General features: G+C 39.5%; 2 protein-coding genes across 9 annotated transcripts; one reads left to right on the top strand and one right to left on the bottom strand.

Moving 5' to 3' along the window:
• Window positions 1-222,566: 222,566 nt before the first annotated feature.
• Window positions 222,567-799,684, top strand: ADGRB3 (adhesion G protein-coupled receptor B3). 8 transcript variants are annotated; one of them, XM_072142190.1, is made up of 31 exons: window positions 222,567-223,221; window positions 225,840-226,611; window positions 417,288-417,398; window positions 432,176-432,337; window positions 451,965-452,129; window positions 461,628-461,792; window positions 464,567-464,731; window positions 538,426-538,527; window positions 538,820-538,926; window positions 542,353-542,547; window positions 546,642-546,710; window positions 549,693-549,801; window positions 584,541-584,687; window positions 588,873-588,948; window positions 601,394-601,502; window positions 630,244-630,287; window positions 687,609-687,735; window positions 688,478-688,581; window positions 692,529-692,631; window positions 738,881-739,031; window positions 743,705-743,774; window positions 744,550-744,616; window positions 747,078-747,163; window positions 751,913-752,011; window positions 752,363-752,534; window positions 762,641-762,736; window positions 770,601-770,640; window positions 773,673-774,316; window positions 783,996-784,031; window positions 796,644-796,748; window positions 798,846-799,684. In XM_072142190.1, exons 2-31 carry the CDS (start codon window positions 225,855-225,857, stop codon window positions 799,032-799,034), a joined length of 4,572 nt encoding a protein of 1,523 aa, XP_071998291.1. In that variant the 5' UTR covers window positions 222,567-223,221; window positions 225,840-225,854; the 3' UTR covers window positions 799,035-799,684. The 8 variants fall into 8 exon arrangements, with proteins under 8 accessions (XP_071998291.1, XP_071998293.1, XP_071998292.1 ...); XM_072142191.1 differs by having other exon boundaries at window positions 222,568-223,360; window positions 601,394-601,496; XM_072142188.1 differs by having other exon boundaries at window positions 222,568-223,360.
• A 210,367-nt stretch (window positions 799,685-1,010,051) lies between these two features.
• On the bottom strand, window positions 1,010,052-1,152,924 carry LMBRD1 (LMBR1 domain containing 1). The gene is made up of 16 exons (XM_072142187.1): window positions 1,152,732-1,152,924; window positions 1,141,644-1,141,820; window positions 1,140,692-1,140,755; window positions 1,127,728-1,127,822; window positions 1,098,918-1,098,985; window positions 1,095,053-1,095,141; window positions 1,089,879-1,089,952; window positions 1,079,564-1,079,689; window positions 1,078,803-1,078,955; window positions 1,076,165-1,076,229; window positions 1,070,352-1,070,454; window positions 1,069,247-1,069,351; window positions 1,062,271-1,062,420; window positions 1,059,536-1,059,599; window positions 1,011,320-1,011,411; window positions 1,010,052-1,010,648 (listed from the first exon to the last, which is right to left on the bottom strand). The coding sequence occupies exons 1-16, from the start codon at window positions 1,152,780-1,152,782 to the stop codon at window positions 1,010,526-1,010,528; spliced, it is 1,599 nt and encodes a 532-aa protein (XP_071998288.1). The 5' UTR covers window positions 1,152,783-1,152,924; the 3' UTR covers window positions 1,010,052-1,010,525.
• Between the last annotated feature and the right edge of the window lie 509 nt (window positions 1,152,925-1,153,433).

Raw genomic sequence — 1,153,433 nt, 5'->3', positions numbered from 1 at the left:
GGAGCACCCTGCAGCTGCCAGGATTTTAGTTTTCTCGTTGCCCCCTTTTGAAGGTTATAAAATTTTCGCTTTTCCGTTATCCATGTGACGGCATTTTTTTTGAGGTCATGAGTAGAAAAGCATCAATTCTGTACTGGATTTTTTACTTTTTTATTTTTCGTGTTCACTAGTATATCCTAATAATCCTGTTATCTTTATTCTATGGGTCGATACGATTACGGGGATACCAGACATGAATATTTTTTCTTATGTTTTACTAAATTTGCCATATAAAACCCTAAAGTGGGGAAAAATCTATCATTTTTGCATCGCCGTCTTCCAAGTGGCATAACATTGTTACATTTTTGGCTACAGAGCTGGTTGATAGCTTGTTTTTTGCGAGACATGTTGTTCTTTGCAATGGTATCATTCTGGAGTACATATGTTTTGTTGATCACTTTTTATTGCATTTTTAGTGGGATATAATAGGTAAAAATCATAATTTTGGGCGGGTTTTTAACATTTTTTTTTACGGCGTTCATCATATGGGTTCAATAGTTATTAAGTTTTATTCTATGGATTGTTACGGACGCGGTGATACTATATATGTGGGGTTTGTGTTATGATTTAGACTTTGCGTTATAGGTCTCTTTATATGTTTTGGGGCTTATGGGCATTTTTAGTGATTTATAAAGTTATTTTTTATTGAAAGACATTTTTTTTAACATTTTTTACTTTATCCACCATGGGATATGAACAAGCAATCATCTGATTGCTTGTTCATTATAATACTCTGCAATATTCATGTATTGTAGGGTATTAGCAGTGCCAGCCTATGCAGATGCATAGGCTGACACTTTGCCTTTAAGATGACGTCACAGCGCCATCTTAAAGGCACCGCCTTCAGGCTTCTCTGGGGTCCCGATCGGACCCCAGAGGTGCCAAAACAGCGATCAGCCCCCCCCCCCGAAAACGGCGCAGGGGGGGGGGGGGCGATCGTGGGGTAAAAACGATGTTAAATTCCCATTTAAAGACAAGAATAATAAATTGTATATAATAAATAAAAAAATAAAACTGTATATTAGGCAGGAGTGATGGGACTAGGTATTGCATGTTGAAGCTATTATACAGAATGGAATGTGGGACTGATTTATTTTACATGGAATTATAAATTGGGGAAGGGGGGGTAAAGGCAGAGAAGAATTTCTGCATGAGTGGGATGAAAAAAAAAATGTTAATTTTTGCCTGGAGTTGAATGAGAAAAACTTCTTGGTTCAGTGGGTCCTTCAAATCTTATTATCACACTCAAGTACATGGTGCTTGCTAAGACTCCAACCCAGAGTCATTAATATTGAGTCATCCACTGATGAAACTGTTCCACCAACTTCATAGACTTTTTACATGGTATTGTAGTGTATTGGAGTGTATATGTGGGATGTTTGCCCATTTGCTCAAGTCAGTTACGTGCATCCATACTAAAATTATCCAGCCATGATAGCCCTTGCTTTGTGCAAAGTGGTACAATTACACTGCAATAGAATGTTATTTTCCAAAAAAATTACTACAAAGATTGAATTATGCATTTGTCCACATTTGGTTTCCCATTACAGAGCTTTTTGGTTGCTTGGGTTCTACGGGTCCATCCGGTCTTCCACCCAAACTTTGACACGAATACAAATGGTGCTTTTAAGGGCTAGAGGGTTGGAAAATGGCAGTTTGGCCCACAATTGGAAAAGGGAAGTACTTGAAATAATAAAATTAAATAAAAAAAAATAAACAAAGAAATAATAAGTAAATATAATTTTAATACAATGGGAACATTTCAAAGTACAGCAATTTGAAAATGCTCCTATTCAGGACCAAAGATCAAGAATGCAATTGGCCTAACTTTTGCTTTCTCTTCATGATTCAGAGGGTGAAGAGCTGAAAGTTGGTAGTAGAGGTAGTGTCACGGGTGCCCCTGCGACCCATGTCCCAGGTCGCAGGCACACATGTGCCCCCTTCTGTGTCTCTGGTGCCCAGTTGCATCGTGTCTTACCGCTCCTCACTCCAGCAGCGGTTTCTCTCTCCTAGGGCATGCACGCAAAGATCTTTGTGCTCTATGCTTCTGAGAAAGTGTTTCCATTCTCTATCTGTGATTCCCATTGTGAGCTCCTGCTACGTCCCTGACTCTGATCCCATGCTGCCTGTCGTGACCTTCTGCCTGCCCTCGACCACGTTTATGCTCTACGATTCTGTACTTCACCTTGGCCATCACCACGAGCAAAGTCACACCTGGTGGCATCCCGCCACAGAAAGATCAACCCGCTTTGTGGCGGGTTCTGGTGAAAACTGGATACCGCTTATGTCATCACTTGGAGTAGTACAGTGGATCCACTACCCCTGATCCTGAACGGTAGTCGTGGCCTCACATCCTCTCTCAGTAGGAAGGCGGTAAAAAGGTAGGCCAACTGAAGCAGCAGAGGTAGCTTTTGGTGTTTCCAGGCTATTTTGGTGTCTCAGCCACTGCAACTCATGTTTACTCTGCAGGTACCTGGTCAAACAAGTGCTTAGATTGTTATGGCTTTGGCCATGCTTTATGACTGGTGTATTGAATTTCTCATAAGAATTAGGCGCTGTGCTGATTTGAAGAAAGAAATTGGCATTTTCAGACATAGGCAGTAAGTGCCCCTGTAAATGATCCACTTATCAGTGTGCGCTGTTAAAGGACAACAGAACTTTATGATTTATGCATCCATGTGTGCAATTCATGGGCAACAGAACTTGTATGATCCATATCAAGTGTGTGTGTGACATATTAATGTGTGTTATTCAATATGATAGACACTTCTATGATACACATACTAATATGGACTAATCACTATGACAAGCACTATTCTCCACATATTAATGTGTGCTATGTGACCCTGCTCTTATATTGCAGAGCCAGCCCAGCCAATCACAAGCATGTATACAGAGGACATGCCCATGGTTTCTAAGGGTCTGTACGCTGCTTGATTGGCTTCTTCAGTAACTGATTGGCTGCTTCAAGCAGCTTGGTACTTTTTCCCATACATGGATTGGGATCCTGAACAGCAGCACTTGTTTGGTTTTCGGTTTTGTACTTCAGTTTCACTAATCACTATTCCTCATTCCACAGAAAAAAATTCAACTGCTCCAACTGCTTCAACTGGTGGTCTGTTTTACCACCCTTGGCATTATGCTTAGTGATATAATACTTACATACATCCGCGTATGCATCTTACATGCATCACAACACAGTTTACGAACTAGAGTAGGTTTGGAGGCGTTTTTGAGTCAGCAGAGTATGGTTAGTATATGTGTTTCAGCATTGAGCGTTAAAGTAGCCTTAATACTGTAGTCTTACATGGTGTAGACAGTTTAGTTGCTGTCTTAAATAATACTAAAAACAGTCAATTACAGAATATCTGGAAGGGAAGAAATATCACATTTTTTATATTATAGTTTCTTATTGAAATTAAAGGGGCTATTTAGAATAACCCATTATTTTACAATTAATATTTTACAAAAACAAAGACAGTAGTGTCAAGGTTTAGATTTAATATTTCTATGACAATGGGACCTCAATTCAATAATTAAGAGGTATGTCCAAATATATATACACACCGTAAATATATATATATATATATATATATATATATATATATATATATATATATATGAAAAGAGAAGCAGCAGCACTCCGATGGTGAATCAAAGCTGGGTGATCTTTATTTATATATATATATATATATATATACACACAATGCCTCTTATAGAACCTCCTTATTGCTTTCTCCCTATACCTGCCATCCCTACTTAAGAATTGCTGCAGGACTTGAAGACGTGAAGTCAGAAATATGTGACTGATCACATGTTTCCTGCATCACCGCAAGATCCTTATACCCTTTATATTGTCAGGAGGTAGGGCCAGTAGTTATGGGAAGTCCAGCTCTTTGTATTAAGCGCACTATGAAGAGACAGCTCTTCTGGCTCCTAAACGGCTCCCTATGTAATTACACATGGAACCATGTTCAGGCAGCCAGCCACCCATCCGTGCTCCACTTTTAACCCAAATGTTTTTTGGATAAAAGTATCTGTGGTCACAGAACAGGCTAAGCAAGCCAACAGTTCTCAGGGCAGAGCCGACTCCTCTATTTTACCTGAAAGAGCCGGGTCATAATGCTGGGTCATTCACAAATGACCCAACTTGGCTGGGACTGAGTGTGAAGAAGAGTTGTGTGTGAATAAATAGATGTATCAGAGCTGTGTCTGAGTGAATGGATGTAGTGGAGCTGTGTGTACTGTGCTTGTTTGACACCAATAGGGAATTTTTAAATTGGTGTCAAATATATATTTTTTCGCGGGGATGACTAAGTCTGGTGTGTGTCTTATTGTAAGGTGCATCATATAGATGGATGGTTGGATTGATAGATCAATTTCCTTCCTTCTTAAAACAACTTTTAAGATCATGCCAATAAGTCTGAAGGTCTCCAGCCCAGTATCTTGCCCTCTTAGACTGCTCTCTCAGCACTGTCCTCTCCCTCTGCCTGATGTAATCTCACTACAACAGAAGATGTTTCAGCACACAGTGGGTACACTGTGCACACTGTAGCAGCCTGTGAAGCTAAAGCGCAGATGGGCTCTATTAAAACCCACAGGAGCTCTTCAGGCTCATAAGCATGATTTTAAAAGTTGAATTTAGAAAGAAGCAAAACAAAGTTAAGAAGATTACCACGGTATCTGGAGCTATGATGCTATGATCCCTGATTTATAACGCTTGCTTACAGACAACCCCTAGTAACGGACCTCTGGATGTTGGTAATTTACTTTAGCCTTGGGCTACAATAAACAGTTACAGTTATCAAAGGTGTCTGCAATTAAGCTTTACTGTTAATCCTGGCTCTGATGGCAACCCAACATTTTTAAAATCCGGTTGTCCCAGAGACCAAAAGAAAAATTGGCTGGGGTTACAGTTATAAAATATACAGTTTTGACCTACAAATTCAACTTAAGAACAAACCTATCTTGTACATAACCCGGGGACTGCCTGTACTTTTACTTTTTTACTTGAACCTTGTAGTGGTCCGATTTTCAGGTATTTATATAGATATATGTTTATTTAATATTTGATTTTCTCCATTACAAAAAAAATATTTTTTTATTGTTACAATTAATTACAATGCCCCATACATCATGCAGTAGGTCAATTAGTGTAATGAGTACAGAACATTTTTGTTCTATTTTTATTGAAAATGTCATTCAGCAGTATCATCTGATGGTTTTTTTTTATGTTCTGGTCTAAATACTGGGGCAGATTTATCAAGCTGTCTGAAAGTCAGAATATTTCTAGTTGCCCATGGCAACCAATCACAGCTCAGCTTTCCTTTTACCAGTGCTCATGAATATTTAAAGGGGAACTGTGATTGGTTGCCATAGGCAACTAGAAATATTCTGACTTTTAGACAGCTTGATAAATATGTCCCATTGTGTTGAATTGTCATTTAATAGCACTGAGTGGTTCATAATGTGTATGACATGACTACAACAATATGTAAAAGCTTTTCTGATATTACTGTGTTTACACATCATTCAAGTGGATGTTTATTGCATGTACACCTTTCATATTGACAAAAACCATATATTTTTATGATGTGATATGAAAAGTAAACTCAGTTTTTCCTCAAAAAATGCCTTCTCTGCAATCAATTATGCATCAACTTGACAAAATAGATCTTCATGTCAATATTTGACAGACATTTATAACTGCATTCATGATCACAATAAAACATGCTTTATTGAAAGTCATTTATTAAAGAAAAATAGTTAATTATACAAAAAAGACTTGAAGCGAATACCTACATTCACATTTATCTGTTGCCACAATATTACGTTATTGCACAGCTCCATGTTGCTTTGATTGATACTTCTTGAAGTTCCACATTGTCAGATATGATATTTCTCTAAATGACATGATTTCAACTTTCATAAGTGGCTCAGCGTGGTAAGTCAGTGGTTGAAAGATGATGTCTGTGGGAAGCAAGAATTTTTTGACATACCCCAGTAATCATTAGCACAGCACCACCCTAGGTGCCAAAATCGATTTTCATTTTTTTTACTATGATGCATCATAAATGACAGGAAGGGACAAAGAAATGCACATCAGCAGCTAAAAATATGTACAAGATGATATGTCAGGTAATAGAGAAGTACGATTTTAATTAAAACAGATAGTGGGCAAAAGTATTATATTTATTATATATTTGTACTGTGTGTTGGATTATTAACACACAAGCATCTAACCTGCAGAATATTTTATGTACAAGATAAAAATTAGAGATGAGCGAGCATACTCGTCCAAGCTTGATACTCGTTCGAGCATTAGTGTACTCGCAACTGCTCGGTGCTCGGACGAGTATTTTGCCCACTCGAGAAAATGGCATCTTGCGGCGTTTAGATTTTTGGCGGCCAGAAACAGAGCCAATCACAAGCCAGGAGACTCTGCAGTACACCCAGCATCACGTGGTACACTTACATGTCGAATGCAGTGGTTGGCTGGCCTAATCAGGTGACCCTGCAATATACTAGCCCCTGCCCGCGCTGCTCGGAACATTGTCTGTCTGGATGCCGTGAGGAATAGCGTTAGGGTGTTCTAGTAGATTACTGTTAGGCAGCAGTGATTCTAAAAGAACCTCACTGTTAGGCAGGAGTGATTCTCCAAGAACCCAACAGCCCTTGTTAGGGCTACATTAGCGTTTTTTTCAAAAGTTAAAGTGACAGACTCAGTCACAGCACAAAATCCTTTTGTGTGCTGTCAGTGTAGGTTCTAGCCATAGCAATAATCTTCTGTGGTTGATGTCTGATTTCCTCTGCATGTTTTGTTCTATAAAAAAAACACAAAAACCCCCCAAAAAATTACAGCTTATATTTCTGTTTTGTCTATAAAATAGACTTTAATTTTGAAAATGTTGAACCCGAGGGCTAGGGGTAGAGGACGAGGGCATGGGCATCCAATTCCTGCAGGGGTCAGAGGCCATGGTCCTGGGCGGGGTGAGACACCACCTGCTGATGAGGGAGCAGGGGAAAGCCGCAGAGCTACACTCCCTAACTTCATATCTCAAGTTACTGAGACTCGTGGTAGAGCACTATTGAGGCCAGAACAGCGTGAACAGGTGATTTCGTGGATTGCGGACAATGCTTCAAGTAATTTGTCCACCAGTCAGTCTTCCATGCAGTCCACCCATGTTACCCAAGTGAGCATTCCTCCAGCTCCTCCACCTCAACCTCCTTCCCCCCAGTCTGCCCCCTCCCAGGACAATTTGGCATTTGAGCCGGCATACTCTGAGGAACTGTTTTCTGTATCCTTCCCAGTGTCATAAACCACTTGTCAGGTTGCTGCTGAGCTTCTTCCCGATGCCCAGGTTTTCCAAAGGTCGCAGTCTGTGGGTGATGATGACATTGTTGACGTAGTGGAAGAAGTGTGTAAAGAGGTGTCGGACGATGAGGAGACACGGTTGTCAGACAATGGTGAAGTTGTTGTCAGAGCAGGAAGTCCGAAGGGGGAGCAGACTGAGGGATCGGAGAATGATGAGGTGACAGACCCAAGCTGGGTTGATTGGCCGGGTGAAGCAAGTGCTTCTGAGATGGAGGCGAGTCCTATACAAGAGCAGGTTCGAAGAGGGAGTGGTGGGGCCAGATGGAGAGACAGGGCCGGAGATGGTGCATCAGTGCCAAATGTTTTACGTAGTGAAGCTCCCGTGGCGAGGGCTAGATTTTCTGAAGTCTAGTGGTTCATTAAAGAAACAGCGGATGACCGACGGACTGTGGTGTGCAACCTGTGCCACATCAGGATCAGCAGGGATTCCACCACTACTAGCTTAACCACCCCCAGTATGCGCAGGCATATGAATACTAAACATCACGGCGCAGACCGATCTGTGGCTGGCACCGCTGAACCTGAAGCCAGGCATGGTTGTGTGTGACAATGGCCGTAACCTGGTGGCGGCTCTGCATCTCGGCAGACTGACACATGTGGCATGCCTGGCCCATGTGTTAAATCTGATAGTTCAGCGGTTCCTTAAGAAATACCCCAATCTGTCTGATTTGCTCACGAAGGTGTGCGCATTTCAGAAAGTCGACCACAGATGCTGCCACTCTCAGGGCAGCGCAGCGCCGCCTCCAACTGCCCGCTCACCGACTGTTGTGCGACGTGTCCATGAGGTGGAATTCAACATTAACCATGTTATCCAGAGTTTACCAGCGGCGCATAATGATTGTAGACTGCCAGATGTCAACTTCCACCAGTACTGGTAGTCAGGTCAGTCAGCTTCCTCAAGTCTACAATGAGGAATGGACGTGGATGTCTGATATCTGTCAGGTGCTGAGTAACTTTGAGGAGTCAACATAGATGGTCAGTGGCGATGCCGCCATCATCAGCCTCACCATCCCGCTGCTTGGCCTGTTGAAAAACTCTCTGGTCAGCATGAAGTCGGAAGCTTTGTGTCTGTTTCTCAGCGCGTATCGGAGGAGGTGGAGTAGCATAAGGAGGAAGAGGAGGAGAATGTTTGCAAGACAGAAGAGGGGACCATTGCTCAGTCCTTAACTGTTCAGCGTGTATGGGCATAAGAAGAGGAGTTGGAGGAGTAGGAGGAAATGGAGAGTCAGGCCAGCGAGGGGAGTGTATTTTTGCGCTTTGGGACTCTGGCGCATATGGCAGATTTCATGCTTGGCTGCCTATCGTGTGACCCTCACGTTCAAAGAATACCCGGTTACTGGGTATTCACTCTCCTGGACCCACGGTACAAGCAAAATCTTTCCAGTCTCATCCCTGTAGAGGAAAGGAGTGTTAGAGTGCATGAATACAAGCAGGCCCTGGTGCACACACTGAAGAAGTATTTCCCTTCTGACATCGCTAGTGGCAGAGGGCATACTTTTGCAGAACAAGTAGCGAGGGAGAGTAGGCGAACAGTCAGCTTGTCCAGCACTGGTAGGGATACGCTTTACAAGGCCTTTGCAAGTTTTATGTCACCCCAGCAAGACACTGTCTCCTGTACCCAGTCTCGGCAGAGTAGGGGTGATATTTACAGAAAGATGGTGAGGGAGTACGTAGTTGACCATACCATCTTCCTAAATGATCACACAGCTCCCTACAACTACTGGGTTTCAAAGCTGGACATCTGGCCCGAACTGGCGCTGTACGTCTTGGAGGTTTTTGCCTGCCCTGTCGCTAGCGCGTTGTCAGAGCGGGTTTTCAATGCGGCTGGTTGCATCATCACCGACAAGCGTACACGCCTGTTGATTGACAGCGCTGACAGGCTGACGCTTATCAAAATGAATCAAGCATGTATTTCTCATGATTTCCATTCTTCACCAGGTAAAAGCAGCTCAACCTGAATAATTCTCATGTAACTCCTCATTCTCCTCCTTCTCCTCCTCTTTGTACACTAAAGCAGAGGCAACTGGCTATTTTTTTGCCAGGGCCAACAGGGTCTAGCTATAGTCCTCTATGTATTTAATTTTTCTGGAGTTCCACCTACCCGGTCCTCCGTTTTAAACATTTTTTGGGAGTGCCACATACAGGTACTCTTTCTATTTAATTTTTCTGGAGGGCCACCTACCCGCTCCTCTGTTTTGAAAACTTTTTTGGACTGCCACATACAGGCACTATCCAAATTTAATTGTCTCCATAGCAGCCTCCACACGTCGTCTTTATAGCTGCCTCCACAACTTGTCTCCATTGCTACCTCCACACGTTGTCTCCATAGCTGCCTCCAAAAGTCTTCTCCATAGTTGCCTCCACATGTTGTCCCCTTAGCAAACGAGCTGTCTCCGGCAAAATTTTGGTTTGTTTTAACGGCTTCCACATCAAACTTGTTAACTTTATCGCCACCCGGCTGTGTTATCCACAAAATATACCGACAAACTTTTATCTATGAAGGATATTACTTCAGCGCTACTTGCGCATCTCTTTACTTTCCCCTCCCCCGCCATAACCAGGCCAAATACTTATAAGAACAGTGCTACATTTGATCCTACACAAAAGGTTTTTAGAAATGCTGTTTGTAGCTGGAGTACATCCAGAAATTTGCCTGGACACTCGCCAGCCTGAGGCTGCGGCTGCTGTCACACGTCGTCCACACTTCGTCCACATAGCTGCCTCCATACATCGTCCCCTTAGCAAACGAGCTGTGTCAGGCAAACTTTTTGGGTGTTTCACCAGATACGTAATGCTGGAGACCTGAAGTTTCAATCATAGCGGCGCAATATGGATGCCCCATACCATCGCTCTTAATCATGGAACCATTTCCGAAAAAAAAAAATATATAGAACCGCTATGCTGTTAATATTCCTAGCGGAAGTATTCAAACGACCCCGCCTGCTTCGAAAATTATAATTTTTTCAAAGAAAAAACACTTCTGGCCCCCAGGCCCATGTTGGGTGGGGAGGAGCAAAGAGGCAGGGGCTTGGACATGCGAAAACTCGCCTGGCAGTGGACCGCCAGCTCCATCCCAAGATCCAACTAACTAACTAACTAAGTTTTAACTGCAGCAACTTTAATTTACTACTATAACCTTTTACCTCTAAAATCTATCTTTTCACTCCTCTTTTCTCACCTCCTTACGTTCACTTTGGGCGCCATAACCGTCCCCATTGCCTCTACACGTAGTCTATATAGCAGCTTCCACACCACGTCTCGATAGCTGCCTCCACACATCGTCTCCATAGCTGCCTCCACACGTTGTCTCCATAGCAGCCTCCACATGTCGTCTCCATAGCTGCTTCCAAAAGTTGTCTCCATAGCTGCCTCCACATGTCGTTCACTTAGCAAACGAGCTGTGTAAGGCTCATTTTTTGGGTATTTCACCAGATACGTTATGGAACTTGGTCACTCTGTCGCCGCCATGCTGTGTTATCGACTAAATATACTGTCAACCTTTTGTTCACATAGGAAATCATTTCAGCGCTTCTTGTTCCTTTGGTTCCTCCGCCATAACCAGGCCAAATACTGATACGTACAGTACCACACGTTATCCTCGCCAAAAGGAATTTTTTAAATTGGTTTGAAGCCTGAGTCCATTTGGGGTATGTCACCATGCCACTCTCTAGCCTGCCTCCGCGTGCCGTCCCCTATAGTGTATAGTCACATGCATTGTAAGTCTGGCTTTGTCTGTCTGTATTTTGTCCTTGCCTTTTCTGTATCTAAGGAAGTACCTTCATGGAAATTTTGGAAAATTTGAGCCTAATTATATACAAAGGGCCCAGATGATGTATGCATCTCCAATAGCAAGGATCATGATCATTGGGGACTGTTCAGATCATCTAATAATTACTTGGGGTCCTCCCCAAGAAGATATCCATGTACATAGATTAAATTCTACTGATGATTTAGAGGCCAAGTGAAACTGTCCTGGATATTATATAGCCAATAGAAAAGTTTGATATCTTTCTAAACTCAAACCCCAATGGGAAAATCTAGGGACTATCATGGGGGATACATTGAGCTCTGGCAAGAGATGGGGATGGGGAGGGGTTGGAAAAATCTTATTACCATTTTGATGTCTGTTAAATGTTGTGTTTATATTGAAATTGTTTTTGTCTTTTGTATGTATTTTTTAACTAATAAAAGAAATGATCACAATGTATTGACTATTGACTCACAAAAGATTTTTGGCAACCTAGGAGCAGCTGCAGCAATGATTAATATGAGATATTGACTATTAATCCCTCAAAGGATTTTTGGCAGGACATCAGTAGCATAAGGAGCATCCATGAACACAGCATATTGACTTTTGTACCCTCAAAAGATTTCTGGTGGTCTGCAGCAGAAGTGAAATTGACCATCGACCGCCAAAATTTATGGATGGCAACCTATCAACAGAAACAATGAACAGGGTATATAGCACCCAAATTATTGATGGCAGCCTTCTTTTGCAGGACTGTGACCATCAATATCTCCCAAAAGACTTTCCTGGCACTCACTCTAACAGTTCCGCACTCCCGTAACACACATTCTTCCATAACATAGAGCTGACACAGCTTTCCCTGTACCAAGTCAGCAAGCTGAGGGTTGAGATTATTCAGGATCAGGAATTTATAGTGGTGTGACTGTGTGTGACATCACAGGGGTTGGCTAGCTACTGATATGCAGGTCATTACATGCTATGTAATTTTCACAGGTTTTTTGTTTTCACTTTTCACATGTCGCTTACCTTTTAGGAAAACTTTGTTACTGCCAATAACCAGGAAATATGAGTTTGCTACAAATCACATTTTTCAGGAAGTTCTCTAAGTCTCAGTCAGTGATTTAACCCAAGAAAGGATATTCTAGGTCATTGGGGGTTATTTATCATTGGGTGTAAAAAAGTAGCAACTAAAATAGCAAAGGGTTTTTTGGGAAGTTTCTGGAGTTAAAAAATGCAAGGGCATTTCGTGACACTCAGAAATAGTGGCTTGAACATTAAAACACTGCCAGTGGGGCGTGGCTAGCAGCCAAGATGGCCGGACGTGTACAGCGGAGCTCCGTGGAGACCCTAAGAATCCGCAGGATAAATCCTGAGCCACATAGGCTAATACCGGCAACAAGCAGTGAGCCCACCCACCGAAGTCACCGGAGACACCGGGAGCGGCTCCAACTCCGCAAGAGACTGCGAGGAGAGGTCGGAGACCGGGCAGCCGCTAGGCTGCGTGTGCAGCACCTGGATCGCGATCCAGACTGCACTGAGGAGGACCTCAGGCGCCAGCACTGCGGTCGAATTGGCAGAAAGATCCCGCGACCCAGGCAAGGTAGCTGGAGCCAGAGCCTGACTTACGGGAGCCGCCACACAAGCCAGCGCGAGTCGGGCGCCATTACACATGTCAGGCGCCATCTTGAAAAGGTGAATCCTGAGCCTGCTCCTCACTGACCGGAGAGAGCGCAAGCAGGGAGAGTAGAGGCACACCTGCACCTGCCCACATAGAGAGTGCCGCTGCTCCGTCACCCAGAAACCTACGGCACCCGGAGTGGTCAGCATACTGTTGTAGATGTGGAGGGCCGGCAGTGCACCAACATAGCAGCGCCATTTTGGACACAACGACCAGCGCAGAGAGGCCTGTGACTGCATTGGATAGCAGCACCTAAGAGCCCAGGATTCACACTGGCACAATCATTCAGCACAAAAGCTCCAGAGATAATCACAACCAACTGTGAGTTTCATCATCATTTAACCCTGCATTACCACCTTGTATACAGTGGATTACTGACAAGAGTACATATTAAGGACATATCCACAACCCGCCAAGGGATTGTTGCTCCTGCCACAGTGTGTATCTCCTTCTGATATACCAAAACTGTTAAATATCTTTAAACAACATGAGTCCCTCTAAAGTGAGCGCTATTGACAAGCTCAGAGAATTTTCAAGGAGAGATTCTGCAGAACCTGCATGTACACCACAGCCACAATGCACCGTGCATACCAGAGCTAAACCTAGAGCGACCGCCTCGGCATCGCAAATGGAAGCAGATGATGAAGCAGAAGAACCCACTCTGAAACAAGTAACCCTGCAAGTACTAGCAGCAATAGACTCCGGCAAAAGTTCTCTCACAGGCAAGTTTGATGAAGTGAGAGTTGATGTGGGCCTGCTTTGCCACGATCTGCAAAACCTCAGAGACCATGTTAAAACCACAGAGGAAAGAATATCGCAGGTAGAGGACCGCACGGCCAGTGTTCCGAGATCCCTCTCCTCTCTTAAGTCAGACTCTGACTCGGTAAAACAGAAGGCGGACAACTTGGAAAACCGGCTCCGCAGAAACAATATCAGAATAATTGGCATGCCAGAGAAAACGGAAGGTAGAAACCCTGAAGAATTTCTTGAAAAATGGCTGCAGGAACCGTTTCCCGTGGCAAAATTTTCATCTAACAGAAGCTACAATTATTCTGATCTTAAAACCTGGTAAGGACCTGTTGGACTGCGGATCCTACAGGCCAATCGCGTTACTAAACACTGACTATAAGGTCCTGACCAGAGTACTAGCTTGCCGACTCAACCAGGTTATCCTAACATTAATTCACCCAGACCAATGCGGGTTCATGCCGGGGAAATCTACCTCGGACAATATCAGGAGAGTTCAGGTCATTGCCCAAATCGGACAGACGAGGGGAAGGGACTGGGCACTGGCATCCCTGGACACAGCAAAGGCATTCGACTCGGTCGAATAGCCCTTTCTCAGTCGATGTCTGGCGAAACTCGGCTTCGGGCCCTGATTCTTTAAATGGATAGGTATACTGTACTCAAACCCCAATAGCAGACTACTGGTCAACTATCCCTTACCTTCACTCTCCACCGAGGCATACGCCAGGGCTGTCCACTGTCCCCACTTTTATTTGCCCTTACCATCGAGGTGTTAGCTGCCAAACTCCGCCAAGACTCCATATATACAGGAATCAAATTGGGACAAAGGGAGGATGGAGTGGGCTTGTACGCTGACGACATGATCCTGTTCATGTCCAACTTCACCACATCTCTACCACACGCCATTACACTTATCAATGACTTCGGCACATACTCAGGATTGCAGGTGAATTGGAGGAAATCAGTATTCATGCCACTAGGCACTCAGAACTGGGAAGGCCCAGCAATCGTGGAGGGGCTGGCAGTGGTGACAGAATTTAAATACCTAGGGATAATGATCACCAAAACATATCAGGACATACGCAACCACATCATGGGCCCACTTCTCTCCTATGCAAAGGAGAAATATAAGGTTTGGAAGGCCCTTTCACTTTCAGTTGCGGGAAGAATTAACTTGGTTAAACTAATAATCCTCCCAAAGTGCCTCTATGTCTTACAACATGCAGCAGTTCCTCTCCCCAAAAAATTCTTTAAAGAACTGCACTCACTAACATGGGTATTTATTTGGGCCACCTCTAGAGCCAAACTCAGCCTTCAAACAATGCAACAACCAAAAGACGAAGCTGGGGTGGCACTCCCCGACTTCTATAACTATTACCTATTACCTCAGATACCTAAGCAGCTGGATGGGAGGACAGACCCTACCTAACTCAGAACATTACCTGCAACACCACCTGAGCCTCAAATCCCTATGGCCGGTTCTTGAACCACCCCGGGACGTAAACATGTCTTTACTACCCCTGCATAGGCTAGCTAGACAGGTCTGGAAAGCAGCCAAGCAAACAGCAGGCTTTACAGATATAATAGCTGAGACTCCACTATGGCATAACCCTACATTCTCCCAACTGCACACATTGGAGGGACAGATACAATGGGAACAGAAAGGCATAGTTACACTAGGAGACATTTACACAACAAACATTCTTTGCTCCTTTCAAGAAATACAAACTAAATATGAGTTAGACAGAACCTTCTTCTACAAGTATTTGCAGCTCAGACACGCTTTGGATGCCCAGTTCCCGTCTCCCCGCCCACCCATATCCTCCTATCCATTAATCGGCATCTTTAGGACACAGGGACCCAGAGGGTTGGTATCAGCACTTTACACCCATCTTATCCGGGAAAAGACTCCAATCCCCGCCATAGATAAATGGAAAACACATATTCCCTTGATAGAGGAAGAATCTATCCCAGACATTCTCTCATCGCACCTCAAAGTCTCCCCCTCAATAAACAATAGACATATCCAACTATACTTCATACACCAAGCATACCTGACTCCTGTGCGACTGAGGCATATGTGTCAAGTACCAACCACAGCGTGCCCCAGGTGCGGAGATCTTAACGCAGACTTTTGGCACATGAGCTGGAGCAGCGATCCAATCCAAAAATTTTGGAAGGACGTAACAGATTTCCTTACAACTATTTTACCTGTGCCACTATCACATTCCCCAGAGATATGCTTATTGGGCCTAATTCCTGAAGTAGATTGGACTCATTACCAAATAATATTCCTACAAGAAACATTGTTTTTGGCCCGGAAATGCATAGCACTGAGGTGGTACTCCCCCAATACTCCTAAGTATGTGGAAGCTACAGGTGAACCAAATTTTACTATATGAGAAAATAATCTACAAATACAGACAAAAACCGGACAAGTTTAACCGCGTTTGGGGGGAATGGTATGACACACCAAGGACCAACCATTCGCCGCCTAGGCTTAGAATAGCCACTGGCATTGCGGGCCTGTGTAACTTTAAACGAACCGAGCCAACTTGTAGGGGTCGAAAACAAGGCACACCCAATCACAAACATAAGATCTTTCCTCAGAAATAAAGAACATTCAGATAAGGCAGGATAAGACAACTCAACTTGTCAATGGTATATACTTGATGTTTATTTCGATTTTCTTGTCATTTTGAGACAAGAAAAGGCAATGAAACCTTATGTAACACCGTATAATATTGTAAGCATGATTTGCTCGAAAGTCTGATGTTCTGGTTTTATGTTATTGTGCTTTACAATAAAGAAGTTTAAATTAAAAAAAAAAAAAACACTACCAGTACAACTGTCAGGGTTCAGGGGTCAGTGGACGGCTGGAACACCATAGGAGATGGTACTAGCTGACACCTGGGACTGAGTCTAAGTGGCACCTGGTTCTCACCAGAGCCCTCTGCAATGCGGGATGGTCTTGCTGCAGCAGGGTGCCACCAGGTAGTTCCACAGGTATGACCAGCCAGCGATGGCAGCCGAGATAAAGGTACAGAATCGGAGTCCAGTCTTGTGGTCAGGCACAGGCAGAAAGTAAGGGCAGGCGGCAGAAATGTAGAGGTCAGAGGTGAGGTTCGAGGTCACAACAGGGATTCAACAGTTCAGGGATTAGAAACAGCACAGGGAACACAGGAACACACTGAAAGCTTTCTATATGGCAAAAGAGCCCAAAGATCCGGTAGGGAATCCTGGGAACAGCAGGAAACCCTGGGAGTGCCAGCGCCAATCAGCGGTGCACTGGCCCTTTAAATCTTTAAGTGCCAGACCGGAACAGGAGCGTGGAGAGGCGTTTGGTGCTGGAGGGCAGTGCCACGGAAAGGGGCACGGGTGTTCCCACAACCGAGACATGGATCGCGGGGACACCCCTGGCAACAACACTATGTGTAGCAGCCAGATTTATGGCTTGTGATGTGTGTTTTTTAAATAATTGCTAAAAATTAGAAGGTCACTTCATTCCCCTCCTGGTGTATGTCCTGCTGTGACTATATTACACTTCTTGCATTTAGAATTATTTAAAAAGGAGGTCCAATGGTAGATATAAAACTATTGCATGGAGCCTGCATAATAATAAATAGCCCCCCTTGTTTAAATCACAGCTTGGTCTCAAATTCATTTCACTTACATGATAAATTTTGAATGGTTATCTTTAGACTGTAAGGGCCAGATCCAGTACTTTTTGAGTTTTAAAAGATAAAACAAAAAAGGTCATTATAGACATCTTTAAAAAAAATAAGAAAAAATTGCATATTTCATGATCTATTCATCCTCTCCGTGCTTACAAATACCAGTTATTCATATATATTCAGTCATCCACAGAACGTTTGGTACATCATTCTTTAAAATATGTCTTAAAATGACCGCTTACACAAAGGAGGTTTATACATTTTAAAAAGAACAATAGTTCCTGTAAAGTCGTTTGTTTTCATCATAAGAAAACTGTTTGTCTTAAACTGAATGGTTCATTGATAGAGGGGGTTGTCTTTGGCCTTTTCATGAACAAATCAATATCCTTTTAGTGATCATATTAAATATCTATGTTGTGATATATTTTGTTCTCCATAGTGAATGTATTTATTCTGTACCGTGTAATATATTTTCAGTACTATATATTATTATTATTATGTTTCTTTGAAAGTTTCACTATGTACAGCATTTTGTGCTATTCCACGGCAATGCTAAAATTGAAAGGCTCTAGCTAGGTAATAAAGTTATTGCAGAGATTTATGATATGTTACACCCCATTTGCCTCTTTCCACACCACTGGTGAAAGTCATTATTTTTTATGTTGCACCATTTTTGAGGGATGACCAGTTGTGTGGTAATCAATCTCATTATGTAAAGATGAGCTTTTTGTCTAATGCCTCTAAATCACTGTATAAAATGTATTTAGCAGCGTTCAAAGAATAGGTATCGATAATTAGGAATCATTTGGAAATGACAATGAGGCCTCATTTTATAATGGAATTTCAATATTTTTTGTAGTATTATTGACATTCAAACTGCTACTATAAAAAAACTAGCATTTGAAATGACCACTTTTTATGTTTATATGACTAACTTTTTGTGTAACATATCCCCTAATGAAGGAGGAGGAGTGGGAATTCGCAGTGGTAGAATGGTTACTAGATACAAAATGACAGCAGCTTAATCATAGTGTAGATTTCACTGTCAGATATTTCAAATATTAGTTGTTTGCATGGCAAAAACTGTATCATGGTAGTATATATACAATAAAATCATGTAGATGTAATATATATAGACAGACATTTTAAAGTCTTTGCCGAGGGAATTATTATGCTGCTAAACCTGTCTTAACTTTCCCATTTTAGTGTCTTTAGATAAAAGTATGCATTTTTTGCATGTATTATGGCATTCTTCTTTATTTATTAACTGCATTAATTCCGCATAAGCTAAGTGTTCACTGCATCAATTCATTAACCCCATGTTATCAGTTATTGCAATTAATTGACCCTTCATTAATGTGTTTAACATTTCAAGGTAGTGCCGCCTCACTTTCATGTTATATGTCAGGTTGTATATCAATTGAAAGCCTTATGTTTTTAGTGCTTATAAACCCCTTACTTACACAGACCACCGGTGATGTTCAGATTAAAGGGATCATGACAGCAGATTCTCTCCTCTTTTCCTGCAGAAAATGTTTGACATGTCTCTCTCTATTTGTGTAAGATGAGAGACCTGTCAATCATGTTGGGCTGAGCTGGGAGAAGCTGACTGGCAGATTCTGTTCTAAATCTTTGCCACGATGACAGTTATACATACGGTAGTTATAATGAGGAGGTGATTTGTATTTAGTTTTCCCATGGTTAGAATCCCATATTAAAGGCTCCCTTTAACCTCTTCTTCACCAATGACCATTAATCATAAGGAATTAATTTGGAGTAAAGTGGGAATACACATGACATAGAAAAGGAAAGGGGAAAGATTAATTCCTTACACAATTGGACAATTCTCTGAAAATTCACCCTTATAATGAGATAGGTTAATTCTGCGAGCAACTGTAGGGGATTGAGTAATTTGAAACTTTATCAAGCACTCCTTATCAGATGTCGGTGTGAGTATGAGAGGGAAAGCTGATTTTTACACATTACCTCCATTAAGTCCAAAAAAATTACAACCAGGTAAGAACACAAGAATAGCATTATTGAAGAGCTGATAATAGAAGTCTGTAATATAATAATGACTTTTAGTAGAATCTTTTGTTTCCATAAGCCAGTTAACTAATTGGTAATCAGTAAGTTAACTTACTGTTTTTCAGTAGTTAACAGTAAATATAGGTGGATTTGATTTATCCAGTCTAACTGAAACTTGATACCAAATATGTATATTAATGTAGGGCTTCCTTTATGGAACTCTGATTTACTAAAAAAAAGCTGCAAAAGTAGTAGGTCAAAATGTAAGGCCCCTTCCACACTTGCGTTGCAAATCACGTCAGAGTTTGATCAGGGTGCGATCAGGGTTTGGTCAGTGAAAAACGCACATTTTGCATCAGGGTGCAATCAGTTTTCAGTCAGAGTTTGTTCAGTGTCTCAGTTTTTCAAGCGCATTTTCAATGCAATTTCAATGCGTTTTTCACACACAGGTAATGCGGGTGAGAGGACTCAGGGCTGAGGTCTATCTTTTCTATGGCAATTGCTGTGTGAAAAACGCATTGCACTTGCATTGCACTTGCATGAGTCTCAGAGTGCAATGCATTTTTGATGCGTCTCCATAGACTTGTATGGTGCGTTTTTCATGCGCGTGACTTGCAAAAGTAGAGCATGCCAAGATTTCAACGCCCGTAAAAAAAACCGCGCCTGTGCGTGTGAAAATGCAAGTCTGAAAAGACCCATTGATTAAAATGGGTCAGAGTGTAATGCAAGTTCTGCGCATCAAAAGCACGCGCGTGAAAAAGTGTGAAAGGAGCCTTACGTTACACCACCTATATATTTTCTTAAACTCCCTACAAAGCCAGCAAGCTAAATCATGCCCTTTATGGTATTATTGACAAGTCCCTCAATTTCTGATGTAAATTGTATCCCTTTTTTTTTAATTAGCTCCCCTTTTCTGATTTTCTGCAATTTTCTTTCCATGATTATGGGGTTTTCCATCTTGTCTGAGCAGCATTTAGTGCTATACTTCAGCCTCGTTGTCAAAGGTATAAATTTTCTGGAATCAAGTCAATGAAGTCGATGGAGTGTTTTCTGGACATACTTTATCCAGATAACAAGTGTAAAAACATCTATCGTTCGTAGAAGAGCAATGATGGTTTAATCTGAAAGTAACGATAAAGCTTAGGTTCCAGGGCAAAATTTGCAGATTCAACTCCTAAAAACTACAGTTCTTTGAAGGTAAAAATGTAAGTAAAGTTTAGTGAAGGGCACCATGGGAGATGTCACTACTAGTGTTGAGCGGATCCAAGCCTCAAAGTTCAGGTTCATGCTAGTCGGGTCAGGCTTGGCATAAATGCTGGTACTGATGCTGGCACCAGTCACAGGTGTTAATTCTTTAAATTCTGTGGTGCTAAGCACATAATCAGGAGTGATGACCCTCCCCAAAAAGGAAGCACATTAGTTGCCACTAGGAACTTTGCCAGTGCTATTTAAACAGTGAAGACCCATGATCAGTGCCCAAAGAAGATTTTAAAGGTTTAAAGGTTTGGCTGAATTAGTATTGGCTCACCTCCTAGTCATTGCTTTTTGCTATTTATGTTCACGTTAGTTTAGGTATGATTAAATATTGTATCTTTCCTGACTTTGTATCATGATTTTGTTTACAGACAAAAAAATTCTCCTGGTACACTTCAAAATGACTGTGGAAGGTATGACATAATTGATGAAGTTGTCAGCATGGCTGGCAAGGCAAGTAGCCATGTCCATGATATCTGAATTTGACAGATATCCCTGATAAGTTGCAAAAGACTGTCCTCCAGGCACATATTCCCTTGCTTCTGTGTTATATGCATGAGGTATTCCCTTCACTGTTCTTTGTGGCTTATGGACTGGTTCTAGTGCATTGATCATGGAGTACCACTCTGTGAAGATTTAGCAAGGACAAAAGTATGATGGAGGGACATTTTTCAAGTATCTTAAAGGCGAGACAAGATTCATTGCTTTTTGTAGTTTGCTTAATAAACGTATTCTTTCTTAGCATTTCAATAAACGCTTTTCTTTATAAATTATATTTATGAAATCAAATTTTTTTGGCTGGAGGCTGGAATAAAACTCCCTGGAATGCTGCCGTTGATTATTCAAGCATTTAAATCTACAATAATCAAAGAAGGGGTCCATGCATTCAGAAACCGGTGCAGCAGGGAGCCTAAAGTAACCTCTAAATGGTACTACTAAAAACATATATCGTCATATTTATACTAACCTAGTTAGTAGCAAGGGATTCAATAATATATCTTTTAATTTTTGCAAGTGCAAACATAACTAATTTTCACCTATTGTAGAATATTATAATATATACTTGAGTAGAAGCCAACTAAAATATAAGCCAAGGTGCCTAATTTTACCACAAAAAACTGGGAAAACCTATTGATTCAAGTAAAAGTATAGGGTGGGAAATGTATTGGTGCAAGCACATACCCCCCAGTATATAGCCAGCCAGTGCTCCTATGTAAATAACCAGCCCATGCCCCCTAGTATATAGCCATCCCATGCCACCAAGTATATAGTCAGGCCATTACCTCAACCAACAAGACCTTGGTATATATGCGTCTGCCAATAGAAGTGAATACCTGGGAGGAGAGGTACTGGAAAGGTGTGTTTTGACTTGATTTTTGTTTGACTTGCTGAAAAAAATCAACCTATACCAGACTATTTATGGTATGTTATATAGTTACAAAGTTATGGCTTTTATAAATCATTGCAAAAATATAATCAATTCATGTGTTGCTATGAGAGGATGAGTAGCAGTCTTTACACAGCATCAAGACAACATTCCATATTACAGAGGAGTATACAGATGTGTCTGGTAAGGTGTCTGCATTATCAGTTATTACCTGATCAGTTGAACAACTAGTGGTTTACAAACTTTGTGTGTTTTAGACCATTTGTATATTTGTAAATTGTATTTCCCATAAGATGCAATAATCTACCATTCCTTGTACCTTTTTTAGTCATGCAACTCCATAAAGTTTTGAAATAACAGGTAAGCTCCTGCCCACCAAACAAGTAGGTTGCTGCAGTATGTTAATTCTAAAAAAATTATATAACCTTGAAAACCTCAAAAAGTCAATTGCAGGTAAATCCTTGAAAGTTGTTTGCACTGTATTCCACAAAAAACATGGAACACTGATAAATTTGGCAAAATTCCAAACCCTTGCCACACCATTTCTAAAACAAGAAAAGACTCCAAATTATATCCTAGTAATATATCAGACTGTATATCCATCTGTCTATCCAGTGGTTATGGAGTCATTTGTGGTTTATCAAGGGATTTTAAAAAAAACGTTCAGTTCCAAACCAATTTCAAATTAAGTTAAAGGGGTTTGCCCATGAAAGAAAATTCTCAAAACTCAATCTCTTAGTCATGTTTACACAATATTGATCATTTTTTAACTCTACAATTTTACTCTGTATTGTCACTGTTCTAGCTCCTACAATCAGTGTGAAAATCCAGATTGTGGACAGGGTTTCCCAAACTGTCACTTTATAATTCCTCTAATGCTGTGTGCTGACAATGTGGTTAGATTATCAGGGTACAGGTTTATATACACTTACAGCTTATGAACATACTAGATCAGATATAAGAGATCCATAAGATGGATAGAAAACACAATGGCACTCTCAGCTAAATCACCTATAACACACACAGGTCCGTGATGTACTACTCTCCCCCTCCGCCCCTCCACTTCCTATGGATAAAGATCTTATATGCCTGCAGCTTGTAGCTTTACTCTCCGCATGATATGTTGTTTACTGGCGGAAAGTGAGTCTGTGTCTGTGTGAACTCATCCTGGGATGCATAGAAGGGGGGCTACTGCAGAGAGCAATTCAATGTAGCGTCAGACAGAAGAACAAGATAAAACAATAAAAGAATGTAGCACTTTTCAGATGTGCGAGCTTTACATATGGTCCTGGATGGATCCAACATTCACCCAAAAATGTTCAGAATAAAGTGCAGTACGACCGGCGCTCGACAATGTCTCCTCAATTTCTTTTCTTTCTTTCTTATTCTTTCTTGTAGTTTGTAAAACAATTTGACCAAAAAACGTCTGGGAGAATAAGATGCTATTCAGACATGAAACCGCTACAGTTTTTCTTTTCCTCAGTTATCCTCCATAGCCCGATTTTCTATATAGAGAAGATACATAGTGTAGACAGTTTAAATAAAAGTGAACTTTTAATATTGGATCTACTCACATAAAACAAATAAAATGTGCATATTACAAATCCACGAGAATGACAGTCATTGCCTGACCCTTGGTTTTGCCTCACAGCTTCATCCGGGACATGACCGTCATCAGTCCTCTCCTCCAATTTATACACATAATGTTACAATAAAATTCAATAACAACCTAACAAATAGCAAGCTTTTACATCAAAAAGTTATACATATCCCAAGTAACTTGCAGACAATCTTCTTCTTTACATAAAAATATCCACCACTACTATTTGAATTTCCCTCTTATTTAACCACATGGGGTTCGGCCAATCATTATCCAGCAGAACTTTCAACCAATTGGGGTTGTAGTGTTTTCCACTGGAGTGTTAATGCTTGACACACCTTCTACAAAGGGATTTAACCAATTCGAGCACCATATTCTCAGCGGATCAGCAATCTTATCACCTAACACACTCTCCCCACACCTCCTAACGTTCCTCATAATAAGAAGCATACTATCCTTATGTTAAATTTCTCTGGTACAACGCAAAAATTTTTTACCCTGTTACTTACAACAATCGTAATATATGCCGTATGATATTCTGTATCTTATATATAACTATAAAGGGTTATTATTAGAGTGAGTATACTCATCCGAGCTTGATGCTCGTTCGAGTATTAGTGTTCTCGAAAAAGCTTGTTGCTCGGACGAGTATTTCGCCTGCTCGAGAAAGAGCTTTCACTTAGGGAAACACAGTGAAGAACAGTGAAGAACACAGTGAACACAGTGAAGAACACATTGCAGATGTTTCCATACATCTGTTAACTTATCAGAAGACATTAGTGCAGAACGGTGAATCTTCACACATATTGTTCTTCACATACTATTGTGAAGAACACCCTTCTGCACTAATGTCTTCTGATAAGTTAGCCGATGTACGGAAACATCTGAAATGTGTTCTTCAGTGAACATCTGCTAACTTATCAGAAGGTGCAGAAAGGTGTTCCTCACAATAGTATGTGAAGAACAATATGTGTGAAGAACACATTGCAGATGTTTAACACGGGTCATTCTCCTTTTTGAAGTTCCACAAATATTCCATTGAATAAAAAAAATGAAGAAACAGGACTGACTTCCTTATTTCTCAATAAAATGACACATTTTATTGGTCCCCTTGGTCCCCTTGAAAAATGCTCGAGTCTCCCATTGATTTCAATGGGGTTCGTTATTCGATACAAGCACTCGAGCATCGGAAAAAGTTTGACTCGAGTAATGATCACTTAAGTATTTTAGTGCTCGCTCATCTCTAGTTATTATCTTAAATGTATACCCAATCTGAATACAACCTATAAATAATATGCTCAGTGTACCAATATAATATTTTCGGTTTCTTTATTTATTTCCCACAATATAAATATAATGTACATATAGGGACAGATTTATCAAGCTGTCTGAAATTCAGAATATTTCTAGTTGCCCATGGCAACCAATAACAGCACAGCTTTCATTTTACCAGTGTTCATGAATATTTTAAAGAAGAGCTGTGATTGGTTGTCATGGGCAACTAGAAATATTCTGACTTTCAGACAGCTTGATAAATCTGCCCCATAGTGTTATCAGTGTATTAACCAATATACTATTAACTAGTAGAGGACTAAATATACACCCAAATGTCTATCTAACTAAATATGCGATCTAAATATATGCAAAATAACCTACCTATACCTATGTTTGAAAATATTCCATCAGGCATTTATGTATCCCTCAAAAACATTCTAATTCAAAGTCTTTATTTAGACCTCCTGGTGTAAGTGTACCTAGCTTGCATATCCATTGTCCTTCTCTTTTCCTAAGTAAAGTGCTCAAGTGTTCACTTCTCCTGTGTGTCTCCAATTTATCGATTGCCCAAAAACTAAGTTTTTCTGGATTTGAATTATGTGCTTTTTTAAAAATGTGCTGATAAACTATGTGAAATTAACCCTTTTTTATATTGTGCTCACCAATTCTGGTTTTTAATTTTTGCCCTGTTCTTCCTATATAACCCAAACCACATGGGCACATAGGTAAATAAATGATGTTGGAAGTATCACAATTCATAAGCTCAAAAAATTTTATTTCACGGCCATTCATTTTTATTTTATTTTTATTTTTCCATTAATTTTACGATTTTCCTTTGTATCCCAACATAGTTTACATTTCCCACGATGACAAAAAAAACAGCTAATCCCCTCTTTTTTCTTTGGTCAATTTTCTTGATGCAACTTGTAGTTAATAAATCTTTTAGGAAAGAAGTAGTTTTAAAAATAACTTTTTTTTCCGGGAGTAATTCTCCCGAGACGGGATCTCCACTTACAATATGCCAGTGTTTTTGTTGAATAGATTTTAGTCTTAACGCTTCTTTTGAATACTTTGTTACAAATATAGGATTGGTAGAACTAATATTATTACAGTCTTTATCTTCTATATATATCTTATGACTTTATCTTCTTTGTCACCTTTTCCCGTATATTTTATTTAAACTTTTTTTCTCCAATAGATATTCCGGATATACCCTTTCCCTAAATCTACCTGTCCCTACCTACTTTTTGGGTCCCCCCTAAATGGAGGCCAATAACTGGAAGACGTTCCCAGTGAACACGTAACAATGCAGACAAACAAACACAATAAGGCACAGTATACAATCCGAGTCAGCAACAGCGGGGAATAAACAATAATTAAATTACAATTCAAATAGAGTAGTTAAGACACAGGCAAGAGATCAGAAACCAGAAACTATAGAATGCGAGGGAGACTAGTGAACACAGCAAGATAGCAGTTTGACTGGCAAGGAGTCAAGGCTAAAGCAAGCAATTACTGATCCACAGTGTTAACTCTTGCAAGACAGAATCAGTGAGGGGTGTGGCAGACATCAGGTCAGACAGCCATAGAACCTAGTTCAGACTGCAGGATGACAAAAAACTCAGTGTCTCCTAATCCTACCAGCACGGATAGAGGAGACAGAAGGTGCAGACGTGACACTTACAAATTCATCTATTTCCTTAAAGTCCCCGTTCCAAATAATGATGCAATCAATATATCTTTTAAATAATATTATATTGTCACTAAAAGCATTTTTTTCTCCAAAAATAAATTCCTCCTCCCATTTCTCCATAAATAAAACCTTTTGCCCCCATCACCGTGTCATCGATTTGCACATAGAAACTATCGTCAAACCAGAAGTAATTATGTCTTAGACAAAAATCTATTCCCTCTATTATAAATATTTTTTTTATTGTACTCCATATTTGGAATTCGATCCAATTTATCTTCAATCGCTAACACCTCATGATCTTGGGGAATGAAGGTACACAATGATGACACATCACAAGATGTCATCACTATTTCCAATATCCATATCTTTCAAGATGTCAATTAAATGCTGTGAATCTCTAAGGTATGTTTGCATATTTTTAACTAACAGTTGGAGATAGAAATCAATGTAATCCACCAGGCGACTATACATACATGAGACTATGAGTCTGCCTGGACTATTACTGCCACTATTGGCAAAAAGTTTTTTAAAGGGATTCTTGGGGTCCTAATGTTAATGTAGCGAAATTATTTTTCATTCAAAATTTTATTTTTCCTTCCTCATTCTACTAATTCTTCCATATCTTTTTTGTATAGATTTGTGGGGTCAACTTTCAATTTCCTATGGGTTTGCGGATCACTCAATAATCTGTATATTTCTTTATTATAGTCCTCTTTATTTATTATAAATAAAATATCCACACTTTTTATAACTATGTTCCTATTTTCTTTCAAATCTTTTAGGAAAATTCATTCAGCTAATGTTAAATTTTCATATGTTTATGACTTAGGGTCTTAAATAAGGTGTAAACATCCTATTAATCATATGAAAAAGAAAATAGAAAGCGGATGTCCATAAGGAAAGTTCTCACTTCTTATATTCACTTTTTTAAATACATCAGATGTATTTAATAAAGTGAATATATGAATTGAGAACTTTCCTTTTGGACATATGCTTTCTATGTTAAATTTTCCTTTCATTCCGTACTCTTCATTTTTTTCAAAATCCCTTATGCTTTAACGTTTAAATGTATCAATACATTCATTTCCCCCCATAGGTAGGGGTATTAAATCTCATCTCTCTTTAAACATGGTATATTCCATTGTACATTCAGTAGTTTTTACTCCTTTATTTAAGAAATATTTTTTAAGATTGATATTTCTAATATATTTATTTATATCCACAAACAATTTGATTTTATCAAGTTTAGATTCCGGTGCATATTTCAATCCTGTTTTCAATAATGATACATGTTTGTTAGTTAGTTCCAAAGTACCCAAATAAAAAAATCTGATTTTGTCTATATTTCCTTAGATTTTTTTCTTTCCTACTGTTTTCTATTTCTTCTTCCACCCTGCCTAACTTTCTTTTTCCCAGTCTTGTGTCCCTTTCCAGATATATGTCCATACCCAATCCCCTGATGGGGAAAATTCTTTCTATTTCTATTAGGGCTCAGTTCATACGACGTCAGTGGAGTAAAACGATTTTGTAGTTATGGGGCATAATGCGTTGTGCTGGGTATAGAATGTAGTGTGTGTCTGCTCTAGGGATATATGGTAGCCTTAGGGTGTATATTGTTCCCTGGGTGTATTCTGTCTCCTAGATACATAATCATTCGATCTTTCTGTATTATAATTTCTATGACCTCTTCCTTGATAGGGGTAATATTTCCTAATGTCCCCTCTCAACTGGTTTCTTTCATATCCCAATGCTTCCTATAATTGGAGTAGCCCTTATATCCATTCCTATTCCAGATCCTTTATTCTCTTTCATTACTCTCTTTCCTCTTCCATTCACTGTCAGAGTGGCATACTATTTCCTTTTTATTGTCTGCATTTTTCTCATCTGTGTTTTTAGTCATATTTTTATTTATATCACCATTTAGTCTTTTTAGCCATTTGTAGACATTATTTTCCATATAATCCGTTTTCACTTTTCACTAAATATAGATTTTAGATTAAAATGTTTTTTGAGGGATACATAAATAACTGATGGAACATAGGTATAGGTAGGGTATTTTACATATATTGAGATTTAAATATTTATTTAGGCATTTGGGTGTATATTTAGTCCATGACTAGTTAATAGTATATTGGTTAATACACTGATGACACTATATGTACATTATATTAATATTGTGGGAAATAGAAAAAGAAACCGAAATTATTGTATTGGTTAACACACTAAGCATACCATTTATAGGTTGTATTCACATTGGGTATACACTTAAGATAATAACCCTTTATGTTTAAATATAAGATACAGAATATCGCATGACATATGTGACTTTTGTAAGTAACAGGGTAAAAAAATTTTGCGTCATACCTCAGGAATTTAATATAAGGATAGTATACTTCTTATGAATGAAGAAAGGTAGGAGGTGTGGGGAGGGTGTGGTAGTGATAAGATTTGTGATCTGCCGAGAATATGGTGCTCGGATTGGTTAAATCCCCTTGTAGGAGGTGTGTCAGGAATTAGCACTCCTGATATGTGTAAGCACGAGCACCGGTGTATGATAAATATGCCCCTATGTCCATATGTATCTTCTCTATATAGCAAATTGGGCTATGTAAGCAATCTGAGAAAAAAAGTGGTTTCATGTCTGAATGGCATCTTCTCACAAGTTTTCTTGTCAAATTGTTTTACAAACTACAAGAAAGTCTATGTGTACAAGAAATAAGAAAGGAAATTGACGAGACATTGTCAAGCTCCGGTCGTACTGTACTTTATTTAGAACAAGATGTCTGTCTACAAGTTCCGGTCAAGGGGCAACCAAAATTGTGTACAGCAGGACTAATAGAAACAGGTTGGACTTGTGAAATGCTGTATTTTTGTTAATAACACTGAATTAGAGAATGTGTTATTTTGTTATCCTGAGTACATATAAGAAACTTGTCTCGTGGGAAAACCCCTTTAATGATGGACAGATTTGTGAATATATAAGTTTTGGGTTTTGTTTCTGTCATTTGGCAGGTTCCAAAATAGTAATGACACTACTCACATGGAGTGATACTATATAATGAAAATAGAGAAGCATGCAATTTTAATTTCCTTTTCCTAAACAACTTGTTGAAAAAAGACAACAACAGTGGGGGTACACACCGACTAAAAAGTCATTGGTCCACATTTATTAAAGCATTTGGACCAGTTTTCTGTCTGACTGAAAAGAATGTGCAAACTGTTTGCACGTGTATTTCTAAATTGTCTGCACCAGTTTTGTGTCACAGCTCAACTGTCCCTGAAAAGAAATTAAAAATGTGCACCTAAAGGGCGTGTTACTGGGTCACATTTATTACTAATGTATGCCACAATTCAGTCTTTGCCACAAATCAACAGCATGAACAAAGTGCACCAAAAATGGTGCATACTTCCAGAGCAGTATAGGGGGGCACAAGATTCATGAAGATTGTACATTAGGTTTGATTAATCTGGTGCACTCTGCACTACACAGACACATTGATAAATGTGGACCCATGTCTCCATAACTTGTCATGTGGCCTCGATGATCAATTACAGGTTGACAACAACACCAGGCAACTAATAGTCTAATGGGGCATGTCATCTCTTACTGAAGTGCTGCTCTGGGGTCATTGTGATTCTGGAATACAGAGTTGTGAGCCTCTACATGAGGAGGTTTTCAATGGATTCAGGTCTGGAGAAAGAATAGGCTACTCATTTATGGTAACCCAGTTTACAGCATTTGTTCCTTAATAATGTGATCTTGATGGGCTAGTTCATTCTCATCTTAGCCTGTTTTGTTCATGTAGAGGCACAAGGACTGGATTAATATTAAATATAGACGTCTGACCACACTGTTATACACCCACCATCTGGTGACAACACTGACAGGTGATACATAGCTCCTTGACATTGTCATTAGCCATCATTTGTGTTTAGTGTTAATCTACTTTCTACTACTAATCTACTAATATTAATGGTTTTAAATGTTCTGACATGAAACTTACATTCCTCTCACTGTTGAATCTCTGTTGGAGCTTATTGAAGACACTCTGTACAGAGAACAACTCTAAAAGTTTAGAGAAGTTCAGAGTAGGGTTGCACCAATACCAGAATTTTGAGTGCAACACGAGAACTTTCAAGAAAAGAAAAAGAATATTATTTGAATGTTTTGGGTGCTGTCACATGATGTGTTTAAACTGCGTTTAAAAATGCAATGAAAATGTCTGAGGGCGGGGCTCTGCCTAATCGCATATGCATTTTTAGTGAAATGTATATGAGCTGTAATGGTCAACCACTGTTTTTTGAGGAGAGCTTTAGTGTTTTATGACAGTTTAATATATGTATTGTAAAGGTTGTCCTGGTAAGGTTAATATAAAATGTATAATTAAGGGCTCATTTAGACAGACGTTTTTGATGCAGATTGCATGCAGACACTTTGCTTCCTATGGGTCTGTTCAAATGTCATTATTTTTCACAAATGTGAAGACAGTGAGAAAGAAATTGCAGCATGCATTATTTTATCTCGCATGTGGAACACATACATCCATAGAAGTCAATGGATCCACAAAAAAATGGAGGGCACATGCATGACATCTGTACGCAGATTGTTTTTTCTAAAATGTTGCTAGGCAACCAACTGCGCAGGGCAAGGAGCAGATCAGATTAAAAAGCCAAGTCACAATTAGTTCCCTTAGAAAGGTTGCAGTACATTTTAGGTGCATCCTCAAAATTAAAGGAAACTTTTTGTGATATATACATGCAACATCCCCCACCAGAGCCTAGCCTTTCTTTGGTGGTTGTAGACAGCTGGGGCCAAGAATACCAGAGTTGCTGGCTTAAGCATCCTTGGTCATACTATTGTCATGGTGCTTGGTATTGGGATCGAAGGACGGGCCTACAGCCTTGCAGGTCTCCAGCAGGTGGTGTGTGCAATAAAAGTTGAGGGAGAGTCTGTTGAAGGAGGTTTATTCCTCATGCAACCCCTGAGGTTTATATAGGAATCTCTGGGTGATGTAGTTTGGGGAATCTCTGGGTGATGTAGTTTGGGGAGCCCATGATGGTGAAGCAGCTGGATCCAGGGATCACAATGAGGCACGTTGTGCAAATCAACTTACAGTTCTTTATTCAAACTCGAACAGCAGGCAATGGCCTAACATCAACAGCAGGAGCTTCAGCAGGCTGGAAAAGTGGTAGGAGATAGCTGTGATAGCGTAGGATTTAAGATATCCTCTTTTAGTGTGCGTTGGCTGTGTTTCTAATCAATAAGCATGCAAAGAATGACTCAGACAAATTGCTGATGCAAGATTTGCTAATGCTGTTACCCAGAGCAAAAATCATCACTGCACAAGCTTTATTTGGTTTCACAAAACTATATAGAAAAACAAGAGAGAAACAGAAGAGGTAGGAGAGTTCCCAGCTTATGAAGTCTCTTGATTAGAGAACTTCCCTACTGTCCCACATTGGCATCAGGATAATGCATTTTTGAAATTCTTTAGCCTTGATGTTTTGGTAATGGTCCACGGATGCCAGCGCCATCTTAAAATGTATTCTCTGTTGCAATGCTAGTAGAAATGACAGGATTTTATCTATCAGCAAGGTTTACCTTAACAGCTGGTCCACAGGAAGGGTTGCTCACAGCCTGGTAATAGCTTCAGGCTGGGCTGGGTAAGATGGAGCCAAGTCCGGAGATTGGATCTCTACTCTATCCTAGTCTCCTGACTGGCTATAGGTGTCAGGCAGCTGACCTGAGACACATCTGCTTCCTGGTAGTGTGGCTGCATACTGGATTTGCTTCTCACTCTGCTGACTAAGATCCAAGACAAGGACCTCTCTAGGTCTGATTTGACTGACTTTGAGCCTTTGACTCATATACTTCCACCCAAAGGGGGTTTTATACTGTCCTATGAGTTGGCAGCATTGTCCAACCAGTTTCCAGCTTGCTTTACAATAGTACAAAGGATATTATTAGTTGTTAACATTCCGCATATGAACTCTTGCTTTACCAGTCAGTGGTTTCCAGCTGCAATTACTAAGTTCTCCACTTTTGGAGATCTCCCAAAGAGATGGACAGTCTCCCTAGGCAGCTCCTAACATGGAGAGGGCACTATTCTCAACAACTACCTACCCTATGCGTCAGCAGGGCTGTTGCATTTATTATTATATTATGTCAAGAAAAAAAAGAGAAAAGTATTGCCAGCATTTCTTGCACTGCTTAGGTGATTTGGATTGTGGTAATAGGTTGAATATTCAGATCATAAAGTAAGCAAAAACAAGCCAGTAGCTATATTTGAATTAAACACATGTTAGTAGAGAAACTCCATAGAGAAATTTGAGTTGCTACTACTGTGTTCCAGAAAGAATGAAAAATAGCTGGTCGGACCAATTTGGGTGATGTGTTAGTATGTATTTGTTGTTAAAATGCTAGACTTAATGTACTCTTTCACTATACTCTTGGTGCTGTGAATTGCAATTCTTACCGCTTTCTGCACCAAGTGATGGAGGTGCTAAATGGTGCAGAGAGGTCTCAGTTCAGAATTACAATTATTTATTGCATTACAGATACTTTAGCAAAATAAAGATGTACTATAATATTTATCAATTATAGAACATAATTATTAAATATAATTAAATTTCACTTTAACCTTTTGAGGACCAAATTTTTGCATTTCCGTTATTCACTCCTCTGCTTCCACAAGCCATATCTTATTGATTTTTCCATTGTCAAACCTATATGAGTTATATTTTTTGTGCCGGACAAATTGTATTTCCCGCCATTAAATTTTCTGTGGCATGTAATGGGATACCTTAAAAAACATGAACACACTTACACCATTTTCTTATGAACTTTGTTTTTTTACAGCTTCCACTGTAAGATCTAAATGACCCTTTAGTCTTTGGGTCAGTATGATCACTGAGATATCTGAGATCCCAAATACATTGATACATTTGTATTTATACCATTTTGTAAGATATTGCCATTAGATCACTTTTACAATTTTTTAGGCAAAATGGCAAAAAAGCATCCATTTGAAAATTTGACCCTTTTTTCTGCTACAGTGTTTATTAAATAGAATAGTTGTATTTATATTTTAAAATAGGGATACCATTTATATGTGTTTTGTAGGCAGATTGCTGCAATAGACACTGCAAAATGACAGGCCTGTGACCCTCAGACAGGCTCAAGGCTGTCATGGCACACAAAAGCCACCCTCTAATGGCATCAGTGGGTCACCAATTGGCATAATCTAACAGGTTAACTGCCACAATCAGGGTAACTTGACTAGACAAGAAGGACTTAAAGGGGTGTTCCCACGAAGACAAGGTTCTTACATGTACTCAGCACATCAAAATAACACATTATACTATACTAATAATTAACTGTTAACAAAAATGCAGCATTTCACAGATATAGCTCCAACCTGTCTCTATCAGTCTACTGTACACAATTTTAGTTGCCCCTAGATCAGACCCTGTAACTTCAGACTTAGGGTCAGGTGCTTGACACATAGAAACAATAGTAACCGCACACCACATATGGGTGGTGCTCAAAGTAGGATTCTCAATCCGTCCATAATCCAAATAGAGAACATGGCACACACCAAACTGGATTTTTTTATGATATTGCTCTGCCTCACCACTCTCCTACCTACTACTGCAGACAGTGCCAGATCATACTTGACAAAGGTCGTGATGACCGAAACGTCATAAATGTCAGTGAGATGTAGCAGAGTATAACAGTGTAATGGTCAGCCTCTGTGAAATCTTCTCATGCATCTGTCTCATCTGATCTGTCTCATCTCTCCTTCTATGTGTCAGTGTGTTAGTACAATGTCAGAAGCCAGATGAAAGTGTATATATACCTGGTACTCTTATAATGTAACAACATTGTAACCCCACAAAACTAGGTGGCTCATAATGTGTCTGCTTGGAAAGGCCCCGCCCACACCCTGGGATTTTGCACTGAGCACCATAGAGAGTGATAGGAGCTAAAACAGCAATAAAAAACTGAGTAAAATTGTAAAGTAAGGGGTTAAAATGACCCCTTTTAACCCCTTCCCACTCTGCGTCCGATAATGCAAAAGCTAAAATGTTATAACCTACAAAAGGGGCCAATGAGGAAACCAAAATCCTGGCAGCTGCAGGGCGCTTCCTCCCTTCTGCTCCTCGCTGTGCCTCCATAAAACAAGAAACAACCACATTTTGGGGGACTCTGTACTCGGGAGAAATGATAGAACAAATTGTATGGTGGGTTTTCTCTTTTTATCTTTTGGAAATGTGTAAATTTTAGGGCTAAATGAACGTATAACCGTCGCAATTTGACCTAAATTTCACCTCCATTTTGATTCAATTACTATGAAGATCTCAAGGTGTTAACAATCTTCGTAAAAGCTGTTTCTGATAGCTTGAGGGGTGCAGATTTGAAAATGGGTTGATTATATAGGGGGTTTTGATGATAAATATGTAAAATTTCATTCAAAACTGTATTTATTCCCAAAATAGTAAATTCTGAAAATCCGGAAAAGCGATATTCGACTTGTAAGCCACGTGACATCAAAATAAATTATCCAGACATTTCAAAAATTATGAAAATGTAAAGTAGACAAATGGGAAATGTTATTCAGCAATTTTTTAGGTGGTAAATCTATCTGCCTGAAAACGTAATGATTTAAAATTTTCAAAAATGGCAAATTTTTCAATAAATTCGACATTTTTACTTTTTTTTTTTGGTAAATAAACACAAAACTTAGCAGCCAAAATTTACCACTATAATGAAGTACAACAAGTGGGTAAAAAACTATTTCAGAATTGTTTAGATAATTAACAGTGTTCAAAAGTTATAACCATATGAAGCGATGCATGTCAGAATCCGAAAAATCGGGCTGAGCCTTAAGCTGCAAAATGTCTGTGTCCTTAAGGGGTTAAAAGTTAAATATTTTGAATAGGCATAAAAAAATCATCATTTAAACTAATGGGAGAACAGCAGTTTGTAAATTCTTTATTATTCATCAGAAGAGTTGACAGCAATAGTTTAGTTGCTTGATCCAAAACAGCAAAAGAAAATGTCAAGGAAATACTTAGTTACTACCAAGAGGGGGAAGTTGAAGGGAACCAGTCAGTAGAAATTGACCTAATAAACCACCACCAGTATGTTGTTAAGAGCTGAACACCTTCCAGATAATGTTTCTTTCATGACCCAGTGTGGTGGCATCATGTCTATGCAACATAGATACGTGAAAAGTCAGGCCCTGCCTGGTGTTACGCTGCTTGACAATAATTGCTTGCCAATTGCTGATGACAGGTTCCCTTTAACTATTTCCCTGATTGTAAAATATTCCAGCAGCAACTAGTGAAGAATTATACTTTAACAAGATTCTGTGTCATAGTAGGAGCCACAGTCAGGGGGTCACCAGAAATCAGAAAAAAATAAACAGAAATAATAACAAATGATTTCCTATGAAAATGTGTAAGAAACGTGACTTTTTACCCAACTCTGGATTTTTTTCCGTCCTAAAAAGGGTATTTCAACATCAGGGTTTGAAACTCAACAAAATTCCTCTTATTTTAGAGTTTGGTCCATCTCAGTATAGCTCTAACATATAAAATATTACTTCTAGAATTCTCTCTCAATAGAACTTAACGGCGGCCTATGATACGGACATACAATTTGCGGCCATCATAGAAGTCTATGGCACCCAATCACAGGTGGACGGCCATGCTGCAAAGTATAGGACATGTCCTATATTTTGCAATGGCTGCTGAGCTTTCAATGGAGAGGGGTAAGGTGAAGGACGTTCACTTACCCTTCCTTTTCCTCCCTGCCCATTATGATGAGGATATGGCGGTTTGCTAGGGGCTTTAATCTTAATAATCACCAATTTACCTTATGAACTGCAAAGTAAGACTCACAGGCTGGAAAGGGAGCGTCACTTCAGAGGCACCTAACTTCTGCTATATAACTCCTAGGACAATGCCTCCATTTCATTTGATAGATGAGTATCTCAGCTTTCAGAATACATCCAGCAATGTATGATGGAGAAATCAAGAGGCAGGCATTTAATGGGGTTGCCCCCATTATATAAGTGTATTTCTTTGTGTAATGAAAAAGCTATACAACTTTTAATATACTTTCTGTATCAGTTCCATCCAGTTTTCTATATTCCTGCTTGCTGACATTTATCAGGAAGCTACATTGTTTACTTCACGGTGGGAAAAAAAAACTATCCCTGGTCATGTGCATGGCTCATTATATCACACAGCTCTGATTACTCTCTGATATACTAAACCATGCTCTTCTGTCACATGGCTATGGGCAGAACCACAGGAGTCTGTTCACTAGCCTGGATGCAGGGGCAGGCTTGGATGTAGTTGTGTCCAATGCTGGAAGCTGCAGCTTTTAATCCTGAGTATCTTCAATATCAGCCATGAAGGTGGACTGATAATCTGTAGCTCTGTAGTGAGAGCTGAGGCCTAGGAAGCTTGTAGTAAGAGCTTGTGCTCTAAGAGATGATGCTCCCCTGTCGGATTATTATCATTATTAATAAGCCTAATTAATCATTTAATAATTAATTCTTATTAATTATTATTATTATTATTAATAATAATAATAATAATAATATTGTAAAGGCTTGATTTATATAGCTTCATCATATTCCATATAACATTGCAGAGTAATAACATTGTCATATAAAATTATTATTGATAATATCCAAACATAACAGACAATCTATCATATACAGCCAGGCTATACACTATAACTGTACCTGCTCAGAAAAGACAAACCTGGAAAAACACCTCCTGGAGCTCAGGTTTGAATCTCTACAGTTGGGCTATAAACCAAAAGTGGCTGACAATCAGATAAAAAAAAAGCAGCAGCCATGAACAAAGACCATTTACGCACATATAAGGAGACCCAAAAGGAAGCCAGAGTCCTCATAAAAGAAATATTCCAAGTCCCTCCTTTCCTGTCCTTTTGGCAACAACCAACCCTGAAAGAGCTTGTGAGGAGTGCCCTGAGACCTCCATCAGAAAATGGTACCTCACCCTTCCTGCCAGCACAATCCCACATGTGACCATGTACCTGTACCTCAATCACAGCAGGTTCATGAGATCAAGGATATGTTTTTCTGCAGGTCTTCTAATGTGACAAAAACCAAAAAACAAAAGAGTTTTAAATGTATAAAATGTAATTCACTTTATTCAACATGATACATACACAATATAAACACCACTTTCAAAAGGGATTCCTGAAAGTAGGAAACATGAGGGGAATAGGCAGTGTCCCAGATGGATGTGGGACAGACACAGAGAACCCTTGGCCCCCCTATCCTACTACCACCTCACCAATAGTGCCAAAAGGAGACGTAAACGAAGAAGTATTATGTCCAAGAAGTGGGACAAATTTATAGGGCAGTGGACCTAAGTATTACTATCAAAAACTGGTCAACCGGAGGTACCATCCGGCACTAATAATCCACGTCAATAGACAGGTCACACTTACCCAAGGGCATGGTGTATAAGGCACGGAGGCAGTCAAGGGGAGGGCCAGCAGGAACACCCCGACGCGCGTTTCGCACAGATGCTTCGTCCTGACGAGGACCTCCTGACGAAGTATCTGTGACGAAGTATCTGAAATGTGGAAAAATTAAATTAAAAAAACGCATGTGCGTCACGTTCTTGTGGGCTCAGTTTTTACGTCTTTGAGTGTGCGCTCCAAATAACACCTCAACTTTATTCTTTGGTTTGGTTCGATCGCGGTGATACCAAATTTATATAGGTTTTATTGTGTTTTAATACATTTTCAAAAATTAAACGAATGTGTACAAAAAAGAAAAAAAAATTTTTGCCATCTTCTGAAGCTAATAACTTTTTCATACTTTGCGCACGGAGCTGTGTGAGGTGTCATTATTTGCAAAATGAGCCGAAGTTTGCATTGCTACCATTTTGAGGTCTGTGTGACATATTGATCATTTTTTATTCCATTTTTTTATGTGATGTAAAAAGGTGTAAAAGTCGCATTTTGGATATTTGGGCACCATTTCCTGTCTCGGAGGTCACCGGCGGCCGTAACCGTTTTTATATTTTGATAGATCGGGCGTTTTGGGATGCGGCAATACCTAATGTGTCTGTAATTTTTACTGTTTATTATGTTTTATATCAGTTCTAAGGAAAGGGGGGTGATTTGAATTTTTAATATTTTATTAATTTTTTTTATTTTTTAAACTTTTTTTTTTCCACTTTTTTTTAGACCATCTAGGGTACATTAACTCTAGATGGTCAGATCGTTCCTACCATATACTGCAATACTTCTGTATCTCAGTATATGGTATTTCTGCACACTATACATTACAGGCTCATTGTAATGGATATGCAGAAGCCATGTATCCTCGGGTCAAACGAAGACCCGAGGCTACCATGGCAACTGATCGCCGCCCCCCTGATGACGTTAGGGGGCGCGGCGATCGTAACAAAGATGGCGGCGCCCGCACGCCGCTGTCTTTTAAATGCCGCCGGCGACGGAGGGGTTAATAGCCGCGATCGGTGCAAGCACCGACCACGGTTATTAGCGGTGGGGGTTTTCTGCAATATGCAAAAACCCCCACCTTTGTATGAAGAGGACTCAGCCCGTGAGCCCTCTTCATACACTCCTTATTCCTCTGCGCCGTAGAGCTACCCATTTTTACGTTTTGTTGTCTCTGCAATCTTCATATAAAGCGTCACATTATCAGATCGACCTGAGGCATACACATCACTAGGACATCCTTATAGTCCACTAGAGGTGGGTTGTCCCCATTATGTGGGAGTGCGACACACTAAAGGTGTCACTCGACCCCCATGGGGTACACCCCTACATTGATACCTTGATCGCCTGATCTAGGCGGCATAGGTATGCTTTGACCCTCAATATTTGTGGACCACTTCATTTTGGGTAAAAAATTTTTGTCCCAGCAGCTTATTATGTTGTTCAATTTTCTGTGATGTGGTGAGCCTCTTTCTGACTATTTTTCCACCTAGTTCGAGTATTTCTCCCTTAGAGGGGCTATGTAGGGATCGTTTCCCTCTTTCAATATGGCGCTGGTTTAAAACATGATATGATGAGCGCATGCGCCAGAAAGTTGTTTCCACTTACCTTTTGTAATATGGCGGAGCCCAATACCTTCTCCTCTATACGCATGCGTGACATGCGCAGTGGCAGTACAGTGTTTCCTTTCCCTAGTCCGGTCATGCGCATTACCTTACTGGAGACGCCGCGTGCATCCTGCGCGACGAGGGGACAGAATCACACAGGTGATTTTAAGCATTAATTTTTAGAATATCACATTTTTTGATGCACTGTAAGAATTTTCATGTATTGTATGCTTTATATCTATTAAAATCTGATGAGTAACACAATAATCACATGTTGATATATTTATTACTGGGATTGTTAACTTTGTACAAATTTGTTGATGATCTGTAAACATTACTTTGCCTTTAATGGGCGTATGTGAAACGTCACTGTGTTGTAACTATTTAAACACTTGCTGAACACCTGTTACATTGCTTGACAAAGGCTGATTAACAGCTGAAATGTAGCTAGAGATGGAATAAACCTCACATTTTTTCCACGATTCCTTGGAGTGCTGCCACTTTTTTGCGTCTATATATATATACACTCACCGGCCACTTTATTAGGTACACCATGCTAGTAACGGGTTGCCTCCCCCTTTTGCCTTCAGAACTGCCTCAATTCTTCGTGCCATAGATTCAACAAGGTTATGCAGAAGCCATGTATCCTCGGGTCAAACGAAGACCCGAGACTACCATGCCTACCGATCGCCGCCCCCGATGACGTTAGGGGGCGCGGCGATCGTAACAAAGATGGCGGCGCCCGCACGCCGCTGTCTTTTAAATGCCGCCGGCGAGGGAGGGGTTAATAGCCGTGATCGGTGCAAGCACCGACCACGGTTATTAGCGGTGGGGGTTTTCTGCAATATGCAAAAAACCCCACCTTTGTATGAAGAGGACTCAGCCCGTGAGCCCTCTTCATACACTCCTTATTCCTCTGCGCCGTAGAGCTACCCATTTTTACGTTTTGTTGTCTCTGCAATCTTCATATAAAGTGTCACATTATCAGATCGACCTGAGGCATACACGTCACTAGGACATCCAGTGGCGTAACTAGGAGAGGCTGGGCCCCACAGCAGATTTCTGCATGGGGCCCCCCTTCACCTTAAAAAATATATATATATATATATATATTTGTAAAATCACACACATTTATATACTTATACACACGCATAAAGTTTTACTCTCATACACACATGAGAGGACCTGTCACCACTAAAAGCTGCTTACTAAAGTAACATAGAAATCATACATATAGTATATATACACACCATACATCATATACACACGCATCTACGGCATATACAAACACACATACAGTATTTACACATCATACATCATTTACACACAGATACAGACACACATATAGTATATACACCTCATACATCATTTACACACATACATACATACATATTTACATACATCATTTACACACATACATACACACATACAGTATATACAAACACAGCATATACATAAACACACATACAGTATATACACACCATACATAATTTACTCACACAGATACAGACACACATACAGTATATACACCTCATACATCATTTACACAAACAGATACATACACACATATAGTATATACACATCATCCATCATTTACACACACATATACAGCATATACAAACACACATACAGTATATACTCATCATACATCATTTACACACACAGATACAGACACACATACAGTATTTACACATCATACATCATTTACACACATACATACATACATACATACATACATCATTTACACACATACATACACACATACAGTATATACAAACACAGCATATACATAAACACACATACAGTATATACACACCATACATCATTTACTCACACAGATACAGACACACATACAGTATATACACCTCAGACATCATTTACACAAACAGATACATACACACATATAGTATATACACATCATACATCATTTACACAAACAGATACATACACACATATAGTATATACACATCATACATCATTTGCACACACATATACAGCATATACAAACACACATACAGTATATACTCATCATACATCATTTACACACACAGATACAGACACACATACAGTATATACACATCATAAATCATTTACACACGTACAGTATATGCACATCATACATCATTTACACACAGATACAGACACTCATACAGTATATACACCTCATACATCATTTACACACACAGATACAGGATATACATATACATACACACACTTACAAATATACTTACCAGAAGATGTTTCCTCTGTGCAGCCTCCTCCGATTTGTGCTGCTGGGGAACTCCCTCCTCCTGGAGCCTGGTCTCTCTGCTCCTCACTCCCCGGGAGCCCATAGTTCTCTGGCCGGCCTGTGTTACCTGCTGTCTCCCTAGGGCTGCTGCTTCCTCGAGGTCCCAGAGGCTCAGCAGCACTTTATCTATACAGTAGAGCAGGGAGCTGTGTCCACACAGTGCAGCAGGGAGCAGCCCGGGCCTCGCTGCTGCTGTATGAGCACTGGCCGGGAGAACAGTACTCTAGGGAGAAGAGCCGGCTGGAGAAACTCACGGGACTTTCAGGGTACGGACCGCCGGACCTGTGCCAATGTATGTGGCTATCATCCACCATCATCCACCTCTGCCTGAGGCTAGAGGTCGCGCACTCCCTTTTCCTCTCTTTGGTGGATCCCAAAGTGGAGTTGCGGCACAGTCAGGCGAGGGAGCGCGGGCCCCTGGACCTCCCGGGCCCCGTAGCAACCGCTACGGCTGCTACTGCTGTAGTTACGCCACTGAGGACATCCTTATAGTCCACTAGAGGTGGGTTGTCCCCATTATGTGGGAGTGCGGCACACTAAAGGTGTCACTCGACCCCCATGGGATACACCCCTACATTGATACCTTGATCGCCTGATCTAGGCGGCATAGGTATGCTTTGACCCTCAATATTTGTGGACCACTTCATTTTGGGTAAAAAATTTTTGTCCCAGCAGCTTATTATGTTGTTCAATTTTCTGTGATGTGGTGAGCCTCTTTCTGACTATTTTTCCACCTAGTTCGAGTATTTCTCCCTTAGAGGGGCTATGTAGGGATCGTTTCCCTCTTTCAATATGGCGCTGGTTTAAAACATGATATGATGAGCGCATGCGCCAGAAAGTTGTTTCCACTTACCTTTTGTAATATGGCGGAGCCCAATACCTTCTCCTCTATACGCATGCGTGACATGCGCAGTGGCAGTACACTGTTTCCTTTCCCTAGTCCGGTCATGCGCATTACCTTACTGGAGACGCCGCGTGCATCCTGCGCGACGAGGGGACAGAATCACACAGGTGATTTTAAGCATTAATTTTTAGAATACGAAAAAATACTATAGGGGTGTCATTACAACAAACCCCCACACCCGGCTCTCACCACAACTGTATGGACGAACTTACTCTTCGCTGAAGTGCACGGACTGGTCCGGAGCTCGACCATGCAAACTTGAACTAGGCGAAACAAAATAGCTTCAGGTCCAGCACAGAGCGTAGAGTAGAAAAAAGTCCTTTTATTGGTACAAAGGGTAAAATCACAAAAAGGAATACACAGCTAGCGTCACAGACCGACGCGTTTCGACACAGGTGTGTCTTTGTCAAGGTCTACATAAAAAGTGAGCGGACCTACTTCTTATAGTTACCATGTGCAAAAGAACCTCCCCCTTTCATTTTTCTAAATTGCATTGCATAGAGGACAATACACATGTGTCTGATGCATTTTCTTCTGTCGTTCTTGCCAATGTTGTAGATAGTGGTGTAAATTCGTATATCGATGAGGTTTCCTCGATAATTTATGAATGTCCTAGTTTTGGGGAACAAGCTGACATTTTAACACTTAAATCGCTTATGTGTGAATCTTGTCCTAAAAATGACAATATCACCAAACAATTTCAAACAAGCAATCGGAACTTCTATCCGATTGTTTCCCGTACACCCAACCTAGACAAATTCCAGGAAGCTATCGAAAGGGATTTGGTGGAATTAAAAAACAGAATTAATGGGAAAAAAGGTGATTTCTCTAATTTGTCTAAAGAGGAAAAACATGCCTTGAAATTGATTAAGGAGAATACTGACTTGCTAATAAGACAAGCAGACAAAGGGGGGTCAGTGGTAATCCTTAATGCTGCCCTCTATGAGAGAGAGAACATGTCCATGTTGGGCAATACTGACACTTATAGAAAAGTACCTAGCGATCCCACGGTGACATGTCAACTTAAACTAAGTAAACTGCTTCAAGAGGGTTTAAATATGGGGGTTTTGGACAACAAGATGGTTGAATATTTATATGTAAAAAATCCTACAATTCCTATTTTTCATTCCCTTCCCAAAACCCACAAGGGTGTTTTTCCACCCCCACTTCGTCCCATTGTAGCTGGTATAGGAAGTCTCGGGGAAAGATTGGGCTCTTGGGTAGACCATTTTCTTCAACCCCTTACAAGAGTTTCCCCCACTTTTCTTAGGGACACGAAACATGTGTTACAGATAGTGAATAATTTGGAGTGGTATCCTTCTTACAATTGGGCGACTACAGACGTAACAGCTCTGTATTCGTCCATTCCCCACAATCTGGGTTTGATATATTTGGGTAAACATTTGGATACTTACAGTAATTACTCTGACGAACTTAAAGAATTTTTACTTATGGCTACAAAATTTTTACTGGAGAATAATTTCTTTTTGTTTAATGGACAATTTTTCTTTCAGGTAGAGGGCGCTCCTATGGGGGCTAAGTTTTCCCCATCATTTGCCAACATCTATATGATACAGTGGGAGGAGAGATTCATCTTTTCGACCGACAACCCACACCGGGCGTCTATTAGGTGGCTGGGTAGATATATAGACGACCTGGTGTGGGTGTGGGCCGACGATGAATCTCACTTCCAGGAGTTTGCCCTCTACCTGAATCACAATGACATGAATCTCACATTCACATATTTTTTTGGGGGGACAAGTGTCCCGTTTTTGGATATCGAATTAATAGGGACTCAAGAACATGTCCACGTAACTCCCTATCGGAAAGAGACTGCAGGGAATTCCACACTTTTAGCCTCCTCATGCTAAACATAATATCCCCTATGGTGAGTTAGTTAGGACTAAAAGGAATTGTTCCGACGATAAAACATTTGAATTAGAAACACATTCTTTGTCACTCAGACTCCAAAACAGGGGATACAAGAGAGATGTTATCAAAAAAGCAGAAAAACGCATTAAAGAGATTAGTAGATCCGACCTACTTCACAATACGGATAAAAGAGACACACAAGGTAGTACTCGACTTACCTTTAGTACAACCTTTAGTAGACAATTTAATGCCATAAGAGGCATAGTCAGAAAGAATTTGTCCATCCTCACGCAGGATCCTGAACTGCATAATCTCATAAAAGATGGGGTCAGATTCATACCCAGAAGAGCTCCTACTCTGGGCAGTCAACTTTCCCCTAGCCTGTATCTAAACAAAAATATTAGAACTCCCCCGTGGCTTGCCTACCCTGGAAACCACAGATGTGGCCACAGGGTATGCAAAATGTGTCCATATATTATACCGGGTAATCAAATTTCATCGTATTCCACAGGACAACAATATAGTATCAAGTCTTACATCAACTGCAATACTACACATGTAATATATGTCATCTCTTGTACACTATGTAAGATTCAATATATTGGATGCACCACAGGCCCCTTGAAAATCAGGCTACGTAGACATTTATCTGATATCTCCAACAATGCCTTTAATATATCTGCGGTCTCACGACATTTTAGAGACATACACAATAAGGATTGTGCAGGTTTTAAATGGCAAGCCATTGAGAGGGTATACCGTCCACTGAGGGGGGGGGATCATCAAAGAAAATTGTTTAATAGGGAATCCTTCTGGATTTTTTCCATGGATACCAGGATACCTAGAGGATTAAACTCCAGACAGGACATCATTCTTTGTTACTGACGATCCTTTAAAGCCGATGGTTTATTAGTTACATGCATAACAGTGGCCTTATATTCTATACTATTATACATTTCATTAGATATCGCTGGCATACCACTGTCTTTAACTAATGAACATTGCACACTAGCACGTATCCTGTGTCTGATAGCATTTATGATATATTACATTACCTTTTGTCCGTAATCATGATTCGTTTTCTCTATGTGAAAAATATGTTTCCTTAAAATTTTTTATTGTCACGAGTTGACAAGGTTTTAGCTCCAATGGGCGGGACTTACTATTGTGCTCTGAGCCCCTTCGATCATGTGATGGGTGATTTCCCGTGAAAAAAAAGAAAGGGGGAGGTTCTTTTGCACATGGTAACTATAAGAAGTAGGTCCGCTCACTTTTTATGTAGACCTTGACAAAGACACACCTGTGTCGAAACGCGTCGGTCTGTGACGCTAGCTGTGTATTCCTTTTTGTGATTTTACCCTTTGTACCAATAAAAGGACTTTTTTCTACTCTACGCTCTGTGCTGGACCTGAAGCTATTTTGTTTCGCCTAGTTCAAGTTTTAATTTTTAGAATATCACATTTTTTGATGCACTGTAAGAATTTTCATGTATTGTATGCTTTATATCTATTAAAATCTGATGAGGAACACAATAATCACATGTTGATATATTTATCACTGGGATTGTTAACTTTGTACAAATTTGTTGATGATCTGTAAACATTACTTTGCCTTTAATGGGCGTATGTGAAACGTCACTGTGTTGTAACTATTTAAACACTTGCTGAACACCTGTTACATTGCTTGACAAAGGCTGATTAACAGCTGAAATGTAGCTAGAGATGGAATAAACCTCACATTTTTTCCACGATTCCTTGGAGTGCTGCCACTTTTTTGCATCTATATATATATATACACTCACCGGCCACTTTATTAGGTACACCATGCTAGTAACGGATTGCCTCCCCCTTTTGCCTTCAGAACTGCCTCAATTCTTCGTGCCATAGATTCAACAAGGTGCTGGAAGCATTCCTCAGAGATTTTGGTCCATATTGACATGATGGCATCACACTGTTGCCGCAGATTTGTCGGCTGCACATCCATGATGCGAATCTCCCGTTCCACCACATCCCAAAGATGCTCTATTGGATTGAGATCTGGTGACTGTGGAGGCCATTTGAGTACAGTGAACTCATTGTCGTGTTCAAGAAACCAGTCTGAGATGATTCCAGTTTTATGACATGGCACATTATCCTGCTGAAAGTAGCCATCAGATGTTGGGTACATTGTGGTCATAAAGGGATGGACATGGTCAGCAACAATACTCAGGTAGGCTGTGGCGTTGCAACGATGCTCAATTGCTACCAAGGGCCCAAAGAGTGCCAAGAAAATATTCCCCACACCTTGACACCACCACCACTAGCCTGAACCGTTGATACAAGGCAGGATGGATCCATGCTTTCATGTTGTTGACCCCAAATTCTGACCCTACCATCCGAATGTCGCAGCAGAAATCGAGACTCATCAGACCAGGCACGTTTTTCCAATCTTCTACTGTCCAATTTCGATGAGCTTGTGCAAATTGTAGCCTCAGTTTCCTGTTCTTAGCTGAAAGGAGTGGCACCCGGTGTGGTCTTCTGCTGCTGTAGCCCATCTGCCTCAAAGTTCAACGTACTGTGCATTCAGAGATGCTCTTCTGCCTACCTTGGTTGTAACAGGTGGCGATTTGAGTCACTGTTGCCTTTCTATCAGCTCGAACCAGTCTGCCCATTCTCCTTTGACCTCTGGCATCAACAAGGCATTTCCGCCCACAGAACTGCCGCTCACTGGATGTTTTTTCTTTTTCGGACCATTCTCTGTAAACCCTAGAGATGGTTGTGCGTGAAAATCCCAGTAGATCAGCAGTTTCTGAAATACTCAGACCAGCCCTTCTGGCACCAACAACCATGCCACATTAAAAGGCACTCAAATCACCTTTCTTCCCCATACTGATGCTCGGTTTGAACTGCAGGAGATTGTCTTGACCATGTCTACATGCCTAAATGCACTGAGTTGCCGCCATGTGATTGGCTGATTAGAAATTAAGTGTTAACAAGCAGTTGGACAGGTGTACCTAATAAAGTGGCCGGTGAGTGTATATATATATATATATATATGTAGGAAGTAAAAATTCAAAGCAGCATCATATAAAAACTATGAGACTGAGTGCAGGCATAAAACTCCTCAGCTAAACATATAAAAGCAGTCACCAGTCAGTGAAAATCGAGGTGAAAACTGACTATCTACTGCATCCATCTATTAAAGATTATGTCAATTTTATTCCTGGAGCTGTTCTTTATTAGCAAAAATCAATGCCAGTGAAATGTTCTTTCCGGCAAAGTGGTTAGTGACCGACCATGTCTGCCAAACAGACTCTTGACTTTATTGGAGACCAGGGGCTTGCATATGATTAGAATTATGCAGGCACACCAGAGACACTAAAACAAGAAAAATACAGGATAAGAGAAATAGTATTAGACAATCAATTTATATATTTACCATATCAGCATGTGGATAAAGTCCAAGGTGAAGCAGCACTCCAAGTGAAATAAACTGTTTATTCCAACACAGCAATAGTAACAGCTGTAGCTATTGCTATAGTGGAATCAAATTTTTTCTTCACCTGGAGTGCTGCATCAATTTGCACTTGTTTACATGTAAATATATAGACAGGTAGGTATGACTTGATGGCATCACTGGAGGAGGACTTCCGACACTTCCGACATGTTTTGGAGTGTGGAGGTACATAGACGATTACTTCCTCTTGTGGACAGGCACTGTTGAGGAACTTATTTTATTCCATTCGTTTCTTGATAATGATATTAAATTTACAGTTGTTTATTCTGAGAAGCTCATATGATTTTTAGACATTTTTGTGATGTATGAAGGTGTTTATTTAACCCCTTCCCGACGCGCGCCGTACTAGTACGGCGCGCGCCGGGTCCCGGTGCATGGAGAGGGCTCGCGGGCCGATCCCTCTCCATAGCCGGTAAGTTTTTGCTGCATATTGCAGCAAAGGCTTACCGGTAACACCCGCGATCGGTGCTAGCACCGATCGCGGGTGCTTTCACCGCGATCGCCTCCGGCAATGCTGCCGGAGGCTTCAAAAAGATGGCGCCGCATGGGCGCCGCCATCTTGGCGCGGATCTTCGCTCCCCGATGACGTCACGGGGAGCGGTGATCCGTTGCCATGACAGCATCGGGCCTCACGAAGGCCCGAAGCTGTCTCGTTTTAACCTATTCATTACAATGTGCTATCAGCACATTGTAATGAATGAGGAGTAAAATCCCCATATACTGCCATATTGCAGTATGGCAGTATATGGTAGGATCGATCAGACAACCTAGGGTTAAAGTACCCTAGGGAGTCTGAAAAATAGTTAAAGTAAAAGTAAAAAAAAGTTTAAAAAAAAAAAATTATATTAAAAAAACCTAAAAATTCAAATCACCCCCCTTTCCCTAGAACTGATATTAATATTAATAAACAGTAAAAATCATAAACACATTAGGTATCACCGCGTCCGAAAATGTCCGATCTATCAAAATATAATAACGGTTTTTCACTGCGTTTAACCCCGTAACGGAAAATAGCGTCCAAAGTCAAAAATGACATTTTTTTGCCATTTTGGAAAATATAAAAAAATTAATAAAAAGTGAGCAAAAGGTAGCACAGTCCTAACAATGATAGCAATGAAAACGCCATCAAAAGTCGCAAAAAATGACACCACCCAGAGCTTCGTACACCAAAGTATGAAAAAGTTATTAGCGCCAGAAGATGGCAAAATCCAAAAAAAAATTTTTGTACAGGAGGTTTTAATTTTTTTAAATGTATGAAAACATTATAAAACCTATACAAATTTGGTATCCACGTAATCGTAGCAACCCAAAGAATAAAGTAGACCTGTCATTTGGGGCACACAGTGAAAGCTGTAAAATCACAAGAAAATGTCGCAAATGTGTTTTTTCACCATTTTCACTGCCTTTGGAATTTTTTTCCCGCTTCCCAGTACGCGCCATGGAATATTAAATACCGTCACTACGAAGTGCAATTTGTTACGCAGAAAATAAGCCATAACACAGCTCTTTATGTGGAAAAATAAAAAAGTTATAGATTTTTGAAGGTGGGGTGTGAAAAATGGAAGTGAAAAAACTAAAAAAAGCCAAGTCGTTAAGGGGTTAACTACAGATCTTTATGTGAAGCCAACGGATAGGAATACCTTACTGAAATATGATAACGCTCATCCTCGTCCCATGCTGGATTCATTAACCCTGAGCCAATTTATTAGGGTTAAAAGAATCAAATATAACTAAAATGACTAAAAAAAATTTGAGAAAGGGGTTACCCCAAACAAATTATTGCCAAAAGTAGAAGGCTAGTTGAAAATAGGGATAGGAATGATTTACTTAAACTAAATATAAAGACACAACATTCCGCTAGAATTCCTTTCATTTCTATTTTTTGAAATAAGAGTGATGGTATTGATTCCATAACATCCAAAACATTGGACAGTATTGATGAAGGAACCTATGTTCCTACCTAAGTCCGCATTATTTTCATTTAGACGTCCCATGAACATTGGTGATCGTCTTGTTAAATCTGATGTAGGGCCACTAAGAACTTTTATACAAAGGGGCATATTGGGAGCTACACACACTGGTAGCTTTCCATGTAGTAGATCTTGTATAAATTGTATATTGAGTAAGGGTGAGTTATTGGGGGCCAGACCTATAGAATTGGTCCCTACCTTACGTGTAATAGTGATTTTGTGATCTATATTAAAATGGATACATCACCTCAATACTCTTCATTCTAATGGTTTGAGTATTGAATATAATGTTATGAGCATTATTTAAATGAAGTTACTATACAAGAAACTGTTTTAATTTGGAAACCCTTGCTTAACCTTCTCTTACCTCAACAGACCTAGTTTATTTTTTGTCATTATTGTTTCAGATATCAAGATTCATATTTAAACCCCCCTCAGATGGAGTAGATTGTTTCCACGCCTCCTTCAATTTCTTTATTTTTCGCGATATACTGGCATATATACTATATTGGACCTTCATTTGTGACACTAGGAGGTGGGATTATAATCCCAGCGGGTGACTCTACAGTCTGGGTATTTGAAACCATAGTCCCTTTATTGCTATATGTCTGTCATTGGATAGACTACTTGGCCTCTGAGAGGTTTCTAGCATGAAGGGGTCCTGATTATTTCTGGGATCCTTGATATATGCATACCAGTAATGAATCGTGATAGATGCTCTTTTGTCGGATCTTCAAGCCATCCCCTGAAGCGAAAGCCCCCCTGTGTATCCTGCATTCCTATGTATCCTGCTTTCCTGTGTTTCCTGATCCATATACAAGTCCGTTGCTGCTCTTCTGATCCATGTGCCAGTCAGTTGCTGTGTTCCTGATCCATGTGCCAGCTCCTGCGATTCCTGACGTGAGTCCTAGTGTGCCTTCCTGTGCTGTTCTCCCTCTTTCTCCCCAGGTACAGACTCTCTACTGCATTACTACCTTTGCTGCCACCGCGGGCTAGTCGCACCTGTGGAACGACCTGTTGGTACCCCGCCGCAACAAGACCATCCCACTTTGCGGCGGGCTCTGATAAAGACCAGGTGCCACTTAGACTCCAGTCCCAGGTGTCGGCTAGTACCAGGACAGCAACGTTTCAGCTTTTCATTGGGGCCATTTTCAAGCAACAAAATGCTTATGTAGGAAAAGTCAAAAATCTTCTGTGATGTAAATACTTTTGTGTAAAAACTACAAAAGTGCTTAAAGGGGTATTAGCACGTAGACAAGTTTCTTAAATGTACTCAGGATAACAAAATAACACATTCTCTAAAATATAATTCCAACCTGTCATGGTGTACGCAATTTCAGTTGCCCCTGGATGTGACCCTGGACCTTCTATCTTTATGGTTTGCAGCCATCTTGCCTGAGGCTTCAAGGAGATTGTCTTTCTCTCTCTTTCTCCTCTCTCTGCAGCAGCCCCTCCCCCTGACTTCCACTGGCATGTACACAGCGTGAGGAGAACTTCAAGCTACAGGCAGATACGTTCTTTATCCAGGGAAGAGGAGGAAGGCACATCAGATCTGACAGAGTGTGTGTGTGTGTGTAGCTGACATGTGGCAAGAACTGGAGAGTGTCATTGTGTGTAATATGCATCTTATCATCTCACATCTCTGATCTGTCTCATCTCTCTATATATGTGTTAGGTACAAGTGAATGTTCAGAAGGTAAATTAAATTGTATATAAACCTTTTACCCTGATACCCTAACCACATTGTCAGCTCACAGAACTAGAGGGATCATAATGTGCCTGCTTAGAGAGTGCCCGCCCACACCCTGAAATCCTACTCTGACCATCACTGAGTGATAGGAGCTAAAACAGCAAAAAAAATGCACAATTGTAAAGTAAAGGGTTAAAAAATGTATTGTGTGTAATCACTAGGGGATTGAAATTTGAGATTTTTTTTCATGGGCAAACCCCTCTAATGAATGATACCTTTATTGGCTAATCAGAAAAAATTATATTTGCTGCAAGCTTTCAGGGCACACATGCCCCGTCATCAGGCAAGGATACAAATGAAGTACTGAGAGAAAAACACAAAATTTGAGAGATGTTACACTAAGATGATTAGTACATATGATGAGACACAATTAAGATAAGGTGGGGCAATAAAACTGGAGGTAATGTTACACAGAAAAAGACCATGGGGTTTTAAGTCTTTTGTGGGGTTTAAAGTGTGTCCATGTAATGAGATATAAACCCATGTGCAATATTGGGGCCTAGTGTCAGTGACTGGAAGATCATCATCAGCTTGAACTCCCAGGTTTTCCTTTCTCTGCTATCCTTAAAGTCACCTTTGAGTATAGGACCTTTAAATTTTCTTATTGTAGCCTGGTCCAGAAAAATGTTATCCCACAGGTGTATCCTTATCCTCGCTTATGGTGTGTCTGTGAGAATTCATTCTGCTCTAAAGTTTTTGTTGAGTCTCCCCAATATATACCGTATATACTCAAGTATAAGCCCACCCGAGTATAAGCCGAGACCCCTAATTTTACCACCAAAAACTGGAAAAACCTATTGACTCGAGTATAAGTCGAGGGTGGGAAATGCATTGGTCACAGACCCCCCAGTATATAGCCAGCCAGCCCCCTATAGTATACAGCCTGCCAAGCTTGCCCCCAGTAGTATACAGCCTGCCCAAGTAGTATACAGCCATCCCAGCTTGCCCCCAGTAGTATACAGCCTGCCCAGATTTCCCCCAGTAGTATATAGCCTGCCCAACTTGCCCCCACCAGTATACAGCCTGCCCCCAGTAGTATACAGCCTGCCCCCAGTAGTATACAGCCTGCCGCCAGTAGCATACAGCCTGCCCAGTTGCCCCCAGTAGTATACAGCCTGCCCCATCAGTATACAACCTGCCCCCAGTAGTATACAGACACTTCAGCCTGCCCCCAGTAGTATACAGCCAGCCCAGAATTAAAAAAAAAAAGAAAAAAACTTATATACTCACCCTCCGGTGGCCCCGATGCTCAGCGCTGCTCCCCCAATGATACAAGAAAAGCGCTCTGACGTTCGTACAGCCTCCTGGCCAATAGTGAAAGAAGCTGGCTGCCGGCAGTAATGCTGCCGTGGGGGAGCAGCGCTGCGCATCGGGGCCACCGGAGGGTGAGTATATAAGTTTATTATTTTTTAAGTCCATTGACTATCGCTATTGACTTGTATTGACTCGTGTATAAGCCGAGGGGACGTTTTTCAGCACATTTTTTGTGCTGAAAAACTCGGCTTATACACGAGTATATATTATTGTTATTATTATTAGCACCTCATACATATTATCATGTATGCAACATTGGAGGATGTAAAAACGCGAATCGGGCCCTTAGTAAATGACCCCCATTGTTGAATAAGCTTGCGCAGAATCTATACCAAAATATTTGCATTTGGCTAAATATATGTTGGGATCACCTTGTTTTTAAGTTGGTCTCTCATACACCTCTCCATCTGCGTAGGTAGAATCCATATGAAATTACGTGCAATTGGCTAAATATATAATGGGATCACCTTTCCCTTTAGTTAGTTTCAAATCTTTCTTAAGTCTTCCTGGGAAGAATTTATTTAACCCCTTCAAGACCAAGGTTTTTTGTTTTTTGGACTTCCATTTTTCACTCCTTCCACAAGCCAAAACGTTTTGATTTTTTTTGTCTACAAAGTTAAACAATGACTTGTTATCTGCCAGACAACTTGTATTTCTATTTGTTATGTACTGAAATAAAATTGAGGTGGAATCGGCAAAAAAACACAGTTGTGCCATATTCTGATGGCTTTTATTTTTTCAATGTGCAATCTAGATGACACCTCTTCTTTATTTTTTGGAGCAATTAGAGTGATATACAATACGATATGGTTTAGTTAATATATAGTTGAATAAAGTTAACTTAATAAATATGCCTTACATCGCCATATTCTGACACCCCTAACGTTTTTATACGTCAGTGTACCAAGATGTGTAATGTGTCATTGATTTTGGTATTCAAATTTTTTTTTCGGACATTTAGTCGCTATTTTCTGATATTGGGCTTACTGCTGCGAATAATAGTTTCTGTATCTTAATAGGTCAAACATATTTAAGCCCCCTTTGGTTAATTGAATTCTAGTGGGTATAATCACTTATACAATATACTTCAATACAACTGTATTCTGCTTAATTACAGTCTGTCTTTGTAATGACAGATTTGGAAGCCTTGAGCAGGCTTTACAATGACATCACAAAAGGTGTTAATGATTTTAAAGATGGCGGCACCCAGGAGGAGACCCATTAGATGCCACAGTCAGCTTTGACCAATAGAATGTCCTCGAACCTATCGGTAATTCATGTCTGAATAAATAGGTGGAGCTGTAATCAAGGGCAATATATTTCCTATAGCACTCAATAGATACATTGGTTGTGAAGCTGGCATACCAGCAACCTGTTCAGGTGACAGTGATGCCATCTCTGCATTCTTGTGCTATGGTTCTGGCATCAATGTACTTCTCTCTCTCCTCTACTGTGCAGGTCCCAATACATCATGACAGTAAGACGTGTAGCTGGAGGCTAGTAGTCCCTTCGATTCCCAAGTGGAAATTACAAGAATTATCTGCCTGATTAAAAAGTTTAAAAGTCTTTAATATCTTTATTCAAAATATCATTAAAAGTCTGCTAGAAATAGCCATAAGTATTCATTCAGACTTTTCAAGGTACACCTTCAGGTGGCAATCCAAACACATATGTGCCCACCGAAGTCCGATAACATGCACCAAGAAACAAGTAGGCGCAATTACAGGAGCACAGGTGAGCTTCCCGTTGTAACACCTATTATCAGTGGTCTGTCTCAATTATGTCCCTGCCTGACACGTTTCTGCATCAACCATATTGATCGATGTGTCATCAGAGGCATACCAAGATACACTTAGACATAGCTAAGCTCTAGCTGCAATGCTAATGCAATATCATGCAGGTAGGGCAATCACTAAATAAGTGTTGTATGTATAAGTGTATCCTGGTATGCCTCTGATGACGCATCGTTCGGTATGGTTGATGCAGAAACACATCAGGCAGGGACATAAGCCTGAATGAATACTTATGGCTATTTCTAGCAGACTTTTAATGATATTTTGAATAAAGATATTAACCCCTTAAGGACGCAACCTGTTTGCAGGTTAAGGCTCAGTCCCATTTTTTAGATTCTGACCTGCGTCTCTTTATATGGTTATAACTTTTGAACACTGTTACTTATCAAAGCGATTCTGAGATTGTTTTTCCCCACATGTTGTACTTCATTTTAGTGGTAAATTTTGGCTGATAAGTTTTGCGTTTATTTACAAAAAAAAGAAAAAAATGATGAATTTTTAGAAAAATTTGCCATTTTCGAAATTCAAAATCACAGCGTTTTCAGGCAGATCGATGTACCACCTAAATAACTTGCAGAATAACATTTCCCATTTGTCTACTTTATATTTTCATAATTTTTGAAATGTTTGGATAATTTATTTTGACGTCACGCGGCCTACAAATCGAATAGCGATTTTCCGTATTTTCGGAATTGACTATTTTGGGGATGAATACTGTTTGAAATCAAATTTTACATATTTAGCAACAAAACCCCCTATATAACCAACCCATTTTCAAATCTGCACCCCTCAAACTATCAGAAACAGCCTTTACAAAGATTGTTAACCCCTTGAGATCATAGTAATTGAATCAAAATGGCGGTGAAATTTAGAATGGTCAAATTTTGTCGGTTATACGTTCATTTAGCCCTAAAATTTACACATTTCCAAAAAATAAAAAGAGAAAACTCACCATAAAATTTGTTCTACAATTTCTCCTGAGTGCAGCGACCCCCCACACGTGGCCGTTACTTGTGTTATGGGGGCACAGCGAGGCACAAAAGGGAAGGAGCACCCTGCAGCTGCCAGGATTTTAGTTTTCTCGTTGCCCCCTTTTGAAGGCTATAAAATTTTCGCTTTTCCGTTATTTGGGCCATGTGATGGCATTTTTTTTTGCGGGACGAGATGCTTTTTCCAGTGTTATCATTTTGGGGTTGGTATCACCTATTGTTGATAATTTAGGAACTTTTTTTGAGGGCAGGAGTAGAAAAGCATCAATTCTGTACTGGATTTTTTACTTTTTTTTTTTTTCGCGTTCACCGTATAGCCTAATAATCCTGTTATCTTTATTCTATGGGTCGATACGATTACGGGGATACCAAACATGAATATTTTTTCTTATGTTTTACTAAATTTGCCAAATAAAACCCTAATGTGGGGAAAAATCTATCATTTTTGCATCGCCGTCTTCCAAGTGGCATAACATTGTTACGTTTTTGGCTACAGAGCTGGTTGATGGCTTGTTTTTTGCGGGACATGTTGTTCATTGCAACAATATCATTCTGGAGTACATATGTTTTGTTGATCACTTTTTATTGCATTTTTAGTGGGATATAATAGGTAAAAATCATAATTTTTGGCGGGTTTTTAACGTTTTTTTTTTATGGCGTTCATCATATGGGTTCAATAGTTATTTAGTTTTATTCTATGGATTGTTACGGACGCGGTGATACTATATATGTGGGGTTTGTGTTATGATTTAGACTTTTTTGAGCGTTATATGTCTCTTTATATGTTTTGGGGCTCATGGGCATTTTTAATGATTTATAAAGTAATTTTTTATTGAAAAACATTATTTTGTAAATTTTTTTACAATATACCATGGTATATGAACAAGCAATCATCTGAATGCTTGTTCTTGATAATACTCTGCAATACTAATGTATTGCAGGGTATTAGCAGTGCCAGCCTATGCAGATGCAAAGGCTGACACTTTGCCTTTAAGATGATGTCACAGACGCCATCTTAAAGGCAATGCCTTCAGGCTTCTCTCCCCATAGGAGCCAAAACAGCGATCGCCCCCCCCCCCCCCGAAAACGGTGCAAGGGGGGGGGGGGCGATCGTGGGGTAAAGACCCCAAGAAGGCATGTTAAATGCCGCGGTCGCGTTGACCGCGGCATTTAACGGGTTAAACACCCACGATCGGAGCCCACTCCGACCGCGGGTGTTAGCCGGGGATGTCAGCGGTAGATTACCGCTGAAATCCCGCGGCTAACGATGCCGGTTCGGCTGCTGTACAGCGCTGAACCGGCATCGTCTCTGCGCAGTAGCTGTACTGCGCTGAGCGCTAATCGCGGGGCTCAGCGCAGTACAGCTACGGCGCAGAGCGGCAAGGGGTTAAAGACTTTTAAACGTTCTAATCAGGCCGATAATTCTTGTGACAACAGCAGGACGTGGACCTTGTATTGATAATATTTTTACCTAGTGGAAATCACCAGGGCTTTATTCTATGCTGACAGCCACATAAAAACTATACAGATGTAGAATAAACTAAGTTGCTGTTGAAACATTATTTCTAAAAATTTGTTGACTTCTCATGTTTGTCATCACCCATCCACATATAGGTCCAACAAGGGGCACCCTGTGAGCTCAATGTCCACTGCTACATCTCCTGGAGGAGGGGCTCTGGCTGGATATTGTCTTTGTTTCATCAGCAGCAGCAATTTGAGCCTCCAATCATTGATGAGCACTTTTTTCAATCAGTCAACAGAGGAAAACGGTCAACAGAAGCATGAACAGCAACAGGTGTCCGCTTTGGAAAGCACAATCTCACCCCACATTCAAGATCTCCAGACTTTTCGGCGCCAAAACCAGAACTGGGGCCAAGGAGTTTTCCCTGTTCAAGATATTTTGCCCTGGCCAGTAGTGTGGTATAAGAGCAGGTGTTGATTGTGACATTGCTATCCCAAGAAGAACATGCCTTTCCACAGGAATGGACCAAGCAGGATCTCAACACACCTGTTCCCAATGTCCCATATGAAATCATTCTGCCAGAACAAATGGCCTGTTACTTCTGGCCTTTTTGCTGTTGCTTGTGTTATGATGCTGCCACTTGATTGATGTTACAAACTGAAACTCCTGTTATCTGCTCCTATATTTAGCTATCAGACTGCCAATAATTTGAAATATTGCTGCTGCTGTCTCCCATTCCACCATAGTCACTTTTACCATGTCACAACGTTTTGGAACACCGCCCTAAACAACTCCCTAAAATTGTTCAGTTGTTGATGACAGGTTATGAGTGCTATCCAGATTTCTTTGTGCAATACTGGTATGTCAGCATTCAAGTTTTAATAAATAACTTATTACATGTTGGGATTTTCATTAGTTGAAATACCCCTATATAATACAGCCTTGAAATAATAAAAAATAATTATCTGGCGCCATATTGAAATCAAAATCCTGATTTTTGGAGGGACTTTAATACCCCTTCTATGTATACACTATAACACTACCATAAAATTTTAAAATGTTGTCTGATGTCATTTTCAACGTTCTTATTAAAAATTGAAACAAATTGCTTACGGTAAATATCAATTATTAATCTTGATAACAATTTGGGTATGAATTCTGGTGTTAGCCTTATCTCTTAGAAAAAAAACTGTCTAATTACAAGAGGTATCCTAACTTGCTCAACCATAGCTATGCAATGAAAAATATTAACTACCCATCTTTTAGATTTCCATTTTTGTAGAATATGGTCTTTTAGCTTACTGATTTACAGAAAAAAAAATTGGGACATTTCAAGGGAAGATTCGACTATATTGCTTCTCCTGAGGATTAAAAGCTATTGTGGAAAAGATTACAATCAGCAAAACAGAGCATCAAATGATAACAAACGTTAGTGTGTTTCTTGATAACAAATGTTAGAAATATGTTCTATATCTTCAGTTGTTTGATTATACAGGGAATATACTATGACTTTTCTATTGAAATATTTAGTTGCAGCACAACAGAGCACAGATAAAAACAGAATCTTTATAGATAATTCTATAAAGTTTGAAGTGTAATCCCACACCAGGCCTAGATTATTTAATCAAACAGGGAAGCAGGAAAGCATGTTAATTAAAGATGAATGTTCTTTATGGTTATTATTCTTCTAATATCCTTTCTCTAGTCTCTACAATTGTTTTTACGTCATGCAACATAATCATTGGACTAATGTGAGAGTCACAAACAATTTCAATACTTAGAATTTTAAATGTAAGATTAAAAGTATGGAATATTTTATTTACAGACAATCCCTGCCTCTGGTAACCTCTTATTTCTATTTCTCTGACTTGGTAATGCATATTTTATAAAATGATGGGTCTTTGAAGTGAGAATTCCAAAAACATAGAAAGCCAAATCAAGCACATAGAATACTACACGCAAAAAGTTGTAGATATTTGGTTTTCGGATTAAACCTAAAAATCTCATGCTGCAGTGAAATTATTTCAGGATAGAACAGCATTGAAGATGAAGCATGAAATGGGGATTTCCTCATCTTAAACAATTTATTAAAACAAAACCCAAAAACTGTTGAGGTACTCTGGTATATAATTTGGGGTACCCCAGTCTTCACAGTCATTCCCTTAATAATGCATCTAAATGAGTTGGTGTATTGATGTCAGAGATTCATAAGAACCCGCAAGTTTGCCAACAGCAGGCAAATTTGGAAAAAGAAGACTTTTGGCCACACACTAAGGGTGTTATCCATGAAACTCTCCAGTATTCACCCCTTTATACCCCTATACAGGAGAGATTGTAAGGCCACTATCTCTTGTGGTGGTACCAGTATAGATGGCAGCTGTCCCAGCAGGCACAGAGATACGCAGTACCAAAGGGTCAAGCATGGCGGGTAGTCAGAGTTAGTCCAAAGTCGAGGCAACTGCCATACAAGCAGAACATGCAAAACATCCAGGTCGTGGCAGGCAGCACAGGATAAGGAAACAGGCCAGGGTTGGATACCATGGAGCATAGAATAGGAACAGAGTCAGGGAACAGGCCAGGATCACACAAAGGAAAACAAATTGTAACAGACTCCATACAGCAGGACTAGCAAGCAAGGAACCTTTGCTCAGCCTTCACAGTCATAGGCTGGAAGCACCAGGCTGAGAAGCCCAGCTCGTTTAAGAAGGAGAGATAGATGCTGCCCGCGCCCCAAAGGAGCTGGAGGACTGGACACTGAAGGTAAGTGTTACGTAATGATACATGTGCCCTATAAAGTGTAATACAGTTCTTTAGTGACTAGACATATCTGCTAACACTTTAACACCAACATCAACAAAGGCTCATCCGGTGATTGTTTCTATTGCTCTCTCCTTGAAATCCTCAACATAGTTGCCAGTTATCATTTATACTCATCGTAAATCAACTTTAATCAGTGAATGTCACTGAATCTCATTGCTCCCTTGTCCAGCATAGATGTTTCATAACTAAGCAAAACATTAATAGCTGTGCCTGATGGTATGATAAGTTACTCTTGCAGATCATCTAGCATGTAGACCAAACTGATGTAAATTATTACTAATGGTCTAACTTGGCAGTTAAAGTACAACTGTAAAGTATAAAAACTTTTGCCTAACTCTGCCCTAAGCAAAAATAGAAAGAGACACAGGCGGCGCCCCTAGTGTAATGGGTAAGTATGGTGAAGTAGGAAGGGTATCTGCTCACCTGAAGACACCTTGTGTCTTATGCGTCTAGAGCAGATACTCATTGTTCCGTCTGATCTCTAGTGGTCGTTGGTAGGGTATGCTGCGTCTTCCCGGAGTCCGGTACAGATGTAGTGCCGGATAGGGAATCACAAGGATATATAGATTTGAAAAACCCGGGTTGGTGTAAGACGCGCTGCCCAAATTAAGCTATGTCCGACACAGATAATGAAGTTCAAATATTTATTTGAATGGTAAAAGGACTAAGCAAAAATAAGCAATTATCTAATTTACTATAACTAGCTATCTGCATCTGTTTAGCTAACAAAGGTTTTACCTTGACCCCCAGGCTAATCTCCATTTGCCATGCTTTCTGGTTGCCATGGGAAACTGTATAGTACTGCTAGACAACAGAAGGCTTGTTGAGATAGTCTGTAGGACCTGTAGTGATGTCAAAAGCATGTAACTCATCACATGCTTCAGACCGGCAAATTACAAACAAGCTGCCCTACATCATTTGAAAGTACTTAGTTTGATGCAAAGGACCTTCAGTGATGTCACAAGCATGTGACCCACATCAGAATTATCTGAATCTGAATCTAATGTTATATATACCAGATATATCTCTAGGAAGAAGCCAGCATCATGATACAGGTTTCCTTGGAATTGTTATCAAAGGCTCTCTCCACTACGACATAGTGTGCAGCGGTTGGCACACCGAATGGACACGCCTCTGACCGCCATTACAGCAGAGAGAAGACAGAAGAGGGAGCAGTGATGGGAGCATTGGGGACTGCCGGAAGGTGATCATGTAAGTTTATTTTTTATAGACTCTAGTATAAGCCTAGGTGTGGATTTCCAGCACATTTTTTGTCCTGAAAAACTCAGCTTATACACAAGTTTATTACATTTACTTATAATAACTAAGCATATGTACACTGGTGCTCTTTTTCTATTATAAAATGTGCAGATGATAGGAATGACAAGGAGGCTTATCAGATGTCATTAATGGATTTTGACAGATCACATAAATAAACCTTTATCTAATGAATCCTTAACAACAATGATAACATATAACAAACTCATCTTACAAACAGATGAGAAAGCAGAGTGACGTTTTATCTTGGGTTACATAAATCTGTTAATACACAATGCACTGTTTACATGATATCATAAAATAGCTAAAATTCTGATAAATCATTTGATGTAGGTATAAAATACAGGCCTGTTCAAAAGACATTATCATAATAGCACCACAAGGGACTTTTTTGCGTAGACTCACAAGCTAATCTCCCTAATTACTTGAATCAAATAATTAAAAACAACAATATCCCCTAGACTATCAATTCTATATTTTCCAGCCAGATAACAAATTAATTTGTGCAAATGATCTTGCATATGCCATTATGCTTTGGGAATACAGATTTAGCCTTAAGGATAAGTCACAACATTCCTATGAAACCTGTAGGTTAATTTTAAGAAAGCATGCTCTCCTGTATTACAATGATGACTATAAACTCATTAAATAATATATCATAAAAGTGTTCTTACATGTTACATGTAACAGATATTAAAATGTATAGGCTCAGAATGGCATTGCTTACCATGCATAACTGCTTAGAAGACAATATAAATATTATATTTTAGTACTGTATAATCTAGTGGATTCTTAGCGTCTACCATAACATGTCTATAATGTAGATGCATGTTACTGGATGTATTGTGGTCACAACACCAAGACTGTCCCAGTTTTATCGGTGTACAGTATGGACACTGTGGCAAAGTTTCTTATTGTACAGACTTCGTTTTACAAGATGAGACAAACTTCTTTTTACAAGTTGAGACAAACTTCTTTTTATATATGAGACAAAAAGGTCATAAAAAGAAAAAACACAGATACATATATTTTTTAAAGAAATAAATAATACAAATATGCACCCAACAAAAACAAGGAAGCTATGGGTCCTGTAACACCACTGAATCCACCAACCCTAGCCATTGACATAAAACATTCTGGTAGTGGCAGGTCAATAGCAGGAAAATGAATCACAATAGATAGGCACCCAACACAGGAAAATATTGTATAGAATATACTCGTCCCTGTTAAGGAACAAAAAGATCACTGAGGTAGTAGGCAAATTTTTCAAAAATTATTTTCGCCAAGTTTGCCGAATTTTGCAACAAACTTCGATTTGACTCGAATAGAATCATGGTGAATCACATTCAAAAACAAGTATTTCCTGGCTGCAGAGAGCCTTTAGGGTGTTTTAGAACAATGTGCCATGCTCAAATATGCATAGGGAGTGTGGTTTGGTCTTCAAACAATGCTGTGTTTTAGTATGACACGCACATGACAGCCACCAATCTTAGAATCGCTTCACTCTTCAATTCCATGGGCACTTAAAGGGGCAAATGTGACCAAATAAGTGAAGATGGTAGGCAGCCTGACAAGGTAACATCTGTACCAGCTTGAAAGGACTGAGCTGAAGGCCAAGATCCAACTATAACATCAAATGATCACTGATCATTTTGCCCTTCTTTTCATCCGTAAGTGTCTGCTTTCAATCAGTCAATAATCTATCAGTATTGTTAAAGCCAAAAATAAACAGGAGTTGAAGTGGAATATTTGTCTATCAATCCTAAAGCTTTTAATTTCTTCTGACAGATAAAATGAAGGGAAAAACCAAACAAAGAGGCAACGTCATAGGGTGGTGGAGGGTGAAAACAGCATTATGGAAATCACAGGGTTCCAGAGAGACAGCGGACAGTTGGCAGCAGCATGAGTAGGCCGCAGAGGGGCACAATGACAAATTATGGAGATGACAGCAACATTGTAGGCCACAAAGTGGCAGAATTACAGAGTGTGGAGGTAGCGTCAGCAGCAGGAGGTCAAAGAGTGTCACAATTAAAAATGATGGAGGTGGCAGTAATATGGTAGGCCACTCAAATAAATGAGTGTGGAGGTGGTGGCAGCAGCAGCAGGGGGTCAGAGAGTGGCACAATCATAGCGTGTGTAGGTGGGCTGCAGCAGTAGCATCAGGAGGTCAGAAAGTGGCACAATGACAGATTGTGTAGGTGGCGGATAATTCCAGTCCCTGTTAAAGATGGTGGGAGTATGATGGAGCAACTGGCAGCAGATGTGTGGCTTCAGGCAGATGGCAGCATCAGAATAGTTGCTTAGGAAGGTTGTTAGAAACCAGTATCATTTCTCAATGTTTGGGGGAGGCATCACGACTGATCTAATCTTTTGCATAATGCATTGGTGTGTTGAAATCCTGGACAATCCATGCCTCATTTACCTTGACAAAGATCAGTCTCTCCACATTACAGGTGGACAAGTGAGTTCTCTTTGGGGTAACGATGGCCCCCGCCGCACTGAACACCCACTCTGATGCCACACTACTAGTCTGGCAGGACATCTTCTCTACTGCAAACTCCGCAAGTTGCGGCCACACATCCAGTTTGGCTGCCAAGTAGTCCAGGTGAGCCTCTACCTGGGGTGGTAGAGTGCTGTCCAAATAGGCCACCACCTGATGGTGCAGGGTCTGTTCCACGTCCTGCTGCTGGAGGTGGCTACCCTCCTCACTAGGTTGGTGAAGGAAGCTGCTCATTAAGGACTCCAGACTTAAGCTGCTGCTGAAGGAGCTGCAACTGCTCCTAGCCCCCCATCCCTAAACAGCAGCCGTGGCAGTAGTATGTAAGCAAACCTTTTGACAATCAGATTGAACACGTGCACCATGCAGGGTGCATGGACCATCCCTCCTTGGTGCAGCGTGGCCACCATGTTTCTCCCATTGTCTGTCACTATGGTTCCGATATGCAGTTGTTGCAGAGAAAGCCACACATTGATTTCTTTTTGCATGATGTTGAGCAGTTCCTCCCCTGTGTGACTTCGGTCACCAAGGCAAACCAGGTGTAGAACTGCGTGACACCGCTGTGTTCTGCACATGTGGTATGATGGAGCAGCACTTAGACTTGTGGAGGCTGAGGTGGTGGTGGAGAAGGAGGCGGTGGAAATTGGCACAGGAGCAGCAGATTGACAATGTGGAGGAGGAAGCAACGTCTCCTGTTCAAGTTGTTGGTGTGGCTGGGCGGGAAGTACATTCGTGCAGTGTGCCGTAAAGGACATTTAGTGGCCCTGACCATAGTTACAGACCCACACCACCGTTCTGCCGTGCACCATGGAATAAACCGATAAGCTCAAGGACTGGCCCACCTTATGCTCTACATATTTGTGAAGGGCTGGCAATGCTTTTTTGGAAAATAAATTTCGGCTTGGAACTCTCCACCTCGGTTTGGCACAAGCTATTAGTTCTCTGAAGGGTACAGAGTCCACAACTTAGAAAGGGAGAGACTGCAGTACCAACAAATTGGACAGGAATAGGTCAGCTTCTGCACCTTAAGATGGCTGGATGCATACAGTTGTCTCTTCGTAATCGCCTTGTACAATAAATGCTGGCACCATGCATAGTGAGGAGCAGGAGCATCTGGACCTGGGGATGATGTCAAAGACAAAGAGCTCCCTTTGGTAGCCTTGACTGGCTGAAATGGCATGTGTGCCACTAGGTGCTGATGCTGTTGCTACGGCAGCAGGATGGACCGCCAAATCACATTTCTCTCAGGCCATTAGATGGTGACGCTGCATGTGTTGACACAGTTTCGTGGTGCAAATGTTATCTCCCTGGCCCCGCCTCACTTTCTGCCCGCAGATTCTACATATGCAAACGCTTGCTGCTTTGGTGTCTTAACAAAAACTGCGACACCGCTGAGTTGGTGATTTTACCACTAACACTCTGCACTGAGTGACTACTAACACCGCTGCCTCACTGAGCCCCTGTGCCACTGCTTAATTGGACCTGCGAAGTGGGTTTTGTACCCCATTGCCATTTGGCTCCTGTCCTCTCACTGCTGCCACCCTGCTGACTCACAGCCACAGTAGCGACTTACTGCCTGCTTTGCTGCTTTGACGTGCATGCTGACAACCTCTTCTCCCGACGATAATAGTGAAGCCCTTGCTTCACCCAGCTCCCAAGTGTGATCGGCTACATCATCATCATCGATTTGTGTTTCGCAGTCACTGCTATTCTCCTCAACGATCTCAGTATGCACAGCCTAACTACTTGCAAGTGCAACATAAACTCCCGTGCCACTCTCCACATCTCTACTTTCCTGCCTACTGCACGAAGCAACGGATATCTTCCCCATCTCTACACTGCCAAGCAGTTACTTGTCCTCAAAATATTTGACCTCACTGTATAGTGTCACTGAGCCCAGACCACCTAGTAGATTTCTGTCTGAGGGAAATGAACAGGACAGATGCTAGTTGAGGAGAGGTGAGGGCCTATGACCTGCTCCTGGGCCATGCCAACTAAGGGTTGTATCTGACGGACCCACGGAATCTTGGCTGGGGTTGTCAGCTGTCTTTTGAGAGGAAGTGGTTGACCTAGTCAACCAATAGAGAACCTTTGGGTTGTTAATCAACACACTGCCACTAGATGACACTGGCAATTCTGGCCTCACAAAGTCACCCCTGGCGCGTCGTCCCGTTACTGTGCTGCGACCTGTGCCTGCTCTACCTGCCACCTCTCTGTCTGATATATTGGTCAATCAACTATGTTGATTTGACACTGATTTCCTGATATCTACTTTATCAATAAAAACACTTGAAATTTGGGGAATACACAAGCACAAGAACTGACACCCTGGACTTTGAGAAAAAATCACTACAGCAACCATGTGGATTTGACATGGATTTCTCGATATCCATATTATCAACAAAAAAGCACTTGAAATGTGGGGTATACAGAACCACAAGAACTGACACCATGGACTTTGAGAAAAAATCACTACAGCAACTATGTGGATTTGACATAGATTTCTTGATATCTATTTTATCAACAAAAACACTTGCAATTTGGGGTATATGGAAGTACAAGAACTAACTGTTGAGGAGTGAATAGTGAACTGTTTGTCTGTCTGTGTATTTGTACTTTTTCTCTTCCTGCTGGTCAGCAAACCTAGTTCAGCAGTCACCACTCAGCATTACCTGATCTTACACATGTGTGCAAAACGTGAGCAGAGGGTGAGCTGGGGTTATATAGCTCCACCTGATTAATGTCAGGTAATGCAGAGCTGCAGCCATGAGATATTTGTTTGTATTTCTTACTTTGGTTACTTGTGTATATTTTAAACTCATCCTTATTTTTATATTGTGTATTATACTGTATTGTGATGTTTTATATATTATTTATGTAAGAAATGTATCTTGTGATGTTTGTTATTAAAGGTGCAACCCAGGGGTGTATCCCTTTAAGACTCTAGGGAAATAGTTGGGTATTTAATGACACCTGTGTGTACACGGATTGCCTCCAGTTCAGAGTGTCTGAGCTGACCACAGGGGTGAAGGTTGTTCTAAAGTAGCTGCAACCTAACCCCCGAATTATATACATTTTTGTTCTTGCTATGTTCTGTTTATTTTGTGCAAATAAATGCAAGCCTTTTCTTTGGTCCCGAAGCCTGAGTAAAGACCTTTTTTTCTAACGGCCAGAAGATCCTACATCTCAACACTGACACCTTGGACTTTGAGAAAAAAACACTCCAGCAACTATGTGGATCTGACACGCATTTCTTAATATCTACTTTATCAACAACAAGCACTTGAAATGTGGGGTATACAGAACCACAAGAACTGACACCCTGGAATTTGAGAAAAAAAATCACTCCAGAAGCTACCGAGCACAAGCAGCTAGACGCTAGAGACGGTACATGCAGTGTGAAAAGACGAGATTGGAAATGGCTTTGTGTTTTTATAGGGCTGTGACATCACATAAGCCTGCCGATCGCTGATTGGCTTTCATGTCTGCACATGTGATCAAGGGTGTTTTTTTCCAGTGGCCATTTGATAATAGAGAGGAAAAAATAACTTCGATCCCACAAATCACCATAAACTTCGGGTTCGTGCTGAATCAAAGTTTTCATGAAATGAGGAATGAATTTTGATTTGTTAGAATCGATTCACCCATCTCTAGTGCCAATGTATTTTTCCCAAATCATGGGGAAAAACACAGCAAAAATCCTTAGGCTGGATATCCCCGTTATGTCAATACCCCATATGTGGCAATAATCTAAAGGATGTGCACATGGCAGGGCTCAGTAGAGAAAAAGCATGTTATAACTTTTAGAGCACCATTTTCACTAGACTAATGAAACCCCCAAGAAATGACCCAATTTCAGGAAAGGGCATCCCTCAAACAATATATCTATGGTTATAATGAGCATTTTAACCCCCAAGATACAGGCCAAAATGTAATATAATTTGCATGGTGTAGAGTAAAAAATTGCTCTCAATTTCTCAAATATGCCATTTTAGTATAGTGTATTTTGCCCAACTCATACCACTGGAAACAAACACCCCCATAGTCATTATGCAGGTTATCATGAGTACGGCAATACTAGATATGTGTCAATAATCTACATGATGAGCACACAGCAGGGCCCCAAAAAAAAATATATATGTGGCAATAATCTATATATTGGGTACACGACAGGACTCAGAAGCGAAGGTGTGGCATTCAGCATGTTGTATTAGCTGTGGAGAGAGCATCAGGGTAAATCATCCAGTAAATTAAAAAATATTATAAATCCAGGAAGGTGTGATAGATTCTAAAACAGTCCTTCACACATAATCCTGGTTTCTTGGGGCATGTGTCACACAGTGGCGTAACCTTACGCTGATGAGCCCCAGAGCAAAGTCTGTGCCAGGCCCCCCGACTATAATGTATGGTTCATAGTACTAGTCTTCTAATATGGGAAAGTGAGACCTCATGGGCCCCCGAAGCCTCTTGCGCTCGGTTGCGACCACATCTTCTGCACCCCCTCAAGTTACGCTCCTGGTGTCACAAGTTTGCCTCTTTATACCCTTTTGGAACACATCCTGCACCTTTTCTGTGTCCTTCCATTGCTGGCAGTTTGGTTAACTTCTCCTGGAAAGTGCTGCCCTTGTACAATACGTGTGGCCTTGCTTCCAAAAGTACTGGCACTCCCCCTTCCTGGTCTCCAAAAATAAAATGCTTGACTACCACCTCTTGAAATTTCAGGAAAGATCTACTCTGGCCTGAACATCAATGTAACACATATACATTATACAGTGCCATCTGCATGATGTGCATAGCCAGCTTCTCGATTTCTGCATGCCGTTACTGACTTCGTAAAGGTGGTAGCCCTGGTCCAGTAGTGAGTGCACCTAATTCCAGACTACTTTTCAAGCAATTCCCAGGAATGGGGGCATTCTGGGGGCACTATTCTGGAGTCCTTTCCTTCATAAATTCTTAACTTGTATGTGTACACTGATGTACACTCACACAGCTTATGCATCTTCACAACATACCTTGCCATCTTATTTGGCATATAGTGGCGGAAATGAAGGCTCCCTTTGAAATGTACCAGGGACTCTTCAATAGATAGGTGCTTCTCAGGGGTATACACTTCTATAAATTTGGCACTCAGATAGTCTAATAGGTAATCTATCATATCTGGAGTCTTCCTGGTTGGGAGCTGTGCATTGTTGGCATAATGCAAAAACAAATGGATGGCTCATCCTGCTCATCAACATTGGGGTATGGTACAAAATGTCTGTACTCCAATAGTCCCTGATTCCAGGCTTTTTGTCAGTCCTAAAAGAAGTACTATGCCCCAATATTTCTTATAGTCAAGAAGATAATATATGATCAGAAAGGCAAAATATCTAAATATCATACATATACAAATACCAATAAAATACGCAAAGGCAAAACAAAAATTCAGTAATTCAAAGACAGTGGAGTACACATGATAATATACCTAGACGTTACAAAAACAATTATCCACTGCTAAGCTAACTTAAGGTCCGAATTCTATTGTTTGCCCATCGTACACTTGTCTAATATCAAACATTAAAAAAACAAACAAATCTGATCCCAAAAAAAGAGACAGACAAAAACAAAAGGTATTTCCCATTTTCCTGAAAGTTTACACAGACTTCATTAACTTCCCTGTGACGTATATTGGGCCTTGTCTAGTACCTCTAGACAGTGGGAACAGGTCTGATTCCATATCCCCAATGCACACCCTTGCCAAGGAGAAGCATATAAACACTTCACTAAATTAATAAACCCATCCCCAAGGTTAAATTTTTTCATCACGCACCAAAGGAAACTCCATTCCACCTTGTGAAACGTCTTCACTGTGTCAAGCGACAGGATGGAGCAGAGGTTCCCCTTTCCCATTTCAATGGCTGCGTGCAGCCTCTGGATACAATTTCCCGTTCTTCTCCCTGGGATAAACCCATTCTGGCCACTATGAATAATGTCAGAGATAAATCTCTGCAGCCTTAAACCCAATAATTTGGCAAAAAAATCGGTATTGAGTAAAGAAATGGGGCGGTAAGAAGTCACTTCTAGTGGATCCTTATCCTTTTTAAGGATCAACACTATTGCCTGCCTCAACCATTGAGTTTGAAATCCTGCTCGCTGCCCTTATTGCTTTGAAAACCTACAAAAGCTTAGGTAGGAGAACATCCCCATATCTTTTGTAAAACCTTAAATGAATCCCAACAGGCTCTGTGCCCCAATATTTCTTTATCTCTACTGCACTGGCATGGATCCACCTGTAGGACTGTGCGTAAAAAGAATTGGGGATTTGTTCAATATGTTGGGCATCATAGAGATTGATCTGGGATTCAATCAGACCAATTAGGTCCTAACTTAGAGATGCTCGTTCGAGCATTAGCGTACTCAAAACTGCTCGTTGCTCGGACGAATACTTCGCCCGCTTGAGAAAATGGCATCTCCCGCCGTTTTTCATTTTGGCGGCCAGAAACAGAGCCAATCACAAGCCAAGAGACTCTGCACTCCACCCAGCATGACGTGGTACCCTTACACGTCGATAGCAGTGGTTGGCTGGCCAGATCAGGTGACCCTGGAATAGACTAGCCCCTGTCTGCGCTGTTCGGATCATTCTGTGTCTGGATGCCGCTAGGGAGAGAGCTGCTGCTGGTCAGGGAAAGCGTTAGGCTGTTCTATTAGAATAGTGTTAGGCAGGAGTGATTCTACAAGAACCCAACAGCCCTTCTTAGGGCTACAATAACGTTATACTTTTTTTTTTTTATTTGCTTGTGGCTGGGCTTGCTGGCACTAGTAGTGCAGCTAGTACCATATAGTGAGGAATTTGCAGGGGGACTTGCTACCGTTGTGTTTAGCTCTTAGTGACACATATATCCACCTCAAACACCAAAGTGGGACAATTTATTAGGGCTTTGATTAGAATTAGGCAGAGTCTGCTGATTTATTTATTTTTTTTACCTTTATTTCATTTTATAGCTCAAACTCATCTTGCAAAGCAGTGTGCTCTCATTGTAGGCTACAAAATAGCCATAGGAGAACCCCAACGGCTTACTTAGGCCTACAATAGCGTTATATTTTCCTTTTTTTTGTTTGCTTGTGGCTGGGCTTGCTGGTACTAGTAGTGCAGCTAGTACCATACTGTGAGGAATTTGCTGGGAGACCTGCGACCATTGTGTTTAGCTCTTAGTGACACGCATATCCACCTCAAACACCAAAGTGGGACAATTTATTAGGGGTTTGATTAGAATTAGGCAGAGTCTGCTGATTTATTTATTTTTTTTACCTTTATTTCATTTTATAGCTCAAACTCATCTTGCAAAGCACAAAATCCAGTTGTGTGCTGTCAGTGTAGGTTAGAAACTAGCCATAGCAATAGGATAGCATCGTTTTGTTAAAAAAAATTAAAAAATAAAAAAAAATAAACACAAAAAATTTTTGTTTTCAAGTTTACACTTTAATTTGGAAAATGTTTAACCCAAGGGCTAGGGGTAGAGGACGAGGGCGTGGACGTGGGCGTCCAACCACTGCAGGGGTCAGAGGCCGTGGTCCTGGGTGGGGTGAGACACCACCTGCTGATGGGGGAGCAGGGGAACGCCGCAGAGGTACACTCCCTAGGTTCATCATGTCTCAAGTTACTGGGACTCATGGTAGAGCACTGTTGAGGCCAGAACAGTGCAAAGAGGTGCACTCCTCCAGCTCCTCCACCTCAGCCTCCTTCCCCCCAGTCTGCCCCCTCCCACCAAAATTTGGCATTTGAACCGGCATACTCTGAGGAACTGTTTTCTGGACCCTTCCCACAGTCACAAACCACTTGTCCTGCTGCTGCTGAGCTATTTTCCGATGCCCAGATTTTCCACCAGTCGCAGTCTGTGGGTGATGATGACATTATTCACGTAGTGGAAGAAGTGTGTAAAGAGGTGTCGGACGATGAGGAGACACAGTTGTCAGACAGTGGTGAAGTTGTTGTCAGGGCAGGAAGTCCGAGGGGGGAGCAGACTGAGGGATCGGAAGATGATGAGGTGACAGACCCAAGCTGGGTTGATAGGCCGAGTGAACACAGTGCTTCTGAGACGGAGGCGAGTCCTATAGCAGAACAGGTTGGAAGAGGCAGTGGTGGGGCCAGACGGAGAGGCAGGGCCAGAGCTGGTGCATCAGCGCCAAATGTTGCCCGTAGTCAAGCTCCCGTGGCGAGGGCTAGATTTTCAGAAGTCTGGAGGTTCTTTAAAGAAACACCGGATGACCGACGGACTGTGGTGTGCAACCTTTGCCAAACCAGGATCAGCAGGGGTTCCACCACTACTAGCTTAACTACCACCAGTATGCGCAGGCATATGAATGCTAAACACCCCACTCAATGGCACCAAGCCCGTTCACCTCCTGCCGGGCACACCACTGCTCCTTCCCCTGTGTCATCTGCTAGTCAGCCCCCTGCCCAGGACCCGGGCCCAAACACCTCCCGTGCGAAAACCCCATCTTCGCCTCCACGATCCTCCACAGCATCCACCAGCGTTCAGCTCTCCATACCCCAGACGCTGGAGCGCAAAAGGAGGTATAGCGCAACCCACCCACACGCCCAAGCCCTCAACGTCCACATCTCCAAGTTGTTTAGCCTGGAGATGCTGCCCTATAGGCTGGTAGAGACCGAGGCCTTTCGAAACCTCATGGCGGCGGCCGCCCCTCGGTATTCGGTCCCCAGCCGCCACTACTTTTCCCGATGTGCCGTCCCAGCCCTGCACAAGCACGTGTCAGAGAACATCCTCCGTGCCCTGACCAACGCCGTTTCTGACAAGGTCCACCTGACCACGGACACGTGGACGAGTGCTGCCGGGCAGGGCCACTATATATCGCTGACGGCACATTGGGTTAACTTGGTGGAGGCTGGGACCGAGTCTGACCCTGGGGCTGGTCATATACTGCCGACGCCGAGGATTGCGGGGCCTACCTCGGTCCAGGTCTCAAAGGCCTACTATGCCTCCTCCTCCTCCCACCCCTCCTCCACCTCCTCCTCTGAATTACCATCCGTGGGCATGGCGCCATCAGTCGGTAGCTCTAGGCACAGCAGCAGTGCCATCGCTAAGCGACAGCAGGCGGTGCTCAAACTGCTGAGCCTGGGCGATAAAAGGCACACCGCCCAAGAGTTATTACAGGGCTTCACGGCGCAGACTGATCTGTGGCTGGCACCGCTGAACCTGAAGCCAGGCATGGTTGTGTGTGACAATGGCCGTAACCTGGTGGCAGCTCTGCAACTCGGCAGACTGACACATGTGCCATGCCTGGCCCATGTGTTAAATCTGATAGTTCAGCGTTTCCTCAAGACATACCCCAATCTGTCTGATTTGCTCACGAAGGTGCATCTGTGCGCATTTCAGTAAGTCCAGCACAGATGCTGCCACTCTCAGGGCAGCGCAGCGCCGCCTCCAACTGCCCGCTCACCGACTGTTGTGCGACGTGCCCACAAGGTGGAATTCAACACTAACCATGTTATCCAGAGTTTACCAGCAGCGCAGAGCGATTGTAGTCTGCCAGATGTCAACTTCCACCAGAACTGGTAGTCAGGTCAGTCAGCTTCCTCAAGTCTACAATGAGGAGTGGACGTGGATGTCTGATATCTGTCAGGTGCTGAGTAACTTTGAGGAGTCAACACAGATGGTCAGTGGTGATGCCGCCATCATCAGCCTCACCATCCCGCTGCTTGGCCTGTTGAAAAACTCTCTGGTCAGCATGAAGTCGGAAGCTTTGCGCTCGTCACAAGAGATGGGGGAAGAAGATTCCCTTGTTGATAGCCAAAGCACCCTTAGGTCTGTTTCTCAGCGCATATCGGAGGAGGTGGAGGAGGATGAGGAGGAAGAGGAGGAGAATGTTGGCGAGACAGAAGAGGGGACCATTGTTCAGTCCTTCACTGTTCAGCGTGTATGGGCAGAAGAAGAGGAGTTGGAGGAGTTGGAGGAGGAGGAAATGGACAGTCAGGCCAGTGAGGGGAGTGAATTCTTGCGCGTTGGGACTCTGGCGCATATGGCAGATTTCATGCTAAGCTGCCTATCCCGTGACCCTCGCGTTCAAAGAATTTATTCCAGCACCAATTACTGGGTATTCACTCTCCTGGACCCACGGTACAAGCAAAATCTTTCCACTCTCATCCCTGGAGAGGAAAGGAGTGTGAGAATGCATGAATACCAGCAGGCCCTGGTGCACAAGCTGAAACAGTACTTCCCTTCTGACAGCGCTAGCGCCAGAGTGCGTAGTTCTGCGGGACAAGTAGCGAGGGAGAGTAGGCGAGCAGGCAGCTTGTCCAGCACTGGCAGGGGTACGCTTTACAAGGCCTTTGCCAGTTTTATGTCACCCCTAGCAAGACACTGTCACCTGTCCCCAGTCTCGGCAGAGTAGGGCTGATCTTTACAGAAAGATGGTGAGGGAGTACGTAGCTGACCATACCATCGTCCTAAATGATCACACAGCTCCCTACAACTACTGGGTTTCAAAGCTGGACATGTGGCACGAACTGGCGCTGTACGCCTTGGAGGTTCTTGCCTGCCCTGCCGCTAGCGTGTTGTCCGAGCGGGTTTTCAGTGCAGCTGGTGGCATCATCACCGATAAGCGTACACGCCTGTCGACTGACAGCGCTGACAGGCTGACGCTTATCAAGATGAATAAAGCCTGGATTTCTCCGCATTTCCATTCTCCACCAGGTGAAAGAAGCTGAACCTGAATAATGTATGCACTCCTCCTCCTCAGTGTCCTCCTTCTCCTCCTCTTTGAACACTAAAGCAGAGGAAAATGGCTATTTTTTTGCCAGGGCCAACTGGCTCTGGCTATAGTACTCTATGTATTTAATTTTTCTGGAGGGCCAACTACCCTGTCCTCTGTTTTAAACAATTTTTGGGAGTGCCACATACAGGCACTCAATCTATGTCATTTTTCTGGAGGACCAGCTACCTGCTCCTCTGGTTTGAAAACTTTTTTGGACTGCCACATACAGGCACTCAATTTATTTAATCTTTTTGGAGGACCAGCTACCTGCTCCTCTGGTTTGAAAACTTTTTTGGACTGCCACATACAGGCACTATCCAAATTAAATTGTCTCCATAGCAGCCTCCACACGTCGTCTTTTTAGCTGCCTTCACACGTTGTCTCCATTGCTACCTCCACACGTCATCGCCATAGCTGCCTCCAAAAGTAGTCCATATAGCTGCCTCCATACATGGTTTCCTTATCAAACGAGCTGTGTCAGGCAGAATTTTGGATTGTTTTCATGGCTTCCATGTTAACTTTGTCGCCACCCTGCTGTGTAATCCACAAAATATACTGGCAAACTTTTATCATTTACCAATATTATTTCAGCGCTTCTTGCGCATCTGTTTACATTCCCCTCACCCGCCATATCCTAAACTTATAAGAACGCTACTACACTTGATCTTATACAAAAGGTTCTTAGAAGTGCTGTTTGGGGAGTAGCCTAGAGACAGGGGCTTGGATTGGCGAAAGCTCGCCTGGCAGCGGAGCGCCAGCTCCATCCCAAGATCCAACTAACATAGTTTTAACTGCAGCACCTTTAATCTACTACTAGTTCACTGCCTCCATACATGGTCCCCTTATCAAACGAGCTGTGTCAGGCAGAATTTTGGGTTGTTTTCATGGCTTCCACATCAAACTTGTTAACTTTGTCGCCACCCTGCTGTGTAATCCACAAAATATACTGGCAAACTTTTATCATTTACCGATATTATTTGAGCGCTTCTTGCTCACCTCCTTTGGTTCCTCTCTGCCACCCATTGGTTTTAAGCCTGAGTCCATTTGGGGTATGTTGCCAAGACACTCTCTAGCCTGCCGCTGCTGCCGCTGCCTCTGCATAGTCCCCTATAGTGTCAGGGTCAATTATTGGATGTTTTAGATTCTATCTAGCCTCATTCGGTCACTCTGTCATTGCCATGCTGTTGCCCATAGTTTTGGCATAATGGTGCGATTAAGCAGCCTCAGAGGCATCCATGCATGCTGCCCCTGCTGTTTCCTGTCCATTTCCGTGGTGTTTCCATCCTTTTCTGAGGTTCCCAGGTGCTTGGCCAAGCTTCCCTGTGCAGATCCTTGGTCCCCTTGAAAAATGCTCTAGTCTCCCATTGACTTCAATGGGGCTCGTTATTCGAGACGAGCACTCGAGCATCGGGAAAAGTTCGTCTCGAATAACGAGTACCCGAGCATTTTAGTGCTCGCTCATCTCTAGTCCTAACTAAAAAAAACTTTAAAAAGTCCACTGGTCTGACCCTACATAGATGTTTCTTTGAAGGGTGTCGTTTTTACCTAAGGGTGTCGTTGGAACCTGATAGCGATATCATAGGGTTAACTGAAGCTTAAATCAAAAATATAGTTTTTAGCTCTCATGTACGCTGCTTTCTGTGCTCAAATAATCACGCCTGCTTGAAACAGTATAAATATCTACACGCCGCTAAATAAAGTGTGCTTATTACCCAGAACCATTCTGAGTTGTATGCATCATTTTGCTCGAGCATTTATCGATATATTGGGTCCAATATATTGGGTCCGTTTGTGACAGATCCTACAAACCTTAGAGGCTCCGCTAACATAAATTGACACTCCGAATCCAAACTAGTAAAAAAAGACCTCCCAAAGCAAAATTTCCTCCTTCCCGTATTACTACATACGGGGTATTGCCATATTTGGGACAACCTGCAGAATGATTTTTGCGGTGAAAATATGAGAACTTGAAAATTATGGAGACAGAAAGAAGACAAATGGCAAAAGGTTTCTACAAAAAAAAATTGTGGCATGACTTTTTGTCTAAAAAGTAGAACATTTGAAACTTAGAAAATTGTAATTTTAAAAAAAATTTATATGAAATTGATACATTTTTTACCCCCAAAGAACCCAACAATTCAACAAAATGATACTACTAAAATAAGCAATGTCTCATGAGAAAACAATATCAAAACAACTGGGATAAGTTAGTGCTAAAAGGTTATTACCAAGGGAGAGACACTGTTTAGATTTTTTTTTTAAAAGGGCTGCACCTTAACGTACACACTACCTGCATCCTTAAGGGGTTAATTGCAAAGTACATTATATTTTAATGACCTACTTCTCTTCATTCCTGAAATACCCTTCAATCCCTCAACGAGTTTTCACCAATTTAAACTACCAGTGAAACCATTTATGGCCCATCCACTGGAGTCACTAATCACTCTGAAATATTTGGTTTCATTTTTCAGGTCAAGTTACAAATCATCTTGTTAACTGTATGGTGAGGCTATAGATTTAGTAGCTTGCACTGAGATTTCTTAAGCATTGTCCTTTCACAATATAGTACTTGATCTTCTAATTATGTGTATCAAATTATTGCCTAATTTACTTTAAGTAATTTTCAGATTCTGACCCATGAATATTCATATACTGAACATATATTGCTACTTTTTAATGCTGAATATGTACTTGGTTGGTGAGAGTTAGTGTTTCTTTATTACACTCTATCTACTGCTGCAAGATGCAGAAAAATCTAATTGATTGAGTCAGTGATGAGAAAATGTCAATTTGGATTTTCCTCTTGTTGTGCATCTTTGAAGAAGCCAATAAACCTCAGGCATATGGTTGAGGCTGGCAAGTACAATGTGTATAGATTCTATTATAGCGCCAAGGAGACTCCATTTAAACTTTGGCTCAGAAAGACTTCATGACTTTGTCAGACTAAGGACAGACTCGGACACTAATATATAAAGATGATCTAAATCCCCTTGCTAATTAAGTGCACAAAATGTAGAGGAATAGATTTCAAGACCAATGGCAATGTCCCAAATACAGCCAAAGAAGTCCTTTAAAAAAAGTCTTCACATTTGTGTTTCAGATCAAGCAATGCAAAAGAAGAAGTCGTAATCAGTATAACATTGCTACTGGCAAGGAGTACAGCAGTAACTTGGAGTAGCGGGGATATGTCGGAGCAGTGTCACAGACAGGGAAATTCTTTTTCTGTAATAATTAGACATAATAAGACCATTACGACAGCTTGATTTGTGGAAGGGATTTTCACAGTCAAGAGATGTGACCGTGTTCATCAAGCTCTTTTTACTCAGTCGCTTGCTCATTGTCTGTAGCAGCTACAGAGCAGCTTTGTGTGCATTGCTAGACATCCAAGAAATTAGTTCTGCATGACTGGGTGAATACTGCAGCACAAATACTGCCCATTTTTGTCCACATTTTTGTTATGCTAACAATGCACACAGTTAAAATGAAAGTGTTTTTATTCAACCATTTGCATCTTGCATAGAAATTAAACATTTCATCATGTTCAAATACAGTTAAAAAGTCATTAAACAAAATAGATCCTATATTTTCTTGATTTGTTGGATCAGAGCATCGGCATTTACTCTTTAATATACCATGTACGCCAGCAATGAATAGGTTAGGCTTAGGGGCTGAAGCAATACAACCATAAAAAGATCTCTTCTCTCAGACTCATTAGTGCATGACAACTGCAGGTCAAAAGAGAGAATTTGATGTTGCTTGGCAACATTTACAGAGATTTTTAGTTAATAATGACAAAAAATGCTAAACCTTTTATGTATAAATTGTGCTTCTCATCATGTTCTAGTGTTTGCAATTGTTACATTTTACCTGATGCAGATGGTAAATAATTGCTTTTATTTACCATGCAAAGAGCTGACGTAATACATATTTTTTTTGGCTATAGCACTGTTTCATCAGAATGACTATTGCTTAGAAGTGAAATATTTTAGAACAAGTTTTTCAGAAGTTACATTTGGATTTCTGTTAGTAAATCATATAGAAAACTTTGCATACATGGCGCCATTTTGGCAGCGATCTTGTTGCAAACTGTGCTTTGTGGTTCGGGTCCGTCATCACTACTTGCGACTTCAAAGAAGGAGCCTCCCATGTTCACTGAAAGGGATGTCCCGTGTTCCAAATAGGCCACTCATTAGCTGAGGCGGGTCCCATGATCCTACCCCACCAGAACTTCCAGCCAGATTTACCATTGAGAAGGCAGGTACCAAGAGCCAGGAAATACTTCATATATTTTCTTATCTCTGCACCAACCCTTTAAAAGTTTGCATTGCCGTTGCTCTTCGGTTTTAATAAGAATCAATCTTGATTTTTAGATTTTGTCTCAGCAAAGCACCACAAGAACATCAGGAGATTACCACAGGAGCCTGGTACAAGCACCTCTGACTGTCTAAGGTAACTATCAATGGCACTCCCACACTATGATCATGAATGTCTAATGCTTGTCATAGCAACCTGAGGTCTCACAAATTATGACTCTTACAATGTTTAGACACAATATACAATGGGCCTCATTTAACAAAACTGTCTGAGAGCTAAATGGTTCTAGTTGCATATGGATACCAATCAGAACTCGCAGGAAACTGGTTGCCATGAGCAACTAAAACAGTTTTACACCAAGACACTCTTGCTAAATGTCCCTCAATGCATTTCTGTAATAATCAGGTTTTTATCATGAAGGCGTTAATGAACTTGAAGAACAAAGTAACACATGATAAATGATAAAAAAAGTGAATTGCCCATATGCCCTTTTGCCATTTTGATATGAATATGAATTCATTTAATTTGGCAAACAAAATATTTTCTTAAAATGCCTTACCAACTAATTATTACATTAAATAAGAGATTAATGTCTTACTTCGACTTGAATGAAAAAAACAGCAATGATTCTTACCTGCCGAAGGCTGAAAGGCTGGTGAATACTCAATTGAGAACCAATAAGGTTGCAACATGTTCAACCTCAGAATAAACTGAGTTAGTGAAACATGTATTAGGAAAATCTTTACAGAGGGTTTATGGATTCTCTTAGAATATTAAGAGGTGTGGCAAGGAAATACTACCTAAAATAAAAATGAGATGCTGACTCAAACCTATCAGCCCTTAAAAACTAAAAAGGCAAATGATAAGGAATTTTCATCTTCTGCTGCATATGTGTAGGTCATGATTTACTCCAGAACATATAATATAAAGCGGCCAGTGATAAATGACTTGCTGCTCGCAGAATCCACAAGAGATATAAACATCATATTCTGTTTTTTCTGAAGAAAAAAAAACTTTTATGTTCAAAAGGTTGTTCTAGAAGTTACTATTTAAGTCATTTATAAGAATTATATGTACAGGTGGTCCCATACTTAAGAACACTTAAGAATACGACTTACAGAAAACCCCTAGTTACAAACGGACCTCTGTATTTTGGTAATTTACCATACTTTAGCCTCAGGCTACGATAAACAGCTCTAACAGTTATCAAAGCTGTCTGCAATTAAAGGAAACCTACCACAACGGTTCTACCTATTAAGGTAGATCCGGTGGCAGGTTCCTCTAATGTAGAGTAGTGTAGCCATTTTTATGGCTAAATCATTTGTGGCCCAGAACTTTTATACATTTTTATTCCCCTAATATGCTGAGGCGGAGGCTACATGACGCAGCTACTCCATGCCCTTGTAGCCTCTTGCATTCCGCCTACCAATACATCTTCAGTGTGCAGCTCCTGGTAGCTGTGCGTACTCATCTGTGGAGCCAGGTTCTGCGCATGAACAGTAGCTACGTCTTTGGAACCAAGACCATGCAGCTGGCAGCCTGCTCTCTACCTATGCACAGAACCTGGCTTTGCAGACAAGTGCATGCAGCTACCAGGAGCTGCGCACTGAAGATGCATTGGTAGGCAGAACGCAAGGGGCTACTAGGGTGTGGTGTAGCCACACCATGTAGCCTCAGCTCCGGCTACTCCACACCCCAGTAGTCTCTTTAGAAAATTTGGATATTAAGGGAATTAAAATGTAAAAAAGTTCTGGCCACGAACGATTTAGCCCTAAATAGGGCTGCACTACTTCTATAATAGGTAGATTCATGGTGGTAGATTTCCTTTAATCTTTATTGTTAACCCTATGTCACACACAGGGGTGTGGGAGAGTCTCTTGGGGCTAGAGTCTCTGAACTTTCTGGATCATCGTGGGGGATGATGGTACTAGCCGCAACCTGGGACCAGAGTCTAAGTGGCCCCTGGTTTTCGTGGAAGCCAGCGTGTGGCCTGGATGGGGACCAAGTTGCAGGAGCCAGGAGAGGTGAGTACAGGCCGGGGGAGCAGAGGCATCGCAAAGCAAAGTGTAGCACGGGCGCCCCTGCGATCCGAGACATGGATTGCGGGGTCACCCATGATAGTACCCCCCCTTTAGGGCCCTTTTCTCTTCTTCTTCAGCCCCCTCTTCTTCTTTTGCCTTGGAGTGGCTCTTTGGAAGTCAGAAGCTGGAGTGGCCGTTGGGAGGAAGGAGCAGCGCTGGGAAGCTCCAGAGGCAGGGTTGGCCCTTGGGAGGCCGGAGTAGTGATGGGAAGCTGTGGCGGCTCGGTTGGCCCCTGGGAGACTGCAGGCTGGAGCGACTCTTGGGAGGCCGCAGGCGGGAGTGACTCTAGGGAGGCCACAGGCTGGAGCGACTCTTGGGAGGCCACAGGCTGGAGCGACTCTTGGGAGGCCGCAGGCTGGAGCGACTCTTGGGAGGCCGCAGGCTGGAGTGACTCTTGGGAGGCCGCAGGCTGGAGCAACTCTTGGAGCGGCTCTTGGCACACCGGAGACTGGAGCGGCTCTTGGCACACCGGAGACTGGAGCGGCTCTTGACACACCGGAGACTGGAGCGGCTCTTGACACACCGAAGCAGCCTCTGGGAAGGCTGGAGACTCTGGAGCGGTCTCTTGGAAGGCTGGAGACTCTGGAGCCGTCTCTTGGAAGGCTGGAGACTATGGAGCGCCCTCTTGGAAGGACGGAGACTCTGGAGCAGCCTCTGGGAAGGCCTGAGACTCTGGTAACACCAGGGTCAAGCAGTGAGGCATGGAAGCCAGGCTTGAGGCTGTTCGAAGTTGGATGGGATTTTTGCCAGAAATGTGGTATAGGTAGCCATGTCTGGATCAGCACTATCCCATAGAGGGGTAGCCCAGGCCAGGGCCTCGCCAGAGAGCAAAGAGAAGACAAACGCCAGCTTAGTGCGTTCAGTTGTGAACTGGGAGGACATCAGTTCAATGTGCCGCAAGCGCTGGGAAATAAAGCTCCTGCACGAATTGGGGTTGGCATCGAATTTGTTAGGCATAAAAAATTTGGATCCAGACTCTACTGCTAGAAAACATGGCAGAATGACTGGAGCAACAGAAGGAGTTGCGGGAGCCTGCTGCTGGGAGGCAATCATCTGTCGAAGGGTGGCAGTGAGTTTGTCTAGAAGTTCTTTTTGGGCTGCAATCTCTTGAGACTGCTGGGCGATAATGCTGGGAAGGTCAGCCAGTAGCTGGAGTGCGTCCTTGGCACAGTCCAGGACTTTAGCAGGATATATGACCTTGGCAGAGTCCATGGCCGGATCTCACTGTCACACACGGGGGTGTGGGAGAGCCTCTTGGGACTAGAGTCTGTGGACTTCCTGGACCACCTTAGGGGATGATGGTACTAGCTTCAACCCGGGACCAAAGTCTAAGTGGCTCCTGGTCTTCGCCAGAGCCCGCCACAAAGCAGGATGATCTTGCTGCGGCGGGTAGCCACGGGTGCGACTAGGCCCGCGGTGGCAGCCAAGGTAGGAAAGCAGGAAACCAGACACAGGGAAGCAAGTACCTCGGGAAGGCAGGACCTCGGGAAGGCAGGACCTCTGGATGGCAGGACCTCAGGATGGCAGGACCTCAGGATCACCACAAGGACACAGGACCGCCACAGGAACATAGGACCACCACAGGAACACAGGACCGCAACAGGACCGCCACATGCATACGGGAATGACACAGGAACACGGGAACATGGAGGTGTCTGGAAATGCACATGAGGAACACAGGAGGCGTCTGGAAATGCACATGAGGAACACAGGAGGCTTTCACTTCGGTGGAATGACTTGAAGATCCGTCCGTGAGTGAAGGGAGGTGCCGGATTATAAGAGCCGGATTTGCCAGCGCCAATAAGGAGGACGATGGCCTTTTAAATCAGGATGAGTCGGTGTGCGCGCGTGCCTTATACAGTCCTGACTTACATACAAATTCAATTTAAGAACAAACCTTGTACATAACCTGGGGACTGCCTGTATTATATACATTAATAGACAGGTTGTATCATGTTAATGGTTTTATTTTCTTTTAACATATATACTCAAGTATAAGCCTAGTTTTTCAGCACAAATAAATGTACTGAAAACTCAAACTTGGCTTATACACGAGTAAAAAAAATATATCAAAACTTCTGGCTTCCCCCGCTGCTGGCTATATCCTGGGCAGGGGGCTGGCTATATACTGGGGGATATGGGCTGACAGGCTATATACTGGGGGGGCAGGTGCTGGCTATATACTATGGGGCAGCGTGCGGCAGGCTATTTACTGGGGAGGCTGTGACCAATGCATTTCCCACCCTCGGCTTATACTCGAGCCAATAGGTTTTCCCAGGTTTTTGTGGTAAAATTAGGGGCCTCAGCTTATACTTGGGTTGGCTTATATTCAAGTATATATGGTATATTATTATGAATTCAAAACCTAAATAACTAGAACTCTGATCATAGCAGTTTATTACACAATGAGTAAACTAATTAGAATTGTTGCCTTGATGAGTATTTATTATCAGCATGAGTTAGAACATAATATTAAGTGACATTATTCTTCAAATGAAAGAGCACCTTTCATATTGATCATTTACATGAACTTTATGATTTAACATATGAAGTAGGAAATACCAAATGTTAATATTTTTAATTATTCTCACAGCAGGAATATTGTGTTTAGAACTTATATTTTTAACTATGAATGTCTTCTAAAAATAATTATACACATTACAGAACTATGCCAGAAAGGGAATATTGTTTTATTACAACATAAATGCATAGTAACTAACATAATTAAAATGAAATCCAAATGTTGATTTTACCATGATTAATAGAAGTGCATGAACAGGATTCATTTTTATAATACCTAACTTTTTAACTAAGGATGAGCTTACATGTTAAGGTTCTGGTACTGATCAGAGGAGTTACCCTCTAAAGGGATATTCCCAAAATACAGCATTTCACAGATATAATTCCAAACTTTCTCTATTAGTACTGGTGTATACATATTTGGTTGCCCCCAGGATCCGAACATAAATCTTCTGACAGCTATAGTTGGGATGGGCAGATTTTTGTCATTAATAGCTACTCTTGTCTGCACACTGCAAGTTTTGCGTTTATTTACAAAAAAAGAAAGAATGATGAGTTTTTTTGAAAAATTTGTCATTTTCAAAATTCTAAATCACTGCGTTTTCAGGCAGATAGATTTACCACCTAAATAAGTTGCTGAATAACATTTCCCATATGTCTACTTTATATTTCATAATTTTTGAAATGTCTGAATCAATTATTTTGATGTGACACAGCTTACAAATCGAATAGCGATTTTCCGTATTTTCAGAATTGACTATTTTGGGGAAAAATACTGTTTTGAATGAATTTTTGAATGTTTAGCATTAACCTCTATACAGTCAACCCATTTTCAAATCTGCACCCCTCAAACTATCACAAACAGCTTTTAGGAAGATTATTAACCCCTCCCTAGTAATTGAATAAAAATGGAGGGGAAATTTAGAATTGTCAAATTTTGTCGGTTATATGTTCATTTAGCCCTAAAATGTACACATTTCAAACAGATAAAAAGAGAAAAACTCAACCTAAATTTGTTATTCAGTTTCTCCTGAGTACAGAGATCCCCCACATGGGGCCTTTACTTGTTTTATGAGCGCACAGCGAGGCTTAGAAGGGAAGGAGCACCCTGCAGATGCCACGATTTTAGTTTCTTCATTGGCCCCTTTTGTAGGCTATAAAATTTCAGCTCTTTTGTTAGTGATGGCATTTCTTTTGCGGGATGAGATGCTTTTTCCAGTGTTATCATTTTGGGGTTGGTATTTTCTATTGTTGAAAATGTATGAACTTTTTTTTTACTTTTTGTGAGGGCAGGAATAGAAAAGCATCAATTCTGTACTGGATTTTTTTACTTTTTTTTTGTGTTCACCTTATAGCCTAATAATAACATTATTTTTATTCCATGGTTCAATACGATTGTGGGGATACCGTACTTGAATATTTTTTATTATCTTTTACTAAATTTGCCAAACCCTAATCTGGTTAAAAAAAAATGTATCATTTTTGTATCGCTGTTTTCTGAGTGGCATAACAATTTTACTTTTGTGGCTATGGAGATGGATGAGGATTTTTTTTTGCAGGGCAAGTTTTACTCCGCAACAGTATCTTTCTGGAGTATATATCTTTTTTTGACAACTTTTTATTGCATTTTTTGTGGGATTAAAAAAGTAAAAATCATAATTTTGGTCAGGTTTTTAACAGTTTTTTTATGGTGTTCGTCATACAACTTTACTTTTATTCTATGGGTTGTTACAGATGTTTTCTAAGTACAATATTTTTGGAATCTTCCTGCAAGCATTGAAATGCAGCTGTCGTGTTGACCATTGCATTTAAACGGTTTACACATGCTATTGGTGCTCACTCCCACCGTAATTGTTACACAGAGATGTCAGCGATAAATTTCAGGTTACACACTGTGATTCTCGATGCTGGTTCAGCTCTGGTAACTGGTGGGGGGCACCGGAAAGGTGAGTTTTGACTTTGTTTTTTTCTTGACTCGAGTAGAAGAGTTTTGAAGCACATTTTTTTTATGCTGAAAAAAGCTTATACTCTGGGGCCTGGATGAGCTGCGGGACAGACGTGCTGTGCTGAGCTCCGTCTTTAGAGACTAAAGGAACTGATTAAAAAGAGCTACGGACACCGGAAAAGTGGACCTACCGGCTATAACACATCAGCCTAACATGATGACCAGAAAGTGTCATCTAAAGGGGGCCCAAAGTGCCTAACGGACTTCTTTTCAGCCCGAGAAATCAGTCTAGTTTCTTTCCAAAATGGGCCGCGGGGTTGCGCAGCGTGTCTTCTTCTCTGTCAGAAAGAGACACTGGAGATGCGGCAAGGAGCATAAATGACAAGGTGATGCACTCACCGGAGGCCAGCTCCTCTGCCAGCTCCTCGTTGTCATCGAGAAGAGAACAGCGGCCACGGAATACGTCCGGAGGGTCACATAAGATGGCGACCGAAACCGCATGGCAGGGTGAGTCACCACGCTGTAGCCCTGATAAACAAAGACCACGTCTATCCCAAGCTGCAGATACAAATGAGTCTGAAATGGAGGGAGAGACAGCAGTTGCCCCAGACCCTCTACTAGAATTCACCTCCTCGGAACAGACTGCATCAGAGTCGTTCATGTAAGGAATGATGCTAGCATTTAGAAACTCTTTTCAGAAGTACTTTACAACAAAATTGGCAGCTACCCAGGCTGACATTGCAGAGCTGGGAGACAGAGTGGATCATCATCAGAATAAATTGGGAGTAGTGACCAGTTCACACAATGAATTGATTGAAGACCATTATGCCCTAGAGGAAGAAGTACAATCAATGAGATATAAAATGGCGGACATGGAAGACAGGGGAAGACGAAATAACGTCAAAATAAGAGGACCCCTGCCAACAGTACCAGCTGATGAATGCCTTCTCGACAGAGTGCATAGGCTTCCTAAACCTAAAGGGGTCCCAGACAACTTGCCAAGGGACGTTATTACATGCATCCATTACTTCCACGTAAAAGAAGCGTTAATGATCTATGCCAGGAAAGCTAAGCAGCTACAGGAGCCATATCCAAACCTTAAAATCTTTGTGGACCTGTCACAAGCAACCCTACAAGCCAGAAAGAAATTTCTTTAAACACAGTAACCCTGTGGAACAACAAAATTATGTACAAGTGGGGTTTCCCTACTAAACTCCTAATCCGCAGAGAGGATACAACACATGTGCTGACTAACCCGGAGGAAGGTCCAAAGTTACTCACCACTTGGGGACTAAAAATAGAAGAAACCTTGCAAGCTAGAAGCCAGAGATCACCTTCCCCAATTGAGAAAGAATGGCAGCAGGCCTAAGAGCAAGTAGAATAGAGGCAACATGAGGCTTAGCAGGTGCGCTTGTGAACCACTAGTTAGACCAAGGAATGATGCAGTAGGATCAAATCAACTGATATTTTGATCTGGATGTTTTTATTTGAAAATAAAATTTCAGTTGATTTGATCCAACTGCATCATTCCGTTGTCTAACTAGTGGTTCACAAGCGCACCCGCTAAGCCTCATATTGCCTCTATTCTACTTACAATTATCTGGAGAACAGTAAAGCTGTAAAAAATTTATTTAAAGATGACGGTTAAAGTAATGTGCATGAATGTAAAGGGATTAAACTCCCCATTTAAAAGGGCGTCTGTATGGAGGGATGCTAAGGCTGAGAGGGCAGGAATTATTTGTTTACAGGAAACACACTTTGAGAAGGGGAATTTCCCAATATTCAAAAATAAAAGATTTCCCCAAATATATATGGCCAACGCAGAGGCAAAAAAAGCAGGGGTACTAATTGCCTTCAGGGAGGATTTGGAGGTAAAAGTAGCTGAGACCCTGAGTTACGAAATGGGAAAGTACACATTACTATTGTACCATTAATTCGGTCCCATTCACCCTGGTAAATATATATGCCTCAAACAAGTCCCAAATAAAATTCCTGAACAAAACATTCAAGAGGTTAAGGAAGATCCAAAAAGGCAATTTGTTAGTGTTTGGAGACTTTAACATAATCCCTGACCCCAGTATGGATACAGCAGCGAAAAGCAGGACACCCCCCATATCACTAGATAAGTGGTTGAGAAATGTCTGAGCGCGTCTTCTAGGGAATTCACATTCTATTCACATAGGCATAAGTCCTTTACAAGAATAAATTTATGCGTAGCGGACAATAGAGCACTATCACACATCTCTGAATCCAGTATAGGCACAACAACATGAGGACAATAGAGCACTATCACACATCTCTGAATCCAGTATAGGCACAACAACATGGTCGGACCACTCACCAATTTTTGCTACTCTGTCATTCTCCAACAATCTTCCCTCTCAGTGGTATTGAAGCAATACCCCATTCATATAATCCCTGCCTTCATATAAGGAGAAAATCTCCCAAGCTATAATGGAATATTTTCAACACAATGTAGAACTGAGGGTGGACCTGTTCAACCTTTGGTTGGCCCATAAGGCAGCGGTGAGAGGAGTCCTTATGCAGATGGGGTTTCAGTTTCAGAAACAGAAGAATAGGAAGGTGAAGGAACTGCTAAATCTCCCTGGGGCAGTCCTTAAAGTCTGTATTATGTGTCCCTGGTGGATGGCTGGGGCGTCCTTGATGGTGATACAGCCATAGCAGGGATCTTATATCTATATTTAATAAAGCAATGAAAGATGAGTCCATACCCCCGGAAATGTTAGAGGCTACTATTATCATTTTACCCAAATCAGGGAAGCCACCAACAGTCCCTCAAAATTTCAGACTTATTTCACTTCTCAACAGTGATACTAAACTATATGCAAAAATAATAGCTAATAGACTCCTACAAGTATTACCAGACCTGATACATAATGATCAGGTAGGATTCACAAAGGGCAGACAGGCGAAGGATGGAACTAGGAGAATCATTAACATTGTGAAAATTATGGAGGACTCATTGGATGCGGAAAAGGCGTAGAATCCATTGGTCCTATACCTTCTCGGTCCTGTCCAAAATGGGATTCGAAGGCCCAATTAAATATGCCATCCAAGCACTATATTTTTCTCCTTCCGCGAGAGTAATGTCCAATTCAGTTATGTCGGTTCCCTTTAAAATCACAAACGGAACCCATCAGGGGTGTCCATTGTAGCAATTGTTGTTTTTAATGGTAATGGAGCCCCTGGCGGAGTGGATTAGATGTGATCCTAACATAAGAGGGGTAGCTGCAGGATTGAGGCAACATAAAATAGGCCTTTTTTCCGACAACGTGATTTTGACCCTAACAGCAGTCACGGAGTCACTTATAGCAGCACAGAAGGCACTACAGGCCTTAAGCCAAATTTATTATTATAAACTTAACGAGGGCAAATCTCAGATATTAGGAATTCCCATACCAACACTAGATTTAAAAAGGGAATTCCCATTTCAATGGGCCAAAGAGCATATTCCTTATCTTGGAATAGAGATATGTAGCCCTATTAAAAATTTAGCTTCTATAAACTAAAAGGGTGGAAGGATAGAGGCATTAATTACGTAGCAGACTTGTTTAATAAAAAGGAAGTCAAATCCTTTGAACAACTAAATTCTGAATATTGTCTAGGGGTTAATGAGAAATTTAGATATTTACAAGGGCACGTTGTGTTAAGAGTCTTGACAAACAAACGGTAGACATCCCGATGGGTCTGGTTAACATGTTTTCAACAGAACTAGCTTGCCCAAAACTAGATACATGTTTCCTATATGAGACATTTCAGAAAGAAGCAAGCGACACTTTATCTAGACCAGTAGTGAGATGGCAGGAAGACCTGGGGAGACAGATTCACCCCAAAGAGTGGAAGATGGCAAGCATTTGGGTTAAAAAAGCCACAGCTAATGCCAATATGGTGGAAGTCCATCTAAAATGTGTTACTAAATGGTATCTTACCCCAGCCAGACTCTCACAAATATATCAGAAATCAACCGATAGATGCTGGAGATGTCATAGAGAAAGGGGAACTATCTATCATATTTTCTGGTTGTGCCCTGATTTAAAAAAATTTTGTCTAGAAGTACTCCAGCTCTGCTCACAATTAACAAACACACAAGTCTCAATAAACCCGGCAATGGCACTCTTAGGGCTGGATATCTGTAACATCCCCTTTAAATATAGGAGACTAATAGGACATATCATTTTGACGGCAAAACTTCTGATTACCAGACTTTTCTACCACCACCCCTAACATGAGAACTATGCGAGACATTTTAGCAGAGCATTGCACATTTGAGAGACTATTAGCATTGAGAAATAAAAGAGTGCCGGTATTTCATGAAACATGGGACCCATGGCTTGAGTTGCACCCCAATTTGACTCCATTGGTTAAAGGGCTGAGTGAATGAGGAAAGGTTGGATAGAAGATAGTTTCAGGATGATGGGAATAATAGCCATTTTAACATTCAGAATAGGTACAACTATTAATTGTCATGCTTTAACTGTAGTCCAAATTCTCTAGGATATAATATTACTGATTCAAAAATACATTCTGCTTTGCCTGTCAGTTTAAAACAGTGTAAAGTTTGTAGTTTGTGGTTCCAACACTTGAGTAAGCAAGTACAAGTTTCTTCGAGTACCACGAGTGTCACAGTAACATAATGGTATGAATCTGCATGTTATCTTTATACTGTACACAAGGAAAAGCTGATGTGCATTGAGCTTAAATAATATACAGAGCTAAAATAAAATGTAAGAGAAGTGTTCATGTAAAAGTATTCATGTAAACTTTACTGAAATGTATAGCACTGTGGTTATTGTAAAACAAGATGTATCAATGTATGCATGATTTGTATTGTAAGAAAAAATCCAATAAACACTTATACTTTAAAAAAAAGCTTATACTCAAATATATACAGTTATTTCTTGGAATTTGACTTTGTGTAATTCTACGGGCATATCCCCCTACTTCAGTTAAAATTCTCTTTAATGGCACATAAGACCTCCTTGCATCCAAGTGCACAGATTTGCATTATATAGCTTATAATAATAATATAGCTCACCCAGTGCTCTAGGAACCTTAAACCCTTTAGTTCTAAAAGATTTAAAGAGGTATTGTCATGTATAGACTCAGATCAGGATACACCTCTGGGACCCGCATTCAAACCTGTGGTCCAAGATCGCCCTCCATTCAGGTCTATGGATGCCCCAAAAAACTTTAATATGTATATGTAATAAATAGTAAAGATGACATGACTTACAAAGCTGTCCATAACCTGTCCCCTCCATATATATCTGAACTAATCAGCCATTGTCACATAATCATCACATAATCTCTGTTCCTCACAGGACCTTCTGCTTCACTCTATTACTGTCTATAAATAGTAATAAAGATGAGCATACCCCTTTATATCATACAGTTATATCCTTAGGATACTACTATCTTTTCAGTGTTGTATACATCACAGGCAGTATTCCAGGCGATAGAACCTAAGTCGTTCAAATCAATTCCAGAAGTACTGTAATCCACAGTTGATTTTCTGCAGGCAAATCAATGTGAAAATTCCTGTGTACCCCTCAATTGTTTGCAGAGGGGTTAAATAATTAATGAAGACTAGTAATAACCCCTATAATCAGTATAACTAAGTAAAGAACACATTTGTGGTTTACACCTCTGGACATGTTGAGTCAGTTTAGGTAGACTTTGCCTGTGCATGTAGAAAATGTAGTATTACTAGAGATGGGTTAATCGATTCTAACGAAGTGGAATTCATTTAGAATTTCAAGAAAACTTTGGTTCGGCACAAATCTGAAGTTTATGGTGATTCGTGGGAACAATATTTTTCCCCACTTTATTAGCAAAATGGCCGTGAGTACAACATGTTCCATGGGGCAGAGAACTTTGGGAAGAAGAAAGGAATACCCTCGATCACAGACATGTAAGCCAATCAGCGACTGGCAGGCTTAAGTGATGTCACATCCCTATAAAGACAGATGGCCATTTGCAATCCTGTCATTTCATGTGCTGTCTCTAGCATCTAGCTTCTTGTACTGAGTAGCTGATGAAGTGATTTTTGATCAAACTCCAGGGTGTCTGTTTTGGGGGATCTGTTTACCCCAAATTTCAATTATTTTTTGTTGCTAAAGTTGATATCACGAAATATGTGTCAAATCCACATAGGTGATGGAGTGATTTTTGCTCAAAGTCCAGGGTGTCAGTTTTTGCTGCCCATCTATACACACTGTGATTGTGCCACTCTCTGACCTGCTGCTGCAGCCACATCCACACTTTGTCATTGTGCCACACTTTGGCCTACCATGTTGCCGCCACCTCCAAAATTTGTCATTGTGCCACTCTCTAACCTCACGCAGGATATCCCATTTACTGGTCATCTCTATTGTGAATCAACTCCTGTTTGTTTTTGACTTTAGCAATACTGATGGATTATTAACCGATTGAAAGCGGACACTGACACGGATGAAAAGAAGGGCAAAATGATCAGTGACGTTAGGGCAAAGGAGCTAGGATAAAGTACTCACGGCTTACTCAACACAGAACAAGAGGTGATTTCGGGTTGCCAGACCCATTGACTTATTATAATGCAGTCCATATAAAAAGATGGCTACAGATGAATATGCCATCAAATAGGTTGCTAGGATCGGACATAGAGCTCACAAATGTATCAGATGATCAATTAGCTTGGGCCTGGGGACTTACGCAAACGTTGAAAAGAAATCCGTACAATCTGCTGACCAAAGGCACACTGTCAGTCATGAGGCAACAACACTCCCTCTTCTCCTCTCCTTCACCGGTAATGCCAGCACGCCTTCATCCAACCCACCATAGTTGACACATCAGAGATCTGGAGCAAACTTGAACTCACCCCAACCAGAGAAATATTAAGGAATTCACATAGTAAAGAGGAATTAGTGAAATTCATGTATGGTCTCTTTCCTGACATGAACGTCATACATAAGATCGAAGTGAACAACATCCAAAAAGCAAGGGCCTACGGAAAACACATGAATAGAGGATTTGATGAGTAAACCATTAATACACAAAGGTCTAATTACTGTGATATATAATAAACTGCTGGAGGATACTCTGGGGACGGGTAAGCCCGACTACATAGCCAATTGGGAAAAAGATTTAGGTCTCAACTTCAGTGAGTTAGAGATTGCTAAAATTCATAATAGCTCTCATGGCTTCTCAAGCTGTGTAAGAGTTCAAGAGAGCTCATACAAATTAATGACCAGATGGTACAGAACCCCAAAAATTCTTAATCAGATGGGTCTAGCCTCACACAACAAATGCTGGAGATGTGATGATGCAGTAGGATCACATACCCACATATTCTGGTCTTGCCCAGGGATCCAAAAATTCTGGAAAGATGTAGCAAAAATAACAAATCAGATAACTTCCCAAGCTATACTCCTTACCCCAGCAAGTGTCCTCCTGTGGTTACCTAACAAGACTTGGACCCCTAACAAACAAAACCTAGCAACTGTGCTAATACAGAAAGCAAAATTACTGATACCTCTTTATTGGTTGAATAAAACGCCCCCAACTATACCCGAGTGGCTTAACAAGGTTGACCAAGTGTGTAGACTGGAGGAGTTAACAAGCTGGTCAGATAGAAAACATGACACATTTATTAAAATGTGGGCCCCCTGGCACAAATATAGGCAAAAATGAAACAGGGTTCGTTTAATTACACTGAAAAACCCTTGAGGTACGATTGAAAGGATATATTTAAACACATACTAATAACACAAGTACTATCTGCAAAATCAAATACGCATGGTAAAATGGCATCTGTTTCCTCTCTTCCACGATACCCATCCCTGTTTCCCCTCCCCCCCCCCATTCACCCCTACCCTCCTCTCATTCCATTTAGATTCTTCCCCCCTTTTTTTTCTTTTACTGTTTAACCCCTACGGGACACAGCATCTTTTGGCCTAAAGGACGCGGACCCATTTTTCAAATCTGCCCTGTGTCACTATAAGTGGTTATAGCGTGGGAACGCTATGAGAAATCCAGGGGATTTTGAGGATTGTTTTCTCGTGACACATTGTACTTCAAATTAGTTTAAAAATTTGGATGAAATCTTTTGCGTTTAGTTATGAAAAAAAACAAAATTTGGCAAAAAATTGGAAAAATTCTATATTTTCAACGTTCTAAATTCTCTACTTTTGATGCAGATAGTCATAGCACCCAAATAAATTCATAACTTACATTTCCCAAATATCTGCTTTATGTTGGCATGGTTTTTTTAAGATTCCACATATTTTACTAGAATGTTCTGAGGCTCAGAATTTAGGTATCATTTTTCACATTTTTTGTAAAATCACCAAAACCCGTATTTAGATGGACCTGCTCAACTTCTAATTGACACTGAGAGGCCTAAATAATAGCTAGACTCATAAATTACCCCATTGTGGAAACTACACCCCTCAACGTATGAAAAACCACTTTTAAGAAGTTTGTTAACCCTTTAGGTGTTTTATAGGGGTTAAAACAAAATGGAGGTGCAGTCTGCAAATTGTAATATTTTTTCACAATACACTCATTTTGGGTGGAAAATTAAACATTTACAATGGATTAAATGAAAAAAGGCTCCACAAAGTTTGATACCCAATTTCTCCCGAGTACACCGATACCCTATATGTGGTGGTAACCTGCTGTATGGGCGCACGGCTGGGCATAGGAGGGAAGGAGGCGCCATCCAGATCCGATTTGCTATGTCACATTGTACAGGCTATAATTTTTTTCTTTTTTTATTGAGGACCTATAGGGGCTTATTTCTTTTGCCACATGAGATGCACTTTTCTGGTACATAATTTTGGGGCATCTATAGCTAATTGGTGAGATTTAATTAAAGCTTTGTTGGTGGAGGAAATGAAAATCGTCAATTTTTAGGAACATTTTTATGTGTTTTTTTTTTGGCCGTTAACCATACCATAAAAATAGTATATTATTTTTATTCTATGGGTCGCCACGATTACAAAAATACTTCATTTATATATATTTTTTATTTTTTCCCATTTTTACTGAATAAAAAGTAATTTGGCAAAATTGTTGTTAATTTTAGCATCACCATATTTCATATGCATAACTTTTTTACTTTTCACCTCACAAATCTGTTTAAGGGCTTATTTTTTGCGAGAAGGATTGTTCTTTTTAGTGGTCTTATTTTAGATTGCGTAACTTTTTTAAATCACTTTTTAGAGCATTTTTAAAGGGCATTAATAAAAAATCATCTTTTTTTCAGAGAGAGTTTTTTGAGGTTGTTTTTTACGGGGTTCACTTTGCGGATCTAATAACGATTCTGTTTTATTATGCAGATTGTTACGGACGCAGGGATACCAAATATGTGGGGGTTTTGTGTATTTTATTCAATTGTACTGAATAAAAACTAATTTGGAGAAAATCTTATTCATTTTAGCATCACCATCTATTCATATGCATAACTTTTTTATTTTTTGGCTGACAAATCTGGTTAGGGGCTTATTTTTTGCGAGAACAGTTGTTCTTTTTAGTGGGCTTATTTTAGAGTGCATAAAATTTTTTAAATCACTTTTTAGAGCATTTTTATAGGGTATTAATTAAAAATTATCTTTTTTTCGGAACGTTTTTTGCGTTTTTTTCCTCCGGCGTTTACCGTGCGGGTCCAGTAATGATTCTGTTTTATTATGCAGATTGTTACGGACGCGGCAATACCAAACATGCGGGGGTTTTTTGTGTTTTTATGTTTTTTATACTTTATTAAGTGTTTTTATGGGAAAGTGACATTTTAGGGGCTTATATTTTTATGTATTTATTTTTTATTTATTATAATGTGTAGTGTTAAGTGTTTTTGCATAATTTTACTTCTACATACTTGAACTTAAACCAGTGATACTCTGATCACTGGTTTAAGTTCAATACACTGCTCTACAATACTATTTTATTGTAGAGCAGTGTAAACTGTCTAAGCATGCTTGCGCATGCTCAGACAGTTTGCAGTCAGACCCGGAAGGGTTCTGGCTGCCATGGAAACCGGGCAGCTCCGGGGCACATGCCAGTCCTCGGAGCTGCCCAGTAGAGGATCCGTAGAGGAGCTGCCGCTTACCGGGGGATCCGATCCATAGGGGGAAGACCCTTACACGCCGCGGTCATGCTTGACCGCGGCGTGTAAGGGGTTAACACCCGCGATCGGAGTCGGCTCCGATCGCGGGTGTTAGCGCAGGCTGTCAGCTGTACTAGACAGCTGACAGCCGCTGCTTCTGGTACCGGCTCCGTTCGTGAGCCGGTGCCAGAAGCAGGACGTTATAGTGCGTCCTGGTGCGCTAAGTATCTAGCCACCGGGACGTACTATAACGTAGTGGGATCCAGGCCCTCAGCTCATTCCTTTTGACAGACGTTGTCTTGTCAGGCTGCGTTCCCGCTTCACTTATTTGGTCAAGTTGGCCTCTGTAAGTGGCCATGAAATTGAAGATTGAAGCAATTCTAAGAGTGGCAGCTGTCATGTGCGTGTCATACTAAAACACAGCATTGTTTGAAGACGAAACTACGCTCCCTATGCATATTTGAGCATGGCACAACGTTGTACAACACCATACAGGCTCCCTGCAGCCAGGAAATACCTGTTTGTTAATGTGATTCACCATGATTCGATTCGGGTTGAATCAAATTTTGTCAGAAAATTCATTCAACTTGGGGAATCGAACTTTTGAAAAATTTGCCCTTCTCTAATTATTATACTTCAAATTAATTTTCAATTATTTCAATTTGTTTTTTTAATTTTCAATTAAATTTATTTTTTTACTAGATCTCCGTCTAGTAGATTAGACAATCAATTTGTGTGCATTGGGTTCTCTGTGAAATTCTGACCACTGACATTAGTAAAAAAGTTGCATCAAAAGTAATAAAGCTATTACTGATAATAGAATTAATTAATTTTATTAAAATGGCAAAGAAGAGATGATATTTTTTAGCCTTTAAAAATACCAATTGTCATAAGAGGAGGTGTATGCTCTTATCACTTTTAACAAGAAAATAATTGGGATTAAAATGAGTAATAAATCAAGGAAATAACACAATTCACAAGTAAATGCACTCCACTGAGAAGCTAACTAGCAGCATGCTGTGATGTTTTACATGAGAGCGCTGCCATATAATCCTAATTAGATGTTGTCAAGCATCAACTTACTACATTGATAGTTGGATTGATAATATAAGTTGGTTGCATCCCTTCACACATACAATTATTTGTTTGGACCATTTTTCTACAAATTAGGAGGGCAGGAAAAATAAATTATTCATATCCTTTTAATGAACCTCAAAGCTGCCCCAATGACAAATTCTGGACACAGATATTGTAGTCTTTTAGAAGGTTTTTTTTCAATAATGTTTTTTAATTATTAGACTCGAGGTTATACATCATACTGTCAAAAAGACAGTGGGGCTTTTTTACTAAGGGTCCTGCTGCCACATTTCCATCTACATTTCCGATTTTTCAGAGATCGCATCAGGGATTGTGTTGCACACGATCGTTTTGTGTCGCAATTGCGCCGGCCTTCACGCGACACAAATCAGGGGGCAGTCGGATGCTCTGACGGATTCGGACTATGTGGGGTATTTAACAATTCAATTTGTGCCACAAGACATGCACTTACATACACGGGGAGGAAGAAGGTGAACTCCGGCGGACCTGAGCGGGGAAGCGACACATGCAGGGAATCAGGTGCACGATCTTCATGAATCATAGCAGAAGGGCATTCCGTCGGACAATGCACAGCGGGGATCGCACAGGGACAGGGTAAGTAAATGTGCCCCAATATTTTCTGCACCTAACTAGTCATGTTAGCCACCCAACACTTAACATCGTATATATAATTAAGCCCATCCAAAGTATTTGCAAAATGTTCACTCTTCATTTTAGTGGAAAGTGGCAGTCCATTGTTAGTGATCAGCTTCACTGAGACCACGAACGTTCACGCAGGGCTGTGTGATGATTTGGAGGTAAGTCCTCCTTCTTCAGACATGTGTGGTATGCCATCTAACCTCTTTTATATACCTCTCTATCGTATACATCACCTATCATTTAGAAACCGTATACAAATGATTAAAAAGCATCAACTACATTTCTTCGTTCAATATCCATAAAAAACTACAAAAATACATAAAAATGACATTGTTTATTTAAACCACCAGGGCCGGATTAAGGGTGGTGGGTGGCTCAAACTGTTTGGGGCCCTTCCAACAATGTTTTTGGAAGTATATAGCCAGCCAGCTCCTGTAGTATATATCCTGCCAGCCCCCAGTAGTATTTAGCTGCCAGCCTCCTGTAGTATAAAGCCTGTCAGCCTCTGTAGTATATAGCCTGCCAGCCCCCTGTAGTATATAGCTTCCAGCCCCCTGTAGTATATAGCTGCCAGCCTCCGGTAGAATATAGCCCGCCAGCCCCCAATAGTATACAGCCATTAGCCCCTGTAGTAAACAGCCACCAGCCCCCTGTAGAATACAGCCACCAGCCCTCTGTAGTATACAGCCAACCATCCCCCAGTACTATATAGCCACCAGCTGAGCTGAGTCGCTGACTGTCGGAAACTGGTGGGGGCCCCTTTAAATGTGAAAGTGGTGGGGGCCCCGGGGCTCAAGCTCCAGGAGCCCCTCCTTTAATCCAGCTCTGTAAAAGTCACAGATTTTTTAAATGTCTTCCTTTTTGTTATATATTGTCTAATTAAGGACTTATGTTAGTTTAACCTAACTTTAGCGCTTCTTGAAGTCTGACCAACATATGCTAGTCTGCAAGGACATTTTGGCATATAAATTACGCATTGGGTATCACATGTAAAAAAAAACCCTCAATGTTAGTTCCATGTCTTCGATGTCTAACTGTATTCCCTTTAATTATATCGCTGCGATTTTGACATGGCAAAGAAGCAAACGTGCCATTTTATTTTTCTGTTTGTCTGACCTAATTAATTTGTTTGCAATAGAACGACCATACCTATAAATAAATCTAGGAGGATATTTAAATAATTTTCCATATTTTGGATCATGAGATAATGTAGACCATTTTTTAAGAATAACTTTTTAAATCATGTATGCGTGTTTATCATATTTCGATACAAAAACTGCATTTTCTTTTTGTTCATTAGTTTTACGGGATCTAACTTCTTCAATGGGCTGATTTAATATAGCTATCCCTACTTTGACCACTTCTGATTTGTGGAATAATTTATTCATCTGTTTAATATACACTTCATCAATACTACATATTCTTCAGGCTCTCATAAACTGGCCTCTTGGGATTCCTCTAAACGTTTGAGGAGCATGATAACTATCATATTTAAGTAGATTATTCCTATCTGTTGTTTTAGTATAAAAGGTAGTAAATTTTACTACTTTATTTAGTGTAAAATATGAATATTTTTCTCTAGTGTGAATTAAATCAAATAATGACTATTTAGATACTATTAAGATACTTTATAAAATCTTCGTGGTATTTTTCACACCCTTTCTATAGCAGGCAGACATCATCCACATAACGAGTCCATAATACCACAGACTCAAAAAACAATATTTTCTTCAACTAACTAGACATGTCAAACGCCTAACACTTCTTTAAGCCACATTGTGAATGGTTCCATTTACTCTACTATTTGCATTAAAATGGTGAATGTTGTTAATAACTGTGTTGCATTGGCAAGCATTGGCCAGCCAACATTTAACAGTCACCTTAACATAAACCCCCTATTTTATTTAACACTTTAAAAAACACAATGGGAAAGTATGTCACAATTAAAGGGGTATTCCCATCTGGGCATTCACATTTAAATACATTCATTTGCCCTATGTGAACATTTTTTCAATTGGTTGTTATTTAAAAAAAAATTCCTGTGTGAAGATAATTTCTCATAAATGTAGCCATGTTGTCCCTTAGAAATGAGATAGCTTCCTTGGATACGACCACCTCACATTTTGTCAGTGGTGGCCGGATATGCGCTATTGAGCCCTGCCTGACCTCCTGGATTCTGCAATCATTCCTACAGAACGGCTGTGGTACATTCAGTAACTCCCGGACATTTCATATACAAAAAGCCTTTTGTTTCTTTGCACAATCCCTCCAGCAGAGGTGGCCGTATCCGAGGACACGGTCTTGCATCTAAATGAATACATTTATGAGAAATTATCTTCACATAGGAAAATTTTTTTTAATAACATCTAATTGAAGAAATGTTTATATATGGCAGATTAATGAAACTGAATGTGAATGCTCAGATGAGAATACCCCTTTAAGGATGTACTGAGTCCCTGCCCCCAATAAAATGCCAGGAGGAAAAAAAATGTACTTACCTTCCGATGCGAGAGTCTTTACCAAGTTGGATCTTGATGGGGCCTACAATCTTATCCGCATCAGGAAGGGCGACGAGTGGAAGACCACCTTTAACACCCTTGCATTTTGAATATTTAGTTATTCCTTTTGGACTCTGTAAAGCACCAGCCATTTTCCAGGAGTTTGTTAACAATATCTTCAGGGACTTATTGTACAGCTGTGTTGTGGTTTACCTGGATGACATCCTTGTGTATTCTCCTGACCTCGAGTACCACCATTGCCATGTACTGCAAGTGCTCAACCGCCTCAGGGTCAACCATCTCTACGCCAAACTGGAGAGATGCCTGTTTCATCAGAAAAGCCTTCCATTCCCCAGATAGAGGCTTGCAGATGGATCCTGATTAGAAATGAGCGAACATACTCGTCCGAGCTTGATGCTCGTTCGAGTATTAGCGTACTCGAAACTGCTCGTTTGCTCGGACGAATACTTCGCCCACTCGAGAAAATGGCAGCTCCCGCCGTTTTGCTTTTTGGCGGCCAGAAACAGAGCCAATCACAAGCCAGGAGACTCTGCACTCCACCCAGCATGACGTGGTACCCTTACACGTCGATAGCAGTGGTTGGCTGGCCAGATCAGGTGACCCTGGAATAGACTAGCCCCTGCCTGCGCTGCTCGGATCATTCTGTGTCTGGATGCCGCTAGGGAGAGAGCTGCTGCTGGTCAGGGAAAGCGTTAGGCTGTTCTATTAGAATAGTGTTAGGCAGGAGTGATTCTACAAGAACCCAACAGCCCTTCTTAGGGCTACAATAACGTTATACATTTTTTTTTTTTATTTGCAGCTAGTACCTTATTGTGAGGAATTTGCAGGGGGACTTGCTACCGTTGTGTTTAGCTCTTAGTGACACACATATCCACCTCAAACACCAAAGTGGGAAAATTTATTAGGGGTTTGATTTCAATTAGGCACAGTCTGCCATTTACTTTTTATTTTACGTTTATTTTTTCATAACTCAGCGTCATCTCATCTGGCATAGCAGTGTGCTTTCATACTTGGCTAGAAAATAGCCATAGGAGAATCCAAACGGCTTATTTAGGCCTACAATAACGTTATATATTTTATTTCTGGTTGATCTGCTGGTGGCTGTCCTTGCTGTAGTGCATCTACTACCATATTGTGAGGAATTTGTAGTGAGACTTGCGACCGTTGTGTTTAGCGCTTAGTGACGCACATATCCATCGCAAAGACCGAAGTGGGAAAATTTATTAGGGGTTTGATTTCAATTAGGCACAGTCTGCCATTTACTTTTTATTTTACGTTTATTTTTTCATAACTCAGCGTCATCTCATCTGGCATAGCAGTGTGCTTTCATACTTGGCTAGAAAATAGCCATAGCAATAGGATAGCATCGTTTGGTTTTAAAAACTAAAAAACACAAAAAACACAAAAAACACAAAAAAAAAGTAAAAAAAAAAATTAAAGTTATAACTTTCATTTTCAAAATGTTTAACCCGAGGGCTAGGGGTAGAGGACGAGGGCGGGGACGTGGGCGTCCAACTACTGCAGGGGTCAGAGGCCGTGGTCCTGGGCGGGGTGAGACACCACCTGCTGATGAGGGAGCAGGGGAACGCCGCAAAGCTACACTCCCTAGGTTCATGTCTGAAGTTACTGGGACTCGTGGTAGAGCACTGTTGAGGCCAGAACAGTGCGAACAGGTGATGTCGTGGATTGCCGACAATGCTTCGAGCAATTTGTCCACCAATCAGTCTTCCACGCAGTCCACCCATGTCACCGAAATCGGCACTCCTCCAGCTCCTGCACCTCAGCCTCCTCCCCCCCAGTCTGCCCCCTCCCAGGAAAATTTGGCATTTGAACCGGCATACTCTGAGGAACTGTTTTCTGGACCCTTCCCACAGTTACAAACCACTTGTCCGGTTGCTGCTGAGCAATTTTCCGATGCCCAGGTTTTCCACCAGTCGCAGTCTGTGGGTGATGATGACCTTCTTGACGTAGTGGAAGAAGTGTGTAAAGAGGTGTCCGACGATGAGGAGACACGGTTGTCAGACAGTGGTGAAGTTGTTGTCAGGGCAGGAAGTCCGAGGGGGGAGCAGACTGAGGGATCGGAGGATGATGAGGTGACAGACCCAAGCTGGGTTGAGAGGCCGGGTGAACACAGTGCTTCTGAGACGGAGGAGAGTCCTCGACCAGAACAGGTTGGAAGAGGCAGTGGTGGGGCCAAACGGAGAGGCAGGGCCAGAGCAGGTGCATCAGCGCCAAATGTGTCACGTAGTGAAGCTCCCGTGGCGAGGGCTCCCGCGGCGAGGGCTAGATTTTCAGAAGTCTGGAGGTTCTTTAAGGAAACACCGGATGACCGACGGACTGTGGTGTGCAACCTTTGCCAAACCAGGATCAGCAGGGGTTCCACCACTACTAGCTTAACTACCACCAGTATGCGCAGGCAAATGAATGCTAAACACCCCACTCAGTGGCACCAAGCCCGTTCACCTCCGGCCGTGCACACCACTGCTCCTTCCCCTGTGTCAGCTGATAGTCAGCCCCCTGCCCAGGACCCGGGCACAAAAACCCCATTGTCGCCTCCACGATCCTCCACAGCATCCACCAGCGTTCAGCTCTCCATACCCCAGACGCTGGAGCGGAAACGGAAATATAGTGCAACCCACCCGCACGCCCAAGCCCTTAATGTCCACATCTCCAGATTGCTTAGCCTGGAGATGCTGCCCTATAGGCTAGTAGAGACCGAGGCCTTTCGCAACCTCATGGCGGCGGCCGCCCCTCGGTATTCGGTCCCCAGCCGCCACTACTTTTCCCGATGTGCCGTCCCAGCCCTGCACCAGCACGTGTCAGACAACATCATCCGTGCCCTGACCAACGCCGTTTCTAACAAGGTCCACCTGACCACGGACACGTGGACGAGTGCTGCCGGGCAGGGCCACTATATGTCGCTGACGGCACATTGGGTTAACTTGGTGGAGGCTGGGACCGAGTCTGACCCTGCGGCTGGTCATATACTGCCGACGCCGAGGATTGCGGGGCCTACCTCGGTCCAGGTCTTTCAGGCCTACTATGCCTCCTCCTCCTCCCACCCCTCCTCCACCTCCTCCTCCGAACTACCATCCGTGGGCATGGCACCATCAGTCGCTAGCTCTAGGCACAGCAGCAGTGCCGTCGCTAAGCGACAGCAGGCGGTGCTCAAACTGCTGAGCCTAGGCGATAAAAGGCACACCGCCCAAGAACTATTACAGGGCATCACGTCGCAGACTGATCTGTGGCTGGAACCGCTGAACCTGAAGCCAGGCATGGTTGTGTGTGACAACGGCCGTAACCTGGTGGCGGCTCTGCAACTCGGCAGACTGACACATGTGCCATGCCTGGCCCATGTGTTAAATCTGATAGTTCAGCGTTTCCTCAAGACATACCCCAATCTGTCTGATTTGCTCACGAAGGTGCGCCGCATCTGTGCGCATTTCAGGAAGTCCAGCACAGATGCTGCCACTCTCAGGGCAGCGCAGCGCCGCCTCCAACTGCCCGCTCACCGACTGTTGTGCGATGTGCCCACGAGGTGGAATTCAACATTAACCATGTTATCCAGAGTTTACCAGCAGCGCAGAGCGATTGTAGACTGCCAGATGTCAACTTCCACCAGAACTGGTAGTCAGGTCAGTCAGCTTCCTCAAGTCTACAATGAGGAGTGGACGTGGATGTTTGATATCTGTCAGGTGCTGAGTAACTTTGAGGAGTCAACACAGATGGTCAGTGGCGATGCCGCCATCATCAGCCTCACCATCCCGCTGCTTGGCCTGTTGAAAAACTCTCTGATCAGCATGAAGTCGGAAGCTTTGCGCTCGTCACAATAGACGGGGGAAGAAGATTCCCTTGTTGATAGCCAAAGCACCCTTAGGTCTGTTCTCAGCGCATATCGGAGGAGGTGGAGGTGGAGGAGGATGAGGAGGAAGAGGAGGAGAATGTTGTCGAGACACAAGAGGGGACCATTGTTCAGTCCTTCACTGTTCAGCGTGTATGGGCAGAAGAAGAGGAGTTGGAGGAGTTGGAGGAGGAGGAAATGGACAGTCAGGCCAGTGAGGGGAGTGAATTCTTGCGCGTTGGTACTCTGGCGCATATGGCAGATTTCATGCTAGGCTGCCTATCCCGTGACCCTCGCGTTCAAAGAATTTATTCCAGCACCGATTACTGGGTATTCACTCTCCTGGACCCACGGTACAAGCAAAATCTTTCCACTCTCATCCCTGGAGAGGAAAGGAGTGTGAGAATGCATGAATACCAGCAGGCCCTGGTGCACAAGCTGAAACAGTATTTCCCTTCTGACAGCGCTAGCGGCAGAGTGCGTAGTTCTGCGGGACTAGTAGCAAGGGAGAGTAGGCGAGCAGGCAGCTTGTCCAGCACTGGCAAGGGTACGCTTTACAAGGCTTTTGCCAGCTTTATGTCACCCCAGCAAGACACTGTCACCTGTCCCCAGTCTCGGCAGAGTAGGGCTGATCTTTACAGAAAGATGGTGAGGGAGTACGTAGCTGACCATACCATCGTCCTAAATGATCACACAGCTCCCTACAACTACTGGGTTTCAAAGCTGGACATGTGGCACGAACTGGCGCTGTACACCTTGGAGGTTCTTGCCTGCCCTGCCGCTAGCGTGTTGTCCGAGCGGGTTTTCAGTGCAGCTGGTGGCATCATCACCGATAAGCGTACACGCCTGTCGACTGACAGCGCTGACAGGCTGACGCTTATTAAGATGAATAAAGCCTGGATTTCTCATAATTTCCAATCTCCACCAGGTGAAGGAAGCTCAACCTGAATAATTTATGCACTCCTCCTCCTCTTTTTCCTCCTTCTCCTCCTCTTTGTACACTAAAGCAGAGGAAACTGGCTATTTTTTGACAGGGCCCACTGGCTCTAGCTATAGTACTTTATGCATTTAATTTTTCTGGAGGGCCACCTACCTGGTCCTCTGTTTTAAACAATTTTTGGGACTGCCACATACAGGCACTCAATCTATTCAATTTTTCTGGAGGGCCACCTACCTGCTCCTCTGGTTTGAAAACTTTTTTGGACTGCCACATACAGGCACTCAATCTATTTCATTTTTGTGGAGGGCCACCTACCTGCTCCTCTGGTTTGAAAACTTTTTTGGACTGCCACATACAGGCACTCAATCTATTTCATTTTTCTGGAAGGCCACCTACCTGCTCCTCTGGTTTGAAAACTTTTTTGGACTGCCACATACAGGCACTCAATCTATTCAATTTTTCTGGAGGGCCACCTACCTGCTCCTCTGGTTTGAAAACTTTTTTGGACTGCCACATACAGGCACTCAATCTATTTCATTTTTCTGGAGGGCCACCTTCCTGCTCCTCTGGTTTGAAAACTTTTTTGGACTGCCACATACAGGCACTCAATGTATTTCATTTTTCTGGAGGGCCACCTACCTGCTCCTCTGGTTTGAAAACTTTTTTGGACTGCCACATACAGGCACTATCCAAATTAAATTGTCTCCATAGCAGCCTCCACACGTTGTCCCCATTGCTACCTCCAAAAGTCGTCCATATAGCTGCCTCCATACATTGTCCCCTTATCAAACGAGGTGCGTCAGGCAGAAATTTGGGTTGTTTTCATGGATTCCACATCAAAGTTGTTAACTTTGTCGCCACCCTGCTGTGTTATCCACAAAATATACTGGCAAACTTTTACCATTTACGGATATTATTTCAGCGCTTCTTGCGCCATATCCCAAACTTATAAGAACGCTACTACACTTAACTTAGTGGAGCTATTACAGGGCATTCCACATCAAACTTGTTAACTTTGTCGCCACCCTGCTGTGTAATCCACAAAATATACTGGCAAACTTTTATCATTTACCGATATTATTTCAGCGCTTCTTGCGCATCTGTTTACATTCCCCTCACCCGCCATATCCCAAACTTATAAGAACGCTACTACACTTGATCTTATACAAAAGGTTCTTAGAAGTGCTGTTTGGGGAGTAGCCTAGAGACAGGGGCTTGGATTGGCGAAAGCTCGCCTGGAAGTGGAGCGCCAGCTCGATCCCAAGATCCAACTAACATAGTTTTAACTGCAGCACCTTTAATCTACTACTAGTTCACTGCCTCCATAATAATAATAATCTTTATTTATATAGCGCCATCATATTCCGTAGCGCTTTACAAATCATAGGAAACAAATACAAATGTAATGTAACAGGGCACAACATTTGTATGGAACAACAGGAGTGAGGTCCCTGCTCGCCAGAGCTTACGGTTTATGAAGATGATGGGGTAACACGAGGTAAAAGAATATTTAATGGTCAAGCCATTCTTCTTAGGGAATAGAACAAAATATAATAAATGGAATTGCTGTCGCTTGAACCACTCAGCCGTCATCTTATATACCAGGTCCAGGGTGAATGGGACTGCAGAGAAGTCTGGTGCCTGTTGGTTGCTGGATAACAGATGGGAGGACGACACAGGACGGGTTAGTAGAAGAGTTAAAACTTCATGCAGTTAATGAGTGTTATAGGCTTGCCTAAAAAAATGGGTTTTAAGAGCACGTTTGAAACTTTGGAGGTTAGGTATTAGTCTGATAGTCCGGGGCAGAGCATTCCATAGAATTGGTGCAGCTCTAGAGAAGTCTTGGAGATGCGAGTGGGAGGTCCGCACTAGGGTAGAGGTTAATCTAAGATCACTGGCGGATCTAAGAGCACGGGTTGGGCGATAGACTGAGATAAGAGAGGAGAGGTAGGGGGGTGCAGCATTATACAGAGCTTTATGGATGAGGGTTATTATTTTAAACTGTATTCGAAAGGAGACTGGCAGCCAGTGCAGCGACTGGCATGAACTGTAGGCATACATGGTCCCCTTATCAAACGAGCTGTGTCAGGCAGAATTTTGGGTTGTTTTCATGGCTTCCACAACAAACTTGTTAACTTTGTCGCCACCCTGCTGTGTAATCCACAAAATATACTGGCAAACTTTTATCATTTACCGATATTATTTGAGCGCTTCTTGCTCACCTCCTTTGGTTCCTCTCTGCCACCCATTGGTTTTAAGCCTGAGTCCATTTGGGGTATGTTGCCAAGACACTCTCTAGCCTGCCACTGCTGCCGCTGCCTCTGCATGCCGTCCCCTATAGTGTCAGGGTCAATTATTGCATGTTTTAGATGCTATCTAGCTACATTCTGTCACTCTGTCATGGCCATGCTGTTGCCCATAATTTTGGCATAATGGTGCGTTTAAGCAGCCTCAGAGGCATCCATGCATGCTGCCCCTGCTGTTTCCTGTCCATTTCCGTGGTGTTTCCATGCTTTTCTGAGGTTTCCAGGTGTTTGGCCAAGCTTCCCTGTGCAGAGCCTTGGTCCCCTTGAAAAATGCTCGAGTCTCCCATTGACTTCAATGGGGCTCGTTATTCGAGACGAGCACTCGAGCATCGGGAAAAGTTTGTCTCGAATAACGAGTACCCGAGCATTTTAGTGCTCGCTCATCTCTAATCCTGATAAGTTATCTGCAGTTCTTCAGTGGCCATGCCCAGTGGGACTGCAGGCTATTCAAAGATTCCTGGGTTTTGCAAATTATTATAGACAATTCATTCCAAACTTCTCGACTCTGGTAGCTCCTATGTTGGCGCTAACGAAGAAAGGCTGAGGAGGCCTTCATGAGACTAAAGACTGCTTTTTCCTCTGCATCTGTTCTTACCAGAACTGATAACGAGAAGCCATTTTTTGTGGAGGTCGATGCCTCCTCCATAGGAACTGGAGCGGTCCTCTTTTTTTCCCGTTTAGACTTCCAAATCCATTTTCGTCTTGCCGAGAAAAACATCAAAGCTTACGCCTTGTCTTATGCATCCGATGATATGGCGGAGGACTATGCTCCGAGACACATCGTTCCTCCAGAAAGACTTGTGCTGGCAGCGCCGGTGCACCTCCGGCAATTACCTCCTGGTACGACTTATGTGCGACATGGACTTCAAAAGAGGATCCTGACCTGGGGACATTCTTCTAGTGTGGCTGGACACTCTGGGGTGCAGCGCTCTGTGGCCCTAATTTCCCGATTCTATTGGTGGCCTGATTTGGTCAAAGACGTTTGGGATTTTGTGTGGTCCTGTGCCTCTTGTGCTCGTAATAAGCCCTCACGGCAAAAACCAGCTGGTCTTCTGTTGCTGTTACCCGTGCCTACTTGCCCATGGACTCACATGGCTATGGACTTCATTACAGATCTGCCACCATAATCTGGCAATACCGTTATCTGGATGGTAACTGACCGTTTTTCGAAAATGTCTCATTTTTTTCCTCTGCCAGGTCTGCCTTCTGCTCCACACCTTGCCAACCAGTTCTTCACCCACATCTTTCGCCTACATGGACTTCCGTTGCACATCGTCTCGGACCGAGGGGTCCAGTTTGTCTTCCACTTCTGGCAATCCCTGTGTAATCAACTGCAGGTAAAACTGGACTTCTCTTCTGCATACCATCCTCAGTCTAATGGACAGGTTGAAAGAGTTAACCAGACTGTTATCTGCGTCACTTTGTCTCTGCCCGTCAGGACAACTGGTCCACTTTGCTACCTTGGTCAGAGTTCTCATATAACTCCCTGGATTTGTAGTCTGCCGGTGCCTCACCTTTCTTTGTTCTGTACGGATTACATCCATGTCCACCCCTAACTCTCTCCGTGTCTGCTGATGTTCCTGCTGTGGAAGAGTTGATAGCAGACCTTAAAACTATCTGGGAACAGACTCGTCAGTCCCTGTTTCGGGCGTCTGCCCGCACCAAGACCAAGGCTGATAAAAACGCAGGTCTCCTCCCATCTTCTCTCCAGGGGATAAAGTGGGGCTGTCTTCAAAATATGTCCGGCTAAAGATTCCCATCTACAAGTTTCGCCCTCGCCATCTGGGGTGCTGAAGCGTATTAACCCTGTGACCTATAAGCTGTGCCTTCATCCCACCATGTGTATCCCAAACTCCTTTCATGTCTCCCTGCTCAAGCCTCTCATCCTGAATTGCTTCTCCCAGCAAGTTCTTCCTCCCACTCAAGTGGGGGACTCCACCAACACCTATGAGGTAAAAGAGATCCTGGACATGAAGACAGTAAGGGGGAAGCAGTTCTTCTTGGTTGAATAGAAGGGGTTCAGGCCAGAGGAGAGGTCGTGGGAGCCAGAGGACAATATATTGGATCGTGATCTTCTGCAGAGATTCCTCCAGCCCAGGAGGAGGGGGAGGCCGAAGGGGGGCTACTGTCACAGGTTGTCCCGCGACCCATATTGCGGGTCGCGGGCTCCTCTGCCCCCGCCAGCGCACCCCACCTGTCCTGGCTCCTGCTCGCTCCCCTCCGCTGTGCGCGTGCATCCCCGACTGCTAGGGCGTGCTCGCGGCAGCTTCTCTAGATTTAAAGGGCCAGCGCTCCATTAATTGGCACTGGCCATATTGCCTAATTCTACATAAGCCTGCCTCTTCCTGCAAGCCCTGACGGATATTTCTGCCTCACAGCCTAAGAGAAAGCTTCCTGGTGATTATGACTGCGTTCCTGTGTATTCCTGAGTTCCTGTGTGTTCCTGCGTTCCTGTGTATTCCTGCGTTCCTGTGTGTTACCCAAGTTCCTCCGTGTTGCTGTGTTACCCAAGTTCCTCCGTGTTGCTGTGTCCCGTGTTCCTGTGTTCCCGTTCCCATCTGCCTGGACCTCCCGTTTCTGACCCCGGATTTGGACTTGACCTTGCATCTCTGCCACCTGCCCTGACCCTGAGCCTGGACTTGACCACGAGACTGTCTTCCGCTATGGTACCTCGACCTCGGCTGCCACCGCGGGCTAGTCGCATCTGTGGAACGACCTGGTGGTATCCTGCCGCAGCATGTCCAACCCTCTTTGCGGCGGGCTCTGGTGAAAACCAGGTGCCACTTAGACTCCGGTCCCAGGTGTCGGCTAGTTCTATATCCCGTGGTGGTCCAGAGGATCCACTGATCCTGACAATCAATAGGGAAGACCTCTCACTACCATAGAAACACATAAAACTGTGGCAAGGGGAGAGTTCATCTCCATTGCAGCATATATCCAGAAAAGACGCAGCAGATTACTTAATGGAATGTTGAACACATAAAAATAGTAAAGCTGAATCTGTATTTCAAGAGCTTTTAGACATGAGAAATAAGGTTAAAAACTTATTAAATGTACGCTCAGCAAAATTGCTGCAAATCTCAAAGAGCAAATTTCATGCACACGGAAATAGCGGAAACAGGTTAATATCAGCATTAATTAAAAAGCAAAAGGAAAAAGCGTATATAGATACCATTTCCACAACTAGTGGTACACAGACATCAGCAATTCTATACTGACTTATACAACCTACCGCACCAAGCTGAACAGACCCCACAAAACATTGACGCCTTCCTAGATAAACTAGATCTCCCAACACTGACAGAGACGGACAGACTATGTCTACTGTATCCCTTTTCACAGACAAAATTAAATACAGTCTTAAGTAGCATCCCCATAGGGAAAGCACCAGTCCCAGGAGGACTACCGATAATCTACTACAAGAAACTAAAAGACATACTACTACCCCAATTCACAAATCTCTGTAATGCCTTATTCACCGGGGGCACACTCCTTCCACACACACTAGAAGCAAATATTACAATAATCCAAAGAGGGTAAAAGACCCAAGCTTATGCAGCAGCTACTGACCTATTTCACTGTTGAATGCTGACGTGAAATGGTGGGCCAAAGTCATTGCCAAAAGAATAAGCACACTATTGCCAAAAATAATTACACAATAACAAACAGGATTTGTCGCAGGATGACAGGGGAGGGATATCACCTGTAGAGTTATCAGACTGATGGGATATGCTCGGAAGAATAGACTGCCGCTAGTCCTTCTCGGCACTGATGCCGAGAAGGCTTTCGACAGAGTAAGTTGGCTATATATGAAACTAAGGCTGCTGAAACTGGGTTTTCCGGAGCAATTTGTAGGAGCTGTCCCTTTACTCTTCACCAAACGCCAGGGTGAAGGTGAATGGCACCCTGTTGACTGCCTTTCAGATCACCACTGTCCACGGTCACCCAGCCTATTCATTTTAGTTATGGAGACCCTAATTAGGCGATTCAGACAAGATGACAGGATTAAAGGATTATAAATGGGTCATTACACACATAAAACTGCAGCATTTGCGGCCGACTTGCTTATATTGACTACAAACCCAGAACAATCACTACAACATGTGACACACATCTTTCTGGAATATGGAAATGTATCCAATTTTAAAATAAATTTTTAAAAATCAGAAATACTGAATATTACATTACCACTGACAGTGGACAAAAGACTTCAACAGACATCCCAGTTCCAATGGCCAGAACAAACTATCAACTACCTAGGGATTAAATTAACAAAATATCCTAACCTTTTGTTAATAGTTCAACTATGTCCCACTTCTGAAGAAAATAGAGACACAAATTAAATCAATGCAAATTCTGTATGTGTCATGGTTTGGTAAGAAAAACTTACTGAAAACCTACATTTTACGGAAGCTTACATACCTTTTACAAACAGCACCAGTGGCATTACCACGACAATTTTTATTACGTGTACAGAAACTGTTCCTAGGGTTCACTTGGGCAAAAAAAAAAGTCCAGACTGCGATACCAGATGCAGACCGCTACCAGACAAAGTGGAGGTATGGGCCTACCGGATCTCACCAACTATTACCGTTTGGCTCAAATGCAACGCCTACTGAGGCTGTTGCACAGGTGCCCCAATAGCCTCTGAACCCAGTTAGAGAAACATCTACTAATTAGAGAGGAGAAACTTCAGTTGTGGGGCATACAGCATAGAGGCGAAAATACAGTAGTACATAGTTGTTTGCTAAAGGGACCACCTTCCTTTCCTTAAATAAGAAATGGCAACTAATGGGAAAATACACAACTCTTGACAATGGCGCTAGCCCCATATGTAGATAAACATAACAAATCTACCTTTTGGGATGACTACTCAGATATCACAGTGGGAGAATGGCTTGAATCAGCAGATCAGATGCAAGATAAAGTGAAGTGGTTAATGGACAAAAGTAGACCACTTGACTTCCTTCAGACACATGCCTTAACCTCCACAGGTAAGAAGATACACAAATTTACACCACCTAGAGACCACACATGGTTAGAGAAACAGATAGCTGCAGAGTCACCACAAAAGAGAAATACTAAACATTTCTATGAATATCTCCTCTCAATGCAGGTTAAAGACCCCCCTCCCTATATAGAAAAATGGGAAAAAGAGCTAGAGACAGTTCACAGAAGAGGACATTAAAGGCATGTTAAAAGGAGCACATGGTTTTTCTAAATGTATACGGATACAGGAAAGTTCATTTAAACTCTTAACTAGATGGAATAAAACCCCACATGTGTTGCATAAAATGGACAGCAATATTCCAGAGATATACTGGAGATGTTAGGATTCAAAAAGTGATATTTACCACTTGTGTTGGACTTGCCCGGAGATACAAAAATACTGGCAATGTATTGTATCAAAAATTTGTCTACCAACATTGAAATTAGACCCGAAACAGATTCTACTGTGGATACCAAACCACACACTTAAACCAATAGTAGATAATCTTCTGACGTTCTTAATAACGGCAGCTAAATTATTAATCCCCCAACTCTGGCTATCCCACAACCCACCTACTGAACATATGTGGCTACAAAAGGTAGAAGAAATCTACTGCATGGAAGAGCTGATGCACTGGGACCTGGGTAAAAGGGAGAGTTTCCTTAAGGTTTGGGTGACTGAGAATGCTGTACACTCCCATCTAGGAAAAGAAGAGATTATGATAAGTGTTTACGCTTCATCGAAAACCTAATTCACTCATATATATAATATTGGAGCTGTATACCCAAAATTTCTGTTCTTTTTTGGCAACGATATAATATTTTCAGGGAAATTTTAATGAATGATGCATGTGGCATCACTAATCTTCGACTTCAAATTTAAATTCAAAATTTCAAAGTTCAAATTATTTTCAAAGTTCAAATTATTTTCAAAGTTCGAATTCATTTCAAACTTCAAATTCATTTCAAACTTCAAATTCATTTCAAACTTCAAATTCTTTTCAAACTTCAAATTCATTTCAAACTTCAAATTCATTTCAATCTTCAAACTCTGTCTTTGTGCCACACTGTGGCCTACCATGTTGCTGCCACCTCCAGAATTTGTCATTGTGCCACTCTCTGACCTCCTGCTGCTGCTGACGCCACCTCCACACTCTATCATTGTGCCACTTTGTGGCTTACCATGTTGCTGCCACCCCCAGACTCTGTCATTGTGACACTCTGCGGGATCCTCCTCCTACTGCTGATGCCACCTCCACACTCTATCTTCCCACTGTGGCCTACCATGTTGCTGCCACCTCCAGAATTTGTCATTGTGCCACTCTCTGACCTCCTGCTGCTGCTGACGCCACCTCCAGAATTTGTCATTGTGCCACTCTGTGGCCTACCATGTTGCTGCCACCTCCAGAATTTGTCATTGTGCCACTCTCTGACCTCCTGCTGCTGCTGACGCCCCCTCCACACTCGGACATTGGGCCACTCTGTGGCCTACCATGTTGCTGCCACCTAAAGAATTTGTCATTGTGCTACTCTCTGACCTTATGCTGCTCTTGCCATCTCCACACTTTGTCATTGTGCCATTCTGTGGCCTCCTGCTTCTGCCACTGGCAAAGACATTACATTGCCATTCCCACTTATTTGGTGAAGTTGGCCTCTGTAAGTGCCCATGGAATTGAAGAGTAAAGTGATTCTAAGAGCGGCGGCTGTCATGTGCGTGTCATACTAAAACACAGCATTGTTTGAAGACCATGCCACGCTCCCTATGCATATTTGAGCATGGCACAACGTTCTAAAACATCCTACAGGCTCCCTGCACCCACCTGTTCTTTTAGGTGAATCATCATGATTCGATTCGGGTCGAATCAAATTTTGTCTAAAAATTTGGCAAATCGTGCCGAACCAAATTTCAACAAATTTGCCCATCTCTAGTTGTAATGAATCTTGTCTTGTGAGGGTTCTCCCTTGTTTGGAATCATTTTGTCATCTCTCTAATATGTATTTCCCTTGTCTTTGGATTGTTAACTAGTCGTTCGGCTAGTTCGACTGGCCTATTTTGTTCAAAAGATAAATTTCCTATTCCCTGCTTCAACTGTAGAACTCAGCAATAAATAGTACCTGTAAATCCAAAACCGCATCCAAAGTAGAAATATATTCAACATGGGGATTTTTCTCACTCGTTCCGAACAATACTCAGAGGGTCGTGGCATTCCCTGATGTACTTGGTCCTCACGCCTTGATGTTCCGAAGCAGAGTTTCTGGATAACAGAGTTACACAATCACGGCTTCTCAAGAGTGCTTTTGTCTTCAAAGTAAGGAATAAGATTATACCATAGTGTAATGAACCGTTAACGCCATGCAGCATCAAAGTATTCTTATAATTTCCGGCTTCTGGGCTTCTGGTGGTATGATCTTACGCCTTACTTTGGAGACAATAGTTTTATTGAGAAGCAGTGATTTTGGAGCAGATCATGGAGACACGCCAAACTCTGTTATCCAGAAACTCTGTTTCTGGACGGAACATCAAGGCATAAGGACCAGCTACATCGGACAATACAGTGGAACTCTGAGTCTTGTTCGGAACAAGTGAGAAAGTTTCCCCAGGTTGGATATATCTCTACTTTAGATGTGGTTTTGGATTTAAAGGTTTATTGTTTATTGGATTTAAATGTTTATTGCTGAGTTATACACTGTTCTCCAGAAAAGTTTTGAAGCAAGGAATAGGACATTTATCTTTTGGACTTTTTTGGAGCATTTGTCGAACTGGTTCTGTGTTTTACCCTAGCACCAATTTTGTCAGTTCTGTGTTCTTTCTTGGTAGGAGTTGACTGGTTAATTTTTCCCTATAAAGCCTTTTTTGTTGCTGGTACATGGCAGCTTGTATAGTATAATAGGCTATTTCTGTCCATGGGTTTACGATAATGATCCGTAATTAAATGGCCCTTGTTGTATTTAATGAGGAATTCATGGAACTGTAAAAGAGTGTCCAACGGGCCATCCCATATGCAAAATATGTCATCTATAAAACGCTTCTGAAATTTACCATGTATTCTGAACAATGGATTTGGGGTATAAGAATAACTCCTTAAATCTAGCTATGAAGCAATTTGCATATGAGGGACCACATTATAGCCCATCGCTGTCCCCATTTTCTGGATATAAAATTGGTCCTCTAAGAGGAAGTAGTTATTTTCCAGGACCAGATGTAGGAGATCTAAGTAAAAGTGTATGTGTCAGAGGTCTATGTCTGACTTCACAAGTATTTCCTGAATAGCCTTGATTCCCCATATTTCTTTGTAAATATGATTCTTTCTGTATATTACAGTGACTGACAAGGACATATTGACAGGCCAAAACGTTACTTGATAAAGCCACAAAATCAAAATAAAAAGCACGTAGATTAAGCAATTAACCCTTGGTGTCCCAGAATTTATTACATATATTTTAACTTGAATTCTTGTTCTGTGATATCATGCTGAACTGAGCTATCAGATTCAACTTAAAACTGCTACTTTCGTATAAATGATGCAAATGTTACTTGAAATCTATAACATTAAATACATTGTCGCACACTAATTCCACTTTTAATGGTTTTTTACTGTCTTTTGTTGTGTTTTAAGATAATATTTCTTACTGGAAGGAATTTGTAGAATTAAATTAATCTTTTGTATATTATAAGATAGCAACACAATAAACTTAACTGTACTGTGAAAATATGAGATTGTACTAGACCCTCAATCAGGCCTTTATGTAATATAGCATTTAGTTATTGGCTCTTATTCATCCCCAATTATGTGGGTTAATTGATAATTGATAACTAGAGATGAGCGAGCACTAAAATGCTCGAGTGCTCGTTATTCGAGACGAACTTTTCCTGATGCTCGAGTGCTCGTCTCGAATAACGAGCCCCATTGAAGTCAATGGGAGACTCGAGCATTTTTCAAAGGGACCATGGTTCGGGAATAAAATGTGTTAATTAATTGAAAAAGAATGTCTTCTGATAAGTTAGCAGATGTATGCAAACATCTGCAATCTATTCTTCACTGTTCCGCGTGTATATTATCTCCCGACAAGTTAGCAGATGTAAAGAACAGTGAAGAATAGAATAAAAACAGTGAACACAGTGAACACAGGATCATTTAAGTGAAAAACACTGTGAAGAATAGATTGCAGATGTTCGGCACATCTGCTTACTTGTCCGGAGATACGCTGTCCCGGGATCCGCTGCTCTTCTTCCACTGAAGTCTTCCCGATGTCTCCGTGCCGCTGCCCGATGTCTCCGTGCCCCGATGTCTCCGTGCCCCTATGTCTCCGTGCCCCTATGTCTCCGTGCCCCTATGTCTCCGTGCCCCTATGCCTCCGTGCCCCTATGTCTCCGTGCCCCTATGTCTCCGTGCCCCGATGCCTCCGTGCCCCAAATGCCTCCGTGCCCCGATGTCTCCGTGACCCTATGCCTCCGTGCCCCGATGTCTCCGTGCCCCTATGTCTCCGTGCCCCGATGTCTCCGTGCCCCCATGTCTCCGTGCCCCGATGTCTCCGTGCTCCTATGTCTCCGTGCCCCTATGTCTCCGTGCCGCTGCCCGATGTCTCCGTGCCCCGATGCCTCCGTGCCCCGATGTCTCCGTGCCCCTATGTCTCAGTGCCCCGATGTCTCCGTGCCCCTATGTCTCCGTGCCCCTATGTCTCCGTGCCCCGATGTCTCCGTGCCGCTCCGTGCCACTGCCCGATGTCTCCGTGCCGCTCCCCGGTGTCTCTGTGCTGCTCCCCGGTGTCTCTGTGCTGCTCCCCGGTGTCTCTGTCCTGCTCACCGTGTTCTTCAATGTGTTCTTCACACATATATATTGTTCTTCACATACTATTTTGTTCGCACCGTTCCGCGCGTATCTTCCGACAAGTTAGCAGATGTGAAGAACAGTGAAGAATAGAATAAAAACAGTGAACACAGTGAACACAGGATCATTTAAGTGAAAAACACAGTAAAGAACACAATGAAGAATAGATTACAGATGTTCAGCACATCTGCTTACTTGTCGGGAGATACGCGCGGAACGGTGCGTACAAAATAGCATGTGAAGAACAATATATATGTGTGAAGAAGACATTGCAGATGTATGTAAACATCTGCAATGTGTTCTTTACACATATATATATTGTTCTTCACATACTATTTTGTATGCACCGTTCCGCGCGTATCTCCCGACAAGTAAGCAGATGTGCCGAACATCTGTAATCTATTCTGCACTGTGTTCTTCACTGTGTTTTTCACTTAAATGATCCTGTGTTCACTGTTTTTATTCTATTCTTCATTGTTCTTCACTGTGTTTTTTTAATTAAATGCTCGATCTCGAGCAGGGGAAATACTCGTCCGAGCAACGAGCCGTTTCGAGTACCTTAATACTCGAACGAGCATCAAGCTCGGACGAGTATACTCGCTCATCTCTATTGATAACTGAATGCCAACTGGCAAGATTTCCAACCTTATGCTAAAATTGTCAGTACCTGTCATTTTATTACTACTTGCAATCTTGTCACATAGTGGAGGATAACAGCTTTTGATCTTACATCAGTAATACTTAAAATCTCTTGTATTTTATAACATCCAGGCCAAATAACCCAATTACCACTGGGTAGCATATAAAATCACCGTAGTGCCATTCAGCAATACTTGGAATTAAATGGAGAAGTAAGTGAGTAATAGCACTGTTTTACTACAGAAAGTGGCACCAAAAAGTGAGCTTATTCTAAACTACCAAAAAACTTTATTGAAAACCTTTGCCTTGGTAAAGTCAGTCAATTTTCTAATTTGAATGGTTGCATGACAAAAGACAAAGGTGAATGACAAGTCATGTTTCATGATTATATTTATGGTGCAATTTCCACTAAACTTGAGAGAATGTATAATAACTAGAGATGAGCGAGCACTAAAATGCTCGGGTACTCGTTATTCGAGACGAATAACGAGCCCCATTGAAGTCAATGGGAGACCCGAGCATTTTTCAAAGGGACCATGGTTCGGGAATAAAATGTGTTAATTAACTGAAAAAGAATGTCTTCTGATAAGTTAGCAGATGTATGCAAACATCTGCAATCTATTCTTCACTGTTCCGTGTGTATATTATCTCCCGACAAGTTAACAGATGTGAAGAACAGTGAAGAATAGAATAAAAACAGTGAACACAGGATGATTTAAGTGAAAAACGCAGTGAAGAATAGATTACAGATGTTCTGCACATCTGCTTACTTGTCGGGGTGATACGCTGTCCCGGGATCCGCTCCTCTTCTTCCACTGAAGTCTCCCCCGTGCTGCCCGATGTCTGTGTCCCCCGTGCTGGCAAATGTCTGTGTCCCCCGTGCTGCCCGATGTCTGTGTCCCCGTGCTGCCCGATGTCTGTGTCCCCCGTGCTGCCCGATGTCTGTGTCCCCCGGGCTGCTGCCCGATGTCTGTGTCCCCCGGGCTGCTGCCCGATGTCTGTGTCCCCCGGGCTGCTGCCCGATGTCTGTGTCCCCCGGGCTGCTGCCCGATGTCTGTGTCCCCCGGGCTGCTGCCCGATGTCTGTGTCCCCAGGGCTGCTGCCCGATGTCTGTGTCCCCCGGGCTGCTGCCCGATGTCTGTGTCCCCCGGGCTGCTGCCCGATGTCTGTGTCCCCAGGGCTGCTGCCCGATGTCTGTGTCCCCCGGGCTGCTGCTCGATGTCTGTGTCCCTCGGGCTGCTGCCCGATGTCTGTGTCCCCCGGGCTGCTGCCCGATGTCTGTGTCCCCCGGGCTGCTGCCCGATGTCTGTGTCCCCCGGGCTGCTGCCCGATGTCTGTGTCCCCCGGGCTGCTGCCCGATGTCTGTGTCCCCCGGGCTGCTGCCCGATGTCTGTGTCCCCCTAGCTGCTGCCCGATGTCTGTGTCCCCCTAGCTGCTGCCCGATGTCTGTGTCCCCCGGGCTGCTGCCCGATGTCTGTGTCCCCCGGGCTGCTGCCCGATGTCTGTGTCCCCCGGGCTGCTGCCCGATGTCTGTGTCCCCCGTGGTGCTGCCCGATGTCTGTGTCCCCCGTGGTGCTGCCCGATGTCTGTCTCCCTGCTGCTTGATGACTCCCTGCTGCTTGATGTCTCCCTGCTGCCGTTCCGCGCGTATCTCCCGACAAGTAAGCAGATGTGCCGAACATCTGTAATCTATTCTTCACTGTGTTCTTCACTGTGTTTTTAACTTAAATGATCCTGTGTTCACTGTGTTCACTATTTTTATTCTATTCTTCACTGTTCTTCACTGTGTTTTTTTAATTAAATGCTCGATCTCGAGCAGCGGAAATACTCGTCCGAGCAACGAGCCGTTTCGAGTACCTTAATACTCGAACGAGCATCAAGCTCGGACGAGTATACTCGCTCATCTCTAATAATAACCAGAAACAGAAACCTAAACTCCATTTACTTACACAGTACTTCTTCTGGGCAGAGATTATATGTTTCCTGTTTTACTTCTCTACATGGATAAAAATTAAATGGCAAAGCTAATGTACATTCATCAAATGACAACAATAAAAATATGCTGCTGCAAATTAATCTAGCCCACAAAAACAATAATTGTTTTTGCTATTAACAAGAACACAGTCCTGGAAGGTAATATTGGTTTAATACCATCCAACCGACAAGGGCAAAAGATAATTATACTCAACTGGAAGAGTGGAAAATTCATTAGTAATGTAAATTGGCAGGAGAAACTCTATGGCCTGTACTTTGCACACTTGTTTTACCAACAATTTTCAGCCAAGGTTATTGGTTATTCATGAAAGTTGCAAATCGCCCAACGTGAATGATATTTTAGCTTTAATTTGGCTGCTATTTTTTTTTTTCATTTGAACATTGTGGTCCAAAAAACACACTTTTTTTTGTCTCACAATATCATTGACTCGTGGATAAGAGAAACATAAGGCTAAAGTCATACCAAGTAGCTTCCAGGAAACAAAGGTGAGGCTTTGTCAGCTACCAAGTATATATTCTATGTGACCTACCTTGATATTCTTTTTTTTTTTTCAAAATATGTTTTTCACAACAAGGGTATAATGCACTTCTACATCAATAATAAATGGCTGAATCTGTCTTTTACCTATGCACATGGAGGATCATCTATTTCCTCCACTTTAACGGGGGATTCCATGGCACAATTCACACTAGTAGCAGCAATACTATCCTCAGGGCTGCAAATTGCCACCCCAAACATACAACTCGTAATTTACTAATTGGGGAATGCATCAGGGCTAAGCGTGCATCCTCTGATGAAGCAACATGCAAACTGGAAATTTATAACATTACTTCACGTCTCAAACAGAGAGGATACACTGCAGCAACTTGTGACTGTGCAAGACGCATAGATGATTCTAAACTCTATTCACATTATTTCACAGATAAGCAAGTTAATAACCAAACTTACAGTCCCAAACCATTCTTCAGTACTCAGTACTCACAACAGTTTACACAGAATATTGACATAAAAAAAAACACTTGCCCACATTGGAATGTGACACTACACTGAGAAATATACTGTGCCAGGGCATATTTTGTGTTTCCCGACATGCGTCCACTCTAGCTACTACCTTATCCCCTAATGTATTCTTCAATGATGATCGTACACCTACTTGGTTAAATGACAAGGGTAGCTTCTGTTATGGCGGCAACAAATATAACATTTGTAAATTTATGATTAAGACTACATCCTTCTCCCCTACTGCCAACAATCATAATTTTAAAATACTTAGGCATATAACTGTGAAACTACTTTTCCTATTTATCTGGCGGAATGTACGCTGTGCCACATTAGAAAACTAAAAGACCACTTGTCTGAACATATTACCGATGCTAACCCCAAGACCGTGTCAAGCACATGTAACATCAATGGCCTTTCTAAACATATTCGGGACAGTCACTCAGGCAACATGTCTTATTTGAAAGTTACTCTCTTTTGCTGCTAATTGGGAGTATATTGCTCACAGCTTGGGTTGTGGGGAGGAGCACTATCCACATGGTTCTTTCTTTTCCCCATAAACTGGAATCCTGGAATAAGGACCCTGCTTTCTAGGTCCGAAATGCCTCACCCTTATGTCTATTATCATGTGATAATTATCATATTTTTAATGTTTTTTCTAATAAACTATTTTCATTTTATACTTTATTTTTGTCGATAGTCTTTTTCCTTTTCATCGTTCATAAAATGCACTACTGTTGTTCTCCGCATTTAATCTAATATCTAAAAAGTATTCTTAAAAATGTTTTATTAAGAAAAATGTGTTGTAGAGAATTTTGCTAAAAAAATGTTGCATAGATATGGAAACATTTGCTTGCAAACTACTTTGAATGGGTTATGCTGGATTTTATTTTTGCTGAGAACCCATCATAATTTGATATGGAAAGCGGGTTGTGGACCCCTGCACTATCCAACCGGCTTGGCTTTCACCCCTATACAGGGATCTGGACTTTGCTGAGGAGAGATTGCAAGGTCAGTACTCCTGGTGGTGGTCCTAGTCTGGATTGTAACAGACCCAGGCATATCCAGAAATGCCAAAGGCAATAGGGATCAGGAATACGAAACCAAAGACAGGGCAGATTTCAATCTAGCAGAGAAAATAGGATTGTAGAGCGGAATCAGAATCAAAGAACAAAGCTGGGGTCAAACACAAAACTGTAGACAGAATTATATTAACAAGCCTTTGCAGGAACCTAAACATGCAAGTAAATCATTTTATAATAAGAGGAGTGCAGTAAATGTCGGGGGACAAGTTAGAAGTAAGCACACAGATCCTATTAATCTGACAAAAAGTGAAACACATGCTCAAGTACCCAAAAGCCACCAGCTTACAACAGCACATGACACACAGCCAGGATGCCACAATGGAGAGAAATATGGAGCAGCAGTAAAGGGACGACCAGTTCCACTATAGAAGGTAACACAGCTGCATGGACACCATCCTTCAAGTATGTTGGCAAAAAAGGATAGGCTTGTTCGATTGTTTACCAAAAGATGCCCATTAAAGCATCAGAAAGCTCCTTGCAAAATGATTTTACCATTGGTCAGGCCCCCTCAATATGTTCTCTATCTCTTTTAAACAATTAACTTATTTGCTTATTAATCTTAAATGGTAACTAATATGGATTTGTAGACTCGTTGAGGTTCTGGTTTGGCGAGTTTGGCCAAACACAAATCTGAATGCTTACTCCCACTGGTAGCACCCACTATCAGTGCTGGCACCAATCATGGGTGTTACCCTTTAAACGGAGGTTGGACATGTGTGCCGCCATTTGCCCTAGCATAGTTTCTCCCTGGGAGCACTGATCATGCATGTTACTGGCCAAGGTAAGCCTGGACGCAAAACCAAAAGTTCTGGTTTAAGTTCGGATTCAAGTTAGTTGATCCTGTGTTTTGATTCTGTGCTTTATCCTGAAGTACCTTGACATGGAAAGTACCTTGACATTTTAAACACAGATGTATAACCTGAGTGTACAGATGTATAATAGTGAGTACATTTTACATCTCCAGTATCCACTTACACTGGGCCACTCGCCTTAAAGAGTAACTGAAAAGTTTTTTTATGTGTGAATGCAGATGTCTCCTGCACAGAACAGTGAGGTACACAATCTTCCCTGTTTCATATCAGTCCCTCCATCCCAGTCTCTAATTCTACAGAACTTTCTCTGTCTCTCTTTGCATCTCCTGCTGCTCCCTTCCCACCTTGTCATCGGCAGTATCAGCTCTGTGCAGATAAGCTATTAACCCTTAGTGCCCACACAGCACAGGCATAGGCTTCATATACTAATGATTTCTACCACTTATTACATGTTCCCTGCTCCTTTATGTGATAGAAGCTGCCAGGCTAGTCACAATATACATCCTGTGTGTGCACTGTACAGGTTTCAGTGGAATAACTTGTGGGGAAGTTATAATTGAATCTGTGGGCAAGCTAACTGGCCTCAACTAGAGGGCATAGACTGACAGACAATAGTCTCCGCCCATTTCACCTTTGGTGAAAAAGATTTTTGTCAAACCCTTTTAGAACAGAAAATACCATAACTTTGGAAAGAAAATGATGATCAGCACAAAGAAAAGCATCATTCTGTTTGTTTTCACAGGGGGAATCACATATAATAATTTGGTAAGATCACTATAGCCTTTTAACCAGCCATACAATCAATAAAATAAATAGCATCATGTGAAGATGGACAATTCTGCTGCTATGCAATAGATAATAGCACTACTTTTACCCTGTCTGAATAAGGTCTTTCAATTACTTTTAAGTTCTTTTTATTCGTTGGTGTTTTTTCAGTTCTACAAAAGTAGATATCAGCTAACTATACTTTAAAAAGAGTTAATTTCTGGATTGAAGAATTGCTATCTATGCACTTTTCCTTAGTTTGTGATTCTTCCATTACCTGAAAATACTAGATATCTTTTGATGTTTTGACTTTACTAAGTGCTCTAGTGGATGTTCCGAGACTCATAACCTTTTAAAGTAATGGTGTGAAGCACCTCAAAAACTTTCATGAAAAATTGACTCTTAGAAAAGCACTTGTAAAGACCCAGATTTAACCTTTCCATTCAGTAGAACCTGTGAATTTCTCCTCCTAAGACATGAAACGAAAACTGATGGACTTTCAGAAGGATATAAAAGATCTTGGGTAATACTAAGTTAGGGATGGGTACCGACTATTTTATAGAGTGACATGATTTATCAAAATATAAATAAAATTTATTTTACGCTATTATTTTTAAATCACACAGTGAACATTTCTGGAAAGCAAAAATAGCATTGAAGCTTGTACTTATATCTTACACTTGAATAGGTTTATGGCTCAGCTTTTAGCTACACAGGGCAGTAGTATGACAGAGGAAAATAGACACCACATTCAACAAAAATATTATCACCACAAACAGCAGGGACAAAATATACAATATATATGCTGTTTTTATTATTTCTATTATGTCTGGACTTTGTGATTCAATGACTTCTTTGCATTTAAATGAAATATTCTTTACATCATTGCCAAACTAAATTTGTAATACAATCGTAAGAGTGTCTAATAATCATGCTACTGCATGAACCAGTGACCAGCCACTATATAATATACAATGTGAATAGTTTTGCAGTTTAACCTGGATATTGATAGCTAGTGCTTACAGATTAACATACATGGGAGGAGTAAGCAGGGTTAGGTAGTAAAAAGAGAGTCAACGTTACATGCAATTAGTGAATGCATGAAAGGCCTGCCTAAAGAAATTTTACAAGTGAGTTTAAACTTTGGTAGTTGGTTATTAGTCTGGGTTAGGGCATACAGAGAATTGGTAGAAGATTGGATTGTAGTGGAAAGAGGTTAGTAAATGGAAGACCTTTTAGTAGAAGATTATAGCAGTTGAGATGAGAGCGAATCATAGCAACAATTAGGATTTAAGAGGTGACAGAGTCCATCAGAACCCCAAGACAGCAGGCATGCTTCCTCAGGGTAATGGTAATAGCACAGACGGAAGTAGATTAGTCAGGGTGGGGTTGGTTATTAGATGGTGGAAAGACCAGAAGTTTAGTTTTAGAAAGATTGGGGCAGATTTATCAAGTGTCTGAAAGTCAGAACATTTCTAATTGCCTATGACAACCAATCACAGCCCGGCTTTCATTTTACCAGTGATCATGAATATTTAAAAGTTGAGCTGTGATTGGTTGCCATGGGTAACTAGAAATATTCTGACTTTCAGACTCTTGATAAATCTGCCCCATTGGGGGTCATTTACTAAGGGCCCGATTCACGTTTTCCCGCCGTGTTACCCGAATATTTCCGATTTGCGCCGATTTTCCCTGAATTGCTCCGGGTTTTTGGCGCACACGATCGGATTGTGGCGCATCGGCGCCGGCGTGCACGTGACGGAAACCGGGGCGGCATGGCCGAACAAAAACCCAACGGATTCGGAGAAACCGCCGCATTTAAAAAAAAGAAAGTATCCCTGGACACACGCTTACCTTCACCAGGAATAGGATTGTGAACTCCGGCGGACATCGGCGGACTTCAGCGCAGCAGTGACACCTGGTGGACGTCGGAGGAACTGCCTTAGTGAAGACCCGAATCCACCGCAGAGAACGCTCCGCTGGATCGCGAATGGACCAGGTAAGTAAATCTGCCCCAAAAAGAGACAATGTGATGTTAGAGACAACCGGGGCGGAATGACAGTCACTAGTGTTCCACAATAAGGCAGTTTTCATTTGAAATTTGAAAATCATATTCACAACGGTGGAGCAGGGCAGGTTCATCATTTACTTATTCATCATTTCTTACCATGCTGGAACACTTTTTGTAGATGATATTCACCTCTTTCTCCTGCCACTGCTGTCTGCAATTCACTCTGAGCCTGTGGGCACAGCGGTCTGACAGCAAAGCTCAGACATAAATAATATTCTTTATACATTCATATAAAAAGAGACAATACAGAGTAAAAACATGGTTATGGTAAACAATAGGAGTGAGGGCCCTGCCCCAAAGAGCTTGCTGTCTATGAAACATTTTGCTGCTGACTTCCCATGAGGCTTTGCAGCTACAGAAAGATAAAGCTTTAACATGAACTGTTGTCTATTTTGTTCACTTCCGTGTAACTTTCTCTGTGAATCAGCATTGTGATCATATTTATCTGTAATATATAATGAGTCAGACATAGGTCTTAACATAACTTCATGCCTACAGTAAAAAGTTCTTTCTGAATAGAAAAACACGAGTGTTGCATTAAAAAAAATAACAAGACACAAGAGTAGTTTGCTTGCTTTTAGATAGAGAAGTCTATACCCAGCAGGTAATTGGAAATGATACTTTTTTGTAAGTAGACCATGGTACCGGGAAGAAAGTATTTCAGGAGTATTGATGTCATAAACTGCTCTCTGCAGAACAATACTATAGTCTAAATGACAGATAAAATGGTCTAAACATCTCCAAGTTGCTACTAGTGTAGATTTGTTCCATGTTAGCCATGAAGAGCAGAAGAAGCATGAAGAATTTTGGCGATTCCTTTTTCAGGCTGAGTATATTTGATGGTGAGCTTTTGAGAATACTAGTTCTCTTCGTCAGACATGATGTGATGCATGAAACAGAAAATTCACATCATTTTATATACACTAGGCAGAGATCATCAAAGGATAAAAAAAAAACTTGAACAACAGATTGATAAATACAAGGACAGACTAAAAACCTGTGAGTCAAGACAAGAGAGCTCTGGCTCTTATCTGCTTGAGGCTTCCCCAAAAGGAAAACTCTTATTTCCAACCATAGTCACAAACCTCGCTCTCAGCCAAATCAATTCCCTACGCTGTACTGAGGAGACCCAATCAGGTCAATATAGTGCTGTCTACAATTGGGAGTCTGTTCCTTCTGGAATAGATATACTGGTTTGGGTTTAATCCTGCATCATAACATAAGGCCTCTTGTCGGTCATGCTTGATGTCAAGGGAGCTGCCTTACAAGGAAGCAAAAAGAGGCATGGTTTTCCTTATCCCATTATTGAAAACTTTGCATATTTTCCCAGAATCCTCCTAGTGGAGCATCCATGGATATAAGACTCCACACACCTACATGGTGGCCTTAATTGGCAGTCTCTGTAAGAAAAACTCTTACTTCCCGACCCTAGTTAAAAGCCTCTCACTTAACCAAACTAGTTACCTCCGCTGTGCTGAGGAGACCCAATCAGGTTGAAACAGTGCTGTCTACAGTTTGGAGTCTGTTCCTACTTGTATAGATATACTGGTTTGGGTTTAATCCTGCATCATGTTACATGGAAGCTAAAAGAGGTGTGGTTTTCCTTAACACCCGCCCTGGAAAACTTTGCATATTTTCCCAGAATCCCCCTAGGGACATTTCAAGAGACAGAGGGAAAGGAAAGAATTGGAGTATAAATGAATGCAGAGATTCAATTTAGTGGTCTTAACAGTCATGCAAGCGTCATCACCCCTATCTCTGACCTGGCGTCCACAAACAGATAAGAGGCAGAGCTGCTTCTCAAGCCTCATGGGTTTTTAGTCTGTTTATTGCCATCCTGTCATAAATAAGATGTCTTTGTATTTATCAATCTGTTGTCTTATTATTTTTTTAATATCCTTTGAGGATCATTGCTTAGTGTGTTTAAAATGTTATGAATTTTCTGTTGCATAACATCATGCCTGACGAAGAGAGCTAGTATTTTCGAAAGCTCGCCATCAAATAGACTTAGTCTCAAAAACCTATCGCCTGATTTCTTCCCTCTTCTTCTGAACCTCTCCAAAACTGTTGCTCCTGTGTACAAAACATAGCATTATCTTATCGCCATACCTGGCTATGTGGTCAATTCTATATATATTGTGTACTTTCTACTGTCCACCACAAAAAAACTTTGTTCATTCACCTTGTCAACAACTAGCACTATTTAACTATTTAACTATAATAAAAAGTATTATTGTGTCTTCTACCTGTGGAAGGGTCTTTCCTCCATCTCAGGCTATGTTTAAAATGATCTGGCTCAAATCTCTGTCCTGACCACAAAATGAGGGAATGTAAAGAACTGGAACCTAGAAATAGAAGTAGATTTACTGAAACTAAAGAATTATTATCAATTTGCTTCCAATTTGTAAAAAATCTGGACATTGCAAACCATTTTTAAAGAGCCAATGCATCTTTTTTGCCCTGGATCTGTCCTGTCAAAGAAAAATGGGGTGTTTGCTTCTTTTCTGGCCAGCAAACTTTCCCAGGAGTTTCCCCCTTCAAGAGGGTGAGCTTTTGCTTAATATTTATGTTTTGGAAGTGGATCATTTTTATTGCTTAATGTTCCCACTGTTAGCCACCAGAGAGAGCTTCAGCTGTGTACTGTGTCAATGATTACAGAAAAGAGTCCATCTGAGAGTAGGAACGTGAGCTGATGCTATATCCAGAATGAATCAAGAACAATCAAGACATATCATGGCATCATGACACAGCTTTGTCTTCACTATTCAAGTGACCCATTTTTTTCTAATTTGTTTTTCTGCTTTCAGGTGACCATGATCAGGATACTCAATCATTACATTATTAAAGGTCTTTTAACATGTAAAAATGATCTTCTCCTTTAACCCTTTAATGACTTATGACATATTAGTATGCCACAAGTCTGTTAAGGGAGTATGGAGAGGGCTCACAGGCTGAGCTTTCTCCATATAAGCTAGCTGTGTGCTGCATATCGTGAAGTGGAAACATTTTTCAGTGAAACTGTAAAAAAAATGAAAAACACTTTTTTTTGCTTTTTTTGTGGGCTCTGCTTTTACATCTTTCATTTTTGTTCTCCATATGAAAACTGTTCTTTATTCTCAGTACTATCACAGCAATAAAAAAATGTACATAGGTATTATTTTTAATAGATTTAAAAAAAAAGAAAACCTTCTGAAATACCACTGTATTGCAGTATATGGCAGTTTTGCTAGGCAACCGGCACATGAATGAATACATGAGAGCACCAATAGCAGGTGTTAGCCACGGGTATACGCTGCAATATACAGCAAACACTCATGCATGTTCATGTGCCTGTTTGTTCTATATATGGTTTTAGCAAGCCCTTTTAAACTAAATCTGGTAGATTTGTTATATATTTCCTGTTCCTGATCACATATGGCTACATATTGTTATGGCCTACCTGTCAGCTGGGTATCTTTGCATCATTTCTCAATAGTGGCCCACTTTGTTCATTTGCCAGGACCTTCTTCTTGCCAGCATATCTTCCATTTGTCCTCAATTTTATATCCTTTCATTAAATGTTGATTTATATAATCTGTTAATTATTTTATATAAATAATAATCTACAATGAACAGGCTAAAAAGGATGCTCTATATTTTTTCAGTACTATTAAAGTCTTTCTGTACTATTAAAATTTCCTACTCAGCTATAATATTAATACATTAACTTGATGGCACGCAGGTGCACATAAAAACTTATGCAAAGGGAAATTTTTCCTTAAATATATTATCATACAGCTGAATAAAGATATTAATCATTTCAATTTGGGGATAATATGACTTTTGGAGCATGTAGGGACAATTAGGGTAGTTACAGAGTCAATACTAGATGCAAGAGACTTTGAAGCTTGCATCCTATTTATGAAAGATCTTCTGTGTGCAAAACTTGTCCATTAGATACAAATCAAATAAATAATGGATCACTTTTATATATTTATTTCTTAGCATCCTAACACAGAATAAAGAATAGAGATATTTCTGTACATATTCATGGGTGACAAGGAAGAGGTGGGACTATTGGGACGTAGGCTCATAAAAACAAATTATTCATGGAATACCAACTTCAAAAACAAGAATTCTAAGAAAATATGCTCCAGCTTAACCCCTTCAGGACATATCCAGTTGAACTTGAGAACTTTTTCTCTTGACACATATTACTTCAAATTAGTTTAAACATTTGGATGATATTTTCTGTGTTGTAGTTAAAAAAAAAATTGGCAAACATTTTTTAAGATTACTTCAACGTTCTAACTTCTTTTGACGCATTTTCCAAATGTCTGCTTTATGTTGGCATGTTTTTTAAGCATCCACTTATTTTTCAGGAGGAGGATTAGACTTTGTCTGTATGAAAAATCATCAAAACCTACATTCAGAGGCACCTGCTCAACATTCTTATGATTGTAAGAGGCCTAAATAATAGAAAGCATAATTTGCCCCATTATGGAAACTATACCTCTCAACGAATGAAAAAAACACTTTAAAGAAATTTGTTTTATAGGGGTGAAAACAAAATGTGTGATCTAGAAATTTAAATGTTTATGGACCATACATTCATGCTTGGTGAAAAATGACGAATTCAGTGTACCAATATCCCATATGTGCTGGTCAACTTCTGTATGGGCACACGGCCAGCCATAGAATGGAAGCAGCGCCATTCAGTGCAGATTTACATTGTCACATTGTACCGGTTAGAATTTTTTTTCTTTTTTTAATGTGGATATAAACTCACCGGCCACTTTATTAGGTACACCTGTCCAACTGCTCGTTAGCACTTAATTTCTAATCAGCTAATCACATGGCGGCAACTCAGTGCATTTAGGGATGTAGACATGGTCAAGACAATCTCCTGCAGTTCAAACTGAGCATCAGTATGGGGAAGAAAGGTAATTTGAGTGCCTTTGAACGTGGCATGGATGTTGGTGCCAGAAGGGCTGGTCTGATTATTTCAGAAACTGCTGATCTACTGGGATTTTCACACACAACCATCTCTAGGGTTTATAGAGAATGGTCCGAAAAAGAAAAAACATCCAGCGAGCAGCAGTTCTGTGGGTGGAAATGCCTTGTTGATGCCAGAGGTCAGAGGAGAATGGGCAGACTGGTTCGAGCTGATAGAAAGGCAACAGTGACTCAAATCGCCACTCATTACAACCAAGGTAGGCAGAAGAGCATCTCTCACAGTACGTCGAACTTTGAGGCAGATGGGCTACAGCAGCAGAAGACCACACTGGGTGCCACTCCTTTCAGCTAAGAACAGGAAACTGAGGCTACAATTTGCACAAGCTCATCGAAATTGGACAGTAGAAGATTGGAAAAACGTTGCCTGGTCTGATGAGTCTCGATTTCTGCTGCGACATTCGGATGGTAGGGTCAGAATTTGGCGTCAACAACATGAAAGTATAGATCCATCCTGCCTTGTATCAACGGTTCAGGCTGGTGGTGGTGGTGTCATGGTGTGGGGAATATTTTCTTGGCACTCTTTGGGCCCCTTGGTACCAATTGAGCATCGTTGCAACGCCACAGCCTACCTGAGTATTGTTGCTGACCATGTCCATCCCTTTATGACCACAATGTACCCAACATCTACTTTCAGCAGGATAATGCGCCATGTCATAAAGCTGGAATCATCTCAGACTGGTTTCTTGAACATGACAATGAGTTCACTGTACTCAAATGGCCTCCACAGTCACCAGATCTCAATCCAATAAAGCATCTTTGGGATGTGGTGGAACGGGAGATTCGCATCATGGATGTGCAGACAAATCTGCGGCAACTGTGTGATGCCATCATGTCAATATGGACCAAAATCTCTGAGGAATGCTTCCAGCACCTTGTTGAATCTATGCCACAAAGAATTGAGGCAGTTCTGAAGGCAAAAGGGGGTCCAACCCGTTACTAGCATGGTGTACCTAATAAAGTGGCCGGTGAGTGTATAAAGGCTTAATATTTGGCCACATGAGGTTCACTTTTCAGGTACACCATTTCTCATCTGAATGATGAGATTTTGTTAGCTCTTTGTTGGAGGAGGAAATGAAAATCATCAATTCTTTAGTTTTTTTTTGGCCGATCAACACACCATAAAAATATGTTATTTTTATTCTATGGGTCATCAAGATTATGGAAATTCCTCAGTTATATGTCTCTTATATTTTTTCCCAATTTTACCGGGCAATTTGGAGATGTTGTTGTTAATTTTAGCATTGTTTAGCTTCTTTTCAGTTGCATAACTTTTTTATATTTTGGCTAAAAAGAGATCTTTTTTTAAGTGTTGTTCTTTTTAGCAGCATTATTTTTGGTGTGTGACTCATGTGAGCAAGGCCTTCACTCATATTGCTCCATATCACTGTTTGTACTGTATAATGTAGTCTTTTATTTATATATATATATATATCCCCTATGATTTGTAAAGTGCTACAGAATATGATGGTGCTATATAAATAAACATGTTTAGGAGAGTTATGGCAGGCACTACCCACTTTCTTGATCCAACATCCTCAAAATGAACAGAGGGAGACTTGCACTACTTGTACTGGAGCAATAGGTAAGAAAATCCACAAAAGAGCAATGCATCCAATGTGAAGTAGCGGCACTCACCCGGTAAAATTCAAAGTCTTTATAATATCACAGCAAGGGGTGCAGGAGGACGCCAGGTACGGCAAAGATTACAATGACCAAAGTGCTCTTTAGAGCAAAATGGACCATAACCTTTGCTGTGCCTGGCATCCTCCCGCATTCTTTGCTATGATATGATAAAGACTTAAAATTTTACTCGCTGAGTGTCGATACTAAATAAATATAAATAAAGATTATTATTATTATTATTATTATTATTATTATACAGATTGTTACAGACGTGGCGAAACCCTATTTGTGGTTTTTTTGTTTATCTGTTTTTTATATACGTAAGTGTTTGTATGGGAATAAGTCATTTTAGGAATTATGTTTTATGTATTTATTTTAAAAATGTTTTAAGCCTATTTTTAACTTTTATTTACTTTATACAAACTTGGACTTGACCCAGCAATGCTCAAGTCAAAGACATTGCACTGTAACACTAATGCATTGCTGTGTAGTGTAATTATTTGAGAATGCAGATGCATGCTTAGACAGTTTATAGTCAGACCATGAAGGCTTCAGGCAGCCCTGGGGCACTCAGCATACCTTAGTGATGCCACGAAAAGGGTCGGGGGGTCTGATCTCTAGGGGAAAGCCCTTTACATGCTGTGGTCATTATTGGCGGTGGTATGTAAGGAGTTAACACTCTTGACAGGAGACAGCTCTGAGGCTATTACAGTACGGTGTCAGCTTTGATACACAACTTACACCTGCTGCTTCTGGCATCAGCTCCACTAATAGAATGTCTGGGTGCAGGAAGTAACTTCACCCATTGACATACTTTTACGTCCGAGTGCATAAAGGTATTAAAGTAGAATTCCAACATTTTATCATCTTCCACAGTTTTCTTCTTTTTTGTGCTGATTATTTCTAAGGGATGGTTTCTCAGAGAGTACCTGCTGTTTCATGCTCACTGTGAAGCGAGGAGGGAAAATCATGTGATTCTGCTCTGTGTAGCTAACAGGAAAGCCTTGTGTCTGCAGCTCTGTGAATGCAGTGAATGCAGAAATCTCCCGCAAAGAATAGTTAGGTACAAGGGCTCCCATCAGCCCATCCATTCCAGGCTGTAATTCTACAGAACTTTCAAGATCTCTCAAGCTGCATTATAGACTCTTACCCTTCCCTGTGCTCTCTGAACACTTTTTACTCCGCAGGGAAGCATTTGACACTTAGAGCTCACACAGTGCAGACTATACACTGCTGCTTTCTACAACTTATTCCATACTGCACCATTCATGAAAGCTGCCAAGTTAGTCACTATATAGATCCTTGTGCACACACAATACTCTGCTCAGTAGATGTACTTGTAGAAATCTCACAGGATTTACTCTGCAGTTATTTTAGGAGAACACAACATCATCAGAAATGAGGGCAGCTTATGATTAACTCAACTTTAGGGCAAAGACAGAAAATAGTCACTCTTTGCTAGAAGACTACTAATACTTCTCTTGCCATTTTAAATAAGTATAGGTATGCAAGACAATCATAACAGCCCCTACTTTCTGTGTTTTAATTGAAAATTGAAACAATTATAAGAATTTCACAACATAAATTAAAGGGGTGCACAACCTTTTTTGTCTCCCTGGCTACCTTGACTACAATGTGCCTCAAGCAACTGTAAAGATAAAACACTTTTGATCACATTTGATTTTTTTTCATTCAATTAATTTTTATTTGGCATTAAAGGGATAATCCCTTCTTTTTAACTTTACTTTTAATTGAATTTTTTGTTTGTTTTTAAATAACAATTATTAACCTCTTAGGGACCACCCATACAGATTTCTCCAGAGTTCCGAACCGGCCTCTATAATTCATTAGATCCCACTGTCACACAGCATGGAAAACAAAATACCATCACTAGGAAGTACAATTTGTTATGCAGAACAAGTCTGCAAACAGCTCTGTACATGGAAAAATAAAAAAGTTATCGATTTTTGAAAGTGCGGAGCATTAAACAGAAAGTAAAATGGAAAGGGGTTAAAAAGCCCCCTATGCAACATGATAAAACGTTTAGAAAATTCTCTGGGATAAAGTTTGTGGTACCTGAGGCTATGTTCACTCTTGGCATTTTGTTTGCATTTGCAAACGCAATCTAAAGGCTCCACTTGTGATAACATATTTTGGTAACATTGTGTTTCCAGCATGTTAACTAAACGCAAAGCAAATGCAATATTTCATCAACATGGGATAGCAATTAGAGCCTTTGGATTGCATTTCAAAATGCAACCAAATTGCCATGTTTGAACGTGGCTTCAGGGGCTCTAAAAATACAACATGGGACCTGAAAACTATGTTGCCCTACAAAAGTTATATCAACATGTGGGGTGTCCTCTTACTCAGTTTATGTGGCTAAATGAACACATGAATGATAAATATTTGCAAATTCCAAATCAAACCTTCATTTTTTTTGAAGTTCTGTAAAACACTCAAAGGGTTAACAAGCTTCCTACCTACTGTTTTGAAATGTTTGAGGGATGACAATAATAAAATGGGGTGATATGTGGGGAGTTTCTGTGAAAAGAGCTTCCAAATCCCCTATAGAAATGAAATGGTCCCTAAAATAAATTATTTTAAAATTTTCTCAAAAATCTGAGAGAATGCTGTTTGATTTGTGATCTTTCTAGAGTTGTGATAAAACAAAAGGACACTTATAAAATGACACCAACACAAAGTCGAATGTGGTAAATGTTAGTTAAGTCATTTGGGCAGTAAGGCTATGGGGGTCATTTATCTTGATTTTTCTTCCTCTCTTTTGTAAGACATTTTTTGGCACATAGCAATTTTTGCACCTTTTTGCAGACATTTTGAAATGACCGCCAGACATTTGTTTTTTCTCGTCAGTAAGACACATTTATCTTCTATTGCAGATGTGCTAAATGTCGCAAATGACATTTATCATTTCAAATTGTCTCAAATTTGTGACATTTTTTGGTGCAAAAAACTCCAGATTAAACCATACTTAAGCGGGTATTCTCGTCTGGGCATTCACATTCAGTTTGATATATCTGCCATATATAAACATTTCTTCAATTAGATGTTATTAAAAATCTGTTCCTGTGTGAAGATTATTTCTCATAAATGTAGTCATTTTGTCCCTTAGAAACTAGATGGCTTCCTCGGATACAGCCACGTCTGCTGGAGGGATTGCACAAAGAAACAAAAGTTTTTTGTATATGAAATGTCCAGGATTTATTACATGACCCACAGCCGTCCTGTGGTAATGATCGCTGAATCCAGGAGGTCAGACAGGACTCAATAGCGCATGTTTGCCAGAGTGTGACGTGGTCGCCATCTCGTTTCTAAGGGACAGAATGACTACATTTATGAGAAATTATCTTCACAAAATTTCCCACTAACTTGAAGAACAAAATCTCACAGAAAAACAAACTCAAAAACACCTGGGCAAGTTCCAGCATTCTAAAGTTATGACGGGATAAAGTGACACATAAAGTGACACATGCTGGTTTTGAAAAATAGACGTTGGTCATCAAGGCGCAAATAACCTTGATCACTAAGTGGTTAAACATTATGTACACGTCCCCTGCTATTTTATACATATCGCAGAGATAACAGTAATCGTTTGGTAACAAGAGATCTGTATACATGCATCTCTTCCATGAATGTCTATAAATCCCCTTTGCCCTGGGACTCCCATTGAGAGCTGTAATCGGGGCTACTGTGACAGGGGACTGATTATATCAGCTCCCTGTCACAGTACAGTATTGGGCTGTCACACTGACAGCTTGATCCTGCCGATGGCATTGTGTGCAGGAATGCACACTGCCATGGGAACGGGCATAGTTCACTCCCTGTCACTGCCGATGATCGCGTTACCAGAGATCACCAGCTTATACAAAGTAGCTGAGCTCTGGTCACATGTACTTCTACTGAACCGGGAGCTGTAGCAATGAAGAGACCAGAAGAGGCTCGGGGCCCAGCACAGGGAGAGGGGAAAATATTCTGTTGCAGATTTATTCGCATATGGCTATTTTTGAGAGCTAAAACAGCTGTCCTCTGCTCTATGCCTGCTTTACTGCTGCTGAGGAAAGTTTTTGCCAAGTGACTTCAGAACAGAAAAATATGATAACACTGGAAACAAAAAATCTGAGCATCACAATATTGGCTTCATTCTGTTTGGTTTTTAATGGAGAATCACATAGAAAAATTAAGTAAAAATCAATAATAACCAGTCACTAATAAATATTACTAATAAAGTTACAGCTTAATGCTTGATAGAAAGTGTAAAGTATAACAGACATTTCAGTATAGCTGACAAGTTTTTCAAAACATATATTGGTCTTCTTAGCAATAAATTAACTATTTTAGAAGACTACCCCTTATTCATATTCATCCTCAAATCATAGGCCTTATGTCTGTAACACATCTTCAAATCTTTACAATTACAATTTGAAATAGTGTTGATTAAATAATGTAAGTAATAAATATAGGATATACTGAAGGAGTATCTCCTTCCAAACATTAATGTTTATTCTTTATAAATAAATATCTGGAAAAAAATACATTTTAGTGAGATCCATGAGGAAAGGTGTTATATTGGGATCACACAAATTGATTGAACAGGCGTGCTGTCAACACTAGGTGATTTTTCCAAGCAAGGACATATGTTTTTAGGGAGACTTATAAATGCAGTTTAACTAGCATTAACATTTTTTTTTTATTTCAGTTATTTGAATTGATGATATATAGGCAGTCCCATACTTAAGGACACCTGACTTACAGATGACCCCTAGTTACAAGTTACAGGTGCCTGCAATTAAGCTTTATTGTTAATATTGGTTCTAATGACATTCCAACATTTTTAAAATCCAATTGTTACAGAAAACAAAAAAAAAATTGGCTGGTGTTACAATGATAAAATATACAGTTCCAACTTACATACAAATTCAGCTTAAAGGGGTTTTCCCACGAAAGAAAATTCTCACATTTCAATCCCCTATTAATGTTAACACAATAAAGATCATTTTAACCCATTACTTTACAATTTTACTCAGTGTTATTGCGGTTTTAGCTCCTATCACACTCTAGGCTGCTCAGTGTAAGATTCCAGGATGTGGATGGGGTCTCTCTTAGCAGACACATTACTGTACACATCTGTATTATCCACATTTTCATCGGGCTTCTGTTTAAACAAACTGACATAAAGCGAGAGAGATGAGATAGATCAGAGATGCATGAGATGATTACACAGAGGCTGACAGACTTTTACACTGTTACACTGTGAGCTCTACTACATCTCACAGCTATGTATCTGCCTCCCCCTTTTCCTGGATCACTTATCTCCTTGTAGTTTGTAGTTTGCAGGCTCCCTCTCTCCTCACAATCTCCTGACAGGATGTGAGTGTCTCTGAGCTCCGTGAAGGGGGCGTGGCTACAGACATTAAGCAGAGAGAGAGAAATCTCACTTGCACGCTGCAAATACAAATCCAATATGGTGGCCAGACCCTAAGTCAGAAGTTACAGGGTTGTGTCTCGGGGCAACTGAAATTGTGTACAGCATGACTGACAGAGACAAGCTGGACTTATATCTGTGAAATGCTGCATTTTTGTTAATAACGGTGAATTAGAGAGTGTTTTATTTTGTTATCCTGAGTACATATAAGAAATTTGTCTTTGTGGGAATAACCCTTTCAGAACAAACCTACAGAACCTATCTTGTAAGTAACCCAGGGACCTCATGTATATGATAAATAAGTACCCTGATTGCAAGGGAATAATTTACTGCATAGCCGTTCTTCATAAGCCCTGTAGCTACTGCATTCATCTAGCATCCATTGACCACTTAAATACGGAGCTGGGTGGCATAAACAGCACACCTTGAACATTGTGCACACAGCAATGAGAAAGGTAGAGATAGTTAAAAAGTACTGCCTCCTCTGTGGGCCATTTGTTGACTATAAGGGTTGACTCTCCTGCAGCTACATGATCTTTTTGCAACTTTAAACCCTGCAATAAAATTTATTTTTTACAAGGCTGACATTTATATACATGTGCTCCTTTATTTGCTTTCTCTATGTTAGTCAAAAGCATTTGAAAAGCTTCAGAAACATGACCAAAATGGGAATTGTCAGGACAATAAGGCCATGACAAGAAAATGGTAGTATATCTATATCACAATTAAAATATGCTATAAAAGTGAACATGTACTCGATTATCACAATGTTAGACCAGTTTATCTGCCGGAAAGATGGTAAAAGTGAGGACAATCCACCTTTATCCCCTTAATGTCACATGCCCAGAAATGACTCCCTGGTTCAGGAATCAAACCTCATGTTTTCAGATACGCTATTGTGCACTAAAAAAGTAGTAAATAGAAAGAAAATTTTATTAAATTAAAAAAATAACAAAAAAATGTGTTAAAAGTTCTCAAACTCAAAAAGTCAAAATAACTGAAATGAACTCCAAAATGTCACACATATAAATTTTAATTAAGTTTTCAAAAGGTTGGACAGAATTCATTAAAGTAGCAGAGCAAACATCAGCTCCCCCTGCAAAATAAGACATCTTAAACAGTTCAATTTATAAAAATTTATTGGACTCCAAATAAGCAATTTCTTTCCAAAAAGTTTAATTTTTTGTTAAAGGTGTTAACAAAAATGGTACATGAGTATCATACAGACCCAAAGAATAAAGAAAAGTTGTCATTAGGACTTGTTGTTTTCTCAATTGTACAGCATTTGGAGTTTTCCCACCTTCCCAGAACATTTCATGGAATATTAAATACTGTCAATGTGAAAGTACAATCTGTCTTGTAGATAACAAAGCAACAAACTGCTCTGTAAATAGAAAAATAAAAAGTTATGAATTTTGAAGGTGGGGAGTGAATATTTGAAACGCAAAGGCAAAAAAGGGTTGATAGGGTTAAAATTAATATTTCGGGAAAAATGTAACACATTTTTGTCTTACCATTAAAAATGTATAACTACATACATTTCTACTCTAGAAATTATTCAGGTGTTCACTAATTTTTGCAAACAGATTAGCTTGTTAAACAATTTTAAGAGTTATAAAATATAAACATGTATTTCAGACAGTCCTATTATTCTTACTTTCAATAGTGCAAAATGAACACGTGAGGATTAATTGCACATGGCTATTTTCTTATTTTACACTGTTAAGCATTCTATCAGCATTCTAGACCTTTTTATATTTTATAGGCTTTTAGCATGGAATATTTTTATCACATACACTGGTTAAGAGAAACTTAGGTTTTCTGCTCAGCAATGTGAAGACTATTTGTTTTACATACCGGTAATTGTCATAATTATATATAATTGCATGAAGACTAAACAATGCTGACAAAAACAATGACGTTTTTGCAGTTTGAATCTGAATAAATGATTAAAAAAATAATATTGTTATTTGTTTTTTGTTTATCTGTGATGTACCAGTACATTTTATATAGCTTACCATTTCACAAATAACACTCTGCTGTTGCTGCCTTTGCCTGCAGATGTTGATGCATTCAGAATTGAAAATAGACACTAGTTTTTGTGGTTCCACAGATGCCTTTTAACAACAGATCTGATATTTTTATGATTACCAGTTCTGTCCAGAACATAAGTGAATTCCACATAACAGAAGTACTCAAATAACAAACATTGCTGGCAGCACATCAACTCAGCCCAAGGACAAGTGTGCAGACCATCTCCTTCCAGGACAGAAAATATATTGATTGCACTTTTTCCTTCCTTGCTTTTCTGGTTGTGAACAAAGTTCTCAATAATAAAAGATTCTGCTAGAAAAAAAAAATCTTGTGATTAGATATGAAAAAGGAATTGATGAGTATGAGATGGTGAAATGTTGTCTAAACTGCTATTTAGGTTTTCTATATATTGGATACTTCATTGTTTTAATAAAAATTCGGTACAAATAGACAATTTAAAACAACATTATGATCATGGCATGATCCAAAGATGGGCACATAATAAAGTAATCATTTTGTTGGCTGAAAATCAAATTCTCCAAAATTCCAATTTTTTTATAGCTGGTAAGTGAACTCTTAAAACGCTTCATTCAAAGCATACACAGAGTTTATGTCTTTTTTTTTTACTTAAATAGAGGCAACTTGTTCTAGAGTAGGATTTTTCACAATAATGGTAATTATTATTTAGATTAAATATTGAGGGCAATCACACTTGTGTTTTTTAAGCACATGTTCTGCGCGTGCTTTTGACATGCAGACTTGCATTGCACTCTGACCCATTGTAATCAATGGGTTTTTTCATACTGGCATTTTTTTCACGCACACATTCACATTTTTTTAACCAGTTAAAATCTCGGCATGCTCTACTTTTACATGTCACGCGTGGGAAAAACTCCCCATACAAGTCTATGGAGACGCATCAAAAACACATTGCACTCTGAGACACATGCAAGTGCAATATGTTTTTCACTGATCAGTTGCCATAGAAAAGATAGACCACACTCCTGAGTCCTTTTCACTCACGTTATCTGCGCATGAACAATGCATTTATTTTTTATAATTCCCTTATTTAATTCTGCTTTCAAAGTGTACTACATAATGGCTAAAATCTAATATTCTATTTAATGAATTGGGTAGCTATTAAAAATTCCAAATGTGGTGTATTGACAAAATCTGCAGTTGCAGCATTTTCTTATTGGTTACACTTTTACGGTTCTCTTGTGCAGTCCAAATGACAATTTTCCTTTATTCGTTGGGTCAGTGGAATCACAGACACTAGCTATTTCACTTTTTATTCAAATCTTTATTGGTTGGCTAAATGTCAATTTAGATAGTTTTTAGGTTATCCCATTCACCATTTTTTTTTTATATTTTATATTGGGTATTCTTAGTTGTAGGAATACATAATGGGGCAGATTTATCAAACTGTCTGAAAGTCAGAATATTTCTAGTTGCCCATTGCAACCAATCACAGCTCTCCTTTGAAATATTCATGAGCACTGGTAAAATGAAAGCTGAGCTGCAATTGGTTGCCATGGGCGACTAGAAATATTCTGACTTTCAGACACTTGATAAATCTGCCCCAATATGTTTATGATTATTTTTGTCAATTTTTAAATACATTCTAATGAAAGGTGTTTTTGTTGTGTTTTTAGATTATTTTTTACACCTTTTCTAGATTTTTTTTTCACTATGCCCCCTTGGGTGTTTGTAGTCTAGTGCCTCTGATGTCTCATACAATATACTGCAACTCTAAAGCATTGTAGTATATTTTCATTTGGCAATTCTATATTTAATCCAGCCTCTGAGTTGCTTAAACTGAGAAGCGATGGACTTTAATGGTAACCATAAAATCTGGGGGATGATTGGTGGTAAGATGGCTGAATCCAACCAAAGCCACTGTCATGTTCTACCTGCACCATAATAGTAAGGAACAGCAGAAAGGAATGGTGAGAGAAGAATCCTCCACGATTATTAGCATTGCCTTTCACTTTCTATTGCTGAGATGGTTTGGCAAGTAGCATGTGAAAAGACAGCATAGTGGCAGCAACTAGTTAATTATCACATATCACCCTTGCAAGCAATTTCTCATTATTGTATTTGACTATTTCCATGATACAAATTGATAAAGGGTGCCTAAAATTATACCCTTTTTAGTAGCACTGCTGGAGGCAGAGTTTATTGACACACTTGGTTTGTGGCGTTACAGGGAGAAGCAAGCTATATAAAATTGGATGTTGTGGGGCAGTAGATCCTGTGCTTATGGTATCAGAGCTGTGGGTACCATATAAGTGTGTATTAGATCTTAAACCAGTTCAAAAATTGCAGCCTGTTTCTTTATACTTGAGCTTCTGTGACTTTTGTCTGGTTTTCCATAAACATATATAATAGAAATAGACCAGGGGTCCCCAAACTACGGCCCGCGGGCCACATGCGGCCCGCTGACCGTTTCTATGCGGCCCCCGTCGCATCGGACCGCAGACTTCGGCAGTCGGGTAGGGGCCTCTGTCCTTCCGGACAGGAAGCTCCTGCCAGCCAGCATATTAAATAATTAATTGGGGGGGGGGCAGTGTATTACAAATGCGGTCACATGTACCGCTTTTTATCCGGCCCTCCAACGGTCTGAGAGAGACAATGAACGGCCCCCTATGTAAAAAGTTTGGGGACCCCTGAAATAGATTATTTCTCTGCCATTGGAGCTTATTTACTAAGGGTCACGGATCGCACTTTCATCAGACTGTTCGCGGTTTTCAGGATTTGCTCAGCTTTGACAGGTATTTAACAGGGGTTTGAGCTGGGATTGTGTCACACGCGATCGAATTGTGGCACAGCTCCGCTAGCTTTCATGCCACATAAATCGGGGGGGGGGGGGGGCTTGGCCATTGGACGATCCGACTGATTCAGACTGAGCATAGGATTTAAGATTCAAATTGTGTCACAACACAATGCACTTACATACACCAGGAAGAAGAAGGTGCACTCCGGCAGACCTGAGCGGGGAAGCGACACATTTAAAATATTGGGTCTTAGTTAGAGATGAGCGAGTATACTCGTCCGAGCTTGATGCTCGTTCGAGTATTAAGGTACTCGAGACGGCTCGTTGCTCGGACGAGTATTTCCCCTGCTCGAGATCGAGCATTTAATTTAAAAAACACTGTGAAGAACAATGAAGAATAGAATAAAAACAGTGAACACAGGATCATTTAAGTGAAAAACACAGTGAAAAACACAGTGAAGAATAGATTACAGATGTTCGGCACATCAGCTTACTTGTTGGAAGATACGCGCGAAACGGTGCGACCAAAATAGTATGTGAAGAACACATTGAAGAACACGGTGAGCAGCACAGAGACACCAGGGAGCAGCACAGAGACACCGGGGAGCAGCACAGAGACACCGGGGAGCAGCACAAAGACACCGGGGAGCAGCACAGAGACACCGGGAAGCAGCACATGGAGACACAGGGGAGCAGCACATGGAGACACCGGGGAGCAGCACATGGAGACACCGGGGAGCAGCACATGGAGACACCGGGGAGCAGCACATGGAGACACCGGGGAGCAGCACATGGAGACACCGGGGAGCAGCACATGGAGACACCGGGGAGCAGCACATGGAGACACCGGGGAGCAGCACATGGAGACACCGGGGAGCAGCACATGGAGACACCGGGGAGCAGCACATGGAGACATCGGGGCAGCGCATGGACACATCGGGGCAGCACGGAGACACATCGGGGCAGCACGGAGACACATCGGGGCAGCACGGAGACACATCGGAGCAGCACATGGAGACACCGGGGAGCAGCACATGGAGACACCGGGGAGCAGCACATGGAGACACTGGGGAGCAGCACATGGAGACATCGGGGCAGTGCATGGACACATCGGGCAGCACGGAGACACATCGGGGCAGCACGGAGACACATCGGGGCAGCATATGGAGACATCAGGGCAGCACATGGAGACATCGGGGCAGCACGGAGACTTCAGTGGAAGAAGAGGAGCGTATCTCCCGACAAGTAAGCAAATATGCAGGACATCTGCAATCTATTCTTCACTGTGTTCTTCACTGCGTTTTTCACTTAAATGATCCTGTGTTCACTGTGTTCACTGTTTTTATTCTATTCTTCACTGTTCTTCACATCTGCTAACTTGTCGGGAGATAATATACGTGCGGAACAGTGAAGAATAGATTGCAGATGTTTGCATACATCTGCTAACTTATCAGAAGACATTCTTTTTCAATTAAATAACACATTTTATTCCCGAACCATGGTCCCCTTGAAAAATGCTCGAGTCTCCCATTGACTTCAATGGGGCTCGTTATTCGAGACGAGCACTCGAGCATCAGGAAAAGTTCGTCTCGAATAACGAGCACTCGAGCATTTTAGTGCTCGCTCATCTCTAGTCTTAGTGAATCGTGGCAGAGTGCATGATCGTGGGACAATGCACTTTCGTGAACTCCCTGGGACCAGAGAAGTAAGTGTGCCCCATTGTCTGGTAACTTTAGGATAACATAAACCTATAACATAAATTAATTTCTCTTTCATATTCACCCTGTTTTACGTGTATCTTTAAACCATATGTTTATACACTTCCTTATAAATTTCCATGGAGGTAAAGTTAAGCCATCCACCATTAGAATATACTGTATTTGTTAGGTTTATTGTTGTTTATGCTGGGAGATATATATGCATCTTTCATAAAACTGGAAATTGTGATGGATGATGCTAACACACAATGGACTGCATGATTTGAATCAATAGCAAGAATTAGCTTTGAATGATGGCTTATCGAAATAGAATAACTACCAGCATCATGATATCAGGATAATACACAACACTAGAATGCTAGCTGCAAAGATGAATATGAAAGAGCAGCAGAAGAATTGAAAGAAAAGAAAATAAATAGAACATTTCAATATTTTGTGAACACTTTTTAGAATAAATATCTATAAAAAGTGTCTGTCTCTGCACTGCTCTCCCTCTCCTTGCCGGCTACCAACTGTAACAAATAGGAGCTGGAGTGACCTCATTGGTCATGTGACAGGCTCTGATTAAATTGAATAAGCTGCTTATGATTCATTAAAACACTGTTATGCTTGTTTTATTGTAACTATGGCTATATTAGTTACTAAAGGGGAAAACATTTATTCCAAATTTTCTTGTATCAAGATTTTTCTTAAATGTTTTTATTTTTACTTTTTGTTCAAGAATACATCTATGGGAACATTAATTTAGCTTTTTTTTAATACATTTCGCTTTTCCACTATACCTGGGGTTGCTATGTAGTAACTGCCTCTATTCTCTGCACAGCTCTTGATCAGGCGCTGTGTATGAGAAAAAGAGAAGACAGAAGTAGCAAATACTTCTGTGTCTTCTCCATATGCAGCTGCCAGCAGAAGGGGACCCGATTTATGGCTACCCAAATGCTCTAGCGGTCTCCTAAAACCTGTGCTGTTAATATGCTATGGCGCAGACTGCCTGCTGTAAAAATACTGCGGGCACTCTGGAAGCAGTTATACTAAGCATACTCACATTATAAATAAAAGTTTAAAATACAATGTTGTTCATTCCTTCATTAAAATAAAATTAACTTTTGTCATTATTTCCACATTGAAACTTTGGGAGCTTTTTAATGTTTATATGAACTCTTGAATAATCATTTCTAGCTGTGCAACATTAAAGCTAAGGGTAAATCATTACAGAGCTTTAACCATCCTTTAAGAATCCTTTATCCACTATACACAGGACCCCCAGTAATTATGGGAACAGGGTCTTTTGAGTTCTTATGTTTTCACAGTAATAGTAAGCATGTGCCTCAACTGCATATATGCCAAGTTATTGCAGTTTGTTATTCTTCACAAGCAATCTGAAAATCCAAGATGGTGGGACTAAACGGAAAAAAAAATTTCACAAAAAATAAATTAAACTTTTATAAACATCACACATTTAGCATCACGGGGCTCATTTACTAAGGGTTGTGCTGCTCACTTTCATCAGACTGTGCGCCTTTTTCCGGGATTACACGGCTTGCACAGGTATTGAACAAGTGTCTGCACTGGGATTTTGGTGCATGCCATCCTTATTTGGCGCAGTTGCGCTGGCTTTCATGCAAAACAATTTAGGTGGAGGGCCGTCAGACGATCCGACTGATTCAGACTGAGCGCAGGATTTTACTTTGGAATTGTGTCGCAAGCCCAAGCACTTACATGCACCAGTAAAAAGATGGTGGTGAACTCTGTCAGACTTGAGCGGGGAAGCGACACATGCAATATAGGGTGCAAGATCTTAGTGAATTGTGGCACAGTGCATTTTTGTCGGACAAGGCACTTTCATAGAACTACAACGGGAATGTAAGTAAATGTTCTACACTGTGTGAATAACAATCTGTTCAATGACACTAAGTCAGTTTTTTTTACCCACAGACAAGTTGTTGTCCAGATTGCAAAAATTCTCTATAAATAAGCTTTAGGGGATATTTATCTGTATTGTCTGTGAGAAAAACTGTTCTATTTTCCCATGTCAACCATTTAGAGTTTAGTTAAACATTTTCCACAGAAGCTAATAAAATAAAAACTGAGCTCTGATTGGTTGTCATGAACAAATAGCACTGTTTTGCTGTCAGACAATTATGATAAATACCCCCCTATAAGTTTAAGTTCTAAAAACAAATCATAGAATGCTCAGCAGATTGTTCCATCCACAAAACCATTGTTATTCAGCTCTGAAATCTGATAAAAGTCCACCCAAACCATGAAAATTTTTGGTTTCCAAGAGCGTTTTATAGTAAGACCATACCAAGTTATGAAGAAGAAAATTGTAGCATAAGGAAAATGTTCTGCATCCTACTTTGATGATAAAATATAACAATTTGCTGAAAAAATATGACATTAATTGATTTTATTTATATACCAAATATTATAATCTACAAAAATGTGGAAACATCTGTGAAAAATATATAGGACTTTACATCTTACATTTTTATTGAGCGAAAATGTATATTGTTCGTTTGCTGACCGCTAGATAATATCCAGAACAACCTCTGGCAGCATAGACAGCAGCTGGAGTGATATTTGCTATGGGCATACAGGTGTAAACTAGCAACATTTAAGGCAGCTAAATCAATCTATAGACGTTCCTATAAAACATATAGTATTTCATTTTCAAGAAATGATTTATTTTGTAAAGCATTCCCATAAATATGTTTTCCTGTCTCTCTAGATAATTCCATATTCCATTAAGAAAATCCAATGGGAAACCAAATCAAAGGGGTTTAGAATGCATTAGATTTTTAAAATTGCATTAGATGCTTCATATAAAAGTTTTATGTAGTTAAATATGTATGAATAGTTTCCCTGTTAGTCTCTGGCTATAAAGTTAAGCTATTACTGATTTTTTTAACATCAATGCATAGAACTCCCACATGACCACTGAAGAGAATTCAGTGAGAACTTGACATGTCAAAAACCCGTTCCAGACAAAAGCTTTCTATAAAATTAGCAAGTTTTGAAAAGTAGTAGGTCAAAGTGCATTCACACAATGACTTCAAGTCTCTGGCTTCCAATAGGACAACAAAATACATAAAGTACTGCTATGTGCCCTAAGCGGGAAAAGGATTTGCTGGAAGCTTTGTACTGACAGTGTGTATTGCTAATTCCCAAGCTATATCATTTGGCCTGATATAATGCATGATCTTATTTAAGTACCATTTCCTGAAAATATGCTTTAAGTCTTTGACTTTTCTAGTTATAATTAGATCTAAATATATATTACTTGATCAGCTGGTAGTGAACGACAAATGTACAGCTAAAATTACTTCAACTAGAACTTGCTAAATTATTATTTTACAAAATATTAGTCTAATTGGATAGGTTAAAGATATGACTCTCTATATAATATCAGTGTTATTGGGTAGATTAGACTTTTTCTATGGCACCCATTAATTGGTTGACCCCATGAGTGAGGGGTTTTTGCTATGGCCTTAGCCTAAAAATGTGTTCTAATTCTCAAATAAATCATTCCACGAATAACTATGAAGACACCCCAAAAACGTTCCAAAACTTAATATTTGATAGAAAGTTCTTTCTGTAGAGATTTCAGTTATACTAGTCTTCACATAGTCACATGGCTGTAAAATAAGGATGTCTGAATAGAGCATTAGGGGGGATATATCAGTTCTTTATCAGTGAAGGGGCACAGTCACCGATGGAGTGTGCTGGCATGGGTTGTTCCCACTGAATGTTCACTAGTTTTTACTCAAAACTACGCCTGCTCAGACCTAGCCTAGCTTTGTCCACCAGGCACTGTGCTGGCAGATACATCATTAGATCTAAGCCTCACGATGTATCCACCATGGCGATGGGTGATGGGAGATTGTCATAAGTCTGCATACTGGGCGCTGGCTTATGATAAATCTCCCCTTTAGACTTCATACAACTTAAGCTTGGTTAAGTAGCCTAATCTTTCTCATATGATAATGTTTACATTCTGTATGTCTATGGTGTGGTAGGCATAGAAATATTTGTTTATTGCTTTTAGCAAATACAAAAAATTTGGTCAGACTGTACTTTATTTAGATAAAGAAAATCTATGATCAAAATAAAGCATGGTAAATAGATCCTACCATGTTCATAGATTCAGGCTTTGTGACTGTGGTCATATTCTTATATTTGATATCCATGGATATTCATTAAGCTAATAAACCTGAAAAGGGCATGGGCATGTTACCAGAGCCCCTCTGTGCTGCCGATTCACAAGTTGTTAGATTCTGAAGGAGCACTTTCTCCCTCCCACTGTGTGCTCACTGCTACAGAGGTTAGAGGACATGCATGGTGGTGGTGGGGGGGGTGAGACTGAGACATTATGCTGCAGTTCACAGCCTGTAAAGCCAGAGCAGAGGACTTCTGTAACATGCTAATAACCCATAATTTTAAAAGTTAATTTTAGAAGGAAGGATTCCATGGATAACAAGAAGATTACCATAGCCACAATGACTGGGTCTATGAATAAGTGTTCCTGATTTATCATACTTGACTAGAATTGGCACACACGGAACAGTATTCTAGAGTTTGACTTTTCCATATGGCAGTAATTTATTTAGACCAGACTTCCCCATTTAATAGCTATCTTCTTTGGTAGATTTACATAAATAACAATAATGTGGCTAGAAAAGCTAGATTTATTATATCATGTTGGGTTTATTGGGTTGAGTTTAGATTTAGAGATTTTTCACTCTTTATTTGATTGCAGCCAATTGGTAAGATCAAAAAAGGTCTGTTTTATGCTAATTAATGTACACTCTGACCTAGCCATCCAGGTGAGAGAGGTAAAGAAGAAACCAAGATCACTCTTACTGAGCTTTAGAAATGCAGTAGGCAGATGGCAGAAAGTACCACAAAGTCAACTAGTTAAACTGCAGCCCTCCACCATTTGCGCTTTATGGCTGAGTGTGCTGATCGAAACCTCTCCTCAGTGCAAGAAATATGAAAGCCTGCACTCAGTTTTCATAAAAAGACATGAAGGACTCCCAAACTATGAGAAATAAGATTTTCTGGTCTGATAAGAGGAAGATTGAACAATTCAATTCTAAGCGGTATTTGTGGAGAAAACCAGGCACTGCTCATCACATGCCAAAATACAATCCCAACAATGATCCATGGTGGTGACTACATCACGCTTAGGGGTTGTTTTTCAGGGACAGGACAACTGGTTGCAATTGAGGGAAAGTTGAATATGGCAAAGTACAGAGATATCCTGGATGAAAACCTCTTCCAGAGTGCGCTGGAGCTCAGACTGAGCCGAAGGTTCACTTTCCAATAAGACAATGACCCTAAGCAAATAGCTGAAATAACAATGATGTGACTTTAACCCCTTAAGGACGGAGGGTTTTCCGGCTCATTTCTCGCTCTCCAACTTCAAAAATCCATAACTTTTTCATTTTTCCGTGTACAGACCTGTGTGAGGGCTTATTTTGTGCGTAACAAATTTTACTTTCCTGTAATGTTATTTATTTTAACATGCCATGTACTGCGAAGCTGAAAAAAAATTCCAAATGTGGAAAAATTGAAAAAAAACCGCACGTGCGTCACGTTCTTGTGGGCTCACTTTTTACGACTTTCACTCTTCGCTCCAAATAATACACCTACTTTATTCTTTAGTTCGGTGCGATCGCGGTGATACCAAATTTATATAGGTTTTATTGTGTTTTAATACATTTTCAAAAATTAAACGAATGTGTACAAAAAAGAAAAAAAATTTTTTGCCATCTTCTGACGCTAATAACTTTTTCATACTTTGGCGCACAGAGATGTGTGAGGGGTCATTTTTTGCGAAATGAGGCTACGTTTTCATTGCTACCATTTTGAGGTCTGTGTGACATTTTGATCATTTTTTATTTCATTTTTTATGTTATGTAAAAAGGTGTAAAAGTCGCATTTCGGACATTTGGGCACCATTTCCTGCCTCGGAGGTCACCGCCGGCCGTAACCGTTTTTATATTTTGATAGATCGGGCATTTTGGGACGCGGTGATACCTAATATGTCTGTGATTTTTACTGTTTATTATGTTTTATATCCGTTCTAGGGAAAGGGGGGTGATTTGAACTTTTAATATTTTATTAATTTTTTTTATTTTTTAAACTTTTTTTTTAATTTTTTTTTTCACTATCTTTTAGACCATCTAGGGAACATTAACCCTAGATGGTCAGATCGCTCCTACCATATACTGCAATACTTCTGTATTGCAATATATGGCATTTTTGCAGCACATTCATTACAATGAGCCACTGGCTCATTGTAACGAATCTGTAGCTGCCAGATAGCCTCTTGTCAAAAGAAGACACGAGGCTACCATGGCAACCGATCGCCGCCCCCCGATGACGTTCGGGGGCGTGGCGATCGGAAAAAAGATGGCGGCGCCCGCGCGCCGCCGTCTTTTAAACGCCGCCGGCGACTTTGCCGGCGGCGTTGAAGGGGTTAATAGCCGCGATCGGTGCAAGCACCGACCGCAGTTATTAGCGGTGGGGGTTTTGTGCAATATGCAAAAACCCCCACCTCTGTATGAAGAGGACTCAGCCCGTGAGCCCTCTTCATACATCCCTTATACCTCTGCGCCGTAGAGCTACGGCGCAGAGCGTTAAGGGGTTAAAATAACTCTGTGACCATTCTTGACCCAATTGAGCGTCTCTGGAGAGACTTGAAACTGTCCAACAATGTTCACCATCCAACCTGAAGGAACTAGAGAGGATCTGCAGAGGATCCCCAAATCCAGGTGTGAAATACGTGTTGAATCATTCCCAAGAAGACTCATGGCTGTACTAGCTCAAAAGCTGTTTCTACTCAATACTGAGAAAAGGGTCTGAATAATTATGACCATGTGATATTTAAATTTTTCTTGTTTAATAAACTAGCAAAAATATCAACATCTTCTATTCTTTGAAACTCATGCAGAGTGTACAATAATGAGCAAAAAAAATCCCTTTTTTATTTTACCCTTGGCTGGAATTAATCAAAGTGTTAACATTTTTAAAGAAGTCTAAATATTTTCCATACCCATTGAATGTTGCAGAAATTTTATGAGGTAGGTACCTTCCCTTACATACCTCTCTTGAAAGACTATACTTCCCCATATAATGGCAGTCTTCTTGGTAGGGATACCATTCATTATACCGCAAATACTCGAGTATGAGCCGACACGTCTCTGCCTGCTCTGTTCCCCGTGGACAGGAGAAGGAAGAGGAGTTGTGCGGATCATTGGGGAGCATCGGAAGGCGAGTATGTAAATTTATTTTTTATACACTTGCGTACACGTCGAGTTGGGGTTTTCAACACACTATACATGAGTATATACAGGCAGTCCCCGGGTTACATACAAGATAGGGTCTGTAGGTTTGTTCTTAAGTTGAGTTTGTATGTAAGGCGGAACTGTATATTTTATCATTGTAATCCCAGACAGAACTTTTTTGGTCTCTGTAACAATTGCATTTTAAAAATTTTTGGTTGTCATAAGAATTAATATTAACACTAAAGCTTCATTACAGACACATTTAATAACTGTTACAGCTGATGATTGTAGTCTAGGACTAAAGTACAATAAATTACCAATATCCAGAGGTCCGTTTGTAACTAGGGGTCGTATGTAAGTCGAGTATTCTTAAGTAGGGGACCGCCTATACTGTAATAGTCCAAATTTAATATAAGGAATTAAATTTATAGCAAATAGAGATGGGCGAATCTATTCAAACAAAGCGGAATTCGTTTTGATTCGTGGGAACAAATCCCCCCCCCCTTTATTAGTGCCCGCGAGCACAACATGTTACATGGGGCAGAGAACTCTGGGAAGAAGAAAGGAACACCCTTGATCACATGTGCAGGCATGTAAGCCAATCAGTGACCAGCAGGTTTATGTGATGTCACAGCCCTTTAAAAACAGATGGCCATTTGCAAACCTGTCTATTCACACTGCATGGAGAGTGGCACGGGAGGTTATGTTGCACTTGCAAGTAGTCCGGCTGTGCATACTGAGAACAATGAGGAGAATAGCAGTGACAGGGAAACACAACTCAATGCTGATGTAGCTGATCCCAGTTGGAAGCCGGGTGAAGCAGGGGCTTCATCATCATCATCGTAGGGAAAAGAGGGTGTCAGCTTGCTCATCAGGCAGTGTAGCAGGCAGCAAGTCGCTGCTGTGGCCATGAGTCAGCAGGGTGGCAGCAGTGCGAGGACGGGAGCCAAGCAGCCGCGGGGAACAAAACCCGCTTCTCAAGTCCAAGTAAGCAGTGGCACAGGGGCTCAGCAAGGCAGGGGCATTAGTAGTCACTCAGTGCAGATTGCTGGCAGTAAAATCACCAACTTCGCGGTGTGGCAGTTTTTTGCTAAAACACCCGGGGAGCAAAACGTGTGTATATGTATAATCTGCAGGCAGAAAGTGAAGCGTGGCCAGAGAGCTAACGTTGGCACCATGGCCCTGCATCAACACAAGCAGCATTACCATCCAATGGCCTGGGAGAGACGTGTCTCAAACGTGGTGGTCCATCCTAGCACCAGAAACAGCACCTAGTGGCACACATGCCATTTCAGCCAGTCAAGGCTCCAGCATCTCTGCCGAAGGGAGCTCTTTGTCTTTGACATCATCTCCCAGTCCAGATGCTCCAGCTCCTCGCTATGCATGGTGCCAGCAGTCGTCGAACAAGGCAATTACAAAGAGACAACTGTATGCGTCCAGCCATCCTTAGGTGCAGAAGCTGACCATGAGCCTGTTTAAGTTGTTGGTACTGCAGTCCCTCCCTTTTCAAGTTGTGGACTCTGCACCCTTCAGAGAACTAATGGCTTGTGCCGAACCGAGGTGGAGAGTTCCAAGCTGAAATTTATTTTCCAAATAGGCTGTACCAGCCCTTCACAAATATGTAGAACAGAAGGTGGGCCAGTCCTTGAGCTTGTCGGTTTCTTCCTAGGTGCATGGCAGCATGGACGTGTGGAGCTGTGACTATGGTCAGGGCCAGTACATGTCCTTTAAAACCCACTGGGTGAATGTGCTTCCCACCCAGCCACACCAATAACTTGAACAGGAGTTGCCGCTTTCTCCTCCACATTGTCAAACTGCTGCTCCTGCGCTAATATCCGCCTCCTCCTCCTTCTCCACCACCACCTCAGCCTCCACAAGTGCTGCTCCATCATACCACATGTGCAGGGCATAGCAGTGTCATGCAGTTCTACACCTGGTTTGCCTGGGCGCTCGAGGTCCAAAGGGGAGGAACTGCTCTGCGTCGTGCAAGAAGAAATCAATGTGTGGCTTTCTCCGCAACAACTGAAAATCGGAACCATGGTGACAGACAATGGGAGAAACATGGTGTCCACACTGCACTGAGGAGGGAAGGTCCATGTGCCCTGCATGACGCACATGTTCAATTTGGTTGTCAAAAGGTTCCTGAAGTCTTCCACCCATGTGCAAGACATTGTAAAAATGGCCAGGAAACTGTGCATGCACTTCATCCATTCTTACAAAGCCAAGCACACCCTCCTCGAGGCAGAACAGCTTTTCCCAACATAGGCTGCTAAAGTTTGCAGTAAAGAAGCTGTCCTGCCCGGCCAATAGTGTGGCATCAGAGTGGGTGCTCAGTGTGGCGGGGGCCATCGTTACCCCAAGAAGAACTCGCTTGTCCACCCGTAATGTGGAGAGAATGACCTTTGATAAGATTAATCAGGCGTGGATTGGCAAGGATTTCAACACCCCAATGCCTTATGTATCAGCATAGATCAGCCACAACACCTCCCCCAAACGTTGAGAAATGAGTCTCGATTCTAACATACTGCCTCAGCCACTGTTCTGATGCTGCCTACCGCCTGATGCAACACATCTGCTGCCAGTTGCTCCATCTGCCTCTCTGACCTCATGCTGCTGCCGCCACCTCCACACTACGGTGATGCTGCCACCTCCATAATTTGTCATTGTGCCACTCTGCGGTCTGCTGCTGCCAACTGACCGCTGTCTCCCTGGAACACCCTGTGATATCCATAATGCTATTTTCATCCTCCATAACTCTATGATGTTGCCATTATGTTTGGTTTTCTCCAGGATTAATAACCAAAAGCAGGAGTGGATACAGTATCCCATTTACTGGTCATCTCTGTTTGGGATCTACTGCTGTTTGTTTTTGGCTTTAGCAATACTGATGGATTATTGACCAATTGAAAGCGGACACTGACGGATGAAAATAACCCCCAACTCTTTTGGGGGGTTTTTACATGTATCAGCATTTAACAGAACAGGTTCTGTCGTAATCTATGGAATCATTTGATGTCAACGTAAAAAGACTGCACTCTTTGATGTTATAGTGAGATTTTGGCCCTCAGCTTAGTCCTTTTGAGCTGGGACAGACGTTACTTTGTGAGGCTGCGTTCCCGCCTCACTTATTTGGTCAAGTTTGCTCCTGTAAGTGCCCATGGAATTTAAAAGTGAAGCGATTATAAGAGCAGCGGATGTCATGTGCGTGTCATACTAAAACACAGCATTGTTTGTAGACCAAACCACGCTCCCTATACATATTTGAGCACGGCACAACATTCTACATTACCCTGCAGGCTTTCTTCAGCCAGGAAATACCTGCTTTTTAATGTGATTTGACATGATTCGATTTGGGTCGAATCGCATTGTGTCGGAAAATTCTGTAAACTCGGCGAATCGGATTTTTGAAAAACTCACCCATCTCTAATAGCAAAGCTTGCTCCAATTTATTCACACATTTCAGTATTAATAGTGTTTTTAAATCTTTACCTATTTTGATGTAAAACTACTTCAGAAGATATGCAATATTTTTTAAAATGAATTTTAACATTTTGTAGGTATGTATTAAAAAGGTAAAGTGGCTCAGTTTGTTTTTTTTTTCTTTTTTTCATTGTTGAAAGCCAACAAACACCTAAAGGAAGTTTAAATATCCCTTAGGGATTGTCAACTAGCATTTACAGGTTCATTATTATCATATCTGCCTGGTTACAATGCTTTCTGGACTCTCTTCAGACCCATGAGAACACCATTAACCCAACATTTACTTAAGCAAATACTGTTAAAACAGAAGAGGACATTTTAAAAACCTACATGTAACTGTTAAATATGAAATTTTAGTCCATACTGCTTACCAACTCTGTAGCATTTCTTATTATAATTTTCTATATACGTTTTCACAATTTTTTCCTCTTTTGCCTTAGGCTAATTTTTACAAGAAGAATAATGTCGCCTTTTTCCAGACACAGCAATATCAGTGCATTGATGAGGGCAACAATGTTTGTAAAAAATCTGAAGGTGCTGTATTGCCTCACTGAGCACAGAGTGTCATCCTCTCTCTAAAATGGTAAAAGCCTCAGTGCTCCAATCTGCTCCAATAGCAATATGTCATAAATCAAAGTAAGTACTGACCTCCATTCACCTTTAAAACTATGTTAATCCCGTATGGGATTTTGTGTGCTCTTTTAAATGTTTCTTTTTTAATGCAATATAAGACTATACATAGTGTTTTCCAAGTCTATATATAAATCTGAAACTACATTTTTAAGTTTACATTTTAGTTTGGAAGATGTTAATATGTTTTAATAAAACTAGAATGTATGTTTATGTGAATTCCTTCGCAATAACATATAATTACACATTATAATAAATACAATTAACAAGCTTTTAAAAAGGAGTAAAAAACGGAAACATGAAAAGAAGTTGCTAACAAAAATACAGATTCTAATACCTTGGTTAAAAGATATAGCAAGGTAAGTGCAGCCAAGATAACCTTCAAGGATTAAGCAACTAACAATTTACTATTAGGATTACTGACCAGAGTAAATTTTTATTGAAAATAGATAGTGGCATGGAAACATTTTATCCCCTTACAGACATGCAACATACTAGTACATCACATTGGGCCACATGTATCATAGTTTTGTCTCCCTGAGGTGAATTTTAGAGACATTTGGTGGCTCTTTTTTGCGCCTTTTGTATGATCATGTCTTTTTACTTTTGATACATGTTCAGTTTTTCCTATCCTAGCAGGCGAAAGTGTTGTCTTCTTTTTGAAACTTTTTGTTGCAAATGTCTCAAATCCACATGGACACAAGCCAAGTGAGGGGGTTATATACAGAAGTGGATACTACTGTTAATTTGGGATTTAACATGTTGCATTTTTAATGCATTTTGAAACCTATTACAACAGCTGTGGAGAGTTGATTTTCCTAATTACATTACTGTTAACATTTGAATTCATAAAACATGTCATTTATATTGTGTTTTGTAAATGCAAATGTAAATGCTGAGAGGCAAAACCCTGGGTTGGGCAGAGACTGGCGTCCTTGTGGATAAATTTTGATATGCCCATTTTACCTTGTTTTATGTGAGTAGAACCGAAAATAAATAAAAGTTTTTACTTGTTGAAACCGTCTACACTATGTCCGGATATGTCTCTTATACATAGTTAATGGAGGAGATTGGGACAAAAGAGAAAACGTAGCAGTTTTGTGTTTGAATGGTGGCTTATTCCCAAGAGTGATCTCTGGTTGGAGTTGCGTACAAATAAAAAGGAATTGTAAAATGCTGGATAGAAGATCGACGAATTATCAGCAAAGTCACCGGCGGCACTTAAAATGTGGCGGCGCATGGGCCATCTTACCTCCGATCATCGCTCCCCCGAACGTCATCAGGGGGCAGCTATCGGTTGCCATGGTAGCCTCTGGTCTTCGTTAGACCTGAGGCTGAATGGTTTCTGAGGATTCGTTACAATTAGCCACCGGTTCATTGTAATGAATCATGTGCAAAAATGCCATATACTGCGATACAGTTGTATCACAGTATATGGTAGGAACCATCTGACCATCTAGGGTTAATATACCCTAGATGGTCTAAGAAATAGTGAAAAAAAAAGAAAAAAAAAGTTTCAAAAATGTAAAAAAATTATAAAATATGAAAAAAGATCAAATCAGCCCCTTTCCCTAGAACTGATATAAAACATAATAAACAGTAAAAATCACAGACACATTAGGTATCGCCACATCCCAATATGCCCGATCTATCAAAATATAAAAACGGTTACGGCCGGCGGTGACCTCCGAGACAGGAAGTGGCGCCCAAATGTCCAAAAACGGGACTTTTACACCTTTTTACATGACATGAAAAATGTAATGAAAAGTGATCAAATTGTCACAGTCATCAAAATGGTAGCAATGAAAATGTCGTCTCATTTCGCAAAAAATGACACATCACATAGCTCCTTTCCCCAAAGTATGAAAAAGTTATTAGCATCAGAACATGGCAAAAAAATTTTTTCTTTTTTGTACACATTCATTTAATTTTTGAAAATGTATTAAATGCAATAAAACCTGTATAAATGTGGTATCACCGCGATTGTACCGTACCAAAGAATAAAGTAGAGAAGTTATTTGGAGCGAAGAGTGAAAGTCGTTAAAACTGAGCCCACATTTGGAATTTTTTTCTGGCTTCCCACTACATGGCATGGAATAATAAATAATATCACGGGAAAGTATAATTTGTTATGCACAAAATAAGCCCTCACATAGCTCTGTACACGGAAAATTGAAAAAGTTATGGATTTTTGAAGATGGAGAGCGAGAAATGACGAAAATACCCTGCGTCCTTAAGGGGTTAATGGGATATTTTAGAACACAGAGGAAAAGGTAAGAATGGGAGTATAAATTCATGCAGACATTCAACACCTTACAAAGTGGTCTAAATTGAAACCTACCACTTGAAATGGCATGTTTAAGAAGAAAACACCGAGCACCAGCTCAGGGTGAGCTGTTGCCGCAGCTTATTTTTGTTAGTGTTTTAAACCGCTGTGTCGCGGATGGTCCCGTGGCCCTCTGTGTGCCCCTGCTGCAGCCCCTGCGCCGGACTCGCCTTTCCCAGCTCCTGCTATCCTCCAGACTGTTGTGTGCACGTGTGCCCACCTCCTAGGGCGCGCGCTAGTGAAAAATTAAAGGGCCAGCGCACCACTGATTGGTGCACTGGCTGAAAACCTCCACCTTATAATCTGGCACATCCCTTCCTGCTCTGCCAGATCTTTGTGTCTCACATCCTTAAAAAAAAAGCTCCCCAGTGATATTCCTGCGTTCCAGTGTATTCCTGCGTTCCGGTGTGTTACCAGAGTCCCTCCATATTGCTGTGTTACCAGAGTCCCTCCATGTTCCGGTGTTACCAGACTTCCTCCGTGTTGCTTTGTTCCTCTTTCCCAAGTGCCTGTGTTCCCATTCCCATCTGCCTGGACCTCCCGTTGCTGACACCGGATTGGACTTGACCCCGCATCTCTGCCACCTTCCCTGACCCTGTGCCTGGAGGGCTCTAGTGAAGACCAGGTGCCACTTAGACTCTGGTCCCAGGTGTCGGCTAGTGTCACCTCCCGTGGTGGTCCAGAGGATCCTCTTGTAATGCCTCACAGAGTTTTTAGTGTGTTTATTGCTGTCTTGTCGTAAATACGATATTTATGAATCTGTTGTATTCATTTTTTTTATATCCTTTGTTGATCACTGCCTAGTGTCTTTAAATTGCTGTGAATTTTCTGTTTCATGCCTAACATGAAACATGTCTGACGAAGAGAACTAGTATTCTTGAAAGCTCACCCTCAAATATACTCAGTTAGCCTCAAAAAGGTATCGCCTGATTTCTTCATGCTCTCCATGGCTAACAAAGCACAAATATATACTACTTATGATGTTAGTGAATGATCAAAAAATTTAAAATATGATTTTGCTGCTCCTTTTTTGTCTGACTGATAGAAGACTGAAAAGTTGTTGGAACAAGCTCTTCACAAAGCAGTTAGTAAAGTGCTTTATAGATACCCTATCAGGTCAATAAAACACTTTAAAACATACTAAAGGAAGCAGCTCCTCCCCCTCCCCCAGTTATAGCACTGTTAAATTTCTAGCTTTATTTGAGCATACCGAAAAGCTATAAAAAGCTGAGGTACGTACCAGTCCAATTGACGGACCTAGCTTCCAGTGGTCCTGCTTATTCATTAGGGGGCTGTCTAGGCACTCCCCTCTCTTCAGCATCTCTCAGGGGCGCCACTCCCATACTCACTCCCATGTTCGTGGTGACTGCCAGGCTTGATAATTCAGTTACCGCCTCCTCAGATGGACCCCTCTTGAATATGTCGGACCCTCAGGAAGAGAGACCTGTCGATCAGACTGCGATGTACCTCAGTGTTTTCATGGTATTTTGGTATGTTCCAATAAAGCTAGAAATTTAACAACTGAGGAAGGGCTAGTGAGATACTTTCTTTTGTATGTGCAGCTAGAGTATCTTATTGACCTGACAGGGTCTCTTTAACCCCTTTGTGACCAAGCTCATTAGCGCCTTGATGACCAAGGCCGATTTTTCAAAACCATCATGTGTCACTTTTTCCGGTTATAACTTTAGAGCGCTTTAAGTTACCCAAGTGTTTTTGAGTTTGTTTTTCCTTGAGATTTTGTACTTCAAAATAGTGGAAAATTTTGGTTGATATATTTAACATTTATTTATGAAAAAAGGTGGATTTGGTTAACATTTTGAAACCAATTGCTATTTTCAAACTTCAAAATGTTCTGGTTTTCAAACTGATGGTCTTACTACCCAAAGTAGTTACTACCTAACATTTACCCTATCTCAGCTTTGCGTTTGTTTCATTTTATAACTGTCCTTTTGTTTTATTACAACGCTAGAAAGATCACAAATCGAACATCATTATCTCAAATTTTCAAAGAAAATTTTGCGTCAATTATTTTAGGGACCATTTGATTTCTATAGCAGTTTTGGAAGTTCTGTTAAGAGAAAGCCCTCCACATATCACCCTGTTCTATTAACGTCACCCCTCAAACTATTCAAAACAGTAGGTAGGAAGCTTGTTAACCCTTTATGTTATTTGCATAAATTTAAAAAAAATGAAGGTTTGATTTGGAATTCACTAATATTTATCATTAACACATTCATTTAGCCACACAATTTACCCACATAAACTGAATAAAAGTAGAAAATGCACCATAAGACAGCCAGGGCACTACTCTTCCCTGCACAAGGCCCCCTTCAGTCTTTAGGTTAGAGAAACCTGTCGGCCTAGCCTACGGACCCTTAGTGACGATGGAGAAATCCATATGGACAGTCACTAAGGGGTTAAGTTCCAAATGCTTGACAAAAAAATGACTCATTCCATCAAAAGGTGCTAAAAGGGGTAATTTGAATATATATCAGGAGGTACATTATGCACAAAATATAATTTAATTAACTACAATTTAATATTTGAAAGCATTTATAAAGCTTTTGACTTGTAGTATATATTGATACAGGACATATATTCACACAAACTACTCTATCCTTCTGTTCTGTCCTGGAGCATTTCTATTGAAGGGAACTTGTCACCAAATTTTCACTAATAAACCTAATGACATGTTCCCATAGCACTATACTTACTACTGCCCATAAAGTTTTTTTGAAAAAATGCATACCTCCTATCCGATGAACTTTTTAGGCCTACTTATCACCTTGTCAGAAGGAGCAACAAGTCACAAGGGACGTATGTTATTCATGCTAGTCCATATGTGCCAATGTCTCCGGTTTCTCCATAATTCCTCACTTGCTTTGGCTGACTTCATCCGATGCTAAAGCCAAGGAGATCCCCTTTAAGACATGAATTGTTCACTGTGTACACGTTTCTTTAATCATCTGTGTTTAATTAACCAAATAATATCTTTGGCAAACTATAGAAATATGCCTGACATGTTTGGGATCAATAAATAACATTTTTGATATGCAAGTTCAGCAATAAAATTGTGATATGAAATCATTCATCTATTTTTCTCCACTCAAATAAAATTAAATTGTAAGACCACTTTCATTTCCCTCAATCAACCAGAATACACAGAAGACAAGGCTAAACTTGTATCCATTGTTTACAACAACTGCCAAGCATTCCTGCTGCCCTCATCATATGTAGCAGATAATAGATCTCAATTTATCAGTGGCATCTAATTAAAATGGGATTTCCACTGAATCAAGCTGAGGTACACATTCCTTTGATCTAGCGCAGGCAGACATACAGTTTTTTCACATCATGTACCTACATTGATAACAACAAAACCACATCCTATTATCGCTGCAAATAAAATTGACAAATGTTCTATTCATGATCAAGTTAATTTCATGGATACAAGTGTGCAGCATTAGAAAACAACATAAAAGCACAAGAACACAAAACACTTACCATGTTGTACCTGACAATAGTTTGAATATCTGCAATGAAACGAGAATACAGATTCAGTGAATGCTTTCTAATAGTTAAAAATATAATAATGCTTCCTCGAAAACTTTTGAAATGAAAGTAAATTTATGAATTAATATACAATGAATTAGCATGTAGACATAATTAAAGTTGTGATTTTTATAATTATCATTAATAATAATAATGATAATCATGACTAAAATAATCAAAAGTTTATCATGAAAAAGAATATGCTGTCATGTATGATCACTATTGGGTCAGTTCTGTATGTAGTAGCAGCTCTGGTAAAGGACAGCCTATATTAACCACATCCTGATTTTTTGTCGTTGTGAGTCTCGAGTCACCAGTGATTTGTTTTTCGCAGGAGCATGCAAGGTCTTTGAAAAACTGGAACATTAAAAAAACTGTTTAAAAATTAAAAATACCTGTGGATATATCCCTCAGGTGTCTTTTATGACTGTATGGGGGGACACATAAAGTAAAAAAAAACACACACACACATATTTAATAATAATAATATTTGAAAAAAAAATAAACATTAATATTTCCAAATAAAACGTTAAAAATACCATGCTACACTATAAAAACACATCACAATAGTCGCCCAGTCTATACATATGGAGTTATTTAGCATATACGATAGCCTCGCCTCTGCTCTTGTGCCGCCCGGCCGTGGCCTCATGATGTCTCCAGCGGGGTCCTGTGCAGAATTTATCTCTATACAAGGCCCTGCGAAAACTGCGCAGTGAGTGCGCAGGCGTGGGGACAGTAACGTCCCACACTGGCCCACTTACGGCCGGCCACACCCACTGCTTAGCTGGCCGCACTCCCCACTTCCCGCCCCACTGGCTTGAAGGGGCGGATTGGGAAAATAATTGAAAGTGGTAGCAATAAGCTAGCATTTACGATTATTTCAGGGCTTCTACGCCAGTGACGTGGCTCAGAGGTCCTGATAAATATCCCCTATGTTGTTTATCAAAATGATTGTCACATACTGAAAATTAATTTATAATGGTCATTGTGCGTTAATTTGAAAACTCAAAAAAATATATACTATACATGACAATAATATTTTTTTCTCCAGTTATTGCAACTTTTACCCCTCAATGAAAAAAAGTCCTTTAACATTTTTGTAATTTTTAACTATCCCTATGTGTCATGAAATAAAAGATGAAAAAATATTAAGGTGCTAAAAATGCACCAGTCATTAAAGGCTTTGTAACAAAAATGAGCACTGGAGACGTATGAAGGTAAGGGGGTTCTGCTTAGCATTAGGCTTTAGAGGGGGTACACTAACATAAAATTTCTTTTTGGGCAGACAAGATGTGATCTTCGTGTTTAATCAAGTCTGTCAGGAATGTGGAGGCACATACCACTTGGTTCAGCAGCTGGTAGACAAAAAGCTTTTTTATTGTTTGCCATTGATGCAAAAGCTAAATGGTCATTTCCCCCACATTCTCATCAAGCTTGACTGAAAACAATCACCTATTAAGGATCTCCCTACAAGTAATGTTACACAGCTCTCATCTCTATTCCCCAAGATGGAGACTTGTATCTGACCTAGTTACATTCTAAAGTCTCTAAAGTGCTCTACCAGACTGGATCCTGGGAGGTAAATGGAAAGGGAGTGAGCACTTCTCAAACCTCCCCGATCCATTGAAAGATGAGCGGCTGCACCGCAAAGCAGGCAAAGTATAGGACATAACACTGCTGTCTGTCACAGTGTGTTGAGGCAACGTGTGCTCACTGAGAATTTCATCTTTCATATTAATCTTGGATTGTGTTTCTAGGTGCCAGGGAACAATAGATGTTAACTGTTAAAATGCAGGAGTAATTTTTGCTATATAAAAATTACACCTTAAATTGTAATTTTAAATGTGAATATGTTTGGATCCCAGAAACCTAGAAACACAATTTTAGATTGATATGAAAAGGGAGAATCTCCTGAGATTCTATGTGCCAGTGATCTAATGTTATTGCTTCTAGAATACAGGATGTGTCCGTATGTAACTGGCCATAGAGGTGCCACCCGCTGAGGACATATGAGATATGTCCTTGGCAGGGAAATGGTTAAAAGTATTTATAATTTTAGAAATAATATTTTATTTTTGCTTTCCCCTCAGACTCATTTATACTGCAACTTCTACAATAATCATGGGAAGAGAAATCCAAGTGAAATCAACTTTCAAAGAAATGTGCAGATTCACAGGCTGTTACTGTGTGAAAGGAGCACAATCCCCTACCACTGCGTGCTGAAATTTTGGTTTCTACAGTGAGATTACATCAGGCAGAGGGAGGCTGAAGTGCCGATGGAGCAGGAGGAGGGTGAAATGGTCTAACAAACAGGTCATTAGGTTGATTTTAGAAGGAAGGAGACTATGGATAACAAATATAAGAAGATTACTACAGTCATAGTGCCTGTCTGCTTGATTTTGATGGTAGATTTAATTTAATTACAGTAGTTGGACTTTTTTGCAAACTCTCAATTGTGTTTCTAAAGAAATTTCTCCATTCGGCAGGTGATACTGCTGGCTTCATGAAATCCATTTCTGTATGCCGTGATTTTGTAGTATAAACTAACTTGCACTGGTTGCTATATTTTGAGTGTATGTAGATGGTAATAGAGCCAGTTGTAGCTGTTACCCTATTAAGTGTGATGTAAAAGCCCAACAGTAGCACATAAGCACAAATGCAAACTGACATTATTGTTGTTATCATTATATATTTAGAGTGCACCATTTTTTTTACAAAAATATTATAAAATTTTATGAAAATGTCAGCACTAGAGATGAGCGAGCACTAAAATGCTCGGGTGCTCGTTATTCGAGACGAACTTTTCCCGATGCTCGAGTGCTCGTCTCGAATAACGAGCCCCATTGAAGTCTATGGGAGACTCGAGCATTTTTCAAAGGGACCATGGTTCGGGAATAAACTGTGTTATTTAATTGAAAAAGAATGTCTTCTGATAAGTTAGCAGATGTATGCAAACATCTGCAATCTATTCTTCACTGTTCCGCACGTATATTATCTCCCGACAAGTTAGCAGATGTGAAGAACAGTGAAGAATAGAATAAAAACAGTGAACACAGTGACCACAGGATCATTTAAGTGAAAAACACAGTGAAGAACACAGTGAAGAATAGATTGCAGATGTTCGGCACATCTGCTTACTTGTCGGGAGAGGAGATACACTGTCCCGGGATCCGCTCCTCTTCTTCCACTGAAGTCTCCCCGATGTCTCCCTGCAGCCCGATGTCTCTCTGGTGCCCGAGGTCTGCCTGCTGCATGATGTCTCCCTGCTGCCCGATGTCTCCCTGCTGCACGCGGTCTCCCTGCTGCACGCGGTCTCCCTGCTGCGCGCGATGTCTTCCTGCTGCGCGCGATGTCTTCCTGCTGCGCCCGATGTCTCCCTGCTGCGCCCGATGTGTCTCTGCTGCGCCCGATGTGTCTCTGCTGCGCCCGATGTGTCTCTGCTGCGCCCGATGTGTCTCTGCTGCGCCAGATGTCTCCCTGGTGCGCGATGTCTCCCTGCTGCCGTTCCGCGTGTGTCTTCCGACAAGTAAGCAGATGTGCAGAACATCTGTAATCTATTCTTCACTGTGTTCTTTACTGTCTTTTTCCCTTAAATGATCCTGTGTTCACTGTGTTCACTGTTTTTATTCTATTCTTCATTGTTCTTCACTGTGTTTGTTTAATTAAATGCTCGATCTCGAGCAGGGGAAATACTCGTCCGAGCAACGAGCCGTTTCGAGTACCTTAATACTCGAACGAGCATCAAGCTCGGACGAGTATACTCGCTCATCTCTAGTCAGCACATTATGACACATAACTTTCACCTAGAGTACTATACAGCAAAATTATAAAAAGTTACTGATGTCAGAATATGGTGATACTTAGAATTTTCTTTGAAAGATTTAAAGGAAATCTACCATTTAATTGCATGCAGTATGAAACAAACATACCTGTAGCTGTAGCTACACTGATACAGGACCATATCTTGGTTAATCCCAGAGCTGAGTGGTTTTGCTTAAAAAAAACTATTATAACATTTAGGACCTTGGTAAAGCCTGCCATTGATAAACACATTACAAGGAGCTTTCTGAACAGTCCAGACAGGACTAATCAACTTAATCTGGATCACTTATACAAAGCAGCTGGGGGATGGTGCAGTGATTGATTACTTCTGCCTGTCAGGCACAACATAGCTTTTACATCATTGTCTGAAGCAGTGCATACATAATGTTAGAGAAGACGTGCTGGAACCCCAGCACAGGTGCAACAGAGCTTCATTATCATGATTTTATAATAGTTATTTCAGCTCAGCTCACAGATTAAACAAGATATGTCCCTGCATCAGTGTAGCTACATCATTCTTAAGGTATGTTTGGTTCATAATGCATCAAATCAAATGGTAGATTTCCTATAAATTTTTAATGGTATTAAAATATATCAGAAACTATATAAGTTAAGTATCTTCATGATTTTACTGATACAAGGAATAAAGTGGATGTTACATATGGACCACACAGGAAAAATTGTCAAAACAAAATCCAATTAAAAAAACACAACTTTTTTATATGTCAACATACAAATACACTTTATAGGACAAAATTGTGGCATTCCAAAGTATAATTTGTCCTGCAGAAAGCATACCCTCATAGATCTCTGTAACATAAAAAATAGAAATGTTATGGCTTTTGGAAGGAGTGGACTAAAAAGGGAATAGGAAATTTGAGAAAGAGGCGTTAAACCTCTGGGAGTTTATTTCCATGTGAACTAAACAACATTATGGCCCACATATTCAATAGGGGACATTTATTTAAGGCTTTTATATTCTCTTATGTGTGTGACTGTTTGGTGCATTTGCATATTTGCACCAAAATTTGTGACCTTTCCTCTCACCTAGCAAAGTTGGCCATGCAGGAATTTTTCTGAGTTGAGTCTGCGACATCTTTATAAAATGTGCATTCCATTGTCACAGAGAGGATAAATATGTTTATTTATTATGCTTAAATGTTGGCATATTGATGCATTGTCTATGAGTAGTTTCACATACTGGGGCATATTTACTTACCCGGTCCGGAGGATTTCCCGAGCTGTGATTCACTTAGATGGTGCACCCAATAGCCTGCATGTGTCGCTCCCTGCTCAGGTCCACTGGAGTTCCCCTTCTTCCTCCCGGTGGATGATTTCCGACACAATTCAAGTCCCGCGGTTTGTCCGAATCAGTCAGAACGTCTTACGGCCTGCCCCCCCTCCCCCCTCTAAATGCCTCTCATAATGGCATTCTGAAAACGTCGATATATATTACTAAAGTGTGGTCCACGGGACCCTTAGAAAATGAGCCCCACTGTCTTTATTTAAAACTATTTGAATCTATGAGGTAGAGCTACAATAAGTACATAGTAGATATAGAACCTATTTATTATCTGTACTTTTTGGGGAATTCTCAGTGGCATAGATAAAAAATATGTGTACTTTAATAGGGTTGAGGTTTTGCATGTTCCAAAGTTGGCCATTCAGCCCATGTGGTTAGAAACTAGATCATATATTTGTATTTCTAGCTTGTATTGACATTTCAGATTACTGCTGGTAGGATCAGGATATTTGAAGAGTTACATTTTGTTACCAATGAAGATAAAGAAGCCATGGCATTGTGGTAAATTCTTTAACAATAATAATGAGAATGTATTTCCATTTCCATAGTATTGGGTTGAGGATATAGTGATTTGTAATAATCTAGTTAAAAAATTATTACTTAATTACTGAAATGATAGGGGCTTATTTATCATTAGTTGGCTCCTTGCCACAATTCTATGGGGCATATATGATTTTCCAAACGCTGTGTTTTTGCAACACGATACATCAAGAGGCTTCCGCTTCCACATATGAAAAGTCGCGGGCAGCAGCGAGTGCATCCACATTGGGACAGTAACGCCCCATGACGGCCCACTCCCAACCAGCCGCGGCCCCCCTCATTCTCCTTCACGTCCCACTGGCGTGAAGGTGGCAGAGAGGACAAAATAATCGCATTTGCAATTATTTCAGGGCCTCTACGCAACTGATGGGGTGCAGAGGTCCTGATGAATATGCTGCTATGTCTGTTTTTGGAGCTCTGCTGCCTGTCAAATGTATTAAATCGGATGGGGATAGGGGAAGAAAACAGGATTCCATGACGCGCTTCTCATTCAGGCAATTTATTTCAACAAAGCAGTGGAATGTGACATCAATAGTTTAGACTACGCGTTTCGGGTCGGATTGTACCCTTCCTCAGGTCCATACAGTTAACACAAGTATTCTATCAATAAGAAATGGTATAAATATATTGAGCATCATTCCAGTGTGCAAATATACTCAATAAAAACAAAAAATATATATACATAAAGAGTAGCAGTAAAACAGAGTTGTCAATATCAATGACTGCAGATGTTTGTAAACAGAAATGGGAACATGAGATAAAAGATTATCCATATAAATAGTTCATACACGTAGTAAATAAAAATAATCCATCTAAATAAATGCATCTGTTTCTAAGAATAAATATAAATATAAAAATATATAAATATAATGGCTAAAATGGATCAAATAAATACATGATTCAGTGGATGGCATAAATGGAAACATGTCGGTATAAAATAATTATAATCAAAATAACAATCAGCACTGACCTGACGTATCAGAGTGTGGTGGGTAGCATCCGTCTGAGGTGTATATAGGAGACCATACAGCTAAAAGGGTAAAGTCCTGCAGGATTCAGGTAAGAGGTAAGCTAAGTGTTCTGGTCGTAGGTAAGTGAGTCTGTGAAATCAGTGCCAATCAGATAGTCTGGTCGCAAGAAGTAACCTCGCTGGTCTAAAAATGAGAGGTTTTCCTATAAGTATGCAAGCTGGTAGCTCTATATTAGTGTTGCCTAATCGGACTTACTTAGCTTGAGTATCGGCAGATGGGAGCGCTGTGCACGCACGTCTCCCGCTGCCGGCTGGTATAAATAGAGCATTGCGCATGCGCAGATGTGGAGGGTCCGCGCATGCGTGAATGAGAATCTGGAGTGGATCGCGGATCGAGAGCGGTGAAGGCTAGGGGATACGGGTAAGTATGTAAATGCTGATGCGGAACAGGGTACAGGAGAATATGAGAGGAGGGAACCGGTAATAAAGGTGAGTATGCTGATGGGGGCAGATAAGATGCCATAATTATAGTTATATGGAAAGTGAATATAAGTAATGGAATGGCTGTGGGTAATGATAAACTGAGGAGATATGAGTTGGGATCGATGAGGTGGATGCGGAGCGTCCCTGTATATGGAATCAAACCAAATATAAGTAGGAGTTAGGCTATAGAAAGGGGAGACCTGTATATGAGGGGTGGGGGGAGGGGGCACATAGTATTGGGTAATGGGATACTGGGGATAAGTATCTGGGATATAGATAACAAGTGTGCAGGTTGAAACAATGGGGGCATACCTGGGACTGGGCAGAATAATAAGGCTAATAATAATAAAAAAAGAAAAAAATATTAAAAATAAGATGATGGGGCGCTATCAAACTGGTTTTGTCTGGCGAGTGAAGTATTATAATGAAACCCTCTCCAACATCTCGTCAAGCCATAAGGTCAGAGGGTGTTTAACTTAAATATCCAGAAATTTTCACGTTTGATCAGCTGATTAAGCCTGTCTGGGTGTTTCCTGGGGATCTGTTCAATCGGTGTTAGAGTTAAGCAGTTGAGGTCCCGTTCGTGGTGCGAGGTACAGTGTCTGGAGACACTATGTAGTTGAAAACCTGTTTTTATCTTGTTCCGATGTGTATTCATACGATCTAAAAAGCCGGTTTGGATACAATTCCGGGCCACAGGAGATGGTGCAAACTCAGTACCTTAATATTACTATTACAGCTTCTACTACTTCTTTGCGTACCACTAGATACTGATTGTCTGATGCGCTGTGTATACTTTTTTACTTGCACTTTTTCAAATTTATTAAATTGATTTTAATAAATTTCACAGCAGTGTTTTTTAAACAATCACCTCACAGCAGCACATACACAAGGAATGTGGCGGAAAAAGGCTCTTACATTTTTTTGACACAAAAAAACCCACAAAAAACTATTGCTATTTTTGCCACTTTAAAGCCAAAAGTAAAAAAAAATGATAATAAATGCCCCCCATAGACTTTATTTTCACATAATTTTGGCCTAGATATGAGGCTTTTCAGAAAGTTATAACTTTCTTCCTCACACTGTATGAAATAGCAGATAGTAACCCCAAGTCCAGATGCAGTACCTTGCGAAAGTATTAAGCCCCCCTAGAACTTTTCTGCTTTTTGCCACATTTCAGACTTCAAACATAAAGATATAAAATTGTAATTTTTAGTGAAGAATCACAAGTGGGGCACAATTGTGAAGTGGAAAGAAATGTATTGGATATTTTCATTTTTTGTAAAAAAAATAATAAACTGTCTATAGTTTTGCACAACACTTTACCTGAATATATTACTCATCTATTACATCCTTCCTGAAAATGGAGAGTTCAACCAGTGAATCCTCTCCATACAGGATTAATGGCTTAAGGTTTAAGGGGAATTTCAATCTCAACATATAAATGTTTTTTTTTTGTATAATGAAAAGGTGTGACGATTTTCATTTAATTAATTTTTTTTCATTTCTGTATGCTGTCTTTAACTAAAAAGCTTCATTTCTATCATTATTTGTAATGTATGAAAGAGATAAAACTAAGAAAGGTTTCAGTAATACTTTAATCTAAGTGGGGATGATATTTCTTATTTTTTTGTCTATGTTTGGTGTTGTTTTGGAATATTTGTGGTTTTGCAACTTTTCATTGCGCTAAATTGCACATATGACACTGCAAAGTCACTTTGACATAGAAATGCTTGTGCCAAATTCATTATTTGCATAGCCAAGTTTTCCATTTAGGTGTAGGTTTTGGAACAAATTGATGCCAGTCTCTATCCTAGTGTTTGTTCAGCGACTTTTGACTGTCTCAAACAACCCCTTAGCTTAAGACACTGCTGTTGCAAGGAACCGGACCAATGATTAAAACTCCTATCGTTTTTATTAGGAAATAGATTGTTATTGCAGCCACAAATTGCATAAAGCATCCAATTCTGTTAGGTTTAGGTTCAAACCACATGCTTCTTTGCCAGCATAAACTGCAATACAACTAGCATGTGAAAAGTCTGTTTTTTAACAACTAAATCAAGTTCCTGTGTCGCTGTGTAACATCTGTTGGACAGAATAGTGCCGGAATGAGATCAACGTAGACTATAGTAAATTCTGAGGGCACGGGCATGCACACTCCCACCTATCAATTGTCTGCTAGGTCAGACCAGAATTTTTAATCACGCATTGAATAGAATACCAAAAATATTATGGTTTGTTTGATGGGTATAGTGAACAGAATGAACTTAAATGGAACCTGTCAGCGGAAATTGAACTAATAACCCACTACCAGTATGTTGCCAAACAGCTGAACAATTTCCAGATCATGTTTCTTTAATGATTAAGTGTGGTGGTCTCATTCTAAAAATCAACTTTGAAGTGAAATGTAAATTGGTTGTATAAAGTAATGGAAGTGGAGATTTTAACACTGAAGTCATGCTCTTTCTTCCTCAGGAAGTCCCCCTCACTGTAATTGATGGTCCTGTATACAGAGACATCACTAATCAGATCTCCTGAAGTCCAAAACATGAGGTCAGTCACAGAGCTGGAGGCATTCAGAGCTCCTCACCTTGACTTCAGTGTTAAACTCACCGTCACACATCCAATCTCACTTCAAAATGTACTATCTAGATGATGCCATCACACTGGACCATGAAAGAAACAAAAACTAGAAGGTGTTACTCTGCTTTACAATATACTGGTAGTGGTTTATTAAGCCTATTGCTGATGACAGGTTTCCTTTAAGCCAACTGATCTCAAAGGAATTCATAGATTTCCAATAACAAGACTTTCCACTCAATAAATTCTGCTTCTCATTCAAACAATGTGGTTAACATGTCAAACCACCTTTCCAGGGATAAATCTTTAAGCTTAAAATATTCACCTCAAAGATACATAAATTGGGTACATTACATCACTTACTATTGATGTAATTTATTAAACAATGAAAATGAACAGAGATATTACACTGTTAAAGCTGCAGTATTTAAGATACATAATCATCTTCATTCTCCTTATGATTTAGATTATCATCTTATGCCTTTACAATTTATAAATTATGCACATAATTAATGTCAATCTTCCTTTGTGATACAAGCTATTCCAATCTTTTGTCTATAAAGCTTGGAAATTGGAAACAAATTTGATATCCACGAAAAGAGACCAATGCTAAAAATGTAAAACAGTGAACTAAATTATCTGTTTTATGAAATACCATGTACAGAAATAAAATGCATACTGTATACTTATTTGTAGAAGGAAAGTTCGCCTTCAGAGTCAGCTTTAATACTTAATTGTATTATATATGAATTCATTGGTTGGATTTACATATATTCCAGCTTTATTGTACCAGTGTTATTAATATTTGCACAATACTGTTCTGCATTATAGTAGCAGTGGCTGTACTGCTTGTGCCATACATACTTTCCAGCTTTACAATACCAGTGTTATTAATATCTGCATTATGTTTTGTAAAGTGCTGTGCAATTTGATGCCACTATATAAGTAAAAAATATTATTATACTGTATTGCATTATAGTACTGGTGGTTGTAGTGATGGCACTGCATATGTGTTATGGAAGCCCAATTTTCTTTCTCGTCAGCATTGTTGGCTCTAGTATTTCTCACCTTCCTCTTGACAATATTACGAGCCAATCAAGTTTAGTTATACTGTGGTCATGAAACTAGGTATTGGTACTTTTGGCATTGTGGACAGATGCAAAGTCCTCTTGCAAAAGGAAATTTCATCTCCAAAAAGCTTGCCAGCAAAGGGACGCATGAAGTGCTCTAAATGTTCTGGTAGATGGCTGCATTGACTTTATGTTGATAAAACGCAGTGTACCTACACCAGTAGATGACATGACTCCCCAAACCATCACTGATTGCAGAAACTTCAAACTAGACTTCAAGCAGTTTGGAAAGTGCTTCTCCACTCTTATTCCAGACTCTGGGACCTTGATTTCTAAATAAATTGCAAAATGTACTTTCATCTGAAAACAATTCTTTGGACAATTAAGCAACAGTCCAGTTCTTTTTCTACCTGGTCCATGTACAACCCTTCTATTGTTTTTTATTGGTCAGTACTGGCCTGACACATGGAACACGACACTTGTACCCCATGTCCTAGATACATCTGTATGTGGTGGCTCTTGAAGCATTGATTCCAGCAGCAGTCTACTCCTTGTGAATTTCCCCAACATTTTTGAATGTATTTTTCTTAATAATCTTATTAAGGCTGCCATTATTCCGGTTGCACATTTTTCTACCACATTCTTCTACCACACTTTTTCCTTTCACTCAACTTTCCATTTGCTTTGATATACTACTCTTAACAGCCAGCATCTTTAGTAATGACCTTTTGTGGCTTACCCTCCTTGTGGAGTGTGTCAATGACTGCCTTCTGGCAGCCTTCCTCATTATTGTGTTGCCTACTGAACCATACTAAGGGGCATTTCAAAAGGCATAGGAAGCCTTTAAAGATGTTATGAGTTAATTATTCTAATTTTTTGAGATAATACCTGTTGGATTTTCCTTAGCTATAAGCCATAATAATCATCATTCATATACTGTTAATAAAAACTTGAAAAAGTTCACTCTGTTTAATAGTTATATCTGCATCATACCATACTCCATTATAGTACCAGCATTATTAATATCTGCCATGTTAGTACGGCAGTGTTAGTGCTATTTGTGTTTCCAGCATACAATAATACCTTACACTACCAGTCTTAGCAGTATCTGAAGCAAACTTTTAACTGCATCCCAGTATCTCTTTATTGGAATGTCCATGTTCACTGGATCCATTTACTCCTGAAGTGCAGAGCCAGTGACAATACTAATTACATTTATACAGTATCTTCATGTGGTCAGGACATAGCTAGGGAGAAGATGCTAACAGAGATATAGGGTCAGTCACCAAAATCTTGAAGGTCCTGTCTCTGTATAGTATTTGCCTCCAGAAAAATCATAAATCATTATCAATCATACCTTGAAGGTAAGGTTACTCCTGTCAGTCAATAGCGTGCAGTAATGGATCATAAAGGTGTTCTTCTCAGAGAATAGCGTGCAGTAATACATAAAAGTGCTCTTTTCAGTGAATAGACTAATACGACGATCACTGAAGTGTAAACTGAAGTGTAGGGGGTGAATAAAGTGAGAAAATGGCCTCAAGCATATCATTTTATCTTTATAGCACAGATCCAGTAGGGTGGCCAGCCTTTTCTTTGAGTTCCATTAAAGATGCAATAGGAAATACTTGGCCCTTCTTCTCCCTTCTATAAAAGAATCAATGGTTATCCATATGCATTTACAGTCCACTAATTACTAATCAGGGCAATTTCCTTGCCAAAAAGGGTTGTGCAGTTGGTTTCATCATCATCATGGTACATGACCTGGAGATCAGCTGGAGATAAGGAAACAGGAATCACACAGAAGAAGCTTTTTCAAAGGCATGGAGCTCTAAGATCTGCCAGGGGTTTCTTGGAGAAGCCGGCTTTTAGGGAAACACGGAAGTGGCCAACGCCAATCAGCAGTTGGGTTGCCCTTTAAACCTGTGAGTCCCGGCGCGCCTGGCCCAAGGGAGCGGGTACATGCGTGCTGGCCAGCCAGGACTGGAGCAGGAATGCAAAGAGGCGGGGTGCCCTCTTCGTTTGTGGCGGGGTGCCATCATGGTGAGGGTGCCTGCGATCCGAGACACCCGTGAGAAGGAGCAGTTGGATGGCCCATGAATCCAATAGAATAGATGAAGTGGTTTGAAGGTAATCCAAAGGAAATTGATGCAATGTAATTGACCAAGGCCTTGACTTTTTCTAGCCTCTTCATTCTGTGTACAACAACACAGTACTTGACACTTGACTGGACAAAAGCCAACTAATTAAAATTTCTAGTTGCCCTTCACTGTCACTGTCATCACTACCCATACTACCCTTCTGTCAGAATAATTTTATAATTATTTTATTATATGTTTTTTTCTCTATTTACTTGTTTTATGTTATTCTTTTATGTACTTTACCTAGCCTATTGTGGACAGGGCAACTGCCCTGTTATTCTCACCATTTTCCGTCCCTCTTGCCCTCATTCATCCCATTTTACAGCCATTTTTGGGTGTTAAAATCAGGTTCCCTATTTACTTCAATGGGGTATGTTTCAGGGTCAAATTTGTGCCTGAAGTTTGTCTCGAAAATAGGATGAACCACTTGAATCTGCATTTCAACCAACCTGCTCCCATCTAGTAAAAATAGTTGAGAAATAAGAGAAAATATCCCATAATGTATATCTGTAGTAACATCTATTGTATACTCACATCTATTGATAATTCACATACTAGTCATGTCATATATAATTGGACAAATGTATCATTAGGCAGATATCTTACTGGTTTTGGAGTGATTCACAAGATGGCATGTGTACATGAGATACAACTGCGCATTAGATATATCCTGTTCAGGTCTCAAAGGGCGCAGGTTAAAGTGCAATTGGACAATGGCTGCAGCTGCCCAGTTGGTATATCAGGAAACCAGTACCTCCTGAATAAACCAACATATGGGTGGGGAGAACATCATATGTGCATTGCACCAGTGTGTGATAAGTATAAGTAAAAAATATAAAATATGTAAATCACTCCCTTTCTCTAGTACATAGATAAAACTGAAAAACCAAACCATAAACATCTTTGGTATAAACATCAAAGTTATTATCCTATACAACAAAAAGAAAAAGTCCAAATGTCCAGATTGTCCTTTTTATCATTTTTGCAACCTGTAAAAATTTTATTAAAAACTAATTAAAAGGTTGTTAAGTTCCCAAATTCTTTAATTTTTTCAGCTTCCTGGAACAAAGCACAGAACATTAAATGGTACAACTAGAAAATACAATTTATGTACTGTCTTTGAAATAGAAGATTTTTTTACAATTTATTGCTTTTTATTATACTTCTTGCTAACATTGTAAAAAAAAAAAAAGATTCAAGAAACCATTGCAAGTTAAACGTGATTTTGATCAAGCATAGATTGGAAACCAGAAGGAATTTCAATGGTGCAGTATCTATGTCAGGATCCGAACCCAGAACCTCTTGTATCCCAGGCAGTAGCTCTTCCCACTGAGCTACTGGCCTTCTGGACAGCTCCAGTTCTGAATCAGTTCCACAGTTTTGTTCCTTGATCCATGCCTTGATTACCTAATTGACCACAGCCTTGAACTGCCTATTTAGTGAAGCCTTGACACTCCCTCTTTGCCAGATTATTGTGCATCCAGCCATAGTCCAGCAACTCTCCTGAGCCTCCTGCAACTGCTATGTTTATCTGTGTACCAAACCTGGACTGCTATTGACTACGCTTCTGCCTTATCCTTTAAACTGCTCTGCTTATCTGTGTACCAAACCTGGACTGCTATTGACTACGCTTCTGCCTTATCCTTCAATCTGCTCTGCTTATCTGTGTACCGAACCTGGACTGCTTGTCCACGCTTGCTTCAGCTACGGGATTCTGCCGTATTGTCGGCCACTGGACTCCCACCTGCTTCCAGACCTTGGCGATTCCACATACAGGTGAGCAATCGTATTAATATCCTTACAGAATAATCTGGCCAAAATATGGAGTCCGCTGTCAATACTTTGAGGCAACAGGTTTCTGAACTGCAGGACTTTGGTGCCACCTATCAAGAAAAATTTTCTCAGTTACAAACTGTGGTACATAGCCAACAAAGAGAGATTATTGAATTAAAACGACAAGTGTTGGAGGTGCGCAACTCAGCTGGAGACCCTCGTATGCCATTGCCATCAAAGTTTGGTGGTGATCGTCGTCATTTCCGAGGTTTTCTTAATCAGTGCAACATATATTTTGAAATGCAACCTACCCCATTTACTACTGAGAAGAAAAAAGTGCTGTTTATTATCAATCTGCTGACAGATGAAGCTCTTGCATGGGCCTCTCCATATGTAGAAAAGGAAAGTGATATTTTAAGCAATTTTGATGACTTTATTACTGCTATGAGTCAAGTTTTTGATGACCCCAATCGATGTTTCACAGCTGAAGCCAAACTGCATAATTTGAAGCAGGGAAAACGTTCGGTTGCTGAGTATACGGCAGAATTTCGTCGCTGGGTAGCTGATACTACATGGAATCCAGCAGCCCAGAAAAGTCAGTTTCGGCGAGGGCTTGCTGAACAAGTGAAAGATGAACTTGCCAGAGTGGAAAATCCAGTAGATTTGGAGAAATTTATTCAGCTGTGTATCAATATTGATCAGAGACTTACTGACAGAAGAAGGGAAAAATTGTGGGCATTGGAGAATAGACCTGCCTATTCCTTCAGTCAAACTACCCAGCGAAATACAGAATCAATACCTGAACCAATGCAAATTGATGTTATTCGAAAACCACTTTCTATGGCGGAAAAGGAGAGACGATTTTCAGAAAATCTTTGCCTTTATTGTGGAGGATCAGGGCATTATGCATTGAAATGTCCAAACAAATTCAACAGAACGATTGCTGTCACTGACATCCAAGAACAAATCAAGTCAGAAATCTCTAATCAATCAGACTCAGGAATAAATTCTATTTCTCCTTTAGCACTGAATGAGGACAAAATATTAATACCACAGTCTCATTTTATTGTGCCAATTCATATCTGTACGGAAACTCAAGAGATTTCTTGTTCTGCTTTGATAGACTCTGGGGCTGGTGGAAACTTTATGGACGTAACCTTTGCTCAAGATAATAATATTTCACTGTTAACAAAGTCAGCACCTGTAGACATGGAAACGGTTGATGGATCACCACTGTCGTCTGGACCTGTTACTCATGAGACTGTGCAACTTCAAGTTTTCTTCAAACCTGATCATCATGAAAGTATTCAATTTTCACTAATTGCTTCTCCAAAGTTTCCAGTGATTTTGGGTATCCCTTGGCTTTCTATTCATAATCCAACCATAGATTGGAAAACACACACTATACAGTTCCACTCAGAATTTTGTCAACTAAATTGTTTGCCTAAACCTAATTATTCATTGCCTGAAAACTCCTCAATATCTGAACTTTCCACTAAAGATTTGCTACCCCCATCATATAAAGAATTTCAAGATGTTTGTGATAAGAAAAATGCAGATAAGCTACCTCCACATCGTCCATACGACTGCCCAATAGAACTGTTACCTGGTGCTAAAATACCTTTTGGTCGTATCTACTCCCTTTCTGAACCAGAACTGAAGGCATTAAAGGAATACCTGGATGAAAATTTGGAAAAAGGATTTATTCGGCCATCCACGTCTCCAGCTGGGGCACCATTGTTCTTTGTGGAGAAGAAAGATTCCACCTTAAGACCCTGCATTGATTATAGGGAACTTAACAATGTCACAGTTAAAAATCGATATCCTCTGCCTTTAATCCCAGAATTACTTGAAAGGCTTCGTGCAGCTAAAATATTTACCAAGCTCGATCTAAGAGGGGCATATAACCTTGTTCGAATCCGTCCAGGAGATGAATGGAAAACTGCTTTCAGGACACGTTATGGACACTTCGAATATCTTGTAATGTCCTTTGGACTTTGTAATGCCCCAGCCACCTTCCAACACTTTATCAACGATGTTTTTAGAGACCTACTTGATCAATTTGTTATTGCTTACTTGGATGATATCTTAATATTCTCTGAAAATCTGGAGCAACATCGTAAACATGTCCGCGCTGTACTTCAACGACTTCGAGAATACTGCTTATATATCAAACTTGAGAAATGTGAATTTGAGCAGACGACCATTCAATTTCTGGGGTACATCATCTCACCAGAAGGTCTGAGTATGGATCCTGGCAAAGTCAAGGCTGTTATTGATTGGCCAATTCCAAGGAATGAAAAAGAAGTTCAGAGATTCATTGGTTTTGCTAACTTCTACAGAAAATTCATCAGAAATTTTTCCAAGATCATTGCACCAATTACTGAACTCACAAAGAAAACAGTCCCCTTTTCTTGGACTCAAAAGGCCGATGATGCTTTCACACAATTAAAGACTCTCTTTATATCGGCACCAATATTAATTCATCCAAATCCAGACTTACCATTTACTGTTGAAGTTGATGCGTCTGATTCAGCAGTAGGAGCTATCCTGTCTCAGAGATCTGGAGATAAGATGTTGCTTCACCCCTGTGCTTATTTTTCTCGTCAAATGTCTTCAGCAGAAAGAAATTATGACATTGGAAATAAAGAACTTCTAGCAATCAAATGTGCATTTTCTGAGTGGAGACATCTATTGGAGGGATCTCCTAATCCTGTAACTGTATTTACTGATCATAGAAATCTGGAGTTTATCCGTGGGTCCAAAAGACTGTCCTCAAGACAAGCTAGATGGAGTTTATTCTTTTCTAGATTTAACTTCATTATTACTTACAGACCTGGATCAAAAAATGGTAAAGCTGATGCTTTATCCAGGATGTTCGCAGAGCCCACACAAGGAGATAAATGTGAAAGCACCATCTTACCTGAGAAGAACTTTGTTGGGGTTACACATTCTAAGGAGTTCCTGAATTTACTTAAGAATGGATATGCAAATGACGCAGTGCTAAGTCACCCTCCAAGGAATATTAACCTCTGCTTCACAAATGGATTCTGGAGAAAAGACCACCAGTTATACATACCAGAGAGTGCACGACTTGCTGTTTTAAGATTAGTTCATGATTCTAAGCTGGCTGGACATTTAGGCATCAAGAAAACTCGGAAACTTCTATCTCGTTCCTTTTGGTGGCCAACCTTTAGGAAAGATATCAGGAAGTATGTTTCATCATGTTTAATTTGTGCTCAAAATAAAACTCCCCGTTCTTCTCCGTTAGGGTTGCTGCAACCACTTCCTGTACCCTCTCGTCCCTGGGGATCAATCTCTATGGATTTTGTGGTTGATCTACCTCCTTCCAAGGGAATGACCACCATCCTTGTTGTTGTCGACCGTCTTACAAAGATGGCCCATTTCATACCAGCTAAGGGAATACCTACTGCGGAACAAACTGCTGATCTTATGATTCGGGAAATATTCAGACTGCATGGAATCCCTGACAATGTGGTTTCTGATCGAGGTGTGCAATTTACCTCTAAATTTTGGAAAAGTTTTTGCTCTGCTCTAGGCATAGGAGTAAACTTGTCCTCTGCCTTTCATCCTCAATCAAATGGACAAACGGAAAGAACCAATCAAAGTCTTGAGCAATACCTTCGTTGCTTCATAACGTATCTTCAGGATGACTGGACTGATTATCTACCCACAGCTGAATTTGCATACAACAATTCTGAGCACAGTTCAACATTACAAAGTCCTTTTTATGCCAATACAGGGCTTCATCCAGTCTTCATTCCAGATTTGCCAATTTCAACCACACTTCCAGCTGTAACCGAACGTCTAACTCTATTGCAGAAGGTTCAAGAAAAGATTGTTGAGAACTTGCATGATGCACAAAAACAATTTAACCCCTTCCCGACATTTGACGTAATAGTACTGCATCGCGGGAGGTGCGTTCCCGCAAAATGCAGTACTATTACGTCAAGCTTCTGGCCCCGGCTCCTGAACGGAGCCGGGGCCAGAAGCTGCGGGTGTCGGCTATATGTTATAGCTGACACCCGCCTCTAACACCCGCGATCGGAGATTTCTCCGATCGCGGGTGTTAACCCCTAACACGCCGCGGTCGCGCTGACCGCGGCGTGTCAGAGGCATTTAAAGTTATTTAAATGCCAATCGGACCCCCCCGCGGCGCTTACCGGGGGGGTCCGCTCCTCCGATCGCAGCCCCGGGACTGCCGGTGCCCGGGGCTGCGCGATCCTCCTCTCGGTGCCGGGTCCGTGCCTCCTGGCAGGACCCAGCTGTAAGACACTGGGCATGTGCAGCATGCTCAGTGTCTTACATTACACAGTGCAATACATCTGTATTGCACTGTGTAACCTGTAAAAAAGCTTGAACAAGTGATCAGAAGATCACTTGTTCAAGCTTAGATGTCATTAACTGTAAAAAAAGGAAAAATACATAAATAAAGGTTTTTTACAGTAAAAATAAATAATAAAAGAAAGTGAAAGTCCCCCCAAACACCACATTTCCCTTTACACAAGTAATAAAGTATAAAAAACACTAAATCACAAAAAAACCCCACTTATTTGGTATCGCCGCGTCCGTAACAATCTGTACAATAAATCCTAATCATAATTGGACCCGCTCCTTGAACGTGGTAAAAAAAAAAAACCAAAAACTTGCCAAAAATTAAAACTTTTTATCAAATTGCTTTACAAAAAATGTTCTAAAAAGTGATCCGAAAAAGTTGCAAGCACCAAAATGATACCAATAAAAATAGCAACTTGTCACGCAAAAAATAAGCTTACAACCAGCTCCGTAAACCAAAAAATACTATAATTATGCCACTATAAAAATGGCAATACTAAAACAAATGCAATTTTTTCTATTCTAGTTTTCCTTCAATAAAATTGGAAAAATTTAAATAAAACTATATAAATGAGGTATCACCGTAATCGTAGTGATCCGTAGAATAAAGATAATATATTATTGTTATGCTACAGTGAACAACCCCCCCAAAAAATGCTAAAAATCCAAAACAAGAATTGATGATTTTTTTTTCCTCCACACGTAAAAAGTTAATAAAATTTCTTCAATAAGCTAAAAACCCACTAAAATTAAGGTTTTTTTACAGTGCATCTCGTCTCGCAAAAAATAAGCCCTTATTTGTCTAAATTGCTTAAAAAATAAATAAAGATTGTATAGCCTATTCCCAACGAGCGTTGTTATAGAACGGTGCGGCGGGTAGTGACTTTCCAACACCGGTCAGGGTAAGACGGCGGCTGTTCACTGATCGGGGTAAGATGGCGGCTGTTCCTGACAGCCATCCATCCTGCCCCATGGACCAGAAGGGTTACGTCCCCCCCCCCCCACACCCCCAGTTCATGATCGCTGCTACTGGCTCATCAATTCAGACGAGCCGATAGCAGCGAATTTACTTCTATAGACACGGTGATCGGGGCAGGGTGGCGGCTGTTCCTGACAGCCACCAATTTTGCCTTGCGGTCCAGAGGGGTTTTGTTGCCCCCCTCTGTCCATGTTTGCCGCTATTTGCTGGTCGATATGGTCCAGCCAAAAGCAGCAATATTCTTCACAATGGGCATCGCTAGGGTGAATAAGAGCAACACTTGGCGATAATTTCCCTACGAAAAACCAAGATATGGTACAAAAGCGCTGGCCGTGCACATTGTACAGATTACGCTGTACAACTCTTACGAGCTGTTCCAATGTGCATGTCCTGCCGTATCATTTCTCTGTTTTCAAGAGGAAGATATTAGGAAACTAATATTGGGACAAGAAGGACGGGGCCCCAGTACCTGTGGTTTAGATGTTCCTGTGTTTTGCCAGGACAGCATTTTCCCGGTGAATTCTGCTGCTTCTAATGGTAGGACTCAATAAAGAGTCTGTTCCAAAAGAGGAGTTAGGATGGACACTACATACTACTAAGAGACCTGCGACAACTCCAGAGTGACAAAAGTTTAGTTGGTCCCCTGGTATATTCTACCTCCTTATACACTAGACATTCACAATTCACGCCCAACCTATTGTGAATTAATTTCGGTAAAATGAATAATTGTAACAACTGTTATGTCCCGTTGCTCCCTATACCCCTCGATTATTTCATAAGGGGCGCCACATAACGGGCACTGAACTTTCCAGAAATAATTGCAATTTCCATCTTGGACTCCATTGCACATCATTGCACCACCTATATGTTCAAAATGCTCATTTCACCACGTGTATTACACTACACCACATATTACACCTTGCTATATTCCCCAAGGGGTGTACATTCAACAATTAGGGTCACTTTTCGGGTTTTCCTCTGTTTTGGTACCACTACGTCTCTCCAAATGTATCCTGACACATGTGAAGGATTTCTTACAAATTTGGCCTCTAAAAGACAAACATCCCTCTTTTCCTCTACTGTGCGCCCATAAAGCATTTTATATGCACATGTGGGGTACTTCTACACTCGGGAGAAATAGTTTTACACCTTTTTTGGGGTTATTTAATATATTATCCCTTGTGGCTTACATAAATTAGGGGTAAAGTGACATTTATAGGAAAATTTTCACCTTTTTAATGAATCGGGCCTAATTGGATCATTCACCTGTAGGGGCAAATACATATATTGCACATTGCAAAATTCTCTAAGGGTGTGCATTCAAAGATTAGGGTCACTTTTCGGATTCTTATCTGTTTTATACCACTAGGGTTCTCCAAATGCATGTCAAACATTTCTGTCAAATTTGGCTTCTAAAAGGCAAACATTCCCCTTTCCTTTTACTGTGCGCCCATACAACATTTTATATACACATGTGGGGTACTTCTACACTCGAGAGAAATAGGTTCACACATTTTGAGGGGTTATTACATTTTTTTATCCCTTGTGGCTATATAAAATTAGGAGTAAAATGACCTTTATAAGAAAATGTTCACCTTTTATCTATTTAAGTCCTAATTAAATCAAACACCTTTATGGACAAATACACATATTACACCTTGCTAAATTCTCTAAGGGGTGTGCTTTCCAAAATGGTGATACTTGTTGGGGTTCCCCTCTGTTTTGGTACCACTACGGCTCTCTAAATGCATCCTGACATATGTAAAGGATGTCTGTCAAATTTGGCTTCTAAAAGGCCAACGCCCCTCTTTCCCTTCTGAGCTTCACTGCGTACCCATACAACATTTTATTTGCATGTGTGGGGCAATTTTATACTTGGGAGAAATGCTAGTACACATTTTTGGGGTTGTTTCATCTTTAATGCCTTATGGGATACAAAAATTAGCCGTAAAAGTGACTTTTTTGGGAAAATGTTCACCTTTTTCCTTTTAGGGACCTAATTGAAGCAAACACCTGTAGGGGTAAATACACATATTACACCTTTCTGAATTCTCCAAAGGGTGAACTTTCCAAAATGGTGACACTTGTTGGGGTTCCCCTCTGTTTTGGTACCACTAGGGCTCTCCAAATGCATCCTGACACATGTAAAGGATGATTGTCAAATCTGGCTTCTAAAAGGCCAAAGCCCCTCTTTCCCTTCTGAGCCCTACTTTGCACCCATACAACACTTTATATGCAAAAGTGGTGCAGTTCTGTGCTTAGGAGAAATAGTTTTACACTTTTATGGGGTTGTTTCATCTTTTATCCCTTGTGGCTTACAAAAATTTGGGGTAAAAGTGACTTTTTTGAGAAAATTTTCACCTTTTTTCCCTTTTGGGGCCTAATTGAATCAAACACCTGTTGGGGAAAATACACAAATTACACGTTGCTAAACTCTCCAAGGGGTGTACTTTCCAAAATGGTGTCTCATGTTGGGGCTTTCCTCTGTTTTGGTACCACTATGGCTCTCCAAATGCATCCTGACACATGAAAACTTTTTCAGCCATATTTACCCTGCAAAAACGAAACAACGCTCTTTCAATTCCAAGTGCCCCCCTGTGCCCGTACAGCAGGGTACAGTGACAAAATGGGTATTGGCATGCTCAGGAGGAATTGCCCTCAACATTGTAAAATGCATTTTCCTTTTTAACCCATTGTGAAGGTGCAAATTTTAGTGTTCAATGAATCTATAGTAAGATAAAATTACATTTCTCTAATTTCACTTTCATTTATCTTTCACGCTCATGAAACGCTCAAAGGGTTAACAAAATTCCCAAAGGTTGTTTTGAATATTTTGAGGGGTGTAGTTTCTAAAATGGTGTCATTTGTGGGGGGTTTCTGTCATGTGGGCCTTATAAAGTCACTTCTAACTAAATTGACCCTCCAAAAGTAGGTTTTGATGATTTTCGTGAAAATCTGAAAAATTGCACCTAAAGTTATAAGCCTCCTAACATCCAAAATAAAGGAAAAGATGTTTGAAAAATTATGCCAAGTTAAAGCAGACATATGGAAAATGTTAGTTATCAAGTTATTTTAGTGATATGACCAACTTTCCAAAAAGTAGAAAATTTTGAATTTGGAAAACATTGTTTTTTTCAAAATTTTTGCCAAATTTCCATTTATTTCATAAATAAATACTAAATATATTTATTAAATTTCTCAACCAGCATGAAGTACAATGTGTCACGAAAAAACAATCTCAAAATCAACAGGATATGTTAAAGCGTTCCAAAGTTATAACCACTTAAATAGACACATGTCAGATTTTAAAAAATGGTCCGTGTCAGGAAGGTGAAAAGTGGCTTCAGCGTTAAGGGGTTAAACAGGCTGCTGACAAACATCGAAAAACTACCCCTATTTTTCATGTGGGGGATAAAGTGTGGCTCTCTACAAAAAATTTAAAGCTGCAAGTTCCTTCTCCAAAACTTGGCCAGAAATATATTGGGCCATTTCAAATATCCGCTCAAATTAATGACGTCACCTTTCGATTAAAACTACCTGAATCTATGAAGGTCCATCCTGTCTTCCATTGTTCACTCTTTAAAGTTTATAATGAAAATACCTTTCCAGGTCGCGTTTTGCCTCCTCCACCACCAGTAACTATGCAGGGTGAAGAAGAATATGTTGTTGAAAAGATCTTGGACTCGAGAATTCATCGAAATAAGCTTCAGTACCTAATCAAGTGGAAGGGATATGGCCCTGAGGAAAATTCTTGGGAACCAGTGGTAAATGTTCATGCTCCTAGACTTGCCAGAGAATTTCATCAAAGACACCCTGACAAACCAGACCCTAGGATGCCCAGAGGTCATCCTGGAAGAAGGGGAGTACTGTCAGGATCCGAACCCAGAACCTCTTGTATCCCAGGCAGTAGCTCTTCCCACTGAGCTACTGGCCTTCTGGACAGCTCCAGTTCTGAATCAGTTCCACAGTTTTGTTCCTTGATCCATGCCTTGATTACCTAATTGACCACAGCCTTGAACTGCCTATTTAGTGAAGCCTTGACACTCCCTCTTTGCCAGATTATTGTGCATCCAGCCATAGTCCAGCAACTCTCCTGAGCCTCCTGCAACTGCTATGTTTATCTGTGTACCAAACCTGGACTGCTATTGACTACGCTTCTGCCTTATCCTTTAAACTGCTCTGCTTATCTGTGTACCAAACCTGGACTGCTATTGACTACGCTTCTGCCTTATCCTTCAATCTGCTCTGCTTATCTGTGTACCGAACCTGGACTGCTTGTCCACGCTTGCTTCAGCTACGGGATTCTGCCGTATTGTCGGCCACTGGACTCCCACCTGCTTCCAGACCTTGGCGATTCCACATACAGGTGAGCAATCGTATTAATATCCTTACAATCTATCTGTCTAGCGAAATTTAAATTTCAGAATTTAGTAATGAAAGTAGGTAAAACATAAAAATAAATATAGCAAAATCAGATAGAGTAAAATTGATGTCAGGTGCTTGGTTTTGAAAGATTGACTGAGATACTGGAGAGAAGGCTGAAGACAAGACAGCATTTAATCGTTATTGTTTATTGAAATAAGGCGGTAGCAGTTTTCTTTTGTAATCTTAGGACACATAACATGATTACTGAATCCTTCTGTATGGCAGGACAAGAATAGCTTTACTCATGTGTGTTCTTCATCAGTTCCTTGTTTCTGATGAGAAAAAAGTACTGTATCCAGCTACAATTGTAATGGCTCATCAACTGAAGGTTATCTGTTCTTATTGACCTGAAGAAGACATCATTCTGATGTCAAAATGCCCTGTCTTGCTCTTTCAATAAAAGCATTTTAGATAATTATTTCCATCATGATTATACGTTTGCACTGAGACACCACCACTATGAACATCCAACTTTTTCATATTCTTCTACAACGGATTGATCTGACCTAAAGTAGACACCAAAAAATACAGCATCAACCAAGGATCAGTTTGAATTCCATTTGACCAGCTTCTATGGGAGTTACTTCACTCAACACAATTTAGGAAGTGTTTTAATTGACCCTATAAAAGTGTGTTGGAGCAACGTTTTTCTACTGTATGTCACAAGCACTTTTCTTATTTTGTTATTCTGAACACTAGTGAGTGTGTTCAAGTGTCCTGCATTGTAAAAATGGGGTCAATCAAATTGATTGAAATTTTGTGTGCTGTCACAGGAGCATGTAAACCTTAACTCTTTCAACTGAAATCCAAATTCCATGTAACAAAATAAAAAAGAAAAGAAAGTAACATTTTCTTCACTAAAATGTACAGTTCAATCTTTTTAATTCAATCCTGAAAAGTTTAGTCTTGTAACTTAAAATGAAAAAGATCAATACTTAAATTGAAAACAAGGAACAGCATGTGCTAGAATTGATGGAGGGACCCTGACAAATTCAAAGAGAGTGGAGTGATAGCAAATAAATATTACTACTATTATATGATACATTGTACGATTATAATTTCTGTTTACATTTTTACATATGTGATCCTCTGTAGATCTGAATACATTGATTTGTTAGGCTTGTACAATGCATATTCGATCTTGTACAACCAAGCTTAGATATTCATATAAGCCAGTGTTGCAACAATAAAATCAATGCAAACAGGAGTTGGTCAAAATTTGTAATAAAATATGTAAGTATAAAATAATGTACATGGCAAGGAATTGCCCTTTGCAGGGCATGTACGCTAGATGTCAGACATGCAACTCTAGATGGCCCCAAGTTGTTCCCAAAAATTGTCACATTCATTTTTTATTCTGAATTAGCTGTTTTATGTGCCACTGTTTCTGAGAAAAAGCAAATATGTTTTTGCATGGAGGCCAGTGATTAAGCCACACAATTCGCGGCCCCATCACGGCCCCCATGGAGGTCCATGGCACCCAGTCACAGTGTGGTGAGCACACGGTATCTCACTGAGCCGGGCAGCTGCACAGCACAATGTAGGATATGTCCTATATTTTGCTGTTTTTTTAGGAATGAGCAGTTCTTATAAGTAGCACCAAAATAATCAGTGTCTGGGTATACCACAGTTACCCGTTGTGTCAGTCATTTATCGGAGGTACAGAAACATGTATTTTTAACTGTTATGAATAAAGAATGATATTTCAACATTCGAGTTCCAAGATTCTGATTGCTGAATCACCCTGTTCTAAAGTTCCAGAATTTAACTTCCCCTGCCAAATGGGACTTTTTATAACTCTTTTTTTTACCGGAAATGCTAGTGTTCCAAGATTAAAGAAGACCAGCAGCGGGATTAAAGAGAAGAGTATGATAGGTGAATATATGTAGTATTACTAGTAGACATCCTTTAAGATTTGGCTGAACCCAAACCTGAACGTGTCTGCTTATCCCTAATAATGAAGTGTAATTTTATGTGGACATCTGTTGAATGTAATGCAACAGGTGAATAATGTCATGTGCTTGGTAAGTCATTATTTGATGCAGTTATATATAGTATATCTCTTGGATAATGTATTGACTGATAAGAGGAAGGAAGACCCTACAGTATTTTTCGGACTATAAGGCACACCGGAGTATAACAGCGCACCATCAATAAATGCTTGCTAAAATGTCTAGGTTCATATATAAGGCACACTGGACTATAAGGCGCACCTGATTATAAGGATGAATGACCAGCAGGTGGCAGACCTGTGCACAGTTCAAGGCAGCAGTTGTCTATAAGTAGGGTTCATATATAAGGCGCACTGGACTATAAGGCTATCTTTGATCTCTGAGAAAATCAAAGGATTTTTTGTGAGCCTTATAGTCCGAAAAATATGGTAATTACACACAAGTATTTGTGCAGTCAAAGTGCCAAATAATATTATTTGGACATCTGTAAATGCAACAGTAGTGTCTATTTCTTGACTTATCACAACTCACAGTTGTATAGTAAACAAAAGGTTACCACTCAGATGAGAGGAAGAGAAAGGATCGACTAACAACGTGCGTATAAGCAAAGAATCTTTATTGATAATATATCCTCTACAAGGTTAAAATCACATAAAATGACATAACATGGTATAAAGTAACAAGTGGTGAGACACAAAGAAGGAAAACAGAACCGACCCGGACAGAGAGGAGTACTATAGGCTTATCTAGGATGGTGAGAGACTGAAAAAAGTTTTAGTTCACAGAGCGATATAATATTGCGCTCAATGAGCATGTAAGCTAAGATGACCAGTTTGCCCTCTGCCCAGTTTATCTGTGGCAATAGGGAGAAACAAATATAAGCTCTTACCAAGGGATCACGTGTGAGATTATTCTCTGCTGTCCGGGGGGGTTTCCGCGTCCCCGACGTACGTTTCGGCTCCTCAAGAGCCTTCGTCTGGGGGTGGCGTCCTCCCATGGTGGGGCCGATATATAAAGGAGAGGATGGACCAATGAGCATTCCGGAAAAGGTGCATGTGACCGCGAATCACGTGATGCAGAGTCGTGAGATCGCGGCCCGCAAGGTCACGTGATCTAGTCACGTGATCTATTATCGCGAGATCACGCGACGAGCCGACGAAAAAGTGGAAACCGACCCTCATGAGGCGCATGCGCACGGATGACTGTCAGGTATGTCACCACTCGGGTCGATCAGATGTACATTGATAAGTATTACACGAGGATGTGTATGTCAAACTATGATTTTGGCCAGAAAAATTATGTGCAATGATATAAATAAGGAAAATGTGATTACAAAAGTATCAAAATTGCCAAAATTATATACAATGATATAAATAAGGGAAATGTGATTACCAAAATATCTGAGTACATAATTGCAAAGAATATATTTATAGTGTACATAGTAAATTCATAAGTTGCCCATAATTCAGTAATTTACATAATGGGTTCATATATTGTCCATTTTTGGGCCGTATATAAAGCCATATTCTTTACAGCAACAACAACAACAACATTGTATGATTTAATCTGCATATATACCACACATGTATCATATATAGATCATATCTGAGTGAAATAAGCCACATGTGAATACACATCAAATAACTAAAAATTTCTAAAAAATTCCTATTGTTCCATGTAAAGTGCCAAGTGCATGTAAATAGTTCAATTCAAGAACATAACCATGTATATAAAAAAGTGCATCAAGTATGGATACTAAAAGATAACATATCATTTGTCCAATGAGTTCATATAAGTGGCCCATTATGGGCCTATGGAAGTGCATAATTATGCAATATGTGCTAAAACTTAGTAGGAAACAAAAGACAAATAAAACCGTGGGGAATAAAAGTGAGGGATGGAGTGAATAGGGAGTGAAGTGTGGGAAAGTGAGGAATAACCGTGAGTAATTTAATGTATGGGGAAGACAATAAGGAATACATATGTGCCATACATTGCAATAATGGGGCCAAAAACATATATAAAGTGCATTGCGCATCATTGTAAATATATCACCCTCCACTTTTAAAGATGTAAAGTGCGTTGCGCACCATTATGGGTACATAACACAACAATTTTGGAGATAAACGATCGTCTACGGGGTACCTAAGTTGGTAAACCTAGAGGCTCAACAAAGAAGAAAAAAGTGTATTAAGCATATTATTGAACTTTGTATGTTTCATATGAAACGGAGGTTAAGTTAGGCATACTGAAGATCTTTATGTGGTAACCAAGATTGAGCCATTCCTTTTAGCCCCTCATATTGCGTAGAGGTCTGTGGTACGGGGCTCATTGTCCATGACAAAATATACATTCGATCCGAATCCATGGGAAATAGTTCTGAAAGATAAAAAGAGTCAGGAAAGACAAAGACAGTTAAAAAAGTATAAAAACTGGTGTATTGAGACGCCAGTGTGTGAATGTGCGATACGACGAAAACAGCGAATATATACAATTTAGGGTTCACATGATTAAATGAGAATTATGGGAGAACTGCGCCTACTGGAGATATGGGGCAAAACTCAGGGTCTCATTTAGACCCATTGGTTTCAAAGTATTGAGGGTCCAGATCCAGCGGGTTTCCCGTTGGGCTAGAATTTTCTGGACCGGACCCCCTCTAATGCCCAAGTCAACCTTGTCGATACCCCGTACCCTCAGAAGGCTCGGGTCTGAGTTATGTTGCTCCTCTAAATGAGACCCTGAGTTTTGCCCCATATCTCCAGTAGGCGCAGTTCTCCCATAATTCTCATTTAATCATGTGAACCCTAAATTGTATATATTCGCTGTTTTCGTCGTATCGCACATTCACACACTGGCGTCTCAATACACCAGTTTTTATACTTTTTTAACTGTCTTTGTCTTTCCTGACTCTTTTTATCTTTCAGAACTATTTCCCATGGATTCGGATCGAATGTATATTTTGTCATGGACAATGAGCCCCGTACCACAGACCTCTACGCAATATGAGGGGCTAAAAGGAATGGCTCAATCTTGGTTACCACATAAAGATCTTCAGTATGCCTAACTTAACCTCCGTTTCATATGAAACATACAAAGTTCAATAATATGCTTAATACACTTTTTTCTTCTTTGTTGAGCCTCTAGGTTTACCAACTTAGGTACCCCGTAGACGATCGTTTATCTCCAAAATTGTTGTGTTATGTACCCATAATGGTGCGCAACGCACTTTACATCTTTAAAAGTGGAGGGTGATATATTTACAATGATGCGCAATGCACTTTATATATGTTTTTGGCCCCATTATTGCAATGTATGGCACATATGTATTCCTTATTGTCTTCCCCATACATTAAATTACTCACGGTTATTCCTCACTTTCCCACACTTCACTCCCTATTCACTCCATCCCTCACTTTTATTCCCCACGGTTTTATTTGTCTTTTGTTTCCTACTAAGTTTTAGCACATATTGCATAATTATGCACTTCCATAGGCCCATAATGGGCCACTTATATGAACTCATTGGACAAATGATATGTTATCTTTTAGTATCCATACTTGATGCACTTTTTTATATACATGGTTATGTTCTTGAATTGAACTATTTACATGCACTTGGCACTTTACATGGAACAATAGGAATTTTTTAGAAATTTTTAGTTATTTGATGTGTATTCACATGTGGCTTATTTCACTCAGATATGATCTATATATGATACATGTGTGGTATATATGCAGATTAAATCATACAATGTTGTTGTTGTTGTTGCTGTAAAGAATATGGCTTTATATACGGCCCAAAAATGGACAATATATGAACCCATTATGTAAATTACTGAATTATGGGCAACTTATGAATTTACTATGTACACTATAAATATATTCTTTGCAATTATGTACTCAGATATTTTGGTAATCACATTTCCCTTATTTATATCATTGTATATAATTTTGGCAATTTTGATACTTTTGTAATCACATTTTCCTTATTTATATCATTGCACATAATTTTTCTGGCCAAAATCATAGTTTGACATACACATCCTCGTGTAATACTTATCAATGTACATCTGATCGACCCGAGTGGTGACATACCTGACAGTCATCCGTGCGCATGCGCCTCATGAGGGTCGGTTTCCACTTTTTCGTCGGCTCGTCGCGTGATCTCGCGATAATAGATCACGTGACTAGATCACGTGACCTTGCGGGCCGCGATCTCACGACTCTGCATCACGTGATTCGCGGTCACATGCACCTTTTCCGGAATGCTCATTGGTCCATCCTCTCCTTTATATATCGGCCCCACCATGGGAGGACGCCACCCCCAGACGAAGGCTCTTGAGGAGCCGAAACGTACGTCGGGGACGCGGAAACCCCCCCGGACAGCAGAGAATAATCTCACACGTGATCCCTTGGTAAGAGCTTATATTTGTTTCTCCCTATTGCCACAGATAAACTGGGCAGAGGGCAAACTGGTCATCTTAGCTTACATGCTCATTGAGCGCAATATTATATCGCTCTGTGAACTAAAACTTTTTTCAGTCTCTCACCATCCTAGATAAGCCTATAGTACTCCTCTCTGTCCGGGTCGGTTCTGTTTTCCTTCTTTGTGTCTCACCACTTGTTACTTTATACCATGTTATGTCATTTTATGTGATTTTAACCTTGTAGAGGATATATTATCAATAAAGATTCTTTGCTTATACGCACGTTGTTAGTCGATCCTTTCTCTTCCTCTCATCTGAGTGGTAACCTTTTGTTTACATATTGTTGGATCATCAATAGACTAAATGTGTTATTTTTTAGGGTGGCCAAAATATTGAGCCATATACTAGGCTTCGGCTTATGCGTTGAGGTCATTTCCTCCTTAACCCATTACCTGTATCCCCATGTTTATTTACAGTTGTATAGTAGCAGAATGTTTTTTTTACAGTTATTTCTAATAAAAGTAAGTTGACATGTCTGACATGTGAGTATCCTTATCTTAATAAATTCCCTAATAAGATAAAATATTATAACTCATTTTCCTCTTTACTGTGATAAATTTAAGACCATGTCCTCTGTGATGATGTCTGAAATAGTTAGCTACAATAGACCCAGGTTGGAATCTAAAGCTGCCACTACATCTTCCTTATGGCCTGGTCTGTTATATTGGATGTATGAGATATGCTGGACTCTGGGACCAATCTTAAGCACTGTGGCAAAAAGAAAAAACCTCCAGACAGGGCGAAAAGAATACATATCTTTATGGAGTGCATTACTCCTCAAACATGATACCAGGGACCAGTTCTTTCCAAAACCAGATGTCAAATAGCCATTACCAGCTTCTCTCTCCTTGATATAACATATTCAGGGGAATTCATAAAGACTAGTGTTTTGGTTTTATGACTATAATAAATCAGACAGGCCCTCCTTCCACCCGTCTTCCCACCCGCAAAACTTCATTTCTTCTTTACTTTCCATAGTGGAAGAAGGTTTGTTCTGAACCTAAAAAATGAATGATGGTTTAGGTTTATCCAAATTTTAAAAAATGAAGTGCACCACAAAAGCCTGATTTTGCCATGTATAGTTCCAGTGTTGTGGACCTGGTACCTTACTACTTAGTACTTTATTTAGCATGACGGCAAAACCTATAAGAAACTGGCACATGAAGAGGCGCTGGTTGAAACTTTAAAGCGTAACTGAACTTTAGAGTCCTAATAGTAACCATTTTATTTACTTAATTAATTAATTTTTTATTGTTTGTGGTGTATTTTTTGTTACGGTGCATGTTCTTACTTAGCAGGCTTCTTCCGTTTGCTAGCTGCTGCAGAGCACTATGATACAATCCTCAGCTGCTGCAGAGCACCATAATAACCAGAACATTTAAAAATATGCTTTATCTTATGCAGTGAGGTCACAGTAAAGAGATAATGCACAATGATGTCACAGTATAGGGTGAATACAAACAGTGGTGTCACAGTACAGGAAGAATACACAATGCAGGGATAATACAAATGTACGTCATAAATAAAGTTAATGCACATACTGATACATGTTCCCACACTCTAATACCAGTCGGCACCTAGACCTGTAGTAAAAATAGAATGTATGACTCCCTATACTCTATAAGACTCATCAGTATTGATCATCTAAGAACACTGATACTGCTGTTTATATCTGTGATGTTAAGGGACAATGGCAGAGTTATATATATATACAGGCAGTCCCCGGGTTACATACAAGATAGGGTCTGTAGGTTTGTTCTTAAGTTGAGTTTGTATGTAAGTCGGAACTGTATATTTTATCATTGTAATCCCAGCCAAAACTTTTTTGGTCTCTATGACAATTGGATTTTAAAAATGTTGGGTCGTCATAAGAATCAATATTAACACTAAAGCTTCATTACAGACACATTTGATAACTGTTTCATCTGTTTATTGTAGCCTAGGACTAAAGTACAATAAATTACCAATATCCAGAGGTTCGTTTGTAACTATGGGTCGTATGTAAGTCGAGTGTTCTTAAGTAGGGGACCGTATATATATATATATATTGTGGGGATTTGGCCCAGTAGAGACCGTGGTAGCGGGGTGCTGGGATGCAGTTCAAGACAGGGACACCAGGGTACAGTCCAAACAGGTCTCGCCTGCGTTTATTGCAGCAAAATAAAACCAGCCTTTACATTCAGGTATTTGAATAAACAAAAGAAAACCTACCCGTCAGGGTGCTAACTATACACAATAGTCCACTAGCTCACACTAAACAAAAGATCGCGTGGCTGCTCCAGACCCACAGGTCAGAGCTGTGTCCTCTCAGCCTCCTTCCACAGAGAGACAACCCACTCAACTCTGCTGAGTCATTTTATCCAGGCTAATTAGGCTGTTCCCATCACCTGTGTCCAAGGTGCTGGACAAACCCACCTCAGCACTAAGGCCTTGCATAGAAGCAAAACCTAGGGGAAACATACCGCCCATCCACAGTTAACCCCTTCAGTGTCTCACATACCCTCCCCCTCTGTTTGACCCTGTGGGGACGAACACTTTTGGCCATCAGACAGTGGGTACGGGACAGGGCATCGGCATTCCCATGCAATTTTCCTGCTCGATGTTCCACCGTGAATTTAAAATTCTGGAGCATTAGGAACCACCTTGTGACCCTGGCGTTCCTCTCCTTGGCCTGACTCATCCAGGTTAGGGGAGAGTGATCGGTCACCAGTGTAAACTGCCGCCCTACCAAATAATACCTCAGGGATTCCAGAGCCCATTTGATCGCCAAGCACTCCCTCTCAACTATACTATAGTTCTTTTCAGGAGGTGTGAGCTTGCGGCTCAGGAATGTTACAGGATGTTCCTCACCCTCCACTACTTGGGACAGGACAGCCCCCAAGCCCACGTCAGAAGCGTCAGTCTGCACAATAAAGGTCTTGGTGAAGTTAGGGGTGATCAGTATCGGTCCCTCACACAAAACCGTCTTAAGTCGCTGAAACGCCCCCTCAGCCTCTTCACTCCACTTTACCATCACCGCCCTGCTACCCTTAGTCAGGTCAGTCAGAGGTGCCGCTATTGTCGCAAAATCGGGGATAAATCGGCGATAATAGCCCACTATGCCCAGAAAAGCCCTCACTTGCTTCTTGCTCAAAGGTCGTGGCCACTGCTGGATCGCCTCTACTTTATTTACTTGGGGTTTGATGACCCCTCGCCCAATACGGTACCCCAGGTAACGGGCCTCTTCCAGACCCAGTGCACACTTTTGGGGGTTCGCTGTCAGCCCTGCTGCCCTCAGGGAGTCTACCACTGCTTGTACTTTGGCTAGATGACTCTCCCAGTCGTTACTATAGACTATAATGTCATCTAAGTAGGCCGAGGCATAACTCCGGTGAGGTTTTAGCACGAGATCCATTAACCTCTGGAATGTGGCGGGAGCCCCATGTAGCCCAAAGGGGAGTACCACGTACTGAAAAAGCCCATCAGGGGTAACAAAAGCGGTCTTCTCTTTAGCCCTGTCAGTCAGGGGTACCTGCCAATACCCTTTCGTCAGGTCAAGGGTGGAGAAGAACCTAGCCTGTCCAAGTCGTTCTATCAACTCGTCAACCCTGGGCATGGGATAGGAATCAAATTTGGACACCTCGTTCAACTTCCTAAAATCATTGCAGAACCGTAGGGAACCATCAGGTTTGGGAATCAACACAATAGGACTCGACCAGTCACTTTTAGACTCCTCGATAACCCCCAGGTCTAACATCTGCCTGACTTCTTCGGCTATGGCAAGCCGGCGCGCTTCAGGGACCCGGTAAGGTTTTTGGTGTACCCGGATGTGGGGTTCGGTTATGATGTCATGCTTGATGACTGAAGTACGTCCCAATAACTTAGAGAACACATCCATATTTCGGAGCACAAACTCCTTCGCTTCCTGAATCTGGGCCCTGGAGAGGGACTCCGAGATCCGTACTTCAGGCACCTTGGCATCGGGTACACCTACCTCCGGTGTCCCCTTCTTGGAGACAGATGCCTTCTCTACTCCCATGGCCATCAGGGACTCTCTTTCCCTCCATGGCTTTAGGAGGTTCACGTGGTATATCTGTTCGGGTTTCCTCCTCCCCGGCTGAGATACCCTGTAGGTTACCTTCCCCACTCTCTCCATGACCTCATATGGCCCTTGCCATTTGGCCAAGAACTTGCTCTCCACGGTGGGCACCAGAACTAGCACTCTGTCGCCTGGGTTAAAGGTCCTGAGTCTGGCTGACCTATTGTAGACCCTAGACTGGGCCTCTTGTGCCCTTGTCATGTGTTCCTTTACAAGGGGCATTACCGCCGCTATGCGGTCCTGCATAAGGGAGACGTGTTCTATCACACTACGGTGGGGGGTACTCTCCTGCTCCCAGGTCTCCTTGGCTACATCCAAAAGCCCACGTGGGGAACGGCCATATAACAGCTCAAAGGGTGAGAAACCCGTGGAGGACTGGGGAACTTCACGTATGGCAAACATCAAATAGGGCAACAAACAATCCCAGTCCTTCCCATCTTTGCTGACCACCCTCTTAAGCATCCCCTTCAAGGTCTTATTAAACCTCTCGACCAGGTCATCTGTCTGAGGATGATACACAGAGGTGCGGAGCTGTTTTACCTGTAGTAACTTGCACATCTCCTTCATTACCCTAGACATGAATGGGGTACCCTGGTCAGTCAAGATTTCCTTGGGGAGGCCTGTGCGTGAGAACACCTGGAACAGCTCCCTAGCAATATTTTTGGAGGAGGTGTTCCTTAATGGAATCGCCTCGGGATACCGCGTAGCGTAGTCCAGGATAACTAGGATGTATTGGTGCCCCCTGGAGGATTTGACTATGGGGCCAACCAGATCCATTGCAATCCGTTCAAAGGGCACTTCTATGATCGGTAGCGGGACCAAAGGACTCCTGAAGTGGGAGACCGGGGCAGTAAGTTGGCACTCAGGGCAGGAGCTACAATACCGGTTTACCTCCTCCCATACCCCGGGCCAGAAAAATCGCTGCAGGATCCTCTCTCGGGTCTTCTCAGCACCTAAGTGCCCTCCCAGCACATGTTTGTGTGCCAACTCTAGCACCAGCCTACGGTGAGATTGGGGTACTACAAGTTGCTCAACCTCCTCACCCCGTATCTGGTCGACCCTGTACAACAGTTCCCCAATAATCACCATTCGGGGGTATATTTTATCAGCCCCTGGTATTTGGAGTACCCCATTTATCACCTTGACATTCTCCCGTGCTTTAACCAAGGTAGGGTCCTGTAGCTGTGCAGCCCCAAAATTGTCACGGGAAATCTCAAGGTCCAGCATGTCGGCCACCTCCTCGTGGCCCTCGACCTCACCAGCTAGGACCTCTAGGGGAGAGAATTCATCACATGGGGTCACCCCTACTGCTGGTGTGTGTACATCGGCCTCAAAGGGTTCAGGGGCCAAGGCCGGACATACCTGATGTCCATTATCTGCAACAGCACCTGAGGTGGGTCTTCGTCTCCAGAGGTCCCAAAACACCGGTAAGTCTCTGCCGATAATAGCCTCATGAAAAAGGGTCCCCACCACCCCCACTTCATGGGTAACAGTACCACAAGGGGTATGTAGGTTGATGACAGCAGTGGGATATTCGCGAGTGTCCCCATGTATACACAACACTCCCACTCTCCGCCCACTGTATAGTCCAGGATCAACCAAAGTTCCCCGCACCAGGGTGACCAGACTCCCTGAGTCTAGCAAGGCTTCCACTGTGTGACCACCGATTGTGACCATGCATACTTGGGGTTCTGCACCCGTGACTGACTCTGCCGCCAGAACTGGCCGGGCAAACAGTGACACTCGCCGGGTCTGGTTGCAGTCCATTGGCTCCACTGACAGTGGACAGTTGGCAGCAATATGGCCCATTTCATGGCACCGCCAGCACTGGATACGGCCATGACCTCTGTCACGAGCCTCACTGGGTTTCTGGGTATCCACGCCCCCCAATGAACCCCCTCCCAACCTGACATGTCTCCCCTTTTCCGCAGTAGCAGTCTTACCAGCTGGTTTGGTGACCCTGTCACTGGCACTGCTTCGTGTGGGAGAGGTAAGTAGAAGGTCCTCTGTAGCCCGATACCTCTCTACAAGGGACACAAGCTCCTCAGCTTTTGTGGGACCGGCCTGTCCAACCCACCGCTGGAGCCGAGAGGGCAGAGAACGGGTGAACTTGTCGAGGACCACTCTCTCTACCATCTGTGCTGGGGTGCAGTCCTCTGGTTGTAGCCACTTCCGGACAAGATGGATCAGGTCATGCATTTGGGAGCGTGGGGGTAATTTTTCTGAGTAAGCCCACTGGTGGACCCGGCTGGAGCGAACTTGAACGGTGACCCCAAGACGAGCCAGAATCTCCGCCTTTAGCTGGGGGTACTTACGGGCCTCCGTTTCACTCAGGTCGTAGTAAGCCTTCTGCGACTCGCCGGTCAGGAACGGTGCCAGGACATCTGCCCACTGCTCAGCCGGTAACTCCTCTCGCTCAGCTACTCGCTCGAACACAGTGAGATACGCCTCCACGTCGTCGGTCGTCGCCATTTTTTGTAAGGCCTTTTGTACTGCAGCCCGTGAGGAATGCTGGACAACCGGGTACCCTTGCAGACCAGTATGGGACCCCTCAGTAGTCGTCGCTTGCGGTGCTGCCATCATGCCAGAAAACTTCTCCATCATCAGCTGGAACATGGCTCGGGATTCTTCCTGCTGCTGGCGGGACCTCTCCTCCTGCAGCTGGAACATGGCTTGCTGCTGACGGGACCTCTCCTCCTGCTGCTGGAGCATGGCTTGCTGCAGCTGCCGATTAGCCTGGGACTCTTCCTGCTGCTGCTGCCGATTAGCTCTGGCCTCCTGTTGCAGGTATTTAATAAAGTCCTCCATCTTGGCTGTATCCTGCAATTTGCCTGATGCTTTCAGCCAGGCCATGCAATGTTGCAGGATGTATCAAGCCTTCCAGGTGTATGTCTTTTTGAACTGCCCGCATCCTCCACCATATGTGGGGATTTGGCCCAGTAGAGACCGTGGTAGCGGGGTGCTGGGATGCAGTTCAAGACAGGGACACCAGGGTACAGTCCAAACAGGTCTCGCCTGCGTTTATTGCAGCAAAATAAAACCAGCCTTTACATTCAGGTATTTGAATAAACAAAAGAAAACCTACCCGTCAGGGTGCTAACTATACAAATAGTCCACTAGCTCACACTTAAACAAAGATCACGTGGCTGCTCCAGACACACAGGTCAGAGCTGTGTCCTCTCAGCCTCCTTCCACAGAGAGACAACCCACTCAACTCTGCTGAGTCATTTTATCCAGGCTAATTAGGCTGTTCCCATCACCTGTGTCCAAGGTGCTGGACAAACCCACCTCAGCACTAAGGCCTTGCATAGAAGCAAAACCTAGGGGAAACATACCGCCCATCCACAGTTAACCCCTTCAGTGTCTCACAATATATGTATATATATATGCTCATATATATGCTCTGCCACTGACCGGTTACAGAAGGGAAAATAATGGTCTGTGCTCCACTTGCTGCATGACATCATAGGAGGGAACATGTCCACCAGCCAGTAAAGCCCAAAACCATTTATACAGACTGTGTAGAGATCTCTGCTAGCACCAGAAGAAACCTATTAAGTAAGAAAGTCAGAATGTGGACTTGAACAAAAAAGTATGCCACAAACAATTGAAAAATAATTAATAACGTAAATAGCATTTTTATTGTTAGGACATTTTAGTTACACTTCAAGCCTACTGGAAAAGCACACATGCCTTGCCCTGAACCTATGAGGACATTAACACCATACTAGTATTGAAGAATATCATCATGCAAAGGACAATTTTGCCAGTTATGCTGCTGTTCATGGCCCAAACATTACCTCCACACAATAACTACTGTTACCACATACTGTTACAATATATCAGAAAAATACCACATACTGATATGAAACAGTACATAATACAAGCAGCAATATTACCACCAATCAATGATCATAATGTAGGGAATTACCCTGATGTTCTGTAGACATCAGTGACTATATTATATTTATTCCTACAAATAACTCCTATAGTAGTTATGGGGTCCTTCTTCTTGTTAGAGTGCCCCCTCTTCCCTTCATTTACCGCCCCCCCCCCCCACTTGTAGTCTGCACAGAGTGCCCTCTCCAGTGTGTACATAGCCCTCTCTAAAGTCAATTTAGTGCTCCCTGTAGACTATGTTGTGCCATTGTAGTGGTAATAATATCCTTGGTGTGTCAAAAGTTAAAAAAGCTAAAAGTAAACAATGATGCTGTGATCCATCCAGCACAAGTTACATGAAGCTGTGACGTCTTTGTGCTGCCTGCGCTGAAGCTTTGCACCAGAATGGCACATGCAATGCGGAATGGCTCATACAGAGTGGCATTACACTTTGCCTACATCCATCTAGCAACCACTTGAATTTCAATGTAGACTATAAATGACCACTTGCAGATTTTCACTCACATTATCATAGGGGGTTTAAAATAGATACTTTTCAAAATGCTGCTTCTCAATCATTAGATAAAATAATATAAAATAGTGAAATATTAAACTCAATTTATGGTTGAGAAGTGCAATTATATTTTAGGAAGATATTCAATGTTACAAACATTGTTCTCCATGTTATATTTTTGTGGAACGACAACATCTCCTCCACACTATGGTCTCCTTTAAGTTAGGAAACACTGCTCTCTGCTGAATAGATTTGTCCTTTCCATAAATTAGGTTTTCATGCTCACTAGAGGATATTCGTCATAATCACTGCATGGCATGTACATTAGAATTTAAGGATACTCAGAGTGGATATTGGTTTCATTTAGTAAACATCTAGTGCTTGTGAACTTATTTGTTGCTAGTACAAAACCTGAGATCAGATAAGTGGTATAAATTTTCTTAAATTCAGCCTTTCATTACCTGTGAATATCTTGTCATAGTGTTTACCTCCTTCTGGATAACATTGCTCTTTAACTCAAAGAAATTAATCTTTCTTCATCAACTCAGTAATCTGAATGGAACAATATGATCAGGACATTTTAAATGACATCCGTTCAGAGAACTGTGCCATTTGGCCATCGACCAGGAACCCCTGCCAGATCCTAAGTGGGAGAGTAAGCTGAAAATGAACTGACTGATCAACCTTTGTTCATTTTTACTTTTCACTAGTTTATTTTGCATTTCTAATCACACAGTTATACAAAAGTACATGATTGACAAAAAATCAGTACTGAAAAATAATTTGCATAAAACACTGGCTTCAACTTCAATAAATCAGCGTATAAGTACTCTAAGGATAAAGGAGCAGAATATGATTCTTTTTATATTAAACTTTCAGTTTGGCAGCTTTACACACTCTTGTAATAAGAGAATACCTACTGCATTACTGAAGCCTTTTTTCTGCACATAAAATTCAAGCTAAAGAAATAACTGTCCTATGGTTTGAGTAATACACATAAAAGTTGAGAGTCCTCAGTTGTTGATGCCTTTATTGGTTAACTAGGAAGGTTAATGACATTTGCAAGATTTTGAAACTACTCAGGTGAGGTAAAGTGGAAGCAAAATCCATACACACATTAGCAAATTTACTTACCTACTTACTTGCGCCCAAGTTCCTGCATTCGTCGCTTCCCCACCGAGTTCCACTGGAGTTTACCTTCTTCTTCCCGGTGCTTGTAAGTGCGTGTCTTCTAAATCAATTCGAAATGTTACATCCCGCACGTAGTCCGAATCCGTTGGGTTGTCCGACGGCCTGCCCCCCAATTTCTGTCACGTGCAAGCCGGCTTCGATGCACCAAATTCCGTCCCAAAACTGAAAACGTTGGGAAACCCGACGAAAATGCGTCCGCTTGACCTTTAGTAAATGTGCCCCATTGTGTATGGCTGGCTGGACTATATATAATACAACTGTGAAGGGTATTCCTGACACTGATGACCTGTGTATATATTAGATCATCAATATCATACAAGTGGAGGTCCTACACTGTTGTGTAGGAGAACACACTAGAAGTGCAGTTCTACTTTGTTTGTAGTTGATAACCTGCTGAAAAATAAGTTCTTGTACCGTTCACTTGTCAGATCAGAAAGGTTGATTAGTAGTTGAGTGGTCTTCCAGGGAAGGAGTGAGGAAAGATCCTGAGGAGAAACAGGTTGTGCTAAAGTGGGTAGAAGAAGACTTCAAGTAATGTAATCATGGGAACCTAAACACTTTACTCATTGGTTGTTATATGCAACAGATACCTTTTACACAGAACAGTTAAACGGTTTTAAGGTCCTACATGTTTTTTAACCAATGAAAAAAAGAGACCAGATGGGGAACTGATCATGTATGTGTGAAGTGGACCCCAAAGGAAACTGGGGAGAGGACCAGACCCTAAAGAAAAAAGGTTTCTCTGAAAATTACCTGAAAGACCTGAACCTGAGGACAGGTGGACAAAGAAACAAGGACTCGAAAAAAAAAATTACATGGTCCAGAGGGCTTGAAGGGAACTACTATAAACTAGACAGAAAACTACGCAAAAAAATAGAACCCAAACTAAAAAATGTTTAAAAAAAACCTACACATATATGGTGGCTGCTTTGGAAATATATGGTAATGTCTGGTGCTTATATTGCATATATTATTATAAATGATAATATTGTAAATGAACTGTAGCACCTTTATTTACCTACTTGTGAAAGGAGTGGATTATAAACTGGGAAAAAAAGTTGCAGGAGTTTGTTGGTTCTTCTTTGACTATAAGGGCTTGAGTCTCTTTCTTGAGCCCATTGCGCTGGATATGTTTTTGTACTTTTATAGTCTTCTATGCCGTAATAATTCTTTTGCTTCTCATGCTACCTTAATATACCGAGTTTTTGGTATCTTCTGTTCTTCCTATATATTAAAAAATAAAAATGTTATTATTAAAAAAATATTGCATGAATTTCAAGAAGAGCTTGAAAAGAAAGAAAAGTAAAAATAAACAATTAGTAAGAATATATTTGCATATTGTAATTATGTATGCCATGATAGTTTTATTTTTTGCATTTTGTACTTATTTTCATGCTTTTCTCTCAATTTTTTAAATTTGCAATTCCCACATCATATTAACAACGGTAATAGATTTTAATTTGACTGGAAAATCCTAACAATGTAATATATGTACTAAATAAGCCGTAGTAATACACACATGTAAACACATATGCATCTACATTTTATATAGCATATAAAGAAAGGTAAAACAATATTGGTCTTTACATACTGTATACAGTATACCTGTAATTTGGCTACTTTTATGCTTTTGTACTTCAGTTTTGCTTTGTGGATTTTAATAGACCCTCTTTATCCACTGGGCTCCCTAAAGGCAGCAGAGGAGATCATCTCATTTCCTTACAACATTTGCAATTTCAAAGACCGCTGCCAGTGGATACATGAAACAAACGGGAAGACATGCAACTTCGATTCAGTGCAGGAAAGAGAAAATGGATACTTTGTGCCAGGGAAATCCCAGAGGAGACTCAATGCAAATGTGAAAATGACAGAGCCCTGTAGAGAATATAGGAGCTGCTGAGTATGTCACTCAAACAGCTTTGTGACATAGTGTAGAATAAATCGGTAGATAGAATTGTAAGCATATATTTTTGCAATTACTAAATAGAAAGAGATACTGGAATATGCACAGAAAGGTCGATAGGAAAATGCATAGGAAATAATAAATGGCTATGGAGACATACAGTGGATGGAGTGATAGATAGTATAGATAGATAGATAGTATAGATAAGAGATAGATAGATAGATAGATAGATAGATAGATATAGATACATTTATTTCTGGCAAAGTTACTTTTCTTACACCATTTTTACATGCTGCCATGGTGCTGTAGATTGCATACTTAAAATACATGGGATTATTTATCTGTAGCAGTCTGATAGACTCCAATAACATGTTTATACCATGTATATGCTTTTTACCACTTGACCTGTCAACAAGTAGCGTGAAAAGACAAAGTACACCAATTTCCATCATGAGTTGTTTGGATGGGGATTTGCACTTTGTCACATCACAAGGTTTAGTCAGGTCACATACATCTTGCAGCGATTGGGGTTAATCAGTAAGAGCTCTGCGGGTGCCCTTAGCTGTGCGGCTGGCAGAGAAAGCGACTCTTTTCTAAATTGCATAGGATTAGTAGTTATCATTTCCCATCCCCCTCTTTGCTTTTGCTTCAGAATAAATACATATTTTTCTCACGATGCCATTTAATCCTCAGAGTGATGTAATGTTTTTCGAACCAATCAAGCTCAGCCCACCCCCTTTCTGCCTGTGTCTCCTCTAGCCATGTAGCTAGGATCTTTTCAGTAGTGTGGGGGCACCCTGACAAGGAGGCAGCTGTGTCTCCCACCAGCAAGCCATTGATTTCTACTATATCATTCAGTGCACTGGTAACATGTCATGTCCTTCAATACTTGAATAAAGATGACTATATTAATATTTTTAACCTTGCCAAAATATGATCATATCTACTTGATAATGGAAAACCATTTGTGAAATTATATGTACATACACTAAACAGCCATAACATTAAAGCACTGACAGAAGTTCTGTGATGCGATTACATTCTTTATAAGAATAAAAAAAGTATAGAAGATGTAATTTCTCCATCATAAATAACAGAAGGATGATGCCTGCGTATGGAATGGGAACAAAGGAGCTTTTATGAACCTTCCATATTTCCTTTACATTTCCAGTCTTCTATGAGAGCACAGTGAAAATCCCAGGTGTGGATATAAACTGGGTTTAGGCCTCTTGCACACAACACTGGGGCTTATTTACTAAGGGTCCGAATCGCGCACTTTCATCGGGTTTCCCGACGATTTCCTATTTGCGACGAATTACCCTGGGATTTTGGCGCACGCGACTGGATTTTGATGCATTGGCACTGACTTTCACATGACAAAAATCAGGGGGCGTGGCCTTCGGACAACCCAACGGATTAGGAAAAAATGCTGAATTTAAAAAACTAATTTGTGTCGCAAGATCAGCACTCACATACACCGGGAAGAAGCAGGTGAACTCCAGCGGACCTCGGCGCAGCAGCGACACCTGGTGGATATCGGGCGCACGGACCTTAGTGAATCCCGGCCGACCCGAATCCTCGACGGAGAAAGCGCCACTGGATCGCGACTGAACCGGGTTAGTAAATGTGCCCCAGTGTGCAATATGTTGCTGACATGGACAGGTTTTTCAGAGATCATGTCCTTTCAAAGTTCCCAGAGGAATAATCCTTTCTCTATATTTCCACACTGTGACCATGCATAATATGGGTTAGGGGTATGCTGTAGTCGTAACAATCAAATTAAATCAAGGGTGGAGAACCCATCAACTTACAGAAGTGTGTATCATGTGAGCCCAAAATTGTGCAGCTTTAGAAAACAACATAGTCGAGCATGTGCACATTTACACCATTCTTTATTTGGCTACAGGGGACTGTAGTGATCAGACATTTATCCTGTGTATTTCATTGGAAAATATTGTAAAACCATTGTCATAGGCAGAGTGCAAAGATCAAATCAATTTAGGACACCGAATATCCTGAAAGCCTTCGCATTATACCCATCCACAACTTAATTTCTTCTCTTAAAAGTAGGCTACATATAAAAAATTCCACCTTTCCCTCTGACTGATATACTTTAAAAGTGTCCTAAGTTTTATTAACTGGTTTTACTAAGTTCCTAAGCATCACATACAATTCTCCTGTCCTCTTAGTGACTTAATAAATAACTATTTGCATCTAAATAATTTCCAGGGTCTATGTTGTACAGCTGGGAAAGAAGCTGAGCTAAGTAGATCTAAAAAAATGATTGCACCAACGTCCTTGACATGTTTTTCGCCAGTCCGGCATCATCAGAGGATAGAAATTGAATGGCCCCAAATACTGTTTATTTAAGGTATTTCAACGTCTCATTTTGGACGTCACTAGATGGAAAGGCGGGTGTGATTAAATAGTCACAGAGAATAATGATACAAATTGATGCACAATCTCTATCCCATGCACATAATTACCATGTACATACTTATTGTTAGATGCACACTGTCACAGACACCCTATCTCTCACATAGGTAGGTGCTCACTTTCTGTGAAATTTACATCACCTATTGATGTATAAAGGAGACGAGACCACGCCCCCTCCCCATCCACCCAGAGACAATTCTCCATTCACCCATTGATTCAGGGTGAGAAACCAATCACCGGATCGAATGGGAGGAGCTTTCATAGGAGGTGTTGTCAAAACAAGTCCTAAGTAAGTATATTCCTACGAATATCTCCTCTCTTGTCTCCTTGGCTTGTCTTCTCCTATGTTCATAGGACTGTCTATAAATGTCTGGTAAACCTCTGTCTCAGATTTTATATTGTATTCCTTACATATAATTTTAGGTAGCGTTATTACATAAATTATGCATTTTACAGCTGCTTCTTCCAATGGTATCTTGTATGTTAGTGTACCTTCTTCGGTCTGATAGATTTGTAAACTCTTTAGTTTCTGGTTAAATTGTACAAAAAGTACAGTGTCCTTAAGGATAAGATTCCACTGTTTTATTGGAGAGTCAGTTATTTGGTTTCAGTGTTGTAGTTTGGTCTACATGTCAATGAACCAGAATTTCTTTTAGGTTTTGCCCTCTCTGAAAGGTAACACTAGGTAAATTGCTGATTTTACTGTACCCTTGTGGAACTGTTTTCTTCCACACCATTGCTGGATTTGGGATGGGTAGGAATAGATATTATTTAATAATGTTTTCCTATTTTGCTACATATAGTTCATATAGATGAAATGTATTTATTGATATGATTTAATATTGATTAAATAAAAAAAAACATAATAAAAATAATTTACTATAGATCCAGGTTTGCTTGTGAGATAGGTCAGACTTGTCTCACAAAAGGAATAAGAAAGCTCCTTTAACTTTTAATGAACTGAGCTTTGATACAACCAATGGACAGGCATGTTGTAATTTGAGGGAAAATATACTGTAGAAATGTTTAAAACCTCTTTAAAACTTGTATGGATAGTATAGTACAGATGGGTCCTAGGTTTACATCAAACTAAAGGACACCATCTGTTTGGATATTCCAGTTTCTTCCAACTATGAAAAAATCTTAACCCTGATCTCCTCCTATATTCAGCCCATTGAATTTACAGACACATCTTTAAAAAGCAACTAAAACCTGATTAACATATGCTGAACACATTACTGACAATATCCCCACTGGATCACTGACACCCTGTGACTGACACTACACATACTGGCGCTGTCTCACACACTAGTAGGTCAGTCAGTGACACAGAAATTGGTGGCATCTAGTACCTTACAATCAGGAAGAGGACTTCATTATGATTTCTCCAGCCATGGTTTATTACTGTTGAATTTACTGCCAGATGCCGTCAGCTCCATAAGCACATCTCCCCAATGTACCGTCACTTACAGTTTAATTTCAGCTGGATAACAACGCTGTGCTCCTAAATTGTTTATATCCCAATCTACACAATAGTAAAACATACACTAATTTCTCATATAGTACACCCATTTAATTGATACATAACCCCCCTCTGTTTCACCACCCTAATTAACTTCTATATAGTGTCCAATAGACTTAAATACAATGCCCCCAGTTAAATTATATAGTACCCCATAACAGCCCACCCAGTTTTAATATATACAGAAACAACTCTCCCTATAAATGCCCCACCTTCTTATTTAAAATCTGGCCCCCATATACAATCCCACCAGTTAAGTTATATACAATATCCCGCCCACACGGTTTTGTCACATATAACACCCCATAAGCTCCTCAAATTTTTTTATTATATAAATCCCCCCATTTTATAATTAATAATGTGGCCATTTTCAAAATAGAGAGCAATAGAGAAACAGAGCAATGCTGATAATTTGCCCTACTCTACCACTTGCCTCTGTGTTTTACAGACACCGTAGTCAAACAGTATGAACCTGCCAACGGCCGCAGCTACATTACCCGCATTTATTCTGCCGCCCCCTTCAGGGCTATGCATCTGCTGCCAGAGATAGGATTTTCATTTCGGCTCATGGTAGAGGTAGCCCTGCTACCACACTCCAAAATTTCTGAGAGATAATAGAAGTTTTACAAAAGTTACCCTAGTCAATATATATTTGGTCTTTAGATGAAGAAATTTAGTTATAAATGTCATTGTGAACAGGGAATATCATGTTGAATAATAATGTACAGTACTGTATGCATTGAAGCTATAATTGCTACTTGCTTTATCATGTACTGAGAATTATAGGATAACCTTTACAATCTATAACTGTAGATTATATTCAGTTTTGAGCTCTAATTAATATATGTGGAATGATCTCTTAATAGTTCTTTCTATTTGTTTACAATACACATGAAGAATTACATGTTTTCATCTACCTGAAAGCTGGTTAATTGACTCTTTTAGAAAAAATTTCATTGTGCATGTAAATCTTCTGCACAATGGCTTTTAGTGCCCTCCTATTGTAAATGCTATATTGTTTCAGTAGTTTCTATTGTACACTATTCTATTAACTTGCCATATAGGGAATATAATGAAAGGATAAGAATAAAAGGAATACAAATAAACTTGAAATAGAGGTTAACTAATTCACACAAATTCATTTCCAGTTTAGCTTTTTAGCTGGTTGTCTACTCATAAACCTTTATAACTGAAACAAGTATTTTACAATGTGAAATGAGATGTTAGCTGCTACAGTTTTAAGAATTGCACAATTTGTTTCAATGGTTCTATATGACCTATAATGGTACATGAACGTTATAGAGCCAAATCACCCACTTGAGGCTTCCTTTTGCAAATACTGATTCATGCTTTAAGAGACCAAATGCATAATGTATTACATGGTTTCCAATTCATTTAAATGGATTTTAGATACTTTTACAATTGGCACAGAAAATATAGCAGTCAGATGGAAAAAAAAACCCTTTAACTAGGTGAACATATACGTATTGAAGATTGATAGATACAGTCTATGAATAGTGCATTCTGGCAGCTTGATGTGAATGGAGAGATCTCAGATCATTGAACATTAACCTCTCAGATACCATCGTCAAATGAGACCATGACATCTGAGGGGGTAGATTTACATTTTAGGTATTGTAAGAGATGATTCTTTCTTTGTGATGGAAACCAGGAGTCCTCTGAAGCTACTCAACCCTAATTATGGTATTATAGAATGTTTTCCAATAGACTACAATACATTTGTTCTTCAGTTTAAGTTATAGGCACAATAATTATTCAAATCTCCTGAGGATTTAATATACAGGATATATATATATAGCTCCCATACAAACCACTCTGCAACATGCACACAGAGACAGCATGTTGCATACCATCCATACCATTGGATCTCAACATATTATAATTACTAAACCCCCTAGAATCCCTCATCATCCAATCCACTCAGTTTGAATCCCCCACCTCCCCATACAAACATATTTCACATCAGCGCACAACCACTAATTTATGACCCCCCTATTCCAATCAGCTTTTTATGCCCTCTGTAAAAATCCATCCTGGATGGCCTGCTTCTCCTTTATCCTGAAGCCCCACAGTTACCTACTCACAATTTTATGTACAGCTGCAGGGCACAGGCAGCTCATCCCATGGAATCAGCCTCTGCATCCGGGTCATGTAGGTTGAGACACATGAACCAATGATGTCAGGCAGGTTCTTGTACCCTACTGTCAGGAGGTTGCAATGACAGCAGTTCAGGAGGGTCTGTCAATGTTGGACTGTCTCTCACTCACTTTCCCTGCCTGTCTCTCATTCTCCCTGCCTGTCTTTCTGTCTCTCACTCTCTCTGCCTGTCTTTCTCAATCACTCTCCCTGCATGTCTCTCTCACTTGCTCACTCTCCCTGCCTTTATGTCTGTCACTCACCCTGCCTGTCTCTCTCTCTCACTCACACACTCTTCCTGCCTGTCTCTTTGTCACTCACTCTCCCTGCCTGTCTCTCTGTCACTCTCTCTGCCTCTCTCTCTGTACCTCACTCTCCCTGCCTATCTCTCTGTCATTCTCTCACACTCACTCACTATCCCTTCATGTCTCTCTGTCTCTATCCCTATCTATCTTACCTCACATATAAGATGTCTTATGCTGATTGCCTATAGTATCCAATCAAAGCAAAGAGCTCACATTAATGACCTGTGGCAAAATGTTAACCAATCACTGCTCAGCTTCCAACTATTACAGCAGACTGCAGACAATGGCTCCTGTATATGGTGGTTAATAAGTGTATTTTGGAAAGCGCAGGGTGAAAATTACGACTCAAAACATAGTCTGTGATGTTCCGCGAGACACTGTGACTTGCTGTGCAAAATTTGGTAATTGTAAACGCAACGGTGCATAGTCATTAACCGGACAAACATACATACGTACACACACACACATACATTCAGTTTTTATATTATATATATATATATATATATATATATATATACTGTATTTACATATACACTCACTGGCCACTTTATTAGGTACACCTGTCCAACTGCTCGTTAACACTTAATTTCTAATCAGCCAATCACATGGCGGCAACTCAGTGCATTTTGGCATGTAGACATGGTCAAGACAATCTCCTGCAGTTCAAACCGAGCATCAGTATGGGGAAGAAAGGTGATTTGAGTGCCTTTGAACGTGGCATGGTTGTTGGTGCCAAAAGGGCTGGTCTGAGTATTTCAGAAACTGCTGATCTACTGGGATTTTCACGCACAACCATCTATAGGGTTTACAGAGAATGGTCCGAAAAAAGAAAAAACATCCAGTGAGCGGCAGTTCTGTGGCGGAAATGCCTTGTTGATGCCAGAGGTCAGAGAAGAATGGGCAGACTGGTTCGAGCTGATAGAAAGGCAACAGTGACTCAAATCGCCACCCGTTACAACCAAGGTAGGCAAAAGAGCATCTCTGAACGCACAGTACGTCGAACTTTGAGGCAGATGGGCTACAGCAGCAGAAGACCACACCGGGTGCCACTCCTTTCAGCTAAGAACAGGAAACTGAGGCTACAATTTGCACAAGCTCATCGAAATTGGACAGTAGAAGATTGGAAAAACGTTGCCTGGTCTGATGAGTCTCGATTTCTGCTGCGACATTCGGATGGTAGGGTCAGAATTTGGCGTCAACAACATGAAAGCATGGATCCATCCTGCCTTGTATCAACGTTCAGGCTGGTGGTGGAGGTGTCATGGTGTGGGGAATATTTTCTTGGCACTCTTTGGGCCCCTTGGTACCAATTGAGCATCGTTGCAACGCCACAGCCTACCTGAGTATTGTTGCTGACCATGTCCATCCCTTTATGACCACAATGTACCCAACATCTGATGGCTACTTTCAGCAGGATAATGCGCCATGTCATAAAGCTGGAATCATCTCAGACTGGTTTCTTGAACATGACAATGAGTTCACTGTACTCAAATGGCCTCCACAGTCACCAGATCTCAATCCAATAGAGCATCTTTGGGATGTGGTGGAACGGGAGATTCGCATCATGGATGTGCAGCCGACAAATCTGCGGCAACTGTGTGATGCCATCATGTCAATATGGACCAAAATCTCTGAGGAATGCTTCCAGCACCTTGTTGAATCTATGCCACAAAGAATTGAGGCAGTTCTGAAGGCAAAAGGGGGTCCAACCCGTTACTAGCATGGTGTACCTAATAAAGTGGCCGGTGAGTGTATATATATATCATAACAGCATTCACACGACTTACAGTCTAAGCCCAGTTGCATACCTGAGAGATAACAGAGAATGCACCTAAGGAGCTGCTCATTTGGGTATTTTGATGTAAATACAAGCAGAACCATTGCAAGGAAAATTGTACCTTCTTACAAGCCATTTAATTAAGGTAAATGACAGCATTAACAGTAGAGGTTAATAGGAAACTGTCAACAGATTTGTGGTGTTCTCAACATGGTCAGCATGAAATATGGATAGGCTCCTATGTATAGCTAAGTTTAACTCTGAAATGTTGTAGTGTTTCAGAGAAAGCCTAGTCTTATTATAAATGCAAAGTGAATGGAGAAGAGTCCAATGGGTGTCTTCCTCCTTTTAGATTCTCCATGCTGAGTTTAGCTTGATTGATAGATCTTTACTCATGCATAGATGGGAACAGATCTGTTTGTCAATCACTATATGCAAATAAGAATAGATCTTAATTATTTTGCAGGAAAGTATTTAGAAAATGCATATTTACTTGTGCCTGCTTCAGTGTACCTTATTGTTACTTGTTCTTGCTTCAGTCTACCTTATTGTATTATAGAAACAATTATCAAGTGCTATTGCTGTTATTTGGTAATTATGGACTTACAGATATTACAGACAGAGAAAACCAGAGTCATAGACAGAAACAGTCAGAGACAGACAAAGACCATCACTGACATAGGCACTCAGACAGAAATGATCACAGAGACAGCCGGAGACAGAGACAGTCAGAGACAGTCAATCAGAGAGACAGTGAGACACAGAGAATGAGAGAGAGATAGTCAGAGAGAGAGATAGACACATATAAAATATTTTTTGTTAACCAATTCCATTTTGTTATAGCTAAGAGCAATTATTTACTATCCCAGACAACGCCAAAGCTACAGCTAGTTAAAAGAAAGAATTAAGAAGATCATAGTATGTAAGATTAAAAAAAATTGGGAAATGTGCACTTTTTTGTGACTTTTCATTATTTGCATTTTAACCCATGCACATGTGCAAGCAGGACTAATTCTATTAAACTTTAGATGTTTTGCTGCATGTTATCTGTGATTTTTTTTAAGAAGTCACGGAATAATTTGCATAAGCTTGCCTGTCAGCGCCCCCCCAACACAAACTACACACAGTACCTTTTTTATGTGTTTATACAATTTCACTAAAAATGCTATCCATGTGTTTAGAGTCAGCATTCTTCTAAAAAAAATGACTTTTATCTATACTCTCTGCTAGTAAAATTACAGTAGTGGAGGTGGGAGAGCTCTAGTAAACTGTCAAGCTACCCTGCCTCCTATCTGTTGCAAATAATGCTAACCCAGCCCACTCAGGAACCATAAGTTAACCATGTATAAAGCCATATATAAGAAACTGAGGGGGGTCACTGGCGATAGGTTCCTTTCAAAATTTGACTGCCTACTTTGACATATTGGAATGTGTTGTTGTAAAACTTTAGGCACACAAAAATAGCTTTGCATTTGAAACTCAATTTTCACATGTCATTATGTGCAATTCTGCCCTCCCATACTTTCCCTAGCCGATCTCCAACTGGAATATTAATTCATACACAACCAGGATCACTGGACCACAAAATAGTCAGACAGAATTTATCTTTACATAATCTTAGCAAAATCACCCTAAAAAGTAACCATAAAACAAGATAAAAGAAGAACAACCTACACTTACTAGTGCTGAATAATAAAAATGCTTAAATGACAAGGCTGAAACAAACTTAGTTTATTCTACTGTTGTTTGTAAATCTGTGGTTAATGTCAGAAAAATATAAAGCTTCATTATTGTAAATTGTAAACCTTTAAAACAAGCTTTGCTCTGCTCCTATGTAGTGTCTGATCATGAAATTGTTTTTCTCGGTGTTTCCTTAAAAAGCAGCAAGAACAAATTAAACTCTTAGCATTTATATCACTTCCTAGATTAACACATAATTACAGTAGGTCATTGTGACAAAGAAAAATCCTAATATAGCCCTTGAGCAATAAAAAACAAATTGTCTTGCGACTTCACTGGATATGCAATGTCATTGGTGCTATCATAATCCCTGCCTCGGATCGCGGGCGCACACATGTCCCTCTGTGTGCCCCCGCACCAACCACAGTCCCAAGCTCACCTGTCCTGGCTCCTGCTCTCAAGCGGACTGCCGTGTATGAGAACCGGCTGTCGAAAATTTAAAGGGCCAGCACACCGCTGATTGGTGCGCTGGCTGAACACCTCCACCTTATAATCCGGCACCTTCCTGCCTGCCTTGCCAGATCTTTGTGCCTCACAGCCTTAGAAAAAACTTCCCAAGCAATATTCCTGTGTTCCTCTGTCTCCTGCATTCCTGTGTCTCCAGCGTTCCTGTGTGCCTGTGTTACCTTTTCCATCTGACTGGATCCCGTTGCTGACCCCGGATTGGACTTTGACGTTGCATGTCTGCCACCTGCCCTGACTCTGTGCCTGGACCTGACCATGAGTTTGTCTTCTGCTAAGGTACCTCGACCTCGGCTGCCACCGCTGGCTAGTCGCACCTGTGGAACGACCTGGCGGTACCTTGCCGCAGCAAGACCATCCTACTTTGCAGCAGGCTCTCGTGAAGACCAGGTGCCACTTAGATTCCGGTCCCAGGTGTTGACTAGTGCCATCTCCCGCGGTGGTCCAGAGGATTCATGCATCCCGAATCCTGACATGCAACTTACTGTACAGATATGCAACTTTACAAGATGGAGAGGTACACAAAGTGAAGGAGACTACCAATGGTTTTCAGAATGCAAAATTGCAGGCAGTATTAGGTAGCCAGTACTTTAGATCAGGTCTAAATGAAATGTCTCACCAATTTTGAATTTGAACTACTGTAACCAGAAAACATAAAAAGTACAGTATATACTTGAGTATAAGCCGACCCAAGTATAAGCCGAGAACCCTAATTTTACCACCAAAAACTGGGAAAACCTATTGACTCGCGTATAAGCCAAGGGTTGGAAATGCATTGGTCACAGATTCCCCCCCCCCCCCCGGTATATAGCCAGCAAACCCCCAGTAGTATATAGCCTGCTCCCTGTAGTATACAGCCAGCCCAGCCTGCCTTCTGTAGTATACAGCCAGCCCAGCCTGCCCCCTGTAGTATACAGCCAGCCCAGCCTGCCCCCAGTAGAATACAGGCAGCCCAGCCTGCCCCCAGTAGTATACAGGCAGCCCAGCCTGCCCCCAGTAGTATACAGCCAGCCCAGCATTCCCCCAGTAGTATACAGCCAGCCCAGCCTGCCCCCAGTAGTATACAGCCAGCCCAACACTAAAAAAAAAAAAACTTATATACTCACCCTCTGGCGGCCCCCCGATGTCATCCCAGCTCCTCTTCTGGCTTCCGCACCTGTCTTCTTTCTTCGGTAACATAATTTTATTATTGCTTATTTTTCAACAAAATTTGCCTAAATCAGTGATTTTACTAACCCCTTCTTGCTAAGGCTCATTTACGATTTTGCGTTTTCATTTTTCACTCCTCACTTTCAAAAATCTATAACTTTTCCATGTAAAGAGCTGTGTGAGGACTTGTTTTCTGTGTAAGGAATTGCACTACACAGTGCAGTGACTGTATTTACTATTCCATGCAGTGTAGATCATAAAAACCTTCCATTTTAATGGGTTAACGATCAGTAACCAGGAAGCACAGCACCACAATGGTTTTTATGGCACCAACAGGTTCAAAACAATCTACCCGTACACTTTTTGACATGTGGATATATAGATATAGATAAACAGAAAGATAGATATAGATAGAGGAATAGAGAGATATTGTTTTGTTATAGCTAAAAGAACTTATTTTCTATCCCGAGCACCACTGCAGGCTGTTGCTGAGATAGACAAAGAGAGAGAAGTAGAGACAGAGAGATATATAGACATAGAGATAGATAGATAGATAGATATAGAGATAGATGGATACATATAGGGACAGATTTATCACTTTTCTGCGCTTAAGTGTAGTAGTTGCGCCTATATTCTGGCGCATAGTTGCACCTGAATTATCACAAGTTACATCCAACAGGGATGAGTTGAGTTCCTGCCTCTTATTAAAGGAAACCTACCACTTTCAAATTGGACTTCTAAGCATCAAGGGTGAGCTGGTGCCAGAGCATATCTTCCTTATTTTCATAATATTCATCACTTTTTTAATCTTTACATTCGAAGCAGCTTTGGCGCACGGGGATACACACTCGGCGCACCATACACGCGCCTGTGTGCCTGAATAGGAAGGGCGGGAAAGCCGGTGACGTCACACACGGTCACGCACATGGTGCGCCGAGTGCGTATACCTGTGCGCCGAAGCTGCTTCGAATAAAAAGATTAAAAAATTGATTTAAAGCATTGCAGCATTACAGCATTACAGAGCTAAGAAGTCCAATTTAAAAGTGGTAGGTTTTGTTTAATTACTTTACTCTGGGCCCAATTTAGGCGCAGTTTAGGCGCAATGTTAGATTCAGGCTCTTACATGTGTTACTGTTATAAGCTCCTCTCTGCTTCTCTCCTGCACCCAAGCATGAAAATGACATTCACAGCAGAGCCCAGGTGTGTGACACCCTGCACCCAGTGACCTCCACAGCAGGGGCTTCTCCTGGATGGGATCCCCCAGTGCTGATCTTCTGCTGCCCACCTCTGGCCTGTATCCTATTCCATCCCCAGTGTGATCAGCCTGCTACACGAAGGACACTTCTCTGTACTATCTGCAAAATCCTACAAACTTCTCTGCTGTCCTGCTCTGAGCTGAGGCTTTTGCAGATTGTTTATTAAATAGAAGGTCATGAACTGTAAACAGAGACTACACATGGGGCAGATTTATCAAGCAGTCTGAAAGTCAGAATATTTCCAATTGCCCATGGCAACCAATCACAGCTCCCCTTTAAAATATTCATGAGCACTGGTGAAATGAAAGCTGAGCTGTGATTGGTTGCCATGGGCAACTGGAAAAATTCTGACTTTCAGACTGCTTGATAAATCTGCCCCATAGTGTCTGTAGTGTCTTCTGTGCTCTGCTGCTGGGGAAAGGCTGCTCTGCACAAGAGATCAGTGCTTGCTTCTCAGTTTACGCCAACTTCAGGCTGAAGTGTTTTTGCGCCCGTTTTTGCGCCTGAATGAAAAGTCGCGAATTATGAATATTATTAGGTGCAACAAAACATCTGGATTGGTAAGATAAATAGAAGAACATTGCTATTTTTGCTTCATGGCTAATTCGGTGTGTAGCTTCAAAAAGGGGCGTAAAAACAGTGCAAAAACAACTGAAAAAAAAAGTGATACATCTGGCCCATACAGAGATAGATATAGAGATGTATAGATAGCTAGTGAAATAAACACCACTTTATTTTCACTAATTGGAGTGCTGCTGTTTTTTACTTTTTAGATAGCTAGATAGATATAAAATATTTTTTTAAACCCATTCTATTTTGTTATAGCTGAGACCAGTTTACTAAGTGAGTAAGGCTTAGATAAGCTGAAACGCGTAGGTCTCTTGTGCCTACTCACACCCCACGATGTATCTTTTAAAGAATGAAGAATAAAGTGCTTTTATTTTGCTGGATGTGCTGCGAACCTTTTCCTTTCTCAGTTTACTAAGTAGTTGAGGGCTAAGGCTAGTAAAATAATAATAATAATAATAATAATAATAATAATGATATATTTTAATTTATATAGCACATAGCACAAAATAAGATAATAAAGTAAAAAAATGGTCAAAAGAAACAATTAGAATGAGCGACCTGCTCTTTAGAGCTTACAATCATAAGGAGCAAGTGGTAACACAGGAGGTGATTGTTTGCACAATTGTCCAACCATTCTTTATACGGTATTAAAAAATATAAAAATAAACAACCAATAAATACAAGGACAACCAAATAAAATCAATGCATAAATACAATGTTTTTGGAAATATGGGATTGTGATGGTATTCTGTATTGCCCATCTGAATGCTGTGATATTGTATATTGGAAGTCCTAATGTTTAAAATGATGAACCTTTCATAAGACATAATGCATACCGGGAAAAAAGTGAAGGGAAATTGGTTCCCGAACATTTTATGGGTCACAGATCATTTGCTCTCAGTGCATGTCATGTGCATATATTTATGATAATCATACAATACAGTTTAGAGAGATCTATCAATTCATAAAATAAGACAGATCATTTAACTGAAATTCTAATCCTATAATGCTTGCCTGACTAAAACCAAAATAATTAGGTTATAATTGCACATTTAATGGGAATATGTCCTTAAAAAGACATATATTATATTATGTAGAATCTCGGTAGAAATTTTTTAAATAATCTAATCCAGTAAAGACTATATTTATGCTATGTGCATTGACCACAGTTACATTTAATACTATTATGATTGAAGCTTTTATAGCTTTATGGAATCTAAAAAAGGACTTAGGATACTTTCACACTTGCGTTTTTCACACGTGTGTTTTGAGCGTGCTTTTGATGTGCAGAACTTGCATTGCACTCTAACCCATTTTAATCAATGGGGCAGATTTATCAAGTGTCTGAAAGTCAGAATATTTCTAGTTGCCCATGGCAACCAATCACAGCTCCCCTTTAAAATAATCATGAGCACTGGTAAAATGAAAGCTGAGCCGTGATTGGTTTCCATGGGCAACTAGAAATATTCTGACTTTAAGAAACTTGATAAATCTGCCCCAATGTTTTTCGTTCAGACTTGCATTCTTTTTCATGCACACACACACACACACACACGTTTTTTTAAAATGCATGCTTAAATCTCAGCATGCTCTATACCAAGTCACACACGTGAAAACGCACCATACAAGTCTATGGGGATGCATCAAAAATGCATTGCACTCTGAGACACATGCAAGTGCAATACGTTTTTCAAGCATCGATTGCCATAGAAAACATAGAGCTCAGTCCTGAGTCCTTTTCAAGTGCGTTATCTGCGTGTGAAAAACACATTGAAAATGCATTGAAAATACCAAAAAAAGTGTGTTTAAAACTGAGACAATGAACAAACTATGACTGAAAACTGATTGAACTCTGATGAGTTTTTCACTGACCAAACTCTAACCAGAGGCCTAACTGGTACCTACTGCATATATTGGAGAATTGGATTGTTACTGGTAACTGATGGCTGGTAGCTAGTCACTCATAAACCTAGGCTGCAAGTATTCCAGCCCCTAAAGCCCCAGGGTATGATCATTTATGGGATAACTGGAACATGTCAGTGTATTCAGAAAATGAACGTTTTGTACACAGGTCTACATCAGTTATTGGCATGTGCAGTCACAAAAAAAGCCTCATAATCATTCCAATGATTGCCTTGATTGATTATTGTTGTTAATTATAATGCATTTTCGTGTATATCAGGCCAATTGTCCAATGCCATTCATGATAAGACATAATGATATGTCATTGTGTATGTTTCCAGTACAGAATTCAAAAAGGAAAAGAAATCATATAACGTGGTTATATGTTTGTGAAAAATGTGTTCTAAAATCACCAGGTGTATATTGCTCTATATGTATCAGACATAGTTTAGGACAATTCAGGAAGTCAATTTCTCACAAATTTACCTGCACATCTAGGGCCAGAATAAGAATGAAAACACTGCTTTAAAATATACTATAAGTGGAATATGATAATCTGTTAATTTAGATTACTACAGGATGAATTGGTTTCATTGAAACAACATGAAAATGGGGGCAATTTATCAAGACTTGTATGACAGTTTATTGGTGCCTCCTAATGTACCCATCTGGCTTGAGGTGGTACTTACATTCAGAACATATGTCAGAACACAAAAATGAAGGAAATGTATGATGATCCCCCATTTATGTCCTTGCAGCCACCCAAGTCCCCCAGTTATGTCCTCACAGCCTACACAGTTCCCCAGTTATGTCCTCACAGCCCCCCCAGTTTTATCTGCAAAGCGCCCCCAGTACCTCATTATGTCCGCGCAGCCCACCCCAATTATGTCCTCACAGCCCCCTCTTCTTCCTCTCTCGCATCCTCTTCTTCTTTGTGGATGGATGTGGCATCATTATACCATGCCTCCTTCTCCGGGCACTGGAGTCAGCTATTTGAAGCAGGAGGTGTGGTCAATATATTACCTCTATCTGCATTTGGAGGACACAGATAAAAGTAAGAGTTTGTTAGGGATGCCCAGACAGGGGCACAGGTAAAATGCTGGCCACACATCTTCACTGTGCCAGCCACACATTTTTATGCACCCATAGTGTCCGCTCTTAGTACCATAATGTAGTAGCACTGTGTCGGTTGGAGCACTGTGTCCTCTCTGTAGGTTAATACTGCTTATTTCTGCTCCCACAAAGTCCACTCTTTGCCTTCATAAGCTGATATTTATCTCTGTGCCATCAAAATATACCAGTGCCTTTATCTTCCTGTGACAAATTATTATGGTGGGTCCCACCCCCCCCCCCCCCAAATATAATAGTTTTGCTAGTGATTGGAAATCCCCCTGAAATCCTTACCAGCAACGTCAAGTCCAGTAGAGCAACAACAGCAATTTTATCACATGCTTTGGGGTGCTGGAGATCATGAAATGAAGCAGTTAGCATATACACATCAGGGATTTGAGGCCTCTAGTCATGTGAGAAGATTTTCCAAGTTTCCTGCTATACTGACCAGAGGGCATCCCAGTTACTGTGCTGAGGTGCCATGTAGGTTACCCAGGTTTAGATGGCCATTGAGAATGCCTATAGCTAAGGTACTGACTCGAGAGTACCCGTGAATATTGAAATATTCCTATGCTATAAAAAGACACACTTACCTCATTTTTCTTCTTTGTGGATCAGACACTGTTATAACATTGGGATGAGGAGAAGTGAATATTATATAAAATGAATCATTGTTTTGTTGAGTACGCTCCTAGGAACTATATTCTTTCCTGCTGTGTAAGTTCTATACAGCGCAGTATTTGTAGGATATGGACTTATTTTAAAGATTGGCATTGCCCTTCTGTATATAATCATTCAGGCATATAGCCCTTCAAATAGATATAGCACCAAAGGCTGGAAGTTCTGCAATAGTGGATAAATTGTGCTCCTCTGCTAGCAGCAGCAGCAGCCAGAAATGAAATGCTTATATCACACAGGTACTTTCCAATCTGTTAGGTACTCTAAAATATAAAGTGTAAATACTTACCCTATATTACTTGCTTTAACCTTCTAGTGGACACGGACATATAAGAGCTGTTGAGTATATAAATTTATCACAGAATTATTTGCGAATTATTTACACATTTAAGCAGTGTATTATTTGTTTTAAAGTACAGAATACATAGTTGTTGAATTCAATATTCCCTATGGAACCAATGTCCCGCAGAGGTGAAGGCCCCAGGCAATTACGGTCAGAGTAATTAAACATTGCTACTGCTTTATAATTGATGATAAAGATTTAGAGTTTGGAGACCATAAATAATGTTAGACTTGACAAGTGGACATTGAATTTGATTCAATGGTCTCGGTCTCAGCCAGTTTCAAGCAAACTGGAACCTGACCCTTTTCCCACTGCATCAAGTTGCAGCCTGTAGAATGAATACTGAGTATGCTATGAAAGGAATTATTTTTATTATTAACCAGGTTGTGACCCCGGATTTGATCGAATCCATCCATTACCCTGCAGCCAGGCAATATCGTCCAGGGAGGTGCCCAGGTCACTATAGAGCACAGAATAAGAAGAGGCAAAAGCAGAGCACTCAAACACTTTATTCAGCTGTATCTATTAAATTAATGCATAGAACAGCACTCGGTTGCAACTCTTTCCCATTAGATGCATTGAACCAATTGCAATTTACAAATAGAAAAGACGAACGTTTCCAACAGGGATTCCATCTCTTCCTATGAGCCATGCTTTAACTCACAGTTTAAGAGGTAGCCAGCCAGCCAGCCAAATATCCATAGAGAATACAAAGCAGGCTAAAAGAAAACAATCAAATCAAATGCATGATTGCACAGAGGATGCCATGCGTTGTTAAGGAACAGAAGCGTTCCCAGCGTACTGAGGGTTAAGGCCAGCCAGCTTTTCTGCACAGTGCTTCATTTCATAGTACAATCTCTCAGCCCAGCTCTCAACCTAAACAAAGCAAGAACAAGCAGGATGATAATTGTAGCCTTACTCAGAAAATTGCTATTGTTTCCCAAGCAGACACACAGTGATGTGAAGGCGGATAAGTGTTTACATCATAGCCCTATATCAATTAATCTGTGCCAGGGATCACAATGGCAACTCTTGGGGTTGCTGCAGGTCCTGTTGCAGAATGAATATTTATCCTAGGAAAGGATGAGATTCTTGTTTTTGACTCCATTCTGAGTCTTTTTTTGCATAGTTAAAGACGGTATGCTAATTTGCATCTTGCAGGAACAATGGCGAGGAGAATTTTGAAAGATCTCCTCATCTCTATGCATGACATGCACATATTTGGCTAACTATTTTAAGAATCTTTCAGCTTCTCCCTGATGCAATCTTCAGACGTATTGGTCACCGATACAAATTCTGTCTGTAGTGATTCAAAGTCTAAGTCTTCAATAAATCATTGCAGCGAAGGATTTCAATGAATCGAATCCCCTTTCCATCCACTTTGTGCTGCACTCTTCAGCTCTGGGGAATTAAATGGTTAAGAGCTATGATCTCAATCTGTGTGCTCTCCATGTCCCTTTCTCCCCAAGCTGCTCTTAACAGTCGGCGCAGTGGAGGGAAATGAAGGTAGAAAAGCTCCCAGACTGAGAGAATAACATTTTTGGGACGTGCCTGGTTTGAGCAGCTCTGTGACATGTATTTGCAGTCCCATACTGAACCTGACACACTCACACTGCTCCAGTGTCTGTCTCCCTCTCTCTCCCTCTCTCCGTCTCCCCCCCTGCATTGCTTCTCCTCACAGCATTCAAGGAGCTCCCTCCCTCATCACACAAGGATTATTATAGTAGCTAGCTAGCCGATCATCAATACTTTGGAGGAAAGAGAAGAAAGAAGACAAATGATTAAAACAAGCCCCTTACTCCAGCCGCCAACATCAGACCATTAAATGAGCCTGACACACATGCACACAGCTCCTGTGCCTCTCGCTCCTCTCCCTCTTGTCCGCCGTAATCTCAACATTTAAACAGATTTCTTCAGCATCAGCTAAGGATTTTTTCTACCTCAGTGGGAGGGAAAAGGCGAAAGAATAACCAAATCAGCAGCACCAGCCTCCTCTCCCTACTGATCATTACCATCCGATAGCTACAGTGTTCCTCTGCCCGCCTGATCCCTGGATTGTCATGTTGGACTTTCTTTTCACTCGCCCTTCAATCAAAGCTCCATTGCTGGTTCACTTCCCTTAATTCTTCAAGATCTGGGAAAGGGCTTATTTGTATGGCGTTTCTATAACACACCACAGGGATTTCACTGCTCTTTCTATGGTGAGGTTCATATTCTGATTTAAACGTGACCAAGATGGGAGTCAGGGATTCCTACAAAAAGAAGGATTTCCTTCATAGCTTTTGGAAAGTGTGCCTGTGATAGTGTCCTGCAAAGATAGCCACACATTTGGATTGGAAGGTAAGGTTCATTTTGGGTTTTCTTCTAGTTCTAGTCTTTCATGGATTGAATCTGGGGACTGAGAATTTGGAAAGAAACATACTAGACCTGCCTCCAAATATAATATATGCTTCCTATTACCAATCATAGTTTAAAAGTTGGTCAAGTACCTGCTTAATCCCAACGCTATAGGTACTGAGCTGTATAGGTGTTGGTATAGTTCAGCCTTTATGTCATAATTAGAGATCTTTAATATGTGTTCCTTTTCATCAAATCACTCAGATGCAAATCAGCCCAATGAAAAATTGATTCCTCCTGTCGTCAATCGTCATTTTAACCCCTTCTATCACCTACTCAACAACACCAGCAAAGCCATCTAGAATGATGAGGTCAATGGGAAGTTAAGGGAAATCTACTACAGTTTTACACTTACAATTGTGGCAGAAAAGGCATGGCGCCGTCTATGTTTCAGTAACAAAGTGACACTTAAAAAAATTTTGTTTGGGGGATCTCCAAACTAAAATGCCTGTTTGTTTTCTCTAGATGAACTATTAGTGACAAAATGGGAGATGCTCTGTGTTCCAGGGAGACAGGCAGTGATGTTCATGTTGAAAGAAAAGAGGAGGGTGGTGAGAAGAGCTTAACTTGGCTCTTATGATCTTTTGAGAATAATTAAATATCTTTAGATAGTTGAAAACCCAAGGGAATGGTTCCATAAGGAAACGCTGTTAAATCTTTTACGATTGCCATGTCTGTAACTAATATCCCCTTTGGCATGCATAACATGAAAAAGTCAACCTAGCAAGCTAAAAACACAATTAGGAATGGTCTGATGCTTACTATTCTGCAGTTATAGAACATTTCAGAGATTTGGAGACTGATTACACCATGTAGATATTGTCACGTTGGCACTCAACGCCTACACTATCCTGAATGACACTGCGCAGAACTGCATTGCCTGCAAGAGGGAAAATACAAGGGATCTGTTGTCTTCTGCCATTTCATACATGTTTCCCGAGATCCTTGATTTAATGATGCCATCACAACGAATGTGAAATACAGATTTAATTTATGATCCTGGTGGAAAAGGCTTGCCCTCGGTTCCTATGGAAATCTGCTGCTCTTTGTACTGCTACTAGGCAGCATTTGGAGGTCCTAGACATTAAATGTAAGGATATATTCCTTCTTCCTCTGGATAAAGTCTCATTACTTCTTTTATTTTCGATGGTTCAAAGAATCATTGTAAACCCTTTTTTCTGCTACATATACCATGGTCCGTATACATCATCTATTTCATCTGATGACATAGACAGAGACAGGATCAAACTCAATACATAGATGTCTCTTTCCTGTGTGATGCTGTAGCTAACTGCTACCTAACACATTCAACTTTGCAGTCTTTCTGTGGGCTTACATCTCAAGTGTAGGATTATTCAGATTAACTTGCCTGTGTTTGCATGTGCTTGTTTTTCTTTTGGGGAGGTTGGGGGGGGGGGGGGGGGGGTATTGACACAAAGTTATGATGGTCAATGTGTGTATTATGTACGTCAAAAGACCAGAATGCAATGTGAATCATTTTGTATGCAGTATTAATGGAGGAAATGAATGCAACATGGCTTGGTAGAGCACATCTGCAAAATCCCATAAAGCTATGGCACACAACATGCTCAGGAGTAATTAACTGCTTGATTTCCACCTAAGTGCACTACTTTTGGGTGTTAAACAGTGTTCTCATTAGCATTTGCTCCATGCGGAGCAATTAATTCACACAACAACTCTTTTTCCCAAGAGCTTATGTCATTTTATTCAGCATTTCTTGGGTTCATCTGTAGAAAGAGATCTGGAGTGGGTTTACATGCTGACTACCATTAGTGTTTTTTATTAACACCTAAGCAGGGCACATACCTCTTTCTATAGCATTTTGCACTAAAGCTACAAAACAGCACATAAATAAAATACATGGAACGCTAACCTTTCTGTGTTTCTCATGTAAATCTGCCTTTACAGTTCCCTATAGTACACATTCTTCCATATAGAGTGTGACAAGATCACTTGCTGTCTTATGAAATACATCTATAACAATAATTACATAAAAAATAGAGGGAGAACCCTTTCTGGTGATAAATTCATCTTGCGTACAATGCATAAGTCAGTGCGATATTCATTAAATTATGGTGCTGTCATGAACCTTGTGTATTCATAATTCACAGATATGTAACCTTATTGTTAACAAAGTAATGTTTTATGAAATATTATTTTAGATTTCTACAGGAAGCATAGACTGAACGTCCACATGGTGGCACTGTGTGCACACGATTAAATCAAATCCCATACTTGGAAAATAAAAAAAATATATATATACTCGCCCTTCTTTTTGAAAAGGTTTATTTTTAAGCTAGCTTGAGTCTTGAAAACAGCTGTCTAGAATATTGTCAGGAGCCCTATTTTCAAATGCTTGCAGAATTCTACTTGCATTTTGATTTTATTTTGTTTTCTACAGGCCAAATGACATAGGATGAAGGCTGTTCGTAATTTGTTGATTTATATATTTTCCACCTATCTACTGGTTATGTTTGGATTTAATACTGCCCAAGACTTCTGGTGTTCCACATTAGTAAAAGGAGTCATTTATGGATCGTATTCGATAAGCGAGATGTTTCCCAAAAACTTTACCAACTGTACGTGGACGTTGGAAAACCCAGATCCAACCAAATATAGCATCTACCTGAAATTTTCCAAAAAGGACTTCAGCTGCTCTAACTTTTCTCTTTTGGCTTACCAGTTCGATCACTTCTCCTATGAGAAAATACAGGATCTTTTGAGAAACAACAATTCTATAATGCAGCTCTGTGATACGAAGAATGCCTTTGTTTTTCTGCACTATGATAAAAATTTTATTCAGTTGCGTCGGATATACCCACTTGATTACAATGGATTACACAGAAGGGATGATGAAGACCAAAAATCCTTTTTGGAGTTTCTGGTATTGAATAAGGTGAGCCCCAGTCAGTTTGGGTGCCATGTCCTCTGCACTTGGTTGGAGAACTGCTTAAAATTGGAAAATGGCAAAACAGAGCTTTGTGGAATAATGTATACAAAATGCACCTGTCCCCAGCATCTGGGTGAATGGGGGATAGATGATCAGTCTTTGGTGTCTCTAAACAATGTTATATTGCCCCTGAATGAGCAGACTGAGGGCTGTCTGACACAGGAACTTCAAACCACACAGGTCTGCAACCTGTCAAAAGAAGCAAAACGCCCACCCAAAGAAGGTAGGTGTTGTATTTCATCAATTTCTTTTAAATTCCATACACGGTCAAAAATACAGATTTTTTTTAGCAATGAAAAACATTGGCACAAGAAACAAAATGGTCGTCATATTTTTTTTTCAATTTTTTCCATGTACAATAATACTAATCCATTCCAAACTAGGGGTCTACATAGTAAGCGGAGACATGGAAGCATAGGGTGAACTTTTTACCCCTTATTAACCATGGGTAGAAAAATGCATATTGACATCAGATTACTAGCCTTCTGCACAGAACCTGGTTAATAGTTCTATATCATGGAGCTAGGTCAAGCAGTTTAAATCTTATCATTTGTAATGGATGTGGACATTTGAAATGAGTTTCCTATTACAGAGATTTGTGCTGTAGTACAATCATGCATGGCTCTAATGTCTGCATAGAAAGCAAAGCAATCAAAAATAGTATGGCTCCCATCCATAAAGAGATAAGGTAATTAATGAGTTCCAGGTACAGCGATTTCACACCGCAAGCCCTCACATCTTTTCAGTCCATTGGAAATGATTGCTCCATGTTGCTACCTTTAACATCCTGGCTGCCACACTGATCTGTGACATATCACTTTACAGTCATTCATGTTACCTGCTGCTGTATTGACATAACGGGAAGGCTTTTTTCAAGATTCTATGCAGCTGATTTGTTAATTCATCTATGAATTTCTATTTATAGAATATATAAAGGATGCATTTATTATATATCCTCAAGAAAGAAATCTATTCTAAGATAATTCCAGTGGCAGAAGGCTGGCAATGACATTGAAGGAGCACCATGGCCATTTTCTGTGTGCCCCACTGTTATATATTATCTCTGCTGTATTTTGGAAACCTTTGAAAAATAATGCTATAAAACAAAAATTTGGCACATATATCTTTATCGAGCAGGTGTATGTTTACAAGGCCTACAATTCGGGGTATAAGTCAGCCCCTTTTTAATACCTTATAAGCTTTAAACTTTGACATCAGCCATCATTCGCTCTTTAATTTTCCATATGTTCACATTGAAAGTTTATGATACCCACAGAGCCATTACTTTGTGTTTTTTATTACAGAATGTGTCACTTCCTGCCCCCTGCCAACACTTACAATAGGTGACCAATGCTATTATGGAAACACAAAGTATTTACTGACACATTCAAACAAAAAAGCAGCAAACCATAATGTGATCAAGATTTCTAATATGGTGAAAGACTGGTTCTGGGTAACAATGATATGAGCAGGAATTAAGGCCCCATACAGGGCCTGTAACTATGTGAATGTTATATCTGAATATCTAATACTAAATATACCAGGTACAACATTCAAAAACTACATCTACGACTAGGCTTTGGTAATTGGAATGTCAATGTTTACATATTAGGCAAAGATATAGGAGCATATATTGTACTATACTTTCATTCTTACTGTTCATTAAGTTATATACAGTAAGATATAGGCAGATTTTTCCAGAAGATAATGAAACCCTTAAAGCTGTAGGAGGAGACGTAATCACCTGCAGCTATCTGACCCTATGAGACTAATCAACTGCACTTTTAAAGGAATACATTGAATGCTTTTCATTACTGAGGAAAGACAGAATGTATTATAGACAGTCAGTTGATGTAAGCACATAGGAAAGATGAGGATTGATCTTGCGCTATATAGTGGAAATCCCAATAGAAATCAGTGGACTACAAGGATGCCTCAAATGCACGTTACATGTTATTTTCTGTTCATTGTGCTGTATTTATGTAAAAAAAAGAAGGCAACAAGTTAATTTCAGAAATAAGTGTTCAGTAATATGCCCTGTCCTAAAGAGTGATACATTGAGTGAGAGTGATTGTATCCAATCTTACAGAAAATTGGTGGTTTCCAATCTTAAATCAGTAGATAGTTTGACTCACATTTTACATAGAAATAGACATAAATAATAAAGGCTATGGAAATGATTTATGTAAGCTATGTAAATAAAGTATCTGAAATACAGAGAAGGTCCAAACACAACATTGTGGTGCCTGTCAGTGAGGTTTTAGATAACAGGAGTGAATTGTGATATAGGCCAATATTATCATAGCTAACAACAGGTGAACAATTGGATTCTGGCCATCTATTGACCTGCCAATAGTTTGGTGGATTTCTTGTAGTAGAGGAAAGAGAGCAGACAATTTGTGTCAATATACCTGACGATGATCAGCAATGTGGAAGCCATGGTTCTAGGTTGTGCACCCCCTGCACAGTTGTTAAAGTGCTCCCTGGGATTGCAGCAGCTTTCTGCATTAATTGCTGCAGTTATTTGCGAGCAGTTTCATTATAAATAATTGGCTCTTTAACCTCCCCGTTGGGAGGCTTAGACACAGCTTTGCCTCTTCTATACATGACTGATCATTCCACAGGGCTGCAGCAACTCATATCAGTCTGAATGCATCACTTCACGCAAAGGCACAATTTATTCCTCCCAAAGGTTTGAAAACCATCTGACATTTTATAGAACTTTACATGGTGCTTACAGTCCTGAGATGTGCATTTTTGATATTTATACAGATTATGTAGATAATATATAGTAAAGATACAGATAATATCATTTTAAGAATAAGGTCCCCATATATAATATTGTAAAATAACACTAGTACATAATTGTATGTGGGTATAAATCAAGGGATTAACTATAGGTGCACTGACTATTTCATTAATGGCTTCTTGCCAATGCCAGTCATGTAAATCAGATAATATTGGGCTCATTTGCATAGGGTTGATGACTCAGTATGTAGCGTAGTGCTTTCATTCAATTCAGACAATAGCAAAACACAACTGACTGTACAATATCCCCCCCATTGTTTTAGAATTATTCCCAAGATCTTATGCAAAATGCTGCAATTATATATTTTTCGCTTAGAAATCTGACACATCTTTAACAATGTATATGAACAATAGATAATGCTGAAAAGGAAATGACTGTCCTACAAGTCTGTCATACTTGGACATGGTTAACAAGTGCACATGATGCAACCTCTAAGGGCAAAGTAAAGTCTTTATTATGAAAGCCTAATTACAAGATGAGGCTAACTAGTTAAGACATCTCTTTTTCACTATCACCGGGGTGTTCCACAGAGACATGTTTATGTGAATGTACATCTCAAAAGGCATTTTCAAATATCTATAATGAATACATTAACATTGATATTTCTAATGGCTTTGGAAGAGTGACTTTGCAATTGATTCATGGAAACTACATTAGAGAGTGTAATAGAGGCTGCAGAATACACAGTTGCTGATCCAGAAAAAGGCATATGCCAGAAATCACATTACTGGTAGATATTAGGTTGAGAAATGCTCCCATAGTCCAACATATGCGCTCTCATCAGAAACAAGCTTCCGCATATGTCTCCCTATTAAAATTCATAGCGTGTGCCATTCCCTTTACATGACATTTAACCATGAAACCAATAACCAATCTCCTGCATGTGAGCTAAATAATATAAAGGATAGGATTATCGGAAGTTTGTTTACTGTGCTTAACTCTTCATGTTAAAAGATTTGTTTGTGTTGAAGAAGATATGACAATGTTGTGATAGTTTGTGAATGATGAGGCTTCTGAATAATAGAATGAAAGAAACAAACATTATCTGCAGCCATCGTTAATGTAGACCAAGAGTTTGAGAAAAAAAACTAATATACAGTAGGAATTAAAAATGTGAGATGATTTCCATCTTGTAAACAAAATTTATTAGATGTTTGGACATTCTTACATATGGAACTAACAAGAATGCACCATTAATTTCATGGTGCTGTACAATCAGTAAGGGGTTTATATACATCTATATGGAGGGGGGGGACACAAAGTGAGGGACCACTGATCCTGCCCATGAGGGATCACAATCTATATGAAGAGTGGGTGGAGACACACGGTAAGGGAGCACTGATCCTGCCCATGAGGGATCACAATCTATATGAAGAGTGGGTGGAGACACACGGTAAGGGAGCACTGATCCTGCCCATGAGGGATCACAATCTATATGAAGAGTGGGTGGGGACACACAGTGAGGGAGCACTGACCCTGCCCATGAGGGCTCAGAATCTATATGGAGGGTTGGTGGAGCACTAATCCAACTAAATTTAAAAACTTTCATGTTAGCACATTACATGGCAAAGATTTGCTATAAGCAGAGGTCAATAACTGTATCAGGATAGGAACCTATTAATAATCAAAATGACAGAAATGTATTTAGCATATGAATCTGAAGTTTCATTGTGGTGTCAATACCTTGGATCCGAATTGTTAAGTACTTAATTTACCCTGAAAAGAATCTTTTTCCAACATTAGGTGTCTAAACCGTTACCCAAGAATGTTCCATCATCTCTGTTACACTAAGAATTGAACTATTGATCACAAAAGACATCTATTGCACCTGGCTGTAATTGCTGCTAAATGTGTCAATAGTGGTGAGCATCTTGTCGCACATCAACAATCCCAAAGAGCAGCTCACATGTACCACCACTAGGCAGGGACACCTGTTCAGGAGAAATAGTGCTGACTATGCATTCTTTATGTCAAGCCGAGCAAATGTCATCAGTTTCTAAAAGGCAGTAGGTCTCTCTAAATGGTACTGTAGCAACTCTACAAATACAATTGCTTTTTTTTTTTAATTTTCTAGTTTTGGCTACTTTACCCTAGAAAAAAGCATGGAATTCAATACGTCAGCATGGTCACTATAAATTGCATTTAACAGTGATTAATTTATCAGTTATTGCTCATTCAGACAGGTGTGTATAAGTTGTGTGTGTAATCCGTAAGCAGTCCATGCTCTATCCTAATGCCTTTTTCCACATCCGTATGTCATCTGTTTTTTTTTCACGGTCGAAAAAAAAGATGAGTTTCTGCCCTGCCTAGTTTGTTGCCTAAAAAATGGGCCGCATATGGATGACATCCATGTGCCATCTACTGACTTTTATGGATGTCTGTGGTTCGCATGTAAGAAAAAAATAGTGCATGCTGCAATTTTTCTTCTTCCAGTCTGCACATCTGTGAAAATAAATGTATATGTGAACAGACTCATAGAAATCAATAGTTTAGTATGCCAAACGCAAAAAAGGATTTTACACTGATGTCAAAAACTCTTGTCTGAGGCTTAAAAAAGTAATCGCAAGATTAACACAAAATGGCTGTGTGCCCTGAGATAGGGTTAAAAGAAAACCTGTCACCAAAAATGACATTTTTAGCAGGTGACTAAAAATGCCATTTATCAGCATTCTGAGATTTGCCACTACTTTATAAAACTTTATTTTACATAACCTGGCTCCCTTAAAGTAGCATGTGGTATAGTGGTGGGGGAAATAAAGACATTTTGGATAAGCCTGTCTGCGCACTATCCTCAATATCCATATCCTTCAGAGAAAAAAAATTCGATTTTCAGATTGACTAATAATAAGTCACCAAACCCAAAAACCAACTTCTTACAAGACATGTCACTTAGTTAAAAAATCAAGCAATAACAAAGTTTCATGAGTTGCCTGTGCAGCCCCAGTTAGAGGTGAAAACCACAATGTTAAGAGAACAATTGTCTAAGTTGTGTTTGTTCTAGATAGTTGCAGCAGCAGCCTCTTATTGCTGGCATCTTGACGATCATGTGATTAATCTCTTGACGACTAAGATGAAGAAAGACATAGGACCAGCTGCCACCCCTATTCCCTGCACAGTGCTCATTGAGCAATGTGTATTTGAGAAGACAAAAGTAATTCATTCAACTTGTGTCTTCTTACAAGAGTCCACAGAGCTGTTCTCAGAAGAGGGATCAATGTTTGGTATCTTGATCACTTGGGAAGGTGTCTAGTAGCCATGCCATATATATGAAATGTTTTGGGCTTTAGAAACATGGAAGTCTTGCAGTATACTTATACAAGGTCATTATTAACCTGTTACAATGAAATTAGATACATATTTCAGATAATGGGCAACGTTCTGAAACTGTCCCTTTCTGAACTGCAAGCTGACAAAGGCAGTCCTTGGGTTGCATGCAAGATATGTTCTTGTTAGTTAGTTATAAAAGAGTAACTGTAAAGGTTGTTTCCACAAATCAATAGCACTTGGGATGTAAAACAACTTTGCCTATTATCTGTGTCACCTATATCCAGTAGTTTATTTGTTGTTCCCTTCAGGTTATCTCAGTCCTGCAAAAGCTGCTTCCTCTCCCTGTGCTGATAAGACTTGTGAGTCTGTACTTTGTACTTTGTTTCTCAGTTGGTTTCATTGGAGGGAAGTGGCGGCTGCTCCCTGCACACAGAGGAAGAGCTCATGTGACAGAACTCTCTCTGTGTATGTAGCAGTGCTGGCTGTGTACAGAACTGTGGTTACAGATGTCTGTTGCACAGAATAGTGAGGTACATGATCTCCCCTAATCCATCAGTCCCTCCATCCCAGTCTGTGATTCTATAGAACTTTCTCTGTCTTTCTCTGCACCTCAACCTCATGAGTTTGTGTACTAATGATTTCTATCACTTATTACAAGTTCTCTGCTCCTCCGTGTGATGGAAGCTGTCAGGCTAGTCACCATATGTATCCTGTATGTGCACTGTGCAGTGTTCAGTGGATTTACTTGTGGTGAAACTAAAGAGATTTAATGCTAAATTACTTTGAGAGAGAGCACAAGGCATCCTGGTATCTGTGGCCAAGCTAACTGGCCTCAGCTTGAGGGCATAGACTGACAGACATTAGTCTCCGCCCACTTCACCTTTGAACAGTAAATGCCAGAACAGTAAATGCCAGAACTTTGGAAAAAAAGGTTGAGCAGCACAAAGTAGACATTGTTCTGTTTATTTCCAAAGGGGGAATCACAGATAATAATTTGGTAAAATCCCTATAGTTGTACAGTTACGCTTGAGGTTGAATTTGTATAAAAGTTGGACAAGGTATATTTTATAATTGTTGCTCCAGAAAAAAACATTTTTTTTTATCTCTGTGACAATTGGATTTTCACATTTTGGAAACAAGGATTATCAATAATATCCTTATATAATGGTATTTATCAATTAATTACAGACACTTTACAGCTTATCATTGCAGGCTGGGGCTAAAGTAAGGCATCCAGAGAGCTTCATCAGAGGTGATAACGGGAAAAGAGGTCCATCTGTAACTAGGGGTCATCTATACGTCAGTTGTCCATAAATCAGGGACCACCAGTACTTACAATGTAAATGTGCCAAACTAATAAGTTTAAAGAGTAGAAAACAAATATTGTTTATAATATTAAAAATAGAAATACAGCCCTTCAATAATTTATCACCCCAGAGCTTTCAGCTAACTTTAAAGAATGCCTACTGGCCATCGTTTCATGTTGATTTGTCTGCATTGCCAGTGGCAAAGTACATTAAAAAGATGTCTGAATAGAGAATGTCTAAAAAGTAAGCATTTCCAAATGACTTTATAAAGTCTTCGACTGGTAGTTTTGAACAACTTGTATTTAAATTAAATTGTAACAATTAACATTTAATGAAGTTCTTGAGAACTAACCAATGTCATCAATCCAGTTGAATTAGGCACCTCTAATTTTATGTGAAATTATATTTAAAAAATGCATGTGAAAATATGGATTATTCAAGAAGATTGTTTACAAAAAAATTAGATGTCTAACAACGTTTTACTGTAGAGTTATGTAGTTGAGGAAAGTAAAGTAGAAGCAATAATATTAATTAGAAAATAAGATATTACATGGTAATGTCTTTCTTTTAAAGGAAGGACTGTAACCGCGACGTTTCTATTCACAACGAATCGTTCTCAAGCATCAATGCTTCATTGGTAATCGAAACGTCACATTTTTTTTTTTTTTTTGCCTGTTATGTTAATAAAGCCTTCATTTTGGATCTTTACTCCTTGGGTGCTGTGGCCTCCTCCATCGATATTGCTTTTTACCCATGGTCTGTCATGTCTTGGGACCTTATTATTAAAGGGAGATATTTTTATTTATTTTATTTTACTCTACTTAATAGCTTTTTATCAATATACATTATTAATATTAGATTGATGGGAACAAAAATGATGTTCTGTCTCAGTCACACCATGTCTATTCTTTACATGGCCTTTTTGCAGCTCAATCCAATATAAGTAAATGTGGATGAGCTGTATTACCTAGAACAGCCAATGTGCCTAGTAGAATGTAAAGCTTATATAGCACTGAAGGCTACAAGCTTGCTGTCGTGGAAGGGGGATGCAGGGATTTGGGACCCTGCTAATCTATCAATTATGGAGATGGTTAGCCATGCTACAGAATTGTGTCTCATCCCTCCCTATTTCTCAATTAAGAGGTCCAATAGCATGGTGAATTGAGAATTATTTTTCAGGCAGTGCTCCTGTGAAATCTAAAGCAATAAATGCAGCAAAATGATAATAAGTTTATTGCATAGGATGGCCATCATTTTGTAATGTTATGTGACAACTAGTGTCATAGCTACTGACTATTACAGAGCTGTAAATAGTTTTTGGTTGTTATAGATTATGCAATTTGTATAGTGGTACAATTAATATTCTAGACTACAGAAACATTTACAAGAGCTCAAACAAGTCTCTCTTTCAGTGTTGCAAGCGAGCACACAAGAAGTACTTAGAAAGCTTTTAGTGAGAAAGGATGTTTATTTCTTACCATTTGAAAGGAAAGAAAAAAACTCTTTTTCTTTCACCAACCCTGAACATGACCTGAGCTTGAAGTGTATGGATTAGCAATGCAGGTTTAAATAAATAGATTAAAAAATTAAAGTCTATTAAAGAAAGTAAAAATCTGTACACCATATGCTTATATTGAGAAACCACTTTTTGTTTATCTAATACATGAACCATATCATTTTTTTATTAAAAAATGACTGGCAAATGTGTCCTAACACCAAAGTTACAGTAGATTAAAGGGGTTGTGTAATATAGAATATTTTTATTCTATTTGGTTGTGTAAAAATAATAAAGTTTACCTTGGTCCTTGACTTCAGCTGATCTAAGTATAACCCATAACTACCAGGGCCTCTATTGATATGTAGATTCTTGTCAATGATGTAGCATTGTTGAATTTCTCTTGTTTCTACATCTGAGGCCTACATGGTGATGTTACCACTCAGCATCTCTATATGAAAAGATGCCATCTGTGTTGGTAGGTGGTAAGTATTAGTTTATTATCATAAATATTCAACCTTGGGCCAATAGTATAAAACATTACTGTATTGGACAAAACCATTAACTACTGGATAAAATAATGGCACAATTTACAAATATAGGTAGTTTTACAACATTGAATTTGCACTGCAAGAGAGATGATAGGAAATAAGAGGTGAACCCAAAATCAAATGTTGTTATTAATGTTTCCCAGAATTGTGAATGCTTACATTGTGCTATTGTTACTGTTTTTTTGATGTTGGTATAAATATTAAACTCCTTGATTGCATTTATTCTGGAGGAGAATAAATAAATATTTAACACAGCATTATTAATGTGCCATTGTATTCAATGTTATTTGTTCAAAAATATTTAAAAATAGTCATATTTATCAAAGTTTGCATCATTTCTTGACTCAGCTGTTTATTTTTCGCTTGAGTCTCATGAACACAAACATTTTGTCTCAGTGCAAGCACTGGGTAGTATTAAGATGTATGCCTTATCATTAGAATATGATGATAAAACCTTATGAAACAAAACTAAAACGTTGTGAAACATACCATCTGAAAACGGGCCTAAATCCAGACTGGGCAAGGGAAATATGTACGAATATTATCATAGCTGTTCAATCTTTATGATAGATTTGACTCATCTTGAAAGATGTTTCTCTTCCTTATTCACTTGTTTTGTTGCTTTACTGTAGAACAATTCTTTTCTCTTAAAATGGCACAATTTATGCCAATTTAAGAAAATGCCTAGTTGTAGAGAACAATACAGTCCTATAAGGTAGATTTAAAAAGTAATTTCTACTATACTGATAACAGATTGAAGAGATTATTTCTACCATTTTGGAACCTCTAAGTAATAAAATAATATAGTTTCAGACATACCACAACATTTATTGAAAGAGCTTCATATGTCAGAATATACTGTGACGGAGAGGTCACTGCCTCGGTCAATGTGAGCTTATTATGACCATCTTATACTCGCATCAGGCATGACTTATTTGGCCATGTATTGTGTCCTACTTCTTTGACCTTCTGCCCTTAGTCTTAAACTCTGTATGTTATTACTGCTGAGCCTTACAATTTAGAATCTATTTCTTCAGCCTTTTGTTAGAACCATCTAACATAATCTAAAGAGGTCAACATGTGTTGTTATCATACAAGTACTTGAAGCATCATTATTGTTATTACTACATTCCTCACCAAGGCAATATTTCCTTGCACACATGCCTGGATACAGCAAGATGATTTCACAGATTTCACACTAAGTGATTTTCTTTAAACATAAGGAATAAATAAAATACTAAAAACTGTTTCTCACACTTTGCTAATTAATCACATCTCCAGGCGCACAGTAATCTTCTTAGACATCTCTTTCATAGTAACATTTTCTCAAAACATCTAAGGTGTTATGCATCTCCCTTATTCTTTTAAAGTGCATGAGCTAATAGAATAAATGTCACATTTACAGTACATTTAACTTTAAGAAATTGGTAATTTACTCCTTAATGATGTAACCTAATTACAGAAGATATGCTAAATGAATGCCTTCTTATTAGAGATGAGCGAGCACTAAAATGCTCGAGTGCTCGTTATTCGAGACGAACTTTTCCAGATGCTCGAGTGCTCGTCTCGAATAACGAGCCCCATTGAAGTCAATGGGAGACTCGAGCATTTTTCAAAGGGACCATGGTTCGGGAATAAAATGTGTTAATTAATTGAAAAAGAATGTCTTCTGATAAGTTAGCAGATGTATGCAAACATCTGCAATCTATTCTTCACTGTTCCGCGCGTATATTATCTCCCGACAAGTTAACAGATGTGAAGAACAGTGAGGAATAGAATAAAAACAGTGAACACAAGATCATTTAAGTGAAAAACACAGTGAAGAATAGATTACAGATGTTCTGCACATCTGCTTACTTGTCGGGAGATACGCTGTCCCGTGCCCCGCTGCTCTCCGTGCCCCGCTGCTCTCCGTGCCCCGCTGCTCTCCGTGCCCATGTCTCCGTGCCCCATGTCTCCGTGCCCCATGTCTCCGTGCCCCGCTGCTCTCCGTGCCCCATGTCTCCGTGCCCCATGTCTCCGTGCCCCGCTGCTCTCCGTGCCCCGCTGCTCTCCGTGCCCCGCTGCTCTCCGTGCCCCGCTGCTCTCCGTGCCCCGCTGCTCTCCGTGCCCATGTCTCCGTGCCCCATGTCTCCGTGCCCCGCTGCTCTCCGTGCCCATGTCTCCGTGCCCCATGTCTCCGTGCCCCATGTCTCCGTGCTGCCGCTGCCCCATGTCTCTGTGCTGCCGCTGCCCGATGTCTCCGTGCTGCTCCCCGGTGTCTCTGTGCTGCTCCCCGTTGTCTCTGTCCTGCTCACCGTGTTCTTCAATGTGTTCTTCACACATATATATTGTTCTTCACATACTATTTTGTTCGCACCGTTCCGCGCGTATCTTCCGACAAGTAAGCAGATGTGCCGAACATCTGTAATCTATTCTTCACTGTGTTCTTCACTGTGTTTTTCACTTAAATGATCCTGTGTTCACTGTGTTCACTGTTTTTATTCTATTCTTCATTGTTCTTCACTGTGTTTTTTTAATTAAATGCTCGATCTCGAGCAGGGGAAATACTCGTCCGAGCAACGAGCCGTCTCGAGTACCTTAATACTCGAACGAGCATCAAGCTCGGACGAGCATGTTCGCTCATCTCTACTTCTTATATTAAAAATCAATTCAATGGAAAGAGAAAATGATAGGAAATTAGAATACGTGATGTGCATTTTAAATATCATTATATTCCAGTAGATGTTCATGGAAAACAAGTAAATATGTATTTATATACCAAACTGATTTTCAAGTCATCTTCTAATATATGTATTAAAATGCAATGTTAATATTGTGTTTAGGATTTATTATATGTCTAGTTTACAGTACATCCCTAGAATAAATGCAGGAACTTATCATGGTGTAATTCGAGTAATTGCCATCAGCTAATTTACATGTATCTGCAATATGTAAATGATTACTAAGGTAAAGTAACACTTGATTATTCAGTCACAGTGTTGAAGCAGTGATATTGTTTATCGTTTTCTTTGTCAACACAAACAAAGAAAATAAAAATGGGAATTTGGTAATTACAAGAACGTCAAGATGAATAAACATAGTTCATCACTCGAAAGACAATCTTTGCTTAAATATAGTATTGGGGCGTTATAAAGAGATGTTTTTGGGTGTTACATGTAAAATGGGATTCCATATATATATATATATATATATATATATTTGTGTTAGAAGCCAATTTATCAAGGATGTCTGTATGGCTGTAGCAACAAAGATTGCTTTTATACATGTTATATTACAATCAATTCTGCTTTAGATTCTTCCATTCACTATCCTAAAAAAATCTATAGTATATGAAACAGACATCCCATGTAAAGCACTTGGGACCATAAATTGCCTTTTAATAATATAATTAATCTCGATACTAATGGTCCTAAAACTCTCATGGTTTTGAAGCTATGATCCTTCTTGTTTACAAAGTAATAGGAGGGTAATAGAGATGTAATCTGATTGATATGTATTGATGGTCTTTCGACATGCTTTCTGCAGCATGTATTGTGATGCTTTTCAGACACTTACTCATTCATAAAAGCTCACACATACTGTCAGACATAAATGAAATGCCTAAATTAGACAATGTGCAATTAGGAGTTGGAATTCAACATGAGTGCAGAGGTAATAGAGGACATTTGTACTCCTAACAAAAAAAATAAAAGCAACTGATGTATCACAAGATACATTTATCTACTGTATATTGTGTTTGAAAGATTTTGTCACATAATGAGATATCAGATATCCGGATCCCTGGTTATGACAGTGGAGAAGAGCTTTTTCCGTAATAACTTACACTAAACAAGTACCAACAAGAATCCGGTTGATGACTGTTGGCAGCAACTATACCTTTTAGCCTATACTAGGGTCCAAAGTACTTGTATTCATTTATAGCCCATGGCCAAGATCTGATAATTGTAATATTGATATTGATATTGCATGATATTAGTATCTTAAGGTGTTCTAGTTTGAAATTGCTAGCTCAGTTTCAGCTCACAACTTCGTCGGGGGTTTCCATTACACACTCCATTTTAGGAAAGTAGAAGGGAAACTAAGAATGGGAAGTACACAGAAAGCATCTTTTCACCTTTCCTTCCTCATTGACTTCAATGTATGAAAGGTTGTGTTCCGTTATAATTAAGTTATAATAGTAGAATCAAAGACACTGGCTGCTGCACTATTTTTTCCTCTATTTTATAATGGATGAGGGAACAGAACCTGCCGAACACAGGTAGTAATTGAGCCTAAGAGAATATTTTGGATTGAAGGCAGCCTAAATATTACCTGGAGGTACGATACAGTTCTAGCTAAAATGTTCTTGAACATACTGTAGAGTTATTAAATCTTTTTTCAGCCATCCATGTAGTGTGTTCCTTAAAAGAAAAGCTACTTTATCACACCTGAAAATAAATGGTGTCACACTCCAATACAAGAATTATATAATGAAACGCCAACAAATGGCAAAAAAAGAAATGCCCAAATTATGTACATTACACATGTCACATAGTGATCATTTATCATGTGATGGTTTTGAAAACCAAATCATCACATAGCCATTGCATAGTGAATTCAATTTAAAATATTAACTATGACTTATGAAGCCATCCATAACCTGTATTCTTTATAGAACTTTAAAGAGGACCTTTCACTACCTCACACCGTTCTGTTGGGGCTGCTACACAGATTCATGCACACTTTGAATTTTCTTTCCAGCTCCTATGGTTGCTGAGATATCAGTCCCAGTATCTGACTATAGTAATCTGTGTTCTGTCAGAGAGGAGTAGCTGGAGTTGGAGTTGTAGGCGTGTTTTATGCTTATTTTCTTTCAAACTGTCCAATCAGTGGCAGAGAGTGTTTAAACATGATCATCTAGATGCTATGTATTGTGCTAACATTCTGCTAATATTCAGTTAACATTGAGTAGACAATGTTACAAAATGTGATGCGAACAGGATGCAAATGCAGTGGAAATATGAACGCAATGTGAACGCAAATACAGTGTAAACACACATGCAATATAAACGCCATGTAAATATGAATGCAATGTTAATGCAAATGCCATGCAAACGGAATGTAAACGCAACAGAATCAATGCGTAAATGCAGACGCCATTCTGATGCAAATGCAAACAGGATGCAAACACCAAGTAAATGTAATTGCAATGTAAATGCAACACAAAAACCACATAAATGCAGATGCTACTTAAATGTGACACAAACACCATATAAAACTACACATAATGCAAGTGTCACATTAAAGCAAATACAACCCAAATGCCTCATAAATTCAAAAGCCATGTGAATGCAAAGGCGCCTCAAACACCAAATAAATGAAAACTCCATGCATATGCGTAAACAGATATGCAACATAAAGATGACACAAAATACATTCCACATAAATGGAAATGCCACATGAAAGCAAATGTATAGCAAACACCACAGAAATGAAAAAGTGAATGCAAAATACATGAGACTATCTATCATCTTCCACCTTAAAACCTAACTTGAAAACCCACCCAGAATTCCCTAAAATACTCAATAATCCTATTGCTATGCACCCTCACATAATGGCTCCATTTACCCTTTCCATATAGAATGTTAACCCACAGAGGTAGGGTCCTTCTCCCTTGTACCAGCTAAGTCTGTATATTTTGTGTTTTTATGTTTTTAATAAAATAAAGTAAAAAAAAATATAATTTTCAATCTGTTATTAAAAGTAACATGCTCTTCTCACTTCTTTAAGTATACATAATGGAAAATTGAAGTGTTACCTATAAACCCATGCACTGTATGTCTTTAATATTAAATCTGCATATAGATGAGAGACTTGGTAAACAGCAGCCTGGCAGTCTCAACACAATTTCTGTGTTTGAAGTCCTTGCCAAATGCAATACACGCTCTCATTTCAGTATAATCCTATTGGTAACATTAACTGTTCATAAAGTGTACATTGAGTTGGTCTTAGCTTAAATAATCCTTCCTATGCATATTTGCCAATGTTCCAGCAAGCTGAATTCTAAACTATCTGGTGTACTGAAAAAAAGTCAATTCAAGTTGTTGCTTCAGTTTTTATTAGCTCAGTAAGTTTCTTTTGCTAATTATTGTATAATGTAATCCAAGTTTCTAATGGGCCATATATTTGGGAATTAGTACTCATATTCACATGCATAGAATTAGGCAGGGGAAATATGTCACCATATAGGGCAACTATTCAACAAGAGACAACGGTGTCCTGGAAAGAAATGTGTACTCCTTTTTTTTAGCGCTTTACTTTTAATTTGAGTAATTTACCCCAAAAGCTATGTTTTACAAATTTGTTGACATATGAACTGTTTGTACGAACATTTGCAGAGAACAGGATCTGGACCACACATCGAAATATTCTACAATGATCTATTTGACACTATGCTGCATTATCAAAATGAACATGAGGTTCTTAGTTACATTTTGATCAAATTGCAAAAGCCCACTAACCACTTCACAGTGACCTTCTTTTAGTGGGTTCCATGGCTCTGGGCCTGGATCCCCTCCAGCACCGCACCACAAAAACAGTGGATACCATGCAGTACCACACCATGTGACAGATTTTAAATGCTCACCATTCTATATGGTCTCAGAAACTTGTGAGAGCAAGTAGGACAGCCACTATATGCAGTCTACTGCTAATTAAAAAACACCTGGGCCAGGTGCGGCAGACTGCTGGTGCCAGGAAGAAAGACAAAATTTAAACTATATCAAAAATTGGAGTGAAAGGACCTGGACCGCACATCTACACATTATACAATGATTTATATGAAAGGATTATAGCTTAGTGTAATTTAACTTTTAATAAACTGAGTTTTTAGGCTATAATATTGAGGACCTATCTCAATGACAATTACCAATATTAGATTGGTGGGGGTCTAATACCCCTAAACTGTTTTCAGCATCTGATAAACAAAGAGTAGAACGTGATGCAGAAAACTTCAATGGAAGATGATGAGTAACTGGATATGACCACTACACAGAAATCAGAGCTATCTGTTTCCAGTTTAATGTTCTGTTTATCAGAAGATAAGAACCAGTAGTGGATCTTATTATAGACAGTTTGGGGCGGTAAGCCTTCTAGGATGCCCATAGCCACCTAAAATTCTCAGCAAATTTTTTACTGTGAAGGAACTTCACCGATGAAATCTTCATATATCTGTTCCTACTCTCAATACACAAGCACACAGATGCAGAAAGAATACTGCATATTGAAAGTAACAAAAGCAATGCATCCTCCATTCTCCAAGAAGTTTGATTCTAGTAACACATGTAGGAAGTGAATTCCAGACTTGTATGGGCTATAATATTCATAGGGCCAAGGGCCATGGCAGTCTTAATTTTCCACTGATGAGAACAGTTGATCTTTGATGGTGCCAACTCTTGTGTCTTCACCAATAATATATTGAGGGCTCAGTCTATAATATGCATTTAATATGTTTAACTTGAAAATCACTTTTAATCATAGTTTGTAAATATAACATGTTAGTCTTAGTTTACTATAAATATATGTGCATTATATTGTTCATTCACCAGAAATTTTTTTTAAAGGAAATCTACCATCAGGATCTTGGATTATACAGCAAATACAGTTACAATCTGCTGTGTGCCCCCTTTATTAGGATCTTTTCTTCTTTTAAGTTCTTATGCCCTTGATCTATAAGAAAATATGCTTTAAAAAATATGCAAATTAGCCTGAGGGGCTCCAGGCTCCATTAACTTCAATGGAGAGTGGAGCCCTTCAGGCTCATTTAGAAGCCTTTTTTGTAAAAACAAAGGCATTAAAAGCTTAAAGTAGAGAAGATCCTGACAAAGGGGACTTACACCAGCATGTAAATGTTCTTGGTTTATAATCCATAATCCTGATGGTAGATGTCCTTTAAAGTACCATATTTTTATTAAGTTTGATTAAGAATGAAATACATGATCATTTTAAGTAAGAGAACATCATGCAAAAAAAGAGAAAACAATCACTCTACCTAAAATGACACCCTGTAAGTAATAGCAACCTAATATTGGCTTACAGTAACTCTGTTGAACTGAGCCTGTCATAAAAATGAATGGTGCATGACAATATAAACCATCCAACCCCTATGTTGGCAATGTTTGCTCCACAAATGCTTTGGTTTCCTCTTTTGTTTTTAACATTTTCAGACAGTCAATAGGAAAGTCAGATATAGTAGCACTTGTGAAGTGTACATCACCCAGAATGGCCAATAATTTTCTCCTGGACAATAGCAGTTTTCAGCTACAATTGTATATCACTACACAACTGCCCTTTAAAGGGATCAGGCTTCCTTAAATGGTGTAATTATTCTATTCTTCGTTGTCTTCAAATTACATAAAATATATTACCAAATGTCAGCTATTATTCAGCTGTGAGTGTTGTTTTCTACCCTATTCTGTCTTGCTGTTACAGGCTAGATTATTGAATGTCAGCATGGAGCGTAATGATAAGTGTGCTATTGTAATAATGATCATTGTTTTTCTCCGTTACCCTTGTTAAGATCTTTCCTTCCAAAATGTCTAGATGTTAATGATACCGTGACAGCTTTCCAGTGGTGATATAGGAAGGCGCCAGGACATCAAATTCATTGCTTCAGTAGAACAGAAAAAAAAGTCTAGCAAATGTTACAAGTTGTGTTTCTACAAATGCTATGGAATTTTGGTGAAAAAAGAGCATAAACGTTAAAATATAATGTATCAACCATGGAGTAGTGAGGTGAATTTTCTTACATTTTTACTACACCTATGTGAGATTACAGCTCATAAAATATTTCTGAAAAAATTGTTCAAAGCAAGATCAGATCCATTTTTTTTTACCTGTCCAAAAAGAATAAATGCTGATAACAAATTCCATTGAGATGCCTATAACTTTTTGTGTTAAAACAAAGAACCCCACAATAGACCTGGTAGACAAGTTTCAAGTGGCATTCTGCAGAATATTGTGGTCTCTATTTTGAATCTAAGTTACAATTAAGTGTGAACACAGTCTAGATGAAGCTAGTGTGGACCACATGTGGACCATTTTGTATAAGAACCATTCTTCACCAGATGTTTCTCCTGTAAAATGCCAATATTAAATATACCATATTTTTCGGACTATAAGGTGCACTGGATTATAAGGCGCACCATCAATAAATGCTTGCTAAACGTCTAGGTTCCTATATAAGGCGCACCTGATTATAAGGATGAATGACCAGCAGGTGGCAGACCTGTGCACAGTTCAAGGCAGCTGTTGTCTGTAAGTATGGTTCATATATAAGGCGCACTGGACTATAAGGCACACCTTTGATTTCGGAGAAAATCAAAGGATTTTTGTGCGCCTTATAGTCCGAAAAATACAGTATAGTCCGATTTCATGGTTTTCTTTAAAGTGACCTGTTCCAGCCTTAGCAGTCATGTTTCTTGACCTTGACATTTCTGGCTAAGCTAATAGGATTTCCACCAAGGCCATTAATTGGTTTTAGGAATATTGCACCATCAACTTTATTAGCATTTTTTCTTATTTTTTTATTTTTCCCCTTTGTACCCCTTTGCACTGTCTTCCTTATAGTTTGTAAGATCTTGTGAGTAGGGCCCTCATTCCTTTTGCTTCATCTGACCATGGTATTTATCTGCATATGTAGCCCATGACTTGTAAAGTGCTGTAGGGTTGACTTACTTTAATAATTAAGCATGCAGTGTACAGAACTAAAATGCTTGTTATAAGTCTAGTAAATTCTCACTAAAAAATTCATCTTTATCTGGATAAATGTATGCACTCTATGAAATGATCATCTGATTATGAACCATAACCTGATCCACAAAATCTGTTGACATGTTTCCATTTATAAACAATATGATTACGGTAAATTGCTCAACAGGTTTATTCTTAAAATGAAACAAAAATCACCAAGTGTTTATTGTAGACAACCTAATAATATATCAAAACATAAAACATGGACAGAACAAACAGAATTATGCATCATTTATAAAGCATAATTGAAAGTTGATTACAATGTAAGGATTAGAATCACAGTATCTTGGCTGGAGATCAAGTAGAACAACATTGACGAGAGCCAAACACATATCTTTAAAGAGGGGTTGTCTTTTTTTATTATTTTTTAAGAATACTTCAGTTATTTTCCTATTTTTTTTAAATGGTGTTGATTCCTTCAGAAATGTATATATGAAATAACAAGTCTGTGTCAAATAAGTGTATCCCTACACAGTTGGATAACTTCGGCACAGGACGGTCGACAGTGTAAAAGTCTATTCGGACACACCTACAACTGGTTACACCCAGTTGTCTGTTTATTCAGATCTCAAGTAGAAATAAAGAGGGTCTGTAGAAGACAGGGTTGATGGAGGGACAGTACATTGTAGAGTCATAAGAAAGGTACTTTATAATTGTTATTTTATAAAACAACAGACATATCTGTAAAAAGGGTTCATTTCAATGTTTGCATGTTTGTACATACTTGTAGACTTTCTTCAATATTGATGTCTATGGTAGCACCCAGTAGCTTTCACTTATACAGAAATCTTACCATTGATAGATTACGAGCTGGTCCATTGCACCCACAACGTTCTCTATGCAGCTTTTTCTGTTCAGTATAACTTAGGTCAGTTAGAACATGGTAATTTTAGGTCACTTTTGTACTATTTATGTATTAAAGCTTTACAGTTACGGTATCATAGAAGAACAGTATTCTACAGTCTAATGCTAGTCTTTTGTATTAAAATGAATTGTGATGACTAAATAGCACTTTGTTGGTCTAAGAAAAAAATAGAATACAAAGTGGTAAATTTCTTTCCATTCTTTTCCTTTTTTTACTGTTCTATCACAATGACAAATGTGATTTTCCACCTTGATAAATATATGCGACATACACCGCGGCAAAAAGAAAATTAAAACAGTGAGTCTTTCTTCCATACTTGAGATGAACAATCTGCAAGTAGGTGTCATTTTTAAATTAAAGGGAATATAGTGAAGAACAATGACACTTTGTGCTTAAAAGCCAAATAATTTACTTTTCCAGTACTGTAGGGATGTTAAGCACAATGTAATACAGTGGATTCAATTTGAAAATGTCTTCATGCAATATCTGGCTGAAATTTATGCTGAATTAGCTATGCACTGAAGAATGTTTCATGTCTGAGCTAGATCTTATACTAAATAAGTGGAAAATTAGCTATTCACATACTGTTCCTGATCAGAGGAAGATACTTCTGGTATTGGAAGAGCCAGTAGATAGTGTGGCTCCTTGTAAAAGAAATTGCGAATTGCATTTGCTATTACTACAAGAAGTTGCAGCAGTGATTGTGATTCATTACCAAAACAATAGAACTTTTTTCATGTATCCTTCACTATTGTTTGAAACACCTTATAATAAGAAATACAAGGTATCATGCATCTATTATATGTACAAAGCTGTCTTTACTCTCTTTTGTTAATTTGCATTACTGTTCCCGGTTGGACATTATGGATAGATAAACAGCTCTCATTATACTTAGCCACATATATGAAGTTAAGACTTGTCTAACAATAGAATTGAAACAAAGACGAGTCTCAATATCTGGTACAGTAGACAAAATTATGCAAAAACCCAGGACCCAATAGATGGTTTCTTAAGATATCTTCTAGATGTTCATTAGCAGTTGGTGGTTGTGGTCTTCATTGTGGGGAAACACATTCTGCAAGATGTTCAGAGGATTACACTGTGATAGCTATCCAGCTGAGCTGAAACGAAAACTATGCAGGATATTGCTGGTTGATATATTAAGAAGTACTTTCCACGCGGAGCTAACAGTCAAAACAGATGGTGACCAAAATAGAGACATTTCGTGAGGTTCTGATTGGATGTGCAGTGTGTTGTTGACAAAAACTAACAATATGTTGATACCCTAGGATATTGGATACTTGTGACTTTAAGGAGGAGTCTGAATTCTAATTACGGAAAACCTAACTTCTTGTCAAAAGAAGCGGTAGATCTACTATTGCAGGGTAATTATATATAAAACAGCAACATGTAAATTCATTTAGAGGTGGTTTCAGTGATTTTTTATTATGCAAAATGATACCTTCCAAAACTACAATTTTTTGTTCCTTCACTTTAATAAAAAATGTTTAATAAAAAACTTTTCTGTACTTGTTTATTCATTTTCCTGTAAGAGACAGAATATCAAACAATAGTTTCAAAACAGAATTTAACTATGATTTGTTGTATTGTCCACTGGAAAAACTTTGGGGTACATTTTCACCCCTCCAGCCTCCTTACAAATCTGCCAAGAACATAAGAGCAAGAATTTATATTGCCTGGAATTTACATTTGCTGCAGAATAATGATTCAGATTAATATTAGCTATACAGATACTATCATTAAAACCCTTCTCTGCAGGTCACCCTAAGTCTGGTCAAATAATATCAATGTATATATGACAAATTATTTTGCAAGCAATTTTCTCACTGGCCACTAGGGCTGATGGGAGGAGACATTTATTATTAACTTTCAAATAGAAAACTGTAATTTTTTTCCCTTGTTGTGCCTATTGTGCCTTATTTATGAACTGTCGGTGCCACAATATTGGTGCTTTTCGGACACTCACTAATTTTTAATTTTTTGGGCAAATAATTTGGGAGCCGCATGGGAATCTGAAACTTTTCCTGTGCATCTACTTTTCTGCAATTGTTTTTAACCCAATTTTGGCACACACTTAGAGCAGCAAAACGCTGGTCTACACAATCTATTTCACCTTCATTAATGTTGAGATAGTTCTATTCCTTTTTGGTCTTGCGCCAATTCATTAACCCTTTACATCACAATTTAAAATCACAGTGAAAATTTTGCACGATTTGTGTACCAAAACCCGGACCATACACCCAAAATTGATAAATGCACCACAGTGTGTATAGATAACCCTCAGCAGATATCATGCAATGTTTTTGCACATTAGGATAAAATTGTAACTTTAAGGTAGATCCATGCCTTTTTATTATGGAAAGTGTAACTTCTTGTTAAAATACTCATTAGATAGTATGATAATTGTTAATAAAAATCTATATATTCATTTGTTCAGAAGTAGAATTTTACCAATGGTATAATTTTCAAGGAAATATCCCTAGCATATAAATTGTATCAGATTAGCAATTTTTGACGTATGGGTCTTTCAGAGTACTGTTATTCCTCTGGCTGACTAGCATAATACACTTTCTCAGTCACCAAAAAGCAACATGCACTTAAATGGGTTTTTATTAAAGTATCACATCAGTGGAGTCCAACATATTGAACCCATACAAATTAGCTGTTCATGGCATCTAAGAAACCAATAATAGAATTGGAATCAGCTAGCTCTAATCCTTGTGTTTAGACCAGGCTAGTGAAGATCAGTTCCCATTCATCGCTTCAACTGTATAAACTATGTAACTACATGGGTCCACATTTACTAAAAACAGTGCAAGCTGTACTGTGTGAAGTTTGCCTGTGTAGTTTGCAGAGGTCGCCAGATTAATGATTTGTCGCACCCATTCTTCATGAATCTAGTGCCCTCTGCACTGCTCTGACAGAGTTCACCACTTTTTTTGGCGCACTTCTGTCAGACTTTGCATGGTAATGTGGCACACAGTCCGACTGCCATCTGAACACCCATTTCATTGCAAAATTTTGTCTTGTGTAGGGTACAGTGCAGAATGCGCCACAAAATGTTGTGTGTGCCACAGATGTCTCAGACAATTAAATACCTGTGCAAGCAGTTTGTACTGAAAAAGAATGTGCAAAGTCCCACAGAAAACTGGCAAAAGTACCTTAGTAAATGTGGGCCATTAACTAAGTTTAGCCACTACCTATAGAATAGAGTTGTGTAGTTTTTGTTTCACTTTCTAAATATTAGTTGCTGAGATCAGTTGAAATGTGGGAATACTGGTGGTTGTACCATTCCTAACTAGATATTGAGGGTCAATTCTTTGTCAAGGCTTTACATATTTTTAGATAGAAGAACCCCAGTACCATAAAATAAATGATGCATGTACTTCTAAAAGAGCTTTAATCAATAAACATTTGGGAAGGAGAGGGGCTTTCATTTGTAGCGCAAATCAAAGAAGGTATTGTAGTCAGTGTATATTAAAATAAATCCACTAAGCACTAATGAATAATGGTATTAAATGTGTATAATACCATTGTAATGAGAATACAAAATGATGTGATGGAGGGAAGTTAATTTTCCATCTGTGCATATTTTAGATGAAAAAGTAATACACAGTCTAAGATGTCTTAGGAAGTTAGGCACATTACAAAAAACATGTACAATGATATTGGCAGTTGTAATCAAAATTTAAGACAAAGAGCACAAGAAAAATTAAGAGCTAAGATGCAATCAGGAACTGAGAAGTTTACAGCCTTGAAGCTGAAAAGAACAGCTTTGTAGATAATTCAGAATTTAATTTGAATCCTGGAAGGAAACTGATATGGGTGAGACTGAATTGAATATGCAAAGCACTGCAAAATAATATGTCATTGGAATTGTTAGAATATTACAATGAATGTGCTTAGTCAATTAAAACGTAAATGGTATAATTCTACCATTGCTTGCATACATTATAAAGATTATAATAAAGCCCACTTTTATTTTTAAAGAGACACTAACATTAATTTATTCAAAATGTAAAAGTTTTCTTTAATATTAAAGCTTAGTGATACCCATATATTAACGTCACACATTGGTCTCTGTCTTTCTATGAACCCTAGTCTAATTTTCTTTCTATACAAATGTCTTACCTTTTAATATCTCAGTATGTTTGGAATAATGATCTTAAGCATGGGGAAAAAAATGACAACCTAATATACAGACATAAGTAAGATATACTGGACATCCTCCATTGACAGGTGTGGTAATATTTTAGTAAAAAAAGCAGTCACTTTACTCTACTTCTGTATAACATAATAAACTAGGCCAGTGATGGCGAACCTTTTAGCGGCCGAGTGCCCAAACTGCAACCCAAAACCTCCCTTATTTATTGCAAGGTGCCAACCAAAAATTAAAGCAGTAATTTATTGCTCCCTGTTCAACAACTTTCAATCGTATTGGCCTCCTGAGGACAGCAACAAAGTAGAAAGATGGAAGATTTTCATAATTTTAGCTTCTTTGCAGTGACCCTCTGTACACAGGGAATCGTTGGGCCGGCAGGAGGGCTCCAAAGATAATTGAGCCGTGTCTACTCAGTCTCCCTCTTCCTATAGTCCCAAATAGTAAGTATCAAAATATGACTGAAAGCAGCATCTTTTAAGTTGCTTAGAACTGCAGGAAGATTGAGTCCTGTCTCGGGTGCTGGGGCGATGGCCAGGGTGCCCACAGAAAGGGCTCAGAGTGCCACCTCTGGCACCCGTGCCATAGGTTCACCACCACTGAACTAGGCCATCAAGATCCACTGTCCATATTAAAAATATTGAAAACTATTGGTAATCATTGGTAATAACTAATACAATGTTAAAGAAAGCCAAAGTCAATATTGGGCAGATACTCAAGTCAATATATTTATTAAATATGTACTGTACATATAAAATTGCAAATGATCTCTAATAACAAAGAATAAGTACTAGAACACAAGCACAACATTTGCTGTAAGTGACATCAAAGCAACAAGCAGAAAACTCTAGAAAAAGGCCATAGACATTGAACAAATGTTTGAGACACATTCCAGTTTTGGAACTATTAAATTAAAAAGGGGGTTCTCCTTAGTCTTCCAATTTATTTGCTTTTTCACATGCAGCTTGCTGACAGAGGCCAACAGTTCTGTGTATGGTCAAAAAGCTTTCTTACAGTGAATTTATTTTAGTATTGGTACCATTTCAAATCGAAGAATTAGCAAGTCATACAGTACATGGTTCTTAAAGTCTGCAAGAAAATCCCAAATTTAAACCAGAACTTTTCCACTGGATGATGTCCATATCATTAAGAGTGATCAACAGTAGTTATCTAGATGGTAAAGTCACTTTAAATTTGTTATATTCTATTTCAGGAAAGCTTATTCATTGAAGAGAAATGACCATCAAAAACGCCAAAAAAAACTGAAAAAGCCAGACTAATGATACATTTGCCCCTTAGTTCAACCATGAGATGAATAGATAATTGTGACTTCATCAGCTTGAATCTACAGTAGTAGAAAGGTAAAAAAGGACACATATTGCTGTCTCCATAAACAGTATGTGTGCAATATATATGTGGCATATATGGGATGAAAAAAACATCTAGAAGCTTTGCTCAAACACATACTTAAAGCCGTGTGGCGGACACACATCAGCGCTGTGGAGAGGAGGAAGGGATGAGCGCCGCTCACCCCCGCCCCTCTCCATAGCAATATATGGCACATGGCGCCATATGTCGAGAAAAGATAGGACGTGTCCTATCTTTTCATGGCTACGGAACGGCACCACTCCCGTACGGCGCCACGCGCCCATTGCCGTATATACATCCCCCACACGACCATGTGAATGAGGCCTTACACTGCATAAATTGCTGGATGTAACAATATGACAAACATGAACATACAGTTGCAACTTTTCGACTTGCTGAAAAAGTCAACAGATGTACCAATACTGTCCAGAATACAAGTGCATTTTGTATATCCCTCCCCCTCCACTGTAGACCTCCAAAATTACAAATTATCTCTCAATTATCCAAAAATATTCAATTATTTCATGCTAAAGACTATTTGCACAAAGTAGTGATTATTAACACATTGTAAGTTAATTGATAAGAAATCTTATAGAACATTATTGAGAGGCACAAAAAAATGGGTCTTTTATTCTTTTGCTCTAAGAGGTAGAATGTTCAGCTCCAAAAGAACTAACCTTTATGCTTAGACTGCTAAAAAGAAAGGTGAAAACCGTCTAATTTTTCATTCTTTATATGATATTGATTGGGTGTTATTACAGAAAAGAGACAAGTTTGAAATGCTGACATTAAAGGTCATAGGTTCTGCATCCCCATTTCACAGTAAGGTCGATCCTCTAAGCGATGCTGTATATCATAATTTGGCATTTTAATGTTTTTCCATTAGTGGACAAATTGCTGGTCATTTTTATGCCTAACTAGTACATACTGGGATGCAGTAATTTTTTACAATTTTAAACTTGAGACTGACACACAAGTTCTCATTATTATCTGCTTTGCTTCAAGCCATGTGCATATGAATCAGTCCTTCTGTGCCCTCCAATGAACCCTGTAATAAGAAGGATCTTGTCATATTTCTTGTCATTTCGCCTGACTTTCAAGCGCATGCACATTTATTTGTGGAAAAATGAAGTAGGATAATTAAAGGGGTTAATCATGCAGCTATATATCTATGTGCACATTTAAAGAACATTTGTCTCTTAAATCTATTATCCTCCCATGGGTTTCATTATTGTGTAAAGAGTTATAGTATTATATTCGGCTGTGCTAAGTTGGCTTAAAGATATCTCATATTGGGTTACAAATACAAATGCTGGCCTTTTCAGCACCCATTTGGGTTGCAGTCTAACTGTACATGGACCTTGAACTGCATATACATTTGCAATGCGTTATCATTGATCTATCTCTGTAAATGTCATTCTTTGACAAACTCGAGTTTTACCGTTTTGTGGATTTGATAAATCAAGCTGAACATTATAGAAGGGATTCTTTATTTAACATTATTTATTATTCTATTTTAGAGCATATACAGCAATTGTGAAAGTATAAAAATAATTCAACAGTAAATTGTAAGAAAAATGTCAGAAAACTGGTGCACAAGCCTTGATAAATATGTGCCCATATATACCTTATGCTTAATGTTTGAACATGGTTTTAGTACTAAAACATTGCAGTCACAGCAAAAAAGGACTACATGCATATTAGCCCTATTTAATGCTTACATACAGTTATGTTTGGCTCTGAAAACCTTAGCATTCTATTGTATACTTAGAAATGTGGTTGAATATCTTACACTGTGATCAGAGGGATTATCCATAAACAGCATTCATCCCCTATTGACAGGATAGTCTCATTACAATCATGCTCATAAAATAATCCGGCACAGAATGAGCCAATCCTTTAAGCCAGCATTACAGTGCAAAGAAGTGGAACTTGTGGTCCCCCTTCTGTAGATGGCTGGGTCTCTGGGCAGTCAAACTCTTCTATCCATGTTTTCTATAGAAAATCCCTTATCACATGTTTCTTCATAAGACAATGGGGCACATTTACTTACAGGGTCACCGCGTTTTACTGACAGTTCGATGGAACACCCCCTAATGTGTGTCGAATAGAAGCCAGTGCATATGCGTCAAGTGCGCCACAATCCAAGTGCACCACAATCCAAGCGCACACCCTTCTTGAGTACCTGTGAAAGCTGTTTTTGGGCACAAAAAAGGTGCACAGCCTGACTAAAGTAGGCAGCACAACCCTTTGTAAATGAGCCCCAGTGTATATTGAGATAGATGTCCCTGACCAGAAGAGCCTATTGAATTCCCATGCTTAGAGTGTGCCCACTTTCTGCTTTATAAGGTGCTGCCTGTAGATTATGGACAATGTTCTGACAGCTTACCTTTAGGAATCTTCTTAAAAGTCAATTATCCACAACTAGAAAGTTAAGTTAATGTATGAAGCAGGGTAACATACATGTATTAATTATTAGCTTATTTTAATATATTAAACATTTTTTTCTGTCCCTCTATATAATAAGTTACAATAAAAGTTATTGACATAATATAAGCATTATCTGTCTATATACGATAAAACTGTTTGGTTGTATACTTAATATTTTATACTGATATCACTCTGTTAAATTTGGTTTATTGGGCTGTACAGCAGAGATATATGGCAAATCATAAACATCAAAACCCAGCACATTTTGATTTTATTTTTACTGACAGATATTTCTTTTGAGCAAGTTGAAGTGTCTTTGTAAGGTTTGCTACGTGTGAATTATTTTACATTCTCTATCTAGAAAATTAATTACTTATGCGCTCCAGCAGAGGAAAAGATATTGTATATCATTTTCTTTTACATGAAAGGATAAAATATTGTCAATAACAAGTTTGTTTCTTAGATATTTGTGCTTTTAACCAGTTACATTTGCATGATAATATAATGTCTAGTGGGATTTTAACATCACACACATGATTTTCAAGCTTTGATTGATAATGAATTGTTAAAACTGATTATAGTAAAAAACTGGTAAATAGCTATCCACAGAAATCACCTTTTTTGACAAGGGCATTTATAACACTTATAAACATAATACACCATTATTTTATAAAAACCATTGGAGGCTAAATTTCATTAGCTTATACTATGGGAGTTCTGTTGACAATTTTAGCATCCTAAGTTTCATGGTCATCTGCAGATACTTCTGTCTAAAGTTCAATGTTAAAATCCCCAATATATATTATAAAATAAATGCTTAGAGTAGCTGATACCGAAAAGACTATCCAACTGTTTTATGCTCATGAGGACTTATCATACCTTGTAACTTCTGAAACTAATTCTCCAGCACATTTCTGGGTAAATGGTCATAGCCTCTGTAAAACTGAGAGTGATCTAAGTGACAATGTGTAGATGTGTAGAGACCCACCTCCTTATGCCCCCTTTTGTAATGCTCCCATTTATAGTGACCCCCCTCCTTATGCCCTCCTTTTATACTGCCCCTTATCCTTATGCCCCCCATTTAGTCCTTTCAATGCAGGATTTAGGACTACTCACTTGTCTGGTGTATGGTCTCTCCAATTGCGGCTGTCTTTGTTCCTAAGAGGACTCCCTGTTCTGCCAGCTGCAGCACACGAGCCAGGAGCTGTACTATTTTATGGTATCTGGCTCATGCGTTGCCATTGGGCCCACTCTCTGGGCCCAAACATGATTGCACGCCATAACAGATTGTGGAGGCTGTAATGAGGGCCACTCTAAAATACTTGGCAGGCCCAGATGTGGTCTGCGGGCTGCTCGATGCCTGGCCTTGGTATAGATGGATGAAGAAGAATGGGACACATTTACTTACCCATTCCTGACGCAATCGTGCGGCGCGTTCTCCGTTGAGGATTCGGGTCTTCCGGCGATTCACTAAGGTAGTGCGCCTGATGTCCACCAGGTGTCGCTGCTGTGCTGAAGTCTGCCGGAGTTCACCATCCTATCCTGCTTCTAAGCGAGTGTCAAGCGACACATTTTTTTTAAAATACCATGGTTTTTCCAAATCCGTCAGGTTTTCCGACGGCCAAACCCCCCGATTTCCATCGCATGCATGCTGGCGCCTATGCGCCACAATCCGATCGCGTGCGCCAAAAACCCGGGGCAATTCACCACAAACTGGTAATTTTCGGGTAACCTGACGAAAAAGAGCAATTTGGGCCCTTAGTAAATGACCCCCATTAACTGTTGATTAAACAAGGGCTTGGATGACAATTGTAAGTGAATAGGCATTTTAAGGGTCGTAGCAGTGGGACCGGCCATATCAGCTATTATGTGGGACGTGAACTTGTAAAAGTTTTAGTGTCTAACTTGAAGTCTGTGATTCTTAATAAAGAATCCTATAAAATGTTGAAAAATCTATTTTTGTATTACAATATTTTCAATAACATTTTCTTGTGGAAATTATAGTAGCTTATTTTGCCAGTGATGTATTTTCCACACATCTCACTTATCATTAAGAACCTTTGTTTGAACACAAAAACTCATTGCATTTTACACACACTGCTGTATGTACTAATATATAGAACCGCGCCATTCTCCAGTAAGTTCAGCAATTGCTTTAATAGCATGTCTCAGCAGTGTCCCGGTAGCCTTGGCAAAGCTAATCAGCTTAGCTATAGCTAGCTGTGTTTTAACTGTCAAAACTGCTGGCATATAATTTAAAAGCATCCAGTATTTTATTCCCTGCGTTATTTGGAGATAAATGAGTCACATACAGAATACAAATTCTGTAAGAGTAATCGCCTGCTGCTTCATAATAGTGATTACACTTTTTGTAGATACACTTTTCTCATCAATCGCAGGCCATATAATTGTATTTTCATAGCAAGTACAGCTATTTATCATAATACAGATGCTTTGATAAGCAATACCTGATGCATCATTAATTTAGAAGGGGTAAACAGCCTAACGCTTATTTATTGTAAGCACTACATGATAACTTGGATTCAATAATCTATTATGTTCTATACTGCATGTTTTTAATGTTTTAGAGTGCACTCATCTAACCAAGACAAGTTCTGAAGACAGCAATGATTTTTCATACCAAGAAACAATGCTCTCCATCTAAGCATACTTTTGCAAAACATATATTTTGGGTATACTTTTTTTTAGAACAGATTTGTGAATATATTCATGACAGCATATTTTTTGTTGTGGCTGTCAATTTATAAATTCTATCTCTACAGCAATATGAGAATCAATTATAAGTTATGAGTAATGCATATCAGCATTAATGTGCATGCCAGTCTATCCAGCCATAGCCATCTATGTATTTATCTATCCAACAAAAATGAAGCAGCATTCCGGATAGTTGGTGTAAAAGGAGGGTGTGATTTATTTCAAGACAAGCAACGTTTTGGTACGGTGTGCGCCTTTCTCAAGCTGGTGCACACTGCACTGAAAGGTTGCTTGTCCTGGAATAAATCACACCCTCCTTTTACACCAACTATCTGGACTGCTGCTTCATTTTTGTTGCATATGTATGTAAGTCGTGAAGCTTTGTTTTGCAAACCCTCCCCCCCCAACATTGGGGCTTATTCACATTGTGCTGCAAAAAGACTTTTTTTCTCTTATCTATCTATCTATCTATCTATCTATCTCATATCTATCTCATATCGTATGATATCATCTCATATCTATCTACATATATCCCATCTATCTATCTATCTATCTATCTATCTATCTATCTATATATCTCATAGCAATTTAAAGCTATCTCCAGTAACAGGTTTTGGCATAAACAATCACTTTCTGCTGTTTGGATACAATGTAAGACAAAGACACCTACTAACAATGAGATCCTTGGCAGACTTACATTTTTTTTCAGATACACTACATTGGAAAAAAAGGTTGATGTTTCAAACATCAATAGTAAATAGCACTTTGAAGAAGGCCAATCTAAATAAGGTATAATATTTAGAATAATGTGCTTTTTTTTTACATGAAGGCACATGGGGCCACATGTATCATTCGTTTTTTCTGTTGTTATTGCGCCTTTTCATACTGGCGCACCATTTATGCATCATTTTTGCGATTAAACTACAAACTAGTTACGCAGCAAAAATAACCAGGTTTCCCTCATCTATCCTACAAATCTAGATGTTTTGTTGTGCCTAATGAAATTCATCACTTGCGACCTTTCATTTAGCCGCAAAAATGGGTGCAAAAACACTCCAGCCCGAAGGTGGTGTAAACTGAGAAGTAAGCACTGAGCCCCTTTGCAGAGCAGCTCATTCCCAGCAGCAAAGCTCAGCCAGATACTGCAGACACTAGTGCAGAAAATAAAGACACTACAGACAGGAGCTGCATTCTGCAAAATCCTCAGCTCAGAGCAAGAGCTGAGAACTTTGCAGAATGTTGCAGATAGTACAGACAAGTGTCCCCCATGTAATTCTGCACAGTATACCCCTCAGAAACCAGTGTATCTGAGGGGGATACTGTGCAGAATTACAGGGGTGCAGTAGGTGACCAGCACTGGGGGATCCCCTCCAGGAGAAGCCCCTGCTGAGGAGGTCACTGGGTGCTGGGTGTCACACACCTGGGTGCAGCTGTGAGTGTTCTCTTCATTCTGGGCTGTAGGAGAAGCAGAGAGGAGTTTGTAGCAGGATCACATGTAAGTGCCCGAATCTAACATTGCGCCTAAACTGTGTTAAAGTAAAGTGATTAATAAGAGGCAGGAAATTAACTTATCACAGATAGTTGTAGCTTGTGATAATTCTGGCAAAACAGAATTCAGGCACAACTACTACACTTAGGCGCACAAAGGTGATAAATGTGGCCCATGGTGTTCCAGTGCATGATGTAAATCCCACCCCCTGAATATATATAGAGGCTGTCAGACTCCCTGGCATAGGCTATAACCTAAATGCCCAAGAGCCACCCACTTAACCAGTCCAGTCCAAGGCTGGTGTGGAAGTACAAGGCAGAAAAACCCTGTGCCAGCTAACTAATCCACCAGCAGCAGTCCCCATTGTGCCCTTCAATGCCCTTTTGCCATGTTGGTTGTAGTGTCAAAGCTTGTATGCCAGAAAATTGCCAGACAAATTGTGATAAATCCCCCCATTAGGTGTCTGTGTATTTTGAGTTATTAATAGAAAATATGTCATGGGGGGAACAGATATTACAGGTGAGGCACAACCAATGATTTATAAAGTGATAATGATACATCCTGATTTCCTACCTCTTTTACTATTCAGAGGCAGCTAATTTTTTTTATATATATATAAATTAAGTGAATTTTGGCTGGTGACTCTCTATGTTCCATTAAAAAGAAATGTTAACTAAGAAAATCTTTTGAGTGAATATAACAAAGATTTCTTTTGCTGTTTTAAAATGACTGAAATTGGCATTAAGTTCTGCTTGAATGACTTGTTCATTGAACTTATTACTCCCTTTCATTCATTTGGTTCATTTTAGCCATTAAGCCTTAAGACTTGCATGGGAATGAAATATTGAAGGGGCAAGTAGAAATGGAAAGAATTGTGGCACGACAACAGTTACAGTGCTTAAGTAATATATAGGCAATCATTGCACAAAGCTTATCTCCAGGCTACCAAAAATGAGAAATCGCTTAAGATCATTATATGCATGGATTTCCATTTTGCAAATGTCAGTTACTTAAATTTACAACCACAAAAAAAGTGTTAATCATGCGGTAAAACAATCAATCAGCAAACTCTAGAATTCTGCCTCATTGTAACAGTATTGCAAGCCAAACCTTCAACAACAGAAACATGATGTGAATTTATCATATAGTATCACATCTGGAAACCAAGTTGATATAAAGCTAAATTATCCAGAAACATATTCAAATCTTTACCTACAATATCAGATCAGAATCAAATTAATAAAACGTTTTATATGGGGTAATCAACATGTGTCACTCTGGAGCATACAATGGCTAAAGACTCACTATTCCCAATGCCCTATCTACTAGGCTATTTTGTACCTTCCTGGCACAGCTGTTACTGTATGTTGTTATAACTTTAGAACCATTTCACATACACAGGTGATTCTTAGATTGTTTTCTTGTGACACATTGGGGGTCATTTATCTTATCTCTGTTTGTTTTTACTTGTTTTTGCCTGGTTTTGGTAACTTATCAATCTCACCTTTTTCTTTCCTGTTATATGTATTTTTTTTCAGATCTCTTTTTATGACAAATGTTACAAATTTCTTAAAAAAGTCACACAAATATCTCAAGTCCCTTCTTTCCATTTTCTAAGTTTTACTTAAGTATTGTTTCATCTGGGGTGTTTTGTGCCAGATAATTTTGCCAATTTTAGACAATTTGAAAAGATAAATGCCATTTTTGACATCTAGCACATCTGGAATAGAAGATAAATGTGTTTTATTGATGATAAATTCATGTCCAGTGGACTTCAGTGCACATTTCAGAAAGTTTTAATAAAGAAAAAAAGGAAGAAGAATATAGATAAATGACCCCCAAACAGCTTCATGTTAGTTGAAAAATTTGGGTGATATTTAGAGATGAACGAGCATTAAGATGCTCAGGTACTCGTTATTCGAGTCAAACTTTTTCCGATGCTCGAGTGCTCGTTTCGTATAACGAACCCCATTGAAGTCAATGGGAGATTCAAGCATTTTTCAAGGGGACGAAGGCTCTGCACAGGGAAGCTTGGCCAAAAACCTGGAAACCTCAGAAAATGATGGAAACACCACGGAAATGGACAGGAAACAGCAGGGGCAGCATGCATGGATGCCTATGAGGCTGCCTAATCATACCATTATGCCAAAATTATGGGCAACAGCATGGCGAGGACACTAATGTGAACAAAAAAAACGCATTAGAATACGCCACATGTGACGTACAGTACGCTTCACCGGCAGAGAGAATGTGGATTGGGATTTCTAGAGACTGGCTTGCTAAACAGTAGCAGGCGGACTAAGCTAGATGAAAATGCATTTGCGCCACTGACAAATCAAACCACCAATAAATTGTCCAACTTAGCTGTTTGAAATGGATATGTGTGTCACAAAGAGCCAAAAATAATGTCCGCAAGTCTCCCTGCAAATTCGTCACAATATGGTAGTAGCTGCACTACTAGTGCCAGCAAGCCCAGCCACAAGCAAATTTAAAAAAAAATAAAATAACGCTATTGTAGCCCTAACAAGGGCTGTTGGGTTCTTGTAGAATCACTCCTGCCTAACACTAATCCAATAGAACACCCTAACGCTATCCTTGACCAGTAGCAGCTCTATCCGAGCAGAGAATGATCCGAGCACTGCGGCAGTGGCTAGTATATTCCAGGGTCACCTGATCAGTCCAGCCAACCACTGCTATCGACATGTAAGTGTATCATGTGATGCTGGGTATACTGCAGAGTCTCCTGGCTTGTGATTGGCTCTGTTTCTGGCCACCAAAAATCAAAATTGCGGGAGATGCCATTTTCTTGAGCTGGCGAAATATTCATCCGAGCAATGAGCAGTTTCGTGTACGCTAATGCTCGAACGAGCATCAAGCTCGGACGAGTGTGTTCGCTCATCTCTAGTGATATTCAGTTTTTTGCAGTTGGCATAAAAGTGAAAATAGTCACAATAATTCCAACAATTTCAGGGCCAGTATCATAGTTTATAAGGTTGGAAAAAGTCCATTAAGTCCAACCTTTAAGAATTAAACTAATTATTTTTTCCCTATAATCTGTGATATTTTTGCTCCCCAGAAAGGCATCCAGGCCCCTCTTGAATATCTGCACAATATCCCATGTGTGGTCTGACCAGTGATTTGTATAGGGGCAAAACGATGTCCTTATCATGAGAATCTATTCCTCTCTTGATAAACCCTATAATTTTATTTGCTTTAGCAGCAGCTGCCTGGCTCTGGTCACTTAAATTAAGTTTACCATCCACAATACCCCCAAGTCTTTTTCATTTGCAGTCTTACTAAGTAATTGACTGTTAAGAACATAATTATACTTTTTGTTTCCGTGGCCCAAGTGCATAATATTACAATTATCTACATAAATAATAATAATAGCACAAAAGGTACAAAAATAAAAAAAAACTGCAATATTAGTATTTAAAAGTTTCAAAATTTTGACGGTGTTATGATTCATTTATGACATCTATTATATATTTCCAAAAAAACTAATAATGGAAATGGATATTTTGACTTGATGGTGAAAGGAATGGTATTGTGCATTTTCATGTGACTTTTTTCAGTCCCTGCCAAATGTCTCTTCAGATAGTAAAGACTCCTGTACTGCACACTTTGATTCATTGGGACCATGAACTGAAAATTTGATCTGACTGAAGGCGTAGGTAAAGGCTGTATCGATCTGTTAAATAGCCCTCAGTCTCCTTGTATTTTATCTGCTCTGCAATCTGTGACTTCATTCATCACTGTAAAACATATTCCTCAATAAAGCCTTGACCTGATTTCTCAAAATCAAATCCTGATTAAATTTAATTTCCTGTCCAAACACATCCAACAGTTTGTCCTCTTCAATCAAGTTCTCATTGCTGTCTGTTGTGCAGGAAGAATATGCTTACTAATTCATCAAAAACATAGATTATCTATCAGATGCAGGCAGCCATGATGAGAGTATGCCTTAAATAGTATATATATATATATATATATATATATATATATATAGAATTTCAGCAGATATAATATAATTCAAATATTCAGTGAAAATTTTTCCTCAGTTCAATAATTAATTACATTTGAAGTAACTATGAAATCGCTACTAAGGAATGAAAAAAAACATTTGAAGAGATTTTTATCACAAAGTACGACAGCTAACAGGACTAACTACTAAAATGGTTAACTACTTTAACCATTCTGAAACCATTTGAAAGATGACCACACATCTCAGTGAGACACATCCCTAAATCCCATGTTTGGTTACGCAAAAGCCCTTTGACATACCCTTTACTTTATCTATAAGACCATCTAATACATTTTTTGCACTTACTTGCATCTGACTGGGACTACACCCATAGACTAGGTCCGATAACAGGGCCAGTTATCTAGGGTAAGGTTCCGGTCGGGGCTGTGGCCATCTAGGGACACAACCCCGAGGTTAGGTCATCAGGGTTTTATAGACCTTGGATATAGGGCATTAACAGGGAGAGTGCGAGCCATTCTGACCCTTGCCTCCAACACCAACAGTCACATCACCCTGATTCTTTCTTTTCTCTGCACTCTGTATGGACATAAGGTGCCCGTAACCATCTTACTGATATTTTCTCGGCATCATAACGGATGAGCATCCGGAGACCAGAGTGTAGATATGGATCATTGACATTACAAGATGTGTAGCCCACAAAGGTGAGCTTTCCCTTCTATTTTCAGACGCGTATATATTTTTGAACTCTACAAGGGGGCCACCAGGTTCACACTTGTACTGTTTCTCTTTATTTTTCAGATGGGCACCATGCGTTCACACAATTTACCTTGAAGCCATATTACTGATTGTTTATTCTTAACCATTTCAGTAAAAGCTAAGTTTTAAATCACGATTTGTATTTTTCTTCCTAAATGAATGTAGCGGCATGTCGGACAGGTGTGCTACAGCTCCATTGACTAACCCTGGTACTGACCAAAGTAGCCAATTAATGTTTTCTGTAATCTCCATCAGCATGAGAGAGATAAATAGAGCTGCAAGTGTAGGAGCCCCCACCGATGAGCAAGTTATAACTTGTTGTGGCTTGTCAACCCCTCAAAAGCTAAAACACAACCATACCTAAAAAGCACCCTTAGCCAACAAATGATATTTTAAATATAACACTGCAATTTACCAATGTATGTCATCAAATAAGGTTATGTAAAAGGAATGCTCAAAGGACCATTTCTTGTTGTGTTTTTACTATAGTAATAATAATTGTTATTCAAACATGTTATGTTCACTTGTACCATCTCATTATTTATGAATATTCTGTTCTTGGTAATGTGAATTGATTTTCTGTATTTGCTAGACTTTTATTCATATGACACTGTATTTATTTTAAAAGGTTTACATTTTATTAAACCTTAATTTTAAAACCAAATTAGCTTTATAGCATTTCTAAGAACCATTCTATTAATACATCACAAATGGCACACATAAAAAATTTCCATTACTTCAGCTTATGTCCTCCCCATTTTTACTTTTTGATACTTAATGCAACGAATGAGCTGTGATTTGAAATTACTTCTTACTGTTTTTCATGGTGATGATTCTTTGACTGCGTGTTATATGTAACATAGTCACTTATTTTTTAAATTGGGCAAGTTTTGGGCTTTTGACCAAGTAAAAAATATAAAGCATAGCTGCTGTTTGAATGTGTAACATTTATTAACTTCAATCCTTGGAGCACTCTCTTCCATTACAATGAAATTCCCCTATTTATTTCAATTTCATTTCTCATATAATGAAATAAAGATGAAAAATGAACAAGGTTGGTAGCTGACAAAATATAAAACAGAGACTCCAGGCAGTAGGACATATAATAATGTAATATACATTTAAATTTGAGCTACAACACAAATAAAGAGCATGGACATTTGATCATTTGACAAAATAATTAAATGATTTAAAGACATTCCATTTACAGAACTCAGATCCAGTGTTTAAAATATTTAAAGTGTAGATCTGTTCTTGGTGTAAGTCTGTCATCTATATCCCCCAACCTATTGTCATTTTTCTTATCACTCATAGATATAAAAGTCCTAAGATCTCAAGATGGCATCTTTTAAGGGATTTGCTCATGTCAAAATATTGTTTTGAATTTATTTCATAATAAATTTAAAATAATGACACTAAATAAAGGGTTTACACATCTGTATCTCCAAATGTGATCAGAAACCCCCAAAATGCAGTTCTAATAGGGTGTAAAGATGCTCTCTTTGACAGACTTTCATGGCCCATGACCCAGCCACTACAGCCATGCCCAATTTATTGGTACACAAACTCCCCACACCCGCCCACATGCAGCCACGGAAGGCCCCAGGGGGAATTGTGGATATTTTGAGGTGTTTACACCAGAAAATGGAATTTTAAGCTTAGATAAAACCCCTGCTATTTGTATAAGTATGTGTCTAATTAAAATTTTCTCATGGCTTTGACTGAAGTAAGTGGCTCAATAGAATATATATATATATATATATATATATATATATATATTTATATATATATATATATAGTTTGAACTTTTTTGCATTCTCAAAGGCTTTGCATTTAAGGTCATTTTTGACCTTAAAAAAAGATAAAATATTTGTAGAAAATCATTGACTACTCCATCTGCTATATTTGCATGTTTTAACATGTCCATTTATTACCTTTATTATTATAAATCACACATTCGTTGTAGTGGAAAAGACAAAGTATCATATGCAATTAACACAGCTGTTAAAGATGTGAGCTTAATGCAAACAGTTACCCACATGAAATAGCAACCTACACTACTTAAAACTGTGTGTAAATGTCAGAAGGATTATAAAACAAATTAACGACTGTTGTTATGAAACTCATTCCATGCTACAATAGATGGCTATACAACATATAACAAACATTAATCTCCCTAAGATAATTATGCTTCTTTTATGTCTCACCATCTGAATTCATTGGGTTAAAAATTCCATCTGACTGAAAAGCAGAATCCTCGGAGTATATTTATATCCATTTAAGACTGTTGTAAAATACTGTGAAATAAATGACCGTGCAGTGTTTTAAAATACGAGCATTTTTAAACAATCTCACTTTGAATTTTTGGATGTAGAAGGCACAGAAATAAAACATAGCCAGATTTTTTTTCACTAGATGATAGGACTATAAACAAAACATTGTTTTGCATAACCCGCAGTAAATGAAGATGTCCCATGATTCAGCATTTAGGTCTAAGACATGATAAACTTTACAGTGCCTGCTAGACATCTTATTATTCATTCAAATTAATGGGCCTTAAAGGAGATGGAGGATGTTTATTTATTAAGATATTGAGTTATATCTAGTGTTCCCCTGGTGTCGGCAGTAGGGAGAACACATGAAAAACACATACTGAAAAGATGTATTTTAGAGTGCAGCATTACTGTGTCTTCTTTTAAGGTATACTGTATCCAATAGAAGGCCTCTTACCATTGCCTTCACTTCATAGTATTTGTTTATAACCAACTGTAATATACTATATACTTCAATTAAGCCCCTCGAGGAAGCGGTGGGAGTGCAAAACGCACATTGGGGTAACTTGTTGCTAAGGAGTTCTAATGGGTATGTGTCCAATATATTATAAGTAAATTTTTATTGAACATTTTGAAAATAACAACTGTTGTACAAAGTTGGTCGTCCAAATATTAGTACATATTTCAAGAAATATTACAGGTTGTTTGTACAATGTAATAATCGACATATCTCATAATGCAATTGTCACAAGTTTATTGGTGCTGACCTGATGATCCTATAAAGGATCTTGATATGTTCCTGACAAGCCCTATGAACAATATGGATATATTATTTATTAATTGTGTTTGCACACTTGTCTTTCATTGTATGGTTAAGGGCAATATTTTTGCTTTGTGGCTTCTATGCTTTTGAGAATGGGATATAATTTTAAGCCCAAATATACTTGAACTCTTTTTATACACAAGAGGTTTAATAGAGATACAACACATTTCTTTGGAGTTTGGATACCTTGTATGTTACATGTGGCTTTTAGATTGGTATCTCATAAATTTGATGTTTTTAGACCAAATGATTCTTTTTGCTTGGGGTTTCTACTGATTATAATTGAATTGGTTTGTTTTGTATATGGAGGAAAACATTGAATGCCCAGCCCATAATGACTGCATGTCTGTAACATGTTGGTTTTGCTTATACTTTAGTTCAAGGGGAATTCCCACTTTGCAAATTAATTTTATTGCTTGTGTGATGAAAAATGAAATAATACAATTTTCCATTACACTTGCTGTATCAATTCCTCACGGTTCTCTGCTTGCTGTACCTCTAAAAAAAGCTTCTATGTTTATTTCCACTGGACAAAAATCTGACCATGGTCACACAGGTGCACATCTTGTTAGTATCATAGAGAGCAATCAGAGCTGTGTGATGAAACAAGCCCTGCACCTGTGTGACCATGGTCAGATTTCTGTCCACTGGAAATAAACATAGAGGCGTTCTATAGAAGGACAATTCAAACAATATCAATTGCTTGCTAAAATGGGGATACCCCTTTAAGGCAAGAATATGAATAGATTTTCAACAATCATTTTGTAGATGAATCCAAAACCTATTGAAAACCCAAATCCAAGGAAAATATTCAACAGACATATTAACTAATCCTACATATAGCGTATACCTTAAGTATAGATCTCTGCTCCTTAGTAATAGAATAAGATTACAAATACATAATTGAACAGTATGATTAGAAATCAACTTGTCATTTCATGGTAGAATTAGGCCCAATTCAGTTTTCTCATCTTATCTAGCATTATTTAGCATTTCTGTTACTATTTTAAAAACACATTTGCATAGCATAAGACTATATAACTGAAAAAGAAGATAGTAGATGATAGATAGATAGTTGATACCCTTGTCCCGTGGTCCAGTGTTTTCACATTTTTCCATGTCATTTTTAGCAAGAAAACTTTAACAATCGGCTTCATCAAAACCTAAATGTCACTGTATCCTAGCCTTTGCAAGCTAATGATCTATGCACTTCAATCCTATTATACCTCATAATCCTGATACAAATCAATTTTAACACTTTTCAATTATCAAATGTGGACATTATAATAAAATCCCTACATTGAAACCATGGTTTTGAGTCATTGCACCCTCTAAAGCTGATTGTTCTCTGTTCCATGAAATCAGCCTAAGGCACCAGGAAGAAACTTGTCCTTCTGAAACCAGCAATGTCTTTATATCGTCAGACTCAGAAGGATAGAATATAAACAAATGCTTTCTTTTCCTTACATTATTGAAAACCTCCAGGATATTCCCTACGGTATTTTTGTTAAGAAAAAAAGCTTACAGGAAAAGTTTGCCTATAGTATGTGAATCACGGGAATACAATTCTCCTTTATACAATAGACACTTTCTACATCAAAGACATTTTTAGTTTTTTTCCAAGTATTTGTATTACGTTTTGACCTACTGTTGCTGAAATTATATAACGTTTTATATTAGCTATCAAGTGCTCATTGAAAAAGGTTCTATAATTGTTAATAATGGTGATAATTATTTTTATTATTATCATAAGGAACAATCAATTTCTTCCATAAAAAGATAGGCATAAGGATAATAAGTCACAAAAGGTAAAGCCTAGGTGAGTATACTCAGAACTCCAAAGTTTTAATGGAGACTATAAAGAGATCTCATAGGAAATGTATGAAGCTTGGTAACAGTTCAGTTGAAGGTTAATTTCACAATAAAGCTTAAAAGAAAATACAGAAAAGGTTATAAAATTCTTCTCACCTGGATGTAGACATTATTCATTAGTACCCTTATACTAATATAGCATATCACAAGAAACAAGAAAGAAGATGTTTTTTATGCTTAATAATGTTACTGAGAGATCCATTTCCTAGCATTATTTTTTCCTTCTTAAAGCAAATACAGTAGTGTATGATACATATACTCCTAGCAAAAAAAACTGTACTTTATTTTAGAAAGACGTGTAGTCATGTGTTTCATTTAGTTATTTTTAGCAGCAGATAGTGCTTTGGGTATTGATGCCCAGAGCGAAATTTCCATTTTTAAAAACCTGCATTCTAATGTGTTTTAAAACTCATAAGTCACTAGACACCTAAGACTTTCTTACTTAATGTTAGCAGGCAGATACAATTTTGTTTAGTATTCCCTCTAGAGCAAAATTGCCTCAAAATTCAAATGTTTCCTTTTTCATTTTCTGGTTTAAGTTATGTAGTTGTCTCCTTTAATACCATTTACCTATTTCTTTAATAATATTTTGTAAATATTGGGTTATATTTACTATGCTTTGTGCGCCAGTTTTCTGTTGGACTTTGCAAGTTCTTTCTGGTGCAAACTGCTTGCACAGGTATTTAAGAGTTGTCTTTTTCACCTTTGTGTTGCACATGACCATTTTGGGGTGGAGCTGCACTATGCTTTGTGCAACACAAATTTATGCACTGAAGGGAGTGTTTCCGGTGCCCAGTCATATCGTGCACTAGATTTAATAAGCAATGTCCGACAGAAATGTGTTGCACACCCTATGTTAAAGGTACACCCAAAAAAAGTGATACACTCTGTCGGGGCGAGTGGATAACATGCACCAAAAATCCTTAATCTGGAGTCCTCTGCACACTACACCACAAACTGCACTGTTGATAGTAAATGTGCCCCATCATTTTATATTTAATTTTAATCTTTTAGTTCTTTAGCACATAATGGGGCACATTTACTTACCCAGCCGACTGAGTTCACCCGAAGTGCATTGTCCGACGACAATGCACTATAAGGCGATTCACAAAGATCATGCGCCTGATTTCCTGCATCTGTCGCTTCGCGGCTCAAGTCCGCCGGAGTTCACCATCTTCTTCTTGGTGTATGTATGTGCAGTGGTTGCGACACAATTTGAATATTAACCCCCCCCCCCCAAGTACGGATCAACCGACCTCACGCCACGCGTACAACACAATCCGCTTCTAAATACCTGTCACAGCAGCACAAATCCGACAAAAGTGCGTTCCGCGGACCCTTAGTAAATCAGTCTCCAATGCTGAAAACTAATATAAGTTTTAAGTACATTACCTTCTCATAACTGGTAGTTCTCCCTTGGTATGTGGTTGGAAATCAATCAAATATTTGCAAATATTTGCTATCTTAGCAATGGGATCCCACATGACCCAGCTATAGAGTCCACATTACAAAAGAAGTCCACATCTTTACTTATTTAATCACTGACTCTAATGGCTTTTATTCATTACTATTGGAACTAGATTCAATGTGAATGGTTTCCTGTTTATGTGCACAACCCTACTGTCACAGAAGGTGTCTTTAGCCTGACAAATTACACAAGAAGATTGTTTTTGCCTAAATACATGTCTGGAATAAAGATAGCGGGGCAGAATTATAAAAAGTGTCATACGGTAAGACAGTGCTGAGGTACACTAGACAATCTTATGTTACATTAGATTTCTATAAGTGCCTGTTGCTGGATGCTAAATCTGGTGCAGTATAAGACTTTGCACCTTCTATTAGATGGTTTACTTTTGAGACCACCTCCCTTTTATAGGTCTTATCTAACTAGTCATAATCTTCGGTCCAGAAAACTGTCTAAAACCCTTTATAAATGTGATGCAGACTACTAGGGCAAATTATGAAAGAATTCTGTTGTGGATAGATTAATAATTTACCACCATTCTGATAAATGGATACTTCGATCAGAAATACAGAAGACAACAGAGCAAGCATATTTAATTTGAGTTAAAATACATGTTTCATCACAAGAATGTCATAATGCCTGGACACTAATGTCATTGGGATATGTGCTTGTATCATGCAATTTGGACTTTTGTCTTTTTCCTACCTTATCAACTATGACATTTATTAATTCATATATTTACTTGTTTATTTTTGTTGTTGTATTACATGTCTTTGGGAATCTCTATTGCTTTGTTATTAAGATCATGTGACATGAGTATTTCTGTAGCAGGTCAAGTCAATCCTACTCCTGGCCCTGTTTCAAGGAGCATGCAGTGCCATCAAAACATTTCACTTATATGACATAGGTGGGAAGAAGATAGGTCTTATTTTTTCATCTTTTTTCCTCATCTCTAGTTCTTTCTCATTAACTTTTTTCTATCTTCACTATTTCCATTCTATTCCGTCCTTTTTCTAAAATCAATCTAGTTTAAGAGTGCATAAAGTGATAATCCTTTCTTTTTTCCATCACTGCCTTGTACATCATTTTAAACTGATAGGATATATTATATCTGATTGGATGAAGAGGCAACTAAATTATACCATGGCATGAGCAGTCATGGAAACACTTAGATTGTGGTTTATTGAACCACATTCTAACAGTTTGACAAAACCATAACTGATATATATAACTCAGCTCACTCCCATTAACTAAAAATTCCCCTTATCGATTTCAAGGGTCTTATATGTAACTCTCAAAAATGTGAAATGCTGTACTATTTTACAGTATGTGTTTGTCATTTAAAATGCAATTCTCTATAGATGTTCATCCACAATAACCAACTATTTACAAAGCAGGTATAATACAGGTACCCACTATTATATTTCATTTTGGCAGCAAAATATTAGCAGATCTTTATGGTTTAATATAAAGGGATCATTTTTACATGCATCTACAATATGTAAGAATGGTATTATATACATAGTAGGAAAGGATTATTCCTTGCTTGTTTATTTAACCCCTTACCACCGATGTCCTTTAAAATTTTAGTTTTTTTCCCAATTTTTGCTCCCACCCTCCTTATACAAGGGCTTTTTTTTACTGTTTAACAAATTGTACTTCCTATTGACTGTATTTTATATTCCAAACCATGTACTGGTAAACTGCCAAAAAATCTTGTGAAATTGATGAAAAAACACATTTGTGCCATTTTCTTGTGGGCTCTTTTTATATGTCTCTGACTTTATGCTCCAAATCACACTTAACCATTATACTATGGGTTGGTATGATCATGAGGATAGGTTTTAGTATGGTTTAATAGATTTTCTAAAAATTTTAATCTTTTCTAAAGAAAAAATCTTTGCTTTTCCATCGTCTGAAGCTAATAACGTTCTCATGCTTTGGTGTACAAAACTATGGAAGGTGTCATTTTTTTGCAGGATGAGCTGACTTGCATTGTATTGACTTGCATAACATATTTTATTAGTTGCAAACTGGATATTTGTGGATTTTTTTCTGTTATGGGGTTCACCGCTAGGAATAGCCGGTTTTATATTTTGATAAATCAGGACTTATTGGACGTGTCAAAACTTAACATGCTTATGATGTTAGGTACTTGGTTCATCCAATAAAGATTATACAATTCTGTACCTCTGACTGGAATCAAGCATATAAAAACATATCAATTTATTTAGACTTCTATGGATGCCTTTTACACAGAACACCATGTACTTAAAACTATTGGAACATTTTGCAAAGTAAGAAAGCTAAAATAGAAGTGTGCATCAAAATTCACAAGCTTCTACACAGCCTTAGTCTCAACTAACAAAAAATGATTTGGTGATTGAGTTGACCCTTTAAATAGGGGGAAAGAAAGTATACTTGCTGTTTGTCACATCAGCCTTAAGACAAGACTCTTAAATTTACTCAGGATAACTAAATAACACATTCTCTAATTCAATGTTATTAACAAAAACACAGCAACATTTCACAGATATAATTACTGTCTCTATCAGTCCTGATGTTTACAATGTGGTTGTACCTGTATCTGACCATAAACCACTGACTATGGTCGGCAGATTCCTCTGGCTTTTCTTGTATTGCAGGAGAAGGAGGAGTGGTAGGAGGTAGTTAGTACACTACAAAGGCACTTCCTGGTCCACCAGCAATATGCTTCTACACATTTCTCAGTAGCTGGAGAGGAAACAGCAGCAGCTCTACAGACAAGATAAGGTCTTGATCCGAGAGGAGGGGGTGACATAGCAGTGCTGACTTTGTGTGTTATTGATTAGGTGAGGCAGAAGAACCTAGTGTGTCATTGAGCTTAGTCATTGTGTCTTATATCCATCTCAAGACTTTTATCTCTCTTTTTCTACATGTCAGATATTAATAGAATCTTCAGAAACTAAATGAAGTGTAGCTAAACCCTCTACCATGATAATCTAAGCACATTGTCAGCACACAGGATCAAATAGCACAGAGGAATCAAGAATTTTCTGCTCAGCTAGTGCCATCCACATTTTGGAATCTTATATTTACCTGTCTAGGACCAAAAACTGCAATACAGCTGACTATAAGTGTAAAGTAAGGGGTTATAAATTATAGTTATTTTGTAAACATCATCAGAGATTAAAGTTTGAGAACTTTCTTTCATAGGTAAACCCATTTAATGCTTTAATGGTCATTTATTAGTGCTTGTTTTACTCTTTGTATATGACAGCGTAATAGAAAGATTGTTGCTCTAAAAATGAATGTTAATAATAGTCAATATTGGTTTTTCTCTTGTGATACAACAATTATTAAATAACAATCAATGTTGTACCCTACATATTTTTATTCTTATTCCAAAGTTATATGTTTTATGCAGCTGTAAATAATATTGTAGTCATCAAAAGTTTAACACAGTCAGATATTTGAGAAAAGCTCATACACTTCTTCTCAGTGATCTGGCAGTAAGTGCTACAGGCATAGAAAAAGATAAATGTTTTTTCTCATACTAGTAATGTGCTGTTTATATAACGGCATGAAGTTTCTGTATCCTCTTGACATATCATCCATTACCAATAAATGAAGTTGTACAGACTCATTCTCAGGCCATCAGATGAGAAAAATATATCAATTTACTTCTTAAAGGTTATAAATAACTTTATTTAATAGTCTTACACAAAATGTATGTTTTACTGGTCATTATTGCATGTGTAAAAAATTATATAATGTACATAAAAAATCATCTACAATAACAAATAAAACATATAAATGAAATGTTTATAAAAATTTGGGATATTTTAGGAACAGTACTTTAGGTATTGGCAACATGGACAGTGCAGCCAGACAGGCAAGTGATACCCCTTTGTGCTGTGGTTAAAATCATATAATGATACAGTATTTATGATTCCTGTAAAGTTTCCATTCCTTACTGTAGATTAATTATTTAGCAACATCATTTATAGGTAGAGCTATGAATGGGTCAAATTACAACTTTTCCATTTTAAGAAATTTGCTCCACCCTAGAGCCATATAAATAATTTGTAACACAAATGGCTTGTGTAAAACTCTCATGTGTCCTACTTTTCATAAAATATTCCTGGAATTTGCCTTTTTGCCCCCTGGAAATATAGAGTTTCCCTTGTTTTACATTCATAGAAGTCTTAAAGAATGTTAATGTTTGGGGATTACTTCTAAAATGTTTGCTTCTACTTTATAAGACTGAAAAATAAGTTATGTGAAATTTGAAAATCTTTCTTCTTTATTCCTTTCATCTTTCTTTCTTTATGCAGAGATGTAACTATTAAAGGCAATCCCTGGGTTACGTAAAAGATATGTTCCATAGGTTTGTTCTTAAGTTGAATTTGTATGTAAGTTGGAACCATATATATTATAATTGTAGTTCTAGTCATATATTTTTTTGCCCCAGTAACAATTGGAGTTTCTAAATTATTTTGATGTAATGAGACCAAGGATTGTCAATAAAGCTTGATTACAGACACCTTACAGCTGATGATTGCAGTCTGGGAGTATCTTAAAGAACCCTGAGAGCTTCATCAAAGGTCACAGTGAGCAAAGGGGTCTGTCTTTAACCCCTTCCCGACGCGCGCCGTACTAGTACGGCGCGCGCCGGGTCCCGGTGCATGGAGAGGGCTCGCGGGCCGAGCCCTCTCCATAGCCGGTAAGTCTTTGCTGCATATTGCAGCAAAGGCTTACCGGTAACACCCGCGATCGGTGCTAGCACCGATCGCGGGTGCTTTCACCGCGATCGCCTCCAGCAATGCTGCCGGAGGCTTCAAAAAGATGGCGCCGCATGGGCGCCGCCATCTTGGCGCGGATCTCCGCTCCCCGATGACGTCACGGGGAGCGGTGATCCGTTGCCATGACAGCATCGGGCCTCACGAAGGCCCGAAGCTGTCTCGTTTTAACCTATTCATTACAATGTGCTATCAGCACATTGTAATGAATGAGGAGTAAAATCCCCATATACTGCCATATTGCAGTATGGCAGTATATGGTAGGATCGATCAGACAACCTAGGGTTAAAGTACCCTAGGGAGTCTGAAAAATAGTTAAAGTAAAAGTAAAAAAAAGTTAAAAAAAAAAAAATTATATTAAAAAAACCTAAAAATTCAAATCACCCCCCTTTCCCTAGAACTGATATTAATATTAATAAACAGTAAAAATCATAAACACATTAGGTATCACCGCGTCCGAAAATGTCCGATCTATCAAAATATTATAACGGTTTTTCACTGCGTTTAACCCCGTAACGGAAAATAGCGTCCAAAGTCAAAAATGACATTTTTTTGCCATTTTGGAAAATATAAAAAAATTAATAAAAAGTGATCAAAAGGTAGCACAGTCCTAACAATGATAGCAATGAAAACGCCATCAAAAGTCGCAAAAAATGACACCACCCACAGCTTCGTACACCAAAGTATGAAAAAGTTATTAGCGCCAGAAGATGGCAAAATCAAAAAAAAAAATTTTGTACAGGAGGTTTTAATTTTTTTAAATGTATGAAAACATTATAAAACCTGTACAAATGTGGTATCCCTGTGATCGTAGCAACCCAAAGAATAAAGTAGACATGTCATTTGGGACGCAGAGTGAAAGCTGTGAAATCCAAGCCCACAAGAAAACGTCGCAAATGTGTTTTTTCACCATTTTCACTGCATTTGGAATTTTTTTCCCGCTTCCCAGTACGCGCCATGGAATATTAAATACCGTCACTACGAAGTGCAATTTGTTACGCAGAAAATAAGCCATAACAGAGCTCTTTATGTGGAAAAATAAAAAAGTTATAGATTTTTGAAGGTGGGGTGTGAAAAATGGAAGTGAAAAAACTAAAAAAGGCCAAGTCGTTAAGGGGTTAACTAGGGGTCGTCTGTACGCCAGGTGTCCTTACGTAGGGGACCATCTGTGTAGGTGCAGTGGTTGTGACTCTACCTGTTTAATGGATCCCAAGTGTTCAAAAAATGGATTATTTGTCCCATTTGAAGATACTGATGCTGTGAAAAATGGGGGAATTCTCTCAGATTGGCATTTTAATTACCAGTACTAATTTTCCCCTAAATGACATACTGCAGGCCATATTAGATAAGATTTCTGCCTCCATCTTAGGCCAGATCTGGAGTTGGGGGGGGGGGGGTTATCATGGCTCCTTTGCTTGTAAATAGGCTTACAAGCCATAATTTAGTATCAATTGGGATTTCTCCACCCTCTGGTTGATGGTTGGAGAGGGAGGGAGCAGTGCTGTGCCATGCAGTTGGCTAGCTCAGGGCGTTTCTTCCCTGTGCCTGCCAACTACCTATAGTGTGCACCCATTCATGTGCAGGTTAGTCTGCAATTATATGCAAGATCAGACCTGGTGTAGAAGTGTTCCACTGGCACAGAGTAGCGCTGCCGTCCACTGGAATTTATGAGGAGGTTAGAGTCTTTTCATAAATTTAACACATGTCAATGGGTGAGGGTACCATCATACACTAGCGCATGTAACACCAGAGTATGATAAATGTGTCCGGTCTGACATGGCATAGAATTCAGCTATATTTTTCTCCTGTTTTCCAGTGGAGGCTATGGTAAATGCGACTGGCTGGGGTGTTCACGTCCCCTGCCATGCTTTTGGAAAATGCAAAGTAAATCTGCCATAATATGTCATTTTGAGGAACCTTTAATAGATTATGCATTGGTATAAAGTAGCATAATTATAAATAATTATTTTATTATTTTTCTTCTTCTCCATCTCTTCACCATTTCCTGGAATTCTGTTATTGTTCCTTACCTCTTATTCTTATGTAATTAGTTTTAAATATAAGGCAAAGAACAATATAATAATCTTGTGGTATAAAACTTAAAAAGCTGTCCTTGAACCAACAGTAATCATTAATAAAGACATACTGTCTGAGAAGAGCACTAGCTAGACTGTTTTCTCATTAATAAAAATAAGTAGGTCATTATTATTTATGCAATTTTTGCATGAATTGGATTCCATATGAAAAAGGGAAAACATTAATAATTTATCACGTAATATGTCTAACCCATTTATCCCTTTCACCTTATAGAAGAGGTTGTGATAAAATAGTTTTATTTTAATGCATTTTGTAATTTCATCTGTCATGTCACATTTGCTCATTCTGTTGTAAAAGTCTTTACCGAAAGAGAAAAACACAGCCAAATACAGATAGACATTGTCAAAGTTCATAAAAAATTTAGAGGAGAAGCGTACACATTCACTGCATTGCTAATTGACTCTGGTTTTTGTGGCAGAAGCAGAATTACCACTGGGAAAGAAGATATATTTCTGCTTTGCTTGTGGTGCCCCATTGGTACTGTAGTCATGTACTGTGTAACTTGCACCGAGAGGACAAATTTCCTACCAGAAATGATTCTATAATTTGGACAAGTAGATTTAATCTCATCCAGAATTTGGTCATATGATCACTGGACATCCAAAATGCTGATAAGCATAAACATACTGTAAAGAAATAATAATAATGATTGAAATCAATAAAACTATGGCCATTTGTATATTATACATTGACATGGATAATTATTTTATAATTTGAACTACCTGGCAATATTGTGTTCCTTGTACTTCCAGAATGACTTTGACCCAGTTACCTATCACAAAGTGTTGTTCTGGAAGTTATTAGATGAAAACATTGTGAATCTTACTTGACCATAGATGAGGTCTTGGGGAATTGGAAACCATGGGAAAATAAAACACTATTCTGTCTGTCTGTCTGTCTTGCTGAAATATACATTTCAGTGTCATGCATGTTTTAGGCACAATTCACTGTCTTGCAACTTTTCAGGCGCAAGTGCAACTTGATGGAGGAAAGACAAATATGGCAGTACATCAGTTAATTGAACCTAAAAGTTGCATGCTGACCCCAATACAATAATGGAGAGATGTGTTCCTTATAAGCTATAAGTCATCATACTGTATTAATCACTTAGAGATCTCTAGGAAGGTGTTATATTGGTAGTACTTGACTCTTTAACGTATTTCCAAACTGTATCTTTAAACTTCTGCCATATGTTGGAGATGCCATAATGACACTGACACACTTTTAAATGTATGGTGGAACTGTAGGAAGATTTCCCAGTTCTGGCACTCCATTCATTTCTTCCTAAAAAAAATTCTTCACTGCCTTCTCCATGGAGCCCTTAGGTTGCCCTTCTCTCCCTGGACCTTGGCTGACCTCACCAAAGAGGATAACATTTTAGTGTTTCAAATCCTGATGGCCAGTACACATAGCAAAGTACACATTGCCAAGTACACATAGCCAAGAAGTGGAAGTCCAGCTCTCTCCCGTCTCTTGGAAATTGTGTGAGGTATTCAGTGCAATACAGTTATAGAAAAATAAATTGCCACAAGGATAGGCAAATTACCCACTTATAACCGCATGTGGGCTAAATTGCATGCCTACTATGTTTCCAATCCAGACCTCCCAATATTCCTGCTACCTCACCTACCACTCACAAAATATGGTGCTACACATACTCCTCCCAGAGAGTAGTATTGATTAGTTTTATTAGCTATGTCAAACAGCAGGTGAACTGAAGCAGGGAATATGTAATTGTTACTGTTACTGCATTAACACTGTCCCTTTGGTATGTATACTTCCCATCCTCCATTCTTTTGTTGCCTTGCGTCCTGGATATACCTCTCTCTTGCCCTCCCATACCTCATCCTTCCCCCGTTCCCCCCTTCACTTCTGATTTTTGTACTGCTGTATTTATGTATGCTTCGGTGAACTCTGAATCCACAATAGTTTCCCAGAAACATTTTTCTACCTGTGTTGAAAGAAACTGTAAAAGTTACTGTCAACAAATATAATGCGCATGCGCAGACAGCAGATTCGGCGGACGAGGGCGTGCAGCTCCTCGTAGCTGCGCGCTGAAGATTTTCGGTAGGAGAAGAAAAAAGGCTACCGGGGTGTGGAGTAGCCGCCTCGTGTAACCTCAGATGCAGCTACTCCACACCCCAGTAGCCACATAAGGAAATTTAAATATTGGGACAATAAAACTTTTCAAAACATAGCGGGGACGTGAGGATTAGCCCTTAAAAGGGCTATCCTCACATCCTATTGATCCACCTACCACCCAATCTACCTTTATTGGTAGATTCGTGGTGGTAGGTTCCTTTTAAAACCATTAATGCATACACAAAGACCACTGTGGTACGCTATGGGTAACATTGCCCCAGTGTAATAATTTTTCTGTTTTCTAACAATTGTGATAACATTTTTCTAAATACTATGAATGTCATGGTTTAAAACCTTCATCCCCTTCCCTGACCATCAAGAAAACTTGCTCTGCCCCTGCCATTGCTTTCCAACATATTTAAATAAAAATGTATCGCACATGTATATGCAATTAATGCTAGAGAAATGCTCTTAGAATCCAGAAAGAGAAGTCAACAGCTATTAACCTTGTGTCAAGAACACACTAACAACGTGAAATATTAAAATGATTTCATCAGTTTGAAAAACATTATGTTGTTTTCCTAAAAAAGAAAGTTAACAACACAACCATAGTGCAGTTCAGTTTGTGGTAAGTGTTGTGTAAGTTTGTTGCTTGTTAAATATCTAACAAATATTTAAAGGACCACCAGGATCAAGGATTGTAAATCCTATATCCACTATGACTCCATTTGCAATAGTCAGATCCTTGAGAAAGGTCATACCAACCAAAACATTGACTTCTTGATCTGTGCAACATTTTCTAATATTATGATTTTATTTTCCGTGATGGCCTAATACCTACATGATGTATTAAATGAAAAATAAAGTCTAAGAAACATGCATAAAGTGGTGTGTGCCATTTCTCCTATACCTTGCTAGACTGGACCAAGAATCCTACATGACCACCACCAATTACAGAGTGTGTGGTACCTCCGAATCTATCTACTTTTGCCTCAGTGCAGTGTCAGCTCAGTGTTTCTAATCCCTCATGTCTCAGCTGTTCATTTAGGAGTAATTGTAAGATGTAAGTACAAAAAGTGGCAACGCTAGTAAAAAAGACACCTAAGCATTTCTAGACAAATGACAGTGTCACTGCCACAACTCAACTTTGAAAACATTATATTGAAAAATAGCATTACTAGCATTTCTTTTTCTTTTGCCTTCAATACCCAATTTTCTCAGTATGAGTTGCATTGTCAGTATGATAGAAGTCTACAACATGTGGAGAAAGACAATTCTGGGCAACACGCTGAGCTTTTCATTGTGACTGCTGCATAGGTGTAATGAAAGTCAGCGCATGATTAGCTGGTCTCTCATAAAATACATTCAGTCAAGCAGCATACATCTTTATGAAATACCCTGCTAAGCAATGCAGAATCATGACTGTCTACAGATTTGTCAGAAGAATAAGACAACAAATTTCAAAGTGTTGCATTTACATGCATTTGGTTGGTTAGTCTAGATTCATTGAAATCCCAGGATGAATCAAGCAATATTATCCTACTTTTATACATAGCCCAGTATATTAGAGAAATATTGATAGTTATCATTCTAGACCATTTCAAAATCTGAAGCTGTTGTCGGTATTGTTATAATAAGTTACAAAGTATCCCTCAAACATAAACATCAAATCTAATACTTCAGAGTAACTGGCAGCACATAAAAATCACCCTGGGACATGTAGCTGATGTAGCACTGAGTGCTGAATTCTAGATTGTGAAGAGATGCAATCTCTCTTTGCTTGCTGGAAAAAGGATGGTCATCCATCAGCCAGATAAAAAGGCTGTGACATGTGCAGTTGTTACAGTGTGTAAATGCCTGGGGTCTTATATCATGAAGACACATATCCTATACTGAGCATTTTTAAGAAAAATAAAAAATAACTATACATGTTTTCTACTTCTGTAACTGCAAAACAGAGAATATCTGTCATTTCCATTAGTCAAAAAAAAAGTTGATGCACAGTAGCATATGCACTATGAAATGTGTATTTATTAGGAACAATTGCACATGTTATGCCTTTAATCAAGTAAATTTGCCGAGTATTATTAACCAAATCAGCTGTCCCTATGATTATGGCTGCTTTCAAACAGCCGTTGTGGGGACATATATCCAGCCGCAAGTTTGCAGATAGGTATATGTCCCCATAGATGGTTATGGCCCCCGGCCGTGATACGGTGCGCACACACGTGTACCACCGCACCGTGCATGGGAAAATGATAGAGCATCATGTTTACGGCCAGGCACCGCACCTCAACCCTCCTCATTTTCAGCAACAGCTGTATGCTTGCCCCTGCTATGTCCAGACGACCATGTGACTGTGTGAAACCAGCCTAAAGGTGGGAAAAGGGATTTATACACATTGCTTCAAGCAGAAAGAAAGGGAAGAAGAAACAAAACAAGGAAATATTTTTTTATTTAATAAAATCTATTACAAAATTTAGTATCATCTGTACTATTGGTTTGTGATATATGGTTTAAAATAATAGTTTCCCTTTGAATTGTATTTGTTTCTTACTATACCAAAATAAATAAATAATATGTCAAAATGAATGTATCCACATAACTACCGTATATACTCGAGTATAAGCCGACCCGAGTATAAGCATTTGTCACAGCCCTCCCCAGTATATAGCCAGCCAACCCCCTGTAGTATATAGCCTACCAGCCCCTGTAGTATATAGCCTACCAGCCCCTGTAGTATATAGCCTACCAGACCCTGTAGTATACAGCCAGCCCCTGTAGTATATAGCCTGCCAGCCCCTACCCCAGTATATAGCCATCCAGCCCCTGTAGTATATAACCTGCCAGCCCCTGCCCCAGTATATAGCCATCCAGCCCCTGCCCCAGTATATAGCCATCCAACCCCTGCCCCAGTATATAGCCATCCAACCCCTGCCCCAGTATATAGCCATCCAGTCCGTGCCCCAGTATATACCCATCTAGCCCATGCCCTACCTTTATATAGCATGCCAGCCCCCATGCACCAGTATATAGCCATCACCTACCCCGTAATGCAGGCGCCCCCCCCCGATCTGTTATACCTAAAAGACCGCATTATGTAGCCCCTCCCCTGCCCCGTTATACAGACATTAGATTTTAAAAAACAAACAAACCTCACCTCTCCGGTGTCCCGGCAGGTGATGCATCAGTCAGCGGCAATCCCATGCAGCGCACACCTCTGACGTCAGCGGCCGCCGCTGACATCAATGTGTGTGCCAGCTGACAACAGAGCCTGCGGCGTCACAGGGACCTGCCGCTGACTGATGGATCACGCAGAAGACCTGCCGGGGCGCTGAGTATAAGCCGAGTTTGGTTTTTTCAGCACATTTTTTGTGCTGAAAAACTCGGCTTATACTCAAGTATACAGGCGGTCCCCTACTTAAGGACACCCGACTTACAGACGACCCATAGTTAAAGACGGACCCCTCTGCCCCATATGACTTCTGGTGAAGGTCTCTGGATGTTTTACCATAATCCCAGACTGTAATAATCAGCTGTAAGGTGTCTGTAATGAAGCTTTATTAATAATCCTTGGTCCAATTACAGCAAAAATTTTGAAACTCCAATTGTCACTGGAACAAAAGAAAAAAAATTTGTCTAGAACTTCAATTATAAAATATACAGTTTCGACTTACATACAAATTCAACTTAAGAACAAACCCGCGGACTGCCTGTATATGGTAGATAAAAGATCGGTTATCATGGAGTGAGACCTTTTCATACTCGCTGGTGCATTAGCTTTCTTCTTCATGTTCAGGACACCCCTATCAACCAATGCTTACCAGTGGCTATGGTCCATGCGCAGCAAACATCTCAAAGCACAGAAAGATGCTCACTGCATTGAAAAAAAAACTCTCTAGGACCTAACAAACTTTTGTTTTCTTTTATTTTCAAGCTTATCATAATAAATTGAAATTCCCCTTCACACCTAAAAAAGGATTAGGAAGACATGTGCAACTCTAATGGGTGCTTTTTATAAATGTATTTGGAAACAATTCTTGTGTAAAATGCATTTGTTTTAATGCTTTCAAATGTATTTGTACTTTTAATATACAACTATCAAATGATGTATATTCTGGGTTATATAGACAACAATTATTTTGGAAGTAGTTGGAGAACCAGGGTATAATAATTAGTGGATATAGGGGTAGCAAGGGGATAATGGCTGCAAAATGGGAGTTATAACAGGGCAATTGCATGGGCTATGGAAAATTCTTAAAACAATAGCAGAAATACGAAAATAAAATAAAGTCCGGCATGGACACAAACTTTGCAGTTTAGGTTTGCTCATTACTACCTTGGTGTTTTAATGCACTTAATAGTGAGTTTACTAATATTATTTCATATTCCATTCTATGATAACTGCCTTTATAAATCATGTATTTCACCGTTGAACAATATCAAAATCATTGCAAAACCCTTATTTAACTTATTACTCCTTATCAAGATTACTTATTAAAAAAAACTATGGCAACTAATAATTTTATCCAAATTAAAGCTGTAGTTGCCATATTTTAAGTGCACAAATGTAACAGGCTACTATATATTACCTAAATTATATTATGCAAACTACACCAATCAAGCAATTTGGAAGAGAAGAATTATAATTGTCATTTAATTTGTCCAATGGAACTACCTCAATAATTGGTATTTGTATGCAATATTTCCTTGCTTTCATACTGAGTGATTTGCTATTCAATATTATATGCCATTTTACACAGTATCAAAAATTCGGTTATCTGTAGGTACAAATTATGCCCAAATAATGCAGTGACTAATAATATCTTATCACTTTGGTATTTTAATATTTGTCTTTGTTAAATATTCATATTTTGCTACTCTTGTCTCACTTTTATCATTTATCTATGTAGTTTCCAGAATTATTGCATGATAACACAATTTTCCTAAGAGAATCAGTTGAATTCTGTAAGTTGATTGCTGTTTAAATATTCAAGAGACAATATTGATAATTACGAAGCACCTGCGAAATGTGAGGCTGTCGAAGCAGAAAATAACATTGTTCATAGTTGGAGTACTGTGTAAAATCAAAGGGTAAAATAATTAAGACTTGTGCTATTAAGTGCAAATGAACACAATTAAGTGAAGTGTCTTGACAAGGCAATGCCTATGACAACTTTCAATATTTGCCAATTTGAACGGTCCTGAATAATTATTTTGACTGTATGTTACTCTTTATATATATCTTATATGTTTTGTTTGGCTATACAGTTATGATAGATCTCATAAGACTCCCTGTGAAGTTTTCTAATGCAATAAATCAGTTACCTTCTTTATCTAGTGCCACTGTTAAATTTATGAGACTGAGCTCATGAAAAATGTGTTTTGCCAATTTAAGATCTCCAGAGGCATAATCTGACCCTGCCCTCTACAATAAACAACATTCACTTACTATAAAATAGTAGGATATTTGTACTTCTAACTGAACACAAAGATCAGCATGGCAATTTTATGTCCATTGTAACAAAATGCGAATTTGATTAACACAAAATGTTGAAAACAAATTATACACATATATATATATATATATATATATATATATATATATATATATATATATATATATGCATATATATATAATGTTATCGACTAATAAGCATGGTACAGTACAGTATTATATATGCCGTGGAACTAGAGCAAGGTAGGGAACAAAGTGAAACCTCATACCATTGCTTCGTGATAGTGTTGTGGTCATTATAAAGAGTCTTCCTCCTTGTAATTAGATGACCTGAAGAATGTGATCAGTCACATGCTTGTGAGATCACTCAATGTCCTGGAGATTTCTTCTTAGTGCCAGCAATATTCCAGACTACTATTCTCCGGCTCCTAGCAGGCTACAGAGTGTGCATCTCTCCTCATGCCCCACCCAACAAGATATACCCCCCACTCAATTCCAGTTACAGATACGGATTCCCATGGCAACCAATCAAAATAAAGGCATGGGGAGCAGCCAGGAGGACAATATTAAACCCCTGCTAGGTAGGGCAAATGGCTGCAGATAGCAGAGAAGTTTATTAGATAATTGCTTTTTTTTAGCTTAGTGTAGAGTTAGGCAAAATTTTTATAGTTTCAAGTTGTTCTTTAAGTTTGTTAGATGTTCACTATAAGCCACATCCTAAAACTGTCCTTCTCCATTGTCATTTATATAGATAAACAAGGTTTTTAATTTGTAATTTGTTGATTGCTTAAGCAAGATAATTAGTAAGTTATATGTAAATATAAGCTGAAGAATAGGAAGAATAGTCTTAATTGCAATTAGCAGTTTATTACATATAACATACAACTTAGAGTATGACAACTTGCTATTCCAACATTTCTAACGCACTATATTGATTTGTGATAAGATACAAAAAAATCTATGTAGACACAAAGCTTCTTATTTAAAGTAAATATTAAGAAAGTGATGTTGTCATCTTATAACAGAACTGCTGTGTAGTTTAATCCCTTTCAATCTTCGTGGTAAATGTTAATGTGAAATAGTTTAGCCTGTGACAAACAGCTGGTCATTATGAACTATTTTACCAGTGAGTGCCTTAGATGTCATGTGTGTGATTATGTAACGGAGTGATAGCCAGGCTTGTTGCTAAAGCAGTCCATAATCAGCTGTTAAGAACCTACTAAGAAACAGATTATTTGTTTCGACTTTACTAAAAAGATTACTTTCTTAATTTTCTGTCTTACCAAATCCAAACCAATTGCTGTAGAACAGACTGTATATTTAGATGACAAATATGTGACAAATTGCATAGTGTTATTATTTATATAACAATAACTAGGCCAAAATGTAAAAAAATAAAGACACTAGCAGTAGCCAGGTGCTGAAAATGAAATGTGCTTGATAAATGGAGTAAGTGGGATTACCCATTTTAAAGGGGTTTTCTGGTTTGCAGTTCTGGAGCATTCATGTGTGAATTAACACTATGCCAAGGAGGAATGGAATTGATGCACTGGTCACATTCGGCAAAACCCAAACACAGCATAGCCCAGAAACATTTCATACCAACTTTAAAGTATTATGGGGGTCATTTCTCTATATTTTTTCAGCTTTTTCTGTCTTGTTTGAGACATTTTTGGCCTTTTTGGGGACATTTTGAAATGTCCGCCGAACATTAGTTTATCATCAGTAAGACACATTTATCTTCTATTCCAGGTGTGCTAAATGTCACAAATATCATTTATAATTTCAAACTGTCTCAAATTTGTGACATTTTGTGCCAACTCCAGATGAAACCATACTTAAGGAAAACTTAGAAATGGAAAGAAATGACTTGAGACATTTGTTCAACATTTTTTGTGACATTTGTAACACATGTCTCAAAAAAAGATCAGAATTTAAAAAAAAACATTTAAAAGAAGGAAAAAGTGAGATTCATAAATTAACAAGGTAGCAAACGAAAAATGACAAATGCAAACACTAGCCAAAACAAACAGAGATAAGATAACTGACCCCCTATGTATGGCATTGAGACATTTGTTCAACATTTTTTGTGACATTTGTAACACGTCTCAAAAAAAGATCAGAATTTAAAAAAAAAACCATTTAAAAGAAGGAAAAAGTGAGATTGATATATTAACAAGGTAGCAAACGAAAAATGACAAATGCAAACACTAGCCAAAACAAACAGAGATAAGATAACTGACCCCCTATGTATGGTATTATACAAGATATTTGATCCAATACCGAAACACATATTTCATAATATCAGTCATTACAAAATTTGAAATGTATTGAGGAAAACACCAAAAATCATTGCTGCCTACTTCTGGGAACTGTGGTGAACTGGTAAAACTATAGTCTGTGGATGATATTCATATTAATTTAGCCTAGTATATTAGAATTAAAAAGTTTAACATTTTTGAGCGAAGGGAAATGTATAGAGATGAGAGAGCACTAAAATGCTCGGGTGCTCGTTATTCGAGACAAACTTTTCCAGAAGCTCGAGTGCTCATCTCGAATAACGAGCCCCATTGAAGTGCGCGCGTATCTCCGAACCTATTGGAAGACACGCGCGCACATCTGCAAAATGAAGAATAGAATTAAAACATTAAAAACAGTGAATACAGGACCATTTAAGTGCAGAACACATTGAAAGAACAATATTCGTCACATTCCAGATGTTCCGAACATCTCTGAACCTAGTGGGAGACACGCACGCACACCTGCAAAGTGAAGAATAGTGTTACTTCAATGTGTTCTTACAAGCAAAACATCAGGAAACATCTGTAATATTTTATTAAACAATAAAAACACTGTTCTTCACTGTTCTTCACTTAATTTAATGCTCATCTCTAGAAATGTGTGCATTTTTTTTTACTTTTCAGTATTTGCACTTATTGCCCTAATAGGACTCACTTTGTTTATCTTTTTTCTCCAGATGTTTTTCTGCATATCAATTATATCTACAATTTTCTTTTTTAAATTAAACAAATGATCAAAAGCTTGCCTTGTTTCGGCTTACAAATTTGACTGAATCAACCAATGCTGTGACTCTTTAAAATTATGCATCCTCTACATTAGGGAAAGATTGTAAGTATAAAAAAATACAGGTAAAATTTAATACGAGAAACAAGCCACAAAGAAACAAGACTGTCAGAAAGCTAGAAAGAGAAAAATTAAGACTCCACCTATATATTTTCCTTATACAAAATATTGTTAAGTATCATTATATTCATTTCTAGTAAAGTAAATACCAAATCTACAGAGTTAGAGTACATTATATTTTCATTATAACATTTATCAAAAAAGCATTAATAAAAAATAATCTCCAAAACAATTACAAATTCTTTTTTTTTCAAATGCATCTGTCTACAAACGCCTACAAAGAAATTTCAATAGCTGTTGGGTAGGGAGGTCCAGAAATCTCTCAAAAGCAAATGAGTACTAGGACTATTCAATAAGACAATAATCACACAAAAGCAGGACCACTTCTAAATTCATTGGGGTAATATATCATTGGGTGTTTTTGTCCCTTTTTGGCATTGTTTTGGAGCAGGTGTTGTTCAAATGCTGTTTTAAGACTTTCCATTGCGCCAAATGAACATAGAACAGTTCAAAGTCACTTCTACATAGACCAGTCATGGCGAACCTATGGCACGGGTGCCAGAGGTGGCACTCAGAGCCCTTTCTGTGGGCAGTCAGGCCATCACCCCAGGACAGAGTTCACCAAACAGGACCAAATCCATTAAATCTTCCTGCAGTCCTAGGCAGCTTAAGAGATGCTGCTCTCAGCGCCATTTTACAGAGACACTTCATTGACTGTTTTTAAATGCTTGAAAAGTGAGAAAGTATTGAAGGAAATGCGATATCTTTGGAGGTCCTCCTGCTGGACCCACCATTCTTCCTAAACAGAGACCCTGGAGAGAACCTCAATTGCTTTCCTTCTTTTAAATGGTATGGATGGCCTCAAGCGGCTGATACAATTGAAAGAAGTGGAAGAACAGGTAGCATTAAGTTACTGCTTAAAATGCCACGTTGGCACATCAGGGTAAATAAGTGGGTTTTGGTTGTAGTTTGGGCACTTGGTCTCTAAAAGGTTCGCCATCACTGACATAGACCCTGCTTGCGCCAAATTCATTATTTAAATAGACTAGTTTTCACAATATGACTGAATTCATGATTTACACAAATATCCATTTAGGCTCAAGTTTTGGTGCAAATTTCCACCAGCCCCCACTATTCTAATCCACACAGCAAAAGACACTACCAGCAGATTTATCAAGGGCAAAAGCCATTTTAATGAATCTGACTGCAGCGATGCTCCAAAGACATACGTAGAACTGTCATAAGGAGCTGCTCTAATGATAAATGACCCTTATTGTGTAAAAAGTAAACTAAAATTTTGGGAAAAATTGATGTTATATGCTATTCTGGAAATAAAATTTTTCTTACCATCAAAGATAAAGCCTGATGTTAAAGCAAATTATTTTTTGTTGCAAAAAATGGTTGTGTTAGTAGTAAAAAAAAAAAGTAGAGTATTTTAATTGAAAAATTAATCTGCAAAAATATATAATTTGCAAATTCCAAAACCAACTTTACTGCACTTGCTATAAACGGTCTACAGTCTACATGTACAGTATGTATAATGTAAGAATTCAAATACTTCTAGCATATTATTTTTACGGTGTGGAAGTCAGGCATATTTGTCTTTTTTCCTAACCATATAAGATTTGTGTATCACAACACATTTGTAAACTTATACACAGAGAAGGGCAAACTTGGATGGTTCAATCAGGGGAAAATGTCCAAGCCTTTAGGCCAAAGCTTCCTCTTACTTAAAAAATAATCATTACAAGCCTGGAAGTCTTGAGCTAAATCCCCACAGTCTGACAGTGATTTATCTAAAACTATGTAAAGCAAAGTAACAAATTGTAACATATCCATCTGACCCATATCCTTTGTTTATGCCTACTTGGTCTGACACAGGATTATCTATAGATCAGGATAGGTCATTTTGCAGACTTTTTATGTTATCATTTTTAGAACTGAGTCTTGTGGCATTACAATGCTTTGTTCCATGTTGAATTATATGTGACTTGATTATGAAAATATTCTGCGTGGCAGATGGAATGTATGTTTATTGAGGTAAGATACTATATACCATGTGACACAAAATAGCATGTTTTAATGTAGTTACATATGAACATATTTTATGGGCTTTAGAAATGACGTACCAACCTGACTGATATGAGGAGGTGACAACAAAAGGAGATTACTGAAAAGGAAACCATAATGGATAATTGTATTAGTCAGTAAACAACCACAATGGGGCGAAGCATTATCATATCTGCACCATAAAAGTGTCAGGAACTCAATTTCTTTTGGCGCATAATTGTTGCGAATAATTTATAATGAGTTGGTGCCAAAAAGAATAGTTGCTTCCGACTATCCTGACTCGTCTGTCTTTTTTTGGCGCAAGTAGGTGTGGCCTATATTTTCCATATCATCCACCACATTTATGTGAATTTTGTCAGCATTTTTAGGTGCAAATTTTGGCACACAGCAGACCAGGAAAAAAATGGTCTGAAATCAAAATTTTAAAAAAAGGGCACAGTCCATGTAAGATTTTTACGCACATCTCATGTGTGTTGCCATTTTTATGGAACCCGACTGATTAGTCCCATTCCATTAATTACTTAAAGCCGTGCTCTACTTCAATACATTGGGCTATGCTTTCCGTAGTCTGATTTCAGATGCTGACTGATGAGGTTGCGACAGAATTAACAAATACCCTCCAATGTCTCAATTTGCAATAAGACTTAATTCTGTGGTACCAAAGTATGCGTCATCTTGTATTAACCGGTTAAGGACCGGGCCCTTTCCAGTTTTTTCATTTCCATTTTTCACTCCCCACCTTCAAAAATCTATAACTTTTTTATTTTTACACGTAAAAAGCTTTGCGTAACAAATTGCACTTCATAGTGATTGCAATGAATATTCCATGCCATGTACTGGGAAGCGGGAAAAAAATTCCAAATGCAGTGAAAATAGTGAAAACGCATTTGTGTCGTATTCTTGTGGGCTTGGATATTATGGCTTTCACTTCACGCCACAAATGACGCATCTAATTTATTCTTTGGGTCAGTACGATTACAGGGATACCAAATTTGTATAGGTTTTATAATGTTTTCATACATTTACAAAAATTAAAACCTCATGAACAAAAATTTTTTTTTTATTTTGCCGTCTTCTTGTGCTTATAACTTTTCCATACTTCGTTGTATGGAGTTGAAGATGGTGTCATCTTTTGTGACTTTTGATGATGTTTTCAATTATATTATTTTTAGGACTGTACAACCTTTTGATAACTTTTTATAGAATTTTTTAATTTTTTTTAAATGGCAAAAAAGTGCCAGTTTTGACTTTGGATGCGATTTTCTGTTACCGGGTTAAACGCAGTGAAAAACCGTTATTATATTTTGATAGATCAGGCATTTTCGGACGCGGCAATACTTAATGTGTTTATGATTTTTACTGTTTATTTATATTTATATCAGTTCTAGGGAAAGGGGGGTGATTTGAATTTTTAGTTTTTTTTATTATAATTTTTTTTTAACTTTTTTTTATTTTTATTTTTACTATTTTTCAGACTCCCTAGGGTACTTTAACCCTAGGTTGTCTGATCGATCCTACCATATACTGCCATACTACAGTATGGCAGTATATGGGGATTTTACTCCTCATACATTACAATGTGCTGATAGCACATTGTAATGAATGGGTTAACCCGAAGTAGCTTCGGGTCTTCGTGAGACCCGAAGCTACCATGGCGACAGATCGCCGCTCCCCGATGACGTCACGGGGAGCGGCGATCCTCGGAAAGATGGCGGCGCCCATGCGCCACCATCTGCTTGAAGCCGCCGGCAGCTTTGGCGGCGGCGATCAGCAAGAAAACACCCGCGATCGGTGCCGGCACCGATCGCGGGTGTTACCGGTAAGCCTTTGCTGCAATATGCAGCAGAGACTTACCGGCTATGGAGAGGGCTCTGCCCGCGAGCCCTCTCCATGCATCGGAACGCGACCGCCGCCGTGAATACACGGCGGGTGGTCGCGGACTGGTTAAGCAATAATAGTAAAATTATGGTTGGTTGATACCTGTGAATATCTGTGAATATCTGGGAATACCTAGGAGACTTCTTGCATATGGTGCAGTTCTCGTGTTTCCTTGGGGTAACAAATAACTGAACCTTGGCATGTTCAAAGAATTAGATTATGACAAAGACTGAATAGTTGAAACATGTCAATTATTCAACTATATTCCTTGCTGTATCTGCTTTTAATTTATGTTCAATAAAGAAGAAATCTTTTATTACAATCATCCACATTTCCACCTGCATTTTATGTGGTCCTGAAGACATGCTATTCGAAATGACATAAATCCAATATAATGAACTTGCACTGCTTATCATTTCTATTGAGTGGTGTGCAGGTTTGCACCTTCAAAGGGAAGGAGAATGAGGGACAAAAGTTGCTTTGTAAACCATATTTTAACCCCTTTGCGCATCAGCAAGCACTATTAAGTCCTAGTGCTGTGAGGGGGGGGGGGGGAGAGGTGAAAAGAGCTCACGGGCTGACCCCCTCCTGTAACCTCCACATAGGGTTCTGCAGTTGAACCCGACCATGGCACCTAACAGAACTGCAGGTGAGCGCCGCCATCTTGGATTGCTGATAGACGCCCCTCTGACATCATCGGAGAGTGGCATTCAGTTGCCATGACAGCCTACAGTCTCGTAGAGACTCATAAGCTTCCCATGGATAGTGATCAGTCATAAGCAGGCTATTAGAGATCAGCAGTAAAATTACTGTATACTGGAATACAGTAGTAGTGCCATGTGTGATAAATCATGCCTTATCCTACTCAAATTCCCCACTTTCCCCCAGCCTCTGTTTAATTAGCCTAATGGAGCTAGGAGAGTGTTACCTGGCTCAGTTGGAATGCGGGGAGTTTATTTGGTATGTCCTGGTCATCATGATACAGTTCAAGACCTCTCCATTTTTCACTTATACTCTAAAAGTTTGTATAGCGTAAAATATGGTCACAGTTAAAAATAATGAAATAAAATTTTCAAAATTGATATTCGAAAAATATTTTAATGAATTATGTGTTTCATCTACGTATGATAAATTATATACTTCTCAAAACAAATTTGAAAATAATGAGCTACTTTAAAGTGAAGTAATTAAAGAAATCTCTTACCATACATGACAGCAGAATATAATTATGTTCTTTCCCATTCATCATGCTTTATATAGGAATAAAAAGGTTTTCATTCAACGCTTTATTTCCCTTATATTATAGCCTGCATTATGTGGAGGCTTAATATGCCATTCAGCACTGTGTAATCATTAAAATATATCTTTTGCAAGGCCCTTAGAGCAAAGATGCTCTTTTGCCTTGAGCAAAGAAGTAAACAATAATTGTGTCCAGTCCTTTCTAAAGAGCAGTGAAATCGTTCTTCTGAGTATTTTCTGTAAGTCATATAATCCTACGTGGCAGCTCAATAGAAGTTAAAAGGTTCATAGCTCTGCACAAGTTAAAAGGTTCTATACAATAATTCCATCAACATTTTATGAATGCAAGATGCCTGCTATTTTTAATATGCACTACTGATGTCATGACTGTCATAAAAACCATAATGATCATGTTCTTACTGGAGAAATGAGGTATATTCACAAAGATGTTTGTGAGAAAAATGATTTGCGGGTTTTTTTATGCACAAACCACAGGTCTCTTATGAATATTGCTGTACAGTATTTGCCTGCCTTTACTTTCCACTTCTTCTAGTTGTCATAGATAATGTAAGCTTTCCAAAAAATACGCTACTGAAAAATATTTAGAAATCTATAGTACAAAGGGATGAAAATACAATGTAACAGTAAACCATAGGTGTATATGGCCTATGGTCAGTCATTTGGATTTATGTATTACTGTCCTATTTTATTTGTATATGTCCCCCATGATGGCCCTATATAAATAAATATTATTATTAATGGACAAAGTGAGCAAATGGCCAGAAGCAGTGGCTTTCCTGTTCACCACTGTAGGGATCTACAACATTAGTCAATTCAAGTTAAGTGGCTATGTCACAGTTTCATCCAAAGACACTTAATGTGAACCTGTCATCAGGATTTACATTTGCACCTAATGACAGGTACCCACAGCCTTTTTAATACAAATTCCAAATCTATTTGTTAATTAACATTACTGCTTCTGCTGACTTATAAATTTGATAACAGTATACCAGGCTCTCTGTCAGCAAACTGGATTGAGTCATAAAGTCACCATTATTATCTTCACATTTCTCTTACAACTATATTTTCTCCTCCCCCTCTTCTCATGCTGACGTGCAGAACAGGGTTACCTTATGTTTGCATGATAGAGGAGGCAGTGTGAAGTACTATTGTTAGAGTAGTGTGCAGATAATGATGATGACTCCATGACACAATCCAGTTTGCAGGCGGGGAGCCAAGTATACTTTTATCAACAGTGAGAGGAACCACTAAGGTTAATAATATAAGAAGATTATGGGAATCTGTTATTAGGTGAAAATTTGAAATCCTAATGGTTTCTAACAGGAGAAAACCATGAACTATTGTTAGCAGAATCCGATAAAGACATATCCTACTTATAATGGCAGAAAAAAAATCCCATTCCAAAAATATCTTACAAGAGGGAGCTTAAACTTTAAAATTGCTTCAAATGTTGGGGTCTGGCACATTTTTCAGAGGTCAATAGTTTTCTCATGTAGCATAATCCAGGCATGTTTTATATGCTTAGTCGAACCAGATGTTCCTTTAAGGTATAGAAATATTAATTAGTTTAATTTAAGGCAGAAAAAATCATTAATTTGCTTATGATAGTTTTTGAGTGCATCAAAAACTTGAACAGCAGGTGAGCATAAATCAATTTTGCTAAATTTGTAATGTGGGCACAGCAGGTTGGAATTTAAAGCAGGATCATTTTCCACAACAAATGGTATATACTAAAGAAGATCATTCTCTGTTTACACACAAGATATCCTTTTGTGTAATACATTCATTCAGTGTAAACAAGAAACCAATTGTAAATGGATTGAACACTTATTTAATCTTACCATCTTTTTAGCGAGTTTCAGAATTCCATATGAGATAACCAGTTCCTTTATGAAAATATCTTTTATTTTGCATGAAATTTGTTTTAAAATTAGAAAAACACATAGGAGGTTGCTTTGTCTAATTGGACTGGAAGAAGGGATAGCACATTCATTGTGTATGTGACAGCTGAGTCTATTTCTGACCTTAAAGAGGACCTTTCACCACCCCAAACTAATTAGATCTAACATTCCAGCATGTAGGGGATTGCCCACTGATTCATGGACAATTAGAAATTTTCTCCTAGCCCCCTCCTTTCCTGAGATATGAGCCCTGGTGTCTGACTATTCATTCTTTGGTATCGTCAGAGAGGAGGAGCTACAGCACTGGTGGGGGTGTTTCAACATGCTAATCTTCTCTTTCCCATCCAATGGATGGCGTACGTTGTCAGAGAACATTCTGCTTACAGCACGCTCCCAAAATAATAGCTCACTGCTTGGTGCGAGCTGCTGTTCGACTACGCACAGCACACAGAACACAGCAGTATCTTGTGATATCACACTGGGGCAGATTTATCAAGCAGTCTGAAAGTCAGAATATTTCCAATTGCCCATGGCAACCAATCACAGCTCCCCTTTAAAATATTCATGAGCACTGGTGAAATGAAAGCTGAGCTGTGATTGGAAATATTCTGACTTTCAGACTGCTTGATAAATCTGCCCCAATGTGTTCCATGTGTCGAGCGTAGTCGATCAGCTGCAGGCACCCGGTAGTGAAAAGCGATTATTGTAAAAAAACGAAGGTTTAACAGAGGTTTCGTATATCGATTAAAAATCCCATTGACATCAATGAGAATTTTTTGCTTTCCGTCATGGTCAGTTGGCAGGTGTCCATTGCAATATACATGTGTTTTTATCATATGGATACTGATACTGCAGTCATTTTCCTGACCAAAAAACAAACAGAAAATGGATACCTACCTAAACGGAACATAACAGATGACATGAAATTTACATCAATATCAATGGGATTTTTATTGATACGGTAAAGGTAAAGAATATCGGTTTGAACGGTAGTACGAAATAAGCCTAACAAGAATATTTAAAATGAACTGTAAATGTTTCATTAAAAAAACAACGTGTTCTGCAAAAATCAAACTGTGATAATCACGATAATTAATAAAAGCAAAAAGGCCTCTTAAAAAGAGGAAAATATTCCTGTTGTTGTAAAGGCTAAAATATGGTCAAGTCTTAAACTAGTTAAGTGTATGCATTTTGTTATGTCTTATTCTCTATCGAAATTATTTGAATAGAATTTGTATTTAATTAAATGTATTTACCTGACATTAAATTGCTATTTTGTGACAATCTGCTATATCAAAAATAAAGTTGTATTTGTTGCAGGTGCTCTGTGCTTTTTCTGATACTTTGTAAACCTCAACTATGATGTTGCTTTCTTAATTGACTCTGATTGGTATAAAGATTGAATATAAGTTGATGTCTTTGAAGAAGCAGATGGTCCAGTGCTAAAGTTTTTTAGAGTAAGATATCTGCAATGTCATGGAGCAGCTGTGAAATGATATGCAGATTTAGGTGCTGTTATGTTTGAACTTTTAGTATGCAATGCAAATCTTTGATGGAAATGTGTGCAGGCGAATGGCATACTGTGCCTGGTTACTTTATTGACTTTCTATAATTTTACAGTCTGATTTTCTGCAGGAGATGCTAATTCACAACATACATGAAATTCATAACACAAATATTCTCTTTCTCCCTGTCTTGTCTGTAATAATATTGCCAAAATATTATTAAATACCAATTGAGGTAAAACACTATATTTTCTAAATCTTTATGAACCCCCAACCTACCATATATTTGTGTATCTACCAATCGTCTTTACCCTGGATAATTTTGAGCAATACCAGGGGGCAGGGATTTATAAAGTTGGCTAAAGAGTAATTTGCATCAAAAGGGGTGTGACTTTAAAATAAATAGTTGGTGCACCAAAATATGTATTAATTTGCCGCATTGGAAGAGACCAACTAATAGTATGACTTACCAGTCTTAAACTGCACCAGATAAATCATCCAGCATCAGACACAGTTATTAATCTGGTGCAGCAGAGGACAGTAACACAGCAGTGCATTGACAGAGAGCTAGATAAAGAGTTCAACAAAAGGCGCTTTAAAACTGACAGCCTTAGTGTCCTTAGAAGTGAATGTCAGATTGGAACTTAAATCAAGTTGAAGTAATAGTCATTGAGCCTAGAAATGTCCAGAGTAATGACAACTAATATGACTGCCACAGTGTCTAGTACTTTAGAAAAGGAAAGAAACAGAATACAAGAATGAATATTCTTCTCGGAGTTTACTATGGCTTGAAGCACTAATAGCCAAGAGTTACGGTTTTGTATTGACTAATTCCATAAAAGTAATATATGTACTGTAATATTTATATGAAGTCAAAATTATATGGTTTTGAGAATATTGGAATGGAAAGATATATTGCAAATCCAAAACCACAACATCCACGTTTGGGCTCAGTACTTACTGGTAACATCCATGATCGCTGCTGGCACCGATTGTGGAGCCAATGTAAAAATTACAGCAAAAAGAATTAAACTAAACCCCAACAAGCAGTGAAGGAGATTTATCCCTTGTTTCTTCTTTTCCTTAGTGCAAAACATCTCAGATTTTTGAGAAGTTGTGAAATTACACATTTTTATGCTATTTTCCCGTATTTGCACGAGAGCTTGTTGCAAACTCTGACCTCACTGTGACCTCTGGTGAAGCCCTCTGGATGCTTTACTCTAGTTCCAGACTCCAATGATCAGCTGTAAGGTGTCTGTAATGAAGCTTTATTCATAATCCTTGGTCCCATTACAGCAAAAAATTTTGAAACTCCGATTGGCACCGGGGCAAAAAGAATTTTTGTCTGGATCTACAAATATAAAATATACAGTCTCGACTTACATACAAATTCAACTTAAGAACAAACCTATGGACCCTATCTTGTATATAATGAGGGGACTGTCTGTATATATGTATATAGATAGATAGATAGATAGATAGATAGACGAAAGCAGGCAGCACTCCAGGTCGTACGGTGAAAAAAATTCTTTCTATTCCATGCTCAAAGATACATCATAGTGCAGCAACGTTTCAGCTCCAAGGCTTTCCTTGGAGCTGAAACGTTGCTGCACTATGATGTATCTTTGAGCATGGAATAAAAAGAATTTTTTTCACCGTACTACCTGGAGTGCTGCCTGCTTTCGTTTACCTATTTTGGAGGACTTGAGGCCTAGTCCTACTGAGCCTGCACCCACTACAAACTACCGTTCTCGTGTGCTGTTTGGACTTTCCTTACGTAGATAGATAGATAGATAGATAGATAGATAGATAGATGGATAGATAGATAGATAGATAGATAGATAGATAGATAGATAGATAGATAAATAGATAATAGATGTTCATATTTACAGACTTATTTCACAGGAAATATATTTGATATAAATAATCATATTATGTTACATAGACTTGTTACATTTATGATACTTATGTTTTGATGGGCTGTTATTTTCCCCTTCAAATGTTTGATGCAAGGATATTGAGAATGAAAGTATTTATTTTGCAAAGGAATATTTCTTTATCTATTTGCAAATTCCTAATGCCCACCAGCTTTTATTTCAATGAACAAGGGTAAAGTATGACCATGTGCAGGGTTGCTCTAGTTTTACATGGAGGAAAATGTTTAAACATTTACTCAAGGTTACTAAATTGCTCTAGGTCCTCTTTTCCCAGAATAATTTTGCAGCATGTTTTTCAGCAAACACCACAGTAGTGTTGATGGAATTATCAAGAGAGAATGGAATAAATCAAACATTTTAAAACCTTTATAAAGATGCAGGATTAAATTTAATAAAAAGATACGATGGCCCACATTTACTTAGAACAGTGCAAACTGCAAACTGCGCCAGATTCTGGATTTCTGGTGCACGTTCTTCATTCTAGTGCCCTCTGCACTGCTCTGACACACTTTTGTTTTGGTGCACCTTTAATTTGGGGTGTGGGACACACTTCTGTCAGACTTTGCATGATAAATGTGATGCACAGTCTGACTAAGCACCAGATTGCCCATTTCAGGGCTGAAATTTATGTCACATAAAGAATAGTGCAGCCGGGACACAAAAAGATTGTGTGCAACACATATGTGGCTCAGGCACTTTTTAAATACATGTCTGTACTTTCGTCCTACCACTCATTTCCTATGGGGCACCAGAGTCAGAAAAACCCTTCTTTTTAACCTTCCCTGTATTGGTGAGCCTATATCATAGTGGGAAACTATGGTCTGTTCAGTTGTAGACCATTCACCAAAGGGGATTTTTCTGTTATATAAAAACCTTTTTAAAACTTTCCACCTGAAAAGTTGCAAAATTACTGCAGCCATTAATATCTCATAAGCCAAATATAGCAAGCATTAGATACATCTAATTGGAAATAGAGTTCCTAAACTGTCTCATGGAGATTACCCGTTAACCCCCCCCCCCCCCCCCCAATATTGTCTCTGCTATTGTATCACAAAGGATTATTACATATTGTCTTTGTGTGAATATCCATTGTTTTGAAAATTATGGGGTCACAATTATCACAACTTGTATGCTCAAAAAAATGCAAAAACAGGCCTGGGTGGGGGCAACATAATTATGCCCCATGGTTTGATAAGAAGGGAGACAATGGAGGAGATTTATAATTTTGTTCTAATTTCAGTGCAAAATAAGTTTCACAACTTGCGCAGTTTGCTTTTTTGTGCATTCTCTATGGCTTTTCGATATTTGCACCACATGGTGCACAGCTTTTGGATGGATTCCCATTATTTATCTAATGAGTCTATCTGTTTAAATTAAAGTCAGATGTAACTCTTGAAAGTTGCTAAAAGCTGCTAAAAAGTTTTCAAAACTCGTCAGGCTTCAGGTGGTGAACTTGTAGAGAAGAGGCAACTGTGAGACTTTTTTGCTCAAAAATTGTGTTTTTTAAAGAAAAGTTGCATCCTTCACAACAGGCAGCAATGTTAGATTAACAGGCACACGCCCAAGGACCAGGGACCAGGACCAAGGTCTATTTCCCTTGAGTGAATTTGATGTGTGCAACTCGCATCGAACTCACATGTGCTTGGTGGAACATCCGGTCATAAACTGGAACTGAACTCATCATGTAAGTTCAAATCCGGTTTATAAACATTTTGGCAGGACGTTCTAGTAAGCAAACAATGCGAGTTTGATGCAAGTTGCACGCATCAAACTCGCTCATGGACAATAGGCCATAGAAACAAGACAAAAAGGAACTACAACTAGAAAGAAATAACATAAATCACCTTCATTTTCTTTTCAAATGCAAAGTTTAATAATTTATTTCTCTTTTAGTATTTTATTAATTACAATTTAGATTATGTCTAATAAAACAGAGGCTGTATTATTGCAGGATATCAAACTACCTTTATGTTAAGCATACAACCGTACTACTTAAAATTAAAAAGTAAAATAAATAGTTTATAATCATATGAATGGAAATCCCATCTTCATGTGTAATGTTTAAGCATCTAACACATTTAATAATGTTTGTAATTAGCTACTATATGATGTTATGAGAACTATAACACAATTTAGAAGCTGTGTGATTAGTTCCCAAGTTGTTAAATGACTGCATGGGGATTATATGAATCCTTGTTATGCAGCTGATGTAAAAAACGGTAAAGTCTTGCACATTATTTATTGCATTGTTAAGGTTCCTATTCCTGGTTGGGAATTTCTATCATTAATAAATATGTTGAGGCATTTGCCTTCTTTTTCCCCAATGTAAGACATAGTAATTAGACCCGCGTTTTTAATACAACATGAACAGAACTTGGGAACCTTGATTTTATCTCAGTATTGATCCATGCTGTCTCATTTTTATAACCAACAAATCTCATTAAAACTGTGAGTATAACATTCTGTAAGTTTCATATGACTAAATAGCAATCCTATAGAGAAAACAGCAATATATTCTCACATAATTCACCAAAAGGAACAGTGATGCACAATCGATAAATCTGTAGCTTTTTAGAACAACTTTACCTCATAAGAACAATGAAGAGCAGCCTGGATATTCCTTGCACATTGGGAAGATTAGCTGAGTGAGTTAATAGTGAACTTCTGAATAGAAACAAAACAATAATGTTATTAACTGTAACATCATATTACCATATATATTCGAGTATAAGCCTAGTTTTTCAGCACACAAAAATCTGCTGAAACCCCAAACTCGGCTTATACTCGAGTAAAAAATATATAGGTTTTACCAGGTTTTTGTGGTAAAATTAGAGGCCTCGGCGTATACTTGGGTCGGATTATACTCGAGTATATACGGTATATAGTCTTAAATGGGTTTTCCTGGAATTCTTGATTTCACCTGGTCTATGCAGGGGTGAGTCTCGATTTTTGGCACCAATAGATCAGATGGTTGTACTGTCAGATCTAAAGACCCAGGATTTCTTGGTCTTTGTTTAATGCTAAAATATGGTTCCATATCCACAGCAAGTTTTGTATGTGCTACTGTGCGATTTTGATTTCATACTCCCTCTTCTGGTCTTAGCATTGTATAGAGTGTATACACATTTTTATTCAATATGAATATCTAAACCTATTAAAACGTATTGGCTGCTAATAGAACCTTAATATTTAATGTTTATTTTGTAATGGCTGTATTAACTCCGGGTCTGCAAGGGTTAAGCAGAGCTGCTGGGTCTGATCAGGCCCCATACAGCTCTGCTCCACACACATCTAGAGATGACCCAATTACAATGAGAATCTTGTAAGAGAAAAAAATGTAAAAATGAAAAAAAAAAAACATCTAAATGTCCCCAAGGAGTCTATTAGGATCACAGGGGAACATATAAAGTAAAAGAAAAAACACACAGAGAAAATATTAATAAATATTTAGAAGCATGCATTAATAATTCTCAATATAATAAAAAAATCCCCACTGCACTAGAAAAAAGATAGCAATGTTGCCCCATTTGCCCAAGACTATACATATTATATATGAAAACAAATGACACAAAATACGGAATATATTTCTAATATTTATTTAGAGTTGAAAACTAAAAAATATATACATACGACACATTACAAAAAAGCCTTTTTTACCTCAAATAAAACAAAAAATTAAAATCAAAAGGCCTTAAACTTTGGTTACAGTGCTGCACAAAGCTTGTCAAATTCATCCCTGTCTCCATGGGGCTCTCAATCTAAGCAACAGTTTGTTTTGGAGGAAACCAGAGTACCCATAGGAAACCCATGCAAACACCGAGAGAACATTCAAACTCTTTGCAGATGTTGACCTGAGTGGGATTTGAACCCAGGACCCCAGCGCTGCAAGGCAGAAGTGCTACTCACTAAGCCATCGTGCTGCCCAGCTAAAAGAAGTAGCCAAATATAATTGTAATACAATGAGTGATAGCATAGGTAGACTAAAACTACATTTTTCATTATCAATGTCATAGAAAAGAAAATGTCTAAAAAATATACCGTACTTGTGTGTATACTGTAAATAATGTACTGGTATATTTTCCCAAGCAAAGTTTTTCTTCAGCAAAAGTTATCTTTTTCCAGCTGAAAAGGCCAACATGTCTTCATAATACCAACTTTTCATTCCGCTAATAGTTTTTACTTTATGGAATTCTCTGTTGTCCAAGATGCATTTATTTTTTTTCACTTGGATTCAAGAGTCTGAAAAATGATTTCTTCTTTAGAGTTTCATTTTCTTCTGAAATACTTTTAAGAAGGGTTTAAGAGGATTTATTCTTGTCAAAAGATGAGTATTTGTGCAAAAAGCTTTCCGCCATTATACAACACTTTTTTTTATTTTCACAGAGATGTATAATTTCATTGTGAGAATACAGGGTAGTAACATTTAATGTTATATAACTTAGGAATAGCTGCACAGGGTAGTTTCTAGGTAATTTGTTTTACAGGGCAAATCTTAAAAAATCGCCCCCTCTAGGTTGTTAAAATATATACAATGAGCACCCATTTTTAGCATAAAAAGTCCCCTCTTCAAATTATAAATATTAGAGACACGCTTAATGTATGGATTATAGTGTATGCAGCAATATCCCGCTAAGTTACCTTAGACAATGCTACCCCAAAGTAATTCTAACGTACACAGGGTCCCCCTTTAATCAAGAAGTAAAGTGTCTCTTAAATGATAATATTGTGCCTGTTATGAATTATTATAATAGTGATTTACATATATACTTCACCAGATCAAAGCTTAGTACATAAAATCTGCACCAGTATAATTTCAATATATAAGTGAAGTACTTGAGCTGAGCTTTATACAGAAACACAGCACCACGACCAATTCTCTGTCCCTATATACCGTATTTTTCGGACTATAAGACGCACTGGACCATAAGACGCACCTAGGTTTTAGAGGAGGAAAAATAAGAAAAAATAATTTTTTTCCCCAAATAGTGTGCTAAAATATTTAATAAAGTAACAGTAAAGTAACGGCACCATACAGAGTCGTGCTATGCAGCCAAACGCTCACCACTTCCTCTCCTGGGCACCGACGTGTGCCCGCTGTGAATGTAGCCTAAGGGGGCTGTGTAGGGGATACTTTTATTAGGTGTCATTGTGTGACATATGGTGAAGTTTTAATAGTGTACTGTGTTCAGGGAGAATTAATGGGGAGACTTTATTAGGGGACATTTTATGGGACACTGTTACCTGGTGCTGAATGATGACTCCCGTGCCGACACTACAAGTGTTCTGTCAGATACAGCCCTATACAGAACACTTGGTGGTCAGGGGAGTGTTGTGTCTTTGACCCAACACTGATTGGCTAGGGCTTGGCTAGCAGCAAACTCAGCCAACCAGTGTTGGGGGCAGAATAGTCCAGTCAGCATGCACTGCATGCTGCCGCTGCCTTAAGTTTTCACGAGCTGCGCTTACTGCCAATAGCTTTCACTGGCAGGGCCAGGGCCAGATTAAGGTTGTTGGGGGCCCCCGGGCACAAAATCTCGTGGAGGAACCCACTGAATGTAGCATACATACACATCCTCAATCTACTTTCTGACCAGTAAAACATCCGCATACAGCCGCCAACCCCCCAGTAATACATCCGCATACAGCCGCCAACCCCCCAGTAATACATCCGCATACAGCCGCCAACCCCCCAGTAATACATCCGCATACAGCCGCCAACCCCCCAGTAATACATCCGCCAACCCCCCAGTAATACATCCGCATACAGCCGCCAACCCCCCAGTAATACATCCGCATACAGCCGCCAACCCCCCAGTAATACATCCGCATACAGCCGCCAACCCCCCAGTAATACATCCACATACAGCCGCCAACCCCCCAGTAATACATCCGCATACAGCCGCCAACCCCCCAGTAATACATCCGCATACAGCCGCCAACCTCCCAGTAATACATCCGCATACAGCCGCCAACCTCCCAGTAATACATCCGCATACAGCCGCCAACCTCCCAGTAATACATCCACATACAGCCGCCAACCTCCCAGTAATACATCTATATACACTTCAGTCTCCCACCAGTAATACATCCGCATACAGCCGCCAACCCCCCAGTAATACATCCGCATACAGCCGCCAACCTCCCAGTAATACATCTATATACACTTCAGTCTCCCACCAGCCATGCAGTCCCATGCAGCATAAGCCTCAGCCACATCAGCCATGCAGACGCACAAAACATACATATCTTGTTCCAGTTGAGCTCCCCTGATACTAAGCAATCATTATGTTCTTCTGTCCTGTCAGGCTCTCACCTACATACACATGTATAACGCTGCTCCTGGGAGGTTTCTGTTCTCCACTTGCAGTCACACATGGAAGCTCACTTACTTCCTGCTTTTTCGGGAGGCCACGCCCCTTTCCGTGACATCACGGGGTCAGGTTATCTCCACACACCGGAGGATCTGTGAGAGGTCTGTGTCTCTTGTGTTTATGCTGTGAGCTGAGCATCTCCGATGTGGAGCAATGCTCTGCAGCAGCTCTGCAGAGCATTGCTCCAGCCAGAGACACTCACCTCACAGCTGACTGTACAAGACTCAGGGCAGCGCTGTGCAGCCAGCCATCTCACTGCCAGCGACTGTCCCATTCTCAGGGAGCGATGTACACGGCCCCACTACATGGGAGCCGCGGGCTGCACACATACAAGAGAGGAGGAGAGGAGCGCAGCGGCACTTGCTACAGCCCCTGCGCTTTACTCTGAAGGGCTGCGCTCTACCAGCCCTCCTTCCCTCCTGCAGCTACAGCCGGACTATAAGACGCACCACTGTTTTTTCCCCATTTTCTGGGGAAAAAAAGTGCGTCTTATAGTCCAAAAAATACGGTACATATTAACAGTATTCCAAATAATTTTACACATTTACAGAGCTCTTTAATTTACATGTATACAGTATCTTCATAGTGAATTATTACTTGCAGTCCCCCTTTTAACTCTGTGCACCCTGTAATAAATATAGATAGATACTGTGTCTCCTGTATTAGCAATATACTGTGCTCCTGTTATTAAACACCATCCTCTCGCTATTAAATATATATATACTGTGCCCATATATATTGACCTTTGGTCAGTTGCAGTTGTATTGTGCATCAGGTGAATACTCAGCTGAATATAATTATATATAATTTGTATTACAGCTATAAAAAAAAGTAGTAGAAAAAAAACGAGTGGCTATCATTAATTTAAGAAATGAAAGTTAGTCAGTCTGAAAAATTAGGAAAACTTTTAAAGTATCCCCAAGTGCAGTTGCAAACACCATTAAGAACAGTAAAGAACCTGGCTCACATGAGGACCGCCCCAGGAAGAGAAGACCAAGAGTCACCTCTGCTGCAGAGGATAAGTTTATCCGAGTCACCAGCCTCGGAAATCACAGGTTTACAGCAGCTCTGATTAGAGACCAGGTCAATGCCATACATCTCTACAACAACTGGTAAGAGGAGACTGTGTGCAGCAGCCTTCATGGTAAAATAGCTGCTAGGAAACCACTGCTAAGGACAGGCAACAATAAGAAGAGACTTGTTTGAGCAAAAGAACACTAAGAATGGACATTATACCAGTGGTTTGGTCTGATGAGTCCAAATTTGAGATCTTTGGTTTCAACCACCGTGTCTTTGTGCGATGCAGAAAAGGTGAACAAATGGTCTCTTCATGCCTGGTTCCCACCGTAAAGCATGGAGGGGGAGGTGTGATGGTGTAGGGATACTTTGCTGGTGATGCTATTGGGGATTTATTCAAAATAGAAGGTATACTAAACCAGCATGGTTACCAAAGCATCTTGCAGCAGCATGCTATTTCTTCCGGTTTGCATTTAATTGGACCACCATTTATTTTTAAACAGGAAAATGACACCAAACACACCTTCAGGCTGTGTAAGGGCTATTTGACTAAGAAGGAGAGTGATGGGGTGGTACTCTATATGACCTGGTCACCAGACCTGAACTCAATAAAGATGGTTTGGGGTGAGCATCTCTGGGAACTCCTTCAAGACTGTCGGAAGACAATTTGAGGTGACTACCTCTTGAAGATCATCAAGAGAATGCCAAGCGTGTGCAAAGTAGTAATCAAAGAAAAAGGTGGTTACTTTGAACATAAGACATATTTTCAGTTGTTTCACACATTTGTGTTAAGTACTTGTGGTCCCCTACTTAAGAACACCCGACTTACAGACAACCCCTAGTTACAAACGGACCTCTGAATGTTGGTGATTTACGGTACTTTATCCCTAGGCTATGATAAACAGATATAATATTTATCAAATGTGTCTGCAATTAAGCTTAATTGTTAATCCTGGTTCTTAAGACAAGCCAACATTTTAAAAATCTAACTGTCACAGAGACTAAAAAAAATTGGTCTGCAACTACAATTATTAACTATACAGTTCCGACTTTCATATTAATTCAACTTAAGAACAAACCTACAGAACCTGTCTTGTACGTAACCTGGGGACTGCCTGTATTCAATTCCACATTCATAGTTTTCATGCCTTCAGTGGGAATCTAAACTTTTTATATAAAACTCTTGAATGAGAAGGTGTGTCCAAACTTTCGGTCTGTACTGTATATATGATGCATCTGTTTACAAATCAATGAACACACGTTGTATACCACTAAAGAATCCCCTCTGCATGATGGGAGTGCTGCACAGGGAGAGAACTAAAGAATCCAAACAAATGGCATTTAAAAACTTAATAAAAATCCCCCCAAGTACAATATTGGTATCCAGTACATTGGCCCCCAGTATATGGGTATACATCACACTGCCCCCAAAGTATAGAGGTAACCATTACACTGGTCTCCAGTATATAGGGATCCAGCACACTTGCCCCAAGTATATACATATCCAGCACACTGCCTCCAGTATATTGATAGACAGCACACTCCCCCAGTATATAGGTATCCAGCACACTGCCCCTTGTATATAGGTATCCAGTACACTGTCCCCCAGTATATAAGTATCCAGCATACTGCTCTCACTCCAATGTATAGGTACTCAGAAAACTGCTCCAGTATTTATGTATCAAACACACTGCATCCACCAGTATGAAGTAATAAGGCATGCTGCAGCCCCCCAGTATATAGATACCAAGCAGACTGCCCTAAGTATATGGGTATCCAACACACTGTCCCTAGTATTAAGATATACAGCACACTTTAAGCTCTTCCCCATTATATAGGTATAAAGCATGCTGCAGCCACCAGTACATAGGTTTCCAGGACACTGCAGCCCTCATTATATAGGTAGCCAGCACACTGCAGCCTCCAACCCAATGTATATAGGTAACCAGCACACTGCAGTCCCCCAATATATAGGCATTCAACACAGTGCAGCTACCCCCACAATATATAAGTAGCAAGCTCACTGCAGCCCTCTTTCATTCTAGTATATAGGTAGCCAGCACACTTCAGTCACCACCCACAGTATATAGGTAGGCAACACACTGCAGCCCTATGTCAGTATATAGGTACCTTAAGCACACTGTCCAAGCACATAAATAAAATAAACTAAGTACTCTCCATCCGCCACATACCGCAGCTCCTTTTATCTGCACCGGCAGGATGCATGGAGCTAAGTAGTGCTACTGCTGAAGATGGAAAATAGGACAATAGGCAGCTGATTCCCCCTGTTAATTCCCCCATTAATTCCCCCTGGCTGAAAGAAATGGGCCTATAGATGCAACAATTCCTGTAAAACAAGTAACTAAAAGGGAGACTCTATAAAACACTTCTATTTTCTGTCAAATAAGTGTAATACATGATCAATCCTGGTACAATAATTTGGAGAGATGGCTGTGTTTTTAAGTTGGCTGCTCCAACTTGAAGTTGTTAGCTCAGTCATGTGACCGACACTCTGACACCCCAACTGACATTGGAGCTACTCTATATATCCATACAGTAACTAAGAGAGGACTATAAACTACAGATATTTACTGCAAAGGGGAAGTTTATAAAAAAAATGTATGCATGTTCATGTGTGTACATGTATGAAAATACTTTGTCCTTTACATGTACTTTGGATGTTTAGTGGGTAATAACCACTGCACTGTGGAAATCCATCACTGGAGCTCCCATTTTAGAAATGTCCAAAGTGTCTAGCTATCTGAATGTTTCTCAATCCCAGTACATCAGAATGAAAAACCTTTGGCAGATGTTATTGTTCTAATATTACTCACTTTGTCTGGTCTTAATGTTATGAAGGACCAGTCTGTATACTGGTAAAAAACAGTTTTTAGATGCAGTAATGTAATATCATAGCCCCTTTACACATGCAGATGATATATAAAGTACTACACTATATCTGGTATAATTTTCCATAATTATAAGTGTAAAGATCATGTAGACTTTATTAAAGCTGTGCATTAAATTGTCCTGATAATTACGTTTCCGATTCTGCAGATTTTGCAGTATGCTTTTATCAGTCACTTTTATCTGATGTTCTCCTTAATAATAAAATACATTGTATGGCTTTAAAAAAGGATGACAGAATTGTAAATATACACAAATGTAATTTGCCTCTTTAATCTTCATAAATAATTTGCTTTTATGGCCTTTACTTTAGTAGTAATGAATAGCTTTGTTTGACAGAAGGGCAGAAAGCCAAGACGAGAGCAGAATATCAAAGTTGTGAAAAAACGCTGCTGCAAATCATCAGGCAAGATAAAGAGACAAAAGAAAGCAAAGAGAAATGAATACAACACAACAAATCATTCAAAGTGTGGTCTTGAGTATACAATTTGAATTGAAGAACTCCAAGAATTCTCTGTTGCATGGGGATAGATTTTGCTGTCTGAATACCCTACCAGAATTCAATAGCTGCCTTCAATTGACATGTTGCATTTTAATGAGAATGTCACTTTGAAAAAAAGTTATTTTCATTTAGGAGGAGATAGAGACTGTATAAACACCGGAAATGTCAAATAGATGATAATGGACTGAAAAAAATTGTTATTGCAATATTAATGAAAATAAAATTAATTATATATCATATATTGTTTAAAATGGATCAAAAATGACTTTGTTATCTGTACAACAAAATTGAAAAGTATATAATTTTAAATTGCACAAGCAAATAAGTATGTCAAATGATGTACTCTATTGAAATATATAATTCCACATGAATACAAAACATAGACAATTCCAGCTTACAAAATAATTAAAAAGTATAAGAAAGCTTATACATGGTTAGGCCAATGGGAGTAGAATGTGCATTCCAGATTAAGATCTCATCCTCACCAACCTAAACAAATGAAAAAAAACAAAACAAAAAGAAACTGTTCACCCCAAACAATGGAATATTGACTTAAATAAAATAATAAGAGCAGTGGTGGAATAAGGGGAGCACAACAATTACTCCGCATTCACATCACCACATAGCCACTCTGCCCCTCCTCATTTCCTATTGGTTGCCTATCAGCTGCCCTCGTTCAGTGTGTATAATGGTTAAAAGGCAGGAAACAAATGTTAAGGCAGAGCAGCAAACTGACAGACAGGAGCTTAATTCTTCTGCACAGATTCATCCAGTGTAGGAGAAACAAAGGACGGACAGAGATACCAGTAGGAGTAGCCAGCAATTACATACAAAATGTGTTTTATCAGTAAAGTTGCATATTTTTTCAATAAAAATAATTCCTGAAATTATTTCATACAATGCACTGAGCTGAAGTACATCCACATGCTATGGTGGCATAGTCCATTTAAATAAAAACATATAGTAGACTTACTGGAAAACTAGAATGAGAAAAAAAGATACATTTCCCCCTATATGCATAAACATACTATATAGTAGATACATCAGAGTAAACATTTCATATATATTTTGAAACACTAAATTGCATTTATTAATGTATTTATAATTGAATTAACATTGTTTAATAGAATATTTTCTATCACTCATAGAATGTACTGTGTACTGTGTTAAAGTGAGATCTATGGGCTCATGTATCATATGTTTGGCTTATACAGTTAAAAATCTGTATGACCTGTTCTCCTTCATTAGATCACCGAGAACAAAAAACAAAATGGATCTGCATTTCCTTTGGCTTTACTTTGAGAAAAGTGTCTTAATTAGTTTGGATGTAAAGAAAAAATATTGTTCTATAATGCTTTCCTGCCTATATCATGTCATAGAATGGACTAGAGACATGGCCCATATATCAGAATTTTATCATTATATATGTTTATATTATATATGTTTATATTATATATGTATTTAATATCAATATCATGTGCTATAAATCAGATATAATAGTGTAAAAACAGGACGGGTCATACATTGATACTTTGCAGATGATTCTTTAGATGCAGGAGTTTTATGGCAGAGGCTTTACTCTTGTTTAACCCCTTCCCGACGCATGGTATACCGGGTCCCAGTGTGGAGAGGGCTTGTAGGCCAAGCCCTCTCCATAGCTGGTAAGTCTTTGCTAGCACTGATCATGGGTGTTTTCCCGGCGACCGCCGCCGCCAGCACTTCAAAAAGATGCCGGCACATGGGTGCCTCCATCTTGCCACGGATCGTCATTCCCCATGACGTCATCAGGGAGCAGAGTTCCATCGCCATGACAGCCTCGGGTCTTACAAAGACCCTAGGCTGTTTCGTTTTAACTCATTCATTAGAATGTGCTAATTGTACATTCACTATGATATGAAGTGTAATTTGTTTGCAGAAAATAAGCCATCACAGAGCTCTTTATGTAGAAAAATTAAAAAGTTATAGATTTTTGAAGGTGGGGAGTGAAAAATGGAAGTGAAAAAACTAAAAAGTGGCAGCCGTTAAGGGGTTAAGGGCCCACAATTACCAACACAGCCCTATTGCATGCTCACAAAATTATCGTTAAGCATGCCATGTTGAAGTTTGAAGGGCTTAACTACTTAACTGTGGCTGAAATTAGTACATTCAGTTCCCGACTTAAGCACACCCGAATTACAGAAAACTCCTAGTTACAGATGTACCTTTCTGCCCACTGTGACCTCTGGTGAAGCCCTCTGGATGCAGGGAATTTACTGAACTTTAGTCCCAGGCTGCAATGATCAACTGTAAGGTCTCTTCAATTAAACTTGATTGTTAATCCTTGTTTCTATAACAGAAGAAAATCTGCAAGTTACATATCATAGATCCCGGTCTATCATGAAATAAATAAAATACTGTTTTTCTTAAATATTGCAATTAGTCTTCTTATGCTACCATGGTGCTACTATGGCCTTTATAGATACTGTACAGTGTATATCCCTGGCTATCTGACATCCTATTGAATAACAAAAAATGGAAAGTAGACTGTGCTGACTTATTTACTTCCACATATGGTAGTAGCATCCATGCTACGAAGATCATGGTCATATTCTACCATGTTTGTAGTCAAAATTAGTAATAACTTGTAATTTGTACAACTTGACCGACAACTAGTTAAAAATGTAAACACAGCCCTTTGAATAGTTTTTCAGTGGCTTTGTTATATCAAGTTTAGTATTAGAATGATAGAGGCACAAATATAGCACCAATAACCCATTAACTAGATGTGATAACTCAGTCTTCATTGTTAGTCAATACAGGTAACCACCCATTTGGAGTGTTAACTAAATAAATTAACTCACCTTAAGTCATGCACTGGAGCATCATCATATGACTAAAGTTATTGTTATCATCACATTTACATTCATACACATGATCTAGTTAAAGTATGGCTGCAGTTTGCTTGTTTGACATCATTCTGAGTGCATAAAAAAATAATTATCTAGACCTCAGGTTCAAACATCTCAGTTCAGCAGTGAAAATGTTGTAGTGCAAAACATTGCTTGGAAAAGTAAGAAGAGAGATTTTATTATGGGCTGTAAAATTAGAATGGTTTGCCACCAGCCTATGAAATTCTGCATTAGCAGCATTAGGCTTCTGTACTTCTCTTGCCCCTTGGCACTTTGAAACGGTGTGAAATATTTTAATATTGCTGGCAATAGTACCCCGATTTAATGAATTACTGCAGTGTTGGATAAAAGGACTTTTAGCAGGCTTAAGTAAGCTTAAACCATTTTAATTCATGGACCTTCTAAAATTAATGGTTAAGGTTGAATAACTTTTGCATCAATGTCATTTTATTCATTATTTTTATTTTTTCCAATTACTGTAACCATAAGCAATATGTTCATGCATTGTTAGACAAAAACATTACACACATTACTTAACACAATATATTCAATATTTCACATCAATTTTATCAGCAAGACCCATACAATACAGCCAAGTGTGAAAGAGGCGCAGTGGCTGTAGTACATGATCCTAGCATCACAATGTGGATGTACATTGATCCTATTTCCATTGTTCAGACAATGTTGGTGTGCTTGAGGCAGGCACTCAGTGGGGGAAATGTATTGTCATGAGACTTTTTGAAGGCAATTTTGGAGATTTTTTTTCTTTTTCTTAGGACAAAAAAGTCTAAAGTTTTGAGTAGTTGTGAATTTGCAAATTTTTTGTGACTTTGTGTTGCAAAATTCCAACCAGTATTTGCTGTATTTATCTTATAATTTCAGATGATTAGTTGCGTGTTCCTTGCATTGAAAAAAGGTCACAAACAAATTTCCATTGGTCTTGGGTGGTGAACTTTACAGGAAGATAAAAAAAGTCTCATCTTCCAGACCAGGCAGCAATGTTGGACTAAAAGGCACAGATCCAATTTAGCACAAAAAAATATACCAAGGGCAAATTAGACTAATAAGACAAAAGGGAACTAGAATGACTATAAAGAGAAAAGGTAAATTTCCTCCAACTTTTTTGCAGTCTGTGTTGACTTAAAGAAGCACCAAATACAATAATTATCTGTCCCATTTAGTGCATCTATAAGTCTTTCCTGATATGTTACTTCACTTTCTGCACCTCTTTCATACTGGAATGAGAGGTTTACCCAAGGTGAAACCAAAAGTCACAAATGCCCCATCAAGCAATTAATATAAGTCAGCATTCCTAATGGGGTGTCCACATCTAGACTCTGACTTTAATTTACTTAACCTACCATTTAGATACATTTGGATGTATGCAAAATATAAAAAACATCTTTGTAAAATACTAAAGGATAATTTTTATGGAAACGTGGTTAAAAAAATAGTTCATTTTCTGTTAACACCTTTCCCTTAAGTTATTCTGAAATGAGTATTGCAAAATTACCAGCTTTAAAAATTATAACTGTTGTGTTCCTGTTACTATTCTCAGCTGTTATCTCCTGCTTACTATATTGTATGTGAGAGAAAGGGTATGTAAGGACACATCTGTGACATAAAGTGCATCTGAAAACTGACAGGCAGCTACTTTTAATGGAATACATCTAAGTTCACATTATCACTGGGACTTGTGTTGTTTGTAATAATGGATACTAACATTGCCAAATGACCCCTTCTTGTAAAGGACATCTACCCCCACATTTAGGGGTGGTAGACTTTCAACAAATGCATGCTAGTTAACTTAGGGGCTAAGTGCAAGTCCTCCTGCTACGTTCCTGCACATCTGCTACACCTAATTTAAGACTTTTTGCAAACGAGCCAGATGTGTTCACCTGGCTGTCTGCTAATCTCGCACATGTGTGTGTGCTAGCTCCCTTATGCAGCCAGCCAGAGAGAAGTGTGTCTGCTCAATTAACACAGATCCGACTTTGTTCAGGCAAGATAAGTAGGAGGTCCCTGGCTGCAGCGCTTGCAGCCGTTGACCTAGCGGAATATAATTGAGGGGGTATGCATATTTTAGCTGCCGGAAGGAGCCAGGAGGTATTCGGCTAGTGGAGGGGTGAGTACCTCCGGCTCAGTTGCATATAATTAGAAAGCCTTTATTGCGGTGTAGCAGGCATGCCGGAATGTGGCAGGAGGACAGGAGGCAGGAGGACTCCAAATTAACAAGCATGCATTTGTTGACAGTCTATCACCCCTAAATTTGGTGGTAGAAGTTCTTTAATGTATCTGTACAACTGCAAGGAAAAGCCGTGCATGCTGGACTTCCATGTAAGTTCAGTTAAGAAGAATCTATGACAGAGGATCTTACTGGAGACTCTGAGGCATAACCATTATTAGACTCACATTTTAAGTGGTCATTGCCCAGTTATTAAATAGTTTAAATTTTAGGAGCTCGGGACATTCTTCTTGTCAGTGACTTATTTTAATTTCTGGACTCTGAACAGGAAATAAATTGTATCTACTTAATGTAGTTAAAGATGCTCACAAACAAAGGCCTCCTCATGTTCCTTATAATATCATAGTTAACCTCAATATCTTTGTTTGTAACAGAATGTAGCTCCAGTAAAGGTGCCTGTATACAAAATTATAGATATTGTAGCTTTAGGCTATATTTTCAGGAGGCATTTCCTCCTGTATTTACAGTACATTTACCAGATTTTATTCTTTTGTGCGATGCAAAACACTCAAATCTGTTCACATCATTGTCACATTTCCAAAAACCATAATGGAAACTAAATGAGGAAAGTGAACAGAAAGGTTTCTAATTCACACCCATTTTACAACAATTTCCAATAGGATCCCATTTACAGAATGCACCTGGGGCCACATTTACCAGGGTTTTTACGCTTGAAGTCTGGAGTACAAGCCCTAAAAGGCACCTCATTTCCTCATTACGCCACCTTCACAACAAGTGACTGTGGAAGGGTGTGAAAGTGGTGCATTTGGCGACAGAGTGGGTGTACCTTCCTCCCACGTGTGTACTGCCTGTAGCATTCTCCTGAATTTGCACAGGGTAAGGAACAATTCTACGCAAGGTTAGACTTGGCATAGAAGTGCCCCACCAGCACAGCGCATCACAGCTGCCTTTACAAAATTATCAAGGGGCTGGTTCCGTTGTGCTATAAACCATAATAGTGGATGTGATCTGGTGTAGCCAGATCACGGTCACCATCATTGCCATTTACATGGGGCTTTATATTTTATGCACAAGTGCAGGCATTCCTGCTTCATTGGTCTACTCCGGCAAACCCTCCTTCACTGCCCTCTACACCCAATTGTCATGGAGCTTGTATAAGGGGAGGGGAAAAGGTGCATTTGTTGTTCATGCACCAAGAATTGTACCTACTTCAGGGCTTGTATGTAACATTTCAGGCTTACAAGCCCTGATTAATGTGGTCCTATTAAGAGCTTTCAAACCTCATTATCATTGTGGCGTAACATTTGCATTCTAGAATTGAAATCTACGCCAGTTCTATGTGCATATGGGGAGTAAAAGGGTCGAAAATGAACAATTGCAATGGTGTGCTTCAGAAATTGCGATTTTTCATGCCTTGCATACCAGAAAATTGGTCTTGAAGGTGTGATAAATTGGCCCATTGTTTTAGCATTAATTTGGCCACTTAATAGGAGGTAAACTTAGGCTAGACATTTGTCAGATACTTTGGGCAAGACATTTGCAGATACTTTGCAGAGAAATTACTCAGACACTTTGATTTATCTTGTGCACTGTAAAACTAGTGTAACTTTGTACTTTTTCTCATGTAGCAATACTATTATTGCATTTACTTCTCTGTGTTCATTAAGTAAAAACCAAATAATAACTTCTGCTTGCTTTTGAGAACTGCATTTACAAAATTGGCACTATAAGAAATATTTCATACATTTTCAAAACTTAATTATATCTTAATTCTTCACAAAAATGATGTTAACATTATTAATACAAATATACAAACATCTTGTCATTTGACCTAAAAATATGCATTAAAAACAACAACAGGCATGCAGTATGTAATAGTCATACAAGAGGTACTTTCATTTGTTGGTGATGGACAAGAGATAATATGGGCACAGAAACTGCAGCATACATATTATTTTTTATACACAATTGTGTTCTTACTCGGAACAATAACATATAAATGTTTATTTCTCTGTCTAGTTTCGAAACCTAATAATTTCCTAATTCTGTTTACTTGTGCTTGTAGCTCATCATGCCTTATTATATATTAATCAACATCTTAAACACCCTCTTTATACTACTTATCATGAATCAATGTCTGTTTGTTTGCTTTGTATAATTAAGTTGCATAACTAATTTCTTCTATTAGTTAAGCATCCTTAATTCCTCACAACAACTATGAAATTCAAATGTTCATGTAAATAAGATGTAATCTAAATGTCTGTTTATTTGGTGCAATACACACACATAACAAGCAGAACTTGATAGTGACTTATCTATGAAAAAAGTATTCCTTATGGCTCATGGCTTTAGATTCAGTTTGCTTCCAGTTGGTTTAATATGTTTTGGCTTTCCATTAGCTCTGATGTTTGTAAAAGATTTTAACTAAATAACCATCGCAAATTGCTTTTCTTACCCCTACAATACTATTATCTAATTTAGACAATAAAAGGCTAATTTCACACTAGCGTCTGGATTTCTTTTTATTTACCTCTATTATAAAAACATAACACATGGTAAAAAAAAGCTAACCCCTTACCGACATGTGACGTAGTATTATGTCACATGCCGGGTCCCGGTGCATGGAGAGGGCTCGCGGATGCTTTCAGGCTGATCGCCACCGGTAAAGCTGGGCGTCGCCATCTTTCTGAGGATCGTCGCTCCCCGTGACATCATTGGGGAGCAGCAATCCATCGCCATGGTAGCCTCAGGTCTCACGAAGACCAAGGATACTTCGTTTTAACTCGGAGTAAAATCCCCATATACTGCCATACTGCCATAGGATCTTACAGACAACCTAGAGTTAATGTACCCTTGGGAGTCTGAAATATAGTAAAAATAAAAATTAAAAAAAGTTAAAAAAATAATATAATAAAAATATCTAAAAACTCAAATCATCCCCCCTTTCCCTAGAACTGATTAGGTTCATAAACACTTTAGGTTTCGCCGCATCTGAAAATGCCCGATATATTAAAATATGATAACGGTTTTTCACTGCGTTTAACACCATAACGGAAAATCGCGCCCAAAGTCGAAAATGACACTTTTTGCCATTTAAAAAAAAATAAAAAATTCTACAAAAAGTGATCAAAAGGTTGCACAGTGTCCTAAAAATGATAACATTGTAAACATCATCAAAATCCGCAAAAAATAACTTCACCCACAGCTTCATACACTAAAGTATATAAAAGTTATTAGCCCCAGACGATGGCAGAATCCCCCAAAAAAATTTTGTACAGGAGGTTTATATTTTTTTTATTTGTTATCCCCAGCACAAATGCGTGTTTTTTTAACAATTTCCCTGCATTTGGAATTTTTTTCCCGCTTCCCAGTACACGGCATGGAATATTAAATACCACCATTTTGAAGTGTAATTTGTTACGCAGAAAATAAGCCGTCACACAGCTCTGAACATGGAAAAATTAAAAAAGTTACAGATTTTTGAAGGTGGGGAGTGAAAAATGAAAACGCAAAAAACGAAAAAGGGCTGCGGCGTTAAGTGGTTAATAAAACTGAACAGTATTCGTTACAGCAACAGACACTTTCAATTTCAATACATCGATCTATAGCTTCTATATCTGTCTATCAATCCATCCCTCAAATCTATCTATCTATACATGATCCCTCATAGATGATCTGTAGATGTCTCATTTCTACCTATCGTATCTACCTAACTATTGCTTTCTAATTTCTATCTTCCTGCCTATCTTTCTCTCTATACCTCACATCTATCCATTGTTTATTTTTCTATCTATATATTAACTATTTATGTCTATCTTTCTGACTATTTCCTCATCTTAAAAAAAACTGTGAAAACGGATACTTACAACCTGTCACCAATTACTTCATTGTGAAAGATAACCAAATGTCATCTGTTATGGTCAGCTAGGCATTATGAATCACTTTTTTTAACAGAAGTACTTTAGAAGTACTTTAAACTCTGTCACTTTTTCTGTCAAAAAAATTATAGAATATTGACTGTCTGATGGATGACAATGGATAAATCATCTGTTGTTAGGGAAAAACAGGATACCTTCTTCCTTTACTTTCTAATGGCCGCATTTTCGCTTAAAGAATTTTTTTAAATAATGCAATTTTGGTTTCTAAAATAAGTTATTATACTGGAAAGTGTACATTGTTTGAATCTACCCAACTACATATACTGTATACAGCTTGTGAGTCTAATCTAAGGTGTGTGCATCACTTCATTAGGTTTAAAGAGCTAATATGCTCACAGCATTTATGTCCATTTTGAATGAATAAAAATCCCATTAAACAGACTAAATTCCCAAATGGAATGTGTCTGAGCATTAACATTCCCTGTGTTTTTTCTAAGTTAAGCAGTTTTGCTGTTATCTGGATTTCTGTGTTGTGACCTTTGCTTTATTCTAAGACAACAATATTGACTCCTAATTCTACTAAATCAAATGCTTCTAGACATTTTATTAATAAGGAGGGGCTGCTGCCTGAATTTTATTAATGAGGGGAGGCTGCTGAACATTTTTATTTAGGAGTAGTTACTGTATTTCCTACCCTACGCTTATACTTTAGTTTATACATTTTCCCAGTTTTTTTGTGGCATAATTAGGTACTCGGCTTATACTCGGGTTGGCCTAAATTCGAGTATGCATAGTACTATTAAGAAAATCTAAATTACAATTATCTTAAAAAAATCTTGAAAATTATCACTATTTAGTCAATTTTATGCATAAACATATTATGGATATTAAACTTTTCCTATCTTCACAGTCCTATCCTTGAGTAAGGGGGGACAGGGCCTTTGTTTTCTAAATAAAAGTTGTGAGGGATATTTGTGTGGGTGGATATGTTGTAATCTTATCTGATTGAATATTCATGTACTTTATCCGGATAAAGGAGGAAACATTTCTCTTTTTGGCAGTTTATTCTTCTATTTCTTTATTTTGGTTTTCTGAGAGAAAAGATTCTAACAGATTAGTTTCTTTGGCTACAAGTAGAGTTCAAATATAGGACAGGCCATCACAAAGTTTTCTCTGCAATGGCTGCCCTATGCAACATAAGTTTTCAATGGGCCAACATATAAATTGCAAATTCATGCAATATATTACATTCATTTTACAATGACGATGTGCTTCTCCCTATTTTGTAAGTATGGCACAAAAATTAATAGTCAACATTCTTTAAAAAGCTAAATTCCTAAAGAATAATCTTGTTCCTTATCTAAGATGGAATTCATATTTTGTATTTCAATATCTGCCTTCACATGTCAGCTATGATTTTGTTAATATCATTTTGGCCAATATTTATTCTGCAAAATGAGCTTTTGTTTGAGGACAAGATATGAGATAAAGTCTGCTTTAATCTAAAATAAACAATAATGAATAATGTAAATCAAATTTTCCATTCATAAGCCAAAATACCAGCAGGTCTTTTTGAATAGAACATGCCATCTCATAGGGAGAACAGATGGCTTTAAGAAGCAATCCACATAGCTCATTTTTTTATTTTGGAGGGCATGGTTATGTTTTTGACTTAGGGCAAAATTTATTTTTCAGAGTGTAAGCAAGCAGAAAACAAAGAATCATCTAAATATCTGACTATAATCTCTCCCTACCTCAAATTAATTGGAATATTTTGTCTTATGTGAAACATAGTTTCTTAAAGTATAAAAATAGTAACAATAAAAACAATAGAGTTTTGTTGCTTTATTTTTGTGGTATTCATTTGTAATTTGCAGTCAGTGTAAAAAACACTATTTCTATTACTTTTAAATTAGAACAAGTGGAATTGTTTCAATAAATGTTGTGAATGATCTTTGACTATAGTTTAGCTACTGTGTATACAGCTATGATTTCTGCATCATCACTAGCTCAAGCTGTTTCTATATTACACCTCCCTGCAGTCTTATGTATACTACAAATGACAAAACCAGTGCTAGGAAAACATTTTTAACCATGTTAATGCAACTCATATCCTGGGGTTTATGATCCTTAGTAAAGAGGAAAGTCAGTTTAAATATAAACTCATCCTAAAACCTCATTTAAAACCTCATGCAGAAAGGCTACATATCTATAAAAACACAAATAAAGACCCCAATGTTGGCTCTTTACGCAACCGTATCATTCCCTTGCAGCAAATGTTCTGAAGGAATGTATGCTGACTCCAAAATGTTAACTAGACCTTTGAAGCATTTATTTAATTACACAAATTATTAGTGCAGTTAATAAAATTAAACTTTCTTATATATTTTGCTATGTAGCGCAGTTTCCCTGTACCTTTTTTCTGTTCTTCTTTCTCCTGTAGTGAGTTGTATTTCAGAAAGCCAACAAGCCAGCTATTTACAAAGATTTCTGAATTTCTGATGTCTTCACAAAGATTTCTGAATTAATGGGTCATGTTAAAGAGATCAATACACTTGAGTGTGGTACCTTTATAAGATGTCACTGTCATAACAGTTAAAACAAGCTCTGGGTCAATAATACCCATAATACTGCTGAAATACCACTGACAGCTGGTTGTGTACTATTGTGTACTATTTTGATGACAAAATCTTGACTAGGTGGTACTTAAGAGACGCCATGCTTTGTTCCCTAACATGCCAGACACCTGCTGGCAGTGCAGGGCTCCAGGGGGCACTATGTTCCACATTTGGTGGAACTGTCCTAAACTTTGTCCCTTTTGGCAAAGGATTATCTTGTTAATCTCAGGCCTCACCCAAGTGCAGCTTGACAACTTCCCATTCATATAGCTTCTCTCAGTGCCCCCACTCTCTCTAAATAAAGCTGAGTCATCTCTGATAGGTTTTATGTTTATTGCAGCATGCATGGTTATACATAGACTGTGAAAGTCTCCGGGCATGCGTAGTGTTATAACCTGGTTCCAGGAGCTCTTTCATCTCCAGCATATGGATGACAAGCTTCTGACCACTGATAAGTGTCCTGAAAGGTATTAAGAGACTTGAGAGCCAAGATCACCTTCCAGTGCTCACCCGACTTTGCCTACTATTACCTACTATTAAACTTACAACAGTCAGATGCTGTTTTCATTAATAGACCTGATACACACCCTGTCCCTATTGAAAAATTTAACCAATTAGGAATGAAAAAGAGCAGCAAAAGACAAAGTCGGGTCATTGGGTACTAAGGCAAATTTTACAGTGCTCACTCGACTTTTCCACCTACTCTTAAAGGAAACCTACCACTTGTAGTGGCAGGTTTCCGATGGCAATACCGGGCACCAGCTCAGGGTGAGCTGGTGCCGGAGCTTATTTTAGTTAGTGTTTTAAACCGCGGTATCGCGGTTTAAAACACTTTTTAAACTTTATAGCGGGCGCAGGCAGGTACGCGCTCGGCGCTTACCATGCGCGCGGCTCTCATTCACTTCCTATGTAGCCGCGCGCACGGTAAGCGCCGAGCGCGTACCTGCCTGCGCCGGCTATAAAGTTTAAAAAGTGTTTTAAACCGTGATACTGCGGTTTAAAACACTAACTAAAATAAGCTCCGGCACCAGCTCACCCTGAGCTGGTGCCCGGTATTGCCATCGGAAACCTGCCACTTCAAGTGGTAGGTTTCCTTTAAACTTACAATAGCCAAATGCTGTTGTCATTAATTGACCTGATACACACCCTGTCCCTATTGAAAAATGTAACCAATTAGGAATCAAAAAGAGCAACAAAAGATCCGTAAAGTTGGGTCATTGCTTGCAAAGGCAATTTTTCCAGTGCTGTGCCGAGTTAATTACTGCAGGGTTCAACTCTGCATGCCCATGGGTGCTTTGTGTGATATTTTTCCATGGTCAAGCAACTTTATGTGGCCTTTTATCAGCAAAGGATCTAAGTTGTATAAAGCATGTCAACACTGAACTCTATAGCAGTCAAATCATGTTTTATGTATCTATTTGGCAGTAAAGTTTGGCAAATACACAGAAAATACTGCCTGCCTAAGTGTGTTTTACCATTTGTTAAATTTGTAGTGAAATTGCTTACTTCCATTGAATGTTTTGCACAGTTTCACCATATTCTACCTAGACATTTTATACAATTACTTACTTCTATAACACTTTAGAGAAGGCATGATTAGGTGTGTGTGTTTGCACACACTCTTGACCTCAAATACCTTCAGAATAAACTAGAATGGTATAAGCCCTACAAATCCTGTTGACGTGCCTGGGTTCCATTTTGCTCTATTGTAATTATTTGTAACAATCAGCCATATTGTAGCTATAGCCTATATGGTCTCTCTCCATTACAGTTGAACAAAATAGTTTTGTCATTCCAATTGCATTAGCACAGCTTGGAAACAGTAAAGGCGTGAACAAGTTAAATGCTAATATCAACTTTTTAAAAATTGTTAAACTTAACACTTAACACTAGATGGGAAATTCAACCGGTGATTTCCAACAATGCAGAATAACAGTTTGAACTTCATGAACTTAGGTCTTTTTTCACCACACCATCTATCTAACTATTGTGACTTTAACAAAATAGTGTCTTAGTATCACATCTTTACGAAACCTACATTTACTGAGGAATGATCTAACACTATCATATATTGTATGTAATATATAGCATCTACCTGCAATATTAAATAAAATGATGAAAGCATCTCTTTGGTATTTCAGATTGATATAAATCAATATCACTTGTACAGATTTTCTTATTCCTTGAGGCTATTACAAAGTTTCAAGATGTGCACAGGGAGTTGATTTGACCTGAGGTAAAATAACACTGAGAGGATAAAGTACGGTTATTACTTTAAAAAAAGTTAAAAAATAAGCTAGTCAGAATAGAATTTCTGGTAATAATGATGTAACCTCATTCATAGGAATTGTTATACTTTTTAAATGAGAACTATACTATAAGGTATAGTTATGTTTTTAGTATTGGTTGAATTGAACTAATACAAAACAAAATTGGAACATTTTCTGCATTTCCAAGAAAAAAGAAAATCTCAGAAAATCGCTCGAAAAAGGAAATGTCTAGAAAAAAGCTGGATCATGATACATAAATATATATGTTTAATATTTTTTTAATATATATTTTATATAATTTTTAGAAAAAAAATCAGTGAAATTAGTAGTGACTTTTTGTGTGCACTGGTTCTTAGGGGCCCAAATACCAAATACATCCTAGGGGCTGCAAGTCGGAACTTGGAAAAATGGACAAAATTGAAATGTATATATATAAATCTAAACCTGATAAAGTTTCCTCCTCCCCGTTGGGAGCCATGGGTCAGATGATCAATGAGCAGTACGACTTAGGATTTCCTGTTACATCTGAGTCCTGCTTCTATGCAGAGGCATAACTACAGTGGTAGCAGCCATGGCAGCTGCTATGGGGCCCAAAGTGTCAGGGCGCCCGGCATCCAACTGGCTGCACTAATGAATGGCGGATATATTTTTTTAAGAGAAAGGGGGCCCCGTGCATCTTAAGAGAAAGGGGCCCCCGTGCATCTGCTATGGGGCCCTGCATCTTATAGTTACGCCACTGCTTCTATGCAAGAGGCTCCTGGGGGCTAACGAGAATCTTTATCAGGATAAGTATAAAATGTGTTTTATACTTAAGGTTTTTCTTTATTTGGCCAACTTCTCTAATACAAGATTAACAAATTTGTAGAATAGAAATGTGTACATTTTCTTAACTTCCACCATTATATCAGTAAATCCCACTGGGGTCCTTGTCTTGGATAATAATCTTTGCAGCCTGTGAGATGCATGAAATAAATCTGTATACTGCATACTGTCTTGCAATATAATCTTGGCTTTAATAATACATATGTCACTATATCTATTTGACTCTGAGCGGCATTAATTTACAATAAGTAGAATGGTTGGCTGGCAATTTCATTTTATAGTTCCTTGGGCAATTGAAATAGTTTTAGGCAATTGCACTGAGTAGTTGTGAAATTACATAAAACAGGAATACTAAGGCATTTCATTTTTAAGCCTTGGTTGTTCAAATACATAAAATAAAATAAAAAAAACTTGGCAGATGACAGAATTTTATTACTAGATGCAAAAAATTCCCAAGATAGATATACAATTCTTCATGTATTTTACAGTCAACATAACAGGTAATATCTGTTTATAATATAAGGTATACATACATTAAAAAATAGGGAAATTACAAAATATGTATATTGGTAAGGTACTAGATAAAAAGTCTTCTTAGACCTATAGAAATTCTAAAACAATTTGCTATTGTGCAGGCTGGTTCTAGGACTTCTACAATATAGATGATCAATGTACCTTTTTTTCAGACAATTAATACGGCTTCAACAAAACTAGTAGCATTCTCCAAAATAAGTGCTCATTGGGACAATATTTAATTGGTTTCATATTCCCTGACATAGCTACCAAATTATTAATTACTAAAATAACTGTACCATAGATGATGCTGGTGATAAATGTTTAATAAATCTGCTGTGGTGAGAGGATCCATGTTTGTCCTAAATCAAGTCTGTCTATACCTATCCAAAAAAAAAAAAATTATATGTACCATATATTCCGGCGTATAAGACGACCTGGTGTATAAGACGACCCCCCTACTTTCCTGTTTAAAATATAGAGTTTAAGATACATTCGACGTATAAGACTACCCCTTTTCCAACGCATACAAAACACCGGTAAAAATTAAAATAAAAAACAGATTTGAATTTAACATGGTCCTTTTTTTAATTTAAATTCTTATGATATGCAGGTATATAGCAGGAAAACTGTCGCTCATAAACATAAGGCATACAACAACAACATTACCATCGTCCATTTTACTGTAAATGTTACCATACTGTACCTTAAATTTTTATTTTATTAAATATTCCATGCGCATTTGCGCCATTTTCTTGTGGGCTTCGATATTACGTCTTTCACTGAGCACCCCAAATGACATGTCTACTTTATTCTTTGGGTTGGTATGATTAAGGGGATACCAAATTTGTATAGGTTTTATAATGTTTTCATACATTTACAAAAATGAAAACCTCCTGTACAAAAATTATTTTTTTGATTTTGCCAAATTCTGGCGCTAATAACTTTTTTATACTTTGGTGTACGGAGCTGTCGGTGGTGTCATTTTTTGAGAATTTGATAATATTTTCAATGATATCATTTTTAGGACTGTACGACCTTTTGATCACTTTTTATAGATTTTTCAAAATGGCAAAAAAGTGCCATTTTCGACTTTGGGGCGCTATTTTCCGTTACGGGGTTAAACGCATTGAAAAACCGTTATCATATTTTGATAGATTGGGCATTTTCGGACGCGTCGATACCTAATGTGTTTATGATTTTTACTGTTTATTTATATTTATGTCAGTTCTAGGGAAAGGGGGTTGATTTGAAATTTTAGGTTTTTTTATTATAATTTTTTTTTTAACTTTTTTTTATTTTTATTTATACTATTTTTCAGACTCCCTAGGATACTTTAACCCTAGGTTGTCTGATCGATCCTATCATATACTGCCATACTATATATATGGGGATTTTCCTCTTCATTCATTACAATGTGCTATCACAAGGGGTTAAAACGAAATAGCCTCGGGTCTTCGGAAGACCCGAGGCTACCATGGAGATGGATCGATGATGTCACGGGGAGCTGCGATCCCAGGTAAGATGGCGGCGCCCATGCGTTGCTATCTTTTTGAGGCTGCCGGCAGCTTTGCCGGCAGCCATCGCTGTGAAAACACCCGCGATCGGTGCTAGCACCGATCTCGGGTGTTACCGGTAAGCCTTTGCTGCAATATGCAGCAAAGACTTACCGGCTATGGAGCCCGTGAGCCCTCTCCATGCAGCGCGGGCGTGAATACACGGCGGGCGGTTGGGATTACCGGCGTATAAGACGACCCCAGAGAAGACAGAAGATTTTTCTGTCTTCAAAAGTCGTCTTATACGCCGGGATATACGGTATGTACATGTATACATATAAATACAGTATCTGAAAGAAATAACTGCATATCAAGTAAATAAGTGGAAAAACTCCAGTATCTGATTGCTATCAGGTGATGTTTAATCTATCTATACGTTTATCTCTATACTTTACATTTACATTAAACAGTTGCCTGTCCTCTAAAGTTCATACTGCTTGCTGATATTAGTTTGGTGATAGTTTTTAATAAAGAGAAGATGAGTACCTTTACAAACGGTGTCAGTTGGTCTTTGTAAGGTGATAAACTCATAGGAATTGAAAAAAATAAAAATATCATCTATTGCAATTTTGATACAAAAGATCTCTTAGTCTCAAACCACAACAACTGAGTTGTTCTTCTTCAGGACAACATTCCTCTCTGAGAATTCAATGCACAGATTAATAATGTTGGTACCTTGTTTTTTTGTGCTACTCGTTATGTGTTCCTTTTTTTTTAATAAGAAATCATGTTAAAGAAGATCCATAAGTATACATTGCAGTATATAACATTCTAAAGTGTTTTACAGAATACTGGCAGTTATCAAAAGTGTTCCCATGAAAGGTTTCTTCTACTTTGATACAATGTTTTATTTGGTGTATTGGTATTGCTAAATAAATTGATCCTTTCAAATACAGCCTTGTTTTCTTTATTGTTGATTAAAGCAAAAGAATTACTATTCTTCAAATACACAGATCTTAGTATAATGGAATCTCTGCAACTTCACAGGTTTGCTGGTATTTTAATTACATTTGTAAGAGCCTTTTAGATGCCAATAGTTTGTATGAGTAAGAACATCGTTCATACTGATTGCTTTCTGAGACTGTTTGAATGAAATGTGCTTCATAAAATCTTTAGGCACATCAAGCAGGTTTCTATAATACATTGGAAGTTGCTACAACAAATACTGCAGGTGAGCACCAATAGTTAGGCAACTGCAATAAGCCTGTCTTATGTTAATAGGAACACTTTGACTTTTGTGGCCCCAATTCCCAAAACTAATCTATGTATATTCAAAAAGAAAAAGAGGGGAATTGTATGTGGTAGGCTATATAAACCAATACAAGGTAGTGGAGTATCAAAAAATATAAATATTGCTTTATTTGTAATCCCACATTAAACAAACATTTAAAAACATTTAAAACCGCACAACTGACATGTGCAATGTTCCAGGCATGAACTATTTGTGTGTGTCTCTATAGTTCATGGGGTCCCCTGAGGAAGCCAAACAGTGGCGGAACGCGTGGGGAGCTGAGCCCCTATCCCTTTCTACTGGACATGGTGATATCTGACCTTAAATTCACTTGAGATATATGTATATTGCCTATACATGCTGATGCATTTGCATTAGGGAGCATAACACCCCCTAAGACCTAATACATAGGACATAACATCCATACTCCAACGATCTTACACAGCATATATAGGTCACCACTTCCAATAGACACACAAAGGGATAGTTAGGGCACCGCATGAACTATAGAGACACACACAAATAGTTCATGCCTGGAACATTGCACATGTCAGTTGTGCGGTTTTAAATGTTTTTAAATGTTTGTTTAATGTGGGATTACAAATAAAGCAATATTTATATTTTTTGATACTCCACTACCTTGTATTGGTTTATATAGCCTACCACATACAATTCCCCTCTTTTTCTTTTTGAATATACCTGTCTTATGTTAGAAAGCCATGTTTCTAAAACTGAAACCAAGCAAGATTAATCAAACACAACTAGCTAAAATGCATATCGGTAATATTTTGTCTAAGGTGCCCCGGTATAAGTGTATTAGCCCCTTAATGACAAGGCCTGAAAAGATGACCAGTGCTAAAGATAACTTGGCACTCATATAAAGTTTAAGATCAATTTGTGTTTTATTTAATCAGTAAAGACAATCCACTTCATTTTTGATGTTTTGATCAATTTCTGACTTTTCTCAGAAAATTATTTATTTGGAATATAAGCAATACAGTTAGCAATAAAGTCCAAATCGGCCATGAGAAAGTACTAACAACATAAAATGTAGTATAAAGCACAATGAAATTGACCAAAAGTTAAAAAATGATGTGGATTGGCTTTATATGAGTGCTGAGTTGTCTCTTTAATATTGGTTTGGGGTGGTACCCTACTCATGTACTTATTACCCAAATGGAATGACATGTATAAAGACAAACTAAAGCAAATTTTTGTATGTACTGGTTTAAGGGTTGTATTTTCTTTTCTTTTGCATGCTATCTTAAACATTTTTGTGGCATGTTTTTGTGGGCACCATCATCCCAAGACAGACAGGGCCTCCTCCTTTTCCTGAAGTCCAAAGAATCCCACGATGGGCCACGCTAAGGAAGAGGGAGTAAGTGTAGGCAGAGCTGAATTATCATTGGAGCTCTTGCTTTGAGCTCCCAATTCTTCCTGTACAGGAGAACCTGGCTAAAAGCTACAATAATGATCTGAATTTTCCACCTTCTTTCTAATGTATTGGTGTCCTCAAGACACTAATATGATTGAAAGCTTTGGCAGGACAGAGCAGTTAAAGGACACCTGTCATCAGGTCTGTGTCACTAGTCCTGTCACTACTACCTGTTGGAGCAGCTCACAAGGATCCCATCCCAGCCTTTATCTAGTTATTTCATACATTATTCATTGTAAAATCATCTATTCTTTATTATGTAAATGAGGCTGGTCACATGGTGAGAGGCAGTGATGTCACCCCTGTTATCCCTCCTCTCTCCTCCCCCTGCTCATGTCTGTGTGTAATGTATAGTAAAGCATGGCTAGTGTGTGTGTGCTGCATCTGCTGACATGCTGCATCCTCCTAATATACAGGTGAGAGACACAGACATCAGCTACACATGAATCTGACATGTTCTGCTGTAACATGGCTGCCTGGAGCTGCTGTATCTCTCCTAAACACACACACATGCACACACAGGCTGCAGGGGGCGTGGCCACCAGCACCAGGAAGCACATCATTATACAGCCTCACATCATTATACAGGCTGTCAGTCATGCACTGGGGGTGTGGCCACCAGCACCAGGAAGCACATCATCATACAGCCTCACATCATTATACAGGCTGTCAGTCATGCACTGGGGGTGTGGCTGTGCCTCCCACTCATGAATAGAGTGGACAGCTTGAATATGCTAATGCTTCATTGGACATTTCACAGGTCATTTGCATACAGCTTTAGGACCTCATTGCTTAGGTTTACAGGCATGTAGAGGGACAATGAAGGGATAGAGGCAATGCTCTCTAATGGCAGAATATGAAAATATATTTAGTTTAGGGGTTTATTTTGCATGACGGGTTCTCTTAAAGTTATAATAAAGTTACTGCTTAAATTAGCAATTTGGTACAAATTGGCAATATATAAGTGAGTTTTAGTTGCAGTTTGTGCACTCGGTTCTAAAAAGTTTGCCACCGCTGCCCTAAGGTCTCTGGTTGCCTCTGATAGTCAGAGACCTGGTCCTACTCCTTCAATCAGTGAGGGAGCAGGAGAAACTGCATTGACATTGAAAGTTCTTGTCTTCGTGTGATTTTTACATTATCCTTATATCTCCTAAAAAGGGGCACTGGTTTAAAGGGGTATTCCCACTTCAGCAAATTAATGTTATTGTTTGATGAAAAATAATACAATTTTCCTACGTACTTTCTATATCAATTCCTCACAATTTTCTAGATCTCTGCTTGCTTTCATTATATTGAAAGCTTCTATGTTAATTCCAGTGGACAGAAATCTGACCATAGCCACACTTGTGCACGGCTCATTAGTCTATCAAAGAGCAATCAGAGCTGTGTGCTATAACAAGCCACACCTGTGTGACCATGGTCAGATGTCTGTGCAATGGAAGTAAACATAGAAGCTTTTTAGAGAAGGACAGCAAGCAGAGATCTAGAAAAAATGTGAGGAATTAATACAGAAAGTATATAGGAAATTGCATAACTTTTCATTACTTGCTGAAATGGGAATACCCCTTTAAATATTTATTTTATTCTCTATATAAGAAAGACTAATGTGCTTAATATACAATGAAGGTCATTATGATGACCACACACATATATAATACTAATTCAATTTATTTTGTTTGTAGTCTATTTCTTTTACATGAGTTTATTTCTTAACGGTATTACAATATATTTATGAAAATAGGTGAATAACAGGATATCTAGTGTAAAACCCATTCACCCATTTTCCTGCTTATGAAAAATTGAAACAGAAAAATTGTATTTTTCCTAGTGAATCTTGCCAACTTCTTTTGATTCTCATGCTGTGTGCAAAAATTGTACCATTTATACAAACCAATCTGTTCTCTTCAATTGACATTATTTACTAGGTTATACTTTATTCATAGTTTTGAATAAAGTAATTAAAGACAATTAAATTGGATTCCAGTGTATATTAGTAAAGGCCATGTGCATACGGATAAGCAATGTTTCATCGTATTCTTCCATCTAAAATAAAAATAGAACACATTTAGGAATAGTCTAAATATCCTACAGTGGCTTGACTTGTTTACAACTACAAGTATTTACAGTTCTATATGATATGAACACATTGTGTAGAGTGATTCACATTATTGTTCCAATTTCATTCCTTAAATTGCTAATGATAAGTTAAACGGAATATAGTAGAATATGACTTCAGGGGAAGAATGCACATATGGGGGAGGAATTCAGGAGTCCGGTAGTGCAGGTAGTGGGGTGGCAGGGTCTGGCTGCATGGTTGGGTGAGGGGAACTCTTTGTATATCCATCGCAGCCTGCAGGTGGTGGTGGGGGGGAACCTCAAAATAATTCTCCCTAAAGGTTTGTACAAATAGTTCTGTATTGGAGTTGTATCAATAGAATATGTTATGATAAGAATGCAGAATTGCTCTTTTTTATTTATTAGAATTTTTCTGTTACTCTTCTGTTATGCATTCTAGATATACTTTACACAGTGTAGACACTGAGTTTCCTCGATTTTTTATGACACTTTTATAAAGCAGTTATACAAAAGTCAGAACAATTATACCAGCACTGACCTCTAAAATACATTTAATGCCAAGTTTATTGTACAGTACTAGTATATTCTCAAAATATGGATTTTATTTCTGAGACTTAGACAAGCAATTTCTAAAGGTTCTTATAAAATCTATATAAAGTAAAAAGTAAGGCCTGTGATATTGGGATTAAAGGACAGGTCATCCAGCTCTTATGCAAGAAAACCAAGATAAAAGTTATTTTTATTTCTTATATGAAGTTTCAACTCTTAAAGGACAAATTGCATTATTCCAATCCACAGATGCATTTTTTTTCTAAATTTTAAAAATGACACATAAAGTATTATTGAAGTGATATTTTTCCTAATATTTACTTCATTCACTCCCCACCTTCAAAAATCAGCATAACAAATTGCATTTCATAGTGATGGTATTTAATATTCCATGCCGTGTACTGAAATGCATTTACGCTGTTTTGATGTGGGCTTGGATTTTAGGGCTTTCTCTGTGAGCCCCAAATGACATGTCTACTTTATTCTTTGGGCCAATATGATCACAGGGATATTACATTTGTTTAGGTTTTATAATGTTTTCAAACATTTATAAAAATTAAAACCTCCCATACAAAAAAAAATCATTTTTGCCCTGTCTGACGCTAATGACTTTTTAGTACTTTAGTGTACAGAGCTGTGTATTAAGTTAATTTTTGTGACTTTTGATGTTTTCAATGCTACCATTTTGAGGACTGTACAGCCTTTTGATCACCTTTTGTTGAAACTTTTTGTATTTTGTAAAATGGGTAAAAAAAGGAATTTTTGACTTTCAGAGCTATTTTACATTGCAGGGTTAACTGCCGGAATAAACCTTTTTTATATTTTGATAGATTGGATATTTCAGGATGTGGCGTTACCTAACATGTTTATGATTTTTTTTATCCCGAATAGGATTTGTCTCCATTACTTGATCAATATAAAACCAAGATACAGCCATCTAAATAATATCTGAGGGTATTTTGGCATTACAGCCATGATTCCTTCTATATGTAACCTATAAAATTGTCATAAAAAATGGATGTATATTTTAATAATCAAGAATAAATCACAAGGTATAATATTTGGATTCATTTAGTCTTGCTTGCCTCTACCTTTCTTGCTAATCTTTCCTGGCATGTCTCATGTGCTTATCCTTGCTCGGGTTGTTTCTCTACTGTATAAAGTTATGTTTATTAAATAAAGCGAAGGGCCTACTAATTTGTAAATATTTAAGGAGTTTTTTAGCTATTGGATATGCTCACATTAATTTCGCATAGGTATGAATATTTTCTGAACATTAAAAAACCATGTGCTCTAATAAAGGTCACCAGCTCATTTTTTATTCTCTCTGTTTTGAAAAATGTGAGCTCCTCTGAATCAGTACACTTTGCCTTTAGATTAATGAAAAACATGTGGGAATGAGCTCGGTTTGACACACGCCATTTATAATTTGTGCTACAAAAACATTAGGCTGTGACTTTTTTGCAATGTTTGAAGTCAAATACAGATCCAGCTAATTATGCAAATGCTATCTATTCTTTCCAAGCATTGAAAATTTAATGTCAGGAAATGCATATTTTAACATCTATTAGTTGCTAGTTCTCTTTTCAAAAGAAATCTGTACATAATATTTGAATGGTATATAATATTTGCATTTGTATTTCTGAACAATTTTAGAAGTAATCCTCAAAATGTGCAATTATTTTATTGAAATTGATGCTGGGATTGTGTAATACATGTAATATATAACAGTATATGGCGAGGCAATATGCACTACTGTATGGGAAAAAAAGTATAAAAAGAATTGACAAATAAACTACTGAGATGCAGCCAGTTTTAACCTCCTTCACACAACTGACCACTCAACATCATAAATAAGATTTTACCTTTATTCTGTGGGACACATTAGGTTGATGGCAAGTTCTATATCTTTTTTATGTTTTTCTACTATTGCACTGTAAAAACCCTTTTGGTGGAAAAAAGTAATTAAAAACAAATCTTCCCATATTTTTTTTATTTTACCATTGACTAAGCTGGTTGTGAGTGACAAGGTGACAAGCAACAATGTATCTTACTTGGATTAAACTTTTTGCACTTTGATATTTTATCTAAGCCACTGGAAGGGCCAAGTTTACACTACACTCAGTGCTACAGTGTTGTTAACCAGTTTTAAGTGATGTTAAGTTTTGTTACATCTGTAAACATAGCTTTATGGGTCCTATTTTCGGAAAAAATGTTATTGTCTGTTTCAAAGCTCATTATTTCCCTTTTTAAAGGCAAGGTGATGAAGAAAACATAAAAGATGTCATTATTTAAAAAAATACAATATTATCCATGCAAAATCAATAAGGATTTAGTTGGTCTTTTGGATTGTGTTAAGAGGAAACCAACCACAGATTTTGGGATGGTAACAAACTTTGTGGGTCTGGTTTCAACTGAATCCCCCATACTGTTAGTGCCCGCAACCAGTGCTGCCACTGTAAACTCTCTAAATGCCACTGGTGAAGTTGCAATTCGCATTTAAATCTCAGTGGCCACAGTAATTAAAATGCAACTAGCATCTTAAGGATCTTAAGGTCAAACGTAGTCTCATTCAATTGCATTGGTAACAAAAAATAGTAAGTAGGTGAAAATCTGTTTTATCTGTAATGAAGCAAAACATATCAGGATATCAGGGTGTAATGTGGATGCAAAAATATATAGCAATCCATGTATGTATTATTAACCCCTTCCCGACGCGCGCCGTACTAGTACGGCGCGCGCCGGGTCCCGGTGCATGGAGAGGGCTCGCGGGCCGAGCCCTCTCCATAGCCGGTAAGTCTTTGCTGCATATTGCAGCAAAGGCTTACCGGTAACACCCGCGATCGGTGCTAGCACCGATCGCGGGTGCTTTCACCGCTTTCGCCTCCGGCAATGCTGCCGGAGGCTTCAAAAAGATGGCGCCGCATGGGCGCCGCCATCTTGGCGCGGATCTCCGCTCCCCGATGACGTCACGGGGAGCGGTGATCCGTTGCCATGACAGCATCGGGCCTCACGAAGGCCCGAAGCTGTCTTGTTTTAACCTATTCATTACAATGTGCTATCAGCACATTGTAATGAATGAGGAGTAAAATCCCCATATACTGCCATACTGTAGTATGGAAGTATATGGTAGGATCGATCAGACAACCTAGGGTTAAAGTACCCTAGGGAGTCTGAAAAATAGTTAAAGTAAAAGTAAAAAAAAGTTTAAAAAAAAAAAATTATATTAAAAAAACCTAAAAATTCAAATCACCCCCCTTTCCCTAGAACTGATATTAATATTAATAAACAGTAAAAATCATAAACACATTAGGTATCACCGCGTCCGAAAATGTCCGATCTATCAAAATATTATAACGGTTTTTCACTGCGTTTAACCCCGTAACGGAAAATAGCGTCCAAAGTCAAAAATGACATTTTTTTGCCATTTTGGAAAATATAAAAAAATTAATAAAAAGTGATCAAAAGGTAGCACAGTCCTAACAATGATAGCAATGAAAACGCCATCAAAAGTCGCAAAAAATGACACCACCCACAGCTTCGTACACTAAAGTATGAAAAAGTTATTAGCGCCAGAAGATGGCAAAATCAAAAAAAAAATTTTTGTACAGGAGGTTTTAATTTTTTTAAATGTATGAAAACATTATAAAACCTGTACAAATGTGGTATCCCTGTGATCGTAGCAACCCAAAGAATAAAGTAGACCTGTCATTTGGGACGCAGAGTGAAAGCTGTGAAATCCAAGCCCACAAGAAAACGTTGCAAATGTGTTTTTTCACCATTTTCACTGCATTTGGAATTTTTTTCCCGCTTCCCAGTATGCGCCATGGAATATTAAATACCGTCACTACGAAGTGCAATTTGTTACGCAGAAAATAAGCCATAACAGAGCTCTTTATGTGGAAAAATAAAAAAGTTATAGATTTTTGAAGGTGGGGTGTGAAAAATGGAAGTGAAAAAACTAAAAAAGGCCAAGTCGTTAAGGGGTTAAAATGACAATTGAAGTGAGTTAAGTAAAGTTTCCTCTCATCTCTTTTACATAAATTTCATCTAAATTACATAATTTTTTATTAAAAAGGTATACAAAATACTCTGTACAAGTAATAGTACATTTCATATGTACATTAAAATGTAACTTGGGTGTATTGCCCTTCTGAATGCTGGCCCAGCATCCATGATATATTCATATTCTAAGATCAATCGTGAAAGATTTAGAGTTCTATAACATCTATAGTTTCACAACAACTTCTTCCAACTACGATAAAGTTATACATTATACAGATTACATGTGCACTTACATACAGAAGAATTTTAAGGATTTTTTAGATTTTGTCAGGTTAGAATAATCAACATTTATCCACATGTCTTTAGGGTACCGAAAGTAAAAGATGAAAAATGTAATTCTAGAAATATATAGAATTAAAATTAATATTTATGAAGACCATAAGTAGATAAAAAGAAAGCCTGAGGGGCAATTCTAACTTACATTACTCTGTCAGGATAAGCATCGTGCTGAGTATGGTGTCATATGCTGGTTTTCTGCCCCAATTAATTACATTAGATTGTGATAAGGATGTGAAATAATTGTGATATATGTGAATATAAATGCTGCTTTGAAAAAAAAATTCAGAAAAGAATAATTACAAAAATAATACAATGAACATTCAAACATTGTTCACAATAAAAAAGTGCAAAACTAAGAGCTCTAGTGGGGAGTTTAGAAACAGATCCAGAATATGCCAAATCCACATATAAAACAATTTATAAAACCAGTTGATAATTTTGTCAATACAATAAAACAAAATAAGACTACATGCAAGTATATATGTACTATGATGTGTTTCGGGTACCTGACCTTTTCTCAAATAACAGACAAGTTTAGTAAAACATTGTTTACAAAAAGTGTTTTCAACACACTAATCTGCCTAGATAGAGTGAGAGCCACAAATATATAGAGAGGTAATAAAAAGGGAAAGCAAAGGTCTATTTTATACTAGTATCATAGTATCATAGTATCATAGTATATAAGGCTGGAAGGAGACGCAAGTCCATCAAGTCCAACCTTCAAGAATTAAATAAATGTTTTATCCCCATAACCCGTGATATTTTTTCTCTCCAGAAAGTCATCCAGGCCTCTCTTGAACATGTACATAGAGTCGGCCATAACAACCTCCTGCGGCAGAGAGTTCCACAGTCTCACTGCTCTTACAGTAAAGAACCTTTGTCTATGGTGATGGTAAAATCGCCTCTCCTCTAGGCGTAGAGGATGCCCCCTTGTCCTGATCACAGGCCTAGGTATAAAAAGATCTTTGGAGAGATCCTTGTACTGTCCGTTCAGGTATTTGTACATTGTAATGAGGTCTCCCCTCAGTCGTCTTTTTTCTAAACTGAATAATCCCAAATTTTGTAATCTGTCAGTGTATTCTAATCCCCCCATTCCCCTAATAATCCTGGTTGCTCTCCTCTGCACCCGTTCCAGCTCTATTATATCCTTTTTATACACTGGTGCCCAAAACTGTACACAATATTCCATGTGTGGTCTGACCAGGGATTTGTATAAGGGCAGAACTATGTCTTTATCATGAGAATCTATTCCTCTCTTGATACATCCCATTATTTTATTTGCTTTAGCAGCAGCCGCCTGGCTCTGGTCACTAAAATTAAGTTTACCATCCACCAATACGCCCAAGTCCTTTTCAGCTTCAGTTTTACTAAGTAATTGACCGTTTAGAACATAATTATACTTTTTGTTTCCATGGCCCAAGTGCATAACTTTACATTTATCTACATTAAACCTCATCAACCATTTCTCTGCCCATCCCTCAAGCTTCCACAAATCCCTCTGTAATGCTAAACTATCGACCTCAGTATTTATTACTTTACACAGCTTAGTATCATCTGCAAATATTGAAACTTGACTGTGTAAACCCACTACAAGGTCATTAATAAAAATATTAAAAAGAAGTGGCCCCAATACTGACCCCTGTGGCACTCCACTGGTAACATCAACCCAATCTGAGAATGTGCCATTAATGACCACCCTCTGTTTTCTATCACTAAGCCAATTACTTACCCAGATACACAGATTTTCTCCTATTCCCAGCAGTCTCATTTTATATACCAACCTTTTATGTGGCACGGTATCAAATGCCTTTGAGAAGTCCAGATATACAACATCCACAGCGTCCCCCAGATCCAGTCTTGAACTTACCTCCTCGTAGAAACCAATCAGATTAGTCTGACAGGACCGATCTCTCATAAACCCATGCTGACGCTGGGTTATAAGGTTGTGCACAGTGAGATACTCCAGGATAGCATCTCTAATAAACCCCTCAAATATTTTCCCCACCACAGCAGTTAGACTTACGGGTCTGTAGTTTCCAGGATCGCTATTTGATCCTTTTTTGTATATTGGTACCACATTTGCTATGCGCCATTCCTGTGGAACATAACCAGTCCTCAGTGAATCTTCAAATATTAAAAATAACGGTCTGTCTATCACCGTACATAATTCATGCAGAACCCGGGGGTGTATGCCATCTGGCCCCGGTGATTTATCTATCTTAGTGGTTGCGAGGCGGCGCCGTACCTCTTCCTGGGTTAAACTGTTGACATTATAAAAAGAATTAACATTATTCCTCATTGTGTCTTCCACCAGGGGATTTTCCTGGGTAAAGACAGTTGAGAAGGCGACATTCAGTAGATTGGCCCTTTCCTCGTCTCCTTCCACCATGACCCCCATGTTATTTCTAAGGGGACCCACACTCTCTGTTTTTAGTTTCTTATCATTTATATACTTGAAAAATAATTTGGGATTATTTTTGCTCTCCCTGGCAATATTTCTCTCAGTCTCTATTTTTGCGGCCTTTATCTGCTTTTTACAGGATTTATTTTTCTCTCTATAATCCTGTAATGCCTCATCGCTACCTTCACGTTTTAGCACCTTAAACGCTTTATCTTTCTCGCTTATTGCTTTCCTTACAAGACTAGTTAGCCACATAGGATTTTTCTTGTTCCTTTTATGCTTTTTCCCATAAGGTATGTGTTTCTCACAGGACTTTTTCAGAATATATGAGAAAAAGTCCCATTTTTGGGGGGGCTTTTGTCCTTGAGAGCATTATCCCAGTCTATGCCTTTAAGGTCTTCCCTTAGTTGCTGAAAATTTGCCCTCCTGAAGTTTAGAGTGTTGGTTGCCCCTTCACTAACGCTCTTAGTAAAGCGTAATACAAAATCAATGATATTATGATCACTATTCCCCAGGTTCCCCCCAACCTGTAGTTTTGATATCCTATCAGGTCTGTTGGTAAGGATAAGGTCCAGCAGTGCCCCCCCTCTTGTTGGCTCCAGGACTAGTTGCGACAGGTAATTGTCTTTTGTTGTTGACAAGAACCTGCTACCTTTGAAGGACCTGCAGGTTTCTGCCCCCCAGTCAATATCTGGGTAATTGAAGTCCCCCATGATAAGTACTTCACCATGCTTTGAAGCCGCATCCATTTCACTTATCAGCATTTCCTCTGCTGCCTCCATTATATTTGGAGCCTTATAACAAACCCCTAGTAATATTTTATTTTTATTTTTCCCTCCTCTTATCTCCACCCATAGGGACTCCACATTTGCGTTACTGATGTCATCTCGCAGGACGGGCTTGAGGCAAGAATTCACATATAAACAAACCCCTCCCCCTTTTTTATTTATACGATCCTTTCTAAAAAGACTATAACCATCTATAGTAACAGCCCAGTCATAGCTACTGTCCAGCCATGTCTCGCTGATACCCACTATATCATATTTCCGTTCCAACATCAAGAGTTCCAGTTCCTCCATTTTGTTTGTGAGGCTTCTGGCATTTGTGTACATACACTTTATATGGTTTTCCCTGTCCGTATTCCTTTTGTCCTTATTCCCCAATCTCATTCCAGCCCCCCTTCCTCCCCCATGGACTATGACCCTTCCCAGCTCTCTATGTACACCGTCTATTTGCCCTGCACAAGTGTAATTGCCCTCCCCCCAGGTCTCTAGTTTAAACACTCCTCCAACCTTCTAGCCATTTTTTCCCCTAAAACAGCGGCCCCCTCCCCATTGAGGTGCAGCCCATCCCTACTGTAGAGCCTGTAGCCCACAGAAAAGTCATCCCAGTTCTCCATGAACCCAAACCCCTCCTTCCTACACCAACTTTTGAGCCACTTATTTACCTCCTTGATCTCCCGCTGCCTTTCTGGTGTGGCACGTGGTACAGGCAGTATTTCGGAGAAAATTACCTTTGAGGTCCTTGCCCTGAGCTTATGGCCTAAATCTCTGAAATCATTTTCAAGGACCTTCCACCTACCTGTTACTTTGTCATTAGTGCCAATGTGGACCATGACCGCTGGTTCCTCACCAGCCCCTCCCAGTAATCCGTCAACCCGATCCGCAACATGCCGAACCCGAGCACCCGGCAAACAACACACTGTTCGGTATGCACGGTCTTTGTGACAGATTGCCCTGTGTGTTCCCCTAATAATGGAATCTCCCACTACCAGCACCTGTCTGACCTTGCCTGTGCTCCCATTACCCTTCTTACTGGAGCAGACATTCCCCTGGTTGCTAGCGGCCACATCTTTCTGCAGCATTGCTACCCCAGAGCTGATATCCCCCTCATCCGCCAGCCTGGCAAACTTATTGGGGTGCACCAGATCAGGACTAGACTCCCTACAACTCTTCCCTCTACCCCGCCTTCTACATGTTACCCAACTAGCTGCCCCCTCATTCTGCACCTCCATACTTCCCTCCCCACAACCATCTTCCCCAGAGAGTTTGTGCTCCAGGAGCAGCAAACTTCTTTCCATATTATCAATTGCCCGCAGCCTTGAAACTTGCTCATTTAGATCCAGAATCTGGGCTTCCAGATGAGCAATTTTCACACACCCCACACAGCAGTATTCCCCCTCGAACGGCTGTTCAAGGAAAGCATACATGGCACAGGATGTACACCGTGTAGCAATGCCACTTATGGAGTCCATAATTCTAATGGGGATTACAATATAAATATGCACAGAAAGAATTTACAGTCAAAGTAACACAAAACACAGAAGTTACCTACTAAAGCCCCTCAAACTTAAGTCCCTTAAACCTAAGTCACACTTATGACACTGCACACACTTGGGATCAGTGCACACTCGCTGCCAAGCTCATACACTCGCTTTGCTAATGCTTTTTTTTAAAGTTATCGGCCACAAAAATCTGCAGAGCTCACTGCACAAGATCTGGCTGCAAACCACCAAACAAACTGACCACAGAAGTATATAAAGGCTGCTAATTAGATAGCCACACCCCACTATTAATTAGGCAGCACCTGTGACTATACTGTCTAGATAAGCAAGGTGAATGCCTCCCTATACCCCCCACACAATATACAGATTATGCAAGTAAAATACCTTTAGATCTACTTGGTTGCAATAAAAAACACACAATGAATATCAGGAAATAAAAATGTAGATGCACTTATCTATTTGTTGCAGAATCCAAAACGTACTCCTTCCCTTAAACCTAAGTCACACTTATGACACTGCACACACTTGGGATCAGTGCACACTCGCTGCCAAGCTCATACACTCGCTTTGCTAATGCTTTTTTTTAAAGTTATCGGCCACAAAAATCTGCAGAGCTCACTGCACAAGATCTGGCTGCAAAACCCAGTAAAGTTAGTAAATTATAAGTATACCAATTTGCAGAGCTGCCTGATAAATCTTCTAGTTGCCAAAGGGTGGGATAACATTATATACTGGCACACTTAGAGCCAGCAAATAATAGATGTGCCCTAATGGCCCATAAATGTCTCAGCTCAATTCACTAAATACACCTGGAGGATTTTCATTGGGTGCAAGCTCTTTATCTGCACTTGATTTGCGGTAACGCAACTGTACACATTCAAATATTATTTTCAGGTTTAAAAACCAAATAGATTACACAATATAAATTATTTGTGCATTATGAGGACCAGAACATCATCTATAAACAGTACATGGATCAATAGGGCACAGTATCTGCAAGTACAGTGACTAAACCAGTATCAACAAGTGAATCAACCAGTATAAGTCAAACCAAATTGATAAGAGAAGCAATAAATGGTCAGATCTTAACAATCCAGGGGATAATGGGGGGGGGGGGAGGGAGCAGTGATCCACACAAGGAAGGTACATGAATAGGTAACATACGAATGTCCAGGTCAAGATTCAGATACCAATACTGCCCCTGGTATGCCCTAACTTTAACTTACCCTTGCACCAGAAAATTATCTTCCGCCCTTATAGTCCCAAGCTATCTCTAGCAAAAGGGGATGCCCTAGTAGACTCTATCAATCTATATAAACATATTCTAGGACCACACGTTTTTGATCCTTTATCCGGGGAAAAGATAGTTCTCCTTAGAAGGCCAGATGTGAGGCTGCAGACACAAGACAGTAGTCCATAGCCAGAATGGATGCACAGGAGATCTAACTCTATTCTTGTTCTTATATAAAGATAGTACTCTTGTTCCTTCTCTCAATATTACTATCACCTTGATATTGTGGCAGGATATGGGTAAACCCCAGATTTCTCTGAGAAAGCAGTATTGGTGGTCAAATAAAATTTCAATAGTTAAAGGAACACCTTCTTATAAGATTAAGTGTTACTTTAAAGATGAAACATAAAGTATAATTCTTTTAAACACTTGTGTCTTCAACTAAAGTCATTTTGTCTGAAAAAAGTATTGAATATGTGTTGGCAATAAATGCTGGCCATTAGTCTTTCTCTGGCCAGAAAATTGACATGATAGTATGTCCATATAAATATATTGCTATATGAAGGATTTTACTTAAGTGTTTTATAGGTTGGGAGTTTTAATATCTGCTGAGTGAGATTAAGATTTAAAGTGTGATTTTATTCATTTTTTAATATGGAATATGTCATTAAAAAGGAAAACTGCAAGCAAAACATTCTATTAGTTGATGGAGATGTTGGATTCCAAAATCCCCGTTGAAAAAAAGTTGGGATATTGTATATCCTCGATATAACTTTATATTTCCAACAAAAGTACTGCATTCTAAAGAATAATTTATTTAAAAGAATAGAATGACAACTAAATATATCAAGCTGAGAAACAGAAAAATGTACATGATGACTGTTCAATGTCTGAGGATTTCAATGCTAAATAATACAAATCTATAATTCTACGGTCTAAACAATAACAACAGTAGCACTGCAAAGAAAAAAAAACTTTATGCAAATGTGCTGTAATTTAATTGTCTTTGATGCAAGCATCAGATTTTTTCAGAGAATCTTGGTACATTTTGCACTCTGATTTAATTTGTTTTTAACCAATTGTCGCATAAGTAAATAAATTTTGCTTTTCATAGTTGAAACTGATCTATTTGCTGGCAATTTAGCTATTTTAATTAAAACATTTTGTATCAGAAAATCACTCAAACTCCTTTCAAATTTTCATTCAACATCCCAATCTATTGAAATCTCAATTCCAATCTAATCATAATTAAAGGTTATGGGAACTCCTAAACATTTCAGTAATTTAAAGAAATATGCACATTTCCCTCTTCTCCCATGTCTTTCTTTATTGTACACATTTCTGTCCTGTATCCAATGAGGTCATATGACTCATATACATCTACTCATCTAGATGTATATGTGCCATATGACCAATGCTCGACGGGAACAATATATTATTACATGCTTCCTCCACTACCAAAATATAAATAGCTGAGTGGCCATATCAAAACACTGAGAAAGCAGACATCGAAATGTGCATCAGGCCGGTCATGTGTTTCAAACATGCAACCAGCTGATTGAGTCTTTTATATGTTTTGAGTCCCTGTTGACTAATATATGTGTTTTTAATGTTTTGGAATGATACTTTGTTACCTTAATATATAAGTGTGACAATATGGATAATTTGCATATACTTTGGTGATGTTTTATAGTAGACATATTGAATTAATAACATTATATTCATATTTTATATTCTGACATACATGCACTGGTGTTGTGACCAGCAACACATGATGTATTATTTTAACTTGGTTTTAGCTCCTTGTAATTATACAGTAAAAATTTGTTATTGTTGAGTAATACTAAGTGTTACTGTATTTATTGCACCATATCCTATATGTAGGTATATGTAGATTTATAGGATATAAACTTGTAAATTATGGCATATGGGGTCTCTAGTGTATAGGTATTCATTTGTTTAATAAAAACCCTATAAATTAAATATATGTGTATGCATATTGATCCATAATGGTTAGTATGTTATTTTGGTTCAACAATACATTTTTCCCCTCCAAAAACAAGACCCCATACAGCTATAGTGACAGAAAAATATAATAGTAAGTATACTACACATTTGACAGTATCAGTAAAAAGTTAAAACAATAACATACTTTTAACATAACATAACAGTCGGCTTACTGCACATTGGTTTATCAGGATTATATCATATCTATACAAGGTTTCCTTTTGTTTTCTTAGGTATGCTAGGAGAGAATTCAGGTACGTATGATTGCTCTCTCCAAATAGAGGAAGTCTCCATCCTCTTAACTTTATTTTGTATCTATGTCTTTCCTTTTAGTGTTCTTGTGACTTAGCCCATGGTGACCAAATATCTACAATTGGTTGATGGCTAAGTAAACCTCTAGACAATGTCTTTTCATAGTTATATGTGGTGTCTATGCAAGCAATTAGTTCCACTGTTGGAGGGCACTTATTAGATTTCCAGTGTCTTGCAATAATAAGTCTTGCAATAGCTTGGATTTTGCAAGTCAAAATTCTTTGTTTTCTGGGAAGGATTTCCAATCCTATCCCTAGCAGTGCCAGGGCTGGATCGAATGGTAAAGTGTGGTTCAGCGTTTTTTGTATGAGTTCAAAGACTTCTGTCCAATATTTCTGTAATATGGGACATTACCAGAATATGTGAATAATGGTCCCCCTCATGCCACATTCCCTCCAGCAAAGGGGGGATGCATTTGGATAGGCCTGATGTATACCATCTGGGGTATAAAACCATCTCATCTTTAGCTTAACCGCGTTTTCAATGTGCGCTGTGCATTTAAGTGCTTTGTGGAGAAGAATTGTGGCTTTTTCCCATTCTTTAAGCTGTATTGCACGGCCTATGTCTCTTTCCCATAATCTGTAGGTGTAATATTTGTGTGTGTGATATTGTGAGGTTAGATTTGAGTATAGCGACTTAAGACCTTTCGTTGGTCTCATCACTAGTTTGTGTAACCCCAGCTGTTTTCCAATCTTGTAGTCTTGAATCTGTAAGTGCATATTCCACTGTCTCTAGTTTTATGTCTGACAGTTGAACTGGGTTTGATTGGATTTGGTTCGTTTGATGAGCACTGGCCCAGAACTCTAGCAGGTTGCGTGTAATGGGAAGTATTGATTTAGCTTGAGGTAAGTTCCAAAAGGATGCTTCTAGCAGACTATCTATGTTTGTGTTTGCTGCTAATGTTTTTTCTATATGCATCCATGGTAATAGGGGATTGGAGTGGAGCCAATGTGTTGCTTGTTGTAATATGGTGGCTCCATAATAACCCTTAATGTCTGGAACACCCAGGCCCCCTATCGATTTGTGTTTAGATAGAATCTTGCTAGAGAGACGAGGTTTACTGCCTTTCCAGACATAAGAGGACATGATACTTTGGGCTTTGGCGAAAAAACTATTTGGGAGAGCAATTGGTAGCATGCAGAATAGGTACAAGAGTCTCGAGAGTAGTAGCAGTTTGAATGCCACTATTCTGCCCAGCCATGAGACTTCTTTGTTAAACATCGATTTGGATTCTTTATGAATTGCGGCTAATAGTGATTCATAGTTTTCTGCATAAAGTTTGGATGATGGAAATGTTACCTGAATTCCTAAATATTGAATGCTATTATCTCTCCAGTCGAAGGGGTATTTGTGTTTTAGAAAGTGGAGGGAGTCACGGTGTATAAATAATGGAAGTGCCTGCGTTTCTGTTGTGTTGAGTGTATAGTAGGAGATGTTCCCAAATTTATGGATTAATGAGGTAACCGTTTCTAGGGATTCTTCAGGATTGGTTAATGTAAGAATGATGTTGTCCGCATATAAGGATATGACATGTTTCCTACCTCCCACTAGGGCTCATTGTATTTTGTTGGAATGTTGGATTAGGGTTGCCAACGGTTCCAATGATAGGTTAAAAATCAAGGGAGAGAGAGGGCACCCCGCCTGGTACCGTTGGTTATCGAAAAAGATTCCAACAAAGTGCCATTTGTATAAACCATGGCTGATGGGTCAGAGTATAAGTTTTTGATGGCGTCCAGGAATGGGCCCCTTATGCCCATTTTGTCGAGTACCGAGAAGGCGTACATCCAGTGAATACGGTCAAACGCCTTCTCGGCGTCCAGAGCTAGAAGGATTGCTGGGGTTTGACTCTGTTCTAGGAAGTGTAGTATGTTGATGACTTTTCTAGTATTATCTGACGCCTGTCTCTTTTTTACGAAGCCTATTTGGTTGTCGCTAATTAGGCTTGGAAGGCAGGTCATAAGGCGAGTTGCAAGAATTCTGGCATAAACTTTTGTGTCAATATTTAGTAAGAAGATTGGCCTGAAGTTTTGGGGGCAATCAGGAGGCTTACCCGGCTTGGGTATGGTTACTATTAACGCTTCCTGGTTTTCCCTAGGGAAGAAGCTAGTGTTAATCAGGTGATTAAAAGCCGTAGTCATATGCTTAGTCAGTGTGTTGGCGTGAACTTTGTAGTATTCCCCAATGATCCCATCAGGACCTGGGGCTTTGTGAGGGGGCAGTTCCTTAAGTGCTTTGGACACCTCTTCGGGAGAGAAAGGTTGATTTAATGAATTTAGTTGGGAATCTGATAGCATATTTAGTTTAATCCCTTGCAAAAATGTGTCTATTTCTTGTGTAGATGGTTGGTAGGTGAAGGGGTCGTGTTTGAGATTATAGAGGTTTTAATAGTATTCTTTGAACCTGTTGGCTATATATTTTGGGGTTATCAATTTCCCTTTTTTGTCTACTGTGTGTATGAAGGGAATTTTCACTTTGAGGTGTTTGGCTTTGAATCTGTTAGCTAACAGTTTGCCTGCTTTATCACCCTGAGCATAGTATTGTGCGCATGTTTTCAGGAGTCTCTTTTCATATACATGTAACAGGAGTAGTCTCAACTGTTCTCGTTTTTTGCTTATGGCTAGAGCTAATTCTGGGGAAGGGGTATTTTTATTAATTGTTTCTAGCCTGTCTATTTCCTTTATTATAGTTTCCGATTCAGCTACTCTTTGTATTTTGTCCTGAATCCCAAGCTTAATGAATGTGCCTCGCATATAAACCTTATGTACATTCCATAGGAAAACTGGATCAGGGACAGATGGTGTATTGAATCTGTACTCCTTCAGGTCTCTTTCAAATATAGGTCTGTATTTGGGATGTTGTAGTAAGTATTCGTTGCATCCCCATATGTACGTGGGAGTTTGGTCCAGTGTTTCGGAGATGGTTAATGTTATGGCCGCATGGTCCGACCATGTAATGGTACCTGGTAATGGTAGTAGTTTCTGTAGCTCTTGATAGTAAATGTCTGCGTATTAAGTATAAATCTATTCTAGAATAAGAATTATGAACTGCAGAATGAAAGGTATAATCTTTTTCTGTGCTGTGTTGGGCCCCCCATATGCCATACAGTTCTGACTGTCTAAATCTTGGCTCAGGCTTTGGGGCTTTCTTAGGGTTGCTGATGAGCAATCCATAGAGGGGTCAGGGGTGATGTTAAAATCCCCTCCCATGATAATTTCACCTACAGCGTGTTTTTTTAAGATTCTTTGCATCTTGCGAAAGAAGTGAATCTGTCGCTTGTTCAGAGAGTAAATAGCAAGCAAAGTAAATGTTTCGCTATTGATTGTGCAAACTATTAGGACATACCTTCCCATAGGATCTTTCAATACCTTATTTTCTTTTAATGCTAATGTGTTTTTAATCGCTATGGCGACCCCTCTACCCTTGTTGCGAAAGTGAGATTCGTTTATGTGTGGGAAATTAGGGTTACGAAACCTATGTGCGTCTTCTAGTTTCAGGTGAGTCTCCTGGACAAATAGTATATCGCATAGTTGTTTCCTTCCATCTTTCCATGTTTGGGATCTTTTGAACGGATTATTGAGACCCTTCACATTCATTGATAGTACCTTTATACCCATGGTTTTTCATATGTGTCTGCTACATCTAAAACCTTGTGAATGCCATTTGTTCTGCTGTTGAATGTCATGAGAAGCTTGTACCTTGACTTTCTAATAATTTTGTAGATGTGACTGTAAACATAAACATTTTGGGCTCCAAGGACTTTTGCCCATTTAGAACTCTTGCAGAATAAAGCTGTGTCAGTGGGGGTGAAAGTAACAGTTCGGAATTATAGTTACCAGTCCAGAGATGGTAAGTTCGGACTATTCAGGTGTGCACCGTACCAAGTGTTCAACTTTGCTTCTTTGTTTTGGACCCGATCTTGTGCCATTCCTCTGTGATGCTTGTAGGAGGGATTCTTTCTTGAAAGGTTGAATCGGATATAGGTAAGCCCCAGCTTTTCAATAGGTTTGCACCTACATCAGGTGACCTGACCACGGAGATGTTGCCTTTGCGGGAGATCAGGAGCTTTGTGGGGAATCCCCACTTGTATGGAATCTGGTTTTTCCTAAGGGTGGTTGTTATTGGTGTTAGCAGTCTCCGTATGCGAATTGTCGCAGCCAAAAGATCTGTGTAGATCGTCATGTCCTGATATGGGTTTGGAAGAGTTCCTATTTTCCTGGTTTCAGCCATCAGGCGATCTTTTGTCATAAAGAAGTGAATTCGTGCCAACACGTCTCGTGGAATTTCCTCGTTTAGGTGTTTCGGGCGTGGAAGTCTGTCTGCTCTGTCAATTCTCAGATCCTGATCTGTGCAATCTGGGAGAAGTAGTTTAATAAATCTTTGTATGTAGGAAGTTAGTTCTGACTGTGTGATTTCTTCTGGGATCCCCCGGAATTTCACGTTGTTCCGACGTGATCGGTCCTCTAAGTCAGACAGTTTAGCATGAATTTGTTGAACTTCCTCTTCTAGCTTATAGTGATCGTCTATCAGTTCGTTATGTGATTGCACCACTTCCCCCATTTTCTCTTCCACATGGTGGATTCTGTTACCAAGGGATTGGACCTCGTCTTTTATAGGTACCAGCATTTTGTTTATGTCATCTTGGAAGGCCCGTCGCCATACACTGAGCATGTTTTTCATGGAGCACTCTGTGAGTGTTGTGTCTGATGTTGGAAGCATCTCAAAGGTGTCTTGGGAGGCAGTCGGGGAGCACTCCGGGAGTGAGCTTTCATCTCCTGAGTCCCCGTGCTCTGGGGACATTCTGGGCCTCTGTTTTGCTGGACTGCGGCCTGTGGGGGAATGTAGCGGCGGCCATTTTGATGGCGAGTCGGCGCCCGTTCCCGCAGCTATGTTCTCTGTGTTCCCGTTCTGGTCTGAGATTGCGGAAGCGGGGGCAGAGCTAGAGCATCTGTTTGCGTGTGGCACCTCATACCTTTTGCGGTTTCCCGGTGAGTGCTGTGCCTTCAGAGATCGTGTGTGCGGTCTTTCGGCGCCATCTTGGATTTGGTCTCCCGCTTAGTAGTGCTCCTCGTCTTGGAGACACTGTTCATGCTTCTCTTCTCGGGTCTCTGCTGAGTAAAGTCGCTTTGGGATTACTGCAGTACCGGATCTAGCACCTCATGTGTCCGTGCAGACAGGCAGTCAGGCCACGCCCCCTGACCAAGATATTTAAGATTTTTTACTGAGTAGAGGAATAAGGAGATCTATTTCTACTCTAAATGTATATCCATATGATCAGTGAAATGTCAAAGATATATAAGGTTGCATATTCCACATACTAAAACCAAGTAATAATAATAGAATATCACTCTTTTTGTTCCACTTTTAGTCCTATCGCACTTAATCTGACTATTAGGATTAAGTTAACTAAGAAGACATCCCCTCCCCCAAATATTATATAAAAAATGCTGAATAAATTAAGCCATGCAAACAAGCATCATCTTTTAAATGTGTTTCATTCTGATAAGGTTGGAGTTAGATGATGAGATTTTCTAAACACAATAATGTACATGGATTACTAACAGTTAATGACCATATTCTCATTACGGTTAAAAGCTCAACTATTATTTATGGCTCTGTGTATGATTAAAAATGCTACTGAGCTATAACATTATCAACTCATGCATTATTAGAAAACATTACAGAGAATATTAACATGAAATTACATGAAACAGAATTGTAATTGACTCCCTTCTAACACAAGGAAAGCCAGATACAGCTGATAAATTTGAAACAGAAAGTAACACTTTAATATTTGTTTTTATGCTCCTTTTCTGAAGTCTTCCTATACATATATTCATATTTGTAAGCAATTTCCTTGATACTTATAATATTATGATTATTTTCTGCAACTGTAACTGCAAAGATTTTACAAATTAATTTGAATATTAGATACTGTATCTAAAGTATTCTTTTAATATGGTGATTACATAAATTACATTGTTTGCTTCTAATATAGTATTAGTCCAAACCTAGAGTTATTAACCTAAAGTTCACTGATATAGAAAGAATCAAACATGCACATAAGTATTTATGAGTTTAAAGGGGTTTTCCCACAAACTAAAGTTAGGCTTTAGGCTGTGGAGAAGGCCTAACTTGCTGATCAGTGGGGGTCTCAGTGCTGATCACCAGAAAGATCACTGCGTCCGTAACAATCTGTTCAATAACTCAGTAACATTATTGGACCTGCTTGGTGAGCGCCGTAAAAACAAACCCTGAAAAAAAAAACTTGCCAAAAATGTCCATTTTTCATTAAATACCTTCACAAAATGTTCTAAGAAGTGATCAAAATAAGTTATGTATGCCAAAATGATATCACTGAAAAGGACAAAAAATAAACCCTAAACTAGCTCTGTCAACCAAAAAATGTTAGCGTTATATCTCCGAAAAGATGTTGATATGAAAATAAATGAGATTTTTTTCTGTATTTGTTTTTCTTCAGTAAAATTGTAAAAATATATTGTAAAAAAACTATATACATGAGGTATAACCATAACCATAGTGATACATAGAATAAAGATAATATGTTATTTTTATGGTATGGTGAACAGCCCCAATAAATACAAGAAGAAAAGAAACCAACATTTTTTTTCCTACATACATTTAAGAGTTCATAAAATTCCATCAATGAGTTAATGACCCACTTAAATGAAGTATTTGTAAAGTGTATCTAATGTCGCAAAAAATAAGCCCTTATATGTCCAAATTTCCAAAAAATAAAGATTGTATAGCCAATAAAAAGGGAAAATGCATAATCTGCTCTGAATGACATAGCTTCCCTTCAATGCGCTGGTGTGTTCCCATTCAAACTTTGTGGAGCATTTTGGTATTTTATCCACTGTTTTGAAAAACACATTAAAAAAAATGTAAATTTCAAAATTGCATAGGATTTTGTTTTATCCCCTTAAGTTGTTTTACATACATTAAGGGGTGTAGTTTTTATAATGGACTAATTAATGGGGTTTTACTTTTATTTAGGCCTCTTAAAGTGACTTGAAATCTACGCAGGTCCTGCAAAAGTGTGATTTTGTGTTTTTTATGAAAATTTGAGAAATTGTACCTAAAGTCCAAAGCCCCATAACATCTTACAAAAATGAGAGAATGTATAAAAAACCATGGAGACATAAAGCAGACACTCGGTTAATGTTAGTTATCAAGTTTTTTGCTGTTATGACTATGTATGGAAAAAGTAAAACATTTTCAATTTCAAAAATCGAGACTTTTTCCAAATTTTTGACCAAATATCAGTTTTTTTCATAAATAAATGCATATGTTAAAGAATTCCAAAGTAATAACGACTTATAGTGACACAGGGAATATTTGAAAAATGGGCCGTGTCAGGAAGGTGAAATGTGGCTTCGGCGTTAAGGGGTTAATCTCTATGGATCTGATGGAAATTGCTGGGATTAATGCAGGAGAAAGGTCATGCACAGCCGTCTGATCCATTAGTCTGCAGGATTGACATGGGGTTTTTATAGAAAAAAAACATGATTTTTTTTTATACATTGTCACAAAATGTAAAAATAGAAAAGCTTCTATATGTGTCTACCCAGTGGTTGTGATATCAATTGTAGCCAATGATGCATGCATTGAGTTTGCATTGAGTGTATTTGTTCCCCTTTACTAAAGTAAAGCAATGAGTATTTACATATTTGCAGCAGTTGAATTAAGCAAAGTCATTTTTACTTGAGCTCGCCATAAGCTATCGAAAAGTTCTTCACTTCGCATAACCATAGACAGGAGACAGGAAATGCATCTTTTCTCTAAACCATTTTGTTTTAATGCATTTCAGATGTATCTTTAGATATTTAACACCTCTTTCTGATATAAAATGAATGATCTCCGCTTTAGGCACAGGATAAGTTTAGAATTTTGGGCCTTGCACCCTTCACGCCCCTTTCTCAAGAAAGTGTATGTGCCAGGAGAACTGATTATGGGGAGGGGCGATTGACTCCCATGGCCCAAAAGTTGCCATAATTTATCTCACAGGGTTTAAGGCATATGATTTATTGAGAGGCATTCATCCTGTCATGAACTAAAAGTATCTTCTCTGAAAACAAGTGCAAGGAGCTCCAGTTCTGATGACTTCTGGCTTATTAAACAAATCAAGAAATCCTTGTTTTCTCTTTGTCAATTAACCCCTTTCTGACCAGGCCTTAAAATCTTTTGTGGCCAGGAATTTTTAGCAAATTTTCATACTTGGTCTAGTGCCTTTCTTATTTTGAGCAATACCTTTTTTGCCGCATTTTTTTGTGACACAGGGATAGTTAAAATAAAGAGAAATATTATTTGAACCTTTTATTCTTAGACCATTTTCATTTATACCTGCATATACCATAAACTAATAAAATCTAGATCATCTTGTTGAGCCCATAGATGCTCCTCAATTGTCAAGCAACATACAAATTATGAATTGTATTTCACCCGCATTACTATGGCCTGGTTTCGCAGGATTCATTTTATAATGAAAGTGCTTTTAATAGGATTTACCGTAATTGGTAGACAAGACATAATTGCCTTGAATCAGAAGTAATGCTGAGAGAGAAATCCTTTTAAGTAGTCAAGAATGTACACTGTTTTATTATATGTAGCCCGATAGATTCTCAGAACAAAGAATTAGACCTTGATAAAGGACACCAAACAGGAATAAAAGAATTCCCTTGGATATAACAAGTTTGCTCCGAATGTATTTTTAAACCTTACTTTTCAAGGATGAGAATGACAAATGAAACTTTTAAACTAAAACTAATGTATCACAAATTGTATCTCCCTATAATACATAAAAAATAATTTGCTTTCACTTAAAAAACCTAATAAAAAGTTAGAAAAGTCAGAATATCTTACTCCACAACCAACTGTAATTACTACATATTGGATAAATGTTGATTTCAATTGTATAATTACTTTCCTACTTACTGCATACAAGTTATCCACAAACATCTTCTAAGCATATTTATGATGTGCATCCCAATCATATAGCGTCCATACCCTCAAACCTCTTGGCCACACCATGTGAATATTCATGTCATGCTCTTATTGCTACCGATCCACTACTCTGCCTGCTAGTCACATCAAATGCCATACATGAAATAGGAAGATTGCTGTCCTGTAAATTTGCACATATACACAGAAGTTAATTCTTTCCCTCCAGAAACACAATATTAAAGAATAGTAATTGAGTTAATGTATGCTATATACACTCACCGGCCACTTTATTACGTACACCATGCTAGTAACGGGTTGGACACCCTTTTGCCTTCAGAACTGCCTCAATTCTTCGTGGCATAGATTCAACAAGATGCTGGAAGCATTCCTCAGAGATTTTGGTCCATATTGACATGATGGCATCACACAGTTGCCGCAGATTTGTCGGCTGCACATCCATGATGCAAAATCTCCCGTTCCACCACATCCCAAAGATGCTCTATTGGATTGAGATCTGGTGACTGTGGAGGCCATTTGAGTACAGTGAACTCATTGTCATGTTCAAGAAACCAGTCTGAGATGATTCCAGCTTTATGACATGGCGCATTATCCTGCTGAAAGTAGCCATCAGATTTCGGGTACATTGTGGTCATAAAGGGATGGACATGGTCAGCAACAATACTCAGGTAGGCTGTGGCATTGCAACGATGCTCAATTGGTACCAAGGGGCCCAAAGAGTGCCAAGAAAATATTCCCCACACCATGACACCACCAGCCTGAACCGTTGATACAAGGCAGGATGGATCCATGCTTTCATGTTGTTGACGCCAAATTCTGACCCTACCATCCGAATGTCGCAGCAGAAATCGAGACTCATCAGACCAGGCAACGTTTTTCCAATCTTCTACTGTCCAATTTCGATGAGCTTGTGCAAATTGTAGCCTCAGTTTCCTGTTCTTAGCTGAAAGGAGTGGCACCCGGTGTGGTCTTCTGCTGCTGTAGCCCATCTGCCTCAAAGTTCGACATACTGTGCATTCAGAGATGCTCTTCTGCCTACCTTGGTTGTAACAGGTGGCGATTTGAGTCACTGTTGCCTTTCTATCAGCTCGAACCAGTCTGCCCATTCTCCTCTGACCTCTGGCATCACTGGATGTTTTTTTCTTTTTCGGACCATTCTCTGTAACCCCTAGAGATGGTTGTGCGTGAAAATCCCAGTAGATCAGCAGTTTCTGAAATACTCAGACCAGCTCTTCTGGCACCAACAACCATGCCACATTCAGAGGCACTCAAATCACCTTTCTTCCCCATACTGATGCTCGGTTTGAACTGCAGGAGATTGTCTTGACCATGTCTACATGCCTAAATACACTGAGTTGCCGCCATGTGATTGGCTGATTAGAAATTAAGTGGTAACGAGCAGTTGGACAGGTGTACCTAATAAAGTGGCCGGTGAGTGTATGTATTCTAAATAAGGGACTAATCATTTGTAAAGTTTTGGGCCTATAATGTTGGTGTTACTATCAGGACTCTTAGAATAGTCTTTTTGCTGCTCTGCTTAAGGCTGTGATTGACAGGGAGAGTTAAGTTCCCTTGGGCTGAACTGGGTGTATGTTCTGTGAAAGCCTGGGTGGTTTAATCTTGGAGCTTAGTATGTGTATCAGGTGTGGTTTGAGAGATTGTTTTGGCAACCAATCAGTGACTAGGGTTGTGTCCAGGAACTTAACATATACCTGCAACTCACGCTAATGTTGGTTATACTGGTAACTTTACTATTTTTGCTTCATGATTCTGTATATTGCAACAACCTTGGTTTTGACAGTTATCCTGACTTTGCTTGTGTTTGTCTATGTTCCTGTTTGTTTGTCATCTGGTCTGAGCACAAACTGAGACTATGGATTGTCATCCAGTTGTCTCCTGCAGGTTAGTGCAGTGCAGACAAGTAAGCAGGGACAATGTTTTTGGGTTGGCTCAGGGACTGCACTTTTTTCTCTATCTTATTGTTTTTTTAAATTGAAACTACCCTCTTCTACATTAAAACTGAGCTTCCAATTAATTGATGGAGTTTAATAGCCTCATTCTTCGTTCTAACATTGTTCACCTATTTTTCCACTTTTTGATTAAACTTAAACAAATGGATGTATATACATTTATTTAAAGAGCAATATCAATAAATTGATGTTTCTATATTTCTTTGCCTTCTAGCTATAAAAGAAAACATACATTTTATAAATATTATACCTATTATATATCAGCGTTTCAGTTTTCAAAATGCCCTGTGATGAATTGTTTAGCCTTAAGGGGCTAATTTTTCTGTCTTTCACAAGCTTTTCCTATTATGTTTTATATATCATCTAAATTATCTGGAATCCCTTCAAAAAATGAGGCATTTCAGTGGCCGTTTTTATTAGTAGTATTTCTGGAATCTTTTTATGTCTGATACTGCAAAGGTTTTACTATTTGAATTACATCCAGCCCTCAAGCTCCAACCCATACATAAGGAATCCAAAAGACACAGTCTGGCTCCCTATGGGAAGGAACATTTTATGACTGTGTGAAAGTCATGCAGGGATGCAACTGCTTAGCTGATTCTTTGACTATCATTTCTACTCGTTCAGCTTGTGATTGATGTACCGTGTAAAGGCCTTAAGAGAATTACCATTTTATATGACTTGGTCTTAGAAATATTCAAGTGAACGTTGCTACTTTGCTACTAAAGCTAAAAGTAAGAACTGTTGGGATAATAAAGTACACATTTGTCTGCTCTAAAAAACAGAAAAAAAGCCATTTACCTGCATACTTGTAGACTATTAGGAAATTTGACTCAATTCTTCCCATAGGAAAAATAAAAATATATTAAAAAATCTTGTTTTAAATACTGTACCCTCTTTTCTTAATTAGGGCATGTTTACAATAGTTTTTTTGTTTTTATATTTAAGTTATCCACATAGGTTAACTTTTATGATATCTTTGAATCTGTCTTTGATCCTAAATTTACAATATTAATATATGTCAAATAATGAATTCACATTCATTGTTTTATTTTATCTTCCCTTGTAATAGATGCAATTTTGTTTGTCCTAAACTGTCCAAAATCCAGAAACCTATTTTATTATTTTTTCTATAGACAGAGCATTATGAGGACAAATTTTCTTCCTATTGGTATCATATAACATCCTGTGCAGTGTTCTAGGAAGTAATACATACATTTCAAATGTGGTAAACTTGACAAAAAAGCACAATTGTCTTGGCTTTACTTTTATGTCTTTTCATGTGTGGTGAAAATCCCACATCCTCCTTAATATTTTGGTTGGTACACTATATAGTTTTATTATGTCTCAATATTTGAAAATATTTGAGCTGTGTAAGTAGATTTTTTTCTACTGGATGAGCTGGTGTTTTTATTAATCCCACTGTGGGAACTGTACAACTTTGGATCACTTTTTAGCCAGATAGTGGCAATTAGGACATTTTGTATGTTACCCAATAACTGTAAGCCCTCTTCATACATCCCTAACTACTCCATGACATACAATTACACTATGATGCAAGAAATTGTTTAAAGACCCTCATTTCTTTTTTTTTTCACCTTTTTTCGGTAGTTGTTTTCATTGAAAGCTTGTCATCAAACAAGTATTTCAAAGGCTGTTTTAGGGAAATGTAAAAATGACAATAATTTTGTTTTATTTACTTTTTAGCATTCAGTAAAAAGTTCACTTCTTATCATCACACTTTTAGTTTTTTGTTATGTTTATAACCCTTTTATAAAACCTAATACTTTTATTATGATTTTAAAAAATTAAAAAGGTATGTGTTTTGTTTTGATTGTTATCATTTTGGCGTGCAAAGGTACAAATACTACACACATTTTTAGGAATATTTTTTATGGCATTTTGCATAATTACAATAATTTTGTCTGTTTATTCATATTTTGCTACTCAGTAAACAGTTCATTTTATTGTTTTGCTCATCATCACACATTAGTTTTTTTGGTTAATATACCTTTTAAAACCTAATATTTTTCTTATGATAGAAAAATTTTAAGTTTTTTTGTGTTTTGTTTTGATTGTTATCCTTTTGAGGTGCAAAGGTATAAATAATACACACATTTTTAGGAATATTTTTATGGCATTTTGTATTGTTTGCCACTTTATATAAAAATAATGTCATGTTTGCATTAGAAACAAATATCTTTTACAGCAAATTATCTTTAACCAACAACTTAGAATACAAACTACTTTGTAGTCTTGATATGGAAACAGCTACCACATCTAGAGAATTAAAACAGAGTGTTCAATGTAAAGTTACCAAAGATTTTTTTTACTTCTCACACTAAAGGGAAAAATGTTTTCAATTGGGGCGCTTCTTAACATAACTTCACAGTGGTAACTTTCTGCACCCTGATATCTCATCTATATCCACTCAAGTCAAGTAAACAGTGTGCCACTGTGCTGCTAATGTATTATTAGTCATGTTGAGTTATTCTACTTCTATAGATGTCTTGTAACATTAAACAGTCTCTTTCTTCATAAGTGTGTGACATCCTTATACATTGTCCCCTTATCCTTGAAATAGTGTTCAATAAAAATATAGCAAGTTCACCAAAAGTGTAACCTAGAGAAAGGACTTAGAAAGTGAGATATGTATATTGTGACTTTAATGTAAGGAGTTTTAAATAAGAATTCTTGAATGTCATCTACTTCCAAGGTTCCTTCTGCTTCACTGTGCTGTGAATGATGTTAAAGGTGCCCTACATGTTGAATTTGAATGATATGTATTGCTATAGTGGGGGGCATTTAGCAAGAATGCAACTTCATAATCTTATAAAATATTAAATATACTGTTATAAACATGTATTAAGGCCTCCATTGGAGTTCTATTTCTTCTTATTAGTAAGACTTCATCATTGACAATTAAAGAGTGTTTGATTGTAAGTTTTTCTCTTTAAATAGCTATTGTATCTTTAGTAACTCTTTAAAAAAGGAGAGTAATAATGCATTCATTTGTCATAAGCTTTATAGATTACTGAACCTTTTAAATCTGTTAAGTGTACCGTATATACTCGACTATAAGCCGACCCAAGTATAAGCCGAGGCCCCTAATTTCACCATGAAAACCTGGTAAAACCTATATTTTTTTTACTTGAGTATAAGCCGAGTTTGGGTTTTCAGCACATTTTTTTTTTTTGCTGAAAAACTAGGCTTATGCTCGAGTATATATGGTAAGACACTCTTACATTTTTTGCAGGTTTGGTTTTTATGGCTTTCATTTTTTGGTTCAAATAATACAACCCATTATTTTGAATTTGTATGATTTATATTTTTTTGACTAGAAGGTGCACAAGAAATCCTTTGATTCTCTCAGAAATCAAAGGTGCGCCTTATAGTCCAGAGCGCCTTATATATGAACCATGCTTACAGACAACAGCTGCCTTGAACTGTGCACAGGTCTGCCACCTGCTGGTCATTCATCCTTATAATCAGGTGTGCCTTACAATCCGGTGTGCCTTACATATGAAACTAGACGTATTAGCAGGAATTTATTGATGGTGCGCCTTATAGTCCGAAAAATACGGTACCTGAAATGGTCTCAATTGCCATTTGTTATTATGTCAATAATAAAAACCATGTTGATCATTCTGAGCCAATAAATTAAGGGGATGCGTTATTTAAACCACACAGTTGCTAAGAAAAAAAAAAAAGAGCTCATAAAAAATGTCACTACCACCTTTTACATTTTGTAAAATTCAAAGGTTTTTCTCTGCTTCCAATTTTATTACATGGAATATTAAGTGGTGTTTTACTGAAGAAAATCAACCTTTATAGGGCTAAGTAAATGGAAAAATAATGTTCTAGTGTTTGAGTCTGTAAGGAGGAACAGAAATAGAAAATGGCTTAGTCATTGATAGGTTAAACATATCATCAAGTCTCCCAAGGGGATCAACAATCTCACCATTGAGACTATTGTCCTGTCTCTGAAGAATGTTATGTATTTGACACTTGTATGGTTCAGGCCACTAGTCGATCTCTGTTCTTCAAGCTTGTCTGCGCACAGTACTCTAAGCATTCCAGTGTCTGAGGATGAACAACAATGATGCATCATCATTCAATCTATCTCAGTCTATTCCTTACACTTACTTTCATTCAGTATGATAATTGTTGTATAGACATATTGATGCTCTGGAATGAGAAGTATCTGAAGGCACTACTTTCAAGACTATCCAATGTAGATGGATAGCTGTTGCTCATTTGTATCAGTTTTATAACTAGTCCCCCATATATATCTTTCACTTATAAAACTAGACTTAAAAGTATTCCAAATAGCAAGAATTAAGTAAAATAAATAGAAGCATATAATTGTTTTGACTTTTGTTCCATTTTAAGTTCATTTTGTGAGTTCCTTTTACTATAAATAGATTTTAAAGGGGTTGTCCAATCACAGCAAGTTAGCGATCCACAAGATAATTTGCTGGTCAGCACACGAGCGACCTGATGCTTTGTTCATTTGGGGTATAATGGGGCTACAATGGGGATACAATATACTTCTGAGACCCCACTGAACAGCAAGTTAGCCCCCCTGTGAATAGGGGCTAACTTGTTAGGACTGGAGAATTCCTTTAAATATGGTAGACAATAAGTTTAGAAAATATGTCATAAATAATTATTTAAACAAAACTAATAACAAAAAATACAAATGCTACCTATATTGTATAGTATAGTAATACATATAGTTTTGACACCATTAAAATTTATATTGTACCTTCCGTTTAAATGCTTCATCAAAGATTATAGAAAGTAATATATTTCCACTACAAAGGAAATATTTTTTATGTCTTAGACTGCAGTCAGGAACTTTGCATTAGACCTAAAGGGCAAAAGAACCTGGCGTAATAAAATTGTAATGCCACTGAGTCTAATAAAGACATTTGATTGTATTGGTTTATCATGCCAAGAAATTTAAAGATCGGGTCTGCAGATTCAAAGTGGACAGACATGTTTTATTTTTTAATATGCATTGTTAAGAATTTTGCTTTAAGAGTGATGAAAAAGTGATTAACAAAGTAGATATGGCATTCAGGCCTTATTTATTAATGGATGAACACATTGCAAATTAAGTAAACAGTATAGTTCCAGTAGATCTTTAAAGAGGTTATGTGGTATACAGTAGCTAAGCACACTTTGTATTTATAGAGGATGCATTGTGTCAAATGAGAGAAAAATGTTAATATCATAAAATTCTGCCCAGTGGAGTCAGCAATTATTTAATAAAATTTGTACTTAATAGATATAGATATGCAGAAAATAGGTGGACAGCAGAATAAGGACAACATAGCTCTGGCACCCCTGTGGACACCAAGTAATTGGCAATATATGTCGGGGAATGTATTTTTTGTTTTATTCTTGGCATTCTTAGTCTTTGATTTATAAAGAGCTGGTGCATCAAGGGCCACATGTATCACTTTTGTGTGCCTAAGTGTAGTAGTTGCGCCTAAATTCTGGCGCACTGTTTTTCCAGAATTATCACAAGCTACAACCATCTGTGATAAGTTAATTTTCTGCATCTTATTAATCACTTTACTTTAACACAGTTTAGGTGCAATTTTGTCACAGTTAAAGCGCAATGTTAGATTCGGGCACTTACATGTGATCCATCTACAAGCTCCTCTCTGCTTCTCCCACATCCCAGAATGAAGATAACACTCACAGCAGCACCCAGGTGTGTGACACCTAGCACCCAGTGACCTCCTCAGCAGGGGCTTCTCCTGGACGTGATCTCCCAGTGCTGATCTTCTGCTGCACCCCTGTAGTTCTGCACAGTATCCCCCTCAGACACACTGGTGTCTGAGGGGGATACTGTGCAGAATTACACGGGGGTAATTGTCTGCACTATCTGCAACATTCTGCAAAGTTCTCAGCTCTGTTGCTCAGGATTTTGCAGAATGTTTTGTAAATAGAAGGTGATGAACTGTAAATAGAGTCTGCAGCTCCTGTCTGCAGAGTATCTAATGTCTGTATTATCTGTTCTAGTGTCTGCAGTGTCTGGCGGAGCTTTGCTGCTAGAAATGAGCTGTTCTGCAAAGGGGTTCAGTGCTTACTTCTCAGTTTACGCCACCTTCGGGCTGGAGTGTTTTTGCGCCCGTTTTTGCGCCTAAGTGAAAAAGTTGCAAGTGATGAATATCATTAAGCGCAGCAAATCATCTGGATTGGTAAGATAGATGAGGGAAACCTGGTTATTTTTGCTGCGTGGCTAGTTTGGCGTTTAATCGCAAAAATGGTGCAAAAACAGTGCGCCGGCATGAAAAGGCGCAAAAATAACAGAAAAAACAAGTGATACATGTGGCCCCAAGTGTCAGCTCTTAATTCACATTTACCACACACATCATACAAGTTTTTCTCCCTTATGCCAACATTTTTCTGAATAGGTGCTTGAATGTCCAGTATTAAATTCTTATTTGTATAAATAAGCAGGTATTACTATATACAGTAATGATATATTACTATATTGTTAAGCACAATTTTAAAATTCACAGAAAGTGCTAATATTATAAATATTGTAGCTGATAACTCTGTAAAGCATTTCAACGCAAAATAAAAATTCATGCAACATGTTTTTTTCCACCACAGACAAACAGAGGTTGGAATGGATAGATAAACTATTATTTTTCTGTATATTTGCAATTCTGATTCTTCAGGCTCCTCATTAATGTAGGAGATATGTTCTTATTCCTATTTTTTGGCTAGAGAAAATGGATTTTTTTCAAATATATTTTCTGAAACTCTATTATGGTTTAACTCATCATATTTATATGCACAACTGAATCAGCTCTCTTCTGCCTGTCTTATGCCATAGGCACCCCAGAAGGCTGTGCCGTTAGTATGAGACAAGGAAGCAGAAGGAGAGAAGCAGAATCACAAGCAAATAGAATGTCATTTCAAGAAATTGTCGGAGAGACAGTGTTTACTGCCCAAACAGAATTTAAATGAAGACATTGCAATTCTGTGTCTACTTTCATAATGTTTTGAACACAAAAAATAATCCTTTCTCCTTATTTAAATCAGTAAAGAAGGCTCAGCGCTCAAGTGGGTGACTGCTGAGCTGCAAGATTGAAGCATCTTAAATGAAATGTTAATTTAACTGCATTGTAGACTCGTTAATTTATGGAATAAGTGAAATAATTGAGTCATTCTCTTAAGTGTTATTCTCAATGGTATTGCCCAGTAGCGCCAGTCATATACTTAGAATACATATGATTTGCATATTGTCAGGTGTTTTTCCCAATTTTTTTTATTTTAACAGTTTGAATGTGTTTATATGTAGGAACATTCCCATTACAGTACTAATGAAAGTATATTTACTTTTCAACAGTTGCAAATAGCAATGTAATAATACCAGTAGTGTAATGACACTTCGACACGAACAACACTTGTTACATTCTGTTATGTGGTTTATAGAATTGTATTTTTAACAAATTTACTGAAGTTGTAACTTTATCCATATGGCATATAGTGTAATATCATAATCAATTCAGTTTTACAGATAATTTAATTTCCAATTATTTGAACTGCAGTATATGCTCTTACTATAAGGCTGGGAAAAGTGACTTATACTGCAGTGTTAATCTGTGCCACATACTTCATCTTCTACATTGAAAATATTGACACCATTATGAAGCAGGTGAGAATTTCTCCCCCTTCCCCCCCTGCACAAAAGAGTGCCAAAAATAGATGCGTCTTATTAGGAATTGTCAGTAAGTAATTATAATTAATCAATTATAATCTTAGGCCGATTGTTTCTGTATAAATTGAATACACTAAATTACAATTATTTTAAATAAATGTCTTTTTTTTGAGGGTTTAAAATTCTCTTTATTTTTTTTTTTTGCTTATCAAAAAATACAGCAAATACAAAACATGTAATGTGCTTAACTAATAATACAATCCTTGTTTTCCCCCTCTTTTTCTTTTCTTTTAAATATCAATATTTATCAACATTTAAATATCAACATTAATGAACAGTAACTTTTAATATAATATAAAAAAAGGCAGAGAACCCAACCCCTATACTAACCCCTGCCCATCCTGATCCAGCCGGAGAAAAGAAAGAGAAGAAAAAAAAAAGGGAAGAAAACTCACCACAACTGGGGAAATTCAAGCACCTCAGAGCTCCTGTAACCTTTGCCCTCTACCAACCAGATCTTTTCCCAGGTGCGCAGAGCCCCCCTTCTTGAATAGATATTACTTTCCCATGCTTTTACCTTTCTTATCCTCTCAATCCATTCCGAATAGGATGGGCTTTGCGGGCTTCCCCATTTTTTTGCAATTCCTAGTCTGGCCAAAAACAGGATCTTACTAATTACTTGTCTTATACCATATTTTTGTGTGCTGACTTCAAATACCCCAAGAATAGCCACTTGCGGAATCCCGGAAAGAGCTATAGAAAATTCATTATTTATAAAATGAAAGACTCCCCTCCAAAAGACATCTATTTTTAGGCAGGACCAGGCTACATGTATAAAGTCAGCTCCTTCTTCCGCACAGCAGCAACATGTGGAGTTTGCTTTCAAATTCATATTAAATAATAGCTTGGGGGTATAGTATAGTTGATGCACAAAATTGAACTGGGTCATTCTATAGTTCCAGGAAATAGATGAACAGAAGATTCCTCTATAGCAGCTTTTCCAAAATTCATTAGAAACCTGTCCAATCTCCTTTGCCCATTTATTACAGGATGAAATCACTTCCTTTGCAGCCCTGGCCTGTAAAATTAATTTATAAATACATGAAATAATTTAAATAAATGTCAATGCGTATCTTTTTTATATTTAGATGTTGCCTAAAACTTTAAGGCATTCAAAGATCTGAGTAATCACTCAGTGTAGGATTTACAAAAATATCTTCTATATCTTCATGGTAAATAGACATGATACAACATGGCTAACATAACCAACTAGAAGATGTATTAAAACTTTAATTATCACAGGGCTATCATAAATATTGTTAAACTTTAATAAGAGGATAAGAATAAAGCTCTGGTAATTGTAGATTCCTGTTACAAGTAATCACACCCATAATAAAAAACAAAACTAATCAATGGCAGTGACAAGCCATGGATGTTATGCATAGCAATAATGAGGGGGGTGGGATTTACCGAGGCTTTTACTGGTACATGATCAGGAATTGCTACTTTTTTCCCCCTTACACCACCTCCATTCCAATTGTCAGAGGTTGTGCCATGTTTGGCCATGGAGTGGCCACTGGAACACCAGCCTGAGCCAGTTCTTGGTGCAGCTTACAGAGCAATTCTACAATATATCTAGCTCAACCCTCGGCGTAGGGTTACCAAACATTTTATTCCCCTTTTATTTTATTTTAATTCTTTTTTGAACAGTGGGATCTCAAAAATCAAACCATGACAAATATAATCCCAATTTCCAGTATTGTTTGTATCCTTTAATAATGAATATTAACACAAGCATACATTTCTTTCATATATGAAAAAAAAATGTGCTGAAAAACGTCCCCTCGGCTTATACACGAGTCAATAAATACACGAGTTAAAAAATACTTAAAAAATAATAAACTTATATACTCACCCTCACCCTCTTTTTAATGCTGGGGGCAGGCTGTATACTACTGGGGGCAGGCTGTATACTACTGTGGGCAGGCTATATACTACTGGGGGCAAACTGGGCAGGCTGTATACTACTGGGGGCAGGCTGTATACTCCTGGGGGCAGGCTGTATACTACTGGGGCAGGCTGGCTGTATACTACTGGGGTCAAGCTGTATACTACTGGGGACAGACTGGGCTGTCTGTATACTACTGGGGGCAGGCTGGGCTGGCTGTATACTTCTGGGGGCAAGCTCAGCTGGCTGTATACTATAGGGGGCTGGTTGGCTGCATACTGGGGGGGTCTGTGACCAATGCATTTTCCACCCTCGGCTTATACTCGAGTCAATATGTTTTCCCAGTTTTTGGTGGTAAAATTAGGGGTCTCGGCTTATACTCGGGTCGGCTTATACTCGAGTATATACGGTAATAGGATGTCTCTGTTAACTTTTCCTTCACAAATTGTCCTTACTAGAGAGGATCACAGATTAATATATAATAAGCCCTTTTATTCTTTTGAAAACAATGCAATTTTTTGGAAATTTAGGATTAGCCTGTTAATATCCATTCCAGGGCGGTAACCATACAATGACTTTTCACAGACCACATTTTAGGGGGAGATAGTTTATAAACTTGTATTATGCTAGTATGATGTGTTATATTAAGATAGAAATACAAACATTTGATTTTATAAATGGTGGGGACTATAATGTTTTAATACTTCTGGATCATCCCATCAGGACAGGCATAGATTGCAGCTATTACATGCTTTATTTATGACATACTGTATATGTTGGCCCAAGTTGGAACCATGTAAAAAATACATTTTCATGGTTTGCACCAAATTTCTGCTTTTGCACATCGACTTAAAGTTCTCTAGTATTCCATAGTAAACATTCAATAACATAGTAAACTTGAAAAAGGTCAGAAAATGATGTGCTTGTGTGATTTTGAAGGAATTGTGCACATTCTTGCATAACTACAATAAACATCCCAGTTCAAGAAATTAAATTCATGATCAAAGATTGCTTTCTGAAACTGAGAAGCAGAAAGCAATTAAAATAGAATGAAATCCCCTAAAAAACATTAAAGAAGTGTTTTTAAAAGTTTCTCATTCAACATACTTCAAACATAAGCACTTAGAGCTCCTACTGTGTTAATTTCAGAAATAAATTTCTCCCTTTTGAACAGATCTTGATGTGAAATAAGATTGAAAGTTAGATAGTTTTGAACTGGAAAATCTGTTTTCTTTTTTTTTTATTATATAATTATGCACTTAGATGAGACTGAGCAGGATCTTGTATATTGTAATAAAATGTCTGTTTGCCTTTATATTTTTAACCTAGAATTTGCCGGAATGGTCAGCACAAAGGGAACCTGCAATGGTTTCTATTAATTTTTCTGGAATGGAGGCCATTGCTTGGCATCATATTAGTATTTCTGAAATGTAGGTTTGTTTTTTTCATGTAAAAACATACATTTTATAAGGTAAAATGTGTAACCTGTTTGTGAGAACCCAGCTCAATAAAGATATCATTGAAAAAAACACTAACTACGAAAGGGCTTTTAACAACTGACAAAGGAAGGCAATGTGGTGTAAATAAAAAGAGAGTTTGTTTAACCTTCCAACAGCAACATTTTTAACACTTCTCTGGTCCCATCAACACACCTGAGGTCAACACTACTGCCAATGAAGAGCAATCATGTTCACCTAGTATCAAGTTGACTTAATTTCATTAGAACCTGAAAAAAAGGAATAGGGAAATAGCATCACATGAGAAGCAGGGCAATGGCATTGTAAACATTTCTCTTTTTGTTATTTTCTATCATTATCAGCTACTTATATGGAAAAAGTGTGGCCAAAAAATAATTTTAATAAAATGTCATCAGGGTACAGAACTTTCTGACCTAACTTCTTTCAGCTATCCCTGACTTCTGCCGTTTTTGAAGCAGTTGTCAGTTCCCTGGGCTTGTGAACCATGTGAGATGTTCTGCTTTAGGCTTTTTTGAGTGACAGAAAGCAACCTCTCTGAGCAGGGAATGTGCCATATGGGCCCTACCAGATAACCACTTTGATCGGCTTCTGGGACAGCACCAGTGCCATCCATTTAAACCTGCCTTTTTATCACCTACCTTTTTTTTATCACTGTCTTTTTTATATTATTTTCACCTGCCTTTGATTGTTGTCTTTTCTGGTACGCTATAACTTACTTCTGGTTACTCTGACATTAGCATGTCCCTTGACTATTCTATAGTTTCATGATTTTGTACCTCGCTGCCCTCCAGGTTCGGACCCAGTTTGTACTGACTTGCTGTCTGGAAACTTCATTTAAGTGTTTTTCTTCATCTCTTTACTGTGCACATATCTAGAGCATAGACTGCTGCCATGTTTTCTCTAGCAGCTTAATGCAAGATTAGCCTACTCTTCATCCCTGTCATGATAGCCAGCTTTTCTGTGGCCTGCTTCTATGTCTTTTTGTGCAACCTTTCAAAAAGTTGCAAATCAAAAATCACACTTAGATCAACATGCAGAACAATAGATATAGCCAAACACATTGGTCCCAATGAGTTTAAGTGTAAAATGTAAATTCCATGATGCACATTGTTCCGGCAAAGTAAAATAATTCTAACCTCAGTTGATATAACACTGTTTGAAAACCAGCAGTTTGCTGTAAGCTCTCTAATGGTACATGCACCAGCAATTGTTCAGCAGACCTGAATGGCAAATTTTTGGTCCTTTAGATCAAACCCTCGAAATTCATTAGAAGTTCAGGCCTGGGTTCGGTCTAAAAAAACCCCACCAACAATGCCTGCGAGCAGGCATTAACTCTTTGAATGTCACTAGTGAAGCCGTTGTCGGAATTTAAATTAATGGAGCGTGTGTCTGCTTGCACTAACATACTGGCAGCATTTTGGGGAAGATCATCATCTTCCCCAAAATGATGGAGCACAGCACTGGTAGCAACTTTTCCAGCATCATTAAAACTTTAAACACTCATGATTGGTGCTAGCACAGATCATAGGTTTTCCTGGTTTGGGTTCAGGTCGCAAAAAGATTTTTAAAATTCTGAATTTTAATGGGTCCAAATCTGCCTGACATTTCAGAAATACACATCAATTATTTTCACTCATCTCAAACTACTACTAGATTGTCATATGCATAAAAAAAAATCATGTACCAATCATTATATTTAACTTAATGGTTCCCCTTTAGAACATGCTCCTTTACATAAAAAAGTTTAATATTGTAAAAGATCTTTATTAGCATGCAACTGCATATATAAAACACATAAAATCATTTACATAGGGGTGTGAAAAGGTGATAGCATACTGCAATGCTATAGGGCAGCTTGAATATTTCCCCATAAATTTCCATTCCCAAAACATGTAGATGAACATATTATATCTCACACAGAGCACTGTCTCCAGGGAACAGAATGTTTTTACTAAAAGTCCTGAGAAGACTCCGATGGCTCCTTGGTGAGGAATATATCTCTCACGATATAAAATTATCAAAGACTACAGTAAACTATTGAACATTACAGTGTTACACATGTTAGCTTTTATAGATTCATCTAGACTGACCTTATAAATAATTCTGCAAGATTTTGCATGAGCGATTAGTATTTTACCAAGGGCACGCCTCCCCAATTGTGTCTGGCATTACCATGGTATCACGCAGTTCCCGCGAGACGCGATACGTTATCTTCACATAGTCCTGGACGGCCGCGTATGTACCATACTTACAGGCGAAGTATTGCGATATCTATGTCACGTGACGTGAATTCGATTCACTCTGCTAATCAGTGTGACCGCGGTAGTGCCACACGGACGTGCGTAATCTCGCGAGATCTGATGTCATACGGGAGTTTAGTGGACCTAGCTGTTATTCCGGCGACTCCGTTATTTCATTGGATGGTAGGATGTTAATTATGTTACATCATCAGTCAGTTGTGTATAAATTTATGCTATTCAACATACTCGGCCCTCCCCCAGAAGAAGTCCATCATAGGAAACACATGTAGGGGTCATGCACATGCTCAGGGTCTGTATGATTGACAGGTTATTCCCTCCCCCCCTTCCTACTCACACCACCCAGAACACAGAGGTTACCCCCATTTGTCATAGGGGTCTCTGTGCCTGTAATTGTATCCCATTATGGGTTTTGCTGATATAAATTTATGCCAGCAGTGGTGAAATCTTCCTCATTTGTATTTATTTGTGTGGTTGTGCCAGGAATAACCTTTTTACATTATTCTCTACACCTGATTCAATGTGCACTGTTTCCTTTCTGTTTGCTTGTCTTGTTTTGTCTGACGCCTTTTTATGCCCCATTGGGGGAATTTGACCTATTTGTGTATATAGTATTCAATAAAGCATTTGTGTATTCATACATAAGTGCCTTTTGTTGTGTTTTCATGCACTAAGTTAGTGTCTTTTATAGATTCAGTCATACAGAACTTCAGAACTTCAATAATTTGCTAAATCAATCATTTGACGTAAACAATAATTATGAACACTCCTTTTCTACTTTCTGAAGCATAGTTGTCTCTTCCAATGACCTGACTCACAGTATTTTATTTGCTAGGTGATTGTTTTGTAGCAAGAAAAAACTGTATAATGAGGTCTTCATAAACTCTTATTGTACCTTGCCCACATAAAATTTGCAACATCACCATTCCTACCACCTGCAAAGTTTATATTTTACTATCATCATAACTTTAATTCAGTTTTCATTGACTAAATGAAATATGTGGGACTTTGCATGTATTATGGCACCAAATTAGGATATGCAAATTATAATTAGAACACCTGTGGATAGAAAAAAGCTCAGCTGTATTTGAATTTGCCAGTTTATGCTTTTCCCTAAAGACTTCTCAATTTCTTTTTAAGAGAAACTTAGTAAATGTTTTAAGTTATTTTACAAAATCAGTGCTAAAAATATATTTAAAGATTTTCCAAGAAAAATAAAAAATTATCGATTATGTGCTGTCCATGCGTGTAATCAAATAGACATGATCTGCTATCATTGAACTATTGTCTACTTAATAAGGTAGGTTAATTATGAATACATTTTGTCATTATATTATCTCTTAAAGAGGAATAAAATCTTGGTGCAGACCTGCTATCAGAATCATCATTTGGTTTCAATTGATTTGGGACCAGCTTATAGCCATATTTTTGTTTATACACCTGAGTATAAGCTGACCTGATTATAAGCCAAGACCCCTAATTTTAACACAAAAAACTGGAAATACTTGAGTATAAGCCGAGGGTGGAAAATGCATTGGTCACAGTATATAGCCAGCAAGTTCACTGTGGTATATAGCCAGCAAGCTCCATGTAGTATATAGCCTGCCAGCCCCCTCTAGTATATAGCCTGCCATTCCCCTTGGTATATAGAATGCCACCACCCTGTCGTATACAGCCTGCCAGCCCCCTGTAGTATATAGCCTGCCAACCCCCTCTAGTATATAGCCTGCCATCCCCCTATAGTGTATAACCCTCCAGTCACTGTAGTATATAGCCTGCCAGCCCCCTGTGGTATATAGCCTAGTAAATCTGGAGCAATGAGTGAAGTAGTATGCCAGATTAAAATTTACGTAAAAATCTTTTTGCGAAACTTAGTTGCTGCTTTTAAACATTTTTTTTTTTTATCAAATTGTGTGCATGAACTATTTTATATAAGGTCACACTGGCAACAACACCTTTTTATCTGAAATCCAAGGATTTCCCTTTATCATTTTTTTTCATTATCAATTATTTTTTCACTCAGCTTTAATGCAATGTGACATGAGATATATTCTGGTTTGGAATTTTGTTAAAAATTAATATATGAAAAAAAATGCAGGAAGGAGATAGCTATTGCTAAAGCATTATGATCTATTTCACCAAACTGACTTGTCTGAGATAGAGAGCAGTTTCTGTCAGAAGGCCGTCATTTGAATTACAATGGCATCTTTCAGGTGACCGAGCTTCAGCTTTATAATAGAATGACAGGAATTCTTACACTAAGGTCTAAATCAGAATCATATTTCTTGAAAGCAAATTATCTAGATTATATTGAATGCTTTATCTGGCTTTTCTACAGTTCTCTCAATATTGTAAACTAATCTACACTCCTGTATATAGGAATATGTAGGAATATACTGGAAGTCTTTCAGTTGTAGAAACATTTCATATAATGTCAGGAATAACATTTTTAGGTATGTAGTCCTTAAAACTGATGAGAAAATTGATCCCACGGATTATCCACCAAAAAAAAAAATACCTTAAAGGACCCTGGTCAACAATTCTTAATGATTACTCAAAATGAACATAAAACAACTTAAATCGGTTAACATCAGTCACTTCTGTGAAGGGTACATAAATAATAATCATAAAGAAACAAGATTAAATGGAATTATATCCTTAGCTAAAACAGATGACAATTTAGAAGCACAGCTGTTGTTTGCACCAATTTAATGCAAGGTTTTTGTTCCCCTTTCTATGTAATTATATATTCTATGTAATCTACATTTAGTAGTAAAACCATCTGAAGGGAGCTGGAAAAGAGATATTTTACTCTAAAAGACCAAAAGGACTAATTACTTCCTATATAGGTTAAATAGGATGCTAATATTCTAAATTCAGCTAATATACTTATGCCAATAAAACTACGACTGATAATTCTGCAGGCTATAGCCTGCCAAATTCCAAAATGAAAAACATTTCATGTATACATTCCAAAATCAGAGGAAAATTAGAACTGTAAAGCAATTAATGCCTCGTATATTAATCTTTTAGGAATGCTTGACTTGCTTTCAGTTTAGTAGCTTTACATGTAATAACAAATTATAGAGTATTTTAAATGTAACCTTATATAATTCAAATATATCATATAGAAACATTAATAAATTACCAAATACGTGTGACCACTATAACTATGATGGTCAAGCTTAGCCACATCTCAGTCATTGATACTACTAAGTTACGTTTCCATAATATTCATCCAAGAGTCACTGAAAGGTCGAGATTTGATTCAGTGGATACATGTAATGTAAACTGAAAGGGACTTTAGTAAATGAGGTCCCGAGTTTTCATTTTTTCAAGTCTACTAAAACAATAAAATCTATCTAAATTTGCTATAGCTCTGATTGCATTGAACAAAAGAATAAAGGGGAGGTTTCATTTGGAATGCTTATGGAAAGACGGAACATTGCATTGTGGGTTTTTTTCTGTTTATTTCTTTGTATTTGGAATATTTTCCCACTTCCCAGGATATTAAATATAAAATACTGACACTAGGAAGGACAATTTGTTACACAGAAATAATGCTCTCATACAACTCTGTGCAAGGAAAAATTATGGATTTTTAATTGGGGGGGAGGGGCAAAAAGCAGATACAATAATGGGCCAGGTCATTAAAGGGTTACTGGTGACAGTGTTCATAACTTCATCCAAATATATTTGACATTTTATAGGATCGGGAAAGCTTTCAACTTAGCAGATTTCTAAACACACTGTCCTGTGGTTTGCTGAAATAGCAGAAAGCATTATACTCGGATTGTAACAGGACCTTTTTTATTTTCATATGCAGAATGCTGATATGTTTACAGCACCAACTTCGGTATAAAAATCTGAATTCAAGGTATAAGGGCAATTTTAAAATGATTTTTCGAAGGTTGCCGATGACAGCTGCTGGAAATCCTCTTGGATTTTAAATTGTTGCCTCAAACTGTCATATAGGTCTAATGAAATGGATTTTGTTTCATTAAATGTAAAAATTTGGATAAAATCTACTTTGTTCTAGGACCACAGCCAAAAATCTTTAATTAAATAAAAATCTGCCTGTGGTGCTGCCTGTGCATATTAAAATGGCAATAACCATCCTCTTTTTTTTTCTTTTAAGAACTATATAACCTGCAGATATGCAAAATGGAAGAATTCAAACTGTGAAAGTCTGGATAGGAAGCTTAGCCTGAAAGTAAATGTGTGCTTTCACTATCAACATAATTTTTATAGAAACAGTCTGGGTAGAAAATTTTGCAGAACAAAAGAATGTACTTCCTTAAACTGAATAGGCTGCTGAGCACAGAATAGCAGCTATGATGTCACCACAGTGACCGGAATACCAAGTACAAAACCTGGCACAGCTTTCATTGCACTATGGCTAAACAAGCTGCATGAGAGGAAACAAAAGGGCAGTTCATTAAAGACATGATTAAAATCATTCTAAAAAATAATTGATTTCATTGGTATTTCTTAAAGCAGCCATTTAATAGACCCAGATATTGGCATCTCTATGTGTCTTTTAAAAATGTATAATCATAATAAGTCTACTAACTCTATTTACCACAATCTGAAATCTATGTTATTGTACCTATTAGTAATGCCTAGCCGCTCTCTTCTCTGTAAGACAATAGCTTTTGTAATCCATTTAGCACATTCTCACTGGGTCTTTATAAAAAGACTTTTCTTCCAATCCAAACATGACTTGTACTTAAAGGGGTTGTCTGGGTTTAAATTTTTTTTTCACCATGTACCCTAGACTTTTATGTTACGTTGACAGCTGGGGACCCACTATAGCTTCTGACTATGGCCTCTAGGCTGCAATGGGCGCACAAAGTATGTGAACACTGGGTCACTGATGAGCCTCTGTATACAGAAACCAGCAGTGACGGGCAATGCTGTAGTACAACAAAGGACTGGACAGAGAGAGTACTATGTTTGTCATTTTCAAACTATCTCCCATAATTAATCCCAGACAATTTACTTTAAAACAATATTGTTGTTACTGTGGATGCACTAGTATGCAGTGTTGAATCAGGTCATGTTGTCAATTTTTTTAGAGTTCCACCACCTGTTGTTCCAAATATTTGCATTGCAAAGTTGTAAAGCCTACCTGTAGGTAATCTCAGATTAATCGGTGTTTAGGGCAAACACCAAATCTACAAATGTAGCATTCATAAGTTTTACAGATGAGGCAATGCCAAGTGCTGCCGTTTTTAATTGCAGGGTAAATTCGGATAAATGTATTTACAACTGCTTACTCAAACCAATGACTGTGCTTAAACTTTTAAGTGCAGGGACACCTTTAAGCTGACAAAGTCCCTGCTCCCTGTCACACAGTCTTACTTTCTTGTTTATAAAACTCAGACACTTTATAATACCTCTTGACTAATAATGATGAAATATATTGCAGATTCACTTGAGGTTGCATTGCCAAATGTTGAAATAAAGTAATTGTTTTAAAAATGATTTATAGTTTTCCATGTTTTTTCATCGAACATAGAGATACTGTAGACTCATAACGCTTACTGTATACATGTAGTACAAAATCTTTAATCATGATAAGGGATTCTGAAATTTGGTACTTTTCTCCCTGTGACATGTACTGACCTATAAAGTTAAAGGGGTTCTTCAAAAGGAAACTACACTATTATTGATAGCCCTTACTAAGTAAAGTGAATGTGAGCCACGGCTGTGTAGTAGCCAACAGAGTAAACAAATTAGAACATGTAAGCATAAGAAATGTGTTTCACTATTTTTCATGCAAAGGCTTTTCACTGAATATACATTTATGGTTTGTTGTAAGATTAGTGACTTGAGGTCTGACTCTTGAGGTTTCTAAAGATCAAGTAAAGAGCATTGGTGTTGCCGGAAGTGGTGTTGCTGCTTTAATGTTTTTATAAGTATTATTATTATTTTGTCCGAACATGTGATCATGTCTATACTGGAACTTAGTTTAAATAACAGATATGCTACTAGACATATATGCATGTCTGCTATACCGTTATATAATTTAGAAATGTTATTGTCCTCAACATGTGTGACCTCTTCTTCTACTCTTTGCTGAGACCCTAGGGCTAAGACTCACCATGGTCACACAACAGAGGACTAACAATATGCCATCAGTGTGAAAGTCAAGAAAACAAATGTTTTTTAATGTTTAATATAGAGGTTGCAGAAATTTAATTCATAATTTCTGTTGACAAATTTAAATAATAAGGATTGGATTCGCATAAAGCACACATGTACAGTAGATAGCAGAAGCAAGTCCCAAATTGATACTGAACATGTCTTCAATAAGTGTGTCCCAGCTTCAAAAGCTATATCTACTAAATCAGTATTTCATTTTACAGTTGTCCAATGTAAAACATTCAACATTATTAAAGCATAACTGAGCTTTCATGTCAAATTTCATAAATCAAATGTGCAGATAATAATTGTAAACTTTATTAAAGAAAAACATGTATTTGTCCTATTTTTCCTTTAGGGACTTACCCGTCCCTGGTCCATTCCCTGATGTGCATTGTCCGAATGGAATGCACTGTGCAGCAATTCACTAACATTGTGCATCCGATATCCTGCATGTGTTGTTTCCCCAATCAGGGGATTTCACCATCTTCATCCCAGTGTATGTATGTGCATTGGTTGCAACGCAATTTTAATGTTAAATCCTGTGCTCAGCCCGAATCAGTTGGATCGTCCGACAGCCCACCCCCAATTTCCGTCGCATGAATGCCAAAATCCGATTGCGTGCAACACAATCCCCTTCTAAATACATGACCGAGTGGCACAGGCGTTTGGAAGTCAGACTGAAGTGCGATCCACAGACCCTTACTAAATAAGCCCTAATGGGTGATGCCATGAAGACAGGCTAGAGAAGTCAGAGAGAGGAAGCTGTGTGTATATGCAGAGAGCAGCATGGTGAGAAAAGTGAAAGACTGAAATTCTCAAAAGAAGCAATGGTACAGGTACAGTCATTTGGAGAGACTTGTCTAAGGGAACGTATTTATTAAAAAGTGATGAACCCCTTTAATTATGATTTCATCATCATATGTTTGTGATAATGGTGTGAATATTTGAATTCATATTCTATATTTTTCAAATATTACTTTTATTTAGCTTAAGGTTAATAAGTACAAAGTATTTTCATGTTAGTTCTCATTTGTATCAACAGTCAAATAGTTCATACCACTTTGTATCAAAACATCAATTAGTTTTAAAGTCCATTATTTTTTTTATTTTTGCTCATTTTTGAGTTAAGCGTCAAAATATTTAAAATCCTTCTTAAATACATTTTAGTTCAACTTAATGAAAATCATTTTTAGAGCTTCACTTTATTCATAAATGCATTAACTAGAAACAAATCAATATCAACTTCTGTGTGCTCTATGAGGTCAAATGTTAATTTTGCATTAAATGTGTCATTATTACGATGTCTATGTTTCTGTCATTTTTATTTAAAATTCCAAGTTAATAAGAATATATCCTAAATAATCTATTATTTTACTCACACTATAGGAATATTATAGTCTTTAGCCATATATGCACAGATGTTTTATACATTTTTAAATATATTTTGAATTTATGTTAAAGCTACTGAACCTTGTTTATTTAACATGGATGATCTTTCAATAACTTTTTTAACTTTTCTGAAAAAAAAGTTCCCAATTTCTTGGTTTTTGGCAGGCCAGTTGATATGCAACATTTTTCTATAGCACTTTAAAGGTTTCTCAAAGATGTTTTTGACAGCTACTGTGATTTCAATTTGTAGTTTTTTTGTAAGTTTTTTTTACAAGAAAAACTGTTTTCTATCACAGTCGTGGTTTAACAATAAATTGATTTGATGTCATTATTAAATACTATATTATTTTCTTAATTCCCTTTACTTCTTTACTACTTACCTTATATACTCGAGTATAAGCCTAGTTTTTCAACACAAAATTTGTGCTCAAAAACCCTAACTCGGCTTATGCTCGAGTCAACTAAAAAAATAAAGTCAAAACTCACCTTTCTGACATCACCTGTAGGTCCTCTTCTGTCTGAGACAGTCTGAGACAGAAGAGGACCTATGGGGGATGTCGGAAAGATGAGTACAGTGTTATTTTTTTTCCTACTACAGGGGCTGGGCAGGCTGTATGCTACAGGGGCTGGGCAGGCTGTATGCTACAGGGGTTGGGCAGGCTGTATGCTACAGGGGCTGGCAGACTATATACTGGGAGGCCGTAACCAATGCATTTCCCACCCTCGGCTTATACTCGAGTCAATAGGTTTTCCCATTTTTTGTGTTGAAATTAGGGGTTTCGGCTTATACTCGGGTCGGCTTATACTCGAGTATATACGGTAGTTTTAGCACATGAAAAGCTTACACTTTATATAAGCTGCTTATTTTAAACATCTAGTTAATGAGGTTTTGTAACTCTATTGACCTCATTATACATTTATATTCGCATTCATTTCCAAGTGTCCAAGTCCAAACTTTTCTCTAAGGTAAAAAGGATAGTATTGTATGGAGATAGGAGTGATCAAACTAATTGGCTATAGAATATCACATGAATGTGTCTTTTATTACCTGTCTTCTTCGCTGGACACTCCAAAATTTGTATCTTAAGTTACTCTTTTATGGTAATCCATATATTATGCTAGATATCCTGTTTGTTTCTTCTTTGATTAATCTGCTACTTGTGCTGCTCGTGAATCTTTTTTTTTTACTGCCCAATCATTAAATCAATTGCTTGTATGCTGACCTCTAAGGAAAGAAAGATGTGCTTCAGCAAAAGCACCTAGTTGCTGGAACACACAAAACCTGGCACTGCATCATGAACCTTCCATAACAGCAAGCAGGATCTGACATGCCATTATAGAGAAGTCAGTTGGCATCTTATGTTATGAATAATTTCACCTTAAAAGTACATTTAGGAGAGAAATCCCTATGAACATTGATTGTCTGAAGATACTGTTTTACATTTAAAGTGAATCAATAGTTTTGATCATACAAAACTTCTAACAGTGTTGGGTAGCAGTCCCAGAGAGCTGTTGAATCAGACCATTGTGTGCGTTGTTATTAACACCAGAACTATAAATATAAGCATTTACTGTCAAGGATTGTACCTAGATTTGGTCACACTGGTGTACTATTATGCTAGACATCTTCACTGAACACAGCACATGTATCTTGAATCAATGCTGTAGCAGGCTTCTGATTAGATATTCCAGTAGTGGTGGAGTAGTGGGAAAAGGGGTTGTGCTGTGTTCATTAGAGAGATCTCATACACTAGAGCAGGATGGCCATTCAAGATTGTCCAAAATGTCCACTGAAAAATACAAGTTGCAAGGACACATGCAACCGATGTGTCTAAACAACATATGTAAAAGAAATTACATGTGAACGTGGCCTTCTACACATGCACATTCACGTATTTATGTAATGTATCTAAATGTCAAACCATTTGTTCTTATGATTATGTTCCTGCGTAGGGGTGCCAAAGTCTTTGTTGCAATAAACTAACTTTCATATTTCTTCTCCCTGAAATACCTATAAAGTCATTGACGGGAAATGTAAAACATTTGATTAAAGCTCTAAATAAGAAAAAGGTCTTAGCTGTGAAGTAGTTCAAATAAGCAAAACGCAAAAGAGCAAATTAAAATTCCGAAATCAGCTGTGATTACCCTTATCTTCTCGCATGCACTGTAATTAGTGAAAAACACCGTTATTATCATATTCCTTTAAAAACACAATTAAAGCTTTTTTCCACTAATAATTTGCTCAGCTCAGTATACAGTCTAACCCTGTGATAGAAAAAAATCCAAATTAATGATGACACAAAGCATTTACACAACATTTTATGCAACTATTGCTTGGAGAATACACAATAATAGCCATGAACATTAGATGAAAAGAACAAGAAGATGTGTATATGCTGCTCTTATGCCAAGGTATCTTTTATAAAATATGATACCTATGCCGAAATTAATTCAGCGTGATCAAATTGAAAAAGAAATTGCAATTGTAATGCAAAGATCCTGAGTACTTTTTCCAGTAATATTATCTTGCTTGTCAGTAAAACATTTTTTAAAGAGTTACTGGACAGATAGAGCTCGTGAGGAAGAAATTAAACAGGCTGCATTACACTTTCCAGTGTCATTATGGGAAAAGAGGGCTAGTGATTTGGTTAACCTGCAAAGTTACGGTAATTATTGATAATACACTCAATCATTGATAATAGTAAGCTTTTAGGCATTAGACGTGATCAATTTTGTTAACATGGAGAACAAGTCTGTGGATTGAAACAGCGGAAAAATGTAACCATATAGATTTAATAAAATAGATGCAGAAATATAAAACAAATTTAATTACCTTCTTGGCACTTACTGAAATGGGAGTTTACAATATATCCTTTAAAAATATACATTACAGTACTATGATCTAATAAATCATTTGTCACTCTTTAGTAGTTCTTAAAGCAAACCCAATGGTCCATAGCAACAAGCGTAGTTGATATTTCCACCTTTCAATTTTTTATGAAAGGGATTGTGTATTTTGAAAGGTAACTGCTGGGCTAAAAGATATTTGTGTAGGTGCAATTGTTCAATAAAGTTGGCATAGTGCACCATGGATTCATTGCACATGTATCCTGGGTGTACTTCTCCAGCTTCATTGTAGTAATGCACTAGTGAGATAGAGAACGAGAAATAAGTTGACTTAGTTGAGCTTATCTCTAGGTCAGGTATTTTTTATAGTATATGCGAAACAATAGAATTTAGGGTGATTAAAAGAAATTCAGGCACTATGACTATGATGATATTATTATTTTTGATATCTTTGGCCTCCTTTCTTGTAAAATCATAGTTTTTAAACATTATGCTATTGAGTATGAAAGGCTACTGAGAGGCTTCCCAGAATCTCCCATACTGCAGATTCACAGGCTGTTATACTTTCTCGCTCCTTCCTCTACTCCTGCTTGGTACTCTCCCTTCCCCATGCTTGAGTAACTGTCCCTGGTTTATCCATGTTTGATTTTGAGATAGGTAGATGTCCTTTAATTACCTATTGTTGGTTAAGTGCCCCTAATTGTCCTGCCAGGTTCGCTTTAATTGTTTTCATATTGCAGAAAACTCCATCTTTGATATTGATCATGTTTATCATATACAGAGATGAGTGGACCCAAACTTCGAGTCGTGCGGTTGTGCAGCCAATCCAGCAAATTGATCCAGCAAATTTATAAATTAAACAGTAGTATATTTTAAACAAAATAAAGGGCATGGTGACCCCCAAAACAAATTAGACAGCTGCAAGATATAACGTATGCATTAGGCCAAAAAACCCAGCAGTTGCCAACAAAACCCTGAAAATGATTGATGGCCAGAATGAACAGGGTGTATTAAAACCAAAATAATCAATGGCAACCTGCTTATACGGTTCTGTCATTAACTTTAACCACAAAGACAAATCCCTGCTCTTGCTCTAATCTGTAGACTCTTGTCCCCACACTCTTCCTATAGCCTTGTCTTTACCTGATCATAGTACTGACACTCTGGGGGAGATTTGTCATTAGGCAGGATTTTGAGCAATTGTCTATGTGTTAGACTGGCAGGTTTCCACTAGTCGGCTTTATAGTCCAGTGTATGTGCAATGTTAAATGCCTTCTGATGTATCATCTGTGTGTGCTCTATGCAAATAGACTGCACCAGTTGCATGTATGTTTAACATTTGCTCAATTTCTGCCTTTTTGCGATGTTTTTGCTAAGAAAATTCTAGACACCTCAAACATAAAATTGAGTAAAAACTTTCAAATTGAGCAAAAACATTAAAATTGTGCAAGTTTGAGATAAACCTCCCCCTTGTACTAGCAATAAACCTACATATACCACCTCCTATGCATTTAAATTTGCGTTCTTTTGAAAATTCTCAGTTGATAAAGGTGGTGTTACACACTCTGCGTTCTATTTTTCCGCCATTGTGTGACTTTAAAGTTGCGTTTTTTCCTCGCTAAAAAACCAGCAAAACCGATGGTTGCAAAAAAATTTGTGACAATTATACACCAAGAAGCTACATAGGACTAATGATTAATCTGCCCCTCTGTCTCTATACTAAGGCATCAAATGGTAGAGATTATGCAGGATTTATTGTGTATGTATTGTTCATTTTTAAATATGATACTACCAACTTCATTGCATTAAAGGTCCAAAAGACCGCAATATAAATGATACATGTTTCATTTCGTCAGGTTTTTGTTTAGAACTAATAAACTACTGCATCTTGACGAAAAGAGGGAAATCCATGCCAATAATGAACTTGTAAAATAGAGAAACTTTATTGATAACAAATTAATTCTTTAATATGTACTAAAAAATTCCAGGAGAGACAATGCATGAACAACCCAGGTAAGGGTACACAGCTGTATATGGAGTAGTGCAAAGGGAGCACAGCTCCTAATGGCAGTAATGTGTACTGCACCACATAACAAAAACTCATACCCAGACACAGAAGTTAAGCAGATAAATACTACAAATAAACATGCAGTTATTTGAAAAAATATCAGACCCAAACAAGGATGAAAATCTGTGAAAAGGAGATCCCTTTGACCACAGTACCTGGTGTTCAGCCCCCGACGCGCGTTTCAACCCGCTGGTCTTTCTCAAGACCCCTTGTAGTATTTGTAGTATTTATCTGCTTAACTTCTGTGTTTGGGCATGAGTTTTTGTTATGTGGTGCAGTACACATTACTGCCATTAGGAGCAGCGCTCCCTTTGCACTACTTTATATACAGCTGTGTACCCTTACCTGGGTTGTTCATGCAGTGTCTCTCCTAGAATTTTTTAGTACATTTTAAAGAATTTGTTATCAATAAAGTTTCTCTATTTTACAAGTTCATTATTGGCATGGATTTCCCTCTTTTCGTCTAGTTTTTGGTATTTATTCAATAATTGTAAGGGCCACCTCTGATCACTCTGGCATAGTGGAGTTACCTTTATGATTAGGTCTTAAGGGACCTCTGTTATTGTTAGTACTGTTAATCGTTGTTGTGTTATTCTGTTTTTTTGAGTTACTGCATCTTGATCATCACATATTTTACTAAAACTATGAATAGCTTTAGCCTCCAATGGTATTGTAACGTCCGTGCCTAAACGTTGCACTATCCACAGTTGGTGGAATAAATGGAGTTTATTTGTGTGTGAACTGTGGCTTAGTGTTTGTGTTTGTATTAACTGAGCCACACCCTGCTCTTTGCATTTTTACCCTGCCCAGCAAGGGTTACTAGCCTGATTGACAGTTCCCCCAGTGTGCTAATGGAGGTGTGTCTGGGAACTGCCTTATATACCTGCCTATTCCCATCATACCTTGCTTGTTATTTCAAGTCTTACCTGTGTATCTAGTGCTCTTGCTATCTTGTTTGGTGTTCTGTGCTTTGTATCTGATTCTGTACCTTTGCAGCCATCTTGGTTTTGACCCGGTTTGTTTGACTCCGCTTGTCTGTCTTATATGTGGTTTGTCCCTCAGTGTTGTTGTCTCTCCTGGTGTGACCTGTCTAAGACCTGAATTAGTATTCTGTGCACCAGTTTGAACACTAGTCTATACCTGTATTACAGTTACCTGTCGGCTCCACCATCCAGCAGCTGCCAATCGAAGTAAGTTTTCCCTGTCATCTTGTAGGGTTGCTCAGGGACCATCAGTTAGGTTCCTGATTGGATTTTGGATACCGTTAGGTTAGATTTATTTTGTATACTGTTATGCTTTCTTATAGCATATTCCAATAATTACTGTGTATGTAGATTTTTTTCATATGGGTACATAAGCAAACAAGGTGGAATAATATACTGTATGTATTACGGAACATAAAAAGAAACTGGCAGTGGATATTTACATTTTTTTTTTTTTTTTATGAATATGAAAATATATTTGTTAATAAAAAATATGAAGCAACAAGAAGCAAACACATTACATTACAAACACATAATAAACCACAACCATGCACAGTAAAACATATTGTATGGCCCTGTAATTGTTCATATATGAATATCAAGCAGAGTGTTCTCTTTAAACCGCAGACTGCTCCTTAGCTGCATCCCCTCCCCTGCAGTGGTCAGATTATTTTCCATTTGTGGTACTGAGCATGCATAAAATCGCCTTATTATGCTCTGCTTAACTTCAGATCAGTCTCATCAGTGCTCTAATATAACAGCTATCTATATATGTTAATTCTGCTATGAAATGTTTAAAATTATTTTATGGATTCAGTATCTATCTTCCCTTCATTTTCTTTATATGTCTGAAACATAAAATCATTATTTCTTTTTACTGCAGTGTTCATTGAAAAAAAAAGAGAAGTCTAATTGACTGTTTGTTGCATTAAACTGGGAGCTGATCTTTTTTGTTTAAGGTGCTATGTCACTTAGGAGATCAATGCAATGCAGTGTTTTACAGTATTAGAGTATTACAATCAGAGCTAAGCTTTTATTTTAAAAACAGCTGTCAAAAAATGAATGGTGATCTCTGATTGGTTGCCATGATCAACTAGAACAGTTCTGCCCTCAGACACTTCGAAGCATATTGTTCATGTTGTCTATTTTACTTTTGTTTTGAAATTTTTATCCAGATTTTTATGGTTCCATCCCCTTTCAGGGTGGCATAATATCTGTCAACGTGTGTTTGGCTTGTGTTGGCACTGGTTCTATCTCTAAATAAAAACTGGAGAAAGATTTTTTTTTTTATTAGGGATATCTTTGAGACAGATTTTGGATTTAGCAGTGCTTCTTATACACAATATAAATATCTCAAAAAATTATAGCAGTTTCTATTAAAAAAAGGAACATCCAACACTACCAATTAATCCCATGGTATATAAAATGTGCTAGGATAACGAAAGATCATGTTAAAAATAACAAATAAAGCTTGTTTTTAATTATTTTTCCTTATATGGTTTACTTTAATACAGTGTATGAAAATGCTCCCCAGATCACGAAAAATGACAAACTTTGTAGATGACTATTATACCTTATTTACTTCAGGCAAGATTAAGCCATCTTTCTTCTGTGATACACTGGCTCTTAGGCAGAAGAAACTGAAGGATAAATGAGTCCTTTGTCAAGGTGTTCCTTTAGGCAGTCTCACAAGTCTTTGAGCTCTACTTACAATAAACAATAAATTGTGCTACAGGCTATTTTTGCCCCAGCACCAGATCAATAGGACAACACTGTGGTTAATGGAGAAAGCTTATCAAGTAGGTCAATATAGGATTTGAATCCTCCTGCAGGGAGCCTATAATTGATGCTTTAAATAAGAATTCAACTAGCTATTCCCTCTGTTATGACTTTATGGAGTCAAGTATGTTGTAATTAATTTGTTTTTTGTGGGTGATTACAACTTTGAAGACAAAATCTTTTTGCAAAAAGATGACTAGAACAGTATGGTCTATGATTTCTATTGAATATGTGGGCTGTGCATTGTTAGTCAAGGGATTAATTTACTGCAACAGATGTGAGAAATCGAGCAACAGAGGCTGTCTGCTTCTTCAGAAACAACCGGTTTGAAAACATATAAAGATTATTTCACCAGAGAATGTAAAATTGTTTTATAAATAGAAAACAATTTTAGAGAAGACTGCTCCAAATATGTCTTCACTAAAACTTATATGATGTATCTTCATGGTAAATTTCAGCATAACAATATTATATTAATATTTACTTTTACAATACATGAGACAACATATACCGCAGCAATTTGAAGCAAAATTCATAAGGCTTGGTCACAAATTTTATGGATGAAGCTCTTATAAGTTATTAAAACTATAGAGGTGGAGATCTCATTCACATCATTCTATGATCCGTTAGGGAATAGGCCCATAATAATAAAAAAGTATAATTTTTATAAACTGTCTTTTCCCTATATTCTTGTTCAGTGGTTCATTATGCAAAGATGGTAGCATACATTAGGAATGAGTGCATCAGCCATCAACATTTCCATGTATACCCACAGATATGAAATATTCCTAATAGGTATTGTCCAGTTATCACTGTACTCAGTTTCCTGGCATATATATTTTGGCTTAAAATTGTCTCAACTGTAGATTTATAAATTTTCCAAATTTTGTTGCAAATCCTTTCCAGCCCACTCCTGGTCTGAGAAATATGTAAGAATATGTTGTACAAAAATGTTCAACTTTTTGCAACTTTTCGCCAAAAAGTCTCAAATCTAATGCAGATATTAACACCTGATAAGTCACATGTATCAAGTTGTCTAAGCCAATATAATAAATATTAACTTTGGGCAGTCTAATTATTGTTATTATGTATATCTTGTTCTAACTATAAGAACCTCCAAAACGTAAACTGATTGCCTGCTGTTTGAGAAAAAAATTATGGTTTTCAATTAAAAATTTAGCTCACAGAATCCAATAACAGATAGAAATTTATGTGATATGATGAAAAAATGGTGCACAATAGTAGCACGATATAGCTACAAATTACTAGGCTCACATAACCAACAGAAAAAACATATTGGATTTACTTGTACATCCTACGCTACTATATGACTAATAGGTAAGTATGCCAATGCACTTCTGTTCCCTTTGCTTTTGTTTGTAACTTTTTGCAAGCTTGAAGGAAGAAGTACATATCATAGTAATACCTCATAATCCCAGTAGATTTTACTAGAGTTTCTGTACGCTGACTGATAAATAGAGAGAATACATAAAACCACAATGCTCAAGGGAATTTGACAAAACTTCAAAATAAAAATAATATAAAAAATAAAGCAGAGTATTCATGAGTGCTATAGGTATATAGCTGGGTGAATAACAGTCACACTATCCTACAGTTAGCATGTCTTGGGCATTTAAATGAATAAAAATATTTATAACTCCCCTTAATATGTAGTTTTTTGATTATTTGAAGTACTTCATGACCTACAGCAAAAAAAGGTTTAATTTACATTATGGCTCTCACCGAGCATTGCAGAATTTGGACATGATCGTAAGGACTAGCCATTAAAGGAAAAACAATTAGCCATTGTTTTAATGAATGTGCCCCAAATTTGGATTAACATGACCCCTTTATCAAATAAGAATTTATATGAATGTATTTAATTTTACAAAAATCCAGGATAATATTCTTATCAATGATTATTGTTACAGATGGACTTTATGGTGGACTCATTTCACAAACCAAGCAAGTTCCAGGAATGGGGCTCCAAGCTTCATAGCTATATATTCCTGCAGGAGAGCAGAATTGTACTGAAATATGTTTACAGTACAGATCTCTTGCATCCAGTATAATTATGAATCTTAGAGTCTCAACCCAAGATAGTGCTTTGTCTTTGAAGACACCATACAGTCCATGTTCCTGAGACCTAACATTTTGTTTTGAAAAAGTCCTTATAGTTAACCCTTTTTTGTGACTACAGTTATCTTTTTTTTCAGCATTTTGTAGCGTGATCTTTCTTTTATGCATATAATCTGAAATGGAGATATATGAGTCATACTGGGGGCAAAATGAAACTACATTAACTGAAACCATTAAAAAGTGAAAAAACTAATTTAACCATATCTAGTACATTGTAACAATCTAGATTTTTTTTAAAAATGGTGTCACCTTCCATAGCTTTACTATATTTTCCTTTTATCAAAGTCTCCTTGTCCTGATACAAGGAATACATTTTAAATTCTGCTTCCGTAAGTTTCCGTTCTTGTTAAGTTAGAGAGCCAGGTCTATGTGAATTAAATTTAAAGTAACCTTGGCTTTCAAAGTAATTAATGTCTAGGCAGTTTGAAAGCAAGGAGATTAGAAACTGCTGAGGAGAGTGATATGAAAGAGAAATGCTTGAGATGTTATTGTTACTAATAGCTTTGAAATAAAGGATGGCTTATTCAAACTCCAATATTTAGCCTCTCTTCAATACCTATATTTATTTCTATCCCATCTCCAGAATGTATTTGTGATGACTGTCGGCTTTAAATTGATAGCTTGTATGGACATCATTAACCTTGACAGCCTTGCTTATAAGAGGTTACTGTGCATGAGGTATAGAGCTTGATGGGTAAAATAAACTGCATACGCTCCACTTATGTACACATTTACATGCATTTTACTCGATGCATTGTAATGACTTGTAGTGTAGTTTTTAATATATTATAGTAAAAGCAGGGACATGAAGAGGGTCTTGTAAACATTGTTTTCATACTTAAGATTATTCTCATTACAGTATTCTACTTCTTCTTCTTTTTGTTATTATTATTATCATGATCATTGGCACTAAATTTAGTAACAGATATGTAGAAAATCTTTTAAATAGTATGAAACGACCCCTTTGAGAAGACCTTCTCCCTGAAAGACAGATTTTTTTCCTCATTGTACTCTAAGGAAGTTGAGCAAACCAGACATTTGAAAGCCGAATTCTCTGTGCAAAATTGGGCAGTCTGAAAGAGATTACTAATTGACTATTTTACAGACTGTAAGTACAGACTATATTGACATTTATGTGGGGAATATTTAAAATACTGGTTAATTTGTTTTTTTCTTGCAATCACCTAAATTACTCTTATACCTAATCTGTTCAGATTTTTATTTACAAACACCATTGAAATATGGTTCACAAGAAACCTCTCTGTTCTCTTGTGACATAATTTTTTTAGGTGTGCATTGTAGAAAGCAGATCTTTTTGAAGTATACCTACCTATTCATTACACAGAAGTCCTGATAAAAGAGACCCTACAGGCATGAGCCACGGTGAGCCTCCGACACAGCCAGATACATCAAAAGGCTTCTGCACAGCATTTTAGTTATATGCCAGGTCCTGGCTGAGAAGTCGCTGGATGCAGCGAGTGCGCCTGCGCGAAGACAGGAACACCCTGTGCTGGCCCATTCCCTCTCACCCACTGCCAAGGAAGTGGCAAAAAGGGGAAAGTAATCGCAAGTGCAGGACTTTTACGCCGCAAAAGACCTGAAAAATACCCCTCATTGTCATATATTACTGCAAAAGTTCAATGGACAATGATCTCAGGACATGTTTAGGTAACATGCATTTATTTTTATCCAGTTATTCAAGGTTAAAGGTTTGGTATTATTTCGAAAGCCTTTTTACATGTTTTAAGATCTGCATCATATTTATATTGGGATTAAAGTTTGAATAGATTTTGTAAAACACTGAAAAATGAAATATCGGGCAAAGTGCTTATGTGGCAACCTACATGTATAAGCTTCTTCATATCAGCCGTATAGTATGTATGGAGAGTTGTGATGCTCTGACCTGAAGTTGTTATGTGGATAACCACTCAATCTGCTCAATAAAAAGTTTTGTTCCTTTGGGTCTGTTGCTAGTTTCTTCATCTCTGCGGGCAACATAATATAGGATATAAACCGCAGTGCCCTTTATCGACAATGTCCAAATGATTTCTGGAAAGCACAGCTAGCAATTGGCTAAATGGCTGAGCTTTCCAACATTGGACATTGTCAATTTAGGGTAGTGAGACATATTATATCCCGGACTTTTCTCTAATTTTAGGGGTTATTTATGTATGTGTTTTATTGCTAGTCCTATGTCCACACTATGCTTATAGTTAAAAAAAAACTGTAGTAAGTGAGGTTTAAATATAGTATATGTGTAAAGAGGGACTGGGACTCAGGAAGACAACAGAATAGTGAGCCTTTTAGATAAGCCCCACAAATCTAACACCTGCCTATTGTCTCGGTGAGTACTAATGACCCCGGACAACTAGAAGACAATTCCCTAGGTGCACATGCAGAACAAGTGGACAAACTGAACCAGCAACTGCAAAAGTACTAAATACAAACCAAAGATTGAGTACCAGAAAAGAATCAGAAAAATTGTGAATGAAGTCAGACAGAAATCTGACCTGCAGCCTATGGAGTGAGTGGTGAATACTTATAGAGAGGACAGTTCCTGCTCCAGGTTCAACAAGCAGGCAATCCTAGGCACACTGATTTAACCCTTGCTAGAGATAGTTAAAGTGTTTAGAGAGAGGGTTTGGCAGAAATTAGATCAGATGCTGACTCAGATGTGACAATATGGAAAAGATTACAAATGGACTGGGTATTACCATCGGTAAAAAGGTTAAGAATTTAGCTGCACCAATAAAATTTTCAAGTATAAATGGGAAACCTCTGGCCAACAGAAATTGTAAAAGGCGATATTCACCTCTCTTGTAGAGAAAGGAGAGAAAGAGATTCCATTAACCATACATATGATGTCATTTTACCTATATGTATTACCAGGGGCAGCAATACCTCCATTATATGTGGTGATCTCCTCCCAACTGCATTGTAAATTTTATTCAGTTGCCTTCAAATGCCAAATGATAATAAAGTGTGTTAAAAATTATGGATATAAATGAAAGTCATTCTGTTATTAAGGAAGAAATTTTATTATCACATTGTAGAATGATTAAAGTGAATGAAATTACACCATTTGTTCTAATAACAAAGCAAATCAGTGGTCCAAAAGAATAAGCTAGGAACAGATTGGCACAGAAAATTATTTCAGGAAACGGATTAAATGACTTAGCTGAAGCCGTATCAGTGTTAATCTAGTACAGTCAAGCTTAGGTTGTGCCCTCTAGGCATAGATAAGAATGCATATCTGAAGAGCTTTTAATAATGGGGGAGCTGGTTATATTTAATGAAAGAAAATTCCTATCAAATTACTAATGATATCTAGCTAATTAAAAAGTGTGGGCTCAGGATAAATCAATGGTAGCTATATGATATATAGCAGGACATGATTATATATTATACAGTATATAAAATGAACATTATTTGCTATCTCACAGGAGATCAACCACTAGTTGCTACCCAATTATACAAATATACTGTCGTAAGCTGATGCCACACTATAATATATATTTTTATCACATATTTTATAAGGTATGATGATCATACCTTGCTCCTACCTCAACTGCCGGTATCAAATAAGGTACCTTTGGCTGCCAAAGTGCCAGCACAAAAAATGTTCACAGGCTTTTTATACAAAAACACAGTTAAATATATAACACTGCTTTTTTTTAACACAAAAACTTTTTTTGTCACAGTGACAACTGGAATTTCATTTGTTTTTCTCTCATGGGAGCAAGAATTATCAATAAAACTTCATTACACCTTACAGCTGATCAATGCAGCCTGAGACTAAAGTAAAGCATCCGAGAGCTTTACCAGAGGTCACAATGGGGAAAGAGGTCTGTTTGTATCTGGGGGACGTCTGTAAGCTAGGTGTCCTTAAATTGGTGACCGCCTGTATATATATATATATATATATATATATATATATATATATATATATATATATATATATATTTATATATGAAAGTCCAGAGCAGCAAGCAGCAAAACTTCAATTGAATGCAAAGCCATAGATCCCAAGGCACAAGGGTCACATTAGTAATTCCAATGAAGAGGCAGCATTTCAAGATTTGTGAAAATAGGGTGAATGTTTTTTCCATAACAGGAACCGGTCTTGGAATGCTTCCTCTTGATTGGAATTATATATATAACTTTCTATATATATGAATAGAAAGTTTAAGCAGCATAACCTAATATATCATGTATAGCTGTTTTACCAAGCCCAGGGTGCACACTGTTTAAGACCAGGCATCAAGTCCTCCATAAATCCAGCAATATCCTCAAAGAAATAGCAAAAAAAAATAATCAACAAAAAATTAGTTTTCTCTCAATACTATAATACAATGGAGTGTTTTCTGAAGGCAAATTCTCCCCCTGTTAACTTGCAGACTGATGTTTATATCCATAAATGGATAATTGTGTCTGCATCAGCTCTTTGGTTTGTGGCCGCTAATGTATGTTTCTACTTATCACAATAGAGAGCTCAGTGCCTGGTTTGTGAAGCTATTTTTTATTTGACACACTCTTTATAACACAAGGTTATACTTCCTTGTGCAAAAAGTCTTGAGAGTTCTTGCCACAAAGACATGGTAGTCATAGAATTTACCTAAAGGAAACCTAAAAGCACGGATCTACCTACTAAGGTAGATCCGGTGGTAGGTGCATCCAATGTATGTAAGGATAGCCTAAACCTTTATTATACTTTATATTTAATAATCATTAATCAAGGAATATGCTAATTTTAGAAGGAGACTACTGGGGCTTGGAGTAGCCAGAGTGGAGGCTACCCGGCGCGGCTACTCCACACCCCAGTAACCCTCTTTGATCCTTCAACCAGCTTCAGATATGATATTGCGCAGCCGCCGGCCTGCGTTTTTCTGCGCATGCATAGAACTCCTGCTTTGCGGACGAGTACATGGACCAAATATTATATCTGTGTATAGATCACATTTGTAGTCAAAAATAAAAATGCAAAGAGTTGTGAAACCAGATAATATTACATTTTTTGTGCCAAACATTTACGCTACACATGTAATAGGTGAAAGTTTTACATGTAATTGTGTGCTTTATCTACTATACATGTTCACACATGACTGTTTTCATATTTCCTCAGAGTTGTATCAGTAGGATATCACTTATTTAATATAATATCGCAATATGTTTAGGTGTATCTGTTTGGAAATGAAGGTTAATTTAAAGCCTAATCCAGAGACTTTAATAAAATATTGAGCTTAAAGCCAAACTAGTTATAGGATAAATTCATTTAATTGCATCCACAAAAGGGAAAATTGGATGTGCATGCCTAATAGTCGATACATCAAAATGTTGTGTAGTTTAAAATCAATTTCATTTAGTGCCTCAAGGTTTCATAATGGCTCCATAATCTCAGTAAAAACTACAGTACATCATATATCCTTCACATATCCCCAAGGGTACAACTCTAAAATGAAAGCAAATAATAATATGCTGTATTTATCATTGTAGAAAATGTAATAGTTGTCCTTGTCTTGTACTGTGTAAAAGATACAACATCGCTGGCTGTACAGTAAGCAAAAGGATATACATAAGGTATTTGAAATATAGTGGGCAACTGTTGATACCCTGTTGGATTGTAGATAAGCCACATTTGTACTGAGTGATTTCACTTGGCTGTAAGTAGGTTGAATTTTAGAGATTATGCATCTCTTCATCCTGTATATAGTGCTAAAAAATATGTTATAATATATGTGTTTATTGTACACAACCCCAAATCATTCTACTGTTTTTTTTATAATAAGAAAGTTGTGAGAAAACAGACCCAATAAGGAGCGAAAAGGAAAAAAGGTTAAAGGCTAAACTGGCCGCACAAAACAGCAGACAACCCAGGAGAATCCAACTACCAAACAATTTAGTTCTACTTTCTCAACATTAGGTGCATAAACTAATTAAGCATGTGTCTGGGATACTAGGGTGGGAGATACTTCTGTAAATCTAAGCTGTATTGCAGAAATAAAATAAAAAGAATGGCACTCTCCCTTTGTTTCTTCTTACAGTGTTATTTATTTAACATACTCACAATAGCACAGCAACACAGTGGAGGGAGGACAAAACAAGCACCTCACATGTGTAAGACTGATGGTCCTTTCACAACTTATATAGTAACTACATATAGTAGTTATAATAAGAGATGAGCGAGCATACTCGTCCGAGCTTGATGCTCGTTCGAGTATTAGCGTACTCGAAACGGCTCGTTGCTTGGACGAGTATTTCTCCGGCTCGAGATTGAGCTTTTACTTAAGGAAACACAGTGAAGAACAGTGAAAAACACAGTGAAAACAGTGAACACGGGATCATTTAAGTGAAGAACACAGTGAAGAACACATTGCAGATGTTTTTCGTACATCTGCTAACTTATCCAAGACATTAGTGCCGAACGGTGTTCTTCACAATAGTATGTGAAGAACAATATGTGTGAAGAACACATTGCAGATGTATGGAAACATCTGCAATGTCTTCTACACACATATTGTTCTTCACATACTATTGTGAAGAACACTGTTCGGCACTCGTGTCAGGACTGACTTCCTTATTTCTCAATAAAATTACACATTTTATCGCAGAGCCTTGGTCCCCTTGAAAAATGCTCGAGTCTCCCATTGACTTCAATGGGGTTCGTTATTCGATACGAGCACTCGAGCATCGGAAAAAGTTTGACTCGAGTAACGAGTACTCGAGCATTTTAGTGCTTGCTCATCTCTAGTTATAGTATATGTATTTATTCTATCAAAATATTCTACATATTTCAATAGTAACCTTAAGCAATCTTTAGTCAGTATGGGCATCATCTTAGGATATGTAATTAATATCCAATTTATGTGATGTATTGTTTACATAAACATCCTAAAAATCAAAAGGTCTATATTCATTTAAAAAAAATGTAAGGAAAAAACTGTGCCTTAAACTATCTAAGCAAAACTTTATTCTTATTCTCAAAACTACCCAACTTTTTATTTCTGCAGTAGGGTTTCCCCAATAGGTGAGCCCTGATTGGTTGCCTTGACAAGCAGTATCACTTTTCACACATTAGTTATACAACAAATTAAATGAGTAAATGAATTAATTAATAGTAAAGTTGTTGCATATGACTATTTATAACATATCAGAATAAATTGTGTTTGAAGCAGGTTTTATGGCCTAATCTATCTACAGAGTAAATTTAACTTAAGGCAAAAGTTACTGACTGCACCTGATATTGTGTTTTATAAGTAATGTTGACTTAAATAAATCTGAGTCATGGAGGGTCTATGTGGTAAGATGCATTTCATTATGTAAGCCTTATGTGGCCTGTGAACACAAGTGCTTCTTGGCATCTGTTATATGTATGAATATAGAAACAAGTAGGTGGATACAGATATATGACAATTGGGACATCTCATTATCATCTATATTTAACTGCAAGGATGGGACCGTTTAAATAGAAGAATACATCATAAGTGACTAGTGTTTCACCCTCACAATTTTATATACTGTATAATCAGGTGTTCCTGATCCATTTAGTAAAATAGAATTATGATGTCTTATTGATTACCTGTAGCTTGTTTATCTGTGATTCTATTGCTTTTCTGTATTGTCATCCTTTTACAATGTTACCTTTTAAAAAACTTAAAAAGAATTTGTTTTATAATAATTATAAACTATAATAATAAATTATAATGATTTTTAATCAATATTCTGATGATTGTGATATCAATTTACAAAGTTCTTTGCCTTGATGTTAGAATCTTGATCTTTGTTTGAAAGAAATGTTCTTTGTAAAAAGAAGTATCTGACTTTAATAGAATCATCACTTTGTGATGTTTTTTTGTTAACCATAAAGGAATGGAAACACATCACCACAAATATTCCATTTTAATGGCTAAAAGGGAAAGTAAACAAGAAATTGATTGTTATAAAAAAGTCTAGAGAATTTACTATATTTTATTAAAGAAATACATTCAACTTGTATAGATGTGTCCTCTCTTAAAGGGAAATGCACCAAATGGGCATCTTGGTGCAACATGGTCAATGTCAATGTTTCACATGGAGAGTAGAGCACTGTCAATAAGTGAAAGGTGCTGTGTGGTAAAACAGAGGATTTTCTGATCCTCACTGCCACTTCCATGTTGATCATTTGTGTTAATATAAAAGTGAATATATTTCTGGATTCAGGTTAAAGATTTGCTCAAAAAAGGTTTTTCTCCTACAAGTTTAAATATTGATTAACTTAACTAAGGAAAACCCCAGCTGATCAATATTTTCCTTTATTCTGCTATGTATTTTCTCTTTTGATTTTAAATGTTATTAAACATTAGAGAAGCATACATAACAAAAACCCCCAACAGGCCTTTCAAAATGACAGTGAATTACAGGTAGAAGAATCTTTGTATAGGCTATCCGCTAGAAGAGTAACAGAGAGTTTTTATGATAACAGTGAGGCTGTAAATATCAAACATTCTGGCACACATGGCAAAAAGAGAATCCTTTCTGTTTTGTGATACCCGAGTTAGGTCCTTTCTATGATAGCAGTCCATCAAGTTTATTTCTTTTAAGCTGCTCTATGAAGGAAATAGTAATGCAACAAAAAAAAAATACTATCAACATTTACAGGATTAACAAGAACATTGCTGTCACGACCATACCCGCAATCCTTGGTACGGATCGCGGGTACACCCGTGCCCTTCCATGTGGTGCAGTTTCCCTCTGCCCGCACTTACCTCTCCTGGCTCCTGGCTCTGCTCCAGGTCCCTTCTAGGCCGCGCTCCTGCTGCCTGACTAGGCCGTGTGCATCCCCGCTCACTAGGGCAAGCGTGTGCCGGTTCTTTAAGATTGAAAGGGCCAGCATCCTCTTGATTGGCGCTGGCTAATCCAGCTTTGCCCTTATAATCTGGCACCTTCCTTCCTGGCCGGATCTTCAGCATTCTACAAGGAACTCCCAAGGTTTCCACACCTCGCTTCCCACAACGGTGCCTGTTGAAGAGAAAGCCCATTAGCGTTCTCAGACGCTCTCCTGTCCTCAAGCATTTCCAGATGTCTCCGTGTTCCCTGTGTTCCTCCAGCGCTTCCAGAGGCCTCCGTGTGCCTTCCTCCAGCATTTCAAGAGGCCTCTGTGTTTCCTGTGTCTCTCCAGAGTTTCCAGACGCTCTCATCTCCAGCTTTCCTCCAAGGACCTCTCTGTTCCTTCCCACCTCGGTCCTGTGCCAGCTCCTGCCTGCTTGCCTGCCGTGAGTTCCAGCTAATCCTTCCAAGCCACATTCCTGCTGTTATCCAAGGCTCAGGATGTCCCATAGAGACTTTCCTCCCATGGTACTTCCAGATGATGATTCAGTTATTACTCGTGGAAATATTTACAGGCAGTCCAAGCATCTCACAAAGGAAGCATAGGTGTTGTTTTGGATCGAGAGGGCCTTCTCATATACACAGTTTGTGTTAACCTGCATAGTTAACAAAAAGATAGAGGGACAAGCCGATTCTTTCCAATGCCTAGTAAATGTCAGTTTTTTGGCTATCAATATAAGCGCCACCACAAATCTTACTTTGGGGGAGAGGTTGTTAATATCTATAAGGAGAAGGGTTTTTTTCTGGAGAGTCCAGGTTCCCCGTAACCCCTAACCTAGAAACAATTGACGGGGTCTCTCTCCAAAGTGGGTGAATTTTTGGACATGAACAAAATGTATGGATGAGCATTCCTCTTTGACCGCACAGTCTCTAACATCCCTGGGGAGTAGATGGGAAGATCCTATGGAGATGTGAAGGTGTAAAATATCATCTTGGTACCATTGCATCCTGGTGGAAGACACAGCGAAAGGAGAAATGAGTTGGTACCATTGATTTCTGCCACTGTGCTAAGGATAGGGAGGTGTCAAGATCTTTCTCCCAGTGTAGCATGTGAGGGAGTTTAGTAAAGTCTTGTCTATTGCCGAGTGAAGTGTAGAAGAATGATATTCCCTTCTTTGAAGAAGCATAACCCAGATATTTCAGCACTATCCTATTTATTCCCAAGGTCAGTGGAGGTCTTTCCGTGAAGACAATTACGAACTTTCAGGAAGGTAAAAACCTTTCTTACAGGGAACGATTTTACCTTTTTCTGTTACATCTGCTAGAGATCTTAGGCCACTGTGTTAGATTTAAGTTTGAAATCCTATGTTGCAGATACTGTAATGGAACTAGATGCAGGGGGAGCTTGAGTTTGCTTGTGCCTTCTTCTAACGGTACACCCCGAGCTGTGGCTATATTAGAGGCCAAGGGAGATTTCTGCCATATACGATCCAGTAATGAGAAGTATAAAGATTGTTTGGAGAGGCGATTCTCTAGGGCTTTCCAAGTTGTGGTTATCTCTTCATGCCACCAGTAATATGATTGATCTAAAATTGCAGACAGATAAAAGTCCTCAATATCGGGGACACTAAGGTCTCAAATGTGCTTCACCTAGTCAAGGTTTTGTCTGCCACTCTAGGTTAACTATCCTGCCAAATAAATTTACTAAGTTGGGCTTTAGCTGTAGTAAACTAATTCTCTGGGATGGGTACGGTCCAAAAAAGATACAAAGATTTGAGGAGTATCATCATTTTATACACCATTATACGCCCACACAACGAGACAATATGTTTGGAATATTCTGTTAGTTCCTTGTTCATCTATGTTACTAGCGGGATAAAATCTTATTGAAATAAATCTGCTATTGGAAAGGTAAGCTCTATGCCGAGATAGGTAATTTTTCTATTTTGCCATCTTAAATTGAGATTTAAGCCTGATTGAGACAGATTTTAAAACATTTACTGGAAGGATCTGGGATTTGGAGTTATTAACTTTATATAACAAACCACACTCTTGGGTGAGGTTAAATATATGGGGGATGGATTTTTCAGGGAACATAGTCATCAAAATAATATCTTCTGCAAAGAGCGCAATTTTCCTGTCCTCCTACTGTTATGCTGGAGATTCCTGGGTGGGACCTAATTGCTTCTGCGAGTGGTTCAATAGATAACACAAAAAGGATTGGCCATAGGAGGCATCCTTAATGAGTGTCTTTCGACAGGCCGAACTCATGGGAGAAAGTGCCATTAACAAACACCTTAGCAAAGTGAGTATAGTAACTTTATAGCCATGAAAACATGTCCTTCTATGCCAAATTTATGTATAGGCAAGAAAATGTAGTCCCAGTTCGCCCTGTCAAATGCCTTTTCCGCGTCTACAGTTAAAAAGGTGGCAGGGGATCAATTAACACATCCTATTGTAGAGAATATTGCCAGGTCTATCATTCGTCTATCAACAAAGATAAAGTCAATGCAACAGTAAGTCTTATGTCTAGGAAAAAAATATGTAAAATCTCATTCTGTCATGTGTTGGATGTGCCAAACTTCATGCAAATTATTTTCCCCATATTATGAGATTAAGTGTAAAATACCTGGGTGAAGAAGAAGAGGTGGTATCTAACAGGGGTAGCTTATTACATTTTAATCCCAGCACATAATTATGAAACCTTGCTTAACCGCCATCAGCTTTCTAAGGAAGGGACCTTCCTAAGTATTTGAAACATACAAATTGACAACAGTGTATTGTAGATTGTTGATTGTGCAAACTAAAATTATGTAACGACTTTGTCGGTCTATAATAATAGGCTTTATGTCGATTGCCAGTGTGGACCTCAAAGCAATAAGAATCCCTCTTATTTTTTTATGGAAGGAGGAATAGATTATATGCAGGAATGACACATGAGAGATTTTGGGTGGATTAGAATAACATTGTCCCAATGTATGCAATATAATCATAATCATGCAATAATATAATCTTATGGCACAAATGGTACATGGCCATCTTCTGGATCTACTGTGCTTTCAGCACAGAAAATCCAATGCATACATTGTACAGTAATCTAAAGATACTCTCAAGGGTAAGAAATGTAGTGGCTAAAAATGTAAAGATCTGTGTTGCAATAGGCAGACTAAGGGCATACATGACTACAATATTGCATATTTTTAAAGCTAAGTTTTCATGTTAAAAAGGTTCATTTAAAAATGTTTAATGTTTTTTAATTATATTTCTAAGTCGGTAATTAAGTTTGTTAAAAGATACTATATCCAGCAATTCACTGTAGCTACGGAGCTAGATAGTAGGCTGACACTGATAATTCTGTAGGCTTTCTGTGCAGCACTCATCTTATTTACATCACAGACAAGAACAAAGGGATTACAATATAAGATAAGACCATCATAGAAAACGCCATCGTCACATCCACTACTGACAAAAGATGATGTTACAGTTTATCTTCTCCCTCACCCTACACACAGCATGCCTTAAAAACTCTTTATAGACCTTAATCATGGAAAGAAAAAAGAAGAAAAAAATCTGCAATAATAAAATTAAAACTGATTGGAAATAGCGATGTTTAATTTTCTGTATTTAACAAGCAAAACATATAAGTAAATGATACATCAAGGTTGTCCTAAAATTAAGTAAGGAGTAGTGAGGAACATACGTGAACAGCAAATTTCAGGTTCCTACTGAACTTTGCAGGTCCAAGTTTGACTCAACCGTTCATTGTGCTGGTACCAATTATAGGCAGTAACTGTTTAAATGCCGCAAGCAAAGTCACCAACAGCATTTAAATGGCTACACTGAGAGTGCTTGCCTGCTATATCCCAGTGGCAGTGCACAGCACTACCGGCATGTTTGTCAGTGTGGTTGCAGAAGTTAAAATGTCGCTGGTGACGTTGCCAGCAACATTCAAACAGTTAACATCCGCAAATGTTTCTGGCAACAATCGCGGATGTCACACCGGTTGAAGAATATAGATTCAAGACCCAAACTCAGGTCTGAACAAAGTTTAAAAACATTTTTGAAACTTTCAGGTCCCAAAAAGCCCCTATAAGGGAAATCTGTAATCAAACATAAACTAAACATATATCATTGTTTTGTTTATGTTTATTTGTATTTATATGAAAATGAGCATTTTGTTTCACAAAGAACATGGATACTATGTAAAATATGCTCTATTGCCTACCTTCCCAAAGTGAGCAGAGCAGGGTCAATCAAGATTGAGTGGGAGAAGATGGGAGTTGAAAAAGGGCAAGAGAGAGTTCTCGCTACATTTTGTTAAGGAAAGCATACTTATGTAGAAAGCTTATGATGCGGGACCCTTCACCTCAAAGTCCATATATTTATATGACCCACAAGATTTGTGGTGAGAGAAAATACAACTGACATGTACATTTTACTATGTGGATGGTGTTAAATCCATATTTATGACACAGATAGGAAAACAGAAAACATGATATAAAAATATACAGTACAGATTCCCTATAGCATTTTGCATTTTACCTTGTAATGCACAATTTTGACCATTCTTTTTATGTAGATTTTTTGAAAAACAAAGCAATTATAAGGCTAAAATGACAGAATTTAAATAGACTTCAATGTAAATATTTTGAATTCACATTTGACCTACTCTTGGTCGGGTATTCTCAGTTTATGTCTGTGTTAAGTGGCATTTGTTGATTACCAATGCTGTAGGCAAAACAGGCTAAATGCCATGTTATCAAAGATATACTGTTAGTGAATTTTCCCAGCATTGACATTGTGCACAGCATTTGAATGTGAAAATCAGTATACAGTGATAAAAATATAAGTATACAGTATAAAATATACAGTGTATGAATTTCAATTTACTTTATACATTATTAATTTAATTTATAATTATTGTTTAATTTTTATTATGTCTAATGTTTCTTAAAGGCATACTGTACATTATATAAATGTATTCATATTATATAATTATATACAGAATATTACATATTTTTTTTACAGAAAATACAGTGGGTACAAAAAGCATTCAGACCCCTTTACATTTTTCACTCTTTTTTTCATTATAGCCAATTGGTCTATTAATGCTCATTAATGTTCACTATGCACCCCATCGTGACAGAAAAAAACTGAAATGTAGATATTTTTGCTAATTTATTAAACAAGAAAAACTGACATATCACACGTTCATAAGTATTCAGACCCTTTGCTCAATATTGAGAAGAAGCACATTTTGACCTTCTTGGGAATGCAACAAGTTTTTCACGACTGGATTTAGGGATTCTCTCCAGTTCCCTCAGGTTGGATGGTGAATGTTGGTTTTCATGTCTCTCAACTGGCTTTAGGTTAGGGTTCTGACTGGGCCAGTCAAGAATGGTCACAGAGTTATACTGAAGTCACTGCTTTGTTATTGTAGCTGTGTGCATAGGGTCGTTATCTTGTTGGAAGGTGAACCGTCGGCCCAGTCTGAGGTCCAGAGCACTCTGGAATAGGTTTTCATCTGGGATATCTCTGTACTCGGCCACTTTCATCTTTTCTTCAACCGAAACTTGTTGTCCTGTCCCTGCAGCTGAAAAACAACCCCAGAACATGAAGCTGCTACCACCATGTTTAACTTTTGGGATTGTCTTTTGCATGTGATGAGAACATTTAACTCTTAGAATTAACATTAAAGATTTCAATATTTTTCTAATCAGACCAGAGAATTTTAATATTCATAGTCTGAGAGGCCTTCATGATTTTTTTTTGCAAACTGTACGCATGCATTCTGTCTGCACTGTAGAGATGCTTCCATAGGCACACTCTGAAATAAAGCCCAAACTGCTGGATGTCTGCATTAATAGTTGACTTTGTGGAACTTTCTTTTTTTTTTTTTTTAACTTTGTTTACTGATTTTATATTTTACATTGCAAATATAAGTACACCAATGAGCATTCAAATATCAATGGTAATTCAGTTAACAAAAGAGAGCATTTTGTTCCAGAAGTTTCCTTCGATGGATGGAAAAAGGGGTGGGGTATGGGTTGGGACTGGGTATTGGGAGTGGTGGGGTGAGTTGGTTCTGGGGAGGGAGGGGAGAAGGGGAGGGTTGATGGGGGTGTATCTTATCTATATACAAATGAGTATTTATTATGTTTTTCAAACATTTGAGTTAACAATAAACAACCAAATAATAGAACAAAAGAACAATTTTTGCCTTTAGGAGATTTCACCTATGTAATACCTGTTGTTTTATTTTTGAATTAGGTATGAGATTATTTATGTATAGACTGTATTTCTAGATTGTATTCTAAAGTGTGTATAGATTAAGTAATTTGGGATTACACTTTATTGTGCACATCCTTGTATTATATTAAGTTTATCTCTATATTTGGACCATGGTTCCCAGATTCTGGAGAATTTATGGTGGGTCCCTGATTCCCAATGTGCTAGTTCCTCTAGTCAATATATGTCTACCCTAGAGAGACATTCCTTAACTGTGGGAGGGCTAGACTGAAGCCATTTGGGAGGTATTGTTAATTTAGCTGCCTGTATAAGGATGGTTGACAGGTGATGTTTTCGTGGGCGCCAAGATTTGTTGGGCATCCATAGTAGAACTGATTCTGGTGTTAGGGATGTACGCTCTTTGGATATTTTATATATAGTATTTTCCACTTCGCTCCAAAATGGCTTCAATAATGGGCAGGACCAATATATGTGTGTAAGTGAGGATTGAGGATTGACATCTCCAACAAGTGTCTTGCTGTGAGAGCCCTTTTTTTCAGAGATACTGGGGTGTTGTACCATCTAGTCACAATTTTATATGAATTTTCTTGAATCCTTACGCATCTAGAAAATCCATGTGAGTTATTATGAATAGCCTTGATCTGCTTTTCTGTAATGTTGATCCCTAGGTCTTTTTCCCAATGCCCTATGTAAACTGGTTTAGCTTCAATACCTCTGGAGAGTAAGTAGTTGTATATTATATATTGCTCCTTTCTGTAGTTTAGGTTTAAGTAGCCATTTTTCCAGCCATGAGGGATCATGCATGAGAGTGTGTTTTTTATGGAGGGTTGATTTTACTGCTCTTATCTCCGCCTCATGTAAAAAGTTCTTAGCATTTTTATTGTGTGTATGTGTGTGAATGAGTTTGGCTGTTGTAGTTCGGAAAAACTTTCGTAGAGGGATAGGTGCAAATTTGTCCCAATTTGTGGGGGGTAATTTTAATTTTGGATTTAGAAGGTATGGGATCATGTCACTAGGCATGAGGGGGAGGGGTTGGGCATGTTAGTATAATGTTCCTTTATCCATCTCAGAACCTGTATTGTTCCTGCTGTTAGAGGGTTCTTGCAAGTCCCTTGTGTGGGGATGTTCCATAGTTGTGCCTTATGATTTTTGTCAAGGATTGTCATTTCTATGTCCATGCCTAGATTGGTGCATGATGCATTGTACATTTGGATCCACCTTTTGAGATGTACTGCTCTATAATATGAAAGTGGATCTGGAAGGCCTAGTCCTCCATACCCTTTTTTCCTGATTAGTCTGTCGTGACTAAGTCTAGGTCTTTTGTTTTTCCAGAGGAAGCAGGAGAATTTTGACTTTAACATATTAAAGTAGGACTGAGGTATGTGAATAGGTAGCATCTGTATGAGATATAGTAATTTCGGCATAATGAAAGACTTTAATAGCTTTTTGCGCCCCATCCAAGACACAAAAGGGATGTTTAGAGTTTTTAGTTGATCTGAGATAATAATTTATTGTAGTTAGCACTAAGTAGGTCTTACATTGTATTTGTAATTTTTATGCCCAAGTAGGTGATGTGTGAGCTTTGCCATTGAAATGGTGTTGCGGTTTTGAGTAAGTTGAGTAAGTTTTGAGTAAGTTGAGTAATGACATGTTTGGGGGCTGAAATATTCATGGCCTCTGATTTCCCATAATTTATTTTAAAGTTGGACATTTTCCTGAACTCCTCAAATACTTCTATAACATGGCAAAAAGAAGTTTTTGGGTCGGTTAACATTAATAGTTTTACCTACTTTTAGGCCTTTTATATTGGGATTCTGCCGAAGTGCCTGGAGAAAAGTTTCCATAACCATTATGAAGAGGGTAGGTGACAGAGGGCACCCTTGCCTCGTTCCGTTCTGTATGAGAAACTTTCCAGATAGGGTTCCGTTTACTCTGATTCTAGCACTAGGTGTGTTATATAAAGACATTATAGCTTGCGTATATATGTTAGGTATTCCGAACTTACTAAGGGTAGCCACCATGTAGCTCCAGCTCACCCTGTCGAATGCCTTCTCGGCATCTGTGCCGAGAAGAACTAGGGGTGTCTTGGAAGTAGTGGCGTAATGAATTGCGTTAAGGATTCTGGTTGAATGTGGTAAAATTTCCTCTGCGATACTTTTTGTATCTTGTACTACTTGACCTATGGGTGTGTTAATAGTTTGGATGTAAGTCTGTTCTCTTTCTTTGTGTATTAAGTTAGCCATTAGTCTGTTTGCTTTGTCACCATGCGCATAGTATTTAACTATGGTAGTTTTTTGCAGCTCTAATGTTTAGTAGATCAATGACATTCTTCCTTAGTATTGTCCCCTAACTCCGCCTGCGCTTTTGAATTCTTACTGCGGGATTCAATAAGGGAGATTTGATTTAAAAGGGAATTTAATTTTTCCGTCCTCTTTTTTTTGACCCAGGCACCCAGGGACATGAATTCCCCTCTAATAAAGGTTTTGTGGGCCTCCCAAGTAATGGTTTGTGTAAGGTTATCTTCCTCACATCTTTGAAAATAATTAGTTAACTTGGATCTGAATGCTTTCATGTCCGCTTCTGAATCCATTAAGGTTTCGTTTAACCTCCAAGTGTTGATTTAGAGATGAGTACATAACTTTGTGGAACTTTCTACCATCTTCTTACTGAACATCTGTAGCTCAGCCACAGAGATCTTGGGGTTGTTCTTTACCTCTCTCACCAAGGCTTTTCTCCCATGATTGCTTAGCTTGGGTAAACCCCCAGGTGAGGAAGAGTTGTGGTCCTCCGAAACTTCTTCAACTTGAGTGCTGCAGAAATTATTTTGTAATCTTGGCCAGATCTGTGCATTGCCACAATTCTGTCTCAGCTCCTTGTGCAGTTCCTTAAACTGCACAGTTCATGTTAGAACAGGTGTTCTGGTGTCTGGCTTTCCTAGTCAAGTCCAATCAATTTGATTAAACACAGCCAGATTCCAGTAAAGGAGTAGAATAATCTCAAGGAAGATCAGAAGAAAATGGACAGCATGTGAGGTGAATATGAGTGTCACAGCAAAGGGTCTAAATACTTAGGACCTAGTCCTAAAATTTTAATTTCAGTTTTTTTTCTGTCAAGATTGGGTGCACAGTGCAAATTAATGCAGCATTAATGGTTACAATGAAAAAAAGAGTGAAAAATGTAAAGGTGTCTGAATACTTTCTGTAGCAACTGTAAATTTATAATTTATCATCCAAGATTCACTGAAACTTCTTTGATTTTTTTCAAACTTTCGGTTTGGGTACCCATTACTTTTAACAGGTGTCACTACAATTGTCTTGATAAATGGTATGCAACCCCCTCTATAGCCAGATTTTTATTAAAAGGCCCTATCTTGTTTCAAAACTTTTTGCCAAATTTTTTTAATTTCCCTTGCACATCACCTTCCATAAGCTCTGGGAGGAATGAAAGCAGAAGCTAGTTAGCCAATTTAAAAGATTTGTCCAAAGTGAAACAAAAAAAAATTATTATTCAAACTGGTGCCTGCAAATTGTATATTCAGAGCAAATCTACATATTAACTCTCTGCTCTGAACAAGGGCATGAATCCAAAGGACACAATCTAACACAGAGACCACAAAATCGTAATGTAGATCTACTTTTTCACCCTAAGTGACCTGTGAAACCAACAGAACTTCATCCAAATTGAAAACTGGAAATATTGAAACTGGTGATATTAAACATAGAGCTTTTTTACTATGAGTCTCAATGAACTTTGCTTCAGTGTTACTTTCAAACATTTAAATAATTACATGAGAGATAAAATTCCTCTTCATCGCTGTCTTACTGGCAAAGATGTAGATTTTTTTTTGTCTAAACTATCTTGACTAGATCGGTTGACCTAATTGAAGAAAAGAAGTCCTAAATCATGATGCTGTCACCACTATGCCTCATAGAAGGTAAGGTATTTTTGGCTGTTGGTTTTTCTATAAAAATGGCAATATATTTAGAATGCAAGTTAAAGCAAAAAAAATTCCAATGGATTTTGTTTGTTCTGCCATTTTTATTGGAGATAGATACTTGTAAGAATGGCGACTGTAGTCTTACAAAGGAACTATAACGCAGTATATCAAGTAAAAATTCAGAAGAAAAAATCTAGCATTTACACAACAAATCTCCTTTCCTGAAGCACGGAGCTTTACTTAACACGTCAAGAAAGTATTAAAGAACTTTTAATAGATGTATATTGGATAACTACTCAAAATACTGCCCCCCACACACAAACATTCCAAAACATATGAATTTAAGTATCCAAACAATTTAATGTAATCCAACTGCATACATCTCTTAGAATTAGTGTAAATTTCAAGAATTTCTTTTTTTAAAAGTATGTAGATAAGATAAGCTATAGTAATCATAGCCAAGGGTCCCTAGCAGACCTTTGACCCAGGTTCCAACACAAGTATTGGGTTTGTCATGGTATTTGACTTTTGAAGGATTAACACACAAAAATCTGATTAATCATATATATATATATATATATATATATATATATAAATAATTATTTGAATATTATGTGTTTAATAGTATGGGGTGTGTTTAATAGTATAGCACATGGTACATATGCACCTAGTAGACATGATTCTAAAGGAGGAGACATAAACAAGTTCCGGAGAATAAGCTATTGAAATAAGCTATGGACGTTGATAGTTTTGTTAAAATGTAATAATTAAAATATATATACTGTAATGTACTGCAGTTTTTTAAGAGCCCAGGTGCACTTTCTAACTATGGTGACTGTAGAATGTTGTCCTTAGGCTTTTCAGGACTGATAGATCAGGGCCAGTTGACACAGATAAATTGTTGGCAGAATGAAGCTCAGAGCGGTTTTCTACCATCTGGTGGAGCTTCAAATTGTAATAAGACAAAATTTTAATCACTATTAGAAAAATTTTCTAAAACAATGAAAATGATAAAAAAGAGAGAAATTAAGAAATTTTAGTAGCTCTATTATTAACATAACATTATTATTCCTGTTAACTTCAGTCATTAATGGCCTTAAAGCTTTTAGTGTCATAGCAGCTGTGTCTTTATCAGTCAACTATAATGTACAGACATGTTCTTTCTCCTGCTGGCCAAACAAATTGACTTGATGCAGACTTGATGCTGACTTTTATGCCTTTTAAAAACTAATTTTTTCAAGTGTTTTGTACACAGCCATTTACATGTCTTTTTTCTATCTAATAAGCAATTATAAGTACATTGGGGTAGATCTATCTTGTTTGCCTAATATGTTCTATTTAAAAAGTTTTTGAGCAATGGAAATTTTGCCTTTTTTTCAAATTTTCAGTGTTTGCACTTCAACTAGTTGTGAATGCGAACAAGCAGGACTCTTTTTATTTATCTTTTTTATGATGGCTTTTTAGGATGTTTTGTTCATGTTATTCAAATGGCTAAAAGTAGTTTTGGCAAAGCCGGAAATCCATCAGCCCTTCTTATAAAATCATCTTCAGCTTATCCTGAAGTTGGCAGGAACTTCCTGGTTAGGACATCATCTAAGGGCACTGATGCCAGAGCAGCTTTCCTCAATTTCTTTAAGCTTTAGTTCTCCTTTATACACTAGCAATTCTAACACAAAGGTTTATTATACACACATATACACCTATGCACCGTTATGCAGATAAACATATACTCTAATACAGCCTTATGACTACTAAACACACTAGCTGCTCTGATGGATGTGTCAGCCAGGCTCTTCATTAGTTGCTATCACTCTCTCATCGCAGGATAGTGGTGGATGTGGAGTACAGAGAATGGTGGAGACATAGCACAAAGAAGTAAATAGTCTTCATCCTATGTATCATATTACTTGTCAAAACCTAGAGATAACTTGGCGGTGCACAGGGAAGGCTTATGGATGATAATATATTCTTTATTAAACTGAGCAGGTGCAGGGGGAGTAGGTGGACTGTGTGTCGGAAGAAAGGAGCAGAGTGTAGAAAGAGCAGAGTTAAAGGAACATCTGCTGCTTCCTTTACTTACTGAGCAGTACATAGCCGAAACCCCTCACGCTTTGATAACCTCAATCTGTAGACTATATCTCCGGCTCCCAATTTTTTTTCAGCTATTGCTATTATAGAAAAACTTTAACCCATTAATGACCTGGCCCTTTCTTGTTTTTTCATTTCCATTTTTCACTCCTTCAAAATTTATAATTTTTTTTTAATTTTTACATGTAAAGAGCTCTGCGATAGCTTGTTTTCTGCATAACAAATTGCACTTCATAGTGACGGTATTTAATTTTCCATGTCGTGTACTGGGAAGCGGGGAAAAAAATTCCAAATGCAGTGAAAATGGTGAAATAGCGCATTTGCACCGTTTTCTTGTGGGCTTGAATTTTACGGCTATATGACCTTTTGATCATTTGTCATTGAATTTCATATATTTTTTAAAATGGCAAAAAAGTGAAAAAACTTTTATTATATTTTGATAGATCAGGAATTTTTTGACGTGGCAATACCTAACTTGTTTATGATTTTTACTGTTTATTTATATTTATATGACTTCTTGGGAAAGGGGGGATTTGAATTTTTAGGGTTTTTTATCATATATATATTTTAAACTTTTTGAAATTTTTATTTTGACTATTTTCATACCCAGTAAGGTACTTTAACCCTAGGTTGTCTAATCAATTCTACCATATACTGCCATACTACAGTATATGGGGATTTTCATCCCTATACATTACAATGTGCAATTACCACACAAGTTCAAGCCAAACAGATGTAAAAGCTCAGTCTGTAATATTTAGTAATAAGGGGGGCAGCCTGTTATGTGAGTTACACCTGCATGGTCCTGCACATATTCAAAATCTGATGTGCCCTCATTTGTCAACCTTATTTTTTTTTTTTTTTGATGATAAGCAAAAAATAGACAACACATTAAAACTAAAAGGTCAATGGATGCTAGGCTATGTATCAGGTAGCACAGATTTAACTTTATAAATGCGGTAACACCATAATCATAGTGATCTATAAAATAATAATTGGGGCAGATGATAATGGGGCAGATTTACTTAGCTGGTCCATTCGCGATCCATTCTGCGGTAGATTCGGGTCCGGATGGGATTCACTAAGGCAGTTCCTCCAACGTCCAACAGGTGTCACTGCTGCTCTGAAGACCATCAGAATGCACTGAAGTTCACGGTCCTATCGTGGGTGAAGGTAAGCGCGTGTCGAGTGACACTTTTTTAAAAAATATGCAGCAGATTTTCAGAATCCGTCGGGGTTTTTTACGGCCACGCCCCCGGCGCCACTGCGCCACAATCCGATCGCGTGCGCCAAAATCCCATGTTAGTTTTGTGGTACAGTATAAACCTCAAAAATACTGAATTTACAATTTTCTTTTCCCTTCAAACTGTACATTCAAGAGTTAATAAAATCTCATCAATAGGCTAATGACACACTTAAATGAGGTATTTTTAACCCCTTAACGCTGAATCCACTTTTCACCTTCCTGACACGGCCCATTTTTTCAAATCTGCCCTGTGTTACTACAAGTGGTTATAACTTCGGAACGCTTTAACATATCCAAGGGATTTTAAAATTCTTTTCTCGTGACACTTTGTACTTCATGTTAGTTGAAAAATTTTGGTGGTATGTTTTGCCTTTATTTATGAGAAAATCAGATATTTGGTAAAAATTTGGAAAAATTCTTGATTTTCAAACTTCAAAATGTTCTACTTTTTCCATACATAGTCATAACCGCAGAAAAACATAATAACTAACATTCACTAAATGCCTAATTTATGTGGACATGGATTTTTATGCATACTCTTATTTTTGTGGGATGTTATGGGCCTTTGAACGTTAGGTGTGATTTTTCACATTTTCATAAAAAACGCAAAATCCTGCTATTGAGGGACCTGCTCAGGTTTCAAATTTGAGAGGCCTAAATAAAAGTAAAACCCAATAAATTACCCCAGTATAGAAACTACACCCCTCAACGATGTGAAACAACTTTTAGGAAGTTTGTTAACCCTTTAATTGTTTTACAGGGGTTAAAACAAAACTGGATGCAATTTTGAAAGTAAAATTTTTTTGGCTAAATTAAAGTGTTTTTCAAAAAATGCACAAATTCTCAGTGGATAAAATACCAAAACGCTCCACAAAATTTGATACCCAATCTCTCCCGCGTATAACAATCCCCCATATGTGGTGGTAACCTGCTGTATGTGCACACGCCAGGGCATCTAAGGGAAGCTGCGCCATTCAGAGCAGATTATGCATTGTCACTTTTTATTGGCTAAGCAATCTTTATTTTTTTGGCAATTTGGACATATAAGGGCTTATTATCTGTGACATGAGATGCTCATTACAAATACTTCATTTTAGTGGGTCATTAGCTTATTGATGAGATTTTATTAACTCTTGAATGTATGGGTGAAAAGAAAATTGTCAATTTTGGTTTAATTTCTTTTCATATTTTTTTGGGGGTCGTACATCGTTCACTAAAAATACTATATTATCTTTATTCTATAGGTCACTACGATTACGGTGATACCTCATATAGTTTTTTCATTTATTTTTACAATTTTACTGGATAAAAACTAATATAGAGGAAATCTCATTTGTTTTTGCATTGCCATCTTTTCGGAGACGTAACTTTAATATTTTTTGGTTGACAGAGCTAGTTTAGGGCTTATTTTTTACGTGTTGAGTTGTTCTTTTTAGTGGTATGATTTTTTTGATCACTTTTTAGAACATTTTTGTTTAGAGATTTTATGAAAAATGTACATTTTTGGCTTGTTTTTCGTTTTTTTTTTTACGGTGTTCACCAAGCGGGTCCAATAATGTTTCTGAGTAATTGTAAGGATTGTTACGGACGCAGCAATACCAAATATGTGGGTTTTTTTGGCGATTTTGTATTTTTTTCACTTTATTGCATGTGTAGAGGGCATATATGTGTTTAGGGGACTTTAACTTTATTTAATTAATTCTTTTTATTAAAAAATGTTTTTACTTAATATTTTTAACATTTTTTATTAACTTTTACAGGTTAGCTTGAACAAGCGATCCACTAATCATTTGTTCAAGCTCTTCTTCACATTACACAGTGTAATACAGATGTATTACACTGTGTAATGTAACACACTGCTCCGTGTGTTACAGCCAGGTCCTGCTAGAAGGCACAGACCCGGCACACAGAGGATGATCGCGCAGCCCCAGGCACCGGCAGTCCCAGGCACCGCAGTCCCAGGGCTGCGATCGGAGCAGCGGACCCCCCCCCTCGCGACGCTTACCGGGGCCCTGGGGTCCGATTCTTCTCAAATGCCACTTGCATGGCGCGGTCAGCGGGTTAACATCCGCGATCAGAGAAATCCGATTGCAGGTGTTAGAGGCGGGTGTTGGCTCTAGAGCCGGTGCCAGAAGCATGATGTAATAGTACTGCATTTTGCGGGAACGCACCTCCCGCGATGCAGTACTATTATGTCAAATGTCGGGAAGGGGTTAAAGTGTCCAAATTGCCAAAAAAATGAAGATTGTATTAGATTAAAAAGTGACAATGCATATTGTGCACTGAATGGTGGACTTTCCCTTTGACAGCAGTTAACCACCACTTATGCACATTTGGGGTATTGTTGTACTCGGGAGAAATTGGGTATCAAAATTAGTGGAGTGTTTTGGCATTTTATCCACTGGGAATATGAACATTCATTTAAGCAAAAAATTAAATTTCAAAATTGTACACAATTTTCTTTAACCTCTGTAAAGCAATTAAAGAGTTAACAGACTTCATAAAATTTGTTTTACATAGCTTGAGTAATGTAGTTTTTATAATGTGGTAATTTTTTGAGTTTCACTTTTATTTTGGCCTCTCAAAGTGACTTAAAATCTAAGCAGGTCCCTCAATAGCATGATTATGAAAATGTGAAAAATCGCACCTAAAGTTCATAACTCCATAACATCCTATAAAAACACTAAGAAGTATAAAAATGACAACATAAAGCAGACTTTCGGTGAATGTTACTTATTACTTTTTTTTTTGCTGTTATGACTATGTGTGGAAAAAGTAGAACATTTTGAATTTTAAACAATGAGAATTTTTCCAAATTTTTACCAAATATCAGTTATTAAGGGGCCTGACTCTAAGCCTATAGAGTTATTGGAATATAAATGCTAACATCACCTTGTGGTATTCATTGAGGTGTGCATATGAGGTGTGAGCCACTTGCTTGGATCTAGATCGTCACATGCTCAGGCCCCCCACTTCTCATCCTACAGGATTGGAAGACATGGGTATTGCAGATCTGACAGAAATTGTGCTCCTATTGGAGACTGAGATTCATGGGAAGCAGCAATTGTCTCCAAAAGATCATTGCTGATCAAGTTCTGCCTTGCCTAAATGCACCTTCAAAGTAAACTGCTGACAATTGTGGAAGTGGTCACACTTGTTAACGATCATTTAATCATGAACATCTGGCTACTATCAGCCCTTTTAATCACTCTGGAAGCAGCATGTATGCATAGTTTTTAACACATAGCTTTTCACATTTGCTATTTTGTGTGTCTAGATAGATTTAATGTATACTCTATATGAAGTAAATTTAGTATTTATGTAACTCTCAGTGTTCAATTCTTTTCTGAAGCCAGTATACTTTTATAATTTATTTTTTTTTATCTATGAGCAATTTATTTATTTATTTTTTACTTTTGCCACTACCTGCATATAACTTTCCAGATACAGCTGTATTTTTTACCTTGCCAGTTTAATTGGTTTGACTTTCTGGTTGAATGTACCTGCAACTTGTTTGTACTTTTAACTACCCCAGGGACAGATAGACTTTTACAATCATTAAATGTAGATGTTCTTCCACTACGGTACAATATATCATTTTGGATCTGTAGCAAAGCAAAGTTGCTACATTCCTGCTTTAGAAAATAATGAGTTGTCAATTGATAGACAAGCCAAGAACTTGAAATTCAGAAGCTTTTAAAATTAGAATAACATATTAAATTCAGCTCAACCTATATCATTATTATTCTGACTGCTTATTATTATTTAATTACACAGCAAATCATTATGTTCCTATATATTTAGATTTTATTTCCAGTTGGTTTTAATAGGCATTATGGTTTTGATTTTTCTCTGTGGTTTATGAGTTTTCATATATTTTTAATAGTATAACTGATTGCTCTAAGTTGTCCTGTGTTTATATGATTTGTAAATGGAGATATGATATCAACAATATCAACTATATCTATTATCTACAATTTTTATTGATTTTCATCTTTAATAATTGGAGAAGATACATTAATCAAAAAATCCTGCCATAATTTTTATTTTCTGTATGTAAGCAAAATTGGGCCAATATACGATCTCTGATGTTTGTTTGCTTATCGGAACATTGTGTTTTGATGGCTTAACGCCAGAACAACAAGACCTTTTTTAGCCATCAGGACAGAGCACTTCTTCTTTAGTTTTTCCATGTTAAGATTCTTAAGTGTGAGTATGATAATCTTCTACAAAAGATAAGTTTAAAACTTAAGTCATCAAAAGAAAAAAAAAAGCAATTTTCACAGTAGCTCCATGAAACTCATAATTATCATGGTTGTTGATTATCAAACTTTAAAATACAGTTTACTTTATCATAAACTTAAATATTACCTCTTTTCAATGATCTGTCATAGAAACAACTTTTAGCTGATTCAATGGAAAAAAGAGAAGAATCTAGCACTTAAATCTCAAAGTTCTTTGATATTCCACTTTATTGCAACTCAGCAGAAAAAAACAGGAAAAACACATATAAAGCGATCTGCTGGTGTCTTGATCGAGCTGATTGAATGATGAAAAACTCTGTAAATACTCAATGGGGCCAATGACTGACAATTTGTCCACTACTGGGATGGCATATATTTGAGCTATAATGTGCTATAAAGGAGCTATAAAGTATTTTGGTATAGGTTATAGTAAATTGGGCATGCCATGCCCCCTCTCTGGGTCACAAAATGCAAGAAAGTCAAGTCTTGTTCCAGAAATTGCAAATTCTTCATGACTAATACACTAAACAAAATAAACCACAATAATGTATACTTGAAATTTTAACATTTCAATTTAACATTGTTAAAGAGAACCTGTAAGGCAAATTAACCATCCAAAACTAAATATATTTTCATAAAATGCCATTAGACAGCATTGCCCCATCCCTACATTGTCCCTCTAAATGCCTGTAAACTTAAACTATCAAGTCCTAAAGCTGTATGTTAATGACCTAAGATGAGTTCAATTAGTCATTCTTATATTCAGCAGTCCAGCTTATTTGTGAATGTGAGGCACAGCCACACCTCCTAAACACATGACTAACAGCCTGTATAATTATGTGACACTCCTGGTGCTGGATCCTCTCTATACTTCCTGGTTCTGGTGGCCACGCACCCTGCAGCCTGTGTGTATGAGATACTTCTATACACATGACTGACAGCCTGTATAATAATGTGACACTCATGGTGCTCGCTGCCTCTATGTGCTTCCTAGTTCTGATGGCCACACCCCTGAAGCCTGTGTGTATGTATGTATAGGAATACATATGACTGAAAGTATGTAAAGTGATGTGAAACTCCTGGTGCTAGCTCCTCTATGTGCTTCCTGGTTCTAGTGGGCCCTGCAGCCTGTGTGTATGAGATACTCCCATACACATGTCTGATAACCTGTATGTGACACTTCTGGTGCTGGCTCCTCTATGTGCTTCCTGATTCTGGTGGCCATGCCCCTGAAGACTGTGTGTATGAGATACTCCTATACACATCACTGACAGCCTGTATAATGATGTGGCATTCCTGGTTATGGCTGCCTCTATATGCTTCCTAGTTAAGGTGGCCATACATGACCGACAGTATGAATAATGATGTGACACTCCTGGTACTGGGCTCTCTATGTGCTTCCTGGTTCTGGCGGCAATGCCCCCTGCAGCCTGTGTGTGTATGAGATACTCCTTTACACATGGATGCATCCTGTAGCAGTTTTAACAGCTTGACATTCTGCTATTCCTATACACTACTTGTGTAGCTGATGTCTATGTCTTTCACAGGCAGAAAATAAAACACAAGCACTCGCAAGGCTTTACTATACATTTCACGCAGACATGAACACGGCGAGGAGAGGGGAGTAGGGGTGACATCACTGTCTCTGTCATGTGACCAGGCTCATTTACCTTAAAAAGAAAAGATGATTTTAGAATGACTAATGTTATCCTTGTGAGAAATAGTTACAGAGATCTGATGAAAGGTGTTTTTTAAGTGTTGCCACTGTTCACATTTGAACCTTGTCTGCGACCCCCACCAAACATATGGGCTCATAGCGGACCCTAATGGCATCAACCATGAACCACCTCTTAGGTCACCGGTAGAAGCCTAACTTAGTAATCCCCCTATACAAACACCTCCCTATGGCCAGCTCATTAGCAGTGTCAATAGTACATAGAAGGTAATTGGGAAGCCTAAATATTTCTATGCTCAATCTTGAAGACAGTGGCCACTTAGTGTCCGTAGATAAACTTAACAAAATCTATTCACTGAGATATGTATAAGAAAAATAGATGTCTGTTTTAAATTTCAATACATAGAGATCTATTTAAGTGGTTAATATATTTTTATTATGAATTATTGTTTTTAATGATTCAAAAGCAAAGGTCAGATAGAAATTACTAGCCAATACTAGATCAATGAAAAATATCCTCAAGGAAAATGACTCTTGTTCTTTTGTATGTTGCTCTTACATATTGTTTATGTATGTACATTGTACCATTTAAAAATCTCCACTCACTGTTTGTAATTTTGTTGGAGGTGTCCCTCGCTGTTTCTAAGAGGAAAATTTGTAGGTGTATATTAAATAGATGTTTATACCTGTATAAGTTATAATACCTCTATAAGCTTAAATATAAATCAATAATTTGCACTTAGCAAAGGGTTTCTAATTCCTCTCAGATTTAGGTTTGGGCCATTGCAGTAGTCTAACTGTAGGCTATGGCTAACAATATCATATCCCCATGTTTAGAAACAATATAGGTCCTGGGATATGTCAACTGGGGCCAAAGGTTTGACACACTTTTACATGCCCCATCATCTTTTTATGACTTTTATAAGGATGGAATTATTGTTGGGTCATCTTTTACTAGGGGCTCTATAACACCACATTGGCCTTCTCTGTGGTATGTTTGTTTATGTTGTTGTGCTTTTCTACTGGCAACATCTATTGTCCACAGACAATATGGAATTAGATTGTCTTTTGTAGCTAAAATAGTTTTGTGACTCTGTGCAAAGGTCAGTTATAAAATCCAAGAACCTGCCAATTAACCCCCTAAATGAAATATATTTTCATAAACTGCCATTAGAAAGCATTGCCTCTGTCCCTTCATTGTCCCTCCACATGCCCGTAAACTTAAGCAATAAGGTCCTAGAGCAGTATGCAAATAGCCTATGAGATGTCCAATGAGTCATTATCATATTCAAACTGTCCAGCTTATTCATGAGTGGAAGGCCCAGCCACACCCCCAGTGATTCACTGACAGCCTGTATAATGGTGTGAGGTATAATGGTGTAATGGCACCTCCATGTGCTTGCTGGTGCTGGCAGTCACGCCCCCTGCAGCCTGTGTGTATGAGATACTCCTATACACATGACTGCCAGCCTGTATAATGATGTGAGGTATAATGGTGTATGGGCTCCTCCATGTGCTTCCTGGTGCTGGCGGCCAGGTGCTGGCGGTGTATAGGAGAGATAAAACAGCTCCAGGCAGCCATGATATAGCAGAACATGTCAGGTACTTCTGCAGCTGATGTCTGTGTCTTTCACATGTGTATTAGGAGGGAGACAATGTCAGCAGGTAAAGCACAGACACTAGCAATGCTTTATTATACATTACACACAGACCTGAGCAGGGGGAGTAGAGAAGAGGTGTAACAGGGGTGACATCACTGACCATATGACCAGCCTCATTTACATAACAAAGATAATTAAAAAATATGATTTTATAATGATAAATGTATGAATTTACTAGATAAAGGCTGGGATGGAATCCTTGTGAGCTGCTCCAACAGGTAGAGGTGACAGAAATAGTGACAGAGACCTGATGACAGGTGTCGTTTAAGGGAATTTTGCCGAGATGCACTTTTTGTTTTGCAAAAGTTTAAGCTTGTGAGTAAACAAAAAGTGGACTATACAGCAGTATGTAGTCTTTGTTTTACTATATTATTACCAATTAGCCTACTGCAAGTGTTATATAGCCTTATTGTTTTCAACTGGGGGAAGGGAGGAAATATTCAAGGAACCACAAAGTTTGTTGATTATTACGCATCTACAAAAAACACATTAGTTTACATTCTGTTTTGAGACAGTGACCAAGATTTATTCCATAGTGATGCAAGCTGCACTATGTGCAGTTTGTCTCACCAGTGTGCTGAGATTGTTGAAGATCAGACCAGTGCACCAGTCTTTTTTGGGGCACTCAGTTTAACAAGCATGCACCATATTTCTATTGAGTCACTGTAATAAAATTGGGCACTGGATTGTCCTTTATGTGCATAATTTTGTGGCACAGTGGACACGGTGCAGCCATGCCACAAAACAGGTGCAGACACTTCACTAATACACGTGCAAGTAATTTGAACGCTCTTTCACGTGTGCAAGGTCAGACAAAAAACTCCTGCAGCCAGTTGAATAATTCTTAAATAAATAAATAACTGAATAAATAATTAAAAAATTATCTGTATGAGCCTTAACTCTAAGGGTTTCAATTTCTTATAAAAGATCAATACCCTTCAGCAGTTAATTATAAGCCTAAAAAGTATAATATTTATCATACATACATTTCTGTGATGTAGAGATGTAAAATCTATGAATTTAAATTATATCACTCACAAGCTGTTATTTTCCACAAAAATAACAAATGCACTTTTCAAAATTTAAACAGTTATTTCTTTTTTGTTCTAGTGTAATATTAGCATCAACAAACCAACAATTAACACCATGGTGATAATTCCCCAAGATAATTATTTATAAATGAATTGATATGCAATGTTGTTTGTCATTTAAAATGACACAAAGGCTGTTTCTATATTTTTCTTTCTTTTTTGTAGGCTCTTGCTTTGCTTTTACAGCATGCACTCTCCTATGTGTTTGGCATAAATCTTTTTTTTACATTGCAACCCTATGGCTTATTTCTCTTATTTCTGTTAAACAAAACTCCCTCTCCATATAAACATTTCCACAGTTTAAACCTTTAAGTACAACTGAGGCTTTATTAAAAACATATCATGTTCCAGCTCAACGAAGGACTTAAAAATACTTGTTTTTACTATTTTAGGAAATCATGTATTTGTTAATTTGTCAATTTGTTCATACATTTTGACATAGAATAACAGAGGGATGGATGAAAATGTAGTGTCTTAAGAAAAAAGGCTTTAGATTTTGTTATCCTTTTTTGAGATTGTAATTTTCCATGTATATATGGTAGTTATATTATGAGAAGTGACAGGTCCTCTTTAAGAAGTGGATAGAAGTCTATCAGAGGTACATGTGTAACATCAGGATGGAGAAGTTGTGTTGCTGTTGTAGGCATAGTTTTTTCTTCATGGCCTTTAAGCAAGTTCTCCACTCCATACTGGTACAAATACTTAGTGGAGACCAACTGGGATGGAGCATATTCTTTCCAAGGCCCCAAGCGACCACAAAGTATATCTGTATGGTTATGTAATGCTATGGGGACTACTATCCTTCACTGCCAGATCATAGCTGCTAATGGTGGTGATAGGGACATTAATTGTTCTTTCCTTCATCCATTACATTTTAATTTTGAAGCTTTAATTTTTCCATTCATGACTTCATAATGCTCAAGCCACATGTTTCTTGTCCCTGGAGTAAGCACTAATATAACAATATAAATTGATTCACATAATGTTTAATATTTCTGCATATTATACATATGCTCCTACTTCTTATGTTTACTATTACTTGCATTTTACAAATATATATGTGGAAGTTATCATGATGGAAACTTTTAATGTTGCCTTTGACTCACTTTTTTTTTAGTAAAACAACTTTTTATGTGACTTAAATTAAATCTGTTTTACTTCACTTGAAGTATGTTTAGGTTCGGATTGCATGAGACATGAGTGCTGTTTTGAGAAATGTCTACACACAAGCTCTCATAAACCTTTATTCTGTCTTTAGAATTTGGAATGATTGGAGATCATACAATTAAAAGTCAGCGACCAAGATCTGTTCATGAGAAAAGGGTCACCCAGGAACAAGCTGATGCTGCTAAATTTATGGCACAAACTGGTAATACGTTAGTTACATTTTTCTACTTACTGTTATCAATTTTAGCAAAATCACTGCATGCTTCCATAATCCTCTGCATATTTGTCAGTTTTTTTCTAAGCTGATACATTTTTTTAATCATTTATTTTTTCACCAGTTACAGTTCCATAAATAAAGTAGCTGCAAATTAGACAGCACACATCCATTGCAAGTGTGGCTAACTAACCCTGCTGTCCCTTTAAGCATACAGATGTAACGGATCTCTCTGCACCTTAGAGCTGAGATACTCATTCTCCTATTTTAGCAACACATCCTTTTTGAAGCAACGGCTTTAGTATAATGGTCATGCTGACCGGTGCAGAAAAATATGGTACATCTGTAAGTGGTGAGCTAATAAAGAAGAGCCAGCAGGCTTAAAATGCAAGTTGATCTAACATAAAAGCACCTCTTAGCATCCTTAAATATACATTTGAAATGTCTTTTACTTTGAAATATATGATAGTGTAGGTTTAGGATTTTTCATTTTTTTCTTGGGCTTGCTGTACCCATTACCGTGCTATTGATTTTTAGTGAAAATGTTATACACATGTATAACATGTAAAATATAAGGCCTATCAAATAAATAGCTAAAACAAGATTCATAGTCATATTTGCTAATGTTACAAATAGATTATTCGTACAACTTGCATTTTAGGTTTGTGTTTTTCTTTCGTTTTTTTTGTATTGTATTGAAATAGTCAAATTGATGTGATCAAGTTGTTTCATTTTGTATGCAGACACAGGCTATTTTTCTGTTAAAATCTGGGGGAATTATCAAGCACTGAAAGGGTTATGGCATGTAATGATTATATGATAGATATTAAAATCATGCTTCCAATTAACAGATGGCAAATTCCTTTTTATTCTTTCATAGAGTAATGAAAAATGTCAGAACGTAGGCAGCTTCAACAGCCGCCCAGATTAGACAAAGATGACTGCAGATCCTCTTTTTCCTGATATATATGCACAATCTTTTACTTCTACTAAAAATTTTGTTCTTGTATTTAATATATATATTGTTGAGGTTCTGAGTTACAGATTATCATCAGATTATGCTTTTTCCATATCTTATGCTAAATATACTGAAGCATACTTTATGGTTTTTCTGTAGCTATGTAGCTATAGACTGTATCTTGTTCAGTAGCTTCAGAAGTGAATCAAAGAAGCCTATTATAAATTATTTTCATTTTTGTAAATTTTCTTATGTATAGTCTTGGCTCTCATGTAGAGTATAATTCTCTTTGTGGCAGTTCTCTGCCACTGTCTAATATATAGTCACATATTATAGGCTTATTATAGTTTTTACAGTTTTTTACAGTTATTTCTGTGAGTGTCCCATTCATAGCATTTGGGCCATCAGAAAGAAACCCATATGCTTTACACTGAAACAACCCAATTTAGGTATTTGGAACCCAATTTCAGTAGAAAAATGTAAATGTAAAAAAAACAAACTGCCTACTCAATTTTTTAAGAAAGGTTACAAACTTCATTGAGACGGCAAAGAAAAAAAATTTCAATGCATAAATAATCAGGTAAAAAGACATAAGCTAAATCGCAGCAGTGGTGTACAGATAGAAGTTAACCCAGAAAACTATACAGAGAGATATATAAAAATCACAGTGTATAGTAAATGTCATGTACAATGTGAATTTAGATGTACACATGATGTAGACACTGTAGTACACTGAATCTAGTAAAAAAGTAGGGATCATAGCCTCTCACTTTCCTATGATATGGACTTCTCAACCCTGAGACACGTTTTGGCTGTGTAGCCCTCTTTTTATCAGTTGTCAATATTGGTATCTACTGTATAGTTAACTCCTTCCTTGATAGCCAGTTTTTCTTTTTCTTAAATCACATTATAATAATTATAATAGTTTAAATCTTTAGCAATATGGAGATATGACTCCGGCTTTAGTATTTTAGGTTAATTTTATGCTCCAAATTCTTATGTTCAGAAGAATACTTCCAAAGGAAGGAATAGATAACCAGCACACAATTCACTTCTTAGGTACTTAGCTATTTGTTCAAGCATGGGAACAAGTGCTTCTTTTATATGGAGTAATTTGTCTTTCAATACCAATAAAGACACAATGGGGGCAATTTAGCAATAGAGTGCTTCTTTATGACAGTTCTGTGTCTGTCTTTGGAGGTCCGCTGCAGTCAGCTTGGCAGTGTTTTTAGCTGTGTGGATTGTTTGGGACAGTGGCATGTAAAGTTGCTAAAAAACCAACAAAAGTCATAACATAGACCAGGGTGGGGACTTGCACAAAAATGGAAATTTGTGCTAAATCACAAATCATGAATGCAGTCATATTGTGCAAACTAGTCTATTCAAATAATGAATTTGGCGCAAGCAGGGTCTATGTCAAAGGAACCTTGCAGTGTCCTATGTTCTTTTGGCGCAATGGAAAGTCGCAAAACTCCATTTGTACCACAACTGTAAAACAACGCCAAACATAGATAAAAACCACAATGATAAATCCCCCCCCCCCCCCCAATGCGTTTATGGCGCCTTTTAAAGTTCAGATTACATTGACTGTTCTTTTTGGGGAAGAAATGGATCACAACACCAAATCTACAATATTTCCTATCTATAATCCAAGGAATAGGCAATACTCTAAAAATAAAGTGAACTCAGGGTGCCTTTAGTCCATGTAGCGACATTTCAGTGACACAGTCACCGATACGTTGCTACATGGAATAAAGACACCCTAAAGGTTCACTTTATCTTTGGAGTTCTGCCTATTCCTTGGATTATTGATTGAGGACCTCTGTCAATGGTTATCTTGATTTTGCACCCACCATTTCTTCTGTGCTGTAGTGGATCATCTGATTATTTTCTATCTGTATTTTTTCAACGTACACTATATAGATAGACAGCAAGATTAAGTTGCCTAGAAGTGTATATACAGATGGTCCCCTACTTAAGAAAATCAGACTTACAGATAACCCCTAGTTTCAAATGGACCGCTGGATGTTGGTAATTTACTGTACTTTAGCCTTAGGCTACAATAAACAGCTATAACAGTTAACAAAGGTGACTGTAATTAAGTTGTATTGTTAATCCTGGTTCTAATGACAATTTAACATTTTTAAAATCCAATGGTCACAGAGACCAAAAAAATTTTGACTGGGGTTAAAATTATAAAATATACAATTCTGACTTCCATACAAATTCAACAAACCTGCAGAACCTATCTTGTACGTAGCCTGGGGACTGCCTGTACAAACTTTTGGAAAACATAATTTATGAATAATTGGCTTTATGCTAATATGTAGTTATTCCATAATGTCTTCTGCTTGTATCAGGAATGAATTCTTTATCAGTAATCATAGTTCCAAATAGCACAAATAACCTTCTATTATATTTCAATAGCGCATGTTAAAATAGGTAAAGGCCATGTTACATTTTCTGTATTATTTCAAAAGTCTATATATGGAAAAGCCAAGGCTAGTTATTATGGATGAACTATTTTGTTATGTCAGTATGTGGCAGTGTGTGAAGTTGTTATTCTATCAACTATGTAGGATATGTTATATAGTGATAAAAGATGGATTTAATGTTTAATTGAGCTCAAGCAAGTAGGTTGATGTTAGATTGAAAATCAATAACAATTTGAAGCCTTATAAAATTTGTAAGCAGTATATAAAAATGAGAGAAAGAATAAATCTGGGTGTATTAATTAAAAGTAAATATAAGAAAGACAGTACATAATTACATGAACTGTCACCAAGTTTATTAACATAATACTAAATAATAATTGTGTCTGAGTTGTTGCTTATTTTATCATTTTATTGCATTAATTACATTAGTTTTGGTGTGTGTAGGCCACACCTCTTTCCCACAAAGCCACCTCCCTTCACTCAAGGTGATCTAAAATCTAACACCTATTTAGAAATTAGGCCAATTTACACACAAAGATGAAGTGACAACGTCTTTATTAAATATATACAATGCAGATGTATATTAAAATACAAGATAAAAATGGGGGAAGGAAAATAGATGCAGGTATCGGGATGCGGGTGAGGATGGGCATTCATCACCATGGATAAATCAAGTAGTCGTGGGCACATCAATGGGGGGGGGGGCGGAGAGATCACTAGATATCAAAAAGTGCACAGTGCAAATAATGGATCGCCACAATGTCTCAAAAAAGCCAGTCAAAGTGCTAGTGCATATCCATACCACTTCATATTATAAAGTGCATAATGCAGATAGTGAATTGCCACAATGTCTCAGCAGGCCAGTCAAAGTGCTAGTGCATCCTAAGAGAAGATGTAGGTCTATGTATACATATTGAGCTAAGATACATTCAAAAAAGGTTAAGAGAACATTGCTTACCCCTAGTGTTTAGTGTGTCCCAAGTGTCCCACGGACCGAATGATTTGTGATCTAAAATCTGTATAGAACTTTGGATGTGTGATGCATTTTTTTTGCTGCAGATTCAGACAGATTTATTTTGTAAATGGGTAGTGAAATATGTCCTGTGTGTATATGTAAGATCAGGACCCGTTTTTTACAGGATCCAAAAAGTGTTGTTATAATGAGTTCAGAAAATCAAATAAAGAAAAAAAAAATAATGAATGACTTATGAATTCGTAGATGTAGTGGTTTAAGGGCCATAATTTTGTTTTTTTGTCCTCTACCATAAAAATATATTCGCCTTTTTTATGACACATAGGGCATTAAAAGATGTTTTCATTTCTAGTTTTCTTTGCAGTAAAATTAACAAAAATGTTAGATAAAAACCTCTTTGTAATGTAGTAGTAGTAATAGTAATAGTATTTTTTTAATTAGCTCAAAATTTAATTATATATGAATTCTTGATTGTGTGATGCTCTTTTTGATATATAATATGTATAATTTTGGGGAAAACAGCAAAGGCATTGTTTTTTATAGTGTAGTAGGGGGAATATTTTACAAATATATTGAAAAAATATTAAAACATATTAGGTATTTTTATAGGGGTCATTTATCTTTAAAATTTGTATCTGTCTTTCTGTTTTGGGTTTTGGACTTTTAGATTTATATCAGGGATCTGAATTGCTAATATTTCTGCAATCCCTCCTTTTTCTTATGCCTGCTTGGAAGTGGAGTTTACTTGCATCTTTTTACTGTGATTACACAAACATCAAACATTTGCAGAGATACAATTTAAGAGAAAGAATAAAAAATAAGATAAACAACATTCTATATATTGATATATATATATATATATATCTATATATATATATATATATATATATAGATATATATATATATATATATATATAGATATATATATATATATATATCTATATATATATATATATATATATATATATATATATATATATTGATATATATATATATATATCTATATATATATATATATATATATATATATATATTGATATATATATATATATATCTATATATATATATATATATATATATTTGCCTGATTTTACTTTATATTATGCTCATGAGGTCATAAAATTCCCCAAGGAAACTTTTTAACTGTTTATTTTATAGTTTATATTTTTTTTTACTCTGTAAAAGTTTTATACTGTAACTGGGGCATTTCTTTGATTTATCTCACATTTACGATTTTTATATATGACTAAGATTCATGAAAGGCTATGTTGAGTTTCTTTATTTTTAAGTTGCTAGAGCTTAGTGGTAGGCAGATTTTGCCTTCTTTCACACAAATGTATGCTACACCTGGGCCGGAACATAGGCCTATCATAGGTTTGGCTGGAGAATGTGGAGGGGTGAGTTCTCCTCACACCTCCCCTCACCATAAAGAGGCACACTGCATGATCTTTTTTACTGGCAATGACACATGTATGTGCTCACCATACCAGGCCGTGCACAATACACTCCTATAACAACTGTATGTTAACTGCCATTTGTACAGCTAGCATACGTCAAACATATAGGGTCATCTGAAATTAGCCTAACTAAAATTTAGACCAGAAATAGGCTTAAATTAAAAAGCAAATCTATACTCTTCCACAGCTGCAGTAGATCCCATTCCTTCTCACTTGCATCTCACTATGGTGTTCCTCTAATAAAGAATGTAATTTAAAATTTTAGTCTTGATAAATTTTCTACAAAAAATGTTAAAGCCTTTTAGTCAGAAACTAGTTGCAATATTTTAACCTGAGGTTAAAATTTCATAAAGTTGCAATATGTAACGTGATAGTCGTTGATCACATATCTTGGTTAAGAAATTGAGTTATGAATTGGATGACATTACAATACACCATGCATACTCAACTTAAATAATGATAATGATTAGAGATGAGCGAGTATATTCGTCCGAGCTTGATGCGCGTTCGAATATTAAGGTACTCGAAACTGCTCATTGCTCGGACGAGTATTTCCCCTGCTCGAGATCGAGCATTTAATTAAAAAAACACAGTGAAAAACAATGAAGAATAGAATAAAAACAGTGAACACAGGATCATTTAAGTGAAAAACACAGTGAAAAACACAGTGAAGAATAGATTACAGATGTTCAGCACATCTGCTTACTTGTCGGAAGATACGCGCAAAACGGTGCGAAAAAATAGTATGTGAAGAACAATATATATGTGTGAAGAACACATTGAAGAACACGGTGAGCAGGACAGAGACATCGGGGAACAGGACAGGGACATCGGAGAACAGGACAGAGACACCGGGGAGCAGGACAGAGACATCGGGGAGTAGGACTGAGACATCGGGGAGCAGCACAGAGACATTGGGGAGCAGCACAGAGACATCGAGGAGCAGCGCAGAGGCATCAGGAGAAGATCATAGGCATTGGAGAGCAGCGCAGAGGCATCGGGGAGCAGCGCAGAGGCATCGGGGAGCAGCGCAGAGGCAATGGGGAGCAGCGCAGAGGCAATGGGGAGCAGCGCAGAGGCATCGGGGAGCAGTGCAGAGGCATCGGGGAGCAATGCAGAGGCATCGGGGAGCAACGCAGAGGCAATGGGGAGCAGCGCAGAGGCATCGGGGAGCAGCGCAGAGGCATCAGGGAGCAGCGCAGAGGCATCAGGGAGCAGCGCAGAGAGATTGGGGGGACTTCAGTGGAAGAAGAGGAGCGGATCCCGGGACAGCGTATCTCCCGACAAGTAAGCAGATGTGCCGAACATCTGCAATCTATTCTTCACTGTGTTTTTCACTGCGTTTTTCACTTAAATGATCCTGTGTTCACAGTGTTCACGGTTTTTATTCTATTCTTCACTGTTCTTCACATCTGCTAACTTGTTGGGAGATAATATATGTGCGGAACAGTGAAGAATAGATTGCAGATGTTTGCATACATCTGCTAACTTATCAGAAGACATTCTTTTTCAATTAAATAACACATTTTATTCCCGAACCATGATCCCTTTGAAAAATGCTTGAGTCTCCCATTGACTAAAATGGGGCTCTTTATTCGAGATGAGCACTCGAGCATCAGGAAAAGTTTGTCTCGAATAACGAGCACTCAAGCATTTTAGTGCTCGCTCATCTCTAATAATGATGGAAAAACAACATTCAACACATTATATTAGCACAACTAATGTGAAAAAGCTACTATAAAGTGTTTTCTCTTTGGTGTTGTTTAGAAATTCAACCTTAATATGAAATGTCAATTGGTTTTATAAATTGGGTAATGAAAATAGCTGTGTACTGAAGAAATGGAGTTTCCAAATCAGAACCCCTTCCTGCTGTGATTGACATCATGCAGTAGCTTTTTTGGAAAGACAGCTAGTAATATACCTGGCTATGGGGACGTAGGGACAGCAATCACAGCTAAGGGGGCATTTTGAGGCTGGGTGACTCCAGTACTGAGCTCTCCAGCTTGACTTTACCACAACTAGGGTTGAGCAGACCCATTTACTTTGACTAAACCTTGATTAAAGGTTAAATTTGGGTGCTTAAAAAAGATGACAGCTAACACCCACAATTGGTGCTGGCACTGATCGTAGCTGTTAACCCTTTAAAGACTGTTGGTGGCATTTAAATGCAAATGAACCTGCACATCACCATCAATTGAATTAATTTAAATGCCCCTCAAACGCATCCACATTTAAATTTTGCAAGCAACTTTGCTGATGGCATGTAAAGGTTTGAAACCAATGGTTAGCTCCAATCTTGGGTGTTACCCAAATGCCAAACCTGAACTTCTGGCTGAAGTCTGGATTAGGTTCTTATTATCCTTAACTGCATCCAATTTACATCTCACTTTCTGACAAGTCCCCTTTAAATGTCATTTAAGAATATAAGACTTTGATTGGTATTCTTGTACATTTTATCCGAAAGGCTTCAAACAACATTTGCGGAAATACACCATGGATAAACTTTTTATAAAAAAAATTATGAAATACTGTATCAAAGTATAAATTATATCACAAAACTATTTCTTTTTTTTATTGTTGAGGGAGTTTTAATTAAGACCCTGACATTTCAGAACTTAAAATTATCTATTATAAAATAGACATGATTTTGATACAGAATATAAAAATACAGCATGGTGACATACTGCAGTCGACAATACCACCACTACTTGAACACAGGAAATTAAACCCAGGACAGTATATTATAGGGTTGCTGTGTAAATCATTTTATATAATGGCATATTCAGCCAAGGAAAATGTAAGGATTATGGAAACATAAAAGTGAAAAAATTATTAACATTTAAAAAATCACAATCACAAATTTATGTAGTTTGGCTTAATCATCCTCAAAATAGATTTAAAAACATAAAGAAATCACCTGACTGATCTCTATGAACAACACTGACAGTATTTTTCCCACTTTGGCATACATTATCAAATTGGCATTTATCGTGGCTGATTATTTTTGTACAAAAGCTTTTGTGTGTACAAGGTTTGCTGCGGTATGTTCCCAAAATTGCAATTTTCTTGGTACACCCTTATGCCACTTTTAAAGAAAAGTAAGAGTGGCCAAACTCTGGGTCCATGGCCACTAGCATTCTTTGTAGAAGGTTAGTTAAAGCTATCTCTTTAATTAAACTTTTATGCAGGGTTAAGCAACACCCTGGATGGACAGAAATGATAGAAACGGACAATGAGTTTTAAGGCTAAAGCCTTTTCCCAGACATCCCTTTCAAATTAGCCAACCTATCCTAAGCAGTAGGAGACATCTGGTCAGTTTTCCCTTCCCTTCCTGCACCAAAGTGCCAACACAGTGGCAATAGCAGGGCAATACTAACACAAAGATACCAGAATGCAGAATTAAAAATTAATACTAAGTAGCTCAGAATAAGAATATAGTAAGCCAAAAAGAATTACCCATTACGTCTTATATGAGATGTCACAAAATGATTGGATCGGTGTTCAGATAAATATGAGTGAAGGAAGATTCTTTCTATTACAGGGGATTAAATGTTTGCAAACCAGAGTAAACTCTACAAGAGATAGACAGGTGTGTTGGATTTATAATAAGGAGTCAACCATTGTTCAGACTAAATAAGGACTAAATAAAGACTAAATAAGGACAGAATGAAACAAAATGACACTTATAAGCATATGCTCAGCTGCACTCCACAATTGTTACAGTAATCTAATAATTGCTTTTCTATTATGATTTTTGGCATTAATTTGGGTATATTTGGAGAAAATGGATTTTGATTTTTCCCTGCTGTGGAAATTTCTTTTCGTTTTGTATAAACAATATACCACATTTCAAGGGCAGTAATATCTACAATGAAAATAAGCCATAGTTTATTTATAGTAGGGCAGAAATATAAGCCCAACTCTAAAAATAAGCCCAAGTTACAAATTGATACTTCATTTTAATTGTGACACAGTTTCAGTGTCATTTTATAGTGAATTTCTTAAACAGAATTATATCACACAAGAATTGTGTTTCTAGCTGTCAAACAACTAAAGATATCTACCTATAAAAGTCACAGTTGGGAGCATGATTTTGATATACAGCTGCTAACTGTAAATTTTAATGTGGTATATAGTCATGGCTTTTGCACCAAGTAACACAGTGCAGAAGTTATAGACGTTCACCCTCCTTTATCCTGTCATCTGAAGGCAGCATGGTGGGGGAGCTAATAGATGCAACATACTAAAAGAAGCTACATGGATAAGAAAAGCTTATGTAAGGAAAGCCCCATTGCTAGATTTGAAAAATTGGGTCCAAATATTCTAATAGCAATAGAGTCACAAAAAAATTATAGTGTTCAGGGTTTATAGAGGGTTATGAAGATGTGTTGAAAGATAAAGATATGATTATGTTTGAGAAAATGTTGTTTTTTATGTTTAAGAATAAACATGGATTTTTGTTCATGGGAAAAAATAGGACATCCCGTGAAAAGAAATCATAACCCATTTTTTGAGCAACAATTATATAAGACCCTGTCTTATTTTCACAGAAAAGATGTAGATTGTGGTTAGTTTTTTCTTTACATCACAAGTTGCATTTTTTAGTAATCTCTTCTGACATTTTTTCACATAGTGTGATCATCCTTATATATTATTTGCTTGTAGTACTGATCTCTCGCCAAAAGGCTTTACAAAATCACAGTTAATGGCTTTCTCCTCTAACATAACTTCTACAAGATTGTATTTGTTAGAACTTGTCATTTATATCACTGGAGCGCAAGGTAATTTCAGGATTATATAAAAAATTCACATTTAAAAGGTCGAATTGAATAATTTTCTTTAAATTACCCATTGATGGCTAACTGATATCTAGGATATTTAAAGCAAGCTTTTGGGACTACTCCCTTCATCAGGCTCTTAGTAGTCCCAAACACTTGAATGTAACACCTTCTATTTCAGTTAGCTATTATAGGGTATCACAATCTTGAGAAGGTTATTTTATCTGACTTTAAAAAAGGCAACAGGAATAACCTCAACTGGTTAACACATAACAAAACTTTTTCTTGTATATGTAAAAGATGTATCGTAAATCTAAAGAGTCCATACTTAAATAATCTGAAGAGTCTGAAAACATCACCTTGGATGGTATTTACTGCCTATTGTTAGCTCTCATTCCATTTTGTTAATAATTCTCATTCAAATATTCAAAACACATGCAGAATTGAAATGAGACATGCTCTGATTGTACTTAAAACCTCTTAAAAACATACAACTTGTCAAAAAGAAATACATGTGCATTAAACTTTAAACCAAGATTGAATTTTAGCACTACTACACATGTTCTAACCTAACTAACCAGCATAATTGCTAACTAGCATAACTACTGATATATCGGGATAGACATGTAAAATGTTTATTATATACAATTGCATGTATACTTCCTTTTTTTATTTCCAATAAAATATTTCTTAAAAAAAACAAAAAAAAAAGAATTTTTCAAAAACTCAAAAAAAAAAAAAAGAAAAGACATTTGCAAAGTAGATAAAATGGCATTCAAACAAGCATTACAAAAATACTATAAACTGGATGAATTTCTTTGTATTGCTGTTTTAGTTGAAGTTTTCAGTGCAAGTAAAAATCAGTGACGAGAAAAAGATAAGGCTGCAATAACATTGGCAGTATTTGTGACAGCTCTTGTTTAGACAAACTGTAAAGAGGATACAAATGAATTATTACTTTTACATGTTTTTGCATCCATATTTTTTGAATACACACATGGCTAATAAAAATATTTAAAAAACAGAGTTCTATATAGGTAATTGATTTATCATGCTTTGTGCAGCAGAAAACTGAAATGCAAGGCCTGCAGAAAGTAACAATTGGCACATAGCACAAAAAATGGCAACACAGAATAAAGTGGGCAGAGTAAAACAGGAATCATGAGGAGTCATGAGGAATGAGTCATTAAATGAAGCCAGCTAGGGGCCTAATCCACTTAATAAACTTGGTGCTTTCTGCAAAGGTGAGCCAGAAGATTAACACCAAATGTAGGAGATGCTGGTGCAGATAAATTAGTTCCATAGTATTTGATGATATTTTATGTTGCATGGTTTGCTACAGTCAGATATTAGTTGAAAGCCTATAGGGAAACATGAAAATCGACACATGCAGAAGTTTGATTGGAGGTGTTTTATGAAGATTTTTTAGCAGGGTAAAACTTTTATTTACTTTTGCAGTGTGTATGGTGTCTTTTTTTATCATTATGACCAATATTTTCCAGTTTTGGACTTTGAGTTATCATAGAGGTTGATATAGCTGCAATGTTAGTCTGTTGGTCTGAAACCCTGTCTAACTTTTTTCTACGCCTGCTAGGGTGGAGTCTGTATGTGGCAAAATGTAAGTAAAAGAAATTGTAAACAGTACACTAAGAGTGTGGTCTATTCATTGTATCTTTTGCAATCTGAGTGGATCACAATTCAAGTTACTGTGTGTGTATCTATTATCTAATCTATTCTCTACTTATCTGTTAATTATTTTTACTTTATATCTACTGTACTCCAAGGCAAAATTTTTACATTTTAACACCTTATTGCATCGTGATCATAAATAGTATTTTAACAATTAATAAAAATAATGAAAATACAGTGCCATCATTAACTACTTTACAATTGTAATATCAAATATTGTTTTAAAGTATTCTACAGACTATTATTTCATTGCTTACAGAACATAAAGTTTAGGTAGTTAAGCCCAATGAATATCTAATATTTAGCTCCCATCTGGAAGCAGATATGTAAAATGTAAAAATAAATGGAAATCTACTGATTAACAAAATAGAAGCACCCTTGCCTGTTAGTACCTTGTAAGACAAGAAATTATGCACCTTTGGCCATGTACATGCATTAAATTCAAGATCAGTGAATATTGAATGTCACATTTTTCTTGCGCGTGCACTTTCATCACACAAAATCAATGGCACACCTATTTTATGGCAAAAGGAGGCAAGAGAATACAAAAAGGTTGAATTGATTTAAATGTTTAATGACTAACGTTAAACATTTACTATGCTCTTTGTAACTTTTAAGTCCTTGACTTGCCAACACTGTATTTTAAAGCCACATTTCACAAGCCTGTTCAAAGTAGCTTTAAACCTGAGAGTTCACATTTTAAATAAGTTTAACCTTTGCTCATCTACTTAAAGTGATAATTAATAAAATTATATACTTATACAGCAACATTTAATCTCAAATTAACAGTGCTTAAAACTGATCTTTCTTAAATGCGTTCTAGAAGTCCCTGTAAACACAAATTCATCTTAGCAACAGTATTTATTACATTCATTAAGATTCGTTTTAACACATATCTGGTGCAACAAAAATGGAACGACTAAACACAAACATTTAACATTTTAAACAAACATGTTCAGCCTTACAGTAGTTATAGAACTAATAGCATGTTACAGAAATGTAAGACTGGATGTGTTAACAATACATATAGCCAAAGATGAATATTGGAGAAGAAAATTTGAAGCCTTATCGACTACCTTATTTACTTTATAGTATCAGAAGCTTGCTTCCATTGTAACCTTTATTTATTTTTTTTTTAAATAACATAAAACATGTTTAAATTAACAACATATAGAAGCATGAGACTAACATAGGTTTCACTATAATAGTAATGTCTGACATTTAGCTTTATTATTGAATTTCGTGTAAGTCATAAATTCAGTATACAGTATTTTACAATTTATGTCTGAAACAACATAAGAAATAATTTCTGGTCTTAACTTTTGTTAAAACTTAAAATATGTAGACAGAAATGGAAGAATAATGTTGGCAGTCTCTTAGTAAGGTTACGTATAACTTTATAAATATGAATATTGTTGGCTGTAACTTTGGGATTTCAAACAATTTATATTTTTTGGCTCATAGTGGGAATCAGTGATTGCCATAATTGGCTCATTAATATATGACTCATATCGGGAGCTATAATACATAATCTGCTTGACATCCTTGAAGGAATTTGTTTAATTAAGAAAACACTGTAGTTTTCATTATTAAACAGGGCAAAAAAACATAAAGTTTCAATATTATGCCACAAATTAGGCGCGTTAATGGACTGAATATATATTGGGAACTATGGGGTACTATAAGAAGGAGGGACACCAACACAGTTAGTAGACATATAAGAAATATACTATCTCTATTATTCTCCCCATTCACTGACATTGTTGGTTCAGCTAGCTTGTCTGGGTTCTGGATAGTAAGGGGGTAAACTACTCTGCCAGACTCCTTTAGTGGAGGTATATATACCTATTAAACAATAGGTTTATGGATATAATCATTCTTGACCGTTCTGTACCCTGACATCTTTTTTTTCAGAAAGGAGGAGACCCCTGTTATACACTAAAAGGTTATCTAGTCCAGAAAATTTGCCAAGTTCAACAAATATATATCAAGTGTGGGTAGCTAAATCCAACATAGGCAAAAATCAACTGCACTCTTCAAACTTTATTTTGAGTGTTGTCTTCTGGACCTAGGTCATGAAAACTTTTGTTTGGTTTAGAATAGCATCACAATATTAGTTAATAATTTCATGGAATTCATAATACTATAAAAAAATTATAACAATGTATAATATCTGATGATATTACAAAATGAAGCATGGTGATGACACAGCCAAATTCAAGCATAAATAAATATATACATTTTACTTTTGACATCAGTGGAAAACTAAAAGATGTTATATAAATGCCTTAATTCTTTCAGTGTTAGATAAAAAATGCAATATGTGGCATCTGAATTCCCTCCAGTTTTCAAACTCATGAAATGCATGTGCCATACATTTGTCCATCTTACGGTTTATTCACATTGAAGAAATGAATGTAGTAGGATAATAATACTCAAGGCTATATTCATTTTTATTTGTTGTCTTGTATACAGGTGAATCTGGTGTTGAAGAGTGGTCCCAATGGAGTACATGTTCAGTAACTTGTGGTCAAGGGTCGCAGGTGCGAACCAGAACTTGTGTACCACCTTACGGGACACACTGCAGCAGCCCCTTAAGAGAAACAAGGGTTTGCAATAACACTGCCCTCTGTCCAGGTAGTGTTAGTAGCAGATCAATACAAATTTGGATGTTGTGAATATGTATAGATTTTTATTTATTTTCACTATTTTCTTCATGTGTTATTTATGATCTCACCCTCCTATAATGTCATGCATTTTTTGCAGAACAATGAAGTCTATGAAAAGGGCACAAGGTTTCTTGGAGCTGTAATGTAGCCCTATTTTTTGTGAGCCATTAAAGTTATGAACTACATTTACTAGACAGGCAGTAATAATATTTGGTAATTTAAAAAGGTATTCACAATAAACAATTTAAAGCAGTCATGGTACTGTAGATGAATAAGAAAGATCTTCAAATGGCTACGTAATGTATAATACTGTGTAGTGGACGTGGCAAACCCCCATTCATCTGATACTAATCATTGAACCTAAGAAAAGGTGATCAAGGCAAATGTCCAGGATCAAATATATACACTATTGCCTTTTCAACAGCCACAGGGAATTCTGGCAAAAGCAAACAGTTGAAGAGTAATTCACAGGTTATGAATTAACTTATCTATATGGTTAAACCTGATATATCTTAGGTATTTAAACAGTATGGCAGAGTAAGTAATGTCCATTTAATATTAAAATATTAACTTTTATATGCAAAGATAACTTGTTCTATTATCTTCAACTTCATCCACACAGTGTATTTCAGATGAAACAAAAACTTTTTTGACTTTAAATAAATTGAACAAAAACTTAAAACGAACTAAATGGTAAACTATAGAATATTATAGTTACATGCCTGATGTTCTGAGGCTGTTAGAAAATAGTGCATGTATCTAAGATACCCTGAGAACTTGACTTCATAAATTATCTAACATAGTCACATATTTAAGTTGTATACTATTTTTATGTACACCCTTGTGCTTTTTGTATCTTTCTACTCAAAATGTCTAGAATAGATATCTTGTAATAGGTTTATAACAGCCCGTGAGCCCGCTTCATACTCCCCTATACGCAACAGGATGTACAGTAATGTCTTTTTGCGCTATGGGGTTAATGTGAGTCTGCTTGCCTCTCACACATGATTGATTAAGCTTGATTAGCTTAAGTCTCCTCCCCTTTAAAGATGGAGATATTTCTTGTTGCCTACAAAGTTTTCAAACATTTAATTCTCTACATTTTCTAGAAAAATATTGCATACATGTATTTTAAGATTTTGGATTTAACATGTATTTATCAAAATATCCCCTTTTTCAATACATTTGCACACATTTTGATTTTTGGCAATTTCAGTGCCATCTTTCACCAAAATTGGAAAAGGTTGGATCAAAGTAATTTTTTCTAAAGAATACAAATCTGCACAAAAAACAAAGTTTGGGATCATTGGGTAGATTTTTGAAAAATATTTGACAATATTTGTTTTCTAGTCCTGCAAATTTAAAACACTGCTCTTAAAAAAGTAGTTGTTGCATAACCAACAATAGATTTCAATAGACTATGCTATGCCTATGCAGTAATCTGATTAATTTATAAAACTTTATTTCCCAATACCTGTGCATTGAGCAGGGTTGGAAAGGGATGATGTGAGGTAGAGAAAGAATGCATGAGGAGACTAGGACACAGACACGCATGCTGCTGCAACTGCCAATTCCCAACATCCCCCTGGGACTCACCATATGCTACTAAGGTATTGCAAACGTATAACTTGCAGCCAACATATTAGGTCCTACTAGACACTTCAGACTGCTCTGGTAATGCATTGGTACCCTCTGATGGTTGCGCAGGGGTGCTGATTTTAGGAGAAACTCTAAGGTAAAATGAAAGGAAAGGTATGTACAGTATCTATAGCAGGAGTTATATATTTTGGGCTACTGTACCAAAGACATGACTCAGCTTCTGAACCCATCTAAACATAACAAAGGTATAGTACATTATGGTGCACATTTTGCACATATGGGTTAATACTTGTGACATGCTTATTAAGAGAATGGCTCAATACTAGAGATATTAAAACCTGTACCAATATGTTGTACAACAGCCTGTGAAAATTTTGACAACAAAGAGTCTAATGCAGCAATCTTACAGAATAATAGTAAAATAAGTAATTGGGGGGATTTATCATGGCTTGTACTTGGATTCCCTTAGGCCAGCTCCACACCAAGTGAGCAAGGCAGTGTACGGAGTGGGTCTTGCCAGGCACGCAGGACAGAGACACCCCGTACTGGCTCATAAACTATAGCCTGTGTCAAGAAGGAAGACTTTTAGTCTCAATATTACTAGACCTAACACAATACTAAAAGGACAGGCTGGAGGGCAATGTGCCCATAATATAATATATTGAAATCTATAATTATTCTTTCTTGTAGGAGAGCAAGAACACAAAAAATCATTTGGTGCGAGAGGTGCCCTTAACTTCATAGGAAGTTTCATAGGAAGGAACGATGGAGGTGAATTTACCATTAGGCACGTTCCTTCGGTCTATGCCTTTGGAGTTCTGCTGTCCATCAGATTTATTTAAGTGGCTCTGGATCTTTAATAAATCTGTTTGCAATATTCCTAAGCTATGTTTGTTGTCTGAGACTTTCTTTAAAAAAAGGTTCATAAAGAGTCACATGTCTCATGAGTCAATGTGTAAGTAACTTTGAGAAAGTCTATGTCAAAAGCTGGAAGCACTAAGACAATGACACAAATAGACATAAGATTCACATCACCCCAATTTTTTCAATATGGTAAAACAGACCAAAACAGTAAGAGGTACATTCTTTCTGAGAAAAAGCACTACAAACATGAGAAAACCACAAAGATAAATAAAAATGTAAGAGGAAAAATTATGTTAGAAAAAAAAAGGATTTAGCCTACTAAACATTATGTCAATCAAGAAAAACCCTATAAAGTCCTTGTTTGAAAGAAAGCCGGGATCGCAACTATCGCTATCATAGTGCCGCTGCATCTAAAGTGCATTTCTGTGATGACCGACACCCTCCATGCAGGGAATGGAGGTGCCGATCGATGCTATGGCAGTCCTGAGGTCCAATGGAGGACCCCAGAGCTGTCTACATTAAAAGCCTGTCAGATTCATGCATTCTGCACGATTTAAAAGTGTTAAAGTGTTATTGTCAGCCTATGCAGAATGCATAGGCTGACTATGTAGTACGCGGCAATAGAGTAGTATTAGTATATTAGTTTAATTAGTATATTAGTATAATTAATATTGCAGTATATTCACTGAAAAAGTGATCAAATGATCACTTGTTCATGCCACACTATGGAACAAAATAACACAATAAAAAAAAGTTTTTAAAAATCGTGCAATTAAAATTTCCTGTACAAGCCATTTTAACCATGGGTGTGACAACAGTGCGCCGCGCAAACCCTTAGTAAATGTGTCCCATTATTTTTATAGTACGGTGAATGTCTGGGAAAAAAATCCTTAAAACCATAATCAAGAATTAATGACTTTTTTAACCACCACTGAAAAAGCCCTAAAATGGCTTAGACCTGAATGGGTTAAAGCTAGACAATTGTTTGTAATACATAGATATTAAAATATTACTAAAATAACTGGGTCTGTTCCAATGGACATATGCATAGCAAATGTACTACCAATATTCACAACCCTTTCAAATATGGATTTTATATGGACAACCCCTTTAATGCCACATAAAATCCCATTTAGTGAAACACATTCATGTTTTGTACAGTAATTGTAATTGTGCAGGAATAGAATAGAGTATTATGAAGTTTCCAGCATAGAAACAAATGAATAAAAATAACCAGCAGGATATAGGAAACTATAATGAACCATTACTGTTACTTATCCCCAGCCATTCCAATTCTCAATCTTCCTGGTCTCTGTTTTTTTTACTTTCTGGTATCTTGAAACAAAATGCCTAAATAAGAAGTCAGTTCATTACTGAGTAAAGTGGTGGCCTGTTATAGACTGATCAGAAATCTTTTGGAAATTCCTGATGTTTAAATTAAGACATCAGGAAGTAAAGACCAGAGGGTACTAGGCAGCATCAAAGCTGAATCAGTGGTGTCAGTTATTCTCCCTATAGCCTGCTGGGTGCTGTTATCCATATACATATTTTTAGACAGACTATCCTTTAAAGTAGATATAAAGACATGACGATTGACCCTTTTCAGCACCTTAGAATTGCTTTATAAAAAAAAGAATAATCCTTCTTCCTAAGTTCATTAAAATTCATCACATCTAACCAGAAATATATATATATATAAAATGGTAAATAAATAATTCAGAACACCAGGGAAGAATGCAAGTTTTCTGGATCACAGGGAATTAATTATGTACATAATAAACGTGTAACAAAGCAATGAGATCTGTGCGGTACAGTGAATGGTGATATGAGAATGTCAGGAAAGGACTGTAATATTTTGACTCTTACCTCTAAATGACAGCTTTTCACTTACAGCAAAGTAATCCATTATGGTCCGAATTCATTATGATTTAATGTGAAAGAAAGATCACACAAATGAAAACTGTGCATTTCATTCGGTAATCAAACTGCAATCTACTTAGTATCCTCTCTTGGATGTCTGGGGTTAATACCGTAGGTTTTAGTAATGTATTTATTTTTATTTTTTACTGGGCAACACTCTTCAGATTAAAATGTACTTGGATATCTATTGGTTTCCTGCGGCCTTTGCTTTTGTCTACAAGGCTGTCAAGGTTAATTTAAGCATTTAAAGATTAATAGACAAAAATATGTCAATTTAACTTTAATTCAGCAAGCTCCTGCTTTTGTCCACTAATGCAATACATATTGATGCCAGTTTCAGAAGCAAAGAAATTGTATGAAATGAGCAACCTAAAAAGTGATGTATAGCTTAATTAGAAGGTTTTCTGTAATATTGTTTGTCATAGTAATGACCTTCATACATTGCTGCTATGTACAGGTTGGTACAACACAGTTTCAATGGAAAATGGAAATCACACTACAGAGCAACTATTAAGTAGAACAAATAATGCCACATGGCTATGTACTGGGGGCTGGCTGGCTACATACTGGTGTGGGCTGGCTATAAACTGTGGGTGGTTGGCTATATATTGGGGGCTTGCTACATACTGGGGTGGGCTTGTTGGATATATACTGGGGGCAGATGCTGTCTGGCTATATACTGGGGCAAGTGCTCACTAATGGGACTGGCTATATACTGCGGGCATGGGCTGGCTTGCTATTTATTGGGGGTTGGCTGGAGGAATGGGCTGGCTTACTATATACTGGGGGGCTGGTTGGCTATATTGTGAGGGCTGGCTAACTTTATACTGGGGGATGGCTATATGGTGGGAGCTGGCTATGTATTGGAGCATGGGCTGGCTGGCTATATTGTGGCAATGATGGCTATTTACTGGGGCAGGGGCTGGATATATACTGGGGAAGGGACTGTCTATATACTGAGGGTTGGTTTTCTATATAGTGGGGTAAGGGCTGGCTATATACTGGGGAAGATGATGGGTATATACTGAGGACTGTCTGGCTATATACTGGGATGCAAGGGTCTGCCAAGCTAAATACTGGGGTTTGGGAGCTGGCTGGCTATATTATGGGGGGCAGGGTGCTGAATAGCTATATACTGGGTGGAGGCTATGACCAATGCATTTTTCACCCAAGGCTTATACTCAAGTCAATAGGTTTTCCCAGCTATTTGTGGTAAAATTAGGTACCAAAGCTTATACTTGGGTTGGCTTATGCTAGAGTATATACGGTAGGTTTGCTTGGCTACATATATACAAAAATAGATACAAGTAAATTTGTGATGAATTGGCTACAGCTGAAGAAATTGAGATATATAGAACATGTGTTATAAATCTGTAAGACTGCAAGAAAATCAGTTGGTTTAAAACACATTTTGATGGGACAGTTACAAACCATGTAGAGTTTAAAAGTTCAGTGATAATACATTCATGCACTACCCTGTTCTGAGGAGTCTTTTTGTCTCAATTGCATTATAAACATGTGAAGTTCCGAGGTTCTAGCCTCCACTGAGATTTTAGAGGCAGTTGCTCAACATTTCATAATATGGCAATAACCAGGAACAAAAAGATAGCCTTTTAGTAGAAGATTCAGGCATCATGCAGCTTAGAACAACACTAGGCATTTTTCTTTCTCACACCACTTCAGAAAGCCCTCTTGCAAATATCATACACACATTTTGTATAGATTGTATGATATTGATGGGTAAGAATGATGTACATGGTTTAGGATATTTTTCAACTGGGCCGGCTGCACAAATTGATTGTAATCTGTTATTTGAAATTGAGTTTTTAAGTTGTTGAGGGATGTGACAGGTGGCCCTTGGCATTCTTATTATAATTTGCTGAGAAAAGTATAGATAGTGGCAGTGAGGATTGGAGTGAATGCCAGGGCTAAGAGAGTAAAATTTAGTGTAAAGGCACCATCTTGCATCGATGGGCAAGGCTTTACTAAATTGTGAGTCTCTCCAGTGCAAGTGCACCCCGTAGATTATTGTGCTTATATGTATTAAGATTGCCACTGCCTAAGTATTGGCAAAAATGTTGCATTTTGAAAATGCTATGTTACAATATATATGGAAAATGTGATTGGGGTGTGACACATAAAACAGGATTATGGGAAATGTCAAGTTGGCAGGAAGGCAAAACCTGGAGTTGGGCAATATGAAAAGCTTTTAAACACGGGTTGGATGTGAGCAGGGCCAGATTAAGGGTGGTGGAAGCCACACATTGCCATATTAAAGGAAAAAACAAATATTTTATAGCTTACTAAAAACCGTTACATCCTATAGGGCAAATTGCGTACTGCATGGCCCTCCTTCCCTTCCACACCCCTCTGTGTGCCCATACAAAAAGTAATGTCCACATGTGGAGTGGCAATGTACTTGGAGAAAAAGCATAATACTTTTTTTTTCCTTTTATCTTTTGTGAATGTGTAAAATTTTAGAAAATTATCATATTAAAAACAGAATTAAAGCCTTCTTATTTTTACCTCCATTTTGTTTTAGTTACTCTCTAGAGGATCAACAAGCTTTATAAAAGCTGTGATTCATAGTTTTAGGGGCGCAAATTTAAACATAGGGTGACGTGAAGTACAACATGTCAAATGTAAATAAATCTCAAAAATCATATTTGTAAGTTAAAGCATCCAAAAGTTATAAACATATAAAGCAACACATGTCAGATTACAAAAAAATAAGCTACAAAGTGGCTGCATTACTAGGAGGTTTAAGGGCTTGTCCAATTTTATTTTTTACCTTGGCAAGACTGATATCAACGGTGACATCCCTTTTAGACATTGTCCCTGCTGAAGGCATTCATAGGCCTTAGCAGCTAGAGTGGCACAAATGGCATATGACTACCATTTGTGCCAGGGTCATCACTTATGCCTGTGATTGGCTGCAGTCCAAGACTCAAATAGGATGTTACAACTGATGTGAACTGAGACAAGTATTTAGAGTAAATTATGAATAATTTCAAAATTATTGAAAGATGTTTAATAAAACATGTTTTGAATACTGCCCATTAAGCCAGAAATGTAGTCAAGGTGGATATGTGTTTTATATACAGCTTTTTGAACCCATAGCACCAGAAATAGAAAATTATAATTAATCGTTAATGGCTCAGAGAAACCAACAGAGCTCAGCTTTCATTCTTCCACAGCAGATTTTAAAGTTCATAGTATCATAGTTTATACGGTTGAAAAAAGACACATGTCCATTAAGTTCAACCAAGGAAGGGAAGGGATTGGATGAGGAAGAGATTTAGGGGAAACAATTCTATATAACATAACCATCAATGTTATTTAGGTGTAAAAAGGCATCTAGACTCTTCTTGAAGCTCTCTGCTGTCCCTGTTGTGACAAGCGCCTGAGGCAGGCTATTCCACAGATAGCCTCATAGTAAAAAAAAAAACCTGTCACCTGTGGTGATTAAACCTTAATTTCTCCAGACGGAGACAGTGCACCCTCATCTTTTGATTTGATTTAATCTGAAACAACTTACCACCATATTTTTTGTATGAACCATTCATATATCTATAGAAATTAATCATGTCCCGTCATAGTCATCTCTTTTCCAGACTAAATAAATCTAGTTGTTTTAATCTTTCCTCATAACTGAGACCCTCCATACCCCTTATCATTTTTGTTGTTTTTTTGTTTAACCTGGAGCCCAGAACCAATGCCTTGTAAAGTGGTAATATTATATGACTATCCCGAGAGTCTATACCATATTTGATACATGACAAGATCTTGCTGGCTTTAGAGGCCAGTTCTCATCAGTTGCCATGAGCAACAAAATCTCCACCATTTATTCTATTGAGACCCATTGAGTTTCCATCATTTTACCAGACCAAATAACATAAATTCTATTATAATTTGTCTGTCAATGTTAAACATTGAATGACAGTTCTATATCAATACATGGTGTAGCTATTAACTCGACTCAATTTCTAACTCAATTTTATTCCGTTCCAGCTTAGTGCAGTCTACTTCTCTACATCTGCTGTCATAGGAGGTGATCACTTTGTAAACAATTTGATTTTCTTGGTCTCTGAATGATCCTTAATCAGTATGGACCCTAATAGGGTCATGTCAGGAATCAGGTTTCCAGTTGCCATGGAACCTGTCTGAAGTCCTGTATGGGGCATGTCCATCCCAGGGCTGGACACAAGTTCTTAATCCAGCTCTTGTATATCTGGTAGTTTGGGATGTTTTTTTGTTTTTTTTACAACAGAGGCATTGACCAAAATCGAATAGTACTAATATGACAGGTTTTATGCTATAATTCTGGCTAATGTTCTTTTGACACATTTATATGCCATATGCTTAATCATATTAATAACACACAGTTATTATCTATCCAATCTGTCTACACATATTCCCTCAGCTAAATAGCTTTAATTGCCGAATTTTTTTAATTGATAGTTTGAAAAATCCTACTTTTTACTTTACCTAAAGAAAATCCTTAAACTGCCAAAATGTCTGGTAATCCATTCCAAGCAAAAGCAATACAAGCTCTTTTGGCAGCTAAAGTATTACACATCTTGTGCTAAGGCTTGGCAATTTGTTGTTATGAATACAAAATGTGCAATATATATGGAAAGATTAGAGCTTTCTTGTCAGAGAAACAGCTATTTTATCAGAAGACATGATACCTTATCTGGCATAATGAAAGTTAATTTATCATTTGACTGATCTTGGGTTGCGCATTAGTTTGGAAACTCTTCTTTTTTTCGACTTCAAAGCATTCCATAACATATGTTATAGATTTAGTGAAACACTGTTAAATGCACTACTACTACTACTATTTATTTTGTTTTACAATAACATTAAAACATTGTTTCATTGAAAAAAATGTCCATATTGTGGACTTGCAGTATTGCTTTCTGTTTTGGAGCTACCTGTCAGCAGCAGAAGTAAGGTGGGGGTCTAAGTACTACTTATCCTTTAGTTCCCATTTTTGCCATCCCATAATGCCTTGTGTTATATAATAAAGAAATTCTTGCTCAGCATGATCTGTACATTTAGGTTCCATAAAGTCACTACTCTGGCAACTTTCAGCACATGCAGATCTATGGGACATAAGTATTAGAAAGCAGAAGGGAACTAATTATATGTAGTGTATAGACTGTGTTGTGTGAACACTTTCCTGCTGTGTAGATGAAGTGTTTGGAAAGCAGGGCCTGGGAGAGTGGGATGCAGTGGAGTGAAGTTGTCTGAGGTATGGAAAGAGACCTATAAAGTTGTTACATCCCTTTTTATGGAGATGACATCTGCATCCACAGTGCTGCCCTGATGAATAACTTTCCTGCTAGCTATGCAAGCTTTCATCTTTAATATACATTAACATTTCTAGGTGTCCTAGTGTCAATAATAAAATGATAAGATATTTTATAAGAATTTTTTTATGTTCACCGAGCGATGATTCTATACATCAGAAGGGTCCTGTTTCACATCATTGAAGTAAAGGTCCTAGTGGCCCAATTGTAAATATGTCCCCTTTGATGAGCAAATTCTTCTGGGCTGAGATTACAAAGTGCTGCGTCCAATAGAGTAATTTTTCCTTTCAGCTTCAGATGTAGCATACCCAAATAACTAACAAACTTTTGATTTGTATAAGAATTATTGCTGAATTCATGAGAATTCATTCTCCAATGAACTACTGTCATCAGTAGTCTAAAAACCTCAAATTGGTCAACATATAGATTTATGCTACCATCCAGCAGCATCACTGATGCCTTCCATGATGCTAGGTATTCTCTAGTAAGGGAGCTCAGCAGCAAACACATTTAGATTTAAACAAGTACATCAAATAAACTCTTCATAGTCTGCACATACAGGATTTCTAAAAGTCAATAAGCTAGCAGTTTTCATCAAATGTAATAACTTGGAGCATGAAATAAGTAGTAGCAACCAGCAATAAGATGTGGGCGTGGGATGTGGGATGTGTGTAATTTGGGGGAAAGGTGATAACATACTTCTTTGAAGTGTGAATATGTACCTTGTTAGCCATGGAGAGCAGAACAAGAGTGAGGAATTCAGGCGATACCTTTTTAAGGCTGAGTATATTTGATGGTGAGATTTTGAGAATACTAGTTCTCTTCGCCAGACATGATGTTATTCATAAAACTCAGAGCATTTTATACACACTTGGCAGTGATAATCAAAGGATAAAAAAAAACCTTTAACACAACTGTTTGATAAATACAGGGTCATCTTATTTATGACAGAATGGCAATAAACAAACTAAAAACATATGAGGCAAGACAAGAGAGCTCTGGCTCTTATCTGCTCATGGCCTCCAGGTCATGTTCGATGAAGAGAACTAGTATTATCGAAAGCTCACCATCAAATATACTCAGCCTCAAAAAGGTATTGCCACTTCTTTAACTGTCAATATGGAAAATTAGCTGTGTTCATGTATATATACTAATATTCTAAAATATCAAATATATATGAATAAATGTATCAAAATGGAAGTTGTCTGAAGTGCAGAGAGAGATACAATAAGCTGTGCCACCCCTTTTCTTGATAGTACAATTTTGTATTCACAGAGCTTCACAAACAAAAGGCTCTTTTGCTAGCTACAGAGAGCACCATTATATGCCTCCATCCTCTTATAAGTGAGAAGAGTATAGAGATCACTGACTGTTGCATTTAAAGCCAGGGGGCTGTACAAGGCCTCCAACTTTTCTGTCCTTGAACATTCACATGGACTTGTCTTTAAACTCACAGCTTAAATGTACCACAGCACATTTTAAGAGTAATCAGTATACACAGTGTAGTCCTTTCCTGCAATGAATATATATATATATATGGAAGGTGATTAAATGGGTTGAAATATTGGCAATAATTAAAAATAACAAAACAAATTACAATTACTTATTCATCCAGACATCAATTCAATTACCTAAATCCTATCCATCTGACCAGAATGTGTTTATTATGGCTGCAGCAGTGACATGGGACTTTTCCCCATATATTCTGAAAAAGTCCTGTGAGAAACACATACCTTATGGGAAAAAGCATAAGAGGAACAAGAAAAAGCCAATGTGACTAACTAGTCTTGTAAGGAAAGCAATAAGCGAGAAAGATAAGGCGTTTAAGGTGTTAAAACGTGAAGGTAGCAATGAGGCATTACAGGATTATAGAGAGAAAAATAAATCCTGTAAAAAGCAGATAAAGGCCGCAAAAATAGAGACTGAGAGAAATATTGCCAGGGAGAGCAAAAATAATCCCAAATTATTTTTCAAGTATATAAATGATAAGAAACTAAAAACAGAGAGTGTGGGTCCCCTTAGAAATAACATGGGGGTCATGGTGAAAGGAGATGAGGAAAGGGCCAATCTACTGAATGTCGCCTTCTCAACTGTCTTTACCAAGGAAAATCCCCAGGGAGAAGACACAATGAGGAATACTGTAAATTGTCTTTGGAATGTCAACAGTTTAACCCAGGAAGAGGTACGGCGCCGCCTCGCAACCACTAAGATAGATAAATCACCGGGGCCAGATGGCATACACCCCCGGGTTCTGCATGAATTATGTACCGTGATAGACAGACCGTTATTTTTAATATTTGAAGATTCACTGAGGACTGGTTATGTTCCACAGGACTGGCGCATAGCAAATGTGGTACCAATATACAAAAAAGGATCAAAAAGCGATCCTGGAAACTACAGACCCGTGAGTCTAACTTCTGTGGTGGGGAAAATATTTGAGGGGTTTATTAGAGATGCTATCCTGTAGTATCTCACTGTGCACAACCGTATAACCCAGCGTCAGCATGGGTTTATGAGAGATCGGTACTGTCAGACTAATCTGATTGGTTTCTACGAGGAGGTAAGTTCAAGACTGGTTTTATTAATGACCTTGTAGTGGGTTTACACAGTCAAGTTTCAATATTTGCAGATGATACTAAGCTGTTTAAAGTACAGGCGGTCCCCTACTTAAGGACACCCGACTTACAGACAACCCGTAGTTACAGACAGACCCCTCTGACCTCTGGTGAAGCTTTCTAAATGCTTTACTATAGTCCCAGGCTGCAATAATCAGCTGTAAGGTGTCTGTAATGAAGATTTATTGATAATCCTTGGTCCCATTACAGCAAAAAATGTTTAAACTTCAATTGTCACTGGAGCCAACATTTTTTTTGTCTGGATCTACAATTATAAAGTATACAGTTTCGACTTGCATACAAATTCAACTTAAGAACAAACCTCCGGACCCTATCTTGTACGTAACCCGGGGACTGCCTGTAATAAATACTGAGGTCGATAGTTTAGCATTACAGAGGGATTTGTGGAAACTTGAGGAGTGGGCAGAGAAATGGTTGATGAGGTTTAATGTAGATAAATGTAAAGTTATGCACTTGGGCCATGGAAATAAAAAGTATAATTATGTTCTAAACAGTCAATTACTTGGTAAAACTGGAGCTGAAAAGGACTTGGGGGTATTGGTGGATGGTAAACTTAATTTAAGTGACCAGAGACAGGCGGCTGCTGCTAAAATTATGGGAGGTATCAAGAGAGGAATAGATTTTCATGATAAAGACATAGTTTTGCCCTTATACAAATCCCTGGTCAGACCACACGTGGAATATTGTGTACAGTTTTGGGCACCAGTGTATAAAAAGGATATAGTAGAGCTGGAATGGGTGCAGAGGAGAGCAACCAGGATTATTAGGGGAATGGGGGGACTAGAATACAATGACAGATTACAAAATTTGGGATTATTCAGTTTAGAAAAAAGACGACTGAGTGGAGACCTCATTACAATGTACAAATACCTGATATGCAGCAAAGACTTACCGGCTATGGAGAGGGCTCAGCCGTGAGCCCTCTCCATGCGACCCGACCGCCGCCGTGAATACACAGGGCGGTCGCGAACTGGTTAAAGAATATATAGCATGAAACCACAATGGCAGTGATTGGCTACTTTGGTGAAATAGACTGTATTATCCTCTGTCAGTGCTGTATTGAACTTCAATATCAAGTTAACAGTGGACACATCTGTATGTCTTGTGCGCAGAGTGACAACCCACAAGTTTATATGGAGATTCGTTGTATATGAGTAGAGTATAGATTCTTTGGTATTTTGTCTTAGGTAGGATCTAGATTAATGCTTTAGTTAACTTTTATTGAGGTATGAAATGCCTTGTGATAAACCTTTATAATGTCCGGCATGTTTAGGGCAATTACAGAAATGTGACTTTTTGGGCACAAAAACATATTTTAGGTTTGTGATGAAATTAAGCCCCCAATGTGTTTGAGACTTCCTATGTATGTTGAGTAAGAAATGAGACGTATAGATACCGTAGTTTCTATGTATAAACAATGATATAAAAGTTTACAAAATCTACCACATGCAACTTTAAATTCTGCATTCTCATGAAGAGATAAAATGAAGATTATTTTGACACTTATATATTAATAATACAGTTCTGGAGACAAAGATAAAAACTCATCACTAGTAGCAATATTCTTCAGAGATAAATTCTGGAGATTAAAGAAGGCTATTCAATGAGATTGTATCAGCTTAGTTCAGACTGTTTGCCGAGTGCTAGATAGAAGGTGTTGTAGACTTCATGCAACTTTCTTTCAGGTTTTATACCATTCTCTACAGCTTTAGCCTTGATATTATCTAAAGCAATTGCCTAGCCTAATCTACAAACACTGACACTTGACTTTGATGTGCCTCAAGGACCCTGCAACATTCCCAGAAACTTGATTTATCAAGAACATGTTTTCTTCTAAAAAGATCACTTTCATTTTTTTATTCTTTATAAATAGGACTTCAATTTTACTCTTTTCTTAAGTATTTTGCATGTATATGGAGTTAATTTCTTATGAAATTGTTGTTAACCATAATCTAGTTACATAAACTGTACTCTATATACAGTAAGTTAAGCATAGCATTTAACATGCCAGGAAAACTAGCTACATAAATGGTGAACTTGCTTTTTATTGATAAGCTTCTATACACAATGGATGTAAAAATGTGCCAATGTCAGCAAAGTTTATGCACCATTTCCAATCAACAGCTTCTTGACACTTGCGATATTGTACGGAGATCTTCCAGTGACCCAAGAGTATTGTTTTCTTATCTCTTATGCAGTGTGTGCTATCTCCTCTCTGCAGTCTAGCGGAAAGACCTAGTAGACATGATGACATATTAAGCAGAAATTTGGAAACTTTTCTAAAAAAAATTATTTATACATTAAAAAAAGTAAAAGCTGGGAGAAGGGTGTGAAATAACTAAACTGTGCTTTGCCTTGCCAGTCAAGGTTTACTGACTCTCATAATTCAGAGGATTTATTTTATGTATGGGATATTAATAAGTTAAATCAAAATCCATTAGTCAATGCTTAATGAGAATACCTTATTTAAAAAGTTATAACACTGTTAATATGGTTATTATAAGTATTATAAGCAAATTACTTGATTTAAATCCATACAATAATTTGTTTTTATTTCATTTTGTTGTACAGATATGTTATGTCTGATTTGTAGAGCTGATATTTAACTCTTAAAAACTCTATAAACCAATTTAAAATGAATCAAAAGTTGAATATGTCTATAAAACAAAAATGACATGTCACACATAATCCTAAAAAGATCTAACCTAAGGGTTAATCTATAATTGGCAAGGACTTCGCCTATAGAAATCAGTGACATAATATTTTACCAAGATTGAGTTTTGTTATCTTGTTTTTTAAAGCATAATATTATTACTGGTATACTTTGTAAATTGCACATCAGCTATATTATGCTGTTATAACAATTCCTTATATCTATTATAGTTGAGGTCTTGTTTGTTTTGTAGTTAGAGAGAAATCAGGGGTACTAAAAAGAAATTGAAATCGGAAAAAAAACATTAAAGGTACTTTTTTCCATCAAAGTACAATAAAGGAAAGGATATGACGTAAGACAAAGCTGCGCTTTCAATTATTTGGTAATGCACAGGTGCCTCCACTTTCAGATACCCTATAATTAAAACATTAAGGCTTTTCTTAACTGTGTATGCCTTCCTCTAATCCTTAGTACAATTCCTAGACCTTCTGATCCGATTAAAAAACACATGTATCTGGCCTACTGTTATCTACACTTTATTTCCTTGCTCATATAATGTTTATATAGAGGATGTACAGTATATTGACCTAGGCAAAAAAAAGTAAAGAATCCCTGATATCCTGACATGGGTAATTTTCATGTTCAGGTTTGATAACTGTTTCTTAATTAGAGTTACCCCTATTATATCCAGAAAGAGCAAAAGTTTTTAGTGCTTTAAGATAACAGTTTTGTTTAAATGAAATTAAATGTATTATCAAATAGAGATAAGCAGACCTGAACTGCAAAGTTTGGGTCCATCCCGAATTTTACGGACTCAGCACCCATAGACCTTTGGGCCAAACAAAAGCTGCTGTTCGTAACATGGGGCTGTGCTTGGAGAAAAATCCCCAAGCTGTTTGATTTACTGTTGAGCAGCCAATCAACTTGATTGCAGTCCCATAACAACCACAAACTTATCATCTGTAGGCATGCCTGTGATTCTCCAGACTCGACATGTCACTCTGCAGTTTGAGAGCAAGGTCACATGTCCAGAAGCCAATTCAGCAATTTTCCTTTTCCTGACGTGGTGCTGCTGGTGGTGGAGCTGGTGCTGCAGGGAGAAGACATGTTCCTTCTCTGCCTGCTCAAAGTTCCTCTAGTGCAAATAGGCTTCAGGGTGTGCAGTGTGTACTGGTAAGCCCTAATAGGCTACAGTAAGTTGAGCTATTGGTGATTTACATGGCAGACATGACCTCAACTTCCATGGAATTATTTTTGCCAAGCTCATCCTTAGTTGGCAGTACAGAGCATACCACCATGCCCTCCTTCATTATAGCAAAGCTGTTTCAGCCAGGGAGTCACTCATGCTGTACAAAGACTGCTGTACAAAGTCAGGAATCTGCTGGATTCAAAATCTTTTGAATTTACTACATGTCTATGCAGCATGGTGGTCAGGAAGCCAGGGGCAGCTGGCAGAAGAAGCAAAAGTTGGCCAAGGAGCAGTGGTCAGCCCATAGCCACATTTTGCCTGTTACTGCCCACACCCAGTGACCCAGGAAACAAAAGCTATCACATATGGTGTGGCATTTTTTTTCTCACAGAATGCAGATGAGATGCTATGAGCTGACAATGTGCTTAGATTTTTAGGGTCCAGGGTTTATCTACACTTTTATTTAGCTTCTGAACATTCTACTTGTATCTGACACAGAGAAAAAGAGAGATGAGACAGATGAGAGATAACAAGATCCATTAGATGCATATAACACACAATGACATGCTTGTAGCTCTGCTACATCTGAGCTATAACACACACTGTAAACCCTGCAACATCTGAACTATAACACACACAAAGTGCCACCCTCCTCTGGAAAAAGGCAAAGAGGAGAAGCAGACAGGAGAAGCTATGCATGAGAATAATCTGCCATGCCCCACCATTATCAGAAGATTTACTGTCGGATCTCGGGACAGCCAAAAATGTATATACTAGGACTGATAGAGACAGGTTGGAATTATTACTTTTGTGAATCCTTACTGAAGTTTCAGAAAAATGATTTTCAAACCTGAATATTTTTTTATAAAATAATTGTCTAACAGAAAGACAATGCAAAAATATGGGCAGCCTTACTATTTTGTTTATTCTTTATTTCACATTTTATCAACTAACTTCCCAGTGCCAGCGTTAAATTAACATATCGGCAACAAAAATTGATTTTAGATCCATTATTTTATTTTTTCTTGACTCACAAATTCAGATTGTAACCTACCATCACATTTGTAGTGGCTTAAAGCTCTATAGAAATCCAAAGTAAATATCAATCATGCTGAATGATTTCATTTGACTAAAATAATCTATTTGTATAACTCTTGAAAAAATGTCCTCCAATCCAACTAAATCTAATTTCCCAAATGTGGCAGGAGACTTTAACATAGGAGATATAATGTAATTGATGTATTTTGTGCAATTTCCAGAATGCTGCCTTGCAAACGAGTCCCTGTAAAAAGACCATTTGTTAAAACAATAACATAAGTTTTCATTGTTGCTATTACGAAATATATCACTGTTTTAATCTATTAATTCTTCCTTGCAGCTCAACATAAAAATGAATAATTTTACAGCAGATGAATTCTAGCAGTGCTTTGGCTATTTTATGAATAGCCTGTGGTTGACAATTGAGCTGAAATTACTGTGTTTTACAAGAAAGCAGTTAAAGTATTTTTTGAGTAAATCTAAAAATATGCCTAAGAAATGTATTGCATTGTTGCAGAATCATTGGTTTCATTGGTGCATAATGTAAACAATACATTGGCTTATTGTAGTGAAAAACAATAATTTTAAAAATATTTTGAACAAAATTAAGAAACCATAACTTTGAGAATGGCCTTTCCATAAGAATAAGGATGTCTTAAACCTGGAACATTTTAAAATTCTATAAAATAGGAGAATACAAAAAGTTGCACATAAACATTATGGCTTACTTATAACACTGGATATTTGGAATTGCATGTTTATACCAACATTAATTTTATCTTTACACAGTTTTGTATTTTTTAAGCTAGTCATCAATTATGAGGCCCTGTGAACGAGAACATTTTCATGCACCATATGTCCTATATTTTAGCAAATATTTTGCCATGACTGCACAAAAGAAAAGTATTTTAACCAGTATTCTCCACTTTTAACCCCTTATCGACGTGCGCCGTAGTAGTGTAGTATGGCATGCTTCAGGTCCCAGTGCATGGAGAGGGCTCACAGGCTGAGCCCGCTCCATAGCCGGTAAGTCTTTGCTGCTTATTGCCGGTAACATCCAAGAATGATTCTAGCACCGATCGCGGGTGGCCGCCAGCGGCTTCAAAAAGGTGCGGGGGCATGGCCGCCGCCATCTTGCTGAGGAAGGTCACTCCCCGTGACATCATCGGGGAGCAGCGATCCATTGCCATGACAGCCTCTGGTCTTCCACTGTCTCGGTTTAACCCTTTCATTACAATGTGCTATGAGCACATTGTAATGAATGAGGAGGAAAATCCCCATATACTGCCATACTGTAGTATGGCAGTATATGATAGGATCAATCAGACAACCTAGGGTTAAAGTACCTTAGGCAGTCTGAAAAATAGTAAAAATAAAAAAAAGTAAAAAAAAAAATTATAATAAAAAAACTTAAAAATTAAAATCACCCCCTTTCCCTAGAACTGATATAAATATAAATAAATAATAAAAATCATAAACACATTAGGTATCGCCGCATCCAAAAATGTACTTTTAGGTTCTAATACAGTTAAGTGCTATTTTAAGAGGGCAAAAACAACAATAGATATATGCCTTATAAGGGCCTACCAAACCCAAATTTTTGGAACCACATATTGAGCTTCACGCCCATCCCATCACCATAGAGAGCCAAGAGGATGCACCATGGGGTAAAAATCCTTGTGCTCACCACACTGTGACTGAGTGTCCTAGACCTCTAAACCGCAGTAAGATTTGCATGGAGCCATATTGTGTATGTTGATGACTGAGCCAAATACTCGATTCCACAAAATATTATATATTTGCTTTCAATGGCTTACAATGGCATTTTATGTTAATATCATTTCGAGGGGCCCATTTACTGGAGGTTTCAGAACATTCATGTATATAAATATGTACCTAGCTGAATGATGTCATGGTAACAAAGGAGAAAATTCTGTTCACTATGGGACCGACTTTAAAAGTGTTCCCTTCAAGGAATTGTGAAACTTGAAAAAGCCGTTCACACTTGAAATCGCAGCGTTAATAATGAAGAACAATGAAATTCTAGTTTATATAAATACATATGTTGGCAGGTAAATTACACATAACATGAAATGCTTAATATTCATGAGGTCTTCTATTGCCAATGGTAAAGAAATTAGGTAAATGCATGATGTTATACATTTTGAAATGCTGTACAGTTTATATGAATACTTTATGCGGAATTAGGTGCTAAATGTAACTGCAAAACACAAATATGGAGCAACAAGTACAACAAATGTCATTGTGTTTCTCTATTTTATAGACTTGTATGCTTCTTTTCAAGACTTGAAATTATTAATATTATGAACAGTAGTAATGCTTGTATTTCATAGTAGTATAATGTCTTCTCTCTTTTGCAGTAAATGGAGTCTGGGAGGAATGGTCACCTTGGAGTTTATGCTCCTTTACATGTGGAAAAGGCCAAAGAACAAGAACAAGGACCTGTACTCCTCCCCAATATGGGGGAAGATTGTGTGGTGGACCAGAAATTCAGCATAAGCCTTGCAATATTGCTCTTTGCCCTGGTGAGATTAATGGACATTTATAAAAAAATTATTTAAAAAAAATGTTAAGAATGTTTTGTCAAGTGATAGATAACTATACAGTATATGTCTAAAAGATGAATCATGGCTATCCTATCTTATAAAATACTGCTTTTTATGCAAAATAATAACATCAGAATTAAACTGACATAAATGGATGCAAATCAGGTTATTATTTTAAATTGAACACTTTTGTTGCTATAGATACGGTTTTCAACAATTCAGGAGAATATATAGTAGAACTAAAGCATAGTGCTTTGTGCCACTGCTGTTCTTTTTATCAGATTTAGTTTGTAACTCAAAAGTTCTCTGTAACCTTATCTCTTGGAGCCTATTTGTCATAAGTATCCATTTGTTCAATTATACCTATGTCAGAATTGTGACAGTCACGAAATAACACAGAAATAGAGGAGGATTGCTTAGCAGATGCTGCAGCAATAGGAAAAACTAGGCATGAAATCAAGAAAATACTGTACGTTTATGAAGAAAGTTCTTCATGTATTAATCTTTTGAAATACAACTGAAATATTTTGCTTACATTATAAATATAATTAAAACTCTAGACTCTTTCTACACTCCCATATGCTACTTTAAGGTCTTAGTATTGCTTATATGATATTATGTATGAAAGCCGTCATACCTTTATGTTGTCTTGTATACCATATCATTGGTTGATGTTGTACATTGACTGTTATGTACTGAATAATTGTAGTGTCCCTACATGGTGCCATCTGAAGGAGGCTTTGTTTTTGAACCTTGTCAATCATGTATACTGTTTGTTCTCTTTCATATAATACTTCTAACCCTCTTTTATGTTTTCTGACCAATATTGTTGTCAGAACTGATACTATATTACGTCCACAAACACAGTGGGGGAGATTTATTCTGCTTTTTACATAAAAAGAATGAAAAAGTCACAAATCTAGTTGCATATCTTGGATTTTGGGACATTTTGAGACTTTTGCAACCCACATGCCAATTTTTAAAAGGTGAACGGCATAAAAAGCAAATGCGGGATACCCTGGAAAGCCAAATTTAGTATAACCTGCACCAGAAGCTACAGCAGGTTGGAAGCTCTATGTTATCCCAGGTGTGGTGTCTTAATAAATCATCCCCAATTTGCACTGCAGTTTCTGCCACTTGATTGTTTTAAGAAACTCACAGTTTTTAGAGCAAGAGCAAAATGAATGTGATAAATAGAATTAAACATCTTATTTCATACATGTTCATCAGTTCCACAGCAATTAAATAAATAACAAAACACTCCCAAATAAGGTGCAACTTTTTCTGAGTATCCTGAAGATGTTATACAATATCATAGAGAATCTGTAGCTTATACTTCACAACTATACATCTGAAACTTAGATCCCTATAAAACAGTTATTATCCACTTATACAAGCAGTTGCTGAAAAATGCCATACAGTGTTGCAAGAAAATTGTATTGTCCTACACAGATTATAAATTCTATGGACCGCATATACGACTTTTAAAAGGTTTTTTATCACAACTAGACTTAAAGCCATTGTGGCAATCAACTATCACAGAATTTTGTTGCTGCCACCCAAGGCAAGCAGCCAACTTTGCCAGAAGCAATAAATATAATATACTGTGGTAGCAAAAGCCTTACAGTATCTTAAAACTGCGTAGCTCTATTGTATTCATATACTGCAATATTTATCAGCATGGCTGTGAACTAAAACTTATATTTTTATTAGATATACCTTAAAATATACAAAGGTCACAGGTTGTGAATTCTAAAAAAAACAACAACAATCCGTACTATAGACGCCGACCTAGGCGACTATACTGATCACCACAACCCCCAACGGTAGTGGATCAAACAATGGGGATACCACGTACCTGCAAATCACGGTGCCATGCACCATACCATCCAAAAAATACCTTGCAAAGAGGAAATAAAAGATGGTTCTTACCACAACTGGTAATGGTCTGTAGTTGTGTCCAGTGGTCAGCTGTGCTGTTTCCAAAGTATGTGTATTGACGGGAGCATTAAGATGGTAAAGGACATACCTGTATATGTTAGAACCAAAAACGTCACGAACTGTAACAAGGCTACAACTGTCCCTGTCCCTGTCCCTGGTGTGGAGCCCCAGGCGTTGATCCCTATCTGATGGTGTAGGGATCAGATAGGGATCAACGCCTGGGGCTCCACACCAGGGACCCAGTAGATGACCCTACACTTGGGTTTATCAGACTATTTACTACACCCCAAGGGATGCTCCTCTACATTGGAGACCCCATGTTTTATTGATTCCACCGCAATCCCTCTGAAGAACCTACAGCAGGAAGAAACGCGTCAGGGAAGGGGAATGCAGGGTGTTTTTTTGTTTTTTTTTCTAAACTAGGGCAAGTTATTGGGACTGCCCTTGTCAGGGCGGGAGCTAATCACACCTGGGGACAGGGACAGTTGAAGCCTTGTTACAGTTCGTGACGTTTTTGGTTCTAACATATACAGGTATGTCCTTTACCATCTTAATGCTCCCGTCAATACACATACTTTGGAAACAGCACAGCTGACCACTGGACACAACTACAGACCATTACCAGTTGTGGTAAGAACCATCTTTTATTTCCTCTTTGCAAGGTATTTTTTGGATGGTATGGTGCATGGCACCGTGATTTGCAGGTATGTGGTATCCCCATTGTTTGATCCACAACCGTTGGGGGTTGTGGTGATCAGTATAGTCGCCTAGGTCGGCGTCTTTAGTACGGATTGTTGTTGTTTTTTTTTTAGAATTCACAACCTGTGACCTTTGTATATTTTAAGGTATATCTAATAAAAATATAAGTTTTAGTTCACAGCCATGCTGATAAATTTTGAATATTGAGTGAACCAGAGGCAAAAACGTCCTTGATTTTGGGCCATAATAATACATGCTTTGTGTTTCATATACTGCAATACGGAATCATTACAGGACTGTTTTATGAAGACAAGATTCAGCATTTATGAAGACATGATTCCATCATTGAAGACAATCGAGAATGGATCTGGAATTAGAGCTCCAGTCTCTGTTTAGTGGAAAAAATGGAATCTGTGGCTTAGCTCCTATTCATTGCTGGAATCTGCTGATTGTTGCAAGTCCTTCCAATCGGATATTGATGGCCTTTTTTTAGTTAGATCATTATTATTACAAGAAAGATAAGGTTAAAGTTTGTTAAATTTGTACTTTATATGGCAGGAGTTTACAGCATTTTTTAAAATAATACTATTTACATGCTATATTCTGAGTTAGGATTATATTTTCAAAAACTCAACTGTTTTAACCAATGGCTGCAGAGTTCAGTGACCTCAGTATAAAATAGTTCATTGACCTCAGTGACTTAAGAGTTAAGGCTAAATTTGATTCATTTGTACTTTATGACATGTGTTTAACAGTATTTTCTTAAAATAATCTTAATATGCTATATTATGAGGTAGGGTTATATTTTGAAAGACTTGACTATTTCAACCAATGACTGCAAAGAGTTCAATGACCTCAGTAACTAAAGAGTTCAGTAACCTCAGTGACTAAAGATTTAAGGCTTATTTGTTTTAATTTGTACTTTAAATGACAGGAATTTAACAGTATTTTCTTTACATAATCTCGATTTGCTATAGTATATTATCAGGTAGGATTATATATTCAAAAATGTTAATGTTTTTAAACCAAGGGCTCCAAAGAGCTCAGTGACATCATTTAATATGTATATAAAATGAAATTATCCTTAAAGTATGTAAAAAAATCTGCCAGACACAATGTTGTGTTGTAATAAGCTCCACTTTGCTGCATAATGCAAACTGCCACTATTTATTGATGACACAACAAAGTTTAGACATAGGAGCAAGTCCTTGTATTGTCTGACCTATTGTACTGAATCGTTCCATTAGTTTATTGGCTTTTGTAAGTTGGCATACAGCAAAGAAATACATTATTAGGAGTACTCTCATGGTGTTGTGTGACATTCAGAGGGATGCTGGAGAAATTCATGCAAATCAACACCCTCAGCTTAAAATTTGTAAAGATTTAGAGCAAGAGCTATTTACGTGTGCATTGTTTATTTTGTTTTGTTTTTTGCCTTATTCTCTTATAACAACCTGGAAAGGCATCACACAAGTAAAAGGCTTAGCTATTTTATTTGTCTTTGTTCACTTTCCTGCTATTCAGAAACAAAAGGGCCAAATGACTGGCACAGAGCCATAACAACACATGGGCATAATCATAATCTTCCTACAGAAATTGTTTGTAGGTATTGAGGCCAGCTGGCAAGGGCATATATCAGTCGGTCTTACAGAGGATGGATTAGGACAGCAACATGTGGTAATAAGACCAGAATTTTATTTTAGGTGGGAAAATAGCAGATGTACTCACTTCATATTCAGGCAAAGTGATGTAGAAATGCATTACTTTCTATAAAATAAAAAAAAGTTTTGCACCTGTTCTAAGCCGCAGCAAAATTACACCTAGTGACACTAACATTTATGAGCAAGAAAAACATTCAATGTATTTCTAACTTAGGCAGTGACAGTTCAGCAGAAGTGACCTTTTGTGTTTTACTGCCATACACTAGTTACAGTGCTCTTTTATAATCTTCCATTGTAGGCAATTATCCAGGTTTAAAATGATAGATAGTGGAGCCGAAGCCCCATTTTATGACCCTACAGCCTCCAAAAAGAACAAAATATAAACCAGCATATCCTTTAGATAGTTTTTCATCAATGGCACTATCTTGGAAGCATGAGAGGAAAAAAAGATTTTATTGTCTATGAGAAAGCAAACAAGATAAAAAAGCAATTTTCTAGCTAATTTTCTTAAAGTACTGTTGTTATCTGTAGACATATTAACTGCAAAGGGTGTTACAAGCCAGTGAAATGGATGGAAATGGCCTTCTGTTCAAAATGAACGTACACATTAATATTTTTCTTTTAAGATGAATGTGCATGTCAGAAGTAATATTGTGTATACGTGGATATTGTCAGCAACATTCCCGTAATTCTAAATTAGCCCCATATTATTAAATTACAATCCATGCAATGTTCCTTAATGTACAGCGAGAGCAGGATTGTTGCATGAACCCCACCATGGCTGGATACATTTATTTTCCGATATCTGTCTTATAGCTGAATTGTTTATCTCAAGAACATAGGGGGTCATTTTTCTCAGTTCTTTTTTCTCTCTTATATTTCCACAAAAATTAGCAACTTTCTCAAACACCCAGCAAAGTGTGCCAGAACATATTTTTTTGCTGCACCTCATATATTTTTATAATTCAGAAGCGGATGTTTTAAGAGTTGCAAATAAACTCTAGTCACAAGCAATTTACAATCAGTGATTTACAAATACTTTCTTTTATTAGTCAAGTTAAACCAAAACAGGGGTAAAGCTTTGGGAGTCTTTTTTAATGCAGATGAAGGCCTCTGCACTGAAGGTCAGTCTGAAAAAAGAAAAGTGATCGTATGAGAGTCAAATAGTGGTGACCTCCTGATAATATGGTAACATAAATGTAACATCAGAGGCTCACCTTGTTAAATATTCGTTCATCTCAAGGATCGTAGTTAAGAGAACTCTATAAGCCTACTGGAGGAAATACCCAAGAGTGTTCACCTTAGCCTTTTGTGACTGTCAAGGTAGTCAAAATGCGGTCTTAGGTGAGAGAGGTAAAGATCCAAGTGCTTTAGAGTTTAAGAGAGGGGGTGACTAATAGATATCGGTCCATCTGGGCTTGAGTCTTAGTGACAAAAACGTCATGTAAGTCCCTATATAAGCCCTATTTAGGACATCAACTATTACACCCTTGTAACCTAGCCTCGGGACTATTGAGTTGAGACGGCTGCTAACAGGAGCTACACTATCTCCTACGGCTGAAACATTACCTGGCTTTATTCCACTTTCCTGTCACCCCCTACGATACTAAGGGCATTCATAGAAGAACCCAGCGTTCCCCTGATGAGCCCAATAGGGCGAAACAAGCCTTGTCGGGATTGGGGTTCTCTCTCAAAAACCTATGATATTTTTTCTCGACCCTTACTTATGACAATATATGACGCCGAAAGGCTTCAAAAATTACTGGAATATCCCTGCTGAATAGGTCTTTAATAGGGGCAGTTATCGCAGGGACAGGTTCCTGTCGGGACTGTGTTCACATAGGACCATAGTCCCGAGGCTAGGTTACAAGGGTGTAATAGTCGATGTCCTAAATAGGGCTTATGTAGGGACTTACATGACGTTTTTGTCACTAAGACTCAAGCCCAGATGGACCGATATCTATTAGTCACCCCCTCTCCTAAACTCTAAAGCACTTGGATCTTTACCTCTCTCACCTAAGACCGCATTTTGACTACCTTGACAGTCACAAAAGGCTAAGGTGAACACTCTTGGGTATTTCCTCCAGTAGGCTTATAGAGTTCTCTTAACTACGATCCTTGAGATGAACGAATATTTAACAAGGTGAGCCTCTGATGTTACATTTATGTTACCATATTATCAGGAGGTCACCACTATTTGACTCTCATACGATCACTTTTCTTTTTTCAGACTGACCTTCAGTGCAGAGGCCTTCATCTGCATTAAAAAAGACTCCCAAAGCTTTACCCCTGTTTTGGTTTAACTTGACTAATAAAAGAAAGTATTTGTAAATCACTGATTGTAAATTGTTTTTCACTCCTCATAAGTGATTATTCTTGGGTCCTCATCCACTTGAGTTTGATCCACCCCCGCCCGGGTTTACTGTATTTTTTCTAGTCACAAGCAATCCTAATCCAAGCAAGGCATTCCTGTTGGAATGAAAAAATCCAAAGATTCAGCTCCTGACAAAGTAAAACTACCATTATTGGTCATCATATGACATCCAAAAGCAATATACAGGTATACAGGTCAACACGTTTCTCTTATTCATGACTGATTAGTCATTGTTATAATAAAGGTTTGTGCACTTGCGTGTCCACATGACCATGGACAGATTTCTATCTACTGGAAGAAAAACATAGAAGCTTTCTATAGCAGGACAGATAGCAGAGACCTCGAAAATTGTGAGGAATTGATTCAAAAAGTATATTGGAAAATTTTATTCCTTCTCCTTACACAAACAATATCAATTATTTGCTGAAAGTAAACAACCCTTTTTAGTCTTTCCATCCATTCCATAGCCAAAAGGTTGACATCCAGGTAAAACATCTTCAACAGGTTGGTCTATTACAGCAGTGGAGGAAGCTCTTACTCTCCATAATTGTTAAATCACAGACATTTAAACAAGCTCTGTGCAACATGCATTAAATAAGTCTGTAAGTGTAGCCTGAAAAATGTGAAGAAGCTTCAACTTCAATATAATCAGAAAATGTGTTGATTCCATTTAGCAAAATGTATGAAAGTGGACAATATAAGATTAAAGATGGGTGATTTGGAGTGATAAGATTAAATTTATAGACTGGGCTCTAATGGGTGCAAATTCTTTAGAAGAAGCCTGGTGATATTTGGTTCTTTTACACCTAAATAATAACTAAAATTCAAATTTAAAATAATTTTAATTTAGGTTTTTATGAAAAAAATTAACATTGCTGTAACATTACAAGAACCTGCATAACTAAACACAGTTCCAAGTCAAATTTAAATATAAGAAAGCCAGGATGATTGTCTATAAAATAATGGTAGTGTCACATTCAAAGCTATATGGTGAGATATGGAGCATGAAAGTTAAAAGTTCAGGACATTGTTACACTTGGGTGTGTCATTTAGGTCTGAGAGATAAAAAAATAGTGATGTGGCTTGGGGGGGGGCTGCATATAAAAATAAATATGTACTAAACTCCTTGGTTTCTCCCAATGCCCTGCGCCACCGTCTCTCCATGCCATGCTGCTGTTTGTTTACAGGGGAACAGAAGCTCCACTCAGACACCAACCAGCCAGCCGCGCCCATCTGTCCATTGTTCCAAATCTGTATAACGAGCAATGAGTGCAACTTTCATGCCCCTCCTGTAAACAGACTGTGGCATTGCACAGAGAGTCAGCAACACAGGAAAACAGATCAAGGAAGTAAGTACATGTTTATTTTTGTATGCAATCCCCCCCCCATTCCTTATTTTTTATATCTCTTGGACAACCCTTTTAAACAGTCACACATTAATAAATTACCCTAAGATAAGTCCATTAAAGTGTGCAGACTATATTCTTACTTTAATGATAGGGCCACATAATACCTATTGGACCCCAGATTCTTTAGTCAACTTCAGCACATCAACTTCTGTACATCCAATCAAAGGGAGGGTCTCAGTTATGAGGAAAGATTAAAACAACTAGATTTATTTAGTCTGGAAAAGAGATGACTATGATGGGACATGATTAATTTATATAAATATATGAATTGTCCTTACAAAAAATATGGTGGAAAGTTGTTCCAGATTAAATAAAATGAAAGGACGTGGGGGCACTGTCTCCATCTAGAGAAAACAAGGTTTAATCAACAGAGACAACAGGACTTTTTTTACTATGAGTACTGTCAATCTGTGGAATAGCCTGCCTCAAGTGCTGGTCACAGCAGGGACAGCAGAGAGCTTCAAAAAGGGCCTAGATGTCTTTTTAAATCTAAATAACATCGATGGTTATATTATATAGAATTGTTTCCCTAAATCCCTTCCCCATCCAATCCCTTCCCGTCCTTGGTAGAACTTGATTGACATGTGTCTATTTTCAACCGTATAAACTGTGAAATCATGTGAATTCTAGAACATATTTACATATTGTCAGTATTGTCATTTATGTTTCTAGCTGCTAGTGAATACAAAGTTCATGTATATTAAAGTTCATGGCAGGGAAGTGGTCTGGTAGCACCTTATATTGTGTTGTGCTTACAGAATCTCTGTACCATCTGCTTGGGGGTCTGCCAGATCATATACTTCCATTAAATATTACTTTTATTTGCATATTATGGTCAGAGAAGGTGTTTCTGCCCCAACAGAAACATGAGCCTCAAGTCTCATATCGCTGATTTATCTCTACCATTCTAAACTTCTTCTGTCTATTCAGTTAAGGGTAGGGAGAACACTATGGCAGGCAATATGATAATATATTTATCTGGTGGTCTTGTGCAAAAACTGTGGGATACTATAAATGGCCGCATGCTTAGGCACTGTGTAAATGCACTTTAAATTCCATTGATCCCACGTGGAAAGATCTTAAGTGATAGTGCATCCAATTGCCCGACAACTTGGTACTTGTTTGCACATGATCTATTAGACGTATCCACCTATACAGAAGCTCCAACAATGTATGTATATGTTTTCCCATGAGAATTTAACTGCCTAAATCATCCAGATTTAAATTAGTACTATCAAGAATATACCAATATTTCTATTGAGTGGATTCCAATTACAGTCATGTATATTGTGTTTTTATACTTTTGCTTTGCTAAGTAGTCATTCATGAAATTCTGGCTGAAGTTTCAGCTGTTGTATTCATAGCCTTCTATGTTTGCTTGTTTTATATCCAGTTGATGGCCTATGGCAGGAATGGAGTGCTTGGAGCCAATGCTCAGTAACATGTTCCAATGGCACACAAAAAAGACAGAGAGAGTGTTCACCAGCATCCCACGGTGGCTCGGATTGTAAAGGACCTTACAGTGAGACAAGAGAATGTCATAATCAGGATTGTACAGGTAAACATTTGGACATCATTTAATCCATGATATGACTTCGGAGAATACTATGAAATCCAATATATTATCTCATGTAGTTTTTATGGGTGAAAAGAGAATAACATTGTAGAAATATATCAGTTTAATAGTTTTTCATACCACAAGATATTGTGTTTTTATAGCTAGGATGATACCATCAATTTTAATATGTGAAGCATTTTGATATTGCTAGAAAGGTGCAGTATAAGGATGGCAAAAAGTAATCTGTGATAAATATTAAAGTGCATCAATAAATGTATTCATTTAGTACCAAATTAGATGAAAGAGTCTCTTTCATCTTTTTGCAATTATTTTATTACATGGAGCCTCCTCTGGTGGTTTATGGTTTTAAGCTATTATAGTTTACAGATGAACACTATCATTTACATGAACAGCATGTATACTTTATAATGTTGTCATATTTCTGTTTACATAATTATAGAGGATATAACCCCAATTTGAAGGTCATTATCATAATAATTAATTATGTTCCCAGAGTTAACATGCAGTTCAGAATCAGGAAATGTTCACTTAGTAGAGGCAAGAAATTAAAAATATTCCTTCACATTTTGTGAGTAATATCACCATTATATTTGACCTCTGTTTAACTTATGGGACTATAAATAATTATAACATGTGTACTTCCACATCCTCACTGTACTGGGCTTATTAAAAGTCAGCTAGGTGATACTCCAGGGATTTGTTTTTGCTAATAATTAGAAAGATACCTGGAACTGTGCTTCCCCTTTGGCTTTCCGTAGCTGCTGGTGCTGTTTTTTAAATTAGCACAGGAAATTCTTAATCCTATACCCACTTGTCAAAGGTCAAATCGCATTTTCTTGATATCATTAAATTGCCACTTTAATATACAGCACATTGAGCTGTACATGATTTAACACATATGTGGTCAAATTACAATGTTATACATGAATAAATGGTCAATATAACTTCATTATCAACTTCAATCTGATTGAAGTTGATGTTCTCATTACAGATAATATTTATATTTTATATTAAAATGCAGTTTGGAAGAAAGAATATTTAAGTCAATGCTGAAATTTATTATACCATGTTAAAGGCATAGTCACTGTGGATCGATGAGATAAATTTGCAACAAAATTACAAAAGCAAGCTAAAGATTTGTGCAATCTAAGAGGTGTATCTTTTTTCCAGGTATTTTGCAGTAATGATAAGGCAAAATTTTGTCAAAATGTTGGATATAATTATTGATTCTTTGAATGTAATATTGTATTTTTTCATTTGTTTGGCCATAAGAGAAATAGGTCAAAATTCTGTCACAATTGTGATTTTTGCTTTTCATTTCACCTCAATTTCATATTGTTAATGAGAAAACTAATTCAGTTATTTTACCACCAGAATCAATAGATCCAATTGCTAATATTAAATGCTGTGGATGGAAATTAAGATGACTGAAGCAGTCTCCTCTCTTGGTTGTTTGACTGTCTCTGACAACAAATTAAACCAGTACAGAACTTCAAGAAATGTTTGAGGAGGAAGAATATATATACAGTACATTATATGAGTCATTAACCCCATAGCGCAATATGATGTACAGTACATGTACGTCAGGAAATGCGTTCAGTTGCTGCATCCTGACGTACATGTGCATCTCCACGATCGCTCGGGCTCAGTAGCAGAGCCTTGTACGATCACTACGGGAGCTCGGCTGTATATGACAGCCAGGTTCCTACAGTAAGAGCTGGTTTCTATAATGGAGTAATTTATTTGGTTTTACTAATATTAGGCCTCTCAAATTTACTTGAAATCTAATTATTTGCCTGTAAATATAGGTTTTGGCGCTTATCATAAACATGTGAAAAATTGCAACCACATTTCTAGGCCCCATAACATGCCAACACAAAGCAGACATTTGGGAAATGTTATTTATAAAGTTATTTAGGTGCTATAACTATCTACTATAGAAATAGAAAATAAAATAATTGGGAAACATGAAAAGCATTATCAGGACAGGATGGGAAGGGAGAATAAGCACTAAAACTAAACTTCTCAAACTGACCATGCCTAATTTGACAACTGGATAACAGTCCCTACACTTAAAAGCCACTTAAAAGCCAAGTCAATACTGGGGTGTACATTAAAATCAAAGTCACCTATAGAACATATGTAAATTTTGAAGCTTCTACAGAATTGTATTAATGCCAGGGGATAAACAATGAACCTTGGTAGGGCCCGGATTGCGCCCCCAAGGGTAGAAGGTGTTGGTGGCATCCTAGGTGATCACCTATCCTCGCCTACTCTTCATTCTGATCCTGATAATTTTTTGGATTCAAATATCATTCATAGGCTTTTTGGGCAGGATGATCAGTTTGACAATAATGGTATCATTGGTGTGGAATTCAAATTTTATAATATTGAAAGTTGTGTGACAAAATTTTGATGATGTTCATGTTAAGCCTAAAGAATTTAAGGTTCTTCCACTGACATTTTTATGCTACAGACTATGATAAATATACTTTAGGAGTTGAATATTTTTTTTTATTTTTTTTTTAAATGGGAATATGTATTATAGTATGTAGAAAAGACTAACATTTTCCTTCAACATGAAGTTTCTTCAATGTGTTTTTTTAATTTCACCTGTGTAGTCTAGTTACCAAAAAAAAGATGGACTTCCATTGATCATTTTTTTCAAACTATCTAAATAATCAATAATACATATATTTTCTATGGTTCACAAATGCTTATTTATAGTATAATACATTTGTTTTTGTTCCTAGCTAATGGGCAATGGAACCATTGGGGACCTTGGAGTGGTTGTTCCAGATCATGTGATGGAGGATGGGAAAAAAGAACAAGAAGTTGCCAAGGGATTACTATTACTGGCCAGCAATGTGAAGGATCAGGAGAAGATGTCCAAAAATGCAATGAGCAGAGATGCCCTGGTAAGTAGAATTAGAAATACTTAAATACTTAAGAATTATTTAATAAAGTTACTGGCATACAAGCCTTAACTTGAAACTGCCCCCTTATGCCACCTCCAAGCCAAGTGGTCAGTAAGAGTCATGGAGTGGGCCATGATTTGCGTGGCTGCATTAGTTATAGCCTGCTTCTGTACCTGGCAGGGTCTGGCGTAGAATTGATCAGTGCTCACGGTCTTTCGACTTATATATTAAGAAGTTTGATCCTCGTAGTATATCTGGTTCAATCTGGAGGGCAGGGTTGAGAAGCCCATGTAAGTTTACACAATAATTTACCTAAATGTTTTCAGGTTAGGAAGATAGATGGATAGATAAAGTGGATGATGTGGTTACATAAAGAGATACTGTTGAGAATGTTTTTCATGTTTGCTATGAACAGTTGGGTGTTGTTAGCAGTTGAGAATGTATAAATCTTTCCTGTATACAGCTCCCATCTGCGTTCAAAACATTTGTGAAAAACTCATTTATGGATAAAGAACTGACAGGCTGCTTACAGAAGAAACATCTGCAATTGTCGGTGATATCAACATGTTACTATCCACACTTGATTCATTTGCGACTTCCTTCACGATAATTAAAATGAGACATGTTTATCTAATCTAAAAGCAAACATGCAGAGATTTCTTTCTCAACAGTTAATTCAAACATCTGCATGTGAAAAACAAGAGCAAAAAAGGCCGACTGTAATCCTGTTTTCAAAGGTTGCCACCTGCTGTTAATAGAATATTTTACAAACACATTCATGAAAGGAATAACACAATGATTCTTCATGATGATACTTTCTAAACTCGATGGCTATTAACGTACTTCTACTGTATGGGATTCATATGAGAAATATGAAGAGTTTTATCTGTGTTGTCATCAATGAGTATGATGCTGATACATTTTTAAAATACTATAATGACTAGGAATATTCATGGGTGAATGTATGTATGATTTACCTACCTGGTGGTGAGTTAATTGCATTAGGGATTTGAAAGGTTATAGTGGTTTCTAAATGCTGAACAATATAAAATGTCAGGTAAGTTTTGGATTCTAGTTTGATGACAGCAGGTTGTGACCTGAGTTCTTCTGAGAGTTCACAATTTAAGTGCAGTTTTCTGCATCACTGTACTTGTTTTTCAAAGCTATGTGTCTGGTATTCTCTGTGGTCAATATAGGATCGTGTCCCTAATCCTACGTGATAGTAAATTTATAAGCATTAAAAATATTGTGTCAAATGCCAAAAAGATAATGGTTTTCATGTCCATGTTGTTTAGTTAATTTGGCTTAATTACACAAAACCACAGCAAGGCTTATGGACATAAATGATGCTGCATGGTTCCTGAAGAAAATAAAAAATTACAATTTGTGTTATATCTGTTGGCTCAGAAAGAACCATGAAAGAAATCATAGTGTAATTAAAAATGTATTAGGCAAATGATTGTTTTGGGGAAAACAAATAATTTACAATGTTTTGTATTATTTATTACATCTTATTTGGAAATAATTGTAACTGATTATGAGCAATCATGACATCACTGTGGATTGGCAGGCGGGACCAGGGTAAAATACAAAGAGTAGGGGCGTGCATATATAATCTAAAAAGGTGCGTTCACAGCCCATGGGCTGTTTAGAATGGGATGTTTAACCCCTCCTATCTTCTCATCGCATTCTAAACAGCCCATGGGCTGTGAACGCACCTTGATGATCAGCTCCCGAGATCGAGTGACGTGTGACGTCATATAGAGGGTGTGAACTATTCAGACCTCCCGAATACACGTCACATAGAGGGTGTGAATTACTTAGACCTCCTGATTGGAACATTTGTATTTCCCACATCCACACGAATGGGGAACGGCACAAGAACTATGAATGAATGAAACCATAGGGGGTGTGTCTACAATACGGAGGAGAGGGTGGAATGTTTTGAGATATATCATATTGGGGAAAGGTGTGCAGCAATATACATTTATCGTCCTGGTAGAATATTTTGTTAGCTGTATGTATACTACTATATTATGTTTACATGTAATAGTTGTAAAATGGTCCGATATACTTAATTTGCATTAGAATAAAAGATAGTAATTGTGCTATAAGAAAGGTATAAAAGGATTGAAGGGACATTAGCCAGCAACGCCCCGGTAGAAGCCGTGGTAGCGAAACCCTAGGTCTGGTGAACTAGCGAGACTGGCGTCCGCATGGTGGATTTTATATGCACATTTTTTACTTTTCCTTTGTGAGTATGTTTTATCTGAATACATTTTAATCAGTTGTAACATACTGCACTATTGCTGCTTAAATCTTTTCTGTAGTAGCCCTACATTTATTGAGTGGCTACAAGATATAAGAAAACACAGCTGGACTGTCTGAACAGTGGTCTATCCTCATCCAAATATTGCTTGTGTGGAACTGCACTAGAAAAGTTTCCAAGAGAAAAAGTGGAACGAAATTGTGGATTCGCCAAAGGATATACAAGAAGACATATAAAGAGCTCCGGTCAGACTGGTTTCTTTTTTACTATTTGTTGGACGTGGGATCGATCCGTGACTGTGAGGTAGCTCCCAAAAGGGTTAAGTGTGCATCTCAGAATACTTTGATTTGCATATATAATCTGATGGCGGAGCCATTAGCCACGGCAGTGACATAGGACGGAGCGCCTACTGCTCATTTTCCTGTTTCTACGAAGAATGCGGCTGTTCAATCAAAAGAAAATTGCCATATTGTTTGAAAACAAAGGAGCATGTAAGTCTAATAGTAGATGATGTCATTTAAGAATATGTCAATATGACTTTATTGTTATCTGACACAAAATGGGGGAGATTTATTAGGATATGTATGCCAGTTTTATAGTGTACAAGCCCTGAAACAATTGCCATTACTGGCGGTCCACCAGTAATTGTGATTATTTCCCCCTTTACACTACCTTTGCAAACAACAGCGTGTGTCAACAATGATTGTCATCAGTGGGTGCATGCCACACACAGATATGACAATAATAAAAGAATGATGGGGCCTTTAACACAGGCAGGAACATGACCCACTCTATAAATTGTTTCTTGGAAACAATGTCAGCTCATGCACAAGTCCAAACGCAGCCATAAACAATGTCTTATTATTAAGGGATAAATGTGCATTTCTCTGTGAAATTTCACCATATAAATATACTATTAGAGATCTCAAAGTAAATAATAATAATCCTTGCTCAAAAACAACAGCCCTATACATAGGATAAAAAGTCCCAAAAGCTTTATTTATAAAAGCAATGTTACAATAACAATGTTCAATATGTAAACAAAGAAAAAATGCACATCATTATCAGTATCACAAAACATAAAAAAGGATAACATGTACCGCTAAGAGGAAAGGGAATGGCAACAGAGGCTGAGTCAAACCTTTATGTCCCATTGATGCTAGGTCAAAGCCATCAATCATAAATATATGCTATTATATAACTTCATATAAGATGAATTCATCAATGTCACCTAGTTTGTATATGTAGAATAAACACCAAATGATTAAAAGAATCAGGTGACCATGGCAAACAAGGAGAAGTGACGTATTGTTAAGTACCAGTTGGCATTGGACCATTCACAAGGGAGACCAAAGGGCTGAGAGACCCCAGAAAGGGGCAAACAATCACAGTGACACCCTGATGAGCTTTGTCAGAAGGACCTGTGCCTGTCACTTTTTGTTTTACATATACAAACCAGGGGCTGAAATTATATTTTATGAATTGGTTAACATGTATTTATTGTTGGTGGTTTTGACGTTATATCAAGGGTCATACAGATTAGTCTCTGTTACCATTTACTTTCCTTTTAGTTGTCCGTGGTTACCCATGTTTAGTGATACTGAAATCTATATGTATTCTTTGTTTAGTGGTTATTGTTACAGTGCATTTATAAAACAAGATTTTTGGATACATTTTAGTGGCTGTTGTTTTTGAATGTCTGCTAATGGATTACATCCACTATTGTGTGTATTGGTGGGGCATTGTTTTGTTGTGCTGTCTTTATAATCATCATTGGAAAGAAGAAAAGCATCTCTTACATCAGCTGATATTACTGGCTGCTAGTTTCCTATTTGATTTCATATATATATATATATATATATATATATATATATATATATATATATATATATATAAAACAACCTTTTCAGTTTTTTTTCTTTCATGGAAAATAAGGGTTCAAACAAAATAGTTTGTCTTCTTTGATGTTTGGTCTTTTCAATTTTATTTATCTCTAGTAGGCGAATCCTCCCATAGTTATGCAGGTGTATTCATCTCTATCAATTATGTTGCAGCTGGGTTTTGCTAGAGGTTTTTGTAAGAGCAGCTTCATGTTTATTGTGCTCATTGTTCTCTAACCTGGGTTTCCATGGCTTCCATTAATATCCAATTGAAAACTATTCTGAATTTTAAAGTAAGTGCCATGAATGCCAGTAGAATTTCCCTATGAAAAACTTTACCATTCAAGTTATTTGAGACAAGGAAAGGGAAGGTTGATCCTTATTTGTATAATTCCCTTTATTAATGACAGACAGCAAATCAGATTACAAGAATGAGAATTCCACCGAATGGCAACAGATCAAATGGAAGGTTGATTCTTCATTAAGAAGTTACAAACACATTTTTCATTTATTAAAGATTTATATATTTACTAGAAAATAATAATAATTGCAATGCCAACAATTTTAGACATTGCAAACCTAGACTCGAAAATCTAAAATCTAGAGCACCGTTAGAATGTTATTAGCTATTAGTTGGCTTACATTATGCTAAAATTCTTAATCCAAAATCCAAGAAATTTTACAGGCAGGGCAAATTACTGTATACACAATAATGTATTATGCAAGTGTTAAAGAGAACGCAGGTACAGGGCAGGAACTGGCCCATTCCACCGGCAGCTGTGACCCTCTATGCCCACATGGTGTGGAGGTGGTGTAGCTGCAAATATAATCACAATTTTTTACAGTGCACATTATTTCAGTGCTTCTACTCCAGTAACTAGGGTTGAAGCTCTGATAAATGCACTCCTCCCCCATATTTGTCTCAGTTATTTATAGTACAACATCCACAATTTAATATTTGTGCCTAACTAAGTATTAGATACATAAAAATAAAACATTAATATCAATAACACATGCTAGTTTAGGGGTTCAGTTACAGATTTTGTACAGTGTAGCATATTAGGGTGCAAGTGGTTATGGATAAGATTCAGCCACATTTATGTGGAATTATTAGTGATGGGTTTTCTATTTTTCAGCTATACTAATCTTGCCAAGTTGCCTGTTGTATAGAATTCTTTTTCTCAATCTTGGAAATAGCAAATGGCTGAACTAATTTCTAAAGTAGAGAAAAAGAAAAATATGTTTTTAGCAGGCAGGCGCAAGCAAGCAACTCTACTGCGACCAGAGTTAACAACAGCACAACAGGATCCTTATACGGTGCAAACCTTTAAAGTAGAGTCTTAATTTCACTGAGTAAATTTTTTCAATGTTTTATGAATAAAGTAGATACCTGCAGATTAGAATATATCATCTGCAGTGTCAAGTAAGTTATCAATGTTGTGGAGTCGACAGTAGTCTCAGGCAGGCTTTAAAATAGAAATCATTGAAATTTGCTATTAAAATTAGGATTGATTATAAATAATGAAATTTTAAATTCTTGTATTTTGTGCATCTCTCTGTCGTATTGTCCTACTCACCTAATCATGTAATGATGACATTACATGTCCTAAATAAATGAGGAGCAGCTGACTGTGGTTAGAACTATCAATTGAATATTTGAATATATCTGTATAGTTAAAACTATTTAAAGGTGTTGTCAACTTTCAGCAAATAATTGATATGGTTTGTGTAAGGAAAATTACACAATTTCCCTTTATACTTTCGATATCGATTCCTTACAGTTTTGTAGATCTCTGCTTGCTGATCAAGCCGTTAGTATTGCAGATAGTAAGCAGAGCTGTGTGATAATAACTCCTTGTGTAATTGCCTGTCCGTCACATGACCATGGGCATATTGATATCCACTGAAAGTAAACATAGAAGCTTTTAATAGAAAGACAACAGGCAGAGATCTAGAAAATCATGAAGAATTGATACAGAAATTATATTGGAAAATTGTATAACTTTTCATTACACAAACAATATCAATTATTTGCTGAAAGTGGACAACCCCTTTTCACTCGCCCCCTTACAGAATAATAATAATAATTTAAATTATTAATTGAAATGCTGGGTTGTCTTCTACTATAATTTTCTGGTTCAAAGGACTATGTTTTGGAAATATTGCACCTTTCTGATCAAGCACTGTCAACCTCTTTAACATATTTAAATGTGCATGATATTAGTGATTCTTCTATGGGCACTGCTATTCGATTATTTTACACTCCATACTATGTGGTTGGCATAGTTTTATGTTGCAAAGAACTAATATTTCTGTTTTAAGTATAGTTATACCTGGAATATTTCTGTGTGTAGACACTGGTTTACGGGATAATATATCTACAAGGTGGCACTAATAAGTATTTGCTATGTGTTCCTAGGTATGCGGTAGTCTCTGTGAGCACTTCTATATAGAACAATTCATGAGTGATAATACATTCAAGAGGTTTGGCAGAGAAGCTGTATTGTCTTGAGACTTAAACCACAATGGCTTTTTGGGAGTATGATCAGGTTAATAAGTGATGGAGCTTACAGCCATGAAATGTGATGTAGCATATGATCCTTTCATTGTTTTTTTTTTAGTTCTATTGAATGGCAGCTACTGTAGTTATTATTAGAGCTTCCAAAAGACAGTGGACCAGCAACAGCTGCAATCTAATACTACACAGGCTGCATGTACTCATGGGAGCAGTCTTTACTACAAGTGCTGTATATTTGTCTATGAAATTAGTTTTGATAAAAACAAACATGACAAATCATGACAAACATTTGTGTTTGTGAACCGTATAATAATAATAATAATAATTTATTTAGCGCACACAGATTATGTAGCACTGCACAGAACTTGCCAAATCAATCCCTGTCCACAATGGGGTTCACAATCTAATCAATCTACCCGTATGTTATGGAGTGTGGTATTTGTACATTGTCATGAGGTCTCCCCTCAGTCATCTTTTTTCTAAACTGAACTTTGTAATCTGTCATTGTATTCTAGTCCCCTCCATTCCCCAAATAAACTTGCTGTTCTCTGCACCTGTTCCAGCTCTTCTATCTCCTTTTTAGACACTGGTATCCAAAACTGTATGCAATATCTCATGTGTGATCTGACCAGTGATTTGTATAGGGGCAAAACTATAAGAATCTATCACTCGCTTGATACACACCATAATTTTATTTGCTGTAGCTCTGGTCAGTAAAATTAAGTTTACTATCCACTAATACCCAAAAGTATTTTTCAGCTCCAGTTTTACCAAAAAAATGATCTATGTGATGCTATACTATCGGCCTCAGTATTAATCACTTTACACAGCTTAGTACCATCTGCAAATATTGAAACTTGACTGTGTAAACCCACTACAAGGTCATTAATAAAAATATTAAAAAGAAGTGGCCCAAATACTGACCCCTGTGGAACTACTCTGGTAACCTCAACCCAATCTTAGAATGTGCCATTAATGATGACCCTCTCTTAATTAACGATGATCCACTAAGCCAATTATTTACCCAAATACACCGATTTTCCCCTAGTTCCAGAAGTCTCATGTTTGTACCAACCTTTTATACGGCACTGTGTCCAATGCCTTGGAAAGTCCAGATATACCACATCCACAGTCTCCCCCAGATCCAGTTTGGAACTTACCTCCTCATAGAAGCAAATCAGATTAGTCTGACAGGACTGATCTCTCATAAAACCATGCTGATGCTGGGTTATAAGGTTATGTACACTGAGATACACCAGGCTATCATATCTAACAAACCCCTCAAATATTTTTCGCACAACAGAAGTTAGACTTACAGGTCTGTAGTTTCCAGGATTGTTTTGTATATTAGTATCACATTTTCTATGCACCAGTCCTGTGAAACAGAACCAGTCCTCAGGGAATCTTCAAATATTAAAAATAATTTGTCTATCACGGTACATAGTTCATGCAGAACCCAGGTTGTATGCCATCTGGTCCGGTGATCTGTCTATCTTAGTGTTTGTGTGCACCATAAAATTTATATTACTTTATATTTACTGCATGAATGCTGATTTCATTAATATGTAACTATTAAAAGAAAAAAAAACTTAGGCCATAATATATTTTATGTATATGTAAGAAATCATATGTTAAAAGTTTTATATATAAGAAAATTCTATACTGTATATGGTACATAAAAGCATCTTCTTCTGGAAATGTGAGACTTGCCTTCGTGGCTTCCACCAGTAACCAGGTTTTTTTTTTCTGACCATATTTACAGTACATACTATAAATATACAAATCTTAATAAACAGAAGTGTCTGTATGTAGTTACCCACTATTGTCCAATTAATCTTTTCAATCATTTCACACATTTTAAGGTTGGTCTGTCAGCACTATGCATTTCAAAAGATTCCATTCAGCAGAATCAAATGGAGTTAATTTGGCATTATCAAAATACAATATTTTCAGAGCTAATCCTTAAGCAATAGTTGCACTGAAAAAAATAGTAAATAATAAAATATGAGCCTAAAAAGGCTCTTATATTCAGGCAGTGAGCACCTTAACTCTTAACGCTCTTTGACTTGCCTTTACGTCATGGAGCTGTTTAGGATGTATAAAGAGGGTTCACGGGGTGAGCCTTCTTCATGCAGACATAGGGTTTGCTGCATATTGCAGCAAACACCCAACACTAATACACTAATACTATCAGTGCTGGCGCCAATCAAAAAAATAAATAAACAACTTTAATCATAAGCATGTTAGGTATTACCGCGTCCCAAAATGTCCAGTCTATCAAAATATTATAATGATTATTTCCTGTGTTGAACCCCATAATGGTAAAAAGTGGCCAAATATCCAAAATGCCCTCAAACAGCTCTATACATGGACAAATTTAAAAAGTTATAGATTTTTAAAGGTAGGTATCGAAAATGCATGAAAACAAATGCATTAATTCATCTCCTGTAGCTCTATTAGCCCTAAGCCACATATTTCCCGTTTTTATACAGCTACAGTGAATATTTCTGGGGTTAAACTTACAGTATGTTTTCTAATATGAGCAATTGAGAAATAAGAGTTAAAGAATAAGAAGCCTTTAAAGAAGCCTAGTGACATGACTAAATGACCAAATACAGTATATATTTTTCTAGAATTTGCATTGAAAAATGCCTGGCTTATAAAAGCCTCTTATTAAAGGGAACCTGTAAGCATATTTTTAACAAATACAGCCAGTCGCAGATTCCCATAAAGCTCTAGTAACTAACTGACACCCTTCGTTTAGCAATACATTGTTCCCCTTAAAGTCCCATATATTCAATTTTATAATTTTACCTAGTATACATGGAAGTAGAGATGGGCGAATTGATTCTAACGAATTGGAATTTGAATTCTTCGTTATGAATCCGAAGTTATGGTGATTCGTGGGAATGAATTACGATCCCCCTTCCTTTATTAGCAAAATGGCTGAGCACAACATGTTACATGGGGCATAGAACTATGGGAAGAAGAAAGGAACATGACGGTACTGTTACTTACTGTATGGCGGTAGTGTTCCTCACTGTATGGCGATAGTGTGTGACGGTAGTGTTCCTCACTGTATAGCTGTATTCTTCACTGTATGGAGGTAGTGTTCCTCACTATATGGCTGTAGTGTTCCTTACTGTATGGAGGTAGTGTTGCTCACTGCGTGGTTGTATTCCTCACTGTATGGTGGTAGTGATCCTCACTGTATGGGGGTAGTGTTCCTCACTGTATGGGGGTAGTGTCTCTCACTATATGGCTGTAGTGTTCCTTACTGTATGGAGGTAGTGTTCTTCACTGTGTGGTTGTATTCCTCACTGTATGGTGGTAGAGATCCTCACTGTATGGGGGTAGTGTTCCTCACGGTATGGGGGTAGTGTTCCTCACTGTATGGGGGTAGTGTCCCTCACTGTATGGGGGTAGTGTCCCTCACTGTATGGGGGTAGTGTTCCTCACTGTATGGTGGTAGTGTCCCTCACTGTATGGCGGTAGTGTCCCTCACTGTATGGGGGTAGTATTCCTCACTGTATGGCTGTATTCCCCAATGTATGAGGGTAGTGTCCCTCAAAGTATTGGGATAGTATTCCTCACTCTGTGGGGGTAGTATTCCTCACTATATGGGGGTGGTGTTCCTCACTGTATGGCGGTAGTGTTCTTCACTGTATGTAGGTAGTGTTCCTCAGTGTATGGTGGTAGTGTTCCTCACTGTATGGCTGTGTTCCCCAATGTATGAGGGTAGTGTCCCTCAATGTATTGGGATAGTATTCCTCACTCTGTGGGGGTAGTGTTCCTCACTATATGGGGGTGGTGTTCCTCACTGTATGGCAGTAGTGTTCTTCACTGTATGTAGGTAGTGTTCCTCACTGTATGGTGGTAGTGTTCCTCACTGTATGGCGGTAGTGTTCCTCACTGTAGGATGGTAGTGTTCCTCACTGTATGGCAGTAGTGTTCCTCACTGTATGTGGGGCAGTGTCCCTCACTGTATGGGGGTAGTGTTCCTCACTGTATGGTGGTAGTGTTCCTCACTGTATGGCGGTAGTGCTCCTCACTGTATGGCGTTAGTGTTCCTCACTGTATGGGGGTACTGTTCCTCACTGTATGGCAGTAGTGTTCCTCACTGTATGTAAGGGAAGTGTTCCTCACTGTATGGGGGTACTGTTCCTCACTGTATGGCAGTAGTGTTCCTCACTGTATGTGGGGCAGTGTTCCTCACTGTATGGGGGTACTGTTCCTCACTGTATGGGGGTAGTAATCCTCACTGTATGGGGGTAGTGTCCCTCACTGTATGGCGGTAGTGTTCCTCACTGTATGGCGGTAGTGTTCCTCACTGTATGGGGGTAGTGTTCCTCACTGTATGGCAGTAGTGTTCCTCACTGTATGGGGGTAGTGATCCTCCCTGTATGGGGGTAGTGTTACCTCACTGTATCGCGATAGTGTCCCTCACTGTATGGCGGTAGTGTTCCTCACTGTATGGCGGTAGTGTTCCTCACTGTATGGGGGTAGTGTTCCTCACTGTATGATGGTAGTGTTCCTCACTGTATGTAGGTAGTGTTCCTCACTGTATGAGGGAAGTGTCTCTCACTGTACGGGGGTAGTATTCCTTACTGTATTGTGGTAGTGTTCCTCACTGTATGGTGGTAGTATTCCTTAATGTATGGGGGTAGTGTTCCTCACTGTATATCAGTGGTATTCCTCACTGTATGGGGGTAGTGTTCCTCACTGTATGGCAGTGGTATTCCTCACTGTATGGAGCTAGTGGACCTCACTGTATGGTAGTAGTATTCCTCACTGTATGGGGGGTAGTGTTCCTCGCTGTATGGCGGTAGTGTTCCTCACTGTATGGGGGTAGTGTTCCTCACTGTATGGTGGTAGTGTTCATCACTGTATGGTGGTAGTGTTCATCACTGTATGGCGGTAGTGTTCCTCACTGTATGGCGGTAGTGTTCCTCACTGTATGGCGGTAGTGTTCATCACTCTATGGTGGTAGTGTTGCTCACTATAATGCAACTGCTGTCTTAGTTCTGTTGCAAGAAAAAGAGCATCTGCCCCAATGTCTCTATTAATGCAGCTTCAGGTGCGAGTGCTCAACATCTTTATGTCAAAGTTCTTAATTGTGCTGCAGGCATGTATTTCTGTATGACTTTTGGTTCTTAACCTGAATAAAATGTCATCAGCAATAATTAAGAGGGATTTGGATAAGCTGGATATAATCCCTTTGTGGAATAAACACAGAGAACAATGTATCCTGGTTATATCATTTTTTATATTAAATTTAAATCCTGTGTTCAGCAACTTTCTATTAGCTCTATATGTAGATAATAGATGTCTGAAAGAGTAATCACCAATATAAAGTTAAACAGTAATGCACTTTAAAAATAGTTTTCAACGATATATGCTGACAGACTTTATTTTTATGTGTAAAAATATGCATCCTGCAATGGATCATTTGAAATTGATGACTGATTTTAAACTTTATTTGGAGAATGGTGTGTCGAGGGGGACATTGTCTTAAACTTTGTTTTAATATGAGTGACAGCAGAAACCAAAATGTGTCTTTGGATTTCGACTGACTAACACGTGTAAACATTTGTTTTCTATGGCCTTTTTTCCATAAATGCAATTTAAAAGCTGTAACATTTTATTTTTCAGCCACCATTGCTGTGTGTGAGGGTTTTGGGTTTTTTAAAGATAAAATGTAGTTTTTAATAGCAAAAATGTGGGTTTCATATATCCTTCTTAATTAACTTTTATTAACCATTTCTGTACATCTGGAAATCTGACGTTTTTTTAAAATAAACATTTTCTATATTTATTGTGGATCATTAATAATGTAAAGACATTTTTCGCTGGGTCAATATACATACACTGATACCAAATTTATAGTTTGTTTTTGAAAATGACCTTCTGCGATGGCAGCTGTAGGCTGCCGATGGGTGATGGCGGATGCTAACCCCCTCTGCATCTCCTTAGACTGGTCTGACCGTGGTGTCTAAGGGGTTAAACACTTGTGATCCTGAGTGTTAGGCCAAATGAAAACAACCTTATGAAGGGCGTATGTATGGCTGCAAGCTTGCGGCTTACATACATCCCCTATAGATGGCAATGGCCACACAGACACGTGTGTGGCACCGTACCGCTTTGAAGACGGGGAAAATATAGGACACTAGCATCCACATGTATGCTCCCACAACAAAAACAAATTGAGGCGACAAGTCCGATGGGTGCCTCCTTCGATTTTTTGAATCAATCTACTTGTGCCTATTGTCTGGGTGAGATACACCCCGGTGTTGCTTCATGAACATAATCCCAATGTCTTAACAGCATTTACTTTGGTAGTAGGTTTTAGGCTTAAAACTCCCCCTCTCTACTCTGAGAAAAATCTGTATAAGGCTACATTCACATGACCGTATGATTTCTCCAGTCTTGTATTTACGGGCCGTATGAGCCCGTATATGCGTGACGTTTTTCATCCGTATGCAGCATGTATTTAACCGGTATTTTATACATGCCCATAGACTTTTAGGGCATACAGAACTGAAATAAGGAAGAAAATAGGACATGCTCTATATTTTTATACGGCCAGTATACGGTACGTACACTCCAGTGTCAAAAACAACAATATAAATGGTTGGACGTATTGTCCATTGAAATGAATGTGGCCGTATGTAACCCGTAAAAAAACGGTACGTATACGTCCGTTTTCATACGTCCGTGTGAATGTAGCCTAAGGCTGATGGTTGGACACTAGAGAAATCAGAGAGCAGAGGGGAAGGGATGTATGGCAGCTCAAAGCAGCCTAGAGGACAGCAGTTTAGAGACACTCTTCCAGTGTTGCAAGTCCAGTTGCAATCTATCCTTTATATGAATGCAGTCCTTTTGCTACTAACTTAATACTCAAACGTATGGTTAAACAGATCTCCAGGACTATTTTCCATGGTCAAAACTTCTGGAAGACTCCCTTTAACTTTTGTGGCTTTGATTATTTGTCTGGAAACTTGTTGTCTGGATAAGCAAGATACTGAAATTTTGGTATAACTTATCCTGTTCTTATATATAACGACAATTAATTTCTCATATATACTGGTGAAATGACCTGGCCTGTTATTCAATGATAGTAATTTATCTTATAAACTCAAAGGACTTCAACTAATCTAACATATTTCTCTCTAGAATACTGTCACTTTCTGTCCTCTTTTAAAAGAATTAGCTTTTGTCACTTCTTGAGACCTAAAATTAACCTGAGTTGCATTCACATTTGTACTATTTTACTCTATTACAGAATTAATTAATTCCAGGAAAGTAGATGATGCCATGAAGTCATGCTGACAGACCGGTTAATCCATTTAAATACATGTGCATATTACCATTGATATATTACGAGCATATCTGTAGCAGTCACTGTAGATAAAAAAAAGCATATTAGCCCACATTTATTAATAGTGCTAGGATGCAGAGTGCATCCGATACATGCAGATCAGAGCATGGTCTTTATTAATCTGGCGCAGCCTGTGTGCACCTAAGGTGCTTAAACTGAGGTCACTAAGTTCAACAGGTGTGCATCACAAATAGACTTGCCAACATATTTGTGGTACACATGCAAATACGCATCGGAACGCCCCTTAGGGTGTATAGTATTGTGTTTGGTGGACACTGCGCAGCCGCAACACAATGCTGGCAGGAACACTACATGAATATATGTGCATTATAGTCCCATATAGGACGCACCCCAGATTTAGGCTTCCAAAAAAAAGAAAAATATATTTTACACCAATTAAAATATCCCTGTTGGTCGCACTAAAGCACAGCTCACACAGACATAGATTTACACACTCAGCTCTAGTATCATAGTATAGTATCATAGCATCATAGTATATAAGGCTGGAAAAAGACGCAAGTCCATCAAGTCAAACCTTTAAGAATTAAATAAATGTTTTATCCCCATAACCCGTGATATTTTTTTTCTCCGGAAAGTCATCCAGGCCTCTCTTGAACATGTACATAGAGTCCGCCATAACAACCTCCTGCGGCAGAGAGTTCCATAGTCTCACCGCTCTTACAGTAAAGAACCTTTGTCTATGGCTATGGTAGAATCGCCTCTCCTGTAGGCGTAGAGGATGCCCCCTTGTCCTGGTCACAGGCCTAGGTATAAAAATATCTTTGGAGAGATCCTTGTACTGTCCATTCAGGTATTTGTACATTGTAATGAGGTCTCCAGTCAGTCGTCTTATTTCTAAACTGAATAATCCCAAATTTTGTAATCTGTCATTGTATTCTAATCCCCCCATTCCCCTAATAATCTTGGTTGTTCTCCTCTGCACCTGTTCCAGCTCTACTTTATCCTTTTTATACACTAGTGCCCAAAACTGTACACAATATTCCATGTGTGGTCTGACCAGGAATTTGTATAAGGGCAAAACTATGACTTTATCATGAGAATCTATTCCTCTCTTTATACATCCCATAATTTTATTTGCTTTAGCAGCAGCCGTCTGTCTCTGGTCACTAAAATTAAGTTTACCATCCACCAATACCCCCAAGTCCTTTTCAGCTCCAGTTTTACCAAGTAATTGACCATGTAGAACATAATTATACTTTTCGTTTCCATGGCCCAAGTGCATAACTTTACATTTATCTACATTAAACCTCATCAACCATTTCTCTGCCCACTCCTCAGCTTCCACAAATCCCTCTGTAATGCTAATTTATCGACCTCAGTATTTATTACTTTACACAGCTTAGTATCATCTGCAAATATTGAAACTTGACTGTGTAAACCCACTACAAGGTCATTAATAAAAATATTAAAAAGAAGTGGCCCCAATACTGACCCCTGTGGCACTCCATTGGTAACGTCAACCCAATCTTAGAATGTGCCATTAATGACGACCCTCTGTTTTCTCTGCATTATCTTTCCACATACACACTCAGCTATGCATCATCCATCCACATACACACTCAGCTCTGCATCATCCATCCACATACACACTCAGCTCTGCATCATACATCCACATACACACACAGCTCTGCATCATCCATCCACACTCACTTAGCTCAACTATACACACTCACTCAGCTCACCTGTACACACTCACTCAGCTCACCTATACACACACACAGCTCACCTATACACACTCACTCAGCTCACCTATACACACTCACTCAGCTCACCTATACACACTCACACAGCTCACCTATGCACACTCACTCAGCTCACCTATACACATACACACACATACTTCCCTCATTCCTCTTCTTCTCACCCTGTCCCAGTGCAGCGGGAGAGATGAGAGCAGTCCGGAGGCTCCTCTCTGGGAGATCGGGTGCAGCTCTGTATCAGGGCATCACCCGATCTCCCTTACACCGGTCAGGAGGGTCTGGCAAGATTTTTTCTTGCTAAAAAGTGCGTCTTATAGTCCCGAAAATACGGTATACACATATCTATACATATCTAGAATATATATATACATATATGGAAGAGTAGGAAAGCAGCACAACAAATATAATATAAGTGGGTGCAAAGTGTCACGGGAGCCCCCACGATCCATGGGCACACCTGTGCCCCTCTCCGTGGTGCCGCCCGCACTCACCTCTCACCTCTCCACGCTCCTGGTCCTGTCCAGACTAGGCCGCTTGTGCAGCCCCACTCCCTAGGGTGCGCGCCGGCACTCAGAGATTTAAAGGGCCACTGCACTGCTGCTTGGCACTGGCCATTTATTGGTTTCCATAAAGACCAGCGCTCACTAGCCTTAGAGAAAGCTTCCACTTGTGGAACAACCGCTTTGTGGCGGGCTCTGGTGGAGACCTGGTGCCACTTAGACTATGGTCCCAGGTGTCGGCTAGTACCATCTCCCACGGTGGTCCAGGGGGAGGTCCAGTACTTATTCATAAGGTACACATAAGGTACCTACTTAAAAGGTACACATGTCAATTTTTTACATATCATATCAGATATTTAGCATCAAACATATAAACCTTATGGAATGCAAGAACAATTGCGGTGAGAAGCATACATAGCCAATACTATATACATATAGTACAGGTCACATAGATCAGCATTTGCAATAATATAAGTAATCATATTCAAGAGAACAATGATTACCATATAGATAGAAGAAAAGGGATAAAAAAAATAAATAAAATAAAACCAAAACACAACATATCAAAGATAAATATACCAAGTAGGGAATTATCACATACTACTCACAAAAGTGAAACCATTGCTTGCCTGGAGGGAGCATACAGAGCAATATACTCAAAAAAGGTATACCTTATTTACACATCTCGTAGAATGACCTAATGCAGGAAGGAGAAGACGTGGGTTGCGCTAAACACTTTGTCAAGAGTTTGGATTGTCAAGAGTTGTTCTGAAGGTACCAGGAGCACATAGCTATCCTTAGGCAAATAGAAAACACATGATTAGCCCAAATAGGAAGGACTGGGGAGATCTGGGACTGGTGTCTATAGTTAATATCAACTGCCCTCCAGAGTCTCAAAGCATAATGAAAAAACATGGCTTGGGCACTTACACATTAATCGGATATACCGTCAAACAGTGTGGCACAATGATCATATCTACAATATGTACAGTGCCTTGTGAAAGCCTTTGGCTTTCTTGAACTTTTCTACCTTTTGCAAAATTTCAGGCTTCAAACACAAAAATATAAAATTGGATATTTTAAACTTTTGTAAAAAAAATAAACCATAAAGTGGACCATGTAATATTACTCTGCCCCTTTACTTTCAGTTCAGAAAACTCACTCCAGAAGTTCAATGAGGATCTCTGAACAATTCAATGTTGTCCAAAATGACTGATGACGATTGTGATAATATTGAACCACTATACTGTACATTTGTTAGTGTTTCATTGTGTTTCAGTTTATCTCTTGCGTCTCCTTAAATTTATGACTGGCTACAGGAGCAAATGTTAATTACTGTTACAGCTGGACTAGCTGGAGCCAACACCACAGGATACTTCTCTGTGACCAGAGAGCAGAAAGTGCAGAAATTCACACCTCTGCTAGCTGAGCTCTGGGGACAAAGAGAACAAAGGAATAGGGGACATGTATGTGGCTTCCCTACAAAATTCAGACAAAGAGAAATATCATAGCTTTCCATAACTGAGGCATAATTCATAATTATGAGTCCCCAGTTACACGGCAGAGATATAGGATCTAGATACACTCCTGAACCTGTATCGGAAACCTAGTTGCAGGAGAACCCAGCCAATTGCAGAACACCCCTAATATTAGGTTTAGGGGTAAATGGTAATAAGGTAGCCGGTTGATTGGAAGCAATGGCACGGTTGTGTTTTCTTCCAATCAAAAGCTATCGGTTTTTGTTTTTTTTTTAAAACAGACCCAGAGAGTACCTCTCTGATGGGAGGGGGATAGAAAAGCTCCTCCTCACAGTGACATCACAGCCATTGGGCTGTGGGGGGCACAGCCACATGGCTTGGTTCAGTTCTGAGGTCTCTATACATTAGAAGACTGGATCGCTCTTCATGTCCTGTCCTCTGGCCATAGTCATAGCAAGATTTTTTTGTTTCTGTTTTACCTAACTGTTTGTAAGTATCGTATGTGTATTGTTTTTAACTTTTTTATTTTTATCTCACAATTTTGTTTTGAGTGTATTGTATTTTTATATATATATAGTAATGACTTAACTACAGAGGATATAAGCATCTGCTTGTAGCCTTAAAGTATCTTTGTTTCTGAATGGATTACATTACCATTCATTTTAATATAGTATAACTAGTGAATGTAGTGAGTACATGTTCTGTGTAAATCATTGATGTGCATTGTCTGTGTGGTTGAGGAGTCTATGGCATCCTTTGCGTAAGTATCTTGTGGGAGGTGTAAGTGACTGGATCTGGATGCCGAGATTGTGTGGAGCAAATTTATCATTAGGATGCCATTTTGTGGAAGTGGGTGGAGCTTAAGTAGTTAATTCTGGGACTCCATAGAATAGGTTCACACTGTGTTTGGACTCTGGTGTTTGGGATTCTTGATAATGATAAATATAATCCACCTGCTTGTAACCAAGTCTCTGTATAAATATACCTGCTCTATGATTAAGGGTTGTGTTTAAAGTGCAGAGAGCATCATGAAGACCAAGGAAGACACCAGGCAGGTCCACAATACTGTTGTGGAGAAGTTTAAAGATGGATTTGGATATAAAAAGATTTCTCAAACTTTTTGTTTCACAAACATTCCAAGGAACACTGTGCAAGTGATCATATTGAAATATAGAAGGAGTATCAGACCACTACAAATCTACCAAGACCCGGCCGTCCCTCTAAACTTTCATCTCAAACTAGGAGAAGAATGATCAGAGATGCAGCCAAGAGGCCCATGATCAATCCGGATGAACTGTAGAGATCAGCAGCTGAGGTGGGAGAGTCTGTCCATAGGACAACATTCAGTGTTACACTGCACAAATCTTGACTTGTGGAAGGGTGGCAAGAAGAAAGCCATCTATAAAAAAGTATTGTTTGAAGTTTGGCACAAGCCACCTGGGAGACACAAAACATGTGGGAGAAGCTGTTCAGAAGAAACCAAAATCGATCATTCTGGCCAAAACAATATGTTTGGCATAAAAGCAACACAGCTCATCGCCCTGAACGCGCCCTCCCCACTGTCAAACATGGCAGTGGCAGCATCATGGTTTGGGCTTGCTTTTCTTCAGCAGGGACAGGGAAGATGGTTAAAATTGATAGGAAGATGTATGGAGATAAATACAGGACATTATGGAAGAAAACCTGTTGGAGTCTGCAAAGGACCTGAGAATGGGACAGAGATTTATCTTCCAACAAGACAATGATCCCATACATAAAGCAAAATCTACAATGGAAGGTTCACAAAAAAACATATCCAGGTCTTAGAATGGCCAAGTCACAGTCCAGACCGTAATCCAATCAAGAATCTGTGGAAAGAGCGGTATACTGCTGTTCACAAACACTCTCCATCCAACCTCACTGAGCTTTATCTGTTTTCCAAGGAATAATGGGCAAGAATTTCAGTCTCTTGATGTGGAAACCTGATAGAGACTTACCCTAAGCGACTTGCAGATGTAATTACAACAAAAGGTGGTGTTACAAAGTTTTAATGTAAGGGGGCCGAATAATATTGCACGCCCCACTTTATTATTTTTTTACAAAAGTTTCAAATATTGATTGATATTGATTCTCACCAAAAATTACAATGTTCTATCTTTATGTTTGAAGCCTGAAATGTGGCAAAATGGATATTATTCCTTTTATGTGTATACAATTTCTGTATACTACTATTTAGCCAATGTCACCACTCATGTCATTTCTTATGTTTGACATAAACAAATATACAGCACTCTGAAATATTCTAAAGAGGTAGGACTGATGAGGATTGTGGAATGTAGATGAAATTTGCATGGTGTTTTTCATATCTTTCCATTGTTTATATAACGCTTATAAAATTGCTTATATAACTGTTATAAAATATGCATGTATCCTGAAACTCTTGTTTTTTTTCTGAGTCAGGGAAGAGCAGAGGGGAAAACAACCAAGAATAGAAACAGAATTAATAATTACCAATTGTAAAATAGTTCACAGACTCCTAAGAGCGTTTCTACTGCAGTGAGTTTTTGCTTCTTTTACATGGGTAGTTCAGGCATGAAGGAGTTAAGAGTTAGAGGCAGTCAGTCTGTCATCCTGATAATCACTGGGCCAGATTAATCTGCCTGATGCAGTGAATTATTGTGATTTATTCTGTCATCAGCTGTTACTGCACCACTGACATCTTAAGATTTTTAATGTGCGACTTGTGTAGCACGAAGCTGCAGCAATGACTGACTTCACAGACATCGTTCTGTTTACCAGCTCGGTAGTTTGTCTGTCTCTAGCGTTTATTAAAATAGCTGAACATTACAGAGCTATGTTGTATATATTGTCACCTCCAAGGTATACAGCTTGTAAATAGAATAAATGCTTTCTTCAATAAGGAGAAGAAATCCTTTACGTCATTCTTTAGTCTAATGTGAATGACAGCAATTCCATTGTTGTGACGTACTACTTTGATTACTGTATATGTTTTTCCTTAGTTGTTATAACTTACACCAAATCTAGATATATGAAAACTGGTGCAATCTGCGCTAGTGTAGTTTGCCTAATGTAATCTGCCTAATGTGCACTTATTACACCATATTATTGAATTGTTGCGCATGCTGTTCAATTATATGGCATAAAAGGCGCTACTTTGGAAAAGCGTGCACAAAGAAGCCCCTCTTATCTGTTGGTGCACCTTCATTCGGCCCCGTACGACAAAATACTATCAAGAGTCTAAATATAAATAAGTAGCAAACTATGAATGAGCACTACCACACCCCTTTAAGTGCACAGTTTTCTAAAGAGTGGGACAAAATGCAAGTACAAAAGAAAAGTGGTGCAAACACTTAATAAATACATGTGTAAGATGAGTCAATGTTAATAAGAGTACAAATGTAAAACCTATCATTTAATACATATCTCCTGAAATGTGAGTGTTCACTTAGAGATGTGGCCTTACCCATATTTGCTGTTGGCCAGATACTTTTATGAGCAGGTTTTTAGGATATGCTATGACAAATTCATATAAGAATGTCATCGTAATATTGCGATTACATATATTTATATATATATATATATATATCTTTATTAGTAACAATTTAAGACCAGAGTAAGATTCACACCTAGTGCATCCCTTCCACCACTTAGTATAGCACTTCCATACTATACAGCACACATGGCTGCAGTAGTTTAAATGCTTCTAGCAACTTTGCGGTCAACACCCGCAATCAGTGCTGAAACTTCACAGGTTGTTACACTGTCTCAATGAATGGTTACTGGGTTGCGTTCAGCTTCCACCACGTGCACAAGCCCAATCCAGGAGAGCACGGACACTCAATCCAGTTGAGATTCAGCAGGTGTGCAGACAGGAGTAGTCCAGCTTCAATCCAAACGAGACTTGGCTTGTTCATTAAAACTTTTGAATTTTATTTAGATAAAGTTAAAAAGTGGTCATCCATGACTAAGGACGGGGCAGCGTCCGAAACGCGTTGGATTACTCTCTGATGCATGTCCACTTTTTAACTTTATCTAAATAAAATGCTAAAGTTTTAATGAACAAGCCAAGTCTCGTTTGGATTGAAGCTGGACTACACCTGTCTGTTACACTGTCTCACCCTCCCTCTCTGCTCCCTCAGCACTTTTCCCCTCCTGCTGTCTCATGTAGTCTCAATGGAAAAGATTAAGTTTCAGCACACAATGGGAGGGAAAAGTAATCCTGCACAGTGTAGCAGCCTTTGAAGCTACAATATGGAGGGGCTCTGGTAACAATCTCAGGAGACAATCTAGCTTATGAGCATAATTTTAAAAGTTGAATTTAGAAGGAAAGATGCCATGGGTAACAAATATAAGAAGATTACCACATTCACAGTGCTTGGATCTATGAGTAAGTGCACCCGGTTTATCATGATGGATTTTAATGGTATATTCATTTAAAGGGTTTGGCCACTTTCAGTAAATAATTGATATTATTTGTGTAATAAAAAGTTATACAATTTTTCAATATAATTTCTGAATCATTTCCTCACGGTTTTCTAGATCTCTGCTTGCTGTAATTCTATAGAAAGCTTCTATGTTTACTTCCAGTGAATAGCATCTGTCCATGGTGTGTGATGGACATGCAGGTGCACGAGCTGCTATTAACACTGAGAGTAATAGGATTTGTGTAATAATTACAGCTTGTGCTTGATACCTGCATGTGTATCACATCACATGGACAGTTTCTATCCACTGGAAGTAAACATGGGAGCTTCCTATAGAAGCAAAGCAAGCAGAGATCTAGAAAACCGTGAGGAGTTGATATAGAAAGTATGTTGAATCAGTTTATTGAGACAGTTCAACAAACGATAAACATTAACAAGAACCAGAAAAACAAAACAGGTAAGAACGAAAGAAAGTTATCCACGCAGGGATAACAACAATGTGATTTACAATGACAATACTTGCTATGGAGGAGTACTAGACAATTTGTTTGTTATTTAAGGTATGGTATGGTGTTTACTTCTCAAAATTGCACAAATATAAACAATACCAGTCATGAGAAACTGCTATGTACATATGGACGGGCCCCTTGTCGGACCTCAAGTCCCTAACGGTCTAGGTGATAGCAGCTTCTGCGTTTGGAGAGATAGGATATGACAATGGCAATAACAAGTGCTTATTTGAGCAATCACCAGGTAACTCCCAGCTATCTGCTAGTGCCTCCTTTCTGTGAGTTATAGAAATGACAGACAAATATCAACAGGAAAAAGTAGGAAAGCAGGGAAGGGAATAGCAGAGGGGGAGAGAGGGGGGCTCCTCTTAAAGGGAAAGGGGAACCATTACAGATTTCAATGTTTGGGTAACAAGTGGTGGAGGACATAGATGAGTGAGTAGAAAGATAAAGGAAAACAGTGGCTTAGTATCCTATCCTCCCATGAGGTCGCTAAAAGCTTTGGTTTCCTTGAAATCCAGCCATGGCTGCCACACGTGGAAGTATCTTTCATAAGCGTCCGGCGTCACCGCAGCCAGTTCCTCCATGCGGGACAGTGCCAACATCTCTTGGGCCCATTCCGCCATGGTCGGGCAGACTGCAGAGCGCCAGTGTCTGGGAGTTACCGCTCTAGCTGCTATCAAGCAGAACCTCAAGATATTTTTCTTTTGAAGGCTGATAGAACCTGGGAGCATCGACAGCAACGCTATCTCTGGGGAAGATGTCACTTGTTTACCTGATATTTGTTGGTATGTGGCAAATACCTGATCCCAGAACCGTTTGAGGGCATCACAAGTCCACCAGATGTGCAGCATATCCCCTTTCTCCTTTCCACAGCGCCAACATAAATCTGAGACAGAAGGAAAAGCCAAGTGGAGCACTGTCGGCACCCGGTACCACCTAGACACAATCTTGTAGCCCTTTTCTTGGGCAGCACAAGCAGATGACAACTTATGGGTGAAGAGGAAGGAGCGTTGCCAATCCTCTTCAGATGGGGCATTGCCTAGGTCGCGCTCCCAACCTTTAACAAAGGAGAGCTCTGATGAGTCCGGACCTCGGGATAAGAGAGAGTATATTTCAGAGATCACATGAGAAGGGGCCGTATTGGACCGGAATAAACTCTCAAACTCAGTCAGAGATTCCGCGTATGCGGCCGCGGATCCCGCCTTATTCATGAAAGACCGGAGTTGTGAATACTCAAACCACGATGGGTTGGTCACTTCAGGACGAGGGTGGAAATCCTCTAGGTTTGGTAAAGGAGAGCCCTGTAGAATATCATATAATCTGGGGTCTTCGAGCACCCCCCACCCCAAAAAGGACAATTTTGACATCCCTGGAGGGAAACCGGGGTTGCGAAATATTGGTGTGAGGGGGCTAAACTGTCGGGACAAAGTTCCTCTTGAAATCAACGATCTCCATATTCGCAGGGCGTCTTTTAGTAGGGTAGCCTGAGGGGGAATTGAAGGGATAGACTCTGAGGAAATCCACGGGAGGAGCTTAAGCAGTACTGGAGAATAGGCTTGTTCTAAAGATACCCATTGTTTGGTTGTAGTGTGAAAATGCCAGTCTACAAGTCTCGTGAGTATGGAGGCTTGGTGGTACAGTTTTAAGTCAGGTAGACCAGCTCCCCCCCTGGATTTGGGGCGAGTCAGGACCCTCCATCCCACCCTGGGTCAACTAGAGCCCCATATAAACCGCAGCATGGCCAAGCGTAGTGATCGAAAGAATGTGGCCGGGGGGCTGATGGGTACCCCCTGGAAGATGTACAAAAACCGAGGGAGGATGTCCATTTTAAGGACGTTAATCCTGCCGAACCACGATAAGTGTTTCCGGTCGTAGCGCTGTAGATCTCCCAAGGTGCGTTCCAACAGGGGTGTGTAGTTGAGGCTATACAGCTTAGATAAATCAGTGGGAACTGAGATGCCTAGGTATCGTATTGATGTCTCCTGCCATTGGAACGGGAAGTTATCTGTTATGTGCTGTACTTCTGACTGCGGGAGGGAGATGTTCAAAGCTTCCGATTTGGAGTAGTTGATTTTAAAGTTACTGAGAGTACTGTACCTCTTAAATTCCTGAATAAGGGACGGAAAAGAGATCCTCGGCTGCGATACGTATAGTAATAAGTCATCAGCGTACAATGCTGCTTTGCAGTGACGGGAGCCCATGCGGATACCATGGATATTAGAGTTGTTTCTAATTGCAACAGCCAAATGCTCCATTACTATAACGTATAACAAAGGGGACAGGGGGCACCCCTGTCTAGTCCCATTTTTAATTGTAAAAGAAGAGGATAAGTTTCCGTTGACCCTAACTTTCGCAGTGGGGCTGGAGTATAAAGCGAGGATTTTCCCCAAAAAGTTAGGACCCATCCCTATTTGTCTCAGCGCTGCCTCCATGAAACCCCAGCTGACCCGGTCAAAGGCCTTTTCTGCATCGATCGACAATAGACAAGCTGGGACCTGACCCGCCTTAGCCTGAGACATCAGTAGGAAGGTCTTAATCAGATTGTCTCTGGCCTCTCTACCCTTGACAAATCCCACCTGGTCAGTGTGAATGACTGAGGGCAAGTGAGGGGCCAATCTCTCTGCCAAGACTTTGGCGAACAGCTTCACGTCCACATTGATCAGGGAGATGGGACGATAGCTGGCTGGAAGAGACGGGTCCTTCCCTGGCTTAGGCAGTACGCTAATATGAGCCTCTAAGGCCCGGTCCGAGAATCCAGAATCCGCAGAGACAGTGCTAAAAACCTTGGCTAATAAAGGGGACAGGAGCTCCCTAAATTGCTTGTAAAAGGCTGGAGTAAAGCCATCTGGGCCTGGGCTCTTACCAGAAGGGGTGTTTTTATTGACTACAGAAACTTCTGTAGGCTCAATCTCCTGCTCCAGCCCAGAAATCACCTCTCCAGGCAAGGGCGGTAGGCCAGTTTCTGAAATGTAAGATTCTATCTGAGCTTCATGTGAAGGAGCGGACCTAGGTGTGTCAGGGCCTTTTAGGGCATACAGGGAAGAGTAGTACGAGGAGAAGCTGTCGCACATTTCAGACGGATGGTAAACCTCTGTCCCCCCTGGGCCCTTAATCTTGGGTATGTAAGAGGTGAGAGACCGGGGGTGTAGTAAGCGGGACAAGGGGCGGCCGCACTTGTCTGCATGGTCGTATAAGTAACTTTGAAATCTTGCCCTCTGGTGGAGGTACTTCTGGTCTAGAAGGGATCTCAGAGATTCCCTGGCTAACGTCAATTCTGCTAGGACCTCATGGGATAGGGAAGTTTTATGACGAGTTTCAAGGTTCTGAATTTTAGAGGTAAGTGACTCTATCCAGGCAAAATTTTCTCTTTTAAGACGAGTCCCATGGCGGATGAAGATATTTCTCAGGGAATGTTTGAGGTGTTCCCACTGCTGCGGCATGGGGGTTTGATTGTTTGTGGTTTGTGCTTGAATGTAAGTATTGATGTGTTCCCGGATATCTGCTGTGCAGAGGGAGTCCCTCAAAAGATTATCATTCAATCGCCATGTCCATGGAGGACGGGAATTTAGGGGTAATGTCAGGGACAGGAATACAGGGGCATGGTCAGAGAATAATATGTTCCCTATTTCCGCCTCAGGGGCCCAGGACAAAGCATTATGACTTATGAGGAAGAAATCAATTCGGCTGTAAGAGCCATGTGCCGGAGAAAAGTATGAGTAGTCCCTGTCCTGGGGATGTAGGATGCGCCATACATCCAGTAACTGGAGGGCCTGTAGGTCATGTTTAAGGGACCGCATTTGGTTCTGTGGAAGATAGTTTCGACCCCCCGAAGTATCAATCAAGGGATCTAGCGGGAAATTAAAGTCACCCCCTACGATTAAATGACCGTCAGCAAATTCTGAGAGTGCTGCCAAGAGTTTCTTACATACTGAAACAGGGTTATGATTAGGTAGGTACCAGTTGGCGAGAGTCAACACTTGTCCCATAATTTTTACCTTCAGGAAGACGTATCGACCGGAGTCATCCGTCTGTGAGGCGATCACTTCGTGAACTAGCGACCTGTGGAGGGTTATCGATACTCCCTTGGATTTTGCCTCAGAGTTGGCACTGTGGAACCAGTGTGGGAAATTCCGATCTCGGATGTTTGGCATGCTGGTGGACTTGAAATGCGTCTCCTGTAAAAACAGAATGTTAACCCTGTGCTTGTGCATATCATACAGAATTTGTGAGCGTTTCTGAGGAACATTTAGCCCTCTGGCGTTAAAAGAACACAATTTCAAGGTATCCATCTGGGAATCTATTGGGGTCGTTGTGATGAGAATGTAGGGGTCCCCCTAGCCTACTAGTATAGAAGGCCAGAAGAAAGCGTACAGGGAAGGGAAGAGGAATAAAAGAAGGGAGGGGGTATGAGAAAGAACAGAAAACACAAATACACACGATAGACAAACAAAGAAATACAAAAATACAAAAATTGCGTTGGGGAAGCAACAGCTACTATACCGCAGACAGACCAGCTGGCCACGGATTCCCCTGTGGGTAGTAAACTAACTGTGGAGAACACCGCCGTCCCCTGCCGCAACCAAATTTTACTCATGGATAGAAATATCAACATCTGAACGTATCCAGCATTAAAGGGTGTGGGTGAAGGAAAGTGGGAATTGGGGTTAGGTAGGGTGACTGAGCAGAGGGTCTTGATAACTATATCGGCTCCAGGTAGCGAGGCTCGCATAGCTCAATTCAACCCGGCTTGATACCTACTGCTAAACATGACACAGTGTGAGCCCAAGTTGTGGATATTAAACAAAAACCCTACAGCTCATCTGACACTCAGGACATTAGCTTAGTACTTGTGTCAAAACCAATGATGTATAGGTATCTCAGTTCAATGGCTGAGGCGCATGGTCGCGGCCCCGGCGGGCCCTGCCACGTCCGGGGCCACGGTGTGCTCTACGCCCGGGAGGCCCCCCCAACGGAGGAGGGTTACCGGGTCGCCCAGACAAGGGCAAGCCGGGCCAATCTGTGATCACCGGAGCCGGAAGATCCAACGCAGCAGCAAACGCAGGGATATCCCCGGGATGGCACACCACATATCTTTGGTCTGCTCGTCTTATCTGCAGGCGAAACGGAAAACCCCAAGTGTATGGTATGTCTCTTTGACGGAGTTCATCCAGTAGAGGTTTAAATGCTCTCCTTTTGAGCAGGGTCAGCCGTGACAGATCAGGTAACAACTGGAGGCGGGCCCCTTGAAAGGTAATGTCGCCAGCTAGACGCACTTTAGACATGATAGCGTCTTTAAGTTGGAACCGATGCACCCTACATATAACATCTCTAGGTTGGTCGCCCGCTGCGGGGCGGGCCTGTAGTGAACGGTGAGCTCGGTCTAGCTCCAAGGGTGCATCTGCCGGAACTTCCAGTAAGGAGTTAAATATTTGTTGCAGAGTATCATGAAGCGAAGGAGTTTCCACAGTCTCTGGGAGGCCCCGCACTCTAATGTTATTGCGGCGACCTCTGTTCTCAGCGTCATCTAGCTGATCCGCTAGATATTGCAGTTGGAAGGTATGGGTGGATATGGCCGCATCATGAGAGTTTAGACGTTCTGTGAGCGTATTGTTGACTTCCTCTGTCAAAGAGACCCTAGCTCCCAATTGTTGAACCTCTTCCCGCACCATATTTAGCACTGCTGTATAAGATTGCTCCAATCTGGCTACATAGCTTTCCATATCATCTCTAGTGGGTATAGTGCGGAGGTGTGAGCTTAGGGCACGTAATTCAGCTAAGGCACCAAACTCCTGGGACCATAAGTTTTGCTGTGTGGCAGAAGGCCCCTCTGGGGAGTAGGCTGCTGCCATTACACTGTGCCCTGTGGAGGGTACAGGGAGCTGGTTCAGGTCCTGTGAGGGGCGAGGAGAAGGAGCCGGGCTGTGGGCTGAGGGTGTCCCTGGCCAGTCATCCCCCATTTCAGACCATAAGGCCGGGGAATGAGGAGCAGAGGGTATGGCTCCCATGGGGCACGGACTCCCCCCCCGCCATTCCAACATGGCCCCGCTGCTGGCTCGCCGCCTCTGAGGCCCAGGAAGGGCCAGGTGTGGAAGATGGGGAGATCTGCGGGGCACTGCTTGGCCTCCTGATCATTGCTGGTGGGCTTGCAGGCTGAGCCACCTCCATAACATTAAGTACCTGTGGGTCATTACTCAGGGGAGGGGTGCTTCTATCCGGTGGCAGGTGTATGACAGGAGCCCCAGGCGACCGTTCTCCTCCATGGCTCCTGTGTTGTTCCGCTGCAGGCTCTGCACTCCCTGCCCGGTCGGCTGCCTGCTCCAACCGCGCCACGGAGCAGATCAATCCACTCCACGGCTGTGCGGGGAGAGGGCCGCCGCCGGGGGTTTCAGCCGCGGGGTCCGCCATCTTGGCCACGTGCTCCGTCAGAGCTGGAGCGCCGGCTTCTTCTCCCTGCTCCCCTCCGCTCGTGCCGACATCGGGTCGCTGTGGCCGTGCTGCGCAGGAGGCGCCCGGGGTCTCCGCTGTATGAGACTCTCTCTCTCCGCGTCTCCCGATCCACCTGCAGAGCCCGCCGCCATGTCAGGGCTCCGGACGGGTGCCGCTGCAGTCACTAGTCCGGTGAGGTATCTGCTTATTCCTCTGGCTGAGGTCCGTCCGAGCTGCACTGAAGGGGTTCGGGTGCCCCCCTTTCTCTTTGCACCCATGTGTGAGGAGAAGGGATCGCTGGATACGCTGGATACTGGTCACAAGCAGGGTGAAGGCAGGAGCAAGCTTAGTGTGCAGCCATCTTCCTCCACAGCCAGGACACGCCCCCTTGATATAGAAAGTATATTGGAAAATTGTATAACTTTTCCTTACACAAACAATATCAATTTTTCGTTGAAAGTGGACAACCCCTTAAACCTAATTTATGGACATCTATGGTTTCATTTCTTTGTCACCAACATCTATTAATAATGTCATGTCAAAATCACCTTTAGAAACAAGTGCACTTTAAAAATGGTGAACCGTGCAATGCTTATTTAATCCTATAGTCTTTAACCAAAGTAAAGCAGGTCCAGCAGGAGTTAAGGGCACACATTTCAGGTTTAGCCAATTCAATACAATATCACAGCATGCTATCATTGGCAAACATATTGGATACAAAGCATTTCACTTGTGTTATCAAATCACTCTGTGGTAGCATAAACTAATGGTTTAATAATTCAAAAGTGCATATCTTGACATGTCCAGTCAAAGGAAAAGATAAAATCTAACACAATTGTATGTTGTAACTAACTGTGGACAATGGTAGTTCCCCAGAGTGTGCCTTTCCGTAGTTGTTTCAGTGTAACATTAGTGGGATCTATTGACCAATGTGCTTATTGTACATGTAGCAACATGCATGATATAACTTCACCACTTAAAGAGTCATGCATTATGTATGCCCTGTAGTCTGTGTATGGGCATCATGATATATCACTACATCAGCCGCACAATACAAATATGTTCCATTTTTACGTAAAAAGGCTAAATCCATACTTGGTTCCACCCACCATGTTCTCTGTTGTTTAAACAGATGTGTTTACCATACAGACACATTAAATATCACTTTAAAGTTTTGATCACCTGAGTCCTTTTTAAACTTGAGAAAAATCGATCCATGTAATCCAAGTATTGCTTTTCCTTCTGCATGGAAATCTCAAGACAATCCATCATTACTGAGAAACATTAGCTTGCTTTACAAGACACAGATATGCCAATATTTAGTACATGTACACACATTTTCAGTAGCAGAAAAGAACAGACACAATTTATTTCAATATATTATTAATCTTCTATATGATGGATTTTCAAAAGTCTGGTAAAATGTCTGGTAACAGTTTCTAAGCAACAATGATAGACCATGTGCAGCTATATATGTCATTTCTGTGCAAACAGATTTATTAAATCGTTAATGATTATTAAAGAAAAATTCTTCTGTGTTGATATAAAGATTTCATAAATTCAAAAAAATACACAACGGAAAATAAATGTAGAAAAGATAGTCAGAACACATATTTTTTTATTACTACGACGTATATAATAGTAAAATATAAAATAGTAATTTCTGACTTTTTTACTGAAGGGGAAACCCTGACAATGCTTTTTTCTCTATCAGCATGATCATGGACAGTAAACCAAGCACTATAACAGATTTGTTTGTGCCACCTTTTAACCTTTTCATGCCTTTTTTTTTTTAAACGGCTTTAAAATTTATGTAAATGTGCCTGAGGGGCTGCAGGCTCACTTAACATCTATGGAGCCTGAAGCCTCTAAAATACATTAGCATAATATTAAAAGCCTTATTTAAAAAAAAAAAAATCAGGGTATGTCAGTGGGCTTGGTTTATAATCCTTGATCCTGGTGGTAGATTTAAGTAGTGTTAAGAAGACCCAAATTGCAAGGTCTGTACTGAACTTTGGCTCGGTTCCCCAAACCTGACCCTAAATTCCATCAAAAGTTCAGGTTTGGGTTGAGTTCTGGCTTTAACGCCTGCAATGGGTGATGGCACGGATAATGGGCGTTTACATTTTAAATGCTACTGTGCTGCTATTCTATGGAGGATAGGCACTGCCTGGTGACGCTATGGGGAGCACCGATCTTACCGAAATGGTGTCACACAAAACCCGCAAAAACCTGACTTTGCATTTAAACAGTTAACACACATGATTGCTGCTTGTGTTACTGGGGGAGCGGACCTAAAAGAATCTTTAAGTACTTTAAGAGTAGTGATGAGCCAACCCATAAAGGTTTGTGTTCAACTGAGTCTGGCAGAACCCAAGCTGATGATTCTGCTCATCATTTCAGTAAATCACAAGGGACAGATGTGGCCTGAAGGTAGGCTAAACTGAATGGACTACTGTGTGCCAGGATTTGGGGAGACAGAAATGCTTCTTCCCCAATGTCAGGAGCATAGACGGCACAGCTCAGTGTTGCTGACACACGTAGGTTTTGTACTCTGAGCTCAAGAAAGCCTATGGTTACTGAGAATCTGGGCTACAAAAGTGAAGGGCACAGTGAAGGGCACAGTATTAATGTTGCTGTTATTTTAAAAATATTTAAACTTACTCCATACTTAAATATAAATTTGAACAAATAGGATAAAATTATTGGTTTACTCAATAAATTGCTATAATTATTGGCTAATTGTGCTCAATATTCAATATCTGTTCCAATAGAAATGGTAAAATGTCATTTATCACTAAATATAAATAATTATTCTGTTGTATTCTGTGTGTATCTTTATAGAAGTAGTTGTTGTTATTACTAATGTTGTGCATGTATGTGCTAGGGGAGGGGGAGTGTTGAAATAGGGAGTTTCAGCACATGAACGTGATCATAACGGGGGAATTCTTAGTATTAAAATTGCTTCTTTTTAACACCTTCCATTGTGTTGCAGAAAAGTTAGTACATTTTTGGATACTTTCCATCGCCAGATGAACTTAGTAAATGTTTTAGTAAGCGCTTTTATAGCTTTTGGTTTAGTAATAAAAATAACTTGAATTAATTATGGAATCTTCGGGAAGTAGACCATTTTTAAGAGGCTACATCTGCCTTCATGGAAAAAAATGCATGATATAAAAGTGTACAAACTCTAGTATTGTAGTTTAAATTGTGTAATTAATGCTCAGAGTAGACTTCCAGTGTGTTTTTTCTATTTATTTTAATTTGTGTAAAAGAATTCGTATTAAAGACTAATTTTCTTGATAAATTGGAAAAGCATTAACAAATGGATTAGCATTCAGATTCAGTACACATTTCACATTAGAAACAGAGCTTAGCTGTATATAGTCAGAAATAATTAGAAACAGAACTAAACTGTGTGAACTAAACTGTGTGTATCTATTTTGTTTATCTCATTACCTTATTTTTGAAGTAGAATTTCCCTAAATGCCCTTTTATATTTGTGATGCATTTTTAAAAGTGATAAAAAATTAAAAGGGGCTTTCCAGGCGCTATGCATACCATCGTTTGCAAATACATAATTCAGCATACTTATTTTACTGTTTATTTGCCTTTTGTACTTCCCCAATTTGGCTCTACAGCATTCCTTACTGTGATCATAAGACATGATATGGCTTAATTTCCTAACAAATGCAGTAAGAAAATAGTTAGGTTAAATGACTTAAGATTAACCCTTAGAAAATAAAAGGGTATGTAAACCTTATAAAAACAATTTTTCGCCGTGCACAGTTCGCCCCTATGGAGCTACTCACGGAACAAGACTGGTCCACAAAGTCTTAATATAAGTTCAGGAATCTTTTAGAGAATAAATTAATTTCACTCTAGCCGGAGATCCTTCTGTGTCCCAGTTCAGACCAGCTTTATTCCCCATTCATCTTCAATTGCTCTTATCAAACAATATTGCTAAAAGGAATATGTAAGCAGATGGTGTAGTATGCTCCAACAAGTTTAAAATGTATTTAGTTCATCATACTCATAGAATAAAAGAAAAATGGTAGCGGGACACTATCTCACCGGTCCACCTGGCCCAGGTTTTTGCCTCCAAAGCCTCCAAGGCTTCTTCCAGGGTGTTGCAGGTATGTAAACCTGCTTGCAAGTAAGGACTAGTAACACACATAGGTTTGTCACTGGGACACGTCATAGTAAAGTTGCGTAACGTAAGTATAACATAGGATTTTATTCCGTTACAAATGGAGCCCTACTACTACTACTATTAATATTGAAGAGAGAAAAGTTGACACAAATGTCTGACCATATTTCCATTTTATTTTAAAATGTTTGTGATATTTCTACATATTAACAAAAAATAAATCCTTTTCATGTATTTTTGGTGAGCAGTAAACAATTCTTTTCATGCACAGGCTCATAATGTAAAAGGAATACACACTTTTGTTGAATGTATCTGCTGTAAAATGTGATGAGGATGAACTTGGGATGCTAAGCAGTGCATTAGCAGTCAACTCTGATCCTGTGACTACTCACTGGCCTCAAGGCCTTAAAAGACTCTATTATCTCAATATACTCTAATGCAACTATACAACTTTTCTAAATCGAAGAACTACTTTAAAAAATAAATTCTTTTAAGGAAAAATCTAACCATAATTTACAATATTACTCAATTAATTTTACCCTCCTACAGTTCATCATTTTTGAATCACTGGCTTGTATAATTTCCATTCAAGTGTAATTGTAATCTTAACTTACAAAAATGACAAGCAATCAAGCAATAGAAACTGATATGAAGTAATGATTAACATTTTTGGAGTGTTTTTGAGAGGAAGGTGTAGTATTTGAGAAATAGCGGGTAAAAAGTTGTCAAAGCATATGGCAGATGCCCATTAATAATTCTTTCAGCGTCAAAATACTATTTACTTTCAGATTTTACATATTATATTGCTGTCATTAATCAATTCTGTTTATACCTCTAAAGTGAATACATGTTGACAAACAAAGATGGTATGATGTAGGTACTGTATTGGCTATCAAGGATTCCCTACCAATCTAGTAGCCTACTGCCCCTAAGCCAAGCCTATATATTTTCCACCGAAGTTATCAGGCAAATCTCTAAACAGCACCCACAATTGAATCAACAAAACTTGCAACATTACTTAAAATGTATAACATTCCCACACAGACCCAGATGCCAAAAGAAAACAGACTTGGCTCAAAAAAAAAACATCCAGGGTCCTTAAAATCTTCACATTTTTACTTGTCGCAAATTTTAAAAATCCATAAAAATCATTGCTTGGGCATACAGACAACCTGATGGATCTCAAAAATACAGCACCAAAAAACAGTTAAAGCAAGAGAATACATTTATTCTTTACCCTCTGATTTTAGTAAAAAAATGTATTTTTTATGGGTAAATGATAAATGGGTAAAGAATAAATATATTCACTTCATTTAACTACAGGTTGTTGCTGTGTTTGAGTTCCATAAGGTTATCTTAATTTAAAATTAGGTGGAAGGAAGTAGATGTGGTTTTGACCACTAGCCCTGGTTTTAGAAGTATATATTTCATTTGCATACTGAGGCTGTTAGGCTTGACAAAGGATTATTATTGTAGAAGTGTTCTTTTTTTCATCCTGGAAATCACTATGTCTGTATGGCCATATCTGATATGGATTTCTAAATTTGCAACAAATAAAAATATGAAGATTTTAAGGTTTTTTTCATCTTGTGACTTCCTTATTGCTGCAGAATTTGCCACCAGATGACTTAAGACTAGAGATGAGCGAACATACTCGTCCGAGCTTGATGCTCGATCGAGCATTAGCGTACTCGTAACTGCTCGTTGCTCGGACGAGTATTTCGCCCCCTCGAGAAAATGGCAGCTCCCGCCGTTTTGCTTTTTGGCGGCCAGAAAAAGAGCCAATCACAAGCCAGGAGACTCTGCACTCCACCCAGCATGACGTGGTACCCTTACACGTCGATAGCAGTGGTTGGCTGGCCAGATCAGGTGACCCTGGGATAGACTAGCCGCTGCCCGCGCTGCTCGGATCATTCTCTGTCTGGATGCCGCTAGGGAGAGAGCTGCTGCTGGTCAGGGAAAGCGTTAGGGTGTTCTATTAGCTTACTGTTAGGCAGGAGTGATTCTACAACAACCCAACAGCCCTTCTTAGGGCTACAATAACGTTATACTTTTTTTTTTATTTGCTTGTGGCTGGGCTTGCTGGCACTAGTAGTGCAGCTAGTACCATATTGTGAGGAATTAGCAGGGGGACTTGCTACCATTGTGTTTAGCTCTTAGTGACACACATATCCACCTCAAACACCAAAGTGGGAAAATTTATTAGGGGTTTGATTTCAATTAGGCACAGTCTGCCAGTTTCTTTTTATTTTACGTTTATTTTTTTAATAACTCAGTGTCATCTCATCTTGCATAGTAGTGTGCTTTCATACTTGGCTAGAAAATAGCCATAGGAGAATCCAAACGGCTTACTTAGGCCTACAGTAGCGTTATATATATTTGATTTCTGGTTGATCTGCTGGTGGCTGTAGTTGCTGCAGTGCATCTACTAGCAAATTGTGAGCAATTTGGAGTGAGACTTGCGACCACTGTGTTTTGCGCTTAGTGACGCACATATCCATCGCAAAGACCGAAGTGGGAAAATTTATTAGGGCCCGGGGTTGGATTTCAATTAGGCACAGTCTGCCATTTCCTTTTTTATTTTACGTTTATTTTTTTAATAACTCAGTGTCATCTCATCTGGCATAGCAGTGTGCTTTCATACTTGGCTAGAAAATAGCCATAGCAATAGGATAGCATCGTTTGGTTTTAAAAACTAAAAAACACACACAAAAAAAAAAACACAAAAAAAAGTTAAAAAAAAAATTAAAGTTATAACTCTCATTTTCAAAATGTTTAACCCGAGGGCTAGGGGCAGAGGACGAGGGCGGGGACGTGGGCGTCCAACTACTGCAGGGGTCAGAGGCCGTGGTCCTGGGCGGGGTGAGACACCACCTGCTTATGAGGGAGCAGGGGAACGCCGCAGAGCTACACTCCCTAGGTTCATGTCTGAAGTTACTGGGACTCGTGGTAGAGCACTGTTGAGGCCAGAACAGTGCGAACAGGTGATGTCGTGGATTGCCGACAATGCTTCGAGCAATTTGTCCACCAGTCAGTCTTCCACGCAGTCCACCCATGTCACCGAAATCGGCACTCCTCCAGCTCCTGCACCTCAGCCTCCTCCCCCCCAGTCTGCCCCCTCCCAGCAAAATTTGCCATTTGAACCGGCATACTCTGAGGAACTGTTTTCTGGACCCTTCCCACAGTCACAAACCACTTGTCCGGTTGCTGATGAGCAATTTTCCGATGCCCAGGTTTTCCACCAGTCGCAGTCTGTGGGTGATGATGACCTCGTTGACGTACTGGAAGAAGTGTGTAAAGAGGTGTCCGATGATGAGGAGACACGGTTGTCAGACAGTGGGGAAGTTGTTGTCAGGGCAGGAAGTCCGAGGGGGGAGCAGACTGAGGGATCGGAGGATGATGAGGTGACAGACCCAAGCTGGGTTGAGAGGCCGGGTGAACACAGTGCTTCTGAGACGGAGGAGAGTCCTCGACCAGAACAGGTTGGAAGAGGCAGTGGTGGGGCCAGACGGAGAGGCAGGGCCAGAGCTGGTGCATCAGCGCCAAATGTGTCAACTAGTGAAGCTCCCGTGGCGAGGGCTCCCGCGGCGAGGGCTAGATTTTCAGAAGTCTGGAGGTTCTTTAAGGAAACACCGGATGACCGACGGACTGTGGTGTGCCACATTTGCCAAACCAGGATCAGCAGGGGTTCCACCACTAATAGCTTAACTACCACCAGTATGCGCAGGCATATGAATGCTAAACACCCCACTCAGTGGCAACAAGCGCGTTCACCTCCGGCCGTGCACACCACTGCTCCTTCCCCTGTGTCAGCTGATAGTCAGCCCCCTGCCCAGGACCCTGCCACAAAAACCCCATCGTCGCCTCCACGATCCTCCACAGCATCCACCAGCGTTCAGCTCTCCATACCCCAGACGCTGGAGCGGAAACGCAAATATAGTGCAACCCACCCGCACACCCATGCCCTTAATGTGCACATCTCCAGATTGCTAAGCCTGGAGATGCTGCCCTATAGGCTAGTAGAGACCGAGGCCTTTCGCAGCCTCATGGCGGCGGTCGCCCCTCGGTATTCGGTCCCCAGCCGCCACTACTTTTCCCGATGTGCCGTCCCAGCCCTGCACCAGCACGTGTCAGACAACATAATCCGTGCCCTGACCAACGCCGTTTCTGACAAGGTCCACCTGACCACGGACACGTGGACGAGTGCTGCCGGGCAGGGCCACTATATATCGCTGACGGCACATTGGGTTAACTTGGTGGAGGCTGGGACCGAGTCTGACCCTGCTGCTGGTCATATACTGCCAACGCCGAGGATTGCGGGGCCTACCTCGGTCCAGGTGTTTCAGGCCTACTATGCCTCCTCCTCCTCCCACCCCTCCTCCACCTCCTCCTCCGAACGACCATCCGTGGGCATGGCGCCATCAGTCGGTAGCTCTAGGCACAGCAGCAGTACCGTCGCTAAGCGACAGCAGGCGGTGCTCAAACTGCTGAGCCTAGGCGATAAAAGGCACACCGCCCAAGAACTATTACAGGGCATCACGGCGCAGACTGATCTGTGGCTGGCACCGCTGAACCTGAAGCCAGGCATGGTTGTGTGTGACAACGGCCGTAACCTGGTGGCGGCTATGCAACTCGGCAGACTGACACATGTGCCATGCCTGGCCCATGTGTTAAATCTGATAGTTCAGCGTTTCCTCAAGACATACCCCAATCTGTCTGATTTGCTCACGAAGGTGCGCCGCATCTGTGCGCATTTCAGGAAGTCCAGCACAGATGCTGCCACTCTCAGGGCAGCGCAGCGCCGCCTCCAACTGCCCGCTCACCGACTGTTGTGCGACGTGCCCACGAGGTGGAATTCAACACTGACCATGTTATCCAGAGTTTACCAGCAGCGCCGAGCGATTGTAGACTGCCAGATGTCAACTTCCACCAGAACTGGTAGTCAGGTCAGTCAGCTTCCTCAAGTCTACAATGAGGAGTGGACGTGGATGTCTGATATCTGTCAGGTGCTGAGTAACTTTGAGGAGTCAACACAGATGGTCAGTGGCGATGCCGCCATCATCAGCCTCACCATCCCGCTGCTTGGCCTGTTGAAAAACTCTCTGGTCAGCATGAAGTCGGAAGCTTTGCGCTCCTCACAAGAGACGGGGGAAGAAGATTCCCTTGTTGATAGCCAAAGCACCCTTAGGTCTGTTTCTCAGTGCATATCGGAGGAGGTGGAGGTGGAGGAGGATGAGGAGGAAGAGGAGGAGAATGTTGGCGAGACACAAGAGGGGACTATTGTTGAGTCCTTCACTGTTGAGCGTGTATGGGCAGAAGAAGAGGAGTTGGAGGAGTTGAAGGAGGAGGAAATGGACAGTCAGGCCAGTGAGGGGAGTGAATTCTTACGCGTTGGTACTCTGGCGCATATGGCAGATTTCATGCTAGGCTGCCTATCCCGTGACCCTCGCGTTCAAAGAATTTATTCCAGCACCGATTACTGGGTGTTCACTCTCCTGGACCCACGGTACAAGCAAAATCTTTCCACTCTCATCCCTGGAGAGGAAAGGAGTGTGAGAATGCATGAATACCAGCAGGCCCTGGTGCACAAGCTGAAACAGTATTTCCCTTCTGACAGCGCTAGCGGCAGAGTGCGTAGTTCTGCGGGACAAGTAGCGAGGGAGAGTAGGCGAGCAGGCAGCTTGTCCAGCACTGGCAAGGGTACGCTTTACAAGGCTTTTGCCAGCTTTATGTCACCCCAGCAAGACACTGTCACCTGTCCCCAGTCTCGGCAGAGTAGGGCTGATCTTTACAGAAAGATGGTGAGGGAGTACGTAGCTGACCATACCATCGTCCTAAATGATCACACAGCTCCCTACAACTACTGGGTTTCAAAGCTGGACATGTGGCACGAACTGGCGCTGTACGCCTTGGAGGTTCTTGCCTGCCCTGCCGCTAGCGTCTTGTCCGAGCGGGTTTTCAGTGCAGCTGGTGGCATCATCACCGATAAGCGTACACGCCTGTCGACTGACAGCGCTGACAGGCTGACGCTTATCAAGATGAATAAAGCCTGGATTTCTCCTAATTTCCAATCTCCACCAGGTGAAGGAAGCTCAACCTGAATAATTTATCCACTCCTCCTCCTCCTCATTTTCCTCCTTCTCCTCCTCTTTGTACAGTAAAGCAGAGGAAACTGGCTATTTTTTGACAGGGCCCACTGGCTCTAGCTATAGTACTTTATGCATTTAATTTTTATGGAGGGCCACCGACCCGGTCCTCTGTTTTAAACAATTTTTGGGAGTGCCACATACAGGCACTCAATCTATTCAATTTTTCTGGAGGGCCACCTACCTGCTCCTCTGGTTTGAAAACTTTTTTGGACTGCCACATACAGGCACTCAATCTATTCAATTTTTCTGGAGGGCCACCTACCTGCTCCTCTGGTTTGAAAACTTTTTTGGACTGCCACATACAGGCACTCAATCTATTCCATTTTTCTGGAGGGTCACCTACCTGCTCCTCTGGTTTGAAAACTTTTTTGGACTGCCACATACAGGCACTCAATCTATTCCATTTTTCTGGAGGGCCACCTACCTGCTCCTCTGGTTTGAAAACTTTTTTGGACTGCCACATACAGGCACTATCCAAATTGAATTGTCTCCATAGCGGCCTCCACACGTTGTCTCCATTGCTACCTCCAAAAGTCGTCCATATAGCTGCCTCCATACATCGTCCCTTTATCAAACGAGGTGTGTCAGGCCGAAATTTGGGTTGTTTTCATGGATTCCAAATCAAAGTTGTTAACTTTGTCGCCACCCTGCTGTGTTATCCACAAAATACACTGGCCAACTTTTACCATTTACGGATATTATTTCAGCGCTTCTTGCGCAGATGTTTACATTCCCCTCACCCGCCATATCCCAAACTTATAAGAACGCTACTACACTTGATCTTATACAAAAGGTTCTTAGAAGTGCTGTTTGGGGAGTAGCCTAGAGACAGGGGCTTGGATTGGCGAAAGCTCGCCTGGCAGCGGAGCGCCAGCTCCATGCCAAGATCCAACTAACATAGTTTTAACTGCAGCACCTTTAATCTACTACTAGTTCACTGCCTCCATACATGGTCCCCTTATTAAACGAGCTGTGTCAGGCAGAATTTTGGATTGTTTTCATGGCTTCCATGTTAACTTTGTCGCCACCCTGCTGTGTAATCCACAAAATATACTGGCAAACTTTTATCATGTACCGATATTATTTGAGCGCTTCTTGCTCACCTCCTTTGGTTCCTCTCTGCCACCCATTGGTTTGAAGCCTGAGTCCATTTAGGGTATGTCGCCATGCCACTCTCTAGCCTGCCGCTGCTGCCGCTGCCTCTGCATGCCGTCCCCTATAGTGTCAGGGTCAATTATTGGATGTTTTAGATGCTATCTAGCTTCATTCTGTCACTCTGTCATGGCCATGCTGTTGCCCATAATTTTGGCATAATGGTGCATTTAAGCAGCCTCAGAGGCATCCATGCATGCTGCCCCTGCTGTTTCCTGTCCATTTCCGTGGTGTTTCCATCCTTTTCTGAGGTTCCCAGGTGTTTGGCCAAGCTTCCCTGTGCAGAGTCTTGGTCCCCTTGAAAAATGCTCGAGTCTCCCATTGACTTCAATGGGGCTCTTTACTCGAGACGAGCACTCGAGCATCGGGAAAAGTTCATCTCGAATAACGAGTACCCGAGCATTTTAGTGCTCGTTCATCTCTACTTAAGACCCTTTAATTATATCTTCACACTGTGCTCCTAAAAATACTACAGTCACATACAGTACTGCATCAGTGAGAAAAAAACATCAGACCCCATGTTGAATAAATCCACAACAGTGTGCAAAACCAATATATAGCGCTCCCTAGGGAATTAATTCATGGTTCAATAAGATTTATTGATGGAAAGAGTAACAACATAAACTGGCATAGCAATACACGTCTGACAAGCATTGAGAAGAAGAAAAACATTTGAGCCTAGTAATATAGGCTGTAGATTAACATGTCTTATAAAACAGTTGAGTATAGAAATCAGGAAATTTGAGCAAATAGACTGGCAATGGGGGAGCATAAACAATTGAACATTTAAAATATTTAAAAGACTACCCACAAGGTACAGAACAGACAAACAAACCTTACAAGATATATAGATTTGGCAAACTAACAAGGGGAGTGGATGGAAAGGAAAGGGGGGGGGGGGCAGTGTCCTAAAATATACTTGTTAGCTATTGACAAGAGACCCATGTATAAAACTTTTCAGAGTCACAAAAGAATGTCCACAGAAACCATCTCAGATGAAATTTGCTGTAAATATGCAGCATCCAGCCTAAAGTTATCCAAAACCACCAATTCCTCCATTCTACCTATATAGCCATTTTAGCCACCCACAGCCCTGTGGTTGGTACATAATGTGATTTCCATAATCAAGGGATTATCCTTCTAACAGCCATAACAAAATGTCTCAAGAGTCCCTGTTTTACCTCGGATGCATGCACCAGGGAACATAAAGAGTCATGCAATATCAGTCTGGCAAGGGGTCGAGGAACATGTGAGATGGTTATAGAGACCAAATATTGATTCCCATAACACATGAACCTAATGTCACCATATATGGATCATTGACCCCTTTCCAGCCCCACACCTACAGCACAAATCAGGCACAGAAGGACAATACAAATGGAGGACTGTAGGGGTCTTGTACAATTGAGATAGGATCATATAACTTATTTCTTGTAGATGGCACAGAAATTAATTTATACATATCTCCCCAATAACATCCCATCTGATGAGGAGAATGGGCAGACTGGTTCGAGCTGATAGAAAGGCAACAGTGACTCAAATCGCCACCCGTTACACCGGGTGCCACTCCTTTCAGCTAAGAAAAGGAAACTGAGGCTACAATTTGCACAAGCTCATTGAAATTGGACAGTAGAAGATTTGAAAAACGTTGCCTGGTCTGATGAGTCTCGATTTCTGCTGCGACATTCGGATGGTAGGGTCAGAATTTGGCGTCAACAACATGGAAGCATGGATCCATCCTGCCTTGTATCAACGGTTCAGGCTGGTGGTGGTGTCATGGTGTGGGGAATATTTTCTTGGCACTCTTTGGGCCCCTTGGTACCAATTGAGCATCGTTGCAACGCCACAGGCTACCTGAGTATTGTTGCTGACCATGTCCATCCCTTTATGACCACAATGTACCCAACATCTGATGGCTACTTTCAGCAGGATAATGCGCCATGTCATAAAGCTGGAATCATCTCAGACTGGTTTCTTGAACATGACAATGAGTTCACTGTACTCAAATGGCCTCCACAGTCACCAGATCTCAATCCAATAGAGCATCTTTAGGATGTGGTGGAATGGGAGATTCGCATCATGGATGTGCAGCCGACAAATCTGCAGCAACTGTGTGATGGCATCATGTCAATATGGACCAAAATCTCTGAGGAATGCTTCCAGCACCTTGTTGAATCTATGCCACGAAGAATTGAGGCAGTTCTCAAAATAATTGTTGGTCAACCAATTTTAGTGCTATTCTTAGAGGAAGAATTAGGTGCAATTAGTGGGGTATATGTCCAGTCACTGTCCAGAGTGCCAGTCTGTGCATGGACATAACCATTTAGGTTTGCATTCTGATTTTCCATATTTGGGGTCATGCATCATATCCTTCCCAAATACATACAGGAAATATCAGCACTCCAGTCAGGTAGAGTGGTAAAAGAGGTGCTTTTATTCCATAATGTACAGCAGCGATGTTTTGGCTTCAACTGAGCATAATTCAATGCTGGAGAAACACTGCTGATGAGCACAATGGAATATAAGTTCCTCTTTTACCACTATTGCGCTATGTATCTCCTGTACGCACATGCAATATGTATGTATCTTTCAAGTTGTTCTTTAATCATGGACTTTATAATATTCTTGTATCATTATCTTTTTCAACTTTTTACAATATGTACACACCCACTTTTATGTAAATTCTGTATAATGTATTTCACATACAGTATACGCCCAGGGGTTCACTCGTTATTTGCTTGATAAAGGTGGTAGACAACAAAACGTTGCCGCACTTCCAATAAACTTCACCTTTTGAAACCTATGGAGTGCTGCCTGCATTTTTACATTGATTACTGGAGGCTCTGCCAGGACCCGTGGTCGCTGTACCCCTTCTTCTTAGGACTGAACTGTGCTGACCTGGATTTCTTATTTGTTACCTATCTATCTGTTGTATAGATATGATAATAAATGTATCTGCAGACTGGTATGTCTGGCTAAATATAAAATAAATGGATTTTTATCAGTGTTAGCTAGAGAAAATGATATGTTCTAAAATAAATTTCATGATCTCTTTTAAGGTGAACTTATTTAAAGATAAGAACGATGCAATCTTGTTGATTTGTGAGAGGTTATATTTTAGAGCTGACAATCCTTCCTTTATGTGTTCCCAATTCAGAACCATCTCCCTGCATGTATTCCGTTTTCTCATTTGCAGCTGTACATTCCTTCATTGTTATAACTGAAATCCTCTTGGATGATAGTCTGCTCCCATAAAGCTGAATAGAAGCATAGCTGTAAAGGGCAATCAAATGAAAGTGCTTAGAGAAGAAGGCAGGTTAAACTGAAGGAGAATTCCTAATTAGTTAAGATTTATTTTTAACATCTTGTAATAAAAAGGACATATTTCAAACCTGTGTACAAATTGAACCAATTATGTGGAATCTGCTTATTCAGAAACATCACTACAATGCTATAGAATTGAATGACCGGGGTAAAGACTCCTAATTGTCTGATGATTCAATGTGGATAATGTAGTCAAAAGTGGGTAACAGAGAAGATAATATGAAGAATTTATGCTGTGGTTATTTCTATGCCAACTAATAAACTATTATTGGTATTTTACATTGTGATATGTTTAGGCAACAGATGTCATTAGTTACCTTCAGTAACCCTGGTCAAGGAATCCTGTAATGTTGTTATAGGATTGTGTCAATGTAAGCCATAGCGATCAATCACACTATAGGTTTTATTGTTCGGATATTTGACAATAGTGAGAATTATCAAAATAATTAATAAGGTTAATATTGCTCTTATGTCTATGTTGTAGTGACACTATAAACCTAAGTGAAATAAGAATGATAATTAAAACTCTTATACAATATAGTGATAGAATAGATAACTTGAAATTTGCCAAGGGTAATAGTTTATGTACATCATATTGCTTATCATGACTGTATGAACAGGAAATTTATATTTTTTCAGATTAGTGATCTATCTATGAAATAATCTACCATCTTTGCCAAAGTCTTCCTCTATCCGGACAGTATGGTTTAGGTGGCGTTAATTTTTCCTTTGTGTTTTGTGTGAACTGTGGCCTAAGTTGCTTTTGTGTTGGCATTTAATAACCCCTTAGGGACTCAAATTTGGCCTCTAGGAAGCGTCCCCATTTTTCAAATCTGCCCTGTGTCACTTATTTTAGAGTGCGTGACATTTACCACATTCATTAAAGATATACCACATTAATTAAAGTGATACTTTATATACTAAGAGAAATATTTAGACGGCTATTTTGATACCATCTTCTGAGCAACAAAAGCCATGTCAATCTTGTGCTCTGCTCTGTGCTGTTATGGTAGCAGGTCTATGAAAAAAGCATTTAAATTCCAAGATTGTCACTGGACTCAAAGAACTTTGCTGCTGTGAAATATCTCTTAACTGTTCTGATGCACAGCCCCTCCCCCTGTTGGTAGGTAGAGAGGAATGTCTTTCCTGCCGGATCTCACATATCAGTGCACCTCAGTGCCCTAGTTCCTGCAACAATCCTGAAATGCAAATACACAATCCTCCTGCTACTAAAACTCAATGAAAGGTATGGTGTAACCAAACTAATCTCCATGGCTGCTACCTAATGCCTTCTGCTGTTTTGTAGTGTGAAAATGGCTGACAGATTTCCTATAAGAAAGTCAAAAAGTGGTGATATCTAGAGAGGTTGATTCACATACAGTAGGTATCTTTATTCCTGACTGTAACCAAACAGAAAAGTAGTTATACAGAATGCATGGAAAACTGAATAAGACTTAAGAGAAATCAGACATTTGCAACTTATGTGATTGGATCATATTATGAGCAAATGTAAATAGTGATTGGGACTGGAATTTTTCTATGTTCTGTTAAATAAGGGATGTCAATGTGTCAATGGACAGAATCTAACGGCACTCAGGCTAGTTATTTGTTGTGAGTGTTTGGTAGCTGCAAATATGATTTTATACAATATTTTATTGGAATGAGTTTTCTCAATATTGCTTTGATTGCAGTTTGAGATTGCAGTTTTACTGTATATACCGAGTTGCACAACAGGCCCTGCGTCCTTACCCTGAGTAGAAAGTGGAGCAAACTCTGCACCAAACCTAAAACTCGATAATAATACTTGTATCCGTCTTAATCGTCCCTCTTTACTTTAACAATATGTGACCTGAAATGATGAGTTTGAAAAAATATGATTTTCAGCCTTCTTCCTTGAGCTGTACATGACTTTGTATGTCTCTGTGATGCTGCCCAGTCGTGGCATAAATTCCATTATTTTTTACTAAGTTGCAATAATATAGAGTATTGAATTCATAGTATTTAATATTAAACTGGCAATCGGTGAATAGCCTGCCTCAGGAGCTGGTCACAGCAGGGACAGCAGAGAGCTTCAAGAAGGGTCTAGATGCCTTTTTACACCTAAATAACATGGATGGTTATGTTATATAGAATTTTTTCCCCTAAATCTCTTTCTCATTCAATCCCTGGTTGAACTTGATGGACAAGTGTCTTTTTTTTCGTGTATAATCTATGATACTATGAAACTATATTTCAAGAAATGAGAGTCCTTAATAAATTACCAATAAAGTTAAGGGAGGATTTCACACTTCAATAACCTGCACAATTTATCTACATTGGTAAAATTCCTTAATATTTGCTTAAACAGTTCATCATAGTGGTCATTTTTCAAAGATTCATTTCTTTTAAAACTATAGAATTGAAACTTTTGAGGTAACCAAATAGTTAAGGTCCCTTTTTCCTTCACTTTTAAGCAAGGATGCTACCAATAACACTTTGTCTGGATGATTAAAGATGAGGAGACAAAATCCAACCTCACAAATGTCCTATAAAGTGTCCATATAAATGCCTGTAAGAATGGATGAAAGGTAAAAAATGCTTAGAGATCAGACCCTAACAAACTGAGAGCAAAAGCTTGCTGATACAGTAGCCTCTCTCATCATAAATCATTTCACAAGGATGTGCAATTCACTGAGAGAGGAGATAAGAAAGATAAAAGCACAGGCTGACTCTTTCTTTACACAACTAACATGCATCTTTCTGCCGCCGCCACATAATAGCATTGAAGCATTTCTTGCTGCCACAGACCTGAAATGAATTAACTCGAAACAAGGATTCCCATACCAAAATCCTGGCCCTTGGATAAAAGAATGATCTTGCTCTCTGCTCTGCAATTTGACATTTTTTCCCTTGAAATAACAGAAAACATGAGATAAAAGCTGTTCTAATTATCAACTACAGAGCCCATTGAACAGTTTTTTTAATTATAACATCCTAAAAAATCTCAAAACAATTTCTATAACCCATCAAAATAACGGAAATAATTTAAAAAGTTTTATGAGTTGAAATAGTTTAAAAAACCCTTCAATATAAATATAACTTTCCATCCCTGCACCCCCAAGCTGACTGTATATGACAGTTTACATATCTATCTCTCCCTCTGTATTCTGCTGCCAATCCCATGATACCTCAGCATAGCATTTCAGACATTTTTGGGCTAAATAAGCTAAGGTATAGCTGTGCAGTCTGAGGTGTGAGGTTTGTATTTATAACTTTATTTAAGAGAAGCAGTCTAATTAATTCTAAATGTTATAGCAGTCTTTGAACCCCCCTGTGGATTACTTGGGTGGTACAGTCTATGCAGTTTAATTTTGCTAAATACAATGCATACTTATATCTGTGATGGGAGATTTATGGATTTCTATACTAGGTATAAAAAGTTTGTAACCAAAGGTAGATTCACACTGCTGCTAAGCAACCATCCAAATGTGAAATGGTGAGATTGAAATGACAAGAAATAGAAGGTTTATGCCAACTTGTTTGCCTCTTAAAGCTCAAGTTTCTGAGACTCTCAGTTAACACTGCATCATTAATGGGGTTTACCAGGTGATATACAGATATAATACTGGTTACCTCATAGTCTGTAGTAAAGTGATAACAAGTAACTCCTTTTGTGCATTAACTAAATGAATACATCTTACATCCTGTCATCAAGTGCCACATCTGTATATTTTCCATAAGAATAATGTTAGTCTGACACTTTGCAACCCCATGGATCAGTTGATCCCAGTTACCTACTGCGCTTGCATGGGAACTGAGATGTAGTTCTCTTGTTTGGCCACTATACAAAAGAAAGAGTTTTCATGACATTCTCTTTATTTCTTCCAGTACTGGAGGCACCTAATGACCTACTCTATAAATATTTTTGGCTTCATCTCATGACACACAAAACTGGCTTTCTACAAGTTGCTGTATTTTTGTTTTCTTAAAGTTAGTTATTGAGCTTATTGAAGTTGAATTCACAGTGCACAAAATGAGGCAAAGTTCTGAATACTGTTGAGGGGACCCTAACCTGAAAGTTTGGGTTTGTACCGGGTACCAGGTCAGCCTCAATTTCCTAACTTCCTTCACTAACATCATCAGGAGTTCCAATCCTACATAAAATGGCGTCATGCGGCACACCTAGCAGGTTACTGTTGTTGCACAGGGTTTGACTTTGCCAGCAGCATTTAAACAGTTAACACCTATTGCGGTCTATTCTCATGGGTGTCTGGACTTGGTACCGGAACCCAGACCCGATCATTTTAAAATTTGGGTTTGGCTGAACTTGGCCTAACCCGAATTTCAACAAGTTTGTTCATCACTAGTTCTGAACCACTGCTTTACCAAAAGACAAGTGCAAGAAAATTTGAAGAATAAATATAATCGTCTCTGCCATGCAATATATGTTGTTTACTCAACTGTTTTTTATTCATAACTTTGTTTATTTGGAAGTTGAATTGGCATTTTATCATTTTTATTAATTTACATCATTATCATCTTTTATCAATTTACCCAAATTATGAAATCTCCACCATTAAGAAGTAAGGATTTTTAACATAAAAAATAAAGAATCCAAAATCTGCATTTCAATTAGAGGAATTTTCCCTGTGGTATTTCTTTCTGCATTGGAAAATGTTGTCTTGGCCTGACTTCTGCTTGCTGGATTACAGGAACTAAGTATTGAATGCTTAAGACATCATATTTTTGTAAGAAACAAATCATGAAAATATTGTTTAGAACATACCAACAAAAAAAATTGTATAATACACATAGAAAACAACTGGCAATGTATGGAAAATCAAGTTATTTGATATAACACCTCTTTTCAATGTCAGCCATCCAGCCATTATAAATGCCTTTTTTCAATTTATATGTGCTACATGTCAGAGAGTCATACATATATCATCCTGCCTTTACATCTGCCTTCAGTTAAATGAATAGTCAACATAACTTAAAATCAAAGGTTCATAATTTTAAAGTTTAAAATCAAGGACAACATTCTCCTGGATACACAAAGATTTATTGTGCTTCTCAATACTGTTGAGAGTCACCTTAAACCTTTTTCAAAGAAAAGACATTTTGCATGTAATGATTATATATTTTATATTTTATATTCTTGGAATATATCTTATATCAGGTTTAAATTCCTAACAAACTTTCCGAAGACAGGATGTGCATCCTAAAGACAAAGCCGTTTTGCTGGGCTGAAAGGCAAGCAAAATATTACATCTATTTCTGAAGAAATAGAAATGATAAGAACTATCTCTTCTGCACATTCAAGTGCAAAGCTCATGACAAAGTACTAATCTCATTGAATGTCTTCATAACCCCATGATGTGTTTTTTTTTAATTATATTATGTTTTTTTTTTGTTGTCTATGGATAGTCAAATAAAAGATGTGACTCAGAGATCAGTATGTATTAAAGTGGCACACGGCTGTAAGAATTAAATGGCTAGTGGAAAATAATAAGTCATGCGCCAAAAAAATGCCGACATCAATGAAATGTGTGCCAATATCTTAGATGGACTGCACCTTAAATTTTTTTCCTGCTCTATTTGCACCTACAAATGCTGACAAAAAAACACATAAATGTGACAGATAATGTGGAAAAGTTAGGCCACGCCCACACCGGCAAAAAAAGACGGAGGAGTCAGGATAGTCGGAAACATCTGTTCTTTCTGGTGCAAACTCAGTATAAAAAAAAACCAAAAGATCCCAGCAATTTTTAGGCACAGAGATGATAATACATCTGCCCCACTGTGTAACACTTCAAAGTGATCCAGTACAAGTTAGGGCTGAACCAAATAGATATCATTTTCAAATGATTATATTTTGCTTACTTCCGTTTACAAAATATAAATGACAGTGTAGATCCCAATCAATCCACCTCCTGCAGAGAAAACATAAAAAAAGAAAATAAAAGGGAGGGGGCTTGTCGTACATACAAGCAATTCTACCCATGTTTTGAAACTGTACACAAATGTCCATATAGTTTTTCATAGTTTAGGACCAATAAAAGCGGTTTCCACTTATAGTCAAAGACTGTTGCCAAAATGTAGAAACTCAAAGAATGTACATCTCTTTGTAAAGACAAAGACAGACAGCATTGATAACTTGAGGTCCTAGAACGGTCATACTTTAGGATGAGCTAGAGAAAGAAAAACTCTGTCACTGAGCAAATGGATTCATTTATCTCTATTCACCACCAAGATCAAAGTATCAGCAAAAGAGGTTGATTAATCTCTAAGAGTAACCAAGGAATAGATCATTTGCAAAGGTTTGCTCATCTCTTATTCTGGCTACATCTTTGTTATCTCGGGGAATAGCATGCTTGTGTTGTATTGACTGAACATTCCCGGGAGTGCATTGTTTAGTGTGATTTTATATACCATGTCTGAAATCTATACAGGGAGTTACATACAAGATAGGGTCTGTAGGTTTGTTCTTAAGTTGAATTTGTATGTAAGTCGGAACTTTACATTTTATCATTGTAATCCCAGCCAGAACTTTTTTGGTTTCTGTGACAATTGGATTTTAAAAATGTTGGATTGTCATAAGAATCAATATTAACACTAAAGCTTCATTACAGACACCATTGATAACTGTTACAGCTGATCATTGTAGCCTAGGACTAAAGTACAATAAATTACCAATATCCAGAGGTCCGTTTGTAACTAGGGGTCGTATGTAAGTTGAGTGTTCTTAAGTAGGGGACCGCCTGTATATGTGAGTCCTGTTGCAGTATGATGTCTTTTATAAGGACAGACGTTGATATGCACAATGCATGGCTGGAATAGAATGATTGGAAAGAAATATTTCTGTTCAGAGAAACCTCCTATTTTAATTTCCAATTCTTGCTCAAAAAGTCCATGTGCAAGAGGATTGAAAGACGATGGGGACTTTCAGCCTTTTATGAATTTGCTATGTTGCTTATATTACATCTTTGACATGAATATGTAATGTTATAAATTTGTTGTTCAGGCAATTGCTTAAAGGGAACCTGATTCCATCCCAACCTTTATCCAGTCAAATCATACTAGTCATAAATCATTGTAAAACCATCTTTTCTTTATTATGTAAATGAGGCTGGTCACATGGTCAGAGGCAGTGATGTCACCCCTGTTACCCCTCCCCTCTCCGCCCCCTGCTCATGTCTGTGTGTAATGTATAGTAAAACATGGCTAGTATCTGTGCTTTACCTGCTGACATGCTCTCTCATCCCATACACATGTGTTAAACAGACATCAGCTACAAATGTACCTGACATGTTCTGCTATAACATGGCTGCCTGGAGCCATTGTATCTCTCGTATAAACACACAGGCTGCAGGGGGTGCCAGCACCAGGATGCACAAGGAGGAGCCATCATACCATTATACTTCACAACATTATACAGGTTGTCAGTCATGTGTATAGGAGTATCTCATACACACACAAGCTGCAGGGGGTGTTGCTGCCAACACCAGGAAGCACATAGAGGACCCATTACACTATTATACCTCACATCATTATACAGACTGTCAGTCAAGCACTGGGGGGGGGGTTGTGCCTCCCACTCATGAATAAGCTGGACAGCTGAATATGATAATGACTCATTGGACATCTCTCAGGTCATTTGCATACAGATTTAGTACCTGATTAAGGGTACAGGCATGTAGAGGGACAATGAGCGGATAGAGACAATGCTTTCTAATGGCAGTTTATGAAAATATATTTGTTTGCCAAAAATAAAAAAGACAAAAATGTTTACAGCCTGTAGCCAAAGTGAATGCCTAGGTATAAAGTGGTGCAGTGATGTGTTGTGATGGTATCAGTAATTCCTCTGCTAGAGACATAGCAAAGGTAACACTGAAAAACTGCACTATGGCTACTGTCAAGGAAATATTAATTGTGAATGTATAAGATTGGTTTAACTATAGGGTAATTACAAACTTCGTTTAATTATTTGGCATCTATTGAAGCGCCCAGGCAGCTTTTATGACATCCTGGAGCTTTAACAGCCTGATAACCTCTGACCTGAAGACTGGTCTGTTCAGACCCCAAAGGACATTTGGTCTCCCTACCCCCCCCTCTTCTGCATCAGGATTTGGAAACAAAGTACTGTTTAAATATTCCTGGACTCTCCCCCCTCATTACCACTTTGCCCAATTGTGAATGACCCTCTGGACTAATTAATGAATGGGAGGTTCTGAAATCTGAACCAAACTGAGAAGTTATAAAACAATATGAAATCCAAGAATTGGTGTTCACATTTTGTGGGCTGCTTGACAAGCTGAGTGTGTTCCTCATTTCTCCCACCTCCAGGGATCAGGATTTACTTTAAGTTTGTAAGTTTCTGTTATTTTTCTCCCTTTTTATTTTATAACTGTTTTGCCGTGTTGTGTGTCATTTTATAATTCTTTTGTTTTTAATATCTTTTTATGCACTGATCAACTTTTTGTAATTAAAGCTTTTCACTTTAATTTTGGTCCCTGTATGCTCTGCGAACTCATAGCCTTGTTAAGTGTGGTTAACTGTGTGACTGCTGGAGTGCTGAGTGTGCATGTCTAGTGGTGTGACAAAGTGACTGCTTGAGAGCAAGAATTGATGTAGAGTGGGATACTTATTGGTCCCAGTATAAATGCAATAAGTGGTGGCAGCGGGTCTGGTTCTGGTGCAGGAGCTGTATGAGGTGTGATTTAGGCTCAATTTGTGTCCTGAGTGAAATGTGAGCGCAAGTTTGAGTAGGCTAAATTAACCCGTACAGTTGCACCCCACGTCACGTGACGAGGCGGCGGCGTCCTCGCCGTGACAGTGTCAGCATCCAACTTTGGAAATATGAGCATCCAGAGTGAGGGATAAACATGAAGTACAATTACAAGTGAGCACTTGATAAAACAGTTCAGTGGATTTATTAATAAGGGTTATATATGTGCTGCATACGGATGAAAAATGTCCTTTCTGACAGTAAAATCCCATCATTACAAATAACCCTCTCTTGGTACCTGCTAGTGCAGTGTCAGCGGTGATAGACATCATGTAATGTTGGACCCATTAGCGTAGGGACCCACTAAAATGAATTCAACTTGAAGTGGTTAGTGGGTTAGAAATTTTATCAAAATGAAAGAACCTGAAGTTTGTTTTCTTAAAGTATCCTGACGGCAATAGATTGTTATATAATGTGTGAATTTCCAGATTTTTCTCTCTCCAAATGTTGGTCTAGGCTACATTCACACAATGTATGCCTGCTGTACCTTTAAAATAAAGGTTTTTAAAAGTAAAGGTTTTATTAGCAAGGTCAAGTCCTTTTATAAGGAAAATTAAATAGCATTGCCTTAACCATACTTTCTGAGATGTGCTTATCAGAGGTTTGGAAGGAGGCAAAGGTTTCTGTTACCTCAGGAGGATAGCTGGGTATATGCTGGGAATCACCCACCTCATTGCTGTCTTGGCTGCTTTGGTTGTTATGTTTTTCCTTGTCCGGGCTGCTTGTCAGCAATCTGGAGTTCTCTCTCCCACTAGGGGCTAGAGGGCTTGAGGATTCAAAGCCACTGCGTCCCTGGAGTCTGAGAGGTGGCATGCTACACTCATCCTCTGTCTGTGCAGGTGACCTGATCATCGGAGACAGTAAGGAGTCCGTACTCCATGTGATGGGTATTTAAAGGTAGAGCCTTTAGTCGGTGACACCAAGGACTTGGGGGCTTGCTTAGTGAAGGTAGGGTGCGTTGTCTCAGGGTGGTTCGGAGAGTAGACACGTGCTGCAGCTCTGGTGCTATCTTTGAGCAGCGCAGCATCTGCTTGGAAAAAGTGTCTTATTGGCTTGTTAGCCAATTCTTTCCCCCCACGATTCCTCCCTGGTGGTGCCCCAACATTCCCCGGCAATTAGCTGGGCATTGTGCGGATAAAAACTTTTCTGTTTTCTTTTTAAACAAAATCTACCATTTTGATTTCATTATGAAACAAACCTTGAGAAAGCTGTAGCTACACTGATGCATGCACATATCTTGTTTAATCCCTGAGATCAGTGGTTTTGCTGATAAAACAATTATAAAATTCAGGATAATGAGTCTCTGTTGCTCCTTTCCCTGGCTCAGCGCTTCTCCTCTTAAATTGCTCAGTAGAATGATGTAATCACTGACAGGCAGAAGTAATCAATCGCTGCACCATCCCCCAGTTGCTGTGTATGAGTGATCCAGTACAGGTTAATTAGTCCTGTCTGGACAGAGCAGACAGCTCGTGCAATGTGTTTATGTACTGCAAGAAGTATGAAATCTAGCTTTCTCAGATTCCTGAATGTCATAATTGTTTTTTCAGCAAAACCAATCAACTCAGGGATTAAAAAAGATATGATTCTACATCAGTGTAGCTACAGCATTCTCAAGGTATGTTTGGTTCATAATGCATGCCATCAAATGTTAGATTTCCTCTAAAGGTTTAGATGCCATATAAGCTGCTCATTTCTTTGTAACATCAATATGCCTGCAAAACCACCTTGGTTAAATGCATATAGACTAAAGCTGAGATCAAATCACATTAGTGTTAAGAAAAGTACTACAATTGAAGGTAGTTTTTTAGACTTTCATTGACTGCATTGTTTGAAGATGCAGCAGCCTAATAAATGATGGATGGTACGCTGCCATAGAGTATGCTGAAGTCAATTAAATACTGAAACAAACATAAGCGCTTTCAAATGTAAATGATTTTTTCTGTTGTCTGGTGCTAGAATACATCAGAACAAAACAATACCTCGACCATGAGGTAAATATGCCATTAACTGTTTATGCCTATACTACATAGTAACACTTTAGATGTTTCTTTCAAATACAACTTAAAATAATCGCATTGAAAAAAAATATTTTAATTAAAATATTGATTTCTAAATGTCAAATCACTGAGCTCTTTTGAGCATATTTATTGATATTCTACACTATGATACTATGAAAACTATGTTTTTCCCCAAGTCACTGGGGGAAAAATGAGGTGTTATTCCATTTATATGACAAGAATAACAAAGATAAAGAACTAGACCTACTTGTCAGATGTAGCAAATTATTTGCCACGGTAGTAAGACCTTTAAAAAGCTTTTCTTATGGAATACATCCAAACCCTTTTATGTTCACTTAAGGAATCAACCGTAACCACTTTCAATGGAATAGCACACCATAGATTCACTGCCCTAACAGCGAGAAATCCCTTAATGCTGCTGGTAATTTTTTATTTCCTTGAGACACAGCGGATGCCTCCTGGTCACGCCTATGTATAGAGAAACTAATTCTATATCACGCAGTAATGTTGGATGTAATATTCTGCAACTACTGCATCTTATATTCACCTGGTGGAAAATATGACATTTATTGGGAGACAATTTCTGATCTATTCTATTAAATGTATTTGACATTTTGGTCATTTCAGCATTCTGCCTTACTGCATGGAATTCACAAACATTAAGTTACAATAATTCAGGCCGATGAGCCTGACTAGTCATGCAAATAGTCCCATTCAGATCACAAATTTTCTGCTGACAGCCTTTCAAAAAATGTCTCTGTTCCCCTGCTTCTCTCCTGCGAGCTGCTAAATATATCTATGAACTCGTGTTCAGTATGTATGTGTACCTTGATTCTTCAGCTCATGGGAAATTTCAATCTAAAGTTTTACTTAACAGATTTTATTATTATATATATATATATATATATATATATATATATATATATATATATTGGCCTGTACATAATGTTTAATTCCAATGTATACTCAGATCTTGTTCTTATTTACTTTAATACTAAATAATGGCATAATGAACAAAATGGCAAATATACCTGTAAAAAATAATTGGGTTACTGAGTAAACATTTCCATTAAGTTTTTTTACCCAGACTTGAAATGATTAGTCCACTCAGAACTGTCTATAATTTTGTTTAACTGTAACTAGGGCTAGAATATAGTTAGAGTAACATGACACAAAAGTTGGAATTTATCATGTCCTGTATGCCCATTTAGACACATTTTCTATAGCTTATGTCAAGATCCTGATGCAGGGACCCATCACAAATGGCAATCGTCAGGGGTGTTCTATTTCCTCAGATTTTTGTCATGATTATGGAGCCCCTGGTGGAGGCCATTAGAAGTGCCCCTGAAATTGAGGGTCACATTGGTCCTGGGCAACACAAGATAGGTCTGTTTGCAGACAACATAGTTCTGGCAATATCAAAACTAGTAGAATACAAAATGCATTTTCAGTCGTATAAAAATTCAGTAGGGTCTCATATTACAAGGTGATCGCTAGCAAGTCCCTTTTTTGGGGGGAGCAATATTCACCAGAAACTGAAGTCGGCCATATCTAGTGAGTTACCCTTTAAGTGAGAAAAGAAAAGAAAATTTGCATTCCTCTCAAAAAGATGGACCCAATTAACTTTCTCCCTTTACTAGACAAGTTACAATCTGAATTGAACACTATGAGTAAAAGCGAGCATTCTTGCCAAAGATCTTACATGCCTTTAGAACTAAAGCTATCCCCATTCCGAACTACATTATTAATAAATTTCAAAAGCAAATGTCAGATTATTTATGGAATGGTCGTAAGCCCAGAATAAGCTCAAGAATCCTCCAAACACCTTAATTACTGGGTGGGATGAAGGTCCCAACGCCTCATGGCCGAGTATAGAAGCCCATTTGACAGGGGGTATATACCTTCACAACCTATTAATAGCACATGCTGCATGGAGCAATGTCCCTTTACCCCACCATATCATTCCAACTCTGTGGGCCTCAGTCAAAGTTTGGAAACAAACAATTTCTGCTTCCCTTTCTGTTTCTCCCATGGTGAAACTTATCAATATCCCTCTGAACTCTAAACTTTTTTTCCTAAACCTGCTTTGGCCCTCCTGGGCATTGTAATAGGTAAAATTTCCAAAAAAATTGTGCAAACTAATTGCCAGAAACTGTAAGAGTAAATCTCCTCTGAATATCCATGCCATCACAGAGCTCCTGGCAGAGCATCTTTAGAAAAACTGCTAGCCCTGAGAAACTATTCTCTCACTGGATTCCACATTATGTGGGAACCTTGGCTTGAGTCCAACCCAGTGTTAAACCCAGGTATACCTAGGCTATCTGATTGATGAGAAACAACTGTTACCCCACCACATCATTCTTTAATGAACACTCCTGTGAATAGGTCTCATGGGACTAGGACGATATTAGATAGAAGAGTAACCTGCTCTGTGGTGTCAATAAAGGGACTCCCCTCCCTCGGGAAGAAAGAGGGCAGGAATAGTGGCCCTTTGTTAAAGTTAAAGTTTTAGGTTTTCAGTTCTAAATGCTTAAACCCAGGCTTCACATTCCTCCTGTATTTACATGTCAGTGACCGTGTTTGTACTCTTGTTTTGTACCCTTGTTTTATTCTTAATAAAATAAATAAAAAATAATTATTAAAAAAAGAAGATCGTGGAGCAGGCTATATAAAAATTCTATACGAGGACCTGGAGTATAATTAATTCAGGTGCCAGAGCCTTTTATCATATGGCGGACATTATGCATCAGGGCATGGAGGAGGATTATGACTGGCGCATGATGAACCCAGTAGTGAAAATTTCCCCCAAAGACTTAAAGAAGAACAAGTAGATAATACTTCTGCAATGCCCTCCCTCTCAGATCCTACACCAAAGTTACCAAAGTATCAGTTTTTGTCTACACAATTGTACTGTATGAAAGACATTCACTATAACATTTAAGTCATCCCCTTCATGCCACCACCATGGCTCCAACCTGTTGAGGCATCACAAACTGTGGTATGAACCAACCAGCACCTCTGTGGAATCGGATTGGACTAACCTTTACATATTAATGATATTTATATAGATATGTCAAAAAATAATTAATATTAAAAAATGTTAAAATTAAATTGAGAAGATCTTATAATGCAAAGAGTGACAAAAGCCAACTTTGACACTAGGTGTGAGACTGTTATGAGATGGAAGATAATATAAACTTTATATTTACCCATTTGTTATATAGGGAGTGAACATACTCCTTTTTCTGTGGATTACAGTGTGTCATTGATAAAGACAACAATAACATCCATCCAGCATATAAATGATCTATTCTATTATATCGAAGTATATAAAGCAGTTCACTCTGTAAAGATCAAACATTTTGTTTCCAAAGTTCACGACATGACCATTTGTCATCCAATGAATTTTCTGTGTATCAACCAAGGATACATATATGTATGTTCAGAAGTATTCATGTCACATCTCATACTGGAAATGAAAAACCTAGTTTAGCTTGTCTTTTGTAATAATCCAATTTCACTTACTCATTTCATGTTCCTATTCTGAACATTTCCCAATTCCATAATGCATTTTTTTATGAACATATGTTCAGAAGTGCTCTTCTGATTCAAGGTGAGCTTGTACAAACAGTATGTTCAATGATATTGTCTTTCCTTGCATAGATACTTTTCCAGCTCAAGATAAAATCTTATTTGCTTTTGCACCAATTGCTTGACACTAAGCTCTGGATGTGTGTCAGTTGTCCACAAGCTCAGCAAAATAGTTTATGATTCCAATAAAATAATCCCATTATTTTCATCTGTCTTCTGCTCTGCTCAATTCCCCATTTTATTTAAATGATTTTCTAGGAAAAAACTGCAACCAAGGTTAATTGTTTATTTGCTATAACCTACTGAAGGTCACCCAAAAAACAAATACACATTAGGATGTATATGTGATCTCACTTTTCCAACTGTCTTCAGTGGGGCCTTGCTTTACTTGAACTAACAGTTTCACATAGTTAACCTCTTATGTCCCACACTATCCCAGCAGAGTAACAGTACAGCTTAGCCCTTTTCATAAATGGTGGGTGCCTGCTGCATCAGGAAGTGGCGATCCTATGAAAATTGTCCCTAGGGAATTTAAAGGGTTAGCACCCACAGTCAGCATCAGTAGTGGTTGAAGATATTACTGGTGAGCCCAAATGCCAAACCCAAACCCAGATTCGGGCACAGACTTGAACGTTGCGGGTTCAGCTCCACTCATCCCTAATCATAAGCAGAAATTGTAAAAACTGTGAAACTATAGAGCTTTGTGCCACAGATTGATGTGATGTTATGATACTAGAGAAGTTCAATAGGGGGCATGGATGCCTTATAAAAAAAGAAAAATATCACATTTTTTGGAACAGGATTATTGAAATTCCTTTTCCTAGTTCCTATTTATTCCTACTGGTCTGTTCCCAAGAGAAGCAAGTTGGCATCTGTCTTATGGGGTTTTTCACTGTCCTCTGGATCAACTCTGTAGGATTGTAGGTTGGACTTGATTGATGTGCGTCCTTATTCAACCTAATCTACTATCATACTAGAATAAGGCAACGCTTTTCAACTACATCACACTCACTTCACAAACAAATATTTCATTTAGAATTGTGAGAACTTTGTTGACTCTTTGTACAACTGTTGCTTTTACATTTCTCCGTTTGTTTGTCCATCTTACTAGGGGTATAATTCTTATATCTTTTAATGCCAGATCTTTTGCCATCATAGAGCATGCTCCCCTGTGTTTATAATACATGCAGGTATTTATATCTTGTAAATTGCTTTTTTTCAAATTTGCACTTTGCTCCCATTAAAAAATGAAAAAAGCCAAACTCCTTTCTCTTCTATTTAGCCTTTAGGTATTCTTGTAGTTTAAAATGTCTGCTGTTAAGCAAATGTACTATACATTAATGTGACATTGTATGATCTGATGAGCTGTAAATCATTTGCCATAAATCAGATTTTTTAAGCAAGTCACACTTGTTTTTGTCCTGACCTGTCATTCTGTAGTTTTATTTGATCTTCCTAAAACATCTCGCAGCTCATCAATAGCATATGTGTACACGCTGTTCTGACAACATTTAACACAAAACTAGAGATTGATCAAGGCGGCAGTTGTCAGTGAATTTCACACTTACAAAGTCACTTCACATATTGCAATTCTTTTTTCATCTTACAAAAGCAAAAGTTGTAAATTGTAATTCCTCAGTGTATCAGACTTCTGTTTTTCTTTCATTTCACTGTCCACTGCCAAAAGAAAGAATACTGTAACCATGGAAATGTGTGAGTAAGTTTGATTCTACAAAGTAATGGGATGCTCCCTCCTGAGGCTTTTCTAAACTATTCAGCACATACAATAAAGTACTCTGGAACTTTCTATCGCTCCTTTGACATTTCAACGTAATTAGAATTTATCCTATACATGTTTTGACCTATTTATATTTCATTCCTTAATAAATACTATGGCTGTCATTCACCATCTTAAATAAAAAGTGGCTATATCTGAATGCTGAATTCCTTCTTGCTTGTCCACTTCTACATCTGGCTATAATCATAAGATCTTTCCAATGATAACTGATTTTTTACTTTATTTCTATGTAGCAGGATCATCACAAAGATACAAGGTGCAGAAAATAGCCAACTGTGACCATTCAGTACTTTTGATTTAATTTTATCTTCTCAAAATAAAAGCAAGTGTGAACAGCCCTCCATTCAAAAACACAGCACATTTTCCTGCCAGGGTTTTATCATTTGTGTTTTTATGTATTTTGCAGTTGAGGATTTTTAGTTTATGTTTTTGTCTACTTCTCTACAGTGAGGTTTTTTTTGCACATGTGACCATAGTAGCAAAATCATCCCAATCCTTTAGCAGAGTAAATAAAAACTAATGAAGGCCATGCAAATGTTGGAAAGGAAGGTCATTACAGCTTATTTTATTATTTGAATGATATACAATAATATGATGTACAAATTATGTGCTACGTTTTATAGAACATTTCATCTAAATGTTACATATGAATATGGCCGTTCTCTAGAAACTGTTATCCTTAAAATTCATATAGTCTGCATAAAATTAATAAATAAAATAGCATTTAAAAAAAAAATTGATGACTGACTATTAGAGATGAGCGAGTATACTCGTCCGAGCTTGATGCTCGTTCGAGTATTAAGGTACTCGAGACGGCTCGTTGCTCGGACGAGTATTTCCCCTGCTCGAGATCGAGCATTTAATTTAAAAAACACAGTGAAGAACAATGAAGAATAGAATAAAAACAGTGAACACAGGATCATTTAAGTGAAAAACACAGTGAAGAATAGATTACAGATGTTCGGCACATCTGCTTACCTGTCGGAAGATACGCGCGAAAAGGTGCGAACAAAATAGTATGTGAAGAACACATTGAAGAACATGGTGAGCAGCACAGAGACACCAGGGAGCAGCACAGAGACACCGGGGAGCAGCACATGGAGACACCGGGGAGCAGCGCACGGAGACACCGGGGAGCAGCGCACAGAGACACATCGGGGAGCAGCGCACGGAGACAACGGGGAGCAGCGCACGGAGACACCGGGGAGCAGCGCACAGAGACACATCGAGGAGCAGCGCACGGAGACACATCGGGGTGCAGCGCACGGAGACACCGGGGAGCAGCGCACGGAGACACATCGGGGAGCAGCGCACGGAGACACCGGGGAGCAGCGCACGGAGACACCGGGGAGCAGCGCACGGAGACACCGGGGAGCAGCGCACGGAGACACATCGGGGAGCAGCGCACGGAGACACATCGGGGAGCGGCGCACGGAGACACCGGGGAGCAGCGCACGGAGACACCGGGGAGCAGCGCACGGAGACACCGGGGAGCAGCGCACGGAGACACAGGGGAGCATCGCACGGAGACACATCGGGGAGCAGCGCACGGAGACACATCGGGGAGCAGCGCACGGAGACACATCGGGGAGCAGCGCACGGAGACACATCGGGGAGCAGCGCACGGAGACACATCTTTAATGTCTTTGGAACCAATAACCAAGTGAAATGACATAACACTGAGTATGTGGACTGTATGTGTATATATGGTAGGGGGTTGTCTAATGGATAGCATAGATGAAAGATGAAACACTCAGGACCCCCAATTGGGCTATTCCCAATGTAATGTGCCAGGGCTGTAAAAAGCTGGACCTAAGTCAATTATCTGATCATCCTGGCAGCCTTTATCTAGATAGGGATTGTGTTTGGCAGAGCAACTATTGGGACATTAAAGAATCGGGGAGCAGCACACGGAGACACATCGGGTGAGCAGCGCACGGAGACACCGGGGAGCAGCGCACGGAGACACATCGGGGAGCAGCGCACGGAGACACATCGGGGAGCAGCGCACGGAGACACATCGGGGAGCAGCGCACGGAGACACATCGGGGAGCAGCGCACGGAGACACATCGGGGAGCAGCGCACGGAGACACATCGGGGCAGCACGGAGACTTCAGTGGAAGAAGAGGAGTCTATCTCCCGACAAGTAAGCAGATGTGCAGAACATCTGCAATCTATTCTTCACTGTGTTCTTCACTGTTTTTCACTTAAATGATCCTTTGTTCACTGTTTTTATTCTATTCTTCACTGTTCTTCACATCTGCTAACTTGTCGGGAGATAATATACGTGCGCGGAACAGTAATGAATAGATTGCAGATGTTTGCATACATGTGCTAAGTTATCAGAAGACATTCTTTTTCAATTAAATAACACATTTTATTCCCGAACCATGGTCCCTTTGAAAAATGCTCGAGTCTCCCATTGACTTCAATGGGGCTCGTTATTCGAGACGAGCACTCGAGCATCAGGAAAAGTTCGTCTCGAATAACGAGCACCCGAGCATTTTAGTGCTCGCTCATCTCTACTGACTATCTATTATCAATTTTACTTAAAAGAGTGGAATTGTGTGATCATGTCTCACATGATTGCCTGATATATGAGCTATAGCAGGTTATCCCGATAGTGACAGCTGACTGCTAAGGTTACTTTTAATGAGGAAAGTCAGAAAATCCAACTTTTTTCATATCCCTCCTATTTTTTACTATATTTATGGACTTAATCTCCTACATCATAAATACCAGCCAATAATATCAGAATTTACTGAAACATTGATTGCAAAATTTTGAAAAAGACTAAAATTATTTTCTATTTTTACTTTAATAGTCAATGAGGAAGATTTTTCAAGACACTTCCTTTGTAGCAGAGAATCACACTGCCATAGATCAGTGGTGGCGAACCTATGGCACGGGTGCCAGAGGTGGCACTCAGAGCCCTTTCTGTGGGCACCCAGGCCTTCACCCCAACACAGAGTTTGCCAGATAGGACTAAAGGTTTCCTCCTGTGGTCCAAGACAACCCAGGACGTGCCATGCTCAGCCCTATTTTAAAGCGACTCCCTTGGCTGCCAGGACTACAGGAGGAGCGAGAAGGTGTGGATAGAGATGGATTATTGTTGGAATTTCTGCTCTGGACAAACAGTACAACTTTGGTGTCACTTAAAGAAAACCTATAACCAGAATGTTATCCCTTACACCAGTAATACCTGTTGGTAAAGGTTTAAAAGTCCTCCCCATATGACCTAAAATGATCAGACACTAAGGAACTGTACCTTGATTACAGCTGGTTTTCTGATATGCAAATGAGCATATTGGAGTCAACTTTTCTCCAGACTGCCAGTGAACCACTCCTCCTTTTTTTGATTGACAACTAACTGTCTCTTTAAATCTTCACAAGCACAGTGGGGGTGAATAAGTGCTTGTTCTTGATGACACGTCCCCTTTAAGCTACTAAAAGGCATCACCAGAAATAGCATTCTATGTATAACATTGAAATTTTGTAGGCACTATATGCATTACCATGCTCAAATCCAAGAGCATGTAAGCATAATAGGAGTAAAGGGAATCATTAATGAAATGTTTGGGAATTATATTTGACAACAAACTCATCAAGGCATGGAAATTAGCATTAGTACTTAGTAAGTTGAATAAACATTTGTATTTAGTTTAGCGATCTCATTACATTGAAATTGAGTTAAAGCTACTTTAAATCTTTTTTGGATTATGCCACAAATGCGTGACATTTATTCAAAAAATTTTGAGGTCTAAGATTATTTACACCACAATTCTAGCTTCTATTGTCGATAATATATTAGGTTAGGATACATTAGCATTGTTACACATTGTTAGACATTTTATTTTTTATACTGTTTTCTTAATTGATCTTTAAAATCATTTCCACTGAAGAGCTTCTATATACTGGCGGATTGCATGTGCGGCAGTGCATGAAGTCTATACAAGACTTCTTTTGGATTTTTTTATTTTGTTGGCTTTGTACAGAATTCAACAGGGAAACATTCTGAAGACCTCTGTGTAATATTGGATGTATACCGAGGAACAGTAAAGGACTTCTCTATCTCTGCGGCATTTCTATCACGGCTTCATTGAAAAGAAGCTGTGGCCAAGTACATGATCTCTGATTTATTCAAGAAAAAATAATGAAATTAAAAAATAATTACAACCAACCCATAATTTCTTTTAGCTTTTAATATATTTATTTCCTAACAATAATATTTTCCATTGTGCATAGTTGCTTTCTTTTATAATTTAAAATGTAAAATTAGTTTTTATACAAAATATAGTCAACTTCTTAATTTTGGTAAAGATACAGCCTAAGATATGGTCAGTTTGATTGTATAAGGCTAAATACACAGGGCCATATGCAGGCCCAGCCATGAGAAGGGGAAAATTTGCAGCTAGTTTCCGCTAGGTGGAGATGGTATCAGTGAGCACTGTTTAACCCTCCTATCTCCATAAGATAGTTGCAGCAACATGGGCAGGAATAAAGGCTACTATATTTTGTGGTACAACCGCAGGCCTTGGTCATGAAATGGTGTGACTTCTCACAATAGACCTCTGTAGGGGCCATGTACAGTCATGTGCACATAGTCTTAGTATTTACCTTGATTAATTAGCCAGAACATGTATTAGCAAGTTAGATAAGTGACCAAAGTTTTTTCATCTTTTCTCCCTTATTTAATTGCAAAGTATTATGTTTCTGCTAAGAAAATGAGTTTTAGATGCAAATAGTTTATGAGGAACGCATATGGTTGTCGATTCTAATGTTTTTAGTTATTTTTTTTTGGGGGGGGGCACTGTCACTCTTTGTATTATATACTCTATAATCCACTCTAGTTGAATGACTTAAATGTTAGAGACAAATTTCATTAGAAAAGCAGTGTTCTGTATCTGAGTCTTACTGTCACATTCTGCCTTTCTATACAGTAAAGATGTGACTATCCAAACCTATTTATTTGGCTGGATGTGTCTTTTAATGTGTTATGAGATTAGTAGGTGTTAAGGAAACAAAGCATTAGCAAAGTGATATGCTACAGGTATTTATGTGAGATCAGTGTTTGCATTCTTAATTACATACTGTCAAGGGTTTCTCAAGCATGTGGCAATATAATATGGAATTTGTTTAGCAAGAAATTGGTCCTTGAAGGGAACCTGTCAGCAGAGACTGACCTAATAATGCACTGCAGGTATTTTGTGATGCAGCTTAATACCTTGCAGATCATGTTTATTTCATTGGCCCAGTATGATGGCATGAACAAGAAAATCTACTTTGAAGTGAAAGGTAAATTAGCCAAGAAGGAGGAGAGTTAAGCACTGAAGATAAGCTTTCCTTGCCTTAGTACAACTCTCCTGTTGTGATTGACATCATGCACTAGGTTTCATAAGAGCTGGTAAGTAATGATCTTTGATATTAAATACAGCAAATGAGGCATTCTAAGTTGGGGGAACTTGACTTCAGTGTTAAACTCTTTGACTTTATACAACCAATTTACATCTCACTTTAAAGTTAATTTTCTGTCTGCCATGCTGGGTTATAAAAAACATGTTCTGATAGATGCAGTGGCGTAACTACCACCGTAGCAGCCGTAGCGGTTGCTACGGGGCCCGTGAGGTCCATGGGCCCGCTCTCCGGGCCCAGACTCTGGTTCATCTTCATTTCAAAGCTCCACCAGAAGAAGGGAGTGCGGGATCGGGTCTCCGCGCTGCGCATTAATTGTACTGCAGGGAGCAGCAGAGGAGGCACAGGTCCGCGGGGTGGTCCGGGCGCTGGAGTTCACGCTCCTCCTCCCCAGGGTACGGGCCCGCGCGATACCCACCGTGTCCCCCAGTGCCTGCACAGCAGCAGCAAGGCCCGGGCTGCTGCCTGCCATAGCGTCTAATTATAGCGCTGCTGAGCCGACCGGGCCTCAAGGAATGACAGCTCAGGCCGACCAGAGAAACTGGACATCCCGGGGACTGAGGAGCAGTGTGACTAGGCCCCAGAGGAAGGAAGATCCTGAAAAGCAATCATCGGCCGATCAGTCAGGAGGCTGCAGAGAAGATACATCTTCTGGTAAGTATATCTATTTATGTGTATGCTGTATGAGTGTATATGCTGTAAATGCGTGTGTATATGATGTATGGATTGTATATACGCTATATGTATGTCTGTATATGCTGTATATGTTTGTGTATATGATGCATGGTGTGTATATACTATATGTATGTGTGTATGGTGTGTATATACTGTGTGTATGTCTTTATATGCTGTATATGCGTATATATGATGTATGGTGTGTATATACTATATGTATTTGTGTATGGTGTTTATATACTATATATGCGTGTGTATATGATGTATGGTGTATATAATATATGTATGTGTGTATATACTGTATGTATGTCTGTATTTGCTGTATATGTTTGTGTATATGATGCATGGTGTGTTTATACTATATGTATGTGTGCATGGTATATATATATACTGTATGTATGTCTGTTTATGCTTTATGTGTGTGTATATGATGCATGGTGTGCATATACGTATGTGTGCATATGCTATATGTATGTGTATGCAGTATGTGTGTATATGGTGTGTTTATTACTGTATGTATATATACACACAACCACACAGACAGTAATAAATATAATGTAAATATATATAGGGTTTCTATGTCTAAATATATTATGTATATATACTATATGGGGAAGATTTATAAAAGTTTCTATGCACTTTTTTGGCGTAGAAGCAGTGACATAATCGCAAATTCTTGAGCAATGCAAGAATTTGCTATTAAAATTGTGAATATGCCACATGTTGTGGAGGGGGCACAGAGAGGCATGGTGGCCGGTGGAGGTGGTGGGGCACAGGGCTTAGTTTTGCCCGCCTGCTTCGCCACCCGCCGGATACATCAAGAGACCTAAGCCTCTTGATGTATCCGACATGACAAGGGGGAGGGGGCATGGCAGGAGCGCCGACGTATGATAAATCTGCCTCTGTATTTATAATGTATATGTGCTTTACATAATGTGTTTATATAATGTGTATTTACTGTACGTGTAAATGTATTGATGTGTATATACTTTATGTGTGTGGATATAATGTAGGTAGGCGTGTAATATATATATATATATATATATATATATATATATATATATGTGTGTAGAGCTTTAAGTGTGTATAAGTATATACATTTACGTATTTTTAGTGTGATATATAAATGTGCGTAATTTTACAAATATATTTATATATTTTTTTAAGGGGAAGGGGGGCCCCATTCAAAAATCTGCTATGGGGCCCAGCCTCTTCTAGTTACGCCACTGGATAGATGCTAAGTTACAGGACAACATGCTGCTGATAATTCCTGCTGACCAGTTCCCTTTAACCAAATGTCAATGGTATACACATCTGTGAGCAGCAAATGAAGGATCGTTGAGAGAACAGCATAACACTACCTATGCACTGTTATCATGGGTGCATAAGTCTATGGGTGCATACGTCTATTGAAATTAATACGACAGTCTTCCAACCACAAAAACAGCATCCCTGTGCATGTACCCTAATTATGTGATAGCCCAGGTATATTAAGGATAATTAATGTTCTGAATAGATTCATCTTAACAATCACAAGCATGTGGATAAAGGTACATAGTTGCTATGGGCCAGAGGAATAAAACAAGAAATGTTTGTTCCATAGAGCTCCTCCATTATTTAGATTTAATGGAATGCCAAACAAACCATCAGTCATAGCCATCAATGTTTTTATAACTTTTGGCATCTAGAATTTTTATTATGTGCATTTTCCTTGACAGTCACAATTTATGTTTTTTTTTTTATTCGAAAAGGTCATATCCTGTTTAAAATCTGTCTAAAGAAATTGCCAACAAGAATTTTCAGCATAGAATGTTTATTAAAGAGGGAGAACAGGAATAGAAAAGTAAAAAAAAGATAGAGAATGTTATCACCATGCACATATGTCAGTATATACTATGAGAATTACATTTCCAAACATTTCTGTTTTTATAACTTTTTCTGAGGCCATATACTTTAGGGTACATTCACACAGCAGTATGCCAACCGTGCGGGCATACCGCCGTGTGCTGGAGAGGAGGAGGAGGCGGCCCCTCCTCCCTCCATAGAGAATAGCGGCGCACGGCCGCACACACGCTGAAAGATAAAGCATGCTCTATCTTTTTGCAGTGTGCGGGCCGGATCGGTGCCACACATGTGTGGCACCGTATCTGCGCCGCTATTGCCGTCTATGGGTCCGTACATGCGACCGCAAATTTGCGACCGCATGTACGTCCCCGCAGACAACCATGTGAATGTGCCCTCAGAGTGTTTGTTATTATTTATTTGGCTCATGGCCAAAAGTTAATTGGGATGTTCCAAACAAGCAGAGTAGATCCACTAGACATGGCTGGTGCAGTACAACGGAGAGCATGTGACGTTACAGTGAACCCTTCTTCATCATACTGCACCTTCCATGTCTAAAGGAGCTACTCAGCCTATTTGATACATCCCACTGAACTTTTATCGACATGATACAAAGAAATAAGGACAATGGTGGCTATTTATCCTATACGATAGCCCCGCCTCTGCTACATATAGCCAGATACAACAAGAGGCCCTAGCCAGTCATGCCCCCCCTCTTTACACCCCTCCACGATCCCCTGGCATGAAGGTGGTGGAAAGGGCAAAATAATCGCAATCTGTACTTGATAACTGCCCTATTCAAGGGTGAAGCTGTAATTTATCACTTTGTCTAACCTTCAGCCTACTACTAAGTAAGTACATGTGGATTGATGCTTTAATTAAACTTTTATTATTGAAGTAACCACGCTCTGTCGTGGTGTTTCCTGTGTGAATAGAGACATAAGAGCGTTAAGGGATGACACTCTGAACACTATTATTAAAAAGCTATAATCCGTCCCTTTGGTCAGTTATGGCAAAGGATTAGCTGAGCATAATCATCCTAAATGGGGATAGTATTAAAAGTTCTTGCCAGAAGATGCTGGACCTGAGGTGGAGAACCGAAGAAAAGCATTGGCCTACTACCCTGGCTACTAGTATTTTGTCAAAGGATTTTGTTCTACTATACCCACTTGCATTTGTGGTCACCCTTACTGATAACCAGGGGTCGTAGAAGCCTCTGCAAATACAACTATATATAGTGTTATGTCTATAGCCCAATGTGGCAAGGTGAGTAGTATAATTGTCATCAGTAGCTTATCCCCATTGGTCAAAACTATGCTACTACTCTATGGTGTGTCCTGTGCATCTTTTCTTATTTTCCCTAAATATGTGGCTGAGCCAATAAATCTTATATGTCTGATCGGTTTTACTCCTAAGCCATTCCCTGGAAATGATCGGTTTAGGTTGTAAGCTTTAGATACAATCAATCCTGCTTGGAACAAAGGAGCTCATAGCATTAGGTTACCATATACACAAGGTTAAAACATGACTTGCTTTCTAATGATATTTTGTTATACATAATGGGGCACATGTATAAAACTTTTTTGCTCATTTTTTGCTTTCTGTTTTGTGACTTTTCATGGTGCATGACACTAAGGCAGTGTCCCTCCAAATTTTGCCATTGTCTAGTTTATACAGTGTTCTCTGAGTTATCACCAAAATCCAGCCATGAATTTAAAAAAAAAATGGTGAAAATCTATGCCAGCTCAAGACCAGGCTTAAAATTTAGCTTAGAGCTAATGCAAATCCCCTAAAGACCAAATGCTAGATGTATTAATAAGGAAAATACACAAAGAGACATCTGACCAACAGAAAAGGCAAAAAAGCAGGCACTTAAAGTCAGATTTATGATACATTTGCTCCAATTACTTGAATTGTATATGTAAAAAACAGCCTGAAATTATACGCCTTGAGTGAGGTGGGGGATTTTGTAAATTATTGCTATGCATCTGTAATTTTAAAAAAATCATTTATGACCATAAATAAACTTAAATGGGTGTTTCTAACATGCTAGGAGACATTGCTAATTGACCGCTACCTGACAGTATGCCCTATTGCTCCCTGATGAACTAGGCATCATAAAACGTGTAGAGAAACGCGTAGGACCAAGGCGTGAATCAGGAAGGCAGCAAGAAATGAGAGGGACAGTCTTAGGAATGCAGCTGGGGTTGGTTTGGGTAACCAACATGGGGAGAGAAAAAGAACTGGACCGCACATCCACACATTACACAATGATCTACTGCCGCTAGGCTGCATTATATAATGAACTCAAGGTTCTTAGTTACATTTTGATCAAATTGTATAAGACCACCAACCACTTCACGGTGACCTCTTTATGGTGGGTCCCTACGCTATTATGTGCGGCATCACATGGCGTCCACCACCGCTGCAGCACAGCGCCGGCAGGGACCAAGACCCGGTTGCCTCCAGCACCCATACTGGCGGGCATAGCCACCATGGCTCCAGGCTCCCACCAGCACCGCACCACAGAAGCGGCGGACGTCATACAATACGGCACCATGTGAACAGGAAAAAAGGCTCACCATGTGTGAACAGGTGTTGAATACTCACTGTTCCATGTGGTGTCAGACGCTAGCTGAGAGGAAGTAGGCGGCCCCTATATGCAGTCTCCTGCTAATTTAAAAATTGTTTGGGTAATTTCGGAGAAGAAAGATACAGACAAGAGCATGTATTAGACCTACTAAGACAGCCAGTAGAGCAGTGTATGACAGATATGAGAGATGTCATAGATGCTCTACCTAGGAAACCGGAGAGTAGGTACTGCACATTTGAATACATTATCCTTAAAATTCTCGTGCACATGTTAAATTACAATTGTTGATATTGAGTTATGATAGGTAAATGACCTAAAAAGGTGTGATCCCCAAGAATTGCCCTAGTAGACAACCCACCAAGTCTGGACACTGTCAAACTCGCTTTGTATATATAGTGAGAGTAGGCTTACGATGAATGCATTATATGGGCACATTTACCACTGTGTACGCATAAGGGTAAAACCACACCATCAATGGTTTATACCTATATTTATGTCTGTCTGTAACATTTTTTAATCTTGACTTTGTGTGAATCAAAGTTACATTTTAGCAGCTTACACTTAAAGGGGTATTTCCATTTCAGCAATTTAATGTTATTGTTTGTATCTTGAAGTTATACATTTTTTGAATATACTTTCTGTATCGATTCCTCATGGTTTTCTAGATCTCTGCTGTCATTCTATCAAAAGCTTCTAAGTTTACTGCCAGTGGTCAGAAATCTGTCCACAGTAACAGAGGTGCACGGCTCGTTAGTATCATAGAGAATAATCAGAACTGTGTGATAAAACGAGCCATGCACCTGTGTGACCAATGACAGATTTCTATCCACTGGCACTAAACACAGAGGCTTTCTATAGAATGACAGCAAGCAGAAATCTAGAAAACCCTTAGGAATTGATATAGAAAGTATATCAGAAAATTGTATAACTTTTCAATATACAAACAAAAATATTTATTTGCTCAAATGGGAATGCGCCACCTTATTGGAGATCGTCGCTCCCCGTGAAGTCATGAGCAGTGATTGGTTGCCATAACAGCCTCGGGTCTGGATTTAACCGATTCTATGTGCTAATTACACATTGTAATGTATGAGGATGAAAATCCCCATAAACTGCCAGAGTAATATGGCACTATATGGTAGGATCAATCAGACAACCAAAAGTTAAAGTACCCTAGAAGGTCTGAAAAATAGGAAAAGTAAAAATGAAAAAAATTTTAAAAAAACCCTTAAAATTAAAATCACCCCCCCTTTCGCTAGAACTGATATAAATATAAATAAACAGTACCATCATAAACGCATTATGATCCGCCGTTTCCAAAAATGCCCAATCTATCAAAATATAGTAACATTTTTTAACCCTGTAACGGGAAACAGCACCTGAATTTGAAAGTGGCACTTTTTTGCCATTTTGAAAAATATAAAAAATTCAATAAAAAGTTATCAGAAGGTCGTAAAGACCTAAAAATGGTAGCATTGAAAACTCCATCAAAAGTTGCAAAAAATGACACCACCCACAGCTCCTACACCAAAGTATGAAAAAGTTATTTGCACCAGAAGATGGCAAAATTTAAAAAAAAAATTGTACAGGAGGTTTTAATTTTTGTAAATGGATGAAAACATTATAAAACCTATACAGATTTGGTATCCCCGTGATCGATCCAACCCAAAGACTAAAGTAGACATGTCATTTGGGAAGCACAGTGAAAGCCGTAAAATCCAAGCCCACAACGGCGCATGCGTGTTTTTCCAACTTCCTAGTACACGGCATAGAAGAATAAATACAGTCACTATGAAGTGCAATTTGTTACGCAGAAAACAAGCCATTACAGAGATTTTTACATGTAAAAAAAACATTATAGATTTTTTATTTTGGGGAGTGAAAAATGGAAATGAAAAAAAAAAGGGCCAGGTCCTTAAAAGTTAATATACATGGCATATTCCGGTACTGATATATCCTGTTAGGAGGGTGCAGATTGGATATACGCATAGGCCACGTCCCTGTCCTGATTTTATTGCAAAGAGAATGAAAAGGCATGTCAGATTTATGGTTTTAGCTAATAATGGATGTAATACAATTTTATAAAATGTCTCAAGAGGTTTAAATTGCCTTTTCCACCAGGGTAAACAACTTGTCATTGACTATTAACATGACTTAATCCTAGCGGTCAAAAAGTACTGTATTTTTCGGACTATAAGGCGCACTGGATTATAAGGAGCACCATCAATAATGCCTTAATGTGTAGGTTCATATCTAAGGCGCACCGGATTATAAGGCGCACTTGATTATAAGGATGAATGACCAGCAGGTGGCAGACCAGTGCACAGTTCAAGCCAGCTGTTGTCTGTAAGTATGGCTCATATATAAGGCGCACTGGACTATAAGGTACACCTTTGATTTCTGAGAAGGAATTTTTGTGCTCCTTATAGTCCGAAAAATATGGTACGTAGTGGAAAGAATATATATCAAGTAGGATCCTATATAAAGAGTAGCTTTGTGGGAACCGGAATAAAACATGGTCTCAACAGGAGACACCATCCGTCTCTATTATTCCTATTGCTAATATTCCTTGATCATAGTCTCATGGCCAACATGTGAAATAATGATAAGATAATGGTAAATAATAGTACAAACTATAGTAGATGAATAAATATTCATGAAATTAATTACATCAGACCCCTATATTAGCAGCAATAGCACCAACATGGACATGTGTAGTTAATACTGAGTATAAACTTCATATTTCCCTTGTGTCCATACCTTACTACCCTGGCAGTAAGGAGGTAAATTGTCTACCGAGAAAGTCTTTCCTAATAATGTCATTCAGAAAATAATCTAAATAAATAAAAAAGACAAAGCATCACAAACCATATGCTGTGATACATTATAAATTGAGATAGAATACCAGACACATCGGCAGAATATTACTTGAAAAATATGACAAGCAGAAACTGCTGGGTGAGCTATTTTTACCATGGAGCTAATGTTTTTAGAAACAAACACGCTGGACTACTAAGGTTCTTTCCTGAGGCATGTTGAAAACTGAGTAGCGTGACAAATAATCTCAGAATCCTAGATGTGTGTGTTTAATATAAATCTCTCACTCTTATTCACAGCTCCTTATGAAATCTGCCCCGAGGACTTTTTGATGTCTATGGTATGGAAAAGAACCCCAGCTGGAGACCTGGCATTCAACCGATGCCCTCTTAATGCTACTGGTAAATGATCCCCTATTAAAATGTATATTTTGGTATCCATATTCATTTATAAATGTAAAGGATGTAAAGAATGAATGTTTACTAGGACTTATTCCCATTTATAAAGACATAATTGCTCGCATATCATAATCATTTGTATAAAGGCAATTTTAGAAAAATAGAAAATATTGTGTAAGTCATTTCCACAATGTTATGTAGCTAAATGGAGTCATTTGCGAGATTGCCTGTGTATGATTTCAATATTGCTGCTGAGGCTAACATAAATATTTTCTGCATCCTGTGTGACTCATAGGCACCACTAGCAGACGCTGCTCGCTCAATCTTCATGGTGTAGCCTTCTGGGAACAGCCGAGCTTTGCAAGATGCATATCAGCTGAATACAGACACTTGCAGCTTTCAGTAGGTGCAAAGCCAGCTTTTGTCCTTGTTATGTCTAATTCCCATTATGTTGCTGTGTGGAAAATGTAACTCATTCATATCTAGACCCAAATGCAGCACAGACTAAGCAACAAAATCAGCTTGCTCAGATTAGCAGAAGCAAACCTTAATCAGTGCAAAGTCAATTTCAGTTAGCCTTCCTGGAAATGAACGGGGATAATGAGTATACCGTATTAATTCTGTCACATTGTGCTTTCACTTAAAAGCCCGCTATGCGCTATTTTAATCACAAGTGAAGCGATTTCATGCAGGACAGGTGTAAATGTGGCATTGTACGGAATGATCTTTTTTTTATTTTTGTTGAATAAACTTTCTATAAGATAACATCAACTGCTACAATAAGGCTTAAAGTAATATTTAAAAAAAAACCCAGATATGCAAAAAAGAACGACAGTGAAAAGAAAAGGTAATTCTATGGTCTCTATGAAAAATTAAAAGAAAAATGTGGTCGCTAATAGGTCTTAAAGTTAGTTAATTGAGTAGATCCAATTGGAGTTAAGAGGCTAAGCAGTAGCTAGGTGTCTCCAATTGTCCTTTAATTGAGCATCAGCAAGTGTGGCATTATAAGATGACAAGTTGCAATCATCTAAGAGAAACATCTGTTTCCATCCATACAGTTATAGGGGTGGTACAGGATATTTATTTTTCCTTTAAGGACCACTGTAAATGACTCATTTACCTGCATGTGATCCAGCAATGGATATCCAGTGGTACTCCTGGTCTGTCTGTTGAGTTCGTGACATTCTGAAAATAATGAGTTGAGAAGTACTAAGTAGAGTACAATGACTAAAAATGAAACAAGAATGGACAGCTATGAGAAAGCCTATATGTTTCATAAATAAGATACTAGCATAATTCAATTTTAGTCTGATAAGTTGTACCTAAATAAATACAAAATCTTCAAGAAAAAAATAATACAAAAGTAGAGATATTTGGATATTGTGCAAGAAGAACTCTTCAAAGTATTTTAGAGTCAATTTCCTGGACAATATAGTGAACTTATTCTCATGCAAAGCCTTTCAAAAGTGACACATCAGAAGAAGATTGCCAGATCTTGTGTCCTGCTGCTGGGCTGCATTACAACAGCCTGCACTGCCAATGAACTGTGCTGAAAAAAGCTCCAATACTGGGTATTAAACCCCTTAAAATGGATGCAGCTGTTGCAGTGGCTGCAGAGGGTAGGAGCTCCCTCTGTCAGCCATTTTCACCCTTCAGCTGCAGTTGTGAATGCCAATAATGTCATTCGCCAGTCAGGAGTCCTCTGGAGGACCCCAGGGCTGCCTAATATATTTCAATATGCACTTACAGCATAATGCACTGCTCTAAATAAGTTTTTGTTTTTACCTGCAGTGGAATCTGCTGTTTATCTTAGGTTATATTTAGCTTAGGTTATATTTATTTTAAGATCTTCAAAGGAAAATATATTTTTTAATGTCCTGACATGTAAAACTATAGAAGGTGTTACTTTGTTTTCTTATGCGTGTATCTGGTGATAAGGTCTTGTCCGACTGCTAAAGAAAAATGTGTTAATTGGGTGGTGTCCCAGTGTTGGTGCTCTATTCATTTCTATGGAGCCAGTGGAGATAACAGTGCGGTCTACTTGGCTATCTCAGTGCCTTAAAGGGGTATTCTCATCTGGGCATTCACATTCAATTTCATTTTCATGTGGCCTCTTATAAACAAGACTGACTCCTTGGATACGGCCACCTCTGCTGGAAGGATTGCACAAAGACTAAAGGGTGCTTGTAAATGTAATGTCCGGGAGTTATTGCAGGTCCCGCAGCTGTCCTGTGGTAATGATCGCTGAATCCAGGGGGTCAGGCAGGGCTCAATAGCGCATGTCTGGTGACTGCCGCCAAAATGTGAGGTGGTCGTATCTGAGGAAGCTATCTCATTTCTAAGGGACAACATGGCTTTATGAGAAATTATCTTCACACAGGAACATTTCTTTTAATAACATCCAATCGAAGAAATGTTTATTTATGGAAAATGAATTAAATTAAATGTAAATGCCCAGATGGGAATACCCCTTTAAGCAATGAATGTAGTGGCAGCACATGTGTCTAGTTTTCTGTTCCATTCATTTGGGGAACAAAGTGGGTACAACTGTCCACTGTTGGATAGGGGATAATTTGTTGTGACGGGGCAACCCATTTAGTTAAGAATAATCACTTCTGCAACATATAAATGGGAAACTGAACATATTACTGTAAATTTTCAAAAATAACAAAGGTTATTGAGGTAATCAGAGCCCATAAAATTCCACACAGTCACAGACCAAGTTCATTTATGCAGGTCACAAAAATGGTTGTTTCTAATACGCTCAATAATTTATAGTAGTGGGAACATAATTCCTTATAATATAAGTCCCAACTGCTTCAGAACCTCTTTTTAAAGATGAAAGGGTGTATTCCTAATAAGTAATGTTAAGTAATGGATGGAACTACATTCCTTTCAAAATAACGATCTGCTTCAGGTTGTGCACGGTAAACACTGCAAATTAATCAGGGTTTTACAGCGATTTCATTTCCATGATGTCTGCCATGTTATTAGCTTAGATTTTTTTCTGCTTTCTTAGTCTAGTCTTCCAATTTTCTTGTACTATAATTTAAAGTGCATTCATTGGATGATATTCCAGCCATCCTGTATTATTATTAATAATTAAGTTGAATGATAAAGTTGAAGCCTGCGTTGCGTATAGCAGCATAACAGATGATCAGCCTTATTATGAACCGTATGGCAGGCAACAGATGATAAAATGTAGTAGAACTGCCACCTGCATTAGTTTACACAGTTATATTATTTCTTAAACTACTACATCTTCTGGATGACTTATGTTACTTGTAGGCATGATTTTTTTTACAGTTACGTGACTTTATCTTCGACCAACCAAAAGATAAAATATCAGCCTGCACTTTTTTTATTGAGCAAAACAAAAATTAACAGATTACAGATTACTAATGTGTAGCCATACTACAAAATAGCATTATACTGTAATATTATAGTTACTGTTATTTAAAAAGTGGAAGAAAAATTCTGCTATATTTCTGAACTATTGTACAAAGCAGATCATAAAGGTTGTTATTTTTTAGCATCTTGTATTTTGTAATGTAGACTGCAACTATTGTGATCTGCCACCGCTGTCTGAGGTACATTTCTGGCTACTCACTCGTGAGTAGTAACAAGTAACAAGTAGAGACCATTTGTAACAAAAGCTTTATATATCCAAAAATACAGTTCATTACAGGAAGCCATATTGTTAATGTTACTAAAAGACAGATCAAAAACTCCAAAAGCTTCCTTATATTGTATATTATGTACTAGCATTAACATTCAGTCTTGCTAGTGTCATATTTTAAATATATGCCATCCGTTTCATCAATACAGATTAAAGAACATCTTGCTAAGGGACAAAGAATGCTGGCAGGGGAAGGGATGTCTCAGGTGACTAAAACACTGCTTGATTTAACTCAGAGGAAACATTTTTATGCTGGGGATCTTCTCATCTCAGTGGAAATCCTTAGAAATGTCACTGACACTTTCAAAAGAGCGAGCTACATCCCTGCATCTGATGGAGTGCAGGTAAGATACAAAGCAATCATTTCTGTATTGGCAAACAGTTAAATATGTTGCCTTGTGTTAAAGTTGTTCTGTTCCACATATACGGTAACTGAAAAGGTAGATTCAGCTTTAATAATTAAAATTGAGCCTACTAACCCCAACAACATTCACAATAGTTATTCTGGTCACTGTTCCATTTACAGCTGAAGTTTTATATCTGAAAAGGGAAGACATTATACAACTTTTTGCTATTTCAAGAAAGAATATTTACTATAGGATAAATAAACTCTTGATCCCCCTCCCCATCTCAGGGGATATAATAAGAAGCTCCGGCTCCTGAGTATATCTGTCCTACAACAATGTGGCTGGATCAATTCTACATCAGGTCTAGCCTGGGGTAGAATTGAGCTATACCTTGCAGCATCAGTAGAGGACGTCCATGGCCTGCACAGCATACTCCATACCCCTCCCTTACTGGAAAACATGATGGGTGGAAAGGCATTAGGCTAAATTATTTTGCATTTGTCAATACGCTATAACCTTAAAGATAGAGGATGAAAGTATTTATACACAGACATAAATCCTAGCTACTATTAAAAATGTCTTTATTGTTTGTCTAAAATTAGAATAAAAGTTATGCTTTAGATCTAGAAGGGAAGTAGTCTCTGCACAATTTGAAATAAAAGTAGTCAATAGACAACACTATAGGCTAGTACTTGGAATGTATCCTAGTGATAGGAAATATCAAATTTGTGGCATGTAACACCTAGAAAACCCACAGATCAATTGAGAAAACTGTGTTAATGAAACAGGGCTAATTTGCAATACCTTGGTCTGTCTGCTACACACAAAATGGAGTTGTCTGCTTTACCAAAACAACTTAAAGTACAATGCACCATAAACGCATTATTTTTGCATAAGCCTCTATTTTTCCAGAACAGAAAGGTGTGAAGTTGCTGTCACATATTGTTTTGTCACTTTCAATAATCTCAATTCTCACTCGTACTGCAATATCTAAAGCCGGATCTGCATGTACGCAGATTTGGATGTTATTCAATGTTCCCTCTTAATCAGCAGCTGCTGTGAGACCTTTAAAAATATCTTACTCAGCTTGCAACAGATGCTTTGTGGTTCTTTGAAATTTTCAGTATTCCACATGTAGAAAAATGTTAAAGGTGTTATCAAGGGAACAGTAATCTAAATGCATGATGAAACATAAGATTGCATTCTGCTGCCGAAAACAATGGGGGTCATTTACTAAGGGCCCGATTCGCGTTTTCCCGACGTGTTACCCGAATATTTCCGATTTGCGCCGCTTGTACATGAATTGCCCCGGGTTTTTGGCGCACGCGATCGGATTGTGGAGCATCGGGGCCGGCATGCGCGCGACAGAAATCGGGGGGGGGGGGGGTGGCCGAACGAAAACCCGACGTATTCGGAAAAACCGCCGCATTTAAAAACCGAAAATGTGTCGCTTGGGGAGCGCTCACCTTCACCTTCTATGGGATGGTGCATTCCGGGGCGTTAAGATTATTTTCGGCGCTGCAGCGCCACCTGGTGGACGGCGGAGGAACTACCATCTTAAATCCCAGCCGGACCCGAATCCTGTGCAGAGAACGCGCCGCTGGATCGCGAATGGGCCGGGTAAGTAAATGTGCCCCAATGTCTTTCTGAAGGGAATACTAAAATGTAAGGTCTTCTGCTATAGCGTTGAACAAAAAAGTTCTGATTCATATAGAATTATTGGCTTTACACACAGTAAAACCATTTAATTCAATAAACTACATTGTCATTCCATGTCAGTACACATAAGGTTATTTGCTGCTAAATAAAGTGTTGACCCTTTAGTTTCATTACTCTTTGAGCATGAACCAAATGTCAACAAGTATACATTCTGGCAGGAATCCAAATAAGTTCCAAAAAGTATACAGTAATTGATTTGGGTGAGTCCACAATTGTGCTCACTTCTTATTGCAATAAACATAAATGTGGCCATTTTATTTTTTAGCAATCTATTTCCTGGAATAGAGATGAGTTTTTATATGGAAAGAAACAATCACTGCAATGCAATTTAACCCTCTAGAAGATTTGTAGAGACAATTTGGGGCATTGTGTATTAGTCTACTTATCCTGCACTGGCACATTTAATTCCTGGCGGCAGTATGTGGGAAAAAGGTAGAGCATGCTCTATCTTTCACCGTGGATGCAGCCATGCAGCTGTTTTCTCTATTGAGAGGGGAGGGGTCACCTCCTCCGCCTCTCCAGTGCATAGCGGTATGCCCGCCCGGCTGCGGACGGGTGGGCATGCAGCTATGTGAATGTACTTTAAGTTTGGCTTGGCATGGATTTCAGCTAAACTGCCAAATTTGCTGAGCTCTCTCCATACACAGCAGGTGTCAGCTTTATAACAAAGCTGACACCCACCTGATACTGCCGCAGTCAGTGCTTACAGAGATTGCGGCAGATAATCTGTGAAGTGCGCTTTCAAACCCGGCTGCGGCACCTAACTTACCATCCCATGGGCCCATCTTGGATGGCTGATCATCACCCCCCCTGGTGACAACATCCATGAATATTTGAATAAAAAATTATCAAACTGTCAAATAGGTCACAAATTTATATAAATTAATATGCCAGCACAAACTGCAGAAAATAATACCTTACATAGTTATGTACATTAAAGTGTGAAAAAGTTATTTTACTCAGAATTTGACAAAATGGCAAATGTTTTTTCTGTTCAAAAGATTTTAATTTATAAAATAATACAAACTATAAAATTCGGTATCCCTGTGATTGTAACAATCTAAACAATAAAGAGAGAGTGTCATTTTAAATGCAGAATAAAACCTGTGAAAACAAAGCCATGTGTCCCAGAGCTGAAGATTCTTTGTTCTGAAATGAGCATATCAACCCAAGAAGAAAACCAAATACCTTATGAAGATACTTGCTACAGTTGAGAAAAGTCTGTCATTATCCATGGTGAAACAAGTACTGTATCAACATGGACTTAAGTTCACTTTGCCTGGAAGAAGCCATTAATCCAAAAGAAAAAAAAACAACAGATTAATGTTTGCAAATGCACCTTGGTTTTTATTTACATGTCCTATGGTCTGACAAAACTAACATTGAACTGTTTGGCCATAATGACTATTGCTACACTTGAAGGAAAAAGGGAGACGCCTTCAAGCCTTAGAACACCATACCAACACAGAGGTGGCAGCATCATGTTGCGGGGTTGTTTTGCTTCAGGAGTGACTGGTGTACTTCACAAAATAGATGGCATCATGAGGAAAGAACATTAGGTGGCAATACTGAACCAACTTCTCAAGACATCACCCAGGAAGTTAAATTTTGGGTGCAAATGGGGCTTCCAAATGGACAATGACCAGAAGGATAATGACCCTAAGACCTGAAGAATACAAAATGGCATTAGCATAACAATATTTTTGAGTGGCCATCACAAAAGCCCTGACGTCAATCCTATTTGTGGGCAAAGTTAAAAATGCAGGTGCTAGTAAGGCAGCTACAAACATGGTTCAGTTACACCAGTTCTGTCAGGAGAATTGGGCCGAAAATTCCTACCAACTATTGTGACACGCTTGTGGAAGGATCCAAAACTTTGCCCTAAGTCATACAATTTAAGGGTGATGGTACCAAATACTCTTGGCTTTGCAGAAATCCATAAAAATGCTTTGAAAATTATTTCTCTCAGTATTTTGGCATTTGGTAAATATAAATAATTTTGGTAATTCTAATTGACCTAAAATGGGAAAAGGTTATTATGATTTAATGTCATATAATGACTTTTTACATAGGATATGTAAACTTCTGGATACTGATATAAAATACATCCTGTTGATATCAAATAATCATGTTATTGATATAAAATACATAAACATACATTTTGAACCTCAGGGGGCCTATGTACACACAACAATCCATATTGAATTATGCTTTCTGTAATTTTTCATTATCTACTTCTACTGATAGATCTCTATATCTATATCATGTATTGTGCAGATTATTTTTTGTACTTCTATTTAAAAAAATCATTTTTAGCTTGAATACATTTACTTCCCTGTCACTTTTTGCATAATGACATATTTTTTTTCCAGAACTTCTTTCAAATAGTTAGCAACCTCCTGGATGAAGAGAACAAAGAAAAGTGGGAAGATGCACAACAGGTAAGACAAGTATAATGGTTTAATTGACTTGATATATTCAGACTTTCTTTTCATTTTTTTTCCCATTTTATAAGATTTGTAGGATGAAAGAGAAAAGAACAAACGGTTTATTTTCTTTTAATATGATGTTTATTTTCTTGAATAAGTTGTAGTTATCCTTATTTCTACAAAACAGAATTTCTATAATAATGGATGGAGTTACATGCATTTGGGCTAATGTGAGATTGAGGAGTTGTCTAAGGACGAGAGAGTCAAATCATTATAAAAAGTAATGGCTAACTCTATATAGTCTACCACTGTCCTCATATCACTTAACATAAGTGACAATTCAATTTGCCATCTCAATGAAATCCAGATTAATGCTTGCTTTAAATTGCTACATTCTATAATAGATTTTAAAAGTTAGAATCAAATTTCAGAGGCCAAATGTAGGTGTAATTTTTTTGGGACTTGCAAAAATGTAATAACAAATTGGTGGAGAATGTTTACTGATGCTTAGAAAAAATTCTTGTATATATATATATATATATATATATATATATATATATATATTTTTTTTTTTTTTTTTCTAATGGCTCAAAGGCTCTTAAATTTCTTCCTGTCTCAGAGGCTCAAAGTAAACTATTTAGGCTTTCCATATGAATGCTTTCTATTCATGGAAGAAAATTGGCTAGACTTGGCTCCCACCATTGAAGACTAATATTTCCATTTCCTTAACACCAAAGAACCAATAGCATCACCCAAAGCTATTGGGTATGTGTGTGGAGAAGAAAGGAGGAAAGGTTGTTTGGTAAATAAGCAATTGGGCTTCTAGGCAACAACTCTATAAGACAGCTATATATAGATTAATCATTTTTATCACTTCAAAGTATCAATTTGAATTCTCCTGGATGTGCTCTTAAGACAGCTGGGTGACATCTTGCTGCCTCTCTGAATTGACCTTCCTCTAAAGAGTAAAGGTGCTATTGAACTAAATAGCTAATATATTCTTTACATATGTCCATTACTTCATTCATGGAAAATGAGCAAAAAACATGTGTCAGGTAGAAAAAAACAGATCTAATTTTTATTAATAAAAAATATATACACACAGAGAAAAGAAACATCAAACGGACAGATAAAAAAACAATTAAAAAAGTGATGCAGACCAACTGCACCGCTATGCAAAACTCACAACCGGCTACTGGCACCTGATAATGACCAGTGCACCTGTACACGGAGCCCCCAAATGCAACACCACAAAGTTCCTCAAATATGAAGTCTACAACTAAACAGCAGATGAGCATGACACGTGATCTAACCTTGCTCTGGCTCCCTCCTGCACACCACGGTTCGTATGATAGCATGTTTTTTCTTGTTCAGCAGATGTTTAATATCTTCATTTGTGTAGGTTAGATCACGTGTCATGCTGCTGTTTAGTTGTAGACTTCATATTTGAGGAACTTTGTGGTGTTACATTTGGGGGCTCCGTGTACAGGTGCACTGGTCATTATCAGGTGCCAGTAGCCTGTTGTGAGTTTTGCATAGCAGTGCAGTTGGTCTGCATCACTTTTTAATTGTTTTTATATCTGTCCGTGTGATGTTTCTTTTCTTTGTGTGTATAGCTTTTTCATTAATAAAAATTACGGTAGATCTGTTTTTTGCTACATGACACATGTTTTTTGCTCATTTTCTATGATTTCTTCATGTGTGTAGTCTTATTGCAATTATTAGATGGGACAGGGTTCCATTCTCTCTAGTTGTACATTACTTCATTCATGGCAGCAATAGGGAATTGAATGTGCCCTCAGCTGCAGTTATCTACTATATGCTCATAGTACAACAATTACGTGACAGGTTGCTAATACAACATCGCTCACAATCCATTGACATAATAAAATTGTTATAAATTTGGAATCTTTTCTATAATCTCTTTATAGATTTGATAATTAATTCTATCACAAAGTAGTCATTTGTTTGCTGCACTGAAGCCTATTCAGTTAGGTTGCCATTAAGCAGATGTTTCTCTGAAGATTTGTTTAATATGTTTGAAATATTTCTTCATTTATATTATTACCATTACATCTCTTGAAGGGTGTGTGGTGTCATAAAAGCTGTGAATATGCCTGTTTGATTCATGACTCCATAATATTGAATTACTGAAACTACTAAAATTACCATAAGCTAATATGTTTGAATTTTGGGAAAATTTTGTTAATGTTGCACATTAATTTGACATCCACATTTGAAAGCAACATGTCTTAAATGTAGGAAATGAGCATAGATGGGTAATCAGTGGAAAGTACTGAACAAAGGTAGAAAGCTGTTGTCTAAGCGAATGAGTCAGCTGCAAGGCATCTCGAGTTGTCATGGAAACAAGTATGTGTAGTGCGGTAGAAATGGCTGCTTTGTTGATCCCAATACAATTATTTTGCAGTATTAGAGCTAAGAGAAAACCTGTTAACAGCAATGTACCTTCTATGTGTTCATTATTTGGAGACCCTGTACTGAAAGATATAAGTATTATCACTGCAACGTGTGTTTACCTTCCTAGTATTTGCTGTGTAGCCTTTTCTATTTTTCCAAAACCGTTAGTTGCTTTATTGGAGATATGGAGGACATTCAGTGAAGTGCAGCTGCAGAGGCTAGCACATCCTTTTCACATTAATTGTCAAAGCAGAAAACCAGTAATTATGGTTTATATATGGATCGGATGTATGGCAGCACCCAATTTCTCACAAAACTGCAATATGCAGCTGTTTTTATGAGCACACAATTAAGGTTGTTAGTGATTCAATGTGGCCAAAGTTCCAATAACTTATTTTATCATAACTTACATTATGAATCTTTAATGTCCAGGTATATTTTCAATGCATGTATATAAAATGGTTTATGTTAGAAACCTAATGCTGGATGTTATGCTGGACATTCAGAGGAAAGGTTATGTCTGTCCAGCTTATGTTACCTACTGTTTGCTATTGCAACTGTAATCTTTAATTCTAGATTTACCCAGGCTCCATAGAACTGATGCAGGTCATTGAAGATTTTATACACATTGTCGGAATGGGAATGATGGATTTTCAGAATTCCTATCTCACAACAGGAAATGTAGGTAAGAATCGATTTAATATTTCTTTTTACAAATGCTCTTCAATCTTCACAAGTATCTTAATGTATCAAGGGATTTAGCTGGAATTTTAATTGACTTTGAGAAGAACCTGGAGATAATTCCTCTAACAAGTTACTGTACACATGAAGGTTTACTAAACGCCCCCCTATTATGATTTTCTTAAAAGTCCATGGCTATATAGTGATATACAGTAACTATTTGTTTAAAGAGATATTGCCAATTTTCTGTTGTGATGTGGGTGCAATTTTCCCATTTTTTTGATAAGTGTAGTTTTTAACAGAACCTTCATCGCATCCATCAAAAAAGTCTTGACTTCACAAATGCCTACAAATGCCTCCATCAAAAAAGCCTTGATACAAAAACTCTACAAATAGTGCAATAAGCCAGATAACATGGTGACAACCCCCTTCCCTCTACAGTTCAGAAGTGGCAGGTTCTTAAGGAGCTTTTAAAGGTTCCAGAGTTAAAGGAGGTTATGAAAGATCCTCTTTAAATAAGTATTGATTTATATTGCATATTGATTAATTTCAAGTTATCCCTTATTAAGAGTTTATAAAGTATAGAAGGTAATCTACAAACGTATCTATACAGGAAAGAAGGAATTAAAATTAATGAAATGTGACAATGCCAAGTTATCAATTGCTCAATCCATAGCCTAGTGCAGTTCTGCGGTATCTCAAGCACTCCCATCAAAATGGAGTACCCACTTCCATGTGTTCAGTCACAAGGCATCCCTTATAGGCAAATGTCTCAGTAGTCAGACCACCCTGTGTATAAAGAACATTTTGGAATTACCAGCTACTTTTACTTGAGTTTATGATTAGTTGAGTAAATCTGTATCATCATTTGTTCCAGACCACTTGCAGTGTTTCGCTTTGTTATTAGCTGATGTTATGTTTTTGCGGCAACAGAAGTTCCCATTGTGTAATCACTCACGAAACGCAAAGTATATCCGGAGCACAAATCTTTAACAGTTGTTTGTTCCCATATATCACAATTGTTCCAGACCACTTGCAGTGTTCTGCTTTGTTATTAGCTGATGCTATGTTTTTGCGGCAGCAGAAGTTCCCATTGTGTAATCACTCAAGAAGTGCAAAGTGTATCAGGAGCACAAATCTTAAACAGTTGTTTGCTCCCATATATCACAATTGTCACATTTTAAAAACAATGAATGAGCACCAATTAACTTTCTATATCATCAATGATTACTCATTATAGGCATGAAATCAGCACATGTAAAAAAAAACTATTGTTGGTCAACTTTGTATTGAATGTGTATATTACAGCTCAATGGTTGCTGTAATAAAACAGAAAAAAACAGCATCTTTGGTTGCTATACTTTTTGCTCATTTATAGTACTAGTATATGGTCAGTTTTACTCCAACTAAAAACTGCCCATGTACTAAAACTGTAAATGAAATATATCCATGGTCATTAAAATGTTGTGGCATGTAATGCTAAGAAACTGAAATACATTTATCCACCGTCTTCTAAGATTCATGAAATGATTACAGAGACTTAACAAAATAATGTGAAACAAGCACAATTTTATGACACAGCACCCTTATCGAGAAGAGTTCTCCCTGTATTTCCTTGGGCAAGGATAATACTTACCTATTAATTGAAAATATGACCAATAGTATCAGCAACATCCTGAAAGAAGATTCTAAGTATTTTATTTTATGTTATTTTACCACATAAAAGCCTTTGTAATGCTGCCCTTAAAGTGCTTTCCAAATGTGCAATAATGTTTCCTTATGATTTTGCATGATTATCAAAAATTGCTAACATCAATATCATTAGAGATTTTGAAGGGAAACACATTTTCTCAGGGGAATCCAGTAATCATTCTCAAGAGCTGAATTTACACAATTACATAGAAAATATGATGGTACAAAGGCTTCCACTTTTGTCCTACAAGTATAAATGATAAATACTATGATTTTTTTCTTTTTGTACTTGAGAAGTATAAGAATCATTATAAGCAAAATGTTAAATGTTAAGTTAAAGGTGTATTCCCACGAAGACAAGATTCTTAAATATACTCTGGATATTCACTGTTTACTAATTCACTATCAGTCCTGGTGTTTACAATTGTGGTTGTCCTTGGATACAATCATAAATCTTGTTACTATTGTGGGATTCTTCTCATGAATAGCTTCTCTTATCTGCACATGGCAGTGCTCTCTGCCCTCTGCCCCTCCCCTCCTCATTACAAGATGAGCTATGGCACTTCCTGCCAGACAGCAGCAGTGTCCAGAGACAGATAAGGAAGGTCTTTATACCAGAGCTGACTCTGTGTTTTATGGGTTAGGTGGAGAAGCAGAGTTGAGAGTGTCAATGGGGGTCATTTACTAAGGGGCCCAATTCTTGTTTTCCCGACGTGTTACCCGAATATTTCTGATTTGCGCCGATTTCCTCTGAATTGCCCCGGGATTTTGGCGCACGCGATCGGATTGTGGCGCATCGGCACTGGCATGCACGCAACGGAAATCGGGGAGCGTGGCCGAACGAAAACCCGACAGATTCTGAAAAACCGCCGCATTTAAAACAAAAAATGTGTCGCGGAGCTTGCACTTACCTTCACTCGGCTCGGTGTATTCTAGTGCGTTCCAGGGAACTTCAGCGCAACAGCTGAAGGAACTGCCTTAATAAATCCCGACCAGACCCGAATCCAGCGCAGAGATAGCGCCCCTGGATCGCGAATAGACCGGGTAAGTAAATCTGCCCCATTGTGTTTTATATCCATCTCATGGATCAAATCATCTCTCATCTCTAACCTGTCTCATCTCTCTTTTTCAGACATGTGCCAGACACTAGTAGAATGTTTAGAAGCTAACAAAAGTGTAGATAAACCTGTAAACTGATAACCTAAACACATTGCCAGTACACAGTATTTCATATCACAGAGGAACGCTGAACTGTTATTATGATTCATACCCATGGCTAGTTGCCAGGGGCCTGAATTTGCCTAATTGACTGTTCGACCAGCAATATTTCAATGTTGCTAGGCCGAAACCGAATGTTGGGTCTAATTAAATTTTTTTCTTTAAAGATGCACCAATGGATCCTTTGATTCATGACAAAGTTACCTTCATGGTATTGGTTATTACACAGGCTAAAATAATGCATCATGCCGGGACTTTTTCTAGTAAATTTGCTAGCATCTGATACTGAGGCTGGGAAGTCAACCTCCAATACACAAAACATAATTTTAATTTGTAAATCTGATATTGTTTCTTGCATTTACAGAGAAACAATCATTTCTATATTTTTTTTTAAATCAAAGCATTATGCATAAAAAAGAAAACAAAAAAGTATGCAAAAGACCTTGGGGGAGAGTTCAGATAGTGTGAGATATCAAAAGTGTGAGCAAAACTGATAAAGTTGCTCATGGTAACCAATCAGATTGGTTGACATGAGCAACTACTACAGTTATTCTCTCAGACCCTTTTGATAAATTAACTTATTCTTTAACTTTAGTATGATCATTAAATTAGCACACAAAACAAGCTTTATATTAATTAACAGTATGGTGTATGTGTATGAAAAATAACACTATGAAGTGTCTTCTGCAAATTTAGCATTTTTCACCCTGAAGACTCTATTTATAGTTTTCAGCTTTCCTTGAGCTGGTCAGTGGGGACTAGATGCTCTGACTAAAATGAACATTCCACTAAATTGCATATTTACTTCTTTCAAACACTTCATATGACAAAGTATTAATAAATACATGAGGATACATCACCAAAAGTCTTAAAAGGTTATTCACACGAAGAGAAGTTTCTTGTATGTACTCAGGACAACAAAATAACACATTCTCTAATCCACTGTTATTAACAAAAATGCAGAATTTCACAGGGATAAGTCCAACCTGTCTCTATCAGTCCTGCTGTACACATTTTCAGTTTTCCCCTAGATACGACCCAGTAACTTCTGACTTAGGGTCGGGCAGCAGGCATCTTGGATGAGATGGTGCAGATGAGATTTCTGTCAGTCTATGCTGTGTGGCTGTAGCCCCACCCCTGCATGGAGCTCACACTGCAGCACACTGAGACACAGACACTTTCTGCCAGGAAATTATGAGCAGAGAGAGGCTGCAAACCACAAGCTATAAGGAGATAAGTGATCTGGGAGAAGGGGGAGACAGGCACATGTCTGTGAGATGTAGTAGAGCCCACAGTGTAACAGTGTAATGCTCTATCAGCCTCTGTCTGTCATGCATCTGTCTGTCAGCCTCTGTGTAATCATCTCATGTATCTCTGATCTGTCTCATCTCTTTTTATATGAGTCAGTCTGTTAGTACAATGTCAGAAGCCAGATGAAAGTGCGCATACACCTTGTACCCTGATAATGGAACCACATTGTAATCCCACAAAACTAGATGGATAATAATGCGTCTGCTTTGAGAGGTCCCACTCACATTGGGGATTTTGCATTGAGCAACCGAGGAAGAGATAGGAGCTAAAACAGCAATAAAATTGAGTAAAATTGTAAAGTAAAGGGGTAAAATGATCTTTTTTGTGTTAACATCACTAAGGGATAGAAATGTGAGAATTTTCTTTCGTGGGAAAACCCCTTTAAGTGTGGGGAACCTAGAAGTGCAAGAAAAGTGTGAGGATTACTAAACACTTTAATTGACAACAAAATGTTGAAAAAGGAGCAATATTGTGGCGCTGACACTTCACAAATATGGCACACAAGGCACAGCAAGGAAAAAAAAACTGAAGAAAAGTCAGTATTTCACAAATGAGAATTGACTCGGCTATGTGATTAAGCCCATTTAAAATAAATAATAGTTGTAGTGTTAAAATAATGAATTTGCTATTTAAAATGTATGATAATTTTAAATAATTTTGATTATTGGATATTTCATTTTACAAATAATGTTTCCCTAAACACAGTAGAAGCTCGATTCATTCTGATTTGCTCATGGCATGTCAACCTAACCAAGAGTTAAACTACTGATTTATCTGTTCATGGTGTTATATTCTACTTTGTCTGCAGAAAAGAAAATAGAATAAAAAAAGGCTTGCTGGCCAGCCACATAGAACTTTATCTTGCAAGCCTGAACACTGTAATAAAAGAAATTCACTATCCGTGAGGCATCAAGTCTCTCTCTTTAGTGTATATTGTTTTACATCTCAAGGACAAGATGTTACAGGAATATGAGTTTGGTCCAATGCTTCATTCTTCGATGCTGCGGAATTATTATAAAAGGATTTCTAAATCCTAATCATCTAGTACCCCCAGTGGGTATTATTTTTGGATCCCCCTTGTAGAAATGTAAATCAGCAATGACCTATTCAAATAAATTGAAAATATATAAATAAATATGATTTTTTCAAAGATTAAATCCCCGGGGACATATTGATTGAACCATTTAGATGTACCGCTAAAGTCAGTAGTATTTCTATATATTTCTACAAATTCTTACTAATTGCCTTTTTGTATTGTGTATACAGTTGCAAGAGAATAGAAGTCTTAAAGTGGCTGTTTACTTTAAGCACATTACAGCAAATAATTGATATTGTTTGTGAAATGAAAAGTTAAAAGAAAAGTTCCAATATACTTTCTGTCTCAATTCTTCAGTTTTCAAGATCTCTACTTGCTGTCCTGCAACAGGAAGCTTCATTGTTTTGTTCCTGTAGATAAACACTGGCCCATGGTCATGTGATGTCACACAGGTGCACAACCCGTTATAACGCACAAGCAATTGTGTGACATCACATGACCATGGTTTATGAGCAATGAAGTTTCTGTTGCATGACAGCAAGAAGGTGGCAAGCAGAGATCTAGAAAACCATGATGAATTACTACAGAAAGTATATTGAAAATGGTATAATTTTTCATTACACCAACAATATCAATAATTTGCTGTAATTTGATTAAAGTGGGCAACCCTTTTAAGTTTATTTCTCTTGCAACAAACAAAACTTTTGGCAAAAAGTAAGTGAACCTTTAATACTAACCCCTTAAGGACCAGGCCTTTTTTGTTTTTGCATCTTTATTTTTCACTCCCCACCTTCAAATATCTGTAACTTTTTTTATTTTTCCATGTAGAGAGTTGTGTATGGGTTTGTTTTCTGCGTAACAAATTGCACTTCATAGAGGTGGTATTTAATATTCTATGCCATATACTGGGGAATGGGAAAAAAATTCTGAATTATCAAAAAACACATTTGCGCCATTTCTTGTGGGCTTGGATTTTACGGCTTTCACTGTTTACCCCAAATGACATGTCTACTTCATTAATTGGGTCAGTATGATCACTGGAATACCTAATTTGTATAGGTTTTATGATGTTTTCATAATTTTAAAAAATCAAATCCTCCTGTACAAAAAAAATATATACATATATATATATACAACCTTTTGATCAGTTTTTATTACATTTTTATATTTTTCAAAATAGCCAAAAAAATGCCATTTGTGACTTTGGGCTCTATTTTCCGTTACAGGGTTAAATGCTGTTAAAAACAGTTATTATATTTTGATAAAGCGGCATTTTCGGATGCGGTAATACCTAATGTGTTTACAATTTTTACTGTTTATTTATATTTATGTGACTTCTAGGGAAAGAGGGGTGATTTGAATTTTTAGGTTTTTTTAATATAATTTTTTAAAACTTTTTTTTATATTTAAGTATTTTTCAGACTCCCTAGGGTACTTTAACCCTAGGTTGTCTAATTGATCCTACCATATACTGCCATACTACATTATGGCAGTATATGGGGATATTGCACACCATCTATTATAATGTGCAAATCGCACATTGTAGTAGATAGCCTAAGTCATGATAGATCATGATGTTACGTGGCTGTCATGGCAATGATCACGGATCAAAAATACAAAAGGCATGTATTCTATATAAGAAGAATTTCTTCGTACAATCAATAAATGGTAATTAGTTATACACATATTACACATAAATCCCATACATGGAAAAATCTCTTCTGGGACAACAACGCTTTGGTATTTGCTTAAGAAAATACATACTAAGAGATAGGTTACTGCTTATTGTTTAGCCACGTTTCACAACCAATGTTATCTCATGTTTAAGTATTTTTAGTAGAATGGGATCACTGTCAAGAACTGGAATTTATTTTTAACAATCCATCAGACTTCTTCTTTCCTGTGCAGCACACAACACTTTTCCTTCTTTTATCTACAACTTTTCTCTTTACATTATGTCCCAAAGGAGGAAACAAAAAAGGTTGTGTGATACCCACTATCCTATCATACATCCATGGGCCATAACCCCTTATTTATAATTTATATGTAAGATGTTCACTTTGGGCCTTAAAAACATTATCAGAAAAATTCCAAAAAAAAGTCTATATAATTCACCCACCGGAATTGAAGGAATTGTGTGTGGGGGTTTTGAACTACGGTAGTAAATTGTAATAGAGGATTCAACATATATAAGCTACATGTACAAGTGTGAACTATGCCTTTGGTTCAATCACCCCTTAATATTAAATCCAATATAATAGATATATTTTGCTTGGAGGTATCACCTATAAACTTCAATATAATATAATATTAATATATTCTCTGAACAAGGCGATTCCCTCTAGGGGTCCCTGCAAAATGAAAAGCAGATCAAATATAAACTTGCCATACCAGAAAATATATGGTAGAAATGGATTGGCAGGATTATAGATGTAGCTATCCTCCCACCAGGCCGTGTAAAGATTGTCCATGGCAGGAAAGAACTTGGACCCCATAGGAGCTTCCTTTATCTGAAGACAAAATTCTTCATCAAAACAGAAATAATTAGTCTGAAAAAAAAAACATGAGTAACAGGAAGAATTAAAAATGTTTTTATGTCATACTGTATTTATTAAGATGACAACATAAAGCTTATTAGGCAAGATGATGTGGGATACAAGAATATAAGGCTGTGACATTGCATGACACCCAAACAAAATTTGGAGCCCATGCAACATCAGCCATAACTCTAAGTACAGAGGAAGTGTCCTTAAGAAAACCTCACAGCAGAAAATGATTTCAGAGTCAAAATTAATACATTAAAACATAATAAAAACTTAGTACAGGCAGTCCCCGGGTTAAATACAAGATAGGGTCTGTAGGTTTGTTCTTAAGTTGAATTTGTATGTAAGTCTGAACTGTATATTTTATCATTGTAATCCCAGACAGAACTTTTTTGGTCTCTGTGACAATTGGATTTTAAAAATGTTGGATTGTCATAAGAACCAGGATTAGCAGCAAAGCTTCATTACAGACACCTGTGATAACTGTTACAGCTGATTATTGTAGCCTAGGACTAAAGTAAAATAAATTACCAATATCCAGAGGTCCGATTGTCACTAGGGGTCGTATGTAAGTCGAGTGTTCTTAAGTAGGGGACCGCCTGTATTGTACTATTGTCCTAAGCTAAATATAAACAGCTGTAATAGTTATTATAGGTATCTGTAATTAAGATTTATGGTTATTCCTGGTTCTTATGACAACCCAACATTATTAAAATCCAATTGTCACAGAGATTGGGGTTACAATAATAAAGTATACAGTTCCGACTTACATACAAATTCAACTTAAGAACAAACCTACAGAACTTATCTTCTATGTAACTCGGGGACTGCCTATATATATATATATATATATATATATATATATATATATATATATATATATATTCTCCATGATCATTCTAACCAAAAAAATAAAGGGGACAAGTTATTTGAACCACATTGTAAAAGCAGTAGTAATGAAAATGGCATAGGTTGTACTACTAATAGAATTATAATGCTACCACCAGAACGTACAATTTATATAGCAGAAAATAATTCCCCATATGCCTCTGTAAATAGAAAAACAAAGTTATGGCTTTTGGAAAGTGGGGAATAGAAAATGGGCTGCAAAGGGCTGTTGTGTTAAAAGGTCAATGCACTTAACTGAAAATATGGTTTGCAGAAAGCTTTGAAGGAATTTCAGAAGATTCCACGCTGTAAATCGTATTTATGTGATGCTTTACATGACTGGATTCTGCTGTACCGGTAGTCCTGAAGAAGCCCCAAATGACATTTCTTCCAACCTTGCATTTAATATTGTACATTAGTGCTAAAAAGTTTTACTCTACCCAAATCCATTTCTTTACGAGGATTGTTGTTTCAACTTAAGTTGGGCCTTAACATGTTTTTTTGTTGTTGTTTATAACTTGTCTTTGGGTTATTAGATTTTACAGGTCTATGAACACTTGTTCATTATTTGTCTAATAATGCACACGACACATATAGGTTTTATGGTTTTCTCTTTTGCAAGGTGTAAAGTGGCTTTTTAAAAATGATTTCTTACCAGAACCTTAGCTAGAGGGGAGGGTCATTTTAAAAAAAATGTAAACATATATTGAAAAGATACATTGGTGTACATATACATTTTTTGTCACCTCAAACTGTGCTGTAAATACTTTAATGTGGTCAATGGTTTATTTGCATAGAGTTTTTGAGATCTGTGTGAAAGGAAAAGGTCCCAGCAGTAAAAGAGGCGACAATTATAGTACCGTTTTACTTGTCCAATTTTTATGTCTGCTCCGTGACATTCCAAACATCTGAATGTTTAGTTAGCAGATAATAAAGTATAATGTATATATACCAATTGAGTCTACACTTCTAGTTCTTCTTGGTCATGTTAGCTGAAACCTCTATAAACTGATGAGATTAGATAGAAGGGTAAGGAATTCTTATTTGGTGCACTACTGGCAAACTATGACAGGCATGGTATTCAGGCACTGTGGCGGACATATGTTCATCAATGAGACAGGCAGTTTTAGAGATTCTATGGCTGGCATTGTAGAAAGGAATTATCACTATGGTTCTTTATTCGTACCATATTGTCTGAATACAAGCCTTCGAAAGCCTTTTATAAAGGGTATATCTTATGAACATATGCAGCTTATAATCAACATACAGATAAGAGAGCCGTTCTTCCAACCAGTAACTAAAACAATCTCTGTTTAAACAGATATTGTTGTTTCACAAAAGTTTAGAATCTTTTTAACATTATAAGAACATATTGTAAAAAAGGGTTTGTGAGATGGTGGAAGAATAATTAGCACATTGTGGTATACAAGTTGTATTCTCAATTAATCTTGGTAAGTTGTAAAAACACTTATAGCATCCTGCATTCAATGATATTTAAAGGACACAGATGATTTTCAATCTATCAGAAAAAGCGAGGAAAGGGTTATTGTATGGATAAAATGCCAGCTTTCAACGAGAAGAGAAAAATCTTTTATGATATGTTTTTACCAAAGTTGTGTTTTGACTGGACCTTAGGAAGGGAGCCATCCACCCTTGAAATGCATTATCCTCAGCCTTATTTATTCCTTCATTGTACCATAATGCATCTTGGGTTTTTCATTTTAGTTTCTCCAACATGAAACTGAATTTTTGAGTTGGTCTCGTGGCACATGGTCTGAATATTTTTTTCATCCTGTGTAGAAACAAGAATAATATAGTAACATACTTAGAAAAGAAACTAAACTCCAGCTGGTGTCAGGTTCTAATAGTCTAATGCTGACTTTGTCAGCATTCCAAATTATTTCAGTAATTTATATAAGTTCAATTCACATTACCTGGCTCCCTCACAGCAGCGTGTAGTGAGTTCCAGCTTCAGGCTGTGTGTGCTTACAGTTAGGGCCAGAAATATTTGGACAGTGACACAATTTTCGCGAGTTGGGCTCTGCATGCCACCACATTGGATTTGAAATGAAACCTCTACAACAGAATTCAAGTGCAGATTGTGACGTTTAATTTGAAGGGTTGAACAAAAATATCTGATAAGAAATGTGTACAATTCCTACATTTTCTTACAAATACTCTACATTTTCGGAGCGCAAAAGTAATTGGATAAATAAACATAACCCAAACAAAATATTTTTATTTTCAATATTTTGTTGCGAATCCTTTGGAGGCAATCACTGCCTTAAGTCTGGAACCCATGGACATCACCAAACGCTGGGTTTCCTCCTTCTTAATGCTTTGCCAGGCCTTTACAGCCGCAGCCTTCAGGTCTTGCTTGTTTGTGGGTCTTTCCGTCTTAAGTCTGGATTTGAGCAAGTGAAATGCATGCTCAATTGGGTTAAGATCTGGTGATTGACTTGGCCATTGCAGAATGTTTCACTTTTTTGCACTCATGAACTCCTGGGTAGCTTTGGCTGTATGCTTGGGGTCATTGTCCATCTGTACTATGAAGTGCCGTCCGATCAACTTTGCAGCATTTGGCTGAATCTGGGCTGAAAGTATATCCCGGTACACTTCAGAATTCATCCGGCTACTCTTGTCTGCTGTTATGTCATCAATAAACACAAGTGACCCATTGCCATTGAAAGCCATGCATGCCCATGCCATCACGTTGCCTCCACCATGTTTTACAGAGGATGTGGTGTGCCTTGGATCATGTGCCGTTCCCTTTCTTCTCCAAATTTTTTTCTTCCCATCATTCTGGTACAGGTTGATCTTTGTCTCATCTGTCCATAGCATACTTTTCCAGAACTGAGCTGGCTTCTTGAGGTGTTTTTCGGCAAATTTAACTCTGGCCTGTCTATTTTTGGAATTGGTGAATGGTTTGCATCTAGATGTGAACCCTTTGTATTTACTTTCATGGAGTCTTCTCTTTACTGTTGACTTAGACACAGATACACCTACTTCACTGAGAGTGTTCTGGACTTCAGTTGATGTTGTGAACGGGTTCTTCTTCACCAAAGAAAATATGCGGCGATCATCCACCACTGTTGTCATCCATGAGTTCCTGGCAACTCCAAGCATGTCTGCTATCTCTCTGATGGATTTTTATTAGAGATGAGCGAGCACTAAAATGCTCGGGTGCTCGTTATTCGAGACGAACTTTTCCTGATGCTCGAGTGCTCGTCTCGAATAACGAGCCCCATTGAAGTCAATGGGAGACCCGAGCATTTTTCAAAGGGACCATGGTTCGGGAATAAAATGTGTTAATTAATTGAAAAAGAACGTCTTCTGATAAGTTAGCAGATGTATGCAAACATCTGCAATCTATTCTTCACTGTTCCGCGCGTATATTATCTCCCGACAAGTTAGCAGATGTGAAGAACAGTGAAGAATAGAATAAAAACAGTGAACACAGGATCATTTAAGTGAAAAACACAGTGAAGAATAGATTACAGATGTTTGGCACATCTGCTTACTTGTCGGGAGATACGCTGTCCCGGGATCCGCTGCTCTTCTTCCACTGAAGTCTCCCCGATGTCTCCGTGCCGCTGCCCGATGTCTCCGTGCCGCTGCCCGATGTCACCGTGCCCCGATTTCACCGTGCCCCGATGTCACCGTGCCCCGATTTCTCCGTGCCCCGATGTCACCGTGCCCCGATGTCACCGTGCCCCGATGTCTCCGTGCCCCGATGTCTCCGTGCCCCGATGTCACCGTGCCCCGATGTCTCCGTGCCCCGATGTCACCGTGCCCCGATGTCTCCGTGCCCCTATGTCTCCGTGCCCCTATGTCTCCGTGCCCCGATGTCACCGTGCCCCGATGTCACCGTGCCCCGATGTCTCCGTGCCGCGATGTCTCCGTGCCCCGATGTCTCCGTGCCCCCGATGTCTCCGTGCCCCTATGTCTCCGTGCCCCCTATGTCTCCGTGCCCCGATGTCTCCGTGCCCCGATGTCACCGTGCCCCGATGTCTCCGTGCCCCGATGTCTCCGTGCCCCGATGTCTCCGTGCCCCGAAGTCTCCGTGCCCCTATGTCTCCGTGCCCCGATGTCTCCGTGCCCCGATGTCTCCGTGCCCCTATGTCTCCGTGCCCCTATGTCTCCGTGCCCCGATGTCTCCGTGCCCCGATGTCTCCGTGCCCCGATGTCTCCGTGCCCCTATGTCTCCGTGCCCCTATGTCTCCGTGCCCCTATGTCTCCGTGCCCCTATGTCTCCGTGCCGCTCCGTGCCGCTGCCCGATGTCTCCGTGCCGCTCCCCGGTGTCTCCGTGCCGCTCCCCGGTGTCTCTGTGCTGCTCCCCGGTGTCTCTGTGCTGCTCCCTGGTGTCTCTGTCCTGCTCACTGTGTTCTTCAATGTGTTCTTCACATACTATTTTGTTTGCACCGTTCCGCGCGTATCTCCCGACAAGTAAGCAGATGTGCCGAACATCTGTAATCTATTCTTCACTGTGTTCTTTACTGTGTTTTTCACTTAAATGATCCTGTGTTCACTGTGTTCACTGTTTTTATTCTATTCTTCATTGTTCTTCACTGTGTTTTTTTAATTAAATGCTCGATCTCGAGCAGGGGAAATACTCGTCCGAGCAACGAGCCGTTTCGAGTACCTTAATACTCGAACGAGCATCAAGCTCGGACGAGTATACTCGCTCATCTCTAATTTTTATATTATGTCAAAAAGGTTTTCATGTGTGAAGTGATAAAACATAATAAATATATACATTTGGCATAATTATACTGACCTTAAAAATAAATTGAAGCATATCTGACATATTTTGAGAAACTTTGCATAAATCATAGGTTTAGTTTAGGTACTTGAATAGTATTACTATTTCTGGTCATTCTTTGACTTAACCTTCATTTCCCTGCACATTGGTGGAAAATTTCACCTGCTGGAAGAATTAGGTATTCTAACTCTTTAGTTTGCTTCTGCCGTGTAACTTGTAAATCAAATTTAATAGATTTAATAGTTAAAGTCTAATTAGGAGGGAAGGGGAAAAGATCATTAAAGTTAAAGGGGTATTCTTATCTGGGAATTCACATGTAATTTATTTTATCTGTCATATATACACATTACTTCAATTGGAGGTTATTAAAAAGTTTTTACCTGTGTAAAAAAAATTATTTCCGCAAATGTAGCCATGTTGTCCATTAGAATGCAGTAAGCTGTCCATGGATATGACCAATGCCGCACCCTGGCAGCAGTGGGAATTTATGTGCATATTGAGCCCTGTCTGACCACTTGGATTCAGCGTTTATAACCACAGGACGGCTGTGGGACATGAAGTAACTTCATATGTGAAAACAATTTGTTTCTTTGTGCAATCCTTCCAGCTGTGGGGGTTGTATCCTACAACAAGCTGTTATTTAAGGGACAACATGGCTACATTTATAGGAAACTCTTCACAAAGGTAAATTTTTAAAATAAAATCCAATTGTTGACATGTATCCATATGGCAGATTAATTCAATTACATGTTAATGAAAAGAGGCAGAGCAAAGATTCTTGTATTCCCTTATGCTACCATATACCATGCACCACAATCTTACAGATAGACATTGCAAAGTTATTAGCCTCATTAATCTTGGCAAAATGAGGTCACAGAAAAAGTTTAATCTTTGTCAATCTGTGTTCAACTGTATGTACGATATACATTACCAAGTTAAATTTTTTTTGTAGTCATTAAAACATGGCGATCAGTCTTTTTAATACCTTCAATTTTTAGAGGAATAATTCACACTTTATTTATTGTCACAAAAAATGTATACCAATCAGTGTAAACTTCCCTCCTTTTAATCCAAGATTCCATAATATAATATACCCAAATTAATTGGATATTGGTATTTAATGTATGTTTCAAGCTGAGATGAGCATTTAATAGGAATCTGTATTTACAGAGGATATAAAACAGAAGCTTTTCTGAATTGCTGCACTTACTTTCCTTTTGATTTTGTCATTATACAAAAAAAAAGATTATTTTTACATTCAATTTCTGCTCTGCAACATGCTCTCTCAAAATGCCTCATGTAGACATCCTTTTATTATAAATTCTATGGTTTGCATAAAGTGAATCTATAATTGAAAAAAAAGCTAGCTTAATTAATAGATAATTAACTATGGCACTTGATTTTACTAACTGATGGTGCTGGAGCTCATTTTCGTTCCCACACTCAGTTTATTCCTTATGGCAGACCTACCATCCTGTTATTGGCGCTGCTTCTTTCCTGGCACAGTTATTTTCTGGAATCCTTTTTACAATTTAAAACGCAAGAATATGCTAACTCATTTTGGACTAGCCCCGATGCTTAAGATGTCTAGTTTCTTCTCTAATGTGAGAATGCATAGTACAAGTCTTTTCACCGTTCCAATTACAGCCAGCCATCGCAATATATGTATATATACTGCACACATTCCTTACAAATAGATGGAACAAGAACATTTTTTAAACTTTATCCCTTTATTACTAAATAATTGAACCTCTAAGGGAAACATACAAAGATGAAGAACTTCTTTCATGATGCTACAGCGAGAATATTCAATCTCCTGCCAAGCGTAGAAACATGAGCACTTCTGTTAGACTAGAGAGTTTATATTATGCATGAATTGTTTCTCTATTTGCCAGCAGGACGACTTCTAGCTCAGCAATAAATTCTGCAAACTTGGATTCATGTGCAAAATGAATGTGACAAATCTGTTATAAAATGCATGTGATGTGTTGGTCTGGAACTTACTACTCTTATTATTATTATTTATTTATCTTCATATGTGTGTATGATAACCACAAGTCCTGCCCAATATCTTACTTTATAATGATAAAACACAGAACATACTTTAGGAGAAATGCACAAAGCATTAATGTTGAATATAGGAGCTTGTTTTCATGTTTGTGTTAGGATTAGAACTAAAGAACTGTGGTTTGTTGTGAAGCATCTTTTTGACATTTCTTTTCTTCTTTGTGCTTACCCTATATTATTCCTCCTATTAAAATTAAAAGTAAATTGACAATTAGGTGTTACCTAATAGGAATATGCAAACTAACACTAATGCTGACAGAATCAAATGTATGGACAGAAGAGAAAATGTAACACCCAGTTCATAATCAAATTATTTATTCATTCATATATGAGATGGATAAAAATGAATGCTTTAAAGTAGTAACAGGCCCCTATAGTCTTTTTCTCCACAGCAGATCACTGGCCTGTCCAAGTTTGTTTCAGTTTGATTCTGATCATGTAATATGCGGTTGGTTTTCTACTGCAGAAAGTACAAGTACACTCTTAAGATACAATGGATAAAAAGAAAAAAAACTGTGAAACATTTTGCAGTTCTGTTTTCCTACAGAAGAAAATACTCGTGTTGGCACCTATTGGTTGTGTAAGTCCAGCACTTTATAGCACAGGTTATGTAAGTCAGTGTCTAATACTTTATAGAGCTTTGAGACAAACACCAATGCTTCTGCATAAAGAACAATATGTTTTATTGAATAAAATGACATTCTCAGCGGTGTCATGTCCATCAGGGTTTTTTCTCCATGTTCACAGTGATACTAATGCTGGCACTGAGTTCCTTGCACTCTGGATATCATGGGTGATGCTTTTACACTATACCCTCCGTTTAATATTTAACATAGTGACCCACTATCCGTTTTACCTCTGCATATCTATTGATTGTGTCCCACTTACACTTGAATCTTTTTATTCCCTCAGCTCTTTGCCTCTTAGAGTTTTGCCTTTACAGATGACATCACACTGTCCAGCCAAACTAGAACATGAAGCTCATGCTTTATGTTAAGGGGGCTGCTTCTCGACCCTAGTCAAAAGCCTCTCACTCAGCTAAACCAGTTCCCTACACTGTACTAAAGAGATGCAACCTCATTGGAACAGTGCTGTCTACAGTTGGAAGTCTGTACCTTCTACAATATACCGGTTTGGCTTTAATACCTCATCATGCTATTAGGCTTCTTCAAAGTCATTTTTGATGTTAATGGGGCCGTCTTACAAGGTCGTCTTACAAACTCGTAGTGGAGCCTCAATGGCTTTATGTCTTCACATCCCTGCAAGGCGGCCTTAATCTCCATAAGAAAAACTCTTACTTCCTTACTCAAGCCAAACCAGAGACCACCATCTAGAGATAATACATAAAGGGTAGGGTTCTGATTAGTTGTGCTGATGCTTTGTTTGGCATATTACCATATTACCAACTCCAGTATGTCGGTTTGCTTGGTTTACTTACAATCCTTCATCCTGGTGGTAGATATCCTTTAAACCTTGCTGATCAGCTACACTCCTGTATAAGTAGAATTTAGTGCATCATATTTGCGCAACCATCTCTCCATTCACTGCAGCTATGAGGTAAAGTTGGTGGACATTTATTCTCTTCTCTTGCACATTTGACACATCTCATGGATATACTATAAATGTTCCTGATAGGAATGCCCATTGGCTGGATACACTAACACCAGATAGTTCTCTAGAGTCTTCAGATCATTTTGTATAATTGCTGTGGTAGTTTATGAGTAAGCTATTCATGTGACAACATGTTTGAGCTCTGGCTCCTATAGAGAGTGGCCTACAGTTGGTTCCTTTTGTCCATAATGTTCATTGTATGCCCATAAGAGAAAACATGACATAAACTTTACTTCTAAAAAAAGATCCTGTTACCCTTTTGTTGTATTACGGTAATAAAGATCGGTCCATTTTTGCACAGATATTTAGACAACTAGTCTGAAGTGCTGACTGTCAACAATTATAAGCAATGTCTGGCAGCACCTAGTTTAGTCATATACAGATATACAGTGTGTATATATATATATATATATATATATATATATATATATATAGATCTCACAACTTACAGGCTGGTTGCAGAGATATTTAATTATGCATTGACGATTGAAGGTATTAATTTTATTGCTACAGCCCACTCAGTAAGACTACTCTGTGTGAAGTAGTAATTATCCGAAATCAAATTCTGGCTAATTATATTCCCAATTAAGACGGAACCTACATAGGAAAATTAACCAGTGAGTGTAGAGATTGGCCTTGTTGCTGCAAATCACACCTTACAATAAGATTCTGTGCATCTTCACTGCCTTAACAGCCTTTAAAGTGATTATCTATGCATCATGATGAATCTGATGATGATTATGATGATGTTGGTGTCAGCTTCTTGAAAAGGTGTGAAAAGTATTTCTGAAAAAGGTCATGTTTTCTATCGACATGCTTCCCAATGGCATCAATTCAGCTTAGGATTTTTTAATATGCCTAAATTAAAACATGCATTTAAGTTATTTCTTAAGTGAGAGCTGTCTAATGATTTTGTCAAAGATTTAACTGCTTCCATTACTTTACAATTCCGTTATTTTAAAAATTTCATGTGAATGCCATAATTCAAGTAAAAAGTCAAGAATATTATGTCCCACTATGTTTTTTTGCAAACAACCACATCCATAAAGGGTCAAATAAGATACGCTCACATTAAATGTTTTTTTTTAGCAATTTAGAGTTAAAAACATCATTTTAAGTTAACTATTATAGACAGTGTCTGCCTTATGGAGCACCCTGCAAGTCTATGCATTTCATAAACATCTCATTGATTTGAATGGGAACTATGCAATGCTTCATTTCACTGGTGGTGGCACTGCAGGGAAATAACACCTGTAGCTATGTTCACCCACACATAACAGCTGATAGCCGAGAGTCATAGCAGCAGGACAACCTGTAATCAGCTTATCATCTAGGGATCCTTCTATAAAAAACACTAAATGGAAATGCACACAGAATGTTTAACAATTGGAATAGAAGTGAAATGGAAAAAAAAGTATACAAAAAGTATGTGAACAGAGTTAGCCACAAAATCACAATACACAGTTCCCATTATACTATAAATAACTTGCTAGTGAAGAGCAGACACAAAAAAGGCTGTGTTAAGCCAAACCCAAACTTGAAAATTCTGTTCTGAACCTGGACCTGAACAACCACCAGTAACACTGGCAAGATTTAAATCCCAGCAAAAAGCAGGTGCCACCATTTTGGTTGTCATGATGACATTACAGGAATCCTCCTCAAGTTGGTAATGCCATTTGATTTTTTTTTTTTTTAACTTGTTTTTATTTATTTTTTCATAAACATACATATAATATTCCAACATAAAAATTTGTACATTGGATTCCTGTCTTAGCCAAAGCAGGTTGTTTTAATTTTATTTACAGTCCATCACCTTGAGTCTTGTGGCTTGATTTCTCTCTGCTTTGGTACAGGTTTACTTCCATGGTCAGTGCACATTGGTGAGTGCTATTGACGGGGATGTTGAAAGGAACCCTGACCTAAACCTAAACTTCTCACTGAAATGCGGGTCTAGGTTTGGAGACTCAAATCTGCAAAGTGTGGCAAGGACGTTAACTTTGCAGTTTGGGTCTGCTCAACACTTCAATAAACTAATGAAATTCCTGAAAGTTCTAACTGCTGCAGGAGAGAAAAACTACATGGATTAAATACTGCTCAAATCCTATGTCATAATCCCTTAAAGGAAACGTACAATGATGAATCTACCATCAGAAGTAGATCTGATGGTAGATTCCTTCTGCCTGCCTTTGTTAAAAACTTTATTTTAGTAATATGTAAATTAACTGCAGAGGCTACTGAGGTGTGGAGTAGCCTTAGCTCCTAGTGCCTGGCCAGGATATCACATGCCGCAGTATCCTCTGCAGTTACTTTACATATTACTAAAATAAAGTTTTTAATAAATTAGGCTATGTTTCAGGATCATATTACTTCTAATGGTAAATTCCTCATGGAAGGTTTCCTTTAAGATATAGAAAGATTTTCAGGTGAACTAAGACTGGTTTTAAAGGATTTCAACCACATGGATTTATTGGTTTTAACCGAATCATACTTAAAAGCTGGCATGTGCCCCCTAAAACAGGATTCGTTCCTCATTAAGTTTGTGGGAAAAGGAATTTTAAAATGAGTCTCTCATCACAGAAGCATCTTTTGGGTTAAAACCAGTAAATCCATGTGGTTGATTTCTTTTCAGGCCAGAAGCATACAAATGACCTGGTTCTGAGTTTTAATAAATGAGCATTAACATCCAATTTGCAAACGTTTTGCATCAGTTTTTAAAGGATCTGCATAAACTATTAGTCTATGAGTAAGCGGTGAAAAATGGATCAGGCTAGAACATGGTATACTTTTAATGGACCAGATGAAAGGTTCATTAAAATAACTGACGTGTGCATTGAAGCCGTTTGCTGTCCATTCAAAAACAGAGGGTACACTGCCAATTTTTGTATACATCTAGTCTTAACATGGGTAGGTTTTTGCTAATGTTTTTGTGTTTAGGAAATGCTAACAAAATGTTGCATACATTTTGTATACTTAAAATCAGATTTTAGAGATTCGAATTGTAATTTTTTTTTACAGTATACAGTCCAGTTCAAAATAATTAGGAAAATCACTATTGTTTTTGTAACCCTTAGGCCCCATTGACACATGACATTTGATTTGCATTTTGATGCACAATTCAAATGCAATGGGGAGAGGCTTGGTCTGATCCATTTGGGTCAAGCCCCTTCTTGTTGCATTTAAATTCCATTTCAAAATGGAATTCAAATGCCATGAATGAACTTGGCCTTTTGGGTCCAGAGCTGCAATTTCAATGAAACTGTGACAGAATATGCATGTACAATATTGCAAGATTTTTTACCCTGAACAGAAGCAGTTCTGTTATCCACATTATCCAACACCATGTGACTAGAAGATGCATTGCTGCTGTCACTCCAAAAATTTTTGAAGACCGCTGTGCTGAGAATGAAGCTTATAAAAGTTTTTAACTGTATATCAGGCTCAATGGGCTAACCATGCCCAAATTGACTCTCAGTTTTCAAAATGATAGTGGGTGGCATAAAAATCCATATTCCTACGACATAACATAACTTTGCGCTCAGGGGGAGTACAACTTACGACTGTTACGACTGTTCTCTCAAAGTTTTAGCACATAAAGAGGTTCTTGACATAAATAGGTTGGAGGAGTAGAGTAGTTGACATTATTATATAACTGAAAATAACTTTACTGTTTCTTATTTTTGTGCTTTTTGGGAGGTGCTACAATATTAATAGTCTCCCCCAATCATTTACCTACTTGGGTTTCATGATCAGTGCATTTGCTGAAAACAGTGTGATAAATAGAGTAACACTAATGTAACAAAGAACTGCAGTTGGTAACAAATAGTTTTACCCAGAAAAGTCTGAACACTTGAGTACATTGCCTGCTGTGCACTCAAAATTTCTAGTTAGATAATGTATAACTGCAACATGTACAGATGGACCAGAGTTTTCTTAACAAGGAAAAGTGCTATTTCTCTAATTAGCACATGGACCTAGCAAATTAGGACACAGAAGTTTTTGCAGAGGTCTAAAAACCAATTTGGCAATTATTTTGAATGTGGGTAGTCTTGTTCTAAGTTTTCTCTGAAGTGAAATATATAGTATTATTAAAAACTGCTGATTATTTTAAAAAGTTTATTTTTTAACATTCTTCATTAAAGCATCATATATCATATAACACCCGACAAGCATGAAGTACATAATAAAAACCTATAGAGAAGGGAGGGAGGAGAAAACTGTGACAGTTATGACATATGGTGCCGATACACTTATTAATGTGATAACAGTCCTATGCCTTGGACCCAACTAATAATAATAATTTTCTATTTAAATAGCGCACACAGATTACGCAGCGCTGCACAGAGTTTGCCAAATCGGTCCTAGAACAGCTTTGCTCTCAGACACTACTGATAAATCTCCCCCATAGGTTCATTACGTTATATATTGTAATCCTGATAAACTCTCCGACTATGTACAATATATAGATGCTTCAAACACTGGTAGTTCTGTTATTCATCTCATGTTAAACATCTGGTTGTTATAAAGTTAGTTACTACTATAGGAATATGTCAAATATTCTGCTATTTTGGGACATTCCTATAAACTGTACTGTGTATGGCACATACTGTACCTCTATTAGCTGTATGGTAAATGCTTCTCAAAATATGATTTATGCCTTCCTGCATTTGTCTGTTGATTTGTGTATGCAGTCACATAATGTCCTGATGTATGTGGCTATTTTTAACCTCTTTTGAGTGTTCCTGTAAGCACTATACATAATATAAAGGCTTACCTTACAAAATACTCATTTTATTAATGTTCCTTGCTAGTTGTTTTAGTGGACAAAGGAGCACATGCACATAAAACATATTATTAAGCATTTTTCTTGTCTGCTTTATGTTTGACTGCAGAGGTAGAGGACCTAACTATGAAGAGCTGTAATAGTACTAGTTGCCATGGTATCAGGTATCGGTCCTAGGAATAAATGTAAAACAAGAGGAGGCAGACGCTTGGGGAGGGGAAGCTGCACTGAGTCTAATATGATGTGATCATTACAAACAAAATTATTTCTACAGAGCAAAGTCTCCCATACAATAAAAGCACATATAGAAAGATATTTTACTCAAAATAAAAAAAAACTAAACACCCATATAATAAGCTAAAAAGGAACCCAGCAAACAGCTCTGCAGGAATCATATATGTCACAAATAGTGGAGAGGTTATTTAGAAATTCACTTTTCAAGCTCGCTAACTAATGTATCTAAAGGAAAAAAGCTGGTTACCATGGTATTTCATTTCTTAAAGCCAGCTGCCTTTTAATCAGAAATCTACTTCTCCCTTTTCCTTTTGTAATTGACTTCCCGGGTCCTATTGATAAACCTGTATTGATAAATCTATCCACTCGCATGAAATAATGAGCTTGACTCTGAAATGTTTACAAAAAACATTTTTGCCACTTGAGAGTAGATTCTCTACTTGTGTTTTTTTTCTGTATTGGGTGAAAATTGAGAAAGTAAAAATGCAAATATACCACAATAAGACCTACAGGAGTGCCAAACCGAGGTAGCAGAGCAGAGGCTTAACTGGATGCTGCTAGGCCCCAATGCGAATCTGTGCTGGGATCCATCTAATTATTAGTCCTCAGGGAGCGTTGACATATGGCATTTACATTGTGATCTAAGACACAATTCAACAATATAGAGGAGATTTGCCTAATAACAATGCATTAACATTGTGTTTATGTAAACACCATGTAGATTCATTGCGTTAATGATAACTTAACATTGCATTCACATAGCATTTAATAACCACAATGTTAATATATACTTAACATTCCATGGCCAAGGTGTACCTGTACCTTCTTCATTCCTCTTAAGTTCATCGCTCTATAGCATGGTCAAAACTACTGCATCATGTTCACAAAGTAATAGTAAGAAAAATAGGAACTTCATCAGCGTCTACCCCATTGAACTATCAGTACCCTCCAGAAGGGTATGATAGAAACTTTCTAGAAACTTATGTTACAAATTTGTCATGAATCAAAGGATCCATTGGTGCAATCCCTTTTACGTATTGAAAAATGCCTCCAAAATGCCTCCACCCTCATAAACTATTGTCTGTATGTGATCCATAAAAGCCATTCACTATTGGACATGCTCTACCTTTCAAAGGAAGCCATGTATGGTCCATTAGAATAACAGCTCTGGACACTTATTGCAATAAGCGCAGTTATATGCCTTCTTGATGTCTCTTCTGATGTGTCACAAGCCCGGGCATCATGCTGGCTATACACAATATCCACTCTCCATAGGTGAACCAGATCCAATAATCTAAGTTTGCCTAATAAATACACTGTTTTTTATAGTATTTATCCTGTGACCAGATTAAAAGTGTTGTGATGTTTTACCAGCCATACTATGCGGTGTGAAACTCCCTACCTTTGCTTTGACTGGTTTTCCTACTGTAAATATCTATTCCAAGTTTTGTTCCTAGTATTTCTTATAATATAAATCACAGATTTTCTATTTTTTACTGAGGACCATGTGCATCTGAATATGTTATAAGCACATACAGTACACACTCTATATTAGGGGCGTAACTACAGTGGTAGCAGCCATAGGAGACGCTATGGGTTCCACAGTGTCAGGGGGCCCTGGCATCTGAGGTATTGGATGTGTATATGCTGTGGATATGTATGTATGTTGTGTGTATATACACTCACCGGCCACTTTATTAGGTACACCATGCTAGTAACGGGTTGGACCCCCTTTTGCCTTCAGAACTGCCTAAATTCTTCGTGACATAGCTTCAACAAGGTGCTGGAAGCATTCCTCAGAGATTTTGGTCCATATTGACATGATGGCATCACACAGTTGCCGCAGATTTGTCGGCTGCACATCCATGATGCGAATCTCTGTTCCACCACATCCCAAAGATGCTCTATTGGATTGAGATCTGGTGACTGTGGAGGCCATTTGAGTACAGTGAACTCATTGTCATGTTCAAGAAACCAGTCTGAGATGATTCCAGCTTTATGACATGGCGCATTATCCTGCTGAAAGTAGCCATCAGATGTTGGGTACATTGTGGTCATAAAGGGATGGACATGGTCAGCAACAATACTCAGGTAGGCTGTGGCGTTGCAACGATGCTCAATTGGTACCCAGGGGCCCAAAGAGTGCCAAGAAAATATTCCCCACACCATGACACCACCAGCCTGAACCGTTGATACAAGGCAGGATGGATCCATGCTTTCATGTTGTTGACGCCAAATTCTGACCCTACCATCCGAATGTCGCAACAGAAATCGAGACTCATCAGACCAGGCAACGTTTTCCAATCTTCCAATCTTCTACTGTCCAATTTCGATGAGCTTGTGCAAATTGTAGCCTCAGTTTCCTGTTCTTAGCTGAAAGGAGTGGCACCCGGTGTGGTCTTCTGCTGCTGTAGCCCATCTGCCTCAAAGTTCGACGTACTGTGCGTTCAGAGATGCTCTTCTGTCTACCTTAGTTATAACGGGTGGCGATTTGAGTCACTGTTGCCTTTCTATCAGCTCGAACCAGTCTGCCCATTCTCCTCTGACCTCTGGCATCAACAAGGCATTTCTGCCCACAGAACTGCCGCTCACTGGATGTTTTTTCTTTTTCGGACCATTCTCTGTAAACCCTAGAGATGGTTGTGTGTGAAAATCCCAGTAGATCAGCAGTTTCTGAAATACCCAGACCAGCCCTTCTGGCACCAACAACCATGCCACGTTCAAAGGCACTCAAATCACCTTTCTTCCCCATACTGATGCTCGGTTTGAACTGCAGGAGATTGTCTTGACCATGTCTACATGCCTAAATGCACTGAGTTGCCGCCATGTGATTAAGTGTTAACCAGCAGTTGGACAGGTGTACCTTATAAAGTGGCCGGTGAGTGTATGCTGTATGTCTGTATATAGTATTGTATGTATGTTTGCAGGGCCGATTCTAGCATATTTGCTGCCTGAGGCGAATATTAAAATGCTGCCCCCCCCCCACTCCCTGTTAAGTAAATGCTGAAAACTTTACTACCTTAAAGATGACAATCTCTTCCATCAGGAGGACTTTATTCCGGGTTCTGCAATCCATTACGTATCAAGGCTGAATTCACGGCAAGATATCTTCAGCTCAGTGCAGCATCTCCACCCGGCGTCCCTAAAAATACCACAGTCACTTACAGTATGAAGTATATACCCCTCACAACACAACTGACCGCACTCTCCCCACATACAAAACATCCCTTCATTATATATATTCTACTGGAATCATAGCATACACAGCACCAATCAATATACAACACCCCCAATTTATTAATACAGACCCCTAACATTTAGCTTAAATTATGCAAAGTAATCTATTGTATCCTATAATTAATATATCGCACCCTGTTATTATGTTACATGATTTTACATACAGTGCAACCCTGACCAATGTGAATATATAGCACCCCCTAATATACAGCCCCCCCAGTTTAGTAATATACTGTATCCCATATACAGCCCAAGCTAAGTAATATACTGTATCCCATATACAGCCCCCTCCCAGCTTAGTAATATACTGTATCCTATATACAGCCCTCCAGCTTAGTAATATACTGTATCCTATATACATCCCCCCAGCCTAGGAATATACTGTATCCCATATACAGCCCCCCCAGCTTAGTAATATACTGTATCCCATATACAGCCCCCCCCAGCTTAGTAATATACTGTATCCCATATACAGCCCCCAGCTTAGTAATATACTGTATCCCATATACATCCCTCCAGCTTAGTAATATACTGTATCCCATATACAGCCCCCTCCCAGCTTAGTAATATACTGTATACCATATACAGCCCCCTCCCAGCTTAGTAATATACTGTATCCCATATACAGCCTCCCAGCTTAGTAATATACTGTATCCCATATACAGCCCCCTCCCAGCTTAGTAATATACTGTATCCCATATACAGCCCCCTCCCAGCTTAGTAATATACTGTATCCCATATACAGCCCCCCCAGCTTAGTAATATACTGTATCCCATATACAGCCCACAGCTTAGTAATATACTGTATCCCATATACAGCCCCCTCCCAGCTTAGTAATATACTGTATCCCATATACATCCCCCCAGCTTAGTAATATACTGTATCCCATATACAGCCCCAGCTTTGTAATATACTGTATCCCATATACATCCCCCTCCCAGCTTAGTAATATACTGTATCCCATATACATCCCTCCAGCTTAGTAATATACTGTATCCCATATACAGCCCCCTCCCAGCTTAGTAATATACTGTATACCATATACAGCCCCCTCCCAGCTTAGTAATATACTGTATCCCATATACAGCCTCCCAGCTTAGTAATATACTGTATCCCATATACAGCCCCCTCCCAGCTTAGTAATATACTGTATCCCATATACAGCCCCCTCCCAACTTAGTAATATACTGTATCCCATATACAGCCCCCCCAGCTTAGTAATATACTGTATCCCATATACAGCCCACAGCTTAGTAATATACTGTATCCCATATACAGCCCCCTCCCAGCTTAGTAATATACTGTATCCCATATACATCCCCCCAGCTTAGTAATATACTGTATCCCATATACAGCCCCAGCTTTGTAATATACTGTATCCCATATACATCCCCCTCCCAGCTTAGTAATATACTGTATCCCATATACAGCCCCCCCAGCTTAGTAATATACTGTATCCCATATACATCCCCCCAGCTTAGTAATATACTGTATCCCATATACATCCCCCCAGCTTAGTAATATACTGTATCCCATATACAGCCCCCTCCCAGCTTAGTAATATACTGTATCCTATATACAGCCCTCCAGCTTAGTAATATACTGTATCCTATATACATCCCACCAGCCTAGGAATATACTGTATCCCATATACAGCCCCCCCAGCTTAGTAATATACTGTATCCCATATACAGCCCCCCCAGCTTAGTAATATACTGTATCCCATATACAGCCCCCAGCTTAGTAATATACTGTATCCCATATACATCCCTCCAGCTTAGTAATATACTGTATCCCATATACAGCCCCCTCCCAGCTTAGTAATATACTGTATACCATTTACAGCCCCCTCCCAGCTTAGTAATATACTGTATCCCATATACAGCCTCCCAGCTTAGTAATATACTGTATCCCATATACAGCCCCCTCCCAGCTTAGTAATATACTGTATCCCATATACAGCCCCCTCCCAGCTTAGTAATATACTGTATCCCATATACAGCCCCCCCAGCTTAGTAATATACTGTATCCCATATACAGCCCACAGCTTAGTAATATACTGTATCCCATATACAGCCCCCTCCCAGCTTAGTAATATACTGTATCCCATATACATCCCCCCAGCTTAGTAATATACTGTATCCCATATACAGCCCCAGCTTTGTAATATACTGTATCCCATATACATCCCCCTCCCAGCTTAGTAATATACTGTATCCCATATACATCCCTCCAGCTTAGTAATATACTGTATCCCATATACAGCCCCCTCCCAGCTTAGTAATATACTGTATACCATATACAGCCCCCTCCCAGCTTAGTAATATACTGTATCCCATATACAGCCTCCCAGCTTAGTAATATACTGTATCCCATATACAGCCCCCTCCCAGCTTAGTAATATACTGTATCCCATATACAGCCCCCTCCCAACTTAGTAATATACTGTATCCCATATACAGCCCCCCCAGCTTAGTAATATACTGTATCCCATATACAGCCCACAGCTTAGTAATATACTGTATCCCATATACAGCCCCCTCCCAGCTTAGTAATATACTGTATCCCATATACATCCCCCCAGCTTAGTAATATACTGTATCCCATATACAGCCCCAGCTTTGTAATATACTGTATCCCATATACATCCCCCTCCCAGCTTAGTAATATACTGTATCCCATATACAGCCTCCCAGCTTAGTAATATACTGTATCCCATATACATCCCCCCAGCTTAGTAATATACTGTATCCCATATACATCCCCCCAGCTTAGTAATATACTGTATCCCATATACATCCCCCAGCTTAGTAATATACTGTATCCCATATACAGCCCCAGCTTAGTAATATACTGTACCCAATATACAGCCCCCCCCCAGCTTAGTAATATACTGTATACCATATACAGCCCCCTCCCAGCTTAGTAATATACTGTATCCCATATACAGCCCCAGCTTAGTAATATACTGTACCCAATATACAGCCCCCCCAGCTTAGTAATATACTGTATACCATATACAGCCCCCTCCCAGCTTAGTAATATACTGTATCCCATATACAGCCCCAGCTTAGTAATATACTGTATCCCATATACATCCCCCTCCCAGCTTAGTAATATACTGTATCCCATATACAGCCTCCCAGCTTAGTAATATACTGTATCCCATATACATCCCCCCAGCTTAGTAATATACTGTATCCCATATACATCCCCCCAGCTTAGTAATATACTGTATCCCATATACATCCCCCCCAGCTTAGTAATATACTGTATCCCATATACAGCCCCAGCTTAGTAATATACTGTACCCAATATACAGCCCCCCCAGCTTAGTAATATACTGTATACCATATACAGCCCCCTCCCAGCTTAGTAATATACTGTATCCCATATACAGCCCCCAGCTTAGTAATATACTGTATCCCATATACAGCCCCCCCAGCTTAGTAATATACTGTACCCAATATACAGCCCCCCCAGCTTAGTAATATACTGTATCCCATATACAGCCCCCTCCTAGCTTAGTAATAAACTGTATTCCATATACAGCCCCCAGCTTAGTAATATACTGTATCCCATATACATCCCCCCAGCTTAGTAATATACTGTATGCCATATACAGCCCCCTCCCAGCTTAGTAATATACTGTATCCCATATACAGCCCCCTCCCAGCTTAGTAATATACTCTATCCCATATACAGCCCCCTCCCAGCTTAGTAATATACTCTATCCCATATACAGCCCCCCAGCTGAAATCTGGACCCATATAAATATATAACCCCCCCCAGGAAAAGAATAATCTGGCCTCATACAATATATACAGCCCGCCAGTATAAAATTATTCTGGCCCCATATAATATATACAGTACCCCCCACCCCAGTTTAAATGAATCTGGCCACATATAATATATACTGCATCCCCCCCAGTATAAAACAATTCTGGCCCCACAAAATATATACAGTACCCCCCCCCCCAGTATAAAACAATTCTGGCCCCATAAAATATATACAGTACCCCCCCTCCCCAGTATAAAACAATTCTGGCTCCATGTAATGTATACAACCCCCCCCACCCACAGTATACAACAATTATGGCCACATATAATGTATACAGTATTCCCTCCCCCCTCCCACGCCCATGATACCTCCCCACTCCCCCTTATTGGCCACATAAAATAAATGACAGTACATGAAAAATAATAAAATATATACTCACCTGCAGGCGGCTGCTCCCTCGGCGCGCGGGTCCCGTCTTCACGCGGCTCTCCTGTGAGCCGCGGCTCCGCACAGTGACACAGGCGCCGTGACGTCATGACGACTGTGTCACTGATTAGAACGGAGCGATGCAGCTGCCGGAAAGGCGCTGCGTCGCTCCGCATATAAATCGCGCCTGTGTCTTAAAGAGACAGGCGCGATTTATTTAGCTAGTGGGCGATTCGGGCGTTAACGGCGCCCGAATCGCCCACTTCAGAGCGGCGAATTTCGCCGCCCTTTACAGGGATCTGCATTCTGCCGCCTGAGGCGAGATTTTCATCTCGCCTCTTGGCAGATGCGGCCCTGTATGTGTGTATTTTCTGTATGTGTGTATATGTGATGAATATGTGTATAGTATACTGTATATATGTTTGTATATTCTTTATTTATATATGGAGTTTATAGACTACATGTATGTTTATGCTGTCTATGTGCATATGGTGTGTATATGCTGTATGTTTATGTATATAAATAAGTATACAAATTTGTGTATATATGAGTGTATAAATGTCAGGGCCCCATTCACAAGTCAGCTGTGGGGCCCTGCCTCTCCTAGTTATGTACCTTCTTTATATACTAGTTTATTTTTAACTACATCTAGACTGATATTGTCTGTGGCTGTTTATATGTCTTTCTTTGATCTGATCTTTATTTAAATAATTACTGCAGATAGTTATTGGGGTTATTGATTTTGGGGTCAATACTTCACTGTTTCTTTTTGGCATGCTGTGAATGAGAGAATACAATTCATTTGAATAATTGACCACAGTGATCAATAAAAGTGGATACACAGGGGCAGATTTACTTACCCGGTCCATTCGCGATCCAGCGGCGCATTCTGTGTGGAGGATTCTGGTCTTCCGGCGATTCACTAAGGTAGTTCCCCTAGCTTGGTGGATACCCAATAAACCTAGGTGCCTCTGGCTGAATTCACTGCCATTCACTGCTGTAACTATTTGATTAGGGTGACTGGTGTCAGGTCCCCAATCAATGTGAAATTGTTGACCTATACTGAGAAAAGATTTTTTAACTCACTTTTGTCAACAATATTTTTGACTGTACTCATGTTGCCCAAATCAGACCTATAAAAAGGAAAACAAATGTATTCAAGACAGTAATACTGACAGTTGGGACGTGCTTATACATAGACATGCAATATTACAATCTTTACCACTGCACAGGCCAGTAGTTTGCATATCTATTCACATATTTGCAGCAAATGGCCTAGACATTGAGCAGATAAACTCATTGGGGGTTATTTATCATGATTATAATGATTATTATGATAGCCCCACCTCTGCTTCGGTGCAACCAGATACATCAAGAGGCTCTGTGCAGCAGGTACCTGTATATGAAAATTTGCTGGCTGCAGCATGGGTGCAGGCACGGTGACAGGAGCGCCCCACGCCACCCCTCTCCCCCTTCTTGCCCCCCTCACACACCCTGGAGTGAAGGTGGCGGAATGGGGAAAATAATTGCAATATTTAGAGATTCTAATAATTCTCAACATTTGAGATTATTTCAGGGCTTATTCCCACTTACATGTCGCAAAAGCCCTGATAAATGCCCCCCTTAGATCACATGTCAATTAAAGATAGAAAAACCAATAAGCTTAAAAGTCACCTCTGTCAGGGTTATTTCTGTTCCTTTTAGATTTTTAGGTATAAAGTTAATGGTACAAGTTTACAGCATTTTATATTGGTAGTAGATAAATTGAATGGGATTTGTGTTGGCACCATGGAGCTATTTGCTTATTGACCCCGTGGGATCCCTGCTGATTTGTACTAACACTTTATTTTATTTTGGAACAAACCTCAAAGAAATCCACCAGCACAAACACTATTGTTCTAATACATGTTTATACCTGCCACCCCAACTTCTTTCCAAAGTGTGAAAAAAGTTTGTTTTTTGCTTTTCTAGCTGTAATAACTTAATCTGAAAAAGCTAACTATGTGTTAGACATTCCCTGACTGCAGATTATTAGTAAGAAACAGGATATAGTGCTAGAAATTATAAAGTAAATTTGGAAAAGTCTCGGATTGAGCAGGTTTAAAATGACATCTTGGGATTTGCATCCTATTGCCACATGCAACCAGGTATACCCTTACCCACACTACTATTTTAAGAACTGTAATGCTAATGAACACAATGGGTGGGTATAGATTCTCAGCTGTAGCTGTGTGGACATCCTCTAAAGGGAACAAGAGCACTTACCAACATCCACTAGCTGATCCTCTCAGTCTGTCCAATTATTGAATAAAGGACAAGTACAAGGAACTTTATTAGTAATTATTTGTGGAAATGTGGAAATTAATTAGTGAAATTGTTATATTCCATTTTAACCATCTGGTTTAATCAGATTCTCTCATTAGCACAGGGACCATTTTTCACAATAATAAATAATAATTTGTGTGATTGAGTTATTAATGCTTACAAAATATACAAATCAAAAAGTTATGGAACTTAATAATACACTTTGTCTTTAATCATTTAGTTAAATGAGTACTGATATTTCCATGAGGACCCATACCATCATTTTAGTTCTTCCCTCTGCTAAGATGGGACGTAACTGTACAGTATCTAACCTAGGCAATACTCTATGCAGCCCCTTGACTACAAGCGCTTTTCTTGTGCAAGTCCAATTCAATCCGTTATTGCATTAGACACAAAACTCTGGCACATAGATGTTCAATAGATCTTTACACACATCAGTCTTTTTTCTCGCTGTTGCAATGCGTTGAAAGTAGAGCGTGTCCTAATTTGATGCAAGTCAAGGGGAAAAACGCCCATTCAAGTTTATGCATGCATGAAAAAATCATCCTAGTGCAGTGACTTTTTCCTACACGAGTTTCCTCCAGTGAAAGATGATTTGTGCTGCAAAAAAACTCCATATTGCATATTACTCAGACTGATCTCTGAATGAACTATGAAAAACTCTAAACACAATTGGCCCAAACTCTGACCAAAATCTGATTACACTCGCTCGAGTTGCAAAGTCATGAAAATTTCAATATGATTCATGGGCAAGAGGCCCCCACACACATCTCTCACTTTGCTCTGGTTTTAAATTCTGCAGTATTGGCTGTCTAGCTCAAATACAATTGTATCCAGTAGTGGATTATAATACAGGCGGCTGGGGTGGTAGGCTGGGATCCAAACCTAGTTGTCTTGAGAAAGACCTTCATGAAATACCTGTACATCTGTTTCTGCTTTCAATACAGTTCATAAGAGCCATTTTATGACATCCTCCATTGCACAAGAAGCTTTATTCTTGTACCATATATAGAAAAAGAATAACAGACTTGTAGGGGCTATAATATTCATACAGCCCAGGGCCCATGGCAGTCTTAATCCGCACCTGGCTGTATAGGAATAGTTGCCATGTATGCAGCTTTGTAGCTTCTAAGCATGAACAACAGTGGTGAATTTAAAGAAGAATATATTGAAAGATTTTAGTTTTCGTTTATCTCCATATTAACTTATCAAGTTTTCCATTAGATTGGAGATGCGTTTCAGTTAATTGAGCTTCCCATTCTGGGAGAAAAGAGTCGCCGTGTTCTTTGTATGAATCTTATGGGCAATGCATATACCTACCTCATTGGAAATACAGAAGGGAATAGAGGTTACAGCGAATAAAGGCACTGATAAATAAAAAATGAGTATTTAGAAGGATTTTCAAGACAAAACAGTTTTGTGATACTGTATCAGAAAATCAGAGATGGAAATAGCCACTGTGAGGTAGTCTGGGACACAGTAAAAGTCAAACCCACCTATTCAATCCTGTTTCTGTAACTTCCATCCAAGTAATATGGAGTAATGAATACAAGGTAGAACAGGCGGGCTCTGACCACCTCACACTAGTGAAAGGACGACTGTTCTCATCCATGAGATGGAAGTAATCTTGAAGCCAATTTTCACTACGACTTTAATGCACACAGGAAATTTTACAATGAGCTAAAACAGCTAAATATTTTTAAAGTATTATCCATCTATGGTTTCTGTATGCTAGAACTTGCAATTACTTCCCCCTTTCTGCCACCTCCAGGGGAGCATGGATAGGCGTGAAAGGGGATGCGGCTGGCCGGAGGGTGGGTGTGCGTGGCAGGGAGTGTGCACTTGCTGCAGTGGGTGAATTTTCATATGTGAAAATTCACCATTTGTGTTTATTGCTACGCTAGCCAGTTGTTTTTTTTTAATCCAGCAAATGTAGTTATAAAATCTGAAATTTACTAGTGAATTTCAATATATATTTAATCAGCAAGACTCGTCACCATGCATGACACTACTGACTGGTGACCTGCTTTTTCAACTGCAAGCACATAAAATGAATCAGTTTGAAGAGTCCTGAAACTGTGTAGTAATAGTAGTAGTATGTCACCAAAACCTTAGACTATTTTAGATTTTAAGCCATTTTAGATTTGTGAGCAAGAGGTGTACGGAATGGCAGATGCTCCAAGAGAATTGGTGATCAGGTGGGTCCAGTAAGGAAAAATACTGGTTAGCATTTTTAGATAGGACCTTAGTCAAAAGATTGGACTTTTTATCAGCTGTTATGAGTCCTTCCTGCTTGGTCTAGCACTATAATACATCACATACATTTAGCATAGCAAATGGACCTTTCGTTCTGAACTCAGAATTAAGAAATCTATCAGGTATTATCGCGTTTTTACCCATTGTCAGTGCTTCATTAGGCAGAATCTGATAGTTTTGACTCCTCGAGAAGTTTACAGAATTTCATCCTTGTAATGTCACTTCAAATCATTTCCTATTTGGATCTAAAGAACTTGCACAGCAACGTTCTAACTTGTTATTTCTTCCATATAACCCTAAGCTTTTATGAGCGCAGTTAACAGCTTTACACAAGTATATGCGACGTGCACACATAAACCAACATATTTAAACTAGATAAAGATAAGACGCATTGAATATTTATGCTATTTGCTGAATTTGTTTGAAAATGTGAAATAAACAGTTTTAGATGGCAGATGGATGCATTCTTTTATTGCTAGTTTACTTGGGGCATTTAAGCTGGGAAATAATCTGTTGTATAACAGGCAAAAATGAATAAAATGTTGCTCATTAAACGCTCTCTCTCTTTTCTCAGTGGCCAGCATCCAAAAGCTGCCGGCATCATCAGTGCTAACAGATATCACCTTCCCCATGAGAGGAAGAAAAGGCATGGTAGACTGGGCCAGGAACTCAGAGGACAAGGTCGTCATACCAAAAAGCATCTTCACACCAATGCCAACAGGTACAAACTTTTTATGTGTTTTGATGGCAAGAAATGATTCTAGTAGTATACAACTGGATATTTATATAATACCTTCTTTCTGAACCACTTGACATCCACTAATAGACATTATGGGGTAAATATATTAACCTGTTGGTCTTTAGAACTAGAACTCTGCTACGCCAAATAAATCATTGGGGCAGATTTACTTACCCGGTCCATTCGCGATCCAGCGGCGCGTTCTCTGCGGTGGATTCGGGTCCGGCCGGGATTCATTAAGGCAGTTCCTCCGACGTCCACCAGGTGGCGCTGCTGTGCTGAAGAGCACGGAAAGCACTCAAGTTCACCGGCCTATTCCTAGTGAAGGTAAGTGCAAGCTCTGCAACACTTTTTTTTTTTAAATGCAGCGGTTTTTCCGAATCCGTCAGGTTTTCGTTCGGCCACGCCCCCCGATTTCCGTCTTGTGCATGCCATCAGAAATCGGAAATATTCAGGTAACACGTCGTGAAAACGCGAATCGGGCCCTTAGTAAATTACCCCCATTGTGTCTTCTGCTGGATGATTAATCTGGTGTAGTACAAGACATGTGAGTTGTACTTTGCACCTCCTATTAGTTGGTCTGTACCATAATATTGAATTATCTGACTCACGGATTGAATTTTTTGGCACATGGGTTATTATCTGTCACAACCGCGCTTCCTTTTACTGAGGACATGGCCACTTTTTAGAGAAGATGGAAAACAAAAAATGCTCTACAACCTTAAAGGGGTTTTCCCACTAAAGAAAATTCTCTCATCTCAATCCCCATGTGATGTTTACACATAAATGATAATTTTAACCCCTTACTTTACAATGTTACTCAGTGTTATCTCTAACCAGACACTTTATGATCTAAATAGTTCGGTGTGGTGACAATGTGATTAGATTATCAGGGTACAAGGTGTATATACACTTTCATCTGGCTTCTGACAATGTACTAAAACACTGACACTTAGCAAGTGATGGAACATATCAGAGATGCATGAGATGCATGTGATACCCATTAAATGGAAGCTGACAGACTATTACACTGTGAGCTCTGCTACATCTCACAGATATGTGCCTGCCTCCCCCTTTCCCCAGATGACTTATCTCATTATAGTTTGTAGCTTGCAGCCTCTCTCTGCGCACAATGTGCTGGCAGGAAGTGAATCAGTGAGTGTCTGAGCTCTGTGCAGGGGGTGTGGCTACAGGCTCAGAGCAGAAAAAAACAGAAACTCAGCAAGCACAGCCTTACACAGGAATCCAAGATGGCAGCCACCAGACCATAAGTCAGAAGTTACAGGGTCTTGTCTAGGGGCAACTGAAATTGTGTTCACCAGGACTGATAGAGACAGGTTGGACTTATATCTATGAAATGCTGTATTTTTAGAGAATGTGTTATTTTGTTATCCCAAGTACATACAAGAAAGTTGTCTTTGTGGAAATATCCCTTTAAGTAAATGTAGTGCACAACATTACAGGTGCAAATTACTCCAGTTTTCTGATGTAGACAGGCACACATACATCTCATCCTGCATATCCAGTGAGTAATCAAAGAACCTGCAAGGACTTTTCAAAAGGCTCTTGTATCTGCTAGAGAGGCAAACAACTACAGGCGGTCCCCTACTTAAGGACACCCAACTTACAGACAACCCATAGTTACAGACAAACCCCTCTGACCTCTGGTGAAGCTTTCTGAATGTTTTACTATAGTCCCTGGCTGCAATAATCATCTGTGAGGCATCTGTAATGAAGCTTTATTGATAATCCTTGGTCCCAATACAGCAAAAAGTGTTTAAACTCCAATTGTCACTGGGGCCAAAAAAATTTTTGTGTGGACCTACAATTATGAAATATACAGTTTTGACTTACATACAAATTCAACTTAAAGGGCACCTACCACCACAAATCTACCTATAAAGGTAGATCGGGTGGTAGGTGGATCAATAGGACGTGAGGATAGCCCTTTTAAGGGCTAATCCTCACGTCCCAGCAATGATTTGAAAACTTTTATTGCCCCAATATTAACATTTTCTTATGCGGCTATTGGGGCGTGGAGTAGCCGCATCTGAGGTTACACGAGGCGGCTACTCCATGCCCCGGCAGCCTCTTTTCTCCTCCTACCAAAAATCTTCGGCCCGCAGCTACGAGGAGCTGCGCGCCCTCGTCCGGCACATCTGCTGTCTGCGCATGCGCAGAACAGCAGGCCCGTGCCTGTGCAGCTCCGACTCCAGAACAGTGACCGCGCAGGCGCGGGCCTGCTGTTCTGCGCATGCGCAGACAGCAGATGTGCCGGACGAGGGCGCGCAGCTCCTCGTAGCTGCGCGCCGAAGATTTTTGGTAGGAGGAGAAAAGAGGCTGCCAGGGCATGGAGTAGCCGCCTCGTGTAACCTCAGATGCGGCTACTCCACGCCCCAGTAGCCGCATAAGAAAATTTTAATATTGGGGCAATAAAAGTTTTCAAATCATTGCGGGGACGTGAGGATTAGCCCTTAAAAGGGCTATCCTCACGTCCTATTGATCCACCTACCACCCGATCTACCTTTATAGGTAGTTTCGTGGTGGTAGGTTCCCTTTAAGAACAAACCTCCGACCCCTATCTGGTAAGTAATCCGGGGACTGCCTGTACACATATTGCACAATGAAACTGTAATGAGGTTATTACAATGCTCAGATATGTGATGGGTAAAACTAGCCTAGTTTTATGGTTTTAGGCATTTTAACAAACAGAGTAAACTATTCTTCATAGTCACTTTAGAACTAGAATATACAACTCACCATAATTGTTTGAATATAGAGGTAAAACGCACTATATGTAGATATACTCTGCCATCATAAATTTAATTTAATACAAATTGATTTTGTTTGACATATTAAAGAGACACTGTCACCAGCTTTTACCAATCATGTGGTGGGGTATGAAATGTCTGTTCTAGAATTCTTCTTCTTTTATGTAAATTTTCCCTATTTACCCATAAAAAGTCACCTCCAAAGTCATGTTAAAATAAAAAGAGAAGAGTCATTTACTTCCTCACATAATTCACTTGTAGCGGGTAAGCGTCATTACAGAACCTAGAACCATGATTTTGTCATAGAAAAGATAAGATTTTTGTGTCAGTTCACATCAGGCTTGTGCTTCTGTGAGCTACACAAAGAGATACAGGCAGTTAAGGACACAGCTTGCTGGAAACAGGCTTGATTTGATATAAAAGATTATATTATTATCTATAATAGGACACCAAAAGCATGTTTCTAGGGAATATAGAACCGAAGATAGAGGCATCAGAAATAATGTTCTCCCCTCAACCTCTGAACTTTACTCCTCTCGGACAAAATATGACTCTTCTCTGCTCATTTTACTTTAGAAGGGATATTTTTTAAAGGTAAAAGGAAGAGATTTCACATAAAAGAGTAATTTTTAGACAGATCATTTTATACCCTACCTGAGAGGGCTAGTAGTTTAATGGGGTAAAAACTGATGAGTCCATTTAAATCCAGTACCAGTGTTGGTATATTCTGCTCAATTTGATTTTAGGAAGAGAAATTAATCCACAGTTTCCAGGCGTAAACCCAACCTCCCTAGATATAAAAGTATAAAAGCTGTCAAGATGATGTAGACTGATTTATTCCTTAATGATTTATAATGAAAAATCCAAAAAATAATAATTGGAACATAATTATTTACACTGTCTGGGCAAAATCATCCAGTGTTGAATGAGTGCACCGATGCAGAATATGGCATAAAATCACCCTAAACTCTCTGTCAGAGATCTGGTTCTGGCATCCTGACTTTTTGGGGGCCAAAATAAAGTATGTGGTCATACATTGTGTAGTGATCAATGTACAAAAAAAATTTCCCAGAAATTTGGTGCATGTCATTGTTTGCACAATCTTCAAATCTGCTTGTATCAAATCATAATAAAAAACTCCAAATAAAGCAGACCCCCATTTCCTTGTTGTTTTCACCAGACCTTTAATAAATGGCCTCCATGTCATGTGACTGTTAAGACCATCCACGCTGATGTCATAAAGTGATGAAAAGGTGCTGTGTGACATCACGAGGAAAGATATGGAAATAATTGGAGTCAGAGAGAACAAATAACTGCATCAATGGTGAAGGTTCAATTAATTTATTATAAAATCAGACAAAGTTAAAATGATGTTGTTTCCCTTTGTATCTTTCAGACTTGGATGAATCTACAGTGTATGTACTCGGAGCTGTATTCTATAAAAACCTGGGACTTTTTTTACCTTCGTTGCGGTAAGTTACATGATACCATCTTCATTTTACAAATCATTTGCATGTCCTTTGTGTGCATTAAGTGCACCTACAGCATCTCTGGACACAGAATTCACTGTTTTACAAACTGCAGCTTTGAAGCAGAAAGGAAAGAAGCAATGCAGGCTGAGCGTTCAGTGGATGGCCACTGGGTGGCGCTGTGTTGTGCAGACTGTTCTGCTACTCACGATAACCTAGCAACTAACATGACAATGACAATGCGCAGCTACAAAGTAACCATTTGTGAGCATATTCCTCAGTATGTATCTCCAGGTTGTCCTTCAGGATGTTTAGAGGATGTAGCTTGTATTTTTAAACATATGATTCCTTTCTCCGTTGTAAATTCATTCCGTTTTAACACATGAGAAGAGTGAATGCTAATGTATGAAGAAGACACATATAAAATGACTACATACACGACATGCCACATCTGTGCTCAGTGTTACACTACATATTGATGGAATTAGATCTTAGCTGATAATTATCAGCATTAGAAATATTGATGGAATTTGTTATTATTGATGTTACATTCCAGATTGTAGCTTTTCTTGATGAAAACAGTTAAATATAATAACAATGAAACATATAAAGGGTTGCCCAGGACATTATTCGATTGATTGAATAATGTCTTCATAACTCTTTATTTTCTTCAGCAATTCCATGCCTTAAATCTGAAATTTTAAATTGCTGCAGTTTCTCTCTTTACCACTAGGTGGCACTTTAGAGCACTGTCCTGTAACCTTAGATAAATGTATTTCAGACTCAACTTTGCCCCCTTATGCATACATTGCAGTTTTGCTGGGTTTGCTGAAAAACTATTAATGGTTACAATGTAAATTTGTGTGATTTCTGAAATAATTCTCATTAATGAATCAAACTGGTTAATTGAGAAATGCCAGCATGCATCTCTCAATGTCTGGTGTAATATAGTACTGTACATTTTATAGGAAATGTCTTGGAGCTAAACTCACAGAAATTAATTCTAAGGTTTATGCAGGATCTCCACCAATGACTTTTTCCCTATCCCATGTATAGGGCATGTCACGGGCTCACCCGCACTCCCCAGGGCTCGCGGGCGCAGCGCCATCGCAGCTCACCTCTCCCCGTTCCTGACTTGCAGCTGAGTTCCGGCCGCGTGCGTCCCCATCTCCTAGGTCGTGCGCGCGGTACCTTCAGGAAATTTAAAGGGCCAGCGCACCGCTTATTGGTGCACTGGCTGATCACTTCCCCTTCCCAACACTCTCATTACTGCCTTGCCGGATCTTTGTACCTAACAGCCTTCTGTCTCTTCTGCGATTTATCTGCATTCCTGTGTCTCCTGCGTTCCTGTGTCTCCTGCGTTCCTGTGTCTCCTGCGTTCCTGTGTCTCCTGCGTTCCTGTGTCTCCTGCGTTCATGAGTCCCTCCTTGTTCCTGTGTTACCTGAGCTCCTCCGTGTTCCTGTGTACCAGTGTTCCTCCATGCAGCTGTCCTGTGTGCCCTGTTCCCGTGCCCATCTGCTAGGACCTCCTGTTGCGGACCCCGGATCGGACTCTGACGTTGCATCTCCGCCGCCTGCCCTGACCCTGTGCCTGGACTTTGACCTCAAGTTTGTCTGCCATCTCTGTACCTCGACCTTGGCCGCCACTGCAGACAAGTCACGCCTGAGGAACGACCTGGTAGTACCAGCTTGTCTAACCCGCTTTGCGGCGGGCTCTGGTGAAAACGGGTACCACTTAAACTCTGGTCCCAGGTAGTGGCTTGTGTCATCTGCAGTGGTCCAGAGGATCCACACCTGCAAGCCTGACAGGACATATGTATAAATAGGGGCACAACCCACACTAAACCTGGAGCCAATGTCTGTACTGAAAAGCAGAAAAGACATTTGAATATCATAAAAAAATTTTCTCTTAACAAGAAATGAAACTTCCCATTCAGATTTGATGCGCACCATGCAACAAGGACATATTGCCGGATTGGCTGCTGAACAGTCAATACAACATATCCATATCCATATAGCAACGAACCATGGCTTTGATTGGCCAGTTTTGCCTTGCATCTAGGGGGATTCATTTGCTGGATTGGATGTTTGGCAGGCAATCCGTCAACATGTCCGGGTCGCACCTGAACTCCAAACCTGAACAGAAGTTTGGGTCCGCTCAACTCTACTTTTAACCTCTTCCCACCCACATCATAGTTTTGGTTTTGCACTTTCATATTTAGCTTTAATTTTCCAAATATATATGAAGGATTACTATTTACAGTGTATAATGTAGTTATGTAATCATTCTAACCCAATTTCCTCAAAACTGCATTATAAAAAAACTTTTGCGGTTACAAATACTCAAAAGTAAAGCCCACAACACACACAAGATCAACAAATGAATCAAGTTTCATTTCAAGCTGATCATCCCATGGCTTACAAATATGGAAATATACAGGCCAAGGGCAAGTTACAGCAGATAACATCTATCTTCCTACCTTTTTTGAGAATCTTTTACTCCTATTCTTTGTTAAACACCATTCACTTAATTTAATACGGCATTTGCTATAAAAGCACAGTGTACACAGAGTTGTCCAATGGGGAGAATTTTTTCAAAATTGATTAATGTTTACAATTTCATGAAATTGCTATACGCTAACAAAACCTTTGAAAGTCAGATATATGATGGCTAACTAGACATAGACACCAAGGATTTCGGTGTGATGCATTAAGAAACAACATTTCCTTTGAAAGATGGTTATTTTGTATCGCAAGCCTCTGGACATGGGATGGTTAAGGTAGTACACAGTTCTAGGATAAGATTTTCTATATCACTTGGTAAAAATTGCATGAAGGCACAAGTTGTGTACCACTCCCTTGCACTCATTGCGTTGGACCTTCATCAGACACAAATTGCAAGTAAAGGAAGTAGGAAGGGGAGTAGGTAGTAGATACAAATAGATAATCGCTAGAGTAGGGAAACTGGAGGGTAAAGCGGTGTCCCCCGCTATAGGAAAGAAGCCCGAAAGACTTCCTAAAGAGGTGAGTAACAAGTTCCTGTTTTATATGTTGCATTTTTTAGCCTTAATTCAACTGTAAGTGATATATTTATTATTATTGTGTTATAAGGAGCTAGGTTTACCAGTACTAGCAAGTATTTTTGTAATAAGTTCTACTTTATTTTAACTAGGAATAGTATATAGAAACACTTCTATCTGTGGCTATAAAAATTTCCATTTGTTAAAAAAATATATACGCGAACCCAAAGGAAATAGGATTATTAATTGATATAGAACATAAAGTCTGAAAGAAGGTCTAATTGTTTTCTCTACTTTTACTAGCTACTTTTCAATAGGTTCTATTAATAGCCTACTATTAAAGGAGAAGGATGTACATTATTAGATCCTGGCACCCAACAATGGGTGATCTAAACCACTAAACCTTGTCCCATTCATCAATCACATCTTTTACACAGAACATTCTGTACTTTTGTCAGCCCTGTCAGAGAGGAGAATTGTGTGTCACTAGCTGGTGCAATTCATCAACATCTCCGATAAGCTCTTCAATTGACTTTTTCTCCCTAGCTCATTTATGTCTCTTGATTAAAAAATAAGAATGGCATATTTGTACTACATGGGGGTATACATCATATTCGGAAGATGCTTTATGTAAGTTCTTTACATAAATGTTTAATATGAAAATAGCATAATAGGGGGGTGAGTATAACTAGTATTAAAATTTAACTTCTAATTCAAAACACATAAAAAAATCACATTAAAGTGTCATGTGCCCAGTATAAAGATAATTAATGTAACAAAATTACCTTAGTGCAGAAGTGAAATACTCCAAGATATTAAACAAAGTTGCAACATCCAGGTAAGGACACCAATCTAATGCATACAAGTACTCTTACTGTCATTCGGACGTAAACGCACCTACGGGCTGGAGATCAGGGCTTCCAAAGGGGGAGGAAAATTTATCCCTATATGGTCCCTTTTACTCCTGCCCTTACAAGGGCAGTCAACAGCTGTCCCTGTTGGACTGAAGCATGCCCCCTAAATAAGCCAGTATTCCTGACGCGTTTCAGCTTGGCATAGGTTAGGCACTCAGTGGCATGCAGGTTGAAGAATGGGCTCACTGTAAGCCAATGAATGCCCCAATAAATAAACTGCGAGTCTCCAGTTGCAGTAGTGGACTTGGAGATCTATTTTGTGCAGGCTGGCATTGTGACCGCTTGGAGTATATTCGATCAGTGTTTGGATATTTTAATAAATGTTTAATACCAAAGATTATTTTTCTATTACCAACAGATATGAGGGAATTCTGCTTGCTCATTGTAAACTACTAGCTGTCAGTAACAGTTTTCTACATAATATTGCATGAATCGGTTGTCTCGATTCTATAAGGATTAAATAACAAACAAAAGTATACTTACTCATTTATTCCTCTTCAGTTTCGCTGCTCCTGTGCTCCCCACTTGAGTTATAACAATCCTATATTGTGTATAACACAATAACTGGATTTAGCAATCCTGTGCCGTAGGCAGTTGAGGCCGGTAAGCTTTAACAGCTGAGTTTGAACCCTTTTATATTATGTTGAGCACTTGTAAAATCATTACACAAGTTATGCAATATGTATTAAATTTTCTGCAAAATTATTGATTTGTTTTTCAAAAAATCAATTTTATAGTAACTTATCAGCAGGTGTTATGGGTGCTCCTGCAGCCCCCCTCTTTGGTCGAGGTACACCCATGTGCCTCCCTGTACCCCTTCAGCATTGCGGCAGGCTCACTCATCTGTCAGCGATCCAGCGCTGTGTCCCACGATCCGGGAAGTGTGCTGCTAATTGGCCCTGGCCACCTGGCAATCTAAATAACAAGTCAGCCTTTTCCCTTATGCCCCACCGGGTCTTTGTGCCTCATGCCTTAGTGAAAATCTTGTTGCAATGCTCTGTGTTTGTTTGGTGAATTCCCGTTGTGACCCCAGTTCCGTCCCTGACTATGCTCCTTTACTGCCTGTCCTGACCTTCAGCTACGTCCCAGACTCTGATTCCAAGGGCTGCCTGTCCTGACCTCCTGCCTTTCCCGATTACGATTCTGCCCTACAACTCTGTATTTCAAAGTCGCACCAGGTGGTAACGCGCCCCAATCCAACCTGCTTTGTGGCGGTCTCTGGTGAAAACCGGGTACCACTTAGAGTCCGCTCCCAGGTGTCAGCTTATGTCTTCGTCCATGGTGCTACAGAGGGTCCACTACCACTGATCCTGACATTAGGGTCATTTCACACATACTCTTTGTACCACTGTATATTTCTTTGTACTTCCCTTTACAATCTAACCATGACATTACACTCTAAAACTGCCCACAAAGTGCATGTATGTGATTGTATCTTAATAAAAGTACATAGAAGCTATAAGTATTACTATTAATTGTTATGATGATGATTATTATGATATTATTATGATGAGTTATTGGAATTATTCCCCCTCATAAGCATAAGACATATAAAAGTGTTTTTTTCAAGTTATTAATAATTGTATAGCTCCAGTGTTGGTTTGCTGGTTATTCCTGCCTAGGTTCATGTACATGTTTCCAAAATCCAAAATAACTAATATGAGTGCTTTGGCCAATCAGCAGCCTCGGCCATTGCTTACTATATACTGCTAGCGGTAGTGTTTCTGAGTGATGAAAATCTACCATCAAAATCAAGCATGATAAACCAGGGACACTTAGTCACAGATCCAGGCACTGTGACTGTGGTCATCTTCTTATATTTTTATCCACCTCCTTCTTTCTAAAATCTACTTATGCACATGAGCCTCACAGGCTCAAATAGCTTCACAACAGGCATCCCTCTCCCCTACGGCTTCCTCATGATTTCGCTTTCCCTCTGTCTTTCGTAAACTCATGGAAGAAGCGGAAGTTTCAGCACATAGTGGGAGGGTTACAAGACTACCCCAGTCATGGCTCTTCAATCTAAGTGTCCCTTGTTTATCATGCTTGATTTTGATGGTAGATTTGCAACATTCCCCACCGGGGCCTAGCCTTCTTGGATGGTGGATGGAGGAAGCTGGGGTCCTGATTACCTGAGTGGCTGGCTAGTGGGACCTAACAGACAGCGATGATCACGGGGCTTGCTTCCTGGGCAAGAAGTAGAGCATGAGACGAACCCCCTGGTCAAAAACATGGAACTTTCCATCCACGATAATAAAAGGGTTTTATAACCTCCCCTTTTAAGGTATCAAGTCCTTTCATCCAACCAGTTTGCTCCTACCATCACAATAACATAGAGTCTACAATTGGACAATGAGATTACCCCTTTCCTCGCAGGCAGCGACTTATAGCTGCATATTAGATTTCCATGCTGGAGCCCCCTTAGTGAGGTGATCAGGCTCACCAAGGAGCTCGTGACATGGAGAGGGACAAGTTTTATAACATCTACCTAACCCTTTGCATCAGCAGGAGTGTTGTACATTTCCTTTAAAGACTGTGATACTATTGGTTCTTTTAATGGCAGGACAGAACTACCAGTAGCTTTTAAAGATTAAATCTACCAATAGTGGTGGCACTTCAAGTGAAAGTATCCAGGTTTTTCTAATCTTGCCCTCCAAATTTTTGTCACTATGGGTGGCTGTCAACTGATGTTTGTATAAATGTAGGTAAATAACAAACATTCATGAATATGGATATGGTATGGAATGGAGATTATATTTGTAAGCTTCTATAAAGCAGGAAGAATACTACAGCAGTCAAATCAAGCATCACAGAGCTCCTAGAGTGTACACTTAAAAAACACATACAAACGTGATAGCAATTTGCCATTTTACTTGATTTAAGCTTTCATATTTGTAAAGTCTCAAGGTTTAAAATGAGATTATTCTGTCCTCAGAAAGAATCCTTATCTAGTCTCAAAAATACTTCAACAGAAATGCAATGTACTGAACATTTACAATTTACATCCGCCATCAATTCAGGCAGTGTTCCATTCCTCTTCTTGCAGAAGCCACATCTGAGTTTGGCTCCATGACCTGCCATTATGAGCCCATGAAGAAGAATGTTTCAATTCACACTGATGAAATATTAATTTCACATCCAGCCCAGGCTAGAAAACCAATTTAGCTAAGCTGGATAGTTTAACAAAAGTAATGAAGAACCCTCTGTACAGCTTACTAAAAGGCAATATAAAATACGCAGCAGAAGACATGCGTTGTATCAAATGCATCACATTTATTCATTTGAAGCACATTAAAACTATACAAAGCCTTTGTTTAACCTCAGTCATTGTACCTTGTTTCAAGGTAAAATAGTCATTTTGAGAAATCTGAAAATTTTTAATTATACGACTGATTTACATTTCTAATTATTATGATTATCTGCTAACCAGGGCAGATTATATCTAGCTTTGAACTTTTGTTTGAATTATAGTTTTTTTCATCAACTTACATAAAGGCTTTCACTTAACAAGAGGAGAATAGGGCACAATCCACCACTCCAGGAATGTGCACAAAGGACGGGAGCTACATGTGTTCAAATGGTCACTTATATTCTCCCAACTCCCAATGCTAGTGGTTTTTTATCTTGAGTTTTTTGTATTTCTACAATGTGTGTGTGTGTTCGGTTACTTTCACATCTTGTTTTTTGCATATTCCAAAAAAGCTCCCATTGTACACACTGAGTACACCCATAGACATATACTGGCAAACAGATTCACTTTGAAGTATACACTCAGCAGAGGTCTTTGGAAGCAAAGCATTGCATTCCTTCTCTGGCCTATGCTGAATGTACGCTAACAGAGGTCTCAAGTAGATGTTACTCTTGGCATAAGGACAGTGAAACAAAGTACTTGGCACTCTTATGTGGATTTTCTGAAAGCTTTAATGCAGGAATGTCAAACTCATAGCAGTCAGCTTGCCCCCACAGATGCCACAGTATCCCCCACAATACCTTAATGCCCCCCTACAAATACCACAGTGCCTCCAATAGTTACCAGAGTGTTCTCCATAGTTGCCAGAGTACCCACGTCATCACGACTGCTGGCTTCAGAGATGGTGCATACAGCCGTCGTTCATAGGAGTAAGAAGGAATCGGCTGCTACTTCAGGGGAGCAGGGAAAGGTGAATGTCATAGTTACCCTGCCCCTGTACTGTGGGCCGGATAATACAAGTGCTTAATCCCTTTACGACCTGGCCCTTTTTTTGTTTTTTCATTTCCATTTTTCACTCCCCACCTTCGAAAATCTATACATTTTTTTTATTTTTACATTTTTACAACAGCTTGTTTTCTGCGTAACAAATGACACTTTATTGTGACGGTATTTAATATTCCATGCCATGTACTGGGAAGCGTGAAAAAAATCCAAATGCAGTGAAAATGGTGAAAAAACACATTTGCGCTGTTTTCTTGTGTGCTTGGATTTTACGGCTTTCACTGTGCGCCCCAAATGACATGTCTACTTGATTCTTTGGGTTGGTATCACAGGGATACCAAATTTGTTTAGGTTTTATAATGTTTTCATACAAAATTAAAACCTTTAAAAAAAAAAATATTGTTTTGATTTTGCCGTCTTCTAGCACTAATAACTTTTTCATACTTTGGTATACGGAGCTGTGGGTGGTGTCATTTTGTGCAACTTTTGATGACATTTTCAATGCTACCATCTATAGGAATGTAAAGAATAAACACAAAAAAACAGAGACAACGGAGGGCGGCGCCTCGAGTGATATCGTAAGGCAATTAGTAAATGTAAAGAAAGTCATTGTAAAGTGGCATTTTTTACTTTGGGCGGTATTTTCCATTATAGAGTTAAACACACTGAAAACTGTTATTATATTTTGATAGATCTGGCTTTTTCGGACAGGGCAATCCCTAATGTGTTTATGATTTTTACTGTTTATTTATATTTGTATCAGTTCTAGGGAAAGGGGGATAATTAGATTTTTTTGTTTTTTTTCATTATAATTTATTTTTAACTTTTTTTTTATTTTTACTTTCATTATTTTTCAGACCCTCTAGGGTACTTTAACCCTAGATTGTCTGATCGATCCTACCATGTACTGCCATACAACAGTATCTGGGGATTTTCCACCTCATTCATTAAAATGTGCAAATCGCACATTGTAATGAATGGGTTAAAACGAGACAGCCTCGGGTCGTTCGTGAACTTTCTCCATGTAACCGCACCCGACGCGTGCCTTACTATTACGGCGCACATCGGTAAGGGGTTAATTGTAAACAAAGAAAATTTGAATTGAATTGGACTGCGACATCACAAAATTGTATTATATTGCATGAACTAAGCTTTGCATTCACTTTATTAGCAGCAAAGCATTTAGATAATTCACACAAGAGTGGCAAGTCCTTTGTAACACATGATATTGGTGGTGGTTCCCCAATTTTTCCCCAGATGCAAGCTTTTTTTTCGACGCAGTGGACTGCAAAACACATAATATATTCACCTATAAGGACACTGATTTCCCTTGGGGTAAGACTCTGAACATTAGCAGCAGCCAATCACTGGCTACTGCTGATGTTCACTCCTTTTCCCTTTCAGGGGGAGGAGCAGGATGACGTATCCCTTTATATGTGCATACAGTGAAATATGTCTTGGACCTTTGTCTGGGCCCCCGAGAATCGCCCCAACACATCCTTATAACATAGAGCCATAGGGCCTTATGCTGTGTATTATCTTCTGTCAAATGATAAAAACTATGTAAGGAGACTCCTAAGATGTTATGATTAGATGCATAAACATGCCCCCCCCCCCCACTGGATAGTAATAGTGACCCTAAACATAGAAAACAATTGAAAAAAGGAGTGGTGAAATGAGTGTACGAAAGACAAACTTTCAAGAGTAATATTTTATTAAATATGATATCAAGATATCAAAGATATTTGCACAAGTTCATTTTTTGCATATGTTCCCACTAAGTAACTATGGCTGGTAAGATAAAGTACCCCTTTATATGATATATTCAAGCATGTGCCAATAATCCATTAGTAAAATATGAATAGAAAAATGATTTCATAGACAATGTTTGGTAACGCATCGGTAACTCTGCCTCTGACTTTGAGTCCCAACAGAAAATCATCTGTATCAAACATTGGAACTTTATTTAATGGTTTTAACAGTTTTGCAGTGGTCATAAGACCTTAAATAATAAATTAAGTGTTCAGTCTTAAACTCCATTGTAATCTTGTTTTAATGCTTAAATGTAACATGCTGGCTGTTAAACTTTTTATGTAGGCTTGACTGCTTCTTATGTTAAGTCATCAGAGATTAGTTCAGCCTTCTTTAACAAGATTATATTATTATATATATTTAAAAGAATATTTGAATAAGAAATGACATGGATATTGAATATAGTTTAACTACACAATTAAACATTCCTTATGAAATTTGTCAAAAGTTCCTCCTTATAAAATATTTTAGTCTTTGTATCTTCATCTCATTGCACAGAATAAAGCTGTCAACCATGTAAGAAGGTACTGACAAGCAGAAGTTACTTAGTAACACTCCATATAGTAACTGTGCAAAGCGGACATAAAACTGTAGCAACCAAAAATCATTCCAATTATTAGTATTAGCATGGTTTAGTTATGCCTAGTAGTGTCTTAACATTCATGTAGAGTTATATTTTTCTCCAATGTTACTAATACTTATAGGAGATATATTTATGTTGTACTTTACCTGTAGCACAGGCAAAACATGAGGAAGCTACTCAAAATAGTCCTAAAAACTTACTATTCCACAATGAAGCGCTTGATCTATGAGTTAATTTAGCCAGTAACAATGAATATGGATATATAGTTAGATAAATGTTATCTAATGCAATATACATTCAGCAGATTCTTGACAATGATAGGGATAGACAAGTAGACACACTATAGATAGGGGAGATATGAATATGGATGGATAGTTAGATTATATATATATATATAGTAAGAAATAGGTTAGGGATCGCCTTTGCTGGAGTCAAAGGTCACGCTTCTTTTTCCATCAATTCGAGTCAAACAGCAGCAGGTAGGTATAAACTGACGCTGGGTCAGGTTTATTGCAGAAGATTGCAAGAAAAGAAACAAAAAAACATTTACAAACAAAACTCCTTGCCTGTCCGGCACTGACTATAGACAGTACAGCCCTAACTAACAACTGGAGGGCTTCTCCCTGCCAGCTAACAAACACAGCAGTATTGCAACCTTACTTGCATGTGGCTCTCACACAGACAGGCCTGTGTCTCCAGGTAGAGAGAGAGAGAATTCCCCACCTGACTTTCCCTAAATACCTTCCTTCTGAACACCTCATTAATTAGGCAGCAGGTGAGTCTCTGGACTGCTACTTCACATATGAGAGGAACCTTGGAGAAATATACCTCCCCTCCACAACCTGTCCTGCACAGGTATCACAATATATATATACATGTGAGCTACTCTATCTAACTTATATCCTTGACACTAACGAGGAGGGCCCGATCGGCAACAGAGTGGTCTGGCATATGGTGTTCGCACAGACTATGGCACATTTCTACACCAGGCTGGACCTGGCATAGAACTGCCCTGCTGACCAAAGCAGTACCAACCTGCTGGGATTTATCAGGAGGCCATAGGTGAAGGGGGAACATCATACACTGCTGGATGTAGCACCAGCAAATTATGCATCTCCCCCTTTACCAACCATATGTTGGTCCTTATCTGTCATAGCTCCATGTACAGTACTTTTCCCAGTCTTCACCTTGTATACAGGTGTATGCTGTGTAACTTTAATGTGTTTTGTTAGTGCAGCACAGCCACACATTCAACCTGAACCAGTATTTAACCAATGTATGTCAGTCCAGCATACGTTGCTCAAGCAGTTGGAGACTTGTGTACTCCTCATGAACCTTGATAGACAATTGTTTTTCCTGTCCATCCTAATTAATGGTCACTTGTGAGAGCAAGTGTCACCCCCACCCTTGGATGTGCACACAAGGTTTTTGGTGGCTTTGAAACTATCTATATATTTTCATTTCTACTTCAGTAAGCTCTTGATCCCATTGTTCCATATGACAATGTTTCTACATAAGACTATACAAAAAAAACATTTATCATTATTATTATTTAATTCCATAGAAAGATAATGGGTTTATTTATTTGTTTTTGGATTGTGGGATGAAATCGGACAGAAAAAGCTCGACATACTGTAAATTATTCAAGTAGAAGTTGAACTGAAAACCTTATGTTGCTTTTTCTTTGATTTAATGCGAAGCTAAAGTTTTGTACAAAAATGTCAGGCAATTCAGAGGTCCAACTGTGCAGCTACTGCACTGAACATATTTTGTGAAGCACAATTCTACAGTACATATACAGTATGGACAAAATTAATATCACAAATTGTAGTTAAAACAAGCAAATTACGTGGAAATGTTTCTTATGACATCTGCTACTTATTGTTTCTTACTTATAATTTCTTTAATGTACTTTTTTTTGTTTCAGGAATTTTACAGTGGTAAATTCTAAGATCATCGTTGTTACGATCCATCCAGAGCCTAAATATATAGATTCCGTGGTAGAGATTGAACTCGCTCATCTGAACAATGTAAGCGTAAGTACATTAAACATTTATTTAAACGCAAAGTTCCTATTGATTTTCCAGTTTCTTCTTGTTTATCTTAGCAGGCTTATTACAAGGTAGGCAATGTTCCTTATTCTGTTCTGTCACAGCTAGTCACTTGTTCGGTAAAAACATTACAGAAGCAATGGAAGTAATCAGAAGGAATTTTTTATGACTAAGGAGTAACATTCAGAATGGCTGTGCTCACCTTTAGTACTGTTTTACCAAAGGGGCCGGAGGAAAAAAAAAAAGATACCATCACATGAACATTTGCTATTAATTTGATGTAATATTGTCTTAGATTAGGCATATGGGTCACTATTTACCGTACCATTGTTGTACTGCTCACTTTCTTTCTGGATAAATAAGACATTTTGATCATACTATGTCCTCTTTTTACCATCATGGTCGTTTTGTGGATTCTAAACACCATTTACTTCACCATCAAACTTAATAAATCATAACTTGCAGGGCAACAGGCAACAGAGAGGTAAATGTTAATTCAAATCCACAAAAGCAATATCTCCAAAGCATTTGATGTCCTTTCCATAAAATATAAAACCATGAAATTAGAAATCTTTCTAGTGCTGAGGCACTGGTCACTGCATCTGCATGGGGTTCACTTGCATAACGGTGCACCCATGAAGACCACTTCTGGTGCTCTTGGCTGACTGGTTGTCTTGGACCTGCTTAAGGCTGATGATCTGTCTGGAGCGTTGGGGTGCAAAGTTGGGGGCACAGTGGGTGTTGGCTACAGGTGTTTTATTGTTTTTCCTTGTGGAGCTATGTAATGGCCCTGGATTTGCTTTACAGTACTGTGTTTGGCTGCAGGAATGATGTTCTAACGCTGGTTAGCCGGTCAGCCTTGGCTGCAGTGCATTTTGGTCGCATGTGTGCCGAACTGGAACCCCTGTACACAGATATTATGGCTGGTGTGATATAAATGTTCCAAATTTTGTGACAGACTTGTCTCTCTGTAAATAGTAGTTTTTGCTCCTGAGTATGTGGCATAATGTACTTTTATGTATATATCTTATCTTTCCATCCTTCTGCTGTATGTTCTACTTTTAACATTAAATGCAGTAAAAATGAGCAAATTTTATGGCCTCAGTTGAATTTTAAGACTTTCTATCCTAAGATCCTGTAACATATTTACTTGACGATAGGATTTCAAAGGCAAATTTCAAGAGATAATTTGACAAGCAATTGGAAAACCATGAGCATCTTCACTCTAGCATCCTAGATCCTACAGTAAACTACAGTGGTTGGCTGATTTAGGACACTTAAGGTTCATCTGAGTGTATTAACGTGTCAAGTGATGTTGCGTTTTATGTCACAAGCAGTGAAAATGTATCGTTTTAAGGCTGCAAAGTGTTTACAGTGTTATTTTGTTAATGACAGGCAGGAGATATTTGTTATTCTGCGCTGATCTCGAGCTGCTGCATCTGCGCTCAGTATATTTAGTTGGAGGTAATGTACGTTTAGAGAGATGTGTAATGTCACTAAAATAATATTGGTGAGCAAGTTTATAAATAGGTGTACTTATACAGTGCTTGTAAAATGTCTGAAGAAAGGGATGGTGTGGAAGCCATGTTCATTTCTCTTAGACTCTGGAGCACTTTAGCTCTTTGCATCAATTAGGATAGAGTCTCCTCTATTTATCTTTTAATGTGGGTCAATTGCTTTCACTATCAGATAGCTAAATGGCTATACTGAACTGTTGATCTCTGCACTGCCTTTACAAATGGTAATTTCCTACCTGTTTAACACAAGAAATTGGAAGGTTATCAGCCCCTAATAATGCATGGAAGAGGAAAAACACAGTCATGTATAAGCATATGTCCATGCCATCAAATATCATTAGCATGCATGGCAAGGTGTACACTTCCAGTATATTCCCTGAGTTTCTTTATGTCTCTACAGCCAATGTATTTTTTTTAACTGCCAAATTGAGTAAATTAAGCTTGTTTATTATAATAGTAAATATACAACCTACATATAGAACACCCATTAATCGTTATAATAGTTTTTATGTCTCTTCTTCTAGATGTATAGCTCATTAGCATATTTCTCTATATATAAATATATATTTTACTTACATGTCTGTATTAATTCTGGTCATCAATTATCTAGCGTACCCTGCACTGCTCAGAAAGTGTGCACCACCTTTTTTTAGGTGCACTTTTAACATAGTGGAGCAGATTTACTTACCGGTTCCTGTCGCGATCCAGCGGTGCGTTCTCTGTGGAGCATTCGGGTCTTTCGGCGATTCAAAAAGGTAGTGCGCCCGATGTCCACCAGGTGTCGCTGCTGCGCTGAAGTGCGTTGGAGTTCACTGGAGTTCACGATCCGTTGCTGGATGCAGGTAAGCGCTTGTCAAGAGTGCATACCTGCATCGATGCACCACAATCCGATCGCGTGTGCCAAAAACCCGGGGAAATTCAGGGAAAATCGGCGCAAATCGGTAATATTCGGGTAACCCGACAGAAAAACGTGATTCTGGCCCTTAGTAAATGACCCCCACAGTGCGCGACACAATTCTATCGAGTGAATGTAATGAATGTACCGCAAACTCCGACTAAGCACTAACAAACCCCTTCAGGTGCACATTTTTTCTCTGTTGTTGAACACGGTGAAACCGGTGCAGACACATTATAAATACATGTGCAAGGAGTTTGCACATTCTTTTCAGTGCAAAGTCAGAAAACTGGCACAACCATTCTAATAGACTGGGTCTCCCAGAATCTCCACTAGGAATCAAAAGTCTTATTGAAGTTCAGAGCATGGGAGCCTGCTGCTTTCTACAGATCTGACATGTTAACCCTGCTAAGTTCTAACATCTGCTCCATAATGCATTCTTTTCTAAACAGCTAGAACAGTAAACTCATAAGAATTATTATAGGCTTTGTTCAACATGTTTTCTAATGTCAAGATTAAGTTTCTGAATGTCGACAGCTGACATTGCAAAACAAAAACTGGTCAGGATTATCCTGGGACAAGCACTTGCTAAGCAATGATAAAAACACTTACAGAACCCTGCAGCTTAAAATGCTCCAGTTCCTATTTCACTGATAAAGCAAAATTTAACAGGAAAATGATATTTAACCATTTATAAGTATCAGAAGAAATCAGAAGCCATAGACAAGTTAAAGTGTGTTTAATGCATTTAATTTAATTTATCTGTTACAGATGTAGTATAGTTGAACCTGATATTAAAGTCAAATGTCCATAGTATCTTGAGAATGTACAAAATCGGACAAATAGGGGGTTATTTATCATATGCCGGTGCTTGTGCTCCTGCCCATCAAAAGCCTATATTGCGACTAATGTAAAGTGCAGACTCACAGGTGATTAATACGAGGCTTGACCTCACAGATGGTTGTAGCTTGTGATAATTCAGGTATAGCAATGCGCCTCATTCAGGCGCAAAAGCGGAAGTAGTGCACCACAACTGTGATATATCTGGACAATATTTGCAACAATTATTTTTTTTGAATTGAAGGGAGAATTTTCAGTATACAAAATTGCTTCATGTTCAGATGAATTGCGAGAGGTCTGAAGCACATGGTTCATAGATCCAGATGCATGTTATTCATCTGCATTAGTAAATTTTCTGTCTACTTACTTGGTTACCATTGTAGATGATCCATGTGCTTAGATTAAAAATTATGCTCATCACATTCAGACATATAAGTGATTCCTGGATGGTTAATTTTACTTGCATCATCCTGATTGTTCCTGATTGACAGGACTCACTGCTAGGACATGCTGCTGTGTGGAACATTGAGAGAGAACTCTGTCATTGACCAGTTCATGTCATGAGAGTAGAGTGTTGTCGTCCATAACCCAATCTAATTTTCAATGTCTACCCCATATTTGTATCTGATCACATGAAATCGCAGCATAGAAGCATGAGAAGTAGTAGAAGTCCTGGGAGGCATGCTGTCATTTTATGTGATCAGATACATGCAGGGGGTAGAAGTTGCAAATTTTACTGGGTAAAGGACCTTAGATGACATCACCCTGGTCGCATGACATGCTGAGAAGAGGCATGGGACATGAGGAGGAGTAGATGGAAAGGGTTGGCCGAGCAGGATATGCCCCCTCTGATGCCAGGAAGGATAACATAAATGTAATTTATGGGGATGTAAGGGAAACAATTTTTATCTTTTTTTCATGAAAATATGTTTTTCACTTTTTTCTGTATTGAGTGCTATGTGCTAATCTCATAGTACAAACAGGAACATGCACCTCATATAATATTGGTGTCTTCACATGTAGTGTTTGGTCACCCTCATGCACTTGGAAAGAAGTGTACATCATGCCAGTCATCAATTGATAGTTCTTACTACCCAGAGAGTTTATTTGACCATAAAGCTCCTAATATTCTTCAAATTTACGGGACTGAATACATTTTACTTCTCTATAGAATTGTATTTTTCTGTTTCTGCTAAGCTGCTTGTTGCTATGTCCAACAGCACGACCCTCATATAGTAGAATGAAAAACCTTAATCTCCTTTTCCACACTTTATAATAGTCTCGCAATACAAAGCCCAATTTTTCCTGATAGTATGATATCTTACGTGAAGGATTAAAGTGTACATCAAACGAGTAAAAAAAAGTAAATGACAGAATCTGGAAAATAACTGGGCTTGATCTTGTGAACAGAAATAGCACATATCCCCAGCAAATAGCCCAAGAGCTTCTTATCAGTCATCAATCAGTAAATATGTAAATTACATTTCGCTGTTCTGAAAAGCAGTGGCATTTTATCACAAGTGAAAAACCGCAGTTCTCTTTTTCTTATTAACCTCAAATGAACTTTTCTGCCTCCCGGGTTCTTGCTTTCTATGTTTTTGTTAGATTCATAAAAATACATACAAATGTCATTTTCTATTTAGGAAATTATATGAAGGCACATTGTTTTATCTATGCACAGACATAAGGAACAATACTGTGGCTAAATCACAAAGTTGTGATTTAAGTTGTTCAAGGGTTTTTACTGTATTAACCCCATGATGACCAGACTGTTTTGTGAAAATATTTTTTTCCCATTATTTTTTACCCTAACCTTTTCAAAAACCAAGGATGAGTTGAAACTTTTCATTGGCACCATTTTGGGCTATATCGATTTTATCGATGAAATCCTGCTAACCCTTAATTGGGGGTGGGATTGGAAAAAAAAATATTTCGAATCTTTGTAATGTTTTTCATTTGCAGTGTTCATCATGCTGCTCACCACTTTTACTACAGTATCCAAATTTTATGCTACACACATAGGATATGTTGTAACACATGTGGAAGCACCAAAATACGTTTTTTATTTATTTTTGTTACTTATTTACTATTTCAAAAATGTAATTTGACTTTTATTAGTTTTCATTTGATCTCTTGTATACACTGCACTACAAACTACACTGCAAACTTTGTCAGTATTACTAACCAGTTGGGCTATTAGAACTCACCTCTTGCAGGGTCTATTAATCAATGAACAAATCACTCCAAAGCCCTCACCGCCAGCTAACTCTGAAATAAGGTAGGAGACAGACCTGCAGCTCAGTGACGTCACTCTTGTGGGGTGTGTAAAGATAAGCCAAACTCCTCTGTGTCAGATATTTCTGGAGAGTGTAATTTGCATTTGTCTTTCTCAGTTTTGTCATCTATTAACTTTTGATTTGCTTTCTATCTGTCACATTTTCCATGTGAAATAACCCCCACTCCAAACTGATTTAACTCTTTCTACACCTCCTATTTCCAACCCAAGAAATCTATCTTTATGTACCTATATTGTTTTGTACCAGTGGCTTATAGTTCAGCCTATATATAACTTTTTCTTATGGGCACTTTATTTAATAAAACACTCCCTTAGTGTAACTATGAACCACTAAAAGGTGCAAGACAAGTAAAATCATTCTGATTGGTGGGTGGGTCCCAGACAAAGGCTAGCGCCGAAACGCGTGTGAGAGAATCTTGTGATAGATGGCAGGTGGACTTTGATAATGGGTATGTGCAATATCCTTTGGTTACTACATATTGCGTACACTACAATGTTTCACTGTTATTTTTCTATGTAGTACAAAGTGTTTATATGGATGTTTACAATTAGACATAAGCATTGTAAGCTCTAACTGAGCCTGGGTTATAGTTGCATTAACAATAGGCACTTTTTTGCATTAGCACTAGGCAATTTTCTTTATATCAGAACCACAAACAAAGGCAAACATGCAAATATAAGTTAAGCCCTTCCCGACATTTGACGTAATAGTACTGCATCGCGGGAGGTGCATTCCCGCAAAATGCAGTACTATTACGTCAAACTTCTGGCCCGGCTCCTGAACAGAGCTGGGGCCAGAAGCTACAGTTGTTGGCTATATATTATAGCCGACAACCGCCTCTAAAGTAAAAGATTTCTCCGATCGCGGGTGTTAACCCCTAACATGCTGCGGTCACACTGACCACAGCGTTTTAGGGGCATTTCACAAGAATCACCCCCCCCCCCCTTACCGGGATGGTCCGTGGTTCCTGTCACAGCCCCGGGACTGCTAGTGTCCGAGGCTGCGCAATCCTCTTCCTGGAACCGGGTCCTGCCTTCTGGCAGGACTCGGCTATAACACACTGAGCACATCTGAATACTGAATACATCTGTATTACACTGTGTAAGGTGAAGAATAGCTTAAACAAGCAAACATCAGTGGACCGCTTGTTCAAGCTAACTTGTAAAAGTGAAGAAAAACAGTTAAAAACATTAAATAAAAACATTTTTAAATAAAAATAATTAATTAAATAAAGTTAAAGTCCCCTAAACACAAACATTCCCTATACACATGTATTAAAGTAAAAAAACCCACAAAATCGCCAAAAAAACCCACATATTTGATATCGCCGCGTCTGTAACAATCCGTAAAATAACTCAGAAACATTATTGGGCCCGCTCAGTGAATGCCGTAAAAACAAAACACCAGAAATTTACAAATCTCTTCACAAAAATGTTCTAAAAATCAAAAAAGTTATGTGCACCAAATTGGTACCAATTGAAAGGACAACTCAACACGTAAAAAATAAGCCCTAAACTAGCTCTGTCAACAAAAAATTATTAAAGTTACGTCTCCGAAAAGATGGCGATGCAAAAACAAAAGAGATTTCCTATATATTCGTTTTTTCCAGTAAAATTGTAAAAATAAATGAAAAACTATATAAATGAGGTATCACTGTAATCATAGTGATCTGTAGAATAAAGATAATATAGTATTTTTAGTGTATGGTGTACGACCCCCAAAAAGTACAAAAAGGAAACCAAAATTGATAATTTTCTTTTCACCCATACATTCAACAGTTAATAAAATCTCATCAATAAGCTAATGACCCACTACAATGAAATATTTGTAAAGTGCATCTCATGTCGCAAAAAATAAGCCCTTATATGTGCAAATTGCCAAAAAAATAAAGATTGTATAGCCAATAAAAAGTGACAATGCATAATCTGCATTGATGGCACACTGAATGGCGCAGCTTCCCTTCGATGCCCTGGCGTGTGCCCATGCAGGAGGTTACTACCACATATGGGGTATTGTTATACGCGGGAGGGATTGGGTATCAAATTTTGTGGAGCGTTTTGGTATTTTATCCACTGAAACTTTGTTCATTATTTGAAAAAAACATTAATTTAGCAAAAAAAAATTTACTTATAAAATTGTATCCGATTTTGTTTTAACCCCTGTAAAACAATTAACCCCTACGGAACTCAGCCTCTTTTGGCCTTAAGGACGCGGCCCCATTTTTCAAATCTGCCCTGTGTCACTATAAGTGGTTATAGCTTTGGAACGCTATGAGATATCCAGGGGATTTTGAGATTGTTTTCTCGAGACACATTGTACTTCAAATTAGTTTAAAAATTTAGATGGACCTGCTCAAAGTTTAATTGACTGTGAGAGGCCTAAATAATAGCAAGACTCATAAATTACCCCATTATGGAAACTACACCCCTCAACGTATGAAAAACCACTTTTAAGAAGTTTGTTAACCCTTTAGGTGTTTTATAGGGGTTAAAACAAAATAGAGGTGCAATCTGCAAATTGTAATATTATTTCACAATACACTCATTTTGGGTGGAAAATTAAACATTTATAATGGATTAAATGAAAAAAGGCTCCACAAAGTTTGATGCCCAATTCCTCTCGAGTACACTGATACCCCATATGTAGTGGTAACCTGCTGTATGGGCGCATGGTCGGGCTTAGAAGAGAAGGAGATGCCATCCAGATCAGATTTGCTATGTCACATTGTACAGGCTATAATTTTTTTTCTTTTTTTAATGTGGACCTATGAGGGCTTATTTCTTTTGCCACATGAGATGCACTTTTCTGGTACGTAATTTTGGGGCATCTATAGCTAATTGGTGAGATTTTATTAACTCTTTGTTGGTGGAGGAAATGAAAATCATAAATTTTTAGGAAAATTTTTTTGTTTTTTTTTTGGTTGTTAACTGTACCATATTATTTTTATTCTATGGGTCGCCATGATTACGAAAATACCTCATTTATATAGATTTTTTATTTTTTTCCATTTTTACTGAATAAAAAGTAATTTGGCAAAAATGTTGTTAATTTTAGCATCACCGTCTTTCATATGCATAACTTTTATATTCTTCCCCTCACAAATCTGTTTAAGGGCTTATTTTTTGCGAGAAGGATGGTTCTTTTTAGTGGTTTTATTTTAAAGTGAATAACATTTTTAAATCACTTTTTAGAGCATTTTTTTTATAGGGTATTAATTGAAAATTACCTTTTTTTAAGCTTTTTGAGTTTATTTTTGCGGGGTTCACTTTGCGTTTCTAATAATGATTCTGTTTTATTATGCAGATTGTTACGGACGCAGGGATACCAAATATGTGGGGGTTTTGTGCATTTTATTTAATTGTACTGAATAAAAACTAATTTGGAGAAAATCTTGTTCATTTTATCCTCACCATCTTTTAATGTGCATACCTTTTTATTTTTTGGCTGACAAATCTGGTTAAGGGCTTATTTTTTGCGAGAAGAGTTGCTCTTTTGAGTGGGCTTATTTTAGAGTGCATAACATTTTTAGAGCATTTTTTATAGGGTATTAATTAAAAATGATCTTTTTTCAGAACGTTTTTGCGTTTTTTTCCCCCGGCGTTTTACCGTGCGGGTCCTTTAATGATTCTTTTTTATTATACAGATTGTTACGGACGTGGCAATACCAAATATGCAGGGTTTTTTTGTGTTTTTTATACTTTATTAAGTGTTTTTATGGGAAAGTGACATTTTAGGGCTTATATTTTAATGTATTTATTTTTTATTTATTCTAATGTGTAGTGTTCAGTGTTTTTCATTTTTTTTTTACTTATGCATACTTGAACTTGAACCAGCGAGTCCAATACACTGCTCTACAATACTATTTTATTGTATAGCAGTGTAATCTGTCTGGCATGCTCGCGCATGCTCAGACAGTTTGCAGTCAGACCCGGAAGGGGTCTGACTGCCAGGGACATCAGGCAGCTCCGGGGCACATGCCAGTCCTCGGAGCTGCCCAGAAGTGGATCAGATCCCCCGGTAAGCGGCGCGGGGGATCCCATCCATAGCGCATGTTTGACTGTGGCGTGTAAGGGGTTAACACCCGCGATCGGAGTCAGCTCCGATCGCAGGTGTTAGCGCAGGCTGTCAGCTATGGTAGACAGCTGACAGCGGCTGCTTCTGGTGCTGGCTCCATTCGTGAGCCGGTGCCAGAAGCAAGACGTTATAGTGCGTCCCCGTGCGCTTGGCATGTAGCCCCTGGGACGTATTATAACGTCCTGGTGCGCCTAGGGGTTAAAGGGTTAACAAACTTCATAAAAGTTGTTTTCATACGTTGAGCGGTGTAGTTTCTATAATGGGGTAATTTATGGGGTTTTACTTTTATTTAGGCCTCTCAAAGTGACTTGAAACCTGAGCAGGTCCCTCAATAGCAGGATTTTGCGTTTTTTATGAAAATGTGAAAAATTGCACCTAACGTTCAAAGGCCCATAACATCCGACAAAAATAAGAGTATGCATAAAAAACCATGTTCACATGAAGTAGACATTCCGTGAATGTTAGTTATTAATTTTTTTTGCTGTTATGACTATGTGTGGAAAAAGTAGAACATTTTGAAGTTCAAAAATCGAGAATTTTTCTAAATTTTCACCAAATATCTGATTTTCTCATAAATAAAGTATGAGCCCAGTCCCCATAATGAAGTTCATTTATCTATTATTTTACATTGTGAATGTCAAACAAGAAGACTATTCCTCAACCTGTAACAGCAAAAATTTGCCCTACCCTATCTTCTCTTCAATACCTACAGCTGGCTTGTCACTGATCTGCTTCATATAATATTTTTGTTGTAATCAAAGCCAATATATGATTTTTGTGCCTCTTAAAATGATTTGGCAGAGACTCTTCCCATTCTCTCATTCCCTCTGATACATTTACATTACCATAAATACACAATCACAGAAGAGATCATACATGAATACAATGTGGTACATGTTTGCTATATTTTTTTTTTTTGGAAAGTTTTTCCAGACCACAATTTTTTTTTAATTGAAGTCATTAAACATAATAAAAATGCACCTGCCTAATTTTCCACCTGTTACATAGTACTGCCACTTTGTAGGGTTCTTGGTTTGTGATGTTGTCCTGGCCTTTATATCTGATCAATGACTTCAATTAACCCGTTATTGCTTGTATGTCAATATGGCTGTTGACAGCCATATCGAGGCAATAAATATAGAGAAGCTCTACATATTAATATGATTAGGAAGGGGTTGATCACGTTTAGTAAAGTTACAATGTGTATCGATAAACTTTCAGATTAAATTGTTAGCAGGGCTGCATGCCGAATCTCATTGTAGTTTCATTATACTATGTTAATGGAATCATTACCTATGCATTGTGTCACTTGAGATGATTAACTGTAATCTATTATGCTAATAAAGGACAACATTTCAATATTTTACATTATTCCTGTAGGTCAATTATTTGCATGTAACACCACGAGGCTAATAAATAATTAGTAATCATTTAAGGTCAATATTTCCGGTAATCACAAAAATAGCATTTTCTGCAGATTGTATGTTTTATATTGTAAACTAGGCCTTTATATTTTACCATTGATGACAACTACAATGGTGTAACATTTTTTACCTCTGTCTTGTATTGAATAGAAAGAGTCCTGTTTGAAGAAGGTATAGAAATAATGTGCTCATTAGACTGGAAATACACACAAGTGTACTATCAACTATTAATCTTATGTATCTATATGGAAACGAGCATGTCAGATCAAACTGGCAGACTGACTGTGGGACAATAAAACTTCCTTTCTATATCTTGAAGTGCTGCTTCCATGGATACCTTATTTTTAGATAGGAGTTGAGCCTTGGAGAAAGTGTGCACCCGTCATCTTTGGGCTTTGACCCGGTTGCTTCATATTAAAGCTCCTGCATTTGATTTTTCTATCCATATTTGTAAAGTATGTACACTTATATGTATTCGTATATATATATGGATGTGCCACTATTTGCGTATGTCTATGTAGTAATTAGCATATGTATGTAGATATAGTTACTGTGTGTCTATGTTTATTTGGTTAGGCTACGTTCACATGTCTATCTACTCTGTTGTAATGATACTTCAAGAGGGATAGACGTTTCCCACTGAATTCTCATGAAGTGGGATAAGTTCTCCTGTGCAGCCTCTTCTCCCTTTAAAGAGGAAGGAAAAGTGTTCATCAGCAGTTGTACGTAATTAACAGACAACAAAGCCCAGGGAATCCCAGGCTTAGCTGCATGATTTCAAAAGCCTATATTTTTTTTTAAATGAGGGCATAAGGAGCTAAAGGAAGAGAAGATCTCTGTATGTATGTGTGCTTGGTTTACAATCCGTGATCAGTGGAGGCCAGGGATGGAGTGGCACTAATAGCTTCCGCTGAACGTATACTATATTTTTCTGTGGTAATGAGCTTTTTTTATCCTGTGTTTCCTGTCGGATGCGATATATACTGAGCAGACAGAGGCCCCTACCTGCCAGTATATGTCTACAGTGGTTGTATACTTGCCACAGTAAACAGTTTTAAAATCCTAGTTTATAAGGGCCCCACCATTTTTATTCAGCCCAGGGCTGAGGCTGAGGTGATGATATTTACTGCTTCGGTCAGAAACATTTAGATGCCCTGATGATTAGGAAACCTTTCTGTCGCCCAACCAAATGTGCAAAGAGTATATTTCTATGACAACCAATAGTGAGAATAAAGTAAAATGATCTAGTTCATTCTTCTTTTCATTATCTTTGTGGGCTTAAACTGTTAACGATAAGGCCTTACTTTTACAAGACTGTAAAAAGAGGAAAAATCAAGAAAACATATGGATTGAATGAATAGTAACATTTTCCCAAAGGTGAAAGAGTGACTTCTTTTCCCCTCCTAAAGTAACCATAGTAACTAGAGATTTTGAAATATTGAAAACTTATGAATGTTTTAATATTTTCTTGCATTCACAGTTCGCATGAGTGTAAGGTAAGAAAATACTAGTAAATAAATGTTTTATTGAACATCAGCTTTTAAGATTAGTCATGTCCTGTACTCAGCCCAACAAAAGCACACAAACTGCTTATATTCTGAAACTTTTTAACCAATTCACAACTGACAGTGCATGCATTATTGGTGTTCTCTTAGTCAGTATAAGGCAATTCTATAAATAACCTATGGGAAAATAATCATGGAACTCCTTGAAATTTTTCCTGAGGGGTATGCTTTTCAAAATGGAATCACACACAAGGCCTCTGCAGACCTAATGTTACCTAAAGATATCCTTATAAAATCTGTGAGATGCTATATATCTAAGATTAGTGTATGTATTTCCTGTATACTAGATGGCGCGGATATCAGTTCTGGTGCTAGAAATGGGACAGAATTGTTAGAGGAACCTGGCAGTGGGTCACATAACCAATATAAGTGCATAGAGCTCTGGTCTTAATATTTCAGCCGCACAGAGTTTTCTATTAATGACAGTGGTTTTAAATTTCTTCGATAGTATATAATTTTGAATGCTGAAACAAAGATAATTGTAACTGTGTGGCACTACTCAATATATTTGCTAATAGCCTTTGTTTTTCCGCTAATACAATAAATCCAGTTTGTCAAAGCTCTTGTATGATGCAAGACAGGTTGTGCTCTGGCTCAATAATAGCATGCAAGTCCAAATTCATACAGGAAAAAACAGGAAACCGTCACTCGCGGTGTTTGCGCAAAACAGGTGTCGGGCAACTTGCGTTTTTATGAGTCACTGCACATTTCCCTCCCTCTACACAATCGTCATCATGATTTTGTTTTTGTAAGTATTCATTAATAAAAACGGACTAAAGAAGAAGACTTTGGTGAGTGCCAGTTTCCTGGTTTCTGCTATATATAATTTTGAGCAGTAGATTGGCACCTCGGATAAAACAATCTCCACGGTTTATAATAAGTAGGCTTTGATGCAAAAGATCTTCATCTCAGTGTCCAAAATGTCTCGGTCTACAAGGGGTTGAAAGAGAATGCAGACCACGTATGTGTCCTAAATGCTACATTGTATCTTTCCGCATTCAAATTAAGCAGGCTCTTTTATTCCATATTGCCACCGCAAGATTACAGAGCACTGCTCTGTGACATGGTCCGGGGCCGCAGGGATTCACTGCCACTTACAATATACAGGAGTAGATCAGGCTTGTGCCGTGAAGTACTTAGGTAAAATGTCTATAGCAAATACTGGCTAGAGACACAAGCATGGTATACAGCTTTATATTGTAGGCGGCAGTGGATTCCTCCACCCCCAAACTTTGTGACAGGGCAGTGCTCTATACAGTTGCACAACCATCTGAGATTGCAATCTTGAAGTCTAGTCCTTTAGTATATTGTCCGTCTGACTGAACAGTTGTAGACCAGGTCCAGCATAACCTGAAATTTCAGCAACAGAAAGCTAACAAATTACTTACGAGACACTTTTGCCAGTAGAAAACAGAAGTGCTCCACATAGCAAAAGAAAATGCCCAAAAGTTCTATTAATACAGTGAGCAGAGGGAAGGCATAATACAGTGGTAAAAATGTATTATGCCTTCTCCACAAGTTTTCTGTAAGAGAATGCATGAAAATCTCCCCACGCTCAGTAGTTCTAGGGATTTTCCTGCCCCACGTGTCACTTTAGGTGTGTCAGGGAGCATCATTAGTGGTGGCTCTGAAGGCCCTAGCCCACCCGATTTTCTATATAGACCCCACTGGAAAACCAGCAGGTCTGCAAGATCAGACACATCCAACTGCCGAACATCTACTAAGAGGCATAACCCACTTTGTTCATAAAGGTACTGGAGCACCAGGAGGGGGATTATAAGACTGGATTTTAAAACGCCAGTCTTAATAAATTCCTCCAAAGCCAAAAAGCTGATCTGAAAGATGTAAGATGATATTTACTAACTGTATCTTACTGTGCTTTTACAAACTATGGGTTAAATATAGCTTAAAGGGGTATTCTGGGAATATGAACGTCTGATACAAAAACCCATAATGCTATAAATAAATGATGCTTTAGTTCTCAGTAACAGCTCCTCCCTCTTATGCTCTGCTCCCAGTGATGATGTAACAGGTTTTCTTGCTATGTTACCATAGTAATGATGTGTAACTGCCATCACCAAAACACTGGCCATACTGGATGCACTGCAACCAACTGACTACAGCCAAGCATAGTGGTGATCACATGACCTGCCCAGGCAGGTGCAGGACATGTGATGTGGACATGTGACCAGCAGCCATCTTCTGTCCTGTGTATGCTCTGCAACGGACCGTGCGGAGGAAATTAACGGACTGATAAAAGGGCCAGTAACATTTTAATTCTTCATTACAGTCTATGTCAGCAGCATTTTCTGCTAACGGGAGCAAAATTTTAAATAACAACTAATTACATATTAGCTTATATTTTAAGTACCCATTTGTATATGAATTATGCTGTTTCCTGGAATATCCCTTTAAGCTTAGTTTTTACAGAGCATGGAGTACTGACTTTTTTCGTTTTTCTCATTTTACTTATGTTCTATGCATCATGCAAGCAAGTTTTTGGAACATCCCTATAGACTGATCATATTGTATGATATTTTGGCAACATGACTAAAAATCTTTAGACCTATTGAAAATGTTTTAAGATCTGAAAGAACAACAGTTCTTTATTAGAGCCAAAATAAAAAAAATCACTATTCAGAGAACTGAAAAACACAAGATATTTTAGATTAAAAAAAACTGCTGTTTGTAGGCTGTGTGTAGGCTTTAAATGTTATTATATGCATTAATTCAGACTATAGCTTTCTGAACTTTCAAACACTATTTACACTATTTTCTGAATGGAATAAAACAACAAATTCAAATTTGAAATATCTTAAATATGTAACACTTAAAGAGTAACTGAAAAGGTTTTTTTTTTCTTACAATAGCTCTTATGATGTAAAACAACTTTGCCTATTATCTTTATCACATATATTCAGTAGTTTTTTTGCTATAGCCCTCAGATTACCTTAGTGCTGCAATGGCTGCCTCCTCTCCATACGGTGATAAGCCCATGTTTAAGTAAATGTAGCAGAGCTGGAAGCGTGCATAACAGTTAATGCAGATGTCTTCTGCTCAGTATAGTGAGGTACAAGTCTCCCCTGTTCCCTATAAGTCCCTCCATCCTAGTCTGTGGTTCTACAGAAGTTTCTCTGTCTGTTTCTGCTCTTTTTGCTGCTTCCCTCACCCACCTTGTCATTGGCAGTATCAGATCTCTGCAGATAAGCTATTATATCTGCAGATAAGGCTATAGATTTCATGTACTAATGATTTCTACCACTTATTGCATGTTCCCTGCTCCTCCATGTGATGAATGCTACCAGGCTGTCCCCATATACATCCTATATGTGCACTGTGCACAGTTTTAAATCCTCACATCCATACTAACATGCATTTAAGTTACAGTGATCAATAGACAAATATTGCACACACACTTTTACATCTATGCAATGATATACAGCTAGACCTATAATTTATTAAGCCTTTTGACTATAGCACACAGAGAAGTAAATAGCCTTCATCCTTTCTATCAGACTGCTGGGTGATTGTACCCTAGCCTTGTACAGAGATGGAAGTGGGTTGCAGAGAAGGCTTATGGAGGATATTAGATGGATTAGCAGCTGCAATGAGAGGGTGGACTATGTGTTAGAACATTAGACCAAATTGTGGACAGGACAGAGCACACATGATCAAACATCAATAGGCAAACAAGGATGGTGTCACTGCCATGCCAAAAGTGCCTAGTAGACAGCTACTCTTCTATCTACTCCTTTACAATATATATTAAACAGTAAAAAATATTGAATTATATTCTTTACTATATTTTAGCAATTCTTTCTTGAGACATGATCAACTTTGTCAGTTTTTAGATATTGCTTTTAGAGTGAGACACGACCCATTAATTATTCTCTGACACTGTCCTGCTTTTTTTTTTACCAGACTGTTATTAGAAAACTGACAAACCATGCTGATGTGGCAGGAAGCATCCTAAAGTTTAGGAAATGTGGAAAATTGTTTTTAATGTACAGTACCATAGTAATTTGGAGAGATCTCTGATAGATTCTTGTTTGACAATATATGTACAACTTCTCTTGATCTGCTGCTTAACGTAATAGTCTTCGAGTACCTGAACTAGAAGGAGGTGTATGAGAAGTATTTCCTGGTAACTTTTAAAAAGGCATTAGACAGTGGTCGCTTAACAAATTGGTTTTTACTTGTAGCCCCAAATGTTCCAGAGGAACATACTTAACAATGGTGACCCAATTGGCCTCAGATGTAAAGAATTCCTACTCCTGTGTGTTACCAAACAGGACGATAGTGGGGCACATTTACTTACCCTGTCCTGCACGTTCCCCGATCCAGAGTGTCCGACGACAATGAACTCTGCCGCAATTCATTTACATTGTACGCCTGATATACTGCATGTGTCGCTCCTCGCTCAGGTCCACCGGAGTTCACCTTCTTCTTCCTGGTGCATGTAAGTGCATTGTCTTGCGACACAATTTTAAATCCCGTGCTCTGTCTGAATCAGTCAGGATTGTCCCCCGATTTCTGTCACATGAAAGCCGGCGGCGATGCACCAAAATCCGATGCTACACAATCACATGCTACACAATCCCCTTCTAAATCCCTGTCCCAACGGTGCAATCCCCGAAAATGGACGGAAATGCGGCGGCGATACCCTTAGTAAATGAGCCGCCCTGTATCATTAATTTTATGTTCCACGAGGATAATTTATTTAGTCCTTTTTTAAAGTGTCTCCCATGTTCTCTGTTCTTTCTGAGGAATTAATACATTATTACAGTGGGATTTATTGGTAGCATTTTCACATACGTACAAGTATATTGATATTGTACCGCTCCATCAACCTTTACTTGTTTAATCTAAATAAATTGTGCTGCCAATGCATTACTGATTTTTGCTCCCCTCCTTCTAAACGCAGGCCTTTTTTTGTTTTTCCATTTGCAGAGCTTGTTTTTTTGTGTAACAAACTGCACTGCCTGGAGGTGCCATTTAATATTCCATGCCATGTAATGGGAAGCAAAAAATTTACAAAAAAAACACATTTGCACCATTTTCTTACAGGCTCTGTTTTTAAGCCTTTCACTTTTCGATCCAAATGATACATCCATTTGATTCTTTGGGTCTGCATAATCATGTATAAACCATTTATACTGGTTTTATTGCTATAACCTAACACCCATAACTTTTTCATGCTTTATTTTGCATAGTTTCACTTTTTATTAAAATTTTGTTATAAAGTGCAGAAAAATGATGATAAAATATTGATTAATATTGATTTTTTCATGGTTCAAAACAGGGAATTGTCAGTAGAAATGTTTTTATTATAGTTTTTACATATTACATAGGCAATATCTTACATGTTTATGGTAATAGAAAAGTTTTCTATTTCCATTCTAGGAAAAGGAGATGTTTAGAGCTTTATGTATTTTTTTTTATTTGAACCATTTTTAGGAGCTTCATAGCAGTACTCTGTGCTTAGATTGCAGCCAATCAAAGGTTGTTAGCTGCTATGTAGTACAGCTGATCGCCGTTCTCTATGGCAAAGTAATAGTACGGTGCTCATCTTTATGGTATTAAACTTAACTCACAAGAACATTTATAAAATTAAACTTACCTCTCCAGTACCCATTCCTTTCTTACACAGGGCAATATTTTTCAGACTAAATGCTTACTTCTAAATACTTTTCAATTGCAATATAGTAGTATTGTAATATTTTGGGAATTTGCGGCATGGTCTTTGGCGACACTCTTTAAGAGATATATTTTGGAGGGTTACTTGAATATAGAGAATTAAAAAGTGTTGTCAGGACAATCATTTAATATGTAAATTGTCCTTCTGATCAATAGACCTTCATGGATTCAGATTTAAAATCCCAAGAGTGGTAGTGGTGAACCCTGCATTTCATTGTAGTGAATACTAAATAGCAAATGTAATATTATATTACATATAAATATATACACACATATATACATACATATATATATATATATATATATGTGTGTATATAGACTTATAGACTAGGTCTTCAAAAGAAAACGCTGCTCTTTTCAAAGTAGAAAACTCTCACAACCCTGCATGAACCCCTATTATATAAAAAAGGAAATGGCTAGATGATATACCTTTTTTAAAAGTAATGTCCGTAAAAACTGAAATATAATATCATTGGTTCAATAAATAGTTAGTGTAAAGACTATATAGGAAATTTGATCATTGCAGTCTGGGACTAAAGTCCAGAGAGCTCTTCACCAGAGGTCACAGTGGGCAGAGGGGTCCGCCTTTAACCAGGGGTCATCTGTAACTTGGGTGTCCTTAAGTAGGGGACTGTCTGTATAGACTTAGATTAACCTGTCTTCATAGGCACAACACAGTCTCAATTATTACCATTAAGAAAACAACAGTTTTGAAGTTTATAGTATGTTTTCTAATGCATGTTTTGCTTTTTTTATTTTGAGCAAATACAATGATAGTGTCTTAAATGGTTAATTTACATGAAAGAAATTTTTTCTTTTATGTACATTGTTTATTTTTGCTTTTTTTCACACATCTCATTTCTACAGTGGCATATGTCACTTTGCTCCCGTTTTGTCTTTGTTGTTTGGTGCTTTCTTCACTGCCGAAGTTGAGATACTGGAGGCCCCCAGACAATAAAAGTAAGAGATTCTTTAAAACAGCAACACAAAAGAGCTGTCTAGGATTAAGCCTGCATATTTTAGAGAATATATACCCTGCAACTATGAAGTACATTTCCACTCAACTCTTGCCACAAGAACACTTTGAAAACAGCTATGATTTAAAAGAATGCTCAACCGAATCCACAATCCCTGATTGCACAACTACATTGAAGTACTGCCGCTCCTGACAGCAAATCTGTTATATCAGAGGATGTAAAGAAACTTGTGAACACACAATGAATGTAAACTACACCTTTCAGACTACATAAAGATTATTTAGATTTATTTGATTTTTAGGAATAAGTAAAACATTTTATTTTCAGTTTAGATTATTTTGTAAGGGTTACTTGACTTTTAAGAATAAAAAAACATATTGTAGCATAGGAATGCTAAACATGGTATTCTTGATTTCACATACATTCTACTGAAACTAATTTCTAAACATTCAATCCCTTCCCATCCTTGGTTGAGCTTGATGGACATGTGTTTTTTTTCAACCATATAATTTATTGTATGTAACATATATCAAAAGAAAATGAAAAGTAATATTGTATTTTCATAGTTAAGGATAATGCTTAAACGAAATGTTTCTTCAGAAAATTACCCATTTTTTTAAAGGATTTTTAAAAATTATTTATTTCTTTTTCATTCCATCCTATCTTCATTTAAGGAAAGTACTTTATTTCTGCAATTCTCAATTGTGCAAATTTGACATAAGTAAAGAAAGACTATACAATGGGGAATGTATAGAGCAAGAATGGAGCCAAAAAGGTAATTTTGCTATAATGGTATAAGGTAAAGCTGAGGGTAAAGTTAATAATAGTGCAGCAATAGTATAATACCACATTGCCAGCACATAATCATCTTTTTTGCATTACTGCCTTAGCAGTTTTACACTGCGAGAAGGTGCTGTGGGGTTTTCCCATGAAAGAAAATTCTCAAATTCAATCCCCTAGTGATGTTTACACAATAAAGATAATTTTTACACCTTTACTTTACAATTTTACTCAATTGTATTACTGTTTTAGCTCCTAGGCTGGTCGGTGCAAAATTCCAGGGTGTGGGCAGAGGCTCTCTAAACAGAGACATTATGATGCCTCTAGTTCTGTGAGATACAGTGTGGTTACATTATCAGGGTCCAGGTTTATATACACTTTCATTTGGCTTCTGACATTGTACTAGTATCTGACACATAGAAAGATAGATGAAACAGATCAGAGATGATGAGATCCATTAAATGCCTATTGCACACAGTCATCTCTCCTACATTATCTCTCCTACATATGCTATTCCACAACACACAGACCTGTTGTGCCTCCCCAGATAAAGAACTTATCTGTCTGTAGTTTGTAGTTCTCTTTAGGCTGCTGCCAGCAGGAACTCAGATTATGTGTATCAGTGTGAATCAGAGAGATGCAGAGACAGCAGAGAGACAGAAAGTCAGCAGCACAGCCATCACACAGAAATCCAAGATGGCTTCCCCAACCCTAAGTCAGAAGTTATAGGGTTGTGTCTAGGGGCAACTGAAATTGTGTACACCAGGACTGATAGAGACAGGTTGGACTTATATCTGTGAAATTCTGTATTTTTGTTAATAACAGTGAATTAGAGAATGTGTTATATTGTTATCCTGAGTACATAGAAGAAACTTGTCTTTGTGGGAGTGAAGAGATCATATGCACCAGTGCACCAGAGTGCTTTAACAGTCTATGGGGTGTAATTTATCTTATCTCTGTTTGTTTTGGCTTGTTTTTGCCTGTCTATTTTCTCTCTACTACTTTGGAAATTTATCAATCTCACTTTTTCCTTTTGTTAAATTGGTTTTTTAAAGATTTCTTTTTGCATCATCTTTTACAAATGTCCCAAGAATGTTTCCTTTTTCTAAGTTTTCCTTAAGTATGGAATTTTTTGGGCCATAAAATGTCTTACATTTTAAACAAGTTGAAATGATAAATGACATTTGCGACATTTGGCACATCTGGAATCGAAGATAAATGTGTCTTACTGATGATAAATTAATGTCCGGGGGAACTTCAGTGCATATTTCAAAAAGTCCCCTAAAATGTACTAAAATTGCAATAAAGTTGCAATAAATATAAATGACCCCCAATGAATGTCTATTCTAAGTTTACATGCTCTAAATTTTTGGCAGGTTAAGGAAATCTTCCCTTTTTGTATTATTCAAAGATATCCCATTAATAATGTTTGCATCAAATTAGGTAAAATAGTTAGTGGAAATCTAGTGGATGTCAAAATCACAGTGTACAGGATATCATATTCCCTATTCTCTTTTTCCTTACTGTAAAATCTATGTGCTAGATACTAGCAGATTACTGTCTCTTTTTCTGCATAATGCACTAAGCTGAAGAATACATAGAATCATTTCCAAGCCAGTGATCTGTATTTTTCATCATACATGCCTGTCCATTCCACTTATAATTCATTTTCTCCCCAAAGGGATGTACAATGGCAATATCCATTTTCATTCATTCACTTCTCTTGAATTTTTATCAGATAAATTCTCAGCAGTCTATATGTTGTTTGTCTCAATAATTCTAATTTAGCTGTTCTTTTAATGAATGTAACACGCTGCTCATTTTACTGCATCAGAAATATTTGATATCTGAAGAGATTATTTGATGTTTGTGCATTTAATACTAAAATTGTGTAATAGAAGCTACATAAATTATTGTATATTTTACCTAATTCTTTTATATGCATCTTAAGGAATGATTGGGTGTACACAGGAGCATGCTACTCAAATTGATAAAACAAGTTCAACAGTGACAAGTTTATTGATAAGAGTGGACTATGCATTTTGGGAATGCTCGGTTCTCCTTATCAGGTTTAATATCTCAGGAGGCTCGTATATCACTGAGTATGACACAGAAGTTAAGGAAATACAGGATATGAAGGGAAGCGGTTTAGGGGAGCTGGCAGCTTGCAACAATTAGCCCCAGTGATACTGGGGCAGATTTACTTACCTGGTCCATTCGCGATCCAGCAACGCGTTCTCTGTGGTGGATTCGGTTCTTCCGGCATTTTACGACCTCCACAAGGTGTCACTGCTGCGCTGAAGTTCATCGGAATGCACTGATCTTCACCAAGCCTGGCCGAGTGCAGGTAAGCGTGAGTCCAGCGTCACTTTTTTTTTTTTTAAATGCGGCGGTTTTTCCGAATCCGTTGGGTTTTCATATGGCCACGCCCCCAATTTACATCGCCTGCATGCCGGCACCGATACGCCACTATCCGATCGCCTGCGCCGAAATCCCGGGGCAATGCAGGGAAAATCGGCGCAAAACGGAAAAATTGGGTTGACCCGTCGCAAAAACTCAAATCGGGCCCTTAGTAAATGACCCCCACTGTGTTTTATTTGTGGAGGATTGGCAGGCTTAATTGGCAACCTCTCCATAAGGAGAACACTTACCTTCTGACCCTAGCCTATAGCCTATCGCCTATCACACAGCCAAACCAGTTCCCTATGCTGTACTGAGGAGACCCAACCAGGTCAAAACAGTGCTGTCTATAGTTGGGAGTCTGTTCCTTATGGAATAGATATACTGGTTTGACTTAATCCCACACCATGTTTTTAGACTTCTTGTAGGTCATACTTGGTGTTAAGGTGGCTGCCCTTTAAGGTAGCAAAAGGAGGTATTGTTTTCCATTTAACACCTTGGAAAACTTATTTGCATTCTTCCCAGAATTCCCTGGTGGAGCATCTATGGCTTTAAGTCTCCACATGCCTTTAAGGTGGCCTTAATTAGCAAACTCTCCTTAAGGAGAACACCTACTGTCTGACCCTAGTCAATAGCCTATCACACAGCCAAACCAGTTCCCTACGCTGTACTGAGGAGACCCAACCAGGTCAAAACAGTGCTGTCTATGTTTGGGAGTCTGTTCCTTCTGGAACAGATATACTGGTTTGGCTTTATCCCACAAAATATTTTTAGACTTTTTAGGTCATACTTGGTGCTAAGGGGGCTGCCTTTCAAGGTAAAAAAAGAAGGAATTGTTTTCCATTTAACACCTTGGAAAATGCATTTGCACACTTTCCAGAATTAAATAGCTATATATTATATTGCCAAATAGCTATATGCCTTAATTGACAACCTCTCTATAAGGAGAACTCTTACCTTCTGACCCTAGCTGTGAAGGAAGGGAGGGACATGGTTTACAACATAGTAGGAGGATAAATTGAACTTGATGAAACAGTGTCTTTTTTCAACCTCATCAACTATTTTAACTATGATACTAATATCTTGTAGGAATAATAAAGGTATGTCTAGTAGTTACTTATTTATATAATGAACATTTTCAAATATAACAGAAACAAATAAATAATTATATTCAATGTTACATACAGATTTTGGAAAAGTTACCCTAATTGTCATAACTCCTGCAGTTTCTAGTTCAGTAGATTTAGTACCACACCCATGTGTAAGCTCCACAGAGGGCTGAGAGACATCTTGCTGCCTCACTTTACTGTGTGTGTGTCACAGGTGTCAGTTGGAGTGATGGATGGCCAATTAATCAGCTCCTCGAGTGGTGTCCAGTTACTACATATTTTCTTTTTCTGACCTTCTGCAGGTGTCTGTTACACAAGTCTTCTGGTTATATTCCTGTGGTTTTGCTGTGATTCTCACCCTTTCCTTTGACCTTTTGACTCTTTTACAGCATTATGATTTAGTACCTTGCCCCTATCTTGTTTTTAACCTGGTTCACCTTAGCTTGCACTTTATCTGTGTTGTGTCTCTTCTGTGTTACATATTTTTCCTACATGTGTCTTCCTACATGTACCCAGACAAGGAATTTACACTCAATTGTGGCCGGTGGGTTAGCAAAGGGTAGGCAAGAAGAAGTGGCAGATATTGGGGCAGATTTATCAAGCAGTCTGAAAGTCAGAATATTTCCAATTGCCCATGGCAACCAATCACAGCTCCCCTTTAAAATATTCATGAGCACTGGTGAAATGAAAGCTGAGCTGTGATTGGTTGCCATGGGCAACTGGAAATATTCTGACTTTCAGACTGCTTGATAAATCTGCCCCATAGTTTCACTGCACTTGGCATTTTTTCCTTCTTTCAATACTTTGCATGGAATATTAAATTGCACCACTAAAAAATACAATTTGTCCTGCGGATAACAAACCCTCACACATCTATGTAAATGTGAAAATGAAAAAAAATATACCGCATATTCCGGCGTATAAGACGACCTGGTGTATAAGACGACCCCCCTACTTTCCTGTTTAAAATATAGAGTTTAAGATATATTCACCGTATAAGACTACCCCTTTTCCAACGCATACAAAACACCGGTAAAAATATAAAAAAAAACAGATTTGAATTTAACATGGTCCTTTTTTAAATGTAAATTCTTATGACTTGCAGGTATATAGCAGGAAAACTGTCGCTCATAAACATAAGGCATACAACAACAACATTACCATTACAGCACAGCCCCCAGTAGTATACAGCACAGCCCCCAGTAGTATACAGCACAGCCCCCAGTAGTATACAGCACTGCCCCCAGTAGTATACAGCACAGCCCCCAGTAGTATACAGCACAGCCCCCAGTAGTATACAGCACTGCCCCCAGTAGTATACAGCACAGCCCCCAGTAGTATACAGCACTGCCCCCAGTAGTATACAGCACAGCCCCCAGTAGTATACAGCACAGCCCCCAGTAGTATACAGCAAAGCCCCCAGTAGTATACAGCACAGCCCCCAGTAGTATACAGCACAGCCCCCAGTAGTATACAGCACAGCCCCCAGTAGTATACAGCAAAGCCCCCAGTAGTATACAGCACAGCCCCCAGTAGTATACAGCAAAGCCCCCAGTAGTATACAGCACTGCCCCCAGTAGTATACAGCACTGCCCCCAGTAGTATACAGCACTGCCCCCAGTAGTATACAGCACAGCCCCCAGTAGTATACAGCACAGCCCCCAGTAGTATACAGCAAAGCCCCCAGTAGTATACAGCAGTGCCCCCAGTAGTATACAGCACAGCCCCCAGTAGTATACAGCACAGCCCCCAGTAGTATACAGCCCAGCATTAAAAAAAAAAATAAACATATACTCACCCCGATGCTCCCCCGATGTCCGCGCCATCTTCTTTCTTCTGCCGGGCGCCGCCATTGATCTTCTCCGGCAGGCGCCTAGTATGACGCGCCGCTGCTGATGTCATACTAGGTGCCGACCCGGGGAAAGACATGGCGACGCCCAGCAGAAGAAAGAAGACGGCGCGGAAGACTGAAGACAGCACAGCGCGGACATCGGGGCCAATGGAGGGTGAGTATTTTCCCCCCGATGTCTTTTTGAGGCTGCCGGCAGCTTTTTGAGGCTGCCGGCAGCCATCGCTGTGCAAACACCCGCGATCGGTGCTAGCACCGATCGCGGGTGTTACCGGTAAGCCTTTGCTGCAATATGCAGCAAAGACTTACCGGCTATGGAGAGGGCTCAGCCCGTGAGCCCTCTCCATGCCGCCGTATAAGACAATTACCGGCGTATAAGACGACCCCAGAGAAGACAGAAGATTTTTCTGTCTTCAAAAGTCGTCTTATACACCGGTATATACGGTATTGCTTTTGGAATGAGAGGAGTAAAAAACAGAAATGCAAAGTCAAAAAAAGGGTCCTGTAAAGGTTAATAGAACTGAATGAAAAACTTCCCTATCAATTATAATCAGAATCTGTACTTGTCATGGTTATCACATGTAATAATTATACATTTGCTATAAAATGATAGAGTATAATATATTATTATGTAACTGTAATATACCATTCTTGGAAAGCAAGTCAAATGTGTATCATTCTAGGAATTAGCCATTAATTTAGTAAGCAACAAAAACTACTGTTTCTGAACATGGCTGTTGTACTTATCTTGATTAGTTGTCTAATATATATGTATATATATGTTATCATGTGACATTTAATGAGTGAGTAAGCCTTAGGCTACATGCACACTCCGGGCACAGCGGGCACATGGCAGCGCACGGGGAGAGGAGGAGGAGATGAGTGCTGCTCACCCCCGCCCCTCTCCATAGAAACATATGGGCCACGGCACCGTAATTCGGGAAAAGATAGGACATGTCCTATCTTTTCCCTGGCTACGGAGCGGTACAGTGCCACACGATGCCGTCGGCCGTATATACATCCCCCATACATGTGTGTGAATGCAGCCTTAGCTTGTTGTTTTATGTGCATCATACACCAAGGACACTGGTATATTTTGTCAAATGAGATTTTATAACCCTATCATACTGTGCCTTCTGTCTATTAATTTCTCTTCCATTGTAGAAAACATTATGTACATTTAAAAATGCTTTGTAAATAGTATTTGCAATCAATATGCTCAAAAACAATGAGACCAGCCCTACCTGGTCCCTTCTGTACCTGCCCTGAACTGAGAGATCTCCGTTCAAGGGTGATCATAGCAGATAAGGAGATAGACAGGCTACTCCAGGCCCCTCACAACATAATTGTTATGGTTTGGGATTGCCATGGCAGCCGAAGGACTAATGAAGGCCTCATGTATGTGCCAAGAATGGAAAAGGGGCGTGGGATGGTTATATACTGCTGGATTGCTGTATACTATGGGGCTGGCTGGCAATATACTCTGGGGCTGCCTGGCTATATAGTATGGGGCTGGCTATTTACTATGCGGCTGGCTGGCTATATAGAATGGGCTTCCTGGCTATATACTATGGGCTGGCTGACTACATACTGGGGAAGTGGCTGGGTATATACTGGGGGCTGGCTGACTCTATACTGGGGGCTGGCTAACTATATACTAGGAGCTGGCAGGCAATATACTGGGACATGGGCTGGCAGGCTATATACTGGGGCATGGGCTGGCCATATATTTGGGCAGGGGCTGGCCATACTGGGGCAGGGGCTGGCTATATAATGTCGACAGGGGTAAATACTTGGGGCTGGTAGGCTATATACTGGGGGATGGCTGGCTATATACTAGGGGCTGACAGGCTATATACTGGGGCATGGGCTGGCTATATATTTGGGCAGGGGCTGGCTATATTGGGGTAGGGGCTGGCTGGATATATTGGGGCAGGGGTTGGCTATATACTTGGGGCTGGCTATATAATGGGTATGGACTGACTATATGCTGAGAGCAGGGGTCTGGCTACCCACATACTGGGCATGGGATCAAGGGATATGACCAAGGTTTATACGCTTTAACTGGTTTTTGCAATTTTTTTGTGGTAAAATTAGTTCCCTCGACTAATATTTGGGTCAGGTTCTACTTGAATATGGTAGGTCCATCCCAAGACTTACAAAAATTGCAGTGTATTATTAAGAAAAAAGAAGTATCAAAGTATTGCAAGTGTAAGTCCTATAGTGGGAAAGTAAAAAAAAATAAAATAAAAAAATTGTACTGTATAAATAGTTTCATAAAAAAAGGCAGGCTAGCCATTTTATTCTGCTCCCTGTCCTACCTGTGTCATATAAATGTGCTTAAGTGCTTAACTACTCTGTCCTTAAGACCATGTTAGGCCACAACCTTAAGGGGTAAATGTCATATGTACTGCAGTTTTTTTATCATTAACATAATTTTCTTTAGATGAATCGCCTATGGTAACTTTCTAATTAAAAAGCAGTTTAAACTTATCCATTACTAGATTAAAAAACAAATCAAACAAAAGTAATTAAAAAAAAGAAATCTACTGCAATGTAAAAGTGGTATTATTATTGGTAGTATTATTATTGGTAGTATTATTTTTCATCATAAATCTTCTGATTTATGCAGATATAAGCAGCACTAATAAGCAGAGAACCCTTCAACAATATCAATGTTTTGATACCAAATGTCTACATGTTCAGGCATGATAAACCAGGGACACTTATTCATAGATCCAGGCAGTCGGACTATGGTAAGATTTTTATAGTTGTTGGCTTCTTTCCTTCTAAAATCAACTTTTAAAATTATACTAATGAAGCTACAGCATGGCAGAGTCTGTTAACACCCACAGAAACCCTTTGGCCTCATTAGCATAATTGTAAAAGTTGACTTTAGAAGGAAAGAGGTCATGGATAGCAAATATAAGAAGATGTCCATAGTCATAGAGCCTGGATTTATGAATAAGTGTCCCTGAGTTATCATGGTTGATTTTGATGGTAGATTTCCATTAACCCCTTAACGATGTGTGATGTATTAATAGGTCAGCTGCGGGTGATTGATCCATAAATAGTTATGGATTTTTGAACGTGTGGAGTGAAAAATCAAAATGCAAAAAATGAAAAAGGGCAAGGTCGGGGGTTAAAAGAAGAAAAAAAATCTTAATTAACCCAAACCATCGCCATAGTTTTCAGGATGTCTGTACACAATCGATTTAATGTATAAAACTCCCAGTTATAGTACATGTTTCGTTTTATATTTTAAAATTACTGAAATACTCATATTATTTGTTTTTTTGCAGGGTACTCTGAAGCCATACTGTGTTCTTTGGGATGACTCAAAATCGTAAGTGGCAATTTCACTTTCTTATTTATTATCTGCATCTTGTTCTCTTTTATAATTTTATAGTGGCTTGCATTATGTTTAGATGTGATTTCAAGCTGGCATATTCTATGATTATTGTTATTATGATCATCATTTATGTTTATTATTCTGGTTTATTCAGCAGTGAATTAACCAGGTTTTGATGAAAAATAATCATAATAGAATTTCAACATTAGCAGATAATGGAACAGGAAAGAACAATCTGCTATTATTGCTATATTATTGTAATTTTAACTTGTTGTATGAAATAAAATTAAAGTTTATACATCTAACTTACCATAAATGTGTATATATATATATATATATATATATATATATATATATATATATATATATATTATTGAAGCAAAGAATCAATGATGATAGTGTATTGATGTAATTAATTTGAGCTACTATTTATACTCAAGTATAAACTGACATGAATATAAGCTGAGGCACCAAATTTTACCGCAAAAAAACTCGAAGGACTGATTTACACAATTACAAGCCAAGGGTGGGGAATGTAGCAGTTATTTAGCCCCCCTTACTTAGATACCCCCTCATTATAGAGTTAGTCCTCCATATTATTCATTTAGCCCCTCTCATCATTTAGTTAGCCCCCTCATCATTGAGTTAACCCCCCTTATTGTCTAGTTAGCCCTCTCATGTTTCCTCCTCTCCCCCATCACATCACTGCCAGCAGCCTCATGTCATCTTCTGCCACTTGTATAATTGATTTTCCTTATTATTGCAGGTCCTTTACCCTCCAGGAAGCAATATCCTCCTGGGGCCTTAGGACCTGAATAACCTAATTTAAGGTCCTGCAGGGAAAAGTAGTGTGCTTAATGCATATTCTTTATTGAGGGGGAGGGGGGGTTATTTTCCAGCATAAATAATGGGCACCCACCTTCCTGGGGTCAAAAAACAGAAAACCCATGGGGATCTGTAAATGCTTTAAAGCTACATTATAATGCAGGTTAATTTTACTAAACAGGTCTCATAGATACAGTCTAACTGAAAAGTGCATTGCTTATCATAGTATCCAATCATAGCACAGTTTTTATTTTTTCCCTTAGAAGTAATTTTTCACTTAGAAACTGAGCTCTTGTTGGTATTTGTACTAAATAATTTGCTAAATAAGTCTAAAAGGTTTGACTATGATAACACTAGATATAAAATGTAAATTATTACCCATATTTATTGTTATTTAAACAGAAAAGTGATATCAATAAGTAAAGAACAGCTATGTGCTTTGAAAAGCATTTGTTGTACATGTTAACTTCTGCCTTGATAAGTACAGTAGCATATAGATTATTTTCATGACCACTTACAAACATCAAAATGCTTGACATTTGCTAGCAGCTAAATCTCAATATTTATCAAGTGGATATGATTAGTTTCTAGCTTTTATATGATGATCTCCTACTTCCCAAAAAATAAGACCTAGTGCAATTTTTCTCAAGTGTAGAAATATAAGGCCTCCCCTTAAAATAAGACTTAGCGGCAGTCATTACTACAGCTCCCCTCGCGCCATACATTAACATTAGTAGATAATTTATATTCTTTAAGAGGTTGTGACATGGGTGAAGAATTCATGGGATAAAATTGCAGACAGTGTGCTACAAGAGAGATTGTATGAGAGATTGGTGCCAATGATTCCAATAGAAATGGAGTCACCAGTAATTCAGCATGAAATTCAGAGTTTGGACAGTAATAATGATGTTAGAGAAGTTGTTGAAATCATGGTCTTTAAATAAAAAATGTTGCCTTTTACTCATAAATAATGGGATTATTAAATGTAACATAGATTGTTGTACATGGAAATAGAGTCAGAAGAAATACTTCAAGGAATTGAGATGGCTATGCTGATATATGTCATTGGAATAATTACAGTATATTGTTAAATATAGATTTTTTTTGTTCAGCAATTAATGTAAATTTGTGTTCATGGAAAAATAAGACAACCCCTGAAAATAAGACCTAGTGTCTCTTTAGGAGTAAAAATTTACATAAGACACTGTATAATTTTCCTAAAAACAAATTAATATAAAAAGGAATACAAATGATTGGCTATAACTTTGTTTAGGGTTATACTGTTGGTTTACAGCACAATTTAAATGAAAGAGAGCATTTGAACAATATTGCTCTGACATTGTCAACAGGGGCATATATAGCATTTATGGGGCCCCAAACACAATCATTTATGGTAGTACCCTACCATATAGCTCCACTCTGAATAGCAGAGCAGAGCCATTTAAAAGTTTTAGTTTTATCATAAACACCTGTCTTCCCCCACTGGAAGTTTTCATCATGGAATTTTGTGTGTGGGATTTTGCTGCTTTGGGTAATGAGACTATGTACTGATTTATTTTTCTTTAGGACAACATTTGTGGACTTTTTGGGCTGGGATATTCCATTGTTGTATACACGTTGCATATTTTGCAATAAAAGGGAGGATTAACAGGAAATCTTAAATAATGCTTAGATCATCTTCTGCCACTCTCCTAACCCTTTTATTTTTTACCCCTTTTTTAGTGTCAAACAAATGAAAATATTTCTTATATTCTAGGTTCTTCAAAGTAGCCACATTTTTATTTGACTACTGCTTTGCACTCTCTTGGAATTTTATTCATGATCTCCAAGAGGTAGTCGCCAGAAAAGGTTTTCAAATGACAGGTATTCCCTGGCAGGTTTAATAAGTGGGATATCTGGTCTTATAAATTGGGTTAGGACCATCAGTTGTGTTGTGCAGAAGTCAGGTGGATACACAGCTGATAGTCCTACTGAATAAACTGTTAGAATTTGTATTATGGCAAAAAAAAAGCAGCTAAATAAAGGAAATCGAGTGACCATCATTACTGTAAGAAATGAAACTCAGTGAGTCCGAAAATTTTGGAAAATCTTGAAAGTGTTTCCAAGTGCAGTTGCAAAAACCATTAAGCATTGAGTCCAAATTTGAGATCTTTGGTTCCAACCACCGTGTCTTTGTGCAATGAAGAAAAGGTGAACTTACCTCTACATAGCATAGACTCTACATGCCTGGTTTCCACCATGAAGCATGGAGGAGGAGGTATGATAGTGTGGGGGTTCTTTGCTGGTGACACTGTAAGAGCAGTGAGACTATGGAACTCTCTGCCGCAGGAGGTTGTTATGGCCGACTCTATGTACATGTTCAAGAGAGGCCTGGATACCATTCTGGAGAGGAAAAATATCACGGGTTATGGGGATAAAACATTTATTTAATTCTTGAAGGTTGGACTTGATGGACTTGCGTCTCCTTCCAGCCTTATATACTATGATACTATGATACTATGATACTATGTTGGAGATGTATTCTAATTTGAAGGTATACTGAACCAGCATGGTTACCACAGCATTTTGCAGTGGCATGCTATTCCATTCAGTTTGTGCTTAGATAGACCATCATTCATTTATCAACAGGACAATGACCCCAAACACACCTGCAGGTTATGTAAGGGCTATTTGACCTAGAAGGAGACTGATGGGGTGCTACTTCATATGACCTGACCTCCACAGTCACCCGACCTGAACCCAATCAAGATGGTTTGGGGTGAGCTGGACTGCAGAGTGAAGGCAAAAGGGCCAACAAGTGCTAAGAATCTCTGGGAACTCCTTTAAGACTGTTGGATGATCATTTCTCTACCTCTTGAAGCTCATCAAGAGAATGCCAAGAGTATTCAAAGCAGTAATCAAAGCAAAAGGTGGTTACTTTGAAGAACCTAAAATATAAGACATATTTTCAGTTGTTAATTCATAGCTTAGTTTTGATGCGTTCAGTGTGAATCTACAATTTTTATAGTCATATAAATACAGAAACTCTTTGAGTGAGAAGGTGTGTCCAAACTTTTGGTCTGTATTATATATATACATCTTCTTTATTCAGTTACAACAATGTAGCAAAGAGGTTAAAGCCAGGCACCAACAAACAGAAACAAGCCCTTTTCTGCAATCTTTCTGTTTATCAAGTCATGCAGCTGTATTTTGTGAGTGGACATGTTAAAATTTGAGTCCAGACAAATTTGGTCTCAGGTTTGAATTTTAAAAACTCTTTTTGGATCCGGTTTGGGTACCTAACCCAAAACTGAACCCGAATCCATAGGATGTCATCGAAGAGTGCCGATTTTTCCCACAATGGTGACACCCTGTACTGCCGGCATGTTCAAGCTCCATTGATTTAATTGCCATTGTCATTTAGAGAGTTGACTCCAACGATTGATGCCAGCACCAATTGCAAGCTTTACTGGCTGGGGGTAGGGGGGTGTTGAGCTTAGTGGTCTGGGTCAATACTAGTAAATATACTGCTTTTCTATTACAGCTTACCTCCATCAGGCTGTAACATGGAATGACAACTGACAGGACTGTGAGCCCCTGGCTTTCAGGTCACTCAATTGAAGAAAATATGATAACACTGGTGCACCACCACTATTTAGGTGACACATTTGGGTTTGTCTGCAGCGCCTAGCAAGTTAACTACCCGGCCTGTGTGGAGAGAGCCTGATCCATTAACCCTCTCCTTAAAACCTTGAAGGAACACTGATAAATATTTTCATCATGAATGAAGGAGTTCAATTGGACACACAGTGCAGACTTACCATTGATCTGTTCTCCACTAAGGCACTATTTATTATTAAAATTACATGTTATGCTCACCTAGAACAACTTACTGAAGCCATATTTTGCAAAATTAACCAGTGTTTGTGCTCATCATACACTATGGATACAACAGTCACATACATTGGGAGATTTTCAGCCATAATTGACAAAGATACCATGACAAATATTTACTAAGGGTCCCACGCCTGCATTTTCGCCATGTTTCCCGACTTTTCGGGAATGCGATCGGATTGTGTTGCAATCGCACCAGCTTTCACGTGACACAAACCGGGGGGCAGGCCGTCGGACGATCCGACGGATTCGGACTAAGCATGGGATTTAACATTACATAATTTTAAACACCTACCTCATATTAACAAGTACTAAAAGGTACTATGAAAGTATATGTTCATTTCTGCTGCAATCCAACATTTTTATTGAAGGAGAGATGGGAATCATTAATCACATAACAAAGTTAATTCCTCGTGCTACAATTTGACATCCCTTACGTAAGATTCAAGATTTGATTCAATGAAGCTATTTCTCCAATTGTTCTGAAAAATGGGTATATAATCCCTTTTAGTTCTCTAAAACACAGATTTTTTATTTTAAAAAAAGTTCCTTTTGTTAGTTTTCATTAGTGATTCATTAGTGTTAGTGTTGGGTGAGGGGTAAGATTAGGTTTGCATTAGAGTTAAGGTTAATTTCACACCATGAAAAGTGATGGCCCCGGACTGATCACTATGCTGGGGGCTGAAATCAATTTGATCACGGACAAATGTCAGTCCAGCCTAACACTAACTATAACCCATATGAAAAAAAATCTGTGGCTGTATACCAATTGACATTGGTTCATGTGAGGTAAATAATAAAAATATGGATTAGATTCAGTCCCAGAAACTTGGCAAATTTATACCAAATCTATGAATCTATGAACTCCATTTACAGTAATTGAAAACCCAAGATGATGTTACTATTTTAACTTATTCAATGAGCTTAGCCTTGCAGTCTAGTGTCTATGTAAATCTGTCAGGATGCAAACATTTTAATAACATAACATATAATAAGGCATTTCATGTCTGATTACTCTTTGTGACTCAATTGAAATAACGATAAGAACATTTACTTTTGGACTGTTTGTTTACATTGCACATTTGCTTCATCAATCCTTATGTCTAGGTGAAAGTGATGTTGTGCAGTTTTTGAACCATTTCAATTCTGCTTATTGGAAATGTAAATTATTCTTGAGTTCTCTAGGGAAAACTAATCTATACAGTAAAGTATTCAGCTCCAGCAATCAGCACTTTGTGGTGTGGAAAGGAGACTTGTCCAGACAGCTGCTGTATACCTTTGTAAACCAGTGTATATTTCTCTTTTACTTTAGCATAGTGGCATTCATTATGATAAAATGGTAATTTGGTAGTTTACTATATCTGTATTTTTTACTGTAGAGAAACAAGCACAGGACATTACAATATACTGCATACAAACCTTTTATTTAAAGATGAAGCAAACTAAAAATGAGGGTGCCCTCTGCATATGGTTCTTATAAGACTGTAATACATACACTGGACGATCTACATGTGAAGGAACTGATCAGCACAAGGACAAATACGCATTGTAGGCTCTTCTTCCTGCTCCTGCCTTCTCATAAACAAGCAACATGTTTATGACATTTGTCGTGTCACTTGATCATGGCATCGCTGAAGGTCCTTAAGCTTAATGTATGAAGCATCTTCTGCGGGGTCCGCAGAGAAATATTGGGCTTTGGAGGGATCTAGTAAGCATTGTGGTGCATTGTAGACATGGGTTCCCTGCACCCTGTGATAGGTGGGTACTTGTAGTTACATGTAACCTGCACTGTACTGTATAGTATAGCACTGTGATGGATGTCCCCTCCACTTCTCTCCCTGTCCTCAATTCCCAGTGTCTGCTGGAGGGAGAAACAAGCAGGGCATCTAGGTCAAAAGATTTGGGGGTCGTGCCCTGTATCTTTTGGCTCAAGCCCTAGATCTCCCTGGATCAGCAGGTCACTGGTCCCACTGTCCGGGAAGGTTTTTCAACTCTCATTCCTATCTGTGTCCTTATGAATGGGAAGTGTAATGGTATATGGAGCCATTAGCTCCCCGCAGCACTATACGGAGCAGGAGACGTGATAATGTGACTACATCGCGTCTCCTGCTTCATGCATCTCAATCCAGCAGCAGGGAGTAGGAGACTCGATGTGATGACGTCACCGCCGATCGTCCTCCACAAGACAGGATAAGCAGGGAAGACAGAGGTGAGTACCTTATTAGTGATTTTTTTTTTGTTTATTAGTAGGGAATTACTTTATAAAGGGCTTTACTGTGAACAAGAAGCATTACTTTATATGGGGGCATTACTGTAGACTGGGGACATCACTTTATATGGGGACATTACAGTGAACATGGGACATTATGTGAACTGGAGGCATTAGTTTATATGGGGGCATTACTGTGAGCAAAGGACATTACTGTGAACATGGAGGCATTATGTGGACTGGGGGCATTAATTTATATGGGGGCATTACTGTAGACTGGGGACATCACTTTATATGGGGACATTACAGTGAACATGGGACATTATGTGAACTGGAGGCATTACTTTATATGGGGGCATTACTGTGAGCAAAGGACATTACTGTGAACAGGGAGGCATTATGTGGACTGGGGGCATTAATTTATATGGGGGCATTACTGTAGACTGGGGGCACTACTTTATATGGGGGCAATACTGTGAACATGGGGCATTACTTTATATGGGGGCATTACTGTGAGCAAAGGACATTACTGTGAACAGGGAATCATTATGTGGACTGGGGGCATTACTTTATATGGGGGTATTACTGTAGACTGGGGGCATTACTTTATATGGGGGCATTACTGGGTACAAGGGCATTACTTTATATGGGGGCATTATTGTAGACTGAGGACATTACTTTATGTGAGGGCATTACTGTAGACTGGGGGAGTTAATTTATATGGGGGCATTACTGCATTACAATGGACTAGAAATATTACTTTACAAAGGGAGCATTTCTAAATAAAGGGGGTATTACTGTGAACTGGGGGAATTTCTATGTAAATGACTGGGGGCATTACTTTATTAGCGGGGCATTTCTGTGGACTGGAAGCATTACTTTTTAATGGGGGCATTTCTATATAGAGGGGGCACTATTGGAGTGGGGGGGGCATTAATGTAATTAGATGGTTCATTATAAAGTTGTGGTAAACCACAAACAAATATAACATAGATACCATTCAAAATAGTCATGTTTAAATCCTGAAAATGAGATTGCACCCTCTATTTTATTTCTTCAATGTTTCACAACTTAGATATACCTGCCTTGTGTGCTGGTTGTGATTTTGTTATTTTTTTCCTTTTATCTGAGAACAATTGTCAAATATCAGCAGTCAATACACAATAGTTAAAGGGAACCTTTTAGCAGGTGACAGGTTCCAATGGCCTTTGCTATGCTGATTTTAAAATTGTCTTTTTCAGCATTCTGTATCATTTCAGTAGTTTTTATAAGTTTAATTCACATTAACTGGCTCCCTGCCAGCAGCATGTGGTGAATCCTGGGGGTGGAACAACTATAGCCTTTTTATGCCTGTGTCAGTCTTCTCTCCCCCACACTCATGCAGCTCCGTCACCCCTCCCCACTTCCTGTCATGTGCACTGAGCAGGAAGGGGAGGCATATGGGGTGGTAGAGAGAAAGAATGGATAAGGAGACACAGGTACACATAGGCTACAGTTGCCCCTACTCTTGATAGATTTTCTTTAACACTTGCTGAATCTGGCACACTACTAAAACTGTTTTCTACTGAAACTGGACACAACATATGACCTAGGGAGAAATATAGGGGGACAAACCTTTCATTAGACCAATACATGAGAGATGCTGGTATGGAGAAAGGTTTATATTAATGAACTGAACCTCAGCCATATTTAAGAAATGTATAAAATCTTTACGCTATTCTATAAAGTCTCAAGTACGTATACATTCTGCATCACGATCGAAGCTTGTATACTTAACTACTTAAAAAACAGGCTCCTTTTCATCTTTTTGTTTACATTTTCTGCTTTCCACCTTCAAAAATCTATAAGTTCTTTATTTTTCAATGTATAGTGCTGTACAAGTACTTGTTTTATTGCACTTTATAGTGACAGTATTTAATATTCCATGCCATATACTGGAAAACAGGGAAAAAATCCAAATGCAGTGAAATTGGTGAAAAAATGCATTTGCACCATTTTCTTGTGTGTTTGGATTTTACAGCTTTCACTGTGCACCATGAATGAAAGTTTACTTTATTCTTTGGGTTGGTATGATCACAGTTATATCATGTTTATATAGGTTTTATTATGTTTTCATACATTTACAAAAAATAAAACCTCCTGTACAAAAAAATTATTTATTTTGCCATCCTTTGCCATCCTTTTTCATACTTCAGTAAACACAGCTGTGGTTGGTGTAATTTTTTGTGACAATTGATGATGTTTTCAATGCTTCTATTTTGAGGACTGTATGGCCTTTTTGATCACTTTTTATAGAATTCTTTATATTATGTAAAATGGTAAAAAAGTGGCATTTTCAACTTTGGGCACTATTTTCCGTTATGGGGTTAAACATCAAGAATAACCATTATCATATTTTGATAGCATGGACATTTTGGGATGCAGTAATGCCTAGCATTTATTTTTAAACTTTTTTTATTTTTTTTTTATAAATTTTAAGACCCCCCCCAGGGTACTTTAACCCTAGGTTGTCTGATTGATCCTACCATGTACTGCCATACTACAGTATGGCAGTATATGAGGATTTTCCACATCATATATTACAATGTGCAAATCGCAAAATGTAATAGATGAGATAAAACAAGGTCTTTGTATGACCCGAGGCTGTAATAGTAATCAAGGGGTGGCGATCAAAACCAATATGGTGGTGCCCACACGCTACTGGAATTTAAATATCTCCAGCAGCTTTGCCAGAGGTATTTACATTGTTATCATCCATGCCAGTACCGACCGCAGGTGTTACTGGTGGGTATTTGCTGCGATATGCAGCAAACACCCACTTGGTATGGAGAGGGCTCAACCCGTGAGCCCTCTCCATCCTCCCAAGGTGTGCTGTACTATTACGGCGCATGTCGGTAAGCAGTTAATAACTAAAGACTCCTGACATACCATAACTTATCTTTAATGACAGCTGATGAGGTGAACAACATTTCTGAACCAAGCAGCTTTACTTTACATATCAAAGAAAGTGGTGCAGAACTATTAATAGATGCATTTTGGTAAATTGCTTAATATCCTGCCCCGCTACATTTACACGCACATTACAAAAACATGAAGAAAAGTAGCCAACCCCTTTATCATATAATGATTTTCATGTTTTGAGGAAATAACTTGAGCCAAAATGCAGTCTTATTCATGCAAGTACTCCTAAAATTAATAGAAATCCCAGTATTAGAGAATATTCCATGTCCTTGTAACTAAGCTTCAAGAATTCATAGACAAATAAAGAACACATTGTGTTCTGGCTTTGTTCTTTGATGTCTTGTATTATTACCAAAACTCACCACTGCATTAATAATCTCTGGAAAAACCTTTGATAATGCTCCACTCTATTGTTAGAGAGAAAAAAATTGTGGATTTTTCAAAGTATTAGAATATTTTATCATTTATTTATAAAGCATTATGAAACCTGTGAGATTTGTGTACAGTTTTATTGCTACTAAAAGCCAATGATGTACTAAATCTTGAAAATGATAACTGGCAAGTAAAGACTTAATGAAAACTAAACATATTTACAGTACAGTTTGATAAAATAAGCCATCAGAAGCAAAATCAGAAGAGAAGATGTTTTCTTCAGATCCATAAAATAACATTTTTCTACTTCAATATGCCAAACACTTTGATAACATGAAGTTATGATCCCATGAACTTGCAGGAAAGTTATGATACTATGAAATTACTTGACACTTAATATATAAAGTAATTATTTGTGTTCATTTTGCAAGGTTATAAAACATTCAGAAACTCAATTTTTTATCTTGCATAATGTCGTTTGCTCTTCTCAATATGCCGTTCTTAATGGTTTTGTCTAGGAACCTAGAGTCAGTGCCAAGACTTCTAAACAGTTTAATTTGAAGTGATTGAATTAAACTAATACATTATATAAATAGGAGACGCTTTTTTTTAGAATGACTTTACAGAACAATTTTTCTTCACCAAACTATTACTACTACTACTGGTGTAATTGAAAATATAATGCTCATGCCTTGTAATTGTTGCAAATAGTGTGGTACAATAATTTAAATCATTGTGCAAATTCATGTCTTAAGCATTTGCCAAGTTTGGAAATTTCATTTAAGAGTTGTAAAATATTCTTGACAAAAGTTAGTCCTCAATTTATTTTGTGCCAATTTATTTTTTTAATACATTTTAGATTAGGCAAATCTTTAAAAATTCTCTTCTTCCCTGATTTTCGAAAATGTGAATTTCCTCCAAATCTTAAACATAAGCATACTAAATATATTCAGAATCTGATCCAGTTGGTCTCAATTTACCTTATAGGAACCTGTCAGCATAAAAATCTAGTGTAATCTTTAGGCATGTAAAGGACTGGAGGAACTGTGCTGAATGATATATGGCTTTGTAGGAAAAAATTCAGTCTAATTTGTCATTAACTCTGCTTTTTCTATGTACAGGGGATGGAGCTACCCAGTGACAAAGTTATCTCTGTATAAAGGTGCATACAGATTACGTAGATGTTGTGGCAATAATTGGAAAGATGGCATACATCAGACATTATGTGGTCCTATTGAGTAATTGACAACTCTCCCTGTGTAACTACATTTAAAGGAAATGGGGCACACAGTTAACACTAATCTTGTGGTTAAAATGGAATTGGGACATACAGAAGGCCTGCTGTAGATCATGTATTCCTTCTGAGCGATTGAAGCTATCTCTGTATGACTGCACATTTAAAGATAGCTTTCAGTCACTGTGTAGAACCCCTTAACATCTCAGGATATAAAAAGCAGAGATTTCAAATGAAAAGCTATACACACTCTATTCACATGAACCTATATGTCATTCAGCTCTGATACTCCACAATGTGCCTGCAGATTACATTGTATTTTTATGGTTTACTTATGAAGATGCCTAAATCATTATTCTAAAGTATTTAGAGTTTTAAATATTCATACAGATTTCCCCCCACAATTGTTAATATTGTGTGTGCTGGGGAATGTGGTGAACATTTTTCTAATATACTTCTAACAAATTAGATTCTTAGTTTGTAATTTAAGAAAATCAAGCTACTCCCTCCCATAGAGATGCGTATTCCAGTCTGTATAATGTGTGTCAATGGAGGCTGCAAGGGTTCACATCTAATCTGACTGTGTGTGTTAAATAAACTCTGGTAGTAAGGATAAACAGAACCAAGTTCACAGCATAAAACTTAACTTCTGAAACCCTTCTAATCTGAACTGAATTGGCATGCTGAATTCTGATCAGCCAATAGTAAGGTTTGGGCTAGGAAACCAAGCCGACACATGGACTGTGTTTAACACAGTGAACTACAGCATTTGCAACAGCCCTTAAATCTAAAACATAACAACTTCAATGTATTAAATGAAAAGCACAGAAAAATACTCATTTTGTATGTAATAACAATTCAGTACAATTATTTGAATTAATAACAATTACCCTGGTTTGAACATCTCTTCAAATACCATTAACACGATTAGAATTACCTCACCTAGCTATTAGGAGGAGGATTAGAAGGGTTATTGCCAGTGCAGAGAAAGAAGATAATAATCTCATTATAATACTCATTGCCTATGGTAACCAATGAAAGCTCAGAGCCCATATAAATCACCTGTGGCAAAACAGCAACCAATCACAACTCAGCTTCTAACTACCACAGCAGGCAGCAGACAAGGTCTCATCTCAGCTTAAATCCTAGTCTATGATGTTCCCTAAGCCTCAGAGAGCGCCTGTGCAAAATTTGGTGATTGTTTAAGCGATGGTACAGGTTCCTTTAGCGGACATACACACAGACATACAGACACACACATACTCAGGTTTATATATTAGATAGCAATAGTGTGAATTCCTTTTTTTTTTACATTTGTTAATATTGGTTAATATTAAATACAACTTCAGGGCTTTTATAGAAATATAATTTTCTTAGTTATTTTCACCTTTCACCTTTTTTGGCATATTTTTATTATGTTTTCACAAAAATTCAATAGAACAACAGTTCTGGATGTTTGTTACTTAGCTAAAAAGAAGAAATTGAATAATTGAAAATAATATTGAGTATTCCCCTCCTACCAGCATCAAAACTCTCCCTTTCTTGGTGCATCATGGGCAAAAAGAAAAAAAAAATACTTTTCCCAACAAGTAGGCCTTATCTTCCCATACAACAATAGTATGTAGCATACCTAAAGGGGATTACCTAAAGAATAATCCCTTGACTATTCTTTCCTTCTCTGTTAATGTTTATAAACATACAATTTAAAGAATAGTGGTCTCGGCACTAGTTTTCTTCTTCAGCATGTAGGTTTATTGTGCATCATATAGCATAATCACAGCAACAGCATGTCTATTGAATTGTATGCCGGCTTGGTCCAAACACTGAGCACTGTGGATTTGCGGAGTGCTGTCTACCTATACAAATGTATATAAACATTCCATTCCAAGGAAGAGCTCTAGGTTGTACATATATAATTTTGTACTTACTTCCATACTATGGCATGGCTAGTTGCCATGGGTGTCAATTTGCCATATTGAAAAATGTTGGTTTCAACTTCACCACACTATAAGACACACATTTAAGCAAGAAAAAAATGCCTGCGTCTTATAGTCCAAAGTCAGGAGGAGGCAGCACTTCTGACCACTCCTGACTAAGCATTTCACTTGATCTCTCAGAAATCTGGGCTTCTACTGCTCTCTCCCTCTTCCTGTCTGTACTTACATGAGTATTACCTGAAGGACCTTGGAGTAATGTCAGAAGCGTGTGACTGATTGCATGCTTAATCTCTGTAAGGTCATTCAACCTTTTTATGCTGCCATTTAAGTTGGAGCCAAGACAGAGGAGGAAAAGTTTTTTTTTTAATACTGACACAGGGACTAGGCACTGTATGTATAAGAAATGTATGTGTGTGAGAGTGAATGGATGTATGGAGCAGAGCTGTTTGTAAATGGATGGATGTATTAGATTTGTGTGTGGATGGATGTAGCATGGCTCTGTTTATGAATGGTGGAGATAGCAGAGCTGTGAATGCTTCAAAGTAACAGTTCTATATGTAAGTGAATTTGCGAATGTAGTAGTGCTGTGTGTAAATTAATGGGAGAATGTAGCAGTGCTGTTTGTAACAGAATGAGTGGATGTAGCAGTGCTGTATATAAGTGAATGAGTGAATGTAACAGTTCTATGTGTAAGTGAATAGGTGAATGTAACAGTTCTTTGTGTAAGTGAATGGGAGAATGTAGCACTGCTGTGCGTAAGTGTATGAGTGAATAAAGCAGTACTGTTTGTAAGTGAAAGGGTGGATTTAGAAGTGCTATTTGTAAGTGAATGGGTGAATGTACCAGTGCTGTCTTTAAGTGAAAGGGTGGATGTAGCAGTACTGTGCATAAGTGAATGGGTGGATGTAGAAGTGCTATGTGTAAGTGAATGGGTGGATGTGCCAGTGCTGTTTTTAAGTGAATGGGTGGATATAGCACATAGTTATGTGTTGGAATGGATGGATATGGCAGAGCTGTGTGTGTAAGTTAATTCATTGGATTAAACTTTAATAAACAGCGCTGTGTAAATTGATGGATATAGCAGTACATTGATGGATGCCTGAATAGTGGCTCCACATAGTATTTTGAAGAATGCAGATGAGCAGACGATACATTTTCCACATCCCAATCCCAGTATTGGGATTCGACCACCATTGCTATAAGCCAATCGACTAGGTTTATTATATGCAGTTTTTACACAATCTAAGTGTTCAAGCAATGTAGCGGCCAGGTATGAGCACATTATTAAAAGCCTAATTTTCACCAAAGACAGGTTACAAAAGCATTACTGCTGGATTGCAAAGATGTATTTCTGCAGTTTTCTGCCATATTTGCATTACAATATAATTGTGTGTTTTGGTTTGGCTGCATTAGCTCTCCTAAGCTCTCATTCCCACCTTGTTGCTCCTGTACAACTCTCCCTCCCCCACTGATGTCAGCTCACCCCACTGTGAGCCGTGTCCTTGTGTAAGGGAAAGAGCAGGAGGGAGGAGTTGTACAGGAGCATACAGGTGGGGGTGAGAACTGATGAGTGATTGAGCAGCACACCGAAAAGTCACATGTTTTTTTTTATATATGCGGTCAAACCAAAACATACCCTGGGACTCACCAGAGGCTTCTATCAGGGTTCAAGGTAGAAAGACATCTTTGCAATCCAGCCATAATGGGCTACTGCAACCTGTTTTTAATTAAAATTAGGTCCTTGGTGACATGTTCCCTTTAAAGTATAGTTCTCTAGTATACTGCCATAAAGCCCCAAATACAAATTCAGAAAATCCTCCGGCACGATGGTTCTAAAGTCTTTATTGGAGCTTAAAATCCATATGATTTTAAAGTCTTTATTGGAGCTTAAAATCCATATGAATATCACAAAGCTATAGGACTGATGCATTTTGAGCTAAGGATTGTGGAGGTCACTGTGCTCTTAGGAACCTCAAGTGCTGTAGAAATTCTTTTGTAACCTTGGCCAGATCTGAGCCTTGCCACAATTCTGTCTCTGAGCTACTTGGGCAGTTCATTAGACCTCATGAATCTCTTGTGCTCTGAAATGCACTTTAAACTCAAAGGTCTTATATAGACAAGTATCTACCTTTCCTAATCAACCCAATCAGTTTAATTAAACACAGCTGAAGCAGTAGAATCATATCAAGGAAGATCAGAAGGAAATGGACAGCATGTGAGTTAAATATGAGTATCCCAGAAAAGGGTCTGACTACTTATTTCAGTTTTTCTTCTTTAATAAACTAGCATAAATATCTAAATTTTTTTCAAAATGGGGTGCAGAGTGTACATTAATGAAAAAATGCATTTTTGATCTTGCCAATTGGCTGCAATGAAACGAAGAGTGAAACATTTAAAAGGGTCTGAATACTTTCCATACAAAATATTCATCCACCGAGTCAAACTGATGGTGGATGTCCATTAAGTATATAAGGGTATTAAGCCTATGCCCCACATTTATCAAAACTAGTGCAGTCTGTACTATGTGCAGTTTACATTTGTAGTGTGCAGATTAATCAAAACTGGCGCAGAGTCTTCCTTAATCTGGCCTTCCCTGCACTGCTCTGGAATTCTGCACCATTTTTTGGTGCACTTTGTTCATGATGCAGAATTGTGAAGGAGACAGAATTGTGGTGCACGTCAGTAATAGATGTGGTGAAAATGTTGCTGACTAAGCACTAACACTCCTCTTTAGGTGCACATTTTTTCTGCCTTGCCGGGCATGGTGCAGCCACAACACAAAACTGGCGCAGACACTTTATAAATACATGTGCAAGCAGTTTGCACATCCTTTTAAGTGCAAAGTCAGAGAGAAAACTAACGCAAACACTTTAATAAATGTGGCATGTTTGTCCAAGACATTTAAGAGTTTAACAGCCAAGATTGAAGTTTTCATTGATCATAGGTGCTAATGCAAGATGTCAGCTCTTACTCTGTACGTGTATGGTTAGAAACAGTAAATAATTTGTTACCATTTCCTATGGCACCGTAGAAAGACTTTGTTTAGATTTTTATTTTTGTGTAAGGCTTTGCAGGATATAATTTTTTTCTCTCATAAAACTGTAAGTATGATGACTTGTGGGAGAGTCTATGCCTCTTTGTAAAACTTTGGTGAAAAATAGAGTAAGTTGATAACAAAAAGAACAATACACAATAGGCCATGATGATAGTAATGGGTAACTACGGCCATACTTTAAGTACACACATATCTCTGCCAGGCTCCATTCTATGATGATCTTTCAAACAATTTAGTTATGAAGGGAAGATTTAACTGTCTTCTTTCATTTCCTTCAGTCCTAAATGTATCATAATATGGTCTTCATTTTCATTTCATATATCTGTATTCATAAGATGACAAACTTGAGCCATATATCAGTTTTTCATGAGTAAAGAATCAATCAGACTTACTGCTCTGGCTTAAGAACACTTCTGTCATTTTTTAACAAGGTGTGTGATTTGTGAAGACCCTTTGTCATTGAGCTTAGTAAAGGAAGCAAAATAAGCTGTCTTATGTGATTTATTTAAAGACCTGACAGGGAAGATGGCTCTGGACTGTGTGTCACTTTAAAGGCGACAGTAATATTAGGCACAGCCTTATAATAAAGTTAATGCACTATATAACCATTGTATACTATATCCTTCCTAACATACAATATTGCTTTGTGCAACTTAACCCGTCATTGATATAGATTTTGGTGTCAACATTTTTTTCATTCTCAAGGGTAATCTGTCAAGGGGAAAGCATGACATTGATTTGATATGATACAAAGTTTTGATTGTTTGATTGCTATTACTACTTGTATATGCTCATGCTAAAACCACAAAGAGGGAGATTTATGAAAAGTGATGGAAGCTTACCTTGGTACTTTAATAGCGGTCTTGGTGGATCAATTTGCTACACTTGGGTTGGTATGGGATGCAGTGATAGTTTACCGGTAGTCTCATTTTTGTATACAGATAGGGGAAGTTGGCCTATGATAATACACCTGCAGCATCTGAACACTTGTTGGTATATGCAGTAATATATGTAATATAGAGCTAATATTGTTAACACCCCAATGATAAACATATATTGGGAATTAATAAAAGTTTAAATGGCACTACTTATGTTCAAACCATATAACAATACCACTGTACTCTTGTACAAATCTCTCATACTGGGAATGGAAAGTCTAGGAATGAACAGTGTATATATTGTTGTTAGCACTAGTAGATAACTTCACCCAAAACATCAATTGATTAATTTATATATGTCCGGACACAAAATTATTCTGGTGTGAAAAAAAATGTTGATAGTAAAAGATAAAAGATAAACAAAAAGTGTAAAAAATACAAATATTAACCTCTTCAGAACTAAGCTTTACAGGGATTTTTATATTTCTGTGTTTTGCATTGGTCCTTCTACAAACCATAGTTTTTTGATTTTCCCAATTTTCCCAATGCTATATGAGGGCTTCTTATCTGTGATAAAAATTATACTAATCAGGGGCACCGTTTAATATTCTTTACCATGTACTGGGAAGCTGAAAAAGAAATGTGGTGGAATTGGCAAAAAACCACAGTTGCACCATATAGTAATGGGTTTTATTTTTACCGCTCTCAATATGCATTGAAACCCATAACTTTAGTGTATGGACGTAGGTAAGTTGTAATTGTTTGAGAGATAAAAGGATGTTTCCATTGATACCATGATGCCAGCTAAACAAATTTTTAATGACCTTTCATTCACATTTTTTGAGAGGCAAAATTGCAAAAAGTAGCGATTTGTATTATTGGTTACTGAAGATAGCAGCGCCCAAGTGAAGCAGCGTTAGGTGTCACAGTTGGGTTCCACCCAACTTAGTCTGGGAGCCCTCTCCATAGATCACTTTACCATAGTCCGACATACATTTACTTTGGGCAGTCATCAAGGGTTGAATTATGGAAAAAAATTAAAAATGCTTATGTTAATCATGGGAAGGTTATTATTTATCAATGTGGATAGCATTGCCTTGCTTCCAGGTGATATAGATATATAGGTGTATTAGACTGATAGATTAGTTGTTCTACCCCTTTACTTCTAATTTGGTTAAGATTAACATATTGCTATATTTTATCCCCCGCTTAACTCCCAGTTGAAAATCCTACTTTGCTCCACACTAATCATTCAGTAATGCTTATTAAATGCTTCCCAGTGAGCTGAGCCGAAATATATACAATTTAAGGCATTTTATTTTAATACTGTTACGGCTTTAACTTTTTTTCTGCACCCATGTTAGCAAATGAAATGAAAAACAATTTATCAACCACCAGCTGACAGCTACAGTAGATCTAATAACTAAACAAAATTAGGCCTTTTCTCATTAATTGGTAACCAAAACACCACAAAAATTACAGCAATTTATCTTTGTACATTTTTAAATGCAACCTAAGTCAACAGGAATTAGTATAAAGCATGTCATGTCATGTGGGATATATGCAGGTAGATAAGATGAATAGAAAGGAACTAATAAATAGATAATAGAATACACTATGCAGCTTTACTAAAAGCAATAAACTAAATACTCCCTTTTTTTGTATGGGGACCTAGTGGGGTAGGGTAGTAGGGTAAATAGCAGCCTCTAAAGAGGCCCTGTCACCTGATTGTGCCTCCTATATCACCTAAAATTAGCTGCCAGTGAGGCACTGTACCTTAATTAAAGCCATTTATCTCATATGCAAATGAGCTTTTCTGACTCATCTCTGGCAGCCTGAGAGAGGAGAATAGTCAGAGATACCAATGAACCATGCCCCATTATTCTGACTGACAGCACTGTGTCTCTTCAAATCCCTGCTTTGCCTCCTGGTATTTAGGGACCGTCTGCTAATATTCAACTACAAACATATAAAGCTCTATCAACATATGGGAAATATTGTGTCAATCTTTTTACATGGTGCCTTGTGCTACATTCATGACATTTGATAAGTGAAATCATTGCTGGTCTCCCAGCCTTCTAAAAATAGCAAACTGTACACTATGTATGTGATTACATGAAATGACAGCAGTCTCCATGGGTAGGAGTAGAAGTCCATGGAGGCTGCTGTGACTTCATGTGGACATATACATGCACGGGGTACAGTTTGCTATTATTAAGAGGCAGAGATGGACCTGAGATGATGTCACTCTGGTCATATAACATGAACTGTGACCAGTAAGGAGGCATAAAGCATGGGGAGGAGTAGATGGAAGAGGCTGACTTAGCAGTATACACCCCCACTGATGCCAGGTAATAAAAGATAAAATGTGATTTCTGTGGATGTAAGAAAAACTATTTTTAGCTAAAAGAAAGGTGTTAGTCAATGAATAGAGCAGCATAGGTACCTGTCACTGGCTATATATGTGCAAATGTGGTGACAGGTTCCATTTAAGGCCTTTTGTGATCATGTGGCATTGTGTTAAATTTTTGAAAAATTATAATCTTAGATTATGTATGTGTGGACACATGTATAAATAAGTTACTATAGACAATACAACTTGAAGATAAAAATGATATGGAACGGATCAAGATTTACTGTGACTATAAAGATAATTATGACAGATAGCCAGATAGATAGCTAGAGAACTACCGGATAGATAGATAGATAGATAGATAGATAGTGTGGGGAATTGCTCTGGTAGTTGACAGGTAGCAGTGCAGGAAGCAGTGACACACGCAGGTTTAAAAGTCCAACTTAAGTGTTTATTCACACTTGCAAAACAGAACACAAATTCAGCCTTGGCTTAGGCACATGCAAAAACATTATAAAAGTAATTCCTGCCCGGCTAGGCGCTGTCTAATACATTTTGAGGACCCTAGCTATCCGGGTACCAGGCTGCCTGGCACACGCTCTTGGCCAGCAGCAAGACAGGAGACCCTCAGTTACCTTTTGCTGTGAGAATGCAATCTCGCTTTCAGCTCTCCAGGTAGGGCCTCTCCTACTGCTTCTGGCCTGCAGACTAAATCAGACCCTAACGAGGCCTGTGACCTGCACCTGTGGGCTATACAAAAGCCCAGGACCGAAGCCCGGGTGGAGTAGGAGTCCCACTACCAGCCTACCCCTACTCCATAATAAGCAGGCCCAGTACGGACATTACAAATGTGTCTGTGTTAGCTAGGCCAACACAGACAAAACAGACTATTCCTGCTTATCATGTCTGCATTAACCCTTGGGTTACTGCAGACAAACCCAGGGCTTTTACCACCAGCATTTCATCTGCCTGTAAGACAGATAGCGGTTTTCCCACACAACACCTCTCACTTTCTCACATACCCTCCCCCTCAGTTCAGACCCACCGGGGTGAACTCCTGACATTAAGCAATGCGTTCGGGACAAGGCATCCGCATTGCCCTGTAGCTTCCCGGCTCTGTGCTCCACCATGAAACTGAAATTTTGGAGGGACAAGAACCACCTAGTGACCCTGGCATTCTTCTCCTTAGTTCTACTCATCCACGTGAGAGGAGAGTGGTCAGTTATGAGACGGAACTGTCGTCCCAGCAAGTAGTACCGTAGGGACTCCAATGCCCACTTTATCGCCAGACATTCCTTCTCTACGATACTGTAATTTTTTTCAGCTGGCGTGAGCTTCCTGCTCAGGTAAGTAATGGGGTGTTCCTCGCCATTCACCTCCTGAGACAGGACAGCTCCCAGTCCAACATCTGACGCATCCGTCTGCACAATAAACTCTTTCTTGAAGTTTGGCGCAGTGAGGATGGGAGATCCACACAACGCAGACTTCAATGCCTGAAAAGCACCTTCTGCTTGTTCATTCCACCGCACCATGACCGGCCTTTTACCCTTCAGCAGATCTGTCAGGGGAGCGGACATGGTGGCAAAGTTTGGTATAAACCGTCTGTAGTACCCTACAATGCCCAGGAATGCCCTGACTTGCTTTGTGCTCACTGGTTGAGGCCAACCCTGTATAGCGTCAATCTTGTTGATCTGAGGTTTAATTATACCTCGACCGATCACATACCCCAAATAGTGTGTCTCCTCCATTCCCAGCGCACACTTCTTGGGGTTTGCAGTCAGGCCCGCTGCCCTTAGAGAGTTCACTACGGCCTGTACCTTGGCCAAGTGACTCGCCCAGTCTTGGCTGTAGATGATAATGTCATCTAGATAGGCGGAGGCGTATCTCCTATGTGGCTTTAACACTATGTCCATTAACCGTTGAAAGGTAGCGGGTGCCTCATGAAGCCCAAACGGTAATACAACATAGTGAAAAAGGCCCTCAGGGGTGATAAAGGCTGTCTTTTCTTTAGCCCTATCTGTCAGGGGTACCTGCCAATATCCTTTAGTTAGATCCAGGGTGGTGAAGTACCGAGCACCCCCTAGTCTCTCAATAAGCTCGTCCACCCGGGGCATGGGATAGGCATCAAACTTAGACACCTCATTCAATTTTCTAAAATTGTTGCAAAATCGCAACGTCCCATCCGGTTTGGGAATTAGAACAATTGGACTGGCCCACTCACTTTTGGACTCCTCAATAACCCCTAGCTTCAGCATCTTCTGAACTTCTTCTAATATGGCTTGTCTACGAGCTTCAGGGACTCGGTACGGCCTTAATCTTACCCTTACCCCTGGCTCAGTGACAATATCATGTTTAATTACAGACGTGTAACCAGGCAACTCTGAGAACACATCTGTATTTCTTGCTACAAACTCTCGAGCCTCTCGCTGTTGCTCTTTGGTAAGGGTATCGGCTATTCGCAGTTCTGCCTCCGGCACAGGCTTATCTGCGGCCGTTGAGGGTATCGCAGGAGGTGGACTAGCCAGGACCATCTCTGTATGCAGACTCTCTCTGTCTTTCCAGGCCTTCAACAGATTTACATGATAAGTCTGCTCGGGCTGACGTATCCTGTATTTCACCTCTCCTATTTTCTCTATAACCTCATACGGTCCTTGCCATTTAGCGAGAAACTTACTTTCTACAGTGGGGACTAGCACCAACACACGATCACCGGGACTAAAGCTCCTTACTTTTGCTGACCTGTTATAAACCCGGCTTTGAGTTCTTTGTGCCTCCTCCATATGCTCTTTGACAATGGGCATGACGGCTGCCACCCTGTCCTGCATATCTGCGATATGGTCTATTACACTTTTGTGGGGGGTGGGCTCTTGTTCCCATGTCTCCTTGGCTATGTCCAGGAGACCCCTGGGATGTCTGCCATACACTAACTCAAACGGTGAGAACCCAGTAGAGGCTTGTGGGACCTCTCGGATGGCGAACATTAAATATGGCAATAGTACATCCCAGTCCTTCCCATCCTTGTTTACCACCTTTTTTAGCATACTCTTTAAAGTTTTGTTGAACCGTTCTACCAATCCATCCGTCTGAGGATGGTACACAGAGGTGCGTAACTGTTTAATATTAAAGAGCCGACATAGCTCCTTGGTGACTTTTGACATAAAAGGAGTTCCCTGATCTGTGAGGATCTCCTTGGGAAGTCCCACCCGGCAGAACATGGCAAACAACTCTTTAGCAATTAGTTTCGCAGAGGTGTGCCGCAGTGGGATGGCCTCAGGATATCGGGTAGCATAGTCCATGACTACCAGGATATGCTGATGCCCCCGAGCAGATTTAACTAAAGGACCGACCAAATCCATGGCGACCCTTTCAAAGGGTACCTCAATAATGGGCAGAGGTACCAACGGACTTCGAAAGTGTACCATGGGAGCATGCAATTGACAATCAGGGCAAGTTTCACAATACCTTTTTACCCTATCATATACTCCTGGCCAGTAAAAACGCTGCAAGATGCGTTCCAGAGTTTTTGTGGTACCTAGGTGCCCTCCCATCACATGCTTATGTGCAAGGTCTAACACCATCTGACGATATGGCTGAGGCACCATTAACTGCTCCCGGGTTTCACCGTGGACCTTATCAATGCGGTACAACAACTCCTGATTTACCACCACACGAGGGAACAACTTATCCGCACCTGGGTGCTGAGGTACGCCATTAATTTCTACCACATTTTCTCTGGCGCGGACCAGAGTGGGGTCCTGGAGTTGGGCAGTACCAAAGTTGTCACGGGATACCTCCAAATCAGACAACTGCGGTCCTGTCACTACCTCCTCAGTTTCGCCTGCCATAACATCTAGGGGAAACATTACACTTCCATCTTCTGTGGCGGTCACCCCTACGGCAGGAACTCCAGAGTCTGGGTCATCAGGCTCGGCTTCAGAGATCTGACCAGACAACACAGGAGAACAACCCCCCAACTCTTGGTTTCCCCGCCATAGAGTCCAGAACATGGGGAAGTCCCGTCCCAAGATAAGGTCATGGGGCAAGTTCTTGACAACCGCTGCCTCATGTAGTGTCTCTCCACAAGAGGTCTGGAAGTTAATAACTGTGGTGGGGTAGTCCTTTACGTCCCCATGGATGCACAGGACTCCAATTGTGTGCCCTGTGACCGCCTTGGGGTCTGTGAGGGACCCATTAATCAAGGTCACCCGGCTGCCTGAGTCCAGCAGGGCCAACGCTGGATGCCCTGCCACAGTCACCCGGCACAGGTGGCGCTCATCAGCAGAGTCGGGGCTAGTAGCTGTGTAGACAGGGGCAGCATAGAGAGAAACCCTTCTGGCGGAACTGCAGTCCATGGGCTCTGAGGAATTGGGGCAATGGGCTGCAATATGACCTGGCTCATGGCAGGTCCAACAGGTGGGAGCCTCCCCCCTCCTCCTCCCCTGGGGTACTTCCCGGACATTGGGCGTTGTCCTGCCCCGGGAATTTGTGGGTGACAAGACCTTCCGTGCCTTAAGGCCTGCCTTGGTATAAGGGGCTTTCTTTGTTAGGGCCTGAGTGGCACAAAACCTCTCCACCAACCCCACCAGCGCATCGGCATCAGACGGGTCCCCGTGTCCCACCCATTGTTGGATCTCACCCGGCAAAGCCCTCAGGAAACGGTCCAAAACAACCTTCTCGACCATCTGGGCTGGGGTTGATGTCTCCGGCTGAAGCCACTTGCGGACCAAGTGAACAAGTTGGTGCATCTGCCCCCTCGGTGGTAGCGCCTCCTGGTATCTCCAGCTATTCACTCTTTGAGCGCGTAGATGCTGATCCACTCCTAGTCGGGCCAAGATCTCTGCCTTTACCTTGGAGTAGTCCCGGGCATACTCCTCGCTCAGGTCGTAGTATGCCTGCTGGGGATCAGCGACGAGGAAGGGGGCCAACACCTCTGCCCAGTGTTGCTGTGGCAACCTCTCTCGGGTGGCCACCCTCTCAAAGCCTGTCAGATAGGCCTCCACATCATCCTCGGCGGTCATCTTGGTCATAGCTTTGCGGACCTCTTTCCTGGCGTCCTTCACCGTCATTGCTGGGACAGTCCTTTGCTGAGCAGCGGTCAGGGCTGTTATCTGCTGGAGCAGCAATCTGTTTGTCTCTTGCTGCTGCACGTTGGACTGGACAAGCTGCTTGATTAACTCCTCCATGGCTGTGGCTTGCAGCTTCAGTGCTGTCAACTTCCAGGACATGCACTAGTGTATACTTCACTGCACTTTGCCCGCTCCAATCCACCATATGTGGGGAATTGCTCTGGTAGTTGACAGGTAGCAGTCCAGGAAGCAGTGACACACGCAGGTTTAAAAGTCCAACTTAAGTGTTTATTCACACTTGCAAAACAGAACACAAATTCAGCCTTGGCTTAGGCACATGCAAAAACATTATAAAAGTAATTCCTGCCCGGCTAGGCGCTGTCTAATACATTTTGAGGACCCTAGCTATCCGGGTACCAGGCTGCCTGGCACACGCTCTTGGCCAGCAGCAAGACAGGAGACCCTCAGTTACCTTTTGCTGTGAGAATGCAATCTCGCTTTCAGCTCTCCAGGTAGGGCCTCTCCTACTGCTTCTGGCCTGCAGACTAAATCAGACCCTAACGAGGCCTGTGACCTGCACCTGTGGGCTATACAAAAGCCCAGGACCGAAGCCCGGGTGGAGTAGGAGTCCCACTACCAGCCTACCCCTACTCCATAATAAGCAGGCCCAGTACGGACATTACAAATGTGTCTGTGTTAGCTAGGCCAACACAGACAAAACAGACTATTCCTGCTTATCGTGTCTGCATTAACCCTTGGGTTACTGCAGACAAACCCAGGGCTTTTACCACCAGCATTTCATCTGCCTGTAAGACAGATAGCGGTTTTCCCACACAACACCTCTCACTTTCTCACAATAGATAGATAGATAGATAGATAGATAGATAGATAGATAGATAGATAGATAGATGGATAGATAGATGGATGGATAGATGGATGGATAGATAGATGGATAGCTAGCTACTGGATAGATAGATAGATAGATAGATAGATAGATAGATAGATAGATAGATATGAGATAGATAGCTACTGGATAGATAGATAGATAGATAGATAGAGAGATAGATAGATAGATATGAGATAGATAGATAGATAGATAGATAGATAGATAGATAGATAGATAGATATGAGATAGATATGAGATAGATAGATAGATATGAGATAGATAGATAGATATGAGATAGATAGATAGATATGAGATAGATAGTTATTAGATAGATATGAGATAGATAGTTATTAGATAGATATGAGATAGATAGTTATTAGATAGATATGAGATAGATAGTTATTATATAGATATGAGATAGATAGTTATTAGATAGATAGATAGATAGATAGATAGATGTGTTACAAATTGTGTGAACAAGGGAGGTTACTCATGCATATCTAAAAAGTAATGTAAACACTTTGGAGGAATATGCTAATATGAATTAGTGCCAATTAAACAAGGAACATCTTATTTAAATTGAGTAACTGTGAGTGGCAACACTAGGGAGTACAGTGCAAACTAATTAGCAGAGAGCACCATCAATACTGATTTCAATGGGATCTAATGTAGTGAATAGCAGCTGATGACATTCAATCTTCTCTATAGTTTTACTGAAACACACAAAGCCTCTGTTTTGCTTTAGTATTCTTTTTTTTTTGTTTTTATATGTAAACTCACCTCAAGCTCTGTTCTTCAGTTAACCAATTGTCTGCAGTAGAGTATAGTCCATTAGTCCTTCTTATCATTAATGTATATTTTTTCTGCTTTTATTGCATTTTATGTTTTAATGCTGTGAGGATACATACAAATAATGAAATGTTTCATTGAGAGATAGTTTGCCCTTTACAATAATGCAGATAAACGTGGTGAGAATCTCAAGCAGTTTCCTTTCAATACTCAAACAGATGAGCAAAATGAGATAATAAGAACTGTAAAATCTCTATCTCTGTCCCTTTATACAAAGCTGCATATTTTCATACGCTTAACGATTTAAGGTAATAAATGGTGATTATGCTTAATATATAAATATGGACTGTGCGTTTGTATGCTTAAATTGTTGAGCGCTGGTCATATTTCCCGGCCTATATGAGGTTCCCTGTGATAGTTGTGTTGTAACCTTCCAATACAGGTTTTTCAGCAATCAATTCTCCTTGGGAATACCTCTCCTGATCGTGATATTCCTTTTCAGGTCTCATGCACACGAACATCATGATGGCCATAACTGGGCTGCAAACAATGGGTCATGTTCCGTTGTCTGCTGCCCAACTGACCGACTTACCCTACCCTTGTAAATTGAAAATGCCCAGCCACATTGCAATATGGGCAGGAATAGGACCTGCTTTATATATGCAGAGCAGCTGATGGCCATGGTCATGTTGCGGTGAGACATGGTGGACTTGCTGCAACATAAGCATGCAAATTAGACCACAATAAGGGGCCCATTGCTTGTTGCATTTAGTGCCCCATAAATGGTCATTTTCTTGAGGCATTATTAAGTGGTGTCCATAACATACTTTAATTGTCATATTTATAACTGGCTGTACTCTTTTATTCATTCGGAAAATATGAAGTATTGGGCATTTGGATTCTTATCTTCTCTGACATCTGTTGTCAAAAATTCTAGACAATCATCTAAATGTGAGGTAACCTCGCACACAGCATGCATAGTAGTTTATTACTTCTCCTATCATAGGAATCAGATAACAGGTACCGTGTATACTTAAGTATAAGCCAAGTTTTTCAGCACAATAATGTGCTAATAAACCCTAACACAGCTTATAATGGAGTCAAGAAAAAAAACAAAGTGTATTCACCTTCCGACAACTTCTCCCCCCCAGACAGGTCCTCTTCTATACATAATTGCTCCGGAGTCGCAGGCATCATGACTTCAGATTAATATGGTTTCAGCTGATTTAAGCAAGTGTCTAATGTCAATGTGCCTGTGACGGCCCATGCGGGGACATGGAGCCAATGCCAGAGCATCAATGAATAGAAGAGGGCCTGCAAGGGGGGGCCTCGGAAGATGAGTACACTTTTTGCTATATACAGGGTGGGAAGGGATGCAGGGTTTATAGTGGATGTCAGAGCTTTAGGCTATATACTGGGGGGGCAGGAGCTGCTGGCTATATACTGGGGGCAGGTGCAGCAGGCTATATACTTGGGGGACAGAGCTGCAGCCTATATACTGGGGGAGGCAGAGGCTAGAGCCTATGTGCTGGGGGCAGGCTGGGGCTACAGGATATATGCTAGGGGAGGCAGGAGCTGCAGCCTAAATACTGGGGGGGGGAGTCAGGGGCTGCAGCCTATATACTTGGGGAAGGCAGGGGCTGCAGGATATATACTGGGGGCAGGGGCTGCAGGCTATAAACTGGGAGGCAGGGGCTAGTGGCTATATACCGGGGGGCAGAGTCTACAGGCTATATACTGGGGGGGGGCAGGGGCTGGCAGGCTATACATTACAGGGGCTGGCAGGCTATGTACTGGGGGCTGCGACCAATGTATTTCCCAGCTTGTACTCGAGTCAATAGGCTTTTCCATTTTTTTGTGTTAAAATTAGGGGTCTCGGCTTATACTCAGGTTGGCTTATACTCGAGTATATACGGTATATTTTCCCATCACATAAAATATTATATGTATCTTTAAAAATATAACAAAACAGCACTACATAACTGGCTCAAATATAATTTTCATTAAGATTCATTAAGATTATTGAGCTTGGCAGCATTGAGTAAAGATATATCTGTATCTGTAGTTACTAGGTCTTTATATGTTCTTCTTCATTTTCATTAATCTCCTATAACACACAACATCATAGGTCATGCCTACATTCATAGAAATTTTTCTTTCTCGGTTTTGAAATCTTGATTTGTTTTCTAATTTTCTAATACCGTGGCTGAGCAATGCTTGTTCAGTTTAACATTAATTGAACAGGAAGCCTGTTCGACAGGCCAAGACCTGGAAACAGGAGAAAGTGTGGCCACTTCTTGAAATGGCAACACAAAGAATTATTTTAAAAATCAACTGGACAATCCCTTTAAGATGTAATTTAACACTTTTAGAGTTTGACAATCCTTAAAAAGTATTTTTTTTAATAGGCCTTAGTACTAGTCCTTACTAGTACTGTATTTAAAGGACTAGCTCTTCAAAGAAACAAATTCTAATCATATAGACTGTTTTTATTAGTCCTTTGTTACATCACATACGTAATACTGCATGTCAAGCTCAAATATTATCCTACTTAAAACATCCATATAGTTTTATTATATGATGAATGTTATTTCCAGTGATAAAATGATAAAAAGTTGACTTGGTCAAATAGATAATATTTCAGATATCAAATGCTTGTTAAATAACATATGTCTTTACCAAATTAAATGATGTCCTTATGTTTATATGGGAAAGAAATCCTGACAGGCAGCTCCGACGGTAAAGTATCTCTCCAAGACCTTTAGAATCAGGCAGTTAAAATCATACTGCCTGATACTTACCTGTTTTAACATGGTTTAAAGACACCTTTTTAGTGACTTGTTTTGACTAGCATAATTTTGGGGCACACTTTACTTTGTTACTTTAAATTAAAATTTGCTACCTAAAAGTAGAAGAATAGATGGATATCATAAAGAAAAAAATTGCAAAAGTAAAAATAGATTTAGCAATTAACAGCAACTTTAGTAACAACAAAAACGTTTCATTTGAGTTATACTATTTTCAACAAGTGACTCATATCATTAAAATATGTTTTATAGATGTGAATCAATCCATTAATATAAAGTAAATAATTTGAATATGCATATTTGTTATGTATGCAAAAGGGAAATGGGGGAACATTGGCTAAAAACTTGACTTACTAAATAAAGTACCCAGTCTATGTTTAGAATTTACAGTGTATAAAATTTTTATCCTTCTTGTAAATACATTGGAACAATAGATATTTTAATATGGATATTGTTTATAATATTCTAATCAACCTTGCAAATAAACTATGCTCTTTTTGAGATTTGCCAATGCTTTAGTAAATGATAATGTGGAATTAATGACTACTGACAAATGATTTTTATCTTTCTAAATTGTTCCCTGCTGAGAATTCGTTTTGTTTATTTGTTCCAATATTTCTCTTTTCTCTCTTTTCTCTCTTTTCACATGCAGATTAAAACATTTCTTCAGTTACCATATATACTTGAGTGCAAGCCAAGTTTTTCAGCACAAAATGTGCTGAAAAACCCAAACTCAGCTTATACGCAAGTTAAAAAAAAAAGATAGTCAATACTCACCTTTCCGACACCCCCGCAGTTATTCTCTTCAATCCGCTCGGCAGTGACAGGTCCACGTGACTTCACAGGCTCTGACATCATTGGCCACTGACATAATATTGTGTGTGCTAGCACACACTCTAATGTCAATGGCGGCTCATAATAGAGCATGTGTACCGCAGGGACCTGCCGCTGCCAGACTGATTGAAGAGAAGACATGCTGGGGGAGTTGGAAAAGTGAGTATTGTCTTTCATTCTTTTATGAGTTGGGCAAACTGGGGCTGACTATATACTGGGGGAAGGTTGGCTGGCTATGTGATGGGGAGGGGTTTGGCTATATAATGGGGCAGGGGGCTGGCTATATAATGAGGGAATACTGGCTGGCTTTATACTGGGGACTGAATAGCTATATAATGGGGATAGGCTGTGAGAAATGCATTTCTCACCCAAGGCTTATACTCTAGTTAATAGGTTTTCCCAAATTTTGTGGTAAAAGTAGTATACTCAGGTCATTTTATACTCGAGTATATATGGTAATTCTTTGCCTTTTATCTAAATTTATAAATTTTAAATAAATGCATGGTTAAGAAAATTCCCATAGAATATTATACATACAATAGAATACAAGTATTAAACCTCAATACATTCTTTGTATACATAAAATGTAACCAATTGTACTGTATTAACAAATCAAAGAATGATTGGTTACTTTACCTCTCTACTTTAAGGTAGAGGAGGAAGACCACAAACATTTAACGTCCACTACTGAGCTGCTTTACATAAATTATTAAATAATTGTAGCTCATACACATTTATAGAAAAGTGCCACTATCTAATGTGTTTTGGGCAACTGACAAGTAGATTGTCTATAGCAATAAAGTACAGCAACCACAGTATGAGCAACAACAAATACTACACACAAACATATACAATAGATTATTTAGGCTCCCTGTTAGATTAAAATATTGACTGCATTTCTTTATTCAGCTATTGTTCATTTTCAAAGTGCTTTCAAAAGCATGCCATACAGAAAATCATTAAACCGCTTATATAGCAGGGAAATGTTATTAGACAAATGTAAATTGAGCCACAAGTAAAATGGCTTCTGGTACTTGCCACAAATCAATGAAATCTGAATTAGATATTTACCTTATATTAACTGCTGTATAAATTCAGTAACATTATTATTCAAACAAACACACAATGCAAAATGATCAGTTTACACTTGTAGCAGTTCATAATAAGGTGCTCCTTAACCCTTTCAATGCTATGGACACCTCTACAGTAAAACACAAAACAAGTACAAGAAATTATTTACAGAAATAAATATGGCAGGTTAATTTTCAGATCATTTTAGTGTGGTTTCACACTCTGCAATTCTTGTAAAAATCAGAATTGGATTTAAAACAAGTTTGAAGTAGCATTACACTGGACCTTACCTGATTTCCCATATCTGCTGTAACACGTCATGGTACTGTAATGCACTGATAATCTTAACAAAATCAGCAAGGTACATGGTGCACAACCTTAAACTTAACCTTAAAGACTACCAAAAAGAAACCAGGAAAACTTTAAAATATCAATCCAGTGTAAAACAGACGTGGACTGATCCTAGCAATGAAGTAGTCAATAACACTGTTGGGTGCAGGGTCAATTAACCACTTCTTTGGGAAGTAAAGCCTCTATGCATCAGACTTGTCTTTACACGTAGTACTGCAGAATAAAATCATTGCTATCATGATATCAAAAATGATACATGCTAAGCCATTTTCAATGCAGTATGGGGTAGATGTATTATGCTTCGTACATCAGTGTTTTAGCAACTTACAATTTCTTAAAGTTTTACAATAAAACAGTCCAAATAAGAACAAAGGGAAAATGCAATAAATTGCAGTCTGGTTGTGCAGGGTCTCAAAGAAAGAAGACCAGCCGAATCCTAGTATACCATATACTAATCCTTCATGGTGAGGAGCATGAACCAAAATCTGGAGTGTGCTGCCTATTCTTCCAAGAACCTAAAGCGATCCAGGTCAGAGAAAGATGTATCAGGGTTGGTTGCCAATCTGGAAACTCAGGAGGAGGAAAAACAAAGGTCATACAAAAGCCTGAAAGATTTTCATGAAAGTTTAGTATAGCTGACTTGCCTTCTTTTCTAGCAAAAAGGCTAAATGGGGAATTCCCAGCAGTATGACATTCTGTTGTCTCCATTGACAGAAGAGGTTTCCGGGCTTTAAGTTGCTGTAGAGTACTCCAGAATAGGAGCAGAATTGCAGCTGCTTTTTTTTCAAATCAGGAATACAACTGATTTAAGCAGTCTGGATCTGGTCATGATCTTCCCCTTCAGGATAAGGTATGTCACAAAGGAAATTACATGCTTTGGTGGGCCACTTGTGTTTGGGCCTAATGAGCCAGTGTAAGTTTAACCAGAGTCAATGGGCGCCAGTCTAGTATCATATTGAAGAGGCTTGAAGGTAGCCTTTGACGACTTCATCCACTTGTTGTCCAGGAATGCCCCTCAATCTTATAATGTGTCTATGACCCCTATTATTAAGATCTTCAATGTGGTCATGGACAACTGTGTCATAATTCGATCTTGAAGGGAACCAACAACAGATCTGGCATCATTCTGATTGTTTTCAAGCTTGTCACCTCTGTGGGCCACTTGCAATACTTTTTGTCAAACTGCAGCAATTTCACTCCTCACTGGATGGAGGCAGGGGGTTAGGAGAGATCTGGGTAAATGACGATGTCTGGATCGGTGGTGGCCAGTGGATGAGGGAGGCAGACTGGATGTCTAGCTGCTATGATGTGTCCTCATCTGAGCCTGGCGTCTGGTAGGGCTTCAGCTGGGAGGTCTGATGTTATGTGGAGTTGCTTGTATTTTTTCTACATACAAGTAATGAAAAAATCACTATTAAGAATGCTGCTGAATTTGTTATTTCTTATTTTTTTTTACGGCTAATCATTGTTGTACACTTCATATGAGATTGAGTTTAATGTTCATGTAAGGTTTGTGTAGAGGCTATTGTCCAACATAGTACATAAAAATGAAAATATTGTTTTAATTATATTAATTTTCTGGTTTTATGCAATATTTAACATTGAGCAGTACAGTACTGTTCTGACTAAATGTCCTGCCAAATACAAGTTCATAGATTGCATTGTTAAAAGCAGTATCCTAGTAATGAGTAAAGTGGAATGGGTATAATTGGCACTAATATAGATCATTTGTTAACAATTATTTTAGCGATTTCAAGATGTTCTTGGTTGTTCCCACTTCTTTAGCATGGAAGGGTCTGTCCAAGGCCGTGGAGTTGAGTGGTGCCAGGCGTTACACCCTTGTGCCTTCGCACATGCTGTATATAATGCAATTTTATGTTAAGCAGGACTTGGCATAGAATTGCAAGGCAACATGCCAGCTACCAGACATATTAGGAGGTCACAGATTAGGAGGCCTCAAGATAAATTCAGCACGGTGGGAGAGCTGAGGTTCACATTAAGTTCTGGCAGACCATGCCCAAATGTGTGTCTCAAGCCTTAGATTGGTCTTTTCTTTTCATATTTTACTTTTACCTGTGTAACTGTCTTTCACTGAAGATTTTGTCTTGTGAACTAGGCTATTAAACCCTTGCCCTTTTGTTTTTGCTTTTCCATTTTTCACTTCTCACCATCAAAATCTATAACTTTTTTTATTTTTACAGCTTGTGTGACATATTTTTTTCTGTATAGAAAACTGTACTTCATAGTGACGGTATTTAATATTCCATACCATGTACTGGGAATCAGGAAAAAAATTCCAAATGCAGTGAAATTAGTGAAAAACACATTTACGCCATATTCTTGTGGGTTTGGGTTTTACGGCTTTCCCTGTGTGTCCCAAATGACATGTTTACTTTATTGACATGATTGGTGTGACGACGAGGATAAATTGGATAGGTTTTATAATTTTTTCATACATTTACAAAAATTAAAACCTTCTGTACAAAAAAAATCTTCTAGCACTAATATCTTTTTCATAATGACATTTTCAATGCTTCTATTTTTAGGACTGTATGGTTTTTTGATTATATTTTGATTATATATTTAGATTTTTGTTATATTTTTCAAAATGAGCATAAATGTGCCATTTAGACTTTGGGAACTATTTTCTGTTATGGGGTTAAACGCCGTGAAAAAATCTTATTATATTTTAATAGATTGGGCATTTTGGGATATGGCGATACCTAAAGTGTTTTTAAATTTTATTTATATTCATATGACTTCTAGGGAAAGGTGGGTGATTTATATTATCTGCTCGTAGCACCGATCACGGGTGTTATGTGTAAGTGTAAGTGTAACTTACCGGTTATGGAGAACCCGTGAGCCCTCTCAAAGCAACCACAGCTGACGAGTGCCATGCTATTACGGCTCCCATCAGGAAGGGGTTAAAACATAGCATTGAGATGTTTTTAAGTTTTTCAATTAAAAAGAACTAACCTTTCATACACTGCATTTTTTCTTTGCATTATTTAATTACTTCATGTTTTTTTTTTTTTTTTTTGCTTTTCTGGATATTTCAGCATGTCTCCCATTTTACAAGTGTTGTCCTTTATATTTAATTATAGCAAAACAATTGCAGAAAAAATGCTGGAGAAATACTATAGCACTGGTTATTATGATACGCTTAAAGGGAACCCACATCAGAAATTGACCTAATAATCCAAGGAGCTGAACACCTTCCAGATTATTTTTCTTTTATGACCCAGTGTAGTGGCATCATCCAGTTAATAAACTTTGAAGAGAGATGTAAATTGGTTGTATAAAGTCAAGGAGGCAGATATTTTAACAATGAATTCAAGCTTTCCCTTCCTCAGAAAGCCACATCAGTGTAATTGATGGTCCTGCAACAAGAGACATCACAAACCTGATCTGCTGAAGTCTGATATATGATGTCAATCACAGAGGAGGAGGCATTCAGAGTTCCCTATCTTGACTTCAATGTAAAACTCTCCGCCTCCTTGACTTTATACAACCAATTTACATCTCACTTCAAAGTTGATTTTCTGGATGATGCCACCCAACTAGATCATGAAAGAAACAAAAACTAGAAGTTGTTACACTTCTTGACAATATACTGGTAATGGTCTATTATGCCAATCGCTGATGACAAGTTCCCTTTAACTTTTACATTATGTGACATTAGATCTGTTGTGTTAGATAATACTAGGAATTGCCCCTTTTGTGTATTAATAAATAATTTAATGCATTTTTAGTTATGTTAACTAGTGCTACATTTGTACATCCCTCTCCATTGAAATAAACTATATGGTACAGTTAATAATTTCGTTTTTTGGGCTCTGGAACCTGTGCTGCCTATCTCTGGATTCTGATTAAATGCCATATGCCTTGGCTACAGACTGTCATTAACTACCTGCTTTGCCTGATAGCTTGGTACCACGTACCATTGTTTCTGTGCCCGCTGGGCCAGCTGCCATCTATATTGGACCATCACAAGAGGTGGTGTTCTTGCGATCTCTCCGCAGCACAGTCCAGATCCCTGTATAGGTGTTAAAAGGGTGAATACTGGAGAGGTCAAGGGATAACGCGCTTAGTGTGTGCTCCTAAGTCTAACCAGTTAGTGGGTTCACAACCTGCTGCTTGTTACAGTGAGCATGGAGCAAATTTCCATAGACTGTTGTAAGAGCTGTTCTCATATACCCTTCATGTTCATTTCAGACAAAATAGCTTACAATGAATACCATTATTTTATTCAACAACACAGAGGTCAATGACATACCAAGAAGTAATTTTCGTACCAGTTTGAAATACATCAGTTAACTCCATGACCCTTGATTCTTAAATAGATTAAGATTTTAATTTGCTCACTGTGACATTTTTATTCCTTCTCCCTCCTGAAAGTCATTGGAGCATGGGTGTATGTATTTCTTTATTGCCTAATGTGCCAAGTAAACGTGAATGAGGGTTTTTCAAATCAGTTCAATTTGTAACCGCACTAGAAATCTGTTTGACTTTCATATTGAAAACCTTCTTAAAAATAATGAAGCTCTTCAGCACTTTAGAATTACTTTGCGTTATACATAGTTATTTGAAATTATTGTAGCACTTCAGTGTCTTTTAGAAGTGTTTCTCCTTGCAAGTGAATGGGGTTCAGGAACTGCTGTCTGCAGTATGATTTAAAATTATTAGTTTTCTGATTTTTAGGAGCGCTTCAATCTTCTTAATTAGAATTCCAATGTGTACAGCGCTCCAGTGACTTCCAATTGCTGTGTGCTCCAAACCCAATGCTTTAGATTACATCAGACTTAATGTCTAAGAGAACTTTTTTGGATTGACATATCTAGTAGAACAGCGGTGGTGCAAAATGTGTTGTTTAATGGATTTAATAATTGTGATTTTGCATTAAAATTGCTGTGTCTATCAATGCTTTTACCTAGGGATTTGATCTGTTAGTTATATTTTAGTACTTATTATTAATTAAATGATAACTATTTACATCACAACGTGTTGGTAATCTTCTTTGAAAGACTTCTCTTCTACATTACCTTTGAGCCCATTAAGAGCTACATATACTAGCTTAGAAAACATAAATGTTTACCACGCCACTCAACAAAAACAGAGGTCATTCAAGAGATCTGTAGTTCAATATATACACATGAGGAATAACACTCTTAATAGACATTGTATGATTTTACAGAACTGGTGGGAGGCTATCTATCTGCTCTCCTCTGTCTTTCCCCTTTCTGCTTTTATGTACAGGCAGTCCCCAACTTAAGGGCACCCGACTTACAGATGACCTCTAGTTACAGACAAACCTCTCTAAAAACTGGGGTCAATAAACAGCTGTAACATGTCTTTAATAAAGCTTCATTGATAAACTTTGTTCCCATTACAGCACAACATTTGGAAAATCCAATTGTCAAAGTGACAAAAAAGTTACAGTTACAATTATAAAAGATACCTGTTTCAACATATATACAAATTCAACTTCAGTGCAAACCTATCTTGTATGTAACCCAGGGACTGCCTGCACTCTAAAACCTCAGTCTCCACCTGTCCCATCTCTATCAAGAAAAAAATCAGTAGGATTTTCAATGAGAATAGAATTTTTGTAAAAAAAAAATTATAAAGCATGAAAAGTCATTTTTATCTGGCAGCATATATTGCAATGTTTTTGTTGAAAATCATTGTAATCATCATTTGAGATAATTTAAAGCACAACAATCATTTGAGATAAATTTTTATTTTTTGGGGGGTGGGAGAGTGTTGATAATATTTTTGTAATAAAACATTAATAAATGTTTTATAATTCTAGTTCCAGAGCTCTTTCTTGGTGGGATCCATATTACAGCCTGTCAAGGCTCACCTGTGCCCCTATCTGACCGCAGGCGCAGATCCAGTGCCACTTACCTGTCACCGTTCCATGTGCGCGTCCCCGTGTCCTAGGGCGCGCGTGCTCCGGCTTCAGGAAATTTAAAGGTCCAGTGCACCATTAATTGGCGCTGGCCAATTTCCCAGAAAGCTATTTAAACCTGCCTCTCCCATCACACCCTGCCAGATCTTTGTGCCTCATAACCTTAGAAAAAGCTCCCCAGTGATATTCTTGTGTGTTCCTGTGTATCCTGCATTCCTGGGTGTTCCCGTGTATACGGTGTCCTATTTAATGACAGATTTTAGCCTAACATGCAGCTTAATGAATCCCTCAGGTAAAAGACAATCCCTCTGCTGCCAGATTGTCAATTAGAGATAAAACGGCAGTGTCTCAAAGTACAAAAGCATAGTAGTCAGAAAATCTGGTGTCAATTGAAGATTGAAATAGGAATATAAGTAAGTGCACCAGAAAGTTTAAAAAAGAAAGTTGTGTTTGAATAACTTTCTGTACATACAGGAGTATAAGCCAACCTGAGTAGAAGCCAAGGCCCCTAATTTTAACACAAAAAACTGTGAAAACCTATTGACTTAAGTATAAGCCTAGTGTGGGAAATGCATTGGTCACAGCCTCCAGCCAGTATACAGCCTGCCAACCCATATCCCTCAGTAGATAGCATGCGAGACCCTGCCTTCCCAGTATATAGCCTGCCACCAGCTCTTGCCTCACCAGTAGATAGCCTGCCAGCCCCTGACCCCCAGTTTCTAGCCTGCCACCCACTGCAGTATATATCCAGCCCCTCAATTATATAGCCTGCCAGCCCCTGCAGTATATAGCCAGCCCCTGCAGTATATAGCCTGCCAGACACTGCCCCAGTATATAGCCAGCCAGCCCACCCATTATTTAATCTTTCAGACCTTTCCCCCAGTATATAGCCTGACAGCCCCTGCAGTACATAGCCAACCCAGCCCCAAGTACATAGCTTGCCAGCCTCTGCAGTATTCAGCTAGCCCATTCCCCCAGTATATAGCTAGCCCATCCCCCAGTATATAACTTGCCAGCCACTGCAGAGTTCAGCTAGCCCTTCCCCCCAGTTTATAGCCCCTGTAGTATATAGACAGCCCTTTCCCCCAGAATATAGCCTGAAAGCCCTTGCCCCATGTATATCAAGCCTTTAATTAAAACATATTTAAACTGTACTCACCTTTCCGAAGCCCCCCACATGTCCTCTGCATGCTTCAGATGATCCAGTGCCTCTTTGGGTCCTTCTGGTCCTCCTCGTGCCCTTTGGCTCCTCTTCGGGTCATTCAGGTCCAATTCAAGTCCTTCAGCTCCTCTTCGGGTTCCTGCACATGGCCAGCACACACAATGACGTTAGCCGGTTGCAGACACCATTGTTTGTGCACAGCCGGCTTAGCACAGGTACCCGAAAAGGAGCCCAAGATGAGCCCAAAGGGCCCGAAAAGGACCCAAAAAAGGCATCGGAGCATCTGAAGCAAGAAGAGGACCTGTGGGGTGCATCGGAAAGGTGAGTACAGTGTTGTTGTTTTTTTATAGACTTGAGTATAGGCTTATACTTGAGTATATATGAAAAAATACCTTTATACATAATTGTTAGTTGAGATACAGGGGGGAAATTTATCAAGGCTTGTACTTGTGTACCCAACTTTACATCATCTCCACACCAAGTGGGAAAGGAGGGACATGGAGTTTGTCAGTGTGGGTGGAACAGCCTTGAGTCCACACAATAGCTATAGATCTGATGCAGGTTATATATGCACAATTTTACATCAAGCAGGGCCTCACTTAAAATAAATCTGTGCCCATGACTCTAAGTACATCCAGCAACATTCAGGGGAAGGACATCTACCACCAGGATGAAGAATTGCAAACCAAGAATTGTAAACTGAAATACTGGTATGGGCCCCTTCTGCCAGGATTTGCTCTTTTATAAGCTTCATATGCCCTTTTTTTAAAGACAAAAACATAAACAATTATGCAAATGAGCATGAGGGGCTCCAGACTCCATTACCATCTATGGAGCCCAGAGCCCCTCAGGCTTATTTGCATAATTTTAAAATCCTTTCTTGTTAAAAACAGGGCATAAGAAGCTAAAATAAGAGCAGATCCTGCCCCAGGGAGCACATACCAGTATGTAAGTGTGCTCAGTTTACAATCCTTCATCCTGGTGGTAGATGTCCTTTAAGTGTCTAGTGACCCACAAAGATAATAATTTACATAGTATCAGAGCTGAAATTATGAAATTGCATGAATTTGCATGAAATTGCATGAATTGCATGAAATTGCATGAATTGAAATGCAGCAGTCTAAGCCTCACATGTTTATTCACATGCATTGATTGATATCTGAAATGATTTCATGAAAAAGCTCTATGATCAAATGAATCATTATAATTACCATCTAACAGCCTTTTTATGACCAACTTCATTTAAGCCAGAGAAATAGCAACCAAGAATCTCTCCATGTGTCATGCATTCTGGACACCTTAGAAAACGTTAATTACAGCTGGAGAAATTAGGAGGCTTGTTAGGGTGGGCAGTAGAAGAGGAGTGCAAGAAAATAGGACCTTGGCTGATGTCACTAGCATGTGACTCACCACATGCTTCATGTCATCCGATTACAAACATTCTGTCCTGATTCATGGGAAACATTTTAGTGGTCTTGCAAAAGACCTTGAGTAATGTGACAAGCATATAACTCATCACATACTTCAGGTCGGCCAATTATAAACATGCCGTCCTGATTCATATGAATGCCCTCAGTGCTGTGGCCTCAGTGCCCTTAGCTGATGCCACAACCAGGAAGTACTGCTCGCTTCAGGAATAGCTGAATATGATTTTATAGAAGGAATGATAGATATTCCAGGTTGTATCATTTAAATTGTTGTCATAGACTCTCACCAGCTGGGCCCAATCTATTTTTTGTCTGTAACTTTACAGTTATGCTTTAAAGGGAACCTGTCACCCGGAGAGCCATTTTTAGCACTCCCCCATTCCCCACAGAGCATAGTACATACACTGCCAAAGTGTTTTTGTATAAAAAATAGGTTTTACAGAAAAGAAGATATGTTATATTGTACCTTTCATTAGCATCTGCTGTGTGACTAGGCAGTTGCCTTTTGGGAGGGGCTGGAAAGGAGCAGTCCCCCCCCCACCCTTGGGAAACATGTGACCTTTTCAAATATATGAATAACTCCCCTCACTCAGGATTGGCTGTGGAGGAGCAGGGGGCGTCGCTAAGCCCAGTGATGGGTGCTTTCATATATTTGAAAAGGTCACATGGAGAAGCTGTTCCCCAAGGGTGGGGGGGGGGGGAAACTGCTCCTTTCCAGACCCTCCCATTTGGCAACTGCCTAGTCACACAGCAGATGCTAATGAAAGGTAGAATATAACATATCTTTTTTTCAGCAAAAAAATTTTTTTAATACAAAAACACTGGCAGTGTATGTACTATGCTCTGTGGGTCTCCTGGTGACAGGTTCCCTTTAAGGTAAAAGTGCTTGAAAGTCTCAACAGAGAAACCACATGCATATTGTACTTTGATTTTCAGTTGATTCTACAGATGTGAGAAATCCAACCACTGTGAAAGCTATATCAATAGATACATTTTCTGTGAATAATAGCTTTAATCTGAGAAGAAAATTGCATAGGTCTGACCATGTCCAGGGTGTGTCATATAATTGCTGTCACTATTGAAATATTTGAGGCATATTGCATTTCTTTTATAAAATGTATTTAGAAACGTATTGGGGTAGATCTATCATATTTTTATGCCTAGTATGTAAGAAGAAATAGTTTGCACATTCTTGAGCATTGGCAATTTTGTGAATTTTTTTGCAACTTTTCAAAGGTTTTGCTGCATGTTATAGTCACATTGACTGTGATTTATTTCAAAGTTGCAAAAATTGTGCAAAAGCTCACATAGTCTTAGCTGGCAGACCTGGCTGAAAGAAACTGAACAACCAACTTTGTGACCTTTTATGGCAAAACTACCAAACACAATTGACAAATTAGACTAAGAAAAACTAGAAAGAGAAAGGATAAATTTCCCCTTATGTCTTTCACAATGTAGCAACTTCCTTTTAATTAACTTTGTATGGTCTTACATTCTCTTGACACCATATGTGTGGGTTATAAAAAGCACTAATGTTTACTAGGGGGGGTTTTAATGAATTTTAGTTAATCAGTCAAAGCAATTGGTGTATTCAGGATTTTTAGGTGTATATTTTCTTTAACTCCCTGAAGCTGTGTTATTTGGTATCTAAACAAAAAAAACACATACATTATAGAGTAAAACAATTTCATACAAGGTCAAGTATGCCCTTATGTGATGCAACGGGACATTAAGACATCATCAAAATATTAATGATACTGATCTGACCCTGCTTAGCATTAGAAGACTGAAATTATGGCTTAATTAGCTCTGCGGAATTTAAGAAAAGGTCTAATTTACAACAAAGACATGAAGGACGAAATGATATATCAACAATCACTTTGATACATAATTTTTTTTAAATCTTACAGAAACTTGAAAAGATTTATAAAAACAGTGTTCTGATAGTTTTATTTGTTATTTTTTTTAGAATTATCTTCATAGGGGTAACAGAGTTAGTGCCAACCACTAAACGTCTATATCTTTCTTCCCGGACATCCGATCTGTACATAAGTCTCTGCCACTGACCTCCACGTCAGCATGTCCTCACAGTCTACTAGTCAACCAGTGCCTGGACTTCTTTAAGAGGAAGATGCTTTGTGATCCTGTTGCAATGAAGTATTAATGCACATACAGGGTTTGCAGAGCAAAAACCATTTGGTTCTCTTCAAGGCCCTTGGGATAAGCCCTAAGAAAATGGTGGCGCACCTAAGGCACGGGTGCCTTCAGTGGCACTTGAAGCCCTCTCTGTTGGCACCTAGGCCATCACTGCTGTACCAAATGTGCTGGACAGAACTTAAGACCTCCTCCTGCAGCCTGAAGGAGCTCATTTTCAGTGCAATTTTAAAATGACACATCCTTGGCTCCCTGGGACTAGAATAGGTGTGGACAGAGCTGTATTATCATGAGTTCATGCTCTTGGCTACCTGATTCTTGCTGTTCAGGAGACCCTGGAGGGAAGCTACAATGATAATGCAATTTTATCCTCCTTCTTTCTCCTGTATTGGTGTCCTCAGGATGCTGATACAATTGAAAGTTGTTACACATGGGGCAGAAAAAGTTAGAACATATATAAGTAGGTTTTGGTTGTAGTTGTAGGAACACAGGGCCACATAGTTTTGTCTCTCTGAGGTGAATTTTAGAGACTTTTGGCGGCTAGTTTTTGCACCTTATGTATGATTTTGTCTTTTTACTTGTGATACATGTTCAGTTTTTCCTATTCTGGCAGGCGCAAATTTGCTTCTTTTTGAGACTTTTTGTTGCAAATGTCTCAAAACCACATGGACATAAGCCACGTGAGGAGCTTGTATACAGGAGAGGACACAAGCCACGTGAGGGGGTTATATACAGGAGTGGACACTGCTGTTAATTTGGGATTTAACATGTTTCATTTTTAAGGCATTTTGAAACTAATTACAACAGCTGGGGAGAGGTGATTTGCCTTATTTTATTACTTTAAACATTTGAATTTACAAAACGCATAGTAAACGCAATGTTAATGCATGCATTAACACTGCGTTTATGTTGCGTTTTGTAAACTCAAATGTTAACAGTAAGGAAATAAGGCAAATCACCTCTCCCCAGCTTTTGTAATTAGTTTCAAAATGCATCAAAATGCAATTAAACCACTACGTGTGACCTCACCCTTAGAAGTAACCAATAAAAAAAGAAAATGCAAACATTTTAACATTTTGACAAAAGAGGTTACTGTGCAAAATGTTAAACATTTAAAGCATGTGAAATAATTCCAATTTACATGTTAAAATTGCTTCCATGAAAAAAACCCTTCCTTTGCAACTGCCCTGGACCAGGTGCAGATTTGCGCCTAAAAAGTCACAAAAATAAGCAAAAAAAGTGATACATAAGTGAAAAGTTGCACTGAACATCTGGGAAACTAAGATACATAAGGCACACTGCACAAGGTGCAGACCAAGGCGTACTTTAAAAACGACAGGTGAAAAGTTGCAAAGGAGTCGCAAATATGACAAAAGTCACAAAAAAGAGACAATTTGACTAGCAGAAATAATGATACATGTCCCCCACAGTCTTTAAAAAGTTTGTCATCTATTGCTTTAAGTGAAAACAGTCTGGGTCTGCAACCCACTGTCTTTTTTAATTTAAATTTAACATTTAGTGTCAGTATGTGAAGCTTAATTATGTAGCTAAACTAAATGGCTGCACCTAATGTAAAAAAAACTAAGAAAAAGACATGCTTTCATTTTTTAAAGTCTCACGCACAAAATTATATTGGGAACTTTATAATCTAGACACTGAATAAAGTAGCAATGGATGTCAAGAAGGCTATAGGGGAATCACCACTTTTGTTTCTTCTACTACATTTTTGAGACAACTGTGACAAAAAAAGTCTCACCCAAGATGAGACAGATTTCTCAACCATGACAAACAAGTCCCTTCTTTGGTTAAATGTGATGGACATGTGTCTTTACTCAACCATATAAGCTACACTATGTAACCTTGCAGAAGGAAAGAAAGTGGTAATAATCGTCATGAAAATATAGCAGTCTGCACAGATCACTTTAAAAACTGTAGCAAGCTCCATAGAATACTGGATATTGGACACTCACTTGGAATTCTCTCTACATTTCTACTTATGTTTTCTAATTCCATATTGTTTCTTTTATGCCTACTATTGTTTTGGTGTAGAAGCCCTATGTTTCTTATTTCATGTGACTTTCACATTGCATATTGCACAGTACTACCACTTCATGCACATTACACATTACACTGAATCATACACATTAGTAGTTTGTTTAACATTTACCATTGCCATCTGCATGACTTCTTCTATGTGCCTAATTCTATGACAAGTAATAATGACTTCTACTGTGCCACTCTATAATCTAGTGTATTGTTAACGTATGTCCGGTATTTTCATGTAGCGGTATGGATGAGAAGGTTGTCAGTAATTACTGTTCTATTACATGTCCTGCGGAGGGTATCATGTTACTGTTTAAGCAGAGTCATTAATTAGCAGGGAATTTTAGATGAAATCAATGAGAGTCACCGCAGCTTATTTCTGCAATACCAATTCTGTTGATTGCATTGGTGGCGTTCTCTTTGACATGTAAACAAAGCCAATTCAGTTGTTAAACATCATACATATTTCATGTCATTTAATAGATTAAGAATAATCTATTCCTATTTCTGAAAATTTGTCATTCAACATATTATTGGCAGGGTTTTACAGATGTAATATACTGAAGTACTATAAAGAGAAGCTTAGCTTAGGGAAAAGAAGCTTAGCAATGACACTAAGATGGCTTCAGCCTATTAGTACATATATCAGAAAGGCAGTTTAGATACTGGTGCCGGATTCCCTAAAAAATAAAATGATGTATATTCTATAAGCTTAAAAAACTATTTTTGTTTTTCAATGTACACCATATAATATATGCACTATTGTCTGTTTGTAAATGATGAGCACAGGCAGATTCCAAGAAACTTCCCTTGACTCATATCTGATTAATGGAAATGTTTTGTACGACAGAATCCTTGACACATTAAGGACCATGTCACTAGACTGCAATTGCCTAAGACAAGAATGATTGACTCTTAGCAGAGTTGTCACAGGGGAGATTTGAATGCCTCCTCTAACAGCATGTTACATTCACCAGCAGAAGGACCTATATTTTATGTAGCGGTAACCCTCCAAGGAATGGACGTGAAAAAAGCATTCCACTTGGCTTCTCCTAATGTCTCTTACATGGATTTATTCAGTCAATAATTTCATCAAAGGAAAATTGGACTTTGTAAGATGGGATTTTTTACACTCTTCACATGCCTAGCCGTTCTGCATGTCACTGATTTATATATTATAGCAGATGGTTAACATTTGAAAGCCAACATTTTGCTGATGTTGTGAACACCACAAATCAACTAAATAATTTAGCATTGCTATTAGATTAGTTATAGAGATGTTATTTGTTCCACATATTTTTTAATCACAGGGTACTTTTATTTGTTCAGATTCTGTGTGGTTTTCCCATAATCTATGCAGTTGCTATTTTACAGTTCATAATGTTGACGGTGCTAGTAGAATTTTATTTAAATAAATTTCTGAACATTCTGTTACGTCAATAAAATACACAGCTTTTCAAGAATCACACAGTTAAGTGTTCAAATACAGGCAGTCCCTGACTTACATACAATCCCTAAATACAAATGGACCTCTCTGCCCACTGTGGTAATGCTCTCTGGGTTCTGGTAATTTACTAAACTTGACCCCGGAGTGCAAAGGTCAACATAAGATTTATGGGTTGTGTGATTTATTGATAATCCATGTTCCAATGACAACCTATTGTCACATGCATGAAAATGATACTTTGTCTGGAGTTACACTTACAAAATATACCTGTTTCGACTTACACACAAATTCAACTTGCACTACCTGCACTGCTGTGCTCCACCATTTAGAAGAAGGCCATCGCCACCGATGACGTCATTGGACAGTGACGATTCACCCCATAATGGCGGCCGCCAGTGTCTTGATGCATTTGAGAAGTTAATGACTGTGATTGGGTCAGCACCAATCGTGAGCGTTAACGCAAAACGTGGCTCAACTTATTAACAATATCATGGATCATAGTGTTAACTCTTTTCAATAACTATTTAAATGGCATTTGTATGGCTTTTATTGTATTTTGTGATAAGATACCATGTAGCAAGGTCAAAATGTGTAGTCCCTTGATTAGTTACCATGGCTACTATCTTATTGCAACACCTTATCAGTATATATTGGTGAAATTAATCAGTATCTAAAAAGAGTTTTCCAACTCCCACATCACCTGACAAGCAAAATCAATATCATATATAGTTCCTATTCATTTATTTTCTCATTCCCAACACTTTTATCATTTTAGCAAAAAATTATTTGTTTTTATCTTTATGAAAATTAGCCTCTCAGTACACAAGAAGAGGGCTCCAATGGTGCACTGAAAAGCTATTTTAAATAAATATAGAAACATGATTTGCTCTAAAATGGCAACCAGGAGGGAACAGGAAAGGATCCAAATCAATTTTTGTATAGCTGTATTAACACCTAAGGCTGGTGTTACCCTGGCAAACAAGGTTTAACTTGACTCATTTTAGAATCAGTGGGGGTCTGGAAGGTTGCAGCCCACTTTCCTGTGTTTTTTATCCCACTCAATAGATATATAAAGCTCTATCAGAATGGTACTTTTTCATATGGCATCCTTTAAAGCTTTTCTTGCTTAGTGGTGGAACATTTCTGGCTTAGATTTGACATATTATTTCTATTTCTGTCTATCCTATTCACAGATACTTCTTTTTCACTTTTCTAGTTCCTAGTTATTGAACATCCATAGGATAAAGCCTCCCCTGAGATTGCAGACTCTCACTTTAATCATCAAACACAGATCTACAACACCTCATTTTTCTTTCATGTGCTCAAAACAGGATTTACATTCTTTGACCTACTGTACCATATACCCTTAATACTCTCTGTCCATCACCTGGAATGAATACACAATAGGTTGGATTCTAAATATAAAGGTATTTTTTACAGACTTTTTTTTAATTTTATTATAGGGTATTTACCTGCAAAAACTAAAAGTAAGCAATGCAAACATTTATTGTACACATCTGAAAAAAGACCTGCATATGATATTGGTGGTGATTGGACCCCTAACCTTCCCTCCAACAAGTTACCTGGGGATACATCATGGGTTGTTTCAAAGGGTGTCTTTGCAAAGACGGCTCATTTATAGATTTGGTATGGTGCACTTAAAGTTTTGACCTAGCGATAAGCGAACCCAAAACCACCAAATATCACAAACCATTTGGACTCCAGGTGCGGTAAACACACCAAGCTGAGCTGAACAGCTATTCAATCAGATGTGCATGCACAATCCCATTAGTCCCAAGGTGCAACTCCCAACTGACAACTGATTAAACATGGGCAAGGACATAACATCTCCTTAACTGTCCACTGAGTTAATTAGTAGCGGCTGGAAGTGCTTTGGCGAACATTCTGCTCCAACTCAGGATTTACGGATTTCAGGATCTCACATCTTGCCTCCAGTTGCCTCCTTCTACACCATAGTCAGTGCAGCGACTGCACAACCACTTTTAGCATAGACATGGGCAAACATCAGCAGGCCGTGCTGAAACTCATCTGTCTGGACAAAAGACCACACACTGACCACAAGCTGTGGACTGTGATCCAGGAGCAGACAGATGAGTGGTTGCTGCAGCTGTATCTCAAGCTAAGCAAGGTGGGGTGTGACAATGCCTGGAACTATACAGCCAACTATACAGAGCTGCTGGAGCTTCTGCTTAAAGTGTGTGGCATTATTGGCATTTATAACCTGCTGCTGCTCCTGGAACTTTGGCATGTCCGCCCACTACCTCATATGGGATGTACTAACTTTGCATAAGCTGGATAGAGTGTGTATTGTTTATTGCCAGCTCCAGAACACCCAGATAAGTGAAAGATACAGATAAGTGAAAGTAGTGACTAACAGCACTTTACCAATGACTGGACCACCCTGAGGGACATTTGTTCAGTGTTGCACTGATTCCAATATGGCAGTAATATAGTCAGTGGAATATGCCATCATCAGCATTACCATCAACATCTTTCACCTACTTGATAAAGCTCTTCAGGCCATGATGGAGGATGCAATGGTGACTTAGGAGGAAAAAGAGATGTCAGGCTAGTCCACACGTGGCAAACAGAGCAGCACACGGCCATCAATGGAGCATGGCTGTGGAGAGGCAGAGGAGGAGACACCTACCAGTAAGGACATCTTGTCCTTGCCTCTGGGCAGCCTGGACCACATGAGCCACTACATACTCCATTGAGAGCTCAGTTTCAGCATGAGAAGGACATGGAGAAAGTCACCAACACAACAGGAATACCAGCACCAACTTGGGAGGGAGAGTGAGCATGGGACAACATGTAGTTCCAGGAGGCAGACTGACTCACACGGTGAGAGATTATTTGTCTCCTTTATTCTAAGGGTTTGTACTATGACAGGGATATCAATATTGTGTTTAATACATTAAAAAAATTAAAAACCTTCTGTATAAAAAAATGTCTTTGTTTCGCCATGTGCCATGTGCTGACATTTTCTCTGTTACTATTATGGGGGACACAGGATTATATGAATTGGAGTGTAACCACCATAACTCAACACAGATATTTCTAATCATAACATAGTAGAATATTTTTATTTACAAATTATGCAACCAGGTAACACACCCTAAATAGCTGTCTGAATGAGCCTATAGCAATACTTACTCTGATACAACATATGTAGCACTGTGTTTATAGCACATTACTCCAGAAATCTCTTTATTCCTAGAAGTATGTATTTCACCATTGTATGACCATGGCCTGGATTTAATGGTTTGCACCATATTTTTCCTATCCATATGTTTACATACCGTATATACTCGAGTATAAGCCGACCCGAGCATAAGCCGAGACCCCTAATTTTACCACCAAAAACTGGGAAAAACTATTGACTCGAGTATAAGCCGAGGGTGGGAAATGCATCGGTCACAGCCCCCCCCCCAAGTATATAGCCAGCAAGCCCCCAGTAGTATATAGCCAGTCAGCTCCCAGTAATATATAACCAGCCTGCCCCCATGTAATATACAGCCAGCCCAATGTAGTATACAGCCAGCCCCCAGTAGTTTACAGCCACCGCCTAGTAGTATACAGCCAGCCAGCCCCCATGTAGTATACAGCCAGCCAGGCCCTAGTAGTATAAAGCCAGCCTGCCCCTAGTAGTATACAGCTAGAGAGCCCCCAGTAGTATACAGCCAGCCCCCAGTAGTATACAGCCAGCCCGCCCCTAGTAGTATACATCCAGCCAGCCCCTTGTAGTATACAGCCAGTCCCCAGTAGTATACAGCCTGCCAGCCCCTAGTAGTATACAGCCAGCCCCATGTAGTATACAGCCAGCCTTCTCCCATGAAGTATACAGCCAGCCCCTAGTAGTATACAGCCTGCCCCCTCCCAGCACTTAAAAAAAAGAAACTTATATACTCACCCTCCCATGCTTCCCGATGTCCCCAATGTTGGCTCGGCTCCTCTTCTTTCTTCTTTCACTGCCGGCATGGACGTGGCCATGTTTTCTTCTAGCAGGCGCATACTATGATGTGGACGCTGCTGATGTCATAGTATGCACCGGTTGGCCAGAAGATAACATGGCTGCTTCCATGCCAGCAGTTAAACAAGACAGAAGAAAGAAAAGGAGCCGCGTGGAAGAAAGAAGTCGAGCCGAGCCAACATCGGGTAGCCGCGTGGAGCACCGGGATGCCAGAGGGTGAGTATATAAGTTTTTTTTAATAGACTTGCGTATGAGCCGAGGCGACGTTTTTCAGCACATTTTTTGTGCTGAAAAACTGGGCTTACACACGAGTATATATGGTAGTTGGCCTAAAAGTGCCTGTCTGTACTATACTGAAGCTAGAAATTAGAAAATATCCTCAGTGCTATTAGAACAAGGCAACAATTTTAGGCTTTTCTTTTTTAATAAATCTTTGCTTCCTATTGATTCCTTGAAAGAGATTTGATGAGAGTAAACATTTGTATACAAAACATCTTAGCAAAACATCGTACTCCCTGTCTCAAGTGGGTGCTCTGAGAAGGGATCCTACCATACCTCATATAATCATCTAGAACAGTGGTGGCGAACCTATGGCACGGGTGCCAGAGGTGGCACTCGGAGCTCTCTCTGTGGGCACCCAGGCCATCACCCCAGCACTGTTTCCAGAGAGGACTCAAAACCTCCTCCTGCAGTCCCTGGCCACACAGGATGTGCTGTGATCAGTACTATTTTAAAGCTACAAATCTTTAGCTGCCTGGGACTACAGGAGGGGCAAGGAGGTCCAGACAAGTCTGTGTCATTATTGGAGCTCCTGCTCTGGGCCCCGCAATTCTTCCGCTTCAGGGTACCCTGGAAGGAAGCTACAATGATCTCAATTTCTCCTCTTTCTTTCAACTGTATTGGTGTCCTCAGGACGCCATTACAATGAAAAACAGTGACAAAACAGGTAGTAACATGTTACTACTTAAATTGCCATGTTGGCACTTTCTATTTAAATAAATGGATTTAGTTGTAGTTTGGGCACTCGGTCTCAAAAAGGTTTGCCATCACTGACTTAGAATAATGCCAGACACTCCTTTGTCTTTGAAGTGATTATTTTTATTGTATATCTTTCTGCCACAATACAAAACACATGCATCTTTTCAACAGACGCCACTCAGTCTTTAACACAAAAGGAAATAAACTTGACAATCAATAAAATAGAATCACCATGACATCTATTATATACAAACTGCCACATACAATATACCAACTAAATTAAGAGGTCAAAATGTGGCAATAATGTTTCCAGGTATAGAGTTGCAGACATGAGCTGACAGGTGACCACAGCTGTAATATAGCAGTGTTAAGTACATAACCAGAAAGATGCACTATAAAAGATGTGTCAAATGCAATGCTGGCACCCAATGTGAGTGAAATCAGGTATTGTCCAGAGACAATCTGTACCAATTTACTAAATCAGTTTCGTATAGTAATGCACACTCTTCATTGTCTCCTAAGTCACTCTGCTAGCTTCAGAAACATGCAAGGGGAATGGGACATGATCTGAGATTGTAGCCCTCTGAGCTCAAGCAAAACTTACCATATAGCCCTTGCTTAGGAGTGATAGATTAAAAGGGGATCTTAGTCTTTATTAAAAACTACGGAGGGGGGCTGGGCAGAGCTGTTAAAAATAAAGAAACCTGTACTTACCTCCACCACCATTCATATCAGCTCTGTATCAGGTGCTGGGACAGGAGACCTGTGGGCTCCTGGTGGCCAGAAGTTTTCAGAGCTGAGCGTGCCTGCCCCTCCTTGTTTACAGGGGCACGGCTCCTCTCAACAGCGGTGCAGTGGTCCAGGAGCACCCTAGAAGATGAGGTTTATTTATTTATTCACGGGAGTAGCACAGAGAGCTGAGAGCAGCAACTCTTAAGTTCTCTGGGACTGCAGGAAGATTTGGTGGATTTGTTCCTGCCTGGTGAACTCTGTCCTGGGGTGACAACCTGAGTGCCTACAGAAATGGCTCCGAGTGCCACCTCTGGCACCCGTGCCATAGGTTCGCCACCATTGTCCTAGAGGGTGGCTACCGTTAACCCCATGTGTGCTGGATTTCACTCATGAATGACTCACCAGAATAAAGACTTGTATGAGAGCATATTATTGTGTTCCCTAATAAATACAAGTACATTTCTAACAGTCCTGTTTTGTGTATTGAGTGTAAATATATATATATATATATATATATATATATATATATATATATATATGTTAAATTTAGCTTTAGTAAAGTATTTAGGTATGGATGTGTTTATATGTGAGTATTCTGGAAAATAGTGACTAAGGACTTATGCAGATATGGAATGAGGCATAGATGTAAAGAAAATGACATAGCAAAAATTACTAGTGGCTCTGTTCATGGTGTAACACTGTTCTGGTGAAAAGGAGAAAAAGGGACAATTATGGGGAGAAATGATCAGTTGAAACTAAGGGGGTTGAGGCCATGTAGTCTTTGCTGAGGCCATGTGGTTGCAAATTTTGTAGTGTAGAGATCCAGTAGGATTCCTTGATTCTGAGTAATTTTACTTTATTACATCCACATCATGGTTAGGGTATATGTTCTAATATGTGAAAACACATTTGTGAAATCCCATATCTTGCTTTATTAAAATCATTGGAGAGGGGCAACAAGATGTTTCATAGTTTGTATAGAGGATTTGTGCAGTCCAATTTGGGTTACCACTGTTTGAGTAGTTTTGCCTACATAAATTGGGTCACACAGTCATTTAATCGTGTAAACCACAAACTTCATATTGCAGATGACATAGTAACAGATAAAAGAATCATTTCCCGTTTGTTTATCTCCCTTTATTATGCTAAAGTATTTTTGCACATCTGAGGCATGGGAATGCGCCATTTCGCTGAGTTTGCAAGAAAGTCTGTCTGGGCATTTTACTGGATGATCCAATGTCTGCAAGGTCAAACTTCAGAAAATCACCAGGTGTAGAGGCCTATGTTAAAGCAAACCTACCATAATGGATCTACCTATTAATGAAGATCCAGTGACAGGTTCCTCTAATAAATGCCATTTCAGCCTTTTTAAGGGATAATCATTCACTGCCCAATAAGTTTTGAAATATTTTATTGCCCTAATATTCAAATTAGTGAAAGAGGCTACTGGGGTGTGAAGTAGCCAGAGCTGAGGCTACACAACGCGGCTACTCCACACCCCAGTAGCCTCTTTCAATCCTCCTACTATATCTTCTGCACGCAGCTACCAGCTACTTGTCTGCACTTGAGCTGATGGCTGCGCATGCTGGGTTCTTAAGCCAGAGGTACTCTGCATACTCTATGCAGAGTACTCTATAGAAAGCGGGGAACGAGTGTCCGCAGTTACCAGGAGCTGTGTGCTGAAGATCTCTGGGTGGGAGGGTTGAAATAGGCTACTCTTTCACCAATTTGCATATTATGGCAATTAAACATTTACAAACTTAACGGGCAGTGAAAGATTAGCCCTAAAAAGGGCTGCGATGGCATTTATTAGAGGAACCTGCCACCAGATCTACCTTAATAGGTACATCCAAGATTGTAGGTTTCCTTTAAAAACCTATACCAATCTGAGCAGAACTGACAGACAGGCCCTCAAAGCCCTAACAGATAATTAAAATATAGGGGTCATTAAAACTGTTTTGCAAAGTTTGCCAACATAGTTCAAGACGTAGTTTTACACTGCAGCACTTTATTTATTATAAATATCCAGATGTGGACATCTGAAAAAGTCACGGATTTTGATGCAATTGCTATGAAAAGTTTCAATAACCTCCAGTCCAGAGCAGGCATAGACAAGGGGTTGCCTTAACATTTGAGACTTTTGAGTGACTTTTCAGACAAAAATCTTAAAATAGCAACAGACTCACATGCCTGATTTATCAACCAGTAAGATAAATCAGGCAAACCCAAAACCTTACAAAAAATCCCTAAAACTACTAGAAAATAAATATCCTCCCAGGTCACCAACCAGCCGACAAAATGAAATACAACATCTGAGAAGAGGAGATTTGTTGAATGACATTGTTGGTAATATTTGCATTTACAAAATGATATTTTAACATAGCTTTACAATATGTTAACAAACATGTTAACATTACATTAAGGGTGACTTCACATGTGGCATTTTGAATGCGTTTTTCTGAGTATTTTTAATCTAAAAAGCAAGTGGAAGAAGCTTGTATGTAATGCAAAACATGTGGTGCTCTGCCTAAAACATATGTGTTTTAGTGGAAATACATATACATAAGTTTCTCTTACTTGCATTTTGGATGCGTTTAAAAATGCATCCAAAGCATCACATGTGAACACACCCTCAGGGTGGAGCCTTAGTCCTGATGGACCAAGCTGACTATGTTGCAGCTCATATCCACAGAACAGTCTCCCTCATGCTTCCCAAAGTTGGTCTTGATCCCCCACCATTGAGCTGTATTGACTTATTACACTTGGTTCTGGAGAAAATGTACTTCTTTTTCATGGACTAGTACTATATACATTAGCTAGGGAACACTATGGGTTCTAATATGACCCCCCTTATGCTTATTGTTAAATGCAAACTTTGAAGATGAACAAGTATAACCCCATCTACTATTCCAGCAACATGCCAAGATCTGGAGGAGGTTCATAGATTATATATTCTGCATATGGGGGCCCACTATCTACCCTTCTTGAAATCCATAAGTACTCAACACAACCCATACAGAACTCAATTCCCAATCCATCATGACACCTCTGCCATCAGTTTCTTGGACCCACTAATTAGTCTAGATGGTAATTGCAGACTTAGCATGGACCTTTGTATAAAGCAAACAGATAGATACAACCCTCTGTATTATACACGCTGCCATCCACCTCCACCAAACAGACCATTCCCCAGCTCACAATTTACCTGCATCAACTGCCTAGTGAGTAACCACTAGACATGAGAAGTCAGCATTAAAGAGATGTCCCAATGTTTTAAGGCATGGGGATACCCCAACAAGGTCATCCAAAAGTGTTTACAACTTAACATTCAGACTAGAGTTAGCCCCAAGAGGAAAAAACTTACTTTTGAATAGACTTACCATCCTACTACTAGTAGGGTACTTAATATCATTAGAAACATTTGGCACATTCTAACTAGAATCCTGGAATCTTAGAACCCTGTAATGCCCTGTACTTGATATCCCAAAAATCTTAGGGACAAGCTGATACAGGCAGACATTGGATCCTTCAAGAAATTATCCAGACAGACTTTCCTGCAAACTCAACGAAAGGGCACATTCCCATACTAAGATGTGCCCAATGCTCTAATGTGCAAAAGTGAGATAAACAATATCACCCACAAACAGGAAAGGATTATTCTATCTGTGACTACTTCACCTGCAACACAAACTTCATCTACTTACACGTTTAAATGGTCTTGTAGCCTAATTTATGTGGGCGAAACTACAAACCAAAAGCCTCTTGCTGCCCCTCCCCTATCATTTTAATGAAAGGCTACACCAGGATACACAAATGCGCTTTCAGGTACTGGAATATACACGATGACCACAATATAGAAGAAATAGAGTTAAATTCATAATTACGGAATTCTGTTGGTTTCATACACTACAAAGTTTGCCTCAACAGGGACTACGACCTCCTTAGTTCCATCTGATCATTTCTCCCTATAATTGTAATCTACTATTTTGTGACTGATTATACCTTAATGTATGTTTTACTTTGATTACCAAGTTATTACTGATTGTTAATTCCTCAGTCCCTTTTTCTCCTTTTATATATCTGCATAGTTCCTCTGTCACTGTTATCCAGAACACTCACATATAATCACATTCATACCTATGTACCTTACTAAATCTACATTTTACATATACATATTTACTCACATGACTGTTAGAGAGATTTTCTTATATTTATAAGGGAATATCTACTAATATGCTTTTATACAGATCATGCTATCCGGTGGGTCATTCATGAGTGCAATCCAGCACACATGGGGTTAATTGCAGTCTCCCTCTAGAATCTGCTAGCCACACACTTTATGTTCTCAGTCCTATCAACATATCCAGCTCACCCCCCTTCCTCATCAGTCCGGCCAGTGACTTAACTCTATAACTCCTAACCAGGGTTACATGGTAAGTTTTGCTTGGCCTCAGAGGGCTACAATCTTAGCTAAAGCTAGCAGAAAGTATAAGGGGACAATATAAATATATTTATGGTATATTATTATACGATACTAATTTACATTGGTGCAGAGTGTTTAGTTACACTTGCATGGAGTGCCAGCATTGCATCTTTTATAGTGCATCTTTCTGGTCATGTAGTTGCCATATTACAGTGTATCCTGTGGTCTCATTACGCCTCAGCTCATGCCCCCCCCCCCCCTCTGCCTTCATACCGGGAAGCATTATTGCCAAATATTTGCCTCCTTGTGTATTTTGTGTATACAATATGCCAGTTTGTATATAATAGATGCCATGGTGATTACTGTATATCATACTCAGTTTTGCCTCCTTTTACATCACAGTGTTTGATAAAGACTGAGTGCCGACATGTATTATGTATTTCCGCAGAAAGATATAAAATAAAAAAAATTAAAATAATCTTCCCTTCAAAAGCAACCAAGTGATTGACATTATTCTCAGTGAGTGTTGGGAGTGTGAGCTGTGGAGAAATACAATACTGTTAGGGGTTAACCCCTTCACCGCCAGGGGGCAGAGCGCCCACTTCTCTGCAATGCTTTGATATATGATCTGCACACAGAGATGCAGAGGAGGTGGGGGTTGAGTTCTGCATTTTTAGAAAGACATCCTAGACGCCATGGGATGGTGTCAGTATTCCAGCATGGAGATACATTGCAGGAGTCTATTATGATGCTACATGTGCAGTGCAGCGCAGACAGATCTTGATGCAGTGTAAATGGCTTGGTTATAATCTGTGCGAGCTGTGCTGTATGGCTAATGGCTGCCATGAACTAGTTAACAACAATGACTGTGGCCTTGAGATCTTCTTCCAGCAGTGAGGGGGTGGGGAGCTCTAGGAATCTCCATAGCAAAATGCCATTTAACCCTTTGCCCCACGCGTAATATTATCTTCTCTCTCTCAAAGCTTTGATAGATTTTTTTTTTCATCTCCCTCCATTTTCCTCTGCAACTGAAATCGTTCTCCCCTTCCTCCAGCCCCCTCCCTCCTTCTCTCCCTTCAGAGGTAAGGCGCAGGCTAGGCAGTGTGGAGCAATCTGACGCTGCCCGTTTCCAGGGTGAAATCCAGCCCTCCCCCTCTCCAGCAACTCTCACATACAGACGCTGCTTAATTAATATCACCGGAGAGGATTTCTATAGAAAATCCTGGGAAGAATCTGGAGCTGCACCCGGCCGCTGCTCTTTCCTATGAGATGAGATGAGTGCTGGTGCAGCGGTGGCTGCTGCTGGAGGAGGAGGAGGGCTGGCCACAGCTGAAGCAGCCATCAGCACCAGAGCAGTGGACAGCTCCCTGGCCGCAGCCTGCCTGAGGTGGAGGACAAGCAGCTGAGCAGAGGCAGCAGAGAGCCCCCAGTGCTGGAAGTAACCGCTGCACCCCCTATCTATCTATCTCCCATTAGGCTCCAGTCTCTGCCTCACTCCATCAGCCATAATATTCTCATCTCTTCTTCTTCTCTCCCTCTACAGGAACGACTCTCTGGGAACCTGGTCCACCCAGGGATGTAAAACTGTGCTCACCGATGCATCCCATACAAAATGCTTATGTGATCGTCTCTCTACCTTCGCCATTTTGGCTCAGCAACCTAGAGAAATAGTAAGTAACAAAGGCAAGACTTGTAAGAATCAGCTGGGACGTGTAAAGGCTGCTTCTGCATGCATGTCAGTGTATGATCCCATTCACATGCAGGAGATGTGTACAATGGGCTGGAATTCATAGAAAACCTAGAAATACTAGGGGAGATGGCTTAATTTCTAATCTGCAATATAACAAGACATACAGGTCAATAGGCAGATTTTTTTTCTTGCACAGAGCAATGGTGAATGAGGATAGGCACAGCATACTGTATAGTAGCCATTGGAATGGAGATTGCTTAATAGATTGCAGATATTCACTGTGTTATTGGCTAAGGCTTATTGACCTTCTCTACAGGAGATATGATGTAGCTACAGTATAACAACACATAAAAAGCAGGTAAAGTGGATGGTATGTGTGTATTTGTAATGCTTCTGAAATATAATGGAATGCTTTTATTATGATGTCCACTAAAAGACTCATATCAGGATTGTATCAGGCGGCCACTGTGGGATTGGGAGGATTACATTGGGTTGTCAGTAAAGTTTGCAGCAGGATAAACTGATAGAGACTGGTCACCATAACAAAAAGTTTATCCCCATCAAATACTTTCACTTATCTACCAAAAGTTTTACTGTTGTGACTGAGGTTTTGAGATTTATTTGTATTGTTTCTTAACTTGGTTGATGAATAGAAGAAAATAGATCTCTAACCTTATATAGAATTATATATCTATAAACATTTATGTTTTTACAATTCACAGATCATGGAATATTCAGGTACTCCTTCAGTCACCCTGATAATTGGCTGTGGTCTTTCCTGCTTGGCCTTGATCACCCTTGCAGTTGTTTACGCAGCACTATGGAGGTACATATCTAGCTGATAAAACCAGTGTAAATTGAGACATTGTACTCTATCTTTCTTCCTTTTTTTCTCCCTTTATCTCTTTCTATATTTTTTTTTATTCATTGATGTCTCTGGGTCTTTGGAGGTAATATGTGGTATCCAAAGCTGTGAAAGTTAGAAAAGCAACTGTAAAAGCTTAATTTTGTATGATTATATTTTGTCTAGCTTCCATCAATGTTTTATAAGATGTAGTCCAAAACATTGACCTCAAACTTCCAAAAAAATAAACTGGTCCACTGGTCCATTATACTTTGTTCTGCTATATGCCTTCTTACTAAGTATAGTATTTAAAGGGGTTTTCCCACGAACAAAAGTTAGACCCCATCCATGGGATAGGGCCTAACTTTTTGATCAGTCGGGGTCTTAGTGCTGAAAACCCCACAGATCACGAAAACGAAGGGTTCCACATACCTCTGTCGGAACCCTCATCGCTCTGTCAAACTAATGGAGCAGATGGCCGCACATGACCGTTCTGCTCCATTAATCTCTATGGAGCTGATGGAGATCGCCAAGTGTGGGTATCTAGAAGCAATTGCAGCATAAAGGCAAGCAATGGTGTCCTTTACCCTTTTATTTGCTATATGTTAACATACTTTTTTATTTGTTACATCAGACCACTAGGCCTTTTCTACATACTCTCATTGACTACCAGAGCTTTCACTAATTTCAGACATGAAGTTAACAACTCCTAAATCCAATTACCATTTACTCCAATGTGTATCTCTGTAGCAATTGTTTCCTTTCACACATCAGTTGGCAATATTGGTTTGAACAAATACCAAAGAATCCAAATACCCTAAATGGTTGGTCCTCCAGATTTGCCCTTTGGCAGTAGAGAAGACAACCATCAGATGCTCCTTGTCTGGATATTCTGATGACAATCGCCAAGCCATGGTGGTATATAACCGTCCATGTGTCCACTTTCTTCTGTCAGGGAGAGCCTGCCAGGTCTAAATAAATCAAAGTTTGAGTTCAACTATACATGAGAGTGAGATTGTGTTGTTAAAAAGTAAGAAAGTTGCATTATGTTAAAATATTATTGTTAATAATGAGACTAAAAGATCAAAAAATAACATTCTATGATACAAATCCATACTTACATTTCATCGTTAGATTAGGTTCTCAGATACCCAGTCTTACAGACAAAACCCTTGGAGCCTTGTGACTAAAGATAATAAGGAGTTTTAGGGGGAATTCCCACTATGTACCTTTATCTCCATCAACAGTAAAAGGGATAAATACCTGATCTGTAAAGGGTTACACCACCCAGGTCCTCAATGATCATGACACAAGGGACCTGCAAATGCCCTACAGTGCTCCACATGAATAGAGCACTGGTGGACACTTCAGTGGGACTGTAAGAGATTATAATATAGATCCCATAGATGAGAAAAGACCACTGGTCCAACACACATGCCAGTACTTCATTCACATGTGGCGCTCTTAGGCACTTACTTCTGCTAGCCCCCGGCCAAATGGGACAGTGACATAATGTTATACAAAGAATCTACACTGTATGTGGATACACCCTAAAAATCTTTGAACTTTATAATTTGCCTAATGGTTAATGGTGGTTGCAGAACCATATTTCTATTCCAGTAATTATGCATATAGATAGTACAAAAATATCATTTTTTTCTCCGTTAACAAACATTTGTATGCTTTATTTCAAGAATTACAGTGGCAACTACTTAAAAAATTAAAAAAGGTTATGAAGTACATTGGACTTGAATAGTAAACATATCTCCATTCTGCTTCTCGATGGTGGCTTCATAAGTTTATTCACCTCTCCTAAAATAGTCACTTATAGAGGAAAGATTTCTGCAGGTCTTGGACGCACTAGAAGACCATTTTCTGAGAGACCCAACAAGGAAATAGTATAAAGCAAGTGCAGCTATCACAGACTAAGGCCGCATTTACTCGAACATATGGGGGCATATGTACATGTGGCCCGTACTGCTCCATACACAGTAAAAAATTAGGACATGTACGTGTTACGGCCTGTACCCTGTGCGTCTCTATGAAGAGGGGAGAGGTCACCCCTCCTCCTCTCCATCATGGCGGACATATGCTTGCCCGGCCTAGCTGAGCGGGAATATGTTTGTCTGAATGCAGCCTAAGAAATTTGGTGGACCTAAGGATAGGTAAGACCTTATGGGTGCTGTGATGTTAACAGCAATATCAATGGAGACATAGTAAATGGTGTTAGTATGTTTTCATCACTGTCTGACTCCAGGCATATCTGAGTTGGGAAAATGGTAATGCCAATAATGTTTTAGATAGAATGAAACAAGTAGCCTCATAAAGTATGAAGACAACTGTCTACTGCATCCATACATAATGATAGGATACATGGAAAGAGTTGTCTTCGTGTTTCCTTAACATCCATAATATAAGATATCCATAATATAATCCCTTTTACCTCTTTATAAATTATTGTTATCTTATGTTTACAGTTTTTTATCATTTAATCATACATCAACTTATTAAAATCATGCAACTCAATGAATGTATGTTACTATAGCCATTTATAATGTTTTACACTAATAATCATGTCGGAGCCAAGCAAACAGAAGACAAAAATTTGGCTAAATTTAGGAAAATGGTAAATCATTGAATTTTAATAAGAGTAAGAGATTGTATTAAGTTTTGCTACCTGAGTTTGTTATTTGTTATGTTGAATAATAAAAACCAAATGGGTTGACACTGGCAAGGAAATTAATGAGAATTATGTATACACTGGCATTTAGGTTAGTATCATTTCCATTTTTTCAATGGGATTCAGATTTCTTATGCAAGACCAACCACATGACATCCAATTATGCTGTGAAACAGGTAGTATGATTATTTGGGCTAAAATCAAATGGCTGCTCCAAGCTGACTTATGTTTTATTTGCCATTATCTATACAATAAGTGCTGCCAGATTTGCTGTATGAAGTCAAAAGATAGGGCATCATTTATTATTTTACAGTTTTGGAAATGTTTATTGATCCGTATGAATGCTAAAAACCTCATATCAGTGTCTGTTTTCTGTAGAATATTTGCCAAGATATGGAATTAAAGGGTGCAATGATATGTATGGACAAGGGAAATTATGTGTTTAACAGCAGAGGAAATAAACCACCCAATCTGATCCCTGCTGGTTGGAAGTGACGAAATCTCATACAATCACATGGCAGTGGCAGTGCTTATTCTGCTTCGAACCATGTTTTTCATTCCTGCCCTCATCAGTATAGTTTACCATCCATACTAGAGATCAAAGAATCAGCCAAAATTTGATTCATAGAAGCTTCATCACATGTTTCAAAAGATTTGGTTCAGGTTCAAATTGAATTGCTCCAATCTGAACAAGACTGAATGTTGTTAATTATTTACAATTTTGTTTTTAATTTTCCCTTGCCCATTCCCCTTCTTAACGCTCTGGGGTGAATGTCAGTAGCCAACATTGTGAAGTGAATCAGATCTAATAACCAAGGCATAGATCATCTCTAATCCATTCTAGTCATCCATTCCCTTCTGCAAATGTCTTCTACATTACCGTAGATTAAATTTGGTATATGATCCCAATTTTACTGCAATACTGTGACATGATAGCACCTCATAACATACTCACTAGTGGGTGTATATAGTATTGAGGTCTGACAATGATTGTATTATCAGCCTGGTCATCTCATGCTACTCATATTTAGGCATCTCAAATCAAATACCTTTGACCTTTACTAAACATATTATGTCAGTGTTGCTACTATTTTGTTACCCACTAACATTAGATCTCTATAAATACTCTATTTTCTTGCAGGATTGGGGTCTACAATATTGCCATTTCATTTGTTAACACACCTATATTACTCTCTATACTGAATAACTAAGATGTTGCATTTGATAGATGATGTTTTTATTTAAACAGATACATCAAATCGGAGAGGTCAATCATTTTGATAAACTTCTGTCTGTCTATCATCTCATCTAACATCCTTATTCTGGTGGGCCAAACACAAGTACAAAATAAGGTAAGACAGCCAGTTTACATTTTGTTAAATAGAAATGTTAAATGTCAATTAAAAGTCTGCATGTTGCTGGGCATTGTATTTATCATATGTATGTGGATTACACTAGTAAAAGAACTCTTTTATCAACTGTGTAACTATACCAAGCTTTGTATAGCAAGCAAACACAATTCTGTATGAAACTGGCAAAAATATATTTTTATATTCTGCCCTTGAAAACGATACTGTGGTTATGGTGAGCAATAAATACAGTTGTGTAACTAGCAAAGTATGATTTATGCTTGTTGGTGGGTGAGGATTGGAAGCTTTTTGTTTGATAAATGGTAGCCATCTTTAGGCCATTTTGTATGTGGGGAAGTGTAGGTTTGAGATCAATATATTGGTTGCAATACTACTGTCAATTTGGTGAATTTCTTGGACTTTCTAGAATATATTTGGGGAGATTTACTTGGCTAATTGCAACATAATTCTAGCTTAATTAGCACAATTAACACAATTCTCATCATGGATAGTGATGAGCGCACCCAAACTGCAAAGCTCGCACCCGTTCTGAATATGTTGGGTTCAACATACACAATCCCTAAAGGAGAACAGACTTTGCTATTCCTGCTTTGGGATTATGTTTGGGAAAAACTGCCCAGCTGGTTAATTGACTGCGGGCATTTCCTTTTTGGGCATGGCTGTGATTGGCCAGGCAGGACTTATGACTCTGCAGTATAAGAGGAGGGTCACATGTCCAGATGCCATTACACACAGAAGACAGAGCTAGGGAGAGGTTGCTGCTGTTTAGCCAGATAGGCAGGGACTTCTCAAATACCAACAATTGTTCTTTTCAGTGCTTATTATAATTTGCAGTAACATCAAAATCCAAAAGGTGCTGTTGCAAACAGCTGTTGCAATATAGTTTGCAGTTTCCAGCATTATCCAGTGTTAAAATACCAATCTTAGACCTATTTGAGTCAGTGTTACTTCACAATTTTACAAGTCAATCACTTTAGACCTATTTGTGTCACACTACTAAATTGTAGTTATGTTGTTATTATTTCACCTATATCCTCAAACACTACTGCAGGTTTTTGAAAATAAGAAAAGCACCTCATGTATGACATTGCACTTGCCAAGTAAACATGAGCTGCAGTTAATGAGACACCAAAAAAGTATGCAGACCCCTGAGACTCCCACTGTCTGTTCAGATTTTGATCATCCAAATCATTGTGAAAAAGAGGAAGTTTGGGTTATGTCATGAATGATCTCCGGTCCTAAATAAGAGCATTTTCAGGTTGGTGGAGACAGACATTACTTTTCCTGGCAGGCCATCCCTGCCCTGCACCAACAATTTGGAGACAAAATCAGGCGTGCTCTGCCCAATTACATTGCCATTAGTCCTGTGGTACTTGGGCAGGGACTTAACAAAGCTTGGGATTTGTGGACTGGGATCCAGTTATAGACAGATTAGTGGTTTCTGCTGCTAAACCTTAAGCTACCACCAAAGTGGTAGGACAATGGACTGGGCCATTCTGAACCATGTCCCTTGGCTGTCACAAGTACTGAACCTGGTGGAGCAAAGGTTCCGGGCCAACTGCACAGACCTACCTGCCGATGTAAATGGAGCACGGCTGGGGAGATTCAGAGAGGGACACCTCTCACTGAAGAAAACTTGTCCTTGACTCTGGGCTGCCTAGCTCAACTGAGACACTATATGCTCCAGTGCCTGCACAATGATGCCAGAGTTGCCTGGATAACCCCCAGTTCCGATTACTGTGTAGCCACCCTACAGGATCCATTCTAAAAGGATAGCATAGCATCCTTAATTCCACTACTAGTTTTTGAGGCAACAATGAGGGAGTACAACAATTGGTTGAGACAGTCATCCAACATTAACAGGTCAGTGGCAGCATGAGGAGGAGATGTGTCAACAGAAACACCAACACCATCTTGGGAGGTAGAGTAAGCAATGCCACAATGTGGAATGCCATGTTGAATTCTCTTCATCCTCCACCACCATCAAATATGGCATTTGGTATCAGGAGGTAGACTGTGATTGACATGGTGGAAGATTATCTGTGCAAATGACTACTGGTACCAAAGTATGGGCCCTACCCATTCAATTTCTGTGTGGAATAATTGGACATGTGGCCAGTGCTTGCACTTTATGCTTTGCAGCTGCTGTCTTACCCTGCAGCAAGTGTGCTGTCAGAGAACATATTCAGCACCACTAGTGGCTTCATCACCAACAAAAATATGATGAACACCCAGAGCACCTTTACCTGCAGTGAGCGGGTTTGTGGTTTTCCCATTTCTTCTTTTACCCCTATAAGCATAATTGGGTCTAAACAAGTGAGAGAAAGGGTGTATGGTTATTGCTTTTTTCATCCTCTATGTAAATAACTTGGTCTGAACAACCAGAGGGCCTTTAACCACATTAACATCATTTTTTAAAAATGATTTATTTTATGATTTTTTGTTCTTTGTTATGTTATGTTATGTTATGTTATTAATTTCTTTCCCTATCCCCATTTTGGGCAGGGCAACTTTCTCGTAATTATCACCATTTTTCACCCCGTGGCCCTTACAACCTCCATTTAAAAGTAATTTTTAAATGGTTAAAATTTGGGCCCCCATTGATTTCAAACAGGTTCATGTTTGGGTTAAAATCGTGACAAAGTCCAGGTCTCGAACCCAAATTTTTCCGGGTATTTGGACAAACCTGAATTTTGCATAACCTGCTCATCAATATTCTTTGACCAATCACAGTGTCCTGTAGAAAAGGACTCCATGATTATAGTAAGAGTTTAGCACTGCCAATTTATGTTGAAAGTAGGGAATCGTTGCATCATATTAAAATGTGATATATTGAGTCCACCCCTTCCACTGTGGTCAATCTATTTAGTGCATGGTCTGTTTTTTACAGGGCAAGCACTGTACAGTGCCACCAGCCTTGTAGTAGGAAATGGGTGTGGCTTCCATTGGTGTTTCTAAAACTTAGCACAAAAGGAGTTTACCAGTAGGTGGTGTAAAGTAAGACAAATCTGTATAATGATGCAGATAATATACTCCAAATTAAGAAATTGACACTATTAATAAACATCAAACTCCAATTTTCAAACTTGTCCAAAAAGGGGGGTGGCCGCTGGGAAAGGGGCGTAGGTTAACAAAGGCACCAGAAAATTCAATCCAAGCATCAGAAAATGCAGACAGAAACTAGACTGTTTAAAAGTTGATCTAAAATACAATCAAATTTAAATGTTAGGGTAATACCAAGTAAAATGTACATGTTACCACATCTGAAAAACCAAAGCAGCAAAAAATGCAATCCAAGCAGATGTGATATAAATATATTTTCATAAACTGCCATTACAGAGCATTGCCTCTATCCCTTCATTGTCCCTCTACATACCTGCAAACCTAAGCAATGAGGTCCTAAAGCTGTATACAAATGACCTGTGAAATGTAGAATGAGTCATTAGCATATTCAAGCTGTCCAGCTTATTCATGAGTGGGAGGCATAGCCACACCCCCCTGTGTGTGTATAGGAGAGATACAACAGCTCCAGGCAGCAATGTTATAGCAGAACATGTCAGGTACATGTGTAGCTCATGTCTGTGCCTCACATGTGTATTAGGAGGATGCAGCATGACAGCAGATAAAGCACAGACACTAGCCATGCTTTACTATACATTACACACAGACATGAACAGGGGGAGGAGAGAGGGAACAGGGGTGGAACCTCTGACCATGTGAACAGCCTTTTTACATAATAAAGAATAGATGGTTTTATAATGATTAATGTATGAATTGACTAGATAAAGGCTGGGATGGATGCTTGTGAGCTGCTCCAACAGGTAGAGGTGACAGGACTAATGACAGAAACCTGATGACAGGTGTCCTTTAAGCGCCTGTTAAGCGGGCAATACGTATGGGGCATCCCTTCCCCTCCTTCCTCGAGTACGAACTGGTAATGTAATTATGGTTACTTTGTATAACAGCCATTATACCCTATAGTAATCAATTGGCTAAGAATCTGCATAGTTTTTACAACAATGTGACAAACTATGTATACACTTTTGATACAATTTTATACAGGAACAGGGGAATTTTGGTTCTCATCCCAAATATTGGGTTTTTAAGCATTCTGATCTAAAATACAACTCTGCAGCATGAGCTTTTGCAGGATAAGACGGTGGAGTTTAACTCTGCACTGGTCTATTCATCCATTCATGGACACTTTTTATACATCTAAGGTGTTAGCATGCATATCAATGTTTGTTGAATTAGCTTCAGGTGTAGCAAAGTACAAGCTAACAGTTGTAAAACCAGAGTTCTCTTCAATGTCTACATTTACTGCAGTATTTTATAACATGCAATAATTTTGCCTGGCCATACAAAATAAATTAATGCAAGCTATTTATTCTGTCAGGGAAACTGACACTCCATTTCCAATAAATGTTCCCATTTATCATCCACAATGTGGTAAAATGTCCTTTATATAATGATTTGATATCATGGAGCGATAACTTCATATATTATAGTTATGTATACTTCACAGCACTTACACAGCAAATGAGTTACTATCTATATAAAGTGTGGGAAAAGGAGCTTCATTTTCAAAGTGTTGAAAGTCACATCTGCTCTGATATTTCATGTTCTAATTATATTTTGAATATGGAATTGGTAATTAATCCAGATTAATGCTGTTGTTGAATATTCTGTGTTTTCGTTTTTTTTCATGGATACAGATACGATCATGTAGCTGATTTTGTTGATTGTTTAGGTACATATTTATCATTTATCCTTGTTGTAGCTCAATGCAATCCATTACAAGCAGCTTTAAAGTTTAAAGTTCTGTATTGTAAGCAGGAGCTCTATGTTCTGTTTATATCCATAATTAACTTATGCATGGAGTTACGTTTCCGAGGATATTACTGTATAAGGCTCCTTGAGCACAAACATATGCTCGTTTGGGCCATCGTCCGAGCGAGCATACAGCTGTCCGCAGTAGAGAGGAGTAGTAAGCTCTGCTCACCCCTCCCATCTCAGTAGAGAAGTGAGCGGCTGGCTCCGTAGTACGGAGAAGTATGAGACGCGTCCTACATTTTTCTTTGCATGGTCACAGTGCGGTGAGACAATGCGTTCAGGTGATTGTATATACAAATTATTAAGATTATGGCTACATAGTATAAACCTGTCATCTAGGAATGTAAGAATAATTATAGAAAAATAGTCTGTTCTATTTGAATATGATCTTATCCATTTCAGGTCCAGGGTAATTGATGTCTCCAGGACCAGACATAATTTTCTGTTTTGCTTGTGTTCTTTTAATGGCTCTTACTTTTTCATTTTTGACCAAGGCTTAGGCTTAATTGGTGATAAAACAGCACAAAATATGCTTTTTAGATTTTATTGCTACCCTAAAACAGAAATTTTAATAGTGTTTGGCACTTTATGCTGCAAATATTAATATATCACTTATTATCACATTAATCAAATTTCTTGGGGTGTATTTCTGTAGTTTTTATTTACTTTTGAGGTCAGAATACACCTTTGGAAACTTTCATTTTCTACATGAACTGGAGGAATGACATTCAGTAGTCTTGGGCAGCCTCCTAAAACTCTTACCACATACAGGCAGTCCCTGGGTTAAGTACAAAATACGTTCTTTAGGTTTGTTCTTAAGATAAATTTGTATGTAAGTCAGAACTGTATGTTTTATAATGTAGCTCCAGACACATTTTTTTTTGTCTCAGTGACAATTTAATTTTCAAACTTTTTGGCTGTAATGGGGACAAGTATTATCAATAAAACTTCCTTACAGACACCTTAAACCTGATCATTATAACCTGGGACTAAAATAAAGCATCCAGAGAGCTTCACCAGTGGGACCAGTAGGCACAGAGGTCCGTCTGCAACTAGGGGTCATCTGTAAGTCAGGGGTGTCCTTAAGTAGGGGACCACCTGTATATACTGTGGGCAATCTGTAACCAGTTTAAAGGTACTTGTTATCAAGATTTTAGGTCTATAAACTAACCTATTATCCAGCACAATGAAGGAATCACAGTGAGATTGGACCATTATTGTGAGATGAGATGTAACATTATTCATAAATAAAACTTTCAGTGTTGTATATAAATGACCTGTTAGCAGAACGATTTCCCATCCTGAATATCATCCCACAGGTCCAGTGTAGCTACAGCACTTAGCAATTGATTTGTAATTATGTACTTGTCCTATAGATAATTTAAAGCCAAGAGGGGACATCCTAGTATGACTCCTCACAGGTCTTTTGAATGCAGCTTACAAAGATCTATTTTTGAGTAATGCGTAAGCTCCAAGAATATAAAAGAATATCATTGTAAATAAGTTGCTGTTCTCGATAACAGGTTAGTGGAAGTATGTGAAAATAAATCCTCATGACAGGTTCCCTTTATTTTTAATGCTGAGATAATTGTAATCTTCTTCAGCACATGTATTTCCTAATTTGAGACTCATCTATCAAAACATTTACGAAACAACTGAAAATTAATTTATGAAAATTAAAGTTGCCCTGTGACTGGTTGATATGAATAGGAAACTTATTTTATGAGTAATAAGAATATTTATTGGTATTTTTAAATATCTTTTCCCTTCTTTTGATAGGTATTTTATATCTGCTTTACATAAAAATATATTTACACTGTTAGATGTGTTCTTTGTATCTGGTCAATGTATACCAATAATGCTTGAGTTAATGGTTAAAATAATAGAACCTTAATCATCAGAAAAATAAGCATAATCTGCTGTTCACTTGACCAGAGGAGTAAGATGTAGCATTTTGATATGTGAACTGACCCATACAACACAAATCATTGCTGTGTGCCTACTTCTGTTGCCACAATGCTTTAATTGGTGATCATGCTCTGATTCACTGCAGTAAAGACAAACTTAAAGTTACTGTTCTGTGACAAATTCTCTAATTACTGGAAGCTTTTACAGTTAGTGAAATCTGAAATGCACTATTTAAATGTGACTATTGTGTATCCAATTGATGTTCATTCCATCCAATAACATACATGAAGACATGTGAACCATGTGTGAACCTTATTGGCAGGTTGCCCATCAATTAATAGCACAATATAACAGGCAATTATGTGTGTTCTGTAGTAAAGAAAGATGTTGACATTTTCACCTTGGTCACCAAGGAATACAATGCATGCATGAGTTACTAGCGACTATGTCTAACTGAGCAAGGCAGATCTATTACTATAAGTATTTTTGGAGCCATTTCTTTATTTGTGAGACATTTTGGAATTGGCGTGTAATTTAGGCAACCGATCTTTACTCACTTCTTTAAAGGGAAACTGCCAGAAGGAAATTATTTAGTAAACCAAAACCAGTTGTTGTCATGCAGGTTAATACCTTCCAGTTCATGTTTCTTTCTTGGTGCTTTGTGGTGGCATCAACAAGGAAATCAACTTTGATGTGATATGTAAATTGATTTGCATAGAGCTCGGCACTGAAGTCCAGCACTCCCTTCACTGTATTTGATGTTGCTAAATCAAGGGGCATTACTATGAAGTTTTTCTCTAGTCTGGAACATGATGAGAGGGCATTATGAGGTGGGGAGAACTTCTCTTATAGATCCAGTCTATATAACTTCAAAGTTGATTGTATCGATGACATCACCTCTCTGTTGGATGAGGCCATAAAAGAAACATAATCTGGAGGGTGTTAAAGGAAATCTGTCAGTAGTATTAAACTAAAGATACTTATTAGAGATGAGCGAACACTAAAATGCTCGGGTACTCGTTATTCGAGACGAACTTTTCCCGATGCTCGAGTGCTCGTCTCGAATAACGAACCCCATTGAAGTCAATGGGAGACTCGAGCATTTTTCAAGGGGACCAAGGCTCTGCACAGGGAAGCTTGGCCAAACACCTGGGAACCTCAGAAAAGGATGGAAACACCACGGAAATGGACAGGAAACAGCAGGGGCAGCATGCATGGATGCCTCTGAGGCTGCATAATCGCACCATTATGCCAAAATTATGGGCAACAGCATGGCCATGACAGAGTGACAGAATGAAGCTAGATAGCATCTAAAACATCCAATAATTGACCCTGACACTATAGGGGACGGCATGCAGAGGCAGCGGCAGCAGCGGCAGGCATGGCAACATACCCTAAATGGACTCAGGCTTCAAACCAATGGGTAGCAGAGAGGAACCAAAGGAGGTGAGCAAGAAGCGCTCAAATAATATCGGTACATGATAAAAGTTTGCCAGTATATTTTGTGGATTACACAGCAGGGTGGCGACAAAGTTAACATGGAAGCCATGAAAACAACCCAAAATTCTGCCTGACACAGCTCGTTTGATAAGGGGACCATGTATGGAGGCAGTGAACTAGTAGTAGATTAAAGGTGCTGCAGTTAAAACTATGTTAGTTGGATCTTGGCATGGAGCTGGCGCTCCGCTGCCAGGCGAGCTTTCGCCAATCCAAGCCCCTGTCTCTAGGCTACTCCCCAAACAGCACTTCTAAGAACCTTTTGTATAAGATCAAGTGTAGTAGCGTTCTTATAAGTTTAGGATATGCCGGGTGAGGGGAATGTAAACAGATGCGCAAGAAGCGCTGAAATAATATCCCTAAATGGTAAAAGTTTGCAAGTATATTTTGGGGATTACACAGCAGGGTGGCGACAAAGTTAACAACTTTGATGTGGAATGCCCTGTAATAGCTCTTGGGCGGTGTGCCTTTTATCGCCTAGGCTCAGCAGTTTCAGCACCGCCTGCTGTCGCTTAGCGATGGCACTGCTGCTGTGCCTAGAGCTACCGACTGATGGCGCCATGCCCACGGATGGTAATTCGGAGGAGGAGGAGGGGTGGGAGGAGGTATAGTAGGCCTTTGAGACCTGGACCGAGGTAGGCCCCGCAATTCTCTGCGTCGGCAGTATATGACCAGCCCCAGGGTCAGACTCGGTCCCAGCCTGCACCAAGTTAAGTGTAGTAGCGTTCTTATAAGTTTGGGATATGGCGGGTGAGGGGAATGTAAACAGATGCGCAAGAAGCGCATGATGCGCATGGAGCTGGCGTTCCGCTGCCAGGCGAGCTTTCGCCAATCCAAGCCCCTGTCTCTAGGCTACTCCCCAAACAGCACTTCTAAGAACCTTTTGTATAAGATCAAGTGTAGTAGCGTTCTTATAAGTTTAGGATATGCCGGGTGAGGGGAATGTAAACAGATGCGCAAGAAGCGCTGAAATAATATCCCTAAATGGTAAAAGTTTGCAAGTATATTTTGGGGATTACACAGCAGGGTGGCGACAAAGTTAACAACTTTGATGTGGAATGCCCTGTAATAGCTCTTGGGCGGTGTGCCTTTTATCGCCTAGGCTCAGCAGTTTCAGCACCGCCTGCTGTCGCTTAGCGATGGCACTGCTGCTGTGCCTAGAGCTACCGACTGATGGCGCCATGCCCACGGATGGTAATTCGGAGGAGGAGGAGGGGTGGGAGGAGGTATAGTAGGCCTTTGAGACCTGGACCGAGGTAGGCCCCGCAATTCTCTGCGTCGGCAGTATATGACCAGCCCCAGGGTCAGACTCGGTCCCAGCCTGCACCAAGTTAAGTGTAGTAGCGTTCTTATAAGTTTGGGATATGGCGGGTGAGGGGAATGTAAACAGATGCGCAAGAAGCGCATGATGCGCATGGAGCTGGCGTTCCGCTGCCAGGCGAGCTTTCGCCAATCCAAGCCCCTGTCTCTAGGCTACTCCCCAAACAGCACTTCTAAGAACCTTTTGTATAAGATCAAGTGTAGTAGCGTTCTTATAAGTTTAGGATATGCCGGGTGAGGGGAATGTAAACAGATGCGCAAGAAGCGCTGAAATAATATCCCTAAATGGTAAAAGTTTGCCAGTATATTTTGGGGATTACACAGCAGGGTGGCGACAAAGTTAACAACTTTGATGTGGAATCCATGAAAACAACCCAAATTTCTGCCTGACACACCTCGTTTGATAAAGGGACGATGTATGGAGGCAGCTATATGGACGACTTTTGGAGGTAGCAATGGAGACAACGTGTGGAGGCTGCTATGGAGACAATTTAATTTGGATAGTGCCTGTATGTGGCAGTCCCAAACATTTTTCAAACCAGAGGAGCAGGTAGGTGGCCCTCCAGTAAAATGGGATAGATTGAGTGCCTGTATGTGGCAGTCCCAAAAATGTTTCAAACCAGAGGAGCAGGTAGGTGGCCCTCCAGTAAAATGGAATAGATTGAGTGCCTGTATGTGGCAGTCCCAAAAATTGTTCAAACCAGAGGAGCAGGTAGGTGGCCCTCCAGTAAAATGGAATAGATTGAGTGCCTGTATGTGGCAGTCCCAAAAATTGTTCAAACCAGAGGAGCAGGTAGGTGGCCCTGCAGTAAAATGGAATAGATTGAGTGCCTGTATGTGGCAGTCCCAAAAATTGTTCAAACCAGAGGAGCAGGTAGGTGGCCCTGCAGTAAAATGGAATAGATTGAGTGCCTGTATGTGGCAGTCCCAAAAATGTTTCAAACCAGAGGAGCAGGTAGGTGGCCCTCCAGTAAAATGGAATAGATTGAGTGCCTGTATGTGGCAGTCCCAAAAATGTTTCAAACCAGAGGAGCAGGTAGGTGGCCCTGCAGTAAAATGGAATAGATTGAGTGCCTGTATGTGGCAGTCCCAAAAATGTTTCAAACCAGAGGAGCAGGTAGGTGGCCCTCCAGTAAAATGGAATAGATTGAGTGCCTGTATGTGGCAGTCCCAAAAATTGTTCAAACCAGAGGAGCAGGTAGGTGGCCCTGCAGTAAAATGGAATAGATTGAGTGCCTGTATGTGGCAGTCCCAAAAATTTTTTAAAACAGAGGACCGGGTAGGTGGCCCTCCAGAAAAATGGAATAGATTGAGTGCCTGTATGTGGCACTCACAAAAATTGTTTCAAACAGAGGACCGGGTAGGTGGCCCTCCAGAAAAATTAAATGCATGAAGTACTATAGCAAGAGCCAGTGGGCCCTGTCAAAAAATAGCCATTTTCCTCTGCTTTACTGTACAAAGAGGAGGAGAAGGAGGAAAATGAGGAGGAGGAGGAGGAGTGGATCAATTATTCAGGTTGAGCTTCCTTCACCTGGTGGAGATTGGAAATTCTGAGAAATCCAGCCTTTATTCATTTTAATAAGCGTCAGCCTGTCAGCGCTGTCAGTCGACAGGCGTGTACGCTTATCGGTGATGATGCCACCAGCTGCACTGAAAACCCGCTCGGACAAGACGCTAGCGGCAGGGCAGGCAAGAACCTCCAAGGCGTACAGCGCCAGTTCGTGCCACATGTCCAGCTTTGAAACCCAGTAGTTGTAGGGAGCTGTGTGATCATTTAGGACGATGGTATGGTCAGCTACGTACTCCCTCACCATCTTTCTGTAAAGATCAGCCCTACTCTGCCGAGACTGGGGACAGGTGACAGTGTCTTGCTGGGGTGACATAAAGCTGGCAAAAGCCTTGTAAAGCGTACCCTTGCCAGTGCTGGACAAGCTGCCTGCTCGCCTACTCTCCCTCGCTACTTGTCCCGCAGAACTACGCACTCTGCCGCTAGCGCTGTCAGAAGGGAAATACTGTTTCAGCTTGTGCACCAGGGCCTGCTGGTATTCATGCATTCTCACACTCCTTTCCTCTCCAGGGATGAGAGTGGGAAGATTTTGCTTGTACCGTGGGTCCAGGAGAGTGAACACCCAGTAATCGGTGCTGGAATAAATTCTTTGAACGCGAGGGTCACGGGATAGGCAGCCTAGCATGAAATCTGCCATATGCGCCAGAGTACCAACGCGTAAGAATTCACTCCCCTCACTGGCCTGACTGTCCATTTCCTCCTCCTCCAACTCCTCCAACTCCTCTTCTTCTGCCCATACACGCTGAACAGTGAAGGACTCAACAATGGTCCCCTCTTGTGTCTCGCCAACATTCTCCTCCTCATCCTCCTCCACCTCCACCTCCTCCGATATGCGCTGAGAAACAGACCTCAGGGTGCTTTGGCTATCAACAAGGGAATATTCTTCCCCCGTCTCTTGTGACGAGCGCAAAGCTTCCGACTTCATGCTGACCAGAGAGTTTTTCAACAGGCCAAGCAGCGGGATGGTGAGGCTGATGATGGCGGCATCGCCACTGACCATCTGTGTTGACTCCTCAAAGTTACTCAGCACCTGACAGATATCAGACATCCACGTCCACTCCTCATTGTAGACTTGAGGAAGCTGACTGACCTGACTACCAGTTCTGGTGGAAGTTGACATCTGGCAGTCTACAATCGCTCTGCGCTGCTGGTAAACTCTGGATAACATGGTCAGTGTTGAATTCCACCTCGTGGGCACGTCGCACAACAGTCGGTGAGCGGGCAGTTGGAGGCGGCGCTGCGCTGCCCTGAGAGTGGCAGCATCTGGGCTGGACTTCCTGAAATGCGCACAGATGCGGCGCACCTTCGTGAGCAAATCAGACAGATTGGGGTATGTCTTGAGGAAACGCTGCACTATCAGATTTAACACATGGGCCAGGCATGGCACATGTGTCAGTCTGCCGAGTTGCAGAGCCGCCACCAGGTTACGGCCGTTGTCACACACAACCATTCCCGGCTTGAGGTTCAGCGGTGCCAGCCACAGATCAGTCTGCGCCGTGATGCCCTGTAATAGCTCTTGGGCGGTGTGCCTTTTGTCGCCTAGGCTCAGCAGTTTGAGCACCGCCTGCTGTCGCTTAGCGACGGCACTGCTGCTGTGCCTAGAGCTACCGACTGATGGCGCCGTGCCCACGGATGGTAGTTCGGAGGAGGAGGTGGAGGAGGGGTGGGAGGAGGAGGAGGCATAGTAGGCCTGAAACACCTGGACCGAGGTAGGCCCCGCAATCCTCGGCGTCGGCAGTATATGAGCAGCCCCAGGGTCAGACTCGGTCCCAGCCTCCACCAAGTTAACCCAATATGCCGTCAGCGATATATAGTGGCCCTGCCCGGCAGCACTCGTCCACGTGTCCGTGGTCAGGTGGACCTTGTCAGAAACGGCGTTGGTCAGGGCACGGATGATGTTGTCTGACACGTGCTGGTGCAGGGCTGGGACGGCACATCGGGAAAAGTAGTGGCGGCTGGGGACCGAATACCGAGGGGCGGCCGCCGCCATGAGGTTGCGAAAGGCCTCGGTCTCTACTAGCCTATAGGGCAGCATCTCCAGGCTAAGCAATCTGGAGATGTGCACATTAAGGGCTTGGGCGTGCGGGTGGGTTGCACTATATTTGCGTTTCCGCTCCAGCGTCTGGGGTATGGAGAGCTGAACGCTGGTGGATGCTGTGGAGGATCGTGGAGGCGACGATGGGGTTTTTGTGGCAGGGTCCTGGGCAGGGGGCTGACTAGCAGCTGACACAGGGGAAGGAGCAGTGGTGTGCACGGCCGGAGGTGAACGGGCTTGTTGCCACTGAGTGGTGTGCTTAGCATTCATATGCCTGCGCATACTGGTGGTAGTTAAGCTAGTAGTGGTGGAACCCCTGCTGAGCCTGGTTTGGCAAATGTTGCACACCACAGTCCGTCGGTCATCCGGTGTTTCCTTAAAGAACCTCCACACTTCTGAAGATCTAGCCCTCGCCGCAAGAGCCCTCACCACGGGAGCTTCACTAGTTGACAGTGGCGCTGATGCACCAGCTCTGGCCCTGCCTCTCCGTCTGGCCCCACCACTGCCTCTTCCAACCTGTTCAGGTCGAGGACTCTCCTCCGTCTCAGAAGCACTGTGTTCACCCGGCCTCTCAACCCAGCTTGGGTCTGTCACCTCATCATCCTCCGATCCCTCAGTCTGCTCCCCCCTCGGACTTCCTGCCCTGACAACAACTTCCCCACTGTCTGACAACCGTGTCTCCTCATCGTCGGACACCTCTTTACACACTTCCACTACGTCAAGAAGGTCATCATCACCCACAGACTGTGACTGGTGGAAAACCTGGGCATCGGAAAATTGCTCAGCAGCAACCGGACAAGTGGTTTGTGACTGTGGGAAGGGTCCAGAAAACAGTTCCTCAGAGTATGCCGGTTCAAATGCCAAATTTTCCTGGGAGGGGGCAGACTGGGGGGGAGGAGGCTGAGGTGCAGGAGCTGGAGGAGTGGCGATTTCGGTGACATGGGTGGACTGCGTGGAAGACTGACTGGTGGTGGACAAATTGCTCGAAGCATTGTCAGCAATCCACGACATCACCTGTTCGCACTGTTCTGGCCTCAACAGTGCTCTACCACGAGTCCCAGTAACTTCAGACATGAACCTAGGGAGTGTAGCTCTGCGGCGTTCCCCTGCTCCCTCATCAGCAGGTGGTGTCTCACCCCGCCCAGGACCACGGCCTCTGACCCCTGCAGTAGTTGGACGCCCACGTCCCCGCCCTCGTCCTCTACCCCTAGCCCTCGGGTTAAACATTTTTAAAATGAGAGTTATAACTTTATTTTTTTTTTTACTTTTTTTTGTTTTTTTTTGTGTTTTTTGTTTTTTTTTGTGTTTTTTGTTTTTTTTTGAGTTTTTAAAACCAAACAATGCTATCCTATTGCTATGGCTATTTTCTAGCCAAGTATCAAAGGAAGCACAGTACTATGCCAGATGAGATGACACTGAGTTATTGCCTAATAGAAATCCAACCCCTACTGAATTTTGCCACTTCAGCCTTTGCTATGGATATGTGCGCCACTAAGCGCAGAACACAGCGGTCGCAAGTCCCACTACAAATTGCTCAGAATTGGCAAGTACATGCACTGCAGAAACTACAGTCACCAGCAGATCAACCAGAAATCAAATATATAGAACGCTACTGTAGGCTTCAAGAAGCTGTTTGTATTCTCCTATGGCTATTTTCTAGCCAAGTATCAAAGGAAGCACAGTACTATGCCAGATGAGATGACACTGAGTTATTGCCTAATAGAAATCCAACCCCTACTGAATTTTGCCACTTCAGCCTTTGCTATGGATATGTGCGCCACTAAGCGCAGAACACAGCGGTCGCAAGTCCCACTACAAATTGCTCAGAATTGGCAAGTACATGCACTGCAGAAACTACAGTCACCAGCAGATCAACCAGAAATCAAATATATAGAACGCTACTGTAGGCTTCAAGAAGCTGTTTGTATTCTCCTATGGCTATTTTCTAGCCAAGTATCAAAGGAAGCACAGTACTATGCCAGATGAGATGACACTGAGTTATTGCCTAATAGAAATCCAACCCCTACTGAATTTTGCCACTTCAGCCTTTGCTATGGATATGTGCGCCACTAAGCGCAGAACACAGCGGTCGCAAGTCCCACTACAAATTGCTCAGAATTGGCAAGTACATGCACTGCAGAAACTACAGTCACCAGCAGATCAACCAGAAATCAAATATATAGAACGCTACTGTAGGCTTCAAGAAGCTGTTTGTATTCTCCTATGGCTATTTTCTAGCCAAGTATCAAAGGAAGCACAGTACTATGCCAGATGAGATGACACTGAGTTATTGCCTAATAGAAATCCAACCCCTACTGAATTTTGCCACTTCAGCCTTTGCTATGGATATGTGCGCCACTAAGCGCAGAACACAGCGGTCGCAAGTCTCACTACAAATTGCTCAGAATTGGCAAGTACATGCACTGCAGAAACTACAGTCACCAGCAGATCAACCAGAAATCAAATATATAGAACGCTACTGTAGGCTTCAAGAAGCTGTTTGTATTCTCCTATGGCTATTTTCTAGCCAAGTATCAAAGGAAGCACAGTACTATGCCAGATGAGATGACACTGAGTTATTGCCTAATAGAAATCCAACCCCTACTGAATTTTGCCACTTCAGCCTTTGCTATGGATATGTGCGCCACTAAGCGCAGAACACAGCGGTCGCAAGTCCCACTACAAATTGCTCAGAATTGGCAAGTACATGCACTGCAGAAACTACAGTCACCAGCAGATCAACCAGAAATCAAATATATAGAACGCTACTGTAGGCTTCAAGAAGCTGTTTGTAACTATTCTCCTATGGCTATTTTCTAGCCAAGTATCAAAGGAAGCACAGTACTATGCCAGATGAGATGACACTGAGTTATTGCCTAATAGAAATCCAACCCCTACTGAATTTTCCCACTTCGGTCTTTGCTATGGATATGTGTGCCACTAAGAGCTAAACACAACGGTAGCAAGTCCCCCTGCTAATTCCTCACAAAATGGTAAAAGATGCAAATTAAAATAAAAAAAGTAGAACGTTATTGTAGCCCTAAGAAGGGCTGTTGGGTTCTTTGAGAATCACTCCTGCCTAACAGTAAGCTAATAGAACACCCTAACGCTTTCCCTGAGCAGCAGCAGCTCTCTCCCTAGCGGCATCCAGAGACAGAATGATCCGAGCAGCGCGGCCAGCGGCTAGTCTATCCCAGGGTCACCTGATCTGGCCAGCCAACCACTGCTATCGACGTGTAAGGGTACCACGTCATGCTGGGTGGAGTGCAGAGTCTCCTGGCTTGTGATTGGCTCTGTTTCTGGCCGCCAAAAAGCAAAACGGCGGGAGCTGCCATTTTCTCGAGCGGGCGAAGTATTCGTCCGAGTAACGAGCAGTTTCGAGTACCCTAATGCTCGACCGAGCATCAAGCTCGGACGAGCATGTTCGCTCATCTCTAATACTTATCTTTTGTCCTCTTTTCCTCGATCCCAGGACAGAAAAAAACTCTTATAAAAAGCATCCCAGAGAGCCAGGACATGATGTCCCTGCACTCTAGGCTGTCAATTATTCATGCCTTACTCTCCCAACATGGCAGAGGGAGTTATCTATTGTGCAGGATGCATGAATTCATGCCTATTGTGTGACGTCACCTCCCTCCCCTCATGCGAGAGGCATGAATACTTAATAGTCCGGAGCTCCTAGATACTTTTTATAAGTCTTTTTTACCAGTGATACAAATGTGTCAAGATTAAAGACCAGCACTGGGATTGAGGAGAAGAGGACGATAGGTGAGTATCTGTAGTTTAATTTTACTCAATATTACAACTTACTGGGTGTGCTTCATTAAGTAAGTTTCTATTGATGGGTTTCCCTAAAGAATATGGTGCACATTACAAATTAACTCACAAAATAAAACAACATTCAAAGGTTCCTCTGCTTTGAAGGTTATTATAGGAACTGCACAAAATTCTGACAAAATATTGAAATGGAATGGTACAATTAGTGCGAACCTGAACACCCTTTAAAAGTCAGTGCAGAAAAATGTTAAATCTGTTCAAGGTTCACTCCAAAATTCTGGTGCCTGTTTATATATAAATTCTCTCTGATGTGTTACTTGCTCAGTGCATGTTGTTGCATGGTGTTATTAGAACTTTTGGTGGCACATCATGACACTTGTATCAGGTGTTACTGCTAGTTAGGCAATGAATTGTTTAAAATAATTTAGTGCATAACATCACTTCATATCATTGATATACATACAATTAAATGGTAGCATTGTTTATCACCATACAATTTGTAGCACTTCAAGGGATGGTTATTTGCACATGGACATAATACAATATCACTGTATAAGGCACCTGGTACCCAATACAATAGGTGATTATGAATGTTTGTAATATTTTAGCTAAAGTACAATCTATATTGTATATATATCTTTGCAACTATGTAATTTATTCATCTGTCCATTGCACATTAGCAAAATATGAGGGGCTGTTTGTGGCTGCTCTAAAACCAATCTCTGAGCTTTTTTTCAAAGCCTGCAACAATAGTATATAATTTCAAAGAATAAAAACATTGATAATGCAAATGTGATGTTTTATACAGACAGTGGGAAGGGTGCAGCTACCTGCAGAGTGGGCCAGCACAGAACGCTCCTGCCTGTGCCTGCCCTCTAAAAGCTTGTGAATATTTGTGTGCAGGTATTTACACAAAACTACGCCAGGTCGGGTTTGGAGTAGATTTGCCCGGCGGTGCGGCTGCCTGACGGATAAATGAAGAGGTCTAAATTTCTTGATGTATCCACAAGGATAGGGGGAAGAATAGTCTTTATCTCACGCTGATGCACAAGCGCCAGCATATGCTAATTCCCCTTGTGTAACTTTATGGGGGATATCAAGACTGGCACACATTGAAATTCCCCTCAGTAACTATGAATAATGATAATAATTAACTCTTGAGACTCCTCGAAGGCAGCTCTACAAGAATTAATATTATTTATTTTACATAGATTTTCCTTTCTGATCTGTTAGAAAGGTGAATCATATGAACCATAGTGAAGGTAATATTTCTGATTGACAGGGAGTCAATTTCCCTGTTCATGTGAATGAGACTCACATAAAAGGGTGTAAGGTGGAAAATCTGATTATTGTTCATGGGACACAACTAAGGAGTTGAAGGAGTAGATAACTTTGTAGGAGGGTTACAAAGTTATAATTGCACTACAAGTTTCTCTGATTCTTGATGCCATTATTGTAGATATAAGAATTTGGTCCTGCATGGCACTATAATAGCAATATGTCAAAAAGACATTCAGAAAAGCTTCATGGCATGAATTTTGAACACCCATTATAGTCAGTACAACATATAGACATATAGAGAACAGTCCGATTGTGGAGCAGCACGAGTATAATGGATCAAGTCCAATGGTGGGTGCACGCCTCCAACAAACTCGTTCCACCAGTTTGTAAGGTCAGATATCCAAAAAAATGCAATGAGGCAGCACTCCAGTAAGTATAAAGGTGATCTTTATTCACCCATGGCAAAATAAAGTGCAACGTTTCAGCTCATCCATAGAGCCATTAACAAGCTCACCTTTAAATCACCTTTAGACATATAGACATCTTCTGATTGAGTGCTATTCATTGTAAGACACCCCAGACCAATCCCATTGTCTTTCAGATTTTTGCATCAAAAATTGTTACCTTGCCAACCATTTGTAGAACTTAAGCTAGAATGTAAAAATAGGCCAAGTAACCATAAAATAAATGAGATATCTCTGATTCTTTTTAGTTGTTTGCCTCAATACTCTATGTGTGTGCAAATTATTGTGACTAATTATTTTCAGACTAAAGTAATTGCTGCTTCAGTGTCGTTATAAATATCTGAGCTGTTTTATGGCATGTCATTTGCAAGTTTCAATCCTACTCCATTCTTATTAAGTTCCTTTTTGTTCTTAAAAAAACCATTTGTCTGTACTATGTAGTCCACAAAAAAAACATGAATGTAACCAAAGAATGGCAGTTGGCCAACTGTTACATAATAGTTATGGCCAGCTTTAGGAATACAAGGTCTGGTTTCCAAGCCTGTGTATTAGATTGTAGTGCAGTGCAGTGAATTGAACACTGATAAAATCAATGAAGAGGAGTATTCCACTACTATTATTAGAAAGAACTAAGAATCAGCAGTAATGGCTTATCCCACTACAGCATAGCCATCCATGCACTGCCCTATTGACTCAATGATATTTTATGGCCATGCAACATCTGATAGATTCCGGACTCTGTTATAGAGGAGAGCTCATGCAAACTTTTTTATATCCAGAAAAAAAAGCAAAAATATTCCAGCAGTGCGAGGCTTCAAGGAAGATCAATAAAAACACTATTTATTTCAAAGTCGTTAAAAAACATAATAACGTCATGGCAGCAAAATGGTTCTGTGGCGTTTTGAATCAGCTGAGATTCTTATTCGTAGCTAACCATTGTTTACTGTTTACTGTTGAATGGAAACATCAGATCTGTTTTACTGCCATGGCATTATTATGTTTTTAACAACTTTGAAATAAATACAATTTTTATTAATTTTCCTTAGAGCCTAGTACTGCTGGAATATTTTTTCTTTTTGCTGGATATGGTGGACTAACTCTGACAAGGTTTTCATTCCGTGCAGTGTAGAGAGTCAGATTAACATCTTAAGGTTAAGCTGTTATTTCACAATTCACTAACGTTTTCACAACTTTTTCATTGTTTCATGCAATACACCATATTTGAGGCTAATGACAAATGTGTATTTATATATATTAACATGATTAATTGACTCTCAATACATTTTTTATTTTGAGGCCATTTACAGGGAAAATGATCTTTACCTGCATTTTACAATTTATGTCTATAAACGCAGAACACAATGGGGCAAATTTACTTACCCGGTCCATTCGCGTTCCAGCGGCGGCTTCTCCGCTCTGGATTCGGGTCCGGCCGGGATTTAATAAGGTAGTTCTTCCGCCGTCCACCAGGTGGCGCTGCTGCGCTGAAAGTAAACTCATCGCGCCGGAATGCACCGAGCTGGACCAGGTGAAGGTAAGCGGTCCTTATGCGACACATTTTCGGTTTTTAAATGCGGCGGTTTTTCCGAATACGTCGGGTTTTCGTTCGGCCACGCCCCCCGATTTCCGTCGCGCGCATGCCAGCGCCGATGCGCCACAATCCGATCGCGTGCGCCAAAATCCCGGGGCAATTTAAGTACAAGCGGCGCAAAACGGAAATATTCGGGTAACACGTCGGGAAAACGCGAATCGGGCCCTTAGTAAATGACCCCCAATGAGCTCTTCACGGTGGTGACAAAAGTGCATTTTGGTGATAAAATACAACCGCTCCACTTTTCTTAGAAATCAATACAAAGAATGGGATTACAAGTGTAAGCCTCTCTGGGATTATAGCGGATATGTGTACAACTGCTGGTATTCTTTCAGGATATCATTTTCTTTAGCAATGTGTGATAAGAGCTAAAAATAAAGTTTTCATGTTCAATTAAGAGTGTGCCTTGCAGTGATAATGTTTTATGATGTTTGTGGCGTGCTTGGTGAATTATGCTCAGTGGCTTATGATTTTTTTAAAATATAATACGTCACTATAAATCTTTCGGTTGAGTAATTTGCATTTTTTGAGTGTTTTATATGTTGTAGACTGTGTTTAAAATAACTGGTCTGTATGGAGTGCATCTTATATTTCTACTACTACTGTGAAGAACTCTGTGTTGATATAAACAGATTTTAATGAATTTTCTGCTGATATTTCATGTTGAGAAGCTGTCCATGGAATGTTTGCACTTTCCTATAACAAGCACATTAAATAATATGTATTTGCTAAGAGATAGAAACCAGTACCCCTATATGAAATTTAAGTATAGTATGAGCTATAAACAATATGGCAAACATCACAACTTCAATCACGAACCTTTAGTCTATTTAAAAGTTGAGCTGTTATATATGTTTGAATTTAGTTTTTTTCTTAAAAGGGGTTATATAGTTTTGGAGTCACCCAAAAACCATATTATGGAATACTGACTTTAGGAGAATGTATTTTGCAGTGGAGACCTGCTACAAAAAATCTTGCACTTCTGAGGACCTACCATGCTGATACATTACATGGCGTGTAATACCTAAATTCATTGTAGCAGCACTTCAAGAAAATTTGGCAAGGTGGCCATGTGGTTAGGAATGTAGCGCTGTTATCATGCCTGTTATCACTCTTGCCCTGCAGCACTGTTGTCCTGGGGTTAGATCCAAGTAAGGGATCATCTGAGCTTTTCTACGTCCTCCTTGTGTTGGTATATTTGTTTCATAGGTTTTCAGTTTTCATCCTAACAAAAAAACATACCTATAGGTCAGTTTAGAATTTAGATCAAGCATCAATCTGAATAAAAACTGATGTCAACTATTCTCTACAGTGGTATATGTTGTCAATAGCGAAATAATAATAAATTATCTTTCTAAAATAAATTGATTATGTAGAGCTGAAAACTGATAAAACAGTACAACAATTTACAGGGAAAGCAAATTGACGTGTAGTTAATCAACCAGCATCTTCATCTACATTGTCTAGAATATTCCAATTGAGCAGCAAGTCCCTGAGTGTGTACTGAAGAGGCAAGGAAACATAGCATTGCTTGAACTGTGCTCTATATTTCCCTAGATATTTTAAATTATGTTTTTGTATTAAGACTGCTGCCTTGTGCACGAGCGCATGACAAGTCAGAACTAATAACTTTGAACCTCTTGATAATTCTGGTGCAGCATTTTCACACCATAATAGAAATCTACAGCAGGCTACATGTGTTGTTCTCAACACTTCTGTGCTTATGCATCTATGTGCCCAAAGTGGGGCGCATGGTGCAAGAATGATGAAAAGTTGCAATTTCTATGCATTTTATCATTGGTAACTTTGCTAACCAACCGGTCCAAATGTATTTTGTATTGATTGTTCACAACACTCACAACAAGTTAAAGAGGTCTGAGACAAACTATTCATAAGAGATGCTCCATTCTTATACCTACATTGGATAATAGCAGGTTTCGTATAAATCCTTTTCATTTATTTGTTTTTTAGTGGGGGGAGGGGTCAGGAGGGGTCATGGATAAAAATTATAAGAAGATTACCACAGTCACGGTGCTGAGATCTTTGAGCAAGTGTTTCTGGGTTATCATGATGGATTTTGATGGTAATTTTCCTTTAAGCAACTATAGAAGATCATTATTATTGCACTAATTGAAGATTTTGTTGCTATGGAGTAGTATTTAGACATATAATATGAGGTTTTCCTACATTGTACTGATGAATAATTATTAATGCAATTCAAATTTGACTTTAAAATATGTTTCAAAGACAATATTTTAATCCCAAAATTACCAATTACCATATATCCATTGATTTGGTGAGAAAATGGAACAATAAGCACCACTCTAAATTCAGTCAAAGTCCAGGGTGAAATTGTTTTTTAAAGTAGAGACGTTTCAGTGAGCTTCACCTTTCTTATGCCTCTATCTATCCATGAGCAATTGCCCTGCCAGGACCTTGTGATAGTATTGATGAATATTAGATCAAGATCCTTGCAGGGTGATTGTTCATGGACAATTAGAGATCACACGACCCTCCATCTGTGGCCTTTTTATGGTCAGAAATGTCTGGCTGATGAGGTAAAAGACAGAAGGCTTAACTTTCCATATAAAGAAAGCGATGTAGAACTTTTAGTAGATGTGAATTGTTAATTTACCTAATATCCTGCCCCCTACGGTTGTACACATATGACAAAAAAATAAAGTAAATTGGCCAAACTCTTTAAGCCATACAGGATAACCAGTGATACACTTGCATATTATGCAGCAATTTTATTGTTACAGAAAAAAAAGGCAAATAATTTTTGCAAAATGCTACATATCTAACAAAAAGAATAAACAGCAGTAAGCCATCTATGATGACAGATGAAGGTCTCAATGATCCATCAGACTATTTGTTAAATTTTGGAAACATTTTGAAGGAAGTAACTGGTCACAGCTTGTGTTCACTTGCACGTCATCCAAGTCTAGTAATTATATGGTAATACAGAAGAGCACAGTGAAAGGAAATGCAGCACAAGTAATGGAAGCATTTGTATGCAATCAGTGCTGTACATAATGAGTGTTTCTTTAAGAGTTACAGAACACTGTAGGAAAACTCCACTTTTTTTCTTTTCTTTGTAATAGAAATACCTCAAGCTGTTAAACTGATAGAATCCTTGAAATGTTAAAATGCACAGTTTGTGGAGCTTACATAGGTCTTGCGGACAGAATGAAGACATCTTATTATCTGGTGCTTCAAAAATATATTACAACTTCAACTGTGTTGCTTCAATGTGTATTAGAAGATTTTTTATACCCCTCAACTCATCTAATAATAGATGATAATTGTCCAGGGGAGAATTCCATACACAGTGGGTACAGAAAGTATTCAGACTCCTTTAAATTTGTCACTCTTTGTTTCATTGCAACCAATTGGTAAGATCAAAAGCTCATTAATGTACACTCTGCACTCTACACTCTGCACCCCATCTTGAAATAAAAAACAGAAATGTAGATATTTTTGCAAATTTATTAAGCAAGATAAACTGCAATCAAGTATTCAGCCCCTTTGTTCAGTATTGAGTAGAAGCCCGGATTGAGCCAGTACAGCCATGAATCTTCTTGGGAATGATGCAACGAGTTATTCACACCTGTATTTGGGGATCCTATGTCTCTTTCTTGCAGATCCTCTCCAGTTTCTTTAGGTTGTATGGTGAACGTTGGTGGATGCCATTTTCAAGTCTCTCCGGAGATGCGCAATTTGGTTTAGGTCTGCACTCTGAGTTGTTCTGAAGCCACTTCTTTGTTATTTTAGCTGTGAGGTTAGGGTCACTGACTTGTTGGAAGGTGAACTTTCGGCCCTTTATGAGGTCCAGAGCACTCTGGAAGAGGTTTTCATCCAAAATATCTCTATATTTGGATGCTTTCATCATTCCTTTAATTGCAACCAGTTATACTGTCACTGCAGCTAAAAAAACACCCCCATAGCATGATGCTTCCACCACCATGTTTCACAGCTGGAATTGTATTTGGCAGGTGATGAGCAGTGCTTGGTTTTATCCACACATACCGCTTAGAAAAGTTCAATGTTCATCTCATCAGACAAGAGAATCTCATTTCTCATAGTCTGGGAGACCTTCATGTATTTTTGCAGACTGTATGCAGGTTTTCATATGTCTTCAGTGAGGAGAGGCTTTTGTTGGTACTCTGCCATAAAGCCCCAAATGGTGGAGGGCTTCAGCAATAGTTGACTATGTGGAACTCATTCAGTCTATAGAGAAGCAGTAAATAAGAATGAAAAAAGCTTAGGTGCCGTTTACATTTTTCTAACGTGGGATGTGTTCAGCTGACAAATTTAACATTGTAGCATCCATGAAACAGATCTACTTTAGTTGTTACTTTTTCTTGTTAGAAATTTTGGATAACACTGAAAAACAATGTGAAAGGACACCAAAATACAAATGTCTAGTAAAATATCATAATAATTTTTATCAAGGATATTTTGGTTAAGACAATGATTTTTCTTTCATAAGAAATCAGATAAAACCTAATATTTTACATTTTTATCTGCAGTATTGTTAGAACAGAGTAAAATTGCAAAAAATGTGCTGAAAATCCAAACTTTTGGGTTTTACCAGGTTTTACCATTTTTTTGTGGTAAAATTAGGGGCCTCAGCTTATACTTGGGTCGGCTTATACTCGAGTATATACGGTATTCTCTCTGACTTCAACAGTAACCCATATCATTATGCTAATAATATATAAATAATTCCATTTTATAAACTGTTATACAGTATATGTATTCTCCTTACAAGAATAATTTGTGATGTTTATGTATATAATATTAGCATTGAATGTGCAAATGTTAGAATAGATGGGGGATGTGATTATTAATGCCAGTGTATAAGCTTCAATCCACAGTATCAGGGCGTAGGTGTGTTTTTATGTATCATGTACAATGAATTGTGTGCATTTTAGGAACAATGCCTTTGTATGCATTTACCTATGAAATCAATGTCTTTTGTAAAAGTATATTTGGAAAATAACACATTAATCACATCATCCTATATGAATAAACAGAATACTTGAGGACATGTAAATAATAAAGATTTCTGGATATTGTTGCAAATAAACTAATATTTATGGGCTGAGATGATATTCACTCTATGATGTGTACTCTAGCTCTTCTATGAGTCTTCCAGGATTAAAATTCATAGTGAAATAGTATTTTCTCTAACTACAGGATGCTCTGCAGGTTTGTGGAGACTTACAGCCATGGATTCTCCACTGTATATTCTGGGAAATTAAAAATGCAAATACATTTTTCAGTATGTGAAACAGAAACATTGCCTTTTAGCTTCGTTGTCAGAAAGCTTAATGACTAGGGATGAGTGGACCCAAACCTGCAATGTTCGGGTCTGTGGCAAATATTGTGTGTTTGCACCTGGTATTCGGGCTCACCCCACAGCCCATAACCGCTGTGATTTGTGTTGGCACAGATTATGGATGTTAACTGTTTAAATACCATTAATTTGCCGGCAGTGTGTTGCAAGAGCCTTAGAGACCAGAGGTGCACTTGATTTACATAAAGATTACATTTAGTTTTTAACCAAACTATAAGCTCCTAATACACTTATAGCTGTACTCACCTGCTAGGACCTAGGACCCACCCTCATAAGTGTGTGAATACAGCTATAAACCAGTGGAAGATTTCCTTTAAATAAAACCCTTTAAAAACCCAGTGTGGCTATAATATATAGCCTATATCTCTGGTGCTAATAATAAATCACTGTAGACATGTGCCTTTAAACTTCTCTTTTCTAAAGATTTCTGAATGCTTGGTCAGACTCCCAACGATCTGATATTAATCACATAGTCTAAAAATGATCAATTTAAAAAAATTATGGAATGTCCATTTAAGGCCATTAAAGAGGTATAGTAATTTCCTTGCAATTTTAATATGTGATGTGTCCTTGGAAAAGTTGACACAGAATCACTTCAAAACAAATATCCAAATTTAGTAATTTTTCCATTTTTCTTGTCTCTACTTTGCATATTAGTTAGTGATTTGCTGGTCTTCTAAGTAGTCAACTTGTGCTTGAATTGGGATAAACCGAGCAGTGTACAATCATCAAGTGATTTCATTATGTACAGCAGTTATGACATCCTATCTAACCAGATTTGCAGCACTGCCTTTTAAGCCTTTCCAAAAGCAAATATAATGTTCTACCCCTTGTTCTAACAAATCCAAGAGACGGATGGCATTCTGTTAGCCTAGAGCTACTGTGCTATTTGTAATGTAAATGTTCCAGTCATTTCACAACAAACACTGACATCTCCTTTGGATCTTTATTATTTGTTTTTTATTGCATTAGAGGAATATACTTACAATAACATTTTATTGTTTAAACTAAATGTTTGCCTACTCGTCAATTTTATGACAGTGGCCTTTAATTTTAATAACTATTCTCAATGCCAATGAGCTTTATACATGCTTTCATGATCTACAAATAAAATAAAACATTAGCTAAGTTTAACTTTGCATTACATTGCACCTTTAAAGGTTATTAGTTTAAGACAATGCTTTTTAGAATGACTTGTGCTTTGTAGTAACATATGGCAAAATGCAACATAAATTGAGAAAGAACTGGAAAACATCCTATTAGACACTCAACTATCTCGTCGCAACAAACAGTTGCTTGTCAAGGCGTGCAAAGGAGGTATCCTAGTATCATGTTTCAATTCAAAGACAGCATTCATAGGATACTGTATATTCATATTACTCTGTTATGTATTCAACAGAACTGAGATATGAACACAGTACGGTTCATTCGGTTCCCATTAGGAAATCTAGCATTTACTTGGACAAAGTGGCAAATTGTGCTGTGCTTTTCTTGTTGAGCTTTTGTAACTGATCCTTAAAAACAGATGTGAATGTAGCTTTAATCAAACTCAATTTGGGAATACAATAACACAGTGCAACTGTGTGGTGGTGCTCATACTTCCCGCATCGAAACACAACATGACAAAATAACTAAGATGTACCGATCTGGCATAGATTTCTGCCATAACATGGCCAGGATCCTGCACCCTGTGCCCCACTTCATTGTGCCGCTTTTCAAAAAACTAGTGTGAAGATGACAAGACGAGGAAAAAAGACCCAATTCTGACCTATGCAACCAACATAGAAGCAAGTATAGCAGAGCATGGAGCCTGTTAGCATAGCACTATACAACAATGTTCTAGTTATTGAGACATTGAACAACTGTATGCTTGTTTAACATTGTATAGAACCTGTATAGAGCTATACAACAATGCCTCTAACACAGTGGTGGCAAACCTATGGCACGGGTGCCAGGGGTGGCACTCAGAGCCCTCTCTGTGGGCACTCAGGTTGTCACCCCACCACAACAGTTTACCACACAGGACTGAAGAACTCTGGAAGTCTAAGAAAGCCTAAGACGCCCCACATTTACACTTTATAGCACTATACAATAAATAAGTGGGTTTTAATTGTAGCTTGGGTACTCAGTCTCTAAAATATTCACCATCACTGTTCTAGGGGATGTAAACCCCATAACTGTTCTGTATTAATCAAGGCATTGTATATCTCTGTGAAGGCACAGGGCATGAAGTCTTTGCATTATAGTCCATATACATGGCCCTACAGCCTTTCACTCACTTTACTACCTAGGGTCAGTGTTTGCCTATAACAAAATCAACCAAGATAGGTGAGAGTAACTGGAGCATCAAAAATTTAAGTAATTTCCTGCATCCAGGTTAATCCGTGGAACTCCCAGATGACTATTTTAATATGTATCCCTCAGTAATGTGCTATCAAGGTATGACACAGATATTAATAAGTAATAAAATAATATGTCTTAGTATTCAATATCATTCAGAAAGTCTAACTTTAATAATTATAAGTTGAAATTATTAAATTTAGCTCAATGTCTGGTGATTAGCATATTAGTAGAATTTCATCATTTCTGGTTGAAGATAATTAACAAATGTTTAATTTCGACATTTCTAAAATCACTTTCATGAACAAGAAATATGCTTAAGGCATTAAGTAACAATTTAATAGCATATCCACTTTGGAGGTCACAACGTGATAATTTATGGAAATGTGTCCTGTTTAAATAAAGGGGTGTCCAGTTTCTACATTATTTTTGAAATCCCCAAAAATATGAAGAATTAAAAAAAGAGCCTGTACTCATATATCCATTTATTCATCTATTCCAAGTTGACATTTACGTATAGTCTCCAGCAGTTACAGTGATTGCTATAGTCACATGGCATTTTACTGAGATTGTACTTAATTGTGATGGCAATAATACTGAAAGCTTTGTCCACTGATTGGATGCAGTGGTCATCTTCAACATGTATGTAAAGAGGTACCTTGGAGATCAACAGACCATCAGTACTGAATCTTCAACAATCAGTTAGATGAAAAGTTATATTTTTTTCTTTTCTTGTCGAAATTAAATGTGGGTCCCATCCGGAGAATTACAGAAGATTAAGGTGAATTGCTCAAGTCAGAAAAAGCTAGCTGTAAGTGCTAGCTGGAGTTACCAGCCCTAATACAGAGCAGCTGAACCGAATAGACTTTCAGTGTTTAGTCCATTTGTTCTGTTTTCCAACCTGTAAATACAGCTGATAAATGTAATGGGGAAAAATTTACCTGGGCCATTGTGCACCATTCGTGATACTCCGACCCGTGTGCTCAATGTGCTCAATATACTAAGAAGTTCCGGCCTCTATAGCATGTGCAGGATCATGCGAAGGGGGAGGGGGAGTCACAATTCCTGCCCATGCAATTCCTGGCTTTTTCATGTCTTGTACTCCAGAAATGAGTTTGTCGGAACAAAGTAACTTGTGTGCAACATGCCTAATTTTTTTGCTGTTGTAATCCTGGACACCACTCTGCTCAGTTGCAACTTAGATGCAGTGGTGTTAGATGTTAAATATTGAATAATTTGTATAATTTGGCAAATTTAATGGAAAAAAGCCTTTTTTTGGTTTCTTTTGGTGGTTTTCATCATTCATATGAAAACTGAACTCTATTTGTATTGCTCTGTACAATAAGGAATAAATGGGTTGTTATTGAATGGTTCCCAGTGGAAAACAGCAATATAAGTATAATATGGCTGGCCCTATTAGGGTTGTATACTTATCCTGTTAAAGTTTGCTGTAAGTGGCCAACCCCTTTAATTATACATTGAATTGCTATAATTTGAAATATTTCGCCACAAATGATCATGGTTAAATACATTTTTATTTGTGGTGAAATATTGCAACTGATAAGACTTGCCATTAAGGGGTTGGCCACTTGTAGAAAACTTTAACAGAATAAGTGGGCATCCTTAATAGAGCCAGCATATTATGCTTATCTGCTGCCACTGGTTATGATGGAGGGTGGGTTGCAGACAGTAATGTCTGCATGACCCCCTCCATCCGCCAGAAGCCAGCAGGATGTCACAGGAAGCCTTGAGTCCTGCAGCCCAGGATTCACATGACCTGACCTTAACAAAGTATAATGGGACTTATGCTTAAAGGGTTAGCAAGTTTGCTGTAGCACTTCACTGGTGATTGAGTATGCTATTTCAGTTTTGGAATTTAAAAACCCATATATCTAAATAAATAGTTTTGGTATTTAAAAATCCATATATCTAAATAAATGGTATGCTAACCCCAATAAGGAGTCATGTGTAGGCTTTTTCCCAGACTTAGATGGCTGCTTCCAGGCAGATTATCTTATTTGGCTACAAAATATTGTTGACGCTTAACAAAATATATTATAGAAAGATTGTACTGAGTGTTTGATCAGAGTGAAGGAAAATGTTGTTATGAATCAGACAAATCAGTCAAATTAAACATTTATAATCCTAATTTAATTTGGCACAATATCATAATAATATATATTAGTTATTAGTAGGTTAAACTATTGGCTGGTTTGTAAATGTGATTTTCTTTGTATGGAACATGGAACTTAATGCTGAACGTATTCAATTAAGTTTTAGAACATGGCTCATTTAATTGATGCATGGCTCACACATCATCCTGTGGTAATTACACAGAATGACATATAAACTATAGGGATGAATTTTATTTTCTCCACTAAAGATAAACAAATAGCTGTAAAGTGAAATTGTCATTTATTCCACTATTGCCAAATGCCCTGGGCTTCTTATAAAACACAGTCATCAGCCATTACCAGCAATAAACTTCTATGCAGACAGTTTAGGTTAAATGGTCCTTGATAGTAGAATGCTGCTATCTAAGAAGGTTAATGAAAATACACTGCCACAGCAGTCTGCTGCTAAAATCTAGGAGCTTTCACTTTTTAGGGTAGGTAGCATTATATTAATGGACATGCTCTAGGTCCACGTTTACAGAGCGATTCCTTAGCTCAGTCTTCATGCCAACACCATGCTGTGAATTCACATACATGTATTATCCTGTTCCGAAATAAAACCTTTTAAAAACAAAAATTACAGAACTACGGCACTTTGGGAATTATAGGAAATTTGAAGAGCTTCTGATGGGATATATCACGGCTAATGTGCAAGCAGTAAACGGCTCTACTGCCTTGGCTGACATTTTGGAGATTGGACTTCCAACAGCGTCGTCTTGTCAGGCATGGGATTTAGATTGCTCATGTTCACATCACAGAAACTTTTAGGCACATGAAGTCAAGTATGATGGTCATTCCTAAGATAAGTGGTAATAGAACAAAAAATATAATAAAAAATAAAATATATTACAACTGAAACTAAAATGCATTCCAAATGATTTTCTAATTCTGCATTATGTATCACAACATTTTCATTGTTTTCTGTATGCAGTGAGTTACAAGCATATGATCATATATTAAAATGAGCTCAGCCTATCAATTAGTATAATCACATGCTTGCTGACCTACAGTGCAGGGTAATGTACTACTTGCACAATTATGGTAAATATATTTTCAGCTTGCATTAAAGTGATCAGCTAAAATACATTTTAACTGTCATTAGCAGTGGAAGCGAAATTAGAGTTTAAAATAGCAAGCCACACGAGTTTGATTATTATATTGTAAAGCCATGTGTATAAAACCCTCATTACTAAAAAGAAAAAAAAGAAAGGAAAGCAATAAACTGAAAAGTGAAATGACATTTTATTCACACCTCTGATATTTGAAAGATAGAATAAAGTCAATCCTTGTCCCCCACAAATCTATCAACTATAACTATACAATAATAAAAATAAAAAGGCTGTCATTGCCTATAAAAACTTGAGTGTAGGAAATGTACACAAAGGATGGGTAAGTAGTTTTATTTTGGAGTGATGAGTTTGAAGTTTGGAAATCCTTTAGGAAGAGGAAACTAAGGATTGGGAATTTTGAAATATTAAATGCCCAATAATGCTGTATAAATAAATTATGTAAAATCTACCAATAGAAAAATGTTAAGCACTTAATGACCTATGACAGAATAGTATGACAGGCGTTATGCAGCAAACTCCTATCGCTAACACCTGTGATTAATGTCTGCACCTATCATGTTCATAAGAGAAACATATAGGAGATACCCTATGATAGGCACTGCAAAATTCCAAAAAAAACTATTGTTATAATGAACTGACTAAAATAATTTATTCAGCATATATAAGTCAATAAGATCAATAGGTCAATAAGATAACATACAAAGAATAAATTTAAAGCATGCCAATAACGCGTTTTGGGCACAGAAAAGCTCTTCATCAGATTATGCATAAATATGCCCAACTATCATGGGTGTCATCCACTTAAACGCTATGGGAGAAGCAACCTTTGCCACTTAAATCCTGGTGGTGTATGCACGTTGCCATCTTGGGTCTGATGGTCACCCTTCTGTGGTGTCATCAGAGGGGGCATCACCATGACTGTCAAGAATTTCTGTGAGATTCCAAGGCCTGTCATTTAAATAGATCTGTAAGGGCAGACCAATGCAGGTCACCTGACCATTTACTGCAATCTCTTAGTACTGCAGTATAGGGTATCAGTGATCAGGCACTAGGTACAAAAACCCTACGGGGTCTGATAAAATTGTAAAGTATACAAAAATAAAAATCATTTTAAAGAAAACCTAAATGTTTTCAATAGAACACAAATAAAAAGAAAAATCATAAACTTGCTAAGTATTACTGTGTCCCAAATACCCCCATCTATTATAGTAGATAGTATAGTGTATAGTCATAGTATATAATAGTATAGTATAATATTCCCTTGCAGAGGTGCATCCTGAAGCTCCCTATTTCATCCTCACACTAAATAAACAACATTCGGTATCTAGCATATCATATCATCCATAATGCTGCCTATTTTTATCTTTAGGGACTTTGCTAATGTATTAGTAAAATTCTCTGTTGCCTATTTTCACTGACCATAACTGGTACATACAGACATTATTTGGGAAATCGAAATCTTAATTTTATATATAAAATCACATCAACCTTTACTTTACCAAAATTTGTAAACAATTAAAATAGAAATTATATTTTATTATCATAGCATACAGTAACCGCTATTAATGGAGTGAGCTGCTGGCAGGTACCAACAAAAAGTACGTTCAGAAATAGCTGCCAGGCGCTGGGGTTTAATAGGCTGGAAAATGGTGTAGTTGCTATTCTGTTACTTAATTTACTTGGATTATCAATTATCCTTAGGGAAAGGTTAACATGCGGAGGGTAAGAAAACACCTTTTGCTATTTTTAATTATCTGGAAGGTATTTGCTATTTCACATAATACAATGGGAACTGGTGAAACTATTTGATCTTAGAGTAGTGTTTTACTTCGTAGGGAAATAGTTGTCACAGTGTTTGTAGTGAATGAAAACCCCGGATATAAACGTAATGTGTTCTTGCCATTTAATACAATGAAACTCAATAATTGTTTTTTAAATATTGAAATATCCTTCAAACACCAGGAAATTACAGTGTAGATTGACTTATAGGGGAAAATGTGGAAAAAAAATTGAAAAAAGTAAAAGGTTTGTTCAGTTTCAACAAATAATAATGCCAGTGTTTGCATAATGAAAAGACTTACAGTTTTCTAATATAAATTATGTATCAATTCGCTGTCTTTTTATAGATCTCTGCTTGCTTTCATTCTAGTGGAATCTTCATTGCTAGCCAGCAGTGGATAAGAATCTGTCCCTGGTCATGTGATGTCACACAGGTGCAGGGCTCATTATGTCACACAGCACTAATTACTTTCTGTGATTCTAATGAGATGTGCACCTGTGTGACATCACATGACCAGGGATAGAGTTTTAACCCTGGCTAAAGATAGCAATGAAACTTTTGAATTACAGCAAGCAGGGATCTGGAAAATCTAATGAACTAATGTAGAAAGTATATTGTATAACTTTGAATTTTATTAACAATAACATTTATTTGCTGAAACTGGGCAATCCTTTATTATCTGAAATTATAAATACTTTATCATTTTTTTAAATTGAAGCTCATCATTTTGAAAACAAAATATCATTTCAGGGCTGATAAAAAATTGTGATATGATGGCAAACATGTTCACCTTTTGGTTATGAGGAAGATCTGGTGTTATAAAAGCTGTAAAATGTAAGCATCCTAATCATCCCTCTCTGTACATGATTCCCTTTGCTTCTATTACTCTTGGTTGTCCTTAGTACCACCTTTTAAATCAGGCAGGGGATCCATCTTACACCTTGGAATTTTCATATGTATATGTATACAGGCGGTCCCCTACTTAAGGACACCCGACTTACAGACGACCCATAGTTACAGAAGGACCCCTCTGCCCACTGTGACCTCTCGTGAAGCTCTCTGGATGTTAATATAGTCCCAGACTGCAATAATCAGCTGTAAGGTGTCTGCAATGAAGCTTTAATGATAATCCTTGGTCCAATTACAGCAAAAATTTTGAAACTCCAATTTTCACTGGGACAAAAGAAAAAAAATTGTCTAGAACTTCAATTATAAAGTATACAGTTTGGACTTACATACAAATTCAACTTAAGAACAAACCTCCAGACCCTATCTTGTATGTAACCCAGGGACTGTCTGTATTGTGATTTTCAAGGAATTACTGTATCTACAATTTATACTATTTACAGATCACTCACATTCAGCCTTGTTTTTTTTTTCATGAAATGTATACTGAAAGATAGTTCAGTAGTTATATATCTTAACTAGCCTGCCTACCACCTGAAAATGTTGTAACATCCTCAAGTTTTCCTCATCTCCTCACCGATACAACATTCTTCTTACCTATAAACTCTAAACTTTGCCTAGACAGTGACCTCATTTTAGTCTACTGTCTACTGTAATAATTTGGCAACATGTCTGAGATTATCCTGGAGTGCCCTGCAGAAAGAAATTGAACTGGAAAGATTAAAGAGGAACTGTTTGGGTAAGATTTGGGATACTATACCACCCAGAGGTCCTTATGAACTGGTGGTTTAGTGTGCCAAATTGCCCTTTACTAAGTTCCTCCGTAAGCACTTTTAAATTAAAAAAGGGTTAAACTTACCTCTGTCCAGTGCTCCCTGAGCTATCAGCTGGTGAAGCCAGCATACTACACCCTGGCTTCACTGCACATGCGCCGTGGTTGTGGTACTTGTGTATTGAAGCCTGTTAGTTAGTTATAATGTTTTGTTAGCTGGTGCGGAGGGACTTAGTAAAAGGGGATTTGGGATACTAAACCACCGGTCCATAAAGACCTGTGGATGATTTAATGAGCCAAATTGCCCTGACAGGTCCTCTTTCAGGATCAAGTGAAGGGCTTGCTTAGAGTCTTAACCACAGACTACACTCCCTGCTTAAATGCTTCAAGTGAAACCCCAGGAATAGAAAAGAAACTAAAAAGGTCTAACCAACTAATGAAATATAATTATAAAGATGAAAAAACTGTTGTACCGTTATTTACTTTCCTGTTCTTTTTCCTTGTCCAAATATGTGTCAACTAGCTTTTGGTGACTATATTATTTTACCGTATTGCATCAAAAATTGATGTCCTTCATTTGTCTATTTGGCTACCTAGTGGCTGTTTTATAAGGCAAAGCCTTTTAAGCCTTTTTTAAGCATGTTGTGAAATAATGTATTGGAAAAAGGGTGGAAGAAGTATGCTATTAAACTTATACAATACTCTGCTAAATATAAGTCTGCATCAGGAAATCCTTTTTACTGTGAAATGGAGGAAAGAGATTGCTGCGGTGCTCTCTTCAATGAAGTGTTACAAGAGTTCATACCTAGTCCATACAAAAGCAAACAGAGGTACTTACTGCAATAGTTTTGAGTATGTTTTGTAATTAAATGGACACCTGAAGAACAAGAGGGTTAAGTGCCATTCTCTTTACTCTGTTTGCTCTTCTTATTGTGAAATTATATTGAATTGATTTCTTTAACAAACGTTGAAAGGCAAATCCATTTTCTTGATTTGCTAATATTATATTTTGACAATTTAGTTTTGTCGTTCTCTAGTCACCAGGATTAGCCAAAAATACTTGGTTTTAAGGTATTTGTATCCAGTTATGAATGCTTGTCAAGTTTTTTTGTGTCAAAACACTTCCATTCACTTATTCCCATAGGTGAAAGGATCATGCAACTTACTGACAGCACAAGCAAAGCTTCTTTTGTTTCTCAGGGAACTGACATTTAAAATGAGTCTTCCCGCTTTTTCTGGCGATGATCTGATAACATTCATGAGCTGACACGCCATTAAATTACAGATAAAAATCTGAACACAGGCACTGAAACATTTTGTGATTTATTCCAATTACAGAATGTTCCTTCCTCAGTGGATTTTAACTTGTTTGCTTCCAATGTCTCAGAGCAATGCTGTAATTGAAAGATATTTATGAATTCCAAAAATCTTATGGAGGCCGCTCTACCTGTATCATTTGTTACACAATGACGCTTTCACTTTTGTATATTAAAGCAGATTTTAGAATATTTTCAGAATCGGATGGAATAGAAGTAATACCCTTACAGAGACAACTATTCTTCTTCAAGTAAATATCTATCCAAATTTGAAACTGGATATTTTAAATTTCATTCTCAGAGGATACAATTTGCTAGATTTATTCCCCATAACCCTTTATTTTTCTAAAAACTTGATGATCATAATTGGAGAACAGCAATGACTGTAGCACAGAGAAACCTTTTCTGAAGGTCACTATTCAGTAGGACATGCACAAGCCTTTGCTTTGAATGACATGAGCACATCTGCGGCCACAGGACATTGCTGGTCACACTGCTCGGGTGGGATTTTGTTCATTTCTTCTTCCAGTCTCTTCTACAGTTTTGTGACTGTTATGGGTTTCTTGGCCATAACTTTGTCACCAAGGAATTTCCAGAGGTTTTCTATTGGGTTTAGATCAGGACTGAGGGCTGACCATTTCATTGTTTCAATGTTTTGGAATAAAAGGAATTGCTTACTTGTTTTACTTGACAGGGGCATTGTCCAGCATGATAATTGCTATATAATTGTGTGATGAATGCAAGGAAGGGACCATGTGTTGTTGAAAAAGGTTCTGGTGCTCACTTGCATTCACCCTGACATGTTGATGTATGAGAGGTCTAACTCCTGCCACAGTAAACCTTTCACAAACCATGACACCTCCTCCACCTTCTTTCACTGATATCTTTACACACTTTGGGTTCAGTCTTTCAGCAGTTTGTTGACAAATATAATATAATATATACAAATATAATATTTCCTAGCATACCCAAATACATTAAACTTGCTTTTATCACTAAAATGAACTGTGAACCACTTCTCCTCAGTCCACACATGCTCCTCAGCAAAGGTGAGTCTAGCTGTTCAATTTTTTCTGCTAATGAGAGGTTTGGTCACTGCAAAGTAGGCTTTTAACCAAATGCTCTTAATTGTTAGAAACTATATGAAGAGATATTTCCTACCCTGTTCAGTGGAGAGAAATTCCAGCTGCAGTATTGAAATGATTACCAATGGATTCTCTGCATTATGCTGTCCTCTCTTGCATTTGTCTTTTGAGGGTGACCAGCCTTCTTGGGAGACTTGAATGAGTTTGTGATCTTGTATAGATGCAGTATTCTATAAATAAGACTTGGAATGACCAACTTATCATGCTTCTTCATCTAGACAACCTGCTGCTGTAGGGTTTCAGTCACTTTAGAACAAAACACCATTTAGGTGAGGCTGCTAGTTAAATAGGGGTTGTCAGATAATGAAGAAAATCTGTCATCAAAATCACTAAACCACTTATACTTCTTATATTTGTTATCCATGTCCCGCTTCCTTCTAAAGTAGACTATTTAAATTATTCTATCTAGCCGGAAGGGCTCTGGGAGCATAACCAGAGCCCCTTAATGATGCAGGTTCAGCACACATGTGTGCCTCCATCACAGGGGAATTGAAGTGGTGAGAAGATCTGTTGTTTACTACACACTCTTGAGAATAGACTCATCTATACTCTTTTGCACATTCAGATAAAGGCTGTAATTAAGATACAGTGCCTTAGTGGCAGATCATTTTAAGTGATTATTGGGAGGACTTTTAACCTTTTACAAGCAGGTATTACTGGTGTGAGAGTTAACATTTGGGAGAAAGGTCTGCTTTAAAATACTACTATTTTACTCATTAGAATATATTCACATAGGATTATACAATGATTTCGACATTTAGGGTGTGTGTGTGTGTGTGTCAAACCGGGACTGAACTGACATGCTGAGTTCAGTCCTGGTTTGCAGAGTTCGGGCAGGGAGAGGCAGGCTGCACATTCTACATGTGTGATGCGAGTACATGGCATCACACTCGCAAGTGAAGAACGGGCCTAAGTGTATATGGGGTCTTCTTTAATGAACTCATGGACAGTATAACAGTTTCTATTCATTCTATTATAGGCAGTCCCCAGGTTACATACAAGATAGATTCCATAGGTTTGTTATAAAGTTGAATTTGTATGTAAGTTGAAACTGTATATTTTATCATTGTAGGTCCAGACAAAAATTTTTTTTTGCCTGAGTGACTCAAAATTTTTTTTGCTGTAATTGGACCAAGGATTATCACTAAAGCTTCATTAAAACACCTTACAGCTGAACATTGCAGTCTGGGACTAAAGTAACATTCAGAGAGCTTCACCAGAGGTCATAGTGGGCAGAGGGGTACATCTTTAACTAGGGGTCGTCTGTAAGTTGAGTGTCCTTAAGTAGGGGACCGCCTGTATTTTACTTTACATTAATCAAATAAGAGTGTAGGTAGTAGAATGGTGATCATCAGTAGCCACAGCATTAGCCGTTTGCTGGTCTAGATCACTCAATTGTGTCTAAACTCAATACTAAGGGAAAAAAAGTCAACAATGATCTTAGGGAAGCAATTGTTACTGTATATTAATCAGGGAAAAGTTGTAAGACAATTTCTGAACAATTTCAAGCCCAGTATTGTACAGCCATAAAATGTGTCATGCAGCATGACAATAATGCAGAACTCTATAGTTTACTTACACGATCTTAAATTGACCAAGAGAGTTGGTTGTGTCAACACTGGTTAAATAAAGTTTTCCTTACTGAATTATTTCATTAGCTGAATTTTGGATCATTGGAATAGTAATGTAATATTTTAAGTCCCTGTTGAAGGATACAGTAGTATTCCTGTTTGCAGTTTTCTTAATATCTAGCAGGAGCCATATTGCTCATCATAATTTTTTTAAATTTAACAATACACATTGTATAGTATACAGGTATATAGTATGCTAATACATGTTTTAAAATTCTCTTCCATAGCTTTTATTCCTTTTTTTTTTTTGCTGTCCGACTGAAAATCTGGGACCCAACATATCAATTATGTAATCTGTATTATCTTATACATTTTGAATCTATTTTTTACATTAGTGCATTTTTATGGATTGTATTTTGCTTGCATAAAAATTTTGAAAAGACAAATGTATGAGAAAAGTATTAGAATTGCAGCTTCAGTTAACATTCAATTCTATGTACAGACTTCAGAGACATGGCACAACAACAGGATTTTTTAGATCACACAGTTGATCCAGTTGGTAGAGTAGAAACTACCAATAAGCTTATCTTGAGACATACCTGGAATAAGATAAGATTAAGTGTGGCTCTGATATAAAACTTAAAGCTAAGGTTTAATAACTTATTCACTGGCAGAAGATACCATATACAGCAATAAAAGGCCAGGTTTATGTGACAAGTTGCTGATTCTCTAGATATAGTATAGAGGAAATAAGTCTAGTATTACATAAAAGTCTTCTTACTGTCTTGTAAAATAGTGCAGCTTCCAGTTATGGCTATAGTGTTCTACTTGCATTTGTCATGCTCTGAAATCAGGCAACACCAATTAAATAAATTTGCGCAGGCAGTATTTTATGTGCAATGATTCTGGAAACCAATTACCAGGTAGCATTGATATCATGACATGTACATTATAAGAGTTATGTTGTTCATGTATTTATTCATAACAGTTAGTGGCTAAAATAAACAAAGTGCATCAGAAATCTGAATAGGAATCAATTCCCAAAGAACAGGCACAATAAACCTTACTCACACCCCCTCCCCCAGGTTAAATTTGCCTCCTTCCACTAGTTAACTCGTTCTCCAAACTTTTTCTGTCTTTGTCTATATTGGCTTTTCTGACCACTACCTGGTCCTGTCCATTGCAGAGATGCCTGAAATGGAGACAAGATCTGCAGTTTCCCACACAGTGTTCTCTTCTAAATACACCATGCAGTGAGAGGACCAACATTCCTGGTAAGGACAGGAAGTGGACAGGGAGAGGACTTCCTGTCTGCTCAGACTTATATATAAAGAGACACTGAACTGTCAATAAAAAAAGGAGAATGGTTGAATGGCAGCCTATAGGAAACCTGAAAAACCCTATTCAGAAGTTGGCTCATGTCTTCTTATTTGGAGATCGTAAAACAGTCCTTATGTGATTATTTTAGGTTATATAGGGAGGACCAGCAGGTATTACTGGTGTGAGGGGTAAAATTATCAATAAGAAAATGCAAACTATGTGAGAAAATATAACAGAGAGAATGTCCACAGTATGAGTAGGATCCTCACAATAGAAAAACTCAAAATTCCTAATTTACCACAAGATCCAATCTCTTTTTACTATATAGTGCATCAGGATTACTTTTAGGTGGAGGAATTAGATCTCGGGGGATATTATAGGTAGGAATAGTGACATACTCTTAGAATAACCCATTATGATAGCTAAATATTTCTGCAAACGTAACATAATTTAAGGATTAGCCATAACATCAGGTTACAATTGAAGCATGAGTGAGCAATAGACTAAAATATCAAAGGACTGTTAAAGAGCATTTGAAAATTGAGCCAGTCAAATCCTTCTAAAGTAATTCATGTGTTAAATACTGAAATGCAAATGACAGACATGATCTGTTATCCCCTTTGGATTTCAAGCATACAGTATTTATGATGAATATCTTATTTTTTAGAATCTGGTGGGATAAATTGAAATGAAATTTGACCAACAACTATACAGTATAACACAAATGCATAGAGGTTAATGACCATCACCGCTGTTGGCATAATTCAAGGACAAGCTTTCCCCAGCATCAAGGACATTTCTGTACATTTATAATTGTACATATTTCTTTTTCAATCTTGACCTTTAAAATTCCTTCTAATAATGCACTGGTTGCTCTGCCTCACATGGTACATGATGACTAATCACCTTTAGCCATATAACAGCATCTTTTCTGGAAGAGTATAGTTTGTCAGATTGTTTTACAGTGGCTGCGTTCATATGACTCCTCAAAGACAACACCTATGTATTATTTGTTTTATTATTAATGTAATTAGTGATCTAAGGATATAGAATTTTCCTCCCTTATTTCTTAAGTTTTCAAACAACAAATTACCATTACCTCCTTCCATAATACACTAAATACATGGACACATACCTAAGATTACTATATGCAATGTATAGTGCCTAGTGTAAAATTTGGTGGGATGTTGTTTCTTAGAAAGACCATGCCTAGCCAAACCAATCATCCCTAACATGGATTGTGTTTTTTTAATCTCCTTTTACATTAATAGTTACGTTTTATTATGTATACACTTTTTCCTTTGACTTTCTTTATACACTGGTTCCTTTGACTTTCCTGTTTGTTCATGCCCATTGGGAACTTGTCACTCCAAAGAGCAAGGTGGTACAAGACCAGTGCTAGAGAATACTTCAAAAACTTTAGACCTATGTATGTCAAATCTCTTAGTACAGAACTTGAATTAATTTGTCATCTAATATTGTTTGAAGACATTAATAAAATAACATATGAATGTTATCATGAAAGTATGATTGGAGTATATGTATCTCTATGTATCTGGGGAAACTATCATATGCTAGCACAAGATGCCCAAGTGTGTGATTCAAACCCTTGATATGTCTAGAGGCTCCACTGTCCTGATAAATGCTTGTTAAAAGCACAATTCAATATTTTAACAGATTCTAATATACTTATTTAGTTCCATTTTACAATGGCAATTGTTGAGGTTTAACAGCCATATCAATGATCGGTCATATCTTATACTTGGTAGTTTGTTTCTTCATTTTCATTAATTTTGAAAACGCATCCCATAATTATATTGTAATATTTTTTTTACCATATAAAAAGATACCACATGATAAGCTTGCCTGTTTGAGGGATGATCACAGGGGTACACTCTCCAGTGACCTTGAAAAACCATTGTCCTATGATTCATGTTTGTACCTATTGTGCATTTAATACATTTTTGAAATATGAATTTTTTTGTCTTATTATCACCTTTATCTTCTTTCTTTTGTTCTATAGTATTGTCTTTTGATACGTATACATCCTTACTTTTGTTGTGCCTATCTCCTACAATTGTTGTTTATATGAAAAATCATTTGTCATCAATCGGATCAGTGTTTGTGCTGACACCACCCTTTTACGATAATGAGCTATGGTAACTCAACATTATAGAAGGAAACAAGGACACTGACTTGGTGAATGAGTATGGCTTTAAGAAGATTACTGTTCTTATTCGCTGCCATTGTCAGGATAATGAATCATATGGCTGTGATTTATTATACAATAAATGCAATGTGATAACTTTAGTCCACCACAGTGTTTGTTACAGTTTATGCAAAGCTAAGTTTTGTAATATCTGCATTGTGACTCATAGAAACAAACATAGCCACAAGCTTTTCTTAGAACCTTCCATCTGTGACATCATTTACCTTTCTAATCAGTGTTTCTGATAATGATTTCCTGGTGGTCGTGGGAAGCTGTAAATGTTAGTCATACCACCAGATGTCGAAACAAATATTCAGCTTGCTCCTGCTAAATGCCCTTGAAAACAGTGCATGAAATAACATTGTGATGTAGACTGCAGACAAGACCAGTGCAGAAACCCAAGCAAACAAAATCTTTTACAGTTTCAACACATACAATGTTAATAGTAGAATATGAAAAATGCAAATTTTCACAATAAATACACTGGACTTATTAGTGTCATTTAAAGAGGTGTTCCAGCCTGTTCAACTCAATCCTTTTGACAGTCTTTTGACAGCAGGCGATGTGGGTGCCACGTCTGCAGAGACATCTTTTGGTGTAGAAGGAATACTATGTAGTGAATACTAGACTCAAAATAGACTCTATAGACCCAGTTAACATGTGATCACCAGTCTGAAAGAGTTCATCAGGGCTGATGGGTTTGATCAGACCCAGTACAGGGGGTCTTTTCTCCCTTCAAAAATGTCTCTCTTTTTGGAACTTTAACTCTAAATTAAACTAAGAAAAAAACTAAGTCTTTTAACATTTGTTAATTTTTAACTAGTCCTAATTGGCACCAAAAAATGCTGCAATAATTGTTGTCTCATTTTGGTATGTAATACCATTGTTTGATAATGTAAATATACAGTCTACATGATCAAATTGTGATTAATTCATTTTTTTTCTCATTTGATGTGTAGGAGATTTTGGTTAACTTGAGAAGTCAGACAGATAAATATGAGGCTATAGGTTCCCTATGTAGAATATGAGTTATGATTTGATGGATATAGATATATAGATTTGGTGCATATCATGGTTATTGTGTTTCAGCTGTAAACTATAACTCACCCATCCATAAAATCTAAGAGAATAAACTACAACTACAAAATTCCTAAGCATATACACCTTATTAGTATGTCTAAGGGTAAATTCCCATGGCCATGTATTTGTCCAGACTGGATCCCGGTTAAGCTCAGGGCTAGGAGGAGGAGATGGTAGGGATGAGCGCTCTTCACCACTCCACCCTCAGTAGGTAAATGAGCATCCACGCCGCCCGACTTGGTGACAGTGTGGTGACAGACGGGGTGTTCATAAAACCGTCACCGCGAACCATAGGCTGCTGGGTGAAAACCAAGTCGGGCTGCGTGGATGCTCATCTGCCTATTGAGGGAGGAGGGGTGAAGAGCACTCACGCCTACCATCTCCTCCCTCAATAGCCAGATGAGCATCCACGCCACCCGACTTGGTGACAGTGCGGTGACACACCGGGTGCTCACAAAACCGTCACCGGGAACCATAGGCTGCCGGGTGAAAACACCCTAAGATTGTACAATAAGTGTAAGTAAAAAGGAATTAGATGTTAACATGCTAAGTATACAGCCATATAGAAGATTTTACCAAATAAATGAAGAACCCCTTAAACTAAAATCATAGACCTCTCAGGACAACATATGTTTCACTACAAGCTTCTTTTTGCTTTTCAGAGCCGAATAACTTTATCAATATTTTTAAAAAGATTCTTTATTCTGTTAAATTAACTCCTTAGTATCCTAAAAAATTTTCTTTGTGATCCTTTGTGGATTGTAGACTAATTTTCGTACATGTAGGTCGCCACTGAATTATCTGATAAGCGGAAGTCTCAGGGAGCAAACTTCTAGCATAACAATTTCTGACATGTCTGAGGGACATGTCAGTAGATATCTGAAGATAACAGTTTACTCTATATATTCAGGCCAACTCTAAATTTTTATTCTGTCCCTGCACATCCTCTTTACTGTTATGTCAATAAAGTCAAGAAAAAAACACCTTTTAACATAATATGTATCTATACAAATTAAAAATGTTTGACTTCTGATCTAGAAAAAGTTTAAAGTTCTATAGTCGATGATTCAGGAATTCTGATTAGCAACTAAGAATAGAGAAGCTTATTACAAATGAAAGTGAGAAATGTAGAAAAGTGCCAACATCATTAAGCATAGGCAGCTGCAGTCATAGATTTGGAATATCATTACCAAGTCTCTCACAGTGATAACACATTGCAATGTCAAAGTCAGCTAACTACGCAAGAGATTTGCTTTTCTAGAACAACACGGACATATAAAGTCCTTGCTTATATACGTAATCATGTTACTATATGACTCAGCAAAATCACACATTTACTGCATATCGTATGTAGCTTTGTAATGCAACTAAAGATGTATTCTTGCCTTTGAATTTGCATGGTATTGCAAATAAACTGAAGATATAAGTTAGGCTCCAACATGTGATCTGATTTTTATTAAAATTTCAATATTTATTTGTAATGTTTGTTGGTTCAACTCACATTAAAAATAATGTTGCCTATGTAACAAACTTACAGGAAGTCTATGTATCGCCATTTAATTCATCTATGAGGTACAATATTCTTTCATAGAAGTTATGCTTTACAAAAATTTTTGAGGATAACAATGTGTTTGGCTCATATACAAATTAAGACATAAATGTCAGATTGTTGGGGATCAACTCTCACCATCAGCTGTTTGAAGAGTCCATAAAGCTTAACTTGTTAAGTCATATTTATTCCTTTTCATAGCCTTTTCAAACAAATGAGCAAAATGCTCTCTCTCTAATATATATATATATATATATATATATATATATATATATATATATATATATATATATCAACATTGTGAACCTGTAACACTTCTTTAAGGGTACATACTTCTGTAATGTGCCATATGTATAACCACAGAACAATAGCAATCTTCAATGACACCAAGAATCTCTAGGGTGCATGCACTCTAGAAAAATATTGCTTTGTGTTTGAATAATAGGATCTCGGAAGTGTTTCTAAATTCCATCGATGACTCTACAGAATGTGCAAGAATAATAATTATAGATGTAATTTATTTCATCATAATTTATTTTATTTATGAAAACCGTTTAAGCTTCAGGAAACATTTTTAGGTTCTGGAATATTGTATGTAGTTGTCGTCAACTTTACATACCCACAGAGTGTGCAGTATCGTGTATTATCAGTAATGTCGAACTCCTACAGTACATAAGGAAACAATTCTATTGCTTTTCTTGTTAACAGTAAAGCCTTTTTTGTAAAAACAGTAGCATCTTTTGGACAAAAAACTAAATAAGAATTTTCCTTTAAACGGTTTAATTTATTTAAACGGTTATTTAAAGGGAACCTGTCAAAAGCAACTGGCCTAATAAACCACTATCAGTATATTGTCAAGCAGCTTCTAGTTTTTGTTTCTTTCATGGCCCATAGTGGTGGCATCATTCAGAAAATCTACTTTGATATGAGAAGTAAAGTGGTTGTATAAAATCAAGGAGGCAAAGAGTTTGACATTGAAGTCAACTCTGATTGCTTCCTTAACTGTGATTGACATCATGAATCAAACTTCAAGAGATCTGGTTAGTGATGTCTCTGGATGCAGGACCACCAATTGCAGTGAAGGGGCTTTCTGAGGAATTGAGAGCTTGACTTCAATGCTAAAATCTCCACCTCCTTGACTCTGTACAACCAATTTACACCTCACTTCAAAGTTGATTTTCTGATGATGTCACCATAGAGGGTCATAAAATAAACATCTGGAATCTGGAAAGTGCCTGACAAAATACTGGTAGTAGTTTGTTAGGTCAAATTCTGCTGACAGGTTCCCTTTAAAGGTACATTGTAAATATAAAGAAAACATGTGTTTGTTCATAATCCTAATTTTTCATCCTTTTCTTCTTTAGGGTATTTGTACCATGACCACAGCCTTCCTGCACTTTTTCTTCCTAGCATCCTTCTGCTGGGTTTTGACGGAAGCTTGGCAATCATACATGGCCGTCACTGGAAAAATTAGAACAAGGGTTATAAGGAAACGGTTTCTGTGCCTCGGATGGGGTATGTTTTAAGTCACTGAAAAGTAACTGAATACTTTTTTCATTTTGTGTCTCATGTGTACTGGAAAATAATTCAATTTTAAATTGTATGGTGAAGCCCAAAGCCAATAGGCCATTGTAAGGTTTATTGTAAGGATACAATAAAGTTTATAGTGCTGGCTACTAATGCCAAGTGTACTGTCATGAGAAAAAACAAGTATATCCTATTTGAATTCTATAGTTCTATCAGAAAATGTGGCCATGTCTATTAAAGCAAAAAATAGAACATTCAGAAGTTTTATTTCAAATAAAATACATTCAAGACTAGGAATGGAGATCCTAGTAATTCTACCCATGGTCAGAAAGTGAAATACTACTGTCCTTAAATAGCATTCTAATTGTTTTAAGTTAATAAAAGTATAGTTCGAAAATAGTTAAACATCTTCTGTATGGCTTGTTTGGAAGGGTTTCCAATAGAAAACCTCAGATTTTCTCAAATGAGTATAGCTCTGCAAAGATGCATTTGAAAAAAAAAAACAACACTTCAGCAATAATGTCCTATTAGAGCCAAGACTTAATTTAAGATATTTTGCAGTAAATCAAAATGCCACCTTTGGCAAAACCCAAACATAGTATATCAGAGCAAGGATCTCATACCATCATTATTGGCGGAATTTATTTGGACACTTCTTCCACCAGTCTTTTATTTCCCCTGCTGCGCACAGCATGCAGAATTTAATAATAAGTTCCAGCCAATTGTTAAATTTGTCTTAGTACTCATGGCCAGGGTAGATCTGCCATAGATTTAAGCCATTCTGCAACTTCGGCACAGACTATAATCAATATGACAGGCCGAAGACTCTACATCGAGGACCACCTTGTGGCCTACCCCTCCATGTCCACATTTTGGAAAAGTGGCATTCAGAAAAAAACAGGACTTATAGGGCAAGAGTCAAATTTGAGACCATTCATCCAATAGCTAGAGCTTTTCTCATGCAACAGGAAAATGTTCTTAAGGTGTCAATATTTAATTGACTAGCTAAGAGAAAGAAGAATAATGGTATTGCAATGGCCTAGTGGGAAAACTTTAAAGAAACTCTACATACATGGATGCTAAAAAACTACAAAAAATCTATGTAGCAACATTTCCTAAAACAGTGGGCTTCAAGGTGATTCTATAAGCTATTGATTGATAGGTGTAGTTCATTTTTACTCATGGCTTTTGTATTCTGTTTTTATTTTTGGCGAATGAATTATGAAATTGTGTGTGCTGTTCATGTGACATTGTATTTACCTATATTAGCCTGATACGTAAGACCATACAATTCAAAGAGGGTGCATTTTTATTTCTTATGTCTGTACACTTGTATGCTTAAAAGTTTATGCTATGCCTACAGACACATTCATTCTAAATTGGATAATATAATTATGTGGTGTCTATTTATGGTGTTTATATATATTTGATATATGGTTAACATTGTTAAACAGCCTGGTGTTGGATGCGGAATTTATTAATATATTGTATTTTTTTTATTAATTCCAAGTTTACAGATGCTAAATTGTTCGTTTTAACCGTCATACCTCCTATGTTTCTCTATTTTTCTTCGTCTAGTGCTTTCAAACACATAGAAAAAAAAGCATGTTTCTCCACATAATAGGGAACCACAATATCATTTTGACCTGCTGATTATATTGATTATTTCATAGAGAGCTCAAATATATTTTGTAGATTTTCTGCTAAAACATGGCCCAAGGTCAATATGCCTTTCCTTTCAATCTGTCTCCATGAAACATAGAGCAAAAAATGCATAAACTGTGTAAAACATGCATAATTAAATACATAATTAAAAGAAAACACAAAAATGTAATGTAGAGCAATAATGACATTTATGTAATGGGTTCCCATGCCATAATGAAAAAACACATCCTAGGGAAAAGAAAATGACAGCATATCTGCAAGTCTAGTTTACATTTTATTCTCTGTGACAAAAAAAGATAACTGTTGTAACCTAGCAACCCCTATTTAATTTATCCACTGCTGAAATCTAACAGCATTTGAAAAATATACTGCACAATAAATAATTCATTTGTGGCAAATAGATGACCACATCGGCACTTCTCATATATCATTTAATACAATGCATTGTGCGGCTAGATCATGATTAAAAATGCATTTGTAACTAATTCAAATGCATGCAGAACAATTTACAATATCATTCATGGAATAATCCAATATTCAACAATATGGAAAGGCCAATCACACACTGATTGCCTCAAATAAGCTAACGGGCATTTATCCGTTTCAGGTCTTTCTACACAATTCTAACAATCATCATAGCCATTTATTTAAGTGGAAAATGTATTTTTGTATTTATCTGCTCCAAAATAAAATAATATTTTAGGTTGATCTTGAAAATGTTTACATGTTTGCTTGTTAAAGACTTGGGGTAAACTGCTATTTTTTGTACCATTTCTGGTTGATCTTAATGGGGTTGTTCTTGAAAAATAAGGTTGCTTTCTTACGAAAACAGCTCCACCCATGACCATGGATATTCTGGGGTTCTAAAGCTACAGTAAGCTCCATTTATTTATATACAGCTGTGAATATGTGCTGATTTTGTAAAAAGCTGCCATATTTCTCAAACTCTGGACACCTCCATTAACAATTGTTGTCTTCAATACATCTAATAAGTTCTATAAAATCTTGAGTACTTCTAATTATCTATCAATTGTATATTGCCATAACATTCAATGTTGCTGTGTAACTCCATTATTTGTTTAATATTTACTTTTGAAATTATTCCGGCTAGAACATACATTGCAATTCAGATGCAGCATTGGTTGCATGGAAAATTGCAACACACCAATAATACAGTTTGAAGGACATTGTAATGGTGATAAAATATCATGTCATGCAATTTACCTAATATAACTAGCATAATTATGCCACATTATTAATTTACCTGGACAGTGGTTAACATAATAAATGCTATATCTTTAAATTTGGGTATGAATCATGCAGCAATGCCTATATATGGGGCATATGTCTTCTTAATTGGACATCTCCAGATTTGTGTTTCACATGTTAAGCAGATTTTCCAAAAAAAAAACAGAATTTTGAGATAAGCTATTACAAAGTAATTTGCTAACTATACATTATGGGCCAGATGTATCACTTTTGTACGCCTAAGTGTAGGAGTTGCACCTAAATTATGGCGCACTGTTGCTACAACCATCTATGATAAGTTAAGTTCCTGCCTCTTATTAATCACTTTACTTTAACACAGTTTATTTGCAATTTTGGAGCAGTTTAGGCGCAATGTTAGATTCGGGGACTTACATGTGATTCTCCTACAAACTCCTCTCTGCTTCTCTCCCACATCCCAGAATGAGAATAACCCTCAGAGCAGCACCCAGGTGTGTGACACCCTGCACCCAGTGACCTCATCAGCAGTGGCTTCTCCTAGAGGGGATCCCCCAGTGCTGATATTCTGCTGTCCCCCTGTTATATTGGCCAGTATCCTCCTCAGTCACCAGTGTGGTCATCCTGCAACACGGGGGACACTTGTCTGTACTATCTGCAAAATTCTGCAAACTTGTCTCCTGTGCTGTTCTGAGCTGAGGATTTTGCAGAATACTTTGTAAATAGAAGGTGATGAACTCTAAGGGTCTGCAGGCTGCGTATGTAATGTCTGTACTAGTGTCTGGCCGAGCTTTGCTGCTGGGGATGAGCTGCTCTGCACAGGGGCTCAGTGTTACTTCTCAGTTAATGCCACCTTCGGGCTGGATTGTTTTTGCTTCCGCTTTTGCGCCTGAATGAAAGGTCGCAAGTAATGAATATCATTAGGCGCAGCAAAACATCAAAACCTGGTTATTTTTACTGCTCGGCTAGTTTGGTGTTTAATCACAAAAATAGTGCAAAAAAGGTGTGCTGGTATGAAAAGGTTCAAAAACAACAGAAAAAACATGTGGCCCTATGTGTCCACCCATTTCCTCCTTTTAATACTTATTGTTATATTTCGTATTTAAAAAACATATGGGGAAAGGAAACAATTAACAGATATCAGTGAGTTGTCACCATGTGTGAATACATTTCACCCTTAGAGACCCAGCACAAAATTCCACACGGGAACACATAGATGGCTATGTCAGCATTGAAAAGCGCTAGGCATATCACTGACAACGCCAAGTTGTGTATCACATAGGAGGACCATACGAGATATTGAGGTGTATAAGACCTTGATGCAGTGGTCACCCGTGCAGTAGTATGAGACGGGATAACACACCACTATATATCACTGGTCTAGGGTCTCACTAAAACTATAGATGCTTCAGCTAGGTTTTGCCTTGCATCAATTTTCTCCTGTTCAAAGTAGCTCTCAACGTGTTTCCCCCTTATTCAGGGATCATCAGGAGAGTCAGTAATGGTTTAACGAGAAAATAAAAAACTTGTGCCGGCGTCCTGATGGTGGGCGCCGGCAGCTATGATGTTAGCCGCGGTTAGACCCGTGTGGAATTTTGTGCTCTGAGCAATGTGGGCCCTCAATCAAACTAAAGATAAAATATGAACATCTGTGGGAAGTTTGTAATATTTCAGTTAATTGTCAGATAGTATGCTTCTACTTATTGCAGAAATTTAAATCTGTTGGTCTTTAATTATATTTCTCAATAATGGTACATTGTTATTGCTTTTAGGGTTACCAGCATTAGTTGTGGCTATATCAATGGGTTTCACAAAAGCAAAGGGATATGGAACACCACACTAGTAAGTTACTTATTGAATATTTCCTGATGTTTGTATTTTAATTGAAGATAAAATATGTGTTTAAAATATTAAAGGAATATGCTGATTAAAAATATCTTATGCTATTTTTTCCTTTATGTATGTCTCCATGTTTACAGACAGCAAACAAACTGTAGTCAGACAACTGTATATTAAGTGACATGTTATTTAAAAAAAAATATGCAGTACAGTGTTTAGAACATTAACTAAACCATGTTTCCCGACGAGTATCTGCACAGGATAGAAAGCTATATTAACGATACTTAACTTTCTAAACAAAACATATCTAATGGATTAATGAAGCCAATATTAACAGCAACGTAGCAGATAATGGATCATGGTTGGAATTAGGCTATTTATGGCATCCTCAGGAGAGCTAGAGAGGGATTCTGCTCAATAGAAGTGCTCATTAATCACATAAAACATCTTCCAAAAAGGATGGAGGGTGGTCATATTTCTTATGTCTCTGAGTAGATCACTAATTGTAAAATGTTACCACTGTACTATAATGCGTAGTTTCCATCTAAAGTATCATAAAGCAGTAAAAATATTAATGTGCATTGGTTTAGGTGGGATACATTTCTTTGCATAGAGCTGGATTGAATCTTAATTCCTGATATTTATGCAGCTGAGATGTTTGCAAAAAAATCTAGAATTCATGCTTAGCTGCATACATACAGTATATGGTCAAAGAATCTTCAACAACATATAGTTTTATAATCTGCTTCATCAATCTCATTTATCATTTAATTTTTAGCTGCTGGCTGTCACTTGAAGGAGGCCTTCTATATGCCTTTGTTGGACCTGCTGCTGCTGTTGTCTTGGTAAACTAAAGATTTAACCCTTTGTTATTTATTATATACTTATGTATATTAAAAGCTAATGTTATATTTATAAAACTTTGTTATAAAAAATGCATCGCCAACATAGTAAATCGAAAATGATATGTTTCAAATACAGTACAAACTGCATGTTAGAGAGGAAAATAAAAACACTGGTTGACACATGGTTTGGCGAGACAAGATTCAGAATAATGGGACAAGATTCAGTGTGTAATATCAGTTTAACTTCTGATTCTGACTGGATCCCAACAGGAAGTCATAAGGCCTCATGAGCCAAGAAAGAGAAGTCATTGAAATAAATGAAACTATAGATCATTTAGAACATGTAGCCCACAGGTTGGACTGCATTTCTAAATGGGTTATTTTTACTGTAAAATGTTTTCAATTTGGTGCCTTAAGAATATTGCCACAAATGCAAAAGAGGTACACAGACCTGGATTGCTTCCAAATATCTATAAATTCCAAGGATAGTACCCAATCAGAGTAGAATCAAAACATAAGCACTAAATAATGATACAGAAGTCATCAGTATGAAAATGAGTGAAATAGTTTCATTTGTTGAATATCAATTTGATACAAAAGCTATATTATGGAATATATTAAGAAGTAAGATAGAAACACACTCTCTTTTTCTATTTAAAGGTTTCCATGCATTTTATTGTTATAAAAATCCATTTCATATATGAATGTATTACCATATATACTCAAATATATGCTGAGTTTTAATGCACAAAATATGAGCTAAAAACCCTAACTCGGCTTATACTGCCCCGAGGTATGCCCAGCCTATAAGAAAAAAACCAAACACTGTACTAACCTTTCTGAGGCCCCCCACAGGTCCTCTTCATTCTTAAGCGATGCTCCGGCTCCGTTTACCTGCACGTTGCCGTTGCACACACTATGATGTCAGCAAGCGGCCAACGTCATGGTGCGTACGACGGCACCATTTAGGGACACGGAATCGGAGAATTGCCGAAGCAATAAGAGGACCCACAGTGGGTGACGGAAAGGTGAGTACACTTATTTTTTTTCTTATAGGCTGGGCATACCTCAGGGCAGGATTCTGGCAGGCTATATAATGGGGCCATGGGGCTGCTGGCTATAATCCTGGGCCAGGGAGCTGCTGGCTATATACTAGGGGCAGGGGCTGCTGGCTGAATACTTGGGCCAAGGGGCTGCTGGCTTTATACTTGGGACAGGGGCTGGTTGGCTATATACTGGGGCCAGGGAGCTGCTGGCTATATACTGGGAGCAGGGGCTGCTGGCTGTATACTCGGGCCAGGGGGCTGCTGGCTTTATACTGGTGACAGGGGCTGGCTGGCTATATATTGGGGTTAAGAGCTGCTGGCTATATACTGAGGGCAGGGGGCTGGCTACCTATATACAAGAGGACATGGGCTCGATGGCTATATATGGGGGAAGGGGAGTGACTAGGTATATACTGGGTGGAGGCTGTTACCAATGCATTTCCCATCCTATGCTTATACTCAAGTTGATAGGTTTTGCTAGTTTTCTGTGTTAAAATTAGGTACCTCTGCTTATACTTTGGTCAGCTTATATTCAAGTATGTACGTTAGATATAACTATCTCAAAATGTTACTTCAAGATACATTTCTTTATTCTTCTTCCCCCTAAGGTCAACTAGTAACAAATCAAAAATGAACTCAATTTTTCCGCAGGTGTCCAGTATTGGATCTCTGTACTACTGGTCTCTGTTCTGTGTCAGGAGGCTTGTCACTGCTACAGCAATTGAGCAATAACATTCCAAACATGCTGGCTTGAGGACAAGTGTGTTAGAAGGTCATCTCCCAACTTTTAACAGAGACCAGGAGCAGTGTGGGAGAGCTTGATCACCTGTGGGAAATTAGTTGAGTCCGTTTCATTGTATCACTTTTGCACCATGGGGGCACACGAGGAGGAAGCGTGTACTTGAAAAATAAAAGTTCAAGGTCAATGTTGAAAAAAGTTGAATGTCAAAAACTATTGTGATAATTAATTATTTGAGTGGTATTTTATCCTTTTATTGCGCTATTCAAAATCTCATGTGCAAACTAATCCAATAAATAGTGTTTAAATTATGCATAAAATTCCCCAGTGTGTGATCATCAAACAGCACATCTGTAGCTCAAAAATGGAAATAAACTATCTTGAGAGATTGGGCCAAGTCTAGTCGGAATATTATTTTACTCTATAAATATTTCATTGCAAACTATCTGAAAGACATGGATAGAAAATTAATATTCATTGTACAAATTGAAAGGAGATGTTCACATTATTCACACTTATAGAAAACTATATCAGTGCATTCTTAAAACCAATGTTTAACAGTTCAAATGTGTTCAATTGTTTATTTCAGCAATAGATATTGTTTGATATGTTATTTTTGTGTCCTTAGTGTGCTTGTAGGTTAGGTGTGTTTTTAAATAACCTTTTTGTTGTGCAGGTCAACATGGTAATTGGAATTCTGGTTTTTAATAAACTTGTTTCCAGAGATGGTATCCTTGATAAAAAGCTTAAACACAGAGCAGGGTAAGCTGATTCTGAATGTTTATCATCACCTGTTGTACTCATGTTTTTTTTCGTTCTACATTTTTTTCTTTATTTAGTTCTGTAGTAGTAACAAAGCTGCATGCCTCATTGAGAAGTTGATATTTCATTCATGTTTATAGACATATTTAATAAAAATACCAAAAGTGAAAAAAAAATCATAAAAGTGCAGAAACATCATAAACAGAAAATGACTGTCAACTCTAAATATCAGTAAATATATGTTTTGTAGTGGGTGTAAGTGAGCAATAAGGAATATGCAGTTCTATATAATGTGAGCATATGTTTGTGTTTTAGAGTGGGATGGATAAATTAGATTTTCAGTTAAATGATATATAAGTTGGATTAGGAATATAGATCTATAGTTTAATTAAATTAAATACTGGCATTAGAATTACTTAATTGGAATAGCATAAACTGTCCCAGATCGTCAAAACCTTTCCAGCCTTTTGTCATGTATGCAAATGTAAAATGATTGTATGATACTGAAGGCAACCTTCTTCTTTATGTGTTATTATTATTCTATACATGAAGGAGGGGAGGTTGTAGGTAGAGCAGATAGCAGTTAGATAAAACAGAAGCTCTCTGACAGTCACAGCTTATACATATATTTCATGATTGGGCATTTAAAAAATATTACAGTCTATATGTCCAGTAGATTTAGAGTTTCCAGAAGAAACTGATGTAACATGCAAAACCGTTAACCGTTAAAGGAAACCTACCACTTGAAGTGGCAGGTTTCCGATGGCAATACCGAGCACCAGCTCCGGGTGAGCTGGTGCCGGAGCTTATTTTAGTTAGTGTTTTAAACCGCGGTATAGCGGTTTAAAACACTTTTTAAACTTTATAGCCGGCGCATGGAGGTACGCGCTCGGCGCTTACCATGCGCGCGGCTCTCATTCACTTCCTATGTAGCCGCGCGCACGGTAAGCGCCGAGCGCGTACCTGCCTGCGCCGGCTATAAAGTTTAAAAAGTGTTTTAAACCGCGATACCGCGGTTTAAAACACTAACTAAAATAAGCTCCGGCACCAGCTCACCCTGAGCTGGTGCTCGGTATTGCCATCGGAAACCTGCCACTACAAGTGGTATGTTTCCTTTAAGTGTGCCTACCTGTGAAGATGTCTGATCTATTCTTGAAGTTAATGGTGCCATGTTTCTTGGTGAATTTTCATGATTGCTATGACAAAAAGAAGTCATTCTTCCCACAAACATTCCTACCTATTCACATGACAGTGGTGGGTCTACAGTCTGCGAACAATAGCACATATAGAGGGGATTCAAGTCTGTATTATGGCCCATGAAGTCTCTTTATTGCTCACAAATATTATGGGGCTTCTATGATACATTGTATTAGATTCTAGATGCATAGTTTATATTTTATTGTTGTATTATAACATAATATAGTATTAGAATCATTCCAAAATTCAAAGTTTTAGTGTGAATAAAGAACAAAGACATGTCCAAATCTGTTTTAAAAATAGTTTTCACCAATAAAAGAAATTATTTAAAAATAATAGTTTGGGTGTTGGTTGGAATTTTCTACACTGTGGACTTTTTCCACAGCCTCACATATTATTCTATTAGGCAAGTCTAACATTTAAACAAATAATTTCACACAAAATTTATCAGTACTGAATTATCTACTTTTTGTAATTTGAAAGTAAAAAGATTAACCATTTATCACAGTGTAGCGTTTAGTGTGTAGTTTGTGTTTGCATGAAAGACTTGTAATACCTTGATTCTTTGGAGCTGCCTGTAAAGCCCACTGTTAAACACCGTTTGTTTTTTAATTAGGCACTATAGAAGCTATTAATCTTAATTGTTTGGCAAATTCAATGAATTTTCAGATTGATGTCAGATGTTCTTTCACGGGGGTCACAGTATAATTGCAACATTAGAAGTGCATTATCTAAGCTTTCTTCTCTTTTACATTTAAGCTTTCTTGTATGTTATTTTATGGTCAACGCTTTAGTAATTGCAGCACCTGATGAGAGAATCGTAATAACATTCGCAGGGCTATATTATTTTAGTTTCCATTATATAGATATATCTACTTATATGTAAACTATGTAAAAACATTGGGGCACTTTAACTAATTGTCCACACACCGCATTTCCGTCGGGTTTCCCTATTATTTCCATTTTGCGCCGCATTTAACAGGGGTTTTTGGAGAACAAAATCGGATTTTGGCGTTATCGTGACAACTTTCATGCAACACTTTGGGGGGTGGGGGGGTCGTCGGACATTGTAATTTCCATTATTTTAGTACCATATCATAAGGTTCAGTTCTGCAGACTGCACTACACTTTGTGTATTTCCAGATACTGTATGTACCTTTATCAACACAGAATTGCCATGTTCATGAGGCCTACATCATGTATTATCGGACCTATTGCCCATGAGTGATTGGATGCATCCATCTTGTATCAAACTTGCATGGTGTGCTCTGTCTTGAATGCTGTTTTGTTTTGTTCCAGTAGCTGAGCCTTCGGGCCATATGCACCAGCAAGCACACATTGCAAGTTTGACACTATAAACTTGCTTATGGGGAATAGGCCTTACACTCCACCCCATTAATTTTTATAGTTAACATCACAACTTCACAAAAATTCACTAAATTAACAGAGTTATAATAGCGGCAACATATTCTGTGTGGATTTATTAAGTCTTGTACTATTTTTAAACTTACCCACCTTCACATCCAGTGGGCATGGAGGGGCGAGGAGTGTGCCACGCCAGTTACATGGCAGATCATAGCACAATTCTACCTTATGCAGGGCCTGTAATAGAATTGTCTGCTGCACAATTGTGGCCCAAAAGAAATAACAGACCGGAGCCTCTCAGTATATCCGGTGCAACCTGTGGGGTGGGGTAAATGCTTTAAATTTAGGATGAACATTCTAGATTCTATTCTAGATATCCCTTGGCATTCACTACATGGTCCCTCACCATCACCGCCCCCGTTCTAACTCACTGCACAACACAATGGGGAGGAATCCAATAGGCACCATCACTTTAATAATTGTTCTAACAATCTACAAATGTGACACACATTACTTCACAAAATAAATCTTGAAATATAAAAGGCAAAATACGGTAATAAACTTTTTAAAATAAGTCTTTTTACTTAACACATGGATACCTATACATAGAAAAACAATAAAATGGTAACCAGACAGAGGAATACAAAGAGGACTCTTTTACCAAACAGGTCAAGCCTTGCGATCATACATACAAATCTCAGTATTAGAAGGGGGCTCCCCATTTAGATCGAAGCAGAACATAACTCTATAACTTCCTTATTTCCACCATCGATAATTCCCAAAAAGAAGATAAAGGAGGAAGAGGAGACAGAAAGAAAGAAAAAAAGAGTAGATGAGCACAGGGTCTAGTCATGCCATTATCACATATTGCCGACTGTCACTTTAACTTGTAATAGGAACCTGACAAGATGAATATGTTCAATTTATAAAAAGTTCATTTTATTCCCTTCAATATTACCTGCAATATATTCTTTGCAAATCTGTGCCACTGTCGAGAACTTGTATTCCATAAAGCAATCATAGAATCAAACACATTTAGCCAGTATATAAATAAGCTGGAGAGAAAAGTATTCCCTGTGGAAAGCAATTATTTGTCATCTGCAATGATATAATTCACAAAATAAGCCACCTGTGGTCTACTGTCATGTAAAAGAATTTTGGATGAATGTGTTGCATTCCTTAATTTGGTATTGTGTACAGTAAACATTGGGCTAATTAGTTACAACAGTTTCTTCTCTGATTTTATTTGTATCATTGAATTATAATGAGGAAAGTACAATAAAAATACTTGTTAAAAGTACCAATTAAGTCAAACAGTTTGCGTATTACATACTTATGAAATGTGTTTATAGCAGCAGGAAGTGACATAGGTTATATTCCCCACTGAGACAATTCTTCCAGTAATGTAGGACAAGAAATATTGCCTTATAAAAGACACTAATCAAGGGGAAATCTCATAGGTAGATTGCAGGTTGCAAAAACTGTAGTCTACGGCTACGATTATTCAGTATGTCTCGTAGGACAGAATGTTACTGAATATGATCATTTGTTTTGCACTTCTATGTTTTTAGAGATCTTATTTGTATTTATACATGAATTTCGACTGATGCTCCTGCACTGTTTATCAATCGATAATCATAGTCAACTATAATAGATCATTAAATTCCATTCACTTACATTCTACATTCAGGCTATGTTTCAATTTTATATATTCAATGATACTGACCTATCATGTAAATTTATAATGCAATAACATATTCTTAGCCATTCTCATATCAATATTAATGTATTCTAATCCTAAACAATTTCATGAAATAGAGGATATAAGCCTGAACGTAGGACTGTCATCATATGTGTGATTTAGCACCTGCTTTTGTTAAGCTCAATGTATATTCAACTGCTTTACTTTTGCAAAATGGGAACCTCTCACTTTGTAAAGAAAGAGATACAAGTCCTGCATGCATGAATGAAATTATCCTTCTTGTATAATTTCGTAGTGATTGTCACAAACTATTATTTTGATATATATAGTAAAAAAAAAATTCCATTATTAAACAAATCAATGCATTCATCATGTTACGTATGCATGAGATCTTATTTAAAAACAAACAACAAATCTACAGCAGAAATTATTTTGGTGAAAATTGAATACTTTGTTCTTTTTGTGGGTGTTCTGTTTGTTTGCAGTCAGATGAGTGAGCCTCATAGCGGTTTGACGCTCAAATGTGCCAAGTGTGGAGTAGTTTCAACAACAGCTTTGTCAGCCACCACCGCCAGTAATGCCATGTTAGTCTAAATCATTTACATCTTCTTGTTACAAATCTTTTACCGTGCATGTCTGAAAATAGCCTGATACAATTTGTGTTCTTCTAATAATAATACAATGTCTTTTCTGTTCTGTTTTTCTTTTGCTGTTTTTAAACCTTAGCATCAATGTTTTTTTTATTAAGATTCTTCTTTATGTAAAAACTTGCATTAGCAAAAACCCCTTCAGTTGCACAGTGGTCTAGTCCAGCATTGTTAAATTTCCCGGGTCATCTCGGCACTGAAGGGTGTTGGCTGTTAAATTATTTTTGCATTCATATTTATCTGCAATGTACAATCTGGTTCAGCAAACAAATATTTCTGTCTGAATAGGGCATCCCTTTGGAGTTCTTGTGTCGTTCTCCCACTCCTGGCTTTGACGTGGATGTCCGCTGTCCTAGCAATGACAGATAAAAGATCGATATTGTTTCAGATACTCTTTGCAGTATTTGATTCATTACAAGGATTTGTCATTGTGATGGTCCACTGCATTTTACGAAGAGAGGTGAGAAAATCATTTTTCCTTGCTTACCTTATTAGCAAAAGCTACATTTATGCAGCACATCAGCCTTACTTATCAATTTAACTAAATCTTCTGCCCTAGATTTTTACTACTAGAGAATTGAAGTTTTGTTATGATATAGCATAGATCAATAATTATTACTGCAGTAAGTCAATTCTCATTCTTCACCTTTACTGGATTTCATTTTAGCATGGGATGAATGAATTACATGCTTCATGTTCATAGAATACGTCTGAATAGGAAGAATACAATATATGCTGGAGTGAAATACACTTATAAGGTATAGGTTGCACTTAGGTCACCTTCAAAGACCAATATGAAAATTAAGAGTAAAAGCATGTCACTGTAGTCAAGAGGTAGTTGTATATCTAGTTTGTATGCAACATGACTAAATGTTAAAGAGAACATGTCACCAGGAAACCCACCACAAACCACACAGAGAACCATTTAGATGTCTTTATACATGTTCCACTAATGCCTCAATCCATGCGATTAGAGCCACCATTCTTCTAAAAAAGACTTTTATTGATGCAGTATACAGTCAAGCTACCCTGCCTCCTCACAGAAGCTGACACTGTACCTAAAGGAGAGCAAGGTTAATGTCTTTTCATTTAGCCAGTTTCTTGGTCAGCCCCCACCTTCTTGGAGTGGTGGTTAATGATGTAGCAGAGCCATGTCATTTAGGGATAAGGGCAATGCTTTCTAATCATAGTTTTTATGAAGTATTTATTTTGAAGTTTAAGAGCTTTGGAGGGACAATCCAAGTGTAGGTCAAGGTAAAGCTACTGATTTCAAAAAGACTTGGCTAATATGGATAGGGTCTCACAGCCCTCCCATGTCCTCGTGTAAAGGAACTGGCCTGCCTTTTGTTTAAAATAATATGATATTCTTGTTAATTTACACTAGAATTCCTTAAAAAATGTGACCATGATATAAGTAACTGAATGTCTATACACTTGCATATATTCAAATAAAATTGGAAACATCTTAGGGATACTGGTCCAAATCCACAAAATGCAACATAATTTAACACAATTTATTTTATTAACAAATTTCAATAAAAATCACACTACAATGACTTAAATTGTTAATAAGATGTTTCCAAAGGTCACCACACCACACCACATCAAAAACATTTCATACTTAGCCGTGGTTTTCCTTATCCCATCCTGGTAAACCTTGCATACTTTTCCAGACCCCCCTAGTGGAGCATCCATGGCTATAGACTCCACACACCTAAATGGTGGCCTTAATTGGCAGTCTCCATAAGGGAAACTCTTACTTCTAGACCCTAGTCACAAGCCTCTCACCCAGCCAAAGCAGTTCCCTATGATGTGCTGAGGAGACCCAATCAGGTTGAAACAGTGTTGTCTACAATTGGGAGTCTGTTCCTTACAATGTAGCTAAAAGAGGTGTGGTTTTCCTTATCCCATCCTGGAAAACTTTGCATACCCATAAAGTCTAAATGTTCATGTATATTCCACCCCCACTCATGAACATTTGCACTTTATGGATAAGCCTACTGAATATAGCTTTATATTTACGACTAGAGATGAGCGAACACTAAAATGCTTGAGTGCTCGTTACTCGAGTCGAACTTTTTCCGATGCTTGAGTGCTCGTTTCGAATAACGAACCCCATTGAAGTCAATGGGAGACTCAAGCATTTTTCAAAGGGACCAATAAAATGTGTCATTTTATTGAGAAATAAGGAAGTCAGTTGTGTTTCTTCATTTTTTTAATTTAATGGAATATTCGTGGAACTTCAAAAAGGAGAATAACCCGTGTTAAACATCTGCAATGCGTTCTTCACACATATTGTTCTTCACATACTATTGTGAAGAACACCTTTCTGCACTCATGTCTTCTTATAAGTTAGCAGATGTACGGAAACATCTGCAATGTGTTCTTCACTGTGTTCTTCACTGTGTTCTTCACTTAAATGATCCTTAAAAGATCCCGTGTTCACTGTGTTCACAGTGTTCACTGTCTTCTTCACTGTTCTTCACAGTGTTTCCTTAAGTGAAAGCTTGTTCTCGAGCAGGCGAAATACTCATCCGAGCAACGAGCCGTTTCGAGTACGCTAATACTCGAACGAGCATCAAGCTCGGACGAGTATGCTCGCTCATCTCTATTTACGACCTGAGATACTAGTTACCCTTCTGAATGTAGCACTTATACTATCTTAAATTTTGAGGCACTAGCACTTTGTGAATATACATTATTATTTATAAATTACGATATTAAGTGACTACATGGCTGTAAGTATGAAATGTTTGGTTTTTATTGGAATTTGTAAATAAAATGAATTATGCTGCGTTTGGTGGATTTGGACCAGTACCATTTATATGTTTTTTAATTTGTTTTGAATTATCAATGGAGTGGGTTTGAATAATAAGAATCTCTCAATCGTTGTGCTTATAATTTGGTGTTTTGTATACTTGCATATATTATTGATTATACTCTATTTAATATGTATTTTTGCAAATCATAGTTGCATGCACTTTCAATACCGTCTTTACAAAGGAAAACTGATACATAGCAGAGCAGAAAAACGGTTACAGGAGACTTGTTTGCAAAGTGCTTACTCATGACCCTTCTTAAGCAGAGTTACATTATAAATATGAAATGTGGAAAAGTATATGAATAGAGGAAACATTTGAAAATATTTAGACAAAAAAATCACTAAAGCAGACTTCTGGTATTTGCAATTTTTGTAAGCCAGTCTTCACATAACTAACAATTAAACATCCACTATACTATCAAAGGAAATGAAAACTAATGCATGAAATCATCAATAGAGCTAGAAGCAAAATATTTTGTCTTTGGCATGTAAATGTTGGGTTAAAGCCTAGAATTTGCTAAGTGAACTCCCTCAATACCTGGTTTGGCAAACAGAGGTTTAAGCATTCAAAAGTACACAGATGGCGTGAGACTGTTGTTTGCCATGTCTCACATTAAAATCCAGTAAGATGGAAAAATCTATATTGAAGCTTCTATAGAATACGCAGATGACTTAATTAGATTGATGCTGCAGTTAAAACACAACTCCTTCTCTTATTATGAAAGTAAACATTAAAACCTTCCGTAATAAATCTGATTTCACAGGACATAATCTATGGTATATCTGTCATTGGCAACTGATATCATGGTCAAAAATTTTGCATAAGAGCAACAATAAAATCCTAGATCAAAATTTTTTTATGCAAAATAGTGACAGGATATTAGTATAATTGAATTTAGTTTAATGATTATTTTACTCCTATAATGTTGTTGATTTTTGTTCCTACTAAAAATTTAAATCCTTTTATGTACCCTAAATATCACCTTGTTTCCTTAATCATATTACATCACTAGAAGTGACTACAACTATTAATAAAGGTAATGACAATTACTGATTGGGGCATATCATGATGTCATGATGTCTGCTTCAACCCTCCAATCTGAGACCATTAGAGCCTCTAATTTGCATAGGCTGATTCTGTATTTTCGGTATCCTGTTTGATAGGCACTCCACTGTAATATGGGAGGTTCTTGGCAGACAGATTGTCTCCCCCTATTTAACAGTAGAGATCCAAGAATGATGACATTGATAACTTACAGCTTTGTCAGAATCAGTGATACCTGTTAAAGAAGGCAAGGAGTTAAAGTTGATGGGGGTAGTGAAATACCCTCTTTAAGAATTCATATTCAACAGAACTTACTTTAAGACAGTCATTACAAATGCTGATCATTGCATACATGAGTTTGTTTCAATAATGCGGACAGAAAGTGTAGAATTTGTTTTTATTTATAAAAGACACCTTCTAGCGAAGGAAAAACTAGTTTTGGTTGAGCTCAAGCCTCCCAGCCTGCCAGATATTTTTGACAATTGAGCTAAACTTGGAGGATAGTTTTTGTGTCATGCATTAAGCATTCATTGTTTTTGTGATACATCATACTAATCCAATACAATAGCCTGTGAAGATCTTAATGTGAAGTAAGTAAGCTATACATTAGTTGTAGAAGACAGAGAATAGAGATGTTTCCATAATCTATAAGAAATGTTGCTTCCTCTTACTTCATCCACACAAACTGTTCCAAACTGGAAAGATACACAATTATGTGCAATATATGCAAAATAGCAGATGTGAATAGAAAACTTGCTTGATCTAGTCTTCATTTTTACAGGATTCATTTAGTCTTCTTAACTAATAAATGATAAAACTTTATATAGCACCATAATATTCTACAACACTTTACAGCTAATGGAATACAAATACAAACAAAACATTACAAAGTAAGAACATTAATGAGGGACCTACTCAATGTTCTTAGTACTCACATTTTTTTTACTTACTCATTCTCTATTTTTCAATATATAATCAATATTTGTATTGACATAAAAAGGTGACTTCTAAAAGTAATTTTTTAAGTTGCATATTTATATATTATTTGTAATATCCGTGCCTAATTTTATCTACCGTCAAGATTGTAAAAATGCTGTTAAATATAACACGGGTAAGCTTTTGTTTTGGTGGGTTTTACACTGTGGTATAGATATTGGTCATGAAACTATCCTATATTTGCCTCCATGAAACAACCCAATTAGTGCTAATTGGAGTTAAATGTTTCCCTGACAAATGTTGATCCACAAACTCTGTGTGATGATGGCACAGAAACAAAATTTCATGATGTTTCACAGTAGGAAATAATTGCATCTTCTAACAAGGAAGTCATGTGGTGCTTCCCATTCCCTACTTAGTTTCTACTGTGTACAATTTGGAAAGACTGGTAGGCCCGGAACCCTTTATAATAATTCCAAACTGAAATAGGAGGAGCGCATTTAAGAATTCATAACTGTATGTCTTAGGCTTCTGAAGGTCTGCTGGGTAAACACTGGTACTGTTAAATTTTGTATTTCTTTTAACCACATTTGACTAGTAAGAATTTATATTGTGCAGGTTCATTTAATATAACATCAGAAAACCATTCTATTTCTAATGGCACACAGAGGCGGATAATAAGCTGAGTCAGACATCTAGAAAGATGTAAACATAGCAGCTGGTGTAGACTTCAGAATATATAAAAATACCAGAATGACTCAAATGTAGTCACTGTCTTATAAACAGATTTGTCAGCAATGATACTTGTTTATTTGGTGTGTTAAATCAAAGATAATACAGATATACCATCATCCTTGGACAACCTGGGAACAATCGTGAACAGTGCATAGTTGGCAAAACTAGACTTTGTTTACTTTATCAGCATATACATGCAGGATTGTACACCTTTGTGATACAAAAAGCTTCTGGTTGTGAATCTTAAGATATTTTTCAGAGCCGACACTGAGTTTTCTTTTCTCGTAACGTCTCCCGTGAATATGGTTCCTAGTATTTTGCTTATTCATGATGATAGATTCATAGCTCATTTATATTTTGGATGGAATTACTGTAAGTAATATGTACTATAGAAAGCAACTAGAGAACATTGGAGATTTTCCCACTGCTCATATCTTTGAGTACCTGTCATTTAGGGTAGACAGCCAGAACACACATTCTCAAGTAAATAAAGGTTTCTGCATCAATTAACTGTGTCAGAAGGATGACTTGTCAAAGAACCTCAGATTAGTGGAGATCCTTAGCATTGGCTCCGCCCTCTGAAAAATAAAGTTATCCGTCTTATAATCACACATAATCATTCGGTATAATTAACACTAAGGAGTATCCAGCTGATATTACCAATATGCTGCAGTGGTGCATTTATAGCATTTTCATGATACAATATTCCACATAATATTTACAAAGGTTTAACTGTTTTCAAAGACTAACATTTTCCCTAAAGTGTTTGTTTCCAAGATACCTGAACCTGAATTGTTTGACATTTGCTCAGTTCAGAGCCGAGTGGTTGCTATGACTACTAATGCTGTTATGGATGACTAAAGATATTCTAAATGGCTGTACATGGGGAAAGAAAGGAAAATTTTGCAGCATTTCAGTTCTTTGTTACCTTAAAATACATATCATATATACATGTGATATTTCCTCTAGAACTTACTGTACTCAGTCTATAATGAACATTTCATACATTTTCTTTTATATTAGTTATTTTTATTTATATGGCTTTCAAGTTTAATGTTTCATTAAATAAATACATTTTATACAATTACTGATTTATTGATTGCCACAGCACACCATAAATCAATCATATGCCAGTATTTAGTCTGTATATAGATAACTGATATTTTTTATCTTTAACATGTATGGTTTTGCATGGCTCCTTTATAAGGCCATATGTGATGATCATTGGTGGTTCATTGATGGCCCAAAGTTGACTTAGAATGTTACATTTTTCTGGTAGTATCATCTACACTGTGAACCTTAGCAGCATCTTTATCTGCAGCTTACATCTCATGCCACACATTGACAAGACAAGCAGGCAGCATATTATAAAGCAGCAGGATCTATAAAGCTTTATATAAAATAATGTTGTAAAAAGAGAATGTTTAACTTGCATTTAATTCTCTAACATCCATCCACATTCACAGCTTGGTAGTTCAGTGGATGGTCCTTATCAGCGATTGAAAGTACTGATGTGTCTAGATTTATTTAACTTGACTTTGGTATCCCTAATATACCAAGTCAACACTGGATCTCAATTTGCTATAAAAACAATGCAAGCTGCAATTGACAAAACCATCAATGGATAGCAATACACAAATACAAATAGGACATCAACAGTGTTGTTTTAAAAAGCTAAAGCTATTTTATATAGTAGATATAATCAACTTGGAGAGGCATAGCCCCATATTTGCATGAGTACACCTTCATGTCCAATGAAGAGAACTAGTATTCTCAAAAAATCACTCATCAAACATACTTAACCTCAAAAAGATATCGCCTGATTTCTTCACTCTTCTGCTACCCTTACTGCTAGTGGGACCTTCATATCCGGACATCTCCAGCCAAGACCAGGATGATACATCTGTGTGTACAAACATTTATTATAACAGTCCATTGGACTCAAACCCACAATGAGAGAGGTTTTAAAAAAAAAAAGTTTTTATAAAATCTTTCCTCAATTATTATTAACTAATTATATTAGCTCGCTCAGTTGCTGCTTCTTTTAAAACATTCTACAATTCTCTTTTAAACTCTTTTTAGCTCACTTTAGTTCTACAAGACAAATTTCCCTCACAAGGTCAGGAAAGACGTATACATGTATTACTGCTATTGATTTATAATGCCAATCATTTTTGCAACTAATCCTGATATATTCCTTTGTAAATCTTCTTGTTGTTATAATAATGTACATGTCCACTTAGGAAAAAGGGATGTCTACATAAAAAATAATGGGAAACTGTTTAGTGCACCTAGTAGTTAGAAAGAAATTAAGATCCCCATGGAAAAATGTGATATGCCATGAAATCAACCAAAGATAGTAGATAACTACCAAAAAACAAGATATGAATCAAGATTTTTTCCACACAGGGTGCTTCCATATACTTATGGTAATTAAAGTAAACGTTAAAAAGGTGACGACAACTGTAGAGACATTATGAAACATTTAAAACAAACTCATTATATGTCCATTTGCAGAAAGATTAACCATAAAACATCTATCAATGTCAGTCATAACAACTATAATACAATGTAAACAATAAAGAGGCAATAGATTGTATTGTACTTTAATTACATATAGGTATTTTGACTTAAAATGAGCAAATTCTTCATATTGTCTAGTAATCAATATAAACAAATCAATATCAGTTTAGTTATATTAAATCGTTTGTTTCAAAGGAGCTTTGTTTTGCAAATAAATTTGACTGGGGTCACGATTTCTTTAATATTATATGTTTTGAGCATTTTAATCAAAACAAAATAACATTTTCCTGCATTTTTTACTTTATTGTTCTTTTTTGGATCCGTAAGCTTTTTAATGTTGAATTAACAATATTTTGGAATAGGATCAATCCATATTATCATAAGACCCTTTTCCCTTTTGAGTGAAAAAATGTCATGTTTTCAGTTAAAATATTTCAAATGATGTCTGGGCTTTAGATACATACACACAAGTGACTTGTTTTGATGTGTCAAGGAAAAGTACATTAAGAAATGTTCCAATGATGAGGAAGAAAATATATTTCTAACAGAAACTTATCTCAACATATCTCAACATATTGTATTTTTCAGATAACACACACCTTACTATAAGATTCATCCCAGATTTGACATAAAAAAAGAAAATTTCACTTATCTCAATTTAAATGTCCTGATTGTCACATTTACCTCTACAAGTTTCCACACAAATTGTTCTGTATCATGTACATTGGTAGAACTGCTACATATGCAGAGCTATCTGTGTGCACAGAGCTATGCTACAATAAACCTCCCTTAACATACATACCATCAGCACTAAACCACTTATGATTCCTATACCCCCTACATACCTTCAGCTCCACATCCCCTCACTTTACCCACACCTGCTCAAACACACACACACATGGACAGCAACAACTCTCAACCCCCTATATTTAATAAATCCACTCATCCAATTTGCTGTTAATCGCCTTTGTGACACTTGCCTCCCATTTTCCTGCAGCTACTCACAGTCTGTTGCTGCAGAGCACAGGCATAATCACAACCCTGCTTCCGGGTCAATTGACTTGAGACACATGACCCAATTACATCATTACAGGTCCTGGTGCCTTACAAGTCTGGATGGCAAGGAGAGAGAAATGCAGAGGTCTCTCATGGTGATCGGGTGAAATGCTTTATCAGCAATTCCCTGATCTGGATACAGGAATCGGGATGGCCTGGCAGTTCTGGATCCTCCTGATATTTGGACTATAAGGCGCAGGCACTTTTTTCTGACTAAAAAGTGTGTCTTATGGTCCCGAAATATGGTATATGTTCCTAACAGCAATATATATATATATATATATATATATATATATATATATATATATATATATATTTCTAACAACAATTTATCTCAACAATTGGAAAGTACCAGAAGTGCGCACATATATTGGTGTTGTGTTGTATGTAATGGAGATATTATGAATCTATACATCAATTTTATGACACGTGCAGGCTAATAATGCTTCCTCTTGTTGAATTTAGTTCTTGGTTTGTGCATTGTTATCAAAAGCTAAGATTAGATTTTGCTGTGTGTGACAATTCAAATAAATAAGATTCTAGACAGGCAAATAATTTATGGAAGTAATTTATGAGAGAACAGGAATATGTTGGAGATGTCTCCTGATACGCAAACATGATTTTTATACAGTTGCTTTGTAAAAGTGAAACATTTATTCCATAATCTATATAAAAATTGTATTACTTGGGCAATGAATCCAGATTAAAAGACTAATTCTGATTAACATTTCTAAGGATATTTTACTAAAATGTATATTGTTATCTAATTGTTCTGTTGAAATGGCTTTACCAATGTAACAAAGCTCCTAAATTTTCAAGATCTTTATTTCTCTTCATTACATGAGTCAAAAAACTAAAGATAAGTGGACCCAAACTTCTCGTTCTGGGTTTTTGTTGGATTGGCTTCTAAACACTGTCCCCTTTGCCAATCACAGCCATGACTGGTAGTTAGGGGCATTCATTTGTCTCATTGGCTGTTCAGCAGCCAAACCAACAATATCTTTGGGTCGAGGGGGGTGCACCCAAAACCCAAAAGGGGAAGTTCTGGTCCGTGCATCTCTAGTGAGAAAGTGCCATTTAGGGCCTGATATCCAAGATGCAAGTTATTCATAATGCTGATGTATTCTCATGACATACATAAATCTTCACGCACTAGAATGTGGGTGCAACAGATGACTTTGCATGTCCCAGAAGTATTCCCTCATGTTTTTGTTTTTCTATCTAAGCCAACTTCTATTTTTTAATTTTGGAACTGTTCTGCATAGCTTCCTCTTGCTTTTCTGGAAATCACTACCCTGTGGCCATAACAATTAAGTCAGACAAGACTTTATGGAAACTGAGACGTGATGTTCCAACCTGTAAAGATGGGGGAATACTTTAAAGTAATAAAATAGCCTTCAAGCCTTCTAATGAAATATGCAATAAGTGTTAAATATTGTGTTTTTTGTAGGTCCAAGATGCTTTCAGATGTCGGCTAAGAAACTGCCAGGACCCAATTAATGCAGATTCCTCAAGTTCCTTTCCCAATGGACATGCACAAATCATGGTTAGTGGTAATTTTATTATTATAGTTATAATGCTGCAATGGAGCTTTATTATTAGCCATTGTTCTTAAAAAAACAATTTTCACAATGCCAAAAACACTTTGTAGGTATAATTAATAATAATAATTCCTTTATTTATATAGCTCACTCAGATTATGCAGTGCTACACATAGCTTGCCAAATCAGTCCTGTTCCCATTGGGCTCACAATCAATCAACTCCAATGATTTGTAGTGTGGGAGGAAATCAGAGGACCTGGAGAAACCCCATGCAAACATGGAGAGACCATACAAACTCTTTGCAGATGTTGACCTGGATATTTTTGTAAGAAACTCCAGACAATCTAACACAAATTACAGTACAAACCTACAAAATCTACTGAAAGCTATTAGAAATGGAAAGCAATGGAAATTAGGGAATGGCTTGGCTGCTGATTTTTGCATGCACTTTCAGTGTGTGCAGTGTGTAGCTGTCAAAAAGAAGTATTAATATTAAACCATTTGGATTCTTGTTACTTAACTCTGCTTCAATTGCTGTATTCAATTGCATTTATTGACAGGCGAAGTATTAAATCAAAATAAAAATGACCCATGCGAAACATTAATGTTACACGGTCAGTTATCCATTTAAAGGAAAAGTAGCATGGGCCTACCAGGTACATTTTTGACTGAAATCTTTTTACTCCTAATAGTTCTGCTAGTGATCATTTATCACTCTTTCCTCATGCAATGTTTGATGTTGTTGCAACCCAGAGCCCCTGCAAAGGAAACCACAGACAGGAAAGACACAAGGATGACAATATTGACAATGGTCCCTGTGAGAACACTGGATTGATGAGTTGTCTAAGACTTTCCAATAATGCTTTCATGTGAAGACTGTGACAGTCTTGTATAAAACTGAGTACAGGAAGAGAAGCCACAATGTTTCTCAAGAGGGCACTAAGAATATTGACTATGCACTGTCCATGTGTAGTCCAAGCTTAACTTTTTACTGAAAGGTTGAATGTTTTGGGCACTTTTTTATACTGTGGTTTATGGAGCTGGTTTAGCAGATGAAGTTGGTTTAGCATTTTGATTTTCAACTTTTCTTATAATTCTATTTTGCTATTTTTATGATCAGCCAACCAGTGCTAGGATTGTTATCAGCAAGGCTTCAGAACAAGCACTGCAATAAAGTGGCAGGTTTCCAGAAATGTGTCAGACTTTCCCAAAAAACATAATTTCATATTTCTCAGAATCTCCTTGTGGAGCATTAATGGCTATAAGTCTCTACATGCGTAGAAGTCAGCCTTAATTGGCAAAGTCTCCATAAGGAGAACACTTTATGACCCTCATCAATAGCCACTCACTCAGTCAAACCAGTTCCCTAAACTGTACTGGCAAGACGTTTCCATGTCAAATCAGTGCTGTCTACCCTAAGTCAGAAGTGACATGTTCAGGTCTAGGCAACCAAAATTGCGTACACCAGGACTGATAGAGACAGGTTGGAATTATATATGTTAAATGCTGTAATTTTTGTTATTCTGAGTACATTTAAGAAACTTGTCTTCATGGGAATACCCCTTTAAATACAGTATAAAGCCAATAAGAGCATGGTACAACTGTCCATTGCAATGTATTGAAAATTTCTTTCCAGTTTAACAGAACATTGCCTGAGATATTACTGACTAGGAAGTAGTCCTGCAGATACAAAGCCCTCATACAGCTCTGTAAACAGAAATATAAACAAGTGATTGCAGGAATAGTGAAAAACAGAAATGCAGAAACGATAAGGGTCCAGGTCAGCAAGGGGTTAATCTAAGCCTTTTCTAACTTTTTGAGGCTAAGATAAATGCACAAAGATAATAAGTACAAGTGTTAAACTCTGTTATATCTGGACCATTTTATAGTCCTTTTCATTTCTGCTATTCAGTTCTTGTTTCTTCTTTGGCCCCTTTCTCCTTCCCTACTATTCTCAGATTTTGTACCAATCAATGGACTTAAAAAGAGTTTCTTTGTTGAAGCTTCTCACACAACATTTTCTTCTATCCAGTCATGACTTTAATGAATACTGCTCACATCAGACGATATCCAATTTGTTGATGGTGCCAGAATTAGATTATGACATATTTGTTTTTACAATTTTCAGAGCTGCATTGCAATAAATTGTACAAAATAGAAGCCTCCAATCAATGTATACAGTAAACTTACCTAAACAAGTTACACTTTGTTCTAATCAATTAAATTTACTCTAATAATAATACATTATTACATTGTATTATACTACACTGCTTTGTCAACCATGTCTTGTCAGGTTTGTGCCATCTTGTCAAAATGTCTAAAATTGACCTGACCCCATCCTCAGACAATGCTTTACCCAATGGTCCAGTCTTATGGGGATAATATGGATTACAGATGGAACTTGAAAGTGACAGGAATTTATGTTTGTGAATGTCCTGCATCCGTCATCAAAATGAATTCGCCCGTCATTGTCAATAAGTAATAATGTGAAGATTTCATTTTAGGAAATTGCTCTGCTCCCAGATGTAATAGGCAATTTCTCTAAATGATACTGTGATCACAAAAATGCCACAGTGGATTTGAATCTACTATAATGTACAGGCTTTCTGGAACATTTAGAGGGCAATAAGAAAAAAACATGAATGAGAAAAAGAAATTATGGAGTTTATATATTTAAATTCAAAGCAGAGTAAAATTGTTTTGTGATATGCCAAATTTTGTAATGCTTGTAAGTGAACCAAAAAGCAAGGAAAGCAAAGCAAATGTAAAGCAAATTGTTTCACATGAACAAAGATGTAATGGTCTTATTAATCAATTGTAAGTTACTTCAGTTATGAATTATTTCATGCATTCATCGTCCTAATGAATACAAATTGTCTTCAAATATCTTGAAGGCTTCTCCTGGTAATAAGCAGGAGTGCTTCTACCATGAGGCAACTACTATGCACCAGCTTCGCCTAGGGGTCGGCTGATAGATAGGCTTTCACTCATTAGGAGCTACAAGTTGTGTTGCTACCTTAAAGAAATGAGGTACTTCCTTATAAAAACAACTCCACCCCCTCATGGCAACCTTGCTCTCCTCATTAGTTAATTATTCTGTTATAGACACTCCCAGAACGGAAGGCGCAGGAAGTGATTTAGAGTTGTCCACACAACCTCCGGAAATGGCACTACAATAAATCACAACCCTAAATGGCTGAACGACCCCTCAGTGAAACAGAACCTTAATAACCCAAATAAGCTGCCACCAGTTCTCCTTTAATATAAGCCCGGTCTGTAACGGGATTATATATGGTGAGGAACCAACCCTGTAGCATCTATATAATTGAGACATGGACATGAGAGTCTTGGATCGAGATAAAAGAGCAATTCGGTTAGATTTTATATTTACTTGCCTTAAGGGCACACTAGACAAACAGTACACACAATAGATATACCAAACCTGACCCGTTTGCAATAGTCCCTTCCCAAGATATTTATATCTCTGGACCCAAGGATGCTAGAACCTAATTATTAATATCTATATGTATTTGAACTTGGGCTAAGATGGAGCATAACTCAATAACCAACATGTTATGCTGGGATTATTTTTTATAATCCTTTGCCTTTTGACAAACAAAATGGAGGGAGGCCTCTTAAACAGTCGTTGCCAGGTTGGCTGAGGTAATGCTCTGAAGCTCTACCACTTAGGGGGTTAGGACACTTCTAATGTTAACTCAATTAGGCTATTTGGGATGGGGCTGGAGGAAAGCGGAGGATTTAAGTAGTATAGGGCCCCTTCCCCTGACCATATTTATCACACCCTGTATCTTACAGGGGATAAAAATATCTCTGCCCCAAAGCCGACTACAAGTGATTATTTATGCTTTTATTGGCCTGACTGGCAGTTATATTTTAACATGTTTTAGATTATCTACATACTAGTATCAGACTATAAGTTTCTAACTGTTTCTAACTGTCATATATACATAACATTTTCAATAATTGCACAGTTGGTCAGTAAAATGCGTATATATACTTGTATGTATAATCAATATATTAGTGGACCTACTTTTTTAGGAAGTCACTAATAAAACAGTGTCTTTATCAGTTTTTGCTTGAGAAAAATGCCGGTGTCTTTAACTTACGAAAACAAATGAGTAGATTGCATTGACATTCCCTTTTATTGTTTAACTATACTTTTATGAAGAGGCCAAAAAATCTGGCTTGTGCCACATACAACATTTTTATAAATGGTGCAAAATATATTAGAATGTCATTTAGTTTTTTAAATAAAATAGCTTTCGACTAAGTATATTTAAAGATACAACTTCCTAAACACAATTGTACAGCTGGAAGCCTAAATATTTAGAAACTTAAGTCTACAAATTTGGTACACATCTTGGTGACATTTATTAAGTTGACTTTCCTTTAAAGAGTTTTTTCACCCGGAACATAAAATTTATCATATTAGTATTTTAGAAATTAAAATGCCAGCCAAGATTTCACAACCATGCCTGCCATTTTCTACAAAGTAACAAGAAGTGAAATTAAAAATAGCTCCACTTTCTGACACAGTAAAACAGAGCAGTAGAGCTCTTGTTCTGACTTTAAATTTAGCAATATAAAAAATTTAAATTAAAAACATTTTTTAATCCAAAAGTAAAAGATGCAAGATCCTGCAAAGTAACAAATTTAGACATTTTCATAAGCAGGATAACTGGACTAAGTGACATAGCAATGGAAATGGTAATTTCTTTCCTAAGAATGATTCACCACACAAGTTCTTGAGAGCAGTGTATTAGAGTAATTATAAAATGTCACTGTAACGCTGGTTTATTAAATGTCACTTACAGCCAATGTAGTCCTGGGAATAAGTGTCACACACTTCATTAGCAGGCAAAAACCTATTATCCAAACCCAAGAACAAAATAACAAAGCGAAAAATTATTCACATAATATAGAATAGAAATCATTTTGACTGTTTTTTATACAAATCTTTTCTTTTTTTAAACAATGGAAACAGTTGAGTTCCACTTGAATATAATATCAAGTGCTTTGTAAATATAGAAAGAAAATCAAGGCTTTTGCAGTTTACATTGTAAGTGTAAGGGCAAGGAAGAATAAATTGAGAAGTAATAAGACAGAAATAATAAAAAGTAGAGATAGGAGGGTGACAGTAATAAAATACAGTATAGTGGAAATAACGTAGTAACAGCAAACTTTTCATGAGGATAGTGAGGAAATGATAGAAGTATGCTCAAATGGCTTTCATTGTAGCGACCATGCCTGGTCAAATGCAGTTTTTGTGAGCAATTATACGACAGTAAGTTTGTGGAGCCAATGATGCTGCTGTTGAAACAAAATTTGATCAGCCAGACTAGTCCCTTTGTATTAGTTCACAAATATAATTATTTCTACCGGTCCAAAGCTCAACATTGAGAATACCATAAAACTTGGCATCCACACACTTTTCCTCAGCAGGAAAACTCACAATCTACAAAGCTTTTACTGGTGCTTCTCCTCATTGGAGAACCAGACACCATATCGACTTATTTGTCACCATCGCTCTAGGAGATAATACATACACATGTCATAGTCCATGATTTAAAATTATTTAAGAATTTAAGCTACTGCTAAGCTATGTCTAGGGATTATCTCCTTGCATTAGAAAGTGGAAGCCGTGTCAGTAGAAAGCTGTGAAAGTAGAGCCATTGAATGGAAAGAATGCTATATTGTTGGGGAAGACCATACTGGGCAAGTAGCTCAATTGAAGCCAACTTAAGGATATTGGATTGCATATTGGATTCCAGGATTGCAGCACTACTTTGCTTCTGGCACTGTCTGTAGCATTTGCCTCACTATAGTATACCACTCTCTTACTAGCAAGTACAACAGACACTTACAGAATAGTTTAAAGAACAACATCGCAGAAAAAATATGTTTTTTATACAGGATATTTATATATGATAAGCAGTCCCTTTGAGTCCCTTAAACTCTTCTGTTCCCATCTTGGTTCCTCGTAGGGAAATGTCTTCTAAGATGGTGCTTTGAAGTACTTTTATCAGCTGGCAAGAAGAATATTGCACACTTATCACCTTATCAGAACTATTTGGCCGAAGTTTACTTTAGACCTTTCTTTAGGAAAATGCAAAAGTATAGCAATTGTGTAGATTGTTTTCTCTGTGTTGGTATGGGTTTTCTTGGGGTGCTCCGGTTTCATCCCACACTCCAAAATATACTGGTAGGTTGATTAGATTGTGAGCCCCATTAGAGACAGGGATCAATTTGGCAAGTTCTGTGCAGCGCTGCGTAAATTATGAAAGTACAAAGTGTTTATTTCATTTCTGTCTATTGCACCAAAGTGATTGTTTCACTTTTTTTTTTAAATGTCGTTTTACTTTTTTATGTTACATTATTTTGGATAGTTATATTATCATAAAAAGGAAAGGCCAGCTTACCTTGAATACAAATGTCAGAACCATAAATGTAGAGTTTTATTCTGTGCCACAGCTCAGTGCTTCCTCCAGCGGTAAGTTTGAAAACTAGAATGCCACTAGAGCACAACAGAATTAGTCAGCGCACAGACATTTGTTTTTATTTTTTATTTATAAAACATTTCAGTGAATCGCTTGTGGAATTCCAAGAACTCAAAAAATTATTAAGAATATAAAACAATATAACTTATAGCTAACCCTTGAGTGGGAAGAACAATGGCTACTACAGGAATAAAAATGTAGGCAGTAGTTGCAGTGTAATTAAAATTGGATACATATAGTGCAATGGGTAGCAGAAAGGAGATTTAATAAGTATCTTTTGGTGGACTGACTTGATTACTAATATTCATCTTACATGTCGTAGTCAAGCTTCTGCGCTGTTGCGTAGTTAATACTTTCTGCCTGCTTTCATCTCTGTCTTCCAGATAAATGTAGTCATAAATTTCTCTGCATTCAATTTCACTGAAGCCTGTTATCATATTTGTTAGGCAGCGATATGTATATGTTGTGTATGATCATCCCTGCTTGTCATTGAACAGTGTTAAGTGTAATCTCTTTAACTATGCGAATATATTTCAATACACAACACATCAAAGGGCAAATGTTCTTGAGATGATGATGTACAATATCTTGAATGGCAACTAATTTCATGATTTTGTGAAATATTTGTTGTCTTGCAAAAAGGTGCATGATTATGATGTAATAGTATATTATAGAGAGGTTATTAGATTAGCCCAAGAGTTTTTGGATTAATATACTAAAATATTGGTCCCTATGGCTTAATTGTAATAGTAAGGTTTTTGCGTGCAGTTTTATGGCACAGAATATGCACCTGAAAAAGACAGGTTTCCATGGTTTTCGTTTTAATTGAGCATTGCATACCTTACAGTAGTGTTCGCCAACCTTTTTGTACCTGGAGGACCGGCTGCACCTAAATTTTTTTTTTCAGGTTCAGGGTCGGGTTACCCTCTTATCATGGTCATTGGAAAATAAATGTGTGCCCAACAAATACTCCATATCTAACCAATCAAGGATATACCAAACTTATTGATTTGGGTACAAAGATCCCTACTCAAATGGTAGAAAGGGTCCCTTGTTGTGAACATTTCACAATATATATTCAACTTTTAGTAAATAAATATATGACAACTGAGAGTTCTGTGGTCTATAATGTAGTCAGCTGTAATGAGCTCTAAACTGGGCTACAGTACGTCATTGAGTCAAGTGATGGAAAGCGGACATTGAGGTAAAGAAAAATTGTCTGTGCACAATATTTTTTGGGTCTACAATATACCTTGTATTATTATTCACTGTCAAAGTGAAAGTGTAAGCCTGTTTACTTATATTTTATGTATAGATATATTTACACTATATATTTTTTTTCACTAACAGACAGATTTCGAAAAAGATGTGGACATTGCTTGTCGGTCAGGTAAGAACATATGTCAAGTAAAAATCAATACAACACTGTGAGAACACTACAAGTTTATGATTAGAAACAGAGGCTACCAGCTCCCCTGTAGTTGAAAAAATGGGTATCATGTGCAGTAATTTTTCAAAATTGAAATAAAATGGTGCTTGTCAGTGTGAAAGCTTGAAACAAGGATAATACTGCACAGCTTGTATTGAATATAAAGTCATCGCCCAAAGTCCCATGCAGTTTTCGAAATTCTGAAATGGAACTCTACAACTAGAAAGCAGAAAAATAAAAGAATTACTCATTAAGATAATGCAAAACACAAGTTATCAATAAATAAAATTATTGGGTGGAATTTATCAAGACAGCTCTGGTCTCTTAGTATATCCAGATGTGTGCTTCACCATCAGATGTATTCTCAGCTAGTTTTCCGGAGGAGACCATAGTAAAAATGGCGGTCCAGGGCACTCACGCCTCAGCCATCCTTGCTGGGGGACGAGACATGTCCAATTCCACCTATTGTACCTACATTTTGATGTCATATACTTGTAAATCAAACTAATGTGTCTAGTGCTGAAAGTTTTATCCTTCTTTGCTAGCAGAAATCCATATACTCAGATCTATGCAGCAAGACACCATGCATTTTAATTGTTTTCTGAAAGTTTAAAGACATGACTGCTTTCTTTTACATACAGCGATATACCTGTCTATGGGTTCAGTGTGGTATTGCATCTTCTCTAAACTCTTTTATATAGTGCTTAACTGCAATACCCATGGATTGATTCAGTGCTCTTTATAGAAGAAAGCAACCATGTTTTTCTAATCCGGCACAACCCCTTCAATGCTTTAAAGGGCCTACTAAATTGGCCTACTAAACCACATCAGAATATTGTGAAGCAGCGTAATATCTTCAAGTTTTTCAAAAGGTAAGCAAAAGGTTCGTCAATCATAAGAAGCCACCAGGATAGATAAAATGAAGTTTCTCTATATTTCAGTCTCGGGATCATAACAGTTTTAGTGCATATGATCAAAGCGTTTTTGTTTCTTTCATGGTCCTGTATGGTGGCTTCATCCAGAATATCAGCTTAAAAGAAAGCTGTAAATTGATTGTATAAAGTCAAGGAGGAGGAGATTTTAAAACTAAAGTCAAGGTAGGGAGCTCTACATGCCTCCAGCTCTGTGATTGAAATCATGAATAAAACTTCAAGAGATCTGGTTAGTGATGTTTCTGGATACAGGACCATAAATAACGGTGAAGTGGGTGTTCTGAAGAAGAGAGAGCTTAACTTCAGTGTTAAAAACTCTGCCTCCTTGACTTTATATATTCAATTTATATCTCACTTCAAAGTTGATTTCCTGGATGATGCCTCCACAGCAGGTCTTGAAAGAGACATTAACTGGACGGTGTGCAGCTGCTTTACTGGTAGTGGTCTATTAGGTCAATTTCTGCTGACAGGTTCCCTTTAACCTGTCATTGCTTTAGTTACATGTGGAATGGCCTCAATGGCCAGAAAGCTGTAACTTCCATCAACCCTATTGGATGCCAAGTGAGAGTCTGGGAAACCCAGTGAAATTCTATCATATGAATACAGTTCCCTGCAATTCAATCTAAGACTCAAGGGCTAGATGACCCTATTGGATATTTTATTTAGGCAAGATCCAAGATTGGGTTAAACTCCCTATGGGCTGCATGTGCCTATTAATAGAAGAAAAGGGCCAGAGGCTGACTCAGCTGTTACATGCAAAGTGTATATGATGTCATCTCTCTCACCAAAGAGCCACTATAGATGACGAGCTACTGATTAGGAATCAATGATCAAAATTCTCGGTAGGGTATTTCTTTGGTCGAGCCAATGTTTGGCAAGTCTGTGTACCTAAACCTCTTGTACCTAAACCAGCATGTAACTGGATAAAAATAATTGCTAAGTACTGTAGGTAGAACCCCTGTACAATGACTCTTCATCTTTGTTTAAACAGGCATATTTGTATTTCTCATTTGAAATTATGTGTAAAGATGCCTGTTGACTCCCAAACATAATGGAAAAGAAGTGTGAAATATGTAGAATTTCACTGTCCTGAGGGGTGATAAACTAATGCAGCTTGGTGTGCTCTCATTCTGATTCAGAAAACAAGCATGCTTGGCTGACAGCTTAATTCTCATCTTTTGCTGACAGCTATTTTTAAATACGTTATGGCCCTCCACATTTAAAGGGTTGTCCCACAACATCCCTATATACTTATAGTATCGTTTGAAAAGAAAAAATACAGTTAGTAAAACATTTAGCTCAGAAATTGTATTTGTGGGGCAACTCCTGGTTGAAAAATACCTTTTTTTTTAGGCCAAATTAACATAAGCATAATAGGATAGTTTACATATCACTTTATTTCAAGCTATCAGATGATTATATTATTCTTTGAAATGCCTGTTAATACAGTTATCCAGCCAGATCAACAGGTAAGGAAGGATACATCTACAAATCCTTATAAGAATAAGTCATGTACTGGTCACCAGCTCCTTAACAAATTTGGCATAAATCAGTAGGAGTCGTGAATATTGCTTTAGGAGGTCTTATGCTACATAGAAGCTCTATGTAGGAGGGTGGGGACACATTGATGTAAACGTTCCTCCCAACAGCAGCAGCACAGAAGCTCATAGACAGCAAAGAAGAAAACTGCTGAAAAAATTAACTTTATGAATAACATTATGTCCAGAAACAGGTTTGTAACACTTGAATACTGATTTATGTAAAGTTTGTGGAATGATTTAAGTTATTGAAAGGCTTGGAGATCACTTGAAAGACATAAATATAAACAGTGAAATGTTTCACGTGAATACACAAAACAGACAAGTCTATGATGAGCAGAAGATTACATGTCATCTGTGATCATCTTAAAGCACAGTGTATGTTAATAAACTAAAGCTTTTCAACTCAAGCTTTTTAATGCAAAATATTTCAAGACTTAACATTTATATGTTTCACATCATGCATACAATCCTCAAATAATAATAATATCAAACAAATAATATAATGTTTTGTAATTTGCAGTTCTACACAAGGACATTGGCCCCTGCAGAGCTGCCACAATAACAGGCACCCTTTCCAGGATCTCACTGAATGATGATGAAGAGGAAAAGGTGATAAAGCCAGAAGGAATGAGCTACTCTACCTTGCCAGGAAACATCATTTCTAAAGTTATTATTCAACAACCATCTGCTTTACACATGCCCATGAGTATGGGAGAGATGGCGGATCAATGTCTGAAGAAAGAGAATAGTGAATTAAGACGAACTGTCTACTTATGTACAGATGACAACCTCAGAGCTGGAGATGTAGATATGGTTCATCCCCAGGAGCGAATGATGGAGAGTGACTATATTGTAATGCCAAGAGGCTCTGGGAACATGCAATCACAATTGAAAGATGAAAATAAAATGAACATAGCTATGGATACATTGCCTCATGAGAGGCTATTACACTACAAAGTCAATCCTGAATTTAGCATGAATCCAGCTGTAATGGAACAATTTGGTTTAAATTTAGATCAGCATCTTGTGTCCCAAGAACACATGCAGAGCCTTCCTTTTGAACCTCGCACAGCAGTAAAGAACTTCATAGCCTCAGAGATGGATGACAGTGCAGGATTATCAAGGAGTGAAACAGGTTCAACAATATCTATGAGCTCCCTAGAGGTTTGTATTTTTACATGGATTTTATATGTATTACAAAGGTCTATCACTCACAAATGTGATGTGTATATATATATATATATATATATATATATATATATATATATATATATATATAGTAAATTGTTATTCAAAGCATTTGTATCTTATATACTTCTTAAGGTAAACTGGATTATAATCAAGTAAAACATTTTAATGTAGCTTTTATGTGGTACTATTACATTTATCTAAAACAACAGGGAGATAAGGAACCATGCAACTGGCTTAAGACAATAGGGTCAATGGAGCAGAGACCTCCACCCAACCTTATAGGAAAAGAACATAGCCTAAGTGTCCCTGTTGTTTTATTCAAACAGATAGATAGGCTGCTTTACCTGCCCCCAATTCCTGAAAAGGACAGGGTTATTTGTTCCTAAAAACAAGCCTGCTAAACAAACTCTACAAGACATAGGAGAAAATCAATTATTTTCCAAAGCTAAGGAAAACGTAGTGTCTTGCACAGTACATTAAGTTGATTGAAATTGATGATGTCTTGCTTTTTGTTACTTTGATTAACTAATTGCTTATCTTTTAGCTGCATAAATGCCTATAATGTTTTTTAATCTTCACGTGTCTAAATGAGGAATTGCTGCTCTTTAGCTGATAACTAATCTGGAAGAACTCTGAACCCATTATTTATTCAGTGTTTTCAAACCAAATATGGCTCATTCAATTTCAAGTATACTGTATATGCCCAATCTAATATTGATTCAATATTGTCTCTAGGATGGTAATGGCAGGTTCAGTACATGATAGACTCAAACCAGACTTATAAGTCCCTATTGACTTACAGTAAGATCTTTTGAGATCCCATTTAGGTGTCCATCATTTGGTGCTGTATCCTGTGCTATTTTTCCATCTCATTTGATGGAAATGACAATGCAGGCACTTAATGGAGGCTCTTCATTTGTTACAGAATATTACAATATTGCTGTGGCTGATGGTTATTATTTACTGCCATTCTCAAAATATTACTGCCGTCTTAGAAAATATACATAGAACCAAGTCATCGGCAAACATCCCAATGCGATAATCTCCATTACCAGCTGAAATGTAGAGGGAGTGGCATATGGCTTGGGTTATAGGTTCCATTACTGGGATAAAGATCATTGGGGAAATAATGCAGTTTTCCCCTGCCCTGTTCATGATTGAGAAAGGACGATGAATCCGGAGAGAAAGGGACCTTCTAAAGCAGATGTCCTATTGAATGCCTTCTCTACATCCACAGTGAGGACCGTTAACCAATGCAGTCAGATTGATAAATCTCCACATTCCATCTGCTGTCTCACAATTTTTTAAAAAGGCATCCGAACCTGGAGACTTGTTGTGTTTTAATGTTGAAATGGATTTATTTCCTGTAATGAAAAGAGGGAAGATAAGGAGGAATGTTGGTTTGAGGTAGTTTTAGGGTGGTAGGAGGACCCCAAATTACTGCAGATGTCACTGTCCACAGACTACGGCACTGAGAGATCATTCGCATAGTTATATAAGGGGCTAAGGTAGTTGGCAAAGACAATAGCTATCCCCTGAGGGGCCATGACACTACTATGCTGTTTGTTGAAGATATAAGGTATCTCGGTTGCCCTAGCTGTTGAAAATTGTTGTTTATTGAGTATGTACGAAGGCCAATTTTTCCAATAATTGAGTTTCTAATAATAAAATAAACACTCAAAGTGGCTTTGTGAGCACACAAAAGAGTGTTGTAGCCTGTGACAGTATTAAAGCACCAAACTGAATTTAAAGGGGTATTCCAGAAATCAGCATAATTCATATACAAATGAGTCAGTAAAATATAAGCTTATATGTAATTAGTTGTTATTTAAAATTTTGCTCCCATTAGCAGAAAAATGCTGATGACAAACAGTGTAGTGAAGAATTAAAATGCTACTGGCCCTTTAATAAGGCAGTTGATTTCCTCCGCGCGGTCCGTTGCAGAGCATACAAAGGACAGAAGATGGCCACTGGTCACATGTCCACGTCACATGTCCTGCACCTGCCTGGGCAGGTCATGTGATCACTACTTTGTTTGGCTGTAGTCAGTTGGTTGCAGTGCATCCAGTATAACCAGCGTTTTGGTGATGGCAGTTACACATCATTACTATGGTAACAGAGCAAGAAAACCTGTTACATCATCACTGGAAGTAGAGCATAAGAGGGAGGATGAGTTACTGAGAATTAAAGGATCTTGGGACTTGTAGTTCCCAGTGGCAGCCATCTTGGTGATGACTATAGAGAAAGCCATAAAATTTTGTGAATCATAAAACCAAACTATTTAAGCTCCATTTTGTGACTAATGACATTAAGTTTTGTTACATTCATTTATTTATAGCATTATGGGGTTTTGTATGAGATGCTCATATTCCCGGAATACCCCTTTAAAGGTGTAGGGAATTGTTTTTGAATAGTTAAGATTATGGGCAAATGCTCTGACCATGCAATGACTCCCATAGAGGCATCTGATATCTGAGTTATTAATGACTGGTTTATTATAAAATAATCAATCATCGTGTATTTTGTGGGGGGTGGAATAAAAGTAAAGTCCTGCTCAGTAAGGTAGCGCCAGGCCAAGTAATAGTGTCCATAGGTTGCCAAATGGTATGCTTAAAATCACCTACAGGTGACCCTGTTGAATTTTATCAATGTTTTTAAGAAGTTTCTTGAAAAAGGTTGCTTATTAGGAATATATAAGGAGACTATTGTATAAAGGATGTTATTAAGTGTACAAGTATTATGTAACACCCTTTATCATCCACAGTTTTATTAATTAGTTGAATTGCGAAATGGCCATGGTATTATTGCATTTTTTGCTTAAAGGGGTATTCCAGGAATCAGCATAATTCATATACAAATGGGCACTCAAAATATAAGCTAATGTGTAATTGGTTGTTATTTAAAATTTTGCTCCCCTTAGCAGAAAATGCTGGTGACATAGTCTGTAATGAAGAATTAAAATGCTACTGGCCCTTTAATCAGTCCGTTAATTTCCTCCGTGCGGTCCGTTGCAGGACAGAAGATGGCTGCTGGTCACATGTCCACATCACATGTCCTGCACCTGCCTGGGCAGGGTCATGTGATCACCACTACGTTTGGCTGTAGTCGGTTGGTTGCAGTGCATTCAGTATGGTCAGTGTTGTGGTGATGGCAGTTACACATCATTACTATGGTAACAGAGCAAGAAAGTCTGTTATATCATCACTGTTAGCAGAGCATAAGAGGTAGGAGGAGTTACCGAGAACTAAAGGATCATGGAACTTGTAGTTTCCAGTGGCGGCCATCTTAGTAATAACTCCACCTACTTTAGAGAGGCCATAAATTTTGTAAATCATAAAATCAAATTATTGAAGCTCCGTTTTTGTGACTAATGACATTGAGTATTGTTGTATTCATTTATTTATATCATCATGGGTTTTTGTGTCAGACGTTCATATTCCCGGAATACCCCTTTAATGCTAGGGCATGACATATATGCGAAAAGCTTTTCTGCTTAAGTCTGTAGTTGTCAGTCGCATTCAGCTTAGTCTCCTGGAGAGCATAATGTCTGCTATGCTTTTGTGGGCCTCTTTCCACACAGTTGACCTCTTACATAGTGAATTTAACTCTTTGGTATTTATAGAAAGGAATTTAGGTACCATAAAAGAAGGGCAGAGAAATTACTTCAATGTAGCATATGAACAGAAGCAAGGTGCCAGCCCATCAGCCTTGGCTGCACCCCCCAATACCACATCATACTCTAGAGTGTGTATGCTTAGTAGACAGGGATAAGTACGGAAGAAAAACTTTACCAGAAAGTCCAAAATAAAACAACAGATGAACTAAGTCCAAAGTGAGTGAATCCATGTTGGGTACAGTTCAGGAGATCTGACTTTGGTAGAATGCCGTCCTTCTCAGAGTAGCAGCTAAAATCTTTGAAAACCATGGAAGAAGAGCTAGTGAAGTTCTGGCTGCAATGCAATCTGTTATTTCACATGAAAGAAGTGTATGCATGTAATTAAATCAAAGGGTATCTCCGCTGCTGATGAGATGCCAATGGTTAAAAAGATGCAAAGTAGTCCATTAGGAAATCCTGTAAGGATTCTGGATCAATGGTCTCTGGGATCCCTCTGAATGGAAGGTTGTTAGTCTGAGACTTTATTTTAGTTTTTAAAGACTAATATGTATTGCAGTTAATTCTGTCATTTCATTCTCAATGTGAGAGTCCCTCTTACTTAGTATATTAAGTTTAGTTTTTAGAAACTGAAGAGAGTGTTTGGTGAAGTTTATTGTAGGTCCCCTAGCAGCATTTTCATGCCGGCCATTGTCACTGGGTTTGGGCTGAACCGGTTTGCTCATTTCTTGAATAAGCAGGGGAACCCTGGCTTCTGATGAGGAGATAAGCCAGTAAGCTCTTGTGGAGTAGCCTTGAGCAGAGCAGTGGATGTTAATGAGTTATCCAACTCTATGGCCTGAATGTGTGCTTCCTGGGCCATTGTGGAAGCTGGGATACTGATCAAGGACTCCAGGGTTAGTAAGAGTTCTTATAAAAGCAGGTCTTTTTGCAAAGCTTTCTGTTTGCAAGTATTTGTTGATGCTATACACGCTTCCTGCGTGGCTGGCACCATCTTGTAGAGGCATCTTGGCAGAGAAGAATTTAGTCAGCTTTAACTGTCTCTTAAGCCTGAGTTTTAGCCATGATCTCAGGTATTACCCAGATTACATGTCTGGCTCCATGTGCACCTACACATTTGCACCCTCTGAACAGTTGAGCATGCCAGATGTTGGACTCCTACTGATCTAAAATTCACAATCTGATTTACAGATAGGTATATCAATAGGTAGACCAATTGGTTGGTCCTTAAAAATACATATAGCTTACAGTTATCAAACAATATAAGAGGCAGTTCAAAATTTTGTGGCATTTTCATCCTTGTTACACTTTTACCTAATTGGTACTTTCATTTGGTTAAATATGGCTGCCTTAAGTGCCTAGCAAAATGAACATTGAGAAAAGGTAGGTGCCACCTATCAACTCGGCTTCCCGGGGCTCAGGGATCAAGGGAAGTTGGGGCAGAGCCATCCAAGCACCAAATCATACCCTATACTAAAAAACTTGCATAGGTTCAACTAGAATCTATACATCCATATTTATGTTCTGGTGAACATGATACTGGAGCTTCTTCTAAAGAGCTTTTTGCAGAAAACTTTCACAGTATTGATAGTAAAGTGATAGCAATGGTAAGTTTTTCTTTTCTAGTAGCTGTACAGTAGTAATTATTTGATTACCCTTTTCTCCCTGTAATCTGTATTAAATAATCTTATTGCCCTTGCCATAATGGACATAGGTTCTTCATTGACTTACTGAAGAATCTGTGAAATATAAAATAACATATAGGGGCATATTTATCAGGACCTCTGGGCCACGCCTCTGCGCCCCTGAAATAATCGCAAATGCTAGCTTATTGCTAGCACTTGCGATTATCTGCCCCATTCTGCCACCTTCACACCATTGGGGCGTGAAGGGGTGGTGCAGCCGGCCGAGTGAAGGGCTCGGCTGGCCGGGAGTGTTGCAATGTTGCGAGTCTCACCGCACATGCCAAATGGCACAGCCGGTCATTTTCAATGGACATCAGTGAGATTAACCAAGGTAGTTCAGACTGCATGCAAGGGCACATGGTCATTGTTTCAGATTGCAAAGGGAACATGGTCATGTGTATGAATCATTAGCATCACATAGCACATAGTTTTTCTTGGTGTAGCTGCATGTGCCACCTCCAATCTTTACTACAGTGTTTATTAGATTCGCTGCCAGTTGCAGGGCAAATTTAAAGGTCCATAATATTATAAATGCAGAAAAATGATCAAAAATCTTCAAAGCCAATCACCTTTGAACTACACAGTGGAGAAAGGTAAAAGCTGAGAGCTCTAACTATTTCTAAAGGGGGCTTAAGGGAAATACATCTTATTTGAGGGAATCCTCTTTAATAGTCTTCCAGTCGGATTGTATTTGATAGGAGTGTCTTCTATACACTATTATTTTCAGGTCAATAATATTTCTATTCTATTCTATTCATGTTTTCAGACAAAATGTTGATCTTAAATATTAATAAAGTTACGGCAACTAAACCCAGTAGCCCTTCTCCTCAATTCAGCTGAGAATATATTGGACAAGACAGTTCAGATATGCTTCTTATAATCTTTCCCAGACTATCCAATAGCAGTGAATCCAAGAATGCTCAGGATGCAATGTAATGTATTTATAGCATTTATGTATTGTGATTTAGTGTGGTGCAGTTGAAGGTTGTGTTCTTGCCTCCAGCTATTGTGGTTGAAAGAACATGATGGCTTTCTGTAGTCACTAAGGCATTGTGAAGAATAGCTAAAATATTTATATCACAATTGTTTTGTATTCTAAAACAGCTAGAGACTTGGCTAGATATATTTTACTACTTAGAATATATATATATATATATATATATATATATATATATATATATATATATATATAGTTATAAATATATAATTGGGGAGATTTTTAGATCCGTCCGATTTTTAGATCCGTCTATGACAGAATTCTGTCGGGAAATGTCCTAAAAATCTGTCTGCACCAAATTTATAAAGGGTTTTAGACAGTTTTCTGGCTCTATTATGACTAGTTCGTGGAATGACCTATGTAAAGGTGATGTCCTTGCATCAAAAAGGTCCATGCACCAAAAATCATGCTGGCCCGACAGAATTGTGTCCTAGTTTTGAAGTGTAAAGTAAGCCAACTAATAGGAGGTGCAAAGTACCACTAGACAGTCTTAAACTACAACAGATTTATGATTAAACATCATACTCTTATATACTCTTATGCAGAATAAGACTAATTCTATACTGTCTAATCCCAGGATGCTTTCCATTAATCTGCCTCAAAATGCCCCTATATTTATAAAATGTATGTGTAAAAATGTATGGATAAGTTTTTGTGAGGAACAGAAGGGTTTTCATATGTGAATGATAATGAAAAGTATGCAAACAGACCATTCAATGTTCAAGTTGACTAGGTAGTGAGCAAAGGACAGGAAAACCCAGTGTCCTGCCACGCCCGTTCAAGCTTCGCACCACATCCACTTAGTGTGAAAGGAAAAATAATTGCAATTAATGGAGTTTTACAAGTAATTCCAATTATTTCAAAGCTTCTACGACACTTTTCTGGCCCCCAATGAGTTTCATAGAAATGATTACACAACACAAATAGTAATGAATTAGGCTTACAACTTGCCTCTATATAGCAAAGAAATGAGGTAAGTTGTTGTGGTGATAGAAATACTGTCATAATCTATTAAAGAGAAAGAAATATCTTAGTAGTTTTTAACCAAAGCAATAAAAATAAGTACTACTCTGTCATTAAATGGTAGGCTATAAAGTGAGAACATTATAGCAATGCTTTACTATACAATACACACAGACATGAGCAGGGGGAGGAGAGGGGAGGGGGAACATCACTTTCTCTCTCCATGTGACCAGGCTATTAACATAATAAAGAAAATATGTTTTTGGAATTATTCATAAAAATATGAATTGACAATTGATAAAGACTGGGATGGAATCCTTGTGAGCTGCTCCAACAGGTAGTGGTGGCAGACTAGTGACAGAGACCTGATGACAGGTGTCTGAACTCCTGCTGCCGGATAACATTGTGTACACATATTATGCAGCTTCTTGAACTTCTTTTTAATGTAGTGAAAGACTTTACTATATGTTACATAAATCTAGTAGCTTAATTTTACTTATTATTTAAATTTGCCTTCAATAAATAAATGCTAACATACTGTATTGAACCGTGGCTATATTGAGTTACCTGGGTACCAACATAGTTAAATTTAGGCATATTAAACTGTAAACACACCAATTAACAATAAGATATGCCCTTTTATAATTTAATCAATCTGTGTGTTAAATGTCAGATAAAGATTATATTGAAATTTAAGTCAGCTTGTTTGACTTGGAATAAAATTGCAAGGGAAATAAATTCCAAACAAGTATAATGTCATATGAACCCTGTAGAAATGTTATGAAGCACAAAGTAGAATAAATGATTCATTGTGAAGCCTTCTGTGATTTAGTTACTTGTTTAATGCATGATGGTGATATAAAGGAAATAAAGTCATGAGTATATAAGATTTATTGGGGGGAGATTTGTCACTATCTTTCTTCAAAAAGGTTGTAGAGTTTTGCACTATGCTGTTTTTAGGCACTTTTTTTGCGATATTTCCACATTTGCACCAGAACCCATGGTGCACTGTTTTTAAATGGATTTGTTGTATTTATCTTACAAATGGCCTCCTTCCTTCTAAAATCTACTTGTAAAATTATGATAATGAGAACCCTTCTGGCTCATTATTGTAATTTTAAAAGTTTATTTTAGAAGGAAGAAGGCCACGGATAACAAAAATAAGAAGATTGCCACAGTCACAGATCCTTTCACATTTCACACTCCTATTTTCTTCAGTATTTCCATTCTGTACGCTACATAGAAGTCTATGGGATTGTTTAAAATATGTGTATACGTGCAGTATCCAGAGCGACCAGAACCAGTGGGAGGTGCATTCTGTCAGCCAGCCAATAGGGAGCCATCCATCAGGTAGTTGCTGGGTTGCGTTCAGCTTCAACCATCCATCAGCCAGCTAAACGGATATACTATGGATAGAGTGTCATACCTGCACACACAGATGAAAAAAGTCATGTATACTGTATATGGATGAATATGGCACAGAAATACAGGACTGGAGAAATCATACGTTCATGTGAAAGGGGCCTAAGTGTCCCTGGTTTATCATGCTCCGGATGGTAGGAGCTATAGAACCTATGATGTAGGTAACCGGGGTACTGCCTGTATATATTAGCCTGTAATACATTACATATGGAAAAAATGTATGTGGACTGTAACCGTTAGATCGTCATTAATATCAGATTGGTGGTTGTACAACACTATGGAACCTCATTGACAAGCTGATACTCACAACTATCTGGAGCTTAGCTGCAGCTCCTGGCAGTAGCTACTACACAAAGAATATAGCTAAACTCTACACTCTGTTATAAAGTAAATCCATTGCAGTAATTCCAATGCCATGAAGCTGCCAGTATCAGCTGGTCAACGGAAATATGAAATGTCAGCTCCCTGCCGAGCTGATATCAATTACCTACCCTGTGGGTACACTCACCTGGGTCCTTGAATCAGGGGGATGGGAAGCACGGTGAGACACTCACCTATATGATGTTGGTAAACTTCAACATACTGTGTGATTTATATAAAATCTTGGAAAATTGCTTTAGGGGTTTAGTTTTCCTTATATTTACTAACATTGCTGCTGCAGCTCTGATGAAATCTATTATCATGAAAGGTTTCTTTTCTGACTAATTGAAGATGCTTATCCTTATTAATCCATGTTGCCCACTGTGGCAATGCACATACCAAATTCTTTCATATCTCAAATACTGATTTACAGTATTTACGCAGTTGGATTGATTCCTGGTGGGTGAAGAAGTTTTGAATATTGACATTAAGAACAGTTTCTAAATAGGCAAATCATTGTGAATGCTACAAATGCATGTGCTTGAATATAAATCCTATCTTACATTCCGACTTTCATTTTCTTTTCTTTTTTTTTTCTTTCCTGCACCACAGAGAAGAAAATCTCGGTATTCTGACCTTGACTTTGAAGTAAGTTTACATATTAAATCATGTTTTATATATATCGGTTTCATCTGTGCTTTCCGGTTTGTTCAATTGAATGTGGTTTATGGCTTATGACCTGTCAGCTGTTTCGACCATACAAAACTACAGACAGTGTTAGGTATTGTCCGTGGTGATCTGTGTGACAGAATATTTGTGTATGTACTTAGTAGCAGCAGGACCATGAAATGTGCACTTTTAATTTAGGTTTGTAGCTTCTGAAAGGGTCCTGGGCAGTCTTTGTCATTTCCATCCTATATAATGTTGAGGAAGCGTGAGAACCCATCTAATCTCTCTGTTTTGTTTTTTAAAAAAGCTCTGGGAGTGAGCTTTGCCTTCATCTTCATGTTTGAATATAATGCTTAGAGCATACTACAGCCAGGGAGAGTGCAGGAAGGGTTAACGCTCACAGCTCTGTAAACAATAGGAGAGGAAAGAGAGACCCTCTTCAATCCTGTAGACAGATTTATCATAGCACCTTAGAAGTAACATTGTAACTAAGGAGCACTTACCACCCTGAAACAAGCTAAGGAGAATTTCTTAATTAAGTTTAATAGAAAAACGTGCACAACACCCTCTCCACCCACACAGACACAGTATCACAAATAATCTGAAATGATTGTTACATTTAAATTCTTAATTATAACTTTAGTGGGAATGAGGATTAAAGTATCAGTAATCAGATCCACTTTCAGTAAACTGACATTTACTGACATGATAAGCAGCCGGGCGGGCGTACCGCTGTTTGCTGGAGTGGATGAACAGGTGACCCTTCCCCCCCTCAATAGAGAAAAGCAGCGTATGGCTTCTTACACGGGGAAAAATAGAGCATGCTCTGTCTTTTCCCCGTGTATGGTACCGCCGGACCGCCATTGCCATCTATGGGGAGGTCTATGAGGCTGCAAATTTGTGACTGCATATAACTCCCCATAGACGGGTGTTTGAATGTACCCTTATTCAGATCATACAAAAATCTGACACAGCATTTGTAGATATCTTGTCAGTGCAAGTATCTGAACACACTTTCATTAATTGCCTCTGCTGTGAGTTCTATTGGCCATAGTGATAACAATATATTAAGGGGTATACTTTAACAGGGTAAGAGTAAGACCCTAATAGAGTCATCCATGTTATACTTACCCTATTAAAGTTTGCCACTTGCCGCTGTTCACTTTGGGTTTTGTGACCATCGGGCAGCAGGACTCTGGACTTCCTGTAATGTCCTATGTCCTGCTGTCTTCCAGCTGATGGAAAGGGCCATGCACTTGTTACTGTCTGCATGACCCCACTGTCATAACTACTCCCATATCAGTGATTGGATGGGAGTACAAATGTCCTTGGCATGTTCCTCCATAACATAATGGGGCACATTTACTGCAGTGTGCGGAAATGCACTAAGATCGTGCACCAGAAATCATTAATGATAGATAATGTAGATAGTGAAGTCTAAATGTGTATAATATATATATTTGTATGGCATACATTGCTGCCTATGAACTTGACTGCAGAGTGACATAAATCCTCCCATACTCTAGTTCAGTGATGGTTAACCTATGGCACTGGTGCCAGAGGTGGCACTCAGACCCCTTTCTGTGGGCACTCAGGCCACCACCATAGATGACTCCAGGTATCTTCCTGCAGTCCCAGACAGCCCAGGACTTGCTGTGCACAGAGCTATTTTAAAGTGACAGCTGTACCTGGGACTATTTTCTGCTTTATTGGTGTCCTCAGAGTACTGGTATCAATGAAAGCTGTGACAGAGAAGGGAGTATAAATCACAAATTAAATTTCTGTGTTGGCACTCTGCGATAAATAAGTGGGTCTTTGTTGTAGTTTGGGCACCCGGTCTCTAAATGGTGTGCCATCACTGCTCTAGTTAGTTTGTTCTATAATAAAAAATATATTTATATAAAAAATAAAATAAAATTGCTGAAAAATGTCAGGGATTTATTTATAAGGCTATACTTCAAAACTTTACGATTATCATTTTTAGGAGCAGCAGCTAGAAGGTAGCATGTTATTAGTTAACCCCACACCTCAAATAGCCTAAATGTAAATAGCCCCCATTGTAGCTCTCACTATTTGCTCTGTTTTAATGGCGTTAAAAAGAAAGGCTGTTTATCAGTAAAGATACAAAACTACGCATTGTAAGAAATGAGAAAAAAACAGTTACAAATGCCAAGAGTGAACAATGAATAATCACTGTGGATCATTTTATAGAGCTGCAGTACACACCAAAAGAGAATGTTCGCTATGGCAACTGTTGCTAAGGTTCCTGGGTCTGACGTTCTTGCTGCATGTAGAAGATGGGGATTGCAGAATGCACTGCGGATGTTTCTACAAATAATAGAGCACGGCTTCATCCAGCTCTATGTAGACAACAAATGGAGCAATAGCTTAAGATTCTGAATCTTCTCATGTCCATCGGTGGGTGGGGGGGTATGTTTGTTTGAAGAGATTCACTGCTTTTACTGTATTCTGACTTAAAGTAATTTACTGAGAGACTCCCAGCAGACACGTTTTTTTTTAACCTAGACATGAGATGTTTTCTGTGAAGAGAGACGCAATGTAAAAGATATGTATAATGTATAGAGCAGTCTACAAATTGCAGCCAGTTCACCTGGTCATACTGTGGTGAGCTCACTGTGTCGTGACCGAGCCAGGCAGCCGTGTCATCGCATATAGAGCAAGGGGATATTCTTGACCTCTTCTTACTACAGAGAGGGGATGGGTGAACTCTATCTGCATGAGGCCTAAGTGTGTTAGGTTGTAGTACTCCATAGTACTCATATCTTCATTGGAGGGTCTTTTAAGATTGTCAAATGTTTTAAACATTCTAAATAGTACCTCCACTATTTGCATTTTTATTCCTGTGAGGAAGTGAAAATGGAAGCTGGAACACATATGTGAACAAACCAACAAAACAGTGCAGTGTAGCAGACAGTAACAAGCTCTTTCTATAGAACTCCCCATTAGTGACACAGGGTAAAAAAAACACCAGTCCCAAAATTCAGTGTCCCGGAGCTAGAAAAGCATATATAAGAAGTACAAGCTTAATGTGGTCCCTTCACATTGGGCAATTTTATCTGTGTGTTTATGCTACATCAGATTTATCACTCAGTATCAGATACTGTGATATCGGGTGCAAATTAGGACTCAATGTGGATAAATCTGCCCAAATATGTTGATTTTTTTTCCTCTAGTAATAGAGACTACACAAATAAGTTCCACTTCTTCCTATAAAACAGATCCTCACAGCAAGTTCTTCACGCTTTTGGACACCAGTGCCCTTGAAGGGTCTGATGGGGTCCGAGGTACCTCCACCCAAGCAGATTCTGCACATGTCCATTTGGTTCTGTTCATCTATATGGAGCTGACAGAGATTGTCAAGCGCAGCACAGCACTTCATTCTGCTTTAGTTACAGGAGAAAATGACCCCCCTGGGGGCAAATGCTTGTGGAAGAGCTGCAAAAACTCTTATTAGTCCCAACAGCCCTTCTCAACCCTTTCAGAGCCAGTGCTCACTGCTGATTACTTCTTTATGGTCTCTGGCTGCGTCTGTGTCTGGCAGCCAAAGACCCAGTCCTGCTGCCGCAATAAGTGCGGGAGCAACAGAAACTAAAGAAGAGAGTAGTCCGGAGACACAGCTCTTGAGATCGATTGAAATGCTTTGTCAGTGCTTCATCTGATCTCCAGGACAGTGGTCAGAAAGGGTATAAAAGAAAAGTCCATGCGGCAAATGTGTTTTGAAGGAAATCCTTACACCTGTGAGCATTTGGTGATCCTCCCCTTCCTCTTGAAAGTGCAAAAGGATACACCCTCTGGTTGCAGGTTTTTGCAGACAATGAAAAAGATTCAAACGATCCAGCACTTTTTATATGAAAAATTCTTGCTTCTTTATTAAACCATCATATAAAAGAATTTTTCATATAAAAAGTGCTGGATCGTTTGAATCTTTTTCATGGTCAGGAGGGTCTGACAGTTCTGAACATATCTGTTCTACCTAAGGTTTTTTTTTCTGTTGTATGCTACCTGTACTGTTTCCATACAGGATATCATATAGCTACATGCATTTCAATGGCCAATTCCTCCAGTCATTTGAATGGACATATTGCCCAGCGTACCTTACATGGGTGAAAGATCTTTACCCATACTTACGGCGTGCCACACACCTCACTATGAAGATAGCATGGATGGGGGAAGCATTCATTCATGTACACTTACATCTATATGCTAATACACACATGTACACTCACCGGCCACTTTATTAGGTACACCTGTCCAACTGCTCGTTAACACTTAATTTATAATCAGCCAATCACATGGAGGCAACTCAGTGCATTTAGGCATGTAGACATGGTCAAGACAATCTCCTGCAGTTCAAACCGAGCATCAGTATGGGGAAGAAAGGTGATTTGAATGCCTTTGAACGTGGCATGGTTGTTGGTGCCAGAAGGGCTGGTCTGAGTATTTCAGAAACTGCTGATCTACTGGGATTTTCACGCACAACCATCTCTAGGGTCTACAGAGAATAGTCTGAAAAAGAAAAAACATCCAGTGAGCGGCAGTTCTGTGGGCAGAAATGCCTTGTTGATGCCAGAGGTCAGAGGAGAATGGGAAGACTGGTTTGAGCTGATAGAAAGGCAACAGTGACTCAAATCGCCACACGTTACAACCAAGGTAGGCAGAAGAGCATCTCTGAACGCACAGTACGTCGAACTTTGAGGCAGATGGGCTACAGCAGCAGAAGACCACACCGGATGCCACTCCTTTCAGCTAAGAACAGGAAACTGAGGCTACAATTTGCACAAGCTCATCGAAATTGGACAGTAGAAGATTGGAAAAACGTTGCCTGGTCTGATGAGTCTCAATTTCTGCTGCGACATTTGGATGGTAGGGTCAGAATTTGGCGTCAACAACATGAAAGCATGGATCCATCTTGCCTTGTATCAACGGTTCAGGCTGGTGGTGGTGGTGTCATGGTGTGGGGAATATTTTCTTGGCAATCTTTGGGCCCCTTGGTACCAATTAAGCATTGTTGCAACGCCACAGCCTACCTGAGTATTGTTGCTGACCATGTCCATCCCTTTATGACCACAATGTACCCAACATCTGATGGCTACTTTCAGCAGGATAATGCGCCATGTCATAAAGCTGGAATCATCTCAGACTGGTTTCTTGAACATGACAATGAGTTCACTGTACTCAAATGGCCTCCACAGTCACCAGATCTCAATCCAATAGAGCATCTTTGGGATGTGGTGGAACAGGAGATTCGCATCATGGATGAGCAGCTGACAAATCTGCGGCAACTGTGTGATGCCATCATGTCAATATAGACCAAAATCTCTGAGGAATGCTTCCAGCACCTTGTTGAATCTATGCCACGAAGAATTGAGGCAGTTCTGAAGGCAAAAGGGGGTCTAACCCGTTACTAGTATGGTGTACCTAATAAAGTGGCCGGTGAGTGTATATACACACTGTCACGAAGCCTGCATTCAGAGGTGTGCCAGAGGTCACATATATGATTTCATGCAGCCCAGTACCTGCTGTACACATGGAGGAAGTAGACAGAAAGAAGTAGAGATGACTGATTACTAGTCCTACTGTTCCTCCACCTCCTCTGATATTTTTTTATCTAGGCTGCTCACTCAACTGTGTACCGGGTATAATGTTCACTGCTACATACATTTGGGGGCCCCATAGCAGCTGCAATGGTTGCTACCACTGTAGCTATGCCCCTACTCCAACAGAGAGCTGGTAACATCAGGCAGTTCTCTGCAAATGTTGTACATGTGTGGTAGTACATTTCTTGTGCAGTTAGCTGATCAGCTATGTGGCTGTGCAAGTTGACCCAAAGCGGCTTCAGTTTAGGAGGGTTCATTTTCACAGCCACATTGTTAATAAGCAGGCTGCACAAGGAAGGTACGACCATGTATGTACAAGATTTGCAGAGAGCCTGAGGCTGGAGTGGAGGAATGTATAATTAAAACATTGTAGATCCTGGAGGGGCTCAGATGACTTAACATTGTGGCCCTCATGGTAATTTGCATATTTTTAAAAACTCAATTTTTACTAAATACAGGGGACACAATGATAAACCATGGATATCTCGGGACACTGCAGACATGTGAGTGATCTACCATCAGTGATTCTGATGGTGGTTTTTCTAAAGTGATAATCAACCAATGCATGGACCTATATCAGTGGTGGCGAACCTATGGCACGGGTGCCAGAGGCGGCACTCCGAGCTCTTTCTGTGGGGACCCAGGCCATCGCCCCAGCACAGCAGACAGGACTCAAAGAATTTTCCTGTAGTTTCAAGTAGCTTAAAAGATGATATTTTAAAGTGACTTACTTGGCTACTTGGGACTCTAGGAATAGGGAGAATGTGTAGACAGGGCCTAATTATCTCTGAAGGATTTCCTGCTGGCCCCATGATACAGAGGGACACTGGAAAGAAGCTACAATGATGCAAATTTTAACCCCTTGTTTCTACTGTGTTGGTGTCCTCAAGAGGCCAGTAAGATTGAACATTGTTAAAGAACAGGGAACAATAAGATACTACTCTAATTTTGGTTGGCACCTCACGATAAATTAAAGGGATTTGGGTTCGCAGTTTGGGCACTCGGTCGCTAAAAGGTTCACCATCACTGACCTATATCATGCACACAGTTATATATTATGGATTAATTGTGTCTCAAGTGAATGCAGTCCGACTGTACCTTGAATTCCAAACTTCTTATTTCATTTTGAAACAAAAGCAATACATGTACAGGAGGTCCCCGGGATACATGCAGGATAGGTTTTGTTCTTAAGTTGAGTTTGTATGTAAGTCGAAATTGTATACTTTATTATTGTAACCCCAGTCAAAATCTTTTTGGTCTCTGTGCCAATTGGATTTTAAAAATGTTGGATTGTGATAAGATTCACCATAAATCTTAATTTCAGACACCTGTGATAACTGTTAGAGCTATTTATTGTAGCCTAGGGCTAAACTACAGTAAATTACCAAAATCCAGAGGTCCGTCTGTAACTAGGGGTTGTATGTAAGTTGGGTGTTCTTACGTAGGGGAGCACCTGTATAAAGAAACATTCTCCACTAAAAGAATTGACTTTGATGGAAAGTGTATCTGTGCATGCAATACTAGCATCCAAACCTTAATGACATCCTATAGAGGTTTCATGATTCAGTCTTCTTTCACTACTATAGTGGCACATTGCTTAGCGTATCTATTGTGAGTCTTCTATGCTTTTGTGCGTTTGGTTATATCTACTGTACTCCTTGCTTGCCAAGCAAAAAACAGACGAGAGTACACAAAAATCATAATACATGCGAATAAAAATCAATGCTTTTATACATCATAATGATACAAAGAATATACAAATACAAAAAACCTGATGGCATATCAAAAGGAGAGACAGTCAGAAATATAGCACCAGAAGATTACTGACTAAAAATTGGGGGTAGACACCTAAGCATCCACAGCGTGGATAAACCACTGACAGGTGACCAAGACCTAGATCGATGGGGACAATACCAGTTGTAACATGTCTCCAAAGAAATATATTTCCTCCAAGGTAAAGCTATAAATAAATTAAAAAACGCAGAAAAGTCCATAAAAAAATAAATTCCTATGTATACCTTGCGTCATCCTGTCAGTGAATAGGGCCACGCCGCAGACAGAATCACCTCGACATATGTTTCACATTGCGGCTTCGTTAGGAAGTGTGTGTTGTAAGTAAAACTGAAGTATATATACTAGATGTATTAATGAATTCACTCCAACTGTGCCGAGATGTAATGGCACGCTTCCGCTGTGATGTCTGGCCGATCGCTCACATGACTTGACAAATGCCGGCCTTTAGATGACGTCACCAGGTGTAACCTAGTAATGACGTTAGGGGCACAACCAAGATACTCAGTCTTGGACAGCGCACACATGGAGCTTGCTCGTCCCAGGCACAGGTTAGTGATAGTACAAGATCAAAGAAATTTAATGCATTAATACAAAAAAGAAGAACCATTTCTGAATACATACTACAAAGAGAAGGAATGGACCAAATATGATTCCATGCATAAATTATGAAAGACAAGTGTGAATGTGCAAACTGGCAAAAAAATGTGTGAAAAAGTGAATACATAATTTTAAACATCATTCATTAGAATACATAAAAAATATAGATAGAAATATGAAGATAGACAATAGTGCATAGACATCTAGTTAAATACTAGATAAAGTGCAAATAGTACATAGAGTAATATATTGTGCTGAAATCAGCATGGGACATTATAATATAAATAGGAAGCTAAAAGGTGATATAACCACACAGTGATGATTTTTGGAGGATGCAACATATTAGTCGTTATCCTAATATCTTTTTGCATAAGTCGTAGAATGTGTACTTGTGGGTTTTCTCCTGGAGGTTCTCTTTATCAGGGTATTGTCATATGCATAACAAAATCATTGGATGGCCACATAAATAGAAAACAGCTTAGTAATAAAAACAAAAATGTTAAAAAACAAATACAAGACATAAAATATACTTCCGATTAAAAATAAAAAATAAGAAATAAGGAACATAATAATATAATAATAATAAAAATAATAATCTTTATTTATATAGCGCCATCAAATTCCATAGCGCTTTACAAATCATAGGGGACATATACAACTATATTACATTACAAAGAACAAACAGTCATATGGAACAATAAGAGTGAGGGCCCTGCTCACAAGAGCTTACAGACTATGAGGATGAGGGGGTGACACAAGAGGTTGTATAATGGTCCTGCCATTCTTTATAAGGGAACAATATAAAATCATTTAATAAATAATTTACTAAACAACGATGTTGCTGCTTGAACCAGCCATCAGCCGCCATCTTATTTACAGGGTCCTAGGTGAAAAAGACTGCAGAGAAGCCTGGAGCTTGGTATATATCTGGTGTTTGCCAGATAACAGATAGGAGATAGGACATAGGATGGGTTAGTAAAGGGAGAGTTGACATTTCAAGCAGTTAGCGAGTGTGATAGGCTTGCCTAAAGAGATGGGTTTTAAGAGCACGTTTGAAGCTTTGGAGGGTGGGTATTAGTCTGAGAGTCCGGGGAAGGGCATTCCAGAGAATTGGAGCAACTCGTACATAAGATTCACAAAACAGGTCTAAAGCTAATGGATTAATTAAGACCAATGGGGGAAATTGTATTGAGAATCATTATCCATTTGGTCTCTTTAAAAGGGCACATTTAAGATCCTTGCTTGTTCAGACAAATTCATTTTGTGCTTCTGGTGTTGACCCTTGGCTTTTCAACCCTTTCGATTAATTCTTTACTGTCCCATTAATGCCTTTTCCACTGCTGTGGTTAGACTCCCGGCTAATCCTTACTTTGTATACAATAAAGCAGTTGTTCCAGCTAATCCATGTTCCCTGAAGCATATGGCAGCCAAGGTTTTCTACACTCTTCAGAATCTCCCAATAGAGTGATTCTTTCAACAAGAGAGGCCGGGAGAGACGCTGCTTAACTTCATACTCTGGAATAGTAGTACTGTAACACACAAGAATAATTTGCTAATAGACTGAATGTAAGCAAAGATTCCAGCAAGGTAATCTGGGAGAGTATTGCCCTCGGGCATGTTTTGCTTCTCATTTTTTAAAACAAAGCTGTCAAATGGAAGTGTGAACAAACCCTTGATCGCCATCGAGTTCATGATTACGCATTTACCCTTGTGCCTCGACAACTTAGGATTAATTACTTGAATTTCTTTTAGCTGAAATGTATCTATTTTGACATTAAGCAGTTGATGTTATAATAATTGTGTGCGCACTATTCCCTAAGAAGAGAAAACACATGTAGTGGCTATTTTTGACTTTCAATGCACAAGGCGGTGATTTACAATAATGAAGTGATTCACAAACACCTCTCAGTGTGAGTAACACTTTTACTCTGTGAATGTAAAACGCAAAACATCTAATTACTTAATTGGATCAATTAAATATTAGTGGACTTTTTGTTACAACAACCTGTTGTCAATGCTTTTCTAGTACTTTGTATAAAAGACCCTTCAATTTGGTTAAGGGGATGTGGGACTTTCCTTCACATTGTTAGTTCAAGGACAAAATTAAACATAAATGCAAACAAATTAGTTAAATCATCTTTCAGTTTTATAGAAGGAACTAAATAATTTTATAGCATAGGTATAGGATATAGTATTAATGCTTGAAAGATGCATGTCCATCAATCTAAAATAATGCCCCTTCTTCCAAACCATGTCCCACATATCACTTTGTCCTGGTTTATGCGGTTTACATTTCTCCTATTCACTTCTATGGGATATTTGGAAACAATGCAGTTGAGATCTAGCCATTTACAAAACCCCAACCACTTCTGAGAGTCTGGAGAATTGCTTCTCATGAGATGGGTTCTAAGTAACTTGTTTTAGAGATAGGGTCCCATATTTCTTTGTAAATTGGAAAAATATCAGTGCTGGCTATGCTGTTTTTCCAGTCAAAACCAACTTCATATTAGCAGGGTTTGTCATGTTCCACAATGTTGTTGCCTCTCAGCTGGAACGGAGCTATAAAACACTTTATAAATTATGTTACATTGAAAAATAAGTTATATTCACCTGCATGTGATTTTTCTGTAGCATGTGTGTGGATTATTGCAAGCTCCAATAAAATGAATAGGACAGGTATAGAAATGCCTTATACTGTACACATCTGCTGTAGGAATCCTACACAGAGACACTAAATGTACTATATAATGGATACATTAGTAAATATTTTCCAAATATGCAAAATATTGACTAAAGGGCAACATAGTGTTGTCGAGCCCTTACATTTCTGTAACTATGTCTACTTTGCTTCTGGAATGTCACTTTTAAAGGGAAACCGTCAGCAGAAATTAAGGTTAACACCTACTAGATAATGTTACTTTTATGGTGCGTGCAATGGCATTATCTGGGAATTTAACTTTGAAATGTTATGCAAACCAGCTGTAAAGTCTTGGAGGTGGAGAGTTCGTCACTGAAGTCAAGCTTTCCTGGGCTCAGCAGCTCTAGTGTTATTGACGTCCATATGTTAACAGATGTCAGTAGCCAGCTGACAGGGGGTTTAAAGTTGTGGAGAGCTTGACTTCAGTGCTGAGCTCTTCACCTCCATGATTTTATACAACTAATTTGCAAACCACTTCAAAGTTGATTTTCTGTTTAATGCCTTAATGCTGGTCCATAAAAGGAAAGGTATCTATAAGATGTTAAGATGTTGGTAGCAGGTAGTTAAGCTACTTTTTGCTGGCAGGTTCCCTTTAAGTAAATGTAGGTTTTTGGTTTTATGGATCACAGGGGTCTTAGGGGCAATGATTTCTCTCCTGTAAGCAAGTTTGCAAGGTATAACACTAAGTTCTGAATTGAAGAATTCCTAAGACTGACAAGTTTTATATTAAGACTCTCCTTAACCCCTTTCTCATTTTTATTCATTGCTTTTTTTTATATTCTGAAAAAAAAATAATTTCATTGTAAATTCAATATCCTTGCTAACATATATGTCTTCCTAATGCAAATCACAAATGCTTTACAACGAAGAATCACAGATTTTACTATTGAATAGCCCTATTGTCTCATACCATAAACTACTAAGAGTGCTGATATGTTTCACAGTTGAAAACAGATATGAGAAGACCTAGGGTCTAGGGTTTAGGTGTGTATTGCCGTACTGACAGCTGTGCCACCAATCCGCCATATTGGCGCTCCTAGCTACGAGTCATGGATCTGACTCATCTGCAGTTACAAGTAAAGCTAGTATTGATAATGGAAAGTTACACTGTTCTGAAACCCTGAGCATGGCTTACAGTAAGAAACAAGCTTGGCTATGGAAACCGATTCATGTTTTTAAATTTAACAGTTCCCTGTACTCATACTGTTGGGAGAAATCAGTATATGGGTAATCACGGAAAAGCAGAGCCAAAATGTCTTCATTTACTTCTAGTGGAACTAAGTTTAAGTCCCTAAACAGCTGGTTATTAGGGCGCAAGGTAGCAAATAAAGTCAATAAACATGTCTAAGAAACTAAGTCTGCAGTACGATGTTAACAGCTAAAGGCACCTACATCAAGCATCCCTTTGTATGGTTCTAGCATGGATAATATTCAGTAAAATACAACTTTAATTATCATTTTAAACAATGTTTACTGAAAAATGTGTAATGTGGTTTCAAATAGAATAATTATATTTATGATACAGTTGAAAAAGGAATTTTCCATCATCTGACTTTTTTTGTATTTCCCAAGTAATATCTGTTTAAAGGGGTTTGTCTAGTGGTTGAAAAACATGTCTGCTGTCTTCCAGAAACAACACCACACCGGAACATGGTTTATTCTGGAAATGCAGTTTAGCCGTAAAGAAATGAATGGAGCTTACAACATCCTGTCCATGTTCAGGAGAGGAGCTGTTTTAGTTAAAAAAAAGCAGCCATATTTTTAACCATTCAGATGACCCTTTTAACGCTTAATATATTTTGTGATATATAATTATTATTATTATTATTATTATTACAAATGAGTTATTTATTAAATTAAAATATTACTTTTCATTCCTAACAGAAGGTCATGCATACCAGAAAGAGGCATATGGAACTATTTCAGGAATTAAACCAGAAATTTCAAACTCTGGACAGATTCCGGGATATACCAAATACTGGATGTATGGTAGGTATTCTAAAATCTAAATGCTTTTACACACATAATATATATATATATATATATATATATATATATATATATATATATATTATCTTTATAGGAATAGGGGAGAAACCTCACTTTAATTAAGACATACCGTATTTTCCGGACTATAAGGCGCACTTAAAAGCATTGGATTTCCGTGGAAATCCAAAGTGCGCCTTATAGTCCGGTGCGCCCTATGTATGGCGCTGGGCACAGGGCAGCGGACCATACTTACATAGGTCCCCGCTACCGGAGACAGCAGATCTCCAGCGGGAGATCTGCTGTCTCCGGTAGCGGGGACCTATGTAAGTATGGTCCGCTGCCGTCCTCCACCTCCCCCTCACCTTCCCCGCTCACCTTCCCCGCGTTCCCCGTCGCGTCTCGGCGCCGCGTCCCGTCGCCGCGCCCCGTCGCCGCGTCACGTCGGGTCTCCGCCACGCCCCCGGACCTCCGCCACGCCCCCGGACCCCGCGCCTTATAGTCCGATGCGCCTTATATATGTAATTATTACATATATAAGGCGCATCGGACTAATGCACCTTATAGTCCGGTGCGCCCTATAGGGCAAAAAATACGGTATGTGTGTATTGATATGTCTGCAAACATCTATCTATGGACATGTGCAGTGACAGACTTAATTAAATAACAAGATATTTACCCTTCATTGAATAGTACTTTATCCAGATGATTTTAACCAATGCAAGGAAATGTGAAGAGTGTGTGCATTCTGTCAAACAGGACATATTTCAGCTCAAATAGAGCTAAAGATGGTAGAGGGATATTCTAAACACAAACATTAATGGCATACAAATAATTCTAAGCCACTAAAGGGCCAATAATTCTAAGCCACTAAAGGGGTTGGCCACTTTATAATGAACAATCGCCCTGCCAGGACCTTATGATGTATATGAAAGTAAAACAAATGTGAGAGTTTGCGTGTGGCGCTAGAGTACAACCACTTGAGCCTTTGGATGTAGGAGACCTCCTATGGGGTAATATAAACCACGGTCCAGTCGATATAAATAAAAAAAGGTATTTTATTTCAGATCTTACCGATCAATGAAGAGTAAAATGGTACAAATTAATGGTCCCTTTAACGCGTTTCGGGTCTTAGACCCTTTCTCAAAAAACGGACAAGTGTATACCTTAGGACCTTATGATAGTGTTCATGAATATAAGATCAAGATCCTGATAGGGCTATTGTTCATGGACAGATAGAAATCACATGACCCTATATCCATGGCCATTTTATGGACATGAATGTCTGCCTGATAAGATAAAGGATATGAGATTTCAATTTGCATATCAATAAAGTGGTGCAGAACGTTTAATAGATGTTTATTGGTAACTTACCTAATATCCTGCCCCCTACACTTACACATAGATTTAAAAAAAAAAACATGAGGTAAAGTGCCCAACCCCTGGCCTACACATACTAAGCACCTTCACAAAATTTATGGGAACAAAAATTTTTATAAATAGTTACGGTTGATCCTGGAAGTTATTCTGGCCACGATATTAGGGATGAGGAGGAATTTTTCCCAACTTTAGGCTAATTGGCATCATCTATACAGGGCTTTTTTTTACCTTACATTGTTCAACACTGTAGGATGTTGCAGGATTAAAGGTTGGCCTTGATGGACTGATGTCTTTTTTGACCCAATCATTCACTTCTAGGAATTCTAATTGCTGAAGCTTTCATTCTTCTACTGAAAGTAATAGAGAAACTTATGTGCAGTCGACTATTCATTCAATCTGAACTGAGTTTTAGAGGTCCTCTGTTTTCTAGACGGGTGCAGGTTCTACAATGGAGACCACCTCTATTTATTATGTTCATGGCGTAGTCTGTAGCTGGTCTGCAAATGTCTGTGATACAGATACCCATTTAATGGGTACTAATTACCCATGAACTTATTCATGGAATGAGTCTTTTTTTAGTTAGTTTGAAGTCTATTGGTTGTATTATTGACCATTACGATTTATATACTGGAAACAATAATATAATGTTGGAAATAGTTTGTTACATTTGTAGGCTACAATTTCCATTTAACATTTTTTTTCCTTTGGTTTTCTGCACAGGATAACCCAGCAGTAAACAAGAATCCATGGGACAGTTTCAAAAGCCCAAGTGAATATCAACACTATACAACAATAAATGTATTAGATACAGAAGCAAAAGATTCTTTAGAACTTAGACCCTCAGAATGGGAGAAGTGTCTAAATTTGCCTTTAGATGTACAGGAAGGCGACTTTCAAACAGAGGTTTAATATTACTATAAAAAAGACTGAAAGAAGAAAACAAGTCATTTGCACTGACACACAAAAAAAACTTTAGAAGCCTGGCGCCTGGACTTTTGTGACAAATTCATGTCAGGAACTTCATGTGCCAAATGTCAGTGTTCTTTATTTTTTCCTTTTTCTTTTTTGTTTTTTTGTTCTTTTCAAATTCTTGTCTACTGTCACTAGAAAATCTAGTGCAGAACCAGGTGTACAAATCTTACCATCCTGTGTTGTAAGTACCCGTGGAATGGATTTGTAAGGTAATCTTTATAGATCAACCTCAAACAACAATTCATGTTGTAACAGCTTCATTTGGTTTAGTTTTCAAAAAACTTCACCATGAAGCACAATGTATATATGCAGTTTTTAAAATTTATAACAGTCTGTTTGGCCATTACTACACTTTTTACTTTATAATATAAAAAAAGCAAAATTTTTGTCATTAAATGAATGTTTGTTGAGCTACGTTCTTCATTGCTTTAAATGCAATAAAGTAATAATCTCACTTTTATATGAATAATATATTTCACATCTTTATTATTGCAGTTTTATCTTGGAAGCTCATGGTGGCTTTCTCTGCTGCAGCTCTGTATAAAATATTTAAAATGTTGTATGGTGTAAATAAACTTTTGTCTACATCCCTGGTTCTGTTGTCTTCACTAACACATTGCAGATATTCATGGAGAATGAACAGGGTGACTATAGTTATGAAGGAATATCCAGATTCTGTCTAATATTCTTTCTCTATTTCTGTTATTTGAGTTTGCCTTCACATAATAAGTAATTGCATAGAAATTGCATGGGAAATGCATAGGGTAACTATAGCTATGAACGAATATTCAGATTTTGTCTAAAAGTGATTCTTCTTTCTCTATTTCTGTTATTTTAGTTTGCCTTCACAAATATGTAATTGGTTTCCAGAAACAGAATAAACTGTATTTTCTGGACTATAAGACACACTTTTTAGCAAGAAAAAATCTTGCTAAAAAGTTCCTGCGTCTTATAGACCGAAGGTCAGGAGGATCCAGCCCTGCCAGACCCTCCTGACCACTGTAATGGAGATTGGGTGATGCCCTGATAAAGATCTGCACCCAATCTCCTAGAGAGGAGCCTCTGCACTGCTCTACCCGGTGTCCTACAGGTACAGAACCTGCAGTGATGTCAGCATCATGTGACTGATCACATGCTTCTTACATCACCACAGGTCTGATACTGCCATGCTGCGCTGGGACAGGGTGAGAAGAAGGGGAATGGGGGAAGTGTGTGTGTGTATGTGTGTGCATGTGTGATGTGTGTGGGGGGGCTCTGTGTGTATTACTGAGTTGAGTGTGTATCTGGATGGATGATGCAGTGCTGTGTGTGTAACTGGATGGATGATGCAGAGCTAAGTGTGTATCTGGATGGATGATGCAGTGCTGAGTGTGTAATTATGGATGATGCAGAGCTGTCTGTGTAAATGTATGTCTGTGTGTGCTGTGCTTTAGTGCGACCAACAGGGATATTTTATTTGGTGTAAAATATATTTTTCTTTTTTTTCGGAAGCCTAAATCTGGGGTGCGTCCTATAGTAAGAAGCATCTTATAGTCCAAGAAATACGGTACCAATTAATCAACATGGCTGCATGTTTGAGTTAGTATTTAATTACATGGTCTGAATATCACTTCAATATTATATTTCTAGATCTCTACTTGTCGTTAAAGAATGGGTCAGTTTGCGTATAAATCTGTGTTCTGGATTCACGATGGACACATAACTGCATGGTATGTTACACTATAGTCAGTCAATTGTGGGTGACACTGAATGGTTCAAACGCTTCCGGTGCTGTAACCAAAATCTGTGTACATTTGGAAATCATTGTGACTTTCTTATGGGCTCTCAAAGAATCAAGGGGTTGATGAGCACTGCATCATTCTACCTTCCATCTAAGCACACTGCCTATGTAAAACAACACCATTGCATGGTATTACACATCATCATCATTCACTTGCACACATGCCACTTAAGGAATGTACATGTGGCATCACAGTCTCCGATGCTAACCACAGTGATGTGACTCCACCAGGCAGCTGCTAATCGGTGGGTTGGATCATTTCCTATACAAAAATTATTACTTACTCTAATTTTAAAATTTCTCAGAACACCTTTTATTATGTATATTGATTGTTCACTGTTAATTCCTCAAACAATGCAGGAAATTCATTAATGTGTCTCAGGCTCCAACAGTACAAAGCTGGTCCAGCTGATAATGTGATAATGAATCTGTCGCAGTATAAGACTGTTGAGTTCTACTTTTAGACCTGCTTTTAGCAGATCTAAACTTTATGCCACCTTTTGGTGCACAAACGTATTTCCATATGGCCCCCTTTCACTAGGCCATGCCCCTTTGCTGGATAAGTCAAAAAACGGTAAAAAGATGGTCTATAAACCTTCATAAATGTGTTGGAAGGTATTTTAGACTATTTTTTGGCACAAAACTGTCATTTTCAGGTGCAGGAGCAATAATGAATTCCCCCCTATATAGCCTTACTGTAATGAGACCTCTATTTTGTAATTGCATGATCCAGACTACAGAACTGTACGTTCAGCAAAGATTCCCATTCAAAGATTGTCATTATGAAATCAATATGTTTGATTTGATTACAGCAGACCTGTAAGAAAGAGGAGGTAAAAGTGAAAGAGGTCTAAAAAAATAATGCAGTCTAAAAGAGCAGTAGCTAAAAAAGTCTCAATTAGATATGATTACAACAGGAATATGTATGGAATCTAGAACAGACAAAAACTGGATGTGGCATTGATAGCTGCGCATATGTAACCTACTTACATTTTCTCTTACGTTTGGGAAAAAATATTTACAAATGAATGACAGCATCTCTAATTCATACATTTATTGGTTTGCAATCAGGTTGAAAGCATTGTATCTAAGTGTGTTTAATATTATTGTGCCTGATGGAGACTCCCTCATCTATGTCCTCTGGAACTCCCCATTCAATCTGCAGTACCACTCGTAACCAGAAACACACATACTGAGAAAGTGACAGCTTAAAGCCAAATTTTAAGTTTCAACTGTACCCCCTCTCTGTTATTCTCACATACCTACTCAACCTGATAATATCTGTCTGAAATACTTTTAAAGGAAACTTGCCATTTGATTTGATGCATTTTGAAGCACACATATCTTGAGAATGCTGTAGCTACACTGATGCAGGATCATATCTTTGTTATTCCCTGTGCTGAGTGGTTTTGCTGATAAAACAATTAGAAAAATTATGATAATTAAGCTGTCTCACTTCTATGGCTGGTTCAGCGCTTTCCTAGCACATTCTAGCACATTAGTTAATCCCTGCTTCACAGGATGATGTAATCCCTGGGTTGTGCCTGTGTGCCTGAAGGCAGAATAATCAATTACTGCAACATCTCCCAGCTGATGTGCATGAGTGATTCATCTCAGGTTGATTAGTCGTGTCTTGACTAACCTCCATGCCTAATGCCAAGCTCCATATGTAATGTGTTTATGTAGGAAGCCAGCCTGACCCAGCTTTCCCAAGGTCCTGAATGTTATAATTGTTTTTTCATCAAAACCACTAAACTCAGGGATTAACCAAGATATGATCCTGCATCAGCGTAGCTCCAGCAGTCTCAATGTATGTTTGGTTCATAATGTATGAAATCAAATGGTAGGTTTCCTTTCATTTCTATCTGATAATATCCATCTGAAAACAATTGTTAAAAAAATACTATAAAGTCTCATCTATGAAATTACATTTATATTTCTGTGGAATGTCCATGTGTCTGGGAAAATACAAAAAACAGACCAATGTGTTTTTATGGCACTTGTCACAGCATTGTATGTTTGATAGCTAGCTTATTTCTTGTGATTGCTTTTCTCAGGTATTCTGATTGAACATACCTCTGCAAGACAGATAGAAAGGAGAATACATATTTTTATGTTCTCTTGAAAACAGCAAATATTGTACCCAGCTTTTCACTCAAATATATTTTGAAGAGACAATGGAAATGCATTTCAATGTTATAAAGTGTGTGCACTAGTTTCATTCCTATTTTTGATATTTTAAGTTTTAAGGTGAATTTATACTGGAAATTGTATTTACTGCAGGTCAAACCTTCTGTCCAGTAACTTAAATAGTTTACACAGTTTGATAACAATTTATATTTTCCTTACGCCATTATCAACTGTCAAGACTTCGCAATGTGTGAAAATGGGACATATTAAGTAGTTCTCTAAGCATGTTGGTATATGGGCAGGTGACAAGGAACAGTCTGACAGCTATTGAAGATTCATTGGTAATCTAAGAAAGCATGATGGCATAAAAATTTTTCAAATGCTTAACAGTAGTCATGAACACTTAAAGGGGTATTCTTGTCTGGGCATTCACATTCAGTTTCATTAATCTGCCATATATAAACATTTCTTCAATTCGATGTTATTAAAAAAAAATTACTGTGTGATTTCTCCTAAATGGAGTGATATGGTCGCTTAGAAACAAGACTGTGTCCTTGGATACGGCCACCTCTGCTGGAGGGATTGCAAAAAGAAACAAAAGGTGTATATGTAATGTCCGGGAGTTACTGCATGCCCCACAGCTGTCCTGTGGTAATAACTGCTGAAGCCAAGTGGTCAGGCTGGGCTCTATAGTGCATGAGAAATGATCTTCACACAGGAACATTTTTTTTTTAATGACATCCAATTGAATAAATGTTTACATATGGCAAATGAATTAAATTCAATGTGAATGCCCAGATGGGAATACCCCTTTAACACAAAACATTGGGGCATATCATGCAGGATCTTACTCCAAATTTTTAAAAGTGCCTTATGATAGTGCCTTATTTTTAGATGTGCATGAGCCATAACTAGTAGATGGTATTAAATAATATCATTGGATATAGGGTTGGGAAAAGACACAGGTCTATCAATTACAACCTATAAGATTAAACTATGATATTTTTGTTCTCAAGAAAGGCATCCAGGCCTCTCTTGAATATGTACAAAGTATCACTGCTCTTACACTACAGAATCCCTGTCTACTGTGATGGTAGAGCTGCCTCTCCTCTAGGCATAGAGGATGCCCCCTTTTCCTGGTCACAGGCCTAGGTAATAAAAATATCTTCGGAGAGATCTCAGTAGTTCCCGTTCAGGTATTTGTACATTATCTCCTCTCAGCTGTCATTTTTTTTCTAAGCTCAATAACCCCAAGTTTAGTAATCTAATTTGACTACATAATAGAATTAGCAAATAATAAGAAAGTGGGGCTCCGATGCACTTTTGTCGGACTTCCCGACGTTTTTGGGTTTTGTGCAGATGTGACAGATATTTCACAGGGATGTTGTCGCACGCAATCGGATTTTGGCGCAGCTGCCCTGGCTTTCATGCAACAGAAATTGGGCTTCGGGTCGTCGGATGATCTGACTGATTCGGACTGAGCGCGGGATTTAACTTTCAAATTGTGTTGCATGATAAAGCACTTAAATGCACCAGGAAGAAGATGGTGAGATCCGCCGGACCTGAGCGGGGAAGCAACACATGCAGGGTATCAGGCACACGATCGTAGTGAATCGCGGTAGAGTGCATGATCGTCAGACAATGCACTCTGTGAACTCCTCCGGACGGGTAAGTAACTGTGCCCCGTAGTCATTAATTTGTTGCTCCTCACCAAGATTTTGTTTGCTGAAAAGTCAAGTTAGAATAACCTTCTAAAACTGTAGAATAGTATATGCTTATTTAACATCGGTTTGCCGGTGAAAAACAATTCTAAAATGTTTAATCCCCTAGTGATTTTTACAGAATACAGATCATTTTTAACCCCTTCCTTTACAAATCTACTCGGTTTTATTGCTGTTTTTGGTCTTATCACTCTCTGTGCTGGTCAGTGTAAAATTCCAGGGTGTGGGCAGGGACTCTCTAAGCAGACACTTTATCATCCCTCTAGTACTGTTAGATTCCCTGTGCTGACAATGTGGTTAGATTACCAGGGCCCAGGTTTATATACACTTTCAATAAACTTCTTAAGATTCTACTAGTATCTGACACAGAGAAAAAGAGAGATAAGACAGATCAGAGGTGAGAGATGATGAGATGCATATAACATACAATAACATTCTCAGTTATGCTATTTCAGCCATGACATAACAGCTCTGTTGTCCCTCCCTCCCCTGGATAAAGACCTTATCTGCCCGTAACTTTACTCTTCTCACACTGCTGTTTGCCAGCAGGAAGTCTGTGTGTGTGGAGAGGTGAGGCAGATGCAGAGAGGAGCTCACTGCACCATCAGAGAGGAGACCAATCTGTCCTGTCAAACCTTAGACCTGTTTTACGATCAAATCCCGGGGCAACCTAAATTGTATACACAAGGACTGATAGAGACAGATTGGAATTACATTTGTGAAACTCAGTATTTTTGTTAATAACAGTAAATAAGAGAATGTCTTGTTTTGTTATCCTGAGAATATTTAAGAATCTTGTCTTTGTGAGAATAAACATCTAGGTTACATTATGGTATGTGATATGTCCCTTACTGTCCTACACCAGCATGATGTCCTCTGCAAATGCCAGTTAAATCTCAAGTCATTTGCATTTTTATATACCATCTAAGATGTTTATACCTTATCGATGTATGATGCATCTGGACCCTCTCCATACAAGGTGGAGGTTTGCTACACATTGCAGCAAACACCCACTGGTTACACCTGCAGTTGGTTCCATATTAGATTTCATTGCTGTGCCCTGTGTCATCGGGGCAGCAATCTGTTACCATGACAACCTCTGATAATACAAAGACCCAAGGCTGTCTGATATTTACTCATTACGATTCACTCATTGTAAGAAATGATGTGTAACATACTCATATAATGCCATAAAGTAGTATGGCAGTATATGGTCCGATCTATCAAAATATAATAACGATTTTCCCGGCGATTAACCCATAATGGAAAATAGTCAGAAATGCCACTTTTTGCCATTTTGTATAAAAAAAAGGTACAGTCCTTAAAGTAGCATCAAAAATCGCAAAAAAAGTTTTAAAAAGTTATTAGCGCCATAAGCACCAAATAAATATTTTTTTTGTACAGGAGGTATGAAAACACTATAAAACTTTGGTATCTCTGTGATCGTACCGAACAAAGAATAAAGTAAACATTTTATTAGGGGTGCCCAGCGACCAGTACCATTATTACTGCATTCGGGAACGTAGCAATAGGTTAAGGCAGGCAGCAGAGGTGTGTAGTCAGGAATGGAATCAGGGTCAGAATGGGAAATCAAAATAACAGTGCAGGGCATGAGACAAAGTTGTCTTTAAAGGGAACCCGTCACCACTATTTTCACAAATACAGGTAGTGACAGGTTCCTATAGAGCTCTAGTAACTATCTGACACCCTGCTTGTAGCTAAAAAATATTCCCCTGAGATTCCCATATATTCAACTTTATAGTTTTACCTGGTAACTAAGCGAGGCTACAGCGGGTCCAGGTGGGCGTGGCCTCCTCAGGCTGAATCCAGCAGCTTCTCTCCATCCCTATCTCTGTATGCTGCTATAATGTCATGTGACCAGGGTGACATCATCACAGGTCCTATAGCTTTTGTAGCATTAGGAACTGTACACTAAGCATATATGTCATGAAATCACAGCATATTTTATCACATGAAATCACAGCAGTATGCATGGAGAGGAGTAGAAGTCCATGCAGGCTGCTGTGTTTGTTTTATGTGGTCAGATATGTATATGGGGTACAGTTTTCATATTAAGTAGCTCAAGGACCTTTGATGATGGTCACATGACATTAGGCCACGGCCCCCCGTGGGCTCGCTCCAAAGCTGCATAGATACCAGGCAAGATTATAACTCTGATTTTATGGGGATCTGAGGGAAACTACTTTTAGCTACAAGCAGGAGGTCAGATAGTTTCTAGAGCTCTATAGGAACCTGCCACTACCTGTATTTGTGAAAATAGTGGTGACGGGTTCCCTTTAAGGCAAAAGGAACAAAGATCCTGCAGGATACACAGGAAGGGGCTGGGAATTTATCAGGGAAGGCGGACGGCCAGCGCCAATTAATGGCATGCTGGCCTGTGAAGAAAACCGTGACGTTCCGGACCCCTGAAGGGTACGCAAGGTCACTCAGTTATCCTTTTTACAGACACTCGCAGAACGCACGGGTTCTGAGAGGCGCAGGAAGTGATTTGAAGTTGTCCACACAACTTCCGGATATGGCACAACCCTATATCAAATCCCTGAATGGCTATAAGATCCCTCTCACTAGCCGCAGTGAGATAAAATATTATCAGCCTTATGCTGCCACCAGTTCTCCTTTAATATAATTAAATATATAGGGTGAGGAACCAACCCGGTAGCATGTATATAAGCAAGAAACCCGGCCGTAAGATTCGTGATCGAGATAAAAGTGCAACACAGATTAGAATTTAAATTTAATTGCCTTAAGGGAACACTACAAAAAACAGTACACACAATAGATATATACAGTAAACAGAGCACAAATTACACGGGTAGCACTACAAGTCTAAGCAGTTCGGTGAGTTAGTTACCTGTGTGTGTGTGGCCCTAATGGGGATGGATAGTCCACACTTTTAGATTCTCCCTGCGCTTTGTTGATGTTAAAGTTTCCCCCAGGTAAAAGACAAAGACCCCTTCAGTGGTGCCTGATTATATCAGGTGTGGACAGACCTCTGTCCACCCTAAGGAGGGATCAATGGTCACTCCTACCTGGTATTACATCCAGAGCCCTGGAGAAGCCACAGTCCTGGAGTCGTGGTTCTGGTATCATTGGATCTGGGTGGATCCCAGGATTGCATTGATACCAAACCTGACCCATTTGCTACGGTCCTATCCAGAGATATTGATATCTCTGGATCTGAGTATCCTAGAGCCATGAACAATGGGTTGTTATGATTTCCTGAGAATAAAAAATCCAAAAATGTATTTGGTGTTCTGGTGATTCAACGTGATTTGAGAGTTTTAATGGCTCTTTGTCTGTATAGAGTGGGGGGTGCCTGGAGTCAGTTTGTCTGCTTAGATCTTTGAAGCATGGCCACATGCTGGTTCTGTCAACCAGCATGGCCACATGCTGGTTCAATTAGGTTAATTTATGGTGGTGAATTACCAGCAGGCCTCCCCTCCCCCTGGTCACATTATCACACATCCCTACTATAGACGTCGCTATGGGGCAACACCCTTCTGTGTTCCCCCGCACACCCATCAGCTATCTCCCCTTGCCTGGATAATCCATCTGCATTACTGTGTTCACGGCCCTTTTTGTGTCAAATGGCGAAGTTGTACTGTTGGAGTGCGAGGCTCCAGCGTAACAACCTCCCATTGGTACCGGATACCGTGTGTAACCAGCTGAGGGGATTGTGATCCATCTCCAACGTGAAGTGGCGCCCGTACAAGTAGGGCTGCAGATGCTGCAGGGCCCAAACCATTGGCAGGCATTCCTTCTCCATGGTGGCGTAGGCCACCTCCCTTGGCAGGAGTTTCTGGCTCATGTACATAACGGGGTGTTCATGGCCCGTTTGGTCTACCTGGCTGAGTACAGCACCGAGGCCGAACTCGCTGGCGTTGGTTTGCACTATAAATGGCCGGCTAAAGTCAGCTGCTTGTAGCACTGGGAAGGTAGACAAAGCAGTCTTCAGCGCTCGGAAAGCCGTCTCGCATTTGTTTGACCAATCAACTGCTGAGGGCAACTTCTTCTTGGTGAGTTCCGTCAGGGGCTTAGCCAGCATACTATAGTGTTGTACAAATCTCCTACAGTACCCGGCCATGCTCAGGAAGGATATCACCTGTTTTTTAGTCCTGGGGGTGGGCCAGGATGCAATGGCATCCACTTTCCCTGGCTCTGGCTTCAGCACTCCCCCACCTACCCAGTGTCCCAGGTAGTGGACCTCACTCATACCCATCTGGCACTTTCCCGGCTTAATGGTCAAGCCTGCCTGGCGGATACGCCAAAGCACCTGCGTCAGGTGCTCTAGGTGATCCTGCCATGTGGGACTGAAGACTGCAATGTTGTCCAGATAGGCGGCTGCATATCCATCCACCCCTTTTAGCAATGTGTTGACCATCCACTGGAAAGTGGCAGGGGCATTCTTCATGCCAAAAGGCATCACGGTGGACTCCTAAAGTCCAAAAGTGGTGATAAAAGAAGAGCGTTCCCTGGCCTCATGAGTCAGAGGAATCTGCCAGTAACCCTGGCTCAGATCCATGATGGTCAGGTACTTTGCCCTGGCCAGCTGGTCGAGCAGGTCATCAATGCGTGGCATTGGGTACGCATCGGTGATCGTAAAAGCGTTGATCCCCCTACGAGGACTACAGGGGATGCCCACGTGCTGTTTGATGCCTAGATGACCCCTAGCTTCAGCATTTCGTCAATGTCCAGTCGCATGTGCTGCTGCACCTCCGGGGAGACCCGATATGCTGAACGCCGGATTGGGGGATGATCCCCGGTGTCCACATGATGGACTGCCAACTCAGTCCTTCCTGGTTAGTTGCTTAATAATTACTGGAAGGATTGTAAGGTGGCCCACAGCTGGGTTTTCTGTTCCACCAGGAGTTCACAAACTTCCACAAACTGGGTCCAGGGTGACCAGGTACGTGACGGCGTTAAGCTGCTGATGCACAAGGTATGGGCCTTCCCAGGCGGCCTGAAGCTTGTTTTGTGGTACCGGGACCAGTACCCACACCTTTTGACCCACCTGGTAGGTCCTCTCATGGGCATTCTGGTCGTACCACCGCTTCTGGTCGGCCTGGGCCTGCGCCATATTGTCATGTACCAGCTGCGTTAAGGCCGTCATTTTGTCACGAAAGCGCATGACATACTCAACGACCAACACTTCAGGGGTAGCTAATTCTCCTTGCCAGGCCTCTTTCACAAGGGCCAGTGGTCCCCATACCCGTCGCCCATACAGGAGCTCAAAGGGGGAGAACCCGGTTGAGGCCTGTGGAACCTCCCGGTAGGCAAATAACAGGTGTGGGAGATACATTTCCCAGTTGCGTCTGTGGGCATCAGCCAACATACGAAGCATTTGTTTTAAGGTGCCATTCGCACAGGCCATTGGTCTGTGGGTGGTACGGGCTGGCCACCAAATGTTGCACCTGTATTTGTTTACAGAGGGACTCCATCAATACTGACATGAACTGGGTTCCTCTGTCAGTAAGCATTTCCTGGGGAAAACCCACCCGGGAGAAGATCTCTAACAATGCAGTAGCCTCCTTGTCCGCCCGAATGGAAGACAAAGCTATGGCTTCGGGGTATCGTGTGGCATAGTCTACTACCTTTAATACAAATTCCTTACCGGAGCTACTGTGGATGGGCATCGGTCCCACTAAATCCACAGCCACCCTCTGGAAAGGTTCATCAATTATCGGCAGAGGCATCAGTGGGGCCTTAGGGCGCAGCCCAGCTTTCCCCACCCTCCGACAAGTGTTGCATGAATGGCAGTAGGCAGCCACATCGGCCCCCAATTTTGGCCAGTAAAAATGTGGGGCTAGTCTAGCCTTTGTTTTTGTAATCCCTAGATGTCCGGCCATTGGAATCTCATGTGCTATCCGCAACAACTCACTCCTGAACGGATAGGGTACCACTAACTGTCAGTCCCTGGGCCATGCCTCCGATGCATCCTGCCGGACAGTCACCCAGTACAGACGTCCTTGGTCCCAGACCACCCGCTCAGGGTCCGAGTCGGAAGGAGGCTGTGCCACGTGCTCCTTTAGAGCTTTCAGGCTGGCGTCAGCTTCTAACGCTGCCTGAAACTCCTGGATGGACATGGCGATAATAGAAGAAACTGCCATGTCTTGTGCCATGTCCCCGGACTCCTGGCCTCCATCTGACCTGGTAGACACTGGGTCAGAAGGGAGGAAGTCGATTGGCCCCTGAGGGGTCTCAGCACTCCGACTGCGTGTGGCAGCGGCAATGGTTGCTGCAACCGCAGGTAGCGCCCACTTCCTCTCCCTTTCTGATCCAGTTGCCAAGGCAGACGGACTGGCCCTGTCCTGAGACAGCCCAGTTGGGGTTAAATTCTGCACGGAATCCGCTCCTGCAAACCTTTCCCCCACAGCTGTTAGCCCCCTGTCTCTCCCTACTAGGAGTCTCAGAGGACAACAGGTAACCAGAGGCTGACAGGCCACTCCCTAAAGTAGCCTGACCCTCTGCTTGGACGGTACCCTTCCCCAAGGGCAAAGTAGGACCCAGGTCCCTACCCAACCCCACATTCCTGGCAGTAGGTAGGTCACATCCATCAGTATTATCATTGACAATATCAACATCAGTGTCATAAGAATCAATCTCAATACCAGCTACAGCGGCAGGCTGCATATTGCTGGTTGTGGGCTCAGTCCTTGCAGATTCTGGGGTCACCTACTGTGACACAAGCCGGCCCAAGTCTGTTCCCAGCAGGACACTCAAAGGAATATCAGAGGATACCCCCACCTCCCTTATGACTCTCCCCGCACCCCAGTCCAAATAGACCTTGGCAATGGGCAGTGCCAGTTCTGTTCCTCCAATTCTGGAGACAGTAAGGGTTTTCCCGGGTATCAAATCCTGTGGGGACACCAGTTCTGGTTGTATAAGGGTTTGCTTCGCCCCAGTGTCTCTCAGTCCCATGGCCACGGCCTGGCCTATGGTGACGGGCTGCAAGTTATAAGTTACCCACACCCACACATAAAACAGGAAATGGTTTTAGGGATGGTACCGGGGCCTTGTGACGCTGGGGACAATTTGCTTTGAAACGTCCCGACTGTTTACACAGATGACATACTCGAGGTTCACCAACTGGCATGGAGAGGGAAGGATGGAAAGATGCCTCCTTGGGCTTAGGGACAGGGGTAGCAGGGATGGTCTCCCTGGCAGGGATGGTGTTGGTCTTACCCCCTCATAGCCAGCAGGTCTCCTGGTCTCCATAGTCCGGTTCTTGCTGTATTCATCTGCCAGGCCAGCTGTTTCCAAAGCATCCTTGGGTTTCCGGTCACGAAGGTGCTGCTGTAATTCCTCCGGGCATCCACAAAAACTGCTCGATGGAGATTAGCTCCTTCAGCTGCTGGAAGTTGGTAATTCCCAGTCCAGAGGTCCACTGGTCCACTGCTCGGAGAAGAGCCCTCATGTGATCAGTCCCGCTGCAAACTCCAGAGCTTCTTCCAGTAAGTCTCAGGGGTCAGGTTGTACTGACGGACCAGAGCCTGCTTGATATCTTCATAGGTCAGGGTGGTCTCACTGGACAAATAGCCAAATATCTCCAGGGCCTTCCCTCTGAGACGAGGGGTAAGGTACCGAGCCCATTGGTCCGCAGGCACATGGTACTGTTGGCAAGTTTTTTCAAAAGCCAGCAAAAAAGTATCCAAGTCAGTACCTTTATCCAGCAGGGGAAAGTCCTCAGTCCGCAGCTTTAGGACATGGTTCTCCGGCAACACTGGACTAGCAGGAGCAGACTGTTGTAGCTGGAGCTGGTGTTCACGCTCCTGTTGCCTTTCTGCAGCTTGGGCTCGCTCTCGTCGCTCTGCCGCCTCTGCTTCCATTCGCTCTCACTGCTCTGCAGCAGCCATGAGTATCTCATATGCAGCATGGTTCCCCGCCTGTAAACTGGACAAGGCAGCTTGCAAGATGGCCGCCGAGCCCATCAGACCATGTGGGTGGGCGGGCAGTGGACGGTCCAATGTGGGACTGACCACTGGCGACTGGCTCCTTGGGGACTCTGGGCAGAGCTCCCCCCCGCCTTGAACAATAGCGCCCCCCACCTCCTCCTGGTCCAACTGCAGTACTGCATCGTCCTCTGTAATGTCCACAGCACTGGCAGCATTCTTTCTGCCTTTGTTCCTACCAACCATTATCACAGCTGTTGGTAACTAACAAAAACTGCCTCTTGATGTAGCTCACACCTTACTGTAATTGCACTCTGCTTGTGTCTAGTGCCGAATTGGTCTTAAGATCCCAACACAAACGCTGCTGTTGGCAATCTTTAGTGTTTGAGAGTATGGATTACACAATCACACACTATTATCTCGATTATCCCACCGCTGCCACCAATGTGAAGAAAACCGCGATGTTCCGGACCCCTGAAGGGTACGCAAGGTCACTCAGTTATCCTTTTTACAGACACTCCCAGAACGCACGAGTTCTGAGAGGTGCAGGAATTGATTTAAAGTTGTCCACACAACTTCCAGATAAGGCACAACCCTAAATCAAATCCCTGAATGGCTATAAGATCCCCCTCACTAGCCGCAGTGAGATAGACTATTATCAGCCTTATGCTGCCACCAGTTCTCCTTTAATATAAGCCCGATCCGTAACAGGATTATATAGGGTGAGGAACCAACCCGGTAGCATGTAGATAAGCGAGAAACCCGGATGTAAGATTTGTGATCGAGATAAAAGAGCAACACAGATTAGATTATATATTTAATTGCCTTAAGGGCACACTAGACAATACAGTACACACAATAGATATATACAGTAAACAGAGCACAAATTACATGGGTAGCACTACAAGTCTAAGCAGTTCGGTGAGTTAGTTACGTGTGTGTGTGTGGCCCTAATGGGGATGGATAGTCCACACTTTTAGATCCTCCCTGCGCTTTTTTGATGTTAAAGTTTCCCCCAGGTAAAAGACAAAGACCCCTTCAGTGGTGCCTGATTATATCAGGTGTGGACATACCTCTTTCCACCCTAAGGAGGGTTCAATGTATGACATCCAGAGCCCTGGAGAAACCACAGCTACCCCATGGGAAGTCCTGGAGTCATGGTTCTGGTATCATTGCATCCGGGTGGATCCCAGGATCTCATTGATACCAAACCTGACCCATTTGCTATGGTCCTATCCAGAGATATTGATATCTCTGGATCTGAGTATCCTAGAGCCATGAACAATGGGTTGTTATGATTTCCTGAGAACAAAAAATCCAAAAATGTATTTGGTTCTGGTGAGACGGACCATAATTTCATAACTGTCTCTATTCAACTTGGTGATTTGAGATTTTTAATGGCTCTTTGTCTGTATAGAGTAGGGGGTGCCTGGAGTCGGTTTGTCTGCTTAGGTCTTTGAAGCATGGCCACATGCTGGTTCTGTCAACAATCTGGTTCAATTAGGTTAATTTATGGTGGTGAATAACCAGCAGGCCTCCCCTCCCCCTGGTCACATTATCACAGGCTGGCCCTTTAAATCTTAGTGAGTCACTAGAGCTGAAAGAGGTGATTTACCTTGCAAGGGGGGACTGGAGGCACCAGGAGGAACATGGGTGCGCCTGCGACCTGGGATATGGGTCGCCGGGGCACCAGTGCCTGTGACACAAAGTACAATACCTAACATCTCTATATTCTGTACAGAAAACATTTCTGCCCTTTATGGAATGATTTAGTACCTCTATATCCTTCATGGCCCAGCATAGCGAGTGCCTCAAAATAATTGATTTTATGGAAGTTTTCTTGATTTCCTTACTTACTTTTCCTTCTTAAAGGACATCTACCACCAGGATGAAGGATTGTAAACCAGATACACTTTTATACTGGTGTGTGCCCCCTCTGGCAGGCTCCACTCTACTTTTAGCTTCTTATCCCCTGTTTTTTTTTTTTAAGACATTTTAAAATTATGCAAATTAATCTGAGAGGCTCTCACCTCAATAGATGTTAATGGGTGAGCCTGGAGCCCCTTAGGCTCATTTGCAAAATTTTAAGAAGATGAAGGAAGAATGGACTCTACCACAGGAGGCACACACCAGTATGTCGGTGTGCTTGGTTTACAATCCTTCATCCCGGTGGTAGATTTCCTTTAAAAACTTTCTATGTGGGTTATTTCGGCCATTTGCACATGTGCAATCAACTATGCCATGTTGTGGCAAGTCTCCTCTTTGAGCTCCCCCTGTGGATACTTTTATATCTGCATGTAATCCATCTGTTTCTATAATTGAAAATATTTGGAAACAACTATAGATAATCAGTGGAAGACAGAAGAAACGCATGCCGCACCAGATGAAGATAAAACGTGATTCTTTAATTTCGATTCTTCCAATAAAAATAGTAGTAGCAAATAAACATATAGAACAAAGCTGTAGTTTTGCATCCTAGTTGACCAAAAAAAAGTACCAATAAAAAATGGGCAGTATGGCCTACGCGTTTCGGACGCGTTACACGTCCTTACTCATGGTTTGTTCTATATGTTTATTTGCTACTACTATTTTTATTGGAAGAATCGAAATTAAAGAATCACGTTTTATCTTCATCTGGTGCGGCATGCGTTTCTTCTGTCTTCCATTTGCTCCATGCTCGTGGTCCCTGAGCAGCAGCCAGCACAGAGACTGACATGTTGAGGTGAGCGGTCAACTTTTTTTCTCTTGCACTTTTATAGATAATCAGTGAAGGATACTGGGCCTCAAAATATGGAATCCCCAACTATAATTTATTATTTATGATACTAGTTTTTTTCATACCAGGAAAAGACACCTTAGTAGCCTCATGAGTCTTCTGGGCTATCTGCAGCTTCATCCTCTGCACCCCCTCAGGTAACACCCCTGATACTCCGTTTATCTATATCATTGCTGTAACCTCTAATGGAAAAGATAAAATTATCTGAATGTCATCAATAACCTTACATAAAACATAAGTACTTAGGATGACATAATCCCAAACCTAGATGGTGTTCTTGGCTCGGTTACACTTGTAGACTGAGGAATGAGATTTCCCTGACTGTCTGTTTTCTCTACGTGTTGTGTTTCTTGTCATCTAATGACAAATCATCATTTTCCAAACCTGATTTTTCTTCATGTGCACATGCTATTCCCAATTATGCTGTAAATACTGCAGCTTTACAATTATTTTCTACATGACTAAACACCTTAAATGGATTTAAATCCCTTTCATTTGTGCTTTTCTTCTGTAAGCAATATATTCATGACTGGATAAGCTTGAGAACAATGCTGAAATATGCTAATGTACCACACAGCTTGCACAGAAGGAATCCAATGAATTTAATTTCATATAGAGCATCGTTTTCCCATTAGAGGACTTAAAAACAAGTAGTATTATATATACAGTAAATTGTTGTATAACTGTGTCATTATATATTTTGTGCATAGGCTGTAGTAAAAGTTAGATGATAATATTTTCAATCGAAGAGATGAAGATCACAATATCCTCAAAATACAAGTAATTTGCCCTGTTTTATTATGCTGTCACTTCTGATTAAAGGGGACACATCAAGGTCACGTCTCCTTTTACAAGGTTACATCCCCATTGGGAATTAAATAAATATTTCAGGAATAGTCTACCCTCTTAAAATGTTAATGAAAACAGCTGGGCACCAATGATAAGCCTGTGCCAGGTTCCCCCACTATAGCATATTCTTAATTGTGCCTTCTTGTGTGGAGAACAGTTACTGTACCTTATAAGGCCCCTGTAGGCTCCTGGCCTGGGTATGACTGAACCCCTCCAGTCAAACCTCTGCTTATAGCCTCAAAAACACTTACACTATAAGCCTCTCCACTTACGGCACCTTATCCGGCAATAATTTAGAATATTTTATATGTTATGTTCCCCAGCAGAAGAGATTTCTTCAAGGTTTGTTCTGATGCTTTATTATTCAACCAAATGATAAAGTGTTTGTTCCCCATCATAACCTAGGATTAACAGACCTACCATAAAACAACACATAAGAAAGCTTCAATTTGTTATTATTCGCATCTTCATGTGGACAAATAAATTATATTGTTTCAGCAAAGGGAGGGATTAGGAATTCTATAAGATGTCCCCTTAATAGCTTCACTCCCAATGGCATTGCAAATTGCTCCACCCTCTGCCATAACTTGAAACTGTATTGGCACACAGAGAATGTCACCCCTCCCCCTTCCCCGATCTCTGAAGTACCATGAAAATGCTTTAACTGCAATATGAATGTGCCTCTGTATCCAAATCGCATCTCCCCATGCCTCCGACAACCAATGAAACTGAAAGACCAGTCCAGTATTGATGACCATTGACAGGCCATTAATATACTGTGTTTTCCTGACAAACTCCATTAAGACCTTATTCAACAAACAGAAGAATAATTAGAAGGCAGTGCAACAATTAGGCTAGGCTCTAAGCATCACAAGACACTCATAAGTCAGAGAATTAAGTTTACACAATTTCTGTTCATGAATATGTTCTAGAACTGTAAAGTCCATGCCAAAATGTCCCTCTATCTGCAGTTGGCAGATTAGGCTGTATTAATTTCTGCTTGTCCTTCCTGTGTGTGAACTGCGACTTAGCTTCTGTTGTGTTTTGATTTACTAAGCCACACCCTACCATCTCAGCTGTGTACCTTGCTTGTGCTTTCTATTGCTTACTCTGGTTTTCTGTTCTTGGCTTTGATCCAAGGACTATCCTTCTTGGGCTCTGATTCTGTAGTGTACTTTCCATTTCGTTGTGGCTCAGACCCTGATTTTTGTGTTGTTTGTTGGTCAATCTGGTTTCGTGTCTGCACTGTGACTTAGGAAGGGAACAGCATCAAGTTACAGCCCACTGCTTAGGGTGGGGCCAGTAAGTAGGTAGTTGACAGCTTGGGGGCTCACCTTAGAGCTCACTGTCCTGTCTGTCATCCTGCACCCTCTTGTCACCCTAAAGTTTTCTAAAAGGAAAACTGTCAGGTTGACTTGGGACACTAAACCATCCACAGGTCACTAAACCACCCACTTCTACTCTCAGTCCAGGGCTTTCATCGCCTGCTCACTGATGCAGTGCACCTGCTGTAGTACACCTTAGCTTCACGAATATGGTTAAAACATAAGCGCAATTAAGCCAGGACAGAGAGTACAGAAATAAGTCCAATGCAGCTTATCCAACTCATTTCATCAAATGTAAAGTTATTTTTTTTTGTATGCGCTCACAGAAATGCCTCCAACAGGCAAATTTAGAACAGGTCCATATAGATCTATAGTTGGTTTAGTGCTCCAAATCACCCTGACAGTTTCTCTTTAAAAAGTATTTGCTACAAGTTATACTAGTCCTCTTCTATTATAATATACTGTAGAATGTATAACCCTGAGTACATCAATATTAATAATAGCCAATGCATGATAACTACTTTATTCACAGGTTGTTGCAGCAATCTAATACAAGTCAAAGGATCGTAGAGGTAGGTTATAAAATAACCGGGTTGGTGTGAGACGCGCTTCCCCAACTTTGGAATGATCCAATACAAACTGCTTGAGTATTTATTCGGGTAATAAAATGAACAACGTGTTTCGGGGGTGGACCACCCTTTTCATCAGGTCCAAGTTAGAAACTACGCAAAATAATAAAATATATGTGTTTCCAAAGGTTCCAAAAAGAGTATAAATACATAAATACATAAAATACATAATTTGTTTTAGTTCATAAAAATAGTTAATCAATTGATTTGATCTGGACACAATATGTATATATATATATATATATATATATATATATATATATATATGGGATAATTGAGTCTGAAGATGGGGCAGTGTGGTGGACATGGAACAGAGTAGGAGAATAGGAAATACAGCTTGAGTATGAGAGTCTGTAATACGGCCAAATAATGTGTGGATAATATAGAATGGGGCAAATGCGGTGGCATATATTAGGTAGGGCTGGTGTTATGGATTTGGATGGAGCAAATAGGTAAGTAAGAAGAAATGGAAAGTATTATTACACCTGTGCGACAGAGATGATGCAATAAGCTGGTACTTGTGTCCCTTGACACTAAGCATCAAACAGGAGATGGCTGGTGTAAAGAATAAAACGGGGGTCAGAGGATCAGGGGTGTAAGAGACTGGAGAAGGCATATGGAGACTTACTGGGTCTGGAGCAATCGGGTTGCCTGGCGCGGTCGCACGTTGCACACGTGCCTGGTGTGCGGGAGAAGCTATTTATGCACGCCCGGAGAGAAATTAAACTAGTCGCATGCGCGGTAAGGCTTGAAGACGATCGTGAGTGGGCGCATGCGTAGTAGGGTTTTTTACGATCGTAATCTAGAGAGTTTGGTGCAGTGGGACAAATGTGGTGGAGATTATGAAGGGTGGGGATATATGGAGGGATTTGTGGGGACAGAAGGACAGAGTACACTCACCGGCCACTTTATTAGGTACACCATGCTAGTAACGGGTTGGACCCCTTTTGCCTTCAGAACTGCCTCAATTCTTCGTGGCATAGATTCAACAAGGTGCTGGAAGCATTCCTCAGAGATTTTGGTCCATATTGACATGATGGCATCACACAGTTGCCGCAGATTTGTCGGCTGCACATCCACGATGCGAATCTCCCGTTCCCCCACATCCCAAAGATGCTTTATTGGATTGAGATCTGATGACTGTGGAGGCCATTTGAGTACAGTGAACTCATTGTCATGTTCAAGAAACCAGTCTGAGATGATTCCAGCTTTATGACATGGCGCATAATCCTGCTGAAAGTAGCCATCAGATGTTGGGTACATTGTGGTCATAAAGGGATGGACATGGTCAGCAACAATACTCAGGTAGGCTGTGGCGTTGCAACGATGCTCAATTGGTACCAAGGGGCCCAAAGAGTGCCAAGAAAATATTCCCCACACCATGACACCCCCACCACCAGCCTGAACCGTTGATACAAGGCAGGATGGATCCTTGCTTTCATGTTGTTGACGCCAAATTCTGGCGAATGTCACAGCAGAAATCGAGACTCATCAGGCAACATTTTTCCAATCTTCTACTGTCTAATTTCGATGAGCTTGTGCAAATTGTAGCCTCAGTTTCCTGTTCTTAGCTGAAAGGAGAGGCACCCAGTGTGGTCTTCTGCTGCTGTAGCCCATCTGCCTCAAAGTTCGACGTACTGTGCGTTCAGAGATGCTCTTCTGCCTACCTTGGCTGTATCGGGTGGCGATTTGAGTCACTGTTGCCTTTCTATCAGCTCGAACCAGTCTGCCCATTCTCCTCTGACCTCTGGCATTAACAAGGCATTTCCGCCCACAGAACTGCCGCTCACTGGATGTTTTTTCTTTTTTGGACCATTCTCTGTAAACCCTAGAGATGGTTGTGCGTGAAAATCCCAGTAGATCGGCAGTTTCTGAAATACTTAGACCAGCCCTTCTGGCACCAACAACCATGCCACGTTCAAAGGCATTCAAATCACCTTTCTTCCCCATACTGATGCTCGGTTTGAACTGCAGGAGATTGTCTTGACCATGTCTACATGCCTAAATGCACTGAGTTGCCGCCATGTGATTGGCTGATTAGAAATTAAGTGTTAACAAGCAGTTGAACAGGTGTATCTAATAAAGTGGCCGGTGAGTGTATATTGTAGTATATTTGGCATGGAATTGGGTGGTGTTGTTAAGTAAATGTTGGTGTGGATGATGTTTGTTAGGGAGAAAGGGAATTGGAAGTAAAGGATCTGGATGTGTCACATAAATGGATGAGGGGTATGATGTAGAGAAATCATAATGTTAAAAAGAATATAAATGATTGGAGAGGTTGATAATAGGGGCTGTGGGTATCATGATGATGAGAATTGGTAATGACTTGGTTGAAGCTTTTCATTTGATAATACAATTATTAGTAGACAAAAGATAGGAGTTGTTACAAGGTTGTTACATTTGTTATGGAAAAAACATAAATACAAAAATAAAACATAAATACATACATACATCGTGCAATAATTCTGAATTATGGGAGTCGGCATGAAATGTGGGTGAGGTGGCTTATCATTGTCCTGAATTCATTTGATGTGGTCTTAAGTTCGTTCGATCAGTTCATTTAGGCCACTTGGTGTAAGAGTATTGAGTTTGAAGATCCAGAAATTTTCTCTGCGAACTAGTTGGTTGAATCTATCTGGGTGGGAGGACGGAATTTGTTTTATGGGAATTAATTTTAGTAGAGACGGGTCTTTGTTATGATGTGCTGCGCTACACGCTGTGTAGGGGGAAGCCAGAATTGATCTTACTACGGTGTATATTCATACGTTCTCTTATGCTCTGGGTGGTACCAACATATTGTATGGAGCATGGGCATTCAAGAACGTAAATAACATGGTCTGAGCTGCAGTTCATGAACGAATGGATCTTGAACGTTTCACCTGTAGACTTAGCCTTGAACTCTTTTGTTCTATTGCACATTATCTCACATGTTTTACATCTTTCTTTAGAGCATTTATAGCAGCCTTTGAGTTCTGGGAAGAGGGAGGGTTGTGGCTACTTTATTTCTGTGCGCAGTTTTGTGGGGGCTAGGATGTTCTTGAGGGCCCTTCTAAAGGTGAGGAGAGGTTTGGGTGGAAGTAATTTCGAGAGATATGGATCTTTTTTGAGGATATTCCAATGTTTGTCTAAAGTCTGTCTAATGAGGTTATGGTCTGTGGTGTCAGTAGTAATGAAATTGGATTTGTGAAAAGGTGTGTTTTCTTTCTTCTGGGGTGGAACAAGACAGTCCTTTTGTGTTAGTTGGTTTGCTTTTTGGTATGCGTCTTTCAAGAATTGTGATGGGTAGCCTTTTTCAGTGAATCTGCTTCTCAGAATTTGAGATTGTGATTGAAACGTACCGCGGTTTGTACAGTTGCGTCGGATTCTTTTATATTGTCCGTACAGTATGTTACGTAGCCATTTTTTGTAATGTGAACTGCAGAAGTCTAGAAAACTGTTCACGTCGACGCTCTTAAAGAACGTCTTAGTGATCAGGTGTGGGTTTTGCTCATCCACAAGAATGAGGAGGTCTAGAAATTTGATCTCTTTTGGGGATGTATTGACCGTTAGTTCTATACCCCAGGTGTTTTTGTTAATCTCTCCTACAAAATCTCTTGTTTGGGCTTCGGTGCCCTTCCAAATTAGAAACAGATCATCGATATATATTTTGAAAAACTGAATCTGGTGATTGAAAGTCATGTTTCCTGTGATGTGTTTGAAACACTTGTTTGAAACACCCCATAAAAATGTTTGCGTAACTAGGTGCAAACCTAGTGCCTATGGCCGTCCTTCTTATTTGTGAATAGGTGTCTTTCTGGAAAGTGAAGGTATTGTGTTCCAAAATAAATTGGATACCTTCCAGGATAAATTTTATCTGGGCTTGGGGTAATAATGGGTCTTTTTGGAGAGTCTGTTCAATTGCTTTAAGTCCTAGGGTGTGCAAGTTGTTTGTGTATAGAGAGTATACGTCCATTGTGATGAAGATGAAGTCTGGTTGCCACTGTATTTCTTCTAGTTCGGTGATGAGTTGTGCTGAATCTCTGAGATATGTGGGGAAGGTCTAGACATACTGCTGTAGTAAAATGTCTATGTATTCGGAAAGATTGGATGTGACTGAATTGATGCCTGATATTATTGGGCGGCCTTGTGGTTTGGTTGGGTTTTGGTGGATTTTGGGAAGATAGTAAAAGAGGGCTGTACATGGGTTTTATGGAATTATGTAATTCTTTTCTTTTTTCGTTAGGATACCGTGTTTGAAGGCCTGGTAAATTATTGTGGATAAGAGGGTGAGGTGTTCGGTTTTTGTGTTTTTCTTTCTATTTTACAAGTCAAAGGAGACATGGACACCATTGCTCTTTTTACATGTGGCAGATGGGATACCCAGTTTTGGTGATCACTGGCAGTCCCCAGTTATCAGAAACTTATAATATATCTTCAGAAGGGTATGTGTAAACTACTAGACATCCCTTGGTGCAGAAAGCAATGGGCATAACCATATTCATATGGATTCCAAAAACTCTTTTGTATAAAATTGTTGGGCATATCCATGTAGGGTAGGACCACATAAACATTTGATGGTGCTCATACTATAGGTTCATACATATAGAGATGCTAACTGCATGAGGAATAAAGATTTAAATACAAACATCTTAAAAATGAATGAACCCCTTCAAGACGCAGCCAGTTTGTATGGTAGGGTTTGGCCTCTTTTTTGTAATCTGGCATCTTATATGGTGTCTCTTTATATGGTTGTAACTTTTGAACACTTTAACTTACCAAAATGATATTGAGATTTTTTTTCGTGACACATTGTACTTTGTGTCCATGTAGTAAATTTTGGTTGATATGTTTTGCATTTATTTTTGAAAAAAAAAAAAATTTGCTAAATGTTTTGAGAAATTTGTCATTTTTAAAATTTGATATGATCTGCTTTTGAGACTGATAGCTTTGCCACCCAAATTAGTTATTTACTAACATTTCCCATATCAAAATTTTAATTTTTATATGATGTCAGACAGGTTACAAATATAACAGAGTTTATTATTTTTTATTATTTACATTTTTGGGATCATTTTTAATACAAAAAAAATATAAAATTTGTGTTTGAAATATAAAATTATTAGAATCACCATGTGAATCCTTCATTTTCCAGAGTAGACAGCTCAAACTATTAAAAACCGCTTTTAGGACAATGTTTAACCCTTTGAGCACTGCATAGTAATTAAAACAAAATGAAGATGAAATATAGAATGGTCTAAATTTGTTGGTAATACATTCATTTAGCCCTAAAATGTACATATTTCCCAAAAAAAAAAATTGTTATGCAATTTCTCCTGAGAAAGGAGACATCCCACATGTGGATATTACTAGCTGCATGGACCCATAGCGAGCCGCAGAAGGGAAGGAGAGCTGTCCTGGTTTCATGGCAGGATATGTAGCACTTTGCACTAGTATCATTATGGTAATGAGTAAATATGGTTTTTTTTAATCATTTTTTATTGTATTTTTTTTTAATGGATGAAATAGGTAAAAGCCATAATTTTAGTTTATTTTTTTTACAGCATTCATAGTGTGGGTTCAATAAAGATTTATTTTTATTCTATGGGTCATTATGGATACAGTGATACTGCGATATGTGTGGGGATTGTGTAATGATTTTGACCTTTTTCACGTTATATGTCATTCTATGTGTTAATGGAGATTTTGGATATTTTAATTAATTTATTTTTCATTGAATTACCTTTTTTTAAACTTTTTTAAAACTTTTTTATTACTTTCACCATGGGACATGAATAATAAGCTGACGGATGTATTGCTGGGTATTAACTAAAAAAAATCACAGAGCCTGACATTCCACCTGTCAGCAAGGTACAATGACAATGTTTCCAAATAATCATCAAAAATCACAGGGAAGTAGAAACATCTAAAAGATAACTTTCATTAATTCTCTTTATAAAAAAGACATACTGTCTAACAATGTAAAAAAGATGTACTTGCAATTTCCTGATATGAACTTAGAGGCCTCTCAAACAGGACACTATTTACTCCAAGCACACAGCAAATACACTACTCATATAGATATTGTGACATTAGTCAATAAATTCAAACAAACCCACTAGCCCTTGTAACTTAGCTGTTCTACACAAGACCTGCCAAATTGAATTCCCCAATCCTTCATATTGCCCCTGCTAAATGGCAATATTTGGTCCATGAACAGCTAAAGCAGCATAGTCCCCCCCCCGAATCCTGATCAGGACTATTGTCACTGTATTGGTGTAAGAGTAAAAACGGTATGGAGGTAATAATAACTATACAGCAGAAAATTATTTACTGTATGGTGGTAATATTCTTCACTGTATGGCGGTAATATTCCTTACTGTATGCAGGAAATACGCCTCACTGTATGGCGGTAATATTCATCACTGTATGGGAGTAATACTCCTCACTTTATGGAGGAAATATTCTTCTCTGTATGCAGGTAATACCCCTCAGTGTATGGCAATAATATTCCTCACTATATGCAGGAAATACACCTCACTGTATGGTGTTAATATTCCTCACTGTATGGGGATAATACTCCTTACTGTGTGAGGGTAATATTCCTCACTGTATGTGGGTAATATTCCTCACTGTATGGCAGTAATATTCCTCACTGTATGGCAATAATGTTCCTTATTGCATAGAAGTAATATTCTTCACTGTATGGCAGTAGTATTCCACACTGTATGGCAGTAATATTCCTCACTGTATGACGGTAGTATTTGTCACTGTATGGGGGTAATATTCCTTACTGTATAGCGATAATACTGTATACATCACTGTTTGGTGTTGATATTCCTAACTGTATGAAGGTTATATTCCTCACAGCATGGGGGTAGTATTCCTCACTGCATAGCGGTAATATTCTTCTCTGTATAGTGGTAGTATTCCTGACTGTTTGGGGGTAATATTCCTCAATGTGTGGCGGTAATAGTCCTCATTGTATGGCGGTAGTGTTCCTCACTGTATGGCGGTAATATTCCTCATTATATGAAGGTATTATTCCTCACTGTATGGCAGAAATATTCCTCACTGTATTCAGGTAATACTCTTCACTGCATGGGGGTAGTATTCCTCACTGCATGGCAGTAGCATTCTTCATTGTATAGTGGTAATATTCCTCAATGTATGCATTTAATAATTCTTACTGTATGCAGGTAGTATTCCTCACTGCATGGGGGTAATATTCCAATATTCCTCACTGAATGCAGGTAATATTCCTCACAATATAGTGGTAATATGCTACACTGAATGGTGGTAATATTCCACACTGTATGCAGGTAATATTCTGCACTGTATGCTGGTAATATTCCTCACTGTATTCAGGTTATACTACTCACTGTATGGCAGTAACACTCCTCACTGTATGCAGGTAATATTTCTCACTGAATGGCGGTAATATTCCTCACAGTATGGCGGTAATATTCCACACTGAATGGCGATAATATTCTGCACTGTATGCTGGTAATATTCCTCACTGTATGCAGGTAATATTCCTCACAGTATGGCGGTAATATTCCACCCTGAATGGCGGTAATATTCCACACTGTATGCAGGTAATATTCCGCACTGTATGCTGGTAATATTCTTCACTGTATGGCGGTAATACTCTTCACAGTATGGTGGTAATACTCCTCACAGTATGGTGGTAATACTCCTCACAGTATGGTGGTAAAACTCCTCACTGTATGGTAGTAAAACTCCTCACTGTATGGTAGTAAAACTCCTCACTCTATGGCAGTAGTATTCCTCATTGTATTGCGGTAATACTCCGCACTGTATGGCGGTAATATTCCTCAATGTAAGCAGGTAGAACTCCTCACAGTATGGTGGTAATTCTCCTCACAGTATGGCATTAATACTCCTCACTGTATGCAGGAAATATTCCTCACTGTAAGCAGGTAATATTCCTCACAGTATGGCAGTAATACTCCTCACTGTATGTCAGTAATACTCTTCACTGTATGGCGGTAATACTCCTCACTGTAAGCAGGTAGTACTCCACACAAATTTGTTCTACAATTTCTCCTGAGTGCAGAGACCCCCCACATGTGGTTGTTACTTGTGTTATGGGTGCACAGCGAGGCGCAGAAGGGAAGGAGCACCCTGCAGCTGTCAGGATTTTAGTTTCCTCATTGGCCCCTTTTGAAGGCTATAAAATTTTTGCTTTTTCGTTATTGGGGCCATTTTTTTTTGCGGGATGAGATGCTTTTTCCAGTTTTACCATTTCGGGGTTGGTTTCCCATATTGTTGAAAATTTAGGAACTTTTTTTGAGGTCACGAGTAGAAAAGCATCAATTCTGTACTGGATTTTTTACTTTTTTTCCGTGCTCACCTTATAACCTAATAATCATGTTGTCTTTGTTCTATGGGTCGATACGATTATGGGGATACCATACATGAATATTTTTTCTTATCTTTTACTAAATTTGCCAAATAAAACCCTAATGTCGGGGAAAATCTATCATTTTTGCATTGCCATCTTCCAAGTGGGATAACATTGTTAAGTTTTTGGCTACAGAGCTGGTTGATGGCTTGTTTTTTGAGGGACATGTTTGTACATTGCAACAGTATCATTTTAGAGTACATACATTTTGTTGATCACTTTTTATAGCATTTTTAGTGGGATTCAATAGGTAAAAATCATCATTTTTGGCGGGTTTTTAAAGTTTTTTTTTACGGCGTTCATCGTACGGGTTCAATAGTTATTTAGTTTTATTCTACGGATTGTTACGGACGTGGTGATACTATATATGGGGGTTTGTGTTATGATTTAGACTTTTTTGAGCGTTCTATATCTCTCTATATGTTTTGGGGCTTGTGGGCATTTTTAGTGATTTATAAAGTTATTTTTTATTGAAAAACATTTTTTTTACATTTTTTACTTGATCCACCATGGGACATGAACAAGCAATCATCTGATTGCTTGTTCATGATAATACTCTGCAATACTTATGTATTGCAGGGTATTAGCAGTGTCAGCCTATGCACATGCATACAGATCGGGACCCCAGAGATGCCATATCAGCGATCAGTGCCCCCGAAAATGGCGTGGGAGCGGCGATCATGGGGGAAAGACCCCCGGAAGGCATGTTCACTGCGGGTGTTAGCTGGGGATGTCAGTGGTAGATTACCGCTGACATCCCGCGACCCCCATGCCGGTTCAGCTCCTGTGCAGAGCTGAACCGGCATCGTCTCTGCGCAGCAGCTGTACTGCGCTGAGCGCTATTCACGGGACTCAGCGCTGTACAGCTACGGCGCAGAGCACTAAGGGGTTAAATGGAGTTTGGTTTACAGTTTGGGCACTTGGTCTCTAAAATGTTCGCCATCACTGGTCTAGGTCTTTGACAACGAAATTCAAATATATGTGGTTGATGAATAAGCTGAAATAAAGACTTTAAAGTAAAGTTCTTATTTTTATTTCATCCCCTGAAGCTTATATAGTAGGAGGAACAAGATTGCAATAGAAGCTTTTGAAGACTGCACCACTATTCTGGATCTCTGATCATCCGACACAGCTCAGTCTGCAGGTATAGATTTCAACAAAAGTTTTTGAAACTTGCACCACTAAAACAGAATTATAATTATCCGGCAGAGCTCAGTCTGCAGCAGAGCTCACAATCTGGCAGCAACTCTTTACCCAGGAGCCTACACAATATAGTTCACTATTTGGCAGTGTTTACTATCTGGCAGCGCCGCTCTGTATACATTCACAGTGAGTAGTTGAGGACGCTAATCCAGAGATGGCAAAAGAAAGGGACGCGCACATTACACACAGGTACCTGTGCAAGTGCTTTGTATCCCAAAACATCTCCAGAGATGGAAGGAGTACACAGCACTTACTAGGTGAGATCTGATCTGGTCTTCTTTCTATATACAGTACATCTCTGTAATCTTGAAGACTATATTGTGTATTGAAACCCAGGGCAAATGCATCACCAAATGCATTTATATAAGTTTATACAACATTTTTTATGCCTTTGAACATTAACAATAGATAATAAACCAAAACAGATGTCACTACTTATAAAACACATGTGTATTTGGGTTACATTTTGCCAGATACGTTTGTACTAGGTTTCAAAAAATAATGCAAATGCATTGTGTGAGGGAGCCTCAATAATGCCCTGATTAACAATAACCCTAACTACTGAATATATATAGCGTCCCTTTTAATTTATATTCAGACCGCCTCTAATTAATTTATAAAACAACCCCTCTGATTTTTCCGCCGCCTGAGGCGAGATTTTCTTGCCGATCTGCCTGGAAGGAAGCTACAATGAGAATCCTAATTTCTCCTCCTTCATTCAATGGTATTGGTGTCCCCAAGACTAGAGATGAGCAGACTTGATGTTCGCGCTCTGGGTTCAGATTATGCCGTACAACCTGGACATATTGTCAGATTGGCGGTCAAACAGCCAATCCAGCAAAATGACGCCCCTTGCATCTAGCTATGGCTATAATTGGCAAATCATAGCCGTGGGTATTTGAAAGGGGTATCAATTTACTGGATTGGCTGTTCAGCCGCCAACGCGTTCATCAGGTCTTCTCATCTTTACTCAAGACGCCTATATGAGGAAAGCTGTGGCAGAGCATAGAGCAATATATTGCTGATTTCATTGTTGCTGTGACACTGTGATAAATAAGTGGGTTTTAGTTGTAGTTGTGTTTGGGCACTCGGTTTCTAAAAGGTTCACCTTCAGTGATCTAAGTAGTGCTACCAAAAAATCTACAAAGCAACACCAAATGTTTTCATGGATTGTAACTCTCTTTCTTCTAAGCACTTAAATGATACAATATCAAAGGGCTAGGGAAGTGGAAAAAGTGCTCATTGCCATAGAATGGAGCATTAGAAAGCTGCCACTTTTATAACGGCAAATATATTGAGCAAGATTCCTGCTGAGACCTCCACTCTCCTTGAGCAAAAAATAAAATTACTGGAGTTTTTTCTGGAAAAATAATCAAAATCTTTTCAGTTATAGTGATTCATTCTTAGGGATTTTACACATAAGAGTAATTCACATGGCAGTAGAATCAATAGAAATTCAATAATTGGCTGCTACTCTTGAACAGAATGCAATACATCTCATATGACGCTTAACTGAACAAGGTAGTTGTTACTACAGTGCTCCACACTTCCATGCCATGTGGCTAAGGTATCTAATCTGCAATGTTTCCAGATATTCCTCACCTACATTCTGTATCCTGCAAATGTTTCAGGATTGTGCTTCAACACTGCAGTGCACACAGTGCCACCTGCAGGTTAACACCAGTAAGTATTTTGTTATTCATAAAAGGAGCGCCATGATGAGGGCATGTTATTATGCGTACATATATTCAGAAGAAAGGATCAACATGTGTATGTGTTGGAAAGTCATTTATATCTATATTAACTTGTATTTAGTAAACATTATATAGTGGTTCCATTGGCTTTAATCCCACAGATCTTTCAACTTGCAGGCATTGCAGGAGAAAAAAAAGGAGAGACAGGAGCAATGATAAAGCTTAGCATTAGACCCTATATACAAAGTCAAACAAGTAATTCCATGTAATTACAAGCAATAAATGTGTCAAATATAAATATAAATACGGAATTTGTTAATGTTTTAGAATTATCATTGTGTAAAGTGTATTATGTAACTTGCATTATACCTCAGAATCCATCATTAACATAGTAATACACATACCTTGGTGTTTGGTGATTTTCAGTAGGCTTAGGCCTCTTTCACTCTTGTATTGCAGATCACGTCAGAGTTTGATCAGGGTGCGATCAGGGTTTGGTCAGTGTTCAATCAGTTTCAGTCAAAGTTTGTTCAGTGTCTCAATTTTTCATGCACTTTTTTTGGTGTTTTTAAAGCATATCAAAGCGTCTTTCACGTGCAGATAACATATCTGAAAAGAACTCAGGATTGTGATCTATCTTTTCTATGGCAATTAATCAGTAAAAAAACGCATTGTACTGTACTTGCATTGCACTTGCATGTGTCTCAGAGTGCAATGCGTTTTTGATGCATCTCCATAGACTTGTATGGTGCATTTTTCACATGTGTGACTTGCAAAAGCAGAGCATGCTGAGATTTCAACGCATGTTGAAAACAAATGCGAGTCTGAAAAAACCCATTGATTACAATGGGTCAGAGTGCAATGGAAGTTCTGCACGTCGAATGCACGCACAGAACACGCACGTGAAAAATGAAAGTGTGAAAGGGGCCTTACTCCAGAATAGAGATGAGCGAACATATTCGTCCAAGCTTGATGCTCGTTCGAGCATTAGCGTACTCGAAACTGCTCATTGCTCGGACGAGTATTTCGCCAGCTCGAGAAAATGGCATCTCCCGCCATTTTGCTTTTTGGCGGCCAGAAACACAGCCAATCACAAGCCAGGAGACTCTGCACTCCACCCAGCATGACGTGGTACCCTTACACGTCGATAGCAGTGGTTGGCTGGCCTGATCAGGTGACCCTGGAATAGACTAGCCCCTGCCCGCGCTGCTCGCGTCATTCTCTGTCTGGATGCCGCTAGGGAGAGAGCTGCTGCTGGTCAGGGAAAGCGTTAGGGTGTACTATTAGAATAGTGTTTGGCAGGAGTGATTCTACAAGAACCCAACAGTCCTTCTTAGGGCTACAATAACGTTTTATTTTCCTTTTTTTTTGGTTTGCTTGTGGCTGGGCTTGCTGGCATTAGTAGTGCAGATAGTACCATATTGTGAGGAATTTGCAGGGAGACTTGTGTTTAGCTCTTAGTGACACACATATCCACCTCAAACACCGAAGTGGGACAATTTATTAGGGGTTTGATTTGAATTACGCCGAGTCTGCTGATTTATTTTTTTTTTTACGTTTATTTCTTTTTAGAACTCACAGTAATCTGCCAAAGCAGTGTGCCTTGAGTGTGGGCGAGAAAATAGCCATAGGAGAACCCCAACGGCTTATTTAGGCCTACAATAGCATTATATTTTCCTTTTTTTTTGGATTGCTTGTGGCTGGGCTTGCTGGCATTAGTAGTGCAGCTAGTACCATATTGTGAGGAATTTGCAGGGAGAATTGTGTTTAGCTCTTAGTGACACACATATCCACCTCAAACACCGAAGTGGGACAATTTATTAGGGGTTTGATTTGAATTAGGCATAGTCTGCTGATTTATTTATTTTTTACGTTTATTTCTCTTATAACTCAAAGTCATCTGGCACAGCACAAAATCCAGTTGTGTGCTGTCAGTGTAGGTTAGAAAGTAGCCATAGCAATAGGATAGCATCGTTTTGTTTAAAAAAAAACACAAAAAAAAAATTTGAAGTTTACACTTTAATTTTGAAAATGTTTAACCTGAGGGCTAGGGGTAGAGGACGAGGGCGTGGACGTGGGCGTCCAACTACTGCAGGGGTCAGAGGCCGTGGTCCTGGGCGGGGTGAGACACCACCTGCTGATGAGGGAGCAGGGGAACGCCGCAGAGCTACACTCCCTAGGTTCATCATGTCTCAAGTTACTGGGACTCGTGGTAAAGCACTGTTGAGGCCAGAACAGTGCGAAGAGGTGATGTCGGGGATTGCCGACAATGCTTCTAGCCATTTGTCCACCAGTCAGTCTTCCACGCAGTCCACCCATGTCACCGAAATCAGCACTCCTCCAGCTCCTCCACCTCAGCCTCCTTCCCCCCACTCTGCCCCCTCCCAGCTAAATTTGGCATTTGAACCGGCATACTCCGAGGAACTGTTTTCTGGACCCTTCCCACAGTCACAAACCACTTGTCCGGTTGCTGCCTAGCAATTTTCCGATGCCCAGGTTTTCCACCGGTCGCAGTCTGTGGGTGATGATGACATTATTGACGTAGTGGAAGAAGTGTGTAAAGAGGTGTCGGACGATGAGGAGACACGGTTGTCAGACAGTGGTGAAGTTGTTGTCAGGGCAGGAAGTCCGAGGGGGGAGCAGACTGAGGGAACGGAGGATGATGAGGTGACAGACCCAAGCTGGGTTGATAGGCCGGGTGAACACAGTGCTTCTGAGACGGAGGCGAGTCCTATAGCAGAACAGGTTGGAAGAGGCAGTGGTGGGGCCAGACGGAGAGGCAGGGCCAGAGCTGGTGCATCAGCGCCAAATGTTGCCCGTAGTCAAGCTCCCGTGGCGAGGGCTAGAGTTTCAGAAGTCTGGATGTTCTTTAAAGAAACACCGGATGACTGACGGACTGTGGTGTGCAACCTTTGCCAAACCAGGATCAGCAGGGGTTCCACCACTACTAGCTTAACTACCACTAGTATGCGCAGGCATATGAATGCTAAACACCCCACTCAATGGCACCAAGCCCGTTCACCTCCGGCCGGGCACACCACTGCTCCTTCCCCTGTGTCATCTGCTAGTCAGCCCCCTACCCAGGACCACGGCCAAAACACCTCCCGTGCGAAAACCCTATCTTCGCCTCCAAGATCCTCCACAGCATCCACCAGCATTTAGCTCTCCATACCCCAGATGCTGGAGCGCAAAAGGAAGTATAGCGCAACCCACCCACACGCCCAAGCCCTCAACATCCACATCTCCAAGTTGCTTAGCCTGGAGATGCTGCCCTATAGGCTGGTAGAGACCGAGGCCTTTCGAAACCTCATGGCGGCGGCCGCCCCTCGGTATTCGGTCCCCAGCCGCCAGTACTTTTCCCAATGTGCCGTCCCAGCCCTGCACAAGCACGTGTCAGAGAACATCATCCGTGCCCTGACCAACGCCGTTTCTGACAAGGTCCACCTGACCACGGACACGTGGACAAGTGCTGCTGGGCAGGGCCACTATATATCGCTGACGGCACATTGGGTTAACTTGGTGGAGGCTGGGACCGAGTCTGAACTTATAAGAACGCTACTACACTTGATCTTATACAAAAGGTTCTTAGAAGTGCTGTTTGGGGAGTAGCCTAGAGACGGGGGCTTGGATTGGCGAAAGCTCGCCTGGCAGCGGAGCGCCAGCTCCATCTCAAGATCCAACTAACATAGTTTTAACTGCAGCACCTTTAATCTACTACTAGTTCACTGCCTCCATACATGGTCCCCTTATCAAACGAGCTGTGTCAGGCAGAATTTTGGGTTGTTTTCATGGCTTCCACATCAAACTTGTTAACTTTGTTGCCACCCTGCTGTGTAGTCCACAAAATATACTGGCAAACTTTTATCATTTACCGATATTATTTCAGCGCTTCTTGCGCATCTGTTTACATTCCCCTCACCCGCCATATCCCAAACTTATAAAAACGCAACTACACTTGATCTTATACAAAAGGTTCTTAGAAGTGCTGTTTGGGGAGTAGCCGAGAGACAGGGGCTTGGATAGGCGAAAGCTCGCCTGGCAGCGGAGCGCCAGCTCCATCCCAAGATCCAACTAACATAGTTTTAACTGCAGCACCTTTAATCTACTACTAGTTCACTGCCTCCATACATCGTCCCCTTATCAAACGAGCTGTGTCAGGCAGAATTTTCAGGTGTTTCACCAGATACATAGTGGAACTCGGCCCATCTGTCGCTGCCATGCTGGAGACCTGAATTTGCAATCATAGCAGCGCAATATGGATGCCCCATACTGTCGCTCTTAATCATGGAACCATTTCCGTAAAAACAATTAAAAATAGAACCACTATGCTATTCCATTATTCCTAGGTGAAATATTCAAACGACCAGGCCTGCTTTGAAAATTATAATTTTTTGGGTGGGGAGGAGCCTCCATGATCCTCCACAGCGTCCACCAATGTCTCATTTCAACTCTCTATACCCCAGACGCTGGAGCACGAGAGGATATGCAGCACATCATCCTCTTATCAAACGAGCTGTGTCAAGCAGAATTTTCAGGTGTTTCACCAGATACATAGTGGAACTCGGTCTATCTGTCGCCGCCATGCTGGAGACCTGAAGTTGCAATCATAGCAGCGCAATATGAATGCCCCATACTGTCGCTCTTAATCATGAAAGTCATCTCCATGGCTGCCGCCACATGTCGTCCCCTTATCAAAAGAGCTGTGTCAGGCTCATTTTTCGGGTGTTTCACCAGATACGTTATGGAACTTGGTCACTATGTCGCCACCATGCTGTGTTATCGACTAAATATACCGTCAACCTTTTGTTCACATAGAAAATCATTTCACCTCCTTTGGTGAAACCTGAGTCCATTTAGGGTATGTCGTCATGACACTCTCTAGCTTGCCACTGCTGCCGCTGCCTCTGCATGCCGTCCCCTATAGTGTCAGGGTCAATTATTGCATGTTTTAGATGCTATCTAGCCTCATTCGGTCACTCTGTCATGGCCATGCTGTTGCCCATAATTTTTGCATAATGGTGCGATTAAGCAGCCTCAGAGACATCCATGCATGCTGCCCCTGCTGTTTCCTGTCCATTTCCGTGGTGTTTCCATCCTTTTCTGAGGTTCCCAGGTGTTTGGCCAAGCTTCCCTGTGCAGAGCCTTGGTCCCCTTGAAAAATGCTCGAGTCTCCCATTGACTTCAATGGGGCTCGTTATTCGAGACGAGCACTCGAGCATCGGGAAAAGTTCGTCTCGAATAACGAGTACCCGAGCATTTTAGTGCTCGCTCATCTCTACTCCAGAAGGATCCACCTTTAATTAAACATGCACATATCTAATCACTAGAGATGAGCGAGTATACTCGTCCGAGCTTGATGCTCGTTCGAGTATTAAGGTACTCGAAACGGCTCGTTGCTCGGACGAGTATTTCCCCTGCTCGAGATCGAGCATTTAATTAAAAAAACACAGTGAAGAACAATGAAGAATAGAATAAAAACAGTGAACACAGTGAACACAGGATCATTTAAGTGAAAAAGACAGTGAAAAACACAGTGAAGAATAGATTACAGATGTTCGGCACATCTGCTTACTTGTCGGAAGATACGCGCAGAACGGCAGCAGGGAGACATCAAGCAGTAGGGAGACATCGGGCAGCACGGGGAGACATCGGGCAGCACGGGGGAGACATCGGGCAGCGCGGGGAGACATCGGGCAGCACGGGGAGACATCGGACAGCACGGGGGAGACATCGGGCATCACGGGGGCGACATCGGGCAGCACGGGAGACATCGGGCAGCACTGGGGAGACATCGGGCAGCACGGGGGAGACATCGTGCAGCACGGGGGAGACATCGGGCAGCACGGGGGAGACATCGGGCAGCACGGGGGAGACATCAGGCAGCACGGGGAGACATCGGGCAGCACGGGGGAGACATCGGGCAGCACGGGGAGACTTCAGTGGAAGAAGAGGAGCGGATCCCGGGACAGCGTATCACCCCGACAAGTAAGCAGATGTGCCGAACATCTGTAATCTATTCTTCACTGTGTTTTTCACTGCGTTTTTCACTTAAATGATCCTGTGTTCACTGTTTTTATTCTATTCTTCACTGTTCTTCACATCTGTTAACTTGTCGGGAGATAATATACGCGCGGAACAGTGAAGAATAGATTGCAGATGTTTGCATACATCTGCTAACTTATCAGAAGACATTCTTTTTCAATTAAATAACACATTTTATTCCTGAACCATGGTCCCTTTGAAAAATGCTCGGGTCTCCCATTGACTTCAATGGGGCTCGTTATTCGAGACGAGCACTCGAGCATCTGGAAAAGTTCGTCTCGAATAACGAGCACCCGAGCATTTTAGTGCTCGCTCATCTCTACTAATCACCAATGAACCCAATGTGCATGTGTGTTTGGGTGGTATCCAACAGAGATGAAGGAACACCAGCTACTGTATGTTTCAGTTATTTACATATTGCTGTAAAGATTTTATTTACCAAAAATGACCAAAATGCAAGACCAGTGTGTTAAAAAATTTAAGCATAAAAAAACCTTTGAAACTATATTTATTGCAAAAATGAATAGATCAGGTGATAATATTAAACTTTGTAATCTACTTATACAGTGTCAGATAAATCATTGTGTCTGATGCTGGATGATGATGCAGTATAAGGCCCCTTCCACACTTGCGTTGCACATCACTTCAGAGTTTGATCAGGGTGCGATCAGGTTTTGGTCAGTGAAAAACGCACATTTGCATCAAAGAGCAATCAGTTTTCAGTCAGAGTTTGTTCAGTGTCTCAGTTTATCACGCGCGTTTTCAATACAATTTAAATGCAATGGACTCAGGGCTGAGCTTGCACTTGCACTTGACATTGCACTTGCAAGTGTCTCAGAGTACAATGTGTTTGATGCATCTCAATAGACTTGTATGGTGCGTTTTTCACGCACGTGACTTGCAAAAGTAGAGCATGTCGAGATTTAAACGTGCGTTAAAAAAACGCGTGTGTGTGCGTGAAAAAAAATGCAAGTCTGAAAAGACCCATTGATTACAATGGGTCAGAGTGCAATGCAAGTTCTGCGCGTCAAAAGCATGCGCAGAAAACGCGCGTGAAAAACGCAAGTGTGAAAGGGGCCTTAGACTGGTGGGTTGTACTTTGTACCTCTCATACCTTTCATACCCTGCAGGATTTATATCCATGATGATGTAGTGTGTTACAAAATGCAATACCACTCTAGTTCTGGGCAGTTGCATCATTTTTCTCAAAATCATCCTTACCCCATGAGGCCAGATCTTGCGAGGAGCCCCAGACCAAGGAAGATTGATAGTCATCTTGCGTTTCGTCCATTTCTAATAATTGTGTCAATAGTTGTTGCCTTATCACCAAACTGCTTACCTATTGTCCTATAGCCCATCCCAGTTTTGTGCAAGTCTACAATTTTGTCCCTGGTGTACTTATTGACAATGCCTTATAGATCAAGAGGTCACGTGATTGCCAGGTGTGAACGAGTTAACCGAAGCTGCTGTGTCATAGCAGAGTCAGTATATCTCTGATCAAAACATCTGCCCACACAGGGGGCCCTTCACCCTGTAACTAGGGTTCTTATATATGCAGTGGAAAACATATAACATTTTAAAAATCTGTCCATTGTCATGTGCAAGGCTCATTAGTATCACATCTGTACACCTGTATATGTAATGTCAACTCTTCTCCAACAGCTTCCAACGGCCTGGCATACCCACCCCTCACCATGTCCCAGCACCTGATACAGCTCTGGGACGTAAGGACAGGATGGTGTGCCAGGCCGCCTGGAAGCTGTCCAAGCTGAGATTCTGCTTCTGTTTATTTACAGGGGTTTATGGCTCCAACAGGCCGCGGCATGGGATTCTGTTAAAATAAGGGTAGACCATTGCAAACTATAAAAAACTCCTTTAAACTCATTAAACCTTGTGGCCATTTATATGAACATCATTTAACACTTTTATTTAACTTATAGGAAATCAGCCATTAGTGTTTGACTAAACTAAGGTACCTGTCGGCCTCTTCTCTCTGATGCCAGTACAATGGGTATACCCATTTCAACAAATTAATGTTACAGTTTGCGTTATAAAATTTTCCAAAAAAGTTTCTGTATCAATTCCTCATGGTTTTCAATATCTCTGCTTGCTTTCCTTCTATAGAAAGCTTCTATGTTTTCTTCCAGTGGACAGAAATCTGACAATGGTCACACAGGTGCAAGGTTTGTTATATCCAACAGCTCTGTTTACTGTCTGTCATAAAATGAGCCGCGAACCTGTGTGACCATGGTCAGATTTGTCTACTAGAAGTAAATATAGAAGCTTTCTATAGAAGTGCAGCAAGCAGAGATTTATAAAACTATGAGGAATTGATACAGAAACTATATTGGAAAACTATATAAATGTTAATAATACAAACAATAACATTTATTTAACATAATTATTTTTCTCTTAAACTGTAAAAAGTAACATGTGTGGAAATCGAAAATATTGAATTTTAAGAGGGCTCATTTCCCGAAATTCAGGACTGCACTACAGGATATAGACTGGGATCAGATACTGTCACATGATGATACTAATGTTAAATGGGAGACATTGAAATCGATACTGGGTCATTATACCTCTAAATTTATTCCAATAGGTAACAAGTATAGACAGGCTAGATTACACCCTACGACTACAGCTAAAAGGGCAATAATTAATAAAAAGAGGGAAATATTAAAAATATTAATCTGATTGGTGACCTGAGACATTAAATAATTACAAGATGCTTACTAAATTCTGTAAGAAGGTGTCATAACTGCTCCCACGATCCTGCTTTGCAGCCGGCTCTGGTGAACACCGGGTGCCACTAAGACTCCTGTCCAAGGTGTCGGCTAGTATCATCTCCCATGGTGGTCCAGAGGGTCCACATACCCCCAGGTGAAAGACAGGTGGCCAACAAAGCAAAACAATTCCTAGTAAATTTTTTGTTAAGCAGGGCCCTGCTGGACATTTTATTAAAGAGTAGTTGCTCGTTTTCCACCACAGGCTTATACTCGAGTCGAGGTTTTCACAGTTTTTTGTTGCAAAATTAGGTGCCTCTGCTTATACTCTGGTTGGCTTATACTGAAGTAATGGTAATTTTTCTAAAAAAAAACAAAAATTCTTCATCAGCTGATTCAAACCAGAACAACACGTCAATTTTAAGGCTTCTGATTCTCTAAATTATTACCTTGATTGAAACAACATTTCTTGTTGCAAATAAAGAGTAAAACAATGGAACTTAGCTTTTTATCCAAATTTGGAAGCAGGAAAAGATCCATTTGGTGATGATTATTGAGAGCATGATTGCATTCTGTAGAGGAAGTACAGATTGGATATATTTCAATAAATGCAATCTAATTATTAGACTTTTGCCTAAGGACTTTTCCAATCTTCTGCATGGGGTAGATATGATTGAAAAATTCATCATGTTCCTTTTTGATTCTACTACCTTGAGCTACCATTTCTATGTTATTTTTTATAATTCCAAGTTGTTAGAAATTATCACATTGTGATTAGAAAAAATATGTTAATAAAATCTAAGATGGTTCATTTGCTTATTTTAACTTTTTTAGTGCTGCAGGCAAGCTTCCTTCTATCCAAATATTCTTCTATAAAGACAATCCCTGTTCTCCGCCTGTGTCCACATTAAAAAATGGCCATTATGGTTGCCAAGTGACAACATTTCCCTGCAATAGAATGTCCTGAAGGTTACAACTTCCTCTGGTAAAATCAGGTCTTTCTATGGTTGTTGGATGACCAGACTCAATTATATCAACTGATATATGAAGTGTCTTTGGTCTGAAAGGAGTTGTCTCTTATTAAACAGATTCTTTTAATTCTGACATGGGCTGTTATCACCAGTTACTTTTAATTCATAGATATCACATGCTATGCATTCTGGAGAACTAGGTGTTGTAATTTTACACAAATCCAGAATTTGGAAACAGTACTTGGAGTAAATTGTACTTTGAACAATAATCGGAGATGAGGGAATCAAATTGGACAAATCACAAATCAGAAATTTCTTGTTAATGAAGTTTTGAGACTTGGATGCTCCAGGGAGGGCAGAAATTTTGCTGCAACCAATACAAGGTTCCAGGTCATGCATGAACATGGTGAAAGAAATTGTTCTGACCAGAAGGCTGTTCAAGCTCTATCTGACCACCAGTAACTCTTTCCAAAATTGTCCTGGTTGTGGCAGATTTTTTTGCCAAGACTGGGAGGCTCTAAAAAAATAGTAGTTCCTCCTTCCAGACTCCAGGTCAAGTCAAAGCTCACTTTTTGAGCTTTTTTATGCTGCTACATAATCAGTTTGAATTGGAACAAGTGATTGTATGTAAGTATAAGGTAAAGTAAGAACCTCTTTTTTCATCTGGAGGTTCTGCAGCTTCCTTCAGCTTTTTCAAGTTTGTCACTACAACTGGAATAACATGAAATCATCATAACAATAGGGAAGTACTGTGGAGGCAACATAACCTGAGAAAAACTTGCTTAAGAATTGCAAAAAATAACCTCCTTATTTACCCCATTTGCTGTCTTTTTATTATTGGAGTAAAATAATAATAAAATAGTTTCTAAGTTTTCATCCCCCTTCCTTGTGTATGGCTATTCGAGTATTCTCTACCATCTACCATCAAATATAACCCTTATAAACCTTTCCCACTGACCTATATAGCTTAACATTGACATTGTATCTATACTTTTAGCTAAGGGGTTTGAGGCTCCTTACTAGAATGTGGTTTATTTATATAAAATAAGCAGAAATGAGCAAGTTGGGGGGGGGGGGGTCGTTACCAGAGCCCCTCCAAGCTCTGGCTTCACTAGCTAATACATGAGCTCTGGCAATGCCTACCCAAACTACTTGTACTTCATTTGCATAAACTAAAACACCATTATAAGTGAAAAAACCACAAAACCTTTAGCTGAAAGTATGGTTACAATGTCAATATTAATCTCTATAGGCAATGGGTTTATAGGGGTTCAATTTGATAATATATTTCCTTTAAGACAATGGTTTTATATGTAGGTCTTCTGACTCATTATCTCATTATCTCGCCTCCATATATCTCTGAACTCATCAGTCAATACCGTCCCACACATAATCTCCCTTTCTCACAGGACCTTCAGCTTCACTCTATAACCATCTTCTCTTCTCACAACCGCATTCAGGACTTCTCCCGTGCATCTCCCATACTCTCTACCAAATGTGTCAGATTGTCCCCAACTTTCCAAACCTTCAAACGTAACCTGCAAACCCACCTGTTCAGGATCGCCTACAGCAAATGATAACTGCACAACTCATATCTCCATCCCCCCCTCCATATAGATGTGAGCTCTCACAGGCAGGGTCCTCCTGACGATTGTATCCTGATCGCTGTAGTTTTGTATTTGCATTTGTTTCTTAATGTAATGTATGTGAACATCTTACTGATGTACAGGAATTAAAGGTGCTCTATAAATAAATAATAACAATAATTATAATAATAAAAATAAAAATAAATTAATGAGACAAATTAATATTATAATGCCAAATCCTTATTCAAATTTAAGTGGGTCTAGTTAGCAGCCAATAAGTGTTTAACCCATGGACCACGGGCTGAGCCCTCTCCATAGCCTCTCCAAGTCTTTGCTGCATAATGCAAGTGTTTTTCCGTCGATCGGCGCTGGCAAAGCTACCAATGGCTTCAAAAAGATGGCGGCGCGTGGACATCACATCAGGACATACATGTACTTTGCACTATGTTCATGCTTGAATGAGAAACAAAATCAACAATTGACCATCTCTTTATTCATAATAGGAGTCAATCTGTTGGTGAAATGCCTTAATGGACCTTTTCACACTGTGACTTTTTATGTTTTCCCATCACAATGCTTCGTGGTGGACACAATAATTCCATAATTGTACATATTATCCTTTATTTATTTTCTGAATAAAATGGATATTCATTTAACGCTTTTGCAGTGCTAGGTTTATACTCATATCTGAAAACGGCCCTGCATTAGTTTTAAGTGTCAAATAGCATTCAAAAGGATCCTTTAATGGAAGAATACAAATCAGTATGTACCTCCGATGTCACACGTAGCCTTAGATGCTAAGCAACCACATGATACCAAAAGCATAGCAGTAAATATGTAAATACACCTATGCTTGCAAAACACGTCTCCCATGTTGCTAGGAAACCTCGTAAGGCTAACTAGATAACAAATAATATCCATACCGGCGTCTAAGAATCAGCAGACTGCCCGCATAGAACTCACAGGATAGATATTGGTGTAATTTATGCTGTGCAAAATAAATAGCATAATCCTCCCCCAATGTAAAACATTATGTACACAAAAGTACTGGCTCTGAGCATGACAATTGGTACATTCTCTACAACATCCTTATAAAACGTGGCAGATGTATCCAGTAGCACAGACACGACTGTGCAATAAATGCATCCTTCAATTCCCACATACAACATATTTAACCCCTTACCGACATGTGACGTAGTATTACGTCACATGCTGGGTCTTGGTGCATAGAGAGGGCTCGCGGGCCGGCACCTATCGCGAGTGTTTTCCTGCTGACTGCCACCGGCAAGGTTGCCGGCGGCTTCAGAAAGATGGCGGCGCATGGGCGCCGCCATCTTCCGAGGATCGTTGCTCCCCGTGACGTCATCGGGGAGCGCCAATCCATCACCATGGTAGCCTCAGGTCTCACGAAGACCCGAGGATACTTCGGGTTAACCCATGCATTACAATGTGCTATCCTGTAGTATGGCAGTATATGATAGGATCTTACAGATAACCTAGGGTTAATGTACCCTAGGGAGTCTGAAATATAGTAAAAATAAAAATTTTAAAAAAGTTAAAAAAATAATAATAAAAAAACTAAAAACTCAAATCACCCCCCTTTCCCTAGAACTGATATAAATATAAATAAACAGTAAAAATCATAAACACATTAGGCATCGCCGCATCCGAAAATGCTCGATCTATCAAAATATTGTAACGGTTTTTCACTGCGTTTAACCCTGTAACAGAAAATCCCGCCCAAAGTCGAAAATGGCACTTTGTTGCTATTTAAAAAAATTTTTAAAATTCTATAAAAAGTGATCAAAAGTTCGTACAGTCCTAAAAATGATAACATTGTAAACGTCATCAGAATTCCCAAAAAATACACCACCCACAGCTCCATACACCAAAGTATAAAAAAGTTATTAGCGCCAGAAGATTGCAAAATCCCTCAAAAAATTTTGTACAGGAGGTTTTAATTTTTTTAAATGTATGAAAACATTATAAAACCTTTATAAATTTGTTATCCCCGTAATTGTACCGGCCCACAAGAATATGGCACAAATGCGTATTTTTACCAATTTCACTGTATTTGGAATTTTTTTCCCGCTTCCCAGTACGCGGCATGGAATATTAAATACATACATTTTGAAGTGTAATTTGTTACACAGAAAATAAGCCATCACACAGCTCTGTACATGGAAAAATAAAAAAGTTACAGATTTTTGAAGGTGGGGGGTGAAAAATGAAAATGCAAAAATGAAAAAGGACTGCGGCGTTAAGGGGTTAACACCTTGCCAACTGAGGACGAAGTATATCGTCCTTGTGCGGCAAGGGGTGTGTGGAGAGAGCTCACGAGCTGAGCTCTCTCCATACACAGCGGGTAACGGCTGTATAATACAGCCAACACCCGCCTGTCACTGCCGTGGTCAGTTAAATGGCGGCCGCCATCTTGGATGCCCAATCGCCGCCCCCTGGAACGTCATCGGAGGGCGGCGATCAGTTGCTATGGCAGCCTAGAGTCTCATTGAGACTGGTAGGCTTGCCAGGTGCAATGATTCTAATAGCCACCAGAGGGCAGGCTATTAAAAATAATTGTAAAATTTCTATATACTGCAATACAGTAGTATTGCAGTATATAGTATTAGCAATCAGACCCTGAAGGGTTAAATTACCCTGGAGGATCTAAAATAATGGTATAAAAATTTTTTTAAAAAAATTAAAAAAAATATGAAAAAATAGTAAGAAAAGTAAAAGTTTAAATCACCCCCCTTTCCCTAGAACTAATATAAATATAAATAAACAGTAGAAATCATAAACACATTAGGTATCATAACGTCCCAAAATGTCCGATCTATCAAAATATATTAGCGTTTTTTCACAGTGTTTAACCCCGTAACGGAAATTGGCGCCCAAAGTTGAAAATGCCACTTTTTTGCCATTTTGAAAAATATAAAAATTCTATAAAAAGTGATCAAAAGCCCATACAGTCCTAAAAATGAAAGCATTAAAATGTCATCAAAAGTTAAAAAAAATGATACCAGCCACAGCTCCGTGCACTGAAGTATGAAAAAGTTATTAGTGTCAGAACATTGCAAAATGAAGAATTTTTTTTTGTACAGACGGTTTTAATTTTTTTAAATGTATGAAAACATTATAAAACCTGTACAAATTTGGTATACTCGTGATTGTACCGAACCAAAGAATAAAATAGACATGTGATTTGGGGCGCTCAGTGAAAGCTGTAAAATCCAAGCCCACAAGAATACGGCGCAAATGCATTTTTTCATCATTTTCACTGCATTCTGAATTTTTTTACTGCTTCCCAGTATATGGCATGGAATAATAAATGCAATCACTATTAAGTTCAATTTGTTACACAGAAACCAAGCCCAAACAGAGCTCTTTACATGGAAAAATAAAAAATCTACAGATTTTTGAAGGTGGGGAGTGAAAAATGAAAATGCAAAAACGAAAAAGGGCCACGTCCTTAAGGGGTTAAACACTCGGAAGGTAAAAACCTCTCGGGCATATCCAAACATTTTCTAAATGTACATGGTGGTAAAACTAATACCCTGATGGCATATGCATTTGAAAAGGTTCATATCCCTAAAAGGGGTGGTGACATTGGTTCTCTTCTGAAAAATAGAGAAAAACAGCAATTGCAAAAAATATTTTTAATGTAGTAACCTCCAATTCTACATCAGAAATAAGCATGTGGGGGTACACAGGAGGAAATAGAATAATAAAATATAACTTTTCATCCAAATATGTAAAAAATGTTTATCCATAGTGTTAATCTGGCCAAGAGGTAGACAAATAAAACTACATGGCCAGTTTACCCGCAGAAGTGAAATACAAGTGTATGTACTTAGCAAATACGCCTATGAAGCCTCAGGTATATCTAGAATGTAATGGTTCAATCTTACCAGGATTCAGACGTATCACAGCTTAAATCAGGTGGGTCTAAGGGGCACACGGAACTAGACTGTCCCTAGGTACACCCCTTTTAGCTCCCGCCCTTACAAGGGCAGTCCACAGCTGTCCTTGTCAGTAATAACGCATGCCCCCTGTTGGCGTCACCTTCCCTGACGCATTTCGTCTCCAGACTCCTCAGTTATTCCTGCACGGATTCAGCCCATGCATTAGTCCGGCTTTTTTGATAGTCGGGATCGCGGCTTACTAACATTGCCTGTCTCCCCTATAGCTTTCGAAAATTATTTATTTATTATTATTTTTTGTCTTTTCTTTACCCCCTCTACCATTATGATGGCTAGTGTGCCTAACATAACCATGAGCCAGTTGTCTGCCACGTGTCGGCAGGTTTGCCCTGCAATACCGACCATTGGTGTATTTGCCCAGAAGGGGATGGGCTTTATGCAGCGTCTCTATAGCGACGCGTCCACATGATCTTTCCGCGTCACCCACCTCTGCTGTGCCGTGTGCCAGCCTGTTTACACTGCAGTCCGCTATAACAGGTGTTTTTTCATTACGGCCAGCCGCGCTACTTTGCGGAGGGCTGTGATTGGCTCACAGATGTGATAGGCTAAGGAGGTGCGCCCAATCATGGATTAGTGGAGGCGGAGTCTAGGATTTATATTGGCGGAAGTGTCTGCAGTCTGGCGCGACACATACGGCCAGCCCACACACGAGATCTCCGGGTCCGTCACTAGGACAGGAGATATGCGGCTTTCTATATACTTGTGAAGTTTGACGCACAGGGTACTTCACTCCTTTTGCATGCCACTTAATGCCACTTTTTCACTAACCATCCCTCTGAGGAGTCGGGAGACGAAACGCGCCAGGGAAGGTGACGCCAACAGGGGGCATGCGTTATTACTGACAAGGACAGCTGTGGACTGCCCTTGTAAGGGCGGGAGCTAAAAGGGGTGTACCTTAGGACAGTCTAGTTCCGTGTGCCCCTTAGACCCACCTGATTTAAGCTGTGATACGTCTGAATCCTGGTAAGATTGAACCATTACATTCTAGATATACCTGAGGCTTCATAGGCGTATTTGCTAAGTACATACACTTGTATTTCACTTCTGCGGGTAAACTGGCCATGTAGTTTTATTTGTCTACCTCTTGGCCAGAGTAACACTATGGATAAACATTTTTAACATATTTGGATTAAAAGTTATATTTTATTATTCTATTTCCTCCTGTGTACCCCCACATGCTTATTTCTGAAAAATAGAGAAGCCTACTGGCAATTTACATTGAAAACTATTTTTCCATAAGGAATGAATTACAGAAGCGAACTAATGTGCCACTATTAACCTTTTCACGTCAGTCTATACAATAGAATCCCAATTACGTGGTCTTTGATTCACAGAGAGCATGTGTGGTTCTTCGTCCATTTTAACATTGTTTTTATCTGGTTACAGATCCCATGTAAATCGGCTTTGATCGTTTGACCAACCGGTTTTTCTACAAGATGTTATCATCACCATTATTTCAGTTTGTATACTTACCAAAGAGGTGACAATGCCCAGCTGGTTGGACCCGAATATTCTTATTGTAACCCCTGAGGGTTTGATACGGAGCTCCCATTGTTTATATGAAGCTGGATCACATGAGAAGATCATGTGACCAGCTATCGTGATTAGCATTGTGCTCCAATGGCAACATGAGAGGACTGCTCATTCGGCAGTTAGAATGAATACTTAATATGCAATGCAATATTTTAAAAGCTGATAATATGTAAGGATTTGTATTTACTGATAGATGGGATCAGCTGTGTAAGGGCTCGTTCTCTGCAAAACAAATTGCACTTCAACTAAGTTCTCTTTTTGCTCATTAACCCCTTCAAGCCGGTACCCTTTTTCGTGTTTCCATTTTTTACTCCCCGCCTTCAAAAATCTAAAACTTTTTTTTTACTTTTCTATGTATGAGCTGTGTAAGGGCTTGTTCTCTGCAAAACATATTGCACTTCATAGTGACAGTATTTAATATTCCATGTCATGTACTGGGAAGTGGTGAAAAAATTTGTAATACAGTGAAAATAGTGAAGATACGCATTTGCACCATTTTCTTGTGTGCTTGGATTTTACAGCTTTCACTGTGCACCACAAATTACATGTCTACTTCACTTTAAGGGTAGATGCAATCACGGGGATACCAATTTGTGTAGGTTTTATAATGTTTTCATATATTTACAAAAATTAAAACCTCCTGTACAAAAAAAATTGTTCATTTTGCCATCTTTTGGCGCAAATAACTTTTTCATACTTTGACGTACATAGTTGTGGGTGGTGTAATTTTTTTTGCTTTTGATGATATTTTCAATGCTACCATTTTTAGTACTGTACGGCATTTTGATAACTTTTTATAGATTTTTTTGGTAATTTTTCAAAATTGCAAAAACGCATTTATTATATTTTGATAGATCAGACATTTTGGAAAGCGGCGATACCAAACATGTTTATGATATTTACTGTAAGTTTTTTTTCTTATTAAGACCCGAGGCTGTCATGGCAACTGATCGCTGGCCCCCAATGATTTCACAGGGGGTGTCGATCGAATCGAAGATGGCGGCGCCCATGAGCCACCTGTATTTAAATGCCTCCTCTTCTTGGGAATGATGCAAATAAAATTTCACACCTGGATTTGTAAATCCTCTGCTATTCTTCCTTGCAGATCTTCTCCAGCTACCCCAGGTTGGATGGTGCATGTTGGTGGACTGTCATTTGCAAGTCTCTCCAGTGATGCTCAATTGGGCTTAGGTTTGGGCTCTCGCAGGGTCATTCAAGAATGCTCACAGAGTTGTTCTGTAGCATTTGCTTCATTGTCTTGTTGAAAGGTAATCCTTCAGCCAAGTCTGAGGTCCAGAGCACTCTGGCAGATGTTTTCTTCCAAGATATCGCTGTGCTCGGCTGCATTCATTTTTTCTTCAATTGCAAACAGTTGTCCTGAAAAATACCCCATAGCACGATGCTGCCACCATCATGCTGCTGTGCCTGGTATTCTCCACACATACTGCTTAGATTTAACAACAAAAAGTTAAATCTTCATCTCATCAGACTAGAGAATATTATTTTTCATAGCCTGGGAGTCATGTTTTTTTTCTAGTATGTAGTTTTCTTTGGCCATTGTATTTTCACTTCCCTGTCATTGATCCATGTAAATGAGATTTTGCCTTCAGAAAAGTCTACTTTTTATCATGGTTGGTCTGAAAGGTTAAGTAATAAGAAGTAATGGATTCACCTGGTGACTCAAGCTACAAGTTAATCCATGGTACAAAAAACTTTCATAGATATCTAATGTTGCAGTGTGGTAAGACTTTAGTATACACTACCAACCAGGAAACTCAAAACCCATAGATAATGAATGTATCATGGGATTAAGTGCTTTTGATTGTTATAAGAACAGCAAACATCATACATGAGTCCACGTTTGAAAATTTACATGAAGTGCGCAGTTGTAAATCTTTAACAAATTTACAGCACTAAGTTATGTAGTTTGTGTATATGAACAGGGCTTCTGTTGCTGGCCCTGATGTGACATGTGATCTTTATTATCAATGGCTCTTCTTTTTTAAATGTCTGTATGTGAATATACAAACCTATGCTGGTGGGTGAAGATCTAGCTGCAGTGACTCTGCTCCCTCTTCCTTTAGCATAAAAGATTGGGCTTGTTGAATTCACTCACACCACACCAATATACTAGAGAAAGGATAGATGAATTCCCCACCACAATAGGCAGGCTCAACAGACCTTCTTTTTATGCGAATAGGCACCTTAAAAGTATTAACTCTGCTATGAATATTTTAAACTCATTTGCCCATTTGGGAGCGCTGAGAAAAAAGCTGTCAATGAGGGAAATCAGCCAGTTTTGAATGGAGCATGAGGAAAAAGATTCATGCTGATACTATGTACATATTTCTATAAGAATAATCAATCACATGAGTATTATAGTGGAAACAATGCATGTCACATTAAGTGTATAGTAGAGCAGTAAAGTACTCTTGTGGTACTTCACTTGAGTTTATGATTATATAGAGTAATGTTGTCAGTGTATCAAATACAATCATAGAAACTACTTCAAGAAAATGATTAATAAAAGTGATGTTAAACAAAACAGCATTTTTCTTTGTGCAATTTTACTTTTGTGACATTATGATCACTTGATGTTGCACATATCACATAGATAGAAGCCAATTCCTAGCAGTGTATCACACATATGTTTGTATTAATAGAAAACACAGATCTACATTCTTGGACCAGATTAGCTATGTTATCCGTGGTCTGAATAAACTTTGGGGCATGTAAGACTTTGCTATCAGACCTCAAAAAGCCTGAGTATTCATTATGCAAGAACCTTTGTGGTTGTCAACATCTATGAGTGCCAGCACGATTTTGGGTATTAGCAGTGGGTGTCTGCTGTGTAATACAGTGGACACCCGCCCAGTATGCAGAAGACACAGCCCATGAGCTTTCTCCATACTTCCTTAAAGGGGTTGTCCGAGTTTTGAAAAAAAAATATATGTGGCCGGGAGCGGGCTGCCTAAAACAATAAAGCTGTACTTACCTTCCGCCGGAGCATGGCCGCTGGAGCAGCGCTGCATTCAGCTTCCGGCCCGGACCCAACAACCTTCCGGCCCCCATACACAAAGCTGTGTATAGGGACGGATAGGTGTACCCGGCCACGGCCGGCCGGAAGCTGAATGCAGCGCCCGGACCGGAGCGACAGCAGCGCTGGATATCGGAGGGCACCGGAAGGTAAGTACAGCTTTATAGTTTTAGGCAGCCCGCTCCCGGCGACATATTTTTTTTTTTCAAAACTCGGACAACCCCTTTAATGACACGACAGCCTAATAATACATCACTCATTATAAAGGACTCAACATTTACTGCTACTCCGATCCTAAAAGTCCAGTGTGAAACTGGCTGAAGTATGGTGACTTCATTACAGAAGTCTGATCTTATTGTTGTACTAATAACAGTTTATCTTTATTTCTATAAATAGTACATAAAAAAATAGAACAAGACAATAAAATAGTCATTAAATGTATTGATCAGACAGTAGGAATGGGATCCCTACTCTCTATTTTTAAAATCTATAAAGACACAGGAGGTTTAATTATAAGTAATACAACTGTCCAGCAATTATTTTATAGGTATCAAAATAAAGAAAAATGTTTCCAGATTTAAAGAAACAGATGTCGATAGTATAATTGAATATGGGAGATGATATTTACAACCTATAATATCCTGAAATAATATTATATCATTCATATTATTTCTATAAACGAATGAGGAAAACAAAAAAATGAAAGTGACTTTTAATCACAGAACTAAAGCTATTCACTTTTTGAATGTTTTAAAGAAACAATTGACAATATTGTTACTGAATATGGCAGCTACTATTACCAACTGAAAGGACAGTTCAACTTAAAACTTAATTTCACCAAAAAAATGATATGTTACAGGATAAAGATTAATCCCGTAGTGACTGCCATGTCAGGTTTTTAAATCAATTATTAGGGGCTTTTCTTCAGAAGATTGCAGGACATAGCTCACTCACATCACATAGCAGATATTGTTGTTTAGCCGATCAAGCATGATTGTTGCATGTTAGGATATTCTGGATCTTTTCTGTGTGGCTTGGACCCTCTGTGAGATTACCGGGACAGTCTGATCCTTGGCAGCCCAAGGGTTCTGATATGTTACCTGATGCTGTGGGTACACCTACCTATCGAGCCTGCCAGGACCCAGCTGTAACTGGCATGCATCAATTTGTTTGGATACGTTTGCAGTATGTTAGGGATTGAAAAAGTGATCAAGCTAGTTTAAGCCCAGGTCTATAAAAATTAAAAAAGTAAAAAATAAAGTTAAAACTATTTTATAATGAAAAAAAAGAAAGAAAAATCCCCAATCTACCATATTTTCATAAAAGAATCAAATAAAGTTAAAAAACCAAAAAAAGCCAATATATTTGGTATCACCTTGTCCATAGCAATGTGTGAGGGTCAAGATAATTATTATATGTCCATAATAATTATATACTTTATGATTGTATACATGTGCACTTTGCCCTATATTTTTGTACTCTGTTTGTTATGAAATACAGAGCTTTTCCCTTATACTAGTTTTTAACCAGACATGCTGTTGTTAAGAATAGCACCAGCATCCAGACTAGCGGTCGATTTCCTAACCAGCGGTGACTGGAAATTCCCCTAGCATAGCAACTAAGGTCTAATTTTGAGGACCAATCAGCAAGGGTCGGGGGCCAGACATATATATGCTTAGCTATAACCAATTGTAATGATTTTAATGTATGTAACCACACCTCTTTGTATGAATATAAAAAGTTGTGTATCAGGAAATAAAGTTGAGTTCAGTTCTCTTTTCTGCATGGCAAGTTAAGAGCATGAGCTGAGACAACACAGAACCTGAGTCTGTCTTCTCTTACTAAGTGCACACATGCTCCCCTAATTTGGAGTGTCTGAGAGAAGAGTGGTTTTGCGCTGCCCCGTCAAATGTATAGAATAAATCTAAAGCAATGTATGATGAATAAAAATCTTAATTTATATAGTGCCATCATATTCTGTAGCGCATGGGGGACTTATAAAAATACAATACTATATTACAGAGTACAAACAGTCACAAGGAACAATAGGAGTGAGGGCCATGCTCACAAGAGCTTACAGTCTTTGAGGATGAGGGGGTGACACAGAAGGTATCAGAGCTTGTACAGTCATTCTTTAACCCCTTAAAGACGTGTGACATACTAGTTGGTCACATGTTTCTTGGCAATGTTTGGAGAGAGCTCATAAGAAAACCTGGGTCTGTTTGAATTTAACCCTTTCAATTCCCTTTCACATTGTAATAAATTATGAGGAGAATCCCTATCAAAAGGCTGTACAGTCCTTAAAATGGTAGCATTGAAAACATCATCAAAAAGCACAAATAATGACACCACAAACAGCTCCGTACACCGAAGTTATTAGTGCCAGTACACGGCGTGGAATATTAAATATGGTCACTACAAAGTGCAATTTGTTACACAGAAAACAAGCCCTCACACAGCTCTTTACATAGAAAAATAAAAAGGTTATAGATTTTTGAAGGTGTGGAATAAAAAATGTAAATGCAAAAAGAAAACATGGCCTAGTCGTTAAGGGGTTAAAGGAAATAGAATAAAATAATTTATTATATACAAAATGCTGCTTGAACCAGCCATCATTCACAATCTTATATAGAAAGTCCAAAGTCAATGGAACTGTAGAGTAGCCTGGAGTTTGGTATCAGGTGTTTCCCGGATAACAGACGGGTTACTAAAGAGGGAGTTTAAATTTCAGTTAAAGTTTTTTTAAGCTTGCCTAAAGAGATGGGTTTTAAGAGCAGGTTTGAAACTTTTGATTTTGGGTATAAGTCTGAGTCCAGAGAATTGTACAGCTTGGGAAAAGTACTGGAGACATGAGTGAGAGGTTAGAATCAAGGTAGAGATTAATCTAACATCACTGGCAGATCGAAGAGCACAGGTTGGGCGATAGACTGAGATGACGGAAGAGAGGTAGGAAGGTGCCTCAAATAATCTCACAAAGAAATGTTCTAAAAAGGAAAAAAGTTACATGCCCCAAAAAGATACCAGTGAAAAAATATGCAAAATATAAGTCTTCAACCAGCTCTGTCCACAGAACAATACAGAATCTATGTTTCTGAAAACTTGGCAGTACTAAAACAAATCAGATTTTCTCCAAAATTGTTTTAGCTCAGTAAAATTAAGGAAATATAAGAAAAATTATATAAATGAGGCATTACCATGATCGTAGTGAACCAGAGAACCAGTGAACCCCCTAAAATGAAGTAATTGTACAGTGTATTTTATCCTGCAAAAAATAAGCCCTGCTTATCTGCTTTCATTCAATGCTTGACTGTGTGCCCATACAGTGGTTTATCACCAGACATTGACATACTCATGAAAAAGTGTTTTTTATACTTCGCAAAAAAAGTACAAGATTGGTGTACATGCAAAATGCCCAAACGATTGTATAAAAAAATGTTGGTGTTGGTTTGTCCATATTATGCCTCATTGGATTTAGTCTGTATATAGGGATTTGCTTACCATCCTTTTATTGTTGCATTTGTTCAGTATAATTGATATTATTATTGTACTTGTAATACATGTTTCTATTTACATTTTGTTGACCTGCTTTCATTATATGAATATTACATGTCTTGTTCGACTTGTGTGGGGTGGAGTTGTTAGGTTTCTGGTTTATTGTACCAGACCTCTGGATTCACATTTGGTGGATCATGTGATTTTTAATTGTTTTTAAGTCTACTTAAAGTCTGGGTTAAGTCTACTTAATAAAGATTTGTGTACAAAATCTTTAGTACATTTTCTACAATCTTTTGGGGGTTTTACATGCCCTCCAATCTTGTTCTTGAACTTTTGTAATTTGTCTATTTGTGGTGTGTGCCTATGAGGGCATTTTGGTAGAGGCTAGTTTGCAGAGAATTTCATCATTTATTTCATTGTAAATGTGTAATTTTTGGCCTAAATAAATGTATTTCTAAAAACCTTGCAATTTGTTAGGGGGAAAATAGTCCTGGGCACAGGGGGAATTAGACCAGGAACCTGGGGGGAACTAGACCTGGGAACTGGAGGGGAACTAGATCTGTGGGCAGGGGGGGGGACTAGATCTGGGGGCAGAGGGTAGATAAATTACAATCAAATGGTAGAGATACATCAGACCTATAAAGTACACATACAGAAATTGAAATAGAACTCACCAATGTGAGAAGCAAGAGAAAGGTGGACTATGGAGGTCTACTTAGTTCTACTGTGGTATGTCTTAAAAAATGCTCCGAAAAAAAAATTATCTATATATAAGCAATATGCTCAGAAACAATGGATCAAGGGGAAAATGGGAAGATAAATACAATCAATGGGGAGAGCTGATTTGTTTAATAGATTATGTTACTTGATTAAGGCCCCTTGGGATTAAACTCAATTTGTAGATTCAATATGATTCTCTTTCTTTACGTTTCTCAAAATGATTGTGAAGGTATTCGGGTATCATCATTATATCATTATTACATGAAGGTATATCATTTTTATAGATGTGATCATTACAAAAAAGACATTTTGTGACATAAAGTAAGATGTCTTGAGATGCTGTGGTCTTTTTCAACGTTCATGGCTTTAGATCTGTGTTTATTCAAATTCTTGCACGTAAAGATTGTACAGTTCTTCCTACATATTGTAAAACACAAGGGCACCAATTGGCTTGTCCAAATTATACATACTTCTCCATATATATATTTTAAATATAGATCTGAAGAATGAAACGGTACATCTCCAAAACACATCAACAATAAAGCAACATTTAAACAAATATTTATGAAGTGTGGAAACCTTCTCTGAATGATTGTCATCCAGCAAGCGCCGTATCAGTCGCCCCTCCCCTCCCTGGTCTCTCTTTCAGTCTGTCTGTCTATCTCTCCGTCTCTATCCATATTATCTCACACATAACCTGCCTTATACTCATTTCCTATAATAACTAATAGTAACCAATCAAAACTCAAAACTCATATAAATCCCTTGGCCCACCATGACATTCTTCAATGTCATGGTGCGGCAGTGGGTGCCTGAAGAGGGCTCAAGGGCTGCGCCTTCTTTATACACACTGGGGCACATTTACTAAGGATCACGTTTTTCTGCCAGGTTTCTCAAATTTTTCCGGTTTGCGCCGCATTGCCCCGGGATTTTAGCGTTCGGATTGTGGCTCATCGGCGCCAGCTTTTACACGACAGAAATTGGGGGCATGGCCGTTGGAAAGCCCGACAGATTTCGAAAAACAGCATAATTTTTTTAAAAAATTGTGTCGCAAGAATATCACTCACATACACCGCAACAAAGCAGGTGAACTCCGGCGAACCTCGGCTGACCTCGGCGCAGCAGCGACATCTGGTGGACACGACCTTAGTGAATAGCCGGAAAACTTGGATCGCTGGATCGCGACAGGACCGGGTAAGTAAATCTGTCCCACTGAGTGTTTACTGCATAATGCAACAAATCCCCACTGCTAACACCTGTGATCAGTTCTGGCACCAATCGCAGGTGTTTATCCTTTAAATGCAGCCGACTAAGCTGCATGGGTGGCGTCATCTTGGTTGCTTCCCATGACATAATTAGGGAGTGACAGCCTGGGGTCTTTACAGGACTTGTCTTACAGCACTTATCAGTTCTGAAGGTCTTTTACAATGTGCCAGTGGCACATTGTAAAAGTTTGTGTGCAAAATTACCAAATACTAATATACTGTCTATGTATGTATTCCCGTGGGGCAATCTCATAAAGGACAATAGTGCCCAAATGTCTGAAACGCCACTTATTTTAGTCTTTTCGCAAATTTTAATAATGAGCAATTAAAACGTTGTACAGTACTTATAATGGTGCCAATGAAAACTTACTCTCATCCGACAAAAAATTATTCCTCAGCTTCCAACCACAGCAGCCAGCAGAAAATAGCTCCTTTATATGGCAGTTAATAAGTGTACAGTCAGTCCCCAGGTTGCGTACAAGTTCCGTAGGTTTGTTCTTATGTTGAATATGTATGTAAGTCGGAGCTGTACATTTTATACATATAAACCCAGCCAAATTTTTTTTTGGTCTCTGTGACAATTAGATTTTAAAAATGTTGGCTTGTCATCAGAACTAGGATTACAAATAACCCCTTAATGACCGCCCTATTGGGTTTTTACGGCGGTCATTAAGGGTACTTCTTCTGATGCGACGCCTTTCTACGGCGGCGCATCAGAAGAAGATTTCGGGACACCGGGTCTCGCTGGTGCCGGTGTCGGGCTGTGATATCACAGCCCAGACCCGGCACTAACACCCGGGATCGGAAAAACTCCGATCCCGGGTGTTTAACCCCTTGCACGCCGCGGTCAAGCATGACCGCGGCGTGCAAGTGTGTCCCCCGTGGATCGGACCCCCCCGGTGTGCTTACCGGGGGATCCGATCCCTCCTGCCTCAGCCCCGGGTTCCGACGAGTGACCCGGGGCTGTCGGCTCCTCTTCTCACCGGGTCCTGCCTTCCTGGCAGGACCCGGCTGTAAGTAACTGAGCATGCGCAGCATGCTCAGTTACTTACACTATACACTGCAATACAAGTGTATTGCAGTGTAAAGGCTTGAATAAGCGATCGGATGATCGCTTATTCAAGCCAAGAAATAGAAAATGTAAAAAAGTAAAAAAAAAAAAAATTAAATCTTTTTATAATATAATTAAATAAATAAAATAAAAGTCCCATAATCTCCCCAGTAACACATAAAATGTAAATAAAGTAAATAAAACACAAAAACACGTACACCGCGTCCGTATTAATCTGTACAATAAATCTAAATCAATATTGAACCCGCTCGGTGAACTACGTAAAAAAAAAACTCGAAAAACTTCCCATAATATACAATTTTTCATCAAACACCATCACAAAAAATGTTCTAAAAAGTGATCAAAAAAAGTTACATTCCTTAATATGATACGACTGAAAAGAACAACTGTTTTCGCAAAAAATAAGCCCTCAACCAGATCTGACAACAGAAAAATACAGAAGTTATGACCCTGAAAAGTTGTGAATAGTAAAAACAATGCGATTTTCTCCAATATTGGTTTTGCTCAGGAAAATTGAGCAAAAATAAGAAAAACTATATAAATGAGGTATCACCGCAATCTTAGTGAACCAGAGAATAAAGATAAAATATTATTTTTACGTTACGGTGAGCGGGGGGAAAAAAATGCTCACAATCCAAAATAAAAATTGATGATTTTGTTTGTGTCCCCCTTGAAATAGTTAATAAAATCTCATGAATAAGCTTTAGACTCCCAAAATAAATTATTTATACATTGTATCTCATCCCGTACATAATAAGCCCTCATATGTTTGTATTACCAAAAAAAAATAAAAATGTATAGGTCGTACAATGTGACAATACAAATCTGCTGTGAATGGCGCCTCCATTCATTCTATACTCGGCCGTGCGCCCGTACAGCAGTTTACCACCACATATGGGGTATCAGTACACTCGGGAGGAATTGGGCATCAAGCGTTGCAGTGTGTTTCATCATTTAATTTATTCTGAAAATGTCAGTTTTGGCCTAAATGAATGTATTTCCAAAAAAATTCTAGTTTCTAAATCGCAGGTCCATATTTTCTAACCCATGTGAAACACTTAAAGGGTTAATGGACTTAATAGAAGTTGTTTTACATATGTTGAGGGGTGAACTTTCTATAGTGGGGTAATTTATGGGGTTTTACTATTATTTAGGCCTCTCAAAGTCACTTGAAAGCGGAGTTGTCCCTCAAAATGTGAGTTTTGGTAATTTTCATGAAAATAAGAAAAATCGCACCTAAAGTTCTGCGCCTCATAACATCCTAGAAAAATGACCGGAAGCATAAAATATCATCCCAACATAAAGCAGATATTCTGTAAATGTTAATTATCAAACTTTTTGGGTAGTTTTACTTCCTGTCTGGAAACCAGAACATTTCAAACTTGGAAAATGAAGAATTTTTACAAACTTTTGCCAAATTTTCACTTTTTTTCAGAACGAAACGCAAAACTTATCGCTTAAATTTTATAACTAACATGAAGTACAATGTGTCACGAGAAAACATTCTCAAAATCACCAGGATATGTTAAAGCGTTCCGAAGTTATAACCAATTATCGTGAGACATGTCAGATTTGAAAAATCGAGTCTGGTCATTGAGCGGAAAACTAGTGTCGGTGATAAGGGGATAAAGCTTAAGTGCAGACACATTTGATAATGGTTACTGCTGTTTATTGTAGCCTAAGGCTAAAGTACAGTAAATTACCAACATCCAGAGGTCGGTTTGTAACTAGGGGTCATTTGTAAGTCGGGTTTTCTTAAGTAGGGGACTCAGTGTATTTTGGAAAGTGCAGGGTGAAACCTAGTCTTTGAATTCCTGCTCCTTCTTCTATCATGTGAACCTAACCTGAGTTGAACTGACTGAGATCTCATTGTAGCACAGGGTTAGCTCATGCTTGCATGAGGGAGGAGGGAACAGGAAGTTATAAGAGCAATCTGCATATAATGCTGATAACTCAGTGACTCAATACAGTTTGCTGGCTGGGAGCCAGGTATAATTTAATCAACTTTTTAAAGTGAGTGGAACCACTAAGGTTAAATATAATAGCAAATGTAACTAGGAAATGTGAAACAGGCTATGGGAACCTGTAAATATGTGAAAATATTGATGAAGGTTCACTTTAAGGCACTACAAACTTTTATCAGCTTTTCCTTGTTGGTGGCAGGGATGGGGGGCGTGACGGCGTGATGTGAAGCAGCACGTCACTGCCGCTTCCTTCCCGAGGATCCCTCCCCCCCTCTATGGAGCGTGAGGTGCCGTGGTGTGCACCGCGGGGAGATTGAGCGCCAGTTCCCGCGATCCACGCTGAGACGGGTCCCGAGCATCATGCAGCCTGCCTCGAGGTGAGAGCCGAGGTCGGGCGGAGGCGACAGCAGCCGGGCACAGCGGGGGAAGACGCGCCGAGGGAGACGCTCAGTCCGAAGCTCTGCTAGCCCCCGGCACCCCCTTGGTGCGAGCAGGGGATGAACGGGGGTGATTCGGAGCAGCGAGCCACAGTCATCTGTTTTTTTTTTTTTTTTTTTTTTTTCCTCTCCTCTTTCCCCCTGGAGGTGATTTAGCCTCTCTGTTTGTGGGAGGAACAGAGAGGTTAGCTCGGGCCAGCACGAATTCTCGAGGCTCATGCAGAAGTTTCACATGGGTTTATGGAGCTGACCTGCCCATGGTGAGAGCAGAGAGCAGGCAGCATCATCCGTTCTATGAGGAAGCAAGTTGGTCGCTCCAAGGATTACAGTACTACCCTGGAATCTGATTACAGGACTCGGGAAGAATATACCGGCGGTGGAAGTTATCCTGATAATTGTCACTTGACTTACAAGGAAGCAAGCTGGTCGCTTTAAGGAACTCAGCATTACCTGGGAACGTGAGACTATCCCTTATTCCTTATTTTCTACTCTGAAATCTTGTTCAATATGCTGCTTGGATGATCATATGCGGTATAAAGGAATTTAGTCAAGTGCAATGTTACTGTCCTCAAATCTGCGAGGAGCGTATACGGCAGTAAGGGTCCCGGTATAATACTGAGACTCACTATTTTCTGTACTTTACTTTGCTGCAACTGTGCGTTGGAAGACGCATTAATTCGCTTCAACCTTTCTAAATCTGGATGGACACATGCATTACTGTGATTCACTATAATTCATGTTTCATTTTGTGGCATATGTGTATCGGACGGAGGATCACAGCTTTAATTGCTCCCCTTTCGAGAGAAAGCTGTGTTTTTGTTTTCTGTGTTTCTTTTTTTTTTTTTTTTTTTTTTTTTTTCTAGCCTGCTGAAATTCAACATCTGTATATGGTTACCGTAACCCGTTATTAGAACTTGCAATACGTTCTGAATGTTATTTCTGGATTGATTGTGTGTATACTATTACTGTTCTCTGATATATGCCTGTGGAAATTGACTATCGCCAGGTTAAAGAGTTGTAGTTAGTAGCTAATCAAAATGCCCCCCAAAAACGCGCCTAGGAAATCCGCAGGTCTAGATAAAATGTGGAAAGCTTCTCCTACACACTCACGCCAAGTAGGGAAGGATAGAGAGGAGACAGGAGGGGAGGTATCACAGGATGGTTCAAGATTCTCAGTGTTACAAAGCGAAGACACAGCGCAAGGCAATAGTTCCATCTTAGCTGAAATATTGGAAGCAGTAAAAGAGACTAAAATCTCTATGGAGTCGTTAAATACACAAATGGGAGGAGTAAGAGAAGATATTCAATCTATCAGGGAGGAGTTGCATGGACTCAGAGAAAAGAATAAAGAGATGGAGACTATCTTAGCAAAGGTAGTAGCTGATGTGAAGGGAGTTAAGCAAGATATGCTAGGATTGAAAAGTGATAACAAATCTCTGAAAGAAAAATTGAACGATCTGGAGAATAGGTCTAGAAGGAACAATCTTAGGATTGTAGGATATCCAGAGGGGGGGGATGAGGGGGAGCTCGGTGAGGAAATCCGAAAATGGTTGACGGGAACATTTGGAACAGAAGAGCTCTCCCCCTTCTTCGGGATAGAAAGGGCCCATCGGGTACCGTTCAAGAAACCTATTCAAGGAACCAGACCTAGAGCTGTGTTGATCAGGTTGTTCAACTCTAAAGACAGGGACTGTATCCTGCGACTAAGTAGGCTGCGCGAACCAACGCATATCAATGGTCAAAAGATTTTTATATTCCCTGATTTTTGTAAGGAAACGCAGAGGGCTAGAATTAGCTTTCTGGGTGTGAAAAAGCGGTTGATGGAAGCTAAGATACAGTATTCGTTGCTTTTTCCTTCTAGATTAAGAGTCATCTATCAGGACAGGACATGGTTCTTTGATAGATCTGAAGAGGCTTCTGAGAGGTTAGAGAAACAGGGGATTTGAAAAAGTTGTTGATGTGAATTAAATGGATAGAGCACCTCTCGCCAGGGAGGGGGAGGAGGGAAGGATGGCGCCAGATGAGTTGAGAGATCTATGGTCAGAGGATACTGTAGGTCATTGAGGGAAGGGGAAGGGTGGGGGTGGAATGTACCGATGGAGGTTTTGTTTTTGTTTTTTTTTCTTAGGAAGAAATGTCATTCTGTAATACGAGGATATTAACATGGAATGTTAGGGGCCTAAGCGACAGGATAAAAAGGTGCATCGTGTTTGATCTGATCCAAAGACACTTACCAGCAATTGTATGTCTGACAGAAACCCATTTAACACCAGATTTCAGAAATAGGGTAAGGAAGAAATGGGTAGGGAAAGAATTCCATTCGTTTGGAAGCATTTATTCAAGAGGGGTTTCAATACTGGTTCACTCCAAAATTGATTTTCAAATCTTAGGCAAACACATTGATAGGGATGGGAGATTTGTGTTTTTGGCTGGATCTCTATATGGCAATAAAATTTTATTGGTCTGTGCATATATCCCACCCCCCTTCTCGCTAGAGGTCTTTGGGGAAATGTTGAAGTTCAGGGAGGGGAAGGAGGACTTCCAATTGATCATAATGGGGGATCTCAATGCAATTTTTGATGAGGGTTTGGACCGCGTGAATCTGGAAGGGAAACGGGCTGGCCATTCAGGAACTTCAGTCTCTAAGCTTGCCCTTTTTTGTGAGGAATTTAATTTACTAGATGTTTGGCGATTCAAACACGGAGCTAAAAGAGTGTTCTCCTGCCATAATAAGACACACAACACGCTATCTAGGATAGATCACTGCTTGGTAAGCCCCTCCCTAGTATTTAGCATCAGTAGAATAAGATATGAGCCAATTATAGTTTCTGACCATGGCCCTGTGGTGGTAACTATGGGGGAAGCGGAAACTAGGAATCTTAACTTCAGATTAAATGCACACTGGTTTTCTATTTTAGGAGATAATCCAGATGTAAAAAGTCTGGTAGCCGAGTTCTGGAAAGATAATATAAGAACAACAGGTTTAATCGAAGTGTGGGATACGCTTAAAGCTTATGTGAGGGGGATACTCAAGAAGGAGATAGGGGAAGCTAGACGTAAATACAGCCAACAGGAGCAGAAGTTGTATAAACAATACAAAGTAGCTGAACAGAAACTGGAGGATCGGTCAGACAATGCTAATAAGAGTCGGTTAGAGGATGCTAAGAAGAAATATGAGGAGTTCCTGACGATTAAAGCCCAGCATAAAATGTTCTTCCGAGGTCAAAGATTCTTCTCGGAAGGGGGGAAAGCAGGGAAAATATTATCTCAGATGGTGTGTGCCTCCAGGAACAATGGATTTATTGGGGCTATTAGAAGCGCCCAAGGGGCAATAGAAAAAGCACCACATCAGGTAAGGGCACAATTTAAAACCTTCTACGAGGAACTTTATAGGTCCAGTTTAGAACCAACAAGAAGGTCGGCGGAAGGTTATCTGGGGAAAATTAAATTTCCAAAGTTAGATGAGGAACAGATTCGAATGTTAGATGCCCCAATAACAATCGAGGAATTGAGGGAAACAGTAATAGGCTGCACAAAAGATTCCGCCCCAGGGACAGACGGATTCCCGTTTGCCCTGTACAGGAAATATGGAGAAGAACTCTTGCCCTTGTTGTTAGAGGTTCTGAACGAATCTAAATCCACCGGGAGATTACCTAGCTCTATGATGGAGGCGGATATTGTTTTAATCCCGAAAAAGGATAAGGATGAGTTAGAAATGCGCTCATATAGGCCCACTTCACTTCTAAATACGGATGTAAAGATCATAGCGAAATTACTTGCCAATAGGCTACAGAGGGTGATCGCCTCCATCGTACACGAGGATCAAAACGGGTTTATCCCGGGAAGGAAATTAAATGATTGTATACATAGACTTTTTTCTGGGATAGAGAGAGGGGAGGGGGAGCTCCGCTCCATCCTGTCTTTAGACGCGGTAAAAGCGTTTGACAGGGTGGAGTGGAGCTTCCTTTGGGAGGTTCTGAGGCAATTTGGGTTTGGACCTGCCTTTATAGGTTGGGTACAGATATTATATACTGCCCCAGTTGCAAGGGTGGTGATAAATGGGGTACGTTCTGAATCATTTGCATTAACTAGAGGGACAAGACAGGGGTGCCCTCTGTCTCCTTTGCTCTACGCTTTATATATTGAACCACTGGCAATTCTTCTTAGGGAGGATCAGCGCATAATGGGAGGGGGATGTGGAGGTAAAGAGGATAAGCTGTGCTTATATGCAGATGATTTGATCCTATACCTACAAGACAGCGTATCAGCAGTACCCAGAGTGATAGAGGTGATAGAAGAATATGGGGAACGGTCAGGACTCCAAATAAACTGGACAAAGTCACAATTGCTCCCATTGGATCCGAAGGTTGAAAGGGGATTAGCAGATTATGGGATCTCCATCTGCGAAGATAGTTTCAGATATCTAGGTATACAAGTGGCCAAAGAGCTGGATAGGTTTGTGGAAATTAATTTGGTACCACTACTGAAGGCGATAAGAGAAAGAATGCATTGTTGGGATAGGTTACCGCTATCAAGAGCAGACAAAATCGGCCTTATAAAAATGATACTCCTCCCACAAATCTTATTTGTTCTTTCAGCTAGCCCAGTCTGGATAGAGGAGTCGATGTTCAGGGTCATTGAGGCAATGCTGAATGACCTTATATGGGGTCGGAAAAAAGTGCGCATAAAGATTTGTCATCTATATCGGCCTGTGGAGGAAGGGGGGCTGGGAGTCCCATTTTTTAAGGGTTATTTCATTGCATCACAAATCAGTAGACTGGTAAAATGGGAAGGAAATCCGGCAATTTTGGGGATGTTAAGGGATACACGATTTTCAAAGGACTCAGTAGTGGAGATGTTAGAGAGTGGTATTTTGAGCACAGAAGAATTTAAGAAGAAGGAACTACCTAATTTATTATTTAAATGTTGGATAGAGATAAAGAAAATGTTGAATATTCACGGTTTTTTGGAAAAAACACCGTTATGGGGAAATTATCAGATTAAAGAGTTATTAAGTATCCCGGATTCTGGGTTTTGGAAAAGGTTGGGGGTTAAATATATATCACAATTTTTGTCTGAGGGGGAGATCAGACCCTTTACACACTTTGAAGAAGTTTATCACTTAAAGAAAGGGGATTTTTTGAGATATGGTCAAGTTGTGCACGCACTTGTTACTTATAAAAAAAAAAGGGGAATTGGTTTGAGGGTGGTGGCACATGAGTGTCTAGATATGGTAGTTAGAAATAAAGGAATCAATAGGAATATAACTTCTAAGGTTTATAAACAAATAATAAAGGGGGTGTCTTTTAACCGTAAACATCACTCTTGTATAAAATGGGAAAGGGCGATGGAGGGGAATGCACCGGTTAGGTGGGAGTGAGTGTGCAGGAATTTGAAGAGCTGCTCAATAGGATGGAATCACAGACTCATACAGTTTAGCATTATTCATATGCTCTATTATGCGCCTTTAGATCTATCGAAAATGAAACTTAGAGCTGACAGTAAGTGCCTAAGATGTTCCAGTACTGAGGCAAATTTCTTACATGTTATATGGCATTGCCCGATTATCCAAATCTTCTGGGAGGAAATCTGTACTCATGTGATAGCAGTCCTGGGGATAGATGTTGCATTCACACTTAAGAATGTTGTTTTGGGGGATCTGGAAGGGGTTGAATTGGATCGGGAAGGACAACAGCTGGTCCAAAGGGTGTTTCACCTGGGTCGGGTGTGTGTAGCCAGGAAATGGGGTACTGCAGAACCCCCATCTAAGGAATATTGGTTGAATCTGACGGATAGGATTAAGAATTATGAGAAGGTATGGTTCTACAAGCAGGGTAGGAGAGGAGGGGAGAAGTGGAACTATATCTGGGGTAAGTGGAGATCAAATTAGGCCTCTCTTCCAAGATAAGTAGGGGGTGTGTTTTTTTTTTTTTTTTTTTTTCCTTCTTCTCCATCGGTACTTGGGGGGGGGGGGAGGGTAAGGTTGGATTAATGTGATATAATACAAAAAATGTTGAATTAATCTTGGAGTGGCTTATACAGAAGTATTTTTTTGGAATGTGCATAGAATGGTATCAATATAAAGATGTGTAAAGTCCATGAGATGTTACTTATGCTTGTAATTGAGCCAATAAAGTTATTGAATTTAAAAAAAAAAATTAAGTGGCAGGGATTCATTATGAAAAAAAAAAAAAAAAGTGAGTGGAACCACTAAGGTTAAATATAATAGCAAATGTAACTAGGAAATGTGAAACAGGCTATGGGAACCTGTAAATATGTGAAAATATTGATGAAGGTTCACTTTAAGGCACTACAAACTTTTATCAGCCTTTCCTTGTTAGTACTCAGTGCAGGTATGGGGGGGGGATCTTATTTAGACACACTGCTAAAAGTAGGTACAATAGGAGGAAAAAAGACAAAGAAATAATAACAAAAAGTATATTTATTGTAAATATTCAGTTTGTATTACAAAAAAAATAATAGTTTTATTGTATAAAAATACATACAAGCAATATTTAATAAGGTACTCATTATTTTAAACGAATAATGGTTTTCAGTCTACGGTAAAGTGATCTGTAAGTGTATCCGAAGATGCAGTGGTTGCAAGTGGAACTAATCTTTGTAATTAAAAGTATAGCTCACCTGATATGGCCAATTACCTTCTGGTTAGAACATAATGAATGTCTCATTGGAAGTATTTAACTTCTTTGTAACAATATCTAAGCAATGCCATGAATATTTAATGTTCTGTGTCAGCCAAAGGACTTCCATAACTGTGCAGATATTTTTAGGGATCAAACACATTAGGAACACTGTACAGTAAAGTAATACGCACAGTTAATTGCACTCTGTGTCATTCTGTCCCAGTGGAACATCAATGTTAGAGGAAGCATAAAAAAGTATTGCAAATTAGAATTTAAATGTTTTATTACTAAGTACATTAGGAATAGAGCCCAAAATATTGTGAATTTTGGATGTTTTATGGTGACTTCGCATTTTAAATCAATTTGTGGATGTAGTGGCTTAAGGGCCTTTTTTGCTATATTTTGCAAAAAAATTTTCATGACATATAGGGCTAGTTTAAAATTATCAAATGTTAAACGGGTTTGCCCATGAAAGAAAATTCTCAAATTTCAATCCCCTAGTGATGTTAACACAGTAAAGATCATTTTAAACCCTTTACTTTACAATTTTACTTAGTTTTATTGCAGTTTTAGCTCATATCACTTTCAATGCAAAATTCCAGTGTGTGGTCGGGGACTCTCTACACATTATGATCCATCTAGTTCTGTGAGCTGACAATGTGGTTAGATTAGCAGGGTACAAGGTTTATATACACTTTTATTTACCTTCTGAACATTGTAAAAGTCTCTGACACAGAAAGAGATGAGACAGATCTGAGGTGAGATTCATGAGATGCCTATTACACACAATGACACAATTAGCTCTCCGAGATCAATTCCACAACACACTGCTAGAAGTGCTGTATCTTTCTCCCCCTCCACACATATAGAACTTATCTTTCTGTAATTTTACACTCCTGTCTGTGTACAAGTGTGAGCTCCGTCCTGGAATGCAAGGAGATGGGCTAGAGGCAGAGATAAAAGGACTGAGAGAGACAGGTTGGAATTATATCTGTGAAATATTGTATTTTTGTTATCGGAGAATTAGAGAAAGTGTTATTGTATTATTTAAGAGTACATTTACATTTAAGAAACTTGTCTTCGTTGGAATTCGTCTAGTATTTTAACAGGCACCCATATCTACTAAGAGTCTCCATCACTTAGCAGTTTGGTAGCAATATCTGACAGTTTGGACCTAAGACCAAGTCTGGGGTGGCATTTTTTCTCTGGTGGAGACTATAATAAATGCTGCCGGTAGAATTGGAGTTTTTTCTCTGGTAGAGGTTACAATAAATGCTGCTAGCTGGGGAATTCACGCCCCTGCACAGCACCAAGTTGCCCCACTCCCCACCCTGACACGTGTCCAAAGTACCAAAGTAAGGATCAGAGAAACCAGGAAACTGGCAAAGAGAATATAATAAATCACCCCCATTAGATGCAAGTTTACAATGCAGAATTTCTGTGCAGAAAATTCTCGGCATAATACAGTAGCAGTCTAGTGTATGGGAATTGTACAGATTCCACATACACACTTTAAAAAAAATCTGCAGAAAATCATGTAGCATGTAGAAATACATCTGAAGCCAGACGATTTCATCTGATTTTTGATGCTTGTGGAATACCCAGCTGTAAGTTTATAAACAGCCTATGTCATCTTCCATTATTCCCCTCATCAATGTCTATTCTCAACCACGGCAGAAGATTTGACTGGAAACCAGATGTTCTAAAACAATATATTTGCAACTTCTAACATGTATTTTAAATGCATGTTTTACTAAAAACCATTTCCTGTAAGTACATGAGTTTTGTCTGCTAATGTAAAGTAGGAGATTATAAGAAAGGTGCAATAACAAATGTATTTATTATCAAAATTATAATAAAAGTGTATTAAATTTTAAATACAAATTATTATACTGTATATATTTTAATTACTGTATATATTCAAGCATCAGCCAAGCAAGTTTCTAAGCACAATATTTGTGCCGATAAAGCCCCACTAGGCTTATATTCAAGTATATAAAAACAGAGCAAGCAGAGATGCATCCCTGCACTCTGCCCATGCACACTCTATAATTTAATCAGCGGCAACACCACCGCATCTTAGTGTGTGTGCAGGCAGATTACATGGACCCATCACTGCCTGCTCTGTTACACATGAAGGCAAGAGAGAAGAGGAGTTGCATGAAGGGAATTTCATTAGTGTAGTGGCTGCATGAGGTATTACATTACTTGGAGAGGTTGCATAGACATTTTGTTACTGTGGGAGACTGCTTTGTACTTTATCACTGGGGAGGCTACTGGGCATTTCATTAATGGGTGATGCTTCATTAGCATTTTATTACAGTTGGATGCTGCATGGGTACTTCATTAATTGGAAAAGCTGCATGGGCATTTTATTACTGTAGGAGACTCCTGGGCACCTTATTTCTGGGGAGGCTACTGGGCATTTCATTAGTGGGTGATGCAGCATTAGCATTTTATTACAGGGGGATGCTGTATAGGCATTTTATTACTAGGGAGGCTGCATGGGCATTTCATTAATGAGGAGTGCTGCTGTACATTTCTTTACTGGGGAAGCTGCTGGGCATTTTATTACTGGGGGAAGCTGCTGGGCATTTTACTACTGGGGGATGCTGCATAGACATTTTATTACTGCGGGATGCAACTTAGGCATTTTATTACCGGGGAAGCTGCATTGGCATTTCATTACTATCTGAGGTTGCTGTGCATTTCATTAATAGAAGAGGCTGATGGGTATTTCATTAATGGGGGAGGCTTCAGGGCATTTCATTACTAGGAAAGTCTGAGGGGCATTGCATTACTGAGGGAGGCTTCTGGGCATTACATTACTGGGGTAGGCTACATGGGCATTTAATTATTGGGCCAGGCGGTGACCAATGCATTTCCCACCCTAGGGTTATACTCGAGTTTTCCCAGTATTTTGTGATAAAATTTGGTCCCTCGGCTTCTAATTGTGTCGGCTTATACTTGATTATAAATGGTAATAAACAATATATTAACGTGTGTGAACGACTGTCAATCATTGTTCAAGGAGTCCTATCAAGATTTACACTGCTTATAACATTGAATTTCTGTATTAAATTATAAAACCTAATAAAAGAGATTTATCAATATGTCTGTGCAAGAATTATGGAGTAATGCAGGGTTTTAGTATTGGGCTGCTTTCTGACTTGTCCAAAAAGGGGCTAGGACCTTGCGTAAAGGGAGAATGGCTGTCATTCAGTCTGTGTACCAGAAAATGTAGACATGCAAACAAGACCAACTTATAGCTGGCCTACAGTCTGACTCCACAGTCTTAAGCATCCTCAGATACATAATCCAGCATGATTTATCTGGCCCAGAATAAGACCATGGGTCATTCCCTTTTCAACTCAGAAAAGCTTCTATGGATCTCTCATATTTAGAGATGAGCGAGCACTAAAATGCTCGAATGCTCGTTATTTGAGTCGAGATGCTCGAGAAGTCAATGGGAGACTCAAGCATTTTTCAAGGGGACCAAGGCTCTGCACAGGGAAGTTTGGCCAAAAACCTGGAAACCTCAGAAAATGATGGAAACACCACGGAAATGGACAGGAAACAGGGGCAGCATGCATGGATGCTTCTGAGGCTGCCTAATCGCACCATTATGCTAAAATTATGGGCAACAGCATGGCGATGACACTACTGTGAACAAAAAAACGTATTAGATTACGCCACACGTGATGTACAGTACGCTTCACTGGCAGAGAGAATGTGGATTGGGATTTCTGGAGACTAGCTTGCTAAACAGTAGCAGGCAGACTAAGCTAGATGAAATTGTATTTGCACCACTGACAGCACACAAAAGGATTTTTTGCTGTGACTTTCACTTTTGAAAAAAAAAAAATCGGCAGACTGTGCCTAATTCAATCAAACCCCAAATAAATTGTCCCACTTAGCTGTTTGAAATGGATATGTGTGTCACTAAGAGCCAACAATAAAGTTCGCAAGTATATTATGGTAGTAGCTGCACTACTAGTGCCAGCAAGCCCAGCCACAAGAAAATAAAAAAAAAATAACGATATTGTAGCCCTAACAAGGGCTGTTGGGTTTTTGTAGAATCACTCCTGCCTAACACTAATCTAATAGAACAGCCTAACGCTTTCCCTGACCAGCAGCAGCTCTCTCCCTAGCGGCATCCAGACACAGAATGATCCGAGCAGCGCGGGCAGTGGATAGTATATTCCAGGGTCACCAGATCAGGCAAGCCAACCACTGCTATCGACGTGTAAGTGTACCATGTTATGCTGGGTGTACTGCAGAGTCTTTTGGCTTGTGATTGGCTCTGTTTCTGGCCGCCAAAAATTAAAATGGTGGGAGATGCCATTTTCTCGAGCTGGACGAGTATGTTCGCTCATCTCTACACATATTCCATTCTCAGATTGAGCAGCAAGAATTATTTGATATGTTGCCTTATTTAGAAATTCATAATGATAATATTTAATCCACAATGAATAAAATCTTTCCCTTTTTTGAAAATATTATTTATACATTATTTACATTGTTCTACTCCCCAGTTCTCAAAGCCTATTAGATGTTATCCAAAATTAACAGTTCTTTGAGACTTTGTTTTAGTTAATCTCAGAAAAGAAAAAGGGGAGGGGAGGTTATAGGAGAAAGAAAAAGTTGTGAGTGTAATAAAAATTAACTTTTATTGTTATATTAAAATCTAGAGTCTATACTCTTATTCAATATTCATAACCTAACAAGCGAAGCATGAGTCTCATTGCTACGCTGTTGCCCCAGCCACAATTTTTGCAGAATAACTCCTAGGGATATAGATACAGGTGGGAGTCCCCTTATATTTGCTTTAATCCCTCCTGTGAAATAACTGAATCCCACTTAAATTCGGTAGTGGCAATCTAGGACAGTGTTGTATAATTCTCTCTTAACGAGTGATGTTTAAGAATCTTTATTATAGCCCAGCGTGACACCGCTGTGTGTGTTTGTCAGCTGTCAGGTATGAGGGGATCGCGGTGGAGCGATACACAGCGTCTCCTCTCTTCTAGCACTGCACAGCTTGTCTGATCTACAGTGACATGCGTGCACAGGAACAAGGCTGATGGTAGGTCCTGATATATGCTTGAACCGCGATCTCACTACTTGTGAGTATCGCTACTACATCTGTCCCTTTATCGATCTTTCCCTAAGTTGTGGCTGCGGGCATAGATAGTGTCCCGACACATGTTTCGCCGAGTCTCCCCGGCTTCTTCTAATTTGTTTTAGTTAATACTGCTGACTTTCTGCTACAACCACAATATTAACAGTGGATTTATATTGTGAAGTGCCATAAACATCCAAAGTTTTCCTGTTTTATCTGTGTATTTACAGGAATAAAGCAATACATGTTGGACTCACTGATCCATGTAACTCAGATAAATGGTATGGAGTTATAGTGTGAGAATATCAACAGCAAGGGCAGATACAAACAAATGGAAATTCACAACAAAATTATAAACACATACAATAGTCAAATGGTGACCAAATGTGGATCTATAATAAAACAATAAAAGAGTTGCAATAATCTGGCATGGTCTTTACATAGAATATTGAGACATAAACTAAACATCATCTATATATATCAAAGTCTTGGGGGATTGTTGGGAGACCCTGTATACAATAGATTGTCAGCTGACCTGTCAAACACATTAAATGGACATGGGTCCAAGTTGTTATTGAGGAGAATTTATCAAGTGGGGACTAATTATGGGCCAGTCTTGACATTCCCCCTGCCTGCACATGAAGGGCCAGATATACTAAGAGGCTACAGTGTCTTAGAGCATCCGCTGTAAGATCATGCACCTGGATGAATTCCACACCAGGTTCTGACTTGTGTAGAATTTAGAAAATGCAATATTTTAATTTCTTGTATGAAAGACAACTGGTACACATGGAATGATAAATGCCCCCCCCCCCCATTGAAAGAAATATATATACTCTGTTTATATATATACTCTGTGGTACTATGTATTAAAGTAAGAGGGTGAGAGGTGAGAGGGTGCTCAAGTAGGAAACCAATCCATTAAGTATAATAATAATAAAAAAAACACTTGGCAATCCATTTGATGATGCAAAAACACAGAATTTTACTGGTGTACAAAGTATGACAATCCAAATTCATGTAACGTTTCAGGCTTTTCTCTTCAGCAGTACTTGCTGCCTTTTCTACTGCCTCTCGCCGCACAGCTGCATCTTCAAATGGAGTGCAAAGTGGTTTCTTTTTATTATTATTGTGCTATATATTGAAGGCCTAATATAATTGAATTATAAACATCTTATAGCCATGTTTATCAGGGACCAATACATAAAGGCATCTATGTGATTATACAAATAATAAGGCCTAATGGAAAACTAAGACAAAGTCAGGACAAAGAAGTAGCTCTCATTTTATCTAGTATTTAAATGAATGTTACATCTTCAAAATAAAGGAAGTCTCTGATTCACTGAAAACTCAATTCTGTTTTAGTGATATTGTAACTTTCGTAATATTTATCTTTTATGGAAGAAAAAACTTTGGATATTAAGAAAGCTAAAACGGTTGTTCCCACAAAGACAAGATTCGGAAATATAATCAGGATAACAAAATAACACATTCACTAATTCAATGTTATTGGCAAAAATACAGCATTTCATAGATACAATTCCAACCTTTCGCTATCAGTCCTGATGTACACAATTTTGGTTGTTCCTGGATCTGGCTGTAAACTCATGACTATCGTCAACAGATTCCTCTGTCTTCTTTGTATTGCATATTACAGATGCAGGCACTTCCTGTTCCAGCAGAATCATGCTTCTACACTGTACTCAGCAGCCTGGAGAGGAGATGTCAGCACACTGCAAACAAGATAAGGTCTTGTTCAGAAGAAAGGGGGTTACATAGCAGTGCTGATTGTGTGTTTTATAGGTAAGATAGCAGAGCTGAATGTGTCATTATGTCTTCCATCCATCTCATGACTCTGATCTGTTTCATCTCTTTTTTTCTATGTGTTGGATATAAGTAGAATGTTCTGGAGCTAAAAGAAAGAGTAGCTAAACCATGTGCCCTGATAATATAACACATTGTCAACACACAGCATGTCATAGCACAGAGGAATCATGAAATGTCAGCTAGTGCCCGCATACATTCTGGATTCTAACACTGAGCAGCCTTGGTAGAGATAAAATAGCAGTAAAACTGATTAAATTTGCAAAGTAATGGCATAAAAATGATCTTAACTGTGTATAAGCATAATGATTGTTTGAACTTTGCAAATTGTTTAAACTTTGCATTTTGTTTGTATTGGTCAATGATGATCACATAACCTCCTCCATTTTGTATATCTGTATACAATCATGGATATTCAGCTTGAGAAGGGCTGAAACGTTGCTTTTTCACATGGAATAAATATTTCTCTCTACAATGGAAGGACCTGATGCCTGGCCCACATAGGTGTACACACCCTTTTTATTTTGTTTACTCATTGTGGGGCACATTTACTTACCTGGTCCTGTCGCGATCCAGCGGCGCGTTCTCTGTGCAGGATTCTGGTCTTCCGGCGATCCACTAAGGTAGTGCGCCCGATGTCCACTAAGTGTCGCTGCTGCGCTGAAGTCCATCCAGGTTTTCCGAATCCAGGTTTTCTGACGACCATGCCCCCGCGATTTCCATCAAGTGCATGCCGGCGCCGATGTGCCGCAATCCAATCGCTTGTGCCAAAAACCCGTGGCAATACAGGGAAAATCGCTGCAAAACGGTAATATTCGGGTAACTTGGCGGACAAACGTGATTCGGGCCCTTAGTAAATGACCCCCTGTGTGTTTTAATAGTGCTGCTTGGATCTTCTCTTACTAATATATATATATATATAAAGCTACTTATCCTGCCGGGCAGCGAGTGCATATAGGCAGGTGGCTGTGATGTCCAGAGGGGGGACGGGAGTCTGTGCTGCCAGTGGGGGGAAGAAAATGGGGAGAGAACTGGGAATTCTGATAGTCTGTGACAAAGGGGAGGGGGGGGGGGTTGCTGGATGGGCGGCGGCTCTTCCTATACGGCTGCTTTGTTATGCATTATGGAGGGCGAAGGTGCCGGCGAGTGGCTGGACAGGAGAATGGGCTGACAAGTGGACGGGTGGCTTTGCAGTGGGTGTTAGAGTGGGCGGATGGCTCTAATGCCAGCTTTATGTTCAGAACAGCAGGCGGGCCCCAGTTACTGCTGTGCTGTAAGCCAGGAGAGAGTGGCCCAGGAGAACGGCACTAATGAATTGTTCCGTCATCCATCCTGGGCCCCTGTGTATGCCCCTGACCTTGCTAATAATGGGGTCTGACTATTGAAAACACCAAGCAAGGACCATTTTCCTCTTCTAACACTGTGCACACCACAGAAAATCATCTTTCAAAGGTGTTTCTTACCTTTTAGAAGAACATAAATGAGAGGTAAATACTGACCATACCGTAGTAAGGGTGGGGTGATTGGGTACCCAGTCAAATGAAGATGGTTGTGCCACTGTAACCATTTTATGTGAATCCATCAATTATAAATTATTGGGCTATGCACATTGTCATTTTGAGACTCCATTACTATCTGGAATGTTGGCCGAAATTCTTATAGCCCAGATAATTTTCAATGATTCACTAATAAGCCTATTTGCTTTAATCCTTTTTTTCATAACTGTTTATGTATGTTCTTGTAACCATATTTTTTTAAACTGACAATATCTATGTACTAAATCTATAAGACTTAATAAGTTTCTGCTTTTAGCCTGAAAGAACTTAAAGGGGCTTTTCCACAAACAAAAGTTAGGCCCAATTCATGTGAACACCACTGACCAGCAAGTTAGGCTCTATCTTGTGGATAGGGCCCAACTTTTGGTCATGGGAAAACCTCTTTAAGTTTCAGATGAAATAACATTACCTTTATCAGCTATAAGTAGTCTTATAGATAAGTGTGTAATCTGTTATTTGGGCTTCTAAATTGTTAGGGGTAGAGGTGGCTATTTGCCTTCTTATTATAATGTATAGTTGGTGGCACTGAAAGGTTTGAGTGAGTGCCGTGGCTAAGAGAGTAGAATTTAGACTAAAGGCGCCATCTTGCTTAGGTGGCAGCGTTTTATCTACTAAATTGGTAGGTTCTCTAATATAAGTGCACCCTGTGACGTAACCTGAGAGAGGGGGTTTGTCACAAGGTTGTTAATGCAATGACAACTTCATCAGACTGGGATTATGTGTGTTCTGTTGCTCTCTCACCAAGCTTGTTCTCCTTCTTTGCCCATTCCCTCTTCTTAGATCCCCAGGAATGTATGCAATTTTTAGCAATGCACAGTATACCCAAGATGAATTCACTATAAATTCTGTAATGAAACATTTTCAACATTTTCATACTATTGACTACTTAAATGTTAAGCATCTGTAAATAAACAGTATTCCTTTAATCATTCACAAGGGCTCTAAGTTAAAGACCAGAAGTAAAATTACAATTAAGTTGGTTTAATAAGAGAGATTAGAAAATTAATAGAAAAAAGGGGATCTCATTTCAAGTAGTTGAAGCAATACAACACTGGGACTCATATCATCATGACAATAAATATGGTTGTTAGATGACTAGTACGTACCTCCCCATCTCCGTGTGTCCAAAGCTTCATTTCTTATATCTTTGCATGGCCGCAGTTCAGTAAAAGCTAAGTTTATGAGATATGCAAATTAGTCTGTCGTGCTCTGCAGATCACCATCAAGCTCCACTGTAATATAATTCATGTTTGCCCTCGGGGCATTCTGAGAGCCAGAGAGATTGGAAAAGAGATCCGCTGAAATCACTGGCTTTTGGAATGCGGCTGGTATTATATTATGGTGGAGCCTGATGGGGTTCTGCAGAGCACCACAGGCTAATTTGCATATCTTAAAAACATATTTTTTACAGAAATACCACCATACAAAGAAATAAGAAATGAAGCTTGAGGCACAGAGGGTTTGAACGGGTAGGTACTGATTGTAGATGTAGATGTCCTTTAAGTACTAGACAAATCTCTAATCACAGACATTTGGTTTTATTTAGATGATTTACTCCTTTATTACAACAGCCTTCAAGGAGGAAAGAGAGGTAAGTCACTATCTCAAAACTTCAGATCACTAAAGAAAAATGTCACCTACCATATCTGGTGATTTCTTATGAAGTATTATCAAATTGTATACTAACTAAGTTAAGGTAAGTGTGCAATATAAGTTTAGAATGTTTTCATAAAATTAAGTTTCGTGAAATACTATGAAAACACAATATTAAAAATAAGGTCAAACAGGAAATATCCGTTATCCATGACAACATAGCATGCCCAAAAATAATCAGTCCCAATGAATATTTCCAATGTGCAATCAACAATTCTAATAGCTCTCTAATTTATACTTATAGTTTAATCAACTGGATTCATTAACCATGACCGTATCTGAAATATCTTCTCTAAGAACTGTCACATTACTATGAGGGCCAAACGCTGAACACACAGACAACAGGTTCCACATGAGCTCTACATGCCATGGGCACAGTGCTTTTGTAGCCATATGAGGAAGTAAAGGGGTCCACAGAGATATGCTAAAGTTAATTAATCCAACACCAAGCAACTCTACCTGGGGAGTGACTGGATGTGAAGGATTAGTCAAAACAAAAATGCCCTATGTAATGCCCACCCGGCAGAATTGCTCCTATCCAATCAAGGTTAATGAGGCTGTAGAAAAATGACATTAATTATTTTTAGTTTTTGTTGGCATCTTTGTCACAGCCCATTTATCTCATATGATAAGTCTCTATACACCTATATTACTATGTGGACAACTGAGGCAGAGTAAGACACAGCTGCTAAAATCCGGATGTAGCAGAAAAATGAACAATAGTATTCGCAGAAGACGTGTTAGATATGCACACATTGCTGTGATGATACTCTTGACTTTAATGGGTTATTAAGAACTCCTCAAGAGCACCAGGATTGGACTATTTCAATAATAATGCCTCAACAGAGCTGACCCCAAAAAGCTTTTGATTACTAAGTACCTCAAAGTGGTTCTGCTATGGGAATGAACTTAAAATGATGTAATATATTCCTTGTATCATTATGGTAATGGAAAGAATAGTACGGTATGTGCATTACCACTATTTTCTTGAAAGAAGCAAAAGGAAAACATTTGATCTGACCTGTAATGCTGAAAACAGCATTCTAGTATAAGATAAACATACATGTGAGATACAATATTATGAATGCAACATTAAAATATTGACATTTGTATATATTCCTATGTAAATTGATTTACCCCCCCAAAAATCTGCTATTGACCTATTCAGTTATGTGTGATCTGTGGAGGTGCAATATCTGGAACCCGGCTTATCAGCTTTATCATATGACAGAAGGCAGGTAGTTCTGTCCTTAATGTGACGACCAACCGGGTTAATGTGCAGCTCATGTTGAAGTATACGAGAGCATCTCTTGCTGTGGGCCGAGTCTGCAACTTCATCGCCAACTTATCAGCTTTTGGCTTTATCTGTAGCATAAAACAGCTGATCTGCAGGGATGCCAACAATCGCACCCCCATCGATCACCAATGAGTAGTTTATTAACTAATTTGGGCTGGAAAAACAGCAAATCAAGTGACATAGTATCATCACTGTTATTATTGTAGTTGGCTGTACAAGAAGAATAGATATTGTATGAATAAACAATCAAACAGTAGGTACAATAAACATAGGCTTACTGAATAATGTTAGTACAAACTAAGAATGAAAGTGGAAAAGACAGAGGCAGATGTTATGTTGCCATGACAAAGTTTTCCAAGTAAGGCTACATGTGCACTGCCGTAGCCTATGCCGTGGGCCGTAAGCCTGGAGGAGAGGGGAAGGGTGAGCAAGGCCACCAAAATAAAAATAGGACTTGCTGCACTTTTTGCAAGCATGGCCACCTGGCTCTGACACAGTGCACTGTGACACAATGGGGCACATTTACTTACCCGTCCCATCGCGATCCCCAAGGTGCGTTGTCCGACGAGGATTCGGATCTTCCGTGATTCACATAGCTTTTGCGCCCGATTTTCTGCATCCGTCACTTCCCCGCTGAGGTCCCCTGGAGTTCACCATCTTCTTCCCGGTGTATGTGAGTGCTGATTTTGCAACACAATTTGTATTTTAAATTCTGCGGTTTGTCCGAATCAGTTGGGTTGTCCGACGGCCACACTCCCCAATTTGTGTCACATGAAAGCAGGCGCTGATGCACCACAATCTGATCACGTGAACCAAAAACCCCGGGCATTTCAGCGCAAAAAGGAAAAATTCGGGAAAGCCGACAGAATCGCGGTCTGCGGACCCTTAGTAAATGTGCCCCATTGTGCTCAGTGGTATCAATGGTGACCATGATCTGGCTGCAAATCGTGCAGTGTGCATGTAGCCTTAGTAAATTCTCTTAAAGTGATAAGTATATCGAAAGCTCTTGAAAGCTTGGATGATGATTAAGATTAGAGATGAGCGAACATACTCGTCCGAGCTTGATGCTCGGTCGAGCATTAGCGTACTCGAAACTGCTCGTTGCTCGGACGAATACTTCGCCCGCTCGAGAAAATGGCAGCTCCCGCCGTTTTGATTTTTGGCAGCCAGAAACAGAGCCAATCACAAGCCAGGAGACTCTGCACTCCACCCAGCATGACGTGGTACCCTTACACGTCGATAGCAGTGGTTGGCTGGCCAGATCAGGTGACCCTGGGATAGACTAGCCGCTGCCCGCGCTGCTCGGATCATTCTGTGTCTGGATGCCGCTAGGGAGAGAGCTGCTGCTGGACAGGGAAAGCGTTAGGGTGTTCTATTAGCTTACTGTTAGGCAGGAGTGATTCTACAAGAACCCAACAGCCCTTCTTAGGGCTACAATAACGTTATACTTTTTTTTTTTTATTTGCAGCTAGTACCATATTGTGAGGAATTTGCAGGGGGACTTGCTACCGTTGTGTTTAGTTCTTAGTGACACACATATCCACCTCAAACACCAAAGTGGGAAAATTTATTAGGGGTTTGATTTCAATTAGGCACAGTCTGCCATTTACTTTTTATTTTACGTTTATTTTTTTAATAACTCAGTGTCATCTCATCTTGCATAGTAGTGTGCTTTCATACTTGGCTAGAAAATAGCCATAGGAGAATCCAAACGGCTTACTTACACCTACAGTAGCGTTATATATATTTGATTTCTGGTTGATCTGCTGGTGACTGTACTTGCTGCAGTGCATCTACTAGCAAATTGTGAGCAATTTGTAGTGAGACTTGCGACCGCTGTGTTTTGCGCTTAGTGACGCACATATCCATCGCAAAGACCGAAGTGGGAAAATTTATTAGGGGTTGGATTTCAATTAGGCACAGTCTGCCATTTCCTTTTTTATTTTACGTTTATTTTTTTAATAACTCAGCATCATCTCATCTGGCATAGTAGTGTGCTTTCATACTTGGCTAGAAAATAGCCATAGGAGAATCCAAACGGCTTACTTACGCCTACAGTAGCGTTATATATATTTGATTTCTGGTTGATCTGCTGGTGGCTGTACTTGCTGCAGTGCATCTACTAGCAAATTGTGAGCAATTTGTAGTGAGACTTGCGTCCGCTGTGTTTTGCGCTTAGTGACGCACATATCCATCGCAAAGACCGAAGTGGGAAAATTTATTAGGGGTTGGATTTCAATTAGGCACAGTCTGCCATTTCCTTTTTTATTTTACGTTTATTTTTTTAATAACTCAGCGTCATCTCATCTGGCATAGCAGTGTGCTTTCATACTTGGCTAGAAAATAGTCATAGCAATAGGATAGCATCGTTTGGTTTTAAAAACTAAAAAACACAAAAAAAAACAAAAAACACAAAAAAAAGTTTAAAAAAAATTAAAGTTATAACTCTCATTTTCAAAATGTTTAACCCGAGGGCTAGGGGTAGAGGACGAGGGCGGGGACGTGGGCGTCCAACTACTGCAGGGGTCAGAGGCCGTGGTCCTGGGCGGGGTGAGACACCACCTGCTTATGAGGGAGCAGGAGAACGCCGCAGAGCTACACTCCCTAGGTTCTTGTCTGAAGTTACTGGGACTCGTGGTAGAGCACTGTTGAGGCCAGAACAGTGCGAACAGGTGATGTCGTGGATTGCCGACAATGCTTCGAGCAATTTGTCCACCAGTCAGTCTTCCACGCAGTCCACCCATGTCACCGAAATCGGCACTCCTCCAGCTCCTGCACCTCAGCCTCCTCCCCCCCAGTCTGCCCCCTCCCAGGAAAATTTGGCATTTGAACCGGCATACTCTGAGGAACTGTTTTCTGGACCCTTCCCACACTCACAAACCACTTGTCCGGTTGCTGCTGAGCAATTTTCCGATGCCCAGGTTTTCCACCAGTCACAGTCTGTGGGTGATGATGACCTTCTTGACGTAATGGAAGAAGTGTGTAAAGAGGTGTCCTACGATGAGGAGACACGGTTGTCAGACAGTGGGGAAGTTGTTGTCAGGGCAGGAAGTCCGAGGGGGGAGCAGACTGAGGGATCGGAGGATGATGAGGTGACAGACCCAAGCTGGGTTGATAGGCCGGGTGAACACAGTGCTTCTGAGACGGAGGAGAGTCCTCGACCAGAACAGGTTGGAAGAGGCAGTGGTGGGGCCAGACGGAGAGGCAGGGCCAGAGCTGGTGCATCAGCGCCAAATGTGTCAACTAGTGAAGCTCCCGTGGTGAGGGCTCCTGCGGCGAGGGCTAGATTTTCAGAAGTCTGGAGGTTCTTTAAGGAAACACCAGATGACCGACGGACTGTGGTGTGCAACATTTGCCAAACCAGGATCAGCAGGGGTTCCACCACTAATAGCTTAACTACCACCAGTATGCGCAGGCATATGAATGCTAAACACCCCACTCAGTGGCAACAAGCGCGTTCACCTCCGGCCGTGCACACCACTGCTCCTTCCCCTGTGTCAGCTGATAGTCAGCCCCCTGCCCAGGACCCTGCCACAAAAACCCCATCGTCGCCTCCACGATCCTCCACAGCATCCACCAGCGTTCAGCTCTCCATACCCCAGACGCTGGAGCGGAAACGCAAATATAGTGCAACCCGCACGCCCAAGCCCTTAATGTCCACATCTCCAGATTGCTTAGCCTGGAGATGCTGCCCTATAGGCTAGTAGAGACCGAGGCCTTTCGCAACCGCATGGCGGCGGCCGCCCCTCGGTATTCGGTCCCCAGCCGCCACTACTTTTCCTGATGTGCCGTCCCAGCCCTGCACCAGCACGTGTCAGACAACATCATCCGTGCCCTGACCAACGCCGTTTCTGACAAGGTCCACCTGACCACGGACACGTGGACGAGTGCTGCCGGGCAGGGCCACTATATATCGCTGACGGCACATTGGGTTAACTTGGTGGAGGCTGGGACCGAGTCTGACCCTGCGGCTGGAAATTATGGAACTCCAGTCACACTGTTAAGTAATCTTTGAATTTATTTTTACACAAACTCCAATTGTGACGTTTCGGTCTGTGTTAGACCTTCATCAGACTCTGTGGGTACAATAGGTGCATATTATAGTGGGTACAAAGTTTCAAAATATACAAATATATACATATGTACAAAATTGTTTGGAAAACATTCTGATATTCTCATCACAAGATCACCAAAATTTTAAACAAGGTAGTATAGTCGTGCGGAAGGTAGATAGACTTTGGCTTGCCATGGAAGGGACTACTTTGTGAGAAGCGGAAACATGTGATGGGGATCTCCAATCAAAGGGTACATATATTAAGTCTGGTCAGGATGACATGATCTGAAAAGAGAAAAACAGCTTACCAGTTTGTCTTATAGAAATGGGGATCAAGGTGGTGGCATGTAGCCCTGGAGCACCGAGGAGCAGGAATTGCGGTCGTAGTCGCTCTGGAAAAGAGGTGCTGTGTGTCTCATGGTGCCGGCATCTCTAAAAAGCCTCCGTGGAGGAGGTGGGAGGGAACTTCCGGTTTCGGGCCGGAGTACTTCCGGTTGCCGACCGGAAGTTATGGTATATGCGTTCCATTGTTCCATTGACCCTGCGGCTGGTCATATACTGCCGACGCCGAGGATTGCGGGGCCTACCTCAGTCCAGGTGTTTCAGGCCTACTATGCCTCCTCCTCCTCCCACCCCTCCTCCACCTCCTCCTCCGAACTACCATCCGTGGGCATGGCGCCATCAGTCGGTAGCTCTAGGCACAGCAGCAGTGCCGTCGCTAAGCGACAGCAGGCGGTGCTCAAACTGCTGAGCCTTGGCGATAAAAGGCACACCGCCCAAGAACTATTACAGGGCATCAAGGCGCAGACTGATCTGTGGCTGGCACCGCTGAACCTTAAGCCAGGCATGGTTGTGTGTGACAACGGCCGTAACCTGGTGGCGGCTCTGCAACTCGGCAGACTGACACATGTGCCATGCCTGGCCCATGTGTTAAATCTGATAGTTCAGCGTTTCCTCAAGACATACCCCAATCTGTCTGATTTGCTCACGAAGGTGCGCCGCATCTGTGCGCATTTCAGGAAGTCCAGCACAGATGCTGCCACTCTCAGGGCAGCGCAGCGCCGCCTCCAACTGCCCGCTCACCGACTGTTGTGCGACGTGCCCACGAGGTGGAATTCAACACTGACCATGTTATCCAGAGTTTACCAGCAGCGCCGAGCGATTGTAGACTGCCAGATGTCAACTTCCACCAGAACTGGTAGTCAGGTCAGTCAGCTTCCTCAAGTCTACAATGAGGAGAGGACTTGGATGTCTGATATCTGTCAGGTGCTGAGTAACTTTGAGGAGTCAACACAGATGGTCAGTGGCGATGCCGCCATCATCAGCCTCACCATCCCGCTGCTTGGCCTGTTGAAAAACTCTCTGATCAGCATGAAGTCGGAAGCTTTGCGCTCGTCACAAGAGACGGGGGAAGAAGATTCCCTTGTTGATAGCCAAAGCACCCTTAGGTCTGTTTCTCAGCGCATATCGGAGGAGGTGGAGGTGGAGGAGGATGAGAAGGAAGAGGAGGAGAATGTTGGCGAGACACAAGAGGGGACCATTGTTGAGTCCTTCACTGTTCAGCGTGTATGGGCAGAAGAAGAGGAGTTGGAGGAGTTGGAGGAGGAGGAAATGGACAGTCAGGCCAGTGAGGGGAGTGAATTCTTACGCGTTGGTACTCTGGCGCATATGGCAGATTTCATGCTAGGCTGCCTATCCCGTGACCCTCGCGTTCAAAGAATTTATTCCAGCACCGATTACTGGGTGTTCACTCTCCTGGACCCACGGTACAAGCAAAATCTTTCCACTCTCATCCCTGGAGAGGAAAGGAGTGTGAGAATGCATGAATACCAGCAGGCCCTGGTGCACAAGCTGAAACAGTATTTCCCTTCTGACAGCGCTAGCGGCAGAGTGCGTAGTTCTGCGGGACAAGTAGCGAGGGAGAGTAGGCGAGCAGGCAGCTTGTCCAGCACTGGCAAGGGTACGCTTTACAAGGCTTTTGCCAGCTTTATGTCACCCCAGCAAGACACTGTCACCTGTCCCCAGTCTCGGCAGAGTAGGGCTGATCTTTACAGAAAGATGGTGAGGGAGTACGTAGCTGACCATACCATCGTCCTAAATGATCACACAGCTCCCTACAACTACTGGGTTTCAAAGCTGGACATGTGGCACGAACTGGCGCTGTACGCCTTGGAGGTTCTTGCCTGCCCTGCCGCTAGCGTCTTGTCCGAGCGGGTTTTCAGTGCAGCTGGTGGCATCATCACCGATAAGCGTACACGCCTGTCGACTGACAGCGCTGACAGGCTGACGCTTATTAAGATGAATAAAGCCTGGATTTCTCATAATTTCCAATCTCCACCAGGTGAAGGAAGCTCAACCTGAATAATTTATCCACTCCTCCTCCTCCTCATTTTCCTCCTTCTCCTCCTCTTTGTACAGTAAAGCAGAGGAAACTGGCTATTTTTTGACAGGGCCCACTGGCTCTAGCTATAGTACTTTATGCATTTAATTTTTCTGGAGGGCCACCGACCCGGTCCTCTGTTTTAAACAATTTTTGGGAGTGCCACATACAGGCACTCAATCTATTCAATTTTTCTGAAGGGCCACCTACCTGCTCCTCTGGTTTGAAAACTTTTTTGGACTGCCACATACAGGCACTCAATCTATTCCATTTTTCTGGAGGGCCACCTACCTGCTCCTCTGGTTTGAAAACTTTTTTGGACTGCCACATACAGGCACTCAATCTATTCCATTTTTCTGGAGGGCCACCTACCTGCTCCTCTGGTTTGAAAACTTTTTTGGACTGCCACATACAGGCACTCAATCTATTCCATTTTTCTGGAGGGCCACCTACCTGCTCCTCTGGTTTGAAAACTTTTTTGGACTGCCACATACAGGCACTCAATCTATTCCATTTTTCTGGAGGGCCACCTACCTGCTCCTCTGGTTTGAAAACTTTTTTGGACTGCCACATACAGGCACTCAATCTATTCCATTTTTCTGGAGGGCCACCTACCTGCTCCTCTGGTTTGAAAACTTTTTTGGACTGCCACATACAGGCACTATCCAAATTAAATTGTCTCCATGGCAGCCTCCACACGTTGTCTCCATTGCTACCTCCAAAAGTCATCCATATAGCTGCCTCCATACATCGTCCCTTTATCAAACGAGGTGTGTCAGGCAGAAATTTGGGTTGTTTTCATGGATTCCACATCAAAGTTGTTAACTTTGTCACCACCCAGCTGTGTTATCCACAAAATATACTGGCAAACTTTTATCATTTACCAATATTATTTCAGCGCTTCTTGCGCTTCTGTTTACATTCCCCTCACCCGCCATATCCTAAACTTATAAGAACGCTACTACACTTGATCTTATACAAAAGGTTCTTAGAAGTGCTGTTTGGGGAGTAGCCTAGAGACACGGGCTTGGATTGGCGAAAGCTCGCCTGGCAGCGGAGCGCCAGCTCCATGCCAAGATCCAACTAACATAGTTTTAACTGCAGCACCTTTAATCTACTACTAGTTCACTGCCTCCATACATGGTCCCCTTATCAAACGAGCTGTATCAGGCAGAATTTTGGGTTGTTTTCATGGCTTCCATGTTAACTTTGTCGCCACCCTGCTGTGTAATCCACAAAATATACTGGCAAACTTTTATCATGTACCGATATTATTTGAGCGCTTCTTGCTCACCTCCTTTGGTTCCTCTCTGCCACCCATTGGTTTGAAGCCTGAGTCCATTTAGGGTATGTCGCCATGCCACTCTCTAGCCTGCCGCTGCTAACGCTGCCTCTGCATGCCGTCCCCTATAGTGTCAGGGTCAATTATTGGATGTTTTAGATGCTATCTAGCTTCATTCTGTCACTCTGTCATGGCCATGCTGTTGCCCATAGTTTTGGCATAATGGTGCGATTAAGCAGCCTCAGAGGCATCCATGCATGCTGCCCCTGCTGTTTCCTGTCCATTTCCGTGGTGTTTCCATCCTTTTCTGAGGTTCCCAGGTGTTTGGCCAAGCTTCCCTGTGCAGAGCCTTGGTCCCCTTGAAAAATGCTCGAGTCTCCCATTGACTTCAATGGGGCTCGTTATTCGAAACGAGCACTCGAGCATCGGGAAAAGTTCGTCTCGAATAACGAGTACCAGAGCATTTTAGTGCTCGCTCATCTCTAATTAAGATCTTTTTTTGTTGGTGATGTTTTCTTCATGTTGGATACCCTATATAGAAAATGCTCATAGGAATTATAATGAGCCAGGTTCAGGCTAGAAAATAACATCTTAACTATATATTTAAGGGAACATGTCATAGCAATTTGAGACACTGAACAACCCACATATCCATATGTACTATATTATTTCCATCCATATCCACAACAGAAGAAATAACCTTAACGTGGTTGCCACCCTTTTACATGAGTTAATCTTTACTGCCTTAATAATAATCCCTGAATGTTCATCAAGTGATCCAGCAGTCCTGTTTAGTCCTTAGTTTAGTCCTGTCTGTAAACTCTCTATGAAATTTTGTTTAGTAAGATTATGACTCATACTTCTCCCCCCCTCCTCTTTCCCTGTGCCAGTAAGACAGACTATTAGTGGAAAAGGCACATTGGGGGACACCATTGGAATGGGCTGAAGGAATAAGAAACAGAAGTTCTGTATATATGCATAGTACAGCATGGTGATAACAGTGAAATACTGAAGCTCTCAAAGGAGTGAAATGTACAGGTACATATACATGCAAAGACATGTCTAATGGAACAGATTTATTCAAAAGTGGCCCTTAAAATACTGACCTTGGTCCAGAGCTTTTGGCACTTGCACAGTGATGCAATTAAGCTGGTGTAGTATCTCCCAGCCTCATTGCACTTTTTTTTATTGTGGTCACGGACACAAATATAACAGGGACTTTTTGTTGTTGAACTGTCCCAAATAGCCAGGACAGATCCTTTTCTTAGGTTATTGAAGCTAATTATATCTTTTATTTATTGTAAACATATTTGCTTGAAGTTGACAGCAAGGTAGATTGGATTTGACTACATCTAGCAGCTGAAAAAATTCTCTGTTGTAGTGAAGTGGATGCAGATCCAGGTACACAGACAAGATATTAAGCCCTGACACTCAACCACCTGAAACAAGCCCAACCTGTTTACTAAACCCACCCAAAATGGTAGTCAGTCCCTCCCTATGCCAAAGTGAAAAACACAGATACACAGACAAAACAAACAGATAGGAACAGTCAACAGAGTGGGGTCATAACATATAGGGGAACACAGTATAAAATCACTAGACAGGATAGAGGTCAGGGAAACAAGGCAAGGTCAGAAATCAAAGATAGAAATATCAAAGCTGATAAGAACCAGCAGAGAATCAAGGGTGAGTAGGACTGATATGCGATCTCAAAGCCCCAGCCTTCAAGGGTCAGAGCTCAGAGACCCAGACAGCACAGTCGAGTGTAAAGTTGTAAATCGCCAAGGGTTAACTACTGCGGCTGTAGCAAGCTAGGCTGCAGTACAGAAACAAGCGTGGTGCTGAATCAATCAAAGCATCACACCACGTTTACCCAAGTTCACACTACAGAAAATAAGTGAGACAAAGAGATAAAATTAGCTTCTTCTACCCGTACTAGCATTGCATACTACGGAGTGAGGATGACGCTGACACAGATGTTACATCTGTGTTTACAAACAACTGGCTTTATTCTATACAATAGAATGTCTACAGTTTTAGGAAGTGTTGCCTAAAAAAAAATTGGCTTAATTTAAATTTTTACAGTACTTATTTTTGATTTGACGCATTTGAATTTATTATATTATTCATTGTTCAGATTGGTTGACATGGTAACACTACTTTAGCGATAGATTGTTTTTCTTGTTGCCATTGTAATCCTGACTATGTGATCAAAACTCCACATGACAAAGAGCTTTGTATATCTTGTCAACTTTTTGTTTCTTTAAAAAATGTGTTTACTTTTTAAAGAGAAATTTTTCACTTTTAGAAAAATGTTATTTTCATATATACAGTGCTGTGGGATCATGTATCTATTCCATTATGTCCTTTATTTAGTATCTGGCATTCAGCATGGACATCATGTGTATGATGTTTCCTTTCCAATTTCACAAAAAAGCAAGACCTGGCATAGTTTAGTAGCGTGGACTGTAATCCCCAAGATGTATACACACTTTTAAGAAAAATAGCCCTTGCTATGTGGCCTGCCAAACGCTGGGACTGATGAGTCAGTATGCCAGACTTTAAACAGGATCCCTTTTGTGTTTTCAATTCATGGGAACATTCTTGTTTACACGCAGAGGCTGAAAGCCTGTACAGAACTAATAATTCTCACTATGAGATTCCTACTTTTATATCCTTCTAGATAACTCTTTATGAAATCCATACCGATACATTTTACCTGTACTAATAATACAAAATAAAAAAAACTTTTACATAATGAAACAGGAGGGATCTAAGATGCCATTGTGTTTATATACCAAGTTATTGTCCATAATTTATACAGTTATAGCAAAATCTCAGCTGTGAAAAAGAATAGATCTTTTCACGCTTTCAATTGCAACAAAAATCTGTAGGAAAGTACATAAATTAAAAGTATACATTAGTTAACTTCTATCTACATATGTAAATCTTATAGCCATGGATAATCCACTAGGGGGATTCTGGGAAAATATGCTAAGTTTTCCACAATGGGGTAAGGAAAACCACAACTCTTTTAGCTACCTTGTAAGGCAGCTCCCTTGACACCAGTTCGAGTTACTGAGGAGACCGAATCAAGTTGAAACAGTGCTGTCTAAAGTTGGGAGTCTGATCCTTCTGAAATAGATATACTGGTTTGGTTTTGGCCTCTTGTAGGTCATGCTTAATGTCAAGGGAGCTGCCTTACAAGGTAGCTAAAAGCGGTGTGGTTTTCCTTATCCCATCCTGGAAAACTTTGTATATTATTTCAGAGCGAGCAGTCCTGCATCTCTGGAGGGTGAAGAAGAAAATAGAGCCTATAAATCCAAATAAACACTTCAACCAGAAGAGCATTTGTGAGGGCAAAAACTGGCACTGCAAATTCTTATTTTTCCTAGGATGTTCAATGGGGTTGAGGTCAAGATTCTTCGACACCACTCACTATTTTCATGCCTTTATAGACCTTGCTTAGTGTACTGGAGCACAATGGGAGGGGCTAGGAGCAGTTCCCCCCACCCATGGGGAACAGCTTCTCCATGTTACCTTTTCAAATATATGAAAACACCCATTACTTGGCTTAGCAACGCTCCCTGCTCCTCTACAGCCAATCCCGAGTGTGGGGAGTTATTCATATATTTGAAAACGTCATGTTTCCCAAGGGTGGGGAGGAACTGCTCCTTTCCAGCCCCTCCCATTGAGCAATTGCCTAGTCACACAGCAGATGCTAATGAAAGGTACAATATAACATATCTTTTTTTCTGTAAAACCAATTTTTAATACAAAAACACTTTGGCAGTGTTTTTATTATGCTCTGTGGGGACTGGGGGAGTGCTAAAAATGGGTCTTGTGGTGACAGTTTCCCTTTAACATCAATGTTTGACTTTCAAGTAGCCTTGTGACGCAATGAGGAATAATAGCATATTCCTTTTGAAAAAGATGTGCTGATATGGCTAATATCCCACATCATTTCAGTGGGCTTCTTTATATCCATAATTGTATATCACAAGTCAATAAAGGTATGTACCTGACAGCGCTGACATCACTTCAGTGTTTCTATGCCATTCTCACCATGATCTATAAAACTTTACAGTAGAGAAATCTAGTGTTTATGCTCAGGATCTGGATAAAATGAAAGCAGGCATATAGTTCATAATGTAAAAATGTTATTGTTTTATTCTCAAATACTCACAAATATTGTTAAAATTAAGCGGTTGTCCGTCAAAAACCGCACTTCACATTGACCGAGTCTGTTTTCTGACCACTTCATGTTTTTTCCACAGCATTGTCAGATCCTGAGGTTGAAAAATTTAGTACAACTGGGTATATTGTGAAATTGTGAAAATCCCACCATTGGCCAATTATACATCAGATATACACAGAAGCTCTGGTCAAATACCTTAAATAGAATTCAACCATAGACTTCACCTGGATCCTGGAGAAAGGTATATCAAATGCACCGGACCAGGTCAACCCTGCTCACCAGTCCTGTCATGTCCGCTTGTCATGAAGAGTGGCGTTGGGGGGGGGATTCTTGCACCTGTTGGTAAAAGGAGTTTAAGCTACAAACTATTGTGCAAAATTCCCTGTGTAGCAACAGACCCTGCCTGCTACCAAAAAAAAAAAAACTATGAACTATGTTTATAGCTGTTCTTTTTCTTAGTTGCAGCATCAGAGGCAGTGACACATTGCAAAATGGTGGAGGTGACTGTGTCAGCCTTTAACAATCTAAAAGTAATGTCTTATACTATATGTAGTCTGTGCGTTTTCAGTATGTCTTGAAATTAAACCAAAGTCACTTGAAAATTTAACAATGTAAAACACATGTTGCTGCCTGCAAAATGCATGTGCTTGCTAATGCATTTCTCAGCAGAGCAGATTTACTTACCCCATCACCGGAGTTCACAGAAAGTGCATTGTAATTCACTGTGCCTCAATTCACTAAGATTGTGAGCCTGATATCATGAATGTGTTGCTTCCTCGCTCAGGTCTGACAGAGTTCACCATCTTTTAAGTGGTGCATGTAAGTTCTTGGGCGTGAGACACAATCTGAAAGTTAAATCCCGCACTCAGTAGGAATCAGTCGGATCGTCTCATGGCAAGTCACATGGAAGCCAGAGCCGATGCACCAAATAAAGGGTTGCGTGCGACACAATCGCAAAGCAACTACTACTTAAATACCTGTGCAATCCATTTTCACATTGAAGGTAGGGCATAGTCCGAAAAACGTGTGACGTAAAGCGGCGCAATGCCTAAGCAAATGTGCCCCAATGTGTTTACAGTGCGTTTCAAAACACAATGTTAACACAAAAGCATAAAAACATTGAGTTACTCATCAATGTTCTCAATTTAGATACTATAAATGAATTAAAATCATTTATACATGATTTGCTTTGTCTGCAGAATACTTTAAGAAATTAGAGCTAAAATATATCAACTGAAAACTTTCCAATTATATCCTTCTGTACAAGGAGAAAAACGAATTCTGGTAGTAGTTCTTGAGGTTCATTCTTTTGTGAGGGAGTATTTTGAGTACAATTTTTGTCCTTGTTGTTATGAGTATTTTGTGTATATAAACAATGGAATACATTTAAATTTTACTGGACAAATTCCACAAAAATAACCATTATCTTGTCTATTATCAAGCAGTCGCCTTTTACATTTCTGTATTTTGTTATCTATCCTTTTAACATATTTGTGATTGCTTGCCTTCAATAAATACATGAAAGATTCAAGTTTAAGTCAGTTGAATATTTTATAGTTGCCATTGATGTGCTGATTTATATTAAATGAAATATTACTGAAAAATGGATTAAAGCAGCCGGCAGCAAATTAGTGACGAGAAGACACATGTATTAATTATCATGAAATGCTATATAATGCTAAAACTGGGCTTACTTAATGATGTCAATATTAACAATGTAGCTTAAGGAATTGTAAAAGCTAGCAGGACTGAAAAATAATATTGCGCATCATGTATAATTTAAGTTAAATATTCAAATTAAAGTTTGAGTAGAATAAGACACTCATAAATCATACATAATCTAATTCTCCGATTTTTAAATGAGAGTTAATTACAAGAAAGCTGAAATACAGTAACAGCTAGGCAAATGGAGTCACTTATTAATAGTGCAAACCTTCACTGGACCGAGCTCTCTCCATGTACGGCGGTGTCAGCTGTATTACACAGAGACATAAGTCATGACTGCCTCACATGAATAACACACACTCTTGGGACTCTCTGCTCTTTCTGGCAGGTGGCAGGTAAGCTTACAAGGTTATTTTCTGGGGATAGAACCTATGCATTTTTTAGCTGAAAACAGTGTGGCTCAAGTTAGTATAGTGCAAGCAGTACTAATTCCTTATTAGTATATCTAATTTCCTTATTTCTTTTATTAAGGAGATATCTAATTTCAGAAAATAATTGATATGGTTTGTGTAAGGAAAAGTTATACAATTTTCCAATATACTTTCTATTTCAATTCCTTGTGGTTTTCTAGATCTCTGCTTTCTTTCATTCTATAGAAAGCTTCTGTGTTTACTGCCAGTGCCAGAAATCTGTCCATGGCCATGTGATGTCACTCAGGTGCACAAGCCGTTATTATACAGAGAGTAATCAGAGCCACGTGACACTCACTTCTCGTGCCTCTGTGTGTCCATCAAAACCATGGAGAAATTTGTACCCACTGGAGGTAAACATATAGAAAAGCAGCAAGCTGAGATTTAGAAAACTGTGAGCAATTGATGCAGAACGTATATTGGAAACTTTCCTTACACAAACCATATCAATTATTTGCTGAAATGGGACAAATCTTTTAAATTCTTCCCATACTACTTTGACACATGCCATAATACAAAGCTCCTGAGTCCTCTGCATAAATGGCAGCACTACTTAGGTTTTTCTCCTATTGGATGCTATTCTTGAAAGCAGTCAAAATGATTGAAATGCATGTGCATGGCCATATTAGTGCCAAGTGGCGCCCCCTTCACAGCAAACTGCATAATGCTGGTAGGCAACTTTATGACAGTGGCCATTATGTCTGGTAGCCATAGCCTTTCCTGTCATAACCAATATTACATCATACCAGAGCACTAGGTTTCCCGACATCTAAAGATGGTGGAACTATTAAAATAAATAATTTCTCTTCAAATTTTTTTGAGTTTTTTTGAAATTTGGAATTTCTTTCCAGATGCTCAGTTTAATTATTCCAGTAGGTAGTGCAGTTTGTAAATAAAAAACAAGCCCTCACATGGCTCTGCTAACAGAAAATTAAAAAAAGTAACTTTTATGAGGTGAGGGAACGAAATACGACAATGCAGCTCTGTTAAAAGGTGTTAACAGCATTTTTATTAATAATGCACACTAGAATCGGGGCACAGTGATTAAAAAAAAAATATGAAGAGATTCTATAAAGGAGATTTGTCAAATTTAAAATTGGATAAGTTATTTTATGTTCATATATTGTATTCCATTATGACTTGAGAACTGTAAAAGAACCACTGTACTTCCAGGAAACAATTCCCAGAGCAGATTACAGGTTGTGGTACAGGAACAATACATATCTCAACTTTAAATTTATTCAAATAGTCAAACATGAGTAAATGCCATATACAGACACAGTATATCTGCCATTCAAATACTGCAAGATTATCATGTATAGTAGCTGCCAATGTCCATTTTTGTTTTTTTTACGTTTCCATTTTTAGCCATAACTTATTATTTTTCCATATACAGAGCTGTATACGGGCAAATTTTACTTCCTAGCTGAAGTTTTTTTTATATTCTATGCCCTTTACTGGGAATCTGGCAAAAAATTCCAAAGGCATTGAAATTGACAAAAAAATGCATTTGCATGATTTTCTTGTGGCTTTTTTTTATGACTCTAATTTTGCCCTTCAAATTACATTTCCACTTTATTTTTTGGTCAGAATGATCACGGGGGTAATACATTTGTATATTCACAAAATGGCAATTAGGACATTTGGTTGCTATTTTTCACTACGGGATTCACCACCAGGACTTCACAGCTCGAGCGACGGCACCACATGGAGAGAGGGAGGGAGCTGGCAGGCTGTATACTAGGTACAGGGGGCTGTTGGCTGTATACTTGGGACAGGGGGCTGCTGGCTGTATACCAGGGACAGGGGGCTGCTGGCTGTATACTAGAGGCAGGGGGCTGCAGGCTGTATACTAGGGACAGGGGGATGCAGGCTGTACACTGGGGGGCAGGGGCTGCAGGCTGTATACTGGGGGGCAGGGCCTGTATAATGGGGGCAGGGGCTGCAGGCTGTATATCCTGGGGCAGGGGCTGCAGGCTGTTCACTGGGGGCAAGGGCTGCAGGTTGTGTACTGGGGGCAGGGGCTGCTGGCTGTATACAGGAGGGCATGCACTGGCTGGCTGTATACTGGGGGTAGGCTTGGACTAATGAATTTCCTACCCTCAGCTTACACTCGAGTCAATAGATTTTTCCTTTTTTTGCGTTAAAATTAGGTACCTCGGCTTATACTCGGGTCAGCTTCTACCTGAGTACAAACAGTATTTTTATATACATACACAGTAAAACCTCCTTAGAAAACAACTTTAGGACCCCTCCCTAAAAGACTGTTTTTTATTAAATTTTTGATTATTTATTTTTTGCCATTATACTCTGTGGAAGGTGCCTCCTATCTGCATACCACCCCTTTCCTTTGCAAAGAGATTTCACTGTATATATAATATACTTTGTATGCAGGATCTGATAGCCACTCCTTAGAATTGATCGGGAGCCTGAGCTCTGTCTTTATTTCTTCTGCATTCACACTTTCATACATACACAACTCAGCTGCATTCAAACTTTAAAACACAAACAGCTATGTTACATACCATTTCAGGGGAAGAATCAAAGGACTGACACCCAGACTCCAACACGTTTGCAGCATCCACTCACCATCATCTCCTCTCTAGTGTCTAGATATGGATTCCCATGGAAACCAAACAAAGGCATCCAGGGAGACAAGGTAAAACCCCTGCTAGCTGGCAAACAACTGCAAATAGCTAATTAGAGTAAATTAGAGAATTTCTTAGCTTAGTGCAGAGTTAGGCAAAGGTTTTTATACTTTAGATTTGTTTTAAAAGTATGATCCAGCTATAAAATTTGTTGGAATATTTTTAGTAAAACAATGCAGTGGTCACTACATTAAAAGGGGACTCTGCAGTGCTATTTCATTAAAAGGGGTCTCTATAGTAGCCATTTGATTAAAAGGGGCTCTGCTGTGGATATTTCATTAGAGGAGGCCCTGCAGTGATCATTTTATTAAAGGGTACTCTGCAGCGGCCATTTGATTAAAGGGGGCTCTGCAGTGGTCATTTGATCAAAGGGGGCTCAGTTATGGATATTAGGGAAAAGGCCAAAGACAAGGGGACTGTAGGGTACAATAACGTAAAGTAGATGTTTGCATTTGTGAGGTTGGTACTGCAACCTTATCTATGTAGTGATGTTAAGATTATTACCATATGTATGTATATATATATATATATATATATATATATATATATATATATATATATATGCACTCACCGGCCACTTTATTAGGTACACCATGCTAGTAACGGGTTGGACCCCCTTTTGCCTTCAGAACTGCCTCAATTCTTCGTGGCATAGATTCAACAAGGTGCTGGAAGCATTCCTCAGAGATTTTGGTCCATATTGACATGATGGCATCACACAGTTGCTCTATTGGATTGAGATCTGGTGACTGTGGAGGCCATTTGAGTACAGTGAACTTATTGTCATGTTCAAGAAACCAGTCTGAGATGATTCCAGCTTTGTGACATGGCGCATTATCCTGCTGAAAGTAGCAATCAGATGTTGGGTACATTGTGGTCATAAAGGGATGGACATGGTCAGCAACAATACTCAGGTAGGCTGTGGCGTTGCAACGATGCTCAATTGGTACCAAGGGGCCCAAAGAGTGCCAAGAAAATATTCCCCACACCATGACACCACCACCAGCCTGAACCGTTGATACAAGGCAGGATGGATCCATGCTCTTATGTTGTTGACGCCAAATTCTGGTTATGGTGCAGTATATATTTGGCCTGTGTAGTAAAATCTGCCATGGGCACTATGGCATGTACACCTTCTGATCTAAGTATAGCTGATAAAGAAAATAAGTCTTATAAAATGCAAACTTTAAACTAGAAAATTATAAATTTAGATGTTCCCAATGAACCCAATTCTTTCTGAATTACATTATGTGAAATGCATTCACTCATTTTTATCTTACATACTGGGAGAAAGTGAGGTTTATTTTGGGATGACAGGTATCTGCTGTACAGGTATTTGAAGGGTTTTTGGTAAAAGGCCTGGACTTGTCTGAAGTAACCTAATGGTTAATGCAGACATATGGCCTGAACCGTTGATACAAGGCAGGATGGATCCATGCTTTCATGTTGTTGACGCCAAATTCTGACCCTACCATCCGAATGTCGCAGCAGAAATCGAGACTCATCAGACCAGGCAATGTTTTTCCAATTTTCTACTGTCCAATTTCGATGAGCTTGTGCAAATTGTAGCGTCAGTTTCCTGTTCTTAGCTGAAAGGAGTGGCACCCGGTGTGGTCTTCTGCTGCTGTAGCCCATCTGCCTCAAAGTTCGACGTACTGTGCGTTCAGAGATGCTCTTCTGCCTACCTTGGTTGTAACGGGTGGCAATTTGAGTCTCTGTTGCCTTTCTATCAGCTCGAACCAGTCTGCCCATTCTCCTCTGACCTCTGGCATCAACAAGGTATTTCTGCTCACAGAACTGCCGCTCACTGGATGTTTTTTCTTTTTCGGACCATTCTCTGTAAACCCTAGAGATGGTTGTGCGTGAAAATTCAGCATTTTCTGAAACACTCAGACCAGCCCTTCTGGCACCAACAACCATGCCACGTTCAAAGGCACTCAAATCACCTTTCTTCCCCATACTGATGCTCGGTTTGAGCTGCAGGAGATTGTCTTGACCATGTCTACATGCCTAAATGCACTGAGTTGCCGCCATGTGATTGGCTGGTTAGAAATTAAGTGTTAACAAGCAGTTGGACAGGTGTACTTAATAAAGTGGCCGGTGAGTGTATATATAAATATATGTATTTACATATGTAAATAAATTATCCAGTAAATTTGGATATGGTACTTTCATATTTTGAAAACTTGGTTCTTCAAAAGGATCTATGTCATAGGGAAAAGGCCAAAGACAAGGGGACATTATAGGTGTGTGGGGGCTATAGGTGTGTGGCAAGTTGGAATGTGGTGCCATTTTGGTTATGGTGCAGTATATATTTGGCCTGTGTAGTAAAATCTGCCATGGGCACTATGGCATGTACACCTTCTGATCTAAGTATAGCTGATAAAGAAAATAAGTCTTATAAAATGCAAACTTTAAACTAGAAAATTATAAATTTAGATGTTCCCAATGAACCCAATTCTTTCTGAATTACATTATGTGAAATGCATTCACTCATTTTTATCTTACATACTGGGAGAAAGTGAGGTTTATTTTGGGATGACAGGTATCTGCTGTACAGGTATTTGAAAGGTTTTTGGTAAAAGGCCTGGACTTGTCTGAAGTAACCTAATGGTTAATGCAGACATATGGTAAGCAGGAGTAGTCTGATTGTTCATGTTGGCTTCACCAGCGTGGACCCTTGCTAACGTCTATATTGGGCCTGCTTACTATGGAGTAGGTGTAGGCTGGTAGTGGGACACTTACTCCATCTGGCCATAGTCCTGGGTTTTTGTATAGCCTATGGGTGTGGGTCACATGACTCATTACATTACATTAAAGCCTAATTTGAACTGCAAGTAATAAGTACAAGGTGTGACTCTGAAGGCTGCATTGTGTTACATAATGCAGTTACACTACAGCCTGTTGGTCAAGAGTGGATGCCTGGCTCCAGAGAAAGGTATAGATAAGGATTTCTTACTGTACTAGTTAGTGCTCAGCCGAGCAGGATTTGTGTTGTTTATGCCTATGCTAAGGCTGAAAGCATTGAAACAAAACACTTTATTTGGATTATAACTTGCGTATGTTCCTGCTTCCTGCTCTACTGCCTAGTGTCTTCCAGAGTAATTTCATACAACATTTGTGCATGAACTATCAGTAGTGATAGTTTACATATTAGACTGACCTCTGGCAAATGTGGATGAACCAATCAAAGAAGTGGGCATAAAGTTTCAAAATTGGCTAGTCACCACCAGAGGTGTCGGAAGTAAGCTTATTGTGTTCTCTACATATTGGTTGCAGACAGAAGGACTTTCAGTCTCCTCCCTTTCACTGGCAGTCGGGTTAATTGCTCCTCCCAGTCCTGTTTATTTATAAACCATGCCACTCCATATAGGTGAAAAAATTGTGTCCTGTCCTGGCATTTAGTCTCTTGCATCCAGCTACTTGCATACCAGATACTTGCGGATCCTGGGCACATTCCCCAACATAAAGGTTCCTGGCCAAGGCTTGTAGTTAATAATGTCTATTTATAATATACAGGGTTAGATGATGCCCAGTTGTGTATTGATAAGAAACAATGCATCATTATTTAAATTAAAAGACAGGGAAACACTGCATTCTTTACATTACTTGTATTTTACATTTTTTAAAATTAAATGTTATCATTATCCTGACATTTGAGTTTTTTGTCTCAACTTTTAAAGTGTGACTTTTAATTTAGTTTAATGAGATTATAATGTTAACTAACTAACTTACTGAAGTCTAAACAGATTGGGGCCAATAAAATAACATAACTACTTTTGGAACAAGAAAATGCTTCAGCTTATTAGAAACTAGAATTTTGAAAATGTGCTAAGAGCAACAGACTGTGTAGTAGAGGTTCAGTAGGTTACAGCAGATGCTCCATTTCTTAACTTATTCTCAATGGGGTTTGAATATTGAAATATTTTGGATCTACAATTATGACTAATAACTTTTTTAAATGAATGTCCACCCTTGAATAGCATTTCTTAAACGTTTAATAGATGCCAAATTCCAAGTGCTGATTATTTTGTTACTGATGAAACTAAAGTGCATTATAGGGTATTTAGAACATTGTACAAAAATTTCTGCACAAATGTATTAAATTAATTACCACAGAATTTGAGGAATAATAATAAATGTTAAATGGTCTATTCAGTTTAATGAGGATTTTCAAACTTGAAATATTGATATGCTATCAATATTCGAAACCTAGCCTCTCTGCTGCCTTAGATGAACTATGGAGAAAACGTTATATACTGCGTTTAGTGGAAATAATCAGTTGGGGTACCAACGGATCACAAAAGTGATAGGGAAGTCAGTTTCCAATGCTTCCTGCCATATAATTTCATATGCCTTTGATTGGTGTTGGCACCTATTGCAGGTATTAACTGTTTAAAGGCCACCAGCAAAATATGAATGTTACTAACATGATGTCATCAAGAGTGACAACCCTCCTCAAAATGGCTGCATGCAGCCTTGCCCGTATTCCCGTATTCTATTTTTTTTTAATCTCTGCTCCTTGTTGTGAATATCCTTTTCTCAATCTTCCTTACCTGCTCATTGTTATTAATCCCTCCTCCCTTCTTCTTCCTCAGTGTGTCTTCCATTTCCATCTATCTCTCAATATAATTTCACTGCTGGCTCTATTTGCCATAAGTTTGATCAGATGATATTTATTGAGAGTTCTCTCCCTATTTCTCCTACCCATTTTGTGTTCCATGATAATGTTTGCATATTCTTAAAATAAAGGATAAAGAAATATCAAGATATTCAAAGCCAGTTTAATATACAGCAAGGAGAGATAGTAGTCTATCACATTAAGACTGCTTTCACACAGCTGTTTTGAAGATGTATATCTGACTGCATTTTTGTGCTCAGATATACCGTATCTACTTGAGTATAAGCTGAGACCCCTAGTTTTACCACCAAAAACTGGTAAAAACTACTGACTCGAGTATAAACCGAGGGTGGGAAATGCATTGGTCAAACCGCCCCAGTAGTATACAGCCTGCCAGCCCCCAGTAGTATACAGCCGGCCAGCCCCCAGTAGTATACAGCCAGTCAGCCCCCATTAATATACAGCCTGCCAGCCCCCTATTAGTATACAGCCTGCCAGCCCCCATTAGTATACAGCCTGCCAGCCCCCAGTAGTATACAGCCTTCCAGCCCTCAGGAGTATACAGCCTGCCAGCCCCCAGTAGTATACAGCCTGCCAGCCCCCAGAAGAATACAGCCTGCCAGCCCCATGTAGTATTTAGCAGCCCCTAGTAGTATACAGCAGCCCCTAGTAGTATTCAGCAAGCCCCTAGTAGTATACAGCAGCCCCTAGTAGTATACAGCCAGCCTGCCCCCACGGCCCTTAAAACAATAAGCTTAAATACTCACCCTCCGATGTCAGCGCGGCTCCCCGATGTCCCCAATGTCAGCGCGCCCCGTCTTTCTTCCGGCATGGAAGCAGCCATGTTTTCTTCTAGCATGCGCATACTATGACGCGGCAGCTGCTGACGTCATAGTTTGCGCGGCCACGAAGAAAACATGGCCGTGTCCATGCCGGAAGAAAGAAGAGAGAAGAGGAGCTACAGAGAAGAAAAAGACAGGACGCGCTGACATCGGGGAGCCGTGCTGAAATCGGAGGGTGAGTATTTAAGTTTATTTTTTTTTAAGTGGGTAATTTTTTTTTTGTAATAGACTCGTGTATAAGCTGAGGGGACGCTTTTCAGCACATTTTTTGTGCTGAAAAACTCGGCTTATACACGAGTATATACAGTATGTCCCCATAAATGGCTATGGCGCCTAGCGGTGGGCCGTTGACCATACACATGTAGCACCATACTGTACCATGCACTGGAAAAATATAGAGTATGGTTTATACATGGGTGCCATCACTATGGAGAGGCCCTGATCACCCCTCCTCCTCTAGAGTGTGCTGCTGTATAATAACCTGTGCTATGGCATATGTTAATGTGAAAACAGTCCAAGAGAGGCTTCAGTTGGCAAAATATATAACAGCTGGAATACTACCTGTGCTGTACACTACACAAAAAAACTGTAGGAACTTAGGGAGTTAATTGCATGGCTCAGATCCTGATGACATCCTAGTGCAATGGGATGAGTTTTCATTGAGGCAGAAGTTTTTGGCAGGTAACCAAAATGGAAGCAGGTCTGCTGTACTGGGGGAGAAGATCCTAGAAGGGGTGGCGGAGTATTTAAAATAGAATTGGGCAAGGAGGAAAAGGAAAACACTAAAGGGGTAGACAGTTCAGAGAGCGGGCAGGCTATGTTGGTGGGTGACGAAGTGGGTGGTGAATGGGGGAGTAAGGCAGTGGATAGGGAGATCCACACATTACAAAACAATAGAGATGTCAGGATTTGAACCGGTGTCAGTTGGCCTTTCTAGTTGGTCCTCTACCACTCCACTGTGCTATATAGCCTGATTACCTGCTGGGGTTTTTAGATCTCAGCTTTGTTAATGTTTATGATCCTAGCAGGAGTGGCCGGGCTCCTTTTAAAGCTGGTTTTGTCATTCAGTATTTGCTAGGTATTTTTGATCTGCAGATCATCCCTGGCTCTGTTCTGTAGGATTATCTATACTTTCTAGTAGCTTGTTTCTTTGACTGTGGTGAGAGATTCTGTGAAGTTTGTCTGTTCTCTTGTATTCACTTACCACTTTCCTGTCTGTTCCCCTTTGTCTGTGTTTATTTAATTGTGATGGTTTTGTGGACCTGCTCTGGTTTTTACCTGTTATTCCTATACTCTAAATTGCCCTCCTTCCTGAAATCAGTCTCAGTTGTTTGGTTGTGTGCATGCTAAGATTGCTAGTGTTACTTGCATTATTCATTTTGTAAGGGGGGGGCCCAAATTTAGTACACCAGACCCGAGTATGCTTTAGTCCTTTTCCCTTCCTTCGTGTTCAGAGAAGTAGTCAGGTCCGGTGCTAGCCAGGTAAGCTGACCATCACCTAGAGGTAGGGACTAGATTAGCCTTGGAGTAAGGGACAGTTTTCCCTTCGCTGTTTCCCTAGTTCTTGCTTCTCTCTTTATATGGTTTCCTGCTTCCTTGCAAAAAATTGGGCTACAAATATGGAAAAGGGTATAAATTTGTAATGTCCATAGTACCAAGATAGTGGCATTCTATTTGTCAACCCTTTCTAAATCTCGGTCAAAAATCATCTGGCTGGCTTTTTGAAAACATACACCTACAAACACAAAACTAAGCCATTTTTAGCCGAAAATATACAAAAATCTTTATTGCATTTCATTAAAAAATTACATATTCCACAAAGGGAAAAAGGGGGGTGGGGGATACAAGCGGATGGTGAGGATGTCACACAGGGACACTTAAAAACATGGGCGTCTGGGAGAGTGATGAATATTAGAACATCATGTCACATGGGTTTAAAAATGATCATATAGTTCATACACAAATATATGACAACAGCCATGCACGAGATACTGGTAAATATTCAGACTGAAAATGCAGCTTTTTAAATGCATAAAGTGCTCAGTGCATGTGCAAATAATACATTGTAAACGTACCCATGTTTTAATTATGTCTCCCGTCTGCTGTGGATGGATTTCCTGCTTCCTTGTAAACTGTGGATATATGTGCCAGTAATATTAATATAAATCTGGTTAACAAAACATAAATGTGGACAATGTTCACAAGGCAAAATGGGTGAGCTAGAGGCCCTTGTATCAAAGGAGCAAATAGATGTAGTTTTTGTAGAGGTGACATCAATTCTAATGATTCTAACTTCTGTTAGAATTTCAGGAAAAAGGTATTTTTATCCTTTATTACCAAAATGGGCGCGAGTACAATGTGTTACATGGGGAAGAGAACTCTGGGAAGGAGAAAGGAACACCCTTGATCACATGTGCAGACCTGTAAGCCTATCGGCGACCAGCAGGCTTCAGTGATGTCACACAGAATACAAAAAGAGGCAGCAATTTTCTAATCTCGGCACTTCACACTGCATGTGCTGCCTGTAGCGTCCAGCTGCTTGTACTGTACTGTGCTGTGATTTTTGCTCCAAGGGTGTCCATTTTGGTGGACCTGTATACCCTAAATAGCAGTTCTTTTTTGTTGCTGTAGTGAATAGGAAGAATTCAGTGTGAAATCCACATACTTTCTCGACTGATTTCTGCTTCAATCCCAGTGTGTCAGTTCTTGTGCTTCTGTATACCACAAATAGCAGTTATTTTTTGTTGCTGAAGTGAATAGGAAGAAATCAGTGTGAAATCCACATACTTTCTTACTGATTACTGCTTTAATCCCAGGGTGTCAGTTCTTGTGCTTCTGTATACCACAAATAGCAGTTATTTTTGATGCTGAAGTGAATAAGAATAAATCAGTGTGAAATCCACATACTTTCTGTACTGATTTCTGCTTTAATCCCAGGGTGTCAGTTCTTGTGTTTCTGTATACCACAAATAGCTGTTCTTTTTTTGTTGCTGAAGTGAATAGGAAGAAATCTGTGTAAAATCCACATACTTTCTGTACTAATTTCTGCTTGTATCCCAGGGTATCCATTTTGGTGGACCTGTATACCCTAAATAGCAGTTCTTTTTTGTTGCTGAAGTGAATAGGAAGAAATAATTGTGAAATCCACATACTTTCTGTACTGATTTCTGCTTCAGTCCCAGGGTGTAAGTTCTTGTGCTTCTGTATACCACAAATAGCAGTTATTTTTTGTTGCTGAAGTGAATAGGAAGAAATCAGTGTGAAATCCACATACTTTCTTACTGATTACTGCTTTAATCCCAGGGTGTCAGTTCTTGTGCTTCTGTATACCACAAATAGTAGTTAGTTTTTGTTGCTGAAGTGAATAGGAAGAAATAATTGTGAAATCCACATACTTTCTATACTGATTTCTGCTTCAATCCCAGGGTGTCAGTTCTTGTGCTTCTGTATACCACAAATAGCTGTTCTTTTTGTTGCTGAAGTGAATAAGAAGAAATCAGTGTGAAATCCACATAATTTCTGTACTGATTTCTGCTTTAATCCCAGGGTGTCAGTTCTTGTGCTTCTGTATACCACAAATAGTAGTTAGTTTTTGTTGCTGAAGTGAATAGGAAGAAATAATTGTGAAATCCACATACTTTCTGTACTGATTTCTGCTTTAATCCCAGGGTGTCAGTTCTTGTGCTTCTGTATACCACAAATAGCTGTTCTTTTTTGTTGCTGAAGTGAATAGGAAGAAATCAGTGTGAAATCCACATACTTTCTGTACTGATTTCTGCTTCAATCCCAGGGTGTCAGTTCTTGTGCTACTGTATACCACAAATAGCAGGGTTTTTTGGTGCTGAAATGAATAGGAAGAATTTAATATGAGATCCACATACTTTCTATAGTGATTTCTGCTCCAATCCCAGGGTGTCTGTTTTGGGGGATCTGTATAAAGCAAATTCCAATACTTTTTGTTGCTAAAGTTCAGAGCAAGATTTATGTGTCAAATCCACATAGTTTATAGAGTGATTTTTGCTCCAATTACAGGGTGTCCATTGTGGGGTATCTGTATAACGCAAATTCCAATACTTTTTTGTTGCTAAACTTGAGAGCAACAAATAAGTGTCAAATCCACGTAGTTGATTAACCACTATGTCGGAAAGAAAGGTAGCAGGTGGAGCAGGCAGAGTTTACAGCAAAGTAAGGGGACATTGCAGCAGGGGTGACTATGTGAGGCCAGAACTGCCGTTGTCCTCTAGCGGCAGTGTGTTGATCAACAACCCGAAGGTCGTTGATTGGATGACTAGGTCACTCAGTTCCTTATATATAACATCTGGAAACCCCAGCCAAGATTCTGTGGGTTCGTCAGATACAACAATTAGTTGGCATGGCCCAGGAGCAGGTCAGCGGCCCTCACCTGTCTTCAACCAGCCTCTGTCCTGTTCCCTTTCCCTTCATTATTATTATTATAATTTTAAGGTACAGTTTGTAGAAGAACCCACAATAAGTGATGCTTTTTTGGCCCTTGAGTTCTTGTAAAACACGGAAATTGCTCAAAATGTCAGTGTCCGGGAAACCATCAGAAACAGTGTTCATAACATTATTATTTTTCTCATAAACTGCAAAAAGCATGGCCGGGTGAGGATAGGAAGGAGGGAAGGAAAGATGGGGTTTATTTGTTTTTGTATTGTGCTAAAACAAACAGAAATATCTGATCATAAAAAAGCTGCAAAAAGCAAAAACATGTGGGAAAGCGATAAACATTGAATTTTAAAAAGGCTAATTTTCTAAACAAATTTTGGGCTGCAGTACAAGATATAGAGTGGTATCAAATACCGTCAAATGATAATATTTATGTTAAATGGGAGGCATTGAAATCTTATAAATACTTTATATTTCTTAAGTTATTTCTATAGATAACAAGTATAGACGGGCTAGATTACACCCTGCGTGGCATACAGCTACAGTTACAAGGGAAATAATTGATAAAAAGAGGGCATTCAAGAACATAAATGTGACATGTCACCTAAAGCCTTCAATACAGGTGTTGAACTTAATCAGAGGTCACAGTGGTCTGTCTGTATCTACGGGTTGTCTGTAAGTCAGTGTCCTTAAGTCAGGGACTGCCTGTAATTACAAAACACTTACCAAAATCTAGAAGAAAGGAATAAAATCACCCAAAATACAAAATGAAAGTCAAGTGGCCAACGATTCCGTGTTTCACGTTAAATAGGACTTCCCTTCTTAGAAAATAAGACCTAGTACAATTTGGTTTAAGCTTAGAAATATAAGGCCTCCTCTGAAAATAAGAACTACAAGCAGGCATTGCAACAGCTCCCCCACGCTGTACATTATTATTAGTAGATCTTTTAGATGCTGTAAGAGGCTGTGACATGGTTGAAGAGTTCATGTGATAAAATCACTAACTGTTGCACTGCAACTGTAATATGAGAAACTAGCCGGACAAGAAGGGGTAATTTAAAGAAATTGCTAAGCATAATTGGGGCCAATGATTCCAATAGGAATGGAGTCACAAGAAATTCAGCATGAAATTTAGAGTTTGGAGGAAGGATGTTAAAAAAGTAGATTTTTTTGTTCAACAATAAATGTAAATTCTTGTTAATCCGAAAATAAGACCTATTGCCTCTTTAGGAGAAAAAAAATAATATAAGACACTGGGACTTATTTATTTTCCAACTTTTTGGGGATCGCTCCGCCGGGACAGGGATTTGAAAGGGGATTGTGTTGCAAATTGGGGGGGTGGGCCTTCGGTTGATCTGACAGATTCGGACAAAGCGCGGGATTTAACATTTAAATTGTGTCGCAAGACAAGCACTTACATTCACCGGGTAGAAGAAGAAGGTGAACTCTGGCAGACCTGATCGGGGAAGCGACAGATGCAGTGCGTAGTGAATCGCAGCAGCTTTGCATTCTCGTTGAGGAACGCACCTCTGAGATCGCACAGGGACTGGTAAGTAAATCTGCCCCACTGTCTTATTTTTGGGGAAACACAGCAGCAAAAGAAAACCCAAAAATTCTTTAAGTATTTAAATTAAAAAAATAGGTCAAAGCAGGTTGGACCCCTATACACTGAAAATAGGGCTTTGGTGACTGGAGACCAAGAGAAGGAGGAGATACAACATGGGGCTTTTAGCTCTGTTTATTCAATAAAAGAAAGACAATCTGTAGTGGGTGGCACCAGTGCGGGTCATACATCATGTAATTTACTAGACTGGATGAACGTAGTAGATGTGACCCATTCTAAGCTCAATAAAATAAATGTGTATCAGGCTCCTGGACCAGATGGGTTACACCCCCGATTTCTTAAAGAAATCAGTTCTGTTATTGCTGAACTGCTGTCTAAAATCTTCAGAGATTTCCTAATGAGTGGTACAGTGCCAAGTGACTGGTGCAAGGCAACTATGATGCCAATTTTTAAAAAAGATCTAGAACTTTGCCAGGCAATTATAGGCCTGTAAGCATAACTTTCATTGGGGCAAAACCATTATAAGGGTTACTAAAAAGCTCCAGTCTACATTTACACCTAGGAACCCCAGTGCCACTTAGGCTCATTTACTTAATTTTAAAAGACTTTTTTGTTACAACCTGGGCATATGAAGCTAAAAGAAGAGCAGATTCGGCCAGAGTGGCACCAGTTTATAAGTGTGCTTGGTTTACCAGGTCATTGATCCTGGATTTAGATGTCCTTTAAGGATAAAAATTGTCAAAAGTTCTGCTTCTATTAAGAGGTGAGTAGATGCCTGGACAGAGGGGCTGCTGTGGATATTGTGTTCTGGGACTTTGCAAAGTTATTTGACACTTGATGGGTAAAATAAGGTCTATTGGTTTGGTAGGAATTGTTTTGAATTGGATTGAAAACTGGCTGAAGGATCAAATCCAGAGAGTTGTGGTCATTGATTCTTACTCAGAATGGTCACCAGTTATAATTGATGCACCCAGTGTTCTGTGCTTGGCCCACTACTATTTAATGTATTTATTAATGATATAGAGGTAAGAATTAATAGCACTGTATCTATTTTTACAGATGACACCAAGCTGTGTAGTGTAATCTATGGTGGATGTTTGCAAACCTATAAACTATGTAACTATGTAAAATTATGAGATGGCAAGACACATTTGTTTTATTCTTTAGAGGGGTATTCCCATGAAGACAAGTTTCTTATATGTACTCAGGATAACAAAATAACACATTCTCTAATTCACAAAAATGCAGCATTTTTTACAGCTGGTGTACACAATTTCAGTTTTCCCTAGACAGGACCCTGTAACTTTTGACTCTGGGTTTGGATGCCATCTTGGATTTGTATGTGACAGCGTGGAGCTGAGATTTCTGTCTCTCTCTGCTGTGTGCCTGTAGCTCCACCCCCTGCATGGAGCTCAGAGACATTCACATCCTGCCTGGAAATAGTGAGCAGAGAGAAAGGCTGCAAACTACAAACTACAAGGAGATAAGTGATCTGGGGGAAAGGGGGTGACAGGCACATGTCTGTGAGAGCTAAAAGTGTAACGATGTAAATGTCTGCCAGCCTTTGTCTGTCATGCCTCTGTATAATAGGCATCATGCATCTCAACTCTGAACTGTCTCATCTCTCTTCTGTGTGTCAGTGTGTTAGTACGATGTTATCCTCTTATTTTGTCATCCCACAGACCTAGATGGATAATATAGTGTCTACTTAGAGAGTCCCCACAGAAGTTTGCACTGAGAAGCCTAGGGAGTGATAGGAGATGAAACAACAATAACACTTAGTAAAATTGTAAAGTAAGGTGTTAAAATGATCTTTGTGTTAACATCACTAGGGGATTGAGATGTGAGAATATTCTTTCTTGGAAAATCCCCTTTATTTTAAGTAATATTTAAATTTGACAAATTGTTAAACAAAACATTAGAAAATCTTTGTATAATACATTATTACCAATTGCCCTTATAGCTTTTCGAGCCAGAAACTTATCATTAGTATCCAGGAGAATTGGGCCCTGAAATGACACTAATACAAGAACACTGGGGGTCATTTATCTTTAGTCAGGACATTTGTACATATCTCTCTTAGCTTTTTTTCTGGGTTTTGTATTTCTTTCCATTTATCTTCCGCAACCCGCTTATAAACTTTTGCTTAAGCCTACATGGAACTGGAGTTTATTTGCAGCAAAATTGTGCATATAACTTTACAAGTGGAAAAGTCACTAATTTTGGTGCAAATATGCAAATGTGGCAAACAAAGTATAAGAGAGTATAACTATAAGAGAAAAAAAAGAAAACCCTAAGATAAATGACCCTCATAAAATGTCATAATTCTGAATAATATTCAGTTGTGTCCAGCTTCCTTTTGTATTGTTTAGAATAAATAGACAGTTATTATTTTCTGTAAGTTAATAAAATGACATTTGGTTATTTTTGAGAGTAGATTAGTCATCTTCATTAGCTAGCAGAGTTCGCAACCTGATTGTTAGACCTCAACCTGAAAACATAAGATGAACATCATTTTCTCTGGCTACAACAAAGCAGGGTCGGTGACCTTTGCAAATATTAGCATGGTGTCTAATCTTAAAACAATTAAGATAACTTCAAATAAAGTAGCACAGGACAAAACCCAACTTACACCCATTGCCCGAAACAGTTCATTACTGCGAAAAATGTTTTTGGTGCAAGCTAGTGGAAGAATCTAAAGATTTGCAAATGTCAATAGAGATAAAAAAAAACTGTTTATTATATAATATTGAAATTCCCTATTTACATGTTCAGAGCTCATTAAAGTTAGACTGAAATGTGAAAGCATAACTAGTCGGATGTATAGCCGGCTGTGCATAGATAATGCCGAATGCAAATGCTTTTTATGCTTATTGGTCTGAGGCAAGTTAAAGGGCAAAAAACGCAAGCACTAATTTCATCGTTGAAATCCCTAGCATCTTTTTCCTTACGACTGCATAGCAGATGCTTGTTATACAAATTGTCTTCAGCTTAGATGGTAGCACTGACTTTGTTGTGACATCATAACCTATTTTCTTCGTTGTCTTACTAGACTTTTCATGTTTAGTGGAATTATATTCTCTTAGCTTCTCTTTAAACATAGCAATCTGAAATAATCTAAAATAATAACCTTGCATTAATGTAGAGAATGCCAAGATGTACATGGAGGTATTTGGACACCTAAAAATGGTACATTACAATTAAAACATATTTATATACCATATACCAGTGATGGCGAACCTTTTAGAGGCCGAGTGCCCAAACTACAACAAAGACACAGCTTCTTTATCGCAAAGTGCCGACACAGAAATTTAATTTGTGATTTATACTCCCTTCTATGTCTCAGTTTTCATTGATACCAGCACCCTGAGGACACCAATAAAGCAGAAAATAGTCCCAGGTCGAGCTGTCACTTTAAAATAGCTCTGTGCACAGCAAGTCCTGGGCTGTCTGGGACTGCAGGAAGATACCTGGAGTCATGTCTGGTGATGGTCTGGGTGCCCACAGAAAGGGCTCTGAGTGCCACCTCTGGCACCAGTGCCATAGGTTAGCCATCACTGCCATATACAATTTAAATTATTCCAATGATTTAAAGAAAATTTAACAACTTCTACTTTATATGATTTTACTGTATACTGTTGAAGCTATGTTCAAATCTGTTATCTCGTAGTTCTGCCATTTTATCAAAGTTGAAGTGTGAAAATAATTGAGCATCAGATGTTTAAAATGACTGACAGAAATGGAGTCCAAAATATCTTTTTGACTATAATGGGATGCATTTGGCTTCTAATTGAGCGTCGCTCATATTTTCATATGAATTACTCATAAATAACATAATCTGTAATGGAGGCTCATAACTGAGACCGATGTAAACACAGCCAATGAATGATGACCTTTTAGAGTTCTATTACTATATGAAATTGTATTTAGGGCGCATGCACACAACTGGAAATTTTGGATATATGCTAACCATATTTTTCAAGCACATGTGGGGACATTCAATTCTATGAGCTGACTGCCCTAGATGCAAAAGATAGAACAGGTTCTATTCCTGTCCATGTTTGTTCCCAAGTAGTCCTTTTCAATTGTCATTGGCGTGTGAGCAGAGCTAACTTGCCCTCAATGACACTGGACCGTTATTTGCATTCCATATAAGTACACATACTGGGGCAGATTTACTTACCCGGTCCATTCGCAATCCATCGGCGCGTTCTCTGCGATGGATTCGGGTCCGGCCGGGATTCACTATGGTACTTCCTCCGACATCCACCAGGTGGCGCTGCTGCGCTGAAGTTCCCCGAGGCCCGCCGGAATGCACTGAAGTTCACCGGCCTATTCCTAGTGAAGGTAAGCGCGAGTCCCGCGACACTTTTTTTTTTTTAATGCGGCAGGTTTTTCCGAATCCGTCGGGTTTTCTGTTCGGCCACGCAATGATTTCCGTCACGTACATGCCAGCGCCGATGAGCCGCAATCCGATCGCGTGCACCAAAATCCCGGGGCAATACAGGGAAAATCGGCGCATATCGGAAATATTCGGGTAACACGTCGGGCCCTTAGTAAATGACCCCCACTGTGTGCATGTAAGCTTACTAAGCAACCACCCAAAGTTTTAGACTGGAGGACTGTAAAGAGAGCAGTAGCTGGTTCTATGTTGTAACCTAGTATATCACATGATCCATACCAGGCATTCAACAGAATTCCAAAATGTTTTACTTTGTTTCTTAGTTTTTTTATTGTTTAATAAAAACATTTTTGCATAGAATTGTAACCCCACAAATAATAACAATGTACTTTTTTCACATTTAACAAGTCCACAGAAAAGGCAACACTCCAAATATAAACTAAAAAAATGATGAAGTTTATTCCATGGCTGGATGTAACGTTTCAAAGTTAAACTTTCTTTGTGTTAGAAAAGTTTAACATTAAAACATTGCATCCATCCATGAATTCATAAATTTTACCAATCTTTTGCTACTTTTTCAGTGGACATGGTAAAATGAGTTCAATGTGAAAAAAGTGCCTATACTAGTGGTATGGACCACAAACATTTTTAGATAATTTTTAATTAATACCCTTAAAAATTGGTCTAAAAAATGATTTTAAAAAGTTACACACTGTTAAATAAGACCTCTAAAAAGAACAACTGTTCTCACAAAAAATAAGCCCTTAACCAGATTTGTCAATTTTTTTTTACTGTACATACTCGAGTATAAGCCGAGTTTTTCAGCACTCCAGTATAAAAAGCACACCTGATGCAGCATGTCTGAGGGAGCCGGGTAGCTATGTCAGCAGGGTGTTCACCTGGGATAGATTTCTGGCTGAGAGGCAGAGCAGGGGAGGAAGGGACGAGCTGCTGATCACAAGAACAGAGCTCAACCATGTGCAAGGCTGAGTCTGCAAACAGGGGAGATAAAGCACCTTTTTGGCATCCTGAGAAGCAGTGCATGTGTAGCTTCAAGTAGGCAGGAAGGTTGGCAGGTCAGTTCAGCAGTATAAACACAGGAGTTCTGTGTCTGAAGAGGGCAAGAGCAGTCCGAGCTATAGCAGCTGTGTGTGTGTGCAGCCAAAAGACAAGTCAGCAGGGGAGCTGATTCTGCAGGTACCTGAAGTGTGTTTTAGCTGCACTACAACTTCTAACTCTTATACAAGTCTTGTAATAATTAGATATGCAACACCCCTGCCAATACATGGTCAGAGGGGTAGTTGCGAACAGTGCCCTCTCCAGGTAAGGAGCTGACAGAGGGAGTCGCAAACCCTCCAGGAAGCTTATAGACCTGGCCATCAGGGGTTAAGAGAGGTAGATACTGCCTGTGTAGGCAATGGTTAACTATGCTAAAGTTATCATCCAATTGTATTCCTTCATGTGGACTGGAGTGTGATTGGAGAGTGAGCCACCACCTGACCAGGGAATGACAAAACCCCTGGACAGGCAAGGTCTCTTTTCCAGCCACCTCTTACCAGAGAGGTCACCTCTTGGAATCCAGCTCTTGACCTTGGGGCATCTACCACCAGCTCTTCCTAGAGAGCACACCATGTAGATTGTCAGTGACCAGAGAGATAGTGTGACGCACACGTTCAGTGATACACACAGAACACCCAGGACAAAGCTGCAAGTTCCATATCTGGACACAGCTACATTCCAGCATGCACCTACTACCAGGCTGGTGAATCTATTCCTGAGGATCACTCTCCATGACCACTCCAGTAATCCGGAATCTCCAACAATCCAGCATCTGTAACAAAACTGTTTGGCCCATTGCCTGCAATTGTTCTAATAAAGAATCGTGAGTTATTTTACACAACGTTCCCTCCGTCTGTTCCCTGGATATGGCTGTAACACCAAGGGCTCCCCATCCATTACCCAGGGACTAATACTACAGACACCCAAAAAGGGTTGCCCCAGGGACATCCAGTAGATCAGCCTCTCCCTCAATCTTTCTTATACACACCACCTGCTGGAGACCTGCCAGGTTGTAGTGCAGCCCTCCGGTCCCCATACCAAGCACCGTGACCCCAGCGTGCCCTAGCCCGCAACCTCCAGCCACTCCGTTATTCTGCGCCCTGGCTGCTTCCAGGCCCCAAGAAAAGTTTAGGCCCTGTGGGGGATGTTGCAGATACACTACTCCCTGAACTAGACTGCTCACTATCTGCAGGACATAATAAACTAACTGTGCTCAAGTAGAACAAGTGTAGTCCTGACACTGTCTATCTGTCTGTCTGTGCTCCTAACATGTGTGCATACAAGGACTGTTACATCTGAACTGTGGCTTAAAGTGGTGTAGTAAACCTACATGAAAGGGTATGGAAGCTGTTAATAGGATTCTGCTTTTAATGTGTTGTGAGAAATGTAATATCACTACCATCAATGCTACAATAAATAATGCTTTCATTACACAGGGAGCCTAATGCATTTCATACCCTCGGCTTATACTCCCATATTTTTTGTGGTAATATTAGGGGCCTTGGGTTATATTCGGGTCGGCTTTATAAAATACACAAAACCCCCATGTCACGGCGAGGACGCCTGCCGCCTCGTCACGTGACTTGGGGTGCAACTGTACAGGTTAATTTAGCCTACTCAAACTTGCGCTCACCTTTCACTCAGGACACAAATTGAGCATAAATCACACCTCATACAGCTCCAGCACCCCAGGACCCGCTGCCACCACTTATTGCATTTATACTGGGACCAATAAGTATCCCACTCTACAACAACTCTTGCTTCTCAGGCAGTCACCTTGTCACACCACTAGACATGCACATTCAGCACTCTAGCAGTCACACAGTTAACCACACTTCACAAGGCTATGAGTTCGCAGAGCATACAGGGACCAAAATTAAAGTGAAAAGCTTTAATTACAAAAGGTTGATCAGTGCATAAAAAAGATATTAAAAACAAAAGAATTACAAAATAAAATGACACACAACACGGCAAAACAGTTATAAAATAAAAAGGGAGAAAAATAACAGAAACTTACAAACTTAAAGTAAATCCTGATTCCTGGAGGTGGGAGAAATAAGGAACACACTCAGCTTGTCAAGCAGCCCCCAAAATGTGAACACCAATTCTTGGATTTCATATATTGTTTTATAACTTCTCAGTTTGGTTCAGATTTCAAAACCTCCCATTCATTTATTAGTCCAGAGGGTCATTCACGATTGGGCAAAGTGGTAATGAGGGGGGAGAGTCCAGGAATATTTAAACAGTTCTTTGTTTCCAAATCCTGATGCAGAAGAGGGGGGGTAGGGAGACCAAATGTCCTTTGGGGTCTGAACAGACCAGTCTTCAGTTCAGAGGTTATCAGGCTGTTAAAGCTCCAGGATGTCATAAAAGCTGCCTGGACGCTTCAATAGATGCCAAATATTTAAACAAAGTTTGTAATTACCCTATAGTTAAACCAATCTTATACATTCACAATTAATATCTCCTTGACACCTCCCCCTTTCAAGATTGGGCAAATTTGAAATGACCCACGCCATTTTAAATTTTCCCAAGCCAATTACCAATAATACATTGCAGAAGTTCAGTACCATAAAAATCATTGCCATAAGATGTGATTACCTGGGCACATCAACCATCTGGTCCTTTGTCCCGTGTATAAGGCCATGTACTATCTCCCCTGGTCACTTGTACACTGCTGTGCTGGGACCCCCTGCTGACTTTATGGCTTTGTGCTGCAGAAACACTAAGTTCTGTGTCCCCTCTCCCAAGTGTGAAATGGTTAACCCTCTCCCTGCTGGATGAAATGCCAATGGAGTTAAGTGTAGGACTACTGTACCCAGTTACATTGTGTTTTGGTTTTCCCGCTGTACAGCTATTAGAGTCCCTCTCTTTATCATTTATACTACAGGGCTTAGGTTGGACCACTGACTGAACGCTCTCCTGAGAGTCCCTATGCCCCTGCTCCCCTTTCTGATCGCTCCCCAAAACTGCACTGGCAACACTCATCACTGGGAACCCGACCTCACTGTGGACCCCAGTCTCCTCTCTCAGCACTGGTTCTAGTGTACACGCTGTCTTTGGCTCATAGACACATTGCATCTCCCCAGTCTGAGTAGAGGCATCTTTGTGGCTCATGCTCTGAGCCTTACTCATCTTGACACCTCTTGTCTGCTCTAGGACCTCTCCTTGAGTAATGGCCTCCACCAGATCCACACTCAGGACCTTAGAGCTTTGAGGTGCAGATTCAGAGACTCCATCTTGGCAGCCTCTCACACCCTTCACCATATCTGCTGACTGCAGGGTTATCTCTGGGGGCCCATTCACCACCCCCTCCCCCGTAGCTTCCTCATACTGGGACACCTCTGGTTCTGGAGCGGGCATAGCCTTGCTCTTGCTATCCTGTCCTCCCTCCCAGATAAGTCCCCTTGGGCTTCTGCCCATTTTCTCATATGATTGTTGTACATCAGGCACATACACAGTTGTCATTTTTCCCAAATCATTTCCCAACAATACATCCACAGGCAATTCTTGTGACACTCCCACTTGTCTGATACCTCTACCAGAACCCCAGTCCATAAAAACCTTGGCAACGGGCACTCCTGGATGACATCCGGTTATCCCCTTCACAGGCAAAGTCTTTTCTGGAATGATGTCCTTAGGGTTTATAACCTCAGGGCGAACCAATGAATAACTTGTCCCTGAGTCTCTTAATCCCTGGGTGACTCTATCACCCACTATCATACAGGGACCAAAATTAAAGTGAAAAGCTTTAATTACAAAAAGTTGATCAGTGCATAAAAAAGATATTAAAAACAAAAGAATTACAAAATAAAATGACACACAACACGGCAAAACAGTTATAAAATAAAAAGGGAGAAAAATAACAGAAACTTACAAACTTAAAGTAAATCCTGATTCCTGGAGGTGGGAGAAATAAGGAACACACTCAGCTTGTCAAGCAGCCCCCAAAATGTGAACACCAATTCTTGGATTTCATATTGTTTTATAACTTCTCAGTTTGGTTCAGATTTCAGAACCTCCCATTCATTAATTAGTCCAGAGGGTCATTCACGATTGGGCAAAGTGGTAATGAGGGGGGAGAGTCCAGGAATATTTAAACAGTTCTTTGTTTCCAAATCCTGATGCAGAAGAGGGGGGGGTAGGGAGACCAAATGTCCTTTGGGGTCTGAACAGACCAGTCTTCAGTTCAGAGGTTATCAGGCTGTTAAAGCTCCAGGATGTCATAAAAGCTGCCTGGACGCTTCAATAGATGCCAAATATTTAAACAAAGTTTGTAATTACCCTATAGTTAAACCAATCTTATACATTCACAATTAATATCTCCTTGACACCCCACATATTTATTATTGCTGCATCTGTAACAATCTGTATAATAAAACAGAATCATTACTGGACCTACACGATTAACCCCTTTAAAAAAAACCTTCCAAAAAAGATCATTTTTATGTAGTACCCACTAAAATATGCTCTAAAAAGTTACACGCTCCAAAATAAGGCCACTAAAACAACTAGCCCTTAACCAGATTTGTCTGATGAAAAATAATAAGATGGTAATGCTAAAATGAACAAGATTTTCTCCATTTTAGTTTTATTGAGTAAAATTGGGGAAAAAACTAATCAATATAAATGAGGTATCTCCACAATCATGGCAACCCAAAGAATAAAAATAATAAAGTCCCTATATGTCCACATTAAAAAAAGAAAAAATTATAGCCTGTACAATTTTACAATGCTGTGCGGGCCGTGCGCCCATACAGCAGGTAACCACCACATATGGGGTATCGGTGTACTTGGGAGAAAGTGGGTATCAAACTTTGTGGAGCCTTTTTTTATTCAATACATTGTAAATGTTTAATTTTCCACCAAAAGTGAATGTATTGTCAATAATTTTACAATACGTAGAGCATACCTACATTTTGTTTTATCCCCTATAAAACACCTAAATGGTTAACAAACTTCTTAAAACTGCTTTTTCATACATTGAGGGGTGTAGTTTCCATAATGGGGTAATTTATGAATGTAGCTATTATTTAGGCCTCTCGCAGTCAATTAAAATTCGTGAAGGTCCATCTAAAAACGGGATTTGGAAATTTTCAAAAAAATGAGATAAATGGCACCCAAATTCTGAGCCTCATAACATTCTAGTTAAACAAGTGGAATCTTAAAAAACCATGCCAACATAAAGCAGACATTTGGGAAATGTAAGTTATGAATTATTTAAGTGCTATGACTATCTGCTGCAAAAGTAGAGAATTTAGAACATTAAAAATAAATAATTTTTCAAAAGTTTTTCCAAATTTCTGTTTTTTTAATAACTAAACATAAAAGATATCATCCAAATTTTTAAACTAATTTGAAGTACAATGTGTCATGAGAAAACAATCTTAAAATCCCCTGGATATCTCAAAGCGTTCCAAAGCTATAAGCACTTATAGTGACACGGCGCAGATTTGAAAAATGATGCCACGTTATAGAGGCCAAAATAGGTACTGAAGGGGTTAAAATATATTTGTTAATTGTAACACCAAAACGGACTTACTTTTTATCTATACACAATATTCTGGGCTCCACTTACTTCAAAGCTAATCTTGTTTTCATTGAGTAGGTATAATAAGTATGCTGTTTTCCTAGTTTATTATCTTTTCTTCTTTTCTCAATAGTAAAAGGAAAATAACAAGCAACAAAAAGCACTAACTATACAGAGAATATCTGAATATTCATCTTTTTATTTTGATTTATGTAAGAGAACCTACAATCCTTATTGCGGCCTTCAACCATCTGACAAATGGTTCTACTCTGACATATTTTATGCTGTTACTTCAGTTCAATAAAATTAAGACATACTTTGAAATAATCAGTGTAGCCTTGGAAAATTGGACATTGGCTACGACCAACAAATCAGTCGAATAATCTCTTGCACATTACAACTAAATTGAAACACATACGAAGAGTCAAAACATATGATTACTAGAGAAGAGCAACATTTCTGAGATTTGTTTTGTGTCTGATTTTTTTATGGAAATGAAAGATCCAAAATGTGCTGCAATTGCCATAAAAGACTTGTAAGTTTAAAGTTTCCTCGACTGTTGAACCACTTTTAACCTCTTTGAAAAAAACTGCAGCATGTTTACTAGCATCAGTATAGGGTGGCATTTTTAAGTCTAATTGATTTAAAAAATGATTAGAAAATATCCCTTTTTGTAGGCAGGTGCATGCAAGGTCATTTGTAAATGACTCCAATGGCTATTGCAAGCAGTCCAAAAATGTTCCCTTACTAGGGCTTTACGTCATGTGTGGTCTTATTTTAAAGTAAAATCCTTCTGCTACTTCTTCCTCCATAATTATATGTGTGAGTGACAATGTGCCTAATTGTGGTTTATAAATGGAGAAGCTTCAGCTTTTTTGGAGTAGTTTAAGTTTTGTTATATTTTCCCGTGCAAAAATATGGCCCCAAGAAAGTCATGTTTTGTCTCTTGCCTTAATTGCTGTTCCAGTCACAGATAGTATTAATGATTCTAATAACAATCTCTTATTAGATGGGGATATGACCTCGCTATTCAAGTGATCACAGAACGCTAAATACTGTCTTTTTCATATTAATGGGCATTTTTTAAAGGTTCTATGTACATTTTATCCTATGTAGACTTCAAAATTAAATGCTGCCTGTGAGACAAGCAATCCTTCATTCTACACGCCGCATGTTTCTATGGTTGGTTAGAGTCATATATGGTTGGAGTCAATAAAAAGACTATGGGGGATATTTATCAGGACCTCTGCGCACCGCCAATGGCGCAGAGGCCCTGAAATAATCGCAAATGCTAGCTTATTGCTAGCTTTTGCGATTATTTTCCCCAATCCGCCACCTTCACGCCAGTGGGGCGTGAAGGGGCGTGAAGGGGGGGCGCGGCCGGCCGAGCGGGGGGCGCGGACGGACGGGAGTGGGCCGGCGCGGGGCGTTACTGTCCCCGCGCCTGCGCACTCGCTGCTGCCGGCGACTTTTCATTCGTGAAAAGTCGCCGGTTGCGTTTTTTTCTACGCCAGGCCCTGCCTGGCGTAGGAAAAACGCTGCGCAGCCGGCAGCCCGATACATGAAGAGGCAGACGCCTCTTCATGTATCGGGCTGCGAATTTGCAGCGGCGGGGCGATCATATGATAAATATCCCCCTATGTCCGTATTAAAACATTTGGGTCAATTTAACTACTGGCACATGTATTTGTATAGTGTATATAGATAGAAAAAATGTGCACTAATGGGCGTATTAGGGCTCAGGCCTCCTTCACATTTGCGTTTTTCACGTGTATGTTCTTTGCATGCTTTTGACGTGCAGAACTTGCATTGCACTCTATCCCATTGTAATCAATGGGTTTCTTGACTTCACGCTCAGACACACATTTTTTAATGCACATTTAAATCTCAGCAAGTCACGCGCGTGAAAAACATACAAGTCTATGGAGACGCATCAAAACGCATTGCACTCTGAGACACATGCAAGTCCAATGCAAGTGCAATGCGATTTTCACTGATCAATTGCCATAAAAAAGATAGAGCTCAGTCCGCAGTCTTTTCATGAACGTTATCTGCACATGTAAAAACACATTGAAATTGCATTGGAAACACCAAAAATAGCATGTGAAATACTGAGACACTGAACAAACTCTGACTGGAAACTGATTGAAATCTGATGAAAAATGTCAGTTTTTTACTGCTCAAAACCTGATCGCACCCTGATCAGACTCTAATTTGATCTGCAACGTAAGTGTGAAAGAGACCTTAGTCAGAGTGTGCACCACAATTCTGCAGCATCAACAAAGTGCATCAAAAAAAATGGTGCACACTTCCAGAGCATTGTAGGGGAGGCCCGAATAATGAAGATTGTGCGCCAGTTTTGATTAATATGTGGCACGCTGTACAGTACACAGACAGACTGCACTAGTTTTGATAAATGTGGGCCTATAACTTTAAAAGAGTTTAATATTTGGTATGTTATATTCGAAAGAGGTATATTGAAATGGGATAAGATTAATATTCCCTTAGATTCAAGTACTATGTGTGAATTGTGCCTTAGAGTAAAAAAATACAGAGAGGAGACTCATGATGTACTAGCGATGTGTGAATTGTGCCCTTGAGTGAATAAACACTGAGAGGAGGTAGAGATTTGTTTATAGGGTATATGTGTTATGTTTATAAATGATCACAAATACCCATATCATTTTATTAGGATGAAACAGGATATTCTGTGTAAGGGGGGTTATTTATCATTAGGCCGCTCCCTGGGACAGTTCTATGTCTATTCTTGGAGCTCGGCCATCCATCAGACCTATTAAAGTGGCTTTGGCCCTATAATAAATGTTCATATGCTCTTTTTTATGTCTGGGATTTTTTTATCAAAAAGTCCCAAAATGCATAAAAAGTCTCAGCACATAGACCAACAGGGTAACTATTTTTAAAAAAGTCTCAAGTCATGAAGCTGGCTTTTCACTAGTTTTATGTTTATGCCAGATTAATGAAGAAATGGAAATAGTTTTGTGAGACTTTTCAGCAGTGAAAAGTCTCAAAAAAAACTCAATGCAATTCTTTTGAGACTTTTTTACACCAAACCAATGATAAATAACCCCCAATGTTTCTATCGTTGTATTTTTTTGGTTAAGATGAATGTTACAATATAATTAGGTGGGGAGGGAATTCTCCATTTTATAGATTACTATGCGGAAGAAACCATCTTGGCTAAACTCGAAATTGGGTGTGAGCATGACGTGCAGACTACTGTTGACTTTTATGATATTTGTACAAGGCCATTTTAAGAATTTTATCTTTTGAGTATAATAAAAACTGGTAGAGATACTTTAAATGCAAACTCTGTTACACTGTATTGTAACTTTTCTCTTAAATGAGTGTGACAGTGCACTGCAATGAGAGGATCTGGAACTAAAAAACATTCTGCTGGAACCCTGAGGGAAACCTTAGCTGGTGGACCCAGAAAGAACCTGTTTGTCAATTTCTGTGAAGGGACACACACTCCCTGTTCAGGGTCAGCTTGCATTATGGGAGTTATTCATACCCGGACCGGAGGCTATGATTTCAGATAATATGTACACTGAATATTATTTTCACAAAATGTTGCGGCAGAGTGTTACCTATATAGGTTTTTTCTGCAGGACAATCACTTGTTTCTTCTCAGCTCCGTTCTGATTGACCACAGGACATAGCAAGTGTGCACAGTATTTTGTACTCTTTATACAGATAAATGTACACATGTAGAGTGTTTTATTAGAATCTGAAGGTAGTCCACTTTACTAATCATTCAGCTGACTGGCTTTTTGGAAATGTTTTTTAAAGCTGATGATTCAACAATTTTTAACCAAATGATTTCTGTGACAGAGCTTTGTGGGAAAAAATTGCATTTGGAGTCATGTTACTCATCATTCAGTTAGACTTAAGAAATATGAAGATTTTCTTGCAGTGGAATATTTTACTTTACCATTGTTTGTGTAGGGCAAAAATACATGACCAGGAGGTCATTTACAATAAACAAGAATGACAAGCAAAATCCTCTTCAGTGACATATTTAATAATCTGGTGGAATGTTTAACCTTTTGTCAGAGTGCATAGGTTTTTGTACAACATGTTAGAGTTTGTGGAGAAAAGATTGAAAAGTTAATATCAACAAAATGAAAAGTCAGAACAGACCTGCTTCTAGCTAAAGTTAGGTCAAGGCAAAAATCACAGTTTGCTCTGTCGAAAAGGATTATAAAATAACAAGTAAGTGTAAGCATTTTTTTTATTATGGGCTATCCTTCTTTGGCCAAAGGGCAGACAACCATTTCAATCGTATTAAATTATTTTTTATCAATGTACAGATCAGTTCATGTCCTAAAGTTTATTTCAATAAAGAACATTTTGCAGCTTCAAGATAAAATGTAAAGTACTGTTTATGTACTGTAAATACATGAAACTCTTGAAAAGAGGATAACCCTTATTACACCAGTGAATTATATATGGTTTCTTTATTCATTTAAAATATATATTTTTTTGTCCATTTCATTTTTTAATTATAGGTGAGATGCCCTACAATTTGTATATAATTCCATTCAAAGATAATTTATATAGAGACAATGTTAGTTTCACAAATGTGTCGAGGAATTAACGGTACTGATGGGGCTTAGTATTTGAGTGTTAGTGAAGTTATCCCTTTCACAGAGTGGTGGGGGAGTATGCTTTATAACAGTTTGATAAGTTTTAATGTCATTGGTGTTAATAGTGGCTTTGTATCATAGTATCTTCATTTACCTTTCTGATATTGTGATTTTAATATGCTCCAGCATATTCTTCTGATACACTCCGTCTAGTGTGCATAATGGAATTCTGCTATTTAAATGCTGGGTGTCAGCCAGAGCGGACGCTACACACAGAGGCTCCTGCGGGATACTGCTGCTCTTGTAAGTATGCACCCCTGCGCAAAAAACACTTTGCTCAAGGACTAACTAGCCAGATAGCATATAACTATTGTCCATTTTCTGTTTCCATCTCCTCTATCATCTAGCATGCCCTATACTGTGGTCAGTATTTATTTTTACCACATGGTTATGCACTTTGTATCATTCAAGTTTTGGAAACACCTTATTTATATTTATATCTATCCATTATATTAGTCTACTTATCATATATACTCGAGTATAAACCGACCCCTAAATTTACCACCAAAAACTGGGAAAACATATTGACTCGAGAATGAGCCGAGGGTGAGAAATGCATTGGTCACAGCCTCCCAGTATATTGCCAGCCAGCCCCCTGTAGTATATAGCCACCCCCCAGTAGTACATAGACAGCCAGCCCCATGTAGTATACAGCCATCACCCAGTAGTATACAGCCAGCCCCCAGTAGTATATAGCCAGCTTGTCCCATGTATACAGCCAGCCCCCAGTAGTGTATAGCCAGCCAGCCCCAGTAGTATACAGCCAGACAGCCCCAAGTAGTATACAGACACCTAGCCCCATGTAGTATACAGTCAGCCCCATGTTGCATACAGCAAGCCAGCCCGCAGTTTGCCAATCACAATAAAAAAACAAAAAAAAAACAAAAAAAAAACTTTGTGTACCACCAGTAAGTTTGTAATCTATTGTTTGGACATAAGTAGAGATGAGCGAATCATCCAAGTGTCGCTTCATAGGAGTTTTGCTGACTAAACCAAAAGATTATGTTTGGATCCGAATTGTATTGGTCTGAATTGATATTGGTCCATTTGTCCTGGATATTTGTATATAGACCGCAATACTCCTCTAAGACACAATTTTTTCATGAAAAAGTCCTATCTCCTTTCCTGTAATTTTTTCTATTTTTTTTTCCTCACCCTTCTACCTTCCTAAGCAATGGATTGAATAGTAGTTTTAGCAAGCCGTCATTTTGAATGATTCGGCTGAAGGGAATCAGAAAAAAAATATTCGATTTGGAGCCTGATAAGTGCCAGATTCATAAAAAATCTATGAACCAATGAATAGATTTGCTCTCCTCTTGACATAAGGATTATATGCTCAAGGCCTACATACACTTTCTAAAACCACTGTACCATTCTTTTTCCAACTAATTTGTGCTCTTCATATTTTGGCAGGGGTATCTTATATGCATGTCAAGACAAAGGCTTACTTTTTGAATTTTTTGATACTATTATAAGTCTGTTTTATGTTGAGACTCTACAGAATATAAGAACAATGGGGCAAATACATTTAAAATGTCCCCCACTCTCACACACTATTCTCATTCTCATTCTGCCTTCTTATGGTCTTAATTTCTCTATTCCTTCCTAGCTGAGGGGTCTACTCAAATCTTGATCCAGCAATGACCGCTATCATGATAAATCGAAACTAACATAAAAAGTATCCCCTTATGAAAGTATTTTCTACATTGATAAGGCAAAAATATTAACAGGAATAGCAATATTACAAATAGTACTACTTATTCACAATGCAGATTAAATATAAGATGGAAAATCCCAAAACTGGTGATAGAGAAATTCTCAAGAGTAATTATCCATTGGCAGGGCTTCTAGACAAAGTATGAAGCTGCAATCCATAACAATGAGCTTACCCTCAATAGACAGGTTTAATTACTTGAAATGTTATCTCAGTGGTGCTGTTGCAAATGTCATTGCTGTCAAATACAAATTACTCTGTAGCTAAAGGGATTCCTTTGAACACCTTTATATGTAAAGATTTAGCAATTTGTGTTAACCTGAAGAAAGTTTTAAAACTAACTTTTGTATTACATTTGGAGACATGTGAGATCACATACTACCACTATAAAGATTTTTGTGGTCAAACATTTCATATAATTTACTGGTTCATGGGAAATTATTTCTTTCAATTTTCTGCTTTGAAAACAAAATGATTAAAAAACTAATCACAAATATTTTACCTCATAGAGTTTGATCAATATTTGTTATTTATTTTTTAAATATGTTTTCTACCATTTCTGAGTAAAGTCAATACATGTACTGGTTTACTTTGTATCGAAGGAGAACAGAAAGAAGCATGGTAAATTTTGTTGATTACAATGTAATTTACAGATAACATAACAAAAATAAAACATAAATGATACATATTACATGTGTGGTAAGATACCAAAATTTTTTTGTGTTAAAGGAAGCAAGCAAAACCAAGGAGAGAAAGAAATAAACAATGGGGAAGAGGTAGAGAGATGGATAGAGTTCAGATAAAGGCAGTCCCGAGGTCACGTGCAAATTAGGGTTCTTAGGTTTTTTCTTAAGTTGAATTTGTATGTAAATCGGAATAGCTATATTTTTTAACTGTACCAGAAGACAAAAAAAATGTTGACCCTGTCTTAATTGGATTTAATTATTTTTTTTTGCCATCATGGGAACAAGGATTAACAAAAAAAACTTTATTACAGACCTTACAACTGATCATTGCTGCCTGGAACTAAAGTAAAGCAGCCAGAGAGCTTTACCAGAGGTCACAGTGGGCAGAGAGGTCTGTCTGTAACTAGAGGTCATCTGTAAATTGGGTATCCTTAAGGGTGAAGTTCTCTGGCAGCTGGGAATTTACTGAACTTTAGCCCAAGCCAATATATAATTTCAATTTAGGAAAAACCTGCACAACCTAACTTGTACATAACCCCGGTACTGCCTGTAGGGAATACTTTTTATATATGTTTAAAACTGATGTGCTAGCAAGTTGAGAATTTGTTTTAGTGGAATAATATTATGTGACTGTCACATTTCAAGTCTTTGCAAATGTTACCTTTGTTTATTCTGCTGTTGCAATTTGTTTTCCAACTTTTAGATGCTTACATCCTAAAATATAATCAGTATACTGTAGAAGAACTGGTTTGGTGAGCTCTGATGTATTTTGGCAAAGATCTCTGAAAGCAAAATCATATGGTTCATAAACTGTTCATCATGCACCCTGTTTTCCAGCTATCAATTGTACAATCAATTAATAAGCACTACTATTTGCCTTTTTCTTCATGTAATCATCATTAAAGCTACAAAAAAAATAATACTAATAGTGGTTGGAAATGTTATAACTAGAGATGAGCGAACACACGCGTTCGAGCTTGATGACGAAGACTTCGCCAGCTCAATAAAATGGCATCTCCGGCCATTTTGATTTTTGGTGGCCAGAAACAGCCAATCACAAGCCAGGAGACTCTGCACTCCACCCAGCATGACGTGGTACCCTTACACGTTGATAGCAGTGGTTGGCTGGCCTGATCAGGTCACCCTGGAATAGACTAGCCCCTGCCCGCGCTGCTCGGATCATTCTGTGTCTGGATGCCGTTAGGGAGAGAGTTGCTGCTTCTGCAGGGATAGCGTTAGGGTGTTATATTAGCTTACTGTTAGGCAGGAGTGAGTCTACAAGAACCCAACAGCCCTTGTTAGGGCTAGAATAGCGTTATATTTTATTTTTTTTTTGTTTGCTTGTGGCTGGGCTTGCTGGCACTAGTAGTGCAGCTAGTACCATATTGTGAGGAATTTGCAGGGAAACTTGCGAACGTTATTTTTAGCTCTTAGTGACACACATATCCATCTCAAACACCTAAGTGGGACAATTTATTAGGGGTTTAATTGAATTAGGCACAGTCTGACGATTTTTTTTTTTTCAAAACTTAAAGTGACTTAAAATCCAGTTGTTGTGTGCTGTCAGTGTAGGTTAGAAACTAGGCATACAAAAACCCAACCGGCTTTCTTAGGCCTACAATAGCATTATATATATATATTTTGTTGATTTGCTTATGGCTGGCCTTGCTGGCACTAGTAGTGCAGCTAGTACCATATTGTGAGGAATTTGCAGGGAGACTTGCGCACGTTATATTTAGCTCTTAGTGAAACACATATCCATCTCAAACACCTAAGTGGGACAATTTATTAGGGGTTTAATTGAATTAGGCACAGTCTGACGATTTTTTTTTTTTTCAAAACTTAAAGTGACTTAAAATCCAGTTGTTGTGTGCTGTCAGTGTAGGTTAGAAACTAGGCATGCAGGAACCCAACCAGCTTTCTTAGGCCTACAATAGCGCTATATATTGTGGGAGATTTGGCCCAGAAGAGACCGTGGTAGCGGGGTGTTGGGATGCAGTTCAAGACAGTGACACCAAGGTACAGTCCAAAACAGGTCTCGCCTGCATTTATTGCAGCAGCAAAATAAAACAGCCTTTACATTCAGGCATTAAACAAACAAAATCCTACCCGTCAAGGTGCTAACTAAACAGAGTTTCTCTAACTCACCACTAGGACATAAAATAAGTCGCTGCTCCAGGCACAGAGGTCAGGGCTGTGTGCTCTCCAGCCTCCTTTCAGAGAGACAACACTCTCAGCTCTGCTAGGCAGCTTTATGCAGGCTGATTAGGCTGTTCCCACCACTTGTGTCCAAAGTGCCGGACACTACAACCTCAGCACTAAGGCCTTACATAATAGGAAAACCTAGGGGAAACATACCGCCCATCCACAGTTAACCCCTTCAGTGTCTCACTAATATATATATATATATATATATATATATATATATATATATATATTGTTGATTTGCTTGTGGCTGGCCTTGCTGGCACTAGTAGTGCAGCTAATACCATATTGTGACAAATTTGCAGGGAGACTTGCGAACGTTCTATTTAGCGCTTAGTGGCACACATATCCATTTCAAACACCTAAGTGGGACAATTTATTAGGGGTTTGATTGAATTAGGCACAGCCTGCTTTTTCTTTTCTTTTTTTTTTCAAAACTAAAAGTCATCAGGCACAGCACAAAATCCTAATATGTGCTGTCAGTGTAGGTTAGAAACTAGCCATAGCAATAGGATAGCATTGTTTTCTTAAACACAAAAAAAACCACAAAAAAAATTTACAGTTTACCTTTAATTTTGAAAATGTTGAACCCGAGGGCTAGGGGTAGAGGATGAGGGCGTGGGAGTCCCACTACTGCAGGGGTCAGAGGCCGTGGTCCTGGGTGGGGTGAGACACCACCTGCTGATGAGGGAGCAGGGGAACGCCGCAGAGCTATACTCCCTAGGTTCATGTCTCAAGTTACTGGGACCCGTGGTAGAGCACTGTTGAGGCCAGAACAGTGCGAACAGGTGATGTCGTGGATTGTGGACAATGCTTCTAGCCATTTGTCCATCAGTCAGTCTTCAACGCAGTCCACCCATGTCACCGAAATCAGCACTCCTCCACCTCAGCCTCCTTCCCCCCAGTCTGCCCCACTCCCAGGAAAATTTGGCATTTGAACCGGCATACTCTGAGGAACTGTTTTCTGGACCCTTCCAAGAGTCACAAACCACTTGTCCGGTTGCTGCTGAGCTCTTTTCCGATGCCCAGGTTTTCCACCGGTCGCAGTCTGTGGGTGATGATGACATTGTTGGCGTAGTGGAAGAAGTGTGTAAAGAGGTGTCGGACGATGAGGAGACACGGTGTCAGACAGTGGTGAAGTTGTTGTCAGGGCAGGAAGTCCGTGGAGGAGCAGACTGAGGGATCGGAGGATGATGAGGTGACAGACCCAAGCTGGGTTGATAGGCTGGGTGAACACAGTGCTTCTGAGACGGAGGCGAGTCCTCAAGGGGGACAGGTTGGAAGAGGCAGTGGTGGGGCCAGACGGAGAGGCAGGGCCAGAGCTGGTGCATCAGCGCCAAATGTTTCACGTAGTGAAGCTCCCGTGGCGAGGGCTAGATTTTCGGAAGTCTGGAGGTTCTTTAAAGAAACATCGGATGACCGACGGACTGTGGTGTGCAACCTGTGCCACACCAGGATCAGCAGGGGTTCCACCACTACCAGCTTAACCACCAACAGTATGCGCACGCATATGAATGCTAAACACCACACTCAAAGGAACCAAGGCCGTTCACCTCCGACCAGGCACACCACTGCTCCTTCCCCTGTGTCACCTGCTGCCTCTGCTAGTCAGCCCCCTGCCCAGGACCCCGGCCCAAACACTTCCCATGCGAAAACCACACCATCGCCTCCACGATCCTCCACAGCATCCACCAATGTCTCCATGTGCAGCGTTCAGCTCTCCATACCCCAGACGCTGGAGCGCAAGAGGAAGTACAGTGCAACCCACCTACACGCCCAAGCCCTCAACATCCACATCTCCAAAATGCTTAGCCTGGAGATGCTGCCCTATAGGCTGGTAGAGACCGAGGCCTTTTGCAACCTCATGGCGGCGGCCGCCCCTTGGTATTCGGTCCCCAGCCACCACTACTTTTCCCGATGTGCCGTCCCAGCCCTCCAACAGCACGTGTCAGACAACATCATCCGTGCCGTGACAAACGCCGTTTCTGACAAGGTCCACCTGACCACGGACATGTGGGCGAGTGCTGCCGGGCAGGGCCACTATATATCGCTGACGGCACATTGGGTTAACTTGGTGGAGGCTGGGACCGAGTCTGACCCTGGGGCTAGTCATATACTGCCGACGCCGAGGATTGCGGGGCCTACCTCGGTCCAGGTCTCTCAGGCCTACTATGCCTCCATCCTCCTCCCACCCCTCCTCCACCTCCTCCTCCGAATTACCATCCATGGGCATGGCGCCATTAGTCGGTAGCTGTAGGCACAGCAGCAGTGCTGTCGCTAAGCGACAGAAGGCGGTGCTCAAACTGCTAGGCCTAGGCGATAAAAGGCACACCGCCCAAGAGCTATTACAGGGCATCACGGCGCAGACTGATCTGTGGCTGGCACCGCTGAACCTGAAGCCAGGCATGGTTGTGTGTGACAATGGCCGTAACCTGGTGGCGGCTCTGCAACTCGACAGACTAACACATGTGCCATATCCAACACTGGCAGGGGTAAGCTTTACAAGGCCTTTGCCAGTTTTATGACACCCCAGCAAGACACTGTCACCTGTTCCCAGTCTCGGCAGAGTAGGGCTGATCTTTACAGAAAGATGGTGAGGGAGTACGTAGCTGACCATACCATCGTCCTAAATGATCACACAACTCCCTACAACTACTGGGTTTCATAGCTGGACATGTGGCACGAATGGGCACTGTACGTCTTGGAGGTTCTTGCCTGCCCTGCCGCTAGCGTGTTGTCTGAGCGGGTTTTCAGTGCAGCTGGTGGCATCATCACCAATAAGCGTACACGCCTGTCGACTGACAGCGCTGACAGGCTGACGCTTATCAAGATGAATAAAGCCTGGATTTCTCAGGATTTCCATTCTCCACCAGGTGAAAGAAGCTCAACCTGAATAATGTATGCACTCCTCCTCCTCATTGTCCTCCTTCTCCTCCTCTTTGTACACTAAAGTAGAGGAAACTGGCTATTTTTTGCCAGGGCCAACAGGCTCTAGCTATAGTACTCTATGTATTTAATTTTTCTGGAGGGCCACCTACCTGGTCCTCTGTTTTAAACAATTTTTGGGAGTGCCACATACAGGCACTCAATCTATTTAATTTTTCTGGAGGACCACCTACCTGGTCCTCTGGTTTGAAAACTTTTTTGGACTGCCACACGTTGTCTTTATAGCTGACTCCACACATTGTCTCCATTGCTACCTCCACACATCATCTCCATAGCTGCCTCCCAAAGTCGTCCATATAGTTGCCTCTATACATCGTCCCCTTAGCAAACGAGCTGTGTCAGGCAGAATTTTGGGTTGTTTTCATGGCTTCCACATCAAACTTTGTTGCCACCCTGCTGTGTTATCCACAAAATATACTGGCAAACTTTTATCATTTACCGATATTATTTCAGCGCTTCTTGCGCATCTGTTTACATTCCCCTCACCCGCCATAACCCAAACTTATAAGAACACTACTACACTTGATCTTATACAAAAGGTTCTTAGTAGTGCTGTTTGGGGAGGAGCCGAGAGACAGGGGCTTGGACAGGCGAAAGCTCGCCTGGCAGCGGACCGCCAGCTCCATCTCAAGATACAACTAACATAGTTTTAACTGCAGCACCTTTTATCTACTACTACTTTACTGCCTCCATACATCATAAAATAAACAATATGATACCCTCTACCTGCAAGTAATGGTTGACAGGAAAAGAACGGCGCTAGGAGGGAAAAGTCAGAAAAGATCCAAATCTGACCCCTTTGTTTCCAACAGAGCAAATATAAAATTAACCTCCGCCTCTACGTTCTCCTGTTATCGCTACAGATGATAGAATAAAATAAGTGTCTTTTTCCAATAGGGGAGTCCCGGTACTCACAAGTCTGAATGTTGTCCTATCAGGTCAGTGGCTCGAGACCCGCACAGAAACAGAGAGGTATGTACGTCTTCCCTTGGTATTTTCAATTCAACGCAAGCTGTCTTCCCAGCGTCTCCAAGGTAAGCGGTAGTTCCTGTGCTGCTGCAAATTCCTCCCACCGGGGAACTCCGTCTCTTTCACAGTCATTCCACCTGCCCTGTCCTCCCTCCTGTTCGTTACTCAAATGAGAAAAGGACACACGATAGTGCAGCAAGTTCACAGTTGTTAAAAAGATTTTTAATAAAAAATACTCACAAACGTTGAAATATAAAAAGGCCCTAAGTACAAATACACGCTCGGTAATGCATGCCCAGGGCAGGTGGAACAACTGTGAAAGAGACGAAGTTCCCCAGTGGGAGGAATTTGCAGCAGCACAGGAACTACCGCTTACCTTGGAGACGCTGGGAAGACAGCTCGCGTTGAATTGAAAATACCAAGGGAAGACGTACATACCTCTCTGTTTCTGTGCGGGTCTCGAGCCACTGACCTGATAGGACAACATTCAGACTTGTGATTACCGGGACTCCCCTATTGGAAAAAGACACTGCAGTGCGGTATGCTTATTTTATTCTATCATCTATAGCGATAACAGGAGAACGTAGAGGCGGAGGTTATTTATATATTTGCCTCCATACATCGTCCCCTTATCAAACGAGCTGTGTCAGGCAGAATTTTTGGGTGTTTCACCAGATACATAATGGAACTTGGCGCATCTGTCGCCGCCTTGGCGCATCTGTCACCGCACTGTAGAGACCTGAAGTTGCAATCATAGCAGCGCAATATGGATGCCCCATACTGTCACTCTTAATCATGGAACCATTTCCGAAAAAACTATTAAAAATAGAACCGCTATGCTATTCCATTATTCCTAGATGAAATATTCAAACCAAGCAGGCGGGGGCCTGCTTTGAAAATTATAATTTTTCAAAGCAAATGTTTCTGGCCCCCAGGACCATTTTGGGTGGGGAGGAGCCGAGAGACAGAGGCTTGGACAGGCGAAAGCTTGCCTGGCAGCGGACCGCCAGCTCCATCCCAAGATTAGACAGCCTCAGAGGCATCCATGCATACTGCCCCTGCTGTTTCATGCGCAACTTTCAACTCTCTATACCCCAGATGCTGGAGCGCGAGAGGATATACAGCACATCATCCCCTTATCAAACGAGCTGTGTCAGGCAGAATTTTCGGGTGTTTCACCAGATACATAATGGAACTCGGCGCATCTGTCGCCGCCAGGCTGGAGACCTGACGTTTCAATCATAGAAGCAATATGGATGCCCCATACTGTCACTCTTAATCATGGAAGTCGTATCCATGGCTACCTCCACATGTTGTCCCCTTATCAAACGAGCTGTGTGAGGCTCATTTTTCAGATGTTTCACCAGATACTTATGGAACTTGGTCACTATCATAGTATCATAGTATATAAGGCTGGAAAAAGACGCAAGTCCATCAAGTCCAACCTTTAAGAATTAAATAAATGTTTTATCCCCATAACCTGTGATATTTTTTCTCTCCAGAAAGGCATCCAGGCCTCTCTTGAACATGTACATAGAGTCCGCCATAACAACCTCCTGCGGCAGAGCGTTCCATAGTGCTCTTACAGTAAAGAACCTTTGTCTATGTTGATGGTAAAATCGCCTCTCCTCCAGGCGCAGAGGATGCCCCCTTGTCCTGGTCACAGGCCTACGTATAAAAAGATCTTTGGAGAGAGTACTGTCCGTTCAGGTTGAGGTCTCCCCTCAGATTTTTTTTTTCTAACCTGAATAATCCCAAATTTTGTAATCTGTCATTGTATTCTAATCCCCCCATTCCCCTAATAATCCTGGTTGCTCTCCTCTGCACCCGTTCCAGCTCTGCTATATCCTTTTTATACACTGGTGCCCAAAACTGTACACAATATTCCATGTGTGGTCTGACCAGGGATTTGCATAAGAGCAAAACTATGTCTTTATCATGATCTATTCCTCTCTTGATACATCCCATAATTTTATTTGCTTTAGCAGCAGCTGCCTGGCTCTGGTCACTAAAATTAAGTTTACCATCCACCAATACCCCCAAGTCCTTTTCAGCTCCTGTTTTACCAAGTAATTGACCGTTTAGAACATAAATATACTTTTTGTTTCCATGGCCCAAGTGCATAACTTTACATTTATCTACATTAAACCTCATCAACCATTTCTGTGCCCACTCCTCAAGCTTCCACAAATCCCTCTGTAATGCTAAACTATCGACCTCAGTATTTATTACTTTACACAGCTTAGTATCATCTGCAAATATTGAAACTTGACTGTGTAAACCCACTACAAGGTCATTAATAAAAATATTAAAAAGAAGTGGCCCCAATACTAACCCCTGTGGCACTCCACTAGTAACCTCAACCCAATCTGAGAATGTGCCATTAATGACGACCCTCTGTTTTCTATCACTAAGCCAATTACTTACCCAAATACACAGATTTTCTCCTATTCCCAGCAGTCTCATTTTATATACCAACCTTTTATGTGGCACGGCGTCAAATGCCTTTGAAAAGTCCAGATATACAACATCCACAGCGTCCCCCAGATCCAGTCTTGAACTTACCTCCTCGTAGAAACCAATCAGATTAGTCTGACAGGCCCGATCTCTCATAAACCCATGCTGATGCTCGGTTATAAGGTTGTGCACAGTGAAATACTCCAGGATAGCATCTCTAACAAACCCCTCAAATATTTTCCCCACCACAGTAGTTAGACTCACGGGTCTGTAATTTCCAGGATCGCTATTTGATCTTTTTTTGTATATTGGTACCACATTTGCTATGCGCCAGTCCTGTGGAACATAACCAGTCCTCAGTGAATCTTCAAATATTAAAAATAACGGTCTGTCTATCACGGTACATAGTTCATGCAGAACCCGGGGGTGTATGCCATCTGGCCCCGGTGATTTATCTATCTTAGTGCTTGCGAGGCGGCGCCGTACCTCTTCCTGGGTTAAACTATTGACATTCCAAAAAGAATTTACATTATTCCTCATTGTGTCTTCCACCAGGGGATTTTCCTGTGTAAAGACAGTTGAGAAGGCGACATTCAGTAGATTGGCCCTTTCCTCATCTCCTTTCACCATGACCCCCATGTTATTTCTAAGGGGACCCACACTCTCTGTTTTTAGTTTCTTATCATTTATATACTTGAAAAATAATTTTAAGTAGGGGGCCGCCTGTATATTTTTGCTCTCCCTGGCAATATTTCTCTTAGTCTCTATTTTTGCGGCCTTTATCTGCTTTTTACAGGATTTATTTTTCTCTCTATAATCCTGTAATGCCTCATCGCTACCTTCACGTTTTAGCACCTTAAACGCCTTATCTTTCTCGCTTATTGCTTTCCTTACAAGACTAGTTAGCCACATAGGCTTTTTCTTGTTCCTCTTATGCTTTTTCCCATAAGGTATGTATTTCTCACAGGACTTTTTCAGAATATATGAGAAAAAGTCCCATGTCGCCACAATGCTATGTTATCGACTAAATATATCGTCAACCTTTTGTTCACATAGGAAATCATTTCAGCGCTTCTTGCTCCCCTCCTTTGGTTCCTCTCTGCCACCCATTGGTTTGAAGCCTGAGTCCATTTAGGGTATGTCGCCATGACACTCTCTAGCCTGCCGCTGCTGCCGCTGCCTCTGCATGCCGTCTTTTATAGTGTCAGGGTCAATTATTGGATGTTTTAGATGCTATCTAGCCTCACTCGGTCACTCTGTCATCGCCATGCTGTTGCCCATAATTTTGGCATAATGGTGCGATTAAGCAGCCTCAGAGGCATCCATGCATGCTTCCCCTGCTGTTTCCTGTCCATTTCCATGGTGTTTTTTTATCATTTTCTGAGGTTTCCAGGTGTTTGGCCAAGCTTCCCTGTGCAGACCCTTGGTCCCCTTGAAAAATGCTCGAGTCTCCCATTGACTTCAATGGGGTTCGTTATTCGAGACGAGCACTCGGGCATCGGGAAAAGTTTGTCTCGAATAACGAGCATCCGAGCATTTTAGTGCTCGCTCATCTCTAGTTATAACCAATGTTTTTACTGAAAATGAAACAATGAAGTCCAACAAACAAAATTAATTAAAAAAAGATAACGATAATATGTTAATGTGATATTTCCTTAATTATCTGACAAACTCTATTTACTACCAGCCTAACTTTCCAGTTTTCACTCACTTAGCAAAAATAGTGTTCAGTTCCAAGTGTTATCCAGATGAAGGCCAAAGGGGTGACCCTATCGGCTAGCAAGAAAAGGTTGTCATTCCATATCTGTGAATTATAGCATATTGCAACCTTAAAACATCACTAACCCATTCACCTGATTATGATCCGTCTCATCTAATAGTGTCACGATGTTTAAGAGAATTGGCCTTTCATTGGCTAGACTCGCCTTTGCTGAGAAGCAAGTTGGGTGGACAGAAGACAACTGGTCCACAGTTAATTTTTTTGATGAACGCAAGTTTAGTTTATTTGGGTCTGAGGGGGAACATTATGTTCTTTGACAAGCTGGGGAAAGACTGAACCCAAAGTGTGTAAAGAAGTCAGTGAAAGGTGGTGGAGGAAGTATCATGGTTTGGGGAATATTTTGTACAGTAGGAGCTGGGTCTCTCATACAGCTACATGGTCGAGTGAATGTAAGAAACTTCTTCAACTACACATGGATTCTTCCATGCAATCTTCACTCAATAAGCCAGCAATTTTATGCAGGACAACAGCAAAGGAAAACATTGAGACAGAAAAATTCAAACAATGAAAGGCCAACCCAAAATCCTGATCTAAACCCAGCAGAAAACATCTGGAAAATCCTTGGTGACAAAGTTATGGTCAAAAGACCCACCAAAGTCACAGAACTGTGGAAGAGACTGGAAAAAGAATGGATCAAAATCACAACAGGGCAGTATGAGAGACTTTTGGTTTCCTGTGCCTGCAAATCTGCTAATGTCATTCAAAGCATGGGCATGTTGATATACATTGGATATTTGTAAAAACACTGTTCTTGTAGCATAGTTTACAAAAAAATCAATCAAAATGTTGATCAATGTAGATCACATTATTTCTGAAAAATCAAGTGATTATACAGTGTTCTCTAATTTGATCTCCAGTACACACACCTATATATATATATATATATATATATATATATATATATATATATATATATATATATATATATACAGGCGGTCCCCTACTTAAGAACACTCGACTTACATACGACCCCTAGTTACAAACGGACCTCTGGATATTGGTAATTTATTGTACTTTAGCCTTAGGCTACAATAAACAGCTGTAACAGTTATCACATGTGTCTGTAATGAAGCTTTATTATTAATCCTGGTTCTTATGACATTCCAACATTTTTAAAATCCAATTGTCACAGAGACCAAAAAAGTTCTGGCTGGGATTACAATGATAAAATATACAGTTCAGACTTACATACAAATTCAACTTAAGAACAAACCTACAGACCCCATCTTGTATGTAACCAGGGGACTGCCTGTATATATATGTTACCTGCCTCAAGGATTTAATGCAGTGTGCCGTATTTATCTTTGTGGCCTAGATGTTTGTTCAACTTTTGAGACTTTTGGGCTTAGAATTGTCCCATTCTTGCACCTAATAAGTCGCAAAACAGAGAATGCTAGTCCCAGACTTATTTTTGGTAAACTACTATTTGGGACTTAAAAGTTGCACACCACAAAAAGTCACAAAAGTGAGACTAAACAGGTAACTCATCACATGTATCACAAAGGGAAAAAAATTAATATAGATTGCAATGATTAAGTAGGTCAACTTCAGGAAACTTGAATTAGTGGCAGCCAAAAAACAATGATACATGTGCCCCATAGAGTATATAAGACTATCACTGCAGCACTCCATCAGTAAGAGTTTTTCAGAAGAGTGTGCTGATGGAAGCCTGTCTTCAGACAGCTAAACCTGATTTCACCATCCAACCTGAGGGAACTGGACAGGATCTGCAAGGAAGAATGGCAGAACATCCCCAAATCCATGTGTGAAAAACTTGTTGCATCATTTCCAAGATGACTCAAAGCTGTACTAGCTCAAAGGGTGCTTCTACTCAGTACTGAACAAAGGGTCAGAATGTGATATTTCAGTTTTTGTTGTTTAATAACTTATTAAATATCTACATTTCTGTTTTTTTCTACCAAGACGGGATGAGCAAAAAGAGAACTTTTTTTTATTTTATTAATTGGCTGCAATGAAACAAAGACTGAAAAATTGAGGAGTCAGACTACTTTCCATATGCACTGGATAAGCTCAAATATTGCCAAAGAAAGTTTCCAAGTTAAATGGTAATTCATCAATAGAAGTGAACCCAAGGGACTTCTTATTCAGAATGATTCTACTATGATGACATCAACAAGGCCTTGATGTTGATATACCTTGACCACATCGCACTTCTATGGCCTGTAATATGTGATATTTTTCCGATCTATTTTAGCATCACAGTTAATGCTTCTTGTATAAAGTGTTTGCATTTACGACTCATCATAGTAAAGAGCCTGTATCAGAATACTAAGATTTACGTTTTTAACATGCTTTGGTGGAAACTTATATCCGGATTTATTTAGGAAGGTGTCACAGGTGCCCCTGCGACTCATGTCTCGGGTCACAGGTGCACCCATGTGCCTCCATGCTCCCCTCCATGCAAGCCGCAGTCTCACTTACCTGTTCACGTTCCAGCAACGGCTCCTCTGGTCCGACACATTGGTCCTTGCCTCCTAGGGGGCACGTGCGCTGGCTCTGTGAGATTTAAAGGGCCAGCACAACGCTAATTGGTGCTGCCTGACCTGATAAGTAGCCAGCCCCTTCCTGTGACCCCAGATCTTTGTGCCTCATAGCCTTAGAGAATGTGTTCCTGTAGCGATTCCTGTGTATTATGTTTTGTGTCCATCTGCTACGTTCCTGACCTCAAATCCTTGCGACCTGTCTTGCCCTTCTGCTATGTCCCCGCCTCTGATCCTATGCCACCTGTGCTGACCTTCTGCCTTTCTTGCCTCTGCCTCATGATTCTGCACCTTGCCTCGGCAACCACTATGAGCAAAGTCTCGCCTGTAGAGGGACCTGTTTCTATCCCTCTGCAGTACGTCCAACCCACGCTCTGGTGAATATCGTGTGCCAGTTAGACTCCGCTGCCTGGTGTTGGATCAAAGTTGTTCAGTGGGTCCACCACCTCTCACCCAGTCAGGTGGGAATCAAACATTTAACAATGAGAAGTCCATCCATTTGTACAGTGAGAGAAAAAAACTATACCTACTCTAATAAACAATTCCAATATTTAAAATGTACTTTATATTAATAATTTATATTAATTTATCCTTCCATCATCATCTCCTCTATCATCGCAAAGATTTTTTTTCCCCTAGAGATAATTATTATATCCCCACAGTAACTAATATAGTTATATTATTCATACATCTTAGGTTTTGAGAGGAGCCACATAGAACATAGTAGAGAAGGAGACATAGGTAGGGATATAGGCAGACAGAAGCCTATGTTCTGCAAGCCTATTTATCTCAGCTTTTCTGCATAGTATTAGTAATGTGATAATATGATGCATGCAAGCAATTAGGAAACATTTTTGTTAACAATTTTGCTTTGTTTAGTCTATGACATCAGGCTCTGAGAAGATTTAAAAATGATTTAATTTTGAGAGCAAAAAACAAAAAAAGGAAATGAAAAAAAGACATTTAAGGGGAGTTCACACTCAAAAGAAATATGATACAAAGCAATGCTTGGCAAAAATACACATTTACTGAGCCTTCCAGGCACTTACTGCAGGACAAACAGCTGGTGAGGACAGATACTGGCAAAAAACAGTTCCCATGTGATATCAAATTGCGCTACTATGACCAATGTTGTCAGTAGCAACTAAATTTTCCATTGATCACATGCTATTCAATATACATCGCACACATCTCGTGTACCCCATCAGTTTTCTATTGTTTCTAACTCAGCCAACATTCATGCAATTATTTTAGTCACAAGCACCTTCAGAAAACAAGCCAAAATGAATATGATATATAGAAAAGAGTAAAATAATGTCCAGTTTCTGGACTGCTTATAAAGAATTGTTAGCTTTCCAAAATGTGTTATCCTCTCCATTCCAAGTCAATGTGTGGTAGTGATGAAACTGCTTTTATTGTTAGTTTTAGTATTTTAATGAAACACCCTTAATGTGTTCTTGTATATTATTATTGATTCTAAAATTGTTAAAAGTAGCAAGTATATTAAGGAATAATAATAAGATATTCGTCGTTAGCTAGCTTAACAATTAATTTATCGACATGTGTTGCTTTATAGGGTTATACATTTTGAACACTTTAACCTATCAAAGTGATTTTGAGATTGTTTTCATATGTTTGCATAATTTTAAAAATGTTTGGTCTTTTATTTTGATGTCAAACGGCTTATAACACCGGTGTACTGTATGTTCTTTACAAATATCTTTTTATTAAGTTTTTTAAATGTAAATACAGTAATCAAAACATGGAAACATACAGATATTGTATTAGCTCATACATATACCAAGAAAGCACAGCAGAGTTACCTAATATTACAAAAGTAAAAATTATTACAAATACATAGAAACTTGTAAACATGAGAGCCTTGTTTGAACATAGAAGACATATAAATGTGTCCACGCATGGAATTCCTAATGAGCCGAGGGGGAATACCCCCAATAAAACTGTCCTGACGCCTGCATACTCGCTGCAGTCGACAAATTTTCACAAGTGAGGCAGGGCCTGGCGTAGAGATAAACGGTGTGCAGGACCCTGCCGGATACATCAAGAAAACTAAGCCACCTGATTAGAGATGAGCGAGCACTAAAATGCTCTAGTGCTCGTTACTCGAGTCAAACTTTTTCTGATGCTCGAGTGCTTGTTTCAAATAATGAACCCCATTGAAGTCAATGGGAGACTCGAGCATTTTTCAAGGGGACCAAGGATCTGCATAGGGAATCTTTGCCAAAAATCTGGAAACCTCAGAAAAGGATGGAAACACCACGGAAATGGACAGCAAACAGCAGGAGCAGCATGCATGGATGCCTCGGAGGCTGCCCAATCGCACCATTATGCCAAAATTATGGGCAACAGCATGGCAATGACAGAGTGACCGAGTGAGGCTGCTATGGAGACAATTACATTTGGATAGTACCTGTATGTGGCAGTCCAAAAAAAGTTTTCAAAACAGAGGAGCGGGTAGGTGGCCCGCTAGAAAAATTAAATAGATAGAGTAACTGTATGTGGCAGTAGAAAAACTTACTGATACAATCAGTTCTGGTGGAAATTGACATCTGGCAGTCTACAATCGCTCTGCGCTGCTGGTAAACTCTAGATAACATGGTTAATGTGGAATTCCAACTCGTGGGCACGTCGCACAACAGCTGGTGAGTGGGCAGTTGGAGGCGGGGCTGCGCTGCCCTGAGAGTGGCAGCATCTGTGGTCGACTTTCTGAAATGAGCACAGATGCGGTGCACCTACGTGAGCAAATCAGACAGATTGGGGTATGTCTTGAGGAACCACTGAACTATGAAATTTAACACATGGGCCAGGCATGGCACATGTGTCAGTCTTCCGAGTTGCAGAGCCGTCACCAGTTTACGGCCGTTGTCACACACAACCATGCCTAGCTTCAGGTTCAGTGGTGCCAGCCACAGATCGGTCTGCGCCGTGATGCCCTGTAGCGACGGCACTGCTGCAGCGCTTTGAGCTACCGACTGATGGTTCCATGCCCACGGATGGTAATTCGGAGGAGGGGTGGGAGGAGGAGGAGGCATAGTAGGCCTGAGAGACTGTGACCGAGGTAGGCCCCACAATTCTCGGCGTTGGCAGTATATAAGCGGCCCCAGGGTCAGACTTCGTCCCAGCCTCCACCAAGTTAACCCAATGTGCTGTCAGCGATATATAGTGGCCCTGCCCGGCAGCACTCGTCCACGTGTCCGTGGTTAGGTGGACCTTGTCAGAAACGGATGATGTTGTCTGACACGTGCTGGTGCAGGGCTGGGACGGCACATCGGGAAAAGTAGTGGCGGCTGGGAACCGAATACCGAGGGGCGGCTAACGCCATGAGGTTGTGAAAGGCCTCGGTCTCTACCAGCCTATAGGGCAGCATCTCCAGGTTCAGTAATTTGGAGATGTGGACGTTGAGGGCTTGGGCTTGTGGGTGGATGGAACTGTATTTCCTCTTGCGTTCCAGGGTCTGGGGTAAAGACAGCTGAACGCTGCGCATGGAGACATTGGTGGATGCTGTGGAGGATCGTGGAGGCGAAGTTAACTAAAGTTAAGTTAAAGGGATTTTCCAAATTAATGATTTCTGATGACCACGTATCCATGGAATAGAAGCCTATTGGTTCCTTAAAAAGCAACTTTAAAAGATATTGTGGGAGATGTATCAATCTCAATATCAATCTTCAATTTTTTGCCTAATTTTGTTTTTTTTCATAACTAAACGCAAAAGATTTCATCCAAATTTTTAAACTAATTTGAAGTACAATGTGTCATGAGAAAACAATCTCAAAATCTCAATGGGGCTGCGTCCTTAAGGCCAAAAGAGTCCCGTAGAGGTTGAGATGGTGTCTAGTTCTATTTTGCACTTGTCTAAACTGACACATTAATACGTATACCCCATTGTGTCTGCCCAAAATACTACCTTATATGTGCATATTGTGGTTTTAAGAGAAGTTATGTTCCTAAAAGTATTTTCATTTTTCAGAAAAAGTTACATTTTAAAGAACTTTATGTATAGTATTTGGCATTATCAGTATTGTGTAGACATAAGGAATAAAAGTTACCTGCACCACAAAGTGAATAAAACACAATTAAAAACATGTTTTGGACCATTAAAAGATCTAACCTTGCAAATAAATAGAAAATCCCTTATCGACCTGCATTATAGTGATAGGTCCTAGACTGTGATAATGGAAAAAAAATCAAAGAAAAGTACTCAGCACTAAATGCTACACAAAAAGTACAGATCACAAAGAGCTAAATGTTAAAAGTGAAGCTGGAGCACAATTCACTTTGCAGAGATTACTAAAGGGAAGTTACTGTTTTAGTACAGTATCTAGCATGTTCCTTTAAGAAACTTCCAGATTGTTTGGTCAAGATATTCAAGTTTTTTTTATCACTATTTATCATCTCCATATATCATTTCTCTCAGCAGAAGAAAATAAAGGGCTTCAGTATATTACCTCTTTACTCAATAGAATGAGCAACTTGAGAGTGAATATGTCCAATAATCAGCAGATAGCATTCTTTATTTAATTCACCATTTAAAAAATTAGTTTAGACACATATTTATAAATTAAGAATTGTTTAAGCGGGCTGTAGGCTTAAATGTTAAATACATATCACATTGTAGAATTCAGTGACGCAGCCTTAGATACAATTAGATTTATAACTCAGTTATTTGTGACAACAAAGTGTCATATACAATGACAGAATCTAGCAGGGAAAGTAATGGCTGCAGCCAGGGTCGTCGCTATGTCAAAAGATCTGGGCTTGCCTGGGTCATTAGGACATATGTCCCGCTGTTCAGGCATTCCTCCCCAGGACATAGATATTGATGAGAAACCATGCTTTTCTCCCCTGCAGGTCCTAGCCTCCAGGAGAATATTACTACCTGGAGGTTATAGGACCTTTGATGATGATCACATGATCTGCAGGGGAAAGCAGTGCACAGAGTATGGTGAGGGGTAACATGATAGGAACTAAGGGAAGGGGGAAAATATGGGGTTATCTGTGTAGGCACATTACTGGAAACCTGTGTGAGGACATTACCGGGGGGCTGTGTGAGGACATTACTGAGGGGCTGTTTGGGGGATATTATGGGGGGCTGTGTGGGGATATTACTGGGGGGCTATGTGAGGACACTACTGGGGGACTGTGTGGGGGACATTATTGGGGTGCCATGTAACAATATTATTGGGGGCTATGTGAGTACATTACTGGAGGCTGTGTGAGGACATCACTGGGCAGGCTGTGTGGGGAGATTACTGGGGACTGTGTGAGGACATTACTGGGGGGCTTTGTGGGAGACATTACTAGGGGGGGGGCTTTGTGTGGGACATTACTGGGGTACTGGGGGGCTGTGTTGGGAACATTACTTGTAAGCTGTGTGAGGACTTCATTGGGCGGGATGGAGAGAGAGGGACAGAGACATAGAGGGAGGGAGAAACAGAGAGAGAAACAGAGAGAGAGAGAGAAACAGAGAAAGATACAAAGAGAGGGACTGAGGGATAGACAGAGAAAGATACAAAGAGAGGGACTGGGAGAGAGACAGACAGAGACAGACAAAGAGAGAAACAGAGAGACAGATAGATAGTGGGCAGCACTCCAATGGTCCAAATTCAAAAAAGGTGAACTTTATTGAAATAGCGGCGACTAGTGCACCCCTCCTTCTGGAAGTACTTATGCTGTGCGGACTTGGATTTTACCTTTTCTAGATATATAAAGTGATAGATAGATAAATAGCCATATAGATAGAGATAGATATAATATATTGTTTGTTATCCCATTCTATTTTGTTAAAGCTAAGTGAAGTTATTTACTATCCCAGGCGACACCAGGTGCTAGATTATATTTATGTACAGCAGCTACTGCATCGGAGAAGCCGGAGCTACTGTGCATGCGCAAAACTCCAGCTTCTCAGATAAGTGTGTGCAGCTGCTGTTAGATGTGTGCTGAAGACTAGGGTAGGAGGGATCAAAGGACGATACTGGGATGTGGAGTAACCATAGCTCCCGCTCCGCATACTCCATGCCCTAGTAGCCTCTTAAGAAAAATTTTCATATACATCAAATTACAGTTTTATTAAGTTCTGGGGCACAAAAAGCATTAGGCTAAAGTAACATGTCACTGGATTTACCTTAGTAGGTATATCATTGGTGGTAGATTTTCTTTTAAACACACAAAAATATATGTAACCAAATAAAGGTACAAAGAAAGATGAAATTAATAATGTTTTACTAGCATAACAATCCTTATATGTATATCTACTACACTAATTAATGCATATCTCCAAAAATGTCTAATTATCGGATGTCCAAGTAGAAGGAGAGGTGTCTCTGTAATAAGATGGCACACACCATGGGTTTGGGCGGTGCATCAAAGTCTGAGTTTATGTATCTGCCTAGGTGAATCAGGCACAGTCAAGGCTTAACAGTATCTTGAGAAGGAATGTCATGCGCCTGTGTACCAGTAGTGTTTGCTAGAGATATTTACTTTGGCTAAAAAGTGTTTGATTTAGTGGGCTGTATGTATAAATGTTTTTTACATGACAATTAGAGATGAGCGAACACACTCGTCTGAGCTTGATGCTCGTTCGAGCATTAGCGTACTCGAAACTGCTCATTGCTCGGACGAGCATTTCGGCAGCTTGAGAAAATGGCATCTCCGGCCGTTGTGATTTTTGGCGGCCAGAAACAGAGCAAATCACAAGCCAGGAGACTCTGCACTCCACCCAGCATGATGTGGTACCCTTACACGTCGATAGCAGTGGTTGGCTGGCCTGATCAGGTGACCCTGGAATAGACTAGCCCCTGCCCGCGCTGCTTGCATCATTCTCTGTCTGGATGCCGCTAGGGAGAGAGCTGCTGCTGGTCAGGGAAAGCGTTAGGGTGTTCTATTAGAATAGTGTTAGGCAGGAGTGATTCTACAAGAACCCAACAGCCCTTCTTAGGGCTACAATAACGTTATATTTTTTTTTTATTTGCTTGTGGCTGGGCTTGCTGGCACTAGTAGTGCAGCTAGTACCATATTGTGAGGAATTTGCAGGGAGACTTGCGACCGTTGTGTTTAGCTCTTAGTGACACACATATCCATCTCAAACACCTAAGTGGGACAATTTATTAGGGGTTTGATTTGAATTAGGCACAGTCTGCTCATTTATTTTTTTTACGTTTATTTTTTTTTGTAACTCAAAGTCATCAAGCATAGCACAAAATCCAGTTGTGTGCTGTCAGTGTAGGTTAGAAACTAGCCATAGCAATAGGATAGCATCGTTTTGTTTAAAAAAAAAAAACACAAAAAAAATGTACAGTTTACACTTTAATTTTGAAAATGTTTAACCCGAGGGCTAGGGGTAGAGGACGAGGGCGTGGACGTGGGCGTCCAACTACTGCAGGGGTCAGAGGCCGTGGTCCTGGGCGGGGTGAGACACCACCTGCTGATGAGGGAGCAGGGGAACGCCGCAGAGCTACACTCCCTAGGTTCATGTCTCAAGTTACTGGGACTCGTGGTAGAGCACTGTTGAGGTCAGAACAGTGCGAACAGGTGATGTCGTGGATTGCAGATAATGCTTCTAGCCATTTGTCCACCAGTCAGTCTTCTACGCAGTCCACCCATGTCACCAAAATCAGCACTCCTCCACCTCAGCCTCACAAACCACTTGTCCGGTTGCTGCTAAGGTATTTTCCGATGCCCAGGTTTTCCACCGGTCGCAGTCTGTGGGTGATGATGACATTATTGATGTAGTGGAAGAAGTGTGTAAAGAGGTGTCGGACGATGAGGAGACACAGTGTCAGACAGTGGTGAAGTTGTTGTAAGGGCAGGAAGTCCGAGGGGGGAGCAGACTGAGGGATCGGAGGATGATGAGGTGACAGACCCAAGCTGGGTTGATAGGCCGGGTGAACACAATGCTTCTGAGACGGAGGCGAGTCCTATACCAGAACAGCTTGGAAGAGGCAGTGGTGGGGCCAGATGGAGAGGCAGGGCCAGAGCTGGTGCATCAGCGCCAAATGTTTCACGTAGTGAAGCTCCCGTGGCGAGGGCTAGATTTTCAGAAGTCTGGAGGTTCTTTAAAGAAACACCGGATGACCGACGGACTGTGGTGTGCAACCTGTGCCAAACCAGGATCAGCAGGGGTTCCACCACTACTAGCTTAACCACCACCAGTATGCGCAGGCATATGAATGCTAAACACCCCACTCAATGGCACCAAGCCCGTTCACCTCCGGCCGGGCACACCACTGCTCCTTCCCCTGTGTCATCTGCTAGTCAACCCCTGCCCAGGACCCCGGCCCCAACACCTCCCGTGCGAAAACCCCATCTTCACCTCCACGATCCTCCACAGCATCCACCAGCGTTCAGCTCTCCATACCCCAGACGCTGGAGCGCAAAAGGAATTATAGTGCAACCCACCCACACGCCCAAGCCCTCAACGTCCACATCTCCAAACGGCTTAGCCTGGAGATGCTGCCCTATAGGCTGGTAGAGACCGAGGCCTTTCGAAACCTCATGGCGGCGGTCCCCAGCCGCCACTACTTTTCCCGATGTGCCGTCCCAGCCCTGCACAAGCACGTGTCAGACAACATCATCCATGCCCTGACCAACGCCGTTTCTGACAAGGTCCACCTGACCACGGACACATGGACGAGTGCTGCCGGGCAGGGCCACTATATATCGCTGACGGCACATTGAGTTAACTTGGTGGAGGCTGGGACCGAGTCTGACCCTGGGGCTGGTCATATACTGCCGACGCCGAGGATTGCGGGGCCTACCTCGGTCCAGGTCTCTCAGGCCTACTATGCCTCCTCCTCCTCCCACCCCTCCTCCACCTCCTCCTCCGAATTACCATCCGTGGGCATGGCGCCATCAGTTGGTAGCTCTAGGCACGGCAGCAGTGCCATCGCTAAGCGACAGCAGACGGTGCCAAGCTGCTGAGCCTAGGCTATAAAATGCACACCGCCCAAGAGCTATTACAGGGCATCACGGCGCAGACTGATCTGTGGCTGGCACCGCTGAACCTGAAGCCAGGCATGGTTGTGTGTGACAACGGCCGTAACCTGGTGGTGGCTCCGCAACTCGGCAGACTGACACATGTGCCATGCCTGGCCCATGTGTTAAATCTCATAGTTCAGCGTTTCCTCAAGACATACCCCAATCTGTCTGATTTTCTCACGAAGGTGTGCCGCATCTGTGCGCATTTCAGGAAGTCCAGCACAGATGCTGCCACTCTCAGGGCAGCCGAGCGCCGCCTCCAACTACCCGCTCACCGACTGTTGTGCGACGTGCCCACGAGTTGGAATTCAACATTAACCATGTTATCCAGAGTTTACCAGCAGCGCAGAGCGATTGTAGACTGCCAGATGTCAACTTCCACCAGAACTGGTAGTCAGGTCAGTCAGCTTCCTCAAGTCTACAATGAGGAGTGGACGTGGATGTCTGATATCTGTCAGGTGCTGAGTAACTTTGAGGAGTCAACACAGATGGCCACTATCATCAGCCTCACCATCCCGCTTCTTGGCCTGTTGAAAAACTCTCTGGTCAGCATGAAGTCGGAAGCTTTGCGCTCGTCACAAGAGACGGGGGAAGAAGATTCCCTTGTTGATAGCCAAAGCACCCTCAGGTCTGTTTCTCAGCGTATATCGGAGGAGGTGGAGGAGGATGAGGAGGAAGAGGAGGAGAATGTTGGCATGACAGAAGAGGGGACCATTGTTCAGTCCTTCACTGTTCAGCGTTTATGGGCAGAAGAATAGGAGTTAGAGGAGTTGAAGGAGGAGGAAATGGAGAGTCAGGCCAGTGAGGGGAGTGAATTCTTGCACGTTAGTACTCTGGCGCATATGGCAGATTTCATGCTAGGCTGCCTATCCCGTGACCCTTGCGTTCAAAGAATTTATTCCAGCACCGATTACTGGGTATTCACTCTCCTGGACCCACGGTACAAGCAAAATCTTTCCACTCTCATCCCTGGAGAGAAAAGGAGTGTGAGAATGCATGAATACCAGCAGGCCCTGGTGCACAAGCTGAAACAGTATTTCCCTTCTGACAGCGCTAGCGGCAGAGGGCGTACTTCTGCGGGACAAGTAGCGAGGGAGAGTAGGCAAGCAGGCAGCTTGACCAGCACTGGCAGGGGTACGCTTTACAAGGCCTTTGCCAGTTTTTTGTCAACCCAGCAAGACACTGTCAACTGTCCCCAGTCTCGCCAGAGTAGGGCTGATCTTTACAGAAAGATGGTGAGGGAGTACGTAGCTGACCATACCATCGTCCTAAATGATCACACAGCTCCCTACAACTACTGGGTTTCAAAGCTGGACATGTGGCACGAACTGGCGCTGTACGCCTTGGAGGATCTTGCCTGCCCTGCCGCTAGCGTGTTGTCCGAGCGGGTTTTCAGTGCAGCTGGTGGCATCATCACCGATAAGCGTACACGCCTGTCGACTGACAGCGCTGACAGGCTGACGATTATCAAGATGAATAAAGCCTGGATTTCTCAGGATTTCCATTCTCCACCAGGTGAAAGAAGCTCAACCTGAATAATGTATGCACTCCTCCTCCTTATTGTCCTCCTTCTCCTCCTCTTTGTACACTAAAGCAGAGGAAACTGGCTATTTTTTGCCAGGGCCAACTGGCTCTAGCTATAGTACTCTATGTATTTAATTTTTCTGGAGGGCCACCTACCTGCTCCTCTGGTTTGAAAACTTTTTTGGACTGCCACATACAGGCACTATCCAAATTAAATTGTCTCCATAGCAGCCTCCACACGTCGTCTTTTTAGCTGCCTCCACACGTTGTATCCATTGCTACCTCCACACGTCATCGCCATAGCTGCCTCCAAAAGTCGTCCATATAGCTGCCTCCATACATCGTCCCCTTATCAAACGAGCTGTGTCAGGCAGAATTTTGGGTTGTTTTCATGGCTTCCACATCAAACTTGTTAACTTTGTCGCCACCCTGCTGTGTTATCCACAAAATATACTGGCAAACTTTTATCATTTACCGATATTATTTCAGCGCTTCTTGCCCATCTGTTTACATTCCCCTCACCCGCCATAACCCAAACTTTTAAGAACACTACTACACTTGATCTTATACAAAAGGTTCTTAGAAGTGCTGTTTGGGGAGTAGCCGAGAGACAGGGGCTTGGATAGGCGAAAGCTCGCCTGGCAGCGGAGCGCCAGCTCCATCCCAAGATCCAACTAACATAGTTTTAACTGCAGCACCTTTAATCTACTACTACTTCACTGCCTCCATACATCGTCCCCTTATCAAACGAGCTGTGTCAGGCAGAATTTTCAGGTGTTTCACCAGATACATAGTGGAATTAGGCCCATCTGTCGCCGCCATGCTGGAGACCTGAAGTTGCAATCATAGCAGCGCAATATGGATGCCCCATACTGTCGCTCTTAATCATGGAACCATTTCCGAAAAAACAATTAAAAATAGAACCACTATGCTATGCCATTATTCCTAGGTGAAATATTCAAACGACCCGGCCTGCTTTGAAAATTACAATTTTTTCAAAGTAAACGCTTCTGGCCCCCAGGCACATTTTGGGTGGGGAGGAGCCGAGAGACAGGGGCTTGGACAGGTGAAAGCTCGCCTGGCAGCGGACCGCCAGCTCCATCCCAAGATTAGGAAGCCTCAGAGGCATCCATGCTGGAGCACGAGAGGATATGCAGCACATCATCCCCTTATCAAACGAGCTGTGTCAGGCAGAATTTTCAGGTGTTTCACCAGATACATAGTGGAACTCGGCCCATCTGTCGCCGCCATGCTGGAGACCTGAAGTTGCAATCATAGCAGCGCGATATGGATGCCCCATACTGTCGCTCTTAATCATGGAAGTCGTCTCCATGGCTGCCTCCACATGTCGTCCCCTTATCAAAAGAGCTGTGTCAGGCTCATTTTTCAGGTGTTTCACCAGATACGTTATGGAACTTGGTCACTATGTCGCCACCATGCTGTGTTATCGACTAAATATACTGTCAACCTTATGTTCACATAGGAAATCATTTCAGCGCTTCTTGCTCACCTCCTTTGGTTCCTCTCTGCCACCCATTGGTTTGAAGCCTGAGTCCATTTAGCGTTTGTCGCCATGACACTCTCTAGCCTGCTGCTGCTACCGCTGCCTCTGCATGCCGTCCCCTATAGTGTCAGGGTCAATTATTGCATTTTTTAGATGCTATCTAGCTTCATTCGGTCACTCTGTCATGGCCATGCTGTTGCCCATAATTCTGGCATAATGGTACGATTAAGCAGCCTCAGAGGCATCCATGCATGCTGCCCCTGCTGTTTCCTGTCCATTTCCGTGGTGTTTCCATCCTTTTCTGAGGTTTCCAGGTGTTTGGCCAAGCTTCCCTGTGCAGAGCCTTGGTCCCCTTGAAAAATGCTCGAGTCTCCCATTGACTTCAATGGGGCTTGTTATTCGAGACGAGCACTCGAGCATCGGGAAAAGTTTGTCTCGAATAACGAGCACCCGAGCATTTTAGTGCTCGCTCATCTCTAATGACAATGTTAATTACTACTTAGTGTAGATATGGTGGGAGACCTGGACAGCTTATGAAAAGGGTGCAAAATTATAAGTGTGAGGAACTGATGGACGTATCATATTTGGAAACATAAACATTGATGTGTAGGATTTTGGTATGATGAATGATACAAATATATAATGTGAATGTGTATGAAACAAGTATGTAGAAATTATAACGTAAAGCTAGGTTGTGTATCAGACAGAAGTCAGAAAAGGCTGATAGGATTAATGTGTAATAGGATTGATAGAATTGAAACATAGATTTTGCTATATATGGGGATGAATAGTATGTATAAATGATGTGAATATGTGTAGCCAACATACTTGTCGTTGGGGAGATTAAAGAAGGATGATATGATCATGTGCAGGAGAAATCGTTGAAATCGACATAAGGTTGAGAAGGTTAATAGCCGCAGAGATCACTGCTAAAGTGTGTATCAGTTTTCCATTCACTAAACTCTCTCCTCTCCTATATAAATTTTAATGCAGCAGCCAGGCTCGTCTTTCAGATCAAGCGTTACACAGATGCCGCCAGTCTATACCAGTCACTGCTCTGGTTGTCCTTCTCCTTCCGAATACAGTTTAAAATAAACACCCTCATTCACAAAGGTGAAGCTCCCTTCCTCTCTCATCTTAGTCTATCCAACCTGTGCACTCCAAACTTCCAGTGATCTTAGTTTACCTGTACCTTAATTCGAACCTCTCACTTGTGTCTTCAGGACTTCTCCCGAGCTGCACCAATTCTATGGAATGAAATTTCAACTCTGTCACTTTACTAACCCATCCTGTGTCCTCCTCCTGTCTGTTATCCAGCAAACACCAGATACTAAGCTCTAGGCTTCTCTACAGTCCCATAGACTTTGTACATATGATGGCGGCGGATGGCTGATACAAGCAGCAGCATATTTATCAAATGATTTTATTCTGTTCCCTTATGAAGAAAGGCTGGACAATTATACAAGCTCTTATACCTCTTGTGTCTCCCTTTCATCCTCAAAGACTGTAAGCTCTTGCGATCAGGGCCCTCATTCCTATTGTACCATATGCTCGTTAGTACTCTGTTATGTCTTCTATCACTTGTTTATGTCCCTATGATTTGTAAAGCTCTACGGAATATCATGGCGCTATATAAATAAAGATTATTATTATAAGGCATAGCAGTTAATGGAATAAGTTAGAAGGCAAGAACAAAGCAAAAACATGAAGCATGTAAGCCAAAATAAGTCTCATTGATATATAATAGCAATATTGATATGTATGCTGGAGAAGTTTTCTGACCATATGTGGAATGGGTAGTGTTAAAATACAAAAGGACATAATATTGAGGAGACTAATAGCCACAGAGATTGGTGTTAAAGTGTGTGTTTTAGGGAAAAACATTTAGTGGCAAGAGAAGCTGGCTTTATGGATATTATAATTAGGAAATGATAATGATACAACAATAATAACTGTACACAATGTACAGAATGGGTTGGTATGGAACCATATCAGAATGATAAGAGTGTGATGAATATATGTAAATGGGAAAAATGGGAAAATAATGTATAAAGAAAGGTTAACTAGAGAGAGAGAGAGAGAGATATTCACACTTTCTGCAGATTTTCAATGCTATTGAAAAGTGGAAACATTTATATTGTTGTTGCTTTAAAAGTCCCAACTGGATTAATGCAGTATATTACACTACAAACAAGCTAACAGCTCTGCTTTAAAACCACCTTGTTTAAAAGGAAATGCATGAAATTCTAAAGCCTGTTATATTAAAATGGTATCTAGTACAAACATGCTATTAACAGTACTTCATCAGCATCTACGTATTGTTTGATGTGGCTAGTTGAGCAGTTATTTTTCTACTTTAGCTACTGTTCAATGTTTTCGCTACTATAATTACCATTCATTATATGCAAATAAATGGTATTTACAGCAACACCTGCAAGTAAAAATAACAAAGTCCACTTAATAAACAGAACAGAAAATATATACAAAGATACATGATGTTTTTGAAGTAGTAACTATTTAAACAGCATGTGTTCAGTATTCGGCTACATGAATACAATACCACTAGTTTATCAATTTAAGCTCATATACATTTTCAAAAGACTTCTTGTATCACTTTGTACCGAAAAACAATCTTGTATTACAAACATGCCGATATGGCTAACCAGTGTAATGATGTCACCCTACAGGACAGAACTAGGTGTGTAAGTAGTAAACCCTTCTATAACATCCATGCCAGCATTGTCTTCTATCAGCAGAAGGCGACTTAGAAGGCATTGATTCTCTTGTGTTTTGTGTGAACTAGGGCTAAGGTTCCTGCTGTGTTTGGGATTAATTGAGCCAAACCTAGCTCTCTGCCGCTCAGCCCTGTTCAGCAAAGGTTACCCAGTCAGCAAGGCTTAAGCCGCCCCAGTCAGCTGCTGCGGGCGGCGTCCAGGAACTTCTTTATATACTTGTCTAGTTCCATTATACCATAATTTGTGTACAAGTGAATTTTTTCCTTTGGTATTTTACTTCAGTTATCTTTTCAACCACTATTTTGGAGTATTGGATTGTTAGGGGAGCCAGACTCAGCAAGTCCATTGAGGCTTGTTAGTTGCCACATGCATTATTACATTGAAGGCATCTCTTCCTGTGTGGATTCAGCATTCCAGTGACCTGTGTTTGTGCATACACAGTAATCATGTGACCTTCAGTTGAACACCTTTTCTTGGGGACTTTTCTCTGAGGGGTTAGAGCCAAATGGTATAAACCAATGTGCCATCCTATGTTGTCCTATTTTTGTTCTTTTTTCTCTATAAAACAAACAATATATTTCAAACCATAAAGGATGTAACAATAAATCAAAATTACCATTTTTAATGACCTTATAAATCTCGGTGTCTGGCTCACTAATGGTACCAATGTTAGAACTATTGCAGGTGGTAACTCTTTAATTGCCCCCAGTGCCAATACCATTTTAATACCAGCATGTGAGTCTTTGGGTTTGGTACCCAGACTTAAACAGAACCTAAAGGATGAGTTATAGCAGCAGCTTGAACTGTCGCTCATGACCTATTATTATCAATAATTAAAGCCACTGTTATAACCAACTCTAGACCTCAATAGAGCTGCCAGGATATCTATCCTTTACGTGGTTTATCATAACTGCTGTGTCTACCATGGTTTCAAAAGTCCTGTTGCTCCAAATGGGTTGAGCCAATGCCAATTAGTTAATTGACACAGCGAGTTGGTCAAATTAACTTGATTACTCTCCAAGCACTATTCGACATCTGGTAACACTTAGGGCTCTTTCATATTGGCGGTGGTGCTCAACTTCAGCTGCTCATCCATTGCATTATGTCTCTGTTGTGTCTCCATGTTTGCAGAAAAAACTGGAAGGTTTAACATTGCCTTGAAAACATCACACCTGGTTTTTCAGGCTCATCAGTAAATCGGATGTTTCATCAGTATTTTCTGCAGAGCCATAGACTTCTATCTACTTCTGTGATGCGCATCAATGTAAAAAATAGGGCATATTTCATCATTTTTTTCCTCGGACAACGGATCAGTAGAATACAAGCCAATGTGAAAACAACCATTAAAAACAATGGCTTTTAGAGTCATCCATGGAAATCACTGAACCATGGACATGAAAAACAACGCCAATATGAAAGAGCCAGTAGAGTACAGTAGTTCCAGTTATTTTACTTATTTACTTTCGGAACATTTATTTGATATGAACTTTATATATCAATGCAAATCATTATTCAGTTATTGATCTGTATGAGTGTATGATGTCTCATGAATGTTTTAGAGGATTGGCTTTGGGTAAAATAATGTAGCGCATGTTAAACTACTTTTGTTCCCCACTCCAAGAATTTTTTTAATTTACTTTATTGATCTAGATAAAAAAAAATAAAATATTTTGTAACAAACAAACTATTAAGACATCAATCACATAAGCAGATGACTAATTGTAACAGTACAATTTCCTAGAAGAAGAAAAACACAACACACCTCATGAAGCTAGTAGCGTAGCTACTGATGCTGATCATGGGGGGGGGGGTGGCAGGAGGCACCAATTTGCTTTGCTGCACTAAGGGTATTTGAAAAAAATGCTAGGCAAACAATCTTGCAAGTGAAAGAAACTTTGCTTTAGTTTTGACCATGCTTCCACTGGGATTACCAACCCACTCTGCAAACAAACACACATGTATCATGCTTAGTATGCCAATATCTATGATTTTAGATTTAACTTTATCCACTTTGGTCCTAGGGTACTTAGTGCTAATGGTTGATTTTTCTGCTCTCTCTACTCTATTTCTCCTACATAAACAGATCTATCTTGTAAAAGGCTTGAAAGATTGACTATAAAATTTATACCTAAAAGGATCTGTTGGACATGGTAAAAATTATGCATTTGCTATAACATTCATTGCGGTGACAAAGGTGTGTCATGGTTAATTTATTGAGGACCCCAATGATCCTCTTGGTAAGTTGCAGAGTGGGATCTTGATTGTAGTAGGGAGGGTGGACACTGGGAAAGAAAACAGTGAGACCAGAGTTGCTTCTAGGGTCACAAAAGATGTAGGGCATAGGCCTCAGTGCATATGTACAAAATTTTCATTATTGTCCTCTCTTGTACATAACCACCGCACACATGATTGCACTAAAAACAATTGTACTTATAATTTTCAGCTACAAAAAAACACAGGTGAAATAATGCTTCCCAAATGTGGTCCAAAATGTAATAATGCAACCTTCACTTAATATCTGTGGACTCTACTAATTCCTCCTCAATGTGACCTTCACTGAATAATGCCACCTCTATATCACCCTTAATGCCACCTGGTAGTGGCCACTTTCTGAAAGGAACTCCCACCTATTAATACCCACACTAAATAATGCCCTACCCCCCCCCCCCCAAAAAAAAAATAACACCATACTGAATAGTGCCCCTACAGTAAATAAGTAATGTCCCTATAGCACCCAGTAAGTTCTCCACAGTCTCCTGTAGGTAATGTCCCCCACATCCTCCCGAATGTCCTCACAGCCCCCACAATAAGTAAGGTCCCCACAGTCCTCAATAAGTAATGTCCTGCACAGCAAGTAATGTGCCCATAGCCCACACACCAACTAATGTCCCCTCAGACCTCAGTAAGTAATGGCCTCCTCGGTCCCCAGTAATATCCCCTACAACCCAAGTTTGTAATGTTCTTCACAGCCCCAGTAAGTAATGTTGCCCATAGCCCCCAGTAATTTCCTCAAAGTCACACTAATGTCCCACAGCACCCCAATAATGTCCTCATAACCCCCAGTAAAGTTCTCATAGCACCCCGAGTAATGTCCTCACATGAAGGGTTATTCCAAGAAAATGTAATTAATGGGTTATTTAGCTTTTCCAGACGTTATGGTAAAATACTCTCATTGTTAATGCTTGCCAACAAAACTTCATACACTTTTTGTTGTGGCTAGTATAGAAGCAGTCTGTTATTTTTGGCTATTTTATATTATGCTTAAGTATTGTAGAAAAACTTCTCTCCCAATGATTTGTACAATTTACTTTAAACTTGAACTTTAGTAGTTTTTTTCTTCCATCTCTAGCAATAACATTTATGAAAGTATTATAGAGAGATTTATCTAGTGGAGCCTACTTCTCAAGTTAAAGGGAACCTGTCAACACATTTTCACAAAAAAAGCTAGTGAAAAGTTTGCATAGAGCCCTAGTAACTCACTAACAATCTTTTTTTAGCTCAAAATTGTTTCCTTTACATCCCCATAATCAAATTTATTTTAGATTCTCTGGCATCAGAGTGGGTGTGTCCTGTTTGGCCACCCCCTCCCATCTACATCTCCCCATGTCCTATGCCTCTTCTCAGCGTTTCATGTGACCAACTAAGGTCCTTTATCCAGTTACTTTAGTAACATATATCCCATGTATGTATTTATCACATGACATAATCACAGCATGTCTCCATGGACTTCTACTTCCCCCATCCTCCATGTAGGCATTGTGTGATTTCATGTGATCAGATACATTCATGGGGTACACTTTTCACATGTTACAGGACCTTTCATAACATCACCCTTGTTACATGACATGAAGTGACCAATGATGTAACAGAGCTCTCTATCAATGTTCCATATAGCAGCACGTTCTGTAACTGTGAAACCTCTCAATTCAAAACAAAGAGTTAGGGCAATGCAAGAACCACTAAATATGCAGGGCCTTATTGGACTCAAGTGAGTTGCACATAGGTTTACAAACTGATTTTTGTAATATTGCAGCCATGAAAAGGAATCATTTAGGGATCAGGGTAATGCTTTTAAATCAAAATGTACATATATAGGCATATACATATTCCATACATTTTCTTATCAATGAATTTGGCATCAATTTCAGCAGTAATTATTGACTTTTATGCTCATTCATATTAGTAAAGTACTGTCACTTTCACAAGTGTAGTATGCATTCATTTACCTTGCTTGTCACAATCAAAGACAAAATATGATTTGCTTGTCAAAAAACACTCAAGGTAGACCGTTTCCTGAGACACCATACTAGCTGAATATTCATGGCATATCACTTGTCAAGATCTGATGAGGCACCTATGCATAACATATGAATCTGCCACACTAAGCCATAAGAGAAAGAGTGTCCCGAGTGAAGATGGCATTGTGACAGTGTTTGGTTAAATTTCCATTTTTAAAAGGCGATCATTGAAACATTTAATACACTGTGAAAAGGTAAACTGTATTGTCAAAAAAAGGAAAATGTGGACACTTATTTAATATAAATTGTGTTTTTATTAAGCTGTCATTTATCATCTAAAATGTCCATTTTCCCTGTTGTGCCCATGATAAATTTATATTGATGCCTTAAAATTAATAAAAGCCAGAGAATTTGGGTTTGAGGGACACACATGAATTCATATATATATATAGAAAATAAAGGTATTTAGCGCACCATGGAACCAGAGCTAATGCTGTAGGGCAGTGATGGCGAACCTTTTAGAGACTGAGTGCCCAAACTACAACCAAGACCCACTTGTTTATTGCCAAGTGCCAACACGGAAATGTGATTTGTGATTTATACTCCCTGCTCTGTCACAGCTTTCATTCTTATCAGCACCCTAAGGACACCAATAAAGCAGAAAATAGAAGAAATTTGGATGATCATTGAAGCTTCCCTTAGGGTCCCATGAACAGGAAGAATTGTCAGGACTGGAGCAGGAGCTACAATGGTAATCCAGATCTGTCCACACCTTCCCACTCCTCCAGTAGTCCCAGGCAGCCCTGTCACTTTAATATAGTTCTGTGCACAGCAAGTTCTGGGCTGTCCGGGACTGCAGGAAGATACCTGGAGTCCTCTCTGGTGTTGGCATGGGTGCCCACAGAAAGGTCCCTGAGTGCCATCTCTGGCACCTGTGCCATAGGTTCGCCACCATTGCTGTAGGGAAAAGACGGTTGTGGTACTAATAAATCCAAACATAGCCTGCTAAACCCATTTTCACATTGCAATTGTACATTTTCACAAAGGCACACTCAGTACCTCCTAAGCCGCATACCATGTAGGATGATGCTAACACAGGTATTACTGCTGGCCAGAATTTAAGGAAATAATAAAAGAAGTAATGATTTCTTGATTGTCTACAACTTCTATTTCTGTGCTTTGCTCTACAGTTCTCTATTCTTCCTTTTCCAGCAAAGGCATGTTGATAAGATATGTGATCATTGAAGCCAATCAGTTCTTGTTGCGTAAGTGTCACGTCAGATCATTTTTAATATTGTGTTGGGGGAAGTGTTGTGAATATTTTTCTTTTGTACTTCATTAACAAATTCTGCTTATACAATATTTACAACTGGGCCTAGCCTTTTCGGGCTCGTGGGCAGCTGAATTCCCTCTGGTACCTGAGTGGCTGGCTAAGCACAACCTAGCACTTGTCTGGGTACTGGAGGAAAAGGCCTCATCCATGCTGGGTAGGTATATGGCAGGTAGATTTTCAAGAGAAGAGGGACATGCTGATGGATGATAGCTCTCCATGGGCACTCCCGATGTAGGTGTAGGGATCCCTGGGTAGATGGTAATTGGGTGCCATTGATGTTAGCAGCTTTAAGCAGGGATAACACAGGTCGACAAAGAATGTCAACCATAAACTTACAGTTCCTTTATTCCAGAACAAAACTGCAACAAAAGCAGATAATGATTCAACTGTTTCAAGGTTGCTGGCTGGATAGTATACAGCAAAGTGTGCTCACAGCCTGGTAAAGGTAGCTTCAGGCTGGAGATGAGTGGCTGCTTCAGCAGCAGGGTTTTAAGTAAGCTCTTGGTGGGTAGGGCAGAGCCCTGTAAAGGGGGCAGGCCATGCGGTGAGGAGTGCTGTGCTTCAGCACTCCCTGAAGACAGACCACATTAAGAACACCTCAGGAGAAAAAGAGCTAATACTTTCCACCCCAAGGGTTTATATAGACTACCCTTGGGAGTAATCAGCCCAGGGGTTTATCCAACCAGCACCAGAGGTGATAAACATTATATGTTATTGGCCAACATTAAATAATATTCATATCTAGGCAGATATTACACAGTTGCATTACCATTTATAGTCAGAAGATGATGCACAGGGGTGATCAGGCTCTATTGCACACATAACATCTAAAGGGAGTTTTACTCTGTAACACACTGCTTTGGAAGGTGTGTTACCCTTAGTTTGTAAAAAAAAAGAACAGGATGCAAAGAGCACCCTAGTAATGGCTTTACTTCTCTTTTGTTACTGCCTTTCAGACTTAAGACAGGATTCTCTCTTCTTCTATTTGTTCACACAGCTCTGAACAGTGAATTTTAATCCCTAGTGCTCTCTCCCTGGCTGGAGTAGGGTATGAGCATTATACTATAGTACTTTTCTGCGATAATACAGTCCATAACCATCATTGCATCTGCAATAATATGCAGTAATATGGTGTAATGTACTGCTTTGCAACTTTTTTTTTTTTAAAAAAAGCAGGCACAAGCTCTAATTAACACAAGTAAAAACACTTGAGACAAGTTAGTCTAAAAAAAAAATCCAAAACAGAAACTATACTGGCTGAAAAATTGGAATGAAAAAAGCTAAATCTCCCCCTTAGCCCTCCTGTACAATGGTTGTTTTTTTATGTCCGCAATCTGCGGCTGTCATGGCCATATGACAGCCAACAACTGCCTCTAAAACCTGCGATTGAAGACTGACCCCCCACCACAGTGCTTCCTGGGGAGGTCCACTGTTCCGATGGCAGCCCCGGGGTCTGCAGTCCCAGGCAGGACCCAGCTGTAGCACACTGAACAAGTGTAGCATGCTTAGTGTGTGATTAATAAGAGAGAGAGCAAACAATCAGAACATCACTTGTTTAAGCTAACCAGTAAGAGTAAAACACTTAAAGTATTTTCAATAAAATTAAATAAATAAAGTAAAAGTCCCCTAAAACACCAACATTCCCTAATAAAGGGAAACACACATCTAATAAAGTACTAAAAAAAACCACATATTTGGTATTCCTGCATCCATAAGAATCTGCACAATAAAATCAGAAAGATTATTTGGCCCAGCTCGATGAACAGAAAAAAACGAAAAATTTGCCAAAAATTTTAATTTTTCATAAAATGCTTTCACAAAAAAAGTTACGAGTGCCAAAATTGTACCACTGAAAATAACAACTCCAGACGTAAAAAAAAAGTTCTAAAACAACTCTGTCAACTAAAGAATATTAAAGTTATGTCTTCGAAAAGATGGTGATACGAGATACAAATGCAAAAAGAAAGGAAACCAGGATTGATGATTTTCTTTTCCTCAATAAATTCAAGAGTTATTAAAGAACACCTGTCATCAGGTCTCTGTCACTAGTCCTGTTACTACTACCTGTTGGAGCAGCTCACTAGGATTCCATCCCAGCCTTTATCTAGTCAATTCATACATTAATCATTATAAAATCATCTATTCTTTATTATGTAAATGAGGCTGATCACATGGTCGGAGGCAGTGACCCCTGTTACCCCTCCCCTCTCCTCCCCCTGCTCATGCCTGTGTGTAATGTATAGTAAAGCGTAGTTAGTGTCTGTGCTTTATCTTCTGACATGCTGCATCCTCCCATACATATGTGACATCAGACATCAGCTACACAAGTACCTGACATGTTCTGCTATAACATGGCTGCATCCTGGAGCTGTTGTATCTCTCCTATACACACACAGGCAGCAGGGTGTGTGGCCGCCAGCACCAGGAAGCACATGGAGCAGCCATTACACCATTATACAGGCAAGTACGTCAAGCACTGGGGGTGTGGCTGTGCCTCCCACTCATGAACAAGCTGGACAGCTTGAATATGCTAAGGACTCATTGGACATCTCACAGGTCATTTACATACAGCTTTAGGACCTTATATATATTTCCCATCAATGGCCTCCTTCCTTCTAAAATCAACTTTTTAAATTATTCTAATGACCAAAGAGAGCCCTGGGGGGACATTACCAGAGCCGCTCTGTGATGCAGCTTTACAGGCTGTTACACTGGGCTGAAACTTCCTCTCCAGCAGACAGAGGAAGGGAAGTGCTGAGTGAGCAGGGGGAGACCGTTTAATAGCCTGTAAAGCTACAGCATGGCGGGACTCTGGTAATGCCCCCCCATAACCTTTCTGTCTCATTAGCATAATTTAAAAAGTTAATCTGAGAAGAAGGGAGGCCATGGATAACAAATATAAGAAGATTACCACAGTCTTGGTACCTGGATCTATGAGTAAGTGCCCCTGGTTTATCATGATAGATTTTGATTGTAGATTTTCTCTACCTCTGGAAATTAGTTCCTTTCTTCTGTTCATTTCTGCTAGAAATTCTACATAGCTATGTGTTATCTTTATAGCAATGTCACCAATGCACCCAATTTGTTGTTTTTGTTATGTTAATCATTTCCGTATCAGATTTTTCTTTGATATAGTACTTTTGAATACAGCCGTAAATAGCCTTCTCCATTGAACAAGCTGTTCATTCTTTTAGAACAGAGCTACACTGGAAAACCCTTAAAAGAAAATAATCAAAGAACTAAGCAGAGAACTACGCTGGGAAATGAAATAATAAAAGGCAACAGATGAACACCGATGAATTTAATATTTAGAGACCATAACAAATCAGAAAGTAATTCACAAGCACAGCTGAGGCCTGGAAAATGGATAGATTATGCTGTACAAGTGCACTATAGAGATAACAGGACTCTAGTACATCTGTTCATCCTGTAGTATAGGGAACTACTGTACAAATATATTTTTCAATCCACCACCTAAGAGGATGCTAAGAAGAAACGCCACTACAAGTAAGAATGCATTATGCAGCACATTTATATGGTGATTGAGATCATCCTGCCTGAATCTCCACAATGCAACTTAAGTTCACCCTTGGAGAGGTGGCCATTAACCAATACTTTCCTTATACATAAAAATATTGTTCCAGATACTTATGCAGAGTTAAATATTGACAAATATGTTAACCTAGATGATTTTCCAAATAATACACTTCATTTTCATCCTACAGGAGAAATACTGATACATAAACAACTATAAACAAATTAACAACAATCTAATTAAATAAATGTTCAGATGCAGATTAGTTTTGATTGATATACCTTACCATAAGTACAGTATAGTATAGTATAGTAAGCCTAATAAACTCATTCTTAATATCAAGCTCTATTTTATGTGGGAGGATCTGTACTATGTTGGCTTATGCAGTACTCTTTCAAACAGCTTTGAAAACAGGCTGGAGTTGAGATTGCATAGTAAATCTAAAAATAGTACAAATAGTGTGAAGTGTGCCTACGCACTGGCAGAGTATAACATAACAAAAAGTGGCGAGCTGCGGAGAAATTGACAAGCTGCACTTGTTATGCCAAAAAAAAGACTTTTTGCTACTGTAAGTTAAACTTAATTTAAATGTAAGAAATTCACCTTTAGCCTCATAGTGTAAATAATTTCCATGCATTATAGATGATGAAGGGCTATATTTGCCTTTAAAGGACATCTACCATCAGATTTACTCTTCGTAGACTGTCCTCACCTAACTGCTTGTTACCTTGTCCAGGGGAAGGCGTGTGAAGGTAGGATATCCATAATACTACAAAATCAACTTCATTAAAATATGGTAATGAACCTTGAGGTGCTCCGGACAACGTTTTCGTAGTGCCTCTAGGCTCCACTAAGGGGCAGTCTATTCACTCCCTCCAGAAGTGGAAGGTCTACAGAAGTGAGGGAACAGTGGGTAACAGTATATTGGAGTTTGTCACAAGGGGTTAAAATTTTACAGGAATGGGAGCTACATGTGGCAACATCCTTTCGGATGGGCTGTAATCTATGGATTACAGTTGATGAATACTACTAAGTGATAGTGTTAACACAGATAAAATATCATAATTACATTATACTAATTAGCAAATAAGGATCATTTTAGCAAAAAAAAAGACTTTAATAGGGGTATGTTCAGGTATGTGACTATGGCAGTGTGTGGTCCTGTGTACATGGAAATTCTGAATTACAATAATTGGTGTTGGTGCTGTACTTCTGCGTGAAGAAGTCACTGTATATACTAATGGTAATTTCGAGAAAGCACCAAAAATACATACCATATATACTCGTGTATAAGCCAAAAAAGAAAAAAGAAGAGGAGCTGTGGGGACCAGAACATCGAGGAGCTGCGCTGGCCATCGGGAGTGCCCGAAGGTGAGTATTTAAATTTGTTTTTTTATGTGCTTGCTTTATGTGCAGGCTGGCTGGCTGTATCCTACATTGGGCTGGCTGTATACTACTTGGTGATGGCTGGTTGTATACTACATGGGGGCTAGCTGTATACTACTGGGGGCTGGCTAGCTGTATACTACTGGGGGCTGGCTGGCTGTATACTACTGGGGACTGGGTGGCTATATACTACTGGGGGCTGGTTGACTATATACTACAGGGGCCTGGCAGGCTATATACTACTGGGGGCTGGCTATATACTGGAGGCTGTGACCAATAAATTTCCCACCCTCGGCTTATACTCCAGTTTTTGGTGGTAAAATTAGGCTTATACTTTGGTCGGCTAATACTCGAGTATATACAGTATCCCCTTACCGACATCACACGTTGGCTCCCACTATATGGACAGGACTTACGAGCTGACGCTTCTCCATACAAGGTTCTTGCATCAATTGTGGAATCGAAATCCCTCCCGCAAAGCTCTTGGTAACATTTGAAACCCGCCCACTGGTAACACCCTCGGTTGGTGCTGGCATCGATCGCTGGTGTCAATAATGTAAATTCTGAATACAGAAAATGGGACCAGCACTGTACAAAATGCGGCAAACGTGCACACAAGAGAGAGCTGCATTGTCCCTAGCCCACTGTGTAATAACTTATAGGATAATATTATTGTATCTCTTTTTGTGTTACATAAGGCTTTAGTCTCCAGGGGGAGCTGGTGGTCCCAGGATCACTTACATTATCATGTTTGGTTTTCCTGTGGTAGATTATTTTGTAACTCTGTTCACATTTTTTCATGGTTTTTATTCTCTTTTTTGTGTTGTGTTTTTTGATATATGAATAAAGAATCTATTGTCTTGGTCACTTGGCATGTATCTTTCTTTTTCTTGTGGAATAATGTAGATTCTATTGGCAAAGACGGTGGCATTCAAAACCCGGCAGTACGTGGATATTGCATATTGAACTCTATTGCCAACCCCTGTGAAGCTGTCGGTTGGCAGCAATCACTATGAGAGCCTCAGGTCTTACAAAGACCCAAAGCTTTATCTCATCTATTACATTGTGATAAAAATGTAAAAAGTTATAAATGATCTTAATATAGATAAACAGTAAAAATCAAAAACATTTTAGGTAATGCCATGTGTCAAAATCTATCAAGATATAATAATAGTTTTTCCCAGCATTTAACCCTGTAATGGAAAAAAAGCGCCCAAATTTGAACATGCTATTTTGAAAAATATAAAAAAATTCAATAAAAAGTGATCAAAAGGCTGTACAGTCCTTAAAATTGTAGCATTGAAAACGTCCTCAAAATTCTCAAAAAATGACACCACACACAGCTCCGAACGAAGTATGAAAAAGTTATTATCTCCAGATGACGGCAAAATAAAGAATTTTTTTTTCCTTCAGGAGGTTTTATCTTTTGTATGAAAGCATTATAAAGCCGACCCGAAGAATAAAGTAGACATGTCATTTGGGGCACACAGTGAAAGCTGTAAAATCCAAGCCCAAAAGAAAACCGGGCAAATGCATTTTTTCCCCAATTTCACTACATTTGGAATTTTTTTCCCTCTTCTCAGTAAACGGCATGGGATGTAAAATATTGTCACTATGAGGTGCAATTTGTTACGCAGAAAACAAGCTCGCACACAGCTCTTGGAAAAATAACAAAATTATAGATTTTTGAATGTGGGGAGTAAAAAATGGAAATGCAAAAATGAAAAAGGGTTGTTTAAATGGATATACTAATCTTTAATTAATATTTGTAGGCTCACCTTTCATTGGCGCACTCAACAAATTTTGCCAAGTTCCATTGGTTGTATTACAATTTTTTTGCAGTTATTCTGGCTTAGCAGATTTGCAGAGTACAGTGGCATGCTGATGCCCTTTATCGGTTGTGGCATCAGCTTAAGACACTGTAGCCAGAGTAGCTTCCGTCATTTCCTAAAAAACTTAGAAAAATTTAATTGTTAATAAAATCCACAAAGTGACCTCAAAGAAATCACACCAAGACAAAGTATGGTATAATATCTCATCCTCTGTGGAGCACTGATGGTATACAAGGCTAGGCAGATGTGAGATGCTTTATTTTCATCACAAAGGATTATACAGAAACTAATAAGGACACACATAAGAGAAACAATCCTGGTTATTTAAGGTTGACTGCCAATCACCCAGCCTCCGAAAATCTAAGCGTCCCATGGGTGGGCAATATTAGAGTTTATTTATTTCCCTAAGAAGTTTATTAGTCCCTATCAAAATAAGGCATTAAAGTCACAAAACTTACATTGAGTGAATCCAATTAGGTCTTTCTTCTAGCTTTACTGAAGTACATGATGTCCGCAGAACCTGGAAGGCATCATGAAATCTGGGGTCATCTCTCTTCCTCACATGCCTCTTTATCACCAACCGAACTCCAGCTTGAATCTTATGAAAGAAAAAGCTCAAAAACATACTTTAGTACAGTGCATGTTTAAGGTTATTATATAGTATCTATATATACCTGTATATATCTGTAAGTCTCCCATACTGCATTTGGAGCAACTGTGAAAAATAACATCCTAATCTTGGAACCAAAATAAATTGAATCTCAAAGGGACTCAATCCTGTCTTTTTTACTGGCATTTATCTTACTCAAAGGGCTAATTGCTAATGGTAAGACCCTCGGTCCATGGTTAGATCCCAATGGATCTTTAGTTTTAGAGTCCCAATCAACCTCTCCTGCTACTTTGTGGATGGGGTGAGATGTGAACTACCTAATCTATCCCTAAATATTAACTTCTCTCGTCGGTACCTTTGAGCACTTCTGATCACTTAAACCTGTAGAGCACTTTTGACAGGGGGCTTTTGTTCTTCCTTTTGGCCAACCTGAAAATAAATCAGTGTGCTCTATTATATACTCATATACACACTTGGCAACTGAACATAGTCAATGCTTGGTCTTTTTCTCTGGGAAAGGTACAAAAAGTCTGGGATTATCCTGGCGTGGCGCCGTCATAGTCTGTAAGCCACTACACCAAATACTGGAGCACCTGGATGTTTTAAACTGGTGGATATAACCATAAGTCACCTGGGTCACAATAGGTTGTAAAAAGTCAATTGTCCACATATAAGACTGGCACATTCATATTACTCCTTCTTCTGTCCTTATTTTGCTGCTTGTCTCTGCAGGACACAGCAACACAGTCATGGTGGCAACTAAGGGTATAGACGTCCTGGCAGCTTCCTTTGCTGCTCTATCTGCTAGGTCATTGTGTTTCTGTTCACCTTGGTGTGTGCCTTACTCTTAACAATAGTTTCTTATGTTCGAGTAGCCTTTCCATAAGTATCTTAATCAGTTCTGGACTTTCACTAGGCGCCTGCTACTGCTATGATGAACGCTCTGGCTTTCCACATAGGGCTGTTAACATGAGCTGTTCCAAAAATACCTTGAACTGTGCGCATGCTATCTGTCTTACACAAAGCTAAGTGACATTCTTCTTATAATACTTTCAGTTCTGTTCTACTTTGTGTGCTAATATGTGTTGGCAGTGCCTCTGTTTCTTAAACTTGGTTCCTTCTTGTGTTGCGCAATGATAGCATGTAACATCATTATAAGATTTACCTTCATAATAATACCTGGAACCATCCACAAAGCGTACAAGGTCATGGTACTGAATCTTTGACATGAGAAAATTCTACCGTCTCCTGGGCCATATGGGCCACATAATCGTGGTCCTCCACAAGAGCAAGAAAGTTCATTGAAATTTAACCAAATACCTGGATCTTCTCCCCCTTGGTCCAAAGGCAGTATTTCAATGCATATAAAGTGCATAACCTGCTCAAAATAAAAAGAAAACATATTGTAAACATTAGTATTAGGCTATTTAAGTGTTTTAGCTGCACTTATGAGCACACATCTAAAATATTATGGTGTAATTGTTAACTGTAATTTGCTAACAATCTGAGAGGTTCTAACCAAGAAATAATTATAATAATGAATTAGCTACCAGTATCTGCTCAAATACTAGAGGGTCTCATCTTACCAAATAATCAGCTATGAGCTTTTATTTTTTTCCTTTACTGTCCTTCGCTTTGAGCCAGTACTTCTCAATGCTGGTGACCTTGGATCACTGGTCCTTTTGAAATTATCTATATGGAGTTCTCCTGGCATTTCTGAGCTCTAAACATTCTCTAGAACAGTGATGGCGAACCTTTTACAGACCGAGTGCCCAAACTACAACAAAGACCCACTTATTTATCGCAAAGTGCCAACACAGAAATTCTATTTGTGATTTATACTCCCTTCTCTGTCACAGTTTTCATTGATACCAGCACCTGAGGACACCAATAAAGCAGAAAATAGTCCCAGGTAGAGCTGTCACTTTAAAATACCTCTGTGCACAGTAAGTCCTGGGCTGTCTGGGACTGCAAGTATATACCTGGAGTCATCTCTGGTGATGGCCTGAGTGCCCACAGAAAGAGCTCTGAGTGCCACCTCTGGCACCAGTGCCATAGGTTCGCCATCACTGCTCTAGAAAAAAACCATCATACATTGCCCTGGGAAAAATCATTGGTTATAGAAAAAAAATTGAACTTTAATCTTGAAGTGAGCTCTCTGGCCTAAAAAACACAAAAGGGACAATTTAAGTGTAGAACAAGAAAAAAGGTCATAAACATATAAAAACAGAACATCTAGACCGCTGTTCTACTCTTTGAGTGTATAACTACTGTATGTACACTTGAAGAATCCTGGCCACCTGGTGACAAGACTTTCCACACATATTACTTCCCTTAATGTCTGAAAAAATTCAAAAGGTACAGAATGTGAGCCAATACCTTTGTGACATTAGCTGCGACTGTTTGCTCTATTATCATGGGAAACTACTTCTGTAAACAGAAAATCCTCAATCTCAATGGATACACTTTCTTTTTTGGGGCAATGAAGTTCAACTGCTGCAGATAAATCTGAAATTGTCCAACATCTGTGGATAAGAGAATTTAATCTGGACAGTAGAATATCTCCTTGGGCACAAACGCCACAGGACTTAATATAGAAAACAATAAACCACAATTTTTTGGTACTGAATACTTACTTACAAAGTAAAACAAATGAACTTCTCACAAATCAACTGAAATAGTTTCTAATGTCACTCGTTACCAATTCTAATGACCATTAACTTAAGAAAATGTAATGGGCTTTGTAAAGAGTTTTCCTGTAATCTTTCTTTTCTCTGATGCTGGGGAAGGGGGGGGGATCTCAGAGTCTCCCACTTTGACCTTCTATCTGACAAGACAATATAACACTGTGCTATTGGCTGGAATGCTGTCATCCTTGTCTTATCTCTGCAGCTTCTTCTCTTCCCCCTGTACAAAGTCATACAGGGGAATTCCTTTTTACAGATGTTATTTTTAAAATCACTTCTTCTACGGCCCACTGCCTTGTGTGAATAATTTTTCTAACCACAGGGGGTTTCTTTATCATCAGAATAAAATAAGTTTTAACTGGACCATAGACAAAACAAACAGCAATATTCACTCCCATAATTCTCTCTATAACACCTGAACACAGTTCTTTCTATGCACCTGCTTTTCCACCTAATTGCTACCAGCCTCTATGTTCCATCATGTCATCCTTGCACTTTTCCATCATTCTACATAAATCTTACCCTCATCAACATCACTATCATTTCATACACTTGAATTTCAAAAACATACTATACTGTTCTCAAAGATTATTGCCCTCAACCAACTTCCATTGCTGCCAACAGAGCAAAGCCACAGGCAACCAACCTTAAGGACTTGAGAAACCACACCCTCCATGTGACTGTAAAATGACCACCAGGCTCTGCCACAGGCATGCTGTTTTAAGCTGGCCACCACCACAAAGATACAGGGGTGTGACTGGTAACATGGTGTGGGGATGATCTAGGGGCACCACAATTATAACAAGTCTCTCCTGACTCCATAAATCCATAAATCCAGCCATCTGATGATATAGGATAAAGGGGGTGGAGTCTAACAGGGTGCTGCTCTGGCACCATCTTCTCCTTTTTTCTTTTGGGGAGGAAGAATACCTAAAATCTCTTTTTCTTCAAACTACTTTCCACAACAACAACTTTGATCTGTCTCTTGCTATTAACAACCCACAGAAGATCAATACTTATATATGACAAGGTTCAATAACCAGAGCTTTACTTTGGTCAAAACTATACAGGTGAGAAGTCGACTAGACATCTATCCTAACTGGAGACACAGCAGTCTTTATAGACAAGATAACATATGTTTTCTTACCTTTTTATGGGGCTGCAGTCCCCACATCCGGCATTATTCAGCCAGCCTGAGGCTGCACAATCCGGGACTCTGCTCTGGCCGCAAGTTACTGCTCTAACTGATGTCAATTTGCACACTAAAACATGTTTGTCACTCTGAATGTATTGATCTATGCTCCAAATTGGATATGAATATATATATATATATGTATATACACACAGATATATACAGTATATATTATGTGTACGCAAATAATCACACAGACATGGCCATGGTCTCTAAAATCTCCTTGAACCGTCTCCCTGGACTCTGCTTCCTGGAGGACTTCTTAAACAAAGACTTTAACCAAGAAATGCTTCAACTCTTTCAGTCCTCTTACAAATAATTTGTCAGTTAGGTTATTCAGCTGATGCCATTGCTCTCTCCCTCTTCCCAATGGGGTGTAGGGGGTACAGAGAATGATAATAATACAGCTGCAGACACACAGAAGGAGAACAGAGGAGACACAGCACACACAGTGAAGTTTTATCCGGGATATAATACAAAAGTGATGACCCTTTCCCGTTATTCTCACTGACCTCACTGTAGCCTTGTCATAACCTAGAGAGAAGGGAGTGCTGTGCAGAGGAGGTTTATGGATGATACTATGTGCACATTAGATTTTTCTTATTAAATTGAGCTGCTACAAGGGTAGGAGGTGGACTCTGTGTGGGAGGACATGAGGATAGACTGTAGACAGGACAGAGCAGACATGCATCTCTGCTCCTGGCTTCTTGTTACTACAGGGCAGAGGCTCTGGAGCAGGCACAGAGCATAGACCAAGCAGAGCACAGAGGTTGGTTGTTTGTAAAACATTGGTGTAGAGGAGAACTTTTTGAGTGGTTGAGAGGAGAATGTTACATTTGTGTACTCTTATAACTACAATTGGTCCTTTAAATGCAACTAGTGGGCCCATGTGGCCATGTAGTTTAGTTCAACATCCATACAATAAAGTGTAGTATATGGCGTCTGTCTTCTGGGAACACCACTTATGCAATTTCATAAAAGTGGACGAAAACCATTATGAATTTAGAAAACATAATATCATCAGTAAAATAATTGTCCTATTAATTTTGCTCTCTGTTGGTTCATTTAAATTAACATAAAGAGGTTAATAAAATATCAAAATGTATGGCAAACTCCTAATTGTTTAGAAAAAAAATATTTAATATTCTCCAAAAACAAGCATAAAACCACATTGTCTTCTTTAACAAATTGTGCATTTTCTACATCAATATAAAAGTGCAAATTACTGTGATAATAGCTATTACGGAAAAACACTTAGCATAATGTGAGCTGGTGTAAGGCTGGAAATAAACTGCATTGTGTGTAATGTTGATAGTAATTGGGAAATAAATGTAGAAATGATTTCTCATTGCCTGGAGCATAGCATTAGCTTTTAAGTATTCAAATGCATTAATAATTTCTTTATCAATCCAGAGGAAAACCTTAATCAACAGAGCTTCTTGCTGCAGCTAGCCTCCAATTTTTCCAAGTAAAGACTACGAGACCGCAAGGCCAGGGCTCAGAATAAGATCACTATATAATGTGTTTTTTTTTTGTTTTTCCCATTACAGATATTTGGAGTGCTGGGAGAGACTTACAGAAATGAAGGAGTATACTGACTGTTTCATTGCGCTCTTCTTATTATGTGGTATATCACATTCTCCTAAGAAAACAACTATGCTGGTTATACTTCTTGATTATCAAGATTGTAGGAGTTGTGACCTCCCATATATTTGCCACTGGAGAAAAGCACTTTGTGTCCTTACTTCTGCAGTGGGATCCTTGGTAGTCTGGATATTTCAGATACTGAAGTACACTGGTTACTTACAATATTTAATGACATTATATGGGGAAGATGATTTTGGCTACCTTTCTAGTGCCACTCTTTTTTATGTGCTCGGTCCTATATTGTGGCTCTGCTCTATAAAAGTAAATGGAACTGAGCAGTTATATCATAAACATATCAAAATTTTTTTTTTTATTTAATAGGTTATTGCTTTAAGCATTGTTAAGACAACAATTACACTATTAGGCTTGAATACCTGAATAACCTTCATTCTCAGCTTGATGGATATGCATACAGGTTTTATTTAAGCAGGGTCATGGATTATGTGTGGCTTCAAGCTAATATTAATGGTAATATCCCTGAACTTTCACAGAAATAGAAAGAAATCACATGTAGTTTTGTCAAGACATGGGAGCAGTGCTAGCCCTGCACTCCCAATAACCTCCATCCAGGCCTACTTGCCAGCTCTGTGCTAAGTCGTGGGCGACAGCTGGAAAAATAGGGGGAACAAGAAAGAGAAACAAGTAGAGACATGCAAACCAAGTCAAAAAGCAAGATGGCAGCAAGATACAAAAACAGAAGAAAAAGAATAATCAGGAAACAGGCAAAAGTCAAGGAAAAAATTAGCAAAGTAACAACTGGAACCAGAGGAATACATCAAGTCACAAGATCGAATATGAGGTACTGAATGAACACACAGATGAGTATAAATGGACTGGGTGACACCCCTGCAACAGATATGTCATTCACTCATTCCACAGAGACACCAGGATGTCAATCATAGCCTCCAACAGAGCATAGGATGTAGTTTTGGTCCCAAGCACAGAACATTGCAGCAAAAATCCATCCAGAGAGGTCTGACAAGTTTATCTCTTTACATCTGTATGGTTATTATTCTCCTTTTATTTTTATAATTCCCTTTCTGTATTTAAATGGTTCATATTTTGATTGTTGCTTTTGATATATTCCCACTTATTACTTTATTGCAGCATAATATTGTGTCTCCACCAGAATGATGCTCCCTGCACAAGACTGTGGGTACACCAGGAGAAAACACTAGATGCACCATGCTTGTATGTACTTTATGCCAGATATGGCAATAAGTCCATGGCTACATCTTCCAATGTCACATTCTAATGCTGCTAATGTGTAAACAACTCAAATGGAAAACGAAATGCATCTGATAAGGTAAATCTGTTTATTAACTTTTTAAATAAATGCTGTTTTTTGGTTGATGGCAGCATAACAGTTTTTTAAGGATCCTCATAAACTATAGTTATTGTGTGATCTGTTAAAAACACTCCTGACTATGATAACGTCTACTTTTTAATGCTTCAATCACATAGTCCATCAAAAAAACAACCATGGGTACTGATCCGTTAAAAGCATTGCATTTTGTGCCTCTGTCTGATGGCACATAGCCCATTTTTCACGGTCATGTCCACCTAGCAATATTGATGGAGAACTTCCAGACTCAGTTCCACTGGCTCACCACTTCAGATGTATTATAATAGAAGAAGAAAACAGTTTGATGGATAAAGGCATAGTGTTGTACTTGGACCTTCTAGCCCAAACTCTGACTTTAGAAAGTTGCCGAGCCAAGGAACCACACTTTTAGAAACTTCTATAGGAGAATTTTCAACTTATAAAAGACTTATTGGACACTTTTTGTATTGCATTGTACCTCGCATGCATCATAATTATTATTTTCTCTGGGAGTCTACTGATCAATTAACACATCTAAAAGCCAGTATAGAAGGATAACTAACAAGAAAGCTACTGGTAAGAAAATTTCTTCTGCTACAATTTATATCACTTACCTTTTCTAACAAACCAGGGAATAAAAACTTTTGGGAGTATCAATTTAAAGGGGCACATCTGTACATAGCTTTATATAAATATACATTTAAGCATAACAATGGAAGCAATACAAGAAATAATGCTAAAAGGACTGGTAAGGAAACAAAAGCATACTGAATAATTCCTCAAATCATTTACAAGTTTTATGTAGCCTCCTTGGATCAAGGAAAGGTTTATGGCCTATCCATAAACAATATAATGAAAAGAAAATATGATAAAAAGCTTACAAAATTATTTCATCTTCCTTCAGTAACCATTAAAATGCAATTTAAAATGTCTGAGTGGTCAAGGTCTAGAGATCAGGAGCCATGTAACACCAGTCCCCTTATAACTTGTATTTCATGCTATTACATCATGATCCATTTTGCATATAGCTCCAGGAAGAAACCGCATGATTTACATTCCCATTTAAGAGTTAATCAAGCTGTGTACAAAGCAGCATTTATACGATGACACCAAGAAATTGGAACTGCTCTCACACATAAATACTAGTGTTAGAACCAAATAGAGTAATTAATAATGCATTTAATCTTTTCCGTGTACTATGCAAAAAGGTGAATGCTAACTATTGTTCAGATGTACTTGAAATGCTAATAAGGCAGCAGAGGGTTTATTAATTAAGCTAAGGGATTGTTGGAGTTGATTCAATAAAGTGACTATTGCCACTTACATACCAATTACTCTGTACCATGTGCGAAGATCTTCACAGAGCAGAATGTTTCACTTTCAAGGTACTTTCCCAGCATGTGTTACTGAATATACTTATCTAATGTAACATCTAGACAATGCTTAAAAGAAGTAGTGATGAAAACTGTTAATCTGAACATATAGACGTGGGGGGTTGTCAAGGAAATATTGTTCTTGAATGTGTAAGATTTGTTGAACTATTGGGCAATTACAAACTTTGTAGAAATATATGGCATCCATTGAAGCGTCCAGGCCTCATTTACAACATCCTGGAGATCCTTACAACCTGATAAACTCTGACCTGCAGAATGTTCTCTGGTGACCTCAAAAGCCATATGGTCACCTCTCCTCTGCACCTACCCCCACCCCTGCATCTAGCAATTTGGAAACAAAGAACTGCTTAATATTCCTGGACTCTCCCCCCTCATTAACACTTTGCCCAATTGTGAATGACCCTCTGGACTAACTAATGAATGGGAGGTTCTGAAATCTGAACCAAACTGTAAAGATATAAAAGAATATGAAATCCAAGAATTGGTGTTCACATTTTGGGGGCTGCTTGACAAGCTGAGTGTGTTCCTTATTCCTCCCACCTCCAGGGATCAGGATTTACTTTAAGTTGTAAGTTTCTGTTATTTTTCTCCCTTTTTATTTTATAACTGTTTTGCCGTGTTGTGTGTCATTTGTAATTCTTTTGTTTTTAATATCTTTTTATGCACTGATCAACTTTTTGTAATTAAAGCTTTTCAATTTAATTTTGGTCCCTGTATGCTCTGCGAACTCATAGCCTTGTGAAGTGTGGTTAACTGCGTGACTGCTGGAGTGCTGAGTGTGCATGTCCAGTGGTGTGACAAACTGACTGCTTGAGAGCAAGAATTGATGTAGAGTGGGATACTTATTGGTCCCAGTATAAATGCAATAAGTGGTGGCAGCGGGTCTGGTTCTGGTGCTGGAGCTGTATGAGGTGTGATTTAGGCTCAATTTGTGTCCTGAGTGAAAGATGAGCGCAAGTTTGAGTAGGCTAAATTAACCCGTATAGTTGCACCCCACGTCACGTGACGAGGCGGCGGCGTCCTCGCCGTGACAAATTGGTGGCAGCGGTGGGATAAATTTATTTTTGTCAGAGCATTAAGTGTTGGGATTAAGTAACTGACCCCTGCACTTAAGGACTAGTGGAATCCTTGCGAGGAGTACCCTAGTTTTACACGGACCAAATCAGTGCTGTTCTAAGACACACGTGCAAACAGTTCCCCTACCCCGTTTTTCTTTTCTATCTTTTATTTGGCAAAGGTTGCACTCAGTGATGGCAACCATCTACAAGAGACAGAGCAAGGAGGCTCTAGTCCACCTCTGTGAGCAGAGAGGTATCGACCCGGCTGACAAGTCCAAAGAGCTGCTGGTTTGTGCTCTGATGGAGCAAGATGCAGAGCAAGGATCTGGCACGGCTCAAGGGAGCCAAGATATGGACATTAATCCTGGAAGAGTTTCCCCTGAGGCTACCCACAGCAGGAGCCCTCAGGAAGGCATGGATGTGTCTCTACAAATGGCCCTACAGCAGCTAGGTGACTGTGATCCTAGCCTGCGACTGCAGCTTATCCTTCAATTTAATCAGGCGGCCGCAGAGCGAGAGAAGGAGAGAGCGGCCGCAGAGCGAGAGGAGAGAGCAGCCGCAGAGCGCCAGGCTGATAGAGAATTCAGGCTGGAAATGGCGCGTATTGAAAGGGGTATCAATTCTGTGCAACCCCAATCCCAGGATGTAGACCCCAAAAGACCTCGTCAAGAACGTTTTCCAGTACTGGACAAGGATGGGGACTTGGACATTTTTTTTTGCGGTCTTTTGAGAAGACCTGCAGACAATACCATCTGCCCCGTGAGCAGTGGGCACAGTATTTAAGCCCAGGGCTAAGAGGCAAAGCCCTGGAAGTATTTGCTGACCTTCCTCTTGAGCTTGATGAGGACTATGACGCTATAAAAGCTGCTTTGATTAAAAAGTACAACCTAACTCCAGAGGTGTACCGCAAGAAATTCCGGAGCGTAAAGCGAGGACCAACTGACAGCTACGCTGATACAGTAGGCAACTTACGGACTACCTTTTTACAGTGGACCCGAGGACTTTCTGTCAACAGCCGTGAGGACCTGGAGGATCTCATGATAAAAGATCAGTTTTTGCACATTTGTCCTGTGGATGTACGACAGTTTGTTTGTGACAGGGAGCCTAAAACTGCGGATGAAGCTGCGCAGATTGCGGACACCTATGCCGCCAACAGGATGTCAGAACCCCGAAAGGCTGTTGCAAACAGCTGGAATGGAGGTAAGCCGGTGGGGAATTCCCCTTTTTCTGCAAACCAACCACCAGGGCGACCCTTTTCTGGTGCTCCAGGGACTAAAACTGTTATTGACAATCGCAAATGTTTTACCTGTAACCAAGTGGGACATCTTAGTGTTGCATGTCCCAACAGGAAGAATACTCCCAGAACACTGTCTGGATCATCACCCTCTGTTTTATTTGTGGCTGGAAAAGTGGGGAAAAACAATGATAATCTTCAGTCTGTTACCGTAGGCAATAGGGTCACCGTTGGATTAAGAGACACTGGAGCAGAAGTGACCCTTGTACGTCCAGAAATGGTGGACTCAAATGACATTATTCCAGGAAAAACATTGTCTGTAATAGGGGTTGGGGGAGCTAGCCCTGCTGTACCAATGGCCCACGTGTATCTAGACTGGGGGGCAGGAAGGGGTTTGAGGACTGTGGGCGTATCCAACACTATTCCAACTAATGTGTTATTAGGCACTGACCTTGGCAGAATGGTATCTCAATATGTTCCTACTAACCCCTTGATAACAATTGAGGAGCACTGCTCTCCTCAAGTAGATTGTAATGAATTTGAGAAATGTAATGATGTGAAGGGAGGGCTAAGATCAGATTCCCCTCCAACTGCTATACTAGACTTGCCTGTAGAGGATGCTGGGGAATCTTCATATGTTGCAGCTGTGACTCGCAGTCAATGCGAATTTAATCCTCAAACTGTGGTGTCCACAGGAGAAGAGGATGAATCGTGTAACCTTCTGCCTGGGGTTCAGCTAGTACACCCAGAGAATCAAGACTCTAGCTCTGGTCCAGCGCTTGCATCAGGCCTTGACTTCCATATTGATAGTCAGAGCTTTATGCAGGCACTGCAGACAGATACTACCTTGGAGAAGTTAAAACTTCTTGTAGGTAAACCTCCTACCGAGTCTGACAAAGAACGGGTGTTCTGGGAAGAAGGAAAGCTCTATATGGAGGGTATTCCCACTGATAAACAAAAATTCTGGGATTGTGAGAAACGCCTAGTTGTTCCCTATCAGTTCAGAGAAAGATTGCTGAAGGTTGCCCATGAAATCCCTCTAGCTGGGCACTTAGGGATACAAAAAACCAAAGCTCGCTTGACGCACAATTTTTATTGGCCCAAGATGGGCACTGACATTGCTAATTACTGTCGGTCTTGCACAGTTTGCCAAAGGGTGGGAAAAACTGGGAATATTCATAAGGCTCCACTGATTCCTCTACCAGTAATCGATGAGCCTTTCCAGCGGGTGGCTGTAGATATCATTGGACCCCTTAAAATACCTAGCAGCTCAGGAAAGAAATTTATTCTTACAGTAGTGGACTATGCCACTAGATACCCAGAAGCTGTAGCCCTGTCTTCCATACGTGCAGATAAGGTAGCAGATGCATTATTGACTGTTTTCTCTCGTGTTGGGTTTCCCAGGGAAATGTTGACTGATCAAGGTACACAGTTCATGTCTAATTTAATGCAAAGCCTCTGTAAGAAAATGCAGGTAGAACATTTGGTAGCCACCCCCTATCACCCTCAGACTAATGGTTTGTGTGAACGTTTTAATGGGACCCTGAAACAAATGCTTAAAATGCTCATTGAGACTGTAGGGAGAGACTGGGAGCGGTACCTTCCCCATCTCTTGTTTGCTTACCGGGAAGTACCACAAGCATCCACCGGTTTCTCCCCATTTGAGCTTATTTATGGGAGAAGGGTAAGGGGGCCTCTTGATCTGATTAAGGACACTTGGGAAGGTAACGTAGGGACACAAGGAGTCTCTGTTGTAGAATATGTACTGAGACTCAGGGAGAAGATGCAGACTTTGAGTAACTTAGTGCATGAGAATATGTCCATAACCCAGACCAATCAGAAACTTTGGTATGACCGAAATGCCAGACAGAGGATATATGAAGAAGGTCAGAAGGTCTGGGTGCTGGTTCCCATGTTGCAAAACAAACTACAGGCTGCATGGGAGGGCCCCTATACTATATGCAAACGATTAAATGATGTTAACTATGTTGTGGCCCTCGATGAGGCAAATAAACGCCAAAAGGTATTTCATGTTAACATGTTAAAAGCACATCATGACAGGGGAGCTTGTGTGATGCCTGTTTGCAGTTTGCCAGAGGAGGGGGAGGGGGATCCCCTATTAGACCTTGTGTCTGAGCCACAAAGCAAATGGTCCCTTGAGACTGCACAATTCAACCCCCAACTCTCCCATACTCAGAAGTGTGAGCTCAGGGAGGTACTCAATGCCTTCACAGATACCTTCACCCAGAAGCCTGGGAGAACTCATTTAGCTATTCACAGGGTGGACACTGGCAATCACCTGCCAATAAGGCAATCTGCTTATAGGGTTTCAACTGAGGTCAAATCTAATATGAAGGATCAAATAGAAGAGATGTGGGCCCTGGGCGTGATACAAAAATCTCAGAGTGCATGGGCCTCCCCTGTAGTCCTTGTGCCAAAGAAGGACAGAACCACACGGTTCTGTGTGGATTACAGGAAGCTAAACCTAATTACCACATTTGATGCTTACCCCATGCCAAGAATAGATGAATTATTAGATCAGCTGGCTAGTGCTTCCTACCTTACCATCATGGATCTAAGTAGGGGGTACTGGCAAATCCCTATGACAAAGGACGCTCAGGAAAGGTCTGCCTTCATAACTCCCTTTGGGCTGTACGAATTTTTGGTCATGCCATTTGGTATGAAAAATGCCCCTGCCACCTTCCAAAGGTTGGTCAACCAACTCCTGGAGGGACTGGATAGCTTTGCAGTTGCATACCTTGATGACATAGCCATTTTCAGCAACTCATGGGGGGAACACCTGCAACATCTGACACAGGTGCTGGAAAGACTCAAAAGGGCAGGTTTGACTGTCAAACCGGAGAAATGTCAGATAGCAATGTCAGAAGTGCAATATCTGGGACACTGTGTCGGAGGTGGGGTGCTACGGCCTGAACCGGGGAAAGTAGATGCCATAACCACATGGCCCACCCCTAGAACTAAGAAACAAGTCATGTCTTTCCTAGGGACAGCCGGCTATTATAGGAAATTTGTGCCAAACTACAGTGCGCTGGCTAAACCCTTGACAGACTTAACCAAGAAAAAACTCCCCCAAATTGTTGCATGGACCAATCAGTGTGAGGAATCATTTTCAGCCTTGAAAGCTGTATTGGCCAGTTCACCTGTTCTCCAGGCCCCAGATTTCACCCGCAGATTTTTGGTACAAACTGACGCCAGCACATACGGACTAGGTGCAGTCCTTAGTCAGGTAAACCCGAAAGGAGAAGAGCACCCATTACTTTACCTAAGTAGGAAACTGTTGCCCCGGGAGGTTGCATATGCCACAATTGAAAAAGAGTGTCTGGCAATTGTGTGGGCTCTGCAAAAACTGCAGCCATATCTGTATGGGCGTAACTTTACTGTGATCACAGATCATAATCCACTTAGCTGGCTTAATAGGGTGGCTGGAGACAATGGGAAGCTGCTCAGATGGAGCCTGGTCTTGCAGCAATATGATTTCACAATTCAACACAAGAAAGGTAGTGAGCATGGGAATGCAGACGGCCTCTCTCGCCAGGGGGAGCCAGAGGTAGAAGTGCACCAAGAAGATGGCAAGTGAGCCAATCTCCTAGGCACAATCAGAAAGGGGAGCAGGGGCATAGAGACTCTCAGGAGAGCGTTCAGTCAGTGGTCCAACCTAAGCCCTGTAGTATAAATGATAAAGAGAGGGACTCTAATAGCTGTACAGAAATAAAACCAAAACATAATGTAACTGGGTACAGTAGTCCTACACTTAACTCCATTGGCAATTCATCCAGCAGGGAGAGGGTTAACCATTTCACACTTGGGAGAGGGGACACAGAACTTAGTGTTTCTGCAGCACAAAGCCATAAAGTCAGCAGGGGGTCCCAGCACAGCAGTGTACAAGTGACCAGGGGAGATAGTACTTGGCCTTATACACGGGACAAAGGACCAGGTGGTTGATGTGCCCAGGTAATCACATCTTATGGCAATGATTTTATGGTACTGAACTTATGCAATGTATTATTGGTAATTGGCTTGGGAAAATTTTAAATGGCGTGGGTCATTTCAAATTTGCCCAATCTTGAAAGGGGGAGGTGTCAAGGAAATATTGTTCTTGAATGTGTAAGATTTGTTGAACTATTGGGCAATTACAAACTTTGTAGAAATATATGGCATCCATTGAAGCGTCCAGGCCTCATTTACAACATCCTGGAGATCCTTACAACCTGATAAACTCTGACCTGCAGAATGTTCTCTGGTGACCTCAAAAGCCATATGGTCACCTCTCCTCTGCACCTACCCCCACCCCTGCATCTAGCAATTTGGAAACAAAGAACTGCTTAATATTCCTGGACTCTCCCCCCTCATTAACACTTTGCCCAATTGTGAATGACCCTCTGGACTAACTAATGAATGGGAGGTTCTGAAATCTGAACCAAACTGTAAAGATATAAAAGAATATGAAATCCAAGAATTGGTGTTCACATTTTGGGGGCTGCTTGACAAGCTGAGTGTGTTCCTTATTCCTCCCACCTCCAGGGATCAGGATTTACTTTAAGTTGTAAGTTTCTGTTATTTTTCTCCCTTTTTATTTTATAACTGTTTTGCCGTGTTGTGTGTCATTTGTAATTCTTTTGTTTTTAATATCTTTTTATGCACTGATCAACTTTTTGTAATTAAAGCTTTTCAATTTAATTTTGGTCCCTGTATGCTCTGCGAACTCATAGCCTTGTGAAGTGTGGTTAACTGCGTGACTGCTGGAGTGCTGAGTGTGCATGTCCAGTGGTGTGACAAACTGACTGCTTGAGAGCAAGAATTGATGTAGAGTGGGATACTTATTGGTCCCAGTATAAATGCAATAAGTGGTGGCAGCGGGTCTGGTTCTGGTGCTGGAGCTGTATGAGGTGTGATTTAGGCTCAATTTGTGTCCTGAGTGAAAGATGAGCGCAAGTTTGAGTAGGCTAAATTAACCCGTATAGTTGCACCCCACGTCACGTGACGAGGCGGCGGCGTCCTCGCCGTGACAGGGGTGATGGGGCATTAGATTTACAAAATTTTTGGTCCTGGGCAATACATTGGTCCTGGGCATCCCCTTCCTTCCTGCCCCTCCATACACACTTTTTGGAAAATTGGCATGAGAGTCAGAAGTCCCTCCAAAAGCCACAATTCCTGGCGCACTTAAAAGTCATGATAAATCCGCCCCATTGTACTATGGAACACTTTTAACATACTTTACAATACCTTATTTGTAGCTGCATTATAAAGTTTAGTTGCTACCACTTTTGTATGCACGGGCGGCGTACATAAACAGGTTTACAATGCTCTTATTTTTTGGTCTAAATGCAAATTTAGCCATGTTAACAGGTTTTTATATGTGGAACTGTCAGGTTTTCCTTGAGTATTCCCTACATATTAAAAATGTATGCAAATTCAACTAAGCCAGATATTTTTCACAAAATTCTATTTTACACAGGTTTGCTGAATGGTTATATGTAGTTTTTGGCTTTGTGATTGATTGAAAATGTTGTAATCCTAAGTCACAACCACTGATAATGAGTATGGCTGTACTGGATTTCGGTTGTTAGTTTGCTACTGCCCTGTTTTCCAAAAATAAGACAGTGTCTTATATTAATTTTTGCTCCTCAAGATATACTGGGTCTTATTTCCAGGGCATGTCTTATTTTTCCATGAACAAGAGTTCACAATTATTGTTAAACAAAAAATAAACATGTATTATAATCCTGCAGTCCTGCCATCACATACATCAGCATATAATTCTGAATTCCATCAAGGGAGTCTTGTTTCTCTAACTGTACAACAATGTCTCCTACATTTTCATTCCTGGTATTTATGAACAAAATGGAAGAAATGGAAGGACCATTATGTAAAAAACCTATGTAACATTCTTATGACTCTGAATTTCATTGTGAATTTATTGTGACTCCATTTCTATTTCAATCATTGGCCCCAATCTTTCACGTTTGCACTGTCCTTGAACTACCCCGTACTTGTTTGGTAGCTGTACTTAGCATTGTGACACCCATGTCACAACCTCTTGGAGTTTTTAAATGATCTACTAGTGCTAATGTATGTGGTGTTAGGATAGCTGGAGCAATGACCCCTGGTAGGTCTTATTTTCAGGGGAGGCCTTATATTTCTTAGTGTCATGGGTGACCTTGCGATCCTTGTCTTGGATCATGGGTGCACCCGTGTGCCGCTGCCACGCGGCTCCCCCAACCTGGTACTGTCACGGGTGCCCCAGCGATCTATGTCGCGGATTGCGGGTACCAGGAGCGCACCACCCATGAGGCGACTTGAGACTTTCGTCTCAGGTGGCGCCCTCTGGTGGTCAATGAGGGCGGCATCATGCAGGCCACTGATGTTGGTAAAGAGCAGCCAGTCTGAGCCAGGACATGTCCTGCTAAAATAATCATGACCATGGCATGTCCTGGCTAGGCATTAGTCAGTAGGAGGAGGGGGCGGCAGGCTCAATAGAGACCAACATTAGTGTGGAGCCACTGTCAACTGTGCTGTACAGGCAGCGCTGCAGTTGGAGTAAAAGCTGCTGCACAGCTCAGTACAGTCAGGGTCTTCCGCTTCCTTCACTCATTAATGCAATTCCAGTGCCTCTGTGTACCAGGGAAGTGCTGTCAGTGGCTCCTAGGGGTCCTTTAACACCTCATGTGCAGAGGAAGCAGCTCCTCTCACAGAAAAAGCTTTTGCTGCATGACACTATCAACAGGAGGAGACGGAACCGAGGTGAGGGGAGGAGGGAGCCAGGGGACAGAAAAGAGAGAAGATCAGGAAGTGCTCTGAGTGTCTACACTGGCCTGTGGTCCCTCTTACTGCTGTAGTCTGCACTCTTATCCTGGTGTGGAAGAGACAATGTCCCTTACTGGCTGCCTGACCACCTCTAACTATCTGCAGGAGAGGTAGGTCTACAATAGAGTTTGTATGTAGAGCTTGTGTGTGTAATAAGTATAGCTTCTGTCTGTAATGTATATGTAGAGTTTGTGTAGGTAACATGTATGTAGAGCTTGTGTCTTAAATGTATGCATAGAGCTTGTGTCAGTAACATGTATGTAGAGCTTGTGTCTTAAATGTATACATAGAGCTTGTGTCAGTAACATGTATGTAGAGCTTGTGTCTGTAGTGTATACATAGAGCTTGTGTCAATAAAATGTATGTTTAGCTTGTGTCTGCTATGTATATATATATATACACATACACACACATGTATATAGCAGGTGTCTGGAATGTGTGTGTAGAGCATGTGTATGCATATGTGCGGAACAGACCTAATATTACGTCCGAAATGGTGGAGCTTGCACACAAATCTACAAGACCAGAGTCTTTTAGTTGATATGGGTGCTGGAGGGAATAATTTTAAGACTGGCATTTAAAAGACCAGTCTTAAAGGGGTTTTTCCCACAAAGAAAAGTTAGCCACTATCCACAGGATAGGGCCTAACTTGCTCATCAGTGCTGAGACCCCCACAGATCACGAAAACTAGGGGTCCAATGGGGTCCCACAGACCTCCATCACATCCTTCATTGCTCTGTCAGACTAATGGAGCAGACGGTTGTGCATGACCGTTCTGCTCCATTAAAGGGGTTATCCGGGTTTTAAAAATGACCTAGGGCCGGGCTGGGGAGGGCTAGTTAAACATAATAAACATGTACTTACCTTGTCCGGCGCTGCTGATGTCCCGCGCCGCGGTCCCTTTGATCCGTGCCCCTGTTTGTTTACGGCTCCTCCTATCCGTCCCTATCTCTCAGCGTTGTAAGCGCTGGGAGATGGTGTCGCATGGGAGCATCCGGCCGGCCGGAAGCTCTCTGTGCGCACTTGTAATGAAACCGGCGCACACAGAAGACCGGCCGTGGTGCGGGACATCGGCAGCACCGGAGGAGGTAAGTACATGTTTATTGTGTTTAAATAGCCCTCCCCAGCCCGGCCATAAGAAATTTTATAAACCCGGATAACCCCTTTAATCTCTATGGAGCTGATTGAGATCGGTGAACGCAGTGCTCAGCAATCTCCGTCAGCTCCATAGAGATTAATAGAGCAGAATCGTCATGCGCATTCGGCTGCTCCATTAGTCTGACATTAGTCCGTTGGACCCCTCGTTTTCGTGATTGGTGGGGGTCTCCACACTAAAACCCCACTGATCAGCAAGTTAGGCCCTAACTTTTCTTCGTGAGAAAACCCCTTTAATGAATTCCCCACACAACTTATTGATCAGTGGGGGTCATGGACCACGAGAACGGTGGTCGTAGTACAACAAATGAATGGAACGCCAGAAAGGACATGCGCTCTGGCGCTCTGTTCATTGTCTATGGCACTGATGGAGATGGCCGGGTACGGCGCTCGGATGTCTCCAACAGTGCCATTGAGATGAGAAAAGCAGCAGGGAGCAAACGCGAACAGCTGCTCTTTCAATTTGCAATACAAGGACCCTCCTTCTTGTGATCCGTGGGGGTTCCAATTGATTGTTTGCACTAATCATAGTAACTAGCTATTTGGCTGGCCGTGGGAGGGGGCTTTTTTTTATAGTTTGCCTCAGGAAGCAGAGAGGCAAGGTTCACCCCTGGCGGGTACACCCGTGCTCCACGATGTGTTGCCCTTGCTCCCCCGGCCCAAACTTACCTCTCCTGGTTCCTGCTCGGCTCCGGTCCTGACTAGGCCTTGATCCTGCTCTGATTTGGCCACGCATGTGTGCCCACTCGCTAGGGTAGGTGCGCCAAGCTCTATATGATTTAAAGGGCCAGCCTCTAATTGGTGCTTGCCTTTATATTCCGGCACCTCCCTTCACTCTCTGCCGAATCTTCAAGTCATTCTACTGAAGTGAAAGCCTCCTGAGCGTTTCCAGATGCCTCCGTGTTTACTGTGCGTTTCCAGACGCCTCCGTGTTTCCCATGTTCCTGTGGTATTTTCGTGTTCCTGTTGTATTCTCGTGTTCCTGTGGTATTTCCATGTTCCTGTGGTATTCCCGTGTCGGTCCTGTGTTCCTGTGGCAGTCCTGTGTTCCTGTGGCAATCCTGTATCCTGGTGGCCATCCTGAGGTCCTGCCAACCCGAGGTCCTGCCATCCCAAGGTCCAGCAATACCGAGATCCTGCCTTCCCGAGGTCTTGCCATCCAAGGGTCCTGTCTACCCTAGGTCCTGCCTACCTGAGGTCCTGCCTACCTGAGGTCCTGCTTTCCCTGTGCCTAGTTGCACCCATGGAACGACCGGGTGGCTTCCTGCCACAGCAAGGCCATCCTGCTTTGCGGCAGGCTACAGCGGAGACCAGGGTCCACTTAGATTCCGGTCCGAGTTGTGGCTAGTACCATCTTCCCCCGTGGTGGTTCAGGGAGTCCACAGACTTTAGTCTCAAGAGACTCTCCCACACCCCCGGGTGAGACACTTAGCTTGAAAAAAATGCACTAGGCCTTAATTTTGTGGGTTTGTTTTTTTTTCAGGGAAACAGTATATGGAATTCACAAAATTGTACCATTTCCTGAAGCAAAACATTTGGGACACATGCAGTAGATGGCGAAACTTCAGCAATACCAAAAGGTGCTGCTATAGAGCTAGGAAACACACTTCTGCCATCTAAAGACAGTGGGTGATCACCATCAAGAGAAATAATTATTTTGGTTAATATTTTTGTGTCTTTGACATCTGGTTTAGGACAACACATTCTTAACTGTTTAGAAAGTAGATACACTAAATGTTCTGTGCACATTTTAGATTTAGTTGTTCAAACACAAAACATGTCTTTTCTGTTCAAGTTATATTTACTATACTTTTATCTATAAATGAAAGGTAATATTAAGGTGAATGAAAACACAGTTTAAAGTTCAATTTTAAGTGCAGCATTCTGAGGATCAAAATAATGAAGTATGATGTAAAGATGAATGGATTGTTGGCTTCCAAGCAATAGGAACATGATGAACTGTAGATGTTGTACGACATTGTAGATTTTTAAATCTCCCCGTCAGACAGATAAGGTGAAAGAAAGATGAACGGTAGAGCAGGGAACTATCCAATCCATTCCATCTTCTGTCAACACAGAGAAACTGAATAATGAGAAAAACATTGTGAAATACAGGAAGAAGTTTCACTAGTATAACATCTTAACCAAGCAGCAGCTGCAATAAACACAATGCTATGAACAATTTGAACATTAGCTTTCATTTTGTAGAACACTCTAACCACAAGAACTTGTCTCCATTTTGGACTTTAGCCAATATTTATATTGTTTATATACCGTATATAAATAGTACATATACTCAAGTATAAGCCGCTATTTTTACCAAAAATAACTGGGAACACTCATTGATTCAAGTTTAAGCATTGGGAACTGCATTGATCACAGCCTCACCAAGTAATGTCATACCCAGCAGTCTCCCCCAGTAATGAAATGCCCTGCAGCACCCCCCATATAATAAAATGCCTTGCAACCCCCCAAATGATTAAATGCCATGCAACCCCCCCAAATAATTAAATGCCATGCAGCACCTCAAATAATGAAATGCCCTGCAGCCGCCTATTAGTGAAATGGCATGCATCCCCTATTAATGAAATGCTCTTCGCCCCCCTATTAATCAAATGACTTGCAGCTCCTCCGATTACTGAAATGTTCTGAAGGCCCCTGGTAATGAAATTCCCTGCAACACTCCCCCCCCCAATGATAAAATGCCCTTCAGCCCCCCCCCCCACCCCATTAATGAGATGCTCTGCAGCCCCCCCTTATTAATGAAATGCGCCTGCAGCAACCCCCCTTTAAAAAAATGTTCTGCAGCCCCCTCACTAATGAAATGCTCTGCAGTCCCCCAAATTATAAAATGCCCTGCAACCTCATGGTGTATAAAATAATAAACTTACATACTCACCTTTCAACTCCTGCGGCTCCTCTTACTTCTCTTCTTGACTTGTAGCAGATCGGGCAGAGAAGCGTCCATGCGCTCTGTAGTATGGAAGATAATTTTTTTTATACACTCAAGTATAAACCGAGGTGGTTTTTCAGCACATTTTTTCTGCTGAAAAACTCGGCTTACCCATGAGTATATACAGTATGCACACAATACATCTTATTACATTTTACATAAATATCTTTAGTATTACACTTTGTTTCCCTATAAAGCAACCCCACCCCCTAGGACAGGAGGAATAAAAATTTTGATCACATTTCATATCTTTTTCCAGTAATCTAGTTTCCCAATATTGATATAATAACTCTAGTTCTTAACTTTTAATTTTGAGCAGAAAATAATTTCACTAATAGGTTTTCAATAAAGCGTAAAAACTTTAAATCAAATATTACATAAACAGTACAGATGATAATAGTAAGCTTTGCAATATACTTTATTAAACAAATTAAAGTATTTTTCTATATCTTCTGCTTTCTTTCTGCTTTTAGTGTGGAGTATAAATCAACTTTCCCTCCCTGTGCTCACGTTGACAGCCGATAGATAAGGAGACTTAACATTTCTAATGACTTACTCTGTATAGTCACTGGATAGTGTTATATCCTTAAGCAGCTGAATTATCAAGTGAAATATTCTCTAGGTACACAAGGATTTTTAGTTTCATGTTTCTATCTGTCTGCTGTGTAAGACTTGAGAAGTTCACACAGCTCCCTACACCAGTATATGTAATATATAGCCTACCAGCCCCCTATTATATATCATGCCAGCCCCTTGTAGTATATAGCCTGCCAGCCCCTTGTAGTGTATAGCCTGCCAAACCCATAGTATATAGCCAGCCTGCCCACCTATAGTAAGGTTATCTTCTTGCTTTGGTTCCTCCTCGGATCCTTCAGATCCTCTTCCTGTCCTTTGGCTTCTCTTCGCCTCTCGTTTTGGTCCTCTTCTGGTCTTCACACTCGGCCAGCACACGGACATCACGCTTGCCGACGTCATTGTTGGTAAGCCACCGGCATCACGAGGGGTGCCAAAGAAGAGCCGAAGAAACTGAAGGGGACCTGAAGGACCTGAGGAGGCTTCGGAAGCAGAAGAGGACCTATGGGGGACGTCAGAAGGGAGGGTAAAGTGTTAATTTTTTTTATAGACTCCAGTATAAGCCGAGTTAGGGTTTTTCAGCAAAATTTTGTACTGAAAAACTTGGCTTATACTCGAGTATATACGTATATAAATTTGATATCACCGTGATCATACCAAACGGAAAAAAGCAGAAGTGTTATTTGTATCGTATGGTGAAAGCCGTTAAAATCGAGCCCACAAGAAAGTGACACAAATGCCTTTTTTTCAAATTTTTTGACATTTGGAATTTTTTTCCAGCTTCCAAGTACATAGCATGGAATAATAAATAATGTCATGGACAAGTAAAATTTGTTACGCAAAAAAAGCCCTCACCCAGCTCTGTACGTGGAAAAATGAAAAAGTGGATTTTTGAAGGTGGAGAGTGAAAAAATAAGTGAAAAAACCCTTGGTTAAAGAACTAGGTTCAAAGCTTAAGGGAAGGACCTCCAACGTAGTATCCTCTGGAATACTACCGATGCCATGTGCTACACAGAGAAGACAGCGGGAGCTCAGGGACTTAATTGCATGGCTCAGATCCTGGTGAAGAGCACAGGGATTTGAGTTCCTAGAGCACTGGGCTGACTTTTCATTGGGGTACAAGCTGTTTTCTGCAGATAACTTGCACCTAAATAGAAGAGGGGCTGCTGTGCTAGGGGGAGAAGATCCTAGCAGGGGTGCCGGAGTATTTAAACTAGGATTGGGGGAGGAGGAAAAGGAAGACACAAAAGGGGTAGACAAATCAGAGAGGGGACAGGTTATGTTTATGGGTGGTGAAGTGGGCAGTAAATGGGGGAGTAAGGCAGTATATAAGGAGATCCACAAGTTAAAAACAATAGTGAGGATGGATGTGCCAGTAAAATTACTATAAATCAAATAAATAACTGTGGAAAATTAAAGTGTATGTTCACAAATGCCAGAAGTATCACAGGCAAAATGGGCGAACTTAAGGCTTTGGTATTAGAGGAATAGTTAGATGTTGTTGGTGAAGTGGAGACATGGCTCGATGCATCACATGATTGGGGGTGTCAATATTCAAGGTTTTACACTCTTTTGGAAAGACAGAGCAAATAGGAAGGGAGGTGGTGTATGTCTGTACGTCAGAAGAGACTTAAAAGAGATTGTGAATGAGACAGTGGTCTCAGAGTGTGAGGAGGCTGAAACTTTGTGGGTTGAAATTCAAAGCAAGGAGAGCCTTGAGAAAATTATTTTTGGTGCAATTTATAGACCCCCTCACATCCCTGAGGAAATATAAATTGTGGTCAGGGCCCTTCTTCATCTGTGAAAGTTTTATCAATCTGAGAAAGGTTTATCAACTTTCTGCAGGATAATATTATGGTACGGCTTGTAGATGCCACAAGAGTTGATGCATTGTTGGACCTTGTGATTTCTAACAATGTAGAGATTGTCCAAAATGTCAGTGTCAGGGAAACCCTTGGGAACAGCGATCATAACATAATTATTTTCCTCTTAAACTGTAAAACTGGTTTCAGATACTTAATGGTTTTTTAGCTCCATTTACACAATAGAAGAAAGAACTTCTAATGTCATCGGTGCCAGTATGGGTCATGCATCCTGTGATATACTAGACTGGCTGATTGCAGACATGATCCAATCTAGGTTCAATAAAATCAATGGGGCAATAAAATCAATGGGGCATATTTATCAAGCTGGTAGAAGTTGTCAGGCTAACCTGATCTGCTTCTATAAAGAGGTGAGCAGATGCCTGGACGGAGGGGCAGCTGTGGATATTGTGTTCTTGGACTTTGCAAAGGCGTTTGACACTGTCCCTCATAGATACCTGATGGGTAAAATAAGGTCTATTGGTTAATAAGGAATCATTTGCAGCTTGATTGAAAACTGGCTAAAGGATCGTATCCAGAGAGTTGTGGTCCCTGATCCCTACTCAGTATGGTCACCAGTTAAAAGTGGTGTACCCCAGGGTTCTGTGCTTGGTCCCACTACTAATTAATTAATTTATTTATTAATGATATGGAGCAGGGGGTCAGGAACCTTTTTGGCTGAGAGAGCCATAAGCACCACATATTGTAATATATAATTCAGTGAGAGCCGTACAATACGTTTAAAAAGCCAATGACAGAACATTAGTACAGCAAGGAATGTTTCTTCCTCCTGTACTAAGCCACCACTGGACCGAAACAATGGTAATTTGGGATGCATGACATCTCGTCCCGCACTCTGGCTTCTTCTTTTTAATGTGCATGACGGGAAGCTGGCATTCATCCCACTTGATGATGAGAGATGCCTGCTGTTAGGCATGCGCAGAAGAAAGAAGAAGCCAGAGTGCTGGACAAGATGTCATGCGCGAATTTAAATTATATACTTTTTATTTTACAGGGAATTACAATTGTTTTGGTCCAGTGGTGGCTTAGTACAGCAGGGAGGAACACTCCTAGCTGTACTAATGAATGCTGGAGTGATTGTTGTATCAGTGTCCCTTTTAAAGTGTTGGTCTTAAACAAAGTAAACAAAAAAGAGGGTTCTGAGTCCCATAGGGAACTTGTAGCTTTAATTTACTAAAGTCACAGATAAGCAGGAAAAGAGTGCGCCACCTGCTGCAGATCCCCCCAATACACGCGCCACCCAAGGCAGAACCTCCCAATAGATTCGCCAGCCACCCCACAACCCCCCAGTACTCATGCCAGCTACTACAGAACCTCCCAATACATGCACCAGCTACTACACAACTTCCTAATACACACGACAGCTGCTGCAGAACCTTCCAATACATGCACCAGCTGCTGCAGAACCTCTCAATACATGCGGCAGCTGCTGCAGAACCTCTCAATACATGCGGCAGCTGCTGCAGAACCTCCCAATAAACGGGCCAGCCACGGCAGAAACCCCCAATACATGGGCCAGCTACTACAGAACCTCCCAATACACGCGCCAGCTATAACAGAACCTCCCAATACACACGCCAGCTATAACAGAACCTCCCAATACACGTGCCAGCTGCTGCAGAACCTCCCAATTCACATGCCAACAACTGCAGAACATCCCAATACATGTGGCAGCTGCTGCAGAACCTCCCAATACACACGCCAACTGCTGCAGAACATCCCAATACATGCGCCAGCTGCTGCAGAACCTCCCAATACTCATGCCAACAGCTGCAGAACATTATAATACACATTTATTACAGTGTCTGCGCCAGTTTTCTGGTGGCTTTGCTCTGGATAGAACATCTTTGGAGCTTGTACGTGTATTTATAATGTGTCTGCACCAGTTTTGTTTTTGGATGCTCTGTGTCCCACAAGACAGAAAAATCTGCACCTAAAGGGACTGTTACTGCTTAGTCGTACCATTCGCCACATTTATTTCTGACGGGAACCACAATTTTGTCTTGGGTGCTAGCTATTACCTATCTCAGCTGCTGCACATTAATGTAAAAATGCAGAGGTGGGGGAAGATATGTGGGGATGATGCAGAGGGGTCTGTATGTGTTTTAGGGAGCTTCATAGCTGCTCCTGCACACAGGATACTATGTGGTTAAGGCACAGTGTGACAGAAAACACTGGGGTGGAGGGAGGACTTATCTCTGGCTGATTCTCAGTGGGGCTGCTGACACCTTCTCCTCTGGTGCTGGACGTTCTGAGTCCCTTCTCCTCTGCATGAGGCCAAGTCTCCCACGCTGCTGACATACAGCGCTTGGATTGGCTGCAGGCAGACAGTCTCCACCCCTCCCTCTCTCCCACACATAGGAGGCTGCTGCAAGGATGGAGAATAAACCCCTCGTACCCCTGCAGTGCTCTGACTATTACATCCAGGGGCATAACTACAGCCTGTGGCACAACAGGGGCCCCATACATATGGCTGAATATGGGCCCCTGTTCTGGGCAGGCACCGTAGCAGTTGCTATGGCTGTAGTACCCCTGGATAAGAGCCCTGGCTGCGATCCATCAAAAGAGGCTTGCGAGCCATAGGTTCCCAACCCCTGATATAGAGGTAGAAATTAATAGCACTGTGTCAATGTTTACAGATGACACCAACCAGTGTAGTGTAATACAGTCTATGGAGGATGTTCATAGGCTACAGGGTGACTTCAACAAACTGAGTGTTTGGCCAACCACTTGGCAAATGAGGTTCAATGTGGATAAATGTAAGGATATGCATCTGGGGGCTAATAATCCAAAGGTAACATATGTCCTTGGGGGAGTAAATCTGAGAAAGTCCCTCATTGAGAAGGACCTGGGTGTAGATTAAATAACAGCATGCAATGTCAATCAGCTGCCTCTAAAGCCTGCAAGATCTTGTCATGTATCAAAAGTGGTATGGACTCTTGGGATAGGGATGTTATTACCACTGTACAAGGCATTGGTCCAGCCTCACCTGGAATATGCTGTCCAGTTCTGGGCACCGGTCCATAAAAAGGATGCCCTGGAGCTGGAGAGGGTTCAACTAAGAGCCACAAAAATGATAAGGGGTATGGAGGGTCTCAGTTATGAGGAAAGATTGAAACAACAAGTTTTATTTAGTCAAGAATAGGGAAAACTAAGAGGGGACATGATTAGTTTATATAAATACATAAATTAATCACCAAAGGCGACAGGGCTTTTTTACTATGGAATAACTTGCCTCAAGCGCTGGTCACAGTAGGAATAGCAGAGAGCTTCAAGAAGGGTCTAGATGCCTTTTTATATCTAAATAACATTGACGGTTATATTACATAGAATTGTTTCCCAGTACATCCCTTCCTCATCCAATCCCGGTCCCTTACTAGGTTGAACTTTATGGACGTGCGTCTTTTTTCAGCCGTATAAACTATGATACTATTATGATAGGACCAGTACTTTGGCACAAACCCATTGAAATACAATAGTGTGAAAAGAAGCAATAGAAAAAAAAATCACAAACCCTTCCTCACACTGTGGTTAATGGTGTTCTTGGTGTTCAGCTACTGTTGAATTTGTGAATTTCAAGTTTAATTTCAGAGGAAGAAAAATTGTGGGGGATTTGTTTCGAGCCAGGCGCCAAATGATGTGTACACAAAAGTGGGGGAGGGGAGTGTTGGGTTGGAGTTGCAGCGTCGGACCCCGGAGCTGGAATATGGATCCAGATAAAATGTATGAGGAAAGGGAGAAAAGACGGGGTCGAATAGTGAGACGCGCTACATCCAAAATGGTATTAATATTTTTATTGGGAAGTAGGACTACGCGTTTCAACACCGTAACGGCGTCTTCATCAGGTCAAACACTGCAGGGGTTCCTGCTGGTTCTGTGGCAGAATCTGAGCTGCCTGGGTGTTCAAACCGCGGTGTTTCAGTGCAGCAGAAAGAAGGCTGCGTGCTGTCACTGGCGCGGGATGAACAGCGTGGTCCTACTTCCCAATAAAAATATTAATACCATTTTGGATGTAGCGCGTCTCACTATTCTACCCTGTCTTTTCTCCCTTTCCTCGTACAAGTTTAATTTCAGTTACTGCAGAATTTGTATATTTCAAGTTAAATTCCAGCCACACTCATTTGACACCTATGAGCTCCTCTGCTTTGAGGAAAAATCCTCCTCATCCTCCCTCACTTCCTTCTCCAAAAAAAGTCCCCTAGCTGGACAGTGGAGTACCTGATCACTGGTCCAACAACCCCCACTGCGAGCCACCATTAAATCGCCTGAAAAGCTACACCACCAACATGGCCTGAAAAGCTTGAAGCATGGTGATGGTAGCGCTGACCATAGTGGTGGCATATTGGAAGCAGTGTAGATGTGAACAAATGTCCCTCATGGCAGCCCAGCTGTTGGTGGTGAAGTGATGTTGGGCACTACTTCTACTCAGCCAGGCATTCTGGAGCTGGAATTACCAATTGCTGATGCTGCTCAGCTACCCTTTCCAGCATTTTAAAAACCCTGCAGTACCATATAAGGATAGAGGTGAATTAACAATGGCATTGCAATGTAGTACTGTATGATACAAATAGGTCCAAGAGTGATAGTGTGAGTTAACACTTTTGTAAATACTTATAAAATGGTAGTTTGAAGTAATAGTGACACAAATAGGTGATGCTGGAACTGTAGATTAGACTGAGACAGCGTTTTTAAGATTTTGCTGAATGATGACTGAACTGCAAACTATACTGAGATTGTACCTTAAAGATATTGCTGGATGATGCTGGAAACACAAACTATACTGGAAGAGTATCTTTAACATTTAGCTGGAACTGCAATCTATACTATGACAGCACCTTAAAGATTTTAATGTAACTGCAAAATACTGTGACAGCGCCTTTAACATTTCGACTGAACTACAAACTATACTGAGATTGCACTCTCAAGTCTTTTACATTACCATTTTTTTATATTGTGCATGTTGTTTATATGGTATTGTTTGAACATTTATGTACGTAACATGTTGATCACACTTAACCTAACCTCTTAATGCTCTGCACCGTTCAAGTACAGCAGAGCTGTTAAGCAAGTATGAAAGGACTCACTGGGTAAGCTCTCTTCATACAGAAGTGGGGTTTGCTGCATATTGCAGCACATACCCACTGCTATTACTAATCACACGTATTAACCCTTTGATTGCCCCCAGCAGCAATAAAAAGGTGGCAGCCATCTTTGTTGAGATTACTGCTGTCAATGATGTAATCGGGGCAGCAATCCCCGACGGTGAACCCCATAAAAATGAAAATAGTGCCTTAATGCCCAAATCGCCACTTCTACACCATTTTACATCATATATAAAATGTCATAAAAAGTCATCAAAATGTCACACAGTCCTAAAAATGGTAGCAATGACTACTTAAACAGCTCCGTAAATGCAGTATGAAAAAGTTATTAGTATGAGAAGATGGTGAAACTAATTTTTTTTTCGTACACATTGGGGCACATGAAAGTGCATTGTCCGGTGATAATGCACTTCTCCACTCAGGTTCACCTTCTTCTTCCCGGTGTATGTAAGTGCATTGTCTTGCAACACAAATTGAATGTTAAATCCTGCGCTCAGTCCAAATCTGTCGGATCGTCCGATGGCCTGTCCCCCGATTTATGTTACATGAAAGCTATCGCAGCTTCGCCAAAATCAGATTGCGTGCAACAAAATCCCCTGCTTAATACCTATCACAGCCTTGAAATCCCCGAAAATGTCGGAAAATCCGACAAAAGTGCAGCTGTGGACCCTTTGTTATCAAGCCCCATTGTATTAATTTGAGATGGGCGAATCGATTCTAACGAATCAAAATTTGGTTAGAATTTCAGGAAAACTTTGAATCCGAAGTTTACGGTGATTGCTGGGAACAAAGTTTTTTTTCCCCCTTCTTTATTACCAAGACCTGTAAGCCAATCAGCGACCGGCAAGCTTAAATGATGTCACAGCCCTATAATTTCCAATTACAGCATTTCACACTGCATGTGCTGTTGCTAGCATCTAGCCGTTTGTACTGTACTGTGCTGTAGCGATTAATGCTCCAATCCCAGGGTGTCCATTTTGGGGGATTTGTATATCCCAAATAGCAGTTCTTTTTTGTTGCTGAAGTGAATAGGAAGAAATCTTTGTAAAATCCACATACATTCTGTAGTGATTTATGCTTCAATCCCAGGGTGTCCATTTTGGAGAATCTGTATGCCACAAATAGCAGTTCTTTTCTTGTTGCTGAAGTGAATAGGAAGAAATCCAGCTGCTGTCTTTGTGTGCCATTGTCCATCCTCTGTCAGGTCTGACCAGGGGATTCCAGGCAGTGATCACTCACGTACTACTGCCACGGCTGCTGTGGGGAGATGGGCAGAGGTGCAGTAGCAGCTCCATCAGCAGCAGCTTAAGTCTGGATTCCTTAATGAGCAACTTCCTTCACCTGCCTAGTGAGGAGGGTAGCCGCCAGCAGCAGCAGGATATAGAGCAGACCCTGCACCAGCAGGTGGTGGCCTACTTGGACAGCACTTTACCACCCCAGGTAGAGGATCCCCTGGACTACTGGGCAGCCAAACTTGATGAGTGGCCGCAACGTGTGGAGTTTGCAGTAGAGAAGCTGCCCTGCCCGGCCAGTAGCGTGGCATCAAAGTGGGTGTTCAGTGCGGTGGGGGCCATCGTTACCCCAAGGAAAATTTGCTTGTCCACCCGTAATGTGGAGACCGTCATTGTGCCACACTGTGGCCTACCATTTTGCTGCCACCTAAAGAATTTGTCATCATGCCACTCTCTGACCTCATGTTGCTGCTGCCATCTCCACTCCGTCATTGTGCCACTTTCTGACCTTCTGCTGCTGCTGCCACCTCCACATTCTGCCACTCTTTGGCTTACCATGTTGATGCCACCTCCACAGTATGTCATTGTGCCACTTTGTGGCCTACCATATTTCTGCCAGCTCCATAATTTGTCATTGTGCAAATCTGCGGCCTACTCATGCTGCTAACCACTGACCGCTGTCTCCCTGGAACACACTGTGATTTCTATAACGCTGTTTTCACCCTCTACCACTCTATGGCGTTGCCATTATGTTTGGTTTTCCCCTTCATTTCATCTGTCAGAAGGAATTAAAAGCCTCAGGATTGATAGCCGGAAGCAGGAGTGGATACAGAACACAGAGGACATGCAAAATCCTATTTACTGGTCATCTCTGTTTTTGGCTTTAGCAATACTGATAGATTAATGACCAATTGAAAGCGGACACTGACAGATGAAAAGAAGGGCAATATGAACAGTGACGGTCAGGGCAAAATTACTGCTGTTTAACAGAACAGGTTCTGTTGTAATCTATGGAATCATCTGATGTCAGTGTAAAAAGAGTGCATTCTTTGATGTTATAGTGGGATCTTGGCCCTCAGCTCAGTCTTTCGAGCTGGCACAGATGTTACTTTGTCAGGCTCAGTTCCAGCTTCATAACTAAACTGATTGGACTTTATTTGGAAACGCACAAACCCGTCTAAAAATACCTCAAAGCTCGGAGGTGGGTGCATCATCATGCTATGGGGTTGTTTTTCAGCTGCAGGGACAGGAAAACTGGTTGCAATGGAAATAAAGATGAACATGGCTTAATACACAGATATCCTAGATGAGAACCTCTTCCAAAGTGCTCTGCACCTCTAGAAGACAATGATCCTAAGCACACAGCTAAAACAACAGCAGTGGTTTCAGAACAACTCAGTGACCATTATTGACCAGCCCAGGTATATCCCTGACCTTTACCCAATTGAGCATCTCTGGAGAGGCTTGAAAATAGCTGTCAACCAACACTCACCAAGATAGTGGAGAGGATCTGCAAGGAAGAATCGCATTGTCCGAGTACCCCAAAATCCAATTGTGAAAAACTTGTTGCATCATTCCCAAGAAGACTCATGGCTTTACTAGCTCAAAAGTTGCTTCAACTCAGTACAGAGTAAAGGGTCTGAACACTTATGACAATGTGATATTTTAGGTTTTTTGTTTAGCATTACTATCTACATTTCAGATTTTTTTTCTGTCAACGTAAGGTGTGGAGTGTACACTAATGAGCATCAAAAGAACTTTTTTGATCTTACCAATTGGCTGCAAAAAAAAAAAAAAAGTGAAAAAGTTAAAGGGGTCTCAATGCTTTCAGTACCCACTGTTTATCTTTTTTGGCATTCTTCATATATGTACCTTGCAATATAGTGGACTAACTAAGTGAATTGTTGCAGCAGGCACTTGCTGGTTTTATCTTGCCAGATAAATCTTGACCAACCGAGGGGTTTGTTAGGTGGACAGGCCCCTTCCTTCTAACTTTAGTAGTGTACATTTTAAATACTTTTAGAATTTGCTGTTGACCAATGTTTGACCTTTGATACTGATCTTCGGAATATAAAGTTTCACCTTCCGTCACGGCAGTGCCTTGCCTTATAATTTATTCACTCCCCCTCACTCTTCCAGTCCTGCCTGGTCCCACTTGGTCCTATCCATTCAGATTTCAGAGAGCCTGTAACGTCAGGGAACTGGAAGATGGAACTGGAAGAGTGATGGGGAGCGAATAAATTACAAGCTGAGGCACTCTGAGGCAATACAGTGACGTAAGCTAGAGAGCTCCAGACTAATTGACATTAATTTAGTCTAACTCTTTTTCCCAACTTCTAAATGAATGAAACTTAAAAATCATGTATTGTGAAAGAACAGGGTATAATAGGGACATAGGACCTTAGTAAAGTTCGAAAAGTTGTGTGTACCCTCACATACGCAGCTGTTTTTGACCAAGTCTGCTTGCAATAAATTATGTATATCTAAATATGTCATTGAAGATAATAACCACTGCTTTGGAGAAGTCATATTCTAACAAGCTTATTTTATGTCTGAAATTCCCTAAAATGTGTATTTTACCATTTGGAAGTTTCTACTCTGTATTTAGCATGGTGGAATTATGACTTGCTGTCATAAGACTCGTGTACCAGGTTAATTTATGTTTATTCTACTCTAATAATCAAACCAGACTGACCTCTGGGGACACGGAAGAGCCAGCAAACATCCTTTCATGACAAAGTAGCTTTCCTCTACCTACTGGAGTGGATCTGAACCTGGGGCTCACACTGCTCTACAGTGATAAGAAATCAACTCCAGGGTGGAGAATGATAAAGCACTGCAGACGCATGAAGCCACAAGGGGTCCAAAACAAAGACATGCATAGCAGCTTTGCATTACCATATACATTTGCATGTGTTGGGTTGTTAAAACCCTAGGACATAATAAAACATTTATATCTTCTTCATACAAAAATTATCTTTCCAATTATTATGGCTATGATTCGCTGTCTCTGACCATATTATTATGCAGTACATAAGTATGTTGTATATCTTATGTTGGTCTTGCTGGATATTGTAACTAAAGGTGTTTATATGAAATAATTGGGAGAGAAAAATGTGGCAAATAAAGTAAAGTATATCTGAAAAACATTTCATTTAGTGTAACATTTAAATTCATAACACATGGGGCCAGATTTTATAAGGACTTGTATGCCTGAAACAGGCTCAATTACAGGCACATGGCAAGGAATTGCACCTTTTTCCCCCAATGTGTGATGATGGGCGCAACTGGTCATACTGTAGCCTGTGCCGGTTGTGCCACAATTCTATGCCGGTTCAGACCTTGCATAGAACTGCTCTCCCAGTACAGATCATGGTCCGTTACAGATTTTTCTACAACAGCAATGTGTGCCTTGTAAAGGGTCCTGGATATCATAGTGGGTTGGGGTGACAATCTTGTCCAATAAGTTGGCACTTATTAAAGGGTTGCTCAGGACTTGAAAAACATGTCTGCTTTATTCAATTCAGACGTACAGGACTTGCGTGTGGTATTGCAGTGTAACTCCTATTATTTCAATAGAGATGAGCTGCAATACCAGACCACATGGACAGTTGACATACTGTTCATATTAAAAAGAAGCCACATTTTTGTTAGCCTCTACAGCCTCATTCAAAATAAATTATTGCAGCAAACCAGGCAGAAAACCATGTTCCAAAAACATGTTGAATTGTGGGGGAATCTTTGTCTCGTGGTAGCAACATTTTTTTTGCTTTCGGGAAAGTGAGGGTCTGAGAAGGATATATTCATTAAAACAATGTCCTTCTTTGAGATCTCACACTTTATCTGAAACCTATATGACGGTAAATCAACCTCTGCAGAAAAAACAAAGGACCTTAAAGTCGGGTGGCATATGTGATTTACGTATCGCCAATTTTTAAGGCACTATTAAAATTAAATCATCATCAGATGTTGATAACAACTTATCCAATGCACACAAGCAAAGAAATCACAGCATATATTGAATATTATTTAAGTGTAATAAAAGAAATGAGACAAGGAAAAAGAATTAAACTTATGAAGAGATGTGCAAATAAAACAACTGAAATCTATCAATAATCAGAAGGCATTCCTGCTACTTAGTGAAATATATCAGCTGGTTCAACTGATGGCATATGAAGAGGTGTCTCATTACCAAGGTGTCACACAGGAAACCTCTCACGCTGGGCAAAACCATTGAGCTGTCGGAAGACCTTCACAACCTCATTATTGCAAAACATAGTGAGGGCAGTGGTTACAGAAACATTTCTTCACTACTGAAGGTTCTAGTGAGCAGTGTTGGGGTCCAAATACTGAAGTGGAAAGAACATCATTTCACAATAAACCTGCCATAACATGCACCATGTTTGTAGATACAAAGGAATTATCCCCCCCAAAACACATACCAAACAGTGATGTGTGGGACGGTCCTTAAGCATAAGGCACCGGCAACCATCATTTAATTTTAGGAAGGATGAAAGGATAAATGATAAAGGATAAATTTGCTGAAATCTAGTAAAAAACAGGCCATTTAAAGAAAATGAAACCAAACACACAAAGAAACTCTCAATTAGCATGAACATAAAGAAAATGGGGAAAAAAACTAATTCAGCTCACCTCCCTTTGACTGATGGTATAGCGGCTGATGCATGGAGAGCTGTGATATACAAACATGAAAATAATGTAGGCACTCCAGCATCCAGAATTGAAAGCAGTATTTGTAAAAAAATACACTTTTATTAAATACAACAAAATATGCTCATGAAAACACACCATAATGTCATAAAAAATAAAGCTGCTAGAATGGCCCAGCCAATCACCTGACCCGAGTCCATTAGAAAATCTATGAAAATAACTAATCTCAGAGTTCACACACAGTGCCCGAAGAACTTTCTGGGTTTGAAGAGTATTTGTGTGGAAGAATAGGCCAAAATAACACCTAAGCAATGTATGCTCAGATAAATAAGAATTTAGTTAAACAGATACAAATTGGTCTGAAGTGCGTGCTTCAGGTACGCCCTCCACCATGCCGACATTATTCCTCTCCTTGGCTTGAGATTTTGCCCCTGCGCAGTCTAAACCTCAATTTGACGGCTATATGGTTGCATTTCTGTAACCCTTAGACATGTCTGGGTCCAGGTCCCTAGCTGTGCTGGCAGCACAGGTAATAGGTATCCAGGTCTGTAGAGTCTGTGTCGTGTAAATACGGATGGACTCCGTCTGTGTCGTGTAAATATCGAATAAATTGGTAACATTAGTTCAATGCAGTATGTGCGGAATTATTTTAATTAGATTTTGGAAAATAATTAAATGTCCTTTAAATGTTTGTTCTATTTCTGATCTAAGCCAGGATTGAGAAACCTTTATTGGTCCAAGGGCCGCATTTTAATACTGGTCAACTTTAAGGGGCCGCATCAGTAACCAGCTCCCAAGATGCAGCAACAACCACAACACAGCCACAGTACAGCAATAGATGCCACCCCAGTAGCCAAAGACTGCATTCAGTACAGACCTCAGAGAATGTAATAATAATAATGGAGACCCCAAACCTGACAAATTATACTGGAGACACCACAGCGTACAAAAAAAATACCTTTTTTATCTCCTCCATTTACTATACTCCTAGCTCTTTCCTCTATGTTCTGCTCTATGTCCAGTGTTGGTTATATTTGCTGGTGTCAGGACCCAGAGCAGAGCTGTGCCAGGAGCAGGAGAGGACCTGGCAACAGTACAGTAAGCTGTTAAGTACTTGCCACCCTGGGTCTTGACGCCAGTGCATACCACCTGCGTAAGGAGTCAGGACACAGAGCGGTGTGGACTTTTCAACTGCACAATTCCTGGCCTCCTGCACTAATGAACATTTCCATCAGTTTTGGAAACACTCATTGGACTTTAATTGTCAGTGGGGTGCTGGCTGCAGTTCAAGGCTTGATCGGCCACTTGTGACCAATTGACAACCAGTTGTGCAATACACTTTAAGGCTTTCAGTCAAGATGAATGTGTGCTGCACTTTATGTACATGCTCAGTAGTGAAGCTCCTCTACTACAGATCAGAGAAAAAAGGCACTGGGAAGAAATACACTTAGCTTAGAAGTGCTCAAGAAAACCGTACTGTGGAGTCAGAGGCAACGACCATTTATCTGGAGTTGAAGTTGGAATTATTAGATTAGAAATTTGATTATTAGTTAGAGTTATGTAGTTGTGAAGTTTCTAAAATATGCCATACAAAAGAAGTGCTTCCACTATTCTGAGCACTACAGCAGTTTCTGACCCCAAGTGAGGTAAATACATCTATATTAGAAATAACTTACAAGTTGCTTACCACCTTCCAACTCATACACAAGCAAAAATAGTTAATAGTTTAGTTAATAGATTTTCCAAACATACCTCTCCTGTTTGCAAGTTACATTTTCATCACAGCAGATTAAAGCTGTCCCAGCTGGTGTATTTTTGTTACAAGGAATGTCATTTATTGTACAAAGAGGTGGTGTTGCTTGGTGCTGGAGAGCTTTAAAAAAAGATGTAAGAGCAGGCATGACCGTGGACTTGATGCAAAGAGAAGATCATTTCCATAAATATAAAAATTGTATTTTCTCTAAAATAACAGACCACAAGAAGCATGGAACATATGCCTAGAAAGCATAAAAAAGTGCCAACAGACAATTTCATTTGTGAGCGAGTTCCTTCAACAAACTGTGTACGGCACTATTAGCCAATTCTATGTAACACCTGTGGGGTTAACATCCTCAACACCGAGGTCCTTTTTCATTTTTTGGGTTTTCCATTTTCTCACTCCCCAACTTCAAAAATGCCAAAATTTTATTTTTCCATCTACAGAGCTGTCTCAGGGCTTGTTTTCTGTGTAACAAATTGCATTTCATAGTGACGGTATTTAAATATTCAAGCCAACTACTGGGAAGCAGGAAAAATTCCGTAAAATTGGTGAAAAATGCATTTGCGCCATTTTCTTGTGGGCTTGATTTTACGAATTTGCCCCAAATGACATGTCTACTTTATTCTTTAGGTCGTTACAATCATGGGGACACCAAATATGTATAGGTTTTATAATGTTTTTATACATTCACAAAAATGAAAACCACCTGTACAAAATAGAAAAAGTGAATTAGTCTCACCGGTAATTCTGTTTCCATAAGTCCACCATGACGGCACCCGGAGGTTGCACCTTGACCTTTGGTAGGGACAGGAAGTTGCGAAAGATATAAGGCCCCTCCTCTGCCGCTGTTCCCCAGTGTCTTCCAAATAACCACCGGGGTTCCAGTAGAGAGCTAGAAGATATTAGCCAGACATCATTAATAACACAGGGCAGGGTAAATATAGCCGTCATGGTGGACTTATGGAAACAGAATTACCGGTGAGACTAATTCACTTTTTCCATTACGTCCCCCATGACGGCACCTGGAGACTTACCAGATAAATAGATTAGGGAGGGACCACAGCCTGGAGAACTTTCCGTCCAAAACTCAAATCATGGCTAGAAGGTAGATCCAGGCGGTAATGTTTTGGGAATGTCGATGTACTTGACCACGTAGCTGCCTTGCAGATCTGGGAGATGGATGCTCCCCGTTTCTCTGCCCAGGAAGTAGCCATAGCTCTGGTAGAGTGGGCTGTTATGTTTTTTGAGAGACTCACATCTTGTAGCTGGTAGGATTTAGAGATGGTCTGTTTTATCCACCTAGCGATGGTGGAACTTGATGATTTCTCTCCTTTATTTTTTCCCCCAAACTGAATAAAAAGGTTTCTGCATTTTCTGAAGGATTTGGTTCTGTCTAGATAGATTATGACAGCTCTTCTGACATCAAGGGTATGCCAGAGTGCTTCCTTCTCATTCTTTGGGTTGTTACAGAAAGATGGTAAAACGATTTCCTGACTTCTATGGAAGTCTGAGACTACTTTTGGGAGGAAAGACGTATCTAATTTTAGTACTATCTTGTCTTCCGAGATGATCAGGAAGGGTTCCTTGGAGGATAGGGCCTGCAGTTCTCCAATTCTCCTGGCGGATGTTATGGCCACAAGGAAGGAGGTTTTGAGAGATAGGTCTTTCAGGCTGCATTCCGAGAGTGGTTCGAACGGAGGCTTCATAAGGGAGTCTAGGACTAGTGATAAGTCCCATTTTGGTATATCTGATCGGATTGTAGGTCGCAGTCTTAAGACTGCTTTCATGAACATCTTCACCCACTTGTGCTCTGCTAATGGGAAGTCAAAACAGGCGCTTAAGGCCGAAATTTGGACCTTAAGGGTGTTAGGTCTTAACCCTTTAGAAAACCCATCGTGTAAAAAATCCAGAATTTTAATGATATCCGGTTTGCCCGGAATCGGGGAAAGGTCCCCGCACCAGGATATATACTTTTTCCAGATCTTGTAGTATATTTTGTTGGTGATTGGTTTCCTGCTTGCTATTAGGGTCTGTATGACCTGGTGAGAAATTCCCTTAGCTAGGAGCAATTCCCTTTCAGGAGCCAGGCCGCCAGGTTCAGAAACTTCGGGTTTGGGTAAAGAAGAGAGCCCTGGTGTAGCAGGTCCCTTCTGTAGGGAAGGAAGATGGGTCCTGAGATTGCTAGTTTTAAGAGAAGTGGGAACCAAGGTTTCTTCGGCCAGAATGGTGCTACTAGGATCACTGTTGTCCGACTCGATAGAATTTTTTGTAAGGTTCTGGAGATTAGGGGAAATGGAGGAAAAGCATATGCTAGATTTGTCCCCCATGATTGGCTTAGGGCATCCAGTCCCAGAGGGTTGTCCTTGGGTGAGATGGAAAAAAATACCTCTGTTTGAGTATTCTTTTTTGAGGCAAACAGATCTACCGACGGAGAGCCCCATTTCTGGGTTAGAGAAAGAAAAACTTCCCTGTTCAGGGACCATTCGTGTGGGTCCATCTTTTCTCTGCTCAAGAAGTCCGCTGACTGATTCTCTGACCCTTTTAGGAATACCGCTGTTAAGGAATCTAGGTGATTTTCTGCCCAGGAGAAGATCTTCTTGGTGACCTCCATCAGGTCCGAGGATCTTGTGCCCCCTTGACGACGTAGATAGGCCACAGTGGTCACATTGTCTGACAGGATCCTGATATTCTTTACCTGGGTTTTGGGTAGCCTTTTTAGTGTTTCCCATACTGCCGATAATTCCCTTAGGTTTGAGGATTGTCTTCTCATCCAAGGGGACCATGACCCCTGAAGGTAACGGTCTGGAAGAACGGCTCCCCATCCTGAGGAACTGGCGTCTGTTTGGATGATCAGGACTGGAGTCGGATTCCATGGTATTCCCTTTTCTAGATGCTGTTGGTATTTCCACCAGTTTAGAGAATTTTTGACTTCCAGGGGAATGACCTTCTTGAAGTCTAAATGATCCAAGTTCTTGTCCCAAATTTTTAATGTCCACGCCTGTAGTGTTCTTACATGGAACTGGCTCCATGATACACAATTTATGCAAGCTGTTAGGAGACCTAGCAGTCTCATGGCTGAACGGACGCTGCATGATTTTTTCCCCTGGAATTTGTCTATGAAGAAGGTAAGGGATTCTCTCTTGTCTTGTGGAAGAAAAGAAGCTTGGCGTCTGGAATCTAACATTACTCCTAAAAATCTTGTCTCCCTCTGGGGGTCTAGATGGGACTTCTGGAAATTTATAATCCAGCCCAGATTCTGCAGGGTTCGTATTGTCCGATCTCTGAGATTGAGAAGAGTCGGGGTCGAGTCTGCCACTATGAGGAGGTCGTCCAGATATGGAATAATTGAGATTCCTTCTTTCCTCAAGAATGCCGTCACTTCTGCCATGACCTTTGTGAAGGTCCTGGGGGCTGATGAAATTCCGAAGGGCAAGGCTCTGAATTGGAAGTGGCAGACCTTCCCTTGAGGTGATTCCACTGCGAATCTTAGGAATTTCTGATGATTCTTGTGTATGGGGACATGATAGTAGGCGTCCTTTAGGTCGATGGTGCACATTTGTGCGCCTGGAGGAATTAGTGGGGTGGCTGTCCTTACTGATTCCATCTTGAAATATTTGTATTTTATGTTCTTGTTTAGCCGCCTGAGGTTTATAATAAGTCGAAGGGTCCCATTTGGCTTTTTCACAAGAAATAAGGGGGAGTAGAAGCCCTTCTTTTCTTCTTCTTTGGGAACTGTAACAATTACCTTCATTGTTAACAATTCTTGAAGATTCTTCCATAGCTGTATTGTCATTCTCCGAGATGTTAGGTTGGAGACAAGAAATTTTTGTTGTGGAGGGGAGCTGAATTCTATCTGGTAACCTGATTTGATGATACTCAGGATCCACTTGTTTGATGTGATCGTTTCCCATCTGTGGAAAAAGAAAAGAAGACGCCCCCCTACCTGGTAGTCACTGTTTTTTTGATTGATGTGGAAGGTTGGAGAATAGATATCCTCGGCCTCTTCCACCTTTGTTGAAGGACCAGCGGCCCTGTTTTCCTCTGCCTCTGGAGTCTTTAGGATCCTTGGGATTCCGAAAGGAATAGTTTTTCTGGGGTTTCTTAATTTCCGGAAAACCTTTCTTTTTATCAGAGGCTTTTTCCAGAAGAGTATCCAGTTCAGCGCCGAACATGAAGTCTCCTGTGAATGGGATGTTGCAGAGCTTTGTCTTGGATTTTACATCCCCTCCCCACTGTCTAAGCCAAATAGCCCTACGGACTGAATTAGATAGAGCCCCTTCTTTTGCTGACAGTCTGATGTTTTCAGCTGAAGCATCAGCAAGAAAACCTGTCGCTGAACGCAGCAGCGGTATTGTTTGTAGAAGGAGATCCTTGTCCGCATCTGTTTTAAGGTGGTCTTCCAATTCTCCTAACCAAAAGAACAGAGTTCTCGCTACCGAGGTAGCAGCTATGTTAGACTTGAGGCTGAGCATGGAAGATTCCCAAACTCTACGGAGTAGGGCATCAGCCTTTCTGTCCATGGGGTCTCTTAGTTGGGAAGAGTCCTCAAATGGTAGGTCCGTTTTTTTCACCACCTTAGACACTTGGATGTCTACCTTGGGGGGGCTGTCCCAGGTTTCTGTCTCTTTGGGGTCAAAGAGTAACCTGTTCCTGAACTCTTTAGTGATGTTTGCCCGCCCCTCAGGATTCTTCCATTCCTCTTGGACAATATCTTTTAGGGTCTGATTTATGGGGAAAACCCTTTTCCTTTTGGATTTTAACCCTCCAAACAATTCGTCTTGGATGGATTTTGGCTCTACCACCTCTTCCACGTTAAGCGTATTACGTACAGCTTTAAGGAGGTTATCCAGTTCCTCATTAGAAAAGAGGTATTTTGAGGTTCCTTTATCCTCGGACACCGAGGAGACATCATCAAGCGAGTCCTTCCAAGAATAGGTAGGAGCCGCAGAGTATTTATCATAGTCCGAATCAGTATCCTGGGATCTAAGTTTTTTAGGAGCTGGCTCTTGATATAAATCCGGATCCTGGACAAGTTCAGGTTCGGGATTTGGCTCAGGACCCAGTCCCGGTACCGGTCGGTTTAAATTGGTAAACATCATAAGAGAGGATTGGAATTCCTCCCGCATGGCCGCTTTAAGCTCATTTAACATTGACTCCTTTTCCTGTTGTAGGGCCCTGGCTAGGCATTCAGAGCATAGTGATTTTGGATACAATTCTGATAATCTTATGTTACAGGAAAGACATCTTTTTGATTTAGTAACACATTTTCCTTTTTTGGGGTCTTTGTCTTTCTTCTCCTTGTCCTTAGGTCTAGAAGAGTCGTCCTAGGACAAGGAGACAGACTATATTAGAATCTAAACAATAATGCACACCAAATTTTTATCCCCTTTAAGCCAAGTTTTTTGGTTGTACTCACGGTACCCGGGACAATGGGGGAAGAACCAAGGTCGTCCGCCATAGTAAAGGATATTTTCCACAGCTTCAGTAGTGAACTCGTTGGTGGTATAGAGGCTGACACAAAGCAGGAAGCACTTTTAAACTTCCCGCCACCTTCTAAGCCAATCAGATGGCTTCTTTAAGAGTCACGTGACCCAACCCGGAAGTCGGGCGTACTGCGCATGCGCGAATCGGCCGGCGATACACGGCCGTCGCGTAGTACGCACCGGCGTACAGGAGGCAGTAGCTGTGGGAGGTAGCGCCCGGAAGCCGGGGGGCACCTCATCCAGGGTCCGGAGACCCATGCTCCCCTCGGCTTCAGCTCCAGGCCGCAGGAGGAGGGGAGCCAGGACACGTCCCGCAAGACGTCCAGCCAGGAAGGGAGGTACAGCCCCCGCTCGCGGCCCGTCCTGGGGGGTTTCTAATTTCATCCCTCCCCCCCCCCCCAAGGGGAGAGACGAGGTCTCGCAACCCTGACCCTTGGTAGGGACAGGAATACACTGGGGAACAGCGGCAGAGGAGGGGCCTTATATCTTTCGCAACTTCCTGTCCCTACCAAAGGTCAAGGTGCAACCTCCGGGTGCCGTCATGGGGGACGTAATGGAAATTCTTTATTTTGCCATCTTTGGGAGCTAATAACTTTTTCATACTTCGGGGTACGTAACTGTGGGTGGTGTCATTTTTTGCGACTTTTGATGATGTTTTCAATGCTACCATTTTGAGGACCGTACAGCCTTCTGATCAGTTTTTATTGAATTTTCGACTTTAGGCATTATTTTCCATTACAGGGTTAAACATATTTTAAATGACTTTTTGAGATGCGGTGATACCTTACAACATGTTATTTACTGTTTATTTATATCAGTTCTAGGGAAAGGGGGTGATTTGATTATGTTTTTTTATTAGGGGAGCAACGATGGAAGCCAACATGGCGTCTCTAAACACCTGTGAGCCCCGATCGCGGGTGTTATCCTGTCGATCGCCACCTGCAAAGCTGCCAGTGTCTTGGGTAAATAAACAGTAAAAATCATAATTTTTTTCCCGCTTCCCAGTACATGGTATGGAATATTAAATACCGTCACTATGAAGTGCAATTTGTTATGCAGAAAATAAGCCATCACAGAGCTCTTTACGTGTAAAATTTAAAAAAAATTAATAGATTTTTGAAGGTGGGGAGTGAAAAATGGAAATGAAAAAACAAAAAAAAAAATAAACCTCTCTGAGTTAGAGTCAAGGGGACATTAAAGCTTCCCCTAAAGAGAACAGGGAAATATACACCCTGTATATTATATTTTTACATTTCTGGACACATTATTTCAACCATTATTATTTTTGAAGCTACACAAGCAACTAATGGCCGCAGCTACTGGTCATGTAGGCTGCATGCTGCATAGCTCCTTGAGCAACAGATGGGTTTAATAAAATACTGCTCATGGTCAAGCCTGGCAAATTATCCAAAGAATATTGCTAGTGATTAATCATGCTCTTTACATTGGTCAAGCCACTTAACCCTTTGATTATTTTTTTTTAAATCATGAAACATGACAAATCATGCAATAGTTTTTGCCATCTGCTTATCTGAGGACCTGTTCATATGAAGTTAATAAAAAATACATCCATGGCATAATTGGATCAAGGACATGATAAAAAAAACTCATTAGAAGGAAATCTAAGAGTCATTTTGACTGCATCAAGCATACACACAGCTCTTAAGGAGGACTAAAATATGTACTTAACTTTATGTAAACTAAGCCTTCTTGGCTGTGGATGTTACACGCCCACAAAGCTCTTGTAAGTTAAAAAAAGTAAGTTTTAACTTAAGAAAATCTACCATCAAAATCAATAATGATAAACCAGGGACACTTAATTATTGATCCAGGCACTTCAAGTGTGATAGTATTCTTATATTTGTTATACATGGCCACCTTCCTTCTTTTGGGTGTTTCCAGAGCCCCACAGTGATGTGTTTTCACTGGTTGTTACAATGAGCAGAACACTTCCAGCTGCTGCTAGATTACACAGGCAGAGGGAGATAACAGGGAAGGGGGACCTGTTCTGCTCATTGCAACAGCCTGTGAATCTGATGTAACAAGGGGCTCTGGATACACCCACCAGAACCCCTTCAGGCTCATTAGCATACTTCTTAAATGCACTTTTAAAATTAAAGAAGCTATGGATAACAAATATAAGATTACCACAGCCACAGTGGTAATCCAGTGCCTGGATCTATTATTTAGTGTCCCTGGTTTATCATACTTTATTTTGATGGTAGCTTAGCAGTGCTCCTAATACACATATTACTATGTGCAAGTTGATGGAAGCTCCCCAGCAGCATGAATGCTTGTTACCAGTAAAGAGGATTGGTAGGTTTCCTTTAATATACACTATAAAAACAGGCAGAGTGATCTGATGAAATTCACTCTATATTACAGCACACAAGTTGCCTTCTAGATGATATAGCATTGCATTTTAGGTCATTTATTTAATACACATCACTCGAAACGAAAATGTACTTTTGATATATTTCTTCAGTGATTATTCATAGAGTCTATGCTACTAGAGATTCCATCTCAAATATCATATGGCTGTGTAGATTAATCTCCCCCAAATGTCCATAAAAACAAAACAGAGGAAAAAGTAAAGGATTCATTTGGGCAACACCATGGTATGCCAAGATGAGCAGTTGTAGTCCCAAGGTTAACAAACAATTACATGGTCAAACATGTCTCTTCAATAGGCTCAAGTAATTGGATGAGCTGCAGTGCCAGGTATTTCTAGCTGTGCCGATAATGACAAGCACTACCTGCCTTTCAGCCCCTTCATTGTGCTTCCATCTTGGTTGTCGGAGGTTCAGGTTCCCACCAATGAAACACCAGTGCTAAATTCACAGAGAACCCATTAATCTCTGACACATTTATCAACCAGTTGTTTTTAAAAATGTGTTCAATGTCATATTTGTTTCAGTCCTTCTACTAAGTGTTAACCACAAAAAAACCCAAAACATTTTAATACACTCCTGTTAAATTAACATACTCCTTCACTTCTGTTCTGATTCATCAACGGGCAGCCAAATAACACTTCCAACACTTAGAAGGTCTAGCACAATTGTGAGTACAAGAACTAGCCTCAAGCCATCCTTGACATTTAAACCAATGCTGACTGAAAGCTCAGTTCTTGTTAACCCCTTAAGGACGGAGGGTTTTCCGGCTCATTTCTCGCTCTCCAACTTCAAAAATCCATAACTTTTTCATTTTTACGTGTACAGACCTGTGTGAGGGCTTATTTTGTGCGTAACAAATTTTACTTTCCCGTAATGTTATTTATTTTAACATGCCGTGTACTGCGAAGCTGAAAAAAAATTCCAAATGTGGAAAAATTGTTCTTGTGGGCTCAGTTTTTACGACTTTCACTCTTCGCTCCAAATAACACGCCTACTTTATTCTTTGGTTCGGTGCGATCGCGGTGATACCAAATTTATATAGGTTTTATTGTGTTTTAATACATTTTCAAAAATTAAACGAATGTGTACAAAAAAGAAAAAATTTTTTTTGCCATCTTCTGACGCTAATAACTTTTTCATACTTTGGCGCACGGAAATGTGTGAGGGGTCATTTTTTGCGAAATGAGGCAACGTTTTCATTGCTACCATTTTGAGGTCTGTGCGACATTTTGATCATTTTTTATTTCATTTTTTATGTTATGTAAAAAGGTGTAAAAGTCACATTTCGGACATTTGGGCGCCATTTCCCGCCTCGGAGGTCACCGCCGGCCGTAACCGTTTTTATATTTTGATAGATCGGGCATTTTGGGACGCGGCGATACCTAATATGTCTGTGATTTTTACTGTTTGTTATGTTTTATATCCGTTCTAGGGAAAGGGGGGTGATTTGAACTTTTAATATTTTATGAATTTTTTTTATTTTTTAAACTTTTTTTTTTCTTTTTTTTTTCACTACTTTTTAGACCATCTAGGGTACAATAACCCTAGATGATCAGATCGCTCCTACCATATACTGCAATACTACAGTATTGCAATATATGGCGTTTTTGCAGGTCTTACATTACAATGAGCCACTGGCTCATTGTAACGAACCTGCATAAACCATGTAGCCTCGTGTCAAGAGAAGACCCGAGGCTACCATGGTAACCGATCGCCGCCCCCCGATGACGTTCGGGGGCGTGGCGATCGAAAAAAAGATGGCGGCGCCCGCGCGCCGCCGTCTTTTAAACGCCGCCCGCGACTTTGCGGGCGGCGTTTAGAGGGTTAATAGCCGCGATCGGTGCAAGCACCGACCGCGGTTATTAGCGGTGGGGGTTTTGTGCAAAATGCAAAAAACCCCACCTCTGTATGAAGAGGACTCAGCCCGTGAGCCCTCTTCATACATCCCTTATACCTCTGCGCCGTAGAGCTACGGCGCAGAGCGTTAAGGGGTTAAAGGCATGAAACCTGTCTGCATACAATTAAATGGCATCCACTACCAGGATGAAGGACTGTATATGCAAAGGAGCCTGAGGGGGCTTTAGGCTTCATAGGAGTTAATGGAGCCTGGAGACCCTCAGGCTCAATTGTATATAGTCTTTCATCCCGGTGGTAGATGTCCTTTAAAGAATAACATTTTAGTAGAGGTGTCCTTCCTTACTACTACCTTTTATGGTTGGAAACATATGTATAATCCAATACCATAAAAAGTGATCTATAATTGGAGCATAAATACTATGAAACACATGCAAAACACACAAATAGGATTACACTATTATTCAATGATTTATTAGTCACTTATAAAATTTTGCAAATGTCAATCTATTTTATAAATTAAGTTGTCAGCAGTTTGAAAAAAAAGCCATCTGCAAAAAAAACAAAAACCCGCCACAAAAACAACAAAACACCCATTACCACAAAAAATTTGCTATTAAACATAGATACAAAGATATAACTGAAGAGTGGCTATGGGGTTCAATAACAGGGTTTCTATTGGCATCAGTTTTTTTAAGTGCATAGTTCAAAATTTTTAATTATGTACATTTTTTAGCTTTGAATGCAGTAATTTGTACTTAGTACCTGCAACATGTAAAATTAGTAATACTTTAAGCTTATGTTTCAGCCCATTTCATTTTTTTTACATGCCGATTAGATTTCAACCACAAATTAAAAAAAAACTGTAAATCAGAATCTTTTAAACAGTTCAGAGTCTTTTGATCTCATGAAAGTAATAGTGCATTTTAGGCATAGATATCCAATGGTTCTTCATTATCACTAAGATCCGAATCATCATCTTCCACTTCTCCTTCAATAACAGATTTCTTTCCTTTACAACATGAGACAATGAATCCAATGATAAAAACCTAAAATTAACATGAAGGAGATGTATTAGCAGAAGATTATTTTGTTTTGTGGAAGACCTGTAACAGAGAATTGAAATAACCAAGTAGTTTAACATTCAGTTCTAAAGAAAACCCCTATTCTCAATAAGTCGTCTCTGAACAAACACAGCCCTACTTCACTGAGGAAATACAGGGTGCTACGCCGTTTTTTTCTACTTAAGCCTAGAGTAAAACGCATTTAAAGTTGGCCATAGACATGATAGTATTATGCCAAAATTAAGCTATTAGCTCAAACACCAGTATACACATGAGTGCTCGGCTTGGCAGCCACCCAACTGCTTAGAGGTAGAGAGGCGTAAGATAACTCTGGTGTTGCGAGTATCATCCAAGTCCCCACAGACATGTCTGGCTGTCCGCTGAGGTCAAATGTAGTCTGCAGATCCCACTAAAAACTATCGAGGTGTGCTTAATATTGAATGCCTGCGGCCAACTTTTCTGTAAACTTTAGATTTCGACAGTTTTTTTTCTGTGGTTGGAGTTTGAGTTGAACAGTTGTCACAGAAGCATTTATAAAGAAATTATACTAACGCTACTCTAATTGTAATGTTTTTATTAACGTCAATCACTCGCTTACATACACATCAGCATACAATGACAAATATACACAATAAAAAAAAAAAAAAGGTACTTACGCCTATGAACACCCAGTTGCCAAAGTAATAAATGGTGCCAAAAAACCAAAACTTATGCAGAAACAAATATGTCCGAGTAACTGTACACTGATCTAGAAAAGAAAGGAATAACATGAGGAAATCAGGGTAGCAGTAAAATAGAAGCACTCAATTTCTTATACCAAAAATCTTGAAATGTATTTATAAAATTAGCCTGAGAAATTGTTAAGCAATTTTATACAAAAACAGGGAACCGCATCAATACACAGGATAACACGCAAAGATATCAAAGATGCTGTTACAGGGGGTTTGTGACATTAAGCAGCCGAATACAGAGTAACATCTAACAGATTCAATCTAGGAAGAAAATGTCAATTACCTATTGCTAGAGATCAGTAAAATCTCCAATATTTCCATGTGTCAGTGACAATTAAAACTGCCTGATCATGGTGGAATGTGAAGACTGTTTTTTTAATTAAAAATAATAAAGATGTAAATTTTAATTATTTTTAACAAAAAGTATAAAAACACAATACTGTTTTTTGCACCCATGGTTCATGAGCTGAACTCAAAGATCCACACACTTCTATAACATAAAAGGCCCTTTTCTCTCAAATATTGTTGACAAATTTATCTAAATCTAAAGTGAGCTCTTCTCTGGAAATCATCCAGAGGAATATCAGCAGGGCCGGTTTCAGACATAGTGGAGCTCTGGGCAAAAATAAAAGTGGGGCCCCAAAATAAAACTATTTTATGATCAGCCACAGTGAGTAAGAGGCTCCTTCAGCCCTGCACAATAATAACACCTTGTAGTTGCACACAGTAGTATGGTAAGGCAATGTGTAATATGGGACTGTAGGAGGATTTTATAGGAGATAGGTAGATTGATGATAGAAGATACATATGAAAGAGGATATAGATTTATATATAGATGATAGATTTATAGATGCAGAAATCTAAAGTAGATTATATAGAGATAGTGAGATAGATGATAGAAGATAGCTAGATATAAGAGATAGATAGAGTAGAAGAGAGATAGATGATCGATTGATAGATAGATAATAGATAGGAGGTAGAGTAGATAGAGATAGACAAAAATCTACATAGATAAATGTTTAGATAGACATATATAGTTAGAAATATACGCATTATAGTAGATAGATGACAGATATATAGACATGAGATCGTAGATAAGCATATTCATCCGGGCAGTCAACCAAGGGATATTGAAATAGTAATGAATCCTCTGCCCACAAAAGTCCACATGAAGAGGACCCATTTAGGAGAGGGGGCTTGGGGCAAATGCCCAATTTGCCGCCCTCTAAAGCCGGCCCTGCATATCAGGGTGCCAATTAGTCAGAAGGATTATTGCACATATGTACCTTTTGTTTTTTTAAACCCTTTTATCGTTGTAAACCCAAGTCAGGTGGAGACCCCAATGAGAATGATAAGCATACAGATGAGCTTACCTAAGATGGCTTCAGGCACTAAACAGTTTTGCCATTGTTTCATAATAAGGAACAGAAGTAATAATTGTTAGGCACAAACAATCTTCTTCAATCTACTTTCCTTTCTATGACATTTTAGGATGGAATGCTAATTGGATGGAGCAGCAAACAGTGCAAACACCCCTCTTCTGCCCACCATTACAACAGGGAGGAGCTGCTAGGCAATGAACAGTCTAATAAATAATTTGTATAACCCCTCAAGTCCTATTTGTACCTTAATGACATAGTTTATAGGTATTTACAAGTAATAAAAACTAACATAGCTGTGAATGTCCACTACTCACAATACTTTAATGTAACGGAGTGTAAGTGCTTTTTATAGATGAGAGTGCTTTATTTATAGAATCTGCTGTCCGGTCACACATCCTGGAGGGTGCACATAAACGTTGCAATAAATGCAGACAGGGCCCAATTAAAGGCAAAGGGTGTTAGTAAAATATTACATATGAGCCATCAATATAGAACTAGGACATCTGATTTGGGGCAAAACTATAGTCTAAAGGAAAATTAACCATTCACCAAAGCACAAAACAAACCTATCCTATTAGAGGAGCCTTAATGTTTTCACAGTATGCTAGTCTTCCAGGATTGTTTTACATGCGATAATTGTGGCTATACAAGAGTTAAGCCTATGCTTGTTTGCAAAGTATAAATGAAAACAGATCCAATGGGGATAACAGACTTGTCACCATCTGCAATCCTGCAGCTGCTCACCTGAATTACTGACAGATCAGGAAAATACAGATGGCGCACTATAGAAACATGATTGCACAAATTACTTCATATTTTAAGATGTTTGACCTTAAAAAAAGGATGAAACTTGTTAAATTGTCCTTCTGAAAACCCACAATGGCTTATTCTAAGCTAGCCACTCAATAAGACTTTACTTCGTTATTTTTAAATTGTTTCTAAATCCCTATTGCTGACTTAGTGATTGTCTAAGTAACCTATGGTTTATCAACAGAAGGTGTACCGAGAAAATGCCCATCTTTACTCTTACAAGCTATACATATTACACAGAAACCACAAGCTGTTAAGTCTAACAAGACACAGATCTGCTCTCTGTGACAAATGTAACAATCTTTATACATAGTTTGTGTTTTAAAGGAAGCGACTTCCTGTGGTTTGAGGGGGCCACTCATTGCCTGAAGTGGTTCCCATGACCTTCCAGAAATTCTGCCCAACACAGGTGCTTAAGACCAGGAGCCATAGCAAAATATCTACTTTTTTTTTTCTTCGGCACCCCGACCAAACCCTGATGTTCTGGAAAACCCATAATGTCAGCTACATGAAAAAGCAAATGGGCAGTTAAGACTTATCATGCTCCCCTCTTTTCCCCTCCCCATCCCAGTCAGTAATGACAGACTGTGGTAAGAGACACAGAGGGTGAAACCATTATGGACGACCGAATATTGAGACAGAGAATATGTCTTATACAGGCAGACCCTGGGTTATGTACAAGATAGTTTCTTTAGGATTGTACACAACTTAAAATTTGTATGCAAGTCATAACAGCTTTATTATAGAATTGTAACTAAAAAAAAAAAAAATTGCCACTGTGGCAATAGGATTTTCTAAATCTTGTGCTTGTGCTGTCTTGGGAACAAGGGTGATCAATAAATCTTCATTATAGACACCCTAAAGCTGATCATTACTTTAGTCCCAGATAGCAAAGGATTCACAGAGCTTTAACAGAGGTCATAGTGGACAGAGGTTCATCTGCAAGTCAGGTGTCCTTAAGTCTGGAACTGCATGTACACTCACTGGCCTCTTTATTAGGTACACCTGTACAACTGCTCGTTAACACTTAATTTCTAATCAGCCAGTCACATGGTGGCAACTCAGTGCATTTAGGCATGTAGACATGGTCAAGACAATCTCCTGCAGTTCAAACCGAGCATCAGAATGGGGAAGAAAGGTGATTTGAGTGCCTTTGAACGTGGCATGGTTGTTGGTGCCAGAAGGGCTGGTCTGAGTATTTCAGAAACTGCTGATATACTGGGATTTTCACGCACAACCATCTCTAGGGTTTACAGAGAATGGTCCGAAAAAGAAAAAACATCCAGTGAGCGGCAGTTCTGTGGGCGGAAGTGCCTAGTTGATGCCAGAGGTCAGAGGAGAATGGGCAGAGGAGAATGGGCAGACTGGTTCGAGCTGATAGAAAGGCAACAGTGACTCAAATCGCCACCCGTTACAACCAAGGTAGGCAGAAGAGCATCTCTGAATGCACAGTACGTCGAACTTTGAGGCAGATGGGCTACAGCAGCAGAAGACCACACCGGTGCCACTCCTTTCAGCTAAGAACAGGAAACTGAGGCTACAATTTGCACAAGCTCATCGAAATTGGACAGTAGAAGATTTGAAAAACGTTGCCTGGTCTGATGAGTCTCGATTTCTGCTGCGACATTCGGATGGTAGGGTCAGAATTTGGTGTCAACAACATGAAAGAATGGATCCATCCTGCCTTGTATCAACAGTTTAGGCTGGTGGTGGTGGTGTCATGGTGTGGGGAATATTTTCTTGGCACTCTTTGGGCCCCTTGGTACCAATTGAGCATCGTTGCAACGCCACAGCCTACCTGAGTATTGTTGCTGACCATGTCCATCCCTTTATGACCACAATGTACCCAACATCTGATGGCTACTTTCAGCAGGATAACGCCCCATGTCATAAAGCTGGAATCATCGCAGACTGGTTTCTTGAACATACTCAAATGGCCTCCACAGTCACCAGATCTCAATCCAATAGAGCATCTTTGGGATGTGGTGGAACGGGAGATTCGCATCATGGATGAGGCTGTCATGGCGACTGATCGCCTCTCCCCGATGACGTCACGGGGAGCGACAAGCCTCAATAAAATGGCGTCACCCATGCGCCGCCAATTATTTTTTTTTTAATGCCGTATTCAGCTTTGCCGGCGATCTGTGGGTCAAAGCCCGCGATCAGTGCTAGCACTGACTGCGGGTGTTACCAGTAAACCTTTGATGCAATATGCCGCAAAGACTTACCAGCCCGTTTGCCCTCTCCATGAACCCACACCCGGCATGTGACGTACTGTTACGTCAAATGATGTGATTCGTTAGGATTCGTTATGATTCGTATGATGGAGAAACCTGGTCGAATCAAGTTTAGAAAAATTTGCCTGTCTATATTTGTCACATTAGGCGGAGAAGATCGAATATTCATTGTCTTAATAAATTTTGTCTTGCATAAATAAAACATCCCTCAATATATTAGAATCAGAGAGCAAGCATGTTCTCAGATTGTTCTGAGTAAGAAAGGGCTAAAATTTAGCAACATATAAAATCAATATTTAGTGTGAGGTGCAAGCAGCTCCTCTCTGCAGCCTCTTCCAAATTCTCCCTGCAGCCTGCCGGCTAAGAAGCTGGGGGGGGGGGGTAGGTGCACACTACAGAGGGCTTTAACGTTCAGATCCCTTGCACCTGAAATCTTAATTTAAATCGAACTTTATGTTTCCAAGTGCCAGGGAACCAGAGATATTAACCCCTTCCCGCAGCTATTTTTCATTTTTGCGTTTCATTTTTTACTCCCCACCTTAAAAAAAAAAAACTATAACTTTTGTTGCATTTTTCCATGTACAGAGCTGTGGTATGGCTTATTTTCTGCGTAACAAATTACACTTTAAAATGGTGGTATTTAATATTCTATGCCGTGTACTGGGAAGCAGGAAACAAATTCCAAATGCAGTGAAATTGGAAAAAAAACGCATTTGTGTCGTATTCTTGTGGGCTTGGATTTTACGGATTTCATTGTATAGAACACCAAAAAGAGCTATCTTAGTTTACACAGAATAGTCAAAAGACACAAAATAAAGTATATGGAGATGATCTTTATTGTGTCAACAACATACAAAATATAACAGACATATTTGGAGCACCAACAGATAAAATGGCAGACACTACCCTGGTATCATTCCTGTGGTATCCCTATACAGGCAGTCCCCGGGTTACATACAAGATAGGGTCTGTAGTTTTGTTCTTATGTTGAATTTGTATGCAAGTCGGAACTGTATATTTTATCATTGTAATCCCAGCCAGAACTTTTTTGGTCTCTGTGACAATTGGATTTTAAAAATGTTGGGTTGTCATCTTCATTACAGACACCTGTGATAACTGTAACAGCTGATTATTGTAGCCTAGGACTAAAGTACAGTAAATTACCAATTACCAGTGGCGCGTTTGTAACTAGGGGTCGTATGTAAGTCGAGTGTTCTTAAGTAGGGGACCGCCTGTATATAGAATGTAAAACAGTTTGTAGATTTACAAGCTTGAATAGCTGTAAAATTTGTGTAAATAACCCCTTCTCAAGCCCACCAGAGGGGAAAAAGTACGTAGAGTGGGAAACCAAAAAAATAGGAGACCAGTAACTATACAAGTACAAATACCAACCAATGGTAGTGAGCGCCAGCCCTGACAAATGTTTCGCACACTTCGCTTTTTCTGGGAAAATCTCTGTATGCCCCAAATGACATGTCTACTTTTTAAAAACTTTTTTTTTAACGTTTACTATTTTTCAGACTCCCTGGGGTACTTTAAACCTAGGGTGTATGTACGATCCTATCATATACTGCCATACTACAGTATGGCAGTTTATGGGGATTTTCCTCCTCATTCATTACAATGTGCTGATAGCATATTGTAATGAATAGGTTAACATGAAGCAGCCTTGGGTCTTTGGAAGACCCGAGGCTGTCATTGCGATGGATCTCCGCTCCCCAATGATGTCACGGGGAGCGACGATCCTCGGCAAGATGGCTAGCCACCAGCAAATTCGCTGGCGGTGCAGCAAAGTCTAATTACCGGCTATGAAGAGGGCTCAGCCCGTGAGCCCTCTCCATGCACCCACACTAGGCATGTAACGTAGTACAATGTCACATGTCGGTAAGGGGTTAAAGTTTAAAGTGCAGTCGGGAGTGATTTATACATATGAAAATTGCACCAGAAATTCTCACTTTAAATGTAAATATCTCTGGTTCCCTGGCACCTAAAAATACAAATTTAGATTTATGTGAAAGAGGAAATTATAGGTTACACATATCCAGAGTTATGGCCCTCTGAAGAGAGGACATATTACATATGTCTTTGGCCATAAAGAAGCCACACTGTTACAAATGTGAGGTATTTGGACTCAAACAATTTAGCACTTAAATTTTGGCAAGAATTGAATGTTTCACATGCAATAAACCCCCAAACAGAAATGTCTTTATTGCCACCAATACATGATTCTACAAATGAGGCAGGAATAACTAACATAGATCTTTAAAAAATGTCTGCATTCTAATAAAAACATTTGTTACTGAAAATAAACTTTTAGGGTGTGGAGTATTGCTGTATAATTTATGAAAATGTTTTTATTTTTATATGCTTGCAAAATGCTGAAACTAAGAGGTCCTTAACTGTGGATGAAGATTGATAACAGTGAGATAAGACACTGCTGTGCAGCAAAAGAATGTAAGATTCCCTGGGCTGATTTACGATACTACCTATTCCAGGGAAAGAGACATCTTGTTTCTGCAATGCCCATGTGAGAATTTACTAACCAATGAACCATGGACATTACTTCTTTACCTTTAACTAGCCAAGCCCAGGTCCTGCCCACTAAAAAGTTTCTGTATAATCCTTTGTGACACAAATAAAGCATCGTACATCTGCCTAGCCTTGCATGGCATCACTGCTCCACAGAGATTGAGATATTATACCATACATTTTCTTGGTGTGATTTCTTTGAGCTTACTCTGTGAATTTTATTAATAATTAGAGAACATGATGTTGTGTAAACAGGGGCAGAACTCAACAATGGGTTATAAAAAAAAAATAAAAAAAATAGTAAAAACTACAAAAAGAATAACTAAAACAGATTCTCTAGATAATATTACCATATATGCATATTACCAAATAAGGCAAGCTTTTCAGCAGTTTTGTCGTCCTGAAAAGGCACCACTCTGCTCATACTCGTGTATAAAAAAAAAAAAACAAAAAAAACCATGTACTCTTCTTTCCAACCCCTCCTTCTTGATCCCCGACGTTGGCAAGCAGTTGACGTCATAGTCTGTGCGTCACCAGCATGCACAGACCTGCCACTGCCGGCAGTACTGGATCAAGGAGAGTATAGAGTTTTTGGGGTTTTTTGGGCAGGGGACTGGCCGATTGTATATTAGGGTGCATGAGGCTGGCTATATACTGGTGGGGAGGCTGTGACTAATACATTCTCCACTCTAGGTCTATACTCGAGTCAATAGTTTCCCAAATTTTTGTGGTAAAATTAGGGACTTCAGCTAATAATTGGATTGTCTTATACTCAAGTATATATGGTAATTGATCCAGACAGCAGCATATAATATAGCATATTGATCCAGACAGCAGCAGATAATAAGCCATTTTCACTTCACACATTGCAGACCTGCAATTCCTGGTCAAGAGATAATGTCATTACACAAGACCATATGACTGCCAAAGATAGTGATGCTTATGACAGTATGATTTTAATGACAGAATGATCATATGACAGTTACATTTTAATATGACCGTGATGCCATTTAAAGAAATACCATTTTTGATCTGATCACAGCTAGTTATTTTAGTAACAAGTTGCTGATTTAGGCTTGTTAAAATGATAAAATGTAACTAAGCCTCTGAAGCATATATCTTTAATGCAGAAAAGAGTACTGCAATAAAATTATAGAGAAGCAGTTTTGCATATATATATTACTGCCTTTTTTGTGCCTTCTTTCTCATGCAGTGATAAGTATTGGCAGTGCTGTACAGAGCGCAGGGATAATAAAAGCAGGCTAGATCAACTCTCTCCATACGTAGAGCCCATTTCACTTCAATCTAATAAATTGGTAGATAAGACTACCCAGAGATGGTCTGTAAAGGCGAGGCTAGTCATTAGAAACACTATCAGGTTCCTTTATCTCTCAGAAAAGCACAGGAATCAAGATGGAGAGGAGGACCAGTCAGTACCTGAAGGTTTTTATTTTTACTTTTTGTTAAAGGTAGATTTTCTTTAAATAAGGAGAAAAATGGGACAAAGGAAGGACATGTGAATATATTGCTATAATTAAGTATACTATTATAATCTCCACTACTTGCAGATGCAATTCTATGACATTTTTGGTTAAACCCCAGATACAAAGAGGTTTTTAAAGTAACAAAAAAGAACAAACAAAAAAACCCCCCTGTGCTCTAGCCTACTGGAAGTCACATCAAGTAAAATGTTGTGAACTCATAAATACAGCTAGCAGTAAGAGGATTACAGTCTGCTCCCTTCTGGACCTCTGTTACATGTGACTATTAATAATAAGGATCTCCAGTTGATTAAAGGGGATTTCCCACAAAGGAAAGTTAGGCTCTTTCCATGGGATAGGGCATAACTAGCTGATCAGTGGGGGTCTCGGTGCCGAGACCCCGGCCGATAGCGAAGACAACGGGTCCATCGGACTAATGGAGCAGACGGCCACGCACCGTTCTGCTCCATTAATCTTTATGGAGCCAATGGAAATTGCTGAGCGCTACGATCACCTCTCTCTGTCAGCTCCATACAGGCCCCCTCGTTTTTGCGATCTGCGGGGGTCTCAGCACTGATCAGCTATTTAGGCCCTATCCCGTGGATAAGGCCTAACTTTACTTTGTGGGGAAGCCCCTTTAAGGATCCTACATGTGGATCTCTATTTATTCCAAAAAGACACATGTAAAAACTCTTAATTGTAGCAATATGAGGACAAGAAGGAAGTGGCTCAAAAATACAAATTACTTTAAAGTAAAAATGGACTAAAAGTGGATAGAAGCGACTGTGCAGTACTCCAGCACCGTTCCTATACAAAAGGGTTCAATCTTTTGCTAGCAGTTTTATTCCCGGTATCAGCTGACCAGTTGCTAAACCCCTACCCATCTGATACTGTGACCTATGCAAAAGATAGACCCTTATTACCAAATCCAGACATGTGGACCAGAAAACCCCTTAGATTTATAACCTTATTCCCCCATGAACATTAGTCATTTAAAGTTCTAGCGCGAGACATATGCAAAAAAATGCTGAATTATTTTGGCATTGCAAAGATTTTGTCCACAGTAGTAACAAAGTGCCAAATGTTGACTACATATATTATGCTGTCAGGAGGTAAATGACATGCCTAGTTTTGGATTGTAACCTGGGAAGACTAAACTAAATTGGTCCTCTAAACTGCCAAAAGCAGAGTTTCTATAGTGACCAATTTCCTTTTCAAAGGTTATCAATGTGTGTGTTATTCTTAGTTCTATTTTTGTAGCATATGGGGCATATTAATACCCTGGCATTAGAGGCATAATTGTGTTTTTAATAGTTTATTTTAGCTGCATTTTTTCCACTTGGTTAAAAACATACAGGTAAAAATATTTGTAGCTATGTATTTCACATAAAAGTATAGTGCATATCACAATTATTTTATCTGTTGAAAAATATAAAACAAAGCTTTCAGTATGCCGTGATTTAAGTTTGGTTTGTGCCGCAACCATTCTACGGGAGCATCAACAAAACTTCCATTGTCCTATATCCCTGAAGTCTGGTAAGAATAGAAGGCTATAATCTCTATTCTGTGTGTCTTGCTGGCTGCATTTTTTGTAACTTTTCAGGTGAGCCTTGTGCAGAAATATTTGGCTGTGTGGTTGCCTGCCTGTTACTACTTTTAAGATTGCAGCAATTTCAAGTGGCACAAATTACATATAAAAAAAAAAAAATAATTAAAAAAAAAGGAAAAGATTAGTTGCTAAATATTATTTGAATAAAAACTTGCTGCCTTATCACCACCACATTTAAATCCTATTGGCGTGCACTACCTGAAAAACCTTTGTATATATGAAAAACTTCTCATATGCAACTGTTGTTCAGAAGAATCAATTCCGTTAGACTTCAGTGAAACACAATAAAGGGGAATTATTATTAGGCAGACATCTTGCACTAGTTTTTAAGCAGGTCTTAACAGATCTTTTGGACATCAGATTTATCAGTGGTGGTTAGTGTAAAATTCGAGAAAGTGGGCGGGGACTCTTTGAGCTGACACTTCATGATTCCTCTAGTGCTTTGAGATGTTGTGTGCTGACAATGTACTTAGATTATCAGGGTGCAGGGTTTAGCTACACTTTCATTTAGCTTCTGAAAGGTCTACCAATATCAGATCTCTCCTCTCTCTTTTTCAAATGGGTCAGAGTCATGAGATGGATAGAAGACACAATAACACACTCTGCTCTGCTGCCTCACCTATTCAATAAAGCACAGTCTGCACTGCTATGTCACCCCGACTTTTTCATTTTAAGAGCAGCTGCTGCTCCATGCTTTTAAAAGTGCGTCTGAACAGGAAGTGCCTCTGTCTGTAGTGTGCGCTCTACTAAGCTAGAGCGAATTGTCTACCCATAGATTTACAATCAGATACAGGGACAATCAAGATTGTAAACACTAGGACTGATAGTGACAGGCTGGACATATATCTGTGAAATGCTGTATTTTTGTTAAAAATAGTGAAGTAGAACGTATTATTTTGTCATCCTGAGCACATGTAAGAATCTTGTCTTCGTGGAAACACCACTTTAAGAAATGCGGCATATGAGGTGTTGCACAAAAAAAAAAAGTTGCACAAATTTTTGTGCAACTAGTTCCTTAGCATTTCCTACACCACTGGGGAACTGAAGTTGATTTTCACATAATACAGGACATAGTGTTTATTTATATAAATGGTCATTCAGCACAGTAAAAAAAAAAAAAAAAAAAAATTGGTTCAGTTTCTGCAACTTTAACTATAGACCCTTATTTCTATGGTGCTGTGGGAGTAAAAGATGACCAGTGTCCATTGTATGAAGTGAAGATATGCATGAATTTACATAAAACAATGGACTTAAAACAACAAAATATATCTTTATTTCCCAATTTGCATGTTAGATCATCATTTGAGGTCTTAAAAGAAACTCTTCTAAATCAAGTTTAGCATTTTGTCTAGAGTAATCTACACCACATTACAGTTTAATTGGTCTACACTACATGTTCCAATTTTGCTATTCAATATTTAAAATGTTTACTACAAGAAGCGAACATCACACAAAAGAGAAAAGATCAGAATTAGATGTATTGCCTCCCAATCTTGGCAAGATGTAAGACCATATTTAACTTTTCTTTTAAAATTACGCAGCTTGAATAGATTACTAAATGATAAAGTGTCGACTGTGTTCCTACCACTGTGCCCTTGCTGATATTTCTTGGCACATGTTATTATTTTCCAATATAAAAGGGCATTCTTGGCTAATAAAGCATTTCCTTTGACCTTGTCTTGCAGGGCTTCCAGGACACTACAGAAGTGATGACCCAAGGAGTGTGTCACTGGGGTTTATCATAAATTTCTTGCTGGTTTTACGTCTCAGCCAGTTGGATTTCTGCCCAGTGAAGTATTTGATGAAGCAATTGTTCATAGAAGGAACAGATGGGCACACAGTCTGAGTGAGAAAACTGCAGGAAAGACTTTCTAATTACAGCACTTCCCTTTCTATGTGGTTTATTTATAGGGTTGAGTGTAGACATGCATGCATCATACACAACAGATAGCATATTGTCTAGGTGCTGGATTAATACATTTCCTTCTACTACATATTTCAGTTAATATGATTAAAAAAGTTATTAAGACATCCAAATAGCTCTAGGCTGACCCTCATCAAAATATACAAAATACTGCGGTCTGAAAACTTTTTGAGTGCAAGAGAAAGTAACAGGTCAATTAACTGCACACATCAGGAGCTATTACAGACTAAAGTACAGTAGATTTCCAACATCCAGAGGTCCCTTTGTAACTGGGGGTCGAGGGGGACCACCTGTACTTACCAATTGCCTTCTACTTCTATTCTGATTAATATAGCAAAGTAACTGAATTAAAAATTAGCTTTTAATACTCAAACTAAAATGCTATAACCCAAAGACACCATTGCGACTTAATACACAAGAAAGGATACTCAGCCAAGTCTATTCTTCTATTCTTAGGTTTCATACAAAGGAAATCAGGTAACAGAGATGATTAGAGAGAAGAAGCCAGAGATCGCAAGAAGTTTTTGCTTGGAGGCTTGGTTTTAAACTACTTCTGGTATATCTGGTAAAAACAAATTCTCTTAGGGTTTGTGCAAATGAGTGAGTTTTTGGTAATGAAAATTGTGTGGATTTACCGACATTGGAAATCTTCGACTTTTGGATGATCTATTTTCCAAAAGTCTGCATAAATATTAATCCCATTAAAAGCACATGTGGTAGCCTGTTACCGATTTTATACAGAGTAAATTATAATTCATGAATGCACGAACGGACACATGAAATCTTTTCCAGTGGATTTTGTTGTGAAATTCTTAATTTAATTTATTCATTATACAATGAAAGTTTCCATCATTTCTCAAACCCTGTATATCAATTCCTAAAGGTTTTTTTTTTAGAAGCAAACAGGTCTTATTTACATGACCCTTTTTTCATGTCCAAGAGAGTTCTGTATCTCCTACATGGGTGGTTCTTAATACAGTCAAGGATCCTTAAAAGGAAATCTGTCATAGGAATTAAAAATAATAAAATCAGTGTCACATTGTTTTAGATCAGGGAAACAAGATTCTGTAGTTGTCTTTAGCTGAATCCTGCTCTGTTTCTTCCAAATAAAGAACCTTTAAAATATGTAAATGAGGCTGACATGCTCTGGGTGCATCAGAGTCTCGCTGGGCTCAAGGTTCACCAGTAATACATACCCAATTTATATTGTAGAGCAGACAGGGGCATTGTACGGCCCATGGGCCACATATGGCCCTTTCTCTCTCACCGGCTCTTGTGAGATTGGTGAAAATTTTAGCTCGCCTTCCCATTGTTTTATTTACAGTTTTCTGATGTAGGGATAGTTTATATATGGATTAAAGTATATAGGTATTGGGTAGAACGGAGTTAAGTATATTAACCTGGCCCTCCAAAACCATTCCAATTTCTCATGTGGCACTATGCGAAAATTAAAAGTCTATCCCGGTTGTAGAAAATTTAACTTTGAGTACGTAAAAAAGAAGATATGGTACAGAAGGGGAGGTCATTTCTGTTCTACACCATATTTAAGGTTTACACATAAAGCTGGTCAGAGAATATATTTGAAGTTTGGGATTTAGTTGTTCTTTGAAGAGTTTTAAACCCCCATTACTAACAAAATTAATACTGGAATATGAATGCAGCATTTTTAGGTACAAATATAATTTATGGGGATTTATATGTATATTTTAATGTTTTCATAATACATTACACAAGCTTCCTGGCGTCACAGGTGTGATTGAGAATGCCAATTATATCATGTACAGAGTATATAAAATGTCAACGCTAGTTATCACTAGCTGATCTTGGGGTCAAGTGCTTTAAAAAAAAATAAACAACCAAAAAACACAATACGGTATACATTTCAAACTGACAGTTGCAATTCACTTCTACTAGCGGGTGTCTCCAACACGTGCCAGAGTCATATGGCACTTCTATGGCAACTATGAAATTTTACAGACTACCACCACTGTGCAATGTATCATATCCCCATCAAGGAGGTACAAACTGCTAACACCTTTTACAGCATCAGTGTTACCTGAGCGTCGACTCAACAGCCCCCCTCACACTCATTACAACTAGGCAATCCTACCAGAAACCTTGGTACACCATCCAGCATTGGAAGAAATACCCCTCCAGGAAAGAAACCCTGTTCTAGATGGTCTTCACCTATAAATATGCACTCAATTCTGCAAAAGCCATATCTCATAATCACTGTCAAACTACCTACAAATCCTTACTTTGTTCTCCAATGCTCCTGACCACTTCTCTCATCATCATTCTCTCAGCTACAAATGCTTTTATTGCATAGCATCATGGATCTGTCCCTTTCCTGGATCTCTTCACGACTCTCCAACCACTGTGTCCATCACTCATATACATTTACCTTGCCTCCTACACCTTTCCACTTCTCTGGCCAAGAAAGTCCCATGGCTTTCAATACCACTTCTTTGCAGAGGACACACAGAGCTATCTCTCTAACCAAACTTCAACGTCCCATGGCTTTCAATACCACTTCTTTGCAGAGGACACACAGAGCTATCTCTCTAACCAAACTTCAACTCTTCAGCCAGGACTGGGATGAGGGGGTAGCCGATTGCCTAGGACCACTAAAAGTAATATTTGAGTGTCTTTGAGATGCACATGCCGCCAATAACTTGATATAGGAAGTGTAATGTCACTTCCTCTGCTTTCTCCGTAAACCAGGTGGGGCAGGCAACTATGTACTGACAATGTCTGCGTCGTCTGTGTCAAAGTACACCAGAAGCAATATCATCACTCACCGGCGTCCTGGAGAAGCTGTGCAAGAGTGAGGAAGAGGCTGCAGGGAGCACAGTAGGTGAGTATGCTGTGCTGGGATATATATAATCTGGGGGCATGTGCTAAGGCTACCTATATATGGGGGCATGTGCTCCTCATCCATTTGCACTAGATTTATGGCTGGTAGGCCTAATTGTAGACTATCCCATAGCAGCTGGACGCTTTTCCTTTTAATGGGGGGAAGGAGCAATTGCATTTCTTCCCTCAAGATCAGCCCTGATACTACAACACTTCCCCTTCCCTCTGTAAAATTGAGGAAGGAGGGGGCATTTTAGAATGTATGCCTAGGGAACAAAAATGCACTGTACCAGCCCTGCTATCAGCCACATCCTTATTTTCCCTATTGCTTTCTAAAGCTGAACACAGACAAAACAGAAATTGTAAGCTTTCCATCACAATGCATCCTACCAGACCTAGCCATCACAATTAATTTGAGTCGTCCTTTCTCCTGCCATCACATGTGAGATGACACACTTCAAAGACACATGGGTTACAGATAATAATTCCACATATGTGTACTCACATACACACAAACTCAGTATCTCACATAGGTGAGTAAACCCATTACATATCAGGAATCATTGCTATCTGTAGCCCATGTATCATCAATGCGTGTTATCCCACATGTGATAACAGGAGAAAGCATGACTCAAGCTGCAAACTCGGGCAGAAATAGCACCTGCCCTATCATTTGTGACATGGGCAGCTGGCTCATACATGGTGCCATGGAAACCATGGCCGCCTGTGTGAGCCAACAGAAATAAAGGAGGAAAATTTTTTAGCACACATCCAAAAACAATGGGGGAGATTCATTAATGTTCGGTCTTTAGACCAGTGAAGAGACATTTCTCTGCTGCGCCATATTTACTGAGTAGTACTTTGTATCCCCTTTTAGTTGGTCTAGTTTGTTGCACCGCAATACTAAATTTCCTAGCGCACTACTTAATTTCAGACACAACGCCTTTCAAAGGACGCACCCCTTTTTCATAGGAGTCGAAAAACAGCCATAAAATTGGTCTAAAACCTCCAGTAAATGTGGCGCCAAGCATTTCAGGTGCAAATTACTCCAGTTTTCTGGCATAGATAGATTGATAAATCTCCTCCAATGTTTGTGTGCATGAGCACCAACTGTAAATTTGGTCTGCTGTCAAAATAACTCAACAGCCAGCCATTCATTTCTAAATCAGTTGCAAGCAAGTCTCTAGACCTAAACCTTATTGAGCATCTGCGGTGCATGCTCAAATGGAACATGGAGTGCCAAGTCTCATCCCCCAGTTCCACAATTTCTGCTTTCTTTCATAAACAGCACCACAACCAGTTTGTGCTGGTTTAATGCACTTCCCATGGTCAGCTGAGATGGTGTTTATGGAAGTAAGCAGCCATGTTTTTTTAATCTTGGGAACCCCGTTAAGCATCTTGAGAAAGATAAGTAAAATAAAAATGTTGTTGTTACAATATTTCTACTACTTAGCATTTTCAAACAATTGCTTATCAGATTCTAACCATGGAAACCTTTAAACAATTACCACTAAAGGATAGGATTTACTCTTTTCTCACTTTTTATCGTTAGAATGCAATTCAAATACAGCAATATTTTCCCCCAAATTTCTCCTGAATTTTGTGCAATAAACAGTTTTAATATACTATTCAAAGAATACCAACTCCAATCCCTTTTTAAGTATAAGGTTATTAACTCATCTGGACTCATTTGTAAAAAGAAAATTACACTTGTATACAGCACACAGGGTAATACATTATTAACAAGCTAAACAAGCTATTCTTTGTGATTAATGTTACATATAAAAAGCAATTAAAACTGTATACAGTTTTGTTTAATAGTAAGAGAATAATTACCTTATTAATAAGAAAGAGTTAGGCTCTAAAACAAAAGCAATCAAAGGCTTAAAAGGGGTTATCTAACTAGCAATGTCTTAAACTAAAGAGTCGTCCCTCCAAACACCAAATATATACATTCCGACTCCCCAGCTATGACAAACCATTCCTACAGACATAGCTGCTGAGGCCTATGATTTGCTGCAGCCATAATAAGTCTTTAAATGGCATTTAACAGAAAACCACCAGCCCAAATTCTGAACAAATATGAAGTACTAGTGCCAAAACTGCAAGATGTGGGGGAAACAAATACACAGCCTGTATAAATTACTTTATTGGAACAAAATAACATTATGTCAAAAGTAAAAAATGTTTTTTTGTGTTATAATTCTGTACTGAAAAAGCGTAAAAAACTAAATCTTACATGATTTTCTAAATTGGTTACATTGATTGATACATCAACTCTGCATCACAATGTTAACCCATATTACGACAGAATACCTATTATGTAAAATAATGAGAACATTTGTATTTAGTCTTTGATAAGACAACACAAATTGTACTAACACATGGACACAGAGAGATAAGACCGATCAGAGATGAGATGCATGATGCCAATTATACAGAGGCTGACATACTTTTACTCTGTTACACTTTTAGCTCTGCTACATCTCACAGATATGTGCCTGCCACCCCTTCCCTGGGATCACTTATCTACTTGTAAGTTGTAGTTTGCAGGTGCTGTCTGCTCACAATGTCCTGATAGGGAATATCTGTGTCACCCCCGTGCTGACTGCAGGGGGCGTGGCTACAGGCTGTGGGAGATTTGGCCCAGTAGAGACCGTGGTAGCGGGGTGCTGTGATGCAGTTCAAGACAGTGACACCAAAGTACAGTCCAAAACAGGTCTAGCCTGCGTTTATTGTAGCAGCAAAATAAAACAGCCTTTACATTCAGGCATTAAATAAACAGGTGTTCACTAACTCACCACTATACAAAAATCACTTGGCTGCTCCAGGCACAGAGGTCAGGGCTGTGTGCTCTCCAGCCTCCTTCCAGAGAGAGACAACCCTTCCAGCTCTGCTGAGCGGTTTAAAAAAAAAAGACTGATTGGGCTGCTCCCATCACCTGTGTCCAAGGTGCTGGACACCCAACCTCAGCACTAAGGCCTTGCATAATAGCAAAACCTAGGGGAAACATACCGCCCATCCACAGTTAACCCCTTCAGTGTCTCACATACCCTCCCCCTCTTTTTGACCCTGTGGGGGCGAACACTTTTGGCCATCAGACAGTGGGTACGAGACAGGGCATCGGCATTCCCATGCAGCTTTCCTGCTCGATGTTCTACCGTGAATTTGAAATTCTGCAACATTAGGAACCACCTTGTGACCCTGGCGTTCCTCTCTTTGGCCTGACTCATCCAGGTGAGGGGAGAGTTATCGGTCACTAGTGTAAACTGTCGCCCTATCAAGTAATACCTCAGGGATTCCAGAGCCCATTTGATCGCCAAGCACTCCCTCTCAACTATACTGTAGTTCTTCTCAGGGGGTGTGAGCTTGCGGCTCAGGAATGTCACAGGATGTTCCTCACCCTCCACTACTTGGGACAGGACAGCCCCTAAGCCCACGTCAGAAGCGTCAGTCTGCACAATAAAGGTCTTGGTGAAGTCAGGGGTGATCAGTACCGGTCCCTCGCACAAAACCGTCTTAAGTCGCTGAAACGCCCCCTCAGCCTCTTCACTCCACTTTACCATCACCGCCCTGCTACCCTTGGTCAGGTCAGTCAGGGTGCCGCTATGGTAGCAAAATCGGGGATAAATCGGCGATAATAGCCCACTATGCCTAGGAAAGCCCTCACTTGCTTCTTGCTCATAGGTCGGGGCCACTGCTGGATCGCCTCCACTTTATTTACTTGGGGTTTGATGACACCTCGCCCAATACGGTACCCCAGGTAACGGGCCTCTTCCAGACCCAGAGCACATTTTTGGGGGTTCGCTGTCAACTCTGCTGCCCTCAGGGAGTCTACCACTGCTTGCACCTTGGCCAGGTGACTCTCCCAATCGTTACTATAAACTATGAGGTCATCCAGATAGGCCGAGGCATATCTCCGGTGAGGTTTTAGCACGAGATCCATTAACCTCTGGAATGTGGCGGGAGCCCCATGTAGCCCAAAGGGGAGTACCACGTACTGAAAAAGCCCATCAGGAGTAACAAAAGCGGTCTTCTCTTTGGCCCTGTCAGTAAGGGGTACCTGCCAATACCCTTTTGTCAGGTCAAGGGTGGAGAAGAATCTAGCCTGTCCAAGTCGTTCTATCAACTCGTCAACCCTGTGCATGGGATAAGAATCAAATTTGGACACCTCGTTCAACTTCCTAAAGTCATTGCAGAACCGTAGGGAACCATCAGGTTTGGGAATCAACACAATAGGACTCGACCAGTCACTTTTAGACTCCTCGATAACCCCCAGGTCTAACATCTGCCTGACTTCTTCGGATATGGCAAGCCGGCGCGCTTCAGGGACCCGGTAGGGTTTTTGGTGTACCCGGATGTGGGGTTCGGTTATGATATCATGCTTGATGACTGAAGTACGTCCCGGTAACTTAGAGAACACATCCACATTTCGGAGGACAAACTCCTTCGCTTCCTGAATCTGGGCCCTGGAGAGGGACTCCGAGATCCGTACTTCAGGCACCTTGGCATCGGGTACACCTACCTCCGGTGTCCCCTTCTTGGGGACAGACGCTTTTTCTACTCCCACGGCCATCAGGGACTCCCTTTCCCTCCATGGCTTTAGGAGGTTCACGTGGTATATCTGTTCGGGTTTCCTCCTCCCCGGCTGAGATACCTTGTAGGTTACCTCCCCTACTTTCTCCATGACCTCATATGGTCCTTGCCATTTTGCCAAGAACTTGCTCTCAACGGTGGGCACCAGAACTAGCACTCTGTCGCCTGGGTTAAAGGTCCTGAGTCTGGCTGACCTATTGTAGACCCTAGACGGGGCCTCTTGTGCCCTTGTCATATGCTCCTTTACAAGGGGCATTACCGCCGCTATGCGGTCCTGCATAAGGGAGACGTGTTCTATCACACTACGGTGGGGGGTCCTCTCCTGTTCCCAGGTCTCCTTGGCTATATCCAAAAGCCCACGTGGGGCACAGCTCAAAGGGTGAGAAACCCGTGGAGGACTGGGGAACTTCACGTATGGCAAACATCAAATAGGGCAACAAACAATCCCAGTCCTTCCCATCCTTGCTGACCACCCTCTTTAGCATCCCCTTCAAGGTCTTGTTAAACCTCTCGACTAGGCCATCTGTCTGAGGATGATACACAGAGGTGCGGAGCTGTTTAACCTGCAGTAACTTACACATCTCTTTCATTACCCTAGACATGAATGGGGTACTCTGGTCAGTCAAGATTTCCTTGGGGAGGCCTGTGCGTGAGAATACCTGGAACAGCTCCCTAGCAATATTTTTGGAGGAGGTGTTCCTTAATGGAATCGCCTCGGGATACCGCGTAGCGTAGTCCAGGATAACCAGGATGTATTGGTGCCCCCTTGAGGATTTGACTATGGGGCCAACCAGATCCATTGCAATCCGTTCAAATGGCACCTCTATGATTGGTAGCGGGACCAAAGGACTCCTGAAGTGGGACACCGGGGCAGTAAGTTGACACTCAGGGCAGGAGCTACAATACCGGTTTACCTCCTCCCACACCCCGGGCCAGAAAAATCTCTGCAGGATCCTCTCCCGGGTCTTCTCAGCACCTAAGTGCCCTCCCAGCACATGTTTGTGTGCCAACTCTAGCACCAGCCTACGGTGAGATTGGGGTACTACAAGTTGCTCAACCTCCTCACCCCGTATCTGGTCGACCCTGTATAACAGCTCCCCAACAATCACCATTCGGGGGTATATTTTGTCAGCCCCTGGTATTTGGAGTACCCCATTTATCACCTTAACATTCTCCCGTGCTTTAAACAAGGTAGGGTCCTGTAGCTGTGCAGCCCCAAAATTCTCACGGGAAAACTCAAGGTCCGGCATGTCGGCCACCTCCTCGTGGCCCTCGACCTCACCAGCTAGGACCTCTAGGGGAGAGAATTCATCACATGGGGTCACCCCTACTGCTGGTGTGGGTACATCGGCCTCAAAGGGTTCAGGGGCCAAGGCCGGACATACCTGACGTCCATTATCTGCAACAGCACCTGAGGTGGGTCTTCGTCTCCAGAGGTCCCAAAACACCGGTAAGTCTCTGCCGATAATAGCCTCATGAAACAGGGTCCCCACCACCCCCACTTCATGGGTCATAGTACCACAAGGGGTATGTAGGTTGATGACAGCAGTGGGATATTCGCGAGTGTCCCCATGTATACACAACACTCCCACTTTACGCCCACTGTACAGTCCAGGATCAACCAAAGTTCCCTGCACCAGGGTGACCAGACTCCCTGAGTCTAGCAAGGCTTCCACCGTGTGACCACCGATTGTGACCATACACACTTGGGGTTCTGCATCCGTGACTGACTCGGCAGCCAGAACCGGCCGCGCAAACAGTGACATTCGCCGGGTCTGGTTGCAGTCCATTGGCTCCACTGACAGGGGACAGTTGGCAGCAATATGGCCCATTTCATGGCATCGCCAGCACTGGATACGGCTATGACCTCTGTCACGAGCCTCACTGGGTTTCTGTGTATCCAAGCCCCCAGTGTACCCCCTCCCAACCTGATCTGTTTCCCTTTTTCTGCAGTAGCAGTCCTACCAGATGGTTTAATGGCCTTGTCACTGGCACTGCTTCGTGTGGGAGGGATAAGTAGAAGATCCTCCGTAGCCCGATATCGCTCTACTAGGGACACGAGTTCCTCAGCATTTGTGGGACCGGCCTGTCCAACCCACCGCTGGAGCCGAGAGGGCAGAGAACGGGTGAACTTGTCAAGAACCACTCTCTCGACCATCTGTGCTGGGGTGCAGTCATCGGGTTGTAGCCACTTCCGGACAAGATGGATCAGGTCATGCATTTGGGAGCGCGGGGGTAGTTTTTCAGAGTATGCCCACTGGTGGACCCGGCTGGAACGAACTTGAACGGTGACCCCAAGACGAGCCAGAATCTCCGCCTTTAGCTGGGGGCACTCACGGGCCTCCATTTCACTCAGGTCGTAGTAGGCCTTCTGCGACTCGCCTGTCAGGAACGGTGCCAGGACATCTGCCCACTGCTCAGCTGGTAACTCCTCTCGCTCAGCTACTCGCTCGAACACAGTGAGATAAGCCTCCACGTCGTCGGTCGCCGTCATCTTTTGTAAAGCCTTCTGCACTGCAGCCCGTGCGGAATGCTGGACAACCGGGTACCCTTGCAAACCAGTATGGGACCCCTCAGTAGTTGTCGCTTGCGGTGCTGCCATAACGCCAGAAAACTTTTCCATCATCAGCTGGAACATGGCTCGGGACTCTGCCTGCTGTTGCTGGAGCATGGCTTGCTGCTGTCGGGACCTCTCCTCCTGCTGCTGGAGCATGGCTTGCTGCTGTCGGGACCTCTCCTCCTGCTGCTGGAGCATGGCTTGCTGCTGTCGGGACCTCTCCTCCTGCTGCTGGAGCATGGCTTGCTGCTGTCGGGACCTCTCCTCCTGCTGCTGGAGCATGGCTTGCTGCTGTCGGGACCTCTCCTCCTGCTGCTGGAGCATGGCTTGCTGCAGCTGTCGAGTAGCCTGGGACTCTTCCTGCTGCTGCTGCCGCCGATTAGCTCTGGCCTCCTCCTGCTGCTGGCGGGACCTCTCCTCCTGCTGCTGGAGCATGGCCTGCTGCTGCTGCCGATTAGCTCTGGCCTCCTCTTGCAGGTATTTAATAAAGTCCTCCATCTTGGCTTTATCCTGCAATTTGCCTGCTGCTTTCACCCAGGCCATGCAATGTTGCAGGATGTAGCAAGCCTTTCAGGTGTGTGTCTTTTGAACTGTCCGCAATCCGAAGCACCATATGTGGGAGATTTGGCCCAGTAGAGACCGTGGTAGCGGGGTGCTGTGATGCAGTTCAAGACAGTGACACCAAAGTACAGTCCAAAACAGGTCTAGCCTGCGTTTATTGTAGCAGCAAAATAAAACAGCCTTTACATTCAGGCATTAAATAAACAAAAAAATCCTACCCGTCAGGGTGCTAACTATACAGGTGTTCACTAACTCACCACTATACAAAAATCACTTGGCTGCTCCAGGCACAGAGGTCAGGGCTGTGTGCTCTCCAGCCTCCTTCCAGAGAGAGGCAACCCTTCCAGCTCCGCTGAGCGGTTTTAAAAAAAAGACTGATTGGGCTGCTCCCATCACCTGTGTCCAAGGTGCTGGACACCCAACCTCAGCACTAAGGCCTTGCATAATAGCAAAACCTAGGGGAAACATACCACCCATCCACAGTTAACCCCTTCAGTGTCTCACAAGGCACACAGCAGGGACACAGAAATCTAAGCTCAACGCTGTCACACACAAATCCAAGATGGCGGCCACCCGACCCCAAGTCGGAAGTTACAGGGCCGTGTCTAAGGGCAACTGAAATTTTGTACACCAGGACTGATGGAGACAGGTTGGACTTATATCTGTGAAATGCAGTATTTTCGTTAACAGTGAATTAGAGAATGCGTTATTTTGTTATCCTGAGTACATATAAGTTACCCAAAAAGGATTGAAATGATAGCTGGCATTCCAAACCTAAAAGACGCCAGACTTCTCTCCATACCCCAATTGTAGTCCACAACATTGGTATTACACTGTATGTCAGATACAGAATGACCTGCCTCAGTTTGTAAGGTTTCAAGAGAGTCAAGGGGAAAAACTGGTCCTCTAGAGAAGTATTAGCATAGTGCAGTAGTCTCTGTAGCCAGAGACATACCTATATACCACTATATATAGTAGATGGATATCTGGCATATTCAGAACCCAGGGAAAGATATGGCATATCACTCCATGCGGCCATTGCCATTATGGGGGCACATCAGTCTAATCTGGAAAAATTACAATTTTGGGCAATTGAGAAAATTTCTGCACACTGGAGGGGAGAACATTTAAATACTGTATTAAGCAGGAGAGAGAGATTTATAGATTGGGCACTTTAGCACCAGGAGGTATGAATATAGATTTGGAATTAAAATGTTTTTTGAGAGACATAATACAAAATAAGGTGATAAAAAATAGGTATTTTGGTGGCATATTTATGAGTACGTAGGGGTACAGTAGGAATGATATTTTACATAGTCTTTGAACGCAACACTATAAAATGTATTACCGTATATACTCTAGTATAAGCCGAGTTTTTCAGCACAAAAAATGTGCTGAAAAACACAAACTCGGCTTATACTCGAGTCAAACATAAAATGTACACACAAAAAAAAGAAAAGAAATCAAAACTCACCTTTCCGGGGGCCCGTTCGGGTCTTCTGTGCCATCTGTTGGTAAGCGGCAGGTTCGTCCGATGTCACAGGCACTGACATCAGCCTCCAGTAAATGTGGCGCCAAGCATTTCAGGTGCAAATTACTCCAGTTTTCTGGCATAGATAGATTGATAAATCTCCTCCAATGTTTGTGTGCATGAGCACCAACTGTAAATTTGGTCTGCTGTCAAAATAACTCAACAGCCAGCCATTCATTTCTAAATCAGTTGCAAGCAAGTCTCTAGACCTAAACCTTATTGAGCATCTGCGGTGCATGCTCAAATGGAACATGGAGTGCCAAGTCTCATCCCCCAGTTCCACAATTTCTGCTTTCTTTCATAAACAGCACCACAACCAGTTTGTGCTGGTTTAATGCACTTCCCATGGTCAGCTGAGATGGTGTTTATGGAAGTAAGCAGCCATGTTTTTTTAATCTTGGGAACCCCGTTAAGCATCTTGAGAAAGATAAGTAAAATAAAAATGTTGTTGTTACAATATTTCTACTACTTAGCATTTTCAAACAATTGCTTATCAGATTCTAACCATGGAAACCTTTAAACAATTACCACTAAAGGATAGGATTTACTCTTTTCTCACTTTTTATCGTTAGAATGCAATTCAAATACAGCAATATTTTCCCCCAAATTTCTCCTGAATTTTGTGCAATAAACAGTTTTAATATACTATTCAAAGAATACCAACTCCAATCCCTTTTTAAGTATAAGGTTATTAACTCATCTGGACTCATTTGTAAAAAGAAAATTACACTTGTATACAGCACACAGGGTAATACATTATTAACAAGCTAAACAAGCTATTCTTTGTGATTAATGTTACATATAAAAAGCAATTAAAACTGTATACAGTTTTGTTTAATAGTAAGAGAATAATTACCTTATTAATAAGAAAGAGTTAGGCTCTAAAACAAAAGCAATCAAAGGCTTAAAAGGGGTTATCTAACTAGCAATGTCTTAAACTAAAGAGTCGTCCCTCCAAACACCAAATATATACATTCCGACTCCCCAGCTATGACAAACCATTCCTACAGACATAGCTGCTGAGGCCTATGATTTGCTGCAGCCATAATAAGTCTTTAAATGGCATTTAACAGAAAACCACCAGCCCAAATTCTGAACAAATATGAAGTACTAGTGCCAAAACTGCAAGATGTGGGGGAAACAAATACACAGCCTGTATAAATTACTTTATTGGAACAAAATAACATTATGTCAAAAGTAAAAAATGTTTTTTTGTGTTATAATTCTGTACTGAAAAAGCGTAAAAAACTAAATCTTACATGATTTTCTAAATTGGTTACATTGATTGATACATCAACTCTGCATCACAATGTTAACCCATATTACGACAGAATACCTATTATGTAAAATAATGAGAACATTTGTATTTAGTCTTTGATAAGACAACACAAATTGTACTAACACATGGACACAGAGAGATAAGACCGATCAGAGATGAGATGCATGATGCCAATTATACAGAGGCTGACATACTTTTACTCTGTTACACTTTTAGCTCTGCTACATCTCACAGATATGTGCCTGCCACCCCTTCCCTGGGATCACTTATCTACTTGTAAGTTGTAGTTTGCAGGTGCTGTCTGCTCACAATGTCCTGATAGGGAATATCTGTGTCACCCCCGTGCTGACTGCAGGGGGCGTGGCTACAGGCTGTGGGAGATTTGGCCCAGTAGAGACCGTGGTAGCGGGGTGCTGTGATGCAGTTCAAGACAGTGACACCAAAGTACAGTCCAAAACAGGTCTAGCCTGCGTTTATTGTAGCAGCAAAATAAAACAGCCTTTACATTCAGGCATTAAATAAACAGGTGTTCACTAACTCACCACTATACAAAAATCACTTGGCTGCTCCAGGCACAGAGGTCAGGGCTGTGTGCTCTCCAGCCTCCTTCCAGAGAGAGACAACCCTTCCAGCTCTGCTGAGCGGTTTAAAAAAAAAAGACTGATTGGGCTGCTCCCATCACCTGTGTCCAAGGTGCTGGACACCCAACCTCAGCACTAAGGCCTTGCATAATAGCAAAACCTAGGGGAAACATACCGCCCATCCACAGTTAACCCCTTCAGTGTCTCACATACCCTCCCCCTCTTTTTGACCCTGTGGGGGCGAACACTTTTGGCCATCAGACAGTGGGTACGAGACAGGGCATCGGCATTCCCATGCAGCTTTCCTGCTCGATGTTCTACCGTGAATTTGAAATTCTGCAACATTAGGAACCACCTTGTGACCCTGGCGTTCCTCTCTTTGGCCTGACTCATCCAGGTGAGGGGAGAGTTATCGGTCACTAGTGTAAACTGTCGCCCTATCAAGTAATACCTCAGGGATTCCAGAGCCCATTTGATCGCCAAGCACTCCCTCTCAACTATACTGTAGTTCTTCTCAGGGGGTGTGAGCTTGCGGCTCAGGAATGTCACAGGATGTTCCTCACCCTCCACTACTTGGGACAGGACAGCCCCTAAGCCCACGTCAGAAGCGTCAGTCTGCACAATAAAGGTCTTGGTGAAGTCAGGGGTGATCAGTACCGGTCCCTCGCACAAAACCGTCTTAAGTCGCTGAAACGCCCCCTCAGCCTCTTCACTCCACTTTACCATCACCGCCCTGCTACCCTTGGTCAGGTCAGTCAGGGTGCCGCTATGGTAGCAAAATCGGGGATAAATCGGCGATAATAGCCCACTATGCCTAGGAAAGCCCTCACTTGCTTCTTGCTCATAGGTCGGGGCCACTGCTGGATCGCCTCCACTTTATTTACTTGGGGTTTGATGACACCTCGCCCAATACGGTACCCCAGGTAACGGGCCTCTTCCAGACCCAGAGCACATTTTTGGGGGTTCGCTGTCAACTCTGCTGCCCTCAGGGAGTCTACCACTGCTTGCACCTTGGCCAGGTGACTCTCCCAATCGTTACTATAAACTATGAGGTCATCCAGATAGGCCGAGGCATATCTCCGGTGAGGTTTTAGCACGAGATCCATTAACCTCTGGAATGTGGCGGGAGCCCCATGTAGCCCAAAGGGGAGTACCACGTACTGAAAAAGCCCATCAGGAGTAACAAAAGCGGTCTTCTCTTTGGCCCTGTCAGTAAGGGGTACCTGCCAATACCCTTTTGTCAGGTCAAGGGTGGAGAAGAATCTAGCCTGTCCAAGTCGTTCTATCAACTCGTCAACCCTGTGCATGGGATAAGAATCAAATTTGGACACCTCGTTCAACTTCCTAAAGTCATTGCAGAACCGTAGGGAACCATCAGGTTTGGGAATCAACACAATAGGACTCGACCAGTCACTTTTAGACTCCTCGATAACCCCCAGGTCTAACATCTGCCTGACTTCTTCGGATATGGCAAGCCGGCGCGCTTCAGGGACCCGGTAGGGTTTTTGGTGTACCCGGATGTGGGGTTCGGTTATGATATCATGCTTGATGACTGAAGTACGTCCCGGTAACTTAGAGAACACATCCACATTTCGGAGGACAAACTCCTTCGCTTCCTGAATCTGGGCCCTGGAGAGGGACTCCGAGATCCGTACTTCAGGCACCTTGGCATCGGGTACACCTACCTCCGGTGTCCCCTTCTTGGGGACAGACGCTTTTTCTACTCCCACGGCCATCAGGGACTCCCTTTCCCTCCATGGCTTTAGGAGGTTCACGTGGTATATCTGTTCGGGTTTCCTCCTCCCCGGCTGAGATACCTTGTAGGTTACCTCCCCTACTTTCTCCATGACCTCATATGGTCCTTGCCATTTTGCCAAGAACTTGCTCTCAACGGTGGGCACCAGAACTAGCACTCTGTCGCCTGGGTTAAAGGTCCTGAGTCTGGCTGACCTATTGTAGACCCTAGACGGGGCCTCTTGTGCCCTTGTCATATGCTCCTTTACAAGGGGCATTACCGCCGCTATGCGGTCCTGCATAAGGGAGACGTGTTCTATCACACTACGGTGGGGGGTCCTCTCCTGTTCCCAGGTCTCCTTGGCTATATCCAAAAGCCCACGTGGGGCACAGCTCAAAGGGTGAGAAACCCGTGGAGGACTGGGGAACTTCACGTATGGCAAACATCAAATAGGGCAACAAACAATCCCAGTCCTTCCCATCCTTGCTGACCACCCTCTTTAGCATCCCCTTCAAGGTCTTGTTAAACCTCTCGACTAGGCCATCTGTCTGAGGATGATACACAGAGGTGCGGAGCTGTTTAACCTGCAGTAACTTACACATCTCTTTCATTACCCTAGACATGAATGGGGTACTCTGGTCAGTCAAGATTTCCTTGGGGAGGCCTGTGCGTGAGAATACCTGGAACAGCTCCCTAGCAATATTTTTGGAGGAGGTGTTCCTTAATGGAATCGCCTCGGGATACCGCGTAGCGTAGTCCAGGATAACCAGGATGTATTGGTGCCCCCTTGAGGATTTGACTATGGGGCCAACCAGATCCATTGCAATCCGTTCAAATGGCACCTCTATGATTGGTAGCGGGACCAAAGGACTCCTGAAGTGGGACACCGGGGCAGTAAGTTGACACTCAGGGCAGGAGCTACAATACCGGTTTACCTCCTCCCACACCCCGGGCCAGAAAAATCTCTGCAGGATCCTCTCCCGGGTCTTCTCAGCACCTAAGTGCCCTCCCAGCACATGTTTGTGTGCCAACTCTAGCACCAGCCTACGGTGAGATTGGGGTACTACAAGTTGCTCAACCTCCTCACCCCGTATCTGGTCGACCCTGTATAACAGCTCCCCAACAATCACCATTCGGGGGTATATTTTGTCAGCCCCTGGTATTTGGAGTACCCCATTTATCACCTTAACATTCTCCCGTGCTTTAAACAAGGTAGGGTCCTGTAGCTGTGCAGCCCCAAAATTCTCACGGGAAAACTCAAGGTCCGGCATGTCGGCCACCTCCTCGTGGCCCTCGACCTCACCAGCTAGGACCTCTAGGGGAGAGAATTCATCACATGGGGTCACCCCTACTGCTGGTGTGGGTACATCGGCCTCAAAGGGTTCAGGGGCCAAGGCCGGACATACCTGACGTCCATTATCTGCAACAGCACCTGAGGTGGGTCTTCGTCTCCAGAGGTCCCAAAACACCGGTAAGTCTCTGCCGATAATAGCCTCATGAAACAGGGTCCCCACCACCCCCACTTCATGGGTCATAGTACCACAAGGGGTATGTAGGTTGATGACAGCAGTGGGATATTCGCGAGTGTCCCCATGTATACACAACACTCCCACTTTACGCCCACTGTACAGTCCAGGATCAACCAAAGTTCCCTGCACCAGGGTGACCAGACTCCCTGAGTCTAGCAAGGCTTCCACCGTGTGACCACCGATTGTGACCATACACACTTGGGGTTCTGCATCCGTGACTGACTCGGCAGCCAGAACCGGCCGCGCAAACAGTGACATTCGCCGGGTCTGGTTGCAGTCCATTGGCTCCACTGACAGGGGACAGTTGGCAGCAATATGGCCCATTTCATGGCATCGCCAGCACTGGATACGGCTATGACCTCTGTCACGAGCCTCACTGGGTTTCTGTGTATCCAAGCCCCCAGTGTACCCCCTCCCAACCTGATCTGTTTCCCTTTTTCTGCAGTAGCAGTCCTACCAGATGGTTTAATGGCCTTGTCACTGGCACTGCTTCGTGTGGGAGGGATAAGTAGAAGATCCTCCGTAGCCCGATATCGCTCTACTAGGGACACGAGTTCCTCAGCATTTGTGGGACCGGCCTGTCCAACCCACCGCTGGAGCCGAGAGGGCAGAGAACGGGTGAACTTGTCAAGAACCACTCTCTCGACCATCTGTGCTGGGGTGCAGTCATCGGGTTGTAGCCACTTCCGGACAAGATGGATCAGGTCATGCATTTGGGAGCGCGGGGGTAGTTTTTCAGAGTATGCCCACTGGTGGACCCGGCTGGAACGAACTTGAACGGTGACCCCAAGACGAGCCAGAATCTCCGCCTTTAGCTGGGGGCACTCACGGGCCTCCATTTCACTCAGGTCGTAGTAGGCCTTCTGCGACTCGCCTGTCAGGAACGGTGCCAGGACATCTGCCCACTGCTCAGCTGGTAACTCCTCTCGCTCAGCTACTCGCTCGAACACAGTGAGATAAGCCTCCACGTCGTCGGTCGCCGTCATCTTTTGTAAAGCCTTCTGCACTGCAGCCCGTGCGGAATGCTGGACAACCGGGTACCCTTGCAAACCAGTATGGGACCCCTCAGTAGTTGTCGCTTGCGGTGCTGCCATAACGCCAGAAAACTTTTCCATCATCAGCTGGAACATGGCTCGGGACTCTGCCTGCTGTTGCTGGAGCATGGCTTGCTGCTGTCGGGACCTCTCCTCCTGCTGCTGGAGCATGGCTTGCTGCTGTCGGGACCTCTCCTCCTGCTGCTGGAGCATGGCTTGCTGCTGTCGGGACCTCTCCTCCTGCTGCTGGAGCATGGCTTGCTGCTGTCGGGACCTCTCCTCCTGCTGCTGGAGCATGGCTTGCTGCTGTCGGGACCTCTCCTCCTGCTGCTGGAGCATGGCTTGCTGCAGCTGTCGAGTAGCCTGGGACTCTTCCTGCTGCTGCTGCCGCCGATTAGCTCTGGCCTCCTCCTGCTGCTGGCGGGACCTCTCCTCCTGCTGCTGGAGCATGGCCTGCTGCTGCTGCCGATTAGCTCTGGCCTCCTCTTGCAGGTATTTAATAAAGTCCTCCATCTTGGCTTTATCCTGCAATTTGCCTGCTGCTTTCACCCAGGCCATGCAATGTTGCAGGATGTAGCAAGCCTTTCAGGTGTGTGTCTTTTGAACTGTCCGCAATCCGAAGCACCATATGTGGGAGATTTGGCCCAGTAGAGACCGTGGTAGCGGGGTGCTGTGATGCAGTTCAAGACAGTGACACCAAAGTACAGTCCAAAACAGGTCTAGCCTGCGTTTATTGTAGCAGCAAAATAAAACAGCCTTTACATTCAGGCATTAAATAAACAAAAAAATCCTACCCGTCAGGGTGCTAACTATACAGGTGTTCACTAACTCACCACTATACAAAAATCACTTGGCTGCTCCAGGCACAGAGGTCAGGGCTGTGTGCTCTCCAGCCTCCTTCCAGAGAGAGGCAACCCTTCCAGCTCTGCTGAGCGGTTTTAAAAAAAAGACTGATTGGGCTGCTCCCATCACCTGTGTCCAAGGTGCTGGACACCCAACCTCAGCACTAAGGCCTTGCATAATAGCAAAACCTAGGGGAAACATACCACCCATCCACAGTTAACCCCTTCAGTGTCTCACAAGGCACACAGCAGGGACACAGAAATCTAAGCTCAACGCTGTCACACACAAATCCAAGATGGCGGCCACCCGACCCCAAGTCGGAAGTTACAGGGCCGTGTCTAAGGGCAACTGAAATTTTGTACACCAGGACTGATGGAGACAGGTTGGACTTATATCTGTGAAATGCAGTATTTTCGTTAACAGTGAATTAGAGAATGCGTTATTTTGTTATCCTGAGTACATATAAGTTACCCAAAAAGGATTGAAATGATAGCTGGCATTCCAAACCTAAAAGACGCCAGACTTCTCTCCATACCCCAATTGTAGTCCACAACATTGGTATTACACTGTATGTCAGATACAGAATGACCTGCCTCAGTTTGTAAGGTTTCAAGAGAGTCAAGGGGAAAAACTGGTCCTCTAGAGAAGTATTAGCATAGTGCAGTAGTCTCTGTAGCCAGAGACATACCTATATACCACTATATATAGTAGATGGATATCTGGCATATTCAGAACCCAGGGAAAGATATGGCATATCACTCCATGCGGCCATTGCCATTATGGGGGCACATCAGTCTAATCTGGAAAAATTACAATTTTGGGCAATTGAGAAAATTTCTGCACACTGGAGGGGAGAACATTTAAATACTGTATTAAGCAGGAGAGAGAGATTTATAGATTGGGCACTTTAGCACCAGGAGGTATGAATATAGATTTGGAATTAAAATGTTTTTTGAGAGACATAATACAAAATAAGGTGATAAAAAATAGGTATTTTGGTGGCATATTTATGAGTACGTAGGGGTACAGTAGGAATGATATTTTACATAGTCTTTGAACGCAACACTATAAAATGTATTACCGTATATACTCTAGTATAAGCCGAGTTTTTCAGCACAAAAAATGTGCTGAAAAACACAAACTCGGCTTATACTCGAGTCAAACATAAAATGTACACACAAAAAAAAGAAAAGAAATCAAAACTCACCTTTCCGGGGGCCCGTTCGGGTCTTCTGTGCCATCTGTTGGTAAGCGGCAGGTTCGTCCGATGTCACAGGCACTGACATCAGCCGCCGCCGCTGCAATAGTATTGTGTGTGCCGGCAGCAGAGGCTACGGCTGACGTCAGCGCTGTGCACGGCACGGACCTGCCGCTGACTGATGGACAGCAAAGAAGACCCGAGGGGGCCGCCGGAAAGGTGAGTTTTGATTTTTTTTTTTTTTTTTACATCAATGGGGCGGGGGTCCGGCTCCATAACGGGGCACAGGGGCTGGCAGGCTGTATTTCCCAGGGCACAGGGGCTGGCAGGCTGTATTTCCCGGGGCACAGGGGCTGGCAGGCTATATACTGGGAAACAGGGGCTGGCAGGCTATATACTGGGAAACAGGGGCTGGCAGGTTATATACTGGGACACAGGGGCTGGCAGGCTATATACTGGGGCTGGCAGGCTATATACTGGGGCACAGGGGCTGGCAGGCTATATACTGGGACACAGGGGCTGGCAGGCTATATACTGGGACACAGGGGCTGGCAGGCTATATACTGGGACACAGGGGCTGGCAGGCTATATACTGGGGCTGGCAGGCTATATACTGGGACACAGGGGCTGGCAGGCTATATACTGGGACACAGGGGCTGGCAGGCTATATACAGGGGCTGGCAGGCTATATACTGGGACACAGGGGCTGACAGGCTATATACTGGGACACAGGGGCTGGCAGGCTATATACTGGGGCTGGCAGGCTATATACTGGGGCACAGGGGCTGGCAGGCTGTATACTGGTGCACAGGGGCTGGCAGGGTATATACTGGGGGGCAGGGACTGGCTGGCTATATATTGGGGGGCTGCTGGCTACATACTTCTGGGGGCTTGCTGGCTATATATTTGGGGGAAGGGGCTGTGACCAATGCATTTCCCACCCTCGGCTTATACTCGAGTCAATAGGTTTTATCAGGTTTTTGTGGTAAAATTAGGGGTCTCGGCTTATACTCGGGTCGGCTTATACTCAAGTATATACGGTAATCACTATTGAATTATGCTTTTAACATATGCACGCTTTTAAATTGGAAAATGTGTGTATATACAATAAATACTATTTCCCTTTTGAACCTGGCAATCTGCACTATCCTTTCGCATACCTCCTGATGTAGGATTGGGAACACACGAGACGAGGATTGTGTTTCAACCCACTAAAGGAGGACGATTGGCGATGCAAGGAGTCGGGGATATCTTTTATTTCCAGTCCATGAAGAGGTGGTGAGAGGCTCTCGCCATTTGACAAACAGTATAAGGAGTAGAGCACTAATTTTATATCTTTGACTCTATGTCTAAATATATGTTGTTAGGAGTGACATTTTGGAATTAAGCAGGAAACACGACATATAGAGATAGGTGAAAATAGAATTCTTATTGTTGTTATAAACATATACCTTGAATTGTTAAGAGCAACATTTGGAAATTAAGTAGGAAATATAGCAAATAGGGATAGGTGGAAATAGAACAACATTCCCCTGATGCACCGTAAATATGAGTAGAATAGGGCATCAGTATCCTCATAGATTACGTAGTGAGTGAAGCACATCTGTGAGTTGATTGGCTAACACCCACGTGATTTTGAAGAGCAGGTTGAGGGTTTGTCAAAAAAAAAAAAAAAAAAAAAAACCCTCTGATTGGATGATCGTCAGTAACCATTGGTGGATTCCCACATGGGTTAGGGAAACCAGCGAAAAGGGATCCGCAGTATACAGGTATACTTTGATTAGTTTCTTAATAATATATAGATATTCCATGAAGATTGAATAAGATGAATAGAGGACTAGAGGACAGACGCTAATCATGCCCCGGAAGAAGCTGAGAGGCGAAACCCTGGGTCGGGCAGAGATTGGCGTCCTCGTGGAAAATAATCCTGATAGGCGCATTTTTACCTTCTTATGTGAGTAGAACTTGTAATAAAAGCTTTTAAAATTTTTAAACTGTCTACACTATGTCTGGATATGTCTCTTACACACAGTGAATGGAGGAGACTGGGACAGAAGTGAAAACATAGCGGTTTCTTGTCTGAATGGTGACTTATTCCCAAAAGTGATCTCTCGTGTTTGGAGTGGTGTGCAAATAAGGAGGAACTGTGCATTCATCGATGTTGGGATTATGAGCTCCGGTCATTTGAAAAAATTGTTCCTACTGGACTACTCTGAAGGACCAGGGTGCCCCAAGAGCTTGTGCTAATCATGCAAGGCAGTCTGACTCCTCTTATTTCTACTGGGAAGTCCCTCCTACCCCTCCCTGGTGCTGATTAGTCATCCTTTGCTCTGCAGGAGGGAGGAGTGAAGAGCAGGCATGAGCTGAGAGACACACTGCCTTGAATGAATAGCACATGCCCTTGGGACACCCTGCTACAGGCAGAGCGCTATATAGGCTAACAAAAAAAACCTTCATATTCTGTGGATATTAACCCCTTAACACTGAAGCCACTTTTCACCTTCCTGACACGGCCCATTTTTTCAAATCTGCCCTGTGTCACTATAAATGGTTATAACTTTGAAACGCTTTAACATATCCAAGTGATTTTAAAAACGTTTTCTCGTGACACTTTGTACTTCTTGTTAGTTGAAAAATTTTGGTGTTATGTTTTGCATTTATTCATGAGAAAATCAGATATTTGGTGAAAATTTGGAAAAATTCTTGATTTTCGAACTTCAAAATGTTCTACTTTTTCCATACATAGTCATAACCGCAAAAAAAATGTAATAACTAACATTCACTAAATGTCTAATTTATGTGGACATGATTTTTTAGGCATCCTCTTATTTTTGTAGGATGTTATGGGCCTTTGAACGTTAGGTGCGATTTTTCACAGTTTCATAAAAAACGCAAAATCCTGCTATTGAGGGACCTGCTCAGGTTTCAAATCACTTTGAGAGACCTAAATAAAAGTAAAACCCCATAAATTACCCCATTATAGAAACTACACCCCTCAACGTACGTAAAACAACTTTTATGAAGTTTGTTAACCCTTTAATTGTTTTACAGGGGTTAAAACAAAATCGGATACAATTTTGAAAGTAAACTTTTTTGGCTAAATGAATGTTTTTCAAAAAATTTACAAATTCTCAGTGGATAAAATACCAAAACGCTCCACAAAATTTGATACTCAATCCCTCCCGTGTATAACAATACCCCATATGTGGTGGTAACCCACCGTATGGGCACACGCCAGAGCATCGAAGGGAGCTGTGCCATTCAGAACAGATTATGCATTGTCACTTTTTATTGGCTATACAATCTTAATTTTTTTGGCAATTTGGACATATTAGGGGCTTATTTTTTGCGACATGAGATGCACTTTACAAATAATTCATTTTCGTGGGTCATGAGCTTATTGATGAGATTTTATTAACTCTTGAATGTATGGGTGAAAAGAAAATTGTCAATTTTGGTTTACTTAATTTTTGTATTTTTGGGGGTACACCGTTCACTAACAATACTATATTATCTTTATTCTATAGGTGATTACGATTATGGTGATACCTCATTTATACAGTTTTTCATTTATTTTTTAAATTTTACTGGATAAAAACTAATATAGAGGAAATCTCATTTGTTTTTGCATCGCCATCTTTTCGGAGACGTAACTTTAATAGTTTTTGGTTGACAGAGCTAGTTTAGGGCTTATTTTTTACATGTTGAGTTGTTCTTTTCAGTGGTACCATTTTGGCACACATAACTTTGTTTGATCACTTTTGTAGAACATTTTTGTGTAGAGATTTTATGAAAAATGTACATTTTTGGCGTGTTTTACGGGTTTTGTTTTTACGGCGTTCACCGAGCGGGTCCAAATGTTTCTGAGTTATTGTACGGATTGTTACGGACGCGGCGATACCAAATAAGTAGGGTTTTTTGGCGATTTTGTGGTTTTTTTCACTTTATTGCATGTGTATAGGGAATATTTGTCAACAACGGAAACACAGTGTCCCGGCACCATCCGGTCATACACAGCCCTATCTCCGGTGTAAGCGGGTACAGGTCCTGGCAGGTGAGTGAAGTCTGGTGGCACAATTGCAGACGGTGGTGCTCAGCTGGAGCGCTCAGACAGCGAAATGCAGAACATAGAGGAAGCGGCACTCACCGGTCTTGTGCAATTCAGTCTTTATTGCGGTGTATACATAGGCAGTGCGGGGCCTGGCGACGGGCCGTTTCGCGCTAAACTAGCGCATTATCAAGCCAAATGACGCCATCTCACCGCGCCGCGCACAATATATGCGTCGGAACCGGTGGTGGGCGTCATGACAACAACAATACAATAAACAACGTGACAGTGTGAGTTAAAACACAGAGAATACAAATTCATATTAAAAACACTGGCAAAGTATGCCTATCTGGGACATGCTTACATACGTGTAGAGACTGTATCGGGCCGTAACCCATAAAGTGGGGACACTTAATGAGAATAGCGGAACAACACGGTTAGTATAAGGCGAGTATATAACTAATGGTCGACAAGCTATAAAGGGAAGAAAAAGGGAAGAAAAAAGGAAGAAAAAAGGAAGAACAAGGGAGAGAGCTTTACACAAAGACACTATAATCATTCCTGTCATTAAGTCCTAGGGCACCTGTGGCATTGAACTGTATTATGTATCTGCTTTCTAATCTAAGCAGATTCTTACTCCTATCGCCCCCTAGGGGGTCAACTTTGACATGGTCAATGCCTGCAAATCTCAATACCCGTGTGTCTCCCCCGTGTTGTTTTCTGGCGTGTTCAATTAACCGGGGGCATCCCTCTCCCGTGTTAACCGACTTGCAGTGTTCCCTGAACCTAATGTATAGTTTACGTATGGTTTTCCCAATGTAGAAAAATTTACAGGGGCAAAACACTATGTAAACTACAAATGTGGACTTACAGGAAATGAACGTTCTCACTCTATGTGTGACCCCTCCAAGGAACCACACCTAAAATTGCCCACAGGGATACTTTTTTCTAACCAGGTTTGGTCATGTGTGGAGAATAGGCTTCGTACAAGAGACCCCCGGACAGTGGGGCAACGCCTAAAAGCCACACAAGGACGTACTGCAGTAATATCCTCCAGTTGGGAGTCCTGCTTCAAAATACTCCAATTTCTGGCGATGGCCTGACGTATGGCTGTCTCACAAGGGCTAAACTCGAATGAAAAGGTAAACCTCTTTTCTCTATTCTCCTCCCCTCTCTTTTTGTACTGTCTTTTGTGTTTAATACTCTTCCTAGTGCCAGAGCCCAACAGCTCTTCCTGAGACATAGTGATAACCCTCCCATAGGCTTCAGCAATAATGTCATTAGGATAACCCCTAGCTGCCAACCTGTCTCCTAATTCCTTAGCCTGTTGATAGAACAACGTATCATTACTATTGATACGTCTAAGTCGTAGGAATTGTGCATACGGAAGTCCTTTTTTAGTATGAAAGGGATGAAAGCTACTAAAATGGAGAAGGGAGTTAGTGGCCGATTCTTTTCTAAAGGCTGAAGTATGCAGTTCGCCCTGTGTTTCAAACACTCTGACATCCAAGAACTCTAGCGTTTTTTCCCCATAAACCGCAGTGAAATGCATATTCATATGGTTATTGATGTTGAGATAATCAACGAAATCAAAGAACTCCAAACGGGTACCCTCCCACACAATGAAGATATCATCCACGTATCGGTGGAAAGCCTTGATGTTTGAGGCAAAAGGGTTGTCCAGAGAGTAGACCAGGCGATTCTCGACAAATGCGAGGAAAAGGTTGGCAAAAGTACAGGCCACAGGAGTGCCCATCGCCGTGCCCACTCTCTGGACAAACCAATGTCCATCAAACAGGAAAGCATTGTGGGATAGGATGAATTGGAGACCCTCACAGACAAACTCTACAAAGTGAGAGCTCTTGTTAGCATTAACCAGCAGATGGTTGATACATTGAACACCTAAATCTTGCGGGATGCGAGTATATAAGCTCTCAACGTCAATGGAGGCTAAAGTGTAGCTATCCTTCCAACATATGTCTCTAATGACTTTAAGAAATGAATTGGTATCTTTTAGATATGACGGTATGTCAGAGAGGGTAGGGCGTAAAAGCCAATCCAAATACTGCGAAAGAGGTTCGGTCAGGGAGCCGATGCCTGCCACAATGAGGCGGCCAGGTGGATTATCTAATGACTTATGTACCTTGGGTAGGAAGTACCATACGGGGTATCTGGGGTTTTCAGGTAACAATTTGATAGCAGTCTGCTCGGATAAAACCCCTCTTTCAACATTTTTCCTAAGGAAGGAACGCAACAGGGTCTGATACTTGGAAGTGGGATTAGCTCCTAGTGGGGTATAAGTGACGCTATCCTTAAGCTGCCTATCCGCCTCCCTCCTGTAATATTCTTTGGTCATGATGACCACATTACCCCCCTTTGTCTGCTGGCTTCACCTCAATATGGTCAAGGGATTGTAACCAACGTAAGGCAGCTTTTTCAACCGCCGACAGATTGTCGCGAGCCACAGGATAGACAAGAGCCTTAACGTCGTTCTTGACACATTGACAAAAAATGTCAAGGGGTGAGCCAGCATGCAAGGGGGGACAGAAGGTGGACTTGACGCCCTTCTTAAAGGCCTCGATTTCAACTTCTAAACTCGAATGCCCAAGTTCCGCCCCTTCATCCAAGGGGGGGGTATCATCTAGGCTGAGCAAGCATTCAATGGCAGATAAATCAAGGTGGGCAGTGGCATCAGGGGGGGAAAACCCCAGCGGTCCAATAACGGCTGAGATCTCACCCTCTCTGCGGCCCCTGGTAGGTCCCCCAGTGCCTTCCCAGTCATGGAAGAACTTATGCAAATTCAATTTGCGTATACTTTTAAACAAATCGATTTCGAATTGCGTGGGGTCAAATTTGTTGGTGATAGCAAAGTTGAGACCTTTTTTAAGGAGAGACAAACAATCATCAGAAAGGGTAAGGTTAGTGAGATTAATAACGTTATTGTCCTTAGTGTCCTCAATCCTGCAAGGAGGGTTAGGGGAGCCGGGAATGTTGCAAGTAGGGGTGTATGTGGGTCCAAAGTGAGACAGATGCTCTAGATGGTCCAGCAACGCCTCCGGACCGACCAGACCAGCTGTAGTGGAGTTAGAGGGGTTAGTGGGCAGTTCTGGGTTAGTAGGGACATCACCTGTAGGTTTCATCGCCATGAAACCTGTTTTCTCTTCCGAAATGGATGTCGATTCCTTTTTCCTCCATCTCCCCCTCCGGATGCGCCTCCTAAAGGGGGCAACGATGTTGTCGTTTCCATCCCGTTGTCTCCATTCACACCGGGACCAGGTGTCTTTGTGTCTTGCTCCCTGTTGGTTTCATCGGACAGACTAGAATCGGATTCTGTCGTCCAGAACTCAGAATTTTTGGTTCTTCTTCTTCTTTGGTTATAGGTTCCTCTTCTAGGATTTTGCCTCTTTGCGGAACTCCAATCAAAGATAAGACCCTGTTCAAAGTCGATCTTGTCCCGTACAAATTTGTCCCTCTTCTTCTCCTTTATTTCTATTTGTATCACCACAAGTTTCTTCTCCAGTTTCTTTGAGAAGGTCGCAAAGGCATTCTCTCCTAATCTGGTTCGGAGCTCTGTCCTTGCTTTGCAGAGTTCATTGGTTATGGTTGTATACTCCATTTCATTTCTGCCCATAACTAGCCGCATCAGGTTCAACGAATGTTCAAGATGTAACTCCTTCCATCTATTCATGAAGGCATGGTCGTCTGTTCTTCCTTTTTTCTTCCCTTTTTCTTCCCTTTATAGCTTGTCGACCATTAGTTATATACTCGCCTTATACTAACCGTGTTGTTCCGCTATTCTCATTAAGTGTCCCCACTTTATGGGTTACGGCCCGATACAGTCTCTACACGTATGTAAGCATGTCCCAGATAGGCATACTTTGCCAGTGTTTTTAATATGAATTTGTATTCTCTGTGTTTTAACTCACACTGTCACGTTGTTTATTGTATTGTTGTTGTCATGACGCCCACCACCGGTTCCGACGCATATATTGTGCGCGGCGCGGTGAGATGACGTCATTTGGCTTGATAATGCGCTAGTTTAGCGCGAAACGGCCCGTCGCCAGGCCCCGCACTGCCTATGTATACACCGCAATAAAGACTGAATTGCACAAGACCGGTGAGTGCCGCTTCCTCTATGTTCTACATAGGGAATATTTGTGTTTAGGGGACTTTAACTTTATTTAATTAATTCTTTTTATTAAAAAATGATTTTATGTAGTGTTTTTAACATTTTTTATTAACTTTTACAGGTTAGCTTGAACAAGTGATCCACTGATCACTTGTTCAAGCTCTTCTTCACATTACACAGTGTAATACAGATGTATTACACTGTGTAATGTAACACAGTCGGCTCACAGAAGAGGATCCGGCTCACAGAAGAGGTTCGCGCAGCCCCGGGCACCGGCAGCATGACCACGGCGTGTCAGGGGTTAACACCCGCGATCGGAGAAATCTCCGATCGCGGGTGTTAGAGGCGGGTGTCGGCTATAACATATAGCTGACACCCACAGAATCTGGCGCGGGCTCCGTTCTGGAGCCGGCGCCAGAAGCATGACGTACTATTACTGCATTTTGCGGGAACGCATCTCCCGCCATGCAGTAATAGTAGGTCAAATGTTGGGAAGGGGTTAATATCATATGCATAGTTCCCATCATTCAAGAGTAACAATATATAAAAAAAGAGCAGTAATTAGATTAAATTGACACTGATTACAGAGCCCAGCAGCCCATACACATCTAAAAGCATGGCAGCTGTCCACCTTGATTTATTATAGGCAGTACATTTATGATAAAGGGTTATTTTTAAAATAATTATTTAAGTCAATGTATTTATTTTTATGATATTTAACCAGCAAAAGATATATTTTTCCCCACTTATTATGACTAGAGTCATACTGAATTTCCCATCATAAGTGGGATGCAGACTTATCTCGGAATATTCTCCTTGCATTCTGAAATTTTAATTGCTACATGCTAAAACACCATTAAACCAGCTCAAAACTAGAATAATAATTTCTATAAAAAGCAAAACAGTTCAACAAAAAAAACAAAAAAAAAAAAATTAACACGTTTATGGTTTAGGCTTCATTACTTCTAAAATGTACAAAGTACTGAATATAGTTCTGTTAAGATGACTACTATTGCACCTACACTTCCAGGAAAATACACGATTGTACTTTCCATTATCAAATACGAAGCCACATTGCAAAACTGCAGAAACCTCTTCTACTTAATGCATCAATTCTTTAACAATTTCCATAGTGTTAACTTACATTTCATTTAGTAGATGCTCAAAATCACTGAACCAAAACACATTATGCTTAGCATTATTGATTACAATACTAATTTTGTTAAGTAATTTGAGCTTACAAGACATATATCAAGTTTAGCTCTTAGGGAAAGTGCTGAACTAAGATAAACATCAATTAGCCACAGTATAATACATTGTTATATTTACAAGAACACTACATACTGTAAAATGCTGGCTGTACTTCATAAAAAGTGCAGCTTGCAAAAAATGGGCTAATCTGCATACCTCAGCTTTTTATAACTCACAAATGTATACAGTATATTCCATCATAGAGCAATAAAATAAGAGGCCTTGCCAATGCTATATTGTGGTATATACATTTCATATTTCATCTCATGATAGAGATGTTGCTATTAAAAATTCAGTCTTTCAACAAATTTAGGGTCGGAATTCATGTATCTTAGCTCCAGTAGCATGAAAGTAGTCAATGAAATCATAAAGACTGGAAGAAAATCTCTGTTGTGTCCAACAAAAGTAATTATTCATACATCAAATGCCTCTATCTGTATTTCTGATAGGTTCACATTAAACGTGTCATTTGATTTGTAAATTCCAATAACCCCATACACAGACATGGCTAAAGTGCTTCAGGGCTCACCATAGATTATCTGAAAGGAGAGAGCTGGTTAATTGTGAATATGACATCTAATGATTGACGATCATATAACATTTGGAATTGTAGCACTTTGTAATAACAAAATCTATACAAATTTACGTTTTTGGAAAAAAAAAAAAAATAAATCTATCACAAGTTTACCTACAATAAAATGTATGCATGCTAAAAGAGGATAGCTATATTTGTACATGAAACTCTGTAGAACATGATTAGATAAGATATTTTCATTGAATGAAATGGAAAACACATTGCGCCTATGCAATCACCTGTAATTCCAAATTTGGAATCAAGTCACATTGCAATATGATCCCTGCAAATCACACTGGGCATCCTAATAGGCTGATTAGTATTTGCCAAGCCACAACAAACAGCGTTACATAATGAATTTCAAGCACACTTTTCTTTAAAACTTAAAAGGATATGTGCAACAACCCTGCCAATGCAAAGGCTAGGTAGGAGTTGCAAAATTGTCCCTCCACTGGTCAGGAGCTGTCTGGTGAGCCTGCTTAACTCACTCAGAAGCTATTGCCCTAGTAAGCTTTCTTACCAGAAAGCAGAGGTGTCTCAGGACAGCTTCCTGACACATTGCTCTTGAGCTTAGTTTCCAGACTGCCCCAGAGGTCCTCTGTCTGGACTCTGCTCCATCTTTACCAGCCCAGCCTAAAGCTACTACCAGGATGTGAGCCACCCTTCCTGTGGGCCAGCTTTCCAGCCTGCTAAACCTTCTGCTCATGTTAGGCAGTTGTCTGCTGTTGAAGTTCCAATAAAGAACTGTGAGTTCATTTGCAATGTGCTTCCGTGTGATCAGGACTCCCCATCCTTCATCTCTATATACACCTCAGGGGTTGCCCTAGGGAGAAACTTCTCCATAAGCACATCTCCACTTTTTTTGCACACACCAGCTGCTGGAGCCTGCCAGGCTGTAGGCCCGTCCTCCGGTCCCAAAAACAAGCACTGTGACCATAGCGTACCCAAGCCAGCAACTCCAGTATTCTGGGCCTCGCCTGCCTCCTCCTGAAGAAAGGTTAGACCCCGGTCGGGGATGCTGCATATGTATTTAATTATGCTCTTTTTACCATGGCTCTAGAGGGTAGACGTGGCTTGGTTTTGCATCATATCACATGACATTGCACATGACTAGTCAGGTGACCATTAGGTTTCTCCTGCCTTCACCATCATGTGACACTGCACATGACCTGTCACATGTTAAGGTCATACCCACATCATGTTGAGGTCATACCCTTTGCATCATATCACATGACCAGTCACTTCCGCCTCCACCAGCTTGGAATCTGGCACATGATTACCCACTTTCATTACGTTAAGTGCATTCATCTGCCATCCCCACAATCTTATAGGATGTTATTCCTGTCAATTAATTAGGCAATGTCCAGATTGGTGGATAGTTCTTTATAAGCAATGAAACACATTTTTAACACCACCCCCAGAAGAAGGCAACACTGAAACATGCGGTCAGGTTTCTCTTTTGTGCAATGTAACTTGCACTTTGCTATTTTATGTTTTCTGTGTCCTGGGTATCCTCATGACATTTGTACTAATGAACTACTCAATATTGTGCACCATTTTTTGTAATCATTGAGGATCCCAGGCAAACTTACAGTTTAGAGATCTACACTCACCGGCCACTTTATTAGGTACACCATGCTAGTAATGGGTTGGACCCCCTTTTGCCTTCAGAACTGCCTCAATTCTTCGTGGCATAGATTCAACAAGGTGCTGGAAGCATTCCTCAGAGATTTTGGTCCATATTGACATGATAGCATCACACAGTTGCCGCAGATTTGTCGGTTGCACATGCATGATGCGAATCTCCCGTTCCACCACATCCCAAATATGCTCTATTGGATTGAGATCTGGTGACTGTGGATGCCATTTGAGTAAAGTGAACTCATTGTCATGTTCAAGAAACCAGTCTGAGATGATTCCAGCTTTATGACATGGCGCAGTATCCTACTGAAAGTAGCCATCAGATGTTGGGTACATTGTGGTCATAAAGGGATGGACATGGTCAGCAACAATACTCAGGTAGGCTGGGGCGTTGTAACGATGCTCAATTGGTACCAAGGGGCCCAAAGAGTGCCAAGAAAATCTTCTCCACACCATGACACCACCACCACCAGCCTGAACCGTTGATACAAGGCAGGATGGAACCATGCTTTCATGTTGTTGACGCCAAATTCTGACCCTACCATCCGAATGTCGCAGCAGAAATCGAGACTCATCAGACCAGGCAACGTTTTTCCAATCTTCTACTGTCCAATTTCGATGAGCTTGTGCAAATTGTAGCCTCAGTTTCCTGTTCTTAGCTGAAAGGAGTGGCACCAGTGTGCTGCTGTAGCCCATCTGCCTCAAAGTTCAACGTACTGTGCGTTCAAAGATGCTCTTCTGTCTACCTTGGTTGTAACGGGTGGCGATTTGAGTCACTGTTGCCTATCTATCAGCTCGAACCAGTCTGCCCATTCTCCTCTGACCTCTGGCATCAACACGGCATTTCCGCCCACAGAACTGCCGCTCACTGGATGTTTTTTCTTTTTCAGACCATTCTCTGTAAGCCCTAGAGATGGTTGTGCGTGAAAATCCCAGTAGATCAGCAGTTTCTGAAATACTCAGACCAGCCCTTCTGGCACAAACAACCATGCCACTTTCAAAGGCACTCAAATCACCTTTCTTCCCCATACTGATGCTCGGTTTGAACTGCAGGAGATTGTCTTGACCATGTCTACATGCCTAAATGCACTGAGTTGCCGCCATGTGATTGGCTGATTAGAAATTAAGTGTTAACGAGCAGTTGGACAGGTGTACCTAATAAAGTGGGCGGTGAGTGTATAATACCTCCCACATTAGTTATTTGTGGGAGTATATTTGGATTTTCCTGTGTCAGTCTGGTTTTCACCGTGGATATCTTTCCTTTAATCTTTTATATGTTTTTATATTTATTAGATCAATAAAGTATATTTGGCATAAATTTGTATTAGTTTGGTTTTTGTACATGGAACTCTGTAGAGCATGATTAGATGAGATATTGTCATGGAATGAAATGGAAAACACATTGCGCCTATGCAATCACCTGTAATTACAAATTTGGCAATCAAGTCACATTGCAATATGATCCTTGCAAATCACACTGGGCATCCTAATAGGCTGATTAGTATTTGCCAAGCCACAACAAACAGTGTTACATAATGAATTTCAAGCACACTTTTCTTAAAACTTAAAAGGATGTGTATTTGATTATGCTATACAGAGGGAGAATCTGCACAATTCATTAAGGCTGTTAAAAATGTTTAAATGTTCCTTTAGAGCTGCAGGATAACTTTAATAAACAAGATGGCTGGGGGAAAGTACTTGAGAACATAACATTTTCCTGAGCTTTAAACATGGTATAGACTAGCTGCTATAATGTCGCCGATGTACATTCTTGTTCTTAAGTCTCAGTCACTCCGACACACAGATGCAGCACTGAGGACTTTATGTAGGGAGATTGAGCAGCACTTTCTAAGTCTACATTCACACAGCAGTACTTGACACATTTTCCGTCTCCTCCATTAAAACCAGGTCATAATTTTGACCAGCGTGCCCTATGTATTCAGTGGCATCTGCCTGGATTCCACTCAGAATATAGGGCAGTGATGGCAAACCTTTTTTACATCGAGTGCCCAAACTACAGCCAAAACCCAAATTTTTTTGCAAAGTGCCAATGCGCCAATGTAAGCAGTAACTTATTACTCTCTGCTGTGCCACATGTTTAAATTGTATAGGCACCTGAGGACACCAGTATGATAGAAAGAAGGAGAAGTAGTTTGGATTATCATTGTAGTTTCCTTTTAGGGTCCTGGGCTGCCTGGGACTGCAAGAAGTTGAGTCCTGTCTGGCGAACCCTTCCCTGGGGTGATGGCCTGGGTGCCCATATAGTGGGCTCTGAGTGCCACCACTGGCACCCGTGCCATAGGTTCGCAACCACTGATATAGGGCTTTCGTTCACTAGGGGCCTAGACCAAAATGTGAAAAACAATCCTATAGCATTATTCTGTCTCATAAAAACATTCCAGCTGGAACAATGTAATCAGGCAGTAGTTAAATATACTTTTACAAAACTACACTCAAAATCTTAGAGCTCTTTAATATACGCTATTGTTTCACTGGCTGTGGTCTGGATTTATAAACCTCCGCCAAGGAATTTTAAGAAATCCATGAATTCATTAATCAAGAGAACTGTTCCACACTTTTCCCTATATACAGTAGTGTATAACTTATAGTTACACACCTTTGTAGAGGGAAATATCTTTTAAGTTGGTGTGTATCACAACCTGTATACAAGTTCTGTGAAGACATAAAACAATTTAAGATGTTGCACCGTCTAAAACCAGAGCTACAAAGAACAGTCCTGGATGGATCCAACAGTCATCCAATATACAATGTTTAAAAATTAAATCTGACCGGAGCTCACAATTCATCTTTAGGTCTTCGGTTTTGATATCCAAGACTTTTTTTTAACTGATAAATGTATTCCGACCAAACACATCAATAGAAATGAGACATGCCATGCCATGCTCAGAAAATGACGTGGCATCCTCATGATTTATTGTATGCACATTTTTATTCTATTTTATGTTAATAGAACCAAAAATAAAAGTTTTATATCAGTTTAAACCGTCTACACTATGTCCGCATATCTTTTCTGTATAGCAAGCTGAGCTACGGAGGGGATTTGAGGAGAAAGGAATTACAGCGGTTTTGTGTCTGAATGAAGTCTTATTTCTATTGATGTCTTTGTACGGAATACATTTATTAGTTAAAAGAAGTCTTGGACATCGAAACAGAAGACCTAAAGATGAATTGTGAGCTCCGGTCAGATCAAAGTTCTGTGAAGAGGGAATTGACACTGAACTGGAAAAGGGAAGAAGATGACCCACCACATCATTGTCTATCTTTTAGCTTCATATACAGTATTTAAATCATATCAGTAATCAATTTTGATGGGCCTGGAACATCTAGATTTGTTCACAAGGGTTCATAATGTTAGCTCAACACTTTTAAGCTGCAGTCATTGCCCCATCAAAATATCCCACAAAGGGCATTAAGTTACAAAAATGTTAATTTCCTCATAGATAGATATACACCTGCAACTATGTTTTATACCTTCATCTCTGAATTCACCATGAATTTGCATTCTGCAATGTCAGGCCTCGGAGAAATTACCTGCACCTCACTTTCTATAAATTCTTTTTTTTATTGTCTTGGCATTGCAGGTTTTGTAATAAAGATCTGCGCAAGGAGCAGATTAATGCACAAACTGTACCTCCGAGAAGGTTAGGAATTTATAACCGGATGAACAGAAATTTTGTTATCAATTAGTACACATTTCATCAAGAGTCAAACGAGGGCAGCCTAAAACAATACAACTGTGCCTAAAGGAAGCGAAGATGTGAACACACTGAAGAGGACAATGGCCTAACTGAAACCCCACAGTAACAAGTTAAAAGTAAAGACATTCCAGCTTCAACTGACTACCTGGATACAAACCTTTATTCCACTGCTATGTAGCTTTTATAATGTTTGGGAATTAAGAGATTTTTGTAATAAGTCCTGATGCCAGTGCGAAGTAAGTTATGGATATTTCAGGTGCATGTAGTTTATTTAGCCCATGACATATATAGAATTTTCTAGACTGCTCAATTTAAGCATCATGGTCCAAAAGGACAATGGTCTTGTACAGTAATCACGGTACTAGTACAATACAGTAGTCCTGGGGGGAATGGAGGCGTAGGACTGTGCCGTCGCCAAATAGACTAATAATATATATATTATATATATTATATATATATATTATATACACACATATAAAAAACATATATAAACAAATAAACACTTACCATCAGGGGCATTAGCATCACAGTTTACAGAGATCATCTTGGATGAGTTCCTAATAGTAGAGCCCTGAAATTGCAAACGTACAAGTAAAAAAGCCTTACAGAAAAACACAAAAGGTCAACAATCCCAGCTTTAAACCTCTTCAACATACACAACTTGTTAAATAACCTAAATACATTTAGACAGATAAAGGACCAGAATATATATATATATATATATATATATATATATATACGGTAGTATCCAGACACAGGCTCCAAGCAAGTTATTTTCTGAAGAGGGGCAATATTTACCTGCCAGATCCTTATAGCCTCATTTATATCACACAGCCTGGAGTCATAGACTGTCATTTACCCTCATTTACAGACAGAAGGATGATTTCTTTTAAGCAGGCTTCTTGTGAGTAAAAGCTCCAGGCTCTCTGCCTTACGTGTATTCAGACTGATAGGACACTTAGAAGTCTAGCATAGGAAACCTAGAAAGGTTTACCTAAAAGGTCTTCACTGACAGCATCTCATACACGAGATTAAATCTTGCATAACAATCCTTATTCTGCTGGCAATCAAATCAGATCCTTACTATACTGATACTAATTGCAAACTTTGTGGAAAAGGTCCATGGTTAACAAATATTATAGGTTTTTAACCCCCTCAAGATCCTTCAGATTTGCTCCTTAATATAAAGTATACAAATTAAGGCCGTGTGGGGCCGGATATACATCCCCAGAGACGCCTATGGCAACGGTACAGTGGAGTAGAGTAGTAGTAGAGTATGTTCTGTGTTTTCAGCCATTTCCTATGTAGAGGGGAGGAGAAAGCAGCACTTCCTCCTCCTCTTAAACGCTGGCTACAGCCGGGTGAGCACACGTTGTTGTGATTCTAGCCTAGGGTGATGACTGCTACCAACTAACTATTGATAGAAATACTCATTGGTGACGCAAAATTTACCAAGAAGAACACAAAGATGCTAAATTCTAGATCAGTCAGTGACAGGCTGTGAGTGAAGAGGTCTAAAAACTGAACTAAATCCTTAGGTCATGGAGAAAAAACCTAAATAGGAGCTTTAAAAGCTGTCAATAGGCCAATGGAATGTGATGAAGTGTTGATTTTAAATATTTTTTAACACAAAGCAAAATTTTATTACGACTTTCATAAGATATAAGAGGGAAAGTAAGAGTCAACTGCTGTTAATCCTTTGGCCCAGTATAGCGTGTAGAATTCATGACCAGGTGCAAGTCTCATCATAAATTTGGCACACATCCTGCTATAATTGACTCATGTAGGGGACTTGCGTTGATTGGTCAAATGCAGCAAGCTTTTACAATCTGCCTTTTCCTTGCCCCTATCTTACCCTATTTTTGGAAGAAGGCAGGCAAAAAACTTAATTTGCAAAACTTTTGACAACGATTTGTGCCTTTTTCTATGCCAAAATACATTGATAAATGTCTCCCATTGATTTGACCACAAAATAATCTATATGCCGGTACCAAAGTATTCAAACATCTATACCAAAAATCAAACATCTAGTGCTTGGCTGAAACTGGGTCTTGCAAGAAGACAATAATTCAAATCAATTAAAAAAAACACAACGCTTAAAAAAATAATTAAAAAAAAAAAAAAAAAAGCTGCTCGAGTCTAGAGCTACATGAAGTTGTGGTAGTAACTCTTTAGTAAGTTAATAATAATCCTTATAACACAATAAATGCCAAGAGTGAACGCTGCTGTATAGCTTGTCTGCCATTTATCAGTTCACTCTGGGTCATTATATGTTGTCTACACTATAGAAATTATTTTATTCTTGTTCTCTATGTGAACGCATCAATCTACAAACCTGCAATACACCCACAGATAACAAACATAAATAAATACAAAAGTGAGCTGAGCGCGATCCATACAGCATGTTCCCAGAGAACAATGTTCCTGCAGTTTTGAATGATAAACACCACCACAATAAAAACATGTGTGCGATTTATATTAGTGATAGAACTTAGAACTCATATTCTCATAAATAAAAGAATGTAAAAGAGTTCCAAAAACAATATTAATTCCTTGTAGGTACAACATTCTGCACACCTTCTTTTACAGTTGGAGGGTGCCTTTTGCATTAAAGGAAACCTACCATTTCAAATGGTAGGGGTAAGCTGTAAATACCGAGCACCAGCTCTGGGTGAGCCGGTGCTTACTTTCGTTAGTGTTATAAACCACTGTATTGCGGTTTTAACACTTTTTAAAGTTTCTAGCTGTAGCTGCTTCGGCGCTGCGTGCGCACGACCGTGCGCGCACCTACATAGGAAATGCCGAAGACGTTGCACGCGCATGGTCGCGCGCAGCGCCAAAGCAGCTTCTGCGGTTAATAACTAACGAAAGTAAGCACCGGCTCCAGCTCACCCTGAGCTGGTGCTCAGTATTTACAGCTTACCCCTACCGTTTGAAATGGTAGGTTTCCTTTAAAAGATGGAAGTACTTTATGTAACAGATGCCGACCGCAGCAGTAACCAGATGGTTTCAGCTGTGCAATACAATAGACACCCAACGCATAAGGAGAAGGTTCGGTACATGAGCCCTCTCCATACATAACCCTTTTCACGACCGTCCAACATACGGTAAATATACGTCAGACTGTCATGAAGGGGTAAGAAGTGACAGCACAAGCATAAAATTTGCTCAACAGTCCACTGTAAGTAAATGCCACTGGAATAACTAAGATTATTGCTCTGAAACTAAAAAGCAGATCTTACCTCCACTAGATATTTTTGGCTTCCATACATGACATATTGTGGTGCCAGGCTGTAAATCATGTAGCTAGTGTGAAGGACGATCAACAAGAGAATCATGCAGAGAAAGAGAAGTGCTTGAGGTCTTGTTCGTTCCCTTCTAATCTTGAACAACTGTTAACATGACACACGTAATTCAACAATGTTAAAAGCAGAAAGTATATTATTTAACCTTCTCTGCAGCTCTCTGCCTAGAGCTAAAATGAACACGGCTGTTTAGTGCGACAGAATGTGTACGAACATCTCCCTTTTGACATTATATATTTTTAAAAAATGCATTCGTGGCTAATTTTTAACTTTACCATTTACCAAATTATGCTACGCTGCAAAAAAAAAAAAAAAAAAAAAAATTATTTATTTTTGTTAAATTGATTTGAGATAGATATATATTTATATATATTTTTAAATTCCACTGGTACCATGATGCCATGTGAAGGGCCTTTCATAATAATAATGCATTATAAAGTTGTTATTTTGCATAATCTTTCACTTTCCGTAGTTATGGTGCTTAACAGCAGACACTTTTTTATAAAAAGTAGAAAAAAAAAACCTGACTGTTAGAGAATGGATAGATATATATAATATATATCAGTGTAGTAACACAATAGGAAAACCAGTTCTATATATTATATATTTTTAGGTCTTGAACTGCTGGGGGAATTAAGGCAATGTTTTGTGTAAGTGATGGAGGGCATTATTTAGGTCCATTTTTATAGTACAGTATACTAGATACGAATGAGTTTTTTTTTTTTTTTTTTAATAAAAATGCCCTCATAAAGTCATCAAAAATCCTAGGAGACATTTACTTTTTATTTTACACTAACTAGGATGCCCAAGTGCCAGAGGGGGAGGGGAACAAACACTTATAGGGGTGAGGAGTAACCAAAGCCGTACAAGGTTCTAAACTCCAGCAATCAATGTAATAAACCACTTTTTCTCCTGTCTCTCCAACAACAACAACCTACTTCTGTGATCTGTGCAGTAGAAAAACATTGATGCAGTGTTAGAACATGAACCACTTGCCATTAAAAGACAGTGGTCAGTCTTATAGGTTGACAGCAGCAGTTGTTAGTAGCTGTAGGATTATGAAAAAATATTATATTCCAGGACTTTAACCGGTGGAGTGCCCTCAAACTGTGTTCTGGAGTTTCTGCATTGAAACTGCTCTCCAGCCCCTCCTGTTTGCTGTAAAATCAAACTAGAAGCCCGCTACTTCTATAACTAAGAACAGGGGGATTGGTTGTGCTGTATTCAGCACACAGATCCCACAATAAAAAATGAACCCCTTTGGTCCAAGCCTGGATACAATATTGGAATATAAATGCACGTTTCACAGTATTGATTACACAGCTCTTCAGTGCTGCTACCAACACAGTTTGCATCACTGCATGGTGAAAACTGTTGGTAGACTGCCTTTTAGGGGTAATTATAAAATAAATTGGTATTATAGGATTAAAGAATGCTAGACTCGAAAACCTTGTCCCATTTTACCCTCAACGGCACGATCTTGGCAAATGCCGGTCACAACTAAACCTAAACTCTACAGTAATGTGGCATTTACCATCAACAGTAAAGAGAATTCTAGTCCAAGAATTAAAAAAAAAAAAACGGGATACTGTAGCTCAACATTATTAGTAACATTGGGGGGTTACAGTGTTGCCACCCACACCAATTGGTTGCTTGAAGGAGCAGTTGCCCAGTGCATTTTACAGATGTGGAGCTTACACTGGACACCTTCAAACACTGCTAGGGGGTGCCAGGGTTTAGCACCAGGAAAACTCTAAGATTTCTTTAACCCCTTCCCGACATTTGACGTAATAGTACTGCATGGCGGGAGGTGCGTTCCCGCAAAATGCAGTATTATTACGTCAAGCTTCTGGCGCCGGCTCCTGAACGGAGCCGGCGCCAGAAGCTGCGGGTGTCGGCTATATATTATAGCCGACACCTGCCTCTAACACCCGCGATCGGAGATTTCTCCGATCGCGGGTGTTAACCCCTAACACGCCGCGGTCGCGCTGACCGCGGCGTGTCAGAGGCATTTAAATGTAATGTCAGGGGAATCGGACCCCCCCGCGGCGCTTACTGGGGGGGGTCCGCTGCTCCGATCGCAGCCCCGGGACTGCCGGTGCCCGGGGCTGCGAGATCTTCATCCGGAAGCCGGGTCCTGCCTTCTGGCAGGACCCGGCTGTAAGACACTGGGCATGCGCAGCATGCTCAGTGTCTTACATTACACAGTGCAATACATCTGTATTGCACTGTGTAACCTGTAAAATAGCTTGAACAAGTGATCAGAAGATCACTTGTTCAAGCTTAGATGTCATTAACTGTAAAAAAAAGTTAAAACAATAAATAAAGGTTTTTTAAAATAAAAATAAATAATAAAAGAAAGTGAAAGTCCCCCCAAACACCACATTTCCCTTTACACAAGTAATAAAGTATAAAATACACTAAATCACAAAAAAACCCCACTTATTTGGTATCGCCGCGTCCGTAACAATCTGTACAATAAATCCTAATCATAATTGGACCCTCTAGGTGAACGTGGTAAAAAAAAAAACCCAAAAACTTGCCAAAAATTAAAACTTTTTATCAAATTGCTTTACAAAAAATGTTCTAAAAAGTGATCCGAAAAAGTTACAAGCGCCAAAATAATACCACTGAAAAGAACAACTTGTCACGCAAAAAATAAGCTCACAACCAGCTCCGTCAACCAAAAAATACTATAGTTATGCCACTATAAAGATGGCAATACTAAAACAAATGCAATTTTTTCTATTCTAGTTTTCCTTCAATAAAATTGGACAAATAAAAATAAAACTATATAAATGAGGTATCACCGTAATCGTAGTGATCCGTAGAATAAAGATAATATATTATTGTTATGCTACAGCGAACACCCCCCCAAAAAATGCTAAAAATCCAAAACAAGAATTGATGATTTTATTTTCCTCCACACGAAAAAAGTTAATAAAATTGCTTCGATAAGCTAAACACCCTCTAAAATAAAGTTTTTTTTTACAGTGCATCGCGTCTCGCAAAAAATAAGCCCTTATTTGTCTAAATTGCTTAAAAAATAAAGATTGTACAGCCTATTCCCAACGAGCGTTGTAATAGAACGGTGCGGCGGGTAGTGACTTGCCAACACCGGTCAGACACAGTGATCGGGGTAAGACTGCGGCTGTTCCTGACAGCCATCCATCCTGCCCCATGGACCAGAAGGGTTACGTCCCCCCCACACACCCCCAGTTTATTATCGCTGCTATTGGCTCATCAATTCAGACGAGCCAATAGCAGCGAATTTACTTATGACGTCAGTAATACCGATCACCATGTCTGTAGACACGGTGATCGGGGCAGGGTGGCGGCTGTTCCTGACAGCCACCGATTTTGCCTTGTGGTTCAGAGGGGTTTTGTTGCCCCCCTCTGTCCATGTTTGCCGCTATTGGCTGGTCGATTTGGTCCAGCTAAAAGCAGCAATATTCGTCACAATGGGCATCGCTAGGGTGAATAAGAGCAACACTTGGCGATAATTTCCCTACGAAAAACGAAGATATGGTACAAAAGCGCTGGCCGTGCACATTGTACAGATTATGCTGTACAACTCTTATGTGCTGTTCCAATGTGCACGCCCTGCCGTATCATTTCTCCGTTTTCAAGAGGAAGATATTAGGAAACTAATATTGGGACAAGAAGGACGGGGCCCCTGTACCTCTGGTTTAGATGTTCCTGTATTTTGTCAGGGCAGCATTTTCCCGGTGAATTCTGCTGCTTCTAAAGGAAGGACTCAGAAAAGAGTTTGTTCCAAAAGAGGAGTTAGGATGGACACTATATACTAAGGATGGACACTATATACTAAGGATGGACACTATATACTAAGGATGGACACTATATACTACTAAGAGACCTGCGACAACTCCAAGTGTGACAAAAGTTTAGATGGTCCCCTGGTCTATTCTACCTCCTTATACGCAACACATTCACAATTCACGCCCAACCTGTTGTGAATTCAGTAAAATGAATAATTTAACAACTGGTAGGTCACGTTGCTCCCTATACCCCTCCATTATTTCATAAGGGGCGCCACATAACGGGCACTGAACGTTCCAGAAATAATTGCAATTTCCATCTTGGACTCCATCGCACATCATATTTGGAAACCACCTATATGTTCAAATGCTCATTTCACGACGTGTATTACACTACACCACATATTACACCTTGCTAAATTCCCCAAGGGGTGTACATTGAACAATTAGGGTCCCTTTTCGGGTTTTCCTCCGCTTTGGTACCACTACGGCTCTCCAAATGTATCCTGACACATGTTAAGGATTTCTTGCAAATTTGGCCTCTAAAAGACAAACACCCCTCTTTTCCTCTACTGTGAGCCCATAAAGCATTTTATATGCACATGTGGGGTACTTCTACACTCGGGAGAAATAGTTTTACACCTTTTTCGGGGTTATTTAATATATTATCCCTTGTGGCTTACAAAAATTAGGAGTAAAGTGACATTTATAGGAAAATTTTCACCTTTTTAATGTTTAGGGCCTAATTGGATCATTCACCTGTAGGGTCAAATACATATATTACACATTGCAAAATTCTCTAAGGGGTGTGTGTTCAAAAATTAGGGTCACTTTTCGGATTCTTATCTGTTTTATATCACTAGGGTTCTCCAAATGCATGTCAAACATTTCTGTCAAATTTGGCTTCTAAAAGGCAAACATCCCCCTTCCCTTTTACTGTGCGCCCATACAACATTTTATATACACATGTGAGGTACTTCTACACTCGAGAGAAATAGGTTTACACATTTTGGGGGGTTATTACATTTTTTTTATCCCTTGTGGCTATAAAAAATTAGGAGTAAAATGACCTTTATAAGAAAATGTTCACCTTTGTCCTATTTAAGCCCTAATTAAATCAAACACCTATATGGACAAATACTCATATTACACCTTACTAAATTCTCTAAGGGGTGTGCTTTCCAAAATGGTGACACTTGTTGGGGTTCCCCTCTGTTTTGGTACCACTACGGCTCTCTAAATGCATCTTGACACATGTAAAGGATGTTTGTCAAATTTGGCTTCTAAAAGGCCAACGCCCCTCTTTCCCTTCTGAGCTTCACTGCGTACCCATACAACATTTTATTTGCATGTGTGGGGCAATTTTATACTCGGGAGAAATGCTAGTACACATTTTTTGGGGTTATTTTATCTTTAATGCCTTATGGGATACAAAAATTAGCCGTAAAAGTGACTTTTTTGGGAAAATGTTCATCTTTTTCCTTTTAGGGACCTAATTGAAGCAAACACCTGTGGGGGAAAATACACATATTACACCTTGCTAAATTCTCCAAAGGGTGCACTTTCCAAAATGGTGACATTTGTTGGGGTTCCCCTCTGTTTTGGTACCACTAGGGCTCTCCAAATGCATCCTGACACATGTAATGGATGATTGTCAAATCTGGCTTCTAAAAGGCCAAAGCCCCTCCTTCCCTTCTGAGCCCTACTGTGTACCCATACAACACTTTATATGCAAAAGTGGTGCAGTTCTGTGCTTAGGAGAAATAGTTTTACACATTTATGGGAGTTGTTTCATCTTTTATCCCTTGTGGCTTACAAAAATTTGGGGTAAAAGTGACTTTTTTGAGAACATTTTCACCTTTTTTCCCTTTTGGGGCCTAATTGAATCAAACACCTGTTTGGGCAAATACACAAATTACACGTTGCTAAACTCTCCAAGGGGTGTACTTTCCAGAATGGTGTCTCTGGTTGGGGCTTTCCTCTGTTTTGGTACCATTAGGGCTCTCCAAATTCATCCTGACACATGAAAACTTTTTCAGCCATATTTGCCCTGCAAAAACGAAACAACGCTCTTTCCATTCCAAGTGCCCCCCTGTGCCCGTACAGCAGGGTACAGTGACAAAATGGGTATCGGCATGCTCAGGAGGAATTGCCCTAAACATGGTAAAATGCATTTTCCTTTTTAACCCATTGTGAAGGTGCAAATTTTAGTGTTCAATGAATCTATTGTAAGATAAAATTACATTTCTGTAATTTCACTTTCATTTATCTTTCACCCTCATGAAACGCTCAAAGGGTTAACAAAATTCCCAAAGGTTGTTATGAATATTTTGAGGGGTGTAGTTTCTAAAATGGTGTCATTTGTGGGGGTTTTCTATCATGTAGGCCTTATAAAGTCACTTCTAACTAAACTGACCCTCCAAAAGTAGGTTTTGATGATTTTCGTGAAAATCTGAAAAATTGCACCTAAAGTTATAAGCCTCCTAACATCCTAAATAAAGGAAAAGAGGTTTGAAAAATGATGCCACGTTAAAGCAGACATGTGGAAAATATTAGTTATCAAGTTATTTTAGTGATATGACCAACTTTCCAAAAAGTAGAAAATTTTGAATTTGGAAAACATTGTTTTTTTCAAAATTTTTGCCAAATTTCCATTTATTTCATAAATAAATACTTAACATATTGATTAAATTTCTCGACCAACATGAAGTACAATGTGTCACGAAAAAACAATCTCAAAATCAACTGGATATGTTAAAGCGTTCCAAAGTTATAACCACTTAAATAGACACATGTCAGATTTTAAAAAATGGGCCGTGTCAGGAAGGTGAAAAGTGGCTTCAGCGTTAAGGGGTTAAATACTTTTTAGATTAAGCATTCTGGCACTCACTTGTTTTAAAATATTTCTGGCACTTATTTGGAATGTTTGGGGTTATTTGCAATATAGCATAGAAGTCAGCCTTATCTCAACTTAGTCATAGCTGCCCTGAGAGTATATTCCACATGATGCTGATTATTAGATTGTGCCCTGCCATTGCAGAAATGTTCATTAGCTTTATAAATTTAGGATATTTTAGTACATATGCACTAAAACATATAAAACGGTTAATAAATAATCACAGGAAATCACATACCCTTATCCAGAAAAACCATATACCCATATTTCTGATGCCAGCCATTGAAGTGAAGAAAAAATACATTATAATAACTGTAATCAGGATATAATCAAGGGGAAAAACCTAAAAGAAAAAAGTCAAAATTATATAAATAAACCTTGAAATACTAATACCAAAGCAATACAAAATACAGACAAACATTACAGAGAAATTACTGTCCATTAGAAATGTACAAAAGTTGTAGTAAAAGTATTAAACTTATTAGATTTTTTTTTCAAATGCCAATTTCTACATTTTACGAACTTGCTTAAAAGGGGACCATGTCACCAGATTCACTACTAAGCCTAATAACAAGTTCCCATAGCACTATACTAAAAATGCATAGTTCCTATCCTCAGAAAATTAAGTTTGCAAGCTTACCTATTCAAGGCAGTGTGTCTCTCACCTTATTTCTGCCTCCCTTGGGCTGATGAGTCATCCTCTGCTCTGGACAGCAGGAGGGGGAGGGAAAGAGCAGACATAAGGCGAGTGACACATTGCCTTCCATGAATAGCACACACTCTTTCAAGACCCTGCTCCTTCAGGAAGGGTGCCAGGTAGGCTTAGAAACTTTATTTTCTGGGGATAGGATCTATGAATGTTTTAGCTAAAAACAGAGTGGGCACAAGTTAGTTTAGTGCTATGGGAACTTGTCACAAGGATTAGTAAAAATTAGTATTATTCGTCAAATCTGGTGATGGGTTCCCTTTAAAATTTATCACAATGAAATTACAGAGCAATCTAGGCTCAGCCTACAGTGGAAAACATATGCAGAACCAAATACTCTCTAAATCCCATGTCTTTATCCTATTCCCTTTGCTGCCTCCATCACCTCTTTTGCACTGTTCTGAAAATATGTAAATTCTGGGAGTATATTTTGTTTCAGTAAGTAAAATGGTATGTGTATTCAATTTTACCCTTCTTAACAGTGCTTAGAAGAAGTTGTGCACTACAGGACTAGATTAGTAGAAGGGTTTACATGAAGTGCCAATCATTGAGCCATATTAAGCTTTTGCATATAAATCTGCACATGAGCTGCATACACAATGACTATTCCCAAACACCACCACAACAGAACACTCACCCTTTGCAGAATTGGAAGTAAAATATTCAATGGGTTTGTAATGTTTGTTCCAAAAATAACAAATCCGGTATCGATACCAGCAGAATGAAGAGCTTTGTCGAGACTAGTTAAAAAAAAATAAAAAAAAATGAACCAAATTAAAAATAAATAGAAAGAAAGACACCTAATGTTATGTAGTCACTGTGGTTATTATAAAAACACCCTGATTTTATGCCAATATCATAATTATGGCATCTGCATAACATGAAAAACACTTTATCCTACTAATGTGATATCTGTAAATTTTGTGCAGATCCCAGTTTCTCTATCTGATCATGTGATCCCTACTGGCTCTAAACTGGAATTCACCATTTCATTTATGTAGAGAAGATAGTAGCGGGTGGAGTAGGGCAGAAGGAACCAGTCACCCGCTCCTTCTACTTTCACATTGTTGTAGACATCAAAGGATGTGTAGGGCTGGACTGTAGCAAGAGGTAGGTCATCACTACCCTGTGCCTGCTCACATGATATTACACATCAGGGTGTGGGCAAAGGAAGGAGCTCAAATGAACTGCCTCCAAAGCAGTGTGTCACTTACACTTATTGGTAGAATAATTCAACCAAATACATACACAACTCCTATGTTGGCCGTCTTTGATCATACATGTATGCAATGTACAACATAATTGCTTGATTTCACTGTATGTATGTAAGTGTTTGCGATCATAAAATAAAACATATTGGATTAAAAAAAAAAACAAAAAAAAAAACACATACATAACTAAACATGTGAGATAGAAACGATGGATGGCTGCAAAAGCTCATCATTAAGTTATGTCTCAGGCAGATGTAAATAATTAAAAGTTGTGGTTTGATCAGATCCAGCTCTGCTGCTCCCATGCAGTGCTACTACATTAACATCCACACATGATCTATGGGACCCCCAATGCATTTACATCAATGCCACTGACTCCAACGCTGTAATCCTTTAGTAAATCTTACTCCACTGGTTCTGGCAAAGATGGAATTTCAGCCCCACCATTTCCAAGCCATCAGTGTTGCTAATAGAAATTCTTAATATCACTGACTGCTCAAAACATGTTCTGATGGAGTAGTCCCAAGCTGCCAGTTTCATCCCAGACCATTCTTGGGATATCAGATGATAAAATAATAATATATAAAATATATAATATAATAAATAAATCTAACTGTGGCAAAATCAATGACGTAACATCAATTAAAAGATGCAGAGTTTGTGAATATAATAAAGGTTAATTTTAGATAAAAAGTTAGTAGGTATGGAAAATATTCAGACTCTTACATTTTTCACGCTTTGTTTCATTACAGTCAATTGGTAACAAAGTAATTTCTTTGCTCATTAATGTACACTCTGCCCCCTTCTTGACAGAAAAAAAACTGAAAGGTAGATATTTTTGCTAATTTAAAAACAAAACAAACTGAAATATCACATGGTAATAAAGTATTCAGACCATTTGCTCAGCATTGAGTAGAAGCACCTTTTGAGCTAGTATAGCCATGAGTTTTCTTGGGAAAGATGCAACAAGTTTTTCACACCTAGATTTAGGGATCCTCTCCAGTTCCCTGCAGATCCCCTCCAGTTCCCTCAGATTGGATGGAGAAATTGAGTTTAGGTCAGGGCTCTGGCTGGGACAGTGAAGAATGGTCACATAGTTGTTCTGGAGCCCCTGCTTTGTTATTTCAGCGGTGTACTTAGACTGGGCTTGCGATTCACCTTCCAACAAGACAATTACCCTAAGGTCCAGAGCACACTGGAAGAGGTTTTCATCTAGGATCTCTCTTTACTTAGTCACATTCATCTTTCCATCAATTGTAACCAAGCAACCTGTCCCTGCAGCTAAAAAACACCCCCATAGCATGATGCTGCCACCGCCATGTTTCACGGTTGGGATGGTATTTGGCAGGTAATGAGCAGTACTCCACTGGCTCTCCACACATACCGCTTAGAATTAACACCAAAAAATTCAATATTTGTCTTATCAGACCAGAGAATCTTATTTCTCATAGTCTGGGAGTCCTTCAAGTGTTGTATTGCAAACTGTATGCAGGCTTTCATATGCCTTACACTGTGGAGAGTTTTTTTTTTCTGGCTCACTCTGCCATAAAGTCCCAACTGGTGGAGGGCTGCAGTTCACTTTGTGGAACTTTCTCCCATCTCCCTGCTAGATCTATGGAGCTCATCCACACTGAACTTGTGGTTATTATTTACCTCTCTCACCACAAGCTTTTCTCCCACAATTGCTTAGTTTGACTGGATGAGGAAGAATTGTGGTTGTCCCAAAATGCTTTCATTTAAGGATTATGGAGGCCACTGTACTCTTCAGAACCTTGAGTGAAGCAGAAATTCTTTTCTAACTTTGACCAGATCTGTGCCTTGCCACAATTCTGTCACAGTTCTTTAGGCCTAATGGTTCTTAAATGCTCTGTCATGCTCTGTGAGTTAAGGACAATGGGGCACATTTACCTGGTCCCTGCGCAATCCCCGATCCAGAATGTGCGACGAGGATGAAGTCTGCCGTGATTCACTACCAGCATGTGCACGATATCCTGCATCTGTCGCTTCCCCGATCAGGTCCGCCGGAGTTCACCCTTTTTCTTACCGGTGCATGTAAGTGCTTGGCTTGCCACACAAAATTTTAAATGTTAAATCCTGCACATTATCCCAATCCGTTGGATTGTCCACCGGCTTACCCCCCGATTTATGTTGCGTGAAAGCCAACAGGATTGGGTCACAATACGATAGCGTGCGACACAATCGCTGAAAAAGTTGGGAAACCGGACGGAAATGCGGCCTCGGGACCTTCATAAATAAGCCCCAATGTGTGCCTTTCCAATCAGTTTGAACACAGCTGGACTCCAATAAAGGAGTAGAACCACCTCAAGGAAAATCAGAAGGAAATGCATGTGAATTAAATACGAGTGTCACAGCAAAGTGTCTAAATGTGATAGGATTTTTTCTTGTTTAATTAATTAGCAAAAATATCTACATTTTAGTATTTTTTGTCAAGATGGGGTGTAGAGTGTACATTAACCCCTTACCGATGTGTGAGTTATTCAAATGTCACACGCCGACTGCGGGTTTATTAAAGGGCTCACGGGTTGAGCCCCCTCCATATAAGGTTGGTGATTGCTGCATATTGCAGCAAACACCCACCAGTATTTTGCCATTTTGCAACATATAAAAAAATGCAACAAAAATTTTACAAAAGGCTGTATATTCTTAAAAATGGTAGCATTGAAAACCTCATCTCGCAAAAAATGATACCACACACAGATCCGTACACTGAATTATGAAAGTTATTAGCACCAGAAGATGGCAAAATGAGGAATTTTATTGTACAGGAGGTTTTCATTTTTGTATGAAACCTTTAAAAACCTATATACATTTGGTATCCCCGGGATCGTACCGACCCCATTATTTGGGGTGCACAGTGAAAGCCATAAAATCCAAGCCCGCAAGAAAATGGTGTAAATGCATTTTTTCACCAATTTTACTGCATTTAGATTTTTTTTCCCTGCTCATTAGTACGAGGCATGGAATAACAAATACTGTCACTAGGAATTGCAATTTGTTATGCAGCAAACAAGCCCTCACACAATTCTTTACACGGAAAAATAAAAAAAAAGTTAGATTTTTTAAGGCAAGGAGAGAAAAATGGAAACCCAAAAATGCAAAAGACCTGGTCTCTATAGGGATTTTCCCACGAATCAAAGTTAGGCCCTATCCTCAGGATAGGGCCCAACTTGCTGATTGTTGGGGGTCTCAGTGAGCAGACTCCCACATTCATGAAAATGAGGGGTCCAATGGAGTCCCAGTTACCATGACCATTCTGCTCCATACATCTCAATGAAGCGGACGGAGAGGCCCAACTTATTCATGGGAAAACCCCTTTAAGGTGTTAATGAGCAAAACAAAGGAACTTTTATGATCATACCAATTGGCTGCAATGAAACAAAGAGTGAGAAATTTATTGGGGTCTAATTACTTTCCGTACCCTCTGTATCCAGAGCAATGATAGCTAATGCAAATGTTACAAATTTACCACCAGGAAAAAGTATTTTTTTTTTTTTTACTGGTGCATTATTCACAAGTGTTCAATAACGTATAGAATACAGTGTCTTCACATAGAATAAGCGTATGAGTAAAGATTTACTTCCAAAATATGCTTTACCAACTTTTTGGTAGCTGCAGGACATGTTCAGGTTAAAGAGGCATAATCATGGCACATTAAGCCTGGATGATATTTCCTTGCTGCCAAATGAGACTATAAAGAGCTTTTCCACGTACAATTTATACTCATTATGATGGATATGGCATACTAACCCTTTCACTCCCAGAGGAATTTCAAATGCCTCAGGCCCCCTCAAGTGTGGCTTTCAGTAACATTCTGATTCTCTTCAGTGAATGTTTAGTGATTAAGAATATGAGCAGAAAGTTCAAACTTCCAACATCATTACTCAGAACATATTTAAAACTTATCAGGCTTGAAGTTAAAGCACCATGTAAAATTAATTTATTCTTGGCCTAGGTGGTGTAATACTTTGTGATGAAAAGTGATAAAAGTAGTAGACTCAATTATCATGGACTCTGTATCATTTATTTGGTACAGCTATGTTACAGCTATCTTTCTACACACACACACACAGTTTTTAAGAATGATTGTATAGGTGATATTTTTGAATATACTTTCATGCTGACATAACACAAACACACACACTATATGTGAATTGTAACATTTTTGTTGATGTACTGAGTGTTTGTAGAGTTTAGTACCGCTCATCCTAATTTGAAATAAACCTTATACCTTGTCACCTTTGTATAATCAGGAAAAAAAACACAAAAAATAGAGCTGAAAAGTCAAAATATAATAAAACAATAATGCTTAACTTTCTACCATCACCATCAATTAGCATAAATGTTAAAAAGTTGATTTTAGAAAGAAGGAAGCCATGGATATCAAATACATGATTATTGCAGTCACGGGGCCTGGTTCGATGAGTAAATGTTCTAGTTTTAGCAAGCTTGATTTTGATGGAGGATTTTCTTTAAAGAAAATTTGCCCTTACAAAGAAGGGCAAATTGAGTCTCATAAAACCACTTTGAAAAAAAATAAAGAACTAACTTTAAAACATGCACATCTATTTTAATGTGTACCTTGTTTAAAAATGCTACTATTTTTCATTTTTGGGGATATTTTTGTGCTTTTAACCTTCTAAAAAACAAGCTCCCTGCAAAGACCAATAGGTACAAATAATAGAGTAGTCAGAATTAGAATGGTAATGAAAGTTACAGACTGGACTTCTAGTCCAACTGAGCAGTTTCCTGCTGTCAACTAAAAGCAAAGAACTACAATAAAGCTACAAGAAAAAAAGAGACATAACGTAGCATGCAAATCAAGACTTTTTTTCTTTTTTCCTTGACTATGCAATTTTGCATCTCAATCACCATTCCATTTATACAACTGAGGACGTGTGATTGTAGGGAGATTGGGCCGAGAAACATTAGCATTATAACATCATTGCCAGATTTACTAGACACAGCCTCAAGCTTTTTCAGTAGTGAGAGCAGGAGCCGTGAACAACAAAAGACCAGACCATAGTATCAGTGGTCATGTAGCCCCCGCCATGACGTCTCCCCATAATTCTCTCTCATTCTGAGTCTAATAGCAAACTCCTGCTTTCTTTTTGTAATTCAAATAAATGACGGATGATTGGGAAGGTAAAACATAATAATGGATAGGTAATGGTAAAGAGAACAATTAGCAGGAATTTTTTTTAAAAAACTGTATACTTACTTAGAAAGAAAAAGTGATACTATGATCAAAAGGGCCACAAGAATAAGAAAAATACCCCAGATAATCTGTAAGAAAAAACATTGATGAAAACCGTTGCTTTCAATAGACAATGGATACTATTGGCTATCCCAGGGTAATTACAAAAATATTACAGTAGCCAGTGGCCCCTATAGCTTGCCATGGTCAGACAACAATATACAAATATAAATAGCAATAAATATATATTTACATATATTTGTTTAAAAAGATATTCCGGGAATGTGAATGGCATATACAAATACCCATAAAACTATAGTGGTGGCCAAAAGTTTTGGCACCCCTGTAATTCTGTCAGATAATACTAATTTTCTTCTAGAAAAAGACTGCAATCACAAATTCTTTGGTATTAATATCTTCGTTTATTTTGCTTGCAAAAAAAAAAAAAAAAAGTCAAAAATCTGACCAGAGAAAACTCTCTCAAATGTTCTAGGCTTTCTCAGGTAAGTTTTGGCAAACTGCAGCCTGGCTTTTTTATGTTTCTGTGTAAGAAGTAGGGTCTTCCTGCGTATCCTTCCATACACTCCCTTTTTATACAGGCTCCGACAAATAGTACGGTTTGACACGGTTGTACCCTCGGACTGCAGGGCAGCTTGAACTTGTTTAGAGGTTGGTCGACGTTCTTTAGCCACCATCCGCACAATCTTGCATTGAAGTCTCTTGTCACTTTCTTTTCTGTCCACATCTAGGGAGGTTAGCCACAGTGCCATGGGCTTTAACCCCTTAAGGACGCAGGGTATTTTCGCTAATTTCTCGCTCTCCATCTCCAAAATTCCATAACTTTTTCATTTTTCAGTGTACAGACCTGTGTAAGGGCTTATTTTGTGCGTAACAAATTTTACTTTCCTATTATGTTATTTATTATTCCATGCCATGTAGTGGGAAGCCGCAAAAAAATTCCAAATGTGGAAAAATTGAAAAAAACTGCATGTGCGTCATGTTCTTGTGGGCTCAGTTTTTACGACTTTCACTCTGCACTCTAAATAACACCTCTACTTTATTCTTTGGTTCGGTACGATCGCGGTGATACCAAATTTATACAGGTTTTATTGCGTTTTAATACATTTTCAAAAATTAAACGAATGTGTACAAAAAAGAAAAAAAAATTTTTGCCATCTTCTGACGCGAATAACTTTTTCATACTTTGGCGCATGGAGCTGTGTGAGGTGTAATTTTTTTTGCGAAATGAGCCGACGTTCTCATTGCTACCGTTTTGAGGACTGTGCGACATTTTGATCATTTTTAATTAAATTTTTTATGTCATCTAAAAAGGTATAAAAGTCGTGTTTTGGACATTTGGGCGCCATTTGCCGTTCCGGAGGTCACCGCCGTCAATAACAGTTTTTATATTTTGATAGATCGGGCATTTTGGGACGCGGCGATACCTAAAGTGTCTGTGATTTTTACTATTTATTATATTTTATATCAGTTCTAGGGAAAGGGGGGTGATTTGAACTTTTAATATTTTATTATTTTTTTACATTTTTTAAACTTTTTTTTTTTCTTTTTTTTCCCCACTATTTCTTAGACCCTCTAGGGTACATTAACCCTAGATGGTCTGATCGCTCCTGCCATATACTGCAATACTACTGTATCGCAGTATATGGCATTTCTGCTCACTATACATTACAATGAGCCACAGGCTCATTGTAATGGATATGCAGAAGCCATGTATCCTCGGGTCAAACGAAGATGTGCCGCCAAATTTAAAGTGCCGCCGGCGACTTTGCCGGCGGCAAAGAAAAGGTTAACACCCGCGGTCGGTGCTTGCGATATGCAGCAAAGCCCATCTCTGTATGAAGAAGGCTCAGCCCGTGAGCCTTCTTCATACAACCTTCACAGCACCATGGTGGATATATCCGTCACGGAGCGTGAAGGGGTTAAACTTCTTGATGAAACTGTGCATGGTAAACACGGGAACGTTCAGATCTTTAGAGATGGACTTGTAGCCTTGAGATTGGTATTGTGAGGAAGCATGAGCAAAGAATTTCTGATTGCAATCAGTTTTTGTAAAAAAAAAAAAAATAGTATTATGTGACAAAATTGCAGGGGTGCCAATACTTTTGGTCACCACAACAAATCTCAATGTCATTAAATCATAAAATTGAGTTTAAATAGTTTACTTTTTAATTAAATAATAATTAATTACACATGAGCTTATATATTAATGACCCATACGGGCCAAAGTAATTGCCCCTTAAACCTAAGATCTGGTTGGCCACCCTTAGCGGCAACAATTTTAATCAAGTGTTAACTGCCAGTGTGAGTCTTTTACAACACTCTGCCAATGTGGGTAAATTACAATAATTCTGCAAAGATGAGTGGGTCAAAATTCCTCCAGCTGTATGATCAGAAAAACATCCACATAGGACAGAAATATATGCTAAGAAAAAATAATCTTCTGATTAGAGAATGTGGTATCATGAGGTTTTTTTTATTTTTGCCCAAAAAACAGAACTGGACTGGTGAACCCAAAATTCCTACTTCCCACCCGACACCTGGGCTGTTCTAAGCCTTATATTTTAGCAGTCGTAATGGCTACCAACCCATTAGATAAGCAACAAGATGATGCACCACATTTTTAAAAAAATAAATGTTATACCTTAAATGGTCGCATGATGCTACAGCATTTCGTCCAGCCACTCATTTCCCGAGTTTCCAGGTGTCTTTCTTTACGCTGTAATGTCCGAAATTTTTCTTCAAGTTTATAAAGTTTTTTTCTGTCATTGCTTGACAGTGGTCTTCCATCTCTGCACTAAAAGATAATAATTGCAACACTAACATTTTAATCAAATGAGGTCCAGGAACCAAGTCCCCAAATGAAAAAAAATCAGTGTATATAATTATTTACCACACAACTATAAAAAATAAAACTTCTAAGCTCCAAATGCTCTATAATATGCTGCTACATAAAAGGCTACATTTTCTTGAAAACCTTGGCAGCTACATTGATAACAGCAACAAGGAGACTGTCTACTAAAAATATCTTACAATAGGAAGACAAGAGTCTTCATTTAACTGGACATGTATTAGGCAATTGTGCAATGATGATACTGGGTTATAAGAATGCATTCAAAATAAGACTGAAAAATGAGTTGATGAGGCACTAATTTAATTTATTTTTGCCACAATAAACTACTAGTCTCATATCAAAAAAACAAACTGTGATACTGTTACCAGAACATGACAGGAAGTGGAGTTACAGATGCAAGAAAAGTAGTGAATAATTTAAGTAAATATCTTTACAGCACTTGTTCATTTGAGATAAATTATACATATGACTAACTGGTGGACAACATCAATGGGAATAAAACAAATTACCTCTGTCAATTGTAGGAAAACAACAATACACAAGCCTATTACCTTTGATCTAAGTCTTTCAATTTCTAGATTCACCTCTTCAATGTCTTCAGTGTTTTCCAAACGTTCATAATGAACATTTCTTGTACCTTTAATCAAGTTTAAAGGCAGCGCAGACATCCCATAAGCCTAGAACAAAAGGTGACAGGAAAAGACCATGTTCATTTAACATGTTTGCTGAAGTGTATCTTACAAAATGATGTCAGTAAACTTATTTTATCTACCAAAGACCCAACAAAACAGAAAGGGCATTCACATTTGATTAAATTAATCTGATATATACACACACGTTGTTAAAAAATAAATAAAATCTACCTGTGTGAAGATAACATGTCTACATTTATGAGGAATTATTCCTTAGAAACAAAAGAACTATTCTTGGAAACTACCACCAATCGCAAGGACAACAATGTAGGGGACAACACGGCTACATTTATGGCTACACAAGAAAATTTTTTTTTTTAAACATCCATTTGAAGAAATCCAACTATACTGCAGTGGAATTTAATCAAATGTCAAAGACCAGATGAGAAATCCATTTTAAGGCTAACGAATCTTTTGTTGAACAGTATTAAATACACATTAGACCTGTTGCCCAATGGCAAGTTCTTATATTATTAAGCAGGTATCATGACCGGAAATCATTATAACAGAGCAGAAGGGATTGCCAAGTAATATTGTGTCATATCACCACTTTCATACAAAAATATTATATTGCATTAAAGATATTATTGCATAAAATAAATGTCAAAATAATTTACAGTATGCTACCAGATATACTGGATATCAATATCCTTGTATTGTACTTGCTTTACCTTTTTTTTTTTTTAATTGCTTGTTGAGATGTGGTTTCTTTACTATTTATAATGGTGTTTGGCCGTGAGCTAGTTCAGGCCAAGAAACTCGCTCAGTGAGCTTGGCTGGATTTACCAGACCAAGCCTCTAATCCCTGAACCAAACTACTGAGTTCAGTCCAGGAAAAGTGCACCCACATTTTCTAGAATGGAATACAGAAAGGATTGACTCTTGACTGCAGTGTAAGACAGTCCCTTTAATAACAAGCAGAAAGACTAAATACATTATGTCGGATAAAAGTGATTATGTCCAGAAAGTAAGACAATTCCTTAGACTGCCATTTAAAGGAAATCAACCACTTATATTATCCATTCTTCAGCTAAGCTCACTTCCTGTTCGGCATGTACTTATAGACAGGTTATGCGTTTGTCTTCCCTTGTGATGAAATGAGGGATACAAACAGCTCTATGCCAAGTGTAGGACATTCTGTGTCCACAGGGTTTGCCTGCCAAGTACCTGGAATTTCAGTTTGCAACACTGTCTTGGCCAGTCCAAACCCTAGATTTCTAGATTTATTGAGCATTGAGCATTTAAAATTCCAAGCTACAAGCAGGACATGGAACCAGAGCCATCTTTCCCCATTATTGTATTAATATATAAATATAGGTTAGTTGCTATATACATGATTGTACTCATCTTTTTTGCAAAACCTAAAAGATTTAGGAGAAATGTTGAAAATTTGTATCTTGAAAATGCGCACATTACCTGTGGAGGCTAACGAAGTGTGGGAGTAGCAGCATCGTGGAATGGGAGCTACGGTTACTCCACGCCCCAGTAGCCTTTTTCCATCCCTCTTACCCGTCATTAGGGAGAAGCTCGCTATAGCTGCGCAGTGTCTCCGGAGCATGCGCAGAACTCCGGCTTTGAAGAGAAGTTGGGATTGAGGCTACTGGGGCGTGAAGTAGCAATAGCACCTGCTCTACGGTGAGGTTCCTCCATGCCACAGCAGCCTTCATCGGTAATTTGCATATTTTTAAGATAAGAATTTTCAACATTTCTGCTAAATCTTAGCTTTTGCAAATAAAGTATGGGTATAATCAATGACATAGTAACCAACCATCGGATCTTATTAGGTAGATCAGATATAGTTGGTTTCCTCTAAGAAAAATTAATAATCATCATTATCATTAAGACTCAAAGCCACTCTTCTGGAATCTTTGAAAAAACTTCTATAAAAGTCTTTAAACTGTAATCAAGTAGAAGGAGTAATAAACGGCTTACATGTACTATATAATATTGTGCATCATTGGAAGGATCCTACATTTTTTAAACTAAAGTAGTTTATGTGATCATAGAGAATATGTTTTATCATTTGATCATTTGAAGACTACTGAAAAGACATTCTATATACACATTTATGATAATTGGGCCACAAGTAATACATAGGAGGATCAGCCGTTGGTCACTTGAAGGGTATAATCTGTGGTGCCAAGCATGTACAGATAAATCAAAGTGTAAGTCAAAACATGTATATTTTCTATGTGCAACTCCAGACAAATTATTTTTTGGTCCATAGGTTGACAACGGAACAAGGAACAACACTAAAGCTTCATTACTGACAGATCATCGCAGCCTGGGTCCAAATTATAAAAGATTACATGCATCCAGAGAGCACAGAGACAATCTACTTGTAATCCATTATAATGGATCCAGACCGGACTCTGACGATCCTTTCTACAGGTAGCACCGCATGGTATTCCCTAATGCTACCCACTAGTTGTGCCTGGGATCAGCACAACCATATTTGGAGAGTCTCTCTCGTATTGCCTCAACTAGATCACAATTGATGTTCTTGAATAATACTACTCTTTGAGCATTCTGTGGTTTTTCCTTTTTGCCTTTCCTACTACATACATCCAGAGAGGTCACAATGGGCAGAGAGATCGGTTTGTTACTAGGGGTTGTGTGGAAGTCAAGGAATGCTTGTACATGCAAATAAATGTGTTAGTTTAGAACTAAGGTTACGCGACTCTCTGCACTTTCACTGTTTGCGGAAGCACAGCATAAAGTTTTGGTTTCCACCACTGTACAGATAAGCAAGTAAGAGAGTTTTAGAAGTGATAATCAGATTTTACACTAGGTCTCAAAAGTGCACTGCTCTTCATAACACACTGCAATTTTATCAATTTCAGATTTCAAAAAATTATCTTTATAACTTCAATTCAAATGTATATGCTATATGAAAAAATAACAGAATAAAACTACATAATAAAAGCAACTATAACACTACTGTAGGCCAGTCTCAATAAGAGTTCGGTCTAGAATGTGAAATATATGGAAATGTGATTAAAAGCGGTCCTCAAATTCAGCTAATACTTCACAAGGACAAGGAGCCGTATTCATCACTAATCTCAGTCAGGTATATTATACCATTATATTTATTCTATAGAATATATCTTGGGCTGTCACAAAATACCATCTGAGGCTGTATAGAAGTATTCTTATAATATTATTGCCGGCAAAACGATTTAAAGTTTGTGATCCTGTATTAGAATGTGGAGAAGCCTCAAAAGGTCACACTAGTCATTACAGAAGACGCAAAAAACGCAGATAATATTTCCAACCAAAACTTGAATATAGCATACATTAGTAAATCAGAAATTGGAAATGCAGCAAGACTATCCTCCTCAGCTGAAATGAATAATGCAAAAATCTCGGTAAAAAGGGGCACATACAGGAGTTCTTAAACTTTTGCTCCAACTTTATAAACTGCAATATACATTTGTATTGAATTAGATTTCCGTGGAATTTTTGGACAATAGTTTCATTTCCATTATTGCCAAGGGACAAATTTGTTTACTTACCTCCTAACAGATAGCTGTTGTATAGCGACTACGGGATCCAACAGAAAAAGAGGGTTTCCTCCAATGCTATGAATAAGTGAGGGGCACGAAAAAAGCCGTCTAATGCAGATGTGAAATGAATAATACTAAGTGGAAATCTACCATTTGATTTCAAAGATTATGAACCAAACATACCTTGAGAAAGCTGCAAAAACATATCTTATTTAACCCCTTCCAGACATTTGAGGTAGTAGTAAGTCACGGGGCGGCAGGGACTTGCAGCATTGTGACGTACAATTACATCCCGCTTCTGGCACCAGCTGCCGAACAGAGCCGGTGCCAGAAGCTGCGGGTGTCAGCTACATATTACAGTCGACACCTGCCTCTAACACCCGTGTACATGCCGTGGTCACGCATAAACACGAGGCATGTCCTGAAAAGGACAATTCAACACGTAAAAAATAAGCCCTATACCAGCTCTGTCAACCAAGAAATAGATGAAAATACTATATAAAATGAGGTTTACCGTAATCATAGTGATCTATAGAATAAAGATGATATATTTTTATGGTACGATGTACGGCCCCTAAAAAAAATACAAAAATAAAAAGGATACCAAAAATGATGATTTTCTTTTCCTCCATGCATTCAAGATCTTATAAAAGCTTATCAATAAGTTAAAGATTCACTAAAATGAAGCAATTATAAAGTGCATCTAGTCTCGCAGAAAATAATTCTACAAATTGCCAAAAAAATAAAGATTGTATAGCCATTATAAAGTGACAATGAATAATCTGCTCTGAATGGCACAGCTTCCCTTCAATGCCCTGGCGCGTGCCTATACAGCAGTTTACTACCACATATGGGGTATTGTTACACTCAGAAGATTGGGTATCAAAGTTTGTGGAGCATTTTGGTATTTTAGCCACTGAGAAGGTGTACATATTTTAAAAAATACTGTCATTTAGCCAAAAAAAAAAAAAATTCAAAATTACATCCAATTTTGTTTTAACCCCTGTAAAACAATTAAAAACGGTTAACAAACTTTATAAAAGTTGTTTTACATATATTAAGGGGGAGTAGTTTCTATAGTGGGGTAATTTATGGGGTTTTACTTTTATTTAGGCCTCTCAAAAAGGGACATGAAATCTGAGCAGGTCCCTCAAAAGCAGGATTTAGCTTTTTTTATGAAATATGCATCTTTGGGCCATGATGGCAATAGTTAGATTTACTATATTTTTTGTTTGTTTGTTCAATAGGTCTTAATTACACCCCTGATGAGCCTGTGTTGACAGGCGAAACATGGCATGTAGGGTATTTTGACCATGATCTCACGTACCATTAATCCCTACATATGGGCATCTCTGTCTCTTTGCTTGTACAGTCTAGAGACAGTGTGCCCGTGACAAGTTGCAGTCGGGTGACAGCCGGTTAGGGCTGCGGCTTCGAGGAGAGTATACTAGAGTTACTTGGGCCCCTATCACTTATAGGAGGGCTAGATCAGGTTTCTTCCTCTGGATATTGGCACTCATACATTGCACCAGACCATCCTAGCTCTTATTTATTTTGTTTACTTTTCCTATTTCCACACTTTAGCTGTCTCCTCATTAGTGGAAATCCTAACTTTTGGGACATATTCATTTCTCCAGTTCCTTGGATACTTGCCTGCAACATCGGAAAGAATATAGTTGACAAGGTACGTGAATCCACTAGTGGTACGTCAGTGTGGCAATAGCTTGCTTGTGTGGTTTGGTTGTTCTGGCTGGTTTTATATCCAGATTTTAATATGATTTGCTGATTAAAAGTTCTGTTTTATTCATTTAGACTCACCAATTGTACCTTGACTATTGTGGTGTAGCAGGGTTGGGGGTTTGATTTCACCCACCCGTCCTTTTTGTACTATTATAAGGAAAAGTAAACAAGTGTAAAGCTCTAAAGAATCTTTCTGTAAATTGTGTCTCTAGAGGACAGGATCAGTGCATTTACAAAGTAACAAGTTTTGTGGGTGTTCCCAATACAGAGTAGTTAATACTGTACCAAGTACTGTAATCCGTTTGTGTATTACTTGGGCACAATTCACATTACTTTACAAGTGAAAGGGTCACTGGTATCTGGTACAGAGACATTTGCAGCAGATATCTGCCCTCTGCAGTCTCAAATGGATTGGACAGATTTTCTGCAGTAAATACTACAGATTTCCCATTGCTCTTTGGTCTAAAAGTGATGGAAATGGACCGGTCTCCGCAAAGGCAGTCTAAGCACTCACTGGCCACTTACTGTATGTGGTCAGTTGTAAAACACGGTGTGCTCTCAAACCATTCTATGTGTCAGGGAGAGTGGGTTGTGGCACCAAACCAGTTTGACTTGTGGCTAATCCATGCGACCCTGTCATTTTTCACCATTTAACCCCTGGACAGAGATCTTAACTTCACTACCAAAAGTCAGGACAATCTGCTATGGAAGTCACTAAATAACCAGAATAACAAATGAAACACTCAGAACAATACAGAAACAAAGATATTAGCAGTATCACACCTCGGCAGTAATATAGATGGCTAGTGGTAATACTGCTCAGGCATAATCTGGTTTGTCGAAGCATCCATGGCCAGGCAAAGATTATTCAAGGGGACTTTCAACATAGGTGAACGGGTCTTTTATACCACGTAAATCCTCCTTTTTACAAACTCTGAAAGAGGCCAAGCCCCACATGTGTAAGTCCACTGAAGTGTTGGCAGGATGGAGTGGTTTGGGTGGCTGAGTAAGCCATTGCCTCTAGCCTCCAGGAGAAGGGTAGACAGTGCTGCGGAGTTGACAGCTTCACACATAACCAGAATTTACCTTTTCAGCAGCTTGTGTAATATTAGTCCTTACATGGGATCAGACCATGACCATTTGGTACATATGCACTTTTATGGCTAGAACCAACCATTAAGCTCTAAGAATATTCCACAAAAGCTGCGGTTATAGAGATTATATGAACCAGCATGTCACCATCTCAGTTTCGGCCTAGTTAAAGTCACTTATGAGTCAACATGACTGACTTTCATGACTGAGCATTTACTTGCTCTGGAATATATCCTTCATTTCCACATTGCAGCAAAATCACATATGATGTACTTAATATTTAAATGTGGCAAAATGCTGTATTTTTGGCACAATCGTTACAAAACTGCACCCTTTCACCAGAGTAAATTGTGAAAGCAGGAGTGGATGGATTATATACAATTACATGTACATGATAGACAGCCATACATACAAAACAGTTGCATATTAAAAATGCTTCTTGAACATGCACCATGTATAAGCAGTGATATTGTGCTGCTTCTGTAGTGAATGCAGGAGTTAAAGAATACAATAGACGCAAATGTTAGAATAAATATTGCAATAATGGCATATGAAAAGAAAAAAAAAACTCATTTTATGCCTTGCTGTTTGGGAAACAGATGCAAAGAAAATCTTCAAAACATAAATTGAATAACACTGCCCCCTAGTGAATATTCATATAATAAAAACACATGGGGAAAATGAAAAGGTCTCAAAATAAAAGATATAAAACAGAATATGTATTCGTGTAAACAAATTGTACAGATCATGGGGTACATATACAAAAAAAATAAATAAATAAAGACATAAGACATATGTTCTTTTTTTCTCCTGAGCGCATTTAAGAAACTGTGGGAATTCGTGGAATCTTACTTCTATCGTCCCTTTACTTTTAAAAGGAACCCTTTTATTTATAAACCCCCCTCCCTCCCATAATTCTAATGTCCTAGCTTTCTGTACTCCTACCCCTCTCCCTCTCCTCCACATCCTCACAATGTGGCTTCTTTTCTCTATATCCCGTTCCCTATCGCACCCCTTGCCCTCCTCTATTTCCCAGTCCATATCATGGCCCATGTCCTCCTCCATCTCCCATCCACGTCACAGCCCATCCTCTATCCGCAGCCCTGCTTCCTGCACTGTCACCTCCGAAGCTGGGAGGGTGGGGCCGGCCTAGGGAAGGTGCTACCTCCACACAAGTCTTGTAAAGTGGAAAAGCATATATTATTTATATATAATTGGCAGCAGGAAACTGATCCCATCCACTGGCTGCCTTGTCCAAGCTGTGTGTGTCTGGACTGGGGGGGAACTGGTGGGACGTGTTGGGTCAATCACCCACTAATAAAAAAATAGGGGAAAAAAAAAAAGGGATATGGGATGAAGTCTTCTTTTCAAAGCTGCTAAATAAGACCGAAATGGGACTAAATAATAAGGTTCATGCAAAAAGCTTCAATATGTAGAAAAATGATACCAGAAAACATATACACTAACTGCACACTCCTATATAAAATAAGCAATGGCTGCCCATTTCTGTGACATTTTAATAGAAGGCTAAAGAGCACAATGATTTGCAGCAAAGCCTCCTTCCCTCAAGCCACCTGATCAAAGGTTCATAACAGAAATGTGTGTTTTGCATATTACTGCCTTTTCACTATTCATGGAAGGAAGCCCAGATGCTACATCCCGAGGCATTGGTAGTTTTATCACCGAGGCTAAAACATGACATGCAGGAAAAATACCGCTAAAAATGTGAGTTAACCACTTATAGAGAAATACTGCAGATGTATAAGATACAAGCAGGCTATCATAGCAGGTAACATGAGGAAAAGGGAGAGTAAAGAAGGATATATTCACACAATGTATATGGAGTAGTAGTTTAACAGATGAAGGTGAAAAGATGAATCAAGAGAATGAGAACTAACTAGTGAAACAATGATATCTTATCACAGAAGAGAAAGGATTAGTCAAGTGCAACAGAAAAAAAAAAACACAGTACATACTCTGCATTAAAAAATGTATTCTAAAATAAATTAAAATCATGTACATGAGGGGTTTCAAGCAAAGTCTCCCTCAGAAAGAAGTATAAACCTCTGAGATGTGGCTATATTCACCCTTTTTTTTTTTTCGATTATACTCTTCTTTCTGAACACCTTTCTGGATGCCGGTTTGTTAGGGGAGTCAGGCTCATGCCATCCCTGCTTGTTTGCCACATGCATCATTAGATTGTGTGGATTCAACATTATTAGAGGGTGACCTATTGTGGTCTATATGACATAATCAAGTGGCCTCCAGGTAACCACCTTTCCTTGGGCACTTTTTTTTCTCTGAGGGATTCGAACCAAATGGTATTATCCGAGGCAACCCCCAGCTCCACAGCATGTCCTAATAGTGGATCAAAAACAGACTAATTCAGTGAACATTCTTATCCTATGTAATAACCCATTTTATACAAGTAATGCAGATAGTGGGGCACATTTACTTACCCGGTCCAGTCGCGATCCAGCGGGGCGTTCTCCGAAGAGGATTCGGGTTCTGCCGGGATTCACTAAGGTCGTGCGCCTGATATCCACTAGGTGTCGCTGCTGCGCCATGGTCCGCCGAGTTCACCATCTTCGTCTCGGTGTATGCGAGTGCTATTCTTGCGACAAAATGATTGGTTTTTTTTTTAAAATTCCGTGGTTTTTCCAAAACCGTTGGGTTTTCCGATGGCCACGGCCCCGATTTCTGTCACGTGAAAGCCGGGGCCAATGCACGACAATCTGATCGCGTGGCAATTTGGCCCAAATCGGAAATATTCGAGAAACCCGATGAAAATGCGCGATTCGGACCCTTAGTAAATGAGCCCCACTGTCTTTATACCACAGGTCTTTCATGTCACATAAACAAGACCATTTTGAAAATTCTAAAATTTTGAGACAATGGCTAACGCAGTTGTTAGTAATACTGTACCTTTTTTATGCCACATAAACATATTTGCACACCATCAATAGAAACCCAGGCCTACATTTCTAAATGGCTTTTCAGTGCACCCCACTATTTAGATTCCTGTAGTGGGGCCAGTCTTGTTAAGGCATTGTTCTTTTTACTCAGAACCTGTCAGAGATCCATTAGTGGATCCGGATCTACAGGTTGTGCTTTCATCAGCCATGATTGAGAACACTTCACCTGTTTGAAACACGTTGGCCGTTTTACTGGATGTCACTGAGGATTTTAATGTATCGTCAATAAAGTTACAGCGTTTGTAGTTCGTCTGGTCCATCCAACTTTTATACTGGATTGCTTTACCTTTGCAGCAAAGGGACTTCTGCCTTACTGGTTCATCTTGGTCTTGTGCTTTCACAAAACATAGATAGGAAGTGCAAACTAATAAACTTAGAGGTTTAGGGCTTTTTTTCAGCAGTTACCTCTGCTAGGTGTTAAGAGGACTGTTCCAAATTAACATTTCACCTCTCTCAAAACAAAGTGACAGTGGTAGTCACAAGTGGGACAAATGGAAAAGCTTCACCGTATGCCTTAATTTTTCCGCCATTATAGTGACCACAATGGATAACCATGCATTTCTAGGCTCCTCAACAGACAATCCAACTACTTATACAGCTACTGTAAGATACAGAAGAATCCTTTAGAGTAAAAGATAAAAGGGTTTTGTTTTTACGTGACAAGATCACTAATCATAACTTTTTTGGTAGGATCATAAGGATTGACAGCAAAATCCTAAAGACACAGGCACCTAACAAACTTGTATTTCTAAAGAAAAAGAGGAAAACAATTATAACAGTTTGCAAATATATCAAAAAGTAGAGAATAAATGAAACATGGCCTACATGGCACACAAAATAAGAAATTAAAGGAAAACTTACTGTGTAAGTGATTGTTGCCAACATTCCTATCAAGGTCAAGGAGCTGATGGAAAATGACAAGGCATCCAAACCATCTGAAAAACAATTTTTCTTAAGTGGTGACAACTCTTTGATGAAAGGAACATAATAGATTATTTTCGCTAGTGTTACCGCTGTTCTAAATTACAAGCATCGTACAATGCTTTCAACAATTATTTACATATAAAAAAGACAGACATCCGTATTTTTTATGAATCACAAAATAACTAGATTAGTTTTACTCACATATGGCCTGCAAATGAATGTAAAACCTTACATTAGCCTATAAAAATCCCATTGGCCTAAATGTATCAGGCATTTGCACCTCTAAAACAGCACCATATCTGTTGTTGGACATATTTATTCTGTGGATTGGTCACTAATAGGTGATAAGTGTAAGACCCCGGCATCCCCGGCTGTTTGGCACAATATGACAATAATAGCTAAAGCTTTGATAACACTTTTACCACTGGTATCAAAACATGACACCAATTCGGACTCGACTACCTTCTGACTGGAAGGTAAACTGGTCTTGGATTACTGCTTGTACTTGAAACACTTGAGAAATAACTAAACAATGTTATATAGCGATGGACTGGCTTGATACCTGAGTGGGTGCAGAGGGTGCCATGGTCAGGAGCCATAGGAGAACCATGAGGCAACTTTTCCCCATATGCACAATAAAATGATCCAATTTTAGTTTGGGGACCAGTTACAGGTTTTGCACAAGGTTGGTAGAATTAAGCCTTTGGACAGAGCCTTTCTTCTGGAGAGGTAATTAATCTTACAAGAAGAGAGGCCAATGGTCACCGTATAAATGCAAAGAAGAGCTATTAAATATGGTGAACAAAATAAGGAACAAACTCAATACACTTTAAGCTTGAAAAATCCTTTGGGAGCAGCAATTATGAAGGCTTTCTCCATATCAGGATTGTGAAACAGATGTGCTTCTTCTAAGCAGCTGTACAAGAAGTAATAGCACATGTGTTTATCTAATCTACAGTAAGAAATTGTCTTGTGTTAACCCTTCACAATTCCAAACGTTACCGAGCTATATCCAGAAGAGTGTATAACAAAGAAAACCCCTATGACCACCTTTCCCTTGCACATCATATAGATCGACTAGATCCACTAGTGATTTTGCCTCAAACTGCCATTGTAATCCAAAAGAATGTACTGGAGATCTTGCAGAATCTATCACCGATGACAAGAACCGGGGTCCGATGTACCCCCATCGCACTACAGAGATGACCCGAGCAGCCAGTCGCGCATGTGCGGACTGCCCATTCATCTCTATGGGGCTGACAGAGACTGCCGAGCACAGTATCAACCGCCGTCAGACTTGGACCCCTGTTCTAGCAATCTGTGGGAGGTCCCATCACAAAGATCCCCATTGATCAGCAAGTTAAACCCTATCCTGTGTGATGGGGCCTAACTTTCTTCACAGGAAAAACTGAGCTCTTCCATATCCCCAGAGACAATAAATCTTATCCCCCTCCTTACAGTCACCTCATGCAGGCACATCTTTACTGTATCTGCAAGAGTAGGAAGCGGGGGCGGGGAAATGATTGACTAGGAGGAGGTTTTTTTTAAAAAAAAAAACTCATAGATAAGCATTTTGAAAAAGAGGGATGTGGAGAACTCTGCTTCGTGCTGAACACTCCCCAGGGACACAAGACACAAGCTGGCAGGGAGTCCGGTACACTTTAGTTGTAATTGTTTCATGAATGCTAGAAGTTTTATAAAAACTGTTTGGGGAGAAGCTATTTGTTGTCTAGGGGGATATGGATTAGGCTCAAAAAGGGTGCCTAGCAAAAGGTCTTGAGGGAAAAGATCCAGTATAACTTATTTCCTACAATTACATTTTTGCTCTTTCTATGGAGAGACATAAGGAAGGCAGGTCCATCAGAGAGGGGCACTGATACAGTGGGTAGAGAAAGTATTGAGACCCCTTTACATTTTCCACTCTTTGATCTTCAAATTGGCTGCAATGAAAACAAAAAAAGTTCTCTTTTTTTGCTCATTGATGTACACTATGCACCCCACATTGACAAAATTAGTAGTATTGAGTAGAAGCACCTTGTGAGCCAGTACAGCCATGAGACTTCTTGGAAATAATGCAACAAGTTGTTGACACCTGGATTTGGGGATCCTCTGCCTTCTTCCCTCAGGTTGGATGGTGAATGTTGGTGGACAGCCATTTTCAAGACATAGATCTCTCCAGAGATGGGGTAGGTCAGGGCTGGGCCAGTCAAGAAGAGTTGTTCTAAAGCTTCTGCTTTGTTATTTAAGCTGCATGCTTAGGTTCATTGTCTTGTGGGAAGGTGAACCTTCGGCCCAGTCTGGGGTTCAGCGAATCATCACCATGTTTCACTGTTCGCATTGTATTTGGCAGATGATGAGCAGTGCCTGGTTTTCTACACATAACGCTTAGAATTCATACCAAATGTTCAAGTTGTGTCTCATCAGACCAGAGAATCTGATTTTTCATAGTATGGTAGTCATGTGTTTTTTTTTTTTTTGCAAACCGTATGCAGGCTTTCATAGGTCTTGCACTGAAGACAGACTTCCGTCAACACACTCTTTCATAAAGCCTGAATTGGTGGTGGGCATCAGTGATCGTTGACTTTGTGGAACTAACTCTGGAGCTCAGCCACAGTGATCGGGAGGTTCTTCTTTACCCCTCTCCCAAGGATTTTCTTCCACGATTGCTTTGTTTGGCTGGAGAGCTAGGTCGAAGAAGAGTTGTGGTCTTCTTCCATTTAAGTGTTATGGAGGCCACAAAATTCTTTTGTAACCTTGGACAGATCTGATACTTGCCACAATTCTATCCTCGAGCTCTTTGGGCAGTTCCTTAGACCTCATGATTCTCATGTGCTCTGGCATCCACTGTGAGCTCTGTGCTGTTCATAATCAAATCCAATGAAGGAGTAGAACCATCTCAAGGAGGATCAGAAGGAAATGGACAGCACGCAAGTTAAATACAAGTAAAGCAAAGGGCCTGAATACTCATGGTCATGTGATATTTCAGTTTTTCTTGTTTAATCAGCAAAAATATCTACATTTCTTATCTTCTATTTTCTTGTCAGTATGGGGTGCAGAGTGTACATTAATGAGCAAAAAAAAAAAAACTTTTTTGATCTTACGAATTGGCTACAATGAAACCAAGAGTGAAAAATTGTAAAAGTGGTCTGAATACTTTTCGTACCCACTGTACATAGAAAGTTGCCAGACATTGATACGCCCCTAACTTATGGGCATAGAAAGAGACAAGATTCTACAACACTTGAGTTGTATTGCCATCATTTGTCACATTCATGGTAAGTTTCCTTCAAATCCTATATTACTTTTGACTTTTATCCCTTGTAAGTCATGTTTGGATAAACCAGGGACTCTTACTCATAGATCCATGCACCGCAACTATTTTTTATCCCGTCAAGCTCTGAATTCACAGGCTATTACACTATGCAGGAACAGGTCTCAACCCCTGCTCCCTCTGCATTCCCCACTCTACCTGTTGTAGGCTTACACAGTGGGAAAGGGGAAGTACTCTGCACAGTGTCATAACCTGTAAAACCATAGCACGGTGCTCCATGGCCCCAGAAGACTTCATGCTCAATAGAATAATTTAAGAAGATTTTACGAACCAAAGAGGCCATAGAGAACCATTATAATAAGTTTATCACAGTCACAGTGCCTGAATCTAAGAGTAAGTGCCCTTGGTTTATAATGCTGGTAGATTTCCTGTAAGAAACTAGTTTAAAAAATCTAAAATTAACAAGAACTTTTAGAAAGCAGAGAAGGATATATTGAAGTGTATATAAATTGATTTAACATTTGTATACTTTTAGCCATTATTCAATACTTCTAGAATAATCCCAGAAGCCATGTGGCACAACTGTTATTTATTACTGTAGTGCATGGCCCAGTTTTCAGTGAAGTCTGGATGATGGGCCATTTATACTGTACTGGCTCAAGAATTTTTTTTTCTATAAGCAGAACCTTCATGTACAAGTGAAATGCTTGCATCTCAGATCCAAATAAAGGGATCCTGTCACCACTCCTCTGCACCTCAAACCCTCAATATAACCTTATTTTATAACCTTATTCCTCGGTGATGGAAATGTTGCGACAGAAGCAAGTTCCATGCTCACTGGTGCCATAAGAGCATGTGAAACAGTGGGAGGGGGGAAGCTGAGAGAGTGCAGAGAGGAAGGTCACAAGGGCTTCATGTAAGAGCCAGAGCCCCTGAGCACTTGTGACGTATTTACAGGAACACAAACTTTAATTTTATACATTAAATACTTTAGTAAAGGTCATAATAAAGATATACCTGTATTCAAACGGCTGCTTGATTGGTTATCAACAGCAGGATGGGTGGTATTTTTCCTTTAAAAGGAACCTGTCAAAATTTTCACAAATGCACTCATGTTCCATGCCTCTTCTCAGCATTTCATGTGACCAGGGTGATGTCATCTACGTTCTTTTACCTGCAATGTCTACCCAATGTATGTATCTGATAACGAGGCAGTATCATGGCATGAACACAGCAGCCTCCATTGACTTCTACTCCTCTCCATTCTCCATGGATGCTGCTGTGATTTCATATGATCAGCTACATACATGGGTAGACTGTAAAAATGTAACAGGACCTTAGATGGCATTCTAGTCACATGACATGAAGTAGCCAATGAATGGCCAGAGCTCTCTAGCAATGTTCCACATAGCAGCTTTTTCCGCAGATCCTCATTTGACTCATATGAGGCAAGTTTACAAAATGTTTTTAGAACATTGCAGCCATGAAAAGAAACCATTTTGGGTTAAAGATTTTAATGTTTTTAATGAATTATTTGAGTGGGTAAACTTAATGTCAGTTTCTCTTTAAAGTTAATCTTTCAAATCTATAAATCACCTATTCTGCTCCTTTTGCTGCATTGATTTTTACTTTCCCTCTAGTCTTTGCAATAGCTTTTGCAATTCTAACCAAATCAAGCAAATATGCCGATAAAACATGTACACCTAGAGCTTGACGCCAAGACCAGAGGAGTGGCTAAAGAAGCTAGATAAAGGCAGCACAACGCACAGACAATATATTACAATAACCTATTAATAACTAGATGAATAATGCATTTTGATGAATGCAGCAAAACACTTACAACCGCTACCAAGTTCTTGAAAGAGAATCTTGATTTTATCAAACTCCGAGATGTTTTTGCCTGAAGGAATATCCAGTGGTGCAAACGCACTGAAAAAAAAAAAAAACACAAAAAACTAAATCAATTATATATGATGGCAAGCATTTTCTTCGGTTTTGTTTTTTTTAGAAATAAAATATATAAAAAAATAAAAAAAACCCCACTGTACTAGTAATCACAGAAATGGATATGATATTTCAAGTCACTTATACCATTCATAATAAATACAATACAGTACAAATATCTGGAAGAATGTCCCTGCTAACAGACAACTCGTCTTATTGATTTTCTTTCTTTTTCCACATTATAGTGTTCTTTTGAAAAAAAAAATCTAGGCTTTGTATCAAAACAAATAGCCTCTGGAAGACGAGGCATAGATGAAAGCATTAGGGCTATATTGCATACTTTCACACATGTATAATTAATGCAGAAAACAGAAAGTTCATAGTTTGTTTCTTTTTTGAGGGGGAGATAAATAAATGTGTGCATGAATGACTCTACAAACATTTTCTTTTGAAACAGTTTTGCCTGTTTTTTCTTGAATTTTTTTTTTCACCGATAAGGAACAAAATTTTAAAGGGGATTTGAGGGAAACAATTTTTTGATAAATGAATTGAGGCATTCAGTTAATAGGGCTTTACGCAAACCTGTCACTAGTTATATTTGTAAATAAACCGTGGTCACCAGTTCCCTTTAAAACAGAAATGATGTTTTCCCTCCAGCCTGTAAAAAAATTTTTGATAGGTAAATGGATTTCACGTACTCACTACAGCGTTGGTACACACCAGCAGAGAGCCAGGGACTGTCCCACCCACGTCCATGACTTTCGACACAGCCAAATAATTTCTAAAACTTGGCTCTTACAATGCATTGACCAGAAAGGCTGAAGCCGAAACATGCCAGGCAGGAATAATAGGCAGTTCAGTTAGTATCTAATGTAGCTAGCTAGTCAGTGTGAATACTGTTATTAACAACTGGTTGTCCAATAACGTAGACCTAGATAAATAAACTGCCACACATCAAGGGATATAAAGATACCACCCTTTTAGTCCAATGTGTGGAAAACATTGGTATTATTTACAATGATTGCAAAATTACGGCAATCACTTTAAAAATGTACTACACTGGTAGCCTGAAGTGGTTTATGTTTGGATAATTCAGCCCATATTTAACAATTTTTCTAATAAAATTAATAATTTTGTAAGACAGCCTGAGATTTTCCAGAAAAGAGGGACTACAGTGGTCATCTCTTAACTACCAGCACTCACAGGGTAGGGTAAGTGGGGTAAAAACTGGTGACAAATTCCATTTAACACAAGATATTTATGTAAAAACTGTTGATAAATAATAAAAATTTACTTTACATTATAATATCTTGAGTCATGAATTTGAAGTTTTTGGGTAAAGTGCTCAGGGTAAAAATTCCCTATGTTCCCACTATCATCAGCACTTCCTACATTTAAACAGAAGGAAAACCCAATTGTCTTACTTCAACAAAATGCCTAGCTTGTCATCTTATTATGTATTCAAGTAACACGATGGCTTTTATCCTATATGCCTAATAAAGACAGACTTTGAACAACTGAGCGTTGGAATCTCACTTCATGTGTATTCATGTACACTGTATGCGGCTTTCAGAGCTGCTTGTCATATGTATAATTACCTGATAAAATGTTTCCAGGAGAAGGAGAAATCTGGAATTTTCTCCACACTGAAAGGCTTCAGCTAATTTTAAGGGTTACGTCAAAAACTATTTAAGAGTTGGCAGGTAGCGTCTCAATTTAATAATGTGATTTTCTCAAACAGTGAATGGACTGTTGATTAATAGCGTTAAGCCAATTCTGATACAAATTAAAAAAAGAATTAACCTTCATGTAATAGAAAAGCCTCTCACCTTTGCATATAGGGATAGGTCATATGTTTATGCTTTCTTGTCTAGTTAACCAGATCTCCAAGCACATGCAATTAGATATAATTGCAGACCGACTTCATGAATACTCAAAGAAAGAGGGGATCAAAACAAATTACGCTTCAGTAATTCCATGCAGAAACATCATGTCTCTGCAATTTCAAGATTAGACATTTGCATAAAAAGGATGAAAATAATTAAAGTAAATATAAAAAGTAGAAAAAAGGGACTCAAATGCTGTTTGTTATGTATGTATACACACACAGCTCGAAAAAAAAATTTAAAATTAAAAAGTGACACTAAAGTGTCCTAGACCTCAATGAATAAAGTATTCCAGTTTCAATTCTTTATTCATTAAATAGGGGAATGCACTGACAAGAAAATATAAAAATGATCAATGAAAAATCAAAAATGATTACCGTATTTTCCGGACTATAAGGCGCCCTTAAAAGCCTTGGATTTCCTTGGAAATCCAAAGTGCGCCTTATAGTCCGGTGCGCCCTATATGAGGGCAGCGGACCCTATTTACATAGGTCCCCGCTACCGGAGACAGCAGATCTCCAGCGGGAACTGCAGACCACGCGGCACGAACAACTTCTGCCGCGTGGTCTGCAGTTCCCGCTGGAGATCTGCTGTCTCCGGTAGCGGGGACCTATGTAAGTATGGTCCGCTGCCCTCCTCCACCTCCCCCTCACCTTCCCCACTCACCTTCCCCGCGTCGCCACGTCTCTTCTCGGCGTCGGGTCTCCGCTCCGCCCCCGGACCTCCTCCACGCCCCCGACCCTGCGCCTTATATATGGAATTATTACATATATAAGGCGCATCGGACTGTTGCGCCTTATATTCCGGTGCGCCTAATGGCCCGGAAAATACGGTAAATATCTCATAGAGCGCTGTATTTGTAATGATGCTCATAATCAAATTTGAAAATCAAATTTCAGTATAATACAACTTCAGAGAAAATGCCTGGATTGTACTCAGGTCTGGAGAATGGGCAGTCCATTGCATCAATACTTTCATGATTTAGGAACTGGTGACACACTACATGAGGTCTAGCATTGTCATGGATCAGAAGGAACCCAGTGCCCAATGCACCTGTATACATTCTCACAAAGGGTCTGAGGATCTCATCACAGTACCTAATGGTAGTCAGGCTACCTCTGTCTAGCACATACCTTCCCACACCATTACTGACCCACTGCCAAACCAGTAATGCTGGAGGATGTCACAGGCCACAAAACGTTCTACACATTATCTCCCGACAGTGTCAAATGTGCTCAGTGTGAACAGATTCTCATCCATGAAGAGCACAGGGAGCCAATGTCAAATATGCAGATATTGGTGCTCTCTGGCAAATGCCAATTTCCCTGCCCAACTTTGAGCTGTAAGTAAAGCACCAACTTGTGGACGTCAAACCCTCATACCACCCTCATGGATAGAGTCTGACAAACGGATATTTGTGGTCTGTTGGAGGTCACTTTGAAGGGCTCTGGAACAGCTTCTGCTGTTCCTCCTTGCACAAAGGAGGAGGTAGCAGTCAATATTCATCATAACTTCAGTAAAGCATTCATAAAGCCGTCATAAAAACAGTCTGGATTGTGATTGCCAAAAGATGATAAGTTATACAAAAATATAATATACTATGTTGTGCATGAAATTCCCCAAAGAAGCATTTGTCTAAATAGTCATTGTTCAAAAAAACTCTGTCTACTGCGAGAAGAGAAAGTGCAAAAAGGTGGTTCTGCTGCACATAGAGCTTAGTTAGGTTCTTCATAAATAACTTAACCTGGTAAACGTGCAAGAAAGGTGACTGATACGCATAAAATAAAAATAAAAAATAACAACTACAGTCCATATTAAAAAGATAGGGCAATATTCATTTCACATATAAAATTGTAAACACAATAATATACTCACCCAACAAGAAGAAGACAGGAACACACCAAAGCAAACACAAGCGTGTATTTTAGTGCAGTCTTCACTTGCTGTTTAAAGAAGAACAGAAAAAACATTACTTCAGAGACTAAAGTATTAGAAAAGCCAAATGAATATGATATTTCAAATAAGCAGCCTTACATTAAAAAGGAAACTTATCATCAGTATAACACAGTTTTAACCAATAACAGGTTCCTATAGACTTTTTAATACTATTTCCCAATCTCCTTTTAATCAAACATTACTAGTTCCACTTTTAAAAGTTAATAAAAGTATTAATGGCTCCCTTCCAGCAAACTTGCTTGAGTTACGGGGAGTCTGTTACTAGGCTGCAATCATCATCATTATCTCCTCTCTGCTCTGCTAGCCCTTCCTCCCTCTCCCCACATTAGCCGACCCATGCTCAAAGCAACACTTTGTCAGCTCACATTAAGAGGTGGAAGGGTGAAGCAAGCAGAGAGTAGATAACGTTGATGACACAGGGATTTCGGCCCTGCACATGACTCAATGCAGTTTGTTGACAGGAATTTTTTTAAAGGTCATTTCTTTTAAGTGAGTGGAACCAGTAATGTTAAAGTATAAATACTGTAAAATACTATTAAAAAGCATATGGGAACATGTTAGGTAAAGGTGTTCTAATGACAGGTTTCCTTTAACAAATGTATAGGTCCAATTCATCACCTGCTCACATAGTTCTGACCTGAACAGGGGAAAACAATGTATTACTATTTATGACTACTATATACAACCAATGACCAATGCTTTCTAATACTCTTTCCAATGCATAGAGGAGAGTGATTAGCAATGGTGGAATTTTAAGAGAGGTACTTCACTGCCCACATGAAATCTCAATCAAACAGTACAGGATTCACAATGATAATCCCTATTTGGGATAAGAAGTAGAATGCAATGTAATATGTTAAGCAATTTTTTGACAAAAGCGCCTTTAAAGAGAACCCTTCAGGCAAAAAATAACCCCCTAAACTAAATATATTTTCATAAATTGGCATTAGAGAGCATTGCCTGTATCCCTTCATTGTACCTCTACATGCCTGTACACTTAAGCAATGAGGTCCTAAAGCTGTATGCAAATGACCTGTGAAATGTCCAAAGAGCCATTATCATTCAAGCTGTCCAGCTTATTCATGAGTGGGAGGCACAGCCACACCCCCAGTGCTTGACTGACAGCCTGTATAATGCTGTGATGGCTGCTCCATGTGCTTGCTGTTGGCCATGCCCCCTGCAGCCTGTGTGTGTGTGTGTGTGTATGTAAAAAATACAACAGCTCCAGGATGCAGCTATGTTATAGCAGAACATGTCAGGTACTTGTGTAGCTGATGTCTGTGTCTCTGTGTATTAGGAGGATGCAGCATGTCAGCAGATGCAGCACACACACCAGCAATGCTTTACTATACATTACACACAGACATGAGCAGTGGGAGGAGAGGGGAGGGGTAACAGGAGTGACATGACTGCCTCTGACCATGTGACCACCCTCATTTACATAATAAAGAAAAGAGGACTTTACAATGACTAATGTATGAATTGACTAGATAAAGGTTGGGATGGGATCCTTGTTATCTGCTCCAACAGGTAGAGGTGACAGGACAAGTGACACAGACCTGATGACAGGTGTCCTTTAAGTCTTTCCAGCAAATACAGGAGGAATATGGGATAAGCTGCTCTGGCCATTATACATATTTGCAGATTAAACATTAGTGGAGGGCAATGGATAAGCCGGTGGTAATTGTGGAGGATTTACATCCACTTCTCGACTCCTTGAGGGGATTGTTAGGTACCAAGTTTAATAACACGTTATTACGATTCTGGCCAGTGAAAGAGCATAACAACAATGTAAGGAGAATAATAAATAAGTGGACTGGAGAGGTGGGTACCCAATGATAAAGTAGTTTGGAAAAAGGTACGGTGGATGTGAAAAAGGTCTTCACTATACCTGCTCATCGCTTAACGCAACTATTTACTTTGAATCAAATATACTATACACCGAAATAGTTATCAAGATTTGGGGCAAGGATTAATAGTTGCAACAAGTGTGGCCTGGAGAAGGCAGATGATATACACATGTTGTGGTTTTGCCCCAGGATCAGGAGATTTGGGAAGGGGGCGGGGTGTTGAGTATTGGCCACTATAGAGAAGATCTTTAAAGTAGGTATTCCGGATACATTACACATTTGTGTGCTGGGTATTTTGGATGAGGGAAATTGCAAGGAAGTCAAATACCAAGTGGTTAAAAAACTACCATTTGCAGCAAGATTCTGCCCGATTAGGAAATGGATGGCCAGAGATGCCCCGACAATCAGGATTTGACAGAATTGTTAAAAACACTATTCTACCCCATGGCTTTGCAAAAATGATGGGAGGTGGCAGGCCAGGATTAATACTAAGTTTTGCAGGGAGGAGGTTATGATGTTCGGAGCATAGGAGGTTAGCCATTAGGGTGGGGGGCTGGTGAAGAGAGAGACCCTTTTTTTTCCCCTCTATATTTTCTTTTTTGCGGGAGAGGGGATTGGCTTGGGGGAGTTTGGATATAAATCTATGGAATAAAAGGAGAAAAAAGGAATTCTATTATCAAACGGATTCAATTCATTTTTTTAATTATGTACTATGGAAACATAATAAATGTTTTGAAGATAATGTACTAGTAATGTTTTGAAGATATGGTATGTTGTTTTTTTTGAGATTAGTTAATGACTAGAGATGAGAGAGTATACTCGTCCGAGCTTGATGCTCGTTCGAGTATTAGCGTAATCGAAACGGCTCGTTGCTCGGACGAGTATCTCGCCTGCTCGAGATCGAGCATTTACTTAAGGAAACACAGTGAAGAACGGTGAAGAATACAATGAAATCAGTGAACACAGGATCATTTAAGTGAAGAACACAGTGCAGATGTTTCTGTACATCTGCTAACTCATCCAAAGACACGAGTGCCAAACGGTGTTCTTCACAATAGTATGTGAAGAACAATAGGTGTTAAGAACATTGCAGATATGTGGAAACATCTGCAATGTGTTCTTCACACATATTGTTCTTCACATACTATTGTTTAGAACACCGTTCGGCACTCGTGTCTTCGGATAAGTTAGCAGATGTACGGAAACATCTTCAATGTGTTCTTCAGTGAAGAACACATTGCAGATGTATCCATACATCTGCTAACTTATCAGAAAACATTAGTACAGAAAGGTGTTCTTCACAATAGTGTGTGAAGAACAATGGGGGGTCATTTACTAAGGGCCCGATTCGCATTTTCCCCACGTGTTACCCGAGTATTTCTGATTTGCGCTGATTTTTCCTGAATTGCCCCGGAATTTTGGCGCACGCAATGGAAATCGGGTGCGTGGCCGAACGAAAACCCGACGGATTCGCAAAAACCACCGCGTTTAAAAAGAAAAAAAAGTGTCACTCGACACTCGCTTACCTTCACCCACGATAGGACGATGAACTTCTGATAGTCTTCAGCGCAGCAGCGACACCTGGTGGACGTCGGAGGAACTGCCTTAGTGAATCCCGGCCGGACCCAAATCCACCGCAGAGAACACGCCGCTGGATCGCGAATGGACCGGGTAAGTAAATCTGCCCAAATATGTGTGAAGAACACATTGCAGATTTTTAACACGGGTCATTCTCCTTTTTGAAGTTCCACGAATATTCCATTGAATAATTATAAAAAAATTATAATGAACAAACAGGAATGACTTCCTTATTTCTCAATAAAATTACACATTTTATTGCAGAGCCTTGGTCCCCTTGAAAAATGCTCGAGTCTCCCATTGACTTCAATGGGGTTTGTTATTCGATACGAGCACTTAAGCATCGGGAAAAGTTCGACTCGAGTAACGAGCGCTCGAGCATTTTAGTGCTCACTCATCTCTTAATGTCATATTGGAAGATTTGAAGATCTGATATTTGTGTGAAATTTACTCCCTGTTACCCTTTCGCTTTATTTTTCCTTTAAATATAAATACAAAGATTTAATAAAAGGGAAAGAAAAAACAAAAAACTGAAAACAAAATATATTAGTATGGCTACCTTCGAGCTTCAACCATTGTAATTACAGAAACTGTCAATTTGACCCCGGGCAATTTGTTCTCTTGCCACATGCAGTAATGCAGAGAACTAGTAGGAACATTTAAAATTAGTAAATGAGCTTTTCCATCAGCTCAACATTTTCCTTATGCAAGTCAAGTAATTAGTCCCTAGTACGTCCTGACATGTTTCAGCAACTTTCTCTTGTATCATGGAGCTTGACAATGTTGGCAGTAGGAGAGACATAATCTTTCAAGAACAACAATCACTCATGCAGGTTAAATAAATGCTGACCTCAGTCTTGAACTTTGAGTAAATGCAATAGAATCTGCCACCAAGACAGGTTTTTGATGTCCCCAACCTCTATTGGTTTTGTCAATGGACTTTGCAAAATTTTCAGTTGCAGCCCATCTCAAAAAATAATACTAAATAACCAGATGTCTTCAGCCATACTGCCACCATCACTCCAATAAACATCTTTCAGAAATGGTGTGACTCTATAATGGTTGAATTCAAAAAAAAGAAAACATCTCTTGAATGCAATAAAAGGTATGTGTGTTAAAGAGCATGTATTCTTACTTCGGTTTAACTAGGATATATTAATTTGGGAGAATTTTAACGTCATGGAGTGGTAGAGGGTGAAAATAGCATTATGGAAATCACAGGGTGTTCCAGGGAGACAGCAGTCAGTTGGTAGCAGCATGAGTAGGCTGCAGAGTGGCACAATGACAGAGTGTGAAGTTTGGTGACAGTCCCGGGTAAAGATTGTGGGAGGCAGATGAAGCAACTGGCAGATGTCTGGTATCAGGCGGTTGGCCGCATCAGAATAGTGGCTGAGGCAGGTAGTTAGAATCCGGACTCATTTCTGAATGTTTTGGGGAGGCATCATGTCTGATCTAATCTGAGGCATAAGCCATTGGTGTGTTGAAATCCCTGCCGATCCAAGCCCGATTAATCTTGACAAAGGTCAGTCTCTCCACATTACGGGTTCTCCTTAGGGCAACAATGGCCCCCGCCGCACTGAACACCCGCTCTCATGCCATACTACTGGCCGGGCAGGACAGCTTCTCTCCTGCAAACTCTGCAAGTTTCGGCCACGCATCAGGTTTGGCTGCCCAGTAGTCCAGGGGATCCTCTACCTGGGGTGGTAGAGTGCTGTCCAAAGTAGGCCACCACCTGCTAGTACAGGGTCTGCTCTATATCCTGCTGCTGCTAGCTACCCTCCTCACTAGGCGGGTGAAGGAAGCAGCTCATTAAAGGACTCCTACCCCCATCTCCCCACAGCAGCCGTGGCAGTAGTACATGAGCAATGAGTGCCAGGAATCCCCTGGTCAGACCAGAAAGAGGATGGACAATGGCACACAGGAAGCGGCCAACTGTCTGCACAGTATTTCTCTATAGTACGCCAGTTGTTCCTCCCTCTCGACAGCTGAAAAAAGGCACCCATTTTGCATCGGTAGTAAGGGTCCAAGAGGGTGGAGAGCAAAAAGTCATCCCTATGCCGGATGTTGACTATTCGGCTGTCACTAGTTAGGCAAAGCAGCATGCTGCGGGCCATCTGTGCAAGTGACTGAGGGACTCCTGGCCTCGATCTCCAATGTATACTGCCACTGTGCTTCTGTGCTTCTACCTCCTCTGGATGCTCCTGCTCCCCCTCTCCTGTCACCTGAGTAGAAAAACCACCAATTGCACCAGACTCTGCTTGTGCTCCAATGTCCTCCTCCGCCAGTTCAATCCCCACTGGACTTATGCGGCCATGAGATGTAGTTGCCACTTCTCCAGTGCCCTGACCAGACAGATTTAGCAGCATTTGTTCCAGGGCATAAAGCAGTGGAATGACGTCATTCATCCTGTAGTCCTGGTGACTGACAAATAATGTGGCCTCTTCAAAGGGCCGGTGTCACGCATGAGCTGCCAGTAGCCGACAACAAAAGTTACACAGGGGAGTACTCCTGCCCACTTGCATCATCAAAAAATCATTTATGGCTTCTCTCCGTTCATGCAGGCGGTCTAACTTATGGAGGCTGGAATTCCAATGGGTGGAAACATCACACAGACTATGTTGGGGGAGGGCGTTTTGGCGCTGTAACTCCAGGAGGTTGTGCTTGGCTTTGTAAGAAAGGATGAACTGCATGCACAGTTTCCTGCATGCCATTTTTAGAATGTCTTGCAGATGGGTGGAAGACTTCAGGAACCTTTTGACAACCAGATTGAACACGTGCGCCATGCAGGGACCATCCCTCAGTGCAGCGTGGACACCATGCTCCTCCCATTGTCTGTCACCATGGTTCCGATTTGCAGTTGTTGTGGAGAAAGCCACACATTGATTTCTTCTTCCATATCGCGGAGCAGTCCCTCCCCTGTGTGACTTTGTTCATCCAGGCAAATGAGGTGTAGAACTGTGAGACACCGCTGTGCCCTACACATGTGGTATGATAGAGCAGCACTTAGACTTGTGGAGGCTGAGGTGGTGGAGGAGAAGGAGGAGGCGGACATTGGTGCAGGAGCAGCAGTTTGACAACGTGGAGAAGAAAGCAGAGTCTCCCGTTGAAGTTGTTGGTGTAAATGGCCGTAAAAGGTCATGTACTGGCCCTGACCGGAGTTACAGCTCCACACATCCGTGCAGCGATGCACCTTGGAAGAAACCGATAAGCTCAAGGACTGGCCCACCTTCTATTCTATATATTTGTGATGGGCTGGTACTGCCTTTTGGAAAAGATATTTCAGCTTGAAACTCTCCACCTCGGTTCGGCACAAGCCATTAGTTCTCTGAAGGGTGCAGAGTCCACGACTTGGAAAAGGGGGGGAATGCAGTACCAACAACTTGTACAGGAGCACGGTCAACTTCTGCACCTCAGGATGGCTGGACGCATACAGTTGTCTCTTTGAAATCCTTCAATTACTGCTGGCTGCATGTGTAGCAAAGAGCAGGAGCATCTGGACCGGGAGATGTCAAAGACAAACGGCTCCCTTCGGCAGAGGTGCTGGAGCCTTCACTGGTTGAAATGGCATGTGTGCCTCTAGGTGCTGCGGCTGTTGCTGAGGCTGTTGCTGCCTGTGGGGAATTTTGTTCCCACTAATCACCATAAACTTCGGATTCATGCCGAACCGAAATTTTCATGAAATTCGGAACTCCAGTTGAGATCCATGAGATATACACTCACCGGCAACTTTATACACCATGCTAGTAACGGGTTGGACCCCCTTTTGCCTTCAGAACTGCCTCAATTCAACAAGGTGCTGGAAGCATTCCTCAGAGATTTTGGTCCATATTGACATGATGGCATCACACAGTTGCCGCAGATTTGTCGGATACACATCCATGATGCAAATCTCCCGTTCCACCACATCCCATAGATGCCCTATTGGATTGAGATCTGGTGACTGTGGAGGCCAATTGAGTACAGTGAACTCATTGTCATGTTCAAGAAACCAGTCTGAGATGATTCCAGCTTTATGACATGGCGCATTATCCTGCTGAAAGTAGCCATCAGATGTTGGGTACATTGTGGTCATAAAGGGATGGACATGGTCAGCAACAATACGCAGGTAGGCTGTGGCGTTGCAACGATGCTCAATTGGTACCAAGGGGCCCAAAGAGTGCCAAGAAAATATTCCCCACACCATGACAGCACCACCACCAGCCTGAACAGTTGATACAAGGCAGGATGGATCCATGCTTTCATGTTGTTGACGCCAAATTCTGAACCTACCATCCGAATGTCGCAGCAGAAATCGAGACTCATCAGACCAGGCAACGTTTTTCCAATCTTCTACTGTCCAATTTTGATGAGCTTGTGCAAATTGTAGCCTCAGTTTCCTGTTCTTAGCTGAAAGGAGTGGCACCCGCTGTGGTCTTCTGCTGCTGTAGCCCATCTGCCTCAAAGTTCGACGTACTGTGCATTCAGAGATGCTCTTCTGCCTACCTTGGTTGTAACGGGTGGCGATTTGAGTCACTGTTGCCTTTCTATCAGCTCGAACCAGTCTGCCCATTCTCCTCTGACCTCTGGCATCAACAAGGCATTACTGCCCACAGAACTGCCGCTCACTGGATGTTTTTTCTTTTTCGGACCATTCTCTGTAAACCCTAGAGATGGTTGTGCGTGAAAATCCCAGTAGATCAGCAGTTTCTGAAATACTCAGACCAGCCCTTCTGGCACAAACAACCATGCCACGTTCAAAGGTACTCAAATCACCTTTCTTCCCCATACTGATGCTCGGTTTGAACTGCAGGAGATTGTCTTGACCATGTCTACATGCCTAAATGCACTGAGTTGCCGCCATGTGACTGGCTGATTAGAAATTAAGTGTTAACGAGCAGTTGGACAGGTGTACCTAATAAAGTGGCCGGTGAGTGTACAAGACACAATGACACTTTCAGCTCTGTTAACTCACTTATAACAAACAGTCAACTCTGCTATAGGTCTCCCTCAGTTAAAGACCTTATATTTCTGTAGCTCGTAGGCAAGTTTCTGCACACTGCTGCTACGTGGCAGGAAGTGCCTGAGCAGCTTTTGGAATGCAGAGGGAAAGGAGGCAGAGAGCACTGCAGTGTGCAGACAAAAAAAGCTATTCATGAGAAGAATCCAACCAGTGTCAGAAGATTTAAGGTTGCATCCAGGGGTAACCAAAATTATATACACCAGCATTGATAGAGGCAGGTTGGAATTAGATCTATGAAATACTGTATTTTTGCTAATAACAGTGCATTACAGATTGTGTTATTTTGCCATCCTGAGTAAATTTAGCAATCTTGTCTTCGTGGGAATACACCTTTAAGTTTACAGCATTAAAAAAAGGTTCACAAGACAACAAAGCTGCTAAACTACATACTTGAACTACAGTCAGAAATGCTTAAAAAACATTTTAATTAAAGATGATGCCAAGAAGAAGATAAACATGGCTCATTTCTTCTATAAACAGCGCCACAAAGTCTGGTTGTTTAGGGGTTAAGCGGTTTATTAGTAATACTGTGATTTTCATTTTCAGCATTCCTCCTTTTTCTCATAATCTACAGTAATTCCCTTTTATATAGGTAATTAATATGGGAAGGATAAACACACCATTTAAATTTTGTGAGATTAAATGGTTTCTTTACTGAACCTAAACCAAGTTAAAAGCCAGAAAGTTCAAACCATTCAGTCACAGGATTTCCCGCTCCTCCTTAGAAACCGCAGATATGTCTTTCAACCTTGGCCTTATTTTACATTCAGAACGTCTTAGGTTTATCCCTAGCTCTTTCAATTCCCTTAATGTACAATATTTCTCTGTAGACTCTCAGATTATTCAGCTCAAAATGTTTCTTTAACCTTAGCAATCCTCGCTATTAATTCAACTGTGTTTTACATTTAGAGGTGTACATGTTATGACTTTAATAAATTTTCAAAGATGATAATTCTCAGAAGGCTATTGATCATCTGAAAAATGACTGCAGTATCAATCCAACTTTTATGTGGTGTTAACAGACATGGGCTATAAAAGACCCTAAATATAATATACAATGTATGAACGGGAGATGAACAGCCAGATTTTTGATAACCTGCTCAATGGTTAAGAAGCAAAGCCATTAATCTTGGCTAAACAGATAAATTCACATGTACTTCTTTATATACATTGTTAAAGGTTTACATTTTGTAACCTGTTGAATAGGGGGAGACTTAATGTAGCATTTTCAGAATTGATGAAAATAATTCAATAATATTACAATAAAAATGGTCGCTCATAATACTTTAAACTCCCTCTAGCACCTCAAGTGGAGCATAGATACTGTAAATCAATATTCTAGATTATTTCCAGTTTTTTTTTTTTTTTTTTTTTTACACAATATATTTTAAGTAAACTCCCAATAATCAAAACATTAATGATGTAGTTTTCTAAATAAGATACTAAGATGATATGAATAAGATAATAATAAGTGTTTGGTGCCCTCACAATCTGTCACCTCCATAATATGGAGTAATTTGCACCAGAAATGCCATATACTACATTTATTGGAGGGTTTCAGAGCAAAAATAGGCGTAGCCTCACAGGAAATAGCCCAGTGCCAGAAAATCCGATATTGTGGCACAGCAAACCAGACCAACTAATAGGAGGTGCAAAGTACAACCCCCCCCCAGTCTTACACTGCCCCAGATTAATCATCCAGCAGACACAATGATAAATCTGGTGCAGCAGAGGACGGTGTAGCTCTACTCTTCACTGGTCTAATAAATCTCCCCCAAAGTATTGCACACAGATTTTCAATGTGTGTGTAATACAGTAGAAGTGTAGTATATGGAATTTATCCAAATGCCATACACACTGTCAGGGAAATATCCCCATATCTCGATGTGATGTGTGGTTCCAAATCATTGTATAGTTCGAGCTGCTCGGTGAATCACTCAGACCTTCACATGTTTGAGAGAATTCCAATTTATTTAGGTAGCAGACAGTTTTTATAGGTTCTTGAGACAAAGGAACCTACTGACCATACCCACATTCCAATAGCCTACAGGATGTAACTGAAAGATGATCTGTGTACGCGGGGGATGGTGCTATTCACAGGGATCTTTGTATATATACATGATAGAAGAACAGATTCAAAAATGGATTGTATTCCCTCACAACACACAGCATGTCATTTATCATCTGTGGAACTTGATGTGGAAGTTTCCAGAGTTCTGCCTACACAATTTTCTATGACTAATGATTGTATTACCCACACCAAATTCTGATAGAAGTGTTATGCATATAACATATAAATTGGAGCAAGGCTGGATTCACACGGAAGTATGTCGGCTGGGCCATAGCCCAGCAGGCATACGTCCGGTGCCATGGACAGGAGGAGGGGTGACCCCCTCTCCATAGTGATCCATTGCGCATGGCGACATAACACAGGGAAAGATAGGACACGGGCCATCTATTCCCTGTGTATGGAGCGGTATGGGTGCAGTACGGGTACGTGTGCAGCACTGTATCGCTCAGTGCGTTCACTGGCAGCCAATGGGGGACATACATACAGCCGCAAGCCTGTGGCCGTACATAAGTCTCCGAATAGACTGTAGCCTTTTCTGTGCCTCACATCTTTCTCTCTGGCACTACATGTCCAACTAGGAACTAGAAGGCAGACTGGAAAGTATCATGCATTTGTTGAACCTTAAAACACACCAAATCGATGGCCATCAAGAAATCAGTTGCCATCTTCTTTGGACATTTAGCAAAGTCAGGATATGCAAGAATTTTTTGCAGAAAAAATAAATAAATAAATAAAAGCATCTCTATTGGTGCAGACACAGAATTTAACATACCAGATGGTATGATGATATGGTACATTTATTTTAACAAGTATGGAGTAAATGCATTGCAAGATTGGGCAGTTTTCTTCCTCAGAGCAATAACAATTGCCCTGAGGAAGAGATCGGTCAAACATTGGCTGCTCCACACTTGTAAAATAAAGTTTATGAGCCATTGACTCCAAACCATCTGGAGTGGTCAGTTTTCCTGTGAGAAATTGGTCAGAGCAAATGCCACAGTTATTAAGTCCTACACCTAGTTATAGAATGACATGCTGTTCGTTATACCAGTACCTTTGCTTTCAACTTTTTTTCTTTGAATGTTTTTTTTTAATCAAACTGAAGAATTAAGGGCAATGATTGCAGATCATTACTGCTACTCCTTGCAATATATTTCATTATGATACAAGGAGTCCCAAGGCTTGGTCCGCAAAATACGCCCAGTGCAGTGTCACATTTAGGCTATATTCACACTGCCGTTGCCCGCCCATACCGTACCGTAGCGGGCAACGGCAGTGTACGGGGAGAGGAGGAGGAGGTGAGCGCAGCTCACCCCCGCCCCTCTCCATAGCAACCTATGGCGCACGGCGCCGTATTACGGGAAAAGATAGGACAGGTCCTATCTTTTGCCCGGGTACGGAACGGTACGGTGCCGCACGTGTGCGGCACCATACCGCTCCCGTAGGGTGCCGTGCGCCCATTGCTGCCTATGGGGGACGTATATCGGCCGTATATACGTCCCCCATACGTTAGTGTGAATATAGCCTTACACGAACCAAGAACGGTTCTGTGGCACCATTCCAAGCCATGACAACTTTAATCCTACTTCCACAAACTGGTGTGCATGGTCCAAATGGTTTTAACCCCTTCATGACTGCCATACAGCTATACATGTCCTTTTTGCACATTTCCTGTTTGTAAACGACTTGACAGTGGGCAACTTTAAACGGCTATATCTCCTGGCACCTAGAAGCACAAACTTTCATACTAAACAGGAGAATCCCCCCTTTAATATGATATGATGATTGTGTGTGGATGCTTCACAGAACCAGAGGTATGGACTCAAGATTGCAGTGAAAAAAAAAAAAAAAAAAAAAAAAAAAGGTTTCTATTTTCTGGGATTTCTGGCTATAACTTTAGCAGTGAATCTCCATTTCTGTGGAACATCCAAACACAATCTTGACATTAAATTTTAGAGGATAGTCACCCGTTTAATATGACATATGACAGAGCTATTGTGAATAAACTGCTATAGGGGGAGATCAAGGGTCCGGATTAAGCAAAACTTCTTAGGAAAAGTATTATAAAGGGTGGAGTAGCGCTACCATCCTTCTTCCACTATTTCATTGCCGCGACAGGTTCAGTATATTGGGGTTTGCAGGAACTCTCCCTTCTTCAAAAGGATATTAGAGGAATTGGGGGGGAATATATATATTTTCTCCGGATTAGAATCAGGTGCATTGAATTAGAAGAAAATGCAGCGGGTCCCCACAGCAGTTATGCTGCACCGAGTATGGTACAAATATAAGACTTTTTTAGGAGTGCATGGTACAACTGAATGGACCCCTCTATGTGGCAATTATTGTTTGAATAATTTATTAATTTGGAAGGGATGGATTTTTGGAAAAGAAAAGGACGGAATTATGTTATACACTTGTTTCACAGGGGGGGAAATTAAAGATTTTCAAGAATTGAAACACAAGACACACAGACTACTTTAGATTTGCACAATTAAAACATGCGGCAAGAGCCGAAGGGAACCAGAACTTTTTCACAGACATGGCTCACAGCAGTCTCACTAAAGTATATGACATGAAATATGCAAAGAAAAATTTATCAAGAATATATAAGGTGTGAGACACTGAAGGGGTTAACTGTGGATGGGCGGTATGTTTCCCCTAGGTTTTGTTTCTATGCAAGGCCTTAGTGCTGAGGTGGGTTTGTCCAGCACCTTGGACACAGGTGATGGGTGCAGACTAATGAGCCTGGATAAAATGACTCAGCAGAGTTGAGTGGGTTGTCTCTCTGTGGAAGGAGGCTGAGAGGACACAGCTCTGACCTGTGTGTCTGGAGCAGCCACGTGAACTTGGTTTAGTGTGAGCTAGTGGACTATTTGTATAGTTAGCACCCTGACGGGTAGGTTTTCTTTTGTTTATTCAAATACCTGAATGTAAAGGCTGTTTTATTTTGCTGCAATAAACGCAGGCGAGACCTGTTTGGACTGTACCCTGGTGTCCCTGTCTTGAACTGCATCCCAGCACCCCGCTACCACGGTCTCTACTGGGCCAAATCCCCACATATGGTGCTTCGGATTGCGGGCAGTTCAAAAAGACACACACCTGAAAGGCTCGCTACATCCTGCAACATTGCATGGCCTGGGTGAAAGCAGCAGGCAAATTGCAGGATACAGCCAAGATGGAGGACTTTATTAAATACCTGCAAGAGGAGGCCAGAGCTAATCGGCAGCAGCAGCAAGCCATGCTCCAGCAGCAGGAGGAGAGGTCCCGCCAGCAGCAGGAGGAGGCCAGAGCTAATCGGCAGCAGCAGCAGGAAGAGTCCCTGGCTAATCGGCAGCTGCAGCAAGCCATGCTCCAGCAGCAGGAGGAGAGGTCCCGACAGCAGCAAGCCATGTTCCAGCAGCAGGAGGAGAGGTCCCGACAGCAGCAAGCCATGCTCCAGCAGCAGGAGGAGAGGTCCCGACAGCAGCAAGCCATGCTCCAGCAACAGCAGGAGGAGTCCCGAGCCATGTTCCAGCTGATGATGGAGAAGTTTTCTGGCATTATGGCAGCACCGCAAGCGTCGGCTACTGAGGGGTCCCATACTGGTCTACAAGGGTACCCGGTTGTCCAGCATTCCGCACGGGCTGCAGTACAAAAGGCTTTACAAAAAATGGCGGCGACCGACGACGTGGAGGCGTATCTCACAGTGTTCGAGCGAGTAGCTGAGCGAGAGGAGTTACCGGCTGAGCAGTGGGCAGATGTCCTGGCACCGTTCCTGACCGGCGAGTCGCAGAAGGCTTACTACGACCTGAGTGAAACGGAGGCCCGTGAGTACCCCCAGCTAAAGGCGGAGATTCTGGCTCGTCTTGGGGTCACCGTTCAAGTTCGCTCCAGCCGGGTCCACCAGTGGGCTTACTCAGAAAAATTACCCCCACGCTCCCAAATGCATGACCTGATCCATCTTGTCCGGAAGTGGCTACAACCCGATGACTGCACCCCAGCACAGATGGTAGAGAGAGTGGTCCTCGACAAGTTCACCCGTTCTCTGCCCTCTCGGCTCCAGCGGTGGGTTGGACAGGCCGGTCCCACAAAAGCTGAGGAGCTTGTGTCCCTTGTAGAGAGGTATCGGGCTACGGAGGACCTTCTACTTACCTCTCCCACACGAAGCAGTGCCAGTGACAGGGTCACCAAACCAGCTGGTAAGACTGCTACTGCGGAAAAGGGGAGACATGTCAGGTTGGGAGGGGGTTCATTGGGGGGCGTGGATACCCAGAAACCCAGTGAGGCTCGTGACAGAGGTCATGGCCGTATCCAGTGCTGGCGGTGCCATGAAATGGGCCATATTGCTGCCAACTGTCCACTGTCAGTGGAGCCAATGGACTGCAACCAGACCCGGCGAGTGTCACTGTTTGCCCGGCCAGTTCTGGCGGCAGAGTCAGTCACGGATGCAGAACCCCAAGTGTGCATGGTCACAATCGGTGGTCACACAGTGGAAGCCTTGCTAGACTCAGGGAGTCTGGTCACCCTGGTGCGGGGAACTTTGGTTGATCCTGGACTATACAGTGGGCGGAGAGTGGGAGTGTTGTGTATACATGGGGACACTCGCGAATATCCCACTGCTGTCATCAACCTACATACCCCTTGTGGTACTGTTACCCATGAAGTGGGGGTGGTGGGGACCCTTTTTCATGAGGCTATTATCGGCAGAGACTTACCGGTGTTTTGGGACCTCTGGAGACGAAGACCCACCTCAGGTGCTGTTGCAGATAATGGACATCAGGTATGTCCGGCCTTGGCCCCTGAACCCTTTGAGGCCGATGTACCCACACCAGCAGTAGGGGTGACCCCATGTGATGAATTCTCTCCCCTAGAGGTCCTAGCTGGTGAGGTCGAGGGCCACGAGGAGGTGGCCGACATGCTGGACCTTGAGATTTCCCGTGAAAATTTTGGGGCTGCACAGCTACAGGACCCTACCTTGGTTAAAGCACGGGAGAACGTTAAGGTGATAAATGGGGTACTCCAAATACCAGGGGCTGATAAAATATACCCCCGAATGGTGATTATTGGGGAACTGTTGTACAGGGTCGACCAGATACGGGGTGAGGAGGTTGAGCAACTTGTAGTACCCCAATCTCACCGTAGGCTGGTGCTAGAGTTGGCACACAAACATGTGCTGGGAGGGCACTTAGGTGCTGAGAAGACCCGGGAGAGGATCCTGCAGAGATTTTTCTGGCCCGGGGTGTGGGAGGAGGTAAACCGGTATTGTAGCTCCTGCCCTGAGTGTCAACTTACTGCCCCGGTCTCCCACTTCAGGAGTCCTTTGGTCCCGCTACCGATCATAGAAGTGCCCTTTGAAAGGATTGCAATGGATCTGGTTGGCCCCATAGTCAAATCCTCCAGGGGGCACCAATACATCCTAGTTATCCTGGACTACGCTACGCGGTATCCCGAGGCGATTCCATTAAGGAACACCTCCTCCAAAAATATTGCTAGGGAGCTGTTCCAGGTGTTCTCACGCACAGGCCTCCCCAAGGAAATCTTGACTGACCAGGGTACCCCATTCATGTCTAGGGTAATGAAGGAGATGTGCAAGTTACTACAGGTAAAACAGCTCCGCACCTCTGTGTATCATCCTCAGACAGATGGCCTAGTCGAGAGGTTTAATAAGACCTTGAAGGGGATGCTTAAGAGGGTGGTCAGCAAAGATGGGAAGGACTGGGATTGTTTGTTGCCCTACTTGATGTTTGCCATACGGGAAGTTCCCCAGTCCTCCACGGGTTTCTCACCCTTTGAGCTGTTATATGGCCGTTCCCCACGTGGGCTTTTGGATGTAGCCAAGGAGACCTGGGAGCAGGAGAGGACCCCCCACCGTAGTGTGATAGAACACGTCTCCCTTATGCAGGACCGCATAGCGGCGGTAATGCCCCTTGTAAAGGAACACATGACAAGGGCACAAGAGGCCCAGTCTAGGGTCTACAATAGGTCAGCCAGACTCAGGACCTTTAACCCAGGCGACAGAGTGCTAGTTCTGGTGCCCACCGTGGAGAGCAAGTTCTTGGCCAAATGGCAAGGGCCATATGAGGTCATGGAGAGAGTGGGGAAGGTAACCTACAGGGTATCTCAGCCGGGGAGGAGGAAACCCGAACAGATATACCACGTGAACCTCCTAAAGCCATGGAGGGAAAGAGAGTCCCTGATGGCCATGGGAGTAGAGAAGGAGTCTGTCTCCAAGAAGGGGACACCGGAGGTAGGTGTACCCGATGCCAAGGTGCCTGAAGTACGGATCTCGGAGTCCCTCTCCAGGGCCCAGATTCAGGAAGCGAAGGAGTTTGTGCTCCGAAATATGGAGGTGTTCTCTAAGTTACCGGGTCGTACTTCAGTCATCAAGCATGACATCATAACCGAACCCCACATCCGGGTACACCAAAAACCTTACCGGGTCCCTGAAGCGCGCCGGCTTGCCATATCCGAAGAAGTCAGGCAGATGTTAGACCTGGGGGTTATCGAGGAGTCTAAAAGTGACTGGTCGAGTCCTATTGTGTTGATTCCCAAACCTGATGGTTCCCTACGGTTCTGCAATGATTTTAGGAAGTTGAACGAGGTGTCCAAATTTGATTCCTATCCCATGCCCAGGGTTGACGAGTTGATAGAACGACTTGGACAGGCTAGGTTCTTCTCCACCCTTGACCTGACGAAAGGGTATTGGCAGGTACCCCTGACTGACAGGGCTAAAGAGAAGACCGCTTTTGTTACCCCTGATGGGCTTTTTCAGTACGTGGTACTCCCCTTTGGGCTACATGGGGCTCCCGCCACATTCCAGAGGTTAATGGATCTCGTGCTAAAACCTCACCGGAGTTATGCCTCGGCCTACTTAGATGACATTATAGTCTATAGTAACGGCTGGGAGAGTCATCTAGCCAAAGTACAAGCAGTGGTAGACTCCCTGAGGGCAGCAGGGCTGACAGCGAACCCCCAAAAGTGTGCACTGGGTCTGGAAGAGGCCCGTTACCTGGGGTACCGTATTGGGCGAGGGGTCATCAAACCCCAAGTAAATAAAGTAGAGGCGATCCAGCAGTGGCCACGACCTTTGAGCAAGAAGCAAGTGAGGGCTTTTCTGGGCATAGTGGGCTATTATCGCCGATTTATCCCCGATTTTGCAACAATAGCGGCACCTCTGACTGACCTGACTAAGGGTAGCAGGGCGGTGATGGTAAAGTGGAGTGAAGAGGCTGAGGGGGCGTTTCAGCGACTTAAGACGGTTTTGTGTGAGGGACCGATACTGATCACCCCTAACTTCACCAAGACCTTTATTGTGCAGACTGACGCTTCGGACGTGGGCTTAGGGGCTGTCCTGTCCCAAGCAGTGGAGGGTGAGGAACATCCCGTGACATTCCTGAGCCGCAAGCTCACACCTCCTGAAAAGAACTATAGTATAGTTGAGAGGGAGTGCTTGGCGATCAAATGGGCTCTGGAATCCCTGAGGTATTATTTGGTAGGGCGGCAGTTTACACTGGTGACCGATCACTCTCCCCTAACCTGGATGAGTCAGGCCAAGGAGAGGAACGCCAGGGTCACAAGGTGGTTCCTAATGCTCCAGAATTTTAAATTCACGGTGGAACATCGAGCAGGAAAGCTGCATGGGAATGCCGATGCCCTATCCCGTACCCACTGTCTGATGGCCAAAAGTGTTCGTCCCCACAGGGTCAAACAGAGGGGGAGGGTATGTGAGACACTGAAGGGGTTAACTGTGGATGGGCGGTATGTTTCCCCTAGGTTTTGCTTCTATGCAAGGCCTTAGTGCTGAGGTGGGTTTGTCCAGCACCTTGGACACAGGTGATGGGTGCAGACTAATGAGCCTGGATAAAATGACTCAGCAGAGTTGAGTGGGTTGTCTCTCTGTGGAAGGAGGCTGAGAGGACACAGCTCTGACCTGTGTGTCTGGAGCAGCCACGTGAACTTGGTTTAGTGTGAGCTAGTGGACTATTTGTATAGTTAGCACCCTGACGGGTAGGTTTTCTTTTGTTTATTCAAATACCTGAATGTAAAGGCTGTTTTATTTTGCTGCAATAAACGCAGGCGAGACCTGTTTGGACTGTACCCTGGTGTCCCTGTCTTGAACTGCATCCCAGCACCCCGCTACCACGGTCTCTACTGGGCCAAATCCCCACAAAGGGTATAATGGATGAAATTAATTAATTCACCTGAGTCAGGTGAAATGGGGAAATAGTATAAGGGGGTTAAGCAAAGAACACTGGTATAAGTTTTATAGGGAAATTAAAGAGATATCTCTGAATGATAATTTTAAGTTTATACAATTAAATATTTTATACAGGTTATATTATTCACCATACATTTTGTTTAAAGCCGGTCTGAAAGCAGATGCAAAGTGCCACTGCTGCAAACAAGAGCCCGCTGATATCACACATATCCTCTGGTTTTGCCCTGTCATAATGGAGTTTGGCAGGAAATTTTCGTAGAGATTCAGCGAGGCTTGGACATCGCCCTGCCTTTTGACCCCATTCTGGGAATCTTGGGAAATACCTCAGATATAGCCTCAACCAAAAACTTGAAAACCTTAGTTTCAAAAGTATTATTTCTGGGGCGTCTGATCATCCTCAAGGACTGGAATGGGGCGAAAAAAAAAACAGAGGTTAATAATTGGCGAAACCTAGTGGGGAAAGTTAGAAGGTATGAATCTAGTATTAGGGACTTAAACCTTCCATTCTTTCCATATTTCAGCTTCTTTACCATCTCTTCTGAGGGCTGTTGGGTCCCTTCTCACGATTTTTTTTTCTCCTTTTTTCTCTGAGTGTACTCGGCAATGAAGGGGGGAGGGGAGAGGGGGGTTTAAGATTTGGATTAGTAGATGGCTTAACTGTGTCCCGTAAACAACTCATGCCATCTCCCTCGCAGGAGACAGACTCAGAATTATTATCTTCTCACACCAAGGTGTCACCATCAGTAAATAACCCTATGACACAATTATATATTTTTCATCATGCATACCTCACTCTGGTACGCATGCAGAAAATGGGTCGAGTACATTCCACTGTCTGTCCTAGATGTAGCTCCTTGGAAGCAGACTTCATGCATATGATATAAGAATGTACCCCAATAGCAAAATTCTGGAAACAGATTACAGATTTTCTCACTAGACTTATCACCCCGACGGTCCCATGTGTACCTGAGGTGTGCCTCCTGGGGGTCTTATCAAAAGAAGAAAATGTAAAGCGCTTCGTTGGTATGACCCCAACATGCCAACAATACGAATGTGGAAAGCACAAAATCAATCAAATGCTTCCCCAAACGTTTAATCTTTTGTAATCCAGCTTATTCAGGTCCAGGCAAATATTGTGATATTTTATCACAATATTTGCCTGTACATGAATAAGCTGGATTACAAAAGATTGATCATGTGATTCAACCCAGATGAGGTAGGAACGCTTGCTACCAGGTCTTTGTAGTCTGTTTTTGAGCCAGAGAAAAACCTGACATCGTCATATACAAAACACAGGAATTGTCCAGATAAGTTCAGACGAATCTGGGACACATGGCTCGGGTGACCCAGGTGAGACACACTATTCACTGTATAGACTCAAAAATCTGCATGTTGACAAAGTCTATCCCTTAGAATCACCATAGTATCATAGTATAAAAGGCTGGAAAAAGACAAGTCCAGCCTTTAAGAATTAAATAAATGTTTTATCCCCATAAGCCGTGATATTTTTTCTCTCCAGAAAGGTATCCAGGCCGCTCTTGAACATGTACATAGAGTCCGCCATAACAACCTCCTGCGGCAGAGAGTACCATAGTCTCACTGCTCGTACAGTAAAGAACCTTTGTCTATGTTGATGGTGAAATTGCCTCTCCTCTAGGCGCTAGATGCCCCCGTGTCCTGGTCACAGGCCTAGGCATAAAAAGATGGAGAGATGCTTGTACTGTCCGTTCAGGTATTTGTACATTGTAATGAGGTCTCCCCTCAGTCGTCTTTTTTCTAAAGCGAATAATCCCAAATTTTGTAATCTGTCATTGTATTCTAACCCCCCCATTCCCCTAATAATCTTGGTTGCTCTCCTCTGCACCGGTCCCAGCTCTACTATATCCTTTTTATACACTGGTACTAAAACTGTACACAATATTCCATGTGTGGTCTGACCAAGGATTTGTATAAGGGCAGAACTATGTCTTTATCATGAGAATCTATTACTCTCTTGATACATCCCATAATTTTATTTGCTTTAGCAGAAGCCGCCTGGCTCTGGTCACTAAAATTAAGTTCACCATCCACCAATACCCCCCAAGTCCTTTTCAGCTCCAGTTTTACCAAGTAATTGACCGTTCAGAACATAATTATACTTTGTTTCCATGGCCCAAGTGCATAACTTTACATTTATCTACATCAAACTTCATCAACCATTTCTCTGCCCACTCCTCAGGCTTCCACAAATCCCTCTGTAATGCTAAACTATCGACCTCAGTATTTATTACTTTACACAGCTTAGTATCATCTGCAAATATTGAAACTTGACTGTGTAAACCCACTACAAGGTCATTAATAAAAATATTAAAAAGAAGTGGCCCCAATACTGACGCCTGTTGAAGTCAACCCAATCTGAGAATGTGCCCTTAATGATGACCCTCTGTTTTCTATCACTAAGCCAATTACTTACCTAAATACACAGATTTTCTCCTATTCCCAGCAGTCTCATTTTATATACCAACCTTTTATGCGGCACAGTGTCAAATGCCTTTGAAAAGTCCAGATATACAACATCCACAGCGTCCCCCAGATCCAGTCTTGAACTTACCTTCTCGTAGAAACCAATCAGATTAGTCTGACAGGACCGATCTCTCATAAACCCATGCTGACCCTGGTCTATAATGCACAATGAGATACTCCAGGATAGCAACTCTAACAAACCCCTCAAATATTTTCCCCACCACAGAAGTTAGACTCACAGGTCTGCAGTTTCCAGGATCGCTTTTTGGTATATTGGTACCACATTTGCTATGCACCAGTCCTGTGGAACATAACCAGTCCTCAGTGAATCTTCAAATATTAAAAATAACGGTCTGTCTATCACGGTACATAGTTCATGCAGAACCCAGGGGTGCATGTCATCTGGCCCCGGTGATTTATCTATCTTAGTGGATGCGAGGCGGCGCCGTACCTCTTCCTGGGTTAAACTGTTGATATTCCAAAGAGAATTTACATTATTCCTCATTGTGTCTTCCACCAGGGGATTTTCCTGGGTAAAGACCGTTGAGAAGGTGACATTCAGTAGATTGGCCTTTTCCTCATCTCCTTCCACCATGACCCCCATACTATTCCTAAGGGGGCCCACACTCTCTGTTTTTAGTTTCTTATCATTTATATACTTGAAAAATAATTTGGGATTATTTTTGCTCTCCCTGGCAATTTTTCTCTCAGTCTCTATTTTTGCGGCCTTTATCTGCTTTTTACAGGATTTATTTTTCTCGTTATAATTCTGTAATTCCTCATCGCTACCTTAAGGTTTAGCACCTTAAACGCCTTATATTTCTTGCTTATTGCTTTCCTTACAAGACTAGTTAGCCACATTGTTTTTTTTCTTGTTTCTCTTATACTTTTTCCCATAAGGTATGTGTTTCTCACAGGACTTTTTTAGAATATATGAGAAAAAGTCCCTTTTTTGGGGGGGGGGGGGGGGGGCTTTTGTCTTTGAGAACATTGTCCCATTCTATGCCCAAAAGGTGTTCCCAAATTTGCCCTCCTGAAGTTTAGAGTGCTTGTTGCCTATTCTCTAACGCTCTTAGTGATCATAATATCATTGATTTTGTATTACGCTTTACTATTACCCAGGTTCCCCCCAACCTGTAGTTTTGATACTCTATCAGGTCTGTTGGTAAGGAGAAGGTCCAGCAGTGCCCCCCCCCCCTCTTGTTGGCTCCAGGGCTAGTTGCGACAGGTAATTGTCTTTTGTTGTTGACAAGAACCTGCTACCTTTGAATGACCTGCAGGTTTCTGCCCCCCAGTCAATATCTTGGTATAAAATATCTTGTATTTCTGAACATGTTTTTGTAAACAGCCAAAATAACAAAACTTGTGTCACTGTCCAAATATTTCTGCCACTAACTGTATTCCCCAATCTCATTCCAGCCTCCCTTCCTCCCCCATGGACTATGACTCTTCCCAGCTTTCTATCTACACTGTATTTGCCCCGCACAAGTGTAGTTGCCCTCCCCCCAGGTCTCTAATTTAAACACTCCTCCAACCTTTTAGCCATTTTTCCCCCAAAACAGCTGCACCCTCCCCATTGAGGTGCAGCCCATCCCAACTGTAGAGCCTGTAGCCGACAGAAAAGTCAGCCCAGTTCTCCATGAACCCAAAACCCTCCTTCCTACACCAACTTTTGAGCCACTTATTTAACTCCCTGATCTCCCGATGCCTTTCTGGTGTGGCATGTGGTACAGGTAGTATTTCGGAGAAAACTGATAAGTTACTTGGGCATGGAGAAAAAAAAAGGTGTGGGCACACTACATCCCGGGGGAATAGATCAGGAGCACTGAGGCTAGATAAGGATATTTTAATTGCACCTACAGATCCAGAGTTAACAGAAACAAAAAATGAATCGCAAGGCGATTCTAGTATCTGGTTGCATTGTACTATGGCGTATGCCTATGATATGACGAACACAATAAACCACAGCTATGTGGTTTCGGAGGGCACTCCTCCATCAGACAGGCGTTACCTCCAAAACATCATGAATCATGTAAGTGCCGTCTCTGCTACTCGCTACAAATGGCTAGAGTTACCTTGCTACCAGCAGCCTGTGAACTGTCTCTACAACCCAGAGATCAGTGAAACCTTCACCGGAAATGGTTTTTACACAACCCAGGATAAAGCCAAGGACATAGTACCTCTTAAAAAGGTTTACAATCTCAAACAATTTCTAAAAGGAGCTTAATTAAAGAATTAAAATTTTTTAACAAGATAAAGATGAATTTTTGTGATACCTACTCATGGTGGTAAGCGGTCCATATTTATAACATATTTTGGTAAGAGTTTATTCAGTTTTACTCATTTAAACTTTAAAAAAAACTAGGAGATAAATGACTAACATTTTTTCCAATTAAAAAAAAGAAAAAATATGCAAATTAATAAAACTATCCTTTTTCAAATACTGTATATTGTCACTTACAGAAGTGCAAAAATTGACCTGGACACTCAGGTATCAATGACCCTCGGTAACAAAAGAGGTTAAACTCTGTATACATTGTTTTTTCTTTTACACTGCTTATCACACAGCATTGAAGTCACCATACTAATGTATGCAATTAAAAAAAAAAACACAGACAAAATGTGTGATGTAAAGCGCACTATTAAATTTGGGCCCTTTCTCAAGGGTCCTTGTGCAGCACACATGAAATCATCCTCATTTATCCAAGTAACATTATTTTACATGTCGGACACATAAATGAAAGAGGAAGATTTTACTTCTTTTACAAGTCACACTTAAATTTAGAGGTCAGTGGAATGTACAGTGCAGCCCAGTGTCATAATCTTTACAAGTCCCTTATGGTTTAACATATTTTGAATTTTGTCTAATTGTATTCTAAATTTGTAATCCATCTTACGGTTTCATTTTCCTTCAGCCAAGCCTTGAGGGCGTCCTCATCCAGTGTACTTCTGCTCTTGTGCGAAAACCCATTAACATGTGGTAACCTTGCTATAATACAAGGATTTTTTACAGGTGGCCCAAGTCTACATGGCAGAGCTGTGGATCGATTATAGTGCACATTAAAGTGGAATATATGCATAATGCTGCACAGAAAGGAGAGTTGAGAAATTCACTCAAACTTAAAATATTTAAGGCAATTTACATTTTTTGGCCATTAAAAGCGTAACTAGAATAAAGAGATTTTGAATTTCAAATTCTGTTATCAAAACAATTCTATAGTATACTTTTTGGTGGCATTTATGGGAACATATGACCTTTTCTTTTCTTTATAAATGTTTTGTTTGCTGACTAATAGAAAAACCTTTTTAGCCTTTTAACAGTTTTTCTGCATGCATGGAGAATTTATCATCAGTTGTTAACTATAACTCTTTATTTACATGGCAATAACCATTCGACTATTCTTTTTGTTTTATAAAACTTTTTTTTTTTCCTTTTTATTGTTGACAACAATTCCAACGATAACTGTATCATGCTGCTGGCTTCTTCTTAGCCTTAGATACAGCCTGATATATCGATCATACCATCTTATAAAATCATATTCAGCTATTCCTGAAGTAGGTGGGCACTTCCTGGTTGTGACATCAGCTAAGGGCACGGAGGCCAGCGCACTAAGGGCTTTCACATGAATCAGGACAGTATGTTTGTAATTTTAATGAAGGAGTGAGAAATAGGAAGTTCTGTATATATGTGAGAACAAGGAAAGGCTGAAGCTCAAAAGGAGGCAAAGTTATGTATACATGCAGATTTATTGAAAAGTGTCCAACCCTTTTAATGCCAATGGGAAGATCCCACCAGCACGGTTAATACAATATAGGGGGAGGGGGGGAATTTTTCACTATGTTGTCTGGTTCGTTTTTTTATACAAAAAAAAAAAAAAAAAAAAAGGTCTCAGCTAGTAGCACAAGAAACAAGACAACATAGTGAGAAACCCACCTTGCATTGTTTATTAGCATGTAAACAAAGTTTGTTTTCACAAATAACCAAAGGAGCAAAATGGCTTATAAATAAATGTTACTCCATCCGTTTATCAATCTACTGTGCAACAGTACACCCTCCTCGCCCGCTCGTCATGGAGGTCGTGTTATAACGGAAATAGATAGGATTCCGGACGTGCAGCAGGAAATGTCGTCATTTTGATGGTTTGCATGTTAAATTTTAAGGGGGCAAGCCCTGATAAAATGTACCCCATTGTGTTCTATTCATGCGTGGCTCTGCCCAACAGCGCTAATTATCAGGTACTGTAGATTTCCTTTAAATGCACAAACACCTGGAATTTATTAGTCTCTATGCGTTTCCAGAATGTATGTCAAAACTTTAGCCAAGGGGAGACACTAGCTCTTTTAATACCAAGGTGAAGCTGTTAAACATTTTATTTAAAGCAATATCAATTGTAATGCACTATATGCATTCCCTAAAAATACAATGGTCTCATTTAACACTGACGGATGACAATTTTTTTACATTACATGTTTTAGATCTTTGTATAAAAGTTTACTTTTACAGTAGATGCACAATATTGACTTAACAATTTAGAAATGATTACTGAAGCATTAACAAAGCAGAATTGACAATTCTCATCAAAGCATAGCGAGCACAAGACTCCGCCATGATCATTATGCTGCCATTATGCTGATTCAGCAGCCCATAATGGTAGTCTTTCGAGAGGTTCAAGTAAATCACTGTCTGTGAGATAATCTTTAACACAAATGATTGACAGAGATCATTGCACAAGCTCAGCGAGACCATTACTGATGCACAAACAATGAAAGAAAACCAGCATAGGCATCTAATAACTGTTGTATGTCAATAGAGATTCAATAAAAATGAGAACAACATCTTACTCACTAATGCTTTGAATATACTAAAACAATATTCTACATGTAAATTAATAGACTAAGACTAATAAACTACAACTTGAAAATTTCTAACTGGAACACCAGTCAGTGGATGCCAAGGATCTACACCATCAATGCCACTTTTAGGCCCCATTGACTAAGGCTTTTTTTTTTTTTTGTTGACCTTAGAGCTACAGCTGCATTTAACTATGGCATCTAAGGGGTTAAACAGTTTTTGGAGCAGAAGACACTAGGTCACTAGACAATTTCTTACATTCTTGGCAGGAACAATATGCCGCCATGTTAAAACTGATGGCTACAAAAATAATAATAATTATAGATATAGATATATATACACAAATCTATATATACTTGAGTATAAGCCGAGACCCCTAATTTCAACACAAAAAAAAACTGGGAAAACCTATTGACTTGTGTATAAGCAGAGGGTGGGAAATGCATTGGTCACAGCCTCCCAGTATATAGTCTGCCAGCCCCTGTAGCATACAGCCTGCCCAGCCTCTGTAGTACGAAAAAAAAAAAATAACACTTTACTCACCTTTCCGACATCCCCCGTAGGTCCTAGGAGTTTGACTTTTTTTTTAGTTGATTTGAGTATAAGCCGAGTTAGGGTTTTTGAACACAAATTTTGTGCTGAAAAACTAGGCTTATATTCGAGTATATAAGTTTTTATTATTCTCTGATTCCTTGAAGTTCCAAGAACCATTTCTTAACATTACAAAATTCTTAGTAATATTTGACGCCTACAATGATGAAAAAAACAAAACCAAACAGAACTAAATAAAAAATAATAAGGGTAGGAAAGAGATGTATGTAAGGCTGAATATGATTTCTGAGAAGGAGGGACTTTTAATTTAAAACATACTTCTATACATGCTTGAGCACACAAACTATAAAATATCACTTAGATTCAAGTAGAAATCATACCAAGTAAACATTAATTACAAAGGTGAAGAAAGGAAATCTGGTTTGTAAACATTATTGGAGAACCAGCGATCCTTAGCATAAAGGGGTATTCTCATCTCGGCAATCACATTCAATTTCATTAATCTGCCATACATACACAGGTCTTCAATTAGATGTTATTAAAAAAAATTACCTGTTAGAACACAATTTCTCATAAATGTAGTCATATGGTCCCTTAGAAACAAGACAGACTCCTTGGATACAGCCACCTCTGCTGGAGGGATTGCCATAAGACACAAAGGGTGTTTGTACATGAAATGTCCAGAAGTTACTGTATGTCCCGCGGCCATCCTGTGGTAATAAATCGCTGAATACAGGAAGTCAGGCAGGACTCAATTCTGCATGTCTGGCCACTGCTGCCAAATTGTGAGGTGGTATCCGAGGAAGCCATCTCGTTTCTAAGGGACAACATGGATACATTTACAAGAAATTATCTTCACACAGGAACATTTTTTTAATAACATCCAATTGAAGAAATGTTTAAGTATGGCAAGTGAATTAAATTAAATGTAAACGCCCAGTTGGGAATACCCCTTTAAGAGTGTATAAAAAAAACAAAAAATATACTATGCCATGTTCACCAGACTTTGTATACAACCAATAAAGTGGTAACAAAAGGGTCATGGTAAATGGTGACCCTTGTGCTAGAATTTTGGGTTAAGCAGACAGCCATTTTTTGCAATGTGGAAAGTAAGAATCAGAACTTAATACAATGGCTATTTTTGCTAGTTGTTCAGAGATTAACTGGAACCTGTCACCAGTGACCTAATTTTCACTAAACACTGGTTGCCGAAACTCATTATACCTGCATTGCAAAGATGCCTTTCTGTTCTATCTAAGCATTTGCATTACAATATAAAAATGTGTGTTTTAACTTACATGGCTTCATCATAAAATACTCTGGCAAGTCCGAAGGATTGCTCTGGTTTAGATGCACAAAATGAAAAAAAAATAAAATAAAATTTTGAATTTTCCATGCTGCTTACTCTTCAGCTCTCTGCCCCCACTTTGTTGTTCCTGTACAACTCTACCCTCCCCCACTGATGTCGGCTCGCCACACTGAGCTCTGTTCCTGTGTGAGTGAAGGAGGAGTTGTAAAGGAGTAGAAAAGTGGGGGCTGAGGAGTGAGTGAGCAGCACACACACGTCACATTTTTTTTTAATCATCCAAAACAAACAAACACTGGGACTTTGTCATGAAGCCAGGTAAGCTAAAACACAATTACAGGCAGTCCCCGGGTTACATACAAGATAGGGTCTGCAGGTTTGTTCTTAAGTTGAGTTTGTATGCAAGTCGGAACTGTATATTTTATCATTGTAATCCCAGCCAGAACTTTTTTGGTCTCTGTGACAATTGGATTTTAAAAAATGTTGGGTTGTCATAAGAATCAATATTAACACTAAAGCTTCATTACAGACACATTTGATAACTGTTACAGCTGATCATTGTAGCCTAGGACTAAAGTACAATAAATTATCAATATCCAGAGGTCCGTTTGTAACTATGGGTCGTATGTAAGTCGAGTGTTCTTAAGTAGGGGACCGCCTGTATATTGTAATGCAAATAAAGGCAGAAAAACATATTTGCAATGCAGCTGTAAGGGGCTGCTTTTAGTGAAAATGAGGTCCCTTGTGACAGGTTCCCTTTAATAAAGGCCTTATAGCTGGCATAGCTACGTAATAATAATAATAATATACAAAGAAGGAACTTACTGAACAGCTGCTTCTGTCCTCATCCTTTTCTTCATAGTAAAAATATACAAATGGTATCCACAAAAATACGCAGAACAGGATGATGGAATAAAAAGCTATATAATAAAAGAAAGGAAAAAATTTAGCAAAGAGCCAAGGTATTGTATGCAATTTAAACTTTTACCCTGTAGCAAAACATAGTTGTCCAGAAAGAAAGGTTCTCTTTAACTTGTCTACAAAGTGTTGCCAGGAATGTCATTTGTCAGCATTCGAAATCATTTCATTAAAGGGGGGGGGGGGGGGGTTGACGCAGCTGGTGTCTCCTCAATAATTCTTACTCTACTTCACAGCATCCCCCTCCCCTACTTCATGCACATGACAGCACATACAATTTTTCAGAATGCGGACAAAGCCATTTTTTAAAATCAGCAAACCATAGGTTACTGGAACCCGTCACCAATTAAAAATGACATTCCTGGTGAGAGGTTCGCTTTAAAGACAGAAGGCAAACTTTAAAGGGCAATTTTGAAAAGGCAAACTATACATGAAGTGGGTCATTAAAGGGGTTGTCCGAGACTTCTTAAAAAAACAAAAAGGTGGTCGGAAGGGGGCTGCTTAATACAGATGAACTCACCTTCCGGTCCCAGTGACCGTAGGATTGTTTAAAATGTTTTGCTGTCATAGGAACAAGGATTATCAATAAAACCATAGAGCTGATCATTATAGAAGGAAATACACCCCAATGGAAGCTATGGGTGCACAAAATAAGGTACCAACCAGTTTGTGATGAATAAAGTAAAATTGCAATTGCAAGGAGAGAAGAGCTCTGGAACCGAGCGGATGTACCACTATAGCACAAAAAAAAGAAACGTGGACAAACCACACAAGAAGGAGCAACACAGAAAGCATTGGAGTTTCATGCATTTACTGAATCTCTAGAAGTGTGAGAAAGCATAGAACACATGGGGACTCTTAAAATAGAGTTGCAACATACAGCCTAGTCGAAGTAATGTGAAATGCAGCCCATCAAAGGTTTTTATTAATGTGTTGCAATAATGTATTAAATATGCCTAGTGAGAAAAACAGTTAGAAAAAAGGTAAAAGTAAACACATTTTGCTCTTTTTATTGACGTTGCTCACTATTTTCTTTGTTCTAAGAACTATAATAAATATAAATTATAATAAATAAATTACTAATAAATCACTACCAGTATTTTGTGAATCAGATTAACCCCCAAGCAGATCTGGTTTCTTCCATGGTCCAATGTGTTGGAACATCCAGAAATAAAATTTTGAAGAAACATATAAATTGGTTGTATAAAGTCAAGAAGGTGCAGCGTTTCACACTGAAGTCAAGTTCTCTTTACCCAGGAATTCCCCCCCCCCTACACTGTAAATGAGTGCTTGGTGTTCAGCACCAAAGTTAAACATTTTGCAGCTATGCATCGGCCCGACAACCTACTTTAGTGGTTTATTAGGTCTATTTCTGCTGACAGGTTCCCTTTAAGGGATCATAATGGGCTTGAAACTAAATTAGAGAAGATAAATTTTACTTTATTTGGACACAAACTAAAATAAAAAAGATACAGTTAAGAATATGCGTACTAAAATCAATAGAAAAACACATTGAAGAATATTCTGACAGCTAGTAAAACAAAACGCACCAGTTTTCAACCCACAGACTGAGAATTTCATTTGCAGGTTATTTACATGTGAATTTCAGTTGCAGGTTGTTACCAAGTGAATGGAATGAAAAGCATGTCTATGCCGGATAAAATATGGATGCAGTTCCAAAATGTTGAATTCTTCCTTTACTCTGCTCACACGCATTGGATAATAAATCTAGACCCAAAACTAAGATGTCAGGAGCAGTGTTGCTAATTGTCTTTACAGTTAGTGATATAAGACTTACAGAGGATACACAACACAGTGGAACCTGCTGAGATTTGAAACGAAGCATCATTGAAGGAAATGGCTTTTCACATTAACAGTTGTAAAGATTTGACATTTGATCTTAAAGATTGGAAAGAAACATTCAGAAAATAAACCTCATATGAGAGTAAACAGAATTGCCTTCAAGATTGCCTTTCACTCCAGGCAAGATCTGCCATTTACTGAAGTCTTAAAGAAATTATTTTAACCTCAATTGATGAATTGTTTTTATTTAGTTTCCCTCTGGATCAATAAAAACAAGAGCAACTCATCTAAAAGCCGTTCTGCCAGTGCTTTTCATCGAGATAAAAGCAATTTGATAAAATAAAATAGAGACAACACACACACACACACACACCTTAGTTCTTACTAGACCATTGTCTACATCACGCATGGTTTTCTAATGACTGTGGTGACATTCGCATGGACAAACCTTCAGCTCCAAAGAAGAATCAGAGCAGATGCGAAATGACAACCCAGAATTATTAATCCTGTTTAAATTTTCAAGTGTGCCAAATTTATCTTAGGATCTTATTTATCTTGATAGATTTTGGTCTCTCTGCAATTTATAATGTGCTTTAATAGGGGACCTTTCAGGTTTTCACTATTAAAACCTAATGGCAGGTTCATACAGCATTATTCTAGATTGCGCCCACACAGTTTTATCTATAAAAAAACTAAAAATATATATTTATCATTATTAGATATAATAGTAAAAACCTGATGACTTGGTTTTATACAAGATCAGTTTAGATGAAAGGAACCTAATGCTTGAGAAGGAAAAGGGGTAGCAATATTATAGAACATCAGTATAGCCTACTGTGCAGTATAATGGATATTTGCTGTAGGTTTTTTCTTTCCATTACTCCACAGAGCATTAAAATTATTTTTAAATACATTTATACAATACTTTATTATGGAGTTGCTTCATTTGATGAATACAACATTTCAATTAACGCAAAACTGTAAAGTTATAATGATTTTTATCAAATTCTCATATATGTGATTCCCCATATTGTGTTGCTTGCCCTTTTCTTTCCAAAGTTATGGCATTTTCTGTTTTGATAGAGTTTGTGGTGAAGTGGGCGGAAACTAATATCTGTCAGTCTATGCCCTCAAGCGGAGTCAAATTTAAGTTGTCCACAGATCCCATTATGCCTTGTCTTCTCTCAAAGTAAGCATTAAATCCATTTAGTTTCCGACAAATAAATCCACTGAACACTGCAGTGTACATAAAGGATGTATATGGTTACTAAGCTGGCAGCTTCCTTTGCATGGAGGAACAGGGAAGTAATAAGTGGATCATAAGTAAAATATAAACATGAAGTGCATAGCCTGTGTGAGCACTAAGGGTAAAGAGCTTATCTGCCCAGTGCACAAAGTGCCGACTGCAAGACGGGGGAGGGGAACAGTACAAGGTGCAGAGAGAGAGAGAGAGAAAGAGACATCACAGACAGGGATGAAAGGAACCAATAGGGAAAAGGGAGGACCTTGTACCTCACTATTCTATGTAGGAGACATCTGTATCTACAGTCCTGAACACATCCAGCTATGCTATGCACAGAGACGGCACGGTCACATGACCTTCTCCTCTGAGCAGGGAGCAGCAGCCCCTCCCATCTTATGAAACTGTACATTTGTTTATAGGACTGACTCCAGGGGTTGTGAGTACAGGCAGAAGAAGGAGCTACTTCTTCACTGACATAATCTGAGGGCTATAGCAAAGAAACTGATGGATATAGGTACAAAGATAATAGGCAACATTGTTCTACATCCCAAGAGCTTTTGTTTTTTAGAAAAAAAAAAAAAAAAAGCACCTTTACAGTTTTCTTAAGGAAGTCTACCACATGGATGCAATATTGTCCACCGAGTAAACTTACACGCTTTCAATAACAAATGCATCCTCATACACCAATTTTCCATATGGGTTAGGTCACCAGTCATTGACCTCCCATCATAACATATACCAACTCCTACAATATATATTTAACCAGAAACACTTAGAGTATATGGTACAAAGTACACATTTTTTTAAAATTAGAAACAATAGATCTTTATTGTACTATAAAAAAAAAAATAAATTATATATATATTACTAGATATCTCAAGATTCCAGGCACATGCATCACAAACATGGGCAAGTACAGGGGTATAAGCACAACTGCATCAAAGCTCATGTATGCCACTATAGTCCCTTTTTAGTAATAGTAACAAAAATCATCTCAATAGGTTACATGCCTATTGACAAGGTGACATCCTTATCCATGTTTTAGGTGATAGCAATGCCTGGTGCCCTAACTCGTGTTTCGCGGATTGCGGCCTCAAGGTGGTGTATGACACAATAACACACTTGTATCCTGATATGTAAACGAAATACGTTCTTCCTTTATCTTCAAATGGTCTTGTTTTGTATTTTAAAGTTATGCAAATGAGCCTCAGAGACGCCGGTCTCCATTATAAAAGCCTGTTCGGGCTCCATCATCTGCTAATTAGGTCACCGGTTCTCTAGCTCAGGAGGCAGAAGGCAGTCAGTAACTCCAAACACTTGCATGCATAATTGGCAGAAGACGGAGCCTCTGTAACATAGACATGAGCCCCTCCCAAGGCTAATTTGAACACATTTTAAAAGTCTATTTTCTCCAAAACTAGGCAATTAGGAGATAAAAGGAAGAACAGATCCTGTTTCAGGGGACACACATCAGCATTTAAGTGTTCTCTATGTAAACTACTGAATCCATGTGGTACATGTTCTTTAAAACCAAGCTCTAGTTAAAAAACACTTGGTAGGGATGGGGAAGGCTCTTCCCTGCAAGGAGGATATAGGAGCCTCACATATACTGTAAAAAGAATACATTGCTTATCTTTTTTTCCAAAATGTACATGGTTTTTTTTATCAGCCCTTTTCATGCACTTTATGAGAACAGTGAAACATAAAATCAGAACCCATTTCACACTGCGGCAAGACTTCTGTGATACACGGTACTTAAAGTAATTTGAACAAAATAGTACCTCATATCTATAATGCTTAAAGTGGTTTTATATTTGGATATTTTAGCACACCACATGCATTAATAGATACAGCAGTTCTTTCAAATACAGAATATTTTACAAGCTACAGAAATCTGCAAAATGTATCCAGGACAACACATCCTTTATAATGTGGTGACCTACCTGTGTGACTATTACCAGTCAGAAATCTGATTATTGAAGGTTTAGTCTAATTTTCTATAAAGTTCATAAAAAGAAATAAAGAACATAAAACATATGTAAGAGATTTAGATTGCTAATCGCTGAAAGGAGCAAAGAGAGTATAGCACTTTTGCTATATTTCAGTGTGTTTGTTTTTTATGTTAGTTTTCCATAAAATAACAAAAAACAAAAACCAACAACAATAATGGCGCCTAGGTGAAATGTTAAAGAAAAGTGCCAGAATGCAACGGATGCTGGTATAAATAGGATACTGAGTATTTGGGGTTTCTTACATCCAGAGAGGCCACCTTTCTAAGCTGGGGGGGGGGGGGAGGGCTCCAAAAAAGGAACTACCCAACGTTAAATCACAAAAACTATAGGATGATAGGATAGAGGACAGGCTTTCTACAGTCACAATTGCCTTCCTCAGCTCTTTATCTTTGCTGTGTGCCAAAGAAAATGGAGAGACTCCAAAATTATATACTAAATTGGTGAAGTCAGTACAATGCAGTATGTGCCAATTATTTTTTCGTAAGGATTTGGAAAAATTATGAAAAATGCCCTTTAAAAAGGTCTGTCATATTCATGATCTAAGGATTTAGGCAAGGGGTGAACACCATTTTTTGGCCCAAAGGACCATATTGTCATAGTGCTCAACTTTAAGGAGCCGCACTAGTAATCAGAATTTCCGTATAGCACAAAGATAGATAAATATCACACCGAAACAAATGCCAACCCAGCAACCAAATACTGTAATAACAGTGGAGACCCCAGAGTAGACCATTATAATGGAGAACTGCAAAAAAAAAAAAAAAAAAAAAAAAAAAAAAAAAAAAAAAACACACAACAACACAACATAATTAAAGCTTCTCTCCATGTGCCACTCAGCTTTGTTTCCTGTTTGCACCAGCATCAGGACCCCAAGCTTAGTTGCGCCAGGAGCAGAAGAAGACACAAGAGCAGTACAGTATAGCTGACAAATACTTACCACTTCTGGGTCCACTAATGTGTCCTGACACCAGCACAGACAACCAGTATACCAAGCAGAGTGGCAGGAGATGACCCGGTCTCCTGCACCAAAGAGTGGTTATGGGCCGCAACTTGAAGCTCAATTGGCAACATTTGGCACCCTGGCTATGGGTTGTGAACCCTTCCTCTAGGATTTTGCAGCACTTTATGTACGTGCTCAGTAGTGAAGCTACAGATCAAAGGAAAAAAGGCACTGGAAAGGAATGCCTGCACTCATCTTAGTGAGCAGGAAAACAATGCTGTGGATTCAGAATCATTTACTCAAACTCCACCAAAATGGTCACCGATCCAATCTGACACCTTCCTTTATCATTACACGTAGACACCATTGTTGTGGCCCTCACATAAGTGTTAGTTGAGATTTTACCTTTGATTTAGAATGACTGAGTATTATTATTTAAATACTCCTGTCCCTTTTTCCTGAACTCCTCCTTCAAATATCCTGTCTGCTTGACATGGTTCAGGGACACATCTTCCATCAGCCTTTACTCAATGATATTGCCATTACCCCCCCCACCCACCCTTATTAATTGAAAGCATTGCCACTGAACATCTGTTATAGCTTTCCATACACAAACACATACCGCTAAGGGAAACGCTCCTGTTGCCAAGTTGGCCGATACATAGTACTGGGTCAGCAACAACAATATGAATGAACTCAAGCAGCAATAATGATTTGGGTTACTCCAGGTTTACAAATACCTGTGGTTGTACTATTAGAATTCAAAACGTATTGATGGGACAAAGCCAATGGGCTATATCATGTCTGGCATTTTTCTGAATTTGCTAAAAGTCAAATATTTTAACTGCATATACAAGAGCATTGTGAAGGTCCCCTTAGTAAAATCTGTAGGTAGGAAACAGAAGCTTTTGCAGGTGCCTATAAAAATTTCCCATGGGGATGGGATTTATCACAACTGTTGCACCAAAATTGGCATATGTCTGCAACCCATTTTGGTGCAGTACAATATGGATATTCAACTTTTTGGGAGTAAAATAGGTCTCATCAGTTGTGATAAACCAACACCATAAGTCTTATTGAGGACAAGGGTTTCGACAGTAACCATGCCTGCACAGTATTGCGTAGTTCTTTGGTGCAGAATGACTGAAAGGGAATATAAATGCAACAAATAGATAAAATTTTCTCTTATGAAAATTAAAAAAGGCGGCCATCTGCACAGTGCCATATTATGCTTGGCCTGGCCAACTTTAATATACTAGAACAAAGCCAGCCGTCAATGAAATGCCTTAACTCTGTGTTTTTATGATATAATAAAGTATTGCTGGTTTACCTTTAGCATTTTACTAAATCATATCATTCATCTAGAAATAGTGTTGACCTTTCAGAAATTGTAATGTCATGAAGGAACATTAAAGCTTTCCCATGATGCAGCTTGGTTTATATGAAGAAGTCATAACTGTGTTTTAATAAAAGTGTAGGATTTTTATCTTTTATAACTTGATGCGGTGAAGGCTTGATGGGTCCACATGAACTCTTGTGCAATATATCATGTGAAGTAGTAAACCCAAAGTACAACGCCCTTTATAACAGTTTTCCCAGGCCCTGAAAAAAAAAGTTGTGTTGAAGTTGTGTGTGGAAAATAAAAATAAAAAACATTCTACCTTTCAAAAAGTTCAATCACCCACATTGTTACTTAAAGGAGTTTGCCCATGAAAGAAAAAGTTCCAATTTTAATCCCATAGTGATGTTTAAACAATAAAAGATACATTTTTAAACCCCTTACTTTGCAATGTTAGTCAGGTTTAATTTTTGTTTTTTCTCCCATCGCTTCCTAAGCTGGTCAGTGTAAAATTCCAGAGTGTGGGTGGGCACTAGCTGGGCAAACACTTTATGATTATTCTGTGCTATGAAATGCAGTATATCGACAATGTGCTTAGATTATCAGGGCACAGGGTTTAGTTACAAGTAGACTATTCAATAGCTAAAAGTGAAGAGACAGATCAGAGTCATGAGATTAAACAGACACAATGACACACTCAGCTCTGCTATGTCACCTAATCAATAAAACACACAGGACTACTTAGTCACCTCTTCCCTGTATCTGTGAAATGCTATATTTTTGTGAATAGCGAATCGAGAATAGAGAATGTGTTATTTTGTTATCCCGAGTATATTTTAAAATCTTGTCTTCGTGGGAATACCCCATAAATGGTTGCCAAATCAGCCTCTTACTATAGAATATTACGATTAACTTGTTAGGTTAAAATTCCTGACTTTTTACTCTACAAAAAGATTTTAAAAAACAATTGAACCCTGCATAAGAGAGGTGTGTGTTGCCACAACATATTCAATACTAAAGCAAATGCTATTCTCATCTGGCAACGCTAATATTAACCACCATAGCGCAATAAGAAGTACCCCATGCACAACAAGACGTAAGGGGTGTATGAAGAGGGCTCACGGGCTGAGCCCTCTTTATACTCACCGAGTGCTTGTTTTACAATGAAGAAAACCCCCTTCGCTGACAACCGTGATCGGTGCCAGCACCTTTGCACATTATAATAGATGGTGTGCAAAATCCCCATATACAGCCATACTGTAGTATGGCAGTATATGGTAGGGTCAATCAGACATCCTAGGGTTAAAGTACACTAGGGAGTCTGAAAAATAGTAAGAATAAAAGTAAAAAATGATATTAAAAAAACCTAAAAATTATAATCACCCCCCTTTCCCTAGAAGTCATACAAATAAACATTAGGTATCGACGCGTCCAAAAATGCACGATCAAAATATAATAACAGTTTATCACTGCGTTTAACCCAGTAACGGAAAATAGCGCCCCAAGTCGAAAAAAAAATCCTTTGGATTTTTTTTTTGCCATTTTGAAAAATCCAAAAAAAAAAAAAATAAATTCAATAAACAGTGATCAAAAGATCATACAGTCCTAAAAATAGAAGCATTGAAAACGTCATCAAAAGTCGCAAAAAAAAATTATACCACCCACCCAATAATGAAAACATTATAAAACCTATACAAATTTGGTATCCCCGGGTTCATACTGACCCAATGAATAAAGTAGACATGTCATTTGGGGCGCACAGTGAAAGCGGTAAAATCCAAACCCACAAGAAATAGGGCAAATGTGTTTTTACATCATTTTCACTGCATACAGAATTTTTTTCCTGCTTCCCAGTATAAGGCATGGAATATTAAATACCCCCCACTATGAAGTGCAATTTGTTACGCAGAAAACAAACCCATACACAGCTCTTTACATGGAAAACATTTTTTTAAAAAGTTAGATTTTTGAAGGTGGGGAATGAAAAATAGACACGCAAAAACAAAAAAGGGCCTGGTCCTTAAGGGGTTAAATAAAATTAAACACACCTTACATATTAAGCAAAACATTTTTCAACTTTCAATTGCTTTATAAATGATCAAATTAATTAATTAAATTAGATGAGCATGATGGAAATGTGTCATGAATTTTATAATATACAATGAACCATATTCTATACAGTCTGGTATTTACACCATTCAATTCAACGCGTCGACATGTGAACTAGTGGAGTTAACTAAAGGCAAGAAAATATGCTGGGGAAAGATCAGATATAGTGTATAACAAATGTACAATAGATACAAGACTTCCTTTAATAATACATGTTCATAGATTACCTCCCGATAATCCTAGCATTTGTAATTCAATGTTATATTTTTAACATTTAAAATTAAATGATGTAATCCTACATTCAGTATTTGCAATATATGCAGCATAGATGAAAAGTAAAGACAAGATTCATGTGATAAGAGATCTGCGCTCAAGCATATAGAAAAAGAAAAAAACCCCTGGGAGGAGATGGATAAACATAGCCAAGGCTGTGCCAAAGTGGACTGATGCTACTTGAAGGATAGAGTAAAGTTTTACCCACACCGCTGGTCCATTTTGAGTACGCACCATAATTGACAATCGACAGTTAACATTCTTAACATAAGAAAATACTTAACATAGTTTGTATGGAGAGAGAAAAGGTTTTAAAAAGTGGATCAATTCTGCAATACATTCCAAAACCACCATTCACCAGCATTTGGAAGTCAGTATCAGAAGTAGATATAACCAAGAAATAGTATCATGGAGAGCTTAGTACATCTTCTGTCATTAGGATTAATTTCTGGTTTGATTACGGCCTCAACCTTTAAAGGTCCAGGCTAATTTCTGTTTTTTCCACTCAGTTACCTGCTTCCATCAGGCTGAAATAGAAAGGGCATATAGTTGGCTCCTGTCTAATGGAAACAAACTAGTGCCAGCCAAAAACATCAAGGCCCAGATGTCATGCACTTGTCAGCTACTCCCTAGAAGAAGGCAGGAGTAGGTGATAATTGCATTGGGCAGGTATATTTTGCGATAGCGCAGTTAACCTACATATCATTTCAAGATAGCATGTTTGCTATGTTACATTTTGATAGACCTTGTGCATTTACCAATATTGATATTATACACTCACAGTGTGCCTTCAGCGCTGTACCATTTCCATACATTAATTTGATTGTGGATTTGTTTGTATAAATAAAAAAAACCAAGATTTATTGCATTTTTTGGCGATGGATTTCATTTTTGCTTGTTTGGTATAATTATTTGTAGGTAAGCGTAGTTGCTGTATACTTGTACTTCACTGTAATTTCCTTTATTCGGTTTAGTGGCTGTATTTATAACCGAAATTTGCTTAATGGTACATTCTGATCAATTAGTGGGTGCATCTTGTGCTTATGAAACATTTGTCCTTTCATATAAGCTCTGCTTATAGATTTAGAATTGCTTGTGAAACTAAAATTACATTACCTCCATAATTTATTAATAAGGTCACAAAAAGGAATACTGTATATACTCAAGTATAAGCCGACCTGAGTATAATTTTACCACCAAAAATGGGGAAAAACTATTGACTCGAGTATAAGCCGAGGGTGGGAAATGCATTGGTCACAGACCCCCCCAGTATATAGCCAGCCAGCCCCCTATAGTATACAGCCAGCCCAGCCTGCCCCCAGTGGTATACAGCCTGCCCTCAGCATAAAAAAAAAAAAAAAAAAAAAAAAAAAAAACTTATATACTCAGCCTCCGGTGGCCCCGATGTGCAGCGCTGCTCCCCCGATGTCCGCGCCACTTGTCTTCAGGCTTCCGCGCCCATCTTCTTTCTTCTGCTGGGCGCCGCCTAGTATGACGCGCAGAAGAAAGAAGACGGGCGCGGACGCCTGAAGACAAGCGATGCGGACATCGGGGGAGCAGCGCTGCACATTGGGGCCACCGGAGGCTGAGTATACAAGTTTATTATTTTTTAAGTATTTTTTACTCTTTATAGCTGGATATTGACTCGTGTACAAGCCGAGGGGACGTTTTTCAGCACATTTTTTGTGCTGAAAAACTCGGCTTATACACGAGTATGGTATATAATTTTAGCATCCCATGCAAAAATTGCCAAATCAAGACTTTTTCACAATTTTGAAATTAAACACATGGCTAAAGAAGTTAATTTTATCGACCATTGCAAGGCAGTTGCTTATAAGGCAAATAAAATTATCGGTACTATCAAGAGATAAATAGTTTTGCCCTACAAATCGCTGGTCAGACCACACATGGAATATTGTATAAAGTTTGGGGCACCAGTGTATAAAAAGGATATGGTAGAAATGGAACGGGTGCAGAGGAGAGCAACCAAGGAGAATGGGGGACTAGAATACAATACAATGATAGATTACAAAATTTCAGGTTTTTCTGTTTAGAAAAGAAATGGCCAAATCATTACAATGTACAAATATTGGCAGGGCCAGTACAGCGACCATTCCAATCCTCTTTTTATTTCTAAGTCTATGGACAAGATAAAAAAATAAAATAAAAAATCTACAGGTAAAATAATGTACTGCACACTCTAGCAAGGTGACCATGTCTGACTAGGAACAAAGCACAGGTAGTCGCACATTCAAAGAGAGAAAAGTGTTTGAGTTCTGTAGAGGTCTCCTCTGTATAGAGTGAATTTGTTCAACAATTGTTCAGAACCTCACATTCATGATTTAGAATATGCACAGATACCCTAAAATACATATTCTATACATACACAAACACTAAAACGTAAAGGAAATCTACCATCAAAATAAAGCACGGATAAAAAAGGGACACTTACTCATAGATCCAGACACAATGACTGGTCATCTTCTTATATTTATTATCCATTTCCTCCTCCCTTCTAAATGTAACTTTTAGAATTATGCTAATTAACCAAAAAGGCTACCGAGACAGTTCCCAGTATTGCAGATTCACAGCCTCTTACAATAAGCAAAATCTGTATCAACCTGCCACTGCAACCTTCTGGGCACTCACCTTTTCCTCTGCTTAATGTAATCACGTTACACCACACAGTGGAAGGGTGAGTGCTCCTTGCACATACTGTAACAACCTGTGAATCTGCAGCACTGGGAACTGCATCTGTAGCCGTTCAGGCTCATTAGCATATATTTAAAAAGTTAAAGAACCCCATAGTTACAGTGCTGGAATCTATAAACAAGTGTCCCTGCTTTATCATGCTTGATTTTGATTGGAGATTTCTTTTAAATGATTTGGGCATAGCCGTCAATGTACTGCCCAGCAAAATCTTGTGCCATTTATTCAGCAAAAAATTAAATGGCTGTTTATTCAACCTCTACAGATACAGTAATAAAAATGAATAAGTAATTCAATAAATACCCAATTTGCCAGCAACACAAGCTTACATAAGTAGAAATCCCTACAAAAGGAATCCCTCAAAATACGCAGATTAGACAAAAAAAGTGAAGGCTATAACTGAAGTGTAATAATGTTACATGCAAGTTCACACATATACTTACTGTAATATCCAATTAAAACAGTATTCTCAATCTGAGCCCGCGTGGCATTATTCTCTGCCCAATCCTATATAGGATAAAAGTACATGTTAAACACAGACAAAAGCTTCCACAGTACATGCCATAAATACATGATGGATGCATGTTCTACCTCTGCAGAGCCACTCAATTCAGGTGAATGGGAGAACCGTCACTCCCGTAGACTTGAATAGAGAGCACCCAAACACTGTATCAGGCCACCCCTGACATAGAAGTTATTGTGGGTCCCCACTCCAGTTGTGCCTTTTATTCTGTAGACACATATACTTCTACTGTACCTGGAATCAGTCATAAAGGAAGCTAGCTTTATTTGGGCTGTGTTATTCTTTTCCATCATTGTTATGTAATAATTTAGCATGCATAAGCATTTGATCAAATACATCAAACCCAGTGGCAGTTGGAGTAGGGGGTGAGTTTCAGGAACACTAAATACATTCAAGTGAGCCCCCTTACCTATACCCATACGTTTCTCTAATGGTATGTCTGCCCCTGGAAAAATCTATTTCCACTTGAGGACCCTCCAGTGTTTAGATCTTAAGAATGAGGAAAGTGGGCAATGTTAGTTGTAGCTGTTCACATCTCTGATGCAAGATTAATTTTTTTTTGTTAAAGTGACTTTATGTAACAGCTCTTAACCATAGCTAATAATGGGGTGACTTGGTGAATGGCAGTTGATGGTGATAATGAGCTTTTTAGGATTTCCATTGAAGGGGTTACCGGTACTAATCTTTCACATATCTCATTAGAACCTTTCACTGTCGCAGTACAGAGACTGGTGTTTGCCAGAAATGGGAATCGGGTGCAGCATGAAAGGAGTACGTTCACAATTTTAATGCACTTATTGTAGTATAGATTCATAATGACTACAATATATTAGATGGATAGTAGTAAGGAAAGACAGTAAAGCATCTATTACCTTGAAGGTTCCATTTTCATTCTTCATAAAAGACACAAGAAAAATGTCCACAGGTAGCAGGGCAGTAGCGATGAGAGCAATAGCCAGAGAAAATATTGCCGTGATCGTAGACACTGCTTCACTTTCTTGACAACTCTGGTATTTTCTTATGTAAACCCAGCAAAAAGCCACAATAGCCTGAAACAGAAATGGAATAGGATTTGTTTGGCATACTGGACTCTTTGGGGACAGCATATTATAAGGGAACGGTGACTAGAACCATACAAAGTATTTTCATCAGTGGGTTATTACCATATGTACTCAAGTATTAGTCAATTTTCGGCACAATTGTTGTGCTTAAAAAAAAAAAAAAAAAAAAATCCCACTCCACTTATACTCAAGTCAGGTTGCATGATGCACAATGTATCTTTTAACTAAGAATGAGTTCCTGCAGGGGAATCCTCTCCGAGAAGATGTGGGGCGGAAGAGAAGGAGCATATCCTTTTAATAGACGAGTCGGGCTATCTGCAGAGCAGGAGCCATGTCCTGTGGAAATACCATGAGGTGCCCATAAATGTGGTGTTTCTACATCTGAGGGCTACCACTAACACAAGTTTTCTAAATTATCCAATTTATTTTTGGGTCAGATGGGACGCTCTCTAGCAGTGCAATACAGTGTTCCTTACCACTAGGCTATACAGTTACCTATTGTAAATGGAAGTTTTATCTAACTAAGAGCTTCACTAGAGCTTACATAGAGTCACAATGGTAACAACACTTACTGCACTGCTATGTAGAGAGATATCTGAAGATACAGCTCTACATTATCATTTCATTTTTTAATAATTCAATTACCTGGAAAACCTTTACATTACATATAATGAACAGCCATAGACTAAAGCTCTCCTTGCAAAGCACATGGCATTCATCAATGATCGCAAGTATTTCTTGTGCTGAGCCCCACTCTTAGCCATTTTTGCCTTGCATTTCAAAATGCAATGTAAATGCCCGTTGTCATCGTACCCCAAGCATTTTGAATTCAAGTAATTATTTTTGGTTTTCTTGAAAATATGGCATTTCATTAATCCTTCATTAACTCATTTCATTACTTTAACATACAGCTGGCACCTGCAGCTTCTGGTCCCGGCTCCAGCGATGAGGTTTCTAACAGAGGCACCTTAGACTCCCATCGGGACTACAGTTCTCGTTACCATCTCACCATCACAGAGGCCCCCACTGATCAGCAAGTTAAACACTATCTGCAGAAGAGGGCCTGTTTAATCAGCAAAACCACTCAGAACAGGGATTAACCTAATTAACCATATCTAGGATATGATCCTGCAGCAGTGTAGCTACAGCTTGCTCAAGGTATGTGTAATGGAAAACCAAAATGGAGTCGAAGATACAACATGTCTTCTCTATAAAAGACAGTTCATGTAACCTTATTTCAACTGTGAATGAGCCCAAATCAACATATTTGGGCCCTCATTATATTTGACATTTTTATTCTCATTAAGTTTGACATATTCTTATCCTTATTTGGCACTCTGTTAGGCATTACACACCTGCTGGGATGCGCCTATATTTTGGGATGCGCTCATCTCCTGGGATGCTTTCCAATGAAAACTGGCCACTTTCATGGGAAACTATACCATTAGTTGAATAATGAGAGAAAACATATGCATACATATGTTTTTCCACATAGTTTGGTGACGCAGACATAGGGTATAAAAACTTGGGACTATCACCTAGTGGCAGGACAGAAGAGAGACTTACAGATTAGAACAGAACAGATTTGAAAGCTAGCTATATACTGTTGCAGTTTGTATCTCTGTGGGACGCCTCGAGAACAAATTTGATGTTACCTGTCAATACCTGTCATTCTACTGCTTGGTGATAGTCCGTGAAGACCCCTACCTGCCGGAAGGTCATCAATGATGCTGGACAGTGTTGTAAGTTGATAAGCCCGTGAAGATTTGTGTGCCGGAGCTCATCAATGAAAGTTGACAGTGTTGTGAGTATTACATTTTATTTAACTCTTTATGTACTTTTGTATTGCAATAAACCTTTTTAAATATCGTTGACTGTGTAATTTTTCTTGTTCTATAACACGAAATCCAAAGAACCTGTCACTCTTTGTAATACAGTATGTTTGCTTCATAATGCATCAAATCAAATGGTAGGTTTCCTTTAAGTGAACAGGGCTTTAAGTACAGGCAGTCCCAGAATAAATACAGGATAGGATCCTTGGGTTTGTTCTTAAGTTGAATTTGTATGCAAGTCAGAACTGTACATTTTAGAATTGTAACTCCAGAGAAAAATTTTTTTTGTCTCAGTGACAATTGGATTTTCAAATTTTTTGCTGTAATGGAACCAAGGATTTCCAATAAAACTTCATTACAGACACCTTACAGCTGATCATTGCAGCCGGGGACTAAAGTAATGCATCCAGAGAGCTTCACCAAAGGTCACAGTGGCCAGAGGGGTCCATCTGCAACTAGGCGTTGTTTGTAAGACGGGTGTCCTTAACATGTGTGATGTGGTATGGAGGCTGCCACTGAGCTGTGCTGTTGGTGCCCTGCATCATATGACTCCTTCCTGACCTCTCCCAGGCATCATGATGTCGGGTCATGGTGAGCGGGGACATCATAGACCATGCACTCTCTAGCGGATTGGAATTGCTTTGTAATAATTTAACAAGATCTGTCAATGTTCAGTCTCTGACCTCGGGGCTCAATGTCCACAACCAAACCAACTGTTAACCATGAGAAACTTCCACTTCTCTAAACCCATCGGTATCCATCTGGTCACTGTTTTCACAGATTCTCATGAATTATTATATTATTAGGAGTGATCAGTAAAAAACCGTTCCGACCAGGACAATTTGTAAATTGAACAATAGGATACAACTTTATTAAAACACTGGGTTTGGGGAAGTAGTTTTTATATATTTATTTTTAACAGTGGTCCAGCCATAGTGAATAACAGGCAAGACACACAGAACAGAAACACTAGAAGCTGCTGGTAATATACGGAGTACATCAGCAACGTTACTACACATTTCATACTCTAAGGAATATTTTTAGTTCGTTAACAAAAGCATTTTTACTCCTCATTAAAAAAAATAAAAAAACCTGCAACCTCTGGCCACTATACAATGTAAGTGGTACTTTGCTTGACTGGAGACGCCCCAGCGTCATCCACACGCTGCAGTCTCACGGTGGAAGAACAAGCTGTAGCTGATAAAGTGACTTCCAGTGACTACCACTGGAAGGGACACGTTTCCTTTTATAAAAAAAAAAAAATGACTTAAAGTGGTTCAGTTTTATACAACACTGAAACAAGCCTTACAATCTCAATATTTTAAATCATAATTATAACATCAGGAATCTTAAATGGCCGGCATCAGTCCCACACAAGATGAATAAAAGCTTATGACAAAATAAATTGCATTTTACAATTTACAATATAATTACTGAAAGCACTAAAGATACATTTACTGCAGTCTGAAACTTCACTTTTTATCTCAATTTAAAAATCACAATAGTTAATGAAATAAAGACCATTAGCTTTTACTCTGTCACTCTCATCTTTTACATGTAGCAAATGTAATATTTTATAGTATTTCTTTGGCTATTACAGCCATTCACTTGCCATTAACTATGATCTTACTGATTTATGCCCTTTTCCATCAGTTGCCTTCCTACTATAACTTACTTTTTGAAAAAGTATGCTAATGAGCTAGAAGTGGTCTGGGGGTGTTACCAGAGTCCCTCTGTGCTGTAGCTATACTGCCTCTTTCTGGACAGTGTAACAGCCTGTGGAGCTACAGAATAGAGGGGCTTTGTTAAAAACCTGTTGGAACACTTTTGGCTCATTAGCATAAATGTAAAAGTTGATTTCAGAATATAAAAGAGGATTACCTCAATCACTATGCCGGGATCTATGAGTAAACACCCCTGGTTTATCATACTTGATGGTAAATTTCCTTTAAGTTTCCTAGAATTCTTTTCTGTGCCTGTACAAAGATCATGTGACAAGTCACATACACCCCAACAGAAAGGCAGGGACTTTTTACATTCTTAAGCCATACAAATCAGCAAATTCCCCACAACGCTTTTAGAGAATTGCTTTCCAACAAACCCCTCCCAGATTCTCCCTCTCCCCTCCTTCCTCCCCCTGCTTATGTCGGTACACCTTAGCAGAGAATGGAGACGGCGACCGTACTACTTCCAGGATTGGCAAGTACTTGTCAGCTGTACTTCCAGGTCCTCTCCTGCTACTGGCATAGTTGTGCTTAGAGTCTAGATGCCAGCGCAAACAACCAGGGTGGGACACAGAGCGGCACATGAAGGAGCATATAAAGTTGCAAAGTGGTGCATAAAGGAGAGAGGAAAGCTAGGAAAGGAGAGTATTTTTTTGACTGCTCTGGGGGTCTCCAGTTCCATTATTTCTCCGCTATGAATGCAGTTTGGGGTTGCTGGGGTGGTATCTAGTGCTGTTATGTAGTATTTATAGTTTATGGGGTAGCATGTAAAGTGCTGGTTACTGATGTGGCCCTTTAAACTTTCGTGGAATGACAATATTGCCTTGTAGCAATAAATGTTGCTCTCCCCTGACCTAAATCTTTAGATCAGGAACCAAAATTTAAAGGACATTTCAGAATTTATTATATGTTTGTGGACTCGGAATCTGTCCATTTTGTCAGAGACTCCAACACTACAATGAATAAAAAGGATTCTCATTGGGCATTTGACAGGACAATGAGACCCTATGGTGCAGGTGTGATTACTACCCCCCCCCCCGCCCCTTACGTCACCTCTACCTTACCAAAGAGGGGTGTGAAATAGGGTTGAGGTAAGCATCGAAACCTGGATACTTTCAAGCCCAAAGCGGTTTCTGGTACTGAATGTCTTATCCTGTTGTTCAGACTCCTAATAGCAGTCTGCATGGGAATCCTCAGAGGAGACATACAGTGCCTACAAGTAGTATTCAACCCCCTGCAGATTTAGCAGGTTTGATAAGAAGCAATAAGTTAGAGCCTTCAAACTTCAAACAAGAGCAGGATTTACTAACAGATGCATAAATCTTACAAACCAAAAAGTTATGTTGCTCAGTTAAATTTTAATAAATTTTAAACATAAAAGTGTGGGTCAATTATTATTCAACCCCTCAAACCACCAGAATTCTGTTTGGTTCCCCTAAAGTATTAAGAAGTAGTTCAGGCACAAAGAACAATGAGCTTCACATGTTTGGATTAATTATCCGTTTTTCCAGCCTTTTCTGACTATTTAAGACCCTCCCCAAACTTGTGACCAGCCTCATACATGGTCAACATGCGAAAGACAAAGGAGAATTCCAAGGCCATTAGAGACAAGATTGCGGAGGGTCACAAGGCTGGCAAGTGGTACAAAACCCTTTCCAGGGAGTTGGGCCTACCTGTCTCCACTGTTGGGAGCATCATCTGGAAGTGGAAGGCTTATGAAACTACTGTTAGCCTTCCACGGCCTGGACAGCCTTTGAAAGTTTCCTCCCGTGCCGAGGCCAGGCTTGTCCGAAGAGTCAAGGCTAACCCAAGGACAACAAGGAAGGAGCTCCTGGAAGATCTTGTGGCAGTGGAGACATTGGTTTCAGTCAATACCATAAGTAACGTACTCCACCGCAATGGTCTCCGTTCCACACGAGCACGTAAGGTACTTTTACTTTCAAAGCGTCATGTCAAGGCTCGTTTACAGTTCGCTCATGATCACTTGGAGGACTCTGAGACAGACTGGTTCAAGGTTCTCTGGTCTGATGAGACCAAGATCGAGATCTTTGGTGCCAACCACACATGTGACGTTTGGAGACTGGATGGCACTGCATACGACCCCAAGAATACCATCCCTACAGTCAAGCCTGGTGGTGGCAGCATCATGCTGTGGGGCTGCTTCTCAGCCAAGGGACCTGGCCATCTGGTCTGAATCCATGGGAAGATGGATAGCACGGCCTACTCAGAGATTTTGGCCAAGAACCTTCGCTCCTCCATCAAGGATCTTAAGATGCGTTGTCATTTCATCTTCCAACAAGACAACGACCCAAAGCACACAGCCAAGAAAACCAAGGCCTGGTTCAAGAGGGAAAAAATCAAGGTGTTGCAGTGGCCTAGTCAGTCTCCTGACCTTAACGCAATTGAAAACTTGTGGAAGGAGCTCAAGATTAAAGTCCACATGAGACACCCAAAGAACCTAGATAACTTGGAGAAGATCTGCATGGAGGAATGGGCCAAGATAACTCCAGAGACCTGTGCCGGCCTGATCAGGTCTTATAAAAGACGATTATTAGCTGTAATTGCAAACAAGGGTTATTCCACAAAATATTAAACCTAGGGGTTGAATAATAATTGACCCACACTTTTATGTTTAAAATTTATTCAAATATAACTAAGCAACATAACTTTTTGGTTTGTAAGATTTATGCATCTGTTAATAAATCCTGGTCTTGTTTGAAGGCTCTAACTTATTTGCTTCTTATTAAACCTGCTAAATCTGCAGGGGGTTGAATACTACTTGTAGGCACTGTAGGGCCTCACATGGATCCTTTGCAAAGATATGTTGGCTATCGGCAGAGCAGGGAACACATCATTAGGGAAATGCCATTATCTGTCCATGTATGGGGTTTCGACATCTGAGGCTTCCCTGACACATTGGAGGAGGAGATTTATCACTTGTGTCACGGCGAGGACGCCACCGCCTCGTCACGTGACGTGCGGTGCAACTGTACGGGTTAATTTAGCCTACTCAAACTTGCGCTGACCTTTCACTCAGGACACAGATTGAGTATAAATCACACCTCATACAGCTCCAGCACCAGACCCGCTGCCACCACTTATTGCATTTATACTGGGACCAATAAGTATCCCACTCTACATCAACTCTTTCTTCACAAGCAGTCACCTTGTCACACCACTAAACATGCACACTCAGCACTTTAGCAGTAACACAGCTAACCACACTTCACAAGGCTATGAGTTCGCAGAGCATACAGGGACCAAAATTAAAGTGAAAATCTTTAATTACAAAAAGTTGGTCAGTGCATAAAAAAGATATTAAAAACAAAAGAATTACAAAATAAAAGGACACACAACACGGCAAAGCAGTTATAAAATAAAAGGGAGAAAAATAACAGAAACTTACAACTTAAAGTAAATCCTGATTCCCTGGAGGTGGGAGAAATAAGGAACACACTCAGCTTGTCAGGCAGCCCCCAAAATGTGAACACCAATTCTTGGATTTCATATTGTTTTATATCTTCTCAGTTTGGTCAGATTTCAGAACCTCCCATTCATTAATTAGTCCAGAGGGTCATTCAGGATTGGGCAAAGTGTTAATGAGAGGGGAGAGTCCAGGAATATTAAACAGTTCTTTGTTTCCAAATCCCTAGATGCAGGGGTGGGGGTAGGTGCAGAGGAGAGGTGACCAAATGGCTTTCGAGGTCACCACAGAACATTCTGCAGGTCAGAGTTGTAAGGATCTCCAGGATGTTGTAAGAGGCCTGGAGGCTTCAATAGATGCCACATATTTCAACAAAGTTTGTAATTACCCTATAGTTAAACCAATCTTATATATTCACGATTAATATCTCCTTGACAACTTGCTTCTATGCCTGTTTTCTGGCCAGGTCAGACCTGGGGTATATTCGCCCAACAGTGTGGTATGGCCGTAATCATACACCGGAACTCCCCCAAGGTCTCTAAATTATTTCAGGTTATCCAATCAAATCCTTTTTTGAGCAGCCAGGGTTTGAACCCACAACCTCCACTCACTACCATGCAATGGAGATTCAGAGCCTTTATCCATTAGACCAGTAAAGTGGTGACCTTTTTAGAAAAAGAGTGCCCAAACTATAAGCAAAATCCACCTATTTATCTCAAAGGTCCAAAATAGCAATTAAAGTAGTAAGTTATTGCTACTAAAGATAAATAGACCCAACATTCCTGTCCGTTTGCCGACCCGGATGCATTGCCGGATTGCTTGCCTGAACCTGCAATCTGTCAAATTGACGCCCCGAAGAACTAGCCATGGCTATGATGGAAAGCACAACTTGAATTTCCTGAGTCCTTTATGGGGAACTCTGGGTCAACTATTTTCTTACCCACAGAGAGACCTATGAGTGCAGCCTCTGGCACCAATGCCAAAGATTAGTCACCGCTGCACTGGACTATAGACTTACTGGTTGTCATTGGGAGGATTCCTTCGCACTAGAGCGTCTATAGCAGTGATGGCAAACCTTTTAGAGCCTGAGTGCCCAAACTTCAACCAAAAGCCACTTATTAATTGCAAAGTGCCAGCACAGCAACTTAAGCAGCAATTTATTTTTCCTTGTTCTTTGACAACTTTCAATCGTTCAGCCTCCTAAAGACACCAACGCAGTTGAAAGGAGGAGGGCAAATACGTCTATCATTGTAGGAAGATTCTATATGAAGATTCTTTGAGTACTGTCTGGTGAACCTCATGCTGGGGTGATGGTCTGGGTGCCCACAGAGAGGGCTCCGAGTGCCGCCTCTGGCACCAGTGCCATAGGTTCGCCACCACTGGTCTATAGAGTTATACGGCGACACACACTCTATGCACTGGTATACAGAGATGGTGATCTTTGAGGAAATCTATACATTTTATTTTTAACCTTAAGGACGCAGGGTATTTTCGCTCATTTCTTGCTCTCCATCTTCAAAAATCCATAACTTTTTCATTTTTCCGTGTACAGACTTGTGCGTGGGCTTATTTTGTGCGTAGCAAATTTTACTTTCCCGTGATGTTATTTATTATAACATGCAATGTAGTGGGAAGCCAGAAAAAGAAAAAAAAAAAAAAAAAACAAATGTGGAAAAATTGAAAAAAAAAAAAAAAACGTGTGTGCGTCACGTTCTTGTGGGCTCAGTTTTTATGACTTTCACTCTTCACTCCAAATAACATCTCTACTTTATTCTTTGGTTCGGTATGATCGTGGTGATACGCGTTTTAATACATTTTCAAAAATTTAACGAATGTGTACAAAAAAGAAAAAAAATTTTGCCATCTTCTGAAGCTAATAACTTTTTCATACTTTGGTGCACGGAGCTGTGTGATGTGCAATTTTTTGCAAAATGAGCCGACATTTTCATTGCTATTATTTTGAGGACTGTGCAACATTTTGATCATTTTTGTCATGTAAAATGATGTAAATGTCGCATTTCGGACATTTGGGCGCCATTTCCCGTCTCGGAGGTCACCGCCGGCCGTAACCGTTTTTATATTTTGATAGAACGGGCATTTTGGAACGCGGAGATACCCAAAGTGTCTGTGATTTTTACTGTTCATTATGTTTTATATCAGTTCTAGGGAAAGGGGGGTGATTTGAACTTTTAATATTTTATAATTTTTTTTACATTTTTTATTTTCTTTTTTCACTTTTTTTTAGACCATATAGGGTACATTAACCCTAGATGGTCAGATCGTTCCTACCATGTACTGCAATACAAATGTATCGCAGTATATGGAATTTCTGCACACTATACATTACAATGAGCCACTGGCTCATTGTAATGAATAGGCAGAAGCCATTCAGCCTCGGGTCAGACGAAGACCCGAGGCTACCATGGTAATTGATCGCCGTCTCCCGAAGAAGTTCGGAGGAAAGATGGCGGCGCCGACTTTGCCGGCGGCAAAGAAAAGGTTAACACCCGCGATCGGTGCAAGCGATAGGTGTTAGCGATGGGTCTTTGCTGCGATATGCAGCAAAGCCCATCTCTGTATAAAGAGGGCTCAGCCCGTGAGCCCTCTTCATACACCCTTCATAGCCACGGAGTGTGAAGGGGTTAAACATAATTAATACACCCAAATTGAATAAAAATGTATAAGACAAAATAAATGATACATTTTATAGCAACATTACCACCTTCACAATACATAAAATAAACGGTCATAAAAAAAAACCAAAAAACTAAAACTCTCCTTGCAAAACGCTGGCTGACCGTTACTGATAGTTTACGTTTTGTTGGAAACGCATATGTGATTGGGCTGATCCCCGCCCCCAAACGTTTGCATTGTATTTCCGCCCCATGTGACTGCACCTTAAAAACACTAAATTCAGATAATACAATACTTTCTGGGTATCATATCGCACTCAAAATTCTGGTATCGTTGCAACCCTAATGTGAAGAGGAGTGGGCCAGCATCTGTGCAATAGTTCTATCCAGATTGGACCAAGCGTTTCACATGGGCGCAGCCACCCAGCGGATGTAGCAGGAGGAAGAAGCGTCCAGATATATCCGGAGTGGCGGAGGAAACATCACATGCTGGCTCTGATCTTGCAGGCGAAACAAAATTACATGTCCACTTATCGGCAATTACCATGATAACCCTGAATGCACATGACCGAAAACTTTTTAGCAAGATACAAGGTTGTGTAGTATTGTAAGCTGCCGGATGCTGTCATTACGTTGATGGGAATTTATCAGGTTTGAACCTTTAAAAATAATCCCTTATCCACCAAATACGGAAGAACTTACTCTGGATCAAACATTTAAAAAGGTGAGATCGGCAGTGACGCGCGCCAAGTTTTTAACAGTTCCCACAGACGGACAAGCTGCAATAAGCCCTATACACAAGACTTTCTTTTTATACTATTATTACATTTTCCAAGACTTGTTTAGGCAAACTACACATTCATTGCGGAAAAAGTAATGTGTGAACAGCGCCCATCTCTCCTAGTGGACCTCCTAGATTATCTGGAAGCCTCCCGAAGAATAAGGGTCTGTGGTATTTATCATTTATGGGGGTGAGGGCATTGGGGACTGTACTGCGGTTGTTGGTGCAGTAAGGGTGCGGGTTGTGATGCTGAGCCCCATGACAATGAGCCCCCTGAGGGATAGGGGTATAGGCTGTGACTGGCACCCGTCAGCTGCGGTAGACGGGAAGTGGGGTGCTACAAGGAGCACTGCACCGCTCAAGCCCCGCCCACTCCCCTCGTGATCTCGTGCAGGGGCAGCACTCCCTCCTCTCTGCCCCCCTGTACACACGTAATGTCCGTGTAGCGGTCCGTACTTCCTGGCTGGGCGGCCTCTCCCCTCAGTAACACACACTCAGCTCCTACCAGCAGCACCAGCGCGAAGATGCTCCAGCCGATCGCCAGGTCCGCCGCCATCTCGTCGCTTCCTGCTTCGCCACCAGCCGCAGACCCCGTGACAGGCGATCCCTCCCGCCCGCAACGGCGCCGGGGAATAAGCGCTACAGCGGCCAATCCATAGACAGCGGGCCGCTTCCTTCCTGTGCACAGGGGGAGGGGCCTGCGCCAGCGTCCCTGTCACCGTGACAACGGAGTCACCTGACTGCAGCTGCTCGTGTATATGATGTGCCCGCCCTATGGAGAGCTTACACTTCCCTTACTCCTGTCATCCATCCACAGTACAGGCTGCAGCACCTGTGCCAGGAGGGAGCTGTATACACACGGATTATTGCTTTATAGATACATATATACAGGAACCTACAAGCACCCACCCCAAACCAATAGCTTCACTAGGCACCCAACTCACATGGCAGGCTTGGCTCATTACCAACCAACACAAGCTGAAGGCTATCACACACAGTGACCACAGACTAATCAAGTACAGGCAAAAGTGGTGACAATTCTGCTCCAGTATAACAACTTGTGGTCCTGACTAGATGTCTTCAGCTCCCTGCAACTCATCTCCACACCGCAACGCTAAATATACCACAGTCATTTGCAGTATCGCACCCCCCCAAAATCAGAAACTAAAGTATTCACACACATTTTTCCTCATTTTCCAATGTTGCA

This window comes from Engystomops pustulosus, chromosome 3 (genome assembly GCF_040894005.1).
Source record: "Engystomops pustulosus chromosome 3, aEngPut4.maternal, whole genome shotgun sequence".
Taxonomy (NCBI): domain Eukaryota; kingdom Metazoa; phylum Chordata; class Amphibia; order Anura; family Leptodactylidae; genus Engystomops; species Engystomops pustulosus.
This window is presented reverse-complemented; position numbering and strand designations above follow the sequence as displayed.

Coding starts and splice junctions, on each gene's coding strand:
- ADGRB3 (XM_072142190.1), top strand. CDS start 225,855: ATGAAGGCTGTTCGTAATTTGTTGATTTATATATTTTCCACCTATCTA. Junction 588,949..601,393: donor CTTTTTTTACCTTCGTTGCG/GTAAGTTACATG, acceptor TTTTTGTTTCAG/GAATTTTACAGTGGTAAATT. Junction 784,032..796,643: donor ATTCTGACCTTGACTTTGAA/GTAAGTTTACAT, acceptor CATTCCTAACAG/AAGGTCATGCATACCAGAAA.
- LMBRD1 (XM_072142187.1), bottom strand. CDS start 1,152,782: ATGGCGGCGGACCTGGCGATCGGCTGGAGCATCTTCGCGCTGGTGCTG. Junction 1,141,821..1,152,731: donor TCTTCGCGCTGGTGCTGCTG/GTAGGAGCTGAG, acceptor TTTCTGTTTCAG/GCTATTGTGGCTTTTTGCTG. Junction 1,010,649..1,011,319: donor GCAACTGGGTGTTCATAGGC/GTAAGTACCTTT, acceptor TGTTAATTTTAG/GTTTTTATCATTGGATTCAT.